Source organism: Triturus cristatus, chromosome 7 (genome assembly GCF_964204655.1).
Source record: "Triturus cristatus chromosome 7, aTriCri1.1, whole genome shotgun sequence".
In the NCBI taxonomy this organism is placed as follows: Eukaryota; Metazoa; Chordata; class Amphibia; order Caudata; family Salamandridae; genus Triturus; species Triturus cristatus.
The window spans coordinates 797,027,559-798,180,991 of record NC_140590.1 but is presented as its reverse complement, the minus strand read 5'-3'; the positions used below and the strand labels follow the sequence as shown (position 1 = coordinate 798,180,991).

The window sequence follows — 1,153,433 nt, the reverse complement described above, 5'->3', positions numbered from 1 at the left end:
TGATGTCTAAAATTATAAGAAGTCTGCTTTATTTTTATAAATTGGTGTCAGATTTCTTTCGAGTCGTGTCATTAATTTATCGTCCATGGTGGTACTCTCATACCTGTCAACTTACAAAATAACTTCACCTTCATGAGGAGGGGATGGGCCTTGTAGGAGGCGTAGTTTGGTGCCAGTTTGGTGTCACCATGTGAGTTGGCAGGTATGCACTCTGAAGAGCTTAACACACGTTCCTCTAGTAAAGCCTGACTGATCTTTGCCACTCTACCAGGGCTGAGATAAGGATTAATAATTGTGAATCAAAGGACCATCTTTGGGGTATTGAGAGAGTATTGCATGGTGAAGACTAACCAGCATCACCACATAATACTCCACCTTCCTACAGAGGGGTATAGTGTTAAAAGTTGAAAAGCATTATATCTCACTTTATGTGGCCAATCTCCTACTGTTCCTGCAAGATGCCCCCACAGGACATGGAGTCTCATTGGAAGCTGTTGAGGCATTTGCAGGGTATTGGGCCTTTAAGTAAATTGGCCTAAGTCCTTTGCAGTCGGGGAGTGCTGAGGCGCTAGAATTCATCAGTATCCATGACATCACTCCGCAGCTAATTACATTCAGATATTTAGAAAATCAGATATGCCACTAAGGCTCTGATTTGCTAGAGAAAAACTAGAACAGAACCAGGATGCATAGCCCTTTCTAAAGTAGTAATGCATCCTTGATTATCACATCTTTTTGTTATCCTGCCAGTTTTGATACCAAGAAACCTTTTTGGAGAGATGGACAAATTATTGACTGATGTGATACAGCGAAAAGATATGCACAAAGTAGCAGCCAGTAAACTCATGCAGTGAATGAAGTTGTTTTGGGTGACCCAGATTTAGAGCTATAGAGCTTTAAGCTGCATAGTTGCAATTGATGGTGAAGTGGATAGATGGGACAAATGTAACCAACACCAGATTCTCTGCCCAAGAACTTAATAATATATTTTAAATCAGACAAGGGAACCCACAAGGTAGATAAGGACTTTGGGTATCAATTTTTACAGAAACAAATGTCCTTAAAAACACATTAAAGTTACGATAAATATAGACTAGAATCAGTCCTATATTAAAGATGTCCAGCCGGTCAAACAATTTAATGAATCAAAAAATGCAGAGCAAATAAGAGCACAGTAATAGAGTGGGACACAGTCCAGTGTCCTACAAAAACACAAAACAATTACAATTGGACAAAAACTTTTCAGGCAAAATAAAAGTAGCTTATAGCCTATACGAATAATAAGGGCAAGCTTTCAAATAAACAGTTACTGTACTTGTTTTAATACATTGGATTAATGTGCATATTGTTTAGACAAGTCGACGACGTTTCGATCCCTTTTATAGGATACTAGGATCATCATCAGGGCGGGTATTATACATGCCTGAATTAATACACTGCCTGTGGAACAAAAGGAAACATTTGGGAAAGGAAGGCAGAAAACAAGGATGTTAGAGAACAAGTAAAGGTTGATCTCCTGGTGGTAACTAATGTGCATGCTGAGTAGTGATTGCTAGCATCAGATAAGCGCAGAAGAGTTAAAAAGGCTTGATTTGGCTTGAATGTGCCTAATGGTGGTCAGTGCTATTATTGGGAAGCGATGTGGTGGTGAAGCAAGAAGCTGCGTGTAAATCGTGAAAATATATTGTTAGAATTGGCAGTCCAACGGCTTGGTGACTAACCTAAGTTAATGGTATGATGGATATCGTTTTACCCGTGTTCAAGGTGCCTACTGTTTATTAGGGCCGGTCGCTTTACCTTAGGAATGGCCCGGGCGGCAGGTGGTGGGGCATGCTGCGAGTGTCAAAAATTAACGGGTTGTGAGGAGGCAGCTAACGGTGTATGCTGCAAGTGTCAGAACATTGCGCATTGTGAGACGGCAGCGGGCGGCTCGAATTGACCTTGATGGCGTTTAGCGAGGCATGCTGCTAGTGTCAAAAATTATCGCATTGTGAGGAGGCAGCTAACGATGCATGCTGCAAGTGCCAGAACAACGCGAATTGTGAGACGGCAGCGGAGCGGCTGAAACTGACCTTGATGCCATTAAGTGGGGCAATTACAAGAGAAACGTTGGAGCTCTGGACGAGCTACAGGTTCAATTGGGCAAGAGAAGCATAGGAGCTCTAGAGGAGCTAAGGACACGCTACAATAAGCGGACCTGGCGGAAAAGAAATTAAATGAATTATGCCGATAAGAGGGGATGAAGCGAACAAGGCGGGCGCCGGCAATAAATCAGTAAAACCCGCTTACCTTGGCTTTAAACAATAGCGGTTTACTCAAGGAGTCTTTCAAGGATTAAGGATGTGATGAACTCTATCTGGGGATTGCTAGGTCCGGGGCTGGGTGAACGTAACACTTGCAGCCCTGGGGAGAAAAGGAATGCTGAGCAGACCGGGTAAAACCGATCAGAAACAAGGTGTGTGGGAGTGGGCGCTTACCGGTCGTCTGATGATTGCAATTCCGATCACGAGCTCGATGGCTTGGATATGGAGGGTCAGGAAGTATCATAGATTTTATAGCATGAACCGCACATGTGATTTACATTGAAAAAACGGCGGCCATGTTGGGTGAGGAATGTGCAGAAACAATGGACAGACTTAATAGAGCAGGCTGTCGTGCTTGAAATAAAAAAAATCAGAAAAAGGAAAAACAGGGAATTGTAAACACATTCATGTCAAGTTGCCACATTTGTTTTTTATAAAAACGGAATAAGTTACTGTTGTATAATAGTGAAGTAATGTACTCAGTACTGGCAATATAATGGAACTAATCACTTCTGTTGAAGTTAATGGGCCTGCATGGAGAGCCTAAGGTCAATTGAGATTGAATGAAAGTAAGCAAAAACAGGAGATGATAATTAAAAGGCAAGCAACAAAACATCTCTTAAAAAACACAATTGATTTTGCATTTAAGGGCACAATGTGGCTGTGGTTTCAGTAGTGGTAAATCTATTACCAGCCGTGCCAGTTTTGTCGGAGGAACAGTTCTTGATTTGTTATTAGAGCATCATGGGGATCTTAGAGTAAGGTAGTCCAATCTTCGTTCCTGTTCAAACCATTCTTGATGCTATCCATGGCGATAATCAGTTTCAGTTCCTCTTTGTTTAAAAGTTGCATCATGTCGGCACCTCTGGGTGGTGGTTTCACAACACTGAGAACTGTCCATTGTATATCATCCTCCTGGTGGTCGGCAAAATTGAAATGTTCAACCAGAGGCGCATTCGGGGTTTGGCAGCAGACCCTGCTGCGGTGTTGTCCAATGCGAGTCTTCACTTTCTGCGTAGTTTGTCCAATGTAGACTTTAGGGCAAGGGCATTGAATCAGATAAATAACATTACAGGTGTAACAGTTTGAAAATGACCGTGATTTAATTACAACATTGTTAAAAGTGAAAACCTTGTCTTCTAAAGTGAAGTCGCACACATTGCAATTATCACATTTTGAGTGTCCTATCAATGGTTCAAGGCCCCAGTGTGCATCAAGAGTAACAGACGGCTTGGGACTAGGTAGTGCTGCTCTTACAAGGTGATCTTTCAAATTACAGCTTTTGCAAAATGAAAACAGGGGGAGCTCAATATTCAAATTACCAATGTTGAGTGTTGGCCAGTGTCTAAGAATGGACTTCCGAATGGGAATTGATACTGGTGAGAATGTCGTCATACAGACTATTCGATTTGTATTGGATTTGACCTTTGGTGACAATAAGATTTCCCTTGGACAGTACCATGTTCGCCTCCAGGCATTGTATACCAGTCGTTTGGGGTAGCCACGTGCCTTAAGCTTGGTTGATAAGGTAGAGGCTTCCTGAAAGTAGTCTTCATTTGCAAAGCAGTTACGCCTGATGTGTAAAAACTGGGAGTATGGTAGAGAGTCCCGTAGTGCTCTTGGGTGATTACTTTCGTGTTACGCTCCGTGGGCTTCCTGTAAAGCCTTGTGAGTAGTTCACCGTTAGAATTCTAAATGGTGAGGTCCAGGAAAGCAATTGAGGAGTGGTCAAGGGACAAGGTGAATTTGAGTCCTAGGCTAGAAATTGGTGGAGTGCTACTCCATTGTTGTGCCAGATTAGAAAAATGTCATCAAAGTACCGGCGCCATAATGTGACGCTAGGAAAGAAGGGATTTGTGGGAGATAGGATTACTGTTGTCTCAAGGTAATCCATGAAAAGTATAGCTAGGTTGGTGGCAAAAACGACCCCCATTGATGTACCTTTGACCTGCTGATAGTACTCACTATCGAAGGTGAAAAAGTTCCTAGTGAGGCAGAGTTTGAGTAGATGGAGTATGAAAAGTGTTGGGACAGTATGACGGCGAGGCCTAGAGTCAAGAACCTTTTGGATGACGGTCATAGCCAAGATATGGGGAATGTTGGTGTACAAGGATTCAACATCCATTGTACACAACATGTCGGCCATTGGATTGAACGGGTGGTGTCCAACTAGATTAATCATGGCCATGCTGTCCCTGACATAGCATTCTGCTTTGGGGACGAAGTCCTTAATAAAATAGTCCACATATTGTCCTAGTGGCTCAAGTATAGAACCACATCCAGAAATTATGGGTCGTCCAGGTGGACTCGTGAGATTCTTGTGTACTTTAGGTAGTGTATATATAACTGGCATTCTCGGTGACTTTACGTTTAAAAAGTGAAATTCTTTTTGCCTAAGAAAACCTTCTGTTTTTGCTTCAGTGGTGATTTGTAAAATAAGTCCTTGCAGTTCCCTAGTGGGATTGGTGGGCAGTCTGCAATATTGATCAGTATTTGTGAGTTGTCGTAGGATTTCTGCTTTGTATGAGTCCTTTTCTTGTAGGACAATACCTCCCCCTTTGTCTGCAGATTTTATAACTAAGGAATCATTCCTTTACAGGGTCTAAATAGCTTTCTTCTCTTCGAGGGATATATTGTAGGGAATAACACGCCTTTTATTCTCAAGTGCAGTTAAATCCTTTAGTACCATTTTTTCAAATGGAACAATTTCTCCAGGAATCATACTAGCTGTGGGTGAGAAGGTAGAAGTGGGATGGAATGGAATGGTGTGTTAGAGAAGGTGACAGGTGAAGGGTTCAGCAGAAAATAAGCGTGTAGACGTATGCGCCTGGAGAATCTCAACAACTCAGTGTGGAGTTCAAGAAAGTTGTGATGAATAGTAGGGACAAACAAAAGGCCTTTACTAAGGAGAGTTAACTCAGAGTCAGCAAGGGTATGTTGGAACAAGTTAAAAATAGGTATGATTTGTGATTGCCCAGAGTCAGTGCCCACTAATGGTGATTCTTCTTTTTGGTCCTCTCTATCCCAACAAATTTCGTCTTGCATTGACAACAATTTTATCCTCGCTGGAGACTGTAATCAAATTGTTGACCCTTTAATAGACCGTAGTTCACTAGTCTCCTTTAAATCGCACAGATCCCACAACATTTTTCTTGATGTCATACAACAATATAAGCTTATTGACGCTTGGAGGATTTGTAATCCTGTTACAAGGGAATATACCTTTTATTCTCCTTCTCACCAATCACAATCTCGAATAGACCACTTTTTTGTGTCTCATAATATAGCTCAATCCTTGAGGTACGCAGATATTGGGACAATTTTAATATCTGATCATGCCCCTATCTCTATTAAATTGGATATTTTAGCAAAATCTGGTTCTCCCATGAGATGGCGTTTTAATAACTCTCTCCTTCTAGATCATACTTTCAATTCCTCTTTTACTTCTTTTTTTAATGTATATTTCTCTTTGAACCAGACTGACACTTTACCCTTCTCTGTTATTTGGGATGCATTTAAAGTAGCTGCCTGAGATTTTATTATAGGTTTTGTGTCTATAAAACATTGAATTTCACGTAAAATTACTAAAAATCTCTTGACAAAAATAAAGAAACTGGAGCATTCATATCATTCCTTGAAATCCAAAGAATGTTTGTCTCAGCTCATTGAGGCCAAAACAAGGCTGGTAAACTCTTGGCAAATTATCTAAAGGTTAAAAATAACAAGCTTGACACTGTATCAATTTTTGATAAACAGGACACACTAAGATTTAAAGATTCTGAAATATTGGATGAATGTCTCCTCTTTTACAAAGATTTATACACACCGGAATCCACACCCTCAAAGTTTGAGATATCACAATTTCTCTCAGGCATTCACTGTTCCTTTGAATCACAAATAGATTATACTTCTTTAGAATCTGACGTTTCACATCAAGAGCTCCTCAATGCACTATGGACACTCAAGAAAGAAAAGGCGCCGGGGCCTGATGGGTTTACAGTATAATTTTTTACACACTTTTCTCCATTGCTTCTTCCCAAGTTACTTACCCGTTTTAATTCTTTTTATAGATGGGAAAATCCTCTGGTTCTTTTACAGAAGCTTGAATTTGTTTAATCCAGAAAGACGGAAAGGACTTAAAATTTTGTAAAAATAATAGACCTATCTCTTTGGTTAACATTGACTATAAAATATTTTCCAAAGCCTTAGCAATGTGTTTGGAATCCTTGCTTCCTCAATTGTTAGGCGCAGAACAATCTGGTTTTATAAAAGGACGTCTCATCTCAGATAAAACTCGCCTATTTATTGACATCTTATCTAAGTCCTCTCATATATCTCATTCCCTAGCTGCTGTAGCCCTGGATGCGGAGAAAGCATTTGATCGTGTCAATTGGCCATATCTTTTTCAAGTGCTCAAGTGGTTCGGTTTTGGTCCAAAGATCATATCTTTGATTTCGCTCTTATACTCTAATCATCGAGCTGCAATTTTTTCTAATGGTAATACATCTTCTTATTTTGATCTGAAAAGAGGCGTACAGCAAGGCTGTCCATTATCTCCACCGCTCTTTAATTTAGCTTTAGAACCCTTCTTATGCAAAATACGTCAACATAATGATATCAATGGCTTTAAGGTTAACGATAAACAAATTAAATTAGCAGCTTACGTTGATGACATATTATTATTTATATCCAAACCGCAATCCTCTATTCCTGCCTTCCTAAATGAGGTGGAGCTATTTGTTTCTGTCTCTGGTTATAAATTAAATAGAGATAAATGCGAAACATTACCTCTGACTAAATATACTTTTAAAGAAGATTTCGCTATTTCAGATTTTACTTGGAATTCCAAACACATAAAATACCTGGGATTACTTTTTACTCCTTCCATTCCATCAATGCTTTCTTTATGTTTAGAGAGCTGCATACAGAGAATTTCGACGTTAACTTCCAAATGGCACCCTCTCTATTTGTCATGGTGGGGGCGTCTCAACACCATCAAAATGATGCTCTCCCCTATAGTGTTGTATACTATTTCTAATATTCTGGTATCTATTCCCTCAAAATATTTTACGAAAATTAAGTGTATATTGTCATCTTTTTTATGGAGTGCTAAAAAACCTTTTATGTCATTACTACGACTCACAAAACCAAAGAAAGAAGGTGAGACTAATTTTCCTGACTTCCCCAATTATCATAAATCTTTCCTACTTCGTCAATCCTCGAGATGGCTTTCGGACACGCAATTAGACTGTCCCTTATGGAACTTGAAAGTTCATATCTTTTCCCTTTCTCTTTAAAAGAATATCTCTCCTTTACCCGCAAGCCCCAATCTGCCTCCACTCCTATTCTCAAACATTCTTGTAAGCTCTTAGAACCTAATTCAAAATCACCTCCTACAGATTTACAGTCCTTTCTTAACTTCATACTCTGGCACAATGATTTTTTGCTGATCCGGGGCAAGACTTTTTATTGGAAGATGTGGAGACAGAAAGGTTTAATTTGGGTTAATCAACTTTTTAGTCAATGTGAAATTATGTCTTTTTCGCATGCTAGCCGTCTTTTTGACCTTCCATCTTCTTATCAACCCAAATACACACTCCTAAAACAAGCCTTACTGAGTGCTTATACTCAAGTTTTGTCTCTCAACCACCACACATCCCACTCAGTAAATAGGTTACATACTTTCTTACATTCGTGTCCGAAGGCATCTACTATCTATACCTAACTTCGTAGTCTACATGTTAATGGAGAAAAGACCAAAGTAGAACTTTCCTGGGAAGAGGATTTTGGAATGGTATGGTAAATTTCCTTTTGGAACAAAATATGGTCTAAAATTAGGAAATCATCCAGAGCAGCAAATACCACACAGACATTATTTTTCGTTTACAATAGACTCTTATTACATCCGATTATTTTACATAAGAGACACTCTAATGTCCGTGATACCTGTTGGACTTGTTCATCGCTGTCTGCTGACTTTGGAGCACTTGCTCTTTACATGATCACATGTCTACAGTTTTTGGAGAAACGTCTGGTCTCAAATTATTGTGATTTTTGATACTAGAATATCTTTTTCTATTGTTCACATAATGTTAGGAAGTATCTCTCCTGTTTGGGATAATCATATTCTTAATGTTAAGATTGTAGATTTGTTAATAGCTGTTGCCTTCCAACAAATTACCGGAAGTTTGAAAGATCTATCCACATTGTCCTTTCAAGTTTGGTGGTACGCTGTGTGTTATAATCATAGATTGAATACGCCCTTTGTCTACCCTATTCACCTAGCTACAAAACATTTAAATTTGTGGGCACCAGTCACAAGATTTATTGAAGCGAGTGCTTGACAATCTTTTTCTAGGTCTCCCATTCAACAAGAAGTTTCTCAACCTCCGTGACATTCTTCAATGTATCATAACATTATTATACACTTTTTGCATCTCATATTCGTGTATTTTTCAACAAGGTTACAATAGTTTGTGAATGATGGGATTACTTTTATCTGTTTATTTGGGCATTCCATTCCAGTCATGTGTATTTGATATTTTTACTTAAACAAGGTTTCATCTAATGTTTTAGTTGTTCTCTTATATGATTATATTGTACTTATTATATTATTGTATGCTTTCACTTTATGTTTTTTCAATAAACTCTTTTTGAACTTAAAACGTGTTTTAGCATGGTAGGAAGCTGATTTGCAGCATACCAGGATTTAGATAGATGAAAATGCATTTCACATTGACGTTTTGACATGAGGAGTCACAAAAAAGTCAATAAAAATAAAATATCATGAAACAAGTTTGAAAGAATACAAAATAACGAAAAATAGGTATTTGGAAGTGCTGAAAATACTAGTTAATGTTTAATGTTCGTACGGAGTGCTTTCCTGCAACAATTTCTGCAACAAACAATTTCTGAGCATATATCCAAGGGACAGGCATTGTCATAGTGGGGGTAGGTGAGGACTCATGAGTTGTTTATACTCCTATTTAAAACCGTGGTCGTGTGTGTGCCAGTGTGCAGGTCACCCAGCCGCACACCATTTCTGCCTCTGTTTTTTTGCATTCATACTGAGACTCTAGTGCCATCCAGGACCTCGGTATCGTGTCAGTAACCCATGAAGTTTGGAGAATGAAGTGAAAGGCAGGCTTTCAACATATGTCATTAGTCTGTTGAAGGCGGTGTATATTTGGAGACCGCAGTGGATTGATTGTCAGTTTTGTGCAATTTCTGAACCCTGGGGCAAGGGAGAAGTTACACACGTAAAATAAGCTTCTCTGTGCTTGTTGTATCTGCAGTGGTGCCCACGGAAAGGAGGCTTGCTTTGAAATGTGCCCCTGGCATGCGTCTGTGACCTGCTAGAGCACCTTGCAGGTGAATTGTTGTGATATGCAAATTATTTACAATGACCATATTTTAAATGACATGGCATGTGAAATGTTTTTCTGATGACGATAAGAGGAGCGAGGTCTATCAGTACTCAGAATCTTTGCAAACGTGGCCATTGCTTCTCCTTTGCAGGAAGTTTCTTTCCCTGTGGATTTCCTTCGAAGTCCAATTTTCTCACATGGGTTTGTGTGCCAGTTGCAATTTGCTTGCTGATATTGTTGAGTTCTTACAGGTTGTCAGCTTTAGCTTAGTGCATTGCTTTTACATTCATACAAGCATTTGGGTGGAAGTTGATTGGGCTGATGAGGCATTCGACTGTTCCTTTATTGGGTGTGCAGCGGTGTGCATGCCGGTGTGTATGAGAGCATGGCTTCATTAACAATGGATGGGATCTTGCAGGCGTTTGCTTTTTAGTCCGTGCTTCTCTCTTGACTCTCACTCTCACGTCCTTGCAGTGTTCATTCATCCCTTTTATGGCATCAGTTGTTTCTTTGCTACGAAAAAACGCTTTAGTCTGCACATCGTTCTACTCATGTTCTCCCCTTTTTTGTAAATCTTTTGTGAGTGTTTTTTGAATTTATAATATATGATTTTCAAATGATTTCGAGTTTTCATGCGCGCCCGGGTTAGTGTAGTTATGCAATAGAGCTGTTAGTTGTTTTGAGGTTTTAGCTGGATTGCAGTATTGTCCTGCTTCCGTGGTTTTAATCAGGCATATGTGTTGGTCTTCACTAGACTTAGGGGCATATTCACAAGGAGCTATCGCCAAATTATCGGCACTTCATCGCAGCCAAAGTCGTGATAAATTTACCTCCCCATTCACAAGCTGGTGCTAGCAGCCCATATCACCAGTTTACCTGCGATAGCAGCCGCAAAAAACATCGCCACAGACGACCCCCGCAACTATTGCTAATGAGATGCAGAGTGGGCGTTCCCGTGCCAAAAGCCGCCACATCACACCTCAACATTCTTAGCAACCAGCCAGATCGGCGATAAAAACACAAAACAGGCGATAAGTCGCGTTATCAGCAGGAATTCTACACCTTCTCTGACCTGGTGTAAAGTCGGACGGCAGCCAGCACCACAAAAGGGAGACCATCCCAGGGCCACATCGGAAGGGCAACAGATGCCATGGAGCCACCCATCATGCAGCCCGGACACCCAAGAGTGCCACAACACCCACCGACACCACCCCAGGACCCCAACCCACACCCGGAGCACCCCCCCGTACCACCACAGATGCAGCGCAGACAAAGACAGCGGACCCCCAGGAAGCGTTCCAGCTGCACAGACCCAACATCTGACAATGTCACCGTCCACCACAGGCTGAAAGGGACAACCATCCTACGCATCCTGACCATCATCGCCTAACAGGCCTACGGCACCACGCAGCAGACAACCAACATCCCATCCCACACCAAGCTGCAGACTGGGCTGCACGTGTTGGTCCCTGGCACCCCCCAACCAACACCCGCCAGAGTTGGAGGAGTCTCACAGTCAACCACATCCAAGTCCCCGACACCTGTCCTGGACATCACCATCACCCTGGTACCCCAGTCCCCATACGTCCAACACAATGCGCAGGTCACGGTGGAGACCAAGCAAGGACCATACGCCCTAGCAGGATGCATGCACATGTTGGGGGCAACCCATAGCACACATGTCCTACTGTGCCCCCTGGTGACACAGCATACAATCACCGCAACAGAAAGCACACGTCCCTCCCCAATGTGCAGGCAACAACAGAACACCCTGGAACCTCCAACAATGTCGCCTTCAAATACACAACCAGTGTGCATGATTCGTTCCTCCTCCGACCGTCCATCATCAACCAGTGTACCCAGGATGGCAACAAGGGAAATGCACAGCCCCTTGGCAAGTTCTAAATGAACACCCCACTCACCTCAACTCCCTAACCATGCAAATCACAACTCTGGCAAAGCACACGTCACAAATTCACAACCAACATGCACAACAACATGCCCAACCACCAGACATGACAGAACAACTCACAATGGTTATCTGGCCAAGCCATGAACATGAGCCATCAACGGCATGGCACCTCAGCCACACAACAGCCGAATGTGGGGAGAGGTGGCAAACAGGCATGCGTGAAGGATGCAGTAGTACCATGATTGGGAAAGTACACAATGCCATAGCAGCCTCCTCGGACCATCACAGCCTCCACGACACCGGCCCACTTTACTCCTTTTTCGTTGATGTACTCTACTGCCGCCGCAGGCCTACTCTTCCGCCCAGTAGGTCCCATATGTGAAACTGTGTCCTGAGTCATGAATGGCAGTGACCCCAAATCCGGGCCAGCGGCAACAGCACCAGGCCCCACCCGATCAGTGAGGCATAGTTCCATATGGGCTACTTGGGACACGTGGTGCCACTAACCCTGTTCAACGCCAGCCTGCGACACATGGTGCCACTAACCCTGTTCAACGCCAGCCTGCAACACGTGGTGCCACTAACCCTGTTCAACGCCAGCAGGCTACAAGTGGATGAGGGGCCAGGACTACCCTGCGGACCAGTAGGTCCCACATCCAGCAACTAGGCGCAAATCACAAATGGCAGAGTCCACACCAGTGGTCGCACGGAGAGGAGTAAGAAGAAGATGCGGCTCAGTCCGGAGGGAAAAAGATCATCGTTACGGAGGTGATCGAACACTACCGTCATCTGCCCTTGTGTCACTAACTCGGTGCCTCGCCAGCCAACAACACATGGCTGTGGGCCACTGCTGACCTTCGCCTCCGGCCTACACTGTGGTCCATTAGGTCACAGTCTTGATTTGGCAATGGTGGAGTTCATGTCATTGTACTGGCATCATCGGAGACTGCATATCCGCTCAGCACCTGTGCAACTAAGTCTGTTCGCCGACATTCATGGACACTCCATGGTCGTACATTAGTGGCATTTGAGTCTATGGACTAGGGGCTAGTTTTCATCCTCAAGTAGCTGATACCGATTTGGCGGTGGCAACGAGGCTGTTGCATTCCACTCCTCCATTTGCTGCTTCTGGATAAAATCAAACCTTTCGGTGTCTTACCCTGGAAGACACCTTCCACTGTCCCCCGAAACACTCCACAACATACACCTCGGACATTGATAGGGACCCACCCAGGTCGCATGGCCCATCTGACTGCACCGCACATCACCGTCCAGTGGCTGGGTGCCTGTGCCGGCCACAGTGCATCCGGGGCCACTAACTCTGTGCTGTTCAGGTATGGGACCCCTTCTTCTGATATATTGGATGACCTCTGTGACGGTGGTCTTGGGGTCATCAACGCCATGTGTCTGTGGCCCTGCGCTGTCCGCAGCCTCTGGCCTCAACTGCGGGCCACCAGGGCCCACACATAGATTCGGGTCCTGACCACCCCAGACATCGCATCACCGCAAGAGGCACACGCCACCACCGCAAGGGCCACCTCAGACCACCATCTGCCAGAGTTGAACCGGTGGTCCTGACAGACCTACGGAGTTGCTCAGACCTGTCGTGGATGCCATCATCGGCCTGATACCCTGCTCAGCACTCCAGGTGCCAGTGACTCAGTGCACCGCAAGCCATTGTAAATTAGTGATTGAGTTTTGTGTCGTGGAGATATTGCACAGCAATATCACCTCATACAGTGGGGAAGACCTGGGACGTTGATGAGGAAGTTGATGCAGGTATGACACACCCCACTGCATCTGCATCAGGACTAACCCTTTGAGGTTCTGGACTTTTAAAAGTCCAGAGGTGTCAGGGAAACAACACCCAAAGACCCCTGAGTTCCTCCTGTCTCGGTGCACAAATAAACAGAGACACGGGCTTCTCGATGGTGGCGTCAAAGACCAAGGTTTATTTACTGTAGGTGTGGTAAATAAAATATTACGCTCTCAGAATTTTAAAATATAAATAAGATCATGCATAAAGCAAGAGGCTGAGTCTGTGGTATCAGGTTCATAAAGGGCTTTATTCCAATAACTCGAGTCAAAGGGAGAATATTACCATCACCAAAAAGGATCTGGAAAGGGACTCAAAAGTATTCTCAATATTCTCAAAACATTATTCACAGAGTACAGTATATATACATTTCTCAATTGTACGTAAGCAAAAGAGCAAGAGAGAATGAGATAAGAGCATGTGGGCGTGTAAGTAGGCGTGAAGGTGGGCGTCCATGTGGGCGTCCACTTGATGATAATGGGTAATTTGTCATGTGTGGGTGGATACCTGGAGGGGGTTGCGTGATCTGCTGGAATTGTACTGGAACTTTGCCTTACTTGTGCTCAACTCGAGCATGACGTGTAACTGACGTGGGGAGGGTTGCTATGCAACCGGACAAGTCTGGAAGTGAGGCCTTCAGTGAGTGAGGCCTTCAGTGTCAGGACGACCAGCACATCTTGTATTATCTGATATCCGATGTCTGGAGCAGGGACTGATTTGTGACATAGGTTGCTCATCACCAAGAGCCGATGTGGCATCTATTTCTTCATTTACTTCATTTACTGCAGAGGCCTTACATGGGGGCTATGAGCTTTTTACTGACGTGAGCTTTGCAATCTCACAAAGAGAGACAGTAAGGCTGGGCTCCCTCCTTGCAGATGGGTCGCGTTCATTCCTCCTTCACCAGGCAAGAATGTGGTTTCAGTAAGAGTAAGCAGATAACCGTGCTCAATACTGTCTCGGCACCTCGGTCGGGGCCCCTTTGGCTGAGGCCCAAGTGTGCAAGGCCAAGGAGACGTAGCTGCAGCTTTCAGAGCGTTCTGAGGCATGAAACCTCTTTTCGGCTCTGGCTGAGCCATAAACATGGGCTTCATGAAAATGCAGGAAAACATGATGAAAAACGTGTAGGCCTCAATACAGATTTGTCGTTTCTCTCATGGGAGACTGGATGATGGCAGGCCACGTTATAGCATAAGCATCATGATAGAAAGGCCATGGAGGGGAAATACATAGGTTACATGTATGTGCATATAAGCGTTTGGGGGGGGCACATGGGGACACATAGGCCTCATAGATTTTTATTTTCCTCATTCCCTCCTTGTACCCTAGTGAACCCCCTATGTAACGTCTATTTTCATGAGACAGTCGATCTGTTCTTGCAGCATTATTTTTCCATTTTCAATGCTTTGTAAATAGAGATGTGGAACACATGCAGTAGCACACAGGCCACAAATGGCCGGGCCACACTGCAGACATAGGCAACAACTGAATATCATTAATAGTATCAACCCACAGACGGTCAACACTTTCCATCCCCAAGCCGATATTAATCCCCAGAGCCAACCGGACCATGTCCACGTGCCTGGGTCTTGATGTATGTTTTGGGCAATCTTGTGGAGCCTTGTTATTGCTTTGTATTCTTTGGCATCACCGTTGATGGATGTAATGAAGGCAAACCATGCTCCGCAAGAACCATTATGGGAGAACGGAAAAGGAAAAAGAGGCAACACTCCCTTTACCTTCTGATACGGGGGAAATCGGCCACAGACCCAGCAGTCTGTAGCATTGCTAGTCTGATGTGAATGGTGCAGTATCTGAATAAAGGTATTGTTGCGTAAGGCAAGTCGATATGATAACTCATGGGATGGCAGATCACTAAACGTGTGTTTTGTGGCATCATTAGTGGAGGAGTGTAAAAGTGAGGCAATAGGAGGAAAAATAGCATGTAGTATTAAGCTGATACATATTATCGTGATGCACAGAAGAGATAGAAAAATTACAGTCACTATACATCTACCACGTAATATTTTACAGTATTTGCCTTTTATCTTGCTCTCTTATTTTTGCTTTATGTTATTGTCCAAGATCTTGTGTGAGCCAGAATACATGTTCAACCGCTTCACCACCTAGTGGACTTAATTGATCAAACGGGTTCTGACTTTTTAGATCAAAGTTTAGCTTTGTGGAAACTTCTGGGGAGTCTCCTCTAGAAAATGGTGTTCAAAGTCTTTCCTTTGTAAAAGAGTGGTGAAGGTGCAACCATCCTTTCCGCCCTTTGACTTTAACGGCCGTCCCCGTGGTCCAGAGCACTGACTTTGGCGCCTTCCATCCAGGAGCGATGGAGTATTCTTTGACCTGGGTGTTGTCAGGGAAGGCGGCAGCAACCTGCGAACAACAAGAGAGTAGTGCAGACATCAAGGAAGCCAGGTAATCTGTCAGCATGTTACTATCAACATCAGTAATCTTTTAGGCATTGGAGTGCCCCACATATTTGGTAGTCTACCAAAGACCACTTCATAGGGAGATAAGCTTGTTCTAGAATGGGCCACCATTCGCATGTAAAAGAGGGCAACCGGCAGGGCTACCATCCAATCTACACCTTTGTCTGCGCAAATTTTTAATGTCTGATTATGTCTTTCTACAAGGCCTGCTGCTTCAGGATGTCGCACACAATGGAATTTCCAGGTATACCCTAACAGAAGGGACACCTGCTTCATTAGTACCAGGACATATTTGTAACCTCTACATCTGTTTATTTGGATATAATCCATTTGGAGCACTTCAAAAGGGTGGTCAGGTGGATGGAATCCACCTTGTTCCATCGGAATGCCTTTACCTGGATTGAATTGGCAACAGATCATACATGTTCTGACCTTTTGTTTCACTGCTGCACGCAGGTGCTTGTTGAACCATATATTCTGTAAGATATCTATCATTGCTTTCTCTCCTAAGTGTGCAGGACTATGTGCGGTATTTATAATCACTTGTACCATCGAATCAGGAAGAAACCATGTGTATTTGCCCTTATTCATCCAACCCTGATCAGTCAGTACCCCTCCTTGTTCTGACCATTTCTTTAATTCGTCCATAGTAGCATGTGTCTGTATGTCTTGTACATCCTTGGAAGGATCCCTAACTGTCATGGCTTTGGACAGTGATAGTATCGGTGATTTTGTCATGTCTAGTGGGGTCTGAGCTGTCTGTTTAGCTGTTCGGTCTGCCAGATCATTGCCTTGGGAAATGGTATCTGTGGCTCTAGTATGTGCTTTACATTTTAGGATAGCTATGGCTGTTGGTAAATGTATTGCTTCCAGTAGGGCTTGAATAAGGGGGCCATGCTGTATCTTGGCCCCAAGAGAGGTCAAGAAACCTCTTTCTCGCCACAGAATCGGTGTAAATGTTTACTCTCAGGTGCTTAGCTCTTATGTACGCTTGTGTCAGGGCGATGAGCTCTGCTGCTTGTGCTGACAATATGTCTATTCTTTTAGTCTCTATTATTACAGTATCAGTAGTCACTGCATATGCTGCCACTAATTCTCCCACCCCTGTCCTCATGCATGCATGAGCCGTCAACTTATAGTGTTAGGTCGGGGTCTGGGAGTGCAACGTCTGTCAAGTCTTGTCTTGGTTTAGTCACGGTATGTATTACTTCAACACAGTCGTGTGGTGAAACGCTTTCTGTACTGGAAGGCAAAAGGGTAGCAGGATTCAGTATGTTGCATCGTCTGATCTCTATGTGTGGTTGAAATAACGTTGGCTCATAGCCTGTCAGTCTAGCTACAGTCAGGTGTTGTGTTTGTGTCCGGTTCAAGAGAACCTCTACTGCGTGTGGTACTTGTACTGTCAGAGGGTGGCCCAGCACTATCGAGTCACTTTGTCTTATGGCTAAGGCCGTTGCTGCAACTGATTTTAGGCACGCAGGCAAAGCCTGTGCTACTGGGTCTAATGTACTAGAAAAATAAGCACAGGGCTCGTGTTTTCCTGCATGATCTTGTGTTAGGACAGATAGTGCTGTTCCATCCCGCTCTGTCACAAAAAGCATAAACGATTTGTTGTAATCAGGGTTTGCTAAAACTGGTGCTTGACATAAAGCTCTCTTTAATTCTTCAAATGCCACAGTGTGTTCTTGTGTCCAAGGGAGGACTTTAGTAGAAGCTGTATTAGGGGCTTGGACTAATTCCCCTGAAAGATCACAATAAAACATGAGAAAAAGGGGAAAGCACCATACCTATTTCCTCGACTTAATTTCTAAGGGGGCTAATTTCTAAGGGGCTTAATTTCTTAAGGGGCTAGCGGGAAGCGAACCTCCTCAGGGGCCAGCAGAAAGCCAATATTCTCCTCCTTCCCCCCCTTTTTGACAGGAGGAAATCCGAAACAGATTTCACTGCTGTCAAACACTATCAAACCCTGTGTCTTGTCAACACTATCAATCCCTGTGTGTAGCTACTGGGCGTAAGCAAAATTATAGGAGATACACAGCGTATTTGAAACGGCGAGAAATCCTTCAAATTAATGTACAAACCTCATTGTGTTAGCTCATAAGCTGGCCAAATGACATCTCATATACAAATGTCCCTATTACATGAACCTACACCAACCTGAAGTCAATATTAATGCTAGGAGGCCCTAATAGGAATGCTAAATTACCTAAATATTCGGAAAACCAAGTTTAAGAACAGTTGTTAATGTTGATAATTAATAATTCATCTGCTAAAGAAATCAGTCATTTTGCAATAATTTCCACCTATACAATAAACAGCCTAATTTAAAAACAAGTCAACTTTTGGGGCCACCACTTACAAGAATGAGCTTACTAAAGCAAACTTTAAAAAGGAAATCCTGTCAGATATTTTCTCATTACCCTAAATACCGAGCCTCATTTGTCACTCTGGGGTGGCAGTCCTTATTTAAAACAGGCCTTTCAAGAGGTAAGATGCGAGTGCACAGATCATAATGGTTCCTTAATGTCCAATCTGGAAACATATGACCGAGGCTGCCTGTCTATAAGAGAAAGGCAGTCATGTGATACATATTTAAGTCTTGCATAACTATTTCTTTTATTTCATTCATCTCCAACACCAATTAGACATACACTGATAACGTGTTGTCTGCTATTTTGACAGCATGATAAAGGTAATATCATGTCTGTGAAATTTAGTAATTGTGAACAAGTTCCAGCCAAGCGCAGCGCAAAGATATACGTCGTCACGTCCATCTCTGTAACGCCCAGGAGAACTTGTATTAATGCCAAACATACTGGTCAATACAACACAAAAACAAAACATATATAAAATACATATGCCAAGCCATCAGTATACCAAGCACAGAAAGCATAGACAATTACACTAACATATATAAATGAGCAGCGATGCGCAATTATAGTACCTACAGCTCAGAGGCGAACACTCTGGCCTGCTTAATTTGTCAGGCTTATAATCAATAACTGATTTACCTGCCCTATACACCCCCATCTGAAATCACCGTGTCAAGTCTGACACACAGAATCAGCAAGAATAATCAAAAACGAAGAACACACGAACCTGTTTGTTTTTTCATAAAAATGAGCTATGCATCTTCGTCAACACAATGTACCCTAATGTCCCAGACGAAGACGCACCTCTCATCTCTCCTCACAGACTTTTAACCACTGGATCATTTATCCAATGCAACTGGTGGCAGCTTGTGGCCACAATTAAAAAATGTCTGAATTTGAAAATCGTTTTTATATAGGCATATAGCCCTTAAAATTCCAAGCAAGAGCAACATTTTACTTTCTGGCCAGAAGCAATATAACATTTGCTAAAAAATAAAACAAATCTTCTCCATAGACATTTCCCCGGGGCACTGGTTTAGCACAGAATAGACCAAGGGAATCTTTCTCGACTTACATTTCTCAGCTGCCCTGTCTTATCAGAGAAGCTAAAAATAGCCCCTCAGCGCGGCCTGAGCCTGGGCTGCCAGCCAACTTTTTTTGTTGTTCCTACTCCTGGCCCCCAAGGCTCTCCGGCTGCAGGCATTACACAGATGCGATGTCAGAGAAGCTTTCTAAGCAGTGCCTCTGTTCTGCTCCTCTCACCGGCCCCCACCTACACTGGCTACAAGGTCAGAATCTGTCTCCGATTTCTGTATCACATTCTGCTCTACACAGCCCCCACCTTCTCCTCACTCTGAAGCTGTCAAAGACAAAAAGACTACTCAATTCCATAAAAACTGCAATAATTCGCCCAATTGAAAAATTATTTTTACATACAATTTGCACTCAGGGGGTCATAATCTTACCGACTTGACCCAGCACATTGGCTCACTGGACCACCAAGAACACAAACCTGTATTCTTGAACAATTTGCAAATTCGAAATACCCACAATTCTTTTTTCAAGCTAAACTTTTCACTAATTATTTTTTCGTTAACACTTTGTACATTAGGGGTGTCATCAAATCACAGGTGTTGCTATTACCCTAGCTACACCCCTCTCAAGTCCCTTTTAACAACGTAATCAAATGTTGGACCATGAAAACACCAGCTATGCGCTGTTCGTTTGGTGGGAGGCTCAAGAACCTTTGGGCTACTATATCATTATTATATGTATCGTGGTACTTGCGGTGGCACCCTAACTGGACCTTCTACTGGGGCCACTCTTGCTAGGTCCTCTGAAAGGACGGGATAAATACCAGCAACGTCAGTATTTCTTTCTCTGTCAGCCTGCGCTCATTTTACCTGCTCCACTTCCTCCTGTAACATCTTTTCCTTGGCTTTTCCAGACTCCAGTCTACTTCTCTCTGCTTCGTGAAACACTTACTCTGTCCTCCTATGTGACTCCTTGCGCCAAAACTCAATGGCATCCTTCCGAGCTGGTCTACATTTTCTCTTTCATAAGAGTGTTTCGTTGTCTGTCTACTTGTTCTGCTTTTACTCGGATACCTTCCTCAACTAATACGTTTTCTCGGGCTTTGTCTGAATCCTCCCTACTTTTCTCTTCTTTTCTGAGCGCTTTCTCTGTGCGTCTATGCCATTCTTTACGCCATAAATCAATGGCATCTTTCTGTGACTGTCTGGCTTTCTTTTTCCATAATTCTTCTTCTACTCTCATGATGCAATCTGCATCCCAGGTCCCAGCTGCGGGCCACCTCTGACTTTCTGGTAAATCCTTGGTGTAGTCCACCCATAAATCAAGAAATAATACGGCATCTAGGCCATGCTTATGATACATAAAGTACCCTGGAGTGTCCCTAGGTGGAATGGGAACAGCTTCCGCGAGTACCCCTTTTCTAGTTTTGATCTGTCTTAATTTTGAAAAGAACGGCATCTTTAAACTTTGCTACTTGATTTTGAACACAATAAATTACAATAAACACAATAATGAACACTCATTCATACCACAATTTTTAAAACATATTAAAACATTTAACATTTAACATTTAACGAACGATGATAACTAATAGGAAACTAGTTACTGACATAATACTAACACTAGAGAATACTGAATTATATGCAAGACATACTAGATATACTGCTAAACAGTACAGATACACTGCTGAAACAGTGCAGACCGGATTTGTGTACCCAAACCCGTCTTGACCGGCACAACCTAATGTGCACGTCTAACTGCCTCCCCAGCAACGGTACTCACCGGGTAGCACGGAACGGAAGGCCTCGGAACTGAACTGGACTAGACCAAACTGGACTGGACTGGACTCGACTCGTGACTTGGATACTTCGGAACTTCGGAATCTGGTGGGCCTCTGTATACCTCAGACACAGCTCTCTCGCAGGTGGGCTCTGGGTAGGACAATCTGCGTTCCTCACCGCCTCGTATGGATGCCTGGTCGCAGTCTGTCCCCTTCGTTGGCCTGAGGGAGTTGGCGGGAAGACCCGCGACGTGCGCGCTTGAAGTCCGTCACGGCTATGGAAGGGGGCAAAACTGGACCTTCATCTCCGGCGTGTGGGGAAAGAGATGTCCCTGTTCGGGCGCCATTATGTGGTAAATAAAATATTACGCTCTCAGAATTTTAAAATATAAATAAGATCATGCATAAAGCAAGAGGCTGAGTCTGTGGTATCAGGTTCATAAAGGGCTTTATTCCAATAACTCGAGTCAAAGGGAGAATATTACCATCACCAAAAAGGATCTGGAAAGGGACTCAAAAGTATTCTCAATATTCTCAAAACATTATTCACAGAGTACAGTATATATACATTTCTCAATTGTACGTAAGCAAAAGAGCAAGAGAGAATGAGATAAGAGCATGTGGGCGTGTAAGTAGGCGTGAAGGTGGGCGTCCATGTGGGCGTCCACTTGATGATAATGGGTAATTTGTCATGTGTGGGTGGATACCTGGAGGGGGTTGCGTGATCTGCTGGAATTGTACTGGAACTTTGCCTTACTTGTGCTCAACTTGAGCATGACGTGTAACTGACGTGGGGAGGGTTGCTATGCAACCGGACAAGTCTGGAAGTGAGGCCTTCAGTGAGTGAGGCCTTCAGTGTCAGGACGACCAGCACATCTTGTATTATCTGATATCCGATGTCTGGAGCAGGGACTGATTTGTGACATAGGTTGCTCATCACCAAGAGCCGATGTGGCATCTATTTCTTCATTTACTTCATTTACTGCAGAGGCCTTACATGGGGGCTATGAGCTTTTTACTGACGTGAGCTTTGCAATCTCACAAAGAGAGACAGTAAGGCTGGGCTCCCTCCTTGCAGATGGGTCGCGTTCATTCCTCCTTCACCAGGCAAGAATGTGGTTTCAGTAAGAGTAAGCAGATAACCGTGCTCAATACTGTCTCGGCACCTCGGTCGGGGCCCCTTTGGCTGAGGCCCAAGTGTGCAAGGCCAAGGAGACGTAGCTGCAGCTTTCAGAGCGTTCTGAGGCATGAAACCTCTTTTCGGCTCTGGCTGAGCCATAAACATGGGCTTCATGAAAATGCAGGAAAACATGATGAAAAACGTGTAGGCCTCAATACAGATTTGTCGTTTCTCTCATGGGAGACTGGATGATGGCAGGCCACGTTATAGCATAAGCATCATGATAGAAAGGCCATGGAGGGGAAATACATAGGTTACATGTATGTGCATATAAGCGTTTGGGGGGGGCACATGGGGACACATAGGCCTCATAGATTTTTATTTTCCTCACAGGGACACAGAAGTCATAGGAACCACACAGAGGCAGAATCTACGAGACTGTTCGAATTGCATTAAGTGGGTTGTTCCTTAAATACACGGAAAATGTCTTTAGGCAACATTACATGAATATTTCTCATGCCCAACCCGGTATCCCAAATAAACAGTAAATAGACATCAAACAATAATTAGTCGTAGGTTTTCGGTATTCGATCAGGTCCCCTTGTCAGTTTTCCATTCTTTACCCAATCCTCCCCATCATAAAAATCGTAACCTCCCCATTGTAAAAGCCCAGAAGGAGAGGAGCAGAGCCAGATGCAAAGGATTGAAAAGTAGGATAAGAGGTGTTTATGGATCATAAACGGGCATGGCTACCGTCTTCGGCCTTTCAGTCAGGACAACGGACACGAGAACCAGTATAGCAGGACTGGCCTCAGGCAAGGGAGGCAGCTTGATTCTGCCTAGTCATGCAGCGTCAGCCTTTCTCGGGGCTCGAGCTTACGTGTCCTTAACAAGGTGACTCTGTCGGGGTCATTGCCCGTTCATTGACTATGTGAGGGCAAGAAACAAAATGGATGCCGTAACTAAAATGGATGCCATGACTTTACAACAGAATGCCCTATTTCTCAGTGAATTCGTGCTAGTTGCGTAGCGAAAACACTGTCATGTATGTAATGGATCATTTGCGGTTCATTGGTACCAAAATCGTGTCAGTGCTACGATACCGATTTCACGGGTTCGGATCGCTACAGAACCTCAGACCGTCCTTTTGCCCTTACATAGGCAATAACTTACTCTATGTCAGAGTCCATTTCTATGTTCATCAGGTCACTGATATGTTGTTGAAGCATTACTCTATCCCGTGGCGTTTCTCTAAAAACAGGTGTTCTTCTTATGCATGTTGAAATGCAGAGATTACATAAGGCAGGACCACACTGAACAATGAGACAGCACGAAAATAAAAATACCAACGCAACACCAGTGACTATCAGAACCTTCCATCCCCACGCAGACAACAGGCTCCAGAACCATCCCATTAATGACCAGTCACCTTCCTCTACATGAATAGAGTCAGAGATTTTGTGTAACTTAGAGATGGCCTTGTATACTGTTGGCGCATTATCTGGGATAAAAACACAGCAACTCGATTGGATCATCTTACATACTCCACCTCGATCTGCAAGTAACACATCAAGAACCATACGGTTCTGTAACGTCATGAGGCGATCCGCTTGAAGCTCAGCTGTCAGGTTACTAAGGGCACCCGCAGTTTCGGTGATAGTGGATTCAACTACCCGTGTTAGTTGACGTAAGTTTCTACTGTTAACCATAGGCCCCCAGAACGGAAGGAAACCTTTGAAGAAGTCTCCTGCTTCTTGGCCAGCAGTATCTTCTTTACTGAAAACACCTCTCACAACTCTAGTTTTGTGATAGTCCGGTGCAGCAGTGTATGTCGGAGGTAGCAGTTGAGCGATATAACATGAGCCTGAGAAGTCAGCAGGCAGCCATGTGTATGCTCTGTCTTGGCAAACAAAATAGGTACCCTTAGCAGCTAAGAATGCAGGGGAAGACTGTGACGGGAAAACATATGTTTCGATACAGTCACACTTCCCTAGTCGAGCTTTCGGATTCCTCCCATTTCCTTGCAAACAGACCTGACCTTGGTGGGGTACGACCCAGATCGGAGTTGAGCTTTTACGTTTGTTCTCACCCAGAGTAATGCCATATTCCGTAACATTCCAACCCATGTAAACTCGCAATTCATCCTTGGGAATGAACGGAGTGTTATTGACATCTCTAACCATGTCAGTGATTCCTTTTACCAAGGCTCTATTAGCAGAGTTATACCGAGTGGAACGCGGAGGTCGTGGAGGATATGTCTCTAGGGCATAAGCGAACATGGTCTGAAATGCCCAGAATGATCCATTATAACTAAAGGGCAGAACCAGATAAGGGATGCCCTTGTCCATGGTATGTGGTATCAAGCCACACACCCAGCAGTTTGTTGTGTTAACTACTAGTTGATGTTGGTGCAAAAGCTGAATGAAAGTGTTATTTATAAACTCAGAGCGTCGAGCTTGCTCGTGGGCAGGAAAAGGATGTAAAGAGTGAAGAGAGACAACAGTCGGAGAAACAGGAACATGGGGAGATACTGTAGATGTAACAGGTGTAAAGATCAACTGAATACCAAAAATAATTCCGCCTACCAAAGTTATTAAAACAATTAGAAGTGTCAGAGTACATTGCATTAGAAAACATTTGCTATATAACATGTCATATAGCTTTGTCTTGTGCACATTTCGTCGCAGTTCAGGAAGCTCCATCTTCTACAACCGTTCGCAACGGATGGTTTGTACCTGTTAAAAACTTGCCTCTGTTTACCCTGGGAGTTCCCAAGATAGACAGAAGAAACCGACCTTATGTCTGATTCCCTGCAAATTAAAACAAGGCACACGTTACGACCCTACGGTAACCCAGACGGCAAGGTGAGAGAAACAATAAAAACAAAAAGATAAAAATTTGAGCAAACTTCCTGACTGAATGGAATGCAGTAAGATCAAAACAGTTTTCAAACAGAAAGGTAATTATGCAATGTCATTAGTTCATAACATGAGAACGTAGATTATATCTGTACTTTCCGGATCTTGTCTGATCTTGAAATAGCTGGTCTACAGGTGCGGAAATGTTCGACTCCACAGGTGACAAATGTTCACTTTGTACAATACTCGGTCCAGGATTCAAAGGAGCGGTTCCTGCTGAGGTGTCAAAGTTCTGTGTTTCAGTTCCTGGGTGGTCCGTTATGTACTCTGCATCACTGAAAGGGATGTGCCTAGGAACACGTTCTGTCTCGGATACGCCAAATCCCTGTCTAACCCAGTTATCATAGGGGAGTGGGAGAGGGACACGCTTCGTATGGCTAGCGTGCACCCAATTCTTCCTTCCAGCTAGGCGTACAGCAGTTCTTGTTGTGAGGAGTACCTGGAACGGACCCACGAATCTTGGCTGGAGGTTCCGAGTTCGTTCAAAGTTCCGTACTACAACTTGGTCGCCTGGTTTCAACGTGTGGCCTGGACTCTCTGGCAGTTTAGGCAAGGATTCGAATACCTGTTGATGAATAAGGCTTAATTTAGCAGTCAGGTCATAAAGATAATCAATCAACATTGGGTATTCAATCTGTTTGAATTCCTTTGGCCTAGGGACTCTCCAAACATTAGCAGGACGACCGAACACAATCTCATATGGGCTAAGCCCTACTCGAGAGTGTACAGTCGCTCTGGTGGACAATAGAGCTAAAGGCAGTGCATCTGGCCAAGATAGACCAGTGGAAGCTTGAATTTTAGCAAGCTTCAGTTTCAGAGTGCCATTGTACCCTTCAACCAAACCCGCTGACTGCGGGTGATTCGCACTGTGAAATTTTTGGGTAATACCTAAACCCGTACACACACTCTTCATAACTTTCCCTACAAACTCACTTCCATTGTCCGACCAAACAATCCGTGGCATACCATACCTGGGGAAGTACTCTTTAAGGAGGATTTTGGCAGTGGACATAGCAGTGTTGTCCTTTAACGGATATGCCTCAATCCATCTTGAAAAGGCACAGACTACCACTAGGACATATTTAAGATTGTTACACCTATCCATGTGGATGAAATCCAACTGAATCACTTCAAAGGGACAAGAAGGGGGAGCAAAATGACCAGTTGGGGTTGGGGTTCCCTTGCCAGGATTATGCATCAGGCATATCATGCAGTTCTTCACCACTCTTTCCGCACACTTAGTAATTCCATCGTTCTTCCATACTGGAGCTAACATTTTACAGATCCCTTTTGAACTGATGTGCGCCGCTCCATGCGCCATCGTGACTACTGCGAGCACATACGCATCAGGTAACATCCAACGCTGCTGCTCAGACAAATCAACCCAACATCCACTTGAATCCATTTTACCCGTTTTCTCCTTCCATTCATTCTTCTCATTTTCAGTTGCTTCATTCTGGATTGCTTTCACACTTTCAATCGTATTCTCACACATCCCTGATTCAGCAATCCATCTTGCAGACGTTGCAACGTACATTCGGCTCGTCATGTTCTTGGCCGTTTCTTTAGCGACCTCATCAGCAAACGCATTCCCACGGCCAACATCATCCGTAATCTTTCGATGTGCACTGCACTTCACAATCGCAACTTCATTCGGTAGGGTCAGGGATTCCAATAGATCGCTGACTAACTGTCCATGTTGGATCTTAGTTCCATGGGACGTGAGAAAACCTCTTTCTTTCCAGAGACGTCCAAAGCTATGTGCTACGCCGAAGGCGTATTGGCTATCAGTAAACACATTCACTCTCTTTCCCTCAGCTAAAACACACGCTCTTGTTAATGCAATTAATTCTGCAGCTTGGGCAGAATTCTGACTTACTCTTGCAGTCTCAACAATCGTACTCAAAGTCGTAACTGCATACGCGGCCGTCACATCACCATTCTGTAGTTTAAAACACGACCCATCGACATATAAAGTGCCGTCTGGATCTAGTAACGGAGTATCTTTCAAATCAATCCGACCTTTTGTCTCTTCCTCAGTTCTAAAACAGCAATCATGGGGCTCTGAATCACTCGACTCCTGAGTAGTCGGCAACAGCGTTGCTGGATTCAATATGTTGCATCGCTTAATCTGAATGTGGTTTGCCAAAAGCGTCAGCTCATAGCCTGATAGTCTAGCACTGGTGAGGTGCTGAGTTTTCGTTCGATTCATGAGTGTATCCACAGCATGTGGAACCATGACTACTAACATGTTGTTCATGACTAGTCCAGCAGACTGTCGAATAGACACTGCAGCTGCTGCTGTAGCTCTCAAACAACTTGGCAATGCTCTGGCTACCGGATCTAATGTGGATGAGAAATATGCGCAAGGTCGCTGTTTGTCACCAAATTGTTGCGTTAATACACTCAACGCACAACCTTCTCTTTCATGGACATATAGTGTAAACGGCTTACTGTAGTCAGGAGTACCCAACACAGGAGCTGAACACAGCGCATCACGTAAGTCAGAGAAGCTCTGTTGACATTCGTCAGACCATGGCAAAGGGCTCGGAACACCTTTTCCAGTCAGGGCTACCAATGGTTTTGCCATGAGAGAAAAATTTGGGATTCATTGCCTACAGTATGACGTAATACCCAAAAACGCACGCACTTCTCTCTGTGTGCTTGGTACAGTCATCTGCGAAATTGCTTTGATTCTCTCTGGGGTCAACCTTCTTCCCTCCTTTGACAAAAGATGACCTAAGTAGGTCACTTCTTGGCAACAATATTGCAGTTTAGAAGGTGACACCTTGTGATGTAAGTCTGACAAATGACGTAATAGAGAAATTGTATCTGCTTTGCAAGTTTCCTTGTCATCAGCAGCCAGTAAAAGATCGTCTACATATTGGATCAGAGCAACACCAGGAGGAAGTACAAGAGCATCTAATTGACTCTTCAATGCTTGGCTGTAAATTGAAGGGCTCTCACAATAACCTTGTGGAGCGCGTTTGAATCTGAAACTGCGACCTCCTAAGGAGAAACCAAAAATGTCTCTACTTTCCTCGGCTATCGGAATGCTGAAAAAGGCATTTTTCAAGTCGATAACTGTAAACCATAAGGCTGAGGCAGGAATCAACGTTAATAATGCAGTGATATCTGGTACCACAGGAAACTGTGGAATCACTATTTTGTTAACTTCTCTGAGGTCAATCACAAACCGGTAGATTGGAGGTTTGGAAGGGTCAGTACGTTTCAAAATCGGTAGAACAGGACTATTGCAGATTTTTCCTCTAGTTTCCTCAATCACATCTTTCTGTATCAAGTCTTTCACAATCAGCAAGAGTGCACGTTCCCCTTCATTCGAAATACGATACTGTGGGATTCGTGGGAATTTAACATTCGCTTTCAGACTTACCACATAAGGGGGAATTTCCAAGAGGCCTACATCGTTAGGACCAGTTGCCCAAAGAGTATCAGGGAGAGAACACAGCTCCGGTGGGAGCTTATCCATCGACATATACATTGGAGAGATTACTCTTTTGCCTAATGTGAGCTGTACGCCCGAAGGAGAACAGTACAGTGTTGCATGTAGGCGTTTCAACAGATCTAAACCAAGCAGATTCTCATTACAACCGGTTGTTAGAATAAGGGGTGCTTCTAGTTCGCATGGCCCAACAGAAATTGATAAAGGACTAGAAACAGGATTGTGAACAGGGGCGCCTGAGAAACCTACTGAAGTGTTCGTTAAGCCAGACAAAGGTGCGCCAGGGAGTTTCGCATGCATAATTGAACTTTTTGCCGCACCAGTATCCAACAGAAACGGTTCGACCACGCCTGATGTAACTACTGCGACATAAGGTCCACTCTGATCAACTGGAACTGATACTACTCCCTCTCTTTGCCTGTGGCTGTCCTAGTACTCGCTTCTCTGAATCTCTTCATTATGATCATAATAATCTTCAACATGATACTGTGGAGATCTACCTGCTTGCGCAGATTGTGCATTTCGCTGATCGAAATAATTTGATTGGCGATTAGCCTGTGGTGTCATTGTACCACGTCCTCTACCCCTAGGAGTTTGCATAAACCCAACATTACCTCTCTGAGCTGGGACACCACTAGTCTGTGCGTGCAGCACCGGACACTCATTCTTATAATGGCCCTCCTTTTTACAATAGGCACACTGATTCCATGCTAACTGTTGTCGGGAAAAACCATAATTAAATCTTTGGGACGTCCCTTGCTGGAATTGTGGCTGCTGCTGAAACTGGGGTCGCTGCTGTGAATCTGACTGATTCGAGCGAGGCGGATACGCCTGTTGCAAAAGAACTTTAGTCTTTAAATCTTTTGTTTTCTTTTCTGACTTTTCCTTCTCTTCCTTCTCTCTATTCTCGTAATACTGAGCAGTTGCAAGTATATGTGCTGTCGTCGACACTGCCCATGCACTTTCAGAATCCTTTAACTTGTTACTAAGTTCGGGTAATAAATTAAACACGAACTTGTCGACAAACAATCTCTGGCCTCCCTCAGTACTCATATCTTGTCCACTGTGGTCTACGAAGGTCTCTTCAAATCTAGTGAAAAAGTCAGAGACGCTTTCGTCCTTCTTTTGCTTGCATGCCGATAGTTTATCCCAATTAACTCGTAACGCTGGCATCAGCGTTTTCATCCGATTAATTATTCTGCCAGGTAGGGCAGCAATCAGAGGTTCAGGTTTAGCACCGCCAACTTGTTGCGCATCTGCTGCTACAATAGCTGGCCAATCACCTCCTAAGGCGACTGGGTGGTTCTCTTGCCGAATCTTGGCCCATATAGGCTGTGGCACTACATTACCAAATAACATTTCAATGTCTGCCAAATTCATGACACACGCTTGAACTGTCTGCGTTAACTCTTTGTAATAACCAGCAGGATTTTTACGTGGGTCTGGCAACGCTTGTTTTACTGCTAATACTTCAGCCCGTTTCCAAGGGATGTGTATCCACACTCTCTGGAATTGTGCCGGGGCAGCTGCAATACCATTAGCCGCATCAGCTTGAACTGCATCACGCCATATCGGTGGAACTTCCCTCATCGGATATTGTCCTCGTTTTTTCCTAGTAGTAATCGGTGAACCATCAGGGTCCCTTGTCGCTCGAAGAGGGGAATCATCCCTATAAGCTAAACTCAGTTCTATCGCTCCCCTTACTCCTGAACCTATCACCATTCCTGCGGCGAACTTCTGTTGAATATTTATCAGATCTGAGGGGACAGAATCTAAGTCATCATCTTCCCATTCTTCACGCACAAGAGAACACATCACGTCAAAAACATAACGTTGAGTTGGTTCATTCCATTGCATAAAAGTATCTAACACTCTTTGTGCATCATACTTCACAGCTTTCGACATCCACCTAAGAGCTGTCGAATCTAACATGTCTCGTTCCTGAGGACCAGGAAGCTGGCTACGTCTCTGTATAGAGTCAGAAACGGGGGTCCCAATTAAAGACCTGTAGAGAGGAGTTAAGATATTAGTTACAGAGTCGGTTATTTTCCGACAAACGGAAAGCGGAGTCAGGATGTTCATAGGGTTCGGGGATAGGGCAGCTGGAGCAGATGAAATAGTAAGGGTGGGAGTAGCAGGTAAAGCAGTTTGCGTAACGACAGGGCAAAGGCGGAACAGGCGACCCAGGAAGAGGGGGTGCCGAAGGAACATTAACTACGGGAAGGACAGGAGCTGGAATCAAAGGAAGTGGAGCAACTATTCTAGGCTGACCAGCAGCTGGCTGTACAACAGGTAGTAACTGTGGTACTGTAATACCCTGTGCATACGGTGGAGGTGAATTCAACAGGTAAGACAACAGAGGATCCTTTTCATGATCCTCCATCGGCTTAGTAGGACAAGATGGCAGTACAGGGTAACATTTATCAATTGCCAAATTATATTTTCTATTCGCCATCTCCATTGCTTTCTCAGTGTCGTTGACATGTAGCTGCCTAGCAGACTCCATTAAAGTCAACCCTTTCTCTTTCTGTTCTTTCTTCGTCTTCCTAATTTCTCTCTGTTTGGCTTCTTTGCGCCATACGCGAAAAGAATCAAACATTGCCGGCCGGGCTTTTCTCTTAAACAACTTCATTTCTAGATTGTCTAGAATTTCGGTTTCGAAGCTACCATGCGGTGGCCAACTAAGGACACCATCTTTTCTGGTATAACGGACCCATACTTCATTATACGTAATAGGACCCACACCATGTTTACAATAGAGCTCATATGTAGGAGTTCCAATCGGAGGAACCGAACACGAATCCTCCAACCGGGAATCCCCGTTGCAACGTAACCAGGACAGGAAACAATTACTACTGGTAGTCATGACAAACAAAGACAAATTCCAACCAAAATGCGCAAAGAACTTAGGCCTACCAAAATGAACTATTACCAAAACAAAGATTATCTAAACAAGAGCAACCAATGATAATCTACGAATTAAACCAGAGCAACAAAGAACAACCAAACTGAGCGTAACCCACTTAATACTTAACTGAAATGTGGAAGACGTCACCAAGGAGAACCCGTCTACGTCTCGCCGTACTAAGGTCTGCACCTCGGGTCCAAGACAGGGCGACAGTCAGGGCAGCGGTCTTCTGTAGCCGTCTGGGAACGGGAACCCTCGTGGAAGAGATCGTCGGGCCACTTTTACGACATGCAGGGATCGATGAAGCGGGGTACCTCCCTCCGGAATCTTCACACGAAACTTCTCGAACTTTTCAGGCTTTGGACCGGTACCGGATGACGTCGCCCCACGTTGGGCGCCAATTTGAGGTTCTGGACTTTTAAAAGTCCAGAGGTGTCAGGGAAACAACACCCAAAGACCCCTGAGTTCCTCCTGTCTCGGTGCACAAATAAACAGAGACACGGGCTTCTCGATGGTGGCGTCAAAGACCAAGGTTTATTTACTGCAGGGACACAGAAGTCATAGGAACCACACAGAGGCAGAATCTACGAGACTGTTCGAATTGCATTAAGTGGGTTGTTCCTTAAATACACGGAAAATGTCTTTAGGCAACATTACATGAATATTTCTCATGCCCAACCCGGTATCCCAAATAAACAGTAAATAGACATCAAACAATAATTAGTCGTAGGTTTTCGGTATTCGATCAGGTCCCCTTGTCAGTTTTCCATTCTTTACCCGATCCTCCCCATCATAAAAATCGTAACCTCCCCATTGTAAAAGCCCAGAAGGAGAGGAGCAGAGCCAGATGCAAAGGATTGAAAAGTAGGATAAGAGGTGTTTATGGATCATAAACGGGCATGGCTACCGTCTTCGGCCTTTCAGTCAGGACAACGGACACGAGAACCAGTATAGCAGGACTGGCCTCAGGCAAGGGAGGCAGCTTGATTCTGCCTAGTCATGCAGCGTCAGCCTTTCTCGGGGCTCGAGCTTACGTGTCCTTAACAAGGTGACTCTGTCGGGGTCATTGCCCGTTCATTGACTATGTGAGGGCAAGAAACAAAATGGATGCCGTAACTAAAATGGATGCCATGACTTTACAACAGAATGCCCTATTTCTCAGTGAATTCATGCTAGTTGCGTAGCGAAAACACTGTCATGTATGTAATGGATCATTTGCGGTTCATTGGTACCAAAATCGTGTCAGTACTACGATACCGATTTCACGGGTTCGGATCGCTACAGAACCTCAACCCAAAGGGACACAATCCTAGCAATTCCTTCATGTGAGTGCGCTCATCTCTAGTGCCCCTACCTCAGTGCACTGCAACTTACGGAACCTCCTGACTGAATATTGGGTGACCTTTGTCCTTACTCCAGCTCCCTCCATCTTCCTGTGCAGTTGACTCTGTTATGCATGTGTTTGCTGTTTCCGTTGCACTGGTGTCCAATGTTCAAGTTGTTGCCAACACCATGCATTCCTTGCAGACTGGCTTACACTCACCCCACACACATCCAGCACAGGCGTCACTGTACATGTGGCCCTGCCATTATAGGTGCCGGGCGCACGTGCCCGTAGGCAGTTCAACATAACGTCTACGTGTGTCCCTGTGGTCTTCTTGTATGCATGAGGGCCCTGGGCCCTAGGACATTACAGTCTGCTGTGTACATTGGATGCAGACATGTCAACGTGGGCAGCTGGTTGGAGCTTGGACATGTAGCTTTGTCGTCACCCACTCAGTTGGTAAGGGGAGTGGCCAGGGCCGTCATACGCCGCACCAATGTGGGTGTGTGACTGCTATTTGCTCGCCCCTGGGCGTGGTTCGGTACTGTGAATGCGCATCTGCATGTGTCTCTATGGCAGTGTGGGTCTCCTGTGTGGGGTGTGGGTGGCCCCTGAGGGTGATAGACACCAACATATGTGTTCTAGCTCGTCTTGCATGGGTTCGGCTACAACCTCCACCAATTGGGCCACCTCCTTTTGACGTGATGACACAAGGCATTGGGGCGCCATGTGTGGGTGGGTGAAGTGTCGTGAGCCAGCTGTGCTTGCGGGTGCTTCCTGCTGTGTGGACTGTTGCAGGGGCTGTGTTCTCCTCTGAGTAGCTTGTCTGCCCTGGTCCTGGGGGGGCTTGCGTGGGATATCCATGTGCTGTTTTACATGCAGACTGTTTGGAAATGTACATTGTGACTATTTGTGAGGTGCTGGATTTTTCTGTGGGACCGTGTACATTTGGACTACATGACGGATATGGGTCGTACGCGTACATTTCCATTTCACAGTTTCCTGCTCTGTCAGATGTAGTAGGCATGTTTCTGTGCTTTTGCGGAGCCAGTTGTGTCCTCTGTTCTGCAGTGTCGGCTATACGCATTGTACTACGTTGTCGTCGATGTGTGTGTGCTGTTTGTGCTATGTGTGTGTGCTGCAGTGTGCCAAGGGGATCTGGGCCATGGACCTGGGTGATTGTGGGTGTGCAGTGTGCTACACCTTGTTGTGCATGTATGCCATTGTGCCAACTCCCCCTGTCCCCCCAGGTCCCTGTTCGTTGCACTCCCTGTAGATGCTGTGTCAGGTCCTCTCGAGCTGTGTCCGTACTCCCTACTCCTTGCACCATCTCCACACTGATGATATTGGCCTGGGTTTCCTTCAGCTCCTCCAGTGGCACTGGACTGCCATCTCCTGTCACCATTGCTGCCTTTCTGTTGGCTGCGGGTTTGTACCTGGTTTAGGTTGTCACGTCATGCCGGCGCCTCCTGGCCTCCTCCGTTGGCCTCCTCGGCACTCCAGCTGCATTCACGGTGGTCTGCTTGTGGGTCAGTTGGTGGTAGTGTTCTGTCATTTATATGACGCTGGTCTTGTTTTCCTGCGGTCTGCACCCCGTCTTCCTCTTCCTTTTCTCCTTGGCCTTCCCCGGACCCGTTGTTCCTTGCTGGTGGCCTGTGGGGGTTGTGGGGTTCGAGTTGACCTCTGCGCTGGGTCAGGGTGCATTCATGTTGCAACTTGCTCTGGCTTGTTTCTGGTGTGTTGTTTCTGTGGTTTTTGTAGTGCATTGTTCCGCCAGACGCATGGGATTTGCAGGCCTGTGGCTGGTCTTAGCTGATTTCTGTACCGTAATTGGCCTAATCGCATGAATTTTTGAGTTAGCGTATCGCAGTTTTTGCGGCACGGCATCGATTTTCACGCTGACATTTGGCGCGTTATCTGGTGACTATCGCAAGCTACCACCTTGTTGTGAATTCCACGTTGTCATGGGGTTGTTGTCCCGCAATGGGCTGCGATATTGAAAGTTGCGTTACGCTACTCTTGCGGTAGCTATCACACGTTCTTGTGAATATACCCCTTAGTTTCTCATTTGGATTTGAAGACTAAAAACATCATAGTCTACCTTGTTTTGCTTTAATTTGCAATTACAGAGACGTTTTTGGACTAGACAAATCTTTGTTCACATTTTAGATTCGCTACGGCTTTGCTCGATCGGGCTAAGTGGGTTCTCATGACATGCCACATTGGATAACCCCAAGATGGCCGCCACTGCCAGCTGTACTAAAGACGCCCAGGGAAAGAATGCTATGATTCCGTATTTAAATCACTGGTGCCGTCACCTACAACTGCAGCATCATGCGAGTAAACATAGCCCTCCTATGCGTTTAAAGCAGTACCGACAATTCCATCTAGCCTTTCACCGCCACTAGCTCACTGCTTGCTCGTGGACCAAGAGATATATCTCAAACAGTTCATAATGTGTACTTGGCAAAGCTGGAGGGGCGGATTCCCCAGCCCCTGTGCCCTCGGGGCTGTTGCCCTCTGCATTAATTTAATTAATAAATAATGCATCCGTCACAGTCGAATAGCGGCACATTAAAATAAAAGCTTTGCTATATATTGACACCGTATGGTGTCTATATCCAAGCCTTATTATTGGTGCTTCTGTGTTTTTTCCCTTCTTCATTGGGTATGAATCTAAAAAAAAACTCCCTTTTCACCCAGTCTGCTAAGCTCAACTTCAGCTGATGGGCGCGATCACATGGAACGACAACTACACATGAGAGTCCCTTTCAGTACAGTTGGTAAGATTGGTTAATGAGTTTAGTGCTTTCTCCTCATCCCTACTATATACAGTTGTGAATCCTAGCAGGGCTGGCTCAGTCTTTCGTCCTTGTGACGTTAATAAATTCACTGGGCAATGTTGTATTGTAATTGTATTTTAATTGCATTTATATAGTGCTTACTACCCCTGACAAGGGTCGAAGCACTTTTTCGGTGAGTAGCATGCTACTCCGGAACCCATAAAGGATTAGTGTGTTGTATAAAAAGAAGGTATGATTATTACTATGTCTACTCCTACGACTATTACTGCTACTCAGTGCTTAACTTGCAAAAAAATAAGTGCCTGGCCATTGTCAGGAGGCCACTTCTGCTTGCACCACCCATTGCCTCTGTCAGCTCTATCAATTACAGTAGCAACAAACCTACTAACCATAACACTTGTACAAATGTGACGAATCTGATGATTTCAGGCCCCCAAAGCTACATGAAAGGCTTTGGCGGAAGGTATTAATTATTTTTAATGAATATTGAATTAATAAACAACTGTTGTGTTCGTCCCTAAATTAGACAAACAGTGCCACTATGTGGCAGACTGTCATAAGTGCTGGTGTTAACAATTAAGTGCCAGTGCCCAGCACCAGAAACCACTGGCTTAAATTAAGCACTGCTTCTACTACTACATAGTGAAAATAACCTACCCCTTGAAGGCCTGATTCACAAACCATGAATGTTTGAGCCTGCCATGATATCAGGTTGTATCTCTTTCTCTCATCTAGACTAACTGGCCCTCCTGCCTGGGAGTTGGGCATTTACCCATTGGTCATTAGGCAGTATTGCCTGGGAATATATTTTGTGTTGGAACCAGCGTTGGCTTTCTTAGGCGGATCTTCCATGGCTACATATCTCTACAGCATGTATTTCAGTGTTTTGAAATTGACGTCATCAGCAGCAGAATTTTCTGTAAAAGTGCTGGCTTCCTTCCAGTGTTCTGCACGTAAAACTACAGATCTCAGAATTCGTAGCGTCAGTTTTACCCTGCATTTTCTGAAATCCCGGATCAGGCAAGGCACAAAATGTATGTAATCGGGCTGTCATATTTAAATTATTGACATTTATATGTGCGACAAATGATTTTATGTCACTCGTGAGACTTTCAGTCAGTTCTACCTTTGTAGGCAACATCTCTTTGCAAGCTGGCATTTATAAGATTGCAATTTGCGTTTTAAGTGTTGAACTGTTTGTCTATGTTGAAAGCGATGTAGGCTTAAAAGCCAGGTCTGACTAAAGGTGTCCTACCTAACAGCATAGATATTAATTCACCAAAATGCCAGGGGTAACAGAAGTGACTTCACATGCCCCTTGACCTTCACTTTCACTCACACATACATATGCTTATACATACACATGCAGACACACATACACACACTCAGTCATACACACACTCTGCCTACACATTCACAAAGATTCACTCATACATACTCTCTTACATGAACACTCAAAACTTCAAGCACACACCCAACATACATACATTTAAAATATTTTTTTTACCTTCCTCAGCTGCCAGGGAAAGTCATATTCCAGCTATTTGTACTCCTTTTTAGGTCAAGCCTAGCGCAGCGCCAATGCGCTGCCCTGCGAGGCTTCTTGTATCTAATCTGTGTGTGTCTGACTCCTCCAAAGCATTGGGTTGCTCTTTGCGTGTGTCTTTTTTAATCAAAGACTGCAAATGGCTAAAGGTAGGTGCACGTCCCACCTCTTCTGAAAGGTTCACTCCCACGGCGTTTTGCCGCGGAAGCGAGCAGCGGCGCACAGAGCGGCAGCTGCAGTGCCTCCTTGTCTCACCTACCCCACTCCCCCTTGTCTCCCTGTGCCTGCCCCCACCACTTCTCTTGAGCTGCTTGTCATCTGAAGTTGGAGCTCACTCTTGCACCATTTCCAGGTAGAGCGCTTTGAAAGCCTCGGGCAGACCGCTTTATAATAACATTACTATCATTATGTTTGCGCTTTCTGAACAAGTTAAATATATGTGTGTTTTCGGTATAACTTGCCACAGGGTGTAAGGTGAATTCTGTCAGGTTTGGATGATAATTATTGGTTGAAATCTGATGCCAAGGAAGAGTTAACAAAAAATATTGAATTGCCTTAAACCAATGTCATCAGGTTAAGATATTAGCCACTGAAAATCATACAGGGCCCGATTCACAGAACTAACTTAAGACAAAATCCTAAACTTACTACCATTTTCGTATTCACAGAAGGCACTTACTCATTTTGGTATTCACAGAAGACACTTACTCACTTCGGTATTCACAGAAGTTAGGAGTCCTAACTATACTACTACTAAACTGAGAAAAATCCTAATTTTAAGGCTTTCGGTATTCATAGAAGACATTTAGGAGTCCTAAAGTTAGGAGTCCTAACTATACTACTACTAAACTGAGAAAATTCCTAATTTTAAGATTTTTGGTATTCACAGAAGGCATTTAGGAGTCCTAAAGTTAGGACTCCTAACTTCTGTGAATACCGAAATGAGTAAGTGCCTTCTGTGAATACCAAAATGAGTAAGTGCCTTCTGTGAATATCAAAATGGTAGTAAGTTTAGGATTTTGTCTTAAGTTAGTTCTGTGAATCGGGCCCACAGTATTTATTTATCTAGCGAGTTGTTGTTAATGTTGCCATTCCATTGGACTTCTATATTTTCTTTCCATGTACTAACTTATTTTTGCAGCGGTTATTTTTAATGCCAATATAGTTGATTTGTTTGTATTGCTGTTACTATATATATCACAATTAATAACATTACTGCTGAATTTATATGCCCTCCTTAACTCCTACTGCTCTTTTCTGATTACTATACTAAACTACAACAAAGCGCCCTTTGTTGTAGTTTAGCATTCTGCGTTAGGCTTTTAATATGAAGTCTTTCATCCGTAACATCTCCCGCTGCTAATCACCTCTCGGGGCTGCAGTCTAGCAATAGCCAAACTTTGTTTTTAAGAAGAACATATTGTCTACAGCGCCACAAACCCGCAAAATGGTGGTGGTGAGCGCTATATAAAACAGGTATTACGAAATATTTACTACCAATAACCCGAAGCAGTGACATCACCATGTTAGTACCAAACCGCAATAGATAGAGGAATCAAGAAGTTATTTGAAAGGTGGTGGGGTGGTGAGTGCAACTTTGTAAACTGCACTGGTAGCCATGCTGTTTCCTACCACGGATCCTAAGGGCGGGCCACCCCGTTCGAGCACAAATTAAACAATGAGGAGCTAAAAGAGATTATTTCTGACCCTGGTTCACCGACTCACGACCTACAGCAGATCAGAATTATGTGGAACAGGATTCCCACAGCAAGGGCTATCGTTTCTCTGTCTTCATGCAGGGTTTTTACGAAACCCCATAATCTCCATAAATACAAAAAACATTTACTAGTACAGATCCACGCTGTTGTCACGTGATGTTTACAGAGCGGTGCTTAGGTTTAAGAGGTCAACACACATAAACTCTCTCTCTCACACACACTCTCACACACACAGTCTCTCTCCCATGCATACACACAATATCTCTCCCACGCACACACAATCCCCCACCCACCCAAACACACACACTCCTGTTACCCCTCTGCCCATCTCCTTCTGGGTTTCTAGCTCAGTCGGTTGAGCAGCCTGCACAAACATGCACGTGCGACAGTTTGTATATATGCAGGCAGTGATGAAGCAGTGGGGCAACTCAGCCATGCCTTAAAGCATTTGGAATGTAATAGGTCTCGCATTTGCCTGAGTTTAAGCTAAGGGCATTGTAAATGACAATGCCTTTTATTTATGTTTTAAAAACCAACACATAAATAAAAAGCATTGTCCTTTACAATGCCAATAGCTCAAACTAGCGTAAATGCGAGACCTATTGCATTGCAGATGCTTGTATTGTAAAGCTTTCTGACTCCTTCGGGTAAAGTTTGCGCTATATAAAAACACAATAAATAAATCCTTGGGAGGCCCCACCCTGTCCTCCGCCTTCCTGCTGTACATTGTATTTTTAATTACTGTTGTCTGGCATTTGGAAAAGATTGAGCTATTGGCATTGTAAATGATGATGCATTTTATTTATATGTTGGATTTCAAAACACATAGAAAAAATACATTGTCATTTAGAATGCCAATAGCTTAAACTCTCGCAAATGCGAGACCTATTGCATTGCAAGTGCTTGTATTGTTAAATGAATAGCGAATAATGGAATATTATTCACTATTAGTATAATGAAAAATTGGCAATAACCGTGATGAGTGAAGCCCCGACCGACGTCCCTAAGGACAAGCTGCTTCTGTTCCTGCCACTGATTTTGCCACTGCTGACACTAAGGGCCGCAAAGGCAGTGCCAGGGGTCACAAGGGGATGCCAGGGGACGCAGCAGTGAGTCTAAAAGGACGTCCACGCATGATATAGGACATTCCAGTAGCTATGTCTTAGTGCCTTCGAAACAAGAGAATAAAGTGTCCGTCCTGTTATTAGTGATTTGACTTGTCATCATATGACAGATTTTAAGTCAAGGTCGGGGTTTCTGTTGTTTACAGAAAATTCATTTTGTTCACAATCAGCAATCACTGACTGACACCATAAAAGCAATCTAAAAAAGTAACTTTCAGATCACAAGAGTTGTCATTTTGTATTCCAATGCCTTTCTTTTGCTGCTCCTCCCTGAGTTGTCTTTTTTTATCCACTTTTCAGATTCATTAGTTTTCCAGTTTATTGTTAATTAGGGACGTTTGTATAATTCTTTTTCCTACTCTTAGATTAGGTCGGAGTGCTGTTTATTTGTTAGTAATTGGATTGTTTAATGTTTTCTTATATTGTTCCCAGCTTTTTCATTATGGTTATTTTCTTCTTTATCACCCAGTAATTGTTTGATTACCTGACTTGTGTTTCATCAGTGGTTATTTGTTTAAGGTGATTTTCTTTCTTAGAAATATCGATTTTACTGCGTTTTCTTATATTGGTGTTAGTTATTCTATCCGTGCTAGGGGGCAGCGGCCGGTGCCATGATCAACTGATGTGGTAGAGGGCACAGTGCCTGCGTTCAGGCAAGGGCACACTACACAGGAGAGGAGTTGGCCTAACGGCTAGGGTGGTCGACCTCAAATCTGGGGAACTGGGTGCGAGTCTCGGCAAGGACGCCAACATCCTGTGATTCTGGGCAAATCACTTAGGGGCAGATTTATAATAACTGGCGCATCCCTGCATATCAGCAGGGATGCGCCAGTTATTGTGTACCACAGCTCCGTCAGCATGGATGCGCCGCATTTACAATGCGGCGCACCATGGGGCAAAAACGGCACAGATGCGTGACGCATCTGTGCCGTAAAAGTGGTGCATTGCTGGAGTTGCGTCGCAAGCGCGACGCAGCTCCAGCAATGCTTTGGGGGGACCTATCTTCACAATGCTGCGTCAATCCTCACGCCTGCTTCAAGCAGGCGCAGGGTTTTGACGCAGCATGGGCTCAAAAGTGACTGAGTGAAATCTTGTGGATTTCACTCAGCCACTTTTAGGAGGCGTTCCTGCGACGGAACGCCCCCCCCCTGCACAGGTACGCCTACTACTGGCGCAGGGCTTTACAACGTGATGCATCTCCCAGATGCGTCACGTTGTAAATACCCCGCAGCATGGCGCAGGATTTGCGCCGCCGCTGCTTCACGAAAGTGACGCAACGGCGGCGTAAATGAGGCGCAAGGGCCTCATAAATCTGCCCCTTAATCTCCCCGTCCTTAACAAAAAATGAATGTGTCCTCATGTAACGCAACTGTTGCTTGTGTAAAGCGATCTAATACCTGATACATTCGGGTCAAGTTTGCACTATAAAAATCTCCGTACACACCCTAGGACAGTTGCTCACTTTCTCCTGGCCATCGAGGAGAATGCCCATGGTGGGCAACTCCTGCCCTCACTGAGCCTGGCACTCGCATTCTGTGGTGCGTTGAGGCCTGTGCTCATCGGAGTTAACTTGGGTTGAGCGCTTACACTTTGCAATGCACAAATAGAATCTACTGACTCTAGGGAAATAAATGCAGGGCTCGCTGTTTTATAAATGAAGGAACAGTTCACATGAGTATGTTTTTACCTGTCAACAGCCATCATTGGTGAGCGTTTCCGTATAGTGACCTGAGATGTTCTTAGTCTGGAGACTCAGCCATTTAAGGAGCCTTTTCTCCACACCATTATCTATTTGTGATAGTGCGACTACTACCTTCTAAGGTCGATGATGCTTTGCATGTTTTAAAGACTACTAAATTGATTTGCTACTGTAGGTAAAATTCCCGTTGGATCTTCTCATGATATAAAACTATTAACAAAACGGGACTTTCAGTTTTCAAAAATGATCTCTGAGCATATATACATGTTTGAAGAAAGGAAACAGCCAAAGCTATAGTAACAAAATAATGATAATAAAGTTCATAAAAAGGCACTATTTTTATGACTATGTGTCCAAAGGGGACCATTATAATAAATTCCTAGGTTATGGGGATCTTGACAAAACTTTTCGACTAGAAAGAAGAAAGTCCATTGGCAAGAAGAAGCAGGGTGTTCTCATTCATTGGGAGGCAGATCCGAAGGAGTCTAGGAACCAAGAGTGTGGACCTCAAGTAACCCCAGCCTCGAGGAGCAAACAAACTATCACCATTTCAAGATAGACTTGGATCAGAAGTGTTCTAGGTTGAATTCAACTAAACTCCTCTCCTCCAGAGGTAGTGACTAGAGGACATCATGACAGAATCCTGCCTTCAATAACTGGACTCTGACTCCCACTTTCTTTATTTTACTTAGTACTCTGAAGTAACCAGAAAGAGGCTTGAAGCATGTTAAGAAACTCTAAATTAATATATTTATTAGGAGGTGATTGGATCCATAGGGGCCTATGGTTCTTAACCAACAATGGAGCTCATTTCGATGTCGGGCGGATTGCCACTAACAAGCTGTTGGTGGCGGTCCGTCCGCCAATCGGACTCATCGGTCCGCCCGCCGCATTACGATGCAGTTGGTCCAGACAGCTGCGGCCTGGGGGAAGACCAATGCCTCTGACAGGATCAGAGATCCAGTCAGGGCGTCCGTCGGACAGATAACCCCCAAATGGCGGTGATGCCTGCTCAGGCACTGCCGTCGGGATTATGATGTCAGTTTCCAACAGCCTTTCCATGTCGGCCTTTCACACATGGGAAGGCTGTCTGAAAGTGACTTTAGGGGCCCCTAGTAGGGCCCGTCCCCCATGTGGTGCTCCCTAAACATCCATGCCCCGTGTGGCAGGCACTGCATAGTGCCTGCCACACAGGGCATGGATGTTTTAAAAGTGTATTTTTTCTATTGCTGCTTTTGCTGAAGTCTGCAGCACAAGCCACAATAGAAAAAATACTCTTTCCGACCGCCATGAAGGTGGTCGCATCGTAATAATGGAATCGGGACCCTGAGTTCTTGTTGGGCGGTCCCGTTTCCGCTACGATGTTGGTCAGACACTCATCCAACCGACATTGAAATGGGCCCCAATGTGGTGTTAATACTGAATGTCAAGAAGGAATTTTAACACAAATCAGCCCTAGACAATGAGTCATGACTTTGGGGGCCCATAAATGAACACGAGTCGTCATATATTTGCAGTGGCGGCTCCTCCGCTACGGCAGAGGAGCGCCGCACCAATGCTCAAAAGAAAGTCATGCGCACTTTGCATGTTCCCCACCAGGCTGCATTACACAGCCTGGTGAGGAACATGTACTGGCTCCCTGTCCCTGTCTAAGCACTGAACCACGGCGCTCAGACCAATCACAACACTGCATTGTGCGCCCGGGTACTCCCTGCTGCCGGCAGGGACCGGAGACAGGAAGATGGAAGAGGCCAGAGGAGAGGCGGCATCCAGCCTTTTCAGTAAAGTTCTTTTTTCTTTTTTTTCTTTTTGAAAAGTCATTCAGCATCAGTATGCTATCAAGGGAAATGCCGGTTCATTTAAAACCCTGTTTATAAATTGATTCATTCATTTCTTCAATCATTTCCCTTGATAGCATACTGATGCTGAATGACTTTGGCAGACAAGTGGTACGTGTTCTCCTTTGGAAATATTTGGTGTTTGACACACCCTAAACAGGCCCGACCGGAGAGGCTGGATGTCCCCAGTGTCACACTCATTTGGAATATGTATATATATATATATATATTCACTGAAAAAACCATAGGTTTCACACAAGTTATAGTTAGCGGACATTTTACTGATAAAAAACCATTGAAATTCCCCCGTTATAGTTAGTGCAGGCAACTATAACTCACGCGACCGCAATCCTCTGCTGATGCTAATACTGTATTTAGACACTTATTTACCCATGTCTTCTTCCATAAATTTTTAGCTATACATATATTACAAATATTTTTTTTTCATAAAGACACATATGTCATCAGCAGAGGATTGCGGTCGCGTGAGTTATAGTTGCCTGCACTAACTATAACGGGGGAATTTCAATGGTTTTTATCAGTAAAATGTCCGCTAACTATAACTTGTGTGAAACCTATGGTTTTTTCAGTGAATTTGCAAGGTTTTTTAAATGCTAATTCCTAACTATAACGTGTGTGAAACCTATGGTTTTTTCAGTGAATTTGTACGTTTTTTAAAATGCTAAGTTACTTTACGCCGTTCGTGGCGTGCGCGCCCACTTTACGCAGTTCGTTCCGTGCGCGCACGGTGCGCTTCGCGCACCGTGCGCTCACAGTGAACACGCGGTGCGCTTCGCGCACTGCGCGCCCACTTTACGCAGTTAGTGCCGTGCACGCAGGGTGGGCACGCGGTGCGCTACGCGCACCGCGTGCCCACGTTACGCTACATGGGCCATGTACGCACGATGCGCTTCGCGCACCGTCCGCACGCGGAGGCCGTATTAGGCGCATCGTTGTTAAAGGTTATATATTGATTGGTCTTTTGGTTTATATGCCATGCTCTAAAGGTGTCCTTCGGGCACCTTTAGCACACGGGGTGTGGAGAACATGGATATTGTTTTTTTTTTTATTTATTTTTTACCGTACGCGTACGGTAAGCGTAATCGGCGATTTTTCGATAATAAACAAAATTAAATTTTTGCCTTTGTGGGTCCTTTGAGAACACCATAAACATGACTGGGTGGTTGGGAGCTGTCTAGCAAGCCTCTTTTATAGTTTTCCGAGTTTGCTTTTCCTCCACTCCCCTCAGAGTGCGAGAGAGAAAATGGCGGCCGACACTTCCTGGTTTCGACCGATTCGAATGTTTACTAAGATCTAACAGCCAATCAGAATCGCGCTCGCGCACGTCACCGTACGCGTACGGTAAGCTTACCGTAAGCGCACGGTAAGCGCACGGTAAGCGCACCGTAAGCTGGCTCAGATATATATATTGATTTAAATGCTATTTTCTCAGGATCTACTGAACAGATTTACACCAGACCTACAAAAGGCACTTCCTTGACCTGAGGACTACCTCTCTGCCAAATTTCAAGTAACTCTGTTCGGCCGTTCGGGCTGTAGCTGTGTCTAAAGGTCCTATGGAAAAATGCATGGGGAAAACGCGTTTTGGGACCCCCCTTTTTTCTCAGCCCCCGCTTGACGAATCCCCCCGAGACTTTCAGGGTAGGAGCGGAGCGTAGCGCCCCACCTATTTTGAAAATTTCGCGAGGATTCGTTGACCGGCGCCAAAGTTATTCCAAATAGAATGTTGCAGATTTCCTATGGAAACAGGGTCCTAACTATAACTACCTACTGGCGACCGCCAGTAGGTAATATATATATATATATTTATATACATATATATATATATATATATATATATATATATATATATATATATATATATTACAGCTCCACACTGCCAATCGGTAATCATACCGGAACACAGACGACAGCACTCACGGGGGAAGAGTTCCAAAAGATGATTTATTAGGAACCCTTGGCGCTCATAACAGACGCGTTTCGGCAACTCGCCTTTCTCGATGTTAAGCTCGGAACGCCAGCATCGCCCCTGTTTTAAATTCATGTTTCGCGCTCATGTTAACAATCAACATGGTAGAAAGACTAACAGAATCCTGAAATCAGGATGTTAATATTCCGCCATCTTTGAACGTACCATCAAGCATCACAATAAATGCAATTCACCAACAGTGATAAAGCCCGGGATGGGCATACATTCTTATTACGCGAAAGCAAGCATGATATCTCAATATTCCGCTAGAACGTATCAAATGGTGACTTAAAGCATCAAAATAAATGCACTTCATCAACAATAATAAGTCATGGCGCCGAGGCCACCCCTTTTCACGAAGAATTCAAACTGATTCGGAAACAACAGCAACAGGGAGGCAAAGGCAAACCCCCGGAATCCTCGGCAAGAGGAAGAGGAAGACGAGGCGGGGTGGCGGGGGCCGCAAGAAACGACCATTCACCACCAGTCACTCGCAGCAGGAAGGGTTTCAACAAGCGGAGGTAGATGATAACAATCTAACAATCATCAACCTGACACCTAAAATCCTCACCGAAACTGAAATATCGGTGTTGAAACTTGGACTTTCATTCTGTCCACAACGAAAAATGGAATTCGCACAAACACGGATAGACTTATTTAAGTTTACTCGAAAGCTGAAATTATTTAAATATTTCAAATTGAAACCTATTACAAAGAAGAGCCAATCAATAGGTACGAGCGAATCTGAGAGACCTCTGAGAAATTTAACAGGAACTGATCTTGGAACACTACGCACTATGGATAGCCTACTGGAAGTCAATGTGGAGGCTGGCGAGATAACCATCGGTCAAACCCAACTTTTGGCTGATTTGGATGTACCGCAGCAAGGTGGTAAAAGCTCGTTTAAACCGAAATCTATGAGCGCCAAGGGTTCCTAATAAATCATCTTTTGGAACTCTCCCCCCGTGAGTGCTGTCATCTGTGTTCCGGTATGATTACCGATTGGCAGTGTGGAGCTGTAATTTGATGGCGGGAGCACCCCCGCCGTGACAAGCACCGTTCATGTGTGCGCTGGGCTGGTGCCTAACTCAGGAGCGATACATATATATATATATATACACATACACACACAAAAACAATATATAATGGTATGACAGTAAGATTTTATTTGTTCATTTGTCATTAGTAAAGATCTAGAACACAAGATTGTGAATTTTAAATTATCATGTCAGGCTCATCATTTTATTTTAAAAAATCTGACATTTTTTTACACTTTGCCAGTCTCCCTGTACACATGGAATGGACACTTTCCTTCAATTTGACTCGAAATATTTTGTCTTTACAACCTCCTAAACTTGGAGCTGTAGAGGATTTTGTATTATTAGGGATCAGTGAGCTACTGCTTATCAGAACTGACGCATTGCCACTGCTGCACAGAACAGGACCAGCGCATCATCACCGCTGCGTGGATCAGCACACCTTGATTGTACCACACATCCTCGACGTGGACCCAGGATTGTTCAGCGAACCTCCCTGGGTCCCTGTATCCAGCCAACGCGTCATCGCTTTAGACTTTGATTCAGTCCGACGCAACCAAATATTCTGCATAGCGCTTTTTGCTTCTAGGCGTTATTTTTACCTAAAAGCTATGAAATTCATTATATGAAGTTCTACTTATTAGATTTCTATCATTTTGGTCTGGTTTTATTTATTTAATTAAGTTAGTTTAATTAACAGGGTGTGGACTCCGTTTGTGTGCTTATTTAATATAGACACTTAATAATAATAATGATAATAATAAAGTCATTTGTAAAGCGCCTGGCTACACCTACTGGTGTGTCCCCGCGCTATAGGAACAGTTCTAGGATGGAGTCAGACCGGAGAACACGTTTTATAGCTTGAGGCCTGAGGGAGGTGTATAGTTTTCAAATCTCAGTACAAATCAAAATTGGGGTACAGAAAAAGCAAACGTGCTTAGAGGTTAATATTAAAAGAGTGAGAATTTGCAACCACCGTGAACCTGCAAGCTCACCTATTTTTATTTAAAATTTCCGGAACTTTATTTTAATAGTACAAACCCCTCTGGACCTGCTTTACAAAAGTCAATGTACACTTTTGTGTAAGTTTACTCCTTTTAGGCATTTACAAACTATGTGCAGAGTTTTAGCTCTCCACACTCTCTATACTAATGTGTGAGGCGTTCTCCACTCGGACTGTGGAGTCTTCAGGTGCAGAGAATTCCGTACATATAAGTAGAGGGAGTGTGGAGTCGTAAAACTCTTCACGTAGTTTGTGAAAAACAAAAAGTAGTAAACTTCCACAAAAGTGTAAGTTTACCTTTGTGAATCAGGACCTCTAGGATAAAAAATAAAATGAACAGCGTAAGTGGCCCTTTGCAGCAGCAGGGAACAGCTCCCTGTGCCATGAAGAGTCACTCAGGGCAAGAGGGGGACTGGCATAGAAAATAACTCTGGCCTATATGCCAACATTTCTATCATACAGCAGACCCACACCCACCATATGTTTAAATAGAGTTTCTCTGCTTGTTTCCAGTGTCCAGTTGTTCTGATCAGTGACAAATCTAGAAGTAGTTTTCTTTCACTGTAGTCAGTTCCTCTTTGAAGGCACTCTTTCCAGGCATGTTGGCAGCTTCAGTCAGCAATGAAATACACAATATACTTGAGACCTCTTGCAACACTGAATCACAATTGAGTTGGCTATGTCAAAAAGCATACAGTTTATGCAGAGAAAGGCTTCAATTAATTGGCATAGGCAGCATCCTGCAGATAGCAGCAGGGCAGTTTTAAATATTCTATTCGGATTCTGTGCAATATTTCAGTTCCACAACTTTGATTCATGTCATACAGATTCAGTATTTGGAAGGGAAGCCTAACGCGCCTTCCAAATAGTGAGTCAGTATGGGGCGGCAAACCCATTTTAGGAGTCAGTAAAACTTTACTGCCTCCTAAAGTAGGATTAAAAATCAAAGCACTTTGGTGTTGCAGACTCCAAAGCAGAGTGTTTACAACTGCAAACATGCTTTGACACATGGCCCTCTGTTCCTTTTTGTTAAAGCCTCTCAGTTCTTCTTAAATTGCAAGGTTACTAGTTCTTCCAGTCCTAAACGTATTTGTGTGTAGGTTCCTGGTCTTGTATTTCAGTGTGCTTAGTTCAATTTGCATCCTAGCAGTCCTGTTCTTGTTCATGTCCAGATTCCTAGTCTGGTACTTGGGTGTTGCTAGCTCAGCCGGCATACAAGCAGTCCTGTCTTTGTTTGTGTCCAGATTCCTAGTCTGGTACTTGGGTGTTGCTAGCTCAGCCGGCATACAAGCAGTCCTGTCCTTTTTTGTGTCCAGATTCCTAGTCTGGCACTTGGGTGTTGCTAGCTCAGCCGGCACACAAGCAGTCCTGTCCTTGTTTGTGTCCAGATTCCTAGTCTGGCACTTGGGTGTTGCTAGCTCAGCCGACACACAAGCAGTCCTGTCCTTTTTTGTGTCCAGATTCCTAGTCTGGCACTTGGGTGTTGCTAGCTCAGCCGGCACACTAGCAGTCCTGTCCTTGTTTGCGTCCAGATTCCTAGTCTGGCACTTGGGTGTTGCTAGCTCAGCCGGCACACAAGCAGTCCTGTCCTTGTTTGTGTCCAGATTCCTAGTCTGGCACTTGGGTGTTGCTAGCTCAGCCGGCACACAAGCAGTCCTGTCCTTGTTTGCGTCCAGATTCCTAGTCTGGCACTTGGGTGTTGCTAGCTCAGTCAGCACACAAGCAGTCCTGTCCGTGTTTGCGTCCAGATTCCTAGTCTGGCACTTGGGTGTTGCTAGCTCAGCCAGCACACAAGCAGTCCTGTCCTTGTTTGTGTCCAGATTCCTAGTCTGGCACTTGGGTGTTGCTAGCTCAGCCGGCACACAAGCAGTCCTGTCTTTGTTTGAGTCCAGATTCCTAGTCTGGCACTTGGGTGTTGCTAGCTCAGCCGGCACACAAGCAGTCCTGTCCTTGTTTGTTTCCAGTTTCCTAGTCTTGTGTTTCAGTGTCCCTAGTTCAGTGTGCATACTAGCAGTCCTGTCCTTGTTTGTGTCAAGATTCCTAGTCTGGTACTCAAGTCTTCCTAGATCATTCTGCGTACCAGCAGTCCTCTCTTGTTATTTTCAGATTCCTTGTCTTGGATTTCAGTGTTTCTAGCTCAGTCTGCATACTAGCAGTCTTGTCCTTGTTTGCCTCCAGATTCATGGCCTGGTACTCAGGTGTTCCTAACTCAGTCTGCATACAAGGAGTCTGTTAGACTTGGCCCTTATGATAGGTTTATCCCCAAACTTTTCGCCTTTTCCCTCCTATATTTCGGACCCTTTTTTTGTTTTTAGGTCGAGCCTTGGCAAAGTGCACACGCTGCTTTAAAGACCTGCTGTAATCAATAAAATGACTCTATTCCATCCTTCTGCTCATGATTGGTTCACTCCAGCATCGCTCTTCTTTGCTGCCTCGTGTCTCGTTCCCGCAGCCGATACCTCACTTCCTTTCATGGCTCAGGAGCACTGATAAAGTACAGTGTACGTACGCTTGCCTTCTTTATCTCCTGTTTATGAGAACTTTTCTGTCTTTCTTTTTGTTTGCAGCGCAGGAGCCGTGCTTGCACTTTAATAATGGCGGGCGTGCGACTCTTTAGCACAAGTGGACATGCATTTTCTTTTTAAAATGAGCACCTCACCCAACTTGAGCTCACTCTCGCCAAATGTGTTGACTTGACTTCCTTGTGGCTTCATGTGGATTAGTCGTTTGTTGATTTTTCTCTCGGTAAGCAACAATAAGCGAGCAACTTGGCCTTCGCAGCTGGGCACCAAGCCCTGCTGCATTTGCTGCCTGTGTATGAGCTTTCTTACAAAGGCAGCCTCTGATATGGTAGTTCCCCTTTTCGATGGGCCTTTCATATTTTTTACCTGTCAGCTTGCAAATAAGCTGTGGGTTTTACTTGTTAATAAGTAAAATCCAGTTACCTTATCCTGTCCGATGGGAGGACACAGTTGAAATGTAGGCCTTCAGTCCCTGACGTTTTTAGTAAATGGTGGAAATGGTGGCCGCAGTTATCCAAGCTTTTGAAAAAAATGTGGGCATAGATTGTTAACGAAAAGGCCATAGTGATCCCGCATTAGCGGTGTTTCTAGAGCATTGGCTGTGGCAAGCAACCCATCAAGTTTAGTGTCATGACAGTTCTCAACAGTCACTTGATGTCAACTATTCTAGAAACAGTATTAATAACAAAGATATGCTTCACACCAACAGACAACAAGGGTTAAATTAACTGGTCCCGGTCAGGTACATGTCTATATTACCCATCTTATTAATAACTTAAACTCCCCTCATTCTTTGCTGCTACGGTGAAAGTCCAGGATATTGAAGCAGAAAGGCCAGGACAGCATCACACAATATGTGTATGTGCACGCATTAAATGCTTAGCCAAGCAGTTTTTGCATTTCACCATTTAAGTGGGCACTTTATTGCCGAAAGACAGTCCCATTCCAAGATGGTCACCACTGTTCTTTGTTTTTATTTGGTTCGTCAGAAGTATTTGGATAGGTTACAACAGGGCTGTGAAGATCTCATACTTCACATACGCCCCACGATTGTCCACAATCAGTCCAGCCTCTTAATAATCTGTGTGTAATGGATCTCTGCTACTAAAGCATTTTCTGTGATCTGACACAGAACACCTGTGACATGGTGAACTGTACAGTGGAGCTGATGAGTTAGCGCAGTCTACTTTGTCCCCCTATTAGTTTTAAAAGTGTAGTTGGAATGAGATGCGTGCATTTCTTTACCCACAGGAGGCCTCTGACATCTCTCGCTTGAAGGACATTGACATTCCATCATTACTGTCAAGCAGTGAACGGCAATCTCCCCGCTCCCGTTAGTGATCGTAAATACAAGCTTATGTCCATCCGCTGCTAGCCCTGAATGCTACAGGTCAATATGAATTTGATGACTTTATCCCTCCCGGGGCTCAAGACTAACTTTATCGCTCGAAAACTAGAGATTCCTAAGCAAAACATTCTAGGCAGTGATCCCAGATTTTTATTCGAGATCAATTTTCGATGAGTGGCATTTAAAATGAAGTAATATAAGAAGAATTATTTTATATAATAAAAACAGAAATAATTTACGAATTTTTTGCCCATTCATTTGTATTACACTTAGTTGATTTTTTAGTACTAACTCCTCGGCTTGACAAAGCCATTTTTCTCATGGCATCTTTCACATCTGTCATTTCATTTCGGATACCCATCCTTTCAGATGTCCCCTCTGCCAAGCTCAGTAACTATCAACATTTTTACCCCATCTTCACTTTCTCACCTCCAGAATCGGTTCTCACATGCATCCCACTTTCCCAACTCGCCCCACCCCTTTCATTCTCACTCTTTATAAGATGACAAATCAAATCAGGAGTTTCCATTTGTATTCACTTTCAAAAAAAATGTTGATAATATTTAAACTCCCAGTTTTGTGTGTGTATAAATGCAAACCCTTCCCTCTTCTTTCCCTCCACTATCCTTTTCAATCCAAATAACAGACAAACATATCCACCTCTCAAATTAATTTTATATTTCACTATACTAATTCACCACTAATCCTTTTTGGGTTCTGGAGTAGCATGCTACTAGCTGAAAAAGCGCTTTGTGCCTCGTCAGGGGTGCTAAGCGCTATATAAATGTAATTATAAGTACATAGGCAATGTCGCTTTAAGAAACTCCCCCAGTTTTTTCATTCCCACTTACTTAAAGCCCTGCCTCAGCCTGCATCTCTTTCTGCCCTTAATGATCTATAATTCACAAGAGCTTATGTTTTGTGTAATGTTTGTTCTTCATCTGTTCTTGAATATTCACCACTGTGTTTCCTTACTTTCCTTCTTTGTGAGCCTTCGGCTCCTCTAAATGCAAACCTTACATAATTAAGTGTGTACTTTATAAGCCCTACCTCAGCATCACTCAGCACCATTGCAGCTCCACCTCAGCATCTCCTCAACATCACTCAGCACCAGCGCAGCACCATCTCAGCATCACTCTGCACTACCTCAGCAATACTTAGCATCACCTCACCATTACTCAGCACCACCTGAGCACCACCTCAGCATCAGTGCATCTGCACAGCATCACTCAGCACCACCACTGCATCACTCAGCACCAGTTCAGCATCTCCTCAGCATCACTCAACACCACCACAGCATCACATCAGCACAGCACCATCTCAGCACAGCACCACCTCTCCATCATTGCACCACCAGTGCAGCACAAACGCAGCACCAGCAACTCAGCATCAACGCAGCTCCACTCCAGCATTAGCTCAGCACCACCAGCAGCAACTCAACATCAGCACAGCCCCACCTCAGCACCAGCAACTCAGCATCAATGCAGCTCCACTTCAGCATTAGTGCAGCAGCACCAGCAGCAACTCAGCATTAGTGCAGAACCTCCTCAACAGCAGTGCAGCATCACATCAGCACCAGTGCAGCACCAACTTAGCACCACCTGAGCACAGCACCACCTGAGCACTACCAAAGCATCACTCAACACCACATCAGTATCACTCAGCACCACATCTGCACAAGCACACCACTGCCTCAGTAACACTCAGCACCACCTCGGCACCAGTGCAGCACCACTGCACTACAAAATTCCATTACACTGAATACCATTTAATTACTATCCACATAATTCTACAACACACAATACCAGATATTTCCACTACACAACTCCACACCACAAAGTTCAACAACAAACAATTCCAATACAACCCATCTCTGCCTTTCACTTCCACCAACTCTCTCATCTATTCCTCACACGTCCACTACCCCCTTTCATCTTGCAATCCCTCTTCCCCCTCTCATCCCTCCCTCACACTCCCTATCTCCTCTCTATAATTCCTGCTCACACATGATACCTTCCGGTACCTCCTTGAGCTGTGTACTACTCCACCTCTCACCTCCCACTCCCCGGAGGCCCCTCCCACTCGTCCCTGTCTCTGTCTCTATCTCTCTTTCTCTCTCTTTCATACCATCTCTAACACCTCTCTCTTACTCTCTCACACACTCTACATGTGGTTCACTCAGGTCTTTCAGCACAATATCTTTAATGCGCCTTTTCAAGGTTTCAGTTCCTCAAACCCATACTCTCCTCCTCTTCTTTGAGTGTCTTCTGCGTACACAAAAGCTCCCTATTTATACGCCTGCTGTCCACTTATTTCCCTCTTTCTCACGCACTCTTTCTGCTCCTCTTTCTGGGGTTCATTCACCACTTCGGAAACAAACTACTGATCTCTTTCTATCTGCCTTTAGATCTATTCTCTGACGCTCTCACCCCTATCTATTCACCATGCAACATAATTCCATTAAACAAACACACTACACATAACAGACGCGTTTCGGCAACTCGCCTTTCTCGATGTTAAGCTCGGAACGCCAGCATCGCCCCTGTTTTAAATTCATGTTTCGCGCTCATGTTAACAATCAACATGGTAGAAAGACTAACAGAATCCTGAAATCAGGATGTTAATATTCCGCCATCTTTGAACGTACCATCAAGCATCACAATAAATGCAATTCACCAACAGTGATAAAGCCCGGGATGGGCATACATTCTTATTACGCGAAAGCAAGCATGATATCTCAATATTCCGCTAGAACGTATCAAATGGTGACTTAAAGCATCAAAATAAATGCACTTCATCAACAATAATAAGTCATGGCGCCGAGGCCACCCCTTTTCACGAAGAATTCAAACTGATTCGGAAACAACAGCAACAGGGAGGCAAAGGCAAACCCCCGGAATCCTCGGCAAGAGGAAGAGGAAGACGAGGCGGGGTGGCGGGGGCCGCAAGAAACGACCATTCACCACCAGTCACTCGCAGCAGGAAGGGTTTCAACAAGCGGAGGTAGATGATAACAATCTAACAATCATCAACCTGACACCTAAAATCCTCACCGAAACTGAAATATCGGTGTTGAAACTTGGACTTTCATTCTGTCCACAACGAAAAATGGAATTCGCACAAACACGGATAGACTTATTTAAGTTTACTCGAAAGCTGAAATTATTTAAATATTTCAAATTGAAACCTATTACAAAGAAGAGCCAATCAATAGGTACGAGCGAATCTGAGAGACCTCTGAGAAATTTAACAGGAACTGATCTTGGAACACTACGCACTATGGATAGCCTACTGGAAGTCAATGTGGAGGCTGGCGAGATAACCATCGGTCAAACCCAACTTTTGGCTGATTTGGATGTACCGCAGCAAGGTGGTAAAAGCTCGTTTAAACCGAAATCTATGAGCGCCAAGGGTTCCTAATAAATCATCTTTTGGAACTCTCCCCCCGTGAGTGCTGTCATCTGTGTTCCGGTATGATTACCGATTGGCAGTGTGGAGCTGTAATTTGATGGCGGGAGCACCCCCGCCGTGACAAGCACCGTTCATGTGTGCGCTGGGCTGGTGCCTAACTCAGGAGCGATACATATATATATATATATACACATACACACACAAAAACAATATATAATGGTATGACAGTAAGATTTTATTTGTTCATTTGTCATTAGTAAAGATCTAGAACACAAGATTGTGAATTTTAAATTATCATGTCAGGCTCATCATTTTATTTTAAAAAATCTGACATTTTTTTACACTTTGCCAGTCTCCCTGTACACATGGAATGGACACTTTCCTTCAATTTGACTCGAAATATTTTGTCTTTACAACCTCCTAAACTTGGAGCTGTAGAGGATTTTGTATTATTAGGGATCAGTGAGCTACTGCTTATCAGAACTGACGCATTGCCACTGCTGCACAGAACAGGACCAGCGCATCATCACCGCTGCGTGGATCAGCACACCTTGATTGTACCACACATCCTCGACGTGGACCCAGGATTGTTCAGCGAACCTCCCTGGGTCCCTGTATCCAGCCAACGCGTCATCGCTTTAGACTTTGATTCAGTCCGACGCAACCAAATATTCTGCATAGCGCTTTTTGCTTCTAGGCGTTATTTTTACCTAAAAGCTATGAAATTCATTATATGAAGTTCTACTTATTAGATTTCTATCATTTTGGTCTGGTTTTATTTATTTAATTAAGTTAGTTTAATTAACAGGGTGTGGACTCCGTTTGTGTGCTTATTTAATATAGACACTTAATAATAATAATGATAATAATAAAGCCATTTGTAAAGCGCCTGGCTACACCTACTGGTGTGTCCCCGCGCTATAGGAACAGTTCTAGGATGGAGTCAGACCGGAGAACACGTTTTATAGCTTGAGGCCTGAGGGAGGTGTATAGTTTTCAAATCTCAGTACAAATCAAAATTGGGGTACAGAAAAAGCAAACGTGCTTAGAGGTTAATATTAAAAGAGTGAGAATTTGCAACCACCGTGAACCTGCAAGCTCACCTATTTTTATTTAAAATTTCCGGAACTTTATTTTAATAGTACAAACCCCTCTGGACCTGCTTTACAAAAGTCAATGTACACTTTTGTGTAAGTTTACTCCTTTTAGGCATTTACAAACTATGTGCAGAGTTTTAGCTCTCCACACTCTCTATACTAATGTGTGAGGCGTTCTCCACTCGGACTGTGGAGTCTTCAGGTGCAGAGAATTCCGTACATATAAGTAGAGGGAGTGTGGAGTCGTAAAACTCTTCACGTAGTTTGTGAAAAACAAAAAGTAGTAAACTTCCACAAAAGTGTAAGTTTACCTTTGTGAATCAGGACCTCTAGGATAAAAAATAAAATGAACAGCGTAAGTGGCCCTTTGCAGCAGCAGGGAACAGCTCCCTGTGCCATGAAGAGTCACTCAGGGCAAGAGGGGGACTGGCATAGAAAATAACTCTGGCCTATATGCCAACATTTCTATCATACAGCAGACCCACACCCACCATATGTTTAAATAGAGTTTCTCTGCTTGTTTCCAGTGTCCAGTTGTTCTGATCAGTGACAAATCTAGAAGTAGTTTTCTTTCACTGTAGTCAGTTCCTCTTTGAAGGCACTCTTTCCAGGCATGTTGGCAGCTTCAGTCAGCAATGAAATACACAATATACTTGAGACCTCTTGCAACACTGAATCACAATTGAGTTGGCTATGTCAAAAAGCATACAGTTTATGCAGAGAAAGGCTTCAATTAATTGGCATAGGCAGCATCCTGCAGATAGCAGCAGGGCAGTTTTAAATATTCTATTCGGATTCTGTGCAATATTTCAGTTCCACAACTTTGATTCATGTCATACAGATTCAGTATTTGGAAGGGAAGCCTAACGCGCCTTCCAAATAGTGAGTCAGTATGGGGCGGCAAACCCATTTTAGGAGTCAGTAAAACTTTACTGCCTCCTAAAGTAGGATTAAAAATCAAAGCACTTTGGTGTTGCAGACTCCAAAGCAGAGTGTTTACAACTGCAAACATGCTTTGACACATGGCCCTCTGTTCCTTTTTGTTAAAGCCTCTCAGTTCTTCTTAAATTGCAAGGTTACTAGTTCTTCCAGTCCTAAACGTATTTGTGTGTAGGTTCCTGGTCTTGTATTTCAGTGTGCTTAGTTCAATTTGCATCCTAGCAGTCCTGTTCTTGTTCATGTCCAGATTCCTAGTCTGGTACTTGGGTGTTGCTAGCTCAGCCGGCATACAAGCAGTCCTGTCTTTGTTTGTGTCCAGATTCCTAGTCTGGTACTTGGGTGTTGCTAGCTCAGCCGGCATACAAGCAGTCCTGTCCTTTTTTGTGTCCAGATTCCTAGTCTGGCACTTGGGTGTTGCTAGCTCAGCCGGCACACAAGCAGTCCTGTCCTTGTTTGTGTCCAGATTCCTAGTCTGGCACTTGGGTGTTGCTAGCTCAGCCGACACACAAGCAGTCCTGTCCTTTTTTGTGTCCAGATTCCTAGTCTGGCACTTGGGTGTTGCTAGCTCAGCCGGCACACTAGCAGTCCTGTCCTTGTTTGCGTCCAGATTCCTAGTCTGGCACTTGGGTGTTGCTAGCTCAGCCGGCACACAAGCAGTCCTGTCCTTGTTTGTGTCCAGATTCCTAGTCTGGCACTTGGGTGTTGCTAGCTCAGCCGGCACACAAGCAGTCCTGTCCTTGTTTGCGTCCAGATTCCTAGTCTGGCACTTGGGTGTTGCTAGCTCAGTCAGCACACAAGCAGTCCTGTCCGTGTTTGCGTCCAGATTCCTAGTCTGGCACTTGGGTGTTGCTAGCTCAGCCAGCACACAAGCAGTCCTGTCCTTGTTTGTGTCCAGATTCCTAGTCTGGCACTTGGGTGTTGCTAGCTCAGCCGGCACACAAGCAGTCCTGTCTTTGTTTGAGTCCAGATTCCTAGTCTGGCACTTGGGTGTTGCTAGCTCAGCCGGCACACAAGCAGTCCTGTCCTTGTTTGTTTCCAGTTTCCTAGTCTTGTGTTTCAGTGTCCCTAGTTCAGTGTGCATACTAGCAGTCCTGTCCTTGTTTGTGTCAAGATTCCTAGTCTGGTACTCAAGTCTTCCTAGATCATTCTGCGTACCAGCAGTCCTCTCTTGTTATTTTCAGATTCCTTGTCTTGGATTTCAGTGTTTCTAGCTCAGTCTGCATACTAGCAGTCTTGTCCTTGTTTGCCTCCAGATTCATGGCCTGGTACTCAGGTGTTCCTAACTCAGTCTGCATACAAGGAGTCTGTTAGACTTGGCCCTTATGATAGGTTTATCCCCAAACTTTTCGCCTTTTCCCTCCTATATTTCGGACCCTTTTTTTGTTTTTAGGTCGAGCCTTGGCAAAGTGCACACGCTGCTTTAAAGACCTGCTGTAATCAATAAAATGACTCTATTCCATCCTTCTGCTCATGATTGGTTCACTCCAGCATCGCTCTTCTTTGCTGCCTCGTGTCTCGTTCCCGCAGCCGATACCTCACTTCCTTTCATGGCTCAGGAGCACTGATAAAGTACAGTGTACGTACGCTTGCCTTCTTTATCTCCTGTTTATGAGAACTTTTCTGTCTTTCTTTTTGTTTGCAGCGCAGGAGCCGTGCTTGCACTTTAATAATGGCGGGCGTGCGACTCTTTAGCACAAGTGGACATGCATTTTCTTTTTAAAATGAGCACCTCACCCAACTTGAGCTCACTCTCGCCAAATGTGTTGACTTGACTTCCTTGTGGCTTCATGTGGATTAGTCGTTTGTTGATTTTTCTCTCGGTAAGCAACAATAAGCGAGCAACTTGGCCTTCGCAGCTGGGCACCAAGCCCTGCTGCATTTGCTGCCTGTGTATGAGCTTTCTTACAAAGGCAGCCTCTGATATGGTAGTTCCCCTTTTCGATGGGCCTTTCATATTTTTTACCTGTCAGCTTGCAAATAAGCTGTGGGTTTTACTTGTTAATAAGTAAAATCCAGTTACCTTATCCTGTCCGATGGGAGGACACAGTTGAAATGTAGGCCTTCAGTCCCTGACGTTTTTAGTAAATGGTGGAAATGGTGGCCGCAGTTATCCAAGCTTTTGAAAAAAATGTGGGCATAGATTGTTAACGAAAAGGCCATAGTGATCCCGCATTAGCGGTGTTTCTAGAGCATTGGCTGTGGCAAGCAACCCATCAAGTTTAGTGTCATGACAGTTCTCAACAGTCACTTGATGTCAACTATTCTAGAAACAGTATTAATAACAAAGATATGCTTCACACCAACAGACAACAAGGGTTAAATTAACTGGTCCCGGTCAGGTACATGTCTATATTACCCATCTTATTAATAACTTAAACTCCCCTCATTCTTTGCTGCTACGGTGAAAGTCCAGGATATTGAAGCAGAAAGGCCAGGACAGCATCACACAATATGTGTATGTGCACGCATTAAATGCTTAGCCAAGCAGTTTTTGCATTTCACCATTTAAGTGGGCACTTTATTGCCGAAAGACAGTCCCATTCCAAGATGGTCACCACTGTTCTTTGTTTTTATTTGGTTCGTCAGAAGTATTTGGATAGGTTACAACAGGGCTGTGAAGATCTCATACTTCACATACGCCCCACGATTGTCCACAATCAGTCCAGCCTCTTAATAATCTGTGTGTAATGGATCTCTGCTACTAAAGCATTTTCTGTGATCTGACACAGAACACCTGTGACATGGTGAACTGTACAGTGGAGCTGATGAGTTAGCGCAGTCTACTTTGTCCCCCTATTAGTTTTAAAAGTGTAGTTGGAATGAGATGCGTGCATTTCTTTACCCACAGGAGGCCTCTGACATCTCTCGCTTGAAGGACATTGACATTCCATCATTACTGTCAAGCAGTGAACGGCAATCTCCCCGCTCCCGTTAGTGATCGTAAATACAAGCTTATGTCCATCCGCTGCTAGCCCTGAATGCTACAGGTCAATATGAATTTGATGACTTTATCCCTCCCGGGGCTCAAGACTAACTTTATCGCTCGAAAACTAGAGATTCCTAAGCAAAACATTCTAGGCAGTGATCCCAGATTTTTATTCGAGATCAATTTTCGATGAGTGGCATTTAAAATGAAGTAATATAAGAAGAATTATTTTATATAATAAAAACAGAAATAATTTACGAATTTTTTGCCCATTCATTTGTATTACACTTAGTTGATTTTTTAGTACTAACTCCTCGGCTTGACAAAGCCATTTTTCTCATGGCATCTTTCACATCTGTCATTTCATTTCGGATACCCATCCTTTCAGATGTCCCCTCTGCCAAGCTCAGTAACTATCAACATTTTTACCCCATCTTCACTTTCTCACCTCCAGAATCGGTTCTCACATGCATCCCACTTTCCCAACTCGCCCCACCCCTTTCATTCTCACTCTTTATAAGATGACAAATCAAATCAGGAGTTTCCATTTGTATTCACTTTCAAAAAAAATGTTGATAATATTTAAACTCCCAGTTTTGTGTGTGTATAAATGCAAACCCTTCCCTCTTCTTTCCCTCCACTATCCTTTTCAATCCAAATAACAGACAAACATATCCACCTCTCAAATTAATTTTATATTTCACTATACTAATTCACCACTAATCCTTTTTGGGTTCTGGAGTAGCATGCTACTAGCTGAAAAAGCGCTTTGTGCCTCGTCAGGGGTGCTAAGCGCTATATAAATGTAATTATAAGTACATAGGCAATGTCGCTTTAAGAAACTCCCCCAGTTTTTTCATTCCCACTTACTTAAAGCCCTGCCTCAGCCTGCATCTCTTTCTGCCCTTAATGATCTATAATTCACAAGAGCTTATGTTTTGTGTAATGTTTGTTCTTCATCTGTTCTTGAATATTCACCACTGTGTTTCCTTACTTTCCTTCTTTGTGAGCCTTCGGCTCCTCTAAATGCAAACCTTACATAATTAAGTGTGTACTTTATAAGCCCTACCTCAGCATCACTCAGCACCATTGCAGCTCCACCTCAGCATCTCCTCAACATCACTCAGCACCAGCGCAGCACCATCTCAGCATCACTCTGCACTACCTCAGCAATACTTAGCATCACCTCACCATTACTCAGCACCACCTGAGCACCACCTCAGCATCAGTGCATCTGCACAGCATCACTCAGCACCACCACTGCATCACTCAGCACCAGTTCAGCATCTCCTCAGCATCACTCAACACCACCACAGCATCACATCAGCACAGCACCATCTCAGCACAGCACCACCTCTCCATCATTGCACCACCAGTGCAGCACAAACGCAGCACCAGCAACTCAGCATCAACGCAGCTCCACTCCAGCATTAGCTCAGCACCACCAGCAGCAACTCAACATCAGCACAGCCCCACCTCAGCACCAGCAACTCAGCATCAATGCAGCTCCACTTCAGCATTAGTGCAGCAGCACCAGCAGCAACTCAGCATTAGTGCAGAACCTCCTCAACAGCAGTGCAGCATCACATCAGCACCAGTGCAGCACCAACTTAGCACCACCTGAGCACAGCACCACCTGAGCACTACCAAAGCATCACTCAACACCACATCAGTATCACTCAGCACCACATCTGCACAAGCACACCACTGCCTCAGTAACACTCAGCACCACCTCGGCACCAGTGCAGCACCACTGCACTACAAAATTCCATTACACTGAATACCATTTAATTACTATCCACATAATTCTACAACACACAATACCAGATATTTCCACTACACAACTCCACACCACAAAGTTCAACAACAAACAATTCCAATACAACCCATCTCTGCCTTTCACTTCCACCAACTCTCTCATCTATTCCTCACACGTCCACTACCCCCTTTCATCTTGCAATCCCTCTTCCCCCTCTCATCCCTCCCTCACACTCCCTATCTCCTCTCTATAATTCCTGCTCACACATGATACCTTCCGGTACCTCCTTGAGCTGTGTACTACTCCACCTCTCACCTCCCACTCCCCGGAGGCCCCTCCCACTCGTCCCTGTCTCTGTCTCTATCTCTCTTTCTCTCTCTTTCATACCATCTCTAACACCTCTCTCTTACTCTCTCACACACTCTACATGTGGTTCACTCAGGTCTTTCAGCACAATATCTTTAATGCGCCTTTTCAAGGTTTCAGTTCCTCAAACCCATACTCTCCTCCTCTTCTTTGAGTGTCTTCTGCGTACACAAAAGCTCCCTATTTATACGCCTGCTGTCCACTTATTTCCCTCTTTCTCACGCACTCTTTCTGCTCCTCTTTCTGGGGTTCATTCACCACTTCGGAAACAAACTACTGATCTCTTTCTATCTGCCTTTAGATCTATTCTCTGACGCTCTCACCCCTATCTATTCACCATGCAACATAATTCCATTAAACAAACACACTACACATCACACAATACCACACCACACAATTCCACAAATAATAATTCCAATCCAAGCCACACATCTCCACTTCACACCACATACATCCACAACTCTCAAAACAAAAACATAGAGGTAACAGACATTACCATTTACAATGCCAATAGCTCTAACTCTTGCAAATGCAAGACCTATTGCATTGCAAATGCTTATTTACCTATGGTGACCAAGTAATAGTGATCTAATGTATTTTACCTGTAGTGACAAAGTCTTTGTAATCTAATGTGTTTTACCAATAGTTAGAAAGTCATGGTGATCTAATGTGGTTTGCCCCTACTACAAAGTGATTGATGACTTGTGCAAGTTTTGATTATTTGCCTAAATGCCCTACATATGATGTAATGACTATTGCCAAGTTGGCAAAGCAAGTATTGATTGATGTGATTGTAGTCTATGTGTTTTATATACAATATAAGTGATATTTTTATATAACCTTATGTTGTAGGCCTAGCGTATCACTGTGTGTGTGTGGGTGTGTGTGTGTGTGTTATGCAAAGGCGTTACACATTGCCTCTGGGATAAGCCTGACTTCTCTGCCAAGCTACCAAGGGGGTGAGCAGGGATGTTGGTGTATACTCCCTTACCCCGACGAGCATGGTGGTTCTGCCTGGTGTTATGATGTTGTATTGTTATTCTTTCAACGTTGCGCGAGGCTGACCGGTCGAATTTAGAATACTTATGTGTTCCAGGTGGTCCGGTCATTCTCGGAGTAGCGGTTGCCGGAGGCAGGTGTCTGGGAACCTTGTCTTTGGAGAGGCATAAAATAAACTTACTTCGTGGGACCTTGCTGTGTCCAGCTTCTTGAACATTTTGGCGACGAGGTTGGAATACGAACCCACACGTGCAAAGCCTCTCATTAGAATGCTATCCCCAGGCGGTGCTAATAATGGTTCGGCCCAATTGATGAGATTTGCTGCAAGGCTACAAGAATTCATGTATGATATGGAGTATATATCTGGTTGGAAGAATGTCCAAGCGGATTGTTGATCTCACTTACCTCTTGTTATCGAACAAGAGTTTGATTTGGATGATGAAATGGTGTGTCTTATAGAGGACGCATGTTCTGAGGAGTTTAAATCTATTTCTAAGGATGAGTGGCATCAGGCAGTCATTGAAGATCCCGATTTTGTGGAATTGGTTAGGTATATTCGTCATGGTTGGAAGCGTGAAGGAGAAGGTAAGCCCACATTACGCAGCTTTGTCGAACTACAGGAGGAACTCAGTGTTGGTGTCTCTGATGATTTAGTTATGAAAGGTGAAAGATTTGTTCCTCCTAAGACACTTAGAAAGAAACTTTTTCTTTTAGCTCACGAAGGACACCTTGGACAATCTATTACTGTGAAACGTCTTAAGCGTAATTTCTGGTGGCCAGGAATTTATGATGAAGTTCGTGGTTGGGTTGAAAACTGCGTATTATGTAAGGAGAGTGAGAAGAGATTAAAAGTCAACTCGCAGAATGGTGGTTCTATTTCATGTCAAGCTCGCTTGCCATGGGAGAATGTCTGTTTGGACTTTATTGGTCCTATGGATTTTCTTTCTTCTGAGTACAGATTTGCTATGGTTTTAGTGGATGTGTTCTCAAGATGGGTGACGGTTGAGTTTCTGAGGAATATTACTACCTGTATTGTGATCAAACATTTGAGGTCCATTTTCTTGAAGGAAGGTTTTTTCCGTGTGCTTGTGACGGATAATGGTACTCAGCTTACGTCTTTTGACATGCAAAGTTTTCTTTCAGGTTATGGCATCAAGCATGTCTACACCTCTCTCTATAACCCTCATGGGAATGGCATGGTCGAACGCATGAATAGAGTGGTTAAAGGTACTATTCAGTTAGCTGTTCAAGGGGGTTGTGATATTCAAAGATGTGTGGATGATATGGTGCGGTCATACAATACCACTGCACATAGTGTGACAGATAAAATCCCATTTGAAAAAATGCGTGGAAGAGTGGCCAAAATTAAGCTCACTCCTCAATGGTTGCATATCTTCTCATGTTGTGCATTCCAATGATGCTTGTAAAATTGAAGAAGGTGATCTTGTTAAGATAAAATTAGGGAGGAGAGAGCCAGGTTTGAATAAGTTTTCTCAGCCCTTAAAGGTCAAACAAGTTCATAGGTGGCATGTTGTTTCAGAGAATGGGCAGAAATGGAATTTCAGAAGAATTGCTCTTTATGCAAAAAAAGGGCTCGTGTGTTTGATGGTGTTCCGGGTGTCCAGAAACCGATTGCTGTCAAAAGTGTTTCTGGTGCTCATCCGGAACGGGAAATTCCTCTTGTGCAACAAGCTAAACGCATTGAAGATTGTGGGGGTTTAGACAAGTACATGAAACTCGTATTCCAAGAAAATATAGTGACTTCGTAATGTATTAAGTTTTCTTCCTTTTTCTCTTTGCATATATGCATAGATTATATTGTTATTGTTGCTTTTTTGTATTTGCATTGTGTGTTGCTTTTTATTGCATTACATGCATCTATGTATAGATTATTTTGTTATTGTTGTTTTTATATTTGCCTTTTGGATTCCATTGTATTGCATATTCTTTTTGTTTTGTTTTTTGTAAGAGAAGAAGATGTGTTATGATGTTGTATTGTTATTCTTTCAACGTTGCGCGAGGCTGACCGGTCGAATTTGGAATACTTATGTGTTCCAGGTGGTCCGGTCATTCTCAGAGTAGTGGTTGCCGGAGGCAGGTGTCTGGGAACCCTGTCTTTGGAGAGGCATAAAATAAACTTACTTCGTGGGAACTTGCTGTGTCTTCTTATCTTGAACACCTGGCTTAGGTGCATACCCTAGTCAACCAAATACACTGTTTCTAACACTGTCCTGTCCTTGTTTGTCTCCATTTTCCTAGTTTGGTACTCAGGTGTTCCTAGTTCAGTATACATACTAGCAATCCTCTTCAGGCCTGTGGCCAGATTCCTAGTCTGGTACTCTAGTGTTCTATCCTATTACAATTTGTATACTAGCAGTCCTCTTCTTGTTTGTGCCCAGATTCCTAGTCCGGTACTCAGGTGTTCCTAGTTCTGTCTCCGTACTTCCAGTTCTGCCCTTGCTTATGTGCAGATTCCTGGTCCTGTAGGCCAGTCTTCCTTGATTGGCATGCTTCCAGTCCTTTTGTTTGTTTCTTAGAAACTGGTCATGTGATCCCTGTTTCTATTTTCAATTCTTCTTACTCAGTTTTTTTGCCCCCTCTTGTATTTATGTAAATTATTAATAATTATTACCAGAGGGTACCAGTGAGTTCCGACGCCTGGTGTTATATACACTCACTCAGTGCTCTTATTTCATAAGAACTGCTGAGTATCTTCCAGGACTCCATAGGATTAACTGCACCTAGCCTTATTGTTAGGTCTTTTTCTGTTACAGACCGATCATTTTCCCATGAAGTGTACAAACTATTAAGTGTGTGCATGCTTTCTTTTTGCCTTTTATTGTTTACTTTATGATGTTGTGTTCTCATAACATGTTTGCCCTTTGAAAATATTACCCAATTCATGTCCAGTGACCGAGATCCAGTCCAATCTGACCTGCTGCACACTTTAGCTTTAGTTTCTGCCCTGTCCTCCTTCCCCGTTTTCAGACACTCCCTTGTTTGTGCCAAACCCCCAGTTCTGAATTGCCTTGTCTCTCCAGAGAGCAAGCTCTCCCCATGAGTCCCATTCTCTCGCAAAGGTCCTGATAGACTGCAAGAAGCAGTCAAACGCGCTTTTAGAGAGAATATTTCTGTAGGCAAGCATCAATTGCAAAAGCGTGGCAGTAGTGTACAGACTGCAAGAAAGATGCATGGCTTTACAGACCAACATATGAGAGAAAATGCATGTTTACATGATTAATAAGATTCCCTAACTTGCTAACACGTCCATGCTAGGTTATGCTTCTATTTCTGACCCTGGCTCTAACCTTACGCCAGCAAGTAAATTACAAAATGAATTTTTGAAAATGCTGTACTTGCAGCTGAAAGGCAGAACTATGATTCATGTGGCCATACTGTAAAAAGAACTTCTTCCCAAGTTTACAACTCCACAAACAAGTACCGAGACAATGATTCCACGAAAGACAGTTCCAAGACAGTAATGCACTGCCCCCGTTAGAACTGCTGTAACAGGGCCTTTATCAACTCTTAATGACTTCCAAGACCAGTTTTCTGACAGCGCTTTCCCCGTTGACTCATCAATAACAGCTGGGGTTTTAATACCAAGCCGCCATTTACCTAGAAGATTTTGCATTCTCCAAGAAATGTTGCAGCCATGTCAGGGGCACATTCCAAAGATGATTATCTCCTAACAATGTCAGCTACATCCTCAAAGAATATCACTGAAGTTAAGAACTCAGAAGATAAACTGTCTTTAAAAGTGAGGCCGCCGCCGTGTATGACGATTGTGTCTGTGTTTTCTGCTAAACCTTTATAAAGTGATATGCGTCTTTAGGGGGATCCTTGTTTCTCTGAACCAGATGTTCTTTGCTTGACCATCAGTGACATTAAGATGTCAACTCATTTGCTTAAATGGAGAAATACATCTTTAAATTAGAGAGCAGCGTATATGCCTCCCAGCTTGGAATGAAAACGAATCGCCTTCCCTTCCCTGCTCATGAAATTAAGAAGCTTTCTTTGAAACAACTACAACTATGCAGATACCAAGTTTGTACCCTATCGCAGTGTCATAAATGTTCCTAAATTGAGAGGCCACTGCAGAATCTGCCACATTCTCCAGTAGAACGCTGAAACAAGATTCACAAGAAAATGCAGTTGTAGACCCCATTTCTGAATCTTCTGTTTCTTGTTGGTATGGGCATCAGCACCATTCCAACGCCAGCTCAGCGTCATGATGATGACAGTGTATGCACCGTGGCCAATTCAGCTTGTGAGCACAAAGGCTTGTCTATGGCATCCAAGCCTGACAAAGGCGGTATCAAATCCAGTAGCTTCTGTCCCTGTGGGTGGATCTCACGAATAGAGGCATTGAGTCCACTCACGAACCAAACTGTAAATCGAACTGAACCCGGAAGCCACTCCACTTATGGCTTCCAACCATTTCTGTCAGGCATCTATGACTCTGCATGACATCAATCAACCAGAGCCGGACTTCACTTGCATGACTACATTCCCACAAGACCTACCCTCAGACATTGTGTGCCAGTGCCTGCTGATAAGAATAGCACTCAGCATCGTTATCGGCAAATGAAAAGATGTTCTGGGTACTATAATTACATTCCTTTCAAAGATATAAGACAACAATGAAACAACCCGCTATTCACAACTTCACTGAAACCTGTATGTAATGCTTCGCCTTCTTTTACCCAAGGTCATGGAAGTACCACTGATGAGATTGCTGATCACATGTACTCTCTAATCATGAGACAGGCATGTGTTCCAGTGGCAGAACCACAAAAGACAATGAAAAAAGAAGGCGTGGCCATTCAAGGTTCTTAATTACCTGTACCATCTACTCTAAAAGGAAGCTTTGCTCCCATCACAAATAATATTCCTGCACTATCTTTTGTACTAGATTCCTCTGCTCAGAATGAGTCCTTCACACCGTTTCGAAAGGGAAGTCATCCGATGCAATGCTGCAAGGAGACACTCACTCTAAGGCCTGTCACCATCCCTGAGGACAGCCTGGGCACTCAGAAAACACACACCCTCCAGTGCCCTTTCCAGAGGTGAGTCTGGGCACCATTAAAATACTTACCTTGATGTCTTTAATCTTTCCAGAGTGCAGTCTTGGCACCTCAAAGACACCTGCAATTCATCTACAGAACAATCTTACTGCCAATCATCTGCTCATTTAAGACATCTGGAAACCTACCAACATCTGGCATCCTGAAAGGAACAGAGTTCTGGTTAATCAAGTGTCCTCAACGTTCAGTCCTTTTTGTGTACACAGCTGTGTCTACGTGTGTATGATATAATGGTATATTTCATGTGTGTGTCTGCATATACATTTGAATCAATGGGTACCTGTCTCTTTGTTTGGAGGTGTTTCTTTGTGTGTTTATTACCTCCCTAGGTGGTTCTGTTTGTGTGGGAACGTGAGTGTGTCGGTATAGGTAACTTTTTTTGTCAGTGTGTGTATCTCTCTGTATGTGCATATCTTTGCAGCTGCATTTATCACTATCCTGGAGGTAGGAAGATGGTGTGTGGCGCCTGCGTACATGTAGGGAGAAGAGAGGTTGGCACTTTTAAAACGTCCCTCTCCATTTTAACAAACATTTCAGAGGTAGACTCAGTTTCCATTTTAGAATAATGTGCTTGTATCAAGTGGCCCTTTTGCAAATATGCTATTTTCAGAAGTTTTTGTTCCGGTTCTCTGGATCTAGCTGTTCGGAAGCGTCCTTGCTGTTTCTTCGAGGGTCATCTTCTTGAATTTAAGGAGCTCAGGTGTGTTTTCCTGTCTTCTTAATGGCCTCGAAATCAATCCATTAATTAATAATTGACCATGTCTACTGTTAAATGGCTGAGGATGTTTAAGCCTGGCACAGGCAATTATCACTAATTAATAAACCTCCTGCATCTATTAAGACCTAATCGTATAATTCATTAGAGTCTTTCCTGCAGTCATTGACACTTAATTTTAAATGAGGGCTGAGGCCTATGGGAATGTGGCCTTCTGATTGGTCTTTCCAGCACCAATCGAATCAGTTAAAGCAACAATAAGATTGGTCCATGACACACCACGTGACACCGTGTCAGAAATAAAACCCCATGGCTTTCTAAACGGATTTATAACGATTTCCTTGGTGTATGAACTGCCCAGGGGGGAGCACAGCACCCAAATTCCTCCTCCAGGATGCTGATTAGGTATTGGTGGAAGCAGAAAGCTTGATTACAAGGACTATAACGTGGACACCTTCACCCTGACCCTGTGAAATAATGCACTTTATTTCACGTCACAGTAAGATTTTGAGGGCAGTGCTTACCCAGGCTGCCATCCTTCAATACGAAAGGGGTGGCAGGGATCTGCGATCTTGCAACCAGAAATTTGAAGAGCACCACCTGATATCCCACGGCGTTGTCCGCCCCTTTTGAGCCAGTGCGATCTGCTCTGTAATGGAGGTTCTCTATAAATCCAGCAGAATAAAGTTAGTGCAGTCAGCCACGTCACGTGTCAGGTGAGCCTGACTGACAGAACCCGTTGCCTTAGCCCAATTAGCCTTTCAAAGCCTGTGGCGACTAGGCATGTGGGAAATATATGCTAGCGTAATTTGCGTAATAGGGACACTTTCACATTATGAATATTATGCAAAATGTCGGAGATTATGCCAGCGCAAAATTGCTGCAGAAAACGAGTCTGAGAAGAAAATGTACTGTGAAAGACAGGTTTAGGCAGAAGATGCAATGCGAGAGACATTTTCACCTCGAACCAGTCTGCTTGACTTTTGAAAGCAAGGCACACCTTAGCGCTCAATTTTCATTTGAAATAACTCCAAATGCATTTTGCATGATTTATGGGTAATTTCCTATACTTTTTTTTTGGGGGGGGGGGGGGGGGAGGGGTGGAATATATGATTTTGCACAGCTCGAGACATATTTCAGCTTCCGCCCTCATCGTCAGTCTTTTTCTTGAAAACATTCTGCTGCCATGGCTTCTCCTGGGGTAGTTTCAGGGCACGAGTCGGGGGTACACTCACGTCCACTAACTCTTTTCACAGGGTGGACGCCTGCTAAGAAGTTGGGCCCCACAGAAATATGTTGAACTTCTCCCAGTGTAATTTTGAAACACCGGGACATGTTCATCAGCTCTTGCACGTTGCCTGCTTTCGATTCACAGCAGCACCGTGCAGGCAGGGAGGGGGCTTTTTTTCCACCTCCAGCTGGGCAAAGATAAAGACAGAAGTGAAGGGGCCATCAGCCCTCCTTTTGATCGAGTGTGGGACTGGAGGCTCCTGGAACGTCACAAATGCAACAATAGTGCTACTCATCCCAATGCAGAGTGTTAGAGCACTTTACATAACATACACATTATCCATTCCAAATAAATCATGTAAGTGTGTAAATTAATGTACAAGATGTGTTACATGAGACAGCCAGGGTTACAAGGTGTAGGAGTCAAATGCCCTTCATAGCTCACTGTGGTCCACTAGAAGGATTACAATTTATTAACTGCAAGTAACAAAAGGATGTCTGTGTTCATAGCAGTAATCCACTTACCTATCCACTTAAAATACAAATCTGTGAACTGCATGTTACAGGTTATGCTTTGCAGGAGACAACTTTTAAAAAAAGACATATTTTATTGCATTTTCAGTTGGCATATTTTATGACATACATATATCAGAGCATCACTTCCAGTGAGGTCACTTCCTGTGATGCGACATGGCACGTCACGCGTTGTGACGTCATGTGCTTTGATAGCACTATTCATGGTGTCACTTGCATACTGCCTGACTTGGTCAGTCCCCCCACTTCTTTTTTTAGGACTTTTGCCCTGGGTAGTTGTGTTTGGGGTGTGCAGTCCTATCTTCTCTGAGGAGATGGGTACGCAGTTTTAAACGTGCCTCACAGAAAAGCACAATTCTAACGTCTCATCTCTTGGCCCGCAGACCGGGAAGCAGATGGCCGCTAACACTGTGGCATCTAATGCTCCAAAAACACAGTTAATCACGGTGGGTTTTATGATGCATCCATCCTCCAACAGGCAGTTATGCCTGGCCTTAAATAGCATACTCAGTGCCGCAGATACTGTGCGGAACGGCTGTTTGTTCTCTTTAAAGAAAAAGCTAATATAACCACTTCGTGTTTCCCGGACACCTCATTTATTTTGTGGAATATAAGCCGGCAAAACACCATGCGTTGCACGTTTCTAGCTTACAAATTAGCAGCCCGCTAGGCTGCAGTTGACATAAGCCTAGGGACGTCTTTCTTGGGCAAAGCAGTGGCATATTGAACTGAAGAATGGCATTCGGAAGGCATTTGTGAGCATATGGGCATTTGCACCCCAATTATGCACTACAGTGGGGTTTATCAGTATTATAGCAACAGATGTTTGTGTTGCTCCATCAGTGCAAAAGCATTAAGGGCTTCATTTGGATGTTGGTGTGACATCCAGGCCATCGGTCCAACCGCCGCATTACGATGCGGACAGTCAGAACGCAGCGGTCTGGGGGATAGACCGTCACCTCCGGCATGATCAAGGATCCCATCGGGGTGGCAGTTGGACTCCCACCCCTACCAGGAGGGCAGTGCCTGTGCAGGCACCAACGTAGGGATTAGGACGTCCCTTTCCAACGGCCTTTTCATGGTGGTCCACTGCCAAGGCAGACGGAAAGGCCCCCTTCCCTCCTGGGCCACTGCTAAGTGGCCTGGGGGGCACATGTAGTGCCCACACACACATCCATGTACCGAGTGCCAGGCACCACATGGTGCCTGCCACACAGTGCATGGATGTGCACTAAGTGCCTTTTACTGGGACGCAGTGCAAGCCACAGAAGAAAAAGGCACTTTATGACCACCTGCACAGGGTCTGATTGTACTATCGCTGGTGGGACTGCCGACTCATTGTCAGATGGTCACCTGCTTGCGGCGATGGTGATCGGACACTCGTCTGACCACTATCGTAATGAGGCCCACAGTTGAAGCTTGTGCAGTAAAAAAGGCGGCTTTCCCTGAGTTGCAAATCCAGAGAGGTGGATGAAAGGTCACAGACTTCTGTCAATGTTCAGAGGTTCTTATCACCCTACGAAGGGGAGAAGGATGGCCATGTGCAGACACTGACCCCGACACAAAGGGGCAGCAATGAAGACCACACAATTGTGAATGGAGTCTATGATCCAAATATCTGAAATCACCTTCACAAAACATTGCACAGGTCCAGAGTAGATTTTCATTACGTGGCATATTTGGTTGATTATTGTTTTCCTTCATCTCTGACAAGTATTTTGCAGGGGTACTTGTTGATTTGTGCTGTTTGTGTTTGGGGCAGTTTTAACGTTTATTTTAATGTTTTCTTAATGTTTCAATTTTTTAAATATTATTGTTGCTTCTTTACTGGTGGTGTAGTAAGGCCCACTGATAGGTTCTATCACAGTTTGGGTGTATATTTATTCAATCCTTTCCCTGTAATCCTGCACGTTTTTGTTGATGATGAAGAAGGAAAGAGCTGCAGCCAGTGCAGGGCATCCAGGGCTGGCTTTAGAGGTAGTGGCGCCCTGTGCGACAATCTTTGTTGGCGCCCTCCCCCACAAACAAACATCATTTTTTGTGTTGAGTTTTATGGTTTCTCCACCACATATTAAAGATATACACAATACATTTTAGAGTATATAAAATGTATGTCCAAATATCATGTAAATGAAATAAGGATTAGATGGGGAACAGATATTATGACACCATAAGTCAAATATAACTTTTATTTTATAGCCTAAAACAATATACATATCTTGTTTATGTAATTATTAACATTTTCTAACAGTGTTCATTTATTCAAATTCAATTTGCAAATTCCAAATAAATTTAACTTAAGGGCCTTCATTTTTGCAAATGCCAAGATAAATGTGGTTAAGTCCAGCTGTTGTGCAATATAATTTCAATGGATAGGATTGCCAAATATGATAGCCTTTCATCTGTCATTGTGGATCTTAAATATGTCTTAATTAACTTTAACATAGAAAAACTTCTCTCTCCACTAGCTACTGTCACTGGAAGAGTTATAAGTATACGCAAAGACACCCAAATATTAGGAAAAATATCTTGCATACTCGTGTATTGAAGAAACTGCAATGCTTTACGAGGAATATTTTTACCATCAGGAAGAATGAATTCAAAGTGTTTTAATTCTTCAGTTAGGTCTGATGCATTAATAACAGATGACTCTTCATCTGCAAGGGCTACATGTTAATCCCTGCAACAAGCAGAAAGACCTTCAGGTAGAGATTTCAAATTATACAAAAATTCCGACAACTTTGTATGCTCACATAGTTGATGGAAACATCCCTTTAAAGATGTTAACGCTGCATCAACCGTGGTGAGAATAAATTCTCGCTTAAATATTTCCTTTGGGTTTCTATTCAATGCATCGAAACTTTCAAAATCAAACATCCTCTTTTTTACGTCTGCGTGTATCTTTGAAGGTAGTGTCTGCTTCAAGAGATGTGGCTAATATTTTTTAATTTGTCTTTGCTTCTTCATATCCATTCTCTCTGTACGAGGACAAAAAGTTTATAATGCCCTATATTAAAGCGGTTGCTGTTGTACAATCTACTTTTTTGCTTTTCAATTGTTTGCTGACAATATTGATTTGATATAAAATGTCATACCCTACAGAAAGAGCTATCAGATATTTAAAGTCCATAAGTTGCTAAGATAGACAATATGCCTAGTGCATGATACCTGCATCTACTGCATTTGAATTATGTAATTCTGTTAAAGCATCATACATTTCTGATGTTTGGGTGCACAACGCTTTCGCGCTTTTGCTGCGGTTTTCCCAACGAGTTACACTTAATGGCCTTAGAGTTAGGGTAGGTACATGATTTAGTAAAATCTTCCATCGCTGAGTTGAAGCTGAAAACAGAGTGTAAGTTCTTTGCTGAACTCCAAAAAGTGAAACAGTTTCTATAGATGCTGCGGCTGCATCCAATATCATTAAGTTCAGGGAATGACAACCACATGGAAGAAAACATGCTCTTGACTTCATTCTGAGTATTATGGCCTGGACACCTTTATTTTGACCTTTCATGTTGGCACCGTTATCACAGCCTTGACCTCGTAGATACTGTAAATTCAAGTCATGCTCTTTCAGCACTCATAATAGCAGGTCTGTTAGTCCTTCACTTTTGGAGTCATTCACCTCTTTTAAACCAATAAAATGCTCCTTAACAGATACGTTTTTTTGTGATATCAGTAAACCTTATGGTCAGGGATACCTTTTCAGAATGGCTTATGTCAGGTGTGCAGTCTAATAAAACAGAAAAATATTGTGCTGTATTTACTCAAAGTAGAATATCCTTAAGCACTTGGTTTGCAAAAAGATTGATTATATCATACTGTATGTTTTTTCCAAGATAATGATCGGTCTTCTCCTTAGCACAAACATGTCTCAAATGTTCTTCGGTCACAACATCAAACTTGCCAAGACATTTTACCAATCCCAAGAAATTTCCATTATTGGTGTAAACGGCTTATCTGAGGATCCCCTGAAGGCCAAGTTGTGCTCCAATAAAAATACAATTATTGACATAAGCCTTTCTAGAACACTTCTCCTATGAATAGTTTCTTGGTTTATAATTTGCTGATGTGACACATCATTTGCTGGTGAGACACATCCACACCTTTATTTAACCGAAGTCCATCCAAACACAATAAGAGGTTATCTAATCCTGTGATTTTTCATGCTCCTTCAAATGAACACTAATGTGTCTCCAATCACGAAATTTTTGCAGATGGAAAATGTTTGCAGCAAAAACAATATGCACAGTCTGAAAATTTTGAATAAACAAAAAAGCTGTGCTTTATTCATTGAACCATTGTCCAGTTTCCTCATCTGAAAGATTTAAGAAAAATGACGTTTATTTTTATCTAAAGGGAATGTTATATCCTCAATTTCAGGTGTTCCAGAAGTTACAATATTATCCACAAATGTAAAATGCAATTTGTCTGGCCACAGTGCTGGATCAGCTGTGTCATATATGGAGGATGACAAGGTATCGTGCTCAGCTGACAGTGTACTATTTTGACTATTTAGAACAGCAGATGAGTTGTCTTCAATATGTTTTTCAACTGAAGCCAAAGATGACTCTAATTCAAAATGTGTAGAATACTGACACTCTGAGGAGGATTGTGGTCAGCAGACAGGATACTAGCATTTTGGTCATTTAGCACAGCTGCTACGTTGTCTTCAACTTCTTTGTCAGTGGAACCAAAAGACAATTCTAATTCTAAATTCATAGAATACCGACAATGAAAAGATGACCTTCTTCCTTCGTCACAATTGATGTTAGATGGTCCACCAAGTCGTAAAACTTTTTCAAGCTTCTTGCAGCTTTCTGTTTTTGTGCTTCACTTTCTGCTTTCATCTTCTGACTTTGTGCTCCTGATAGCTTTTTTGGGCTCATTCTTCCAAATTACAGTTCCTGATTTAAGCCTGAAAAATTACATCACTTTGATGTGCTAATTTCCATATGGTATGGCAGGGATAGGGGTCTCAGATCTTGAACTTCATTATAACTGCACCAGGCATTGCATCCATATTGGTATTATCCAATCAACTTTGCAATTTAAAAGGGTACAATCTGGTGGATTGTTCATGAACGCTGAACCTAGTTCGCCAGTTTCAAATTCGGCCGCTTTGTTCACAGTACCCCATTCTCCCCCCCACTGAACACCATAGCGTCCCACTGAGTGAAACTCGCACTGCCATCAGCTACAACCTAATTGTGCCCGCTATACACACCTGGATGCAAATCGATTCAAATTATGCACTAACCAAGAGTAATATGCAGCCTAAAAAACAAGCATTAGCATAGCCAATAGGTCTCGCCTTTGGGACCTTATAAGTGTTAAGCCATGCAACAGTTAATGTTGCTGCACCAAGGATATTGTGCTGCATAACTAAATACTTATAAGGTCCCAAAGGCGAGACCTATTGGCTATGCCACTGCTTGTTTATCCGTCCAATTAGATTTTGCAAGAGAGACGTGCCACGCTATTATACGGTTTTCTTAGCTGCATCTGATATAAAAAGTGCCAATTAACTCATGAATCATGTTCCTAGAGAGAAGGACAGTATACGTTTATTTTATGTTTTTTGCTAGACATGTGAAGTGACGGATTTAACAGCTGTAGTCTGGGTTTACCTGGGATACTGCGCAATGCTGCAACCTAAATAGAAAATGGGCAACTGGGCTTAAGAGCACTGAAGGCAGTATCCAAGTACAAATAAAAAGTCAGTAACACAGTGGATGGCATGGCATTGAATTGGGTGACTTTTGGGGGATTAAGAGTAGAAACTGAGGCAAAGTGAGACTGGGCATAGGGGGATGATAAAATATAAAACTAGGCATAATGAAGCAAGGGACCGTTATACGAAAAAGGGGTGCCCTTGTAAATTGGAGAGTGAGAGTTAAGGAAAGCAGACAGTAACCATGGGAAGGAAAAAATACCCCGTTACAGATTAATCCAGCACATACAAAATAAATGGCCAGTTGAAGAGAAAGCCATAAAGTTGTCGAGTAGCCTTTAAGGGCAGGAAGATTTACAAAGAGAGCAGTAGCCACATACTACAGCAAAACAAGCAGCTCAACCACTGCAAGTTTGTAAAGTCTAGATGTCAGTGCCTCTTGAATGCCCACAAGAATTAGCGGGTGTGCAAACCATGAACATTCTGGAAGTGTTGGAAGCTGTAAGTAAATGTGAGTGAAGGGGCAGTGGGATAATGCACGAGTAAACACACTTCTAACACAGAAGGACTTCACAAAGGCACCGCCAGAGAATTGAAGGTAGGTAGCATAAAACAGACAACGTCAAGAGCAACAAAGATTGGATAACAGGATTTTGAATTAGGACAATTGCAGCGATACACACAGTTTTGCATAATTCATTATCAGTCTGTTATTACTGTATTTTCACTTAAGTACGTTGCTGGCTGAAAATAGCGAGTGCAAGCATTTTGAGCCAGAGTCAAAAAGGCCCAAAAAAGAGTATACAAAAAATTATTATAGCACCAGGCACATCAACCAAACGTAGCAGTCTCTCATACGACACACCACTACTCATATTATAACTAATGATAACCAAAGAAGAGTTTGCAAGTGGACACATTGCAATTATTGCCTTCGAACCAAACAGGTTAGCTGTCCTGACCCAAAGTTCCACTGTGTGTTCCAATTACAGAGAGTAATGTACTTAGGCACAAGTTTTCCACAAAATGTCACTAAGGATATTCTGAAATTTGCTCTGTCAGGTCTTGTATAGATTTTTCTAGATCTATTCACTAACAAAAATTACTTAAATCCTGTGTTTTTAAAACTTACTTCTACTGGATGACAGTTGCCATTTTGTTGGTTAACTTAATATTTTCATTGCTGAACTCTAATATTTACCAATTGTGTTGTTTTTACTAAGAACTTGAATCCCGTGCTCTTAGAAGGGGACATGTATTTATTTTCAAACCTGTTGCTGTGATCCACTTATCACTATACCTGTGTGATTCATAAAGAGCGATCAAAATGTAATTCCCAGAGCAATTAAAAAGATGGCATACATATATCAGGAGCAATTTACACAATCGGTGCATTGCAAACATGAGATAACTACCACGGCTTGTAAAGCAGCTGCCGAGCTCCCAGCAACAGAAGACAAGGCTGCAATTAACCAGCCCTGACAAACAAGTAGAAAAGGTGAAGCTAAATTAATGGGGCTGAGGAAACAGCAAACGTCTGAAAGGACAAGAAGAAAGTGCAATTCCATACTGTGCGCTTATGTTTTCAGTGGATTAGCATACACTCACCATGCTGTTAGGTCTATCAAGATTGTATTAAACAGAGTCGAAAGAGGAGAAATTAGAAGGCTGTGCACAGAAAAAACTAGGCATTATCTGCATGCAAGAAACACATTATTTGGTGTAAGAGCAGGTGAAAGAAGGAACTCACTAAAACAAACATACCAGAAATTGTTAGAACAGAGAGCTACAGAAATGAGCCAGCTAAATGTCGAAATGAGATAGCTGACAAGAGAATTAAGGGAGTGGCAGTATGGACACAAAAGTGTGAAAGGAGGAGAAAGAAAGGAATACATAAGAGCAGCCTAAAATGCAGGAGGAATATACTAGAAACAAGGAAGCAGTTGTGGATAGTCGGAGGTATGCGCAGGGAGGCTGCAAATGGACGGAAGGCACAGGGCTGACAGGATATTTTTTATTTATTAATATATAATTACCTGGCAAAACAAATCATTAGGTGGAGAATGGTGCTATAATGAGCGGATGGGGTAAACAGGAAGCTAGAAGCGGTGACAAATGAAATGGTGATTGGGCGCAGGAACAGGTGGATTAGTTGAGGAGGATGGGCGAAGAGGGATGTCAATGCTTCTCAGAAAAGGGCAGAGGTAATTAAGGATTTCAAATGGGAAACAAGCATTGGCCGCGCGGCAGTAAAAGTAACGCCGCGCGGCCATACATTAGCAGCCCGGGAGTTGTGCGCACACACGCGCTGAAAGAAAATCTTTAAAAAAAAGAAGCATTGGCCACGAAAGTCATTGCGATCACGATCGCTGTGAAAGCAAAAGTGATCGCGATGACGCAGAAAGGCGTTTATGAGTGCTGCTGGCTGGCCTAGCGCATGGCGGCTGCGTGCGTGCACGGTCACCTGCACGCAAGCGCTAGGCCAGCCAGCAGCACTTAAAAAACTCACATACAAAATGTCTCTCCGAGCCAGCGCATGCACTGGGATCAGCGAGATCTAAAAAAGGAACATCCTGGAAAATGCAAAACCTCATAGGGAATACAAGATGAAGTAAAGCATGTGAAACGTAAGCAAAACAACATGGCTACCGTAACATTTTGACACTCATTATTCAGAAATCAATGAGTGTTTTTACCTGAAAAGTTAAAGACATGACTACAGGGCTTGGAAGGGACTCGTTTCAATGCCCATTGCGTGCATCCTTACAAAATGTGAGCAGTATAGTTTAAAAAGACCACATCCCTGAACACAGAGTCGCAGTACACATTTTATAAACTAAAATAAGGAAAACAGTTGATAATGATCACATTACATGTTTACCATTCCACTCATCAACCAGGTATTGTAGTACCTCCAGGAATGGTGCACTTCCCCACCTGGGGAAAATAATACTGTTTAAAGAAAGATGACAAAACTAAAGTAGCGCTTCACGGGCAAACTTTGTAAATTAGCGCTAATGTGTTAGGGGGTGAATAAAACCAATCTGCCCACTTTGCCACTACTCTGGATTGCTTTATTTAGTTATTTATTTATTTTTCGTATTTCAAACCTTTTTTTCTTTGTCCCGAGGCTGCACAAAACAAAAAAAGTTCAGAAAAAGGCATTTCGAGCAAAAGTGTTTCTTTCTTTTTAGATCCATTTCACAGGGGAACAAGTGAAGGAAAGTAGAAGAAACAGGGGGTAAGAGAAGTTTATTGAAGTCACGGTTTTCAGCAAGTGAGGGGCAGTGAAAGAGAGAGGAAAAGAGTAAGGGGAAGAAAGAGGGGGACAGCTGACAGTGGCAGAGCAGGAGAAATGGAATAATTAGTCGTCTTCCGAGTGGCTTTGTCACACCCGCAGGTTTATTAAGGTTTCACAATGAAATTGTTATTTGTCTGATACTACTTACAAGCCTTAGCAAACCCATTAGGTCTGCCTTGTTTTAGCCATATCTTCATTGTCGTATGACATGTTTGTATGCCGTAGCAGAAAACTCAAGAGAAAGGCACTCAAATACTGAGTGGTCAAATGGTGCACCATGAAAAACAATGGATTTAAATTATTGTTTTTTAACCCACGGCCTTAACTTCATAGATTGCGCCTCTCTGATAAGAAACAGGTGATGAATGGCAGGGGATGGTGAGAACACAAATCAAAGCGGTGCCTGTTGAGTAATAGCTAACACAAAACAAGTGTAGCAAAATCATTGCAAACTTGTAATGTTCATGTGCAAGGTGCCTGGAAGAACGCAGAGCCTGTGAAATTGCAGTGGTTAAGCACACATGAGGGTGTTTCACCCGGAGTCACAAGAGTAAACAGTCTGCAAAACACTAAGCAAAAGAGTTTCTTTCTTTCTTGGATCCAATTCACAGGGGAACAAATTGAGGAAAGTAGAAGAAACAGAGGGTAAGAAGGTAAGACACTTTTATTGAAGTCACGCTTTTCAGCAATTGAGGAGCAACGAGAGAGAGACAGAAAGAGAGGGTAAAAGAGTACGAGGAAAAAAGAAGTGGAGCAGCTGACAGTGGCAGAGGAGGAGAAGTGGAGACTGCGACCACTAATGTTACCTTACAAAACCTGCTGGGCACCTAGGGATCTCACACGCAACAGAAGTGGGCTGCAGGATAGGCCAACCAGCCCTTGCCTTCACACTCCTGACTCCTCCACTCTCGAACTCCACAGCACCCAACTTAGCGCGACTTTCACTGCCGCAAGGCGGGCTCGGGACAATAATGTTTGTAGGGCCGTCATTGGTAGCGCTTCCGCGCATTTCCAGATTGACGGCCCTGGTACACAAACAAGCTAGTTTGCATCCACAGGTGGTGGCAACACTGCGCATGGGCGGGCATAAGCATGCATCGCGGCCTCGTGATCTGTTTAACACTGTTATCTCTCTTCGATTTCTACAAAGATTAACATCGTGGAAATGAAAGAGCGACAACAGTGTTCAACAGTGCAGGATTTTTCAGAAATGTGACTGGTGCCAATTTCAGAGAACAAATGGCGCCCCCCTGACCTTGCCACCCGGTGCGGTGGCACCGCTCGCACCGCCCATAAGCGGGCATGTTCTCAATTTTTCCATGGCTCCTTCTTTTCTACCCATGTGGTGATGTCCATTTTGTGAAGCCATTGTGTGTGTGTTTGTGTGTCATAGGCGTTCATTTTGTCTTTGCTCTCCATGCATACTCCTTTGTTTGCCATGCGGTGAACATCCTTTTGTGCAACCACTGTATATGTGTGTGTGTGTTGTACAACCAGTGTATATGTGTGTATCTGTTTCATAGGCAGCCATTTTGACTTAGTTCTCCTTGCCTCCTTTTTGGGCCATGTGAATGAACAACCACCATTCTGGGCAGCCAATGTGTATGTGAGTGGAGGGTGTGGGGGGTGGTGGCTAGGAAGCCATTTTATCTTTGTTCTCCTCCTTTGCTGATCATGTGGTGAGCGACCATTTTGTGGAGCCAGTGTTTGTTTCTGATTATTATTCATTTTAGTCTACAGTTTCTAAGAGCATCGCATTAGAAGAAGTACATGTCATTTTTGTTTATTTTTTGTTTTTTCCTAATATATGTTTCCTGATATATTTATTTGTGCTTTAGGCTAAATATAATAGTCTGTAATAAACAGTTGTTGTTTCTAATTCATTTATTAGATTGTTGCCGTCTTCCTCCTGCTTCCCTTATGGACCCCATGGGCCCTGGAAGAGCATCAGGTATTTTATATGAATGTATTCAATTTGTGCATGCCCCCTCAGCCTCCCACAAGAGTCCATGGGCCCCGGAGGAACACCAGGTATGTTTATATCAATTTTTTCAAATTTTACCTGCCCCCACCTCCTATATTGGCTCATTTTTATATTAATTTATGATTTTTTTTACCACCCCTTGCCACATATGGATAATGGGTCCTGGAAGGTCACCAGGTATTTTATTAATGTGTTTAATTTTTGCCTGACCACTTCCACTGCCCTGCCTCTAGAATGCACCCGCGGGGCACTGGAGGGACACCAGGTCTCAATCCCTTTCTTAGTTTCTATTGCATGTAGGTGCTTGACACCATACTGAATGATATTGAGAGAAGTCAGTGAATTAGCTGACACAGGACTCAAGAGGCCTTCCTGCTAAGTGTTTCTGCTTGTGCCACTAACCAATACAAGAAGTTACGAAGATGGCCCCAAAGAAGGAGGATCCTGCCTATAAAGTGGCCACCGAGGAGAAGAAGAAGTATATTGCCACCACTGGCATCAATCCATCATACTTTTTCCAGAAATGAGGCATAACTGCTCCACCTTCCTCTGAGCATGAAAGGGCTGGGACGGGACTCATCTATGGCACCACCTCCAAAACCAAGGCAGATGTTTCAAAGCACAGTAGTGACCGCAGTCATAGCTGAGAGCAGTGAGTCTTACATCTTTTTGTCCCAGCATCAAACTGAATCTTCTTCACAAAAAGCTCAACAACAACCCCAGTCTACTACACCTGAGCTTCCGGAGGTAGGAGCAGAGCAGGAGGTTGCTCATAATGTGCATTGATAAACCACAGCAACCTCAGCATGGTACATGGAAAACAAGGCTACAGTCACCCCACAGCATCGAAGCAGCTTACCCACCGGTCACTTGTGGAGTGAGCCTCACAAAGAAAACATTAACCCACTATCAAGTTTATGTTCAGCAAGGAGGCACTGTTCAACAAAACCCATAAAAAGTTCAATTTATACAATAGGAAGCTGGCCAAAATGAAAGCAAAGACTTCCTGCCTTTTTCTTTGATGGAAGGAGATATATTGCTGGTATTTGTGAAGGCCCTCTATTGAAAATGGCAGGATACAAGCCAGACCTATCTTTCCATTGCTGCACCAGTGCTGCTGCATCAAGTGCTGTAATTGATTGGCAAAGCTATGAAGGACGGCTGTGTTCAGTCCATCCAACTCACGAAAGGCATGTGAACCAGTTGTCAAGCAGCACATGTGCATCATTGGACACTTGGTGGCTTTCGAGGGGGTTAAGCACAGGCTAGCTACTGGTCTCATCGTTAAGGATGTTTTTCGAGGCATTCGGTGGCTTGCAACAGTTGCAGTGTTCTCAGTGGAGAAAGCACAAACAACTGCCAACTAGGCCTGGGCGTAGTTAGCTATGCAGAACTCGGCTAAGTGACCAAAAAACTCAGCCGCACAGAATTCCGCAAGGAGCGGAATGCATTACATTGTACTGTTCACGCTGAGTTTTAGCGCCAGGTGTTAGTCCTAAGCTGGAAAATCAGCGCTAATGACACCACGAGCAGCACAAGAGGGCGCTAGTTCATTCTGCCACTCAATATGATGTTCCACTTAAGTGGCAGCTTCCTCAACACAAAAGAAAAGTTTCTCAATGTGAGCGAAAGCGACCATCCATGACCAGCCACGTTGAGAAATCTCACCAGGAGGTGGTCTGAAGGTAGATTTTCCTTGCTTGCGCTCGCCATCTTAACATCCGTGAGTGTGAGTGAGGAAAAAACTCTGCTACATTACCCGGAACAGGGTTGTTCGGAACCCCGCGCACTATGCACAGTGGAAAAAACTCTGCAAACTCCGCAAGCAAAGCTGAATTTCACACCCATGCCTACTGACAACATCTAGAAAGAACTTAACACCAACATCTATGAATAGTTTCAACCGAAAGGCATCAGCTTTGGATTTGTTGCCACTGACAATGGCAGTAATTTTGTCAAAGTCATGGCTAATGGACGATACATTGGAGTCCTATGTTCAGCATATTGCATCGACCTAATTTTTCAGGACTTCCTCAAAAAACAACATACTGGTCACCTGATGTAGGATTTTCAGTAATTCTTTCAGAGCCTTGCAGCAGTTGAGGAATATTCAGTGTGCTAATAAAGTACGGGTAAAAGCCTTAATACAGGAGGCACCAACTCATTGAAACAACACATTCTACATGCTGCAATGCCTGTTTGAGCAGTACATATCTATCAATGTTTACATACTACAAAGGAGTGGAAATGCAACTGCCAAAGCCATGATGATGGAGGATGTCTAGTGACTAGTGTGCCTCTGATCACTAAAGACCTGCTTGGACGCTCTGCTGCTCGAGGGGAAAGGTTGCTGAACTGCCCTGCTGCGGGACTGCGAGGACCATGGTGCTCAGCGCCTAGCTGATTGGACTCACCTGGTTCCTCTTCCCGCTCCCGCCCCCTCCTGCCCTTTGGTTCTTCTTAAGCCCCCGATTGGACGCGCCAGCGGTACGCGCGCGGGACGTAGCTCGGGGCGAAGACCGGGCAAAGAGCGGGCCGTTTGTGGCCGTTCGTGGACGGCCGTGGACGGGACGGGCCACCCCCCTGACAGGTGCTACCATACATGGACTATACTCATCGTGAGTAGTAGTAAAGCTGCTGATAGGCGGGTCCTGCCTTATAGTGTTTTATGTTGTTGCTGTGTAAGTCAACATCTTAGCATTTATTCCCAATTGTGTTCCCTGGTGCATTACTGGTGCATTACTTTAACTGTTTTGAGACCCCTCCATTTTACGTAGGTAGCCTCCCAATAGTCTGACCCGCAACTATCAGTATGACCTCCCTCAGATCTGGTAGGAAGGTAATGCAGGCCACTAAAGGGGGTCAAGTACTAGGGACTCTCGATAATTTTATTACAAGAGCGGCCCGTGTTCTAGAACAAGAGATTATCTTAACCGAGAAAAGATTGTCCCTAGAAATTCAAGAGAAAAGATCATCACTGGGTAATATAATGACGGCTTTGTCCCCAGATAATAGACTGCCGCAAACTGTTCTCGTTATATCGCCCAGTCTTACTGAAGCGCAGTCGGACCAAACGGATCTGGGCTCAGTGGATACATTACTAGAGCAAACGCCTATCCCCGAACCCAATGCTCCTCTTACAACTGTTAGCACCTCTCACCCACAGTCTATCTCCGAGCAATCGTACACTGTTGCTCCGACTGTGAGTAATAAGCCCAAGCCTACTTTTGGTAAAAGAAAGCGTAGGGGAGTACTGCCCAGGGGTAAATGTGCAAAAAAGTCTAAAATGTTTAAACCGCATGATTTTGTTATTAATCGAGATGCTCCCAATTCCTCAGTACCTGGCAGTGCTACTCCTGCTATAGGGAGCTCTAGGTTTTTACACACTGCTATTACTCAAACTAATGAAGACCCTCTATCCTCTGATTTTCTCCAGCATTTAGAGAAATTAGTTAAATCTCTTCTTTTACCCTTATATGAGAGAGTAAACCGGCTTTCCTCTTCGCTGGAGAAAATAGAGGGCATGGTGCTTACAAATACGACCATGTTGGAGAAATTCACACTGTCCTCCAACTGCTCTAAGTCTCTAACCACCCTTGAAATTGATGATAAAACTAGGTCTGATTCCAATATTAAGACCCGTAGGGGTGGAGCCCCACCCAACTTCCCTGGTCGCAATGACCCTGTTGTTGAAGTACCTTTCTCTCCTGCTAGTGTAGAGGTGCCGACTGATCCAGGGTGTAATAATAATGCTACCTCCACAGACATTAACAAGAGTGCTACTATTAGCAAGCCTAGTATGGAGAGTGTTGATCTCCCTCAAAAGCTCCCATGCATTAATCTTCCCCCTGAGTCGAAACCCTATACTGCTATATTGGTTGGTGTCCCAAGGCTTACCCAGGCTAAGCCTGAATCTCACAGTGAGCTGAAAAACAAAGTTATACACTGGCTAAATAATAACAGGCCACTACCTCCTAGCTTAAGTGCTGAGATCCTGACTGTCCGCAGGGTGTGCTGGTTGGGAAGTAGAGTTACGAAAGTGGAGGGTGACTGTGTGATCATCAACTTTCGGGACCCTAGGGTGGTGAGCCATATCTGTTCCTACCCCAATAATTTGAGTGGTACTGGAATATCTGCATTGGACATGTCCTATTTTTATTCATATCACTCCCCTGTTTTACATACTGGTCACCTGATGTAGGATTTTCAGTAATTCTTTCAGAGCCTTGCAGCAGTTGAGGAATATTCAGTGTGCTAATAAAGTACGGGTAAAAGCCTTAATACAGGAGGCACCAACTCATTGAAACAACACATTCTACATGCTGCAATGCCTGTTTGAGCAGTACAGATCTATCAATGTTTACATACTACAAAGGAGTGGAAATGCAACTGCCAAAGCCATGATGATGGAGGATGTCTAGTGACTAGTGTGCCTCTGATCACTAAAGACCTGCTTGGACGCTCTGCTGCTCGAGGGGAAAGGTTGCTGAACTGCCCTGCTGCGGGACTGCGAGGACCATGGTGCTCAGCGCCTAGCTGATTGGACTCACCTGGTTCCTCTTCCCGCTCCCGCCCCCGTCATCTGCATCCATCCACACAGAGCCTCGCGGCCCCCGCTTCGCGGGAGCCGCTCGTTGGTACATCGTTATAAATATTCTGGCTGACAATCATTCTGCGTGTGCCTCTGATCACTAAAGACCTGCTTGGACGCTCTGCTGCTCGAGGGGAAAGGTTGCTGAACTGCCCTGCTGCGGGACTGCGAGGACCATGGTGCTCAGCGCCTAGCTGATTGGACTCACCTGGTTCCTCTTCCCGCTCCCGCCCCCGTCATCTGCATCCATCCACACAGCGCCTCGCGGCCCCCGCTTCGCGGGAGCCGCTCGTTGGTACATCGTTATAAATATTCTGGCTGACAATCATTCTGCGTGTGCCTCTGATCACTAAAGACCTGCTTGGACGCTCTGATGCTCGAGGGGAAAGGTTGCTGAACTGCCCTGCTGCGGGACTGCGAGGACCATGGTGCTCAGCGCCTAGCTGATTGGACTCACCTGGTTCCTCTTCCCGCTCCCGCCCCCGTCATCTGCATCCATCCACACAGAGCCTCGCTGCCCCCGCTTCGCGGGAGCCGCTCGTTGGTACATCGTTATAAATATTCTGGCTGACAATCATTCTGCGTGTGCCTCTGATCACTAAAGACCTGCTTGGACGCTCTGCTGCTTGAGGGGAAAGGTTGCTGAACTGCCCTGCTGCGGGACTGCGAGGACCATGGTGCTCAGCGCCTAGCTGATTGGACTCACCTGGTTCCTCTTCCCGCTCCCGCCCCCGTCATCTGCATCCATCCACACAGCGCCTCGCGGCCCCCGCTTCGCGGGAGCCGCTCGTTGGTACATCGTTATAAATATTCTGGCTGACAATCATTCTGCGTGTGCCTCTGATCACTAAAGACCTGCTTGGATGCTCTGCTGCTCGAGGGGAAAGGTTGCTGAACTGCCCTGCTGCGGGACTGCGAGGACCATGGTGCTCAGCGCCTAGCTGATTGGACTCACCTGGTTCCTCTTCCCGCTCCCGCTCCCGCCCCCGTCATCTGCATCCATCCACACAGCGCCTCGCGGCCCCCGCTTCGCGGGAGCCGCTCGTTGGTACATCGTTATAAATATTCTGGCTGACAATCATTCTGCGTGTGCCTCTGATCACTAAAGACCTGCTTGGACGCTCTGCTGCTCGAGGGGAAAGGTTGCTGAACTGCCCTGCTGCGGGACTGCGAGGACCATGGTGCTCAGCGCCTAGCTGATTGGACTCACCTGGTTCCTCTTCCCGCTCCCGCCCCCTCCTGCCCTTTGGTTCTTCTTAAGCCCCCGATTGGACGCGCCAGCGGTACGCGCGCGGGACGTAGCTCGGGGCGAAGACCGGGCAAAGAGCGGGCCGTTTGTGGCCGTTCGTGGACAGCCGTGGACGGGACGGGCCACCCCCCTGACAGGTGCTACCATACATGGACTATACTCATCGTGAGTAGTAGTAAAGCTGCTGATAGGCGGGTCCTGCCTTATAGTGTTTTATGTTGTTGCTGTGTAAGTCAACATCTTAGCATTTATTCCCAATTGTGTTCCCTGGTGCATTACTGGTGCATTACTTTAACTGTTTTGAGACCCCTCCATTTTACGTAGGTAGCCTCCCAATAGTCTGACCCGCAACTATCAGTATGACCTCCCTCAGATCTGGTAGGAAGGTAATGCAGGCCACTAAAGGGGGTCAAGTACTAGGGACTCTCGATAATTTTATTACAAGAGCGGCCCGTGTTCTAGAACAAGAGATTATCTTAACCGAGAAAAGATTGTCCCTAGAAATTCAAGAGAAAAGATCATCACTGGGTAATATAATGACGGCTTTGTCCCCAGATAATAGACTGCCGCAAACTGTTCTCGTTATATCGCCCAGTCTTACTGAAGCGCAGTCGGACCAAACGGATCTGGGCTCAGTGGATACATTACTAGAGCAAACGCCTATCCCCGAACCCAATCCTCCTCTTACAACTGTTAGCACCTCTCACCCACAGTCTATCTCCGAGCAATCGTACACTGTTGCTCCGACTGTGAGTAATAAGCCCAAGCCTACTTTTGGTAAAAGAAAGCGTAGGGGAGTACTGCCCAGGGGTAAATGTGCAAAAAAGTCTAAAATGTTTAAACCGCATGATTTTGTTATTAATCGAGATGCTCCCAATTCCTCAGTACCTGGCAGTGCTACTCCTGCTATAGGGAGCTCTAGGTTTTTACACACTGCTATTACTCAAACTAATGAAGACCCTCTATCCTCTGATTTTCTCCAGCATTTAGAGAAATTAGTTAAATCTCTTCTTTTACCCTTATATGAGAGAGTAAACCGGCTTTCCTCTTCGCTGGAGAAAATAGAGGGCATGGTGCTTACAAATACGACCATGTTGGAGAAATTCACACTGTCCTCCAACTGCTCTAAGTCTCTAACCACCCTTGAAATTGATGATAAAACTAGGTCTGATTCCAATATTAAGACCCGTAGGGGTGGAGCCCCACCCAACTTCCCTGGTCGCAATGACCCTGTTGTTGAAGTACCTTTCTCTCCTGCTAGTGTAGAGGTGCCGACTGATCCAGGGTGTAATAATAATGCTACCTCCACAGACATTAACAAGAGTGCTACTATTAGCAAGCCTAGTATGGAGAGTGTTGATCTCCCTCAAAAGCTCCCATGCATTAATCTTCCCCCTGAGTCGAAACCCTATACTGCTATATTGGTTGGTGTCCCAAGGCTTACCCAGGCTAAGCCTGAATCTCACAGTGAGCTGAAAAACAAAGTTATACACTGGCTAAATAATAACAGGCCACTACCTCCTAGCTTAAGTGCTGAGATCCTGACTGTCCGCAGGGTGTGCTGGTTGGGAAGTAGAGTTAAGAAAGTGGAGGGTGACTGTGTGATCATCAACTTTCGGGACCCTAGGGTGGTGAGCCATATCTGTTCCTACCCCAATAATTTGAGTGGTACTGGAATATCTGCATTGGACATGTCCTATTTTTATTCATATCACTCCCCTGTTTTACCTTTTGACATGTCCATTCCTTGGAGAAGGGTTACCAAGAGATCGCATCGACAGATTGGATGGGACTTCCATCTTCCACTGTCTAATTCTTATGCTCCATTGAATGCCCTAGACGGGGTCGACTGACTCCCACCAATTACAATTAATAGGGCCAGTCCTGGCGTGGATAATGTGGGACTAGTAGGGAGGGTTGGGTCAAGGAGGGCACTTTTGGGTGTGAGCTTATTGCCAGTTACTCCTGCTCGGGTTTCACCTAGTGGCTCACTTAATATCCACCGCTATTCTGATACTCCTAAGAGCGTGAACAACGGTATGGGCCACACCTCTATTCAACCCGCAATACGAGGTGTGGTTTCTGTACCTTTGCTGCCCATTCCTATCGACCCTCCTTTAATATCTATGGTTTCATGGAACATTGCTGGTTTGAGCAGTAAAATAATCCTGGAAGACTGGTCCGTATGGGTGAATACCCAGGACATTCTGGTCTTCCAGGAAACATGGGCAGTGGAACCCATTCACATCTCCGGGTATTTAAACTTTTTCAAGGGTGCTATACGTGGAGCAAAGGGACGTCCATCTGGCGGCCTCTGCATCTGGGTTAAGCAAACCCTTGGGTATAGTATAAGGGAATTGGTCATAGATAGCCCAGATTTACTAATCATCTCACTTCAGCTCAATGATGATCCTGAAATTCTGATTGTAAATGTTTACAACAGGGGTCTACCTGGTGGTCGTGGCACAAATACTTTTTTACAATTGGAAGGGTTCTTGGACACAGTGAATCTGCGTTGCAATGTTTTAATAGTGGGAGACCTAAACTGTTGTTTTGAGCCTCTACCCATTGCCCCTGAGTCACTCACAGGGGATGTGGACGTAATTTTCAACATTCCACCTCTTGAACTTCCTCCCATCAAGAGGTGGACTGAATCCGCTACCCAGTGGATGAGTCTATGTATGGAGCGGGGCTACAGAGCTGCCAATGGACGAACTCCCTCGGATAAAGAGGGAAGGGCAACTTTCTCCGATGGTCGACGCTGTAAAAGTCGAATCGACTACGCCTTAATCAAAGTGGAGTATTGGTCCATATTATGTGATATGGTGGTCCTCGACCGCCCTGAGAGCGATCATAATCCACTGGTTTTGAACTTATTACTCTGTCCAGCTCATAGAAATAAACCCACAGAAATAGCGACCGCCGAAACATTATTAACTAACAACCAACGGCGAGTTCGTTGGGATAAGGTAGCTATCGATAGCGCATTATTATCAGAGATTAATCAGAAGGCTTCCTGTGCTCTGGTGGATTTACAGCTCCTACAGAGCACAGAAGATATAATTACAGGGGCCACCCAAATACATGATCATTTATTTTCTGATCTTAAGTCCATCTTCTCCAAGCCAAGTAAGGCCAAGAAATCTACTATGTTAATCTCGAAATCTTGGTATAACAAAGCGTGTCGAGCTTCTTATAGCAAATTGAAACTTGCTATTGCTACTAAAAACCCGGCTGTTATTAGACAATCTAGAAAAGACTATAGTAAGGCTAAAATAACGGCCAAACGAGAATGGGATAACAACCATTGGAATGATCTCCTGGCTGCTAGCAAAAAAAGGAATTTAACCCTGTTTTGGCATATTGTTAAGTGGGGTAACTCACCCAGTACCCAGGTCCCAACCAACCATGTTCCCCCAGATTCCTGGGTTTCGCATTTCGAATCCCAGTTCTCGGACGGAAACTGTGTTGAGGGGTTTGTTCCCATAGAAAGCAGGGACCTGTCCATTTCCCCTATTCTCAATTTTGACTGTGATGAGGTCGCGGCGGCGCTGAGAAAGGTGCCCAGCGGCAAAGCACCCGGAATGGATTGTGTCCCTGCTGATCTTTTTAAATCTGATTTTGATATATGGGTACCTTATATTGCACATCTTGCCAATGCTTTAATTAGAGGGGCAGCTATCCCTGACTCCTGGAGGGGCGCAGAGATTCTCCCGATTTTTAAGAAGGGTGATCGTTCCTGTCCGGGGAACTATCGCCCTATTAGTCTTATTGATTCTGTTCAGAAGATCATTGCTAGAATGACACTGGCAAGAATCCAGATTTGGATTGATCAGGAGGATATCATCTCTTCCCTACAGGCCGGTTTTAGACCCTGCACCAGTACCATCGACCAGGCATTCAAATTCCAACTAATTGTCTGGAAAACAGTTTATCTGTGTGGTGGTTCCATATATGCTGCCTTCGTAGATCTTCGATCAGCATTTGACTTGGTCAATAGGTCCAAGCTATGGGACGCCTTGGTGGAGCTTGGCATTCCGGGAGATCTCTTGAACATTATCATTAAGTTATACGACAACAACTTTGCCCAAGTTCGTTGGGGGAAACAGGGTCAGGTTACAAAAAGATTTAGGGTAACCAGGGGCGTCAGACAGGGGTGCGTACTTGCGCCCACACTATTTTTACTGTTTATTAACAGAGTGGTTCAGTACTTCTCTTCCACCCCTACGTTGGGTGGTACCAAAATACCACTCCTTATGTTTGCTGACGATACCCTTCTTCTTTCCCAGACCCTCTCAGGGTTACAGTCAGCTTTGAACGTCTTTTCTAATTTTTGCAATGATTTTGATTTGTCAGTGAATGTATCTAAGACCAAGTACATGGTGTTTAACAAAGGGAAAGGTGTGAAGGGTCATATATACATGAATAATGATTTGCTTGAAAGAACTAATGTTATGACCTATTTGGGGGTAGTATTTGAAAATAAGCTGGATTGGAGGCCGCAAATTGATGTGCTTAACCTTAAATTTTCTCAGCTTTCGGGATGCCTTGTTAAAGATCAGAAATTATCCCAATCGAAAATAATTGGCCCCCCCAATAAAATATTTAATGTAAGGATAAACTCAGCGATCCTTTATGGAGCTGAACTCTGGGGCTTTGCCAATTTTTCCGCTCTGGTCAAGGCACAACATAAATTTTTCCGAATGCTTACGGGCCTGCCCAGTTCTACCCCATTGAAACCGTTGTTACTGGATCTTGGTTGCCACTCTTTCGATGACATTGCTAGGTACAAACCTTTGGCCTATTGGAGGCGACTATGGACAGTACCTGAACTAGGCCCCTATGCTAAAGCCTTTCTTGACGTCCGTTCCATCATGGGAGCAGGTAATATTCCCTGGTTCCGACAGGTTAGGCAACTACTAGACTCCATGGGTTTGGGAATTTTGTGGTCAGACCCAGGTAACAACTCCTTCCCCTCTAAAAAAGATTTTAAAAGCCTGTACTGGTCAATGGTCCTACAAAAACAACTATCCTCAGTTGCAGCCGACTCTTTGACAAGCAGATTTCTTGTTCAAAAGAAAACCCCACTCCTTGAACCTTATTGGGATACCATCACCAGACCCAAAGACAGGAAACTTTATCACCAGTTTAGAGTTGGTACATTACCAACTAATCTTTTTACAAAAAAATGGAAGGGTGCATCTCGCGATTCCTGTAACTGGTGTATGGACTGTGTTGATTCAGTGGGTCATGTTTTTTTTGTCTGCCCCGCTTACGCTGCCCCACGGGCTAAATGGCTTAAACCCCTATGTCGAACGCTGGGAACGAGACAAAGCCTAGAAGCACTGGATATTTTGCGTTTTGATACTAGTGAACTTATCGTAATTGCAGTCGCTAAATTCTTAGCTTGGGCCTGGCTCATCAGAATTAGGAGGCACCAAAATTAATGTACTATGGTTTCCTGTGATTTTATCGTGAATTGTAGTAACAGTTTTAATACTTGTTTGGTTGCATTTTTATTTTGTAAAATGTCTTTTTTGATGAAATTATCGATAATAAAGACTTATGAATTGAATTGACTAGTGAATTGTCAGATCTAAATGTTAGCACCTTTTAAGATTTTGATACGGGAAGTCAGCAGGGACAGTACCATGAGCCAAGCAACCACATTGTTGCAGACGCTACGTTTACATTTGCAAAAGGTGGAACAAGCATTTACCAATGTCAATGAAGAATCAGTTGCTTTGGTCAACAGCTTAAACCTTCAAGTGAACACAAATCAAAGGCTGCAAAAAGAGATCATGTCCTCTGAAGAATACGTCTATGCCACAATACAGGATCCACACTACAAAAAAGCACAGCCAATTTTCATTCCATTTTCAACAGTGACTGTTTCAGCTTACAAGAATTGGATTATCAGGAATCAGATGACTTGGAAGATAAATGATTGCAAAGTCAAGGCGATAGCTGAAAAGAAGTGATGACTTCAACCTACGGAGACTACGGTTTTGTCGCAGAATCAAGAAGCTTCACTTTCAACATCTGCAATGGGTTGGTTCATGGGAATGGCAGGCCTTCAATATAGCGCACTGACTCCGGCAATGCATAAGCAACAAGTGTTCACAACAATGGCACTTGAGAAGATGTTACAAGGCTATTTAGATGACCAAACATAACTCTACCTGGATCGAAACGTATTGACCTTTTGGCATGGGAAGAAGGAATAGTGGGCAGAATTGAGCAGGCTGGCAGTAAAATATATGAACATAACTAGGGTATCTTCAGAGCGCGTGTTCAGTGCAGCTGGTGCAGTTGTCGGGGCACAGAATGACTAGCCCTCAAAAAGTAGAGAGACTAATGATCATTAAAAAATATAAACATTTTATACAAAAAAATTATAACTCTTCTAAAAGGCGCAATCATAGATGAGGGAAGTTTGTCAGACATTACAAGAGTGGCAAGCAATCATCTTCCACATGAAATCCTTGAATTTGAGGATAAACTCTACTTTGCAGATTAGAAAAAGAAAAAAAATGAACACAACAAAAATGTCTGCTATAAAAACAGGAAAAAAATATTTTTAGATTTGATCTGCAGCTAATGAAATTACATTTAAAGAAACCAGTGAGGGCAGTACAGATAAAAAAATAATGAAAAAAATGAACCGTAAGATTTGCATTGAGCAATAAATGGTATCCATTCTGAAATGATGCCTCCAAACCATTTCATGAAAAAACAAGATGCATGCCTCCAATGTCTAACTCTGCATTCCCATGTTCAGCTGTAAATAATATGCAAAGGACTGCACTGCACAGCTCATCAATGTTGCATAGCAGCAAAAAAAGGATATGAGTAGATAGGTACATGGACACAGCTCTTGGAACAGGTGAACAGGTAACTCACCTCTATGAATGTGACAGGCTTAGCTTAGGTAAACTTGATATCTCATGCTTGGGTGATCATTTGATTCAGGATGAACGCAGGGAGCAATACTTTATTACCATTTTTATTATTTGAATACCAGTGTCAAGTCTTGGCTGCGCCATTACATACAATGTTCCTTATATGGCACATGGGCAGTAACCCTTTGAATCCTGGGACCCCCCCTCATCCCTTCACATGGTAAGGGTTGTTCCTTCTCAAGACCCTTCTAGGCCAGAGGTCTTCAAACTAATTGATGCACAGACCACCCTGTCAAAATCCTTAAGGCGTAAGGACCCCCTCTCGACAAAACTTTCTAGAACTTGGTACTCCTCATCATTGACAACTATTGACAACCATAAACGTCCCCAATTCCCTCAGCCAATAATTTTTACACTGGGGAAATAATATTAAACAGTGTTTAGCAAACCAAAGGTCAGTGACATGGGGGCTTGGTCAAAGGTATGGCTAAAAATAAAGGGCCTCATTTATGAGGAATTGGCGTAGAGCAGCGTTGCAAGTCTTCTTGCTGTGCTGCCCTACGTCAATGTGAAAGGGCAGGAATGCACCTTATTTATGAATTATGGTGCATTCCTGTCCTTTCCCCCTGCGTTGGCACACAAATTGCTGCCTAGAGCCAATGTAGGCAAGATTATTTTTGTACAGGAAGGGGCATCTTCCTGCACAAAAACAATCCTGAGAGGGGTTTTCCTCTTTCTATGTGTCCTGCAAAATGCAGTACACATGGACAGATGAAAAAATGAGGAGAAATCAAAAATTCTCCTTGTTACGCCTGCTGTGAGGAGGTGTAAGGTTTATGCACTGCCCCAAGTTTACATGATATTGAAATCTGGGGAGCGCCAATATCCATGGGTGTTGCGTGGTAACACTCACCTCAATGCCCATGGAACACCTACTTGACATAGAGTAAGGCAATGCAGTGACTTGCGCTGCTTTGTCTTACTCCATATCTATGAGGCCATGCAAAGCCACACAGGGTGACTTTGCATCGCTTCACAGATATGATTGAGATGCTTGTGCCGCCAGAGCTTGAAAAAACAGTGACGAACCGGTAGCACAAGCCTCTCATAAATCAGCCCCAAAATATTTTGTAAGTTTTTTAGGTCTTTCATCATTAAGTAGCCACATATAAAATAATTAGTAGCTTAAATGATTTTTTTTTTTAAAGTTGTTACTCAGTGGAAAATGCACTGTAGTGCATTATGAAACCTCTATTAGTTAATTCACTGCAGAGGTCTGTGTGTCACAAGAGCGCCACATAATTAAATTTGGTTGGTGCAGTGGAGAATAGTGACTCGTGTATTTTTAGTGCTACGAGGTCACAGCCTGTGACAGACAGCCCTGTGAATGTGTAAGTCATTATTCTATACACTGCTACAAACTGCGCAAATAGTTTTAGGATAAAATGGAGCTTCAGAAATGCAGATTTTAGTAATACCAGACTATAAGTAATGCAATTGTTTTTTTTTTTGTTTTTTGTATAACTGTCCCTTCAATACCTCTTCAGGGGTACTAAGCGCTGTGTGAATACAGTTATGATTAAAAGCATGCACTTCACAGCCCAGTTGTTAACTCTTCGTACTATCACCAAAAAAAACCAAATCTTTGCCATCACAGTGCTTTGAGTGATTAGAGCAATTAAACCCAGAACCAGCTCACAAGCACCCTTTAACCCCTTCGCTGCGGCGGGAACTCCGCCGCAGCGCTGGGGGGTGCGGGGGGGCAGCGCGGTGGCGCTGTGCTCATGACGGAGCCACTCCGTCATGAGCCACGGTTGAGCTGTGCTCATGACGGAGCGGTTCCGTCATGACTCTGCCCAGTTGCGTTGTCCCCCCGCACAGGTGGGGAAACAGCACCGCGTGGGCGGAGCGGCCGCCAACGGTCGTGGCATGACGGAACCGCTCCGTCATGAGCACACGGCAACCGTGGCTCATGACGGAGCGGTTCCGTCATGAGCGGGTAAGGGGTTACATTTACAAATTAACTCATAGTGCACATTTGCATTTTATTTAGGCAAGCAGGCACCCTGTCACGAAGGATTGTTTTACCTGTCTGCCCGGCCTCTTCATTTCACAGCACAGGTCACTCAATTAACTTCAGCTGAAACCAGGGGCGGTGCGTCCATTAGGGCGCTTGGGAGTTGCCCCACTGAGCGTTACCGTCACTCTCTAACTCAGACTCCCTCACGATTCACACAATGCAATCCCTCCGATTCCCAGGCCACCAGAGCCGGAGGCAGTCGGCTTAGAAGGGGGCGGGGCAGCACTATAGTTCAGCTGCAAGTCAGTGTCTGATTGACATCCTCCACCATCACAGGTGGTCGGCCGGCGGAGCGCACAGCAAGAGTGCTTAAACATTTTGCGACCAGCCCTGAACATGCGCACACTAGGCTGCTCATTAGAAGAGCGGGGGTTGTTCCATGCCGCTCTTCTAATGAGCAGCCTAGTGCGCATGTTCGGGCTAGTCGCAAAAAATGTTAAGACCTAAACAGAACATGCGCACTACTGCTCAAGCCAATCCTGACGCTGCTGCTGGAGCAGCATCTGGATTGGCTGAGAGCAGGCGGTACTTCCCAAGGCACCAATGCGGGAGTCGGACCCTGGCCCAGGAGGACTCGCAGAGGCGGCGCGGATCCGGTAAGTAATTGCTTGATAATTATTTTAATCTCCGCCGTGCGCGACCCCTAAGACCCACCCCGCGAGTATTGCACGCGAGCCGCGACTGCTTCTCATGCCTCTCTGCCCTCGTGAGTTATTTTTAAAGCGCACAAACGGTTGAGCTAGCACCAGGAAATGGAAGCTATGAGAGTGATGTTTTCAGGTCCGAAACCAAAGCAGGTGGATTATCTCAAATATCAGTTACCAGTGTTCGCCATCTGCGGAAATGTAGACAGCTTTTTAAAATGTTAATTTATCTGTATAATAAAATGGCAGCCAGGTAACTTTAAGAATGGGCTGGGCTTCGTTGTATAACTTGGTCGTGTATATAATTCTGAGGACCTCTGGAAGTAGTGAGTGGCTTACGGAGTGTCACTCTGTGGTAAATATTTAATTACCTGTACTATTTTTCATGCGGTAAAGTCTAGTAAGAATAACTCAGTAAAAATAAGAGGCAGAATCCGTGGTATTAGAGGTTCTGAAAGGCTTTATTCCTTACAAGGAATTATGGTTCGAACCATAGGCATCAAATTCCATCACCACGAGGGTTCAGGAAGGGAAGGCAATACATTATTGACAAGTAAAGATATTTATATGAAAAGCATTACATTAAGACAGATGCAGGAGGCGTAACAGCTGATAATATAGATAATAATACACAAACGTAATGAAAAAAGGCGTAAACATAGGCGTAGACTAGAAACGTCATTAAACATGATGTCACAGGTGGGTGGATCCATAAGAGAATCCTGCAATGTCAGCAGAAATACTTGGCAGAGATGCGTGCGCAGCCTCATGACGTGTGATTGACGTGCAACTAGAGGGTGAAGGGGACTTGACATTTAGCTCTACATGTGGAGACAGAAGTCTGGGGGGTCATGTCAACCTAATCCCAAATCATATCTAATATCTTATGTTTAAAGGACTGTATTATCCAGAAAGAAAGGTCTCTCGGACGGAATCTATTCTATACTGACTGTTAGTGCGTGTACAAGCGTCTAAGTGTCTACATGAGATGCGAGGGGGCAGGAATCCTCCATGGTAACAGGGGCTATGAATTACTTGCATGAGGACAGTGAGGCCTGGCCCTTTGCTCGGTAGCTGGAAGAATGTTTACCTAAACTACTAGACAGGAATGCATCGGATGAGGAGCGGAGCAGATAATCTTGAAGGTGAAATACAGTTTTTGGCAGGCAACAGGCCGGATCAGGCACCGTTAGCCGCGCAGGGAGTAGGACAAAGTTCATGTATACAGATGCGGGCTCGGACTGGAGCTTTCAGAGGCAGAAGGCAGGAAAAGGCTTGATGGCAGAATTCAGGGCCTACTCGCCTGAACTGTAAAACGTGGAAAGTGAACCACATAAAGTCGGTGGCCTTTCATACTTAGGAACGGAATATCCGACTCATTCATGGCGGATCTGAAAGAGGACATGTTGACGGTGGACGCACATGTATTTGCGTCTTCATAACTGGAACTGGAGGGAACATACATGTACTTGTAGCATGTACATGGAGCCGTTGGGGTCTAAGATAGGGGACATAATCTGATCATAAAATTCATATTTCCTCATTCCCTCCTTGTCCCCTACGGACCCTCAGGAGATATCGATCTTCATCAATCCATCAATCTGTTCATATAGCATCATTTGTTCTTCTTTCTTCTTCCAGGATCTTGAACGAAAACTTGGATGCGGAATACACGATGTGGCACACAAACCACAAATCGCTGGCCCACATTGTAGACATAAGCAGCAACTGAATAGTATGAGAAAGCCAATACCTAGGAAGGATAGAATCCTCCATCCCCAGGCTGACAACACGCTCCAGAACCAACCGGACCAAGTCCAGGTGCCTGGACTCTGGTGTATCTGGCTTATAATCTTATGAAGGCGAGTTATGGCTTTATATACTGACGGCGAGTTTTCTGGTATGAAAACACAGCAACTTGATCTGATGACCCTACAAGCTCCGCCCCTATCGGCCAGGATGACGTCAAGGACAAGACGATTTTGAAGCACAACAATCCGCATCGCAGACTGCTCCTCTGTTAAGTTGCCTAGGGCGGAAGTAGTCTCATTCACTACTGCTTCAAGGGTTCTAGTTAATCTACGTATCAGTTTACTATTAGTGACTGTACCTATATAGGGAAAGAAACCTTTATTGAAATCTGTGTATTGCTCCCATGTCGTTTCAGTGTAATCGACAATCGGGAGATCTCTCTGCTGTCTATTGTGTACTAAATGGGTATTTCTGTGATAGTCAGGAGGGGCTAGGAAAACAGGTGGCAGAAGGAATGCTATGTAACAGGTACCATCCCAATCTAGAGGTAAACGTATATATGCAGTCTGGCCACATATGAAGTAGGAATGACGGGAAGCTCTAAATGTAGACTTGCCTTGATCACTGAATTTTATTACAGTGGTGCATTTACTATGGCCCATGTGTATGGAACCATTCTTTCTTACACATAATTCACCTTTAACTGGAAATACTGACATAGCGGGCAAGATTGGTGTAGCTTCGGATTCAACATTCAGAATCATGAGGTTAAGTGTAAAGTTACCTAATCCATATACTTCATTTTCTAGATCAGTTCCTGTTCTTTTGGGAAGTCCCTCCTTGTTAGGGTAGCAGACTTTAAGCAAAACTAGGTTCAGGTTTCCCCATACCCAGTTGTCTTGATAAACTACTGAATTTGAATCTAGGGAATTAATCAAACTAAACCATGCTCCACAGGAGCCATTGTGTGTGAACGGATACGGAAAGAGAGGCAAAACTCCCTTATAGTTCTGATAGGGAGGGAGTCGGCCACATATCCAACAATTGGTAGCATTGCTGGTCTGATGGGAATGATGTAACATACTAATAAAAGTGTTGTTGCGCAGCGCAAATCTATAAGACAACTCATGCGGAGGTAGTTCGCTAAAGGAATGTTCAGCAGTAGCATTGTAAGCACGCTTAGAAATAGGGTAATACATATGTAGCAATACACTAGAAATGATGATCAGAAGACTTAGTAAAAACAAAATTAATAATGTCACTATGCAGTGACTACGAAGCGATTTACAGTACGCATGTTTTTTAAGCTGTATCTGTCTATTTCTCTCTCTATTTCGGTCTAGAGGATACATGTCAGAGACAAATTCAACCGATTCACCTTGGAGAGGACTTAAACAATCAAATTGTCTGACTTGCTAGACCTTAGTTTCAGTTTATAGAGTTCGTTCTCCGTCCTTTCAACCAAGGGGAGCTTTGAGTCTATCTGTGAGGGAATGCAGGGCTGAGTATTCACATCGGACGGTAGTCCATAAAATTTTTTGATATGGCTCGAGTGCAACCACCCTTTACGTCCCTCAATCTTCACGGCTGTCCTTGTAGTCAGCAAGACGAGCTTGGGCGACTGCCACCTGGGCTCCAGCTGGGTCTTCCGGTCGAAATTCCTCACAAGGACCAGGTCACCTGGAACCACGTCATGGGGCTTCACCTCAGTGTTATCGGGAAAAGCTGCAGCTACCTGTGAACGACAAGATTGTAGTGCAGACATCAAGGAAGCCAGGTAATCTGTCAGCATATTACAGTCAACATCAGTGATTTTACGAGGTATAGGCGTCCCCCACATATTTGGTGGTTTACCGAAGATCACCTCATACGGAGATAGCCCTGTTCGAGAATGTGCTACCATTCTCATGTAAAAGAACGCAACAGGTAAGGCTACTATCCAATCGACACCTTTTTCTCTACATACTTTGGACAATCTAATTTTCAGAGTTTGATTATGACGTTCCACGAGACCTGCTGCCTCGGGATGTCGGACACAGTGGAATTTCCATTGATAACCTAACAGAAGTGAAACGTGTTTCATTAGTTCGGATGAGAATGGCTGGCCGTTATCTGAGTACACGACACGTGGCAAACCGTACCGTGGGAAGAATTCTCGAACTAGCTGTTTGGCAGTAGTCGGGGCAGTGTAATCTGAAACCGGGTAGGCTTCTGTCCAACGGGAAAGAGCACAGACAACTACGAGAACATATTTGAATCCTCGACATCGTTCCATCTGGATATAATCCATCTGGAGGACTTCAAAAGGGTGATCGGGAGGTTGAAATCCACCCTGCTCTACGGGAATGCTTTTACCTGGATTAAACTGACAACATATCATACAGGTACGTACTTTCTGTTTGGCTGCTGCTCGCAAGTGTTTGTTGAACCAAATGTGTTGAATGCTGTCTAGCATAGCTTTTTCTCCTAGGTGCGCTGGACTATGTATTGTGTTAATGATGACTTGAACCATGGAGTCGGGAAGAAACCATATAGATTTTCCCTCCGTCATCCATCCTTGATCCGTTTGGATCCCTCCTAATTCAGTCCATTTCTTTATTTCTTCTGGTGTAGCATGTGTCTGTATGTCAATTACATCAAGGGCGGGATCCTTAACTGTCATGCAATGTGTTGGTGTCGGAACTATTGTCTTTGTCGTGTCAGTTGTATGAGTCTGGTTCTGAGCAGTCTGTTTAGCTGTTCTGTCAGCTAGGTCGTTACCCTGGGAAATGATATCGGTAACTTTCGTATGGGCCTTGCATTTCATAATCGATATTGCAGTAGGTAGATGAATCGCGTCTAATAGAGCTTGAATGAGGGGTCCGTGTTGGATGTGGGTACCGTGAGAAGTTAAATAACCTCTCTCTCGCCACAGTACGCCGAAGTCATGGACGACTCCGAATGCATAACGTGAATCTGTGTATATGTTGACTTTCTTATTTTTGGCTTGAATACAGGCTTGTGTCAGAGCGATGAGCTCTGCTGCTTGAGCTGACAGAGTGTTAATACAATTTGTTTCAACGACTTCAGTGTCTGTTGTGACTGCGTAAGCGGCCACTAACTCTCCTGTACTTGTTCTCATACACGAACCATCTACATACAATGTCAGGTCCGGATCTGATAAAGGGATATCTGTCAAGTCTTGTCTGGGTTTCGTCGTGATAGTAATGACTTCAATACAATCATGTGCTAATGGATCTGTTCCGTTTACTGGCAAAAGTGTGGCAGGATTTAATGTATTACAACGTCTGATTTCTATGTGTGGCTGAAACAATGTTAATTCATAACCGGTGAGTCTTGCTATAGTCAAGTGTTGTGTTTGTGTGCGGTTCAAGAGAACCTCTACTGCGTGTGGTACTTGTACTGTCAATTGATGTCCTAATACTATGGCATCGCTTTGTCTGATTGCTAAAGCTGTTGCTGCCACTGATTTCAGGCACGCAGGAAGAGCCTGAGCTACGGGATCTAATGTACTAGAAAAATAAGCACATGGTTTGTGTGATCCTGCTTGTTCCTGAGTGAGTACTGACAAGGCAGTACCTTCGCGTTCTGTAACAAAGAGTGTAAAATGTTTACTGTAACATGGTGTTGCTAAAACAGGTGCTTGACATAAAGCTTTTTTTAGGCTTTCAAAAGTTTGCGTATGTTCTTGAGTCCAAGGGAGGACAGTGGCTGCCTCCTGTGTTGTCAACTGAATGAGTGGTTTTGCTAGAAATGCATATTGAGGGATCCACTGCCTACAGTATGAAGTGAGGCCTATAAAAGCCCGCACCTCCTTTTGTGTCTTAGGTGGTGGCATGTTAGCAATTAACTGGATGCGGTCGGGTGTAAGCTGTCTTCCCTCCTTGGACAGCAAGTGCCCAAGATAAACAACTTGCTGGACACAGAATTGCAGCTTAGAAGGGGACACCTTGTGCCCCTTGTCGGCCAGAAATTGTAAAACCGTCAGTGACGCTGTTTCACATTCAGGTTCGCTTCGGGCGGTGATCAGCAGATCATCGACATATTGAAGCAAGGCAGTGTTAACTGGCATGTGGATACTGTCAAGTTCTCGTTTCAGTGCTTGGCTATAGATGCTGGGGCTTTCTGTGAATCCTTGAGGTGCGCGTGTGAATTTAAAACTTCGTCCATTTAAACTGAATCCGAACAAATATTGACTTTCCGGATCTATTGGGACGCTAAAGAAGGCATTCTTGAGATCGATTACAGTAAAGAACGTTGCTTCTGAATCAATAGCTGTTAATAATGAAGAGATATCTGGGACCACAGGGTATTGTGGTACAATACATTTATTTAATTCGCGCAGATCAATAACTAATCGATATACTGGTGGTGCTTTTGGATCCGTTCTTTTAAGAATCGGAATTATCGGTGAATTACATACATTGGAGTCGGTTTCCACAACCACTCCTTGTGCAATGAGCTCGTCAATGATTTGCAGTAAAGCCACAACAGCATCTGGTGGTAACTTGTATTGTCGCATTCGTGGTAGTACCACTCCTGTTTTTAGTGTGACTCGATATGGTGTAATGTTCATGCAACCAACATCAGTAGGGCCTTGTGCCCATAAATGTGTAGGTAAATTCTGCAGCCGGTGATCCATGTCTCTGGACACGTAGTGACCTTTGAAGTCACGTAAAAATAATCGTACTCCTTCCGGAGAACAACATATTATAGCTCCTAGAGCTTTCAATGTTTTTATACCTAACAAGTTTTCTGGACATGATTTAGTAAGCAATAAATCTGTAGTTCGTGTCAATGGACCAACCGTAAGTGGAAGGGGTTGCGATACTTCATTAATGATAGGCTTTCCTGAGAATCCAAGGGAAATATTCTGTGAGCCTGAGAGGGGTGCCCCTGGAACTTCACTGCGTCGTATAGTTGTTCTGCTTGCCCCTGTATCAAGTAAAAACTTTCTGTCTTCCCCTAATAGTTCACTATGTACATAAGGTCCCTCTTGATCTACAGGAACCTCGATAAGGGGTAACCCAACTTCCCTCTCTAGGCTATTTCATGTGTATCGCTGATAATCGGGATAATCTGCTTGTGCATACTGGTACATCTGTTGTGTCGTTGCTTGTGTTGCAGCAATAGGCTGTGCTTGTGGTGTTGCTACGGTCTGTTGTGGAGCTGCCTGTTGCGGAACTGGCCTAGATTGTGCATGCTGAGGGATTTGTGGTTGGTTCTGATCCTGTCTAGGTGGACGTGGTCTTTCCGGGGTTTTACCCGTGGCGATATTATGTTTCAGAACTGCACAATCGTGTATATAATGACCTTGTTGTTTACAATAGTTGCATGTCCCTTTCGCCGGACCTGCGGAATCACCCTTTTTATGACCATCAGCTGGAACTGACTGAGCCACAAGCATTTTCATTTTCGTGTCTTTCATACGTCTTTGTTCATGTTCTTGTTCTTCTCTAATTCTATTGTGGTGATATTGTAACATCTGTAACATCTGTGATGGGGTGTTACCTTGCCAGGTACTCTCGAATTTCAATACTCTATTTTTAACTTGCGGTAGTGAATTTTCAACTAATTTTGTCACAAACAGATGTGGATATGACTCGCTACTTGCTTTTATGCCACTATTTATACCAAAACATTTTTCAAATCGGGAATAGAAATCACTAGTGTCTTCATCTTGCTTTTGTTTACAGGCTGAGATTGCACCCCAGTCCTCCTTTTTCGTAGTTAATAAACGTGGCAGTACCTGCACTAGTAATCCTGGTAGTGCTGTAGTTTTTTCCCCAAGCCCTGATCCTGCAGCTCGAGCCTTTTCTTCGTTTTCTAATGCTGTCCAATCTATCTTTTGGTCTCCCACCTCCCATTCCTTTTCTTTGAGTTTCTCGTAAATACCGGCAGGCATTAATACCTTTAATATTTTCATAATGTCGGGGTAGGTATACTCTCCCATGAGTAACATGTCTTTTATCTCACGGTGGAAACCTGCTGGATCCTTGTCATGGCTGGGTACTACTTTCTTCATTTCTAATAGTTCAATTTTAGTTATAGGCGTGTACACAAACACGCGTTTAAAGGTATTATCTTCACCTCTGATTGGGTGTACTTCGCGTAAGGGATTCTGTCTATCTATGTGATACATTTTTCTTCCCATAGTGGGAACTGGAACATGTTCTGGGCATACGAAAACTATATACTGGTTTCGAAATTCTAGAATTTCTTTAATTAAATCAGTACCTGAACCTCTCCATTTATTCGTGAGTAATTCTGTCAATATGTCAGGTAGGGGTCCAGGATCGGAGTGTTGGCTTTTATATAATATAAGGAGGTGTTGAATCATGTATATACCAGCTAAACGCTGTTCGTCTGGGGTAAGGTTCAGAAACGTGTGTGCTAGTGCATCATCACTGTATTTGTCGGGACTGTCAGCCCATTGTACTGCTGACCTGGCTAACTCTTGTTCATCCATGGAATCGAGCATATGGTACCCCCTTCGGTCTCGGAGTAGTTTATCAGCAGCTTGGAATAGGTGTTCAGGAGACCTTATATTTAACATAGGGGCTTGAAAATTTCTGTTACATTCTGGACGTATCGGACGTATTGGATCATTAAAGCATCTGGTGTTATTAAAAGATCTTCCTTTACCTACATAAGCCATTGTCTCTAAGCGTCCTGTGGGCATTTCTGATTCTTCGTAAATCTTTGGTGTAGTCCACCCATAAATCAAGAAATAATACGGCATCTAGGCCATGCTTATGATACATAAAGTACCCTGGAGTGTCCCTAGGTGGAATGGGAACAGCTTCTTCGAGTACCCCTTTTCTGGTTATGATCTGTCTTAATTTTGAAAAGAGCGGCATTTTTTAGACCTTATTACTTAATCTTGAACACACTTAATACAATAAACACAATAATGAACAATCATTCACACCACAATATGTAGATCGTACTAAAACTTTTAACATTTAACAGTTAACGAACAATGATAACTAATAGGAAACTAGTTACTGACATAATACTAACACTAGATAATACTGAATTATATGCAAGACATACTAGATATACTGCTAAACAGTACAGATACACTGCTGAAACAGTGCAGACCGGATTTGTGTACCCAAACCCGTCTTGACCGGCACAACCTAATGTGCACGTCTAAATGCCTCCCCGGCAACGGTACTCACCGGGTAGCACGGAACGGAAGGCCTCGGAACTGAACTGGACTGGACCGGACTCGACTCGGAACTTCGGAACCTGGTGGGCCTCTGTATACCTCGGATCTTGCTCTCTCAGCTAGGCTCTGGTCGGGATACTTCGCACTTCTCACCGCCTCGTCTGGGTGTTGATCGCAGCCTCAGTCACCCCCGCTTGGCCGGAGGGAGATACAGGAAATCCTGCGGGTACGCGTTTTTGTCCGTTCAGCCGTGGCAGGAGACTGGGCCTGCAACGCACCTCCGGCGCGTGAGATGAGAAAGTGTCCCTGTTCGGGCGCCAATTCATGTGGTAAATATTTAATTACCTGTACTATTTTTCATGCGGTAAAGTCTAGTAAGAATAACTCAGTAAAAATAAGAGGCAGAATCCGTGGTATTAGAGGTTCTGAAAGGCTTTATTCCTTACAAGGAATTATGGTTCGAACCATAGGCATCAAATTTCATCACCACGAGGGTTCAGGAAGGGAAGGCAATACATTATTGACAAGTAAAGATATTTATATGAAAAGCATTACATTAAGACAGATGCAGGAGGCGTAACAGCTGATAATATAGATAATAATACACATACGTAATGAAAAAAGGCGTAAACATAGGCGTAGACTAGAAACGTCATTAAACATGATGTCACAGGTGGGTGGATCCATAAGAGAATCCTGCAATGTCAGCAGAAATACTTGGCAGAGATGCGTGCGCAGCCACATGACGTGTGATTGACGTGCAACTAGAGGGTGAAGGGGACTTGACATTTAGCTCTACATGTGGAGACAGAAGTCTGGGGGGTCATGTCAACCTAATCCCAAATCATATCTAATATCTTATGTTTAAAGGACTGTATTATCCAGAAAGAAAGGTCTCTCGGACGGAATCTATTCTATACTGACTGTTAGTGCGTGTACAAGCGTCTAAGTGTCTACATGAGATGCGAGGGGGCAGGAATCCTCCATGGTAACAGGGGCTATGAATTACTTGCATGAGGACAGTGAGGCCTGGCCCTTTGCTCGGTAGCTGGAAGAATGTTTACCTAAACTACTAGACAGGAATGCATCGGATGAGGAGCGGAGCAGATAATCTTGAAGGTGAAATACAGTTTTTGGCAGGCAACAGGCCGGATCAGGCACCGTTAGCCGCGCAGGGAGTAGGACAAAGTTCATGGATACAGATGCGGGCTCGGACTGGAGCTTTCAGAGGCAGAAGGCAGGAAAAGGCTTGATGGCAGAATTCAGGGCCTACTCGCCTGAACTGTAAAACGTGGAAAGTGAACCACATAAAGTCGGTGGCCTTTCATACTTAGGAACGGAATATCCGACTCATTCATGGCGGATCTGAAAGAGGACATGTTGACGGTGGACGCACATGTATTTGCGTCTTCATAACTGGAACCGGAGGGAACATACATGTACTTGTAGCATGTACATGGAGCCGTTGGGGTCTAAGATAGGGGACATAATCTGATCATAAAATTCATATTTCCTCAACTCTTCGACATCCTGTCTGATGCTGCAATTGAGATGTTTATTACTTTTATGTATATTTGTTTTATGTGGCACGGATTTGACCCGTGCGGGTTTCGAAGCATTGAACATCGTGAAGTCAGAGAAGCCGATATTCTCATAATACGAGTCCGCATTAGCAATATAATAGTGTACAGGTTTTTATAACAATTGAGAGAAAGGATAACAAAACGAACTGGACTAGGCCGCATGGATGGTTGTTGTGTAGTGTTTTCTAGCATGTAAGTGTTTTGAATATAATTATTTATCGTCCCAGTAGCAAACATATTTATCTCCTGGGAGATAAAATTGTTTCATTAAAAAAAAAAGTTACTTATTTAAAAATATATATGTAATTGAGCACATCACATGCCTTTGTGATCCCCCACTCCAAAATACTCTTAAACCTCAATTTTTGTTTAGCATTAGCCAAAAGAGGGCAGTTGTGTCTAACTGCCTGGACTCATTTACATTCGCAGCCTTTCGACCACCACCATCTTTCATTAGGAAGCAGCAGTATGTTACTAGTTCATAAACCTGTGGTGCTACAGCTGTTCCTCAAATGTCCACCGTTTTACTCACAATCGTGATATCGGACATGTATTGGGAAGTGGGTACATATGAGGACCATGTGAGTTGCTTTCATGAGTTGCTTTGTCTGACACTAGTATCTAGTGCAAATGATTTCATTGGGTGCTTGGCCTCGCGTGGCTAGTATGCAAGATTAGGGAGGCTGCTTTTGACTGTAGGCATTTACAACCAGTACAGAGGACAATAGAGTGGTCAGTTCAAACCGTTGACACAGTACAAAAATTGGTGACACTCATCCTGATCTTTTATGCCCTACTACTTTCAAATATCACCAGCCGCCACTGGCTGAAGCATTTTAATGATCAGAATGAAGAGTCCCGAATGGTTGTCCTTTTGCAAAGGGAAGAGTACATGTTTTGGATTTCAGGCAGAAGTGAGGCCTGAAAATGTCCGACCCCCTTCCCAGGACTCCACGGCCCCATTGGGCGTCACGCCCCACAAATTGAAGACCTCTGCCCGAGGCCATCTCCCGATTCACTCTAGTTATGGTCTGCTTGGGCTTATGATTTAACCGCCTAGGCTTGCCCAATCTCACCCTGTACATACACTGACTCCCTAGGCCGCCTACTGCATCACCCAAGTCTCTTAGTCAAGAGCTCTTTTGTTCTCAAGTGACCCTGGATTTACCTTCTCTTCCCTCTCGCCCCCCCCCCACCCACCAAAATCCGGCAATATTTTGGTTCCCACAAGATTTGGCAGCCTTCTGGGATGCAGTAGTATTCATACCAGGCCCTGCCAATGTGGCCTCACTTGGCTTCGAGTCACTCGATGGATCAAGAGCTCCTGTTCCGGTCCCACATCCCCACTTACCTTTCCAGGTCTGGCAGTGTTGCAGCTTCCACTCATTGACTTCTTCTCTGACTGGACTCCCATTATTCTCCACCTGCGAGGAAACAAATCGTAAGCTCAGTGATAAAGCAACAAACTTTCATTGCAAATCTCTCAGGTCAGTGCACTGTACCTAGTTAATCTCGTATCCCCCCAGTACTCCAAAACCAAGGAAATTCAAGCTTGTTGAACTAAAAACTATATCTTGGTGGAAAGAAATATGATATCCAAGAACTCAGTTTGGTGAAATAGTTTTGCACAAGTGACGAAAAGACTCTGGGCCATATTATCAAGAAAGGCGCAAACATTATCGCCTCCTTAGCGGCTGAAACTGCCGCTAAAGCGGCGATAAGAGGCTTGATAATATGCCCTAGAGAATTCCAATAGAAGCCCAGGTTTGATGCCCTTGACACCAGAACCTGGGCTTCTATTGGAATTCTCTAGGGCATATTATCAAGCCCCTTATCGCCGCTTTAGCGGCAGTTTCCTGCCGCTAAAGCGGCAATAATGTTAACGCCATTCTTGATAATATGGCCCTCTAAATCATTATTGGTGTTTCGAGCCACCAATGTGGTAACTGACAATACCTTCAAACAAGCATCAAAACTAAAGAGTGATGGTTTACATAAGCTTGAATTTAAGCTTTTCGGTGAGCAAGGGTGGGTCTATAAGGGAGGGGACTTAAGATTAAGTACTTAAGGCGAGGGTGGAAGACTACAAATGGTACATTGTCATGTGCATAATTGCTGTTCTCTGTTTCCACACACTACAGAACCCTCTCAGTGCAAACCGTGCCAGGAAGAACTAAGAATATAGAAGTCGGTGAAAACATTGCATCCCTCAGTGATCCCAATACCAGAGAAGTCCTGAGACCTGAGAATCCAAAAGCCAAGATTGTCCTGCCAACTCTCTCCAGAGTCTTTTCCACATCACCATCCCCTGTCCCCAGGAATCAACCACCATGCACTTTCCATTGTCATGCTGGTGTTTGTCAATGGGTGATTGGGCGTACTCACTTTGTTCCCACAGAATTCTGAGACCCTGCTGAGGGGAGTCTTGTCAACCAGCATCTCTTGGTTCTTCTTAAACTTCTCAGTTATCAAGAGTAGACTGAGACTAAGCTTTAACGGGGTGTCTCTGGGAAAAAATACAATCTGCAACAACATGCGGAAGAAGGACTAATGCCTATCTACTTCTATAGGAAATAAAAGGACTCAAAGAGGACTACCCCTGTGAACTGGGCATGAAAAGGGGTGAATTATTTATAATAAAGCAGAGTAATGTCTTGAGTGACACATCCTAAGTGATTGTGGTAGACATGATGATCATGGCCACAGCTAAATTATTTTATTGTTTGGATGATAAGTCATTCAGGGTACTTGCAGCTAGTTGTCTGGGATCAGCCCTAAGTTAATTGTATACTAGCTTATGCTCTGCATTCTGACTCCTTGTGCACCATGTTTACCTTGACTCTAAAATATTTTCATTTTCTTTACTCATTCTACAGACCTTCTGTTTTGCAAAGAAGAGGAACGGCCATGGTCCTTCTTATCTGTGGTTCACCTCTGCTCCCAAGACACACAATGACAGGAAAATGCAGTTTTACCACTTGTAAACAATATAATTTTTGCCTAATTCCCATCCACTTATCAATACTTTAACCCTCTTCCCCAAAGTTGTGAGTTCTATTTCCAGCATCAACAGATGTCACACTTTGCGGGACGTATGTGGTGCAAGTAATGTTAAACTGCTACAGGGAAAGGTTACAAAAATTTGCTAACACCATAACCTTATCTAGGCTAGAACATATCATAGTACGGAGAATAAACTACAACAGTCACAGTCCAAAAATAGGTAGAGTTCAATTTTTTCCACAATAATCGTACCACAGAGAATGTATCTACCTGATGATTTTACGAAAGCCAGCCTCCTTTTGGGGCTTGGAAGGTCATTACATTTACTTTAGTGAATGACTTCCCCTTTACACCGTGTTGATTTATGTTGTTCTTTGTTTAGGATTTTCCACTCACTCCATATTTTCATTATATCTTCCACCATGAGAATCCATCTTTGCTGGATCACCTGCTCCATTCCAAATAAGAAAAATCTTGTTATTCCTCTGACATATTCCCTATTTGGGCCTGTAATAGCCTTAAGCAGTTAGTCCCTTTGGAAAAAACCCCAACATCAACAACAAGTCTTGGGGTGAGAGAAGGCCATGGCAGATAATATATTTGTGCTCAGGTAATAAGAACTGGAAGGAGACAGTGGTTGGCTTAGGGATAGGACTGGACTTTGCAGAATGTATGATATAAACACTTCTTCTGTATCCCATTAGTTCTTGTAAGTAGTATTTCTCCTTAGGAGTGAGTGCTCTCAAGTCATGAAGTGGAGCGGTAAAGGTAATGTATCATAAGTTTTCCCTCACTGGTTACAGTAGTATCGCGATTGGAGGCCTACATTGAAGTTAGCCTGGCAGTAAGGGATCACATGTTGAGAGTAGACTATAGAGAGGATGACCACTTTTTTGTGGAGGGCCATATTCAAAGCTCAATGTCAGCTCTGACATTAGGTAGGTGGAGCATCCTGGTTTATGGATGTTATGATAAAAAGTACAAATAATATTATAACTAATAACCATAATGATATAAATCATAATAATAAAAACCATAAGTAAAATTAAAGTCTTTTTTTTACAAAAAAATAAACCCGTCCACTCTACTTGCAACATACCCTAGATCCAAAACAAAAAACAATTAAAAAAAACTATCCCCCACCAACTCCACTTATAACAAGCCCACACCCCTCCCTAGACCCAAGTCAAAAAAACATTTAAAAAATGATCCTCCTCCCCAATTGTCCCACCCACTCCACAAGCAACAAGCCCATGCCCCTGCCTAGATCCATATAAAACCTATTTAAAAAAATTCTGCTTCCCCAACTTTCCAAACCCTCACCACCCACAAGAGGCCTGTGACAATTATGTGATCTCTGTTCTGCCGCTTAGACACTGGAGGTAGAATCTGTTACTGCCTCTTCCTCCTCTTCTACAATAACTACCCAGCAGAAGGTCACTAATGTGGCCTCTCTTGTGGAGATACAGCTGATCTAATATCTCCTAATGGCAATGTTCCTCCTTGCCCCGGGACACCAGGGCAAGGTCGCGGGTGTGGACAACTGGACAGCACCTGGATACCCTCACAGGTGACAAAAAAGGCCTGTTTAAATCTACTGATTGATTGATAGTATGAGGAAAGAGGTGCATGAACTGTAGAACCCACTGCAACCACATATGTGTACAGTCAGACAGTCACATGGGTTTTCTGGTTCAACTGAACATTTTTTAATTGAGTCTGTGTCCCGGTGTTCTTTTCTCCTAATTCACAGTACAATTAGCAGTATGTGGCTCTAATTAATCCACACACATAATTTAAACAAATGTTTTTACTGAAATGGGTGAAAGTGTAAATTTAAAGGAATTCATGGGGTGACACTTTCACTAAACACTTAACATATGTTAAAAAAGAATGACTAAACTGTAAAGTTATGTTGGCATAGAAATAAATAGTGCGTTAAATTTTTTGCTGCACAATATGATTGAATATATGTATCATGCAACTTCAATTGAGAAACCAGTGTGAGGCTGCGTCATTTTTGTACAACGATTATATATGCACTTGAGCTATATAACAACAATAATAATTCTAATGGTCCTGCTCTTTCCTTACTCCTGAGTTCTGTCCGAGTACCACATTTCCCACAACTCATCCACAGCATTTCATTGTCCCTTACTCATTGCACTTCAACAACTATATGATTCCTGGGTTAGATAGCAAGTGAGTGTTAGGTAAAGCCTAAAATGTGAAGGCTATGGCTTGGTTTGGCTATGGACAGGTTGGCTCATATTACCCACATCAAGTGGTTAATGGAATGGAGAAGATGAAGCAGTGAAAGAGATGGCATTAGAGAAAAAGAAACAGCAAAATGTTGCTGGAGAAGTGTAGCATGTGCTGGGATAGGAATGGGATAGGAAACAGTGGGAGGTGGTCGTAGCTATGGGTGGGTCGTGGGCACTGGCCAATATACCTCTTCATCATACCATTAATTTAAATGGCAGGGAGGTGGTGACATAAACATAGGAAGAAAGGTGGCAAATCTAAAATAAATTGGGCACTGGGCTTAGATGCAAAAAAGGTAAGGAGTCCTTAACAAAAACTGGAAGGAAATTGTGGAGGAAAGAGAAAGGAAATTGACTTGTCTGCTAACCGTCCCTACGGTTTCATCCCCATTTTCCTCCACAAGTTGGTCTTGGACTCGCTCTGTGTCTGCCTGGGATGTTTCTGGACAAAAACAAAAGACACTTATTTAGTAATTTCACTACCGAGTATAGTACTTTCAAAATTTAAAAAACACCTAACAAATCATAAATTATCGCCAGCCAAAGTATCATTTTGAGACTTTTACATTTTAAAAATCCCATGGTCAAAAACCCAATGCTATAAAAATGATGGGGGAAATGGCTAGGAAAGGGTCAGGAAATCTATGAATAAAGGAAGGAGAAGAGAATGCAGCGCAGAAATGTACAATAGGGGGAGGTTGATGCCACAGTAAGAAAAAAGAGGCAAACGAAGAGAAAAACAGCGAAGACAGGATGAAGAAGTGTGCAGAAAAAGAAGGATATAAAAAGAAACACAAAGAATTGCGAGGGGTTAATAGAGACTTTAGCAGATAAGGGGAAAATAGGCAGAATAAGAAAAAAGGAAAATACAAAAGGCCATGATGCTTGTAGGCTGAGGTTAGATTAATTATTCAATCCAGTAAGATTAAATAGCTAAAAAATTACTGTCCAGTACCAGAAGAAATGCCTTGTGAAGTGCTGGGAGCTTAGGCTTTACTGTGTTTAATTTTTAGGCAAAATCCGCTGCTCAAGTAATCAATCGCATTCCTTCGTTTAACCACCATCCTATAAATAGTTCTCTGTCCTAAAAATTATTAACTACAAGTGATATTGCTCCTTCACTAGCTACATTCATTCTCACTATTGGCACAGTATAGATATTCACATTTTACCAATCTTGCACTATACCTCACAGAGATGGAGCCTGTGCAGTGTCAGAAGAGAGTCAAACCACCACACTGTTGATCTGATTGTCCTCCTTAATTCCTGCCCATCATCCTAGGCATACCTTGGAACAGAATTCCAGTCCTGAGTCTTGGCACCATCCCTGATATGCCCCACTGGTGTCACTGGCTGCACCACAAGCCCTTCCCACTTACAAAGCCTAAAGGAGCCACATGTATATGTGGCAGTCTCCGCTGGGTAGTTTTAGTTAGGATCACCTTTCCATAGGAAATTGATTTTTTGGTTTGCTTATAACTTTCGCGCTATTTGATGAATCTACACAAAACTTCTAAAAACAAAAGTCTCATCTACTTCAGCTCCTTCCTGGAAAGATTTGGGGAGATCTGTCAACCAGGGGCTGAGAAAAAGGAGGGCTCCCAAAACGTGTTTTTCCCATTCATTTTTCCATAAGCAAATTTAAAAGCAATACAGCTCAAATTGCTGAACAGAATTGAACCAGATTTGGCAGTCAGCTAGAACTTGGCCAGAAAGCGTGCTTTTGTGAATTGATGTAATTCAGTTCAGTAGTTTTTGAGATATTAAGGCTCAAAACCTTGTAGAGGGTCAGTGGAGGAGACAGATCACAAAATAAGATCTGAGTGGCTGCCACCATTAAAAACGATGAGGCAGAAATCATCATGGAACTAGGGGATTCAGTCATCGAAAAAAAGGTAAAAAAAGATATAAGAGAGCAGAGTAAGGATACCCTGCCCCTAGGCCCACGGGAGATTTCCAGCAGGACCCTTCCTGGGTGCAATACAGATATATTTGCTGCATATTTGAGGTGGATTTGTGAATCTGCAGCAATTTGCTTTTTAAAAAGTATAGGTTTCCATGTTTTAAAAAATACCTCCGAATGGATGGGCCAGGGTCAGGGAGTGTAGCTCAATGGATTACATAGTGTAGGGGGGCAAGAGGCCCCCCCTCCCTGAGCCTTCTTCAGGTCATTGGGGGCCCTTCCCCAGGGCCAAATCAATTAATAAGGGAAGGGGGCTTGAGAAGCAAGCAGGATTAACGGCGGACTCCAATGACTGCACCTCCTCACTGAGTTCCCAGTGTGTATAGAATAGTATTAGTTGATGACGGTGTGCATACTAACACCCCTGCATCCGCCGTTAATGGATGCCAACTGCCAAGCAGATCAATGAGAATTCGAAAGGGGTTTGGGGTGGTGCACCACCAAGAAAGTTTGTAAGTATATTACACCAAGTGGTCAGTAGTTGGTATACAAAAAAGTCTTTATTTTAGTTCAGTTGTTGAAACAAAGCCTCAGCCAACGCGTTTCGTTCAGAATGAACTTCGTCAGGGCATAGGCGGGAATGCGAGTGCAATCCAATATAACCGGGGTTCATGTAGACCAGAAGTCGTCTCTCGATAGGTTACAAAGCCGTTGTAATTTGTGTTGATTAAATAATCCTGTTCAGTCATCCAGTACCACCTTGATAAGGGCACTGTGCACGTATCTGTGACGTGACGGTAGTCCGTGTTCTCCCCTACGAGTGTCCCTCCCCCTGAGCCTCTTCATGGGGCTGATTTTTTTTAAAAGGGGAGGGGCATGCGGCCCTCTTCCCTGAGCCTCAATGAGGCCCCAGGGACCCCATCACCCGGGACAGATTTTCAAATATAGGTGAGAGGGGCATGCAACCCCCCCCCAGCCCCCCCCCAGCCGACATCACCCCCAGGGTTCCAATCCCCCAGGGGCCAATATTCTGCATTGTCTGGGGAGCCCAGGACACTGGAAACCTGCCCAGAAAGTGCAGGCATGCCCTGCCCACACCGTTCCGGGCAGTTAACACAAGTTTACTCCCACCTAGCGTGAGCAGTTAAAAATGCTGCTGCTGCCTAAGTGGGAGCAAAAGTGCTGGATCCTGTCAATGCTGTGCGCAGCAGGGGATAGGACAAAGGGTTGAGAGCTCACAGGGGGTTTTGTTCAGGGCCTGGCGCCAGGCATGGTTATAGATATCTTACTTTATGTTAAAAAAAACTAGAAAGTCACTGAAAAACCCAAAGGCTAAATTACGTTATAGTTAAGTGAAAATGTCAGTTAAAACATACCATTTTTAACACACAAAACTACTAAAGTTCACCAATTACAGTTATCTCAAGTAACTATAAATCGTGCCTACAGTAACTATAACACATACTCTCGCCCTACACTGCTTATGAACTTGCATATTATGTCACTCATGACACGTTCTATGACATCATTGATATAATGGCTGCAACATTTGAAATGGCATAATTGATGACAAGACTGTGAATAGTTAGGGAGCTAGCTATAGTTACTTTAGGGCAGAAGTTATAGGTATTTGCAACATGACTCCATCCTGGAAAGCAATGAAAGATTTTGCAATAATCGTGATGCGGTGGCCACAATCCAATATATAAATACATCATGTTGCTCGTTGTTTGATAATCAAATAAATAAACGCATTATGATGTTCGTTGTTTGATTATAATAACAATGATAGTCAACAATTTGGTACTGGTATCATATGACACAAAATTGTGAAATATCATATATTAACTGACACATTAAAACATAATCTCCAAATCCATTTGTTTTCCTGCTAAAATAGCTTTTCTCTGTAGGTTTCGAAAAACATATCTCACATGTTTTCAATTTACGATACCTATTCTAAACATATTACTCATTAAGTACTAAAATAGCCTATTTTGAAAAGTCTTATTCCGGGACTCAATTTGCTGACTGCAATTGTACTTTCTGATGTCATTCCACTCACGGGGTGTCCCAATAACATTCTATTTCAGCACATTATTATCTGCTCTAAGGGGGCATATCAGCAACACCCGGCGATAATTATCGCTCAGCGCTCTTAGCGTGAGGATAATTATTGCCAGGTAACGTGGAGTTTTATCGCTGATAGCGTGCTTTTAGCAACGCTTATCTCCTCAGCGATAAAAATCCTAGCGCTAACTGCCTAACGTGAGAGTATCGCTGGAAACCCAGCGATAATCTCACGTAGTGTGGCGTTAGCTTAATGATAGGGCCTCACAAACTTAGCCATGATATCCACCTTCCATAGGATATCATGGCTAAGTCAGTCCTGAAGCAGGCGTAAGGAAAGTAGCGATAACAGGGGTTATCGCTAATTTTCCTGCCGCTATGCTTCATAGCATGGGGCTTGATGATAGGAAATGTCGCTTAGCGCCATTTCTCCTGTCATGTTAGGTCAGGAACGCCCACTTTGCATCTCATTAGAGATGCAAAGCTGGGCGTTAGGAAACCCCACGCTATGCAAGGTTTCACGAGTTAGCGTGGCCTTGTTAATTAGGCGATAAAATTATCGCCGCTTTTCGGCCAAAAACGGCCGCAAAAGCGGCGATAATTTTTTATCGCCAGCTTGTAAATATGCCTCAAAGTTCTTTATCCTAACGTCCCGATGGACAATATCCACAATTCCTTGCTTTCCCAGCCTCTTTCGTTCTTTGTTAATATTCAGATCAACATTAATATTCTTCCAGCAATATACTTCTTCATCAGGTATTCAACGTTTACCCGCTATCAGTAGCTGTGCTCCAATACCAGGACTCCTTGGTTCATAAATCCATTATGTCATAAGTCCCGTACTTATTATGGGCATTTCTCCAGCGAGTTCGATGTTTGTTCGGCGAGTAAATTGCTCACACTATGAGGCAGCTCTAATATTAACACTGCTCAATGCAACAAACAATTATAACTTTGGCAGAAAAATCTCCGCCATCATTCAATGATATTGCAAACCGTCTCTGTGCTGGATATCGTACCCCAGCAAACCCTGGCTGCTTGCAATTGTCACACAATTAATGGAGCATGTTAAATCCCATAGGAGTTTTGAGCATGACTGCAGCCCGAACTGGTGGATGGAATTACACAGAAGTTGGCAGAAATGTAGCTTTTGGTTCGCAGATCACACTTTCAGTAATCCGGTGTAAATCCATTTAGTAGTGTACAAGAAATTAAGGGAAATCAAAATTTGTGTATCTGCGATCACAAAGCCTTCGTGGATAATGACGAGCTTTCGCAGTGGTATGCAGAGCCTTGATTGGCTGCCACCACTTCAAGTGTTGGCAGCCATGTTGGGACTCAGCTTCAGCCAATACCCCCAAAAAATGCATAAAAAAAGAAAAGGGGGCAGGATAGGAATACCCTAACCCCCTAGACTTGGTCCTGGGGTCTGAGAGGGATCCTGCCATGGCTAAAAAGCACTTCTTTTTACATTTCTGCCACAAAATTGTGAAAATGCGCAAATTTAAAGCAAAAATTGAAAACAAGCGCAGTCTCCTGCGCTTGTTTTCACAGAAATACCCCCAGGTGAGTCAGGTTCCGTGGGCATGCAGAGTTGTATGAAAAAATGGAGGGGGTGCACGGCCCCCCCCTCCAAGGGCTCATTTATGTCCCTGGGACCACCACTAACTGGGGCTCTTGTTAATAATAATTGGGGGGCCTTGTGGCCCCCCCAGGTCCCGGGTCCACCACCTCCCTGGAGTTCGTGTTAATAATGCTATTTGCTTTTGCTTGGCAGGTGCCAACAGCTCCCGCCAAGCAAAAGCGAACACTTCTCTTCCAGCAAATGGGAGCTGTCAAAGTGCTGCAGCTTGCTGAAAGCACAGTTTTCATCTCTTTCGTGGCCCATAGGCATGCGGGCAGGGAAAGAGATGAAAGGATTGCCCTTTGGGGGGGCGTGGCTTGAGCTCTGAAGATGGCTGTCATGTGAGCCTGTCGCTCTGCCGGCCCGCAATTATCCGGAAGTTGGATGTTGGGTATCCCGCTGCGCGGGGAAGGCTGGTACAGTGGAGCCGGGTTACCAAGGGAAGACGCAGGACAGATCAAAGATGGCTACTTGACCTTGCTGCATTGTATGTACGACAGTGGGCCTTTCACCGAAGAGTTTGAAAGAGGGTAGAGCCCCAGGACAACTGTGTCCTGCTGAGTGGAGGCAGAGAAGTGCCTTCCACTTAAAAGACCGATTCCTACAAGTCATACAGAGGAACCGGGGTGAGCGTCTGTGGAGCTATACAGGCCCCTGCGGCTTGCGGAGGTGGGAGACCGGAGCTGTGCACAGGTGGCTAGTGAGTGGTCCCAGAGGCTGTGAAAGACAATGGCAGGGATCGTCGGGTCCCCTGCTGAGTGAGGAAAGCTGATGCGGCGCATAGGGAGAGAACTCCCAGGTAGACTTCCCGCTCGTGGCCTAGGGGCGGAGAAGTGCCTCCGGCCAGTGGGATTGTTGCCCTGACAGTAATGAGAAGGCTTCTGGGAGCAATCATGGGAATGGAGTCGGTGGAGCGATTTGGATCCCCACGGCTGACGGAGGTGAGAGTCCGGGGCTACGCACTTGTGACTGGCGGTCGGTCCTGGAGGCACAGAGAGGCCCTGGAGCGGTTGGTCAAGTCCTCGTGTTGCGCAAGGGAGATCACCAGGCACAATTTGTAAAACGGTGCCCCCAAGTTGATGACACGCCATGTTTGGTCTGCTCGGATGGCGGAATGAGGGCGGGAGTACTGGCACAGCGCTGAGTGTGCCCCTGAGAGGCTCAGTTGCAGTGGATACTGGTTGGTGCTCAGCAGGCCTTGCCGATTACTGTTGTACCCCAGCAGGAGGGGGAGCCTTCCTGAGATAATCGGGCTGGACGAGAGGTGAAGCACGGAGCTCAGGACTGAGGTGAGGTGCTAGAATAGTACCGCGCCCAACAGCTGGAATCGGAATCCGAGGCAGCCTGATGCTGTGCAGTGAAACTAGGGGAGACAACAGCATATAAGGGACCGGAGTGTGGAGGTGGTCACCTCTGAAAACCAACTGCTCCATAAGTGGCTGAGCCTGAACAGTGCCATATGGTGTAGACGATGCCTGGCAGGAAGTGGGCCTCTGTGGGTATAATTGTGGACTAGTAAATGGATCAGCGCAGTAATAATAATAATACCCAGCTCTGGGCTGAGAGGAGAACCAACACAAAGACGCTAATAACTCACATGAGGTGGGACTGCGCAGGCGGCCCCTTCTATAATAACTGGGTCCTAGAGGGAGGATTGGTCCCCAGTGAGGTGGCATGACTCGGGGTGTCCCAGCCGGGGCCCGTGGAGTAACGACGAAGGTGCGGCGATTCATTAGGGGTTGCCCTGCCTGTGTGAGTGTGGGCGGGTGCTGGCTGGAACCTCAGGTCCGCACAGTGATGGGCATGATTGGACACAACATTACATGTGCGTGCCTACCAGGACAATAGTATTTTTATAGTCTTGCATATTTGAGTAGCACCCACGAAAACAGCATCGAAATGTACAAACCAAGAGAGAGACAGACAGGGGCAGCCCAGGAAGTGGAAGAAACCCTGCAGGAAAATCTGCAGAAGGAACCTGGTGACCCTGTCCAGCAACAGCTGACCAAAATATTGAAGGCCATAGCTGACACTAAGGCCACACTGCACCAGGACATTAGTACGGTGTCCGTGGGATTGGGCCTACTTAGGGAAGAACACAAGAAACTGGCTGAGAGAGTTAAAAGCACAGAGGCTAATATAGCGGACCTCGCCCCGGCGCAGCGGTCCTTGGCAGTGCAGGTGGGGGACATCACGGACCCGATCTGCACCTTAGAATGGAGATCAGAGGATGCCGAAGGGCGTAATAGGGGAAACAATATCAGAGTGCTTGGCCTGCTCAAAGAAGTGGAGGGCAAAGACATGGTGTCCTTTTTTGAGCAATGGCTCCGGTCGGTGGTGGCCCCCGAAGGCCTCTCAACCTTCTATACACTTGAGAGAGCACACTGTGCACTGGCCAGACCACTGGCCCCTGGTCGACCGCCGCGCCCAGTGGTGGCTAGTATACTTCACTTCTGAGACAGGGATACTGTCCTACTTAAAGCCAGAACAGAGGGACCTTACACAGTAGACAATAGTAGAGACTCCATTTTCCTTGACTACATACTAGATGTTCAAAGACGGCTGACCTCGTTCTTGGAGATCAAGAAGGTGCTGAGGGAAGCAGGCCTTCAATAATCTTTGATCTTCCTGTCCGCTTGCGCTTAATCCTGGATGGAAAGACGCACTTCTGCGAAGATCCAAAGGCTGCATGGGAATGGATAGAAATGTACAAAGCTGGGGCTTCCCCCTTGCCCAGTCCACGGAGTTGCCACGCAAGAATAGAGAACCCATAAACAGGTCTAGAAGATGCTCAAGACGGGGTGCCGCAAAAAGAGCGACATCTTCCCAAACTGAAAAGGAAAGGGCGGAAGCGCTACATGCAGTGGCAGTAATCATGCAGGAAATCCCCCTCGGAGGTGGAGTCCCGTTCCTCGAGGAAGACCGAAGGGATAGAATCGGACTCTTCCTGCAGCGGCAGCATGGCACTACCAGATGTGACCCCCTGGCACGGGAGACGAGATTATATGGCATTGGAGGACGACCATGGAACGCAGCGTCCCTCTTGTAGAAAGGGTGGGCCCACGGAGCCTGACAGGGCCCTAAAATGGGTTAACACTATTTTGGGCCGGTGCAATACGGATAGAATATAAGTACCCAAGTACACTTACAGCTTTTGCCATCCCCCCCTGAGATCCTTGCCCGATTGGGGATGGACCCCATTTAGAGTTTAAAATGACCTATAAGCTGTTTGGGCGGCCAGCCGTTGTTGGACTGCCCTGGGATTGGGGAGTTGTTCAGAAAGGGGATTGGTTTCTTAGTTTAATATATGATGTTTGCAGAATGGAGTGGTCAATTACAGATGGAGAGCCAGATGTAAAAGAGGGTCGGGGGGAGGCCTTCAAGAAATACCTCACTACAATGACGCACACACACAACACAATAAGGTTTTTAACCTGGATTATACGAGGAATGGGATCCATAGCTAAGCACCACAATATTTATTCCTATTTAAAACTTAGAGATTTACATATTTCCCGCCTGCAGGAGACTCACTTAATTAAAGCTGAACTTGAGAAACTCCACAAACGATGGAGCGGTCAGGTTTCTGCAACAACTTTTTCAGCCTTTCCAAGAGGAGTTTTAATATGGATACGGCCCGGGGTCCCCTTTGATCCTACCCACACCCTAGTAGACACAGAAGGCAGGTATGTAATCCTGACAAGTAGACTGGCAGGCCACGGGATCACGCTGGGTAATATTTATGCGCCCAACTGAGGCCATTTTGCTTTCTTGTCATCTCTTTCAGCTAGGATAGCTACACACATGAACAGGCAGGTATTGCTGGGTGGAAATTTTAACTGTGTCGCAGACGTGGCGGCTGATCACTCACACCCTCCTCTCCCGGGGGCAAACTTTCATCGCACTGCAGTTGGGTTCTGGGATTGGATATATCGCTGGAGCCTCGAAGATATCTGGAGAATACAGCATCAGGGAGACAGCGAATACTCCTTCTTTTCCATGATCCACCAGGTACACACTAGACTTAATAGTTTCCTTTGCCCCCAGCTCTTAGCGGTTCTATTAGGCACACTGAATATTTTGGACGCACATTGTCCGATCACAGCCCCCTGATGCTAACCTACGTACCCCTAGGGATCCGGCCACCGATTCCCTCTTGGAAACTCAGCCCCTCAGTGCTGGAGGATGCCCCATTTCGGACATCTCTGGCCACACTCATAGAGGCCTCTTTTAGCACGAATACCCACATGGCGTCCTTGACACTAGTGGAGTGGGAGGCTTTTAAGGTAGTGGTGAGGGGTCACTGCATGGGGCAGTCGATTGGGGTGCAAAGAGAAATGCAGCCAGATATATTGGACTTAGAGGGGAAGCTACGGCAATTGGACAATGCACAAGTATTAAACCCCACCTCCCTGACCCGACTACAAGAAACACGTGCAACCTTCATGAAGTGCTAGGTAGATTGAGCTGCTACAGTTACAAGAAATACATGGACAGGGTACAGAGAGAGGAAGGGAGGGTGGCACGACTCCTAGCATGGCTATTAGGCTGGAGAACCGAGGGACGCCAATTACTCAGCTTAGGATGGAACTCTGTGGACTACTTTATAGTCCTGATGACATTAATGCCTCCTTTCGGTAATACTATGAGAAGCTATATGCCATTCCGGCGGCATTTAGCCCACAACATATTGGTGAATTTCTGGACCCTCTCCCACTCCGGACAGTAGACCAACAGACGCAGGATGAATTGTGGGGCCCAGTGACACTGCAAGAAATCCACGCTGCAAGTGCCGTTTTGACTGAATTTATATCAGATATAGAACGTTTTATTAATTCTATGTTAAAGATTCAATGTACCTTGACACCTGGAGAAGTGTGGCTCAATGATTAGAGCGGCAGACCCTGATGCAGAGGTCTAGCCCGGGACCAGGGTTCAATTCCCTGCCTCGGCGGGTCTTGGGCTCAAAAATTCCACGGACCTGATAATTCTCGCCTCGGTGCCATTCCAATCATGGAGTCCCACTCTGCAACTCTGGGCAATAGCTTGCTTAATCTCCACAACAGCCCCCACAACGCTAAGGATGCCTGGCCTCCACCTTGGGGGTGCCCAGGAGTGGACACCTCACAGGGAAAGCCAGGATGGGTTCCACAGCGGTATTCGTACAAGCGCCTTGAGACCCTTGCGGGTGAGTAGTGCGCTATACAAGTATCAAATTATTACACCTGAGATGGTGATAATGGGTTATGATGGGGTAGTATCTTTGGGCAATTCATGGCATACGTCTGCGTTTTTGTTCATTGCTATGTCCATGATCCGTTTATGTATAACTTCACAATGGCTTTCTCCTGAAGCCCCGACATTTATTAACTGGAGAACTAGATTGCTTGCTATCCATAAACTTGAATCCTCAGTCTATTTAATAAAGGGTAGGCGGAGGCGGGAGCTTGCTTCTAAGATATGGGCTCCGGTGGAGAAATGGATTAATTAGTTATGTTACTTTTTCTTAATGTTATTGAATATGTCTTTGCATATGAGAAGCAATAACTAGTGTAATTGCATCTTAGACTGAAAGCCATGACTGTATTGTTTGTTTGTGTATTTATGAAAATACAATAAAAATAGTAAAAAAAAAAAGCAAGTGCAGTTTTGGCGCCAGGTAAACCACCAGGCCCAGATGGCCTCCCGGCAGAATTTTATAAGACATTTGTCACTGCCCTGGCACCACAGCTGGAAGCCCTAAACGCTACATCATTTGAGAAGGGGGAACTTTCGACACTACCCGGGACACGCTCGTCGTTCCCCTCCCTAAAACCAACGAGATAGGTGCTGGAGTGATGGACATTCGGCCCTCTCTATTCTTAATTTAGATTTTAAAATCCTTAGCAAGGTCCTGGTGAGTAGGCTGCTTTCCCACATGAAACCACTTATACACCCGGATCAAAATGGGTTTATTACCACCCGCAACACCTCCTATAACCTTCTCAGACTTTATTCTATTCTCTTCCAAACGGAAGCTAAATGTAATCGTCAGGCGGCAGTCTTATCGATTGATCTGGAAAAGGCTTTCGATATGGTCAATTGGGAGTACTTATTTGACATCATGCGGCACATGGGCCTGGGGAATGCCCGGGAGAAGGGGGTACGGCTTCCCTATACTGCCCCAACTGCAAGGGTAAAAACAGGCAAAACAATTCCTGGACAGAATAAGATCTTCCCAGGCAAGCAACAGGGGTGCCCATTCTCGCACCTTTTGTTCGCCTTAGCGATGGAGCCACTAGCCGAGAGATTTAGATTGAGAGGCAATGGATTGGGTATTAAAGTGGGTGAGCACGTACATATTATTTCACATTATGGGGACGACCTGCTGATATACCCGTGGGGGGCAGTCACAGGTACTGCCACTGCTATGTGGATCATGGAGAGCTTTGAACAAGTATCAGGCCTTCGGGTCAACAAAACAAAGTCGTATCTGTTCCCCGTGATGGGTCCACTGCCTCGACCTGAGGACTTGTGTATTGACATCCATTGGACCCCCCACACATTTAAATATTTAGGTATTCATATCTACCACTCCCTAGAGGATTTAAGAGAGGGAAATCTGGGCAAAGCATTTTGATCCCTTAGGACGTGTGCCCTATTTTGGCGTACCTTGCAGGTTCCTATTATGACCCGGAACTTGCTGTCCAAAATGCTTATGTTACCTCATCTCTTTTATTAACCTAATTTTCTTTTCATCAACTTGCCAGTTCTGATGGCCTCGGGCTGGTTTCGCTCACTGAATTCCTTACTGCGGAATCTAGTGTGGGCTAATGGGCACCTGAGAGTCTCGTTGAAGACAGTACAGGGACCCATGGCGGAGGGAGGACTGAGGGTGCCGAAGTTCGATTTCTATATGCTGGCTGCCATATTGCAATGGTTAGCACAATGGTTGGAAGGAGTTAACAAAGTGGGTAATTGTCTCTTGGACCTTGGTGGCTAAACTCATAGTTTCGACCACCCCCACCCCGTATGACTCAGTGCTGCATGTTACCGCACTACAGGCCTGGAAAAGCTCCCTGACTAAGGTAAAGAGTGCCCCAAGATATTCACATTTGTTACCCCTGGTGGGCCTCCCCCATGGAGTAGCTATGTTGCTTTTCACAGCAGATCAATTGGCCCCCTGGACTGAAGTGGGGTTGTAAAATGTGGGAGACTGCTATTTGGAAAAAACCCTAATTCCCTTTGAAGAGTCGGTAGACAGCTGTGGAATGCCCCCGGGTCAGTTCTTACGCTATGAGGCTTTGAGTCGTACCTTTGGGCAACTGTGGGGCACTGGTAGGGAGGAGCCTAAAAAACACTAAATTTTACATGCGTTGATCACCCTGGGTACCGCTGGATCAGGTGAAGTGGTTTTATGTTGCCTTATTAACGGCGTCCCTGGAGCCCCTAACTGGCCTGAGGGAGAGATGGGGAAGAGCTTACAGATGTTGAATGGGGCAAGATGCTAGAGTCCCCTAAAAAAGTCTCTTGAAATACGTGTCTAAAGTATATACAATACGGGGGGCGCTAGAGGGCGCCAGGCAAGATGGCCGCACTTTAGTGCAGCTCCGCCCAGCTGATCCGCAATCCACCTAATATCGTCTATCTATAGAGGCATCCAAGTTTCTTTTCTGCCGGCCGGTGTGCAGTGCCATCTCTGCTACAGATCGAGTCAGGAAGCGTGGCTGGTGAGCGCTGTGGCACCTTGAAAATCGGCGAAGTGTGCTCCGCTCGCTACGGGGTCAAGATGGCGGCCTGAGCTAAATGCGAGAGGAGCCTGACTATTAACCGGTGCTTTGCGGGAGGAAGCGGCAGTCCTGTGTTATCTGCGCCTGGACCCTGTAATTGTGTCGGCTGGCTGCCCTGCGCGCTGACTGTGCTGTGTGCAAGCGGGAGAGACTGGCCTATTATTGCGGGAAGGCACTGCGATTTCTCCTCGCTGCGGCCAACTCGCTGACCTGGTGCTGCTGGCCAGGACCATACACTGCGACTGAGGGATGCTGTGAGGCCTGTCGGTCATCCCTGGCCCTGGAGGTCGACGCACATCGGCGCCCGCCGTGGGCTGCGGTAGGTGGGGGCAGCCCAGGCCTTGGCCCGCGGCTGCAGAGGTGCGTGTGGGCCCGGGCTCTGGGTCGTGGCCCGCCACCTGCGATCTGCATGCGCAGCTATCGTGTGCCTGACTGCGTTCGCCGCTTGGAGATCCCCCACCCTGGGGATTACCTGCTAGCTGAGTTGGTTTGCGGCGAGGCGGCAGGGAGGATTGTTCTTCGTGCTCTGGTCGGTCCCTGTTCCCTTGCTCCATGGGCCTGGAGGCGTGGGCCCCGTGTGACTTGGTACCTGGCGCCTGGTGGCTGTCTTGATGTACTGACTGGCTCAGAGGCAGTGCATTGGAGTTGGCGGCTCCGCTCTCACCTCTACTAGGGCCTGGGCCTGGGCCCCTACTAACACCACGCTTCATACCTGCGACCTGTGGTGAAGTTGCATCATCTTAATTTCTTCATATTTCTGGGCTTGAGTGCAGATACTGCGGGGGCCTGGCTGTCTCCTTGCAGTTCTGTGCGTGCGAAGAACTGCGCATTGATATCCCTTGGGGGCCTGGACTGCTTATCCCAGCCGCTTATGTCTTGTCCTTTGTGCTGCGTCTGGCCAGATTTTGGGAGAGACTGCATTGCGGGATATTACTAAAGGGCCTGGAGGTGTTTATTGTGCCTTTTTTATTTCTACCTGTCACCTGTAAGCTTGAACCACTGGACTTCTGGGGAATCGCTGTTCTGTGGTAGGAATGCATCTGAGCTTGCTGTGGGTATAAGGTCCCCTCCGCGCCTCAGGAGTATAGCACTGTGTATATTGCGCGAATATGGTAGCCTGATGGCAGCTGGCCTATAGTTGTACACTCACTGCACTACACTGCAAACAACTTGCTCAGGGTCTGCTGCTTTGGAATACTCCTGGGTGGTTGTTGATATTGTGTGCTCCCCACCACTTGCCATGGGGAAGCGGGATAAGTCGCAGCCCCGCCTCACGTTTGAGGCGCGGAAATCAGGCAGGGCCCAACAGAAAGCGGCCTCAGACTCTGAGGCTGATGGACAGGGAGACGGCCCGCCTAATCTAGAGTTCACGCTGCTGGCCATGCAGAAAAGCCTCCAGGCTATAGGGGGAAGTATGCCTACTATTAATCATCGGCTGGACCATATGTCCTCCTAACTGGAAAAACAATCTGCCAGAATGGGTGAGGTTGAGCAGAGGGTCTCTAATGCTGAGGACGGTCTCGGTGAGGTTACGAGCAAGGCCCTTAACATGGAGAAGGTGCTGGCCCTCACACAGGCCAAGAATGAGGATTTGGAGGCCCGGTCTAGGAGGAACAATATTCGCATAACGGGCCCGAGTCGAAGAACACTGGGAGAATGTAGCACTTCATTGAGACCTTACTCACGGAAATATTTGGTCCTGAGCATCTATCCTCCATGTTTGTCGTGGGCACGCCCACTGCTCTTTGGCGGTGCACCCCGTCCCTGGAGCCCTAACCTCGTCCCATAATAGCTCATTTATTGAAGTACCGGGATACTATCTTACGGCTGGCCAGGGAGAGGGGTACCATCCACCATCAGGGGAACACTTTCTCCTTTTTTCACGATTTTACTGTTGCTGTCCAGGTTGCGAGGCATGAGTATGGTGCAGTCAAAAAATGTCTGCAGTATGAAAACATTCCCTATACCATGCTGTATCCCGCGTGACTCCGTGTGTTGTCAGAGGGGAATTTCAAGGTTTTCTCCACCCCTAAGGCAGCTATGGAACACGCTAAGCAACTGAAGAGACACTGGCGCGAGGCTGAAGTTGAATGGGGGGAGGACGATTGATAATAATTAATGAGGGCTCTTATTGTGTTGGCTCTAATACGTCTCCTACTGGTTGCCTTACTCATTTGTAGCACTGTCACTGATATTGCTGGGCCCAGAAAATTCTAATGTGTTATATGTATGCTGAGGGAAGCCTTATGTTTTCGTATTTGAACGTGAATTGTAACACAGGTTCTAGACCTGATCAGCCACCTCCTACAAAATGGGAGGACAGTAGCACTCTGATGCCCCCTGTAATGTGGGTTCAAGATGGGCTGGGGTGAGGGTGGCCTCCTCTTATTCTTCTTATTCACGCGGGGTGATGATACTTGTGAGAAAGGGTATTCCATTTCGAGTACATGGAACGGACGTGGACGATCAGGGCCGAATGGCTACAGTACATGGGACGATTGGAAGCATGAATGTTCTTTCTGGTAAATGTGTATGGTTCTAATGTGGATGATCGCTCCTTTTTTGATGAAGTGTGGCGCCGTATCTCCGCTTTTCCTACTGCTGACATTGTATGGGGGGGATTTTAATACTTGCTTGGATGTGGCTGTGGATAGAGAGGGTTCTGGGGTGGGGAGACACAGGTTATCTACTGATGCCCTTCTGGGTATAATGGATGCTGGCAATTTGCATGACATTTGGCGCATGCGTCACCCTGGTGCCAGGGAAAACACATTTATCTCCACTGTGCATAGTACTTGGTCCCACCTGGACTTCTGGCTTGTGTTGGAGGCTATGTGTCCCTATGTTGTGGATGTTCAACATTTGGCCAAAACTCTATCTGACCATTCACCTGTACTTCTTGAGATACAAGTGCCCGAGTATACTAGGCATCCTTTTTCATGGCGATTGCAAACTTCGTCTCTGACGGATCTGGTATTCAACCATACTGTGGGTGAAGCCATACATAATTATTTCAAGGACAATGTGGGACCGGTCGAAAACGTGGGAGTACTATGGAGGCCTTCAAGGTCAAGATTCGTGGAGTGTGTATTAGCACGCAGGCTGGGGTTTTGAAAGACTTGCGGCGCAGAATTGGTAAGCTTGCAGAGGAGATAGTTGTGCTGGAGCGTGAATATGTCCAGAATATGTCCAGAATCCCGCCCCCGAACTCCTTGCTAAGATCCGTAAGCTTATTACAGAGTATAACGAAACTGTATTATGGAGAGGGTGGGCGTCCTAGTTGCTCGTTAGCTCAGAAATTATCGGCGCCGTGCAGCCAGGGTCACATCATCGAACTGCTGGATGGGGAGGGAGTGACACATTACGATACCTCAGGGATAAGTAGGGTGGTGCTGGACTTTTATTCAAACCTGTATAGTAAGCGCACCTCTCCGCCTGCTGCAGACATTAATGAGTACCTAGAAGACGTGGCTTTGGGCTGGTTGTCCTCGGCACTGCGCGAATATTAGGGTGGGCGATAATTTCCGTTCCGCTCGCGGAAATTGCGACATTTCGACATTTTCGCGTTACGCGCGGAACGCGAAAATGTCAAAACTTCCGCGATACGCGGCTGAACGGAAATATGCAGGGCAGGATTCATTCTAGCACGATGCTCCTCTCATTTTAAACCTCAACAGGAAGCACTTACAGATTTAAAGAAAGCAGGTGCCCGAGATGAAGGTCAAATTCAGTAACGCATTAATCAGCACAAAAGATTTGTGAGCACGGTGGAGGCTAGGCAGGTGTGCTTTCTCCCCATATCTACCGTCAACAATTTGCTGTAATCCTTGATGGAGGTCTGTGCATCCATGAGTTTCTCGAGCGCAATCCCCGTGTATTTCCTGACACCAGGAGGTTCTGTCTCCTCATCTGCTGCTCTGGTCGGTCTCTGACCCTTTATAAACAAGAGGCATGTGAACTGCATTGAAGCCCCGCCCGTTTGGCCCCAGCCCAAACACCAGCAGTGAGCAACGTCTTCCCACCCTTTCCCCACTATGATGGACAGCTCACTCGAGGGACCCCGACGCCCATCGGCGCGGTGGCAAAAGTTACAGACACACATGGTCGCTGGAGACAACTCTTCTGGCCCTTTACGCAGCTGTAGGGTAGGAAAAGCACTATACATTTACCCACCGAGGTAGCACTTACTGATTAGCCAGTAAAAAGTACTCCAGTTGAGTAGAAAACGGTGGCATTTTCTTGGATAAATATGCAGGGCATGATTCCTTCTAGCACGATTCTCCTGTCACAAAAATTAAACCTCAACAGGAAGCACTTACAGATATAAATAAAGCAGGGGCCCGAGTTGAAGGTCATATTCAATAACGCATTAATAAGCCCAAAATCTCCGCGAGCACGCGAAATTTCGTTTGTTCGCAGAGATTTTTTGCCATTTCGCGAAGTTTTGCGAAAGGCAATTTTGCAAATTCCGCCCACCCTTAGCGAATATATCACACAAACCTTTGCTGTAGAGGATGTGAAGTTAGCTATTATGTCCCTCCCCACCTGTAATGTGGCGGGATTTGATGGACTCCCCAGTGAGTTTTATAAGGCATATGTTGATGAATTTACGCCGTGGCTGTTGGAGGTCTATGCGGAAGCGTATGACTCGGGTGCTTTGCCTCCTCTTACAGAGGCCCTTTTAGTGCTTCTTCTAAAGCCAAACAATGCGGCAAACACTTGTGACTCCTACCGACCGCTTTCTATCATAAACATTGATGCAAAAATTCTGGCTAAGATGTTAGCTACCAGACTCCTGCCATTAGGCCCCAATCTTGTACTTCTGGACCAGTCGGGGTTCGTGCCATCTCGCTCCACGTCGCATAATCTCCGTACTGTCTTTTCGACACTACACTACTTCAAGCATGATTTTCAGGCAGTGGCGGTGCTGTTGGACGCCGCCAAGGCGTTTGATTTGCTCCAGTGGGAATATATGTTCACTATCTTGTTACGAATGGGCCTGCCACCTTTTTTTCTAAAATGGATCTATCTATTGTGTAATGCGCCAGTGGCCCGGATTCGTGTAAATGGCTGGGTATCTGATGCTTTTTCCATCCACTGTGGCACCCTGTCACCCATGCTTTTTGTGTTAGCTCTTGAGCCTCTAGCGTGTAAGCTGCGTCAGAGACATGCAGGAACTGCATTGCAGTTTAGATAGCGACCCCTAGTGGGGTCGCTGTACGCAGATGATATGCTACTTTACGTCCGAGACCCTGCTGTATATCTATCGGAACTGCTGCATGAGTACATCAGGTTTGAAAGATATCCTGGTCTGGGCATCAACTGGGCCAAATTTACTGTGTTCCCGCTCACGGCCGGCACCAGGGAGATAGATCTCGAATTCCCTCTGAGGTGGTCGACAGATCCCGTCAAGTACCTAGGCGTGTGGCTGCACAGGGCCCCAAAGTTTGTGATTACCGCAAATTATGGTCGTGCGGTCACCACGATTACGGAACAGGCTGAGCGCTGGGTTAAACTCCCTCTCTCTCTTGCGGACCACATCGCGGTCATAAAAATTACCTTTTTGCCCAAGCTGCTTTACTTGTTTGCCGATATTCCCATTTGCCTGAATGTCGCGCTGTTTAATACGTTGCAGTCGACCATGTTAACATTTGTGTGGGTGGGCAAGAAGCCCCGCTGCAGCTGGAGTGTACTGGTCCAGCCGTTTGAGCGTGGTGGGCTCGAGGCTCCTGATTTACGGTTATACTACTTATGCGCACAGGCACAGTATGTGCATTTTTGGTACTTTTCACAGAAATTTCAGCCACGTACTGCTATTGAGGCGGATTTGGTGCTTCCAATGCCTCTGGCTGCTGCAGCCTTGATGGGTGGAGCGGGAGGTTCACTTTGGGAAATCAGCCCTGTGAATTGTACGGCCTGGGCATGGAAAACTTTGGCTAAAAGGGCAAATCTGGAGTATTTATATGCCCTAACGCTCCCCCTCGCTGCACATTCAGTTATATTGGCAGCGCAAGAGCCTGCGGCCCTGAAGGCGCTAAGTGAAGTAGGGATTAGACTTTTGGGAGACTTGTATAGCCAGGGTCGCTTTCGCTCACTGCTGGACCTCCAGGGCGGGCGTGATGCCGGAATGATGCTGCGCTTCACGTATGCACGGGTGGACAGGCAATTTGTGTGGTATACCCAGCATACCCGACAGAGCCGCGCACTCTGCTGGCACTGCGGGCGCTGCTGGCGAGTGCAGAACGCAGTGGTCTTCTTACCAAATTATACAATGCATCCCTAAGAGAAACCGATCTTAACGATTCACCTTCCTATAATAAATGGAAGACAATCTTGGGCGACGCGTTCTCGATAGACTCCTGGAAGTTTTGTTGTACATTAACTGGGCGCTTGACGGCGAACTGTAATCTTCGCATAATCCATTTCAAATACATACACCAGCTTTACTATACACCATTACAATTGCGAAGGTTTGGGTTGCGGGACAATGCATGCTGTGTGCGCTGTGGACAGGTGGATGCGGATTTTATGCATCTGGCCTGGAGCTGCATGGGTGTATACAACTTCTGAGTGAAGGGTGAAGATTATGTGCATACTTACGGCTGTAGTTCTGGAAACTGTTGAGTGTGTACCGGAAGTGTGTCTGTTGGGATGGGTGCAGAAGCTCAAGCCCTGTAATAGACGGCTAGTAGCCATCTGTACCCTGTTTGCCAAATGGGCCGTTGCACAATGTTGGGGTGCAAAAACTGTTCCGACTGTACAGAAGTGGATTCAAGATCTGTTACATTGGAGGGATCAGTTGGGGGTATATGCTGAAGAGACACCTGAGACCTCACGTCCGAAGAACTTTTAGGCCTCCCTGACGGGGAATCTCCTTGGAATTCCAGACTTGCAGTGAGGCATTGTACGTTCTGAGCTATTAGGTGCGATAGGACTATTAGGCTTGATGGGGAGAATTGTCCTATTAACAATGTACTGTCAGAAGATGTACTAATTTTATGCAACCATGCCGGGGGGGATGCATGGAGGGTTGTTTGTTGGGGTTCAATGTTTGCTCTAAGCTGTAACACCAAGGAAAAGTTTGCTTGCATTAAGCTATTGTATTCAGTGCCTAGTTTCCCCTGCGCTCGGGGTGATGTATGATCTTTATGTGCAAGCTGTTTAACAAACAAATTAAAAAATTTTAAAAATGTATATCCAATACAATTTCATACTCATGACCTATATGACACCCCATTGCCTTAATGTCACGTATGGAGGAGAAGTGTGGAGGTGTCCAAGGTGTGCCTACCTTGATGCAGACTTCATCATATGACTTGAGACTGTCAACATTTACCCCCCTATTGGCAAGCAATTGTTACCAAACTCAAAGGGGCTCTGGGAAGGGAAGAGGCCCTAACGGTAAGGGTGTATCTTTTGGGACTCTTCCCCCGCCCACATAAGCATAAAATTGGAAATAGGTCAATAGACTTAGCTCTGGGACTGGCCAAATGGAGAATAGCCTTTGAGTGGAAATAATTTTATGGACCCAAGGTAGAAAACTGGAATCGGGATGTGATCAGTTGGGCTGGAGCGGAGGGTAGAGCACTGGATTGGGAAGAAGCTAGAGGAGCGAGGAAGCGCCCCATAGCTGCGCTATGGAAAGAAATGATGGTGGCGTAGGAGAAGCCGAGTCACACCAGCAACGAGGATGGAGTAAGGGCAGACCCCGGAGGGCATCCTGAAATATAATATGGTCATGCACGGTTCCTTAGGTTACTTCAAGTGGAGGCATGCGAGAGCCTGAGCGAGGGAGGATGCTACGTATGGAGAATCTTTTCCTCTCCCTACCTAGCCCTGAGTGAGACCTCCTGGTGACCCCTCACCGGTAATGAATAATAAGACAAGACTGTACAACACTCCTCCGCACTGGTATGAATTTAAATTTGATGCTCTTACATTTCATTCTCTTTTTATATTCATTAAAAAGTAAATTTAACAATTTTGGACAGTATTGTGGCCCCCGAATGTGAGGCTGATAGCCGTCCATGTAAGAACAATGCACAAACAGTATATTGCGTATTTAACTGTATAACAGAGCATGGATGATTTGATTGACACGTTACAGTAATCAATGGCTGGTAAAATGGTGTCATAGATGCAGATGGCTATTTGTAAACCAGATTGTTTTTTGTGTGCAATGTGCCATAAGGCTATATCGAATATTGCCACTAAAGATTGTTTGATAACTGAGTATGGTTAAAGATATATACAAAGGCCAATATAAATATGATTTTTTTTAGAAAGAAAGGATTGCTCTTGCATGCAGGGAGCTGCATTTCCAGCAGCTCCCTGTGTATCAAGAGCAATGCTGGCTCCGGCAGGAGGTGGGGAGTCGGCTGGGACCCTAGGGGCACTGAGCCTCCTTCCGCAGTCCCCATCAAACCATACTGGGTGCCCTACCCTTGGACACATGGCTGGGGACTGGGATGGGAGCCACATAGTCTCAAATGACATCACTGATGGCATCACAGATACAGCCACTAACACATCCATAGAGACACTCACACAGCCATTAAGTCACTGATACAGCCACACACATGCACACACTCACCTGCCCATGCAGCCACTCGTACAGCCACTCACTCACCCATACAACGTCTCACACACACACTTATTCACCTATATAGCCATTTACACACCCTAACAGCCACTCAGACAGCCACTCACACATGGATTCAGACACTCACACACCCACTCGTATGACATGTTAAAAATAGTAATTTTGTTGTTGTTGTTTATTGAATATATTTAGGGCCCGATTCACAGAACTAACTTAAGACAAAATCCTAAACTTACTACTTTGGGTATTCACAGATGTTAGGATTTTGTCTTAAGTTTGTCTTAAGACAAACTTAAGACAGACTTAAGACAGACTTAAGACAGTCTTAAGACAGACTTAAGACAAACTTAAGACAGACTTAAGTTAGGATTTTGTCTTAAGTTTGTCTTAAGTCTGTCTTAAGTCTGTCTTGAGTCTGTCTTAAGTCTGTCTTAAGTTTTTCTTAAGTCTGTCTTAAGACTGTCTTAAGTCTGTCTTAAGACTGTCTTAAGTCTGTCTTAAGTTTGTCTTACAACAAACTTAAGACAAAATCCTAACTTCTGTGAATACCAAAAGTAGTAAGTTTAGGATTTTGTCTTAAGTTAGTTCTGTGAATCGGCCCCACAGTGTACAACTAGATCATCAATGAGCACATGCAAATGGGTTAACCAACTTAACAACTTGTGGCAGTGGCATCCATATCAATCAGTTACCGTGCAACAATGATCTGTATAGTGTACCAGGGTATCATGCTTATCAACATAATAATTGTACATTCAGCATTCTGCATTACCTGGGGACTCAACCTGCGCGACAGATCGCAGGTATTGTAACAATGGTTCCCATATATCATTAGTTCTAGAGGAGGTGGGGAGTTCTTCCGCATATAGCACCAAATTATACTGGCAGACTGCCCGATCTTGAAGCCATCGTGCAGTCGTCAGCCCAGCCGCGCTCTCCCACGTCATTGCCACACGTCTCTTGGCCATGAGTAAAGCTACTCTCACCAGCTTACCCGTAGCCCCCTTCACAGAGGGCACCAAACCCAGCAGGCATACATGCGGTGAGTACTGCAATTCCAGACCAATCATTTTCGATAGTGCGCGAATCACGCTATCCCAGAACAATACCACCCTGCGGCACTCCCAGTACAAGTGCCAAAAGTCGGCACTCGCAGCTCCACATCTCTTACATGTGTCAGTATCTCAAAGCTCATATTTGAATAGCTTATGTGGAGTATAGTACGCTTGGTGTATGTACTTAAAATGGACTGTACGAAGGTTACCATTAGAAGTGAGGACCCCAGTGAGTTGGCAGCAATATTCCCACTCCTGTAGCGTCAGTGGTGGAGTTAAACGAGCATTCCATTTCTCTAACCTTTTGTTGTGTGGCAGCGGCTTCCCCTCTCTAGCGGATCAATATAGTTTGGTGAGAAGTTTACGTCGTGTTGGACTGACAAGCATGGTGTGAAGAGTTTGTAATGTTGAGGGTTCCGCAGGGAAAGTGTGATAGTGGGTCTGTAGCGCTTTCTTTAACCTGTGGAATAGGAATAGGAATAATGGTGTTTGATTCTGTATGTAACTTAGATCACTGTCTGATAAAAAGACGCCGTCAGGAAACAGATCTTGCATTTTAACTATCCCTACCAGATGTAAAGCGTGCGTAGAACCCGCCTCATGCGTCACAGACAAATCTGGGTGAAACAAGAGAGGTAGAAAAGGGAAATACAATGGTATTTACCCTGCCATGCGACCCAATGCCTGCCAGGCCCTTATAGTGGTATCAACAGTGTTTGTTTCGGAGCGGGGGTCTGTCTCTTAGAGTGCGTCAACATGGAGCTCAATGGAACAGGGTGGGCATCTCCGTCCTCCACTGCCACATGCGGTATAAAGTCATGCGTGCCAAACCAATAGTGCGCATATTGTGTGTGGGCGCATAAATAATACAGATAAAAGTCGGGCACGCTAAAGCCCCTTTGTTTGTAATCCAGAGTAAGTGTTTCCCAGTTGACATGGGCCTGTTTACCCCCCCCAAACAAATTTAAGGAGCACAGAGCGTACAGCTTTAAAAAAGTGTTTAGTTAGTGGGATCGGTATGTTGCTAAAAAGATATAAAAATTGGGGCAGCACAACCATCTTAATTAAAGTGATATGGTCAGCCAAGGACAGTGGAAGTTTCACCCATCTGTCCACCTGCCGCTCCAGCTTCACTCATGCGGGGCCGTAATTCTCGCGAATAACCGTGTCAGGTTCTCTATGTACCCATATCCCCAAGCATTTCACGGGGTCCACGGAGCACTCAAGAGGGAATTCAAGTTTGTGAGGTGAGGTGCATTCCATCAGTGGTACTATCACTGATTTAGCCCACATAATATGCAGGCATGAGAACAAGCTGAACCGATTATACTCACGCAGTACTGGTGCCATGAAAGTGTGTGGTTCCTGTATAAAAAGCAGCATGTCGTCCGCATATAATGAAATGCTGACAGGGCAGTGGGCAAAGCGGAGGGCCACGGCTCGATGTCGCTGCCTAATGACACAGGCAAGAGGCTCAAGTGTTAGAGCAAAAAGAAGAGATAAGAGGGGGCATCTCTGACACGTCCCCCTAGTGATGCATATAGGGTTCGATGTGCTGTCCTCCACTCGGATACCTGCTGCTGGATCAGTATACAGCAGGCGTATCCAGTGAACGAACATAGGGGGGAAGCCCATGCGACGCAGAATGTAAAAAATATAACTCCATTCTATAGAGTCAAATGCCTTGGCAGCATCTAGCATGACAGCCACCGCTTGCAGCCCAGGATCGAGATTGTGAAACGTAGCAAAAAGAGTACGCAAGTTATGCGAGGTAGATCGAGTGGGAATAAAGCCAGACTGGTCCGGGAGGACCAAGCCCTGCATGAGCGGTTGTAATCTGGTGGCCAATATTTTGGGCAGTATCTTGGCGTCTGTGTTTATGAGCGACAGTGGCCGGTATGAGTCGCAGTGATAGGGCGGTTTATCTTTCTTAAGTACTGTAATAATCAGAGCTTCCCGAAGGTTGGCGGCAATTTGCCAGAGTCATAGGCCTTGGAATACATTTCCAGGAGGTGGGGAGTTAGCTCCTCTGCATATTCTTTATAAAATTTGCTAGGGAAGCCATCAGGGCCAGGGGCTTTCTTGTTTGGGAGGGCCTTAATAGCTGCGTGCATATCCTCTTTCGTAATTGGTTGACAGAGAAACTCCCTCTGCCTATCCGACAACCAAGCAATGGCAATATCAGCAAGGTATGCATCTAAGTCATTACAGTCAGCCGCTCCCTGTGTGGTGTATAGCTCTGCGTATGTAGTTCAGAACTGTGCTAAGATCTCCGGAGTAATGTAGTGGTCTTCGCCAGCTGCGTCAGTGATCTTAGAAATAGTGTTTTGGTTCATACGATCCTTGATCTTGTGAGCCAGGTGTCGCCCCAGTTGCCCACCCTCCCCATACGCGTGGGAAATATGGCGTCTAGAGATATATTTAACCTCCCTCTCCGCTAGCTCAGTGTATTTCAATGTGACCTCTTTGATCAACGCCAGTGTCTGAGCGCAAGGTGAGATCTCATAGTCACGTGCAAGATCATGTAATGTGGATTCAAGTTTAGTAAGCTGTCCACGCAAATCCTTCAAAATGTCAGCGGACGTGCTAATGCAAGTGCCCTGAATGGTGGCCTTGAAGGCCTCCCAGAGGGTCAGCACATTGTCCACCGAGGTCTTGTTGTGGGTAAAGTATTGCGTGATGGCATCGCGAATGGTTGTGACATAGAGAGGGTCAAGTAGGGCCTCTGAGCAGAGGCGCCAAGTAAACGCACGGTGCGCAGTGTTGGGGAAGTGTAGTGCCATGCGGACTGGGTTATGATCAGAGAATGTGCGAGGCAACCCTGCTGTTTGGGACACCCAGCCTTCCGCCGTCTCACTCAGGAGACAGTAATCAAGCCGGGACCAGCTGCTATGCACCATGTAAACGTGTGTGCTCTATCGCTTCTCCAAATTACGCTGACACCAGACGCCTATCAAACCCAGTTCAGAAATTCCCTCATTAATGACCTGGGCCACCCTAGGAGACTGACCACCTCTGCCACTCTCCTTGTCCCTGGTAGGGTCTAAGTGTGTGTTGAGGTCACCCCCCCACAGTATCACAGCCTCTGGCCCATCGCGTAGTGTGGAGATGATGAGCTAAAAAAAAACGGGGTCATCTATATTTGGGCCATATGTGTTTTCCATAGTAATTAACCTGCCCGCTAACTTCCCATGTACTATGGCGTATCGTCCAGCATCATCAATACAGGTTTTGAGCATGATGAACGGAAGATGTTTCTCGACTAGCGTAAGAACACCTTGTGAGTAGTAGGAATAGGAGGAGGCCAAGCGATAGCTAGACCACTATGCCCCGACTTACCTATCAGAATGCGGAGTCAGATGTGTCACCTGTAATAGGGCAATTGCAACCTTGTGGCAATCCAAATACGTTACGCCTTGACAAATCTTTTTTGGTGAATTTAGTCCCCATACATTCCATGTGAGACAGGTAATTACAGTGTGAGCAGGATGCAGTGTAAAAACATATTATACATTGAGCCTGATACAATGACGGTGCATGAAGGTACATTTACAGTTATCACATTAGTAACAGTGAAGTCAGCCATGTAACCAAACCCTTTAGAATCTCCCCACCCCCGTAACCCCCCACCCTCTTTAGCAACCCAACATGCCAAAGCCATCCCGAACCTCCCAAATCAGTCCCCGAGTGCAACACCAAGGGAGAAAACAACAGTGGGGAATACCCATGAGTGCGCGCCGGAGCACAATACCCCTCCCGATGTGGTGGGAGGTGGCGAGCAAAAGTGATAGTGTTACCTAGCCATTATCATACAGTATCTCAGAATAATAAACAGACTACCCACATGTTAATGGTAGAAGTCATAGGTAGCGAGGTGTTAACAATAGTACAGTTCAAACCCTTGAGTAATTTTCTAGATCCCATTTGTCAAGTCTCGCGACAGTAAGTAAGCGGGGGCACCCCCAAAACAAATCAAATCACAACATGGGGTGTAAACATCAGTCCACAACTCAAGAGACCTGATAGCGTCATTGTTCATCTGCTATCTCCCCAGTGGCCCCGCATCACCACCTGCCACCACGGTGGGGGGCCAGCTGCGTCCGGTTAGAGTTTTCGCAAAGTCCATTGCTGATTTTGGAGTGGTGAAGATCCTAGGTTTCCCATTATCATCGATACGCAGCAGCGCAGGGTAGAGCATGGCATAGGATATCTGTGCAGAGATGAAAAGTTTCTTAACAGGCTGGAATTCCCTTCGAGCCTCCTGCACAGCTACTGTGAAATCAGGTTAGAATGCAAGGGTGTTGCCCTCATGGGTTATAGCACCTTTCTTTCTGGCCATACGGAGGACAGCGTCACGGTCCCAGTAGTTTAACAAACGGGCAATGATGAGGTGGGGCAGCGCGCCCGGGTGAGGGGGAGGGTGAGCAGCCAGAGAACTGCACAATTAATACCTGAGACAGGTGTTCAGCAACAAAAATATCCCGGAGAAGTTTCTCCACATAGGTCTCAAGGCAGCCAGTGTTAGTGGATTCTGACAGACCAGTAATGCGCACATTATTGCGTCTCGATCTGGCCTTACGAGCTTGTATAACAGCCAGCACTTTCTCCATGGAAGTTGCTCTCGTTGTCACCCATTGTAGGCCATCTTCCGCATCTGATATACTTGTTTCCGCCTCCACCAGACGCAGCGCGTGTTTATCCAGTCTCTGTGACATATGATCCATGCGTAGTTTCAGATTGTCAATCTTCCCATCAATTCACTGCAGGCTGGCTTGGACTGCGAGGAATGTTTTGTCAATGTCAGAGAAATGGTCGCCATACACACCGTTTTCCTAGTCCGGGACGGCTTGCTGAGAAGTCTTGGTTGACCTGCGGGACTCGAAGGTGAGACGCGGCTGGCTGCGTTCAGATTTCCCCATAGCGACGTCACTAGACTAAGATGTAGTTTAATGGGGGAAGCGTCAGAGCCCAGAGGGCGCCTGTGTCCCTGTGACCAGATTTTCTTAAGCCAGCACCAAAGAGCGGGAGGGAGGGCAAAGCGTGGAAAATAGTGAGACACGCACAGTAGTAGCCCAATGAGCTGTCAGCGGGCCCACAAAGCGCCGCGGGAATCTGTCATGTGATCCCCGTAGCAGCCAGCCACCACCGCCAGTGACGTCGATTATGCGGGGACAGTTCGTCAACACCTGGTCCAACACCCAGGCCTGGGAGCGGTCAAGGCCCGGGAATGCAAATGGCAAGGAGCGGCCCATAGAAGATCGCAGGGAGAGACGCCTCAGCACAGCAGAGCCTATGTCAAGAATATGCGAGGGCAGTGCGCTGTTTGATCAGATCCAGGTCATACCACACCTCCCAGCCATCCGCAGGAGATTGAGGCAACGATAAGGCCATTCCCGGTTCTGTGACAATGGGTGGGCGGGGTAGGGAAGAGCCACCAGCTGCAGGCAAGCACAGGCGCCCCAGAATTCGGCAGTTCTCCTCAGGAGAGGGCCCTGCCTCACGCTGCGGCACAGTAGAGATGAACAGGGGGCCCCCAGGCCATCATCAGGAACGGCCGGGAACGACCGACTGCCAGGCAAAGCACAGCCGTCCCGGATCACAGGCGATCGTAGGCTGGGATGCATTTAGGAGTCTCCGCACCCGAAGAGCAGTTGGCAGGCCAGAGTCAGCAATAAAGAAGGCCCAACCGGTGTAGGGGAGAGAGGCCCTGCGTAAAGCAGCAGCGGGTTAGTCCTCGGTGTGGAGAGGGTACACACCGCTGCACATTCTCGGTGCACCGGCTCACAGACAGTGGTATTTTGCGGTCGCACCGCCACAGGCCAGAGCCGAAGCGCTAAGCAGAGGACGATCAATGCCGCTGATCCCCAGCCTGCAGCCGGAGCACCATGCAGGCTGGAGCCAGAAGCTGGTGCAAGCCCCAGTCAGTCCAGGAAACCGCACCAGGGCACCCAGCACAGCCGGCACAGCCCGCACGGCCCACCAGGCACCGGCCAGGCAGCGAGATCCCCTCCCGCTACTCCCAGGCCACAGCCGGTGCAACGCAAAACTCACCCGATTCTACGTCTAGAGCCCGTCCCGGGCAGCCATTTTGGTGATGCAGGCCTGATGGCTCGCAGGCCCCTCTCTCGGCTCCCTGATCGTGAAGAAGACAGCTCAGCACATCAAAAGCTGCCCACAACACTCCGCCATTCGTCTGCAGCATATAGAGCGTTGATGACGGCAGGTAAGCAAGGATAATGTACGGATTAATAGCTCGGCCGGCAGAGCTGCTCTATAGAGTGGCCATCTTGCTTTGCGCCCTCTAGTCCCCCATGTTAAAAATAATATCACACATTAGTAGTACAGAAAGAATAGTAATTTAACTTATGCAATAGCTTATTATATATCTTTAAGTCTCAGAAACATTTTTGAAACTCTTACACTCAGTAGATGATGAGTGTGGTCATCAGTGATGTCATTTAAGATGTCATCAGCGATGTCACTGACCATGTCATGATTGATGTAATATGTGTGGTCATAAGCAGTGCATTGTGGGGGCATAAGTGATAGTTACCTTAAGGTACTATAGCTGCTGAATTTCACTGGTTTTGTAAAAGCGAAATCTGAGACTAACTATAACGTCACTGTAACCTTTGGGTTTTTTAAGTGATATGTGTGTGTGCATGTGTGTAGATATATATACACACACACGCACATATATATATATATATATATACACGTATATATATCGATATATATCTATATATATCTATATATATATATATATATATATATATATATCAAGCCAAAGCAAAAAGTTCGTATTGGTACGCTCTCAGGAAGAACCAGGCAACAATCCAGTATGGTGATCCAAATTAAGGGCCTCATGTAGGTAGCCAAATACCGGTCGGTAACGGCCGATTTTCGGTAAATATGCCGTTACCGACCGGTATTCAGACAAGTGAGATGTAGGAGTCCAAAAACCACTTTTCGGTAAATATGAGGCGGTAAATACCGATTCATATATTCCGAATTCTAAAATACCGATTCAAATTTACCGAATACAAAATTAACGAATCGGTAAACATGAAGTGGTAAATATGAAGTGGTAAAATTTTAAAATGACATGTAGGAGCACTCGGTAATTAAGAAATCCTGTAAATTCGTTAAATAAGAGTCGGTAATTAACACGGATGAAAAGCAGGTGGTAACCATCAACAATGGATAAATGCAAACCCAAAATGCTACAGCGTGGACAACATGGCCGCTATGTACGTCATTGCAAGGCGCCTACGTCTACAGGCAGCAGGACTGAGGGTGTGGCGACGGGAGGAACAAATCTACAGACAGCGCATCACACTATTCCAGCTGACTGATGCAGAGATACATGAGAGGTACAGGCTAGACCCCGAAACCATCATGGACTTAATCAGGGACCTTCACCCACTCCTGGACCAGCCAATAAGAAGGGCGCACGCCATACCCCCACATGTGCAGGTGCTCTGCAGCCTACATCTGCTGGCATCCGGCAGTTATCAGGTGGTGATAGCTGCGGTGGGTGGGGTATCCCAGAGTTGCCTGTCACGTTTCTTCAGGAAGTTTCTGGATGCCATGATGCAGAGAATGCACCACTACATCAGCTTCCCCAACACACAGGCTGCACTGCAGAAAACAAAAACAGACTTTTATCACATGGCACAGTTCCCCCATGTCATCGGCTGTATTGATGGTACACACATCCCAATCTGTCCACCAGCTGATACAGAGCACATCTACAGGAACAGGAAGTCCACCCACTCCATCAATGTGCAGGTGATCTGTGATGCAGGGAACATCATCACAGATATTGTTGCAAAGTTTCCTGGGAGCACCCACGACTCTTACATCTTCCAGAATAGTGGGATATACACACGACTGAGTGCCGGAGAATTTGGAGAGGGATACCTGCTAGGTAAGTAACAGTGACGCCCCTTGAAACCTGCAAATCATAGTGTCATGAGGCATGTTACTGATGGTTCCCTTTCACTCATCCAGGCGACAGTGCATATGCATGCCGGTCATTCATCCTCACTCCCTACCTACACCCAGCAACCCAGAGTGAGAGACGATACAACGTGGCACACAAAACAACACGCAATGTGGTGGAGCGCACGTTTGGACTACTGAAGAGCAGGTTCCGCTGCCTGCACAAGAGCGGAGGCGCACGCCAGTACAAACCCATCACCTGCTGCAAGATTATTGCCACTTGTGCAATGCTGCACAACCTTGCCACGAAAAAAGGGACAGATGTGGAACTAACATATTATGAGGACAACGAGGATGAGTCAGGCCAGCCAGAGGGCAACGCAGCTAGAGTGCCAACTGCAATCGATGGGAGAGAGAGACGGGCAGAGATCACAGCCAACTATTTCTGAGTAAGTAAGGGGACACAGCGAGTTGTGAGAAGTCATGACGTAGTTTTAATGTGGCACCACGCCATGAACACATGAACAGGCCAATCTGGCAATATACCATCTATACAAGTAGTATGTCCAGGGTTACGTCACCCAATGGGAAGTGGCAAAGCAGGGCAACATCAATGTTTGCGCATACGCGCTGCAGTGGTGGGTTGCACGGCCTGTGCATCCTCACTAGAGCCAACCCCAAGCCGCCTGCTGCTCCTGCGTGCTTCTGGGACGGGGGGTGTGATGCTGCTGCTGGTGTCGATGCTCTCTGCAGCATCCCCTGCAGCAGTTGTCGACGCCTGACTAGGCAATAGCACCCCTAGTGCACTTGTCACCTGCACCATCCCCCGAGACAGGTCGCTGCAGCACTGTGTGAGGCCCTCCTGCATCGTCACAGAGCGCCGGCACAGTAGAGAAGTCGCAGTTGCCAGACGGTTGAGTGCCCTGCTGGTGGTGTCCCTTCTCTGGCGTTCCCGGCGCCGTGCTTCGATGTCAGCATCTAGTTTGCTGCACAACTGCTGGATAGACTGGGACATGTCCCGAATGCCCGCAGCCATGCCGCTAATGTTAGTGTCCATGTTGACTAATGTTGTCGTCATCACCCGCATGTGCCTCTGGACTGACATGACTGCCTTTGATTGCAGGCGCTGTTGCTTTAACATTTGGCCCTCGAGCCCCAAGAAGACACCATGGCCGTCAGTGGGTGCTGGTGGACTCTGGACACGCGACCTGCGGCGCCCTCTTGCTTCCGTCTGTGCTGCCTGTGAGGTGTGGGGCACAGTGGCATGGCTCCCTTCCTGGGGCCCGGTGCGGTCTTCTGGTCCCATGCTGTCGTCTGACGAGGTGTCTAAGGCTCGTAGCCTGGCTGCTGGACGCCTCCTCATTCTCACGCCTGCAAGCGGGGATGTGGCCGGTGATTCGAACATGAGTGGCGATGCTGGCTCTGGTGGTGGTGATGCTGGCTCTGGGTGAGGTGATGCTGGCTCTGTGTGCGGCGAGGCTGGCTGTGTAGGTGGTGCGGCTGCCAGTGGGCCTGCTCCCTGGTCTGAACATGTGCTGGCTTGCGGCGATATATGTGGCCGGTGTGCCGTCTCTCCTGCAGCATGCCCTGTCCTGCATGGTGTCACATCTGTGGACAGAAATACAACATTGGCTCAGTGTCCCCGAAGGGCTGCATTGCATGCGTCACAATAAATCATTTCACATTCCAATATGTCCCCTGTCTCCTTGTGCCTCGAGTGCGTGACATGCCTTGTTGCCCTGTAACATTTACGTCATGGTTAGTGTTGCCCTGACTACATCTCCCGGAATGCATTGCCTGTCTGCACTGACACGTGTGGACTGCAGTGTGATTCTCGATTCACAATTGGGGGATGTGGGATAGGGGTTGGGGGGGCTACATTGCTGTGCTTTCGTCTTACCTTGGTGTGTTGCGGCTCTGGCAGAGCTGTCGGCGTCCCCAAGTCCCACGACGCTCTCTTGCTCGATTGTGGCCGCCACCAGCTCCTCCAGTTCGGTGAGGGCAGGTGCCCTGTTGGTTCCACCTCCGGTCTGGCTGGCCTCCTTCTGGATGTCGCCCATCTTCCTCTTGGTTACAATCCGGAGGTCATACCAGCGCTTTTTGAGTACCTCAATGTCCCTGTGGGTCACTCCCACAGCATTGACCTGCGCCTGGATGGCCAGCCATATGTTGCGCTTTTCCACCTCAGGCACTTGCAGGGATTGCCTTCCGAACAGCTTGTGGTGCTGCTTCACCACCTCCTCCACCAGCACCTGGAGTTCCTTGGGGCTAAATTTCAGCTTCCTCCTCCTTTCCCCTCCGTCTTTCTGTGTTCTCTGGCTGGACATGCTGTTCGTTTACCCGCTCGCACATGCAACGGCTCCTTGCCTCTCCTCTGCACTCCAAGCCTCTCCAGGGTCGGCTGATTATGTACACCTGCCTGGGTGTGGCCACTTCGGCTAATTTTGTACACCTGCCTGGGTGTGGCCTGTTCCTTGTTGGGTGGGCTGTCGTTGCACTTGATTAGCTGTTTCGTCAAGTCATGTGATTTTCTTTACCGAATCCGTACATGCCGAATCGGTATTTTCCGATTCGGTATATACCACCTCGGTATTTTCCGAGTCGGTATATACCACCTCGGTATTTTCCGATTCGGTATATACCACCTCGGTATTTACCGATTCGGTCATTTCCGATTCTTAATTACCGAATGTTACCGATTCGGTAACTGTTACCGAATTTTTACCTACATGTAACTTACCGATTCTTATTTACCGATTCGGTACGGCTCGGTATTTAAGAACCGGTAAAATTTATTTACCTACATGAGGCCCTTAATACTACAGTGTAGTATTAAATTTGGATCACCATACTGGATTGTTGCCTGGTTCTTCCTGAGAGCGTACCAATACGAACTTTTTGCTTTGGCTGGATATTAATTACCGGCACGCTCCGCCGGAGTGTACGCCACCTTCCCTGAGGGTCCCAGTATTCCAGAAGGAGCTTCGTGGAAAATGTGTATATATATATATATTCACTGAAAAAACCATAGGTTTCACACACGTTATAGTAAGGAATTACCATTTAAAAAACCTTGCAAATTCACTTAAAAAACCATAGGTTTCACACATGTTATAGTTAGGTGGATATTTCACTCGTTAAAAAACAATGAAATTCCCCCGTTATAGTTAGTTCAGATAACTATAACTCGCGCGCCCGCAATCCACTGCTCATGACGTCACATATTACATCACTCATGACATGGTCAGTGGCATCACTCATGACATCACTGATGACATCATCCTTGTGATAGAGTGGCGGTCGCGCGAGTTATAGTTATCTGAACTAACTATAACGGGGGAATTTCATTGTTTTTTTACGAGTGAAATATCCACCTAACTATAACATGTGTGAAACCTATGGTTTTTTAAGTGAATTTGCAAGGTTTTTTTAAATGCTAATTCCTAACTATAACGTGTGTGAAACCTATGGTTTTTTCAGTGAATTTGTACGGTTTTTTAAATGCTAATTTATTTATGTATTATTATTTTTTATATATATTTATTTTACAATAAACGACGTATTAAAAAATTTTTTTTTTTGCTTTCACCGTGCGCGCACGGTGCGCGCACCCCCGCGATTTAAAAAAGAAAAAAAAATTATAAATTCTGCCTTCGGGGTGCTTCAGGGACCCCCTGACAAAGGCTAGGGGGTTAGGAACTCTCTACCCTTCCCCCTTTTCACATTCGCCACCTTCCTTTTTCACTCTCACACTGAAAACAAACAAAATGGCGGCCGACACTTCCTGATTTCGACCGATTCGAACATTGACTAACATGTAAGCACCAATCAGAATTAGGCTCGCGCACGTTAGGGTGCTCGCACAGTGGGCGCACGGTGCTTGCACCCTGCGCGCGTATAGATATTGATATGCTTTTAAATGCTATTTTCTCAGGAAATACTGAACAGATTTACACCAGACCTGCAAAAGGCACTTCCTTGACCTTATGGCTACCTCTCTGCCAAATTTCAAGTAATTCTGTTCAGCCGTTCGGGCTATAGCTGTGTCTAAAGGTCCTATGGAAAAATGCATGGGGAAAACGCGTTTTGGGACCCCCTTTTTTCTCGGCCCCCGCTTGATGAATCACCCCGAGACTTTCAGGGTAGGAGCTGAACGGAGCACCCCATTAGTTTTGAAAATTTCGCGAGGATTCGTCTACCGGGGCCAAAGTTATTCAAAATAGAATTTTGAGATTTCTTATGGAAACACGGTCCTAACTATAACTATCTACTGGCGACCGCCAGTAGATTATATATATATAAATATATATATATATATATATATATATATATATATATATATATATATTCCAAAACACAGGTTACCCACTCCTCCGGAACCTTTTACAATAGAGCGCACTCAGAGCCATCAGCGTTCGTAAGCACTTTTTGTATTTATTTTCGTCTCAGCTGCTTGCAGAATAGACAAACGCGTTTCAGCGTAACCGCCTTCGTCAGTGTCTATTCGACTGTTACATTCAAAAATGTTTAAATAAAGTTTTCATGCAATCCATGGAAATAGAAAATAACGTTTTTTAAATAAACATAGAAGAAGATTAAATACTGCAGACGTTTGTTATGCTAGGAAAGCGGACATCTTTGAACGGTCAATACATTGTATTCATGTATAGGTTCATAGTTTCAATATGCTTTTATCTTTCACTTATTTACAATTAATTATTATTAATCCAAAATTCTTTTCGAACTAATGAATGATTCCAGTTCATTCGCCCGCACTTTCTAATTCCGCCCTGTATGGGCATATGCAACAGCAGAGTCTGCATGATTACATCAAATGGACAATACAATTATTTCTATTACGGGCTCATTATGGGATGCGGAGACCCTCAATCTAGCTGATGTGGACCCACATTTCTTCTTCATTATTGAGTCCTTTGGGGGCCTTTGTTTGCAATTTTATGATATACTTGGATTCAAGGATACGTAATTTCTTCACCTGGTCTCCTCCCCTTTCAGATTTGACAATCTGATCCAGGCAGAAGAACCTGAGAAGATTACTGTTGCTTTGGTGTTCCATTTCGAAATGACGGGCAACTGGGTAATTGTGGTCTTTATTTGTAATAGCCCGTGAATGTTCTAAAATTCTTTTTTTTGTGGGATGGATCGTACTTCCCACATATTGTTTTCCGCATGGACACACCAAGCAATACACTGTGTGATCCGAATTGCAATTCAAAAGCTTTGAAATCGGGGTTCTCCCAGTTTTTCCTGGTATTACATAGTCCTTTACTTTGTGGCTGTTTTTGCAGGCTTTGCATTTCATGCAAGGAAAGAAACCTTTGATAGGTATAGGTTTCTTCCTCTTAGCCACATAGTGACTTTGGACTAAATGATCCTTCAAAGAATTTCCTCTCCTGTATGTTACCAGGGGATTGTCAGTAAGAGTTTTACCCACTACAGTATCAGATTTCAATATTCTCCAATTTTTTTTGAGAATTTGAAAAACCTCAGATGATTTTTCAGTGAAATTGGTAATTATCCTGATTTTTGCATCTTTACTTTTAATCTTGTCCACTAGTAAGACGCTTCTTTCAATGGAGTTGCAATGGAGCTCCGCTTTATTTAGAACTCCCTTGCAATATCCTCTTTGTTGAAATCTTATTTTGGCCTGACTGATTGCTTTATTCAATTCCAAGGTCTTGGAACAGTTACGTTTCATTCTCAGAAACTCCCCAAGTGGTATGTTGTTAACTACACTCCTCGGATGACAGCTTCCTGCATGCAGGATTGTGTTTCCTGCTGTGGGTTTACGATAGAGGGCTGTTTCTATAGTACTTCCTTCAATGTATACTCTGAGGTCTAGATATACCACCTCCTTGCTGCTGATGCAACTAGTAAATTGCAAATTTTGATCATTGACATTGAGAGCTTTGATAAAGTCCTCTGCATCGCTCTGTGGACCACGCCACAGGATGAACAAATCATCAATGTACCGTGTCCACAGAGCGATGTTATCCATCCATTTAGCATTGGTACCGGTCCAGGCGACGTGCTCCTCCCACCAGCCCACGAACAAGTTCGCGTAGCTGGGGGCGAAGCACGTTCCCATCGCCGTACCCTGTCTTTGCAGATACAATTGTTCAGAGAAAGTAAAAATTTTATTTGTTAAACAAAACTCCGTTAGTTCCATAAGCATCTCATTATGCTTTCGATATTTTAGTGGTCTTCTTTTCAGAAAGAAGCTTATAGCCTCCAAGCCCTTGGTGTGATGGATCGATGTGTACAGACTGACAATGTCTAAGGTTATCAATAGCATACCAGGTTCCCATGTGATACCTTGTATTATACGAAGAAAGTCCTTAGTATCACGTAAATACGACGTTAAATCCCTCACTATAGGAGAAATAAAACTGTCAATATAAACTGAGGTATTCTCCAAAAGACTGTTCTTGGATGAAACGATTGGTCGTCCCGGGGGCCATGTTTTACTTTTATGCACTTTCGGCAAATGATAAAAAGTTGCCAATTCAGGATGTTCACATTTTAAGAAGTTCCAATCTTCCTGATCCAAAGTTCCTTCGTCCCTCCATTTTGTGATCAAGGCATGGAAGTCCGTAATACTCCTAGTATACTGCTGTTTATTGATCGGAGTATAATGCTCCAATTTTTTCAATTGAGATAATGCTTCATCTTCATATTGTGTTTTCTTGAGGATGACAACGTTCCCCCCTTTGTCTGAGGGCTTTATGATGATGGATTCATCTTTTTTAAGATCTTCAATTGTTTCCCATTGTTGTTTTGTTAAATTTCTTCTTGTTGCATTAAATTTACTTTTTTGAAGATTTTTTAAGTCTTCAATGACCATCTCCTGGAAAGTATCAATCGCATCATATGCTGTTCGTGGTATCGTTTTGGATTTATGTTTAAGATTACTTTTACATGTTTTTTGTGGGATGCCACTTTCTTTCACTCTTTGAGTTACGGTGATATCTTGTTGTTCATCTTCTAACTCGTGAAGCAACACAAGGGTTGCAAGATCCGCTCCTGTCAATTCGTCATCCGCCTCCGTTGTTATTGTTACCGGCAGGCTTGCTTTGGGATGTAGGAGGTGTAATTTCATCAGTTTGACTTTTCTGATGAATTTATAAATATCTATACGTGTTTGCGTATAGTCAAATGCTGGTGTGGGGCAGAAAGTGAGTCCTAATTTCAGAATCTCCAATTCAGTATCTGTCAGATGTCTATCTGACAGATTTATCACTGTCTGTTCCTTCAATTCCATCGTCCCCCTCGTTTGCTGCGTGTTACCATCGGGGTAGAACGTTCCATTTCTGCTCTTTTTGCCCCTCCTCGTCTTCCTCCTCTTCCTCCTCGTGTCTCTGGTGGATGTGTTCGTTGGGCCGGTCTCTGTCTCAGATCTCTCATAAGTTCGTACTCCTGAAAAACCGTGGCTGGTTGGCTTCTTTCACTGGAGTCAACATCACTTGCTTGTTGCTCCCCTTCGGAGACTTCAAGCTCAGATTCAGATGTACTCCTCTGTGTTGTAGTTCCTTGTTTATCTCGGCTTAAATCTCTTCGTGGAGCATCATATTTTTTTGCGAAGGTTAGTATCCGGCCATTCCGGTAGTCGTTCTCGTCTCGCAGAAACTTTGATTGTTTTCTTGATTTGATAGTTGCTTCATAATTCATGAGACGTTTTTTCATGGCTTGACGTAGTTCTTCACTCTTTTTATCGTCCTTTTCTTCGCTGATTTTGTCTTCAATTTCTTTAATTTCTTGTTGCAGTTTTGATCTGTCACTCCACGCATGCTTAATTAAAATTTTAAGCATTCCTTTGGTAACTTCCGTTGTATACTCTGCCCATTCCTGTAATAGCGCTGGATTCGGTTTTTCATAGGAAGGGACCGTGTAAATCCGTAGTCCCCTTGGGACCCGGCCAACATCTAAGTATTTCTGCAGGCTTGTGGCTTCCCACCACTTCCGTGTCTCTCTTTCGTATAATTTCTCCAAAGTGAGAAACAAACTTTTCAATGTTGTTGGTATCGTTTTGGTTTGTTGCCCATTCGTATTGTCCACTGTGCTTCTTGTACTTGAAAACAAACTGAGATGCTTATGGAACTAACGGAGTTTTGTTTAACAAATAACATTTTTACTTTCTCTGAACAATTGTATCTGCAAAGACAGGGTACGGCGATGGGAACGTGCTTCGCCCCCAGCTACGCGAACTTGTTCGTGGGCTGGTGGGAGGAGCACGTCGCCTGGACCGGTACCAATGCTAAATGGATGGATAACATCGCTCTGTGGACACGGTACATTGATGATTTGTTCATCCTGTGGCGTGGTCCACAGAGCGATGCAGAGGACTTTATCAAAGCTCTCAATGTCAATGATCAAAATTTGCAATTTACTAGTTGCATCAGCAGCAAGGAGGTGGTATATCTAGACCTCAGAGTATACATTGAAGGAAGTACTATAGAAACAGCCCTCTATCGTAAACCCACAGCAGGAAACACAATCCTGCATGCAGGAAGCTGTCATCCGAGGAGTGTAGTTAACAACATACCACTTGGGGAGTTTCTGAGAATGAAACGTAACTGTTCCAAGACCTCGGAATTGAATAAAGCAATCAGTCAGGCCAAAATAAGATTTCAACAAAGAGGATATTGCAAGGGAGTTCTAAATAAAGCGGAGCTCCATTGCAACTCCATTGAAAGAAGCGTCTTACTAGTGGACAAGATTAAAAGTAAAGATGCAAAAATCAGGATAATTACCAATTTCACTGAAAAATCATCTGAGGTTTTTCAAATTCTCAAAAAAAATTGGAGAATATTGAAATCTGATACTGTAGTGGGTAAAACTCTTACTGACAATCCCCTGGTAACATACAGGAGAGGAAATTCTTTGAAGGATCATTTAGTCCAAAGTCACTATGTGGCTAAGAGGAAGAAACCTATACCTATCAAAGGTTTCTTTCCTTGCATGAAATGCAAAGCCTGCAAAAACAGCCACAAAGTAAAGGACTATGTAATACCAGGAAAAACTGGGAGAACCCCGATTTCAAAGCTTTTGAATTGCAATTCGGATCACACAGTGTATTGCTTGGTGTGTCCATGCGGAAAACAATATGTGGGAAGTACGATCCATCCCACAAAAAAAAGAATTTTAGAACATTCACGGGCTATTACAAATAAAGACCACAATTACCCAGTTGCCCGTCATTTCGAAATGGAACACCAAAGCAACAGTAATCTTCTCAGGTTCTTCTGCCTGGATCAGATTGTCAAATCTGAAAGGGGAGGAGACCAGGTGAAGAAATTACGTATCCTTGAATCCAAGTATATCATAAAATTGCAAACAAAGGCCCCCAAAGGACTCAATAATGAAGAAGAAATGTGGGTCCACATCAGCTAGATTGAGGGTCTCCGCATCCCATAATGAGCCCGTAATAGAAATAATTGTATTGTCCATTTGATGTAATCATGCAGACTCTGCTGTTGCATATGCCCATACAGGGCGGAATTAGAAAGTGCGGGCGAATGAACTGGAATCATTCATTAGTTCGAAAAGAATTTTGGATTAATAATAATTAATTGTAAATAAGTGAAAGATAAAAGCATATTGAAACTATGAACCTATACATGAATACAATGTATTGACCGTTCAAAGATGTCCGCTTTCCTAGCATAACAAACGTCTGCAGTATTTAATCTTCTTCTATGTTTATTTAAAAAACGTTATTTTCTATTTCCATGGATTGCATGAAAACTTTATTTAAACATTTTTGAATGTAACAGTCGAATAGACACTGACGAAGGCGGTTACGCTGAAACGCGTTTGTCTATTCTGCAAGCAGCTGAGACGAAAATAAATACAAAAAGTGCTTACGAACGCTGATGGCTCTGAGTGCGCTCTATTGTAAAAGGTTCCGGAGGAGTGGGTAACCTGTGTTTTGGAATTTATTTGCGCGTCCTCCAAGCGCTGAGCAGCACCCGTGACGCTGAGGTGCAACGGCTGGTGGACTCGTGTTGTGATATATATATATATATATATATAAATATCACTTAAAAAAACATAGTTTCAGGGATGTTATATTTAGAAATTAGCATTTAAAGAAACTTAGAAATTCACTGAAAAAAAACATAGGTTTCAGGGACGTTATAGTTAGTTGGACATTTCACTTGTATAAAACCAGAGAAATTCATCTGTTATAGTTAGTAGAGCTAACTATAACTCGCGTCCCCGCAATGCACTGCTGATGATGTCACATATTACATCACTCATGACATGCTCAGGGACATCACTCATGACATCTCAAATAACATCACTGATGACATCATCCAGTGACTGAATGTTTCGTGGTTGTCTGAGAACCTGTATGGGTGCCTGAGTGTCTGTGTGGGTGAGGGGGTGTGTGACTCCCTGCATGGATGTGTGAGTGGGTGATTCACTGGGTGTATGTGTTTATGAGTGTGTGTGTTAGGTAATGTATCAGTAAGTGAGCGTTCGTATAGCTGTGTTGGTGAGTGAATGAATGTGTTAGTGGTATATGTGTAAGTAACTACATATGTTAAAGGCAGTATTTGTGGTTGTTGGAGTATATAAGTGAGTATATGTAACAGTGAGCGATTGTGACAGTGGCTGCATGGATAACTGTGTGCTTATGTCAGTAAATTGTTGAAGACAGTACGTGTCTGAATGAATTAGTGACATGGTATGTGTATAACTGTATAGGTGAGTAAGTGGCAGTGTAATTAATTATTTGGGTGACTGATTAGGTTTCTGAGTAACTCTTTGGGTGAGTGTCTATATGGGTGTATGAGTGGATATATCAGTGGCTGTATTGATGAATGACTGCGTGTATTAGTGACTGTATGGGTTAGTGGGTGGATGTGTGTGTAGACATATGAATCACTGAGCGGGTATGTACTAACTGCTATTGGTGTGTCTATGGTTTCAATATTGGTAGTCTGTATTTTAGAGTGGGTGTTTTAAAGATTTGCTAGGGTGTGAGGATGTGCATCAGATGATCATGTGAATTATGTCATCAGTGATGTCATCAGTGATGTCATTTGAGATGTCATCAGTGATATCACTGAGCATGTCATGAGTGATGTATTATGTGACGTCATTAGCAGTGCATTGGGGGGGCGCGTGTTATAGTTAGCTCTACTAACTATAACAGCCAAATTTCTCTGGTTTTATAGGAGTGAAATGTCCAACTAACTATAAAGTCCCTGAAACCTATGGCTTTTTTAGTGGATTTCTAAGGTTTTTTAAATGCTAATTTCTAACTATAACGTCCCTGAAACCTATGTTTTTTTCAGAGAATTTCTAAGGTTTTTTAAATGCTAATTTCTAACTATAACATCCCTAAAACCTATGGTTTTTTCAGTGAATTTTTAAGGTTTTTTAAATGCTAATTTCCAACTATAACATAGCAGTCGCGTTTGCAGAGTGGTGGAGAAAGGTGAGCGTGGCCTCCGAACACCTCTTATCAATCCCACTTTCTGGAATTTACTGGAGGTAACAGAGGGGTAGTTAGCCCCCAACATCAAGCTTGGGGGCCAACTACACCTCCTATTACCTCCAGTAAGTCCCACACAGCAGGATTGCTAACTTCTCATACGAGGCCATGCTCCCTTTCTCCACCACTCTGCAAACTCGCCCTCTGGCGCATTGTAAGTTGGAAAATTAATTCCCCTTGAATACTGAGGAACCCTAGGGGCCAACTAGCCCACCAGGTACCTCCAGTAAGCGCCACAGAGCTGGATTGCAGAGAGGTGGTCCAAGGACACGTCCCTGAGGTCCTCAGGACACAAGAGGACCCCATCGCCTCACCAGCAGTGCGCCAAAAGGTGTGTTTGCAGAGTGGTGTAAAAAGGGGCATAGCCTCAGACCCCCTCCCTGCAATCCAGCTCTGTGGTGCTTACTGGAGGTACCTGGTGGGCTACTTGGCCCCCAGAGACCCTCAGTATTCAAGGGGAATTAATTCCCCAACTTACAAAGCACCGGGGACACATTTGCAGAATGGTGCAGGGAGGGGGCGGAGCCTCCGGCGAGATGGCGGCTTAAAAATATTTTTTTTAGAAGGGGGGCACTGTGGCCCCCCTTCTTTTAGCATTTTTGGGGCCCAGGGGACCCCATCCCCAGGACCTGACCACTTTTTATTTTTGCAAACAAAAAAAGACGGGAAGGGTGCTGTGCGGCCAATTTAGGCCCGGGGGACCCCATCCCCCAGGGTATGGCCAGACTTGTTTTTTTTTTTTAATTGGAGTGGGGGCCACGTGGCTCCCCTCCTCAGGCTAATTATGCCCCGGGGACCCCATCCCCCGGGGTCGGCCATCTGCTTTTTAAAAAAAAATGTATTATAGGGAAGGGGGACCGCGTGGCCACCCTTCCCTGGGCCACAATTGGCCCCGGGGACCCCATCTCCAGGCAGATTTCATCCCTGGGGACCCCATCCCCCAGGGCCCGGCCATTTGTTTTGTTTTTTGAAAAGGGAGGGGGGCCACGTGGCCCTCCCCCTGGGCCACTTCTGGCCCCGGGGGCCCCATTCTCCATGGCCTGGCCTCACTGTTGGGGACCGTGGGGGGAGCCCCAATGCCCCCACGGTCTCACCAGCTCCCTGCCTCTTGCGGGAGCCGGCGTTGCTTTTGCACAAGGGGAGCTGCTGACATGCAGCTCCCATTGTGCAAAAGCAATTCTGCTTTGGTTTTTTAAAACGAGAGCAGGTTTCCTGCTCTCACGTCCAAATACCAAATCAGAGTTTGCTATGACAGGGTGGGAGCCGTGCTCCCGTCCTGCCATAGCAAACAGCAATGTCCCGGGGGTGGGCACCACGGGACATTGCAGGATCTTGGGAGTGATGGTCCCCAGGACTATCAAGGGCTCCAGGAGGGGATCGCGCGGCCCCCCTCCCAAGTGTTTAAAGCCCCGTGGAGGAGGTGGTCCCTGGGGCAGTGTGGGGGGGCTCAAGCCCTCCACACACTTTATTTATTATTTATTTTAGCCCTGGGCAGGTGGCGTTCCCCGGGGATTGGGGGGGCCTGGAGGTCCCTGTGGGACCCTCTGAGCAGGCCTGGGTGTCAGGGTGTTCCTACCCTGCCCCCTCTTCTGTTTTTTAATGTTTCTGTCACCTTTTTCCCTCTCCCTCGGTCTGAAGAACAAGATGGCTGCCAACACTTCCTGGTTTGAAGTGTTGGCAGCCAATCAGGGCAAGCTCGTGGTCAGGAGGGCTCAGCCAATCAGATCTCACAATTCTCAAATATCGATATCTGTGAATCTTTAAATATCTCAAAAACTACCAAACGGAATTACACTATTATAAACAAAGTGTGCTTTCTGAAGCAAGAGCTATCTCTCCGCCAAATTTGGTGAAATTCCGTTCAGCAGTTCAGGCTGTGCCATGTCTCATTTTTATTATTATAAATTCCTCCGATCAAGGAAATGTCATCTACACGTTTCGCCTGACAACTGCAGCCTTGTTCATATATATATGTTACACTGCCATATTTTAGACATTACTTAAGGATTACATATTTTTTAATGTATACTAATGCAAATGTGTATGTATATATTATATATACAGCTAATTATACGCTATTATATTTCTGACTGTGTGTATATAAATATATTTCACCACTCCTTTATAGTAAAGGTAGTGGCCAAAAGCGGGAAAAGGAGCTTTATTTATATGACTGGCAACAATGTGATTTTTCTGAAATGAACCTTGGTCAACAGTAAGCAAGGCTCATTACGGAGCCATAAATTAATGTATTAGTGCCATTCACACACGTAAAATATTATATATATATATATACATATATATATATATATATATATATATAAATGAAAATGTAAGTAAACGTATCGCTATATAATGCCCCCTGCAAATGAATAAAAATAACATAAACATTTTTACCGATCACTTGCCTGCCAGCTCCTCCATCTGAAATCCGAGCAGGTTCACCAAGCCCTGCTCACAGTGGATCATGTCAGCCCAACAATGGATTAGATGCAGCTGGATGCATGTGACCCTGGTGAGGTGGTACACTTTCCCCCACTTGTCCTTCCTTTCCTATAAGGCGTACCCATTTCCAGACCTGCCACCGTCCTGAAAAGGAGGTGTCTCAGTGCTGAAAAAATAAGGGACATATTTCTGAGGGGCTTGCACCGCAATTGTGTGACTTTTAGTGATGCAACGGCAGGGCAAACCTTTCAACCATATCTAAGGGGTCATGCAAAGCCACTTTGCGTGGCTTTGAATGGTCTCATAGATATAAAGTAAGGCAAGGCAGCGCAAATCGCTGCATTGCCTTACTCTGCGCCAGGGAGGCATTCCATGGGTGTTGCAGTGGGTGTTACCATGCATTATCCATGGATTTTGACGCTTCTCCAGATTTACTAAACCACCATGTAAATCTGGGAATGCACAAAAACCTTACATCTCCACAGGGGAGGCACAACGAGGAGAAACTTTGTTTCTCCTTGTTGTTTTCTTCTTCCATGTGTGTTGAGACCACCATGGTGCAACTGAGCCTGTGTCATGGTGCAAGGGTGCCTGTGTTTTTGGTAGGCTGCCAAAATGGCACCAGTGCTGTGGAACGGACAGGAATGCATCTATTAGAAAACTACAGTGCCAAATCCCAAATATGCCAAATCTCCATAAAGAAGCCCAAAGTGCGCCCACCTCTGTCTCATATAAAACATTTTGCGGATAACCCCCCTTTCTCCTAGATCGGGTATGTGCCTCCTCCTGTGGTGCTGTCACACTGCCTGACACTGTCAAAACTGTGTTTGCAGGGGGCAATAAAAAACAAGCAAAACAGACAGACGGGCAAAAAATGAAAATAAAAAATAAAAGCACCGGGGTGTGGAAAAGAGACAGAAAAGTGAAAATAACATTTAGAAAATGAGAGAAAAGGGCAGCCGTGGGATGGATGGGATTGAATTAATTAGGTAACACTAGTTCAAAAAGTGCCACATGTCTGTGCTGTGTGTAATGGTTTTTCACATTATTTTTTCAATTCAAAATGTGTCTGGTCTTTTTCGTCATTTGTGTATGCGATACACAGGGAGCCACATTGTACACCACTACGCATAATTTTGCATACATTTTTGGAAATTTAAAGTATTTGAGGTGGATACAGTTATGCTAATTTTGCACTTATAGTGAATTGTCATTTCATATGAGTCCTTTGAGCACATGATTTCTTATATATATATATTTTGATGTTTCAGATTGCATCATATTGTTGCTTGGCAAGAGCTGCAGGGTGTGATGATGCTGCAACATAAATAGAAATCAGTTTATTGCATCTGCGGTAACACACCTGACCAGGAGATGTTAATACTATACATTGGAGAGGTGCACAGATTACACCAGCAACACATATCAAAACATTAGCCTGAACACATGAATGCATGGTACATAACCTGTAAACAGGTGCTCCCAGTGATGTCGTGACTGCATACAGCTACAAGACCATGGGTGAAGTTTACTCAACGTCATCCAGTTGTATCTACTGGTATTGGTCCACTTCTTCAATATTTTGGCCCATTTGGGTAATCAGTGAACAAATGCCCACAGGATAAGTTGTCACATTACCATAAAGACATCCCATACCATCTTTGGACTGCCTGACCACTACATTCATACTTACCATTTGTCAAAGACAGTTTGCCATTCAAGGCTCATATGTCACAGGGACACATGACGTGATCAACATGTAGTGTAAGTTTGTTCCCATGATGTTAGCATATTACTTTACCTATCATATAATTCATAGCTTCACCATTTGGACATTCCTATAGAAGTATGAGTAATGGCTCAGGGTATGTGTCACACACTCACCAATGTGTACACAGTCCTGGCTGTGTTAAAACATTGACTGTTTAATTAACACAATGAACTCACAAAATAATATTAGTGGCCTACACACACACACACACACACACACATGTCTAATTGACTCAAGATCAACCTAAGAATGTAGTTATATCATTTGGAACACAGAATTGCTGATGACACAACTACAGGATCAGGTTCAGAGGCCAACATGTACATCCTATTACTGATTGCATCAGTGATGTAGGAACACTTATGTTATTGTACAGACCCAATTTACCAATGGGAAGTACTGTCCAGTCACTGCATCAAAGGTGCACATTATGCTATGTCACATGTGATAGGCCTATCATCACAAGATCCACAGTCATGAGTGAGCATCACTCATTCCACAAAGCAGACAATTGGGGGGCAATGGTCAGCCGGGTTATTCAACAATATGAAATTAATCATCTCTTGAGTCAGACATGTGACAGCCCATGACACGTTCATGGATAGGAGACTAGTCACTGCTGTATAATATGCTGATACAGACAATAGGCAAAGGGCATCATTATTCACCTTCCACCAAACCTACACATTTGGTACCCCTCTTGAGCATTTGAATGTGGGTCTGCCTCAGTTCAAATGGTGACAATCATGCCTGTGAACTGAAACAAAAGTTAAGACTACTTGTACAACTATGGTCATGACTTGTCCCCTTGTCACTGCTGTCAGGCCCTCAACTGCCCATCAAGCCCCGGATAGGACACCCCAAGTACGTGGGTAATTATACGTAGTCAGGGTGAGGTGCCACCGCACACATTGGGAAGACAGCCCCACCTGGACCTCCATGATCTTCCGGATCCAGCATTTCAGGTCTTCCCACCTCTTTCGTCAATGGACGCTATGCCGCCTGCAAACCCCCACCTTCCTTGCAATGGCCTTCCAGATGTCATGCTTCTGATGGGCGTTGGCCTGCATACATACAAGAGAGGAAGCAAAAATGTTGTTAGTGAAAGTTAATGGACATCAGTTTTGATGTCACACAAGTGTATTACATCTGCCACAAACTGACACCAATAGTGAGCACACAACATCTCTATATTACAGAAGCTGAAATATACAAACACCCCAATACACACTTCAGTAATAATCTGCTGACTATCATTATCTGTGTTCATGTCCTAAAATCACAAATGTACCCCACTAGCATGAAGTACCCCAGGGGAGAGCTACATGTGCTGTGATGTCAGCTACAATGAAATCTAACAAAACCTTGTGGGCTTCAGAAAGCTGCACAACTTTAGGAAAAAAATGTATATCCATCTGCAAAGGCAGGCACATTGACTTTAGGCCTACATACCACAAATACTGGTATTGGGGCATGGCCCACATACTTTCACTCATCCTACTATGACTGACCTGCCATGTGTGTCAGTGAGATGATGCTCACTGGAGTGGTGTGGATATGTCTGCTCCTTGATGCTACACAATACTGCAGCTTATTGAGTATGTGTACCATGCACTAGCCTTACAGGACACCTTTTGTAATATGTGAGACTGTCGCCGTGATGCCATCAACATCAACCAAGTCCACCCTGACTTGGTTGAATGTATGGTAGCTCCTGATTCACCTAACCAACATCTCAAATAAGAAATGATCTGAACTGTGAGTGTGTGAAATGTTTAATTGGGCCTGTACTGTGCAAGCATTAATTGATTCATATTGTTAACAGATCACTGGTAGTAATGAGTCTGTGTTTGTGAAATTACACACTTTGATTGCCATCTGCACTGGACAGGAGTATCAGGTCAATAAATTACCTCACTCACCATGTAAAACGTTTTTCCATGTGAAACCAGGCAGGGGTAGTGTTGTGGTTGGCACAACTCAATTTGTCATCACACATTAAAAAAGAGGACTGCGGGGACATAGCTCTTGGCATCAGTTGTAGTGCCAAAGAAACCCTGCCCCAGCCTGGGACATGCTTCTGAATGGCCACACCTCATTGTCAGGCCTTGCTCTCTGCCGGGTAAGCATACAGATGTCTCATGTCCATTACATTGCCAACATATCTCAATCACAAAGGCCATCTTGTGGACATCCAATAAACAAACTCAGTACTAGGTGGCTCCCTGAAGGGGTCTGTGTTATATCGCTACCTCCCACACAACATTTTTGAGAGCCCACATTTATGGCTAAGTGATATGTGTGGCTAGACACATTGCTAATATCATCCTCATCTGCTCTTGCCAGAGTACATACAGTCCTCATGCTGCTAAGGATACGCATATGTTTTCATATGTGGCATTATCAGAGTTGTAGCGATATCACAGTTCCCATTAAATGTATGAATGCATAGATGGCTACATGCACCCAACATGAACTCCAGGACTTTTCATATTTTCCCCCAAACAATGGGGAAGTCACATCCACAATGTATAGTGCTCAACAACCACTAACATGATTGTCATATGTAGAGAGATACAAATAACATAACACCATGTAGATGTATAATGTGACTCAGAAGCACAATTTAGTCAGTGGACATGGCAAAGGTTGAGTTACATAGAGTTATATACGTAGTAAGTAACTCACATTTTCCTCTGGTGAGACTTAGAGCTGTCCATACCGAGAGAGGGCGTTGTCTGCCAGCATTTCCAGTTCTCCCACAGAAAAGGTAGTGGCCCTCTCCAATTTTTGGCCTGCCATTAGTGCTCCCAGAAGTGGCAAACAGTAGCTGAAGTGTAGGAGGTGTTGGTGGCAGTTGTGTCTGCAGGCAAGTGAGCTATTTTTTAAATTGCCGCGTACAGATACGTGGTAATCAGAGGAGACTGACACAGCCCTTGGCCCACTACCATCACAATTAACAATGTTAGCCTATGACTGTATCTGTCATGGGGTGAACCGCCCATTGCGTGTAAGACTTCTGCCGGCAGTAGGTTAAAAGTAGTTGATTTTTAAATTTAAATGTGTTACCACCACTCATATGAAGGGTTTACATGTTGACATGGGAAGTAATCAATGGGCATGTAATTTTCTCAACACTCTACCTCTGTGTTGTGTGTCACTGGGGATTATCACTAGATAAGGGTGGGACAGCGTGTACCGAAGTTGATGGTATTTGCCCCAAAAACATTAAAAAGATTAAAAAGTTGCAAATATCATCTTTGTGAGGCAATATTTGCACATCAATGCTACAAACAATTGTAAAGTGCGCAATGGGGATTATTGAGGGATGTTGGACAGGAGAATTCTAACATGTTACATATGAATAGTAAGCAGTTTACCAGTTATGTTGAATCACATGATTTTTTTATTGAAATTGCACATAAGTTACTGTGACTTTTCATACATAGGTACCATGGGAGAGGGAGAAGAAGGCAGTCTCCAGTGTACCGCCCACTTCCCGACCTACAGACCATGGAAGAAAGGGAAGTAATAAAAAAGTTTCTCCTGAACAGACAAACAATCTATGATTTATGTCATCAGTTGGAGCATGATCTCCTGCCTCAACACACAAATCCAACATGTATCCCACCACTAATGCAACTAGTGGCAGTGATGCAGCGCAAGGGACAAAATTGACATATTCTCCCTATGTCACAGATTCGGAATCACAACAACTCATCCATACACTCATTCATTGGTGGGGCCCATAACACCAACACACACTCATCTCATTCGAATCCGTACACAGGAGAAAAAGCGCTGGACATGTGGGTACCTTATTACCTATCAAGATTACATTTCTTAACACTATATACATTTTATACACGTGCAACTACAGAATCCTGACCTTAACATCAAGGCACTCCACCACTTGGTCGATGGACCAATTAGTTGGACTGGTTGATGGTGAATTAGAACCAGCTAAAACACAATTAAAGCATAGGAAACATTTTATTATTTTCTTTAATCAATTAAAGAACCACAAACTCATTTCTTATTAATTCAATTTTTGTTTATCTAATAATAATTTTCTCTTCATTAGCATTTATGCACTACAGGTCATAGTATAAATTCAGTTTATTTCAAAGAGAAATCGAACATTTGGTAAATAAACATAGATTTAGAAAGCGCATTTAATAATTACCAATTAGCAAACGTTGGCGACCCTCTGAGCAAACAGAGAATTATCCGCCTTCTCTGGTACAATCTCCGGGATAAACTGTCCGACCCACAGCAAAGATGAAACCATCAGATGAAATAACTTCCCAAAATCAAAGAAACACAAGGCAAACCATGGAAGCCTTCACCAGCTCAATGCAGACCCAACACCATGAAACATCAGCCTGATGACCACCCCCCTTTGGCGGATGAGGGCATTTTATACCCTTTTTTCCTCTTACTTCATGCTAATGTGCAACACATTTAGGGGTAGAGAAATGTTCTGATTGGACAGTCTGGGGTTATCTACAAGTTTTCTAAAAGTTTCCCAGGGTAAACTGGTTCTCCATGAGACTTGGCATAGGAAGGCGCAAATTGTATTAATATCCCTTTTCTTCCCAGGCGAAAGTTGCGAATGTAATGTTGAAAAGAAGAGAAGGCATTTCAGTACAGGTTCTGTATTGTCCCCTTCGCTGTTCTCACAGCATAGTCAGTTGGCAGCCAAACACGTTCATCCTTGACAAGGAACACGGTGTCACAGATCTGAGGTCATTTGGAGATCTCCAGAGCCATCCAATTCTGCGCAGAAGGCATTGTGCTCACATGGTGGCGTTCGCGGGGGAGACTCCATCTTGGGTACTGCGGCCTAGTAGGCCCGAATGCCAATTTAAGCAAAAACAGACATAACAGTGATTAAAATATAGAAATGGAGATTCTAATGTTTAAACCCACACTAATCCCAATATATATTAGTATTTCCCTAGCTGTAGCAACATTTAAAGCGAAAATACTCACCCTTTGGTAATCCTGGAAGCAGAAACAATCACAAAAGCAACATAAATCATACAATTTTATTTTTCACTACAATCTAAAGTTAGTTTGCGTACCATAGTTTATTAATTCATTGTTCTGCATGCAAATAGCATTTTAGTCCCACGTGTATCTCGTGTTTATCAAGGTGAAAAAGTTGGTTGGAAAATTTCACTTCAACCCAATTAGTATAAGTTAGATTTAGAATGATTACGTAATTAATTTCATGCAAATTAGAGGAGGTATACAACATTTTGTTTTACCTGCTCCATCAGCAGCACTGCATTTTTTTACCGCCCGTTCATTGCGGTACACAGTGCAGTATCTGGTGGTATGTCAAAACCAATGTTAAGTGGTGTGCTAGGAGTAGTCCTTTCTTCTTTGATTCAACATATTGACAGTTACAACCAGCTGTGAGGATTTGGCACATGTGAAGGCAGAGTTTTATGGTTTTGCTTACGTGCCACATGTGATTAGATCCATTGATGGCACCATTTTAGCATTGATACCTCCACACAACAGTGAACAAGTTTACCATAACGGAAGCACTTCCACTCAATCAACATGTAAGTTGTCTGCCTAATGGGTTTGTACCTTACAAATATCTGTGCCTGGTTCCCATTGTATGCCCATGATTCATTTGTCATACGGAACAGTACCATACTTCAGCTGATGTCACAACTAGGAGTGGACAAATAATTCCCCTCCACTGGCGGAGTTCGCATAGTTTTGACCATGCCACGCTCCGTGCAGAGTGCGGAGTTCCAAAAACTCAGAGAAGTGACGCCGTGTTGAGTTTTTATTTTTTAGCGGCTCACAAACAGTAAGTTGGTGAGCACTTGTGTGAAAAAATAATGTGCTAGACCTCCTCCCCGTGAGATTTCTCATCAGGGGCGGTCGCGACCGCTTGCGTTGAGAAATCTGCCATTTGCGTTGAGGAAGCTGCCGCTCGAGTAGAATGTCTGCGTTTACAGCATGGGACAAACTCCAGGCACTAAAAATGAGTGCAAACAGCACGACGTAACAGACTCTGCCTCTGGTGGAACTCCGCGAAGCGTGGCAGTGTTTCTGGCACTCTGCCGAGTTCTGCCGAGTAAAATTCAGCTAACTCCGCCCAGGCTTAGTCACAACTTCTACCAGAGAGGGCCTGGCTTGTTGGTAAGTATAAACTGTTCTAACTCTGTATGGATAATGTCAAGTAATTTCATCTCAAACTTTGTGACTCATTTTTGCACATTTATGTGACTTCCATCTAGGCGACTCAGCATTTGCCAACCAACCATGGTTTTTGGCACAGCTGAGGATTCCAACAATGCCAGGGAAGGTCCGCTTCAATGAGGCCCATGGAAGAACACGCCGGCCTGTGGAGCTGGCTGTTGGGCTCTTGAAGGCCAGATTTAGATGTCTGTAGAGGACAAGGTATGCCAAATTGCTGTGGCCTGCTGAATGCTCGACAATATCGCCCTGCGACGGAACATCCCTTACAAGTATGTTAAGCTAAAACGGAAGGGAGGACAAGCTTGGGGAACTAGTAGGCAAACGTGTATTTAACTTAAGGATTTGCCACATTGTTCTTTAGCTTCTGCAGCATTTTTCTCAGATTCTCAGATTTTTGGCCAACACTGTGTTCTCCAGATGCTGACTATGTGAATTATTGTATATGTATGGTTTGTAAAGTACTCTTTAAGTGATGTTCTGTTGTAGGTACCTTCACCTCGTCAACTTCATTTAGATATTTCAGAGTTGTGACATCTTCAGGCCTATGTTGCTGTTTGGAAGTACAAAGGTGACATGGCTTGTTCCTGGTACGGACACACACTTACTTTGGGTGTACAAATCCTGTACCAAGACAGCATGCACAGTGATTGGATGGGAGATCTGAGGAATCCATTTAACATATTCCTTGTTGTGTGCTGAACTTAATGCAATATGTGTATCATCATAAACTCTAAACACATGTGTTAGTGGAGCCTATTCATTCAAATCTCCAATCACATTGCCTAAATCTTTATTGTGGGTAACATGTATGTAGCTGTAGATGTGCCTTGTCATTGTGGACATACCACTAGTGGCACACGTTTGACATTTGGTAGTGGAACAGTGAATTGGAATGACGGTTTGATATCAAAAGTGAATGCCAAGTGTCTGTCTATTGGTGGGATTCCTTCTGTGAGGTAGGTTATATGGTTCCAACTGATGACATTGATCAATGCTAACTGGCGTAATCAATTGTAATTTGTCAGATTTATCCCTTCCTTCCATGTAGGTGTAGTCTGGGACTTTAAATGTGTTCTGTGACACAGACTATTGGTGTAATTTTGATGTGGTTTGTAACTGACATCATGACAGCCCATTGTTTTTTAGATGGGTTAAAGATGGTATTTTAAGACACATTTGTTAGTATGTTTTATTTAGACATTGTTGTTAACCCGAGGTAAACATTGTATACATGCAAAATATCCTTTCTTACACAAGCAGAAGTTGTGGAATTGTTAAGTTCAGATGGGAGTACATATATGGTGTTCTAGATTTGGAACATACTACAACAGTCAATGAGTTCCAGACTAGTAGTTTATTTAAGCAAACAAGGAGAAATAAACATTGTCAAAAAATAAAACAGGGAAACCAAAAGGTGGAGGAGTTCGTAAAGGGAGATAAAACCATAGTTGTAGATGCCAAATTATTTGGAGTCCAATGTCGAAGGGCAATGGGTCCAGAAATAGTCCCCAAAGTGAATGTGTGTCACACACTGGGGTAAATTATGTCTGTTGTTTCTTGCTGTTGGTAGTATTGGTCTTGCAATCTGAACAGACTGGAAGTTTGCGTGGACGTCTTGGCTTGCCAGAGCGGGTGGGCTCCGCAGTTGCAGGGCCTGGGATGCCTGCCATTGGTTCTTCTTCTGGCATATCCCTTCCTGTGACTTCAGCAGATGTTGTGGGGCCAAATGGTGGAGTACCACAGGAAGAGGTGAATGATGGTGGAAAAGCCCTTGCTAGAGTTGTGTTAATCTCCAGCAACACCCCAATGAGGGAGTCCATGTTGGTGTTGTGGGATGCCAACTCAGTGTGTATGTCACTCTGCACCTGCTTCATCTCCCTGATTTCGGTGAGCATCTGGTCGATCTTGTCTTGGGACTGAAGGTATGCTCCCAAGACGTGGTCGATGTTAGACTGCCTGTGATTGGCCCCATTGGCCTCACTCTGCTGGCCCACACATACCTTACCACAAGCCACTACACCCACAAACCTCTGCCCTTTGCACGGGTTGCCACACCCCACTGGATCCTGCCTGGCTCTTCTGTTGCAGACGTGGTGACACTGACATCAGTAGCCAGGACTGGGGTGTAAATGATGGGAGACACTGTTGTAGGTTGAGGGGACTACCGGAGGCTGAGTTGTTGCATCTGGGGGAGGTGGTGTGGACCTAGTGACACTCAATATTGCCATGTTCCCAGCCTGACCAGATGGACCAGCATCGTCATCCACATCAAGATATCCTGGACTGTCCTCATCATCACTGTTGGCTTTCTCCTGGGTTGCAGTGTGAGTCTCAACAGTGGCAGAGCTGTGGCTACTTGCTCTGGCTGACAGACCTGTTGGGAAATAAAGAACATTGTTTTTGTTGGAAGTGTGAGATATCTACCTCCAAATCTTGTGACGCAGTCAGTAAAACCTAGAAGGAGAACAGTAATAGGTAGAGATTAATGTGTTTCAGTGGTAATGTGCATGTTAAGCAGACATTTTCAGATTCCATAAGCAGGTACTTGTGATGTGCAGCTCATGCCATGTCCTTAGTTGTAGCCAGTTAGATTAGTGAGAATACATGACATCTAGAAACCATTTCAAGGCCCAGCTGAGTACAAGACAGTAGATGACACAACTTGGTTTGTCTTTGTTATTAGTGATCATGTGAGCAGTTCAGAGTCAAAGGGTCACCTGCCACTTAACATATTTTGCTTTTGGTTCATGACTTTCCATATTGGGCAAACACACTTGTTGTGGGGTCACTCATGATATCAATTGTTTCAGTTGCAGAGACCATGGCTACATACAGGAGAGTATAGTGACATGTCTCTAGGGGGGGCATTGGATGTAGAGTGCTCACTCCATCAAATCTTAAGAGCAGACATGTGAGAATCTGCAAAAGCACATTTTTATCTTGTTTTGGGTAACTGCACCAGGGCACCATGATAGTTGTAGTAATTTCTAACCCAACTTGGCTACACTATCTAACTGGTTAGTGTGACATACCAGTTGACATTATGCTGTTGGTTTGGCCCACACCTTTACATTGGGGCTGATAAGATGTATCAGGGGATATTATATTTGTACAACACTTAGAGACATCATTCTATAATGTGCCATGGTGTGGAGATTGATGTAACAAACCCTATATGCGACACTAAATATTCACATAGATATTTTAACATCTCTGATACTTTGCTGATTGGATGTTAGGAAAATATGTGGAAATCACATTTCTAAGAGCTGCTTTGTGAACAAACAGGAGATTTAGGTTTCATGTAGGCCTGGGCCAAAATTCCGTTCCGTTCACGGAAATTGCGATAATTTGGCATTTTCATGTTCTGCGGAAAGCGCGAAAATGTCAAAATTTCCGCAATCCGCAGCTAAGCGATAATTAGTTTCTTGCTCGCGCTGTAAAAAAAATACATTCTCGCGTGCGCGCGATCGCCTTCCCTGAATTCCTGCGCTCGTTGACAAGTTTTCCCGACCCGGTCGCGTTCTCCACGAGGTATTGGATTGTTGGTAGCCATTTTGCGCTGTCTCGCAACAGTTCACGCTCGCATTATTGTCACTTGTCGCGCGATCACGTCATTTGTCGCGCGATCACGTCATTCTTCTCGCGATCATGCACCGCGCGAGTATGAGAAGATTGAGATCTCGAACACGTCATTCTCCATCGCGAGCGAGAGAGTGCGGACGCCGGCACGTCTAATCGAACGCGAAAAGGAGAAAGAGACCCCGAACACATCATATCCAACACGACAGGGAGCGAGAGAACGCAATAAAGTCATTTTGGACACGCCATCAACATCCGGCGGAAATATTGTGAAGCTCGAGAACTCGAACATGTAAAATTTTCAATTTGGAGAAGAATATCAGCTCTAGCAGCATGAAACCTTCTGCAAATGATGATTTTGGATGAAAGCAACTCCTCAGATTGACATTTGGCTGTCCTTTTTTGTGCAAGGAGTCCTTTTTTAAAAAGGTGGGGAGAGGGAGGAAGTGACACAGAATCTCCAACTTCCTGTTCCTGTCCAGCAGGCTCCTCCCAGTGCTTTGTCCATCTCCTGCTCATTCTGACTTTGGATTTTGAGCTGGAAAGATCACTCTTTTTGTCTGCTGCATCATTGCAATTGGATTTGAGGATTTTTTGATTTGGATATTTTACAAGGAAGTGGTTGTTGTGTCTGTTTGATTGTGGGCATTGCAGTTGTTCTAACTACTATTTATTCTTGGTAACTATCATCATTCCTTTTTTTTAAATGTTGTCGGTAGTAGTAGTCAGTAGTAGGCCCGAGCTAGTCATGGGCATAGCCTCATCATGGGTGTGTGCATGATAAAGCAACTGTTCCTTTGGTGTTTTTTGAATGTATTTCATTTTCAAGCATCATTTAGGGCATGGATGGCATTGGATTCAGTTGGGGAAGTGTGTTTTTTTGGGGTGGGCTTTCTGATGTTGTTGGGCCTGGCCATGTGGCTGGTGGCCATTTTGAAGCCTAGGCCTACAAGCTTGCCTGGCCTTGTCTGCCAACAGGCCTGCTTTCATCCACTAGGATCAGAGCAGGTAGCCACAGCTTTATTAATCAAGTGTTTTCTGTGTGGTCTGTTGCATTTTTAGACATCAATTAGGGCATGGATGGCATTGGATTGAGTTGGGGAAGTGTGTGTTTTTGGGGTTGCCTTTCTGATGTTGTTGGGCCTGGCCATGTGGCTGGTGGCCATTTTGAAGCCTAGGTCTGCAAGCGTGCCTGGCCTTGTCTGCCAACAGGCCTGCTTTTTCATCCACTAGGATCAGAGCAGGTAGCCACAGCTTTATTAAACAAGTGTTTTCTGTGTGGTCTGTTGAATTTGTAGACATCATTTAGGGCATGGATGGCATTGGATTGAGTTGGGGAAGTGTGTTTTTTTGGGGTGGCCTTTCTGATGTTGTTGGGCCTGGCCATGTGGCTGGTGGCCATTTTGAAGCCTAGGCCTGCAAGCTTGCCTGGCCTTGTCTGCCAACAGGCCTGCTTTTTCATCCACTAGGATCAGAGCAGGTAGCCACAGCTTTATTAATCAAGTGTTTTCTGTGTGGTCTGTTGAATTTGTAGACATCATTTAGGGCATGGATTGCATTGGATTGAGTTGGGGAAGTGTGTTTTTTTGGGGTGGCCTTTCTGATGTTGTTGGGCCTGGCCATGTGGCTGGTGGCCATTTTGAAGCCTAGGCCTGCAAGCTTGCCTGGCCTTGTCTACCAACAGGCCTGCTTTTTCATCCACTAGGATCAGAGCAGGTAGCCACAGCTTTATTAATCAAGTGTTTTCTGTGTGGTCTGCTGAATTTTTAGACATCATTTAGGGCATGGATGGCATTGGATTGAGTTGGGAAAGTGTGTTTTTTTGGGGTGGCCTTTCTGATGTTGTTGGGCCTGGCCATGTGGCTGGTGGCCATTTTGAAGCCTAGGCCTGCAAGCTTGCCTGGCCTTGTCTGCCAACAGGCCTGCTTTTTCATCCACTAGGATCAGAGCAGGTAGCCACACCTTTATTAATCAAGTGTTTTCTGTGTGGTCTGTTGAATTTAGACATCATTTAGGGCATGGATGGCATTGGATTGAGTTGGGGAAGTGTGTTTTTTTGGGGTGGCCTTTCTGATGTTGTTGGGCCTGGCCATGTGGCTGGTGGCCATTTTGAAGCCTAGGCCTGCAAGCTTGCCTGGGCTTGTCGGCCAACAGGCCTGCTTTTTCATCCACTAGGATCAGAGCAGGTAGCCACAGCTTTATTAATCAAGTATTTTCTGTGTGGTCTGTTGAATTCAGACATCATTTAGGGCATGGATGGCATTGGATTGAGTTGGGGATGTGTGTGTTTTTTGGGGTGTCCTTTCTGATGTTGTTGGGCCTGGCCATGTGGCTGGTGGCCATTTTGAAGCCTAGGCCTGCAAGCTTGCCTGGCCTTGTCTGTCAACAGGCCTGCTTTTTCATCCACTAGGATCAAAGCAGGTAGCCACAGCTTTATTAATCAAGTGTTTTCTGTGTGGTCTGTTGAATTTTTAGACATCATTTAGGGCATGGATGGCATTGGATTGAGTTGGGGAAGTGTGTTTTTTTGGGGTGGCCTTTCTGATGTTGGTTGTTTTAAAGACATGCTTTTGTTGTATGTGTCTGGTGTGTTGGTGTGCAATGCATGCACCCTGCAGACCTTTTTGGGGCCTGTGAATGTTCGTATTTCCATTTTGTTGCATTAAAAAGGCAGAGCAGTGTGCTTTAGCATGCATCCTTTACCTGGCTTTTATAGGCCTTTTGTCAGCTCCTGGTGTTTCCCAGGCCCCCTGCTTGTTTGTGATTTGTGAGTGTCCATGTGGCTGGTGGCCTTTTTTCTCTGTTTGGACTGGGAGTTATTAGTGCCCTGCTTTGCCATAGGCCTGCATGGTTTTCATTTTGGCTATTTGGCTTCCATCCATCCACCCCCTTTGCCAGCAGCAGCTCCATGGATGCTGAGATGCTCAAATAATTTAATGGCAAATAGGGTCCACCCCACTTCCATTACATTTTTATTTTGGTGGTTATTATTTCCTATCCTTCCTGAGAGTGTAGTGTGTGACTGTACACAGTAGTATAACATAGCCCTTGTTCAAAAAAAGTCATAAATGGCTAGACTATATCTTTTGTTTGCACTAGTACAGTACTAAGTAACTGAACCACAACAACAAATGCAACATTTCACTGATGTCTTTCTCCTGGCTTATTTGCGTTTAGGTGCACAAAAGACAGAGGAGGAGGTGTCATCAGCATCACCCAGCTACCCGTTGTACTGCCAGCCAGAGGTCCTGCTGCGCATCACGTCCACGTGTAACCAGAACTTGTTGTGCATCTGCATCCTGCCTGACATCTGAAGAAGAAGACGATAGCCCCAAAGAAAGGTACCAGGTCCAGTACCAAGAAAGTTGCAGGTGAGAAGAAGGAAAAGAAAAAGGAAGTGCCATTAACCATGACTGGTGGTGTGCCGGCCAATGTTTTTTTTGGCACCAAAAAAGTTACGCCTGCAGCAGCGTTGTCCGGGAACCAAGCTGGGAGCAGTACAGCGGTCCAACCCCACCAACCTAGGCCCAAGGGCTTTAGTGTCGCAGAGGTAGCCAGTCTACTAACGAGCAGCAATGTTGAAGAACTGTCATTACCGCAAAGTAGTACACAATCAAGTTCAACGCAGGCGCAAACTCAGCAGATAAGTGTGCAGCCGCAACAAGAACAGCAGCAGCCGCAACAAGAACAGCAGCAGCCGCAACAAGAACAGCAGCGGCCGCAACAAGAACAGCAGCGGCCGCAACAAGAACAGCAGCGGCCGCAACAGCCCACCATAGAAGTTGTTGCTCCTGACGTAGGGGCATTTCAGGAAATCGAGCTTCCTGCAGACAAAGTGGAGGAAAGTCAAACCACTGTTTCAGAAGATCTGTTGTCTTCCAGACCACCAGCAAGGAAAAGGAGGCTTAGTCCATCATCTTCTTCTTCAAGTCCCGCTTCTGATGATCGTGATGCCACTTGGCTTCCACCAGCTCAGTCTGATAGTGATATACGCCACAAGACAATGCTTCTGAAAAGGAAGTTCCCAGAAAAACTTAGAGTTATGGAGGTAGATGTAGAAGAGGGGGGTGATGATGTTGAAGACGAGCCAGTCATCACGCACATTACTCCCGCCCCAAAGGGATTGGAGACCAACATTCTCACCCTATCCAGAAAGGCTGCTACTGAGCGGGATGTAGCACAGATATCACCAACACAGGTTACACCACCACTACCTCCAGCTGCCATATTTTCCAAGGCCCGGCAGGGACCTACATCCAGCTCAACCATCTCAGTAGGTAGTGGTAGTAAAAGTCACAGTCTAGGTGCACAGGGTCACATTTCAAGCACACTCTCCAGTTCATCTGGTATTGAAAGTGGTACATCCAGCAGTGCCAGAAAGTTCTCCTCCCCAGTTTGGGACTTCTTTTCTGTTAGCGCCAAGGAGGAGAACGTTGCTATATGCTCAATTTGTCGGCAAGGTGTTCGGCGTGGTAAGCTTGGTACAAACTATGGTACCGGAGGACAAGCAAGTCATCTCAGAATACACCACACTATCGTGTGGGAGGATCACCTACTTAAGTTAAAAGAAAGTAGAAAAACTCAACCCATTGAAGTTGGTCAGGATGAATCAGGGAGCGATATTATTGTGGTGGAAGGTGAAAAAGAGCGAGGCATTTCTAGCCCTGTCCCCAGTAGTGCAGTGGTAACGCCCACATCCTCCTCAGTAACATCAGAGTGGCACCGCAGTAAGAGCCATACTCTGAGTCAGGCTGAGAGTGAGACACCAAGGCGACCGAGTACCGCAATGAGACAATCTATGTCGTTGAGCCTTAGTGGGTTAATGAACAGAGCACCACAAAAGAAAGTAATCCAGCCTACCATTGGGAGCATGTTTAGGTTGGAGGGGCAGTTCCAACGCAACCACCCAACGGCAGGATTGTACAATGCGAAGCTGGCTAAAATGTTAGCGCCGGACCTTCTTCCTTTTTCATTTGTGGAAGGGGTGGGTTTTCTTGAATTTGTGTCTGCCATCCGCCCTAAATGGAAGGTTCCCAGCCGGTCCTATTTCGCAAGAATTGCTGATCCGGCACTACATCATGATGTGCTGGAATTGGTTGGACAAGCTTTGCAGCAGAGTGCTGTTCACAATATCCACCTGACAACAGACATGTGGACCAGTTGCCAAGCCACAGATTACATGTGCATCACTGCACACTGGATCTCTTTTGTGGAGGTTAGAGATAAGCTATCTGCACGAGGTGCTGTTGACACAGCTGCGATTTTTTAAGGTACTCAGAAACATGCAACTGTAGCCATGTTCGCCATGGAGAAATCTCATACGGCTGAAAACATTTTACACGAGTTTCACAGCAAGGTTTTGGAATGGCTGCGGCCAAGAGGGCTTGGTATTGGTTTTGTTGCCACAGACAATGGCAGTAATGTACTTAAGGCCATGGAACTTGGTTCCTATTTCAGGGTTCCGTGTTTGGCACACTGCATAAACATTATAGTTCAAGACTTTCTGAAAAAAGAACCCATAGTCAGCAATTTACTGGCCATATGCCGAAGAATATGCACTCATTTCAGCCATTCTTTTAAAGCTCGGAAGCAGCTGAGGATCATCCAACGTGAACATAGGATGCCAGTCAAGGCACTCATCCAGGAGGTGGCAACACATTGGAACTCAACGTATTATATGCTTGATCGTCTGTATGAGCAGTACAGGTCACTCCATGAATATGTCTGGAACAGAAGAGGGGATGCTACTGTTAAAGGCATGAACCTTGACATGGAGCAATGGAGCCTAATTAAATGCCTGACTGAGATGCTTTGTCTTTTTGAGGTCTTCACACGTGAAGTCAGCAAGGAGGACTGTACAATGGGCCAAGCTATCCCATTATTGCAAATGCTAGAGCATCAGCTGAATAATGTGTCTGAATCATACAAAGGTGTAGAGGACAAAAGGCAAGCCCATGACTTGGTGGAGAGCTTATCCCGTCGCTTAGCTGAAAATGTAAGGATACAAAATACAATTTTGTCACAAGAACATTACATTTGTGCCACAATTCTGAATCCACGTGCAAAACTTGGACTGAAGACATTCTTTGCTTTTTCCGAGATTGATGTTGCCCGCTACAAAACTTGTCTAGCTGAAGCAGCCAGTAAGTTGGAAAAAGAACGGCTGCTAATTAAAAGCCCGCTAGATCAACCCACAAGAAGTACTGCAGCAGGCCATGGAAGATCAAGTGCAACTTCGTCGGCTTAGGGCAGTGTGTTTGGATCACAACACTCACCATCACTATCGACCACAGAAACAGTAACTGGATCATTAGGCCGAGTACAATCATTACACGATTGGTATGTAAAGTTAGGCATTAATAAGCACAGTGCTGATGCACAGAGAAAAGAGCACAAAAGCTTACCAGCAGCAACCCTGAACATTGAACGGATGGTCGAGGCCTATCTGGACGACCCAACAGAGGTGTACATTGATCAAAACCCATTGCAGTATTGGTATAGGAAAAGGTCTGAATGGCCACAGCTCAGCAGGCTGGCGATAAGCTATCTGGCTTGCCCTGTCGCAAGTGTCTCTTCCGAACATGTTTTCAGTGCTGCTGGTTCCATTGTAACATTGAGAAGGACCAGTCTCTCGCCCAAAAACGTGGAGAGGTTAACAATGATTAAAATGAATCAGCACTTCATACCACTGAATTACACAATACATGAAGCAATGGAGGAAGATGAGGACAGCGGCTCAGGTGACGGAAGTAGTGTGTCACATGATGATTACCTACTACTGGCTGACCTCCCCAGAGTTTGAGGATGAGCTATACTTCCCTGACAATTAGGCTTGAACTTACTGTCTTCCTCCCTTTTTTCCCACCTTTATTTGTGTGTCTGTCGTTCCGGTTACAAACTTGTGAATCACAACAAATCCATTACCACCATCTTCTACTCTTCTTATTTAATATACAATTTCCAGGTGTCTGAAATTTGACAGTACAGTCCTCCGAATCCAGCTCCTCCACTCTATCATACTGAATCTACCCCGCCCAAATCCATTGCCCTCATGAATGATGATTGGATGATGGTAAAATACTACAAGAAAAAATTCAAACTTTACTAGTCCTGCCAAAAGAAGTGGAGCATGAATCAGATGACTACTATAGCTATCCTCCTTTCAGAGCCAAGAGAGACTGGCCATTAACTGAAAATAAGATGGAACAGGTAATGATTGATGCCATGCATTGGACGCAGAGTCGCAGACTGAATGATTTTGTTGTGTTTGTTGTGCATGAATTCATGTAATTGTGCACTGCCACTAATCAACTTTCTACAGAACACACTAAACTTAACTCAAGGTGAATTCAATTTTCCCCTTCTTGCAAATAAGAAATGTGTACGTCTCCTGCAGCTTGGTGATCAATTGCTTTTAATTCAATACAGGAAGGGGACTTTCTCTATCTGCGCAATGAGTATGATTGACACAACAGCACCGTCCATCATGATGATGGCGAAATAGACGGCCCGTTAACTTAAGATGAGAAGGAACAGGTAATGACAATTAATGGCATGCATTGGACACCTGACTCTGAGCGATTGGTCTTTGTGTTTTCGTTGTTTGTTTGTTGTGCACAAAGTGAAGTCAAAGTCTACTAGTAATCTATCTTTCTGTACACACTAAAGACTGACTCAAGTCAATAATATTTCTACTCTTGTTGTGTAATAACAATTATACTTCTACTGCAGGCCGATCTTCACAGTCAGTAAAAGTATCGGAGATGATGATGAAGTCAGGAGGACGTTTCATGAGTGGCATAAACTTAAAAGGCTAAAGGTAAACACGTCAACAACAACCACAGCAGACCCAAATGTCTGTAGAAGTGGAATAGAGTGTAGCGGTGGGATGACTGCGGTGCATTGATTTACTAACTTAAACTGTAAAATGCTATATTTGGAATGGATAATGTGCTTTGCCTTTGTCCAACTCTTTAAAAAAAAATTTTTTTAAAAAAGTACTCTGAAGTCTTAACGTAGGATGTGCTACTGCTAAGCACTGTGGGCCTGCTCTCTCCTGTTATTGTTCAAGGTCAATGCTGGAAACAGACTAGAGTAGAGATGATGCATACAAGCCACCTCAGAAAGTGTTCTTGTTGCACTACACCATAACTTGTGCATTTGTTTCAACATTGTTTCTCAATATCCCCTTTGGTTTTCCATCTACAATTACAGGCCGGGCCTTGCCCTATACTTGGGAAAACATTACAATGCACACTTACCTTACCAATAAATCGAAAAAAAATTCCAGCCGGGCATTGGCGAAAGGCGAGGCAACACACCCAAGATTGATGGACGAGAGGAGGACCAAGAGGAATGCCGAGATGCAAATCCAGTCCGCATTTTTTACCAGGATAACACAGTAACAGTATCCACTTTTATCTTCTTTTAAATAATTTGATTAATATTTTGTATACAATCTTTACAACAGTGTGTTCTTGGAGTTGTTATTATCATCATTAGGTTTGATCTCTGTTCACGATTCTTCCCCACCAATATTTAAAATTTCTATTTGCTATCTGTAAAAGTATTAAGGCCGGAACAACAGAACAAGAACTAGAAGTGTATGTAATCCGGGTCTCTCATCATCATGCATGCATTTCCTTTTTCTCCCTTAACATATGGATATGGTGGTCTTCAATGATTGTCGTTTGTTTGTCCATGCATACTGTTTTTCTATGTCAAACCTTTCCCAAAAACCCGCTTCCCTTCCATTCAATAAAACCCTAACCTCTTCCCCCGGGCTGTGTGACTTAATGTCGAGGTGTGACTAAATTAAATGTACACCAATACTTAATCACACACTTGCTGGGGCAGATGTGGCGAAAGCAACAGTACTTCAATTTCAAGGTAGAGCGATGATCTTCTTCTGCTTGCCCACCCACAGTGAGTAGGATATTTTAGAGGTTATTTTATTTAACAAAGAAACATCTACCTCAGCATTAATTGCCGGCATTGATTGGATTTGTTTGTTGTCATTCCTCATATACAGCACTAACTGTTAGGCTGTAGGCCTAGTCAAGTGACTCGACACAACTGTAGTTTGTAACTCTGTCTAGTAGGCTATCCCAACCACCATTATGTTTTGTTGTAAAATATTATAGCATATTATTGTTGCTCTGTACGTTCTGTACTGTACTTCATTCTACTACTCCTCTAACAGTCTCTCAAAGGCGATTGACTGTCTCCTTTTCTTTTTTTGCAAATGCTGCTGCCCTGCCAGTGTCTACTACTACTACTATACTACCACCACCACCACCCCAATCATGGCATGTTAGAAAAAGGAAACCATCTTCACCATGCAGCCATTGCTGTGCCAAAGTTAAACATAAACATCAAGCACAGGTAAGAGAGAAGTTTGGGGGAGGCAGAATTAATAATGGGCATGTTGTCAATGATTTCAATTTCACACACCAGTCCGGATAAAGAATGCATAGACTAGAGGACAGACTGAAAGTACTAGAAGGACAAGTCAATCAGTGAGGTGTGTCGCATCTATCTGTTTGTGTCTTACACAGTCAGCCAATTATTTAAATCAAACACAGGCTATGGGCGGCCCTGCACCAGCAAGGAAACAGTGTGATGTAAAACAGTTACCCCACCTACAAAACATTAACAACATTGCATGTAACATAGAAAAATATATTTAATTTACCCTAACAAAAATAAACTAAACCCACAAAAGCTGACCCACCCCCCTCCCCAACCCCAACCAATGTCCATAGGAAAGTCCAGGAGAAAAAGTCCGTAAAGCAAAAACCCAAACCCAACACCCAAACCAGTTCCCACCCACCCAAACAAGAATTAAAAAAGGGCAGAACTTGATGACAGGGAGTAAGGTGTGGGGCGGGACTCAAGGGGGACACGCATCTGCTCCTCTAAACGGGCGACGTGGCGTGTGAGGGCGCGGCAGTTGCAGCCACAGTGGGGGGGCATGAGAGATGGCACTACGGTGGTGGCGGGCAGCCGCCAGACGGTGGCGCCGTACCGCTGGAGGGCGGTGGCTGGGGCCCGGGGCACTGGAGGAGGCTTCAATTGCTGCCGCAGTCTCCTCCTCCTCCTCTGCTAAGACCATCAGCTGCCGGTATTCCCGCTGGATTGCCTCCAGCTTCCGGTGACGTGCCTTGGCGGCCAACTCCTTCCGGTTAAGTTTAGGAGTAGCTGTGTATCAAAAAGACAAAAATAAGACAATTGTAAAATATACTCTAAGAAAAACAGTAATACAAGTTAATTATTTACACACATAGTGGCATGGTAGAGTAGCACTATAAAGCACAGTAGTACATAACATTTTAAATCTCGCCCGTCCTTCTTCCTTCCACCTGTCTTTCCCTTTTTAGTTGAACAGTGCACCAGGTGCTCTTCTCCATAAAACTTTCAAAGCGGAGTTGAAATCAGATAGATGAGGCCATTGGTTACTCAATACTCCCGCTCCTATGCCAATTAAAGGGATTCTAGTCTTCTAGTTCACTCTTCAAGTGTTCCCAACAACTCATACTTCCTTACGACTTCGGATGGCGGGCGGACTTTGTCCGCCTGCCATCCTCACGCTAAAAAGGGTGGATGTCCCGTGGGGACAATTAATTAGGATGATGCGCCCGGCACAGTGGCAGGCGCATCCTGGTATGTTTTACATTCTGGTTGGCGGTGCCGAAAGCAATGCTAAAAATACATGTTGCGCTGCTTTTCCAAGCAGAACATGACGGGCCCCGCAAGGAGCCTGTCACGTTTTGCTTTGAAAAGCAGGGGGGTACCATAGCATAGGTAGGTAGTACCCTCCATGGAGGCACCCAAGCATACTCTGCAATGTCTGCATGCCTTTCCGTGGCAGACGGCAATGCCGCCACGCAAAGGCATTCCAAAATGCAGATTATATGGCTGGCGGTGTGTTCAGAGAGACACCACCGCCATATTGAACCCTTTTCCGCCTGGTCGACAAGTGGGGGTCTGACTCTTTTCTACAGGGATGGCGGGAGGTTTGCCCCTGCGGTGTCGGCGGGGCCCTAAGTCTCAACAGTACAGTATACATATACATACAGTACACCCTTGCAGTGAGTGTACTGTCAAGTTCAACAATAGTTAAGGATTAAGAATCTAACTTACCACTGCCCGCCACTGGTGCTGCCACTCCCCCTACCGCTCCGTTGGTATCTGCTGCAACTGCCGCATCTTCTCCCTCCGCGTCGCCTTTGCTGGCCCCGGCAATGGTGGTCGGTATTGCGCCTAGAAAACATTACACATTTATTAGGCGTCATATACACCTCCCCCCTATTGATCAGTAGCAAGGTTGAAAAATTAGTTAATACTAACATACATCACTAGTACAAATCAGGTAGTAGTAGAGTAGACACTAATAGTGATATATGGTCATTCTAGCCTTTGCTTAGTTAGCCTGAGCCATGAAACCATTTTACCTTTGTCTCTTTTATTTTTGCACATGTGACGTTACCTTGCAGCTTTTTATATAAGACACCTTTGAGCCCACATGACGTGCCTCACACTGCTACTGTCTAGTCTACGCGCTGCGTACAAGCGGTCAACAAAAACATTAACAAGCCACTTTTTTAGGAAGTACTGGTGTACTGTTAGTCCATATTGCTTATCAATAAATGCTACACTTTTTGGCACGGCTGAGAAATGCTTGCAAGTTGCAATATACTAACACGCACCAGTTCATTTTTTGCATTACAGACGGAAGACTCCCTTCTACGAACCAGAGCTTTGCAGAGCTTCTGAATGATGCAACAACTACCAGTACTAGGTTCTTCTAGGGTGAGGGTCCCTTCACTCACATCTTCATTTATAAATTTATATAAACCAAATTCCTAGGGGATGGTGGTGCTGCCTTCCACCACTGTTCAGTTATCATGATTTAATTCCCAACTGTAAGTAAGTGTAACAATGTTTATTGTTTTAATGTTATTGATGTTCCGGTTGGTGCTGCATTTTATAATAGAACAATGTACAGAGCTTCTCAATTCAAAATAAACATTTTGAACGTACATAGACTTGGTGGTATTTGGTGTGGAGTAACTTACATGAGTGAGCAAATTAAAGTAAGGGTGTGCATGTGCATTGCTTCCATGACTGAGAGGTTGGGTGTGTTATGTTCTGGGTTGTGTACTTGTTGGGTATCTTGGGGGGAGGGTTCGGAGACCTAATAGTTATGACAAGACAGTACTATAGTTGAGCAGGGGATTGTGGTGGGTTCTGAATTTCTGATTGAGGTGTGTGAGGAAGGTCCAACCTACCATCACCAACATCCTATTTTCTTGTGCAAAGGTCTGTGTATGTGCAAGTTCCCTACAACAGTAGTAGTATGTCCTATAGGCTATCCTATCAAAATAGTAATAAATCTGGTTGGGCTTTTGTTGCTGTGAATTTTCAAAGCCTCAAGATTAACAAAGACTCAAGATCAATAAGACTAGAAGTAGTACAAGAGGACGACCCAAAGGATTGGACTCAATGGCTAGAGCTACTGGTGAATATGAGTGTTATATTACAACCTTTCACATAAAGAGTGGCACTGGCCAACTGGGCAAGCTTAGCTACTACAGTACAGACAGACTGATAGTAGTAGAAGTACTGAGAGTCATCATAGCAGAGGCAGGGATAAGATTTTTAAAACCGTACAGGTCAAAGGATAATTGTTGGTAAAAAAAATAGCATTTGGAAACAAAGAATAGTTTGTGAAAAATATGGTGCAGTAAAAGTTATGGAATAAGAAATATTATTAAAAACAAGAAGACTTACTGGGGCCAGCAGAGGAGCCCTCATTGGTGTCCTCCTGGTGGTGCTGTTCAGACTGTTGTCCTGCCGACTCCCCTCTCCCTGTCTGTCTGCCCCTCGGTGCTGATGAACAGGAAAGATATAAGAAAGAGACAAATATTGATGGATGGTGTCAAACAAATACAATATTTTTCAACAACGGTCAAAAAACACTTATGTAAACAACAATTGCAATAACTAAATTGACCGATCTCATCTGGTCAACAAGTAGTATCGGGGGATTCGCAGATCGACTACTTAAGTTACTATTTATCAACAGTAATCCAGTCTTCCATTCTGATTCCAGAATACTAAGTTACAAGCAACTAAGCCTAAGTACGACGTACCACCCAACCTAGCCCACCTATTCCAGGCATGCCAATTGTACATTAAGTATGCATTTCCACCTCTTTTATTCCTCAACAATGCATATGGTCAAATGGAGGACACATGACTACATTTTTTGTATACACCAAATTTTGGGTTGATTGATTGATGCTGATGTTCTACTAGTGCTAAGCCAATTACCACCACTCATTGAACAAACTAGAAAAGGTTCTAATAAAGACTGCCGTACTAGCAGCACGTCACGTAACTGAGGGGGCATCACGCATACCACTAACAAATTAGAAACTCATACAAAGTACCTAAACCTAAGTATCAATCCGCCCCCATCTATTAGTGACAGGACAAGGTAAGAAGTGGACTAGAGTCACTGTAGCATTACGTAACTTAATTTCTCTAAAATAAACTCATACAGAATGAATCACGCTAAGCGAGCGCAAACGCAAAGTTGCAAACAAGTAAGATTAGTAGTAGCGCAGAAGAGCACCTGTGTCACATAATCACAGAAGACTTTTAAACATAATTAACCTGGAATGTAAGCAGCAACATTCTAGCTGGTTGGAAGAAAAAAAAGATATTCGCAATATATAACAGAGCAGAAGAACAGACACAAAGTAGTAATAATTAAATAGTTACTCACCAAGCTCCGGAACCTCCACTCCTAGCAGGTCCAGCTGGTCCTGCTCACGGTCCAGGATGTCGTACCATCGGTGCGTCAGCTGCGCCTGGGTGCGCCGGACCCCATAGAAGCGCGACACTGCCCGGTGCACCTTCCTCCACCCCTGCCGACACTCCTGGAGGCCGTATCCGGACCCAGGCCTGCCACCTGCTGCCAGGGTTGAGGGGAGGAGGCGCTGCACAAAGAAAATCAGTGCAGCCAACTCCACCTCCCCAAATAAGGCCCGTGCCTGCACCCCTTGTGGGCGCCGACTTCCGCAAGGAAGGCGGTCGCGGCTCTGGCTGTGACGGCGACCAGCCCTACCCTTAGACATGGTGTAAGAAAAGGTAATAAAATTAAAGAAGTAAAGGAAATAAATAATAGCAGGCAATAGAAAGAGAAAAAGTAGCTAAAAAACAAAAACAAAGGAGACAAAAACCAAAAATATAAAAGCAGGAAAATAGTTAGAGAAATAATATATAAGAAAGATAAAAAAAAAGTGGGTTTAAACAAAGGATTGAAAAGATGTAGGGAGGATTCAAAATCAGGCCCCAGAACCATGCAATAGAGTGAAAAACAAGATGGCCGCGCCCATTGCGACCACATGCGCAAGTTCGCGTGATATTTTCTCCCCAAGCAAGCAAAAAGCAACGCGATCAAGTAAAAGCGGTCGTGAACAGGAAATATCTACCGCGAACGGGCGTGAACATGCATTGCGCGTCCCGGAACAGGAAGTAAGCATCGCGAGAGGGCGGGACAAGTGAAAACAAGATGGCCGCACCCATGAGCAACCGCATGGGTAAGTTGGCGGCCCGCGATCACGCAAAAATTACCACGAACAGGCGGGAAAAAAACTTCCGCGTCCTCGCGATATTTCCGGCGTGTTTGCGGAGATTTTTAGCATTTTTGCGATAATTTGCGAAAGTTAATTTAGCAAATTCCGCCCACCCCTAGTTTCATGTGAGTTTGTAAATTGTCACCCACCAGAGTCTTCTCCTCCAGTTATTCAATGCAAGCCTTCAATGTGTAGAATAGTCAAGATCTTCTCCTCTCAAGGGAAAAACTACGGGTATGCTAGGAGGACCACCAACAGTCCTCTGGGAATCCAGGTGTTTCTTGGAGGCCAGTTATGCACCTTTAACCTCAAGTCATTCCGCCTCTTCCTAATTTTGCCCTGTGTGCATGGTATGGTAGCTACTGTATTCACTTTGCAGATTATTCTGTCCCACATTTCCCTTTTCTGAATGATAGTAGTATTTTGGACTTGGGTTTCAAACAGATATGTCTCTACTCTAATGACTTCATCCACCATGACTGACAACAACTCTTGCTCAGAAAACCTTGGATTTGTGGGTCTTGGCATTATCAAAAAAGGAAGGGAATAACTGTACAACAACTAATTACACCCAGGAGAAAAAGTAAAAGATCAGGAAAAGTGTGTGGCAAGTGACAGGTGATGGAAAAATAAATTGCCTTTCTGCTTTGTCACAGATTTACCTCATAAATACTCTGGAGCTGGGGAGTGGCAAAGGATCATGGTCTGAAATGGGGTGTGTTTCATAGTGTGCTATTCTTGTGATGGAATCATGATGTTATCAGGTTCCAGGTTGTTACATATTTGTGGTACCCTGTCTCTTGGGCAGTGGGGTCCCTCCCATATTTTTTACATCCAGGTTGTTAAACCTGAGGACATCCAAGTGTTTCTGGGGCTCGTGGAGAGCGTGGCACAGGATAGATGTAACAGGCAGAGAACGGAGGTGTGAAGTGTTGCTTTACCTCCAGGTTACTGAGTAAAATACTTAAACTACAGTCGTGTAATATACTTTGTACAAGTGGCAATGAGTTGCCTGGAGGCGAACTAGAAGGAATTACGTGCTACCTTTTTGTAACCTTCAAAGAAAAGTTGTTTTTGGTGTGACAGATGCACTCCTTGTGACGGAGAGTCTAGTGGATACTGAAGTTTTTCTTTTGAATCTTTACAAGCAACTATTCCCCCTTTGTGATTTTGGTGCATTTTCAGTGAAATCAAGAAGATTCACCATACCTTCGATGGATCTGCCACCCACTGGTTGTGATGTTATAAGCCACATCCCAGTAAGGCTTGTGTCCTCGTTTCAGAAACAGGGCAAAGCTCATGCTTCAGAGTAGGAACCAAACTTCCAGGAGTGAGACAAAGCTCATGTTACAGTATAGGAACCGTCATCGACAAACTACTTTGGGCATGTTGCATCACACGTCTGTTGTACGTACACTTCCAGGTTCACGCATCACATCTGATGGAGTCGTGGTCATCTTGGATTGGGTCCATTTCATGGTGATTCTTCATGCTGACACGCACAGCTCCACAGTATGATTCTTGTTGTTGGAGTACACGCTTGCATTTGGTTGTCAAGCGTTTCTGGGAAGGATTGTTGTCACTATTCACACTGACGTGCACAGTTTGATGTGCTCAGCAGTTGATTTACACTGATGTGCACAGTTTTCTTCCATTGTAGTTTGAGTTTGTTCACGCTGATATACACAGTGGTGCATATTAAGGAAGGTACTGTGATTCTGAACATTTTCTTTTTCTTTTTCTTCTCCTTCTTTCATTTTACCACAGAAATTGGGTTGTTTTTGGTACGCCTGCTGTTCTCCCTTTTTTGTTTGGTACTCTGTTAACTATATCATTGCAAATATGAGCACACCAGAACCTACTGTCTCCACCATCATGGTTGCTAACCAGAGTTTCACCATTAGCCCACCGGCACCTTTCTGGCCATCTGGAAGGGAAACACTGTTGAAATGATTGGAGTGGAAGAATTCTTTTTTTTTTAACTATGTGGCAGCAATTCACGAGAAGAATACAATGTCTGCAGAGCAGAAAAGGATTTTATAGCATCCCTTAGGCCCATTAGGACTGAAGGTGCATTCTCAAGTTACTTAAAAGATGGTAGTGCGTGATGTAAATATCTTTGATGTAACATTATTGATTTAGATAATTATTATGTGCCGAAAGTGTGTATTGGGATTACTAGGTATACGTTTCTTCAAAGGAAACAGGCTAAGAACGAAAACGTGGATGACTATGTTGCTGAACTGAAGAAACTGGCTTTAGATTGTAAATTTGTGGTCTGTGGTCCTACACGATGATCTCATAAGGGACCAAGTCATCATGCATGTCAACAATGCTGCTATACAGGAGCATTTATGGGTTAATGGGGACTCCAAATTGAATGATGTAGTAGCTAGTGTTCGCAAAGCCAAGTTATCTAGTAGATGTGCAAAGGCGTTAACACACGATATGAAGGAGTATGAAATTGTGAGCAAAATTCAGAGCAAAACCAAAACAAAATAAGCAAGGATACTAAAAGTAAAGAACCGAGTAGGTGTTACAGATGCAACAGTAATGAGCATTTGGCCCACAGCAAAAATCGTCCAGCTATCAAACAGTGCTGCAATAATATTGGTATGGTGGGGCATTTTGCTAAGGTTTGCAGGAGGAAAAAGAAATGTGTTAAATATGTGAATGAATTGGGATTTAAAGAAGACAATGAGAGTTCAGAGGAGCATGAGGATGTTTCAAACACATTTTCGAGTTTAAATAGTAATTTTGTTTTGAACGTAAATGATGAAACTCAAAAATCAAAACCTGAATGTTGGATGACCATTGGGGGTGTGTGTTAAAAATCTACGCTAATTTGGGGTCCCCTTACACTATTATAAATGAAGATCTTTGGAAGGATACGTTTGTACATAAAGTGGGGATCTGAATCAGACATCGATCCTGAAGGATATAGTGGGGAACGTATTGATATTATTGAGTTTTGTTGGTTCACTTTTAAATTTAAGAACAGTAAGGCCAGAGGCAAATTATATGTTGCTAAAAATGGCCCCTCCGTATTAGGATGGTTTGATCAGGCTAATTTAGACATAGTATTACATCCAAACAGTTTGGAACAAGTTTTAGTTATTGATGAAGGTGCACAGCTGGAAATGAATTTGCCGAAACAATTCCCCAAAGTTTTTGATTGCAAGCTTGGAAAACTGAAAGGATTCAAGCACAAAATTGAGTTAAAGGACAAAGCAATGCCTAAACTCCATAAAATACTAAACATTCCTATCAGGGTGAGACAGGAAGTTTCCAGAGAATTGGATAAATTAGTCATCAGTGGGGTCATTAAACCAATTGAAGATCCAGATTCAGTCGTAGCCCGGCGTAGTAATGGGGAAATTTGGTTGTGTGTTGACTTAAGCTAAATCAACAACAACATACTGGTAGACCAGTTTCCGCTGCCCAAAAACAATTAAATGGTAACAAGTGTAGGAGGGGCAAGGAGGTTTTCCACCATTGATCTATCATCTGCGTACCATCAGATCTCCATTGCCAAAGATTCTAGAAAACTCACGTCTTCCGTCATCCCTTTTGGGTGTTTTCAATGTAAGCGCCTGCCATTTTGCCTTGCGTCAGCGGCTGCGATATTCCAAAGACTGATGTTTCAGTTGTTTGGGAAAGAGAGTGGTGTTAAATTTTGTTTTTTGGGTGCACTAGAGAGGACATGATGGGAATTTAATAAAGGTTTTGAACATTCTTTAATCCAAAAGTCTATCTGTGGAGTTATCTAAGTGTAAGTTTGCAGAAAACAGTGTTTCTTATTTGGCGCACATGATTAGTGCAGAAGCTGTGTGGGCTTGAAGGTTTCTCTTGTTAGTGCTATAGTTGATGCACTGGCACCCTCAAGTATAGAAGACGTGAGGTAATTCCTTGGCATGGCTGAATCCTGGGCTAAGTACATTCCTATGTTTGCGGAAAAGACGTTCCGGTTAAGGCAATTACTTAAGAACAAAAATAAATTTGTTTGGTCCACAGAGTGTGAGGAAGATTTTAAGAACATTAAACTGAATATTACTAATGCATCTGCTTTAAAATGCTTTGACACAAATGCTGATTACATTAGCACAACGGATACTACAAGTGTCTTGGAGCGGTTGTGACACAAATTGACAAGTACAATAATGAGTGTGTAATTGCTTATGCTTCCAGATCACTTTTTCCTGCTGAAGAAGAGTATCCAAATATTGAAAGGGAGACTTTAACTTGTCTGTGGGCTTTAAACCATACCAGGACTTCTGTTTGGGGGATCCTTGTATTTTACACTGTGATCACAAACTGTTAGTCAAAATTTTAACAACTGAGGAAACTGTAAATGCTTCAGGTAAAGACAATGTGGTGGCAGATTTCCTGTCCAGAATGCATACCATATTGAGGAATGTGAGGATGAGAAGTGTAATGAGTTTCAGGTGACTTTGGTGCATTACAGTGGCAAACCTGGTGTCAAAAGCGATGAATGGATTAAAGAGTACTAGAAGGATACCGTCCTCCAGTCAGTTAGTCATGTCATATGTGAATGTAGTTTGGCCGAATAAATGTGATTTGCTGATGTCCATGAAATATTTTTGGGAGGTTAGTTTGGAATTATCCATACAGAACGATACATTGTTAAGGGTACAAAGAGTAATTCCTCCTGAAACTATGCGTGGGATTTTGATGGAACTTGCAAATGAAGGACATTTTGGCATCACCAGAACAAAATCCATTGTCAAAAAATTGTTTTAGTGGCCCGGCATGGATATTACTGTGGAAAGGTTTGTCAGAGGGTGTTCCAATTGTGTGACTGCAGATAAGTCCTTGCAGATTTTAAGACCTCCAATGAGTGAATGTTTGATTCGTAAGCATCCTTGGGAGTCAGTAGCCATTGAAATTTTAGGACCTGTAGATTGTTTGAAAATATTTATTTTGGCCTATCAACAAGATTGTGGACAAGACTGATAGGGATGTAGTACTAGAGTTTCTCAATCAAGTTTTTATTGTTGCCAATATTTTGAGCGACAATGGTGTGCAATTCTGTTTCAATAAGGCCAAGACATATTTTGAGTGGGTTGGTATGAAACACAAGACCTCCTCGTTATACAATCCGGCTGGCAACGGTATGGGGGAGAGGTTTAATCGTGTTATCAAGGGTGTTCTACAATTGGCCATGAGAATAAAGGAGTATTGAGTTATTCAATTGAACAAGATGGTCTGAGCAAATCGTGTTACCATGAATTAAACAATTGGTGAATCTCCTTTTGTCATGATGAGGGGTAAGGACCCCAAGACAAAGTTTACTTCCGGATGATTATTTACCAAAGCTGCACAAGGGTGGTCTGTTGAAGATGTGCAAAAGAATTTGTCGTTTAACCATGGCAATAGCAAAGAATATTATGGCATGCGAAAAGGATCAAAGCCAGGAAACATTAAAGTTGGTGATTGGGTCCAGGTCAAGAAGGCTGGGTTTGTGTCTAAAAGTGAGTCGAAATATTATGATCCTAAGGAAGTTATTTAAGTTTTATGTAACTCATTGAGATTGAGTGATGGTAAGATTTGAAATATGAGATGAGTGGCTGTTGGTTTTAGTGATTTTTGGAAGGAAAATGGTGGTGAGTCACATTTGTTGGAATCCGGGAGCAAGTCACAAGTGCAATTAAGTTGGTGGGAAGACAATGTTGGTGTGAATGTTAGTTTACAGGAAGGTGGTGGTGTGGTCAATGACTGTTCAGATGGAAATGACGTAAATGAGGCACCAGCGGTTGAACGTGGTAGTGTTTTCGAATCTATTGAGAAGAAAGTGGTGAATAGTGAGCAAAGTATGGTTGGAAAACAGCAAGTTTGTGATGTTGCATTGAGCCGTGAGTGTTCTTCTGCACTTATGGCTGAAGGTGAAAAAGAACACGAAACAACCCAGGTGGTTGGAGGATTATATTCATAGTAATGTTTAGATCTATTTTAGTTTCTAGACATCATATATATTTATATAGATAGACACATCTATATGTTTTGTTGAGTTGGTTTTTGTAATTTACTAGTTAATTTGTTGGTTTTATATTTGTTTTGTTTTATATATAAAGGGGAATGTGTTGTGATGGAACCATGATGTCATCAGGTTCTAGGTTGTGGAACCTGAGGACATTGGGGTGGTTCTGTGGCTCATGAAGAGAGCGACACAGGACAGATGTAACAGGCAGAAAACGGAGGTGTGAAGTTTTGCTCCCACCTCCAGTTTACTGACTAAAATACTTAAAGTACAGTTGTGTAATGTACTTTGTACAGCTATGCAGGTGTCTCCAATTGGTCAATGAATACCAGGTGTGTTGTATTTGTGGCCATACAATGGCCAATGTTCAGTTGCTTTGCTGAGCGTGAACCTCAAGGGTTTCTGGCTGTCAGAGACCCGCTGCTACGGGCCCACCAATGCTAATGTATTTTCGTAATTTGCTTAGGGGCAATACGCTGCCCTGACGGAATCGGTCTACTAATTGCCAGTATTGCAGTCCGCCACATCGCTGGTGGGGAACACTCCATAGTGGTGGTCTGCCGCTCAACCTCCATGCATCGTAATAGGGTAGGGCAGAACACCGCCGACTCAGCAGTGTGTTTTCGGACACTGCCGCAGCCGGGTATGGCGGTAAGACTGCTAAACTAGTAAACAGGCCCTAAGTGTCTAAACATATAAAATTTTACATTTTTCACTAAATATAGTTTTAAAAAAAAGTACTACAACACTTTCTTTTAGGGGCAGGATGCAAGGGTTAAAGAGTTAAAGGGTAGGGAAATGTATTAATACCTAGGAATTAACTTTAACATTTGAATATTAATTACTAGACATTGAAATATTTATATATTTCATTTTTTGACTAAACTTAAATATGTTTTAAAATACTGCAACACTCACCTTTAGGGGATATAGGGGTGATGGGTAGGGACGTGTAGTAATATCCAGGTTTTAATTTTAATACCTGAGTATTACTTACTAGGTGATAAAATATATTTGAATTTAATATTATCACTAAACGTAATATTTTTTTTAATTCTGTAACATTTCCTTTTGTGGACAGCTTGCCAGGCATACAGGTGTAATGATTGGGGAAGTGTATTGATACCCAGGTATTAATTTTAATAACTGAGTATTCATTATTAGGTGTTGAAATACATTTAAATCTAATATTATCACTAAACTGAAAAATACTGCCACACTTACCTTTGGGAATGGGATGCAAGGGATATAGAGGTAATGATTGGAGAAGTGTATTAATACCTGAGTATTCATTTCTAGGTTTTGAAATACTTTAAAATTTAATATGATCACTATACTTAAATATTTTTAAAAGGTACTGTAACACTCACTTTTAGGAATGTGATGCAAGGGATATACGGGTAATGGATTGGAAAGTGTATTAATTTTGATACTTTCAAAAAAGAAAAAGAAACACAATAATAGTGAGATTATTTTATGAGACACCTATTTTAATTTTAAAACACAATTTTAAACTAAAAATAATAAACTGATAGACACTTTATATTAGAGTAAGCTGTATGAGACAAATACAAACACCATATTTTATCATTTGAAAATGTATTTCCAGATAGTAATAAATTGACAAACATTTAAAAATAAATATAAATCATTTCTTAAAAATATAGCAACATTTTAGTGCAATAAATAAAAAAAATTAAAACTGTAGAAAGTTGTTTCCTATGCATTTACATTAGTTTCAATGGTGAAAATTGTCCTTCTTTTCTTTCTACTGTTATGCCTCACTTATGCCGTACAGTCGGTGGAGCACTGCGGTCTAGATGGGAAGCAAGGAAGAGCTGCAGTCAGGTAAGAACCATTTTACGTATATACATGGCAAGATCTAATGTAGGGATAGAGGGGGGAGGTAGTCAGATTATAGTGAATAGGAAAACCAATGTCTGTGTTGTTTTTACCACATTTTAATTCGTATATGGGTTGTGGTTGCATGCCAACATCGGTACAGTTGCTTTTTTTTAAAAGTGGTGAAGGAAAGGCATATCACTTTTTAAACCTTTTTCGTAACATTTTGATATTTTTTTGTGACGCTTTTTTACGAATTGGGCACTGTTTTATTTGGAAAAGGAAGAACGCGTGGCTGCGAATTTGAAAATCGTACACCTTATTTAACTGGGCAGTTTTTTGGAGGAACAGCGCTTAGGATATCTCTAAAGTTCTTTTACTTTGGGAAATGGGGTGCCATTTTTTTTTTTGGTTTCCATATTTTTCTTTTTGGAAAAAGCTGACTTTCCAATGGAGAGAAGACAATTGTCATTGTACAATTATTTTTGTATTGAAGGATTGTTTTATAAATGGCGACTGGTTTCATTGACTCTTGAATTTTTTTATAAACTTTAGTTTTGAGAGTTGTGTTTTTTTACAAAGATGATTGAGGTGGAGTAACCATATTTTTCAAGGCTTGTTCTTTTTTTTTAATGCCAATTATTCTGTATGGAATATTGGACTAAAGGAGACTCTTGATGACTGGTCGTTTTAAGAAGAGTTAAAAAAAAAAAACAGGTAGAAAGCTCAAATGTTCGTTAATTTAGATGAAACAAAATTGCTAAAATATCAATTGAATTGTAGTGTGTAGTAATGTAGGCAGTTGTTAGTAAGGGATAGAAATGTGATATGTATGCAAGACTGTCTAGGTAGACTGAAGCCACTATCAATGAAAATTGTTGCATTATACCCAATAGTCTCTCTGACATTTCTTTTCATTGTTTAGACACGTGTGTTTAGGCTACCAGACTTGATTGGGTAAGTCTCAATTTTCAGAAACTTTGGGCCTCATTACAATGGCAGTCGAATGTTTCAGGCATGAGACCATCCGACAAGGAGTCAGCGGTTCCAACAGCCCAATTATGATACAACTGTCATGCAGGCAGTCATAAAAAGCTTTTTACTATTATGGCTTGTGCAGCATCCCAGGAAAAGGGCCGCTGCACAAGCCACAATAGTAAAAAGCCTTTTCAAAACATCCATGCTCTGTGTGCCAGGTGCATGGATGTTTGGGGGGCACCATATGTGCCCCCTGGCCACCTAGCAGTGGTCCACGGGGGACAGAGACCCTGCTGGAGGCCCCCAAAGTCCCTTTCCAAAAGCCTTTTCATGGCGGTGGGACCACCATGAAAAGGCAGTTTGAAACTGACAACCTAATCCCTAAAGAGGTGCCTCCTCATTAGGCTCCGACCGCCACCCCAACAAGCTCCTTGAGCCTGTTGGAGGTGGCGGTCTTTCCCCCTGCCTAAATCGCTTTGACTACTGATATTGTAGTTCAGCGGTTGGACCGATACCCTGGCTTTCTGCCCGACATCGTAATTGGGCCATCTGTTCCTTCTTCAAAATTTCCAAGAAATTATACAGGTTCGGATGATGTCTGCCAATTGATTTGTTGAATGAATTGTGCCATGCCTCTATGGCATTGATAGTCTTTGCACCACCCTCTGAACAGGTCGTGTAGCAGTTCCACCATTCAATAGGAAGACTTGGTTTGCTCCTGCGACTCGACCTGCTTAGATGGCTAATCCTTGTATCTTCAAAGTAATTTAGTAAGAGTGCCAATTTGTCTTCATTTTGTGCAAAAACTTCTGATTCAGCCATTGGAGTATAGACCTCATCTACACTGTTAGGTTGTACAAAGCATAACACAGAGTAATTTTCTTAACTCATACTGTAGTTTACTCCTCAATTCAGGATCTTTTTTTACATTTTTTGCCAATATACCTGTAAAATGTGGGAAAAAAATCCTTTTATTTGAGTTTCAGGGTGAAAAAAATCCTTTTATTTGAGTTTCAGGGTGCAATTGCATGATTGTATTAATAATTGTCAACTCAAAATAAAAAATCACTATTCTAGGACTTTTATTCATTGTTTTGGATTTTATTACTGTTAATAACTCAGTGTAAGTTGAGGATTGCCTGGAAGGAAGGAAGCTGTACACTAATGGAATAGTTGTGTTATTTCTGTTGGCATGAAGAGTGTGAATTTGGGTGAATGCATGGGGTGCTGACTTAAATGCCCCATCCATCATCCAAATGTGACTATTCTGAAGGATAACCAGGTTACGGGTTGTGCTAAAAATTAATATTTTTTACTGAGGGTTTTCATTGTTATGCAGAAGGAAAGGTTCTTGCGAGAAAATCACAGCTAATTCAGATGGATGCTAATATCTCCATAAGTTTAGAGGGTTACACAATGGGGATTACTTACCAGTTTTTGTCTCTGGGCCATCAAAACTGAACCACTGGGCTCATTGGAGTTGTGTACGAGCAGTTAAATTTGCTATACATTTTATGTACTTCAATTTACATTCCAGAGGCAGATTGGTGCAATGGGAAGAGATATATTGCAAGCACCTCCAATGACTCCTGAGCTCAGTCAACCTCTCTTTGCAGTTGAGATATCCACCATAATTTAACTAGCTGGAAATTCAGTAGAAAAAAGAAAGGTGTATACGTAAATGTTTTGTTTTATTTTTACGCATTTCTAGCTTCAGGTGTTTTGGCTGGTGAGAGAAAGAGAGAACTTGAGAAAGTGAACAGTTAAAAAACCCTGCTGGACTTATAAATGTTAAGGTATCTTATCTCTGTTGGTGGTTTGGCCACTATCTGGGTTAGGCTTTTGAATTGTTATAGTGTATTTTATTACGTGAGGATGAAATGGATCGTGGCTTCTTGAAGGAATGGAGGGATTTTTGGTTCTACAAGTTGTTAGTGGTTTTTGGGATGAAACTGGCACTCTTACTTCTGTGGAAAAAGGGAAAATTTTAATTTTATTTTTGAAACATGCATGACAATATAAGGTGGTTTTGTTTTCATTCTCTTTGTTTTCCTGCTATGCTTACATTGTACTTTGTAAATTTCCTGTGAAATCTGTTATGTTTCAGTAGGCCTGGGTTAAGCTAGCGGAGTTTCACTCTGCAGAATTCCACAGAGTTACAGAAAAACTCCTTGGAATTTCATGGAGCTCAATATTGCTCTGCCACCCCTTATCCTGCAGACTGAGTATGGAATTTATTTATGTACAGTGGCCTTTGAATACATAGTGACTCACACAGGAAATCAAAACTCCAGCTGCAGCAACACAAGACAGAATAAAGCGTGGCATGGAACATACAGTAAGCATGCAGGCAACACATGCACAACAGGCCTCCAGCCAATCCCCATGCAGCAATCGCACCGTGCCAGCCAATCGGAGTGAGCCTGAGACTTGTGCAGCCTGCCTGCATTGGGAATGCTAGGTTCAAGACGTGAACCATTCTAGGTGCTTTGTTCGTGGTCTCTTGGCTATCCTCGGTGCCAAGAAGTCTTTCGGTGTCATCTGGGGCTTCAGAGTGCTAAGCCTTCACTTCTGCTCTGGAAACACCATGTTACTGCAACACCCGTTGAACAACAGTATTACCACTACAGCAGGCTCCATGTCTCCCCTCCACACCAAGCTTGTCTAATTTAGGCTTATTGCCAGTGTTCCACAAGTCACCGCATGGCAGCTGTCTGTCATGCCGGAAAATGTAGTTCATTTTTAATCTGCCAGCATATCACTGAAGGCAATCCACGGTACATCGAAAACTACCAGTTCCGACACAATACAGCCACAAAAGGGAAGTGTCAACAGCTTTACATTCATCTGAAATAAAAGACATAGCTATTCCTTAAAACAAATTACAGGAGGCAAAAGGCTTCTAACAAAAAGTAAACAACAGCCTAAATTATTGCTTGAACGATTGAGTGAACTCACCATTGGCGACCAGCTACATCCCAAAGCAGAGGCAAAAGAGCATGGGGCGAACACGCTGTGCACTGCAGACATCCTTGCTCCTGGGCAGAAAGTAAAGAGTCTGCAATCCTTCCTTCCCTGGACAACACAAACAAGCATTTCCAGAACAGATACAGTGATAGTAGAGGCGTGATGCTAGTCCTAGAGGGAACCAAGCTGGGCGTGCTCCTCACATGCACCTGCCCCTCGCTAGAGGCCTTGCTTCTCCCCGGCCCCTGGGGAGGCTGTCCCAGCATGGTGGGGGCTCTTGCTGGAGCTTGTGGGCATGTGGTCACTGAGCCTCTACCTCTTTGCCTCTCTCTTGTACTAGCAGAGGAGCACCAGCTTCACACTGCTCCCTTGGCTACTGTTTTGTCCACCACTGAGCACACACACAGGCTGCCGGTTGCTCTGGTTCTCCTGCTCTCCGTCAACAGCACTGCCCTCCGAGGCACCTGCTTCTCTGGCCCCCAAGATCTGTTTGACGCTGTCTTGGCATTGCTAATCATCCTTCCAGGGAGAGGCAAGGTGGGGCTGAGAGGACCCGAACATCAGAGGGCCATACCCTCGGCCTGAATCTCACTCTCGGCCCTCAAGAGTGCTCTCCCACAGGTTTAGGGTAAGCACGTTGATACACTCCCTCCGCCCACAGTTGGCAGTATTTTTTACCGAACTCCAAACTTTAAGCGCAGCACCAAAACTCTGAAATCTCCCCCGGCAGAGCATAATTTATCGCCCATTCCTAGTTTTCAGATGCTTTTTTCAATTGTATTTTTTAATGTAATCTCTGTTTTGGAAAAAGAAACAATGCTTACATTCTGTTTTATGTCGTATGTAATTTAAAACAACAGTCTCTCTCCAACATCTGTCCCAAAGTAAGTATCTGGTGAAGTAACAGAGGTAATTTTACCCTTTCAGTCACTGTCCAGTACCTGCCTTGAGGTAAGTACCCAGCGTTGTTGGAATAGTAATTTTGTCCCCGATTCACTGTCCAGCACCTGCCCTGAGGTATGTACCCAGTGGAGTTAGAATAGTCATTTTGCCCCGTCACTATCCAACACCTGCCGTGAGGTAAGTACCCAGCGGAGTTAGAAAAGTAATTTTGCCCCCAGGCGTACTCCATCACCTGCCCTGAGGTTAGTGCCCAGCGAGGTAGAATAGTAATTTTGTCCCCCAGTCACTGTCCAGCACCTGCCCTGAGGTAAGTACCCATCGGAATTAGAATTGCAATTTTGCCTCCAGTCACTGTCCAGCACCTGCCCTGAGGCAAGTACCCAGTGGAGTCAGAAGAGCAGATTTGTCCCCAGTCACTTTCCAGCACCTGCCCTGAGGTAGGCACCCAGTGAAGTTAGAATAGTAATTTGACTCTCAGTCACTGTCCAGCACTTGGCGTGAAGTAAACTTACTGTAGAGTTAAATTAGCAATTTTCACTCTAGACAGTGTACATCATTGCAATGAGGTCTCTTGCAGGGTGTATTACAATTATTCTTTCCAAAGCTCACATATTTGTTGAGCAACTGTTCTGCTGAAATGTAATTTTGTCTTGTTACAATTGGTAAAATTGTCCAAAATATATTGAAATTATTAGTATTGCAAAAATATAAAGTTTATTTACATTGCATGGCCTGTGATGGAATTGGAGCTCCCCACAGTAGTTGTTATTTTCAAACTCTGTACAATATTTTTTTTTAATGTATCTGAATATAGCTTTTGGCATTGTCAGATTGTTATTGGAGAATACTTTGTATAATTTTATCCCTACTTTGCCAGCTATATTGCACTCTTTCCAACTGGCTGTTGATCTCAGTGTTCCGCTCCTAATGCTGTCTGTGGTCACGAAGGAAGTCAGTGTACCACTGATCACAAAATGGTGGGTGTTTGTTTATATACTTTTCATGTGTGGTGTTCCTTAAATCAGCCGAAAATATGTGTTGGGCAGCATTTTAAAGCATGCGTTTGATTGTGACAGAATGTACAATTATTTTGTTTGTTTGAAAATGATGTTTACTCACAGAATGTCAGACATTTTACAGCAGGAGTATGTGTATTGTGTCGTAAAAATAATTGGAAGGACAACTCTGTACTCGACATATCAGGAAACACGTTGATCTAAATGTAGTCGATATTTGACGTTGTTTCACTGACATAGCTGGGAATTAAAGTCTAGCTCCTAATTTTAGTATATGTTTTAACTTTTCATTCTTGTTGGAAGAGGAGAAATAAAAACTTACTTTTTGGGTGGGTGGATTTCTACTGTATTTTTAATATATATGCTGTATTGGTATGTGTGGTAAAGAGATGCGTGGTAATTGTATGCGTGGTAAAGGTACGGACATTGTATCCTTATGTATATGTGTGGTAGAGACATGCGTGGCAAAGACTTGCGTTGTACTGGTAGGGTTGTTGTAGTGCCTGCTTTGTAAAGGCATGTGTGGTTAAGGCATTAGTTGTTTCATCATACAACAGACTGAATTACCACCTCGACTGCCCTTCAGGCCCTAGCCGCGGAGTGAGTTAAAACTTCCACATCGTCTGCATAAGCTAAAACGTTTACTTTAAATCGATGTACTCTCAAAGGATGTAAATCCTTGGTCATTTTAAGAGGTTCGATATAGGGTTCGATGTATAAAGTGAACAGTTGAGGGGAAAGAGGACAGCCCAGCATAGTGCCACAGGAAATGGCAATGGGGTTAGAAAGAGATACTTCACAGTGGATCCTTGCTTTCAGATTGACATAGAGTTGACGATCTCTACAAATAAACCCAGAGCCGAGTCTAGCAGTCTCCATGACCAACCAGAAGGAAGGCCAGGAGATTTGGTCAAAAGCTTTCTCTGCGACTAGCATAATCATACTCTCTGGGCCCTCGGCAGGGGAGGTATCGATAGATGTATTGATGTGTGAAGTTGCATCACGTCCAGGCATAAAGTGTGCTCATTTGAATCAACCAAGCCTGTGATAACCGCTGATGGCTGGTTAGCACGAATGCACGTATAAATCTTTGCGTTGGCATTGATTAGAGAAACTGGACAATATGAGCCACAGAGAGTTGGGTCTTTCCCTTTTTTGGGAAAGATGACAATATTGGCCTCACCCCAAGACCTAGGGACCTGACCAGATGCATTAAAAAAGTTTAACATATGCCAAAGAGCAGGGGCCAAAATGTTCAAGAAAGTTCCAGAAAATTCCAAAGGAATCTGATCAGGTCTGGAAGCCTTACCCTTAGCTAGAGAGCTAATGGCAACTTCTAGCTCAGAAAGAGTTATGGGTGCTTCTAGGTTAGAATGCTGGACATGAATCAACTTGGAATGGAAATACTGCCCAACAAATTGGTACAGAGCCTTGGCGGGGGGAAGACAGTCCTCACGATAAAGGTCCTGATAGAACTGCCGAAAAACTTCTCTAAAGGTGACCGGGTCTTTTTTTCACTCCAAATCTTCTTTATAGTATTTAGACTGGAACTGTCCTTAACTCTAAAGTTGAGCAGCTGACCTATCTCTTCACTGTTTTTGAAACTTAACAATACCTGGTACAGCACTTTTTAGCTACCGGGTCCCATATTCACTTCCTAAGAGAGGCCCGCAGGACAGACAACAAGAGATTCTGTTTGTGACCTATCCATAGCAATTATACTACATCCCAAGTTAGTCTCCAAAATACTAAGAGTTTGGCCGGCCTCAGTTCCCTGCAACATTGTCACCATCCAATGAGCTACAAACTGCAGCATATGTCCCCAACAAAAAGCCTTGAGTGCATCCCAGACAACCATGGGAACTGCTGAACCAACTTTGAACTCCTGAAACTCACGTAAAAGAACGTTCATAAAGCAAATATAATCCTCTTCTAAAGGCAGCCTTTGCTCAAATGTCCTCAACTGGGGCCCAGAGGGCTGAAGGGGGCCACTTGATTGAATGAACAAAGATAAAGAGTTCTGGTCGGACAGAACACTCGGATTAAGCACCATCTTCGATAGTGAGACCAACGTGTTACTCACTAGAAACATATCTACTGGACCTGGCCCTTTCTACATGGTCACCTCAAAACGTTTTACCTTCCACCTCCCTTTTTTGACCTTGTTTTTGTTGGCTTTAGGATTCTGGGTACTTTACCACTGTTAGCCAGTGATAAAGTGCATATGCTCTGTACTCTTACATGGCATATCCACAATTAACATATTTAGTTTACTTATAATTCCCTTGTAAAGTGCATTATATGTGCCCAGGGCCAGTAAATTAAATTCTACTATGGGGTCTGCAGCACTGATTGTGCCTCCACTCAGTAACCCTTTAAACACAGCTCAGGCTTGCCACTGCAGATCCTGTGTGAACAGTTTTAAACTGCCATTTCGACCTGACAAGTTAACCTGCTTGCCAGGCCAAAACCTTTCTTCTTATTAAATTTGAGTCACCCCTAGGTTAGCCCATAGGTAGCCCCATGGACAGTGTACAGTTCATTTAAAAGGTAGGACATGTAGTTCTAAGTTTTCCATGTCCTGGTAGTAAAATACTCTTAAACTCGTTTTTCACTAATGCAAGGCATAGCTCTCTCGTAAGTTAACATTGGGATTGCCTTAAACATATAAGTGTAATTTCCAACTGGGAGCAAAAAGAAATTTGGAGTTTGGTGTCACCGAACTCACAATTTAAAATCACAACTTATAGTGAAGTCAGATTTTAAATTGTAAGTCCGAAAATGCCACTTTTTAGAAAGTTGGCATTTTCTTACTTTAACCATTCTGGGCCTCTGTCTATCTTTGAATACGCGTCTGGGTTTGGTGGCAGCTGGGCTTTAGCATTCCCTCTAGACAGTCACACACAAAGGGACCTGAGGTGTGCCACAACATATATCCTGATGGCCCATCACCAGGCTGATGGGTCTCCTGAGCTAAAGTGAGAAGGAGGGCCTGAGGTATGCACCTGAAGAGGGCTGTGACTGTCCCCACACAAAGAGCTGCATACTACCCTGCAGTATGTCTGGGGCCCGGGAAGAAAGGGCAGAGACCTTGTGAGGTTCAAAGGTCTCTTTGAAGTTTGCCTACTTCAAAGACTAAAATAGGTATAAGTACTGGGCCCCTGACACTTTGAGACCTGAGGAGTCTCTGCCAAGAAGAGAAGCTGCGCTGTAGGAGGGACCACCACTCTCCTAACTGCTTTGCTGTGTTGACCTGCTGCCTCTTGCCTGGGCAGTGAAAAGGACTGAACCATATCTGCTACACCTGGCTTTCCCAGCGGGTTTATCCCAGACATTTTGCTTTTTGGCCTCCTGTTTTAGACCCTGTTTTCGTTGGTTTTATGACTCTGGGCACTTCACCACTGCTGATCAGTGGTAAAGTGCATATGATCTCCCTGTAAAATGTGCTTATGGATTGGTGATTCCATGATTGGCATATTTGATTTACTGGTAAGTCCCTAGTATAGTGCACTGTGTGTGCCTAGGGCCTGTAAATCAAATGCTGCTAGTGGGCCTGCAGCACTGATTGTGCCGCCCACATGAGCAAACTGTAATTGTAACTTAGACCGGCCACTACAGTGTCTGTGTGCAGTTTATCACTGCCACGTCGACCTGACAAGTGCACCCACTTGCCAGGCACTAACCTTCCCTTTTCTGACATGTTAGTCACCCCAAGGTAGGGCCAAGGTACTCCTGTGGTAAGGATGCAGTATATGTGAATGGTAGGACATGCCCTGATGTGTGTAGCATGTCCCGATAGAGAAATACTGCCAAATTTGTTTTTCATTATTGAAAGGTTATCTGTCCCATAGGATAGGATGGGGAGTTTACTTATAACATTTTATAAGTATAACTGCCCATGGGAACAAGATGGGAAAATAGAGTTTTGTATGCCTGAATTCAGAATATAAAAAATGCATCTTTTAGTAATGATGTTTTTTTTATTGTGTGTTTGAAAATACCACTTTTTGAAAGCAGGTATTTTCTTGCTTAGCCATCCTGTGTGCCTCTGCTGGTTTGTGTATTTACGTTCTGGCTTTGGAGTGACAGGGGCTGGTAAGGTGCATTCTCTTAGACAGCCACCAGGGTGTGGGCGGTAATTTGTGTCCTGCCTTTCCTGAATGAGTCAGGGCTGGGCTAAATAGACCTGGGCTACTTTCAGAGTAGCGGGAGGAATTCTCACTAGCACCTGAATTGGCCCGGTCTGCATTTAGAGTGGTGGAAGGAGATTTCCCTTGCACCTGAATAGGCCTTGTCTACCTAATACAATGCTGTCGCCACGTCCTGCCGGGCAGCTGCACCAGAGAGGACAGAACTGGTTTTGACTGAGCACAGAGCCTCTCTGACACTACATAATAAAAAGAAATGGACTATAAAAAATGGGGCTCAGACCCCTGAACTTTAGATCACTTCTGGGAATCAAGCGGAACCTTTGCCAAGGAGGAGAGCTGGAGAAACTGAAGAGGAATACTGCCCCTGTGCTGTTTGCTCTCTGAGGTTGGCCTGCAGTGGTTACTTTCTGGCAAGGAAAGGAGAAGGACTTTGCTGTTTGCTGTGTCCGCTGCTTGAGGAAGATATACAATGGCTTGAAAAAGAGCTTGCTGCCTCTTCTGAAGTCTCAGAGACACAAAGACTTCACCCCCAGTCCTCCTTGAACTCCTTTGTTGGGAGTTCTGACCTGCTGAGAGGTGCCTGCCAGTGTTCTGAACCTCTGGAGGTTGTTTTAGTACTGGAAACTGCAAGAACTGTGAAAATCAACTCATCGTCTGTTTCAGCAGACGCATCACCGCGGTGCGAGGAGAATTTTCCAGCACATCACCGCCGCCGAAGAATCGACGCAATGCCTGCTCGCGGCTGAAGTGTCTGCCATGCGACGAATCCCGTCCGAGATCACCACACTGATTCTGATGCATGCCCTGTTGTGGAAGAACCAACGCATCGAGGGGACGCGGCTGAAATCATCGCAGCACATCCCGGGTCTTCACACATTGCATCGTACTGGATCGTCACACATCTCATCGAAGCGTCAAGTCTGTCACATCATTGGGGGACGCAGTAAGAAACCAATGCATCACATGCCCACACGGTAAGAAAGCGACACATCACCTCCTCTTCGGTGAGGAACCGAAGCATCACCTCCCCTGCGCAGCAGTAAGGAACCTATGCCTCCTCTCTCCCAGAGCAAGGAACCAATGCATCACCTTCCCTGAGTGTAAAGAACCAACACATCACCTTCCCTGTGACCCTTTTTGCTTGCCGTTTTCGACGCATCCAAGGTACTTTGTGTAAAAGTGTTGCATCCCACATTTTTTTGGAACAGAACTGTTTCTACCATTTAAGAATCATATTTTTAGTACTGTATTGTGCATTTTTGTCGTTTTGGTCTTGTTTTGGTTTAGATAAATATTACTTATTTTTCTAAATGGGTGTGGTGTCCATTTGTAGTGTTTTCACTGTATTATTGTATGTGTTCCCAAATGCTTTTCAAACTGCCTCTGAGATAAGCCTGTCTGCTTGTGCCAAGCTACCAAGGGGTTGAGCAAAGGTTAATTTAGGAGTGAATCCCCCTTATCCTGACTAGGAAGAAGGGTCCCCACTTGGACAAAGGTACAAACCATTGCCAACTAGAGACGCCCATTTCTAACAATATATCTACAACCTTTTGACTACTAAGTAACTGCAAGGGCTTGCTAGCTTTCCCCCTATTCATGAAGTCTCAAGGCCATTAAAGATTTCCCATTCCTACCACTACTGTGGGACTCTGCGACCTGTGAGTCCGGCAGCTGAAAATTGACATGGATCAGAGCATGTCGATCACCTGCTCATGTTGTGAAAATATCAAGCCCTTTTTTGTGCTCAGGATCAGCTCTTCATCTTCAAACTTGTGCTACAACATTCTAAGAGAGATCCTAGGCTTTGTTGTGCTCAGAAACAGCGCTTCATCTTCCACTCGTGCTGCAACCTTCTGACTCCGAGATGGTGGGTGCTTATCTCCCCCTTTCCTGATGCAGCAGTAGCGCCTCCCACAGTTGTGCTACCTGAGTGACCGGAGATGTGCCCGAGACGCGGGTCCCAGCCGTGAGGCTTGTCAGCCCATACAGAGGATCAACGCGGTGTGTGCAACGCCAGTGGGTCCACGTCCAAGAAGCCACAACGTGGGTCGCACTCACGAGCCTCAGCGAAATCCCTGCACCCGGCTCTTGCAGCAACACCGACCGGGATTTTTCCACCTTAACAAATCTTTTCCGTAAGGTAGTTTGACCTGGCGGGGCCTGGGGAGACGTGTAGCCGGCCTGCGCTTCCTCGCGGGCAGCTCAAGCTGTTTTGTTATTCCAGGCTGAGTGACTCCCCAGGTTCCCTGCTTCTGCTTACTCCCTAGTGATTTGGGCATAATATTTCAGCAAGATACTGGGTGGTAATCTCTGGAGGACTTCAGATCCAATTTTGTCACTTTGCATTGGTCTAGCAAGACTTCCTGAAATTGAAATACGAGAAACATTTTGAACGCTGTTTCACCTGCAATCTTTAAAAAGACATAACTGGAGAAATACTGAATGGATTTTTGTTATTTTGGTCTTTTTTATTCAGTAAATAGAGTACTATGTTTCTAAATCAGTGTGGAGTCTTTTTGTGGTATTTTCACTGTGTTACTGTAACTAAAGTGTGCACAAATACTTTGCATATTGCCTCTTTAGTTAAGCCTGATTGCTGTGTGCCACGCTACCAGAAGGTGACCACAGTTTAACTTAGGTTGTGTATCTGACTTGCCCTGACTAGGATTGTAGTCCCTACGTCGGAAGGATGTAAACCTCTAACAACTAGACACCCAATTTCAAACAATATCTAAACGTGAGAGAGTTTTAACACCCACCAACTGCTCTATAACCAGTGTCTATTCCCCCTATCACCCCTTTAGTCATCAGTCTTTTCCTAAGGATCGGGCTGCCGAGGGGACCCCCCATCCCCCCCGTCAAGGTCATCATCCGTAGAGAACGCTCCCACACTGAATGCCATCTATCAGCTCCTCTAACAATTATAATAATTCTTAACCTAAATTAAATGTAACTAATATATTTATTACATTTATTAAAAAGCAATATTAAAAAGGACTATATTAAACATTATTAAAACCTGATTTTTTATCTTCTTTATTCAGTTTGTCGACATTTTTGTAGTGACAATATTTTTGACACAATATTTAAGTAGCACAGTATTTTTTAATCAATATTTCTGTCATTTAACCACGAGTCTAAAATTTGTCAGCAATAAAATTCCACTGTCTGGGAAACCAGCCTCAACCATCTCTTGTGTGCAGGGGCTTCCAAAATGGAACCATCAGGCTTGAGTCACTCTGCTTCACTCAGGCAAACATGCAATGCATGTCAAAGTTTACTAGCATATATGCACAAATTTAGGCTCGTGGGATCTTGGCGTCAGGGTTCTGGGTTTATCATCAGCAATGATAATTAAGGCTATAGGAATGGTAGGCTCCCATTCACATGACAGAGGTAAAAAGGCCTTGTCATACAATAATTACTCCCTGCTGCCAACAACGTGCTATACACATGAACCCTTGTCATGAGCAATCGTCTTCTTATCACTCCAGATGGTCTGCTTTGTGCATCCCTCTAAGTCGAGGACAGATCCGGGACCACTTTTAAGTTAATAACAGGCCTAGGACTTAATGCTCATGACAGGTTAGTGTCAGACTGGTGTTAAAAATTCGGTAAAACCAGGATACCAGATACTCTTAGTTTAGCACACAAGGCATGAATCACAACAATACACCATGCACGGCAGGACTGGCTATTTATTCAACCACACATTCCCCAGGGACTGGAAGCAATAAAGGCTGTTTTTTTAAAACTCTTTTTATTGAACAAATCAACAAAAACACAGCAATACAGTTAGTCATTTCACAGTAGTTAGGCACAGTATAGGTGCATTACGTTTTCAGTACTACAATCCAAAACGTTTCAGCATCATTGCACCTACCCCTCTGCATTCGGCAAGTCTTGCAACCTCGCCTCTCTCCGGCGTAACTCAACCGTAGGAGACAGGCATATTTCACCCCTGTGTGTGTTCCATACCGCCCACTAATGATCCCATTTTTTTAGGGCATCCTCTATTCTTAAAGAAATCCTTCTGCACTATCATGGGTAAAGGCTGGTTTTTGAGGGCCCAGGGCCTCTGTCACTCTCTCTAGCTCTTGGGGTTAATTGCTACATACACAGCGGGACGTCAGGAGAGAGAGGCGAGACAAGCGGGAGCAGGGAGGTAAAAGAGAGAGATAAAGAGTGGAGGAGAGAAAGGATGGTTGGATAGAAAGCGAGAGCGAAAGAAAAAAAGAAGGAAGAGAGCTGGGCAGATCAGAACTTTTTTTTTGCGAATGAGCTTTTGATTCACAGTTCTGCCCTGTCAACATGCAAGGGTCACCCATGTTCCAAAATAAATTGAGCAAAAAGTCAGCAAAAGCAAACCATAACCTGTCAAATGTCAGCCAACACAAAAGGTTTTGTGACAGAAGTGCCAGAGACAATTCTACTGACAAAGGCGTCGATTGCAACTGCCCTGGAGGGGTTGGTGCTATGTATCCAACCTGGTGAAATTCAATAACTTGGTGGGAAAACATTTTCTTACGACTCCAAGACTACTCAAGCACAAAAAAGTGCTTGCTCAAGGACTGACTTTTAAGGACGCAGTCATAATCGAGTCCAAAATATATTTAAACATCAACGAAGATGGAACTCAGAAATACTAATAATATTTTGCGATGGTGGGTTATAGAAACCATGAAACGACAAAAGCAAAATGGACAAGAAATATCAGGCCTTGAGGCACCACTGAAAACAACTGCCCAGTAGAAAGCAAAATCCTTTATTATGCTCTGTATAATTGGCCTTTTTTGCAAGGATTTATTGGCAAACCACCCAGAATCCTTGTTGCCTTTTTTTGAAATAATAATAATAACATTTAGGCTGGTGTAATAGGTCAAGTGGAGGGCATTTGTGCGACTAAAATATCAGTCCGCCAGGGCAAAGTAAATCCTCTCAGCGCCGGTAAATCTATACTATCTCTCTTCCTACCACAACGGAGGCAGGTGTGTGGTGTCAGCAGCAGCGCTTCCCAGTGTGCACCTCTTCCCAGCATGCATCACCACTGCACGTGCAGCGCAGCCTGCTGGGTAAGTGTGGAGATTTGGAACCCAGCCGTCGCGAGACCCCCTGTCACTACGGGAAAGCTTGAATGGGATTTTGCCTCCTCTTCTACCTTCCCGCTGATTTCTGTTAATTACAGAACTAATTGATCCCAGAAGAAGAGTAATTGAAGAGCAAAGGCTTTTTCCCTTCAAAACCGAAGTGGCTACTGCACAAACAGTGTCTACAGCATTTTCCTTTTCAGAGGGGGCTGCGTAGGGAAATACAGGCAAAGCTAACTGGCAGGAAGGGAACTAATACATGGACCAAATTCGAGGCAGGGGACACGCGGAAAGCCAGTCAGGGAGCACCAGGGAGACCCAGCCAAAGTACCAGGCTAGGGAGCAGCAGGCAAAGCGAGCTAGTGAAAGACAGGGTGATCTAGGGAAAGCCAGGTGTGGAGGCCTAGGGAAGCCCACAGATCGGGGCTTAGTGAGAGACTTAGGGAGACCAAGACATCAGGCCCAGTAAGAGTTAGACACAGAGATCTAGGGAAGTAGACCTAAGAGAAACCAAGTTAGGAAACTTTAGGAGCCAAGCAAGATTAGCTGGATAGAGGCTCATTGGGAGACCTGAAAGCCACGCAAGTAGGCATGATGAACCCAAGAAAGGGAGAACTTGTAAGAACCAGGATGGCTATGTGACAAATTAAATTGATAGTTGTATTTCCTTCTCAGAACAAGAGGGTTCATTCAATTCTCAAAGCATCACTTCGAAACTACATAGCAGTGCAAAATGGCATGGGAGTAGAGACAGGAATGGGGGGATGATGGGATTGCAAAGAGACGGTAAGCCACAGACGAAAGACTGGAAGAACCTAGATGAAGGAACCAAAAAGGTCTTGAGGGCGAGAGCAGTACAACTCTCATTTATGAGTTTATTGGAAAAGCAAACTTGAAGGGGTGGTTTTTCACAACATATTAAAAAACCCTGTATGGCTGATAGTTTTCTGTAATAAGGCAACCTATTAGGCTTGTCTTGGCATTAGAAGCAATATGGAAATAATTAATCTTACTTAGCTGGCTGCTCAGAATGTACTTTCCTTCTACACTTGCTGGCATAATGGGCAAGAGTTGTGGAGAGCTTTGAATGTTGAATAAAGAGCCTGATTTAAAAATGGGTAGGAACACAAAATGCTCCGAATTATTGTGAAAGCACTACTACAGTGACATTTCCCAATCTGTTCGGATTTTATGGTGGAGGAATTCTGTCAACTGATTCTCGTCTGCATTGAAAACTTTCTCCACAAATCGCTTCATTAGCCATACATTCTGATATGAGATCTAATAGTAAGAATTAGCAAAGCCAACTATAGGAGAGAAATTTTTTTTAGAAGCTTTAAATGATAAAGCAATTTTATTTTCTGTGTCACTGATTAGTAAAATTGTATTTTAACCTGCGCACTCACCCTTCAGGCACCTCCTCCTGGGCTAAAAGTACGCCTAAACAGCGAACCTTTCGCTGCAACGAGTCCGCCAGAAAAGACAGTTCTGCCGCCATTACTGGCGAGGAACAGAGGCCACGCCCACCCGCAGGCCACGCCCACCCGCCCTGGTATTTAAACGCTGCCGAAAGCGCGACCCTGTCAGAACTACGCAAACTCCTGAGGCGGAAGCCGGGAGAAGACGAACCACTTTTTAAAAACTTATTTTCTGTGTCACTGATTAGTAAAATTGTATTTTAACCTGCGCACTCACCCTTCAGGCACCTCCTCCTGGGCTAAAAGTACGCCTAAACAGCGAACCTTTCGCTGCAACGAGTCTGCCAGAAAAGACAGTTCTGCCGCCATTACTGGCGAGGAACAGAGGCCACGCCCACCCGCAGGCCACGCCCAATCACCTCCTCTCTCTCTCTTAAGGATGTGCATTCACCGGACGCGCAGCGGACGGGCACAGCGGGCGCGCCGTTTGCGCGCCGAAGGCGCGCCTAAGGCAAGCCCGTCTTCGCCCGTCATCGCCAGACCATCGCCTCTCGCCACCCCCCCTGGCCCGTCCAGGCCCTGTCAACGCATATGCTACGACGGTAAGGAACTCCTACATCTGAACCTTCACCAAAAATGCTCTAACACCACTGGCATTCTGGGTCTTACGCATCTCCACTGCAACCACTGCCACTTCTCCACCAACGCACCCACTAGGGTACGGTGTGACCTCCCAAATACTACAATTCCGCCACTGATGATACTCCAACTCAACTGCAGATCCCTCGTTAAACATCACCCTGAGGTGAATACGCTTCTTCAGGAGGAAAACCCTGATGTACTGTTTCTATGCGAAACATGGCTCCGAGATGACATTACCACCATCCCCAACCTAACGCTCCCAGATGAGTACAACCTGGTCACCATTAACCGTGAATCTCGCGGTGGCGGCATCGCAATTATTTATAAAAAACAGCTGACCTGTTCTTTTATCAAGGAACCTCTCCAAGACTGTGAATGCGCCCAATTTAAAATTAGTGTGACCCCCCAATTTATGCTATCAGGCCTATACATGTATCGCCCTCCAGGCCAGGCCACTAGATTTATTAATGCCCTCCTCGAAACGGCCACAGTGCTCACTACTAAATTCGCCAACTTCACCATTCTAGGTGACCTAAACTTGCACTTTGATGCGATTGGCGATAATACCATCACTAATCTTCTTGCAGACCTCTCGGCACTGCAACTTAACTCCCTAGTCCACACCTCTACCCATATAGCTGGACATACCCTAGATCCGATCTTTTCTAACATACAAGAGGCAGCTGCAGAAACCCCCACCCCCATGGGATGGACGGATCACCATCTTGTTAAACTGAGCGTCCCGGCACCCCAACGTCAAATCAAAACTGAATCCATTCAGCGTCTAAAAAGACCCTGGCACAAACTCTCCCCACTTGCCTTACATGAAACCCTTGGAGAGTTCCAAAACGAAGCCAACCAGGATATAGACGCGACCTATACCTCGTTCACCAACTGGATCAGTAACGGCCTCGACACTCTTATTCCGGCTAAACTGACTAAAGGACGTAATACACCCTCCAACCCATGGTTCGACGACACCCTTAGAGCAATGCGCAAGGAGTGCAAAAAGGCTGAGCGCCTATGGAGGAAACAATATGATAACCAGGATAAGGCTGAATATCTATCCAGGCTTAAGACCTACCATAAAGCTATTAGATCTTCCCGTGCTTCTTTTTATTCCAACAAAATTAACTCCAATGCGAACCCATCTAAAATCATCTTTAAACTAGTGAAAGAGCTCCAAAACCCTAGGGCGCCCCCTCCAAAAATCTCTTCCCACGAGCAATGTGAGCAGCTCGCAACCTATTTCATTGAAAAAGTCCAGAAAATTTATGCAACCTTTCCACAGATCGCTCCTTTCAATGGAGTTTCTATGACCACAGCCCCTAACATCTTACCTCTGTCCCAAATTTCTGCCATCACCGCTGCAGACCTGATCAGACTAGGCAAGAAAGTGAAGACTGGTTCCCCAGCCGACCCCATGAGTCCTTCTCATTTCCTGGCCTCGATGGACTTTTTTCTATCCCCCATGCTGAACATCCTCAACCTCTCCTTTTCTACAGGATTCGTACCCATAGCTTGGAAACAAGCATGGGTATCACCGATAATTAAAAAACCTACCCTCGACCCCACCAAGCCAGAAAATTTTCGGCCCATATCCCTTCTCCCCTGGATGTCCAAAATTGCCGAAACCCATGTTAATGACATTCTTTCGAAACATGTGGAAAGTCATGGAATTCTAGACCCCTCCCAAAATGGCTTCCGTGCAGGCCATAGTACGGAGTCTGCCCTACTGGCCACTACGGAGCATCTCCGGATGATTTTAGATTCCGGTCATAGTGCTGCGCTGATTCTCCTTGATCTCAGCGCGGCCTTTGACACGGTATCCCATGACATCCTTCTGAAACGTCTGGAGATGACCGGGGTGACTGGCCTTGCACTTGCATGGTTCCGATCCTTTCTTAAGGATAGATCCTTCAAGGTGTCGGCTCCTCCTTATCTTTCTAAACCTCACCCCATCGCTCAAGGTGTCCCCCAGGGTTCAGCGTTGAGCCCCTCCCTCTTTAATCTATACGTCCAGCCACTCACGGACGTGGCTAGAGAGTGGGGGCTCACGCTTGTCTCGTACGCGGACGACACCCAGCTGGTTGTCACCCTCTCGGAAAGCCCGTCCCTCGTGGCATCCAACTTTAAAGAGGGTATGACTGCTGTGGCCCGATGGATGACGGACAACTACCTCCAACTCAACGCCGGGAAAACCGAGGTGCTCCTCCTAGGCCGTAACACCAGCCTTTGGAACGAGCACTGGTGGCCGTCATCCCTAGGCGCCACTCCACTCCCCAAAAATTGTGTCAAAAATCTGGGAGTCTGGGTTGACGCCAACCTTAGCTTCCAGTCCCACACCAAAAAGGTGGCCGCCACCTGCATAGGCCTTTTAAGGAACCTCAGGCCCATACTTGGGCTCTTCGATTCTAAGGCCCGCCAGCTTATCGTCCAGGCCACCATTCTATCGCGCCTGGACTACGCTAACGTCCTCCTTTTGGGAGCTAATAAAGCGGATACCGCTAGGTTCCAACGCATACAAAATGCGGCAGCCAGAACGCTGGTTGGCCTCCCACGCAGATGTTCAGCCAGAGCTACCATCCGTAAGCTCCACTGGCTGCCCGTGGATCGCCGAATCAAATTCAAGGCCTTAGTCACGATCTTTAAGATCGTGAAACAAGGAAATCCCCCTCTGCTCCGTAGCCTTGCCCAACCTTACGTTCCTGGCCGTGCTTTACGCTCTGCCAACCAACTCCTCCTGACAATCCCTAGGATTCGACTCTGCCGAACTGGAGGCCGCTCCTTTAGCGTCCTTGCCCCCACACTGTGGAACGATCTCCCCCTTAGCATTCGCTCCATTGACTCCCTCCCTGCCTTTCGCAAAGCAATTAAGACTCACCTATTCCCCGCTCCCTAGTTTCCCCCTCCCCCCCTCCCCCTCTATCCTCAGTTTGCGCACCTGTTCTTAGCGCCGGGACACCCCTTTGCCGGGGTAGCTGCTGCGCTTCACCAAATCCTGAAATAGAAAATAGAAATAACTAGCTCCAATTTTCCATCTGGAACATGGTTGCATAGGATAGATATGCAACACATTTGCATAGATTTTCTCTTGTGCTAAAATGAGGAGCATAGCCCCATATTATGGTGCCAAAATATGATAAATCCGTGGTAACCAAATAAGAGCACATTTATACCATTAAATTGACTTAGAATACTGTAGTTTTAGGGTTTTATTACGAGTTTGGTGGTCCGTGAACCACTGTACCTCCAGTGGCAGTCCGACCACAGTGAGCTTGGCAGTCTGACCATCGTATTACGAGATGGGCAGATTGCGTTCTAAAGCCCGCGGCTGAACTGCCAACAGCACCAGCACACCGCCAACCGCTGGGGTCGTGATCAGTGAAAGGCAGCTGCCATAGGGCGGTAGTGGGGAGCTTCACCGCCGCCCATATTACGAGTTGGCTTTCAGATGAGCCGACAGCCAGAGCTTCGAGTCGGCGGTAACAAAGGATTTAAGGTGCATACTCACTCCTCTTCTGTTCTTCCAGGCAGAGTTTGACGTGTATCCCTTTCTCTTGGTCCTCCCTTCACAGCAGCAGCTTTACCCTAAATAATACAACCCTGTTTGTGGCGATCTACAGGTGAGTCCTTTTTGTACCATAAACCCATTGCTGGACTGGTCACATATCGGTCGGACTCTGGCAATGGGTAGGTGTTTGTTTTCCACATGTATCATGCACATGCGTATATTTCACATGTGCCGTCAAAATGCACACACTTGCATCGATAGATATTGAAAACCATTGCCCACCGCTGCAGCCACACTCACATCGCGGGCCGCGCGGTAAGCTCGTAAAGACCGCAAGCGCTGTGGGCTACTGGCAGCCGCAGATTGAGTGTAGTCTTTACCCTAAAGCAACTATCAGGCAAACAATCATACAATTGAAAATGTATAAATTAAAAAGCTGGCAAAAGAATATCTTCCCCCTTTAAGATGGCATAGCAGAGATTACCACACTGCAAATTCTCTAGCCCAGGTATTGTCAGAAGGGCTAATCAAACTTCTGGCTTTCCATTGGTTGTCTGTGACATTCGATGTGTCAAAATACCTGGCGTTACAACAAACAAATGATGGACGGCATGCTGACAATGCAGACATTCTCCCCCAGCCAAGAGATCTGGGTTAAATCCATCGTTCTTTTGCCCACTACACCACCCCAGTTCAGACATGGCCATATGCAAATCAGCCTTGACCCTGTGCCTCATGGGAACAGTCCAGCCCGAACTGCCAAGCCATGTCTTCCCTGGACCAGAATCAAGCATCCTAGGACCGGTTTCTGGCTATCAGCCGTCATCAGCCAGGATAGCTTGACTCCAGTGGCGTAGTGAGCACGGGACCCACGTCTGGGCATACCCATCCCACTTGGGGCGAAAAGCGTTACAACAAACAAATGATGGACGGAATGCTGACAATGCAGGCATTCTCCCCCAGTCAAGAGATCTGGGTTAAATCCACCGTTCTTTTGCCCACTACACCACCCCAGTTCAGACATGGCCATATGCAAATCAGCCTTGACCCTGTGCCTCATGGGAACAGTCCAGCCCGAACTGCCAAGCCATGTCTTCCCTGGACCGGAATCAAGCATCCTAGGACCGGTTTCTGGCTATCAGCCGTCATCAGCCAGGATAGCTTGACTCCAGTGGCGTAGTGAGCACGGGACCCACGTCTGGGCATACCCATCCCACTTGGGGCGAAAAGCGTTACAACAAACAAATGATGGACGGAATGCTGACAATACAGACATTCTCCCCCAGTCAAAATACCTGGCTACAGGTTTTAACACCCACAATCAGTGGCGGCTGGTGACATTTGAAAGTGGTGAGGCGTAAATACTGCACTGTGGCGAGCGAGCGTAGCGAGCGAGCTGGAACAAACTACAGGGGGTTCACTAAGCCTGCATTCACCCATCCACATAACTCACCCTGGACTCATACAGGCACACTGCTCAACCTTCACGCACACAGATATCACTCACCCTTTGCTGCACTGCACTCAAAGATGCACACTGTTTCATCAGAGAACTATATACCGAAAAACAAATTAGTGTGAAAGCTAATGAACACTTTACAAGTAGCTGCTGGTTGCTTTCTGGACATATGTAAATTCATTCATAGCATCAAAAACAACCTCCTCACGGAAATTAAAATCTAGTTAACATAGAGTCTGAAGGCCTGTACGTGGCCCAATGGCATCCCCAGGCATCACCACGACGAGAGAGAGTCTGACAACGCACATGCTCATATAGCCAATGTATATTGAAAGGGGCCATTGTTACCCGACCACCACAGAGGCCCTTTCTGGCAGTGATGTCCAATGTTGGTCCATGAAGGTTGGATTCATATCAGATTTAGAAATTATGGCTAAATTCAAGCTCTTGTGAAGAAAAACTCGGGACATCCCTGCTTCATACGATCCAAAATGACATTATATGACATGGCCACAAAACTGCAAATATTTCCAAACATTCCACATTTCAAGCTGTGCGAGAATTCAATAATAAATTCTTCTCATAAGCAGTATTCTCAATGATTTTTTACACCATTCCGGAAAGTAATAATCGAGTTTCCTCACATCCAGAATTAAAATATAAACAGCACAAACCTACCCTGTAACACCCCAAGAGAGGGAATACACTACACAAAAATAAAGCAATTGAAAAGAGGACAAACTAATGCACAGGGACAGCACAAGGGGTGAAAGGGCCATGGCTTAGGGTATGGGGGCACTTGCCAGTACCAGAGGCCCTGAGAGATCCTGACCCTTCCACCTTCAGACACTGGCCTCCTGCCCAGTGGTGGAAACCTCTTCACTAATTTCCTTTCGGATCAGGCTTTGGTACATGGAAGAGGCAGTGGTCACCTCAACACAACCACTTTTCTGGAGTACTGGTCAATGGTAGATTGAACTAAGACTAACCAAACACTGAAAACTGAACTTCTGGCATGGCCATCTCTTCCGAACTTCGTTAGCCTTATAAATGCTGTCGTGGTGCCAGCAACACTTTGCATCAGTGCTAACTCATGAACTATGCTCCCACAGAGAAGCCCTTCTCACCACGGAAAAGCGTTTCTGCACAGCATTCTCTGTACCAGAGCGGTGAGGCCTAGAAGATTGCCTGTTGCTGATGCGACCCAGAATGCACTTTGGTGACTTTGTATTAGACGCTATTAGGAGGATTGTCTCTTTTTATAATGTGAACATGCAAGTTTTGCACATTGACAAAATATGAGAGCTATTTGAGATGAGATTTAAATAAAAATGTTGATACATTCATTAATTGAAAAGAAAAAACTTTATTGGTCGCTTTGTTTTGTTTCTGGGTGACCTTTTCAAATTAGGTATCAAAGAGAGATCAGCATTGGCATTCTTTTGGTTATTGTGCTTTTTATATGGCACATCTTTTCACTATAGGGTCGGGGAGGCTCGACTCACAGGTTCAAATATTCACTTCAAAATATTTACATCACTATCCTCAAAAAGCCTATTCACACAATAGAGAAAAGTCACCTGCACTGCTCTGTCTGGTCAATGCTCAAACACCTCGAGGTGAATCCCTAAACAATCTGGTCCCTCTACATACACAATCACAGCAAAAGAGACTGTCACTACTATTTAATACTCTGGATGGGATATGCGACTATGCGGTAAAGCCAGTAGATCTGGTGAGACCGTTAGGTATGCACGTATCTTGCGTGTATCCGTCTTACTGGCTGTGCAGATACATTTTGCTATTCAAATACTCACAAGGTTTTTCAAATATCGTTGCTTAATTGGACATTTTAAGAGCAAAACATAGTTCAACATGAAGTTGAATTCAGTGCTTGATACCAGACAGACTAGTGTGCATGAAAGAACCACATAACACACTCCTAGAATGATGTAATTAATCACAATCTAACCTTATGTGCACGTCTTCGCCAATGTCTGAGGTCTCACTTTTAACTAACCCTGAATCACAACCTAAAAATGACTGTTTCAAAATGTCTAGTTAAGAGCATGAGAAACAAACTTTAATCAACAGGGCGGTAATACCCTCGTGCAAAAACTACAACTAAGTGTAAAATTATCCATGTAACTAAACATCTTATTGCCCAAATAACCTCTCTGTAAAACTTCCCAGTAAACTTCCATGAGTACATAATGCACGAAATTGTTAAAAATACCATAACATACCATCGCAAATCATAACCATCAAGCGTGAGATGGCCGGGGGTCTGAGGCAGTGAGAGGGACCGTGAGAACATAATTAAATAATTACTAGCTGCAGTCTTCTGCTGCTGCCTGTGGCTGCCACCGAAGCTGCAGGCCTCAGGTGAGTCAGAGTCTGAGACCTGGTGGGCCCCGCAGCCCCCGCACCGCGCCTGCCTCCAGGAGCCCCTCAGCACAGTAGCGCACACATTAATTATTATAAATATGGTCCCGCTTTCGTTATTTTGTGTAGGAAGTTCGAGCGCATGCCTGTTGTATATTCGCTGTTGCTGTGTAGTAATTGGTATGATTGGTGTTCTGTGGTTGTTTACCATGACAGGTGTAACGACTGTAACAGATGTGTGGCTTCCTGGGAGGTATGGGTTGCTGTTAGCCCGCATGCACATTTTCGCGTTTACAATTATTTTCAATTCTAAAATTACAATTATTTTCAATTCTAAAATAAATGTGTTTGTTTTACCCTCCGGGATTTGTTGTGTTATCAGTACAGTATTTACTATGGTGCCTATTTGCACATTGAATTAATTCAGTTATCTTGTGGTAAATATTTAATTTACCTGTACTATTTTTATGCGGTAAAATACAATACGAATAACTCAGTAAAAATAAGAGGCAGAATCCGTGGTATTCGAGGGTATAATAGGGTATTTATTCCTTACAAAGGAATGATGGTTCGAACCAGGCAATCGAGTTCCGTCACCACGAAGGTTCAGGAAGGGATAGACAATACATTATTGACAAGTAATTGTATATATATGAAATGCATTACATTAAGACAGATGCAGGAGGCGTAACAGCTGATAATACAGATAAGAATACACATACGTAATGAAAAAGGCGTTATAATAGGCGTGCATAAAGGCGTATACTAGAAACGTCATTTAAAATGATGTCACAGGTGGGTGGATCCATAAGAGAATCCTGCAATGTCAGCAGAAATATTTGGCAAAGATGCGCGCGCAGCCGCATGACGTGTGATTGACGTGTAACTAGAGGGTGAAGGGAACTTGACATTTAGCCCTACATGAGGAGACAAAAGTCTGGGGGGTCAGGTCAACCTAATCCCAAATCATATCTAATATCTTATGTTTAAGGAACTGCATTATCCAAAAGGAAAGGTCTCTCGGACAGAATCTATTCTATACTGACTGTTAGTGCGTGTACAAGCGTCTAAGTGTCTACATGAGATGCGAGGGGGCATGGTAACAGGGGCTATGAATTACTTGCATAAAGACAATGAGGCCGGGCCCTTTGCTCGGTAGCTGGAAGGATGTTTACCTAAACTACTAGACAGGAATGCATTGGATGAGGAGCGGAGCAGATAACTTGAAGGTGAAATACAGTTTTTGGCAGGCAACAGGCCGCGTCAGGCACCGTTAGCCGCGCAGGGAGTAGGACAAAGTTCATGGATACAGATACAGGTCCAGGCTGGAGCATTTCAGAGGCAGAAGCAAGAAAAAGCTCGATGGCAGAATTCAGGGCCTACCTTGCCAGAGCTGGAAAACGTGAAAAGTATACCATATAAAGACGGTGGCAAGGCATACTTAGGAACGGAATATCTGACCCATTCATGGCGGATATGAAAGAGGACATGTTAACGTTGGACACAATTGTATTTGCGTCTTCATAGCTTGAAGTGGAGGGAACATACATGTACTTGTAGCATGTACATGGAGCCGTTGGGGTCTAAGATAGGGGACATAACTGAGCATAAAATTCATATTTCCTCATTCCCTCCTTGTCCCCTACTGACCCTTCATGAAATATCGATCTTCATCAATCCATCAATCTGTTCATATAGCATCATCTGTTCTTCTTTCTTCTTACGAGGTCTTGAATGAAAACTTGAATGTGGAATACACGATGTGGCACACAGACCACAAATCGCTGGCCCACATTGTAGACACAAGCAGCAACTGAATAGTATGAGGAAGCCAATACCTAGGAATGATAGAATCCTCCATCCCCAGGCTGACAACACGCTCCAGAACCAACCGGACCAAGTCCAGGTGCCTGGACTCTGGTGTATCTGGCTTACAATCTTATGAAGGCGAGTTATGGCTTTATATACTGACGGCGCGTTTTCTGGAATGAAAACACAGCAACTTGAACCGATGACCCTACAAGCTCCGCCCCTATCGGCCAAGATGACGTCAAGGACAAGACGATTTTGAAGAACAACAATCCGCATCGCAGACTGCTCCTCTGTTAGGTTGCCTAGGGCGGAAGTAGTTTCATTCACTACTGCTTCAAGGGTTCTAGTTAATCTACGTATCAGCTTACTATTAGTGACTGTACCTATGTAGGGAAAGAAACCTTTATTGAAATCTGTGTATTGTTCCCATGCCGTTTCAGTGTAGTCGACAATCGGGAGATCTCTCTGCTGTCTATTGTGTACTAAATGGGTATTCCTATGATAATCAGGAGGGGCTAGGAAAACAGGTGGCAGAAGGAATGCAATGTAACAGGTACCATCCCAATCTAGAGGTAAACGTATATATGCGGTCTGGCCACATATGAAGTAGGAATGACGAGATGCTCTAAATGTAGACTTGCCTTGATCACTGAATTCGATTACAGTGGTACATTTACTATGGCCCATGTGCATTGAACCATTCTTTCTTACACATAATTCACCTTTAACTGGAAATACTGACATAGCGGGCAAGACTGGTACAGCTTCGGATTCAACATTCAGAATCATGAGGTTAAGTGTAAAGTTACCTAATCCATATACTTCATTTTCTAGATCAGTTCCTGTTCTTTTGGGAAGTCCCTCCTTGTTAGGGTAGCAGACTTTAAGTAAAACTAGGTTCAGGTTTCCCCATACCCAGTTGTCTTGGTAAACTACTGAATTTGAATCTAGGGAATTAATCAAACTAAACCATGCTCCACAGGAGCCATTGTGTGTGAATGGATACGGAAAGAGGGGCAGAACTCCCTTGTATTTCTGATAGGGAGGGAGTCGGCCACATATCCAACAATTGGTAGCATTGCTGGTCTGATGGGAATGATGTAACATACTAATGAATGTGTTGTTGCGCAGCGCAAATCTATAGGACAACTCATGCGGAGGTAATTCGCTAAAAGAATGTTCGGCAGTAGCATTGAAAGCACGCTTGGAAATAGGGTAATACATGTGTAATAGTATACTTCCGAAAATAATCAGAAGACTTAGAAAAAACATAATTAATAATGTCACTATACAGTGACTACGAAGTGATTTACAGTACGCATGTTTCTTGAGCTGTTTTTGTCTATTTCTCTCTCTATTTCGGTCTAGAGGATACATGTCAGAGACAAATTCAACCGATTCACCTTGGAGAGGACTTAAACAATCAAATTGTCTGACTTGCTAGACCTTAGTTTCAGTTTATAGTTCTCTTTCTCTGATTTTTCAACCAGGGGGAGTTTTGAGTCAGTCGGTGAGGGAATGCAGGGCTGAAAGTTCACGTCTGATGGTAGTCCATGAAATTTTTTGATATGGCTCGAGTGCAGCCACCCTTTGCGACCCTCAATCTTCACGGCTGTCCTTGTGGTCAGTAAAACGAGTTTCGGTTGTTGCCAGCGAGGCTCCAACGGGCTCCTCCTGTCGAAGTTTCTCACAAGCACCAGATCACCTGGAACCACTTCATGAGGCTTCACCTCAGTGTTATCGGGAAAAGCTGCAGCTACCTGTGAACGACAAGATTGTAGTGCAGACATCAAGGAAGCCAGGTAATCTGTCAGCATATTACAATCAACATCAGTGATTTTACGAGGTATAGGCGTCCCCCACATATTTGGTGGCCTACCGAAGATCACCTCATACGGGGATAGCCCTGTTCGAGAATGTGCTACCATTCTCATGTAAAAGAGCGCAACTGGTAAGGCTACTATCCAGTCGACACCTTTGTCTCTACAGATTTTGGACAATCTAATTTTCAGAGTTTGATTATGACGCTCCACGAGACCTGCTGCCTCGGGATGTCGGACACAGTGGAATTTCCATTGATAGCCTAACAGAAGTGAAACGTGTTTCATTAGCTCGGATGAGAACGGCTGGCCGTTATCTGAGTACACGACACGTGGCAAACCATACCGTGGGAAGAATTCTCGAACTAACTGTTTGGCAGTAGTCGGGGCAGTGTAATCTGAGACGGGATACGCCTCTGTCCAACGGGAAAGAGCGCATACAACTACGAGGACATATTTGAATCCTCGACATCGTTCCATCTGGATATAATCCATCTGGAGGACTTCAAAAGGGTGATCGGGAGGTTGAAATCCACCCTGCTCTACAGGTACGCCTTTACCTGGATTGAACTGACAACAAATCATGCAGGTACGTACTTTCTGTTTGGCTGCTGCTCGCAAGTGTTTGTTGAACCAAATGTGTTGGATACTATCTAGCATAGCTTTTTCTCCTAGGTGCGCTGGACTATGTATTGTGTTAATGATAACTTGAACCATTGAGTCGGGGAGAAACCATATAGATTTTCCCTTCGTCATCCATCCCTGATCTGTCTGGATCCCTCCTAATTCAGTCCATTTCTTTATTTCCTCTGGTGTAGCATGTGTCTGTATGTCAATTACATCAAGGGCGGGATCCTTAACTGTCATGCAGTGTGTTGGTGTCAGAACTATTGTCTTTGTCGTGTCAGTTGTATGAGTCTGATTCTGAGCAGTCTGTTTAGCTGTTCTGTCAGCTAGGTCGTTACCCTGAGAAATAATGTCAGTCACTTTCGTATGGGCTTTGCACTTCATGATAGATATCGCAGTAGGCAGATGTATTGCATCTAACAGAGCTTGGATAAGGGGACCGTGTTGGATGTGGGCACCGTGAGAAGTTAAATAACCTCTTTCGCGCCAAAGAACGCCGAAGTCATGGACGACTCCGAATGCATAACGTGAATCTGTGTATATGTTGACTTTCTAATTTTTGGCTTGAATACAGGCTTGTGTCAGAGCGATAAGCTCTGCTGCTTGAGCTGATAATGTGTCGATACAATTTGTTTCAATGACTTCGGTGTCTGTCGTGACTGCATAAGCGGCCACTAACTTTCCTGTACTTGTTCTCATACATGAACCATCTACATAAAGTGTCAGGTCGGGGTCTGGTAATGGGACATCTGTCAAGTCTTGTCTGGGTTTCGTCGTAATAGTAATGACTTCAATACAATCATGTGCCAGTGGGTCTGTTCCACTTAAGGGCAAAAGTGTGGCAGGATTTAATGTTCTACAACGTCTGATTTCTATGTGTGGCTGAAACAATGTGAGTTCGTAACCAGTCAGTCGTGCTATAGTCAAGTGTTGTGTTTGTGTCCGATTCAAGAGAACCTCTACTGCGTGTGGTACTTGTACTGTCAATTGATGTCCTAATACTATGGAATCGCTTTGTCTGATCGCTAGAGCTGTCGCTGCAACTGATTTCAGACACGCAGGAAGAGCCTGAGCTACGGGATCTAATGTGCTAGAAAAGTAAGCACATGGCTTGTGTGATCCTGCTTGTTCCTGCGTGAGTACTGACAAGGCAGTACCTTCACGTTCTGTAACAAAGAGTGTAAAAGGCTTACTGTAACATGGTGTCGCTAAAACAGGTGCTTGGCATAAAGCTTTCTTTAAGTCTTCAAAAGCTTGTGTATGTTCTGGAGTCCAAGGGAGGACAGTCGATGTCGCTGCCTCCTGGGTTGTCAGCTGAATGAGTGGTTTAGCTAAAAATGCATACTGGGGGATCCACTGCCTGCAGTACGAAGTGAGGCCTATGAAGGCCCGTACCTCCTTTTGTGTCTTGGGTGGTGGCATGTTTACAATTAACTGGATACGATCAGGTGTGAGCTGTCTCCCCCATTTGGACAGCAAGTGCCCTAGGTACACAACTTGCTGGGCACAAAATTGCAGCTTTGAAGGGGACACCTTGTGCCCCTTGTCTGCTAAGAAATGTAAAACCGTCAGTGATGCTTTTTCACATTCGGGTTCGCTTCCGGCGGTGATCAGCAGATCGTCGACATACTGAAGCAGTGCAGTGTTAACAGGCATGTGGATACTGTCAAGTTGTCTTTTCAGTGCTTGGCTGTAGATGCTAGGACTTTCTGTAAATCCTTGAGGTGCGCGTGCAAATTTAAAACTTCGTCCATTTAAACTGAATCCGAACAAATATTGGCTTTCCGGATCGATTGGGACGCTGAAGAAGGCGTTCTTGAGGTCAATTACAGTAAAGAACGTTGCCTCTGAATCAATAGCTGTCAGTAATGAAGAGATATCTGGGACCACGGGGTATTGTGGTACAATGCATTTGTTCAATTCGCGCAGATCAATAACTAATCGATATACTGGGGGTGCTTTTGGATCGGTTCGTTTAAGAATCGGAATAATCGGAGAATTACATACATTGGAGTCGGTTTCTACAACCACTCCTTGTGCAATGAGCTCGTCAATGATTTGCAGTAAAGCCACTACAGCATCTGGCGGTAACTTGTATTGTCGCATTCGTGGTAGTACCACTCCTGTTTTGAGTGTGACTCGATATGGTGTAATGTGCATACAACCTACATCAGTGGGGTCTTGCGCCCATAAATGTGCAGGTAGATTCTGTAACCGGTGATCCATGTCTCTAGACACGTAGTGACCTTTAAAGTCACGCAAAAATAGTCGTACTCCGTCCGGAGAACAACATATTATAGCTCCTAGAGCTTTCAATGTTTTTATACCTAACAAGTTTTCTGGGCATGATTTCGTAAGCAATAGATCTGTAGTCCGTGTCAATGGACCGACTGTGAATGCAAGTGGTTGTGATACTTCGTTAATAGTGGGCTTTCCTGAAAAACCAAGGGAAATATTTTGTGAGCCTGAGAGGGGTGCCCCTGGGACTTCATCGTGACTTATAGTTGTTCTGCTTGCCCCTGTATCGAGTAGAAACTTTCTGTCTTTCCCTAATACTTGACTCTGCACATAGGGACCCTCTTGATCTACAGGAACCTCAATAAGGGGTAAGCCAACTTCCCTCTCTAGGCTATTTCATGTGTAGCGCTGATACTCTGGATAGTCATTTTGTGCATACTGGTACATCTGTTGTGTCGTATTTTGTGTTGCAGCAATAGGCTGTGGCTGTTGTTGTGGTTGTGGTACGGTCTGTTGTGGAACTGGCATAGGTTGCGCATGCTGAGGTACTTGTTGTTGGATCTGATCCTGTCTAGGTGGACGTGGTCTCTCCTTGGTTTTACCCGTAGAGATATTATGTTTCAGTACTGCACAATCGTTTATATGATGACCTGGCTGTTTACAATAGTTGCATGTCCCTTTAACGGGAACCGCTGAGTTACTTGCCGTACCCTTTTTATGACCGTCAGCTGGAACTGACTGAGCGACGAGCATTTTCATTTTCGTGTCTTTTATACGTCTCGTTTCGTGTTCTTGCTCTTCTCTAATTCTATTCTGGTGATACTGTAACATTTGTAACATTTGTGACGGGGTATTAGCTTGCCAAGTGCTCTCAACTTTCAATACTCTGTTTTTAACCTGCGGCAGGGAATTCTCGACTAGTTTTGTTACAAAAAGATGTGGATATGACTCACTATTTGCTTTCAGGCCGCTATTAATACCAAAGCATTTTTCAAATCGGGAATAAAAATCACTAGTGTCTTCATCGGGTTTCTGTTTACAAGCTGAGATTGCTCCCCAATCTTCCTTTTTCGTAGTTAATAAACGTGGCAATACTTGTACCAATAGCCCTGACAATGCTTTTGTTTTGCCCCCAAGCCCTACGCCTGCGGTTCTGCTATTTTCTTCAGTTTCCAATGCGGTCCAATCAATCTTTTGGTCTCCCACCTCCCATTCCTTTTCCTTGAGTTTCTCATAAATACCGGCAGGCAATAATACTTTCAATATTTTCATAATGTCAGGATAGGTATAATCACCCATGAGTAACATGTCCTTTAGTTCACGGTGAAAACCTGCTGGATCTTTGTCATGGCTGGGCACTAATTTTTTCATTTCCAATAGTTCTATTTTGGTTATGGGCGTGTACACAAACACGCGTCTAAACGTATTGTCATCATTTCTGACTGGGTGTACTTCGCGTAAGGGGTTCTGTCTGTCTATGTGATACGTTTTTCTTTCCACGGTGGGAACTGAAACATGTTCTGGGCATACGAAGACAATGTACTGGTGCCGATATTCTAGAATTTCTTTAATTAAATCAGTACCTGAACCTCTCCATTTATTCATGAGTAATTCTATCAGTATATCAGGTAGGGGACCAGGATCGGAGTGTTGGCTTCTATACAATATAAGGAGGTGTTGTATCATGTATATACCAGCTAAACGCTGTTCGTCTGGGGTAAGATTCAGAAACGTGTGTGCTAGCGCATCATCACTGTATTTTTCAGAACTGTCAGCCCATTGTACTGCTGACCTGGCTAATTCTTGTTCATCCATAGAATCGAGCATATGATACCCCCTTCGGTCTCGGAGTAATTTATCAGCAGCCTGGAATAGGTGTTCAGGGGACCTTGTATTTAACATAGGGGCTTGAAAATGTCTGTTACATTCTGGACGTATCGGACGTATTGGATCATTAAAGTATCTGGTATTGTTAAAAGATCTTCCCCTACCTACATAAGCTATCGTTTCCAATTGTCCCGTGGACATTTCTGATTCTTCCTCCTCCTCTCCCTCTGATTCAGTTTTGTCTGCCTCTAATCTGATTTTATGTATTCGTTCTACTTCTTTGCGGATCTTTCGGCACATAGCTACTATACACTTCTGTTTATCATGTTTCCCTTCTGATATATTCTGACCCCATCTGGTAAGCACTTGCATTTCATCCTGATCTACCTCAGGCCTATCTCTGCTTCTGATAAAGCAGTTTATGAGGAAGCTTAACAGTAGTTTCTGTATATCTACTTTCTGGTATTCCATGGCCTTGTCAATACTTTCAGGGCCTTGCCCTGATTGGACAAAGTGATATATATTGTCCAGATGAGCAACCATTCCTGGTAGTGTCATTAAATATGTGGACGCTCGTCGTATACGTAGTGATGACAGCAGCATTCTGTCATTTTTACCGGGCACTGGATCATATGTACAATCCACAAGAAGTTCCTTAAACATATCGGATCTTGCTGTTTGAGGTGTATGTTGGTATGCTAAATCTCTAAAGGACAATTTATTTCTTTGCGGTGGCGTGGAAAAAATCGCTGTCGCACCTCCTGTCGCACCTTCTGAGGTGCTAGGCGCGAAAGGATTTGTTGAATGTAAGGTAGAGACGGTAGATGTAGGAAAAGTGGTAGAAACAGATGAAACTGTTGGAATGTGAGGAGGAGTTTGTTGTTGCGGAGTTGGGAGCGGATGATCTTGGGGTTGAGCACCATCGACAGGTGGCGTGTGTGGTGGAACATTAACATATTCGGGAGCTACATCGTCTAAATAGGAAGAAAGAAAAATGTCTTTTGCGGTTTTGGGATGTGCTTTAATCGGGAGTAATGGAGGTGGCAGATCTTTCGGTACCTCCAAAGTGGCCTTAGGCAAACCCTCGGCCAGAAGAGGATACATACCATTCATAAGAGTGTTTCGTTGCCTGTCTACTTGTTCTGATTTTACTCGGGTACCTTCGTCAATTAATATGTTTTCTCGGGCCTTTTCTGAATCTTCCCTACTTTTCTCTTCCTTTCTGAGCGCTTTCTCTGTGCGCCTATGCGATTCTTTACGCCATAGTTCAATGGCATCTTTCTGTGACTGTCTGGCTTTCTTTTTCCATAACGCTTCTTCTATTCTCATGATGCAATCTGCATCCCATGTTCCGGCAGCGGGCCATCTCTGACTCTCTGCTAAATCCTTGGTGTAGTCCACCCATAGATCAAGATATAATACGGCATCTAGGCCATGTTTATGGTACATAAAGTACCCTGGAGTGTCCCTAGGTGGGATGGGAACAGCTTCCTCGAGTATCCCTTTTCTAGTTTTTATCTGTCTTAATTTTGAAAATAACGGCATCTTGAACCTTGCTACTTAATTCTTACTCGGTTCTTGAACACAATAATTACAATAAACACAATAATGAAGATCGAACAATCACTCATACCACGACATTTAAAACATATCAAAACATTTTAGAACGAACAATAATAATTAGAATAAAACTAGTTAATTGCATAATACTAAATATACTGTATGTACTGCTAAACAGTACAGATACACTGCTAAAACAGTGCAGACCAGGTCTGTGTACCCAGACCCGTCTTGACCGGCACAAACTAATGTGCACGTCTAGATGCGTCCTCAGCAACGGTACTCACCGGGAAGCACGGAACGGAAGGCCTCGGAAGTCTGGACTGGACTAGACCAAACTGGACTGGACTCGACTCGTGACTTAGATACTTCGGAACTTCGGAATCTGGTGGGCCTCTGTATACCTCGGATCTTGCTCTCTCAGCTAGGCTCTGGTCGGGATTCTCCGCACTCCTCACCGCCTCGTCTGGGTGTTGATCGCAGCCTCAGTCGCCCCCGTTGGCCTGAGGGAGATACAGGAAATCCTGCTGGTACGCGTAATTGTCCGTCCGGCTGTGGCAGGAGACCGGGTCTGCAACGCACCTCCGGTGCGTGGGGTGTGAGAGGTGTCCCTGTTCGGGCGCCAATTTATGTGGTAAATATTTAATTTACCTGTACTATTTTTATGCGGTAAAATACAATACGAATAACTCAGTAAAAATAAGAGGCAGAATCCGTGGTATTCGAGGGTATAATAGGGTATTTATTCCTTACAAAGGAATGATGGTTCGAACCAGGCAATCGAGTTCCGTCACCACGAAGGTTCAGGAAGGGATAGACAATACATTATTGACAAGTAATTGTATATATATGAAATGCATTACATTAAGACAGATGCAGGAGGCGTAACAGCTGATAATACAGATAAGAATACACATACGTAATGAAAAAGGCGTTATAATAGGCGTGCATAAAGGCGTATACTAGAAACGTCATTTAAAATGATGTCACAGGTGGGTGGATCCATAAGAGAATCCTGCAATGTCAGCAGAAATATTTGGCAAAGATGCGCGCGCAGCCGCATGACGTGTGATTGACGTGTAACTAGAGGGTGAAGGGAACTTGACATTTAGCCCTACATGAGGAGACAAAAGTCTGGGGGGTCAGGTCAACCTAATCCCAAATCATATCTAATATCTTATGTTTAAGGAACTGTATTATCCAAAAGGAAAGGTCTCTCGGACAGAATCTATTCTATACTGACTGTTAGTGCGTGTACAAGCGTCTAAGTGTCTACATGAGATGCGAGGGGGCATGGTAACAGGGGCTATGAATTACTTGCATAAAGACAATGAGGCCGGGCCCTTTGCTCGGTAGCTGGAAGGATGTTTACCTAAACTACTAGACAGGAATGCATTGGATGAGGAGCGGAGCAGATAACTTGAAGGTGAAATACAGTTTTTGGCAGGCAACAGGCCGCGTCAGGCACCGTTAGCCGCGCAGGGAGTAGGACAAAGTTCATGGATACAGATACAGGTCCAGGCTGGAGCATTTCAGAGGCAGAAGCAAGAAAAAGCTCGATGGCAGAATTCAGGGCCTACCTTGCCAGAGCTGGAAAACGTGAAAAGTATACCATATAAAGACGGTGGCAAGGCATACTTAGGAACGGAATATCTGACCCATTCATGGCGGATCTGAAAGAGGACATGTTAACGTTGGACACAATTGTATTTGCGTCTTCATAGCTTGAAGTGGAGGGAACATACATGTACTTGTAGCATGTACATGGAGCCGTTGGGGTCTAAGATAGGGGACATAACTGAGCATAAAATTCATATTTCCTCAATCTAGAAGTTTTAGCTGTCACATTTGAGCATGCTTTGTTATTCCAGCTCTCGAGACAGTCTGCACAATGTTGACATAGTCCCGGCGTAATGTATTACGTTGCAAGTATTTTTTTAAGGGTCGACGTGCAGCCTTTCTTGAAAGGTGTGTACAGTATTGCATTCATGACTGACTACACTTGCTGACTGCAGGGTCTGTGACATCCGTTTGGGACGAAGTTTTAAAATTACGCTCGCCGCCGTGCCTTAGGGATTAGAATGGCTACGAGAGTGAGCACGCGGGGAGGGGATTAATAATAATTTTAAAATAAGTCGTGGCTCGCGGGGCGGGGGGGGTCGCGCATGGGGGGGGGATTAAATAATATATTAAATAAAAAACTTACCTAACAGCCGGTCCACGCCACCTCTCAGACCTCTGCTCCCGCGCCTTCACTAACGGCACTGGAGGGGCCTGCCAACCCCTCTCAGCCAATCCTGGCGCTGCCAGCAGCGCCAGGATTGGCTGAGGGCACAGCTTACGCTACGCCCGCCGCCTGCCCATTAGGAGACCGAGGGGCTCCTAATGGGCATGCGCAAGCCAGTGCAAACACAAGTGCGCATGACTGGGTACGGGTGAATAATTCGCTCACCTTCCCCACTCATGCACACTTGTGCTGCTGCATGTAACCCCTGGTCTGAAAATCATGTCAGTCAACATGATGCCGGACCGCCCACCCCCTTCAGATTCTGAAGGGGGTGGGCGGTCCGACGTCATGCTGCTGACATGATAATTTGTCAGTTGAGTTCTCCCTCGGCGTCGTCTTTGAACTTAAGTAAACTGAGTGATTCAGTTTACTTAAGTTCAGAAACGCGGCACGCTGAGGAAGCTACGGGCGGGGGGGCAACGCCCCAACGCCCCCAATGGACGCACCGCCACTGCCCACAATACCAATCCACCCTCAAATGCCCCATGGCTTTTTTCACAATAAGTACTTCAGGCCTACTGTGATTGTCGTAACTTTTCATGATAAACAGATTCGACCTAGGACATCTACTACAGCTTTTCCCAATGAGCCAATCAACCCTATTAATCAGTCAGATCAGATAACATTTGTAAAGTGCGACACTGTCACCCCTAGGGGTATCTGGGCGCTATGTCCCTGTCAAAGAGCCAGGTCTTGAGCCTCTCCCTGAAGTCTGCCAGTGAGGGGGCTGTACGTAGTTGGAGGTGAAGGTCATTCCAGGTCTTGGCAACGATGTAGGAGAAGGAGCAGCCACCCTATAGCCTTACTCATTAGCTGGTCACCGCAAGGCAACCATCAATCATTCATAAATTGCAAATATGTACAAAATTAGAATTAACAAAACAATATGACTCCCTTTCAAAGATTAGCCCAATGCAAATCTTGCAATCCCGGGTTTTGCCAGAAGGGTTAAACAACACCACGACCCATGCTTACTATTGTAATTTGTGAGATTCAATGTTACCAATTACCTCTCTATGAACTTTAAAACAGTATAATAACAATCCACCCATAAATGTCTATTGGTTTTAAGTCATATATTCCATAACAAAATATGCCCTACTTCCTTTTCCATAACCTTTCATAAATAACAGATAAGGCTTATGACGTGATGTAACTTTTCCAATCACCCAATTAGGCCTACAGACTTTATCATTGCTGTGTCGCCATAACCAACTCAGTCCTGCTGTATTGCATATACATTTTTCATAAGACAAAAATGCAATTCAATTGCTGAGTGGAAGCAAACAACTTTACCTATGAGCCATCATCTAGGGAGTGTTTCATGTAATCTACTCTCCCCTCCAAATCTGCAACATCTTTATGAATTTCGATGAGGTATTCTTTCAGATCAGTTCAGTGGTACAATAAAGATAATAATCCCAGACAAAGCAGGGAGAATGGTCAATCAATCAATCAACCATGGCATTTGTAAAGCGTACTACATACCCGCGAGGGTCTCAAGGCGCTGGGGGGGATTGGGGAAGCTGCTACTGTTCGAAAAGCCAGGTCTTGAGAAGTCTTCTGAAGGTCAGAAGGTCTTCGGTCTGCAGCAGGCGGTTGGGGAGGGTGTTCCATGTCTTGGCAGTGAGGTGGGAGAATGATCTGCCGCCGGCGGTCACTCTTCGGATGCGTGGGACGGTGGCGAGGGCGCGGTCTGCGGAGCGGAGATGGCGGGTGGGGGTATAGATGCTGAGTCGGCTGTTGAGGTACGTTGATCCGGTGTTGTGGAGTGCCTTGTGTGCGTGGGTGAGGAGTTTGAAGGTCATCCTCTTGTTGACAGGGAGCCAGTGTAGGTCTCTGAGGTGGGGTGTGATGTGGCTGCGGCGAGGGATGTCAAGGATCAGGCGTGCGGAGGCGTTCTGGATGCGTTGAAGCCGTTTCAGGAGTCTGGCCGGAACTCCTGCGTTGAGTGCGTTTCCATAGTCCAGTCTACTGCTGACGAGGGCCTGGGTGACCATCCTTCTTGTTTCGGTGGGAAGCCACTTGAAGATCCTGTGAAGCATGCGGAGGGTGTTGAAGCAGGAGGAGGAGACGGGGTTGGCCTGCTTCATCATGGAGAGGGTGGAGTCGAGGATGACCTCTAGGTTGCGTGTGTGGTCGGTGAGTGTTGGGGGTGTTCCTAGTGTAGTCGGCCACCAGGAGTCATCCCAGGCCGAGGGGGTGGATCCGAGGATGAGGACCTCCGTCTTGTCCGAGTTCATCTTCAGTCGGCTGTTCCTCATCCAGTCGGCATCGGCCTTCATTCCTTCGTGGAGGTTGTTTTTGGCGGTGTGGGGGTCCTTGGTGAGGGAGAGGATCATCTGGGTGTCGTCGGCGTAGGAGATGATGTTGAGGTCGCGCCGTCATGCGATGTGGGCTAGTGGTGCCATGTAGACGTTGAACAACGTTGGGCTGAGGGATGAGCCTTTGGGTACGCCGCAGATGATCTTGGTGGCTTCAGACCGGAAGGGGGGGAGGCGGACGCTTTGTGTTCTGCCGGAGAGGAAGGAGGAGGTCCAGTCCAGGGCTTTCTCTTGGATTCCGGCATCAAGGAGGCGTGTTCGTAGTGTGCGGTGGCAGACCGTGTTGAAGGCGGCTGACAGTCGTGGTTTCTCCATTGTCTAGCAGGGACCTGATGTCATCGGTGGCGGCGATGAGGGCAGTTTCGGTGCTGTGGTTGCTGCGTAACCCGGACTGGGAGATGGAAAGCTGGTTTTCGGTAACTTAACTCCAGCAGCGGTGTGGCATTTGTTGGATGTGGTGGTGCGTGGTGGGTTTCCTGAAGGTGAAGTGGATGCAGTGGTGATCGGTCCAGTGGAACTCGGTGGTGTGGTTGAAGGAGACGTGGAAGCTTGCGGAGAAGATGGGGTCCAGCGTGTGGCCGGCGGAGTGGGTGGGTGTAGTGATGAGATGTATGAGTCCGAGGTTGGCGAGGTGATAGATAGATAGATAGATAGATAGATAGATAGATAGATAGATAGATAGATAGATAGATAGATAGATAGATAGATAGATAGATAGATAGATAGATAGATAGATAGATAGATAGATAGATAGATAGATAGATAGATAGATAGATAGATAGATAGATAGATAGATAGATAGATAGATAGATAGATAGAATGCTGGGAATGATAGCCCAAATGGCGAACACTGAATACACTACAGTCCAGCAGCGGCCCATCCACAAGGGCCGAGGGACCATGCCTCTGCACCTTTTGGACGCAGAGTGTCTGTCAGGCTGAATAAAGGTCAGCCTGACAGACACTCCTTATTTTCAGGTCAGGCAGCCAGGAGCTAGACATGCCCTAAATGATCAGACTCCTGGCTGCCTGAGCTGAGCTTTGCTTGGCAGAGGATGTCACATCTCCTGTGAGCGTGACCTCCTCCGCTCGGCAAAGGTCCTCCAGGCCTTCCCTCTTGAGATGAGGGGGGAGCACCAACGCTAGCCTCGTACCTAGGCACTTCAGTTCTCAGCCCTGAAGTGCACAGGGCTGAGTGTCTATTACTGACACCTTGTCACAGAGTGGGTAGGGTCAGCAGCCTCTCTGACCCCATCCTACTCTGTGACGAGGCAGGGAGGCAGCAGTCCCAACCCACCTGGCACCTCCAAGGCTTCCCTTCCTGAGAGTTACAGCAGGTAAGTGTTGTGTTTTAATTGACTGCTGCATGTATGCATGTATAAATGTATGTACATTTGTGAGTGAGTGCTGTGAATGGGTGTGTGTGTGTCAGAATGTGAATGCATGGGTGTAAGTGAGTGTGCATGTGTGTGTGTCGGCTCCCTACCCCCTCTAAGCTCTTCTTACCTGCCGCCACTGCTAAAGTCTCTGTCTACATCACCAATGGCAAACCAGAAAGCTTCCTCAAATCGGAAATAGCAAGGATATAAAAGTACATGGAAGGGGAGAAAATTATTGGAGGTGATCTAAATCTTGTAACTGATAGTCAACGATATCGCTCCCAGCAGAGACTTGAGGGTGGGGGCGCAGTGAATCCAGACTTTAGAAGCTGACTGGGGGAGGTAGGACTCATAGATGCCTGGATGGAACAACACTGGGGAGCAGTAAAATACACCTTATTCTCTCATGCTCGCAGGACCTATACCCGCTTAGACCACTTTCTTCTGAGCTCTAGTCTTCTAGCACACTTACAGATCACTACTATAGGGAACATCACAATCTCACATCATGCACTATTGTGTTGGAACTGAACAACCCTTCAAATCCAAGATGGAATACTCCCTGCTATGAACCAAGCAAAAATATTATTCCTCTAGCTGTAAAGTGGGTACACTTTTGGCCTCTTAGTAAAGAAGACGGTGACTATGGATAGAGTGAAGAGGTTAGTAACCTCCAAAGGAATGCTGGTCTCTGAAGACTAGGCAATCATGGAATCGTTCCACGATTTCTATCAACCACTCTATACCAGGGAACATACTTCATATCATCTCAGCTCACACCTGCAAACCCTCCTCCAGTGAGACCAGAATCAACTTCCAGATTTACCAATTACCAGTGAGTAGGTCACGGACATTAATTCACCAAAATCATAGGAGTGGCAGAAGTGACATCACATCTATGACCCCCCCACCCCCAGACATCACATGAAAGGACATCTCTAAAGGTTTGAAACAAAACAACAATAAAGGCAAATTAAAACAATATCAAAAAAATTACTAACACAAAAATCTTTTTAGGTTACTGAGCACCCATTTATTGACTAATGTGCTGCTGTGATGTGCAGTGGTATAGCTAGTGCCCAGTGGCAACTGCTTAACATGTGGAAAATAATTGCCTGAACAGAGCATTTAGCTGTGCAATATTTCCAAGAAAACAGAAAGCTAAAGCAGCAACTTTGAAGAAGAAAACAATAGGTGATATCTTAAGACTTCTTGCAAAAAATGACAGTTGCTTAAGAAGTGTGCACAGCTGTTTTGATGATAAGGAATGTGCACAGCGTTTATTTCGGGGTTTCAAATGCTCCAGAAAATGGGCCACTTTATTTGGATAGTGTCAGCATAATCAGGCCCGCCTTACTGTTTGAGTCTAATTTTAAAGTCTGTATACATGGGTATTACACCAATTTCTGACACTAAAAGGAAGCACAAACCTAAGCCCACAGAGCACATGGGCAACGGAAAATCCCACAGGACATTTCAAATATTACTAATTGTCCTATTTAGTTTGTTTTAGCCAAACGTAGGACCTGTAAACATCAGTTTATCCACAAAAATGTGCAGTCTGGAATGTTAACCCCTTCTGTGCCACGCCCTTTCCCCCTCCTGTGCCGGGCGTTTCATTAGTGGGTGGGGTTCATGACGAGATGGTCTCGTCATGGGCACAGCGCGACCGTGCTCCATGACGAGACTATCTCGTCATGGACACAGAAGAGGTTAATCCACTTGAAGTGAACCAAGACTACATTGGCAGAATACATTATATTTTTTAATGGATGCTCAGTATCAAACTATCCATTTCCCAGTGACATCATCTGTCTGTCATATTGCTGCACACACGCTTGACGGGAGACTTACACAGGCCGATTCTGGCTTCTCTAGCTCTTGGCCTGTTATTTTTTCTATCTGGCCTTGGTCTGGTGACCGCTGTTTACATACTTTGCTCCCTCTGATCTCGTTATCATTTACAAGTTACCTCATCTTTGACTGGATATCGGTTGCCCAGGCTTGTATTTTGGATTATCATGATATTCTACTCATATCTAGATCAGGTGTTTTTAAACTCATTAAGGCATTCTTTGGCATAATTTAACCCACTGCAACATGCAGACTTTACTCTCAGGCATAACTTGTTGTGTCCTGATGATGATCCCCATATTCTGTCAGGGTTCGAAACGCTGTTGATTTGAGTACCTTGAATCAAACCTGTTTACTTATTTATTTTAGATGGGAGGAAAGGTACTATGTATTGTGGCTTAACTATTGTCTGTGCTTTAGCCACTTTTACAATGCCTGAGTTCTGAAAGTGCTAATGACTTCCTTCTTGTTGTATATTGTTCCAGTTCCATGGCTGTGTAAAACTTATTATCTCCATTTGGATTTCAAAACATAGATATCATTGAATCTGCGTAGTACTACTCTTCATGATTTTGTTTGTAAGGGGCCAAAGTTCCATTATACATATCATAACCAAAAACATTAATTTTGTTGACCTCTAATAAAGGAAAAGTAGAAGAGGTTATTCCGGAATTCCCGCTTGATCCCCCAAGACTGTGGGTAATGGTTTGGCACTTCTCGGTAGCCCAAACACAGCTACATTGTCCTATATGGTCTTCAGATGGTGCAAAATCAATCTCCTTTTTTAGCTAGATGTCAAAGTATAGCCATTAAGTGACATCATACCAGGTGTGTCTCCCGCCATCCAGTTTTTGCTAACAGTACTTTGGATTCTGGAATATGCCATTTTGTTTTTCCAAATTAAGGGATTTTTACCCGTCCCAGCACACAAATGGTGTGTAGCTTAAAAGGCAGATTTGCTGTGAGAGTCATACTAGCCTCTGAAAACATGCAAAGGTTCTTAAATTTCATGGCCTGAAAATTATATTATACATTTAACACACACTAACCTATAATGTACAATATTTTCTCAGAAAAAGTATTTCTACACAGAGATTTCCATGTAAAGTATCTGGAAATTGGAAAATTCTGTTGAATATTTAAATCTACTGCTGGAATTTGATGTAACATCATGTCCGTGATGGTAATATAAAAAGTTTACAAATTTTTCACCTTTAATACAGTTTGATATTGCAAGAATCCTTGAGGATGCAAATTCCGAGGACCGCAAATTTCAAATTTTCCTTGTATGCCAGGGCAGATGTACCTCCAGTGAAAAACTACAGTGTTGCCCTTCATTTTCATTATAACTTTACAGTTTAAGCACCACCATTCTTAATATGTTGAAATGTGCTTTTATGGCATTTGCAGGTCTGCAAACTAGTTGCAAGACCTCTAACTTTTTCCACCGGACCACACAATGAATTTTCAAAGCATGGAAATTAACACAAAATATTTTTACCATTTTAGCTACCATTAGTGCTTTCATACAGGTGATCATTATGGGCCTTTTTTAGATATCGATGGACGGGTTACTCCGTCACAACAGGAACAGATATCCTGTCTGCTGAAAGCTAAATTCCATAGGATATCATGGGATTTCGATTTCGGCAGAGGGGTTATCCATCCCCATTGTGATAGATTAACCACACGCTGATATCTAAATCAGGCCCCATGTTTTTATTTACTTCTCCAAGCGACATACACCATCGTGGAGCTGTATTACAAAAAGTAAATGGCACTTTCGTCATTCAGTAGACATGTGCATGCATGATGATAAATTAACACACAAATATCATCGCACATGCACACTGCTACTGACTGACGCAGCATCATGACACCTATGTGATAATGTGTGGGTCATCACCCATTTTAGTTTTTTGCTAATGTTGCACAGCATCGCCAAAAAGTACTTTTCTTTTTGCTAGTGCTGCACAGCAATTCCAAAAGGATTGGAAAAGTCAAGAGATCAAAATACAAGACCTGTTGGCTTGCCCAATGCTTGCTATTTACAGTGTCTTTTTTCTTGGCCAGAGTCTTGGACTTGATTAGTTGAGCCAACTTTCCTTTCTCGAAGGCGCCCTTTGAAAACAGCAGAAACGACATCTCCAGCCCATCTTCGTTTTCTAGGGTCGACTGGATGTTTTTGGAAATGGTATTGCTGACTATTGGCTTCAGCCCATGTTTTCTCACATGGGCACTGGCCAGCTATGGCTCCCCAAGGGAATCCATTATTATCTACGGAGTTTAGTCTTCTCCAATAACCACGGACAGGGCCACAAGGGAGGGATGTCTGCTCTCGCCACCATTATTTACACTCACAATGGAACTCGTGGGCAAATGCCATTTGAGTGAGGACAGATGTAAAGTGGGTCGAATGGGATAGGGATGAGTATAAACTCATTGTGTTCGTGCACAACATTGTAGTGGGCCTGGCGAAACCAGAGTTGTCTCGACCTCCTAGTGGAGCTGCATGCCTATCAGCTAGTCTCAGGATTTAAATTCAAGAAATCAGGGGCCATGCTCCTCAACTTTAAGAGATAGTTATTTGACTTTTTAAAGAGGTTTACAGATTTAAAGTGGGAAGCTAAAGCAATAACTTATTTGAGAATCTGGCTGGGTCCCTGCACAGCTCAGTTTGTGATATTAAATTACTCAAGATTGCTTACTGAGCTCAAACAATCTCTTGCCAATTGGCGAATGAACCAATTCTCATGGCTGGGTAAAAAAGCCACCATCAGAATGACAGTCCTGCCCAAAATGATCTCTCTGTTCCAAACTATCCCCCTGACAGTACCAAGTTCCATATTGAGGCAGCTTCAGACATTAATAAACAAATGTATTTGGCAAGGGAAAGCTCTGCTAATGGCTTTCAAACTGTTATACTGCCCTATCTCACAAAGGGTCTGACTGTCCTACATGTACGTTCTTATTATAGAGCTGCCCAGCTGAGGCTTCGAAGCACTGGTGTTATATTGGTGACCTCAAAGCTGCTAGACAGCTGTGGCAGGTCCCAAGTCTATGACACCATCACAGAAGCTTGGGGCTGTACTCTTCCCAAGTCACCAGGGTTACACTGTAGGTTTGGACAGGGTGGGTGAACGCATGGGATGGGCTGCATTTCCCGACCCGTTTCCTCCCATTTGTTTTAATATAAATGTGTCACCTGCAATCGGAAAGCATAAATTAAAAAAAATAGAGGATTAATCAATGTGTCACAGCCAGTTCTTTCTTTGCGGGGGTTAGTAGTGCAATCAAACCATTTAAGGACATTGAAAGACAAAAGACTCTATCGGCCTTTGATCATGAGCTTGAGGAGGAGAACATGGCAGCAGCACGCTGAGCTGCCGCTGCACCTGAAGTTCTACCCGCTCCTCCAATGCTTTGTTTAGCCTAGTAATGAAGTGCGGAGGTTTCTACAAGGACCAGTGATTCTTACCACCTTTTCCAGCGTTTTTTCCAACTCTTTCCCCTGTTTTCGCTGTCGGGCCTCTCCGTTTGTTTTGAGTGGCAGCGGCAGTGATTTGGTCCCGGGTTTGGTCTCGGTTGCGCCAGGGGCCTGTGGGCGTGGGCAGCGGCGCTTGTTCCTGTTTCTGTTTCCTGAGCGGAGAGTCTGGGCGCTTGGTGTGCTCGGAAGCTTGAGGCGGCAGCGGGTTGCACTCGCGGCACCTGTGTTGTTCGGGTTTGGCCGCGATTTCCACCTTTGTGAAGCCAGTGCGGGTCGCGTAGTGAACGGGCGGCCAACACGTGGCATCCCTCCCCCCGGACATCGGCACCTGGGAGCGTTCTCGTGTGCAGGGGGTGTGCGACCGGCTGGGTATCAGGCACGAGACTTGGCGGGGCCACGAGTGTGTTTGCTGTGATATCTGCTGTGATATGGTGGCCGTTTGGTCTCAGGACTGGAGATAGCATCAAGGCACATCATCACGCTTCAGGAGTATATGCGAGTATAGACTCTGACTCTGCGCACGGCTGGAGATCACTGGCTCTGTCTTCTTAGCGGTCTCAGCAGCGGACATTTTTTTGCGCGGTGCTTAATCTGACTTAAGGGGCCCAGCCGCAATTACATAGTTCTCTACCTGGGAAAATCCTATTGTGGTACAATTGGGAGGACGAGGAAAGTTGGGAGGCTTGGATTCCCTGTTCTCTTGGATGTCTGTGTTGAGGTGCCTGGGTTGCTTGTGGGGGATGCTCGCTTGGGCTTTTGTCTGGGCCCTATCCAGGTTTTGTTGGTGGTCGGTCTCTTGCGGATGTGCGTCGGTGGTGTTGCAGGCTGCTGTCCCGGTCCGGTTTCCGTTCCCTTCGTTCCCTCCGCCCCTCTCGGCATGACGCGTTGAGGGGTAGTGGAGCTGGAGCTGAGGAGGAGCCGGAGAGTCATAGCCCACGGACTCCTCAGGGGTAGCATCAGAGGAGTGGCGGTCAACCTGGAGCAACCTGGAGCAGATTGAGGAAACTGAGGCGAACAGCAAGGACACCCGGGAGCAGAGGGTTCGTAGCGCTGGGTCGGTCTTCAGCTACGAGACTGTGGAGGTTTGTGGGGCGACGGGGTGTCCAATACTAAGATAGGAGGCGTCCCAGTTGATGTTGGTGTGAGCTCTGCTGCCTTAGCTCTTGAATCTGCCTCTACTTCTGTTTCTGCCTCTACTCCTGTTTCCCTCTTGCGCAACAGTGAGATTTTTAGAGGGGATAAAAGGCGCAGGGGAGGAGGAGGGCTTGTAAAGGCTAAATCCACTAAGAGAACTATTGACCAGTTTCAGCTGAGTATCGGTGAAGATCACGGTAATAGTAGTAGCGGTAATAGTAGCAATGCCAATTGGAAGGCAAAGTCCTGAAAGGAGGGGAAAATAGATAAGAAGAACACCTCTACTTTCTTATCAGGGGAACTAAAAAAAAAAGAATTCCAAACCAACTAAGGTTAAGGGACTTTTCCCAGATATTAAACCTAGGATTGCTCCTTCCTTAAGTTCATACTTTAAGGTCCTGCCAGAAGTATTGTCTCTCGCGAGGCAGGGAGAGGCTGGAAGGTTGGGGGGGGGGGGGGTCATAATTGAGTTTGAATCTGAATTGAGCGGTATTGTAAACCCCGCCTTAGAAATAGCCTCAGAAATAGCAAAGTCAAAGCCGGGGTGTTTCATGCTGGTAGAGGACTGTGTTTCAGGGGCTATAGAAAGCTCCGGGCGAGGAGGGATAACAGGATGGAGGTAGCGAACCAGACATCCGAAGGGGTCTCTTGAGATGCTTTTCAGGATCCATCTAAGGTCCAGAGCTCGGTTTCTGTGGTGGCACTTCCGGATGGAGGAACAATAGTTCAAAGTCTAGAGGCTCCAGCCCCAGAGGTACATTCAATCTCTTCCTTGGAGCTTCTTATGGCTTCATTAGCGGTGGACATAAAAAAGGGTTTTGAGGTCTCTGCCGCAAACCAAGGAGAGATCAGGAGCTTTTGTGAATCTCTGGATAAAAAAGTGGATCTCCTAAATGCAAGGACGGAAACACTAGAATCCAATGTGAGGGCATTAACGGAGAAGTTGGATGTTATGAAAGTGGATTTTGTAGCCCTGAAAAGAGAAGACGGAGCCCTACGGGACAAACTGGAAACATTAGAAAATAACTCCCGCCGGAACAATTTAAGAATACTGAATGTCAGGCCTCCGGAGTGTCAAGTAACAACTGTGGGGGCAACACTAACTAAGGCTGGTAGCCCAAAAACGAAAAGACTGACTGAAAAGAATCGTTGGACAGAGTTAATTAGACAACGGAATTCCAAGATGGCCGCCGCTGCTGAAGGTGCGACAGCGGTCTAGTCTTTCTCTCCACTGATGTCCAGAGTCCAGGTGAAGCGCGCGCTCCGTGAGGAGAGCGCACTTCACTGAAGTAATTTTCGAGTGCGCAGCAAGAATTAGAGTTCCAGAGTATTTTGTCGGGTGTTCGCCCGGTTACGTTCCGCTTTCCGTCGGGAGTAGGATTGAGTAGAGTTAGATTCTTGAGTATAGTTTTGTGGCGCTACACAGAATAAATTCCGAGAAGACGAACTTCTCGTTTCCAGTCTCCAGTATAATTTTCAGTATCCAGTCTGCAGCCTGTACGAAGTCATCTCAACTTCACCTATGAACTGAAGAACAGAAGTCCGAAGCTAAGTATAATTAATTATCAAAAGGTTGTGAGTAAACTAATGAATTCGAAAGAGTGTATCAGTATATTATAAGTATACTTACCAGACTAGAACTAGAAGCAGAACCTAAAAGAAAGGAACAAAAGAGAGTAACTTACAAGGGCAAGGTGATCATCAAAAAATATACGTAGATAAGGAAAAAACTACTTACCGAAGAGCAGGAGCAGGAAGATAACAACTCTTACCAGAGAGTAGTAATCAGTACCCAGTAGGAAGATATTAGAACTCTCGAACAATGTATTTGAAGAAAGAAATAATCTCGTAGAACAGTTATGAACTAAAGATTCATGGACAGCCTAGAGTGATATTATCCCCAACACCGAAGCTACCTCAGAAAGTAAGTGAAGTAATAAAAATTAAACATAATATATACCATTCAGGCTAATTAGGCAGTGGTAGTGACTAAGATTCATTTTCTAGGTGATGATACAGTGAGGGGGCTTCCCAAGAAAGAAAGAAGTGATTAAATGCCAAATACATACAGAGGAGAGGCGCAGTACTTGAAAACCTAGGGTGGGTAAGACAACAGATAATATATAGAGAGTAGAAAATTAGAGTAGAGTAGGTACTCACGTTGATGTGTTACTTGTTCAAGGTTCTCATAGAAGAAGTCTGCAGAATTGAAGATGAAGTAGACGAGCGAGAGGGATCCCAAGTTTTCAGGACCAGTCTCTTCTTGATTTAATATTTTATCCACTCCCCCTTCCCCCTTGAGGGTAACATTGGAGTCAAGATATCAATTCATTGATCTCCGGTTTATCTTTGACAGGGAGTTGGGAAATAGCATCTCTGCTCCTGTGCAAGGTCTGAGACAGTTAAGTATTAGATTCTGACAGAGTGAAGTGCCCAAGTGGTATACTTGCACCACGACAGAGATGACTGAAGGAATTAATTTACAGACCTTGGGGCCGGTCTTAGAGACCATTCAGAAAGAGTTAGTGGCTGTAAGAGAGGAAAACCAAAACCTTAGACAGGAAGTATTAAACTCAAGAAAGGAGACAGCAGAATTAGCTCTGAGATTGAGACAGCCATTGGTTTCAGGAAGAGACACATTAAATCCATCTGTTGAAGAGCCGAATAGAGTAACCACACAAGTAATCCATTCCTTGTCCCCAGTTATCCCATTGGCTCCTCCAGAGCGATTTAGTGGGGATCCACAAAAGGCACAGATATTCATTACTCAGTGTTCCTTACACTTCATGTGTTGCCCTTCCATTTTCCCTGATGCGCAATCAAAGGTGGCCTTTATCTTATCGTACTTGAATGGTGATGCGGCGTCCTGGTCCATGTCTTTGGTCTCCCGTGACGATCCTTTATTGCAAAATTATGAAAATTTCAAGCAAGGATTTCTCCGAATATTTGATAGGCGGAGAATCTCCCAAGCAGTTGATAATGAACTACTAGACTTAAGGCAAGGTAACCGAGATCTAGTGGCGTATTTAGCACAGTTTAACAAACTAGTAGTTGAGACAGACTGGTCGGAGAGCAAAAGAGTCGCAGTATTCTATAGAGGACTAAGAGATGAACTCAAGGATGTGTTGGCACAGATACCAAATCGACCTACGGAAATCTCGGAGTTAGTAGATCTGGTCTTAGAAATAGAATTCCGTCAAGGGGAGAGAATAGGAGAAAAAAGAAGAGAGTTACGACCAATAATTCCAAGACTTTATCGGGCCCGATCTGACGGAGCTAAAATTGCTGAAGGACCGGTGAGTTCAGAACCCATGCAGATAGGAACTATAAGAGGTCCTTTGACGAAGGAAGAAAAAGAGAAGAGAAGGGCAGGCAATCTATGCATGTATTGCGGTTCCAGTGGACATTTCGTCAGAGGATGCCCAAAGAAACCAAAAACTTCTTTAAGACCGAAGGAAAACTCGCAGCACCACCTGTAGCCGGAGTTGGACCGGTGGATGCTAATCAAAAATCAACTCCAGAAGAACATCGGGTGGCAAACACCTTGCAATAATCAGCCCCACATCTAATCTTATCTATGATGCTTAAGTTTCGACAGATAACATTGACAGAGGTATCGGTAATGATAGATTCCGGAGCAACTGGAAATTTTTGCGATTTGAAATTTTCTGCAAAGGTGGGATTACGAGCTATACTGAAATCAAGAAGTGAACCAGTCCGAGCAGTCGATGGAACGAACCTATCCTCCAGGTCTATTGTAAGCCACACAGAACAGGTGCAATTAATTTCCAGTGATGGACACGAAGAAGTCATGCAATTTAACCTAATGGATGCACCCCAATTTCAGCTCATTTTAGGTCTCCCATGGCTCACAGAACACAACCCAACGGTGAATTGGAGTTCAAGAGCGATAGTGATGGATTCCGAGTACTGTAGAAAGAACTGTTATGGAACAAAAAAAAAAACTAGAGAGTGTAATCCAGCTCAAGCCTTATGTACGACCGGAACATCAGTGAATGTCATAGATTCCCAGGAAATACCCACTGAGTACGAAGATTTTGCTGATGTTTTTAATGAAACGGAAGCAGAGCGATTGCCACCCCATCGGGTGTACGATTGTAAAATAGATCTGGAACCAGGTTCTAATTTACCTTGCAGTAGAGTCTATGCTCTAACTAAAAAAGAACACCATCATTTGAAGGAATACTTGGAAAAATATCTGGCAAATGGTTTTATCCGCCCATCCCAGTCTCCGGTATCTTCTCCCCTCTTCTTTGTGCCTAAGAAGGAAGGAGATCTTAGGACCTGTATCGACTATCGTGCAATCAACAAGATCACCAAGAAAAATCGATACCCGCTTCCTCTTATTTCTGTCCTACTAGATCAGGTGAAAGGAGCGCAGATATATACCAAGTTGGATCTCAGAGGAGCCTATCATCTCGTGAGAATGCGTGAGGGAGATGAGTGGAAGACGGCTTTCAGAACAAGATTTGGACTATTTCAATACCAAGTTATGCCATATGGCTTGTGCAATGCCCCGGCTGCCTTTCAGCACTTCATTAATGATGTTCTCAGTGAATACATCGATCAATGTGTGATAGTATACATTGAAGACATATTGATCTATTCGTCTGACACCAGCCAACATCAAGAACAAGTAAGAGGAGTCTTACAAAAGCTCAGGGAAAATAAGTTGTTTGTAAAGCTCGAGAAATGTGCGTTCAATGTTACACAAGTGGAATGTTTGGGTTTCCTCCTATCCCCAACAGGAATAAACATGGATGAGCGAAAAATCAGGGCAGTGGCTGATTGGAAATCTCCAGAATGTGTCAAGGAGGTTCAGAGCTTTATCGGATTTGCTAATTTTTATAGAAGATTCATAAGTGAGTTCTCACGGAAGATACTACCATTGACACGTCTACTTAGAAAGGGGGTTCACTTTGAGTGGACAGAAGAATCGGAAAGAGCCTTTAAATCTTTAAAAAAATACTTTACTACAGCTCCGATACTCTTGCATGCAGACCCTACAGAGCCTTTCTACGTTGAGACGGATGCCTCCGATTTCGCAGTAGGAGGAGTGTTGTCCCAACGACACAAGATAACTGGCCAATTACACCCAGTTGCCTACAGATCACGAAAATTAACGCCAGCGGAAGTGAATTATACTATAACGGAAAAAGAGCTACTGGCTATTAAAGATGCATTTAAGGAGTGGCGGCACTATCTCATGGGTGCGCAACATCAAGTAACAGTATTTACAGATCATAGAAACTTAAAATTTCTGAAGTCAGCCAGGACTCTAACCCCAAGACAACTGCGATGGTCATTGTATTTTGCTGACTACGACTTTGTAATTACTTACCGGCCCGGCGCCCAGAATGGGAAGGCTGACGCTCTATCTAGGATAGGGACGAATGAACAATAGAATCAAAAAGAAAATCAGACTATAATTCCAAGTACAAAAATAATTGGAGCTACGATCTCTTCAGATCTCAAAGAACAAATAATCAAAATTATGAACCCCAAAGAAATGCAGAATTGGATAAGAGAAGAACCAGAGAGAGACCTACAACATCAATCACCTTATTATAAAGGAACTTTATACTTGCCTACCAAGGAGTTACAAGATCAAGTAATGGCGGAGTGTCATGATAATCTCTTGGCAGGACATAAAGGAGAAGCAAAAACTGAAGAATTAATTAAAAGACACTACTGGTGGCCACACATGACCAGAGACATTGAAAAGTACGTTAAGACCTGTGAAATTTGTTCTCAGGGAAAATCGGAACGACAAGCACCAAAAGGGCTACTCCAACCCTTACCCACACCACCTTACCCATGGCACACTGTCACACTAGACCTTATAGTAGACTTACCTTTAAGCCAGGGTTACAATCCCATCCTAGTAATTGTGGATGCGTTTACAAAAATGGCACATTTTCTGGCCTTAAAAGGGGTTCCCACTGCTAAACAGTTAGCTAACCACTTTGGTACGCAAATAGTAAAGATTCATGGGGTACCCAAGGTGGTTATTTCAGACAGGGGCACACAGTTCGTGTCCCATTTCTGGAAGGCATTTGTGGAAGGTCTAGGAATTCAGGCTAGATACTCGACTAGTTACCATCCTGAAACTGATGGGCAGACAGAGAGGGTAAACCAGGAATTGGAGCAATACTTAAGATTGTTCCTTTTGAAACAGGAAGGTGAATGGTCAGAATATCTATGGGCAGCAGAATTTGCACACAATAATGCCAGAAACGCCTCTACAAGTTATTCCCCGTTTTATCTGAATTATGGTAGACATCCAAATTCCACTCTCAGACAGACAGATATTTCAGTTCCAGCAGTAAAGGATTTGGTGACCAATTTAGAACGAATCCACCAGACTGCTATGCAGAATTTAGAACAAGCCAAAATAAAATATAAGATTTATGATGATAAAAAGAGACGAGAGGGCCCTTCCCTAAACATAGGGGATAGTGTCTGGTTGAGCACAAAGAACCTTAGATTAAAAGGGAACCGAAAGTTCCAGCCCAGGTTTATAGGGCCCTACCAGATAGAGGAAAAAACTACTCCAGTTAACTATAGATTGAGATTACCCACTAAGTTAAAAATTCACCCAGTCTTTCATGTTTCCTTGTTAAAAAAGGCATCACCAGATCTGCGAAGGAATTTAGCACCAAGACCTATGCATTTAGAGTCAGGGGTGGAATTTGAAGTAAAAGAAATGCTAGATTCAAAGTTCGTCAAGAGTAAACTGTACTACTTAGTAGATTGGAAAGGTTATGGACCTGAGGAACGATCTTGGGAATTGGAGTCAGATGTTCATGTACCCAGATTAGTGAAATTGTTTCATGAAAGATTCCCTATGAAACCGAGACTGAGACGGCCTCCTTTGTTGAGGGGTACTGTCAGTCCTCCGGAGTGTCAAGTAACAACTGTGGGGGCAAAACTAACTAAGGCTGGTAGCCCAAAAACGAAAAGACTGACTGAAAGGAATCGTTGGACAGAGTTAATTAGACAACGGAATTCCAAGATGGCCGCCGCTGCTGAAGGTGCGACAGCGGTCTAGTCTTTCTCTCCACTGATGTCCAGAGCCCAGGTGAAGCGCGCGCTCCGTGAGGAGAGCGCACTTCACTGAAGTAATTTTCGAGTGCGCAGCAAGAATTAGAGTTCCAGAGTATTTCGTCGGGTGTTCACCCGGTTACGTTCCGCTTCCCGTCGGGAGTAGGATTGAGTAGAGTTAGATTCTTGAGTATAGTTTTGTGGAGCTACACAGAATAAATTCCAAGAAGACGAACTTCTCGTTTCCAGTCTCCAGTATAATTTTCAGTATCCAGTCTGCAGCCTGTACGAAGTCATCTCAACTTCACCTATGAACCGAAGAACAGAAGTCCGAAGCTAAGTATAATTAATTATCAAAAGGTCGTGAGTAAACTAATGAATTCGAAAGAGTGTATTAGTATATTATAAGTATACTTACCAGACTAGAACTAGAAGCAGAACCTAAAAGAAAGGAACAAAAGAGAGTAACTTACAAGGGCAAGGTGATCATCAAAAAATATACGTAGATAAGGAAAAAACTACTTACCGAAGAGCAGGAGCAGGAAGATAACAACTCTTACCAGAGAGTAGTAATCAGTACCCAGTAGGAAGATATTAGAACTCTCGAACAATGTATTTGAAGAAAGAAATAATCTCGTAGAACAGTTATGAACTAAAGATTCATGGACAGCCTAGAGTGATATTATCCCCAACACCGAAGCTACCTCAGAAAGTAAGTGAAGTAATAGAAATTAAACATAATATATACCATTCAGGCTAATTAGGCAGTGGTAGTGACTAAGATTCATTTTCTAGGTGATGACACAGTGAGGGGGCTTCCCAAGAAAGAAAGAAGTGATTAAATGCCAAATGCATACAGAGGAGAGGCGCAGTACTTGAAAACCTAGGGTGGGAAGGCAACAGATAATATAGAGAGATTAGAAAATTAGAGTAGAGTAGGTACTCACGTAGATGTGTTACTTGTTCAAGGTTCTCATAGACGAAGTCTGCAGAATTGAAGACGAAGTAGACGAGCGAGAGGGAACCCAAGTTTTCAGACCAGTCTCTTCTTGATTTATTATTTTATCCACTCCCCCTTCCCCCTTGAGGGTAACATTGGAGTCAAGGTATCAATTCATTGATCTCCGGTTTATTTTTGAGAGGGAGTTGGGAAATAGCGTCTCTGTTCCTGTGCAAGCTCTGAGACAGTTAAGCATTAGATTCTGACACTGAACGTCCCAGAGGGGAGTGAGGGGGACAATCTTAAACCCTTCATGATCAATCTTCTAAAAGAATCGCTAGATCTAGAGTTCTTTGATGAGGAACTAGATAGGGATATTCAGAGAATCCACCGGGACCCCTTCAGAAGAAACCCAAATTGTTCAAAACCGAGGAAGATCCTCATTAAGTTTCACACTTATTCAGTAAAAGAGAAGATACTTAATCTATCCCTCAAACTTAAATCACTGAAAGGCAAGGACTTCCCTTTTCCGATTAGATCAGATTTGGCAAGAGTAACGTTAGATAGGCAATGGGAACTGGGCAGGAAGTTGGAGGATTTTAAAAAGCTGGGAGCAGTGACCCAACTTAAATTTCCTGCTTTTTTGAAGATCATGTTCCAAAATAATATGTACAATGTGAGATTAGTACAGGAGGCTGAAGAATTGCTTGTAAACCTACAGGCAGGTTAGGTGTGCACTATATTTTGGCCTTTTGTTCCTTCTCGTGCCTATCGTTCCATCTGTCATATGGACAGCTTAGTCTTTGAAATACAGGGCTAGAAAATATAATACAAAGCACTCTTTTGAGTATTATGTGTGCTTTTTGATGCAGGAAGCCTAGAGGGGGGAATAGCTAGGTCTTAAAGATAGGGAAGGGGGAGAAGGGAGAAGTGACAAAAAGAAGATCAAGATGGTCATAGACAATGCCTTCCCCTCTTGCTTTCTTTCTTTTTTATTTACAATATGTGAGGCTTATATCTATCGTTTTGTAATAGGCTGGCGTAGGTATAAGCAGGTTAGTATTGCACGGTCTTTTTCTTTTCTTGGCACTTCTGGATGAGTTTTCTTGAGGTGGATGTGGGTGGAAAATTTCATGATGCAATTATCTGGACTTCATCTGTCCGGATGATAGGGGGTTTTCGTTCTCCATGGGTGGAGGGTGGATGGGTATGGGTTTGGGGTTGGGGTAGGGGTTGGAGGAGGGAGGGAGAAAAGTATAAAAAAAAATCCTCATTTTCCGCCACTTTGGATGTGTCCATTTTTAGAGTTAAGGTGAAGGGCGTAGGGATGAAAGCTGACACTGCCGATACTGCATATTTTGATAAGGCAGGGAAGGGGGAGCCGCCATGACTTCCTTTCAGATTCTTTCCTGGAATGTCAATGGCCTGCGCACTAGACCAAGGAGAGATAAGATCTTACAGTACTTGCGGGATTCATCTGTGCAGGTCATTGTCCTCCAGGAAACACATCTATTAGAAGAGGAAATAGTCTCTTTGTTAAAGCCGCATAGGTGGGTGGGCTCCCATGTCAGCACAAATCAGTCTGCAAATATCCGAGGGGTATCAATTATTTTTAAGAAGTCAGCTAGGGCCTATGTCTGCTCTTATATCAAAGATCCAAATGGCAGATGGGTGATTGTAAAAGCATCAATAAGGCCACCTTGTTAACTTTAATCGGATACTATGGCCCTAACCAGGATGATCCTTCTAGTTTGAAGGCTATTTTTCTACACTTACTTGATTACCCAGAGCCAATGATCTTGGCAGGGGATTTCAATATTGTCTTGAACCCTGCACTGGATAAAACTCCAACTAATAGGGCTGTGGTCCTTTCCAAGTCTCGGGAAAATTTGCTCGGGCCATGAGACAGTTTACTTTATCAGATATCTGGAGGGACAAATCAGGGCAGCAGCAAGGGGTGTCGTACCGGAACTTTAACTATGGGCACCAGTCCCGTATTGACCTTGTTCTGGTTAGCTATTCACTAAGGAGCCTGGTTAAGAGTGTAGTATATTTGGCACCCCATCTTTCGGACCGTTCTGGGGTCCTTATGACTCTGAAATGTCAAGTGCCCAGCTTAATTAGGACCTGGTTTTTTAACATTGCCATACTCTTGGAGGAGGCAGATGTTTCCTTTCTCTCACAGGAAGTGGCATGGTTTCTGGAGGTGAATGTCGGTACAGCTTTAATAACCTCAGTTTGATACGCTTTGAAAGCCTACCTACGTGGCCAGATTACTAAAAGGTCCTGCTACAGTAATAAAAGATATAAGGAAGAAATTACAGGTATCGAAGCCAGGTTGAAGGATGCAGAGGTAGACCTCTCAGTTTCAGTACCTCCGGAAATCTTGCAGGAAAAGCGAGATAAGATCAGTGGATTGAAAGCCCAGCTTGAAAACATTCTGAATACTAGGCTCATGCAAAGGTGGGAAGCAAGTAAGATCTCCCATTTCGAATATGGTGAAGGAGCGGGCAAACTCCTTGCTTGCAAGAGTAAATCGGACCGAGCAAGGAGCTATATTAAGGAGATCAGAAATGAGAGGGGTACGTTAGTTACTGATGAGGAAATTTGTGATGCTTTTCAGGCCTTCTTTCAAACCATCTATCAGGAGGAGGGTAAAGTAGATAGCCAGAGTGCTCATAGGTGGATTGAGGATATTTTGCTTCCCACTCTCAGTTTAGAGCAACAACTTTATCTGGACAGGGAATTTTCCTGTGCAGAAGTAAGGGAGGCTATCTTCAATAGCAAGAACAGTAAGGCCGCTGGGCCAGATGGCTTACCTTCTGAGATTTATAAAGCAATAGGGGATCAGGTTATACCCATCATGACCAAACTTTTCTATCAGGTTTTACAAGAAGGCCTGATCCCAACGGACTCATGGAATGAGGCCATCATAGTTTTGATCCTGAAATCAGGGAAAGCGGCATTCAACTGTAGGTCTTATAGACCCATATCTTTATTGAATGCCGATTATAAAATCTTTACTTCTATATTGGCAGCTCGTCTGGGCACAGTGGCTGGGGATATCCTGCACTCAGACCAGAAGGGCTTTGTGAAAGGCCACCATATATCCCACCTAACCTATGATCTAATAGGGGCAATAGATCTGGCATCTACATACTCCATCCCCTTAGCAGCTATGACTCTGGACGCCACCAAGGCCTTCGACAGGGTGAATTGGCTATACCTGTCGGAGGTCTTGGAAACATTTAATCTTGGCGAGAAGTTTTGTCGTACAGTACAATCTATATATAATAGTCCCTCGGCCAGACTTTTGGTAAATGGCAGTGTCACGGCATCCTTTAATATATCTAGGGGTACTAGACAGGGCTGCCCACTCTCCCCTCTCCTCTTTGACCTATACATTGAGTATTTTGCTCAACGGCTAAGAGATGATGATAACATTCAGCCTTTTAGGTATGGGGAGAGGAAAGTAGCCCTGTATGCCGATGATATTTTAATTTTTACTGCCAATCTAGATAAGGCTTTTCCATCTGTTATTAGTCAAGCTCAGGAGTTTGGACTAGTATCGGGGTACGAAATTAATGCTGCTAAAAATGAAGTAATGGTTTGGAATCAGGAGGTAAATCAGTATCAACAACAGATAAGCTCTAGAATGAGATATTTAGGGGTCAATATAGTGCAAGATAGAGCCAAGATTGTTGAGTTTAATCTGACCGCGGTGGTGAGAGAGTGTGTGAATCTAATGAAGACCTGGGCCTCGCTCCCCCTTTCTATTATTGGCAGAGTCAATCTGGCTAAAATGTCGATTCTCCCAAAAATCCCTTTTCTTTTTAACCGTATTCCACTTCACTTTGAAAAATCACAAATAGACAAGATTCAGAGGGAGATTAACTCTTTTGTTTGGGGCTGTAAATTTGCGAGGCTGTCCTGGAAAAAGCTGAGACGCCGAAGAGAGAAGGGGGGCCTTGCTTTGCCTGATATTCAGCTTTACGCTTGGGCCTTTAAACTCTCCCATGCCCGTATGCTTTTAAAAATGCCGGTCAATATTGGAATAGGAGGGATGTTTCTAGCAATGCTTCAGGGTGCACAGCTACCGGTGGAGAGTTTTTTGTTTAAATTTCGAGATGTTAAGTTTTTTTAAAAAGTAAGGCTAAAGGTCTTGCAGGGCCTGGGTAAAACTTGGGCAGACTTGAGGAGGTCGGCCACTCTTGGTTACTTTTCTAGTATGGCTCCCTTATGGGATTCCCCTGGGGGTACAGAATGCCTAAGGGACAGTTTGGCGATACCGTTGAGGGAATCTGGCCTGGCAGTTTGGGGGGACCTGATCACAGACGGTACTCTGGTGACATGGGAACAACTTGGTGAGAGGGTAGGGCCAGGTCTCTCTAGATTTAAATACTTCCAGCTGACTAGTTGGGTTCAGGTTCAGACACAAACGACCACGGGTAGCCTATTAGGGAAAGGTAAAGATCTAGAGTAAACCTTGTGACCAGACCCCGGGGAAGAAGGAAGTTTCCTTCTGGTATCAGGCAGTACTGGAGGCAGTGGACGGAGAGTTTAACCTTGCTGAAGATTTATGGGGAAGTGTCCTACCAGATCAAGATTGTGACACTCTGTGGCAAACTTCGTGCCAACTCCTGCACGACATAGTAAAGCCGGCATGGTTAAAAAGGAACCATCTGTATACTATACATTGGGCTTATTTTACTCCGCTGAAGCTTTCCAAGATCAATAAAGAGCTGCCTGTATGCTGTAAGAAGTGTGGATTGGCCTCGGCTTCTGACACTCATATGTTCAAAGAGTGTCCAGTTCTGACCTCCTTTTGGGATAACGTTGGCAAATTTTTGTCAGACTTAATAGGAACCCCTGTTATTATTGATTTATCCTTGGTCTGTTTTGGCCTTCAAGATAATGTTAAAGGTCATGCAAGATCGATACTTTTTTATGCTGTGCTCCTGGCTAGGAGACAAATATGCATAAAATGGACAGATTCTATCCCTCCCTCCTTTTTTGACTGGCAATCTTCGATTCTGGCGATCTCCAAGTTGGACTTATTGAGAACTGGTATCCAAAAGAAGAGAACTTTCTGGAACATACTGAAAACGAGATGGAACCCGGAGTTGAGGGAGTAGTATTGTTTTTCTCCCCCCTTTTCCGAGTCCCTTGATTATGCTGCCTGAATACTCTCAGGGCCAGCCTGGGAATCCCCCCCTCCCAGTAAGGGGGGGTGGTCCTAAGACAAAAGGCCATCTAGCTCTAGAAGCTTGCAAAACAGAGTTATCTCAGTGGGTGCTTTGGGATACACATTGGCAAATCTTATTGCCGGTAGGGGGGAGATCTAAACTCCTAGTCGCCTACGCCTCTCAGCTTGCTGAGTGAGGGCACGGACTGCTTGAGTGTGCATTCAAAGTGAGATTGGCGGTAAATGAGGGGAAAAAAACCAAAAAAAGACTCTATCAGAGGTGGATAGGTTTGCTTACTTTCAGGTGCATCACTAGGTGTTACACTTTTCTATGAGATACAGAGCACCCTGCCGCCTCAGTGAGTTTGGGAAATGGCTGAAATGTGGGCGGCATATCCGCCATTTACATCCAATTTGTATAAGTGCCTCCTGGGTCACAGACCTGTGAGAAAAAAAAATCCAGCAGAGAAAACGTGGGAGAGGGAGCTAAGTAAAATCTTTATTTGCGTGATTACTTAAAACCTTATCTCTTAGTTCATATAGCCATGATTTGGCCGGAGTGGAGATCTCAAAAATGTTAAAAGTAATTATTAGACTTAAGGGGTCTGAAGCTGCAGTGCTGTTAAGAGATAGGGTTGTTGGAAGTGTGTGGAACCTTCACTTTACTTTCCTGTGTAGCTCGTTCAGGGGCCGCTGGGTCTTGGGTGGAGGTCCCAGCAGCTTGAGCAAGTAGGGTGCAAGGTCAACAGCGAACATGGTGATTCTCTTGGGTGCTGGCATGGCAGTGGCTGAGTTTTGGGTGCCTGGTATAGCGTTCAATATGTCAGCTAAGTGCTGGTGTTTAACCCCTTCTGTGCCACGCCCTTTCCCCCTCCTGTGCCGGGCGTTTCATTAGTGGGTGGGGTTCATGACGAGATAGTCTCGTCATGGGCACAGCGCGACCGTGCTCCATGACGAGACTATCTCGTCATGGGCACAGAAGAGGTTAACTTTATTCCTTCTGAACCCATGAATAGGACCAGGCGACAGGCTAGCTGGATATCCCCTCCCTCTAAGCATGCGTTTAGTTCCTGCCTGCATGTTCTTATCCCCTTTTTCTTCAGGTTCTGGTTTTAATACGAGTCTTCATTCCTTTAATAGCCTCCTGCACATGCACAGTAAGTGTATTATGTCCTCTTTTGATTCACCACATAATCGACACTGGGTTGTTGCAGTAGCGTAGGAAGTGGGGTGCGGCGGGTGCGGGCGCTCCGGGTGTCATCACTGAGGAGGGGGTGTGACAAAATGGCAAAAATATGTGTTTTAAACACATATTTTGCCATTTTGTCAAGCCGAGAGTGACAAGTGTCATCACTGATGGGGGTGACAAAACTGCAAATATATGTGTTTTAAAAACATATTTTTGCCATTTTGTCAAGCTGGAGCGACAAGAGATTTTCAGCACCGGGTACCACCTGACCTTGCTACACCACTGCGTAGTTGAGTGTGGTTGTTTCCATGGGGGTAAATGCAACAATGATGACAGGGTGCCCAGCCGCATACGCAAGCATCTTTCCTTTATTGCTCTTGTAAAGCCTAAGTATGGTTGGGGTGAACATCTGGAGTGACTCTCTAACAAACCAGCCATGTTCCCTTTTCTTTAATGAAGATTTGTCCTCCACAAGGGACATAATTTTTTCTGTTTTATTTACCAGTTCTTTAACGCTTTAGTTGGACCCAGCATTCTCCCAAAGATCTCGTAGGGTCAGACAGTCTATTGAGTCTTGTAGGTAGGTAATGGCCGCGTTGCCTTTTTTTAACTTAAGCTCATTCCAAAGGTGCGCATTCTGATTCCCTGAGTCTGCTCCCTTTATTTTGTACCAGCATTTAACAAAGGCTCCCTTTCGTGCTGTTTGTTGTTTCTGTAGGCCAAATTCTAGTCTTATTTGTGCCGGCGAGGTGTATTTGGGTAGGTTGTATATTATTCTTATTGCCCTGGCCACCGTACTATCCAAAGGGCCTGCTTCTCTTCCTCGAAGGCACTCGCTCCTGTAGGTGACAGTGGGGAGGAGCCTCGCTCGAATTACCTGTAGCAAGGGAGTGATGCTTGGGCCAGTTATTTTGTGTTTGATGTTTTTAATGCAACCGCCATTGCAGTCCCTCTTTTTGCCATGGCTGCTTTTAGTTGCAAGAACGTGAATTTACTGTCTAATATTATCCCCAGGTACTTGTACTCGTCAACAGTATCAAGTGGGAGTCCCCCCCAATTCCCAGCGGTGTCTGTGTGCATTGTTTTTCTGGTTCTGGGAGAGGGAGCTAGGGAAAGAGATATTGATTATAAACTGTGAGCTATTATACAAAAGCATGATAGTTTCTAGGTGCATGCAAGTTAGGGAAACGTATTACAACTACAAGGTCCTCACTTATTGGTAGCACACTGCAGATAAGATCGCCCAGGTGCTGGCAAGGGAGAGGCCATGGGCGCCTTATCACACCTGCTTCAAAATACACAGATATTGAGAACGGAATGTGTACTTGACGATCTAGACTGAACTTTTAGAGTTTACTGGGCATTCCTATGGTTCGTGGACGGCAAGCAAACAGTTTTCCACAGCTCTTATAATAGTTGTTCCTTACAGAACAGAAACACAAATCCTATGAGGTCGATTCAACTCCCTAAATTGCAATCCTGTCTAGCAAATTTCGGGCCTTAACCCGCTCTATGGGGCCTGATGTACAAAAAAGTCTGCATGCGATTTCCTAATTGCGAATTTTTGCGATTCGTAATTAGAAAATCGCAAACACCCATGTACAAATGTGTCTTAGACACAATTTGTGATTCCCAATGGGTAGCAAATACACCTACCTCATTAATATTCATGAGGAAGGTCTCGCTTTGTGACTCTGTGGGAATGGCCTGCACTAACAGGGATGGTGGCCTGCTGGGGTCAGTAGACCACCATGTCTGTGACTACTTTTTAAATAAAGGAATATTTTTGGGAATGTAGCCCATTTTCCTTAAAGAAAACTGGGATGCATTTAAAAAATAAAAATGAAAAGCTGTCTATTTTTTTTTAAGAGCAAGCAGAGGCTTGTGGAACCAGTGCCTGCTCTTACAAAATGCTTGCACCCACATTCACACAGGGGAAGGGGTCCCTTGAGCAACCCTTCCCGTTTGTGATTGGGATACTACCTACTTGAAGCTGGGGGTAACTGCAAATGTTTTGTGACCGCATTACCGGTTGGAAAACATTCTTAAATACCAGTGTGACTTGATATTAAGAAGGGGCACCCTTAACATGCCCCTTCCTAGCGACGAGCCTATTTTGCAAGTCGATAATAGGTTACCAAATTGCAAAACAGGCTTGGTACATGACACAAAGCATTTTACAGGTCGCAAACAGCCCCATGGGCCGTTTGCAACCAGCAGAATGCTTCGTACATCTAGCTCTAGATTCCTTTGTACACTACAACTCATGCCACTGAGAGTAGCCACCTTTGTAGATATGGACTCCCACTCGGCATGCGCCATTCATTTGCTGCTCCTAGCTAGTCTAGGGATTACTTGTTAGTCATTAAGTGGAGGGGACACATGAAGGGCATTGATGTTTGGGGAGTTGATGACTGATTGCCGCATATCTCCTTTTGCATATCTTGTGTTTCTTCCTTATGCACCTTGCTCCTTGCCGGGCCATGGGTTGTAGGCAAGATGACGTGTAAGCAACAGAAAACAATAAAGACAGTTAAATCTGAAGCTGTAAACCTCTTTGCTATGGGGTGAAAGGAAGTCTGTGGGCTGGCTCCTAGGTAGAGGCGGGGCCTTCTAGTGCTGTTTGCCAAAGACAAGGCCATTCAGGCATCTGGAGTAAGCAAGGTTTACACTAAAGTCTTGAGGTTAATAGGGGTGGGGTGAGGGATGATTTATCACAGAGGACCTGTCATGTATAAAACAAGAAATTTGGGGGTTGGAGGCGCACTCCCTTTTGTTTTCAGATTAAACTGATAGAAAAACTTAACTTACGGTTCTAAGGCCCTACACTTGCTGTCTTGTATGAAACAAGGACAGTTACATCTGAAAATATCCTCAATTGTCTCGTGCTCGAGTCACCCTCAGAGCTTCTAACTGAGGATCAGAGCCCTGAGGCTTGCCTCGCCCTGTGTATTGACTTAGATCCTGCAGTGAGCTCCACCTTTCCTCACATTCTACTGTGAATTAAGATACTAATAATATTAATACCTTGTTTTCTACATAACCTTCCATATTGAGGCGGTCTCCAGGCTCTTTAACAGACAGATGTTGTTATCACTCAGTGTAGTGGGACCTGCAGGTAGCAGCAGATGTCAAAAGCAAGAGATCTAACCTGGCCATGTTTTCTGAATTGGAGTGAGTGTGTGTGGTGTGCTCTTGTGTCTTAAATCAGTGTGTAGGAGCAGGGTTTGAGGCATGTAAGTATATGTGTATGTCTTGTTCCCACCTTTGTGTGTGTCTTTGCTTGTGATCCTCCATCCTGGCTGAGTGTTTTTCTGCATCTTTGAGAAATGAAGAAGAGGAAGCATTTCTTTGAGCAGGGTTCTGTGAATGTTTTATGTTGTTATATCTTTCATTGAAGGTCAAAGAAGTATACATGTCGCTCATCATGTTTCTTCGGATCTAAGCAGTTTCACCTGAGGCTGCATTGTTGAACTGCCAACCCTACAATCAGAGCATCTAGAAGGGGTCTGCTGCATGCAACTATAAATTATAAACGCTTCTGGTCAATTTCAGCTTCATAAAGGGCAGTTAATTAGAAATTCTTCCTGTAGGAATTATTTACACGTTGCATTTTACTGCTGATAAATTCTGAAAAGGGCACATGTGGTCTCAAAACTCAAGTATTCTGAAATGCCAAGTGGTCCGGTCTGTGTTTGGTATCTTCAGGCAGTTCTTGCTTTTTGTTAGCGCTTTGAATTCTGGGATGTGTAGACTCACGTTCTTCATTAGTAAGGTGTGTACAGGAATCCAGGGCTTGGACTGGGAGAAGGTGCAAAACAACATGGGCCCACTTGGCAGCTCTATGTATACTCTACATACCTTGACTGTCTAGGAAAAGGGGTCACAGCCAGAAGCAGGCAGAATTAGGTTGTGGACAGACACTGCTACTTGCATCCTTTGTCACTAGTATCCCCTACAATTGTACTTGTGTTATTGCAGGATGCAGTGTGGCAGCTTGTGCTTCCTTGACAGAAGCGCGAGGCAGTGGAGTCAAATAAAGGATTGGAGCGCCCCGCAACACTATTTGGCGAGTGACTCCTGCAGCTTCACTTTGGCTGGCCGCCTTGGCTGGCCGCCTCACTGTTACATCGAAGTATTTAGCTGCAGTTGGGCCCTGAAATGTTCCTCACTCATTGCACCATTTTTGTGGTGAGGTCTACCTTACGCCTTTGAGGATATAACCCTCACAATGGAGTGGCAAGGGTGTTGTGAGCTCTAACACAAGGAGGGAAATTGGGCCTCTCATCCCATAGTTGGGGAGTAAAAATGAAGGTGCAGTTAATACCTTACACCCCTGGGCACTGATGCCACTGAACCTGCTTCACTTTTGGTAGCTGCGCCCCTGAAACATCCTCCTGGACAAAAGTACCATAGATCTTACCTGAGGTGCAAGAACAGGGCTGCGGCTGGGTGTCTGCGGAAGTAGGGAAGATGAGGGCTAGTAGCAAAGATAGGGTGCTGCAGAATCTATAAAAGAAGGCTTCGCTTTCTTCCCCAGCGTGGTTAGGGGTGCTGTTGTGCATGGTTAAGGTGCATGGGTACAGCAGGTGTTGTGTGAATTGCCACTGCCACACAAGCAAAACCTAATACTAAGTTTCATAAGCACTAACATAGTTGGTGATCCATAGAAAAACAGAAGCAGAGACAGGCAGTTAAAGACTCATTATTCACTTAAAAATGATTTATTCGTCTAACCCTTGGAAGGCGGTGGATGCCCTGTTATATTTTTTGCTGTGAGTAATGTTCCCTGCCCTGAGGCCATCCACCACTGCCTGCTAGGAGCCGGGCTGCAGGATATTTACACAAAGCGATATGTTTATTTTGAGGACCACAGTGACATGCTGTAGATTTCTCTTAATACAGTGTGTTTTCAAGTATCTTATTTTTATTTAAACTGTTGTACAATATCAATTTCTTTGCGTGTTATATATGGCGCCAACATGTTGGCCGCCGCACACCCACTGCTTCACAGCAATTTGAGGCACTGGAAGAATTTAATGATGCAAACCGACACAATAAGTAGCTGGCTTTTCTATTTAGATTGGCTTTATGTACATATTTTAATTTAAGGGAGCTTTGATTTTGAATTGCATGAAGTTTCAACACTAAATTACAATGATTCATTTCAGGTCTTGGGGACTCAATTGACACATATGCAGGTGAACACAGTGTAACATCTTTCAGAGGCTCTCCCACTCGGGCGAGCCAAAGATATGGCTGGGAGCCTGGGGCCATACCTAGGTGGGGGGAGGTTGGTGTATTTTGCCTGCAGCCTGGTTTAAGCAAGGGGCTCAGGTTGGGCAGGGTCAGGCGCTAGCCCAAAAGCACTTCCAGGGCCGGGAAGGTCAGCCCTGCCCCTAGTTAAGGAGTTGCATGGTGGTTGTAGTGTAGACGTTCGCGCTGAATGAAGGTTGCAGATTCAATGAGGGTTTGTATGTTACACTTTATTATATATTGGAGGAAGGGCGCGGGGCGTCTTATCTCACAGATCCCCGTACATAATGGCTGCCGCGTCTCCCAGCATGCCTAGCGCGGTTACCTGGTGTAAAAGGCTAGACCGCGACACCACATATCTCCCCCCTTCAACAACACCCAAAACAAACGAGGAGCTCTTGGTATACAAACATAATGATGTGGAGCAAAACAAGAGGCGCCGGAAACCACAACACATGGTTGCTTATATCCATAGGACATGGAACAATTGGAAACTAAACAGGTGTGAGAACATTTCACTGTGCAAGGCAGTTACATATCAAATTCTCTGTATCTCTTGGGTAACACAACCGCTCTGCCTGTGCGGGTGTGTGTGAGGGGTACTTGTGTCACATATGCCTCTCTTGAATGTGAACTAGCTTCCCCAGAACTCTCCTCCCGGCCCCTGTTGTGTGGAGTGGGCATTCCCTGCCTGTTATCTAGGTCGCGGATGGCGTGGTCCTCGTGTGGTATGCTGTGTCATGTGTCCTCAGAACTACTCAGTTCCTGCATGGTGCCTGTGTCACTTTCAGTGTCACTCATCGTGCCATTCCTCTGTGACCTTGCAGCCGTTTCGTCTTCCCCATTTCCAAGCTCGCATCCAACATGTCCGGTGCTTGTGGTGAGACCGTCCGTGTTCCATTTGATCACTTTATTGCATTTGGCCATTCTACTGTGTGACCATATCTTGCCATCGCTTAACAGGTCTGATCGCGAGTAGGCTTCTCTGACTTGTAAGGGTTCACTGAACTTGCTGTCTCCCTTCTTTCGTAAGTGGCCAAGCTTCACCCTGACCCATTCCCCCTTTACTAATGAGACTTCTCGCACTCCGTGCATCTTGTTGTAGTGGTCTGTGTACATTTCCTGAGCCTTCTCCAAATTGCTTCTGACCACGGCTAGGGATCATTTGCTCTGCAGGGTGAGGTTCATCCAAACCGTGTTATCCCTTGTGAATGGCTCTTGGCCTAGTAGGATCTTGAAGGGTCTGTAGCCAGTAAAAGTGGGTGTGATGCGGCATGCCCATACAGTGTTTCTCATTTCTGTCTCCCAACTTTTACCCGCACTGATGGCTGCTTGAACGAACCCCATGAGTACTCAGTTGAACCGTTCCGCTAGGTCATTGCCGGACGGGTGATATACTGGGGTGTGCTTGATCGTGGCCCCGTGTCTTCTGGTGAAGGAGTTGATGACTGATTGCCGTATATCTCCTTTTGCATATCTTGTGTTTCTTCCTTATGCACCCTGCTCCTTGCCGGGCCATGGGTTGTAGGCAAGATGACGTGTAAGCAACAGAAAACAATAAAGATAGTTAAATCTGAAGCGGTAAACCTCTTTGCTATGGGGTGAAAGGAAGTCTGTGGGCTGGCTCCTAGGTAGAGGCGGGGCCTTCTAGTGCTGTTTGCCAAAGACAAGGCCATTCAGGCATCTGGGTTAAGCAAGGTTTACACTAAAGTCTTGAGGTTAATAGGGGTGGAGTGAGGGATGATTTATCACAGAGGACCTGTCATGTATGAAACAAGAAATTTGGGGGTTGGAGGCGCACTCCCTTTTGTTTTCCGATTAAACTGATAGAAAAACTTAACTTACGGTGCTAAGGCCCTACACTTGCTGTCTAGTATGAAACAAGGACAGTTAGATCTGAAATGTCCTCAATTGTCTCGTGCTCGAGTCACCCTCATAGCTTCTAACTGAGGATCAGAGCCCTGAGGCTTGCCTCGCCCTGTGTATCGACTTAGATCCTGCAGTGAGCTCCACCTTTCCTCACATTCTACTTTGAATTAAAATACTAATAATATTGATACCTTGTTTTCTACATAACCTTCCATATTGAGGCGGTCTCCAGGCTCTTTAACAGACAGATGTTGTTATCACTCAGTGTAGTGGGACCTGCAGGTAGCAGCAGATGTCAAAAGCAAGAGATCTAACCTGGCCATGTTTTCTGAATTGGAGTGAGTGTGTGTGGTGTGCTCTTGTGTCTTAAATCAGTGTGTAGGAGCAGGGTTTGAGGCGTGTAAGTATATGTGTATGTCTTGTTCCCACCTTTGTGTGTGTCTTTGCTTCTGATCCTCCATCCTGTCTGAGTGTTTTTATGCATCTTTGAGAAATGAAGAAGATGAAGCATTTCTTTGAGCAGGGTTCTGTGAATGTTTTATGTTGTTATATCTTTCATTGAAGGTCAAAGAAGTATACATGTCGCTCATCATGTTTCTTCGGATCTAAGCAGTTGCACCTGAGGCTGCATTGTTGAACTGCCAACCCTACAATCAGAGCAGCTAGAAGGGGTCTGCTGCATGCAACTATAAATTATAAACGCTTCTGGTCAATTTCAGCATCATAAAGGGCAGTTAATTAGAAATTCTTCCTGTAGGAATTATTTACACGTTGCATTTTACTGCTGATGAATTCTGAACAGGGCACATGTGGTTTCAAAACTCAAGTATTCTGAAATGCCAAGTGGTCTGGTCTGTGTTTGGTATCTTCAGGCAGTTCTTGCTTTTTGTTAGCGCTTTGAATTCTGGGATGTGTAGACTCACGTTCTTCATTAGTAAGGTGTGTACAGGAATCCAGGGCTTGGACTGGGAGAAGGAGCGAAACAACATGGGCCCACTTGGCAGCTCTATGTATACTCTACATCCCTTGACTGTCTAGGAAAAGGGGTCACAGCCAGAAGCAGGCAGAATTATGTTGTGGACAGACACTGCTACTTGCATCCTTTGTCACTAGTATCCCCTACAATTGCACTTGTGTTATTGCAGGATGCAGTGTGGCAGCTTGTGCTTCCTTGACAGAAGCGCGAGGCAGTGGAGTCAAATAAAGGATTGGAGCCGCCTGCACTATTTGGCGAATGACTCCTGCAGTTTCACTTTGGCTGGCCGCATTGGCTGGCCGCCTCACTGTTACATCGAAGTATTTAGCTGCAGATGGGCTCACTCATTGCACCATTTTTGTGGTGAGGTCTACCTTACGCCTTTGAGGATATAACCCTCACAATGGAGTGGCAAGGGTGTTGTGAGCTCTAACACAAGTATGGAAATTGGGCCTCTCATCCCATGGTTGGGGAGTAAAAATGAAGGTGCAGTGGATGCCTTACACCCCTGGGCACTGATGCCACTGAACCTGCTGCACTTTTGGTATCTGCACCCCTGAAACTTCCTCCTAGACAAAAGTACCATAGAGCTTATCTGAGGTGCAAGAACAGGGCTGCGGCTGGGTGTCTGCAGATGTAGGGGAGAATGGATGAAGGTTAGTAGCAAAGATAGGGTGCTGCAGAATATATAAAAGCAGGCTTCGCTTTCTTCCCCAGCGTGGTTAGGGGTGCTGTTGTGCATGGTTAAGGTGCATGGGTACAGCAGGTGTTGTGTGAATTGCCTCTGCCACACAAGCAAAACCTAATACTAAGTTTCATAAGCACTAACATAGTTGGTGAGCCATAGAAAAACAGAAGCAGAGACAGGCAGTTAAAGCCTCATTATTCACTTTAAAATGATTTATTCGTCTAACCCTTGGAAGGCGGAGGATGCCCTGTTATAGGCGATTTTTTGCTGTGAGTAATGTTCCCTGCCCTGAGGCCATCCACCACTGCCTGCTAGGAGCCGGGCTGCAGGATATTTACACTAAGCGATATGTTTATTTTGAGGACCACAGTGACATGCTGTAGATTTCTCTTAATACAGTGTGTTATCAAGTATCTTATTTTTATTTAAACTGTTGTACAATATCAATTTCTTTGCATGTTATATATGGCGCCAGCATGTTGGCCGCCCCACACCCACTGCTTCACAGCAATTTGAGGCACTGGAAGAATTTAATGATGCAAATCGACACGATAAATAGATGGCTTTTCTAATTAGATTGGCTTTCTGTACATATTGTCATTTAAGGAAGATTTGATTTTGAATTGCATGAAATTTCAACACTAAAGTACATTGATTCATTTCAGGTCTTGGGGACTCAATTGACACATATGCAGGTGGACACAGTGTAACATCTTCCAGAGGCTCTCCCACTCGGGCGAGCCAAAGATATGGCTGGGAGCCTGGGGCTATACCTAGGTGGAGGGCGGGGGGGCATTTTGCCCGCAGCCTGGTTTAAGCAAGGGGCGCAGGTTGGGCAGGGTCAGGCGCTAGCCCAAAAGCACTTCCGGGGCCGGGTAGGTCAGCCCTGCCCCTAGTTAAGAAGCTGCATGGTGGTTGTAGTGTAGACGTTCGCGCTGAGTGAAGGCTGCAGATTCAACGAGGGTTTGTATTTTACACTTTATTATATATCGGAGGGAGAGCGCAGGGCGTCTTATCTCACAGTTCCCCGTGCATAATGGCTGCTGCGTCTCCCAGCATGCCTAGCGTGGTTACATGCTCTTTAATCCAGTGGCACCGCGACACCACATATCTCCCCCCTTCAACAACACCCCAAACAAACAAGGAGCTCTTGGTATACAAACATAATGATGTGGAGCAAAACAAGAGGCGCCGGAAACCACAACACATGGTTGCTTATATCCATAGGAGATGGAACAATTGGAAACTAAACAGGTGTGAGAACATTTCACTGTCCAAGGCAATTACATATCAAATACTTTGTATCTCTTGGGTAACACAATCGCTCTGCCTGTGCGGGTGCGCGTGAGGGGTACTTGTGTCACATATGCCTCTCTTGAATGTGAACTAGCTTCCCCAAGAGCTCTCCTCCCGGCCCCTGTTGTGTGGAGTGGGCATTCCCTGCATGTTATCTAGGTCGCGGATGGTGTGGTCCTCGTGTGGTATGCTGTGTCATGTTTCCTCAGAACTACTCAGTTCCTGCGTGGTGCCTGTGTCACTTTCAGTGTCACTCATCGTGCCATTCCTCTGTGACCTTGTAGCCGCTTCGTCTTCCCCATTTCCAAGGTCGCATTAAACATGTCCAGTGCTTGTGGTGGGACCGTCCATGTTCCATTTGATCACTTTATTGCATTTGGCAATTCTACTGTGTGACCATATCTTGCCATCACTTAACAGGTCTGAACGCGAGTAGGCTTCTCTGACCTGTAAGGGTTCACTGAACTTATAGGGCCCGTTTCACAGAACTAACTTAAGACAAAATCCTAAACTTACTACCATTTTGGCATTCCCAGAAGGCACTTACTCATTTTGGTATTAACATAAGGCACTTGCTCATTTCGGTATTCACAGAAGTTAGGAGTCCTAACTTTAGGACTCCTAAATGCCTTCTGTGAATACCGAAAGTCTTAAAATTAGGATTTTTCTCAGTTTAGGAGTCCTAAAGTTAGGACTCCTAACTTTACTACTACTAAACTGAGAAAAAACCTAATTGTAAGGCTTTCGGTATGCACAGAAGGCATTTAGGAGTCCTAAAGTTAGAAGTCCTAACTTTACTACTACTAAATTGAGAGAAATCCTAATTTTAAGACTTTCGGTATTCACAGAAGGCATTTAGGAGTCCTAAAGTTAGGAGTCCTAACTATACTACTACTAAACTGAGAAAAATCCTAATTTTAAGGCTTTCGGTATTCACAGAAGGCATTTAGGAGTCCTAAAGTTAGGAGTCCTAACTTTACTACTACTAAATTGAGAAAAATCCTAATTTTAAGACTTTCGGTATTCACAGAAGGCATTTAGGAGTTCTAAAGTTAGGACTCCTAACTTCTGTGAATACCGAAATGAGTAAGTGCCTTCTGTGAATACCAAAAGGAGTAAGTGCCTTCTGTGAATACCAAGATGGTAGTAAGTTTAGGATTTTGTCTTAAGTTAGTTCTGTGAATCGGGCCCGCTGTTTCCCTTCTTGCGTAAGTGCCAAGCTTCACCCTGACCCATTCCCCCTTTACTAATGAGACTTCTCGCACTCCGTGCATCTTTTTGTAGTGGTCTGTGTAAATTTTCTGAGCCTTCTCCAAATTCATTCTGACTACGGCTGGGGACCATTTGCTCTGCAGGGTGAGGTTCATCCAAACCGTGTTATCCCTTGTGAATGGCTCTCTGCCTCGTAGGATCTTGAAGGGTCTGTAGCCAGTAAGAGTGGGTGTGATGCAGTATGCCCATGCAGTATTTCTTATTTCTGTCTCCCAACTTTTATCCACACTGATGGCTGCTTGAGTGGACCCCATGAGAACTCGGTTGAACCGTTCCGCTAGGCCATTGCCGGCCGGGTGATACACCGGGGTGTGTTTGATCGTGGCCCCGTTTCTTCTGGTGAAGGCAATCCACTTTTCTGACGTAAATTGGGGACCATTGTCACAGGTGATGGCTTTCGGGATCCCTTCTCAAAGGAACGTTGTGGTAAGGAAGGCAATGACTGTTTACGTGTCTACTTTCTCGCTTATTTCTACCTCCGGCCAATTGGAGTATCGATCAATAGGAACGTTTGCGTATTTGGGTATACCCCAGGAGTCCAGAATGGGGCACAAGATGTCAACGGACTACTCCTCCCAGGGACCGTTGGACGTAGTGAACTTCCCCAGGGGCAGTCGAAGCACGGTCAGTGATTTGTCTGTCTTGCCGCACTGCTCACACGCCCTCATGTGCTTCTCCACGTGGTTGTCGATGGCGAGCCACAAGTTCGACTGTTTGACACATCTCTTCGACTTCACTATTCCCAAGTGGCCTTCATGCAGGATGGTGAGCAGGCGGTCTATTAGCTGTTGAGGCGGAATGACTTTGTCCCCTCGTAGTATAAATATGGCATCATCGCTAATGGAGAGTTTGTCTCGCACTTCCCAATATTTCCTGAGGTCGTTGCCCACGTGCCTCCTCTCCGGCCAACCCTGTGTGACAAACGTTTTGACACTCACGGGTTGGGGATCTGCGTCGTATGCTGCCTTCCGTTCTTGTGCACTGATCACGTCTTCTTGGTTCGTTGTGAACGGTATTGTGTATTCGTCCCATTCCGTGGGCGTCCCTTCCATTGCAGCTGACCAGCTGAGGTAATCCACCACTTTGTTCTTCCTCCCTGGTAAGTATTCGACATCGTAGACGAGGTCCAACAGTCTGAGGGTCATCTTAGCAATTTGCGATGTGGCACTTGCATGGCCGCTAGACGTGTGAACTTTGACCAACGGTTTGTGGTCCATTCGGAGGGTAAACCGAGAACCCATAGGTATTAGCAAAACTTTTCCATGGCCCAAATGGCTGCCAGCATCTCATTCTCTATGACGCTGAACTTCTCCTCGTTGGGAGCGAGAGAACGGGAGGCGAAACTGATGGTGGTTTTCACGCAATCCGTGGACATCTGCGGTTGGACCGCCCTCAGTCCTTTGTCACTGGCATCTGTGGTCAATACTGAGGTGGCGGATCCGTCAAATTCATGTAGGGGAACGGCATCACAAATGTCTCTCTTGATTCTCTGGAACTCTTCATCGGAGTCAGGCGACCGGCTGAAGGCATTTTTCTCTCTCAAGATTTGACGTAGGTGGTGCGTTTTGGTGGCGAAGTTCTGTACAAATTTACTGTAAAACTCGGCCAGACCTAGGAATAAACGGACTTCCTCCTTGTTGTGAGGTGTGTGCGCAGACATGATGGCTTCTACCTTGGCTTTCTTTGGCGAAATTCCTCTATCGCTTATTTCATGCCCCAGGTATGTGACAGAGCATAGGCCGAACCATCATTTTTCCCATTCTGCCATGAGGCCATTGGTAGACAGAGTCCGTAGCAACGCAGTCAGTTTCCTGTCGTGGTCCTGTTTAGTTTTCCCCATGACGAGTATGTTGTCCTGGAAGTAAAAGACTCCACTGGTGTCTTTGAGCAATTTGTGCATCAGCTTTTTAAAAAATTGCGGCCGCAGATGCCAGGCCAAATGGCATGCGCCGAAATGTGTAACATCCGAAAGGAATGATAAAGGACGTTAATTTCCTCATGCGGGGTGAAGCAAAATATGGTGGTAAGCCGCTGTGAGGTCTATTGTGGAAAACCATTTGAACCCTTTGGTCTGAGCTAGCATTTTGCTGATGTTTGGTAGCGGGAATTTATCCACGAGTATGTTTTTGTTCAGTTCCCTGAGGTCTATGCAAAGGTGCACCTTCCCATTGGGTGTGACGCCGTTGTCTTCCATTTCAAACAACAATGGACCCTAGAGAGAAAAGATTTTAAGTATCGGTAAATAAGGACCCAATCAGTGCTTATTTCTTGAGACTTGTCCAGCCGGACAGAGGTCAGGAATTTTACTAATATCAAAAATATCAAAATTATCAAAAATTTCATAAAGTGGGACACAAGCCTGTGTCCAATACATACATCAAGGCACACAAAACAAACAACAGAAGGTTCAGGCACGAAGTAAGGTTTGTTATAAGTAACTGAAAATGAAGAAACAAACAATTCAACCAATACCCTTATGTATCAAAATTGATATTTACAACATATAGGGTATTTGTAGGTGTCGACGGCGTTTCGATCCTATAAGGAAATTGCAAGGATCATCATCAGGACAAGGACAATAATGCCTGTGAGGTATAACCGCAGCAGCAGTGAAACAAGAGCAGTGTTGTTTGCTAAGGCCGAGGGGCGTAGCAGATAGGCGAGGGCAGGAATAGACACCTCGTATCAACTTGGAACGAAGGGAGTCAAAAGGGACTCCTAGGATAATCAATGTATTTCCAAAGTTGGAGAATTCCGGCAATACGGCGAGCAGTGTTCCGTGATTACTGCTCACGGAACACTGCTCGCCGTATTGCCGGAATTCTCCAACTTTGGAAATACATTGATTATCCTAGGAGTCCCTTTTGACTCCCTTCGTTCCAAGTTGATACGAGGTGTCTATTCCTGCCCTCGCCTATCTGCTACGCCCCTCGGCCTTAGCAAACAACACTGCTCTTGTTTCACTGCTGCTGCGGTTATACCTCACAGGCATTATTGTCCTTGTCCTGATGATGATCCTTGCAATTTCCTTATAGGATCGAAACGCCGTCGACACCTACAAATACCCTATATGTTGTAAATATCAATTTTGATACATAAGGGTATTGGTTGAATTGTTTGTTTCTTCATTTTCAGTTACTTATAACAAACCTTACTTCGTGCCTGAACCTTCTGTTGTTTGTTTTGTGTGCCTTGATGTATGTATTGGACACAGGCTTGTGTCCCACTTTATGAAATTTTTGATAATTTTGATATTTTTGATATTAGTAAAATTCCTGACCTCTGTCCGGCTGGACAAGTCTCAAGAAATAAGCACTGATTGGGTCCTTATTTACCGATACTTAAAATCTTTTCTCTCTAGGGTCCATTGTTGTTTGAAATACATAATTCCCAGGGTCCCTGGTTGACCTTTCTGGGCGCTCTTGTTGTCATTAAATATATAGCCGTTGTCTTCCAGGCGCTTCAATTCCATCTGCACTGCTTCTCTGCAGTTGAACAGGATGTTCCGGACTTTGTGGCAGACTGGTGTGGCTCCCTCTTCGAGGTAAATTCGGTGCGTAAATTTGGAAAGTTTTCCTATGGTCCCGCTGAAAATGAATGGAAAGTCTTCTTTAAGTTTTGCCTCTTCTGGTGCTGGTGGGGTATCCGTCATGAGTACTTTTGTCTCTCCATCGGGGTTGAGTTGAATCCCCAACACCTGGTGATCCGCCCACCCCAGGACGGAGGGTCCCTTTTCTGCTACGTACAGTTTGCCAACGAAGGCCCTCCCTTTGAATTCAAATCGAAGTGGACGGAACCTACCATGGGAATCTTTTCCCCTGTGAAGGTGACCGGGTGGACGTCACCCTAAAGTGTGAACAAAGTCCCGTTCTCAAATGTTGCTTTGAATTATGGTGTATGGGGACCCTAAGTCAGCTACCATAAAAACTCGGACTACCCCTCTGTCAAGAGGGTTTTTTGCTACTGTTGCAATCAATACCTAGAATTTGGTCATCAATGCATAAAATACAGTCGTCATCAGCATCATCCTCCACCTCTTCTGTTTCAGATTCATACATAAGACATTTGACCGTAGTGTTACTGTGTTTTCTTCTGCAGACTTTGCCGAAATGACCGAGTACCCCGTAAAAGGAACACTTGACTCTGAATGCAGGACACCGCCTGTGATTTGCCATGTGCGTGTGACTCTCGCACCTATAGGAACTGCCTTTGTGGTCGCTAAGTGATTTGTTGGGCCCAGTAGTTTTGACCATCAGCTTCCTGTTGTACTTGGTCACAGGGGTGGGTGGAGGTTTTGTCAGTGTGTGCTTTCGTATCACTCACTCTGCACACAGTGGGTTTGCTCTCACTGTCTCTTTTCGCTGCTACTACGCATCTCTTGGACAATTCTGCTTCTCCACAATGGCTATAAACTCATTAAGGGGGGCATCCCCACTCACCCACAATTTTTCCTGTATATTCATATTTACTGTGTGCATTATGATCTGGTCACGCACTAGATCATCATGGAGGTGGCCAAATTTGCAAGTCACGGACAGTCTTTTCAGCACAGCCATGTAGTCTTCAACTGACTCCATGTCAGTTTGCCTCCATTGGAAGAAATAATAACGATCTATAGCAGTGCAGACCACTGGTTGGTAATGACTGTCCAAGTCTTCCAACGCATGCTGAAATATATCATCATCATTGGGACCCCTAGTCTTTTTAACCATACTCTCATACACTCTTAAACCTTCCGGCCCCAGATTGTGTAACAAAACTTTCTTCCTGTTTTTGCTCGAAAAGGCTTCTTCCCCTTTGTCTTCCAGGGCAGACAGGTAGTTCAGGAAGTAACCCTTCCAATCCACCCATTTCATAGCCGGCTCACCTGGCTTCGGCAGGAAGGGGACTGGGTTGGTGAGGGAGAAGGTCTGCGCACACATAGTGACTGCGTAGTGAGGCTGGGGCTACTGAAACTTCCTAATGGGGCGCAGGAGCAGTGAGCGTGCAGTTCCTGTGGGCAGGAGTGGCATAGTGCTGCCGTGAGGGGGCTCTGTGTGTCCCTCCTGTAGCGTCTTCAAGGGCAAGGACTCAAGCTGTCCGGCGCTCTTCACCCTGCAATCAGGGCGACTTGGCTAATAGTACTGTAGATGGATAGGCAGGGGCTAGTGCACCCCCGAGATGGCTGTCTGGCACACCGCTCAAAACAATGGGTGAACTGTCCACTTGAACTGCCAGTGGTGGGAGCCAGTCCATGAGGTATGTCCCCGTAGGCCTCATTCGTCTACTTCCTGCACACGAGTGCCACAGGCACTTACTGTAGAGGAGCTTGCACGTGGAGCACACCCTCTGCCCTGGAAGTTGGTGCTCGTCTGTACCAGCGTATGGCTCGGCTCCTGGACATCTGCAGAGACGGTATGGTGCTCAATGGATGAAGGCAGAGGACGCCTTTCACTGCCGGGCGTTCCTCTGCTGCACTCCCCCTCCGATCGGCAGACTGAAAATCTTCTTTGATGGGTGGCACCCCGACAGTAGCTTGCATGCGGGGATCGTAGGCTGATGCTTCACGTGGTAAAAGCACCTCGTCACCAGATTGTAGTGTAGACGTTCGCGCTGAATGAAGGCTGCCGATTCAACAAGGGTTTGTATGTTACACTTTATTATATATCGGAGGGAGAGCGCAGGGCGTCTTATCTCACAGTGCCCCTTACATAAGGGCTGCCGCTTCTCCCAGCATGCCTAGCGCGGTCACGTGGTGTAAAAGTCTAGACTGCGACACCACAGTGGTGAGCGGGTCTCTTGGAGCCTTCTGGCTGCTGATGATAAAACAAATGCAACCTTCCCCACGGTCTCTAACACCCCCTTCCCCTGCTCAAGGAATGACGCAGCACTGCTGGCGGACCACACCTCGACGCCCTACTCGGGGAGCCACATGGGCTAATGATTTTCTCGCCTGACCCGAGAGTCTTTTATTGGTAATTAAGACTCTCAGTGGTGGCTCCGGAGGGTCGAGAGGCTGCGCAGTAGCTACAAGGTAAAGAAGTGTGCAGCGAGGCACAAATGGGCTACTGTAAACAAATTTGGAGTGCTCAAGTGTGTGGAGTGTTCGTGTACATTTTTGGGTGGTGTGAGGGTGCAGAGCTGCCTGGAGGGAGAGTGCTTTGCTGGATTGGAAAACGCCGATCTAGCCACCATCACTCTGATATATTTAGAGGAGATTCTGCTTCAAGGCATGTGCACTCAGTGAAAATTGGTTTCTTAAGCTAACTGCACAGGGAAATTGTCATGGCTGAATTTGGTGACATGTTCCTTGAAGCTTTTGCTAGTGGGGCATAGTCCCTTAGAACTGACTGGGAGCTTGGGTGTTTTTTACCATGCGAGGTCGGATTAGCATTCACTTAATGGGTGCTAAAGTTCTTGTTGATCTTGCAAGGATGCCAGGTGGAGCTAGGGAAGGCACCAAGCATGCACATCCTGCTAATAATATGGATAAAATGATGTACAGGATGGAGCATAGGTTGCATGCGGTGGACAAGACCCTGGTGCTTTTGCACCCACTGGAGCCAGCAGTGCCTGCCGAACAGCCTAGAAATCAAGGGGTTGCACCACAGGTGGCATTCCACCCAGTGAAGAAGCGTACTAGTAGCGAAGGGTGTCAATGACCGCTGGTCACCCCTGTGGGTGAGCCAGTGGACAGTGTAAGTGAAGGTCAGGGCGGCTCTCCTGCAGTGGTAGTGCTGGTGAAAAACAGCAAGATTGCACAGAATTGTAATAGCTGAATGCCCATTAGGGTCACACCAGCAGGCAGTACAGGAAAACCAGAGTTGGCAGCAAATTTAGTCAGTGTTTTGCCATGACTTTCAAAAGTAGGGGTGTGATCTGCACCATTAATGGGGGGGTGCATTGTCAGGTGTAGCGGAGAGCGACCACGTAGAAATTTGCAGGAGGTTTGTGTCCCATTTGGAGGGCATAGAGGGGCAGGGTACAGATGGGCAGGTGGGTGTGGTAGGTGATCCAGCTGAGCAGATGGCACAGGGGTCAGTGGTGGCTAGTACCACACAAGCAGGTGGTGGGGCGCAAGCAGTACTGGCAGTAGCCAGGGCACTACCCCTCTCCAAGGAACCTACACCAGCACATATGGTGGCAGCATTGTAGAGCATGGGTCTGGGGTATGTGCGTTCGGAGCCCAACCAGTTGGGCATGCATGTGCCTGCAGATGTGAAGGAGAAGATTTAGAAAGGCAATTATTTAGATATGTGTGAGCTAATTGCAGCTGTGCCTGAGTGGGAAACGAGCAAACAGTGCAAGGAGTGCTCGCATTCCAGGGAGTGTGGGCATTGGCCTTACAGGAAAAAGGTGGAGGAGACAATGATGAATTGGGACAGAAGTTTCTTGATTGTCCAGGCAATCTATGCAGAGTGATTCCCAACTCTGGGGACACAATTGGGTTGCTACCAGCATAAGATGAGTTTGGAGGAACCGCATGGAGGGACTATGACAAAGAATTTAGGTGCATTAAAGCCTCCAGACTCACATTAAGGTGGGATCAGATTGATGTGAATGCATGGCTGTGCTTCATGAAACCGCAGAAGGTTGAGGCTGCCCCAAGTCAACCCTTTCGGGCGGGCTCAGGGGCAGTCAGTAATTTGGGGCGGGGCAAGGATGAGGTCATGCTTCTAAAAAAGGTCTTGCCCCAGGGTAAGAATGACCACCCATTATTGGTTAAGGCCCCCTCCCCGGTTAATTTGTAAGCAGTAATGTCATAGTTGAATGTTTACAGCAACACAACAACAGCTCAGTTTTTGTATGAGGGGTTTCAGAACAGGTTAAGCATCCTGGCTGAGGGCTGTATGGGTGTGACATACTGCAAAAATCAGCAATCGCTAATGGCAAATCTTGCCAGAAATAAGATTGTGAAACGGAATCATCTGGGTAGAGTAGCAGGTCCTTTTGATACCATTCCTTTGAAGAATCTTGTGTGCTCCCCTTAGGGGTAGTCCTGAAGCAAGACCCAGGGGAGTACCAGTTGATCCACAACTTGTCTGCGCATAAGGTTTAATCTGTCAACAAGGCTATAGCTGGGACACTGTGCTCAGTCAAGTACGCCTCTCTAGATCAAGAAATTGCAATGCTTCAGGAGCTGGGACCTTGGACATTGCTGGCAACGGCGAATATAGAATCTGCATTTAGGCTACTACCCGTGTACTCTAGGGACTTTCATTTATTGGGTTTCCAATTTGAGGTTGCCTTCTTCTTTGACAAATGTATGTTATGGGCTATTCAGTCTCCTGCACTTACTTCGAGGTGTTTAGCACATTCTTAGAGTGGGTATTTAGGCAGAGAGCGGGGCAGGGGTACTACATTATTTGGATTATTTCCTGTTCCTAGGCTCCCCCGGAACAGCAGAGCGTGGGAAGGCTTTAGAATCTTTCCAGAAACTGATAGGAATGTTCCAGGTACTTCTGGCACCAGGAAAAGACCAGTGGGCAGCTACAACAATTGAATTCCTAGGGATAGAATTGGATTCCAAGGAAGGCATATCTAGGCTTCCCTTGGAGAAAGTAAAGGCATTCACAAGGGCATTAGGGCATTGGAGGAATGTCTGGCTGCTAAGAAGGTGGCACTACATCAATTACAGGTGTTAGTTGGGCAGTTAAAATTTGAGATCTGCATCATACCCATGGGCTGCCCATTTTCAAGGTCAATCGCACAGGCCATGTCTGGTTTGAAATTGATATATATGCAACACTAATACCCCTTCTACCATAAATTTCACTTTTATTTCATAGAGTGTATAACCCATATACACCCAGAAGGGCAATTTCTTCCCTTATTATTTTGATTCTATGTGTTGTCTGACCTTACATCCTATTCTTTTTCTAAGTTTTTCATATATAGATATGTGTAACTTGTTGTTTTGTATCTCCGATCTGTAAACACCATATGAATAAGCATCACAACATAGCATAAACATACATATGACACGTATTGATTTCTTTCTCGTTTCTTTTTCTTATTGTTTAAAGAGATTTTTACATGTATTGTGTGTACAATTAAGACATCATACACATTAAATACATGTTATTGACAATAGACACTACATCACATATATGTACAACATACATAATTCTTACACTTGTAATTGTCCAACTACAAAAATTCATACATGGATTAATAAGGGACAAATGGTTATTTAAGTAATAAATTAATATAAGATCCCTCCAACTTTATAATCCTCTGATACTTCTATGGCCCTATGTTGTTGAGGAATAGATTCAGGATGTCTTTGCGTGCTAGTTGTGGATGGTAACTCAATTCACTCCTAGTTCAGTCCTAAATCAGTTTCTGGAGGGAATGCGTCATCTGGCCACAATTACAATACGCTGACAGGGTTCGACCTTTAAAATGGGCCTGTTTTCTATTCGTGAGGTCTTACTCAGGGAAAGGTTTAGACTTTGGTTGGACAATTGAAATAAAATAAAGTAAAAACTCGTCTATGTATGGAGATTCGTTGTCTTTGCTGTGTATGGGAACACATGTCATATTTAATTTTATTTTAATTCAAAGAGGATGCACAGAGCTACAATTCTGTGGAAGTTCACTCTGTATTTTGCTTGAAATTACATACCGATCTTGTTGGAGGAAACTCAAAATAAGGTTCCAAAATCTTTTGTCAAAAGTGTTTTTGTTATCTCTTGCTTTATCGTGCCTTATTATAGGTCGGGATGCTGTGCTTTATTACTTGCTCGGAGCACCTAAAGGTTAAGAAGTTTGGCGTCAGTTGTGCCTCCAGTCGTGTCGGGTCTCCCTAATATGTATGGGCAAAACAGAGATGGGAACTAGTTATTTTTTCTTTTATTACGGCTGCTAAAGTTCTATTGGAATAATTCTCTACTATCTTTAGGAGTAGACATGGAGGTTTAGGGAGAGTGGGGTAAAATGTCCTTACCTGCACTCTTAGTGAGCAGTATCCTTCAATTCAGTCTTTGGGTTGTGAGAGTGCGACTTCCTGGTATTGAAAGTACTGGGAAAGTCGTGCTGCTACTAGTCCCCTACATGTTTGGCTATTGACCAATCCGTGCCTTGGATTTGACTTGGCTCAGAGCCCCTAAATATTAGCAAGTTTGGCGTCTGCTATATTTCCCGTCATGGCGGGTCTCTCTAATCTGTATTAGCAAAGCAGAGATGGGAAAGTTGTTTTTTCTTAGGGCTGCTAAAAATTATTTCTAATTCATTCTCCACTGTCTATTAGCAGTGAACAGTGGTTTGAAATTGAGGCACCATCATACCAGATTGTCAAGTGAGGTCCACTAGGATGTGAGAATATGGTAAACATTTTTTAAGGATTTCAATGGGACAGTAGTATGACCAAAACCAACAAGGAGTTTGGTCTGTTTACAGATTCCGCAGGCAGTGCAGGCTTTGGCACCATTTTGGGTGCCATTTGGTGTGCACAACGTTATCCAGGAGGCTGGATGGAATTTGGTTTGGTGGCAAACATTAGCTTCCTAGAACTCTTTCCCATTTTGGTGGCACTCACAATATGGCCGGAGCAGTTCCGCATTCAATCAGTGGTATTCTAGTCTGACAATATGACTGTGTTGGAATGCATTAATTATCAAGCAGCCAAGTGTAAAATGACCTTGAGATTATTGAAGGAGATCGTACTGCTCTATTTGAGTCTGAATGTCAATTTTAAATCAAAACATGTGCCACGAGTATTAAGCAATGCAGCAGGTGCTTTATTTCATTTTAAGATGCAGGCTTTCAGGTTCCACCACCTAGAAGCAGCAGAGTTCCCTTCAACATTCCCAAATCAACTGTGGCAGCTTGGTGCCCAAGCCTCGTGGTGGCCAGCTTAGCGCCCAGGATGACGCGTGCCTAAGAGGAGCATATTGCACGTATCACAAGTTTCAGGAAGGTAAAGGGGTGGGAGAGTGGTTTTTACCTGAGTCGATAATTGGATTCCTGGAGGCTCTGAGAGGGTTGTGGTGACATGTGCCTATGCCAAGCAACATACTTTGGCATTTTCCTTTTTTGCAAAGATGCTAGGGTACATGGATGGAATAATGGCTTTCCTAGTACAAAGGGAGCTGAAGGACTGGCAGTGATTGTAGGAGGGAGACAAGGTTCTCTGCACCTCGTAGGACAATGAAACTGGCAGATATCATCAGGTCACCAGACGAGGTTTGCCTTTTTTAGGGCAGCTTTCTCCCTGGCATTCAAAGGAGCACTAAGGGTGGGGAAACTGGTGGTGAAGAATAAGCAGGATATGAGTGATGGTTTGTAACTAGCAGATATCAAATGGCCAAATGGCACTCTGGCAGTCACCATTACCCGTTCTAAGACTGATCAAATGGGTAGAGGAGACCACATACTGCTTCACCGAGCCCCAGAACTGCTGTCTGCTGTGGAATCTGGAAGCCCTTTTTACACATCAAGGTACAAGGGATGGTAGGCCCCCTTTTGGTACACGAGGATGGAACGCCATTCACAAGGTTTCAATTTGCCAACATGCTGATCAGGACCCTGGTGGCAGCAGGTTTGGACCTTGCAGAATCTTACTTCCCATTCGTTTTGGATTTGCGCAGCTGCTGTTGCAGCAAGCATGGGTCTGGTGGGACAGGCAGTTCAAAGGATAGGCAGGGGGTAGTCTGATTGCTACTAGTGCTACATGAGTTTAAACTTGTTGTCAGTGTTCTGTTCTTCGAATGGTTTCCATGCCTGATTGTATTCTCGTATCGACGAAGATGGAGGATATATTAAGGCGATGCAGCCACTGAATACTTCCTTGCCTCTTCTCAATGCGGGAGCAAGGGGTGTTACAGAGGGGCTGGTGTTGGGCCACTCCTTCATGAGGCGTGCAAAGTTCTTTTATTCTGCAGGTGACTACGTGGCATGAGCAAGGAAAGACGGGTATCAGGGATTGCAACTGTGCATCTAGGAGGCAATGATTTGATGGAGTTCGATCAAAATGACTTATTTGAACTGATTGTCTCTGAAATGCGTTGGCTTTCAAAGAAGTTCCTGGAGCTCATAATTGCATGGTCCAAAATTGTCCCGAGGTTGAGTTGGAGAGGTGTCAAGTTGGTCAGGGATTTTAATGAGTCAGTGAAATGGCTGAACCAGAAGGTGTGTAAGTTGCTGAGAACAGCTTGTTTGTTAGCTATTTCTCCTGGGTGCATCAAGGGAGAGTGTTTTTTCCTACAGGATGGGGTGCACTTGTCGAGAGAAACAAATGCAATATTTCTTGTGAATTTGCTGGCCTGTTTGGGCAATGCACACTGTGCGGGGGCAGATAATGGGCTAACTATGTTGGCCTGTGGCGGGTGAGGTCATTATTGGCGGAGACAATCCGAGTCCCTTTACAACATCATTTTATATTAAATTAATATCAGTGGCACTGAACCCTCCAGCAGATGCTTGCGGCAAGTCAAAAGGAGGTTTCATGGGTGTGGGGGTTCAGGGTGGTCACTGACATGTGGTCCTTACCTATCAACCATCCCCGTAGGGGCAGAGCAGTGGTGCAAGCTTTCACAGGCCCTTAGGGGACGAGGAACTTGGGTGTAGGAGGTGCCTGCGGTAGGTATCCTAAGGGCAGTTGGGCACCCGCACAAGAGCTCCCGAGGCAGGAGAGCTCCCGATATGGGAGAGGGAAGATGAGGCCCTCCCTTTAGGAGGGGCCCATCCTCTGGACTAGTAGGTGTAAGAGAAAGGGTCACACAGCCAGTCATGATTTCACTCAGAACAGTTATGTTTTTTGTTGGTTGCACTAGTACAGATTAGTTATGGTTAGGTGATTCCCATGTTCTAGAATCTCTGTTAAGGCTAGGTCTCACTTGTAAACAAGATGTAAATAATGTGCTTACAGTGCAAAGTTTGATGGCAAAAGTGTTTGGTGTGTTCAAAATAAATACAGCTGGGGTCTTACAACCCCTAACCCAAATATATGGTTTCAGGCATTGTCATAGACACAGATGTTTGCATGGAATGGTAAGATCCCATGGGACATCGGCAACTCCCTGGCCATATTCCAAAGGCTGTCCCTCTTGGGAGAGCAGAAGATGTGGCGGGGAGCCGGGGTCATACCTAGGGGTGGGACGTTTCGCCCTGTGCCCTATTTTGAGCCAGGGGCGTGGATTAGGCAGGGTCAGGCGCTGTTACGGGTCTTGCAGGTAAGCCCTGCCTCTATTTAAGGAGCCTTGCAGTGGCAAGCAGGTCTCTTTGACCCTGCTCGCTGCTGAGGATGGAACAAATGTGGCTATCTCCACAGTCTCCAACACTCCCACTCAAGGAAGGAGGCAGTACTGCTGGCGGCCACCTCCTAGATGTCCTACTGCGGGAGCTGCAGAGGCTGAGTGATTTTCACCACCAACCAGCCCCAGAGCAAGCGACACCAGAGGAGGGCGCACGGTGGCATGATGTTATGTGATTTAGGGCTTAGGTATACCCCTTTTTTCTTTCACAGGAATTGATCAGAATGCGGGTATTATGTAGTTAATGTCATGCTTAACACTTTTTGCTTTTCTAGCATCAATGTATTGTGTTTTCCGCTGATTTGTTGTATTTTAGCCAGTTGATAGGTGAAGTCATAATTGGGGAGGACACTTTGGGTCCCTTTAAGGCATCCTTTAATACCAAATTAACATAAGAGTCACTGTCAGCAAGTTGAAAGGAGGTTGCAGGGATGTAGGGGGTTCATGGAGGTCACTGGCAAACGTTTCTTACCTACCAGCCATTAGTGAAGGTGCAGTGGTGCGAGCTAGCACAGGCACTTGGGGGTGAGCAACTTGGGTGTACAGGGTGCCCACGGGAGGTACCCTATGGTCAGCTGGGCCCCTTGTACAAAAGCTTCTGAGGCGGGAGAGGTCCAGGTACAGGAGAGATATGGTGGGGCCCACCCATATGGTGGGATCCATTCACTGGATTGGGGGTAGTACAGGGAAGAGGTACAGAGTCAGTCATGATCTTACTTGGAATGTTTATGTTTAATGTTGGTTGCACAGGAACACACTAGTTATGGATAGGCGAGTCCCATGTACTAGAGTCTCTGTTAAGGACAGGTCTCACTTACAAAGAAGATGTAAATAATGTAGTTACTGTGGAAATTATGACTAGAAAATGTTTTGTGTTGAAAATAAATACGGCTGGTGGTCTTATGACCACTAACCCAAAGAGATGGTGTCAGGCATTGTCACTGATATGGATGTAAGTACCCATGGGACATCAGCAACTCCCCTGCCATACAAATTTGTTCTACACGTTTTCTAAATTGTGTTATTTTCACACCGTTGACGTTAATAGTTTCGTTTTCATACATTTTAGCTGAATATGACCTACCTACTTGAAATAGAAGTTTAAAAAATGTAGATCACATGGGCATGGGCATTCGCATTAACCACTCAGACCTGGTTCAAAATACTGGACCTCCCAAGCACTGATCAATAAGTAAATGCTTATAGAGTGTTGCTGGGTGGAGGAGGCAAATTGAACTATCAGACACTGCTACTTTGCTAGTGCTTGTTTAGTATCACATGTATTAAAGAGACTTAGGTGGATGTCCTAATTACTATTGAAGGCCATGTGTGCTTTTAACACTTGCTATTCGTGTCACAGAGAGAGGTCGAATGTGCAGTGGATTGTCAAAATATGTTGACAACTATCTAAACGTAGAAGTGTTAGAATTCCCTTTACCAACTTTTAACTCTCAAGTGTTGCAATTAGAAAAATTATACGAGCCCACGTTTTCCAACTGTTAATTTAGCAAACATCTATATCTCTCCATTACACAACATGGCATAATTATTTTAGTCCTGGACACACAACCAGAATATGAGCGTCTCTTGTTTGAAGCATTTGCATTTTCTTGTGAATATTTTTTAGCACTGAATGTTCCTCTCCATTTAAAAAATGAATATGAAGATGCATTTTACACTAAAAGCTAGCACTAAAAGTCTGTTTTGCATTATACATATTATTTTGTTGAATTTCCCGTAACTATTTGTTAGAAATGGGGGTCTCTAGTTGGCAAGGGTTTGCACCTTTGTCCAAGTAGGGACCTTTCCTTCTAGTCAGGATAAGGGAGTTACACTCCTAAAATAATCCCTGCTCCCCCCCTTGGTAGCTTGGCACAAGCAGTCAGGCTTATCTTAGAGGCAGTGTGTAAAGCATTTGCACATAACCAACAGTAATACAGTGAAGACACTACAACTGGACACCACACCAGTTTAGAAAAATATCCAATATTTGTATATATCCAAAACAAGACCAAAAACGATTAAAAAAAATCCACCATACAGTTCTCAGAAATCTTCAGTAATCAAAAACAGACTTGAAATACAGTTCCTTGAAGTCTATAGCTTCGTCTGGAGCTATCATGACGTTGTGAACAACAAATCCAAACAGTTCTGGCTGACTGTGGTGTCGCGGGCCAGCTACGGTGTCAGGAAGACCCGCAAGACAGTACCTTTAGAATTGTAGGGCGCCGGCGACCTCTCGATGAGCCCCGTAAGGCTGTCGTCTACAGGCGTCGGTTCCGGAGGTCGGTGAAGGAGCAGGCAGTGGCTCAGTGATGGTCATCCAGCGGTGTTGGTGAGACCAGGGTTACGGTATGAAGTGATGCGGTGCTCGTCGCGGTGCAGGCAGGTCATAGTGCAAATAGCAGCGTCATTGTTGCTGAAGCGCTGTCATCGGTTGACAAACTGGGGTCTATGGTGCAGGCGACGAAGGGCCAAGCGAGCGGTGCGGGATGAGGACGGGGCATCCTGTAACTCACGAGTGGTGCCCTCGAACCACGGTGCAAGCAGCGGCGTCGATGTTGGCATGGAGCTGCATTGTGTGGGTTACCAAGGCAGCATTGTCGTACTTTGGTATTCGGAACCGCGTAGGAGACAGGACCCTACCCCTGTCTATTTTGGTATTAGCGAACCGCAAATGGTAAATGCGGCACGTACGAGTGCTTTATGTGCCGTTCTAGCTACGAATGCACTGTGTACACGTATTCTGCTCAACTACGCGGGTTCCATTTTGGAAGCAGTGGCCATCTTGTCATTGCCCTCACATAGGCTATGATGGAGTTAATACGGGCCTCACAGTACACGGGCTTTCCCTCTGACTTCTCTGTGACCTGGGCAGCTGGCTCTGCTGCCCCGGGTCAAACCGGTCTCACGAGCTCCCCTTCCTCCTTCCACCTGTGATTCGTATCAGGGCTTGACCCGTCATAAAACCCTTTCATTCTACACAATCCCCCGGCTAATCTCTTCCACACCTGCTTGTTCTTGCTTTATGACTTGTTTCCCAAAACAGGAGATGCTCATATTTATTGGGGGGTCTATTTACTTCAAACATGGGATCTGAACCTTCCTGTGTAAATCATTGTGGGCTGGCCGAACTGGAATGTGGGATGGTCATCATGACTCTGCCTTTTCTTTGTAATGTACACTTATATATTGCCGTATCATAAAACCTAGGAATGTATGCTTGAGGCCAGAAAAAGGGTATTTAAGATGAAGTCCGTTTCTATGATTTTCAGCAGTCTCCTGAGAACATACACGCTGTTGTACTTCTAGGATACCTGTCATTGGTCTGCAGCCAATAAACGATTCTTTGACTTCACCCAGAAGACTCTGTGTTTCTGTAGGTCCGGAACAGGGTGAAACCCCGAAGTCATAGGGTGTGTGCCCCTGCACCGCTGGGACTAAAATACCCAGTACTTCAGTTTGGCGCCCAACTCGGGCCGATTTCAGCGGTACCAGTCCAAGCCAGAGGTTCGTGAGGAGCTTCGTGTGGAAATTCCGGAGGAAGGCCGCCACTTCATCGACCCCTGCATGTCGACGTGGTCCGAAAGTCTTTTCTGCGAGGTTCTCCGCGTCCCGACGGCTACGAAGGACTGCTGCCCTGATTAATCGACCTGTTTTGGACCCTTGACGAGTTTGAGAGAGCGAAACAATCGAGAGAGTCTTCTGGTGACGTCATCGATCAGCAATATTCAGTTAAGTATAAGTGGAGCGTCTCCCATTTGTTTTGGTATCCCTCGGGATCGTTTGATTTGATTTGGTAATTGGTGATTTGGTGTTTGCAAACCCCAAAGCCAGAGGACTCGTGTATTCACGAGAATATCATAATCGATAATCCTTTGACGTTTGGATCTAGACTAGTGAGCGAAGATGCCTGGTTCTGGACTATTTGGTAGATTATTCTGTTTGGGTTGTGGAAAAGATTTCCAGCTGGAAGAATCATGTCCGGTTCCTCCGGTTGGAACTCCAACTTATGAGCTCTATGTGAAACATGGCGTAGGCCCCATTGCATATAACGAAGTGTGGATCCACTACACCAGGAAAGACGGTGTTTTAAAATGGCCCCAAAATGGTAGTTTTGATACCGATATTTTAGATAATCTGGAAATTAAATTGTTTAAGAAGAAAGCCCGGCCGGCGATGTTTGACTCTTTCCGCTTATGGCGAAAGGAAGCCAAACAGAAGGAAATTAAGCTAGCGAAAAAGAATAAGAGAGAGAGAGGTATGTCAGTAATGCAAGCAGCTGTACAATTTAAAGATAATGAAGAGGAGCAAATGAATGAGCAATTGCACAGGCAGCGTAAGTTAGGGATTGACAAATGTTACCCAGCTTTGCCACATTCTAAGCAGGATGAGTCAGAAGAAAAGGAGAAAGATCCCTTAATGTCGCATTTGTTGAGTTCGCCACCCCCGTATGCTCAAACTGCCACGGCGCCTCCCCAGCTTGTAAATATGCCACCTCCAGTGCATATACTGCAAGCCTGGCCGCAACCGCCAGTTGCTTTGCAACCAGTTCCTATTCCTGTAGCGCAGTCTTCTCAAGCGCCTCCGGTAGTGCTTCCAACTACCCCCGCACTTCCTGCGACTTTGCCTAATCCAGTAACTGCCTCCCCTAACGCTCTTCCTTCTACCACTCCAGTACCTGTCTCTACATCCTCTTTTCTTCCCTCTGTTTTTCCCCCTGTTCTCGCCTCAGCTTCTCCTTCAGCGCGACAGCGTTTAGCCAATGTGGTTACTACATTAATGTCGCCTCTCTTTGGGTCATTTGGTGCAACTCCTGGTGTACAGCGTAAGCAGTTGCGCAGCCAATTGCCTAACCCCGATGAGAAAAAGGTAATAGATCACATGGCGCGTAGATGGATCGTTTTTCCTTCACTGTATGATGTGGAATCGGTTGTTAACACTTTCCATCAATGGGATGCCCCGAAACAGAGATATGTATTTGAGAAAATGTGCGAAATTCTCTGTGAAGAATTGGAGGATAGTGGTAGAAATCCGAACCCTCAGGAATTGTGTAGAGTGAGGTTCGATTTTGGAACTGGTATAATTGTGGACCGCGAAGTAGATAAAGCAGTTGCGGTTGTATTGTCCTTAAGGAATGACGATTGCCAACAGTCATTGTTTGAACAAGAGGTCCTTGTGGGGAAAAAGGCAAAAGCGCGACAATACCCTATGAGAGAAGTTCCCCCGGTATGGAAGGAAGCAGTTGCAGCTGTCGGCAATAACCCCGCTGTGCCAGCGCATTTCCAACGTGTTTGGGTGCATGTTCCATGGAAGCGCTCTGAGGTGTTAGCACTTAAGCAGACATTGCCTGATCCCCGTAAAAACCCAGCAGGTTATTATAAAGAGTTGTCACAGACGGCAGGGTCATGCATTATGAATCTGGCCGACATAGACATGTTGTTTGGTAATGTTGTTCCACAGCCTCTATGGGGATCAATTCGTAATGTAGATCACAATGCAGAACTAGGGGATACCTGGGCTAACATTGTTGCTGCTGATGCTAGACAAACGGGTGGTGCGAAACCAGAACCTTTAGTAGCTGAATTGCCTGGTAGAATCATCACGTATATGAAGACAATAATGCCTGCGATGCGCGTAAATTGGGACAAGTTATCTGCATGTAAGCAAAAGAAAGATGAGACAGTGTCAGACTTCTTTACTAGGTTTGAGGAAACGTTTATTGACCACAGTGGGCAAGATATGAGTACTGAGGGTGGCCAACGGTTGTTTGTGGATAAGTTTGTGCAGAATTTACTCCCTGACCTGTGTAAAAAGTTGAAAGATTCAGAGAGTTCTTGGGCTGTTTCTTCTTCAGCGCAAATACTGGCTACTGCACAGTATTATGAGAACAGAGATAAAGACGAGAAAGATAGAACGGAGAAGAAAACGAAGGAACTAAAGACAAAGGTCCTTTTACAGCAGGCCTATCCACCACGTGGCGGCGGTAATAATTATAGACAACCCCAAGGTGTCTATCACCAACCCCAACAATTTCAGACTAATCAGCAAATGAATGGGTATTATCACCCACGTGTCCCTGTAGGTCCCAACCAATGTTCATACTGCAAAGAGGAAGGTCATTTTAAATATAGTTGCCCTAAATTAATGCAACGGAATGGTAATGCGTATGGCGCAAGAGGTAGAGGTGGTCAGCAAGCTCCTAGAGGCAGAGGGCGTGGAAGTGTTCCCCAAAACGCGCGTCCTCTTCCGCCCCAAAACGCCATTAATAGTTTTGATCAGCAAGCTAATGCGACTAGTAATACGGCTCAGTATTACAATAATGATTATTATGCAGAAGATGGTGATGCAGAGAATAATGATTACTAGGACAGCCATAGACAGAGAGAGGGAGTTGTTTCAGTGCCAGTGGATCAGAGCGGACCATATGTTGAGGTGACTACAGCAAATGTAACGGAGCCTTTTCTGCTAGACACTGGTGCTGCAAAGAGTTCAATCATGCATTCCAAACTCCCTGGCGCACCTTTGTCTGGCGATATAAATGTTTCAGTAGGTTTTTCTGGCGCCCCGGTTAGGAACCCGATTTCCAGTCCCATGTCACTTTCCGTTGGACCTTGCGAGCTGAAAGCGCCCCTGATCCTGACAACAGGTTGTGGTGAGAATTTGCTGGGATTAGATTTGTTGAAAAGATTGCACGCTACACTGTATTGTTCTCCTTCAGGAGTACAACTTACATTAGGCAAGCAAGTGGTTTCTCCAATGTATTTGTCTAAAAACACGATGCCACCTGAATTGTCATCCCTTCCGGATGCCCTTTGGGCTACTGGTCCCAATGATGTGGGCCTCTTGGAAATACCACCATATGTGGTGACTTTAAAGGCTAATGTCAGACTGCCACGTATTCCCCAGTACAAGATCTCTAATGAAGGCCAGAAAGCATTGTTAGACATTGTCAGCGACTTGATTAATAAGGGTGTGATTGAAGAGACAAGAGGCAACGTTTGCAATAGTCCGATTTTACCTGTCTTAAAACGAACGGAACCTTCACAGCCACCTGTTTACAGATTTGTGATTGATCTTAGAGAGGTTAATAAGATTGTTGTGCCTCAGTTTCCGGTTGTCCCTGATATAACTGCCTTGTTAACGATGATTCCAGCCTCTGCTGCATGGTTTTCAGTGATCGATTTAAAGAATGCTTTCTTTAGTATCCCAATTGCAGAAGAGAGCAGAGACATTTTTGGTTTTAGTCTGGGAGGCCGAAGCTTCCGCTTCAAACGCGCTCCCCAAGGCTACTGCGAGAGTCCATCCATATACAGTCAAGCTTTGAAAGCGCAGCTTGATGCACTTGTTTTACCTAGTGGCGCTATCCTGATCCAGTACGTGGACGATTTACTGATCGCTGCGGATACTGAGAAGATCTGTAAAGGAGCCACATTGTCACTGTTGCGCCATTTATCCGCTTACCATCACAAAGTGTCTCTCTCTAAGCTGCAATATTGTCGACAAGAAGTGACCTATTTAGGTCATCTCTTATCGAAGGAGGGAAGGAGATTGACCCCAGAAAGAATTCAAGCCATTGCACAGTTGAGTGTGCCAAAGACACAGAGAGAAGTGCGTGCTTTCTTGGGCATCACCTCATACTGTAGGCATTGGATCCCTAGTTTTTCTTTGTTGGCAAAACCTTTATTAGCATTAACATGCAAAGACACACCGAATCCTATCCCATGGTCTGAAGAGTGTCAGAAAAGTTTTGTGGAATTACGCAATGCATTATGTTCAGCTCCTGTGTTGGGCACTCCTGACTATAGCAAGCCTTTTACATTGTATGTTCACGAGAAAGATGGATGTGCGTTGTCAGTGTTAACACAGCCTTTTGGCGACAGACCACGCCCATGCGCGTATTTTTCATCCACCTTGGACCCTGTAGCGAGGGCATTGCCAAGCTGTCTGAGAGCGACAGCTGCTGCAGCGATGTCTATCCGACAATCTGCTGGTCTGGTAATGGACAACACATTGATTGTCATGGTTCCACACGCTGTAGACACATTATTAAATAGAACCAAGACACAACACTTGACTAGTGCGCGATTATCAGGGTATGAACTCACACTGTTAGCGAATCACATACACATAAAAAGATGCAATACGCTGAATCCAGCCACATTATTGCCGATTCCAGCAGACTCAGATGAGATTGAGCAACATGACTGTCTGTTCAGGACAGAAGAAGAGACGAAAGGGAGAGTAGATCTCAAAGATACTCCCCTGACTGAGTGTGATGGCACTTTATGGGTAGATGGGTCATGTTTCAAACTCCCTAATGGTGACACGACTGCTGCATATGCTATCACGACTTTACATACGGTCGTGGAAACTGCACGAGTGCCACATAATTCGGCCCAAGCAGCAGAATTGATCGCCCTCACGAGAGCATGCGTGTTGTCTGAAGGAATGAGAGTGAACATATACACAGATAGCCAGTACGCCTTTGGCGTGGCTCATAATTTTGGGCGTTTGTGGAAAGAGCGTGGGTTCCTGACGTCGCATGGAGCTAAAATTCAGAATGGCAAGTTGGTGAATGATCTCCTTGAGTCACTGACCCTACCTTTGCAAGTTGCGATCATGAAATGCAGTGCGCATAGGAAAGTTACAGATGATGTTGGACGTGGGAATGCGTTTGCTGATGAGACCGCGAGAGAGACAGCACAGAATGTGAAGACTAGAATGTATGTTGCAGGCCCCGCAAGATGGGTTAATGATGTGGGAATGTGTGAGAACACAATAGAGAGTGTGAAGTCGCTTCAGGCTGAAGCTACAGAAGAAGAGTTAAGCAAGTGGAGAGAGAGTGTGGGTAAGTTGGATGAGAATGGTTGTTGGGTTGACCTGACAGAACATAGACGATGGTTGTTGCCTGATGCATATGTGCTTCCAGTGGTTACTATGGCACATGGAATGGCGCATATCAGTACGAAAGGTATCTGTAAGTTGTTGGCTCCAGTATGGCAGAATGTTGGGATTCCCAAGTGTGCAGAGAATGTGGTCAAGAATTGCATAGTATGCTTGAAGTACAACCCTGGTAGGGGAACCCCAACTCCGGCCGGTCATTTTGCACCCCCATCATGTCCATTCGAAGTTTTGCAGCTGGACTTTATTCACATGGAAAGATGCAACAACCTGAAATATGTATTGGTGGTTGTTTGTGCTTTCTCCAAATGGATTGAGGCTTATCCTCTGAAAGATAACACTGCCCTATCCACAGCCAAAGCCCTTGTGAAGGAGTTTTTCCCCAGGTTTGGGATGCCGAGAATGGTATGGTGTGATAATGGTAGTGAGTTTGTGGGTAAAGTGATGAAGAATGTATGTGAAGGGCTAGGGATAAAGCAGAAGTTCCACGCTGCAAATCACCCCCAATCAGCTGGACTAGTTGAACGCTACAATGGAGCCTTAAAGCTCAAGCTGGCCAAAATCCAGGCGAGCACTGGTCTTAAATGGCCTGACGCTCTGCCTCTAGCACTCTTGTCCACCAGAATGACGATACACTCACGAGTGGGCCTTAGTCCCTATGAAGTAGTCTTTGGCCGCCCGGCCAACGTATGGGGTGTGCCAAGGCCTACGAAGTTCAGTGAGATTGAGCATCCAGTACTGCTCGATTACCTGTATGATTTGACTGTTAAACTGCGTGTTTTGCACCAACAGGTACATGATACTCTTCCCCAAGCCTCTGAACCTCCTGGACACCCTATCAACCCTGGCTCGTGGGTCCTGGTCCGGAATTTCCAGCGTAAGGGCAACGACGAACCTCGCTGGATCGGCCCCCATCTTGTTCTTCTTTCGACAAGATCAGCAGTGCGAGTGAAGGGGAAGAAGCACTGGATTCATGGTACTCACTGCAAGGTAGTTCCCTTGCCTCTGCCATATGACCAGTGGGTCAACGAGGGTATCGCCGACTCAGAGACAGACATTGTACCTCGCTTTGTACCATTCAGTGACGCACGCCTAAAAGACACAGCTTCAGTCCAAGAGAGTGACAATATTCTGCAGGAAGCTGTGCCGCCATCAAATCGACTGGACACTACTGAGCCTGAACTTTTGTTTCAAGACCAAACAGCACCTGGCCATCTCCGCTATAACTTGAGACCTAGGCCCATGGACAAATAAAGATTTCCTCATTATTTCCCTTTTGACATTTTTTGCTCTCCCATCTGAAGGACTTTCTTGATTTTTGTTTTTCGAACCACCATCCGGGTTCTGCCGCAGGGTCGCGGTGCCAAGACTTTGGGGTACAGGCCGAAGACGCTAGGTCAACGGTTCTGGTTGGTCTAGGGCGTTTCCCTGGACTGACAGGCGTACTCCTTAGCAGAAGAAACTCATCCACCGCGAGCGGCCCGAGTAGAGGATGGAGTTTTGTAGGATGGAGAGACCGATTGAGGAAATGAACTCTCAAACAAGGATGTGTAGAATTGTGAAAAGTAAATGTTTTGTCTTTTTGTGCTTTGTTACACTGTGTAGTATCATGATGTTTATTGTAGGATGTGTGTTTTTCTCTGCTCCAAAACCCATTGCACCCACTCAACAGCCTATATCTCTTTCTACTGCCTCCTCTCACTCTTTTCACCCTTTGCCTGAGCACGAACAGACCCGACGATCAGAGTTCGTAAATAACTCGTTTATCCAACTCTTGCACCAGCACCAACTGGTAATGAATACGACCAATTGCTGGGTCTGTGGGTTAATGCCCCATACCACTAACAAGGGTATTCCCTACCTGGTGCTACCGTACAGTTACAATGGATCGTCATGGGCATTCCAAACCATGTTTCTCTACGCCCTAGATACATACTCCCCTCGCCCACCGCGTTCCATCAGACCCATCACCAATAATAAGGCTTTGATGAAAGGAGTTGCCGATATGAGTAGGGATATTAATGCATACTCGTCCATTCCCAAAGAAGAGCTGAGACCTTATGTAGGATGGAACGCGACGGGGTATAGTATTAGTCTGGGTGAAAGACAGCGAAAAATCTCATCTCCAATCTGGGTCGTACCCCACCTGGGTCGGTTCTGCTTACAGGGTAATGGTCAGAATCCTAGGGCTCAACTGGGAAGAAGTGACTGTACTGAAACGTACACTTTCCCGTCACAGTTTTCCCCTGCGTTTTTGGCTGCTAAGGGCACATATTTCATCTGTCATGACCGAGCATATACATGGTTGCCCCCTGATTTCTCGGGCACATGTTATATTGCGAACTTGCTACCGCCGACATTTACTGCCGCCTCCGACTATCACAAGACCAGAGTTGTGAGAGGCGTGATTAGTAAGGAGGACACTGCCGGTCAGGAAGCAGGAGACTTTTTCCTGGGTTTCCTGCCGTTTTGGGGACCTATGGTCAATAGTAGGAACCTGAGACAGCTGACTCGTGTGGTTGAATCCACCGTCAATGTAACGGCTGGTGCCCTTAGTAATTTGACAGCTGAGCTCCAAGCGGATCGCCTTATGACTTTGCAGAACCGCATGGTTCTAGACGTTATTCTTGCAGACCGCGGTGGGGTATGCAAGGTCATCCAATCCAGTTGCTGCATTTTCATACCAGATAATGCTCCAACAGTGTATCAAGCCATCTCCAAACTCCATAAAATATCTGAAGCCATACACGTGGATAAGGGAGATTGGTCACTGATGGGATGGTTCTGGGAATTGATATCTGCCTGGGGTTGGAAAGTTCTGATGGTCATTGGAATGATCTTAGCCATTCTTTTCCTGTTCTGTCTGTGTATACAGTGTGCTCCCGCGATATGTGGCCTCTGTGCTACCTTATGTGTAAGGAAACCTGTATCGAGGGATGAGCTAAGTAATAGGATGATGCTACAGCAACATCTCCATGACTTCGTGAACATTGACCTAGACTCGGATTAAGATGAGTATAGTGATTGCCTATGTAAGGGCAAAAGGAGGGTCTGTCGTACTTTGGTATTCGGAACCGCGTAGGAGACAGGACCCTACCCCTGTCTATTTTGGTATTAGCGAACCGCAAATGGTAAATGCGGCACGTACGAGTGCTTTATGTGCCGTTCTAGCTACGAATGCACTGTGTACACGTATTCTGCTCAACTACGCGGGTTCCATTTTGGAAGCAGTGGCCATCTTGTCATTGCCCTCACATAGGCTATGATGGAGTTAATACGGGCCTCACAGTACACGGGCTTTCCCTCTGACTTCTCTGTGACCTGGGCAGCTGGCTCTGCTGCCCCGGGTCAAACCGGTCTCACGAGCTCCCCTTCCTCCTTCCACCTGTGATTCGTATCAGGGCTTGACCCGTCATAAAACCCTTTCATTCTACACAATCCCCCGGCTAATCTCTTCCACACCTGCTTGTTCTTGCTTTATGACTTGTTTCCCAAAACAGGAGATGCTCATATTTATTGGGGGGTCTATTTACTTCAAACATGGGATCTGAACCTTCCTGTGTAAATCATTGTGGGCTGGCCGAACTGGAATGTGGGATGGTCATCATGACTCTGCCTTTTCTTTGTAATGTACACTTATATATTGCCGTATCATAAAACCTAGGAATGTATGCTTGAGGCCAGAAAAAGGGTATTTAAGATGAAGTCCGTTTCTATGATTTTCAGCAGTCTCCTGAGAACATACACGCTGTTGTACTTCTAGGATACCTGTCATTGGTCTGCAGCCAATAAACGATTCTTTGACTTCACCCAGAAGACTCTGTGTTTCTGTAGGTCCGGAACAGGGTGAAACCCCGAAGTCATAGGGTGTGTGCCCCTGCACCGCTGGGACTAAAATACCCAGTACTTCAGCATCGTTAAGCAAGGTGGTGCGAAGTGCGGTGCCCACAGGCCACGGTGCAAGCAGCGGCTTGGTGGCGGTGTCAGGTGGTGTCGTTGGTGAGACCAGGGTTGAGGTGCAGCATGCGGCCGTGTCCTCTGTGGTGCTTTCAGGACACGGAGCCAGCAGCGGCGTCGTAGACGGCATCGGTTTACTTTTTCTTCTGTTGCAGCACAAAACCACAGTCCCCAGTGCTGATGACAAAATAACTTGAAGTCTTTGCTGTTCCTGAGACTTCTTGAACAGGGGACAATCTCTGCCACTTTGTACTCTTAGGCAGAGGGTGTCTGTACTTGGTCCAAATCAGTTTGGTCCTCTCTGGCCCAGCTTCCCAGCAGGAGGCGGAGACAGTATTGTCTGCAGCAGACCCGGCCCATTCAGGTGCAAGGAAATCTCCTCCCACTACTTAGCCCAGGTCTACTCAGCCCAGCCCTGACTCATCCAGACTCTCTGGAACCACTGCACATCCCCAGCCTCTGTCACTCCAAAGCCAGACAATGTTATAAATGGGGGTCTCTAGTTGGCAAGGGTTTGCACATTTGTCCAAGTAGGGACCCTTCCTTCTAGTCAGGATAAGGGAGTTACACTCCTAAAATAACCCCTGCTCACCCCCTTGGTAGCTTGGCATGAGCAGTCAAGCTTATTTTAGAGGCAGTGTGTAAAGCATTTGCACATAACCAACAGTAATACAGCGAAGACACTACAAAAGGACACCACACCAGTTTAGAAAAATATCCAATATTTTTATATATCCAAAACAAGACCAAAAACGATAAAAATCCACCACACAGTTCTCAGAAGTCTTCAGTAATCAAACATAGACTTGAAATACAGTTCCTTGAAGTCGATAGCTCCGTCTGGAGCTATCACGATGTCGTGAATAACAAATCCAAACAGTTCTGGCTGACTGCGGCATCGCTGGCCAGCTATGGTGTCGGGAGGACCCGCAAGACAGTACCTTTAAAAATGTAAGGCGTCGGCAACCTCTCGATTAGCCCCGTAAGGCTGGCATCTGCAGGCTTCAGTTCCGGAGGTCGGTGAAGGAGTCGTCGGGACCTTGAAGTCAAACGCGTTGCAGATCGAACTCCTCGTAGTTGAAGTCGGGAGCTCCGGCATCGGCAAGCATCAGGGCTGCGGTGCGAAGTGCAGCGGTGCGGCATGTGGTGCCCTCAGGTTGCAGGGCAGGCAGTGGCTCGGTGATGGTCATCCAGCGGTGTTGATGAGACCAGGGCTGACGTGCAAAGTGGTGCGGTGCTCGTCGTGGTGCTGGCAGGTCACGGTGCAAATAGCGGCGTCATCGTTGCTGAAGTGCAGTCGTCGGCTGACGAACTGGAGTCTATGGTGCAGGCGTCGTGGGCTGGGGCAGCGGTGCGGGATGAGGACGGGGTATTGTGTAACTTACAAGCGGTGCTCTCGAACCATGGAGCAAGCAGCGGTGTCTATGTTGGCGTGGAGCGGCATCGTGTGGGTTACCAACGTAGTGTCGTGAAGTGAGGCGGTTCGAAGTGCAGTGCCCACAGGCCACGGTGCAAGCAGCGGCTTGGTGGTGGCGTCGGGTGGTGGCGTTAGTGAGACCAGTGCCAGCAGCTTGCGGCCGTGCCCTTTGCGGTGCCTTTAGGACACGGAGTCAGCAGCTGCGTCATAGACAGCGTCGGGTTGCTTTTTCTTCTGTTGCAGCACAAAACCACAGTCCCTAGTGCTGATGGCAGAAGAACTTGAAGTCTTTGCTGTTCCTGAGACTTCTTGAACAGGGGGCAATCTCTACCTCGTTGTCCTCTCAGGCAGAGGGTGTCAGGTGGTGTCGTTGGTGAGACCAGGGTTGAGGTGCAGCATGCGGCCGTGTCCTCTGTGGTGCTTTCAGGACACGGAGTCAGCAGCGGCGTCGTAGACGGCATCGGTTTACTTTTTCTTCTGTTGCAGCACAAAACCACAGTCCCCAGTGCTGATGACAAAATAACTTAAAGTCTTTGCTGTTCCTGAGACTTCTTGAACAGGGGACAATCTCTGCCACTTTGTTCTCTTAGGCAGAGGGTGTCTGTACTTAGTCCAAACCAGTTTGGTCCTCTCTGGCCCAGCTTCCCAGCAGGAGGCAGAGACAGCATTGTCTGCAGCAGACCAGACCCATTCAGGAAATCTCCTCCCACTACTTAGGCCAGGTCTATTCAGCCCAGCCCTGACTCATCCAGACTTTCTGGAACCACTGCACATCCCCAGCCCCTGTCACTCCAAGCCAGACAGTCAATACACATCCTAGCAGAGGCACACAGGATGGCTATGCAAGAAAATACCTAGTTTCTAAAAGTTGTATTTTCAAACACAGAATCTAAAAATCACCTTTACTAAAAGATGCATGTTTAGATTCTGAGTTCAGGCATACTAAACGTTATTTTCCTATCTGGTCCCAATGGGTAGGTATAATATGTTATAAATTAACTCCTATGCTTTCCTATGGGCCAGATAGCCTTTCAATAGTGAAAAACAAAATTGGCAGTATTTCTTTATCGGGACATGCCACACACATCAGGGCATGTCCTACTTTCACAACACTGCACCCTGCCCACAGGGGTACCTTGGGCCTACTTTAGGGGTGACTCACATGTAAGAAAAGGGAAGGTTAGAGCCTGGCTAGTGGGTGCACTTGCCAAGTCGACATGGCAGTACTGGACTGAACACATACACTGCAGTGGCTGGTCTGAGTTACCTTTTCAGGGCTACTCATGTGGGTGGCACAATCAGTGCTGCAGGCCCACTAGTAGCATTTGATTTACAAGCCCTGGCACACTCAGTACACTTTACTGGGGGCTTACCAGTAAATCAAATATGCTAATCACTGAAACCCCATTCCATAATACAAATTTCACAGAGAGCATATGCACTTTAGCACCGAATAGCATGGTAGAGTGCCCAGATTCTTAAAACCAACAACAGCAGGTCAGGAAAAAATAGAGGGGAAGTTAAACGTTTGGGAATAACCCTGCAAAAATGGCCATCTCCAACACTATGCAAAACCAAATTATTCACACAAATATTGGAAAACAGGGAACATTAAATGATATTTTGGGTATTCCCTTGAATGTTAAAAAATAATTGGTGAAATGAGTCAATTATATTTTCTGAGATTAATTTCTCATCTGACATACCCATTTAGTACACACACCTTTCCCATGTTTGGGGGAGGTTTAGAACTGTGCATATGTGTCATACATTGCTTTCTCTCTTTTTGTGACTATCACATATTACCAAGTCTGAAAAGTGACCTCTTCTTTCCGAAGATCATGCTGAAAGGTCAATGGACGTCTGTAGAAGTCCCTGTCATACACTGTGTGTGAAATCTACCTTTTGGTCAGCCAGTATTTTTGCCTTTTGTTGGGCCCTATCTTTTTACTGACTTTCGAACTATTTTCATTTTAACTCTTCTAACCAGTGGTCAAGCATCAATGCTCCCCCTTCACACATGGTTGAATTGGAATATTTCTAATTGATATATTTAACTTACCTATACTTCACAAGTATATGTTACATGATGTATTCAGGCCCTGGAATATAAATGCCACTAGTGGACTGCAGCACCTATTGTGTCGTCTACTACAGTAGCAGTGCAAACTTGGCTTCATGCCTACTATTGTAACCTGACTGTGGCAGTCTAAACACTGCAGTTTGACCTGACAAAACAGACCCTTTTGAGAGGTCAAAACATCATTTTTGAATATTAATAAGTCACCAATATGTAGGCCTTGTAATCCACAAGTCAGGGTGCATGGTATTTAAAAATAGAGCATGCAGACATGAGATGTTAACATTTTCTTACAGTAACTTACTCCCAAATGCTATTTGTCAAGGTGGCAGGCCTAGTTGTGCCATGTAGAAAACTAGAATACAGATTAAAACCCTAATATTGTTTCTCGGGAATGGGTCTAGTCAGAAAACTATTTGAATAGTTAGTAAATATCCAACTCTGTGGTGAAGATGGATTTTATATATATATTAAGGGAAAGTAACTTTTAGAAAGTTACCTTTTCCCTGCTTGACGTTCCCGGAGGCTAACTTTCATCTGCTCTCAAACTTCTCCAAGGCAGGGATTAGCATATGAATAGTCTTAAAAAAGGTGGAAAACGCTTCCCAGGAGCAAACTATAGGCTGACACGAAGGGGCAGAGATGACTCCTCTGAAAATCCCAGAATATGCGAAATGGGGCTTTGAGCTATTTTTTTGACATTACATTGTCAAATCCTGCTTGAATGTCAAGCCTGTTTGAAAGGTCTGCTGGATTTACATATAACACTTTAGGGTGCGCTTGAAAGGAAGAGACCAGGATGGAAAAACAAGTCCTGTGTACTTACTGTCTGGTTGCTGATGAACCCTGCGTTGTCTACCAAGCTTTGGTCTTTGGGTTTAGATGTGGGAGGATACTAGAAATATAATAGCATACCCCCTCCCCCACACAACCCCAGCCCTCAGATCCAGAGTGTATTGTGGCTGAACAAGTAAGCCATTTGGTAAATGCTCAAAGTGATTAGAGTTGGCCCTGGAAAGTTTTACCACATTGGTAAGGGCGTGCCCAGGAGTCAATCCCACCCACTAGCTTGAGCCAGGCATAAATGTAGCACCTCCACCCACTTCAGAACACTCCTAGAACAGAGGAACATCAGAAGATGACTGAACCTATTGTCTGTGACCTGATAAGAGCCATGGAGGACTGGACCTGCTCTGTCTTGTACCCAGAAGAAAGAAGAGGACTCTAAAGGTCATAAGGGTAAACTTCAATTCAAGTTACAGAGATACAACAAGCTACAAGATGCCTTTACGGCAACAGCTCAGCTGATCAGTGGCAGCTGGACCTGCAGTGGACCCTGCTGTTTGCCTCTGCTTGATACCCTGTGAGTTTTTAAGTGCCTCCCCCGAGAGCCCTGGGGCCTTTAGAAGTCTACTCTTGTGATGGATTAGGACTTGACCAAAGTCAGAGGTAAAATCTTTGCGCAGGCCAAACCTGGTTGGTGTACACAACCCACACACCATCACGTTCAGATTCAAATTGAACCAGCGACCATTGATTTTCATTGGCATTTCATGCTTCTTAGCGCTGTTCCTACTTAAAACTTTCCAAATTCACATGCCTGGTCCCTCTTATTAGATTCCTTTGCCATTCTGGTCCCATTTTGTATATTAAAATTAACTCTATCTTTCTAATTAAAATTGGGATTTTTTTATTCTTTTGCCTTTTCACTTCATTACTCTTTTGGTACTGTATAGATATTTCACACTTTGCCCTACGTTAAGCAAGCAACTGCTCTGTGATATAGCTACCAAGGGGTGGAGCTCAGGTTAATTTAGTGACTTTAAGGGTTCATTCTAACAAGGGTTATGATTGTTTATTGAAGTGGGTAATCACCCCCTCCCCCTGTCCAAATAATCAAATGTATGACACATTGGGACCAGTGGAAAGCTATGTAGCTTTCAAAGCAATATGTGTCTCAGTATTGTGATGAAGAAATGTGGTCTGTGGAGACACTGTTTTAGAAAAGTAAATCATAAAACAGCTGGAATAAGAGGACACTGGGACAGGCAGTATTAGGGCTGGGTCCTAGGTCAGGGTCTTTCTTAATTTACATTAGCACTAAGACAATATGTGAATGAAGAATAAAGACCGAACTCTGGCTGAATGTTTGCTTTGAGAACTAGAACATTGTTCTGCCCTGGTTGTTTCTTTAAATGTTTTAAAGGCATTTTTGACAAATAATGTATCTTTGTTCATTATTTTGAAACTTTTTAAGGTGGGTATGACACATAAATGTAGATTCAGCAGAGAAGTATGAGCTTCATATCTCACAGGGTGTTCTGCAAAGTCTTTGTGGGCCATGGTACCTTGAGATGCCTTTGTTTTCTCACGAAAGCTAAGTGTTGGATGGATTACAAAATAGTGTGTGAAACATAGCCTTACTGAAAGGACCTTGCAGCCCCATCATACCCGAACAGTTATACTGATAGGCGTTTTACTGATTTTGAGTTTGCAGCGCGAATGGGGAATCATTTGTAGGGACTTTGTGTCAAAAGCAATTGTTTGCAATATTGCAATATATACAATCAGGTTCACGTGTATCCAACATAGTAGGAAGGTAACAGTACAGTTTGATGATAATTTTACATAATTACAAATAAGATTTATTGACGGAAGGTATCTTTACTTAACATCTTTGAACATTTATGAGAACGTGGAGCTTAGCTATGTGTTTCTCTTAAATATTACAGGGAACCAAAATAGCGACGCATACAAGCTGCCCAATCCAATTTGTCTAAAACCAAAAAAATCTGCAGAAGGAATAGATGCTAGCATTTCTTATGCTTTATTACAACCAGTTCTAACGTTTTCAATTGCTCTTGCTTAGTTTGAAACTATATCTGTACAGTGAGTAAACGCCAATGAATCTGACTAACAAAGATATAGCTACATGAGAAAAGTTCTGCACACTTAGGTTTTACACATATGCCTAGGTGCAAATCTTCACCTAAATGCAATTTAGCAACTCCAGGAGTACATTTACACGTAAGTCGTAAGAATATATGCCCCCCACCACCTATCAAAATATGATTTTAAGGTAATACTAGTAAACTCAAACTGTTTTTGATATTTTTGCAATTTATATATACACAGTAATATCAACAGATGTTTGCAATGTATAAATCTACCTCACCATATTTTTAGAATTGTTTTGAAGATGTTGAGCTCTGGGCTAAGAGTAATTGGCCATGTAAAATGTGTGTCTTAGTCCAAGGTTTGGCTGGCGTAGATTTCAGACTATTTGGGCTGTAGCACAACTGGAGTAAATGTGGCTGTAACCAGGGTCGGACTGGGAACCGAAACTGGCCCTGGCAGACTGCTTGGCCGGCCCCTTGGGGTGTGGGTGTTGCGGCCAAACTTTTTGCTAGGGCCGGTTTCGGACAATTTTGTTACAGGGTTCCGATATTTCCAACCCCGGGGAACAAAAATAGTCCCCCAGGCGCCCAAAAATGGCTCCCTTCTTGGCAGCCCACTGGGGAAACGCCCGGTGCCGGCTACGGCCAGTACGGCCCTGGCTGTTACTTGGGAGAATTATAACTGACTTAACCTTTCGTATGTATGTTTGTGTATTTCCATGTCCCTCTCTGTGCTCCCTTTCAGTTTTAATATTCTCTTCCCATTTTGTAGGATATCTTCCTCCTTGCCATAGAATTACCTTCCGTAGTACTATGCCCTCATGGCAGGGAACTCTTCACATGAGAGTTAGGACAGGCTTAGATGAAGATCTCTCTTCATACCATTGTGAGTTGCAATTATGAGTCTGTGAAGCAATAGTACAAGTCCTACTGCAAACACTCATTGGGCTAAGATGATTTTTTAATGCATTCCTCTTTGCTGTTGAAATATTGTGCAAAAACACAGCCTCTTCGTGTTTTATCCCCCACAATTATAAATAAAATAAATGATTTTCAGGAATGTTCAGAGCAACAATCACTAAGTACCTAAAAATTAAGTGAAATAAAAGAGAAAAATGTTACTCTTAGGAATCATTTTGTATTATCCAGTACACAGGTTACTAAGAGTTGCTTGGTAAAGTGCATATGTACAATTTGAAGAGTGCAAAATACTGATGGTTAAAAATCGAGAACTGGCTGAAGGTGTGACAGGTGGCATTGGGCTGCTTTCCAGCTATGTGTGCCATATGGTTTATTATGATTCTGAAAAAATATATATTTAAAAATATTTGATCATCACATAACGTGTATTTGTAAAGCGCACGTTCACCTAAGGGTATCTTGGCGCTGAATAACAGATGGTTATTGTTCTGGAGAAATTTTCTTTTTAAACCTGTTTTCTCACATTTCTACGGTTGAATGGCATTCCTAGAATGTTGAATTAATTGTTGCGAATGTCCTTCCTTTTGATAAACAAAATACTGCTGTTTATTTCTCCTGGATCACATAGATCTCCTCTGCTTGTCCTCACGGTCTTCCCTCTCATTGTCTTGTCATAAGCCTTGCACTGCTTCCCTCTTTTCTTTCCTCCTCTCTCAATCCCACTTCCTATACCAAAGTGTGATCCCCTACCTTTTCCATCAACTATGTTTTATTCTTTTTTCCCTACTATATAATATGGGTTCTTCCTCTGCTTATTCACTATCATTATCTATAATCTAGTTCCTGTACTTTTGCCATTGCCCTAGCACCACCATTCAAACTTTTGCCCTACTGTTTCTACACTCTCTATGCATGGGTAACTCTATACCAACCTATACTCTAATTCCTCTACCTGTACCTTTCTCCTTGCACCTCTGTATCTTATCCTTTCGCATTACTATTTTTACTTCCATGTTTCTTGTACATGTATTATTGAATGTTCTTGAATTGTGAGGAAAGATATTTTCTTATTTTGAAAATTTCTAAAACTGATGATTTACTGCCCTGGGATTGTCCGACTACTGCCAGTGTTCTCTAATTTGATTTTCTCTAAAATGAATTAGAAATTATGTTGTGATGTATGACAAGTAGCTGAGGAGTATCTTTCAAGATTATTTATTAGCCTTGGTTCCAGGATGGTATCCAGGTACAGCAGCCCCACTAGAAGCAGCCTGTCTGCTGCTCAGCCCCTACTCCAACTGTCACACCTCACCACACAGGCAGCCAAACATTCGATTCATCTCCATCACACCAACATTCCACTCAGAACACTCACACTGGCTGAACAGCTAGGAACCAAGTTAACAGGGGATATGCATGAACACATAAGCAAGATTTAACAGATATGCCACATACGTTTGTGAGTCTAATAAAATGGACTCCAGCCGACAGCCCATATGATGCTTTTGGTAACTGATAAGCAAACAATCTCTGATAGGAGAAAACTCTAAAATGGGAAATAAACTGTGTAGAGTGGTCCCCTATGATTTATTATGGCAGGCTTTCAATTTGTCGATAAAATTAACATATAATCCCAGAAACTAACATTAAAATACTAGATGGAAACAACTATTCACATAAATATACATGTGATGGAAAATTAGTTAAAAACCCATGGATGCAAGATTGAACAGAACACCTTGAGAAGAACTAATCAGTAAACAAAGCAGAGAGAATGCATAAACAAATACCTAACAAATGCCACCAATCCTCCCCTTATAAAAACAGATAAAAATGTAGAAACAAAGTTGTCTTATACAGTACATGGAAGTAGACAGCAGACTAGACAAAGCCAGACAAAACATCCCAACCAAGGGCAAGTAATGTAAGGTTTAGCTATGGGTGGCACACACACCCAGATCTCTATCGCTAATGTAAGAGAAACAAGTGAAACATGTAGACACGTGTGAACTGCACCCCGTCCAAAGGTCTCTCATGTAAGGAATAGAAATGTAAACTGTGAAAATGGAACTAGGACCTATTTGGACACCCCTCATGTGAGTGTTAATAAATTATAGCAATGGTACTGTAACCCATGTTTGTAATATACATCATAAAAATGGGATTTGCACCCATTTAGACCTCCCTCATGTCAGGGTCAGTAATGTAACCAAGAGAAATGGGACTATAACCCATTTAACCCTTATGTAAATGTGTGTAACGTATAAGCTGGGAATGGGTGAAAACTACCCACTCAGATCCTTTGACCTCCCTAATGTGAGGGTACCTAGGCTAACCAAAGAATTGGGTACTACACACCCATAACACAATCACATGTGAAAGAACTGCACAGTCTATTGTAGAAAATATAGTGTAAGGTGTAAAATGAAATGTCAGCATAACAACACAGCATAAAATGTGAAAGTACAGACATACAAATATAGCTAAACCACTAACAAATATACTGTAGCATGTAAAAATGTTGAAATTCAACTTGACAAAATCATAAAGAAATTTCCTAAACCAGACAAATCTATGTCACCACAGTAGCAACTCCTTTGAAAAAGTGACTTATGCACATTAGGAAAGCACACCATATGTCTATGTTGAAACAAACTAAGTAAAAGACACACTTTGCACAGCGAGAAAACAAATACGCAGAAGTAAAGTATGACCTGGCAAGTGAAGAGCAATGACTTTAAACAATGACTTAATGGCCAGAAAACCCTTCAGTGGTGAGCGACCTCTCACCCGAGTAATACCACTCTGGGCACACTCTTGTCTTGTGCACCCAGAAACCCCAAAGGTCTGTAACAGAAGCCTTGATTCAATGAAATGCATTTGGAGACAAGCATGACATGAACTCAAAACTTGAGTGTTGCAAACTTGAATGTTACAAATGAAGCCGTCTCAGAAGTCACTCTGGATTTGCAGTCAGAAGACTTCATTAATTTGCCCAAACTATCAAGTTAACAAAAATGCTTGCGTCCATTTGCACAACTTCCATGTTATGTCAATAACATTGTAACGCTCAGCCACGGCTGCATTACGCTTCATAACACTTTTTGTGGTAGACTGAAACAAACATCATCAATCCGTGTACACTGTCGTGAGCATCAGCCAAAACACTCTGTGTCCATGTGAGTACTGTGGTGCCAGTGTGCAGGTGCATTCAAGCAGCGGAAATTGACACACTGACACACAAGCCGGTACCTGGGAACGATTGGCTAGAATAATGAGTGCTAGCCAAGAATGCTGCTCCAGTGGGTACACCTGAAACAAAACTAAGAGGATAAACTGGACCACCAACATCTATAGGCAAGACCTTTTGTTTGTTCCTCCGGTTGATTGAAGTGCTGATTGCCGGAGTACTGCTGTGGCTGAGGATTGCAGGTATAACACATCTTCAAGACTTGCGTGAACCGTACACAACAAAGATAGCGCCACGCAGACCTGACGAGCGCCAAATGGCTCCAGGTGCATGCGTGCATCAAATGTTGAAGCACAGCACATATACCCATCCAGGAACTCAGCGTCTTCAATGCTTGCTCATGGGGGCATCCTCACCCCATCATGCCCGGCGGCATCCACGCACACTTTTAAAAGTAAGTAACTGTCGCGCCTAATTGTCGTTGAAGAAATGGTGTGTCAGAAATCTCAGAGAGATACATTTAAAATAACACAGCAGAAAAGTAAATTAAACATAAAGTACTCACAGATGGCACTTTGCTGGCCCACACACTGATATAGTGCATAGATGTGATATGACACGATATTTTAGTGGTCTATGAAATCTCGCAACTCACTGCATACGACTCCTCTGCCTATTGTCTAGACACACTTTTCTTTATGGTCTGTGACTCTATAAAAAGTCAATATCATGACCATAATGCAATGCACTGCCAGTTAGAGAGGCAAAGTATTTTGTAACATAGCTTGACTGGGTCAAGCTGAATCTTGATAAGAGATAAATAGCTACAAATTCTTGTTGTTGTAAGTGTACACCGTGCTGGTGTAACTTGCCTTGAAAGCCTAAAGTCCAGATAATGTTCATAAGCACAGCACACCTAGGCTGAGGCTGTCTGATGGGAAGGACACCTGTGTGGCTGCCAGGCGTTGTGTTGCAGTTTCTCAACATACTTGTAGACTCTTATAGTTTCCTGTGAATATCTTCCAGTTTCTGTGAAAATCTTCCTTCGTCAAATGTAATACGGGCTGTCAGCATCTGTAGTTTCTACAAGTTTCTTGAGGTATCCAATTTCCTTTAGAGTGGCAGCCTCAGTAAAACTAGCTGAAGAACATGGGTCTGTCTCCAGATCGTCACCAAAATTATGTTGTGATGTATGACAAGTGACCGAGGAGTATCTTTCAAGATTAGTTATTAGTCTTGGTTGCAGGCTGGTATCCAAGTACAGCAGCCCCATCAGGAGCAGCCTGCCTGCCTGCTGATCAGCCCATACTCCAACTGTCACACCTCACCACACAGGCACCCAAACATTCCATTCATCTCCATCACTCCAACATTCCACTCAGAACACTCACACCAGGTGAGCAGCTAGGAACCAAGGTAACAGGGGAGATGCATGAACACATAAGCAAGACATAACAGATATGCTACATATTTTTGTGAGCCCAATAAAATGGACTCCAGCCGACAGCCCATATGATGCTTTTGGTGACTGACATGCAAACAATCTCTGATTGGAGAAAACTCTAAAATGGGAAATAAACTGTGTAAAGTGGGCCCCTATGGTTTATTATGGCAGGCTTTTAATTTTTCTATAACATTTGGTGTTTTCTCAACAACTTATTTTAAGTTTAAAGCTTCTGTCGCGTAAACTACGACGTTGGCATAGTTCTCCAAGGTTTTCTTCCCCACCCATAGCTGTGTAGTGATGGAGGCACTCTTGTGATTTGGCACCCTATGATGACCTCCGACTACCATGATTTTAACTGACTTTAGTGTGTTATTTTACCCTAGCCTGGATATATGAGACGGTCCTGCATATGCATGCTTCTCTCCTCTCTTGTAATCTTGTTGTCTTTCAGTGGGAGCTGTCACAGAGTAGAATAGTCTTGTCAAGAATAGAAGGTGTGGGATGTGCATTTGAAAGCATGAGAGGGAGAGAGAGGTGTGGAATGTAATCTTTGGTTTCGAAGTGCAGTGTTGTGGGCAGTGATGCACACATGTGCTCGGTGTTGGACTTTGAGAGATAAAGTATGTGATGCTATAAGCAGTTGTGCAGAAATGTGCATTGTGTTGTACATTGGTGAGAATTATGAGTTCTTACTATTAGCATTGACATGGCCTCATGTCATCTTGTTTTCTGACTTTGCCTTGCTTCAAGCTTTTCTGCGTGCACAGCAGTTCTTGCGATTTGTTTGGATTATGAGAATCATAAGTGCTTACTATTGACTCTGACATGGCCTCATGTCATCTTTTTTCCCTGGCTTTGCCTTGCTGCAGTTTTTTTTAAATGCACAGCAGTGCTTGCGAGTTGTTTGGGTTATTCACATTCAAGGTCTTTCTGTTTTTCTGAGCGATTGCTTTTGTTTAATGTACTCTGGAAGGCCTTTTGGGAGCTTCGTAAAGATAGAGGTTGGAAGATGTGAGAGTGTACAACGCTGTCTCTGAGTCAAAATACGGGACCTTCGCCAGCCTCCGTCTTGGCCTTGACGCAGACTGGTACAGCCAGCTCGTTTTTTTCTAATGAGAAGGGGGCGAGGTTTTCTAGAAGCTTTGCCTCATGTTTAGTGATGGTATTTAAGCTGGGAAGCTTCGAGGGCCAGGTGGAAGCTCGCCACAGAATAGACGTATTGCTGTGGAGGTGACGGAATTTGAGTCCTGATTGAACTCCTTCCTGGGTTGATGAAGGGTTCCCCCAACTTGAGTTGGCAAGGATGCTGCTTAATCGATCTGTGAGGTGTTCCTAACCATTTTGTATATATTTTCTACTCTTTGTTACTTGTATATACTGCATTTTATTCTAATTGTACATTTTAGTCACTTGACATTTGGGAATCTGCATTTACTGATATATTTGGCCTACCGTTCTAAAATGTTGCATTGATAAACTTGTGTGTTTTTTTAATGCACCTGAATTTGTTTTCTTGCCTCGCCTGAAGGGAGTGCTGCGTCCTTTCCTTGTCTTTAGGGAGTGCTGCTCAAAGTGTCTGTTACTATGAATGCACCTGAATTTGTTTTTTTGCCTCACCTAAAGGGAATGCTGCGTCCTTTCCTCGTCTTTATGGAGTGCTGCTCAAAGTGTGTGTTACTATAAATGCACCTGAATTTGTTTTCTTGCCTCACTTAAAGGGAGTGCTGCGTCCTTTCCTCGTCTTTAGGGAGTGCTGCTCAAAGTGTATTATTTAAAGGTGCATTGGTATATTTGCCTCCAAAGTGGGAGTGCAGGGTTTGGGTGTGTCCTTTTAGCGAAAAGCACATTCATTACATCTTGGCGTCACTTTCACAGGATTAAAAAAAGATGAAAAAGGGAAAATGCTCTCTAAAATGCTTACAGAGTCCCAGATGCCATCTGAGTTGTTTCATTGGGAGCTGGTCTCTCTCAAAGAGGGAAAACAATTTGATATTTCTGACAGAAACAGTGGTGGCATTTTGAATGTATTGTTTAGCATGTATCAAAAATTTGAACATTTAGAAAAATAATGTAGTGATCTGAGACGGGAGTTGGCTGATGTTCAGTTTGAAAACAAGTCTATGAAAAAAGGTAAACATGCACCAAACTCTGAAGCCGTTTGTTTTGACCAGCTATGATGAGTCATATGTGAAAAATGTGAACTTAGAGAACGTGCCAGTTAATCTGTAGGCTTCACAAACAGTCTTAATTAATTCTTTTGAGGATGTTGCTCAGCCAGAAAGGAATGTGCAGGGAGATAGACAGACCAGTCTGTTAGCGATCGCTGGTTGCAAGTATAATTCAGATATGGCAGTGAATGATGAATTTTGCTCTACATGGAAAACGCTATCTTGAAAAAAGATGTTTTAAAGGCTTGGTCAATTCAGAAAGGAGACAGTGTATCATGTGTGCCAGTTCAGGAGCAGTGTGATATTTTTAGTTACTGTGAAGAACAGGGAAAGAAGAGGATACTTTTAAATTCAGATGCTGGGCAAATACAGATGCTTTTGTGCATTGTAAGATACTGGGCAGAAGGTAATAGGACATAATGTGATTTATCAGTGGGAGGAAGCCAACGTAATAAAATGGTGTAAACAGAAAGAGACTGCAGTTTTGCATGAACAGTTTGTGCAGGTCCCAATAAAAAGTCCAGGGGTGGTGTTTGAGACACAGGATTCCCCAGTGAAGTGGCAGATTGTACTGCAAAGCGCAGCTACTGTGCATGACAGAACATTTAATTCCCTTGCAGATGAAAAGGTTAAAATCTTGGAGACAGAGGTGGTGACACATGATTGCATGACTAAATACAAGCACCTAGGAGATAAGGACCATACAAACAGGTGGACAGAAAATTAAGGGATCCATATCCCCCTAGATTTACTCAGAATTGTGATTCTTTTGTGTCAGAATGCACAAGCCAAACCAGTCTCACAGAAGTTGAAGGGTGAGTTGAAGAAAGGAATATTACCAGAGCAGACAGAGCAGATGGATTGCCTTGGGCTTCTGCCAATTGATAAAGGGAGCACGTATCCATCAGTGAGTGGAGAAATAGTCAGGAAGGAGATTGTCCCAGCCCTTCTTACTATGCAGGGAAAAAGAGAGTTTCAATCCAATACCAAGAATTCAGAGGCTAAAGCGTGGGTAGAATTCTCAGAAAATTCCCCAGAGCCAGCAGTGAACCGTGCAGACAGGAATGATAATATTATGCCTTTAGACTTAAAACAGGCACAGGAAAATGTGCGCTTTTTGAAAAATGTTTTTTCCAAGAAGAGTGATGCTTATTTCTTTTCCAGGTCATCATACTGTGACGTTTTGGTGTGTCTGATGTCTCTGCCCGTGTATGTGAGCCCCGTATGGATGGGACCCCTTCCCTACCCCCTCCCCAATCCTGGAGTGATCACGGGACAGTGCAAGCTGACATCCTGTGGCTGAATGAACCAGACAGTCGTACCAACCCAAGACCAATGAACTGTTTTATAAACATGAAGTTAAAACAAAATGCGAGACGGCTGTGTGTCTTTCACACAGGAGGAATGTTCTGCATTTGGAGAAAAATGTTTTTGGGGTTAAAGAGTTGCTTTTATTTTTTGGCACAAAATATACATGTTTGGCTGCTTTAATAGTACAAGTTCCAGTTTTAGTCATTTGAGACATTAGGAGCATTACTGAGTTCACATGCTTGATTCTATTTGCATCATTTATTTTGTGTATCAATCAAACATTTATTTTTGCTGAGTATCCAGATATGCATGAGCTATTTTTACATGCTTTGAAATGATTATTACATGCTTTTATAATTTCATAGTTTTATATTTGTGCTTTCAGTCAAGAAATGCAGTGCGTCAGTCATAGTTGTGTTTTTCAGTTAAGACATGCTTTGAAGTGATTATCATATGCTTCTATGATTTCAGTGTTTTTCAAACATAGTTGTGCCTTCAGTTAAGAAGTCTAGTTTTTGATATATGTGCATGATGATAGTCAAAGGTCAAGGGGTGGAATGTAGTGATAGAGGAACTCTTGTCATTTGGCACCCTATGATGACCTTCGACTACCATCATTTTAACTGACTTTAGTATGTTATTTTACCCTAGCCTGGATATATGAGACGGTCCTGCATATGCATGCTTCTCTCCTCTCTTGTAATCTTGTTATCTTTCAGTGGGAGCTGTCACGGAGTAGAATAGTCTTGCCAAGAATAGAAGGTGTGGGATGTGCATTTAAAAGCGTGAGAGGGAGAGAGAGGTGTGGAATGTACTCTTTGGTTTCGAAGTGCAGTGTTGTGGGCAGTGATGCACATATGTGCTCGGTGTTGGACATTGAGAGATAAAGTATGTGATGCTATAAGCAGTTGTGCAGAAATGTGCATTGTACATTAGCAAGATTTATGAGTTCTTACTATTGGCTTTGACATGGCCTATAAGGCACGTCAAGGACATGTATCATCAGAATCGGTGTCTCATTATCACGCACACACAGCATGTCTACCAGAGTACTCACGTACTTTTAGAGCAAGCAAACATGCTCTGAAAAAAACAACAAAAAAACACAGTTATGTTTAAAAATATGAATTTATTGGCAATGAGGCAGACTAAGGCCCTCTTTAATGAGTTCTGTGGATTTTGGGGTAAAAATATTGGAGAGGGCTGGAAATCGGGATTCCGGACAGTAGTGCTAGACCATAGTCTGATGATTACTAGTTTTCTCCTCCGACTGGGGAATGGGGAACTCAACATGGACCCACCATGTGATTTTTCCCAATTCCAAGAAGAAATCCACTGACATTTCCTGTCTGCTCTGAGCCTGCTGAAAATGTCAGGAAGAGGGCAGGTGAGGAGTGCGGGGGTGGGTGGGTGGAGCAGGGGACCATGGAAGGCTTGTTCCTGTCTGAGAGGAACATTGCATTCTCATCCTGTACTAAGGAAGTGGTCAGAAAGGGGCCAGGCTGTTCTGTTGCCTTTAGAATCTTCCCCTGCAGTGTCTGTTCTCTCTGGGCCGTGATTTATCAGGTCTTGAGGCATTTGTACTTCTGGAACAACCTCTAACAGCAGCTATCATTAACCATTAATGACATTAAATCACAGACCACGGACTCGCGGCCATAATCTCAATGGCCTAGATGTTCTAAATCGTGTGTGTGTGTGTGTATCTGTGTTTGTCTGTGTATTTAATCTGTTTAATATAAACACAATTCTGTCAAAATATCACCTGAGATCCATATAGACACAACTCAAATATAGGAAGTGTTCTTCTTTCAAATAACATGTTTCCAGACAGAAAGCTATGCAGAGGAACAGGCACATTGATTTCTCCTTGAATTAGAAATCTAGCCTAGGTCACTTTGAATGTGGACCGAAACAAGCCCCCTTAGTTGTCGTGTTCATGTTTTAACAATAAAATCATGGTCAAGGCCAGGTCTGCCTGGTAATGCAGAAAAGTTTGGAGTAACAAAGGTCTACTGCTACCTTCCACTATGTTCTGCTCCTGAGTGAAACCAATCCGGGAAAGGAACTGAGGAATCAGTAGAGTAGAAGCATGGGGCAACTAACAGAACTGTTAAAGGGAAACAAAACAGGACAACAAAACAGAACCTTCCAAGGAGGACAAAACAGGAAGAGCAGATCCTGGAAGTATAGTACCTCAAAGCAGGAGAGAAGAAATTCCTTCAGAGCAAGCAGTACGCTGAGGCAAGAGAAGTCTCGACACACTTAAAGAAAGCACAGATGTCATTATGTATGAAGTGGTGAACTTTAACCTACAAAAGCAAAGGAATTTCACAGCTACCAGAAGAAAAGGTTCTATTCAACAAGATTCAATATGGCCTGGGATCCTCTACGTAATTGCCTGAAATGGATTCACCTGAAGGTATATTGTGTTTGTAAGGCTCCTCCGCAATGGCGGAGGAGCGTCGCCCCACTGCTATCAAGTAGTGTAAGAAACAAAAACAGAGAATTATATGTTTGTGCTGCTTTGGGGGCGGGGTTGCTCTGCTCTCAGAGAAAAGAAGGGGACGAGTGGTTTGCCACTCCTAAGTGCACAACGTCTGTTTGGTCAGCCTTCTCGCATGTTACCCATTCTCCATGCAGGCTGTAATGCAGCCTGCATGGAGAACATGCCCACCCTTCTAGCCCCTGGCTGAGTGCTGTGTCACGGCTGTAATTCAGCTTTGTGATTGGCTTAGGGGAGGGCGCCTGGCTGCCTGCTTCCTGTTTCTGACGTCTGTGGCAGGAGAGCAGAAGCAGAGATGCAGGAGCCAGTGGAAAGGAAAGGTATTATTATTATATGCTCCCTCCCGCGTCAGGTTCCCCTACCCCCCGGCGCGACCACCCCTGCCCCCCCACCCACAAGCCATGCCGGCCGCCACTGGCCATGATTCCCCTGGTAAGTTGTAAAGCATATTATTTAAAGTAATAATTGCCCTTTTCAGGTTTCCAATAAGCTACCGCATTCCTGCACCCCTCGAGGTGTGACTGAACACGACCATAGTGTCACTAAGATCATTTCCGCACCGTCACAACATCAGACTTCGTTCTGCCATGACAAGCACGAGTTCTGCATCGTCCTGTCTTGGATTGGACAACAACTTGAAACCCACGACCATTTTCCGGGCAGCATTCACACCCACAATCCTTGGAGCGTGGTTGTTCTCTGCAGCCCTGTCCTCGCTCCTTCCGATCCAACCTCCCTTAGGGAAACAGCAAGGCAGGATCTAGGACCCCTACATCTGACAGATATTAGTAGTAACAAATATGAGATGAATATACCCCAGACCTATGGAATATAATGTATACACTCAGACAGATCCCAAGGCCCTACATCTGACAGATATTAGAAACAACAGATATGCCCCGAAAGATGGAATATAATGTAGATCAGAGATTAGGGAGCCTACTGAGGCTGCGTATCTAATCCCACCTATCAATGAAGCCGCAGCATTTTTATCATCTAATATTGCAAAGGTTTAGTTAGCTGTAGTTTAGATCTTTCTGCTCTCTTCTTAAGACTGAATGAGTTAGAGAAGAAATACAGTGAAAAAAAGAAAGGGACCTATAAATAAATACAGAGACTGACATTTGTGGCATGGCTTTATATGACTTAATATGAGTGTTTCTAATGTTGCATAAAACACAGGTTTTACTGTTTGTTGACATGGTCACTGATTGTGCATTGAATGCATTGCAAGTGCGAGGTTGAAGCCTAAGTACTAGAAATAGACCTGCTTATTGTATAACAATTAACTTTAAATTTGTGCAGACTCCTTATTATGTGCTCCATTTTTATTTGTTATGAAGCTCACATTAATAGACCAGTGAAAGAAAAACTATTTTCTGAACTCTTTCATAAACACAGAGACTGAAATGTCGCTTTGAGGTGAAATGACCTAGCTAGTTCTGATGGAATAGCAGTAGGCTTCCAAGTACTTCCAGCACACTGAACACAAGCATTTTCAATGTCTGTGTAACAAAACAGGAGCCAACCTGAACCTTCCTTGCTCCATAGATCACCAGGTACGAGAAAGATAAATAAGATACTTACTTATGATTAATGTAAGGTTAGAGACATGGACTATTTGCTGCAGGGATGCTAAAATGCCCAGCTCTGCCTTCAGCTCTCATGGCATGGCAAGGTACGCGGGGTGTTTTTTCTGACTCGAAACAAAGAAAATCATTCATCTATGGCAGTCTATGGTGTAAATCAGCAACGTACAATTTATGTAGGGATTAACTAATTAATTATGTGTGATGAAATATAATTGGGATTCTCCTTAAGTGCATACTACTTGCAGAGCTATTCATTCTATTTACTTTCATTCATATTCACATAATTTGTAGAAGAATAGTGTATAATAAATAATCATATAGTGTAAATTGACAATACTTGTGGGTGTGAACAAACTTTGAGGATTTCCATGCGGAAAGAGCCTAAACTAAGAGTGCTCCAACCCACTCAGACAGTGCTTGTCTGATATCACTGAGATGGGTCTTAAAAAGCATGCTCTGTTGGCTCACTGGTGGTTATCTCACAAGGTGACCAGGGTGCTGGCATAGCACAGTTATAAGCCAAAGTGGGCAAGAACTTCCAGCATAATGGATCCGAACTAGAAGGGAAGGAGACAAATTGTTCTCAGTGGACGCAGATGAGGCAATAAACCTAAAGGGGACTGGGTTCCTACCTAGTCAGAAGGAGAAGGGAAGAATAGAGGCACAGCTCCCCACTAAAGGTGGCCACCTGTTTTGTCTTCCATTGGGAAGGGAATACAATAAGGACTGCGCAGCTAAGGACTCTGCACCAGCTGCACTTCTGGTAGGCAGTATGCTACTAGTGGTGATGGGTACAAGTATGGGTCCACTGGCACTCTACCTTATTGCCATGGACATCTGAAAAAATGACCAAGACTCTCACTAGCATATCCACTCAAATACCATGGGATTTGTTGGTGAGGTGGGTATCAATGGTGGGAAGGTTCAGGCCCAAATAGATACTAATGCCTACAGGATTATGGTAGAAGAAGTAGCTCGACTCTGAAGAGATTCTCCCTTATACCATTGGTAATGGCCTGGTGGCCAGTGGACACTATATGGAGTACCCACTTGCCAGAGTTGAGGCAAAAGTCATCGGTAAGATGGCCATGGTTGGCAAAGGGCTGCAAAGGAAACAGGGCACTGGATGCCTGCTGGCCAATGACCTGATTGTGCCTGGACTAGTGCCAGGGCCAGAGAAATACCTGTCCTGGACAATGTCATCTGTGTTTTCTAGAGCACATGCTGTACATCATCGTTAGTAAGGGGCTTTGATCACTCCTGATATAGAGAGACTGAGATTAGAGTAGTGTAGGGTGGGCAAGGATAGGCTCTGAGAAGACACCAGCTGCAGTGCCCATCGCCAGATGGAGAGCAGGATGAGGCCCCCGAGGCGGACGATGTGGCAGACTCTGGGTCACTGCCAGAGCTGCAGGAGTTACTAGCTGGTGGAGGACTTACCAGGGAGCGGTTTCACAAGGCACAAAATGGGAGCCCTACTCCATGGGCCTATGCAAGCTGACCCAGGAACAAGTTGCCGTCAAGAGTTTGGCAAACACATCATGCTCTGGGAGGACAGGCTGCTGTGTTGTGAGCCCTTGGAGACAGAACCCAGAGCCAGCAAGATACAGGTAGTTCCAAAAGCTCATAGTAACTTTCTTATGTTGATAGACCATGAGGTACCTTTAGCAGGGCACCAAGGCATCAAAATGACCAAGGACAGGTTGGAGCCTTTGTTCTACTGGCCAGGTACATGCTAAAACATAGACAAATGCTGTTTGCTGTTTTCTAGTGAATTGGCATTTGTGGCGGTCAAACCAAGGAACTATTGGTACCTCTACCCATAGTTGGTGTGCATTTTGAGAGGGTGGGTATAAACATTGTTGGTCCCTTCGACCCCTTCTCAGTTCAGGTAGCAAATATATTTTGGTTGTGTTGGAAAAGGCCACGTGGTACCCAGAAGCGGTACCTCTAAGGAAAACAACTGCTATGGTAGTGGCAATAACCCTTTTTATGATTTTTTTTCAGGGTCAAATCCCAAAGTCTGTGGTCTCCAAATAAGAAATGAATTCCATGTTCTCATACATGAGGTAAATGTGGGAGCAAGCTTCTACTTCTCCATCAGATACCACCCACAGACTAATGAGTTGGTGGAATGCTCACCAAAACCTAATAGGAACTATTCTCGAGAACCTCAGGAGGAAATTATATATCCTCCTGCTATGTCTCTTTATCTCTGCAGAAAATGCCACAGAAGAGGGTAGTGTTTAGCCCCTTTGAGTTTCTCCTTGGGGCTCTTGTCCACGGTCCACTGACCATTGGTCAGAGAGAGCTGGTAAGGTCCACCTGAGTTGTTAAACCCTGATGTTGTGGACAATATTCTGGGCTTCATAGAGCTGACTCTGCAATTAATGAATAAGGCAAACAAAACTTTTGAGGCCAACCAAGGGCTGATGGAGTGGTGTGACCAAAAAGTGACACTGGCTGGGTACGAGGAGGATTGCCGGGTATTGGCACCTTCAATGGCTTTGGAAACTGTGAACTCTGTCCCAGATAGATGAGAGCTAACATAGAAAAATCACAAGCCACACACGAGGTTGATGGCTATGATGGGAGAGAACTCTAAATTGCTCACTGGTTCAATATTTCACCAGGAACTGGACTTTAGAGTGGAGCACATCTAAGGGTTACAGCATGGGTTTGAAGATAGACTTACAAGTCATGCAAGAGGTTGATGGGTATGAAGGGAGAGAACTACTAGTTGCACCATGGTAAATCTTTCCCTCCATACTTGAGCACATGGAAGGGTTACATCATAGGAATGCAGATGGACTTTGTGGCTACTTTTCCCATTCTGATGAAAGGGTCTCTCCAACAGTGGGGTATGTTCTGGGGTATTCTGATATGAGAGCACAGCATGTGCTGGAATGCACATAGGTCCATTGCATGTCTCTGGAGAGTGTGTGCCCTTGCTTGCAATATCCAAAAATAGGATGTGGCCTTTTGACCCTTTCCTCAGCATGTACAGAGATCATGTGTGTGCTCTGAAGCCTTCCCTTGATGAAATGAGACCTAGAGCAGAGCTTTGTGGTAAAGAGGGCAAATGCTATGCACCTTCCTTTTAAAGAGAGTGACTACTGACAACTTACGGGCTGCACAGGACTGACAATAATGACAGTAAAATGGTCACAGTTGCAAGGAAGGCCTTTTAACTGTTTCCTGCAAGGGAGAGTGGCCTACCAGAGTCTCCCATTTTCGTAGTTTATCGATGTGTTACATCCATGATGCATTCGTGAAATAATCTGTTTGAGAGGAAGAAGTGTGCGGAGTGTGTGCTGTGCATGTGGCCCTGACCACGCTATGGATGAAATACACGTTGTATGTAAGGCAGAGGGTCACAGGGAGAGCTCAGGCAACTTCCTGGAAAATTCCAGGAATCTCTGTAGTGGACCAGACTTAGTGAAGATGACAGTGGATCCTTTTAAAGCTAGCTAATTTCCAAGACATTTTCTAGACATTTGTTCTCTGGGAAGGGTACCCACCACAGAGTAACCAAGTGGGATTGCCTGAATATGTCCTTGTTGCTGGTTTCTCCTGACAGGAGACTCCCAGCTACATTCTACTTTTCTACTCACACTCTAAAGAAACACCATGGCTGGACTTGCCTGCATGGGAATGTCAAAAGTTTAGAACTGCCCAAAACAGGTCACAAAATCAAACCGTAGGAATACACAAAACCAGGGGTATTCACAAATGTATGTGGCACTTGTGAGTAATTTATATATTTAAATTTACTCTTACAGTTTTGAGTAACTTTGCTGTAAATAGCTAGTCACAAAATCCAAATGTTAAGTTACTGACAAGGGTAGACTTACTTGTCTCCACCCCATGAAAAAAGTGAATGGAGCCTAACTGACGAGTATAAGTTACTATTAAAAACAGTAGTAAGTTGAGCACACACATGGTCAATCCCCGGACTGCAATACCCTCCTATAGAAAATAATGGAAGAAGGGACTTAAATGTAAACCATGGGAAATGATGTTATTTGAGATTAAATTAATTGAATTAGTTATAAATATGAATACATGTGAATTATTGTTTAAAATATATAGAAAGCATATTTTGTATTTAATTATTTAAAAAATTGTTTTGCTTTTAAAAATGAATGTAACAATATATTTTATTTAATAAAATTAAATTACTTTTAATTAATTCTGTACATTGCTTTTAATATTTATTAATATATAATAAAATAAAATTATATAGGTGGGAAATTCCTTTTTAATTTAAACTTGAGACAAATAATGCTAATGTAATTTAATTCAGATGCTTTAATTTTCTATTCACAATATAGATAATAGTGCTCTAGCATTTTTTTGTTTAGTTGAAATTTATAAAAATGTATTTAGAATAATATTTAACATAAAAATATTTTAACAAACGCGTTTCTAAGTTTAACAATTTTTCTTTTATTTTTCCCTTTATTTTATCATGCGAAGATCTCAGCTACCCGGGTGGAGAGTGCTCTATGGTAAAGTATACAGAAATTGTCCATGTAGTTTATGATATGAATATCTCTGCCCTGGCTGCAGACTCTCCCTCAGTATGGTGTCTGGACACCAGTGGTAAATGGCTCTGGTTGATACAATCTTAACCCGGTAACCCCTGAGTGCCCAAGGACGCCTAAAAAAATTCCATAGCTGGAAGGAGGGATATAGAAAGAAAAATGGAATGAGGGAAGTAAAGTTGGAATGGAAGTGAGACAGAGTATATAGTGAGGACGAGGGAGTGGGTGTGAGAAATGGAACAAGCCTAAGGAACAGAAAAGGGCTGAGGAAGGCTCATTCATGACTTCTTTCTGGCGAGGAGTCACCTCTAGGGTGTATTTAATTCTCGGAAACCTCTCCGTCTTCACCTCTTACTGCAGTGCTCGCCTCGAGGTAACGGATGACTTTTAGCTTCTGCCTATTCCGTGCGTAGCCTCCCCATTGAGTGGCACGTTCTGAGTTTGATTCCTTATGTCTAATTAACCCTTTGCCTTGGGGATCTGTACTGCGCACTTTCACACCAAACCATGATAGCTGCCAGAGGAGAAAGCATGTCTACCTTCCTCCCTTGCCAACGCTAACCTTGAGAGCCCACGTTGCCCATGGCACTTTGGTGTTCAAGGACTTGTGTGTAGCCTCCATGGCGTGGGTACCCCCCGTACCTGTACTGCAGGCTGCTGGGGGATGGAAAGGTGATGAGCAGCGCGCTGTCTGCCAGCCTTTTCTGCTGTGCTTTACACCTTTAAGGTAACTTGTTTAACGTCCCTTCTCTCTGTCTCATTTCCCTTTTGTTTACTCTTCATTAAAGCTCCTGTTTTGTCTCTGGGAATTTGACACTGAGGAGATCAGCATATTCCGATATGAAATCCGCCTAATGCTCCGCGCCTGACCTGCTGACTGAGTGCACAGCAAAGTTTTCAGTCCATGTTAGCACTTTCTGGGACAGTCTCCAGAATTATAGTTCTAGGTGGCACGCCGGGTGGGTGTGCTTGGTTATCGACTTCATGCCTGCCTTTGACAGGGATTGCACAGCATAATAGCTATTATGCCTGACTCAGGCACTATCATAACCTTTCAAATATATTTAGCTATTGAGATAACGCTCTGGGTCCCCAATATCTATGCCATGAGTGACCTCTATAGGCAGAGCACAAGTCCTATAAAAAGAAGTGGGGGGACGGACCAAGTTAGGCAGTATGCAAGTGACATCATGACACACCATGCACATGATGTCACGACGCATGGCATTCCACGTGGCATCACAGGAAGTGAGCTCACTGAAAGTGACATCACAAGAAGTGACATCAGACACTAAGATCTCAAACAAATGTTTATCAGGTGTATCATGAGTACATTTAAGTGCATTAGGATAATTAACAAATGAGATTTGGAGTCGGGTTGTGCCAAAAAAGTGGCGCAATCCTGGCACAAAATCTGGGCCTCAACTAATAAAAAAAAAAAAAAACCCTGTCACAAAGAAATTGGCAACACGGAGAAAATTTGTAGTAGATCTTTTCTGTTTAATTGGTTGCAAAATCTGCATTTTAAAATATTTTGTGGGGTTAAGGCATCTGCTGCACAGGTGCCCAATAAATCTCAGGGAATAATAATAATGTTGAGTGAACTCTGGGGGTTAACACATTTGTTGGAGAGATCTGTGTTTTGTGTAGTCCCAGATTTGAATCAAAGAAGTATAGAAGATTAATTTGTCTTCTGCAAAACATAATCACCCACTGTTCTTGGGTGGGACGGGGGTTTTGGGGATCGTTGAACCTCCATTTTGTTGCTACCTTCTTCGGGTTTGTTATTTATGATATCGCAACACACATGGTGTGCATCTTATACAATGTTGTGTGCATAAATGCACCACTTAATTATGCAATACTGCTCTGATATGTGTATGTTATAAAATATGCCAACGGAAAATGCAGTAAAATATGTTTTAAAAAATTAGTTGTCCCCTGCAAAGCACATCGTGTAACATGCAGATGACAGATTTTTATTTTATGTAGATAGGTAAGTGGGTTACTGCTTTGAACACGAAGATCCTTTTGTTACTAGCAGTTCATAAATTGTAATTCTTGTGGCAGAACACAATGAGCTATGAAGGGCATTTGACTCCTACACCTTGCAATCCTGACTGTCTCATGTAACACATCTTGAATATTGATTTGCACACTTACATGATTTATTTTGAATGGATATTGTGTGTGTTATGTAAAGCGCTCTAACACTCTATATTGGAATGAGTCGCGCTAACAAAAAAATAGTGCTATTTAAATTGTTATTTGTGTAAATACTGGGACAGACAAAGTAAAAAGCATGCATCTCTTAATTACCTGTGAAGAGATAACAAGCTGTGTGCTTTTGTTTCTGCTCCCTTGCATTTAAGTGAGAGGTTCCAGGCCGCCGCCAGTCTGATACTGAATCAAAAGAAGGCATGATGGCCCCTTAACTTCTGCCTTTGTCTTTCGCCCAGCTGGAGGTTAAAAAAAAGCCACCACCCGCCTGCACGTTGCTGCTGGGAATGGAAAGGAAACAATGTGCAGGAGCTGTTGAATGTGCCGGGTGTCTTAAAATTACACGGGGACAGCCGCGGGCCGTGGAGGGTGTTCCGTGGGGCGGAAAGGCGAGGCGGGGGAGGGGCAGCGTGGGGGGTACTAAAAACCAGAATATGGATAATTGGAGGTAAGTAAACAATTAAATAAATAAAACGAATTTCGTAGCGCACCCTGCATCGCCTTTCCGCCCCACGGAACACCCTCCACGGGCCGCGGCTGCACGGGGACAAGTTTAACACATTTTTGAGGGGCACAACTTCTTGGCAAGATGGACGGCGTCCACCCTGTGAAAATAGTGGGTGGACGCTGTGTACCCCTCGTGCCCCGTCTAAAGAAGAGGTGAACCGGCACACAGGGGGAAGTGGGATTTTTGCCCAAAGAACTGTGAAAGGCAGAAAAGTGAAGGTGTGCTAGAGTGAGCAGGCAGATTTCTAATACGCTGTCCCCAACATCTGTGGCAAAAAACCATGTCTTGCAGCCTCTCCAAGGAAGTCAGATCTGGCCACACCGAGGGACTTGATTGGCCCCTCAAGTTGATCATACGTGGCATGCAGCATCCAGGCCAAACTAAAAATCAGGCAGAAAGGAGTAGGGACAGGAAACTTTTTCCTTCTTATATGCCTAGAGTCTGCATTGCCCTTGTAGTGCATTTCTGCTAGATTTCGCCCCTACTCGAATTCCAGAAAGAGCTAACGACGCTTCTCTTCGAAAACTATCCTATAACAGGGTAACTAAGCACCCGGAAGTTCATCTTCTGGAAGTGTGTCCACTCATGCCACCCACGCTCTGCTGTCCTGTCACAACCCTGACTCCAGCACACTGTCTCTCGCTCCACATAAATCCCCCGCCTTTGATGGTGTTCCTACTTCTCCCTCTGTCTGTCTTTTGCACAACTCACTGTAAAACCCTCATCGTGTTGCTATGGAGCTAGGTGTCACACACACATACTTCCCTGAATACATGCATACATGTTGTGAACTCTGTGTCTGCGGGAACGTCTTTTAAGTACACAATTGTAGATCTGTGGCAATACCTTTAGAAAATATGTAATTGATAATAATGTTAGTTTAAAGTAAGCATGACAAAACGGTGTAATGTGAAATCTTGCACCTCTGCAGTTTTTTCCGAAAGCTTTTCCAGATTCATTGAGTGCAAAGCTAGCAAAGTATTGAAAAACACACACAAACAAAGGTGTCACTATGTTGCAAAGGAGCAGAACAGCCACCTACCATGTATTGTCCACACTCCTCCGTTACTCCAAGGAAGTCCGGGATGGAGGAAAATCCCTTGCTATACCCGGGCGAAATCTGGTTACTCCTCCCAATTAGCGTAATTCACCTTTAATCCTGTCATGTGAAATCCCCCAAATTAAGCTATTAAAACACATTACGAAAATACATGCTGTTTACGATAAAAATGTACTGCAAATGTGCGGTTTATGGTCAACAATCACAGCAAATGTACAGGAACCATGCGCACAACAGCGCGAGCAGCTGTTGTTCATGGTGCTTTTTTGGCAGTATCCTTCCAGCGCGAAAGCCATCCTCGCATTCAAAGTGGATTTGAATATGTATTTCACACTAGAGTTAAGCGCCAAATGTCAGTTTTGCAATTCACATAATCATGCAGACATTTTGTGTAATTACGCAAAATCAAACGACTCATTTTGCACACCTCTTTTCAGAGGTGTTCCAGGGTCTGAGAGCTGCTAGGAACAGCACTTCACGGCCAGCTCAAATCCGTGATGTCCCATCCACGCTGGGACTTGAGTCTTTCTGCCCCTGAATCTACAGTTCGTGGCTTTCGCCCACCATCAGTGGGAACTGGGCATCATGCCAGGCACACTGTCCTGCCTTGACCTCACTATGCAAGTGGCCACGACACTGTGCACCCACGCCACAAGCACCTGGCCCAACAACGTGCTGTCTATTGTCACAAATTCCACCACCACAAGGCATTGTTTATAATCTCACACAATTCCTCACCCAATGTACAAATTACAAGTTATATCACTGATGTTTGTGCAGCTAGCAGGTGGCTTGACTCGAATTTACCTAACATAGAATCACAATATCATGTGCAGACCATTTATTGTGGCTGGATGCTACCTGATCAAACAAACCTCCGGACTGTCTTACTGTCTGACGCAATGGACTTTGGGACAGATGTTACAAAAGAATGGTTGTAAAATGTGGTTGCAAATTGTTCACCGACATTTTGCAACCAATCTTAATTCTGTAATGTGATGTGACCTATGCAGTAATTGTTCGCATCACAAAATCTCCCGTCGTATGGGGTAGCAGTACGGCCTGCCTAGTAAACATTATTGGACAGGTCGCTATTTGTGACCCCCTGTGATTTGCTTCACGCACAGGTAGGGAGGCCACACATGGCTCAGCAGACCACCAACCCAGTGTTTGCTGTCCCAAACAGAAAACCTTTTTAAAAGCAGTCTGTGTTTCTTAAAGGAACCAATGTTGCTTTTAAAAGAAATATAACGGGGGGGGCGGCAGCAGGTGGTGGTCCCATGCACCAGTGTGCATACCCCAGAGGCAGCCGATACAATTCACAAAGGGGAAGGTGCAGTCATTGATCACTGGTTTGCAACTGCAATTGCTGGAGCAGTCCACTCATATCTACAATTGGGACTCACAGTTATGAGGGGCTGTTCATTCCATTCCCCCTTATTGCATGCCCTCTCCTCATTGGGATTTGGAATGGATATCAAAACCCATTTTGCTAGTTGGAAAGGCTTTTTGACTCACAAAAAGGGTTTAGTACACATGAAAAGCGCTTTTGTGGGCACAAACCTTGTATTATTGTGTATTGTGGAGTTTGCGACCATAAAAGGTATTTGTACTTCAGGTCTCATCAATTGCCCCAGGCAATAATCTGAGCGTTAACAGCGCGATGCAGTAAGGAATTGAATGGTTCTGTTCCGTAATGAGCAGGAACATGCCTCAACAGACCCATCAATTGCAAAAGGTAGTAATTCGGCTGACTGGTGCCTGCCAGAAATGAATTGAATTGCCTCAATCAGTAATGATTATCCATGAGCCCTACATTAATAATCAGTGCTGGGCTTAAGCACCAATGAGCTTCAAATGCCCTAAGAAGCAAGGCGCATTAATGTCCCTGGACATTTATATTCACCAATGTCGCCTTACAGTAATGAGCCATCATGGCTTTAAGTGTCAAAGAGAGTGAATGCAAATCAGGATGCCTATGCACACGTTGTGAATAAAGCTGTATCAATACAGAGAGTAAGCATAAGAGCAGCAGTCTAGACATAAATTACAAAGTCCACCAAGTTTCGTTTTTCTTTATTTAATATGATTCCGTTGCCCAGGCAACACGTGTTTCGTCCGGGTGTGAAACCCACGACTTCTTCAGGGCTAAAAAAACACATAAGGGATACATTGTAGACGTAGGACAGTTACAAAATGATTCATGTAACACATAGCAAGAAAGACTTAAGACACCGTGAGCGAAACGTCAGCACCCAAAATAGGAAAAGTTGTGAAAATATACTGTAAAACACATTAAAGCCAAAATATTGTGACTTACGAGACCAATCATATAGTTCATAATTACATCAGTAAAGAAAAGGAAATCGCACCTGAAATAAGTGCAACCAGACAAGGTTTCAAGATTGCTAATTAACAACAAAATCTCTAACTAAGAACATCTGAATATATTTTCGTATTATCACAAGGAGAATAAATTTAAGTGTAATTAAAGATCATGAATTGCCAGAGAAAAGGTTCAAAAATTGTAGTCATTCACGTACACAACCAATCTTTCTGATAAAGGGAGTAAAAACCTTTTCATAGAAAGAGGCATATAGAAAGTGCATGTGGTCCACGTAGGATCTTCTGAGTAGAAAAAATGAGAAAAAATAAGGAAAGGAGGTCGAAGGCAAGACCAAAACATAGAAGTGGACAGATAAAGCGAAATGTGAAACAATCCGGTCACAGTGAAGGGAACTCTAACAAGGAATTACTGAATCTTACCATACACGCAAAGAACGTGCACAGGTGAAGGATCTAAAAATTAGGAGAAAAAGTATGGGCCTCAGTAAGGCACAAAATAAAGGTATATTGAAAGGATTCTGTGAACCTACAACTTAGAGAAGAAGAGAAAGACACCGGCTCACCTCTCCGCCGGTTATAATTCCGTCCCGGCTGCGCGGGAAAGGTATAAACATCCCAAATAGGGATAGTAATTAGGGAGTAACCCAGATGAATCAGGACCTATAGAGAGAGTAATGATGCATGAGTCCCAAGGGCTAGTAAACTACTACCACAAATTACATCATGACTCGTAATCATAATATCAAAATCTAAATACTACAGTGACAATTAAACGATGATGTATCCACAGTATAATCCAAAAAGTTACTAGAAAACCACGTTACTTAGTCTAAAACTGTGGGTCATTGTTAGTGCAGAAAGTGTGAGAAACGTAATTAAATAATGCGTCTGTAAAGTGCATGAGTAAAATGCAAATGGTGTCGGTAAAATCAGTAACACTAGCGTCACCACGTAGTATGCAAGGAGTGAGTATAAAGCAGCAGATAAACAAAACTTGTCTTAAACAGCGTCAATTACGCTCCTAATCATTTAAAATAGTAGAGTCAGTAAAGTCAGTTAATCACATCATCTCCGAGTACACAATTGTACTGCGTTATCAAGGACACCGTTAATCACGCGCAAAATCACTGAAAGAGTAGCGTATGTAAAGTCAGTTATTATATCTTCAAACATCATAATTAAAACAATAGAGTGAGACCTCCAATTGTGCGGCTTCTAAGAAAACACATAGGGAGTCTACTAAATAATCCCAACATTGTGAACAGAAGTCAGAGTAAGCCAAAAGCAAACAATTATTAATACCTCGAAGACGAGTGCGTCCCAGAGTGTAGCAGGTATCCGGTAAGTCTACAACCGGAAGTGAATTGTCGTGCACGTTATAACGTTCAGCACACACGGACAACTAGAACGTATTACAGCGTTCGGCTCAATGATATCGGAAGTGAGGAAAAGGTGCAAAGCTATGACCTGCTTCCACCACACCCTCATCATAGCATGTGAACGCGAAAATGTATTAATAGCGCAGGGTATTAAATGTCAAATAATTAGATCGTGCGCAGGAAAACCCAAAACCATCGTGGTGACGAAACATGTAAAGCAGAAGTAACACAAAGGACAACAATTGTTAAAGTGTTGTCAATAGTTAAAACAACAGCGTCCCCCACAATATATGAACGGATTGTAAAACCGGTGGTGAGTACCCGCAGGGAAGGAAAGAGAAAAGCCATGTAAGTATGTATGCCACGAGGAGAAATAGTAAAAGAGAAGGAGTATAGACCAAAGAGCAAGGACAAGAGCAAAGGAGGTAAAGTGTCAGGCTTAAAGGAACTTAAAGAGGCATATTAGACTTCAGGACACCAATGCAAGAGAATTACAACGGACGCCAAACAGAGGGGCTGGATGGATAAACAGGCAAAAAAAGGAATTATTGAAAGTACATGCCTCTACAGATATATTAACAATTCACAAAGAATACATATACAGGTATGTTAAATGTGAGAATAAAGATTCCTCAACAGTGCAAGTATGGCAACATTCACTAGTTTGAGAGAAATACAGATGTCTCGAGTAATCTAGCGTATATAAGAAATAATTACTACCATATTCATTGTGCATGTTACATGGATGTTATACATTAGCAAATGGCATTAATACATCAAATTAAAACTACTTAAGAAGAAAGTAGAAAAACTGAATATGGCTTAATAGACAGAGAAACCTCATGTAACAATGGGACGTTCAGATAAACGGAAAAAATTAGCTACCCAAGAAGTATTGCAGCTCATGGTCTGTATTAAGACCCCGCTCCACTGCATAAAGACGCATGATCCAAGTAGCCTCAGAACGTCGTAGTGCTAATTCTCTATCTCCACCCCTGGGGTGTGGTGGAGTGTGTTCAATACCAAAAAACGTAAAGCATTTATATTGACCTTGTGCAGCACAACTGGACATTTATATTCACCAATGTCGCCTTACAGTAATGAGCCATCATGGCTTTAAGTGTCAAAGAGAGTGAATGGCCCGAGCAATTAATGAGTACGAATGAGCTCAGAAAGATAGAAGTGTTATGTTGGCCACGGGTATCAGAAATAATTGTACCAAAATGTTATTTGCCTTAATCAACCCAGCCACAGATGAGCATCAATGGCGCCATCCAGCAATTGACAGAAATGTCTCCAGTACCAATGAGCTTCATTGGCCCAGCATTCACCAACCAGGAATAGGTTAATTGTCCTAACATTAATGGCACCAACCATTAATAAGCTGATTGTCACAGCATTAATGGTGCCAACCATTAGTAACCCAAGGTGGATAGGTAACCAGTGGCGGCTCCTCAAGGGAGTGCTGCGGGGCAGTCGGGTGGGGGAGGGGCAGGCTGGGGGGTAGTAAACTCGGCATACGGCTGAATGGAGTTAAATATATAAATAAATAAACAAAACTAATTACATTGCGCGATTAATGGCGATGCTGCACGTGCAATGTAATTTGTTTTATTTATATTATTAACTTAACTCCGTTCGGCCGTATGCCGGACGTTACTACACCCCACCCTGCCCCTCCCCTGCCCCACCCCACCGCCCCGCAGCACTCCCTCGAGGAGCCGCCACTGTACGTAACAATGAGCACCATGGCTTCCCCATCTTGTCCAATGGCTGGGAGGGTTTTGCTAATTGTTTTAAACTATGTTTAGGTTTCGTGGGGGTCGATAACAGTTGCCCTTGTGTTCTTTTTGCAATTGCAAACGGAAAAGGACACCAGGGATGATATGCGCCAGACTGGTTGTCCTTGACATTCAAACATTGTGGGTGTAGGAAGACTGGGACAGATGGCAGCTGTCCTGGTGTTCTGTTCACAACTGGGTACGGGATGCCTGGAGAGCTACTTGCTCCCAAATAATCTCTGCTTATTTAAAGAAAGGCAGCCACAAACTCCTGACAAAGGTTGATGCAATTCAAAAAGTGTAATTCACTCTGTTAGAGAAAGACTGATCATCTTAACAACATTCATTAAAACTTCTGGGTAGAGGTAGGCCTCAACTCCTCTATCACCTCTCCCATCGAGGTAAATGCTGGAGGCGCACCCCATCCTTGTAACCCGCAAACTCAAGTGCATCAATAATGTTACCAGAGCCTAATACCTTAAGACATGGGTGTATTATAGAGGTCACCAGAGGTCACAGCTGCGACACTCTGGCCTGCCCCTTGCTAGCCCTGGGGATGTCCTTCCAACCCCTGGCCTCGAGGGTGCAGGAGCAGCACTCGAAGTAGTGGAAAAACAGGGCTGTGATAGCACCATTTACCGTGAACATTTCCCACTCGGCCCCTGCTCGAGGCTCTACGAGAGGGAGATGCACGTCCCTCCCTGCTCGTGGTGAATAGCAGCAGTGTCCTTATGACCTTAAGATGCCCATGGGAAGCTGGGTATTATGAAAGGAAAAAAAAGGTAACAGGGCAGGCCCGGACATGACCTTGATCAGCTTTTCATGGGAAGATTAAAAAAAATTCTATGCACCTATCTGATTACTACCAGGGGGGGCCCTCGTTTTACCTTATAACATTTGAGATTTGAAAGGCTTAAGCATCGGAAGCATTTCTGCACTTAACACCTGAAGTAAAAGTGTGAGAGGACATGGGAAGTACGGTAGGCTATAGTTAATATTCAAGTAATGGGTTAGAGAAAAGTGATTTATGGGATCAATTTTAGAAGCCATGTACTTGACTTAAGGGGTTTGTATGTTTGTAAAAATAAATGTGATTCACACTGAGGCTTGTGAGCACAGCTGTATGTGGGTCTCAGTTTAGGAATGTAATGGATTAGGACTGAAGTGCACCCAGAAATCTCTGTCAGTCCTGGATTTTCTTTTCACGAATCATTGTTTCCAGGAGAGAGAGTTTATTATGCCACCTGCAATCTACCAATGCATTCCAGCTGCAAAGGAAAGGCAGGGGCTGGAAAGGTGTCCTTTTGATAAGGAGGTGCATTTGTAGAGTTGTGTAATCCCAGTGCTTACAACTCTGTGGTGTTACAGGTCAGGACTGAAGTCCATCGCTGTGGGACTGCCAGTGCACAATTACAAGGGGTGCTGTGGGTCCGTATTTGGGTGGGCCGTGACGGGTCTTTGGGCCCATGTAAAGCTTCTCGGCCAGTAGTAAATGGATAGTTAATTGTGGTGATTAACCAATGTTTACTTCTTGTGTCCAAGTGTCTTTTGTGCTATTGTGTTGCACACTGAGTGGCAAGTATTCCTACTTGGCTTCATGGCGAGATTGAGTATTTAAGGTTTAGTCCAGGTGGCGATTGAGAGTTTTCAAAATATGAATCAGTAAAACACAAAGAAATAACACTCACTAAAGGTTGCTTCCCATTCAAAGCTTTGCAGTAGAGACCATCATACAGTAAGATGCAGAACAGCAACACTAAAAACAGAAGACCCTATTGGCTTCTGGCTGGGAATATGACACCAAATAGCTTAAAAAGTCAAAAGAAGTGACGCATTTCATTTTTAAATAAAAGGAGTGTCTATGCAAGAAAAAATGTGGAGCTCGTTCATGTGAGATGTACTCCGTGAGTCCAATACCATGAGAAGCATTTACCTAGTTAATAAAGTTTGAAGCCTTTTCATTTTTTAACCTATTATTTTGCAGCTTTGGAAATCGATCTTGTGAATATTGCAACGCTATATGCACAGTTCACATATATAGCATGTGTGTTAAAAGGTTCACCAGCTGCCCCCGGGCAATGGCTGTGCCAACACATAGTGTGGCAGCATCCTAATTAATATATAGGTGGTAACTAAACTAGATGTTATCTGCATTAGTACCTTTCTTGCCATTTTATTAATCTTGCACTTATTGTAAATGTGTTAAACTATGTTTAAAAGCTATACAATCAGGGTCACAGGTCATGTGCCATCCCTTCCTGTGATGCCCTCATGGGCGGTCAAAGGGTGTGTGATGTCACCCCAGGCATTTTGGTGAATTGATGTCTTTGCCAGGAGACCTGAAAACAGATTTCCTGGATGAACCCAATATCCCACTAACCTCACTCACACTTTTAATATTTCAAGCATGGTTGCCAAAATGTCCTGCCAAGAAGCCGAAACCTGGATTTTGAATCTATTAAATAATTGTAATATAAAGCTTGTTTGTGTTGCTAAGAGTATAATCGGTGATCTTAACAAACTTCAGATCTTGGGCTGGAGATTTTCGGTAATGACCTGAACACACTCAGACTTAAAAGGAGAAAGGATCAACAAGTAAGACTACCTTGCATATGTCACAAGTGAGGGTGGCAACTCAGAGGGAACTCAGCAACCTAACTTAAACCAGGTATTTCCTAGGAATAGAACTAGCTCGAGGGTTCATAACAAAGCAAGAGTCGGACAACTGGGTGAGATAGAAAATAGAGTTGCTGGATTCTGAACGAGAGGGTAGTTGAGCAGATTTCCAATCGAGGAAGTCAATGTTGAGGCATTGTATCTACTGCATGCAAGTGAAACTGAGTGCTCTGCATTAAGAGTTGGTGTAAAATTTGTATGCAAGAGGGGATCAGTTTATTTCACGACCAGAACTGTGGCATTAATGAATATCAATGTTTCTTGATTAGATCGTGTCCAAACAACCCACCTGCAGTAAATGGAACTTCACAAAAAATAACTTTTCTGACCATCCGCTTAATTCAGGGTACCTGGCCTTATAAAACCATTCCTGATAACAGTATTCCAACTACTGCAGTAGAAATAGACAGAGCTCCAAAAATAGTGTGATGTACTAAAGGGTTTCATGGTGGCAAATCCTGCGATTCGTAAATTTATGGGGTTTGAGAGAGCAAAAAACAGAATCATAATTTGCAAAGAGTACTTTGCGTGTTGAGAAGGTCTTTCCTTGTGAACTGGAAAGTGGAAGGGCATGAAGGGCACGTTAGCCTCATCCCTCATTGGAATACAGGGAGATGCTCTCAAATGGATCACCTCATACCTCATCGGAAGAACCCAAAAAATCTGTTGCCTACTGTTCACCTTGGAAGTGGATCATCTGCAACGTACCCCAAAGATCGTCCTCCAGTCGCTCACTCTTCAACACATACATGATACCCTTGACCAACACCTTCAGATCGCACGGACTAAACATCATTTCCTATTCTAACAACACCCAGCTCATCCTATCGTTGTTGGAAGACCCCTTCACCCCAAGTTCCAGCTTCCACAGATGTATGAGGAACATCGCTGACTGGATGAAGTACAACTGTCTCAAGCTGAACACAGACAAGACAGAAGTCCTCATCTTTGGGAACAACACCTAACCATAGAACAAAGCATGGTGGCCTGCAGAAATTGGCCCATCCCCTACCCCGACAGACCATGCCTGCAATCTCTGCATCATCTTGGAGAGCAAGTTATCTATGAAGAAACAAGAAACTCAGTCTCATCTGCCTGCTTCCACACCCTATGCATGCTTTGCAAGATCTTCAGGTGGCTCCCGGTCAACACCAAAAGGACCGTCAAGCAGGCCCTTGTCACCAGCAGCATGGATTATGGGAACACATTCTATAAAGGAATCACTGCATGCCTCCTGAAGAGACTATAGACAATACAACTCTCAGCAGAAAGTCTCATCCTCGACCTCCCCAGATGGATCCACATCACACTCCACCTCAAGAAGCTACAATGGCTCCCAATCCAGAAGAGATACCAGTTCAAAATGTTGACACACGCATACAAAACCCTGCACATTGAAGGAACAGCATACATCAACAAATGGATGATCTCCCGCCAACCAACCAGACACCTACAATCCTCCTTCCTCTTCCTCGCAGACACCCCCTGGATCTGCCGAGGCAACAGCGGAGGATGCTCCTTCTCCCACCTGGCAGCCAAAGCTTGGAACAACCTTCCCCTGCACCTCAGGACCGCAGCATTGTTCTCCAAATTCAGAAACGGACTCTAGACCTGGCTATTCAAATGAACAGATCAACACGAAGCAGTTCGAAAGCACAGCGCCTTGAGACCCTCATTGATGATTTCCCGTGATTTATAAAGATCTGATTGATTGATCCTTCCCAGTTGCAATGGAATGTATCAATGATTTGCCTCCGCAACTACAGATGCAATTTAATGACAGAATACTGACCTGTCAAAGGATCTTTCACAAAGTTGAAGATGTCCAAGATAGAAAAATTGCACTTTTTGATTGCTAGCTGCAAGGCATCAAGGCGATCAGGCACAGCTGATGTCTCGTCGCAACATGCCATTTATTTGTTCTGAATGCAAGTTCTGTCCCTTTAATAGACAAAAAAGAGGCCTTTTGTCCATCACAGGCCCCCGTATCTACATTCAGAAGCATATGTTAGGATTTTACATTACAGAATGCTCATTTTGCAATTTAACCTTTTTGTACTTGTGTTTCAGTGTAAAATGTAGGTTGGGTCTCAAAATCAACAGGGACTGCCAAATCAACAGGACTTTTGGCCCTAATTGCCTAAGGCTACCTAGGTCCACTCATTCCCTGGCCAGCCTTAGGGTGTTGGTCTGACAGAAAAAAAACACACAAAAAGGGCACTCGACATTTGTATAACTTCCTCATTGACTGCAATGGCCTTCAATTGACTTATCTGTTAACGGTCGTCCCCATTGACCTTTGATGAAACATTTACTGTTTAACCTCCTTTTTTTCTTTTTCAGAATTTCTTGGTACCTTTAAAAAGAAAAGCCCTACTTGTATCTATCATTTGTTTGATTTTTTTCTGCGCATTACCTTTTAACTTGACCGTATTTGAGCTTCTTGAATTCTGCTTCCCAAGCATCTTTTACTTAGCTAATGCTTTTGAGCTCAGACATTACTTAGCCAAATATTACTTCAAGGCGTGTTTCGTACAAAGCATGAAACTAAATTTAGCTAGTCGTCAAAATTATGCAAAGTTGAAACTTTGCAATTTTGTGACATTTAAAATGTTGTCAACTTCATCTGTAAATACAAATTCTCACAAAATTAAACTTCTGTGCAAAAACTATTTGTGCAGGTAAATTTTCCTACTAAGTTGTTTCTTCTGTTTCAGTCTCTCTCTCAAAAATTCCCTTAGCAGACTTTTTCACATGCTGTTTTAATTTAAAACATCCCCTACGCTGTAGAGTTCGAAAGTTAGAAAATAGTTTTAAAAACTTGGACGGTTCCACATTTCAACAACTTCACACTTCCACACTTGTGAGAGATTCTGTTTATGAACATCAGGATTTGGGTGTTGCTGGGTCTAGACACTCTTTCACCCATGCTATCCCAGTTCATTTCATGGAGGTCAATTGGAAGTAGACAGGGATAACAACTGTGTGGTGTCTAGCCTTCAAACACTGAGGTGGAATGTTCTTAGGTGATTGGAATGTCAAGAGGGATTTTCTGATATCAGAGATCTAAATATTGCTGTTCTCAGGTCTCAATGCACATTAGTACAGAGAAGGGCAGGAATGTGGAAGAGATGGCACACAGGACAGTGTAACATACATACTCATGCCCGTAAAATTATGATTCCCAGATTCACATACACAGCCCCAGCCACTAGATGACCTGCACAATCAGGCACACTTCTGGATCAACAGTGGCAAACCAGTTGTTAGACCTGGCTTTTCCAGCGGGTTTATCCCCAGACTTTTTTCTTTTGGGCCTCCTGTTTTTGACCCTGTTTTTGTTCATTTTAGGACTCTGTGCACTTTACAGCTGCTGATCAGTGCTAAAGTGCATATGCTCTCTTTGTAAATTGATATTATGGGTTGGTGTTTCCATGATTGGCTTATTTGACTGCTAAGTCCCTAGTACAGTGCATTGTGTGTGCCCACGACCTGTAAATCAAATGCTGCTAGTGGGCCTGCAGCACTGATTGTGCAACCCACACAAGCAGCCTTTCAAAGGGTTCTCAGACCTGCCACTCCAGTGTCTGTGCACAGTTTTTACTGCCATGTCGACTTAGCAAGTGCACCCACTCGCCAGGCCCTAACCTTCCCTTTTATTGCATGTTAGTCACCCATAAGATAGGCCGAAGGTACACCTGTGGGCAGGGTGCAATGTATGTGAAAGGTAGGACATGTGGTGTGTGCAACATGTCCTGACAGTGAAATACAGTGTATTTCATTTGTCACTATGGAAAGGCAATCTGTCCCATAGGATAGAATAAGAGTTTAATTATAACATCTTATAAGTATAACGTCCCATTGGGACAAGGTAGAAAGATGGAGCTTAGTATGCCTGAACTCAGAATGTAAAAATGCATCTTTTAGTAAAGACATTTATATTGTATGTTTGTAAATACCACTTTTAGAAAGTGGGTATTTTCTTGCTTATCCATCCTGTGCATCTCTGCTGGTTTGTGCATTGACTGCCTGGCTTTGGAGTGACAGGGGCTGGGGATGTGCATTCTCTTCGAAACCGGTCCTAGGATGCTTGGTTCCAGTCCAGGGAGGACCTGGCTTGGCAGTTCGGGCTGGACTGTTCCCATGAGGCACAGGGTCAAGACTGATTTGCATATGGCTGGGTTCAAACTGGAATGGCATGGTGAGCAAAAAAACGATGGATTTAGGCCCAGATCTCTGTACTGGGGTGAATGTATGACATTGTTCTGCATTCTGTCCATCAACTGTTGTTTTTGCATTTGTCACCCCGAGTGGGACGGGTATGCTCAGACGTGGGTCCCGTGCTCTCCATACTACTGGAATCAAGCTATCCTGGCTGAAGAGGGGTGAAACCCCGAAACCAGTCCTAGGATGCTTGGTTCCAGTCCAGGGAGGACCGGGCTTGGCAGTTCGGGCTGGACTGTTCCCATGAGGCACAGGGTCAAGACTGATTTGCATATGGCTGGGTTCATACTGGAATGGCATGGTGAGCAAAAAAACGATGGTTTTAGGCCCAGATCTCTGTACTGGGGTGAATGTATGACATTGTTCTGCATTCTGTCCATCAACTGTTGCTTTTGCATTTGTCACCCCGAGTGGGACTGGTATGCTCAGACGTGGGTCCCGTGCTCTCCATGCCACTGGAATCAAGCTATCCTGGCTGAGGAGGGGTGAAACCCCCAAACCGGTCCTAGGATGCTTGGTTCCAGTCCAGAGAGGACCTGGCTTGGTAGTTCAGGCTGGATTGTTCCCATGAGGCACAAGGTCAAGACTGATGTGCATATGGCTGGGTTCAATCTGGAATGGCATGGTGAGCAAAAAAACGATAGATTTAGGCCCAGATCCCTGTACTGGGGTGAATATATAACATTGTTCTGCATTCTGTCCATCAACAGTTGTTTTTGAATTTGTCACCCCGAGTGGGACAGGTATGCTCAGAAGTGGGTCCCGTGCTCTCCATGCCACTGGAATCAAGCTATCCTGGCTGAAGAGGGGTGAAACCCCGAAACCGGTCCTAGGATGCTTGGTTCCAGTCCAGGGAGGACCTGGCTTGGCAGTTCAGGCTGGACTGTTCCCATGAGGCACAGGGTCAAGACTGATTTACATATGGCTGGGTTAAAACTGGAATGGCATGGTGAGCAAAAAAACGATGGATTTAGGCCCAGATCTCTGTACTGGGGTGAATGTATGACATTGTTCTGCATTCTGTCCATCAACTGTTGTTTTTGCATTTGTCACCCCGAGTGGGACGGGTATGCTCAGACGTGGGTCCCGTGCTCTCCATGCCACTGGAATCAAGCTATCTTGGCTGAAGAGGGGTGAAACCCCGAAACCAGTTCTAGGATGCTTGGTTCCAGTCCAGGGAGGACCTGGCTTGGCAGTTCGGGCTGGACTGTTCCCATGAGGCACAGGGTCAAGACTGATTTGCATATGGCTGGGTTCAAACTGGAATAGCATGGTGAGCAAAAAGTATAAGTATAAAAAAGCTTATTAAGCGCTCGAATGCCATACGGCGTCTTGGCGCTGGAGTGTGTAAGATCAAAGGAAAGAGGAACAGGTCGCTACTGATTGTTAAACAACTGAAACTTCAGGGCCTTCCTAAATGAGGGAAACTTTTGTTGAAGTCGCATAGCCACTGGTAACTTTTTCCATAGTTTAATTGCACAGCTGGCAAATGAGCGACCGCTCCATCTTGCCAGTCTGTATCTGGGGGTGCACATAAGGCCATAGCTGGCCGAGCGCAGGTCACGTGAGGGAGTGTAGGGCCTAAACCTATCCCTCCCATCAGTTGCACCCCCACCAAACCCGGCCCTGTGCACCAGACAGAGCGCCTTAAACTCAATTCTCTATGGACCGGAAGCCAGTGAAGTGACCTTCTTCCCTTGGAGGTGGGATGGCCTCTAGGTAAATTTAAAATAACACGAACAGCAGCGTTTTGCAGTGACTGGATCTTGCAGACCTGGTGCTTGTCAATACCAAGAAACATAGCATTACAATAGTCCAATCTGGACATAAAGAGAGCAGCCATTACCGTCTTCTGCAGCGCCTGAGGAATGAAAGGAAAGATTTTTTGCAGCGTTTTTAGCAGAAGAAAACAGGAAGAGGTTATACTGTTGACCTGGGCTGACATGTTCAACTTATCGTCAAAAATCACTCCGGGGTTCCTTACCTTAGTAACTGGTCGAGGACACTGCCCGGCCTCAGGTGGCCACCACAGAGTACTCCACAGAGGGGAGCCCCTACCAAATTCCATAACTTCTGTCTTCTCGGTGTTTATCTTTAGGAAGCTCTGGCGCATCCATTCCATAACATCCTTTAGACAGGCATGGAATCCGGCCGTTGCTAACTCTGGTCTGTCGGATACTGATATCACCAATTGCGAATCATCAGCATAGGACACAAGGGTAAAGCCATGTTTCCTGACTACTCTAGCCAATGGCCTAACATACACATTGAAAAGGATAGGGGAGAGGGCAGAGCCTTGTGGGACGCCGCAAGGAAGGGTAAAGTTCCCCGATTGTAAGCCCGCCCAATTCAGGCTCTTCTTTCTGTTGTCCAAAAACGAGGAAAGGAGGGCCAGGGCCCGCTCAGTAATCCTTACCTCTTTTAGTCGCTGTACCAATACCACATGATTCACGGTATCGAAAGCGGCAGACAGGTTGAGGAGGACAAGAATTGCCCTCCCTCCTCCATTAACTGCTGCCCAAATTTCCTCAGCTGCCGTAATAAGGGCCGACTCAGTGGAGTGTTTTGGCCGGAAACGTGCTGGGACTGGTCAAGCAGGCCATGTATGTCTAGGTAGTCAGTTAGACTTATATTATAGCTCTTCCCATTACTTTAGCTACCAACAGTAGACCCGAAATAGGTCGGTAGTTTTTAAAATCTGCCGGCTCCAATGAGGCTTTCTTGAGAAGAGGCCTAATGCTGGCCATCTTCCAGACCGCCGGATAGGTCCCATCAGCCAGAACTTTATTGATCAAGGACGTGAGGGTAGAACCGATCCTTTCCGCCGCCAAATGCATGGTTAGCGGGGGACAGGGATCGGTAGCTGACCCTGATTTAATAGATCTTAACATATCTATTACCAGCTCCTTAGACAAGGGACCAAAGGAAGTGAGACTACACAGTAGGTTCTCCTCCTCACACGGTGTCTGCTGCTTATCTAAAGCAGATGTTAGATTTGATGAGGTGGCCAGGTCATCATAAATTGTCTGCACCTTGTTTTGAAAGAAGACTGCCAACTGATCACAAAAGGCCTCATCGGGACTGAACAAATTGGCCTGCTGGGGTTTGGCCAGAAAAGACACAGATTAAAAAAGTTCTTTGGCAGAGTTGCCAGCGTCCAAAATTTTCCGGGTGAAATAATCTTTTTTTGTAATCAAGATGGCCTGTTTATAATTATTCAGGGCACCATTATAGGCTGCCTTGCTGACCCTACTATAATCCACTCTCCATTTACGCTCGAGCCTTCTGCAGTCTACTTTTAGCTTTTTAAACTCTGGTCCATACCAAGGGGCACCCGGTGGACGTCTATTAAGTGTGGCCACCTGTACAGGGGCGACACGATTAATTGCTCCCAGTATCCAGTCATTAAACTGAGTCGCTGCCACCTCGTTGTTGCTATCTAGAATTGGCGGGGAATGGTCCAGGGCGGCCGTTAGGTCAGCACAAGTTATCTTATTCCATCGCCTAAACAAGATCTTAGTAGGTTTGTGGGGAGCACCACCTGCCGTTGACTTAACCCTAACCTCAAAAAACACTGCTCTATGGTCAGTCCAGGGGAGAAGTTCTGCCCTACAGAATAAGAGGTCGGGATGGCTAGAGAACAGTCCATCTAAGGTATGGCCTCCAGTATGTGTAGGGTCAGAAACCAGTTGATGCAGGCCGAAGGCTTCCAGACAGTCTAGGAGTCTGGTAGTATCAGTATTGTTATCAAGCTCCAAATGGTAATTAAAATCGCCGAGAATAGAATAAAATTCAGAGTCAGTACAAGACTCCAAATGAGACTGGAGAGCCAATGGAAAGGCGACTCTGGGGCTTGGCGGCCGATAGACCAGCAATCCTTGAAAAACAATCACATCATTTAATACCGCACTCTGCTCACAAATCCTCAACGTAACACAAAAAAACAATGGATTTAGGCCCAGATCTCTGTACTGGGGTGAATGTATGACGAGTGGGACGGGTATGCTCAGACGTGGGTCCCGTGCTCTCCATGCCACTGGAATCAAGCTATCCTGGCTGAAGAGGGGTGAAACCCCGAAACCGGTCCTTAGATGCTTGGTTCCAGTCCAAGGAGCACCTGCCTTGGCAGTTCGGGCTGGACTGTTCCCATGAGGCACAAGGTCAAGACTGATTTGCATATGGCTAGGTTCAAACTGGAATGGCATGGTGAGCAAAAAAACGATGGATTTAGGCCCAGATCTCTGTACTGGGGTGAATGTATGACATTGTTCTGCATTCTGTCCATCAACTGTTGTTTTTGCATTTCTCACCCCGAGTGGGACGGGTATGCTCAGACGTGGGTCCCGTGCCCTCCATGCCACTGTAATCAAGCTATCCTGGCTGAAGAGGGGTGAAAACCCGAAACCGGTCCTAGGATGCTTGGTTCCAGTCCAGGGAGGACCTGGCTTGGCAGTTCGGGCTGGACTGTTCCCATGAGGCACAGGGTCAAGACTGATTTGCATATGGCTGGGTTCAAACTGGAATGGCGAGCAAAAAAACGATGGATTTAGGCCCAGATCTCTGTACTGGGGTGAATGTATGACATTGTTCTGCCTTCTGTCCTTTGGGCAGGGAGCAGTGTATGTGAAAGGTAGGACATGTGGTGTGTGCGACATGTCCTGATAGTGAAATACAGTGTATTTCATTTGTCACTATGGAAAGGCTATCTGTCCCATAGGATAGAATGAGAGTTTATTTATAGCATCTTATAAGTATAACTTCCCATTGGGACAAGGTGGAAAGTTGGAGTTTAGTATGCCTCAACTCAGAATGTAAAAATGCATCTTTTAGTAAAGACGTTTATATTGTATCTTTGTAAATACCACTTTTAGAAAGTGGGTATTTTCTTGCTTAGCCATCCTGTGTACCTCTGCTGGTTTGTGCATTGACTGCCTGGCTTTGGAGTGACAGGGGCTGGGGATGTGCATTCTCTTCAGAAAGCAATTTGGGGGCGATGAGGTGTGACCTGCCTTTCCTGGATGAGTCAGGGCTGGGCTGAATAAACCTGGGCTGCAGTTAGAGTAGGGGGAGGAGATTTCCTTGCACCTGAATAGGCCGGGTCTGCCTTACACAATGCTGTTGCCACCTCTGCCAGGAAGCTAGACCAGAGAGGACAGAACTGGTTTGGACTGAGCACAGAGCCTTTCTGCCATGAGAACAAAGAGAAATGCAATATAAATATTGGGGCTAAGATCCCAGAATTTTAGAATACTTCTGGACCCAAAAGGAACCTTTGCCAAGCAGAAGAGCTGGGAAAGCTGAAGGAGAAGTACTACGCCTTTGCTTATGCTGTCTGGGGTTAGCCTTCAGTGGCTGTTTCTGCCAAGGAGAGGACCAAGACTTTGCTGTGTGCAGTGTATCCTGCTTAAAGAAGATGTCCAAGGGCTTGGTGTAGAGCTTACCTCCTGTTCTGAAGTCCCAGGGACACAAAGACTTCACTCCCTCTGTCTTCCTGCACCTGGAACTGCAGTTTCAGCTGCCACAGAGGAAAGTAGCAACACCAACGCTGTCGAACCTTGCCGCGACCTACACCGAAGCCTTGGGCACCACTCATGAAGTGCAGGCACCACCCCAACTTGCACCACAGCCCGGACGCCTACCAAAGCCACACCGTATCGACTCTGAAGCCAAGAGGAACCTCTGCCAATCAGAAGAGCTGGGAAAGCTGAAGGAGAAGTACTACCCCTTTGCTTATGCTGTCTGGGGTTAGCCTGCAGTGGCTGTTTCTGCCAAGGAGAGGACCAAGACTTTGCGCTGTGCAGTGTATCCTGCTTGAAGAAGATGTCCAAGGGCTTAGTGTAGAGCTTACCTCCTGTTCTGAGGTCCCAGGGACACAAAAACGTCATCCCCTCTGTCTTCCTGCACCTGGAACTGCAGTTTCAGCTGCCACAGAGGAAAATAGCAACACCAACGCTGTCGAACCTTGCCGCGATCTACACCGAAGCCTTAGGCACCGCTCATGATATGCACGCACCACCCAACTTGCACCACAGCCCGAACACCTGCCAAAGCCACACCGTATTGACTCTGAAGCCATCACCGAGGCTTCTTCCTGCACTGGAGCTGAGTGCACCGCTCGTGACGCTCATGATGCACTGCCCGACTCGCACTTCAGCCCCCACTTCACCGACGCCGGTGCTTCATCATCGCAGAGCCGATACCTGACGTGGGTGACCTCCTGAATCCATCAACCCAGCGTTGTGGTAAGGAACCGAAACCTTGACACCACCGTAGTGCCACCTCCCCAACAACAGTAAGGAACAGATGCCTCACCTCCCCTGCATCACAGTAAGGAATCAATGCCTCACCTCTCCTGTGATAGTAAGGAACTGCGCCGCCCAGCACCAACGAAGCAACACCTTCGCGACACCGTGCACCATCTTTGTTTTCCTTGTTTGCCAAGGTACTGTTCTGTGGAGGCCGCTAGGCGCCGTACTTTGGGATTTGTATCTGTGACGATGTTGCAATAGCTCCCGGGGGAGTTATTTGTTGCTACAAACTTCTATTGTGTGAATAACCTATTTTTGAGGATATCTCGATCTATGTATTGTGGATTTTTGTTGTTTTGGTCTTGTTTGGTTTAGATAAAGATTACTCATTTTTCTAAACTGGTGTGGTGTCCATTTTTAGTGTTTTCACTGTATAACTGTATGTGTGCACTAATGCCGAAGAGGCTCCTGAGTGGGATTGCAGTACGCCAAGGGCTAGATACAGCTTGCACTGTTTGCACTGAGTAAGTCCTGAATCTTGTTACCTTTTCATCTAGCTCCTATCCTAATGTTTAAACTCTTTGGCAACTTGTGTCCTCTCACCTGTAGGTGCAGACCTTGGCATTCATAGTTTGGCATTGTAATTATGTAACCCAGGAATCCATTCTGGATTTTTCAATCACCAGCTTGCGGTGTATGTCTTTCTCTCCCTGTCGCTCTTAACCCCATTTTCCCCTTAGTATGGGTCTTCCTTAAACTCCTTAAGCCAGAGCAAGGGGTTGAGATGAACTCTAGGGGAAGACAGAGGGACTGGCCTTGACATCCACAACCTTGAATCACTATGTTCATGACACATTGCCAGACCACCATAAAATGGATTCTGAAGCCATTCCCTCACTGGCAATGTTACACATGATCAATAAGACTCAAGATGGTCTTGAAGTCTCTCATCAAGAGCACTCATTTGTCCAAGAGAAATTAAACCAGGCAATCAACCCCCACCACCACATCCAGGGGAGTGGAATTAAATCGGGCTGCTTCCTTCGGTATCAGTACCACCTTGGATACAAGTGTGATTAATCTAGTAACAAGCCATGTGGGAGTGGCGCCCATGTGTCTTAGTTTTAGCACCACCTGAAAAGTTCCCTGGAGATCCATTTCGCTTCCAAGCATTCACGGCTCGTTGTAATTTGAACTTTATGACAAACCCTCAGCAGTTTGCAACTGATCAGGCTAAGGTGACTTTTATGTTATCTTGCTTGAACAAAGACAGCTTAGCTTGGGTGACTTCCTTGATTTTAAACCAACACCCTCCTTTGTGGAGCTTTGGAAAATGTGTGCAGAAGTTCACAGCTATTTTTGGTAAAAGACAAAGACTGCTCTGCTTGCTGCTTTGCTCTACCTTTGATAGGGCAAGGAGGATCTGGATTCTACATGAGCTGTTCCCAGCAGTTAATTGCAGATGACTCAGCAGCAAGGGCCTTCTACTAAGGCCATCATGAGGGTTTAAAGGAGCCTCTTCCTGTAGTGGTAACCATACGAAAAACCACTGCTGCACTTTTTGTTCTTACATTACAGTTTGATGCCGCTTAAACTCACAGCAGGCGTGGAAAATGTTGGATTCCAGCAAAAATATCTGTTTCTTTGTGTTTATTGTGGAAATAAATGTGGTTAAAGAATGTCCAAGTCTGATGGAAAACTCCAGGGCTCAACTGTGAAGGTGTGAACCCCAATCATGTCTTTGCAATATTTTGAAATCCGCTCCCACCAGTAAATCATTTGGAAAATAGTATTTCCAACTCTTGGTACAGATTCTCACTTAGCAAAGCTAGCTTTCCACGTCGACATTTATTGAATGTGGTGATTCTGGGTGCTTTATGGACCAGAGATTCCCTGAAAGGCATTGTCTACTGAAATGGTGCAGGGAAACTCGATCACCTATTGTGGGAATAGATGGGAAACCAATGGTTTTTGGTCATTCTGATTGGAAATTCCTTATTTAGGAATAGTTTTGAGGAATGAAAATTTTTAGTCCATTCAATATGACCTCATTGAAACTCCAGTTTTTGCCATTATTCTGGGTACACGTTGGATCTGAAAACCTAACCCTTTGATTGATTTGTTAGAGCAGATCATCAGTTCTTCATCCCAGGATTGCCATAAGAGGGTCTTTCTTCAGATGAGATTAGAAAGTGCACTTATTTTAAACTGTTGTATGGCACAAAAAGTGAAAGACCAACCTAAGATAACAGAGGTGTACATGGATTTCCAAAATGTCTTTAGTAAAAGAGCTTATCAACTGCACCATCCACATCACCCTTATGACTGCCCCATTAATTTGATCCCAGGAGCAAAGATTCCTCATGGCTGGATATACTCACTAAAGGCACGCAAACATTACATCCTTTTAGAATACTTAATTGAAAACTTAAAGAAGGGGTTCATTCAGCACATTTACTTCATCTATAGACCCCCTATTTTGGTTTCATTCCCAAATCAGGGGTGAATGCAGTGCGTGCAAAGACTACCAAGAACTTAATGTCACACAATCATAAATTGATCTCATACTATTCGATCAGATAAAGTCAGCAAAGGTCTTCTCTAAGAATGATCTTTGAGAAGTGTATAGTTAAACGATGATATGATCAGAAGATTAATGGAAGACAATGTTCAACAAGAGATATGAACACAGAGCATTTAGGGCCATATGTAGGTAAGTGAAATTTAGCGATTCATAAATACCGAATCCTAATTAATATATAGGTGGTAACTAAACTAGATGTTATCTGCATTAGTACCTTTCTTGCCATTTTATTAATCTTGCACTTATTGTAAATGTGTTAAACTATGTTTAAAAGATATAAAATCAGGGTCACAGGTCATGTGCCATCACTTCCTGTGATGCCCTCATGGGCGGTCAAAGGGTGTGTGATGTCACCCCAGGCATTTTGGTGAATTGATGTCTTTGCCAGGAAATCTGAAAACAGATTTCCTGGATGAACCCAATATCCCACTAACCTCACTCTCCACTGTTAATATTTCAAGCATGGTTGCCAAAATGTCCTGCCAAGAAGTCGAAACCTGGATTTTGAATCTATTAATAATTGTAAAATAAAGCTTGTTTGTGTTGCTATGAGTATAATCGGTGATCTTAACAAACGTCAGAGCTTGGGCTGGAGATTTTCGGAAATGACCTGAACACACTCAGACTTAAAAGGAGAAAGGATCAACAAGTAAGACTACCTTGCATATGTCACAAGTGAGGGTGGCAACTCAGAGGGAACTCAGCAACCTAACTTAAACCAGGTATTTCCTAGGAAAGTGCAGTGCGCTGTTATGTGAGTGAAACGCAAATAGAACTAGCTCGAGGGTTCCTAACAAAGCAAGAGTCTGACAACTGGATGAGATAGAAAATAGAGTTGCTGGATTCTGAACGAGAGGGTAGTTGAGCAGATTTCCAACCGAGGAAGTCAATGTTGAGGCATTGTATCTACTGCATGCAAGTGAAACGAAGTGCTCTGCATTAAGAGTTGGTGTAAAATTTGTAGGCAAGAGGGGATCAGTTTATTTCACGACCAGAACTGTGGCATTAATGAATATCAATGTTTCTTGATTAGATCGTGTCCAAACAACCCACCTGCAGTAAATGGAACTTCACAAAAAATAACTTTTCTGACCATCCGCTTAATTCAGTGTTCCTGGCCTTATAAAGCCATTCCTGAACACAGTATTCAAACAACTGCAGTAGAAATAGACCAAGCTCCAAAAATAGTGTGATGTACTAAAGTGTTTCATGGTGGCAAATCCTGCCATTCGTAAATTCATGGGGTTTGAGAGAGCAAAAAACAGAATCATAATTTGCAAAGAGTACTTTGTGTGTTGAGAAGGTCTTTCCTTGTGAACTGGAAAGTGGAAGGGCATGAAGGGCACGTTAGCCTCATCCCTCATTGGAATACAGGGAGATGCTCTCAAATGGATCACCTCATACCTCATCGGAAGAACCCAAAAAATCTGTTGCCCACTGTTCACCTTGGAAGTGGATCATCTGCAACGTACCCCAAAGATCGTCCTCCAGTCGCTCACTCTTCAACACATACATGATACCCTTGACCAACACCTTCAGATCGCACGGACTAAACATCATTTCCTATTCTAACAACACCCAGCTCATCCTATCGTTGTTGGAAGACCCCTTCACCCCAAGTTCCAGCTTCCACAGATGTATGAGGAACATCGCTGACTGGATGAAGTACAACTGTCTCAAGCTGAACACAGACAAGACAGAAGTCCTCATCTTTGGGAACAACACCTAACCATAGAACAAAGCATGGTGGCCTGCAGAAATTGGCCCATCCCCTACCCCGACAGACCATGCCTGCAATCTCTGCATCATCTTGGAGAGCAAGTTATCTATGAAGAAACAAGAAACTCAGTCTCATCTGCCTGCTTCCACACCCTATGCATGCTTTGCAAGATCTTCAGGTGGCTCCCGGTCAACACCAAAAGGACCGTCAAGCAGGCCCTTGTCACCAGCAGCATGGATTATGGGAACACATTCTATAAAGTAATCACTGCATGCCTCCTGAAGAGACTATAGACAATACAACTCTCAGCAGAAAGTCTCATCCTCGACCTCCCCAGATGGATCCACATCACACTCCACCTCAAGAAGCTACAGTGGCTCCCAATCCAGAAGAGATACCAGTTCAAAATGTTGACACACGCATAAAAAACCCTGCACACTGAAGGACCAGCGTACATCAACAAATGCATGATATCCCACCAACCAACCAGACACCTACAATCCTCCTTCCTCTTCCTCGCAGACACCCCCTGGATCTGCCGAAGCAACAGCGGAGGACGCTCCTTCTCCCACCTGGCAGCCAAAGCTTGGAAAAACCTTCCCCTGCACCTCAGGACCGCAGCATTGTTCTGCAAATTCAGAAACTGACTCTAGACCTGGCTATTCAAATGAACAGATCAACACGAAGCAGTTAGAAAGCACAGCGCCTTTAGTCCCTCATTGGTGATTTGCCGTGATTTATAAAGATCTGATTGATTGATCCTACCGAGTTGCAATGGAATGTATCAATGATTTGCCTCCGCAACTACAGATGCAATTTATTGACAGAATACTGACCTGTCAATGGATCTTTCACAAAGTTGAAGATGTCCAAGATAGACAAATTCCACTTTTTGATTGCTAGCTGCAAGCCATCAAGGCGAACAGGCCCAGCTGATGACTCGTCGCAACATGCCATTTATTTGTTCTGAATGTAAGTTCTGTCCCTTTAATAGACAAAAAAGAGGCCTTTTGTCCATCACATCTCCACTGAGGAAAAGAAAAATTTTGAGATCGAGCATGCAGAGATGGAGGCCTTTTGTCCATCACAGGCCCCCGTATCTACATTCAGAATCATATGTTATGATTTTACATTTCAGAGTGCTCATTATGCACTTTAACCCTTTTGTATTTGGGTTTCAGTGTAAAATGTAGGTTGGATCTCAAAATCAACAGGGACTGCCAAATCAACAGGACGTTTGGCCCTAATTGCCTAAGGCTACCTAGGTCCACTCATTCCCTGGCCAGCCTTTGGGTGTTGGTCTGACAGAAAAAAAAACACAAAAAGGGCACTCGACATTTGTATAACTAGCTCATTGACTGCAATGGCCTTCAATTGAATTATCTGTTAATGGTCGTCCCCATTGACCTTTAATGAAACATTTACTGTTTTACCTCCTTTTTTTCTTCTTCAGAATTTCTTGATAGCTTTAAAAAGAAAAGCCCTACTTTTATCTATCATTTGTTTGATTTATTTCTGCGCATTACCTTTTAACTTGACCGTATTTGAGCTTCTTGAATTCTGCTTCCCAAGCATCTTTTACTTAGCTAATGCTTTTGAGCTCAAAAATTACTCAGCCAAATATTACTTCAAGGTGTCTTTCGTCCAAAGCATGAAACAAAATGTAGTTAGTCGTCAAAATTATGCAAAGTTGAAACTTTGCAATTTTGTGACATTTAAAATGTTGTCAACTTTATCTGTAAATACACATTCTCACAAAATTAAACTTCTGTGCAAAAACTATTTGTGCAGTTGAATTTTCTTACTAAGTTGTTTTTTCTGTTTTAGTCGCTCTCAAAAATTCCCGTAGCAGACTTTTTCACCTGCTGTTTTAATTTAAAACGTCACCAATGCTGTAGAGTTCGAAATTTAGAAAATAGTTTTAAAAACTTGGACGGTTCCACATTTCAACAACTTCACACATCCACACTTGTGAGAGATTCTGTTTATAAACATCAGGATTTGGGTGTTGTTGGGTCTAGACACTCTTTCACCCATGCTATGCCAGTTCATTTCATGGATGTCAATTAGAAGTAGACAGTGATAACTACTGTGTGGTGTCTAGCCTTCAAACACTGAGGTGGAATGTTCTTAGGTGGTTGAAATGTCACGAGGGATTTTCTGATATCAGAGAGCTAAATGTTGTTGTTCTCAGGTCTCAATGCCCATTAGTACAGAGAAGGGCAGGAATGTGGAAGAGATGGCACACAGGACAGTGTAATATATACACTCATGCCCGTAAAATTATGATTCCCAGATTCACATGCACAGCCCCAGCCACTAGATGACCTGCACAATCAGGCACACTTCTTGATCAATAGTGGCAAACCAGTTGTTAGACCTGGCTTTTCCAGCGGGTTTATACCCAGACTTTTTTCTTTTGGGCCTCCTGTTTTTGACCCTGTTTTTGTTCATTTTAGGACTCTGTGAACTTTACCACTGCTGATCAGTGCTAAAGTGCTTATGCTCTCTTTGTAAATTGATATTATGGGTTGATATTTCCCTGATTGGCTGATTTGCTAAGTCCCTAGTACAGTGCATTGTGTGTGCCCACGACCTGTAAATCAAATGCTGCTAGTGGGCCTGCAGCACTGATTGTGCAACCCACACAAGCAGCTTTTCAAAGGGTTCTCAGACCTGCCACTCCAATGTCTGTGCACAGTTTTTACTGTCATGTCGACTTAGCAAGTGCACCCACTCACCAGGTCCTAACCTTCCCTTTTATTGCATGTGAGTCACCCATAAGGTAGGCCCAAGGTACACCTGTGGGCAAGGTGCAGTGTATGTGAAAGGTAGGACATGTGGTGTGTGCGACATGTCCTGATAGTGAAATACAGTGTATTTTATTTGTCACTATGGAAAGGCTATCTGTCCCATAGGATAGAATGAGAGTTTATTTATAACATCTTATAAGTATAACTTCCCATTGGGACAAGGTAGAAAGATGGAGTTTAGTATGCCTGAACTCAGAATGAAAAAATGCATCTTTTAGTACAGACGTTTATATTGTAGGTTTGTAAATACCACTTTTAGAAAGTGGGTATTTTCTTCCTTAGCCATCCTGTGTACCTCTGCTGGTTTGTGCATTGACTGCCTGGCTTTGGGGGGATGAGGTGTGACCTGCCTTTCATGGATGTGTCAGGGCTGTGCTGAATAGACCTGGGCTGCATTTAGAGTAGGGGGAGGAGATTTCCTTGCACCTGAATAGGCCTGGTCTGCCTAACACAATGCTGTCACCACCTCCTGCCAGGAAGCTAGACCAGAGAGGACAGAACTGGTTTGGACTGAGCACAGAGCCTTTCTGCCATGAGAACAAAGAGAAATGCAGTATAAATATTGGGGCCCAGATCCCAGAATTTTAGAATACTTCTAGACTCAAGAGGAACCTCTGCCAAGCAGAGGAGCTGGGAAAGCTGAAAGAGAAGTACTATCCCATTGCTTATGCTGTTTGGGGTTAGCCTGCAGTGGCTGTTTCTGCCAAGGAGAGGACCAAGACTTTGCAGTGTATCCTGCTTGAAGAACATGTCCAAGGGCTTGGTGTAGAGCTTACCTCCTGTTCTGAAGTCCGAGAGACACAAAGACTTCATCCCCTCTGTCTTCCTGCACCTGGAACTGCAGTTGCAGCTGCCACAGAGGAAAGTAGCAACACCAACGCTGTCGAACCTTGCCGCGACCTACACCGAAGCCTTGGGCACCACTCATGAAGTGCACGCACCACCCCAACTTGCACCACAGCCCGTACGCCTGCCAAAGCCACACCGTATCGACTCTGAAGCCAAGAGAAACCTCTGCCAAGCAGAAGAGCTGGGAAAGCTGAAGGAGAAGTACTACCCCTTTGCTTATGCTGTCTGGGGTTAGCCTGCAGTGGCTGTTTCTGCCAAGGAGAGGACCAAGACTTTGCAGTGTATCCTGCTTGAAGAAGATGTCCAAGGGCTTGGTGTAGAGCTTACCTCCTGTTCTGAAGTCCGAGAGACACAAAGACTTCATCCCCTCTGTCTTCCTGCACCTGGAACTGCAGTTTCAGCTGCCACAGAGGAAAGTAGCAACACCAACGCTGTCGAACCTTGCCGCGACCTACACCGAAGCCTTGGGCACCACTCATGAAGTGCACGCACCACCCCAACTTGCACCACAGCCCGTACGCCTGCCAAAGCCACACCGTATCGACTCTGAAGCCAAGAGAAACCTCTGCCAAGCAGAAGAGCTGGGAAAGCTGAAGGAGAAGTACTACCCCTTTGCTTATGCTGTCTGGGGTTAGCCTGCAGTGGCTGTTTCTGCCAAGGAGAGGACCAAGACTTTGCAGTGTATCCTGCTTGAAGAAGATGTCCAAGGGCTTGGTGTAGAGCTTACCTCCTGTTCTGAAGTGCGAGAGTCACAAAGACTTCATCCCCTCTGTCTTCCTGCACCTGGAACTGCAGTTTCAGCTGCCACAGAGGAAAGTAGCAACACCAACGCTGTTGAACCTTGCCGCGACCTTCACCGAAGCCTTGGGCACCACTCATGAAGTGCACGCACCACCCCAACTTGCACCACAGCCCGTACGCCTGCCAAAGCCACACCGTATCGACTCTGAAGCCAAGAGAAACCTCTGCCAAGCAGAAGAGCTGGGAAAGCTGAAGGAGAAGTACTACCCCTTTGCTTATGCTGTCTGGGGTTAGCCTGCAGTGGCTGTTTCTGCCAAGGAGAGGACCAAGACTTTGCAGTGTATCCTGCTTGAAGAAGATGTCCAAGGGCTTGGTGTAGAGCTTACCTCCTGTTCTGAAGTGCGAGAGTCACAAAGACTTCATCCCCTCTGTCTTCCTGCACCTGGAACTGCAGTTTCAGCTGCCACAGAGGAAAGTAGCAACACCAACGCTGTTGAACCTTGCCGCGACCTTCACCGAAGCCTTGGGCACCACTCATGAAGTGCACGCACCACCCCAACTTGCACCACAGCCCGTACGCCTGCCAAAGCCACACCGTATCGACTCTGAAGCCAAGAGAAACCTCTGCCAAGCAGAAGAGCTGGGAAAGCTGAAGGAGAAGTACTACCCCTTTGCTTATGCTGTCTGGGGTTAGCCTGCAGTGGCTGTTTCTGCCAAGGAGAGGACCAAGACTTTGCAGTGTATCCTGCTTGAAGAAGATGTCCAAGGGCTTGGTGTAGAGCTTACCTCCTGTTCTGAAGTGCGAGAGTCACAAAGACTTCATCCCCTCTGTCTTCCTGCACCTGGAACTGCAGTTTCAGCTGCCACAGAGGAAAGTAGCAACACCAACGCTGTTGAACCTAGCTGTGACCTACACCGAAGCCTTGGGCACTGCTCATGAAGTGCACGCATCACCCCAACTTCCACCACAGCCCGGACGCCTGCCAAAGCCACACCATATCGACTCTGAAGCCGTCACCGAGGCTGCTGCCTGCACTGGAACTGAGTGCACCGCTCATGACGCTCATGATGTGCAGCCCCCACTTAACCAACGCCAGTGCTTCATCATCGCGGAGCCGATACCTGACGTGGGTGACCTCCCGAATCCATCGACCCCGCATTGTGGTAGGGAACCGATGCCGACGCCACGGTAGTGCCACCTCCCCAGCAACAGTAAGGAACCGATGCCTCACCTCTCCTGCATCACAGTAAGGAATCAATGCCTCACCTCTCCTGTGATAGTAAGGAACTGCACCACTCAGCGCCAACGAAGTGTCACCTCCGCAACACTGTGCACCATCTTTGTTTTCATTGTTTGCCAAGGTATTGTTCTGTGGAGGCCGCTCGGCGCCGTACTTTGGGATTTGTATCTGTGACGATGTTGCAATAGCTCCCGGGGGAGTTATTTGTTGCTACAAACTTCGTTTGTGTGGTTAACCTATTTTTGAGGATATCCCGATTTATGTATTGTGGATTTTTGTTGTTTTGGTCTTGTTTGGTTAGATAAAGATTACTAATTTTTCTAAACTGGTGTGGTGTCCATTTTTTGTGTTTTCACTGTATTACTGTATGTGTGCACTAATGCTTTACACACTGCCTCTGAGATAAGCATGTCTGCTCGTGCCAAGCTACAAAGGGGATGAGCAGGGGTTGTCTACTGGCGTAACTCCCTTATCCTGACTAGGACGAAGGGCCCCTACATTGACAAAGGTGCAAACCATTGCCAACTAGAGATCCCCATTTCTAACACCAGTTATTTAAGCTACATCTGTATAGAGTTCCATTTTCTGGCAGCAGCATTTGTTGTGAATCTTTGTTATTCAATTCAGCATTAACTCTAATCGTTCCATCCCTTCACCTTTGTCATTTTTACCCTTGTTCAGTACCAGTTAGTCCTCTCGTTCCCTTAGCTGCTACTTGTGGTTACCTGCTTAATTATCCTCATATCACTTGACCTCCTTGTACAGGTCTCTTCTCTCCTAGTGAACTAGCCCCTGGCAAACTGCAATCCTGCTCAGGAGCCGAAGAGGAGATGATACTCTTCGGCTCCTGAGTGGGATTGCAGTACGCCAAGGGCTAGATACAGCTTGCACTGTTTGCACTGGGTAAGTCCTGAATCTTGTTACCTTTGCATCCTAATGTTTAAACTCTTTGGCAACTTGTGTCCTCTCACCTGTAGGTGCAGACCTTGGCATTCATAGTTTGGCATTGTAATTAACCAGAATAAACAATTATTTGAGAGTCTAATACCTCTCCCCATTTTTTCCTGTCCTTGTTCGCACAGTCTATGTGTCTTTTTGTTTTCACACTACACCGTCTTGTGTTATGTGTTGTTTCACTGGACACTGCACACTTTTTTCCTGAGAGAGAGTCACCAATGATGAAATTGACGTGGGCAAGCTGGTGAGAACCAACCAGTAGCTCCTCTGGTGGTGCGCACGTGAGGTACTCTCTCTCTCTTTACACATTGTTCACCTCTTCATCATCGAGGGTGTGTGTAGAGTTTTTCTATCTGCGGACTGACTTCACATTTCTTTCATTCTGACTTTACTGACTTATACAATTTTTAATTTTGTAGCATTCTGGATGGGGAGATTCTATATAATATAATGAGCATGGGTGGTTTGTGATAAAACACACTTCCTCCACTCATTCCAGAATAAAAATAAATGTTTGCTACAGTGTGCCAGTACTTTTTGTGTTGAAACTACTGTTGATTGGAGGGCGTTCTGGCACGTTTTCCCTCTTTGGCTCCTCTTTGACTGAATTGTAATTATGTAACCCAGGAATCTATTCTGGATTTTCCAACACCAGCTTGCGGTGTATGTCTTTCTCTCCCTGTCGCTCTTAACACCATTTTCCCCTTAGTATGGGTCTTCCTTAACCTCCTTAAGCCAGAGCAAGAAGTTGAGATGAACTCTAGGGGAAGACAGAGGGACTGGCCTTGACATCCACAACCTTGAATCACTATGTTCATGACACATTGCCAGACCACCATAAAATGGATTCTGAGGCCATTCCCTCACTGGCAATGTTACACATGATCAATAAGACCCAAGATGGTCTTGAAGTCTCTCATCAAGAGCACTAATTTGTCCAAGAGAAATTAAACCAGGCAATCAACCCCCACCACCTCATCCAGGGGAGTGGAATTAAATTGGGCTGCTTCCTTCAGTATCAGTACCACCTTGGATACAAGTGTGATTAATCTAGTAACAAGCCATGTGGGAGTGGCGCCCATGTGTCTTAGTTTTAGCACCACCTGAAAAGTTCCCTGGAGATCCATTTCGCTTCCAAGCATTCACGGCTCATTGTAATTTGAACTTTATGACAAACCCTCAGCAGTTTGCAACTGATCAGGCGAAGGTGACTTTTATGTTATCTTGCTTGAACAAAGACAGCTTAGCTTGGGTGACTTCCTTGATTTTAAACCAACACCCTCCTTTGTGGAGCTTTGGAAAATGTGTGCAGAAGTTCACAGCTATTTTTGGTAAAAGACAAAGACTGCTCTGCTTGCTGCTTTGCTCTACCTTTGATAGGGCAAGGAGGATCTGGATTCTACATGAGCTGTTCCCAGCAGTTAATTGCAGATGACTCAGCAGCAAGGGCCTTCTACTAAGGCCATCATGAGGGTTTAAAGGAGCCTCTTCCTGTAGTGGTAACCATACGAAAAACCACTGCTGCACTTTTTGTTCTTACATTACAGTTTGATGCCGCTTAAACTCACAGCAGGCGTGGAAAATGTTGGATTCCAGCAAAAATATCTGTTTCTTTGTGTTTATTGTGGAAATAAATGTGGTTAAAGAATGTCCAAGTCTGATGGAAAACTCCAGGGCTCAACTGTGAAGGTGTGAACCCCAATCATGTCCTTGCAATATTTTGAAATCCGCTCCCACCAGTAAATCATTTGGAAAATAGTATTTCCAACTCTTGGTACAGATTCTCACTTAGCAAAGCTAGCTTTCCACGTCGACATTTATTGAATGTGGTGATTCTGGGTGCTTTATGGACCAGAGATTCCCTGAAAGGCATTGTCTACTGAAATGGTGCAGGGAAACTCGATCACCTATTGTGGGAATAGATGGGAAACCAATGGTTTTTGGTCATTCTGATTGGAAATTCCTTATTTAGGAATAGTTTTGAGGAATGAAAATTTTTTGTCCATTCAATATGACCTCATTGAAACTCCAGCTTTTGCCATTATTCTGGGTACACGTTGGATCTGAAAACCTAACCCTTTGATTGATTTGTTAGAGCAGATCATCAGTTCTTCATCCCAGGATTGCCATAAGAGGGTCTTTCTTCAGATGAGATTAGAAAGTGCACTTATTTTAAACTGTTGTATGGCACAAAAAGTGAAAGACCAACCTCAGATAACAGAGGTGTACATGGATTTCCAAAATGTCTTTAGTAAAAGAGCTTATCAACTGCACCATCCACATCACCCTTACGACTGCCCCATTAATTTGATCCCAGGAGCAAAGATTCCTCATGGCAGGATATACTCACTAAAGGCACGCAAAAATAATATCCTTTAAGAATACTTAATTGAAAACTTAAAGAAGGGGTTCATTCAGCACATTTACTTCACCTATAGACCCCCTATTTTTGTTTCATTCCCAAATCAGGGGTGAGAGCAGTGCGTGCAAAGACTACCAAGAACTTAATGTCACACAATCATAAATTGATCTCATACTATTCAATCAGATAAAGTCAGCAAAGGTCTTCTCTAAGAATGATCTTTGAGAAGTGTATAGTTAAGCGATGATATGATCAGAAGATTAATGGAAGACAATGTTCAACACTAGATATGAACACAGAGCATTTAGGGCCATATGTAGGTAAGTGAAATTTAGCGATTCATAAATACCGAATCTTGCGTTTTGGCCTCCTACATCTCAATCGCCTAAATACCGGTCGGTAACGTGATATTTACCGAATTTCGGCCGTTACCGACCGGTATTTAGCTACCTACATATGGCCCTTAGTGATGCCGTTTGGGCTGTGCAACACACCTACACATCTGTAACTTCCCAGAAATTTGATCATGACATTTTCGGAGACCTACTGGACACATATCATTGGATATGTTGATGAGGATTTCTTGATTTTTTTACCGAATATAGAACAACATGTATTTAACAAGGAAATACTAGAAAGATGGAGAGAGAATCAACACTTTGCCAAGCTGAATAAATGTCTGTTTGAAGTGCCCAAAGTGGTAATGTCATAGCTCTGCATTTTACAAGAAGGAACGCATATTGATTTGGAGATGGCTAATATGGTATGGGATTGGCCCCCACTTTAACCCTTCACAGACGTTCAAAGGTTCTTAAGGTTCTTAAATTTCTATAGGTATTTTATAAACGACTTTTCCAAGACGGTATGTCCTAGTTTAAGGCTCATTCAAAAATAAGTTATTTTGCACTGAGGCAATGACAAGAGATTGCCTTTGAAACCCTTAAGGAAGAAGATACAAATACATCCACCCTCAGACATTCACATGGTAATTTGCCATTTATCGTGGAAACAGACACTCCCTCCTTCGCTGTATGGCAATTCTTTCTCAAAAAGAGCCTTAACCTTTTAAATTCAACCTATGGCATGCTTTTTTCAAAACTTTAACATCAGGTAAATTCAGCTACACTATTTATGACAGAGAACTCCTCGCAAAAAAGGACGCTTTCTCACATTGGAAACATTATTTAGGGGGAGTTCACTATCGTATTACCATCTGGGCCAACCACAAGAATGTGGGGTATCTTAAATTTATGACATACGTGAACTCTAGACATGCCAGGTCGTCGCTGTTCTTTTTCAGGTTTACTACAAGGTCAGTTACAAACCAGGAAAAATCAGATGTGTTATCCAGGCAAAGGGTACAAATTCAGGCTATCAGCATCTCTCCACCCATTTTTGACAGTTAAAACAATTAATCTGACGCAGAGCAAGGACTGTGGGTTTCAGAAGACTCCCTCGAAAGAAAGGAACACAATGAACTACTTTGGCACAATCAAAGACTATTCATCCCAGACAGAGATCTCCAACAACAGATAATAAAGAAAGGATATGATTCCACCACAGATGGCCATCCAGGGATGAGAAAGACACAAGGCTTAAATACTGTCTCTTTGGGTGGCCCTCTTTAAGAAAGGGCATAGGCTGCTATGTAAATCAGTTTTCTATATGTGCAGAGGCTAAGCCTTCAAAAATGAAACCTAGGGGATTGTTAGAGGCACTTCCTATTCCCCAACAACCTTGGTCCCAAATATTCATGGGTTACCTCCATCAGAAGGGATAAAACTGTGCTTCTAATTGTAGTTGACTATTTTGCTAAGAGTGGCCATTTCATTTCCCCTTGATAAGATGCCTACTGGCCCTGCTTTGGCCATAACTTTTCTGAGGAAAACTGTAACGTTGCATAGATTACTTCTGTTATCACAACTGATAGGTGGTCCAAGTGTAGTACCTAATTCTGGAAGGTCTCACTCCAAAAAGGAGGATGAATATGAACCTAGAGCAATACTTGAGGAAATTCCTGATGAATCATGCAGAACAATGGGCAATCTGGATATCCATAATGTGTTTTCATATTAAAGCATACAGATTACATCCGTATGGCATTCTCCTTTATTGTTCCTCTGGGCTTCACACTCCCATTTGGCCACCAAGGGATTCCTCTTCTGAAGTTCATCAGTACATACTCTCTTACAGGAGATAAATAAAGTACAAAGGAGAGCCGTATGACATCTAACAATGGCTAAAGCATGATGTATAAACTTTGCTGTCTAGAATAGCATCCTTTGTCCCAGTTATAGAGCTGGGGGAAAGGATGGCCATCCACAGATTACCCATCCATTCTGGACACACATTCTAAGTCTATTCCCCAGGTTATTTGTCCAATTCTGATCCAATAGGTAAATGGAACCAGAGCACTCAGGTTATCCGTTCTGGGTCACTGGAAGATACATCTGTTTTTCCATGTGTTTCATCTCAAAAAGCACATTTAGCAACCCCGACCCCCACTTCAATTGATGAAAAAACTGAATATGAGGTAGAAGCCATTTTGGACTCATGATGGTGCAGAGGTCAATTACAATATTTGGTAGTTATAAAAGCAGAAATGAGGTGTTTGATAATTTGTGGAAATCAGTTTAATTTGTATATGCCCTGTGACTGGCCTCAGAAATGCATAAAAGCATCAATTCCAAAACCAAGACTCAGGGTGGGGTGCTAGATTTGAAGGGGAAGTTAATGTCAGGCCTCAAGACACGTTAGGACACAGAAGAACTGATAACTTGGAAGAGATTACACACATGACTGTGGAAAATATGCACTGATACCCCTAAAAGTACAATTTCTAGGCTCACATGCGCAGCCCCATCCAAAGACCAGCACAATCAGGCACACTTCTGGGTAATTGGTGGCAATCAAGGTATTTAAACCACTACTGTAAATAGTTCCATTTTGTGGCTATTCACTTCAGCTCACACTCAACTAGTTAAGTCCCTTCAGCTTTGTTGTTTTCTTTCCAGTTCAGTTCCATTTGGTCCTCTTGTTCCCTTACCTGCTGTTTGTGGTTACCTTCTTTGTTTACCTCATGTCACTTTTTTCCTTGTCGAGGCCTCCATTCTCGTGGTGCAGTATTGGAGTTTCCTGTTTGGATCCTGAGCAGGATTACCATATGCCTGGTACTAGTTACAGAGTTTCCTCTGCTTGCACACCGTAAATCCTGAATCTTGTTACCTTTACATCAAATTCCTAGCCTATTATGTCAACCCTTGAATGACTTGTGCTCTGTCACCCGTAGGTAGAACCCTTGAAGCTTATAGTTTGGCCTTGATGTGCTATGCCCAGGAATCTATTCCGGGGCTTTGGAACACGAGAGAGAGAGAGAGAGAGAGTGAGAGAGAGAGAGAGAGGAGAGAAAAGAGACACTCTCTCTCTCCTTACACCCCTCCTTGTGTTTCGTTAGCTTCTGTACAACAACATACATTCCTTGCTGGAGCAGTCTGATTAAAATGTAAACTGTGTTCAGGTAGGTCAGTTTAATGATCCGCTGCTGAGTTACTATATACAGTTCTCTGCATTTATGAATTGACAAAATTAGACTTTATCAGGAGCACGTTTTTATGTGACATTTACATTTTACGGTGATTTGTTATATGTTCAGCATCAGCTTATTCTGACTGGGGAATAGCATTAATGGAGTATATACTAACTTTAATGAAAATGCTTCTATCTAGTATTTTTCTAAGAGTGTAGTCGACCTATGTTTTTTAAGCTTGAGGGACAGGAACCCCTTCTCCTTTTCCTGATGCTTTTCCGTAGAGTTCCTTATCTTTATATCCATCTTGTGGGTTTAAAAATCCACTGATGAGAGTTGCAGATGTTTGTGGTGTCAGTTTCTGTGCTGTGGATTGTTGTCCTCTAATGGTTATTATTAATCAACCATATCTTGGGTGCCATATATTTAAAGCTTTTCCTGGAGTTGTGTAGAGAAAAATTGCAAAATGTCACATTTCCACTATTCCGCATGACCTCAGCGGAGGATCCAAACATTACACGGGGGAACTAGAGAAGGGTGTTTTTCCATTATGCCAATTGCTGTGGGATGAATTTTATGTCAAGGTCTGTGGGATGAATTTATGTCAAGGTCTGTGGGATTCATTTAAAGAAAAACCTCATGGTTAATGCATTGCATGGGTCCGGATCAGCAAGAAGTCTTTAAACTTCTCCCTGAATTAACCACAGAAGAAACCAATGGCCTTATTGACTTTGAAATGTGTATAACAAAAGTTGGAACCCCATTATCTGCCAAAAGTTAAAGTACAGTATTGTAGAAAGGTTTGGTTTTGGCAAGAGATGCAAAAAAGAGGAAGAATCAATCGAAACGTATTACTACATTGAGAAAATTAGCTACGAGCTTCTAAATTGGACAACGTTTTGAAAACAGAAATAGAGATCAGCTTCTAATTGGATATAATATGAAGAGAGTGGGGGGTGAATTATAGCTCATAGATGGTTCTGGCCGGAGTGAGGGGACCAAAGTAGCCAAGAAGATTGAACTTAGCTTGGCATGTGTGGAAGACAGAAAAAAACATGGAAATAAAGGCAAGTAAAGCATTCAGGCAGTCAGAGTGAAACCGAAAGGAGAAAATAGCAAGGTTAGTGTGAGAGACGCTGCCCAATGTCATTTTCCTAATGATATGGAATGCCCTGTAATTAAGGTGGGTGGAAAGTTTGTGGGGGCAACCAGGGACAGTTTGCAAAGGTGTAAGGATCGCAAGAAGTGAGAAGGGTCAGTGAAGTAATGCAAATTGTGGAAAGTAATAATGCTGGTCGAGCCTGGTCTGGTAAATGTAGCACAGCATCCTGTAAAAAATGCTGTTTGACTCAGGTGCTAAAGTAACTATGGAGTCCAGCGACTTTTATGAACCTGACATCAATTCACCGGGTTATGGTGGGGAATCTTTAAAATTGCTTTGGTGATTTGTAGGCTGTACAGAAAACAAGGGAAGATACACAACCGGAAACGTATTTTTCAAGCAAAGGTGACAGTATCATTATCTGGTTTCACCAAGGTTCTGAAACCTGTTATCTGGTCCATCCTAACAACAACCCACACAACTGAAAGAGATAACAGAGACTAATTCCGTAACGCCTCCAGGTGTAGGTAACCTGGAATTTGTGAGTTTTGTAATGTCTATAATGATAAGCCAGAACACTTAAGAGGGGTTCACATCACATTAAATTGAATAAAGGGTCTTTTGGGAGAAGAATCAGCGAGGAAGTCACTGAATTGCTGGATAGGCTCATTGCTGGAAGGAGTCATGGAGAAGGTGTGGGCTATGAAGCGAAATGACTAGGCTCTGTGGCCAGAGAACAAGGTGGACACATCAAGCTATGTGCAATGTTTGCAGACTTCAGAGTGCTGAACATTTGTAGGAGTGGATACAAATCCTTTTACCGCCAATGTTGAACTTGTGACTTTGTTTGGGGGTGCCAAAATCTTTTCCACTCTGGAGTTCGCATTGGCATAGCACCAGGTATGTTTGCATGAGTACTCGCATGACCTGACAGTGTTTGTTACCCCAAATGATATCCATATATATTTACAGATGCCATTTGGAGTGTCAATTTGGCAGTCTCTGATTTTAAGAGGATAATGGAACAAGTACTGGGGAATATAAAAGCACCAGCAGTACATCAAACAAACACTGTCGTCTTTGGAAATTAATTAAGTGAACATGACATGAGACGGAGGGCTTTTCCAAAAGGCTGGAAGTGAATGGACTCACTCTGAAGGTGGGAAAATGTACAATTAGGCAGAGGGAAATCAATTATAGGTCGTAGGCTTACAGGGGCAGGCAGAAGACAAAAGGATGACTTAGTCAATGCCATCAACGAAATGCATGTGCCTCCGAAATCTAAGGAAGGGATCGCAAAACATTTCTGAGGATGGAACGGTGTTATGGAAAGTTTGTTATGAATGTTGCAAGTAGGACACAAAGTATGAGAGAACTACTTACAAAATGAGCAGAGTCCAGGTGGGTTGATCAATGTCAAACACAGTTCGAGGATGTGAAGGAAAGACAGCAAGAAGCACCGAACTTCCTTCTTTTGCTGTTCATTTCTTTATACTTTAAATCTTACATTATTGTGTATGATGTCTTGCATTTTGAATGAAAATGAATATAGTTAGTTGTGTCTTTAGTTTTTTAGCTTTAATATGCATAGATTTTATTTGTTAGAAGAAGGCGGGTATCAGGCCTTCACAGCCTGCGCTGGGCTGCATGTTTTTAAGTAACGTGGAATGTCAATAGGGAATCTGTGTTGTTAGGGGTGGAATTATGGTGGTGATTAGTGGGAGTTAGTGTGGATGCCAATCTCCTGGCAGGTGGGGCAGGTTTTCTTAGATTAAACCTGCATCTTTTCACCTACAACCATCTGTAAACCTCTGTCTCAGAACACGCTGCTAAGCTTGGCTTACCCATTGGTGCTCCGTACCAAATGACTCCAGGTCACCAAGGGCACAGTGTCCTTGCCTGGAGTCTAGTTTAACAACCTCGTGTATTGTGTGAGTGATAATCCCCACAGGCCTAAATAAACGCTCCTGAGAATAAAGATGTGTTAAATAAGGGGATTAGTGCATTGAGTCTTTGGTGACGGGGAGTCATCTGGGTATCTTTTATCCCTGCCTCTTCATGGGCCACCCCTGGGGTCAGTGATCAAGGGAGTGTCAGTAAGTTAAAACTTGAAGGCCTCTTGAATCCCTCTTCACCTTCGGAGGTCTCCAATCCTTGACATTCTCTGAACCTCTCAGCATCAAACATGAGGCTGTTGAGGGGTCAAGGGAGTGATGAGTAAAGTGATCGACTCAGTGATGTCACTGGAAGTTAAAGGCTGGCAATGTCCCTTCTGCTAACCCTGGCATTTTTGGTGAATGTACGGTTAAGAATAAAAACTGGAATTCATTTGCAGACGAATCATACCCCAGAAAATCTGCAACATGATTGAAGGGATTTTACAGAGCTTAAAAAAAATGACGGCCAGACCAATTTAAAATAACACAAACTCGTCTCCCTTACTGCGTGTCTGTGTTTAAAAAGTGGAGATGGCATTTTAATGTTGCTTTCAGGGAGAGCCGATGAATCTATCCGCGGAGCACTGGTGCTTGAACCATCCCAAAAAACAGAGGCGATGAAAGAAATCTCATTACGAGCAGCTGAGGTTCGCCAGCTGAGCCCGCTCCGTTCCGAGGGTGATGCGGTGGGCACTGAGACGGGCCTGCCAGAGGCTGAGCGTGTCACCCAGCCGCGCCGTCTGACAGCCGTCCCGGCATGCCTCGGGAGCGGTCTGGTACAAGATGCATTTTTAAACGTTCCCTAATGGGAATTAGCTTAACAGAACACATGCATTGTCAGGCGCCAAACTGGAAGGCTCTCAGCTCAAGCAAGCTCTATGTAACCCACTGATCCTGGTCTTCCAAGTCAACAAGCATTGACAATGTCAATAGGTCTGTCTTTGAAATAATGCTGGATGGTAATGTGACGCAATACTATAAAATAACTTGGGAACGAATATGTATTTGTGTAGACGCAAAGAAATGTAGAGTAATATTGGTGTAGGTTCAAAGGTCAGGTGACAGTTGTACTGTCAAGCCAGACCTAAATATTCATGCAGGTTAATGACTGCCCTCCTTCCATCTGGAAAAAAGGAGCATACATTATTTAGTAATGTAAGACACTTTAATAGCATTATAATGTTATGTGTGTGCCCCTGAAAGTTGAAGCTCAAGAAGCTAGATAAATAAACAAATTGATCAAAGCTGTGTGAAGGGCAAGCACTTTTGTGTGGAAGCGCGCACAACTTCTGTCCACTCAAAACATGTACTAGTGGCTCCCAACATGGGGTGGAACCAAAGCCCCCCACTAGTAATGCTCACATAATTGTCAGGTGACAACTGCACGGTCAGGCCGTACTATAAAAACGGGTTCTAAACCACCTGCACTCTCTACAATCTTCAGCCATTACTTCCAACTAGCAACCACCAGCTCTGCCAACAAAAGCCTGCCGCCTACATGCAACCCTCCATGTGAAGCGCACATCCTGCAGCGCCTAGATTTCCAAACCTTTCGATCGCTAGCCCCCAGTACTGTGCACATGCGCTCACATCAGTCAGAGCTCATCTCCAGGTACACACTATCTCCACAATAACATGTCACTGTAACTATGTATATTTGATACATGTGTGTGCTGTCTTGTTATTGCCCAACATCCATCATCTGTCTACACCAGCGCCTGCTCTATGCAGCCCCTAAACATGCTAATGTCCAATGCACGGAGTAACAAGTACTTCGCACAGCGTTTCCTGTCGAAATTATTTCTTGTTCGCAGAAAATAAACAGATAAACAAATAAAATAAAACAGCCTGTCTGGAATTTTGTGGCTACTTCCATGTTTCAAATGTGTGCTCCCCGAGAAGCAAAACAGGTTGCGGTGCTTTTTTCCTCAGTCACTTGAACCCTACTTTCTTTGATTATATTTTCAGTTTCCTTCCGAGGTTCCGTCGGATTTGAGTGTATTTTTATTTTTTAAATACGTTTAATTTTCACTGCAAAGCATTAAAATACGGTGATGGCAAGACAGAAGCACATAAGTAAAAGGAAATTACCCACGGCGCTGTGATAATTTCCCTATTAACCAGACCATATCTCTTGTGGTATTAAAACCATAACAGTACGGGATGTAATTAAGCTGCGTGCCCACAATGTGGCCCGGCATTTGTAGATAAGATTGTACCCGCTCTGGCACGAAGTGCACAGTCAGGATTCCACCCCTGGCTCTGGGTCCTGGCTCAGTGCACCGACACCAAGATTTATGCAGTGGCACCTGTGCACACTCAATGTGCATCCTGCATTTATATCACTACAACCCCCCCCCCCCCCTCACTACAGCCCAGCAGAAATACGTTTGGTGTGGCTGGGAGCAAGTGATGAAAGTGAATGCAAGCTGGAGCCAGCTGGACATTGCCAAACCTCTCTGCTGACTCTGAAGCCCATCAGAGGAAAGCTCCGCAAAACAGTAAAAAATCTCCGCAAGCACGCAGAGTTCCGTGATGATGCGGAATTGCTTGTTCCGCCCGTTTGCGATGCGTTTTTCCTGTTCGCGAACGCTGTTTGCGTGCTCAGGGGGAAATATCTCTCAAACTTGCCAATGCGGTCGCCAATTGGCGCGGAAATCTTCTTTCACTTGTCCCGCCCGCTCGCGATGCGTGTTTCCTGTTTGCGAACGTGGGCGCATCCAAATGACGTGTTCGCGATCGCACACTCTCGCGGGATTGCGCCGCCAGCTACCAAAATCTCGTGGCGCACGCGAACGGATAGGAAAACTTGTCGGCAAACGCAGGGATCCCGGTAAGTCGCTCCCACGCATGCGAACATGCATTTTGAAAGTGCGGACAAGGGAAAAATTCCACGACGCAACGGATCACGGAATTTTGGGCAATTCCACGTTCTCTGCGGAATTGCCCAAATTCCGCGAGCGGAACGGAATTTACCGCCCAGGCGGAATGTAGTCCCAATGTCCACTCTCCCCCCCAAATTGCCACCACCACCCAAACAGTCACAATGTACATTATCACACTGTCTGCATGTAAACAAGAACAATGCGCAAACATAAATGTCAACACAATGTCAACATGCATCTCCCATTCACATTGCACAGGGAGAAAAAACACCTCCAGCAGGTCAGACCAGACAAACCATCAGTGATGCCGGAGATGACCACCACACCTTCGACACCGACGGCCTACAACAGCTCATGGATTTCTCAGGCAACCCACCCCCAGGAGCAGGACAGCCAAGCCACATAGACAAGACCCCAGCCCCTGCACATACCACACAGCAGGAAGCACCCGCCACCACGGCTGGCTCCCAACACTACACCGAGGCACACGTCACATTCCAATGCCAGGCGTCAGAATGCCAAAAGGAGGAGGCCGAACCACATCACATACGTGGGTGTTCAAGTCCCATCAGGGAACACCTATACCCCACCAAGGAGACACACACCGCGACAGATACACATGCATGTGCACATGTCCTGCAATGAACCACATCCAGAGCCACGGAATCATCATTCAAAACCCTACGCTGGTCCTCCGTATGACGGCCAAGTCCACTCCTCTTACGTATTGAGTGGCTGATGACAAAGCCACATGTCCAAGGTCTTACCCGCTGCCTGCAGTGACATTTCTGCGTCAGCTGTACACAGCATAATGTATTGTCGTAGGGCCCAGGGCCCTCATCCATACAACAAGACAACAGGAGCACACGCATGTATCATGTGGAACTGGCTACGGGCACGTTCGCCCGGCCCCTTTATTGGCAGGGCCACATGTACAGTGATGCCTGAGCTGGAAGTGTGTGGGGTGAGTATATGCCAGTCCGCACGGAGTGCTTGGTGCTGGCAACAACTTGAACAGTGGACACCAGTGCAATGGAAACAGAAAACACCTGCATAACAGAGTCAACTGCTGAGCAACATGGAGGGAGCTGGAGCAAGGACAGCGGTCACCCAACATTCAAACAGAAGTGTCCGTGAGTTGCAGTGCGCTGAGATTGGGGCACTAGAGATGAGCGCGCTCATGTGAAGAAACTACTAGGATTGTGTCCCTTTGGGTTAGTCCTGATGCAGATGCAGTGGGGTGTGTTACACCTGCATCAACTTCCTCATCAACGTCCCAGGTCTCCTACTCTGCCTGAGGTGACATTGCTGCGCAACCTCTCCACATCACAAAACTCAATCAGTAACGGTCCATGGGTTGCGGTGCACTGAGTCAGTGGCACCTGGAGTGCTGAGCAGGGGATCAGGCAGATGATGGCATCCACGACAGATTTGAGCAACTCCGTTAGACTGCCAGTACCACTGTTTCGACTCTGGCAGATGGTGGATGGAGTTGGCCCTTGAGATGGTGACGTGTGCCTCCTGCGGTGATGTGACATCCGGCCCGGTCAGGACTCGATTTGATATGTGAGCCCTAGTGGTCCGCACTTGAGGCCGGAGTCAGCGGACAGTGTAGGGCCACATGCACATGGAGTCGATGACCCCAGGACCACCGTCCCAGAGGTCATCCAATATTCATTCAGACAGGGTCGGTGACTTTCAGTGCACTGAGGTAGGGCCACGTGGACTGGGTGGGTCCTCATCGATGTCTGAGGTGAATGTGGTGGAGGGTTGTGGGGGACAGTGGAAGGTGTCCTCCAGGGCATGATGCAGAGGTCTGATGTTATCCGGAAGCAGCAAATGGAGGAGTGGAAAGCGACAGCCTCGTTGCCACCACCAATTCAGTGACAGCCACATGAGGATGAAAAATACCCCCTAGTCCATAGACTCAGACTGCACCAATGTAAGACCAGAGAGTGTCCATGAATGTCGGGGAACAGACTTAGTGGCACCGGGGCTGGGAGGGGATGCAGTCTGCGATGATGCCAGTACACTGATATGAACTCCGCCATTGCTAAATCAAGACTCTGTGACCTACTGGACCGCAGTATAGGCCAGAGGCAGCGGTCAGCGGTGGCCCACAGCCACGTGCCGTTGGCTCGTGATGCACAGAGTTAGTGACACCAGGTGCAGCTGTCGGTAGTGTTCGATCACCTCTGTAACGATGATCCTATTCCCTCCAGACTGCAATGCATCATCCTCTTACGCCTCTCCTTGCGTGCAATGATATGTATTCTGCCTTTGAACCATCGATGTTCAGTTCCAATTCTGTGACCTACTCGTGCGCAGCGTAGGCCGAGGGCAGTAGTCCGTGAAGGCCCACAGACATGTGTGGTTGTAATGCTATGCACAGACTTGGTGGCACCACATCGAAGGGAGTATAGTGACATAAACTCTGCCTTAAATAATGTTCACTGCCATGGTGTAATCAAGACTCAGTTCCAAATGTCTGACCTACTTAACCGTAGTGTAGGCCGGATGCAGCAGTGGAGTATGTCACCGAGAAAGGAGTAAAGCAGGCCTGTGTCATTGAGGCCGTGATGGTCTGAGGAGGCTGCCAAGGTCGCGGGCCTCGGGCTTGGAGCTTGCGCCGGCACGTGGTGGGCCCTCCGTGACACACGCTGGTGTCGGCAGGTGATCAGTGTGGCCTGGCTGCACAGGGGTGAGCCTGATGGGTTTGGGGTCCAGCGGGCTGGGCTATGGCAGGCGCACAAGATCGCAGGCAACTCCGAGGACAGCGTCAGCCTCGTGGCAGGGTGAAAGGCACCGCCCTGGCAGAGACGTTGGGCATTCCGGAAGAGGACCAGACCAAGGGCTACATGCTTTTTATTCATATCCCTACGCTGGCCTAGCGTACGCCGGGCCATCGCACTCCGCTTACGTTACGGGGGGGACGTAACAGGCAACATTTCCGCGAACTCCTCCACTGGCTGGGGTGACATGGTTGCATCCACTGTCTACTACACTCCACATACCAGCGGTATATGTCGCCATGGATATGGGTGTGTTATGCATACTGTGGTCTGTCCAGCACATCGCCGCCACTCTTGTCATTGTGTACTTTCCCAATCATGGTTCTCCTGCCTCCTTCACACATGCCTGGTTCCCACCTCTCCCCACATTCTGCTCTTGTGTGGCTGATGTGCCATGCCGTTGAAGGCTCATGTTCACGGATTGTCCAGGTTGCCATTGTAAGTTGTTCTGTCGTATCTGGTGGGTGGGCATGTTGTTTTGCATGTTGTATGTGATTTTGTGACATGTGCATTGCCAGAGTTGTGAGTTGCATGGTTATGGAGTTGAGGTGTGTGGGGTGTTCATTTGGTACTTGACAACAGGCCGTGCATTCCCATTGGTGCCATCCTGGGAGCGCTGGTTGATGATGGACTGTCGGAGGATGAAGGAATCATGCACACTGGCTGGGTATTTGGCGACGACGTTGGTGGAGATTCCACGTGGTTCAGATGTTGCCTGCACATTGATGTGAGACGTGTGCTTTCTGTTGCGGTCATTGTGTGCTGTGTCACCAGGGGGCACAAGTAGGACACGTGTGCTGTGGATTGCCCCCAACATGTGCGTGCATCCAGCTATGGCACATGGTCCTTGCTTGGTCTCCAGCGGATCCTGCGCATTGTGGTGGACGTATAGATACTGGGGTACCAGGCTGATGATGGCATCCAGGACAGGTGTGAGGGACTTGGATGCGGCTGCTGTGAGACTCCTCCGACTATGGTGGGTGTTGTTTGGGGGGCGCCAGAGGTCAATAGGTGCAGCACATCCAGCAGCTTTGTGTGCGGTGGGATGTTGGTTGTCCGCTGCGTTGGTGCAGTGAGCCTGTTGGGCAGTGATGATCAGGATGCGTAGGATGGTTGTCCTTTTTAGCCTGTAGTGGACAATGACATCCTCTGGTGTTAAGTCTGTGAGGCTGGTGCATTTCCTGTGGGTCCGCTGTCTTTGTCCGTGCTGCCTCTGTGGTGGTCTGGGGGGGTTGTGGTGGCGTAGGTATTGTTGCCCTATTGGGGCTCTGGACTGCATGTTCAGTTGTTCGGGGGCATCTGTTGTTCTTCATGTTTGGCTTTGGGCTGTGCTCCCTTGGCTGCTGCCGGTTGTCGTCCAACTTTACACCAGGTCAGAGCAGGTGTTAGTTTCCTGCTGCTAACGTGCATTATCGCATGATTCGTGGTCTTTTCGCAGATGTGGCTGGTCAATGAGAATGTTGCGGAGTGATGTTGTCACAGCTTTTTGCTCGGGAGCACCTACTCTGCATCTCATTAGCGATAGTTGCTGGGGCCATCTGTGGCGATGTTTTTAGAGGCTGCTATCGCAGATAAACTGGTGTTAGGGGCTGTTGACCCCAGCTTGTGAATGGGGTGATGAATTCATCGCAACTTTGGCTGCGATAAAGTGCTGTTAACTCGACGATAGCTCCTTGATAATATAGCCCTATGTCTTAACATCCTTTGGTGTATTTCAATTGGGTCTGATGAATAAAGTAAGTCAAAACTCTTTACTATTGATGTTTTTTTCAGTTTCTAAAGGGCAGAGATTGTAAAAGTAATGCTAGAGACCGACAGATCTTGGCCGGCTGCCAATAACCATGTTTCTCATGGCTCTGCCCCTCATGTCGCTACCCTTTTAGACTTTATCCCCTTTATGCCGCCACATCCCCATTTTTCAAAAAAAAATTTGTGCCACCCATCTCCAATTTGTGATTTGATGGAGTAAACATGCTTCATTTCCAGCCCATGTGGCACAATTATGCACCTATATTTGCACATTACAAGTACAAAAAGACATAGAACCAAGTCCTGTGCACACGTATTAGGTTGATGGTTTTAGTGTGAAAACCAATATTAGCGAACTCTTCTTCCAGAAATTATGAAGGTCGACATCAGGAGTATCTTAATGGGGATTTTTATATCAATCCAGATCAAAACAGAAAGAAAAAACAGCCGACACATGTTTTGTCACAACGTGGTACAATTGTGACTCTTCAGGGCTGGGAAGGACACAAAGCATAAGATAAAATACAAAAATACAAGCAGCCAAACTATGGCGCATAAAACAAAAAACACAATATACGTAAAAGGGTGCGGATTTCGGAGACGCCTCTGATCTCGTGGATACCCTTTGACGTGGAAAGCACACAAAGAGAAGAGTCTCGTGAATCAAGTCGTGTATACATGGTGACGTAGATGGAGGAAAAATTGTAACATAAGGAGCACAACATAAATCTTATCTAAATGGATAGGCCTAACAATATAGAATGCATTTAGCAGCACATATCCCAACAATGTGAAACTATGTGCAACAATTGTGTGCGTGTATAAATGGTGACTTAAGACGAATTAAAGAAAATGCGGCGTTTCAACACGTTACAAGTCAAATGCGGCTTGCTCTAAGACTCATCTAAAAACAATTTCAAACAATGCGCTAAATAAGACATAGTAGAAAGGTGAGCAGGCAAAAATAGACAGGTCGTAAATCATGATAGTAGAAGAACTGTACAGGAGCAGCGGAATTCACTGCTGTCTTGAAACTCAGCCCGGTTCAATAACTAAGGAATTAAGGGCCCGATTCACAGAACTAACTTAAGGCAAAATCCTAAACTTAGTACTTTTAGTATTCACAGAAGTTAGGATTTTGTCTTAAGTTTGTCTTAAGACAAACATAAGACAAACTTAAGACAGACTTAAGACAGGCTTAAGACAGACTTAAGACAGGCTTAAGACAGACTTAAGACAGACTTAAGTTAGGATTTTGTCTTAAGTTTGTCTTAAGCCTGTCTTAAGTCTGTCTTAAGTCTGTCTTAAGTCTGTTTTAAGTTTGTCTTAAGTTTGTCTTAAGTCTGTCTTAAGTCTGTCTTAAGTCTGTCTTAAGTTTGTCTTAAGTCAAACTTAAGACAAAATGCTAACTTCTGTGAATACCAAAAGTAGTGAGTTTAGGAATTTGTCTTAAGTTAGTTCTGTGAATCGGCCCCTAAGAGTGTCATGCGTTCATGCACGCAAGCCCAAAAATAAAAGAAAGTACAAAATCTACCTGTACAATGGCAAAAGGTGGCATGAAAGTCTAAGGGGACAAAATACAAAGCGCATGTATTGAGAAATCAAGCAAACTGGTAAAAAGGTGATTTCACAGTAAAATGTGTGTCTAATGGGAGAGGGCATGAAAACTCACCGCAGTACCGGTGATAATTTCAACCAGGTAGCGGCACTGTTTTGTACATTTAGATTTTATACTTCCTTTTATTTTAGATAAGATTGATGTTGTGCTCCTTATGTTACAATTTTTCCTCCATCTACGTCACCATGTATACACGATTTGATTCACGAGACGATTCGCTTTGTGTGCTGTGAAGTCACGGTTTTTGTACTTTCCACACCATAGCGTATCCACGAGATCATAGGTGTCTCCGAAATCCGCACCCCTTTACGTATTTTGTGTTTTTAGGTCTCGGCTAGCGTAGGCTGCGCAGACATGCGCAGTCTCGCTGGCGAGATTTAACATTTTAGGTTAGAGTTCTCTAGTGGGCTTTAAGCCCCGCCCCTCCTTTCCATTGGCTGGCATCACCGTTTATGGTAAACGGTGGCCAGCCATTGGAAAGGAGCGTTTTGTGACGTACACTTTTCGCTTTTAGAGCCGTCCCAGTTAGACTGGCTGCCCGACTTACTGCTGGCGTAAAAGGTTTTCTTATCTTTATGGGGCCAAACACATGGCCCCATAAAGATAAGAAACCAGTCATGCGAGTCAATCCAACTGGGACGGCTCGTGAGCCAGTCCGGGTGCAAGAGCGGGCAGGAGGAGAGCCAGCAATAGTAGCGGGCAGCAGCATGAAGGCGAGCTCAGGAGAGATGCGTGTCGGCGAGGAACCTGAAGGATGGCCCTTTCATGTGATCTGGGAGGATGGATGGACGGAAGGCTCATGATCTCACGACTTGGAACTTACCAGCGCCTGCAGTGAGTACAGCAGTGCTCAGTAGAAGATGGCGGCATTACCTTAGGATGGCCAGCCGCTGCATTGTAGGTCGGTGCGGGCAAGGTTCCGGTTAGCAACGTAGGTCACGGGAGCACATTGTAGCCATGGGTTAATGCTTTAGCGTACCGGGTAAAGTTGTTCGGGCGCCAGAAGAGTTGCTAGAGCACAAGATTTACCAGGAGGCTCTAGATTGCAAACGGGGAGAATCCAGCTTGGCATTATTTAGGGCTCAATGCGGCAGAGAGTGATTATCTCAGCGCCCCAGCCCTGTTTACTGTTGGGCAGAAACGGTTATCACGAGGTGAGCACAGGCCGTTATTTCGTTTGTAGCGGGGAGCCACCGGCCTATTTACCACGTTAGGATTTTACCTGCTTTGATGCATACCACTAAAATAAATCTGCTTCCAGACCCAAAATGGAGACCTAGCGGTGAGCAAGTCCTCTTGAAGTTTTCCATCAGTTTAAACAAAACGAGAATTCACCCAATTAAAAATGGCTGACAATCTGAAGCAGGGTCTTTCAGTCTCCGTTTAATGTTTACGGTGTTATGGCAGAGACTCTGTTGAATGGAGATAGTTCCCAATACAAGATGGCTGTAACGCCCTCTTATATCCTACAGAAGGTCAGGGGTCAATGAAAGATGGCTGCGCCCATCAGAGGAGTAGCGCGAGCTTTGAGCCGTAGGAACCGGAGAGGCACTGTAGCTGGCCAAGAAGAGGCGCTAACTGAGGTTTTGGGGGCATGGGGACTGGCCCAGAAATTGCGAGCGGAGAAGATAAGTGTGGAAGAGGGACGACAGATAAAGGGGGCACCAGGAAAAGAGGTGAGGTAGTGCGCAATGATGTGCTATCTGTCGAGTTTTCAGTTTGCCCATGTGCATACATGCCAACATTTCAGAAGAGCAAAGAGGGAGATTTTTTAGAAAAAATCGGGAAAATGGGGCCTGGAATCGGGTTACTGTCATGTATGGGCTTTGGAAGTGTGCTGCTGCAGGATCGGACATTTGAAACGCAAATGCACGTTTTTTTCTTCATGTAGCGCAAATGGCAGGCAGAGAGAGGGTGATGCAAGTGTTGTGCACTGGCCTGGCAGGTTGCTGGCAGTGCATACACCAACACGCCCCCCCCCTGTGTGGCAGCCCGTGCTGAAACAGCTTCCCGGGCACACACACAGCGCTCCCGAGTACTTCACAGGTCTTTTAAAGACCATTTGCTTGTTAACGAGGATTTGCTGGTTTTTCACCCCTTCTAGAGCCCCCGCATCGCCACTCTGACTATTGCTGGAAGAATTAGCACGTTACACAATACCAAGCCCTGTCAGCTGAAACCCCGAGGAATCGGGTTTCTGGATGCTTGAATTGGGTGGCGGGAGACTAGCCTTAAAATTGGTAGTCTCCCGCCTGAATCGGGAGGGTTGGCATGTCTGCATGTGTATCACTTAAATATTTCAACATGTTTTTGTGTGATATTTCATTGCATATGCGTGACACTCTAAGTGCAGCACACTTTACTTGAACACCGGAGGAATTAGAACGACAAGAACAACAAGCATTGAAAATGCAATAGCTATCGCCTTTGATTAAGTTAAAGCCATTTGCTTTGTTAATAGTATTCTATAGCAAAGCAAATGGCTTTAACTTAATCAAAGGCGAGACCTATTGCATTTTTAATGCTTGTTTGTTTTATGCGCCATAGTTTGGCTGCTTGTATTTTTGTATTTTATCTTATGCTTTGTGTCCTTCCCAGCCCTGAAGAGTCACAATTGTACCACATTGTGACGAAACACGTGTCGGCTGGTTTTTCTTTCTGTTTTGATCTGGATTGATATAAAAATCCCCATTAAGATACTCCTGAGGTCGACCTTTATAACTTCTGGAAGAAAAGTTCGCCAATCTTGGTTTTCACACTAAAACCATTAACCTAATACGTGTGCACAGGTCTTGGTTCTATATCTACAGTGTGGGTCTTGACCTACACACTCGCAGGGGTTGTTTTGTTTGGGTTTGTTTCCCCTGACCTGGCAGCACCGTACTCATTTGTTCACACCCTAGACTCCTCTGCATACTTGCTTGAGCGCCATTACTTCCTGTCCTTAATCTAAACCCTCCTCCGATTCAAGTCCAAAAAGACATTTGCACCAAATGACTGCCATATCAAAAACTCTCCAATAAAGAACTAAAAATGACCTTTGCAAAATTATATATATTTCACAAATTGGTCGATCAGAATTCAATGCAAATTTCACAAAGACCTGAACTCTGTATTCTAGGAACGCTGAAACAAAACAAAACCAGATACGATGTTATATATTTTTTCTGATCCATAATGGATGCACCCCGTCTGATTTTAAGACTTTTGAAGTCTGTTTCTCCACCAAATGCCAATAGAAAGCTAGAAGAATAAGCATTGGCAAAGCCAATAGGTCTCGCATATGCCGGAGCTATTGGCCTTGGCATTCTGTTTTAGCCATTTTGTACACTAGTGTGGCTGCTGTTCAGCATGGCGTAGTGTAGAGTCGGGTAGATTGAAGTGGGGTAGATTTGGGTAGAGTAGAATGGGGTAGACTTGTGTAGCATTGAGAGGGGTAGACCGGGGTAGTGTGGGGGTTGGTTGGTTTAGACTAGCATGGAGTAGGGTAAATCTGGGTACTATGGCGTGGGGTAGATTGTTTAGATTAGAGTGGGGTAGATTGGGGTAGTGTGGAATAGGGTAGATTGGTTTAGAGTGGAGTGGGGTAGATTGTAGTGAGGTATATTGGGGTAGAGTAAGGTAGACTGGAGTGGGGTAGATTGGGGTAGGTTGTAGTGGTGTAGAGTGGGGTAGACTGAGTAGAGAAGAATGGGATAGATTGGAGTGGACTGGAGTTGATTGGAAAGGAGTGGGTTAGATTGGAATGTGGTGAGGTAGATTGGAATGGGGTGGGGTAGATTGGAATGGGGTGGGGTAGATTGGAATGGGGTGGGGCAAATTGTAGTGGAGTGGGTTATATTGGAGTAGAATGGGGTGAGGTACATTGAAGTGGGTGGATTTTGGTAGATTGGGGTAGATAGTACTGTGGTAGATTGGGGTAGAGTGGAGTGAGGTATAGTAGGGTAGATTGGAATGGGGTATATTGGGAAAGAGTGAGGTGGGGTGAATCGGGGTAGATTGGAGTGGGCTCAGGTGGAGTGGGTCATATTGGAGTGGAGTGTTGCTCTTGGAGTGAGGTAGATTGGGTGGATTGAAGTAGGGTAGATTGGAATGGAGTGGGATAAATTGGAGTGGAGTGGGGTAGATTGGAGTGTAGTGGGGTGGATTAGAGTAGTGTAGAGTGGAATGGAGTGGGTAGATTGGGTAGAGTGGAGCAGGGTTGACTGGGGTAGATTGGAGTGGGATAGTTTGAAGTGGGGTAGATTGGAGTGGAGTGGTGTAGGATAGGTTTGGGTAGGACGAGTAGATTGGAGTGAAGTAGATTGGAGGGGAGCAGATTGGGATAGACGGGAGTGGGGTAGATTGGGGTAGTGGGTGCGATTGGAGTGGAGTGTGCTAGCTTGAAGTGGGATAGATTGAAGTGAAGTCGAGCAAGGTAGATTGGGGTAAAGTGTGGTAGATTGGGATAGAGTGTAGTGGGCTAGTTTGGAGTGGAGTAGAGTGGGATAGATTGGGTGGATTGGAGTAGGGTAGAGTGGAGGGGTAGATTGGGTGGATTGGAGTAGGGTAGAGTGGAGTGGGGTAGATTAGGGGTATAGTGGAGTAGGGTTGAGTGGAGTATAGTGGTGTACATTGGAGTGGGGTACATTGGAGTGAATTAAACTGGGTTGATTTGAGTATGGTAGATTGGAGTGGAGACGATTGTAGTGAAGTGGAGTTGCATATATTGCAGTGGAGTGGGGTAGATTGGGTTGGGGTACATTGAAGTGGAGTGGGGTAGAACGGTGTGAAAAACAGGGCTTTTTGCAGTGCCTCCCCACAGTTAGCCCCCATTTTGTTTACTAAATGCTGGTTTTCAGATTCTGAATGTGCCCTGAGCTCTGCCACCAGACCCAGGGCCTGCGCTCTGATTAAAAGTATATGGTAATTAGGTATAATCACACAATTGGTACTAACAACCTATCTGTAAGTCCCTAGTATATGGTAGGGTATGTAGGTTCAGAGACCCAGAAGATTTAATGCACTTAAGTATGCACTGCTGTGTTGCCTGCTGTCATTTTAAAAGTCAAACCTGCATTGCAGGCTGCTTTTAAACAAAAAGCATATGAAGATTTGACTTTGAATTAAAGGTACTTCCAAAGTCTTAAACTAGCTTATTTTTACATAGGTCACCCCTAACATCTACCCTATGTGCCCCAGGGGTAGGGTGCCTTGTAACTATTAGCAGGGGCGTTAGAAAAGTTGTTTTTATAAGCCCTGGTGATGGAAAAATGTCCAGTTTCGTTTTTCGTGATTGTAGTGCATTCGTTTAATAGGCTAACATAGGAAGACTTTATTAAAGTCCAACTATTGACAGGAGTGAGCTTAAATGATACTTCAGAGAGTCAACATTTTAGAATAAATCCAATAGCATGCCAGGGTAGGATGTATTATACCTATGACAGAAAAGAAGTTATGGAATTTGCTTTCCTGTTGTGCCAAAATCCAGCCTTCTGGCAGCCTCTCCTGATTTGCCAGCTGAGCCAAACTACTCTGATGAGGTGTGACGTGGCCTGCAATGAGACAAAAGAAACATCTGGTGGGAGGAGAAGTGCAGAGTAAAAGGCCTGAAGGGGGATAGGTAACCAAACTGGTCTGCCAAGAGAGAAAGACGCTTAGGACAGAACCCAAGGCCAACCCCACTTCCTGCACTCCCAGTCAGATGGAAGCCCCTATAATGAAATTAGCAGAGTGGCTGGAAGGGGAGTGTTAGGTAACAGTAGCCAGCCCTTAAGCTCCAGTAAAGATTTACTCAATTTTGGATTTTGACAAACAGTGCTTTCTGGGACCAAAACATGCCACACTTTGGAGGAAGTTGTCATACCTGAGGGTGCCGCGCTGGACCCCATTGGTCAGGAGTGCCCCACTGCTTGTTACCCCAGAAGGATGGATAAATGTGGGAGAGCTGTCCAGCAACTCAGATCTCTGCCTTGAAACTACAAGAAGGACTGCCCTGCTGGAACTTTGGACTCCACAAGAGAGAACTGCACCTGCTGAACACTTTGGTCTTCAGCCCAAAAATGACTTTGCTATGCTGTGAACGTTAAATGAGTGGACTCCCTGAAAGCAACATGTTAAAAGAGCTCCAACTGCATCATCTTCACCAAGAACTTAACTGACCACCTTCAAGTGGACTTTTAAGGATTTGGCCAGGTGCATTGCGGGAATTGTAGTACCAACATCTCAAGGAGCTACTCAGAAATTCTGAAACCTTGGATTGGTGTTGTGGACACTTAGGAACCCCAAAAGGACCCGCTGGAAGAAGATAAATAAGCCTGAGAACATTTGAAGAATTTTTTTAAAAGTTGACCGACCCGACATCGAGATTCAAGCCGCGAAGTCAAACTGTGACCCAGCCTGAAATCCAGGTTTTCCTGCTGAAGCTCAGGAGCCTTATCACTGTCGATGAGACTTTGAGAAGTTCACTAAGGCCTCCTGTTGGACCATGCTGCCATTGTCGAACCCAAACCCGGCCTGCCGAGGAGAGCCGGGCGACGTCTAGAGAAAAAGCTCCAAAAAGTGGCTAGGTCAGAAGGTAAAAACTCGACCATGCACTACCTCTCCATCGCAGTCGGCTGAAACTTTTACTTTGTCACGGTCTAGCGCAACCGGATGTCCCAAGTTGTCACTTTTGGCTTTTAAGCAGTAGAAAGTGTTTATTCGATATACAATTATTATCTCTGGTTCCCTACGTTGGACTTTTATTGTGTTGGTGTAATTTTAATCATAAAACTATTTCCTATTTTTATAAACTGGTGTTGGATTAATATTTTGTTTTGTGTCTTACTTATTTAATGTATTGGTGTTTTTAAATGATTTACACACCTGTGCCCTAAGTTAAGCCTGCCTTCTCTCAGCCAGCTACAAAGGGTTGAGCAAGTGAATAATTTATTGAGACCTTGACTGGAGCTGATATTGTGATTGTGTCCTTATTCCTAGTAGTAGTTACCTACCTACACTTACTAATAAACCACCTTCCAACAAATGGAGTGGGATAGAATGGAGTGGAGTGGTTTGGAGGGGCGTAGAGTGGAGGGGCATGGAGTTGAGTGGCAAGCCATGTTTTAAAGTATCTTACGGTGAAGTGGAGTGGAGTGGCATGGAGTGGAAGGACATTGAGTGGAGCAGAGTGTCGTAGACAGGAGTAGTGTAAAATTAAGTGGCGTAGAGTAGAATATGAATGGCGTGATAGCGCACTGCCATTACGAACAACACATTTCCATTTGAAAATGACCATTACATTTGCATAGACATACAGTTTTACTGCGCACAAATAATAATGTGTGAAAATGTCATCACCTAGTGAATTGATTTCTTTTGATCATATTAAAATATTTGTTTCCACCACACTTCAGAATTACAAAAAAAGTGCTTCATCTGCTGTTCTCATTCTGATGTATTGTAAAATATCAGCACAGTTCCTTTTTTGTGTGCTAGAGAAGATAACATCCTACAGTCTGTCTTCTCGCATGGATACTCAGCAGGATGGATTGTCACATAAATTCTCTCACTTTGAAAGAAAAGTAAACACCAAGTGCCCTCGGAATACAAAGCTTGACAATTGACCTTTGTCTTTGAATGCACAGCAAATGAGACAAGATAACAAGAAGATTTAAAGACCTGCTTAGATAGCAAATACTAGGGAGGATACAGTAAACAAGGAAAGCTCACAGGAGAGACTAAGTTAAGCTGGACAGTCTAAAACGACAAGCAAATGACAGCCAACTAGGAAAGATGCACTCTGGAGAGTGGCTCAACAAAAAAAAAAGTTCCCAAAAGTGTGAGCAGTCTAAGGACACAAGTACTTGGGCCATGCTCTAGGGGAGGGTCACATACAAGAAGAGGGAAGTGCTGACCACAGTACTGACCAGCTGGAAGCAAGCAATTGAGAGTGTCTTTGAAGCCCCCCAATTGTAAGTAATGGGAGGGATCCAGACCCACTAATAGTAAACAAAATGTCTAGAAAAGACAGGGCATGCGTTGTCGAAGCGAGAACTAAAAACGTTCTATCAATGTGTATTGAGATCTTGGTATTTGCTTCCATTGTGAAAGTTAATGCAGTCTGCAATCACCCTGGCAGGAGAGTGCTGTTGCCCATGTTTAATCGCACTTGGCAGACATAGTGAACGTGAGAATGAGAGGCTCTGTTTGCTGGGGACAATTTTCCCCTAGTCTGTGATAATAACTGTAGGCCATGGGTACTCGCAAACATTTGCCCTGGGGTCACAAGGTACAGTCTGTGGTGTGACCGAGGCCCGCACTGATGCCAACAGGGTGGCGGAAGGGGGTTTGTGTGGGTCAGGGATTGTGTAAGGAGGTCTAAAACAATGTTCAATAAGCAGGTAAGCATATATTTGCAGGTTAATAAATGCTTGCCCATTTATTTAACATTTTTTTCTGAATATTAGTGATTAGCAACTGAACAGCAGCTCCTGCTGCTGTTCACCAGGGGGGCCACATGTAAAGGTCATGAGAGCCGCAAGTGGCCCCCTAGGTCGTACTTTGAGTATCACTGCTGTAGGCTATTCTCACTGAAGAGTTGGAACATGAAATATGTCCTGAGTGACTGCAACACTCACACCATTCTGAATATGATTGCATGTGATTTTGGGTCACACTGTTGAAACTAAGATAATCGCATTCCCCACAGATGCCTAATTTGTAAAAAATGAAGTTCCAGGGCCCAACGTATTTATGGGGAATCCACTGCAGCTGAAACTGCTTACAGCCCCTTCCACTGTTGTCAAATGCCAATAACAGCAATACCTAAGTGCTATTTATTTCAGTTTTTTAAAGTATTTAAATCATTAAACGCTCCTCTAATGGATTCTGCTAAAAAAGAAAATAGACACACAGCGCCACCATGTGATAGATGCTTAGAAACGAGTGTGGGCACTGAGCCCTGGCAAACACTGGCTCAAATTAAGCACTAAACTCATGATGCAATAGTGTAGGTAAAATGATGCCTCCTCCATCCTGTACATTTTGGCGAGGCGATCCGACAACTTCACTTAGGCAGCCATTTCATACATAGGCACGCCCATGGACCACATCCGAGGGGAATACACTAGGGCCATAGCAGGAGATGACGAGCATGAAGCTGCTCTGAGAGCACGTACTTCCTGCTCAAAAATGGACCATACCCCAGGCGTTTACGGTCATTTCGATGTGAAGCTATTAGATACAGTTAGTTGCACGCTCGAGGCGAGGCAATGTTTATAAATGTTGAGGAGACGAAAGACCCCCAAATCAGAGACGTTTTAAGGCATGGTCAATGTGGGCTCTGGCCCTGGGCCCCAGTTTTAGGGGGCCCTCCTGATACAGTCAGCTCTGTTCTGCAGAGTCTTGACCTGATGACCTTGAATAATTCTTAAACAGATGGCTTTAAGTACAATTTTCCAATCATATATTTTTAATGGGGGTGATGTGTGAGAATCGATTACAGATATTTTGCAGAAAAAAAACGTGTTTATGCTTCTTGCAACATCCACAAAATAAGTTTTCGTTAGCTCAAAATAGGACCTCACATATGAGAAATGGAAGGGTGTCACAGAGATTATTCCCAGTAATATTAGCGAGCTGCTGTTGTGTTACGTTATTGAAAACACGTCATTGTCCCTGAACATTAGATGTAAACACATTAAGAATTTGGACGAGTGTGCATGTGCACTGTCAGTGACCTGGAGGCCAAAGAGAGCGTAAAGAGCTGAAACTGGATCATAAATTCAAAGCTGTTCCGAACAGGGGCCCCAAAATATGTTTGACCTTGGGCCCCAAAATCCTTAAGATGTCCCTGCCCGAAATATTGCGTTTACGAAATCACAGAACACTCCAGCGCAAAAGAAAAGGTACCAAGGGGGTGACGTAAATAGGGGAAGACGCTGAAGCGAAAAAAGGGCGCGACGGTCACTACCTGCGGGAGATGCCAGAGTCTGAGAGCCTTTGCCACAGTTTCATTGGGTGCCCTTACGTACCACTTTGCATTACTCCACATCAGTAGCAACAGGTTTGTACAGGGCGCCGATACGGCATGTACGTGTTTGAAGATTGCATGCTGTACAACCAGTGGAAAAATACAGGGAAAAATCTACAGTTGAAAGAAAACTGAAACCAATAAACATCACAGGATGTTAACAGCCAGCCCTGAAAATCAACTGGAGGCAAATGTTTATTTTCCTCGCAACACTTTGGTAGATATCCAAAGCATCCTCGTTCTCCAGAGCTCTCTCACGTGTCCTAGTCCGTGAATGAGTAGCTCGCCCTGTCCATTGCACTGTGGGGTTGATAATTTTAAATTCATGGTGGGTAATCGTCTGCAAATGGTGGCGTAGCAAATATGCCCAAATGCAAGCCGTGAAGGTTCTCCTCCCTCGTCCCTTTGTTTGATAGGGAAGGTATCTATAATTAGGGCGCCGCGCGCCCCGGACATCCGTGGCACCACGTGCCGGCTTTAGAGTGGTGGCGCCCGGTGCGACAATCACCTTTGGCGCCCCCTCGTTCCGTTATTTTTATGTGCGGTGCTTTGCCATGTTATCTCACCCGGCAGGGGCCACGTACCTAATGGGTTAGACAGATGTACTTATGTATCTGGAACAGAATTGTTTGTGGAGTAAGAGTTTGTGCATTGCATTCTTACCACTTCTATGGTGTTGTTGTTCCCTCCACAACTGCAGAAGATGGCGAGTGCTCCAACAGCAACACACTTTTTGCCGGGGATGCAGCCAAGTTAATTGATGTGACATTAATATTGGGCTCAGACAGTTGAGGAATACAGAAAACTCTGTGGAATCAAATGGTCGGCTTATTTTAGAAAGTAGGGGGCATATTTATAATAACTGACGCATCCCTGCATATCAGCAGGGATGCGCCAGTTATTTTGCGCCCCAGCTCCGCCATCATGGATGCGCCGCATTTATAATGCGGCGCACCATGGGGCAAAAACAGTACAGATGCGTCACGCATCCGTGCCGTAAAAGTGGCGCATTGCTGGTGTTGCGTCGCAAGCGTGACGCAGCTCCAGCAATGCTTTGGGGGGACCTATCTTCACAATGCTGCGTCAATCCTTACGCCTGCTTCAAGCAGGCGCAGGGTTTTGACGCAGCATGGGCTCAAAAGTGACTGAGTGAAATCTTGTAGATTTCACTCAGCCACTTTTAGGAGGCGTTCCTGTGCCGAAACGCCCCCACCTGCCCTGGAACGCCTACATGTGGCGCAGGGCTTTACAACGTGACGCATCTCCCAGATGCGTCACGTTGTAAATACCCCGCACCATGGTGCAGGATTTGCGCCGCTGCTGCGTCACAAAAGTGACGCAACGGCGGCGTAAATGCGGCGCAAGTCAAACATAAATCTGCCCCTAGGTGTGCAGCCAGGTCCTTGTGAATGATGCGTGACAGTCTATAGAAAGATTCTAACCCTCTAGTGCCATTACGGACTCAAAATGTCCCCCCCCCGCCCCCCCGCCCCCGAGTTCATCACATACCAGTCTTTAGTTTGAGTTTCTACATTGAAGCTTTTCAGATATTGACATACGGGAGGGGCTGTACCAGAGGCTTCCCAGCCACTGCAGAGGTGGCGACATTAACGTCACTGCTTTCATGCTTTGATTTTAGGATACACCTTTAGGGTAAACATATGTAAAAATATATGTACGATTATCTGAAAATCTGCGTAGCCTATGGTTTTGAGCGGTCGGGAGAGAGAGATGAGTGAGACACGTGTGCAAGAAACATACTGGAACGAGAGTGAGAAAGAAAGGTCAACTACACAATATTGTTTTAGCCCACATGGATGGTCTGATTGGAAAAGGTGCGCTGGAGGATAAAATAGAGAAGTCACGTGCCAGTAGCAGAACATCAGACCACGTCCAGAGAGACTTTACAGCCCGCGCAGCACACAGAGTTGCTCAAAACGAGTGAGCACGTTTGAAGATAAGCCCCAAATGAGGGGGGACATAAAAAAAGGAAAACCAGCAGTATTAGCATCCCAAAACAAGCATCTGCGGGATTATGCAGACTATAAAAACCACAACATGACGAAGCTGATTGTCATGTGGAGATGAAGGGGTGAACAAAATAAACAAAGCCTCGTTAACATGTAAATGGTCTTTTAAAGACCTGTGAAGTACTCGGATGCGGCAGCGATAATCTCTAAAACGTTGTGTGTGTGTGTGCGCCCGGGAAGCTGTCTCTGCCCGGGCTGTCGGGCTGACACACATGACGTGTGCTTTGCGCGCCTGCCTTCAAGCCCTCACTGCGAGGGCCAAGGCTCATGTTTGGGTGGGCCTGGCCCACCCGGCTCACCCGCTAGAACCGGGCCTGATCTTACTCCGTGTTTGTGAAAGAGAACAATGTCCCAGGAACTCACATATTTACGGTATCCACCATCGACGCGGATCTGAAGGAAAACGGATACCTCACCTATTCCCTGGCAGCAAACACAACCATCGATAGCTTTGTCTCCATAAACTCCGAAAACGGCAAAATCTACGCCCTGAAGTCGTTTGATTACGAAGAAATAATGCGGCTTCAGTTCCACGTGCAGGCCAAGGATTCTGGGGTCCCCTCCCTCAGCAGCAGGGTGCCCGTGGAGGTGTTCATTCTAGATCAAAATGACAACGCCCCCTCCATCTTATCTCCTTACCCGCACAAAGATTATTTTGGCGCACACTCGATTCCTCCTTCTGTGGACGGCGGATAACTCGTGACAAAGATCCGAGCAGGTGATGGGGACAGCGGATACAATGCGTGGCTGAGTTATCACACTTGGGTCGCTAAAACCGGGCCTGAGAAGGAGGGGAGGTCACCACCCTATATTGTTTGTTTGTGCACAGTGCACATTTAAATTATTGATTGATTTTAAAAAAAGTTGACCGTCACCTAACTCACTTTATGTTGCTGCAGAGAGGAGGCTCAGTCTCTGTGCCACTGCCACTGCCAAAAATCCCGTGGACTGTCGAAGAGCGCGCGCAACCACCAGTACATAACATTAGCCGCCAGAAGAGTATCTGCGAGTTTTCCAAGGCCCGCCCCCGCCCGCATCCCGCGATGTAGGTAACGGTTTCAGTTACAGGCCAATCAAACGTTCAACACTTAGTTAGAGGCAGTCAGGCAGAGCAACGCATGGGCGGGCAAAACAAAAGCGTGCCTCCTGATTTGGTAACACGGTTTTCCTCTCTTTCCATTTCTACAAAGATACATCGTAGAAAAGAAAGAGGGGACAACCGTTTAACAGTGCAGGCAGGCTCAGTGACTGGTGATTTAAGAGTAAGAGACGCAGGTGGCGGCCGACGCCCCCCTGACCTTGGCACCCGGTGCGGTCGCACCGCTCGCACCACCCAAAAGCCGGCCCTGTGCACCATTGATAACCAAACTGCTGGTGCATACCAAAATGCAAAGAAAACCCCTGGGCGAGACGGGTTTCTCTTATGGCACAGGGGAACGCGAGCCCTATGACCTCTCAGCTTGGACTCAAGCACATTCAAGGAGGCTGCGAGGGTCCCTCGGACGCGAGCATGCTCCGTGGAGTGACTGCACACGCCGTAAAAACATGCTTTAACTGGGAGAGACGTCTGTGTGTCCCTTCTTCACAGGCCTCCGAACAGGTGCTCAGGAACTTCCCGTTTCACACACGCTCGTCCCATGCTTTGCCAGCTGTCGTTTTCGCTTTGCATTCACGGACAGAAATTGTTTTTTGATTGCCTCGCATTTACTACATTGTCTAGTAAATTAGTGGTGTGCGAAATTCACTTGCCCCGGTGCAATTACGTGAAATTTCTGATAATTACGCGAAATGCGACGCCATCCATTTGCTTTGCAGGCCATATTTACAAGCCAGTACGTCAGTTTCCCCCCATATTTAAAGTGATGTACCGGCGACAGAAGGGGCTTGAAAATAAGCCCCTATGTTTTGCATCGAAATGCATCCATTCGTCAATTTTTGGTGACAGCACACACTTAAGCAAGAGGACAGCAATACGCAGCTATGCGCGTTCTGTTGTTCTAGTGCATTCTCGATGAATTTTAAATGCAAATGGCACATAATTACCATAACAAGCTGCAACAAGCGTATCGCGAAATTGCCCAAAATGCATGAATTACGCCAGCATAATTTACATGCTTCCCAGGCCTACATTAGTCGTGGCAGAGGTTCCATTTTTCCCAAAGCATTTCAAAAGCGGCGTCCTTCGCACCAGTGTGCTCCAGGACTCCGTAGTCTGCCCAGCAGCACCTGTTGTTTATGAGCAGCCGAGGTAGATGCTGCTGAGAACGACGCCCTAACAGCATTAAGGTTAATCTCTTTGTGTCTAAAACATCGGATAGCGTGCTAAACACGGCTCCTGCTTTAATCTCCTTGAACAAATCAAAAACTGTGCACTGTATGTAAATCTCTCCATTGTTTCAATAAAAGTATGCTGGGGGATGGGCGGGATTATTTATAATGTATGCAGATGTGGACCTGGCCGAGAAGTCATTACTTCCAACTTCTCCAGAAGTGAAAATAATACACTTGCAAACACAGAAGTACAATTTCAATCGCTTAAACTGTGTATTTTTCAATCTATATGAGAGCAGCAGAACCTGGGATCAACTGCAAATCTTCTATCACTGCAACCTGGAACTGAGACCCAACAGCGATGGATCATCTCAGCAGGGAAAGCAGTGGTTCTCAAGTCATCAACAGCAAAACATCGGCTTAATGTTAGTGGTAGCATAGGCCATAAGGACATGGCCCGGCATTAGATACTGCCAGCTTGGTTTGTTCATTGACATGCTTTCCACATTGAAAGGGAATTGGCTCTCTGCATACATTTTGAGGTTCACCAGATACTGCTCCAAGAACTGGGACATTGGGTGTACATAGATGTTGAACAGTATAAAGGACACAGATGAAGACTGCAGCACTCTGCAAGGCGCTGGGAGTCACATCAGTGCCAGTGCCCCAACACTAACCAATTGACTTCCTTTGCACAGAAATGAATGCATCGAGTGCAGGATTGCTCCGAAGATACTGGTCCGACCTAACACACCGCTGCTTGTGGAACTCCACGTAGCACAGAGGAGTTTAGCTGAACTCCACAAACTCCGCCCAGGCCTAATCAGCACCCGGATCCCCATCTCGCACACACTCGTCATAACCAAGCTAAACTATAGGAACACCCTCTATGCCGGGATCAACAAAAATCGAGCCAGAAGGCTACAGACAATTCAGAACCTGGCAGCCAGAATTACTCTCAACCGCCTACACCTCACTCACATCACACTACACCTGAAGGATCTCCGCTGGATCCCCATACGCAAACAAGTACAATTCAAACTCCTCTCCCACACTTTCAAGGCACTACAGAACACTGGCCCAGCATACCTGAATGATCTCACCTGCTTTCACAAGCCTTCCAGACACCTCCGTCATCCTGAGTTATACTTGCACACATCCCACACATACGGAAAACCAGATCTGGTGGTTGAGCCTTCTTCTACATCGCTCCTAAAGTGTGGAACAACGTGCTGCTACATATAAGAGCCTCCTCCCCACTTCTTGAATTCCTCAGCCACCTATTTTATCAACTGCCCCATTCCAGGAACCAACATCAGAAATTTAGGATTCTGACTCAGTCATAACTTTTTGTTAATCACACAAGTAGGCTAGCTCTCCTCAGCTCGCTTCTAACAACTTTGCCTTCTTCACAAAATGTGCCCTTTCTTGCTTTTCACATGGATGTGAGCTTTCATCACAGGGTTTATTATGTTTAGATTGGGCTATTAAAACTCTCTATATCTGGCACTACTCCTTAACCTTCTATCTCGACTTCAATATTTTTAAAACATGGCCGTTCGCCAGAAGTTTGACCTTCCTCGGATTCTTCCATCTCTCCCTTCATGACCACCATCCACTGGCTACCTAGCCGTAAGCATCATCTTCCAGATTCTGTGCATTATCACTCCTAGCATTCCAGAAAGCACTTAAACCCTAGACGTTTGCACTTAATAATCAGGTTATTGGCTCACTGCTTTTTAAGCGATCCCTTAGCACCAGCGTACGCTAAGGGTGATACCTGAGTTCTGCAAAAGGTTTGCATTAGAGCAGAATGCTGCTGAGTAATAAGGTACAAACCAAAGTGGCCTTCAACATTAGTAATAGGTGAAATGCATTCTATTCCTACCTACTGACAGCCTGTTCGTTCTGCAATTATTATGAATGCCTTGAAAAACGTTCTAAGACCTGTGTAGGAGAAGAAGAACACATTTCGACAAATTTACCTCTAGTCAATTGCCTTGCGTCAGGATTCCGCGTCACCATTTTACGAACCACATGTGCAGCCTAACTGCAGGCTGTACTGCAAGAACTCCGACATGAACAGCAGTATCTATTAATGTTTATCAAAAAGTACTAAAATAGCTGCAAGGCTTAAAGTTAGAACAAAACCATGTATAACACTAATCCCAATCTGTTAATCAAAGACTACAACAACTATAGGATTTAAAACACATGCTTACCGAAAAATGCAGAGTAAAAACCGCAACATCTGTAATTGCGCACTGTCAGCAAGAACTTCAACATTTACAAAAGGAGAGAGACATCTTCATACAGAACTACACCACAGTGTGTGTACTTTAAGATGATAATTATGTCCATATCTTTAGAATATATAGAACGACTTTAACCGGTAGAAGAAGCGAACAAGCAAATGCACATACAGAACAGCAACTGTAGAGCAGGAGCTACAACTTGAGAACCTCGAGGAAACAACGCACACACAGACCCGCAAAATATATCTGAAGGACTGCAACATGCACAGCGATAGTGGGCAAAATATGCAGTGTAGTGTACGAAATGTAGCAACGTGTATGCGGTAGCAAGGCTCTCCCACTGAGGCACTCTGAAAACAAGAGCAGAATACGCCCTGAAAACGCCCCTACAAAGTCCTGTGCGGCAAATACCAAACTATGTTGCACAAAAGAGTATTGTCCTGAACTAAATTCCAAAGTAGTCCTAGAATATAATCTCACCCACAGTTTTACACTACTTTTAAACACCCCGAACTGAGCTTTTGCTTCTGCAGCACCCAGACATATAAAAACCCTAATGACGGCCCTCAAAGACGCATCAGGAACTGAGGGGTCGATTCACGAAGGCACTTACAAGTATGTAAAGCAGCACTCCAGTTGTTCTACATCACATACTTTTTTTTTTTTTTTTTTTTTTTTTAAACCGTTTATTACAGAATCCCAAAAATATACAAAGATGGGCCTACAACCTTCAGGCCGGCCGCTAGCAAACAGAAGGAGCATGTAATACAGACAATAGAACGCACGCTGCGGCAAAAGGGAATTCACAGGAGTTGAAAGAGGCGTTGGCAGCCACACCATCCGGACCCCACACGACGGTTTCATTTTTATATAAATAACAACAAAAAACAAGTCCACAAGGCAACCCACAGTCGGAAACAACAGCATGTGCTCCCCTAGGGGGGGGACCCCACCGATTCATAAGAATATCGAGGGGGGGAATAGGTCAGGACGGGGACTAAGTAAACTCATTGCCCAGAACCGGGAAGACAAACAGGCTAAGGAGACGGGGCCGGTGACGGATCAGGCAGTAGCGGCGGGGTACAGATTCCCCCACGGTAAGCGTTCCAGGGGCCCCATACTTTCACCCATGTCCCAGGCTTACCTCTCGCAACATACACCACCTTTTCCCGAAACATACACCAATCCATGTTGTCCTTCCACGCCGAGACAGTCGGCGACCTCTGGGAACCCCACAGTTGCGCAATGTCACGTTTGGCCACCATATATCCCAGAGTCGCCCACCACGTCTGCGGCACTGAGTAGTCGGTTGGCTCCCATACATTCAAAAGACATCTCCTCGCCTCAGGCAACAGCGGCACACGCGTAACTACCTGCAAAACCTCATGCACACCACGCCAGAATCGCACCACCTCCGGGCATTCCCACAGAATATGGAGAAAGGTCCCCAAAGAACCACACCCACGCTTACACAACCCGTCCACAGCATAGCCCATACGCATCAGCCTCGGCCCCGTAACATAGACCCTATGGAGTATCTTGAGCTGGACGAAGCGAAGGCGGGCCGGTATGGCCACCTCTTTCGGGGAGGCCACCGCAGACACCCAGTCCTCGTCATCCAGCTCCAATCCATCAGCCCCCCACGCCTCACGAAGGCCGGTCAGCAGTCCCGAACGGTCATTGATGAGCTTTTTGTAAATTAATGAAATCGTGCCGTCCGGGACATGCCCATCTAGCACTCTATCCTCCAGAGGGGAGTACTCCGGGATGGAGGCAACATCCGGAAATACGGAGCACAACGCATGACGGATCTGCATATAACGAAAGTACTCCCTGTCCTGCAGCTGGAATTCTGTCTGCAGCACATCGAACGTTTTGAATCCCCCCCTCGTCCAGAGATCGCCCACCCTGCTGATGCCTATCATGTCCCACTTCTCAAAGCCCTTCGAGGTCCACAGGGAGCCCAGCCGCTCAGATGCGTATAGTGGCGTCGCCCGGGTCAAGCGATCCTTCCACCCCATCGCCACGTTAGCCGTGTGCCACACCCGTATCATGACCCTCGTGGGGCCCGTCAGCCGCGCGTCATGCGAGCTAGAATAAAGCGCCCGATTATAGTCACCACCCGGCAGTAACATTTTATCCATCTCAAAGGCCGGGTTTAGGGCGGGCCCGTAAAGGCCGTGATTGATCGCAGCCAGCTGGGAGGCCCAGTAATATCGCTTGATATCTGGGAGGGCAACCCCCCCGTCGTACCACGGGAGCGTCAGCTTCGCCAGGGCGATACGCGGCCTACCCTCCCAGAACAGTCGGCGCTGCAAACTCTCCACCTCGCGAAAGTAGCGCGCCGGGACAACGTCCATTGTATTCTGCAAAGCATACAGGAAATGTGGCAGCGACATCATCTTAAACAATGCCGCCCGGCCGAGCGGCGAGAGCGGCAATCGCTTCCAACGCGCGACGTCATCCTTCAGGCGCTGGAGGGGGGGAAGCAAGTTCTGGCTATATCGGGCCTCCGCGTCCAGGGTAATGAAGACACCCAGGTACCTAAATCCCCGCGGGGCGATCTGGATAGGACAACCCCGCGGAAGGATAGGATCCTCCCCAGAGAGGACATACACACACGATTTAGCCCAGTTGATGACCAGGCCGGAGTTGAGGCCAAATGAGTGCAATACATCAACCAGTACTATCAGTGATTTACGTGGGGAAGCCAGGTACAGAAGAATATCATCAGCGTAAAGAGATACGCGGTCCTCATACTCGGGGGTCCATCGGAGACCACGAATAGAAGGTTCCCACCGCAGCCACTCCGCCAGGGGCTCCAGGGCAAGCGCGAAGAGGAGCGGTGATAATGGGCAGCCCTGCCGCGTGCCCCTGCCCAGCTCAAACGGAGCCGACACTCTACCGTTCACAACCACCTGCGCCAGCGGTCCCGAGTACAACAATTTCACCCAACCGATGAATCCCGGGCCAAACCCAAACTTCGCCAGTGTCGCCCAAATATATGGCCACTCAAGTGTGTCAAACGCCATAGTGGCGTCCAGGGATGCCAAAATGGCCGGTTCCCGTATAAACGGGACACGCGCGAGCACCCCATGCAAGCGCAGCAGGTTAAGCGCAGTGTTGCGATGGGGGATAAAGCCGGACTGATCCTGGTGAATCAAATCGCACACCACGCCAACCAGCCGATTGGCCAACACCTTGGCGAGAATTTTGGGCTCCGCATTCAGCAGCGAAATAGGCCGGTAGGACGTGACCCGGTCCCGCGGCCTCCCCTCCTTGTGGATGACCACGATAGTAGCCAGACGCTGGTCTAGCGGGAGGGAACCCGCTGAACGGGCCGCGAGGAACATCGCACGGAGATGCGGCGCCAGCGTATCCGGTCGCAGCTTGTACAATTCGATGGGAAGACCATTAGGACCCATGGCCTTGCCGGAAGCGACCGAGCGTATGGCGAGAGCAATTTCTTCAGAGGTTGGGGCGGCGTCCAACGACACTCTGTCCTCCTCCGAAAGGGAAGGCAGCGCGATATCCCTAAGCAGGGCATGGGAATCCTCTTCCGAGCGGGAGGACACCGGGGAATACACCCCACGGAAATATTCTGCAAAGCAATCGACTATTTCTTCCGGTTCCGTGACACACACACCATCCAGTTTCTCAATCGACGGGACAACTCGACTCGCTCTCTCCTTTTTATCCAGCCACGCAATCAATTTCCCAGCCATATCACCCACATCATACAGTCTCCCCTGTTGCTCTCTACTGAGGCCCCTGGCCGCCTCCGTGACGAGGGCCTTATAGGCCGCCTGCTTCAGTCGGAGAACATGTAATTTGTCATCCGTCACCCCACATTCGAGGTCGCCCTCCAACTCAGTTATTTCAGTTTCAACACGGGTCACCTCCTCCCGCTCGCGCCTCCGGGAATGGGAAATAAGGGACAGGGCATCCCCCCGAATCACCGTCTTAAATGCCTCCCATAGTGAGACCGCAGATGACACCGACCCCACATTATCATCAAAATATCGCTTAAGGGACTTAACCAACTCTGCGCGAATGGTGGGGTCACGCAGGTACCAGGGATTAATCGGGGCCACCCTACCCTCTCCCCTCGGGAGAATATCGAAGTGCAATAAGAGCGGGGAGTGGTCTGAAATACCCCGCGCCAAATGGCGCACCTCCCCGATCCTCCCCGCATGCGCCGCCGGCACCAGGACATAGTCTAGTCTTGATAGACTGCCATGGGCCCCGGAATGAAAAGTGTACTGTGTCTGCGTAGGATGTTTCAAACGCCAACAATCCACCAGCCCCAAGGCATCCAATAGGCCAGACAACCACGCTTGGGCACGGGGGAGATCCCTAGGGGGGTGACGGTCCTCAGTTCCGGAAACCACAGCGTTAAAATCCCCCCCAACCACCAGAATCCCCTCCGGAAGGCCAAGGAGGAGGCGCCCCAGATCCGCAAAGGTGGTCGCCTGCAACCCTGGCGGGACATAGACAGAAACAAAAATAATCACTCTGCCCTCCATTCTACCCACCAGAACCGTGTAACGTCCCCTGTCATCATGGAGCACCTCATCAACTTCCAACGGGAGCGAGGTCTTGGCCATGATGCCCACACCCCTTGAACCCGACGTGAAGCCCGAATGGGCCAGAAGGCGGTAGCCCCGCCGGTTCATAGCACGAAAGGAGTTGCCAATGAGGTGCGTCTCCTGCAGAAAAACTATGTCAGGTGAAATTCGTTTCAGGAACTGCAGGACCACACCTCGTTTTATCCTGTCCCCCAGTCCATTAACGTTCCAGGACAAAAGACTCAGTCCCCTACCCCCCATCAAAAACGAAAGCAATCACTCGTCCCCCCGAGAGCACTTTGGGAATAGCACGACGATACTTTTGCCTTGTGGTACAAATGAACAACACCCCACCCCAACCCAACCGCCCCAACAAAACTCCCCCCTCCCTGCACCCCTGCATGAGCCCAAACAGCCCCCCCAACTTGCAGTGTGCCTGTCGCCCCTATATAGTTGAAACTAGGTAAACCCCCTAGAGGAGGAAAGAGTACCCCTTCGAGACCCCGCACCACCTACAAAGGAGGGAGAACGAGTACAAAAAACGAGAGACCCTAAGCTTGGCCGAAAGCGGCAGCATCTTCGTCCAGAGTGAGTCCCAGTATCAGCACCTCAGTCCCGGTCCAGTGGGCCCTCTCCTCCCGCAGCCCCCCCCCCGCCATCCCGATCCCGACACCCAGACAAAGTGTCCAGCCAGTCCCCGGCCATTTCAGGACGGTCAAAAAAGTGAGTGCGACCATCTACCTCCACCCGCAGCCTGGCCGGGAAGAGCATGGCGTATTTTAAGTTCATGTCCCGAAGCCGCCGCTTGACGCCCAAGAAGCTCAGTCTCTGCTTCTGGACCGCTTGGGTGAAGTCAGGATAAAAGTTCACCTCCATGTTCTCCAACTTATTCGGCCCTTGCAGTCTGGAGGCTTGCAGAATCGCATCCCTGTCCCGAAAATTAAAGATACGGGCAATAAGAGGCCGCGGAGGGGCTCCGACCTTCGGCCTTCCCCCGGGAACTCTATGAGCCCTCTCCACCGCAAAAAATTTACTCAGTCCCCGAGGCTGGAGATGGGTAGTGATCAGGTCCTCCACAAAAAGATCCGCCGCCGACTCTTCCCGTCCCTCAGGTACTCCGATGATGCGGATATTATTCCTCCGGGCCCGGCTCTCGGAATCCTCCAGGCGCCGATCCATGAGCGCACTCGCCTGACGAAGCCGCTGTACCTCTGTCTGAAGGGCCGCCACCTCAGTCGTGAGGCCCGACGCGGTGTGGGCCAAAGAATCGACCCGGTCGTTGGTCTTCGAGAGATCAGCTCTCACCAGGTTGACATCAACGAGGACCGCGTCGATTTTATGCGCTAACGTGTCAAACCGCTGGCCCACCGAGGCCTTCATCTCAGCAATGGCGCCCATGACGTCTTGCAGAGTCAGATCTGTGGGCAAATCCGGGGCATCCGGGGGGCACTCAGAGGACTTGTGCGGTCCACCGGGAGATCCCTTCGGGAGGGTGTAGCGGTCCATGATGTTGGCCTGATGTGTGGCGCCACGCCGGGTCGACTTGGCCTTCAACCGATCTCCATCTTGTCTAGTGGCCATCGTCGCGGGTCTCACACCCTCACCAGCCACGCAGTAAAAAGCGAGCAATCAAGGCCACGAGCTCCGGGGGGCCACCCCAGGACGGCGGAGCGGGCCACAGCAGGCAGGCAGGCAGGGTCTCCCAGCGAGGCCACCCCAGCACCAAGAGCGCCGCGATCCCACTTGCAAAGACAGCAAGGGGGCGCGAAAGTGAAAGTGCGGGGTACGCGACTCGCCAGGCCCAGCCGGCCGTTGTTGTTCACTTTGCCACCGGGTCGCCCCCAAACGCGAATCCGGGGTCAGGAGAGAAGTAGGCCGCAAACTTCAATCGGTGCTCACTCCGGCACCCGAGGTCCGATTCGAAAACGGGAAACGGGTACCACCTCGGCTCAGGCTCACCGACACAGTTCCCTCAACCGATGCAGGATGAAGTCAGGATAAACGTAGGAGGTTGCGGAGGTCCTCGGGAGCCTCGCACCTACGCGGCCATCTTGGTTGCACGCTAGGCTCCTCCCCCCATCACATACTTTTAAGTATTATTGGGAATTGCCCCAAACATATAAAATCTGAATACAATGGAAACATCAAAGGCATATTCACCCACGCAATTAGTATAAACAGAAAGAATTGCATTTGCAAGAAAAAGGAATACTATTTGGGGTGAGCGGTTTCCAACCTCAAGTAATAATAACACTATCTTGTCAGGGTGAACCCAAAAATCAATAAATTAACCTGAGCTCAACCCCTGGTAGATGTGGCACAGAGCAGACAGGCTTAACTTATAGCAATATGTAGAGATTTATGCAGTACTAAAACAGTAATAAAGTCAAAACACCAAACAATAAAAATTCCTCTCCAATTTAGAAAAATAAAGTGAAATTTAATAAAACAACTAACACCAAAACAACAACAATAACATCAAAGGGAGCAGGACCTATACATTCTGAAAAATTCAAGAGAAAATAGCACTAACTGCCAATAATAGTCCATTGAAACAGTGGATGGAGACCTAATCATGATTTCAGGCCAACCACAGTGGATCAGCCTCGGCCCGTGGAGGGAGTTCCGTGGGGCGGTAAGGCGGGGCGGGGGAGGGGTAGGGTGGGGGGTTCTAAAAACCGGAATATGGATAATTGCAGGTAAGTAAACAATTAAATAAATAAAACGACTTTCGTAGCGCGCGCTGCATCGCAAGTTAATCACAGTCACAGTCAAAGATTTTATCTTCTAACTTAGCATATTTTTTTGAGCTCAAAAACCTTCAGTGGGCAATTCTGAAGCTGTATCCGATGACACCGCATTACAATCAGACACTTTTGCTGTGAGATCCCTTTGATTCCTTGGAGGTGTTGGAAGTCCAAACATTTTCTTAGTCCAATATTTTCAGGGTTTCTAGAGCAACTCCTCTAGGTCACTTGTAAAGCTCCCAGGACCTGAGAGAGAGCACTAAGGGGCCAGCAGAGCCCAGTCCAGGTCATTTGGTACTTATTAGTTTAGGGAAATGGTCTCTTGCAGCTTGTTGTGTCAATGCAGCAACTGACCTTGGGAGTCCAAATCTTTGTCCTGGGTACAAGAGGGAGCACGGATAGTCCTTCAAGGCTCCCTTCAGGTTACAGCAAGTAGGCACCAGTCCTCTTCGGATCATCTGCAGGTCCATGAAAGGATTTTGAAGAACATTTATGAGTTCAGAGAAGTGTTCCTTGGGGTCTCACATTTATGGTTTACACTAGCCAGTGGGTACGGCTAATTCATGCCCCCTTCTGAACCAATGAGGTAAAAGTTCCCTTGGCTAACCCTGCCCAGTATTTCAGCCGTTTCTGTTTTCCTTACTGAAAATAATACCACAGTGCCCCTTACTCTTGAAATCCAAAAGTAGGGAAACTCTTTTTGCAGAGCCCCTGTGTCCACCTAGAGTTGTGGCCTGGAAAATGAGCAGCCCCCTTTCTCATACCCACTTTATACTGGTTCTGAGAGTGGGGGTTTGGAGCTAGGCAGGCTAATGAGAGCCCGAGGAACAGGGGTTGACCCTTTACCAGGTCTCACTTTACATTAAATTAATAATGAAAAGCCTCACCTCTGCCTCTTTCAAGTTAATGGAGCTACTGGACCCTAACCAGCTGCCTTTCCTGAACTCAGAGAGCTGATTTCACACGTCATGAAGGTCAAGCACTGACTGGGCAGTCGATGGCAGACTAAAGCAAATTACCCTCCATGAGCTTCAGGCAGGGAAAAGGTAATTTTATAAATCTTGAATACTGGTCTGTCTCACTTACTCATCTACACGTTATCTTGGCGTTTGCGATGGAACACCCCAACTCTGATCACGCAGCTACAGAATAGGTGGGTCTATACCAGCTGCCTTCCACCACCTTTTTCTGACATGTTAATTTATTTGATTTGGGGCATTCACTGAATTCCGACTCAGAAATATAAATAATCACTTTGAGGTATTCAAGTTATTATGGTATGATAGCGCAGTATATCTAATGACGGTATGCTTAGCCATGGTACATTCGAAGGATCGAAATCCCCTTTACGTTTAGCCTGACAAAAAGGGCCGAGAACCAAACTGCCTCCATCTTGGATTGCGGCTCTTTCGCTTAAGAGTCACGTGGCCCTCTTACACACCATCTGCCTTCCCTTTTCACGGTAATTATTAGGAGACAGACGGAGTTGCTGAGAAGCAAGGTCACATCTGCTAAAAGGGAGTATCAAGCGAATTCCTCCAGACCTGGGACGAGAAGGGAGTCACCCTTCCGACCTTCTCTGTAAAGATAGTAACCCTTTGTATGTGTAACCGAAACTAGAAATAGGCATGAGCTCATTAGGGGCGCCAGGACTAACTGGTACTTTTCCACATATAGGGTTTTGTATGCTGTGCTGATAATGTATAAAAGTGTGTTACTGTCAAGGAGCCAGCAGTCTTCCTCGGCGCACCTGATGGGTGAGGATCGACGAGGCTCCTCTATATAGAGATCTATGGTGATTAATAAACGTTTGAACCTTCCACGTTGCCAACTGCTCCTTATTTAATGGATATTGCGGGCCAATGGTAAGTGTGGCCCTTGGAATAATTATTTTGACACAACAGTTGGCGACCACGAAGGGACCCCGTGACAGGGTCAAACCCCCCCCGTATTCGGGTGGTGGGATTGGGGGCGTCCTGACCGGTCGACGGGAGAGGGAGCCTGAAGAATTCTCCCACCCTGCGCGACTTTTCGGTACGTCCCCTGCTGCTAGTGACCCTTCACCGGGGTCCTACGGGCTTAACCCAGGGAATGGACTAAGTTGGTCAGGAGGAGTTGGCAGCGGAGAACGAACATTCGTATCTGGGTGCACCCGGTGAGTATAGATTGATTTGATTTGACTTGACGCACGCGTTGTAAACGGTGCATTATGTTTTGTTGAAGCACGCGTCGAGGACGGTGTGCTATTTGATTGATTTGAAAGCATTCGTTGAGAACGATGCATTTGTCTTGACTTGAGCACTGGTTGCATTTGTTTGAAGCTCGCGCTGGACAGCGGTTCATTGATTCGAAGACACGCACCAGAGAGTGGTGTCTTGCTTGATTAGGTTTGCATTACAGTGGCTTGACTCGAAGTACGTACAGATGATACTGGTTTGATTAGAAATAGCGCGCCGGAGTAATATAGGCGGATTGCACGTGGAAGGACCTGTGAGTGACCTGGACTGGGTAACCACAGGCCATACTCCCGACGAGGCAAGTCCTTGTTGGAGGAGGGGTTGGTCTTAGTGGTGAGCCAGGAGGGTAACCGGAATCCCTGTGTGCAGTTTGAAGCCTGGACCCTGAACCAGAGTCGACGGGCTTGGTTCTCTGATATTGATTGTATGTTGTGTCTGATTGATGGTTTATATGTACATGTCTAAAAACTAACCAAAATGTCTTGTTTCAGTAAATTGAATTGTTTTGGTTGCTCCTGCCGCACGAGTGACTCTAGATTAGCTGAGAGCCAACCCGCCCCACCGGAGGGCAGTCCGAGCCATTTTATGTATGTCAAACATGGGATCTCTCCTTTACTGTTTTGCACTCTATGGCATAAGTATACTAAGGGTAATGAAGAATTACGGTGGCCCAAGACTGGTTCGTTTGATGAAAAGAAAATTGCGTTCCTACAAGAACAATTGTTTTCTAGGCGAAGTAGGCAAGCCATGTTCGATGCTCTAATTGCATGGCAGAAGGAGGCCAAACAACGGCGAATAAAAGAAGAGAAAGTGGCTAGAGCTAGGGCAGGACAGAATGTTACTCAGAAGGCTATGGCCTATGACCGAGAAAGAGTAGAGAAAGGATTGGATTGCATGAATCGCGATTTTAGACTAAAAATTGATAAAAGTTATGTGACCCGCCCAAATGCGGACGATGAAATAGAAGATCTGTTGGATACCAGGCCACCGCCCCCTTATGTGCCCCAGAAACTATACCCCGAGGTGTCAAGGGCCACAGCCCCGACACCCGATGCGTCCCTGGGAGCCTCGGCTCCGGCTCCCCCGGCCAATACTGCCTCTCCCTCCCTGCCTAACCTCTCCCAGTTGTCGGCATCTGTGTCCGACGTTATAGCCCTGTTACCTAATTTATTTTCGACAGCTGCTGCCGGGACCCCTCAGCTGCCGACGGGGTCAATGTCTTCCCCTTCTGTTCTACCCTCCTCCTCCGCTAGCACAACACCAGTAGCAGCTGTAACCACTCCGGTACATCCGGCCAGTCTAACAGAGGGAAGGAGATTGTTCACTCGTTCTGCTTTGGGAACAGAAGAAAGGGCAGCTATTGCCACACAAGCATCCCAGTGGATGTGACATTCTATTTATACTCTTGCTGATATCTGGAGTACCATGAGAGACTACGAGCCGGTAATGCAACAGCATGCCCTGGAGCATATGGCCAACCGTCTCATCTCTATATGGGAACAGGTACACCAGGAGAGGAGAGCTCCGGCCATATTGTATGATATTCTTGATCAGACTCACAGATCCAGATTGACACCTGAAGACGTGTATGGGAAGGTACAGACTTTGGTTTCTTATAGAACTCGTCTGGAGTCCGCCCTTCCCGCCGGATCATCCCAATTCCCTATGCGAGAGGTACACCCTATCTTCCATCCGGAAGTTGCCGCGGTGGTGGATGGTAACGGTGTCGTTACCCGTCCGGGAATAGACGCCCGGTTCCAGGAACAATGGGTCTATACCCCTTGGAAGCGGAGTGAGGTATTATCCTTGAAAAGCCAGTTGCCCGACCCTAGAAAGAACCCCACTGCCTATTATAAGGAACTGACCGAAGCCGCCTCGTCAGCAGTGATGACGTTGGCAGATATCGAATTATTCTTCGCCCTACTAGTACCGGTGGATATTTGGCACCAAGTACATGACCAGGACCATGTCACGGAATTTGGGGGGACATGGGACCAACTGAGAAACTGGGATAGAGATCGCAAACCAGGGAATAAGCCCCGAGCTGAGATATTGGCTCTACCCGAGAGAATAATAACATATATGCATTCATTGATCCCGCCCAGAAAGGTAGATTGGGACAAGTTGACGGCCTGTAAACAAAAGAGGGATGAAAGTGTATCTGATTTCTTCACAAGGTTTGAGGGAGTATTCATTGATTTCAGCGGGCAGGACCTGGCTACGGAGGGAGGTGTACGTTTATTTGTTAATAGATTTGTGACAAATTTGCTACCCGAGGTATCGGCTCGACTACAGGCAGCCGAGAGTACCTGGACGACCACCACGCCTTCCACGATATTAAGCATGGCTCAGTATTATGAGCATCGGGAAAATGAGAGCAAGGATAAGACAGAGAGAAAGTCGAAGGATTTGAAGACACGAGTATTGTTACAGCAAGTGGAGAGGGGTAGAGGAAGAGGGAGAGGGTTGCAGAATTTCGTTCCGAGAGGGGCGGGGCCCGTGCACTCGACTGGACGAGCGGATCTTGGCATAAATCAATGTGCTTTCTGCAAGGAGGAGGGGCATTGGAGAGCTCAATGCCCTGTTAAATGGTAGCGGCAGTTTCAGTCGATAACCTTTCAAGTATTTGCCCGGCGGTAATCGCCTCTCATACCACTCGATAATTTACCAATAAAAGAGGCAGGCGCCGGAGACTGGAAGGCAGGAAACAAAGTTTTATTCCGTCGGAGCAGAACACATCAGATCAGACAGCAAGGTATCGTCACGAGGTGCTCTAACCGCATCTCTGAGACCTGGTCTCTTATACACCGGTTTATTGCTTTATTACATATAGTACATTCTTGAGATTCTCTTGATGCCTGAAAGAACATCCCCTGAAGCCCCGGCTCAGATCCGATCCCACACATAGTTACAGTAGAGGTTCCCACCCTACCCGCAGTGGGAGATGGCTATCGCGCAGCAGGGAATTCCGCTAATTCCCGGGGGTGTGTGCAACCGGCCGGGTCTCAGGGGGTAGGGGCTTTGATCTACTGTAATCCCTTTGATGCGGGGTGTTTCCCTTACAGTAGGGGCAATAAACTGCATCCGCAGGGCTAGGTGATGGCCTGGGACCAGTTCGGACAATGGGGCGCAGAGGAAGGGGTTTATCAAAGAAGAGGCATGACCATGTATGGGATGTCGGTCGGATGTGGTTCCGTAGCAGGGTCGCGCAGAAGGAGAGGGTTTATGGCCTGTATGAGAGAGCGGGGGTGGCTGGCGCGCGGGGGATGCTCGCAGCGCCAGGGGAAAAAGCGCTGGTGATCGAAAATGAGCGGGGAGAGAGTGGGGTGCCTAAAATGGCGGCCGTGCATTCGCTGTGCGTGGCGCTGGGGAGAGGCAAGATGGCGCAGATAATGTTCAGTTTGCACGCTAAATTTCCACAGCCCGTTATTGCATGAGCAGAACGCGGCTTCTAGGGGACGTGGAAGGGGTAGAGTAAGTGGACATCGAGGCGGACACACGAGGCAAGAACAGGCGGTCAGAGGTGAGAACAGTCAAAATTATTTCGATCAGAGTCAGGGTAAACAATACTAACATGACGGACGTGTGACGGATGAGGATATTGGGTACACTCAAGCATAAGATAGCCAAGGGCAGAGTAAGGGGCATGTGTCAATTCCGATAGATCAGGCTGGACCTTATGTCCATGCACAATTGCTGGAGGCATCAGGTAAGTTTTTGGTTGACACAGGGGCTATGAACAGTTCTGTTTCACGTGCCTTGGTCCCGGGGGCTGCTCTGTCTGGCCAGACTAATGTGTCCGTAGGGTTCTCTGGAACTCCGGTGGTAATCCCCATTTCGAAACCACTTTCCCTTACTGTAGGACCAGTAACGATTGAATCACCTTTTCTCCTCACCTCTCAGTGTGGGGAAAATCTCCTGGGTATGGATATACTAAAAAGATTGCATGCACGCATCTTTTGCTCCCCCGATGGAGTTTACCTAACTATTAGGAATCCCTCTGTCCCCTCCATCCAATGTTTTGCTAAAACCGACTCCTTACCCCCTGAGCTCGCGACACTCCCGAAAGATCTTTGGGCCCTGGCGGACACTGATGTGGGGTACTTACCAATTCCACCGGTGTCCATCACTTTAAAACAGAATGCTCAGCTGCCAAGGATTCCGCAATACAAAATAGCCCCCGAAGGTGTACGTGCCTTACTGGCCATTATTTCCGACCTAATTAAAACAGGGGTGGTGGAAGAAACAGTGTCCAATACCTGCAACAGTCCGATTCTCCCGATTCTTAAACGAGCCCCTGTACCCCAGTCCCCTGATTATGCTAATACCTATCGATTTGTGATTGACCTACGAGAAATCAATAAAATTGTGGTACCCCAGTATCCTGTGGTGCCGGACATCAATTCTATTTTAACAATGATTCCTCCCACTGCCACATTTTTCTCGGTGATTGATGTAAAGTATGTGTTCTTTAGTATTCCCATTCATCCGGATAGTAGACATTTGTTCGGTTTCTCATTAGGAGGCCGCAGTTTCAGATTCTGTCGCGCTCCCCAGGGGTACACTGAAAGTCCTAGTATTTATAGCCAAGCCCTGAAGAGGGTATTGGACTCTTTGCAATTGCCCCCAGGTAATGTCCTGTTGCAGTATGTTGATGACCTTCTTGTGGCTTCTGATACAGAACAGGGTTGCCGCGATGCCACGGTTACCCTGCTACGACATCTGGCCACTCACGGTAACAAGGTGTCGCTCTCCAAATTTCAATATTGTCGACCGGAGGTGACCTATCTCGGTCATCTCCTGTCGAAGGAGGGAAGACGGTTAACTGCTGAACGTATTGCAACCATAACTAACATGCCTGTTCCTCGCACGCAACGTGATGTCCGTGCTTTGCTTGGCATAACCTCCTACTGTCGCCAATGGATTGCTAACTATTCTCTCTTGACTAAACCTTTCCTGTATCTAACTACGAAGGATGTGCATGAACCTTTACCTTGGACTGACGAATGCCAGACCGCTTTTTCCGCTCTGAAAACTGCTCTTTGCTCTGCTCCTGTGCTTGGCACCCCTGACTACCGGAAACCTTTTGTGCTCTATGTGCATGAGGTGGACGGTTGTTCTCTTTCAGTGTTGACACAAGACTTTGGTGGTAAGCAAAGGCCTTGTGCATATTTCTCGGCGGTTTTGGACAATGTCGCCAGAGCGCTTCCCAGTTGCCTGAGGGCTGTAGCGGCAGTTGCCATAGCCATCAGACAATCGGAAGGGCTAGTCCTGAATACGGATCTGACAGTGATGGTGCCTCATGCTGTGGACGTATTACTAAACAGGACACAGACGCAGCACTTAACTAGTGCGCGTCTTACGGGGTACGAATTGACCCTGTTTTCACCTCACATAACGATCAAAAGATGTGTTTATTTGAACCCTGCCACGTTGTTACCCCTCCCTTCGGAGGGCGGTGGACAAGACATGCATGATTGTATCTTTCGAACTGAAGAAGAAACCAAGGGTCGGATAGACCTAACTGACACCCCACTCTCTGATGCCCAAGGGGAATTATATGTAGATGGGTCATGTTTCAGATTACCGGATGGTAAGACAGCTGCGGCCTATGCGATCACTACCCTACAAACGGTAGTCGAGGCAGCGAAGATACCATACCGGTCAGCCCAGGCAGCCGAATTGGTTGCATTATTCAGGGCTTGCGAGCTAGGAAAAGGCATCAAGCTGAACGTCTACACCGACAGCCAGTATGCGTTCGGTGTAGCGCACAGCTTTGGGAGGTTGTGGGCAGAAAGAGGATTCTCACGGTGAGAGAATAAAGAATGGGCCACTAGTTGAACGGTTATTAGCCGCGTTAACATTGCCCAAGACCCTGGCTATAGTCAAATGCAGTGCACACAAAACTATAACTGATGATGTGGGGAGGGGAAATGCCTTTGCAGACCAGATCGCAAAGGAAACAGCCCGGTCTGACACCACTTCCATGCTTGTAGTGACAAAAATGATAGAAGCAGAGGTTTTTAATAACACCATAAATAGTGTGAAAGAGCTACAGAAAGAGGCGACCTCGGAAGAACTGATATACTGGCGAGAGCAAGTGGGGAGGCTTGATGAGAGTGGGTGTTGGACCGACCTGTCAGAAAGGTGTAGATGGTTGCTACCCAACGCCTTTGTAAATGCAGTGGTAACCATGGCACACGGACCTTCGCATGTAGGAGTTCAGGCCATCTGTGCCATATTGGATTCTGTCTGGTATAATGTCAATATCCCCAAGACAGCTAGGAACTTGGTCCAACATTGTATAATTTGTCTCCAGCATAATCCTGGGGTTAGTATCCCCGTCCTAGCCGGTAGTTTTGCACCACCCACCTTGCCTTTCGAAGTACTCCAAATGGATTACATACAGCTAGAACGAGTTAACAATCTGAAATATGTGCTGGTGGTGATCTGTACCTTTAGCAAATGTGTAGAAGCGTATCCCACGAAGGAGAACACTGCATTGGCAACGGCGAAAGCCTTGGTAAAAGAGTTCTTTCCTCGATATGGGTTACCAAGGGTGATTTGGAGTGACAATGGGACCCATTTTAATGCTAACTTAGTTAAGTATGTATGCAAGGGCCTGTCCATCCGGCAGAAGTTTCATGCCGCTCGACATCCCCAGTCAGCGGGTCTAGTTGAAAAATATAATGGAATCTTAAAACTGCGATTGGCTAAGCTCCAGGATACGACGGGATTAAAATGGCCCGATCTCCTCCCCCTGGCCCTGTTGTCCGTAAGAACTACTCCCCATTCCCGGAGTGGTATCTCCCCTTACGAAGTCATCTTCGGCAGACCCGCCAACGTATGGGAGTACCCCGGCCCAAGTCTTTCAGGGACATTGAATATCCTATGTTGACTGATTACTTGTATGCTCTGACTAAAGATCTTCGTTCCATTCATCAACAGATATCTGCCACACTGCAGCCCCTGCCGGAGGGTCCTGGACACGGCGTAGAACCAGGACAGTGGGTCCTGGTCCGAAACTACCAACGGAAATCGAGTTTAGATCCGCGCTGGTCCCGGCCTTATCAAGTGTTCCTGGCCACGCGAACAGCGGTGAAAGTCGAAGGGAAGCAGCACTGGATCCATATCTCCCATCTTAAGCGAGTTCCTCTCCCATTGCCAAGGGAGCAACTGGACCAGGAGGAAGGTCAGCCGACTCAGGGTGAGCCCAGCGCAGAAGAGTCACTTTCCCCGGACACCCGCAGAGAGGTTGACGGGCAAGGGGAGAGTGCTGAGGGCATTGAAACCCCTTTTTGTCGCCACCCAATCGTCCAAAGTGAAGAATCTGGTTGGGAGCCCAGCTCCTCATCTGACCCCACTGTGCCCACCTTGTTCACGAATCCTGAAACCCCTGGTCGGGATCGATATCACCTGCGGCCCCGAAAATAAACGAGTCCCAGGTCTAGCCCCGGCAAGTGCAGCTGGAGGCCGCTGCAGAGACCTGAGGATTGTCGGAACACTGGACTGAACTCGTTGAGAGCATGGAACTTTAAGTAAAGCTCTGTTCAGAACGAAGATAGAGACATTGATGAGACGAACAGGGGCCCAGGTGGAGATCTCTTTTCAGCACGAGTTGCGTCAAGTGTGACTCCAACGCGAGAAGTTTTTCCTTTTTTTCCTTTTTTTGTTTTTCTGAACAATAGGAGTCTGCCTGTGAGGCTCTGAACGGACACAGGAAAGAAGCACCCTCCGGCAGGTCGGACTGCTTGTAGACCCCCCCCCACTTGTTGCCCGAGATTATATTGGACTTTTAGTGAGGAAAATGTACCCTTTTGCTCGTTTTGTCCCTGAAGACGGGCGTCCCCTAGCACCCCGTGCTGTTCCCCCACATTTGCCAATGTTCTCTTCATGGAGCTTGCGTGTCAAAGTTGTTTTCATTTTTATACTGATGGTATCATTTGTACTATGCTTAGGTTTGTTCATATATTTGGAACTTCGTCATCCTGTGCACACCCTGATAATGTCTACTCCTGCTTTTTCCAGACTTTCGCTCCTCATAAAGAAAGACATCGACAGACATATGTCCATAATGCCTTTATCGAAATGCTGCACCAGACTCATAGTTCTACAAATGTTACTGATTGTTGGGTCTGTGGGCTTCTCCCGTCAGTAATGCATAAGCAAGACTTGTTTATATCAGTGCCTTTTTCTTACCTAGGTAGTTGTGAAGCCTGGTTTAAAATGTTGTCCATGTTGTACGAACACTATGCTATAGATGAACGTCGATTCTCAGAGAAGGATTATGCCTTGATTTTAGCATACATAGAGACACACCAAGGTTTCACCCCTAATGCTGAGGGAACGGATGGTACCCTTGACCCCACCGCCTGTATGAACGTGTATACTGATCATGAAAATGATACCTGGTTGAGGGAGGAAATACTGGATTTCATGACTTTTAACTTTACTGAATATTTCAAATACTTCCAAGAGCGAAATGTCTCAAATGAAAAAATCATTCCGGTCCCGGTGTTGAATACATCCTCCTCTTTCTGTGTGCAGGGGATGGGGCATTTGTTCGTAGGATATAGCAGATGTAATTACACTTATAAACTACAGACATACAGTAGCCCCCCTACACTCACCCCTCCCAATGTTTATTTTGTATGTGGTGAAAACGCCTATACCTGGTTGCCCAGAGGGTGGATGGGTAGGTGTTACTTGTCTTTCCTTTACCCCCCGGTGTACATAGCTCCCTCTGACTATCATAAGTCTCATACTTTAAATCGACGAAGCCTAACAGCTGTAGGCGCCAGTAATGATGCCACTGACCAAACCGACACTCCAGCGCAACATTTTGTTGATATTATAAAAGGAGCGTTGCCCATATGGGGACCCATCCTAAATAGTAAGGAGGTTAGGAGGTTATCCAGAGTGGTGGAGGGGGTGATTAACACTACGGCAGGGATATTGACTAATATCACAGTGGAGCTCCAGGCGACCCGGCTCGTGACCCTTCAAAATCGTCTTGTTTTAGACGTTATCCTAGCTGATCGAGGTGGAGCTTGTAGGGTCATCGGCAGTTCCTGTTGTGTATATATACCTGACTCCGCCCCTTCCGTTCATCTAGCTATCCAGAAACTGCATCGACTAGCCTCTGAAATTCACACCGACACTGGTACTTGGTCATTGTCCGGGTGGTTCTGGGGCTTGGTGACCGCCTGGGGATGGAAGTTATTTATGATTCTCCTGGGGGCGGTAGGATTCTTTTTTACCTGTTGCATTTGCCTGCAATGCGGGCCGGCCTGTTGTGCATATTGTGCTACTCAGGTTCGCCGATCCATTCCTAAGCCCATGTCCAACCAAACCAGAATCGATGCTCAACGGACCCAGAAAGAGACGCATGATTTAATGCAGATTGATGAGGGTATTTTCGAAGACTGACTTCGTTATTAGCTATGCTGCGCTAAAGGGCCGTTCTGAGGTATTCAAGTTATTATGGTATGATAGCGCAGTATATCTAATGACGGTATGCTTAGCCATGGTACATTCGAAGGATCGAAATCCCCTTTACGTTTAGCCTGACAAAAAGGGCCGACAACCAAACTGCCTCCATCTTGGATTGCGGCTCTTTCGCTTAAGAGTCACGTGGCCCTCTTACACACCATCTGCCTTCCCTTTTCACGGTAATTATTAGGAGACAGACGGAGTTGCTGAGAAGCAAGGTCACATCTGCTAAAAGGGAGTATCAAGCGAATTCCTCCAGACCTGGGACGAGAAGGGAGTCACCCTTCCGACCTTCTCTGTAAAGATAGTAACCCTTTGTATGTGTAACCGAAACTAGAAATAGGCATGAGCTCATTAGGGGCGCCAGGACTAACTGGTACTTTTCCACATATAGGGTTTTGTATGCTGTGCTGATAATGTATAAAAGTGTGTTACTGTCAAGGAGCCAGCAGTCTTCCTCGGCGCACCTGATGGGTGAGGATCGACGAGGCTCCTCTATATAGAGATCTATGGTGATTAATAAACGTTTGAACCTTCCACGTTGCCAACTGCTCCTTATTTAATGGATATTGCGGGCCAATGGTAAGTGTGGCCCTTGGAATAATTATTTTGACACAACAACTTTTTTCTGTTTTCCTTCTCAGACACTAGACTTACCTTTGCCATTTCAAACTACTTTGGTCTCCTAAAAGACACACTTAACTGTAGAAACTATTCGCATTTCTAGTGGAGCTATTTCCAGTATGGAATATTTATTCACAAAACGTGAAGGGTGACTTTGTAATAATTAGTATCTTTGATGTTCCTTCTGGAACTTTCACCAACTTAAATACGCAGCTACTGCTTTCGGTATACAAAGGTTTTCTTACCAATACTGATATCCCTTTCCGCCGGCACAAAACTGGGAACATGTACATTTCCAATCTACACCTGTCTTGACCCATTAGGATTAAGAAAAACATATCCCATTCCTTGACATGTGAGTATTTTGCAATGACTGTTTTTTACATCACCTGTATTTGTTTGAGTTTGTGCTAATTACACACAGCCTGTTCTTTTTTGGATCTCTTCCTGCAGCCACAATGATGTATCCGTATGCTTTGGTCATATTTTTTCAAGGTACTTTCAAGGTATTTTTCAAGTATCTTTGCTTTTTGGCAAAAACAGCATCTTCCTTTATCATTGGATCATATACACACTAATTTGCACTCGCGTATTAAGCCTTCAAACGGGACTGACTAATCTTATCAATACCTAAATCTTACAACGTTGTCTCCATGGCATGGTCTTCACAGTTCACTAGCATGAGGTGTTTCGGGTCCACTGAGGACTAAATGATGGATATGTTGTAGGTTATGTTGTTTCTTTATTGCATGGCAAAAACCAAAGGAAATGATGGACGGAGTGTTGAACATTGCAAGCACTCACCCCCAGTCAACTGATCTGGGTTTAATCCATCACCGTTCTTTAACCCACTCTGCCACCCCAGTTCAGACATGGCCATATGCAAATCAGTCTGACCCTGTGCCTCATGGGAACAGTCCAGCCCGAACTGCCAAGCCATGTCTTCCCTGGACCGGAAACAAGCTTCCTAGGACCGGTTTCTGGCATTTCAGCCATCTTCAGCCAGGCTTGCTTGAATCCAGTGGCAAAGTGAGCAAGGGACTCACTTCTGAGCATACCCTGCCAACTTATGGCAAACAAAGCAAAAACCGAAGGAAATGATGGACGGAGTGCTGAACATTGCAAGCACTCACCCCCAGTCAACTGATCTGGGTTTAATCCATCACCGTTCTTTAACCCACTCTGCCACCCCAGTTCAGACATGGCCATAATCAAATCAGTCTGACCCTGTGCCTCATGGAAACAGTCCAGCACAAACTGCCAAGCCATGTCTTCCCTGGACCGGAAACAAGCTTCCTAGGACCGGTTTCTGGCATTTCAGCCGTCTTCAGCCAGGCTTGCTTGAATCCAGTGGCAAAGTGAGCAAGGAACTCACGTCTGATCATACCCTGCCAACTTACGGCGAACAAAGCAAAAACCAAAGTAAATGATGGACGGAGTGTTGAACATTGCAAGCACTCACCCCCAGTCAACTGATCTGGGTTTAATCCATCACCGTTCTTTAGCCCACTCTGCCACCCCAGTTCAGACATTGCCATATGCAAATCAGTCTGACCCTGTGCCTCATGGGAACAGTCCAGCCCGAACTGCAAGCCATGTCTTCCCTGGACCAGAAACAAGCTTCCTAAGACCGGTTTCTGGCATTTCAGCCGTCTTCAGCCAGACTTGCTTGAATCCAGTGGCAAAGTAAGCAAGGGACTCACGTCTGAGCATACCCTGCCAATTTATGGTGAACAAAGCAAAAACCAAAGGAAATGATAGACGGAGTGATGAACATTGCAAGCACTCACCCCCGGTCAACTGATCTGGGTTTAATCCATCACTTTTCTTTAGCCCACTCTGCCACTCCAGTTCAGACATGGCCATATGCAAATCAGTCTGACCCTGTGCCTCATAGGAACAGTCCAGCCCGAACTGCCAAGCCATGTCTTCCCTGGACCAGAAACAAGCTTCCTAAGACCGGTTTCTGGCATTTCAGCCGTCTTCAGCCAGGCTTGCTTGAATCCAGTAGCAAAGTGAGCAAGGGACTCACGTCTGAGCATACCCTGCCAACTTATGGTGAACAAAGCAAAAACCAAAGGAAATGATGGACGGAGTGTTGAACATTGCAAGCACTCACCCCCAGTCAACTGATCTGGGTTTAATCCATCACCGTTCTTTAGCCCACTCTGCCACCCCAGTTCAGACATGGCCATATGCAAATTAGTCTGACCCTGTGCTTCATGGGAACAGTCCAGCCCGAACTGCCAAGCCATGTCTTCCCTGGACCGGAAACAAGCTTCCTAGGACCGGTTTCTGGCATTTCAGCCGTCTTCAGCCAGGCTTGCTTGAATCTAGTGGCAAAGTGAGCAAGGGACTCACGTCTGATCATACCCTGCCAACTTACGGCGAAGAAAGCAAAAACCAAAGTAAATGATGGACGGAGTGTTGAACATTGCAAGCACTCACCCCCAGTCAACTGATCTGGGTTTAATCCATCACCGTTCTTTAGCCCACTCTGCCACCCCAGTTCAGACATTGCCATATGCAAATCAGTCTGACCCTGTGCCTCATGGGAACAGTCCAGCCCGAACTGCCAAGCCATGTCTTCCCTGGACCGGAAACAAGCTTCCTAGGACCGGTTTCTGGCATTTCAGCCGTCTTCAGCCAGGCTTGCTTGAATCCAGTGGCAAAGTGAGCAAGGGACTCACGTCTGAGCATACCCTGCCAACTTATGGCGAACAAAGCAAAAACCAAAGGAAATGATGGACGGAGTGTTAAACATTGCAAGCACTCACTCCCAGTCAACTGATCTGGGTATAATCCATCACCGTTCTTTAGCCCACTCTGCCACCCCAGTTCAGACATGGCCATATGCAAATCAGTCTGACCCTGTGCCTCATGGGAACAGTCCAGCCCGAACTGCAAGCCATGTCTTCCCTGGACCAGAAACAAGCTTCCTAAGACCGGTTTCTGGCATTTCAGCCGTCTTCAGCCAGACTTGCTTGAATCCAGTGGCAAAGTAAGCAAGGGACTCACGTCTGAGCATACCCTGCCAATTTATGGTGAACAAAGCAAAAACCAAAGGAAATGATGGACGGAGTGATGAACATTGCAAGCACTCACCCCCAGTCAACTGATCTGGGTTTAATCCATCACTTTTCTTTAGCCCACTCTGCCACTCCAGTTCAGACATGGCCATATGCAAATCAGTCTGACCCTGTGCCTCATAGGAACAGTCCAGCCCAAACTGCCAAGCCATGTCTTCCCTGGACCGGAAACAAGCTTCCTAAGACCGGTTTCTGGCATTTCAGCCATCTTCAGCCAGGCTTGCTTGAATCCAGTGGCAAAGTGAGCAAGGGACTCACGTCTGAGCATACCCTGCCAACTTATGGTGAACAAAGCAAAAACCAAAGGAAATGATGGACGGAGTGTTGAACATTGCAAGCACTCACCCCCAGTCAACTGATCTGGGTTTAATCCATCACCGTTCTTTAGCCCACTCTGCCACCCCAGTTCAGACATGGCCATATGCAAATCAGTCTGACCCTGTGCTTCATGGGAACAGTCCAGCCCGAACTGCCAAGCCATGTCTTCCCTGGACCGGAAACAAGCTTCCTAGGACCGGTTTCTGGCATTTCAGCCGTCTTCAGCCAGGCTTGCTTGAATCTAGTGGCAAAGTGAGCAAGGGACTCAAGTCTGAGCATACCCTGCCAACTTATGGCGAACAAAGCAAAAACCAAAGGAAATGATGGACGGAGTGTTGAACATTGCAAGCACTCACCCCCAGTCAACTGATCTGGGTATAATCCGTCACCGTTCTTTAGCCCACTCTGCCACCCCAGTTCAGACATGGCCATATGCAAATCAGTCTGACCCTGTGCCTCATGGGAACAGTCCAGCCTGAACTGCCAAGCCATGTCTTCCCTGGACCGGAAACAAGCTTCCTATGACCGGTTTCTGGCATTTCAGCCGTCTTCAGCCAGGCTTGCTTGAATCCAGTGGCAAAGTGAGCAAGGGACTCACGTCTGAGCATACCCTGCCAACTTATGGCGAACAAAGCAAAAACCAAAGGAAATGATGGACGGAGTGTTGAACATTGCAAACACTCACCCCAGTCAACTAATCTGGGTATAATCCGTCACCGTTCTTCAGCCCACTCTGCCACCCCAGTTCAGACATGGCCATATGCAAATCAGTCTGACCCTGTGCCTCATGGGAACAGTCCAGCCCGAACTGCCAAGCCATGTCTTCCCTGGACCGGAAACAAGCTTTCTAGGACCGGTTTCTGGCATTTCAGCCGTCTTCAGCCAGGCTTGCTTGAATCCAGTGGCAAAGTGAGCAAGGGACTCACGTCTGAGCATACCCTGCCAACTTATGGCGAACAAAGCAAAAACCAAAGGAAATGATGGACGGAGTGTTGAACATTGCAAGCACTCACCCCCAGTCAACTGATCTGGGTATAATCCGTCACCGTTCTTTAGCCCACTCTGCCACCCCAGTTCAGACATGGCCATATGCAAGTCAGTCTGACCCTGTGCCTCATGGGAACAGTCTAGCCCGAACTGCCAAGCCATGTTTTCCCTGGACCGGAAACAAGCTTCCTAGGACCGGTTTCTGGCATTTCAGCCGTCTTCAGCCAAGCTTGCTTGAATCCAGTGGCAACGTGAGCAAGTGACTCACGTCGGAGCATACCCTGCCAACTTATGGTGAACAAAGCAAAAACCAAAGGAAATGATGGACGGAGTGTTGAACATTGCAAGCACTAACCCCCTGTCAACTGATCTGGGTTTAATCCATCACCGTTCTTTAGCCCATTCTGCCACCCCAGTTCAGACATGGCCATATGCAAATCAGTCAGACCCTGTGCCTCATGGGAACAGTCCAGCCCGAACTGCCAAGCCATGTCTTCCCTGGACCGGAAACAAGCTTCCTAGGACCGGTTTCTGGCATTTCAGCCATCTTCAGCCAGGCTTGCTTGAATCCAGTGGCAAAGTGAGCAAGGGACTCACTTCTGAGCATACCCTGCCAACTTATGGCGAACAAAGCAAAAACCAAAGGAAATGATGGACGGAGTGTTGAACATTGCAAGCACTCACCCCCAGTCAACTGATCTGGGTTTAATCCATCACCGTTCTTTAACCCACTCTGCCACCCCAGTTCAGACATGGCCATATGCAAATCAGTCTGACCCTGTGCCTCATGGGAACAGTCCAGCCCGAACTGCCAAGCCATGTCTTCCCTGGACCGGAAACAAGCTGCCTAGGACCGGTTTCTGGCATTTCAGCCGTCTTCAGCCAGGCTTGCTTGAATCCAGTGGCAAAGGGAGCAAGGGACTCACGTCTGAGCATACCCTGCCAACTTATGGCGAACAAAGCAAAAACCAAAGGAAATGATGGAAGGAGTGTTGAACATTGCAAGCACTCACCCCCAGTCAACTGATCTGGGTATAATCCATCACCGTTCTTTAGCCCACTCTGCCACCCCAGTTCAGACATGGCCCAATTCAAATCAGTCTGACCCTGTGCCTCATGGGAACAGTCCAGCCCGAACTGCCAAGCCATGTCTTCCCTGGACCGGAAACAAGCTTTCTAAGACCGGTTTCTGGCATTTGAGCCGTCTTCAGCCAGGCTTTCTTGAATCCAGTGGCAAAGGGAGCAAGGGACTCACGTCTGAGCATACCCTGCCAACTTATGGCGAACAAAGCAAAAACCAAAGGAAATGATGGACGGAGTGTTGAACATTGCAAGCACTCACCCCCAGTCAACTGATCTGGGTATAATCCATCACCGTTCTTTAGCCCACTCTGCCACCCCAGTTCAGACATGGCCATATGCAAATCAGTCTAACCCTGGGCCTCATGGGAACAGTCCAGCCCGAACTGCCAAGCCATGTCTTCCCTGGGCCGGAAACATGACATGTGTTGTAATGTCATGCGTTGTAACGCTTGCGTTGTATATGCTGTTTCACAAATTAAATGTGTATCAAACAATACATAATTTAAATACATTAATCTAGTTTATAAATATTATTTTTTAAACAAATTACCCTCCCACACGTTTAGTTAATTTTTAGTAAACTTACTGAAAGTTATGTATTGAATTAGTTAATAATAAATAAAGGGAAAAAAAAATCTATTATTGTTTATTTTTATCACATAGATAAATAGATATAGAGATAGATAGATAGATAGATAGATAGATAGATAGATAGATAGATAGATAGATAGATAGATAGATAGATAGATAGATAGATAGATAGATAGATAGATAGATAGATAGATAGATAGATAGATAGACAGATAGCAACAAATTACCATAAGATATTGACTATTTCTTACTGCTACTGAACTCATTAATTAATTCAGTTTTGCACTCCAGATAGCTATGTATTGGAAATGTGCCTTTTCTGCAGGATCAACCCAGATTTATGCCTTCTTTAGCAGAACCCATTTATTTTTTGTTGCTAACCAGTGGTAAATTGCTTGTGTTCATCCTTTCAAACATAGAAAAGTTGGTGTAGCCTTAATTGGCACATTTAATTTACTTGTAAGTCCCTAGTATAAGGTATTATATATACCTATGGTCTGGGAATTAATTGGTAAAAGTGGGCTGACCACTCTTTGTGCCATGCACTAAAGTAGCACTGTAAAACATGTCGACAGGCATGCGCTTGCAGCCTATGTGTGCTATTTAAACTGCCATTTCTACCTGGAAAAATTAACCTTTTGACAGGCCGAAACCTTTCTTATTACTACTCATAAGTCGCCACTAAGGTGGGCCCTATATGCCCATAGGGCAGGATGTCTGGTATGTACATGAAGTAGGACATGTCTATTTAATGTTTTACGTGTCCTGGCAGTGAAAAACCTGCAAAGTCATTTTTTTGCTGTGGCAAGGCTGGCCTCCAATAGACTAACACTGGTTTACCTTTTTAGATGTAATTATTGATAAATTATTTTCGGTAACACCTAGAAAAATACATCTTCTACTTATTTTATTGGTAATTTTAAATCTTCTTTAATAGTGAAGTTGCATTTCGAATTATTATTTTGGAAATGCCACTTTGAGAAAGTTTGCATTTCCCTACCTAACGTTTCTGGGGCCTTTCCATGAGTGACAATCTGCCTTGGGCTGTTGATGACTCCCCCCGCCTCACTGGAAAATATATTTTGGAGCCAGATAATGGGCAAAGGGACTGGGTGTAGAGGGGAGTAGCAGGATGGCTGGCTGGAAAGGAGCTATGCCTGACACTGATTAAATTTCAAAAGACCTGCCTCAGCACACACAAAGAGACTTGATACCAGGCCTGCCACTTCCTTTTGTTTCACCAGCCAAGCTGGACCCAACCCCGGGGAAGAGGGAGAGGAGAACTGACCAGAATTCGTTTTGATGGCAGACAAAGGATTATCCCCTTCCACAGGCTGACACGGGCATAAAAGTGGCATCTTCAGAACCTGAAATCAGGAAACTCCTGAATTTTTGATGACTCGTAAGGACTGCTCTGCTGTGTGAAGCCTGAAGACAAAATGGAACAGCTTCCCTTGAACTCAGAATAGACTCCAAAGATCGGCTGGCTGACCTCCTGTGTGAACTACAGGGACACAACAAGTTTTTCAGTGGCCTGTCCTGCTTTCTAGCTGAACAGACCTAAAAGGACCTGACTTGGTCCCCTCTAATGGCCTCTGTGGGAGTGAAGTCTGACCCCTAGTGCTGCCCTCAAGGTCCTGGACCCTTGGCTAGAGTCAGAGTGCACTTCTCCCTGTCTAACAGAAGGTTTCACCAGACTCAACGGAGACCAAAGCAGAGCTTCTCGGAGTTGTGCAGCTCATTACAGAAAGGCTTTATCGGATCCGACGCCAAGCAATGCAGAGCCACACCCTGCAGTTACAGACCGAAAGATTCTCCAGACTTGAGGCAGAGTGCCTTATGGCCACAGAGCTCCTCAACAAAAGCTTCACTGGATCTGACCCGAGCAATGCAGAGCCAGGCCACGCAGCTCCTGACTGAAAGCCTCACCGAATCAAATGCAAAGTGCTATAGAGTGATGGAGAGCCGCGCTGCAAAGTCCTCACTTCAAAGTCAGAAGGCAAAATGCACAGTGTAAACCTGGTCCTGCATCTGGCCCATGCTCCATTGTGTTTGGCGAAAACCTGTGACGTTATCCTAGCCTGCTGCGACCAGATACCTGCAGTTGTTGCTTCATGCCTCTTAGCCCTCTTTTTACCCATAAATGTAATAATTCATATCTCTGGTTTTACTTATTGGATTTTTGTTGTTTTGGTGTAAATTTATTTAGTAAAATGTTCTTTATTTTTGAAAATTGGTTTGGGATTTTTCTTGTGTTGTGTTTACACATTGCCTCTATATTGAGCCTGGCTGCTTTTTTCCCAAGCTATCACAGGGTTATTTATTGATGTTTGTGGTTCACCTTGACAAGGATTGTTGTTATTTCTTGAAGTGGATTCTCTCACCCTTCATCAAATTGCTCAATGTGTTACAATATGTAATAACAATGTCAAACTAATGTATTCAGCAATAGCACTAGAAGGCCATGTGTGATGCTTAACTTGTTCCAGGGCTGGGCTGGGGTATATTTAAGCTTGTTTTGGCACTTTTAGTGCTGTGGTAAATTTTAAAAGTGTACTGCTTGAATTGCAATTGTTTTACTCTTGTCCCTCTCAAACGTCCCCTTAATTTTCCCTTTACTCCACCCATTTCTGAGTAATTATTCCACATTTTCTTACCATTGACCCTAGTCCTTTCCCGATTTACTTCAAAGTAGTATACTTACATGTGCCCAGATCTCAGCCAGCTTGGTGGTGATCGCAGCACAGAAAACACAGGAGAGGCGGAGGCAGGGGTCTCCTGCCCCATGGGTGTGCATTACATGTTGTAATTACTGTACTGCTACTTTCTGTGCTCCAAAACACCGTTTTTTTTTATCTGTGCCCTGTATGTGTTCACCATTCCAAGTAAAGAGATGTTGGCACTTGAATGACAGCCTGGTGCTGAAAAACGACAAACTTTTATTTAGATCTTTTTTACTACTGTTCTAGAAAATAGGATCCTTCAGTTTAAAAAAAAAGATGTTGCTAAACACTCAGCAGGCACTCACATGCTGTACTGTACTGCTACTTTCTGTGCTCCAAAACACCGTTTTTTTTTTATCTGTGCCCTGTATGTGTTCACCATTCCAAGTAAAGAGATGTTGGCACTTGAATGACAGCCTGGTGCTGAAAAACGACAAACTTTTATTTAGATCTTTTTTACTACTGTTCTAGAAAATAGGATCCTTCAGTTTAAAAAAAAAGATGTTGCTAAACACTCAGCAGGCACTCACATGATGCTAACTTTTATACAGCGCACCTGGACCTCATCGGTATTAAGTAACAAGCATTTACAATGCAATGGTCTCGGCATTGGTAAAGTTAGAGCTATTGGCATTGCTCATGACATCATTTTTGCTTATGTTTTTTGTTTTTAAAACATTTAAAGAATCGGCATTGTCATGAGCAATGCCAATAGCTCTAACTTTAACAATGCCGAGACCGTTGCATTGTAAATGCTTGTTAAATCTCGGATCGAGCAATGAGAGGTAAGGGGGTGTCAACCAATGCACCCCACAATGCGTAGACAGGGAGGCATGGTTATAAGGCGGGAGACGCATGAAACGGGCAGTTATATCATCAGATGTGCGATACAACAAAAACGATAGAAATTGAGGGAAAATGATGGCCACAACAAATTCATTTCATAAATGTTGGACAGTGAATACAATGTTTGGCAAGCGATTAAAATCCCGTAGCACCCCTCAGCTCGGGTCACTAAGCAGCATGCCTTTGAATGCAAGCATGAGTTGGTATTTGGGGAGAACCTGGCTCGAGAGTAACCGAGTGTCTTTGAGCTATAGATGACTTATTTGTACAATATAAAGTGATTTCGCCAGCAGGCAGTGCAAGTACAACAATTAAGTAGTGAAGAACAATACAGCCCTTCATTTTAGCAAGCAGCACTACTTCCGCTGGGTGCAGCCCTGCAGAGAAACATCACGGTTCTGCACCATACACGTACGGGAGCGCACTGACTTGCATAGTCAGATTTTCAAAAATGTTTACATTTGTGCTGAGCAAAAACACACGCATTTATTTCAACAAGTCCAAAAAGTCAATTCCCTAGTAGGCTATTGCAGACGTATGCACGTTCAAAGAAGCATGCACTGTCTTAAGTGATGCAAATACATGCAGGTTGCCTACATTTTAAAGAAAAGTATAATGGCACAAGTCAGAGAATGTTATCCAACCCATACAAGCTCTAAACATTCTGAAATATGTATGCACTGCGTCAAACGTTTCAGCAGTTGGCCTATTTGTTTTACCAGAAGTATCTCGGCCCCCAAAGCATTTAAGGTACCTTGCTAATATCGTTATTTGTCTCGCAAACTAATACAATTACGCAGCTTGCATTTATTGGCCTGGGTTTAAATCTCAATTGTTGCAAGCCCCTAAAAACTGCGGCTTTGCAATTATTTAGCAAATCACACATCGACTGAATACTTAGAAGTTACAAAGGACTTGGACAAGGGAGATTGTTTTCATGCACAACCAAATACCAAAATACAGCAAGCTGCGCCCCAGATATAAACCGAAGCATATATGGGCTCAATCACATATTTTGCGTTTACAGTCACCTTACCTCCGCCTGCTCCTCTCTGCTGAGACATCTTCCCTTGGCCCGCGCGCACTGGGGGAAGGGCGCACAAAGCCCCGGGAGCCACTGGTGGGGGAGCGAGAGGGGTGCAGGCGGCAGCCGCCACCCCCGGCTTGTTGCAACTGCACTTTTTCCGGCCGGCGGCTGGAACTGGGCGCGTGGGCTAGTGACGTCCGGATGCACGGCTCTTTGCACAGCCCGGAGAGCCTGGTGCCCAAAGCGGAGGAGGAGTTGCAGAGCTGCGGTGGCTACATGATGGGCCGGGGCTGTCGGCTCAACGTTCCAAACTTGGAAGCAGGGGGGGAAGGCGGGGTGAGGACGAGGGGAAGGCGCACGCGCAATGTCCTCTCCAGCACCTTAGCCTTTTGGGCTATGTAGTGTAAAGGTTAGCGGCCATGTTTAGAGTTTAGATCCGTCAGTAAACTTTGAACGGTAGCTCTCAAGGAGCAGGCTGCCACATCAAAGAGCTGCGGCAGGACCCTGTATTGTTTACAAAATCTGCAAAATTGTGAAAAGTCCTCGACACTGAACAATCCTTGTAAACTGACACTTTCGATGACCTGCGCTCCCTCGTCTGCTGACATGAGCTGCTCGCGTTCTCTTCTCCCTAGGCAATACGCTCAAGGAAAACATCCACTCACACGCTTCACTTGGCAACGGGCCCCATGAAAACATGCACGCATCTCAGCAACTCGCTTCTCCTGATAAAGGCATATCCAGTTTCACACGCTGAGGCCCGCAGTAACTCAAAGCAGTAAAAGAAAAAAAAAGTGCTTTCAGCGCTAATCGTGGTGCCGTATCAATTCCGTATGTCTAATTTCACTCACCGACAGTTAAATGTGCAATTAAATAGTTCATGCAGGATTTCAATAACAGTGGCTGCCTGTCAGCATTCTCCAAAGTAAAAGAAGGCAGAGCAAAAGGCACACCACTGCCTGTCTCCGAGGTCAAGAAGAAATGCCTCGGAGAAAGGCAGTGGCATTTTCGGATTCGGGGGCGTGTTTGTCTTTTCTCTCCTCCAGCCATTGGCTGGAGGAGAAAATGAGACTTTCTTTAAAAAACACGCCCCCGATCCGAAAAGGACGGGGCCTGATCTGAGTGACGGGACCTCTTCTCCAATGGCTGGCCAGCATTCAAGAGGCCAGCCAATGGAGAACAGGGGAGAAGAGGGGCGGGTTCAAGCCCCTCTTCTCCAAGTCATTAAATCTCGCGAGCGAGACTGCGCAAGCGCAGCCTTCGCTAGCCGAGACCTAAAAATGAGCACAAGAACAAATTAACAGGGAGATCCAAGCCAGGTCAAGGCCCGGCATGTATGATCTATTAGACATGGAGCAATATTATTGTCTATTAAATCAAGCACAAGAGGTTTTCTACAGCACACCAACGTAACTCAGATATTTCAAAATGCTTTCATATGTGACAATGAAGAAAAAGGGACTCCGTGAAATAAATTGTTTGCCTAGTATGGCAGCCAGGACTGATCCCAGTTTTTCTGTTTTCTCAATGCTCAATTCAGCCATTACATTATTATTTGCTGTTTTACTTCAAAGGTTAATGGTTTGTCTTTTCAATCATAGCCCTAGCGAGTAGCGAGTGGCTGCAGGCAGAAGCCATATGAAAGCTCAACTCATTTTGGGTTCGAGGGTACATGAGGACCAACCTCGAGATGAGCCAGAGACAGGCATCTGGCTCGAACCTGGGTCGAGCCTTCAGTGGCTTACCCACCCGTGGTATTGAAGCACTTTACAGTGCAATATTGAAAAATAACAGGGTACATTCAGATGCTGCAGGTGGAAAAAATGTTATAGTCAAGAACAAATGTATTCAACATTAAAGACAAAGAGAACGAAGATGGAATTCCTCATATGTGCAATACCATTAGAGTAGGTGTTGTCTAAAGACGGGAGCCTTAAGATAGTGATGGGTGCTGGAGCTAGAGTTCTGAGGTTCCGAGGAAGAGTTGGGACGGCGCATTGCCATGATCTCCCCCACAGTGCTTATTGAAACACCCTTCAAACATAATGCATTGTAACAAGTTCTAGGGCTTCTTGAGCTGCAAATGTGGAAGTAGTGTTTTGATGTAGTCTGCTGTCTCAGCGTGGGACCAAGACTATCTTGGTACCATTCAGTAATGGCATAGCCAGCTAAAACACACAATGACATGCTACTCCCTGTCACATTCGATCCATCCATTTTAAATTTCCATTAGATATCATATTTTTGCATTAATGTGTTTTAAAGAAATTAATTATTGTTTTTGAGCAATAGTTATTTTAAAACAACTTTGACAAGTAGCAAAATGTTTCTATGTATTTCCACAAAGCTTGTGCTCCATCAGTCATTCTAAGAACATTCATGACAATTCGATGACTGCCTTTGACGAGCGAGTGTAGTGTAACAGGTATTTTCATAGAGCAAAAGTAGGCCCCAGCTATGTACATGATGCGTGTGGGAGAGGGAGTCAGGTGTGGTGAGATCTGGCATGGAGAAGACATACGTATCAACCAAAGAGAGTTGTGTTAGAGGCCATTCATCTTTGGAACCGGAGTCAATGTGTCACCTTCAGTCTGGGGGAGATATGTGTGCAGGCGTTCGGCAGCACGGAAGACAGGCTTCAGGGTGGCCAAGGTGGTGGCCCGTAGGGTGTGTCTTGCCCTCAATGACGTGGGACATGATTTAGAGGGTAGATGGGATTCTGGCAAGACAATGTCAGGCTGAAAACAGACTGTCCATGACTCTCTCTTTATCACTGTGTAGTCATGGTGTACAAAAACAGGAAGCAATGAGGGTCATAGGACCATTATCTCCTCCATTGTCCCGAGATACTGATTTTATACTGTGCCCATCCACCCCACTGATAAAAGAATACATGGGTGTGGATGAGACATTTTTATTATACTTAGCTTCCCCTGGTCACCTTAATTTTGAAAGAGCTCCCTGGAACACAGTCGAGCCCATCCTGGCTTTTAGGGGCCAGGATGAACCCGATGATGAAGCATGCCACTACTAGAGTGGGTGAAGGCTATACATAAAAGTAAAAGACTCCTTTTCCTTTGTTCGCAAAGGTGGTGTATATACATGTGAGGAGCACTCTAGTTATGTTTAGGCAGAGGGATAGCCTGATTGTCTTTTTTTCACGTTCCGAGAGAACTTATCCCTGTCTTTATCTAAAAAAGGTCTCCCCTCCCCCTTGATAGGCAGGTCCTTGTCACAGGGCCTCCTGTACCGTTGTTTGAAGGTACAAAAACTTCACCACTGACACAGTGCTGTGACAGTAAATAATGCAATGCTGGCCCTATTTTAATCATGTTATGAAGTTTTTTTCAAAGAAAACACGCCCTTCATTCCAGTACTATGTATTGCACTTTACAAGATATCATACAAAAATAATGGGGTCCACCTTCAGTCCTATAATGCCAAAATATGAGCACCGTCCTGGCCTGCTGATAAGTGGGCAGCATCCCATGGAAAGGTCCTGTTTGACCTATATGGAGAATAATAATTCATAAGAGAACCTACATCTATTTTGTCAGTGCTTTGCTCTCTGAACGACAGTTTGTTTTAATTCCAGGGGGCAGAATATTGCTAACAGGACCACTGACCATATGTGTGAGTCAAAGGTGAGGGTTTCTCTTTTAGCACAGGCTGCTCAAAAGTCAAATATATGAAGAAAGGTGGGGATTCATTCTTATGCTTGAAGGGCCCGATTCCCAGAACTAACTTAAGACAAAATCCTAAACTTACTACTTTTGGTATTCACAGAAGTTAGGATTTTGTCTTAAGTTTGTCTTAAGACAAACTTAAGACAGACTTAAAACAGACAAGACAGACTTAAGACAAACTTAAGACAGACTTAAGACTGACTTAAGACAAACTTGAGACATACTTAAGACAGACTTAAGTTAGGATTTTGTCTTAAGTTTGTCTTATGTCTGTCTTAAGTCTGTCTTACGTTTGTCTTAAGTTTGTCTTAAGTCTGTCTTAGGTCTGTCTTAAGTCTGTCTTGAGTCTGTCTTAAGACAAAATCCTAACTTCTGTGAATACCAAAAGTAGTAAGTTTAGGATTTTGTCTTAAGTTAGTTCTGTGAATCGGCCCCGAAGTTTTTTGCCTGAACACATATGGAATAGGCTTGGATGCTGACGAAATTCACATTATTTCTGCATTTTGCATTACATGAAATTCGTAACAATTATGTAAGTTATGAAGTACAACTTTTGAGCAATTTGTTGCTTATGGGAATCGTTTTCATGCAGAAAATGTCTTACAGAGGTCGATTTTGTTTTTAAACCAGTCCCCCGCAGTGCTCTTGAGATTATTTTTACACAAAGTTCATACTCACTTGAAAAAAGTCTCACAAAATTCCCACAAGCCACATTTAGCTCTAAAAGTGTAATTTAACTAACGATTTGAGGAATTTTACAAAATTTCATTCAAAAATTTAACAATTTCATGCACTCACAATTATAAGATCCTCTGTTTTGACACCATTGATTTTTCTCTAACTGAGATTCATCCACAGGGGTACACCATCTAGCCCTCCAATCCGATTGGAGAAACCCCTATCAGGGCATTTGACGCACAGATATATCTGCGCTTCATCAGCATAAGAATTGACCTGCAGCCCTCCAGCCATAATGATGGACAAAAAGGGCTTTATAAAGTTGTTAAACATCAGCATTTCACTTCCATTGAGGCTAACAAATATGCACCAAGCCGAACTCTTTGTTTTTATTGGCTTAGAAAAGATTGAAATCTTCTTGTTGCCTCATTCAACACAGAACCCTCAGATATAAGCCTTGAGATCAGGATGTCGAAGTGGACTGTGTTGACTACTGCTGACAGATTCAAAAACACAAGCAGGCCATGCCCGCTTCACCCCCAGCAGCTCACGTCATCATGATCAGACATCACTACTAGCATGCATCTGTCCCATGATGAGGTCTAGATACTGACTGTAAGTTACCTTCTCCAAAACTGCATAAAGCCGCGGGCGTCCTGCAGTGCGACGAGATATGTACAATGTTTGCATCTAGTGAAGGTTTTTTCAATCGATGGCATCAGTGCCAGCTGCTTCAGCTGTGTGCCTGCTCTTAGAGATGGGTTACCCTTTCTTGCTGCACAAGCTGCAATAACAGGCACAGTTTGGCAGGCCACTAATCCTGGCAAATAGTTCTAGCTAAGGCAGATTGGTTTTAATGCTTTAGAAGACACTCAATAACGATGTGTTGGAGATGGCTAACAGTAATAGACTGTTAAGCATCTCCAACATGGATCCATTGTATTCCTTTGAGAAGCGCGCATTAGCTGTGTAAGGAGTAATTTACAGATTCACATTATAAAAAGGATTATCATAGGAACCATCATTCATTCAAACAAAGTTTTTGAACTTTCACTGATTGACATTGGTGGTGTTTGCTTAGAGCTCGGCCCCAGGATGTCAGTCTTCTGAGTGCTAATGCACATTCTGTACCAAAGATGCAGCACATGTGAGGTTCACAAGTAGCTGGAAAGCATCATGAGGTTTAGTGTGTAGGCATTGCACAGTATGTCATGCGCACTGCAGTTGTTTACCTACTGTAAATTCGAGCGTTAACATGTGAAGTGAATGCACGAAAATACGTTTGGGGTTCCCTGTGCTGTATTAAACTGGAAGAATAAAGGAAATGACTCCACAAGCCATCTCAGATGAGCTCTCAAAGTCTCATACTTTATAAGGCTTATGCAGGCCTGATTGAGGAGATACAAACTGCTTGACTCCAGACTTCACATACCACAAACACCGGGGAAGCTGGGGACAGCAAAACACCTCTTTGTTTCAGCTTCACTATGTAAGATTTGGTCTTGAATACGGACCCCACCTGTGCTTCCTCAGCCCCGCCCACTCAGGATATCCTCAATGGATGAGAAGATATGTCAGGAGGCAGTCATGAATAATTAAAAAGTGTGGCTTTCTGCCACCCATAGGGTCTCCCTCTATAGAAGGGGTTTAGAGAGAGCATATTCATAGAATGCCACAAGCCCACAGCAGAGACCCTAGTCTTGCACCAGAGCAGGGAGGAATACTGCAGTGGAACGAACCACAGGCCCACTGGAATGTGCACTGTGTCATTTTGAGTGAAATAGGCCACTATAGAGAACACAGTGCCACAGTGGGGCAGGGAGGACATGTGGGAGTGTGGGGTAGGAGAAGACGTTATGCCTTCTGCAGACTAGACAATGCCATATTGAAGTTGCCAAGGAGAGTAGAGATAATAATGTAGGGGAAGTACGCCATCTTGGACAGGGCTAAGGTTAATATTCCAACGGGCGAACCTATTAGTGGATTATACCCCAAAAATCCACAATACACTCAAGATCTGTAGCTTTCGGTATACGTTTGTCCTAGATGGTGTATGAATCCAATGCTGTATTCAAATTAGAATGAATATTGAAGTCTGTGAGTCATCATAATCTTGTACAATACTGATCCTTAATGATATCCAAATTCTAACTACTATGGTTGGCAAGATATGGCACATAGTTACCAGCCAACGTGTGTTTCACTCGATACGGCGCGTAGGCCTGGGGACTTTTCAAGGTGAAAAGATACCTATTAGTAGAGGCCTTTGAACCCGGTCTGAGACAGTAAGAGAAATGGAGGCAGCTGGACCAGGTTAAGCAATCTCCAAAGTCAGAGAGAGCATGTGGCTAGATGCTGTCTTGATCGGAGCTAGGGTACGCAGTGTCAGTTCCTGCTGTTGTCTTCAAAAAGGAGCACAAGATCAATAAATTATTGCACAAGAATATGATGACTAATGTACTTCAATATTCCTTCTAATTCGAATTCAACATTGGATTTATACAATATCGAGGACTAATCTTTACTGAAAGTTTCCCATTCTGAAGTTGGAAGAGCCTCCAAGAGGTCAGAACTTGAGATAACTTCAGACCCACTCAGAGCAAAGTGAGAACTTTGCAGAGGGGGACTTGTTGCATCAGACGGTGACAAGGTTCACTGGGAAGCGATGACCAAAGCAAAACAACAGAGAATGCAATGCACACTGACAAGAGAAGCCACCAGGAAGGAAAGACTAGAGGGTGCTTCCTGCCTGATTCTAAGAGCACCATGCCACACTAGAGCAAGTAAACTCATCTTCACAGATCCAGTGTTTATCCTTGGCTTCAGTCAACAACTCCAAACGATCCTTAGATAGAGTAGTGAGACAATTTGCACGCACAGGCTCATAGTTTTCCACTACATATAACATTTTAGCCATCCTATCTTCATAGTCTGAGGTATTAAAAATGGCCACTCCTCCACCCTTGTCTGCAGGTTTTATCGTTAGATTACGATCTTCTTTTAGTGATGTGATAGCGTATCTTTCCTCTTTGCTAATATTATGTGGAATGGATCTAGAAGTACCAGTGAAAACTTTCTGGATACCACTTTCCACAGCCTTCTCAAACACCTCCAGATTATTTCCTACCATAGCTAGTGAGGGGGTAAATGAGGATTTCTGGTTAAGGCCAGACATATTTATGGACTCATGAGTGGGCCGACCCTCAAAGAACGTTTTAAGCCGAACCTTCCTGAAGGATTGCGGATCATATATTCCTCAGGAAGATTTTAAGGTACCTCCGTTTAGATGCCATAGTGTTTATTAGGCATTGAAAGTATGTGGATGTGAGAATGACTGGTATCTCGTGTGAATATGGAAATCTGTTTTTTCACCAGGATGTGAATAATGTCCATAAACCTAGAAACAGTGGGTTAATTGTTTTTTAATTATTTCTATGTTTTGTGTTTTATGATTTAGTGCAGAGCAGACCAGACCAGGATTTGAATTTTGGGAGTTATTGTCTTTTTCCTGAAGAAGGTGGTGGTTGAAAAATAGTACCCATCGAAACTCATAGATGCTCTGATAATAAAGCCCTCCCTAGATCTCTGGGGACAACTGTTATATGAGACAAATGATAAGAGAACAAGTTATCTCTATATATAACAATTGATTTGTGTCAGATTGGTGTGGTGCTTTCATGACTAGAAATAACTTTCTTGCTTGTTCTCCCATACTGTGTTGTTGGATTTTTTGCTCAATTATTGTGTTCTAGTCATTCTGTGTTTTGCACATGTGGACAAATGTATTGATATGTGTATGATTTTTTAATTGTCTTTTTTAAACTGCAGAATCTATTCTGTTTGTATATGTATATGTGATTTGACGTTTTTTTAGTATATGAAAAATAAATATGTATTGTTCAATTGACCCATATTGAATTTCTGGGATTTGTGGGATTAACGTTGTTTATGTTTTGGTGATAAAGGATTCCCATGGGTGTGAATGTGATGGAATTGTAGTTACCCAAACGGGACTATTTTTGTGACTCTGGTCTATTTGGCACCCTACTCCCTTGGTGTAATAGGGCCCCTCTCTTTTTCTTGAGATATCCTGTCATTACAAACAAATGCAAGCGTTGTTGAGCTTCTTCAACTAAATAAAGTTTGTGCACCTGGAACACACTAAGTTAGGGGACCCACATCTGTGAATTCCTGTGACACTTGGGGCAATGAAAAAAAGAAATATCAATTAATGGAAAGGCTTGGATTGGCTTAACACTGATAATTACTCTGGACCGCATTCCATCTCAGCATATTTTTGCTCAATGTGCCACTACAGACAAGTAACAATCATATGCAAATATTTGCCCAATTCAATAGGGACATTCCAGCCTTGACTCCCAGGGCACATCCCTCTGAAAGATAGCACAAAAAACTCAAGACATGTTCCCACTTATTAGGTCTCATCAGTGAGATGCAGATTGAATCCCTATGGCACGATGAGTGATAAACTAATATCTGTTTTTGTGTGGTCACTAAAAGGGGGAGACTCCTGATCTGAAAGCAGGGGTTCTTTGTATTGGGCATTTCGGTAGCTTCAAGCCACCGATGGTCATAAAATACAATCAAAGTTTTTAGACAAACTTTGTTGATACCACCTTGTATTCTTACCTTCATCACTTCAGCTGGCTGCCTTTGTTAAAAAAGGGTGCTGTCAATAGAACCCCCTGTTGTTTCAGGTAGACGCTAAAACCGTTCCTCTCTTCCTGTTTATGCTGTCACGTGTAGCTGTGTTCAGAATACTGTCTGAATCCTCGTGTGAAAACTCCCTTTAAAAATGAAAAACACTGCAAAATGAGTCACCGGCTGCGCAGCTTCCTCTAGGCCTCCCTGGCTCTGCACTCGCTTCCAGGATGTGAGGGTTTCCGCAGAGCAGGCCAGGGATGTTAGGTAGCTTAGAAGGTTAGGTTAAAGCTTGTGAGGGCCACACTGCGTGAGAGGCCTGCAGGGAAGTCACAGGGACAACATCTGTGGAGGGGAGAAGAAAGAAGGTGCAGTGTGGCACATGGGAGAGAGCTAAGATTGAGGACAGTGATGCTGCACGTGCGTGGGAAGGCCTGAGAGGGGGCAGTGTCATGGTGGGCATGGGTAAATGTTTGAACCGGAATTCCCTAGTTGGCCGAGGGAGGTACCTTAGGCCAAGTAGGGACCCTCGCTTCCACGTCAGGGAAAGGAAGGACACTTTCTCAGATAACCCCTGCTCACCCCCTTGGCAGCTTGGCACGAGCAGCCAGGCTTATATTCAAGGCAAATGTCTAAAGGATTTGCAACCGCGCTCCCAGTGACCCAATGATGACACCACAAAAGGACTCCACACGAGTTTCATATAAAAACAAGTAAAGGTTTATATAAAAAGATATACGATGAGACCACACAATAATAATTCAACATGTACGTATTTGTAATTTACCTCCTGGATGGTTATTAGGCCAGCCAGCTCTTGTAAGTTCTGGCGGTATTAATGAGCAATTCTACATGATCCTATGCAGTCCTAATGCAAGGCTATGCAGTTCGTAATGCAAGAATCAGGCACTTTGCAATGTAAAAATAATGCAGTTCGTTATGCAAACTAATGCAACGTGTAATACAACAATCAGGCAGTTCGTTATGCAGAAATAATTCAATGCGTAATGCAACAATCAGGTAGTTCGTTCTGCAACCTACTGCAATGCGCATTGCAACAATCAGGTAGTTCGTTCTGCAACCTACTGCAATGCGTATTACAACAATCAGGCAGTTCATTATGCAGAAATAATGCAATGCGTAATGCAACAATCAGGTAGTTCATTCTGCAACCTACCACAATGTATAATACAACAATCAGGCAGTTCGTTATGCAGAAATAATGCAATGCATAATGCAACAATCAGGTAATTCATTCTGCAAACTAATGCAATGGGTAATACACTCCAGCACCGATCACGGTGCTTCAGACGGTCTCTCTGCCCCTCGTACTGACTCACGGTCAGTTTCTGTCAACATAGGCCCCCAAAAAGGATCTGGTGTAAACCACAGTGCAGCTCCACGCTCCGGCCCCGGTACTGCCACTCCTTGGCACTTATGGGCCGCGATACAAGCTGGAACAGAGGCTCGCGCTACAAGAAGGGGAGAGGCTGAGAGTGTCTCTCTCCGAGCCCGCACCCCGCCCCCGTGCCGACACGCGTTACCTGGTGGGGTGCGACCTCGCTCTCCTCTCTGCCTCTCGCGACTTGAGCCATCGATGCGACTTGGTTGATTCCGGGCCGATGACGATAGCAAAGATCTTAGGCTGCAACAGGACACACGTACACAGCGTCGCTGAGACTCCCTTGAGCTTCGGGTGTGCACGGTCACAGGGCAATCCTCACGAAGGTCTCAGGCTGCACGAAGCACATACACACATCATCGCTAAGACTCACTTGAGTTCCGGGTGCACACGATCACAGGGCAATCCTCACAAAGGTTTCAGGCTGCACACAGCACAGGCACACAGCGTCGCTGAGACTCACTTGGACTCCTGGTGCCCCCGATCACAGGGCAATTCTTCCAAGGGTCTCAGGCTGCAAAAAACACACGCACACAGCGCCGCTGTGACACTCTTGAACTTCTGGTGTGCACGGTCACCGGGCAATCCTCACGAAGGTCTCTGGCTGCATGAAACACATGCACACAGCGTCGCTGAGACTCACTTGGACTCCAGGTGCACACGATCACATGACAATCCTCATGAAGGGCTCAGGCTGCGAAAAGCACACACACACAGCGTTGCTGAGACTCGCTTGGACTCCATGTGCCCATGATCACAGGGCACGGCTTACGAAGGTCTCAGGCTGCACAAAGCACACGTACACAGCGTCGCTGAGACACTTCTACTTCCGGAAATGTTTGTGTTCCTGAGTTTCCACAACAGGGAGCCAGCTCACCTCGGGCCCTTGGGGCTAAGTTACTTCAGGACACAGCACAACAAAGTCCTTTCAAGCCGGGGGACACAGCACACAGCAAAGTCCCTTTAGCCTCTTCCTTGGTTAAAGCAGCAAACTGCAGGCCAGCCCCAGAACACACAGCAAGGGTCAGTCCTTTCCTTCAGTCTATTCAGAGGTAGTCTTGACCATGAAGTAGTTTTAGTCCTTTACAGTCTTGAACAGTCCAATTCATGGTCAGTCTTGCTCAGTTTTATTCCAAAGTCCAGGGGTTTCAGCTCTCATAGTTATACCCCTAAATGTCTTTGAAGTCTTTGTATTCGGGGGGCACTGACCCCTGTCTAAAATAGTTCTGGGTGTCTCCCTGCCAGTGACACCTTATTCCTTTGATAGTGGGGGTCTGGATCCTTAATCACTCAGCAGGGGATGGAGCCATTGTTTTATGGCTGCAGCCCAGGCCTCGTCACCTCCAGGGGCTACTCCTCCCCCCTACACTCCAGATGCAGGTCCGCCTGTTGCTGTATCACTTTTAGATCCAGACAGTCATTTCACAACCAGGCAGAGACACACAGAAATGTTAGAGGACAAAAACCCAGCCACTTCTAAAAGAGTGGTTTCTAAACACACAATGCAAAAACCACCTTCAAAAAAACATGTGTTATTGAACTGTGAGTTCAGGCATACTAACCTTCACCTCTTCATCTTAAGCCTTTGGGAAGATAGGCTGGAAACATATTAAAGAGCCTCCCGATGCTGCCAACAGTGAAAAACGAAATGGAGAGTATTTCACTGTCAGGACATGGTACACACCTCAGTACATGTCCTACCTTTCACATACACTGCACCCTGCCCAAGGGGTACCTTGGACCTACCACAGTGGTGTCTGATGTGCATAGAAAAGGTAGGGTAAGGCCTGGCAATTGGGTGCACTTTCCAGGACAACATGGCAAGTTAACAAACTACTCGCAGGCACTGAAGTGGCAGAACTGAGTTTCCTCTTTAAGGCTACTTGTGTGGGTACACAATTAGTGCTGCAGGCCCACTAGTAGCATTTGCATTACCAGCCCTGGAACACATAGTGCACTTTGCTAGGGACATTACTAGTAAGGCAAACATACCAATCATGGACAAACAATTACAATTACACTTTACACAGGGAGTACTTGCACTTTGACACTGATCAGCAGTGGCAAAGTGCCCAAAGCATCTAAGTTGTCAACACCATGTCAGAAAAAGGGTGTAGGGAGAAAGCAGAAAGTTTAAGAAACTTTAGCCAATAAGGACCAAGTCCAACAGTAAACTCTGTGTAGACAGAATAAAATTAAGAAAAGCCTCAGAAGGTTCCTACAAACTAAGTAAGGAGTATAGGGCAACACCTGTGTGGTGACAGCTCAAGGAGAGTCAGTGCAGCACGTTAGGGGCCACTAAGGTGGTGTTAAACTACACAGCTAGTTTTGAGGGGGCAAGAAAACGCAGGGAGTCAGGTGAGGGGTCAATGAGTGGAAGTAGGCGGATACAAACAATGTGAGACTTAGACGAGGAAGCTGGGGCATCTCTAACCCCATTGTCAGAACCCTGTTCAGTGGGCAATTGGCCAAGCGGCAGCTACTGGGCTTGAAGACATTTGCTCCTGAGGTCCTGGGCCCAACCTAATATGGATTCCCAGCAACAGAGCCAGATACCCCTTCAGCATTTGACTCTCAGTGGCAGCACGGGTCTAGCAGTCCAAGACTTTTCAGGGATGGTAGACACATGGGGTGAACACAGGCTCACAAGTCAAAGTACACTGAATAGCAGCAATAAATAATTGCCCAGTCAAATATTTGTTTTACGAAAAAATGATTTTTTATATGCCAACACAAAGTAAACTATGGCATTCACAAACAATATACATAGTCCCCCGGGGTCAGGGCTTTAGTGTTTCAATAGGTGGTCCCTGAGTCATATTCACCTCTTGCTAGTGGTAGTGGTTATTCCCCTTTCACTAGAAGCAACATTCCGGTTTAGTCCCACTATTCATTTGAGTCTCTGGAGTTCCACTCTACTTCCAATTAAAGTTAAAAGTATTCCACGCAGAAGCGCTATAAGGCAGGCAAGTTCCCCAGGGGCATTCTAGCCCGTCACTCTGTCTTACCTGCACAAGCGGGACCTGCATGGCCATGGTGTCTCTGAGAGCACCACCCCGCTCGCAGGTGCAGAGAATGCAGCAACTTTCTCCCTTCAGTATTGCACATGCAGCTCTGCAGGGGTAGCGGTCAGGTGTAGCCAGGTGTACTCGACGCTCATCCCGATACAAGTCCATTTCTTTTGATCCTCCTCATAGGTTTGGGGGCTGGAAGGAATTTGGCACTCCTTTTACAGATCATCAGTCAAGGCCCACAGGCTTTATCGTCATGATAACCAGTGATTATTTTTGTTTAAAAAAAAAAGTGCTGGGGCTCTTGTCAGGTGGCAGCTTTCACCAGCCCATCTCTCCTGTAAGCGCCACCTAAAACAGAACTCCCGTGCCTACCAAAAACTGTGTCCGTGCTCCAATGCTTTTGGGACGAGTTCGACCAGTAAGCACTGATGTTCATGATTAAGTGCCGGTGTTGAGCACCGGAAACCACTGGCTAAAATTAAGCACTGACAACCGCTTCCTCCTGACAACGCTCTCCTAGCCTTTTCGCCCGGGCCCGACCTGGCATATGGGGTTACCGACTTCAATTCGCACATGGGCCACAGCCTTATCAGCACAGCAGTAATCTTCACAGTGGCCCCACTTGGCAGACAGGGCCACCAGCTTCCCTCAGCACACGGACATTGAATTGTCTCATGTTCCTTTTGGGTCAGGTTGCTACAGTTCTGTCCAGAGGAAGACCCTGTAAAATAATGTTTAAGGGTAAAAACGTCAACTTTCATATCTTAACCAAATTTGCATTGATTGCTGGACTTTGACAAACCTATTCAATATATTCATTTCTCTAAAGGCTTTCACCCCGGAACGCATGTCCTGTTGATTAAGATACTCTTTTGTTTTTTGCACTGGATGTTTTGGAGCACATTACTCCCTTATTTTCCCTGCGTCATCACATGTGGCACCTTTCCACATATTGGAATTGTCATCTTATTCATGCAATGTATGGAACGATTGCATTGAAGTATTCTTTAAAATCATTTGTTGTCATAACAGGTTTAGATTGTGATAATCCCTGCCAATGTATTAAATGGTGTCTAAATGATTACTTTTGAACATTGTTGCATTTTTGGCCTTTGTTCCCCTAGTTCCATTGGAATGCAGGGTGCCCCCTTTTTAGGTCTCGCCTGACCCAGCGCATGCGCTGGTCTGGTGAGACTTATTGAGAGGGCTCCAAAAAGTGCTACCAGGCCAGCCTAGAGCTACAGTGCATGTGCGCGGGCGCGCCCGCCGCGTTTTACCGCAATTACTTTCACTTTCGCGGCCGCACGGCCGCTTGGCATAGCCAATAGGTCTCGCTTTTGGGACCTTATAAGTATTTAGTTATGCAACTGTTGCATGGCTAAACACGTATAAGGTCCCAAAGGTGAGACTTATTGGCTATGCCAATGCTTGTTTCTTCTAACTCCTGGCAGAGGCAGTATCCTTTCACAACTATGATGGAAGCACTTTGGGCACCCCTCCAGGTCCGAGAAAAGTAAAACCACAATCCTTGAGATAGGTCTAGGTCATGTCACACATGCATGATCCGTATTCACTTATAGGAACAAAAATCAGCACCAGGGATCCAGACAGCAGTGCAGTTGGGGAACTCGGGGCAGGGGTCCACGTCCATCACCATGAAAGGGACTTTTCTGATCCCAACAAGGATGAATGGATGGAGAGAACAGATGGAGTGTGGGATAGATGGACGAATAGATGGATGAAAAAGGAAGGAAAAGGACAAAGCTGGATGGAGGGAAGGATGGATAAAAAGATGGAGACGTGGATGGCAAAGTAAGAAGAATGAAAGGATTGAAAAAAGTACACATGATCTAAAGAAGGAAGACAATCCAAATGAGAAAAAAACTGAAAAAGGATGAGGGAAAGAAGAAAAAAAGGAAGCGAATTTTAGAATTATCTTAAGGAAAGCAAACTCCAGAACAGCTGCGGTGTTTGCTTGCCTCGACCACTCATTCAGAGCTATTTGGGGCATGGGTTAAAGTAGGTGCATTTTATGTTTCGGCCTACTCTCCTGCGAGGAAGCAGGTGAAGTTCACCTGCAACATGGCCAATGGAGGCACCAGTCGAGAGATCTGAACCGATGCGGGGGTCAGGTCAGTGAGGGTTTCAACAGAGCCGGGCCAGGGTCCTGTGGGCATGAAGGGTGGGGAGAGGCGGGTGCAGAATCCGTGGGTGTCCAGGGATGGAGGTGAACTCTGGCCACACACAGTGTGACTCGTGCAGGGGCGAATCCATCAGAGCTCGGACCAGGGTTCAGCGCCTGTTTCTACGGGGGAGGGGCGGGGTCAGTGAGGGATTAGGAAATATATGTGTGGATGTTTGAGAAATCAGTCCATAAACACGTCGTCCATGGGTGGCCTGTTCGTTATTGCTGTCTCTGTTCCTTCTGTCAGTCCTCCTGTCACTGCGCCCCCTCCTATTCTCTCCCCTCTCTGCTAGCTTTTCTTCTTTCCTTCCTCTGCTCCGCTTTCTTCTAAAGTCCTTTCTTCCTCCCCCCTCTCATTTTATTTGTTCTTCTGAGTGTTTGCCTGCATCTCTCGTGTCCGAGTTTCTGCGTTCTCTATCCTCAACTCCCTTTCTCTCCTCCCTTTACACCGTCTCTTTCAATTGTTCTGGCTGTTATATTTGTATATTTCTGTCTCCTTCTTTCTTGCGTCCTTCCCTCTCTCTGCACTCTTGCTTCCGGTCTTACCTCACCTTTTACTTCCCTCGCGTCTTTTTCTTCCCCTTTTGCCCCAAAGCCCGTAGAGTGACTGGAAAGTGAAAGTGCTGACTCAGGCTTGTGAGGGTGGGGTGCGGGCAAAAGGGACCGGCATCTGGGCACATGTTCTTGCTCTCGGTTAAATGGTCAGAAGGAAACCTTGGGGGATTTGGGGGATAGGTAGGGTGGGAGGGGTCTCCAAATCAAGAGCGAATAGCTGTGGTCAGCAGAGGGGAGGAAGGGTGCTCGAGGACAGGGGGGCTGGGGGACGGGGTCCACGGAAGGCCAGTGTGTGAGCTATGTTCCTGCGAAGGAAGGCAGATTATTAGCCTGACGGAGTGCAGCGAGCGGGAGGGAGGGAGGCTGAGAATAAGGAGGGCGCTCTCTCCGCCTTTCCCTCTCCCTGCCACAGTTAATCCTGCTGTCACTTGTGGTTAAGGCGGCATCTCAAGTGCTGGGTCCAGAGAGGCACCGAGCGCGAGCACAGGGAGCAACAAGCAGCACCCAAAAAACACCGAGCACCACCCCCTGGGCCCTGGACGGCTTCCCGCCCCCCGCAGAGGAGCATCCACCCGCAGCCGGCGGCAGCAGCAGCCAAGGGGGGCGGGAGGGAGAGCGGCTCCCGCAGGGGGGAGCAGCGCCTATGGTGGGAGGCTGGGCGCCCTCTGCTTCGCCAATGCTACAGGAAGGATGCTGCGGCTCCTGGCCCTGCTCTGCACCAGCTTCATAGGCGCCGTGTGCGGGGTCAACTTCCCCAACAACATCCAGATCGGTGAGTGTGGCCCCTGGCAGGGGGCCCCGGGCGCAACAGGAGGGGCGGGGGGCGCCGTGCCTCATATAGACCCTGAAGCCACCCTCCCGTCGGAACCTCGAGAGAGGACCCTGCTTAGATATGAAGTGGAATGTTACGTACTCTGGATGTGTGTAGTGTGAGGAGGTGGGGGGGTGCATGGGGGGGGGGGGGGTCGCGACGCCCGCTGCTTCTCGACGAACCGCTTTAGATGATCATCTAGACATCCGTTGCACCCGTTCATAGACCTGGATGTTGCTACACAGAATGATAAACAAGGGGTGGGGGATAAAGTGGGGTGCGCACCGTATGGGTGTAACAGTTGTTATCGAGGGAGTGGGGTGACGTATTTAAGCTGAGACCTTTCGACTGCATTTGCTTTCAAATGACTGACCTATCCCTACACTTTTTGAAAATATGAACAGACATTCCCAAAATTCCCCAACCCACCCGCCCATGCAACGCCCCCACGTCAACCTGTCCATCGAGAACCCTTGCGTTTAACCAGCACCGCTGTTTGGCACCCATGGGTGCCTCTCCGCCCGAGCACTGGCAGCGGGTGGCAGTGGGTGCTGGACCCACGCGCGCGCTGCTTTGTTTCCTGGTGTGTCTTGGTCCTGGGTGGGAATCACGGAGGAGGTGGGGGGGGTGGATTTATACGGCTTTCATAGCATGTCCAAGGCGCGCGTCGGTACAAAGACACATGGGCTCTGTGATAGCGTCCATCAGGTGGAGTCCCCCTTCCCCCCCTCCACCCGCACCGTTCGCGCCCTCTGTATATGTCTATTGTGGATTTTGTCCCGATTCCCCAACTCCCCCGATCCCCCCCCCCCCCCCCCCCCAGCTCCCCTCCCCGCGTGCAGCATTCCCATGGCGGTAATTTGACGGTAATCACTTCGCATTTTATTAGGTTAAAGCCATTCTGGAGGCAGAACCGGAACCCCCGCTCCTGTCCGCGCGATTATTAAAATGGCCATTCGAATAATGCAGCGCAGACCCCGTGCTCCTCTTTCTCTACCCCACCAGGATGCATTACTGAGGGGTGCGCCCCCCCCTTAGCCCTCCGGCACTCTCGTGCACGGATGCCTGCCCGGGGAGGGGGTGGGTGGGGGAGAGCTCTGCACATTTGCAGAGAAACTTGCCTGCTCCACACTGTTGAATGAGATCGATGCAAGGAGGGGGTGGGGTGGTTCTTCTCAGAGGGGGGCGGGGGCACGGCGTTCTTATCAGACTTGGTCTCTGTGTTTTCAGTTGGATGTCGTTCTTATAGGGTGGTGTTCACATTTTTCTTTGGCGAGGGGGTGGATTGTACCGTTGTCATAGTCTCTTTAGTGAACGCCTTTCTTATAGGGTTGAATGATTTCTTTCTTATAGGATGCAGTAAATGCTGTTCTACTAAACTGAGAGTTCCGAATGTTCTTTCGAGATGGGGTGGACCGTATTCTTCTAATAGGATACGGTAGATAAGTGAATGACGTCCTTATAGGATGGAATGATCTAGGTATTATAGGATGGAGTTGCTGTTTGCGGCGTTCCTGTCGGGTGGTGTGCGTGACTGCTGAGATGGGGCGGGTGTCTCACCTATAGGATGGGTGAGATATAATTTTTACAGGGCGGAGCCGGTGCAATAGTCGTATGATGAGGCACATGGTTACTTTAAGATGGAAAGAATCTGGTTGTTAGAGAATGTGACTCTTGTAGGGCGCTGCTAGCCACGAGAGGCTGTCCTTATGGTGGATGTCAGCCTCGCAGAGTCCAGTTCCTACAGACCTGAGCAGGTGCCTTCTCTCTTGGGATGGAGTGAATGTCATTTCTAGTCGATCCTATAGTGTTGGGTGGACGTGATCCGTAATGTGGTTTTCATTCTCCTAGGAATGGGTACATGTCATTCTTAAACCGTTATTTTTTATAGGGGGTTGATATAATTCTTAGAAGATAACCCATGGCGTTCTTATCAGAAGGATGAATGTTGCTCTCTATTAACACGAGGTGGAAGTTTTGGCTGTAGGGCAAAGTTTAGATGCCAGATTGGCAGGCGTCGATGTACTTTTATAGGGGCATAAAGCTGTTCTTATATAATGGGGTGGAGGTTGGGGTTCCTGTAAGCTGGAGAGTGGGTGTTGCTCTTTTTTAGTGGAGTGAGGGAGTAATTCGGGCTGCAGGGCAGGGGAAACAACTTCCTTGACAAATGGAACTATGTATTTCCTGTCACTGAGAGGAAGATACTGTTCTTGTCAGGTAGGGGAAGGATGTCACATTTCTTTGATTGGTGGATGTCTTTCTTGCTGGGTGGGTGAATGTCAGCCTTGTTAATTGGAAGTTGGATTCGTTCTGATGCCATTGTGCTTGTATTGAAGCATATCAATCTTGTTGGACAGTATTTAGTGTCATTCCTGTTGGATGGTACTGGTTGCCAGTCTTGCGTATGGCTGTCATTCTAGCTTCAAGATAATGACTGTCAAAGTTTGCAGCATTCTTACTGGATGGTACTAGATGTCACTCTTTCAGTGCCTAACATTTTTATTAGATAGCAATGGATACCAGTCTTTTTGAGTGGAGGTGGATGACTCTTTTATTGACTGGTTGTGAATGCCATTCTTGGTGTATTGTGGCATATTTCATTCTTAATGAATGATAACTATGTCAGTGGTTCTTAACTTGTGGTCCGGAGAACCTCCGGGTTCGCAAAGCCTTCTCAGGGGGGCTGCTCTGCTAAGAAAATATTATAATATTAACACATTAATAAAGATTATATAAAAAAAGAAAAAAGTAAATGTAAAGAAATTGGAAATTGGAGGCTACAAAATAAGTTAGCATCGTCAGATTGATTTGTGGGAGCCGTGCAAATGCATCAAACAGAATTAGCATGGATGATGAGTGGCCTTAATGGAATTTAGAAAAGCTCCAACCTTCCCTTTAAAATGTGATTTTTTTCTATATTTGATTGTAAATTGAATAAAATATTGCATCATTTGTGTATTTGTTTGATGAATGACTGCTTCTGTATATTTGGTTTACTGTTTAGTGGTTAAAATTATCGAAAATGCTTAGCCGGGGTCCTCGCCTTTCAATAATGACTCAGTGGGGGGGCCTGGAAATCACAATAATGATTCACAGGGGGTCCCTAGGTGCCTGTAATGATTAAGTGGAGGTCCACAGAAGCCAAAAGGTTAAGAACCGCTGGCCTATATCATTCTGAATAAAATAATCAGATGTTGTTTTAGGTGGATGGTAGCTGATCTCAAGTTTGTTAGATGCTGCGGAAATATTTTTTGTTAGATAAGTGTATGCCACTTTTTAAATTGTAGCAGATGTTCTTGTTGGATGGTCGTGGGTGTACTTTTTCCTGGGTGCAAAGGGATTCCATTCTTGTTGGACGGTAGTGGATTCTCTTTTTGTCAGATGATCTTTGATATATATCTTGCTGGAGTGAGGTGTATGCAATTTTTGGGGTGGTAGTTTAGTTGATGGGTGATGACCAATGTGATATTCGTTACATGAAAGTGAATATTGTTCTTGTTGTGTGGTTGCAGATCTTAATCTTATTGGTTAGCAGTGGATGCCATCCCTGTATAAATGTTTCTGGTGGATGGTCACCAATTTCATTTGTGTTTACTGTTAACTGATTTTATTTTTGCTGCATGATGATGGATGATATTTGTGTTGGTTGGTAGTAGATTCCATTCTTGTTAGATGACAGTGGACGTCACTCCTGTTGGATGATTGTGTTTTGAATGGCTGTTGATACAATTGGTGCTGGAGACTAGATCATAACATTCTGGTCTGCTTGGTAAATGTTATTGGATATGCTGGGTGAATGTTATTGGATATAAGTGAAATTCATTCTTGTTGTATGACAGCAGGTGGCATTCCTGTTGAATAGTAGTTTATGCCACCCTTTTTTGACAGATGGGTGTGATTTTTGTTGGACGGTCATATTCATCATTCTTACTAGACATGGAAACATTGATTTTTTTTCTTGTATGGTAGTGAATGCAATTCTGTTTCGATGTAAGGTGATGGAACATATGCTGGGTTACAGCGATATTATAGTTTGATGTTAGAATATGTCACTTTTAGGATGGGTCGTTTGCGTTGGATGGAATCAGATGTCATTCCTGTTGGGGTTCTCAATGCTGTTCTTGTAGGATGCTAGCCTTGTTGGATGACTGAATGTCATTATTGTTGGATGCTAGTGGTTATCATTTAGCTTGGATGGATGTCATTCATGTTCGATAGGTGGTTGTCGTTCACCTTAAATGGATATGTGTCTTTTCTCTTGAGTGCTTGAATATCATTCTTTTGGGTGTCATTTGATGGGTGGATGTGAGCATGTTGAAATGTAAAGCCATAATTCTTGTTGTTGGGTAGTAGCGGACCCTATCTCTTGTATTGGGGATATCGTTCGCGATAAGTGGGAGCTGTCAGGGGGTTGATATTTTTGTCACACGGGAAGGAGGTAAGAATTTTATTGTATGATTTTGGTGAGTTCGTTGTCTTTCTTGTCCACTGAAGTGAGGTGGATATCATCCCTGCAAGATGTGTGGATGTCTCTCTACTTTGATTGATAAGAATTGATTGTGTTATATGGTAGCGAACGTTAATCTTGTAAATCAGTGGAGTTCACTCATTGTTGGATTATGGAGAATTCTGTTCTTGCCAGAAAGAGGGATGTAATTCTTATCAAATGGGTGGTTTGAAGTTCTTGTTCAACAGAGGAATATGTGGTTTTCGTTTTTGGGGTTTGCTTTTCTTTTCTCATTAGGGAAAGGTTGCATGCCAGTCTTTTGTGTTGAGTTCTGGGTTTGTCATTTGTTGCAAAACATTCTTTGTGCTGGAAACTTCCAGCATTCAGTGGGTACATACGCTATTTTGTACTGCTCCGTAGGCCGTATTCCGTACCTCCAGGCAGTGCAGCGAGAATGGATCTTTCATGAGTCACAAGTTGAATTCCCAAGGTCGAAAAACAATGACCATTGCGTTTATTAATTTATTTCCAGCACTTCTCGCCGGCGCTAGCTAGATCAGGACTGGAAACAAAACCAGCCTCGGTAAAAATGTTCAAATCATGCCCCCACGCTGCAGGAGGCTGTGACTGGAAGGGGGCCTGCCCACCCCGCTGCGGAAGAAGCTCCCTTTTCTGCGGACTATGGAGATACGCCAGAGAGGCAGAATGGCCAGTCCTTCCGTGGCGCTGATGTGTCTCTTCCAGGCACTGCAATATGCAACGCATAAGTACCATCTTCTATGACACATGAACATCCCTCTGTGGTATAAACTCTATGTACAGTAGGCGCGTGGGTATTCCAGGGTGTCCTCACTGTCCAAATCCAAACCCAGCTGCGGGGCAGCATCTGCGCGAGACCTGCTCCATCTGTGGTCCTGATGCTAGGACCGAAGCAGGGCCCGGCAGGTTACTAAGCCGCGGAGAAGAGTTGCTTTTGCGGGGGCAAGGGTTTGAAGAGCATGTCCTCCCGGGTAGATGTATCATTAGGATGTTCATAGAAACACCCCCCTGATTTCCCCAGCCTGGTCATTAAAGACGCTGTTGTGTGCAGTTATCTGGAGGAAATTGCTCAAGAGAAGTTTTATAACCTGTGGTGGGTGGAATATGGAATATGGAAGCTCGGCGGGTCCGAGGGTGGCAGTGATGAGAGGATAGATCATGTGGGCCTGTGTGTTTGTGTGTTGGGGTTCTATCTGTGTTTGAATATATGTGTATTAGCGTGTGTTTGTGTGTGTACATTCACGTGTGTGGATGTGTGCCTGCCTGTTTCTGTTTGTGTGGTGTATTTATATATGTATGTGTTTGCTTGTGTGTGTCCAAGATCCGTGTCTGAGGCAGTGTCTCTGTTATCATGCTCACATCTTGGTTTAGTGCACTCGTTTGAGTCTTATTCTGAAATGTGTGAGGGTTGATTGGCCTGATCATGTTGCATGTATATATTTGAATACGTAGCTGACTTTGTACAATCATGAATTTATTTAGTGGTGCATTGGCATCTGTACACGTCTTGTGTGTGACTACCACTGTGTTTGTCTGCAATGCATAGTTACAGAATATTTCCTGTTTGTATTTGCGTTTTATGCTTATGTGTTGTGTGTATTGTGCGTGCATGGTGAGTGCCAATCTGTGTGTGTGTGTGTGCATTGGCACGTATGTCTGTCTGTGTGTGCGTGTCTGTGGCGGTTTCACCACATCATGTGGTTTGCTGGGCGCTCCTGGAAGTAACCGAAGTAAAATTCTGTTCTCCTTGATAATCTCGCCTCCTGCATACGAGGGCTGCGGATAGACAAAACCACTTTAGCTTCCAGTGCCAGCCGCGTGCTCATCGGAGGTGGAGTGAAGGTTGGTCTCCTTACAGTGTTCGATTCCCCAGAATGAACAATGGTCAATGCCCTGCCATGAGTATTGCTTTGAACAATGCTGCCTTGCGTTTGCACAGACATTAAGAGAGTAGTGAAAATGGCGGGCAAAGGTGAAAATTAGGGGCCCGATTCACAGAATTAACTTAAGACAAAATCCTAAACTTACTACTTTTGGTATTCACAGAATGCACTTACTACTTTTGGTATTCACAGAATGGATTTACGACTACTAACTTTACGTCCGCCCTCGGGCCGGAAATTCCGGCCCGGAGTCGGAGCTTCCGGCTCGAAGGTGGAGATTTCGGCCATGGCTAAATCTCTGCCAGTGGCCGGAATCCCCACCTCCGGGCCGGAAGCTCCGCCTCTGGGCCGGAAGCTCTGCCTCCGGGCCGGAAGCCCCGCCTCTGGGCCGGAATTTCCGGCCCGAGTGCGGACGTAAAGTTAGTAGTCGTAAATCCATTCTGTGAATACCAAAAGTAGTAAATGCATTCTGTGAATACCAAAAGTAGTAAGTTTAGGATTTTGTCTGAAGTTAATTCTGTGAATCGGGCCCTAGATGTCTTTTGTTCTTGTAGTTATTAAACCAATTACATCAAAGTGGAACATAAGGTAGCCAGGAATGCTGCTGCAGGCCCTTTTAAATGAGTGGTCCAGGGTTTGTGAGGCCTCAGACTCGAGGCCCAGATATCTGTGATGGCATCAGTCTTCGAATCAAACGCCTCTACTCAATTCAAAGGTTGGGCAGTCAATCTGGCAGGATCGCCGCAGACTGGGTAAAACTTTCTGAGATTGTTTAGTTTTCCTTCAGCTGATGGCATCCCTGTTACGATTTTAATATAATGGCCCTAACTGTGCAGTGTTCAATGCAAATACTGTATAGGCGGTGTTAGTAGATTATATGGATACTATATAACTGATATTAAACGATTAAATAAAAAAGGGTGAGAAACAAAGTAGTAATTACGGGGAAGTCGGCTAGTTTTAGATAAGGAGCAGAGAGATTCCTAAAACGAAGTACATGCAACACAACCAATGCTTATATAATACTTTGGTTTAATTTCTGACCTTTTCCTTAAAGTTTTGCTACAGCCACCTTTGTCAAGGAGCCTTCGTTAGCTTGTGGCTATGGTTGCGAGTACCAAATTCTATTTAATGTATTTGGTTTTTCTGGAACTCCCAGGGTGCATTGGGACCATGGTCCATTAATGGTTTCGTGGAACAGCTCTTCAGACTCAGGAGGATGGACGGATGGGCCTGTTTAGCGCTGAGATTCCTTTCATGTTGCTGCGGTGCAACAGGCCATTAAACAAGCACTTCGGTCAGTCATCCAGTCACTTAAGGTCAAGGTCCAGGTAGACCATCTTCCGGCTTTAGTCCTTGATCAGAGGACATGAGCAGCATCCAGCTCCAATTATCCAGGAATTACTTTTCACTCCACATGGGTCTGCCACGTGTAGATCTAAAAGTCCTGGCTTTAGAGGCCCAACACTTGCGCACTATAAGGAATCTGGATAGGGGTCCAGCACTCCATCAGAAATTGACTTTGTTTGGAATTTATGGTGGCCAGAAAAAGTGAGGGGCACAGTTATGCACACTCCTTTCCCTGTCCTCAAGGACAATCAAGATATATATTCCAAACCCAGGCCAGACATCAAAGACCTACTTGTATGGTCTCACAAGATGCTGTCAATCATTCAAGGGCTCACTTTCTAGATGGGAATCTAAATATTGCAAGCATGCAACTCTGTAGGAGGGTTTCTATGTATATGGTGAATCAATGGACTCTGGGAGGGGTATCAGGGGAACAGCATTTATTTTACATAGATGGGCGCTAGTAGACCTTATCTCCAAAGGTACATTCTAAAAATCTGTATTCCAAATTACGGAAGGCCGCCACTAGAACAACAATTTTCCCATAGCAAGGCAGGGGACCGTTACCATTTTAGATTATAATAAGGGGCACTTTAAGTGCCCCTGGTTCAGCCAACCAGAGCTTAGCATTCAGTTGGCAGCCAGTGTCAGATGGCACCTATATGGTCCTAGACCTCTAGGAGAAAAACTAACAAGTTGTACTTTTTAAGAGACCAAATAAAAAATTCAACGTTTGTGGGCCGCTATTGCTGACTTTCAACCATACAGAGCAACTGTGCCAATGTGTAATGCTTTAGATACTATTTTGATGTAAACAGAGATTTGATTTTATGAGGCTAGAGAAAGCAACAAAAGGCTAGATTCCTACCATTGCCTCCAAACTATTTTTTTACCCTAGTTTTCATTACATCACTGTTGGGGAGTTCAGTCCACATGAGTTCAGGATGAGTAGCGGCTGTCTCTGAACGTAGGTGGTGAGGAGGGGGGGTACCTTCTTTGCCACTGCACGCCTCTCCCGCAGCCACACTGCTCTTCTCCGTCTGCTGGCAGCACCGGAAGCACCCAGGCTTCCGGACTCTCCCAGCCAATCATCGTGATTGTCTGAGGAGGCTGTTTCGCCGCTCAGACAGTGCCTAGAGAGGCTGGGCATGTTCTTCACAGGACTGTGCAACACAACCCAATGGAGAACATGCCAAGTGCGCATGATGGTTTTGCCGGTGCTAGAGGGCCGGTCAAGCTGTCATGCGCACATAGGGAGGGAGTGCAAACCACTTCTGCTCCCTCTGCCCCGAGCCAGCCCTGCTCACCCTGGCTGGAGCAAAGAAAAATAAACTGATAATAATTTCTTGTTATTATCATTTTATTTGTATTTTGCACTGCTCAAAGAACAGTGGGGCGACGCTCCTCCGCCTTAGTGGAGGAGCTGCCACTGTCCAGGATAACACAGACACAATTATTATAGATGTAAACCTCAAACCAGTAAAGGCCACCCAGATAACCTTCTTCCGATTAATCAACTCACATGTCCACTCTAGAATCCCTAACTCTTTCTCAGAAGTCCCTCACAGAACAGCCCATCACTTCCTCCTGCTTAACTTAAAACTGAAGTAATTTGCTCCATGGCTTTTCCTACTCTCCAGCATTGTCTGCCCTCTCTCCTTCCTTCTTGGTGCACCCCCTTTAGGGAAAAGTTAAGTATGCACTAGAAAGAGGCTATCACTCCCCATGACACATCACGCCCTGGCCACTAAAAGCTACATCAAACTGACCTGAGTTTGCAGTGCAACCTGCAGAATGCGAGTTACTCCCACGCTGGGATCATGCATGAAGGACATGTGCCAGTGACCCTGCTGTTCTGTTTGCCTGCCTATCAAAAATAAACTGTAGTAAATTCACTGAATTGTTTCCTTGAGAGGCCAGGGCTAATCCCAATACCCAATAACCACTGGATTAACCACTAACCTTTAGGCTCAGAGCAACATGAGCCGGGTGTAAAGCACCTCATTGCCTCGTCAGAGTTGTAACATCTACATAAATGCAATTATAAAACAACATAATAAAATACCTGAGGGTATGACTGTGGGAGGCCCCCTCTAATCAAAAGAGATTGAGGGGGGAGCAGGTATAATTAGCTGACACCCACCAGAAGGGGTCTCAATAGGGCCAGAAAAGATCTGCTCCCTGTGCCCTTAGGGCAAATGAACAGACCTCAGAAACAGTGTCTCATCCTGTCAAACATCTCCCTCTGCCCATATAATTCACGCTTTACTTCTTGCAATCCCCAGTACCCCTAAAGTCCACCAGGCCTGTCATCACGTCCAGCTGTCGGAAGCCACACTTGGGTCCCTCATACCCTGCAGCAAGAGCCTGTACCCTGGATCGAGCGCCAACTCTGCAATGAACTGTAATTGTTGCTGTCACATTTACACACAAAACGTACTGCCACTCTCAGGCCCACCTATATCGCCTGTCATTCTCGTCGCCCGCCATGTTGTCCTGAATCTTTGCTGCCCCTGACTTGGTGGCCCGCTGAAAGCTTCATTCCCCAATAAATGAAGCTTCAAACCTTCCGTGTTGCCGTATCGTGACACACCATGCGCGCCAGAGATCTAACGTGGTACGCAGTGGTGACGTCAGATTTTACGGCGACCCCGTCGCTACCAGAACGTCACCCACCTAGACGCAGGAAAGACATCCAGGGTGCGGCTCGCTGAAGTGATGGTTTCTTTGTGTCTGAGCGCAGAGCTCTAAGGAGACTCTGGAATTAGAAATGAACGATAAATCGCTGTTAGAACACAGAGTACTAAATCTCGGTTTGATGACATGATCTCTTCGCACCAGTGTAATTGCCTTTCGTGAAAGAACTCGGCGGGGAAAAAAAGTCATTTCCAGGGAGGCCGGACTAGCTTCGGAAAGAGAGAGGGTGTGCTGGGGTTGGGTATTGCCGGGCTACTGGTGTTTCACTTCTCGTCACAATTGCAAACCTCCAATCCAACTCTGATATAATCAGATGAGAAAGTAATCTGAGATAACCTTGTTGGGCTTCAGCTAGTGCGAGGGCTTGATGTACCATAACTCAGAGGGTTGATGTGTGTGCTGTTTTGATCTTTGTCCATCCATCCTATAGGTTTGAAAGCCAGCAAGGCAGGAGTGGCTCACGCTGGCATTAAAGAAAAAGCTTGGTTTAGTCAGTTTGCCTCGGGTATGATGCTTCGTTTGGGCATGTGATTGCAGTATCTGGGCACGGGACATGTTTTTGAGGCCGGGACTTATTTTTCCTTCAAAATCAAACTATGACCTACAGCAAGAGAGAGAAAAGCGGGCAGTAGGGACTTTTTCAGGCGTCCTGTGGGAGGCAGTGGACGCTGGGCTTACATTGAGACAATCAGAGATGCTTACTGCTGTGGTCTTCCACACCGAGCCCCAAGTGCAGCCCCTGAACACTTGACCCTCAGGATATCAAAGTAAAACAGTCCATGCTGCACTCACAGGGTTGGTTTGAGGCCAGATATTTACAACTCAATAAATCATTCAATAGTCATTAATGAATCAAGGTCCAGCCAGTGCTTGTATCTTATAAAAGTGAAAATACTTTACTACTCACGCACAGCACAATACTGTACATAGATAACAGAGGGCATCAAATGATTACGCAGCACTTAAGTAACGCATCTGAGGTTTTTGGGAGACAGCCAGCGCTGTTGCCTAGGGACAGAGCTCAGAGCTAATCTAGTGCAAAATAAACCAGTCTTTGGCCCTCGTACGAGAGATGGGATGAATAGGGCTTGTGGAAGCCCCAACTGGCCTTTGCAGACTAATGCTCTCATGCTTTGGTAGGGCAGGCTGTGCTTTCAGCGTTCAGTGGTAAATAGGGGCAGTGCCGCTCTGGATGAGGTGTGCTCAGCATGAACCACCCAGTGGGGACCATATAGTGTCTTGCCTAGTTTAGGTGGCATGGTTCTAGTTTATGACTACTCCAGCTGTGAATACTGGTTCAGGTCAACATTGGCAGTGCCACAGGTGGAACAGGGTTGCATCTGGATCAGGTTGCTCACAGTATGGTGGCTCTTGCACTTTGTGTTCTTCCATGGGCCCAATCACAAATCCACCTACAAAACTAGTTGCAGAAGTAGGTATTTCAGGATGGTTGTAAAGACCCTCCAACAGTGGGGGACACATTTCTCTTTGGCACAGTAAAACTTTTGCTGCTCCGGTTCCAGCAGCGGTCCGTGCAGGTAACAGCGGTGGGGCAGTGGAGCTGGGTGGGGGGGATTCCGACAGACAATGCCGAGGGAAAATTAATTATTTATTTAATTTTCCCTCGGCATCGTCCCTTGAAATCTCCCCCACCCGGCCCCATCCGCTGTTACCTGCATGGACCACGGCTGTCCGGTTCTTCAGTGGAGACCACAGAAGGCAGTTAGGATTCTCCAGTGCCTCGTGCTTGTAAGCACCTGGTCACTTGAAAGGAACTCACACAGAGTGGATTTCCATGACACCCTGCAGACACAGATGCATGGATTTAGGCTCACACTTTGGGGATAACCCGGGGCTTCCAGGCTTCACCTTCTGGCAATGTGATGCGGGTCTTCCAGGTGACATAGCAAACAGTTTGATTTGTCCTGCCTCTTCTCTGAGCAGCCTTTCCTTATGCAAGGGCACCGCCATATGCCCATCCTGAGAAGTTAGCTTCCTCCTTCAAAGCAAGCAGGGTCCTGGCAGTCTCCTGGCAGACTAGTAGATCTGGCCAGGTTTAGGGTCCTGAACCTGGCGACGGAGGTTGGCAGTAAATACCCCAACTCAAGAACACATCAAGTTTCCCATTCAGCGCAGATGTGGAAGCCCTGGGTTCCAGAGGAGATATCTTGGCTCACTTGCTGAAAGTTTCTGCCCATTTTTTATTCTTAAGGGGCAAACAGCTTTTGTGGATTCCATAACTGAGCCTTGAGTCCAGTTCTGGGCAGCTCTTTCCTTTTGTTAATGCCACTCAGATTGATCCAGCCACATTCCTTGTTTTCAGGTGTCAGCAAGAAGGTGGGGTCCAGTTGGGGGTTCCTGTCAGGAGAGACCTAAAACAAAGTCACAAAAGAGAGAGAGACTCCCCATTGTATTACCTAATAACTTGTGTGTGGGGAGCCGGTAGCATGGAAATTGACTGGGGAAGCACCTGTCATTTCAAAGGAGCCCCCGTCTCCTCTTCTCATCATCCAAACGTCTGACCTACTACATGTCCTGAAGGAGTGCTGCAGTTCGCATTACTGTCCCGGGCTCTTTCCACCCGCCATCTTAAGTACCACCCGGATATGGAAAAATGGATTCCGATATGACTACTGCCGCATGTAACTTATGCACTTTACATACATCCTCTGCAGACCAAAATAATCTACACTCCTGTGTCATCCATGTCCCACATGAATGGATGAAGGACCCGGCTGCAGGGGACTGGCAGACAAATTTAAACATTGCAAGAGAGGCCAGTAAGAGAGTGTCCCTGGCAGAGACAGGTAAAAAGGCTGTCTTGCCACTACAGTCTCATCACTGTCACCAGCTCTCAGTGCTTTAGCGCTTGGCGAGCTGGGGATAGTCACACTCAGTAAGGGGGGCGGGGGGGTGCCCATGGTGAGCCCCTCCAGAGCACAGAAACCTGCTTTGTATTGCAATCCATGTCACAGAAAAAGTAATTTGCTTAGGTGTGGGTTAAAAATATACCGATCTTGCTGTGAAGAACTTTAGGTAAGGGGGCCGCGGTCTCCAGACCCATGCAATGGACCTTTCTCTGTCCCAACACGTACAAAGTATATAATGCAACACAAGGCTACGGAAAGGGCTACTAAAGCTATGGGTGGCACCTAGAATGGGCAGAGCTCTCACACACTGGCTTTCCTGCAAGGTTTTTCCATATATGATAAAACTGTTGTTGAGATTCACCATGGGCACCCTCCTGCTGTGCAGATTCACCATGGGCACCCTCCTGATTCACCATGGGCACCCTCCTGCTGCGCAGATTCACCATGGGCACCCTCCTGCTGTGCAGATTCACCATGGGCACCCTCCTGATGTGCAGATTCACCATGGACACCCTCCTGCTGTGCAGAGTCACCATGGGCACCCTCCTGCTGTGCAGATTCACCATGGGCACCCTCCTGCTCTGCAGATTCACCATGGGCACTCTCCTGATTCACCATGGGCAACCTCCTGCTGTGCAGATTCACCATGGGCACACTCCTGATTCACCATGGGCACCCTCCTGCTGTGCAGAGTCACCATGGGCACCCTCCTGCTCTGCAGATTCACCATGGGCACCCTCCTGCTCTGCAGATTCACCATGGGCACTCTCCTGCTCTGCAGATTCACAATGGGCACCCTCCTGCTCTGCAGATTCACCATGGGCACCCTCCTGCTGTGCAGATTCACCATGGCCACCCTCCTGCTCTGCAGATTCACCATGGGCACTCTCCTGATTCACCATGGGCAACCTCCTGCTGTGCAGATTCACCATGGGCACACTCCTGATTCACCATGGGCACCCTCCTGCTGTGCAGAGTCACCATGGGCACCCTCCTGCTCTGCAGATTCACCATGGGCACCCTCCTGCTCTGCAGATTCACCATGGGCACTCTCCTGCTCTGCAGATTCACCATGGGCACCCTCCTGCTCTGCAGATTCACCATGGGCACTCTCCTGATTCACCATGGGCAACCTCCTGCTGTGCAGATTCACCATGGGCACTCTCCTGATTCACCATGGGCACCCTCCTGCTGTGCAGAGTCACCATGGGCACCCTCCTGCTCTGCAGATTCACCATGGGCACCCTCCTGCTCTGCAGATTCACCATGGGCACTCTCCTGCTCTGCAGATTCACCATGGGCACCCTCCTTCTCTGCAGATTTACCATGGGCACTCTCCTGATTCACCATGGGCAACCTCCTGCTGTGCAGATTCACCATGGGCACTCTCCTGATTCACCATGGGCACCCTCCTGCTGTGCAGAGTCACCATGGGCACCCTCCTGCTGTGCAGATTCACCATGGGCACCCTCCTGCTCTGCAGATTCACCATGGGCACCCTCCTGCTGTGCAGTTCTACTGGTGCAGCATGGGCCCTGTCCGAGTCAAAGGCTTGTCTTACCTGCAACATTCTATGTTATCCCTGAAATGTGTGTATACACGCATATACATATATATATGTGTGTGTGTGTGTGTATATATATATATATACACACACACTTTTTTACGTGCTATGCGGGTGATAGGCTCATCCTTTCATCCTTGTGAGGCTGATAGAGTCGGTGCCACTGAGTGAGTATTTGCGCCAGGTGTGTTGTCCACGTCTCTGTACATGACAGATACCATAAAAAGCAGTGTCTCATTACTGTCTCATCCTCTCAGTGAACCCTGACGCCCCAGCAGGTGGCACAGGCTTGGTGATGGCGAGCGGAAAAGACTCGAATTCAGATAGATACAGCGAGCAGGGAAAAAGGGCGAGAAATGCTAATGTGGTTGGTTTTGAGCTGATGCCAGCAGCAGTTCATGCCGAGGCCTTCGGAATCACACTCAGCACGGCCCGCGCTCTAATGTCACGGAGACCCTGGGTGGCGCTTTACAGCCCTAGCATGCATTCCTGCTGAATTGTCAGCCGCATTCTGCGCTCCGCCAAGTTGTCGTCAAAGGCTGGCGATGCTGCGGCGAGCAGAGATCGGAGGAATGCACAGTAAGGTGCTCCGGAAAGGAAACCGTCCCCGCCGACCGCCACCATCCACCCCCGAGCCCCTGTGGCGCAGCAGAATGCGCGAGAAAGGCCTCGTGCGGGACGCCCGATGCTATCTTTAATGACTCAAAGCACAATCTTAGAATAATACTCTACTGTAAAGGAGCGCCTCCTTGAACGTGCCCTGGTAAACCGCATGCAGACAGAGACCTCTCGACCAGGTGCCTCAGCCACAGATTTCATTCCAAGCGCGAGGCTGGATAACAGCTAAGAATTTCGACGACGTCACATGTGAATTGACATCTTGAGAGCATCCACCGAAAGGATGATTTGGATTTCTTAAACTAGGCTTCTACCAGAAGTTGCCAATCCCCTGGATTTATTGCTAACTGAATCTGGCAAAGGCGTGGCTCATGCGGCGAGGGGATCAGCAGTGGAGATCTATGAGCACTATAGACCGGGGTTTATAATCACAAGAGGACGGACCGAGCCTTTCTTCCTCCCAAGGTCGATTAAAAAAGTGTCACAGGTTGGGCAGTTGTAACCCCTGTCACAAACAGCATTGAGAAGTTGCAAGAATGTGTGCAAAGTTAGCATTTGAATGTAATGCATTCATGTTCCCATCTGGTTGAAATTATTTGTATCTGATCCCAAACATTGTTGAAAGATTGTTGTGGGGACAATAACCTTCCACATATGAATAACAGAGAATGCGCTGTGCAGATACGTGGAAATAATATAACCGAATGCTACAAATCCATGAGACTGAAATCAGTGATGCCTCGGAAAGTAATAGTAGTCTCTTTCTGCACATCAAATGCACAGGCAGCAGCACAGAGGGTCAAAAAGCTTCCTGAAATAAAATAAAAAGACACCATAGCCCTGATAATGAGTCAGGCGGAACAGAATTACTGCATGGAATTCTGCTCCAAGTGATCCAATGTTTCCACACCCAATTTTACCAAGTAATGGAACATCAGCGCCCAAGTCTTTTTCCCCATTTTCTGTCCTTAGCTTTCTTGTCCCTTTCCTACTCCTCAGACAAATGTCATAATCTAAGACGAAATCTTCCAATGAACAGAACCCTTGCTTACTGACCACCCGAACCATGAGTTACCCCTACAACCTCATCACCAACTTTGAGGCTCCACTCACCATCGACTCCAGAGCCTACATTCTCCTCAGTGACCTCAGCTTTCACCTGGAAGACCAAAATGACCTCTGCGCTACAGCACTCCACAAAAGCTTGAGCGACATTGGACTCACCCAGCTTGTCCCAAAACCAACACACATCACAGGACACACATTGGACCCCATCTTCACCACAAGCGACAGCATCAAATGCAACTCCACTACACCGCTCACATGGACCGACCACTGCATCATCCACTTCAATAATCAACACACCTCAAGTCAACATCCCTACCGGGTTCAGCATTTCAAGACGCAGCCGGGACAAAATCACAGAAGCAGACTGGCTCAGCGCCCTCAATACAGATCATCCTAGTCCCACAGACAACCTCGACAAGGACATCAACAACTTCAACAACTCGATCAAGAACTGCGCGGACTCCTTCACACCCATCAAACCCAACAGGCATAGTAGATCATACACGCAGGCCAGCTGGTACACAGAAGACCTCAAAGACACCAAACAACACTATAAACAGCTAGAAAGGAAATGGAGAGACCCCAGAGAACTCATTGCTAACTACGCACCCCCCACCAAGACGGCCACCAGGCCAAATGGGCAACCCTCACCTGAAACAACACAGCAACAATCATGTGGACCATCCACTCAGAGGCCCCAACAGAACCATTCTCCCACCACAACTACAACCTGAGAACATCACCAATCACCTCCACCATGGCCCACATCACCAACACCTCCTTCATGTCTACCACTTTCCCGGACGAATTAACACTTGTAGAAATCAACCACCTCCCCAAGAAGCACACTGCTGACTCAAATTAACTGAACATCTTCCGACCCATCTCCCTGCTTCCTTATCCAGCCAAAGTGATTGAGAAGGACACCAACAAGCAACTCACAACCCATCTCAAACTTCACCATCTTCTAGACAACACTCAATCAAGATTCAGAAAGAACCACTGCACCGAAACAGCACTCATTGCGGCCAATGATGACATTCAAATCATCCTGGACTGAGGAGAAGCAGTGGCCCTCATCCTGTTTAACCCCTCTGAGGCCTTTGACACTGTCTCCCATAACACGCTCATTAGAAGAATGCACGAGATTGGCATACAAGGATCTGTTCTCAAATGGATCTGTTACTTCTTCACGGGCAGAACTCAAAGGGCAAGTCTGTCACCTGTCACATCAGAGATCAAGAAATTGATATGCGCAGTCCCACAGTGATCATCCCTCAGCCCCACCCTTTTCAACATATACAGGACACCACTCGCCAACATCCTATGTTCACAATACATCACTGTCATCCCCTATGCCGATGACACCCAACTCATCCTTTGACTGACGGACCAAACAACCACTGTCAGAACCAACTTCACCAACTGCATGACCATGGTAGCAGACTGGATGTGAACCAACTAGCTGCAGCTCAACTCCAACAAGATGGATGTACTGGTCTTCGGCAACAAGAACTTCCTGTGTCTCTGCTTTCGGAGGCCAGAGCTCCAGTAGTTATACCCCCAATGGCCTTTGAAGATGCAATCAGTTCAAAAGGCCACCTTTGAAATGCACAGGCCCTCTTTAAATTTTGTCCTGTCTGCCATCCTACCCCAGGAGGTTTCATCACTATCTTTAGGGGGCCAAAACCCTGTCCCTTGGAATGCAGGTGCCAATGCCACCACCAATTTAACTGTCTCAAAGAGGCCTCTCAAAGTCAGAGGTCAGTAGTTTCCCTTGAGCCCCTAGTTTATGGCCTTCTATCAGGACTGCACAGATGTAGCTGCTCCCCAGCACCCAGATGTGAATTGAAGACAGGCCGACAGGCACACAAAGGCCATCATCCTTTTGGACCTCAGTGCCACCTTCAACACTGTTAACTACGACATCCCGATCCACAGATTGAGGAATGTTGGTCTAACAGGTAATGTCATCACTTGGCTACAGTCCTTCCTCAAGGACAGGAGCTTTCAAGTCTTTGAAGGAGATAACTCGTCAGATCAAATCCCACTTGGCTGCAGCGTCCCTCAGGGCTCATCCCTGAGCCCGACGTTGTTCAATGTCTATATGAGTCCACTGGCACAGATTGTCCTCCCCTTCAGGATAGACATTGTTACGTACGCCGATGACAGCTAATTAGTGGTGGCCCTAAACCATCCAGGATCCACCTCAACCAGTCTAGGTCCCTGCCTGGAGAGAGTCGCCAAATGGATGGAACTCTCCTTTCTCAAACTAAACGGAGATAAAACAGAGCTCATGATGCTGGGCAACTCACCCATTTCTGGCATCAGCCTAGCATGGCCAAGCTCTCTCGGCTCCCCACCCACACCCAAAAATCAGATCAAAAGTCTAGGCCTGTGGCTAGATCAGTCACTTACTTTTGATCATCAGGCAACCAAACTGGCCGCATCCTGCTATGGCATCCTGCGGATGCTCCGTAAACATCATCCGCTCCTTCTTTTTTCAGCAAGAAGACTCATGGTCCAGGCTTTAATCCTTTCCTGCCTCAACTATTGAAATGCTATGTATCTAGGAGCTCCTAGGGCTACCACAAATAAACTGCAAGTCATCCAGAATTGTGCAGCATGGATGCTTTTCATGATCCCCAACAGCCACTCCACAAGGCCTCCTTTGAAAACCCTGCACTGGTTCCAGGTTGCGTACAGAATAAAATTCAAGTCTCTATGTATTGCCCACAAATCTTTCTCACAGAAAGGCCCCCCCATTCTCCAAGCCATTATTCCCCATACCACCCTAATAGACACCTTTGATCAAACAGTCTCTACCTAGCTGTGGTCCCCAAAAACAACAGGATGAGAAGTGGTGGTCGATCCTTCCGCTTTACTTCCGCCAAGCTCTGGAATATTCTCCCCCTCCACCGACGATTGGAACCAAATCTCCTTCCCTTCCGTAATCTTCTGAAAACTTGGTTTTTCCACAATCTCACCTATTAAGCTGTAGTGACCTGTCTCTCTTTCTGCTAGCGCTGGTACGCCTTCGGGTAGCCATGTGTTTTACAAATATCCATAACATAACATAACAAAGCCATGAGCATCGACATTTCTACATATGTAATGTCGGATCCACTTGCACTACAGGAGAGGTCTCCCCATTATGAACTCATCGATATCAAACACTACACTGCTACTATTCTGCACATAGGAAATACTGCTCAATAGCCTTTCCCTACATTTCACCATGCTATTCCAAGTCGAGAAGCAGATCCTGTCATACCGAACACACCATCCGGTGCCAGTTACAACCCTTGCACATAATGCACACAAGCGTATGCTCTACCTTTTCCCAACACCACACCCTGTCCCCAGGGAGAACTCTGATATAGCAAGAGACATGCAGAACCTTGGCACATAGCTTTCTAAATGCCAAGCCACATAACAGTAATTTGCTCACACAGGCACCACCAGGTTAAACCTGTGACACGATCGATGAGCTACCTCTGTGGATGGCACAACCAGTGCTTCAGGCCCATGGAGGAGCATTCGAGGTACATGCTCTGGTTATATGTCGTACCCCTAGACAAGGGACTTACAAATGACTTGAATCAGCCAATCATGTATACACAAATCACCAGTATGTATATGACAAGAACAGTGCTTTGGCACTGAATGGCAGTGTCAAACACACTGAAAGTCCAAAGGCTAGTACCTAGATCAGTGGAAAACCGGGAAGGAGAAAAACAAAAAGTCGAGGGAAAGGGCCATTTCCAACATATGGTAAATCTTATTACTGTATTTGAGACACTGTAAGCACTAATTATTGCAGGAAAGAATAGGAGGTTTCTGCAGTGCTGGGTTGTCTTGGTAATAATTGTTTGCATTATATGGTTTGGGTACCTCACTGTATAGGGGCTGGGAGAAAAAGAACATGGGGATTTTTGGTGTAAAGCATCATGTGACTGTATGTCATGTGTGAGTTTACCCTTTAAAAGACTGCAAGATACAAGTGTTAGGTTCTTACAGACACAGGGACAAGTGTATAACATCGATCCTTGTTTTACAATGCAGTGTTCATAGCACATGCAGCTAGCAGCCCCAACAACCAGGTGGTTGTATCACTGTCAACCAATTAAAAGAGACTGATTGCCAAAAACCTGTATGGTAAAATGCGCAAAGCCAGTCTGGCACATTGACTCCAAGGTGGACGCAAGGAAGCATTTTGTGTATAAAATGTGTGCAAAATTGCGTTTCATGAGAACAACAGCCGCTTGCAGTCGGTTTGTTTACAGTAGGATTTTTACCTGAAGTAAATCTCTTTTACAATATGCGGCATAATAGCATGATCTCATGCATTATGCATGACAATAGTAATACAAAATGCCTGAAATTATGCAAGATTACATTGGTGTATAGGAAAGTTTGCCATGGCTTAACGATTAGCCAAAGGGGTGTTTACCGTAAACATTTAAGGCTATTGGTTAAAAACTATATTCCTAGTTTGGGATCAAGTTGTGAAGTGATAAAATCCCAGCTAAATCCCTGACACTCCATGTGTTTATGGCCAGATCACGATATATCCATCTACTTGATTCTGCATTAGAAGTGCATATAAGTTGTGCCACTTATGTGTGTGCGTGTACATTGAATATAACTAAGGTACCACCTTTTGCCACCATTAGGACATGTAATGCACTGCACCTAGCTTTCTGATGGTTTAAAACATTTTTTAAGGTTGCCCTTGCCAGAAAGTAGCATCTATTTCTGGTATGCATCAGTGAAGTGAGAAGTTAACACGCATACCATTGGGGAGATGTTAAAATGTAATTATGTATGCATAAATTGTATAAAGTCCGGCAGATAAAACTGCATCTGACAATGTGCTCTGCATGCCTCTTTGATGTGTTGATTGGCAGTGGGACATTACCTTCATACCCAAGTGTGTCTTTGAGGGCTTTTCTTGTGATATTTGTGATAGGATTGGGGTCATGACCCTGGGGTGAGGTGCAAGGAGAGTCTGAGACAGTGTCGTAAATATGCTGAGTCAGGTAAGCTGTGCACAATCCATCTTTATTAGACAACCACGTACAGTTTGGTGAACAGGTAGAAGTACAAGTACAGCACAACATCATCTGCAGTAAATATTTTACATCCTGAGATAAATACCTAGAACATACTAACAATTCTAATTCTACATTCTATAAGGCTGCCACAATTCTACCTCCCAAACTATAGCCATTACTACACATCCATTCCCTTAACTAAAACAAAAATAAAGTGCATTTCATGGCCACAATATAATAAAATAAGGTCACACCAAGATGTCCAATAATAAAGGATACCCAGTGCAATACGTGTTATCTTATGTGCTACATACATAGTGCTCCAGCTTCATTGGCTTTATTGTGTTTCTACCAAAAGTACTTGTTCTCACACCTTTATTTTGACCATTCTGACTGTCATTACTTACACCATTATCCAGATGAACTTCGCTCCTCGTCTCAACATCCCTCTGAGTGTCACTCTGACTGACCTCCTTCCGTACACCAGAATCATTAATTTTTGTAACTCTTGATCCACACTTTCTTTCCTGCCCTTTAGTCTATAGTTACCCACCAATATTTGTCACCTTGGTCATTCTCCTGGTGAGCACTCCTCACTCTGTCATTACCACTGTACCCGACTATTGCCAAGTGGCTCATATGACAAATACTGCCATCATTTACCTCCACTGTATTGTTCATCACCTTCATAATTTGTTTAGGGATACTGAACCTGGGTTTTCCCTTTCCAACTTTCCTGATTGACTCTGCACGTACCCACTGTACTACTACTAACTTCACGTCACATACACCGTGCTTAGTGTCAAAATACCACTTACTGTTTTCCTTGGATGTCACAATGCACTTTCTGACTTCCTCCGCATCCCACATAACATTCTTTCCTCTCTCCATCCAACCAGAATTAGACTTAGAATGCGGTACTCAACCTCTCATTATACCAAAAGGATTTTCTCCAACATAGTCATGGGACTTCACTCTTTAAGTCCACACCTTTCTTCTTCAATTCTGTTTCCAAATCTTTCCTACTTTGAGTAGCTAACTGCAATGTACCCTTAATAACTCTGTTGTCTCTCCGCTACTCCAATTCCCCAGGGTGATAAAGCACAGAGAATTTATTAATAGTCCCTGGAAACTCCATGAAATCCTTCATCTCCAAAACCTTAACTGAACTCCATTACCAGTGAGTAAAGATTTTGGGAAGCCCTCTCGCAAAAATAAGTCATCCAAGAACTTGATCACAGTTACAGTGTCTACCTTTCCAAACACCTCCAGTTCCAGCCAATTTGAAAACCAATCCATTAACACTAAAATATACCTCTGTGACCCATCACTCCACATAACTGGTCCCATGTTGTCCAATGCCACATGTTCCCATAGTAGGACCAGACAACCTAGGGAACTCAATGGGGATTGAGCATTTTTGGGACTAGTCTGTGCTCTCACACTCCATGCAAGACCTAACAAAGCTTCTTTTTAAATTTAAGGCCGCCAATACAAAGTTTTGGCATTCCGTTTAGTGCGTTTTATACCAGCATGCCCCTCATGACAAAGCGAAACAATATTATTCCTCATTTTGTACTGTGGAATTACCCTCATCATCTCTCACCACAAGCATGCCTTCAACTCCTAACTTATCTCTGACTTCCCAGTATGCCTTTGCCTCTCCTTGAAGATCCACTCTAACACACTCCCCCAACCATTTTCAACCTTCCCTTTAACTTTTTCCAAGACATCATCCTCCTCCTGCGCTTTCATCCACTCATTTTTTTTTTAACCTTTTGATTTCATTACTAGTAAATATTCTGGCAATGAACACATTATTCCATGGACTAGCATCCACTTCCCTGAGAGGTAGTGACAACCCGCTCAAGAAATCAGCTGTGACATTATTCTTCCCTGGCACATACTGAACCTCATATATAAAATCCTGTAAACGCATGGAAAGTCTTGCACTTCTCTCAGAAGCGCTGGATACATTTATTTTTTATTTTTGAGTGAGTGCACTACCCAAGCCCTTTCCACTGGCATCCGTGGTGAAAAAGGTTTCTGCAGTGGGATTGAAACCTTGCAATGTAGGAGCGTTACTGATTGCAAGCTTTATTTCTAAGCAATAATTTTGGCACTGATTTGACCACTTGAGTTTACTTTTTTCTTCAAAAGAGCCCACATCTCATGTGTTTTTTCTGTCAATTTTCCAACAAATTTTGAATTGAACTCCACCAGACCCAAAAAAGAGCAGAGCTGAACCTTGTTCTTGGCTGGCGGGCCCCTGTTAATCGCTTCCACTAATTTCTCCCTGGGTTTGATTTCCTTGTCACTAATTTCATGCCCCAAATACGTGACTTTTTTTTACTGCAAATCTGCATTTACTAATTTATGCAGTCAACCCTTTCTTCCAGAGAATGTTCAATACCTTTCTTAGAATTTTTTCATGGTGTTTCTTGGTTTTCCCCAAGATCAAAATATCATCTTGGAAAAATGTCACCTCCTGGATGTTCCCAAAAAGCTGTGTCATGAGCCTTTGGAAAACGGCCACCACTGACACAAAACTGAACAGCATGCATTGGAATTGGTAACAACAAAATGGCGTGCAAAAGGCAGTGAGATGTTTACACTCAGGAGCCAAAACTATCTGGTGTTATGCACCCGATAGATCCACTGTGGAAAACCATTTAGCATTTCTGGTTAATGACAGCATTTCTATGCACGGCAATGGAAATTGGTCCACAATAATGATGTTATTAAGCCTCCTCAAGTCAACACACAAACGTACCTTACTGTTGGCGCGTCTGGCCACCACCAATGGAGAGACCCATTATGAGGCCTTCACTGGCTCAAAAATACTTGCTTTCAACAGTTTATCCAATTCCAATTTCACCTCATCCCTTGCAATAAATGGGATATTGTGTTCATTGTTGATCTTTGGAGTAGCATTGTGTTTTAGTCTAATTATATGAGTGAAACTCTTCAACTTACCAGCTTTCCCTTCAAAGATTGCCAGGAATTCTTCGTATACCCACTTCCTAGTGCCTTCTTCTTCACAAGCCACAAACACTTGTTTAGGACTGTTCAAGTCTAAAATTATTTTTAGTTTTCTGGTCTTTCCACCCCAGCACAAATGGTACCTCTTTGCCCACGTACAATTTGCATAAGGCATGTCTACTTTTAGATCTGAAAAACAGTTGCCTTACCCCAATCATATCAATCTTTTCATCTGTATAACTCTTGGGATTAATATCAGAAGGTTCTAACTGAACACTTACTACACCAATGAAACGTTTCAGCCAAACATTTTCTGCTGTGATTGTGTAAGATGAACTGGAGTCAGCTGCTACCTGTAGCAATACACCAGCAAAGGGGCTTGTTTTCTCCTCCCCTTAAAGTTTTCAGAACAACCTTTTTTTTACAATCATACCTAGCACCTACTTGATTTACATTCTCGTCTGAGATAGACACTTCCTCATCACTTTCTTTCACCCAATTTACTTTACCACTCCATATCTTTTTATCTTGCATTTGCATACTCTAGAAAAATACCCTTTCAATAAACATTCCATACACTTGTCTGATTTAGCTGGGCACCTGTTAAACCTAGCCGAATGTGCACTGCTGCCGCAATGATAACATTAGGGTTCCTTGTAATGTGTGAGCAATCGCCTTTCTTTTTGTCTTTCTTCAAGTTGTGATGATCAGGATTCTGTACTAATTTACTTTTCCCATCGAAATGTTGTTAATCGCATCTCCTCCATTTTTTTCTTTTGTGCTAGGGTTTCTTTTGCACAATGAACAGATAGTTCTGCTTTTTTCACAATCGCCATATTATCCTTAAGGCTAGACTCTCCTTCCACCCATAGTTTATCCAGAATGGACTTGTATTTTTTGTGTACGTAATAATTTTGTCCCTCAAAAACCTGCCGTGAAGGTTCTCAAACCTCCACTTAATTGCTTACTTTTTTAATGCAGACACATAGAAGCCCATTAGGATGGCGGGCGGATCGCCCCCGCCGGGCCGGCAGTATCCACCGCTGGCCCGGCAGTGGTGATCCGCCCGCCATCCTTGCCTGATTGACCCCCCGCCATCATAGTATGGCTGGGGGGTCCACGGCAGACGGAAAGACCGTCCAAGACCGTCCGCTGCTTTTCCACTGGTCGACTCATTGACCGGGCGGAAAAAGGGCATGATATGGTGGCGGTGTCTGCAAGACACCGCCATCCATATCATGATGATGGCGGAGATGAGCCTTTCCATTGCAGCGTTGCCGCCATGGAAAGGCATGCAGTTTCTGCTTGTGGGGCCCGTTGCGGGCCCCCTGAGTGTTGGGGGGTTGTGGGGGGCCTGTCACCATGTGCATGCCAATGCTCAACGTGCATTCACAGCATTGTGGCGGGCGGTGCTGTGAGCACCGCCCACCACAATGTTAGGAATGGGGGATGCCACCGCCACAGTGGCGTTGGTATCCTAATGGCCACTGCGGGACCGCCGCACCTCTGGCGGTCATTCCCGTTCACCGTTACGGTCCCCGCGCCATTGTAACAGGCCCCATAGTCTTCAATAGACTCATCCTTTTCCTGTTTCCTTCAAAAAAACATGCCTCATTACAGCTACGGATACTGTTGGTGAAAAATGCTTGTCTCAATCCAATAGTGCTACTTTGAACACATCCATATCTCAAGATCTTTCATGCCTTTGTACTTGATTATAGATTTGCAAGCCTTCCGGACCTAAACAATATATGAAAATACTTTTTTTCCCTTTCAGGTTAAATAATCCATTACAGTCCTCTAAATTGGCAATGTAATTCAAAAAGTACTCTTTCCACTCGATCCAAAGTATAATTGGTTCCCCTGGTAATGATAAACATTGCCTGGGTGAGTTTAAATGCAGCACAGAATTTTCACATGGAGGTGCCTCAGTGGTAGACGTACTACACCGTTTCTACAATTATATAAAGTCTTACAGTCACCTGTACGAACTCAGTTACAAAGACACAGTACGGCTGGTATAAAATGCCCCAAACACCTCCCCAAAAAAATTGTTAAAAGGGAGTACTTACAAATGCGCTACAAGCAGAATATCAGCAAATTCAGAAAGCTCTTAACCTCCACCTCCTTCAATTTTTGCTGTTGCAACATGTGTGGCAGTAATTAATTTGTGCTTCCGTTTGCTGAAAAAACAAAATGAAGGCACGTCAGGTTTATGACCCTGCATGACGCCGTGAAGTAGCTTCTGCACTGCCATGATGACGTGAAGAACTCCTTGCCAGCTAATGCGTTCCCCTGTTGTGTGTGCTCATCGCACCTTCTATCACTCGCCATGTCTTTCAGGATAGAAAACTGGGCTCTTTCTGTGCTGTTGCGGGTGCACACCATGACTTCAACATGCTGGGCTCTTCACGCAGGACACCGCAACTTTTGAATCCGCACACTGAACTTGTGATCCTCGTGGTGTAACTGGTGCACACCATGGCCACCACATTGAAATCTTCACACAGGATGCTGCAACATTTGAAACCTAGGTTAGTGCAGATCCCAACTGCTAGGTTGCCAACTAAGAATTACTCAGTCTCCTAGACTTCAGTTTTCAGATGTACGACTTATCAGGCTGCATGTCTGACCACTAGTAGCACCAAGAGTCTCACAAGGTAATTAAACGCACTTCCAAGGTCACTATAGATGTTCACTGTTAGACCTAGCATCCTTGGCGTGCTTTCCCCTATCTTTTTGCCGGGATTTCGTTTTTGCTGGTCTAGATGCTTTGGGCACTTTGCCACTGCTGATCAGTGCCAAAGTGCAAGTGCTCCCTATGTGAATTGTGGTTATGGATTGGTGTTTCCATGATTTGCTTATTTAATTTACTGTTAAGTCCCCAGCACAGTGCACTCTGTGTGCCCAGGGCCTATAAATCAAATACTGCAAGTGCGCCTGCAGCACTGATTGTGCCACCCACACAGGCAGCCTTTCAAAGGAGTCTCAGACCTGCCACTGCAGTGTCTTCATACAGTTTCTTCCATGTCAGCCCGGCAGGTACACCGACTTACCATGCCCTAACCTTCTCTCTTCTTACATGTGAGTCACCCCTAAGGGAGGCCCAAGGTACCGCCCTGGGCAGGGTGCAGTGTATGTGAAAAGTAGGACATGTACTGGTGTGTGTGACATGTCCTGATAGGGAAATACAATGTAATTCATTGTTCACTATTGAAAGACTATGTGTCCCATAGGATAGAATAGGGAATGCTTTGTAACATCTTACAAGTATAACTTCCCATGAGGACAAGACAGAACAATGGAGTTTAGTATGCCTGAACTCAGAATATAAAAATGCATATTTTAGTAAAGGTGATTTTTATATTGTGTGTTTGAAAATACCACTTTTATAAAGTTGCTGTTTTCTTGCTTAGCCATCCTGTGTGCCTCTGCCGGTTTGTGAATTGACTGTCTGGTTTTGGAGCGCGGGGGCTGAGGATGTGCATTCTCTTCAGACAGCCACTGGGGGTTTTGAGGTGTGTCCTGCCTTTCCTGGCTGTGTCAGGGTTGGGCTGAATAGACCTGGGCTGCATTTAGACTAGTGGGAGGAGATTTTCCTGCACCTGAATTATCCTGGACTCCCTTGGACAATGCTGTCTCCACCTCCTGCCACGAAGCTGGGCCAGAGAGGACAGAGCTGGTTTGGACTGAGCTAAGAGAATCTCTACTACAAGAGAACAAAGGAAAATGTGGTATAAACATTGGGGCCCAGAACTTTAGATTACTTCTGGGCTCAAGAGGAACCTCTGCCAAGGAGAAGAGCTGGGAAAGCTGAAGAAAAAGGATTGCCCATTTGCTGTTTTCTGTGTGGGGTTGGCCTGTAGTGGCTGTTTCTGCCAAGGAGAGGACCAAGACTTTGCTGTGTATCCTGCTTGAAGAAGATCTCCAAGGGCTTTTTGTAGAGCTTGCCTCCTGTTCTGACATCTCAGGGTCACAAAGACTTAATTTCTTCTGTCCTCCTGCACCTGGAACTGCTGTTTCAGCTGCTACAGAGAGAAATAGCAGCACTGATGCCGGCGAGTGATGCCACGACCTGCAACGAAGTCGTGGGCAACTCTCATGAAGTGCACGACTCACTGCTCTGACTTGCATCCCAGACCCGACGATTGTGGTTGCAGCACAATACCAACTCTATGTTGTCACCAAGGCCGCTGCCTGCACCGGAGCCGAAGGCCACCGCTCGTGACACTCACAATGCACTGCCCGACTCCCACCGCAGCCCGACCTCACTGATGCCGGTGCTTCAACATCGCAGAGCCGACACCTGACATGGGTAACCTCCTGAATCCATCGACCCTGCATTGTCGGAAGAAACCGGAACTCAACGCCACTGCGACGTCACCTCGGCAACAGTAAGAAACCAACGCCTCACCTCCCCTGCATCGCAGTAAGGAACCGACATGTCACCTCCCCTGTGGTCGTTAGGAACTGAAGCCGGCCGGTACCAATGAAGCATCACCTCCCCAATGACTTGCACTTCTTTCTTTTCATCGTTTGCCAAGGTACTGTTTTTTGTTGTTTTGGTTTAGATATAAAGATTTCCTGTTTTTTAAATTGGCGTTGTGTCTATTTGTAGTGTTTTCACTGTATTATTGTATGTGTGCACAAATGCTTTGCACAGTGCCTCTGAGATAAGCCTGTCTGCTCATGCCAAGCGAACAAGGGGGTGAGCAGGGGTTGTCAATGGGCATAACTCCCTTACCCTGACTAGAAGCAAGGGTCCGTACTTGGACAAAGGTGCAAACCATTGCCAACTAGAGACCCCCAATTCTAACATTCATCATCCAGATCAACAATCTTGCAAATGGTGTAAAAGTTAAAAATCCGTGGGTTCATGAGTTTGCCCCGCTCGTCGATAATTCTGTGGTGAATACGCGGACTCAGGTAAGCTGTGCACAAACCATCTTTATTACATAACCTCATACAGCTTGGTGAACAGGTAGAAGTACAAGCACATCACCACATCATCTGCTGTCAACATTCTATATCCTAACATAAATATCTAGAATATCATTGCAATTAAAAATCTACATTCTATATGACTACCACAATTCTACCTGCCTAACTATACCTATTACTACACATATCAATGAGGCTGGGGTTGCCGGGCCCCGTCCTGAAGAGGGTAGCGGAGCCCCAATGCACCATTCCGTCAAGCAATGTATTGTGTGAAGAGAAAGCATGTCAGGCCCTTCCTGAATGGGTGATGTCTTCCCATGGTGTTCCTCAGTAAAGGCGCGAGCGCCCCTACATTGCTTTTTCATTTTGTACATCTTTGGGCAGGTCAAGTAAACTTAGCTGCCTGCAGGTTCCGAGTCAGATCTCAGTCTTTCAAGGTACTTTGGACCCCTGCTTGGCCAGATCATAACAACCACTTATAATATGTGGCCAAACAGCAGCAGTTTGGGCGCCAAGGGTCATCTTGCCATCTGCATTTGTATTTTAATCTGTTGCAGGTTCTTTGAATACGGGGGGCAGATTTACAAGAAACTGATGCATCTGTAGCAAGAGAAAACAAAAACGATAGTTTAAAAAAAATAAACCCTCACCTACTAACCTAGTTAGTGGCATGCTTCATCATGGGATTCCCACCCAAGACTCCTAGTGCACCTCGGGTGTCCTGCGATGCCTGAATTACAACGGGTGTTTTTTTTGTGTGAATTTGTGAGTGAGCTAAAACTGCCTCATGGTGATCCATCCTGCAAGGATGTTTTGATCATGGATACGTTGGGTAGGGTTAAAACTGGTGAGAGTGGATGTGATGTGAGATCATAATGGTTTCCCACATCCGGCACACCATGCTTCAAGGACTGACAGAGGCATCAGAAATTCTGACGCATCTGTTGGCGCAAAAGTCAAGCATTGCTGGAGTTGTGTCGCAAGCACAACGCAACTCCAGCAATGCATGGGGAGGGCTACACTTCCTGAGCTGCGTCACTCCTTGCGCCTGTTTAAACAGGAGTAAGGTTTTGACGCAGTGACGTCCTAGAAGTGGTGCCGTGAAATCTTGTAGATTTCACAGCATCACTTCTACGAGTCTTTCATGCATGGGAACGCCCGCCCTGCATGCATTATACCTGACGCAGGTATAATGTGACACAGAGCTTTACAACGTGACGCATCTCCCTAGATGCGTCACATTGTAAATGGGCCACAAAATGTATGCCGACACTGCGTCATAAAAGTGAGGCAAGGGCGGTGTGAGGGTCAAGCAAGGGGCTTGTAAATCTGCCCCGGGTTTTTTTAACACGTTTACATACGCGTGATCTTGGTCAGTGTAATAATATTTCTGCCAGGGGTGTTTTCTTCTTCGTGCCTCTCATAGACTTCCGCTTTCCATTTGGGTCACTAACGACGTCAGCGATCTGTTTCTCAGCAGGGCACAGCCGCTGTATTGTGTGGCGCTAAAAGAACCCTTCCTGTCCACGCTGCCTACGTGGTTACCATAGAAATGGCACTCGCGCTGACAGGAACACATGCACAGCTGCTTACACCTTAGAAAGGTTTCAGTCATATTAGCGATTCATTAGAGCGGCGGACGAAGCTGGGGGCCCCGCCCCCTTCGGACGCTGCACAGAACCCTGTGGGTTCCCTGCAGCACCAGAGCAGGTTCCCAGCCCTGCTTTGACTGCGAGGCTTGCCTGCCGCTCTGTAGCATTCAGAGCCAGAACAGCTCCCTGCTGCGATGGAGGCGCGCCAGACACAGAAGCAGAGATAGCCGCTGCTTTCTGCAAGCATAGGATTCCCTGAAAGTACTGTCTGAGGCCTCTCTGTAAACTTGGATGCCTTCCTCAATAGGTAGAACAGTCCTCCTCGATAGCAGAACCTACACCTTCTGCGTTCTTTCAGTTCTTAGCTCCAGCAGGCCCGTAGACGGTGACTCACGTGCTCTGGGACCTTTCAGAACTGGACAGCGCGCGACTGTGACTAAGGGGTCGTGAGGGCGTTTCAGCACCTCAGAGTCCCACGCGGGCAGACGGACAGCTAGAAGCAGCAAGTCCCGGCAGAAACCCCCACCCCTCACCCCCATATCTTTAGTGCCAGGGCAGAGTCCTCAAAGACAGATAATCCAGTTGTATCTGCTAACATCACGTGACGCTCTCTACATGGATGGGGCAAGGGGTTTCTGAAGACATCTATCTGTACCAGACCAGACTCTCCACAGGCAAACTGACCCTCAGGCCTGGACAGAAGGCGCAGCGCCTGTGGAGCTCCGTGCGGAGCCCGCGCCACTGGATCGGGCCTTCGATGTGGAGTGGCTCTATTCCCACCCTCTTGGCAGATCACTGGGACACCCAGATCACTGGGACTGGTGCAGATCACTGGGCACCACACGGTCACCGGAGTCAACTTCAGCACTGGACAGCGCCATGTAAGGGCGGGGGCTGGAAACACCGTTCTGCGCGAGGAAATCTCATTGACGAGCACTCGCACTTCCGTGTAGCCGGTGGAAGTTGCTTATCATTCCGACAGGCGCCTTCGAGAGCAGCGCGCACTCTGTAAACAACTTACCACACAATCACATCCTCGGGGACTGAAGCTGTAAACAGTGTATGCAAGGGCAGGCTCATCGCCTACAGAAACACACACACACACAGGTTGCTTCTTACAGCTGGGAAGATGTCTGCAGAGGTATTTAACTATTACAGACATTGTAAAGATTTTCATACCACCCGTGATGCCACTGAGAGAAGCAACGCGGACGGGGCAGGTGTTCTCCACCTGATTGGGGCGGGGGAACCCAAAAGTCAGGGCAGGTCCCTGCAGCCTGTAATGCAGGAATGTTCTGATTTACGCTAGGGGTGTGGACTGGCGAGTGGCAGGCGGGAAGCCATGGCTAGGTACTATTCAACAGGAAGGCGTCGAGGCCTTTCTTGAACCGTGTGGAGTCGAGGGTGGATCGGAGATCTGATGGTATAGTAGGGAGTTCCAAAGGAGGACATCTTTCCACCTTAGATAGCTGCATCCAAGGCATGCTTTAGTGTACCAAAGATGTGGTTACTCTGGAAATGTAACTCCATCAGAGTACACTTTCGGGTACCTCAAAGTTTGATTATTCTTTTAAGGATAAACACCCATGTTTCATTGCAGCAGCAGCTACAGTCTGCAATGTTTTGCTTTTTATCATTGAACATCCCCTACTCATTTTCAACAGGCTGTCTCTGATCCCTGAGAGCACCCAGGTGTTTTCTCTAGCCAAGAAGTACAACACGTGCTCATTCTTTTGTTCACACAGAGTAATCATCCTGGCCTGGTTCCTGCCTCCTTGGGGCAGTTATTTAGCAGGTTACCTGGAGTGGTACATGATGTGCATCCAGTCTACTGCACCCTGGTGTGACCTCTACTAGAGGGGAGGGGCACTAGAATGTCTCCTTGTCCATACTGTTGAGCAAAACTCTACTTGACCCACGGTAGGCTGCCCTGTTCAGATGCAGAGATGTGGATGTCCAAATAAGGAATTGTTAAGGAGACATCTGTCTAGAGATTTAGAATACACATTATCTTCCAATTCAAGCCATCTCTCCCACTTTTACGGAAGGAAAAGCTGTGAATGATCTTCATCTTCTCACTGTCTATCCTCTAGCATGCTCGGTGCTGATTAGATCCTTCAGCCAAAACAAAATAAATACTGGAAGCCCTAGGACACGCAGTTGAAAATCTGCAACCTAAAGATCTGTGCAGACCTAAAGGGTGTTAGCAAGATATCCAGCCTGTGTTCTGACTGTTGTCAGCAGGTGGCATTGAGCTGGACGTTTTGTCTAGGCCTGAAATGACCATCTTGAGACCAGCTGGTGTGTGGGCCATCATCACGTTAAGCTCACGGACTCCGGTCCCAGCCACAGGGCTGCTTGTCTGAACTCAGAAGCCTCCTGAGAGAGGATTAGTAGAACTATTTGTGAGAAGATCCAGGGCACTAGATTGACAACATGCAGTGATAGGTGAGAAGCATGGAGTTGTGATACTGTCTGTAGAACTTAAACCACTGCACCAATAGACTTTTTATCACTGCACCCTGGGACTGCAAACTACAGCACATACCATCTTCTGTGGTAATAATAGTAAGAGTAATAATTTATTGTTCAATTATTTAAAACTCACAATGTAAAAACATAGCCCTTAAGTTTAAAAAACACATAAAATCCATCCTTCTCTCAATTTCTGCAGGAAATTATAGGTTATATCAGAATGTACAGTCTTTGGTATTGACCTCGCTGATGATACGGCATGAGTGGGGGACCACGCCTAGTTCACAAGCCTGATGTCTAGTTAGGACCAGAAAATCATGTCAAATTTAAGTGCTGGTGCTTCAGGATGTAAACATGATCTGTGCAGTTTCACCAATCATTGGCATGTCCAGATTGAATCTGCCAATATAAAGTGCCCGTGCGTTTGGATAAGCATGATCAATGCTGTTTTACCAATCACTGTTCGCTTTGGGACTTGCAGTTAAGTGTCACTTCCGCTGTATCAAAGAACTTTGTAAGTCAGCAGTTTAGCTGAGTTGCAGCTGGATTGAACCATAACTTTACTGCCTGCCTGCAAGTCCTAATGCCGCTCGGTTTGAATGTTGGACAGAGTAGAGTGCGTCTGATGTCCTTTAGACTCGGGCAGATACAGATGACATGCACAAGGTCTTCGCTTCCCGTTCCACAGAGGCAGCAGATTTGTTCTCTTGATCTCCTTTTCAAGGGCAGTAGGTGAGGGAGGATTGGTAAAATGCCAAAACATGGCCATAGGAATTTTTCTTTTGTCTTCATTTTAACTCCTGTGCTTAGATAGGTTTGTGGTTTTAGAACTTTGTAATCATTAAGCACTGGTCAGCCATGTGCCCTGTTGGCCAGGATTTCTTTGTCTTCAGTTTTAGATGTAGTTCGTGTTGCTTTTTTTACAGCTTTTTTGAAGGTCTGATGAGCGATAGAGGTGGCCCATGGGTTAGATAGCCAGAATTCCTTTACTGAATCAAGCAAGTACTCTCTGGTGGGTTCACTTCAAATATATGAATTTAGAGTTCCTGGTTCAGCGCCTCTGTTCTTGTGACAACTTTTTATACATGCCCCCCTCCTTTCCACAGTTTTTTTTCTGAGTGTATTTGGGCAGGGGACACAAAGTTTGAAAGATTAAACAAATTGTTCTGTAAGCCCTTGTGATTATTTTATCCAGGGCAATCACATCTCTCCCTCGCATTGATTCGCTCCCATATGTTAGCATTGGTTGTAGTTTTGCTCAAATGACCTGTAATGAAGGGTCTAGGGTTAAATCTTGCAGAACATTTCTCAATGGCTTAATTGCTAGGAAGCTCGTGGTGCCCGTCCGGCACAGGGCCTCCAGTTGGGGTTTGTTCGAGCCTCTGTTGTCCAGTAAGACTCCGAGGTATTTACATACAGTTACCTGCTCTAGGTGGTGCCCATCCCAATACCAACTCAGCTTTTTCTTCCTGTGATAATTCACTGTACTGATTTGTGTTTTGTTTAAATTGATGCCTAGTGCATTGTTTTGTGAAAAGTTGTTAGCGGTGTTCAAAAGGAGTAGCAGGCCAATTGGCGATTAACTTATTAACACCAGTTCTTCCACATATAAAAGGCTGAACAGGGATATTTTTCATTGTCTCGGAGCATGTGATATGCTTTGGTTCCGCTCCCTGGGGAGGTCAGTCATAAAGAGGTTAAAAAGCAAGGGTGCTACAACACACCCTTGTTTTAGCCATTTGGAGGTGTTGATTTGCCTTAAGTGGTGCGTCCCAGCTCCCAGCTTGATTTTGACCCAGGTGTCGGTGTGTAATAAAATCAACTGGTTTAGGAGGGTTCTCATTATCCCCACTTTTCTAATTTCTGCCATAGTCTAGCGCAGTCTAAATGATCAAATGCTGCGCTATAGTCTATGAAACATAAAAATAGTGGTTGCTTTGCCTCTTTGGCCGCATCCATCACCAGTGCCAACTCCACAATGTTAGTAGTGGTTCCCACTCCTCTACAGAACCCAGTCTGGTTTATGGGGATGATGGATTTTGATGATGCCCAAGTTGTTAATTCCTCCAGGATCACTCCCGCATAATACTTGGCTTCAATGTCGATTAGGGCGATGAGTCGGTAATTGTTGGGATTGCTCTTATCACCCTGCTTATAGATAGGACAGATTGTCGATCCTTTCCATAATTCCGGGTTTGTTTGAGTTTCCTGTATATTGTTGAAGACTGGCACAACTACTTTGCCCTAATATTAAGATAATATTTATACAGAATTGGTGGTATTACATTTGTAAACAACTAACAGAAGGTATTAAGTCCAAACACAAAGAACAGAAAGCCACTTGATGCTATAAACATAGTGAAAGCCTCTTCAAATAGTTAGTACATCACTATGTCAGGAGTTAAGAGTCCATCAGCCCACCCTTATTGGCGGAGCATCGTCATCTGAGACTCTAAGGGGTCAAGGTCTGGGCCCGCAATATCGGACCAGCCGGCCCTGCCGGGTACCTGACCTAATGATCCCAAGGTAGAGAAACTCCTGCCACAGTGTGTAATCCAACTTTGTGGGGACTCAAAAAATGTGCAGTGCTCTAACGTGAAAGTGTATTAAAAATGACTATGCGGGCAAAAAATATGTTTATTAAGGATTGACCAGGTGTCATATCTAAAAGACCAAATAGTCTTGAAAAAATTGACTATTTCCTGACTTGGTCTTGTGAGGTCGACATGTTTCAGCCGAAGTGGTCAACTGACCCGGCTTTCTGCAGGACCTAAATTGATGGAAATCAAGGCTACTGCAGGATTAACATATTCAGTGAAGATAATGTGAAGAACAAAAATCCTTTAAAATCATTAAAGTATAATCATCAGGTAAGTGTGTGGCGATAGCCACCCTACCAGACAAGCAACCTTTTTGCTTGGGTATAAGAACTTTGTCTTCTTTCCCAGCTTTCTGTGGGAGGAAAGCCTCACCTCACCCGGCTGACTGCTCGGTGAAGGAGGCACCGCTCTGTCCGTCGGTACTTCGAGCCAGACTGCGAGCGGTCTGGGAGGTACATTTGTACCTGGGGCTCCATTTAGCTTTCCTTTGACTATTTGTGTCTTAATCTGTAATGCTGTTATTTCATAGCATTCTTCCTCACTTGTTCAGTGATGTTTCTAGGCCTGCCGCCACCTTAGCCTTGGTGAGCTTTTGTCTGTTTGGGGTAGCATCTCTGCTTGAGTAGTTGGTGGAAATTATGACTAATCTTTTCCCTGGACGTATTACCTCTCTCCCTTCAGTTGGCCCAAGTTTCTTCCCCACCCAATTTCTCCTCTCGTGTATTATTATTGAAATGATCATATAAATATTTTGCCCTGTTGTCCTCTGTAATGTGGGAATTTATTCCTCGATGAACTGGCTGTTGGAGGCTGTTGATCGTCTGACAAAACCTGGCACTGTTCTTGAGTTTAGAGTCATTCAGTATCCTTGCCCAAAGTGTTTTGTTCTCTTGCCTTTTTTTGTACCATTTATTCCTTTTTAGTGCTGCCTTCAGTTTCTGCAGGTTGCTTTGCAAGGTTGGATTTAGAGGATTTTTGCATAGTTGCCCTTAAAGTTTGATTTAGTGAATGTTTAAGTTTTCTAGTCTCAGGGGTGGGTGCCTTTGCAGGCAAGGGAGACGCTGTTTTGGCAGTTTTTGTTCCTTTCCTGGTGGCAAATTTCTTCCCAAGTGCCATAGTAAAGATCACCCAAGCAGTTGTAGGATGAGTTGTCACATCATTTTCTAGGAAGAGTAGGATCTTAGCAGATTTGGTTAGCTCTTCAATCAAAGTGGAGTTACACCTTATCCGTTTGAAGTACAAAGTGTATTCTGTGCCAATGACTTTGATCGCCTCCATATGGTTTTTTATATTTGCTTATAATGTTACCTCTTGCGGCAAGTGATCACTTTGTTCGTTATCACCCAGTCTGAAAGAATGGATAATCTGGCACAAAGGGAGGGTTACAAAGGTGTAATCTAGATAAGAGGTGGTAGCCAACTTCTGTGGTAGTGTTGACTTTGGAAGAACAAAAACAAGAGAGTGATAAGTTGAGATAAACTTGTTTCTCTTCCCTTCGTAAACATAATAATCAAATTAAATTAATTTGCTACCACTCATATATTGTGTCAAGAATGCCTTTCACTCAATTCCTTTCACTTCTGTCTCAAGAGAAACAAACAATAGGTTTTTTAAAAAGAGCCCTCACCTACTAACCTAGTTAGTGGCATGCTTCATCATTGGGTTCCCACCCAAGACTCCTAGTACACCTTGGGTGTGCTGCGATTTCTGACTTACAATGGGGCATTTTTGGGGCGTAATTTGTGAGTGAGTTAAAACTGCTTCATGGCGATCTGTCCTGTAAGGATGTTTTAATCGTGGATATCTTAAGTAGGGTTAAAATTGGTGATAGTGGATGTGATGTGAGATCATAATGGTTTTCCACATCCTAGGAGACATGTTTCAGCCAAATATACATGCTTGCTAGGTCACAATGGCTTTCTTCAGGACCAGTTGCTAGAAAAAACCTAGCCAGTGGTTGCATACGCGCTAAGGCATGCAACATTGGTGCGCATGGTTTGTAACTGTTGTGGCCTCTTGCTATCTTATGAATTCTCCCGCCGTCCTTTATCCTGCTGAATTTTCTGTTGTTTTTATAAGGGGGGAAATGTGTTGTGGCCTCTTGCTATCTTATGCATTCTCCCCACTGTTCTCTGTTGCTCAGCCAGTTACTGAGGTCATTGGATGGTTGGAATTTTGAGAGAGTTTGTGCTTGGGTGAGTGGGCAGTTGGAGTGAGAAGCGCTGAGCAGCAGGATACTGCTCCTGGTGGGGCTGTACCTGTATACAAAAATGGTATGCAGTTCCTCATAAAAAATATATGCAGGTGGAAAGTTGTTACAATGCGAAGGTTAGTCGCACAGGTTTGGGAGAAGAGACTTCTCCTCTTGGAAAAAGACCCTCACACACCCAGCCAGCTATGTATCTTGCTTCATCATCGGGTCTGCTCCTTATCGGGGCGGCGCTGCAATCCCCGATCGGCACCCGAGAAGGGGCCTTCCTGGCGGAGATCTTTATTCCATATGCCGTTGGGTGAAGTGCGTGTGAGGGCCCTAAGACAGTGTAGGTGATAGTGATGGGTAGGAAAACAAAAAGTAAAATAGGGAAGAAGGTCCACTCATGAAATTTTAATGAACGTGGCCCCTACCCTAATTAAAACTAATAAGACAAAACGCGTATCTCCACTCTAAAGATGTGAAGTCTATGTGTTTGTCAGTAGGTCAACATGTTTCTTGCTCAAAATCAATTAGATGGCAATTCGTCAGGACCGGAGAGATCTACCTACACTTTAATGGTGGTGGTCAATAATTGAATAAAGTGGATCAATAACCACCCTTACAGCACCCAAGAAAAGTGTGGTACCTGTATTAAGAAAAATAGACAACCCTATTGGGGTCAAGGAAGTATGTCATCAGTACCGGCTGGTGTAGACACTAAAGTATAGTGTTGGTTCCAAGTGGTCATGGATGGCGGCAGTCCTACCCACACGAAGCCGGTCTGGGCAGTTGGGGCTGTACCTGTAACCTGTATCCAAGTTAAATAAATCTATATTAATAACCTACAAGGATCCATCTTCATTGTAATTCATCCTCGTCACCAGTGTTACATGCATGCAATCCAACACCTACTTTAAACTTGTATACTCAACCATACCCCAACCCTTACCTTAAGCCTAATTATAAACCCAGCCATCAGCCTAATCTACCTGTAACCCAAGACCCAACCCCATGTCTACTCATACTCTAAATATTGACCTCGCTCTAAACCGAAACCCTAATCCTAACCCAAAGACCAGTTCTAACTAAAAACTTTACCCTATGTTTAACCCTAACCGTAACACTAAACTTAAGTTATAGATTATATTTAGGAGTGCATAAAATTGTTAACTCTTGAAAGGACACTTTCTGTAATGCCAATACATACAACTTCTATGAGTTGTGTAAAGCTTCAGACAGAACTCTTTTAACCTCAACCAGGAACGAGTTTGTAAAAGGCAGCATCTAACTGAGCAAACCCCTCACATTCGAAGTAGCAACATTGATGAAGCCGAAGAGAATTTTCAGAACCAAAACATATTCTCCGGGAACTTGGAGGGCATGTTTTTTCAACATCAATAAAGCTTGCTGCAGAGAAAGGGATGTTCAGAGCTGAAAGGATGAAAGACAGAAATGCCTGTCACAGCTGTGTAAGCCGCAGCTACCCTTTGCCAGATTGGGAAGGAATCAGAATACTTTTTATGTTATCCCCGAGAGTCTAACATGCCTGGAGGGCTGTGAACAACTGTTAACAACTGATATGTATAGTGGTGGGGTATATTCTTTTTCTGTACTCCTGGGTGCAAGGTTGATATTAAATTGAGTGCTGTCACCCCTAGCTTAACATTTTTCTGTACACTGAGTGCACAAGTTAGTGTGCGTGTGACACATGCCGTCTCTTGCACGCTTGCAATTTCTTTTATAAGGGATGCATGCAATACATCCAGGTCCCATCAGCAAGTACACTCTGTTTTATGTCAAACTCCCTGTGGTGCTTTCTTACCACAAAGGAAGCACTCTTTTATTGCAGTGTCCTGAGCCTTTTCCACATATCCTGCTTCAGGAATAGTTGGGTGTAAATATAACATCCAGCCAGCCTGGGCAACCCACAGCTCCTTATGGGCAAACCCCAGCTCATATGCCAGCCAGCAACTGCTGTCTTATCCTTCACTGGATGGAGGTAGGCTGTCCAAACCCAGCATAGTCCCTGATGGAGCACAGTTCTCGACTACTTCCCGCGAAATAGAAAACACAATGGATCCCGGAGCCCAGGGTTTCCAAGATAGCTAACACCAACTTGTCATGAAGAATTAGTTTTCTGGTGCTTCTCAGGGCAGAGCAAAACTCTGGCATATCTCCACCAGCTGTGAAAATGTCAGGATGAGGTTTGATCTGAGGGACTGTCAGCATATAGAAGAGCTGCCTGGGCTACAGAAGTACCACCAACATGGGGAGCCGACAGATACTTCAGGACTGCCATCTCGTCAGCCTCAGAAACTATCATGAAAACAGCTTGAGTGAAGGACAAGCTGAAGTTGAATAATCACTCCAGTGGCCAGAAAAAGCTCAACCCCAAAAAATAGTTGTGCAACTCAGTCAGTCTGTGAGGCAGGTCCTTCCGGAGGTGAAACCCCTCCTCAAGAAACCCTCGGGAGACCCCAGCAAGCTCTAGAACTACCGTCCCATTTCTCTGCTCCCATTCCCTGTCAAAGCCCTGGAGAAGGTCATCATTCTCCAACTAACCAAACACCTGGAGAGAAACAACCAACTGGACCCTTCCCAATCAGGTTTCAGAGCCAACCACAGCACAGAGACAGCCCTGATCACCCCCAACAGACAACATGCACACCCTACTCAACAGAGGAGAATCAGCCGCCCTGATCCTCCTTGACCTCTCTGAGGCCTTTGACACTGTCTACTACCATGCACTCATCGATGGAAGCACAGATGATGTGCTCAGATGGATGGCATCCCTTCTTACGGGCCACACCCAGAGAGACCTCCTCCCTCCCTCTCCTCACAGCCCAAGCACACCATCTGCGCCGTATCCCAAGGCTCATCTCTCAGTCTTACCATCATCAACATATACATGACACCACTCGCAGACATCTTCAGACTGCACAACATCAACATCATCTCCTATGTCAACAATGTCCAGTTTGTCCTCTCACTCTCAGTGACCCCACCTTGACGAAGACCAGCTTCCACAACTGTATGAAGAACATCTCTGCCTGGATGAAGGACAACTGCCTGAAGCTCAGAAGCTCAACATGGACAAAACTGAAGTTCTTATCTTCAGCAGACACACTGCCTGCCTTATGGAAAGTCTCCTGGTGGACGGTGGAGCTCGGATCCACCTAGACACCAAAAAACCACACCTACATCCTTGGCATCATCCTGGACAGGGAACTCTCAATGAAATGTCAGGTCACTGCCGTCTCCTCAGCCTGCTTCCACACACTTCACATGCTCTGCAAAGTTTTCAAGTGGCTCCCCATCAGCACCAAGAAAAATGTGACACAGGCCCTCATCACCAGCCAACTGGATTACGGCAACGCACTCTATGCAGGCAACACCACCGAGCTCATGCAGAGACACGAGACGATCCAGAATGCCCAAGCTCAACCTGATCAAGAGGACCCACATCACCCAGAACCTAAAGGACCTTCACTGGCTCCCCGTCCAGAAGAGATGCCAATTCAAGCTTCTGACAAGAGCCCAAAAAGCCCTCCATGACCAAGGAACTGCCTACATGAATCACCACCTGCATTTCCACCAACCTCCCAGGAATATCTGCTCCACACACCTCGGCCATGCACAGGTACTGGACATCTGCCTCTGCCGCTCCAGAGGATGCTAGTTCTCTTACATTTCTGCCTAAGTCTCCCTTTCCCTTGACTCCCGCACCACACCCTCTCTTACCCACTTCAGGAAGGAACTCAAGACCTGGCTCTTCGACTGATACCTGCAGCACAGTGCCTGGATACCCTCTCCACTGAACAGCTGTGCTATACAAGCACAACCTGAATGATTGATTGCCTGGTGGGTCCTGGTGGGCTTACGCATTCCAGCAATATCATAAGAATCTGGTTTTCCCGTGCCAAGACACTCACACGATCTGCCAGTCTGTCACCACCCTGACCAGCTGCACCATTTTACACCAGTGTACCTTCTAAACAGTGCAACTGGCAGCTCAAAGTGTAAACAGAACTAGTTTTCTAGCTGCCTGGTCTTGACCTCGGCATGATGTGTTTAATTGTTTAGTTTGTTGTCCACTGTGGGCGAGGTGGGGGTCTGACCTGAGTGCTGCAGCAGATTCGTCCATCTCATTATACTCCCCTTGCAGACAGCATGAAAGCAAGAGGCCCGGGTGTGAATGGGACTTTAGAAAAGTGACATTACAACAAATATGACCGAAAACGAGTCAAATGCATGCAACAAAGGCACCACTGTACAGCAGTCAAGGTTTCATCCCTGTCAGTAAGGCTCCTCAGAACCTTTCTTTGTTCCAGAAGCCACGACGGTATTGATTCCCACATCAACTGAAGAAAACATCAATTAATGCTCAAACGAAGTCACAGTAGAGGGTCGGCTCGGGGGCGCAGCCCCTTGTAGAAGTGGGCCCGGGAGGGAGGGCCGCTCTTTGTTTGGGAGGTTTGCTGATGCGATTGTTGAAACAAGCATTGGCATAGCCAATAGGTCTCGCGTTTGGGACCTTATAAGTGTTTAGCCAGAGCTATAGGCTTTGTCAATGTTTTGAAGCTATGTTTTAGAGCAGTGTGGCTGCCGTGCGGCATGTTGAAAAGTTATAATAAAAGAGTATTATAAGCATTTTGCTACCTTATATATAACCAAGAAGACATTATGTACAACTGAACGACCCAATTAAAAAAAGAATTAACATACAAAATGATTTTTTTTTGTCCTTGCAATTACTTCCTGCCTGTTGTAATGCTTGTTTGTTATTGCTTTTTTTTTTGGTGGGGGGGGGGGGAGACATAAACAACAGGAGAGTGGAGGTTGAGAAATAGTACCTGAATTGCAACATGAGCAGCGAACGGACACTAGGGGAGATCCAACAGATGTCAGATTCCGAGGGCAGATTGAGGTGGTGGTGTGCTGGTGCGGAGATGATACTCAGGGGATGCTGAATGATTCTCCGGTGGTGCTGAGGGATGCTGAGGTGTTGGTGTTTTGATGCATATGTGAGGCTCAGGTGATGCTGAGTGACACTGAAATGGTGCTGAGTAATGTTGAGATGGTGCTGAATGATGTTGAGGTGGTGCTGAGTCATGCTGAGGTGGCGGTGCTAAACTGGTGCTCAGGTGGTGCTGAGCTACTTCTCAGGTGGTGCCGAGTCATGCTGAGTTGGTGCTGTGTGCTCAAATGCAGTGACACTGTGTGTGCTCACATGCAGTGACACTGTGCCGGTATGAGTTAAACCACAGGCTGCGGAATAGCTGTGGACCCGGAATTACTAAGCATAAAACCACATGGAATTCCTGATTCCCTGGGGTTTGACGCACACTTTAACCAGCTGCTCTGAGAAGGTGGTGAATGTGTGTGGCAGATTCTACTGGAGGTGAGGGTGAAGTGAGAGCGAGAGGGGAGTAGAGAGTAAGGGAGGGAAGAGGTAGATACTCCTGGTGTGGGTCAAAAAATGCTACCCTGCAAGAAAGCAAAGACAGGGGATGAACTTTGGCTGCTTTTGCAACTAAAGCGTCCTGTGGTGTTACTGGACTGATTTGCCACCTGGTAAAATCAGTTCTGGTATTCCCACACCGGGGAAAACTAGATGTGACAACACCACCCCACTTGTGATCGGATACAGCAAAATTGTAACGGCAACTCCATTCTTCATGATTGGTAGTCTGTCCTTAAGAAGAGTACTTGAAAGCACAAACGTAGTAATAATCTAAGCTTTCGTAGCATTATGTCAATATTCCATTTCTCAAAGCACTATAATAAAATGGTGGTTAGTGTCATCCAACTGAATGGCAGAATGAACGGCTGAGTCAGCCATGCTATTATTTCACTAAACCACAACTCACAAACGCTGAGGTCAATAACTCAATGCAACCTGATGGCATTAGGTGCATGAACTCACCTGGGATGAAGGCCAGCATTAGATGAGTGCACATTGATGTGTTTCAGTGGGAGTCTCTTATGCTGCCCACCAGGCCTCTGGCAGTGAAGGTGCGCTTCACAGAAAGCCTAACTCCTGCCAGGGCTTCAGTGCGCCTGGAAGCAGCAGAGACACCAGCTCAAAATCCAATGTTTATTTCTGAGTACTGGATTAAACAGCCCGATCCCGCAGTACGCGTGGAGTTTGAACAACAACCACTGAAGGTTGGAGGAGCTCTTGGCCACAGGAGGAAGTGCTCTGTTTGTAAAACGGTATTTTTCGTAGGGTAGGACGGTGTCAGGACGAACAGTACAAGGTGCAGAATGCGGGCAGTGCAGCTGCTTCCTACTAATTGGATTCCAGAAAGAGACCCCGGGCAGGGCGCTCTGCTTGCCGGACAGTTGTTCATGAACACTGGAGGCAGTAACTCTTTCAGCGCTCCTTCATTAATAATGAAGGAGCGCTGAAAGAGTTAATAACCGAGTAAAGAAGGGAGCCCCTTGGACTAAAAACGAACTTATTCAAAATTGAAATCTTCCCAAACTCCGTTGTGCAGGCAACCATACTCTGAAAAAGCCAACATTTCAATCGAATATCATGACGTTTAGGGCCCTGACCAGAGAAGACAGCACTGGCATTGAGCCTGTTACAACAGTTACTTCTTTCTCTCACTGAGAAAATGCAGCGTAAGTAGAGACTCTTGAGATCAAAACGCAGAGAGACCTGATGTGCGTTTCAATGTATACTTACATTTCTTTTGAACTTGGTAAACGGATGATGTTTATTTATTCATTTTAATAATTGAGTTTTAAATAGCGCTGGCTAGACCCGGAGATATCAGAGCGCTTTACATGAGGAACATGGCAATAAAGTTTCACAGTTACATCAATTAAAAAAATGTGCATAGTAACAAAACACAAAGAACAAGTCCAAGGAGAAAAAAGAGGAAAAGGGGGAGGAGTCAGTGGCTGGATAAGAAAAGCAATTAGGTCTAATAAATCGGCAACAGAAGGTAGAAGTTCAGGGTAACAACTGACCCGCTAGAGATCAACAATCATAACTCCCCAGGGTCGCGGAGAGTGGAACAAAATGAGAAGGGGTGAAGGGGACCTAGGGGGAGGAAATAGGGGGAAAAGGTCCGACAGGCGAATTAAGGACGGCCAGAGAATCAAGCTGGGACCGTCAAGATGCTGGACCCATGACTCGGGCACAGAGTAGCATAACACAAGATAGCAAAAGCATGTAAAAAAGTTCAAAAACAACAAAATAACAAAGAAGCTGGCTCCGTGGGCAGTCGCCGGGGCTAGGAGGGAGGGGGGCTGGAGAATGCCGATAAAAAACGGGTCGTTGCTGAGAACAGAACTCGGGGTTGCATGGGTAACAGAGTCATCGTTCAATGAGGCGCAAAGTCAGCTTGGGCGCCCCAGAAAAGGGGGGGGCAGCCGTTGGAACCAAGAGGGCACTTCTCTCACCAGCTCGGACAGTGGAGACGAGCTCAGGGGAACTGGATACCAGTGCTATGGAAAGCCCTTCGTTGTTCCCTCGTCGTTCAGAAATCCGCAAAAAGTCACCATTGCGCGCCACAGAAAAAGGGGAGGCAGCAGAAGAGATCAAGAGGGCGCTTCACTCACCGGCTCAAGGAGTGGAAACAAGCACGGGGGCACTGGTCATCAGTGCTGTGGGAATCCCCCCGTAGCACCTCCATAAGGGGAAACGAAATTCATGTGCCCCCATTGACAATCCGGTAAGGCGAAACCAGGGGACAAGCACTTGCGAACAAGCCCAGAAAGGAGAACGGCCGGAGGGTAGATCACCAACCCAACACCTCAGCAGCCACCAGTCAACTCCACGGAACAGCATGGAGTGCAGAATTGAAGTCTGCCATCAGAGAACAAGCAATGGCCGCGCAGCCGTGAAAGCGATACGGCCGCGCGGCTGTGAAAGTGAAAGTGGTGTATGAGCGCTGCAAGTTAAATCAGGCACATGCGCGCGCGAGTGTTGAAAGGCAGAGAGGCACTTGATCTGCAAGCTGCAGGGTTGGGTTTCGACACAGAGCACTATACCACAAGGAGAGGTGAGACTGAGCTTTGCCCGTTTTTAGGTCGAGGGACCATCCAGTCTGCCGAAGGCAGAACCGGAAGTCCAGAGATTTAATGTTTCTTAGAGTGGCTATTTAGCCCGCCTCTCTTTTTGGCTCTCCTCCATTGGCTGGCTTCCAAACGGAGGCCAGCCATTGGAGGAGAGAGCCGTCCCTCCAAATAGGCTCCGTCTTTTTCAGATTCGGGGGCGTGTTCCGTGCTGTTCTTTCCACTTTTTAGCCACGCCCTTTTTCGAACAGCAGGAACACGCCCTCGAATCCGAAAAAGTTTGGAAGCTTCCATCCGCCATTTTTTAGCAATCACGCGAAGCTCCGAGGGCGTTGCGGGCGGCGCCGGGCTCAGGAATCCTGTGCACAGCTCCCAGGTGCAGCCTGCTCCATGCCCGGCTGCCCTGTGCGCATCACAGACCGACAGCCTCCTCCCGAGGATCCCGGTGGCTGCGCTCCACCCTCAGCCCGGCTGCTATCTTCCAGTGCCGTCCGTGCCGCGGCACCAGCAGCAAACAGCTCCGGGATCGTGCACAACCGGGAGCCCCGTGAGCTCCCCCAGAGAAACTATGACTGTCGGAGACAGCCGAAAGAGCACGGAAGAGCCGAAGATCCGGGCCACAGAAACACCCAAAGCTCTTCGGCTAACCTCGGAATAGAGGGAGAGGCGCAAGTACGATGCAAGAGGGGCCTCTCTCCTGCCCGGGCTCTTTAGCCTAGACTCTATTTCTTTCACAGTCTTCTTCACAGCGCCCCCCTTCGGACAGCCCGGACCCTCCATCCCCTCAATTCCTGAGCTATCCTGGCCCCCGGGCTCCGGCAGGGACGGGGGGGGGGGTCGGGCATTGCAGTGTTTACCCTTGCTGTGGTGCACGGTGAGGAGTCTCTCCGGTCTCTCCTGGGGCTGACCTCGTTGTAAGGGGGGTCCTTGTCTCACAGTCTGCATCACTCGCAGGCGGTCCTGGGGTCTCAGGGGTGCTGTGGGCCTTTTTCTGCCCCATCGCTCTCACACGCTCCTTCACACCTCTCACCTCCTGACAGCCCGGACCCTCCATCCTCTCAGCTCCTGTCCTCTGTATCAGGCTCTGCTGCTCTGTCCCAGACCTCTCCTTCAGGGCCTCTCTCCTGTCCGGGCTCTCCCTCCCCAGCAGCTTCAAACCCCCTGACTCCGCATCTTCTCCTCCTCTCTTTGTGTCTTTGTGAAACCCTGAGCCCCCTTTCTGCCTCCTGTCTCCCTTACCCTGCATGAGCCCCTCTTCTCCCTGTCCCTCTGACCCAGACCCCTCCTTCAGAGCGTCTCTCCTGTCCGGACTCTCCCTCCCCAGCAGCTTCTCACCCCCTGACTCCGCATCTTCTCCTCCTCTCTCTGTGTCTTCCTGAAGCCCCAGCTCTGAATCCCTCCTAACCCTCCTGTCTCCATTCCCTCTCTGCCCCTCTGAGCCAGCTCCATCCACACCCCCTGGCCTCGGTCCTGAGCTATCCTGGCCCCCGGGCTCCGGCAGGGACAGGGGGGGTCGGGCATTAACGGGTGTACCCTTGCTGGGGTGCACGGTGAGGAGTCTCTCCGGTCTCTCCTGGGGCTGGCCTCTTTGTAAGGGGGGGTCCCTGTCTCACAGTCTGCATCACTCTCAGGCGGTCCTGGGGTCTTGGGGTGGGCTGGGCTTTTTTGTTCTCTATCTCATCCACAATCTTCTGCACAGCGCTCTTTTTCTGACAGCCCGGACCCTCCATCCTCTCAGTCTCTGGTAGAAGTCAAGCTGCTGCTCTTTCCTGCTGTCAACGTCTCTCTCCTGACGTGACAGGTGTGTTTAGAGCACCCTCCACCCGTTGCCCTCGGCCGCCAGGTATAGATGGGCCCGGCTCACCTGGCATCGAACGCCCTTTCCTCGACACTGCTGATAAGAAACACCCAGCGCCAGATACCCTGAACTGAGCTGGGGATAAAACTGCACCTCCTCGTTAATTACTTTACAACGTATCTGTGAGAGGGAGGGGGCGGGGTCACTTGATTCACCCCCCCCCCCTACGGACCACCTCTATCCAGCGCTGAAACTGGAACACATGTACTCCAGGAACCCATGCATTTGGGGCAGGGGGTGTAGCCACGAGGGGCGGGGATCACTTGATTCACCCCCCCCACGACCCACCTCTATCCAGCGCTGAAACTGGAAACCATGTACTCCGGGAACCCATGCACTGGGGGCAGAGGGTGAAGCCACGAGGGGCGGGGGTCACTTGAGTCACCCCCTACGGACCACCTCTATCCAGCGCTGAAACTGGAACACATGTACTCCGGGAACCCATGCATTGGGGGCAGGGGGTGAAGTCACGAGGGGCGGGGCTTGGAACGCAGAGGCTGACAGACCACTTCCAACTTCCACTTTCTAACAGAATGAAAGCATTTCAATGCACAACTCGTAAACACGGGCAATGGTAATGTTATTTAGACTGAAATGAGGCATCACAAATGTAAATTCATACAGATTTTGATGCAACAGCACATGCCATGCAACGAGTAACCATTCCAACGTGCTATTCAGCTCAAAAACGAAGGGTCCCATTTATCCACTGCACTTTATTCGTGGTAAGCACAATATGTTATATTAATAGTTGGCATCGAAAAGTCATATCTTTTCCAAATGATGACAGGCACCTCAGCGATTGGCTACATTATGCTTATATGGAACATTTGTTGAGAGACTGAAAAATACTTGTTTAGTCTTACACACAAGACATCCATATTTCTGCTAAAGGTCAGCAGACTAGTTTATCTGCCTCTCACAAACGATTCTTCAGCACAAATATAATGAAGTCCATTTTCTCCACTTTAGAACACAATTAAAAAGTAAATGTAAGTACTGTAACACTTATTTGTATTCGTGAATGAGCTCAGAGCAAATGCACTTCCAACTACTTCTCTCTCTAAAAAGATCACTACCTCACTCTCTATATCACAACTTCACTCTCTCTCTAACTCACTACATCACTCACTCTCTATCTCTCTACCTCACTCTTTCTATCTCACTAACTCACTTTCACTGTCTCTTTCACTACATCTCTCTATCTCACTACATCACAACACCACTCTGCTTACATCTCACTACCTCACAACATCCCTCTCCCTCACTACATCACTGTTTCACTACCTCACTCTCTCTCACTACATAACTCTCTCTACCTCACTACTCCACTCTATCTCACTACCTCACTATCTCACAACTTCTCTCTCTCAAAACATCACTACCTCACTCTCTAGCTCACAACCTCACAACTTCACTCTCTCACTCACTACCTCAATCACTCTCTATCTCACTACCTCACTCTTTCTATCTCACTAACTCACTTTCACTCTCTCTTTCACTACCTCTCTCTCTATCTCACTACATCACAACATCACTCTATGCTTATATATCACTACCTCACAACATCCCTCTCCCTCACTACCTCACTCTCTCTATCTCACTACCTCACTCTCTCTCTACCTCACTCTCTATCTCACTACCTCACTCTCTATCTACCTCACTCTCTCTCACTACCTCACTCTCTATTTCAATACCTCACTCTCTCTCTCTATCTCACTACCTCACTCTCTCTCTGCTAATGCAATAGGTATCACATATGCACAAAAAAAGCTAATGCCAATAGAAATGACAATGCCATTTATTTAGGGATACAAAAATGATAAAAAAATAATGAGCAATACCAATAGCTCTACCTATAATATTGCCGAGACCATTGCATTGTAAATGCTTGTTTTTTATGGCCCTGGGTTGCTGTTTTATCCACTGTTCACAGAGCTCCGCAACGCGAGATGGATTACATTATATGACGAATGGGGAGTCACGCAAGGAGCGACGGCGTCACATCACACAAGGGTGACATTTGACAAAAGGTTAGAGCCCGATTAAGTCCTCGGGGGTTAGGGCCATTGCAGGGACTGGCGATGTACCCTTCTCATGTTACACATAGCTGGGTAACGATTACGAAAGACAGATACAAATAGGGCAACAAACCGCAGAGACACAAAGAGAAAAAATACTGGCTCACTGAGAACATCAAAGCGGCCGCGAAAGTGAAAGTGATCGCAATCAAAATGCTACCATGGCCGGCCTACAGCTTGCGTGCATGTGCACGGCGCCTAATGAGCATGACGAGGAAAGCCATATGGCGCCTCTGCTCGTAAGCGCGCACCCGCGCACATGCACGCAAGCTGTAGGCCGGCCATGGTAGCATTTTTTGAAGCCCTTACTAAAAGTCTCGCCAGACCAGCACATGCGCTGGGTCAGGTAAGACCTAAAAATGAACCCTTCTGTTTGTCTAAATTCATTCAGTGGTAACCTTACAGGCACCCGCGCCCCTTCCTCCGTTTATTGGGGGGTGGCGACACTCAAGAAAATTCCCCCTAGAACATTAGCGTTTATTCTCATATGTATTTGAAAAAAACGAGAGGGAGATCAATTTTCACTGAGCTCATTCATTTGTGCTAACGTTCTAAGGGAAAAATCCAGTTTGAAGCTGTTTTAGCGCTAACACATGGATTTAAGTTATCTCATTAAAGATAATAAAAAATGCACCAAATGTGTTAAAGTAACGATGAGGTTTTGCAGACAAACGATCATTCAGAACTCTCAACATTAAAAGCGGATAAGCAACTCTTTCCTCATTCTTGACGGTTACTCACTGCATGAAGCAAGGGAGGATTTGCCATCATTTTAATAGTTCCACGTCTGCGAGTGCCTAATATGTGTCTGAAGGATGCCAGTTACCCAAAATTAGGACCCTGTTGGCTTCTAATCAAATGGAATGAAAGGTGACCTTGAAATCTGGTCGCATGAGATACATTGGTAAAGGGACACGAAGTACAATCTGTTGAGCTATTACAATCAATCAAGGGGGATTGGTATAGTGCTGATTGTCACCCGTGAAGGTATCCAGGCGCTTAGATAATATTGCATTTTATTACATACCAGTGCCCATGGTCCCAGTCCCAGAGGCCTATAACAATAGATGCAGAATTAAGAAAAATAAGAATGGAAACCAAATACTTTTTTGGTAGGCATGATATGATGACAGCCGCGGTCGGTAGTAGGAGTAACTGCAGGGTGGTGACGTGGGGAGGGGAGGGGCAGGGTGGGGGGTAGTAAACTATGGATTACGGAGGTTTGCGGGTAAGTTAACATATAAATTAATAAAACGAATTTCGTTGCGTGCACTACATCCCCAAATGCGATACTGTGCACGCAACGAAATTAGTTTTATTAATTTATATGTTAACTTACCTGTAAACCTCCGTAATCTATAGTTTACTACCCCCCACCCTGCCCCTTCCCCTCCCCACGTCAGCGCCCTTCAGTTACTCCTACTACCGACCGCGGCTGTATGATGACATGGCTGGATCCAACCTATCCAAGTTCAGGACACAGTCTTCTCAGTCCAGGCCCCCCCACAGTGCCTCTCTGCCCAAAGAAGTCGCCTGTCTTTGGACCATCTTCAAGATGCTTAGTCAAGTGCCTATTGGTCCTACCTTCATATTGCTCCACCCAAAAGTTCTCTGAATCAACATTTTTTCTTTTTTTTCTAAGGTGCGATACAAAAATGAATGGAAAAGTGCCCTAAAGTGCGGTCATGTCCATAGAAAATATGAGTTCATGTTAACATTATACCTTAGACGGGGAAGAAGCTCTTCTCCACTTATCAAAGAGATCTCAAGGGGCTTCCAAATACGCAGCTGTTTATGTGATAACCAAGAAAAACTCTCTATGACAGATGGAAACTCTAGTGGGGATCAATATGAGAAAACACAATGCCACCACAAGCGCCGAGTAACGTTACTGAACTGCGCTGTGGGGATGGTAATGATAATATCTACGCTTGTATGTTGGTCAATATTTACACAGCTATGTAAATGCATCTGCCTGGTTTGCGGTTTCATTTTCTTTTCTGAAGTGTTTATGACTTCCTGGAGTAAGCACACCCCATCTTCACTTACCTGACACACAAGGAAGAAAGGCTAGTCAGCCATGGCGGCTACCGGTAGATGGAGGCAGATATCACAATTAAGGAGGCTGGCATGAGCCCACTAGCGGGTGGTGCATGTGTGCATGGGCATTCTCCATTGTGCCTGTACCTGTATGTGGGTCTCTGATAAAAGGCAGCTGTACTGAAATACATTTTGATTAATGCTGCCCTATGAACATACCAGAATATTCTGGATCGATTTCCTGGTCACCACCAAGCCTAGTTTCCAGGGGTAGAAACATACAGTGAAACCAATGGCCACCTAAAAGTTTCTCTGGAGATGTCATGGTTTAGAGAGGGGTCTCACATCTAGCAAAGGAGAATCATGGAAGTACAAGTGGCAAGCAAAGCCGCTGCACAGTATTTTGAGTCCTCAGACAAGGGCACGAAGTAAAGTGGTGTTGGCTACGCTTGCGGAACAGAGGAAGATGATTGATTCCCACAGTGGGAGATTATGTGCCCATCGTGAGATTGTTTTCGATCCTGAAGATTCCCACAACTTTGAGTCACGTGTGTAGACAACTCCTGGATTGGTCAGTCTGTATATAGTCTCACATTATGGTGCCTACCATCACCTGTTCATATACAATAATTAAGGTTAGACTCCAGAAGGAACTCAGAGATACCCTTTCTGACCCGTGACATGGGTCTGTGTTTTAGACTTCAATGTGCTGAGGTGTGTTCTTTTTCAATTAGAAAAGTTCTAACAAGTTATCAAACCTTGAAAAGGAGTGTGAAGGCATCTATTGGTCAATAGAACATTGCACTCAAGCCTGCAGTCACAGGGCCCTCTTAGTTCAAGAAGGAGTTTTTATTGTGATCAGAAAAATAGTCTACCAGAGACAGAAGAATCCTGGGACGGTTGATTTGGGTGACCTGTGTATTATTCATCTAGGCTGGACCAAGAATTATGCAGCCCTTGACGTGTGCTAATCTCACACATGTTCCACATAGGGGCCTTATCCAGATCTCCTGGTGGGAGCCACATGAGAGAAATCTTCATATTACTGTTTCAAGACTTTTTGTAGAACTCCTTGCCAGAAGGCTAAGGGCCACCTCCTGCGGGCGGAGCCATTTTGTCCCAGGTGAAACATCCTTAAGATCACGAAATAGAGTAAAGATACTTTATTGACAGTGACTGATGTAAAACTTTTTTGTCATGCACAGTGGTCCCTATAAACCTCAAGCTATGAGGTTTCCATGGACCAGAGCAGAAAGTTTACATCAACTTAAGTAAGATCTAATGTTCATGTGCAGAGGGTACTCGAAGTTCTAGCTATTACTAACTGGCCATGCGCAGCAGATATCTTTTCAATTACAATTATCAAGTTTTTGTGTGGCGCATAGCTTGACATATATTCAGAAACCAGCACCTTACTATAGGTGTACACAGAACCTACACCCCCGTCAAGCCTACCTCCTCTTCTTGACAAATTCTGTCATATGTTATTTTATCCAGATCTGGGACTTCTGGTGAGTATTATGTGGTTTCAGAGACACGTGCTCTTCCCACTGGATACAAAATGTGATACTATTACTTGCAAAGTCTAGCCAAGGCTCTGTTAGGTTCCTTGACTCTCCAGTGGTAGGAGCAGGCCTTGCGGTCAAGCTTGGGGGTGAGCGTCTGAAAAGTTTCAGGCTCGATCCATCATCTCCTTGTGTTGCTTTGTATGCCCTAAGATGGCAGGGTGTGCCCGAACGTGTGTCCCTTGCTCACGTTGCCATTGGATTCAAGCTAGCCTGCCTGATGAGGGGTGAAACCCCAAAACGAATCCTAGGATGCTTGTTTCCGATCCAGAAACCTGGTATGGCAGTTTGGGCAGAACTGTTCTCATGAGGAACAGGGTCAAACTGATTTGCATATGGCTGGGTCTTAACTGGGGTGGCGAAGTGAGCTATAGAAGGATGGTGGATTAAATCCATATCTGTGGCTGGGGTTGAGTGTCTGAAAAGTTTCAATGCTCTATCCATGATCTCCTTGTGTTTGCCCTGTGGTCAAGCAGTCAAGGGTCACTCAAAGGAAGTGGTGCCAAGCTTGGGTGAGATCAAATATATGACAAAATTACACTCTGAAAAGGTTTATGTCCAGTTATGTATACTTCTTTGAAAATTAACACGTCTTTAATATACACTACACTACTAAAGAGAGAACAGTTAAGATGAAAGCACATGACTGAAAACAAACATGTCTATCGCAGTTCCGGTTCTGTGACTCTACATAAGCTTACATGGTATATTGGAATGTAAAAAAAAGTGGTGATCATCATATGTATTTTAGATGGGAAAATGTAGCGTTTTAGGTCTCAAATCTGATGTGTTCTTCCACTGAAACTCTTGGGGGTTCATACAGAAACTTGCTGCAGTCTCTTGATACTCAGGCAATTCTGATCTGGTCCCTGAAATCCTCCTCGTGCCGAGGGTGCTTCCACTGTGACGACAAACCTCCCAGCAGGCATGACAGCCAGGGTCCAGGCAGAATGTATCCGCCTTGGTCTCGGCTGGCAGAAAATAGACAGGACACAGCCACAACCTCCAGAAGCACCCGTCGTAGGTATGTTCAGGTGCAGGTCTTTGACTACTCGCCCACAATTTGTCAAGTATCTGCCATATGAGGGCACATGGCTAGTGGTCCAGCTGCAAGCAGTGCAGAGGCATAATTCAAAGTTTTAAGCTGTTCAACTAGTTTGAGGCTGGCTCCCATCGTTGCCTGGGCTTTCCTTTCTCCCAGGCAATGATGGGGAGCTGGCTCTGGCTGAATGAGGACAAGCATTCCAGTTACAAAGTCAAACATCCCTCAGTATTTGAAGATCGGGCTGGTGACACTTTTTCAGGGTCACAAACACAGGATGAGACTATAGTGGGCTACACAGCAGTCTGTGCATATCCATAGGCTGCTACATAGCTAAGGCACCACATGTTGTAACCTGGGAGTGCTTTTTCGTATGTCTGGAGCAGCAAACGCAAACAAAAAAGAATGCAAAAAAGTACCTAGTGTTGGGTGACAAAGTACATTGAACCGACACTGAGTACAAACATTCTAAGACTCCAGCCCTTTGAATACAGGTTACAGCCAGCAAATTTTAACCAGGCTCATCCAAATTACCTAGATAGAAGGAAGGGTTCTGCTCAGTGGGGTCTGGCATCTGTGGGGGTGGGGGAGGGGCAAGGAAATAACATTTTAAAAAAAATTACCTGATGACGAAAACACTGACTCTGCACTGAATGTTTTCTTCCTTCGACAGCAGCCTGGCAATGGCAACCAGGAAACTCCGTTGACCAATCCTGGCGCTGCTGTCATGCAGCAGGAGAGCAGCACCCTGATTGGAGGGAGTGGTCTCACTCGGCGCCCCACAGCACTCTGGAGTCCTGCACTTGCTGTAACCCAGCAGTCTTAAGACAGCAGTGTTAGAGATGTTCAAAGTGTGCATGTGTGGCTGGTCATCGCAAGATGGCTGGCCAAAAAGACATGCACTCTTTAAACAGTGCATTGACCCTTCTCCCTGCGGATGTCACTCAGCCTACCCTGCCCCGTCCTGATGCTCTGTTCGGGATGGGAGATGAAAAATAAAACTGTAGAGAATTACCATTTTATTTTTTTATCTCTGGGGGTTTGGGAGTGATGTACGTGGGGTGACACTCCTCTGCTCCGTCAGAGGAGCCACCCCTGGTTCTGCTACGGAGACTTTAGTCGGGGAGGTGGGTAAACGTGTCCCTCAGGGTACAGTAACAAATCTGTATTCCTGCTACCTAAACTGTGACAAATCAGGCACTCATCCCTTAGCCAGGTGAGGTAGACTACATCCTAATGATGGAGAACTAATGGGTACCAGTAAAAAGGAGTGCCGTATCACTTCCTCATAACTCAAGCTCGCTCACAAGGAGAGACTAAGAACTCTTTTGTAACTACACCTTCCTTCGCTCTGCCGAATTATTTCAAACAAATATTGTTGAAGACCTAATTTAGTCAGAGCTAATCCTGTGTAAAGGATTGAAACCAGAATATTTTGGACGAAATATTGGCTGACAAAAATATTGTGTTCTAAATATCATTCAGAGAATGATCACCTCATTGGCGTTAATAATAGAAAATCGAACCCAATAGGATAGTATTTTTGTAAATTATATTCAGACATATAACCTCAGGTCCTTTCTCCCATTTACTGAAGGGACAGAAAATTCCTCACACCAGAGCATGGTACTTACACAATGCGTGGCATACATTTAGCGCACACTACATAGTACAAAGTGCTTATCTAGCAACTATTACTTGAATTAGGAACGATCCACTGTCTGGAGCATCAATGTAACTAACATAGTTTGTGAAAGGATTACTATTACCTAGCTAATTTGTCACTAATATTTTCAGACTCAGAATGATGACAGGCAAAGGTTTGTCTATTCATTTCCGAACCTCTAACATTCAGTTTACAAAAGTGTCACTGCAGCAGGCGCGTTAACCCACTGAGCTATCTTACCAGCAACGACCAACTCAATATGCTCTTAAAACGTAACTCAATTTTAATTGAAGCAGAGCAGAGTGTTTTGGAAGACCCGTGTGTGTACAATAAGGAATGTGGGGTTTGCGTTGCCATTTATGATGCAGAGTGGTCAACCTTCCTGGTTGTATGACTCATGTCTTTTTGTTCTCTTTACAGGGGGGCTATTTCCTAACCAACAGTCTCAGGAACATGCCGCTTTTCGCTTTGCGCTTTCTCAGCTCATGGAACCTCCGAAACTGCTACCACAAATTGATATTGTGAACATCAGCGACAGCTTTGAGATGACGTACACCTGTGAGTACCTGCTCCCTACCTCTGTTCCCTGATGTATTTGTCGGCTTGTCCTAGCTAGATGGACTGAGATGTGTGGAGGTGTCTAGACATATGTGACACCAGGTGTCTCATTTGAACACTGTAGGCGATTGGCCTGTGGAGAAAGGGGTAGGTTTCAACTGGGACTTTGCCAGGCACAGAAGAGAGTCGGTCCTATCCATATGGGCTGTTCAATGGAACCAGCTTGTCTTGAAATCTCTTGGTTTCCATGTCAGCCAGGCTCCTCTGCAGATGGGGGAGCGCTAAGTGTGGACACTCTTGCTTCTGCAGGACGATGGCCCTAAGGAGGGCAAGCTGGTAGTGATCAGGGCATTGTTCCGTCAAGTGCCCCACTGAACTTGGAAGATGTAAATGTAAATGTTGTAGACTTGTAAAGCGCACAGCTGCCCCAGCAACGGGGCGTCCCGGCGCTGTAGACCACTGGGGAACCCGTCCTGGCTATCCCTGTGAGATGGTCCCTTTCTGGGTATCTCCAGGCATCCCCGGCATATGTGGGGGGCCGTTGTAGAGATGAGGCAAGCTTAATGCCCAGAGTTGCCGAGTGTGTTCCTGGTTAGAGTAGGTACCGAGGCGAGAATTATCGAGTCCGTTTTGACCCTGGTCCACGACCCTGCCGCGTCGGGAATTGAACCCTGGTCCCTGGCCGATTCTCTGCTTACGGGTCTGCCGCCTCTAACCAGTGAGCCACACCTCTCCACTATATAAGATATCAACAGAGTGAGATCAGATGCTGGTTGTGAGGTGGTTTTCGCAAGCAATGTAACCCATATGAACTGTGCTCTCCTCAGTCGCGGCTGCCCTCAAGATTAGGGAAAGATATTTCATTCTTTTGCGGTTCAGCTGGCATTGAAGGCTGCTCTTTCTCATGAGAAGCCAATGCATTGTTTCCACCTTTCCAATGATCATCTACCTTTGAGTGTTCTTACTTTTCCCTTTCTGTATTTTGTGATTTATTTGGATCACTTTCCTCCACTGTTTCTTCTTTTTTTTCTTCATTGTTCCTGTATTTCCTTTAACCTTTTCTCATTATTTTGTTTCTCTATTGGTCCCTCACCTTAGGCTCTTACCTACCAGGATTGTGTTTCGAAATATTGTGCTTTTTTGTAGGGGCCTGTAATAGTATCATATCCTTGATCTATACTACCAACATTTAGTCAAGGTTAGTATCTCTAGCATCTCTGGATGTAGTTCCTTTTAGATACATTCTCAATGGATGCAATATTACTGAAGAGCGATTTAAGAAAAACGACACAGTGGTGAACATTTTACCAGAGAATGGGCGAGGTCTCTGGATTGCGGTCTTACTACTGAAGGAACCCTCCCATAACACTGGCTGAGAGATTTGGCGTGCCTCTCTCTGTAAACCTGCAGGTTTCCTGCAGCCAGAGGAGATTTTTCACACTTCTGCCTCTCCATACCTTGTCAACGAGATGTATGGAGAGAACGGCATGGAGTACAAACCTATTCTTGGCATTGAAAGGCATCCATCATTACAAAATCAACAAGCCAGAAATGTGACATATATTTAAACCGGACCATTCCGCCAAGTGAAAAACGATCAGTGGCGGCTCCTCTGCTAAGGCGGAGGAGTGTCACCCCACTACCTTGAAGCAGCAAAAGACAGGAAAAAATAAATTGATATTAACGTAATGTTGTTAGCATTTCATTAAGTCCTCCTGCTGTGGCAGCTTGCTTGAGGGGGCGGGGCTGGGCTGCAGAGCAAGGGAGGAGAACGCTCCTAAGTGTGCAATGACTGTTTGGCCGGCCCTGGCGGGCCACCCAAAACCGTCATGTGCACTTTCCCCGTTCTCCATGCAGGCTGCATTGCAACCTGTGTGGAGAACATGCCCACCTCTCCAGCACCTAGCTGAGCTCTGTGTCACGGCACTCAGACAAATCACAACGTTGCATTTCAGCGTTGTGATTGCCTGCGGGGAGTGTGGGATCCCTGGTGCTTCCTGCTTCCTGTTTCTCCCACGAAATCAGGAAGAGGATGCAGGAGAGGCGGTGGCGGCCGGCTAGCCAGCCTGCTGGGAGGTAAGTGATTTTTTTTAACCCGATCCCCACCACCCACACACCGCACTGCTGCTACCAGGTCCAGACTTAAAACAATTATGTATATACTACGCCTGCCAAAGTTATGTTGAATGGTGGTGGACATAAATATTCATGAATATAGTGATTGGTGGCAGAGTCTGCTGTCAAATAACCTTTGGCAATGATAGGGCAAAGTTGCCAAGAGACGCCTTATTAGCAAAGACCAAACTCGGGAATTTGTTGTTGCAAGCCCTACATCCATTGATCTGTGGGTGAGCTACAACATGTTCTTGCTGCTTCTTCTGCACAATGCCTCTCTGTGTAATAGAAAGGGAGCTCATCCTGCTAGGGCAGGAAAAAAAGAATTAGGGGTGTGCGAAAAATGGGTAATTTGCTTTTATGCAAATATGTAAAATTTGGGATGTTTCTTGAAATTTGTCATAATTACACAAAATGCAAGTCCATCATTTAGTGCTATATTTTAATACAAACTGAGTCCTCAAGTCAATATCTGTCTCAAGGATGAATTTTGCGCTAAAAATAAAACGTAGTGTGAAAAATACAACTGCCACAAACAACAGGTGCTCACTTTCTGCTTGTTTGTGTTCTTCCCATTCTCCCAGCTAAAACTTTGCTCCAAATGGAATAATTTGGGGAATTTAACATAGCAAGCACAGCAGGAAATATCTGAAATTACACCTGCATAATTTTAATTTCGCAAGGGCATGCTAATAAAATGTTATGGTTGACAATTCTCCCTGGTTTGGGCTTCATTGATTTACAGCTCATAAAGATTTCATATTAGATTTAATGACTTATCTGTTGTTCTTTTAATCAATGACTTCTCTAAGAGAACTTGGCTGCACCCCAAACATCTTTTACTCAATGTCCATTTCTTTATCTCAGTAGTTGGCTCATAATTGTAAACCTTTTCTCTGTGTGTATATTTCCCATCCAAGTTTATTTCATGTCAACAGGGATAGGGAGATATGTAGGGAAAGGAAAGATAATGCTTTTTTTCAGGGATTTAGGGGGTGTGAGTGACTGAAGAAAAAAGGAGACAACTAAATTATTGGGTTAAAAACTGGTTGTAGCTTTGAAATATTATTTATTTATTTGTAAAGTTTTATATAGTGCGAACATGACCCTAGAGGGTATCAGAGCGCTTTACATGAAGGGAAGGTAGGACATATGTGTGAGAACAAAACCAGTCACATATATGAGTGAAGAAATAACATCGAGGATAAACAAAATAATGAGCTTGACCTCTATAGGGAGTCAGCAATGTAGTTGTCAAAATGAATAACAGGCAGGTATACAATCAATAAACAAAAGATGTAAGCTTAGGGCAAAAACTTGTTCATCAGAAATGTTTTCACTTCTTTTATGAAGGAGGTGGTAAATGAAATTAAGTGGACATCCGAGGCATAGATTTCAAAATCTTCAGGTGACACTAGAGAAGCCTCTGTAGCACTTTTTCGTTTTATGGAAATTCTGTGGTTTCAGTAGCAGGGAGCTGGCACTTTGCGAAGATCTGCATTCCCTGGATAGTTCTAGCTTTTGTGCCAAATACCTGAGGGTATTGAAATATAGGGCTTTATGAGTCATGCACGCAATCTTCAGTTGTATTTTTGCCTCATAAGGGATCCAGTTCATGGATTTTAGTGCTGGGGAGATGTGAATGTTTCTTTTTGTTCCAGTGACAAGTCTGGAAGCAGTGTTAAGGGAGGCCCTCAGAGGGGCGCTTGTATCTAGGTATGACGCATAGTGTGGCACTTCTGTAGTCCTACCTGGGCAACACAATTGCTCAGACCACAAGCTTAAGGTCTTCCTGTAGAAGGAAGGGTATATGTTTCTTTAAAATGCTCGTCATCTGATAATTCGCTCCATTGGTGACAATACTGATGTGTTCCTGCATATTCAGGTATTTGTCTAATATTATTCCCAAGGATCTAGCAGAGTTCATAATGTGAGGAGCACAATTTAGGGCTGTTAGATGCTTCATCCAAAGGTCGATCTTGGGAATGTTGCTTGGAGGAGTAATGAGGAGGGATTCCTTTTTGGCAGTGTTGAGCTTGAGATGGTTGCCAGTGAGCCAATGTTTAGTGGTTTGTAAAGTAGAGCTGATGGGTATGATGTCTTCTGGGAAGGAGATTTTCAGAGACAATTGAGTGTCATCTGAATACATGCGATAATGAACGACAGCAGATTTCAAGGAGTCTGCTAGAGGTTCCAAGAAAACATTTAAGAGAATGGGTGAGGGGGATTGATTATCTTCTGTTGTGGAGGAATGAAGTAAACCCTTGCAGTGAAGACCCTGATAAGTCCATCGTCCATTCAAGTAGGTTCAGTAGACTGACATGTTTAACAATGTCGAAAACAAAAGATCGGTCATGCTGGACCTAAATGCTTCATTTACGTCCAGCATTTTTAATATGTCATCCACAATGTGTGTGAGTATTGATTCAGTGATGTGACCTTGACGAAAGCCGATTGGTGTTGGTCAAGGAGTTGAAAGTTACCTATGTGGTTGCAAAGTTGGATCTGTACACATTTTCCCAGCAGCTTTGCCAGAATCAGGATGTTGGGGATAGGGTGGAAGTTGTTAAGATCTGAACAATCTGCATTAGGTTTTTTTTTAATGGGAGTTACCTGCCCTACATATAGGCACTCAGGGATAGTTCCTTGACATAGCAAGGCATTTACAATCTTAGACCATAAGGAGAGAATAGCGGTTTTAATCTTGAAGATCATTGAAGGGTTGATGAAGTGATTAGATGGGTTTAAATCTAAAAGAATGTTGTAAATCATATTATATGGTATCATGATTCCAAAAGTATTTATTTTCCAAGGCCTTAAATTATTCTCCTGATTTACATCTTCTTTCGCCTCTTGTCTCATCTACCTCAGATCTGGTGTTTTCTAGTGGAGAAATCATGTCCCAGCTTAACACTTGCATTTCACCCATCACCACAGCCAATATGTTTGGAAAACGACTTATTCCCTAAAGGGCCTTGTTTAGTTTCCTGTTTTCTTCCAGTTCTCAGCGCAAGAATATTTCCTGCCTTCTCATCACACCTCTAGAGCAACGGGTTGTGTTCCTTACATGAAATGTCTGTCTGCTTGCCTGTTTTTCTCTGCTAGCCCTTTCTTTGTCAACCACTTGCCTATAACCTTTTTTCTCTTTCCCCTTTGACTACATTCTCTTTTCAGCTTGTCCCCACATTATTTCCTTCTCTCTAAAGTGCGAACATTCTTCTCTTTCCGTGACTCTCCTACACACCACTCTATACATAGCTGCTTATGGCTCTATGCATTCCTCCTGTCTTTGTATGCTCACCCCTCGTTTTTATGGCAATTCTTTCTCTTCTTTCTTCTTCTCTTTGGTCTCTTTTCTATATCTCTTTCTCTCTGTCATGTGCTCTCTGTCTGTATGTGTGTGTATGTATATTTATATATGTATATGTGCATGCGAAAGAAACAACCAGTCGTCCCTTCCAGCCACTCTCATCCTTCTGTTCTCGTGGTCTCTGTCACTACCTCTCTTTGTTCCGTCTCTCTTGACCCCCTTACCATCACCTCCCCGCTGTCTCATCCCTAAACCTCTCTGCCTCGCTCACACACTGCAATGTTGGATTTGAATTTTTTATGTAGTTGCTTTTATCGGTGCAAGCCAGGTCTGTGTGCAGGCGCTGGAAAACAAAACGGAATCTCAAATGACAAATGATCACACTTACAGGCATAACATCTTCCAGCCCGCCTGGTGCATTTATTGTGACTACCTGCCTTTGGCTTGGCCTTGCTCCTGCTTGTTTTCACCGACTGGGAAGGAAGCAGGAGACGCAAGAGCGGTGCTGAGGTTTTACATGTGGGGAACTACATCAGTGGGGGCAGGGAGAGAAGAACCGGGAACTGCCGAGAGGAAGGGAAACAGAGAAGCCAAGGGAATCTTAGAATCTTCCTTACTCCACTGTGCCCTATTGACACGTACTGAAGACAGCAAACCAAAGTCCTGGACAGCTATTGCCTCTGAGGCCAAACTGCAAGAAAACACAAACAGCGATGGACGGAATGCTTGAATTGATCTGAGTCTCTCGGGTATCAGAGGCACGTTCCAGGTCCGCGTTCCCTGCTCTCTGTTCCATTCTAGACAGGGACGAATCATATGCAATTCAGTCTTGGCCCTGCCCTGGAAGGGATTGTCCAACTGGGAGGGCCGGTCCTCTTGCCCTCAGTCAGGAACTAAAGACGCTACAGTCCCGTCTGGCCCCTGTTTGATCTCAGCATGAGTCCTTATGGCACAGTGACCCGCAGAGCTCGTGCCTTGGCACACTCGTCCTCTTTAGGGGAACTCATTAAAACACACAGTTGCCATAAGCACTTCCAATTTGGATCAAACTGTTGTTGAAATCTGCGTATGTTATTTTAGAGTGATTCGTTTTCAAAGACCAAGGGGGAAAAACACTCACAGGGCTTTTTAGTTCGTTCATTCGTTCATTTTCAGATTTGCCAATAACACTCAGTATTTTTAAATAGCCAATATTTAATCACCCTGTTGCTCTTAGCACCAACATTAAGGTTATTGCACAACAGAAACTGTCGATCAAAAGATTCATTCTCAGACCATTGGGAATTGTCCGCTTGTTGGGCACGTTGACCGGCGGCTGACCCTACCTCCACTCATTAGCAACACATCTGGTGTATCACAGTTCAGTTTCAGGCAGATGTCACTCTCAGTAAGAAATGATGTCAGGCTGTTGCATGGCGGGTTCAAGCTCGACAGGACGGGATGAGGGAAGGAGGACACAAGTTTGGGGTACTAGCATTTATATGATGGACTTATGAGGCCAAAGCCACTATCCATCAAGGCTGAAACCCAGTGCATATACTCAGAGGCATGTCCGAGCCGCCACATGTGTGTTCCCTGAGTATGCAGGTCTGACGGCATGCTGCCATGTGCATCAAGGCACATTCAAGAGCATTCTCAGCCCCGCCACTTCTTCAGAACACACTCCCTCTTTCTTTCTCTCTCCTTCACAGATCAAGCATGCTTTCATGCTGTTCTCCTCATACCCAAGTCATGTATGTCCCCTCCCTTCGACACTAAGCACTGCTGCTGTTCAGTGTCACCCTCACCCTTCCCCCAACTCTCTCTACACTCCACTGTGTTTCTCGCTCTCCCTCACCTCCCACCAAACTCTCACTACCCACTGCTAGTCTTTCTTGACTTTGCCAATGGTTGGTGCGTTTAAAATTACACAAGCATTGGCAAAGTCATCAATCTAAAGGTGTTCTTTATGCTTCCAAAATGTCCACCTCTTTCTGTGATGCAACATGTCGTAATGTATATAAGTATGAAAATATATAAAAAATAATGTTGCAGAATGGCTGAACATTATTTCTTAATTTGTCAAGCTGGCCGGCGCATTGTAACTGAGCACAGTATCAAAAATACACTTCTAGGACAGCCTGCGCCGCTATTGGCTCTGCTAATGGCAGCTTAATTTAATAAACATTGCCAAATCCAATAGCAGCAAACAACAGGTATTGGCAAAGCAAGCCGATTGGCTCTGCCAGTGCTTTGTCATTGAGTCAATGAGCCAATGGTTAACTGAACGTCATGAAACATTTGTTGTTAAGAAAGTTATATCTGATTTTTAAGCTGTTGGCTGGTATGGAGTGAGAAACATGCTGTTCCATGGCAGCGCTCTTCGGACTATTTGGCTCTGGTTTTCTCTGGTTTGCACAAGGGTGCGAAGGTTCCATCCAGTGTGATCAAATTCTGCACATTTATGGGTATTGCAAAAGGGCTGTGGAGTGGGCTTGTTAGATGGAAAGTGTTGACAATAAAGTCCAGTATTTGGGCCTGTGTGGTTTTTCACCTTAACTACATGACATATGCTTTATGTCAACATCAGAGGTTTGCGAAATGTACGCAATTTGCTTATGTACAATAACACAAAATTTCTGAAAAATTAGGAGAAATTACACTAAATGTGAAACTGGCATATGAGCTGTATTTTTTCAGAAAATGCACCTTCATCCTCTTCATTCACTTCATCCACTTTGGGCACGAAGATGCATTTCGCTTTTAAAAAATAGTGGAAAAAACCTGAAAGCACCCTGAGAAACAGCGGCATGTGTTCTTTTGTTCATGTTGTTCCCAGCAAGTTGTAATAAACGTTTTCCACCAATGGCACGTTCATGGTAACTGTTTACAATGAATGGCCCATAAATACTTGGCACAGCTTAATTTTGGAAATTTCCCATAACAAGAGTAACGCAAAATTACTCTAGAGTATGCCAGTGTAACGAAAATGTTGCCAGTGCCTAGTCAGCACCTCTAAAACTAACAGAATCTTCATCATCTAAATGACACCACCAAGCGCAGAAAAAAACATTAAATCCACTTAAAACAAAATCTAAGTAGATTCCTCCAATGAGAGTCGCACACTCAATGTACATGAACACATGCACGGGATTGGCTAGAATCCAACACCTCACAGATGAGAAGAGGTGGGGTAACAAGACATATAGTCTCTGGATTATATAATGTTCGCATGGTAATATAGCAAATTTGTTTAACGAAGTAAACCACAAGATCTCCAATCATATCCAGTTAGACACCAGGAAGCAGCACCCACCTGTAGAGAAGAGTTACATAACTGGCCTGATACCACATTTCTAGTCACCATAAAGTATGAAAGGCAATACAACAAAAACTCAAAGCCCAATAACTTACAAACAAAAAAGCAGAATACAGCAGAAGTCCTGTGAAAAGAAATAGGCCAATGTCTGGATACGTGGTTTCCAAAATTAACTTACATTAATGTGTAAACATACAGTGCAATTTATAATAAAAGGTGTAGTGTTAGGTGGAATCCACAATGCTTTGCACATTTGCTTTTCCACCACTTCATGCTTTACGCTTCGCACCATGCCCCCTTTTATCATTTTTCCTTATACAACCCACTTGCCCATTATCACCCTTGAACCCTCAATATAAGTCCTGCCTCTCCCCAAACACTGCCCTATATCCTCCCAGCACTTCAGCCTTCGTCCTCCGCTCACCTCCCCTGCCTCTTCCCTGAACCACCTGCCACCAAACTCTGGGCATTGACCCCACCCAGACATGAACATACCACACCTCAGCCTGAAGAACCTGAGCATCATTCAGCATCTTTCAACCCGAGAAACCCACAACAGTCTCTATGCGAGCACTCTATCACTTTTCCCTCACTGTCTTAAGAGGGCTTCCACTGTGTATTAGTCACCATTGTCCCAACTCACTACTTTCATACACAACATGTCTGCCTTCCTCTGCCATCTCCTCTGTATCCTCATAATACACCTTTACTCCTATACCTTCTTACCTGCTTTCTTGATACGTTTTCTCCCATTTTCTAGTTCGGCTGCTCACTCTCCTCTTATCACTCCTCTTTCATCCCACTCAAAATCAGTTTGAAACATTGGCCACAATCTGCCTCACCCTGACACCATCACCCCAAATGTCACCATCCATTCCCTGTTTTCATCCTCAATATCCTGCCCTCACCCCACTTCACCTCCACCACCAACACCCTATAATCCTTGTTTAGGCACTCTGCCTCGTCTCCCACCCTAAAAACATGTCCAACTGCTTAATCATACTTCACCTCAATCACGTGCCCTAGAACACCACGACCTATGTCCCCTTGTCATCACTTCTAAAAGCCATTAGCACTCGCCATTCTTTTCTGTATAGCCCACATCCTCCACCTCCATTCGCACCCTCACACACCATCCAAAAGTCACTGTAAATGTTCCTGGTCCACACTCCCATTCCTTCCACCTTTTACTTTCGCACCATCTATTGCACCTCCTCCAAATTCCTCACCTACTCCTGTCCAGCATACCCCTATCTCACTCTCCACCCATCACACCTGCACTCACCCACTGCTAGCCCTTACCACCTATGTCAAGATCGTCCACCCTCTGCCCTATTCCACACACACCATCATCCCCCACAGCTGATGAACTATTATCTCACCAACCTGTTCACATATTCTGTGCCACACACTCACCAGCCACTCCAGCGTTCACATCCTTTCTACCTTATCCGCTACCCTTTACCACCCTTTCCCATCTGCTTCTGAACTCTCATTCGTGGAATAGCTTCGGTGATGCCCGCTCTTCAATGAGTTGGACTAACCTCATTTACCATCGGCCCTTCCTACTTGACCAAAGACTCCGCCACCCATGCTAGTCAGCCTTCGAAAACACTCCACTGGTGCAGAGGTTGTAAACTGGCGAATGTAAATGTTGAAAAAGAAGCATTAGAGCCACAAGTAGTAAGCTTGTGGTCCTCAGCAACCAGGTACACTTTGGTATCTATACAACTAAGGAAGGTCACCCCCGCTGAAGTCAGAAGGCGCAAAGAGAGTTATTCCCCAGTCTCCGTAGGTCCACTGCAGCATCAAGTCAAGTTAGTTCATAATATTTGGTTTGACTTCAGAGAAGACGGAATGGCAAACTCATGATGCATTGCTTTTAGATCACAACAAGGTCTTCATCAACGTGCTATCGAACATGTTTACAGAAGCGTTCGCAGCAGGGTGGTGTGTGATGTGAGTTACAGATTAACAAAAAAATGGCTGAAGGGCTCATGCAGATGAGAGACGGGTGACCGGTGGTATCAATAAAAGGATACAATGAGGAGATCTTCTGCTGAATGCTGCGTCTTTAAAAGTGACATTCAAACAAGTACCCGTAGGGAAAGTATGCCTGTGTGCAGATGGCACGAGGCAGAGAGGCGGTCTGGCTTGGAACACAAATGGAGAGTTCCCAACAAATCCAGTTGAAAGTCTAGAGGGCTAGGATAGAGAACGTCTAATGTTAGGCATGCCTGATGTGGGGCCCTTTAGTAGGAACACGCTGCTGGGAAATAAACTGATTTCAGTATGTGTCAGCCTTCCTCTACAAGCCCAATGGACAGGTAGGCATACTGTCGAGCACATGACACGCAAAGCATCTCGAAGCAGTAACACCCACTAGCCTCTCTTTGGCAAAGCAGCGTTCCAATGGGGGAAAGCACCAACATATATAGACGTAATCAGCAGAAGGGGTGGCAATATCCTGTAATTGGGAATATGCATCTAGGTCACTAGATCTACCTCTGTTGACCTAATGTATACAGATATTTACTTTCTAGAAGACATCCAGAGAAGAGTGAACAAAATGGCACCCGCCTGACCTCCAAACCCAGTGAGGGGGGTTCATGTTTCAAACCTATGTTAAAAACAAAAGTCAAGTCGTTTCGGTAGAAAAAAAAAGTTTGTAAGAGATTTGGGAATGACATGAGTCTAGAGAGAATAAACTGTGGAAAGAGGAAGTAATGGCAGTCTTTTATATAAGTTACTCTAAATGTATTCTTATTTATTTAAGTCATAAGAAATGTATACATAAGGGAATTGAATGCATGCACCAGCCACGAGCAGAAGTGTTGGATCCATGTAACAGCCCCCTGGAAGAGGTGGGAATATTGAACAGTGTGCCTCATAGATGAGACTTTCATAGCACAGCCCCCAGCAATGGACCTGGATCCATGCAAAAGCCACAAGCAGCAGAAGGTGTTATGCACAGGACCATCCCATGCAGAGGTGGGATGGAACGGGTCTCCAACAAATACGATAAAGAGAATTAGACAAGTCACGCAGTCTTTCTTTGCTCTTTTATTATATTGTTGTCCTGGAGAGAACCCTAGAATGTGGTCCAAGGGTGCATGGTGGCCATAAGCCTGAGGGTCACTTCCTGCTTTATTACTATGTCATTTCGTAGCAAAGCATTCTGGGTTGGGTGCCACTAGCTATCTCTATCACGCTGCTATAAGCGCGACCTTCTCGCCTAAGGCTATGCTGTGCATTATTAGCCACAGGACGGCCTCTCTATCCAAGGGGGAACAAGTGAGACCGTCCTAAGCCGTTGACTGGCCGGAGAGTGAGTCCAGCCATCAAGTCATTCAGGCGCCTGAATACACATTTGAACGGCTGAATGCAACTATTGTTGGAATCCATGGGTCGCTACGAACTGAATGTGCCTTTACAAGGGGAAGAGATTAATGGTAGCTTCTGAAGTGTATGGGTTGTGCTCTTTGCTTTTTTGGCATGGACTCTGAAGGCTGCTTGTTGGTCACTTGAGTGTGAGGAGGTCAGAGGGTTATGCTTGGCGGTGAATCTATTTGTAGGTTCATTCATTTCAAAGCACTTGGAGTGAGGAAAGATACTCATTTGATTCAGAATGTAACAACGTGTCAACTACAGAAAGAACAGTATTTTGTTAAAAGCAGAAAAAAACTATATATGCATACCAACGAGTCCATGTGAATATAGCGTAGAGAGCCGCCTTCTAATGTCACATTGTGTGTTTTTGTGTTATTACACAAGGTAGGCAGACGGTCTGGGTAAATGTAAAACATTGTGTCCAAAATGTACTTACATGTAAACACCCATGCTGTATCTGAAATACCTTTAAAGGATTTAGGGCAGGTTCTACATAAGGATAGAATTGGAGAATGGCTCAGATACTCGTGTCCTGAGTAGGAACCCGACCATTGTTGCCTAGGTCAGTTGATCTAGTTTAGAACAAACTCCTTTTGTGTAACTAATCTTTTGTCTCTCAATTTTCAAATTAAACTGATAGTGGGATCCTAAAAATGTGATTTGGAGGTTTCGTGGTTAATGTTAGTACTCAAGGCCACTTACCCCTGGATCCACTGAATGTAATGCACGTTTAGGTGAATTGTGTTCATTTGCATATTATTTCAGTTTTAAGGGCTAACTGTACCCGTTTTTCTTATTATGTAGTCATGTGTAAGATTCTGTCTGGCTGCCACACAAAGCCCTACATCAACAACCCTTTCAAATTCGATTCAGAGAGTGATACAAAGAAGGGAGGAATGAAATCCTAAAATTGTGCACAGGTCTCGTGTTCTATGCGCAGCCCTCACATTACTAAAAATGAGCGAAACAAGTTAATTGTCATTAAAGAGGTGTTACAATGTTTCTACGCCTTCCAGGCAAATTATCCAGGAGACCAAACTCTCAATTAAATCTGGCTCATCAAGGGAGAATCAGCGGGCAGCTGCAGGACGCTGTGCATTAGGTACTGCTCCCCGCTGTACATACAGCCACCTTTCTTTCTGGCTGCTAATTGCAAATCAGTGGCTGCCAGAAGTTCCTTAGTGTTGTGACTCCACACTGACTAATCGGAAAATCCTGGAAAGATGATGTGTGTTTTGCTATTGTGAGAGTAATAGGAGTAACGTTTTGTTGGGTATAAATATGGTGGTCCTGTTGTCTTCACAGGATTCTGCTTGCGGACTGTGCCACAGGCATTATGCTTCCAGAAACTCATGTGCAAAGGCGTGCTAGGGCCAGGGAGATGCAACCCTAAACTGAGACATCACCATAGGTGGGATAATATGTCAGCAATCATACACAAATAACTCTTGCCAGCCAATGCCAAATACCTTTCGTAAGAGGAAGGGTTGCTGAATAGCCCAGCATAAGTCGAGCAAAGCACAGGGCATTACAGAATGAAGCACCAGCACCATCACCTTAAGAGGACAGAGGACACAGCAGCACAACCACGACCAGAAACAGCTGGATCACGAAGCTGGGAGCTAGGTCTGGAAATATAATTTACTCATACGTTAGAAAGGACAAATCATACCAAAATGGCAGAAAAGGCGTGTAGCGTTGACTTGATATTAAGGAGTATTACCAGGCATAATTCTTCAGATCCAGCCGGTTCTTTGTTATGCAGTGAAGAAGGAGATAGTAAATGTTATTCCTTCTAACTCAGAATTCTGGATCTCAAAGACTGCAATAGCTACCCAATAATAATCTGGTTTCCCTGGCGCTTCAGTGGTAGTTGTGTTTGCACAGTTATGGTCAAGGGAGGTGGTGTGAAGGTCAGTGCCACACACATGGATACAGTGCTGTCAGAATCTACTACGATCAATGTCCAATCAGAGGTATTACTATAAAAGAGCATGTCTTTTATACTCTCTTAATTAGATTATTTAAGCAGGTAACATGATGATCTGTGGTGATAACTCAAGCTCTCATGCCCATCTTGGTCATGGTTGGGGTTTTCTAGTGTCTCGGGATCGCAGCTCTCCAGAATGTTGGCCCTATGAAAGGTCAATTAGGGTTATGGGACATGATTTAAAATGCCCCATACCTACATTTGTTCCAGGTGTTTTCGGACTCTGCCCTGGGTTCTGGCCCTCCAGAGTAGGGTAAAAGGTAACGGTGAAGTGGAAATACAAACCAGTCCTGGCAAAACATTTTTAATAAGCCTCACACTGCAAGAGGTCAAGACTAGAATATGGCCATTGGGACATGGTTAAGTGATGTTACCCCATTATTCGCTTTAAGCAGCACACGTTAAAATGCATGTGAAGCTGAGGTAAGGGAGCTGTATCTCCTATCTGGTCCCTTTGAGACAGAGATTTTTTAATACAAGTGCCCCTCCTCCCTCTGATGCCTGCGTGGTTGTGCTGTCCTTTTTCATGTGTAATAGAACTTTACTGTTTTGAATAATTAAAATCATCCATAATGCATGGGTCACTAGTGTTGTACAATATCATAAACTTGCGAAGAGGTATTCATAAAACCATAGAAATGTCACATGAAATCATATGCAGATACATGATCATGTATGTACACAGCAAAACAGAATTTCATCATGAATTGATGTCTTTGTGATAATCACAATGAATACGGTCTATATATTTGATTGATTGATGTCCGATTCTGGCAGATAACCCCACATGAGTATGGAGATAGCTGCTAAAAAATACGGCACAGTAAAAAAGGTACAGAAATGTATTCCTAAAACCATAGAAATTACACCTGGAAACATTGTGCACATGTATGAGCATTCACATAGCTAATAAGAATCATCTTGAATGAAAGACTTTGCGCTACTCACATTTATTAAAGCCTACGTATTTGATTGGTCGGTCTCCTATCCCCGCAACTAACTACCTGAGTAATGGAATATCTACTAAAAACAAGATCTCATAATAATTGAGAGTGTCATAAAACGGCTGTGTGGGTTTGTGACAAAGCTGCACTTATTGGACAGTCCGGCATGTCAGAGATCATTCAAATTTAGCGTGTTGCATGACCGCTCGATCAAATCATGTTTTGAGTCATTTCATTAACAAAGTCTTTTTGCAGTCCTGTGCATCAAGGTTGCGCTTCCTCTGTTGTTGTGGTTGTGGCTGTGGTAATAAAGTGCAATTCTTTCCCGCACAGTCCCACTTCACTAACCTTGGGAAAGCCTCTCCTTTCCATGCTTTTTCCATAAACATAGAACCACTTGTTTGTTTCCTAGCCCTTTGCAGTGTGTTTTTTGTTATTTTAGTAGGGTGCTGGATACTTGTTTTTTTTCTCTAACTGGCACCAAGATACCCCTTAACCCCTTCAGTGCCCATGACGAGCTGGACTCGTCATGGGCTGCGGTGGCGCTGTGCCCATGACGAGTCCAGCTCGTCATGAACTCCGCCCGCTAATGCAAGGCGCGGCACTGGGCGGGGAAAGGGGCGGGCATGCAAGGGGTTAGGGTGAATGCTACACTCAATAAGTACCAAACTTAACCAAAATACCAAAACTTACTGCATGGTAAATGGGGTGGAAAAGGATACTGGGAGCTGGGTGCTGGTGGTATAGGGAACACCCACTCTGCAAAAAGAGTACTCGCTCCAGGCTTCATGTCAGTGCTATAATTGGGCAGAGATGTGGAGGTGGGCAAATGTGTGTGTGACCACACTCCCAGAGCTGGGTTGGGGAGGGGAAGGGCCTCAAGGTCAAGCCAAGTGGTTCAGCCAGGAAGAATGGACCCGTCAGGCAGCTGTACCTTGATGCAGGCAGAAAATGCTCATTTGAAGTCACCATGGTCAGTATAGATGCTTTTCTAATGCGGCTTGCTATTCTTTTTATTGTTAATCCCCACTGTTTCAAGAGGTCTGACAAGGTTCCTCTTCAATAATTCTGATGTGGGCCTTTCAGTGAGAGATGCTTCCTGTTCAGGATAAGGATTGGCATCCCTCTTTGACCCCAGCTGGAAGGAAACAGCCACCACATCATACCATTTTCTGAAAGTAGTCTTCAGGTCCACACAGGTCATCAGGGGTCTGCTCTTCGGAGTACTGACTGCGGCTGCCCGGTACTTATTCAGTCCAGGACAGCGGGCCAAGATGAAGCTTCCATACAAGGAGGAACATTGTTTGATATTTAAGCGGACAGACTCCCATAAAAGAAAGCAATTTCATGGAGCCCATGTGTAAGTGAACTGGGAAATGCATACGCCCTGCATTAGCCCATTTTATTTAAAGTGTCAGTCACTCCACATTTCACTAATTTCTCCCCATTTGATCCACAGAACCTTACACAAACGAGCCATGAAAATATCCTTAATATGACTCATTTAATTACCTCCTCAAATGTATTTGAAATGTCGCACAAGGCATTTGATGTCTTCACGTCAACCGTGCAGTTTATCTTTTGCTGAGACATTAAGATTGCCTCCATTTTAGGCATTCCTTTTGCACCTCGACTGTGTAATACTCTTTTCATGATGAAATACAAAATATGTGAGGCATGAGCATGTTAATTTCCCCTAAGGCCGTTGCCTTGCCACAGATGATATGTGAACCCAGTTTTAAGTGTCATGAAATAGCAGTAACATGAGAACCATTATTTTTCTCAGATGAACATATCTTTGCTCCTGATAAGCAAGAAATTGTCCACCAAATGAAGCATATAATCATCTCCTGTTAGCCATACATTCCCATACTCTTAAATCATGGGATAGTGACTATGAGTAATGTGGTTTCCCTGACAAACCATTCTCGCCATGAGCTAAGCCACACCCAAGCCACTGAGTCCCCCTGTGGTTCGTGAAAATGCTCTCACAAGTCATACATACTCTTCCCACAAGGCTTTGAAACTGTACTATGCTACCCATATCCATTGACAAATTGATCCTACTGAATGCAATGACTTCTGCATACCAGAGAGCTCATGTGCATCAATAAAGCCTACATACATGATGTCTCAGCACTGTCCAAGACATGGCTCTTTTTTACTCCTATATGAACATATGCATTTTCTGGATTGTACGATTTAAGAAGGGTGGATTGACATTTTAAAAGCTATTCTCTTCCTCCACTGGTGGTGTCTTCTGTCCGGCAGGAATATCCAGGGCCCACTGTCCATGGAAGGCCTCAATGTTTCCTTATTCACCTGCAGCTGAGCCGTCAAATGCTTTCTATTCATGGCGAGGGGCATTGGATAGCTTGAGAGCTACCCAGGTGAATGCGGTATTCGCCGTCATTGGTGCAAGGCTGCGGCCCTGAACAGATTTAGAACTTACAGTACACATTTGGGGTTTGCATGTCAAGTATCTCTCACGCTGGAGAATCATTTTCCTCCTGAAGAAGGACCTACAGAAACCTTGACTACAAATTTATACAAATATAATAAAATATATCTAAACTGAATGTTGCTCCATAGGCAGTATCCAGTAAATCAAAGTATGAATAAAGGCCTATGACAGCTTCAGCCTTGTGAAGGGCTCATCTAAGATGAGGACTTCCCACTGTCCCATGGAGAAGAATCTGTCCTTTTCTACACTTGGAACAATCGAAAGCCGTGGTTGTAGAACAACACCTGGAAAAGCTTCAGCCCTTGTCTTGGATGAGTGGCTGGAAAGTGTCCAGTCCTTCCTTCGGACGGACAAGTGTAATAGATCCAGCCTTTTCTTTAGATGGATGCGTGACCATCTCACATGATGTATCCAATCCTTAAGGCAGTACACCTCACTCACGCTGATGCGTTGCTACCTCCCTTGTAGAATCTAAGGATGTGTGTCAGATTGTCCTATCCCAAGGTGAATGGATATTTTATTGTGCTTCGAGCTCTTTTCATACTTGTTCTTGTTTTAGTTATGGTCCATTTTGGTGCTGGGGTTTTTGCACCATTTGCACACATATGAAAGATGGTTTTCTTTTTCTCTTTACCTATGATGTAGAACCTTTCTATTCTCTCTCTCTCTCACTCTCTCTATCTGCATGATTATTCCCTCTCTTTCCTACAAGCAGTTACCCTAGCTAGGCCTGGAACGCCTCCATAGCATTTCATTTTCCTTCGTCAGGCTCTCCTTATGTGACTTTGCTGTCCTTCTGCTGCCTCTGTTCCCATGACTTCCAATGCCTCCTTTTCCCCGTCGCTGCCTGTCTTCCTCTCCTTATTACTGTTTCAATGAGCTCTGTCACTCCTATCTCCCTTGTCCCGACTGGCCAATTTTTTATTTTTTGAATATTTCCCCGTATTCACATTACTTTTTCTACATGGTTGGTAGCGCCCTGTCATAGTCTAAGCTGCAATTTTGGCAATGCAGCTTGTGTACACTGGATTTACTATTGTTTATTTTGAAATGCCCAAAAGGTACATTTAAAAAAAAAAAAGTTGGATGACTGGAACTGCTCCAGACCTGCCATCACATTGGCACATGGAACTTGCAGGGCTATATTTTCATAGGTGAACTTTGAACAGCTTCATCACATGAGTTTAGATGGATGCCTGGAGCGGTTCCATGCCATCTTTGGATGGCTATCTGAAACAAGTCCCAGCCATCACTTTAGAGAGGCAACTTGGAATGTTTTAGGGTCTTCCTCAAGAGAAGCACCTAGAATAGCTCCAGACTTTGCCTTTAGATAGACACATGGATGAACACGTCAATGTTCTGCCTGTGCTAACAATAGCACCAAAAGCAACTCTCTAACCAGTTTTAAAAGATCATCTGGAACAGATTGTTGCCTTGCCATTTGATGGAAGCATGGAAGAGGTCCTGGAGTTGGTTTTATTTCGGGCCCAGAATGGATCCTAACTCTTCCAGTTGGTACTGGTACTGTACCTCTATATAGATAAGCAGATGTAACAGGTTTCCCATTAGTTGTTGGCTTAGAAAATCTTCAGGACAGTTTTATGGTCCTTGTAAAATTATGTTTCGTGTGTTATAATTAGGGCTCTCAGTTTTATGATATTTCTGTTTTGTTACCTTTCCTTCTGTATTCATCCAAATGTATTTATTGATGATTTTATCAGTATTTATCCATATTTATTTTTCGCTTAGTTTTTAAAAATGCAGCTGCAATGGCTATATTTCCACATTTAGTTATCAACAAATGTTTGCTTCTGTTTGAATGTATAATGGATTGTATCCAGTCACAGTACGATACAGTCATTCGAAACCACCTGCATCATAAAACAGCTTAGACAGCAGCACTGCTGCAATTATTTAAGCTTCATTACGAAATCTTTTTTATTTTTTCCACTTCCTCCCCGTTCTCTGAACAGTTATAGACCCAGCACTCATGATTGACAGCAGTGAACATTGTCTAAAAGAAAACATATTTCCATATTTATCTGCCTTTAAAATAAATGCAGACTGGACAATTGGTTGGGTTTCTGTCTGTATTTATCTGTAAAAATCAGTAAAAACTGAAAACAGGATGTCTTAGAATGTGCAGATGGAACAACTTTGCCTTCATACGGATGCCTGGAAGAACCCTTTTCTCTTGGAATGGGCAGGCAGAAAAGCGCACAGCCTGGCTGTTTAATTGTACCTTCATTAGCTTCTGACTCTGCATCAACACTGGCACCAGGAACATGTCCCGGGCCTTTCTTTAGGTAGGCACCTTGAACAGCTCGTTGGACTGTAGGTTTAGATGGCCTTGTGGAAAAGCCTTGGGCCCTGCCTTAGAGCAGCTTCTACATCTGCCTTTAGATGTGTGCCTGAAACAGTTCATGGCTCTGCCTTCAGACCATGCCTGGAACAGCTTCGATGCTGCCTTGAGGTGGAAACAGCCACGAAGCAGCTTCTGGCTTTGCCTTTAGACTGTGCAAGCGGAAGAAACCCAAGTGTAGACTTCACTTGAGCGGTAGAACAGCCCTCATCCTGCTCTCGAAAGAGGAAGAAGAGACACTGCAAGTGTTGGTTAATATAAGGCACAAGTACAACTAACAGGCCTGCAAATGGAGCAAATAGAACAAGTAACAACTAGGTCCTGACATGGTCTCTGTGACAGCACCTGGACATGGCTCTATGTGTGACAAGTGGCGTAGGCCCTAACATCACATGGACCACTCAAATAAAGGGAAATTTAGGCAGACTTTAGGCACAGCCTCCTGCTGCTCCTCTACACAGACGAAAATGTTTCTTCAAACAAACGATCACTCCTCTTTTGACATGCTAGATGTATCGCACGTGATCAGCATGACAATATACCATGGTATCGGCACTCCTGGAGCTACGCTGGAAACCCCTGCAGCAAATAAACAGGGACAATATACATTTGTCTACATTTAAAAGGAGTCGCACCTTTTCATAAATCTTAACCTTTTGCAAACACTAAAACGTTAACTGTTATGTTCAGATACCCGAGAACATATCATGAATCTGTGTGTTATAAATGTAACTGTGGAAATGTACCCAAATGTGAGCAGACTGGTGCAGGGTCACCCTCTCGTCCACTGGTCCAAAGACTAACAAAAGAGAGATCGGCACTGGAGCTGAAGTAAAACAACAAGTTTATTAATCACTCATGAGTGGGACCACATCCACACAACACTCTCAAGTATTGGAGGAGGTGGTACACTGAATTCACAAACCATCGTCCTTATATACAATTTTGTTGCAATGCAAGCATATGGACAGAAATGGAAAGAGCGAGTTTAGACACAGAAATAACTATCAGCAAACAAGGGCAGGTGGATGACCACTTGGTCAGCAAATAAGGAGGGGGAGCAGGAATGTGTATGACAGCAGTAAACGGCCAATAGATAGCTTCTAAGACCAGTTGCACCGGCAGCTACAAACCCCTCACCACGTACATTGCTTAGCCATGTCGAAAGAGGTCAACTAAAGTTGATGACACAAGCAGGGTGAAAAGGCTAACAGCAGAGGACGAAAGAATTACGAAGGAAGTGAAACGGACACCACAGACAAAATGGCTGTCGCTTATGCTAAGTAAAATATGACACGTTTCCACATAACCATGATGTCAAAGAATTGCCTAAGAAATGTACAATGGCAACCCTAGAAATTCCCAAATGCCTGGCAAGTGTATGTGCTAAACTGTACTGGTAACCAGCGATAACCAGGGGTAAGTCGTAAGGGTGGGAAAAGTTACCAGGACCAACAGCAAGGTGCCATCCAGCCTCTGACCCCCTCCCCGGATCAAGATGGTGTGGGCTGCACGGTTGACATCACTGTCCTCTGGGATAGCAGGAGGGTGCCACACACCTCAAATCTCTCCTCCAGGATGGGCTGTGGGTGGCTTTGAAGGCATTCTTGCGCTGAACGCAAAGAGCTTGAATCCATGCTTCCCACTTCTAGGCCCCTGTAGCTGTTGAAAACAATAACAAATATACAGAGCTAGGTCTGACAAAGACAGTGAGGGTAGTTTGGGTGGTGGAACACTGAAGATTGGAAGACCGTCCACCCAACTGATGGTGTCCTCCTGGACTATTGCATGTTCTCATTTGCCACTTGAATAGATCTCACAATGCTGTCACTTACTATTCTCACCTCTCTAGTCCTCACACCATTGACTCGGGCAACAATGAAATTGTTTGAAGGAGGAGGAGCCAGTTTCTCAATTTACAACAAAGAGCACATTGGCGTCTCATTAGAGGGCCAGGCTATACCGGTGAGGATCGAAGAGATGCCAAGGATCAGGGCATTTGCATCTTAGTGCTGACTGCACCAGTGCAGTTCGACTTCTCTTGTACCCTGCATGGAGGCAAACTGTAACGGCAGTGTTAGACCTGGCACCTTGGCGTGAGTCTCCCTTCCACTGTTTGTCGCTGTGCCTCATGTGTTTTTATGGTGTTGGCCGCTCAGAGCACTGTGCCACTGCCAACCAGTGCTACAGTGCAATTGCTCGCTATTTAAAATATATATGTTGGTTGGATTCCATGATTGGCTTATTTGGTTTACTGTCAGACCCCAGTAAAGTGCACCAGGAGTGCCCAGCGCTTGTAAATACAAATGCTGCTGGTGGGCTTGCAGCACGGGTTGTGCCACCCACAGAAGCGGCCTGGTAAAATGTATCTAAGGTCTGCCATTGCAGAACCCGCGTGCAGTCTGGTACTGTCATGCTGACTGGGCAAGTGCACCCACTTCCCAGTCCCTAAACCTTCCCTTAACTTCATATTAGTCACCCCTATGGTAGGCCCAAGGGCAGGGTGCATTGTAAGCATAAGGTAGGACAAGCCCTGATGTGTGTGGCATGTCCTAATAGTGAATTACAGCCATTTTCGTTTTTCACTATTGTAAGGCTACCTGTTCTCCATAGGCCAGAATGGGCTGCTAGAATTGTTACATTCTATGATCCTAACAGACCCAGAGAACATGGTAGAAATTCGAGTTTAGTATGCCTGAACTCAGAATAATAAAATACATCTTTTAGTAAAGTTTATTTTAATACTCTGAGTTTGCAAATACCACTTTTAGAAAGTTGGTATTTGCTTGCCTGACCATTTCAGCCCGCCTCTGCTAGGATGTGTATCTGCCTGTCTGGTTGTGTGAGTGACAGGGCTGGGGAAACCCAGAGGGGCAGGGCTAGGTAGCCTGGTGGTGAATAGGAAGATTGGCAGCCAGATGGGTGGGAGGAGTGCACCTGGGCTCTGAATAGGGTTGTGCTCTGCTACCACAATGCTGGCTCCACCCCCTGTGGAGCGCCTGATGTCTCTGCCCTGCACCCTGAATAGAAAGGCAGAGTCATGTCAACAGAGTGCTCAAGAACTGGTTTGGACTGGGCAAAGGCCCCTCTACCCCAGAGGAACAAAGGAATTAGGGGTATAAGTATTGGGACCCTGCTCCCAAGAAATTAGATCCTGCTGAAACAAGAAGAACCTCTGCCAGAGGAGAAGGAACTGGGAAAGCTGTAGGAGGAGTACTGTCCCTGACCTGGGGGATTGGCCTGCAGTGGTTGCCTTGCTGCTGAAGGAGAGGAGAAAGACTACTAAAGACTTTGCTTCAACTTGTGCTTTAAAAAGATCTCCAAGGGCTTGAACTGAGCTTGCCCCCTGAACGAAGTCCCAGGACCAGTGGACTTCACCCCCAGCTCCCCAGAGTCTTTTGGAAGTGCCTGCTGCTGTTGTTGGGCCTTCTGAGGGACTGCGTGTCGCAAGGAGCTGGAAGCGCGACGCAAGGAAGAGAAGCGTGCCGCCATCGGAGCTGTTGCCGTCGCATCTCGCAAAAGGTGTCGCCGCTGCAGCATCGCATCGAGCGGAAGCGTCTCGCATCATTCCGGAGGTATCTCGCAACGCCGAAGAAGCGTGTCGCCATCGCAGTCATCGTAGCTGTCGCATTGCACCGCATCGAGAGGAGAGTCTCGTATCGAGGAGGAAGCGTGTCGCCATCGCAGCCATCGTAGTTGTCGCATTGCACCGCATCCAGAAAAGCGCCTCGCATCCACGGAGAAGCGTGCCGCTGTCGGAGCCGCTGTTGTCGCATTTCGCAGAAGGGGTGTCGCCGCTGCAGCATCGCATCGAGCGGAAGCGTTTCGCAACGTCGGAAAAGAGTGCCGCTGCCAAGGCCGCTGTCGGAGCATCTCGCCAAAGGTGACGCCGCTGTAGCTGACGCATCGAGTCGAGCCTTCTCGCAACATCGGAGAAGCGTAACGCATCTGGAAGATCCCGTCTTTATTTCTTTTGCACCAAGAACTTCAACGCATCTGCATCGCTGCAACACTTTCGTTGCCCTGCGTGTCGCATCTAAGGTACATTGACTTAAAGTGTCGCATTTAAGAACTTAAGAGAAACTAAGCAATCTTCTACCAACTAAGCAACCGTATTGTGTATTTTTAATCGTTTAATGGTCTTGTGATAATCCTATATAAAGAATCCTTATTTTTAATATAAATACCTGTGTGGTGTCCATTAGTAGTGTTGTCACTTGGTTACTGTATGTGTTCACAAATGCTTAACCTATAACGCTCTGAGATAAGCCTTGTCTGCTGGCGCCAAGGTACCTAGAGGGTGAGCAGGGGTTATTTTAGGAGTGTAACCCCTTACCCTGACTAGAGGAAAGGTTCCCTGCTTGTCACAAGTACCTACCTGTGCCAACCAGAGAACCCGGATTCTAACATTGGTGGTCAGTGGTGAGGATTCTGTATTTGAATTTGTGACTCATGTACAGTAATTGGTGAACACTACTTAGTGAGTGCAGACCTTAAACGCAACCAATACTTGTTGGTAGATTTCTTTTGGGACTTTCTATTTTTGAGTACTGCAAAACTTAACCATGGTGGAGAAAGCAGCATCCATAGCCTCTGTGAATCCTGAGTTTGAATGGGAAGAAGAGAAATTGGAAAACTACACTGCCAAGCAGCTGAAATTCTTCTGCAGGAAATTTAATGTTTCTACAACTGGATGTAAAAACAAGCCAGAATTCTACAAGGCGCTGAGGGCCTGGGTAGAAGCAAGGAATGCCACTGAGGAGGATAGTGCAGATGAGCAGCTGGATGGGCCAGTGGGTTCAAGAGGAAGGAGAACCCCTTCCCCTGCTGGTAGCAGTGTTTCTAACCACAGTCTATCTCCAGAGGAGCTGGCAGATAGAAAAGAGTGTAGGATGCATGAATTGGAGCTGACCAAGCTCAAGTTAAGTCGGCAGTTGGAATTTGAAATGCAAAGTAGAAAGTTAGCCCTTGAAGAGAAAAAGCTACAGTGTGAACATGAGAAAGTTTTGAAGGAGTTGGAGCTGAAGGCCCAAAGTTTAGAAAATACTCCTTCTGGTGGCAGCACTCCCCCAGTGCAGGTAGAGTCTAGAGTGTACATACCCAAAGATGTAGTGAAGGAATTTTTTACAAATGATGACATAGGGCAGTGGTTTAAGGCCTATGAGGTAGCCATGTCTTCCCACCGGGTCCCTGAGAAAGATTGGGGAGCGGGGTTGTGGGGACGGTTCCTTAGTGAGGGGCGGGATACACTGCTGGATTTGCCTTCAGATGATTATAATTCCTATCCCCATATGAAGGCTGCTTTGATGTCTAGGTATGGGTTGACCCCTGAGTTGTATAGGCAAAGGTTCAGGGGTTGCACCAAGATTCCAAACAGTACATATGTTGAGTATGTGACTTTTTTTTGCAGAGCAATGGATGGTTGGGTGAAGGGTAGCAAAGTGAATGATTTTCAAGGGCTTCTTGATTTAATGGCATGGGAGCACTTGTCTAGTATTTGTTTTCCTGAGCTACGCCAACACCTGATTGATAGTAGGCTGACTAACCCTAGGAAGCGTGCTGAGGAGGCGGACGGCTGGGTCAGTACCAGGGTCCACAAGGGTCAAGTGGGAGATTCCACCAAAGGTGGGCAGAGTCCCCAGCAGAAGAGTGGGGGGGACAAGGGTAAACAGAGGGAGTTCCAGAAGAGGCCCCAAAGTAATCCCCAAGGGAACCAAGGGAAAGGTTCTCAGCCTCCCCCACCACAGAAGCAGACCGGTGCCCCGACAGGTACACCTGCTCAGAAGGGGCCCATCAGATGTTACAAGTGTGGTAACCTGGGGCATTTTGCCTCTGATGTGAAGTGTCCATTGTTTGGTAAGCCAGCACCCACTTGTGCTCCCTCCCGGCAGGTGACTAGTGTAGCCCTGGGGGAGGAGATGGGTGTCCAAGGTGGGTGGGGTCCTACAGAGATGTCCCTTGTCTCATTAGGAGACTGTGAAGTGGTCCCCCAAACCCAGCTGCCTGAGAACACTAAAAAATACAGGCAGTGGGTGACCATAAATGGCCATAGGGTTGAAGCTCTCAGAGACACAGGAGCCAGTGTGACGGCTGTCAAGCGCCACCTGGTGTCTCAAGAGCAGGTTGTCCCAGGAGCATTCTATCCGGTTGTTGCTGCCGACAACACCGAGAGTCACTGCCCAGTGGCTCAGGTTCCCTTTCAGTGGGGGAGGTCTCTGGTACTCTTCAGGTAGCTGTGAGGCCCGCCATGCCTGTAGACTGTCTGGTAGGGAACGACTTGGATAGCTCACCTTGGGCTAAGGTGGAGCGGAGTGCTCACCTGGAGATGTTGGGTATGCCAGATTGGGCGTGTGTCACCACACGGTCCATGGCGGCAAGTAGAGGTGTTCAAGAGGCCCTGGAGCCTGAGAGGGAGGCCCAGGGACCGGCCTTAGAGAGAAGGAGCAGGGGGCGCGGGAAATCGGCTCCTGAAGTTCCCACGGTCCAGGAGGAAGCAGACCTTGAGGGGGATGCCCTGGAACCTACAGGGGAACAGATAGCTGAACTGGGGGACCTGCCTGAGCTGACCCATTGGCAGAAAGAAGGAGGACCCTCCAGGGAGGAATTCTGCAGGGAGCAGAAAGAATGCCCTTCTCTCGTGGGTATGCGGCAGCAGGCTGCAGACCAGGCCAACGGTGATCAGTCTGGAACACATTTCATTTACTGGGAGAACGACCTCCTGTATTCTGAGCCTAAGGTTGCTGAGCCTGGGTCAGCCCGTGTGCTGGTGGTACCCCAGCGCTTCAGAGCCTTCCTACTGGGGCTGGCTCACGATGTGCCATTAGCGGGACATTTGTGGCAGGACAAGACCTATGAAAGGCTTGTCACCCATTTCTTTTGGCCCCAAATGTGCAGTAGTTCAGACACTCACTGCAGAACATGCCAAACTTGCCAGGCAAGTGGGAAGAGTGGAAGGAAGCAGAAGGCTCCACTCCAGCCATTCCCTGTGGTCGGTACCCCTTCCAGCGAGTGGGGATTGACATTGTAGGGCCACTGGACCCCAGGACAGCGATGGGCAATAGGTTCATACTGGTCCTGGTGGACCATGCCACCCAGTACCCGGAAGCCATCCCTCTGAGGACAGTGACGGCCCCCGTGGTGGGACATGCGCTGATGGGAATTTTCTCCCGAGTGGGCTAGGGTAGTTCTCCCCACTTTTCAGCTGGAGGGGACACGTGTTAGACCTGGCACCTTGGCGTGAGTCTCCCTTCCACTGTTTGTCGCTGTACCTCATGTGTTTTTATGGTGTTGGCAGCTCAGAGCACTGTGCCACTGCCAACCAGTGCCACAGTGCAAGTGCTCCCTATTTAAAATGTATATGTTGGTTGGATTCCATGATTGGCTTATTTGGTTTACTGTCAGACCCCAGTAAAATGCACCAGGAGTGCCCAGGGCTTGTAAATACAAATGCTGCTGGTGGGCTTGCAGCACGGGTTGTGCCACCCACAGAAGCGGCCTGGTAAAATGTATCTAAGGTCTGCCATTGCAGAACCTGCATGCAGTCTGGTACTGTCATGCTGACTGGGCAAGTGCACCCACTTCCCAGTCCCTAAACCTTCCCTTAACTTCATATTAGTCACCCCTATGGTAGGCCCAAGGGCAGGGTGCATTGTAAGCATAAGTTAGGACAAGCCCTGATGTGTGTGGCATGTCTTAATAGTGAAGTACAGCCATTTTCGTTTTTCACTATTGCAAGGCTACCTGTTCTCCAATGGCCAGAATGGGCTACTAGAATTGTTACATTCTATGATCCTAACAGACCCAGAGAACATGGTAGAAATTCGAGTTTAGTATGCCTGAACTCAGAATATTAAAATACATCTTTTAGTAAAGTTAATTTTAATATTCTGTGTTTGCAAATACCACTTTTAGAAAGTTGGTATTTGCTTGCCTGACCATTTCAGCCCGCCTCTGCTAGGATGTGTATCTGCCTGTCTGGTTGTGTGAGTGACAGGGCTGGGGAAACCCAGAGGGGCAGGGCTAGGTAGCCTGGCTGCCAATAGGAAGATTGGCAGCCAGCTGGGTGCGAGGAGTGCACCTGGGCTCTGAATAGGGTTGTGCTCTGCTACCACAATGCTGGCTCCACTCCCTGTGGAGCGCCTGATGTCTCCGCCCTGCACCCTGAATAGAAAGGCAGAGTCATGTCAACAGAGTGCTCAAGAACTGGTTTGGACTGGGCAAAGGCCCCTCTACCCCAGAGGAACAAAGGAATTAGGGGTATAAGTATTGGGACCCTGCTCCCAAGAAATTAGATCCTGCTGAAACAAGAAGAACCTCTGCCAGAGGAGAAGGAACTGGGAAAGCTGTAGGAGGAGTACTGTCCCTGACCTGGGGGATTGGCCTGCAGTGGTTGCCTTGCTGCTGAAGGAGAGGAGAAAGACTACTATAGACTGATTCAACTTGTGCTTTAAAAAGATCTCCAAGGGCTTGAACTGAGCTTGCCCCCTGAACGAAGTCCCAGGACCAGTGGACTTCACCCCCAGCTCCCCAGAGTCTTTTGGAAGTGCCTGCTGCTGTTGTTGGGCCTTCTGAGGGACTGCGTGTCGCAAGGAGCTGGAAGCGCGACGCAAGGAAGAGAAGCGTGCCGCCGTCGGAGCTGTTTCCATCGCATCTCGCAAAAGGTGTCGCCGCTGCAGCATCGCATCGAGCGGAAGCGTCTCGCATCATTCCGGAGGTATATCGCAACGCCGAAGAAGCGTGTCGCCATCGCAGTCATCATAGCTGTCGCATTGCACCGCATCGAGAGGAGAGTCTCGCATCGAGGAGGAAGCGTGTCGCCATCGCAGCCATCGTAGTTGTCGCATTGCACCGCATCCAGAAAAGCGCCTCGCATCCACGGAGAAGCGCGCCGCCATCGGAGCTGCTGTTGTCGCATCTCGCAGAAGGGGTGTCGCCGCTGCAGCATCGCATCGAGCGGAAGCGTCTCGCAACGTCGGAGAAGAGTGCCGCTGCCAAGGCCGCTGTCGTCGCATCTCGCCAAAGTGACACCGCTGTAGCTGACGCATCGAGTCGAGCCTTCTCTCAACATCGGAGAAGCGTAACGCATCTGGAAGATCCCGTCTTTATTTCTTTTGCACCAAGAACTTCAACGCATCTGCATCGCTGCAACACTTTCGTTGCCCTGCGTGTCGCATCTAAGGTACATTGACTTAAAGTGTCGCATTTAAGAACTTAAGAGAAACTAAGCAATCTTCTACAAACTAAGCAACCGTATTGTGTATTTTTAATCGTTTAATGGTCTTGTGATAATCCTATATAAAGAATCCTTATTTTTAATATAAATACCTGTGTGGTGTCCATTTGTAGTGTTGTCACTTGGTTACTGTATGTGTTCACAAATGCTTAACCTATAACGCTCTGAGATAAGCCTTGTCTGCTCGCGCCAAGCTACCTAGAGGGTGAGCAGGGGTTATTTTAGGAGTGTAACCCCTTACCCTGACTAGAGGAAAGGTACCCTGCTTCTCACAAGTACCTACCTGTGCCAATCAGAGAACCCGGATTCTAAAAGACAGCATACACAGGCACACATGCACATGCACACACACACACATGCACACACTCATGCAACACACACACACACATGCTCTGAGGGGCAGACGAGTACAATTAGAGAAGTACACAGGAAAGAGGTCAACATGGGTTCGCCTAACATGCAGTCCCTGACTCTATTAGAATGCGCCCCGGCTCTCCTGGGTGAGCATGTTTCAGATATAAGTAAGAGGAAGCCAGGAGCCTACGAGAGATCTTTACTGTATGTAGGCCTCAAGGAGCTGGCGCCATTTCCAGACTGTCAAACATGACAACCAACACGAGATGAATACAGAGTCCACAGATCGAATCTCATAACTCTAGTACAGTCTAAAAATGGGACAACTGGGAGAGCAGTATACCCTGCCTTTATATGAGGCAGCTGGCAGAACCACATGCCCCCACTTTACACGAGACAACTGGAAGAAGTGTCTGCCTTGTATATACACGAGACAACTGCAAGAGCTGCGTCACCTGCCTTTACAGGAGACAACTGGAACAGCTGTATCACCTGCCTTTAATGAGACAACTGGAACAGCTGTATCACCTGTCTTTACATAAGGCAACTGAAAGAGCTGTGTGACCTGCCTTTAATGAGGCAACTGGAAGAGCTGTTTCACCTGCCTTTACATAAGACAACTGGAAGAGCTGTATGACCTGCCTTTAATGAGGCAACTGGAACAGCTGTATCACTTGCCTTTACATAAGACAACTGGAACAACTGTATGACCTGCCTTTAATGAGGCAACTAGAACAGCTGTATCACCTGCCTTTACATAAGACAACTGGAAGAGCTGTATGACCTGCCTTTAATGAGGCAACTGGAAGAGCTGTATCACCTGCCTTTACATAAGACAACTGGAAGAGCGGTATGACCTGCCTTTAATGAGGCAACTAGAACAGCTGTATCACCTGCCTTCAATGAGGCAACTGGAAAAGCTGTATCACCTGCCTTTACATAAGACAACTGAAAGAGCTGTATGACCTGCCTTTAATAAGGGAACTGGAAGAGCTGTATCACCTGTCTTTACATAAGACAACTGAAAGAGCTGTATGACCTGCCTGTAATGAGGCAACTGGAACAGCTTTATCACCTGCCTTTACATAAGACAACTGGAAGAGCTGTATGACCTCCTTTAATGAGGCAACTGGAACAGCTGTATCACTTGCCTTTACATAAGACAACTGGAAGAGCTGTAAGACCTGCCTTTAATGAGGCAACTGGAAGAACCAATATGCATTATCTTTATGTTAGACAACTGGAAGAGCTGTAAACCCCGCCTTAACAAGAGGCCACTGGAAGAGCTGTATGCTCTGTCTTTACATGAGACAACTGGAAGAAATGTATGCCCTGTCTTTACGTTAAGCAAATGAAAGAGCTGTACACCGTGCTTAAGAGAGGTGGCTGGAAGGGCTGTATGTCCTGCTGTTGCGTGAGACATTTGCAAGAACCATATGCTTTGCATTTCTTGTGAGGCAGAGGGGAAGAGCGGTATGCCATATCTTTACATGAGGCAGCCAGAAGAGCGGAATGTCCGGCTTTATAGAGGCAACTATAATTGGCCCAGAGCCCAATTGTCCACGGACTCGATAATTCTCGCTTCGGTGCCCACTCTAAGCACGAGTTCACACTATGCAGCTCTGGGCAACAAGCCTGCTTAATCTCCACAACGGCCCCCCGCGGCGGGATGCCTGGCTTTCACCTTGGGGATGCCCAGTACGGGTTATCTTACAGGGAAAAACCAGGACGGGTTCCCAATGCAAGCACCAAGATGCCCGTAGGGTGATAGCTGCGCTCTATAAGTACATCAATCAATCAATCAATCAACTGGAGAACCATGGGGCATATTATCAAGTACGGCGTTAAAATTATCGCCACTTTAGCGGCAGAAAACTGCCGCTAAAGCGGCGGTAATGGGCTTGATAATATGCCCTTGAAAATTCCAATAGAAACCCATGTTGACACCAGAACATGGGTTTCTATGGGAATTCTCAAGGGCATATTATCAAGCCCATTATCGCCGCTTTAGCGGCAGATTTCTGCCGCTAAAGCGGCGATAATTTTGACGCAGTTTCTTGATATTATGCCCCTTTATCCGTTGTCTCTAAGAAAGCAACAGGAAGAGTTGTTTGCCCCTCTTAGATGAGGCAACTGAAACAGCTCCAAGCCATGGTTTAAGGAGGCAGCTGCAACTTTAAAACCACAATGGAACAACTCCACTCCTTGGACTCCCCCTGACTGTGGGGGATGCTGAAAAGTTGCTCTGGGGCTTGAGATACTTTCAGTGCACAATCGCCCTCCACTACCCAGAGGATCACAAACGTTCCATGAGATTTTAGGGGTTTGCGTAGTTTTATCACCATAGAGTAAACAAGCCCCTCAAGGAAGAGAATGACGTTCCCTTTCAAACATTTCCAGGGATACGTGCCAGGTATTCATTCCAAAGGAACATTGCGCCGGTCTCCTGCAGCACGCCGGGTAATGTTTCCTGAGAGCGCCTTGGCAGTGCATAATTACAGGCGGCAGAAAGCTTATAATGGCCATGATTGGGTTGGCTGGGAAACGCTCGTGCCGGTCGCAATCAGGAGGGGCTTATGTTATGTGCAGAGCCGCGTTCCTGAGGCACCGCTGGTGGAGGCTGAGCAATCACTGCGGCATTGACAGGCATCCGCGTGTCCTGCGCGCGCGCTTTCATCGGCCAGCAGCAGACATCACATCACGTCAGGCCAGCTGCTGCCAGGTGAACAAAATGCGCAGACAAAAGAGTGCCAAGGCAGCTACAAGTGGGATTCCGCCGTCTAGGCCAACGGATGACGGGGGAGGCGGAAGGATGCAAAGCCAGATGTGGAATACCGCCCATATCCGCTATCTGTTAAAAATATTTGGCTCTGAGAGGCAGGTGGCTTTAGACATCACCATTCTGCTTGTTCATCGGAGTCTGTGAAAGCGCTGGAACGTTCAGTGGCAAACTCAACTTTGGTAACTATTCGCAAGGCAGAGTAATGCTGATGTTCCTGCACTTTGCAATGTTTTCTCAAAAATTGCCTTTGGGTGACTGACCACTGTCAGTCGTTGATCCGAAAATTGAGGGAAAACCCTCCCAGCTTTCTGAGGACCCTGAAAACAGTTGTTTTCTTGCTCGCGTTAAGCACTTCAGGCCGTAGCAGCTGTGGCAACCTGCCCTAGAGTTACAAAGTGATGTCAACCGTAAACCTGGGCAAGCATCGAATCCTTACACCTCCCGAGGTGAGGCATGACGGCGAGGAGAATTATAGTAATTTCTCTTCGGTTTTTCCTCTTTCCATGTCTACTGCATAGAAAGAGGAAAACGCCTTGTGGGATTGTTTTTGTGCAGGAATGTGCCCTTTCCTGAACAAAAACAATCCTGCCTGTAAAGGAGACAAGGGCACCTACATTGACACTAGGGTGCCAAAACGGAGAAAGGACAGGAGCGCTCCATATTACTTAAATACGGTGCATTCCTGCCATTTCAGTTTGTCATAGGGCAGTGCAGCAAGGTGCCTTGCTGTGCTGCCCTGCGCCAAATGCCATCATTGAGGCCCATGTGTGTATTCCATTTCCCACTGCCGGAAGTTCCTAGGTGGGCAAGGAACGGATAGAAACTAAGGAGCATATTTACAAGTGGAGTTGCGTTGCTCTTACGTGGTGCAAGAGCAACGCCAGTCGTGAATGAGATTTATGAAGCCACACAAGGCCGCCTTGCGTGGCCCTGAGTGGCTCCATAAGTCTGGAGTGAGGCCACGCAGCGCAAATCACTGCATTGCCTTATTCTGCCCAAGGATGGCATTCAATGGGCATTGTATGGTGCTCTCATGCAACTGGCATGCCTTTTGACGCATTCCCAGATTTACTAGAACTGGTAGACCTGAGAATGCGCCTAAAAGATACAGCTTCCCAGGAGAGGCATAATGAGGAGAAACCTCTTTATTTCTCCTTGTTACTTCCTGTTTCTGTGTGTGCTGCATTCTGCAGCATCCATAGAAAGAGTAATATGCCTCTTTGTATTTTTTCTGTGCAGGAAGGTCTCTCTGCACAAGGTGTCCCTTCCTGCACAAAAACAATCCTGCATGCAACACAGGCACCCTTCCATCATTGTGGGTGGGTGCCTGCATTGGAGCAAAGCTGCCAAAAGGGCACCAGTGCAGGGGAACAGGCAGAAGTCTGCCACATTGCCTTAAATACGGTGCATTCCTACCCATTCCCTGTCACGCAGTGCAGCACAGCAAGGTGACTTGTTGCGCTGCACTGCTTGATAAAACTCATAATTCTACCCCTGCGTGCCAGTCACTGTATTTCACTAACACCTCTCAAAGTGCAGCAATCCTGACTGACAGCAGGAAAGACTGCAAGAAACAATTTCATGCATTCCGAAGTCCCACCCTTCTTTGGTAGGACTTTGGATGTTGGCAAACTGGCCAGTGAAGTAAAACATCGTCTCAACTGAAGGTCTAAGGCTTTGCCCTTCTTTTCAACAAACAAAGTGCACCAACTTCTCTGGTGAATGGTTTCACTTAGCCTGCCCCGAATGTCTTGAAATTGAAATTGAAATAGCATTTATATAGTGCTTCTGGCACTTACTACACCTGTTATGTAAGGTATTGCCTCACTCTCTTTTGTTTTAATCCGCCACTCATGTTTTCATTAAAGTTATTATGGTGTTTAGACAGGATATCAGAAGCAAAAATATCATGAGACAAAACATTGTGTCAAGAATATTGAGGAAAAAAATATTGTGAAGCTAAGTTTGTATAGATTAGCAAAGTTTTACTGTATATAACTCCACATATTTGTACCTTGACTATATATATATTCACTGAAAAAACCATAGGTTTCACACACGTTATAGTTAGGAATTAGCATTTAAAAAACCTTGCAAATTCACTGAAAAAACCATAGGTTTCACACATGTTATAGTTAGCGGAAATTTTACTGATAAAAAACCAATGAAATTCCCCCGTTATAGTTAGTGCAGGCAACTATAACTCACGCGACCGCAATCCTCTGCTGATGCTAATACTGTATTTAGACACTTATTTGCCCATGTCTTCTTCCATACATTTTTAGCTATACATATATTACAAATATTTTTTTTTCATAAAGACACATATGTCATCAGCAGAAGATTGCGGTCGCGTGAGTTATAGTTGCCTGCACTAACTATAACGGGGGAATTTCATTGGTTTTTTATCAGTAAAATTTCCGCTAACTATAACATGTGTGAAACCTATGGTTTTTTCAGTGAATTTGCAAGGTTTTTTAAATGCTAATTCCTAACTATAACGTGTGTGAAACCTATGGTTTTTTCAGTGAATTTGTACGGTTTTTTAAATGCTAAGTTACTTTACGCCATTCGTGGCGTGCGCGCCCACTTAACGCAGTTCGTTCCGTGCGCGCACGGTGCGCTTCGCGCACCGTGCGCGCACAGTGAGCACGCGGTGCGCTTCGCGCACCGCGCGCCCACTTTACGCAGTTAGTGCCGTGCACGCACGGTGGGCACGCGGTGCGATGACAAAGCAAGAAAGCACGTCAACAAATCTGTTTCTGCTTTCCTCCGTGACTATGGTATGGGTGCCATTTACCACAACAACTTGCGTTATGACATGCAAGACATTTATAGAGGAGATGGTGTGCACTTCAATGATGAAGGGAACAGAGTCTTCCTCTTGAACCTTAGACTCTGCATCGGTACTTACTTGTAGGTACCACTAAAAAATCATTTCATAAACACAACGGCTCTTTTTAGAGCCCCCTAATATCTAAACACTTAAATCTGATTTTCATTTTTTTTTTTTTTTTGTTTTCTACCGTACGCTTACCGTAAGCTTACCGTACGCGTACCCCGTGATTTTTTTTGTACTTTTCTGTCCTTCTTTGACCCCCTTACAAATGTTAGGGGGTCTGTAACTCTCCTCATTGCCCCCTTTCCTTGTTTTCACTCTTTTTTTTCAGAGTGAAATACACAAAATGGCGGCCGCCGCTTCCTGGTTTCGGCCGATTCGAATGTTTACTAAGATCTAAGAGCCAATCAGAATCGCGCTCGCGCACGCCACCGTGCGCTTACCGTAAGCGTACGGTAAGCGTACCGTAAGCGGGCTCAGATATATATATTGATTTAAAGGCTATTTTCTCAGAATCTACTGAACAGATTTACACCAAACCTACAAAAGGCACTTCCTTGACCTAGGGACTACCTCTCTGCCAAATTTTGAGTAATTCTGTTCAGCCGTTCGGGCTGTAGCTCGTTCTAAAGGTCCTATGGAAAAATGCATGGGAAAAACGCGTTTTGGGACCCCCCTTTTATCTCAGCCCCCGCTTGACGGATCCCCCCGAGACTTTCAGGGTAGGAGCGGAGCGTAGCGCCCCACCTATTTTGAGAAATTCGCGAGGATTCGTCGACCAGCGCCAAAGTTATTCAAAATAGAATGTTGAGGTTTTCCTATGGAAACGTGGTCCTAACTATAACTACCTACTGGCGACCGCCAGTAGGTAATATATATATATATATATATATATATATATATATATATATATATGTGTGTGTGTGTGTGTGTGGGTGTGTGTGTGTGTGTGTGTGTTCAAGGTACATAGATGTTGCGCTAAGAAAAGTAGATCTGTACTTCCTTATTTTCACTTGTCTTCTCGATATTTTGCTCCTCTATATTTTTGACACAATATTTTGTCCATGCGATATTTTTGTTTACGATATTCTGTCAATGATCCATTGTGACTATTGTATTACATGAGAGCTCATTCTGAAATAACCTAAGAGTCTTTTCTAGCTTCTTTTTCTTGAATTATATTTTTTGCGGTGAAGGAAACTGAGTAGTCCTTTCAATATTATTTACGTACTTACAAAACGATCATAGAGAATATTATTTAGAAAATAAAGCTATTTTTCTGCTGCAGTTTTATATAGCGCAAGCTTGACCCGAAGGAATTGGAGCGTTCTACCTGACCACCAGTTACATTACACAAGGACACATCCATTTTGGGTAGGCATGGGGGAGATAAAATGATTTGGCCAGAATTCCAGGATGTTAAGCCAAAGCTGAGACTTAAACCTGGTTCTCCAGCTCCAAAGTCAGCAGCTCTGGCCATCAGGCCACATCCGTTCCCCTTCTGCATATGTCACACTTTCCAGTGGTGTAACAAAGGCCCCCGCAGCCCATGCTATGCAGTGGTGGCTCTGGAGTTCCAAGGGGCCCCCTCAGCACAGTACCCTGGCGTGACAGCTCCCGGCTGAGTCCGGAGGGGGGCCCTCTATGTTGTTTGCAGGAGGGCCCCCCTCAAGTTTTGTTACACTAGTGACGCTTTCCCGCAGTACTAATAGGCACAAATGCAACAAACATTCTGTGTTTTCCACAGAGAGGCCAAGGAATGGATGTGCGTCGATGATAAGCTCCTAGCTCATGGAATCGGGAACTTGAGAACCCTTCTGTTTCAGTATTAACATGTTTAGTAAGTTTGAGCTCTCATCCAAACCGTGGAACAAAAAGGATTTCCTGTGGTGCCCGAGCATACTTTTAGTGTGGGTGCTTTCCCTGCCTCCTCGTAGCCTTTCAACAGTAAAAGCAGAATAACACATTGGGACTGACGTCTTCAAATACTAAGAAACTGTAGTTACTCAGAGGTGCAGTACAGTGAATAGTTAACACTGAAAAGTCTGTACCTGGGTAAAACAGACATGACACACTAGGTATAAACAGAGATCTATCTTCTGCTCATACACGATTGGCAGGATTTCTTTTCAGTGGACTACCGAAGAGCAGAGAAACAAACATTTCCGTCCACGATTACCCTTTTATCAGCAATGTTATGGTTTATTTTGTTTAAGGCCAGGTACCATATGGATAAATATTCAGCATTTTAAGGATTTCTGACAAATGCATAATTTGGCATTAGTCCACGCGTACCCTTCCACTTTTTATTTTTTATCTCAACATGTTTTATTAATTTTTTGCAAGAACACATTAGCAATTCTGTTACAGGGTTTGCGTCGATTAGACCACTCGCTTTTAGACCATATAATTCTTTGCAGGCCCTACATATCATAACAGTGAAGAAGAGAAAGAAAAACAGAAAGGAGCAGGAAAGCAAGGAGTGAAAGAAGAGATAGGGGACAGACACCTGAGAGTTACATTGCTTAAAACATACGTCTGACACGCAGCGGGGCAGTTGTTACGCCTTACCCTTCCACTTTAATGATCCCAGAGACAATCATGTCTGGCTTTCCTAAACCCTTGTTTAGGGGTGGAGAGGAAGGGGATCTATAAAATGTATTCAAAAGCCATGAGGGGTACTGCTCTGCCACGCGACCTATGACTGCGTATTCATTCCACGTACACGAGGGATAGTGGAATACAGAACACTGGGTGGAACATGGATGAGAGACGGAAGTGCCAGGGATGGAGGGAGCAGAGGGCGGAAGCACATGCAAGAGATCGTGAGCAACATGCAGTGGTAGGTGGGGGATGGGGGCGAGCTCACAAGGGATAGACCTTGAGAGCACATGCACTTGTAGAGAGAGTGCGTGAGGAAAAAAACATGCTGGCAGAGTAGCGCGCTCCGGGAAGATAGGCAGGTGGAGGAGAGAGCAACACAGAGCGAGGGGGCGAGAGAGGCCCACGAGGGAGACAGCTCGAGAACACACGCAGTCTCGTGGAGTGCTTGAAGGAAAAGGAAATGCAGCTTCCTGAAAATGAGAAGGAGAAGGACACAAGCATAGATGGTATGCTTCAGGGGAAGAACAGACACAAGATAGACAAGGCAAGTCATCGAATTAAAAGCAAACAAATGAGAGTGGCAGTGTAGTCAACCAATGGTACGCACGGTAAGATCTCGGTAAGTCGACTATTGACCTTTTTCAACCAGACAGTTTGCCCTGTCTGCTGGCTCGACCTAAACATATTATTTACATTTAAAAGATTTCAATACAGAACTTATTGCATCACGGAAAAAGTACTGAATCTCACAAGGCACAGTTAATGCGAAAAATTGGATCCAGGAATCAGATAACACAATTTGCAAATACGTTTCCAGCTAGAAGAGATGCTAGACTAGCAGTGCTGTATTATATGTACGACACATATGAGTCTCCGGGTGTGTGCTCGGAACTGTCATTCCTCGTTATTGTACCAAGCTCTGGTAACACCCCAGGTGTGTACAGATTTCTGGCCGCCCTAGAGGTGTGTCCAGACCTGTGCTGTCCGCAGGGGTGTGTACTTACCATGTGAGCGCAGTGCTGCAGAGTTTCCGCTCATTGGCCTTCCCGTAGCCCGCAGAGCTTCCCGCTTCTCCTACACCTGGGCACTGGTCTAGTTTTTTTTTCACATACGTTAGTTGGAGCAGGTGACTTGCAAGCATTTTGACTGCAAGTGCATTCCTGACTTAAGTTTTTCTTATGAAACCTTGTTGGGCTAGTAACTTTTGAACATTTTGGTGCCGATTCGGATCCTGGAAAAAATTTCCCCGTACGACTCGTATCCGGTCATTTTACCGTACGAATCGTACAAGTGCCGTACAAACTGCCAAGTACGATTCGCATGGGAAAAAGTCCATATGAATCGCATTGGGAATAATTCCCCACACGTTCTCGGGTCGGAAAATGTGTCCGACACGTCCCCGGACGATTTACCGTACAAATGTGAAAAGTGAAGTCCGACCGCGCAAGTACGATCCATCCCGTGCGTCCGATGTCACAACCGTATGGAAAAAACACCGTCCGCACCGAACTCCCATAGCAACCATGGAGACATGTGCCCGCATACGCGCCGAACCACCCCCCCAGCCCTCGTACATACGCACCGTACCCCCACCCGTGTATGTACACCAGTGTACGTACGCACCGTACCCCCACCTGTGTATGTACACCAGTGTACGTACGCACCGTACCCCCACCCGTGTAGGTACACCAGTGTACGTACGCACCGTACCCCCACCTGTGTATGTACACCAATGTACGTACGCACCGTACCCCCACCTGTGTATGTACACCAGTGTACGTATGCACCGTACCCCCACCTGCCGTACCCCCACCTGTGTATGTACACCAGTGTACGTATGCACCGTACCCCCACCTGTGTATGTACACCAGTGTACGTACGCACCGTACCCCCACCTGTGTATGTACACCAGTGTACGTATGCACCGTACCCCCACCTGTGTATGTACACCAGTGTACGTACGCACTGTACCCCCACCTGTGTATGTACACCAGTGTACGTACGCACCGTACCCCCACCTGTGTATGTACACCAGTGTACGTATGCACCGTACCCCCACCCGTGTATGTACACCAGTGTACGTACGCACCGTACCCCCACCTGTGTACGTATGCACCGTATCCCCACCCGTGTATGTACACCAGTGTACGTATGCACCGTACCCCCACCTGTGTATGATCACCACCGTACCCCCATCCGTGTATGTACACCAGTGTACGTACGCACCGTACCCCCACCTGTGTATGTACACCAGTGTACGTACGCACCGTACCCCCACCCGTGTATGTACACCAGTGAACGTGTGCACCGTACCCCCACCTGTGTATGTACACCAGTGTACGTATGCACCGTACCCCCACCTGTGTATGTACACCAGTGTACGTACGCACCGTACCCCCACCCGTGTATGTACACCAGTGTACGTACGCACCGTACCCCCACCTGTGTATGTACACCACCGTACCCCCACCCGTGTATGTACACCAGTGTACGTACGCACCGTACCCCCACCTGTGTATGTACACCAGTGTACATACGCACCGTACCCCCACCCGTGTATGTACACCAGTGTACGTACGCACCGTACCCCCACCTGTGTATGTACACCACCGTACCCCCACCCGTGTATGTACACCAGTGTACATATGCACCGTACCCCCACCTGTGTATGTACACCAGTGTACGTACGCACCGTACCCCCACCCGTGTATGTACACCAGTGTACGTACGCACCGTACCCCCACCTGTGTACGTATGCACCGTATCCCCACCCGTGTATGTACACCAGTGTACGTATGCACCGTACCCCCACCTGTGTATGTACACCACCGTACCCCCACCCGTGTATGTACACCAGTGTACGTACGCACCGTACCCCCACCTGTGTATGTACACCAGTGTACGTACGCACCGTACCCCCACCCGTGTATGTACACCAGTGAACGTGCGCACCGTACCCCCACCCGTGTATGTACACCAGTGTACGTACGCACCGTACCCCCACCCGTGTATGTACACCAGTGTATGTACGCACCGTACCCCACCCCCACCCGTGTATGTACACCAGTGTACGTACGCACCGTACCCCCACCTGTGTATGTACACCACCGTACCCCCACCCGTGTATGTACACCAGTGTACGTACGCACCGTACCTCCACCTGTGTATGTACACCAGTGTACATACGCACCGTACCCCCACCCGCGTATGTACACCAGTGTACGTACGCACCGTACCCCCACCTGTGTATGTACACCACCGTACCCCCACCCGTGTATGTACACCAGTGTACGTACGCACCGTACCCCCACCTGTGTATGTACACCAGTGTACGTACGCACCGTACCCCCACCCGTGTATGTACACCAGTGTACGTACGCACCGTACCCCCACCCGTGTATGTACACCAGTGAACGTACGCACCGCACCCCCACCCGTGTATGTACACCAGTGTACGTATGCACCGTACCCCCACCTGTGTATGTACACCAGTGTACGTACGCACCGTACCCCCACCCGTGTATGTACACCAGTGTACGTACGCACCGTACCCCCACCTGTGTATGTACACGTGTACGTACGCACCGTACCCCCACCTGTGTATGTACACCAGTGTACGTACGCACCGTACCCCCACCCGTGTATGTACTCCAGTGTACGTACGCACCGTACCCCCACCCGTGTATGTACACCAGTGAACGTACGCACCGCACCCCCACCCGTGTATGTACACCAGTGTACGTATGCACCGTACCCCCACCTGTGTATGTACACCAGTGTACGTACGCACCGTACCCCCACCCGTGTATGTACACCAGTGTACGTACGCACCGTACCCCAACCTGTGTATGTACACGTGTACGTACGCACCGTACCCCCACCTGTGTATGTACACCAGTGTACGTATGCACCGTACCCCCACCCGTGTATGTACACCAGTGTACGTACGCACCGTACCCCCACCCGTGTATGTACACCAGTGAACGTACGCACCGCACCCCCACCCGTGTATGTACACCAGTGTACGTACGCACCGTACCCCCACCTGGGTACCACCCGCTGGGGGTTCGCGCCGTACATACACGGGTGGGGGTACGGTGCATACGTACACTGGTGTACATACACAGGTGGGGGTACGGTGCGTACGTACACTGGTGTACATACACGGGTGGGGGTACGGTGCGCACGTACACTGGTGTACATACACGGGTGGGGGTTCGGCGCGTACTTACGGGGGCTGGGGGGGGTTTGGCGCGTACCGGGCCCCCAATTCCGCTCGCATCGCGCCGTACTTCACTTTTCCGGCACTTTTTGGGTGCCGTAAAAATATTGCCGTCCGGACTGGTGTCAGTTCGAATCGTACTTCCTTGTTCGTGAAACGGAGCCTGAATGCATCCCGACGTCACGTCGGCGCTTTCCCGGATCACATTTGTATGTATATTTTCGTCGGTCGGTGTTTTTTACGATTCGTACGGAAATGGTGTTTCCGTGCGAATCGTACTTCCATGTTTGTAATGTTTTTTTACCGGGTACGAGTCGGACAGAGAAAACCCTCCGACCGACAGTTCGTACCCGGTTTTTCCAGGATCGGAATCGGCACCTTAGTGTCCGGGCGCTTGCCTTTCTCAGCTTTTTCCCAACAATACTTTTGAAACTGTAAAGCTGGCAACTCAGGAGCGTTTTTAAGTCTTTCAGGTCTTGCCTGGTTTTTTATTGGGAATGAACACTATCCTGGTCTGCGTCAGGGGCACCTTGTGAGAGGTATGCCACGGTGCAAATAGGGAAAGTGTGCGCCATGTATAATAGGGGCCCGGTATCCCTTGGAGTTTGAACAGTGTGAACAGAAGCCGGTGATCCCTCACTCTGAGCCGGTAGAGAGGGCTAGCAGCCTTCAAGGTGTGTGCGGAGGTCATGTGTCCCTCAGTGTCTTTAGGTTGCTGTGATGTGTCCAGTGGTGAATCAGAGTAGTGCTCTGGTACTCACCAGAGCCTGCCCGGAGGAGGGGCAGCACTCATCCTGAGTCACTGCAAGCTCTGGTATCCCTCAGGACATGTAATATGTTCTGGTTCTTATATGTTCTACGGTAATTCTATAGCTACCCTGGTATTCCTCTGAGCATGCGTGGAGGCTGCCTACCCGTCCCCCTGAGCCTGTATCAAGCTCTTGTATCCCTCAGGACATGTAATATGTTCTGGTCCTTATACGTGCCAGGGTACTTCTATAGCTACCCTGGTATTCCTCTGAGCATGCGTGGAGGCTGCCTACCCGTCCCCCTGAGCCTGTATCAAGCTCCGGTGCCCCTCAGGGCATTTGATATGACCCAGGGTATGCCTATAAGCAACCGCTAGGATCCCCCACAGCTGTCCTTCATTCTGGATCTCATAGAACTCCCTTAGTGTTGAGGGTGGGCCCAGCGCGCTGGTAACCCTGTGGGCGGTGCCAGGTGTTCAATGGTAAATCAATGTAGAGCTCCAGTGTTCCTCGGAGTGTGCACAGTAGCTGGATATCCCACCTCCTGAGTCTACGTCCAGCGCTGGTACCCTTCGGTGCACGAAAGGGGGTTCTGTGATGACCCAGGGTAAACCAATGGGCAGCTCTGATATCACTCTGAGCATGCACAGAGGCCGGATATCCCTCATCTTGAGTTTGTGTAGAACTCTCTTTGCCTTGAGGGTTTGCACAGATCTCTAATATCCCTATTGGGGCATAATGTATTCTTGTGTGACCTAGGCTAAGTCCGTAAGCATCTGTGACTGATAACCCTCAAACAGTGCTTAATTTGTAAAAAAAAACATAGTGCCGGGGCTCTCGACAGGAGGACACTAGAGCTTGCACCATCCGTTGCCCCTGGCAGCACTGCCAACGACTTCACCAACACACTACTAATCATCACACTCTTAAAAGTGTGACCATTCATAGTATTACAGACCCCCAAAGCTATAAGAATGGCTTTTGAGGCAAATACTAATAATTGGAAATTGAAATGAAAATAATATACAGAAGTTGTTGTGCTCGTGCCTAAATTGGCAGACACCACTACCACGTGCTGAGCACCGGAAAGCACTGGCACAAATTAACCACTATTTTAAGTGCACATGAATGTCCCTCATCCTGAGTCGATATAGAACTTTATTTGCATTGAAGGTTTGAGCGGACCTCTCTAGCACTTTCAGGGGGTATAAGGTGCTCTGATATGAACCAGGGCAAGTCTCTAAGCAGCTACGTCTGTAAGCAGCTATGTATTTAAGCAGCTATGCTCTCCCTCAGAGTATGCACGGAGGCACCGATGCTGTGTTACTTTTACTGAAATTCTACACAGTTGAAGAAAAAATCACTACAGGTACACACGGCTTCATTAATCACTGGGGCATTGTGGTAAATCTTCGTCGGAAATAACGCATTTCTCCGAAAAACGACACTGAAATCTGTGCACGTGCTAAACTCCACAGAAGCCACAGGGGGCGGGGCGAATATCTCTGGCCCTGGTCGAGAAGTGACAGGGTCGAGCTCTCAATTTTAGGATGCACGCGATCAGTCAGCTGTCACTGGGGTGGTGTTCCTTGATGGACTCTCAAGGAGGGCGGGCTCTGCACATGAGCCCCCCAAATCCCCTGGGGGTGGGGGGGTGGGGGGAGGGAGCCGCTTGTAAGAGGTGCGCAGGGGGTGGAAAGAGAACACGCGTTTTGCTCAATTGCATCTGTGCTGTTCAGCGCCTGTTAGACTGAGGAGGCTGGCCATCCCAGATAGCTAGGGATGCCCCGATTAATATAATTCACCCCAGGAAAAAGCCATCCCAGCTTAGAGTGTGGGACTCGGGCTCACCTTCACGCGCACCTCACACCAGAGAGGGACAGCAATGCCGCTGCCCGCGTCCCACGAAGGGGGACATCAGCAGGGCAGCCCTCTAGTGGCCGCCCGTCGGAGCCCCCCCCCTGCTCCGCCTCTCTAGCGAGGCCGCGCCTCGGGGAGGGGAGGCCCCCAATGGGTTTGTCTTGGGGGAGGCGTGCCGCGAGGCTAGACCCCCCTCTTAAGCGCCTCACCCCCTCAGAGCTTCCTCTGCTTCCTGCGCTCCTGGCCACGTGAATTTTGGCCACGCGAGATTTGCGCCGGACACGCCGTCGGTCGAGTCGTGGTCTATCCTGCTACCTTCCCGCCGTTCGCCACGTCGCCCCAGCGCTGGGTCCTCCTCGCTGCCCTGCACACCGGTTCGGTGAGTGTAGTTGCTTTGGGCAGCAGAGTAGTTTGAAGTGGTGAGTTTTGTAGATGGCGGCGAGAGCCGTTTTCGCGGGCGGCGGAGGGCGAGGAAGGCGGACCGTGTAGCAGGAGAGCCTGGTTCGAGTCCGGTCGCTAGGAGGGGCGGCTCGGGGTTCGATCTTCGGAGCGAAGTAAGTGGGCAGCATAGTTTATTGGAGTCGGTCAGCTATTGTGGGTATCAGCGAGAGCCGTTTTTCGCGGGCTGGCTCAGCGCGAGGACACGCCATCTCCGCGAGCAGGGGCCCGTCGTCGAGGATCGATGCTACCCGTCGGCGTGGTACGGAGCATGCTACTGGAGGTTAGGGGGCCCGAGCATAGTCTGTCACCCGCAGTAGGGGTTGTTTTTTTTTTAGGTTAGCTATTAGTTTTAAATATCTGAGTGCGGGAAGTTATCCGCGCCTGTGGGGGGTGCAAGACAGGTTTCGAGACCGAGCCGATATACTGATATGTCAAAGCAAAACTTATGTGGGGCAACATCAGTTTGTAAATGTATCTTTCTCGATCCTTCCGAGTGCCGTGTAGTAATGAGGCGCGCCAAGACCAAAAAAAAAAAAAAAAAAAAAAGGGCTGCATTGAAGCCTGGACCACTTCCTTGTTCACAGCCAGTCAAATAAGGCATAGCGGAAGCAGGTGATAGTACCCCTGACAACCATGCTTCTCCGATTCCGTACCTCTACGATCCCCAACTGCCTTAAATCGGCCCCTATGCACACATTTACCACGAGCTCATAGGCAGTTTCTTAACGTTGGTAATAAACTCCACAGTGCGAAATACTGCCCAGTAAATCAAGGTCTGAACAGTTATTCCCCATTCGATGAGGTTATTATAGGAGTAAATGTGTGCAGACAATCAAGTAATTCTTGACATCCAAAATTTCTGTTCACACCTACTCCTAACTCGTGCCCTTGCAAGTAACAATTAGTTCCAATGCCATTCTTACCAAAACAAGAAATTGCTGAACATTCTAGTTATAATTAAATTCTCCAGTGAGAATAAAATGAGCTTTTGTGTATTTTAGTGCATTGTCTCGCGGGGTTGAGAGATCCATTGATGTCCTTGCTGATATGAAGGATGGTGTACAGAGATACACTTTCAATCCAGAGTTATCCTAATCTCCTCTTTAACGAGCGCTGCGCAGCCAAACTTGCTTTTTAACACAAACTTCTCTAAGCACACATTAAACACAGGCACGACACAAAACAGCCACAGCCATGAAAAGCAAGCACAGTGACATGTTCTCCCTCATCACATGCACAATACGCCACCCCTCAGTCAGAGCAGCACTCCCCATGTCATCACAAACACGTCTGTCATGTGTCAGACCAATTACACCAATAGCCCTCTCACAAACACACAAGACAAAGTCACTCACCGCTCACCCTGTTTTCACAGCATCTGCACAACCGGGCCCGCGTGAACACGGAAGAACCGAGCCGCGGCATTAGCCATAGGTTGATGGCACCATGCGAGCCATTTAAGGAAAGGTTTTGTGTTTCCGGCGCCCGAAATCGTTGTAAAGGGGGGTGCGCGGTCCGCGCGCGGGGAATCGCCTGCTTATCTGAGTACTTGCGCAGGGCCCCCTATAAACTATTGATAGATTGGGCTATTTAGAGCGCTTGGGGCTGGCATTAGCTATTCTGCCAAAGTCAAGAACGACTCGCTGGAGACGTGCCTTGTTGCTTAGCGGTGCAGGCTCTCACGGAGGTGACGGGATGTGACGGTTAAAATAGTGTTGAAGGATATATTAGTACGGGTTCGATCCCGCCTTTCTATAAACAATACTTGGAAATGGTGCGGGTGTAAATGGTCGAGCGACAGTAAGAGCGCGTAGCAGGTTGGTTTTAACAGATTCGAGGTGTTTTTTTTTTCCGCTCGCACATATGGCGATGGACAGTGACTTACTCGTGTATACATTCAGGAATGTGTGGCTGGCTTTAGTAATTTTATGGTAATTTTCTTGAAATACTGAAATATCTTTAGCTACACAGTATAGCGTCTGCACTTGGCAAACATGCAGTGTGTTGTCTTTTTGTCCCTTCACTTTGCCATGGGACCGTGAGAGTTTTCGTACCTTTTGATGAACACCATGTTCATTTGTGCCGTGTATGTAAGTAAGCTAGGGAAGAGTGGGGCGCGGTCACATGCAGCGTGCATTAATTGTGGTGGAGTGTTTGAGCGCGCCTCAGTGCCCGGATCTTCCTGCACGGTGACCTGTGCCGCCGGAAGGCCGTGCCGGGCCTCGGACGACATGGGGGTCTTGGCGCTACTAGATATAGCACCGATAGGCCAGGAGCGGCTGTTTTGGCCAAAGTGCGTCACGCGAGGGGAGCTGCTGCAGGGGGCCGAGATGCGCTGGGGACCGCGGGGGCCGCCATGTACGGGGGCTGCCTGTCCTACAGGCGGGTTTTAGCGTGATCATCGCTGGCATTGTGGACAAGTTCCCCGCAGCTGTGCCTTAACCCTGCGGCACGAGCTTGTGCATCGGTGTAAACACGCCACTTAGTAGTGATTCTATGTTGATCAGCAAGGGCGCAACTAAACCTGGATTTGAGCCGAGATTTTCATAAGAGATGAGCAAGGCAACGGAACTTTATTGAGCATTGTTTAGCGCATGAGGTCTCAGGTTAGATCACCCGTCTTCTCCTTTCCTTCATCATGAGCACAGCAGGCTTGACGCGCATGGTGCGTGTTTCGCTGCGGTGGGGAAGCAACCTCCTCTGTTGCACTCTGCATTTGCGGTGTTTTGTGTTTATGTGCAGCCCTGCACACGCTATACGTTCAGGCACCATGGACGCTAAGCAGGGTAGGGACTGGTTAGCACTTGGATGGGAGGCCAGAATGGATCTGCAGGATGCTGGTGCCTTTGCTATGAGTTTAGGCCCCTCTTAGACGGGCAAATATTGTTTAGCGCAGTTAAGTGAATTAAAAAAAAAAAAAAAAAAAAAATGGGCAATTTTACAATGCGCAGATCTGACCCAAAGGCATCAGTGTGCAGTATTTTATCAAAGCAGCCTTAAACTATACTGCCTTCCAGTTGGGAAGACACAAGTCTCCTACACTTTGAGTCCTTTGGCTCAGGTAACATTTCCTATACACTGATTCACATGCATATGATCTATTGGCTCGGTGGTTTTTGTGTGAGATGCGAAGTTCTCGGACACCCGACACTGGTAGGAGTGGCGCTAGATAACTAACCCAATGCATTTGAGAGTGTGGTTATGGAAACTTGGTCAACTGTTAAAGGGGGCTAGTGAGAGAATCTGTGGGGGAGGTGACATTGGGGGGGCGCCAACAACATTCTGGCACAGGGGCCAGTATCGCCAAGCTTTGGCCAATGGTAGTTTCGTTAGCCAAGATTCAGAATAGATGACATGGCAGGACACTAGAGGCGGTTGTGTGTGTCCAAGTTGGGGAAGGTTCTTGTGATACAGGCGAGCTTGCATTGTGGTGCACCAGTGCCAACAGCCTTCAGTATCGACCCGGCAGCATCGTGCATAGGCACGCATTTAATAGGAATTAAAACCCACATTGCTTATGCCCCTATGCAGTGTCTTATGCAGACTCCGGCGCCGCCAGCAATACAGCAGCTGTCCGTATGTACACATGTAGGGCTTCATCGTTGTGTTGTCAATTAAATTAAATTTTGAGGGGCAGTCGTACCTGCACTGCACGGTCACAAAAGTCGTGAGGCCGCTTCACTCAGCCATGTCTCTGGAACCATGCAATGCCGTGGCTCATTTTGTATATCCTTGGGCTGGCCACACATTCCTTCATCTCCAGCATGCTTTGCTGACTAAATGATTAATATGAATGAAGTCGCATGTTTTAGCTCAAACTGAGCGACAGTTACTAATCGCAATGACATGGGTTCACACGCACTGGAAGGCCCTTTACATAGGTTCCCTGGTATCTTTGTCCCAAAATCCAGCATTTATTAGGGTTATCCGGTACAAGGGGGGAATCTCATTGGCATTAGTGCAATGCCTGTAGGTACGAAGGGCCTAAGTTATGGGTCCCAAGTGGTGCAACAGGATAAGAGAGTATATATAGATATGTCATCTTGGTAGCAGGAATACAAGTAGGTCAAGGTTCAGCCCAAAACCCAGTCCCAACCATAATGCAATGGTCAGCTTGTGGAAAGGTGTAACAAAGAAATCGATCTACCAATGTTAACATTATGAGTTCAACGCATGAGTCACGAGATGCTGCTGTCTTTCATCTTTGCCTTGCTATTCGGAAACAGCTGGGGTAAGGTTTCTTTCAAATCAGGCATAGTGGCAGCTTAGTCTATACAGAAGCCTGCAGACTGAGCTGTTTTGAGACATGTAGAAGGCCTGGGTTTGTGTGTCACACTTAACATCTTTGAGGTTATTCTCCCTTTTCCACAGGGAGGCCAGGGAAAGCACAGAGTGACAGGGTTTACCGAGACCTAGCCTGGCTTGCCTTTTCTGCGACCTTGTGTGGTCTGTTTATGTATTGTATGAAGGTGACAGAGGCTGTCACTGTTGTTTGATAGGCAACAGGGCCAGATGACATTTAAGTGCATTGTGTGCTGGGAACTAAGGAACGGGTCCATTTTAGTAAGCACATGGAGCACGGGGGGCGTTTCTAGCGCTAAAAAAAAAAAAAAAAAAAAAAAAAAAAAAAATTGAGAAAACCCAGTGAAGTTTCAGTGCAAGGCCACATTCGTGGGGCAATTCCATGTGTAAAGCATTAAACCAGTCAGCCCTGGGAATTAGGCAGGCGTACGATCAGCTGAGATTTGTCAAAACTGAGGGAGAGCATATCGACTATAATTCACAGTGGAACCAGGGGCAGCGTTACAAAGCAATGCTGTAGATTTCCCGTAGAATGCCGCATGGCTAAGCTTCAGGGATAAGGCCCTGACCTTTCACCCCTCGAGGGACCATCGCCAATTGCGAGCAAACAGGCGAGGAGCACAGCACACTAATCCCCCAGTAAGTGTAACTGCGATGCAAGACGTTTGGTAAACACAGCGTTAGAGCACAAATAATGACAAGGGGTTATAGACCATTTGGCATTCCCGATATCCTGCCAGGGGATATGGTTCACCGCCGGTTCCAACAGACCTGTCTGCCCCACGGGCTATCCTTCCAGGGCCTAAAACCAGTGACTGGAAGGGGCATCTTTTTCGACCTGTGTTGAACTGAGAAAGGAAGCAAGGCGGCCTTGATACCCCTTACTTCTACCTGCGTTGGCACATCTGGTCAGGAGTGATTGTCAAAGGTATTGCACTTCAGCCAGGCTAGGTTGACACCCATCCACCCCAAGCTAAGTGTCCAAGGTGATATAGGGCCGCATATACACAACCCAGTACCAGGCCCCTGGGGGTCGTCAATGTCGTGAATTTACTAAATTCTAATGAACTGGAGGTGTGACCGGGTTCTACACTAGCAGAGGTTAGGGAGTCAAAGCCTCCGCCTAGTGGGGTGGCTGACTGAATTTGATGTACCATTTCATTCGTTTCACAGCACTACACGGGGGAGAGTGTCCATTACCTGTGCATACTTCAACCAGACACCCCAGAATGGTATGCCCTCATCTACATGGTCATAATTGAGAGAGCAGAGAGCGACCATACCTCTTTGACTTTGCACTTAAACTTTCTAATAATGGAAAGGGCTTAACACCTTCTGAAATGAGCATGACCAGAGCTGTGTTGCCTTCCAACGACATTTGACAGGTTAAATGGGCAAAGTTAGCGGAAAAGCCAGATGTATTGTCATCAATTAAGGCAGACGTGACCCAGGTATTGGCAAGATAGACACTGCCAACTATGAAGATGTACATTAAATCATAACTGGGGCTCACACCAAATTATTTGATAAAATAAGAGGTTTCTTTTTTCAAGCCACTATGTCGGTGCCACAAATTACCATAACGCAACAACGCTGGTATAACAAGGTCTGTAGGCAAACCATTAACTCCTTGCAGCAGCAATAAAGTTTAAAATCTAGCTCCTATTCAACCAGCAACGAAACTGTATACGCTGTCCCAGTGGGGAGCAAGAAAAGATTGGGATGGGGTTATTTGTACTGGCATGCCGTAGGAAGGTGAGATTGTCTCTACGACACATTTGCTAACAACACTGTCACCAGCTAAGGTTGTGGCATTACCCATCCAGAGACAGTGACATGATGCAGCCAGGGACAGTTAGCATATGTTCCCGTGTGCTGGGTGAGAGTACAAAGACAGAGGCTGTTGCCCCTCATACTGTCTGATGCTCACGGCTTTCAAGGACCCTCCCCTCCCCCCCCCCCTCATGAGATCCCGTGATGTCAGCTTGTGTTTATATACGTAGGGGAGGTGGTTTCTCTCCCGTTACCTTCACCTTGCTTTATTGTGCTGTAGCTGTTTGGAAACACACTTTGAAGCCAGGAAGGCCCCTCATTTGCAATTGAAAATCATAATCGGATTGCAGGTCCATAAGCACCTATTTCATCATGCCTTGGTACCAATGCCATATTTTCAAGCCTGGGAAACAGATGTAGGTGTTGCCCTTCTCGCTCAGCCTTTACTTGGAGCCAGGGAGTTGGGAAACGTTCACAAATTTTGGTCCTCGAGCTGAGAGATACGTATTCTTCAGCAGCTCAGTCAGTCATAGTAGCTTCATCCGGAGCCATGATAAACGGCGTCCACACAGCAGTTACGTAAAATGTTTTGCCCTGTCGAGACATCATCCAAACCTCGAAGCAGCAGCAATTTGGGAACCATGGCACTCTCAATACATCAATTGGGGCATGGGTTGTCATCAGACATGCATTGCTCCTAGGAAGGTGGAGGGGTTCTATGAGCCTGATGGGGTACACCTGTCCAGGGTAGGGATGGACATGTTCTTGCTGGACGTGCAAGAGGCGCTCTCAGGGGCAGGGCATCAGTAGTAGCAAGAGGGAAGGGGGGGCTCTGGCATTGACGGGAGCCTCCCCAGAGCTGTGGCGGAGTTACAGGGCGATCTGGAGGCAGAAGGGTACAGTAAGGGTACCTCTGCGACAGGCGGTACAGTAAGGGTACCCCTGTCCGGCACAGTAAGGGTGCCCGAGCCAAGGTCCGGGAGCCGAAGGAGGTTCTGGGAAGACCGCGACGGCGCCCCGTTAGTCCTACGGGCGGTTGGGGGGCCTGACCAACCGGGGGTGTGCCACAACACGCTCCGCCCCCGTTAAAAGGGGCGGGAGTATTAGACAGATCACGTGATCCAAAGGAGGATCTGGAAAAATGTGCCGCACTGCAGGGCATCGACCCACCGTGCGTGCTGGCTCGCAAGGCGGGCGGAGCAGCGAGGGGCTGCTTGCCCTGGATCGCCCGTAAGATAACCCACTTATCGTCATACTTATGTTGTATGAAATAAACCTGCGACAGTTCTTCACCCATAATGAAAGTGTCAGTGTAATCTTTGGGTGACATCTGTGCATGCGTGTTGTGTGGAGCGGATGACGGTGTGGTCACTATGCCGCTGCCCGCGTCCCACGAAGGGGGACATCAGCAGGGCAGCCCTCTAGTGGCCGCCCGTCGGAGCACCCCCCCCTGCTCCGCCTCTCTAGCGAGGCCGCGCCTCGGGGAGGGGAGGCCCCCAATGGGTTTGTCTTGGGGGAGGCGTGCCGCGAGGCTAGACCCCCCTCTTAAGCGCCTCACCCCCTCAGAGCTTCCTCTGCTTCCTGCGCTCCTGGCCATGCGAATTCCCACCCTTTCCGCTTACCCTGCGCGGCAGAGGCAGCGCGCTATCGGAATGTTGTAATGTTTTTTCTTGCGTTGCAGGCGGAGTTACAGGGCGATCTGGAGGCAGAAGGGTACAGTAAGGGTACCTCTGCGACAGGCGGTACAGTAAGGGTACCCCTGTCCGGCACAGTAAGGGTGCCCGAGCCAAGGTCCGGGAGCCGAAGGAGGTTCTGGGAAGACCGCGACGGCGCCCCGTTAGTCCTACGGGCGGTTGGGGGGCCTGACCAACCGGGGGTGTGCCACAACACGCTCCGCCCCCGTTAAAAGGGGCGGGAGTATTAGACAGATCACGTGATCCAAAGGAGGATCTGGAAAAATGTGCCGCACTGCAGGGCATCGACCCACCGTGCGTGCTGGCTCGCAAGGCGGGCGGAGCAGCGAGGGGCTGCTTGCCCTGGATCGCCCGTAAGATAACCCACTTATCGTCATACTTATGTTGTATGAAATAAACCTGCGACAGTTCTTCACCCATAATGAAAGTGTCAGTGTAATCTTTGGGTGACATCTGTGCATGCGTGTTGTGTGGAGCGGATGACGGTGTGGTCACTATGCCCCAGAGCCCTGCAATGCTGAATTGCATAACTGCATATTTTCTGCCAGTCGTCTATCGATGGCCTAACACCGACCGGCCCTCTTCGGGAGGAACCCCTCGCTTTTTGAGTTTGACAATTCTTGTTATGTTCCCCACTTTCTCTTGTTTTAGAGTGTCTCCTTATCACCCTTGTAAAGAACAACAGCGGGTTTCCAGTAATGGTGAGCTTTGTGGCCTCCAGTTCAGTCGGTGACGGCGTGCATGCATAACGACACGGGTCCAATAGCGCCCGTGCAGGGATAACCGTGAGGCGATAGGGCGGGGGAGGGGCAAATGTGTTTCAGTGCACGCAATGAAATTTGTTTCATTTATTTATTTGCATTACTCCGGCCGGCCGTAAGCCGGAGTTTACTACCCCTCACCCGGCCCCTCCCCCGCCCCACCCCACCGCCCTATGGCACTCCCTGCACGGACCACTACTGGACACGGCGTAGTTCGACCTACTGAGTGAAAGGCCCCCTGGGGAGCTGCTGGGCAGGCTTGTGTTCAGCTGATGAGGCCATACCTCCCTCGGAATATTCGAAAAGAAGTTTGCAATTGTCACAGATACTTTTTGCTTCTTTACCCATAAGAATCCTTCAAGGTAAACTTTGAATGTCCTACGGTTGAGTGGATCACCCCCCCCCCCCCCCGCCCCTTACCCCCCTTCAATATAGTGGTGCTATCGCCCATTGTCATATACAAGCCATGTTTCTATGTGCTTGCATTTGAAGCCCCCTGGGCTATTCCAGCTCAGTGCTATTCTGCAGACACTAGGCATATGTACAAGCCTCTATTGCAGGGCTGTAAGTGGTCCGGGTCTCACCGGGTCTGAGCACCGGCAGTTTTTGTATAGGAGGCCTCGAAAAGGGTCTCTATCGGGCTCTGTTTTGTGCCCTGGCACAGGCGGTCCGTTTTTTTCCGGACTGCAGTGACAGCAGGCACATCGATGTGCGCATGCTCACACTGCTCACTTCTCATTAGTGGAGAAGTTACGGCATGACATCATGCCTGGTGAGTGTTGTAGGGGAAGGGAAATCCTTTAAAGGGAGTCATTTCCTTTTTGGATTTCCCTTCTCTTTTTGAGACTCGGGAGCAGCAACATTGTCCTGGTGTCACCAGGGCTGTAGGTGGAAGCTTTTTCAATATTATATACAAGCCATAGTTGCTGCTTATTTATCTTACGCAACTAACAAGCCAATAGTCCTGACTTGTTGTAGGTATGATGTTACTTGTTGTATCATATATCTGGATGCAGTGACAGAAGCAGCAAAGTACAAGTTGGGTGGCTCACTATGCTAAGCACAGGTTTTTAGCTTACGTGTTTTAAGCAACGCCCTTAATTACATTGGCCATGCCCCTTTGAGAGACCCTTCCCCAATTTTTTCATCCCACTTAAAACCCTGCCCATCGCCACCACAACGTCACTTTTTTGATTGGGGCTTAGCCTTATTTTACAAGGCAGCGCTAAGCCACTTAACATGGCTTAACGCTGACTTGTAAATAAGGCCCCCTTTCACGCTATGGTTAGCGTGAAAGGGATGGGAGTTCCACTGCAACACCCATTGATTCTGCCCCCTATGTACAAAGGCAGTGAACATAGGAGGCAGCACCAAAATTAAGACAAGCATTGGCATAGCCAATAAGTCTTGCCTTTGCACCAAGGATATTGTGCTGCATAACTAAATACTTATAAGGTCCCAAAAGCGAGACCTATTGGCTATGCCAATGCTTGTTTTATTTTGCACATGAATGTTTGTGCTATAATTACCGAGTTTTTGCCTAATAATTTCATCTGTTTTTTCGAGGCCACATAACAAGGACCCCCTCTTTGCGTCATTCTAAGTATGCCTCCTTTTTCTCTCCTGTGAGTTGCTGTCTGCGAAAAATGCATTTTAATGTTTTTGCTAACAAATCTCGACTCGGGAGAACCAATTGCTATAGAAAGTAGGGCAAATATTTCACTTTGGTCTGCAAGACAACATCAAAACATGACTGGGTGGATTTCTTGCATAGCGCGGGCTCTGCACCTTCTCAAACGTACAAGTGATATATTATATATATATTTTTAACACAAATGTATTTCAAACTTTAGAAGAGGAAAAGATACATAGACACACACACAATGCATGGGATCCTGCAGTCCCTGCCTAGATACACATCTTCAGAGAGTAGAAGATGCAGTCTCACAAAATTGGGGGTTGGTGGGCTGTGATTCCTGCCTAGGTACTCACTCACCTTCAAGAGAGGGAGAGATCCTAGGCGCGGGAGCTTGGGATTCCTCCCTTGGTACAAGTCTTCTGGAAAGTGGAAAAGACAGTGCCACACACAATGGGTTGGAACCTGCGATTCTTCTCTAGGTTCACACCTTCGGGAGAGGAGAAGACACAAAGGATGGGTGCACGGGATGTCTGCGTGGGTACATATCCTTAGGAGAGAACATGATACACAGAAAAACACAGGGAGTGGAAACCTGGGAGTCCTGTCTAGGTACATATCCTCCGCAGAGGAGATGTTACACAGACACACACAGGGAGTGGAAACCTGGGATTCCTGGGTACATGTCCTTAGGGAAAAAGGTGATATATACAGACACACACATGGCATGGAAAACTGGAATTGCTGCCTAAGAGTAGAGGCGATGCACAGACAGTCACCTAAGGGTGAAGCCTGCAAATTGTGCCTATGTATATATCCTTAATCCCCAGCAGAGAATGAGGAGGACCCATACGCGAGGGCCGGGGAGCGTGTAGTCCCTGCCTAGGTCCACAAACTCAGAAGCAGAAGAGATTCAAGGACACATACGAGGGAGGGCTCCTACAAGTCCGATCTATGAAGTGATGCGCAGACACACTGCGACGGGAGTGACACACGCATATGTGCGGTAAACGCTCACAAGGAAAGAGGGGTACACATACGGGGATGGCATACACAAACATGGCGCAACAAGCTCACTGGAAAAATATGTCAAACAAAACACATGAGCAATGAGAAATCTGCACACGCAGGAACGGATACAAAAAACTTGTGCTATACATAGTGAGGGTTTTACAACCTGTGAACTACAGGATGAGTAAGAGAACAGGTACACGTGAAATGATGAGATGTGATTTTTGCGCAGGTTCAGATGGGAGGGTATATACAGGTGTGCTCTTTGGAAGATATGCACTGGAGTCTGGCGGGTGTGTGATGAAACAGGCGGATTTACCCACAAGTTAACCTTACTGAGAGAAGCACTTCATTAACAGTAAAACTAAACATCCCGACGATAATATGAATATTGCGGTGCAGGATCACAAGAGCGGATGTGCAGGCCGAAGCCCGCAAACAAGTAGCCGGACATGGGCCAGAAGACAGGAAAGAGCAGATATACAGAGACAGAGGCAACAAGCGAGGTCGTGCGGCCACGCTAATTACAGACAGATGGTTCCTGTGCGCCGCTGCTCGCTCTCACAATGTGGATGCCGCCACATGCATGAGTGTGTGGAAAAGAGCTGACCAATTTCTAAAGGTCATCTCCTAGGGCAGTGCATGCGCTCTGCGCTAGGTGCGACCTAAACAGGTAAAACCTGATCTTAAGTTGGCAAAACGAGGAGAATTGCATTACTTCTCCTCGTTTTTGCTTTTTCCATGTGTGCTGCCTTGTGCAGCACACATGGAAAAAGCAAAATGCCATGGATTGTTTATGTACAGGAAGGTTCTCCCTTCCTGTACATAAACAATCTTTGGAAAAATGCAATTTTGTGACTTTCATGTGCGCTGCATTAAGCAGCACACATAAAAGAGACAAAATGGCATTTCAGGATTGTGTATGTGCAGGAAGGAACACCTTCCTACCCATAACCAATACTTCCCTGCACACAGACACATTTGCACTCTGGTGCAAGGGTGCCTGCATTGGCGCTACACTGCTAAGTGTAGTGGCAGCGGAGGGGGAAACCAAAGGCGGCACCATATCTTCGTAATATGGTGCAGCCTTGCGTTTCTGAAATGACGGAGTGAGGCGTTAAGCCAATGTGGCTAACACCTCACTCCACCACTTCCTCGTACATATGCCCCACTGTGTCTACCCTGCTGCCAATATACACCCCACCCTTGTGCCCTCTGCTTGGTACCGTTTGTGACAGTATGAAGTTTATTTCTGTATGCTTTTACAACACTCTGATCTGGATCAGACCTGGCCTCCCAGTCTATCTATCTGCCTGCCTGTCTGCCTGCCTTCCTGCCTGCCTGCCTGCAAGCCTGCCTACCTTTCTAGATACTTGTTTATTCTCACCTCTGGTTCCTTTATACAATGTTTACTGTCCATACCACACTTTTCCATCTCCTTCTGCCTGCATTTGTCAGACTCATGCGCATCCTTCTCTCGGTTCTCCGGCACTGCGGAATGTGCTGGCACTGTGTCTTAAAATCGTAATTTTGTGAATAATGTGTGACAGATGGAAGTGCCGCACTTATGCCCGGATTCATCCCTTGCAATTCAAATGGCATAACGCTGAGAACCATTTCCAGGGCCATTATAAATCCCATGCCAAGCTGCAGAGAGGCTCTGCCATGCTAAGAAGTAATGTTTTTCCCCAAGGCTGCTGAATGCAGTCTTTTGAAACCACCATGTTTGCTCTTTTTTAAACCTTCCCTGCATTGTTTTTGCCTTTGTTCTTCATTGTTAGTTTCTATTTCTTTTTCATTCGAATCCCTAAACCACAGACGATTGGTTTGAACATTAAAACATGTTCTAGTCGTCATAGATTTCACTGGACAGATATCTGCATTGTTTGGGGTGGGGCCTTACCGGAAGCCCACAGCAGGCATCTGGTTACAGTTGGGCTCCTTGGTCCTCCTTTGATGTCATAGGGCGAGATTATATTTTGGGAGTGATATCACGCTCTAAAGACCTGTTGCAGGATTGAGATGGCTATTAGAGTTTGGTTCATGAAGTGACTCTCATAGTCTGACATAAGGTTCCTAAAGTGATGTCACAGAATGGCATAACATTATTTTTATGATATCAAAGTCTGATGCCAAGTTCTTTAATGTTTTGTCACAGTCTGGTATCACCAGTCTTTAGTGAGGGCAAAGTTTGATATCAGGTTCCTTAAAGATAAGTCAAACTCTGATATCAGTACTCTTAATGGAAGTCAAAGATCTTTCATATTCCTAAGTTTCCGCGAAGGTATGTCACAGTCTGACATCAGTAGTCTTTTGTGATGTCAAATTCTTCAGTCAGGTTCCCTAAAGATGTGTTCCAACTGGGATTCATAATGGTTAGGGCTATCAAAGTCGGATGACAGGCCTTTAAAGTTGTGTCATAGTCTCACATCAATCTTTAGTGACGTCAAAGCTTAATGTCATGAAATGTAATAGTCCGACATAACTAATTTTAACTGATATCAAAGACCAATGCTAGGGTTCTTACGTTATGCCATGATCTGATACAATTAGCCTTTATTGTTGTCAATTGTCAGGCTCTTTAAAGTTATGTCACAGTCCAGCATCTGTAGTGAGGTCAAAGAATGATGTCTGGTTTCTTAAATTTACACTAGAGTGTGGCATCTGTAATCTATGTCAAAGTCTGGCATCAACGATATTTTGTCATGTCAAAGTTTGGTGTGAGGTTCCTTAGAGTTATGTCATAGTCTGACATCAGTGATCGTAATCAGTTGGCACCAAGTTTAAATAATTTAAGTTTAAATTCTTGAATTTGATAGCCCAATCAGTTATCAGTTTCCGGAGCAATGGCGCAGTCTGTTATGAGGCGTCCGGGTAACGCTAGAGTCCGATATTAGTTACTTGAAGTGAAATGACAGTCTAAGCTCAGTTAGTAGAAGTGATGTCAAGATCTGGCATCATGTTCTGACAGTGATGTTAATGTCTGATGTAAATTTCCTGGAGTAAAATTATAGTCTCTTCTTCCGATGCCTAGAATGATGTTGCACCCATACATCATGTTTTTGAAGAGTTTTTACAATTTTACTGCATGTCTTTTGGGTGATCTCGCACCATGATGGTGGATTCTTGGAGCCAGACTATCGTTTTATATGAGGTTCCAAGGTGATGATGACATAGTCACAGATTAGTTTGTAGGAGTGATGTCACAGTCTAATGTCAAATTCTTCAACTGTTTCAAAGTCTGATGTCAGGCGCTTGGAATAGTGCCCACAATATGATGGCAGGGTTTTGGGAATGATGTCAGGGCCGGAGTACAGGTTTCAGTAGTTTGTGACCATCAAATGGTCAAAGTCATTTAATCTTCGGTGTTGAGATCCAAGCCACTCAGAACTCGACACTTCTTGAGGATTAATGCAAAGATTTCGAACGCAAAAGCAACCACTGGTAGAGTCTTACAAATTACAAACAGCAAAAAACACTCCTTGTCACTTTAGCACAGAGTAATTGAGGTGGTTCCGAGAAAAGAGTTCTTGAATGCCCAGCAAAGAGTGCGGATAGGAGTTACAGGAAGTAGCTAAAAAAATATCAGCAACAACTGCTTTAACCTGCCAAGCTATCTTACAAATAATGCAAGCCTGTGACATGCTGGTTACTCATAATCCTTTGCAGCTAGCCCATTTGCCCTTCCAGCTGTTTTATGACGAGTCAAACTCCTGATTTGAGATTAAACTCTTATCTCTCAGCAAGTATATTATCCACCTAAACCATTTAGCCATTTATCTACAGAGACTTTTTTGATAAACAGAGATATTTATAGCAGTTGTTCTTAACGCCATAAGGTATATTAAGGTATATTAAAATGCAGGCTGTGACCAAGAAGGAAAGCAAGAACTTTATAGTAACATCTTCCATGTTGTCAGTTCCTTTGGTGACAGAGTTTGTAAACATATTGTATAGTGACTTGGTGCCTGCCCCGGGTTGAATTTTCATTAGCTCTTCTGCTCACGAGGCTGCCCTTCTGGCTCCGCCCCTTTTCTGCACCTTTTCCCTTCTCTTTTAAAAAGAAAATCAATTAATTTTCCTCACTAAGCTTGCAAAGTTTTAGAATTGATCTCATGAAGTTTATGGAGGAAAATAGTAGAATGTATTCATGCTCCCCAGAATTCCTTTGATTTGGAATAGGAAGCAAGATTCAGGAACTCCAGCAAGACGTCATATTCAGTGTGTGTAACTCAGTTAACTGATTCATTTATGAATTTACCAGTAGGGATGTGAATGAAAATCACGTAATTTCTTTTTGTGTAATTATTTCAGAAAATGTTGTGAAATTACACGTAATTTTGCAAAATGCAAATCTGTCACATAATGCTATATTTTAGACATGTGTCCTTGTGTCCATTTTGGATGCAAGGGTGCATTTGTGCTAAAAATTCTCTCCAAAAACACAAGTCCGGTGTACAACAGCCACTCACATTCTGGTCATTCTATTTGTTCCTAATTTTGCTGTGCACATGGGTAATTACATGATGTGATGTAATTTCAGGAACTTCGCTTAACAAGTCTAATGTGTAATTCCCAAAATTATGAAAATTATGCAAGCATCATTTAAATTACTCCTATGTCTAGTTTTGATGTAGGGCCCAGGGGCTGTTTCAAAGTATCTTGTGGATGATGAGAGTTATTTAAAAGAAAAAATGCAGAAAAATCGGAATAATCAGGTGATGGACAAAGGGCCATCTATGAGCATCTTCTGTGACTCAGTCATAAAGCCTGTTGTTTAAGGAGGAGTTTAAGTTTTTTCCTGAATTTCTTCAGATATCTCTCATGTCCTAGTGGTAGAAGGAGAACATTTCAAACAGAGGACCTTTCAAGGTAACACCTCCCAGACCTCTCACATCTTGTTGGTGAAAGCAACGTCAGCTTGCACTTCCATATGTAGGCATCTGAACAGTTGGTGTGGCATCACCATGTTGTCGATCTATTTGATTGCCTGATGGTAGGTGTTAGAACCGGCGGTCTCTAGTTGGCAGAGGTATACACTTCTGAAAAATAGGGACCTACCAACTCTAGTCAGGGAAAGGGGATTACACACTCAGATAACCCCTGCTACCCCCTTGGTAGCTTGGCAGAGCAGACAGGCTTATCTCAGAGGCAGTGTGTTAAGCATTTATGACCACATACAGTAATAAAGTGAATACACTACAGATGGACACGACACAGAAGTTATTATAAAAATAGTATTTTTTATATAAGGCTTAGCACAAGACCAAATAACGACAAAAATATACCACAGTCTTAATAAATACTCTTTGGAAGGAAAAATAATAGTTCAAGTAAGGTTTCTTCTCGGCAAATAGTTCTTTAGCAAAGTATTCTTCTGAGCACAGTTCTTGGGCAACAATGTAACCCCCACAGGAGTCACACGACGTCGAGTCTACAAGATTCCCAAGGTTCGGCGTCGACCGCGAGGAGCGCTACGTCGAGCCTGGAGTTGCAACAGACCCCACAAGTACAGTACCTTGAGAAACGAAGAAAACGATGATCCACGGCGTCGAGATGTCGGCGTCGAGGTCGGCGTCGATCGTGCCTCGGAGTCGGGTCAATCCGCAGCGGCGTCGAGGGATGTCGGGCCGGAGCAGCGCTCACGGCGTCGAGACGGGCGTCGAGTCGATGCGATCAGCAGCGGCGTCGGGACGGGGTCGCTTGGAGGCAGAGCCGATACTCACTCCTCACTGGCGTCGATACCGGCGTCGAGACGGGGTCACTTGGAGCCGGGGCCGATACCCACTGCTCACTGGCGTTGCTGCTGGCGTCGAGACTGCAGATTTTCCCTTGTGTACTGGAAACAACACTTTCCAGCAATTCAGCAATTCAGTAGATGGTGAAGTCCTTTGGCCCTGTGACTTCAACAGGAGACTGGCACTCTTCCAGTCCTTGGAGATTTTCTAGCAAGTGTTCAGAGAGTACACACCAAGTTCCTCTCTCCTTGTTCCTTGGCAAAAATAAAGAAGCGGCTTTCAGGTTCCTCCACAGCAAAACAGCACTCTGGCAGAAAGGGGAGGCAAGTCCTTAGATCAGCAGGCTTCTTGTCCTTGGTACAGGTTTCCTTGTCAGAAGTGATCTGAGTTCTTGGTTCAGGGGTCCTTCTCTTATACCCCTTTTTCCCTGTGTTCCCTTTGTCCAAGCAGGGCGATTCCCACCATCTCAGGTTTGTTGTGGGTGTTGCCAGGCAGAGGCACCTGGCCTATTCACTGAGCAGGGCAGAGTCCGCAGCCGCCCAGCAGGAGGCGGAGCCAGTATTGTCACTGGTAGGAGCAGGGCTATCAGTCGCCCAGCAGGAGGCGGGGCCAGTATTGTGTCAGGCAGGGCAGGCTACTCTTCCCTCACTCTACGTGTAAACGCCCCATTCACCCCACACTGACTCACTCAGACCTCTGGAGCCACCCAGCCCCTGACACACACACCAAACCAGCAGAGACCGGTAGATAGTTGGACAAGAAAATAGCCACTTTCTAAAAGTGCTATTTTCAAACATAGAATTTAAAAACCATCCATCCTAAAGGGTGTGTTATTAAATTCTGAGTTCAGGGATACTAAACTCGACTTGCTACCATGCTCCCTGAGTCAGATAGATCATAATGGAGTTAATAATCTGTCTGCCCAGTCTGGCCTATTGGAGGCAGGTAGCCCTTCAATAGTGAAAAACGAAAATGGCTGTAATTCACTATTAGGTCATGCCACACACATCAGGGCATGACCTACCTTCTACCAACAATGCACCCTGCCCTAGGGCCTACCATAGAGGTGTCTGAAATGTGGCAAAGGGAAGGTTTAGAGACTGGTAGGTAGGTTTCCTTACCAAGTCGACATGGCAGTCAGGGACTGCACGCAGGCGCCGCGGTGGCAGGCCTGAGACACATTTTGCACGCTGCTTCTGTGGGTGGCACAACCAGTGCTGCAAGCCCACCAGCAGCAGTTAACTTACACGCCCTTGGCACGCGCAGTGCACTAGACTAGGGTCTGAACAGTAAGTCAACCAAGCCAATCATGGTAACACCAATCAACGTAACAATTTAACATAGGGAGCACTTGCACTGTGGCACTGGTCAGCAGTGGCACAGTGCCCAAAGCAATAATCCAGCAAAAACATCGTAAACAGAGGAGGCAAACAGAAAAAAATGGAGGAGAGACTCATGCCAATGATGCCAGGTCTAACACGTGTCCCCTCCAGCTGAAATGTGGGGAGAACTACCCTTCACCCAGGGAGTCCTCATCACTAAGGCGGAAAAATCTGGACAGACCATCAGCATTGGCGTGATCTGTACCAGGGCGGTGTTCCACCGTAAAGTCCATCCCCTGTAGGGAAATGGACCACCTCAACAGCTTTGGGTTCTCACCCCTCATCTGCATTAACCATCTGAGGGGCCTGTGGTCTGTCTGAACCCGGAAGTGAGTCCCAAACAGGTAGGGTCTTAGCTTCTTCAGCGCCCAGACCACAGCAAATGCCTCACGCTCGATCGCACTCCACCTTTGTTCCCTGGGAAGTAACCTCCGGCTGATGAAGGCTACAGGTAAGTCTCGGCCCTCCTCATTCATCTGTGCTAGAACAGCCCCCACACCATGCTCTGAAGCGTCTGTCTGGACAATGAACTCTTTCGAAAAGTCGGGTGCCTGGAGGACCGGTGCTGTACACATTGCAGTTTTCAGGGTGTCAAAGGCGTTCTGACAGGCGTCAGTCCAGATCACAAGTCTCGGCTGCTTCCTGGAAGTCAGCGAGGTCAAGGGGTGCACAATGTTGCCATACCCCTTGACAAACCTCCTGTAGTAACCCGTGAGACCCAAGAAGGCTCTCACCTGAGTCTGGGTTTTGGGCGGTTCCCAAGCCAGGATGGTATCTATCTTGGGTTGCAGGGGGGCCACCTTGCCGCTCCCTACTTGGTGCCCCAAGTACACCACTGAACCCTGCCCAATCTGGCACTTACTAGCCTTGATTGTGAGGCCTGCTCTGCGCAGGTCCAACAACACTTCCTGGAGGTGGCGCAAGTGTTCCTCCCAGCTGGCGCTGAACACTGCTATATCGTCCAGGTAGGCGGCGCTGAAATCTTCCAGCCCGGCCAATACCTGGTTAACCAACCTCTGGAATGTGGCAGGGGCATTCTTCATCCCAAAGGGCATCACACGGAACTGGTAGTGCCCATCTGGTGTGGAGAATGCAGACCTCTCTTTTGCCCCATCAGTCAAGGCGATCTGCCAGTACCCAGACGTTAGATCAAACGTACTAAGGTACCGGGCAGCCCCCAACCGATCGATGAGCTCATCAGCTCTGGGGATGGGGTGCGCGTCAGTCTTGGTGACCGAATTGAGTCCTCGGTAATCCACACAGAACCGAAGTTCTGGTGAAGCACCAGGCGCTGCAGCCTTTGGGACCAAGACCACTGGGCTGGCCCAAGGACTGCTAGAGGACTCAACCACCCCTAAGGCGAACATCTTGGAGACCTCCTCCTTGATGTATGCTCTGACCTTGTCAGTCACCCTGTAGGCCTTGTGCCTCACAGGAGTGCTGTCCCCAGTGTCCACATCATGGACACACCACTGAGTGACACCAGGGATTAAGGAGAACAGATCAGGGAATTGTACCAACAGATGGCGACAATCTTGCTGCTGCTCAGGGGTCAGTGTGTCAGAGAGGACAACACCATCCACTGACCCATCTTTTTCTTTTGCACACAGGAGGTCAGGAAGAGGCTCACTCTCCTCCTCCATCCCAGCATCTGTGGCAAGGAGCATGCCCACTTCGGACCTTTCTAAGTGGGGCTTTAACCGGTTGACATGCAGGACCCTTAAGGGGTTCCTGGGAGACTTCAAGTCCACCAAGTAGGTGACATCGCTCTTTTTCTCCACAACCTCAAATGGTCCAGTCCACCTGTCCTTGAGCGCACAAGGTTCCACAGGGGCCATGACCCAAACTTTCTGACCAGGTTGAAGCTCAACCAGAGTGGCATTCTGATCGTACCACCGCTTCATCTCTTCCTGGCTGGCCTCCAGATTTGCCTGAGCAAGATCTCTGAAGCGCCGAGTCTGGTTCCTAAAGGCCAGCATGTAACTATATACATCCTGGGGAGGTTTCCTGGGAGATTGCTCCCAGCCTTCTTTGACCAGACTCAAAGGTCCTCTTACCGGGTGACCATACAAAAGCTCAAAGGGGCTGAACCCTAGAGACTTCTGTGGCACCTCACGGTAAGCAAACAGCAGGCATGGCAAGAGGACGTCCCATTTACGCCTCATTGGTTCTTCAAGACCCATGATCATGCCTTTTAGGGTCCGGTTGAATCTCTCAACCAGCCCATTACCTTGAGGGTGGTAAGGAGTGGTAAACTTGTAGGTTACCCCACACTCCTTCCACAGAGACTTCATATAATTCAAAATGAAGTTGGTGCCCCGGTCTGACACCACCTCTCTGGGGAACCCCATGCGGGAGAAAACACCCATCAGTGCCCGTCCCACCACGGGGGCCGTCACTGTTCGGAGAGGGATGGCTTCCGGGTACCGGGTGGCATGGTCCACCAAGACCAGGATAAACCTGTTGCCCATGGCTGTCTTGGGGTCCAGTGGCCCCACAATGTCAATTCCCACTCGCTCAAAGGGGGTACTGACGACGGGAAAAGGTTGGAGGGGAGCCTTCTGCTTCCGCCCACTTTTCCCACTTGCCTGGCAAGTCTGACAGGTCCTACAATGGATATCTGAATCCCTTCTCATCTGGGGCCAATAAAAATGGGTGACAAGCCTGTCATAGGTCTTGTCCTGCCCCAGATGTCCAGCTAACGGAACGTCATGAGCCAACCCCAGTAGGAAGGCTCTGAAGCGCTGGGGTACCACCAGCACACGGGCTGACCCAGGTTCAGCAGCCTTAGGCTCGCTATACAGGAGGTCGTTCTCCCAGTAGACCCAATGTGATCCTGACTGATCACCTGTCGTTTGGGCTGAGGCCTGCTGCCTCATACCCACAAGAGAAGGGCACACTTTCTGTTCAGCACAAAATTCCTCCCTGGAGGGACCACCATCCTGCTGCCAATGGGTCGGCTCGGGCAGGTCTCCCAGTTCGGCCACTTGTTCTCCTGTCGGTTCCAGGGCATCCCCCTCAGGGTCTGCTCCCTCCTGGACCGCGGGAACGATGGGGGACGGTTTCCCGCGCCCCCTGCCTCTTCTCTTCACGGTTGGGACCTGGGCCATACTTTCAGGCTCCGGGCCCCCATCAACACCCTTACTGACTGACATGGACCGGGTGGTCGCACACACCCACTCAGGCAGACCCAACATTTCCAGATGCGCTTTTCTCTCCACCTTAGCCCAAGGGGAGTCCTCCAAATCATTGCCCAAGAGACAATCAACAGGCATGGCGGGCCTCACAGCAACCTGAAGAGTACCTGAGACCCCCCCCCACTCAAAGGGAACTTGAGCTACCTCACACTGACTCTGTGAGTTGTCAGCAGCTACAACAGGGTAGAATGCATGAGGGACCACCTGCTCTCTGGACACCAAGTGACACTTGACAGCTGTCACACTCGCTCCGGTGTCTCTGAGAGCTTCCACCCTATGGCCATTAATGGTCACCCACTGCCTATATTTCTTAGTGTTACTAGGCAGAGGGGTTGGAGGGACCATTTCCACGTCTCCTAAAGAGACCAGGGACATTTCTGCGGGACCCCACCCACCGGGGGCACCCATCTCATCCCCTCCCAGGGCTACACTCGCTACCTGACGAGGGGGTGCACGCGGCGGTGCATTCGAATCCTTCATGGGACACTGGGGATCATAATAACGGTGTCCCACCTGCTTACAGGCATAGCAGGTCATGGGGCCCCTGTGAACAGGTTTACCTGTCGGGGCCTCTGGCTTCTTTACAGGGGGAGGCTGGGAACCCTTCCCTTGGTTCCCTTGGGGACTACTTTGGGGTCCTTTCTGAAACTCCCTCTGTTTACCCCTGTCCCCCCCACTCTTCTGCTGGGGACCCTGCCCACCCTTGGCTGAGTCTCCCACTGGACCCTTGTGGACCCTGGTACTGACCCAGCGGTCCGCCTCCTCAGCAAGTTTTCTAGGGTTAGATAGCTTGCTATCAACAAGGTGCTGGCGTAGCTCTGGAAAACAGTTATTAGACAAGTGCTCCCAAGCGAACAAATCATAAAGAGCATCGTAACTATCAACCTTGCTACCCTTTATCCAACCATCCATGGTTCTGCAGAAAAAAGACACATATTCAACCCACGTAGTACCAGGCAACTTCTTACATTCTCTAAAGGTTTGTCGGTACCTTTCTGGGGTTAAGCCATATCTCAGCATTAAAGCATCTTTCATATGAGTATAAGACATCCTATCCTCAGCAGGAAGGCTCAACAAGGTATCTCTCCCCTCGTTTGTAAAGCGGCTCCACAACCCCGTTCCCCAATCCTTCTCAGGGACCCGGTGGGCCAACAATGCTAACTCATACGCTTTAAACCATTGGCTAATATCTTCATTCTTACTGTAATCTTTGATCACATCCTTAGGAAAATAAAACCTACTTTCTGCAGGCACAGATGGAGTGCTGCCACCAGAGGGATTCAACTCTAAACTCTTAGTTTTAAGCTCCATCTCCCTCACCATCTTCTCACGTTCAAACGCTAATTTCTCTCTCTCAAAATCTAATCTTTTGCTCTCCATTTCAGCTTCTCTCTTGCTTCTTGCATTCTCTAATTCCAACTGCCCTCCTAATTTAAGTTTTGCCATTTCCAACTTGTACCCCCTCTCCTTCTCCCTGTCTTCTAATTCTTCGGGGGAAAGGCTCCTAGAGGACGCACTACTGCCTGGAGATGACACTGGTCCACCTGTGGGCTCTTCCTCTTCCTCTTCTTCTTCCTCTTCCGGTACCACCACCGGATCAGAGGGATTTCTGGCCTCTAACCAGGCCTTCAGCGCTTTGAGGAAGCCCTCTTTCTTGGAGACACCTGTGGTAGGAACTTTAAACTGCTTGCAAAATCCTTTTAGATCTTTTAGCGTGTAGGAATCTATCTTCTCCTTATCGAATTCCCCCACAACATTCTCCACAGGTGTAGCAGCTCCGGCATTCTCCATGGTCAAAACTGGCAGTGTTTAAGAAAATAAGCTCCAGGAAAGCGGAGAACACAAATAGGCAATCCTACCAAACAGACTGTGGCTGCGTTATGGTCTGCTTTCACTATGTAGCGTACACTAATCACTGCACATGAGTCATAAATGCAAAGTTCAATCCTCACCGCTGACCACCAATGTTAGAACCGGCGGTCTCTAGTTGGCAGAGGTATACACTTCTGAAAAATAGGGACCTACCAACTCTAGTCAGGGAAAGGGGATTACACACTCAGATAACCCCTGCTACCCCCTTGGTAGCTTGGCAGAGCAGACAGGCTTATCTCAGAGGCAGTGTGTTAAGCATTTATGACCACATACAGTAATAAAGTGAATACACTACAGATGGACACGACACAGAAGTTATTATAAAAATAGTATTTTTTATATAAGGCTTAGCACAAGACCAAATAACGACAAAAATATACCACAGTCTTAATAAATACTCTTTGGAAGGAAAAATAATAGTTCAAGTAAGGTTTCTTCTCGGCAAATAGTTCTTTAGCAAAGTATTCTTCTGAGCACAGTTCTTGGGCAACAATGTAACCCCCACAGGAGTCACACGACGTCGAGTCTACAAGATTCCCAAGGTTCGGCGTCGACCGCGAGGAGCGCTACGTCGAGCCTGGAGTTGCAACAGACCCCACAAGTACAGTACCTTGAGAAACGAAGAAAACGATGATCCACGGCGTCGAGATGTCGGCGTCGAGGTCGGCGTCGATCGTGCCTCGGAGTCGGGTCAATCCGCAGCGGCGTCGAGGGATGTCGGGCCGGAGCAGCGCTCACGGCGTCGAGACGGGCGTCGAGTCGATGCGATCAGCAGCGGCGTCGGGACGGGGTCGCTTGGAGGCAGAGCCGATACTCACTCCTCACTGGCGTCGATACCGGCGTCGAGACGGGGTCACTTGGAGCCGGGGCCGATACCCACTGCTCACTGGCGTTGCTGCTGGCGTCGAGACTGCAGATTTTCCCTTGTGTACTGGAAACAACACTTTCCAGCAATTCAGCAATTCAGTAGATGGTGAAGTCCTTTGGCCCTGTGACTTCAACAGGAGACTGGCACTCTTCCAGTCCTTGGAGATTTTCTAGCAAGTGTTCAGAGAGTACACACCAAGTTCCTCTCTCCTTGTTCCTTGGCAAAAATAAAGAAGCGGCTTTCAGGTTCCTCCACAGCAAAACAGCACTCTGGCAGAAAGGGGAGGCAAGTCCTTAGATCAGCAGGCTTCTTGTCCTTGGTACAGGTTTCCTTGTCAGAAGTGATCTGAGTTCTTGGTTCAGGGGTCCTTCTCTTATACCCCTTTTTCCCTGTGTTCCCTTTGTCCAAGCAGGGCGATTCCCACCATCTCAGGTTTGTTGTGGGTGTTGCCAGGCAGAGGCACCTGGCCTATTCACTGAGCAGGGCAGAGTCCGCAGCCGCCCAGCAGGAGGCGGAGCCAGTATTGTCACTGGTAGGAGCAGGGCTATCAGTCGCCCAGCAGGAGGCGGGGCCAGTATTGTGTCAGGCAGGGCAGGCTACTCTTCCCTCACTCTACGTGTAAACGCCCCATTCACCCCACACTGACTCACTCAGACCTCTGGAGCCACCCAGCCCCTGACACACACACCAAACCAGCAGAGACCGGTAGATAGTTGGACAAGAAAATAGCCACTTTCTAAAAGTGCTATTTTCAAACATAGAATTTAAAAACCATCCATCCTAAAGGGTGTGTTATTAAATTCTGAGTTCAGGGATACTAAACTCGACTTGCTACCATGCTCCCTGAGTCAGATAGATCATAATGGAGTTAATAATCTGTCTGCCCAGTCTGGCCTATTGGAGGCAGGTAGCCCTTCAATAGTGAAAAACGAAAATGGCTGTAATTCACTATTAGGTCATGCCACACACATCAGGGCATGACCTACCTTCTACCAACAATGCACCCTGCCCTAGGGCCTACCATAGAGGTGTCTGAAATGTGGCAAAGGGAAGGTTTAGAGACTGGTAGGTAGGTTTCCTTACCAAGTCGACATGGCAGTCAGGGACTGCACGCAGGCGCCGCGGTGGCAGGCCTGAGACACATTTTGCACGCTGCTTCTGTGGGTGGCACAACCAGTGCTGCAAGCCCACCAGCAGCAGTTAACTTACACGCCCTTGGCACGCGCAGTGCACTAGACTAGGGTCTGAACAGTAAGTCAACCAAGCCAATCATGGTAACACCAATCAACGTAACAATTTAACATAGGGAGCACTTGCACTGTGGCACTGGTCAGCAGTGGCACAGTGCCCAAAGCAATAATCCAGCAAAAACATCGTAAACAGAGGAGGCAAACAGAAAAAAATGGAGGAGAGACTCATGCCAATGATGCCAGGTCTAACAGTAGGGGTCTTGTGCATAAGGCAGAGTGCTTTCATTGCTAGGTTTTGCTTGCCTGGAAAACAGCAGAGAACTAACATAGCAGGGATGATATGACCTTTACATTTCAAACGTAGGAACAGGTAAACACGTCATTTTGGGTTCATTAAGTTAGGTTCTCATCTTGGCTGAGAGAAATACATTCATTATTTTAAAATAGCCAGTAACTGGTAGTACCACTGCAAGGATAAGAATAATCCATGGTAACTGGAGTTACAGAGACAAAGTTCTGAAGAAGGCATGTCGGTATTTATAAGTATTAATAATAGAAAGCAGTAAAACATTGTACATTTATTAAACAATTATAAATCATGTGTGAAAATATGTAACAAAAATAATATTTTTAAAATCTTTAAAAAAGTACTCGAAAACATGGAAATAATAATTAAAAGAAATAAAATATAATAAATATATATATATATATACTTTTAAATTACATTTACTCAAAATGTCCTTAGAAAGTCCAGGATGAAATAGCATGTAGTAACCTAAATCTAATTTTAAAAAATCATGAAAAATAAACTAATTAAAACAATTGAAAAACACTATTCTACTTACAATCCTAGAAACTTCAGGAAAATGCATACATTCGGAGGGCAGGGAAGGAGGGAAAGATTTATTATTCGAACTCCAGCCTAAGAAACAATGAGGAAAGTGCATACACTGGGTCAGTTTTCCAATTCTAACTCCAGTGTAACAACCACTGGGCTAAGGTTATATTTGGAAGTGTGGATGGCATATTTTCTATGTAACTCCAGTCCAAAATATAATAGGGAAAATTAAGGGGAAGGGGACAGGCCCAGATTTACTATTCTAACTTCAGTCGAACAAACATTGGGAAAAGTGCATAGAACAGGGTTAGATTTACAATTCTATCTCCAGTCTGGATGAACAATGGAAAAGTACACGCAGTAGGGGGGGAGCTGATTTCTTATTCTAAATCCACTTCAACAAATATTGGGGAAAGAGCTTACCCTGGAGGTTGGAAGTCATTTTTACTATTCTAACTTCCTGCACTCCAACAAATACTGGGGAATGTGCATACATTGACGGGTTGGTGGGTCAGATTTACTATTGAGCTCTAGTCCTACATAAATTGGGGAAACTGTATATATTGGGGGGCAGATGTACTATTCTAACTCCAGTGTAACAATCACTGGGAGAAGTGCATACATGCGAGAGGAGGGCAAATTCACTAAAGTAACTCCAGTCCAACAAATACTATTCTATCTACAGGGGAACAAATGCTATCAAAGTGTAGATTTCAGGAAGGAAAGTGTGCGTTTGAGAGGGGAAGTTTACTACTCTAATTTCAGTCCGACAAACATTGTGGAAAGTGCATACATTGTCTAGAGGACAAGGTAGGATTGACTATTCTAACTCCTGTCTAACAGATGTTCACGAATGTGAATACATAGTGGGGGTGCATTAACTATTTTAACACTAGTCTAACAAACATTGAGGAAAGTGCACACTTTGGTGAGTTCAGATTAACTAAACGCAAATAAAAAGTACTCATTAAAAAATATGTTAAAATGTAAATACAAACATATAAAAACATTAAATATCTTAACATTTGAAAAAAATGCTTTATAATAATTTTAAAAAATACAAATATAGTAGTTATTCTTGAAAATTAAATGATTAAATAAATAATTTCACAATAAACAATATCCTACACCCCCTCCCATAAAACAGACAAACCTAAAAAAAGCAGTGCAATCTCCAGTGATGATGGCAAACTAAATTGATAACAAAAAAGTAATACAATTGTTATATTTTATGTACTTTATTTTCTAATTGATTAAAACTTAATATTATGAAAACCACTACCCAACCATTTCCCCAGCATACCCTACAACCCATAATAGAAATGTGATAAATATTTTTCAATTAAATATATAATCATGTCCTGCAATTTAATATGTTTAAAGCAGTAAACATGTTACTCAACAAATGTTCATTTAAAATAAACATAATGAATAGATGAATCAATTTATATAAATTAATACATATTAAATTAAAGGACTACAGATCCAACACCCAAAAAAAGTAATTAAAAATTGAAAAAGGATCCAGCATGTAAAAAAATAATAATGTAAGACGTTACAAGTTAAACATTTCAAACAATTCATAATTAATATAAACTTTAGAAGTAGCACTACTACCCAAACCCCAACACATCACACAACCTGTCAAAAAGTAAGTTTTAAAAATCCCTATAAAAATAGTTTCATCATTTCAAATTAGTTAAAAATATAAAAATAATTTCCCATTCAAAAATTGCACAATTAGTGCAATAATAGATTAATATAAATTGTTTATATATTTTATTTAAAACACTACCCAAGCACTCCCCTGAAAAAACATAATACTAAATTAAAGTGTATTGCTTAAATTCAACATGTAAGCACACAAATGACAATCTAAACAAATAAATACCATATTAATAAACTTATTTTGTTACATATATAATTTTAAAAAAACAATACACTACAGCCACTTGAAAAATAAACTATAAATGTTCACATTTTAGTTAATAAAATAAGTAAAAATATGTTGGACAGTAATTTAAATAATGAAATAAAAACATTTTAAAGTACAATAAAATAACATAATAATAACGATATCATTGTAAACATTTTCAACTTGGGTATTATTGTAAAAATGTTTTTAAAAGTATACCTACCGTCTATATTTTTGTCCACAACATTTTCTTAGTTACCATACCTTGATCACCATTTTTATGGGTCGATTATATTTTCTAGTCAATAATTAGGTTGCGTACAGGGCCGCACTGGTCGTAGCGGGCACGGGCGTTTCCCTGGTGGGCCGCCAGGATTGGGGTCCGGTTTTGGGCCCCTGGGGGCCGATTTTGTTACAGGGCCGTTTTTGCAGTGTAGCTGCAATATCAGCCACTGTAACGAAATCGGCCAAAACCAGCCTTGGCATAGAGCTCAGCCGCACCCCCTACCACCCTGGGGGGGGGCGGCCGAGCACTTTGCCAGGGCCGGTTTTGGTTCCCAGTCCGGCCCTGGTTGCATACTTGCTAATGAGGTGTTCAATAGCACATAAATGCACATTAGGACAGAGGCAACTATACAGCACTATCTAATGTGAATCGCTAATTTACAGTCTTTAAATTTTGTTCAGTGTAAATGCCCATCTTGGGTAGGGCTAGAACGTACGTGCCAGTTCCAAATTGCCCTAGATATGGAAGAATTGATGCTTGGATGAAGCGAGGCCCATTCAAAGTCAGTGGCCCTGGGAACACCAAAAGGTTATCCAAGTGTACCAAATCACGCACGAAGGGTTGCGCCTCGTATTTCCTGCAGAGAATTGTAGGCGCCGTAAGAGTTGTTATTTCATCTTCTGTTGTTTTATATAGCGCGAACTCGACCTGAAGGTATTAGAGCGCTTTACATGTGCACCAGTCACACTAGACAAGGACTGCGTCGGATTGGTAATGCAGGCACTCGGGCAATGCCCGAGGGGCCGGTATCCTTGTTCCAGCTGTGAGCTGCTTTTTGTAGCAGCTTGGGGGGCCGATTTGGGCTGTTTCTGCATTGTTCGATGCTGCCAGCGGCCCAGTGGGTGCCTGAGTGGCTTTTCTGGAGGTAGATGGGCGTCCATTACCACCCTTTTATCAACGGCAGAGGTGGCACTCCCTTTCTCCAGCTGGGCGACGAATTAATACATAAATATATGAGCAGGGGCAGGGGGCCTGAGAAAAAGTGGCCTCACTTGTTTTCAGGTGTGTTTCACCAGTGTGAACTAATCCGTGCCTTTTTTTAACCTCTCCCTCCCCCCTCAACCCCCCATCCTTTTTTATAAAATTTCGTAGAAGCAGTATTTTGCGGAAAGCAATATTCAAATGTGGGCTACTTTTTTTTAGCGTGCCCTGGCCGATTTTCAAACCCAATCCAACCCTAGACAAGGATACATTCATTTTTTGATGATTAAGTGATTTGCCCAGATTCACAGGATGTTGAGCCGACGCCTAGGCTCGAGCCTGGTTCCCCAGCTCTGAAGTCGGCAGCAGTGGCCGTTAGGCCACATCCTCTTTGTTGGTGCTGTGAGTGTCTACTGGGGAAGGGGGTCGCTTTAGTTCTCTACTCCAAGACTGCAAACACCATGTGATTACTGCTGCTATCTCTATGGCAACTGGTCCCTTTCAAACGGTGACCTCACATGGAGCCGCTGCGAGGGGTTAACCATGCCGCCTGCAACTGAATAGAAACACTGAGCACCGAGGCGCTCAGACACTCGCTTTCATCATGCAGGCATGCGGGACGTTAGAGGAATCCGGAAATGTCTTCTCGGGAAATGCTTCGGAAGGGCTGTCTGTATGTAGGGCTGAGTAGGAGCAACTCCCATTCCCGGCTGCCCGTGGCTCTGACAGCACGCGAGCGCCGAGGAAGAGTCCACGTGAGACGTGAGCCTTGCTTCTGCGGGTGGAAGATCAGTCTGTAGTCAGCGCACAGCGAAAAATATGCCTACTGGTTATGGTGGCCATCTTTGCTAGTCCACTCTTTGCTGTCTTCCAGAATAATTGTCACTCTCGACTAAGGCCACATTAAGTTCTGTCCCAGATGAAGGGGCAGATTTACAACCCCCTTGCGCCACTTTTGCGACACTTTTCCCATGTTAAAAGTGACGCAAAAGTGGCGCAAGGGGCTTGTAAATCTGCCCCGAAGAGTATTGTACTGCGTGCCCGTGCATGGCTCCGCGTGCGTGCGATACCGTGCGTGCTCAGTGAAATAGCGAGAAGCAATACTGACGCGCTAAATTGTTTTCTTTCGTTATTGAAGTTTGCAAGGGTACTTGCCTGCTGCACCGAGGTGCGATGCCTCCTGGAACCCCCTTTAAAAATACAGGCGGCACATCTGAGACTGATGGCAGTCTCACCATGACGGGCGCATTGATTACAGTATGTGACTATGGAAACGTGAAGGACTTGTTTAAATCCTGTCAAGGTTACATTAGTTTTGAGCTCGTTTAAAAACGTATGGAGATTATCACTATCATTTCACCCTCGGAGAGCACACACAGCTGCAGTGCAACCAGAATATGGCCGCCCTGCCCACAAAGTTATCACTGTGCGCAGTGCCGAGCGCATAGCATAGCGCTGCCTCCTTATTCACGATGACAAGAGCTCTTCAGCTTTACCCTGCCTGTCCGGAGCCACGACTCACAAGAGGTTATTTAAGTCTTTCAATTTCTAAAGCGTTTTGAACTAAAGAAGGATTGAGGTGGATAGAAGAGAAGACAGAAATATAATAAGAATTACAAAAAAAATACATTTATAAAAATAATATACGTTCAGAATCCAAATTCTTAACTTTTTACAGGTAAGAGGGAGTCAAAAACAGGAGAGCCACACAGGTTGTTATAGCTCAAAATCAGTTGCCATGTTGTACTCAATGTTGCTTGTTTTGTGGGTAAGAGATACATCCTTCCCCGGACTGAATATCTCGGACTCAACATTCACACGTCCTGACTGGGATTATAAATGTGTTGCACTCGGTAGATAGCCCAGTCCTTGGTTTCTCGGCTTCACTTTCACATGTGGGCCAAGAAAGGTAGGGGGGTTTGTCTAACCTCTGACCTTTAAGCACCGGTTATATCCAGGCCAACAGCGAGTGCATGAAGAACAACACTGGAGACCGTGCAGTGCTCCCTGTGCACTGCTGCGAGAATCTGTGACGAAGCCTCACATCACTCCAAGCCCTTCCAAAGTGCATAAACTCATCAGACATCTCTACAGAAGAGACCCTGCTGAATCTGCACACGTAACAGAGTGTAGAACCAGAATCCGCGTTTCTATAGGTATCGGACGTAGTGGCCTTTGTGAGGCACCCAGTGATGGTGTGAAATCATTGGCAATAGGTCCACAATAGCCTTTAATCACTCTATGGACCGCGCTCTAGCTGCCTGGAGGTCTGAAACTCGTTTCTAGGTGGAAAGATCATGCTCAGTCAGTGACAAATGAACATCATTTAGGGGTCACACGGGGTCCAAGCGGCGACCCATGGCCCGCCCCTTGTGCCCCCTTGCACTGCCTTTGTGATCCATGGCCTCAGAGGTGGCAAAATCAGTGCAAAGGAGACAGACTTCATGATGAGTGTCCTCCTTGTTTTCTGCCAATTTTTAAAATCATACTAATAGTGAATAAAACTATATTAATATAACAAAAAATGGAGTGCAATCAGCTGGAATGAGACCTTCGCTGGCAGCTGAGCAAAATAAGAAATGCCTTTAAATGTATCTTGTGGTTGTGCTTGCAGTGAGAGTATGTAATGTAAGAGAGAGCATGTGTGTGCCTCTGTATGTGCAAGCATGTATGTGAGTGAAAGTCAGTGATAGAAAGGGAGAATGAGTGTTACTGAGTGTCAGTTAGTGAGTATGAGTGAGTCCAAGGGAGTGAGACAGAGTAAGAGTGACTGCAAGTGAGTGGGTTAGAATGACTGAGTGTGACGGAGTGTTAGAGTGTGAGTGAGAATCAATGTGAGGGAGAATCAGTGACTCAAAGTGATAAAAAGAGTTAGTGACAGTGAGCGCATGTAAGTGTAAGTGCGAAAGTAAGAGTTAGTGACAGAGTGAATGGGAAGGAAAGTGAGTGAGTGTGAATGAATGAACATGTATGAGACAGAGTGCAAGAGTACTTAAATGTGTTTAGGCAAAATATTGAGGAAAGAATATTCTGTGGACAAAATATTGTGTCAAGAAAATCGAGGACAAAAATACTGTTAAGGTAAGTTTCTATGGGAAAGCAAAGTTTTACTATTCTTAACTCTGCATATACGTACCATGACGATATATATCTTCAATGTACGTAGATGGGGAGTTAAGAATAGTAAATATATACTTACCTATTTGAACTTACCTTCACACTTACCTTATTTTTGACATGATATTCTGTCAAAAAGATATTTTGCAAATGATACTCTATCAGGCATCCGGAAATGACAATGAATGAGTGAGTGCAAGCATGTGAAAATGAATGCATGAGTGATTGTGAGTGTGTGAATGTAAGTGAGCATGAGTCAGAATGTGGAATTATTCTTGTGCGTCTGATGTTGCCCTGGCAGAATGAACGTAATTCTTGTCTAGAAGCACCTGTGACACTGGCCGTTGGAACCAGCAGTGTCTGGTTGGCTGAAGGGATGCCCCCAGGCAAGCAGAACTACAGCTCCTGCCAAAGGCAGGTGAATACACTGGCTGTATAACCCGTGTTCACCCTTGGGTAGCAGTCAGACTCAATACAGAGGCAATGTGTAAAGCAAAGGTACAGCAGCCACTCACGATAAATACACTGAGCGTCACAAAAGAAACTTCACATAAGATGTATGTAAAAACAGTTATATTCAACACACATATTCAATCATTAAAACATGACCATCATAAAAAACTTTAGGAAATATTATTAGCAGTACTAAGCACACTTGTATTGATATATATCACTAGTATGCACACTGTGGACAAATCCTAATCTACACCCCCCCCCTCAATTGAAAATTATGTACATATACAATAATAGAACACTTTTTAGCCACACTTGGACCAAAGCCATGCGGGAAAACCCAATGTCAAAAGGTATTGTGCTTTTGGCAACAATTAGCATATAAGGCGGCACCGCCGGCAAGTGTTGTGAGTCACAGGCGGTCCACATATGATCACTCCCACTCACACATACTCAAATTCAAATAATCTTTATTCAGAAAAGAATCTTTCCATAAAAGATTCGTGCATATAAAAATATAGGGGCATATTATCAAGACAGGCGATAAAATTATCGCCGCTTTAGCAGCAGAAAACTGCCGCTAAAACGGCGATAATGGGCTTGATAATATGCTCAATGGAATTCCAATTGAAGCCCATGTTAGATGTGAAGGACGTCTAACATGGGCTTCAGTTGGAATTCCATAGAGCCTATTATCAAGCCCATTATCGCCGTTTTAGCAGCAGTTTTCTGCCGCTAAAGCTGCGATAATTTTATCGCCTCTCTTGATAATATGCCCCATAGTTCCATACATAAAGTATTTAAAAAGTTAAAATTCGTAATACATAGTAAAAATGAAAAGTGTACAAATACAGCCTTGTTACAATAGTATAATAAAAAGATAGCTGTCATGTGCTACTTATCAGAGCTACGTACTCTGCAAAAAGGCATAAGCTTATTAATCTGACTCATAGTGCAATATTTCAAGTGGGCATATTCTTTTCTTAATTGCATGGAAAACAAATGTCGATACTGTAGAGCACAATTCTACTGTGTTTAAATTACATAAATCATCCCTGGAAACGAGGAACAACATTTGGTGCACAATGATGCAGGTTGCACCAGACCAGTCCAGTCACCGACAAACAGGCGCAAGTTCAGCAGAGCCACATGAGCTAGAATGAGGCACGACTCCGGGTACACCCCCACCTCTGAGGGTTGCACCCTGTGAATCAAACACATCAAGCAATGAGCAGGCACTCACCGTGTCGCAGGAGAGAAATGCAGCACGAACGACTAAATGGGCCACGGAGGTTTCCACAACTGATAAATCTGCTCACTATCACTAGACGCTTATGAGTGTTGAGGTACCCTCAGTACGGGAACCTCACGCCTTAGGTGCGGGCAAGATTTCTGAGGCTCTGCACTAGGCAATCTGGTCTTGAGGCACAAGTCTTAGGTCCACGCTCACACCATGCTACCAGTTTCGATTGAGCAGTCGAGTAGTGGGCACTTGAGAGGGCACTGTTCTCCAGATGTCACTGGTAGATGGTGTAGATTCCTCAGAGGAGATCTTTGATTTCCCTGAGATTTCTGAGAGAACCGGAGGTCTGCGGTCAGGCCCTTGGAGAGCACACTTCTGGGTGCCACACTTTATCAGGTCCTCGGCCCAGTCCAGCCTCTATTTGGACAGTTATCCTCCATGTGTCACAACCTCTATCTTCAATCTATCCTATTCAGCCCTCAAATGGCAGAGGTCTGCAGATCCTGTGAGATACCCATGTTTTATGACTGTCTATTGGGAAATGCACAGATGTGTTTCCCCGACACTTGGTGACCACTTGAGCCAGACACCACTGTCCCCGAGACTCTTGGATCATAGAAATGTCCATATTCTATAAGTGGCATTTCTAAGCAAGTTATGGCAAAACCCTCTTTACCAATTGAAAGGGTTTGGCATTGTGAATTATTTCATATGAAACATCTTGAGGCTGCTTCCCTACAATCCACTAATGCAGTGCAAAGTAATGTCAGCCACTTCCCCATGTTAACCTATGGGAAGAGCAGGCCTCATAGGTAGTGAAAACACACATTGGTGTTCCTTACTACCTGGGTGCACGTGCACTATTGCGCACCCCATTCTGCGATGGCAAGAGGGACACATGGTTCCCAGCACCAGTGATGCCAGTGCACCCTGCTGGGTATGCACCACAGACTGGACATGGGTTTAACTAATGCGTGTGTCTGTGCGCATTCAGTATCCTACATTGGATGGTGGCACACGCAATCACGGGCATCATAGGTGTGGGTGTACACTCAGCAGCCTACAATGGCATGCTGCTCATGATTTTACTGATGATCGATGTCAGTGTGCATCGACTGGTCTGCAGTGCCAGATCGGCTCATGTTTCAGGACAGTAAATCAGCACCACTTCCCAACATGGATAGGAAGGGCGCACGCACGTTCACACCGTATTTACACTGGGAAAGTGCTCAAAGCCCAAAGGCGCATAAGAGAAAAAGGTGAAAAAAGCAGAAAAGTTCAGGGGAAAGCTACCTGACAGGTATCAGGTCCAACACTGGCATACTGGACTTAAGTGCTAGCATGACAGACACTTGTGACAAAGTACTTGTATTGACATACTGGATACATTTCTTGGTATAATGAGAATCCATGGAACAATACTGATACTGGCATACAAGAGGTAATTCTTGGCATATGTGGCACCCATGGGAAAATGCTGACATACTTGAGGAAAATAGTGGCCTGGGGCACCTGTAGCAAAATGCTGGTGTTTGCACATTAGAGGTAATTCTTGGCATGAAGGAGCAAACTGTGGCATAAGGGAGGACAACCATGACAAAATGATAGCCCTAACATAACAAGGTAAATTTTGGCATGGTATACGAATGGCATTAATGGCAACATTCTGGCACTTGTATATCTTATTTAATATTTGTCAATAAGGGGCACCACTGGCATATGGATGTCATGGCCCAATGGAGCTAAAGTTTCACATATGGGATCACACATAGGTCAACTCATGGAGAGAGTTAGGTTTCTTTGGCTTGGCACATTATGAAAGGACTTGAATATTTAATGAGATCCCAACAATTCTCACGGGAGAACCCTCGCACCCTCCTAGAAGATGTTAGTCTCACACCATTCACTAGCTTGCTACACTCCAGAGTTAGATAAATGCCCAGCATTCTTAAAAATCATTTCAGCACCTTACTATAGGTGGTATTTAAAGTAGACATTGTCCTGTATTTGCTTTGTGATTTTAATCTTGCAGTTATAATGGCAGTTTTGTGAGGTCATTAATTTTGGTGTCATAAGGGCTAAGGTCATGTGGCATGCCTTCCAGGGAAAATTCAGGCTCAAAGGTCATATGATGTCTCTTCCGCTAATGTCATTAAGGGCAAGTGATGTCACTTCGGCCACCGAATTGAGTCAATTGGCTTGCTAGGGGTGTGTGAAGTTGCAGCCAAATGATTAAAAATACTCTTTGCAATTAGGCCTTCAGATTTTAACTTGCCCTGAACTGATGACAGATAGTGATTCTCTACAGAATTTTGATTCTTCCACCTGTAATCTGCTTCGCAGCTCCTTGCACCCTTTGCCTGTAAAAAACTCTGTCTTTGCTCCTGTGCTTTGTGAAATGCAGTTTTCCTTCTGCAACACTGCATTGGTTTCTTGCTTCCATCCCAGAATACTGTGAATGCAGATTTTGACTCTGTGTTGATACTCTTGTCCTCAATTAATACCTCTGGGCTTCAATCAACTCTCAACCTTATTGTTGGACATTGCCTCTATGTCCTGCGTCCTCATCCCAGCTATTTTTTAAGAGGTTGTTATCTCCTCTGGAAGGAAAACCAAACCAGGAAATGCCAGCCGCGGCCCGTGCAGGTAAGAGCAGTGGTGCTGGTTGGGGAGGGGGGGGGGCGGTTAATAGACGACCATGAGGGAAAATTAAATAAATAAATAATTTCCCCACATTGTCGTATGTCAAAACCCCCCCATACGCCCCCACCGCTCTTATCTGCAAGGGTCGCAGCTGAAGCGGTGCAGATTGGCAAGAGAGATTTCATTTGTTTTGTATTGTGACCTGCAACTGGTAATCTTTCCAATGCTGTTGGTGTTTCTTAAGATGGGGAAGCGTAGAGAAAGCACCGCCATGTGCAGTCTGAATCCAGTGCACCTGTGTTGTCGCGATCCTTGTCCTCTACAAGAAAGACAAGTAGGGATTCAGAGATGTTGGAAGGTGGTTCTGACCATCTGAGCCGTCCGAATTTTTTGCTTTTTGGACACCTATTTGTTGAGCTTTTACTGTGGGAGAGCCTCATAAATTTGGACTCACCCACAGTGAACTCATGATGGAAGAGACTGCATGTGGATTTTACCGTCGTCCCCCTGGCTTGACTAGGCTGCTGCGTTGCAGCTGGAGTAAGGGGCACCGGGCTGGTTACATGCAGACCCATGTGTGTGCACACGTGTAGGGGCTGCGCAGGGGAGATTCCTGGCATGCACAGCCCAGGAGCAGGTACAGATAGAACGGTGTGGCAGGGATTATGTAGAGCTGGGTGTGACATGAAATAGGCTTTCTACAATGGGAAGAAACATTTGAGGGAAAGTCAGTGTGCTGTACTGTTTTTATTCCATTTTCCCCCTATGAGGATGGGGAGCACATGGCCTAGTTTTACTTTCCTAAGGCCAACAAATTCCAGACACGCACTAACGTCCACTGTAACTTATGCGAGAAGAAGTTTTCCTCAGAGTCCAAAGTCATATTTATACTGCTTTTGGGTCATCCAGAAATGTCATATTTCTCCTAGTCAGCTCATAACCAGGCCTGGCTGGGGCTGGGGCTGACCCTGCCAGGCTGAATTAATGACCCTCCTCCCCAAGCCAGCCCTGCACAACAAGCATTCCAAGGGAGAAGGCCTCCCCTCCAAGAAAAGAAGATGGGTGGAGCTATAGGTTCATCCATCAGCAGCTGACACCTGGTGCCAGGTACCAAGCTGCTCTGGAGAGAAGGCAGCGAGAGGGAAAGGGGCTCTCAGAGACCAAGTGGCATGAGACCCCTGGACAACGCCATTTTCAACAGATCCGGAGGCCTGGGCAAGAAGGAGGGTGGAGGGGCAGGGAAGTGATGTGCCGCTGTTTGCTAGGGCAAACAGAGACTTCCTGCCAGCCCCCTCCAAATTCTTTAAAAGAGTTTGCAGAGGAAGAGGAGCTCTCTCTGGGGTGTGGTCTGCTGAGTAAGACTGGTGCTGGAGCCTGGTGCCATGGGCAGTTGGAAGGAAGAACCCCCTGACTGTCCCAGGATCCTGAATTGCAACAGGAGGAGAATCCATAACCAGTGAGCAGAAGCCTGGGCCTCTGCGCAGGGAGAAGAGAGGCCCAGGAGGAGAGCCAGGCAAAAGGCTGGTGCAGGGAGCGAGTGTAGACCACTACCTGCTGCATTCACCCTCCTGGAGATCAGGAGGGCGAAGGAAAGTGCTCCCAGTGGCTGGGGAGCGCCACCAGGAGCAAAAAAAGGCCAGAATGGAGCCGATCGGGCGCCTGGGGGCCGAGATACGCCCCCCCAGAAGGTAAGCGACCTTTGACCTCTGCCCAGACCAACAACGAAGCGCGTGGGGCTCCACCGCCGGTCCAAGTTGAGCCCCCGGGGTGGGTCAGGTCCCGGGGTCTGCCCCCACAAGAAGATAAGCCGGGGAGCGCCGCCGCGCGCCCCGTGAAACTGCCCCACGGGGTGCCAGGAGTCCACCCTGGCCCCCGATAAAAATGGGACTGGGCCTCCCACCGAGGCATGATGAAGATGCGATAGGCCGCCAGCCGGGCAGAGCGGCTCTCCCCAGAGCAGCAGGGGAGCCGCTGCTCTAATATTCCTCGAGCAGGAAAGAAGTGCCCCATAATGCCTTGCAGGCCCGCGCCAGCCTGCAAGGGAAAGCAGCTGTTCCTCGGTTGTGGGGGCCCCAGGAGAACAGGGCCACCACCAAGTGAGTGCCAAGGTGCAGGGGGAACTGCAGGAGCAATGCAGTCTCCCCAAGCACAAAGAAGAAAAGTCCCTCCCTAAGTCTCTGGGGACTCTGAAGAAATAACACCCCATGGGCTCAGCCAGTATTTAATCACCTCCTGGGCTGGATCTTTTGTTCTACAGCGGGGGTGTATTGAGATGTGCACCAAGGGATGAAGAGCTGAGCTGGGGATGTCTGGAGAAGGGCATCTCCTGGAGGTGAAGAGGGGTAATTGCACCACAAATGCATTTTACCATGTTATTTCTTTTTAGAGGGACTGAAAGGCACACGTGTAATGTGAAGTACCTGGGTACGGTGATGTCATAAGCCAAATGGGGTTATGTTGCCGGACATCCCTGCTAGGGTGTCTGGCTGTATTTGCGTAAGTGATGCCCCAACATGTATTCTTGCTACTGTGTTAGAGGAGGAACAACCCAGACTGTTAGCCACTAAGATGCAGAGGTGCATACTGTATGGTCAGTATACAATGCTCAGTCAGGGTTATGTGTCCCCAGGGCAGGTGTACCTTTTTTTAATGCTTGCTGAGATGATGGGGTGGGTCGCCACGGGTATAGTGCCAGTTGGCAAGACCCTCTCTCCAGGTTGTGTCAAACCACTGCATTGGGGGCAAGATGATGTGCATTCATGGGAGTGGTGGTACTATACCCCACCCCCCTGCGGGAGGGGTGGAGATGTCATGCAATGTCACAACGTAATTTAAACAGCTTATGTATATTTGTAAATTGGTGCATAGTGTTAAGTAGTGTGTGTGTTTAATAAATGTACTCTTACTTTTATAAAGCAAAGTACAGACTGGACAATCAATTATTGAGTGTTATTTTTGCGCACCTGTAATGGGGATTAGTAGCCCACACCACCTCCCTTGAGTAAGCCTGAGACTGCTCTGCAACCCTATCCTCTGAGAGTCAGGCGCTGCACTGGGGTGTTTGCTTCCTAGTGAAGGACAAATGTGACATGTTATTTGTGCAGGCCTCCCAGATACGGCCTTGTTTTCCAACAAGAGGATAATAGGATAAAAAGACTTGTACTGAAACCAATTATGGCTTTAAAGAAAAACATAGAAGAAGACAAGACGGACAACTCTATGCCTGTTCCAGCGGATTCGGCGGTTTCCTTACTTTCTGATTCAGGCAGTGAGATGGAGGTGACACAGGAAGATCAGAAAGGAGAATATAATATATTGGGAAAGGAATGTTGCCTCCTGTTCTGGATCATGGAGGCTTGAACATGGGTTTTCCTACAAGTGAATCCCCAAGCCTGACACTGTTTTAAGGCGATTCCAGAAGTCAACGAGAGTGAATACGCCTCTTCACCCACATCTGAACACAGTTGTGTTACATGAGTGGAGGATCCAGGCAAAATGACAACCCCCCGGTTCATATGAAAATTATATCCTATAGAACAAATGTGGCATAACGTCCTTGGAAAATTCGGGGTCAAAAGTCATATAATGCAACTTCCAGTGTCATTATTGTCAAAGGGCGTGTGATGACACTTCTGCTACTCCTGGCATTTTGGTGAATCGACTTCCATGACCTAGTATATTTTACTAGACCGCAGCAGTAGTGTATTCTACAATCGCACACGCATCACGCACACACTGTAGAAGGTCAAGAAGAGTGCAAGCGTCTGTCGCTCTCTATAGGCTCAGAATAAGCAGATGCAGTGTAGACTTCATTCACACACACAACAGCATGGCAAATGTGCCTCATATACATGTTCCTTCACACAAGGCACAGGCAATTAAGAGCAGTACAAGAACCCTCTGCATGTGCTCTTCTATGTTGTCTGTAACATTGTACATAAAAGACGTGTGACGGAAGACTGAGTATCTCATGCCCTTCTTTCCAGTAGCACTTGATGCCCTCGCTCACTCTTCGTGGTCTTTCCATCCTTTATACTCTCTGGAGGCTGAGAGAAGCAAGTGTACTCGCCCTTTCAATGTTAGGCCTCTTTCATCAAAGGCTCCCTATAGTGCCATTGTGAGGTCACTTTATATGGACTATGACAGAATAGGAAGTAAATATTCTCCTGGGCCAGCCACTTACAATTGGTGTCTGTCCGTAACGAGCAGTGATCCTGCGTCTTGTACTTTAATTGTATCTTCCCTTCCAAGGTCTGCCTCTCCTGGGACCCTTTATGACTTTTGAAATGTCTGATAGAAAGTATAAATAGATTTTTAAAAATAAACCTGCAATCAGTGTTGTGGGGGCATGAGTCTGTGTCATTTTTTTGTGATTCTGTTTTTGTGCAGACAGTATCTGCCTTCTCTCCTGCGTCTGGCTGTCTCCGACATAAAGACAGTCTTATTCTAGTGATGGTTGGTGCAGGTAAGAGTGGTGGGCGGGATGGAGGAGAGGCGACAGACAGCGGCAAGGAAATATAAAATAATTAAAAAAGAAAACCACTTACCTTGCGCTCGCCGCATCGCCGAGTCAGAGATGCGGCAAGAACACAGTAAGTGGTTTTCTTTTTTAAAATTTTAATTTCCCTCATCGTCCTCGGTCAACTCCCCCCACACCGCCCCACTACTATTACCTGCAGTGGCCGTCACTGTCAATTTCCTCCCCATGACCCCACAACCCCCCTTTCCAGACTCTCCCCTCTTGCATTCTCCCCCATAGCATTTCTTCCTTTGCAGACCGTAACCCTTTCACCTGCTGATATAGGATAGGATAGGATAGGATTTAAGTTTAAACAGCGCTCGAATGCCGAGGCGTCTTTGCGCTAAGGTGAGACAAGAGCTATAGATGTATTATACAGAAACAGTTAAGACGCCGGAAATAACCATGTTTTTATCTGCTTCCTAAAAACTGTCAAGCTTGGTTGGAGTCTGAGTATCAAAGGCAGTTGAGTTGGTTCCATAACCTAGCTGCACACAGTGACACACTTTTGCTGCCTCACCTAGCTCAGCGAACTTTCGTAGTCTGCCTATGGAGAGTCTCACAGCTGTCCATGTTCACTCACTAACCATTCAGGAGCAGAAGACCTGCCGCTGGCTCCACTACTGTCCATGGCCACTCACTAGCCATTCAGGAGCCTAAAACCTGTTATTGGACGCCGCAGTAGTCTGCGCCCTGTTCATTGGTATTCAATGGCCGTTCTACAGTCTACAATATACTGTTACCCCCCTGTACTTTCCTGAATGCCATAGTCACTTAATGAACATTTTTTAGACTCTAACCAGCCAATGTCACCCACTGGCCGCTCATCTACTATGGTGGAAGAGCGTCGCCCCAACCCCACCACCTTCAAAACTTGAAAAAGAAACGATAATAAAAAAGGTTTATTAGCATTTTATTTTTCAGGTTCTAAGGATGGGCAAGTCTAGGGGGAAGCACCATCACGAGGGCAGTGACGAGAGGGAGTGGTGGGCAGGTCTCAGCATGCCCAAACTGACATGCGCACTGAGCTGTCTCCAACCTGGGGGAGTTGCGGGTTGGAGACAGCAAAGCACAGGCTCCCAGTCTCTCTCACAGCGCTCAGGCCAATCCTGACACTGCTTTCAAACATGAGAGCAAATTGGCTGCAGGGGAGTCTGTGTTGCAGCGATGACACTGAGTAGAAAAGCGGCAGGTAAGTTCTGTTTTTCCCTATTTATTAAAAAAAAATTCTTCGTTGTCCATTTCCCCTCCCTCCCCCACCTCCCCGTCCCTCCCACCTCCCCGTCCCTCCCACCCCACCACTCTGTCCATACTCAGCCGATACTGATGCTATCCCCAATGACAGTGACTCACCTGCCTTTCTCCTACCACCAACCTGCTGTTGTCTCACTGTGTGGAGCGTCTTCTATACATGGTGTATCATCTGCCTGGCTGAAGCCTTTTCCTTTAAAGGTGTTGGACAAATGTGTCCCCATTCAGCAATCAATCCTGCCGCTTCCATGCGGGGTCTTTTGATGTCAACAACGATTCCATTAGGAATAAACTTTCATATATGAAGGGTAGAGTGGTGTATAGTGATTTATGTTTGAGTGGTCTTTAAAGCACTAGGTAGTGAACCCTGCTCCCAAGGCAAACCTCAATGGAGAAAGTGTTGGACATAGAACCTGAATGGTCTATTTTTGACATATTTTCTAGAATGGAAAAACATAAAAGTTGAATGCTTAAATTAATCTCAGCCACCAGTAATTACTCTGGGCACGTTCTAATCAATGTTACTTTGCTCATATGCAGCTTCAGACCGGGTCCAACCATATCCAATTCAGCGTTGGGCCATCTCCGATAGATCCGGCCCAGTGGGCCTCATCAGTGGAGCGCGCCATGACTAGCTTGAACGATTGACCATAAAATGGACTCACTTGTGATTAACCTATAATAATCAAAAGATGCATTGGTAAACCATGTAAACAATGCAAGTCATTTTAAATCCCAGAAGACCTAATTGTTGGCCCAAAGAAGTGACTTGAAAGTGATTAAAAGATACAGAATAGACCTTGTGTCAATCAGGGACATCTTAAGGATTTTGGGGCCCAAGGTCAAACATATTTTGGGGCCCCTGTTCGGAACAGCTTTGAATTTATGATCCAGTTTCAGCTCTTTACGCTCTCTTTGGCCGCTAGGTCACTGACAGTGCACATGCACACTCGTCCAAATTCTTAATGTGTTTACATCTAATATTCAGGGACAATGACGTGTTTTCAATAACGTAACACAACAGCAGCTCGCTAATATTACTGGGAATAATCTCTGTGACACCCTTCCATTTCTCAAATGTGAGGTCCTATTTTGAGCTAACGAAAACCTATTTTATGGATGTTGCAAGAAGCATAAACACGTTTTTTTCTGCAAAATATCTGTAATAGATTCTCACATATCACCCACATTAAAAATATATCATTGGAAAATTGTATTTAACGCCATCTGTTTAAGAATTATTGAAGGTCATCAGGTCAAGACTCTGCAGAACGGAGCTGACTGTATCAGGAGAGCCCCTAAAACTGGGGCCCTGGGCCAGAGCCCACATGGACCATGCCTTAAAACAACTCTGGTGTCAAAGTTCGAGTACAGAAGCTCGTGGATAACGCATCAATTGTGATCAAATGACTGATGTTAACCAATCCAGTACTCATTGCAGTCTATGTTATTGACGAATGTAAAATGCATTTAGATGCTCATTGGCTTTTACATTTATTGAAATATGTTAGTTTAGAACAAAGGATGATGGCAGTGACGTAAGCATAAACATTTATAGTCCATTCATTGATTATGACGATATGCCTTTGGTGCACTCTATATATTGGTTGTCACATACATGGACAATAATTGAAGACTTTTATGTGCATTGATGAACAGATTTGAAATTGATGCAGATGTAGGAAATACACTCAACTCCTGGGGAAGGCCACAATTTAGCCCTTGCTTTCTAAAACTCGTTGCCATTATTTTAATTGATATAACATTTTTGTTATGACAGAGAGTTACATGATCCCAGAATAAGTCCACAGGGGATGTGAACAGAGGACATAATAAAAGATTTGGGTTCCCTCAGAAAGAGGTGACAAAATGAATCAAATGAATTGGTGTAGTCATGAAGAGTGGATGTTTACTTAGATATAAAATGGTAAATACGAACAGGCGTGTGGGTAACAAGGGAAGGCAGAGAGCCAAAGGAGTGCCAGTACACAAGGTAGGACCGGTCAGCAAGGCAGTAGGCGAGCCAAAAGAATACTATGCTTGTGAAGGATTGGCTTGACGTAGTTCTCAAGAGTATGCTGATACGTGATCAAATATATAAAAAGGTGGTGGAGAAGGTTGAGGGTTGGAGAAGATGCAAATGTTCGGGCAGACGTATAAAGTTGGAGATGCATATGATGGTAGCCACTTTGCATGAAAGTGCAGCAATTGTGGAGGGGAGGAAACTGTATGAGTCAATGGGAGACTTGCATCTTAATACTTTTAAAGAAAATTAGCAGCGAGAGAAATTATGGTTTTACTAGTTCAATCAATCAATCAGGGTTGGTAAAGCACAACTACTCACCCGTGAGGGTCTCAAGGCGCTGGGGGGGGGGGACTAGTTAAGGGGGAAGTGATCGTTTTTTTTCCAATATTGGTACTTAGAGGATGAAAAAGTTTGTTTTTAACTTAGATGGACTTGAGAACCGGATGGATCCAAGGTCATGTAGAAAGATAGAATGTCTGGAAGCAGATGGGTTCGGCAAAGGTGAATACTAGTGGAATTGGATAGTGTATGTATGATGAGAGCACATCAATGTGTCTTCTGATCATAGGGCATTCTTTTTCACATTGAATAGCTCTGTGGGAGGTAGGCAGGGACAGGTTGGAAGGGCAGAATTACTGGTGGACACAATACTGGTGGGGTGGATGGGAACATGCATCCAGAGATAGAAGGCAAGGGTCTGTGATGGACACAAGGATGAGAGAGTGGTCAAGTTAAAAGGGATCAATAATCTCTTGATATAATGTCATTTAGTGTTCATCACATTCAATAAAAAGCCTCATAATTTAGTAAAGCCTGCAACGTTTTATTTCAGAAATATTATTAATGCTGCCATGTCAGTGTTTGAAGCCTTGGTTAATACTTAGTTCCTGGACCACGTCAGCTGCTTGTTATCGTCTCTGAGCACATACATTTCTATATTCAGACACATATGTACATCAAGGACATATCTCAGGTATCCTCTCCCGTTTTCAGCTCACTGGTGGTGATTTGAGAAAGCCCTTTGATGCCTGTGTCCAGGTCTGCACAATGGATGGATCTCCCTATCAGCCCTGAACAAAGATTGGCATAAAACACTTTTCTTCAGAATGGATTGTAGTCTCACTAGGTGAAAAAGCTTCTGATTCACTAGACCTCCTTGCCAAAAGCACCCAGATTTTAAGTTCAATCACACATTGACTTGCATCCCACAGAGTCAGTTTTCATCTATTATGTTCGTATTTTGAAGCAATGCTACAGTATTAAAAACATGCATGTTAGTAAATTAATTATTTAAGTGTATTTTGCCCTCTTCTTTGGGTGGTAATGGCACTTGATGGCCTTGGCTGTTGTGGGCCTGGATCGAGAGTGTATAATGAGGGAATCAGCAGTTAACAGTTGTGGGTGCCCAGCAGCATTTGGGCATAAGACAGTTTACCACTGTCCATTAATCTCTTCCAACACTGGAAGGCAGACATGACCATTGTCTCTAAGTGCTTCGGACTCTTGTGTCACGCTCTTACCTTAGTTAGCAACAGGGGCTGCATTACACAGAGTGTGTGCCCACTTTGGTATTTCAGAAGGGGCAACAGACACTTGTGCACCTCCTTCTGTAAAACATCCTGCTGGGACATATATAGAGCCATCAAGATTGTAAGAGGGCATTCAGATATTTGCAAGGGGGTGTAGCCCCGTGCAAATAAGGAAAGCACTTTGCCTCTGCTCCTGGGCCATATTATAGATGTGGGGGCAGAGGCAAAGATTCCGTCAGAAGGCACACTAACTGTGGTCCACAAAGAGGTGGCACACAGACCGTGGCCTACCCGAAGGTACCCTATGAAAGGGTAGAAGGAGGGTCCCATATATCACCCCAGATATAGCCCATATAAAGCAAGCCCATGCCGCTTTAACTGTGAAAGACAGAATGGCTGCTTCATATAGTCACTGCATCTTTCACTAATGCACCGTAGAGCGGGCGATTGTGGCAGCACAATATCTGTAATAGAGCACACTGTCCCTGTTTGCACGTGGAGCACCTGGTTAAGGGTGCGCCTCTGCACCTGCGCTGCAGGAACCCTGCACCCTTTCCACAATACAGCCCCTGATTCTTTGCAAGCTAATAAACTGAGTCAATCTCTGCATCCATAGAGGTTGTTAATTCAGCCTTACAGCCCACTGCTTGGTTCAAACTAAGTTAAACTCTTTTCACAGGGTGCTAATTGCCCAAACCTCAATTGTGGGCCCAGGACAAAACACATGGGGGCATATTATCAAGAACAGCGTTAAAATTATCGCCGCTTTAGCGGCAGGAAACTGCTGCTAAAGCGGCGATTATGGGCTTGATAATATGTCCTTGAGAATTCCAATAGAAGCCCATGTTCTGGTGTGAACCTGGGCTTCTATTGGAATTCTCCAGTGCATATTATCAAGCCCATTATCGCCGCTTTAGCGGCAGGTTCCTGCCGCTAAAGCAGTGATAATTTTAACGCCGTTCTTGATAATATGCCCCATGATGAGACGGGCAATTGATTGCTGTTAACACCTGACAGCTTTTTGGTAATGAGGTTGTTCTCAACTGTATCCATGATCTCACCCATCACAGCCATACAATCAGGCCAACTGGCTGCGTTTGCCCAATGTCCCTCCTCTCTAAACCTCACAATGCAGGCACATAACCATAGTTAGCGCCAACATTCTAACCCTCTTGATTGACTGAGACAATAGCAAGAGTCATCTGAAGGTGTAGCACTTTTAGCTCTACACAGAAGATTTTAGAAAGTGTGAGATGTTGAAAGTCACTTAGGAAGCCCAGTGTGTTGCGGGGGTTATGGTTAAAGGAGATGTAGGGGTTTGGTGAATTAAGAAGGGAGAGTAGAGAAATTGTTAGAACAGCGGGAATGATTTAGTGCAGTGTGTGAGAAACGTCTGGTGAAGTGAGAAGATAAAAGGCTGTGTGGAAGGCTTAGGGAGGTTTGAAAAGGCCAGGACAACATTAAGGTGCTACTATGGTTATTGTGAAATGACTAGAGAAGAACGGAAAGGTTAATGAAATATCCTTTGAAATTTGAGCAGGATAAGAAGACGAGGGAAGCGGCCAGGGTAGTCTGAGTCAGGCAAAGTATAGGAGGGGAATCTGTCGAGTGAAGAGTGGGGGACCTCACAATAAACTGTTTACAGTGCAATCTAGACATTACCATTGCTAAACCTGAATCGTCATTAGAGCTGTCTAGTAGACTCTTGGTTGGCTGTTCAATAGGTCTTCCCTGCACTATTTTAATTCAGCACCTTGTTCAGACAAAGAGCCCCTGTTTAAATTAAGGAAACACTCAGCCCCCTTACCAAGGAGCTAGGCCCGCTCTGATGCAGACCTGAGAACCATGTCAGAGGTATGTTTATCAGAATACCATGGCGTACCTTATAGGAGATATGCCCAGGCAACCGGGGAATAACTTGGTCCCCTATAGCAAATACATCTACCCTATTTCCCTGGGCATTATTATGGAGTCCCAGTCAAAGGGCTAGGACAGTCACGTGAGTGCCCCAACAGAGCCCTGGCACCCCTGGAGCTCAAAAGCCTCCATTTGGAGCAAAGACCATGGGGAATATTCACAAGGAACTATCGCCGAGTTAGAGGCACATAATCACAGCCAAAATAGCGATAAACTTATCGCCCCAATCCCAAGCTGATGTTAACAGCCCACAGCACCAGTTCACCCGCGATAGCGGGCACAGAAAACATCGCCACAGATGACCCCGCAACTATCGCTAATGAGATGCAGAGTAGGCATTCCCGTGCCAAAAGCAGCGACAACACCACTCCACAACATTCACAACGACCAGCCAGAACTGCGATAAGAACACAAAACAGGCGATAAGGCGTGTTAGCAGCAGGAAAATACCACCTGCTCTGACCTGGTGCAAAGTCGGACTACAGCCTGTACCACAAAAGGGAGCACAGCCCAGCCCCACACCTGAAGAACAACAGATGCACCCGGGCAACTGAATATGCAGCCCGGAGGGCCGAAAGGGCAACAACACCCGCCGCTGCCACCTCCAGGACCCCGCTCCCCGGCATCCCCCCGACCAAAGACATGGCCCGTCAGCTACACCTAAACATGTATATAAGAATCCGCTTGATGTCGCACAATCACAACTTTTGACATGCATGTGTTGTCACAAAAATGAGCATCACACATTCACTTACGAAGCAACAAATGAAACTTTATTAAAATGAACACTGAAATTAAATGAAGACACATGGCGGCTCCCCTTGGGACAATCCATAGGTCACAGCCTGCAAGACAAAAATCATGATGAGAAGGTGTGTCCTGCGCACATCAAAGGACAGAGAGAGAGTGAAGGAGAGAGAGAGGAAGAGAGGGAGAGATCTAAGAAGAAAGGGGGGAGAGAGAGAGAGAAGAGAAGGGGAGAGAGAGAGAGAGAGAAGAAGAGAGGGGGAGAGAGAGAGAGAGAGAAGAAGAGAGAGGGAGAGAGAGAGAGAAGAAGAGCGGGGGAGAGAGAGAGAAGAAGAGAGGGGGAGAGAGAGAGAGAGAAGAAGAGAGGGGGAGAGAGAGAGAGAGAGCGCCGCCCCTGCGCACTCAGGCCACACTGCTCACCTGCTGCCACCGGTGTGTCTCCAACCACTTGCCGGTATGTATAGCAGTACACCAGGTCACACATCTGAGACAGAGCCGTCATCTGAAACCGAGTCCAGATATATGATTGGCACAGTACACACAATTGCACAAGACAACATCACCTGCCCGCCCATGCACACCCAGGCAGAGGCAACCCAGCCCCTCCTGCCGCCCATCGGAACATGCCCGCCCCTGCGCACCCAGGCCTCACTGCTCACCTTCTGCCACTGGCCTGCAGACAGGAGGTCCCACCACATGCCGCTGCAAGCCACAAGCCCGGGGCCCCCGGACATGGCACCCTCCACACCATGCAGCCCCGCTCTGCTGGCCACCAGGGATCACGTTTGGTGCTGGGTCTTGATTACTCCATGTCATAGGACATACCAGTGCACCCGACATCATCGCAGGCTGCACACCTGCTCAGCCCAATGGGTGCCACTAACTCTGGAATCCTGGAAGCGACGCCACGTGGCGGTAGGCCCACGCTGCCCGCTGGCTCTGGCCTACACTGCGGTCCAGCAGGGCACACAAAACCTGAGCTGTCCGGACTGCTGGGACGGGGCATCATCGAAGGCTGCACACCCGCTCAGCAGCTTGAGGTGCCACTAACTCAGTGCACCCAAAGTCACCGTCCCGTGGCAAGGTGCCTGTGCTGGCCGCAATGCTCCGAATGCCACTAACCCTGTGCAACCCCAGTCAGCGCCACGTGGTGGTAGGCCCGTGACGGCCTCAAGGCCTCGGGTGCCACTAACCCTGTGCACAACAACTCATGGGCCCTTTATGATTAAGAACCGTGGAGGGTTCGTTATCCAGTCACCACTGGCAGAGGGGAATGTGACGTCATCGGCCCCTTATGTTGGCTGAGTCACATGGCCTGTTATGCCCATGCCGGATGCAGTGACGGCCCGTATAGGGCGTCTTACCGGGGCGGTGATGTGGGGCAGAGGAGGGGCAGGGTGGGGGGTTGCAAAATGCGGCATACGGCCGATTGCAGGTAAGTTACGGGGGAAAAAAAAACGAATTTTGTTGCGCGCGCTGCATCACATTTGGCGATGCTGTGCGCGCAACGAAATTCGTTTTCTTAATTTTTTTCGTAACTTACCTGCAATAGGCAGTATGCTTCATTTTGCAACCCCCCACCCTGCCCCTCCTCTACCCCACGTCACCGCCCCGATAACACGCCCTATATGGGCCGTCGCTGGCCGGATGGGTGTAGTGTGCGCGCAAACCTGCCCTCAGGGAGTGGCTGGACATGCTGACAACTAGACCAGTGACCTTCACACCGCCAGCGAGTATGCCTGTGACGGGTAGCAATGAGGGCCCCCCTCAGAGCGTAAGGGGAGCGATCTGGCCTGCCGTACGCCGGACCAGCGCAGGGCTCGCAACAATGATACGTGGGCTCTGAGAGTGGTTCAGTCCATGTCCAGACATGGAAGTGACTGATGCGTATGTCCCTGGTGTGGTGTTCGTGGGACCCGGTACACAATATGCAATGAAGCACCCTCTAACTGATATCCCACAGGATGAGCATCATTGACGCAGGGGAAACCACTGTCCCTACATTCATCCACTCATTCATACATGAATGATGAAAGACATGACACAACAGTGCATCACTGGATGTTTATTGCACATCCAGTGCAGTTCTGCAGCTGGAGCGGTACAGGGCAATGCCGAGCACACTACACAATATGGGCTCTTGGAAGGCTAGCCAGAGTCCATCTGGGGCTGACAAGTACTGCGGAAGAGGAAGGGTACAGTCCGCAGTCTGGTCACCGTGTCATTGGTCATCAAACAGGATATGGCAGCCCATGTCACTGTCCAAGGTGAGTGCATCGGAGTGTATCGGGGGTCAGTGTAAGGTCATGAGGCCATGTGTGGCACCAAGCAGAAACAGGCCAGGTAGCGGAAATGAATGCTAGTGCCTCCTGATCACAAACCCATCCACGTCCTCACCCCCGGATGTGTGCTCTGCCCCACCTGTGGGGGTTGCAGTACCGGCTGAGGCACTGTGTGCCACTGACACATCAGGTGCCGGAGTGGATACGTCTGCCGCACAGTGAGGAAATAAAAAAGACACACAATTGATGGACGGAATGCAGAACAAATCAAAACATTCACCCCCAGTCAAGAGATCTGGGTTAAATCCATCATTCTTTTGCTCACCATGCCACCCCAGTTTAGACCTGGCCATATGCAAATCAGTCTTGACCCTGTGCTTCATGGGAACAGTCCAGCCCGAACTGCCAAGCAAGGTCCTCCCTGGACCGGAAACAAGCATCCTAGGACCGGTTTCGGGGGTTTCACCCCTCTTCAGCCAGGATAGCTTGATTCCAGTGGCACAGTGAGCCCAGGACCCACGTCTGGGCATACCTGGCGCACTTAGGGTGAGAAAGCAAAAGACACACAATTGATGGACGGAATGCAGAACAAATCAAAACATTCACCCCCAGTCAAGAGATCTGGGTTAAATCCATCATTCTTTTGCTCACCATGCCACCCCAGTTTATACCTGGCCATATGCAAATCAGTCTTGACCCTGTGCCTCATGGGAACAGTCCAGCCCGAACTGCCAAGCCAGGTCCTCCCTGGACCGTAAACAAGCATCCTAGGACCGGTTTTTGGGTCTCACCCCTCTTCAGCCAGGATAGCTTGATTCCAGTGGCACAGTGAGCCCAGGACCCACGTCTGGGCATACCTAAAAACAATGGATTTAGGCCCAGATCTCTGTACTGGGGTGAATGTATGACATTGTTCTGCATTCTGTCCATCAACTGTTATTTTTGCACTGTGAGGCAATAGCACACCAGCACATGGCGTTGGAAGGCGGTGTGTTGTTCCTGGGGGTCTTGAGAGACTGCTGGTGCCGTGGGTGCCTCCTGCTGGGTGGTTTGGGTGGTGGGTGGGGTCTCCTCGATGCAGCTGGTCAGCCCAGATCCTGGAGGTGAGTCCCGGATGATGTCAATGATGTCTAAGAGGGCTTGTGCGTCGATGCAGGGGTTGTCTTCCTCTTCATCAGTGAAGAGTGGCTGGGACTGCTCTGCAGGGGGTGTTGACGGTGGCCCTGCAATGTGAAGGGGAGATGGTGTATTGCAATGTGTCCACATGTATGTAACTGCATGGTACATATTGCCATTCAGACAGCATGGCATTGTACATTGTGACAGTCTATATATCTGGGCGATGACCCAGAGTCATTGAGGGTGTGCACTGTGCTCTGCTTGATTGTGCATGTGTGCCATCGTGGCCATCTCCACCCATCCCCCCAGTACCTGGTGGTCACTCACCCTGTTACAGTTGTGTTGTGCCCTGTCGAGCAGTATCCGGTCCCCCGACTCCAGCCACAGTATCCACATTGATGACTGTCGACATCAGCACCTCCATGTCATCCAGCACGAGCTGTGGCGCTGGGCCCCCACCTCCAGTCTGCATTGCTGCCTTCTGGTTGGCTGCGAGTTTCTCCTTGGTCTTTCTTTTCATGTCTTTCCATCGCCTCTTGACCCTGCCATTGTCCTCTTGTGCTTTCCGACAGCATTCACCTTGTCCACGATGTCCCGCCATATTCCAGTTTTGGTGCCCAATGACACGTTGGAGGTGACGAACAGTTCTTGATGGTGTTCCATCACCTCCGTGACTATGATCCTGCTCGCCTGCGGACTGAACTTCATCTTCCTCTTCTTCTTGTCTTTGCCCTTCCCTGTCCCCGAGGTCCCGGGGTGGTCGTCCGGGTTGCTTGTGGGGTTGCGCTCGTCCTATGCGCCTGCTCCGGCTGCTTCCATGGTGCTTGGGTGTTGGTCAGTTTGTGTTTGGGTGCTTTTTCTACTTTTATGGTGATTTTTCCCGCCTGCCAGGTGTGTGTTGCAGGCCTGGTGCTGCTTATTGCTGATTTCCTCATCGCGCTTTGGCCCATCGCAGGTTTTTTTGTGTGTGGTTTGTGTTTTTATCTCCATCAAGGTAATTGTATCGCGGACATTGTCCGCGGTTTAGGCAGACTATCGCATGGTACCACCTTGTTGTGAATTCCACGTTGACACAGGGTTATTTTCCCGTGATGGGCTGCGATGTTGAGAGTTGCGTTAAGCTACTCTTGTGGTAGTTATCACACGTTCTTGTGAATATACCCCTATGTCTGTACGTAATTTGGTGTGAAATATTTAAGACAATTTTGTGGATTTACATTTTCTGTGCATCTTTATCAATGTGCAATTTGCATTTTCACACGATTTACAATCTACAGACTGATTATATACAATTGCTTTTAAAACAAGTATTCTATGATGTGTAGAAGTGTATTTTAGAATGGGTTTTAGTTAGGCCACTTTCTGTGTAAAACGCCATTTTGACTCAAATGGAAGTCATTTCTTTCACTCACTCACACTTCCCTTCCTGCACCCGTCTGATCCCTAAAGACTTCGCAGTATACAGTCAAGCTGTAATGTATTACGATATTTCTACTTTTGATTTTGTTTTGCTTATAGTGAATGCTCTCATGCTCGGATGTAATCAGAAACATGTTACCAGATCTTCTGGTTCTTCACTGAGGCCTATTCATTCGCATAATGTGGCACTGTAACTCCATCTTGTTTTGCATGAACATCTCCAGATGACATTAGCTTAGAGGGTGCTGAATAATCTCTAATGCTGTGGATTAGTGCTTAGGTTTTAATGCAATGTGACAATTTTTTCTTATGCTCTGAACTGCTGAAGAAATGATATCTTTGCTTATACCATGATGAAGCTACAACCGTTCTTATTTTTATGCAAGAATTGTGTATTTAAAAAAAATTGATTTTGCAGGTGAGCCACAAGACTTTCCTGTTTTACTGGGAATGCTGTCCAATCCTTTTCTGATTTTGCTGTCCATTAAGACTGAGAATATTTTATGATTTTTACATTCTGTGTTTAGCATTGAATTTGAGAGCCTTCATGGCATTAATTCTGTACCACTTATTTTTGAATTTTATATTAAACCAGTTAACATTTTATTGATCTAGAACTCGGTTATTGATTGTGCTTATTCAGTCCAATCGTTTTTATTGAACTGTAATTCGATTGCTTTTGATGTTTTGGGTTATGCCTTAACATAGGTATATTGCCTCGTGAAATTGAGGTTTAACGCCATCTCTATCCAGTAATCATGGGTGGTTTGATTGAGGGAAAGCTTGGAGTGTCTCAATGTTGGGGTACCCGTCTTGCTATCACAAGATTTGAACGTGGCTACCTGTACCCCTGCGTAACAACACCTGACCCCAAATATCCCCCCCCCCCTGCTTCCAACAGAAGCCCAACTTCATGAGCTCCGAGGCTCCTAATGCACTAAAATCTGCAGGCAGCCGTCACCAGGATGGCTCTCCCGTTCCTAGAATGAGCATCCACCCCAGTGCGAAAGCATCAGGTCAATGGAGAAAGGATCGAGGCGGGTGAAAGAGTAGAACCGAGAGAACTCTTAGCAGGTGTGAATAGGTCAGGGAACAGGGAGAGTGTCACAAGGGACTGAAAGTGTTAGGAAAGAGAGAAAGCTGTGAAAAATGAATAGTATAAAAAGTGGAGAGCCAAGAGGGTCAATGTTAAAGAGAGCAGACAAGTGTGAAACAGATCAGAGAGAAAGGCCTGTGTCGAAAGAGAAGAGAGAGCAGAATGTAAGAGATAGGGTAGAGTGGAAGGGTTGTAGTGCGGTAAGTGGGCTAGAGCAGAGTGAATAAGATATGGGAGACAGGATGGGTTAGAGAGCTGTAAACATGCAATTGCAGAGTGATAATAATAAGGGAATATGAGAGGGTTAGGGTTTTGTAAATGTGCAAGGGCCAGTGACGGCCCGTATAGGGCGTGTTACCGGGGCGGTGATGTGGGGCAGAAGAGGGGCAGGGAGGGGGGTTGCAAAATGCGGCATACAGCCGATTGCAGGTAAGTTACGGAAAAAATAAAGAAAACAAATTTTGTTGCGCGCGCTGCATCGCATTTGGCGATGCTGCGTGCGCAACGAAATTCGTTTTCTTTATTTTTTTCGTAATTTACCTGCAATCGGCCGTATGCAGCATTTTGCAACCCCCCACCCTGCCCCTCCTCTGCCCCACGTCACCGCCCCGGTAACACGCCCTATACGGGCCGTCGCTGGAAGGGAAGCTAATAAAGTTTAATGGGATGAGGGTATTTATTGTGCTTTTGTCTACTTGTTTGAAATAGCTCTGTGACAAAGAGTTCTTCATATAGAGTTCTGAAAGCGCGCACTAGAAGATGAAGTAGTGCTGTTTTTTTATAGCTGTGTGGGGATTTTGTGGCAGAACAGAATGTGTATTTCTGAACAGAAAACTTAATGGCAGGATTGGCTATTCATAGCAGAAATGTTTTATGGCGGTATAACAAATTTATGGCTGAGCAGAACTGTAATAGTGTTGGAAGAGGTGTATTGCCCTGTAGTAGATTTTTGTCACCACAAAACGTGTATTCTCTTATGACAACTGTCCAGTAAATGGAGGCATGTGGCCCTGTCAGTTGTGGTGCAAGTTGTATAGCTCTGCAAAAGGTTCCTACATGACAAATGTGTTCATACAATGGGTGAATGACTTAACCACAGGTACCAGCAGGGGGTTTATGCTCTTGCATATGGAGTATTTTTCTTTGCCCGGGGAATCAAGATTTAGCATAAAGCATATATCCCTACACGTCTAGGGAGGCATAGGCTAAGCTATGCCTCGTAAGGGGTTATAGCACTGCAGTACACGTACGACCGCATTGGAGACAGTGGTCATGCAGGATTTTAGATTACACAGGAGTCATGTTCAAACAATTACCGGTGAGGCTCCGGTAGCTCATAGAGGACCGATGTCATTCATCATGAGCCTATGAGACACCATGGTCCGTGGCCACTAGAGTGGCATTACCACACATCCCTGTTCCCCTGAAGTCAGCACCCGCCATACCAATCGATATTACCTAGGTTCTCTCTTCTCTTTTCCTTTTTTTTCCCGCTCTTTTCCATTTCTGCCTCCAAACTCCCTGTCTTGTTTCTTCTTCACCTATTGCTTTTTTGCCTTTTTCACAACCCTTTGACTACCTTCCTATCTGCTGCTATCCTCCTATTTCCAACTCCCCCGTTTGTTTAGGGTCTCCAACCTTTTCTGTAGTGAGAGCTACTTCTGCTCAAGGAAAGTCTTCCCGACCTACTAGCAAATGTAATAACTGTCAAATAGTGACAGCACTATGACTTCCCAAAGTAACATTTCCAGTAGTTGCCACCCAAGTATACCAAGTGTGGTTACCAGCAGAAATGCTGGGAAAAAGTTAATCAATATTAAATGCCTCCCCTTGACTTATGAAGTAACATTCACATATTGACATGCCCTGTGGCCCAAAGGCTATAAGCACAGCAGTACGTCTCCCCAGCTCAGCTTGAATTATCATTCACCAGTTTCTGAAAATGCACATTTTTCTATCTAATACCACTTTCCACCGAGGGCAAACAAACTTAATTTTCCAGAAGAAAACCCATTTTTGAAAACTAAAATTGCCTTTAAAATATCAGTTTTCAGTTTTTAGGAAATGCACAATCCCAAAACATCAGCTTGTCATTTTCATCATGTACTCCCATGTACAAATGCCTCATATGGACAGACTGCTTTGAATTTCCAGGTATTATAGTCATAAGCCATGGATGCTTACCATAGCACCACAGATGCTTGTATTATGCCAGTAATGACCAAAATTATACTAGGGCCACAGTTGGGCCAAGGCTGGAAACCATAAGGATCAGGGATGAGACCATATATCAGTCATGACCATTAATATGCCAGGAATATAGGCCAGTCATGCTCTTAGTATGTCAATGATGGCTGCTAGTATACCACAACTAGACCAGAAATGCTAAAATAGTCAAGGATGACCATTTTATGCCATTGGCACTATTATGCCAGGAATGGACACAATTATGCCAGCAATAACACTCTTATGATGGGGGATAGCATATACATTTGGTGGTTCTTGGCACCAGGCATAGTTTCAGGAAGCAATAGTGTTTATTATGGGCACAAACATAAATATTGCTGAATCTCTTAATTTACTCTGGTCTGGATCATACCCTGTTCTCCTCAGGTCTTAGGCTGATCATGCATCCAACAGACACGTTTTCAGTCTGACTCCTGCAACCCCCCACTTTGGTGGGTCAGCACAGATTACTGCTCAGGCTACCGCTGCCATACTTTTTTGATGGTGCTCTGTTCACACACATGTTGTGACTGATAAAGGAGGGACTACAACATGGCCAATCTCCTTGTGGCTTAATTACATTAAGATTGGATACAGACTGTCATGTAGCAGGCCCTATAAGTCGACCCAGTGTGTGTTTGAGTGTTAGTATGAGTTACTGCCATAAGTTTGGAGATCCACTCTGTGCTTAAAGGTTGTCCTTATACCTGTTGCCCTTTTCACTCTTCGTTCTTGCTCCTTTCTCTGACATTACCCTTCTCACTCACTCTCTCTGGTTCTACTCTCACCTTGTCATCTCTTCGCCCCCCCCCCTCTATATCATCATCACTCCCCTCTATACTTTTTCCCTCCATATCATCATCACTCCCCTCTATACTTTCTCTTTTAATTCAATCATCACATTCGACACTCACCTCCTGCTTCAATCTTTACCTCATGTTCCAAGCCTTTAGACCCACTTTCTTCCTCCCCTGTTTCCCTCTCTTCCTTTACCTCTCCAGGTCTTCCATCTCCCTCTTTCTCCTTCCAGCTTTCCTGTCACAGTACAGGGGATGCAAAAGAAACAATTGATGGACGGATGTTGGAAAGTGGGTTATTGGTAGGGGCAAATGTAGGTCTGCCACTGGCAATAAGGCCACTAAAACATGGTAGGACTCAGCATAGGTCTTAGAAAATTATTCCCATGCTCAACCCTTGGTAACGTGGCTGCGAGCAGACAGGCTTAACTTCAAAGACAGGTATGTTAACAATTTAAAAACACAGTTTCAGTGAATAATTAAGACACAACACATAATACAACTCCAACACCAATTTATCAAAATAGGAAATATTTTTATCTTTAAAATGACACCAAAATGACAGGCATCCAATGTAGGGAACCGGAGATATGAATTTTCAAAGATTTAATAAAATACAACACTTACAAGATTATAGCACAATATTGTGATACCTGCTCGCGATAGACCGGGCCAAAGTCAAAGCTTCAGGCCGGGCGCGATGGAGCCCTGAGTGGCTACAGCTCGCGGCAGGTCCCGGTCTCAGTTTCTACCTTCACACTTAGAAACTTTTCTGGCGCTTTTCTTCCCGGGGGCCCTCAAAGCTCCCAGCCAGTCCGGATCGGGTGAGGGTTTCGCCGGCTTGACTTGTGTCGAGGTCCCGGTCAACTTCCCTGGAGCGGACTTAGAAAATTTCTCAAGATCGCTTCAGCGGGGCAACTCAGGAATCCAGGCCAGCACGCGATGGATGGCTCTCCCGGTTTCTCCCGGTCACCTTTTCTACGAGCGGACTATGCTCCTCATGTAGCCGGATCCGGAGAGGGTTCGCCGGCTTCAGTTTTCTACTAGTCCCGGTCAAACTCTGGAAGTTGGACCCATGGAGCTTTTAGCGGGATGAACCTGGTTGGCTTGGCCAGCTCGCTGTTGAAGGCAGGCGGCCTGGCTGGCCAGGTTGAGTCGGTCCCTTTATGGAGCTTTTTTACAAAGTTGCTCCAAAGTTCTCCAAACTTCTTGAGCTTCTTCCTGAAGTTCCTCAAGGGGCCCCAAAGTGTTTCAATCTTACTCCAAGCGTCTGGAAGCTCCAAGATGGTCCTTGAAAGTTGAGGACGTGAGTTTCCACAATCCACTGGTACAAAACCCTTACAAATCCACTGATGGTTCTCCAAGGTGTAGATTTAGTTGGTGATGTTCCAGATGAGCTCTTTTAACCTGTAGCTTTCAGGGAGTCCACTCTTTAGTCCTTTTTCAGCAAGATAATCCACATGGCTGTAGTTTCAGATGGTGCTGTCTTCAGAGGTCAGGCCTTAGAAATCTTTGCACAGCAAAACTTCCCAACAGGGCACTCCTTGCTTCAGTAAGTTTCAAGCAGCAGATCTGGAGGGCTTTGCCCCTCTCAGAAACTTATTCCAAGTTCTCTGGGTCAGGCAGGAGGTCACTTCTGACCAATGGGAGCAGGGTAACTCCTCAAAGATATGACCACATCCTGTAGAGTGTGGCATTATTCTGTCCCAGAGTGCATCAAATCTTCCAAATCCATAATGGCTGATTTCCCAGCAAGGAGGTAAGAGCTGGCTAAACACACCCCTAGGATAGCTAATTTACTTAGACTCTCCCCCCTACATCTGCTCATACCTTCCTTAATCCTACCATCTGCCGAAGGTGGGAAGTTCAGAGCTGTAAATGACACTGGTCTTTACTCTCCTCTTTGAAGAACATAGTTTATGACTCCTTTCCCTGGCCTGGCATTCCTATGGAACAGCATACTGCCCTGCCAGCAGAGCTGGCTAACCCCAGGGGCTCTTTATCACCTCTTCATGGCTAATCCACTTAACTCTGACCAATCAGGGCAGACCACTGGAAGGCTGAATTTGGACTTACAAACAAGAATGTCTTATAACTTCTTGAATGTACACTTTAGGAGAAATTCAACAATATATTGGTGGATTTATGAATACCATTCTGGGAAGTCTTTGAATGGCATTTATAGCCCTCTCCTATCAAGAGTTATTCATCCATAACTTCCTACCATCTTAACCTATGTAGGAGGGGATTTGCAATGGAAAAATGACTTGGGCCATTTTTCCAGCACCAGGACTTACAAAAACATATTGTATAAGTACTTTGCTCATATCTACAGGACCCCCACCCTATGGGACAACTAGGGGGGGGGGGTCTGAATCTGTAGAAATATTGCAGATCCTCCCTCCACAGTGCTCCTAGCATCAAAGTCGAATTTGAGCAGCATTTTACTACAATGTGGGGAGTGAAATGTGAAATTTCACTTTACCCAGGCATATAGAAACTCATTTTATAAGGGTGTACATTATAAATACCTGACACCCTCCCCTGGGACACCTAGGGGAGACCCTGGGGGTCACTATTATGCCAAGACATTGTAGGTTATCCATTTTAAGTGCCTCAAACACCAAAGTCGAGTTTGGGCACAATTTACTTTTTTAAAGCAGTCCTGGCACCCAGTGCTGCTTTTAAACTGAGCTCTGGCTTCAGCAGTGCATACATGCAAGTGCAACAAGCATTTACAATGCAATGGTCTCGGCATTGTTAAAGTTAGAGCTATTGGCGTTGCTCATGACTTTATTATTGTTTATGTTTTTGTTTTTAAAACATTTAAAGAAACTGCATTATTATTTACAATGTCAATAGCTTAATCACTCTCAAATGCGAGACCTATTGCATTTGCACCCACACACAGAGCCACCCACACAGAGCAACCCACACACACAGAGCCACCCACAGTGCCACCTACACACACAGAGTTACCCACACACAGACAGACCACGCATAGAGCCACCTACAGAAAAGCCACCCACGCAGAGCCACACACACAGAGCCACACACACAGAGTCACCCACACACACATAGAGCATCCCACACACACAGAGCCTCCCACACACACATAGAGCCTCCCACACACACACAGAGCCACCCATACACACACAGAGCCACCCACACACACACTTCAATGAAAGACGGCTACGATTTCTAATACTGCATTATTTAAATACTTATTATTGGCTCCAATACGGAGATCTCAACACAAACTAAATTGTTGCTGCTAAAGATCAGGAATTTAGTTGCTGACTCACCTGGGCATCCTCCAAAATAAATTGACGCCGGGACCCCGAGGGTCTCACTTAACCCGGACAGGAGCGTAGGGTGGGGGGGAGAGCCCAGGAGAAGGGAGGGGCCGAGACTATGCAGCAGCGCTGAGGCGAGAGAGGGCGAGGGGACAAATCACCCAAGCGGCAGGCCGCAGATTCTCCCTCAAGATGTCACGGTAACTTTTACATAGTGCAGCTCATATCTGAGCAGTAAGAGCGGCTATGCGGCATCACGTTCTATAAACAGCACATGGGTTGCCCGAGAGCAGGGGGAGAGGACGAGCACACCACCACCTTTCTCCGAGGTGAAGCAGAAATGCCTCAGAGAAACGCAGTGGCGTTTTCGGATTCGGGGGCGTGTTTTTCTTTTCTCTCCTCTTGCCTTTGGCTGGAATGTTTACATTCCAGAGGAGAGAAAGAATTGAAAAAACATGCCCCAGAATCCGAAAAGGACGGGGCTTGTTTGGAGAGACAAACCTCTTCTCCAATGGCTGACCAGCATTTAAGAGGCCAGCCAATGGAGAAGAGGAGAGAAGAGAGGCGGGTTCAAGCCCCTCTTCTCCAAGTCATTAAATCTCGTGAGCGAGACTGCGCAAGCGCAGCCTACGCTAGCTGAGACCTAAAAAGCAGGTTCGACCTGCTGCCTATGCGGCACAGCACAGGAAGACATGCTGCACCTTCTATGTACATGTAAAGACATGCTGGAAGAACGGAAGCAATTACTAAAACACCACTTCAACCAACGAGAGATACGCACTCAGAGACAAGCAGTGCTGGCCTGCTTTGCACCTGGTGTCCCTCAGCCGAATTGCTGTTTAGTGAAGTTCCTGAGACTGGTGGGGAAAAAAATGGCAGTACAAAGGACGTGAACTTGACCACGGTCAGTCTTTTAGGAACAATTTCACTTTTATTTACTATGCAGACCGCATTTGGAAGGGGGCAGTTTCCAATTATCACATTAGCCCTAATAAACGCCACCTACAACAAGTAAATTATGCCGGGTTGAAATATGTGATCAGCACTTTAATAAGCACATAAGCACTTTTTGCACTAAGAGCACTTTGCTTCAGCCTTGGCATCAGGCGTGATGTGAAGAAGCAGGCTGGAACTGAGAACATTGCTCCCTCTAACATGTGCTAAAGCAAAAAAGAACTTTTACGATGAGCTACTTCTCAGTCGCCATAGTTTATAAGAAATATGAATGTGTAAATGTCTTTTTATTAACATTATATTTATTAACGATCGTATATGCTGTTTTATCGTATTGCAATGGTTTTTTATAACCATGCTAATAAACTATCCATCTATCTGCCTCGTGTGTGCCCTCTGTGAGCTGGGGCCACGCATGACACAACAGTTTGCACGTCACACATGGGAAACTTAGCAGCTAAGTATTGCACATTGAAGATAATTTCCGATTTCTGTATTATTTCATGGACATAATTGTTTTGTTCTATTCAGGCTAAAGCATCACTAAGACTTTCAAATGTCACTCATTGGTACACCAAAAACATGGAAATGTCCCACGTGAGCAAACTGAAAACTTGCCAGCTATGTCTCACCTCTAAACGTAATCCGAACTGTTGTCTGGTAGTTGATTTTTTAACGTCTTAGCCCACTTCGCCTAACCAAAATAAAGATTTTTTTGTTTTGCAATGGCTTTCTTCATCTCCTGGCAATGTAATAGGCATTCAATACATTTTACCACGGAATTTGTTGTAGGAGAAAATGTATAAAAAAATGTCATCACTATACAGAAACGTGCGCAAATTGCATATTAGTGTGCTTTAAGTTTAAGTTCAAGTGACTATATTTTCGCTGATTACACATACCATCGGTGACTTCAGCCCAATATGCGATGTCCGTTATTGATCTTATGGGATCGACATTTGTTTGCAATTTCGGTACTTCCGGGTCCGCATGCTATCCAATCCCTTTACAGAACATATTCAGAGAGTCGTCATATGTAAAGTAATCTACGATTGTAGCAGCACCAGCACTTCAGCCAATCCTAGAGCTCTGTACGGAATTAGAAAGTGCTCACTGGCTGTAGCATCTGCACGTGACTCTGATGTTGGAGCTGCAAGGAATTATCAGGTTAATGGCCTATACTGAGCGAGTCCAGGTAGTAGATTTTGAGCCCGGCGGTGACAGTCGGTCACGGCACTGGTAAACCAGGCTGCTGCGAGCCATGATCCTGGATAGGCTGGGTGGGAGGCGTGGTGAGGTGGCGTTGTTGCGCCGGTGTTACTGAAACCAGCTCTGCTTGGGATGGCAACGTAGTTAGTACCTGTCAATGGATCCTCAGGGCAGCTAGCTGAAATACACAAGGTTCAATTCACGACTGACAATCTGTCCACGACAAAGAGCTGCCCGGAAGACTCATGCTTATCTACCTGTAGATTTGCACCGTGATTCTGGGGCCCGAGTCAATAACTGACGTATGAGGCGTGACAGATAGGCTATGGGGGGCCCCTCTCTAGAGCATATTTCATAATTAAACGTTCTATAAACAGCACATGGATTGCCCGAGAGCAGGGGGAGAGGACGAGCACACCACCGCCTTTCTCTGAGGTGAAGCAGAAATGCCTCGGAGAAACGCAGTGGCGTTTTCGGATTCGGGGGCGTGTTTTTCTTTCTCTCCTCTTGCCATTGGCTGGAATGTTTACATTCCAGAGGAGAGTAAGAATCGCAAAAAACACGCCCCCGAATCCGAAAAGGACGGGGCTTGTTTGGAGAGACAAACCTCTTCTCCAATGGCTGACCAGTATTTCAGAGGCCAGCCAATGGAGAAGAGGAGAGAAGAGAGGCGGGTTCAAGCCCCTCTTCTCCAAGTCATTAAATCTCGCGAGCGAGATGGCGCAAGTGCAGCCTTCGCTAGCCGAGACCTAAAAAGAGCTGCTGGCCTCGAAACTGCCATGCCCCAGGGTACTGGGGACTTCTAGGTAGTTTCAATCCCCCTGCCCTATTATATACTAGGGGCCTATAGGGGAGGTCATTCCAATCACAGGGGTACCCCACCATACCATTGTGTACCCTAGTGTATGTAGGTGTTTTAACTGTATTCTAATGTGTCTCTTTCAGCATAGCACTGGCCCTGGGCCTGGTTAGGCAGAGCCCAGGGTCAGTCAGAGTCAGTTACCACCAGTATCAGTCAGCAAAACATTGGGGGTGTGCCCATGGCACAGGATGACTTTGCAACAAGGGAATTCTTCACAATGCAAACATTCACCCCCAGACACCAGGATCTGGGTTAAATCCATTAGTCTTTTGCTCACCACACCACCCCAGTTTGGACCCAGCCATATGCAAATCAGTCTTTACCCTGTTCCATTTGGGAACAGTCCAACCCAATCAGTACAGGGAATGATCCTTGTATGCATTGCTTCTTTTGAGCTTTCAGACAGGCCCTGGCAAAATTTAAATTATGCTGGCATAATTTGCTTATTTTATGAATTTCGCATTACACTTATGCGAGATTCCCAAAATTATGCCACGTCACATAATTTTCAGCTGTTCGAGGCAAAATTTTACAGCAAGTGTGCAAGAACAGCAAAAACAGATATAATATGAGCGGCTGGTGCTCGAGTCAGTTGTGTATTCTGTGCTGTTGTTTTACAACCAAATGTGTCCTCAGATCAAATATTGATAGAAAGGACCCATTTCACACTAAAATATAGCAGTAAATGACGAGTTTTACATTTTGCATAATTACACATAATGGCACATAATTTTCTCGAAAGATTAAATAATTACCAAAATGAATCATCAACATTGACTGCTGATCCTGAGCTGTGCCAGAGGCCCGGGAACATGAAATGTAACTTGAATGGCCAGTGCAAATTGACGCCAATATACAGTATATGTATGATCTTTTAGGAGGTTAATAAACACTAGTGGTGTATAGGACTTGGAAGATGACATACGGCTATGCAGATGTTTTATGTTGCAGCGGGAGCCGCACAATCCTGCAGGACATGTATTTCACCAGAAGATAGGTATCACTTCGCAGAAGGTTTATGTTCCTGCAGAGAGAGCACAGCTCTTCTGTAGAAGGGGTTTCGTTTTGTACTCCATGCATAGCACCGAAGGCGGTGTATGTTTATACATGAGTTTTACCCCCAAGCAACAGTTGCACATCCTCACAGGAAGCGTCCACGCATGCCTCTAGGCAGGAAGTCAATGTCCAAGTAAGAGATATGTAGCCAGGCAGACGATGTACCTTCTTTCGAGAAAGACATGACCTGGGATGAAATGAACATCCATACAGGTATGGTGCATCCGGGCAGGAGGTGTATGTATCTGAGGAAGTTTATGATCAGACATGAGCAGTTGGCCAAGCAGGACATTTACGTACATGCTAGAGATGCACATCCATGCAGGAAATGTATCAGTACAGTGAAAATTCATGTCCAGGCATGAGGTGTTTGTCCTTGCAGGAGTAGTACATCCCTGCAGGATATGTATGAGCACCCAGAAAGAGTATGTTGATGCAGGAAGTGTTCAGTGTTGCTTGAAATATACATCATTGCAGGAGATGTATAAGTACACACATAGTGTATGTCCAGGAATCGCATTTCCTAACAGCAGGTATATGAAGGCGTGGTCCCACTAGGCCACAGGTTTGGCTAGACTTACACCCTCTCAGCACCAGGATATCTTCCCGGGAGATAGTGCACTCTACAAATGTGCATAACATAACAAGTCTATGCAAAAAGTGTATGTCAAATAGGTTTGTGGCCAGGCGGCAGATGAATACACGTGAAGGGGAAGAACATGCAGAAAGTGTACGACCTTGCAAGAGATGTATGTCCATGCAAGAGATGCACGAGCTTACAGGAGGTGTTTCTCCCGGAGGAAGTTTATCTCCGGGCAGGAAGTGTTCGGCCAGGCCGTAGGTGCACATCCTTTTGAAGAATGTATTCCCAGGCAGGAACTGTCTGTCCAGGTGTTTGGCCAGACAGATGGTGTACGCTTCTTCAAGAAATGCTTGACGAGGCAAGCAGTGTACGCCTCTGAAACAGATCATTGAGCACCACGAGGACTTAGTTCATAAACTGTACTTTGTAGTAGGTAAAGTGGTACTAGAGTAGTACTACTAATGTACTACAATAAACGATGTTCAAACCTGTGGCCAGAAAACTCCACCTTTCCTATTTTTTCTGGATTGCAATAGCCATTACTTGTGCAGAGATCTCTGCAAAAACAGGAGCATGTTTTTTAAGTAAATGTGCAACAGGAAAGGGGTAGTGGCCAGAAAATGTGGAATGCATACTACTAACTGGAAGGGGTTTCGGAAACTTTAAGGAGGGAAATGCTATTACAAAACACATACCCACAAATCGGTAGGCCACAACATACACTTCTGAAGTTTCTGCTGCCGTAAAGGTATCAAAAGAAGTTTAAATGTACTCCATCCCAGCCTTGGAGTTCATCAGGCACACACGGCCAACCATTGGAACTGCAACACACTCGCATGGAAATCAATAGAGGCAGAAAATGAAAATAACATCCCACGGGAACTAATGTTAAATGAAATAAAATGATTTCACTATTTAAAATTATATATTTTTAAGTGATTAAAAATAGTAAATATTATGTGTAATCATTTTTTTATTTGTCTAATATTACACTCAATGTAAAACTAAAATAGTCATTAAGTGCATAGCTTAATAACCAACGTTTTTAAATATTAAATGAAAATGAAAATGTCAGTCGGTGTGACTATTTTCTGTAAATTATTGTTTGAAAATTAATATTTATACGTGTAATATATTTTAAATATGTTATTATTTAATACACATTTAATTTTAGGAGTCAATGTGCTGTCAAATTTAATTTTTAACATTTCCAAGTTAATCTTTTTTTTACTTAATCTATATCATACATTAACATACTTGTATTTATTTATTTTATTTTTAAATAGGAAACTTTATTCAATTATTCTTGCCCATATAGAGATATCCATTTCTCTGGTGGAATGTAAAATATGATTGGAACGTTACTTGTAATATCCTGTCAGTTATAAATACAAAAGTGAGAGGCTTCATGTTCTCATATGAGGGGCAAAGAAATCGAGGTGTACTAGTAAATAGAAATATGAGCAAGTATACTCACTTGCATATATCTTTGTGGGTCGGGTCTTGAATGTGCATGACCAGGAAGGAGGTGCACATCAGTGCAGGACAGGCGTGTGCACAGAGCCCGTGTGTGTCCAGGCGGGAGATATTCGTCCAGACAGGTGCTTTATCTTGCAGGAGGCGCGCGTCTGACAGAAAGTACATGCTGTGAGTATGAAAGACGAGCGTCCAGAGGAGCGCGTGGCCACGCCACGCACGAGTATATTCATAAGCAGCAGGTTTATAGGTGTGCAGCAAGTTTATGGCTGTCATGAGATATTAGTTTGTAGGGAAAGTTTATTGTTGAATAAGACGTTAACGACAGTGCGCTGTAAACACTGCGCTCATTCTAGTCAGGCTGGGTATTGTGGCCTGGACTGTGGTGCTGGGCCGTGCAGCAGTATGACACTGCACGCGCTCTGTAGAGCAGTCTCTTTCTAGAAGAAAACACCTGTTGGATTCCAGTCATTTCTCACGACTGCTTTGAGGCAGTGTAATATGGGTCGAGCCCAAGATGTGCCCGAGGCTGATTTATGGGGGGTAAATGGGAGGGGACCTCCAACGGTACGGGTATTACTTGAGCTAAGGCCGCTCATCCTTCTCTGTCACCGGCAGCTTCAAAGGTAAAGAAATCACCCAAAGGCAAACCTAGTACCGAGCGTACCTCGCGACGCAGGGACGGAATTGCAACGCTGCTTCTCCTACGTAACAACGTCCACCCCCACCCCCAGCGCAGTGTGATGGGTAGCCATAGCCCTCCTCTGGTAGCTATGTCCACAGTGCTAAGAAGCGACGTGGCGTCAGCTTCAGTTTTTAAACACAGAACAGGGTGATTTACTGTCGAAAAACGTGCTCTCTTTTTTTGTTGACACGTTTTGCATATTTGGGCGCGTTATCTTTATTTCCCCTCTTTAGCGTCCATCAACCCTCCTCTCACTCGAATAACTCAAAAGTTAAAATCCAAAAGTGTTTACAAGAATTTTATTTTTATCATACTTGTTTGACCTTCTTTATATTGCAAATTGCCGCGCGATTAATTTGGGAATTCGGAACTGCTGATGGTCGTTGAACTGTTGAACTGTCCCGATACCGGATTTTCTGCCACAGCGCATTGTGTGATACTGGACAAATCTTGGTGCATCGATTTCCTTATTTTCGAAAATGGAAGCAAAAAGAAGCAGAATAACGCCGGTGTTGACATAAAATGCAAAATACTAAACTTTGACATTAGAGACAGCAATCGAATTCTGCTCTTTCTATCAAATGATGGCGAAGCATATGTTTTTTAGTTCGCTCGCAGTGAGCAGTGTGCACATCAGACACAGGTGTGAGTGACACTCACCAGTGATAAGTTTGGAGTATTCCGTCCAAAATGTGGAATCGTCACACACATCTCTGATGCGCCATTTCTTAAAGTGAAGGTGTCATTAATTATCCGGTTTACTCTTCGTAACTTGCGTTGGCATTAGACTAAAAACAAAATAATATTTGTGAGAGAAAACATTACAGTTAAAAAGCCATTTCATCAAAGTAACTTTGCTTAAACCAGAGGCTTAAAATTGCGCGTCACATTATCCAATCATTTTTTTCTATTTTTTCTCACATTTTACAAATATTAGCAAGTTCCTAATTGAAACAAATCATTAACGTACCAGTATATCCGGGAACATTAAAGAACTAAACTATAAATGTCCCTTTGCTTAAAATATTTACCAATATAAATAGCAATTTACAAACATAAACATGCTGTTCTCTAGAGTAAGATTATTTTCCAGATTCCATTGAAAAACTGGAGACTAAAACTAATCTACATTGCAATTTCTAAAGAAATTCTTTCATCCAATAAGACGTGCGCCAGGTCCTTTTAGTTTTGATTAATGACATAGCGTGTGCTGCTGGGCAGAGCTGTAATTATAACATAGGTCCAGCTTGTAGGTGCCTGGGTATATTGAATTCAAGAAGTCCCCCATCAGTGTTTTGTTGCTCCAGCACAATGGCCCAGCGGCTTGTCATTCATTAGCACATCATCCATATGTTGGGAAGGTGTTGTCTCAAAGATGTAAACATTATTTCAGGTTTAAATGGTATATCATGTACTAAATTGGTGTTGGGACAGGAATGTTTCCTGCATGATGTCCAGTCGTCTCCCGTGCCCTGAGTTCTCAACTGACAGTATCTGGTATCCTGGTTTCAGAATTTTTAGCCCCAGCCTCACACCAACCTAGCATGTGTGCAAAAACCAATGCCTGTCCCTTGATGCGAGTGAAGTCCTGGGTCCAAAGGGGCACATCAAGTGTGCTATCCTTAGTGACAGTGGGCTACTCTCCCCTTGATGGGTACTACCGTGTAGAGTGGTGGTGACAGCATACTGTGTTCCAGTCATCAAATGGTTACGTCCAGACCTTTTTATCTGTGTCTCTTCTGCTGCTAACATTCCAATGCCTTTGTAGCTGTATGTGTGTCTGTAGCCCGTGTGATACATGGATCAAGTTTGTCTGAATGAACTAGAAAGAAAGGGGTCTTTGGGTTCCATTTTTGAAACCTCTGACTTGTTCACATGCACAAGATGAAGGTGAGGTGACTTTCCCAGAGAGTGAACCGTGTATTGCTAGCATTCCTGAGACTGGAGGGGGCTCCTAGAGCGAAGTGAGGTAAAGGGAAAACAACTTCCATTTAGTAATTTGATGAGGTCCTATTGCTGTAAAGAGCTACTAATTGGTATTAGTATAAGCAATACAGGCTTTGGGTTTAGAGTGTGAAGGGCCCTTCAGAAGAGGCCAGCCTTTTGTCTCTAGTCCTCAGTCAGTGTGACTGTTGATACCAAAATGCAGAATGCTTAAACTTGTTTTGGCCTCACCCTGGTAAGGCCTCTGCTATGAAGTTCTTAACTCTACACAAATTCTGTGTCTTGAAGTCAGCTTGAGAAGGACACATGAAAGCAGTGCTAATTTGAGCCGGTGGTTGCTGGTGGGGCCCCCCAGCACTTGTTTTTAGGAACTAGCACACATTTTCACTCATCAGACATTTTGCAAGAGCAAGAGAGGGAAAATGCACAATGTGGAAAGAAGGGAAAGTGAAAGACAGAAAAACCTCCCAAAGGTGGAAAGCAGGAACCTGCAAGAGTGAGATAAAGAGGCTGAGCATCTGGCAGTCTGTTAAAGAGACATGAGGTGGATTACAGAATATGCAGCCTTGGTATTTAGTGTGCCTCTTCTGGCTCCTGCTTCTGAGCAAAGCTGTTGTGCACCTATACTTATTCTTCAAAAAATTAGGAGCTGCATGAAAGAAGAGCGGACCATAACCAGTTCTAAAAGTACAGGCTGAGAATACATATCTCCTGTACCTATTTTAAAGTAGCATCAGTTATCTTCTGTCTGCTGTACCATGTATAAATGTGGGAGCTGTTGACACACCTGTTGTTCCAGTTTCAAGTTCTCTCTGACCAATAGAGCATCCATTGAACTACCACGAAACCAAAGCTGACGTCTGCATTACCGCCAGCTTCCCAGAGGCAAGGGAACATCACCTGGAGTCTGATCTTAAGGAAGAACTGTCTCCCTGTCCTGGAACATTTGAAAGTACCCTGCCCGAGAAAAGAGGTAAAGAGTGAGTGGGCCCTACAAGAGGAGCTGATTGTCAGCGTGGAGAAGACCATTTAATCCAAGAGCTGAGGGACCGTCAATCAAGGCTCCCACAAGTGTAACAGGTGTGCTCCAGGTTTGGAGCCTGTCACTCTAGCTGCAGCAGAGGGTCCACGGCAGTGCTGAAGAGTGCCAGAGTGGATCTACCCAATGAAAACTTCCTGCCGCTGGTGTGTGGCACTTGCCCAAAATGTGCCCGAATGGACCCCTGCTGCCGTAACCTATGGCACTTGCCCATCTGTGCCTGAGCAGTCCAGGCCACTGTGATTAGGCTGCTACCTTGAGCTGCGTGTTCGCTGGGTGCCCAAGTGACTGAGCAGCTGGCCAAGGTGCTAATCAGAATTTGCACCCAATCAGATGGCTCCACTGCAGATGAATTGTGAAGATCCTAGAAGTAGATCAATTGTTGGCAACCAGATCCCAGACCAGAAGTTGATTGTATCGCCACGGTGACCTCCTAGGAGGTCTGCCAAACGGAGCCAACTCACTAATCGACTCAGGTGAAGAAGGACCCTGTCAAGATCCAGGAGTCACAACCTCCCGCCAACTCACTGTGTACCCTGAAGCATGCCGCTGCTCTGAAGACAGAGATGCTCCTGTCTACCACTGCCTACAGACTCTCCATGCAGAGGCATCTTGTTAGAAACAGGGTAACGTGTTGCAGAGCGGGTGGGCCAAACTCCGGAAGAAATGTGTAAAGCATCCACGCAGCACACACAGGCGACACACGAGGCACACTACAAAAAGAGACCACACCAGTTTAGGTGAAAAACAGTATGTGTATTGTAAAATAAACACATCAGAAGGGAATCACAGGTGCAGATAAACTGTGCCAGCCGGCACCGGGTAATAATTCACAGGGGAGACTATTTACAGGGCAGGGCCAATCGGGCCGCTGCCAGAACCATCATGAGTCCACGAATAAATGAAAGTCCATAAGCAATAATGTCTCACCGGCCGTACTTACTGGAGAGAAGACATGCACTTGGCATAAATCACTTTAGGCATTTATCAAGGTAGGCCTAAACATAAAACCAGCAACGTAGGCATTAGGGAAAAACATTAGGCATAGAGACATTAGCATAGGGCATACGCATGTGAGCACCGAGGCATCATCATGATGAAAGCATTAGGCGTACCTAACTTGGCTCAGGCAAAAACCTAGAAATAACTCTTAGGCATAGAAACACAATTATGCAGCCTACCAGCTTACGTCACCTTGGGCCTAAACTCCTGAGGCATAAAAGCAGAATCATTAGGCATCAGTCATGAGGCATCGGTCACATTGGGCATAACATAACCTTGGGCATAACCTTATGCATATAAGCACATTATACTTCATACCCACACAAGTACCTTGGGCCTCTCCTCAATGTGAAAATCAGGCCTACCAACAGTGTAAGGCATCAGGCATAGAATAAAAAAATTAGGCACAAATCCCATTAACAGTGGGTATAACATTAGCGTAAGTCAGAGCAGGCCTAAACAGGTGCATGGGACATTTCCTTAGGCATAAAAGCACATTGTGCATTTTATCAGCATACATGAAACATGAGGTAGGCCAACATGGTGCAGAAAACACATTATGCCAAACATCAGTAGTGCGTCATGGGAATACCACCTGGGTGTATAACCCACCATGCGTCCCAAACCATATGCCCCTCGTGGCAGCTGCCCACTGTCCAGCGGGGCAGTTGTGGAAAATAAATGCAGCGCTGTCCGTGGGATGCAGGACTAAGAGTCCTGGGGGCTGGAAAACAGTTGTAGCACTTCACGAGGCGCTAGACAGCAAGCAGAGCACAGTCAGTGCAAATATAGCACTCTGGCAGCACAGCGCTGCAGGACCCACACACCTTCTTCTCCTGGGCAGGGGCTGGAGGCAGCACTCACAAGGCGCTAGATGGCTCACAGTCCCATGGTCCCACGAGGGAGTAGCGCCCACGCTCCTCACCTCCTGGGCAATGGAAATCTAGCGCTCCGGGGACAACAAGATAGCGCCTCTCTCTCCTGGCACTCCACATGCAGTGCTCACGAGGCGCTAGGGCCCTGAGGCACACAGTCCCACACACCAAAGTAGCGCCCACGCTCCTCACCTCCTGGGAGTACAGTCCAGTCCAATAGAGCCCTCTCAAGGCTCTAGGTCCCACAGGAGAACGCTATAGCGCTCACGAGGCGCTAGGGCAGGAGAGCAGGCAGGCAATGCTGGGCCAGATCAGCAGTCAGTGGGCACTCATCAGTATAGGGCAGCAGCTCTTAGAAGCAGTCAACTCCCATAAAGTGGCACTCCTCCTGGCACCGCAGTCTCCACTCCAGCAAAGGGCTCTCACTAGCCCGGTGGACAGCAGAGGGGTACAGTTGGGCACAGGGGCCAGCACACAGGCCCGTGCGGCGGCACCTCCTGGCAGAGTGTCCCCTCTCATTCAGGTCCACGCTCATTCTGAGCACATGGAGGCACAGCTCCTCTACATATCCACCCCTCCTCCCACCTACCAGCAAGGGCTAGAACCTTCCAGAAGGCTCCTGGCAGTTCCAACTGTCACTGTGGGGGAAGTGTGGAGCACCTTGTCACTTCAAACACTAGACCGCCAACCCACCTCAGGCAGGCGGCACAAGCAGACAGAAATGGCGTCCATTTTAAAAGTGACATTTTACAAAGGTGCATATCTACAATGGTGGAAATAAAGGTGCGTACACCATTGCACAACATTTATTATTTTCAGGTCAGACACACCATGTCAGTAAAAAGGCTAGGGGGGAAAAGCGAAAATGTTAGGACAATAAGGGCCAAGTCCAACACATCTACTCCTGGAATCAGAGCACATGGACGGAGCACCTGTAACCAGTGCATCTTCCTCATACAAGGAGGAGGACACAGACTGAAGTGCAAGGAGGCCTATCCGAGGTCTACCGTGAAGACTCACATTTGGTGAGAAACATAAAACTAAGTTTGCGACGATGACAGATGGGTGGGGAGAACATAACCTATGCCTGACACCCACATCAGAGTTACTCGAACACTAAGAGAGAGTGAGGGGAGGTGGTGAGGGGGAGTAGATGGCATATCACTGCTGTATGACAGTGGTCTTCCACCAGAAACTATACCTGAGGTTTTATAGTGTGCAGTATTATGTTTTAAAGTGTATTAAAGGACTTCTCTTTTACGAAACATAAACACTGAGTTGGACAATTAAGTTATTAAGCTGTAGGGAATTCAATCTCGATTAGAGGAGAAGGAACTGAATAAAGTTTGCTCAACTCTGCTCTATAATGAGAAAGTGGAATTGTGTGACTGATATGATGGAAGAGGGAATGTAGGTTGCTTTTATGAACTGTATGCATTTTGTGAGGTAATTTGAGGACGTCATGCATTAAAAAATTAGAGATACTATTTTGATACATATAAAATGTAAAATGTGACAAAGAAATGTTGTGGAAATTGTGAATTATTGTTCACAGATCGTGGCAATGCTTTGGAAGTAGTGCCACTTTTAATTCTCATCTAACCTCCCAGATAAGCCTATGACTACTCGCCATCTGTTCCACTGAGCAACAAGCCCTGAAGGGACTGTACTTGGCCCAGTAGGAGGAGCCATTGGATATTAGAAGTAAATGGCCCATGTCCTCACGGCTGTGGCCTAGTAGACCCTGGATGCCCCATGACCCTCCACACTAAGTCCCACTGGGTCTCTGATACCCTAAGCAGCCTTATTCTGGAGGGATTCTGAAGACCTTTGTACAATGGTCCTGGAAGCATTCTAACCCTTATATATGCATGTTCTACCAGGCTCTGATCTCTTATGTATAACTGCTTGTCATAGAGTATTAGGATTGCCTACATTTACTTGTCCAAGGCAGATTCTCATCCCTTATGTACTTGTTTCCTGGGGGCTCCAGTTCCACATGCTTACTAACAATTAAAATCCCTCACCTACGCTTGTCCTGGGGGTTTCTGATCCCCTATTTATGTATTGCTCAGTGGTTTCTGTTCCCCTATTCAGACCTGTTTTGAAGGGATTCTGATCTACTCCCTGTCCTTGCCCTACTGGATTTTGATTGGGCCAGGCAAAATGTTCATTATCCCAGCGAATCTAGCATAATTTCCGGCATTTGGTGTTCAGATTGTTACACAAAATTCCCTACACTATACGACGACTCCACTGTTGTGTAGAAATCCTACTGCAGGAGCAGGGGAACAATGTGAATGAACAGAACACAAACGGCTGTTGACATCACTTATGGTTTTGCCGTATTGTTTAGCACAAAAAGTGCCCTCACATTCAAAACAGTTAAAAAGGACACACTTTGTGCCAAAATAAAAGCAGCCCCATTATTGAAGCAAATATAAGAGAAAGCAACTGTAGAAACCGGCCAACCTGGCCATAAAACCGGCTCACAACTACTAAAAAACCGACCCATACCCTGATTTGTCATACCAGCCCATTGGGCGCTGTCTGATTGCCCTATAGGCCAGTCCGACCCTGCTGCTTACAAGAGTTGGGAGACAGGAATTAGGCATTCTATCAAATACACAGAGAATGGTACTGATTTTGCGGCACAGTCCCTCAGTTCTCTTCATCCCCGGCTGCCGAGGTCATGAATAGAGAGAGGGAAAAGTTATAACATATGACAAGCCAAAGAAGGAAAATAAAACCCATCAATCAACAGACCTTCCTTGCTGTTGAACCCCCGAAGGTAAACTGTTCTAAACGCCTTATCCATCATGATACTCCCTAAAGGGAGCCGCACATTAAAACATAACAGGCTTTTCTTCCTTCTCTCTTCTGGCCCGTGGAGTGTAAGATTATTACTACCCCCTGCTGTGGAGCGCAGAGGACATGCGCCGCACAGGAACAGCCCCCCTGTGCCTCATTATTTCAGCATCATGTTCACAGGCCCATTTGTTTCAGTCACGTGTTCATTTCATTTTCACAATTTACAGCAAAGTTTCACCCACCCTTATACTTATATTCTGAGACATATAGAAAGTAGATATTGACTGTAAATGTTGCCTTATGACTCACACAGGCTGACAAGTTGATGGGCAGCTTGCCAATAAATGTATGTCTTGAGATTTCGGCCACTTTTACAAACTCATTTTCTCTAAGCTGAGTTGTCCAACATTCATATCGCTGACCACATGTTCTCACCGGCCAGGCCTTTTTGCTATCACTCCTGTTTCACACGGACAAGTTTCTTCTGATTCGCTTTCTTCAAAGAAACATCATCAAAAATATTAAAATATTCCTTTCATCGCACATATACCACTTTGGTCTCCTGTTATTTCGTCCACTCATAATACTTCTCTAAATTCTTTCCTTGTGGCACTCAGTCTGTCAGCTCATTTCGAACTGTTGGTTTTACTAATTCAATAAAGTTAGATGTCACCACAGAGCTGCCTCCATCTGTGAGGGTCTGGTCTCTTCCCCATTGTCTTTTGCCTCCATTTGCCAAAGCGTTACAACTACCCGTCCACATATGCTGCGTTTGTGCGAAAAAATACAATACAAACAGTCCACTAGGAATGGACTACAATACTTGTGCCAAGGGGCCTATGGACGTTACTGCATTTGTATCCATAGTTTTAAAGGCCTCTTTCATAACAAAACTACCATCTTAACTCACCGTTCCTATCTGAATCTTGCATTCAAAGCCGCACAACCTTCTTTTGTGCCATAAGCTGCCACAATCTCATGTGCGCAGTGACCCTATGATATGGACACACCAATGCCGAAACCCAACATCCTCTTCATTGTTGAAGCCACACATCCTTCCCTTTACCGAAAACCAACATCCTCCTCTTGGCTAAAAGCCAACATCCTGTTTGTTGCAATAAGCCATGTTGCCATCCCCCTCCTTTCCTTCAGCCCAAACATTGTTACTTTTTTGGGATTAAAGCCTCTCTCAGAAAGAGAAAGTGCTTCTCGTAATGACCAGTCTGTTTGCTCCTCATTGGAGTTCTGAATTGGTGGCCACCGCAGCGATGCTTGCAATGCCGCTCATTGCCATGTTTTTGGATCCTTAGCGACTGATCATTTTGCCAGAAGACTATTGGTTGCAGGTTCTAGCTAATTACGCCAATTGAACTGAACAAGAGACTGACATATTTGGCCATCAGAGGTTGTTAACCTTTCTTTCCTTCAGAACAGCTTCCATATTTCTGCTATCATTCTTCATTTTCAGTAATTCCTCATCCCTAGACTAGACTCTCAAGAGTTCTGTTTCCTGTTGCTACCTGGATCATATCACCATTTTCTACAGGACAGGTATGCTTGTCCCGTGATTTTGCAAAATCATTGATTCATTTATCATTCTTATCCTATAATGTTTCTACCAACTTTATCAGTTACTTAACAAGGCACGAAACCACTTGGGCAACCAATTATATTACATTTTGTTTAAATACTTTCCGTCTTGTTAGAGTTTTATGGGTGGGCTGCTCCATTACAATCGTGGCAGATGTCCAGTTCACTGTATTACTGGAGGATTATAGCTTATGGAACTTTTAATACAGCAGGCGGCATATTTGTCATGTTTTGACCCACCCTTTATACGTTAACATTTTCAATATTTGCTTTCCAGCTCTATGTCCCCTACGTTTGTATTTACATTTCTAATGACACACAAAGTTTCTATGTAGCAACATCTGCTGAGGGTGTGAGGCTTCAGACCCCTCCCACCAGGCCACTCTTACTGCCTGCATATACCTGAGACCGTAAGTAGGAAGGAGGGAGTCTGGAACATAAAGCTGAGTTAAGGCTTCTGTTCAGCAGGTCCTGATATTGTGTGCATGAGACTTATCTCTAGCATGCACTCAATACACCCTTGCAATGCTTCTTGCTACAGAAGCGTGTGGACGCTGCATTGTGTATGGTCTGGAGTCTCTTGAGGAGTTGGGTGCTGGTTCCAGAGAAAAATATGTTTCCATAGTCTAGCCAGCTGGTGACGAGAGCTTTCATGACGATTTTCCTGGTGTTAACAAGGATCCATCTGAAGATTGTCCGGAGCATGCAGCGGGTGTGGAAGCAGGGAGAGGAAACTGCATTGACCTGGTGCTTCATGGTCAGTTTGTAGTCAAGGATGATGGCAAGGTTGCGGGTGGGATCATTTGGAACGGGTGTGGGTCTGAGTTCCGGGGGGCCACCAAGTGTCATCCCACGCTAAGGTGTTTTCCCGAAAATCAGCACTTCCGTCTTGTCCTTGTTGAGCTTGAGGCAGTTGGTCTTGAGCCACTCGACAACGCTCATCATGGCATTGCGGAAGTTCCTTCAGGTGATGGCGGAGTCTTCTGTAGGAAATGATATTGAGTCAATGGTTTCTGATGATCTTGGCAAGGGGTGTAATGTAGATGTTGAATAGGGTGGGACTGAGAGAAGAGGCTTGTGGGATACCTCAGATGATGTTCTTGGGCTCAGAGTTAAAGGGAGGTAGGCAGATTCTCTTGGTGCTTTCTGTGAGGAAGGATGTGATCCATTTAAGAATTGCTCCCTGGACGCCGACGTGGTGGAGGATTCTGATGAGGGTGTGGTAGGGTGTAGTGTAGAATGCTGCTTAGGAGTCAAGGAGGATCAGGGCCACTATTTCACACTGGTCGAGGAGGGTTCTGATGTCATCAGTATCGCCGATGAGGGCAATCTCAGTGCTGTGGTTGGTGCAGAAGCTGGATTGAGAGGAGCTGAGTAGGTTTTTTCTTTGTAGGTGTTTGGTGAGCTGGTGGTTGAAGGCCTTCTTGAGGACTTTGGCAGGGAATGGGAGCAGCGAGGTGGGACAGTCATTTTAAGTTCACTGGGGTTGGCAGAGGATTTCCTCAGGAGGGGTCTGACCTCTGCGTGTTTCCATGTGTCGAGGAAGGCGGCCTAGGTGATGGATGTGTTGAGAATGGAGGTGAGTACACTGCTGATTTCTTTGTGTCCGAGGTTGAAGATGTGGTGGGGACAGGGGTCAGTGGGTGCTCATGAGTGGATTGAGGTTATGTAGGCTGTGGTGTTCTGCATGGTGAGTAGGTCCAAGGTGGTGAGCGGATGGCTGTGGGTGGTGTCTGTTGGTGTTAAATGGTTGTTGCTGTTGGTGGATTGGGGATTGAAGTTGCTGTGGATGGCAGATATCTTTGTGTGGATGTAGTTTGCTACTGTTTTGCAGAGTTCTTGGGTAGGGGGACTGTGTTATCGATGGCTGAAGGGCTGGAGAACGCTGAAGAGCTCCTCGGTGTGGTTGGCGCTTGCCTCGATGCGGTCTTTCAGGTCATCTCTTTTTGTGTCCTTGAAGCGTTGGTGGTATTTGTTGAGCGCTGACTTGAAGGAGGCGTGTTCTGTTGGGTTTCTGTTGGAGCGCCATCGTCTTTTTAACTGATTGCATTTGCGTTTGATGAACTGGTGTGTACCAGCTGGTATGTTTTGAGGATCTGCTATTATTGGCAGGCTTCATGGGTGCTCCTCTGTCGGAGCAGTCGGAGATCTAGGTAGAGAAGTTCTGGACAGCCTGTTCAATGTGGGCTGTGATGTTGTGCCTGGTGATGTTGAGGGCATTCATCCATTGGGTCTCTGTCACTTTGTTACAGTTGTAGTGGGAGAGGTTTGGGGGCTTGGTGGTGGTGCTCGGGGACCCTGCAATGGTGAAGTGGATGATCACATGGTCAGTCCAGTTGAGCTCGGTGACATGGCTGCACTTGACTCTGTTGCTGGCTGTGAAGATCAGGTCCAACGTGTGCCTTGCGCTATGTGTGGGGCCGGTGACCAGCTAGGTAAGGCCAGTGTTGCTCATGCTTTCCAGGAGGTTGGTAGAGTTGGCGTATTTGGAGTCGCCAAGGTGGAAGTTAAGATCACTGATGCTTGGAGTCGATGGCTGGAGGTGTTTTTAATTTAGCGATGGCATCACAGAAGCAGGTATGGCATCCTGGGGGTCTGTAGGCGACGGTGCCTCTGATGGTCGTCTTGGCATCAATCTGAAGTTGGAAGTTGAGATGGCCCATTTCATGTTATAGGTCTGCACATGCAGTTTGTCTTACTGCTTTGTTTCGACACACCAAGGAATGTTAATAATGGGGACCTTTCTTACAGTGAGTGGTAGGGAAGTTTAGAGCTTAGCGACAACTCAATTGTGATGCTGTGCAATATGTCTTAATATAATTGACAAAGCTAATAGATCTTGCATAGGTGAAACCTATTTGCTTTGCCAATGCTTGTATAATTAAGCACTGAACAAAGTAAACGGGTAGCTATTGGCGAATGAGACAAGGTAAAACACAGCTGCCCTGTGTCTCCATCTAAGCCGCGTGCTTCGACTGTGGAGAGATGGGTTGTTGAAGTCATGTCAGAGGTAAGCAGTCATTAATTGATTCAATTCGATGGCAAGGGTGTGCTGCGGCCGCGTAGAGATAGTCTGAACGAGGCACTGTTTTAAATACTAAATTGTTTCGACAGGGAACGAGTTTCTTACCCGTGGCTCTTCTCCTAACAGAGATTTCTTCCATGGGGAGACCTAAACTCTGTAGAAAGATGCGTTTATCGATGCACGGCTTATTTACTAGGGGTCGCTTCTAGCGGGAGTGACTGGCTGGGAGCGTCAGGCACTGTTCAAACGAAGCCAGGCCCTCGGCTTCTCAGCCTCCCTACCCTCTCCTCCACCCTCGGGTCCCCCGCCCCCCGCCCCCCCCGTGCAGGGTCTGTCACTGGGTGGGAAGGATGTCCCCTCCAGACCTCCCAGCAGAGTGATGCTATACCACGGGAGTTGCATAGGTTGTAGAACTCTCCTGTGAAGGTTTCATCTGAGAGATGGCAGGTACTGCGGTCACTGGGAGAGCGAGCGGGGGAAAGACGCAGCGGAGGCGAAGAGAAGATTGCAGGAGATTGAGAGACAGAGGGAGAGAGCATGAGAGCGAGGGAGACTAAAACGCGAGAGAAATATAGAGAGAACGGTAACGAGAGAGACAGACAGGTGCAGAGAGAACGAGCAAGAGAGCGGGAGCGAATGCGTGTAATTTAGCATAGGTTTCTTGAATGGCCGTGAGCCGAGACACGCCTTCCTGAATAGCAATGAGGCACTTTGCATAAAGAGCTCGCGAGGATCAATAGGGTTCCTGGAGGGGGAAGGGGCGGGCGGAAACTTGGGTGCGTTTCCTCATTAAATTGTCTCAGATGCATTTGTGGCTTTCTATTCCACCTGTTGCCATGGCAAAAAAAAGGCATAATCATGTTTTCTCATACTGAACGGGTTATGTTTTGTTTGAAATCATTTTCTGCTCTTGTGACTCCAGACGGGGATACATGTCATGGGAGCCGGATGTGCCCGGGGGACTGGCGGACGCTGCCAGCGATCATGCCGAGTGGCTGAAGGGTTTCTGTAGGGGGGTGTAGGGGGACTGGCCCAGATGGCCGTGAGCGGACGCCTACGCTGGGCACCGAGATGCTCTACGTCGTAGGCGCAGCCGCAGGAGTGGGGAAAGGAGGCAGGGATAGAAACCCACCCGATTTGGACCAGAGGAACCGTATTTCTACTGCTGAATGTAGGGCTCGATGAGGCCTGGACTGTGAAAGCAACAATGGGTCTGTCTCATCCAGGACTGGATGCACTGAGTAGACTGCGGTAGGGACACTGAGGCTGTCACCTCGAGGACTGACTGCTCCCGACACTGGCATTTGGACACTGAGTCTAACAGCTCTGGGGCTGCGCGTCTCATGCGTCTCATTAATACAAAGACTTTCCCTCCATTGCTAATGACTGACATGACTGGAACAAGAGCCATAGTCTGTTGTCTCTAGGGCGGACGGAGAAGGGGATTGGGCCAAACTCTCGGACATCTAGAGCTGGGTGAAGGCGAGGGAACTGGAAAGCCATCCCGAAACTGACACCTGAAGACAATATAGGCTCGCGAGACTGACACATTCATGACATGATCCCAAGGGCTGTGAGGATGATGGATTTGCATTCACTTCTGAGCTGTATCTCGCAATCGATTGAGATAGGGTCATTGAGCCGGTCACCGCTAGGGCGGGATGAACGTGAGGGATTGCAATAGGGTCATTGAGCCGGTCACCGCTTGGGCGGGATGAACGCGTGGGATTGCGATAGGGACATTGAGCTTTTCACCGATAGGGCTTGATGGATGCATCCGATTGCACCGCTAGGGCTGTATGAACGCGTGGGATTGCGATAGGGACATTGAACCGTTCACCGCTAGGGCTGGATGAACGCTTGGGATTGCAATAGGGACATTGAGCCTGTCACCACTAGGGCTGGATGAACGCGTGGGATTGCGATAGGGAGTTTGAGCCTGTCACCACTAGGGCTGGATGAACGCGTGGGATTGCGATAGGGAGTTTGAGCCTGTCACCACTAGGGCTGGATGAACGCGTGGGTTTGCAATAGGGACATTGAGCCTGTCACCATTAGGGCTGGATGAACGCTTGGGATTGCAATAGGGACATTGAGCCTTTCACCGATAGGGCTTGATGAATGCATCCGATTGTGATAGGGTCATTGAGCCTGTCACCGCTATGGCTGTATGAACACGTGGAATTGCGATAGGGACATTGAGCCTGTCACCGCTAGGGCGGGATGAACGCATGGGATTGCGATAGGGACATTGAGCCTGTCACCACTAGGGCTGAATGAACGCTTGGGATTGCGATAGGGACATTGAGCCTTTCACAGATAGGGCTTGATGAATGCATCCAATTGCGATAAGGTCATTGAGCCGGTCACTGCTAGGGCTGCATGAACACGTGGGATTGCGATAGGGACATTGATCCTGTCACCGCTTGGACTGGATGAACGGGTGGGATTGCGATAGGGACATTGAGCCTGTCACCGCTAGGGCTGGATGAACGTGAGGGATTGCAATAGGGACATTGAGCCTGTCACTGCTAGGGCTGGATGAACGCTTGGGATTGCGATAGGGACATTGAGCCTTTCACCAATAGGGCTGGATGAACTCAAACGATTGCAATAGGGTCCTTGAGTCTGTCGCCACTAGGGCTAAATGAGTGCATGGGATTGCAATGGGGACATTGAGCCTGTCACCTCTAGGGCTAAATGAAAGTTTGGGAATGCAATTGGGACATTGAGCCTGTCACCTGTAGGGCTGGATGAATGTATGGGTTTGCAATGGGGACATTGAGCCGGTCACTGCTACGGCTAAATGCAAGTGTGGCATTGCGATGGGGACATTGAGCCTGTCACCTCTAAGGCTGGATGAACGCGTGAGATTGTGATGTGGACATTGAGCCTGTCACCTCTAATTCTGGATGAATGTATGGGATTGCAGTAGGGACATTGAGCCTGTCACCGCTAGGGTAGATGAGTGCGTGGGATTGTGATAGGGACATTGAGTCTGTTACAACTAGGGCAGGTTGGCCGCAAGGAATGGCACAGGAGCACAGACTGGCATAAGTCTGGCGCTCACTGGCTTATGGGACTGTGATCAAGACCCTGGCTCTGTCAGCTCCATGGCTGGGTTTACTCTTGGTACGGTGATAGAGTGCTGCGCCTGTCGCCTGTAGGACTGGATGGCACCAGGACACAGCCTCACAGCACTAGCGCCACAAGGCTAAAGTAGTTGGTAAAGAGGCACAGAGTGTTCCCCTTCAGGTTGCATGCGGCATGTGGCCCTTAGGGCGGTGAATATCTTATTTGCAGAGCTACCTTGAGAGAGCCTTCATTGTTGGTTATGAGAATTATGTTGGCCTCACTTTAATTCATGCTCTAGTCATGCACAGCCCTACTCTGCGTTTATATGCTGCCTGTTGCGTGGGCATTTAAGGTGGGCTAGTCCTGCTGGCCTCTGCGTGCTAAAGGCTGTGTTATTTTTTGGTGCCTCTGCAGCCAGGGCAGCCATGTCCTGGACACTGAACCAAATCCCTACAAGTATGGGAACTCCATGTATCCATCCGGAAAAATCATGGCGATGTGTGCGTTTGCATGCTAGAATGTACACAACACCCACACACGCACACCCCCGCACTCTCTCCGGAAGCGAGCGCGTGGCTGGTGGTCGAACTGTCTGGCAGTGGCTTTTGTTGCATCTTCCAATTTTCAGATTGCATATTTCTCTACAATTCGATCCATGTGGTTTGCGTGATGCAAAGAACAACCACCCCCTGTTAGAACCTCTCTGTCGATGCAACCAGCACGGGGCAGAGAGTGAGGGCTTCGCCCAGCTCGAGGGTGGGAGTCAGAGAGGGACACGGGCCAGAGTGATGGGGAGGGGTGACAGGGTCTGGTGTGAAAGGAGGGAGAGAGCGAGAGAGGCCTCTGGGAGGAGAGGGAACTGCTCGGCCGCCTGACGGAATCTCTATGTAAATGGAGACAGATGGGTCTTTTAACACCAGTAATGGACTGGCTGTGTCACTGCAGTCACAGGATGGTTCTGTTCAAAGCCTTCTTTCACGAGGCGTGCTCTGAATTATTAATGCCAGCTCTAGCTCGGGCACACATGCGGCCTGTGCCCTCCACCGCTGGGAACACCAGCCGTCACATTCCATGGGCAGTCCAGCTCAGCCACCAAGTGCCCCTTACTCCTTCTCTTGTTTATGTAATTCCTGCAATTTGAAGTTTAATTGTTTTGTGCTGTGTTGTGTTATGGAATGGTATGGTATGGTATGGTATGGTATGGTATGGTATTGAAAAGTAGGATATGGTATGGTACGCAAGGGTAAGGTATGGTACCTTAGGGTAGGGTATGGAACTTTATGTAATTTTTTTTTTTTTTAGAATTTTTTATAGCGCAAACTAGACCCAAGACATTGGGTATCAGAGCGCTTAACATGATCACCAGTTTCGTTACAGATGGGCACATTCATTTTTGTTAGGCATGGGGAGTGATTTGCCCAAAATCACAGGATGTTGAGCATCCTTGCAGAGACTCGAACCCGGTTCCCCAGCTTCGAGGTCGACCGCTCATACCGTAAGGCTACATCCTCTAGTAGCTTTACATGGTTCATAGCCATGTCCAAGTAGTACAGGTATGAAACTAAGTTAAAACATCCTAACTCCCTAAGTAGGGAGCAGACATCAAGAGTACCCAGGCCATCTTGTGCCCTAAATCGTGGCTTCTTTGTGTTCCTTGAAGATGGATGATATTACACATTTTAGTACTCTTTCTCCCCATTGTCCCATCTAGTTCTTAGCTCTATTTTTTCAACGCTGCTCTAAGCACCTGTTTAACCATTTGTTGCATCTTTCCCTTCCTCTGTAGCTTGCATTCCATATTCTTATCCTTGGTTCTTCTTTTCGTTTTCTGGTCCCGTCCTTTAACCGGCTGTTCTTGTTTCTTTCATTTTCTAGTGGCTCTACAAAGACTCTCTTGCTTTTAATGCTGTTTTTTTTCCCGACTCTATTCCGGATCCTTCGGTTGCTCCTGTCCCCTTTGCTGGCTCTATTACTAACGGTTCTTATGTTAGTATCTTGACTCTATCACTGCCGTGCTTACTCTAGCCCTCCTAGACCGTTCTCCGTAGTTCTCCTTGCTGCATCACCTCTCTCATGTTCCATCCATTTCTTGAAAGCACATTTCTCCAGCTATGGCTTCCACTTGACAGGGCTAATTCTCCCAGTTTACACTCTATTCCGTTTCTTCCCACTGCTTGTTAGACATTTGTTTCAGGTAAAATAAAGAGGTTATTTAATTGACCTAATGAAAAACAATGGTATTGCTATCCAATTGGTAGTTGATTGAAATCTGAAGTATGAGCCCCCGTGCCGCCATTACTAAGGTATGCCTCTTAAAGGATAAAGTGTGCATGTTGTCCCAGGGTGGCGTTAATGTCTGCTACAAGGAGTTGTAGGGGCTTCCCTTAGCTTCTTGTGCACATTCTCCTGGATCATCTTCCACCACTGCTCAAAACGGGTTTCAGCACTTGTAAGCAGGAAGCCAATGCGAGTTGCGCCGGGTGCATGGGCAACTTGAAGGCGATCCTCCATCTTGCGCTTTCCTCTTTATATCCTTTAGGACACACCTCCCACAACACATTGACCATCATGTAAGACTGGAACACAATCACACCTTACCCAATCCCCATGTCATAACTCACCATATCGATGCAGTGGGAAAAGAAGGACGACTCTTATGGGGGTCTACAGATCCTCGCCACGTGACAAAGACGCAAATGCCTCTGCTCCTACACTATGAACCAGTCCCTGGACTTGACGCAGATTTACACTGGAGTAAATTGGAAAAGAGCAGAGTAACTCACCTCCAAAGGCTGATCACAAATGGCCCGTAACAAGATTTGGTAACACTGCAGCAGTTACCACTGACATCCGTAGCAGGCAATTATGAGCGGATTGGGGACTAAGGGCCAGATATACGACCGTGGAAATAGCGCCTTGCAAATTGCGAGTTATTTGTGATTCACAATTTGCGAGGCGCTATTTCCAATGTACCACAGTGTTTTTACACTGTTAGCGATTCCCAATGGGGTCGCAAATAGAGAGACTCATGAATATTAATGTGCCTCTTGCAATTTGCGACGCCATTGGGAATGGCAGGCCCTCCCAGTTACGGTAGCCTGCTGGGCTCCGCAGACCACCATAGCACTGCTTTTAAATAAAGCAGTTTAAAAAAAAAATGCAGCCGGTTTTCCTTTAAGAAAAACGGGATGCAGTTAAAAAAGAAAAAAATGAAACGTTTTCGTTTCATTTTTTAAGGGCAGGTAGTGGTCTCCGGGACCACTGCCTGCCCTTAAAACATTTTTTTCCCTGCATTGGCAAAGGAGAAGGGGTTCCCTGGTGACCCCTTCCCTTTTGCGACCCCATTACCACCCTCTTGAAGAGGATGGCAATTTGAGAGTGTTTTGCACCCGCAATTACGGACCCAAAACATTCTTACATAGGGTTGCGCTTGCTATTAGGAAGAGATTGTCCCTTCCTAATAGCGAATCGGGAAACCCTATATTGCGAGTTGCAAAAAATTGCAACACGCAAAATAGGGTTTGTACATTCCCCATGCTGTTTTTGCATGCGCAAACGGGTTCGCAAACCCGGTTGCGCATGCAAAAATGGTCGTACATCTGGCCCTAAGATGCTGAAAGGTGTGTTACCGCACTCGTTTCTGCTTGTTTTCCCAATATCCCAGCCATCTTTAAATCTGCTTTTGCACAGGTGAATAAGTAATTCCAATCATGAATCGGCTAAAAACAGGATTGTCGGTCCACTTTAAATTTGCCCCTAAGGTTGGTGACAATAATTTAAGAACAATGTGGCCATGAACAAAGTAAACAGACTAGAGAAGGAAGCTCAAAAGCACAAATCAGTAGGTATACAACGCATGTATGGGTTTTACTGCCCTTCTGGTGTCCGACCTCCGAGACAGGGTTTACACAAGCTTTGAAAATGCAATAGGTCTCGCCTTTGATTAAGTTAAAGCCATTTGCTTTGCTAATGGTATTGTATAGCAAAGCAAATGGCTTTAACTTAATGAAAGGCGAGACAGATTGCATTTTTAATGCTTGTTTCTGTCTGCTGACAGAATGGGACGTGGGTGCTGGTTGACTTACCTGCTGCTGCTTGCTGCAGTGTTCTCTGGATGCAGTTGGGCTGCTGGGCTATCCTCAACGTCCCGCTGCGCAGTCTCCTGGCCTGCTGGGCTTGCTGGGAGCCGCGTTTGTTGACGAACAACCCTTTGTGGCTGGGGCACCGGTCCTCCCGGCGCATCTTCCTGTGGCTGGGCCGATCAGGAGGACGTGTTACTGATGCTGGGTGGTGACTCGGGCGGGTGTTGGTGGTGCCCCTGGAGTTCCTGGCTGGCCAATGTGGTCTTTCCTGCATTGCGGCCATTCCACCCTGGTGGCACCTGCTCTTGTCTGATCTCCAATGTTAAACAGGGTCGGGCTTGATTTCTACCTGGATGTGAGACCGCCTGGGGATGCCACGTGCTGCTGGCTTTTCATGTTTGCCTGGCACTGGTCTGATGGAGGGTCCTTGGCTGGAAGAAGGCACCAAGGGCATAAGAGAGGCACAGGGGTGTCAGGATGCAGGGTGTACAGGCATGGGGCACCAAGGGCAGAAGGGAGGCATGGGGTGTCAGGATGCAGAGGGTACAGGAAGGAGGCACCAAGGGCAGCAGGGAGGTACAGGGGTGAAGGATGCATGGGTTGCGGGAAGAAGGCCCCAATGGCACCAGGGGGTCACAAGGTAAAAGGATGCACATGGGGCATGGGGCACCAAGGGCAGAAGGGAGGCATGGGGTGTCAGGATGCAGAGGGTACAGGAAGGAGGCCCCAAGGGCAGCAGGCAGGTACAGGGGTGTCAGGATGCAGGGGGTACAAGGAGAAGGCAACAAGAGCAGAAGAGAGGCACAGGGAGGTACCAAGGGCAGAAGAGAAGCACAGGGGTGCCAGGATGCAGGGGGTACAGGAAGAAGGCACCAAGGGCAGAAGAGAGGCACAGGTGCGTCAGGCTGCAGGGGTACAGGCACGAAGCACCAAGGGTAGAAAAGAGGCATAGGGGTGTCAGGATGCAGAGGGTGCAGGAAGGGGGCACCAAGGCCGCAAGGAGGCACACGGGTGTCAGGATGCAGGGGGTGCAGGAAGGGGGCACCAAGGCCGCAAGGAGGCACACAGGTGTCAGGATGCAGGGGGCACAGGAAAGCGACATCAAGTGCATCAGGGACAGGGTGAAAGGATGAAAGGGGGACAGGAAGGAGGCGCCAGGGGCAGCAGGGAGGGACAGGCCAGAAAGGACGCATTGGTACAGGAAGGAGGCATCAAGGGCAGCAGGGAGGCACAAGAGTGAAAAGATGCATGGGGTAGAGGAAGGAAGTATCAAGGGCAGCAGGGAAGCACAAGGGTGAAAGCAAGCAGGGGGTACAGTAAGGAGGCATTAAGGGAAGCAGGGAGGCACAGGGGTAAACAAGTGCACTGAGTACAGGAATGAGGTACCAAGGGCAGCAGGGAGAAACTGGGTGAAATGATGCAGGAAGGAGGCCTCAAGGGCCGCAGGGATGCATGGAGAAGAAGGATGCACGAGGAACAGGAAGGAAGCATCAAGGGTAGAAGAGAGGGTACAGGAAAGAGGCATCAATGGCAGCAGGGAGGCACAAGGGTGCACGGGGTACAAGAAAGGACTCATCAAGGGCTGAAGAGGCGCACAGGATGAAAGGATGTAAGTGTTGCAAGGAAGGAGGTTTCAAGAGAAGCAAGGAAGTATTAGAGTACAGGGATGCACGGGGTACAGGAATGAAGAAGGGCAGCAGGGAGGCACAGGGGTGAAGGATCTACGAGGTACTACAAGGAGGTATGAAGGGTAGCAGGGAGGCATGGAAGTGAAGGATGCATGGGGTACAGCAAGGAGCCATCAAGGGCAGCAGGAAGGCACAGGGGTGAAGGATGCACGAGGTATAAGAAGGCGACATCATGGACAGGGAGGAACAGGGGTGAGGGATGCACGGGGTTCAGGTATGAGGCATCAAGGGCAGCACAGAGGCAGGGGAGTGAGGGATGCACGGGGTTCAGGAATGAGGCATCATGGGCAGCAGGGAGGCAGGGGAGTGAGGGATGCACGGGGTTCAGGAATGAGGCATCAAGGGCAGCACAGAGGCAGGGGAGTGAGGGATGCACGGGGTTCAGGAATGAGGCATCAAGGGCGGCACAGAGGCAGGGGAGTGAGGGATGCACGGGGTTCAGGAATGAGGCATCAAGGGCGGCAGGGAGGCAGGGGAGTGAGGGATGCACGGGGTTCAGGTATGAGGCATCAAGGGCAGCACGGAGGCAGGGGAGTGAGGGATGCACGGGGTTCAGGAATATGGCATCAAGGGCAGCAGGGAGGCACAGGAGTTCAGAGAGGACACAGGGGCCGCCAGTTGCACTGGGTATGCACACGGTACAGAGTAGAGATCCAACAAGGGCAGAGATGAAGTATGAAGGGCGTCGAGGAGGCACTGGGGGCAGCAGTGAGGCCTGGGCCCATAATCTAGGCAGAGGAGTGGAAGGGCGGTGAGGTTGCACGGGGAACGGGACTGCTCCGATGGGAATCACAAGTGGCCAACTACAAATACCTGGTACTGGATCCATTGACTGTCACGTGTGTTTCTGGAGATCCACTTGGCTGCTATGGTGACAGCGCCTGCCGAGACTGGAAGCACTTATTGGTGCCTCCTGGCATCTGTCGGTCTCAGTTGTCATTTTATTTTTAACAGTAAAGATGCCCCTTGTTTTCTCTGCTGAGCATAGGGGGTCCGTTGTTAGACATTCTTCTGTCAATTGGAACTTTCACCGGGAAGGAGGTTTGGGGGCGAGAGGCAGCACAAGGGGGGCACGTGCTAATAGGACCAGTGGATCCAGAGGCAAAGAGGGTGAAGATCAGACAGAGAGGTAAGGGGGCAGTGGCGGAGAGCCAGAAGAAAAGAGAACTAATGTCAGAAACAAAATGGCAGGCTGAGTAGAGGGTCAGGGGCGTAAGGCAACAGCTCGATCAGAGCTACAGGGACAGGGTAATGATATTAAAGAGCAATAGGTGCGGACGGAGGGTAACTTACAGTTCTAATCTAGGCTGGCAACCAATTTAAACCGGGTGGTGGAGGGAGGGGGTCGACGGCTGTCAGATATTCAGGACAACTAAGAGCCGTCTAAATGATTTATATTGAGCCTGGATATACTAAAAATCAGACCCGGCCTTCTTGGACCAATGTTGGGCACCCATGTCTTATCCAGCTACAGAGTAAGGCTGGTTATATTCGAGAAAACAAAAAGCAGCGTTAGACTTTCAAGTCTGAAACCATTTTACAAGACTAAGGCACAATGGTTTATAAGACCATATGGTTCCCCTCCCGTGCCAGTGGCCACCTTCTCTCTTTCATAGCCCTGCACTTTCTCTTCCCTGCCCCCCCATTTTGTTCCTTCTTATTCTCCCTCCTTTCTCCCTTTGCCTCCATCTTCCAACTTCCCTCTCCCCAGGTTATTTCCTTAGTTTCTTCTTTTGTCGCCCCCACTCTCGCCCTTTGTCCCTCTTTCTAGCCATACTTGTTTTCTCTTGCCTTCCATTCTTTACCTTTATTTCTTCTCCTAAACACTCACTTTCTCCACTCCCACTTTCTTCGGGCTCATTTCACCACCTCCTCTCCCATGTGTGTCCTTGATACATAAAAAGACTGTGGGTAGGGGGTAGGGGGTAGGGGGAGGGTTTGGGCAGGGGGCAGTTTGAGGCCTTTACAGAACACAGGGTGCACCTAGCAACCCTCTCATTCCAGGCCAGTGATTAGCATCTTCACGAACTGAAGTGAGACCCCCCCCCCCTCCCTCCCCCCCAAGGCCTCTCCAGATTGAGGCCTTATAAGGCCTCACCACAGCGAGTTCCCAACAGGTGCACAGGGGAGCCCCTCGAGACAGCTTGTAAGGAGGCTGCCGGTAAACAGCCTATCAGCAGAGAGCTTGTAACTAGGGGGCATATTATCAAACCAGGCGATAAAATTATCGAGAAAACTGCAGCTAAAACGGCGATAATGGGCTTGATAATATGCTCTATGGAATTCCAATTGAAGCCCATGTTAGATGAGAAGGACGTCTAACATGGGCTTCAATTGGAATTCCATAGAGCCTATTATCAAGCCCATTATCGCCGTTTTAGCTGCAGTTTTCTGCCACTAAAGCGGCGATAATTTTATCGCCTGACTTGATAATATGCCCCTAAGTTCAGTGGGTCAATGCACCCTCCGCAGACAACTGCTTGTGTCCGATTTGAATCCGATTTCGGCAAGGGAAGAGTGGTATTGATTACTTACATCAGTCCTTACAGGGCTTGGGGGCCCGAGGTCGGCCTACGTCGCTAAAAAAACTCTAGACAGGTAGGCCTCATGACAAGTTCTACAGCATCTGATCTGAGCAGAGGCAGAGCTCGAACTCCCGCAAGGAGGATGGGACTCTCACCCCCCTCCCACCACGCATAGGTCTTGCAGGGACAGTCCATTTCACTCTGTTGCCACCAACCTGCCCGTACCCAAAGTAGAACATCCTGTCCATTTACCACCACGTCCCCGAAACAAGCATTGGTAAAGTCAATATATCCGACCATGGCAATTGTGTAAAGTTTGTGTTACTTTTTTTTTTTTGCAATGTAAAATTGTCAGGTGGCCTCCCAAATCCCACCCACCCCCCGTCTTCCTCCACCACTCAAAGGTCTGACCCGTCCTCAAAGGGACAGATATCATTAATTCCTCATCAATTTCTCTCTCTTCCACCTCTTCTTTTCCCCTCTTTTCTCTGGTGCACAAAAGCCAGGGAGTAGTGGGGGCCTGGCCTGAAAGGGTCTCCTTCTCCCCGCTTTTATTCGTCCTTCAGTGGGAGCGTTTAGACGGTCGAGGGGTTTTTGTGTGCCAAACAAAAGGCAGAGCCGCGAGGTTTTGTGCGCAGTGTTGTTTGTTGGAGTGCAGGGAAGAAAGAGCGTGGGTTTCGGCCCATTGTGTGGGAAGCAATCAGCGGTATTTGGGAAACTGTTAGCTTTGTGCGCCTCGCGGGCGCCCATTGTTCGGCTCCTCCTTTCAGCCACTCTGGCCCCTCCCAGCTAGAGGCCTTGAATAGCCGGCCAGTGTGTACACGCTTTGTGCCCCGGCCCTTCAAGGAGCCCCCGCCGAATGCGCCGAGTTGACACTGCATGACAGTGAAACAACATAATAAACAAGTAAGAGAAAGCATGCCTTACTCGGGATGATCGGTTTAACTGCCCTTCACCAACAAGCTGGCGGCATTGTGTAGAAAACATAGTGCGTCCCAGCTAATTAAGGCTAGTGTGTGGCACCGCGAGTGCGAGATCCAATCCCGGTGGGCGGGGCCAAAAGGAGACAAAGCGGCAACAAGGAGGGACTAAGAAGCCTCCTTTTCAATCACAAGCCTGTGTTTTGCATGCAGGATGACACCAGCCAATGAGAAAGATGGGCAGGGCTTCAACTCCGCCTGCTAGAGCTTCGGAATCTGAATTGATTCCAAGAAGCTCTCGATGCCGAGAGCAGCTCATGCGCTGCTTACGTCACGAGACCTAAAAAAGGAGGTGCCCAGTGCACTGTGGGGCACCGCCCTCCCCATTAACACTGGAAAAAGAGGGCACAGCACTGAGATATGAAGTGTGCATAGTGTTCTGAGGTGGCTTTCTAGCCTGCCTTCCAAACTACAGGTTAAAACTTCACAGTAAAGTGTGAGACCATTGGGCCCCTGTTCAATCTCGCGTGTGTGTCTGTGTTTGTGTGTGTGATCACCAGAGGTCAGTCCCAAAATGCCAGAAAAACAGCAGATCAGAGATGATCTGCCAAAAATGAAAGAAACACATGTAAGGCAGCCTTCTCAATCAGTGTGCCCAGAGGTAGAACAACATCCCAAGGTTGCCCCATCACTTCTGCAGTTCTGGGAAGATTTGAAGCTAGATGTGCATCTTAAAGGAATATAGGGCCTCATGTATCAAAGGTTTTCCCCATTGCGGGTCCTTGGAAAACGAGTTAGTTCATATGTGCCATAGAATCCAACACTAATTGCCACCACCCATTTCTAGCGCCCAAAAACATATTTGTACAGTGTTACAAACATTATACACACATGTATACATACATACATAAGTAGACTTGAGCAGCAGTGATAAATTATGGCCACTAGAATATGACATTGGCTATGAGAGTAAACACAGCTGAGAGTGGTTACAATATGGACATCCAGGACCCATGTCCCATTTTTTATTCATTTAAATTACAGAAAGGTGCTGAAAAAAATGATTTGCAGATCCCTAACCCAAGGTCCTGATTCATAGAATCTGTGTTTGTGCACATTTCCAGGGACAAATATTGCCTTTGCAGATCTGGACAGTGCTCCAGTGTGACAGATTAAACAGGTTGCCCACAGTCACAAGGTTAACGGTTAAAAACGAAAAGAAGCAAACTTGTAAGTTTGTGTAGACGTACACCAGTTTTTTCACGTGTTCCTATCCTGACCATTTAGGGGGCATGTTATTTAAAAAAAAGTAACGCAGCGCTGCAAATCACCTTGCTGCACTCCGCTGCACTGCGCTACAGGGAAACGACAGGAATGCACCGTATTTATCACAATACTGCGCATTCCTGTCTTTTCCCAGCGTTGACACACAATGGGCTGCCTAGCGTCAACGCAGGCACCCTTGCACCATGATTCAAGGGTGCCTGCATTGCATGCAGGATTGTTTTTGTGCAGGAAGGGGCGCCTCACTGCACTAAAACAATCCCCTGAGGCATTTTTCTCTAAATATGCATGCTGCAGAATGCAGCACACATAGAAAGAGGAAGTAACAAGTAGAAATAAAGATATTTCTCCTCGTTATGCCTCACGTGGGAAGGCGTAGCATTTTGGCGCATTCCCAGGTCTACCATTAATTGTAAATCTGGGAATGCTTCAAAGTCCATGGGAGTTGTGCGTAAACACGCACGCAAAGCCCAAGAAATGCCTCCTTGGGGCAGAGTAAGGCAACATAATGATTTGCGCTGCGTTGCGTTACTCCTGATTTATCAAGCCACTCAGGGTCACGCAGATTGGCCGCGTGGGTTGATAAATCGTTTGTTTGGGTTGCGTTGCGCGTGTACCACGTTGCATGGTTAAAAAGCGACGCAGCCACGTTGATAAATATGCCTCTTAATCCTATGAATAGTGTAGGAGAGTAGGGTCTGCAATCCTATGATCACCCAGATTTTTTTGCTTTTTGCTTCATTGGTTTACGACTTTCTCCGGCTGTGGGCCTGCCAATCAGACCCACAGCCTAGCTGTTCTCTCTCGAAATTAACACACATGTACCTTAGGTGCATCCACTAATTGGAACTGGGCCGCCTTGTCAGTCCCTGTCTCAGCATACCACAGGTATCCAGGGCATCGGTGTACCCAGGGCCTACCAGGGGCTGAAGCATGTATTATGCCACCCCTGGAATGGCCGCCCAAATCTGACACAACTGGCTGCATGACAGCTGGGGCCACGTGGTGTAATCACCCGTTGCTATAGGTGTAGTATTCCTACACCTAAACCCTAAAATGGACACATGGATTCCTATCAGTCACTCCTATAGCAGGCCTTATCAATCCTGAAGGCAGAGTGCAGGGAATCATGTGGGACGGTGCTCTGGCGCGAGCTGAGCCCGTCGACGGCTTGCGGAACCAAGTCCTAATAGCCGTTCCATGGTGACGCGGGCCAACTACTTGTAATGCATTATAATCCTTGCGGTTATTTGCTAACTTTGGCATCGCACCACCTACGCATGTCGAGTAAGGTGTCATACGAATGGGAATACGAACCCCTCGCCAGTCCTGGCGACGGGGTTAGCATTCCCCCCTTTTAGAGGGACACGACATGGAAGTAACCTTGAACCCCGGTTAAAGTTGACTCAAGCCTCAGCATCACAAAATGGATGCTGCCACCAGACACAAGTCTGACCTCCTGCTGCTGGGGGACCTTCCAGCAAGGGGAGCTTGGACAAAGGGTTTCCTGTCGAGGGCGGTGTTAGCACCATCCCAGACAGGGTTTGTGTATCCCAGGTAGGCAGGGCTGAAAGGAAGGTGATTGCAAGTGGCACCCCGGTGCTCACTGTGCATAGCCCGGCTCAAACCAGTTTCGGGGGCACACCAGCCCCTGAGCTGGCGCGAAGCCGGACAAAGGATAGGGGTGTAACCACCCCCCTCCTGGCTCCACCCATAGGTAGAACCTAGTCACGGGCCAGCCCCTTTTCTTAGAATAAAGGTAGGAGCGAGTCCCCTTCCCAAGTTGGATAATCAGATAATCGGGTAACTCCGAATCACGAACCACTTTCCACGAAAGGAACTCTTGACTATTTCTGAAGACTCTCCCTTGTGGCTAAGGAGTAGCCACCCTGCACCAGCAGGCACCACCTAAGCGCTTGCGGTTTGCTGTACGTCTCCTACGGATCAAGACTGCCCAGCTCGACGAGACCCGAGTTCCCTGCCATCTCTGACCTTTTACCTACCTCATCAGCCCAGCTGAGAGTCGTAGGTGTGACGAGACCTGCGGGACCGGCTATCTTCAGAACCTGCACGACGCTTATCTAGCACGCCCACCGAGGGACCCTCGAGTGAGTGCACCTAGGGTTTGAGAAGCCCTAAACCCTGAGCAGCTCCAGCATCGAAGTCTGTCTCCCCAGCATCCACGAGATCTGCGTGGGGGCCCTTCCGCTTCTTGCTGTTCCCAGCGTTGTCCGACCACTTGCCGACCGGCTTGTGGCCCTCTTCACGACGCTCCCAGACTATTTGCATCACCGGTCTGGTTGCTCCAGACTGGCTCTTGCTCCCCTTCAACAGAGGAGTACCACGGACCCTCCTGGTCCACTCCCGACGCCATCTTGACTCCCCCGCTTGGGTTGCCACTGCCAAGATCCGCTGCCCCTTCCTGGGCCCAGCATCATCGACAGCAGACACCTTCGTGGGACAGCTCGCCCTCCATCCTGGTCGCCGCCGCGCCTCCTGGTCCGAGGAACAGCCGAGTCCGACGTCACCCACTCACCTGGTCGAGGTGACTTCAGCCGGTACCCCCCCCTGGTACCCACACGATCGCTGGCTAGCGGTTGAGAACTGAGTCCCCTCTGCTTTCAGGTTTCCTTCATCACCGATCCAGGCTTGGATCGCTCTGAACATCGACACTGGTCGCCTGCCAGCAACTTCTTCTTTCAGGCTCCTGAGACTACACGAGGACTCCCGACATCTTGCCGAACTTCACGCAGCCGCAGCCTCCGGGCTAGGTAACTCGAGCATCTCGGTGCTCCATCGCAGGTTCGCTCTACCAGTGTCCAGTTCCTTTTTGTTAGTCCCACTGATCGGAACACTCCGGAATCAGTACCTCCAGACTCTAACCATTCGCATTTCACTGTTAGTGTAGATGGTTTCTCGTGCCCCTCGGGCACTTGTGTAAATTGTGCAACTGAAGTATTTTCCTAAGAGTTTTGTAGTGTGCTTAGCTCCCTGACTCATAAAGAGCCAGGGTAGTCTTGTTAGAAATAAATATCCTTTTATTTTCATAACAACTTGTGTGGTGTCCTTTCACTTGGTGTTCACGGGGTATATGTGATGGTAAACAGCTGGCTTAACACGCCCTCTAGAGTTTAGCCTAAGACTGCTCGTATCCACGCTACTAGGATAGCTGGTCTATAAGGTTGACTTACAACCAATCATCAATAAGGGTCGTTTGGAATGATACACAGTGATCACTAGAACAGTGAGCACTACATATCAGGCCAACTTCTCACATTGGTGAGCAGCGGTTGGGATTTGAGCTTGCTGTTGTTTTACCACACACGTATCCTAAGAATATCGCAGTGAAAGATCACATAAGTACCCAGGTACATATAACTTAACTTAGAATACTCCGAGTTCTACTGAACCGGCTGTTGTAGTGTAACAGGGCTTAGCACACCCTGACTACAACTCTTAGCAAGGGATCAGTAGGTAAACCCATAGTGTAGGTAGGTGCAACACTTACACCTCACTAGAAAAGCATGTCGGTCCACGGAGAGTCTGCAGGGACTCCCTTAGTGGTCAGTGACCCTCCACAGGTCGTGTCACGATATGCAACTCTTAGCTTCAAGGAGATGAGACAACTGTGTGCCTCCAGGAAGCTAAACCAGGGTTCTAACCCTACCATCGCAATACTGATAGGTCTCTTAGAGGCGTACGATGCTAGGAGGTCCTCTAACCCAGGTCCCCCCAGTGCAGATGGGAACATGCCTCCCTTAGAGGGAACCCTCGGTGACCCAGACCTCGACCTCCACACAGAGGAGGAGGACGAGGACGAGTTATCGGGAGACGAGGCAGACAAAGGTCCAGTGGTAGTCGGCAGGCTTACAAGGACCAACTTAAGTAGGCATGAGAATGGAACTGGGGGAGCCCCGGGCCCACGCTCAAGCAGGCTTAACCTTGGGAACGGACGAGCTAGGTCTCTCTCCAGAGGCTCTGGCAGATCGGTTCATACACATGTCTCTCAGGCACCTTCTCAGAGAGGAATGACTTCCCCTCAGAGGAGGGAGCATGAAGCGAAGATGCGGGAGGTCAATCTGAGGATCGAGCGGGAAGAACTTGCCCTCGCCAAAGAAAGACTTGCCTTGGCCCGAGAGCAGAAATTAAGTGGGTTAGATCCCACTGGTGGCAGCATTCTCAATAGAGAGAAAGACAGGGGTATAGACACTAGACACCTGAGTAAAATAGTGCCCCCCTTTAAACAAGGGGACGACATCCACAAGTGGATAACTGCCTTGGAGAGGGCCTGCACTGTCCAGTGCGTCCCCCCAAGTCAGTGGGCAGCTATACTGTGGCTTTCCTTTGAAGGTAAAGGAAGGGACAAGCTCCTCACTACAAGAGCTGAGGATGCTAACAACTACCAAGTCCTGAAGAACACACTGATTGATGGGTTCGGCTTAACCACGGAACAGTACCGGGTGCTGTTCCGGGACACCCAGAAAATTCAGTCTCAGGATTGGGCTGACTTTGTCGATTGTGCCACTAAGGCTTTAGAAGGCTGGTTGCTGGGTAGCAAGGTTACTGATTACACAGGATTGTACAATCTTATCATGCGAGAACAGATTTTAAACAACTGTCAGAACCAATTGTTGCATCAGCACCTTGTCGACTCGGATCTGACCTCTCCCCAAGAATTGGGAAAGAAGGCAGACAGATGGGTCAGAACAAGGGTCAAGCAGAACCAGAATCAGAACCAGGGTGGTCAGAAGAAAGCAGACCAAAAGGGTAACAAGAACGAACAAAATGACCAGAAGTCTTCGACAGGTCCCCAACAAACCAAAGAGGGTGGGGGTCAGGCTTCACAGAAGAAGAAGACTCAAGAAGGCCAGTCAAAAAGGTGGTGCCAATACTGTAAAAGTAAGACTCACTGGTTTAGTGAGTGCACCAAGAAAGGAGGGCAAACTCCTGCCACTGCAGCCCCTAAGGCACCTGCGCCCCCTAGTACAGTCAGCAGTGGTAGTGCGCCTCCCAAGGCATTAGTTGGGTTAACCTTGGGAACCGAGGGGAGTGACGACTTAGTCGGCACGCTCACTCAGGCCGTCCTTGTCTGTACAGGGGATATGGATATGTCCCCTGATGCCAGTCCCAATACTTTGGGCAAATACAGACAGACACCTTTGATAAATGGAAAAGTGGCTCAGGCCTACAGGGACACGTGTGCCAGTGTCACCATGGTGACGCCTAACTTCGTGGACCCTGGACAGATCATGCTAGGTACCAGTTACCTAGTGACCAATGCCAGCAACGTCACTACCAATCACAGTATGGCAGTTGTTGATTTCTCCTGGGGAGGGGTAAGTGGCCCGAAAAAGGTTGTGGTTAGTTCAGACCTCCCCGTAGAATGTCTGTTGGGCAATGATTTGGAAACGTCACAATGGTCAGAAGTGGAGCAGAGGACTCACATGGAGATGTTAGGCTTGCCAGCACATGTCCTTGCTGTGACCAGGTCACAGGCCAAAAGATGCCCCACTGAACAGGTGCTGGATCCTGGAAGAACGGACCAGACACCTTCCAAGAAAAGGAGCAGTAAGGGTAAGGCTTCGCCTTCCCCCTTGCCCCAGGTCGTGGATCAAGTCTCCGAGGAGGCTGACCTTAAAGAACTGAGGGAAACTGAGCCGCAAGAGCTTGAGCCTGGTCAGGTTGAGTTTCTGGGCTCAGGGGGACCCTCCAGGGAAGACCTGGGGAAGGCACAGTTAGACTGCCCCTCACTTGAACCCCTCAGACAGCAGGCCGCTGCTGAGGCTGCAGGGAACGCCACAGGTACCCACAAAGTGTACTGGGACGATGGACTCCTGTACTCCGAGGCAAGAGACCCCAAACCTGGTGCGACCAGGAGGCTGGTCATCCCCTTGTCTCTGAGAGGTTTCCTTCTCACCTTGGCCCACGAGATTCCCCTTGCAGGCCACTTAGGCCAGAATAAGACTTGGGACAGAATTGTTCCACACTTTCACTGGCCCCACATGTCCGAAGATACGAAGGAGTTTTGCCGCTCCTGTGTCACTTGCCAAGCCAGTGGTAAGTCAGGTGGCACGACAAAGGCCCCCCTCATACCACTACCAGTGGTGGGGGTACCCTTTGAACGAGTGGGGATCGACATTGTCGGACCAATGGAACCCCAGACAGCATCAGGGCACAAGTTTATACTGGTGGTGGTGGACCACGCCACCAGGTATCCTGAAGCTATTCCCCTTAGGACCACTACAGCACCTGTGGTGGCACGGGCCCTACTTGGAGTGTTCTCCAGAGTGGGCTTCCCTAAGGAGGTCGTCTCAGACAGAGGTGCAAACTTCATGTCGGGATATCTGACTGCTATGTGGAAGGAATGTGGTGTCAACTACAAGTTCACCACACCCTATCACCCACAATGCAATGGGCTTGTTGAGAGATTCAACAGGACCCTAAAAGGGATGATTCACGGACTACCTGAAAAGCTTCGGCGGAGATGGGATGTCCTGATACCCTGCCTCTTGTTCGCCTACAGAGAGGTCCCGCAGAAGGGGGTTGGCTACAGCCCTTTTGAGCTTCTGTTCGGACATCCTGTAAGGGGACCCCTTTGTTTGGTAAAGGAAGGATGGGAGAGACCTCTCAGAAAGCCGGCATCCAACATTGTGGACTATGTGCTCGGTCTCCGCTCGCGGATGGCGGAGTACATGGAAAAGGCGTCTAAAAACCTGGAGGCGAGCCAAGAATTACAGAAAGCTTGGCACGACCAAAAGGCTGTCCTGACTGTGTACTAGCCTGGACAGAAGGTGTGGGTGCTGGAGCCAGTGGCCCCAGCAGCACTCAAAGACAAATGGTCTGGGCCCCACACGATCATTGAGCAAAAGGGAGAGGTCACCTACTTGGTAGACCTGGGAACTCCCCGGAGCCCCCACAGGGTGCTCCATGTAAACAGGCTCAAGGCATATGTCGACAGGGAGGGCATGGGCTTGCTCATGGCCACAGATGAGGGACAGGAGGAGGAGAGTGACCCTCTCCCAGACCTGCTCTCTCAGAACCCTGACGATGGATCAGTAGACGGTGTTGTCTTTTGTGGCAGCCTCTCTGGACATCAACAAGAGGATTGTAAACAGGTTCTTCAATCTTTTCGACATATGTTCTCTCTGACACCCAGTCAGACCAAGTGGTGTACCCATGAGGTCGACACTGGGGACAGTCTGCCCGTAAAGAGTAAAATCTATCGGCAGCCTGATCATGTCAGAGACTGCATCAAGACAGAGGTGCAGAAAATGTTGGAGCTGGGAGTCATTGAACCCTCGGACAGCCCCTGGGCTAGTCCCGTAGTGCTCGTGCCGAAACCTCACACCCAGGGCGGTAAGAAAGAGATGAGGTTTTGCGTGGACTACAGAGGTCTCAATGCGGTCACTAAGACTGACGCCCACCCGATACCAAGAGCAGACGAACTTATCGACCGGTTGGCCTCGGCCAACTACTTAAGTACGTTTGACCTGACAGCTGGGTATTGGCAAATCAGGTTAGCTGAGGAGGCCAAGCCCAAAACAGCATTTTCTACCCCGGGTGGGCATTATCAGTTCGTGGTAATGCCCTTTGGTTTGAAAAATGCACCTGCCACCTTCCAAAGGCTGGTGAATCGAGTTCTCACTGGGTTGGACGACTTCTGTGCGGCGTATCTGGACGATATCGCTGTCTTTAGCTCCACCTGGGAGGATCACCTGGTCCACCTGAGGAAAGTGTTAGAGGCCCTGCAGAAGGCAGGCCTCACTATCAAGGCCACCAAGTGCCAGATAGGGCAGACACAGGTTGTATACCTGGGCCACCTTGTAGGTGGAGGCCAGGTTCAACCGTTGGAGAGCAAAATACAGGCCATCCAGGACTGGGCTCCTCCAACCACCCAGACTCAGGTTCGAGCTTTCTTGGGCCTGACTGGTTATTACCGGAAATTTGTCAGAAATTATGGATCCATTGTGACCCCGCTAAACGACCTGACAAGTAAAAAGATGCCAAAAAAAGTTCAGTGGACAGCAAGCTGTCAGAAGGCATTCGATGACCTAAAGCAGGCCATGTGCACAGCACCTATCCTAAAGAGTCCAGACTACTCCAAACCATTCATTGTCCAAACAGACGCTTCGGAGCTGGGTGTGGGAGCTGTTCTATCGCAACTGAATTTTGATGGTCATGACCAGCCCATAGCTTTTATTAGCAGGAGGCTGACCCCCAGAGAGAAGAATTGGTCAGCTATTGAGAGGGAGGCCTTTGCTGTGGTTTGGGCCCTGAAGAAGTTGAGGCCATACTTGTTTGGCACTCACTTCAAGATTCAGACCGACCATAAGCCCCTCTTGTGGCTAAATCAAATGAAGGGTGAAAACCCCAAACTACTTAGGTGGTCCATTTCCCTACAGGGGATGGACTTCACAGTGGAGCATAGACCTGGCACTGATCATGGCAATGCAGATGGGCTCTCCAGGTATTTCCACTTAGAACAAGAAGACTCACCTGGTCAAGGTTAGCTTATTGTCCCAAAGTTTGGGGGGGGGTCATGTAGGAGAGTAGGGTCTGCAATCCTATGATCACCCAGATTTTTTTGCTTTTTGCTTCATTGGTTTACGACTTTCTCTGGCTGTGGGCCTGCCAATCAGACCCACAGCCTAGCTGTTCTCTCTCGAAATTAACACACATGTACCTTAGGTGCATCCACTAATTGGAACTGGGCCGCCTTGTCAGTCCCTGTCTCAGCATACCACAGGTATCCAGGGCATCGGTGTACCCAGGGCCTACCAGGGGCTGAAGCATGTATTATGCCACCCCTGGAATGGCCGCCCAAATCTGACACAACTGGCTGCATGACAGCTGGGGCCACGTGGTGTAATCACCCGTTGCTATAGGTGTAGTATTCCTACACCTAAACCCTAAAATGGACACATGGATTCCTATCAGTCACTCCTATAGCAGGCCTTATCAATCCTGAAGGCAGAGTGCAGGGAATCATGTGGGACGGTGCTCTGGCGCGAGCTGAGCCCGTCGACGGCTTGCGGAACCAAGTCCTAATAGCCGTTCCATGGTGACGCGGGCCAACTACTTGTAATGCATTATAATCCTTGCGGTTATTTGCTAACTTTGGCATCGCACCACCTACGCATGTCGAGTAAGGTGTCATACGAATGGGAATACGAACCCCTCGCCAGTCCTGGCGACGGGGTTAGCATTCCCCCCTTTTAGAGGGACACGACATGGAAGTAACCTTGAACCCGGGTTAAAGTTGACTCAAGCCTCAGCATCACAAAATGGATGCTGCCACCAGACACAAGTCTGACCTCCTGCTGCTGGGGGACCTTCCAGCAAGGGGAGCTTGGACAAAGGGTTTCCTGTCGAGGGCGGTGTTAGCACCATCCCAGACAGGGTTTGTGTATCCCAGGTAGGCAGGGCTGAAAGGAAGGTGATTGCAAGTGGCACCCCGGTGCTCACTGTGCATAGCCCGGCTCAAACCAGTTTCGGGGGCACACCAGCCCCTGAGCTGGCGCGAAGCCGGACAAAGGATAGGGGTGTAACCACCCCCCTCCTGGCTCCACCCATAGGTAGAACCTAGTCACGGGCCAGCCCCTTTTCTTAGAATAAAGGTAGGAGCGAGTCCCCTTCCCAAATTGGATAATCAGATAATCGGGTAACTCCGAATCACGAACCACTTTCCACGAAAGGAACTCTTGACTATTTCTGAAGACTCTCCCTTGTGGCTAAGGAGTAGCCACCCTGCACCAGCAGGCACCACCTAAGCGCTTGCGGTTTGCTGTACGTCTCCTACGGATCAAGACTGCCCAGCTCGACGAGACCCGAGTTCCCTGCCATCTCTGACCTTTTACCTACCTCATCAGCCCAGCTGAGAGTCGTAGGTGTGACGAGACCTGCGGGACCGGCTATCTTCAGAACCTGCACGACGCTTATCTAGCACGCCCACCGAGGGACCCTCGAGTGAGTGCACCTAGGGTTTGAGAAGCCCTAAACCCTGAGCAGCTCCAGCATCGAAGTCTGTCTCCCCAGCATCCACGAGATCTGCGTGGGGGCCCTTCCGCTTCTTGCTGTTCCCAGCGTTGTCCGACCACTTGCCGACCGGCTTGTGGCCCTCTTCACGACGCTCCCAGACTATTTGCATCACCGGTCTGGTTGCTCCAGACTGGCTCTTGCTCCCCTTCAACAGAGGAGTACCACGGACCCTCCTGGTCCACTCCCGACGCCATCTTGACTCCCCCGCTTGGGTTGCCACTGCCAAGATCCGCTGCCCCTTCCTGGGCCCAGCATCATCGACAGCAGACACCTTCGTGGGACAGCTCGCCCTCCATCCTGGTCGCCGCCGCGCCTCCTGGTCCGAGGAACAGCCGAGTCCGACGTCACCCACTCACCTGGTCGAGGTGACTTCAGCCGGTACCCCCCCCTGGTACCCACACGATCGCTGGCTAGCGGTTGAGAACTGAGTCCCCTCTGCTTTCAGGTTTCCTTCATCACCGATCCAGGCTTGGATCGCTCTGAACATCGACACTGGTCGCCTGCCAGCAACTTCTTCTTTCAGGCTCCTGAGACTACACGAGGACTCCCGACATCTTGCCGAACTTCACGCAGCCGCAGCCTCCGGGCTAGGTAACTCGAGCATCTCGGTGCTCCATCGCAGGTTCGCTCTACCAGTGTCCAGTTCCTTTTTGTTAGTCCCACTGATCGGAACACTCCGGAATCAGTACCTCCAGACTCTAACCATTCGCATTTCACTGTTAGTGTAGATGGTTTCTCGTGCCCCTCGGGCACTTGTGTAAATTGTGCAACTGAAGTATTTTCCTAAGAGTTTTGTAGTGTGCCTAGCTCCCTGACTCATAAAGAGCCAGGGTAGTCTTGTTAGAAATAAATATCCTTTTATTTTCATAACAACTTGTGTGGTGTCCTTTCACTTGGTGTTCACGGGGTATATGTGATGGTAAACAGCTGGCTTAACACGCCCTCTAGAGTTTAGCCTAAGACTGCTCGTATCCACGCTACTAGGATAGCTGGTCTATAAGGTTGACTTACAACCAATCATCAATAAGGGTCGTTTGGAATGATACACAGTGATCACTAGAACAGTGAGCACTACATATCAGGCCAACTTCTCACAAATAGTAGCAGTAAATGACTGTCCTGAGTGAGAAAGAGCATGAAGCACCTCCGAGTTTTTTATGATGATGTAGGGGAGGGCGTTACATTTGGGGGAAATCTTTTCCAGTAGAAAAACAAAAAACGAAATGATACGCAACTGCACATTTTCCCATCATTCTCCAGCATAATTCTTCACCTACAGGACATTCTCCAGGGTTACATGGGGCAGATGAGCAGTGCGCATGCCCATTTTTCTTTACATAGAATTTCGTGCTTACTCCTGTCAAGGGCTGCGATTCAGAAAAAAAGGAAATGTACGTAACTCAAAAGCGGAAACTTATGGGTGCGAGTTTATATATGTCTGTGTCAATGGAACTCTCCTTTTGGAATCAGAGCACTGCACTGGATGAGAGGCTACACCGAGCCCCTGCTATTCGACCTCCAAGGCACTAGCGGAGTCACTTGAGTGATGAGTTCCATTTGGAGATGGTAGCAGAAGCAAGAAGTGCTGCAGACTCTTTCTAAAATGCCGCTCTGTGCCATTTTCAACTTTCTTCCTTTCAGAACCATGTTGCGTCCAATCAACTTCCAGGGAAGCCGGCAGCTGTCTCACATTAAGTGCGCCATCTGTGTCCTTGAGTGTCCCGGGATTCAGCCGCTGTCTTTTGACTTCTGTGAGGAAACAATGCCTCCCCCTCCAGGTGCGAAGCATGGGTGGATGTTTAATCAAGGTGCCTTGTGACCACACGTGCACAACATGGCCGTCCATCTTGCGCACCTTGACCTTCCTCTGTAACATTCTTCTGACTGAGCTCTAGCCTCAGAAAACAGAACATTCCAAGAAAAAGTGTGAGCACTTTCTGGAGACATTCAGTTTTCCTCTCTTGGCCAGGCCACCACAGTCAGTCTATGGTGCATTACAGCTTATTATGAGTTTGGCGGTCCTCCTGCATCATCGCCACCAATGCACTGGCAGGTGGACCGCCAAGCCCGTGGTGGGCCTGCCCACCAGATTCTGAGTTGAATCCAGGGCAGGCGGGCGGTGCTGCGGTGGTCTCACGGGGGCGACTGTGTTAGGCTCATAGAAGAGCCTCAACAGCAGACCTTCACTGTGACAGTGCCTGCAGCACGTTCCTACACAGTGTGGAATGCACCGTGCCCTGCATGCCACACCAAGCAGGAATAGGGGTGCAATTCCAGGGGGACACAGCATGTGCCCCCACATGCACCCCCAGGCCCAGAAGCAGCCCCCTTAGTTGCATCTCCACCACCATTTTCATGTTGGGGTCACCGCCATAAAATGGGTGGTGGAAATGCAACTTGGAATATGCTCTGCTGTGCCGTCGGCATATTCCTGCCCCTTTTCGCTGCACCACTCCGCAGGATCCTGTATCCCAACAGACACGGCGGTCCAACTGCCATGCTCAAAATACGCTGGGCGGCCCCTCAGTGGTGACGGTGGTCGGACCACCACCGCAAGTACGGTGGTCCTAGGACCTCCGTGCTCGTAATAAGACCCCAGGTCTCAATTGTTTTCCTTTTTCTCTACATTTTTATTACATTTTCTCTGCTTAGCATTTATATGCATTGAAATCCACTATCTACTCGTGCTCTTGCCATCTGCTGCCTCCTAACCAAAAGGCAATGCACAAGAAAGAAAAGAAAATCAGAGGGATCTTAAAAAGACTGATGATAGATAACAACTATTACACTAAACATAACAGGCTTGGACAGCTCTGTGTACGGGTTCTGCCATATTCAGCTCAATGGTGAAAGGCATGAACGTTTGGAATCTTAGCCATCAATGCCCTTTTCACAGGCCATGCTTCATATATTTTTTTATATCAATTTATGTACATGATGAAAAACCAAAGTTCCTCCATTGATACATTCAATTGATGTGTTACATCTGTTTTACATATAAAATATCTGTTTTAACTACATCTGAACTCTTTCCTGTTATTCTCCATGCCCTGCTTCATGTCTCCATCCCTTGCAAAATTTTGTGGCGAAAACCTATGGCCCATGCTCTGAGGCAAAGAGCCCTGATTGAGCCCAATCACCACACCCCCAAAGTACCCGGACCAGGCACATCCCCTCACTCCCTCACAAGGTCTCGGGTCAGGCTGAAGCCCCAGCCACTCCCGACCCCAACAGGTAGGTTTCATGCCGAAACCACACTCTGGGTACATCCCCCAGCACTTTCCGCCTGCTGTGGTGATCATAGGAGTTGTAAGTGAACCCTAAGGAATTCCTGCCACAGCCTTTCAAGGGCATCAGGGAACATAAATGTGCCGCAGGGGGTATCCTCGCCACAGATGGAGTCACGAAACTGTGCATACATCATTCGCTACCGTTATGAAGAGTAAACATGCCCGCCTTTGTGTGAGACTTTATTAACTTTGTCAATTCCTAATCATTATACCAGATGGTTTCAATGTATTGATTACTACAGTGAGTTTCTGGCATATTGTGCCCTATGTGGCGGCAAGGCAGGATATCCAGGGTCAGGCATGTGGGATGGGGGGGCGAAACCATCACACTCAGTGCTCATTCAGTCATGCAACCCCCATTAACTAATGCCACTGCACCTCCAGGAACTACTGAGACTCCCTCCTCGAAGACTTGTTCATCATCAGTATGGTCTTTGCATTTACACCGCCAACCTGGCATTGCTCTAACCATGTCAATTGTCACTAAGTCTAACCCTATCCTTGCCCTAGTGAGATAATCGTACACATTGTAAAGACAAACAAGATCATAGTAGGGGGTAAAATGACATGGTAGGGGTAAGACAGGGTAAAGCAAATTAGGACACTTGGAGCACCGATTCGAGAGAGATTACCAGAAGAACCTGGATTGGACTCTAGAAACAATTACTGGTCAGTTTGTGGCCAATCTCCCAGGGTCATTTCTATTTCATTCAGACGCCTGAAGTATTCACGCTCACAGGGAAACTTTATTTAAAAATGAAACACGTAATCCAAACAGATCAGATCAATTCAACTAAGGATAGCTTTAGCTTATCTTCACTTATTTAGTTATGACATGTTGTAGGGTGAGGGTGATGTCCTGTAAATATCCAAAGCAATGACCCACCTGCGGGCAGGGTTGATGTTTTAATGAGCCGGGCATTTACAACAATCTATGGTTATACTTCTCTAAGGACTAGCGAAAGGACCATATAGAATCAAAAGGTAGTCTGCAGACAACCAAAGCATCCCACACTCTCAGAATAACTGCTATGTCTATCAGGAGAGTGACAATACCCTGCCCAGTCCCCACCCCAAGGGCTGCATGTTAATGCCTCATCTTATGTATATGAAACATGCCGTGTATGGTCTTACTGTAGGGCTGCAAATACCTGGACCATCCGCCACCTCATAAACTGCCGGGTTGTGCCCCCTTTAAGGCTGCTGCCTGTAAGTCGCCTAAGCCTTCACCGCCATATGCGCTGTATGGTTATACACCCATCACATGCACGAGAGGCGGGCTACAGCGTATCTCAGGATAGCAATGAGTAACCACATGTCCTCCATTTTATCTGCATAGTTACTCGTCCATATAAGGCGGCACTTTATCTCAGGTAGGGTTGTAAATAACAGTAATTGATCTTGGAGGAGGTTTGTCTGTGTAGGTTACCCTACGTCACATTAGGGCACGGGCTCGTGAAGCACTCAGCAGGTTGCTAAGGAAGATGACGAGAGCGTGGGTCAGAGAAGCCAGCTATCAGTCAACCGTGTGAATTAAAGGCTTCTTAAAAGACAACGTTAAATGCCACTAATGATACATTTCCAGGGACTGACTGAGGACAGCTCGCACAGTCGCTTGATTTTCTAAATAACAGTTTTAGACTGCCAACCGAGACACCCACCTGGTAGGCACCTTTGTCATGCCCTGCGCTGTGAGCCTGGGAAAGGGACGTGTTGCATAAGGGTGTATGTGTGTGTGTGTACTGTTAGAAGAATAACCCATTAATGTTTCCTAATCCCTGCTACAAAGACTATGGCCAAAAATGTTAAATCAACTATAAATTGAAAAATATCAATAAACCCTTTAACACGATTTAGCTGTGTTCTCTCAGAAAATAGTAACATTAAATATTTAGATGAGTGCAGCATAACCGATCAAAGCAATGCAGTAAACACAGAGCTGTCTCGATTATATATTTCATAAGACTATGAAATGTGAGCTTTTCCAGAGGGATGAGTGGTCTGAGATCATCTCATTGGAGTTTGGTGACCTAAGTATTTAGGTCTCAGAAGGGAGGCTGCTTGCATTTACTTTCATCTGGCATTATCTAGCAAACCAAATGCCTAAATAATGTCTACCATGCAGAGTGTCAATGGCTAATGGCTGACACTTTCAAACTTATTGGAACATTTTTAGTTGTACTCATACTAACTGTAAAACGTTTTGCCCTAACCATCACTGATGTGTTGAGCGAGGAGCAACACATAGGTTACTTCCTCTTACTTGTTTTTTACTCCCAGGAAAGTCATTACCTATACCATATTAACACACACAAGCATGTGATAACATTGTGCCCAAACCCATATGCAAAGGAGCTCCTCATATGGCTAGTCCAGGAAATGCCATCACTTTGCCCTGTAAGACCTGAACCTACTGCACACAAAAGTATCTTACATTGCAGTCGCTGCTACAGAAAATGGCAACTACAACGGACACTTGAAGCCCCCAAATACGCCAACCCTTGTAATGTTAGCTGGCCGAGGACCTCCTGACCCAGAAGCAACAAGCAGCCCTGATGCTTGTCCTTTATAAGCTGCTCATGCTCCTGATTTGGAAAGGTGGGAAACAGCCTTACAGACAAGTTTATTAGACCTCCAACATCTTCAACACCTCCCGTGACGTCATCTTCCCACTGAAATATTTCACCATTAGATGCACTTTCTGGAGCCCTTCGAAGCTGTCAGAAATGATGGAAGAATGGAAACGGACACATAATGAAAAAGAAAGACGGGCTGGAAAGAATTCAGTGCACCAACAAGCATCTACTCCAACCACACAGAGAAAGCGACAATGTCCATTGAAGCAATCTGTTACAATATCCTAAATGGGGTGCTGTTCATCGCACCCGATAAAATGCAATCCAGTGCTGTCACTATAGACCAGGTCCAATAAATATACGGCCATTTTCTAGGCAACTGTGTCTGGGGCCTAAATATTGAAAGGCAACTTCAATAATAATTCACATTAATGTTGATAGAGCCTTACACTTGTAAAATTACAGAAGGCGCAAAATCAATCAATCACTCATTCGCATTTATAAAGCGCGCTACTCACCCATAAAGGGTCTCAAGGCGCTGAGGCAAGGAGGCAAGGAGGTCATTTCGAATTTGAACGAGGAAGAAAATCTCCCAAAAACAGCAGACTCCTCGCCCTGGAAAGATCTGGGCTGGACTCACAGTGGAGCTGTGAGGTCTGCTGGAAACTTCTGCAACAGACCCCCACCGGCTCACATACTGCAGCGTGGAGGGGGCAGAACATTATCCCCAGTGGAAACCACACCTGCTCCCCCATCCTGTTATTTTCTGACACCCCCCAGCCCCACCACCACGGCCAAAAGAAAAAGGATTCAAAATTCTAGGATCATGTGAATACATGTAAGATGGGACTCTTGGAACTTTCGAGACACTGATGTGTTTTTAACCTGAACTGTCGATTACTGGCTGGAATTCTTTGCTGTTTAAGCCACTAATATTCCATTCACAGATTAATTTAACACCACACTCTTTTCGGTCAAAGTATTTAATCTCCAATCATGTAAATATAGTGAGATGTACTGTGTAGGCGTTAATAACCTATGATGGTCGTCTCTTGTCCTGGAACATTTTAAAAATATGTAAATAAATTACTGGCTAGAACATGTAGCAATGCATTATTTTAATCTCGCCTCCTCAATGTGAGCTGCCTCTGAAGCAGACCTTTAAATGGCCTTGAAGGTTAATGTGTTGTAATTGTCTTTGCAGTTATTCTGCCAGTTCATTACTAGGCAGCATGCATTACAAGGAGCATATGGGAAACAGCAACAGACATAATGTTAGCATTTTATAATAAAATGCTAATCTGTTAATATTTACGGGAGCTTTGGGAGATAAGAGTCCTTTGGCGTCTGCGTTCTAGGCTTTGGCAGACCTCTTAATGGCCAGTCAATACCAAAGTATAAGCACGTTATCTACTGAAAACTTAGAGCTCCTGTCAACATATGAGCCATTTATTTTTCGACATTCAAAGATAAACTAATGTTTGTGTTAATTTGCTCTGACTGGTCATTTGTTCCATATTTCACCAATTTCTAGACAGAAGATGGTACTCGTTTTCAAAGTGTGTCTACTGTGTATTTTTTTAATTAAATGGCAACTTCAAAGTTGAGGATTTACCACTCTTAACCTTGTACTAGTCATATTACATTTCATTTATAATGTTTAATCCCCCACAAAAGTTGAAAGAATTGGCTCTAAAATGAGGAAACCAGTTGCTCAGGTGGGCTTCGTCCCTTGTACAAAAGAATATTTGAAGTAAACAAATTCAAATGATGTCCCTCTTGTAAATTCACTCTGCATATATAATCTGAGCCAATGTTATTATTTTAGAAAAATAACACCCTGCATGGAGTCATTTGAACCTATTTAACTCTTCTAGTGAGATGATGTTTTGAATCTGGGGGGCCGAGACAAAAGGCACCTGTTGATCCATTGAAATGATAATACAACAGTCTTAGCTCAGGATGGACGCTGCTTCTGGTGCATGCGAGACAAAGAGATTAAAGCACATTATAAGTGTGCCTGGACATCTCATGGCACTGAGAGAGCACAGCCTCTGCACCTTCTTTGAAAATTGTACAAAGGGGTACTTGTAAGGCACCCGTGTGTTTTCGGTGTGCACACAACTGTCTGGGTAGTTCCAGATTCTATGTATAACAGATAGGGATAGCAAATCAGGTGCTGTGGCCCATAGAGTTCCACTGTCTAGCTTTTCTACCTTTTGGTACCCGCGGTATACTCAACTTTAACTGTGTCTAAGTCCGCTTTTCCCTCCATCGGCCATTACTCGTCCTTCAGCTCTGCAGAGTGGTAATCCTCTCCAACATCCCATTGTTTTTATAAAAGTCCCACCTTTATCTTATACTCTGACACCATTTTGCCAATGTTTCACCACACAACTGCAGATCACCTGTTCTAGACCCGCTATCTGGGGTTGTGTCATCTCAGACCCAGGGGTGATATTCAGAACATACGGTATACAAGGATCTGGACAACACACCTGCGTCAAACAGAGTTAAAAAGGAGAGATATGATGGCATGATTGATTCATCTCAGGTACTAGCAATTGGTCTGGGATTTTTCTTCCTCATCCATCATTTTGCTTACTGTGTGACTGAACGGCCAGGACCCATCCCTTTGTATGGGAGCACAAGCAAATGATCCCTCTGTATGGGAGCACAAACAAATAATACCTCTGTATGGGAGCACAAGAAAATGATCCCTCTGTATGGGAGCACAAACAAATGATCCCTCTGTATGGGAGCACAAACAATTAATACCTCTGTATGGGAGCACAAGCAAATTATCCCTCTGTATGGGAGCACAAGCAAATGATCCCTCTGTATGGGAGCACAAGCAAATGATCCCTCTGTATGGGAGCACAAACAAATGATCCCTCTGTATGGGAGCACAAGCAAATGATCCCTCTGAATGGGAGCACAAACAAATACCTCTGTATGGGAGCACAAGCAAATAATCCCTCTGAATGGGAGCACAAGCAACTAGATATATCTTTCAAAGTAATTGGCCTCGTCGGTGAGGTGAAACTTGAGTCCTACAGAACAACAAGCTACAGGACCTTCATCTCCGCACATATTTTCTACTTATGATCCTTCAATAAGAAGCACAAAAATGAGGTATTTAGATGCTCACTTTATCTGAGCCACCTGATTGTCATGACAATTGTTGTTTGGAAATTCAACTGAGTCGAATCTAGTGAAATAGTGTAGACTCAGTGAAGCAGAGAAAAGTAATCTTTTGTTACTATGCAAGGGCACGTCGCAGACTTCTGTTAAGACTGGTGTCTTCTAGCCTTGCCCACTCCTTGCACTGTGCATCAGAATTCTTTAATCTATACCCCATTGGGCAATGTTATGCTAGTGCACATCCATCACACATCTGAAACCACCTTAGATCACGGTCATTAAGTTATACATTAGATAATTCCCATCAAACACGTTCTTCTAAATTTCACGGACCTGCTTTATTTTTATTGCCACATATGGTTTAAACAACTGAAAATAAAAAAATTTAAAAATCCCATGTTAGGCGAAGACTTGTTGGATGTCCAAGAAAAAACTGAAATGTGATAGGAGATGACAGAGATAAGCTTGTATGGAAGAGAAGATGTTAGAACCATCCTTCTAGCATCCTGAGCCATCCTTCTAGCATCATGAGCCATTCTTCCAGCATCCTGAGCAATCCTTCCAGCATCCTGAGCCATCCTTCCAGCTTCCTGAGCCATCCTTCCGGCATCATGAGCCATCCTTCCAGCATCCTGAGCCATCCTTCCGGCATCATGAACCATCCTTCCAGCATCATGAGCCATCCTTCCAGCATCCTGAGCCTTCCTTTCAGCATCATGAGACATCCTTCCAGCATCCTGAGCCATCCTTCTAGCATCCTGTGCCATTCTTCCAGCATCACGAGCCATCCTTCCAACATCCTGAGCCACCCGTCCAGCATCATGAGCCGTCCTTCCAGCATCCTGAGCCATCCGTCCATCATCATGAGCCATCCTTTCAGCATCCTGGGCGTAGTGTAGAGTGCACTATGGCTTAAGCAACCTGAAAAACAGGCAAATACATCTCCTTCTCCTCCTCACCACCTTCCTCTGTAGTAGTGCTTAACAGGAGCATCAGAGCGCTTTACAAATAACTGTAAAGAGTATACAAAAAGCAATCAAACAGAAGAAAAGGCAGGAGGTCAAAAAGCAAGAGGAAACTAATAAACTACAATAAAGAGCTAAAAAACCACGACATTTACAAATGTCAATAGAGAATGGAATAAAATAAACCTAACAAGGGATTTCAGGATGGACCCGGGGTGAGTGAGGAGGGATTCATGGCTACAGTAAAGAGGGTAACTGAAGTGGCAGCAAGCATCGTAGGGCACAGGGCTTACTCTTTTTTCTGTTCCTCTCTCCCTCTCCTTCCACACACCAGGTATTTTTCTCCTTGTGCTAGCTGTCATTCTCTTTCTCCACCACGCAATGCAAATCGTATCATTATATGTAATTCGATGTAAAGCCATGCCATGATAAAAAAATGTTTACTTATTCAATTCAATTCATTATGTATGGCACGTTCCGTTATGTAATGCTAGATTTATGCTATGAGTATTTATGCTAGTGATCTGTAAAGTTTTCAGAATCTGGGTGTTCATTCCGACTGTAGGATTTTCACTGACCAGAGTCAAGGCGGTCTGTGGAAACCATATTTGGTGTTGTTTATGATTCACACTGAGTAGTGGCTGGAGAGCAGGGCACGAATTGCCTTGCGCATGCTGCATCGCATTTGGCAATGCAGCAGGCGCAATGAAATTCATTTTATTTATTTGTTTACGTACCTCTTTTCGGCAGTATGCTGCAGTTTACTACCCCCCACCCTGCTCCACCCCCGCCCCACCGTCCCGCAGCACTCCCACCACCGGCCACTACTGGAGGGCCTTCTTTTTCCCCACCTCCAGCTGTGCCAAAGATTAAGGAAGAAGTTACGTGGTGATCAGGCCTCCTTTTGATCTTTTGATCGGACAGGAGGTGGACTGGAACCTCACACTGTAATGCAAATGCAAGGGAGAGGAAACAAAAGCACAGCGCTTGTTAGCTCTTGACGGGTACTTAAGAGATGCATTCTTTTTACTTTGTTTAGTCCCTGTATATAAGTGAATGCGCAGTAAGAATGTCAAATGGGTTGGTCTGTCCCAGTATTTACACAAATAACAATTTAAATAGAAGTATTTAAGTTGTTTTATAGCACTACATATCCCAAAGCGCAGAGTATTAGAGTGCTTCACACAACACACACATTGTCCATTCAAAATAAATCATGTAAGTGTGCAAGTCAATGTACAAGATGTGTTACATAAGACAGTGAGGGTTACAAGGTGTAGGAGTCAAATGCCCTTCATAGCTCACTGTGGTCCACTAGAAGGATTACAATTGATTAACGTCAAGTAACATAAGGAACTCTGTGTGCAAAGCAGTAATCCACTTACCTATCTACACAAACTAAAAATCTGTGATCTGCATGTTACATGATGTGCTTTGCAGGAGACAACTTTAAAAAACAAACATATTTTGTTGCATTTTCAGTTGGCATATGTTATAACATGCACATATCAGAGCACTATTGCATAATTAAGTAGTACATTTATGCTTGTATAAGATGCACACCATGTGTGTTGCAATATCATGAATAACAACCCGAAGAAGGTAGCAACAAAATAGAGGTTCAACAATCCCCAAATGCCCCGTCCCCCCCTCCCCAAGAACAGTGGGTGATTATGTTTTGCAGGATACAACTTAATCTTCTATAATACTTTGATTCACATTTGGGACTACATAAAACACAGATCTCTCCAACAAATGAGTTAACCTCCAAAGTTATCTCGCCATTATTATTATTATTTCCTGAGATTTACTGGACACCTCTGCAGCAGTTGCCTTAACCCCATAGAATATTTTAAAATGCAGATTTTGCAACCAAATAAGCAGAACAGATCTACTACCATGTTTTTCCTTGTTTCCATTTTCTTTGTGGCAAGGTTTACAAAAAATTATTAGTTGAGTCCCAGATTTTGTGTCAGGATTGCGCCACTTTTTTGGCACAACCCGACTCCAAATCTCATTTATTAAATATCATAATGCACTTAAATGTACTTATGACACACCTGATAAACATATGTGTGAGATCTTAGTATGTGATGTCACTTCTTGTGATGTCACTTCCAGTGAGGTCACGTCTTTTGATACCACGTGGAATGTCACGCGTCGTGACTTCTTGTGCTGTGATGGCATGCGCCATGATGTTACCTGCATACTGCCTAACTTGGTCAGTCCCTCCACTTCTTTTCAAAGGACTTGTGCCCTGCCGGTGAGAGTAGAATCGACTGTCTGTCATGTCTCTCTTAATCTTCACTCTCCCATACATATACTGTGTCTTTCTTCACCACTCACCTCTCTTTCTCTTTGCACATCTACATAAACACATCAGATATTGCCTTTTCTGCCCCATAACCCTTGTTATCCATCACACACACATATCAGATCGTCTCAGCCCTCCTACCCTCTGTCACTCCCGCCCCTCTGTTACTCCCGCCCCTCTTCACACACACATCAGGCCCTTCTTCCTCCACCCTCTACTCTATTGTGAATCAAGAACAGAGCTGAGGAAGGGTGAGAAATATTGTAACTTTAGAGCATCCTCATCCACAATCGATCTTTTTTATCGAGAGATGCATTCAGTACAGTCACAAAATCCATGTCTTACTGACAGGTGATCCACTTTGATAAATGTGTCCAATGTTCAATCTCCTCCACGTGCTAATTTGTGTTTGTGTGTGTGTGTGTGTGTACAGATGCAAAATACAATGTTCAAACTCCTTCAACTGCTATTGTGTGTGTGTGTTTGTTTGTATGTGTCTGTATAGATGCAAAATACAGTGTTAAATCTCCTTCAAGGGCTAGCTAATATGTGTGTGTGTGCGTGCGTGTGTGTGTGTGTGGCGCACCTGTATGCATCTGTGCGTGTTTGTGTGTGTGTGTAGATGCAGAATACCTTGTGCGTCTTTGCAACTGTTCCGCTGCTCCTCCTCAAACCCCTAACAGGGTCAGGCGTGGCTAACCTGTGTGACCTCGTGATATACCTCACCGCGGATGGACTGACCTGCCTCGTGGCGCTAGGCATCTTCACCGTCCTTCTTTCTGTTTCTTCTGAAGGAGCGATGTGAGGTTTCAGTGTGGACCTTGTCCGGGAGAGAGTTCTAAGAATAATCTCTCACGCCATTCAATGGCCTCCCTCCTGTCAGTTTAAATGTAATAGGCACAACCCACAGTAAGTCACTGGACACTGAGCGAGGACTGTGCTGGCTCGTGTGGGATGACTGGTTTTCTTGGGTGACCAAGAAGTTCATCCGAGAGACTTTGCACCAGCGACAGAAGCAGACAGTGGCAAATCCAACTAGTAGCAAGGCTTGGTCTCCGCAAAGCTTTTTACATGTAACATAATAATATTACGCAACTCAACGCGTTCATTCATTGGCCTGGAAAGTGTAAACGGTCCGGATAAGTTAACAGTATCAAAATGTCACACTGCGCCCGGGCCTCTGAGTGATATTTGACTCACTATTCACAGAGTTACCTTTGACCATCACTAAAATCGCAAAAAAGTGGCGTGAGTAAGAAGGATAATAGATGAAAACACAGCAAAATAACAGCTTGTGTTGCTGAAATCCGCTGTCACACTTGTCATCACCTGTTCTTCTGGTGCTGGAAACAGATGACAATAAAAATCAAAGATACCCTTATTATCACAAAATGGCGCCTCTGCGATCTTGGCGCAGGTACAGATTGGTTTACGACACACGCGCATCAGCGTTGGAAGGTGCGGCCGCCGCCACGGCGGGCCATAATTGAACTCCGCGGAGCTTTGCAACAAGTGGTGTAAATATCAATAAACATATCATGAGTGCACGTAATAGGGGCGCGCGAGGCCGAACGGCTGATATGAAATAATGATGCGCAGGTGTGACTGAGGCGTGTCGGTGCGCGTGGCGCGAGGACTCGGTCACAGCAAATCTAAGCAAACCGGCACATCTGCTGATTGACTTTAATATCTGAAAATAGTCAATTCCAAAAGCAATGGTCAGCCATAAAGTTAAAGCCAACGCCATTGATGAATAATAGAGGCGTGCAGTGAAACAGAAAGTCCCGAGCTGGGAGGTGCATTCAGCTACCCTATTTTTTCACTTTTACAGACCGTATTTGCACTTTCATTACCCAGGCCTTGGTCCCCAGAGGCATGGCTTGATGGCAATTTTGGAAATTAGCCCAAAATGCCCCAGGCTCCTGCTGAGCCCGAGTGCAGCAACGTACCTCTAGCTTCAAGCAAATAACGCACTCCTGCCTGGCCGTGCCGTGTCTGCATAGTTGGCGACAGAGAATGGCATGGAAGATGTTTGCTTAATTATGGGTTTCAAGGCTGTAGTCAGGCAATGCTCACCGGTTCTTCCACTCAGATGCATGAGAAAGCGCCTTGTTTCCCTATTGTGAACGTATGCCGACATTTTGTGTAGATGGAGCCCTGTTGTTATCTCCTTTCATGTGCATCTGATAAGTCTACCGTGGTACTGGCAGGGTCACTATAATTATGCAGTAATTGAGGACCACGTAATGCAGCAGCATCGGCTAAATTATGTGGCAAGTATAGTCAAATTATATGGCACAGCCTGTGACAGTAATATTTGCCTCTTTTGTCATGTTAACACTTTCATACGGTCTTGAAAAGAGTTTCCCCTGATTGGTATCAGTACAAGCAGAATACAGACGTCAGCAACTGGAAGGTGACCAGCTAACCTTTGGAAGGGTCTGCCATGCATGTGCGTACAGCGGGCACGGGCCAGGCTTCAGATTGTCTTTTCCACAATAAGAACCTTTAGAAACCAGTACTGGAGGGAATTTGCTGATTTTGAAGTTAGACAATGATCCCCGCGCCTTTACACACAGACTGCCTTCTGGGATTGCTGATGTCATTGCTCATGCGCGATGTGATGCCATTCACGATGTCTTGTAGATGCCTTTCATGGTGCCTTCCCTAGTGTTATAGACATCATTTTCTGATTGCATCTGTGATTTCATTCCAGGTTTAATGCCATTTATCATGTAACGTGAGATGTCATTCATAAAGTCAGCCACAGAGACATTCATGTCATTTTTTATTTCATTCATGTGATAGCTTATGATGCTATTCATGGTGTCATATTTATGTCACTGAAGGTGCATCATCATTCATGAGGTCATTGCGATTCCAGGTTTGAAGCCATTTGTTGTGGGATTCGTGGTGGCACTGTGGTGTGAGTCATAAAATCATGGTATGAATGTACGTCAGTCCTATATGGATGTCAACTGAGCACTGTACAGGGTCAAAGGCAGAGATACAGTCAGAGCGTGACAGAGCGGAGGCTGGGCTCTGAGGATGGAGGTGGTCGGGGATGTCCTGGCGATGCTGTGTTCTTTAAAGGGATGTGTCTTTACAGCTTTCCTAAATTGGATCAGGGTTGGGTGGTCCTGATGGAGACAGGGATCTCATTCCAAATCTTGGTGGAATAGATGAAAAAGTCCTGTCGCTCTCTTTGGTTTTACACGTTCTCATCTCCAGTCTGACGGTGTCCTGGATGAGTGTGGCCGAAAGCTGCTGCAGATGGAAAGCTTGTCAGGCAAATACTCAGGGTGCCGATCGCGAGCATTCATAATGTCATAACCAGCAAACTCCATGTTATTCATCCACTCATTTCTAATGGTAATGTTTTCTCATGTTGTGCATGATGACATTCATCTTGTCATTCACTACATCATTCATTATATCATTACCTTTCATTGTGTAATCACAATGAAGGTATAATGTCACGTGTGACGCCGTTCTTGATGTTATTGTTGAACATGGTGTCAGTCTTAGTGTATTTTGCGGTGAGTCAGTGAACTAAACAATGCAGAGCTGACACTGAGTGTCACCTACTGCACTTCATGGAACATGAGATTTTGCCAGGTTTTTCTAGGTTGAACTTCGTGTCCTCTTGGCCACCAGATATTGCGGCCTTGTTTTGCGTCCCTGTTTAAGTGCCCTTGGCGGAGCTGGAGCTTGGCCTCAGTGGTTTCACGGTTGTTGTTTTCTTGGGTCTGGACTCGAGGATGCAGGCCTAGCTTCTCTGAACTGCCCCCTTCCCAGCATAGGTTGCTGCCCCCTTCCCAGCATGGGTTGCTGCCTTCTTCCCAGCATGGGTTACTCCCCCTTCCCAGCATGGGTTTCACCCCCTTCCCAGCATGGGTTGCTGCCTTCTTCCCAGCATGGGTTACTCCCCCTTCTCAGCATGGGTTTCACCCCCTTCCAAGCATGGGGTGCTGCCCCCTTCCCAGCATGGGTTGCTGCCTCCTTCCCAGCATGGGTTGCTCCCCCTTCCCAGTATGGTTTGCAGCCTTGCCGCTAAGAGGTAGCCTCTGAAGTGAGGGGCTTCTTGCATTAGGAACAGGCATGGGCTCCTGCAATGCAGCCTGACAGATGAAAAGCGACGATACAGCACCAACCCAGGAGCTTGTTGCAAGTAGAGGACAAACTAAATCTTTCTGTCATGTCTGTTGTTGTAACATCTCATTTGCGGCTCAGCTGGTTGCTAATAAGCCTTCTTGCTCGGCTTCTCTGGCTCCCTCTCCTTCACTGTTTTTCTTTTTAACCCCTCTCCATCTCAGCCTTCCTTTTACTCCCTCCCTTTCTTCTCTTTCCCCATTTCCTCATTGTTTCTCTTCCTCTTTCCACCTTTGCTCCCTTACACTTTTGTGCCCCTTTTTGTCCCATCACACTATTTTTCTACCCTGTTCTTTATTTTCCTGTACTTAAAATATATGTTACACAAAAAGATGATTGGCAGAATGCTGAACATTGACACTCACCACCGGTACAGAGATCTAGAACTAAATCCATAATTCCCAGGAAGCTTGTTTTCCGGTCCTGGGAGGACCTGACTTGGCAGTTCGGGTTGGACTGTCCCATAGGGAGCAGGGTCAAGACTGATTTGCATATGGCAGGGTCCAAACTGGGGTGGCACAGTGAGCCAAAACACTATGGATTTAACCAAATCTGTGAATTGGGGTCAATGTTTGACAATGTTCAGTATTCCATTCATCATCTTTTTATGCTGCTTTAGTTACCCTAAGTGGTAAGGGTATGCCCAGACGTAGGTCTTATGCTCACTGTGCCACTGGATTCAAGCTAGCTTGGCTAATGACGGGGGGATACCCCAAAACTGGTCCCAGGATGCTGGTTTTACGGCCCTGGGAGGAACTAGCTTGGCAGTTTGGGCTGGATGGTTTCCATGGGGTGCAGGGTCAAAACTGATTTGCGTATGGCTGGATCCAAACTGGGGTGGCGGGGTGAGAAAAAAACACAATGGATTTAACCCAGATCTGTGACTGGGGTGAATGTTTGACAATGTCCAGTATTCTGTCCATCATCTTTTTGTGCTGCTTCAAATAAAGGTCTCACGTGTCTATCTTCATGTCTATCTTCATGTCCCCATTTCCCTTCTCCATCCCTCTTTTTCTCCACTCTTTCTGTTTTTGCCTCATGATTTTTTCATTTCTCTCTAGTTCTTCCCGTCTTTGTCTCTTTTCTTATTTCTCTCAAGATGTCCAAGTTGGTCTCTGTTGGCCCCTGTGTGTCCATTTTGATCTCTACTTTTTCAACCCCCCCCCCCACAGTTTCTGTTGATACATGTTGGTCTCATTTGGGTTCTCCATCTCTACTTACATCTCACTTTCTTTTGTTTTTCTTTTATTTACTCAAAATAAATGTGCCTGCAGTTTTAGTAGCACTATGATCTTTCTCCGTTCATAAAGTAATAGCTGTTTGCTGTCTGAAGATGAACTAAGAGATGAATAACAATCAAGTACAGTTTTTGTGGTTCACTGATCACATCATGACTGGTTGGCATGGTTGTGTTTTTCTCACCACCTATTCTCTTGACACCCATATTCCTAACCCCGGGTAGGCCGTTGATGATTTCTACGGTTGGAAGAGATGGAGGGGTTCACAACAGTGCAGAGGCTGGGTGACAGCTTAGATCACTATTTTTGCAAGTTTTGGATATATGTAGCTGGTTTACTTAACTGATTACTTGACCTGTTTTACTGCTGCACTTTGCAAGGGCCGCTTCCTGGTGCCCTGTTGTTAACCTGTTGCTTCATTGAAATCTGCAGGTCAGAAGGCCTATTGTAGGTGTTAACAGCAGACCATCGATAGACAGCATTGATCTGTGCTGGCCAGGAATTGCCTTTAGAGGAGTGATACTCAAAGTACGGCCCTCCTGACCTTTACTTGTGGCCCCTTGAGTCTAAATGATTTAAAAAAAAGTATATACAGCAATCACTTATTTAAAGGTTAATTGCAGTTAGGGAAAGTAAGTAACTAGGCCCTTAATTTTAGGCAGCAAATGTTTTTAAAATATGGAGTCTTTTCAAAATTCAAAAAGTGTTTTTCATTGACCTATAGAACCATTTCACTTTAGTAATTCAAATTACAGCAGTGCATTCAGAAGTATTTTTCTTAAAGTGATGGTTTTCAAACATGAATTTAGAAACGTTCATGATTTCCCCCTCTCATCATGACAACAATGCCATCAGTGATTACATCCAAGCACGCATCCTGAAGTCGTGTATTGTGAGTTCCTCTTATATGTGATATGAAGAAAAAGGAGGTAAATTGAAATAAAACAGTTGCCCAGGGTCACACAGTTTAGTCAAGTGGAGAAGCCAGGATTCATCCCAGGTTTTCTGGTTTCACATTGTGCAGTTGAGTTCAGCCACTAAATATAAAGCTTTGCTTCCCCTTTACACCCCCGCTGGCATGAGTGCGGCCCTCGGTCACACCAAAGACCAAACTTTGCGACCCCTGGGAAAATGTATGTGAGTACCCATACTCTAGAGCACGGGTACTCATAGTACGGCCCGCGGGCCGCCAGCGGCCCGGCAAGCCTTTCTTGGCGGCCCGCAGACCTTGCAGACATCGTACCGGTGTTTGTTTTATGTAACAGTGTCAGCAAAAACAGACTCTGCTCTGTGGAGCTGCAGGGTCGCTAACAAGAGGTGAAATACAACAAAGCCTCCTTATCATGCAAATGGTCTCTTAAAGACCTGTGAAGTACTCGGGTGGGGCTGTGTGTGTGCTCCGGAAGGGAAGCTGCCTCAGCTGCCACAAGCGGGGATGAGGTGACAAAGAATGACAGAGGACAGCAGGGTGTGAGAGTCCAGTGAGGTGACAGAGGGCAGTAGGGAGAGACAGAAACAGATAGAGATAGAGACAGACAGGGACAGACAGGGACAGACTGATGGATAGAGGCAGAGACAGATAGAGGCAGAGACAGAGCCAGCTAGAGACAGAGCCAGCTAGAGACAGAGCCAGATAGAGACAGGGGCAGATAGAGACAGGGGCAGACAGAGCTAGATAGAGGCAGAGACAGGGACAGGGACAGGGACAGACTGGCAGAGACAGATAGAGGCAGAGACGGATAGAGGTAGAGACAGGCAGAGACAGCGATAGAGACAGAGACAGACAGAGGCAGGGACGGGGCAGACATATAGAGGCAGAAACAGACAGAGACAGAAAGGGAGACAAAGGGAGGGAGACAGAGACAGGGGCAGACAGAGCTAAATAGAGGCAGAGACAGGGACAGACAGACAGAGATAGAGGCAGAGACAGACAGAGCTAGAGACAGAGATAGAGACAGACAGAGATAAAGGCAGAGGCAGACAGAGATAGAGACAGAGATAGAGACAGACAGAGACAGAGAGGGACAGACAGGTACGGGCAGACAGATACAGAGATAGAGACAGATAGGGACAGGCAGGGACAGGGCAGACAGATATAGAGATAGAGACAGACAGGGACAGACAGGGACGGGGCAGACAGATGCAGAGTTAGAGACAGACAGGGACAGACAGGGAGACAGACAGATACAGAGATAGAGACAGACAGAGACAGACAGGGACGGGGCAGACAGATGCAGAGTTAGAGACAGACAGGGACAGACAGGGAGACAGACAGAGGAAGGGAGACAGACAGGGAGACAGACAGAGGGAGGGAGACAGACAGACAGGGAGACAGAGGGAGGGAGACAGACAGGGAGACAGACAGAGGGAGGGAGACAGACATAGAGAGGGACAGACAGAGACAGAGAGGCAGAGAGACAGACAGGGAGACAGAGAGGGAGGGAGACAGAGAGAGGGACAGACAGAGAGGGACAGACAGAGAGAGGGACAGACAGAGAGAGGGACAGCCAGAGAGACAGAGAGGCAGGGAGACAGACACAGAGCGAGGGGGACACAGAGCGGGGGGTACACAGAGCGGGGGGACACAGAGTGGGGGGACACAGAGCGGGGGGAACACAGAGCGGGGGGAGACAGCGGGGGGAGACAGAGCAGGGGGAGACAGAGCGGGGGGAGACAGAGGGGGGAGACAGAGCGGGGGGAGACAGAGCGGGGGGACACAGAGCGGGTGGAGGCAGCGGGGGGAGACAGAGCGGGGGAGACAGAGCGGGGGGAGACAGAGGGGGGAGACAGAGCGGGGGGAGACAGAGCGGGGGGAGACAGAGCAGGGGGAGACAGAGCGGGGGGAGACAGAGGGGGGAGACAGAGGTAGGGAGGCAGAGGGAGGAAGACAGAGGGAGGGGGAGGGAGACAGACAGAGGGGGAGGCAGAGGGAGGGAGACTGAGGGAGACAGACAGAGGGAGGGTGACAGAGGGAGGGAGACCGAGTGGGGGACGGAGAGAGAGGGGGACGGAGAGAGAGGGGGACAGAGAGAGAGGGGGACAGAGAGAGAGGGGGACAGAGAGAGAGAGGGGGACAGAGAGAGAGGGGGACGGAGAGAGAGGGGGACGGAGAGAGAGGGGGACGGATAGAAGGAGATAAATAGAAGGAGACAGAGGGAGGGAGAGATAGAGAGAGGGAGAGGGAGAGAGATATATGTGTATGCCAAGTCCGGTGGCTCAGTGGACGAAGGCGTCCGCTGCAGGGGCCTGTGTTCCACCTCATGGTCACAGTTTTTTTTTGTTGCTCTAGCCCCGCCCCCTCCCCAATTGACCCCGCCCCCACGGTGCGGCCCTCGGCCACAAACCACACTGTAATTTTGGCCCCCGAGAGAAAGTTTGTGCGTACCCATGCTCTAGAGGAATGTTCTTCCTTGAGTATAATAATGTTTTCTGCACTTTGCTACTTGTCTGTCCCCTATTGCACCCTCACCTTCCTCTCTTTATCTCTCATAGGCCACCTCTGAGTTTTTTTCTGCATCTCGAAATCCCATTATAGCACTTCTCAATCTCAATCCCCCTACTTTCTTTTCATCTTTTTTCTAATATCTTCTCCCATCTTCCTTTTCCCTCTCAATCGTATTCCTTTCTTGCTCGATCTCTCTCACTTTCTTTAAATCTCCCTCTTTTTCAGTTGCTTTATCCTGTCTTTCTTACTTTCCAACACTGCTCCCATGTATTTCACTTATCACTTGTCTTTCCACTGTTGTTACTGCTTCATCTCCTGTCTTTTGCTCTCATTCTCTGTTTACACCAGTCTCCTTCTTTCCTATAGCCATCCTCTCTCTTTTTCTCTTCCTCTCTCTCTCAAATCTGTTTATCTCTCTCTCTCTCTCTCTCTCTATGGCTCCCTCCATCTTGTACCATTTGGATATTTCTTTCTTTTGTCTCTCTCACTCTCTTTCCTCCTCTGTGACTCAATGTGTATGTGCGTGCGTGTGTGAGTGTGAGTGTGTGTGTGTGTGTGACACCACTGTGTAGATATGGTTTTGCGTTTCACTTTGGATCCCATGGACATATCTGTACCAAAGCTGATATTTACTAAGCATATGTTACAAAGGTCCAGCAGATAAAAAACTTATGGAGGGGATCCAAAAGTTGTTTTTCGATTGAGCTCCCCCATAAAATTGTGCTTGCATCTCCAGCAGAAACGGCTCAGGAGAGTTTACGCCAAACTTAGCAGGGAAGTAGAACTTTGCCTAGAAAACATGCTTTTCATCGTTTGGTTTAACCTGCTGCATCCTTTATGAGTTGTGGCATTTGAATGATGCCATATGGGTTTCAGAGGGTTAACACTTGGCATATGTTAGCCACCTAGAATCACAATTTCGTGGGGCCTGCCCTGCTGCACATGGCTGTGCACAGCAGGGCTGATCAACCTAGCCACCAAATGAGTACATGGCTACTGAATGAAATGCGCTATAAAACATAGATATTCACAGAAAAACAACTCAGGGGAGGTTAGTTATGTTCAGCCAATGCAAACCTGAAAAGCCGCTGAAATGATCGGCACCACCCCACCTAGAGGGCGTGGTGCCTTTAGTGGCAACAAAGAGCGGAAACGGATTGAACTCTTCGGGGAGGAGGGGGCAAGCTGACCGGAAGTGTTTAAGGCTGCAAGGACCCGGAAGCGCGTCACGCCGACCAGTGAAACCGAAACTGGCACGGGGTTTAAAAGTGCAGGGGGGAGGTAGAACCCCCTCTTTGTCCCCTCGCCGTGTTGACGGCGACATCGCGGAGCATCGAATTGCCCACCCACCCATCCCTAAGCTTATAGTTCCTAGTGGCGGGGTCCTGGACAAGAGAAATGACAGGGACTCCGGTTGACAGTGGCTGCTTGGCCCCAGAACAGGACGCGCAGTCCATTGTGGGCTCCGGGCTGGCGGGAGAGGGGGCTGACCTGCTAGTGGCTCTGGACTCTCTGGCCCTACCCAGGAAGCCGGCGCTGGTTATCAGCAGCGATGAAACTACCTGCGGCTCCGTTGGCCGGTGGGCGGTCAGCACGAAGGAGAGCAGGGTATCTTGGTTGTGGCCTGCTGGCACAACACGTGGCAAAGGCTCTGTGGAGAGTCAAATGTAAATACAAATAATGGGGAGATGTAAAGTATATAATCCTGATATCCCCTGGGCGTGCTGTGGTGTGATAAATAAGCAATAATAAGTTGGTCAAGAGATTAACAGTGAGTGAGCCAATAGGGAGATTGGCGATATCATGTTGAAATAATAAAGACTACGCTGTGAAGACCAACTACCGTCTTACTAGTTGTTACTGGGTTGAGACCTGCATGGCAAGGAGGGTGGTGAGAAAGGCGGTGGTGTAGTGAATTACACGTTGTATGCCAACTAATCATCCGCCTGACATGCTGATGCACCTCTTTGCCAATGACACAGAAAAAGAAGCTGACAACCAAGAGCAAACTATGGTGGCAGCATGAGTTGTGCTTTCAGGTGTTTTTTTGCATTTGCGGTACCATTGCTAATGTTCAACTGTGCTTTTTTTCTGGGAATATATATAAATATGTATTACTTTTCTCACTCAGTCTAGCTGTGTCTCTCTCTATCTCTCTTCCCTGCTCTCTCTTACTATCATGTCTCCTTCGTCCCTCTTCTCATCTCTTTCCACGTCCATACTTCTCTTTCTTCCACAATTCTCCTCCCTGTGACTTCATTTTCTTTCCTTCCTCCCCACTCTTACAACCAGTAGCTCTATCATCGCTGGAGCCAGGTTTTTTTCCTCTGCTTGGATGACACTAACTTTTCTTCTCATGAAACACAAACCAAAGCTTGCGTCACTGCGGCGGCCCCCGCGCCCTGCTTCTCTGTCGATTATTTAAATCTTGGTTTGAAAAGAGCATGCTTCCGGGTGAACGGGAATACGGAACAGGACACTAGGGGCTCCTGGGGCGTGGGAGGGAGGGCTGCAGGCTGGGAGGGGGAGGAGGGGATACATCTTCGGCTTCGGAAAATCTACGATCCTAAAGCTGGAGCCGGCTGTCTCGCCTTCTTCCTCTCAGTGCGTGGCACAGGGCCGATGGAAACCCTACACTAGAAATCAACGCATGGCATTGGTCCGACCATGCTTGAGTCCCCAATCAGAGCACCTAGCACTGTTTTTTCTTACTTAGATCTTTCTATAGCGCTGGCGTGGTTCGTATAGGGTGTTAAAGCGCTTTACATAGAAACGGATGAACGGTACCATAATAGTTTAAACAGCCAGTAGTCCAGAAAAAAGGAAAGGGTAAATGAAATTACTATTTTTAGCAACGTAGTGGCAAACTGGGCATGGTGGGCATCGAACGTTCTGTGGGCAGATTGTAAGTACAGCTCTCCAAGTGTATAGGGCGGATGTTATCCCTACCTATGAGTCTGCCCATGAGTCTTCTGCATGCCTGAGTTGGGGTAACTGGCATACTGTGGATAAAATCCGTACCCCTGAGTAGGAGCTCCTAGAACAGAACTGAGAATATTCCACGCCAGCCCTCCAGAAAGAACCCTTGGCATGGGGCTGATGAGAGCTATATCCCCAAGGTGGACTTTCTGGCTCTGAGCGAATTAACCCATGGCTCAGCGGTAAATACATACCGCTGAGCCACAGACAGCACTAGCAGAGGGCGGAGACATCAACCCCCTCAGTCAGAGCAGTAGCACAGGGCGGCTGAATTCAGTCACCACAAGCCTTCTCTTCTCTCGCACAGCTTTCTCTGGTGGGCTTGTCGGGGATCTGCGTGGTTACGCCTGAGCACCCTGTGTTCCATTGATAGTTGTAATATGTGTTTTCCTGGTGACACAAATCATATAAGGGTCCTCTGGGCCACGTTTATAGGGTCAGATTCATTAGAACTCGCACCCCTAGGACCTATGACACACGTCTGGAGAACACTCTGCTCTGCCCATAGCTGCTTCAGGTGCCTGAGCCCATTACTCCACAGTAAGTACCACTATCTATAACCCTGGACCATTACATGATGTCATTTGTCACCATCCTTGGTGTGGAGAGCGCTGGCATCACCGCCGAGGCTTCTGGGGATTGTTCTTGGTATTAGAGTGCCCTGGTGGTCTGAGTATCCTTCGGTGCCTCTGGGACTCCACTGATATCCTCTGTGTCTCAATCTGGGGAGTACTCTGAGGGCCCAACTCACAAAAAGAGGTATACATTTGCACCTATAGAGGTGCACTCTATGAGGTATGCAGATTTCCAATTTTAACGTTAGAGTAACCCCAAACCAACCTATTGGCAGCAGTATGGGATATGTTGCACTGAGTTATATTTTCTTTGTCTGTGTTACATTAGCCTGTAAATATAGATTATTTGTATTGTTAGCAACTTGTGGTCATGCCTGCAATAGGGCTTGTTTCTTACCGCTTTCATCAGACCGGAATCTCATATTGGTACTGTGTGGCAGCTGGGTGTGTTCACAAATGTTCTTGTCAATGAGAGACAGGCACTATTAAGCTTGTCCCTAAAAGCGAGTTTCATGACCAGTTGGTAGCTTATCTCAGGAAGAGCTTGGAAGATACTGGGGAGCTCAAGGAAGTCTCATAGACTCTAAATCCATCACTACTGCCCTTAAATCTACTCTTCCCAGTTCTAGGATATAGGCAGTGTGCGTGGCAGTATGGTATGCATCAGATTTTACTCACTTCACCCTTCAGTTACTCACTCATTAGCTGGCAGACAAACATGCAATATTTAGCAATCTCTAAGTTCCATTGCATTGCAGCAGACTGAGATTTTGTACCGTCATCGGTCTCTGCTGAGATTACTCTTATCCGAAGTAAACTTCATATGATTTGATAATCTGAATAGGATGTGATACAAGGACACTGAGTCTGGAGGTAGGGGGTGGAATGACTACCTTCATACTCTAGCCCTGCCGCCAGATGAGTCCACTTTCCCGAACACCATATGTATGCATGACTCATCAATCATGCTCTCAAAAGCCTGTTTCCTATTCTCCTCTCCCCACGGATGTGCCCAGTCCTCACCTACATATCTTCACAATCTATTGTTCATGATGATCAATTGTTGTAGGGTCCTAATCTGTGTGGCGCATTCTTATCACACATCGCTCTCACCGCACCACTGAAGTAGCCTCCCACAGCACCAGAGGTTTCTTGATTGTTGCCCACAAAGGTAACACAGTTTTTGCTTTGGTTTGGGTATTTGACACGCATTGAAGAGATGCAGATATGTGTTCATATGTTTAAGGACCAATGGAATGTAGGCCCAGTGATTGCAAGGCTGGTACCGCTCCTCTCCCATCACAAGGTATGATCAGCAGCCTCTCTGTGGCCTGCAGTGCCCAGTTCTGTCACAACATGATTGGACATGTCTGCCTTACTTAACAAACAGACTTTCACTTTGCACCGTTGGCATGAACTGCCTTCACTTGTCACTCGTTGCCTGTCGCTTTACAGCAATTGGATGTAACAGGAGAATCCCCAGCTGCAGCAGCAAACCTTTGGGAGTAAAAATAACTCATAACTGTGAAGATCTGTCAGCGACTGCAGGAAAACCCTCCTGCATAATATGTCAGCTTCAGGGAAGCAGGGATTTACACCCAAGCAAATATGGATTCATTCCCAGGAGTAAAAGGATTCAGCCCATTCAAGCCAGGAATCCTGGATTTATCTTCAGGGATGTAGGCATTATCATAGAAAAGGCGAGAATACAAGGATTTGCATCACATATTTTTGTGTTCATTGGTTTAGAACAAAGTAGTGAAAGACACATACACAGTGCGGAAGTCAGAGGTGTATGCACATCAGAGCATTGAAGGTAAACTAGAATACAATTAAGAGAAAAAAGCATGGATGTCAGAAGGAATTGAGGAATATACAATTGGCCAGGAGCGATAAAGGTTTTGATACATTTAATTTGAGAAATATGGCAGAATTCACGAATGTTATACATCTTGAATCAACAAGATCTAGCGGTAGCAACTCAATGTTGTCCTGAAAGAGTAAATAGATTCTCGCAATGTTGAAATTGAAAAAGCTGTGAAGGAAGGTTTTAGGGGGAGACAAGTAGGTGAATTGACCCTCAGGGGGAGGGTATTGCAGTTGAACATCTCCCTTGCTTCCTACATTGAATCGCTTTTCTTAGGGTCCCCTCTTTGCAAGTGAATCACTTATTGTAACTACAGTGTGATCACATGAGATTATATCTGGTACTTAGAAGTTTTGAAGGAATATGCACTGTTGTAAACATTGAACTCATTGTGGGTTTAAGATAAGATAGGGTTCCTTTATATGTTCATAGAGATGTGAATTGATATTAGTATTGTAAATAGCAATAACTAATTTATGTAACGAATGAAAAAGCTGAGAAAGTCTCAGCAGTGTTAAGAGATTTAGACCGTTGGGTTTTTGAGACATGCTGCACTGAAGATTGTCCTCCTGTTATCAGACTCTTCCCCTTCCTATATGCAAGGTTCTAGTTATTTTTTTGAATCACCTGTCTGGATGAGAGATTGAGGTTTTGTTTTTATCAGGATGTTGCTTAATCATTTAGGGTCCTGGAGATCCTCATATAGAGCATCCAGATTAAGTCATTCGTATCATACTCCTGTGAAGTCAGAGTCAGGGCTTTGGGGAGTAGCCACAGAACTAGATATTTCGTTCAAGGATCTGCAAAGAATTGAAAACTGAGATCAAATTCCATTCAGTAGAGGTTGAAGAAATGTGCTGGTCTTTCATAAAGTGACTTGGGGCCTGATTTAGTTCTTAGCAGATGGGTTTCTCAGTCACAACAGTGACAGATATCCCGCCCACCGAAATATAAATCCTGTAGGTTATAATGGGATTTATATTTCGGTGGATGGGATATCCTTCACCGTTCTGACGGAGTAACCCGTCCACCAAAATCTAAATCTGGCCCTAAGTCATGGTCTGACCATGATTGTGGCGCTATATTACCAAGTCCAAAGTTTCCATGCTGAGACAGACGGCAAGATTTAATGTGTTGTCACTTTATGGTTAAGGGCAAGGATTATTTGGGTGAAACTTTAGGCTCTCAACCTGTCTGACAACTGTGTGGCCTTGCCCACTCAGAGGGTAAAATCTAATTTGGGAAGGGTGTTCTGTAAAAGGGATTGCTTGAAAAGGGGCAGAATAATGTACTTTTTATGAAACTGACAACACATCCTATTTTATAATTGGCTTTTGTTAGACTAAAGAGTGTGTTTAGGTAAGGATAAACAGCACAACTAGGTGTTAAAAAGTGGAGACTATTAAATCTTGGATTGTATACATTTGGTGTCTATGGCGTGACTCATTATTATCTTTCCCAACACAATTTCGCCATCTCGGTTGGTGATTTTGCAGCAATGTGGGAGCAGCTCATTGAAAAAGGTGGGCACATTGACAGAAAAAAAGGCCTGAAATAGCTACATTGTACCACAATTTAAAACTATGTGAATGGGACAGAATTCCATGATAAGTTTGACAGGTGAGTAGGCAATGGTGGGGTTGATCTTAAGGTACTCTCAATGGAAAATGGGCTAGATAAATGCTGGGAGGTTCAGTTGCACAAGGTCGAATCACCAGACCAATGGTTTAGTGTTGACATAGAAGGTCCTGTTAAACCTTCTCCCAGTGATTAGATTCAAAGAGACTGGACAATGGATAAAGAGTTACTGATTGCACAATCAAGATGGTTGGGTTTCTTAGCTTAACCTTCAAAATGCTCCTGTTCTTATAGCTGCACTCACTGCAACTAAAATGTTTGAAATATTCATACTGGCACATTTCCAAAAATGATAGATCAAAATATGACTCAGGCGAACATTGAAGTTGTAGGAGCCATCCTGTTAATCTTGTTCATATGTGCATTATGTGTTCTAAGATAGTTATGTTTAGAGCTCAAATTTAAATAGAATGCCTTTGACGTCGAACACCACTTTATACAGAAGACCCCTTTATGCAGATAAAAAATAGTGAAAAATAAAAGAGTAATAAAATAAGAGAATTCATGATGGCCAAGAAGAGACTTTTTTCTCACGTTGAAATGTGAACGTTGCTCAAAGGTGGATGCACGAGTTGTAAAAACATAAACTTGTTTACATTGAAACTATACATAGTGAAGTATAAACATGAGTAATATAGAGAGATCTGTATAATTTATGAAAACATTTTCAATATAGCTTAATAAACATTGTCATTTGATTCTACCTAATCTATTGCTGCTATTACTGTGTTTAATAATGAAGAGATGTACATGTGCATGTTGTATATTGACCTACTCACTCTGTTGCTTTAGAAAATACATAAAAAAAGATTGCCCATATTGGAGTGTACGAGGAGCATACTGGGATTCTGACAACTAGGACAGTAAAATTTGCCAAAATATAAATTCTAAACTGAGATTTCGAAATTTAAAGTGAACTGATACTCTGAAAACTTGAAGTACTTTGGAATTGTGAAACCGGGGCATTACTCAAATAATTGCAATTGAACTCTATCAGGATTGCCAAACTGATAATGTACTGGTAAAGCTTGGAGTGTTCAGAGATCGAAACTATGAATGCAGAGATAATAAGATATTGGGATTGCACTGGTATTGTGAAACTGTGAATTTATTGGGATTGTTAAACTTGGTGCATATATGGATTATGAAAAGACAAGTGAGCCCGCTATCGAAAACAATTTAAATGTAATAGGAATGTTAATGTGGAAGCATACCAAGAATTTAATAAGGGGTTTAGTGACATTCTGGTAACCTAGCATGAATTAGGATAGCTAAATCTGGCAAGTAATAAGATTGTTAAACTGCAGTTGTGCTGTCCAACTAAACCATGAGTGTACTTGGATCATCAGTGAGTGCACTGGCATTAGGAACCCGCCAGTGTGCTAGCATTATGCAAACTGATACCCTTGTTGAGATTGTCAACCAGGGAACATGTTTACTTTGTGCAATATGCAAGCCTACTAAGCCTGTACAGGGTTTACGCAAACTAGGTATGCATTATGACTTTGAATTTGGGAAAAGGCCAGTGTATTAGGGTTGATGAAACTGGGAGGGTATTGTAATCATTCAAATATGTAATGGCTCATTTAGCAGCAAGTTTACTGGCAGTTTTCAAACTGAGAAAATGCCCAGATTGTACAAACTGAAAAACAAAAGGACTGTGCAAAATGTGGGTATGTTTGTATAATCAAACAGGAAGGGCACCAGGTTGTGTAAACTAGGGATGTGCTGGGGTGTGGTACAATGGAGCACACTGGAAGTGTGAGTACTATGAGAATACTATATTTTTCAATTTAATAATAAAGTTATATTTATTGTAAGATGTGGTATTGTTAGCTAGAGCTCATGATACAATTGCAGGGTTTATTATTTTGACTGTAGTAACAATTCATATAACGTTTACAGAATTTAGCTGTGTGTTAATGATGGGGGCATCTTAATTTGGGATTTGGGTTATAAACTCAGTTGTAGCATGACAGATTAAACAACATTCATGAACTTCAAGTCCAGCCAGTGTTATCCTCAGTGAAGGACAGACACTTTTGGGCTTATGTAGGGCTTGGCAGAATGGGAGGAATGCCACAAAACACTTCTCCTCCCGCCTCCTCCCCTTAGATTTTGGCCCAAGGGATGGATTTTACGGAGCCCAAGAATGTTTGTGGAGGGGGCAAAGTGACCCCTTTCCCCTTTTAATTAAAACTGGCCCTGGGAGATGGGGTCCTCAAGTGTCTCGGGCCAATTAAGGATCAGAGATGGGCTGCAAGCCCTTGATAATATATATGTTTTGGCCCAAGGGATGGGGTCCCAGGGCCCGAAGGCCAACCCTACGTTGCACACGCCAAAGTCTCTGCATAGTATGGGGATGGCAGCCTGCTTGGGGTATGGCCACAGGGCCTGGAGGCAGGCCAAGCCCCGTGACCAACCCCCGGCTGTGCACTTCCAAAGGTTGTGCGCAGCGTAGTGTTGGCTGCCTGCAGATAGTTGGAAGCAGAGTCTGGCTGCAATACAGGTCCTGTGGCTAACCTCACGCCACGCACAGCTGTGTCCGGTAGTGGGTTGGCTGTCTCCCGGTGGTTGCCTGCAGGGAGTTTGATGGGCTCGGCTGCAAGCCTGGCCCTGCTACTAAACCCACGCTGCAAGTGATGAAAGGCCTTACATATAGTATTAAAATATTACTTTATGTAAAAAAAAACAAGAAATTAATTGAAAAAAGCAAAGGTTAAAGTAGCGGTATATTTAGGTGGGATAAAAAGTTCTGCTTTTGGTTTTTTTTAAATGTCAGAAATTCACTCAGAAAAACAAAGATTAAAGTAACGTTATAGTTAGGTCAATATGTCAGTGACAACATTAATGTTTTGAACTAAAAAAGTAACAGAAATATACCAATAATTATTACCAGAGCTAAATATCACTCATGGCATGTTCTATGGCATCATTTATGACATCACTGATGATATCTCAAATGACATTTTCAATAAAATCACTGATGACATAATCCAAGTTTCTTTTGTACACATTACTCTATAAACTAGTATGGCATTAGAGGTCTTAATGTAAGTACAAAATACCTCAGAATAATATGAAGCATCATTAATGCCATCACAAATATAACTCCCTTAGGTGTAGCAACCATGGGTTATGTGCAAAATTGACCTTATACATACACTTCATAGGTAGCCTAGTTCACATTAATAATCACCCACAAATATATAGGAAACCCTCATTGCACACAGTGTTCAATATTTATTGAACTGTTCAGAGAAAACCAAGTCACTCAAGATACTCAATGTCTGTTCCAAAATAATGCCCTACTAAGGACAGCTTACATCTGTATCAAACCCCTCACAGTAACTGAACTTACATTGAGAAATGAAGTTAATATGAGCAGAAACTTTAAACAGTGTTTACTCTATGGAGAGTTTACTCTGTACCACACTGTTTGCAGACAGTGAATTTCTCATGGGAAATATACTACAGAGTATTAATAAGTATCTACTAAGAACAGTGTACACTCTATGCAACACTTGTCAAAAAAAGACACTATTCGCTTAAAAATAAACACGGTCTGTAGATGCTAAAGATCATACTACACACAACCTTCATTTTGTGGTGAAAACCTTTACGACAGCCCATCTTCTGAAGCAAAAGAAGCACATGTGCACAGGTTAGAACCTGGTGCATAGTCTTTTATGATAAGTAGAAAGTGACATGTTGAGACGGATTCTGTCTAATAACTCAAGGCTGCTTACAATACTTAATATCTACTATGTAGAATTTTTGCCCTGATGGAAACTTCTTCTACAGAGCCAAAAATCTTGTGTGGAATTTACTGGACGCAAGTCATCAACCGTATCTGCACACAGAGTTACTCATCAAAACAAAGATTTATAAAGTGTTCAATACCTCTACACACCTATGATGCATCATAAGCACATGTATTTTGTAAACACACTCATTAGTTGGACACAGGCTGTACAAAATTAGATAGAAAATTAATGTGCTAGTCACTTACCACTATGTAAACTACAAAACAAACTAACACACTCTTTGGATGATGTCATCAGTGATGTCATGAGTGATGTCATAAATGATGTCATAGAACATATAATGAATGATGCAATGTGTGAGGTCATAAGCAGTGCATAGTGGGGGTGCAAGTTATAGTTAGCTTTGCTAACTATAACTGGTGCATTTCTGTGTTTTTTTAGTTAAAACCTTTAATGTTGTCACTGACATACTCACCTAATTATACCATCAATTTAACCTTTGATTTTTTGGTGAATATATATATATATATATATATATATATATATATATATATATATTCACTGAAAAAACCATAGGTTTCACACATGTTATAGTTAGCGGAAATTTTACTGATAAAAAACCAATGAAATTGCCCCGTTATAGTTAGTGCTGGCAACTATAACTCACGCGACCGCAATCCTCTGCTGATGCTAATACTGTATTTAGACACTTATTTGCCCATGTCTTCTTCCATACATTTTTAGCTATACATATATTACAAATATTTTTTTTTATAAAGACACATATGTCATCAGCAGAAGATTGCGGTCGCGTGAGTTATAGTTGCCAGCACTAACTATAACGGGGCAATTTCATTGGTTTTTTATCAGTAAAATTTCCGCTAACTATAACATGTGTGAAACCTATGGTTTTTTCAGTGAATTTGCAAGGTTTTTTAAATGCTAATTCCTAACTATAACGTGTGTGAAACCTATGGTTTTTTCAGTGAATTTGTACGGTTTTTTAAATGCTAAGTTACTTTACGCCATTCGAGGCGTGCGCGCCCACTTAACGCAGTGCGTTCCGTGCACGGTTTTTATCAACTTTAATAAGCCCTGTACATTTGGTGGCCTTCGGCCACCAAAAGCACAGGGGGTGGGGTCAATGTGGATAGTGTTTTTTTTATTTCGATTTTATAATTTCATGTTGCCAAAATATAGTTTTTTTACTGATGTAATAAGCACTGTACATTTGGTGGCCTACGGGCACCAAAAGCACAGGGGGTGGGGTAAGTGTGGATAGTGTTTTTTTTATTTCTATTTTTTACCGTACGCTTACGGTAAGCGTACGGTAAGCGTACTCGGCGAAATTGCCGAAAAAAAAATAAAACCGTTTTTGCTCTTGGGGGATGTTTGGGGACTCCCTCAACATGACTATGTGGGAGGGAGTTGTCAAAACAGCCCCGTAACATGTTTTTGGGCATCATGTTTGATAAATAACACTCAGTGCGAGAGACAAAATGGCGGACGCCGCTTCCTGGTTTCGGCCGATTCGAATGTTTACTAAGATCTAAGAGCCAATCAGAATCGCGCTCGCGCACGCCACCGTACGCGTACGGTAAGCGTACGGTAAGCGTACCGTAAGCGGGCTCAGATACATATATTGATTTAAAGGCTATTTTCTCAGAATCTACTGAACAGATTTACACCAAACCTACAAAAGGCACTTCCTTGACATAGGGACTACCTCTCTGCCAAATTTCTAGTAATTCTGTTCAGCCGTTCGGGCTGTAGCTCTGTCTAAAGGTCCTATGGAAAAATGCATGGGAAAAACGCGTTTTGGGACCCCCCTTTTATCTCAGCCCCCGCTTGACGAATCCCCCCGAGACTTTCAGGGTAGGAGCGGAGCGTAGCGCCCCACCTATTTTGAGAAATTCGCGAGGATTCATCGACCGGCGCCAAAGTTATTCAAAATAGAATGTTGCGGATTTCCTATGGAAAAGGGGTCCTAACTATAACTACCTACTGGCGACCGCCAGTAGGTAATATATATATATATATATATATATATATATATATATATATATATATATACGCACACACACATATATATAGATATATATATATATACACACCTTATTTTTTATATGGATCTATATTGCCATTTAGGGGTTCTGGTGACATGATTCACCAAGCGGCTGAGTTGTTTGTAAATGTGGTCAGAATGCTAAGAAAGTAATGCAGGACCATACACATCACCATTTATGTATGTTTTATATTACATGTTTATTTGGGTCACTCAGTTCGAAAAATACTTTTTTCAACTAGGAAATTGTTTACAGAAAACAGTAAGTGGAATTGGAAAAAAGGACTGTACTTCTTGTTTGTAATAAAAAAGAAGATAAAAATATTTTACTTAGTAGCAAAGTATGAGGAATTTTAGAAAACACCCTTTGAGACGTAGAAAAACACATTTAGTCAGTGGAAGGAAAAGATTATTGAACTACATAGATCATCTAACAAAGTGTACTCATTAGAAAAAGAATGTCCTGGTTTTGTTTACATTCATACTCCTTATTCTCTTTCTGCTTTCTTTTATCTCTTTCCCCATTCAAAATGCCTTCTGTTCCTTTCCCCCTAGTTTTTCTTTCCTTTTGTATCTTTCTATTAATCTTATTTTATCTAACCTTTTTAAGCTGTACTTTAGATTTTCACTTACAGCATTTAGAAAAAATGTTCAATTAGTACGTTATTTACAGTTATATGTTCAGTTGCAGAATGAAGTAATAATATATTTGCAAGAATGTGAAATATTGTTTTGATGTTTGTTTCGCTACCTTCACTGAAAACTAACACCAATGTCTCAGGGTGAACTCTCAAAATCACAAAATTAACCTGAGCTTTACAGGAGGCACAACATGAGCCCCCCTGCATGCATCCCCTGACCCTGAGGCAACAGGGGGCCCTGTAGGGCACCCTTAGTTTCCTCACCGCCATGAAAAAAGTGGCAGTGAGGAAACTCGTAACAGCAAAACCGCCAGGGATCACTGATTCCTAGCGGTAGCAGAGGTCTTATGGCGGCCTGACCAGCCAACTCATAATACGCAGTTGGACCGCCGATGCGGCTATGGGTTTGCATGTCCATCGGACCGCCAAACTCATAAACAGCCCCTTAGGGCCCGATTCTGATGTCAGACGGACCGGAGTCCATCCGATATCAGTTTGAAACTGGAACCGAACGACATCCTTTCGTCGATTCCAGCCCAGAAAGTAGGATGCAACCGAACCCTGCTCAGTCGCAATCCTATACGTTACAATGGGAGCCAGCATTCCGAACAGAATGCATGCTCTCATTGCAAAGAGCGGAGGTGCAGTTCATCCCTGCACCCCGTGGCAGGCACCTCAAGGTGCTGGCCACAGGGTTCAAGATCAACAGTTAGGCACCATAGGTGCCCCCTAGGCCACCATTCAGTGGCCTTGCACCCATGAGGGCCCTGATGGGGGCCCCCAAAGATAGATTCCCAATGCCTTTCTGAGTCAGAAAGGCTGGCACAGAAAGGCAGTGGGAATCTGCCATCATAATCCCTTGGCCGGAAAGAGCCGGTCGAGGGTTTACTGCAGGGTTTCCCAATGGCGGACAGGCTCTTCGAGCCCGCTGGAGGCCATTCGAAAAACCAATTTGAATTCCTTTCCGACGACCCGATTGAAATGGGTCGATTTAAAAGAAATCCGACCAGCCAGTTACAATGCGGGCTGGAGGGCTCTGACCAACGGTCAGAGCCGTTCTAGCCCGTATCTTAATCGGGCCCTTAGTCTTCTTTATGGAGCTCAAAATCCTCTAGCGGGAATGCTAAAAAATGAAGCTGTATCCGGCGAATTTGCATTGAAATTGGACACCTTTGCCATGAGGCTCCTCAGACAGTTCCTGGATGTCTTGAAAGTCCCAACTTTTCAGGGTTTTCTGGAGCAACTCTTTTCTGTCACGTCTAAGGCCCCCAGGACCAGCATTTATTGAGCAGAAATTACTCCATCAGAGGCCAATAGCAAGGCCCAGTCCAGGTCCAGTTGATACAGGTCAACAGGTCACTTTAGGAAAAACACCTCTTGCAGCTTCTTGTGTTTCTGTAGCCACACAGGTGGTCAGCCAACTAACCCTTGGAATCCAATTTTTTGCCCTTGTACAAGAGTGAGCAGGTCCAATTCTTCAGGGATCCTCTCAGGTCACAGACTGCAGGTCCAGTCCTTTTACGATCTTCTGCTGGTCCAGAAAGTGTTCTAAGCAGGGTTCCTTGGGATTCCAGATTGGTTGGGACTAGCTAGTGGATTGAGGTGATTCCTGGCAATCCCTAAACAACATAGTAAACGTACCCAGGTGCAAACATACCCACTTTTTCAATAGTTTCTGTTTGCCTTATTTCAAATCATCCCAAATTGCAACACACTTCTAAAATCCCTTGTGCAGAGCTATTATGCCCAGTCAATACTGTCACATTGCGTCCATCCTTAGGTGTGGTCTGGAAAATGAGCAGTCCCTTCCTCTCTGTCTACTCCAAACCAGTAGCCTAACTCCCATTGGTTTTGGAACCAGACTGGCTAATGTGGAGCATGGGTACAATGGCTTTCCCTTCTTCAGGTCTCTCCTTACACTAAACTATGAATTGGCAGGCCTCGCCTCTGTCCCTTTCAAGTTATTGAAGTCCCTGTGTCCACCCCAACTGGCCTTCCTGGGCTGATAGGGATCCAATGACCCACTCCTAGTCCATCCTGTCACCATACCTAACACATTCCTTTTTTCTGCTGTGGGAGCAGATTTCACACCTCATTAAGGTCAAGCAGGCAGCTTCTGGCAGGCAAGTGCAAATTATTCCCCAGGAACTTCAGGAAGGGAAAAGGTTACTGTCTAAAAGTTAAGTCTTCTAAATAGTATCAAAAATCTAACTTCGCCAATGTTTTAGACTTTTAATAAATATGAAAAATTGTCTATGGTGACCATTATAGCTGTTTCCAGTCAAAATGTACAGATTAAGATTTATAATCTATACTTTGACATTTTCTAGGATATAGATACAGCCCTGCCTGTAAAAATAGCTTTGGGGTCTAGCCACTGGAGGATCATGCCAACTTTAATTTCACACAGGATCCACTTTGAAATATCAGGCACCCTATCATGTGGGAGACAATGTGTCCTTAGGGGGTAACTTAATAATATTTAAAAGCAGGGTTGACGCCTGTCAAAAAGCGTTCTTTGGACAGGTTTGGCAGCAAGCTTTTAGGCTGCTGTAGTCAGAGTATACATGATAGACTTGAAGCTATGTTTTACAGGCCAGCCCCCTGGATGGCACCATAGGTGCTGCACGCAGTCCACACGTGACATTTACCTTCTAGGAACTGGGTGTATTTTCTACACCATATGCTAGGGACTTACAGGAAAGTTACATATGTCAGTCAGTGGTAATCCAATGTAACCATGCCTACAGGGGGAGCACATGCACTTTTACTCCTGTTCAGCAGTGGTAAAGTGCACAGAGTTCTAAGTCCAGCAAAGCAGATATGTAAACAAATGAGGGAAAATTACGCCAAAGATAGTAATTTTCTACAATATTCATGTACAAAAAGGGGTGAATAACACATTTAAAATCAATCCAGTCACTTATACCTTATATTAGTATTGTCACTTCGATATTTAACTCTGCAAATGATCAGAAAGTAATCATCATTCTCTTTGCACTTTTAGCAAGGGTAGGGCATCCTGCTGTTTGCAGGTCACCGGTGGTATTATGTTATTTCAGCACTGGCCTTGAAGGGCTACTCACCTTCTGGAATAGGCTGACACAGTGAAGGTGCAGTGCGTATCACACCAGGTTAATATGCTCTGCACCATGGCTGATTCTGTTTTTGCAGCAGAGAAGTGTTTCTAACTTTAGGTTCTGTTTGTTTGCTATGATTCATTGTAACAGATGCCTGTCTAGATGCTCAGAGCTATTCCTCTAAAATGTGACCCCCTCCCTAGATAATATATATCACAGATTTACAGGAGAATAGTGAGGGAATCCATTTCTTCTCTCACCCACATGGCATTTGAAATGCGTTTATGTTCACTGCACTGTACTTACTCACTACTTGTGAGGGAACATTGTGTTCAAGCTGTCCACTGCAAACCTGGAGTGAGTGAGTGAGTGAGTGAGTGAGTGAGTGAGTGAGTGAGTGAGTATGCCATTGAGTGAGTAAATGAGGGAGTGTGTGATAGAGCAAGCAAGTGAATGAGTGAGAGAGCATTTTAGTAAGTGAGAAATTGCAATGGCTTGTTACTGAAAGTGAGAAAGTAATCAATGGAAAAGTTACTGAATGAGCAAGTATGTTATTGAGTAAGAGACGGACTGAATCGGTCAGTGAGCGAGTAGGTTAGTAACTGAGAGAGTGAGTGAATGAACAATTTAGCAAGAGAGTGAGTGAATAAGTGAGAGAGTGAATGAATGAGCAAGTGTATGAGTGTCAGTGTGAATGAATCAGTGACTGAACATTTTAATAAGTGAGTGGGAGTGAGTGAATAAGTGGGTTAGTAGGAGAGTGAGTGAATGAGTGAGAGAGTAAGTTAGCCAGTGACATAATAAACGAATGAGCCAGTCAGTGAGTCAATAAATGACTGGATGACAGAGGGAGGCACAGTCTTAGTTTATTTTTCCACTCACACAATTCTATTAAGAAAATGTTAAATTGTAACCATGTGTACCAATATTAACATTTAAATATACAGCAATTTGCATACAAGAAAACAATCAAGGACTGAGCACTATTTTTCTACTGCGGTAATCAAATACATCCTTAATTGGACCTCACACAGGCAAATATGAAACTGAAAAGGTACAAATCATTATACAAATTCAAAACCAGCTCATATCACATATTGGATTATAACTGCATAGAAAAAAAATTAATCTAAGAGTATCACAAAATAAATCACATTAAAGAGGACTTGATTATTCATGGCATTCATTAAAATGACATTGCTTCAAACCCAGTAGCATCAATATTTGCAAAGAATAATGTTCATACAAGAGAGCACCTCCAAGATAGATATGCATTGTAGTGATGTAAGCACTACAATTTCTAATGGTTATTACATGGATTGGATCTTTTCTGTTCTACCACTACCATGATTGGCCACCCTCCATCAACAGTACTAGGACATTTGAAAACTCTTTTCAAAAAGCATCTTGGTGACGTTCACAATTAATACTGTTTGCCAATTAAAGTTTTGAACAAATTGCCTGAGATCATTTTCCACACTCCAATCATCAAGAGCTTTTGAGTGAGTCTTCCACTGGCACTGTATCCTTTTTCTTTAAGTGAAGCTTGCACTGCGACTGCCCCTGTTACACCAGTTGCATGTGAGTGAAGCTTCGACTGTTCTTGCCTGTGGTGAACAGGTTGTATGTGAGTGAAGTTTCCACTGCTGTTGCCCACACTGTACAAGTGAAGCTTACACTGCCACTGCCCTTGCTCTATAAGTTGTATATGAGTGAAGCTGTGCTGAGCCTGTTCTGTGAGAGAGGGAAGCATACAGTGGTGCTCTCTTTGGTTATTATGCATCTGTTTATGTATGAGATCAAGAGATGCCCATGGTGGGCTCATTTTAAGGGGGAAAGATATCTTGCACTGCTACTGCCCATGCTGTACCTATAACATGCATGAACGAAACCTGTATTCTGGCTAATGCCTATGAGATTCCTATTCTGTTTGTGAGAAATTATTTCACACTAATGATGTACCTGTTCTTAGTCCTTTTGGTGTTCTGTGTCTTTTTATTGTGGGACATTTTCCCTGCTGCTGCATGAGATATAACTAGTCTCTGGGATTGCATTGCTGCTGGTTCTGCTATACTTGTAAGGTAATCTTGCATTGGAACTTCCTACAATTTGACTTTGCCATGTATAAATGTACACCATGTGCTGCTTATACCGGTGAAGTATCACATGCACAAATGTGTTTCTAAGAAAATTCTCTACTCATGATGCCCCTTTTCTACCAAATGGCGAACTACATAATTAATATAGACATTCATACACATACTATTCTAAATGACAATGTGTGCCACGTTTTCTAACTTCTGCGCACAGCTACGGTAGGAGGAATGTTTCTCTGTTCGTATGCTTGTGCAGCATTTCCCAAACTGTAGGTCGCGACTCACTAGTGGGTCACTAGCCAATTTTTGGTGGGTCGGAAAAGGGTTATAAATAAAAATGCCTTTACATTTTGTATGTATATTGTCAAATTTGATGTGCTTCAAAGACAGGGGCCAATTGTCAGGATATGTCTTATGAGAAATTGCTGCTTATTCTTCTAAAACTGGGATTGGTGTTAACTTTTCTTTCTCTGACTGCAAAGTGAGAGGACATTTTTTAGGTGAACTATGTGACAGTATTGCTGGGATACAGGGAGTGTGAAAGGAAAGAACGAAGGATATAGGTTTATGAGTAAAAAGGTATTTTAGTGCAAATTTAGTAGCCATTTCAACGGAAATGACAGTGTGCTATCGCATTATGCTTTAGTAATATATTTGCGACATTGTGCTCCAAAATTCAACATACAGCTACATACCAACTTTATCATTCTTCTGCTGAATACATTTGATACGCTTTGTGTGAAGCTAGAATTTTTGACAATCTCTATGACTCAATGATGTGACATTGATGTCAGAACTGTCACTCTGAACCTTTTTCCAGAAGCACTGGTGCAAAGGTGCTGGCCTATATCCCTAAATCCAGTTTTAACACAAATGCTTACAAATATTCCGAGTGAAAACTCTAGGTGAACCTTCCAGTATTATTACGGCTATTTTTTTTAATTCATTAATCCATGTCAACAGAGAATGTATAATCATCTCACTTGTATACAACTTTCACACACAGATTGGAAAATATGAAGGTGGCCCAACAGCCAGAGCTGTCAACTTTGTATCTGGGGAACCAGCTTTGAGTCCTGGCATTGGCTCTGGGGAATTCACTTACTCTCCTGTGCTTAAATACAAATGAATCTTACTGTATGTAACATAATCCAGTGCTCATGTAAAGTGATCTAATGCCCTAGGACAGAATTTGTGCTATATACTAATTGGTGGTATATATATATATATATATATATATATATATATATATATATATATATCCACAAAAACCTCCTTTGTAGAGACAAAAGAAGAGCGCCGAAACCAGACTTCTGCAAACATGTGCTTTTATTCTCAAAACTTCATCACGGCAGCATGGAAATCCTTACGCGTTTCAACTCATGGCGAGTCTTGATCACAGGTGAGCCATCTGGATAATTAAGGGCGTGACCTTCCTCGTGCCCCCTTTAAACAGAGACTGCAACGTCACTTTGCAGTCCTAGTGTACTATAATGTCCATAATGCACTGGGAAATTCATTTCATGTCTTGGATCCAGTCAAACAATTCGTTTTCACAAGTATTATATATTTCAGTGAAATTGCAGGCTGGACGATCTTTATCCTTTTCATTATTCTCCATGTGCACAAAAACGGCTCAATATTGTCATGTTGCCCTGAATATTGCATTAACCCAGCGTTTGTGTTTGAAGTCCATCACAAACTGACCTGTGTCAGTTCATTTTCCCTTGCTCTGCTGCACCATTTCGTAGGTTGAGCATTTCGTACCTTTTGCATTGGTGCAAAAATGCAGGCGGGTCGGGCTCATTGAAAATAACAATCCAACTGCAATCTCCGACCTTGAGCCCCTGACCTCAACAGGGCGGTCTCGGCATGCGGGGACCGGAGCACCTCGCTAACATCCACAAAAACCTCCTTTGTAGAGACAAAAGAAGAGCGCCGAAACCAGACTTCTGCAAACATGTGCTTTTATTCTCAAAACTTCATCACGGCAGCATGGAAATCCTTACGCGTTTCAACTCATGGCGAGTCTTGATCACAGGTGAGCCATCTGGATAATTAAGGGCGTGACCTTCCTCGTGCCCCCTTTAAACAGAGACTGCAACGTCACTTTGCAGTCCTAGTGTACTATAATGTCCATAATGCACTGGGAAATTAAAGGGGGCACGAGGAAGGTCACGCCCTTAATTATCCAGATGGCTCACCTGTGATCAAGACTCGCCATGAGTTGAAACGCGTAAGGATTTCCATGCTGCCGTGATGAAGTTTTGAGAATAAAAGCACATGTTTGCAGAAGTCTGGTTTCGGCGCTCTTCTTTTGTCTCTACAAAGGAGGTTTTTGTGGATGTTAGCGAGGTGCTCCGGTCCCCGCATGCCGAGACCGCCCTGTTGAGGTCAGGGGCTCAAGGTCGGAGATTGCAGTTGGATTGTTATTTTCAATGAGCCCGACCCGCCTGCATTTTTGCACCAATGCAAAAGGTACGAAATGCTCAACCTACGAAATGGTGCAGCAGAGCAAGGGAAAATGAACTGACACAGGTCAGTTTGTGATGGACTTCAAACACAAACGCTGAGTTAATGCAATATTCAGGGCAACATGACAATATTGAGCCGTTTTTGTGCACATGGAGAATAATGAAAAGGATAAAGATCGTCCAGCCTGCAATTTCACTGAAATATATAATACTTGTGAAAACGAATTGTTTGACTGGATCCAAGACATGAAATGAATTTCCCAGTGCATTATGGACATTATAGTACACTAGGACTGCAAAGTGACGTTGCAGTCTCTGTTTAAAGGGGGCACGAGGAAGGTCACGCCCTTAATTATCCAGATGGCTCACCTGTGATCAAGACTCGCCATGAGTTGAAACGCGTAAGGATTTCCATGCTGCCGTGATGAAGTTTTGAGAATAAAAGCACATGTTTGCAGAAGTCTGGTTTCGGCGCTCTTCTTTTGTCTCTACAAAGGAGGTTTTTGTGGATGTTAGCGAGGTGCTCCGGTCCCCGCATGCCGAGACCGCCCTGTTGAGGTCAGGGGCTCAAGGTCGGAGATTGCAGTTGGATTGTTATTTTCAATGAGCCCGACCCGCCTGCATTTTTGCACCAATGCAAAAGGTACGAAATGCTCAACCTACGAAATGGTGCAGCAGAGCAAGGGAAAATGAACTGACACAGGTCAGTTTGTGATGGACTTCAAACACAAACGCTGAGTTAATGCAATATTCAGGGCAACATGACAATATTGAGCCGTTTTTGTGCACATGGAGAATAATGAAAAGGATAAAGATCGTCCAGCCTGCAATTTCACTGAAATATATAATACTTGTGAAAACGAATTGTTTGACTGGATCCAAGACATGAAATGAATTTCCCAGTGCATTATGGACATTATAGTACACTAGGACTGCAAAGTGACGTTGCAGTCTCTGTTTAAAGGGGGCACGAGGAAGGTCACGCCCTTAATTATCCAGATGGCTCACCTGTGATCAAGACTCGCCATGAGTTGAAACGCGTAAGGATTTCCATGCTGCCGTGATGAAGTTTTGAGAATAAAAGCACATGTTTGCAGAAGTCTGGTTTCGGCGCTCTTCTTTTGTCTCTACAAAGGAGGTTTTTGTGGATGTTAGCGAGGTGCTCCGGTCCCCGCATGCCGAGACCGCCCTGTTGAGGTCAGGGGCTCAAGGTCGGAGATTGCAGTTGGATTGTTATTTTCAATGAGCCCGACCCGCCTGCATTTTTGCACCAATGCAAAAGGTACGAAATGCTCAACCTACGAAATGGTGCAGCAGAGCAAGGGAAAATGAACTGACACAGGTCAGTTTGTGATGGACTTCAAACACAAACGCTGGGTTAATGCAATATTCAGGGCAACATGACAATATTGAGCCGTTTTTGTGCACATGGAGAATAATGAAAAGGATAAAGATCGTCCAGCCTGCAATTTCACTGAAATATATAATACTTGTGAAAACGAATTGTTTGACTGGATCCAAGACATGAAATGAATTTCCCAGTGCATTATGGACATTATAGTACACTAGGACTGCAAAGTGACGTTGCAGTCTCTGTTTAAAGGGGGCACGAGGAAGGTCACGCCCTTAATTATCCAGATGGCTCACCTGTGATCAAGACTCGCCATGAGTTGAAACGCGTAAGGATTTCCATGCGGCCGTGATGAAGTTTTGAGAATAAAAGCACATGTTTGCAGAAGTCTGGTTTCGGCGCTCTTCTTTTGTCTCTACAAAGGAGGTTTTTGTGGATGTTAGCGAGGTGCTCCGGTCCCCGCATGCCGAGACCGCCCTGTTGAGGTCAGGGGCTCAAGGTCGGAGATTGCAGTTGGATATATATATATGAAAATAACCATGCCAATATCAGATGGGGGGCCCAAGGCCAGCTTACAGGGAGTGTCGCGGTGAATAGGGGGGTACGCCAGGGCTGTGTGCTGGCTCCCACCCTGTTTTCTCTATACATTAATGGGGTGGTGGACTTCCTTAGAGAGGTCCCTGCCGATGCGCCAGCCCTGGCTGGTGAAAAGATCCCCACCCTCCTGTTCGCCGACGACACTCTCCTGATTTCAAAATCCCCGGCTGGCCTACAAAGAAATCTAGATAGATTTGCTCTCTTTTGCAAATCCTATGGGCTCATTATCAACACTGAAAAAACCAAATTAATGGTTATAAATCCTCCGAGACGTTTTAATTATACTTTTACCCTTGATGGCACTCCCCTAGACATTGTAGATTCTTTTGATTATCTAGGGATACGCATTGCAAAAGGGATGAAGTGGAGTGCTCACTTGACCAAGATGCTTCTGTGCCACAAGAGGGTTTCCGGTGCCATTATAAGAGAACAACACCTCTCTACTAGCCGACCTGTGGCACCGGCTCTTGTGGTATATGAGGCCCAGGCATTGTCGAGCTCCATGTATGGGGCTGAAATTTGGGGTTATGAAAACATTCACGATTTGGTAGTCTCAGAGAACAAATTTATGAGGAACCTCATCTCTGTCCCAGTATCATCCCCGTTAAAACCTTTGTTGCATGACATGGGGAGACACTCCATCCAGGACATTGCACGCCTACGCCCTTTACTATTCTGGGCTAGACTGCGGAGGACCCCTGAACTTGCTAAATATGCGGCAGGTCTAGATGATCTCCTATTAGCAGACACTGGGCGGAGGTTAAAATGGTTTACCCACATAAAGCAAACACTGAAATCCATTGGCTACGAAGACTCCTGGGTATCTCAGGTACCCCCTCAGAAACAGGATCTTAAGGAAGCATATTGGAGTTGGGTAAACATAAGAGATCTGAATAATCCCAAATTGGGGAAGTTGAGTGTGGCTTTCTTAGAACATAAGCCCGTTTGTAAACTTGAGGCATATCTTGACTTCATCCAGTCCCCTCTGGACAGATCCCTGTATGTACGATTTAGATTAGGGTCCCTCCCCCTTAATTGTGTGACTGCTGGTTGGAAGGGATCCCCATCGCAATCTGCTGGTTGTCCGAGTTGCACAGCACCTAATGAGTCTATTCCTCACTTCCTATTTGCTTGCCATCATTATCGAAGGCCAAGAGCTAAATGGCTCCGTCCGATCTGCAGAATGTTGGGATGTCGTGACTACTGTACTGCGCTACGCATTCTGCAGACGGATACTTCGTCCCTTACTATTGTCTGCGGCATTGCCAAGTACTTGGGTTGTGCGTGGCTATTGCGTAAGAAAAACATTCCATCCCAACTGCACTGACCCATTTATGAGATCGACGGCCACCATGTATTTTAACGAACTCTAAATAACCAAGCACTTTATTCTCTGTTTCTTATATGTTGTTTTAACTGTTTTTATAACTTTTTAAGATGTTTGCGACTACTGATGTTTTTATGTACACTTGATCCTCTTTTTTATCATTGTATGTTGTGCTTTTATGATATTTTATATCGAATAAAGCTTTACCTACCTACCTATATATATATATATATATATATATATATATATTCACTGAAAAAAACATAGGTTTCACACATGTTATAGTTAGCTGGACATTTTACTGATAAAAAACCTATGAAATTCCCCCGTTATAGTTAGTGCAGGCAACTATAACTCACGCAACCGCAATCCTCTGCTGATGACATATGTGACTTTATGAAAAAAAAATATTTGTAATTTATGTATAGCTAAAATTTAATGGAAGAAGACATGGGCAAATAAATGTCTAAATACAGTATTAGCATCAGCAGAGGATTGCGGTTGCGTGAGTTATAGTTGCCTGCACTAACTATAACGGGGGAATTTCATAGGTTTTTTATCAGTAAAATGTCCAGCTAACTATAACATGTGTGAAACCTATGGTTTTTTCAGTGAATTTGCAAGGTTTTTTAAATGCTAATTCCTAACTATAACGTGTGTGAAACCTATGGTTTTTTCAGTGAATTTGTACGTTTTTTTAAATGCTAAGTTACTTTATGCCATTCGTGGCGTGCGCGCCCAGTTAACGCAGTTCGTTCCGTGTGCGCACGGTGCGCTTCGCGCACCGTGCGCGCACAGTGACCACGCGGTGCGCTTCGCGCACCGCGCGCCCACTTTACGCAGTTAGTGCCGTGCACGCACAGTGGTCACGCGGTGCGCTGCGCGCACCGCGTGCCCTCGTTACGCGGGATGGGCCATCGCGCACCGTGCGCACATGGAGGACATATTATGCGCTTCGTTGTGAAAGGTAATCTTTCATACTTTTTAATAATACATTAAGCCATGTACAAATGGTCCCCTTCGTGGCACCATTTGCACACGGGGTGGGGATAGTGTGGATAGTTTTTTTTTTTTTTATTAATTTTTACCGTACGCGTACGGTAAGCGTAATCGGCGATTTTTCAAAAAAAAAAAATTTGAATTTTTGACTTTGGGGGTTCTTTGGGGACATCTACATCAATGCTAGGTGGTTAGGAACTGAATACAATGCCCCTTTAGATGTTTTTTGCCTTTGTTTTTGCTGCCCCACTCAGAGTGCGAGAGAGAAAATGGCGGCCGCCGCTTCCTGGTTTTGACCGATTCGAATGTTTACTTAGATCTAACAGCCAATCAGAATCGCGCTCGCGCACGGCACCGTGCGCGTACGGTAAGCTTACCGTAAGCGCACGGTAAGCGCACCGTAAGCTGGCTCAGATATATATATTGATTTAAATGCTATTTTCTCAGGATCTACTGAACAGATTTACACCAAACCTACAAAAGGCACTTCCTTGACCTGAGGACTACCTCTCTGCCAAATTTCAAGTAACTCTGTTCAGCCGTTCGGGTTGTAGCTGTGTCTAAAGGTCCTATGGAAAAATGCATGGGAAAAACACGTTTTGGGACCCCCCTTTTTTCTCAGCCCCCGCTTGACGAATCCCCCCGAGACTTTCAGGTTAAGAGCGGAGCATAGCGCCCCACCTATTTTGAAAATTTCGCGAGGATTCGTCGACCGGCGCCAAAGTTATTCCAAATAGAATGTTGCCGATTTCCTATGGAAACAGGGTCCTAACTATAACTATCTACTGGCGACCGCCAGTAGATAATATATATATAGATATATATATAGATATATATATATTCAAATCTGTGTGTTAGAAGTGTGCAGCCTAAGCGCCGGGGTTGCTCAGAAATGCCTGGGCGTGTTCAAGTAAATTCACTCTCCCAACATGAATAACCACTGGAGCGTCACTGGAGTGCTGTTCCAGTGGTTATTCCCGTTGGAAGTGTGAAATATGTATATATATATATGTATACATTTATATATTGAGAGAGAGAGAGAGAGAGAGAGAGAGAGAGAGAGAGAGAGAGAGAGAGAGAGAGAGAGAGAGAGAGAGAGAGAGAGAGAGAGAGAGAGAGAGAGAGAGAGAGAGAGAGAGAGAGAGAGAGAGAGAGAGAGAGAGAGAGAGTATGCAATGCTCCACTAGGCTGTGTTTTAACACAAAAATGGTCATGAGGCCAAGTGTTTTTTCAAATTAGAGAAAGTCACACCATGATTTTTCAGAAGCCTTGTGATTCTAGTGAACAGGTTCCACAGACCAGCACCTCACTCAGGAAAGTGTTTCAGCTCCAGTGTAGTTCACCATCTGCCACTTTTATGGGCAGATCAATATCTTGGCCAAAGTCAGATAAAGACATAAAGGATTTGTTCATGGTTGTGACATTTACCAACAATGAGTGTTTGAGAGAAACTGAAAAAATTGCAAAGAGGATCTAACTATTTTTGTGTGCCTAAATTAAACTTAGGTGCACTTAAAGCATAAATGCCAACATTTTAAACTCGGGAGTGGGAGATTTTGAAAAACAATTAGGGGAACGTATTTTCCCCATATTCTTATATTGCAGCAGAGATAGGTGGGAGACACCTAAAATTAAGCCATTTTTTGCTTAAAAAATCTCACACCTGACTCGTGTCAATTTGCATTTATGTAAAAGAATCTCTACAGGTGCTATTTTCAGTATCAGAATTCACTAAACCAAATCAGTAAAGATTTATACCTGCTGATATAACTTTCATCTGAGTAAAGTGTGGTAGATGGACTCAGTGCTTATTTTGAGCCGGTGCTTTCCAGTGCTTAACACCAGCACTAAATTGGTTTCTGGTGCTCGGTGCTGGCACTTAATTGCCAACATCATACTTGGAGCAGTCTACCACATGGTGGCGCTGCTCATCTACTTTAGAGATGAGCAGAACAATGGTTGTTTAGGAATACAATATACATAAAAAAATTGATAACATCTACCTCCCCAGCCATTCCTTTAGCTTTGGGGACCTGGTATAATCTGAACTATGCAAGAGAGATGGTTAGAAGTTGTTTTGGCAGCGATGACAAGTGCGATGGGTGGTGCAAGCTGCAGTGGCCTCCTGATCAGAGCCCTGGCACTTAATATTTTACAAATTAAGCACTGGATGGACTGCTGTTGCGATATTAGGTGTAGAGGTGGGAAAGCGGAAACTTTGAGGGTGCTAACTAGGGGTGTGCAAATTTTGCAGAAATTGCTTTCACATAGATAAGTTCCCCAAAAATTATGTGAAATGAAGTGAAATTTAAAAGAGTCATTCAGCTCTATATTTAATCAAAATGGACAGCAGGGTACATTTAGCACTGAAAAAAAATGGCTCAAGTGCCATAAACGACAGCGCTCATGTTTTGGTAGTTTGGATTGTTCTTGTGCCCTTGTGCTAAAGTTTTGCCATGAACATGAGATAATTGTGCCTTCTGCTGTAACTGTGTAATTTCAGGAATTGTGCATAACAAGCATAATACAAAATACCGGAAATTACATAATTTTACATCGGTGTAAGAGAAATGCCGCCCAGGCCTAGTACTCATATACTTTTTCCGTGGCCACTGCCACCCTGGGAACACATGTACATGTATTTAAAATATATTTTGTAGTAAGTAGGATTTTCAAGTTGATGAGGTAAAGGGAATTCTGCATCAGAAAAAGTAATTGATTGTTGAAAAAATAAAAAGTGTAATTTGTTGTGTACTTTCAGAAATCTGCTACATGTACGTACGCATGCCAATCACCCGCCTGGCACGGAATCGACGTACTGCATAGATTTCCAACGAATATTTATATGGGATGTTTGTCAATTCATAGAATGTCAAAAATCTATTCAGATTGTATTCCTAAACCTAAAAAGAGTGAAGTTCTAATTTATAGATGGTTTTCCGAATCACTTTCATGTTGCTCAGATGTTCTTTTGATGGCCATTTGGGAAATGCGAGTATGTATTTTATCAATTACTGCCGATTCTCGCGTTGCATCAAGGCCTTGGGAGGGATGACGCCCGTTCCTTCCGACGCCCGCGTCTCTGAGCGTCCCTCCGGAACGCCGAGGCGAGTGTTCTCTGGCCCGGTTCCGGGGGCGAGCAGTAACCGGGCTCTGATCCCGCTCCCGGCGTTCATTAGTCGGCCCTCCGCCAGGCGCGGATTTACACTTCAAGGGGATGATAGACCAGCTGGGAAAGATAAGAAGGTTTCCCGCGCGAAAGGCGAGGCTGAGCCACCGTGGCCAGCAGGGTACCTGCCTCCGCACAAATAAAACCCGCCGGAATTTGCAGCGCTTCTACATCGCCCCAGCTGAGTCCAGAGCAGACAGCCCCTCCCCGTTGATTAAAAAAGTACATCCAGCATTTGTCGGCCCAGAACACCCTCTGGCACTTATGTCCGTGAGATGCTTGTCGGCAATCGGTTCTAGATATGGGCAAATAAAGCACTCGGGCCTTTTCTAACAAGAAAGTATACGTTGTTCTCCTTGTCTATTCCTTGGGTTTCAAAATCTCGATTTATTTCGACCCTTTAAGTCACAGTAGTGATTTTCATCAACTCCATTTGAGGGCATAGCCCTATAAACTTCAATATAATTTCCTATAAATGTCAGTAAACTGTCCTAGTGTAATCAGAAACTGCTCGGCGATATTAGAATGCAGCTTTGGAAAACTCACTTAGAAACAGGCCTAGTTTTAAAATAGGATTTACCGCGCTCTCATCACCCTTGCAGAAATTAGAATTTCTACAGGGTTGTGACCTGACTTCCCGGAAGTTAAGGAGCATAAACGTGTCTATTACAGACAGTGTCTGACAGACCTATCGGGCAATCAGGAAGTGCCTGATAGGCTGGTCTGAATGTAAGTGTGGGGGCTGGTTTTATTTTTGGGTGTTTGTGGGCATGTTTTATGTCTGCTGGGCTAGTTTTTACTGTAGATCTCCCTGAAAACAATCATTTCCTGCAGCAAGCTTAAATCCAAACATTGAAAAAATAATGCCTTTACAAGTTTAAAATTGCACCAGTTTGCAAACATGGGCACTTTTTTGGGCTTTCCAGTTCACTAATGTGGGCCACTTTTACTTTAGTGCGCAGGACTGATTTCTTCCCAGTCTGACCCTGATTGCAGATGCTTTGTATGCCCTCTGAGCTGAAAGAGAAGGGACAAATGTGTATGGGAGTGCTCAACTACGGTTCTGGTCTTCTAAAACCTGGTAGCATTGGACACCTCAAATGAAATACTAGGGAAATATTTTTGTTTTTTGTTTTGTTTTGCAATTTTACATAGGGCAAACTTGACCCAAAAGTATTGGAGCGCTTTACGTGAGCACAAGTTACATTATACAAGAAGACTTTTATTTTTTTTAGGCTCAGGGAGGTTAAATGATTTGTCCAGAACTATAGGATGTTGACCCAATACCAAGACTCGAACCTGGCTCCCCAGTTCCAAAGTTAGCAGCTCTGGCCGTTACACCACGTCCTCTCCAATGAATAGCCTTATACCCATGGGCACACCATCAACATTCTAGGCACCTCATTAACAGTTTGGCTAATTTTAGTGATGAACTCCATTGGCTTATCAGGCGTGGCCCGTGCAGGAAAGAGCGTTGGGGTGGGGGGACGGGTTGGGGGGATTCGACATACGACGACAAGGGAGAACTTAAATTTAAAAAAAGAAAAACATGGTTTTCTTTTTTATATCTAAGTTTCACTTGTCGCCGTATGTCGAATCCCCCTGCACACACACTGCTCTTACCTGCATGGGCCACACCTGTGGCTTATTAATGTTTGAACCTTGTTGGTGCTGAGCTTTAGCGCTTGATTCACATCCGTATTGCGAGTTGCCCTTAAAACCCAGAATTCCCAATATTAGGGGGTTTGCTGCTTACTGGAAGCCATATAAACACATAATTACATGTTTTGACCCCAGAAAAAGAAATAACTACAGAAATCTGTCTTTGGGCATCAATTTTTAGACATCATTTTTCATTCATTGAGATGACTTTTACTCCAATACATATCACCTGCTTTTCACTGATGAAATGTGCCCAATTTATGGGAAATCAGGACTTCTCTGAAACTTGTAGTAAGAGCTTTAGCTTATTGTGGAACAAAAGTGAACAACTGTCACAAGCAATTTTGCACAAATAATTTGCCTATTTAACATGTTTAGTTATCTGATTTACCACCAGTTTATTGGTGGTAGAAAGATGGAGTGCCAAACCTAGGTGAGTTAGCCCTATTTCCATGCAACTCACTGGAGTTAGTGTAGAATCAATTGCAAAAATCATTTTTGTCTGTGTTTTACCATTATCACCGACCTCTTGAAGAATGCCATTGATGGCTCTGAGTTTCTGCCTCACTCGAAAGAGACAGTCTCTAGCTCAGAGGTAAATATAAATGTATGGCTTAGTTGTTGTCGCCATCTTCTGCCCCTCCTCCATACAAACACTGAAAATATATCTGCTTCCTTCATTAGCAGTCTTTCTCCCTGTCCACTCTCCCACCCACAAATGCTTAACTATTAACTTGAGCCACATATTAGGAGCTGGAGAAAGGGTTCCTCCTAGCCTTGCACAGAAACACAATACCAAGCAAACCCTGCTGAAGAATTTACCTCGAAGTGTGAGCTTCCTTCATATATATTACCACTATAACCACTGGTACTGCAACAAACTCCAGTAGAACTCCCATAGAAAATAATGGAGATAGCGAATTAAATGAACAATTAAGATATATATATATATATATATATATATATATATATATATATATATATATATATATATATAACTTAAGACTAGCTTATTAGTGCTAAGGCCTATCCCTTTTTTACCTTGTTTGAAGATATTATTACACTTTTCATGTCTGATTTACTTAAGTGAATTGTAGTGAATTGTAATTTTTATATAAATTCTCTGGCATAACCATTAATGTAATCAACCAAATGTTCTTTTCACTCCATAACTCAAAGATGGTACGCTGAGCATTTAAAAAAACATTAAATAAATTAAAAATAAAGCTGTAAAAATAATCAAAAAGAAAAATAATGGGACATTCACAAATGAGAAATGAGACGGTGAGAAGTGCTCTACACATATTCACACAAGCAGAGAGGTGAAGCACGTAAGATGTTCTTGTTGATGGCTAGAGTATGTTAGGCACCTAACCTTGTGCAGCCTTTTCCTCAGAAATATACCCAGAATCCTGCTGACAACACAAGGGAACATGCATCGGAGCCACAGAAAAAATATAATTATGCAGTTGTTGTTTTCTGCATACATATGATTTGTCCACCCCTGCCACATACATGTATTATTAGTTTATTTTATGCCGATTTTATTGTTGCCTAATGTTGTCACTGAAAAAGATCAAACATTTTTAGGAGTGTTGCGCACCCTACTTTACGGAAATGAACTGGTCACATATAGGTGTTATTTGCAGTAATATGGCATTTGAAAGGTCCAACATGTCTTGATATTGTAAACGCAAAAAGAACATTTGATGGACGGAATGCAGAACTGTGCCATACATTCACCCCAGTACAGAGATCTCGGCCTAAATCCATCGTTGTTTTGCTTCCCATGCCATTCCAGTTTGAACCCAGCCATATGCAAATCAGTCTTTACACTGAGCATGGGCGATGAGGGGTGTTACCCCGAAACCGGTTCCAGGATGCTTGTTTCTGGTCCAGGGGAGACCTGGCTTGGCAGTTCAGGCTGGACTGTTCCCATGAGGCACAGGATCAAGACTGATTTGCATATGTCTGGGTCTGAACTGGGGTGGCGAAGTGAGCTAAAGAACAATGATGGATTCAATCCAGATCTGTGACTGGGGGAGAGTGTCTGTAAAGTTTCAGCGCTCTGTCCATCATCTCTTTGTGTTTGCTTTCTTCGCCCTATGTTGGCAGGGTAAGCCCAGACGTGGATCCCTTGCTCACTTTTCCACAGGATTCAAGCTAGCCAGGCTGATGAGGGGTGTTACCCCAAAACCAGTCCCAGGATGCTTGTTTCCTGTTCAGGGAAGACCGGGCTTTGCAGTTGAGCTGGACTGTTCCCATGAGGCACAGGGTCAAGACTGATTTGCATATGACTGGGTCTGAACTGGGGTGGCGAAGTAGGCTAAAGAAGGATGATGGATTCAACCCAGACCTGTGACTGGGGGTGAGTGTCTGAAAAGTTTCAGCGCTCTGTCCATCATTTCCTTGTGTTTGCTTTGTTCGCCCCAAGCTGGCAGAGTATGCCCAGATTTGGGTCCCTTGCTCACTTTGCCACTGGATTCAAGCTAGCCTGGGTGACGAGGGATGTTACCCCGAAACCGGTCCCAGGATGCTTGTTTTGCTTCCGGTCCAGGGAAGACCTGGCTTGGTAGTTCAGGCTGGACTGTTCCCATGAGGCACATGGCCAAGGCTGATATACATATGGCTAGAACTGAACTGGAGTGGCGAAGTGAGCTAAAGAACTATGATGGATTCAACCCAGATCTGTGACTGGGGTGAGTGTCTGAAAAGTTTCAGCGCTCCGTTTATCTGCTTGCGTTTGCTCTGATATTGTAAACAGCTGTTTCATCAACTGGGGGAAGGGATTTTAACTGCAGCAGGAAACAAAAACCTGAAACAATTGCTCTCCCAGAAGGGTTATACAGCTTGATTCCTTCCTAGCAGTGATTTTGATGTTTTTTACTTTCAAATCAAATCAAATATCTTCATTATTTGCAAGGATTGTTTAAAATCAATTGTAGATCTTAGAACTACATGCTGTAAATATAGGACTGTGCCCCTCAGTACACAGAATATGAAAATGTTGTTGCATAAGTCCATACCTTAAAATCATTGTACTTTATTATAGTCTACGAAACAGCCCTTCTGGCTAGAAAAAGTAATCCACAATATGTCATCCCATTGCAAGATTATTGCCAGTTCCCTGCATATCTTGATGATTTCCTATTTTAAAAAGTAATCGCATTCACTCCGAGAGGTCTTAGTAAACCTATCACTATCAGGCCTAACGCGCAGTCTCTCTGCATAGTTGTTAAATAACGTTATTACCACTTTTTGCGATGGGACCAGAGTGCATCAGTATCAGAGCATCAGGCCTATTTAATATATTGCGTTTAAGAAGAGGGGGTTGATCAGTCCTGCCTGAGCATACGTACAGATCCATTTTCAGCTTAACACAACAATACACAGATTACACTTTAATCAACAATCTGCTAACTTACTTTCAGCTTAGGAGCTCAAAAAGGCCAGGACACTAGGCTAACAGCTTAGCTTGGACCGTTCAATGTTAACCCACATTGATGTTTACATGGCAGATACCTAAAGACACAGGTATCTCAACAGGCACTCAGACTTAAGATAACTTATAAACAGGTTTCATCTCATTTTAGGTCCCATATCTTGAATCCTAAAGTACTTCCCGGGGACACGAATACATAATTATCACAAAATGTACTTTGTAGTTATATTGAGGTGATTTTAATGGGAATATGTGCCACATGAATGCTGCTTAAATTCCCTTGTCTTGCCTCTTAATTTAGCCCACCATAGCCGCATAATTAATTACCCTGTCATACACCAATGATCAGGCATTCAGTAAACACTGGTGTACGTGATTTTATTTCTCCACCTGAATTGGTGGGAAGAATTAAATCCTGTTCACTTCCTTGAAACATAAGTGCGGGTCATGCACCATGGAGATGGAGCTCGGAAGGCCTAGTGGTGAAAGAAAGCCCATGTTCACTCTTCTGTTCTCAGGCGAGCCTGTGAATGCTAGCGTAAGGGGGTGGATCCATCGCTGTGGTACTGAAGCGGAGCGGGCTGCAAGAGTTGGGCCACACTTACTGCAAAGTACCACCCACTCTCACGTCTCACGTCAGTTGGGATCTGCTCCCTATTAAAAGTGCACAGGTTCATTGTGGGGTACAATATCTGCTTCGATAATGTGAGCACTATGCACACTACAGACGGGATTGGCTCTTTGTGGGTGTAAACTATCTTTGGACGGCGTGTCGTAGCTCAGCCACATTGAGAATGCAGATGGGGTGATTCTGAGATTTAGGTCCATTTTCTGTCACGTGCATGAGGAGTTATGCACAGTCTAAGCTGAAATTGTGCGGGGTGAGTTGCATATGGACACCAGTCTGGTGCATTGTTACACATGGAGGTGCTTCCTTTGAGGCGCATGACAGCCCCACAGGCCTTTAGGAGGGGCTGCCTGGGTGAGAAGCATGTGCAGTCCTCGGACACACAAGGAGGAAGGTAAGAGCTGCTGTGGTGGTGGTAGCTAAGGTCATGACGCGTTGCTGGCAGGCATTTATCTGCTATTATGCTTCCGCAAGCGCGTCCTCCCAGCACATTCATTATTCCTGATCACTCAGGATGAGGCAAAAGTGGGACCTGTGATGGGGTTTCACATGAGGGGCCATTAGACATCATCATTGTGAACAACCATTAGGTGGCCTCTTCATAAGAGGGTCGACCTGAGCTCTCCCTTATAGGACTCTGCTTCTCCCAGCAGCCGCCAAGGGCTCTGGCAGGACGTGATGTCTGAGCTGCCGCTGAGATTAAGGGCTCCAGGTATGGTAAACAGGGGGCTCTGCAAGGGAAAGGTGGCGAGGTTCAGGCTAGGACAGCTGGAACCGACCGACTGCTGTGGCATTCGCCCTTGCACGCCTTTCCTTTCTGTGAGTCATCGCCATGCTCAACTTGTGTTTTAAACGCGCTCTTTTATTTGTCCACCAGCTCCGGTATATATTTCGTCAATGAAAAATCAAACCGTGCTCAGAACCACTGCTTCTGCGACCCCTTCTCCCCCAGATTCACCGCGCGCAGCTGCTCCTTCCGGCAGCTCCTTCCAGCCACCTCGAACGCACCTCGAAACATTTCGAGGCCCGCCTTTTCCTCCAATCCAAAACAGGAGAGCGGAGGCCCCCGCACGCAGCACAGCGCTTGGTTTCCGAGGACTATGCAAACACACAGAAGATGACAAGCCCTAATGTGTAATCACAAACACCGCTCCTGCAGGGAGCTCGGCATGTCCTGAATCGCCTCCGCGGAATGTCGGCAGCCATATTTCTGCGTTGTCGGCTCACAGAAGGGCCGTCTCCATGGTAACAGCGCAGCCCAGCAGTAATGCACAACATTGCGAAGCATGAGGGGGAAGGCATGGGCCGGCTGGAGCTTTACATACAGCGAGAGCTCTGGCAGCAGGAAAATCAATCCTGAAAACAGAGATTCAGCTAGGTTAATTGTAATAATAGCAGCCGTCATCATTAGAAAATGAATAATAATAATATTCGTGATACATGTAAGCAGGGCTCGCGGTTTCAAGGCTTGTTTTTTTATTCCATCTGTATTCATCCATTTTTATATTTTGCTAATATGATCTGTATTTTTCCACGTTTAGTTCCATTTTTGGTTTGCTTTTTGTGGAAAACTGAAGGTAAAACTAGTGTATTTCCACATTTATTTAACCTGTAAATGTGCCCTCTTACTTGAATGCCTGGCAGGTTTCAATGATATGAACACCAAAAGACGATAAATCAATGCACTTTTTAGAATCAATCTTAATGACATCTACTGCTTTTTACGCCTCAATGCTAACATTTCTTTCTTTGTTGACCCCCCTCCCCCGGTCAATCTGCACAGCTATTGGCCTGGCAGTCCTGACTGACAGCGATTAGTAGCACACATAAAATGAACTAATTTCCATTTTATCCACATTTAACAATACATACAGGCAGGAAAGTTAATGTTTTTCTGTCTGTATTCATCTGTAAAAATCATTAAAAACGGAAAACAGGGAACCATAATTATAAGCAGGGTCCCAACTCTGCCTCATCCTGGCAACCCTCTCCTGCCAACAGGTGACCCTCAGCACGTCGCAGCAGCTCAGGGAAGAAAGGCGGCAGACGATGCATGATTTCCAAATATGTATTTTCAAACGCCCTGCGTTTCTTTTTTCTGGTGCTGAATTGTCTGTAACGAGAGACATTCCAGCGGCTGGGGAGATGGGTAATACCAGCACAGACCGGCTTGTGGTCCCCATGTTTCTTGCCTTAGCCTAGACTTGGTCCACATTTGCAAGAAAGGAAACTTTCTTAGGGCAGCTCAGTGGGACAATCGCCTCCTGCAAAGACCTTTCTGTTAACTGCAGTTTATTGCGAAAGACGCCATTTCCTATGTTTGATAAGATGAGTACGGCTGAGTTGGGCAATGAGGAAGCTTCTACTTAAGCAGCAAGTGGCAATTCAGTTTCTAGTGTTGACTAAGTGAATGTGTGTAGCTATTGTTGTTACTATTAATGTGGAAGAGAAGAAATATGTATAAAGTTTGTGCCATAAACGAAACTTCATTGACTGGGAGCATTAATTAAACATTCTAATTTAAATTATATTTTGATTGTAGGATTGTAGTGGATATGTAGAATTCCCAAAGTTGGTCATTTTGCAATTCATGCCTTGGCATTACCAAAATGACTGATACAATATATATGATACATTTTAGGTCTGGGTTGGCAATGCAGCTGTCACCTTTGTTTACTAATGCACCTACAGTAGTCTTTCTGTCTGCCCTTTCTACCGTTGTTTTTTTCTCCTTCACCTTTACCCATCGGCTTCAGGCTTTGTCGATCATATCTAACAGACCTACTGTTGCTGACATACTTACAGTGGCCATTGAGTCCATCCCTTGCAACCTTTGGCTTTTTTGCCCATCCTCTTTTAACCATTGCCTTAAGATGTTGTCAATAATAGTTTGACTCAGTCCATTGAAGTATTCCTCTCTCTCCTAAATCTATTGGCTGTTTGGGTGTATGCTTATGCCTCCACACGACTCGCTCGACTGCTTGCACCGACACGCTAAGGTACTACTGTGTAGATCTGTAGCCCTCCGTCTGCTCCTACTGGCTCCTTCCGATCTGTGTGCCTCCTTTTCTTTCCACCCCTCCAGCCTTTCTGTCTGTGCTTCTTGTTCTCATTGCCCTGGTCCGCTACCATCTTGTACCTCCCACCCATCCCTTCCTTTTTCCCCCATATGATCCTTGTCATACCCCTCCTAGCAACCAACCTCTCGCTTTCTTATGTCTTTCCTTATGTGTTCTCGGTTTTGTATGCCAACACCCACGTGGCCATCACTATTTAGCATTGTTCCCTTCCTGCAGATTCTCTTTAAAATCTCCAGGCCAGGATTCACATCAAGCTTCCTTCACCCATCCATCGCCCACCTACCCGCCACCATCTTGTGTTGCTCCCTTACAGCGCCTGCACTTTAGTGCTGCAGGAACCAGATTTCAAGCAAAAGAAACAATTGAAAGACGGAATGCTGGACAATGCAAACATTCACCCCCAGTCACAAGGATCTGGGTTAAATCCATCATTCTTTTGCTCACCATGCCACCCCAGTTTAGACCCAGCCATATGCAAATCAGTCTTGTGGGAAAGTCCAGTCCGAACTGCCAAGCCAGGTCCTCCCTGGACCGGAAACAAGCATCCTGGGACCGGTTTCAGGGCATCACCCTTCATCGGCCAGGCTAACTTCAATCCAGTATTGTAGTGAGCACGGGACCCACGTCTGGGCATACCCTTCCCACTTAGGGCGACATATGCAAAAGAAACAATTGATGGACGGAATGCTGGACAATGCAAACATTCACCCCCAGTCCCAAGAACCTGCGTTAAATCCATCATTCTTTTGCTCACCATACCACCCCTTTTGGGAAGGGTATGCCCAGACGTGGGTCCCGTGCTCTCCATGCCATTGGAGTCAAGCTATCCTGGTTGATGAGGGGTGAAACCCTGAAACCGGTTGTAGGATGCTGGTTTCCAGTCCAGGGAGGACCTGGCATGGAAGTTCGGACTGGACTGTTCCCATTAGGTGCAGGGTGAAGACTGATTTGCATATGGCTGGGTCTAAACTGGAATGGCATGGTGAGCAAAAAAACGATGGATTTAGGCCCAGATCCCTGTACTGGGGTGAATGTATGACATTGTTCTGCATTCTGTCCATCAATCGTTCTTTATTTAACCAGCTTTCATGTCATGCCTCTTCTCCTCTTTCCTGACTGACTTTTGCCAGATTATGCTCTTTTCTCTTAGAAATTCTCATCAGGACCAAGCTGCTTAGTTTTTCCCCCCTTTCCGTATAAAGATGTATTGAAGGCTCTTTTGCCTTTAATTAGGTTCTCTTTGTGTAAATGATAAAGAAAGATCGGTGGCAAGGGAGCCTGAATACAGACAGATAAAAGACTGTTTTGAAGGCAAGTGAACCTTTAACGATGTCCGCTTGCCTTCTCTTTATATGACTTACACATGTTTAGGCTGCATGTTAAACCCAGACCTCTTGGCTTTGCCAATTCATGTTAGTTTTGTTGCAGCAGCTCTAGCGCCACAAGGTGAAAGCAATTACATTGATCACCAGAGGCGTGAGGTTCGGGGCAGGAAGTGACGAACTGCATCACTGCATCACTGATGCTGTCTATGCAAGAGTGACTCTGATGGTGTGCATGATACCAGCTGATGTGAGGATGGCATGCTGGCCCTGGTGAATGAAACCCCGTGCTTATGTGATATTCGAACATGGGCCATTTGTCTGCAGACTGGAGCCGAAGAAATTCTACTGTTCTCGTTATTTCTCCATGTCACTGTCGGGTGAGGATTCTGAGGGTTATAAACCATGAACACTGTTTCTCACACCTTGCATATGTTCTTGATGCCACCGGAAACGCGTGTAATGCCACCTTCCTTACGGTGAGCTTGTGAGTGTACGTACAGGGAGATGGATGTACGACTGCAGCAGGGGCTGTGTCTCACAGCGCACAAGACGAGACTTGCATAAAACTCAGAGTATCACCTTCAGGGAGGGGGATATGGCGAGCAAAAGATGATTGCACATATAATCTTTTTGGAACTGAGGCGCGCTGTGACTAAGTAAGCCACTCTCTGGCTCAGCTCCCAGCAGGCCACGCGGAGCAGCCTTCCTGGATTAGAATTTAGTCATAGACTGTCCATGGGTTTATATAATCTGCCCATCGCACCCCCTGGCAAAGAGGTCCGGCTTTTTAACATGCGCATGTTGGCACTTTACCTAGCCTAGGCAAGAGAAACTGTCCCTTTCAAGAAAGCCCCGCCCCTTGCTGTGAAGCCTCGTGTGCGCACACGTGAAGGGCGGGTGAAGGACGTGGCAAACTTGACTTGGATGCCACATTATTTCAGGTTTTTATGGAACACTTTGGGGATGAACAAGGTTCTGCCGCACATTATAGGCTCGTGGGCAGTAGGACTAAGCATCAGAGATATCAGGGCTGCTGAACAAAATGTATAAGGCCCAAACTGGCATCAACCATTGTTGGCGCGGGGGGGGGGGGGGCGGGGACAAACCATTTCACTACAAGCTCTCTGTACATTCTGCCAGAGCATGGACGCCTTGCCCTAAAGCATAATGACTTTGTCCTTAGATGGAATACTCCAAATAGCAATCTTCGTCACTGGAGGCAGTCCAAGCCCCCATAAAAGGCTGGCATGGAGTCGTGATGGAGGCGCGCGCTGCAGTGCTCGTCAGTCTCGTGCCAGTCACTGTTTCTCATCGTCCTCTACAAACGGTAGCTCCTCTTTCTCTGCCAGTCAGGTGGAAACAACGGGGGGTGGCTTCAGGTGGCGCTCCTGCTCTTTCAGCCAGGGGGGCTCAGCGCTGGAAGGCGGGACGCCTACAAGGGGAAGCATCAACACCGCCAGGACAGACATCGCCTTTCTCGGTTTCAGATTGGCCTACACACAAGACCCCCAGACACTTACAGAAAAATAGTACCTCCTTAACGTTTGCACCTGATGTTAAGTTAAAAGAGGTGCCATCGGTGCTGAAGCTCCTGTGCTGTGATGAGCAGCCCTAGCAGTCAAATGTACTCTTATCTCATAAACCAAGGTCTGTAGAGTCCATGCATTCCATGAACTCTCTACAATCGGGGTGTAGCCAGTGAACTAAGAGAGTACACGATGACTTTTGCAGTAAGTTAATAGAATGTACTCAGTATAGTGGGAGAGCTAAGCAAATACATGAAGGTGTGCTTAGAGAGCATGCGCCAAAGAGGTGCAGTTAATGAGCTACACACAAGCGTCGGAGTTTATTCACTGACCTAAGAGCGCGCACCGAGGGGTTCTGCGAAAGCTTACATCATGCATGGAGGTGTTCTTAGCTAAGAAGGTGTGTCAGAGACGAGGAGCTACCCATCTGTACCCTGTGGTAACACTGACCGAAAGCATGCATCAAGGTGCACATGGTGGGCTAATGTGCATCAACATGTCCTCGAGGAGATGAGTGTGCATTTCTTTGTACTTGTGACTTGAGCTAACAGAATGTATCAGGGTAGACTCGGTGAGCCGCGAGTGTGCACTAGGGTGTGCTCTCTGGGCCAGGGGTGTGCATTAGCATATACTCTGCGAGCTAAGAGCGTGCTTTCCATCACACTCCGGTGGATACCTGTGCGGGATTATTCAGGGTGTCAGCAGCTGCTTGGCACACGGGCTCCTCTAAGGCTTCCTGAAGTGCAGGTACTTGTAAGGATCCCTCTGGGGCAGGCCTCCCATGCTTCAGAACTGCTCCACTGCTTGCAGGCGGGGTGCTGCACACATATATGTAAGAGCTAAAGATACATATTTACCGCCCAGGGAACAGCACAGGGGTGCAAGGGAAGGCTGGCTGTGATTAGGCTCCACCTATCAGCTGTGCTACAATTTACCTGGCAAGGAGCTGTGTTTTTATTTCTCCACTCAGTATGACATGCCCACTAGGAAGCGTAATATATACTTACTATTAGTTTTCAGCTGTGGGCTACGAAATAACATTATTATTGTATGTTTAGTCTATGTACTGTAAAAACCCGTCTCTATGGCTAAGAAAATATTTATTAGGCTATATGTCAATGCAAATAAACCTAATTCCCACGACTACTCCTATTTTGATAAATGTTATTTTCTGATAAACTGAATTGTGTCCCCTCCTGCTCATTTATCCTGCATCCAAGCCAGGCCCAGGCAAGGCAACTTGGGGGGAGAAATAAGGAAGACACGCGTGGCCCAGCCCCTGGAGACTGCGTTTTTCTCAGGGTCGGTCTGTAAATAATCAAAGGACTCACCCTTCCGAGAGATATGCAGGGGTAACTTCAGGAGAAGCGACCGGATATTACTGTGGGTAATCCTGCCCCGGAAGATGGGGCTGCCGCAAAGAGCTCAGAGACCCCTGACCCCTGACCCCGAGGAAACTGTCACTTCACTGGGATGTGCAGCATGAACTCAGGTACCCGACAGCAGTGGCCCGCGGCCACTGTCACACCGGAAGTACTGAACGTTGTGGCCCCGCGTTTCCGGACACATTTGTGCTTCATTTACCCGTGATGGACAGGAAGACTAGGAGTGTAATTCAAAGCCCCATAACATTCCGAAGGTTCATAAATCACAGTTATGACCAAGATTCGAGTCCATAACTTAGGAATCAAGATAAATGTACAACTTGCAAGGGAGTCACTAAAACCATGGCAAGGCATTTAAAGTAGAGATTTTCAAGCATTTCCTGCATGTTTCTTCTTCACGGTGGTAGTAATATGTCACTCAACACAAGAAGTTTGGTGAAACTGAACATTAGCATTTATACATTTTATTTCTCGGCCTGGAAATACGTTTGCAGCTGTAGCAACCCCTTCTCTGGCACTTATGTGAAATATTAGGGTGTATTACACGCCCAGGTCATAAGCATCCGCAAGGCTTTTGAACAGCAGCCTCACCTGGGCCTGAAGAACCAGCAGGATGATGTGTGGCTATCCATAAACCCTTGGAGACTGTGCACGTGTGTTCCCTTTCTTCCCAATGGACTAACATCTGCAACTCCCTGGAAACAGTAACGTCCCCATCCCAAACCCTACTCTTACATCCGCACACAACCCAACGTGCCAGCAGCGATGAGATGATGCAGTGTTAAAAATCCCCTGTGGATCAGAATTTTCTTTTTTGGCCGCAAGTCCACCTTGTGGTGCACATAGAGCACTAAATATTTTGTGGATTGTAAGTCATGCCCAATATCTCTGCCTCCCATGAGAGTAATCTATCTAATGCTTGGAACTATTCCCTTTGTAGTGGTAGCCCTTTGACCAAATCATCCTTTTCTGCTGTTTATGTTCTGAATCTGTGAGCTGTCTCTAATAAGAATCTAGGCGTAAACTGATCTCAAACCACAAGGAGCCCACCATTATTTTCCCCGCGCTACAGATGTGTTCTCATCATGGTAAGATCTCCTCAAGTGGGAGGGGCCTGGAAAGTTTACCTCCACAGCTGGACCCTCTTTGGCTGAGGTATACAAGCATTCCTTGCCTTCCCCGATGCACAAACGTCGAAAAAATTTAAATTGTTTTGTTTCTTGTTCCTCCTGGGATTCAGGTGTGGAGTATCCCATTATGCATTTTTGTACTCTGTGGGGTCCACAGATGGAACATTCAATAATGTCTACATTTGTATGCAATAGGAAGAGGAAGCTCGGTGCTGAACCGTCATCTGATTGGACCAGAATTACAATAAAATAATACACCTATGTGTAATCAGAACGAGGTGTACTCGATACACGCGGCACCTCTATACATTCACTGACATGGAGCCAGCCCTTCTCAGCTTAAGAGGTGAAAAACACCCTGTGGCCATCACCAGAGGAACATCAATATATTTTAGGGCCAGACAGATGCCAAATCATTGATGCTAGCCCTAGGACCGGTGGATATTATATCCATCGCCAGGCCTGCCTAACAGTCACCTTTGACTGACTTTAGTGGAGTAAACCACAGACATAATGCCCACTTCCCTCTATATTGCCTAAGAAAGCCCTATACGTCTCCTTGTCTGCCAGCTGACACCATATCCTGCTACTCCTTCAAGAAAATCTACCCAGGTGAGCAGCTTCACCTGCCCTGCCTTTTGTGGGTAGCCAGACCACCTGCAGGACCATTAAAATGTCTTCCAAAGACCACCTGTATACTCAGGGTGTTTACTCTGTGTGCCACAATTAAAGTCTTCACCAAAGTACCTTGGCAGCCTGTGTGTACACAAGCACAGGTGTGTGTCCCACGGTGAAGGCTGCTTCCGCGTCCTTTTGTCATGTCAATAGTAGCATGACAGTCATGCATTGGTGTCTGAGCTGTAAGCTGCTGTGTAAACTAGCAGCCCAATGCACTCAGAGACATCTCTGGGCCCTAGAACCTCACAGTGGCTTCAAGAACCTAAAAATAAGTCTAATTTCTTCAACCTTAAGAGAGCGGCAGTGTATGGCTCTACAGCATCAATCAATCAATCAATCAAGGCATTTATATCGCGCACTACTCACCCGGAGGGGTCTCAAGGCGCTTGGGGAAGGGGGTCTGCTACTGCTCGAACAGCCAGGTCTTGAGCTGTTTCCTGAAGGCGAGGTGGTCCTGGGTCAGCCGAAGGTGGATGGGCAGAGAGTTCCATGTCTTAGCCGCCAGGTAGGAGAAGGATCTTCCTCCGGAGGTGGCTCTCTGGATGCGAGGGACGGCGGCGAGGGCGAGGCGCGCGGATCGTAGCTGGCGAGTGGGTGCGTAGAAGGCGAGGCGGTTGTTGAGGTATCTTGGGCCCAGGTCGTGGAGAGATTTGTGTGCGTGGGTGAGGAGTCTGAACGTGATCCTCTTGTTGACAGGGAGCCAGTGTAGGTCTCTCAGGTGGCTCGAGATGTGGCTGGGTCGGGGGACGTCTAGGATGAGTCGGGCGGAGGCGTTCTGGATGCGCTGAAGTCTTTTCTGAAGCTTGGCTGTTGTTCCGGCGTAAAGAGCATACTATGGTTTTGCTTATAATTTGTCTCTTGCTCTTTCCATCTGCAGAGGTTGGCATTATGCATTATCTTTAATGGCACTAAATTCCAACAAAAATGTAAGAATGATATAAAAAAATGCTACGTGCTTCTCATACCAAGGTGAAGGAGGCTCAGAACAAGGCTGCATGCTTCTTTTTTTCTCGTGAGGCTCTCAGATGAGTGTTTTCTTCTTCACTGTTGTTTTATCTTTATTTTCTTTCACAATGGGCTACGTTAAGTATACCTTGTGGGGGGGGGGGGCTTTTTCCTTTCCATCCAGTGCATCTTCTTGAATATTTTAACCCTTTATAGTGTGTCTTTTTGAGGTTTTTTTAATTAGATTTCTCCCTTTCTTTTTCCTCTTCTCTGCTTTCCATCTCCCAACCATTCACAACTGTTTCTTCCTCCTTGTGTAGGAGGCCAAGGCTTATCTGTGTTTCTTTTGTTTGTGCGGCACAGCTTGTTTCCTCTCTAGTTCTTTTCTGCTTGTGTCATGCAAAGTGTTGTTGGTTCTCCTCCCTGCACACTTCCTGTCTAGCCTCAGTGAGAGCGCGCCCCAGTCTGCGGACTGCGGGACATCCGGCTGCAAAGACTTGCAACAGTTGAATAAGACTTGGCAGACATTTTCCATCCGGCTTCGCTGACTGGCCAATCAATTAGCCTATGTATTCCTCTTCTGTGGTCATTGTCCTTACGACTTTCTCCTTGTTTCGCCATTTTTCGCTAGGCGTTCAATAGCTGTGCATGACATCTTTCTTCAAGCATTTGAAAGAAGAGAGGTCAGAGGGCCTCAACTCAATAGAATGGAGGGGAAACCTTTGCTCTGCAAGAGACATTATGTTAAGACACCATATTATCTGCCCCGACAGAAAAAACAATCATGAAAGTATGATTTGAAGTAGAAATAGGCAAGGATGGGTTAAACTACGACCTTTGTGAAGGCGGGTGACGTTTCCCAACTTTGCCAAGCAAAGGTGATCTCGCTTGGATTAACTATGGTGGCAACACCTTGCAGCAGGACATTAATGGGAGCTAAGGGTGAATGGCTTTATTTTCACCTAGGAGAATGATGCCCGGTTGTGAGCAGGGAGTTCTAAACAGGGGACAGCAGCTGAGAGACCTTGAGAGGCAGGGGAAGAAACAGTAGTTTGTGGCATACTCCCAACAGAAGGGCAGTAGTTCCCTTTCTGCTTTCAAAGAAGCAAAGGTCCATATAAACTGGAAAAAACAGTGCTTAACAGCCTTCACACTGACTTCCAGACAAAGACAACGCCTGGTGGGAATAACACAACAATGGAAAAATACGAGGAAAGGACAAGAATAGCTTCAAAACAGTGCAAGTGCCTTGTTTTGTGGTCTACTTAAATCGAGCACCTTCTGTGATACACTAGTTGATTTACACAGTCAACGGTCACCGAAAGTTTCCAGGTTTCTTTACTGCTTCAATAGTTTTTCCATGCAACAGCACAGATAGTTGCCACCAAAGGTCATATAGCCAAAATAATGCATATTTATTTCTGGGCAGGCTTCTGCTCTATGACAAGGGAGAGCAGGAAACGGCCCACATTAGTCAGTAATAATTAATGTATTCATTCATCCCTTCTATGGTATTTTGATACATCAAAAAAGGACAACGTAACACAATAGTGGAGCATGAAATACACCGGGCATATAGCCCATGTTCTAAAGTAGAAAATCCTCTTACTACAGATCATTGTCATTTGCCCCTGATGAATCATGCATTAAATGTCCACCGTTAACCTTACATCTGCTGCAATCCTCCTAATGAGGTGCAAACATACCTCTAGCCATGTACATTCTTGGCATGGGGAGGGAGTGGCCTGCTGGGAAGAGGAGTTTAAGTGCTGGAAAACAAGTTAGGCACAGAGAGGGGAGAAATAATAAAAAGTTCCCTGGAACAGCAAATTCAAGGAAAGGTAGAATGATGAGCAGGAAAGAAGGAAGGAAGGATTGTCAATCGGAAGGAATGTCAGAAAGAAGGCAATACAAGAAGAATTCTCATGAGCACTGGAAAAATCCTGTTCTTGAGAATTTGTATTGCACATAAAACATGAACACTGATAGCCACTGATTTTTACGAGTTTTGAAAACACTGAAAAAAACCAATAGAATTCACAACAAATAAACACCAAAAAGTGGAAAGTCTGTATATATTTCAGGATCCTCTTTGGAGCCAGTAGTAAAGTTCAGTGAATTGAATATCCACTGCATAGTTCTGTCTAATCAGTAGGGGTGGATGATATATTCCGCTCTACCAGTGGAATTGGTGGAATTTTGGCCACTCTGCATTAAGCTTGTTATGCAGAGTTCAGGGAACATTCCGCCAACTGCCGCCTGGTGGAGTTTTTTCTTGTAAGCAGCTCGAATACAGTAAGTTGGTGAGAGAGATTTGGTGTCCCCTAGCATGAATTACGGTCACTGGGAGGGCACCCGGCGAGATTTCTCCAACCCAGGCAGTCACAACCGCTCACCATCAGAAAGTTGCCACTCCAGTAAAAAACCTAATTGAGGGGCAGCAAAATCAACTCGAGAAGCTGCACTCTCTGGCGTGCCACATGGTGCCGTTCGCCCTGATTTTTCAGAGCGGATCAAACTCCCGGCACTAAATCACAGTGAGAGCAGCACGACGTGCCTATTTTTGCCCGTTCGTGGAATTTCAAAGAATCTCGCAGGCACCCAGTTCTAGTAATTAGCTGCAAGAGCACAACAGCCACCATTGAGTGAAAGTAGCAATGGCGCTCAAGTGTACCCCATATAAGCACGGATTGGTATTATTATTGTCATGCATGGGAAACTATAATCCTTACATCCTTTAGTCAGGTTCCTTAAATGCAAAAAGATACATTTTTTGTGAGCATCATGATTATTTATGAATTTAACAACCATCATGGTGTTGCACAGCAACCATTTTTAGCAGTAAGATTCCTGTTCTCCCTGAAACAAACAGGCAGGATGAGCGGCACAGCTAGCATTATAGCCAATCTGACAGCATGAAGCGCAAGTGAGACGACTTGTGACAAAAGGCTACACCTTTTGAAGTAAAACATGAAAATCAGTCACAGATAGTCACTCAGATTTAAACTTCTGTCCAGTGGCCAGATCTCTGGAATTGCACCCAGCATAATAGCCATCTAGGACATATTACACATAGTGCTGTGGGGGAACAACGGGAATGTGCACCTGCGTTTTGCACCCCCAGGGCAACATGTTATTACAGAAGTAGCAGAAGACGCTGGTACAGCCCCTTCTGTAATACTGATAGTGCAGGCATGCACATGTAGCACCAGCGTTTTCTTCAGTAGGCGTTCACTAATGTGCATGGAGGCATGGCTCCATGCAAATGATAGAATCACTTTGTGCCATTTTACGGATGTATGCAGAGATGCATTTATGCCCTAAGGAGATACACTATAAGTGTACCCCCTGAGGGCAGTCCTCGTGATGGGTGAAAATGGGTCCCAAGAACCCCCAGACATCCCCCGGGAAATGGGATAGTCACTCACTGCAGGCGGGTTACTTGTTATACCAAGAAACGCACAAAGGCTTTGAAGCTGCTACTCCGTATTTCACTGAGTGGGATGCCCCAAGACAGCATACATTTGCGGCTGTCCTGGGGGCAGCACATTTCATTGTAATAGGGCACAGACTGTCCCTGTTTGCACTAGGCACACCTGCTTAAAGGTTCACTGTGGCACAAACAAGGACAGTACACCCTCTATGTAACACTGGCCCTGGATGGCACTCTTTTTAATAGTGCATATATATATAGATATAGATAGATATAGATATATATGTGTGTGTATATATATATATATATATATATATTATCTACTGGCGGTCGCCAGTAGATAGTTATAGTTTGGACCCTGTTTCCATAGGAAATCCGCAACATTCTATTTGGAATAACTTTGGCGCCGGTCGACGAATCCTCGCGAAATTTTCAAAATAGGTGGGGCGCTCCGCTCTGCTCCTACCCTGAAAGTCTCGGGGGGATTCGTCAAGCGGGGGCTGAGAAAAAAGGGGGGTCCCAAAACGCGTTTTTCCCATGCATTTTTCCATAGGACCTTTAGACACAGCTACAGCCCGAACGGCCGAACAGAGTTACTTGAAATTTGGCAGAGAGGTAGTCCTCAGGTCAAGGAAGTGCCTTTTGTAGGTCTGGTGTAAATCTGTTCAGTAGATCCTGAGAAAATAGCATTTAAATCAATATATATATCTGAGCCAGCTTACGGTGCGCTTACCGTGCACTTACGGTAAGCTTACCGTGCGCGTACGGTGACGTGCACGAGCGCGATTCTGATTGGCTGTTAGATCTTAGTAAACATTCGAATCGGTCAAAACCAGGAATTGTAGGCCGCCATTTTCTCTCTCGCACTCGGAGGGGTGGAGGAAAAACAAAGTTGGATATCAAAAAACGGGGGCAGGCTAGACAGCTCCTAAACACCTAGCCTTGGTTATGGTGTGCCAGAAGTCCATCCAAGGGCAAAAAATAAAAAAAAAATGTTTTCGAAAAAACGCCGATTACGCTTACCGTACGCGTACGGTAAAAAATTAATTTAAAAAAAACAAATTCCCAATTTCCCCCCCCCCGTGTGCAAAAGGGGCCCGCAGGGCATCTTTTGTGTATGGCATATTACAGTACAGTTAATATTTAATATAAAACCTTTATGAACGAAGCGCATAATATGTCATCCGTGTGCGGACGGTGCGCGAAGGGCATCGTGCGTACATGGCCCATCCAGCCTAACGTGGGCATGCGGTGCGCATAGCGCACAGCGTGCCCACCGTGCATGCACGGCACTAACTGTGTTAAGTGGGCGCACGGTGCGCGAAGCGCACCGCGTGCTCACTGTGCGCGCACGGTGCGCGAAGCGCACCGTGCTCGCACGGAACGAACTGCGTGAAGTGGGCGCGCACTACACGAACGGCGTAAAGTAACTTAGCATTTAAAAAAACGTACAAATTCACTGAAAAAACCATAGGTTTCACACACGTTATAGTTAGGAATTAGCATTTAAAAAACCTTGCAAATTCACTGAAAAAACCATAGGTTTCACACAAGTTATAGTTAGCTGTACATTTCACTCATAAAAAACCAATGAAATTCCACGTTATAGTTAGTGCAGGCAACTATAACTCACGCAACCGCAATCCTCTGCTGATGACATATGTGTCTTTATGAAAAAAAAATATTTGCAATATATGTATAGCTAAAATTTAATGGAAGAAGACATGGGAAAATAAGTGTCTAAATACAGTATTAGCATCAGCAGAGGATTGCGGTCGCGTGAGTTATAGTTGCCTGCACTAACTATAACGTGGAATTTCATTGGTTTTTTACGAGTGAAATGAACAGCTAACTATAACTTGTGTGAAACCTATGGTTTTTTTCAGTGAATATATATATATATATATATATATATATATATATATATATATATATATATATATATATATATATACATACATATATATATATATATAAAGCATATTTAAACTTTACAGAAACACACAATCACTGGATGATGTCATCAGTGATGTCATTTGAGATGTCATCAGTGATGTCACTGACCATGTCATATGTGATTTAATATGTGACGTCATCAGCAGTGCATTGCGGGGGTGCGAGTTATAGTCAGCTCTACTAACTATAATGGCCGAATTTCTCTGGTTTTGTACGAGTGAAATGTCCAACTAACTATAACGTCCCTGGAACCTGTGGTTTTTTCAGTGAATTTCTAAGGTTTTTTTAAATGCGAATTTCTAACTATAACGTCCCTGAAACCTATGGTTTTTTCAGTGAATATATATATATTCACTGAAAAAAACCATAGGTTTCATACACGTTATAGTTAGGAATTAGCATTTAAAAAACCTTGCAAATTCACTTAAAAAACCATAGGTTTAACACATGTTATAGTTAGGTGGATATTTCACTCGTAAAAAACTAATGAAATTCCCCCATTATAGTTAGTTCAGATAACTATAACTCACGCTCCCGCAATGCACTGCTGATGACGTCACATATTACATCACTCATGACATGGTCAGTGACATCACTCATGACATCACTGATGACATCATCCTTGTGATAGAGTGGCGGTTGCGCGAGTTATAGTTATCTGAACTAACTATAACGGGGGAATTTCATTGAAATGTCCACCTAACTATAACTTGTGTGAAACCTATGGTTTTTTAAGTGAATTTGCAAGGTTTTTTAAATGCTAATTCCTAACTATAACGTGTATGAAACCTATGGTTTTTTCAGTGAATTTGTACGTTTTTTTAAATGCTAAGTTATGTATGTATTATTATTTTTTTATATATCTATTTTACAATAAACTACGTATTAAAATGTATTTATTTATTTATTTATTTTTGGGGGTTTTTTTTACCGTGCGCGCACGGTGCGCGCAGCCCCGCGATTTAAAAAAATAAATTAAAAAAACGAATTTCTGCCTTCGGGGTCCTTCAGGGACCCCCTGACAAAGGCTAGGGGTTCAGGAACTCTCTACCCTGCCCCCTTTTCACCTTCGCCACCTTCCTTTTTCACTCTCGCACTGAAAACAAAAAAAATGGCGGCCGACACTTCCTGATTTCGAACGAATCGAACGTTGACTAACATGTAACCACCAATCAGAATTACGCTCGCGCACGTTAGGGTGCTCGCACGGTGCTCGCACGGTGCGCGCACGGTGCACGCACGGTATGCGCTTATAGATATTTATATGCTTTTAAATGCTATTTTCTCAGGAACTACTGAACAGATTGACACCAGACCTGCAAAAGGCACTTCCCTGACCTGAGGACTACCTCTCTGCCAAATTTCAAGTAATTCTGTTCAGCCGTTCAGTCTGTACCTTCGACTAAAGGTCCTATGGGAAAATGCATGGGGAAAACGCGTTTTGGGACCCCCCTTTTTTCTCGGCCCCCACTTGACGAATCGCCCCGAGACTTTCAGGGTAGGAGCTGAGCGGAGCGCCCCATTAGTTTTGAAAATTTCGCGAGGATTCGTCAACCGGCGCCAAAGTTATTCAAAATAGAATTTTCTGATTTCCTATGGAAACACGGTCCTAACTATAACTATCTACTGGCGACCGCCAGTAGATAATATATATATATATATATCTATATATATAAAAAAACCTCACACCCCCGCAATGCACTGCTGATGATGTCACATTTACATCACTCATGACATAGTCAGTGACATCAGTGATGACAACTCAAACGACATCACTGATGACATCACTGATAGCATCATCCACTTAATCTCTGATGCACCTACTCACACCCTAATATAACCTTTCATACATCCACTTTAAAATACAGACTACCATTCTCGAAACCATAGACTCACCAATACCATTTAGTACATACCCACTCACTGATTCATAGGTCTACACACACATCCACTCACTCACCCATACAGTCACTCATCAATACAGCCACTAATATATGCACTCATACACCCATACAGACACTCACACATCACCACTCACCCATATAGTTACTCACACACCTAGTCAGTCACCCAAAGAGTCAATCAGAATGCCATTTGCTCACCTATACAGTTATACTTACACCACCTCACTTATTCACAGATACTAACACATACTTACTCTCTTATACAATCACCGACACACGCACACACTCATCCATACATCCGCTCTCACAATCACTCCCTTTCACATACAGTCACTTATATACTCCAACACTCACATATACTGCCATTCACATATGCAGTTACTCACACATATACCACTGAGACATTCATTCACTCACCAACACAGCCATATGCACACTCACACACCTATACAGGCCCTAGCAGACACACTCATGAACCCATACACCCAGTGAATCACCCTCTCATACATCTATGCAAGTAGTCACACAACACACAGACACTCAGGCACCCATACAGGTACACAGACAACCATCAATAACCCATATAGACACTAATGTACCTATTCACCAACCCATGCAGCCACTTACACACCAACTGACAGACTGTTACAGGCATTCACACAGATTAGTCACTCACCCATACATTCACCCAGACACATATAATCACTCAATTCAATTCAATAGTTCTTTATTCGGTGGTTAAAAACCATCATAAAAGAATACACATATATACAATTAAAACAGTATTAAATCAATATACAGAACATTGAATTAATCTATGTACATGCAAATAATTCATTAGTCACAGGAAATCCTTGTTGGTAGCTTGCTAAAACTAACAAGTTGACAAGTCTACAGTGTTCATAATTAATGCTGGCCTCTAGTTGCCCTGAGTCTGAGTGCAAATTTCAAGAAACTTATCACCGCACATAATGTTAACGGGTCACTAGCCCTTTGTAGAAAGGTCAGTGCCTCTTTGGCTCGAGTGAACCTTGCCTTTTTCAGAATATCTTTTAAGAATTTTCGTCTTGGGATTGTGTATATAGGACATAAAAGTACAAAATGAAGGGTGTACTGCGGAGACCTACTGTCGCAGCCGCAGGCACCCTTCTGCTCAATTGAATTACTAAAACCAGCTGGATCAGCTAACAAATAAGGTAAAAAATTGAGCCTAAAACGTGACATTAAAAACCTTTCTTGGGCATTGTACAGGACACAAAGATACGGTTCCATCCCTGCAGTGGTTTCAAGCCTACTGTAGATACTCACTGTAGGTTTGCTCCCTTCTATTGTAATCCTGCCCGATACTCTTGATTCCATGAAAATTCTCTTCAGGTTAAGCTTATCCTGAGCAGTGATCAGTGAGGGGTTTAAATACAGCTCTTGGTAACCCATACTTTCCAGGCTAGTCTTAACATAATTGACCCATGGGATATTCAGATGTTTATCTCTACCAAGGCAATCTTGTATAATCAACCTACTCAGTGCTGCTTCAGGGTTCGTCCATATTTTAAGCCAAGCCAGGATTGGTCTAAACTTGATCAGATCCTCTAAGTAGGGTCTTCCTAGTTCTTTGTGGACTATGAGAGCTGGTGTGCAATTAGGGACTTTCAATACTGAACGAAGTATTTTATTTTCTTCCCTTTGTAGTCCATCAAGGTTTATAAATCCCCATACTTCTGAGCCGTACATGGTTTTTGGACAACACATTGAGCCATAAAGGTTCATTGTGTGTTCCGGACACCAGCAGCCAACTCTCCTCCCGTAACCAGAAATGGCCCCAGATGATGCCACCAATTTACCACACCTTTCCTGCACGAGGGGTGTGAATTTTAGTGACTCATCGAAGAGCACACCTAGATGCGAGAATGTTTGCACCCTTTCTAGTGTGTGGGTGCCAATTCTGTAAGTGAAGCCAATCCGTGGCTTGTGGCCTGCTGTCATTACATATGATTTTTTTAGGTTGACAGACAGGTCTATCGCCTCCATAAATTTGACGAACCCATCAATAAGGATCTGCAGACTTTTAGGGGTTCGTGCCAGGAGAACCGCATCATCTGCGTACAACAGCACTGGGATGTTACGTGTCCCCACCCTTGGACAATCTGTATTTAGATTATTAAGAGATTGTTCCAAATTATTAATATATAACGAAAACAAAAAAGGAGCTAAAATACATCCCTGCCTCACGCCACTTGTACAGCTGAAGGATTCTGTCAGTCCCCCATCCTTGTTATAACGTACCCTGGCGGAGGTATCCCTGGGTCGATTCCGAGTTGGTTCATCATTACCCATAGCTTATTCCTATTGACATGGTCAAACGCAGCGGCCAAGTCCATGAACCCCAAATACATGGCTTCGTTGCTGGTTTTGGTATACTTTGCGACCAGCATGTATAGGTTTAGGCATTGATCGCTGGTGGACCTACCGGTCCGAAAACCGTACTGGGCATCTGAAATGATGTTATTATCCTCAGCCCACTCAGTCAGTCGATTCAGGATTACTCTTCCCAGGATTTTGGCTGTAACATCTTTCAAAGAAATAGGGCAGTAGCATTGAGGGTCATCTTTGTTGCCTTTTTAAAAAATGGGTACAATAATGGCCGTTGACCAGGACCGAGGCAGACCGACCATAATGGCCGCGTTTAATACTCTAGTTATAATAGGGGCCCATAAATCCACGTGACTCAGGAACAGGTCTGGGGGGGATACCATCTGGGCCCGGGGCTTTGTTTTTGGTAAGTCCCTCAATACCCATTCTAATCTCTTCCAGGGAGAATACCATCCTCTTTCTCTGTATGTTCACCCCCCTCTCCTTTATCGTATCCTCCTCCCCGTGGTTATACAGGCCCTCAAAGGGAGCAATCCACTGTTCCGGGAGGATGTTTGTTGCGACCTCAGGGGCGTTGTTATCTTGAAAACAAGGGGAATTTATTAATCTCCAGAATTCTGTGATATCCCTTTTTTCAGAGGTCTCCCTCAAGGCCGCCCATGCTTCCCCCTGCAGTGTAACTTTCCTTCTTTTTAGCTCCTTCCTATATATTGACCTGCATATTTTGACTTTTACTTGATCCCTAGGTGTACTGCTCAGGACTATTTTTAGGTCCTTCAGAGCGCGTGTACAACCCCCATCAAACCATTTCGGTGAATTAGGATGAGTTTTCTTGGAGGCCTTGGCCAACAATAGCCCATCCACCAAGCTAGTTATTTGTCCAAACATGTTTATTAAGCGAGCCCCTACCACAAAGAGGTCTAAACACTCGTCAATGAGTGACTTGCCTCTTTCCATCAGGAACTGGTAAAATCTAACCCCATCTAATTTTGCCCACTTGAGTCTTCTGCCCTGGTCCGTCACCCTTTCAATGGTGCCCTCAACAGGCTTGTTCTTTTGCTTGACCTGATACAAGAGCTCCATAACCAGAGGGTTATGGTCGCTAAATGGACTCCATTCGATTCCTACTTTGGTGATCCGATTTTTTAGGCCTCTAGAGACAAAAATATAATCTATGTAGGACGAGCACCCTCTCCCTTTAAAAGTAGGGGGGAGTGTGCCATCCGGTCCCAGTGGGATCATGTCGACTGTATGTTCGAGGTCATGAGAATGGATGAGCTCACCCAATTCAATACCACTTGGGGAGTGGCTGAAATGGGGGCCTTTTTCTATTGGGCATTTTGACCAGTTAACACTGATCGGAAACAACGACGGGCATAAGTGACAGTTCAAATCACCCATTACTAGTATCGAGGGGGCCAAAGCACCATGGGCGGAAGCGAGTTCTTGTTTCAGCTTAGCGTCTAATTCCCTCATAGTAGTAGTGTCATTTTCCGGGAGAATGGTATTATACACATTGAACAAAACAAGACCCAACCCTTTGTTCCTGAACCTCAGGGCCTGGATGTTCCATGCGAACCAGTCCACGTTAGACCATTTACCTTCTATACTTAGGTCAATGTATATTATCAAACCGCCCTTGGCCCTACCTGAGGAGGTCTTTTGTGCGGGCGTGAAAAAACATTTATAACCAGCTATTTGGAGATGGGTGTTATCCAATGCCCAGGTTTCTTGTAGGCAAATTATATGGAAATGGGCCATATACTGACGCCAATCCTTGTTGTCAAATTTCCCTGCAATACCTGCTATATTCCACGATATAATTTTCAGGCCCTCTTTCTCAATAGTAACGGGCCCTACCCCTACCATGCCTTGAGTGATATTAGCCCGTCCCCCTTTCTTTCTGAAGGATAGTTTCTGCAGATCACTGTCCTGCTGTCTTGGTTCTGGGGCTATGATTCCTGTCCCTAAGGGCGTTTGTAAACAACCCCCAGCGAGAGGGTCGGGAGCTCCTGTGGTCCTTACTAGGGTCCTGCGCCCACCCCATCCTGATGATAACTGTCCATCTTCTTTGGTCAGGCAATGTAAGGTTCCTACTATCGAATCTAATCGATCAGGTTTTGTCTGATCCGTGTCAGCCTGCGCTAGAGGGAAATGTGAAATGGGTAGTCAGTCAGTCTCCTCTAATGACCTTAGTGGGGTGAACCTATTTGCCCAACATGGGTGTCCTCCTTCCCAAATCCCTGTCGCTTGTCGTGAACAATTTGGGACCCTATTTAAACTAGGATTTCGTCCCTCCACACATCTCCATATAGTGTGCTGTCCCTCTTTTGGTGCCTGCTGCCTCAAATAGAAATAGCTAAGTGACAATGGCCTTATGCCCGTCGTGCATCCAGGTGGTCCCTGACTTAAAATATGCTCAACCACCCTCCTGTCCCTAAAATTAGCAATAATGCAGTTTCCTTCGATGTTTTTAGGTCTAGTCCCTATCCAATTCACTCGTCTAACCAGGAGAATTTCCCCATCCTGGTTATTAGATATTGGTCTGTTTTGAGTCAGCCAATAAATGAGTTTGTTTTTAGCTCCTGGTGTTATTCTTTCTGGACCTCTTTTAATTCTGGGACCCCAGCAATAACAACGACCAACGGGCACGCCTCAGGGGGAAGATTTATGGTAGGGAATCTCTTGTGTGTTAAAGTAGATCTGTCTTCGTGGTTTGCTGCATTTGATATGGGGTCAGCAGGGGGTTGGGACTGTTTGTCCAACCTTTGTTTTCCTGGGCCATTGTTAGGGTGCGGTCCGCTCTCACTAGGGTTGTGATTACTGAGCGCTTGACTATGGGGAGCCGGGGCATCATGAATCTGTGCAGATGTTATTTGTACGTTCCTTATATCACAGATGTTATTCGCCCTTTGAATTACTGGATTAGTCTCTAGGGTGCTAGTGGGATTACTTAGAACCCCTAGTGAGCTACCTTTTGTCTCCCTGTTCTTTAATTCACTTAAAATGTTGTCCAGCCTACTTGTCACCAGCTTCAGCTGGTTTGTAATCAGTATTTCTATCTGGGCCTGTAGGTCTAACATGATCTTAGTTAACCAAATTGGAAGATCTGCTTGAGAAGATGTCTGTGTAGCTCGCTCGATCCCACTATTATTTCTACTGGGTGGATTAGGGTAGGTGATTAAGCTGTTTGTATTCTTAAGCTTTTTTTGAGCGCATTTCTTCTTTTTATGTAGAGTAGCACATTTGGTGGGCCTAGATCCTCCTTATTCCTAGTGATAATGGGTTGGGCACATGAGATATCCCTCTCACTGGTTTCTGAGGGGCTAGGGGGTGAGATTAACACAACCTCTTGCTCCTGATCTTGAATGGTTAAGAGAGGGTCAGGATCTGGGGTTAAGGACAGGCGCCTCTCTGTGCGCTCGATTTCGCTCGACACAGCCCCTAGCGCTCTTTTGAGCATGCGATCAATGGCAGTAGGCTGCATAATGACAGGGAATACAGAGCTAATGTCGTCTTTGTGTGCCAGAGGAGCCTTGGAGGTACTACGCTTAGCTCTTGTCGAGCGTGTCACTGTTTTGCCTGTCATACTTCCTACCACTGCTAATCAATACCTGTGCAAATATCTTGGGTAGTTTTATTCACCCCCCCCTGCCACACATTCACTACACCCCACGTGAGATAAAAACGTGTTAGACCCCTTATCACGGCTTTCACATAAAACAAACCCAGCATGAGTATCTTATCAGATGGTGGAGTCTCGGGTAATAGGAGTGATGTCTATCCTCTATAACCCCTGAGTCACAACCAGCATTACTCACATATAAGTGTCCTGAGAGTGCTAGCAAGAGGGGTGGCCCAGCCCGGCCTCTTATGGCCCCTGACGGCCACAGGCGGCCCGCCCTCTGCCCGGGCTCGGCCCGGCGCCACCCGCGCGCGTCCCGCGACACGGAGGGAGCCGCTGTTTATGAAGCACCTCCGGGCGCGCTGCTGGCCGGAAGGAAGGCGGGATTCAGGAGCAAAGGATGACGGGAGCTGTAGTCCCCCCCAACTGCGGCCAGCGATGGAGAGTGGCGGCGGGGGAGACACACAGCGTCAGCGTCTCGTGTGCGGTCCGGTGATCTGCGCCTGGTAAGTCCGCTGCCTGTGTCCAGAAGAAGTGCATATAATCACTCACTTATATAGTCACACACTCACTGAATCATCATGTATACATCACATTCTTAAACGTTTTAGAAACACTCACAGTCACTGGATGATGTCATAAGTGATATCATCAGTGCTGTCATTTGAGATGTCATCAGTGATGTCACTTACCATGTCATGAGTGATGTAATAGGTGACATCATCAGCAGTGCATTGCGGGGGTGTGAGTTATAGTTAGCTCATGGCTGAATTTCTCTGGTTTTGTATGAGTGAAATGTCAGACTAACAATAACATCCCTGAATGTACAAATGCCTCCAGTTGCCAACATTAACAAAGGACTACATATTACTTTAATTCAAAAAGCTGGTGGCCATATTGGCCTGGTCACAATGTGAAAATTCAGGAATTTATACAATAAAGAAAACAAGTGTTAATATGCACACAATGTCATTTCAGCATATCTTGCCCCGTGACCGCCGTACCTGTATGTTCATCAACGTGACTTGTTCATAATAAACATACTTAGGATTGCAAACATCGACATAAACAATGGACTACACAGTACTTTAACGTGAAAGGCTATCGGCCATATTGATCTGGGCACATTGCGTATTATAATGGTTCGAACAAGAAAGAAAAGAAAAAAAGGGGTGTTATTATACACACACTATCCCTAAATAAAGTTCTAGTGATTATAGTTCCATTCCATTCACAGCTCATTTGAGATGTCATGAGTGATGTCACTGACCATGTCATGAATGAAGTTATATCTGAGGTCATAAGCAGTGCATTGCGGGGACGTAAGTTATAGTCAGCTCAGGTAACTATAAGTGCTGAATTTCACTGGTTTTGTACGAGTGAAATCTGAGTCTAACTATACCGTCCCTGTAATCTTTATTTTTTTCAGTGAATTTCTAGTTTTTTTTAACATTAAGTAAGATGCCTATTACAATGGATGGTAGGGGGCTGGAAGCAGGGACTGGCCTGGCATTGTGCTGCTCCCACCCAAGCTTGCTGCTCCTGCCTCCCCTCCTCCTTGCCATCCATTGTCCAAGTCCATGCCCCTGCTCCCTCCTTACAGCCCTGTGTGGCTGTTGTTCTGCCACTGGCCTTCCCACATTCTCTAAACAGTTAGCTTGCTGCCCCATCAACCTCCTCCCTATCCTCTGTTGTCTGAATCTATGCACTAGTGTCATCCCTCCTGCCATGCATGGTCTGATGTGCAGCCACTGCCCTCCATTTAGCATGATGTCCCAGTCCACTCCTCCTGCCATCAATTGCCCAATTCTATGCCCCATCATTGACCTCCTGCTTAGCCTCTGTGCTTAGTTTGCTGCCTTTACTCTCCTTCCCCGCCTTCTGATGTCTCTGTGCATGCCCCTGATCCATCCTTTTTGCCCACCATGTTCCATGGACCTGCCCCTCCTGTCTACTCTGAGTGTTCTGTTGAGCTGCCACTCCCCTCCCACCTGCCTAGCATTGTCAGATGACTGTAACCTCTCCATGCCACCTCCACCCTACCTGTCCACGTTCCATGCCCCTATCCCCTTCCTACTGTCCTCCATGGTCCATTTAACTTCCACACCCATCTGCCCTCCCTGGTCTGTTGTGCTGCGACTGCTCCTCCCTTCTATCCTCCATGGTCCTTTGTGCATGCCCCTGCCCCCTCCTTCCTGGCCATCATGGCCATTGTGCTGCCAGGCCCCTCCCAACCTCCCTGTGTGGTCAGCTAGCAGCCCCTGACCCCCTCCAACCTTCCCTCCATGGTCTGTGTGTATGCCATTATAGTCCCACTGTTGCTCTCCATGGTGTGTTTTGCTTCTAGTGCCCATCCTGCCTGACCTCCATGGTCAGCTTGATGCTCCTGCCCTGCCCCCTTGCCCCTTGTCCTTTGTTTTCCATGTGCAGACCCTATTCCCTCCCTCCTGGCTTGTCTGTTCCATTGTAAAGCCCCTGATCCCTCCCTCCTGCCCTTTATGGTCTGTTATGCAGCAGCTTTCTCTCCTTTCTGTCCATTATGGTCAGCTAGCTGCTATTGCCTCTTTCCCCTCTGTTCTCTGTTGTCCATGTGCATGGTCCTGTCTCCTCCCTATTGCATCCCATGGATTGTTGTATTGCACTCTCGTCCTGCATGCCCTGTGTGGTGTATTGTGCTGCTGCAAACCCTGATGCCTGCCCTGTAAGGTCAGTTTTCTGCACCTGTCCATGTCCCACCTGCTAACATGTTGAACTTTGTAAGAGGGAGATTTTGAAAAAACACTGGGGTATTGATCAAATAAAGCCCATTTGTGCTTAAAAACATTGGGCGGTTCCTGGCTGAATCGGGTATGTTGGCATGTATGGTTGTACTATCACTGCCTCTTCCTTCTGCCCACAATGGTCTATTATATTGCCACAGCCTCTCTTGACTGTCCTGCATTGTTGATTTTTTGCCCCTGCCCCCCTTTCCACTGCTCTCCATAGTCTGTTGTGCTGTTACTGCCCTTCCTGACTGCCCAGTGTGGTCAAATTGTCGCCTCTGCACCCTCCTACCTGCCTTCAATTATCTGAGCCCGTGCCCCTGGCCTCTGCCTCCCAACAGTATCCTAATGAACAACTAGATTGCTAACATTCTATATTTATTACAAGTGTGGCACGCCTGACGTCATCTTGATGTAATCAAAACTGTAATACCTAGAGCATTTCCATTAGAAAGTACAGAAATGAAAGGGTCTTATTTGCATCGAAATTATGGTTTGTGCTCTAAAAAACTAAAATGAGGACATATTTTCAGAGTTTTCAAATTGCGACAAAGCACTTTTAAATTATTTGTTATCTTTATGTTTTTTTATCAAGTTGACCACTTGATTAAATGTCGTACTTAGGGGAGAGGATGTGGTGTTACTTCCAGAGCTGCAGACTTTGCAACTGGGGAACCAGGTTGAAGTTTCTGCTTCAGCTGGTCATTCTGTGATTCTGGTCAAATCACTTAATCTCCCCATGTCTCCAACCAAAATTAATTTGTCCTTGTGTGATGTAACCATTGTTTATGTAAAGCACTCCAATACCTGACCAGTCTGCACTATATAAAACTGAAAAAAAAAGTGCACACTTCTGTCATTGGGCTATACATGGTCTACATCTGGGTGATATTTGTGCTACATTTGGGCACTTTTGTATCTGTTGGCCATCTTGGGATATTTATTTGTTTTGAAGTTTCCTAATTTCCTCATTTACTGCAGTCGCCTCGGTGGGAAATGCTTTCAGTTTTTTACTTTGATTCCATCAAGAAGGCATTCAGATGTGTCACACATTTGCCATCAATTCTGAATTTTAGCTCTCAAGTTGCTCATTAGATCACTGTAGTAAAGCTACTGCTCGCCAGGAAAGTCTGCTACTGGTATTGAAAGTGCATATTTCAGTCTGCATGTCAGACTTTTTAATGAAATAGAAGAGGATTTGAGAAGTCACTCAAAATGTGCCCTAATTTTTCTTTCTGCAGCATGATTCATAATTTCTATGGCAAAATTAACCCCCTGGTTTTGTTCCTTTTTAAATTAAATGTTTTAAGTGTTACCACTTTATTCCGATCAAGATGGATTCAGGTGTGCTTTACTTTTGTCATAAATAAGACTCTTAGCGCTCTAGTTGTTCTTTAGAACACTCTGGGAAGCTGTAGTAGAATACAAAGGAATCAACTGATAGTCTCTGCTCTTGTTGGATGTACATGTTTTACTGAGAATGTCAGACTTCATTCTCACATGACTGAGAAAGATAATGTGAATTTACAGAAAATATGCTCTCATTTTAGCTTCTAGATCACCTTCCAAACCTCTATGGGAAAAGTATGAGAAAATAGTTTTCTCTCAAACATGATTCTTGATAATCCCAGCAGAAGGCTTTTTCACAGGGTAAAATCACCTTAGAACACACCACAATTCCTATAATGAGTATTGTACCATCAACAAATGATTTATAATGTAACTAAAGTCTGTTATCACCCTTTATATGTTCTCCTTTTGGTGACCCTCAAAATCTTCCATTCACTACAATGCATTTTAATGGGGTGCTATCATGTATATTGGTCCCAAGAGGGCTGCCAACACATCGTGGATGAAGTGCTGACAGCCAATCAGATCTCACGATGAGATGTGTGGTTAGGCTCCGCCCAAATATATACATTTCTTTTTCCTTTAATATTAAAAAAACTACTGAACGGATTTACACCAGTTCGGTCTGTAGCCTTGTCTAAATTTTCCTATGGAAATTAACATGGGGAAAAAGCGTTTTGGGTCCCCCCTTTTTTCTCAGGCCCCCCTTGACAAATCACCCTGAAACTTTCAAGACAGGAGCTGAGCGAGCCATTAGTTTGGAAAATTTCGCGAAGATTCGTCAAATGGCGCCAAAGATATTGGCAAAAGAAAAAATGCTTTTGGAATAGAAACAAGGTCCTAACTATAACTACCTACTGGCAACCGCATATTCACAGCCTGCAACTTCCACAAATCCGCAGCGGACCAGGCGCAAACACCAGTTTCTCCTCAAAAGTAGTTTATTTAGAGATTGTGAGCCATGACTCATTTCGGGCACACAGAGACCTTGTTCACATACGCATGGCACACAACAGTCACAAAATTTAAAGTGCTCACAGGACAAAAAGATGTATTTATTTTTAGCCAATAAGAATTTAAATGCATTTCCACAGCGTGAAAAATCACCAATAATTGAAATTCTCAATTCATCACTGATGCAAAGCATTAAGTGAAAAATAAAAAGTTAAATTTTAGAAAAGCATCAAAATATTCATAACGGAGAACATCAATAAAATGCAATTAAATCTAAGGGACTATTCACACATTGAAACATAAAACACATCTAATCAGTGTGTAAGGGAATCAAATATTTCCAAATCATTCAGGGGTATTCATGCTCTCACATATTTCATCAAGCCCGAACGAACATGTGTAAAAAACCATGCACCACCAAACATTAATAAAACCATGTTAAATATAAATATCACCATAGTGTGCAACAATTATTCTTTCACATTATCCTCTCATCTGAATAGCTCTGATCACAATCATGCTCCTTAGTGCATTTACACGATTGCTTAACATTTAAAACCTGTGAAAGGAAACTATAAAATGAACTTTGTACATGGTCCAGAATATCATATGGCTCATCATATGGCTCTTAAAGAGATTTACCAATATCATATTAATTAATTAAAAATTTACCCTAGTGGGTGAATTGTCAGGAACGTGATTATCACACCCTTTTCATTACTTCCTTCAAATATTGAGATTCCCTCCCTTTCTGTTTCAACCCCAATACTACTTCTACCCCATCGGTTAAGTAGAGTTCTTCAATAAATGTGAGCACCCTCAAACTGAAGCTAGAGAGAGTTTCAGTGGAAAATTATAAACCATCATAAAAAGCAATAAAATTCCTCTTCGGAATTTAGTCCATTTGGGACTTTGGTATGAAGACTAAGTATGCATAAAATTTCCAGTTACCTCAACTTTCATTCTCAATTACCACCCCTAGAATGCCTCGTGACGGCATTGATCACAAAGTCTGTTAAACATCTTGTGCTGTTTCTGTTGACATCATTAATGTGCCTAGCTCTAGAGTAGTGAAATATATATATATATACATTATCTACTGGCGGTCGCCAGTAGATAGTTATAGTTAGGACCGTGTTTCCATAGGAAATCTGAAAATTCTATTTTGAATAACTTTGGCGCCGGTTGACGAATCCTCGCGAATTTTTCAAAATAGGTGGGGCGCTCCGCTCCGCTCCTACCCTGAAAGTCTCGGGGTGATTAGTCAAGCGGGGGCCTAGAAAAAAGGGGGGTCCCAAAACGCGTTTTCCCCATGCATTTTTCCATAGGGACCTTTAGTCCAAGGTACAGCCCGAACGGCTGAACAGAATTACTTGAAATTTGGCAGAGAGGTACTCCTCAGGTCAGGGATGTGCCTTTTGAATATCTGGAGTCAATCTGTTCAGTAGTTCCTGAGAAAATTTCAGTTAAAAGTACATATATATCTATAGGCGCGCACCGTACGCGCACGGTGCGCGCACGGTGACGTGCGCGAGCGCAATTCTGATTGGTTGTTAGATGTCAGTAAACATTCTAATCGGTCGAAATCAGGAAGTGTCGGCCGCCATTTTGTCTCTCGCAGTCTGAGGCAGTGAAAAACAAAGGTGGAGAACGTGAAAAGGGGGCAGGGTGGACAGTTCCTGACCCCCTAGCCTTTGTCAGGGGGTCACTGAAGGACCCCCAAGGGTGAAAAAAAACATGTATTTTTTTGACGAAAAAGCGCGGGGTGCGCGCACCGTGCGCGCACGGCACGCACAACGCATCGTGGGCGCTCGGTGCGCGAGCGCAATCCTCTGCTGATGACGTCAGATATTACATCACTGTATTTAGACACCTATTTACCCATGTCTTCTTCCATTAATCTTTAGCTATACATATATTACAAATATATATTTTTCAGAAAGACACATATGTAATCAGTGATGTAATATCTGACGTCATCAGCAGAGGATTGCGGTCGCGTGAGTTATAGTTGCCTGCACTAACTATAACGGGGGAATTGCATTGGTTTTTTACGAGGGAAATGTCCAGCTAACTATAACATGTGTGAAACCTATGGTTTTTTAAGTGAATTTGCAAGGTTTTTTAAATGCTAATTCCTAACTATAACGTGTGTGAAACCTATGTTTTTTAAGTGAATATATATATAGTTACAAACACACACATACCCAGGGACCTATGGTTCACCCCTTTACATCCATTGGTCTGTTTAACTATCACTCACATTTTGCTTTTACCCACCACAGCATAGATCACTGGATCAGCCCAAATCAGTCATTTTCCCGCTTGAACTTTTACTGAACACATTTTTCCAAATCACATTCACCTAAAAAGAAGTGAATTTCAGTGCCAGGACTTCTGCGTCAATGCCTTTCTTTGCCAATTCTTTCCTTGCAGTCTTTAACCCTTCAAAAAAAGTTATAGGTATAATTTGTGTTTAAACAGTCTTCTGGTCGCAGTAACTCAAAGTCAATAGTACCTTTTCTTTGCCCAAAATAGGAATTATATTTTACTGTGACGTGCATTAAAATTAAAAACGGTTCTCTGTGCCTGATTGGTAGGAAACCTCCGTATAGTTCTAATAATTCAGTTCATTGATTGACTTTCCGGACCCTGACCTAGGGTTTGGGGAAGATGTATTTTAACATGCTGATAGCACCTTACAGCTCTGAAATATATCTAAATGCAAGAATGTAATCCCTTCTTACCAAATGTAACTAACTGTTTATTGGCTGTTCTCCAGCACTGTATGTGCTATCAACACACAAAGCTAATTATTTCTATAATGGGGTCCCGTTGTGCCACTCTTGACTGAAAAAACGCCCCGTTCTTCTGAAGCGAGTAATGAAACACCAAACACAATGACATGTCGCCCACCAAGTTGCTAATCTAGAAGCCATTTCCGCATCAGTATGTAGATGATTTAGGATGGAGAGATGAATGCCCCATAAAACTAAAATGCCTCTCCTTTGCCATCTGTTTTTCTCTATTGGATACGCAGCTGGAACCGTTTCTCATGAAACCAGCACCCCCTCCCTGAGCTCCGCGTTTGCCAGGCTTTAGCTCGGTACGTGCCCCTGCTGGGGCAGGGACGGCGTCACACTGGTTAGAACAAACACGTTTCATGGTAAATGTGCGTCATTAGCCCCTTGCCTAATATCTTTCACCATGAGAGGAAGCAGCACTAAGGCGCTGACTGAAAGTGCCTGCACTGGAGGGGCCGGGAGTAAAATACCAGCAGCAGCCAAGAACGAAGCTGCGGTAGTGAGCGTCACATAACCCACAATCCCTGCTACTGGAACTCTTACAGCGTGTGCATTCTTTTGTAATTTTTTAGGTCTCGCCTGACCCAGCGCATGCGCTGGTCTGGCGAGACATTTTGTGAGGGCTCCAAAAAGTGCTACCAGGCCAGCCTAGAGCTACAGTGCATGTGCGCGGGCGCGCGCGTCGTGCATTACAGCGATTACTTTCACTTCCGCTTTGATGTTTGATAGCGATCACTTTCGCGCCCGCATGGCCGCTTTGATGTTTTCCGTGAGGCTTCAATAGATTGCAGCTGTTAAAACAAGCATTGGCATAGCCAATAGGTCTCGCTTTTGGGACCTTATAAGTGTTTAGTTATGCAACTGTTGCATCGTTAAACACTTATAAGGTCCCAAAGGCGAGACCTATTGGCTATGCCAATTCTTGTTTGTTGTTGCAGTTTTATAATGTGCGCTCTCGATCCAAAGGCGCTTTATACGAGCACCCGTTATATCACACAAGAACACTTTGATTTATCATAGGCATGGAGAGATTAAGTGATTTGGCCACCAACACAGGACATTATGCCCACGCTGAGACTCAAACCTAGTTTTCCGGATCCAAAGTCGGCAGCTCTGTGTGTGTTACTACTTTTACACAACAAACCAATATCTGGTGCAACCACACACTTGCAGTTGTGGCGGCCACCTACCTAAAGTGGCAAGGCGGCTGCGGGTGGATCTAGCGGTGGTTTGGGGAGGGGGAGAAATAAAATATAAGTATAAAAAAAGATTTTCCTGGCGCTCTGCTTCACTCCAGTCACACTGACTCCTGCTTCACTGATCCTATCGTGGGATGACGGCCGGAAGGGGATGGGCCCTCAGGTCACAGGCTCTGTCCCCAATCCAGGCACTGCTCTCACAAGAGAGCAGCACCAGGATTGGTCTGAGTGGCCTCCTTTGCCACTCAAACATTGCATTGCAGCCTGTGCTGTTTTTCCAGCCCGGTTGTGTATCAAAGCCAGGTTGGAGAAACATAAGTGCACATGTGTGTTTGACCGGCCTTGGCTGGCCGGCCAAACACCCATGTGCACTTATGAATGCACTCTACTCCTCCCAGACATGCCCAGCGCCGCCCCGCCCTATACTTTTGTATTGCGGGGCTCAGACAGCATAAATAAAATTATAACATTGCGTCATTATCATTTTATTGATCATCTGCTGGCTCTGGCTGTGGGGCAACGTTCCTCCGCCATTACGGAGGAGCCACGCCTGCATGCTTGTCACCTCTGGGGGCTTGGTAGGCGATTCCAGATTGTACATAATAACTATTTTGCGTGTTTGGATTACACACTGACATTACATTTTACATCTTGACAGTATTTAGGCACGAGCAGGTAAAATCTTCTGCACAGTACCACATAATTCTCCAGTTTTCAGAGTCATCAACTTCGCCACTAAAATGCATCCTGTGTCCCGAATTTCTAGTAGTGTTATAAATATATTGTTGTTTCAAAATTATTTCATACTCTTCCATCAATAGGTTTGGCTTAATAAACCTCGTAATTCAAAAAAGACTGTGCACTAAGAATTATGTTTTGCCCTCGGTGAGTATGACTGTCACCTCCATATACTGGACAGGGTTGTCCTAAAATGATGTAGTTCTTTTTACCACCAGACTTCTTTAAGGGATGATGGCAATGGGGCAGTGTCTAGTTCTCCACCACCTAAAGTCGAACTATTGTGGTGCAAACTGTGATGATTTCCATGCCTGGGTGTGGGTGAAGGCAATGTGTATTACCCTATGTATCATTTACCCAATAGTCAAAATTGTCATAATATCTCTACCTGCATTTTAGTGGTTCAAGAACTGTGCGACCTTCCCCAACTGATAACAAAGATTGGTACTGTGCGTCGGACTCCCATGTTGGTGAATGTAAGGGAGCGCACTTGTCGGGAGAAGTGAACCATCTCGGCCTCTGCAACTTGTCTCACGTTACACAATGTATGCCCTTTCATTAATCAAAAATGAACTCACACAATCGCTGAAACGCGTCTGCGGAATTAAAGCTTTTCAAATCCACCTCGAGAGGGCAGCATGCTTTGGAGTTGTTGTGGAACATGGTGGGTCTCCACCTCCGCCGTTTGCATGCACCCGCCGAGAGTTCGAACAAGCGCCCGTTTAGGTGGTTCACGGAGCTGACTATATATATATTCACTTAAAAAACCATAGGTTTCACACATTTTATAGTTAGGTGAACATTTCACTCATAAGAAACCAATGAAATTCCCCCGTTATAGTTAGTTCAAATAACTATAACACGCGCGACCGCAATCCACTGCTGATGACGTCACATATTACATAACTCATGACATGGTCAGTGGCATCACTCATGACATCACTGATGACATCATCCTTTTGATAGAGTGGTGGTCGCGCGAGTTATAGTTATCTGAACTAACTATAACGGGGGAATTTCATTGGTTTTTCACGAGTGAAATGTCCACCTAACTATAACATGTGTGAAACCTATGGTTTTTTAAGTTAATTTGCAAGGTTTTTTAAATGCTAATTCCTAACTATAACGTGTGTGAAGCCTATGGTTTTTTCAGTGAATTTGTACTGTTTTTTAAATGCTAAGTTATGTATTTATTATTATATTTTTTATATATTTATTTTACAATAAACTACGTATTAAAAAAAAATTTGGGGGGGTTTTTCACCATGCGCGCAACCCGCGATTATTTAAAAAAAAATTAAAATGTTTTTTTCTGCCTTCGGGGTCCTTCAGGGACCCCCTGACAAAGGCTAGGGGGTCAGGAACTCTCTACCCTGCCCCCTTTTCACGTTCGCCACCTTCCTTTTTCTCTCTCACACTCAAAACAAACAAAATGGCGGCCGACACTTCCTGATTTCGACCGATTTGAACGTTGACTGACATGTAACCACCAATCAGAATTACGCTTGCGCACGTTAGGGTGCGCGCACCGTGCGCGCACGGTGCGCGGCTATAGATATTTATGTACTTTAACTGCAATTTTCTCAGGAACTACTGAACAGATTGACTCCATATATGCAAAAGGCACATCCCTGACCTGAGGACTACCTCTTTGCCAAATTTCAAGTAATTCTGTTCAGCCGTTCGGGCTGTACCTTCGACTAAAGGTCCTATGGGAAAATGCATGGGGAAAACGCGTTTTGGGACCCCCCTTTTTTCTCAGCCCCCGCTTGACGAATCCCCCCGAGACTTTCAGGGTAGGAGCTGAGCGGAGCGCCCCATTAGTTTTGAAAATTTCGCGAGGATTTGTCAACCGGCGCCAAAGTTATTCAAAATAGATTTTTGAGATTTCCTATGGAAACACGGTCCTAACTATAACTATCTACTGGCGACCGCCAGTAGATAATATATATATATATATATATATATATTGATGCTCTGTGTGCTGCCTGCGTATCCGCACTCGTGAGCGGGTGCCCGGTCCTGCGGTGGCAAACCGCTAACGTATTCGGTTCCTTACAATTGTAAATTGCAACCATCACTCCCGTTAGGTTAAATCCACATTAGGATTTATTGCGATGAATATAAATCAACAAACGCGTTTCGGCGTTAGCCTTCGTCAATGTTCGACATTGACGAAGGCTGATGCTGAAACGCGTTTGTTGATTTATATTCATCGCAATAAATCCTAATGTGGATTTAACCTAATGGGAGTGCTGGTCTCAATTTACAATTGTAAGGAGCTGAATATATCTATATATATCTATATATATAGATATATATATATTATGTTTCATCCATCTATAATATATATTGCAAAGTGTTTACGAGAACTATGACTGTGAAGGAGGTACACCAGGAAGCTACAGCAGCCCTTCCTATAATGAAGTGACATTGTGGCACATGGCTCTGTTAATTATTCCCTCCTCAGTGTTTTTTAAGACTTGTACCCATTCTTTCGGGGTTAAAGGAAGGGTAGGTTGGGTGCCCACTGCTGACTGGTTGGTGCTATACAACATGAATAAATAAGTGTTTTTTTCATGGTTCTGGAGTCTGAGAGTGTTCATTAATTCCTGGGTCAATTGCACGAACCATAACACAGGCTGAGAAGGTGTCCCGCAAGACATGGTGGCATCTCACCTTGAAGAAGCAGCTCATATGTTGAGTCCACCAATAATTCTGTAAACCTGACTCCTGTGCCCTTTCTGCCTCCAGTCTGTGTCCCCTCTGGATTCTTCACAGACCTCTTCCCTGTATTAAATGCACAGCTGCCATGTTGTGCAGGCAGTCAGAGGGATGATTTTACGGCACAATGTCAGCATGCAGCCCACCTGCAATCATGGCGAATTCATGTTTATGCTCTCTGAAATAACAATGAAATTACTGTGCCAATCAGCATGAACTAAGTTCTTCACTGCCAGGTGTTTTAATTCGTAGGACCATTCCTGAATTATTTGTATACATCTCCAGAACCCAGATGAAGGGAGTTTATGAATACTGGCTTTATTGACTTGTTGTATGATGTTACAGGGTTGTTAACTGGGATTAGAAAGGGTGTAACGGACACCCCCACAGCACCACAATCATTGGGGTCCCCCAGTCTTCAGTGAGGAAGGGTGCCCCTTATCTGTGCTGTAAACGGGTGCTGGGCCGGACTGGGAACCCAAAGCAGCCTTGGCAATTTTGTAGGACCATCCCCCCCCCCCCCCCACCCTCCAGAGGCGGGAGAGGAGGTTGCAAGTGTGAAGCACTGCTGCTTTTGTAACTGGGGGTCGATATTGAAAAACCGGCCCCCAGTAACAAAAAAAACAGCCCCACTGCTGCAAAACCAGCCTCACCCTTCCAGCCTCCCAGGAAAACGCCTGATGCCCGCTACGGCCAGTCCAGCCCTGAACATGTGTCTCTCTCTCTCTCTCTAAAGCAGGTGCTGTGAGCAGCAGGCTCCAAGCTGACACTGTGCAGACTCAGGACTGAAGAGAAACAAAATAATTAATTTGTTTCTCTTTCTGGCAGAATCTGAACAGTCCATTTCCACAGCGGAGGGAGGGTTGGGGGAACAGAGATAGGTTCTTTCATAGAGCACTGCTCATCTAAGAGGGAAACAGGTAGCACTGGATTGACCAAGGCAGTAAAATAGGCCCCTGCGGCACAGGGGACTCCCTAGCCCTTTGGGGGTCCCCACTTCTTCAGAGTCCCCCATTCCGCTCCAAGGCCAGTGAATATCTGTGATGTATGGGAGACTCAGGGGCCTCTCTTCACATTCCACAAGGGTGCCCCATCATTTTATGTTACGCCACTGGGGACTGGACAATAATAAATTGTGTTGCTATGACTGCCCACAGTTGGTAACCAGAGAGCATGTATTGGTGGAGTGGGAAAGCTTGACTGAGATGGGAAAATATATATTACTCCAAATTTGAAGTGGGCGAAGGACTGGAATGATCAATATCAACTGAACTAGAATTTGAACGGCAGTGATATGAGGAATGTTATGGATGCAACTATGTGTTTTTAAATTTGTGAACCATAAATCACAAATTTGAGTCTTTTTTGGTAAACTGTTTGCAATGCTCTCTATGAATGACTTGAAAAGTCTGCATGATTTGCTTCTTTGAAATCATTAATAAACATATCTTAATTGACTGATCTTTTCGATCTTAGAGGAACTAAACGGATTGTTAACACTGAATTGGTTAACGTGCATGATTCGCATTACAGCTGCTTCTCCATCTGCTCTTCCATGCATATAGAAATAATGCAAATGCTGAGTCCATGGTGCAGTGGATTATAATGCACTTGTGTTTCGCCGGTGCCTTTAAGATGTCCCTTCGAGATGTATTCTGTGTTTTCAAGTAATGAACTGAATTAAATATTGCTAATAATTTATATCAGGGGTGGCGCTCATCATGGATTCCCACCAGGGAGGCACATCCTTTGTGCCAGCGAATGAGCCTCATCAGTTAGCATCATTACTTATGTCATCAGTCGCCGCTCATCGTTTACACCCATTAATGCTTACCGCTTAAACCATGAGGCGCTCATTATTTGTGCCCCGAGGCGCTCATTCTTTGTGCCACGAGTCGCTCATTATTTGGACCATGAATGCTGCTCATCATTCACGCCGCGAGAGCGGCTCATTATCAGTGCTGGAGGGTGACGCTAAATTCTCCAGGGGATTATAGGAAATCCCATTTTCGACGTTTCCTAGGAGATGGGCGATGTGAGGGGGCTGCCTTTCCTGGTAGACTTCTGGCTAGATGTCAAAGATGACAGATTCCAAATTTAGGAGTTAGGCAATCAGATTATATGAATTGTGACTTTTTTTTAATAGTCAATCAACTTTTCCTATGATCATGATAGGACTCAGTCACGCTGGTATTTAGGCCTAATTTTGTAGTGGTATGTAAAGGACTTACTTTTGCAGTGGTAGGGAGAATGCTGCAGTCCATACTATGTTATGTTGTGTTACGTTACGTTATGCTATGTAATGCTATGTTATCTTATGCTATGTCACATTGTTATACTATGTCACGTTACGTTATGGTAAGTTATGTTATCATGTGTATGGTGCACTTCAACAACTTGTGTGGCCCTACAAGACTCTTTCCTTATAATTCTGGGATTTTCCCTGACTACAGTGTGGCTTGGTGGTCGTTTGGTCTCTGTATTGCTTGCTAAGAGCTCGTATTGGTTAGTGTGCCGTTGAGATGGGATTAAGTGCTGGTGTTGCATTAACAGCCCAAAGGATGTTATTTCTGTCCAGAAATAACTAGGCAGCATCTAAGACTGAGCCATAAGAAGGAGAATGCGGTCTCCAACCTCATTGATAGTCCCCGCGGTTTTAGACACGGTCCTGATTATTTAAAGGTATTTATTGATATGTGAATACTAACACCATTTTTGTTGGTTGCACAATAGGGAATGGAGCTCCCTTCCTTATTTATTTTAAAAAAATTCCCTAGATCACAGAATGGAGCAAACTGAATTTACTCCATTTTGCACTGTTTGCATAATAAGTATTGACACAAATTATAAATGTATCCACATTTGACAGGTTTGAAGCAAACATATTCTAATGTTTCTTGTTACAAAAGCAGCATACACAGAGCAGATTAAGTTTATCTAGTTTTTGGAACTAGCGCAAACTTTACACAATCTGCACCTCCAATATTAAGGTAAGAGAAATAAGAGTGATATATATCCCCAGTGAGTTTTGGTGTAATTCAGAACCTCTCTTATAATAAGAGGGAGAAAGGAGGTCTAGAAAGTAGTACAATTTCGGATAAAGTAGCGAAGGAATTGATATATAAAGAGAAGGAGGGTTGCATTAGGTCGGGCGCAGTTTTTGCTGGATTTGGAGTTGGCGTTACTTTAAGAGGAAGTGCTCAGCTTCCACGCTGTTGAAAAAAAGATTTCCGTTTGCCGCTGATGATTTTTGTTCAGCTCATAAAAATACTAGAGCTAAAATCAGTGTGCTTATTGACAGGCTGTTATGTTCTTTTCTGTTTGCAGCCCATGTGTATGTTTGTTTTGGTTGGTTTTTTATCCATTGTGTTTTGACAACATGTAACAAGTTGTTTTTTTAATTGACACTATTTTCTTTTTTCCTGGTGGAGGCCTAAAAATAACAGCAGAGAGTCAGCAGTGTGGCAACAGTTTCCACGTAGACAAAAACTTCACATGAAAAGTGATTTTAAAATGGGTCGTCGCTCGATCAGCCGAGAGCAAATGTCTCCGGGGAGTGTGGCACTTGGTGGTGATGCATCACAGTGTCAAAAACACCGACAACGAACAAACCTCAATTGTTTAATGGGCATTGGCTGTCTTTTCCCTTTCGTTCCTTTCGAGCTATTGATGGGAGAGATAGAATTGACGGATGGCGCCATGTCATCAGAAAAAACACGTTCTAGTCTGATTTTCCTTCTACAAACCATTATAAATTCGAAATATGGTCCACATGAAGAAACAAATCTGCGGGATCCAGATTGAGCAAAATTGGTTAATCCCACATGTGTAAATGTAACTGTCGACAAGCAAACATCTGTACTACAAACAAAGACTAACCATGCAGGTCCAAAACCACAACAAGCTGGAAACTCTTAGTTCACTCAACTAAAATCCACCATAATCTCTCTTGCTGTTTTGTTTACTTTCACTTAACTTTCTACTTATCCAGGGTTAACGTTAAAATTGGATCCTGATGAACAGTAGAAACTACATATGAACTGTATTACCAGCACAACACTATTCGAAGCATGATGTCCCACTACTATAATCCTGACAAAACCACTAATGTCGGGTTCCTACGATGTAGCATGCTATGAACGCGCAAAGGGATTCAGATTCTTGCCGGTGCAGTAGGAGCTAAGTAAATAACCACACAATACCCTGGGTGGTGGGTGTGGCTGCTGGTCGTGGGTGCTGGGTGTGTTCATTTAAAGAGCTGATCATCCTTACTCGGTCCTCTGAAGTTCCAGGGTGCCAAATAAAAGGAGTCACTCTTTCTTTAGATCTTCCCTCCCCTCCCATCTCTTAATATTCAGTTAAATATAGTGGGAAATGTGCAATCCTTGCCGTGGACTAGCGCCAAGAAGCCTCAGGGCATAAGAGCGCTTTATGACACCTAAAAATCAAATCACATTACATCCCTGTCACCCTCTTATAAATGAAACATTATAATAAGAAGAGGACCATCTGCAACCTGCAAATGTGTCAATAAGTGCAGAAAATTAAAAAATGCTGACAATGACACAGAAGATGAAACAAATCCTCAGTGATGCGGTGCATCACCAGTACATCAGTACCAGTACACTAATGTTCCACTAGACACACCAGTACATCAACACTTGCCACTACACTGCTAATCTCTCCCTCTCCCCTCTCCCTCTCTTCCTTCTCTCCCCACCTCCTTCCATCCCTTCCTCCCCATAACAGTCCAAACAGTAATGCAGAGTGTGTAAGGTGCATGTAGGCCCCAGGTGTTTTGACTCCAAAACACAGTGTGGGAGATGGCAAAGATCCTGGTTCTTCTACCTGTTTCCAATGTTTTGGAATGAGTCACGTAGACCCTTGATGTTCTAACAACGGTGTGCAATGAGGAGTCTATCACAGATCCGAGTGCACTGCCTGCACCAAGCTTTATTGAATCTCACACCATCATAGGTTCTGGAAGTAGAGGCGCTGGGGGAGCTTCAGCATCCCCAGAAATAATCACGCTGGAGTTCAGAAGGTGAATGAGAAATAAAGATGCCTATAAATCTTGTATGTATCCTGTCACATTTTCTGCCTGTTCAAAGACAAAGGCCAAATATCAGGCCAGATCTTGTGACAAATTGCTGCTTTTGGGGAAACTGGAGTGTACTTTTATTTCTCTGACTGCAAAATGAGATTATATTGTGAAAGTGATCTAGGTGACACTACTGCTGGGGTACAGGAAATGAAAGGAAAGCCTGTAGCATGTCTAACCCACACCAACAATTAAATATCAGCGTTAGACCTGATACTCTTTAGGTAGTGTTTTCCCAAACTTTTTGTTTTTCCCTCATGTGTTTTGCTGATTCTCTTGTTGTGGCCTTAGGACTCTGGGAGTTTTCCCACTGTAATGCAGCGTGAAAGAGTGCACACCCTTCCTACACATGTTAAGAAGTTGAGCTTACCTGATGTTTAAACATGTCTCAAGCCTGCCATCGCAGGTCTGTGTTTTCGCATTTGCACTTATGCTCAGGTTGGCCTTTCGAAATCATTGGCCAATGCCGAGGGCGCCTCGCACTAACGCTAGAGCACCCCTAGGGTGAGCCCTGGGGCTGAAGCAATTGATAGGTCAAAAGCAGGGCAGGTACACATGTGTGTTCCCTGCCCAGGTAGTCAAGAGCCCCCATGTGTGTTTTCACTACCTATGAGTTCTACTCTCCCCATAGTTTAACATGGGGGAAATGGCAAGGGTACTTTAAGATTCAGTGGTGGCTTACAGTGGAGCAGCCTCATGCTGTTTACTATTATTGGATTCACAATGACAAATCCCCCCTTGCTGTAAATGAGGATTTGTCATTAATAGCTTACAAATGCCACTTCTGTAAAGTGTCTCTTTATACAGAAAGGTTTGGGCCCATAATCAGTAAGGCAAGGCCTGCTTACGATCAAACTACTAAACACATACCAATACTGATATCAATTCACCATCACTCACCATGATCACACATTTTACACTTGAAATGACCATATATATTATTTTTTTTGATTGACTCATATCATTTTACCACAACTTATCAGAATGAATTATTCATCTGTTGGAACATCAATTTATCACAAAACATTAAACTACACAGAGACACAAAAAGATGACATTCATTACAACAATACAAAAAAACAACCAAAATATCACATAGACAATACATCACTTTAGATCACCTAATACAGAAGTCTTGATTGCGCAGGTTCTGTAATAATGAAAAAGACACTTTGTAATTCTTTGAGATGATAAACACCCTTCTAGCTGGCGTTACAACACCCTGCTTATATATTCTTTCTACAAGGGCACTGCCAAACAGTGTACCAATTGGGCTCATTACAAACCATCACAGTTTAAATTTTAATTAAATCACACCTTGAGCCTCAATGGTGATGCATACGTAGAATACTTGTTTGTAAAAACAATAGTTGAAGCATTTTGAACCCAATTATATGTTTTTTAGGGTTCTCCTCTGGACCTAAAACGCACAATGAACTGAAAATAACAAAAACACACGGATTATCAAACAGGTTGTTGTAACGCCAGCTTGAAGGGTGTTTTTCATCTCAAAGAATTACAAAGCATCAATCAAGAAAAATAAAATATATGGTCATTTCAAGTGTAATGTGTGATCAAGGTGAGTGATGGGTCGAGAGACTGTGTGACCCCCCCTGTGCTTTGCAGAACTAGGCTGGTGGCGGAAGGCGAATTGAGGGACCTCCTGATTGAACTGGGACAGATTCTAGTCCGTTTCTGCTCCGCATAAAGTGAGTGAACTTCCCGAGTGGTGACCAAGCCCCCCATTTGTGGACTGTTGCCTGGTTACCCTGATAGTTACTCCAGCATTTTCCCCTGGGCCCACGTCTAAGTGTAACTCCGGCCTTAAACCAGTATAGTATGGGGTGGGGGGGGGTTTGACTATAACCTGTGGTCAGAGTAGTGGGGGGGTAACTGAGAGGTGTGGGAGGAATTGTGCCACGGGGTCCGCATTCATATTATCAACTGACCTGCCTGATATTGTTTGTACTGCGCTACAGTGTCGAGTGCGTGTTTGTGCAAGTGCGCTTCATACAGACTTGCCGATATCCTTTGCACCGCGCTACAGTGCTGTGTGACTGTGGGAGAGTCGCTGCATGAGAACAGTCTAATAATAGTTGCACAATGCAGAAGTGTTGTTTTACCTGTCTGTTTCATTACCTCAAGAATACTCCGTTTTGGCATTGGTTTTACCCGTGCGGCCTTCGCCCACGGTGCTGCTGAAAAGTGGTATAAATTCCTGTGTGTACACATATGGTTGTGACCTGGGGTGCACTCTTGAAATGTGCAGATGTGAAATGTGTTATTTGCCAGGGTAGGCCAAGTTCTGACAACGTATCGCACCGCATAAGGGTGCTGGGGTAAAATAGGATCTTTCCCAAGTGAGCATATTACTGATGTCATTTTATCACTGTTGGGCCTAGTACTGTTAGTAATATTTCCAAGTATGATTTATGCCCAGAAATACATGATGCTCATGCTGTATTAATTAATCTGTGTGTTGAATACAGTCTTTATTTACATACACCAGGTGTGAAGTCTCTTTAGAGAGGCTCCGTGTATTTATTGTGTGTGAGTGCTGTGCCAATGCTTTGCACATTGCCTCCTTGATAAGCCTGACTGCTCAGTGCCAAGCTTCCCAGGGTAATCACCTGGCCCTGATAGGAGTAGTAGGTTCTGCCTGGCTTGGGCACCATCTCAGCCAATCAGAAAGTACCAGTTCCAACTCTTAGTAAATGAATTATGCACATTATATCAGTAATTAGGAAAGGACCAATGAAGCACTTTTTGTAACTCTGAAGTGTGATGGTAACAAAGATTTTATTAGAAGCAAAAGAAATCAAGCCACTTTACTTGGTGATGCACAAGTGATATTCACTAAAAACCCGATTTCTACACTTATTTGTTTTTTGCACTATTTATTTTTACCAGTAAAACTGCATGTCTATGCAAATTTCGGGACCACTTCAACTGAAAATGTACTGCCTGTTAATGACAGTGTGCTACCTCACTAGTGCTCCAAAATGCACCGCCAGCTACACACCTCACCCTTACCACACTCCTGCTGAATGAAGTGGTACATTTTATACACTTGTGTCTTTTGCACGACGCTAAGATCTTCCACAATCTCTATGATTTCACTGATATAACGATAATGGCAGCGCCCCACCTAAAAATTGAACTAGCACCACTCTGCGCCATGTTTGTATCATAGAGCCCTGGTGAGCGGGCCCCATAGACACTCGAAGTCCTGCCACTAGAGGCAGTTTATCTGGGCAGGCATGAGGGGGAGCGGGTCCCCGAGGTTGCCTTCCCCATTTGTACTCACCATCCCTCTCTCTCTCTCTCCCTCTTTCACAGTCTGCTCGCAATTCTCCAAGGGCGTCTACGCTATCTTCGGCTTCTACGACCGTAAGACCGTCAACATGCTGACGTCCTTCTGCGGGGCCCTGCACGTCTGCTTCATCACCCCCAGCTTCCCCGTCGACGCCTCTAACCAGTTCGTCCTGCAGCTGCGGCCGGAGCTGCAGGATGCCCTCATCAGCGTCATTGAGCACTACAAGTGGAAGAAGTTTGTATACATCTACGACGCCGACCGAGGTAAGACGCTGTTGTCAAACACGTTGGGATAACTGTTCACATGTTCTGCATGTTTAACCACTACCGACGTTGTGTATGTGCTTTGAAGACCTTATATCGGAGGCTTACTTAGTTTGAACGGCTATTGTGCACTACAACCTCCCCACCAGTGTCTGTCAATGCCCTGACACCAGAGGCATGCCCTCTTGTGGGAAACCATTTTTGTAATACCAGAGCTGTGCCTCAAGTTCAAGGCACAAACACACTACAGTGACCCCTCGAGGCCAGGAGGAGTAATTTACTTCTAAATCCACAGCTGGCTATTTGATGATGTATCCGTGATTTTTGCACCGCTCAAGACAGACCACTGCGTGTGAACACCGCACTGGTATTTATTTACTCTCAGGGACACTGCAGCAATTGTAATTCTGTGATGGACTACTAGTGGTCACTGTGGCGCTGTAGTATGTCTGCGCCCTCCAGGACTTCAGCTAAACCCATGTTCTGAGTGACTACTGGGTGCCACTGCTTCATAGGGTGTTGGGGGGTGGGGTGCGGTGGGGTCCGTTCCTTCCATTCCCCAAGTTGCAATAAGTCAGAGGCATTTTTCTGGTGCCTCCAAGATCTTTGCAGTGCCATACCTTAACATGCATCACTATGGCTGTAGTGCATGTATCATACATGCCAACGGACCCGACTCAAGAGGGAGACTCCCGATTTTTAAGCTCAAAGGGGATTTATTTTACCTGTCTCCAGCCTAAAATGTCCTCCACTTTAATGGTAAGAAAAAAACTTCCCTCGATTTGTTCTCGAAACCTACCTCATTTCATTTGCAAAAATGTTGACATGTATGATGTATGCTCTTTCCTTCCTTCATTTCACCTAGTCATACCGTGACGCATTCCTGTATACGCACATTTGTATGTCACAACTAAACTCTATGTGTTCCCAGGTATCACTGTTGCATAAAAAATGCCACTTTGACTCTTGTCTTAAACTAAACCAATCTTGCTACCAGCTTGCACCTGGGCTTGTCATACCGTAAATGGACCCAAGGTGTCAGTAATGCACTGCGACGAGTTTCCACACGCTGAGCACATTTCATACACTGTGTCTCCTTAGCATCAGATCCACGCCAGTGTCGTCTTTATTTTTTAATCTATTTCATTTAATTTTATACGAAAAACACATTGAAGGTCACATCTAATTCTGAGTTAATTAGCATGTGCAAAAGTATTTCGCGGCCTAGAAAGATGAAACAGCGAAAAGAAAAGTAAGCGGGAAGCTCTGCGATAATGAGATGTGGGCTCATAAATGCCTAGGTGCCTGTGAATAATCACATTTATAGTCCTTGCTCTCCTGCCCGCGACAGAAAATATTTAAGTGAAAAAGGCAATATTTTACATTCTTTCCCAAGAGAATATTTCAAAGATACTCCCAGGAGGTGTAAACATCAGGTGCGTCTAATACTCTAGGCCTTGCAAACGGGGCAGAAAGCACTATAAAAATGACAAAACAATGTACAGCAGATATAAGCGTAATGACGCGACATGGCGTAATGGCAATGATTTTGCGTAATAAAGGGGACATGACTTTGCGGAAATTACGCGAGATTATGATGGCATAATAGAATTCTCACCTGGCTCCAATTTGACAGTGCTTCTACACGTGTTGCACAAATGCAGTTAACGACCCGCCGCACATGCATTAGGGCAAGTGTGTCACATAAAAGTCAGAACAGCCAATCTGGAGACAACTGTGTTTGTGACACTTCAGTCTCAGCAAGCCCACATCCCTAGTCCCTCCACTTCACCATTGCCAAGGTAGACACAAGTATCTATCCCAAACGAGCAGAAAGACCAGGGAATGCATTTATCGCATGTAGTTGCTTTTCCTAGACCTATGGGCGCCTCTGGAAACCAGTGTATGTCAGGGGTATGACAAACAAATCACGTGGGACAGCCTCGAAACATGTGCTGTGCACCTAGCTTAGAACTTGAGCTATGGTCAACAGGCCGGTCCTGTGAACAGCAGTCCTTCTTTACTGCTTATTGAGGACGTTTTTCAGCCTTGGTTGGGCGAGCAGGTCCTCCTTGGAAAGTGGGTTTAGGGTGGCAGCCATGATGCCCACTTGCTACTGGCTCAGGCTGCTGTAAGATCATACCAGAGATGGAGCTGTGGTGTCCCAATTGTCCAATCTTCATAGCCCTCAACTCCTAAGTCAGCCTTGATGCTCCAGCAGAATCTTCATAATATGCAAATCCCCATAAGATGCTGTCCAGAGTAACCCTGGGCGGACAACTACTCTACGCTCGCGAAGTTTGCCTAGTTTGTGCTACTTCGCGCAACGCGAATTGCACGTAGCACAGTGCAAAATCGGGGAGGTCAGGTTTCTCATTGCGAGTGGTCGCGTATGCTCGCGATGAGAAACTACCAGTCCGCGTTGAGAAAGCAGCCGCTCGAGTAAAAATCTACTCGAGCGGCAGAAAACGACCGCTTGCACTGTGCAAGATGGCGTTTGCAATGATTGCACAGTGCGGACAAGCATCCGGCACTCTGCAATCATCGTGAACAGTATACTGCGCAGTTCACGTAGTGCTACGCGTAATGTGAAGTGCACTTCACATAGCTACGCGTAGCGCTACTATGCAAACTACGCCCAGGGTCTTGCTCTTTCCGAGATCCTGGACAGCGCCCCGCTTCCCTTCAGCAGTCTACTGGGCACCTTAACAACTGGAAGAACCTATAGCGCTAAAGAAAGTCACACTGGGAGATGTATCTTTCAGGCAAAGTGCCTATTGCACAGTGCCAGGCCCAGTTCAGGAGAGCATCCCATAGTTCGGCTTGAGGAGCAGCCCAGACAGGGCCATTGTTGTCCTATAATAGTCTAGGCACCCAAGAACTCTCCCGGCGGCGTGCTGGAAGCCTGTACCAGAAAAGACGGTGAGCGCGCTCCGGGGAAGCTCTGGGGACAAAACATAGGTTTCAGAGCCACATATACCCTTGGGGATCTGTTTCAAGACCCAAAATGTGATAGTTAAGTTATGGCAGTTTTAAAATCCTGACTAACCTTTGCACAAGTTTTTATGCATTCGTGCGGTGCCAATGCTTTGCTGGAGGTAAAACGGCACATGTTCAGTACTGTGATGTGTTTTAACAGCATACGTAATGCAATATTGCTTTCCAAATGTGATAATAACACTTCACTTAGAATAAATGTTTGGTGATATAATTACCGGGCATGTACTGCCTTTTGTCACTCCAAACGAAGGTTTGCTCCTCCCTCATCCAATTCTTAGCTTCTTATTGGGTTACTATGTGACATAAGCCAAAGTCTGCCTAAAGGCAAACTCAACTAAAGATGGAAAAAATCTCGTTTTCTGAAGCTCGCATGGCAGACTCACAAATGCAGGCATAATCTAAAGTCAACAAGGGCACCCCCTGGTCGTAGGTTAGGAGTTGGGGTGCAGGAGCTCACTAGTGGTTGAAGCCTTGCAGAGCTCCTCGGGTTTAGGGGGAACCCTCTGTGTGGCTCAGGACCACCCATCCAGCAGGCTGGCCAAGACTGGTTGGAGGCTTAAACTCGCACTAGCAGGACAGGTTAGTGGGCGCTGGTGATGGGTTTCTCATTGGTACAGAGGAGCCTGCTCGCTAGGAACTGTCATTGCTCCTGGGTACCAGCTCATCTTCATTTCTGCTGTGAGTGTGGTGGCTCCCCCTGTCTCTTGTAAGATATCTTTGGTGGAGAGTGGAGGCACTCTTTAGTCTTAAGCATCTTCTCTGGTCTCCTAGGGTGCCTCAGGTCTCCTCTTGGCTAGGGCTTCCAAGCAGGACCTAAGCAGACTGCAGCAAATATTCAGGAAGTGCTTCAGGCTTGGCCCTCAGCCTTCAGGAGATATGCAGCTCTGGTCCTTGAAGGACAGATCATTTAATTAGGCAGAGTTCAGTGCACCTTTTAGACTTGCTGTAGGAAAGCTCCAGGGTATGTGCCATGTGGGCAGTTGGTGGCCTGTCAGATTAAAGGCAGCGCATTAGACACTAGTCAATCTGGGTAGTTACATCATCCATAGCTTTCACTCAGGAAAACCGTGGATTCAAAATCACTGTCCAGACATTTTGGTGCTGGTTGGAATGGGGAATACAATGTATGAAGGGACAGTACATAGGTCTCTTATTTCACTACAGGGGCCTCTTGTACCAGTACATAACACTTCTGCGCGAAAATACACTTGCCCTCAGCCAATCATAGGCATCACCTGCATAATGATTCAAAATCTGAGCTGAACAAACCAGCAGGATCATCTGGCCAAGGAAAGTGACAACCTGGATGTGCACCTCTATGTGTTATAGCAGAGCTGTTTGCTTGCTGTATGTACTCGTTGGTAGTCAGTGTGTGCAGCTAATATAGGCACTGTGCATGTGGCAATGTGCAGACACTGGTCCTGCTCGTTGCTGCTGCATACTCTGAATATACTGGTGCCATCTGTTTCGGGAACAAGCACTCATGGGGTCCATGAATGGCAAATACACAAGTAGGGGCATATTAACTAGGGGAGTTGCATCACTCTTGCACCACGCAACGTGGTGATGCAAAATGTGATTTATGAAGCCACACACGGTCACCTTGCATTGCCCTGAATGGCTTCGTAAATCTGGAGTAACGTAAATCAGCGCAAACCCCTGCTTGCATTCCTCTGCCCTGGGACGGCATTCCATGGGCATTGTTTGGGTGTCCCCACACAACTCCGATTGATTGTGATACATTCTCAGAGTTACCATCACTGGTAGACCTGAGAATGCGCCAAAAATATACGCCTTCTCAGGGGAGGAGTATTGAGGAGGTATATATATTTATTTCTCCTTGTTACTTCCTCTTTCTGTGTGCACTGCATTATGCAGCACACACAGAAAGAGAAATATGCTTCTCAACATTGTCCTTGTGCTGGAAGGTGTCCCTTCCCGCACAAAAACAATCCTGCATGCAATGTAGACACCCTGCGTTGGCGCTAGGCAACCCATTGTGCTTCAGCTCAGGGGAAAGGGCAGGAATGCACCATATTGTAAAACATACGGCGCATTCCTGCCCTTTCCCTGTATGCAGCGCAGCAAGGCGAGTTGCTGCGCTGCATTGCGTTACAATTTCATAAATATGCCCTGTAGTGTCTCTGCCTAGTGCATACAGTGGTAGGTAATTTGCATTGTGCAGGCACTCATGCAGTCCTTGCCTGATTCACTCAAAGGTAGTGCATGTTCTATGTGTAAGCACTGGTAGTGTAGAGTTTGGTGTCTATACCAGCTGGTCTGCATCTTTCTATGAGTGGGCACACAACCCATCCATGTCTACTGCCTTAACCATGGTTAGTATCTTCCACCAGTGAGGGAGCTGGGAGTTACTCAGTCTCCAACACGAGCCGGATAGAAGCCTTGGCGTGGTCCATGGCAGCCAGCTCACATATTGCTGCCTACCTTTGCCATTCTGGACATCGGGATCAGCCAGGACTGCTGTCCCATGGCTTGGTAATAAAGAATAGTCACTAAAGTGAGTCCCACACAACCCTGGGCCACGGTGCCTCTGCACCTGCTGCATTAATAATACCCTCTGTCTCCCCCTACCAGCCCGCCCCCCCCGCCCCGGTCGTATTTTGTAGACTCATACTCTCGACATCCCTTTCTGCAGCACATGTAGCTGCATGCAATGTGTGGACTAATCCATTATTGGGGCGCACTGTCACTCTTGAGAATGATGCCTATGGGAATGCTTGTCGTCAAGTGGGGGCGCTTAATAGCTGCTCAGTGTCGCCCACCGCTTCACCGGTGAAGCTCCGCGGATCTCAGCAGTAAGAATTCTGGGAGTCTTGTTTTTCAACGCAAATCACGACAGCAACTGCGAACTGGCGCCAGCACACCAAAACATGGCAAAGAATCTTTATATATTTCGCACTATGGCACGTGTTACATTACAACTCCACTGTGCAACTGTCCTTACCTAGGCTGATCCGAAATCATCTTAATTGATTGCAGCTTGTCCCATCTGTTTAATTATTCCACGTCCACGCTGGCCCCACATCTCACCAACAGCTCCAAACAAGCACTACACCCAAGATGGTCCACTTTAAGGCCAATGGCGTGCAGATATTAGTTGTTGGCCAGTTATCATTGTAAATGATATTTACACAAGAGTCGGTGTTCTTTTTGTGATTGCATTCAAGTCCCAACAGGGACAGCGAAAGCGCTTGAATTCAAGACATTGTGAAAGTGCAAGAAGTTGTGCTGAAACGTACATAAAATGTAAGATGGATGTCCCCACATACACACCAGAATCCTGACTGTTAAAAGCCCAGAATAAATGAATGCATTGCACTTCATCTTGGTGGGTGTGTTGGTCAGGAGCGGCCCGTGCAGGTAAGAGCGGTAGGGCGGTGGGGCCGGGTGAGGGTGGGGGGATTTTGACAGGCGACGACAAGGGGGAATTCATTATTTATTTAATTTTCCCTTCTGGTCGTCTGTCGAATCCCCCCCAACCCGGCCCCACTGCTCTTAACTGCGCAGCCCGCTCCTGGTGTAGGTGCTCTGTTTATTATCTACGATTGTCTCATCTTCCATGTTTCTAATATCTCTGGGGTTTTTGCCAAACATCACTGACCATGTGTATTATTTCTACTCATGGCCTTCGTCAGGGCAGCTTCAATTACAGGTCATGGAGGTGAGTGAAGGCAGTTAACCACACCACCTCTGTAAAAATAATAGCGTGCATTAATATTTAGCAAGAGGGATAGGTTTAAGATATAGCTGAACGAACAAAGGAGGCTAAATAAATCCCCCACTCTGCATTCCTGGGATAGGCAGCAACAATAATTGTTGAAGAAAAATACACAGAAAAGTTGTTTAGTAGCTAATGCCACATATGCTCTTAATAATGATCAGCACAAGGGTGAAGTGCTTCAGTCAGACATAGACTCTGACACTTTCGGTAAATATTTTTAAAAAGACGTGAACATATATAATTGTGTAAGGGCTTGAGTCTCATGTTGGGGCTCAAATGTAGCATGAACATGTTAATATAGAATGAGGAGAAATTCACACGTGTAAATAACAGTATACATGGTACACCCGGCCTGAAACCACACTGACCTACAATTTCTTAACCAAAGGGTATTTTTGATGTCCAAGAAACGGATCATGTTTGGCAAACCCCCCATCCTGAAGGCATTAACTCCCAATAAGAGCATCCCGGATGCTGTGCTGTTTCTGTGAGTCCTCTCACATCTGGAAGAGCCTTCGAGTATGCACATGGATAATTAGCAATTATCCTCTTCTCCTAAAGCGGCCAAGGCGCTTAGATTTCTAGCCAATTCGCTGCTTCAACGCATGCTTCGCTGCCTCCTTTTGTGCTTCCAGTGGTAATGGCAGTGAACCTTGCACTAGTCAAGTCTGCACAACACAATATCAGAGGACATTAACTGGTGGGCTGCGGGTGATGAATTTGGCTGACATCTTGCCTTGTCGGGAAGGATATTCCGCAAACCTTCATACCTCCATGACTGTGCGATGCTGTGCTAGTTCGGTGTCTGCTATGGGTGTGTCAAGGTACACACGCTGTATCAATACACATCTTGGCATGTTGAACAGTTCTGTACTTAAAAGGCAGGGGGTGCATATCAGCAAGAACCGGCGATAATTATCACTAAGCGCACTTAGCGCTAGGATAATTATCGCTGGCTATCGCCGAATTTTATCGCTGAGGTAGCGTGCTATGAGCAACGCTTATCTCAAAAGCGATAAAATTCCTGACGCAAGCTGCCAAATGTGCGATTATCGCTAGAAATCCAGCGATAATCGCACAACATTTGGCGATAGCTTGATGATAGGGCAAGGCAGACTTAGCCATGATATCCACCATCCATAGGACATCATGGCTAAGTCAGTTGAAAAGCAGGTGTAAGGAAAGTAGCGATAACTGAGGTTAGCGCTACTTTTCTTATCGCTATGCTTGTTCGCGATTGCCTTGATAGTTGGAGAAATGTCGGTTAGCGACATTTCTCCAGTTATTTCAGGAAGGAACGCCCACTTTGCATCTCATTAGAGATGCAAAGCTGGGCATTCAGAAAACAGGCGCTAAGGCAAGGATTCACACGATAGCGTGACCTTGCTGATATAGCGATAAAATTATCGCCGCTTTTCGGCCGAAAGCGGCCGCAAAAGGGGCGATAATTTTTTAGCGCCGCCTTGTAGATATGCCTCTGAGATGTCACAGAGCACGCTGCAATTGACATTGCATTTACTTTCCTACATGGGCTCTTGGCATTGGAGCGGTATTCTGAGAGGCAATCTCTCTGGTTTCTGCCTTATACAGAACATACCCAACTCTTCCACATTAAAATTGCTATGAAGAGAGCAGGTTCTATATATATAGCAGTGTACCTTTCTCATATGCGCATTGACAACTATCCATTTGTATTGCATGTCAAGGTTGGGTTCATTGGGGTTCCCATCAGGGCTAGCGTTACACATTTGAAAAGATAGCTGGATGATCTTTGCGTGACATTTATAACACCTGATCTAATGCCAGGCTGCAGAATTATCACGCGTCTGTCAGTCATCTCCATACGCAAGTTCCTATCCCCTAAACCATCACTTGAACCAAATGCCCCGGAAAACGTGCAAATACATAATTTCTCATTGGTCATTCCTCACATGTCATTAACATGTCTAAGACTGATGTAATAATAGCAACATCCATGAGCCATTGTGGCTTTCTAGGCTCACCTACAGGAGAATTGTTCAGTAGTTCAATGTGTAACCTCTACAGTATGTGGTTTGAGTGTTGGTGTCAGACACATCATCTTTGAAGTCAGTAAATAGAATGATACCCAGCAAAAACTCTCTATAGCTATCACCATTCCTGGGCTATGGCCAACAACAGATAGAGCAAAAGGTGAGGTTAATAGATCAGTGTTACCTCACGCACTCACTGTTAGCCCATGAGGCAGTGCAGAGAAACAAACATCCGTCCAAAGTCCAGGGTAGGCATCTAAATGTTATCCTAAAGGGGACCGATGGCAGTTGGATAAGTATGTTTTTCCGATGCTCTTTATTTATGTAAAAAGATCCTGGCTGCAGTTTCCTGCTACTTAATGAGAGATGATTCAGCTAATATGAGGGAGCCTCTGGCTGTCACCAGGAACCCCTGTGCAATGTGTGTTCTTCTTGAGCAAGGTCACAGCACCCAAAGGGACACCTGTACTATGCTGTTACTTCACAGGGCCGAGCACTTGGTGCTTTAGGGCTCCAGGGGCAGCCTGTTGCAAGAGAAATGAGTGTGTAGGTGTGTCGCCCCCCCCCCCCCCAGTACTCATTCTCTACCCAGCACAACAGACAAAATGTCCCTAGACACTGACAGCAAACCAGACCTGCACCGCCATTAGTACTGAATGTTTTTGTTGAGTGGCTTATGTACGATTGAGCAATTACGTGGTGAGTGACAGGAACCTGCAGGGCCACTATGCATATAATGCCCGGGCATCCCATCATTTTGCACTGTGCCACTGGTCATAGCCTGGTTTCTTGTTCTTCTGTCTCTCCTATGACAGGCCTGACGGTTCTACAGAAGGTGCTCGACACCGCCGCAGAGAAGAACTGGCAGGTCACAGCCGTCAACATCCAGACCACCACCGAGGAGGGCTACCGGCTGCTGTTCCAGGACCTGGACAAGAGCAAGGACCGGCAGGTGGTCATCGACTGTGAATCGGAGCGACTGAACGCAATACTAACCCAGGTAGTGTTAACCATCAGGTGCCAGATGTGGGGCTTTCCCCCCTTGACATTCATCATAGGCGGTTAGGAGCACCAGCAGCAGGCTCAACCCTTACCCCTAGTAAGCATCAGCGTTTTGTATTCACTGCAGCTGCCGCCCTTGCTCTTTTCCGCCACTCAGGGAACAAAGACAGTGATTGCCCTCTAACAGAGACGTAGAGTGGCCCGGATGAGGTATTCAACTCACAGCTGCTGCCACATGACTCACCCCAGAGAAGCCCCTCGACTGCAAGAGCAATGATCTGGAGGTTGTTGCTCTATACCTGCACCTGTGTGGTGTCAGCATCCTGCACTCAATGGGTGAAACAAGCTCCTCTGTATGCGGGCACGAACGGGCGTATTCACCATGGGGGCAAGGAGTCTACCGCTGTGAGGGCCCGCCGCCCCAACACAAGCCCTCGTTCAACATTTCAGGCGAAGGATGGCTCGATCTGTGCTGCAAAGGGCCAGATACAGTGTCTCCTCAGCTAAGTTTGACACAGAAGATGCATTATCAATGATAACTTCATTTGAGAATTAGCCTGCCGCCCGCCCACCCTTCCTGCACCCGCACCCCCAAGAAGACATTGGATCACAGCTGTATGGATTGGTTCAGTGGAATGAGATCAGCAAATACTGACACTGGATGTCATCCAATCCTAGGGGGGTTAAGACTGGGGCTGCCCTGTCACTCCTTTCCCACACAAACAGCATTTCAGGCACAGCTAAGTCTGAGTTCTTATCTACGGATCTCTTGGAGAAAAGGCCAAGACCAAGATCTTGCATCTTTCGAGCTTCATGCTCCCCTCTGGCTGCATGCCAATGGACAACCCTGCATTGCAGATGCTCGGCGACTTCTATGCTCCTCTTAGAAGACCTTGGGGTCTGATTCAAAAGAAAGTAGTAAATCTACGTTTGCAGATTTACACCTGTGTGAAAATGTAGATTTACTATTTTCTAAGATTCACAACCATTCAGAGGAATATGCATGGAAAGCCGCGCCCAACGCAGGGTTCCATGGGGATTCTAGGCAAGGTCATGTGCCATCTCATTGAGAATTGAGACCCTATTGCTGCCATAACAGAGAACTCCACACAGGGGGAATAGGATCACTTCTCAAATGTACATGTTTTTTTCTCTGTAGGAAAATCGGTTTCCTTTTTGAGAACCTAATTTTACTGCGCCCCCCACAAAATTTGTGAAGAAAGGGAATAGGATGTTGTTAATGCCCACAAACATTTGTACTTGTGGGTGTTCACAAACGTCCAGGCTGACCGTGCATACAGACTGACCATGCATACAGACTGACTATGCATCCAGGCTAACCATGCATACAGACTGACCATGCATACAGACTGACCATGCATACAGACTGACCATGCATACAGACTGTCTATGCATCCAGGCTGACCATGCATACAGACTGACCATGCATACAGACTGACCATGCATCCAGGCTGACCATGCTTTGGGACGACAATTTTACCATTCAATAAGATTCATGTGTGCAGAGATCTCCACACTTGTGGCAGAGATGGTCACATAAGTATATGGGCTTATAGTTGCCGGGCATCCTTTTGTGAATACCTGTCAAGTGTGAAACAGGTGAATTAATTGTAAACTTACATTTGTGACAGAATTTACCTTTATGAATAATACCCAGATTGTATGCAATGTGTATTGCTGCAGAAGCTGAGCATGATCTTGGAATTCCTCAGACTGTTCATTTTGGAGCACACAAGGCCCACACACTTGTTTGCTTATTTATTTATTTATTTAGTTAGTTAATTAGTTAGTTACTATTAATGGATTTATGTATGTATTTTTTTATTTCTTGATGGGTTTTCTCAACCTGACCAGAATCCAGGGGGTGAAAGATACAGGTCACAAGTGTGGTACTATATATAATTTTGACACATCAGGCGAAGGTATGGTAGCATACTATAAACAACTTGCAAAACATTGAAATATAAATCAGTAGCATAATCTAACAAACCCATAAAACAATAAATAGCATGGCATACTCTAGACAGCCGTGTCCCCTGAATATTCAAGATAGAAAATTGTGGTGTGGAAATTTTGAGGACAAAATATCAAAACCAAAATATCGAAAGGTAAATAAGTATAGGTTTTCTATACCTAATTCACCACATATGTACCTTAATGGTACATATGTCTTCAAGGTATGTAGATGTGGAGTTAACAATAGTAAATCTACACTTCATCTATATGGCATTAAATTTCGATATTTTGGTCTTCAATATTTTGTCCACAAAATTCTTGGTTGGATGGAATTCAACATTATCTCATACAAGACTTCAAAGTGATTGTTTGCGTGTCCAATCTCTGTTCTGATAAAGGTTGACTTCCCTTCAAAACTGGTCTGTTTCTTATACGTCTCTCTCTTGTTCCTCAGTTTTGCTAGGATTAGAGGGAACTGATTTTTTAGCCATGAGTGTCATGTCGCCCTAAAAGTCTATCTTTGTTTGTGAAGGTTTTTTGAATACCATTGCGCTGATTATTTGACGTAATTATGTTCAGGTTGGCGCCGCTGCTGCAATGGTTCAACTTACGGTTACAGAGTACTAGTTTTCAAACTTCTTTACTTTTTGGTTAGATGGTATGGAATAAAGACTGAAGGCTATACTACCAACAAGCGTAGCAGGAACATTTGTATGTATGTTTGTATGCATGTATGTAGATGTATTTCAATTGCACAAATCTCATGATGAAGGAATGGACCCCTGAACATTGGTGACGTCTAGGGTGTGACTTATAGTTCTTCAAAGACAGACAGGAGAAAAAGGGGCGCTTTTATTTTTAGGATGTTAGTGTTCTTTGAAATTGTGAGATGTTGTATCCTCCTCAGTTGCAGGACGGTTGAAGCAGTTTGCATGCTTGTGGGGATATCGTCCCCGTGCGTGGCAGTGTAAACGTTTCTTGCACACTTTTGTGTCCAGAAGCGAGATAGCCTTGCTCCCTATATGGCACTGTCCAGCTGAGAGGGATACTTTTCTGGTGGGCAGGTATGATGGGGGTGTATTTTCTGATAACCTTGAAAGTGACGCAGATTGTCTTATTGATGATGTTACGGGCCTAGAGGGAGGTCAATGTACTTTTGCAGTACTGGTGTGGTGTGGGCACATTTTTAAGGTCTCTGACCTGATTTTGATGCTCTTTGGTTGGTCTGAAGTCATGACTTTTGAGGAAAGGTGATATGAAGGGATTAGAGACTGATTGACCAATCAACAGGGATCTGTGACTGGCTTCTCATCAGTGAAATTACTAGGTCTATTTTTGGGGCTTTAGAGAGGGTGGGGATAGTACATGCTTGTGTTTAGTTTTGATTTCTTAAGAATGAAGACAGCTGTGAGGCTATTTCCCAGCTCTTTAAGTTCAAATCTCCAAGGAAAAAATTGTTACACAAGGAGATCGAGTTATCAGTTAGGAATCCGATTAGTTGCTCCAGATTGTAAAATGTCTCCCATGGGAGGCAGATGATTTGTGATTTAGGAGGGATAGGGCCAAACAATTTGATTTCCACTGAATTCATATTAAGTGCAGAATTGTATTATTCTCACATTTAAGAGTTTTTGGGCCTGATGCACAAAGTTAAACTTACACTTTTGTGTAAGATGACAGCTTTTTTTGTATTTACAAACTACGAGTTAATAGTAAGTTTACGACTGTGGAGAATCCCCAGTCGGGCGCAGAACTCCAAACGCAAAAAGATAGGCCTGTCCCCTGCACCAACTGAAGGCTGAATCTGCCCAGATAACCAAGTTACCAAACACTGACAGAACTTTTCTTAAGAGCTGTATCTCTCGACCTCAGGTTGTCATTCAGGAACACTAGAGTAGAAGGCTGAGCAAGAGGAAAGGGAAGCCATTAGCAATGATCAGGCAAGCCTGGTAGATCCCAGCTTGCTTAGCATTAATGAACATGTGCTCCTGAAAGGTCAGTCGCATTGGTTGCCTGAGGAGGACTGGAATTAAGGATTGAACTGAAGACTGGGTTGGTTATCATGGGTGGAGTTCACAACTATGGAGCAGTCTCCTTGCTGTTGCGCCCATGATAGGTTGATCTTTGCGATAGATTTCCCATTAAAATCATGTTCAGCAAGTTTTGCTTTTAGAGGCTTCCAGAACCATTGAGTGACGGCTTTTACTTCCAAGAGAGAAGGATCAGCGGGGCCCTCGTATTAAAACTGAACTTCTTTTTCTCTCACTTTTTGCGCTGGAATGGATGGACAACATGGAAATGAAAATGAATGTTACCTAATAGCGCGTTATGTAGAGCAGATGTACTAATAACTGCACATTCACACGTTTATTACTAAAATGCAAAGTTCAGATTCCAGTTTATTGCCGCAGCACAGCAAACCCGACAAGAGAAACACTGTGCTGCCCTACAGACTGCATTTTACAATGATTTTCTGCAAGGAAACAGCCCTCGCAGTGGTCAGGAGTCCTCTTCCAGAAGATGTTACCTCATTACATGAATTTAACCCCATACATCTAGTTTTAGTTAAGTACCTTTCTTTTTTTGAATTTTTTTCAATACAGAGGTAAAGCAACATGGCATAAGCCATATTGGTTGCTGCTGAAATTTATCAGCAGCAGCTAAAGTCTGTCGCTGCCCCTTGCAAACTAATTCGCAAATGCAGGTCGGGATTACGAAGGTTCTGCAGCGTCTGAGTACCTGTACTATTCAGACCTTGAACGCAGAATATTGGTATTTCTCAGCATTGCTGAAATATATTTGATAGCAAACTACTGACTCTTCTTGACAAGGACTATGGGGCGGATTTACAAGCCTCTCACGCCTTCTTGCGCTGCCATTGCGTCACTATTTTTGACGCAACGGCGGCGCAAACAATGCAGCCTGCTTACCACGTAACGCATTTAAGGAGATGCATTATGTTGTAAAGCCCTGCATCACATTATACCTGCGTTAGGTATAATGTATGCAGTGTGGGCGTTCCCATGCAGGAAGGCCTCATAAAAGTGACGCAGTGAAATCTACATAATTTCACTGCGCCACTTTTAGGATGCCACTGCATCAAAACCATACGCCTGCTTGAAGCAGGCGTAAGGAGTGACACAGTACAGTAAGTATAGGCCTCAAGATACATTGTTGGAATTGTGTCGTGCTTGCGTATGCGTGACTCATGGGCCAATAGATGCATCACAATTTCTGACACATCTGTTAATCCTTGCGCCATGGAGCACTGTATTGTACATACAGCGCATCCATGGTGGCGCAAGGACATTTGACGCTGGCGCAAGGAAACTGTAGCATCTATGCAGATGCGTCAGTTCCTTGTAAATCTCCCTCTATGTACCTTGGGATTTGGGGTAAATGTACTTTTGTCTCTCTCTTTTGGGCACTGGCCACTGCTTCTTGTTATTAATTGTGAGTACTAAGTTAGAAACTGTTAGAATTCTGGCCAATGGAACACTTTATAAATGGCCATTTGTATCATGTGTGACAAGTGAAAATGCTGATTCACAATCTCTGATACACTCGTGTAGCCCGAGGTGTGATCCTCGAAACTGCAGGAGTTGTACCCTGACCACATTTTGCCCATGGAAAATGTCCACGAGGTTTTCGTCAAAAGTTGGAGAGCAAGACAATTAATCATCTTCCCTCTTCTCACCGACAGATCATCAAAATGGAAAAAAACATCATTGGATACCACTATATACTGGCCAACTTGGTAAGTGAGAACTATTCTTTCCTTCCAGTTTCTTCTCCAGAGTTCTTGGAATTTGCTTACAGGTGGTCCAAGTCATCCTGGGAATGTTCTTCTTTTTTCAGCCTAGGGTAAACCCTATCAACAAGCTACATAGTTTTGCAATGCTGGGTTTAGAGTTATCTTTGTTCTGTAATTGGCTCAAAGGTTTTTCGTGGTGCTTTCCACTTTCTTTAGTCTGTTGCTATGCTCTCAGGAGAAAAGTTAAATAATGCCCTTCGCTAGGAAACCCCTATGTAGTCCATTGTGCTGCATGTCCATCCAAGGAAACAGGCATATGTGTGGTCACTGCCCCTTCAGAACTGTATGAAAAATGTAATATATCTAAATTGCTTTGATCAAACAAGGATTCCTCTAAACCATTGTTTGTATTGACTCCTTACTCGCCTGTGTATGCACTGCTCTGTTTAATTTATGTTGTACTGAACTTGTCAAACAATATGAATGTTGTGTTGTGTGTGCCTTGTGTTGTTGTTGTAAGGACCTGGTTAAAAAATGTTGTGCTAGGTTTTGTCCATCGCTTCAAAAATTGTTGAAATGTTGTTGCTCCTGGATGTTGAGATGTTAAACACTTTCTGAAATAGGTTTGCCTGTGTGATGTTGGCCTCTTTAGAACCTGTTGAAATAGTGCTGTGTTTCGGTTCTGTTGACGTCTTAAACAATTGTTGAAAGTAGGCCTCTGTGAAATTTCTAATCTGCACGTGTTCATTTGTATAGATCCTGATTACTGGGCTACCGCTGTACACACCTTGCATAATGTCTTGTTTTGTTTATACCTCCACCACCCGCATGGCTTTGTCACGCAGGCGATCTGGTTCAAGCAGGAATGTCTAGCTTTACCTGTGATGGGCATGTTCCATGTGCGTAGCAGGAGCAATGTCTATTATGTGTGACCTGCAGTAAAAGAAAAGGGTACATTGGACCCTCATGAGGGAAAGATATGAAAAGTCACTCATGCTCACGAATTGAACGTTCGAATGTTCACGCGGAGACCCACCCTCATGCAGTGAGGCGCATCTACAACATGTAGCTCTTGCAACAATTACACATGGGAGGATGCAATTACAAAACTTATCCCACATATACTTGAACTGCTAACACATTGATGGTGCTGATGTCTTAAGGAAATAATGCAAACACAAGGAGATGATAGACGGAGCACTGAAACGTTTCAGACACTCACCCCCAGTCACAGATCTGGGTTGAATCCATCATCATTCTTTAGCTCACTTCACCACTCCAGTTCAGCCACAGCTATATGCAAATCAGTCTTGACCCTGTGCCTCATGGGAACAGTCTAGACCGAACTGCCAAGCCCACCCCAGTTCAGCCAGAACTATATGCAAATCAGTCTTGACCCTGTGCCTCATGGGAACAGTCCAGACCGAACTGCCAAGCCCACCCCAGTTCAGCCACAGCTATATGCAAATCAGTCTTGACCCTGTGCCTCATGGGCTGGTTTCGGGCTAACAGCCCTCATCAGCCAGGCTAGCTTGAATTCAGTGGCAAGGTGAACAAGGGACCCACGTCTGGGCATACCCTGCCAAATTAGGGCGAACAAAGCAAACACAAGGAGATGATGGACAGAGTGCTGAAACTTTTCAGACACTCACCGCCAGTCACAGATCTGGGTTGAATCCATTTTCGTTCTTTAGCTCACTTCGCCACCCCAGTTCAGCCACAGCTATATGCAAATCAGTCTGACCCTGTGCCTCATGGGAATAGTCCAGACCGAAATGCCAAGCCATGTCCTCCCTGGACTGGAAACAAGCATCCTCTTAAAAACATACTCAAATATGATTGTGTTTCTTGTGCGGACCTCTTTACGTCTTGTGTAAATAGTGTTGTTTTCAGGTTTCTTTGGGTTTACGCTTCCCTTTAGGTCACTTCTGGAGTGCAGAGACATTTGTAAGCCTCTTGGTACTTGGTAAAAGACCCGGTGTGGACTGGTTTAAGAAAAATACAGGCCTTTCTTGCGTCCCTAAATGCAAGAATATCTGGTGGAAGCGAGTCCCAAAGAGTTGGTGCTTTTTTTTTTGTTCTAATTGCTGTCACTCTAAATAGGTGCTTCTTCCTCTTTCTCATGTAGAAGTGCTTTCTCCTTAAAGAACTCAATTTTTTTATTTCTAGCATTTTGTCAGTGGAAAGTACCTCAGTATGTTTATGTTTTTACGATTTTTATTGCGCATGAATACCCTAGGGTGTCTCGGCGCATACAGACTTCCTACTGACAAAGGCATCTGAAGGGATCACTGGTTAAATAACCAAGTCTTCAAAAGCTTACGGAACATGATAAGGGTAGGGGCAGTTTTTATAGCAAATGGGAGGGAATTCCACAGCCTAGGAGTTGCTACCAAAAAACGTCTGTTTCCCCATGTGGAGGTTCTGTTGCGTGGCACCGGGAGCAGATGTGTGGAGGCTGATCTTAAAGTTCTATTGGGAACATAAATCCGAAAAGCATCCTTCAGGAACTTAGGTCCTGAGTCATGAATGGCTTTGTAGGCAATGCATAGAGCCTTGAATTTTATCCGACTCTTTACTCTCAGCCAATGCAGCTGGTGAATGGCCGCAGATGTAGGGTGACGAAATGGAACGTCGAGCATTAATCTAGCTGCCGCGTTCTGTACTGATTGCAGCTTAGCTAGAACCTGCTCCTGAGCATTAAGGAAGAGGCCGTTGCTATAATCCATTTTTGAGAAAACAAGGGTGGTAATTAAAGTTTTTCCTGCAGTTGAGGGGAGGTATGGCAGCAACTTCTTGATCTTTCTCAGCATATAAAAGGAAGATGCCGCCACAGCGTTGACATGATACTTAAAAGACAGTTTATTATCGAACATGATACCGAGATTCCTGACCTTGGTTCAATTTATGTTTTCACCTCACTCTCTCTCCTACATCCGCAACAGCATTTTATCTTGCCATGTCCTTCCCCCCTTCAACTTTATGCTTTAACCTGTGAACTCCACTTCCTCACTCCACATCCAATTGCACCTTTGTAGGTTCAAACACCTTCCTCCGTTGCTTCAATCTTTGCACCTTGCAACTTCTCACTCGCACCTTTGTACCTGCGTACATCTTCCTCTTACTGCTGCTCCTTGGTGGACCTCAAAACCCTCAGCCCTATAAGTGCCCAGCCTGCTCTCTTTTTTCATGCCTTGTGTGTGGGCCGCTGACATCGAGCCTGGTTCTGACTCGGCCCGAGGTCCTTTAAGGCGCTTATGCAATAAACAAGCCACGCCGAGCTGAGAAGGAGAGACTGACCTCTCCAGCTATGGCATGATTCAGAGAGGGAGGGAATAGACACTGGAGAGGAAGAGAATAGAACGTGGGAGAGGAAAATAGAGGGCAGAAAAAGATGGGCAAGTGTCAGAAAGGGGCAGAGCAGAGAGGGATACGGGTGATAGCCTGAGAAAAATACGGAACTACATATGACATAGAAACAGTGAGAGATGGAAAAGGGGTAGAAAGAGCGGGGGGGGGGGTAAAGGCACTCTATGGAAGATGGTTAATACTGTGAGAGCTGGTGTGAAAACATGCAGTGTTGTGGCAGCGTCAATAGCGTGGCATGTGACTGAATATGACTGGCTGCACTTTCAGGGCCACCAGCCTGCCACGGTATTCCCATATTCACTAATGGATGAGTTTGTCGCTCCGCCCATTTCCACGTCTACCACTTCTCCCTAACCCCCACCCCAGGCCTTTTACAGCGAGACAATGTTGTGCTGGCTTGACTCAAGCTTTGGCTCTAAGAGCCAAGCCGGAACCCTGGCTTGGCTCTGTCTCAGCTCCACCCATAGATCATCTGGCTTGAACACCTCTGCTTGTCCATGTGCTGGTTATTGTGTCCTCCGGAAAAGCACCCAGGTTACTTTATGTATGTTCCTTCTGTGCTCTTTTTTGAATCTTTTTTAAATGGTTGTGCACTGCAAATTGTTGAAGCCCGAGGCTGAGCTCAATAATTTATGTTCCTTGAAATCTAACTTTTGCTCAACCAGAAACTAATTTAGCTGTCAGAGATTAAAGCAAATGTGGGCATATCTCTCAGCACCCATCAACAAGCAGGCCAGTAGTTGTGGTATGAATTTTGATTTTCATATAAGAAAGACAGACATCCTCAGCTACAGAGAATGCCTTTAGTTGTCAAGTACAGTAGGGTGGAAAACACAAATATTGAGAATTTTAAGATAGAAAAAGCAGAAACAAGCCATAGTATTAACCTTCAGTGCTAGAGAGTTCATTCATTATGCAGTTTGGTGTCAAGAATCTTTCAACCTTCCTGAGGACAGCAATTGGAATCCATGACTTTGTCCGACAGCGAGGAATCCCACATTTGTCTAAACAGAGATGCGGGGTCGACTTAGGGCAGTGCGACTGGTGCGGCCGCACTGGGTGATGACCTGTGGGGGGGGGCGCTGTGGCCAAAGGGGGGCGCAGTGCTTAGCAATATCTTATGATAGGAGAGATGAAGGTCACTTTTGCAGGTGGTAGGGAGAGAATTCGAGAAGGCAGTCATGGGACGTAGGGGCGTCAAAAGTGATTGTCGCACAAGGTGCCACCAGCGCTAAAGCCAGTGCTTAATTAGAGCCGGTGCTTTCCGGGGTTCAGCACCAGCACTTAATTGGTTTCCGGTGCTCGGCACTGGCACCAAATTGTCAACACCCTACTTAGAACAGTTTACCACATGGTGGCGCTGCTCATCTAATTTAGAGATGAGCAGAACGATGTTATGAATACAATAAACATTAAAATTGTGCTAATTTTTGCCTCCCCAGCCATGCCTTTAGCTTTGGGGACTTGGAATAATCTGAACTGTCACATTTACATGCGAGAAAGATGGTTCGTAGTTGTTTTGGCAGCGGTGACAGGGGCGATGGGTGGTGCAAGCTGCAGTGGCCTCCTGGTCAGAGCCCTGGCACTTAATATTTTACAAATTAAACACTGGCTAAAGCCGGCCCGGCAGCGATGTGTGCATCCAAAAAAAAGTACTTTTTAATATAATACGTTGTCTCAACTTTGTTGATCACAACGATTTTTTTTTTTAATAGTGTGCCTTGATTGTGATGAGCTCTAAAGAATAGGCTGAATTATTGTTGTGTTGATTTAGAAATTAAGGAGCCGTTTAAATAATCACTGCTTTGTGAAATAATTGTGTTTTCCCTGTGTAGACCATATATTGTCATATGTAGGCTAACTTAGACATTTCGCATTGATTTAACACAATCGTTATTTGAGGCCTGTGCAGGCTGGGTGTGCAGGAAACCTGACTACAGAGACTTGGAGGTGTGTGCGTGGCAGGAAATATCCCGGGGTACCCTCTCGGCAGTGCTCATCTCCGTTGGCCTCAATGTCCAGCTCTACAAGCAGGGGTCCAGTGACCGGTGGCCATCTCTAAGGCAGATTCACACGTGGGTGGGTTTTCTCTCCACTGAAATACATTTCTGGGACAGGCAGGTTCGATTCGGACAGGCCCAGAAGTTGGTTTTATTCTACCCGCCTCTTGCTCATCGGTGTAGAATGGAAAACACTTCGGACACGTGGCTGGATGGAACAATGCACTGTATTGGCATACAGGTGTGGTGGCACAAAAGGCCTGCACGTGAGTGTGTGAGCACAACACGTCTGCATGTGAAATGAGAGCACAACAGGTCTGCTCCCCGTATGTGTGCTAGTGAGTATGAATACATAACAGGTCTGCACCCCGTATGTGTGCTAATGAGTGTGTGGGCACATCAAGGGGCATATGTATCAACATCACCATTTAAAAAATTGCAAACTTTTTGCGATTTCTTAAAATTCCTTAATTGCGATTAGCAAATTGCAAAATCGCAATTAAGGAATACCTGCCCATTCATTCCTATGGGCCAGGAGACCCATAGGAATGTATGGGAAGTAATTCTCAAATTGCGAATCGCAATTTGCTAATCGCAATTTGAGAATAATTTCAAAGGTGCAAGGGTATCAAGATGACACCCTGATACACCCCTGAAATTAGCATGTGTGGTCATATGGCGCACTTACATGCCCTAAGGGCATGTATGTGCGTCACGTGGCACTTAGTAAAATTACAAAACATGCATTTTTAAAAGAAATCGCAAATTAACACCAACTAGTAGTTGGTGGTAATTTGCGATTTCTTAAGGATTAATCGCAATCCTTTGGTGAGTGTTACATTTCATTTAAGAAATCGCAATTTGCGATTTCTTAAATGCTTACGCAAACTTAAGAAATCGCTAAATTAGCGATTCCTTAAATTTGCGTTGGGAATTAGCCTAATACATCCCGTTTTGCGAATTTTTAATCGCAAACGCTGTATTTTGCGAATCGCAGCATTTGCGACTAAAAATTTGCTTGATACATATGCCCCCAAGTCTTTTTCACATGTGTGTGCTAGGAAGTGTGTGAGCACAATACGTCTGCATGTGAATGTGAGAGCACAGCAGGTCTGCACCCCATGTGTACGCTAGTGAGTGTGACTACACAACAGATTTCCTCCCCGTGTGTGCTACTGAGTGAGATTTCACAACAGGGCTCCTCCCCATGTGTGATACTGAGTGTGAGAGCACACCACGTCTTCTTCCTGTGTATGTGCTAGTGAGTGTGTAAGCACAACACGTCTGTGTGTGATGTGAGAGCACAACAGGTCTGCACCACGTGTATATGCTAGTGAGTGTGAGTGCACCACACATCCGCTCCCCTGGTGTTCTAATTAGTGTTAGAGCACAACACGCCTGCTCCCCATGTGTGTGCTAGTGTGTGAGAGCCCAACATGTCTGCCTGAGAGCATAATGTGTCTGCATCCCATGTGCGTGCTAGTGAGTTTGAGAGCCCAACATGTCTGCCTGAGAGCACAATTTGTCTGCACCCCATGTGCGTGCTAGTGAGTGTGAGAGCCCAACATGCGTCTGCCTGTGAGAGCATAATGTGTTTGCACCTCATGTGCGTGCTAGTGAGTGTGAGAGCACAACATGTCTGCCTGAGAGCACAATGTGTCTGCACCCCATGTGTGTGCTAGTGAGTGTGAGAGCACAACATGTCTGCCTGTGAGAGCACAATGTGTCTGCACCCCATGTGCGTGCTAGTGAGTGTGAGAGCCCAACATGTCTGCCTGAGAGCACAATGTGTCTGCACCCCATGTGCGTGCTAGTGAATGTGAGAGCCCAACATGTCTGCCTGTGAGAGCACAATGTGTCTGCACCCCATGTGCGTGCTAGTGAGTGTGAGAGCCCAACATGTCTGCCTGAGAGCACAATGTGTCTGCACCCCATGTGCGTGCTAGTGAATGTGAGAGCCCAACATGTCTGCCTGAGAGCACAATGTGTCTGCACCTCGTGTATGTGCTAGTGAGTGTGAGAGCACAACACGTCTGCGCGTGGGTGTGAGAGCACAACATGTCCGCTCCCCGTGTTTGTGCTCGTGATACAGGTGTCACCAGACGACTTCCTATTGGTGTCATTCACTTGTGCATTCGAAGCACACAGAGAGAACGCATCCTCCCTGCGGTGTGTGGACTGAGGTGGGTGAAAGGACACCCGATGCCCGCTGAACAGAAGTGCACATGGAGCGTGATGCCAGGAACAGATGTGGCCATCAAAATGCAATTAGCCAAGTGGGAAAAGGAGCTGCTCGGTGCCCCGGGGCACGGGAGAGGGCTCACATGTATTTAGGCAGACAGGCTCATCAAATAGACGTGATGGGTACCAAGGGAGGTATGTATAGAGGGCAGCGGGGAGGGAGAAATAATGCAAGATATAGGACACACTCTAATGTACTATTCCTAAGGTAATGCAGTGTGTCGCACACACAATAGTGGAGTCTCTCTGTGGAATACTGTGCATTTGGGCACTGTGGTGCACCATTCATTCGGTAATACACTGAATTGGACACATTACTATGCAGTAATTCCACTGCCATGCTGGGGATTGGCATGTTTATTTATTTATTTAAAATATGTTATTTTATATAGCGTGAACAAGAACCTTTCGGGTGACTGAGCGCTTTACAATAATAACAAATTGATGTTAAACAACAAATGAAATGCTATGTGCATACAAGTGGAGTAGGTCATGCAGTAGAGGTTGCATAAGGAAATACACAGGCGCATAGAGTCATTCGAAGGGCAGAGTCCGTTAGGTGTCGGGCGGCGCGTGGAAGGCTGGGCAACGGAGAGATCTCAGGGATGTGGGCGGGTGCGAGGAATAAATGGAGCCGCACACGAGAAGTAGGCGTCGCGCTTGAGGAGGAGGCATGGCCTCAATCTGAGAGAAATCTGTTGGCTAATGGAAGCTTTACTTCTTTTCGGAAGAAGGAGGGCTCTTTTGTCTTGGTTGGGTTCATTAAAGTTCCAATGATCTTGCAGTGCGGCGACACATGTCTCAGAATGCCAGAATACTGCTTGCAGCAGTGAATGTGGCATTCAAACAGGGAATGCTGCAAGTGTCTGGGAATGAGAAAATGGAGAACCCCCCAAAATTACAGCAAAGCAAATATAATTGTAAATCTCTGCCCCCAGCACTGTTGTACATCCCTTGTAGCAGCCTGGGTTTGAGGCTTGCTTCCATTCAGATGCATAGAACCTTCTTTCCATTCAGATGCTCGGATCAGGCCCGTTTCAGTGCTGTGTGCCTACAGGAATATATGTTGTTACTACGCATTCCGTTGCAGCGCATGCCTTTTCCACACATGCGTTACAACGGAATGATTTTTCTACGCATAGCCTTTACCTCGATTTTTCCTTTACCACGCTTTTTTTTGGGGGGGGGGGAGACCCGCCCAAGTCCCCTTTTGTCTTTTTTTTGCCTTTTTTCACGTCTTTGCCGACACTAAAAAAGGACTGACGCATTTTTTCGGATGAGGTAGAAGACGTTCCGTGAAGACGTTGCTTGCGTGATAAAGACGCTCGTGGAAGCAATACGCGTTGTGAAGACGTTTACGAGGTAAGTGTACCGTTGTAAACGTAACGTGTAGAAAAGCCTTCATGGTAAAGGCTGTTTCCCGCCTACAGTAGTGCTGTGAATGTAGCACACTGACGTCAAGTATCCAGTGGCGATGCTTTGGCTGACCCATAATCGAGGATGTTTCTTGGCCAAGCGGCTGGTACTGGGCAGTGTCTTTGGTCCGTATTGTTATTTACTGCTGGTGTCCTAGGGCTACGGATACAATTGCACTCCAATTGGATGAGGAAGTTATTTCCTTTGAGCATTCAGTAGTTCTTTGAGTAGCTCAGGCTTCCACTGGGCAGAGTGAGGGACTCGAAGCTTACATGTAGCCAGACATAGTAAATAACACTCAAATAACATGAATGTCCAGCCAGTGCTCCCTTCAGAGGACCATAGGACTTTAATACGATGCAATATTTACGCCATAGAAAATACGATAGACCCAGAAAAGCTACAATCTTCTAAAGTTGGGAAATGACCGCTAATGCATCTACGGTGTTTAAGAGCTTGGTCCTACAAAATTAAACAGTGCTGCACCCTACCTCCCATGTTCTCTTATTGTCAAACTAATTCAAGTTTATAGATAGAAGATCAGGGAACTGGTTTATGAGCTTTTCTTATAATATTTGTAATTGTGGTAAGGAGGCAACTCAGAGATCAGAATGTTCATTTATATATGAACTTTTGACATCTGCCCAAAAGTCTTTGATTCTGGCTGTAAAGCTGTACAGCTTGGTGGGGTTGAGCCCCTATACCTCAATTTCCATCAGTAACCGTTCAATACACCCTGCTACCAAAATCCTACCACCCAGAGAGGAATAGGGGTACCGCCTCACTTCAAAAGCGATGGGTCAAGATTCCAAGGCATCAACAAGGTATCATTCAATTCTACCATGTTTAATGGAGAGAGCACAGGCACTGATTAGCAGAGGTTAAGTGTGCAGAGGCCTAGAGCCAGCAAAAATAAGTCAGCAAAACAGGAGTGTTGAAGGGAAAAGGTTAGGGGGAAAACCACGCCAAGGGTTTCAGGTCTAACACTACCCATATGTGTACATCCCATAAAGCAGAGGCATGGAATGGAGTAAGAAGTGCTCCTGCATTGTGAGTGTTTCCCACCCATCTTCATGACATCACGTCACTGTAGCAAGCCAAGCCACCTCCTGGGCTGGCACTTGTTCGGTCACCAATCTGTACTGCCTCATTTTGCCACAAGAATCTTAAGTACTGACCCAGGATATGTGCCACATTTGGAGTGGGCCGGCTCCACATCCAGTCCACCTACCAACATTCAGGAAAGGAGAAAAGCTTTGTGCAGAAACCTTGCATGTAACATGCAAAACACGCTCAGCACGATGGGCAAAATTATCATGCTAGTAACCCTCTATTCAAGGAGATGCCTCACATCAAATGTGAATACCAGTAGCAATGTACTGCATCTTCTCACCAGTCTAGGGTGGTTCCACAGCATTTCCACAAAATGATGAATGCCTCTGCTCCTGCCCCTTACAGCACCCTTTCACAATTTGTTTTTTCCTCAAACTATTGGTGTCCCATACACACTCTGAGAAGTATGTCTTCTACACCACTGAATAATGTGTGCCCTTTGTACCCCTGAAAAGTGTGCCCACATATATTTGAATGATTGGTACTCCAAAGAACTGTGTCCACCGCACAAACAACTGGTTAGTGCCCTTGCACCAAGAAATCTATGTCCAGTGATCGTTGCCTTTGCACCCATGCAATCTCTGCCTTTTGCGCCATTGAATGTGGGGAAACAGCCATTACAACAATGTTTTTACCTCGTTGTGGTACTTTATAGCGCGCATGTTTTTACCACGTGCATGCCTTTAGAACGCATGCCTTTACCACGATTTTAAGGTAAGGTGGGGGTGTAGGGGTCTCCCCCACGAATACATTGTTTTTATATATAAAATAATGCGCGGTAATGGCATGCGTTTTTAAAAAACAGGTTCGTGGTAAAAACATGAGTGGGACAAAATGCATGGTAAAGGTATACGATGTTTTTACCTACGTTGTACCATTGTACAATCTCTAATGTGTGGTGTCTCTTGTTTCCTTTGGAGTAATACACAGTTTACTATTGACTGCCTGATGCTTCGTGCACCCCTGAGCATATCAGCAATTATTCCATTGCATAACAGATGCCCCTTGCACCCCTGTTCCTATCTACCCTGGCCCCAAAAACACTCAGCAAGAACGATATCCTTCCTTCCCAACTAAAAAGGGAATACTCAACCTTCCTATCACTGCACCCCCCCCCCCCCCCAAGGATCACTCCTGTTATGGAATGCCCACCCCACCTCCAGCAAGACGTCACTCACAAGAGGGCACTTTAACCCCCCCACCCCTTCTCCACCTCACATCTGTAACAGAGGCCTGGATGCCCTGGATTGATCCTCTTGGTTATGCCATGCCTGTTGCGCTTGAGTGGAAGAGGTGTGGCTCAGAGGCCAGGGTGCCTGACTCCGGACCACAGGGTTCACGGTTCAATCGCCGGCGGCAGGTCAGCCCAGCACCATGTGACTCTGGGCAATAGCTTGCTTGATCTTCCCGAGGGCCCCTAGTGCCGGGAAACCACTTTGGAGGTAGCTGTGCGCTTTACTAATTCAAGGTTATTATTATTATTATTATTGCGCTTCACACTGACCATTCTGCCTTTTCTTACTATTCCCTCTCCGCTCATTAAGGAAGCAGGGCCCGCATCCTCCTTACTCCTCCTTACTCACTACTAAATTACCTCTGCCCTGGTTTCCACCATATGCTCCTCTGAACACAGCTCGACCAATTATTTTTGTTGCATTTCATGCTCACATTGGCAGTAGTTAGCTCTGCCCAGGTGGCTCAGGGCTTTTCTTACAGTTACTAGACACCACTTCTGACTTTCTGTCCTCTACTCCTTCTCACATTATTCTTGGAATCCTTACTCATAGCCAAGACTTCAATAATAGCCATCACCATATACTTTTTGAAAGCTTGTCTTTGACTACTGTCTTTCTGACTAATATCGTTCATGTTTCATCCACTCTGTCATTGTAGCCACCTAGCTCTCGTTCTGCTATCAGACACCTTACCTTATCCTCCTCCTACCCTTAACCTCTCTCCTTCTGCATTAATTCATATGAGTGTTGGCCTCTGTGACTCTTGCGTGTTCCTAGGTGTCTTGTCACACATATAAAACCAATATTCTGCCAGAATATATTAACTAAATTAAGACCAATTCACCCCTGCTTACCACCGCACAGCTCCTGACAAGTTAGGTAACTTGTAGCCATGGTTTGATGTCCACCACCCCCCCGCACATTCAACCCACATGCCCCAGCCCTTGACCATCCCCAGCCTCTGCTCTCGCAAGACACGATTGTGATCCTCTGCAAATGTGTAACTGTGGCAAGGCAGCTGTCAGCTCTCCTAAACTAGCAATTCATTCTTCGCTCTGTAAGCTGGCAGAGCGCCCCTGCCTCTTCACCTCGAGCTCTGCCTCCTGGAGTTGCTCTCAAAGCTCTAACATCAGGTACATGCTTCCTACCCTATGGAACACTGAATCCTCCCACTCCTTCCTCGCCGCCATCTTGTACCCCTTGTCTTGGATCTTCCTCCTGGCTTCTTGGACAAAGCTCATACAAAGTGGTCAAGTTGAGCTAACCCTTCCAGTGCACCATTTTCCCCTTACTGCCCCTATACCATCTGTAGTCCACATCCCTGGGGACATCATATTTACTTTCAGCTTTTCCTTACCATTATATGATGATATCGGTCTCTTTCCCTTTCTTAAGTCCTGGACACCCACTCCTCATCTATGACATTCCGATCACTCAGTGTATCTCCGCTCCAAGGTACAGAATCTACTTCCCACCTACAGCTGCAGAAGCCTCCATGCTGGGGCACGACCCATTTCCTCTTGATATTCTCTAGCTGGTCCCTGCTCTGCATAATCCATGTGTGCTCTTTAGCCCTAAAACTAGATTCATTCACATCTACCACAGCAACTACAGCACAATTCCAGTCACTAAACATTTGTAAAATCAACCCTTTTATCTTCTTTTCCTCTTCCACCTTTCTTTCCACTTCTCTCAATAGGTTTGTAATGAGTAGAATTGGTTACAGTAAAAAGTTATCAGAGGCTGACCTAATACTCACTTGCCCCCTTGGAGACATGTGTAAACATTGCCACAGGGAAACCGTTTTATCTTTCTAGGCACACCTAACTCACCTTACCGGCTCTAAGCAGCTGGTTGTCCATTTAACACTGAGCCTGCTATAAACTTCTCAATTTAGGCCCTCATTCTTAGGGCCAACCAGCCTGCCAGGTCTGCAGAGGCTATGGCCTCCACCCTCCAGCTGGAGGGTCGCCCACCAGACTGCCAGATCCTCTCACGCCTGATGGATATCTCAGAACCTTCAGCAACCACCTTTTTGTTGGTTGTTGTGAAAGCTGAAGAGTTTGGCAAGTGAGTGCCATGTTTATGTGTCAGAATGTCAAACTTTTCTTGTTTTTCAAGATTAAATTTCCAAAGTGTAAATTTGGTCTTAAAAAAACACTGACTTTCATGTGCTTGGAGCATCTTCACTGTCCTTGGGGGCTATTCAATGATTTCTCGTGGGGTATTTCCACGCACACATACACTCCCACATGTGAATGGAGATCTGCCGGCCTCCGCCTTGTGCTATCTTTCAAGCCGCTTTGTCTCCTCTGGACCTTAATCCTTCAGACTCCTTTAACCTCTTCATTGGAACTCCCTCTCCCTCTCCAAACAGCTTTGGCCATCACCTCACTGCCATTATTCAAGACAGACCTGGAACCTTATTTGATGGAGTTAAAATGCACTAATGACTGATTCACTTCTTCACACATCTCTACATGTAACCACTATGCATGCGGACCGTGTATACTGTACATGTATGTTATGCATGTTCTGTTATTGTCTCACTTGTCACTCCTTGGCTTTAGCTGTCCGCCAACCATCACCTCATAAATGCTCTATAATGCTGTGCGCCACTTTAGCTCGATGAAGCATCTGTGCTAGAGGTCTTGCAGACTGTCGAGTCTAGAGGGGAAAACATAAAGCTGGACATAAAACAAACAAGGCATGGACGCACAACTTTTCCAAGCCATACAACTAGTTGTGGCCCAGAAGTACAATGGGGCAGTATTTCAAAAGCCATGTCGTGATTATGATGTACTTATCGACAGCTTCATGTCGATGCGAATGCTCTGATCTTTCCATTTCGTTCTGACGTATCCCTAAAATAAGTTCCATGCAAGTGGGACTTTACAGTGCATTATTTTGATGATAATGTTATAGATAAGAGAAGTATGCTGTGCACGAAGTACACTGCAGTGCAATATTCTTATAGTGTAAGTGTGACACCATAGCACATTCCTACTAAATGTCCCGGATTTGGGACACTGTAGTATATTATGTGCAGTAAGTCTGTTGGTGTGGCACAGGGTTTACTCAATTATGCAGAAGGTAAAGGAACATTATGCATTGTAATATGGCACATTTTATGATAGTATTACCTCATTGATTTGTCATTTTCACACATGCAAACACTATCTGGGCAAAGATTTCCCCTCATTCGTACTGCTCTGGCCCCCAAATACAACAATAAGCAGCAGAAAGATGACCAGTCAACCTTTGGGAATGGGCTTCTAGTGTATGCAACTCATGTTGCCACGGTTTTGGTAACTTTTGATCCGTTTGAGCTCGAAACTTTTTTTTATTAAATCCGGCAGTTGATGCAGCGTATGATGAGTTATGTGGCAACTGCGGCAAATCCATAGTTATGCAGAAGACGCTTAGCTGTAAAATCGCAAACCTCCACTTGACCTGCTCTATTCTGTAGCATCCTTTTGATTGTTTGGGGCATTATGCCACAACAATGCATTATTTCCATGATAAAGTTGTGGATACTTTATGCTCAATAGCAGTATTCCTGCAATGATATGTAAGTAATGCGGTAATGCGTGGTATGCTTGGGCTAGTAATGGTAAGTGATGGTAATGCCTGGACAGTATGTTTCAGTATTCCACTAGTAATGCTGTGCATTTGATACACTAGAGAGGAGTATGGCACGCCCTGGTGCTGCATTTCTTTGATGACGCGTCAGATTGGGGTGGTCACAGGGTGGTATCCCTGTGGTAAGGCTGTGTATTACTTGACATGTTACACTTCCTTATTTCTAAGGTAATGCTGCGGATTCGGCTGGTGAAGGCACAGCCTTCTTTGGGCAGTGCAGTGGATTGTTTGACGTTATACTTCAGCATCTCTATGGCAACGCTCTAGATTTGATGTGACCGAACAGCACTGCTGCGTGAAGCTGATGATGAGGGTCGCTGATGCATCGTTACTGTTATGTTTTTCTTTTCGCACTATTCGGTGACGGGTACTTATGGTAATTCCGTGGAGCTGAGGCAATAAAATGCGGTTATCCAGCCATATACCTACTTCTCTATCTCATCCCATAAAAAAAAACTAAAATCGAGTGTGTGTGGCTCCCACCGCAGCGCCTCGCCTCAGTTCCGCCCGCCCCTCTCTTTCCTTTCCACATCCAGAGGTGCAGTGGGCACCCACACTTCGCCCTTCACCCCTTCTCTCCAAGGATGGCTTTTGTTCCGCACCCCTGGCCACCTGCTGTCCTACACTGTCTTTTCATGGGAAGCTGCGGCTGATGTTTCACATTTCTCCATCCTCTCCCCCGCCCTCTTCCTTCGGGAGTGTCGCAGCGCGCCTCCCTGGCCATCCCTGGATACAGGCACAACACAGGCTGCGGCGACTTGTCTTCTGACACACCTTTACCTGCGATGGGACGAGCTCTGGCCCCAGCACGCACCACAGATGCCAGAACCCTTCGACCCCATTACTGCCGGGATGTGCAGCGCTAGCATAGAGCGCTGTGCAGCAGTGAAAGGAGCACCATGTACAGATTCTGCTGTATGTATGGATTCGTGTATAGATCGTTCCTAATTTAAGCTGGTGGTTGCCGGTGGGGTCCACCTACACTCATTTTTGGAGACTGTCACTTGTTTTTACTCATCAAACATTTACTGAGAGCAAGACAGGGACCAATCGTCACAAAGAAAGCAGGAACCTGCCAGAGTGACATAAAGGGATAGAGAGTGTTTGGTAGTTGATTAAAGAGTCTTGGAATGGATTCAGTACTATGCAGCCTTGGTGTTTGGCACAGTCACCTTTAAATCGCCAACAATGACTTTTCAGCAGAGCTTTGGGCACCAGCACTCATTCTTTTACACATTAAGCAGTAGTGCCCAAAATTCGGCTGCAGCGATACAGAACTAAGAGCTGACTGGTAACCTAAAATGCAAAAAGAACAGTTGAATGACAGAATGCAGAATAATGTAATACATTCACTTTAGTACAGAGATCTGGGTCTAAATCCATCGTGTTTTTTCTCCCCATTCCATTCCAGTTTAGATCCAGCCATATACAAATTAGTCTTGACCCTATTCCCACGGGAACAATCCAGCCCGAACTGCCAGGCCAGGTCCCCCCTGGACTGGAAACAAGCATCCTAGGACTGGTTTCGGGGTATCACCCCTCATCAGCCATGCTAGCTTGACTCCAGTGGCATGGAGAGCATGGGACCCACCTTGGGCATACCCGTCCGACCCGGGGTGACAAATGCAAAAAGAACAATTGATGGACAGAATGCAGAACAATCTCATACATTCACCCCAGTACAGAGATCTGGGCCTAAATCCATATTTGTTTTTGATCCACAGGCCATTTCAGTTTAGGCCCAGCCATATGCAAATCAGTCTTCACCGTGTGCACAGGGTATACCCAGACGTGGGTCCCTGGCTTACTGTGTCACTGGATTTAGGCTAGCCAAGCTGAGGAGGGGTGATGCCCCAAAACTGGTACCAGGATGCTTGTTTCCAGTCCAGGGAGGACCTGGCTTGGCAGTTCGGGCTGGACAGTTCCCATGAGGTACAGGGTCAAGACTGATTTGCATATGGCTGCGTCTAAACTGGGATGGCATGTGAGTAAAAGAACAATGGATTTCACCCAGATCTAATGACTGGGGGTGAATGTTTGATTTGCTCTGCATTCCATCCATCATCTGTGTGTCGTTAACCTAAATGCTACAGAGCTGGTTGCTGTTAGCTTAGTACGACAGGGATTGGTGCTATGAAAAAGTATTTTTCATCTAGTAATTTTATTATCTGGGTCTATAAATAACGTTTCCACAAGAAGCACCTGGTATAGAAATCATCACACTGTTGGCATCATGAGCCCTGCCTTTAATTGTAATGTCGGCCCTGACATCTCTATAAAAACTCTTACTCATAGGGTATACCAACATCTAGCCCTGCCTTTAATTGTAATGTCAGCCCTGAAATCTCTATAAAAACTCATACTCATAGGGTACACCAACGTCTGGAACAGGGAGCAGTGTAGTCCTGATATGAATTTTGGTGCTCCCCAACGGGAACCGTCTCTTTTAAGTACCCATGCAGTGATTCTGAAACATTCTCATAAGAATTGCAGACAAAGATTTTCTTTTCAATGCTTTATATAAAAACTAATTGGCAAAAAAGAAAAAGTGGCATGAGCAAGTTTAGCAGCAAAGCAAATCAGTCATAATTACAAAGAACTCTGGGGCATATTATCAAGAAACGGCGTTAAAATTATCGCTGCTTTAGCGGCAGAAAACTGCCGCTAAAGTGGCGATAATGGGCTTGATAATATGCCGCAGAGAATTCCTATAGAAGCCCATGTTCTGGTGTCAACATGGGCTTCTATTGGAATTATCTGCGACATATTATCAAGCCCATTATCGCCGCTTTAGCGGCAGTTTTCTGCCGCTAAAGCGGCGATATTTTTAATGCCGTGCTTGATAATATGCCCCAATGTAAGTTCTAAATGAAAGCCTGCATAGATTTGCCTGCTAAGATGAGGAATATGGGTCTCTCTTTCTAGCAGAATCCACACTCTTTATACAAAGGTGTTTATACGTTAGATTGGATACATGATTCTCAGGGTTTTGGGCCAATAGGAAACATTTTAAAAGAAACATTTTAGTTTAGAATACATTCGAAGATGTTGAGATTCAACCATTCTCATAGGCTTAGCTGTACAATTAAGCGGATAAATTGTTAACATAGCCTGGGGCAGTAAGAACCATTCTTGATTCAGTACATTGAGGACATTTCTCTGAGAACACTTTCTGATTATTCAAGTGAAAATTAGATGAGTTTTATTAAGAGCTGAAATCAACAACAGTCATCATGTGATATACTGTGATGTTGAGGCAATACGGAGGACAGTGTAAACACAATCTAATGTTAGCACTAGCATAAATCGTAGGCTCTTTTGATTGACAGAAAATTGACGCTCACAACCCGATGATTTTTATCATCACCCAAATTCTTTATTATAGTACATCATTCATCAACTTTGGATTATTCTGCTTAGTGTCTCATAGATCTTTGAGGGAAGTCATAAAGCTCGCTTTGAATTTCTTCAACCTTGAGATTGAGTCTCCTCTGCTTTCTTCCTCTCATTGCTGACAGCTTCTAATGCCCACAACTCATTCCCTTCTGGGATGAAACTCCTTTGCAACTTTTTAAGAAGATGAGCACTCATGCTATTCCGATTAGTAGGATCAAAAGAGAGGTTAATAGCAACTTCCTTCTTCTACACTACCCAGCCACTCTCCTATCTTAACAAATCCCTTACCAATGGAGCTAAAGAATGATCCTAATACTTCCCAGGCACCTGTTTCTTCAAGTTCAGTAAATTTGTGTGTTATATTTGTAATGTTAGTAATATAGCTGCCAAGGTGGTTATCCATGCGAGGAATATATGCACAGTATCCTCGAGCATGAATAACTCTGCCTTTCTTCACAAGGAACACGTCCAGCGCAAGGCGATTTTGCATAATCATAGCTCTCATTGCAAGCAATTCTTTATTAATCATGGTCAATGCTCCCGCGATTTTACTTTCAAGTCGATCAACTAAAGTACACAATGTTCTAATCTTTACATCATTTAGCGCTGTTCCTATGAAGGAGTATTACTGCTCCTAAAAATGGCACTAACAATCTGCTTAAAGCTTTGCTTACTTCACCTAATATATTTCTCAAGAGGAAAATCTAGCTCATTAGTCTGGTAGATCTGGTAGAATACAAATGCGGCATAGCAGCTGCCTACCCAATTGTGCTGTAGTTGTGAATAAGCTGATTTACCAGATACATAGTAAATGCCCTTAATGCTAGCGTCTAGTTTAGAAAGAGTGTTCCCCTCCGTTAAATAATTATGTTCCCACTCACTCCATCCCAGCCTTTCAACTGTCACCTTTCCCTCTGGCTGACGTATCATGCTCAATGCTCCCTTCTTTGCGACTCAAATGCTTAATCTAATGAGTGGCTCCTTTAAAATCTCCTTACTTTTCCAAAAACATGCTATGCACTCATCTTTCTTTCTTAGTTTTCTTCATCTATTGTTATCCTTTCATTCAATTAATCTATAAATATCATCTATCCCCTCATCTGGATGAACATTGCTGGTGATGTCATGCAAGCTATGAATAGTATTGCTCATGTTAGCCACACAGGTAAAGACTTTCAACATATACTCATGCTGATCCCTTGATTTTGACCCTTTGTGAGGGCAATAAATGTGCTTTGTAGCCCATAGATACAGATTTTCTCCACTGACAATAGGTACATTCTCTAAAGAATCATCAAAATCAGATTAAAACACTTGAAAGGTGTTCTGGTGGTAAAAGAGATTTAAGAAACCAGAACAGGAGATCTATTAGGGCAGAGGTAGGTGAAAGTAAGCTGCTCCTTCAGCTGATGAAGCAGGAAGATAAGAACAAACAAAGCAATCCTCAATCTCCAATGTCATTACATTCTCAGACCACATCTGAATATATGTGTTATAGCTGTATACACTCTTATGCTATAGACGATGTGAACCCTTACTCTCAGGCAAAGGAGGACTGGATGTAGGGGCAAGGGTGAAATTATTTGGAATATTTGAGTTATCCCTCCAAATAAATACATATCCAACAGCCATTGAAACATAGAAACTGAGATGGCAACTGTCCAACTTTCAATTATAATTTTGAATGGTGACTGCACCATGTTCAACTCAAATCAGATCAAGAAACCTTTGATAAAGAGTTAGTACTCTAGTTGCTATGCTATTGTCTTGACCCTATCTGAAAATCCACCAGGATTTTTGTTCTGCATCAGCTGGAGTTCTAAGGAGCTATCATCCTCTAACTGTTACCCTAGCTCTCTATTCATCGTATGATGTTTTATCAGTTGTTGGTGTACAGGATCTTTGTCAGAATAAGTCCTTTCACCTCAAGGAGGCTCGTATGACTCTATCAAGCAGTCATTTGAGTCAAACTTGATTTCAGTGAGGTATGTCCAGTTTGGACCTGAGTACTTTTGATTCACCCTTCTTTCCCACTTAGGTGGCTTAGTATTGGTCGACTTCAAGTCAAGGTCATGGACGTCAATCTTGTCCAATTTTTCTTGATCTTCTAACTCAATAGCTTCTCTAATTGTCTCAGGTCTTGTCTTAGATGTCAACAGTTGCTTTCCCTAGGTATAGTTGTTCTTGGACAACCTTTCTTCGATTAGCTTGAGATTTCTGGCTCTGATGGGGCTACTTCACTCCCCCAGGTGGCGTCTCTCAGTTCAGATTCCACTCCTCGGGGAAGGTGTGGCTGTAGATTAGTCTCGGCCTTCCCTGAATTCTCACTGACCAGTGTATACGCATCCTCAATCCACTTGCCGGTATCACAGTGGTTACTGCAATGACAGCATCCCCATCAGTCTCTGGCTCTGCTGGCTGTTCATCTGACGGAGATGACAGACCTTCCGTCTGATCCTCCTCCAAAACCTCGGACACCTCAAACATGGGGCGACTCGATGAATTGACAAATGTTGGCTCTGCTTCTTCCCCTTTGTACCTTGCCCTCTTGGTTTGGGAGACATGTATCCAATTTGGCAAACCAGCACACTTTACAGCTGTGTTTGTAACTAGGATCACCAGCTAGGGTCCATACTAGTGCAATTCCAGGCAAGACTTGTGGACGTGTTTCTCCGTGTGGATCAGCAGGATTTAAGTCATACACTGGGATTCTTGGACTGCCGCAGCAGCTAAGCCAACCTGATGAGAGATAGAATGCCCCATGTTAGACAATCTTTTGCAGTACTCGATGGCCATGTCATCTGTGATATTCACAAGGGCATCTGCTGGAACAGAGGGTATGCGCATAGCTCTCCACATCAACACTTCGTGTGGTGATAATCCTAATCTTTTACATGGGGTACTTCAGACACTCATGAGCCCTAAAGGAAGGGTGTTGGGCTATTTAAGCGATGTGGAGGCACAAACTTTGTCCAATTTATCTTTGATAGCCTTATTCAGTATTCTACAATTCCTGAGGCTTCTGTTCTGTAGCTACAAGGAAATCTTTCATCAGTTCCTAGCGCAGAACATATCAACTGCATGACTTTATTCTTGAAGTGTGTCCCTTGATCCAATTCAAGATGAACTGGCATCTCGAATCACAGTATAAATTCCAGCAACAATAGTTTGGCAACTGTTAAACTGTCACATCCCCAGGTGGGCTAAGCTCACACCCATCGTCAAAATAAGCACTCAATGATGTCAATCTGAAGGCGATTAAATGGACCATCAGATTTTCGAATGTGACCCATAGTCACTGCAACTCTCCTGCCCACATTTTGCTTTTAGTAGATCATACATCTTAGGCACAAATATTCTGCCATCATTCTAAACCATGGATCAAACTAGTGAGAGTGGAAAGTAGACACCATCCCATCCCTTCCCACGAGTTGGACCATGCATGTTTCTCACCATTGTTGGTAGGGGAAAATTTGGGAGGATCGGCTTTCCTTTATTTGATGCCAAAATATGACTGGCATCCCTTGCGCATCCCAACCTTTCCAACTTGACCTTTTCTATCTCAGGGTCAGCATGTTGTAATTCCCTCAATTCATTGAGTGTGTATACAGCATTCAATAACATATAGTCACCGTCTCTCCCTCTGTTTTACATTGCTCATCTAGTTGAAAGGTACTGGACTCAAGAGCACAGTTTATGGCGACTTCATGCGCATGGTTGTTGCCTTTGGTGACAAAATCATTACCACTCTTCTGTGCAGCACACTTCACCACAGCAATCTCCTTTAGAAATTGGAGGGCATTTAACAGATTTGAAACATACCATCCAATGCAGATGGGGGTACCAGCCAAAGTCAAAAATCCCACTGCGAGCATAACCAATAATCGTGCACAACTCCAAACCCACCCATACTGACTGTTGGTGTAAAGGTAAGTTGCAAGCCTTCTGAAGTACAACAGGCTTTGGTAAATGCTATCAATTCAGCAACTTGCACAGAAGTTACATGGCACACGTAAGATGCTTCCACTACCCCACTCAAAGTACATACACCATAAGCAGCCCTTAAGCTACAACATAAGTCCCTCAGACAAGACCCATCAACAAAAAGGGTATTGTCAAATTTGGTAAGGGTGAAATCTAGTATGTCAGGACTTGGTTTTGTGCACAATTCAGTTACACGGATACAGTTCTGGTCGAAGTCCCTTTCATCATCTCCCTCTGTGGTTGGTAATGGGGAAGCTGAGTTCAGTGTGTTCCATCTCCAGATGGAAACATTCTCAGCTGCCAAAATGATTCTCGAATAGCGGGTTAAGTGGCTATTTGTCAAATGTTAAGTTCTGGTACATGTCATGAGGATCTTGATAGAGTGTGGCATCATCACGATCAAAGGGCAGCCCATCGTGATCCCCTCAGTTTTTGAATACTAAGGCTAACTGCTGCAACCGCTATGAAACAAAAAGGTAATGCTGTGGCCACCAGATCAAGAGTAGCTGAAAAATAGCCAATGGGATACTTGATGTCTTCATGGACTTGTGTTTGTACAGACAGTACACATCCATCTCTTTCGTGACAAAGGAGCATGACATTATTCCCACAGTTCGGTATTCCAAGAGCAGGTGCACTGCAAGGTACATTTTTAAGCTCCTGGAAGGCTTTCATACTTTCATCATCCTTTAGTACCAAGTCATTGACATCAGCATGCATCAGCCTTTCTAAAGGCTTTGCCACCAAGGAAAAGTTTGGAATCTATTGTCTGCAGTAGCCAACCATGCCCTAAAATATCCCCACTCCTACCTGAATAGTTGAGAACTTCATTTTAAGAACTGTATCTATGCATTCATGGGACACTCCCCAAACTCTCTTTACTATTTAATGTCCTAGATACATGGCTTCCCTCTGACAGTATTGCAGCTTCTCAGGCGAGACCTTATGTCCATTCTCAGCCAAATAATTTAGTAAAGCAATAATGTCCTGTTTGCAAGCTTCTTTAGTCATTGAAGTGCTGAAGAGATTATCTTTGTATTGGATTAGTGTCGAGCTACATGGCAATTACAAGGACTCTGAGTTCTTTAAAAGAACCTGGTTAAAGTAGGATTGGGTATATGTATACCCTTATGGGGAATGACACAACACAAGGGTCTTCTTTTGGAAATAGAGCGCGAAGAGAAACTGTCTCTCTTCATGTGACGGGACAGAGAAGAATGCCTGATAAAGATCTATGACCATGAACCACTCTGCATTCTGGGGATTTGGAATAGGATCACGGCAGGGTTCGGTGACACAGAAAAGCATGGAATGACAATTTGGTTAATCTGTTGGAGGTCTGAACGATCCTCAACTTTTTGTTTGAGTTCTGTAAGGCCATAATTTGGGAGTTGATGGACTTACAATAACTTCCTTCAAGATCCCTTGCTCTATCAGATTCCAAATGAAACGGGTAATAACTTCAATGGCCTCAGGGTCATCATGTATGGGCAAGTCTAAGGGAAAACAGCAAGTGGACAAAGGGCAATCTTAAGGGGCTTGGTATCCTAGATCAATCCAAATCCTTTCCAGTAAAATCCCAAACCTTTTCCTTGACTGTCTCCCTTAAATCTATTGCCAAGTCCTCAGTAGTGATGACCAGGTATAGCCTGACAACAGGCTCTGATGACTGTAACTTAAACTTGGCATCAGCTGCTTAAGTCCCAATTCCTGCCCCATCCTGCATACAATATATGGTGCAGTTGAGTTTGCAGAGAAACTCTCTGTCCAAAAGGTTTACAGGCTTTGAATCACAGTTTGCAAATTTTGCTCACTAATGTCTCCTATTTGTAGAGGTACTGAGGCAGGTACTTGGTTAGTACACTGCTGATTTGTGATGCCTACAACTTGGACTTCCTTTCTTGTGAGGGGTAGATGAGGGACCGCAGCAGTTCTTATCCTCAAAGGAGTGGCTTCTGTGTCTATTAGGAAAGATAAGGGATGTTTGTTTACCTTCCATTCCACATATGGTCTGCCCTGATCCACTTCTAGGACTTCGCCAAGTACTCACTCCTTCTCCCCCCTCAGGCATTGGCATTGATCCTGATCTATGGAAGTTTCAAACATCATTGGGGTCCCTGTGATTTGGCTCCTTCCACAGCTGATCCACTTCTAGGACTGCACCAAGTACGTTCTCCTCTTCCCCTCTCAGGCACCATCACTGAACCTGATCTATAGAAGCTGCAAACATTGTGGGGACTGGATTTCTTTGCAGTATCATTGGATTTTGGGGGGGGGCTGTGATTTGGCTGCAGGGTTGTATACCTCACTGTATCAGCATTGGATTCAAGTTGTTAGGCAATGCTCCAGCTTTTGGAACTTTCTGAACAGCCATAGAGGGCTTATGCACAGGGGAATATTGTCCCTACCCTGTCGAAATCCCCCCTTTGGATTCTGTCAAAATTTGGTCTGAATTGTATCAACACTCCCTCTTCCAATGTCCTAACCTGTTACAAATGTGGCACAGTGTAAAAATTATTTAGGTCATTTATCTTAGTCCCTGCCATGCTTTCGCGACTTCTCCCATTCCGGGTATATTCCCACTGCAGTTCGGGGAAACTCCTTGCAATAACATTCCAAAATTAGGGTCTAATTTGGACACTTGAGATGTGGGCTTAAGTGCCTTCATCCATGCATTCTGGGCCAACTGAGGGTGGGCAATCATCAACTTCTCCCTTAGACCCTTTTGTTTAGCCTCTAAAGTCTTGCTGCAATATTGTGCATAGTGTAGGATCTTGTCAAATGATTTGCTCTGCCTACATAGTATGCCTTGAATAATTTGATTGCTGATTTATGGCCTCAGTCCATAAACAAAAGAGGCAATAATTCCTCCCATATTTTTTCCTAAAAGATTATTCATCCCACTGTGTTCACTATACACCTGCATTAGTTTCTCAAAATAAACATTCACTGATTATTTGGGCTCTTGAGAGATTTGATAGATTTTTGGCCAATTAATCTCTCTTTGGATAACCATAATCTTTAGGTATCTTATGACTTCCTCGTGATAGGTGAAGGAGCATTAGTCATTGACACCCATGCCGGTTCCTAGGTGCTGTATACAGCTCTCTTACATTCAGCCCATGGATCATTGAGGACAGCTACCTCAAACAATACATTCAAGTCTTCCCACAATACCTTAGGAATGGCCACAATTTGCTCCATCTGAGCGTACCACTTATCAGGATTTTATTTAAGCTTTGGAAGGGAATTGGTAAAAAGGAAAAGATCTGATCAATACGCTCTGACATACGATTCTCCATCTACTTCTTGTAAGGGGAAACTCTTAGATTTCTCTTCCAAATGCTACTTCTCCCTCTTTTTCCATTTCCTTCACTTTAACCCTTAGGTCCTTGGACTACAATTCTCTAAGCTTCCCGATGTCACTCCACTCGCCAATGCTTTCTATCAATTCCTTTACATGAGTTCATAAACCTCTCAAATTTAACAATCACAATTCCTTCTCACTTGTATCCATCCTTTCATTCCTTCGCTACTTCTTTCGCTGTGTTATATCAATACCACATTCATCCGTCACCTTCTCCATCTTGGCATGGGCCTCTTTCGCCACTCTCACTGCTCCCTTGCACATATAAAGCAGTTCATCAGCTCATTTTCTCCATAATACCCTAAGTAACCCATTCCCACATTTCCTTTCACCAGCTCCTCAAATTCCGTCTTTAACTTGGATAGATTTATCCTTGGGGTGGTTTGACCTGCACCGGTTGAGCTAACTGACAAGTCTGAGCTGGTTGGCCTGATCCATAATTTTGCTCCAGGTAATAAATGATAGACATGCTTCCTGTGATGGGACAGATTGACTCTGAGCTAAGCTAGCGGAGGTCTTGATTAGGGAAGCAGGAATTTTGCTAGGCCGGAGAATGGCACTTATTGCGAATGATTTGAGAGTCCGAATAGAGGAAAGAACAGGCGTCCTGGTATAACTTGGTGGTGCACCGTACTCCACTGAGGATTCTGCGGTCTCTGCATTTTGGGGCAGCACTGGTGCAGTAACACTTGGCATACCAATGGCTGCCACTTTGTATTTATGTGGTCTAATACAAGAAGTTTCTCTATGAAAGCATCTTCCTCCTCACTTTCTGTATCTGGTTCTTTCTCAGATTTGTATTTTCCCCCTAGTTCTTTTTCTGACAGAGGATATGATCCTACTGTTTCAATGAACTCCTACCTCCAACTTATGTAACTTTCTTTATCTTGCTCCGTTCTCCACGAATGAGCCCTACTACGTATCTTAAATTCAAATGTCTTCCTCTTTTTCTCTCTCGCCATTTGTAACCAAAGATTTGTGAGTGGCTCTGGGTTGCAGTTTTAGATCATACGTTCTTCTCCTCGTGCCTTTAGTTAAGTTACATGCATGTGTGTAACCCTATCTTCGCCATCTTTTTCCTTGCTGGGGTGCATTCGGAAGGACATTTTTCTTCCTTATTTGCACCCTCTCTCTTTTTGACGAAGGATTCCCCATTATGACAACAATCGAAGCAGTCCTGGTTCAACCTTTGCTGTTCTCACACAAATAATCACCTTAATCCGGCCACAAATCCCAGTTTGAGACGAAATATCCTTTCCCATTCAACATACAACTGGGTGTTGCTATTGAAAGGGTTAGTAACTTGGTCAAAAAGAGGCTGTTAGCAGTGAAAGATTTGTCCCAAGTGTTCAGAGTGGGATCTTACTAATGAAATCTCCAGCACAATTAGCAGAGAGAGTGTGCTAGTTGAAGGTTCAACACATGGGACAGAGGGGTTGTTACTAGCCAATGGTTCAGGATAGCTGGCAGGGGGTGAAGTTAGTAGTGGAAACTCTAGCATTGTGGACAGAGAGTCAGAGTCAATACGCTAGTGAGAATTTCAGCACTTTGGTCAGAGGTATTGTGCTATTGACATATGTAGAGGCACTGTGCTAATGTCATTCAGCACTATAGACAGAGGTACTGTGTTAGTGACGTATTCATCACTATAGTCAGAGGAACTGTGCTAGTGAGGTTTTCAGTACTATGGTCAGAGGCACTGTGCTTATAAGGATTTCAGCACTATGGACAGTGGTACTGTGCTAGTGATTAATTCAGCACTAGGTCAGAGGCACTGTGTTAGTCACATATTAATCACTAGGTCAGAGGCACTGCGTTAGTCACATATTCAGCTCTCTGGACAGAGGCATTGCTCTAGTGACATATTCAGCAGTACGGTCAGAAGGACTGTTCTTGTGAGGAGTTCAGCACTATGGTCAAAGGCACTGTGCTTGTGACAGAGGTACTGTGCTAGTGGCATATTCAGCACCATGGTCAGAGGAACCGGGCTAGTGATATATTCAGCACCATGGTAAGTGGCATTGTGCTAGTGACATATTCAGCACTTTAGTCGGAGACATTGTGCTAGTGACACATTCAGCACTATGGTTAGAGGCGCACTATGCTAGTGACATTCAGCACTGTAGTCAGAGACATTGTGCTAGTGACACATTCAGCACTTTGGTCAGAGGTAATGTGCTAGTGACATATTCAGCACTATGGTCAGAGGTATTGTGCTATTGACATATGTAGAGGCACTGTGCTAGTGCCATTCAGCACTATAGAAAGAGGTACTGTGTTAGTGACGTATTCATCACTATAGTCAGAGGCACTGTGCTAGTGAGGATTTCAGCACTATGGACAGAGGTACTGTGCTTATGAGGATTTCAGCACTATGGACAGTGGTACTGTGCTAGTGATAAATTCAGCACTAGGTCAGAGGCACTGTGCTAGTCACATATTCATCACTAGGTCAGAGGCACTGTGCTAGTCACATATTCATCACTAGGTCTGAGGCACTGTGCTAGTCACATATTCATCACTAGTCAGAGGCACTATGCTAATAGAAAATTCAGCACTTTGGTCAGAGTAACCGTGCTAGTGACATAGTCAGCACTATGGTCAGAGGCACTGTGCTAGTGACATCTTCAGCACCATGGTCAGAGGAACTGTGCTAGTGACATATTCAGCACCATGGTCAGAGGAACCGTGCCTGTGACATATTCAGCCCTCTGGACAGAGGCACTGCTCTAGTGACATATTTAGCAGTACGTCAGAAGTTCAGCACTATGGTCAAAGGCACTGCGCTTGTAACAGAGGCACTGTGCTAGTGACATATTCAGCACTATGGTAGGTGGCCCTGTGCTAGTGACATATTCAGCACTACGGTCAAACGTACTTTGCTAGTGAGGATTTCAGCACTATGGTTAGAGGCACACTGTGCTAGTGATATATTCAGCACTATGGTCGAAGGCACTGCACTAGTGATATATTCAGCATTAGGAAGGAAGCACTCTGCTAGTGACATATTCAGCACCACGGTCAGAGTTACTGTGCAAGTGACATATTCAGCACTATGGTCAGAGGTATTGTGCTTGTGAGGAGTTCAGCACTATGGTCTGAGGCACTGTGCTAGTGACATATTCAGCACTTTGGTCACACTGTGCTAGTGACATATTCAGTACTTTGGTCAGAGACACTGTTCTAGTGGCATATTCAGCACTATGGTCAGAGGCCTGGTGCTATTGACATATTCAAAGACACTTTGCTAGAGACATTGACCACTTTGGTCATAGGCACTGTGCTAGTGACATATTCAGAGGCACACTGCTAGTGACATGTTCAGCACTACGGTCAGACGTACTGGGCTAGTGAGGATTTCAGCACTATGGTCAGAGGCGCTCTGCTAGGGACATTCTCAGCAGTATGGTCAGAAGCACTGAGCTAGTGACATATTCAGCACTATGGTCAGAGGCACTCTGCTAGCGACATTCAGCACTATGGTCAAAAGCACTGTTCTAGAGACATATTTAGCGCTATGGTCAGAGGCACTGTGTTAGTCAAATATTCATCACTAGGTCAGAAGCACTGTGCTAACGGTATTTTCAGCACCATGATCAGAGGAACTGTGCTAGTGACATATTCAGCAAACTGGTCAGAGGCACTCTGTGAGTGACATATTCAGCAGTACGGTCAGAGGTACTGTGGTAGTGAGGATTTCAGCACTATGGACAGAGTTACTGTGCTAGTGACAGAGACACTGTGCCAGTGACATATTCACCACCATGATCAGAGGAACCGTGCTAGTGACATATTCAGCACTATGATAGGAGGCACTGGGCTAGTGACATATTCAGCACCACGGTCAGAGTTACTGTGCAAGTGACATATTCAGCACTATGGTCAGAGGTATTGTGCTTGTGAGGAGTTCAGCACTATGGTCTGAGGCACTGTGCTAATGACATATTTAGCACTATGGTCAGAGACACTGTGCTAGTGTCATTAACCACTATAGTCAAAGGAACTGTTCTAGTGATATATACTGCACATTGCTCAGAAGCACTGTGTTAGTAACATTGACCACTATGGTCAGAGGCACTGTGCCAGTGACATATTCAGCACTATGGTCAGAGGAACTATGCTTATGAGGATGTCAGCACTATGGACAGTGGTACTGTGGTAGTCACATATTAATCACTAGGTCAGAGGCACTGTGTTAGTCACATATTCATTACTAGGTCAGAGGCACGGTGATAATGGTATTTTTCAGCGCCATGGTCAGAGGAACCGTTCTAGTGACATATTCAGCTCTCTGGTCAGAGACCCTGTGCTAGTGACATATTCAGCAGTACGGTCAGAGGTACTGTGCTTGTGAGGAGTTCAGCACTATGGGCAGAGGCACTGTGCTAGTGACATATTCAGCAGTATGGTCAGAGGCACTGTGCTAGTGGCATATTCAGCACTTTGGCCAGAGACATTGTGCTAGTGACATATTCAGCACTTTGGTCAGAGACACTGTGCTAGTGACATTAATCACTATTTTCAGAGGCACTGTGCTAGTGACGTATTCAGCACTCTGGTCAGGGGCACTGTGCTTGTGGCATATTCAGCACTTTGGTCAGAGAGATTGTGCTAGTGACATTCAGCACTATGGTCAGAGGCACTGTGCCAGTGGCATATTCAGCACTTTGGTCAGAGACATTGTGCTAGTGACATATTCAGCACTATAGTGGGAGACACTGTGCTAGTGACATTAACCACTATGGTCAGAGGCACTGTCCTAGTGACATCTTCAGCACTATGGTCAGAGGCATTGTGCTAGTGATATTTTCAGCACTATGGTCAGAAGCACTTAACTTGTGATATATTCAGAACGAGATCAGAGGCACTGTGCTAGTGAGGATTTCAGCACTAAGCTCAGCGGTACTGTGCTTGTGATTTATTCAGCTCCATGGTCAGACAAACTGTGCTAGTGACATATTCAGTACTACGATCAGAGGCATTGTTCTAGTGACAGAGTCACTATGCTAGTGATATATACTGCACAATGTTCAGAAGTTCTGTGCTAGTGATATTAACCACATTGGTCAGAGGCACTGTGCTAGTAACATATTCAGCACTATGGTCGAGGAACAGTGCTTATGAAGATTTCAGCACTATGGACAGTGGCACTGTGCTAGTGATAAAATCAGCACTGGGTCAGAGGTACTGTGTTAGTCACATGTTCATCACTAGGTCAGAGGCACTGTGCTAACAGTATTTTCAGCACCATGGTAAGAGGAACTGTGCTAGTGACATATTCAGCAGTATGGTCAGAGGTACTGTGCTTGTGAGGAGTTCAGCACTATGGTCAGAGACACTGTGCTATTGACATGTTCAGCACCATGGTCAGAGGCACTGTGCTAGTGACAGAGTCCCTGTGCTAGTGGCATATTCCCCACTATAGTCAAAGGCACTGTGCTAGTGACATATTTAGCACTATGGTCAGAGCCACTGTGCTAGTTTCATATTCAGCACTTTGTTCAGAGACACTGTGCTAGTGACATATTCAGCACTATGGTCAGAGCCACTGTGCTAGTGACATATTCAGCACTTTGGTCAGAAATACTGTGCTAGTGACATATTCAGCACTATAGTCAGAGGCACTGTACTAGTGGCATATTCAGCACTTTGGTCAGAGACACTGTGCTAGTGACATATTCAGCACTTTGGTCAGAGACACTGTGCTTGCGACATATTCAGCACTATCGTCAGAGGCACTGTACTAGTGGCATATTCAGCACTTTGGTCAGAGGCACTGTGCTAGTGGCATAGTCAGCACTTTGGTCAGAGACACTGTGCTAGTGACATTAACCACTATGGTCAGAGGCACTGTGCTAGTGACTTATTCAGCACTATGGTCAGTGGCACTGTGCTATTGACATAGTCAGAGGCACTGTGCTAGGGACATATTCAGCACTTTAGTCAGAGAGCGCTGGTGAGAATCAGCAGTACATTCGGAGGCACTATGCTAGTGAAACCTTCAGTGACATTTAGTGCAGCTCTGGCAGAAGAAAAGTTACTGTCGAAAGACGTGGCACAAAGGACAGAGGCAGTTCTCACTGTAATAGTGAAAGGTCTCAGCACCACGGACAGTGGCGACGGCAGTGATGATTGACCAAGTTAGTGCCGGGGCAGAGGCAGCTGAGAAGTAAGACTAGGACCAGAGGAAGCTGTCACTTTGCCAGTAAATCGTAAGCACCGCGGGCACAGGTGCCGGTTTGTGGTGAACTGATCAGTACTTCCGCGTGTGATGCCTGAGGCTGTACCACTGCAATATTTGGTCCTGTCAAAATAGAGGTCTGTCTCTCTATTCGTGAAAATCTAGTAGCCTGGAGAGAGAGCTGTGCTGGTCTTTGGCAAACTAAAATGCTTAGAGCAGTGTGTATGTGTTGATAATCAGCACGTGGCACACCGCAGAGCAGCGTTCCAGTCGTAGTGCCCTGACTTTAGCTCATTACGGTGTGTAATTTTTTAATTAACAGGTGCTCGTTATGTGCTACATAAAGTTCAGCGTCTAAACCCCCCTATCCCTGTAGCACGCTGCAGGCCACTGTCCCCTGGTAGAAACGTGGGTTTGCCAGTTGTGTGGTGTGCTCTGCCTGTGTAGTGCTGGTGCTTTGTCAACCTTTAAAGACACAATTGTGGATCGGCTTCCTGAGGGTGACACGCTGTACTACGGTGATGACGTGACACGCTGTTCTTTATGATGTGTTTGACATTCACGCTGCAGAGAAGCAGTGATTTGCTCGGGTGCAGAGGTGTGTCTGTGGATTACGGTCACGTTAATGGAATATTTCGAATGGCATGCTTAATCCTTTCCACATTACCGGGCAGGGTCCCTCTGGGAATTCACTGGATTTAGCGCGCTGCATTGCCGTAGTCCTGTAATGTTTCTCTGGGCCTGGACTCTGTAATGATATGGCATGATTGCGGTACTCATGCCGCACACAACAGTGCAGGACATGCCTGCTGAAATGTTTCTATGATATCTCTGCGTGTTTTGCATAGATCACTCTATCACTGTATGCCAATGCTGTGTGTTTGACACTTTATAGTGGAGTAATGATGTGGTGCGTGTGTGTGTTTGTTGCACCGCACTGGTGTGGGACTGGCACACGACAAGGCTACACGCCTCTGCTGAGTCCTACGTGTTCACCACACAAAGTGCAGGTTTCACATTGTAAGTGCATGTGTTTACCACTGTATAGTGCAGTCCTTCTGTAGCACGTCTGTGTGTTTGGAATACTACACTGCAGTCGTTCTGTGATAAACCTGTGTTCGGACGCTGCAGTGCAGTCATTTACTGGTAATGCTGTGTGTTTGATTTACTACTCTCCAGTCAGCTTGTGATAAAGCTGTATTTTAGAACACTGCACTGCAGTAATTCCATGGCAGTGCTGCGGGCTTGACATACTGAAGTCATGCTGTGATAGCCCTGTGTTTGGCACGCTGCCCTGCAGTGATTCCATGGTAGTGCAGTGATGTTGGCACACTAGAGATTAGCATTCCTGTATTTTGGACGCCCTTGGCAGTGAGGTCTGAGCTTCTGGCTGGTTCTCTATGCCCAGACTGGTTAATGGGATGCTTAAGCCTTGTCCATGAGCGGGTCATGCCGTGCTAGGGCTGTGCGCTGCTGTTTGTCGCTCGCGCCTGACATCCCATGATTCATTCTCGCCAGGGCTTCATGGACATTGACTTGCAGAAGTTTAAGGAGGCCGGCGCCAATGTGACAGGTTTCCAGCTGGTGAATTATACGGATGTGGTGGCGTCACGAATCATCCAGCAGTGGAGGAGTTCAGACGAGAGAGAGCACCCCCGGGGGACCTGGAAGAAACCTAGGGTACGTCTTAGCCACACGCACATGTGTCAACCCACCGAGTGAGCAGGCATCTAGAGGACATGGTCCCAAGGCCGAACAATGTGAACCAGCTCTCACAGGGGGGGCATGATGCAAACATCTGTACAAACACTCACTTAAAGGGACATGTTCCATCATAACTCACACAAGATAGAGTGATAGAGGTCTTTCTGTCATGCACCCGCCAACACAGCACCACACTAACGTATGGCAAAGTAACTATTCCTCTATGCTTCTCAGAACAGAAGACATGTCACATCATCCCAGGACCAACACATCTGAGACACACTCACCTAGAGCGGCATGATCAAAGCTACTCCGGCAACACTCTCTTAGAGGGACATAAGGAACAAAACTGAGCCAACACTCACCCAGAGGGACATGATCCAAATAATAGAGCCAATACTTACCTACAGGGACATGTCACAACATCTCAAGACCAAATAACCTGAGTCAGCACTCAGCTAGAAAGACATGATCGAAACAAATGGGTCAGCACTCACCGTGAGGTACATGGTCCCAAGGCTGAACAATCTGAACCAGCGGTCACCTAGAGAGACATAATCAAACCAAAAGAGTCAACGCTACCCCAGAAAGACATGATCAAACCAACTCAGGCAACACTTTCTTAGAGAGACGTTAACAAAATAACAGAGCCAACACTCATCGTGCGGAAAACATTCCAAGCAAATGAGCCAACACTCACCTAGAGGGACATGATCAAAACAGCTGAGTCAGCACTAGCCTAGATGGACATGGTCAAATGTACTGAGCCAACACTCATGTAGAGGGACATGATCCCAAGAGCTAACGTTCTGAACCACCAGTTACCTAGACGGACATGGTCATAATTGAGCCAACATAACCCTAAATGGACCTGATCAATCCACATGAGCCTATGCTCACTTAGAATGGAATTATCACATGAACAAACTATCTGAACCAGCAGTCACCTAGAGGGGCATGGGCCGAACAACTGAGTCTAAATGAGCCAAACCACAGAGCTAACATTCATCAAGAAAGGCATTATCCAAATAATTAAGCCAGCATTCACCTAGCAGGGCATGATCAAAACAACCAAACCAACATAATCCAATTACCTGAGCCAGCACTCAACTAGAGGGATATAATCCCCAAACCAAGCAACTAAGCCAGAACTCATCTAGAGTGACAGGATCACCCAGTAAACAAACTGAACCAACCCTCCAATGGAGGGACATAGCCAACTCTCCAACAGAGAGAAATAATTCCCAGATTAAACAACTTGAGCAACACCAACTGAGAAGCTCAACAAATGAAAACAACACTTGCCTGGTAGGGTGATACCCGGACTCACAAGCTAAGCCAGCACTTAGTAAGTGAGATAAGACCACAAACACACTGAGCAAAACCCTACCTTTAAGACACAGACCTCAGCAAATAGAACCTGAGTCTGATTGCTAGACCGAAAGAGTGTTGATGGTTCGGCTGCTGCAAAGCTGCACATGAGTGAGCCATGAAAATGTGCTTCCATCAGAATGTGGCCCCATCCATATATACAGACCCCTTGGAAGTGGTACCTATAGTTTATTTACATCTTCAATGCTGTGGCCATGGGCACATGACTTGACCCTTACTCAACCCCGCCCACGCTTTAATACAGTGTCATTCATTCCACATGTATCATGTAGTTTAATGGAGTCCAACTGACTCCCTCACTATCCCTCACCTCACTCTTGTGAATTCACACTCATCCCACCACTAGCGTCATATACCTCAATCTGACATCACTACGGGGGATTACATGTGAACAAGCAGGAGCTCCGATCTGCTTCTGTGGGTTTTTTTTAACTTTCCCAGGCCGCTTGTTGAACTACCACACTCTGGATGGGGACACCCCACCCCCTCTAAGGGAATAAGTAAACAGGTATGCATCAGCCAATCCGGTGCCACCTTCCTGTGTTCTGTACTTGGAGTACCCAACCTGGCTCAGGTTTCACACATTTAGGAAATCCGAAATGAGCAATGCTTTTCCAGTGGGCGGGGCATGGCTGGAAACCAAAAGACGTGCCAGGTTTCCCACTTGGGAGAAGGTGAAGCAAAATGTAAGAGTTCTGTAGCTCTTGCCTGCTCTCAAAATATTTCACCCAATCACTAACTTCGTACACGTCCGTGGAAACGAACTGATTGCTCCATTACCGCACTCCTAAATGTAAATGGGGTGACATGGTTTCCCTTGTATGATTGCCCTTACACACTCATTCTACACATCACCAAAATAATACTCCTCAATTTGCTCTAAATCATTCATTCATGAATTTATATTATTGAACACATACACCTTTAAGCAGCCGCCCTCGTGGCCTCACAGACTAATGGAGTGTCATTCATTCATTCATTACCTGGCAGGCTTTGCACGGCTCGAGGCTCCTGCTGTTTTCTTATTGGTGGTCTGTGTGACATCTTTCTGCACTTCTTTTCGTCTGCAGTATACATCCGCGCTGACCTACGATGGGGTTCGAGTGATGGCCGAGGCCTTTCAAAACCTCCGGAAGCAGCGAATCGACATCTCCCGGCGGGGGAATGCAGGAGACTGTCTCGCCAACCCCGCTGTACCCTGGGGGCAAGGCATCGACATCCAGCGGGCGCTACAACAGGTCAGGACTCCACTGTGCTAGCTGAGCGAGCCCCCACACACTTCTCAGTCAGCCCCTCCCCTGGTGAAGCCAGCCCTTCAAGAGACTTTACAGTTCTGTAACTGTTCCTTTAGAAGTGTCCACAGCCCGCCGATTTGATACTTGTTGCCATGTTCTGTATTCAGAAGACCAACAATTTGCGCCAATGTATTTCAGAAATCCTTCATTAGGGGTCAGCTGACCTGCCAAATGTGCATTTCTTCGCTGCTGCATTAATGGTTTCTTTCAATTGCAGCAGGGGTTATTTTAGACCCTGGTGTGGAGTGATTATTATGATCAGCCTCCATGTAGGCGGACATGCAGGGGTGGCCAGTCATTATGAGAAATGGGGCTCCATCACACCTATTTTCCAAAGCAGGATGAGTGTCTGTCAAGCTGAGCACAGGTCAGTCTCATTTACACTCACCATGTTAGGGTCAGGCATCCAGGCGCTTTACATGCACTAATGTGCAGGTGCCTGGCAGCCAGGCCAAGCGGTATCAAGCTGAAGATTTCACAGCCCAGAGGGCATTGACGTTATCAGCCCAGCAAAGCTCTGTGTGGTCCTCCCTCTCATGATGAGAGGCAGTGTCACCAATAAATTCCCTGCCCCGGGTGATTCTGGTTTAAGCCCTGAAGTGCCTAGGGCTGACTGTCTATCAATGATACCTCATCACATAGTGGGGTGGGGTAAGCAAGTCTCACTGGCCCCATCCCACTATGCAAGTAGTTAGGGAAGGTCCTTCTCCCACTGGCTGACCCATGACAGAGTCAGCCAATGAGTGGAGGAGGCGGGTTCTTCTTTTATTCCCATCCTTCTGCAAAGCCTCCAGGGCCTTCCACTGCCTTCAAACTTTCCTCGCACACCACCAACTGGTCCTGTGCCGCAACAGCCGCAGCCTGGTAAGTGCTTTTTGAATGTTTGTGTGTGTGTGTGTCTATGTTTGAATGTATGTGTATTTATGTGCGTGTTGATGGGTGTGTGCAAGTGTGTGCGTGTCTGTGCTTGTGAATAGGGTGGGAGTGAGTGTGGCTGTGGATGGTTGGGAGTGAGTATGTGTTTGTGAGAGGATGGGAGAAAGTGGGTGTGCACGTGTGTACCCGCCTGTGTCTGCCCACTATTAGCAGAAATTATGAGCTGCCGGTCAACAAACGACTATGCTGGACTGTCCACCGATACAGATTGTTGTGATTCCTGAACTGGAAGGAGTCTGCAGGGGCAGCACTCCTCAAAAGGATACCCTACATCATAAGCCTTGATTAACAGTTTAAATGCACCTACATAGCATGGTACATGTTTTGATTAAATACTTGCACTGCCTTGGATCCTGCTTTTTACGAGAGCTGTTGTCTCTTTAAGTCCTGCAGAGGAGTACCAGTACTGTCATTACCAGTGCACGAGAGGGTGCAGAGATAAGGATGTGCTTCCACTACCATATAAAAGTCTGTGCAGACTTTCAAAGAAGTGCTGGTGCAGTCCATTTAAGGTGGCCTAGAACCCTGCTGAGAAGCACCTGTCTCTTTAAGAGTGACTGCACTTCTCAAGCTAAGTCCTTGTACTGTACCTTTAAGTGTCCTATCAGTCATGAAGTGCGGCACTTGCACTGGTCTTTTACATAGTTTAAGGATCCACCAGGGAAGGGTCTGCACTTCACACTCAAGGTTACACAGCCCTGTAGAGAAGTGCAAGGGGTGTTTCTTTGGGATGCTGGGAGATCTGCTAATGTGAAGCTGGCGGTGGCGCCACGCCTGCGGTATGCCCGCATATTCAATAGGTGTTTCTTTTTAACAGGTACGCTTCGAAGGGCTGACAGGAAACATCCAGTTCAATGAGAAAGGGCGTCGGACAAATTACACCCTGCATGTGATCGAACTGAAGCATGAAGGCATCCGGAAGGTAAGATGTGACATTGGATAAACTCAGTCATCCATATGTCATGACACACAATCACATTCTTCTGGAGTACATTAAACACCTCCTACCTCCAGGCCCCCCCAACACTGGACTGAATCCATATTTAAACAATGTAATACCTCCTACCACCACTAGGGGAGCACATATTAATGTATGGCAATCAGGCTTCCCACCACTTGAGGAAGCTTATTCGGATTATTCCTACCAACCACTAGAAAGAGAGCTTTATAACTTTTTGTAGCTCATCCTTAAACTATTAGCCGGAGCTCTTGGTAACTCCCTGCACTCAAACTAAGCACTCTTAAAGAGTGCATATTGTGAATGAGTATGCCATCGTTTTGTTGAAATACAAACTCCACCTCTTTAAAATATATCCTCAAATTACCAGGAAGAACTCCATTTATCACCCCTTTTTGCAAATATCTTGTTTCTCCACTAGGAAAATCTTAGCTTGAAGCCCTTTCCCTACAAACACCACCTCTCACCACTACAACTGGTGGAGAATTTGACCCTACATGCAAACCTCACTTTGCCTCATCCCATCAGAAAACACCCTGCAAATCATAGGTTTGTAGAACTTGCAGGGTCTGGGGAAAGATCCCATTTTTTTTCTTTTAAACTTATAGACTCAGATTGATTGCATTTAAGTTGGCAATATTCATGTTTCAGGCTAACTGTATGTATGTTGTCCAGTCTTTGTGCGGTGTTTAAATGAATAAATAAATACACTTCTTGTGTATTTTATGTATATATACATATGTGCTTGTGTGTCTGTGCATGTGTGTGTGTGTTCAACTCCTGCCACACACGGCCAAATGTCATGCACGTCAGCTGTGGTCCTTCTCCAGTATGAACAATCCAGCCCAAACTGCCACACCAAGTCTCCTCTGAAAGAGAATGCAAGCAACCACAGACTAGTTTTGGCCAATTTAGACCACGCCAGCACAGTACATTTGGAGTCTTGTGGCATGGTGACCACAAAACCCATGTCTGTGCATACCTGTTGCTCTTAGAACTTCATACTGAGGAAGCAAAGATGAGAAGTGGAGTGCTTGAATTCATCATAATTACTCTGGGCTGCAATCCAGTCCATTGTCTTTTACCCACTGTGCCATCTCAGACAGGAAGCCGCTATATGCAAATTATCCTTGGAACAGGAGCAAGGCTAATTGAAATGGTCCCCAAATGTTCTCAGAAGTCCACAGATTATTTTCAGGCACAAAATATTCAACCCATAGCCCGTAGTACCGTGACCATAGAAACCTGAGGAGGAACCACCACAGGTCCACAAGTTTTACAGAAAATGCACAGATACACTAGACATTACTCAGATAATGTGCATTGCATGCGCATATACACACACTACACACAACTCGGGCAGAGATATTCAGATAAAGAATACATACACCAATATAACATGTAGACACGGCACACACACACACACATATTCACTTGTACACTAGGTGCATCAGTGACTCTGTACAAAGGTCAGTACACTTATTCATGAACACACATACATAGCAATCCATATAGGTACTGTAGATAGGCTACACATACATTAATTCACTAAATATACCACAAATTCAACTGGCAAACAGACACTAATAATGCAGGAAAAACCGAACTACTGGACTGATGCACAGATACAACACAGATAATACACACAGTGACATAACACTTACAAACAGATGAATCACGCAGAAACACACACCAACTCACCAGATGCATGGCACCTTTTCCCAACAAACACCCATACACATAGGTTCATTATTCTCACTTAACACCTGCATTAATAAACAGCGACAGTTATATCATGCATACTCCATAACCAGTGGCATATCTTATAAGTGTACCTTGCACAATATGGAATGGCATAACACTTGCACACATACCAACCCCACAAACACATAGACAAACTCACACGATTTACCATCACCAAACGCACCTATGTGCACAGATTCAATACATCCACTAAATACTTACAATAATGCACAGAAAGAGATGTATGTCCATGGACACTGGACCTATGCATATACAAGGATAACATTATGCTGCAGAGTAGACTACATTATGCTGCAAGAAAAGGCAGATGATGTGGCGCAATGTGGAACATTTTGTGATCATATTGCCTCATTATTTTGTCGTTTTTACTCGTTAACACTATCTGATCAAAGGTTTCACCTCATTAGTACCAGTTGAACATCCAAATACAGCAGTAAGTTAATGAAAAGTGACCGTAAATTTTTGCGAAGGGCCTTCCACTGTGGGGCAACACATGCCACATTTTTTAAACTTTTGATCCGTTTGAGCTACAGACATTTTTTTTGCTAAAATGTGCAGGTTATGTAGCAGATTATAGATTATGTGGCAAAAGCAGCACATCCACAATCATGCGGAAAGTGCTGCCGCCGCAGAATCACAGAACTACAGTGGTCCTGGGAATACCACACACACATCCATAACCAGTGACATACCCCAGTGTGTAAATGCGCCTACTTCTGTTATTTGTGGGTAAATGGAAGGCTGTGGTTTGATCCCCTGCTATATCACCCTGTCCTGAATATGTGGAAGTCATTCAAATGCATCCCACTGAGTAGTTCTGCTGTGGCAAATATTCACACCAGAAAGCCACTGCACAGCTGTCACACGTGTGACAGAAAATATTATTTTACGTATTTGAAGTAGTCGCAGTAATGTGCTGATAATGACAATATAATTAGTAGTGTCACGCACAAACGCATCACATCCACACGGAATAAGCCGATCCATACGTTCAAATACTTCATGGAAAATCTATAACTCCGCGTTTTGCGTGGTTCATTTCTCATCCACTTGCGGTTTCGAAGGCACCAGGAACCCATGCGGTTATTTCGGTCTGTGCTGACTGGGATCTTGACGGGTGTCAGCTCGCCCTAGTCCCCTGCCCTCCTGACAAGCCCCAAGAGCCCTCTGGCCATGTTATCTGTGCTCTCGTCGGCTCCCAGGCGGACACGCTAACCTCAGATGAAGGGTGCTGTCTGCACAATAAGGTTTTCAGAGACAGTCAGGACAGGAGCACTGATACTGCGCGACTGTCTGGGCAGACGAGCTGTCCGCGGAGCTCGAGCAGCGAGGCCATGGTGACCCCCGTGCTGAGCTGCTGGGGCCTCCATTCTCGGACCAGAGAGTCGAGCAGCAGAGCTACCGGCAGCTTCATCACTGTACAAGACATGCTATCAGCAGAGCTACCGGGACATCTGTTCCAGGACAAGGGACTCAAACAACAGAGTTACCGGCAGCTTCATCGCTGTACAAGACATGCTATCAGCAGAGCTACCGGGACCCCCGTACCAGAGCCATAGGCTCTGCCAGCAGAGCTACCATTATTATCATCCTAACTCCAGGGGCGGCTGGTGACATTTGAAAGTGGTGTGGCGTAAAATGATTGACGTAGTGAATTGTGGATTCCCAAACTCAGGCACTTGGGTCTCTGCCTCAGCCATGCCCCACACTATCATGGTGTTTCACGGGTTGGTGTTACAGTACCAGTGGATCCATCACTGCAAGGCCTCTTTAGTTATGATTGAAGTGACTAAGGGATAGTGACACCATATACAAAGACAAGGATGCTACTTCTGCCCACCAGTCCTGTTTTACGTCTAAACACAAACTCATCTCAATCTCCATGGAGCTATTTATTCAGCACGAAGATCTCAGAGGCGCAGGTCTGCCATCGCCATTTCCCTGTCTATTTAGAAATTCCCCAACGTCCCCAGTAGAAGAAAACTCCCAGTGAACATCCTACACACTGCCATATTCACGTGCCAGGTAATTGGCCATCAGGGTTCCCTTTCCTAAAAATGAAATGCCATCAGTATTAATACCGACATATGCCAGGGTACTTCATATATTTCCCAGCCCGCACCACTTACTTGGCGGATGGTGACAGAGCGCAGACTGGCTGAGTTTGGAAAATAAACTCAGGAGGGCTGTGGTAAGCATACACTACGACTGGTCCCAAAGTCCCTCTGAGGACTCCTCCCCCACCCCCAACTCCCCGGGGGCAACACGTGGGCTCCCATTCCGAGAACATCTTCATGGCATTCCTACAGCATCAGGCCGCGTAACATCTCAAGTACCTACACAGAGTGCAGAAGATCACACAAGGCGTTCACAAAGGTTGCACCGGAGGGGTTTGATGCTATGCTAGCGCCTAGCGCACACACTAAAGAAGGGTACCAGAGCACATCATATGATGTTTAGAACACACAGGGACATAAGCATCAGACAGTGCCATTACAATACGCATAGGACTGTAAACCACCACACAGCATAATATAACGTACAGTACCGTCTGTCATAATATGAATCACATGATTACACAGCGTAGCTAGCATAGCATAACTCGCGGTGTCATGACATATTACAAAGCATAAGATGGTATAGCTAATATGCCAAAACGTGACACAACCCACCTTGCCATGATATAAGAGCAGCAGAGCATAATGCGTATACCGTGCAATGGTATACAGTATAGTATATCAGAGCATACATGCTATGCTATAACATAGCTTAACACAAGAAACATGATACCGTCACATATTACACAACAATATAAGACGCCGGGTGTCTGAGTCCACCTGGAGAGCGGAGACAGGTCAGAGCCCTTTCCACACCCTCACACTCGGAGTCAAAGTTGACTGAAGTACTCCCTGCCTCCCACGCCTTCCACCCGGCTTCTTTTTCACAGAATGCGCAGCGCTGCTACATGTTCAATATCAGTCGCGGCTCGTGGGGGGGGGTCGCGCACGGGGGGGAAATGAATATTTAATAAATAAAAAAAACTTACCTCACAGCCGGTCCACGCCACCTCGCTCTCAGACCTCTGATCCCCTGGGCGCCTTCGACCAGTAACGGTACTGGAAGAGGGGCCTGCCAACCCCTCTCAGTCGGCAGCGCCAGGATTGGCTGAGGGCACAGCTTACGCTACGCCCGCCGCCTGCCCATTAGGAGACCGAGGGGCTCCTAATGGGCATGCGCAAGGCAGTAAAATCACAAGTACGCATGACTGGGCACGGAGTAAAAATTAATCTCCATGCCCACTAATGCGCACTTGTGCTGCCTTTCCCTGGCTTGTGACAATGCATGTCAGTCAACATGACGCCGGACCGCCCACGGTCCGACGTCATGCTGACTGACATGCATTGTCAGTTAGTTCTCCCCCACCCTCGGCGTCTCTGAACTTAAGTAAACTAAGTTCAGAGACACCGAGGGAGCTGCGGGCACGGGCGGGTGCGCGGGCGGGGGGGCTACGCCCCAACGCCCCAATGGACGATCCGCGCCTACCTAACTCAAAAGGGTCTGCCAGCAGAGCTACCTTTATTATCATCCTAACTTACCAGGCTGTGCCAGCAGAGCTACCACTATTATCATCCTAACTCAAATAGCTCCGCCAGAGGAGCTACCACTATTATCATCCCAACGCTAGAGACTGTGCCAGCAGAGCTACCACTAGTCTCATTCCAGTGCAGGAGGCTCTGCCAGCAGAGCTACCACTATTATCATTGCAGCAAGAGGCTGTGCTAGCAGAGATACATCTATTATCATCTTAACTCAAGAAGTTGAGCCAGCAGAGCTACCACTATTATCATCCCAGCACCAAAGGCTGTGCTAGCAGAGTTACCACTATAATCATCCCAGAACCAGAGGCTGTGCTAGCAGAGCTACCACTATTATTAACCACGTGCAAGAATCTGTGCCAGCAGAGTTACCACAGTTATCATTAGGCCCAGGTGAAATTTCAGTTATGCTGGTGTAATTTGTCTAATTTCTGGCATTTTGCATACAAGCATAATTGGGGATGTTTGGTTAAAACATCCTATCGCTGGAGCACTAGAGCAATGTGAATGGATGGCCTACATCTCCTATAGGATAACATTGGGGGACCACATTACATTTAATAAGTGATAACCCTCAATTGGGAGCAGGTAGGAATATTGAGTTTGGTGTCTAAAGAATTGTAATATAAAACCGTTCTTAATGGTAAAGCTGGATTTAAAGTCACAGTTCTAAAAATGACACTTTTAGAAAGTTGGTATTTTCTTGTCCCAAACATTTGGTGCCTGCAGCCTCTATCCTGGGTCACATGACTTAGTGTAGATGTCAGTTGGTCTTTGTGTATTACTCCCAGACAGTGATACAAAGGGGGAATAGCTGTTATCAGGGTGGGCCATCTCTGTCAGGATAAGGGGGAAGAGCTGTCACCTAATACACTGGCAAATCACAAAGACTCTGCATCACACACTCACAAAAGGTTTCACACCAGTCTTTTGTGCCCCCAGACAAGCTAGGGCCACGTCATGGAAGAAGGAATCCCAGTCACCTTTGGGGATGGAAAACTCCAGAAGCTTTTCCCACTTCAAAGCTGGCACCAGGTAAAATAGTGGGACCCTCAGGCCCAACTCTTCAGATCACTTCTGGACCTGTGTGACTCTGCCAGGAGTCAGGACTGCTCACTTGTGAAGCTTCCCTGCTGCCCAAATTCTGGTTTGCTAACCACGGACTGCTTTGCTGTGTAAGGCCTGCTGTTGCTACACCAGGCTTGTTCTGCTGCTGTGAGATGCCCTGCTGAACCCAGCCTACCTGGGTCGACTCCAAGGAATCTCCAAGGGTCAGTCGACTGATCCCCTTTTAAAGCAACAGGGTCATAACAGGCTTCTTTGACACTGATGCAACTTCATGCAGCTTCAACCAGGATGACGCAGCCATCATTGACTCCAGCACAATGCAGCTCGTCTTTAATGCCAATGCATCTCAGCACATGTCCTCGCAAGCCCTGGCAGCTTCTTCTATGCCGACGCAGCCTGACACCAGCCAGGCATCATGCATCTTGTCCCCTGTACCGATCCATTGCAGCTCAAGCTTCCATTAACAGCTCCTCAACTCAACTGCTACTCAATGCATCTCGCTGCCAGATCTCACATCAAAACCTCACGTGATGGCACCTTGACGCTGGCCACATAGCTCAACACCAGGACCTCATACATCGACACCCAGGCTGCAAGTTACTTTTCAGCAGCCTGAACACAGTCCTGTATCCAGACCTCAGTCCATCATGGTGGGCCTGAACTTGTGGCTTGGACCCAGTCTAAAACGACCAGATAACCGCAGTTGGCGCTTTTGCTTCTTTTAGTGCTTGGTTTCTACAAAACCTTTAAAATTGCATATCTCATGTTTTAATCATAAGATTTTTGTTGTTTTAGTGTCAAATAATTTGTTAAATGTTACTCTATTCTAAATTGGTGTGAGAAGTTTTGTGTTTGGTGTGTTTTCACTTTATTACTGCTTGAAATGCTGCATATAAACTTTACACATTGCCTCTAAATTAAGCCTGCCTGCTCCAGGCCAAGCTAAAAGAGGGCTATGCACAGGTTAATTTGAGGTTTGTTTGTGTTCCACCCTGATAAGAATTGTGTTTGTGGTTTCACCCCCTCAACCAGTAACCCAATTTTCTACATGTCCACACCTTGCCACTAGTGAGACTGTCAGGCTCTCCGTACTTTCTTTAAAGATGTGAAAACTTTACAATGGTAAAGGGCAGATTGTACATAAAGGACAGCAGCCCTATCCAGACTGCTCCCAACTTAATACTAGATTATCTGGGCCATCAAGGGCCAACAATAGCCTGCTGCTGCGGAGGCTTCTAGAATGAGGGGTGATAGTTTGAGGAGACACTCATGTCAGTCTTCCTTTGGTTGAAACTGGTACCCTGCAAGTCAGGGGACCAAACGAAGTGCATCTACCTCCTGTATAGAGGTGCTGTGTCCCCTGACTGTAAAGTGCCACTCTTTACAGTACAAAAACCCAAGCCAGTAGGCAAAGCAGGTTTTCAAAAGTCTTCAATGAGAGGGGAGAGGAGAAAGGTTTCTACATCGGCTCAAGTGACAAAGAAAGCATCTACAACTTGAGAAAGACAGTCCTAGGAATAGTTCTTCAGTATGGCATAAACATCAAGTTTCTGCTGAGGAAAAAGCAATCGGAAGTAAGGTTGTTACTTGGAATTACTGACATCACATGGTACAGCAATTGCAAAGTGAAGGATTGCTGCAGAATTATGGGAAATCCCCCTTAAGACTCTCGAACTGTAACAATGGGAATGGGAGTTTCTGCTTCAATGATCACAGTGTTTCCCTCATCCTGGGACTCTTTCCGCATGCATTTTTGCGAGGTTTTTCCTGTTGAAATGCGGGTGGTGAAAAAAATCAGAAGTGTGTGCTTCCCACACAATTTGTATTCCAGATCTGGTTGGTGGCTCCTGTTACTGGTCGAATTAAGATTTCCCAGATTCTCTGAACAAGAGCCTGGGCATCACTGTAGAAGTCCATGAGCCACGTCCGATCGGCACCACATAATTCAGACCATTGACCAGATGTATTGCCCTGTAGGGACCTGAACCTTGCTCCCAGGTGGATCCTGGCAGTTGTTCCAGTCTCCCCCATATTATGACACAGACATATTTGTAAAATGTTCTTGACTAGATCATCTACTGCTGAATTCTGCCTCATGCTATGTCATTTGAGGTCAGATGTACAAAGCCATTTTGTAGTTGCAAAGCCTACAGTTCGCAAAATCACAGGGTTTGAGACTGCAACATGGATTTGTGTTATGTTTTAAACCCATTTCACAATTCGGTAGGCAGTGGTCTAAGAGATGACTGCCAACTCTCAAACAAACTTAAAAAAGTAAAAAGGTTTTTTTTTTTTTTTGGCTGCAGCCTTGTTTCCTTAAAGAAAAATGGGCTGCATCAAAAACTGTTCACTTTAGGCAAATGTGATCACGGACATGGGGGACTGATGACCCCACCAAGCCACCATCCCTGTGATGGCATCCAATAGCGGTTAATCGCAATTTGCATCAATACTTATGAGCTAAGTTGAATTGCTACCCGCTATGGTTCGCAATTCTGTGAACCGACCTGTTAGTCCATAGGACGCTTAAAAAAATATATTTTCCATTTGTAAAAAGTCAGCATTCAATTTGCAACCACTTTTTGTGAATGGAAATTTCATACTTTAGGCTCTTCATGTTTTTTGCTGAATTTATCAGCCTTTGGAGTGCTTCTTTAATTTCCAAAATAACTATGAGATGTGTTGGTTATTTACCTGGGCCTCCCACCTCCCCTGTAGATTAGCTTTGCGCATGAACTGCCCCAGAGAATTGAGAAAGGCTGCGTTTTGGAAGTTCTTGTAACCTCGCTGTGCCAGCAACATTTTTGGGAAGCATTCCGTATAAAATGCATAACACAGAACGTGAACTTCAAACCAGAACAAACGAGTTTCTTATTTCCGAATCATAGCCACAATGTATAGGTTGACCTTATAAAATTCACGTTTCTCTCTCTGGACGTTGTTAAACCCTACTACCTTGATCCCACACTCACTGGATCATACCTGAATAATATATTTGTCTGCATTTCCGGTGTTTCCTGCTGCACACGGCGAACATCCCTGGCTTTCTGTGTCTGTGTGTGGCAGTGGTTTGGGGTGAATGTCAATTTCATCGAGACCCTGTAATGTGAAGCTCCCTTCCCGATGTCTCTTCGGGTTTGAAAGGCTAGCCTTCCTTTAGGCCCCATCAGGAAGGGCCCGATCGGGTGTAGCTCTGAGGGTTCACTCTTTTCTGTTGTCTCTTGCAAACAGATCGCCTACTGGAACGAAGACGACAAACTGGTGCCGTCCACGACGGATTCACAGGCTGGGAACGACTCCATGGGACTCCAGAACCGGACATACATCGTGACCACCATCATAGTGAGTTACACTGTGGGACTTTCATGGGAATCATGTCATTACCTAGAAACCGCTTTTGCGTCCGTTTGCGGGCGAAAAGCGGCGATAATTTTATAGCCTAATTAGCAAGGTCACGCTATCGCGTGAAACCTTGCATTAGCGTCCAGATTCTTAACGCTCAGCTTTGCATCTCTAATGAGATGCAAAGTGGGCGTTCCTGACATGACTGGAGAAATGATCAAGCCCCACGCAATGAAGCATAGCGGCAAGAAAAGTAGCGATAACCCCTGTTATCGATACTTTCCTTACGCCTGCTTCAGGACTGACTTAACCATGATATCCTATGGAAGGTGGATATCATGGCTAAGTATGTGAGGCCCTATCATCAAGCTAACGCCAAGCTTCGTGAGATTATCGCTGGGTTTCCAGCGATAATCTCACATTTGGCAGTTAGCGCTAGGATTTTTATCGCTTTTGAGATAAGCGTTGCTAATAGTACGCTATCTCAGCGATAAAAATCCACGTTAGCCGGCGATAACTATCCTAGCGCTAAGTGCGCTTAGAGATAATTATCGCCGGTTGTTGTTGATATGCCCCCAAATTACTCATAATGGGCCATATTATCAAGCACGGCGTTAAAATGATCGCCGCTTTAGCGGCAGAAAACTGCCGCTAAAGCGGCGATAGTGGGCTTGATAATATGCCCGTGAGTATTCCAATAGAAGCCCATGTTGACACCAGAACATGGGTTTCTTTTGGAATTCTCAAGTGCATATTATCAAGCCCATTATTGCCGCTTTAGCTGCAGTTTTCTGCTGCTAAAGGGGCGATAATTTAACGCCGTTTCTTGATAATATGCCCCGATTTGTTTTACTTTCAGATCACTAAAAAGGAAAATAATAGTGTCGATATTTTTAATTATTTGTTCAAAAAAGAAAATTACCTTTAAATTAAGCTAACCTTTTTTGTAAAAAGAACAGTTGGGATATAATTTAATTTTAGGATTATGGCGCCTGAAAGCTGTTTTACAGTTGCAAAGCCTCTTGGAGTTGATTGAAAAATGACAAGGGGTTGCAGCCGCAAAACACCTTTTTCCTATTTACAAAAACCCTTTTTGAGTTGGAAAAGTCTTTTTGACTCGGAAAGGGGTTTTGCTACCCTGTCCGAATCGCAAATAGGAGGGTCGTCAAAGGGGCTCTCGCATCCTACTTTCAATTCGGAGAGGAACGTATCGATCCGCGTGACCAAAGGGGGTGGTGTCTTATTTACAAATGGGAAGCCGTCCGGGAGGACACCTTCCCCTTTGGGATTCATAATGGGAACTTCCATGGGAGAAGGCTGTGGACATCTACCACTGCCTGCTGTCCCTTTTGTTTTCCCAAATGGGTAACTTTATTTAATCGACATGGGCTGCTTTTAAAAATGGCTCTTGTTTGAGGATGCAAATGCAGGGATGGAAGCCTGTTGTCCCTTGTAGTCAGCCATCCCTGCATTTACAGCCAATCACAGGGGGTCGCAATCTGCGACCTTACAAATTGGGAGCTTTATAGTAATATTTTCACTGTGTCTGGAAAATTATCAATCATTAGCACTACAGGATCACTCCTGAGGTATTTTAGCAACCTCTCACTGGTGGATAAATCATGGAACTGCAATTACCACGATTGGGCCATAATGAGCGTTTTATCAACATTTAGGTTACTATAGCGACGTTGGCATGTCTGCGGTAAGTGGGCCTAGTTTCACAATATTTGAGGTCCCAGGGGACTAATTTCAACATATATAAATCGTCCTTGCACATATATCAGTAAGTCTGGGTTCTTTTCAGCAACTCACGTTTTCTGTTTGAATTAGTTTGTAACCATGCGTGCCATCTCTGTCCTTAGCAGCGAATCTGCCACTACGAGGTCAGTTACGAAAGGCTTCACACGTGAATGGATGAATCAGTGAAAGTCAGGGCCATCTTAACATTATTGGCCCCCGGGCAACGCAGTGCACTGAGCCCTGCCTTCACAACCACTCACAAGAATAAAAATGTTTAGGAAAACTAATGTTTAATTCTGGTCTGCATGCGCGTGGGGCCCCTGGGAAACTGCCCAGCGTGCCCATGCATTACGGTGGCACTGGTGAAAGTGGCATCCCAGTGTTTTAAGTTTGATCTCTGGTCAGTCAAGAGGCTCGTTCTCAGGAATGGATGGAGACACTAGTAAATTGGGCGAGCTTTAATTTCTCCACAGCTGAGACAGGTTATCACCAGGTTCCCTGAGCCTATCACCCTGTCTTGTCAGACAGCTCACTGTAGACCCACTGTCAATGCCACTTGCTTGTCCATTCCCACCAGGAGGCTCCATATGTGATGCTGAAGAAGAACCATGAGCATCTGGAGGGCAACGAGAGGTACGAGGGCTACTGCGTCGAGCTGGCTGCCGAGATCGCTAAGCACGTGGGCTTCACCTACAAACTGGAGATTGTGAAGGATGGGAAATATGGCGCCAAGGACACCGACATCAAGGTCTGGAATGGCATGGTTGGAGAGCTGGTGTATGGGGTGAGTACCAAAAAGGCCTAACTAGTTATGTGCTAGATCTGGGCCATCCTCTCTTACCTTCCGTACTCTCCATAGTGGCTTGTGCATGAAGGGCAAGTGCTTCGGTGTGAGGGTTTAGCATAATCAGTGTAACAGTGCTGGCAGCGTTCTGCCTGGAATGACGTGTTGGGAGACATGGGAAACGGGGTGAGTACCCACCTCTGAGTCTACTAGCTTGCCATAGATCTGGGGATCCTCTCTCTAGTTTCCATACTCTCCATTGTGGGTCTGCACTGTATGGTAACTGGCGGGCGCTTTTCTATATTGTCTTTTTCAATGTGGCTCATCAGTGGGAGTGAATTAAGAGTGCGCTCCAGTGCTGGTCCTGCCTGCAGTTCTATGCCTGGAGTCGCATTCCATGTTTAGTAAAGCTGAGCCTGTCCTGCTGTGCCCCTTGTAGCATTGATTGAGCCACAGAGCAAGAGTGGTGTGTTACAGCGATAGGGTGGAATAGCCGAAATCAGTCAGGTAGCCCTGTCCTCCTAGTGCCTCTCTTTGCAGCAGCCGATGCCTCTTTTGGAACAGTCTGGTGCTGGTTCTGTTCCTGATAGCAGCGGCTAGAGTGACGGTGAGGCACTTTCAACCCCCTGAGCCTTTGTCATTGAAAAATACCGATTCTCTTTATTCGCAACCACCAAGGATAGAGAACAATGTCAACCTGGCAGATCTGTCCAGAGAAGGCTGGGCCACTGAATGACATTGATTGGCTTTGTATTTGTAAGTGGGTTTCATGAAATATCAGGAATGAGTGGAATGCCAGCTACTAAGAGCAGCTCTCAGAAGGGAGTATTAACTTCCATTGCCAATACATATCAGGTGTTATTGTAACTTATCAATCTTCCCTTCAGTCATCTGTGGGTATTAGGGGTTAGTTCCCTGGTTACCAAAAGGTGTAGTAAGGCTCAAATGATGCTGGCCATCTTCACCAACCATCTCAAATAAACATGAGGGGTGAGATAGCCAAAGGATAGCGTCTTCCTATCAGGTGACTGGAACTCAGGATGCACATTTGTTTTTACACTATCAGAGCAAGCGAGGTCAATGAGGGAACGATGGAGAGGTCATGACTCACAATTTGGGCAAACTCTTCAGCATACACCAGGGCATTGTTTGAAGGGTGACTGGAGCCTGTTTCATATGGTTCCTGACAATTTTCCATCTAGACTCTCCTGGTTTGAAGGATCCGACACATCTACATTGGGTCATGCGTTTGAAAAATGTTTATGGTCCTACATAGAAGAAGATGATGCTGAAGGTAAACAACTACCCAGGGTTATGAGGCAGAAAGCCAGGATGGGCATTGCAGAAACCTTTAACCCCCCTAGAGGGCATATAACGATGTATTTGGCAGACAGCTGTCAATAACTATCAAACCTGTTTGAAGTGAGTGTGATGTGGTAGAATCGATTACAAAAATAGTATTTAGCCTCAGAAAGAATAAAAAAGCTCAATGAATGTATGTTTTTGGAAATGCAGAGTATGTGTAAACTTATTGAAAGGGGTTCAGTACAGAGGGTACTATCAAGAGAACTGGTTTGAAAGCTAAGTGAGATTTTCCCATGAAGTGGTAATGAAGTACCATTCCTTGCATCAACTATAAAACGTTCTAAAATTCGGTTTTTGACTCGCAAACAGGCACACAAAAATGTTGTTGGGTTTAACAATAAAACAATATCAGGAGAGATATATGGGTTGTAGTCATGGTGTAATGGCAACGGATGGCACCTCTCCATTTTCATAATTAGTAAAGTTGTGGTGATCATTTGGAATGGGAAAGGTTAGTTATGCATATGTGCCTGTTAATGAAAAGCTCAACGAGTTCCTTGGAAGTGAAGGGTAATGGTGGGTCGGGTCTGAGTTGCACCTTTGTTCGAACAGGAGTTGAGCCTGCTGATTACATGTCAGCTATGGAGGATACCACGATAGTAGTGAAATGATCTCGTCCGCCCGCACTAGGTGGTGTCTCGACTGCTGGGTGCACATGGAACCTTTGGCAGCGAGCATAGCATTTAGACTCCTTGTCTTTTGCCATAGCACATTTAAATTCAGCCCGAACTCCTGGAGCAATTCTGTACTTGTTCCAATACACAGGAACGGGTCTTCTCAAGTGACTTCCAATTTTCCTTGGCATATGCGGTTGGCTGTAGAAAACAAGATATTTACGAAACTGGGCCTACCACATGTTCAAGATTGAATCGCTGAAGCAAGTAACTTGTGTATCACACAAACATGGGAAATGATAGCCTGTTGATTCAGAACATTTTGACCACAGCCACACTATATCTTGGCCCTTCCATTATTTAATTTGAACCTTGCGGATCAAGTGGAATGTTTAGAAGAAAGGCGTTTATTTTCATTGAAATTAGGAGCCACCCATCGTGTGGCAATGTCTCTTGCCGACAGCACTGACTGTGTTGGTTGAGGCAACCCCTTATGGTTTCAAGTGATTGCGTGAGCATTTGACCCATTGTTGTATTATAAATTCAATTCCATTCAGTTTGAAGACAGACAAAGTTCTGATGTTAGGAAGCCAATCACCAACTTTCCAGAAGACTATCAGTGGACCTCATCTGGAGGCAGTGGACTCCTACGCTGACTGGGGATTAAAAATTGAAAATGATTTGAAGTGAGAGTATCATATTGAAACCAAATACAAATATGAGCATTGTGTGCCAGCGGGCCCCTGCCACGCCTTTTGTTGGTGTCGCTGTTGCATGCAGTAAAATAGAACTTGAGCAGATTTACTGTATGGCACACCAGACTGCTTTAAGCAGGTTTCTTCTTATCCACTCATGATAATGGAAGGTAACATGTGGAAAGTCACATTTCAGTACAGGACGCTGCAAAATAGAACATATGAGCAGTCACGGCCCGTATAGGGCATGCTACCGGGGCGGTGACGTGGGGCGGGGGAGGGGCAGGGTGGGGGGTTGTAAAATGCGGCATACGGCCGATTTCAGGTAAGTTACGAGAAAAAATTGTTGCACGCGCTGCATCGCATTTGGTGATAATTTTAACGCCTTTTCTTGATAATATGCCCCTTAATTAGATCTAAGAGTCCTATTTGGAAAGCAAAGGTTTCACTCGGGCTCGTCTACGACAGACAGGAGCCAGGGCTGGTTCCAGGGACTATTTTCGGGGTCATTACCCATTATAAAACATTTTTTTTACCTACAGATTATTATTAAATATGTTATAGTTACTCTTACACCTGCCCCACAGTCCTTCTCTGTAACCCTCCTGATGTGTTTATTTCCAGTGTTTTTGTATTTTCCATTGTATTACCCTGAGGTTTTTTTGCTGCAAGACAGACTTTGGAATAAAAGCAGCTCTTCAGCTCCGGGCCCTCGGCTCTTTCTGGTCGCTCTTTCTTGCCCAAAGGCAAGCAGACCACATGAAGGTTAAATAGAGGCCGGCGAGCATGCGCGAGCTCACAGTCTTCCCAAGGAGCAGAGGCATTTTTCAGGAACATTCACTATTTGCTGAGATGGTCCTTCAGGTGGTTGCTCCATTTAATATGCTAAAGATATACGTATGCATATGTTAGGCCTGCATGACTCATCAAATATAGTTGTGTAATTACACATGAGTTTCCTTTCACCAACAATCTCCACCGAGTTGGCACAAACACTACACACCAACCCGAGCCCTGTGGTTCAGTGTTACTCCCTGGTTGACCCCAGTGCTCTCGGTATCACTACTGTTTCAAGCTTTACCAAGGCTCTTCAAAATGTCATGGCTGCTAAATATAGAAATATATTTTCAAACCAAGCCACACTCACGCTCAGCTGTCTTGTAGGATGCTTGCCACAGGCTCAGTAATGTCGGATGCCAATGCACGGTGGTGGCCTGCCTTCATGAATGGGGGCGTCCGGCGACGCACAGGGCTCACCGTAGCAATTCTTGGCAACTGATCAGGCAAGAAATCCTGGGCAGGTGTCGGTAGTTTAGACCCTGCTGGCTAAGCCAACACTTTTCCTTCCAGCGATAATTGGAAAAGGCTCTCTCGTGAACAGGTCGGTCGCGGAAATCCTGTCACGTGACCTCTTGTAGCGGCTGAGCTGGCGTACGCCCAGGGCGCCTCACACTCTGTAAGGATATTATGATAATACTTATTTTAATGATCTCAGAACATCAGAAAGCAGCATATAAGCGAAGAGAAAAGGTGTGATACATTAAAGGGGTAGGGGGACTGACCTGGGACCAGGGGACTGCGTCAAGCAGCTGACACTGCAGAGAGACCCCAGAGGGGCCGACTCCGCCGGGGTAGGGTGACTGACCTGGGACCAGGGGACTGCGTCAAGCAGCTGGCACTGCAGAGAGGCCCCAAAGGCGCCGACTCCGCCGAGGCAGCACCCGACAGCCACAAGCTACACCGTCAAGCTGCCCTCTGCCAGGTGTGAGCAGCTCAACCAGTCCAGGTTAAGTTGCATATTCTGGTGCTTGTGTTGTTTTTGCATTACAGAAGCAGTACTACAAATATGAGAATGCACTTTAAACAAGCACTGGCAAAGCCAATTAGTCTACCATTAGCCCCCCAGCCTTTTGTCTTTGCCAATGCTTGTTTTGTCATGTTTGTTTTAATAAAACATTATTGTTGGAAAGTCACCAGGTCCTCGGAAATAAAGTAAAAAAATAGAAGCGTTGGCTAAAAGCAAAACTATGTCTTTGGCCTTAAAAAACACACATTGCTATAGTACTCCCTGGCTTTACAGGGAAAGAGTTGTGTGAGGATGTGCTCCATGTCAAAGGGCAGATAATTTACAGTGAAGTTAGCCAATGGATTAAGTCTGCTGACTCAATGCCCCATAATGCTGTAGTGGGTGGAAGAAAAATGTGAACAGCACAATAACAAACCAGTGGATGAAGGGTGCTGATTAAAAGCCCCTTATTCCTAAGTATGTTATACATGTAATTGTAGTAAAAGCAAAAGGACTTGGCCCAAGAGTGAATGAGCTACTCACATATGACATGCAGCAACTTCACAGCTCTGGCCATAGAGAACCACCAGCCAGCGGCGTAGCGTGGTTTGCCCGAGGCAAGGCAAGTATTACGCGGTGCAATTTGAGCCCCCATTTTGCGCCCCTAAGAATTTTGCACCGGGGGCAACAACCCCCATGGTCCCGCCCACACTATGCCACTGCCACCAGCAGTGCCTGCTGAGGAATGAGCACAGGACTGCTTACCCCCACGTTCTGCCCTCAAGTCAAATCAACCATCTCTTACTGCCCAGCCACCACACACCGAGAGATTTTAACAACCCTTGCATATACAGAGAGATGTTGTAATGAAAAACTGCGAGAGGAGTAGGCATGAAATGAGCAACATTCTTGAAATTATTCCATAGGGATGAATCCTTTTCCAGGCCTGGTTTTATTCTTTGTGTTCTGGTAATAATAGCTTTGTTTGCTTGTAACACACCAAACACTACAAGTCCCAGAATGCTACTGAAATACATAACCGATTACCTACTAATGCCTGACATGGTATAATTTGAGGTTTGAGGATTAGGATTTGCGCTGGGGGAGGAGGGGATACACTCTGTTGCTCTTATGGTGCCAGAGCAGTGCATGGCATGAGAATGGCAGGCCTGAGAGCTGCACTGCCAGAGTCCGCTGATTGTTTAAACAGTGTCAGGGAAAGCCATCAAGATATCTAGGCCTGGTGGATCTGCATCTTCAGTACTCCAGTCCCCACAGTCCTGGGCCCATCTTTAATTCAAATGGAATAGTCTGACCAAATGGCTTTGTCCTACAAAACAGCACTTTTTTCAGTTCTGTGCTTTCCTTCACATACCTAAAATTTCCAGAATTCACTGAGTTGTTAAATGAAGGCCCGCCATTATGGTGTCGCAATTGTTAGCGCGTCTGGTCACCTTACCACCAGTGACATTGATCTTTACAGTTTGGCATGGGACAAAAGCAATATGTAGTTAAGTGTAAATTGCCTGATTCCCTTGTTTTCATGTAATACACCCTGATAACATGGATGGATTAGGGGCTCACAATGAACACAGAACTACTTACAGAGTTGCCCAGGAGAGCCATGGTGCTTGAGACATCAACCACCAGTCTTTTCTTTTTAGGTATCAGCACTTTGCAAGCTGAGAATTTTGAGCCTATGATTATAAAGTAAAAAAAGCTATTAGAAGTCCAAAATTCAGTGTCCAGTTTACTTAAATGCTAGGACTCACTGAATGTGGTGGTAGGGAAGCACCTGACAAACACTGATTTGGTGAAACAGAGACGTGAATCTTTGCGGGTGAAGGATCTGAGACTGGCAAATACACATATGTAATACCTGCAAATATGTCTGAATATGTCCAGTCCTGGTTCTTTCTTTGCAGTTTTAAACATGCAACCCAAGGTTTAAGACTGGATAAAATACAAGTGCTAGAATACAAAGAAAAAACAGGTTGGGTTGATACTCATTCCTAATCAAGGACGTCATACTGCCTGTTCACTTTAAACTGACTGGCCCAATTTTATTCAAGCAAGTCTTTGCCATAATATCCCATATTTAGGCAAATTTCTAATTACAGCTGAGTGCAAGGATGAAATATTCACTGTATAGAACCTAACTCAGGCATGCTCTAAATTAGGATATACAACTGCATCTGCCCTAAATATAGCACTCAGATTCCTAATGCTGAATCAATCAATCAATCAGTAGATTTGTAGAGAGCTACTGGTCACCCGTGAGGGCATCCACAGTGGCGCCTCGCCGAGGGAGTGCTCTGGGGCGGGGGAGGGGCAGCGTGGGGGGGTAGTGGAGTCCGACATACGACGGACAGAAGTAAGGTAAGTAATTAATAAATAAAACTATTTACCTTGCGCACGCTGGATCACCAACTCAGCGATGCAGCGCGCGCAAGGTAAATCATTTTATTTAATTACTTACATTACTCCTGCCCATCGTATGTCAGACTCCACTACCCCCCCCCACCCTGCCCCTCCCCCGCCCCCCGCCCTGCAGCACTCCCTCGGCGAGCCGCCACTGGGCATCCAGGCGCTGAACTACACTTGTTAATTCCTTTTAGCAATATCAGAGTACTGGTCAGTACCAATCCTCTTCATGACATATACACCATATTAGAACAGTGGAATATTGTGAGCTCCATTGAAGACAACAACGTGTCTCCGGGCATATAATGGCTGTTATAAGCCTTGTGCTCCAACACTCCAATGTTTTTCTTTCTGTTTCTCCCTTTTTAATTAGAACTTTCTACCCTAAGTAGGTGGAATGTTCTTATAGCTTTATAGCCCTTCAGCCCCGTGCTATGCCAGTTGTTAAAGGCCATCCCCATTGTTATAGTCTCTCGCCTGCGGCTCGAGACTATAACTCAGGTTCAGGGCCTTTAACAGCAGGGAAAGCCCTTGGCAGCGGGCTATTAGGCTATAGTATAAAAAGTTACTGCATAAGTCAGCACCACACTTGTAAGGAGTCTATTTGACAGCATCCTCACTTTATTTACACTTTACAATACCCTTGTCTGTTAAAGTAGTTTAACTTCTGTACTACATGCACTAGGGTGTACCCATGTCTCATTTCAGGCAGCCACTTACCAAACGTTTTTGTTTTTCATAAACAAACTCCCAAATTGGGAGTTTGTTTTTGAACAACAACAAAAATTACCGTGGTCATTTTTCTATTTTTTCTGTGTGGGACACCAGCGCTTGCTAGGCGGTCCCACACTGAAAAAAGAACATCTGACCATCCAATCAAAATAGGACAGAGGGTCTGATGTACCTACACCGACAGCCCCAAATCCATCAAGCCATCCGTGTAGGGTTTCCAATGGTGGAACCAGCAGGGTCTCCGCCATTGTAAACGTGACAATCTAGCCAACTCTAAATAGTGTGGGTGCACAGTCAGTTTGGAAAACAGCGTACTCCATCATGTTTGTGATGGAGTATCCCGTTTGCCAAACTCTAAATCAAGACCAAAATTAATTAATTGTTGGTGAATAACCTTTACATAGGTACTGATGAATGCTTTTAGTTGTTTTTCCTAAGAAACCTCGGTATTTTCTATAGTAATGGGATCCCATTTGTAACAATAAGGTTGTGTGGCAAAATGTTAACATTGCTAAATGAAAAACAAACTCTCCCACACAATTTATCTTTTAAACACTTGTTTGTATCATTACCCCTAGTATTTTCTGTGTAAATATACTGCCTATGAATCCGCCACCCACTGTTCCACTGGAACCAAGCTACACCCAACTGAGGAGCCCCAATCAGGGTGAAACAGGTCTTTGGTTGCCTGTGTTTTGGTTCAGGGAGGTTCTAGCCTGGCAGATTGGGCTAGATTGTTTGACCAAGCAGGCTCAACTGATTTTCCTATAGCTGGGTGCAAACTGAGGTGGCATGGTGGGCAAAAGAACGATGGTTAGGAAGGTACCCCGATCGATAGCCAGTGGTTAGGGTTCTCCAACCTTTTTTATAATAGGAGCTATTTATGTTCTATGAAAATCATCCTGAGCTACTAATATTAGTAGTGTGATAGTGACCACCTCATCCAAGATTGTTTGCAGTGATCACATCAGTGCAGTAGGCAGGGTTTCCTGCTGTAATGTAAAAAAAAGAGATCGACAGTTTGAATTGAAATATGACATGGGCAATTCATAAAAGCCATAACTGCAACCTCCTTGGCACCAACTCGAATAATAGCTTTAAATATATTTTGAAAATATACACATTTTTGTCTTTAATAAAAAAATGTAAACTTTTGGTGTGTATTGGTATAATAATTCAACCAAGCAATAGTTTCTATATTAGTAGGATGGGCTGAATACAGGAGGGCAGATTTACAAAAAAGTGACGCATCTGTAGAGATGCGTCACTTTCCCTGCGCCAAGTTGCCAAATCCTTGCGTCACCATGGATGCGCCGTATTTACAATATGGCGCACCATGGCACAAGGATTGACAGATGCGTCAGAAATTCTGACACATCTGTTGACGGAAAAGTCACGCATTGCTGGAGTCGTGTCGCATGCACGACGCAACTCCAGCAATGCTCAGGGCCGCCGTATGCCTAACATGCTGTGTCAATTCTTACGCCTGCTTCAAGCAGGCGCAGGGTTTTGACGCAGCATGGATGTAAAAGTGACTCCGTGAAATCTTGTAGATTTCACTGGGTCACTTTTACGGGGCTTCCTGCGACAGAACGCCCACCCTGCATACATTAAACCTGACGCAGGTTTAATGTGGCGCAGGGCTTCACAACGTGACGCATCTCCCTAGATGCGTCACGTTGTAAATGGGCCGCAACTTTTACGCTGCCGCTGCGTCACAAAAGTGACGCAACGACGGTGCAAAAGTGACGCAAGGGGCTTGTAAATCTGCCCCAGGAGAGTTACTCACAGGTAGCTGGAGAGCCACTAGTAGCCCACGAGCTACTTGGAGACACCTGGGTTAGACTTATTTCAAGCGTTCCTCCCATTGCCTTTTGAGTGTTTGATGACATTTTAAAAAATGCACCTGTTCTTTAAGCCTGGACTCTGCCTCACTATACGCGACCACAAACACCAGAGAAACCAGCAATCACCTCCTAATCAATCACTCCCTTTTTTCCCCGAAAGAGCACCGATGAGGATGTGTTAAGAACCCTACACAGAAACCTCAAATTAAAAACAAATTTACATTTAAACAGTGCCGAAAGGGAGACTTCAGAGGCTATTTTAGCCCTTGGGGAATTAACAAAAATGAATATTTTGAAGTGTAAAAGAACATGGTACAAGGGATTCTAGAAAAGCTGACTCTGAAGTGTGTGAGTTGGAATTAATGAGTTAATAGCAAGGATGTTAGTAAACTTATTCTACTCATATATAGCATACGGTTTAGCGTGTTTTACAGTGTTCAAAGGGGTTTGAAAAACTTGCTGAAGAATAGTGGCTACTTTGTGAAGCAGATGATCAAGAAAGCAGTTTCAAAGAAGTTAAAATGTGTGTTTTCATTTGTCATTTTTGCTTTCTTTCAGTCATAAGCTTTTATTCGATATGCAAGATATCTTGTAAGCACATAAAAAATACAATAGACACATAAAAATCACAGTTACAAGAAGCCAGTATGAAAAACATAAGAATATAAAAAAGGGCATAAATTTCCCATAATAAATTATCTAAAAAAGAATTAAACAGCTACTGACAATCTCTTGCAGCGAATGAGCCAGGACCACTTTAAAAATTTCGCAATTCCACACACAAAAAGGGGGGAAGTGTCCGTCGTTAAAATGCGCAGGGCCTCAAGGTGACTACGTGTGCCCATATTGCGACAGAGGGGTTTCAACCAGACACCCCTGGGCCTTGCATAATCCGGGCAAGCAAATAAAACGTGTACAATAGTCTCAACCTTGCTAGGGCAACATGCACAATTGGGAGAAATGCGGGGCACAGGTGACCAACTCGATACCAATGCACCTAGGGGGAGGCATCCAACTCTGAATTTGAAATAAAGGGCTCGGTCATAAGGGAGAGTTATCAAGTCCAGGTAGGGTTCAAAAGCCACAGTGTCTTTAATTTGCAAAAAGGCGACAGTCGACTTGCAGTGGTTGGAGGTTGTATTTAGCCGCTCCGCACACCAGTTCCAATAATGCGCCTTGACAACTTCTTTTGTAGGGGCTGAACGTGATGACCAGCAGCCTCCTAGACCGACATTCTCCAAGAGCTTTTTGGTATCTCTAAGCCACTTTATTTTGGCCCAGCCCCCCAGACTCATAATTTCTCCCAAGGCATCAGCATAAGATTTCAATTCTTCACCCCTCCAGATTCTTGTCCATAACAAAAGCGGGCGAAGCTGGGCCTGGTCTTTAATATTTTTGCAGCCCATGTCCAACCGGACAGGTACGGATGGAGTACTCAGGGGAACGGAGATAAGAGATTTCAATAACTTACTCTCCGCTGTCTCTAGATCTTTCAAACAGCAATGGCCCCACAGTTCTGCCCCATACAAGGCTGATGACACTACTTTAGCCTTGTAAATGTCAACTACTGGGGTGAGTGATCTTCTTGGAGAGGCCCTGAACTCCCTCATAAGGGCACCTCCCACTCTCCTATGGCTGAGGACCATTTTATCAATATGACTAGCCCAGGACATCCTATCCGTAATCCGGATACCCAGGTAGTCAAATTCGGCTACTTTCTCTAGGGGTGTCGAATTTAGAGTCGGGGGGCGGCCCAGTTTCTTAGGAGGATTTAGGACTAGATATTTTGTTTTATCCACGTTTATTGTTAATCCTCTTGCATCACAGAACTCCTGAAATCGTGTTAGTAATTTCTGGAGACCTTGAGGGGTCTTCGAAATCAGGAGCGTGTCGTCCGCAAATAGCAGGGTGGGGATCCGGACTCCACCGAGACAGGGGGCGTCGGCTGGTTCTTGCTGGAGATGTTTTACCACCCCATTCACATAAAGTGAAAATAGGGTTGGAGCCAAAACGCAGCCCTGCCTTACGCCCCTAGAGACTGGAATCTTCTCAGTAAGTTCACCGTTTTTACCCCAGCGGACCTGGGCAAAGGTATGGGCGTGAAGGTTGATAAGAAGTGACAAGATGTAAGGGGGTAAGCCCAGCTCGAGAAGTACCCTCCAAAGATCCTCTCGGGGGACTAGGTCAAAGGCAGTCTTCAGGTCTATAAAGGCCAAATAAAGGCTGCCCTTGCCCAGTTCCACCACCTTCCACCCCAGTAATATCAGCCTAAACACCTGCTCAATTGTCCCCATTCCGACCCGAAAACCTGCCTGAAAGTCTGAAAGAATTTTATTCTCCTCCACCCAATGGAGGATCCTTCCGAGGATAGCTTTACCTGCTATCTTTTGGGTGGAGTCGATCAGACTTATGGGTCGGTAATTACCTGGAGCTTCCCTGCACCCTTTTTTATAAACTGGGACCACCACCGCCCCTTTCCAGGATTCAGGTACTGCCCCTCCCATCATGATGTCGTTAAGTAGCGCTGCTATGACCCGTGCCCATTCAGCTGGGTATGCCCCCATAAGGTCTCCCGGGAGGCCATCGGGACCCGCAGCCTTGCGTGGGGCTACCCACCCTATAACCCCCTCAAGTTCTAGCGGAGTAAAGAGGTCGTAGGCATGAGGTTCAATTATATGCGTAAGAGCCATCCCCGCATTACAATCCCCTTCTGGAGGGAGGTATAAAGACCCAAAGTGCTTTACCCAGCTTTGTGGCGGGATGTTACAGGGTCTCATAAGTGCATCGGGGTTTTTCCGTGCACTTATAAGTTTCCAAAATGCCCTTGGGTCTCTACTTTTGCTGGCCTGGAGCAGGTCATCCCAATATTTATCTTCCCACTCCCTCCTGGCTAGTTTAAGAGAGTTATTGTAGGCCCTCCTTGCTTCCTGTATCTCAAGACGGGACTTAGCTTTAATCGCCTCAACTAACTTAGCCTTAAGAACCCTACATGGTTGGGAATACCAACCCTCAGGGGGTTTTTTAGAGAGTTTATTACCCAATTTATTATGATGAAGGGTAAAGACATTAGTCAAGGCATCAGTCAGGGAGACAAAGAGCCCACTCACTCTACCCACACCTTCCGACGATGTTCCAAGGTTTAGTACTGTATGGTTTAGGAGAGATTTTATTTCTTCTACCTTCCCCTCTGATAAAACCAGTTTGGCCCATTTAATTCGCCTGCCACAAGGGGAGACTTCCGATACCTCAGGTGGTGCTGCTACTTGGTTTATAGGGACCTTACTTGAGTGACGCCACCACTGAGCCATACTTAAAGAAAGCAGGTTATGGTCGCTTTCAACCGAGGGGACCACCTGCATGTCCCTTACATAGGGCCAAAGACACACGTCTACTAAAAGATAATCTAACCTAGAGGTATGTCCGGGCCTATTATACGTGTGAGCACCCAGCCTATCCGAGGGTGTCCTCCCATTAACAGCCCTTAGATTGAATTCAAGGCTCAGGGAGTATAACTGAAGCGCCACTTCTGACCACCTCTTGATCGGTGGGATTTCCAGAGCCGGAATCCCCCACCTAGTGTCCTCCTCTTCTTGGTCGAGGGAGACGTCCGAACCCAAAGGCTCGAACGTACAGTTCATGTCACCTGCAACCAGTGTACAAGACTTATGTGGGGTGTTGTTTAACAAAGTCTCGAGTAATGATATTATAGGAGACTTTCTCCCGCCCACGGTTCCCCGGGCATAAACATTATAAACGTTTAAAACAACTCTCCCCCTTCGGTCTATTAAAGTTATGTTTTGAATGTCAGGAGAACCTGTGGGGAAATCCATAATTCTGCAATCGAGAGATGCCGCAACCCAGATAAGGAGGCCACCGGCTGGGCGCCCCCTCCCTGAAGTTGAGACATGCGCAGAGGAGAAATAGGAGGAAAAACCCACCCTGTGGACCGGCACATAACTCCATGTCTCTTGAAAGAGGCACAGAGAGTGCTCGTCAACCTGCGTAGTAAAGTCAGCCAGGGGCAGCTTTCCTGCAATCCCCGCGACATTCCAGCTGAAAACCTTAAAGACAAGGTCCGTCACAGCCGGAGTGCTGCAGGGCACCGGAATGTCCCCGCCTGTAGAGCTCCTCGGGAAAACGTGAGGACAGCAAGGGTCTTGCAAGGTGGGTGTAAGGTCACCTATCCCACTTGCAGGCTTACTTTTGCTAAGTGATAATATTTCCACTGAATCTACTCTCTGCCCAACTTCCAGTCAAATGGGTCCCGCTGAACACAAATGTTTCTCCCTGGAGACCCCTGAAAACCCATTCCTATTCTGATCAAGAACAGGGGGACTTAAGCCTCGACCGGTAGAGTCAATGATTTGCCTGGGGTAAAAGAAGGAAAGGTCTACCACTTTAACCCCCGGGACCCCCATATTAGGAACAGGGGTACAAATTGATGGTACCACTCTTGGATCTTGGAAATTTACAATTATACAGTCCCCATCCTGTGTTTTTTCTCCGTGTCCAACCCAGTCCACTCTACGAACACTCAGTATAATGCCATCCACACCTAGCGGGATTGGCTTATTTGCCTTTAGCCAGTGGATACACTTATTCTTAAGTGATTGATGATTTTCCCACTGGCCGTCTTTTAAAGGAGGCACATTAACCATGACTGCCGCAAAGGGTTGACAGTCTGGTGGAAGATTTACTGGGGGAATTTGACTCACTTGTTTGCTTGGGGCAGGTGTAAGGGTCGATCTGGTGATAGGATGGGGGACGGACCTAAGGGATTTCTCTAAGGCTAACCTGCTAGAGTTGGTGCAAGCCCCTTGTTTTTTAGGAATTTCCATTATACGACTCACTACCTGTGGTTGCTTCTGTCGGGGAGACTTAGGTTTATTTTTATCGGGCACTATCTGGGATTGAGGACCCTTTTGCAAAAGTCCTGCTTTGGGACTTGTAATGGATGTGGAAGCTGTAGTAGATGGGCTATTAGAAGCTCCCTTCTCACAACATAGTGGATGCTTAGAGGCTCCCTGAGATGAAGGCACGTTTCCGGTTGCGACCAAGTTCTTAGCTTCGGTCACTCTACTTGTTTGTTTAACTGCTACTTTAAGTGCGTGAAAGCCGTCAAGGGTTGATTGCTCGAGTTTGTCGATCCTATCCCCAAGGCCTTTGACTTGAGTTAGCAACGGATTCAAGAGTCTATAAACCTTCTCAAGAATATTTCCTACCGTTGCTAAGTCCGTAAACTTTAAAAGTTTCGCGCTATTTGGGCCAGAGTGTGGCTCCTCAGGAGAGTTTACAACATCCCCGGGTATGGCCAGTTTATTCGCTACAGCTTTGGCCCTTGAAGTTCTCATACCCACTCCAAAAGGCTTTCTTGAATTTTGATAAAGCGCGGCCTGTCTAACTGGGCAGCCCCTTTTACGTTTACGAACCTTTTTGCTTAAGGGCCTATTCTCCTGTCTAATGATGGTTGTTTGGGAATTATTGGGGGACCTATCTATCTCCCCTACTGGTAATCCCAAGAGCGAGGTGGACGAAAATAGAGGATCCACAACAGTAGTGGGTTCACTTGGGACATTGATGGATGATGATGCAATCTGTTTACCAAGACCATCTGGCTCCATGGTGACTATTGGAAAAAGAGCAGCCAAACTTTCTAGCCTTCCTATATTTTGTTCAATGTCGACCAACTGGGGTGGGTTTAAGGAAGTACCAAAAACACTAGGCGCAATATCGTCCTGGGACTGGGTACTTGCAGTTATAAGTGATGATTGAGCATCGCCCCCCAGGGATGAACGTCTCGAAGGGAGGTAGACCTCAGATAAACGCCGCTCAGACATTGCAATCTCCTTATCAATCACCGCCGCCACCCTGGTAATGAAGCGGTCCATAGATCCAATAATGGGGCTTGCTGTATTTGGCCCCCTTACGCCTTCATTCCTTAACAGTTTACCAGAACGGGTAGACATAGTTTAGTAGGTACGAAACCGGAATATGTACTCACAGGTCTAGCAGAAACAAGGGATGTGGCCCAGCCCAGCCTCCTCCTGCCTCTGACGGCCACAGACGGCCCGCCCTCTGCCCGGGCTCTGCCCGGCGACGCCCGCGCGCGTCCCGCGACGCGGGGGAAGCGTCTGTTGATGTAGCGCCTCCGGGCGCGCTTCTCCGGCGGATGTGGGCGTGACGCCGAGTGGACGCTGGGGGCTGTAGTCCTCCTCGCAGGCGGCCTCGATTGAACTGGAGGCGGCGTAGCGGACTGTCAGCGACAGTGCAGGGAGGTGGAAGGTGCTCTGCCCCTGACCCCAAGAGCCAGGTAAGAGGTGCTGCGTTGGACTGTGAGGCTCTGAGGGCTGTGGATTTGAAAATCTCTCCCCAGTCGCAGTGTTTGGAACCCTTATAATTCCACAGAGTGTGAGTAGGAATCTCTGGTGTCTCTTGAGCTGGTTTGGATTCTCAGTATGTAGAGGTTTAATACTCTTGCAGACTGTCCACTAGAGGAGGTCCGGAAGTTTTCAAAGCGCAGCGGGTGCCAGTGTTTTCACGGCGCCTCCACCGGCGCTTCTGCAGGGTAAAAGAACACCAAATGTCACCCTACAGTCCGCTAGGCCTCAGGGAGGTGACATGCTGTATTCCGCAGTCTCGCGGCCGAGGGAACCGGCTCAAGGGCAGGCCGCAGCTGCAGCATCCGGCAAAGCCTTGTAGGCAGGGGAGGACGGCTGCTGCACCGAGGTCCAGGCTTCGTCCGGGGCCCCCTCGCGTTACTCAAAGATTCCGGTCTGGCGCTCTGGGGCACTCCCGCCGAGCCCCTGCTTAGGCTTGATGGTTGTCTGTGCCCTACCGGCTTCAGTGGGGCCCGGAGTCAGCCTGCAGCCTATGCCCTTTCCGACCGCCGGTCCTCCGCCAACAGACCCCAGGCCTCGGATAATTAATTGGGTCCTGTCGCGTATCCCTCGCTGCACGCCGATGTTCTCCCAGCGTGTCCGCCGCCCTTCAATTTGAGCTGATCTCTTCTGTTCCTCTTTCATGCGGGGGCCCTCTGAGTTACCTGGGCTTCCCAGCCGTGTTCCTTCGCCCGCCGACCCACAATGCCACGGTCCCGCTCCGATAAATGGATTCTTGTGGACACTACATTACAAGCGAAGCGACATCCCTCCTCTCCTTAACCGGGCCTCTCTGTACGTTTTATGTTATTATAACCGTACTGGCGGTACTGCGAGCCCCCCTTTGTGTTTCGTGGAGTATTTACTTTCCCGCCAGAGCGGGAACGCCTGGATACAACTGCGAGACTTTCGGAGACCAGGCCAGGACCTCAAGACCAACATCAAAAAACAACGCCACAGTACCAGAAGCGTGGCCGGAGAGGCTTTCTTTTCCCTCCTGTGCTCTCTTAGGGTAATGATGGCTCAGAGTATAACATTGCTTTTGCCTTAATACAAAAATAAATTATTCCATGAATAAGCAGGGGGATGTTGACAGTGTTTATTTGGCAAAATGATTTATAAAGTACATTAGGGTTTTCATTTTTCTCTTACGCCGATCATAGGTTGCGTGGGAGAGAAAAGCCAGTCTGAAATCCTCTTGCATCAAGGTTACGGTAATGCAACTTGGTAATGGAGCTTGTCACTGGAAAAGCAATAAAATAGAGGATTCCTTTCAGGACTTTTATATGAATGAAAATTAGAATCTGTAGAGAAAGACCTAGATGGATATAAAGTTTGCAATGTGTGCGCGCCGTCAGTGGTTTCACTGAAAGAGTGGGCGGAGCCTATTGCCATCAAGCAGTGTATGAAGGAGGATTTGCACAACCTTGAGACAGCTGCGGTGGAATTCATGCCATGTGGCGGGCGATATGGTTCTAGAAGAGGTGATGGTTCTGCACTGTTTTTCAATATTTAAGACTGTGTTTGCATGTGTCTCTCAGGATACATCTAACAGAGTCAGAGGCACCCATAACATTGAGCAGGGAGTTCTGCTTTACGGGTCTGTTACAGGCGCTAACAGGGGTGTTAGATTTGGTATTGCGTGTAGCAGCAGTGATTGGATGTAAAGACATCTGTTACATTCAGAAGGTGCACCCTGGTAAGCAGTCTCAGAAGACAGGAAGGTCCAGGCACTGGCACTTAATTCAGAACAAATTGCAAAGGTGAACCCCGCCAGGAACTATGGTGTAAGCAGCTCAGGCCCCGACTGTAGACTGAAACTTCAACTGGACAGGGTTAGAACGTTCATGCTCATGACCTCATCCAGTCCACGTGACTCACAACATCCCACAACAGGCTAGAATAGACGGCAAGCTGCCACAACTTCCAGGACTTCTGGTATACTGATGAACTGTTCGACTGGACCATGGTGTAGACTATACAGGGATATGTTGGGGCCTTTCCTATCCGACCATGATTAAGCCCAGTCAATATTTGTACTGCTGAACCTGTTTTCTAATACACTGAATGCAAATTTGAATGTGAATTTATGCATACGTCCAGCACCTATAATTGTAATCATTTTTTTAACAAGATGTTTACTGGAGAATGTTTTAGTTGGAGCTGTGTTCCATGGAAACTGAAATTTGTTTTGAAGGGCCTGGCATTAAGCATTAAGGTTTCAGTGTAAGACGTGTAACAAAGCGGGAGGACCTGTAAGTGATCCTAAAAGGTCTGTTTGGTGTAGATTTCCAAGATAGTGAGATGGTGGTAATGACATTGCCTTGCCTTTTAAAGGACTTTCAAAGTATTCAGAACCTGGCAGAACTATCAAGGCATCAGGGAATTTGGCCATTATGCGAAGTGGCATAGTTGGTAGGTATAGAAGTTGACGAAAGACCCTGGAGAGAGGTCTTACAATGATGAGGGCATGGATGACAAGGCGATGTTTCCTCACTGAGATGGTGACTGGGTAGCACATTGACAACGTACAAATGTGCATAATTTGTGAGTGCTGACATGCTTTGAAATGGAATGCTGAAACAGAGGTCTGATGATCCTTGCAAGCCTCCTTCCTTACCACACAGATACACCCTACTCATAATTATTATTGTACTGGCCTGTTTGTGCCTCACTGCAAACAACCCCATTGTTCGTATCCAGTTACTACACTGAACTCAAAGCAAAGGTTTGGCCTTCTTGCACTGATAGGCTACGCAATGTTACCCAGCAGTGGGAGAAATGATTGGCCACGGATGTTTCTAGAAAGTGGAAAGGACACAGCAATAATTCAGCTATGAAACAGTTGCGTGAAACAGTTATATTACAGTAAAAAATGTACAATGCAATGTCCATGGTCATAATGGCCAGGCAACTCTCGGAGCTGGTAGCGCCCCTCTGAACTGTGCATTTGTGGACTTCTACACTACGTTTGGGTGTGTAGAAATGGATATATATATGAGCCGCTCGTGGCGAGTCTAGTGCTTTAATCCAATAGCATTTTGAGACTTTTATGTTCACTATTAACATTGATGGGACTGGCTCAAAAGTCTAGACGTACAAAGTGCAGGGCCCTTGCCCCACCCGAACATTACTTTTTTTTATGCTCCGGAGGTGCACTATGCTGGCCCATATTTACAAGGCCATGCAAAGCTACCCTGCATGGCTTTTCATAACTTTGTAAATCTGTCCCCCTTTCACGCATTACTCTGTGTTAAATGGGCGTTCCATGGGTTTTGCTGTGGGTAGTCCCACACAACACCTATGGATTCTGATGCAGTCCCAGATTTACAAAGTTTCATAAACCTTGGATTGTGTCAGATTCTAAAGCCTCCCCTTTGCTCTGCTTCTACTTTTCAGGAACCGTAAGTATGCTTGACAGTTGGCGCAGAATTAACGATTAATGCTGTGGTGCAGTGTTATGTATGATGCTAACACAGTTGATAACCCTGTGCACTACAGATAGAGTTTCCTGGTTGCCATAGTCAGATTTCAGGACCATGGGTGTTGCTTGGCAGTTGGTGCTTGGGTGCTCATTATTGATGGAGTCCCATATCCCTGGAACAAACAGACAGGACTGTGGTGTGTGATGCTGCAGATCCTGGGGTGTACTGGCAATGGGCTTGGATGCTGCATTCAAACGAAGGAGAGTAAATGCATGAGCTGCTGGCAGCATGCCTAGGGAGAAGTCTCTCAAGGTAATGGTGAGGGGTCATGCATGCCAGACTCCAATGGTATCGGTGTTTCTGCTTTGCTACATGTGGGGATGCAGGGACGGCATTCACTGATCCTTCCTGGGTGTATTAGGGGCTCAGGGTCTAAATGGGAGATCCTGGCTGCAAGGTATCTGGTACTGAAGTAACCAGCAGTGGAGCAGGGCTAAAGAGGGGGAAGGCTGCTCTGCAGGTTTCCGGAGGTTGATGGGAACCTTACTTCATTGGCATGGGGTTGATGGCACCATTAGTTGTCAGGAGTTAGCAATACTGCCCAGAGGATGAGTATTGCCTTTCAACATGGATGTCTGCATTCAGCATTTTCCAACAGCCTCGTCAAAGCCTCCTGTGACCAGGGACCGGACATTAAACATGAAGAGAGGAAAGGGGAAGTTCCTTGGATAAGGAGCTCGGGTGAACCTCTTACACTGGCCTTTTGAATTTCCTATGCATGGCGTTTGGTGATGTGGTGCTCCCTTACAAAGTGTAAGTGAAGAATTTGTTACAGAGATGGTCTGGACAGGGTTCCCCTCACAGAGGTTTCAGTGGTGGGTGGTTAAGGTGGGAGAAAGTAGACTGTGTTCTTACAAAGAGGGACTTTTGGTATCCCTCTTCCTAATACTGAGAGCTACATTGGAAGAAGCCTAGGGAAAGGTATTTTACAAAATGGTGTCTAAAGAAATGTGTTTTGACATTGCAACTACCTTTTTAAAAGGTTTCTTGGGGAAACCCCCAAACACCTTCCCAAAAAATACATGAGAACTTTCCATCAGTGTGATGCATGATTTCTGCAAACATATTGTAACAATATTACCTGCATTAATATATTAAACTGCAGTATAATTGCTTTGCTGTAATCATTATTTTGATATGGTAGATTAACTAACATGGAAATGCATCATTACACTAGAGAGCTCCATCTGGTACAAAGTTGTGTGGTTTGAACACTTGCGGAAATGTACATGGAGCCTGGCTGTGGCAAACATTTCTTGTTGTCAACATCAGGTCGCCAAGTGTTAGAATTTAGAAATAGGGGTCACTAGTTGGAAGAGGTATGTACCATTGCCCAAATGGGACCCTTGCTTCCAGTCAGGTTAAGGGGATACACATTTAGATAACCCCTGTCCACCCCCTTGGTAGCTTGGCCAGAGTAGACAGGCTTATCCCAAAGGTAATGTGCAAAGTATTTGTACTCGAAACACACAGTAACACTGTGAAAACACCACAAATGGACACCACACCAGTGGATTGCAGGTGACGTCTTTATGTCCCTGAGACATCAAAACAGGAGGCCAGCACAAAGAAGCCATTGGGGATTCTTTTTCTTTTTTTTTTTTTTTTTTTTTTTTAAATTTTATTGAGCAGATTCAAGAAATACAAAAAAGCAATAATGATCGAGACTTTGGGGTGGCAGGACAAATAAATAATAAATACTAGGCAGCTAAATAACGCAGTCGACATAAATAGGAATCCAATTACATTTCTGAAAGCGAAAAAAGCGGAGAAAGAAAAGAAAGCCATTTTTAAGGATAAAATTAACATTGAAGCGAAGTTCTCCTGAAATACAATAGAACATTTAAAGTGAACAAAACCTTCAAATATACGTATATACTTATGTTTTAACAGGAGAATCAAATTAGTCCCTGTTGGAAAACCACTCCCACACTAGAAGGGGTGGTGGTGGTCTTCCGGACACACTGTGGTAGCTTGGCTCGAGTGGTCAGGAAACAGGCGCAGTGCTAAGCATACAATATACCCATACAATAACCATGCGTGCATCCGTTCCAAAAACGACTCTACACCGTAAAAATTATGAAAATATTCTTCTTTATCTTTTTCTCTTAGTTGCTGATTGGAAAAATAAATAGGTCAATCACAATATACAAGTTTCAATTAGTGCAGGTCAAATAAATATTGGCTGTTTGATGAAATAAATAGGGGTGATCATAAATAACAGGGCATAAATACAAGTGCAATATATACAGACAATTAAATACTTTGAGGCAATAAATACTGTACCAATAAATATTGTACACCAACAAGTCCTGTGGACCTATAAATATAGTGCAGCAATAAATAGATAAAAATTCAATAAATACAGTATCCCCAATAAATAATTACAAGTATACAGCACCCCTCATATAATCAGATGACACTTCACTTCTTAAGGGCTGATTTGGCCCAGGCACAGCTTGTAGGGTTGTGGAAGGCTTGAGGGGGGAGGCTACTCCCTGGCTGGGACAAGGCTGAGGCCTAAACTGAGGTAGATCAAGGGGGGGAAATACCAATGCCCTGGCTTTCCTTCTCCACACAACCTCTCTAGGTTAGTCCCAGTTCTCCCCAGGCACAGTCAGGTTGGTTTCAGCACCTCCCTAGCCCCTTAGAATAGTCTCTCAGGTCTCCACAGGGCCTTAGGCGCCCTCTACTCCACTTACTGCCCTTTTTCTGATGTTCCGACGCCGCTGGAGTCGTGTCGACGCCGTGAGGCGGCTCCGGTTCGGTCTCGGCGGCCTCGGCACAATGTCAGTTCTTTGACGACGCCGGCAGGCGGTTCCGGTCCGATGTCGGTGGCCTCGGTTCGATCTCGACCTCCGATTCGACGGCGTCGGGCAGTCTCTTCACGATGTCGACTTCGGGCGGCTCCGGTCCGATGGCGCTCTCGGCTCCGATGACGTCGGCCGGCCTGGCCTCGATGTCGACTTCCGGCGACTCCGGGGTGCGATCCTCACCCCCGACCTCCGGTGCTCCTCCTCACAGGCTCCGGGCGACTCCGGAGTGCGATCCTCACTCCCGACCTCCGGTGCTCCTCTACCTCGGTCTCCGACGACTCCGGAGGGCGGACTTCACTCCTCCGATGACGCCGCTCGCTCGACCTCGGTTCACTTCCTCCTCGACCTCTGGTATTCCTCACGACCTCCGTCGGCGCCCTCTCACGACCTCAGGCGGCTCCGGGTACGACGTCTGCTACTTCAGTCAGCGCCGCTTCTCCACCTCGGGCTCCAGGTCTCAGGCTACTCGACGCCCGGCTCCAGGGAAACCAGTTCTCAGGTCAGAATCTTGCTGTTTTCTTGGTTCTAAGGCCTGTTCCTGCTGTCCAGGTCCTTAGGATAAGTTTCTTCTGTCTTCTTCCCACACAGGGCTATAGGCTGGGATCCATCAGTAGGGACAAGTATCAAGGGTGGGTTTATGGACCCCACTCCAGGCACAAGTTTCCACCCCTGCTGCTTCACTCCTTCCTCCTTCACTGTTGTGCTCCTCTCTCTTCACCAGTCAGGTGCCAACTGCCAGCTCCAACTGCCAACTCTCTCTCTTAACCTCCCAACATTCTAAACGGTTTCCAACTGTCACAGAGTTCTGGAATCTCCTGGAATGTTCTGGAAGGTGCTGGTAGGTTCCAGTGGATGCTGGTGATGTCACAGGTGGCCACCATTTTGTGCTTCAGGCCCTCAGACAGAAGTTTCAGGGGTAGCTAAAATGGCTCCCTGAATCTGTAGCAACACGAAAAATGAAAACAACTGAGGGAAAAAGGGCCAAGTCCTACATAACCCCCTTCCAGCCAAAAGCCAGGGTAGACCGATCAATGCCTTGATGGTCTTCCCTGCTTGGGGCGAGAAAAGGTGGACGCAGGCCCGCAACGGCAGGAGCACCCGCAAGTTCTCCTCCGCTCTGGAACCCAATGGCTCCCTAACAAACCTCCCTGGACCAACAAAACCACCCCACGGGGGCTCCCTAGCTAGTTGTGGCCAGGACCGGCCCCTGGGCCATCCAGATGTCTCTGGCCCGGGTGATCTCGCGGAGTGGGGGGCAGTAGCCCCAGGCCTGTAGTGCCCGTTGACCACTCCGGTCCTCCTCCTTGCAGTCCTAAACTGCCTCTGGTCCTTCTTCCTGGGGTTCACACCCTTAGGCTGACCAGCCTTCCGGGGCGAGGCTCTCCTCCCCCTAACTCTCCTTCTGGGGTTCCTCATCCTACCCTGCGAGGCACCCTCAGACCAACACTTCCTCCTCAGTCTAGGGCCTTGACCCCTCAACTGATCCTTCAACCTAGGGTCTAAACCCTTAGGCTGAGTCGGTGCCCGAGGCGAGACCTTCCTCCCTCTGCACCCCCTTCCAGATTTCAGCACCCTCCTAACGGGAAAAGTACCCCTGGAAGTCAATTTCGGGGGGACCCGGTTAACCGAGGCCCCACCCGCCAGGTCAGGCAACCCCTGAGCCTGGCATCCCAGCCCAGGACCTAAACCCTGAAACTGAGCCAACCCCAGAACCTCAGGCGCGCTGGTTACAGTCGCCCTGGGTCCTCCTGACACTAGGGGCTCCCCTGCACTGGATGGCACTTCGGGACAGCCTAGGCTCCCAACCTGGGGCTCCCTTGCGGAACTCTCCAGGCCCTGAGACTTCGGTTGGGGCACCTCGGGACACCTCCCCGTCTCACGCCTTCCTACAGATAGGTCGTGAGGCCCTACAACCCTCTCTCCCTGGGACCTAGCTGGGCTATCTGCCCCTTCTCTCACCTCGCTGGGTTGGAAGATCCCTGCACTACCCCCTTCAGGTTCACACCCCAATGCCTCCTCAGACACCCTGGTGATGTCTTCCTGGGGTAAATATACTTCTAGCTCCTGTGAAGCTTCTGGTATGCTGCCACCAGTGTCCTCGCTGGACACACTCATCTGGAGGGCACGCAGCTTCATCTCCTTCATCCAAAGCTCGTGCGCCATCCTTTTCTCCTCCATCTCTTTCTCCAGCCTTGCTAAGTCCCATGTGAGCTGTCTTTCCTCCCTCCGGTCTGTTAACTTCCTGACTTGGGCCACAGTGTACGTTTTTTGATTTTCTAGTACAAACTCCATCTTGCCCACTCAGGTTAGAGGACAGGTTTTGTGCAGTAACAATGTAGGGGGGTACCTTTAGTAATACCTCCTCCCACCACCAGAGTAAATTTGGAAAAAACAAAAACCCACAATTAGGAAGGCCGCTCTTGAGAAAACTCCCGGTGTAGGCCTATGGACTACCCACAGTTATTGTTGAGTATATGTAGGCACAGCTCTATCCCACCACTGAACACCAATTTATGTTGGAAAACCACTCCCACACTAGAAGGGGTGGTGGTGGTCTTCCGGACACACTGTGGTAGCTTGGCTCGAGTGGTCAGGAAACAGGCGCAGTGCTAAGCATACAATATACCCATACAATAACCATGCGTGCATCCGTTCCAAAAACGACTCTACACCGTAAAAATTATGAAAATATTCTTCTTTATCTTTTTCTCTTAGTTGCTGATTGGAAAAATAAATAGGTCAATCACAATATACAAGTTTCAATTAGTGCAGGTCAAATAAATATTGGCTGTTTGATGAAATAAATAGGGGTGATCATAAATAACAGGGCATAAATACAAGTGCAATATATACAGACAATTAAATACTTTGAGGCAATAAATACTGTACCAATAAATATTGTACACCAACAAGTCCTGTGGACCTATAAATATAGTGCAGCAATAAATAGATAAAAATTCAATAAATACAGTATCCCCAATAAATAATTACAAGTATACAGCACCCCTCATATAATCAGATGACACTTCACTTCTTAAGGGCTGATTTGGCCCAGGCACAGCTTGTAGGGTTGTGGAAGGCTTGAGGGGGGAGGCTACTCCCTGGCTGGGACAAGGCTGAGGCCTAAACTGAGGTAGATCAAGGGGGGGAAATACCAATGCCCTGGCTTTCCTTCTCCACACAACCTCTCTAGGTTAGTCCCAGTTCTCCCCAGGCACAGTCAGGTTGGTTTCAGCACCTCCCTAGCCCCTTAGAATAGTCTCTCAGGTCTCCACAGGGCCTTAGGCGCCCTCTACTCCACTTACTGCCCTTTTTCTGATGTTCCGACGCCGCTGGAGTCGTGTCGACGCCGTGAGGCGGCTCCGGTTCGGTCTCGGCGGCCTCGGCACAATGTCAGTTCTTTGACGACGCCGGCAGGCGGTTCCGGTCCGATGTCGGTGGCCTCGGTTCGATCTCGACCTCCGATTCGACGGCGTCGGGCAGTCTCTTCACGATGTCGACTTCGGGCGGCTCCGGTCCGATGGCGCTCTCGGCTCCGATGACGTCGGCCGGCCTGGCCTCGATGTCGACTTCCGGCGACTCCGGGGTGCGATCCTCACCCCGACCTCCGGTGCTCCTCCTCACAGGCTCCGGGCGACTCCGGAGTGCGATCCTCACTCCCGACCTCCGGTGCTCCTCTACCTCGGTCTCCGACGACTCCGGAGGGCGGACTTCACTCCTCCGATGACGCCGCTCGCTCGACCTCGGTTCACTTCCTCCTCGACCTCTGGTATTCCTCACGACCTCCGTCGGCGCCCTCTCACGACCTCAGGCGGCTCCGGGTACGACGTCTGCTACTTCAGTCAGCGCCGCTTCTCCACCTCGGGCTCCAGGTCTCAGGCTACTCGACGCCCGGCTCCAGGGAAACCAGTTCTCAGGTCAGAATCTTGCTGTTTTCTTGGTTCTAAGGCCTGTTCCTGCTGTCCAGGTCCTTAGGATAAGTTTCTTCTGTCTTCTTCCCACACAGGGCTATAGGCTGGGATCCATCAGTAGGGACAAGTATCAAGGGTGGGTTTATGGACCCCACTCCAGGCACAAGTTTCCACCCCTGCTGCTTCACTCCTTCCTCCTTCACTGTTGTGCTCCTCTCTCTTCACCAGTCAGGTGCCAACTGCCAGCTCCAACTGCCAACTCTCTCTCTTAACCTCCCAACATTCTAAACGGTTTCCAACTGTCACAGAGTTCTGGAATCTCCTGGAATGTTCTGGAAGGTGCTGGTAGGTTCCAGTGGATGCTGGTGATGTCACAGGTGGCCACCATTTTGTGCTTCAGGCCCTCAGACAGAAGTTTCAGGGGTAGCTAAAATGGCTCCCTGAATCTGTAGCAACACGAAAAATGAAAACAACTGAGGGAAAAAGGGCCAAGTCCTACAGTCCCTCAGTGGCTCATACCAATTAGCTATTGGTAACCAAACTTGTTCCCCGTAAAGTCGAGACTTTTTCCCTCTGGCTCCATAGATAGCTATTTCCTGCTTATATATTGCCAATAGTCTATTTAGCCATCCCTGGAAAGTTGGTGCTTCGGGATCTTTCCATCTTGTTGATAAAATTATTCTATAGACCGCAGTACCTATGTAAATAGCAGGAATTTCTAGGTTGGTGAGACCGAGAGAATCATCATATCCTAACAAAAACAAAGTGGTTGATGTTTTTATCTCGTGCCCAAAAATTTCGGCCCAATACTTAATGATGGCATTTTTAAGCTGTTCTAGTTTAGGGCAATCCGAAAACATGTGTATAAGGTCAGCAGGACCTAGAGTACATCTGGGACACTTATCATGTTCTGTCTTACCCCAGGAGAACAGTTTGAAGGGGGTATAATATAAATTAAATGTAGTTTTATAAACTTGGGCCTTTAAATTAGAGGCAAGTAGGACTTTAGAAGACAGGTAAAGAATCATATCTATATCTACATTAACATTGTTCAATTTATTAGCCCAGCTGGTTTCTATATATTCAAGGTCGTCGGGGTGATTTCTTATGAAGATGTCATATAGATAACTTATTCTGGTACGGTGTTTGCCTAAAAGGTCTAGAAGTGGTATGGGTTTCAGTTCTATGTCGGATTTAATTTGTCTAAGACTTGTATAAATTTGAATAAATTTTAAATAGTCTGTGGGTTGAATATGATATTTCACATATAATTCATCAAATGTTGTTTTGCCCTCACTATCCAAGAAATCCCCAATAGTTATGATGCCCAGCTTCGCCCACCGCCTTGTTATATTATCATTGAAGAATTGCGGTATGACTGCACTATCCCATAACGGTGTATATGTAGTGAATTTTGAAATTGAGAGCATTTTAGTGATTCTATTCCAAATTTTCCGGGCATCTATAAAGGTCTTAAATTTAATTTTTTTAAAGTAAGAAGGTTCTACTTGTCTCAGTAGCAGACCTCTTGCTTTACTGCCCAGCATCAACTCATATATTGATGGTATATATTGATCATGATTGTTGTTGTTACTGTTAGTGCCTGGTATAAGCAGAACCATCATCTGTTGTAGGAAAGCGGCCCATAAATAATAAGTTAAATTTGGAATGGCTAAGCCACCTCTGGAAGATGATAATGTTAGTTTTGCTAGGGCTCGCCTTGTCTTCCCATAGCTCCAGATAAAAGATGATATCGCACGATCTAATGTTTTGATTGTGTCAATACTGGCAAGAAGGGGAATTGCTCTAAATAAATATAAAATCTTTGGGAATACCACCATTTTAACGTAATTACCTCTACCAATTATAGAAAGATGAAGGTTATTTATTCTAAGTAAGTCTGTTTTTATTTTTTTAATTAGGGGGTCATAATTTATTGCATTAATTTCGCTGATTTTTGGCGAAATATTCACTCCAAGATATTTTGCCGTATTAACTCTATAGCGGCTTATAAAGGGAGTATTGGCAGTAGATAGCACCATTGTTTTATCTTGGTTCAATGAGTATCCAGAATATAGACCAAAAGTACGGGTGATTTCTTCAATATTAGTTATAGCCTCGGTGGGATTAGTTGTTAAAACCGCAACGTCATCGGCGTAGGCAAGAACTTTAGTGTCATATATGCCAGCATTGATGGGTCTGATCAATGGTGATGTTAATAATTTGAGAATTAAGGGATTGATATATAAGGCGAACAATAATGGAGAGCACGGGCAGCCTTGTCGTGTACCCCTTTGGATATTAATAATTGCAGACTCACATCCGCCCGTCATTACTTTTGCCTTAGGATCAGCATAAAGGGCTTTAATAGATTTTATAAAGACCGGGCCGAAGTTGTTAATGGCTAATATTTCCCAAAGAAACTGCCAAGAGACCCGGTCAAAGGCTTTCTCAGCATCAAGCAAGATCAGCGACATCTGGTCCCCCCCTGCTCCCACGATGTCAAAAAGGGAGATCACTCTACGCGTATGATCTGTAGTGCTCTTACCGGGTATGAAACCATGCTGCCAGGGAGAGACCAGACGTTCGACGATCCTGCTCAAGTTATTAGCAAAGATTTTAGCGTATATTTTTTAATCTGAATTAATCAGGGATATTGGTCGATATGATGTTGTTAATTCTGGTGGCTTCTCTTTTTTAATAAAGATGACAATATTCGTTTGTTTCCAGGATTCAGGAGATTTACCAAGCCATTGTATCCCCAGAAAAAGATCATGCATAAATGGGATGATTAAGTTGCCCAATATTTTATAAAGGTCAGTAGGTATTTTGTCTGGCCCCGCCGCCTTTCCTGCTGCTAATTCGGCTAAGGCGAGTTCCACTTCAGTTCTGGATATGTCTTTATCAAGCTCGTCTTTGGTACCATCATCAATGCTGTTAGTCAGATTAGTCTCTTCCAATGGGGATTCTTTTTCAAGCAGGTTCACATCAAAGTTCCACCCTTCTCCTTTCCTTGGCAGAAACAGCAACTGCAGACCAACCCAACAAAGTACACAGCAAAGGGACAGTACTCCTCCTCACAGCTCTCCAGCTCTTCTCCTTGGCAAAGGTTCCCCTTGTTGCCAGAAGTGATCAAATTCTCTGGGGTTTAAAGTTGAATACTTATACCCCACTCTCTCTTTGTTCTCCCAGTGGCAAGGGTCTCTGAGCCCAGTCCAGACCAGCTCTGTCTTCTCTGGTGCAGCATGACAATAGGAGGTGGAGACAGCATTGTGCAAAGGAGACACTGCCTATTCAGGTGCAAGTGAAACTTCTTCCACTACTCTAAATGCAGCCAAGGTATGTTCAGCTCTGCTATGAGTCACCCAGGAAAGGCAGCGCACACCTCAACCCCACTTGTGGCTGGTTACAGTGAATACACAACCTCAGCCCCTGTCACTCCAAAACCAGACAGTTAATACACAAAATAGCATAGGCACACTGAATGGTTAAATAGGAAAATGACAACTTTCTAAAAGTGGCATTTTCAAACACACAATTTGAAAATCATCTCTCTAAAAAGATGCGTTATTAAATTCAGGGTTTTAAGTTCAGAGAGGCTAAACCCCATTTCTCTCTCTTGTCTCAATGGAAAGTTATACTTGTAAGATGTTACAAAACAACTCCCATGTTAGCCTATGGGACAGATAGCCTTTCAATTGTGAAAAAAATAAATTGGCAGTATTCACTATAAGGACATGTAAAACACACCAGTACGTGTCCTAACTTTTACCCACACTACACCATGCCCATGAGGATACTTTGGGCCAACCTGAGGAGTTCCTTATATGTAGGAAAGGGGGTGGTGGGGACCTGGCAAGTGGGTGCACTTGTCAGGTCGACATGGCAGTTTAAAATTGCATGCGGACACTGCGGTGGCAGGTCTGAGATACTTTTACAGAGATACTCATGTGGGTGGCACAATCAGTGCTGCAGGCCCACTAGTTACATTTGATTCACAGGCCCTGGCACACTTAGTTCATTTGACTAGGGACTTACCTGTAAATCAAATATGCCAATCATGGATAATGAATCCTAATAACAATTTCCGGAGTACTTGCACTTTGACACTGATCTGCAGTGGCAATGTGCTCAAAGCATCTAAGCCAGCAAAAAATGTAATCCAGCACAGCATCAAAATATACAGGCGGTAGAGGCAAAACGTCAGTGGAAACCACGCCAAGGATGCCAAGTCTAACACCAGGCTACTGCAGATTTGTGTTTCTCTTCTTAAAAAGAACCGAGTGAATAATTTTCAAGAAAATATTTAACAGCTTGTTTAAATGTAACAATACCTTGACTAATCTTGTCCTCTGGGGGCAATATATGCACACCGGACACAGGAGCCACGGTTCAAGGCTGTGGTTGAATCTCGCCAAAATAAGATGCTGACTCCAGGAGAGATATGTGTATGTTGCCACATATCTCCAGGAGAGATATGTGTATCCTCCCTTGATGTCTGTATGTAATTTTCATTGCATGAGTATTCAATCATATTTATGGATGACTTGGGCCATGAAGATCAGGAGCACGTATTAGCTTTACAGACTGGAGTTCTTATTTTGTAGGTGAGCCGGGCCTGGTACAACTTAGACAAATAGGCCATTAGGCCATGGCGAGACTGGATATTCTGATACTCTGGCATTTCCTCACTGGGTTGCTTGTTAGGGACCTCTTTCAGGGTTAGTTGGAATGCTATGGCCCAACTATGAAAGCCCCCATTCCCCATTCTTGCTGTAGCCTCCTGTAGTCTGAGGCAGATTTTGAACATTTTAGTCATGGATGAATTTGGTTGCCTGTCTGGCCCTCGAACAGTCTAGTTTGTGGTGCTTATTGCGGACTGAGGTGAAGTCATTTTGGAATGTTAAGCTCTGCATGTATTAATAAATTAGATAACAATACTCTATATTCTTGACATGAAAAGTCTCAAGTTTTGTCAAATATGGATGGGCAGGGAATTTGTATCTCTATATATTTGAAACTCACTTGGGTGTTTTACGAGGGCATGTAGCATTTGTGTGCCTAGGCTGCTGAATTTTAATAAAGTTTATTATCTTTTATATTTTCTTGCTGTTCTGCTGTTTATACATGTATCTATGTGTGATTTCTAAAGTCCATGGTTTGTTTAAAGTAATTTAAAAATGAAGTTAACTCCGACTCAATTAATCAGCATGCACTCAAGTGCCGCCCGCTTGATTATTTCATCACTATTACAGTTATATGGTTTGGCATTAAAGCTTGTTTTTAATTGTTTTTTGTGGCATAAAGTGGAAGATGTGCTTCACAATGAAATACATAATTTATCAGAATTAAGGATGTTGGGAAAAGTTGGGAAAAGCGGATCTAGCATTTTGGAAGTAATTTGCTTCTGGAGTTCCCAACAAAAGGTGTTTTTTGATGATGTTGGGGAAAAGCTCATGTTTAGAAAGTATGCTATGTAAAATGTGTGGTTTAGCTGCTGGACAATATACTGGTATTTAAATTAGAGATTGCGACTCCCCCGCCCCCACCCTCCCCATATTGATGTTTAGCATCGAGACTGTGGCTCTGTGGCTCTTCAGGGATAGATCGCTGTGGAAGCCATGAAATTATATTGTAGTGCTTATTAATTATATTTCTTGCTTTCTATTTCTGCAATAAATCGGAAAAAAATAGCTGATGCTGATTATAGCAATGCTTCCCACCCTGCGCATAAAGTAAAGGCAATTTCAGTAAAAGGCAGGCTCTGCGGGTTCTCTCACCTTCTCGCTTGGTAGGAGCACCGCGTAGGCCCCGCGTGCCATTTGACCCCCATTAAGACGCGCAGCCGGGCCTGCCCCCGTTTAGGATTCTACTTGCTGAACTTCAGGGCCCTGGAGGGTCTTGTCAACCGCTCCCGGTGCCCCTCGCTTCGCAAAAGCTTAACCTCATTTTGTTTTTACATTTTAATTGAAATTAACAACATCAGCGTTGAAAATAGAATATGCGTGCGCAGCGGAGCGGAAGAAAAAGGAAATGGAGGGCTTCCCTCCCCAGTCCAGAGGGCAGCACTGACCTACAAGCGCGCGTGCAGAACTCTCCCTCAATGCACAGGGGTGCCTCCACCTAAAGCCCCCCACCTCCCTCCGCCACGGCAAGAAGCCGGCAGGGGGCAAAGGTTCAACATCCTGCTTTGCTTCCCTTGTCGATTCTGAAAATATGAGTGCTGGAGCAGCACGTGCGCACACCCCCACACCTGCCTGCCATCTAAGAAAGGATAAGGCACTTTCAATGTTGCCTTTAACCTCTCGTGGGCACGCAAACTGCTTAGTTTATAAAAACAAAAATCAGAAGTGCAAGTGCCTGAAATCCTCCTTATAAAACAGCAGATCTCTGCGTCGTGTGCTGCTGGTCCTCTCGAGGTTTTTTCTGCTGAATTCGGGGATTTTTCCTCCTGTTTTATAAATGAATAAACAAGACTACAAGTCCCAGAATTCGAAGAAGAACCCTGGACTCGACCAGCACATCACACATGCGTCGAAACTTGCCAGGGCTGCAGTGCTTAATTTGTAAAATATTAAGTGCCAGGGCTCTGACCAGGAGGCCACTGCAGCTTGCACCACCCATCGCCCTTATCATCGCTGCCAAAACAACTACTAACCATCCTTCTCGCATGTAAATGCGACAGTTCAGATTATTCCAGGTCCCCAAAGCTAAAGGAACAGCTGGGGAGGCAGGTATTAGTAATTTTTTAAGGTATATTGTTTTCCTAAACAACTGTTATACTGCTCATCTCTAAATTACATGAGCAGCACCACCTTGTGGCAGACTGCCCAAAGTGTGGTATTGGCAATTAGGTGCCGGTGCCGAGCACCGGAATCCAATTAAGTGCGGGTGCTCAGCACCGAAAAGCTCTGGCTCAAATTAAGCACTGCAGGGCTGCCGAAGGCATCCTTTTTCCTTCACGTTTTTTAAGTCTGATGATGAAAACTGAGTCTCGATACCGATTGTGATAATATGGCTTTCCTTCATCGCTGCTTACTGTTCAGCCTGGGCCTCGGCAGGCCTTCTTGCCCCATGACTGGGCCCCTGTAGTAAAGTTGGTATATACAGGGTTGGATTGGTAAGGCGGGAACTCGGGCAATGGCCGAGGGGCTGATATCGAAGATACAGCTGTGGGCTGCATTTTTCGCAGCATGGGAGCCAGATTTGGGCTGTGTCTGGTGTGTTCAGATGTCGCCATCGGCCAAGTGGGGCCCTGAGTGGCCTTCCTGGAGGCAGATGGGCGTCCATTACCTCTCTTTTATCAACGGGCAGAGGTGTCACTCCCTTTCTCTCGCTGGGACGGCCCATTAATGTGTGCATACTGAGCGGGGGCAGGGGGCTGAGTAGAATTGGCCTCACTTGTTTTCAGGTGTTTACACTGTAGCAGGGTTTTGAGGAAAGGCAATATGCAAATGTGGGCCACTTTTTTTAAGCGTGCCCGGGCTGATTTCTAATCCCAATCCAACCCTGGTTGGTAACCGGGGGGGGGATGATAGGGGACCGCAATGATCATGAGGCTCTTCTTAATGCCAGTGTTTCTCTCTGCCCCCTTGGCACACCTCCTTTAGCTCAGTCTGTCCCGTAGCCCCAGCATGGATGTAGGTGAAGAGCTACACATTTCTTCCCCCGGGGCTCGGAGCAGACTGTAGCATCCTGCCATGTGGAGAGCTGGGCTCCTGACCACCGAGTCTGCGGCCCGCTGGGGGTGCTGCACGCAGACACAGAGACGGAGACAGGGGAGTGAGAGGCAGTCAGCAGGATCAACATGAGAACCTGCACGGTGTCGTCATCCAGCTTTTTTTCTGATGATCATGTCTGACTCACAGAAATTCAGTGCAACAAATGTAGCAGCACCTGGGCTTACACATGTGAGAGGCACACGTTTTAGTCATCCTTGTGTGTTTAAACTAAGTATTCTGGTTACATTAATTAAAAGCCAATAGTAGATTTTCGTTTTACCAATAAGAATCATATTTCCCTGTGATGTGCATTAAAACTAACTAAAGTAAATCTACCTGTAAGAAAGCACACTTAGTAGTCTATTACATTTTTATGTGAAGCTTATTTTCTTTTTTATTGAAATGTATTATTTCTTTCATATGTTTGCCATGTTTAAGGGGTGGCAAATGTAACTTTTGTCCTTCTTTCTTTTATTTTTGTGGCATGTTTGCAATAAGAAATAAAACACAGTAACCATTGAACCTGTTTGACTAGGACATACCTATGGTCTTTGCCAATGCTTGTTGATTCTGATCTTGCTTTTAACCCCAAGGGGCAGCTGTCACCGACACAGTATCATTTATTTAATCCGCATGGAGTGGGAGGAATTTGCCACACAAACGCCATTTAGATCTGAGGCACATAATCCGCATAAATTGGGAGGAATTTGCCACACAAACGCCATTTAGATCTGAGGCACAGAACATCAGCTGTGGAGAAGCCCCCAGGCTTGGTGATCTATTATTCTACATCTATCTGCTGCCTTTGGCTGAGCCACAGTACAACACTTAGCTGATATTCAGAATTATCCCATCAACGTCATTCCATTAGTGAGTCTTGTTGCTTCAGGATGCCTTCACCAAAGCCTTGGTAATGGTACACTGGTGGTTACCATCTCCCTTCCTCAAACATAATCTAGCTAGGTTGGATCTCTTTATCACCAGATACAGCATACTTACATGGAGCCCATCTGTCTGCCCTGATACTTTGGGTTCTCCTCCCACTCCACCTAATTCCATATGCAACCTAGGCTTTTACTTTGATGCCGACCTCTCTCTTGAGGCTTAGGAATCCTACGTTTATAGCACATGCTTTTGGTAAATCAAAGTGCTAAGGAAAATTCTACTATTTATAAAAGAAGAATAGCTTATTTCGATAGTCAGTGTTCTGCTTCAATCTCACCCAGTGCTTAATTTGTAAAATATTAAGTGCCAGGGCTCTGACCAGGAGGCCACTGCAGCTTGCACCACCCATCGCCCTTATCATCGCTGCCAAAACAGCTACTAACCATCTCCCTCGCATGTAAATGCGACAGTTCAGATTATTCCAGGTCCCCAAAGCTAAAGGAATGGCTGGGTAGGCAGATATTAGCAATTTTAATGTATATTGTAGTCTTAAACTACCGTTGTTCTGCTCATCTCCATATTAGATGAGCAGCGCCACCATGTGGTGGACTGTTGTAAATGTAAATGTAAATGTCAAGGTACTTATAGAGCGCACTGTCACCAGACGGCCACCTTGTGGTGTTGCCTTTGTGGTTTCCTGGCGCTGATACTCATACCGCTGTGGAACCCCTCCTGGCTTTCCCTGTGAAGTGTCCACTCCTGGGGACCCCCAGGGTGAAGCCAGGCATCCTTAGCGCTGTTGGGGCTGGTGTGGAGGCTAAGCAAGCTATTGCCCAGAGTTGCAGCATGGGGCCCGTGATTAGAATAGGCACCGAGGCGAGAATAGACAGGTCCGAGGAAATTGAGCCAGAGCCCCGCCGAGGCGGGAATCGAACCCTGGTCCCTGGCCAGAACTCTGCTTCAGGGTCTGCTGCTCTAACCATTGAGCCACACTCCTCCTCCTCCTGTTCTAAATATGGTGTTGACAATTAGGTGCAGGTGCCGAGCACCGGAAACAAATTAAGTGCCGTGCTTAGCACCGGAAAGCTCCGGCTCAAATTAAGCACTGAATTCTCACCTTGACTATGTTAACTCAGTATATCTAGCTCATCCAGACAAAATGCCAAAAAAGTACAACTGGTGCAAAATGCAGACACCAAACTCAACTGGGAGCAGGAGAAAAGATTATAAAGCTCCCATCCTTAGATATCACCTCTTGCTTCTGGGTTCATCAGTGCATTGTATTTAAAAATATTACATTTTTGATAGAAACTTTGTTTACCACTATCACAGATCAATTTATTAATTAACTAATTCCAATTGATTATAAAATAATTCATAAAGACTGCCCTTTGAAAGGGGGGAGTGTATAGTAGCAATTTTTAATGAGGAGCTAAATTAAAACTATGAAAGTTTTGACCCAGACACCTTCTAGTCATTTAGGTTGCTCTTGCAAGATGCAAAAGGTTTAAGCCATTTTTTATTAATATATTGCCCTCCAAACACTTCAGCCAGCCACTTATGTTTCACTGGGAGAAGGTATTAGGACGAGTGGGCGAGAACCCATTTCAAATAATATTCACAATCCTTGTCAGGATGAACCACAAAAGTCACTCAATAAACATGTTCTTAGTCCTCTGGTAGCTTGGCACCCAAACAGCCAGACTTAACTTAGAGGCAATGTGTGAAGTATTTATAATACTCAACCAGTAATAAATTGAAAACATAAGAGAAACCCCAAACCAATAAAAAAAATATAGAATATTTTAATAAATAAAATGACACTAAACAACATAAATCCAATAAGTAGAACCAAAGATATGAATTTGCAAAGTTGAATAAAAAAAAGTGCCAAAGAGCACAATGCGCCAACTGTGCTTATCTGGTTGCGCTAGACCAGGTCAAATTCAAAAGTTCAGGCTAACTTCAATGGAGTATGGTATGGAGACAGTCACCAGATGTGTCCCAGTAGAAAGTATATCTTCAGACTTCGAAACTTTTTCGGAGAATAAGTGGTCATCAACGTGTGGTCAGCAGTGCAAGTTGTATCTGGAGAGTGGTTCAACAACAGCAGGTTGCTGAAGAGTGTGATCACAGTGCAGTCGTTAACATTTGCCAGCAAAGCTCCAAGTGGTAAACTCCGTAGTCCATTCCCAGGTTGGCCTCTGCATTGTTCGGGGCCTGCTTGCCATCAATGCATGGAGAAACCATCAATCAGGGGCTACTTGGCGTCGACGCTCGTCAGAGCTGTCAATCGGGTACTGCTCTGCATCAATGCTCAGTGGAGCCGTCAATCAGGTGCTGCTCAGTGTCAATGCTTGGGGTTGAATCTAGTGAAGCCTGCTGTTAGGCAGGGAAGTGTACACCATGAGTACAGCCAAGGGTCCAGGACATTGGGGCAGTCCTTCTTCTGAGTCTTCAAAGGTTCAGGACCGCTCTAATTTTAGGTTCTGGGGATGCAACATTTATGCCCAAGGCCACCCGATTGGTAGGACGCACTCTTTTGTCTAACTCTAAAACTGGTTCTGGTCAATTCTTCCCTTTTCACTGGGTTTGACTCCAGCCTGGCTAATGATATAATGGGCAGGCAGGCCTAGGTGTGAGCTGTATCTGCCATTGACAGGGTAGGCTTCCTCTTAAGTCAGGAAGGGCAGAGTACAGTACTTTGAAGTGTAATCAGGGCAGGGGCACATCTCCTCCCAAGCCGTCCTGTCAGGAAGACCCACACCTCCCCCAAACTAGGTCTTCCCAGGTCCTTTGTCCACTGTCTGGGAGCAATACACATCACAACACAGGAGTGCCATTAACAGTCAGGTGACCCTGGACGCTCAAGGAGAGGCATTTTTGGCTTAGTCAGGAAAATGGCAAACTCATAAAGTGGTATTTTCAAGATAGTAATTTAAAATCTGTTAGGAATGGGATTTCTGTTTGGCTAGGAATTGCACCTAAGCCAGGCAGAAACCACCATTCTAGTCAGGGCAAAGAAGTTACACACTGAAGATAACCCCTGCTCACCCTCTTGGTAGCTTGGCCCGAGTAGTCAGGCTTATCTCAGAGGCAATGTGTAAAGCGTTTGCGCAACACACACACACAGCAACAACACACTAGGCACACTACAAAAGAAACTCCACAAAAGGTTATATCAAAAATAGCCTTTGTATTCTCGTAAACACATTAGAAACACAATCACATAGTTACAATGTGCCAACTGGCACTGGGCAATATTCACAGGGGATTATATACAGGACAGGGCCAATCGGGCCACTGTCAGAACTATCAGAACAGGTAAGTAAATATAAAACACAACCAGTAGCTACTGGTACCATAATGACCTAAGCATTATCATATTAGCATTAGACACCCTCCTAAAATACAACAGCATGACATTAGGCATAAATCACATTAGGCCCAAACCTCATTAGCATAAACACTGTCAGAACCATCAGAACAGGTAAGTAAATATAAAACACAAACAGTAACTTCTGGTACCATAATGACCTAAGCATTATCATATTAGCATTAGACACACTCCTAAAATATCATAGCATGACATTAGGCATGAATCACATTAGGCCCAAACCTCATTAGCATAAACACATTACGCACTAGTCCTCACCAGCATAAACACAGTATGCATAAATCATAATTATATCAGGTCACTTTTAGGCATCAACAGCCCAATTAGCAGTACACCATAGCATCAATCATCATGCCCCTCCTAGGTACAGACATAAAGGCACCTTATGTCACACATTAGCATCATAGAGACAGTAACCCCGTACACCATGGCATACACATAATGCAACAACCAGTAACTACTGGTAAAGGCATATATAATAGCATCACTGCGCCGTAAGGGAGCCAGTTATGCAAAACATCATCTGCAGTGGGCATTATCAGGGCCACCTGAGGCCTAAACCTAATCTGCAGCAGAGACCCATAGTGCTCCCACAACAGGGTTACAGTCCCTCCTGTCAGTGTTCCCAAGTGGGGGCCCTGTCCTGGGCTCACCCTGCAATGCCACCTCAATATAAGATTGCCCCCGATAGCACGCTGTTAGACCTGGCATCATTGGCATGAGTCTCTCCTCCATTTTTTTCTGGTTGCCTCCTCTGTTACGATGTTTTTGCTGGAATATTGCTTTGGGCACTGTGCCACTGCTGATCAGTGCCACAGTGCAAGTGCTCCCTATGTTAAATTGTTACATTGATTGGTGTTACCATGATTGGCTTGGTTGACTTACTGTTCAGTCCCTAGTCTAGTGCACTGCGGGTGCCAAGGGCATGTAAGTTAACTGCTGCTGGTGGGCTTGCAGCACTGGTTGTGCCACCCCCAGAAGCAGCTTGTAAAATGTGTCTCAGGCCTGCCACCGCAGCGCCTGCGTGCAGTCCCTGACTGCCATGTCGACTTGGCAAGGAAACCTACTTGCCAGTCTCTAAACCTTCACTTTGCCACATTTCAGACACCTCTATGGTAGGCCCTAGGGCAGGGTGCATGGCTGGTAAAAGGTAGGTCATGCCCTGATGTGTGTGGCATGACCTAATAGTGAATTACAGCCATTTTCGTTTTTCACTATTGAAGGGCTACCTGCCTCCAATAGGCCAGACTGGGCAGACTGATTATTAACTCCATTATAATCTATCTGACTCAGGGAGCATGGTAGCAAGTCGAGTTTAGTATCCCTGAACTCAGAATTTAATAACGCACCCTTTAGGATGGATGGTTTTTAAATTCTATGTTTGAAAATAGCCCTTTTAGAAAGTGGCTATTTTCTTGTCCAACTATCCACCGGTCTCTGCTGGTTTGGTGTGCGTGTCAGGGGCTGGGTGGCTCCAGAGGTCTGAATGAGTCAGTGTGGGGTGAATGAGGCATTTACACATAGAGTGAGGGAAGAGTAGCCTGCCCTGCCTGACACAATTCTGGCTCCACCTCCTGCTGGGCGACTGATAGCCCTGCTCCTGCCAGTGACAATACTGGCCCCGCCTCCTGCTGGGCGGCTGAGGACTCTGCCCTGCTCAGTGAATAGGCCAGGTGCCTCTGCCTGGCAACACCCACAACAAACCTGAGATGGTGGGAATTTCCCTGCTTGGACAAAGGGAACAAAGGAGAAATGGGGTATAAAAGAAGGACCCCTGAACCAAGAACTCAGATCACTTCTGACAAGGAAGCCTGTACCAAGGACAAGAAGCCTGCTGATCTAAGGACTTGCCTCCCCTTTCTGCCAGAGTGCTGTTTTGCTGTGGAGGAACCTGGAAGCTGCTTCTTTATTTTTGCCAAGGAACAAGGAGAGAGGAACTTGGTGTGTACTCTCTGAACACTTGCTAGGAAATCTCCAAGGGCTGGAAGAGTGCCAGTCTCCTGCTGAAGTCACAGGGCCAAAGGACTTCACCATCTGCTGAATTGCTGGAAAGTGAGTTTCCAGGACACAAGGGAAAATCTGCAGTCTCGACGCCGCCGACGCCGCCGAATCCAGCTCGACACCGTGAGTAACGGCTCCAGTGTCCCGAGCCTTCGACGCCGGCCCCCGGCCCCGAACGACGCCAGCAGCAACGCCAGTGAGCAGTGGGTATCGGCCCCGGCTCCAAGTGACCCCGTCTCGACGCCGGTATCGCCGCCAGTGAGGAGTGAGTATCGGCTCCACCTCCAAGCGACCCCATCCCGACGCCGCTGCTGATCGCATCGACTCGACGCCCTTCTCGACGCCGTGAGCGCTGCTCCGGCCCGACATCCCTCGACGCCGCTGCGGATTGACCCGACTCCGAGGCACAATTGACGCCGACCTCGACGCCGACATCTCGACGCCGTGGATCATCGATTTCTTCATTTCTCAAGGTACTGTACTTGTGGGGTCTGTTGCAACTCCAGGCTCGACGTAGCGCTCCTCGCGGTCGACGCCGAACCTTGGGAATCCTGTAGACTCGACGTCGTGTGACTCCCGTGGGAGTTACATTGTTGCCAACGAACTGTGTGTCAGAAGAATACGTGACTTTGTTGCTAAAAGAACTATTTGCCAAGAAGAATCCTTACTTGAACTATTATCTTTCCTTCCAAAGAGTATTTATTAAGACTGTGGTACATTTTTGTCGTTATTTGGTCTTGTGCTAAACCTTATATAAAAATCCTATTTTTATAATAACTTCTGTGTCGTGTCCATCTGTAGTGTATTCACTTTATTACTGTATGTGGTCATAAATGCTTAACACACTGCCTCTGAGATAAGCCTGTCTGCTCTGCCAAGCTACCAAGGGGGTAGCAGGGGTTATCTGAGTGTGTAATCCCCTTGCCCTGACTAGAGTTGGTTGGTCCCTATTTGTCAGAAGTGTATACCTCTGCCAACTAGAGACCGCCGTTTCTAACATTGGTGGTCAGCGGTGAGGATTTGAACTTTGCATTTATGACTCATGTGCAGTGATTAGTGTACGCTACTTAGTGAAAGCAGACCATAACGCAGCCACATTCTGTTTTGGGAGGATTGCCTATTTTTGTTCTCCGCTTTCCTGGATCTGATTTTTTTAAACACTGCCAGTTTTGACCATGAAGAATGCCAGAGCTGCTACACCTGTGGAGATTGTTGTGGGGGAATTTGATAAGGAGAAGATAGATTCCTACGTGCTAAAGGATCTAAAAGGATTTTGCAAGCAGTTTAAAGTTCCTACCACAGGTCTCACAAGGAAAGACGACTTCCTCAAAGCGCTGAAGGCCTGGTTAGAGGCCAGAAATCCCTCTGATCCGGTGGTGGTACCGGAAGAGGAAGAAGAGGAGGAAGAGCCCGCAGATGGGCCAGTGTCATCTCCCGGCAGTAGTGCTTCCTCTAGGAGCCTTTCCCCTGAAGAATTAGAAGACAGGGAGAGGGAGAGGGGGCACAAGTTAGAAATGGCAAAACTTAAATTAGGAGGGCAGTTGGAATTAGAGAATGCAAGAAGCAAGAGAGAAGCTGAAATGGAGAGCAAAAGATTAGACTTTGAGAGAGAGAAATTAGCGTTTGAACGTGAGAAGATGGTGAGGGAGATGGAGCTTAAAACGAAGAGTTTAGAGTTGAATCCCTCTGGTGGCAGCGCTCCATCTATGCCTGCAGAAAGTAGGTTTTATTTTCCTAAGGATGTGATCAAAGATTACAGTAAGAATGAAGATATTAGCCAATGGTTTAAAGCGTATGAGTTAGCATTGTTGGCCCACTGGGTCCCTGAGAAAGATTGGGGAACGGGGTTGTGGAGCCGCTTTACAAATGAAGGGAGAGATACCTTGTTGAGCCTTCCTGCTGAGGATAGGATGTCTTATACTCATATGAAAGATGCTTTAATGCTGAGATATGGCTTAACCCCAGAAAAGTACAGACAAACCTTTAGAGAATGTGAGAAGTTGCCTGGTACTACGTGGGTTGAATATGTGTCTTTTTTCTGCAGAACCATGGATGGTTGGATAAAGGGTAGCAAGGTCGATAGTTATGATGCTCTTTATGATTTGTTTGCTTGGGAGCACTTGTCTAATAACTGTTTTCCAGAGCTACGCCAGCACCTTGTTGATAGCAAGATATCTAACCCTAGAAAACTTGCTGAGGAGGCGGACCGCTGGGTCAGTACCAGGGTCCACAAGGGTCCAGTGGGAGACTCAGCCAAAGGTGGGCAGGGTCCCCAGCAGAAGAGTGGGGGGGACAGGGGTAAACAGAGGGAGTTTCAGAAAGGGCCCCAAAGTAGTCCCCAAGGGAACCAAGGGAAGGGTTCCCAGCCTCCCCCTGTAAAGAAGCCAGAGGCCCCGACAGGTAAACCTGTTCACAGGGGCCCCATGACCTGCTATGCCTGTAAGCAGGTGGGACACCGTTATTATGCTCCCCAGTGTCCCATGAAGGATTCGAATGCACCGCCGCGTGCACCCCCTCGTCAGGTAGCGAGTGTAGCCCTGGGAGGGGATGAGATGGGTGCCCCCGGTGGGTGGGGTCCCGCAGAAATGTCCCTGGTCTCTTTAGGAGACGTGGAAATGGTCCCTCCAACCCCTCTGCCTAGTAACACTAAGAAATATAGGCAGTGGGTGACCATTAATGGCCATAGGGTGGAAGCTCTCAGAGACACCGGAGCGAGTGTGACAGCTGTCAAGTGTCACTTGGTGTCCAGAGAGCAGGTGGTCCCTCATGCATTCTACCCCGTTGTAGCTGCTGACAACTCACAGAGTAAGTGTGAGGTAGCTCAAGTTCCTTTTGAGTGGGGGGGGGTCTCAGGTACTCTTCAGGTTGCTGTGAGGCCCGCCATGCCTGTTGATTGTCTCCTGGGCAACGATTTGGAGGACTCCCCTTGGGCTAAGGTGGAGAGAAAATCGCATCTGGAAATGTTGGGTCTGCCTGAGTGGGTGTGTGCGACCACCCGGTCCATGTCAGTCAGTAAGGGTGTTGATGGGGCCCTGGAGCCTGAAAGTACGGCCCAGGTCCCAACCGTGAAGAGAAGAGGCAGGGGGCGTGGGAAACCGGCCCCCATCGTTCCCGCGGTCCAGGAGGGAGCAGACCCTGAGGGGGATGCCCTGGAACCGACAGGAGAACAAGTGGCCGAACTGGGAGACCTGCCCGAGCTGACCCATTGGCAGCAGGATGGTGGTCCCTCCAGGGAGGAATTTTGTGCTGAGCAGAAAGTGTGCCCTTCTCTTGTGGGTATGAGGCAGCAGGCCTCAGCCCAAACGACAGGTGATCAGTCAGGATCACATTGGGTCTACTGGGAGAACGACCTCCTGTATAGCGAGCCTAAGGCTGCTGAGCCTGGGTCAGCCCGTGTGCTGGTGGTACCCCAGCGCTTCAGAGCCTTCCTACTGGGGTTGGCTCATGACGTTCCGTTAGCTGGACATCTGGGGCAGGACAAGACCTATGACAGGCTTGTCACCCATTTTTATTGGCCCCAGATGAGAAGGGATTCAGATATCCATTGTAGGACCTGTCAAACTTGCCAGGCAAGTGGGAAAAGTGGGCGGAAGCAGAAGGCTCCCCTCCAACCTTTTCCCGTCGTCAGTACCCCCTTTGAGCGAGTGGGAATTGACATTGTGGGGCCACTGGACCCCAAGACAGCCATGGGCAACAGGTTTATCCTGGTCTTGGTGGACCATGCCACCCGGTACCCGGAAGCCATCCCTCTCCGCACAGTGACGGCCCCCGTGGTGGGACGGGCACTGATGGGTGTTTTCTCCCGCATGGGGTTCCCCAGAGAGGTGGTGTCAGACCGGGGCACCAACTTCATTTCGAATTATATGAAGTCTCTGTGGAAGGAGTGTGGGGTAACCTACAAGTTTACCACTCCTTACCACCCTCAAGGTAATGGGCTGGTTGAGAGATTCAACCGGACCCTAAAAGGCATGATCATGGGTCTTGAAGAACCAATGAGGCGTAAATGGGACGTCCTCTTGCCATGCCTGCTGTTTGCTTACCGTGAGGTGCCACAGAAGTCTCTAGGGTTCAGCCCATTTGAGCTTTTGTATGGTCACCCGGTAAGAGGACCTTTGAGTCTGGTTAAAGAAGGCTGGGAGCAATCTCCCAGGAAACCTCCCCAGGATGTATATAGTTACATGCTGGCCTTTAGGAACCAGACTCGGCGCTTCAGAGATCTTGCTCAGGCAAATCTGGAGGCCAGCCAGGAAGAGATGAAGCGGTGGTACGATCAGAATGCCACTCTGGTTGAGCTTCAACCTGGTCAGAAAGTTTGGGTCATGGCCCCTGTGGAACCTTGTGCGCTCAAGGACAGGTTGACTGGACCGTTTGAGGTTGTGGAGAAGAAGAGCGATGTCACCTACTTGGTGGACTTGAAATCTCCCAGGAACCCCTTAAGGGTCCTGCATGTCAACCGGTTAAAGCCCCACTTAGAAAGGTCCGAAGTGGGCATGCTCCTTGCCACAGATGCTGGGATGGAGGAGGAGAGTGAGCCTCTTCCTGACCTCCTGTGTGCAAAAGAAAAAGATGGGTCAGTGGATGGTGTTGTCCTCTCTGACACACTGACCCCTGAGCAGCAGCAAGATTGTCGCCATCTGTTGGTACAATTCCCTGATCTGTTCTCCTTAATCCCTGGTGTCACTCAGTGGTGTGTCCATGATGTGGACACTGGGGACAGCACTCCTGTGAGGCACAAGGCCTACAGGGTGACTGAAAAGGTCAGAGCATATATCAAGGAGGAGGTCTCCAAGATGTTTGCCTTAGGGGTGGTTGAGTCCTCTAGCAGTCCTTGGGCCAGCCCAGTGGTCTTGGTCCCAAAGGCTGCAGCGCCTGGTGCTTCACCAGAACTTCGGTTCTGTGTGGATTACCGAGGACTCAATTCGGTCACCAAGACTGACGCGCACCCCATCCCCAGAGCTGATGAGCTCATCGATCGGTTGGGGGCTGCCCGGTACCTTAGTACGTTTGATCTAACGTCTGGGTACTGGCAGATCGCCTTGACTGATGGGGCAAAAGAGAGGTCTGCATTCTCCACACCAGATGGGCACTACCAGTTCCGTGTGATGCCCTTTGGGATGAAGAATGCCCCTGCCACATTCCAGAGGTTGGTTAACCAGGTCTTGGCCGGGCTGGAAGATTTCAGCGCCGCCTACCTGGACGATATAGCAGTGTTCAGCGCCAGCTGGGAGGAACACTTGCGCCACCTCCAGGAAGTGTTGTTGGCCCTGCGCAGAGCAGGCCTCACAATCAAGGCTAGTAAGTGCCAGATTGGGCAGGGTTCAGTGGTGTACTTGGGGCACCAGGTAGGGAGCGGCAAGGTGGCCCCCCTGCGACCCAAGATAGATACCATCCTGGCTTGGGAACCGCCCAAAACCCAGACTCAGGTGAGAGCCTTCTTGGGTCTCACGGGTTACTACAGGAGGTTTGTCAAGGGGTATGGCAACATTGTGCACCCCTTGACCTCGCTGACTTCCAGGAAGCAGCCGAGACTTGTGATCTGGACTGACGCCTGTCAGAACGCCTTTGACACCCTGAAAACTGCAATGTGTACAGCACCGGTCCTCCAGGCACCCGACTTTTCAAAAGAATTCATTGTCCAGACAGACGCTTCAGAGCATGGTGTGGGGGCGGTTCTAGCACAGATGAATGAGGAGGGCCGAGACTTACCTGTAGCCTTCATCAGCCGGAGGTTACTTCCCAGGGAACAAAGGTGGAGTGCGATAGAGCGTGAGGCATTTGCTGTGGTCTGGGCGCTGAAGAAGCTAAGACCCTACCTGTTTGGGACTCACTTCCGGGTTCAGACAGACCACAGGCCCCTCAGATGGTTAATGCAGATGAGGGGTGAGAACCCAAAACTGTTGAGGTGGTCCATTTCCCTACAGGGGATGGACTTTACGGTGGAACACCGCCCTGGGACAGATCACGCCAATGCTGATGGTCTGTCCAGATTTTTCCGCCTTAGTGATGAGGACTCCCTGGGTGAAGGGTAGTTCTCCCCACATTTCAGCTGGAGGGGACACGTGTTAGACCTGGCATCATTGGCATGAGTCTCTCCTCCATTTTTCTCTGGTTGCCTCCTCTGTTACGATGTTTTTGCTGGAATATTGCTTTGGGCACTGTGCCACTGCTGATCAGTGCCACAGTGCAAGCGCTCCCTATGTTAAATTGTTACATTGATTGGTGTTACCATGATTGGCTTGGTTGACTTACTGTTCAGTCCCTAGTCTAGTGCACTGCGGGTGCCAAGGGCATGTAAGTTAACTGCTGCTGGTGGGCTTGCAGCACTGGTTGTGCCACCCCCAGAAGCAGCTTGTAAAATGTGTCTCAGGCCTGCCACCGCAGCACCTGCGTGCAGTCCCTGACTGCCATGTCGACTTGGCAAGGAAACCTACTTGCCAGTCTCTAAACCTTCACTTTGCCACATTTCAGACACCTCTATGGTAGGCCCTAGGGCAGGGTGCATTGCTGGTAAAAGGTAGGTCATGCCCTGATGTGTGTGGCATGACCTAATAGTGAATTACAGCCATTTTCGTTTTTCACTATTGAAGGGCTACCTGCCTCCAATAGGCCAGACTGGGCAGACTGATTATTAACTCCATTATAATCTATATGACTCAGGGAGCATGGTAGCAAGTCGAGTTTAGTATCCCTGAACTCAGAATTTAATAACGCACCCTTTAGGATGGATGGTTTTTAAATTCTATGTTTGAAAATAGCCCTTTTAGAAAGTGGCTATTTTCTTGTCCAACTATCCACCGGTCTCTGCTGGTTTGGTGTGCGTGTCAGGGGCTGGGTGGCTCCAGAGGTCTGAATGAGTCAGTGTGGGGTGAATGAGGCATTTACACATAGAGTGAGGGAAGAGTAGCCTGCCCTGCCTGACACAATTCTGGCTCCACCTCCTGCTGGGCGACTGATAGCCCTGCTCCTGCCAGTGACAATACTGGCCCCGCCTCCTGCTGGGCGGCTGAGGACTCTGCCCTGCTCAGTGAATAGGCCAGGTGCCTCTGCCTGGCAACACCCACAACAAACCTGAGATGGTGGGAATTTCCCTGCTTGGACAAAGGGAACAAAGGAGAAATGGGGTATAAAAGAAGGACCCCTGAACCAAGAACTCAGATCACTTCTGACAAGGAAACCTGTACCAAGGACAAGAAGCCTGCTGATCTAAGGACTTGCCTCCCCTTTCTGCCAGAGTGCTGTTTTGCTGTGGAGGAACCTGGAAGCTGCTTCTTTATCTTTGCCAAGGAACAAGGAGAGAGGAACTTGGTGTGTACTCTCTGAACACTTGCTAGGAAATCTCCAAGGGCTGGAAGAGTGCCAGTCTCCTGCTGAAGTCACAGGGCCAAAGGACTTCACCATCTGCTGAATTGCTGGAAAGTGAGTTTCCAGGACACAAGGGAAAATCTGCAGTCTCGACGCCGCCGACGCCGCCGAATCCAGCTCGACACCGTGAGTAACGGCTCCAGTGTCCCGAGCCTTCGACGCCGGCCGCCGGGCCTGAACGACGCCAGCAGCAACGCCAGTGAGCAGTGTGTATCGGTCCCGGCTCCAAGTGACCCCGTCTCGACGCCGGTATCGCCGCCAGTGAGGAGTGAGTATCGGCTCCACCTCCAAGCGACCCCGTCCCGACGCCGCTGCTGATCGCATCGACTCGACGCCCTTCTCGACGCCGTGAGCGCTGCTCCGGCCCGACATCCCTCGACGCCGCTGCGGATTGACCCGACTCCGAGGCACAATCGACGCCGACCTCGACGCCGACATCTCGACGCCGTGGATCATCGATTTCTTCATTTCTCAAGGTACTGTACTTGTGAGGTCTGTTGCAACTCCAGGCTCGACGTAGCGCTCCTCGCGGTCGACGCCGAACCTTGGGAATCCTGTAGACTCGACGTCGTGTGACTCCCGTGGGAGTTACATTGTTGCCAACGAACTGTGTGTCAGAAGAATACGTGACTTTGTTGCTAAAAGAACTATTTGCCAAGAAGAAACCTTACTTGAACTATTATCTTTCCTTCCAAAGAGTATTTATTAAGACTGTGGTATATTTTTGTCGTTATTTGGTCTTGTGCTAAACCTTATATAAAAATCCTATTTTTATAATAACTTCTGTGTCGTGTCCATCTGTAGTGTATTCACTGTATTACTGTATGTGGTCATAAATGCTTAACACACTGCCTCTGAGATAAGCCTGTCTGCTCTGCCAAGCTACCAAGGGGGTAGCAGGGGTTATCTGAGTGTGTAATCCCCTTGCCCTGACTAGAGTTGGTTGGTCCCTATTTGTCAGAAGTGTATACCTCTGCCAACTAGAGACCGCCGGTTCTAACACACGCCGCCACCTGTAATCATGCGGGCAGCTGGACTTAGAGGGACGAATGTGGGAAGATCCTTGGTGCTCCTTCTGCACCCAAAGGAAGTATGCCAGTGGCCCTTCAGGGCAGAGAACAGGACAGCGCGGCCCGGAGCAGGAGGCGCCCTGGTTCCCCCCAGGCACTCACCCCCCACTATCCTCGCCAATTCCTTGGCCAGTAGGTCTACAATGACCTTCCTAGATCTCGTCCCTGCGGCTTCTCCGGTCTCCCCAGCAGGAGACTATCCTTCTTGTGGTGGGAATTCAGCAACACTGAGCCCGCGGGGCTCCGGTCCTTCCTCCGGTGGCTTCAAGGAGCCTGCAAGACTCCAAATCTGCTCGAGATCCCCCACGGCTGTGGGCCCCGCCCACGTCCAGGCCGAGTCACCACCTGTCTTCCTCTTCAGCTCCTTCGGACACGCCGTGCACAGCAATGGACTCGCCCACAACCAGGCCAGAGGCCTGATTTCCGGTCACGGGCACATCTTCCTTCCTGGAGGGCACAAGATCCCGCCTACCGTCAGGCTCATCACGCCTGACTTCTGCCTGCTTTCTCCTGCCTCCTCCGGTCAGCAGAAACGGGCAAACGGGCTATCAGCAGGCTTGGGGAGTGCGGACACCGCACTTACCTGTATTTTAAACCCCGCTGTGGCTCTTTGAGTGGCAAAGCGCCCCACCACCTGCTCTTATCCTCCAAATGCAGGAGAGGTGGGGCACGTCTCGGCACTGGCATAGGAGTCATAAAAAATAGAGCGCACCCTAGGCACTGGCCAGCAGGAGTCCCCCTTTCACCGGGCTCAGGAAAAAGCACTCACTGTGCACCGTTGGCCCAAATCAGCATCTAAAGCTTGGGCAGTGTTCAGGGGCTCACCTCAGGCACCAATAGGAAGCATGTAGCACTTCCCTCTGACAAGGCACAGGCAGGCCAGCGCACTGGGGCTGAAAAACAGACAACAGGCCCCTCAGCTGCCAAGCAGGGCAGCAGGTCTAGCCCCAGCTCCTCCTGGTGGTATCAGTCCAGTCCCAGTAAGCACAAGCAGCTCCCTGGTAGGCTTGCAGCCTGCCAGCAGCAAGTAGGCACCAAACGGCACCCACAAAAAGCACACTTTCATGGGGTCACAGCCCCAGTACTTATACACCATTTCTCTTTGTCTGCGCCAGCACAGGGCTTTGGGGGAACCAGATGCAACTGGTTCAGGGGGGATTTGGAGCACTCTGTTGACAGGGCTCCTCTTCTCCAATGTTAGGTGGGGGCTTGTCATTAGACACACCACAGGGGGATGGAGCCAGCATTCACTAGGGCAGGCAACATCCTATTCAGGGACCAGGGACTTCTCCTCCCACCTACTCCAAATGCAGACGTCCCATTCAGCCTAGTGCTGACTCATCCTGCCCCTCCTAGAGCCACACACACCTCGCCAGCCCCTGTCACTCAAAAGCCAGACATGCAATTCATATCAGGCAGGCAGAGACATAGCACACAGAAATGTCAACTTCTAAAAGTGGCATTTCTAAAATAGTTATAATAAATCTGAGCACACCATTGCGTAGCATTTATTATCACTATTCCAAACATACCAAACTTGACCACGCTGCGCCTCCCATATCAGGAATTACCACTGAAACACTTAACAGGGAATCCCCAATGCAGTCCTATGGGAGGGAAGCCCCACAGTAGTGAGAAACCAAAATGGCTGTTTGTCACTACCAGGACATGTCACACACTTAAGGTACACGTCCTATCTTTTACCTACAATGCACCCTGCCCATAGGGCTAGCTAGGGCCTACCTTTGGGGTGACTGACATGTAGTAAAAGGGGGCGTCACGGACATGGCACATACTTTAGGTGCCACGTCACTGCGGCAGTAACACTGCGTGCACAGGCCCTGCAATGGCAGAGGCCTGGGATTGGTTTTAAAGGCTACTTTGGTGGGTGGCGCAATCAGCGCTGCAAGCCCACCAGTAGCATTTAATTTACCAGCCCTGGGTATATGAGATACCACTTTTCAAGGGACTGACAGGTAAATTAAATAGGCCAAACAGGTGTAGACCAATCTTACCATATTTAACACAGAGAGCAGTAGCACTTTACACTGAACAGCAGTGCTAAAGTGCCCAGAGTCCTAAAACCACCAACACCATGTCAGAAAAAAGGCTAGGAGAAAGGCAAAAATTTAGGGATGACCCTGCAAAAAGGGCCAAGTCCTACAAAATCCAACTGGACAACCTGGTTGGAATTTTAGAATTTGAATGCCTATCACAATGAACCGTTAAATTATTTTTATAGCTAGTCCCAAACTGTAGTTATGCATTATAGGGTTTTATAATGTAACCCAGCCTTTTTCTATGTGAGAGCCACTCTTCCCACAATGAAAAAACGACTTTGTAGGTTTTTCACTGCCATGACATGTCCAACTTTAAATATACATGTTCTACTTTTTAAATGCCATGCACCCTCCTCCATTGCCATTTAGACCAACCAGATAGGTGACTTATAAGTATAAAAAATGACGATGTAGGCATGGCAAGAGGTTTATTTTTCCTTGCTGAAATGGCAGTTTAAAACTACACTTCAGGCTGCAATGACAGGCCCGAGCCATGTTTTCAGTGCTACCTTAGTGGGTGGCACAATGAATGCTGCAGCCCACTTGTAGCATTTTATTTATAGGCCTTAGGCACATATGGTACTATATTCAGGGCACATATAAGTACATTAAATGTGTCAACTGTATGCCAATTTGAACTTGTTCAGAAAGGAGAACACAAGCGCTTAACCACTCATTAGCAGAAGTTAAATGCACAGAGTCCTTTAGCCATCAAAAGTGGGTTTAACACAAATAGGGTAGTGAAGGCACAACAAATCCAGGAGAAAACCACACAAAAGATGGCCATTTCCAACAGGGACATGCAGCTTGAACAATACCAATGTTACTCTTTTAGGAGATTTATGACTTGAATACCCCTAAGGCATCGTATTACAATTCTAGAAGTTTCCAGAAATGTTTATGCTAAATCTCCCCTTCAATGAGTTAACTCACATAATAGGTAATTAATTGGACCCTGTTGTATCTAAGTATCATTAGCTTTTGTTTGGTGCTTCCACTTGTCTTGTTTGATCATATTTTAGTTTTGTGTACAATCACATTTCGCTTACTGGTGTAACATGTGCTAAAGCCCTTCCTCCTGAGACACTGGAAGAAAACACCTTCCAAATGTATAGCTACTCGCTCCATTGATCAACTATACAGGAAAATAACAACAATCCCTGGTTTTCTACTGAACTTGTTTTTTCTAAACTAGAAACACGTCCAGCTGAAAGGCATTGGAGAAAATCTTATTACCCTGATATTAGGTCTTTTTAAGTTCTTACGGCCCACAAACTGAAGACTAAAGATGCTAAAACAACTTACTATGATAATTGGATTTTCAACACTTATAATTTGACTAAAAAGCTACTCTGCATCATCCATGAACTTCAGTTTGCCACAACCATATCTAAAGAGATTCTTTCATCTGAGACTTTATGAAATGAACCAGTCTCATTCCTTTCACACACAATTTCCAATATTAAGAATTCATTAGTAATAGAATCAATCCCTGAATCATCCTTGTGTGGTATGCATTACACCTGACTCGTGTCCTTTCAGTCTAAATGCTTTTGATGTTGTTTCCAAAGATTCTTTTTCAGGGGTCATTGGGAGTAGATGCCATTCGGCGTCTCACTCAATCTGGGCCTTAAAACATGGCCTCTCACTCAATCTGGGCCTTGAAACATGGCTTCATAACCTCAGCATTTTGCCATGTGGGGAATTATTAAATATTTTTAAACAAATGTTTAACAATTGGCCAAGCCCCTGGCATGTGGAAAACAGCTGTGGTAAAACGTTTTCTCAAATAAGTCTTATTTGGACTCATCAGATCTGAATATTTTCAGGGCTACAGCTGTACTTCTTTATTGGTCCAAACTCCTTGATAAACCTATTTTCAGCCAACTTCAAAAAACATTGAGGATAATAGCCAACTTTAACCATTTATTGCAGCCTCCAGATTGGGCAGAAGCAACAAACTAATTGTGGTTTCTGTTGTGGGCCATCTCTATAGATTGGTGGATAGAGAGGATGTTGCAACCTTGGTGTTATTACATCTTCCAGCTGCATTCATTATCATTGGCCATGCCATCTTAATCCCCAGACTCTGGTCAATTGGCATTTCAAGCATGGTTTTAAAATGGCTACCCTCTTGTACCTCCCTAAAAGTCCAAACTCAATGCTCTCAAATGTGGTGTGTCTCAGTGTTCTATACTGACTTTCCTTTTATTTGAAATCTATATGCATCCTTTCGTTCAAATGTTGTAATAAATCTGGATGAGGTTCTATATGTATGGAGTTGACCCCCAACTGATCCATGGGTATGTGATGGATTGCCCTCCTACCCTGGTTCTGTCCCACAGTTTGAATTTCATACGTTGCCAGATGTTGTAAAACTGCCTGATACTGACTCCATCGAAACTGAATTGGCGGATGTCCCCGCAGCGCATTCCATCCTGAATCTTTATCTGGGGCCTCAGCAATGGGCGCCTGACTATGCCCCCGTTCCTCTGTTGTGCAGAATCTGGGAACTCATTTTGATATCAATCTTTATTTTTGCCCTCATGTTTCCACAATAACAAATACCTTCATTTTCCAGCTAAAAACAATTCAGAACATCCTTCTCTTCATTGACAACAGATTTCACATCCGTCAGGAATGCACTCCTTAAATTCTCCTCGAGTACGCCATCTTGTAAATGCTCCTGCAAATCATTCAACCGATTTCAATTAATTGAAAACGTGTCTGCAGGCTTGTTTTGCCTAGATGCCTTCACATTTCCCCTTTACTGAAATAAGTGCATTGGATTCCGGTCCGTCAAAGAATGTTTTTCAAGGCTGTGGGTATACTCCATAGAACTGTCCATCAATATTTCCAATATTGTATTGCTGCTAAATTTAGCTGGTGCAGGACTTCCATAATCTAAGGTCTCCTCATTGGTTCCTTTTCACTCTCCTAGCACGAGAACAGTCACTTTCAGTGATCAGGCTGTTTTAGTGGTGGCAACCATTAATCATTGTTCATTGCCCATTACAGAGGGCGTCCCATGACTTCAAGGCATTTGCCCATTACAGAGGGCGTCCCATGACTTTAAGGCAGCTAAGTGTTTGCATTCCTCACCACGATGCATCCTACGATCAGCAGTGCAATGGCTACTTAAAGTCCCTAAGACAAGGACGAAGTTTTTTGATGATAAGACCTTCATAGATTGATGGAATTGCTATATTTTTCGTAGCAATTCCAACACTCAGGCGTCTGTTATTAGAATACAGTTTCTGGCCTCCGTTGTCATTTTTGAATCTTCGCATGATTTTACAAATCAGAGTTAAGTTTCTCTCGTTTTTTTTCAAATATTCAAACATGATTATAGTGTGGTAATTATTTTTATAAAACACAAACCATTACCTTAAATGGTGAAAAGCAAATGGATGAAGCAAAGGTACCTGTCAAAATGACACTGGTTGCAATAATATTCATTTGAGAAGTAAGTGATCTATGATGGCTTAATGAGCTGCAGTAGTTGAAAGTGAGGTTTTCTAATGCAGCATGGGCACCCGTAAATTCCATTATTTAACCCGCGGTGGTATGGACACGGAATAATGAAGGCTATTCAAAACTGGTCCATGTTTGTATTGCTACCAGTGACAGTAATGTTATATATTTTGACATCGTGTCAAGGTATTTAGGGCGAGCAGATGCTAAATAAGCCTAAATCTAAAAAAACTACAACTTACACAAGTCTTTTGTAACCTCTTTCCTTTCAGGTGCCTTGGGCCTAGAAAGGTCTTATCTTTGCTTCAGTAATTTGAGATCAGGTTTTTCTGCGGTTTAATAGTTTCAGTCTCCGCTGTAAGTGCATAGATTAGGCATGAAATTGTAGGAAGAAGAGGACCTGGCTCATCTCATCGGGTGGTACCCCAATTTGCAAAAATCATCATCCAATACAACTGAAATCACTCAATGCAGGACCTCAGTGTCATTGAGCTGAGGCTGAAGGTGACCCTGGATTAATGCCACGTGCCTCGACATACTCTTGAATCCCACAAGTGGGATAAAAGGCTCCGGGTCAGTGACAGGCTGGTCTGCCCACCACCATGGTTCACTGATCTAGTCCTAGGAAAAGTCCAACAGGCTTTTGAGGGCTGGTGTGCTTCGTTTCTTAAAGCAAGCCCTTTACATAAAGAGACAAGTCATATCCGGATCGAGAAAACCCATTTTGCACCATCATGGACTCAACTAGAGGGTGAATGGATAACCCTGAGCTCCATGTCTAGCAGGATGCTTGTGAGGTCCGTGGGTGGTACTTTTCAAAGAACTGAATGGAGGGGCCTTGTATCTTTGTGATTTGTGCGAGTTGGGCCTGGACCAGCTCCCAATATAATAATCATTATCTGAGTTTCAAATGCTTTCCCTATTGAAGGAGGACATAATTTTGTGAGCTCTCGACTGGACACAACAATAGGAACAAGCTTCATTGGAATGAGTGTTTATATTAGACCAAGCCAGAGATCTAAACTAAATCCTTTTAAGGATATAGCACTTCCAGCCAGCATTGTAGGAGGGGAATTTGATCATGCCTTTACGTTGGCTCTAAAATGGACAACTACTGTCCCACTGGCTTACGTCCTTCACCAGATACAAATTTCATCCATTTCACAGCACTCTAAGGCAGTAGGAGATCCAGTTAAGGGGTTTAAATGGAGGCAGGTAGGACGGGGATTAGGCTACACCATTTAAACGCCAAAGACCACAAGGAGAAATATAGTTTGGACCCATGTGAGCTACACAGGGTCTGCAAAAGACAAGGTGGTCTTTTGTAGGAAAACAGCACAAACAAATATGGGGCAGTGGTGTCCTTCAGTTAGGTTGCACAACAGAATATTGAGCACAAAAATATTGTGGTACAAAAAAATCATTGTCAAAATAACAGCAACAAAATATAAAGTATAAAAATATCAAATACCAAAATATAGTGGCCCAAAATATTGATATTATACTGAATAAGTATATACATTTGATTTTAATTAACATTATTGCAATTTAGCATGAAGGATAAATTATTTTTAATTCAATGTATCAAAATTAACAATGTACACAATAACAGAAACATTTTTACTATCTTTAACAAATATTCTTAAAATATACATGTAACTTTAAAATAACATAATCAATTAAATATAAAAAATCACTTATTCAGTACAATTTATTTATTATACAAATAAAAGTGCATTATAAATAAAAATATATTATAATAAAACACAATTTATGCAAGTATAATTATTAATACATTAAAAATCATTTGCCATTTCTTAAACCATTCCAAATAATATTTAAACATTTCTAACACCATTGTTTAAACATTGAAGCAAATAGCAAAAACAATTGAATAAAATAACACAAAATAATAATAATAAAAATAATTATGATACATTTGAAACACATACATTTAAATTAAATATGCTTTGAACATCTTTAAATAATTCCACGAAGTAACATGTAACATAAATACAATCCAAAATCATTAACATAATCAATTAATAAAAACTATGCAAATACGCTAGTATGACTACACTCCTACCAACGTTAAGAAAATGCATTCATTGTGTGTGTGTGGGTCAGATTTTCTAACTCCAATCTAACAAACATTGGGAGAGGTGCATATATTGTCAGGAGATCAAATTTAATATTCTAACAATCAAACAAATATTTGGAAAAGTTCATACAATGAGGGAGGTCAGATTCACTGTCCCCAAATAATGAGTGAGTCTTCATTTAATTGTTTGAGGCATAATAGATGTAAAGGGTCATCTATGGCGGCCCTTGCTGGGTTTGTTGCCCGCACATGATGGTCAGTCTAGCTTGAGAGAGGCCTGCAATGTTATTTGTTTTCCATGTTTTTTTAAGTTCACTAAATCTACCTTTGTAGTATACAATTAACATACAAATGGCTTTTGTACTTATTATATTTACGTTTCACACAGCTCAGAGCATAAATTTTTTTAACTTTCCTTATTATTTTCACAATTTGAGCACAATTGGCCCGATTCTCATAAATAGTCACTTTAACGAGTACCTCAGTGCAGGAATGCAGATTTACCACATTTGCCTCGTCACACAACTTTCCACAGCATGCTTGGAAAGTAATGCTAGCTGCCTCTTTCAATGCCAAGGGTCTCTAAGCTGTACTGTAATAAGTGGTACATATATTCAGTGAAAAACATTCCGAGCTACTAATATTATTGGTGCTGTAATCGTGACCATAGCCCCAATTGCAATATTACCAGCAGTGGTCACCTCAGTTCACCAGGCAGCAATGTAAAAAAGGTTTTGTCAAACCAAATCAAAATAAGTTTTATTCAAATTTTTTGGTTAAACACTATAAAAGCATACAACACAATACATAATATTATAAAAAGACATTAAAAAAAATGTGCTAAAATCATGTTATGGTCATCGAGTGCAAACAGTGCAAAGAGTACAAGTTCAGCTAATCATAACAGAGTCATAACAGAAATTTGAGGTCTTCCTGTAAGTTTATTCCCGCCCATAAATAATTTGCCATAAACGCATATAAACACGATGCATAATACCAAAATAAGGCAATATAAACAAATTACCTATGATCACATAATGGTCATCAAATTCAAGCAGCACAAAGAATGCAAATTCAGCTAATGATATCAGAGTCATTATGAATATTCAAGGTCTTCCTGCAATTTATCACCGCCCATAGATAAGTTTCCATGATACTGCAAGTAGACAAATAGATAAAGTAGGTAAAGATTGCAGAAACAAGTATGCAGGACAACACTGTACAAAATGTTGTTCTTTCAACATAGGTAATATTACACTCTTCCTCATAACTTTATAAAATTTGCCGAATAAAACCAATATGCATTGTACTTTGGCCTGACAAATTTTCATATGGGACATTTTACTAGTGTCACAGACCAATCGTTTATAGTTGAAAAGCTGGCCAATCGCTAGAATATGTCCAGTCTAAAATGGATTAAGACAAACCTGTGTCAGGCATTGTGCACAAACCTGAGATATGGTTTTATATCCTAAGGGACCAACATAATTTGGTTTTTAAGAACACTTGGCTTTAAAAATTCTGTGGACAATCTTAAATCCTCCAGCAAAGTGAAGCCCCCCTTTTTAATTCCTTTCTGCTAGTGTGCTCCAGTGTTTCAGGCAGGTCAAAATATTCAGGATGACCATGGTCTAGGCAAGACAATTTATTATATTTCAACCAGGGAATTTAGAGAATCTAAGAAGATTTAAGACCTCACAGTTAAGCCTGGTATGCTCAGTGGACCAAACCTTGGGCTAGAGTGGGATAGGCTGAATTCTGGCCATGCCTGTTAAAAAGAAGTCCCCAAAATCAGAGTGGCAGACAAAAGACAAACAACTTTTTGGTACAGAGAGAAGATTAAAAAAAAACATTTTCTATCAATTTTAGGGTTTGGCTATTTCTGTATCCCTAGACTCCTGCCCTATACAGGGTAGTCGACAAACACTTGGCTTTAAAAATAGGTAACCTCTAGTTAGGGGGCTTCTTGCCAAGTTTTGTCACAAAATTGGCCAACGCTGTGGTGGCTTTCATAAAATATAAATTCCTATTGTTAATAGCCTGTTTCCATGATCCATCCTTGTCAAATAAAATACCCAGATAAGAGAAGGAAGAAGTCAAATTAATCTTAATGCCACCAATCATTATATCACTGCATTTCATGGACATTCTCCCACATTTCATTATAAAAGTTTTGCTCAAATTACCTAGAAGGCCTAGATCCTGCGTGTAATTGATGAAGTTGGTAAGAAATCATTGCAAACCCAGGGGAGTATGGGCCATGAGCACAGCATAATCTGCATAGAGAAGGGCCTGGATTGGACGGTGACCAATTTGTGGGAGACCACTACAGTTTCCCTTAACACGTTTCGCAGACTATTAATATACAATGTGAACAGAAAGGATGTGAGAACGCATCCCTATCTCACCCCCTTCTCTATGCTGAATGAATCGGTGTATTCTCCCTCAATGCCATACCGTACCATGGTTCCACTCCCTGGATACAAGTTCCTAAGAAACTATATTATAGATGGAGCCACGCCTAGTTCTGTCATGTTAGTCAACAGATTATCATGCAGGACGCAGTCAAATTTGCTGGATAGGTCTACAAAGGCTAAACAAATGTGCCCTGCTTAATTAGGGTATACTTCTTAAAAGGTGTAGATTTAATCCCTGTTCTATCGTCCCCTTATTGTTTGGTCAGGAAGAATTTCGTTACTTTCCGCCCATTCATTTAATCTACCCAGAATAATAAGATAAACGACTTTCACCAGTGAGTCAAGTAATGAGATCGGGAGATAGCAGGCTGGGATAGAGCAATCACACCCTTCTTGTAAATGAGATCAACGAGTGACTCCGACCATGTGGCCAAAAAACAACATGCCCTCAATACCAGGGTTAGTATAGGGGCGGAATATTTGCTTTGAAACGGTCAATGGGAATGCCACCAGGGCCCAGTGCTTTCCGCTGCCCTTGCTGGCCATAAGAGCCCTACTAACTTTCTCCGTGGAGAATAAAAGCCTGTTAATGCGACAGGAGGGGTCCGCAACAATAGCTTCTAGATCAAGGGGTATTAACTCTACCATCTCCTTAGTGGGGAGTGAGTACATTTTTGAAAAATGGATAACCCACGTAATGTCACTGATTGTGGCCTCCAGCCGTGGGCCACTGTCTTCTCTCAAATAGGGTGAGATTAGCACACGCCAAAGAGCTGGGTAATCCTTGCTAAGGCCGGCGTCATGAAGGGAATCCAAGGCTTCATCCTTTAAATCTGTCCTCCTCCTTTTCACAGCTAGCCTGTATTTACATATGCAGGAATGTACTTCCTGTGAACACCTTGGAGATTGGTAAAGAGCTTCCTTGAGTCGTTTATTTGCCTTAGAGCAAGTAGAATCAAACCACCCTTGTCTCTCGCAGAGTGATTTCTGCCTTGTGACCTTCATTAATCCCCTGTGTAATAATCAGAAAGGCCTTAAGAATATCAATAGGGCTTACTATATCATTCAGGCATGTCTCCAAAGCCTCTTTGTGTTTACAAATTAACCTTTCCAGAAATAAAAATGGATTAATATGTGACCAGCACAGACTAAGGCCATTTCCTGTGGCAATCTCAATGTTATCAACAAAAATGGGGTGTTAGACTTTATTTGATTGGTCAGATAATTAAGATTAAGAATTACACTCTGTGGGTAGTGGTCACTTACGGAAATACTGTGTGTGGTGAAATTGGATATCATAGTGGAGTATCTATTAGACAAAACCATATAGTTGATAACCATGTTCACACCTCTGCCATTAAAGGTACACTTGAATGGAACATAGGGGATGCAAAGTTTGTTACAAAAGGTCAGATCGTGTTTAAACAGCAATTCGTTAAGTTTGTCACCAAATCCATTACATATAAAATGGGATAGATTGCAATCATGAGTGTCTGTCAGACCGCAGATCATTTTTGATAACACCTGACACAGATGAATGTCAAAATCACCATCCCAAAGTGTGATTAATTCCTTCCTGTCGCCATTGCAGAAAGACTCAAGGTCTTAGTCGAGCTGCCCAAGGACGGTCAGTACTTCAGTCATTAATGCGTTCTTGTAGAAATTAACCACCACAAGGTAACAAGAAGATGACGTTTAGATGGCAATAATTTGATAATATAATGTGGTTGCAACAATTGTTATATTAGGGAAGGACAAATTGTTAGAAATGTACATGCATAGACCACCCTTAGCTCTGACAAATTTAATAGGTACCCCTGGTACATGACAGGTTCTGGAGCTGCTAACGTGTATAGGCTCAAACGACCAAGTCTCCTAGAGACATAAAATCCGGAAATTGGTCATAAAATCTAGCCACTCTGCGGTGTTAACCTTTACATATAGGCCTGACACATTCCAGAATAAAACCCCAAAAGACATTTGAGGAGGTGTTCCCACAACTCATAGCCTTGGAGTGGAGCAAGCATCCGTTTTTTTTTTAAAGGTAGAGAAATAGAGGGACTGGGCATGTAGTGACAGTCATCTAGGTTGGACGATATATCTCATAAGGATCCGTCAGACATGGAAGTCTGATCTCTGTCAGGTTCAAGAACCAAATCAATTTACCCGATCTAAGGCAGGTAATCTGGGAAAATGGTTGTAGGTGGGTATGGCAAATTGGATTGCAAGGGGCATACACAGGTAGAGGTCTGGCCAACTATCTTCAACCACTGGCCATATTTTGCGGATGATAAAAGTAGCCAAGCTGTAATCCTGATATGTGATGCAAGGGAACATTTGGGGAACTGGTCCTACACAGAATAGTGTGGACTAGATGAGGTGATTTCAAAGACAAAACAACACAATTGCCCGGTAACACTTTGCTGCCTCTACCAACCCATTTTACATTTCTAACCATTTTGATATCTTTAAAGAGAGACCCTTCTAGGCCTGTTTTGTTATCCACCCAGTTTAGAGACTTGTTTCTCAATGAGTCCCAAGATTCATATTCTGCTGTTGGCAAAGTTGCTGGGTTAGCCAGGATTATCACATAAGGTGTTGCTTTGGGTGGTAGGTCTAAAACATCAGATTGCCTACGATTCTTCCCCACGGGTAACTATTTACAAGGTTGCATATTGGAAAGCGGTGGTAAAGCTTTGTTACAATTCATGTGGTGGACATTGGCACCACTGACAAAAGGTTGTGAGTGTAGATGGGATTGTTAACCCGAGTTATAATTTGTAGACAAAACATTAGTTTTGCAAGCAGAAATCAATGGTGGGGCATGGTAAATAAAAGGTGTGGGGCACCTGAAAGGGATTCACACCAGAATTAGGCAAAGAGAGACTGTAGTTAAAATTTACTTCGGTTTAAATAAACCTAGACAGCTGGAAGTGAGGCTTTCCACATGCATTAGTCTATTAGTAAGAGAGTCCAGTGCAATCCTCACCAAAGATTCCAGTACTTGAACCATGGACTACAGGGCTTTGAAACCGTCAGAAAATGCCTTTGTGGTGGCAGCTCTGGAATTAGTAGTAGTTGATCTAGATGAAAGCTTGGGCTTGTAGGTTGCTAGCAGCACTTTCAGGGATTAGTACCTGGAGTTTTGGAGCGGGCCCCTGGAGTCTTTAATCACTTTAAAGGTGCTTGGGATTCAGAGTCAGATTGGGAAATACAGAGTGAGATGTCTTGGACACAGCCATTTTCCCCAATTACTCCCCATTTGGTCCCATCATCGACAACAGGCCTTGCAGATTTACTAAGGTATATCACTTGGGGGGGCCTGGGTTAGAGGATCAGTCGAACCTTCATTACATGTAGTCAATCTCTCTTCAATTTTAGTATATTTTTTTCCAATAGCCCCATAACCCCATTTATATAACTAATTATTGAAGAGCGTGATTTACCGGGGGATTTTGTTTTAGCTAAGTGCAAGGATCAATCAAGCAAACGGCATTTGTAAAGTGCAACCCTGTCACGCCTAGGGGTATCTGAGCGCTGTGTCTGCTTCGAAGAGTCAGGTCTTTAGTCTATTTCTAAAGTCTGCCTGCAAGGGGGCTGTAGGAGCTTGAGGGGGAGGTCATTCCAGGTCTTGGCCACAATGAAGAAGAGGGAACGGCCACCATTGCGACGGATGCGGGGGCAAGTGAGGAGAAGCGCAGGTGTGTAGAGGGTTGGGGGAAGTTCAGTCGCTTGTTAAGGTAGGCAGGTCCTAGGTCATGGAGGGCTTTGTAGGCATGCGTAAGGATCTTTAACTGGCATTTCCTCTGATTGGGGAGTCAGTGGAGGGGATTTACTGTAGGGGGATATTATGCGAGCTAAACTACGCATCCCAACATACAAAGTACTGATGATTGAAAAGCCAGGATTGGATAAACATGCCATACATGCCATACATGCCCTGGGAGTTCTTAGCTATTCAAAAAATATATTGGTGTTGGTGTTGAACTAATGTCATATACATCCATGCTTAGTTCTCCACTTAACACGGTCCTCTGACAGTAAAATATTGATATAACCTGAATTTCCGTGCATGCACTGCAATGAGGGAGCATTTTGCGTCCGTGCTCCAGAGATCTGGCTGCCTCCTCTATGCTGTAAATGTGAACATCAGCAAGAAAGCTCAGCGGGTTTAGGGCCTTTGCCCAGCTTGTAGCATTATAGTACTAATAAGATAACCCATCGGGTTGTGTGACTAAAAAATGTGTAACCAATTGAAACCTGGAAATTTCTTTAGCAAGAAAAGGACAGCTGAACCACGGAAATAAGTGTCACTTGAGCTTCAAGTAATGTTAAAATGTAGGTTGCATTTGATGACGTCTGACCCTCGATGTAAAGAAAAGCTAAACCAAACCCCGATCGTTGTCTTTACATTTTCTTTGTTTAATGTCTTTAAAACGTACATATATATTTCTCTAAAGTCTTTGGGGGGAATTGTCAATGAAACCCTCTTGTGAAATACGCCTTAAACCCTGGCCAATGTTCCTGCGCTCATGTGCCGAAAAGGACCCTATTTGCACTAACTCTATCTTGGTTATGGCGTCATAATATCATGAGGCAACCCTGTATGAGGCTAGTGTACTGTTTTTGGAATGTGCAAGTGCGTGAAATGTATTCCCTTGAAGGCAAGATGGGCGCTTTTCCCCTAGTTCGTAAACCGGGTGTGGGGAGGAAGCAAGCGAGGCTTAGGGAACAGCCGCGTCGTTTTCTGAGCAGTCGCACGCTAGCATGAAGCCCTCGCGAGCTGCAACTGCGTTTCCCCTTGGCCTCGCGAAGCGCGCATCGATGCCCCCCGGTGAAGCGTACGTGCGGAATCATTCATTTATTAATCATGTTTGCAGAATGAATTGCCATTTAAAGAGCTCTGCCTGACTAATTTCTGAACTCCCTACGGTATAGTGAATTATAGAGTGGGGGGTGGCTGCCCCCAGTGGAAGCGCCGGGGCGGGCACGCTTCCGCGCTTTCCCCCATCTTTCTCGCTTGCCATTAAGAGAGCTGTGTTATTCCTCGAGGCCATCTTAGAACAGCCGGCAGCCGCATGCATGTCTCCGTGAGTCAGCTCACAGAACTGATATAGATCGAAAGAGGCCTGGCCTGTAAGGACATTTAGAGATTCGCCAGCAGTTCAGTGCCTCTGAAAGGTTGGCAGGTCTAGACAAGAGTCAGTTAAATGTCTAGCTATCGCTTGACAAGTATATGCGTCTCTGTCTTGTTAGAGTTACCTGACGTGAAAGAAAACGGCCTGTACAACCGACCTAACCAACCACGAGAGGGTGGGAGCAGAGTACCAAGGGGCAGATTTACAAGCCCTCTGCGCCACTTTTGCGTCACTTTTCCCATGTTAAAAATGACGCAAAAGTGGCGCAAGGGCCTTGTAAATAAGCCCTCAAGTCCTTTGCCTATTTCGTAAGAAGCTTCTCAGCTACTATACACGAAGAAAACACACACGGGCATATGCTTTCAGCACACAAAGGTTTCCACAGTCTCCTACCAAATGTGCGCGTTTGGATTTGAGACGGGGATGTTTGCATGTTTTGTGCTTCACAATAACGCATCTCGTTTAACTGTTTTGTGATGGTAAAAATGGTCTTTGTGCCCTTTCTTGAAATCTTGTTTTGGTATGGCATGTCCCAAGCAAATCTTTAGCACATTATCAATGGCATAGTCCTGTTACGCTTTTGGAATCAGAGAGCTCTTTACAGCAACAGAAAGTCAGAGACAAAGTTGTCTGTTCACATAACATTGGATGTCTTTCATATTGTTTAGAGGTGAGTCATACTGGATAGTGGATCTCAGTGGTACATATGTATGGTTGTGTGTACCTAAGTGTTTTGCTGTTTGTTTCGTTCTGCTCGGGTGCACAGTTGTCCATTGCTTGGCATCAGGTGGCTTTTATGTTTCAAGACCTCTTTGCAGATCATATGCAGGGTGTACAAAATAATGTAATTGTTTGCAAAATTTCGTGGAAATTCCGGAGAATTTTGCAAAAGACATAATGTTACGTTTTTGAATCAAAATCTGGCTTGCCTGAATCCTGTAAGATTTTTTTTAAAGGAGCTTCCTGTGTGAAAAAATCTTGCACAACAATAGCAGGAGACTAGTTTGAATATAAAATGTCTTAGTGAGATACTACCGGTATCACATGAGTCTTTCTATGTGAAATCCATGTCCGCTAAAAAAGCTATGCAAAATTGCTTAATGTAAAGTTTCAAAAACGTTTTGCTAATTTCGTATAACACAGAGTTCAATAATTACATCATGAATTTCGCTGGTGGCATTACAGTTTTGCCCACACCTAATTACATGTCTTCAATGGAATGCTCTGTGCATTTGGTCGTTGCTTATTTATAATAACTTCTTTGGCATTGCTGGTGTGTACACTGGTGAGAGGAAATAGGTGTGCTTTAGCACACGTTTTACATCGCCTTTTTCAGCTCATGATGCCCATCTAGGTCCAATTGACAATATTCACCTGCAAGAAGGGAATGGCTGCAGATCTAGTTTGTTATATCACTCTAAAGCTTTTCAAATAGATGCTGTTCAGAGGGAATATGGATTCTACCACAACATGAAACATATATTTATCAACCAAATAATTGACTGCACAATCTGTACATGCTAGCTTCAAGATTCGTACCATATATTTTTTAACAATGTGGTTGCACCAGAGACTGGCCCATTTTAATCCGGAACACCCCTCACATTGTCCTCGATGTGGCATGGACACCACAACTTTCTTACACATGACATGGACGTATGTCCGCTTACAACAGTTCTGGTGGCAGGTAATCCTGATACTCTGTGCAGCCACAGCCGTAAGAATAGAAGCGACAATCAAACATTGCCTGCTAGGGTTTCTCCCAGCGACAACAAATGAAACACGTATACGACACAAATATGCACTCCTAGGCCTAGTCCTAGCAAAACGACGCATTGCTATAGACTGGACCCAAACCCTCCTAGACACACAACCAGAGACGGACTTGGACGAAGCACAGCTATCACAACCCACCCCCCCACACCAAAGGCGGTGTCTGTAGATGGTCCTGACTTCCACACATAGGAAAGACATTTATTGCTGAGCAGTGAGGGCCCCCCATTTACTGGCCCATAGACCTTGAATGGTCATATGACACCCTGCCCTAAAAATGAATAGACATATGGTAAACATGTTTAGATAATACCGCCACTAGTCACTGCCACGAGTTGTTGTTGTTTTTATCTCGCTTTCTTTTGATCTTTTGTACTTCTTTTTTTATAATATTATGTAACTTCTGCATCCCAATTGTAATGAACATTACTGCACACAATAGCGCCTTGGCATGTAAAACTTGGTGCACCACATATGCCAAGATGTAAACCGCGCAAATGGCCCTATGGGCCGATTATGAGAATTGTAGGATGTGCATGTTTTTCTTGACAACAATGCAGCGCTGTAATAAAAAATAAGTTGAGAAAAACACAATGTAGTTGCACTTCAGTCCCACAGAGACAGCTGCAAGCAATGTCATATCCTAGTGATCAATCATAGGTATATTTACTATGACTGTACCTTACCTAGAAGCGTGACATTAATTATCAGGAAAAAGCCCTTATTGCGAGTCTATCTTTGAAAGGTTCATGCCCCTGTTACCCTGATGAAGGCTCTGACGAGATCACTGTTAAAGGGCAGTTGATGACAGGTATATATATTTACATATATCTGTTATGATGGGTTAAAGAGAGGCGTACATTATTTGAGATTACTGCCTATTGTATTCACTACCTCAACTAACACCACTTCTTTGGGTTATCATTTTAGATGTACAACTGCACTTACTAACCTTGAAAAGGATCTCTGCCTTTATTTTATTTAGGACGCTCATTAACTATACTTTATGGTGCTTTCTTTCATTCCCTGCTATACTTTTACATATGTGAGACATTTTAAGGGTAACCAGTTCCTCTCTTATGGTACATGTGGCATATACGTGCAAGATATCACTGCATGCCTGACACTCTATGTCGCTGGGAGATCTGAATTTCAGATCATGTTGCCCTCACACACCTTTTTAGGGGTGTCATGCTTCATCATAGGGCGCTCCTCGTCGGACCGGCGCTACAACGGACCTGATACACTCCATTTTTTCCACCTTGGTACCTCAAGCCCTGTTGGTGGCATCACTGTTTTTACTGAGACCCAGCTCTAATACTGAATAATTTTTTTTTCTATAGACCTGGAGCCTTTTTTTAATCACTCATTCACGTTACTACACACATAATACTGATTGCCCATATACACCCTTCTCATATGGCGTTTTACAGATCAAAAGAACTCCGCCAAAGTAGCCACCAGGCCCGTTGGACATTGCAGCGCCGGTCCGACGAGGAGCGCCCTATGATGAAGCATGACACCCCTAAAAAGGTGTGTGAGGGCAACATGATCTGAAATTCAGATCTCCCAGCGACATAGAGTGTCAGGCATGCAGTGATCAGACGTGAGTCCCTTGCTCACTTTGCCACTGGATTCAAGCAAGCCTGGCTGAAGACGGCTGAAATGCCAGAAACCGGTCCTAGGAAGTTTGTTTCCGGTCCAGGGAAGGCATGGCTTGGCAGATCGGGCTGGACTGTTCCCATGAGGCACAGGGTCAGACTGATTTGCATATGGCCATGTCTGAACTGGGGTGGCAGAGTGGGCTAAAGAACGGTGATGGATCAAACCCAGATCTGTTGACTGGGTGTGAGTGTTTGATTGGTTCTGATGCTCCATCCATCACCACCCCCTTTTGTACCGCACTTTAATTAGTGGACAGCATATACCAGGCCAACTTCTCACAATTATTGTCATACAATATAATACATGATATAGCAGAGTTATACCGTCAGCATGTTGGGCTGGGTAGAAGGTTCAGCGGGCAGAGACATAGGAAGGGCGAGGGGCTGGGTGGCACAGTACAGTTATGCTGTGCTAGGAATAGCTGTGAAACGACAAGTAGTTTGTCGATGAGGGACAGAGTGCGTGCACATTTTGGGTATTTTACGTGAGCGTGCATTAGAATCGCGATGTGTCAGATGGGTAGCAGAGGTTGGATGCCTAGAAGTCTTGGGCCACGTTCTGTCCATTCGTTGGTGGCTCAGAGATGGATCGTAGGGCGCGATAGGTTGGGGGAGTCGGGAGAAGGTTGCCTTGCCTATAAGGGCTCACATGGAATGGTGGCTTTTGGTGCAAAAAGATAGTTGTGGGCGCTAGCATGGGGATGGTGAAAACTTGAGCGCATACCAATAACGGACAGTGACGTAAAACAAATAACTTTGAGTTTAAACCACATTATGTTGTTTACCTATGCAACAGAATGCTCTATGTCTGTGATAATATCCAAGATAACATTTATTTGTGCAGTACATAGCAGTATATTCAGATTACACATCAGTGTATCCGAGATTGTATTGTATATTTCTGCCACCTGCTAGAATAGATTTCAGATATTATATATCATAGTATGACACAGTAGCTTTGAGATTTAAATCTATATCCGCAGTAAAATGCTGTATAAGTGGGATGAATTACATCTGTGTAGCTTGAGGCAGTATAGTTTTATTATTGCATATCAGGACAGTATATGGTATTATGTAGGAATTAGTTAGGCATAAACTAATGGCTGTGCAGTGCTTTATACTTATTCCTGTGACATAACACCTGTGACATACTAGGCTTTATATTAGTGACATCATTCTATATCACAGAGTTATGCGGTAGTATAGGATATTAATGGTCACCACCACTGCCGCATAATGAACGTCATTTGAAATATTGAGGTATGTCTTGTGAAGCATAATGCCCCATACTGGAAAGAGCATTAGACATTTGTACTGTAACACAGTGGCCATTTTGTCCCGAACAGCAACACTGCTTCACAGCACATTGTTTTTGGGGGCTGAAGTGCACAAAAACAGGCTGGATGGAATTAGTCAAGCTGTCTGAGTCCTGCTGGCAGCCCGACACCGCCAAATCCATATTCAGCAGGAGAGATGCAGGCCTGCCTCCCTCCCCCTCTACCCACATCACAAGGCCCAAGAGGGCGATAAGGCACATTTTCTCTCAATATTGCAGGCATCATGGAGCCTCTTAGGATAATTTTTTAAAAAGGAGCGGGAGAGTCCTTTTTCCGTTCAATCAATTCCATTTCTATTTAATGTCCAAGGGAGGCGCTGGTAAAGTGGTAATGACAGTGGAGAGATTGAAGTCGGCCGAGCTGGTCCACTCTATGGCGAGTAATAACTTAGGAGCGAGCGGCGGGAGGGATGGGGGGTAGGGGAGTACAGTCACCACGCCTGGAACACTTTGCCACATCCAATGCCTTAAGCTCTTGCTCTTTACAACATTAAAGTGGGAAGGAAGGCGGGGAGGCAGAGCAGGCTGTTCTGGCCCAACCTGGGAGAAGACAAGACAGCGGACTGCAGCATTCCAGTGATGGGGGAGCGGGCCGTACCACTGCATGAAAGAATGGACCAGCCCATTGGTGGAATTGGCTGTTTGATTTCAGACTGATCAATTCTAATAGCTACACCATTGTAACAGCGGGGACGAACCGAGTCCATGTGGATTGCGGAGGGGAGGAGATTAAGTTGAAAAGGATGGCATTAAATATTAGTGATGTATATGTAATGTAAGCTATACCGTTGCAGCCAGAACTGTCAATCAATATTCCTGAGAGTTGTGGACCATTGAATAGCTCATTTGGAATAAAGGAAAGAAAAAAACTCAACAAATAGCTTCCTTTGGCAAGTCGGTTAAAACCAATCAAAGGGCCTTATAACAGATGGGTGAAGGACTGGAGGTGCCACGCGTCCAGTGTAAAGATTGTTCACAAGATTACGGGTACGAGAGAACTGGTAACCCCTTTGAATGGAAAAAACGAAAGGAAACCCATTGCATGGTATGTGAAAGTAACTGGAAGTAGAACAAGCCGGGAGTTGTGTGCGCACGCGCGCGCGCTAAAAGAAAATTTTAAAAAAGCACGCGAGTAGTGCGTGCATGCACCGGAAAAGTGAAAGTGATCGTGCTCCAGATGGCGCCTCGGACGCTGAAAGCTGGCCGCTGTGCACGTGCGCGTAACCGCAAGCGCTAGGCCAGTAAAAGCATGTGGTAGCACTTTGAAAACCCCACTTACTAAATGTCTCGCAGAGCAGCGCATGCGCTGGCTCAGGTGAGACCTAAAAAGGTGAAACCATGTCAGTATATCTGCCTATGGTCTAGAGGCAGAGTTTTACACATTTAGTTACTTACAGGATTGGAAATGAGCACACTACAAAAGTAATAGCTGACACTCATGCAGATTAGGAACATAGTGAGATGACGCTAAACAGTGAGTTGAAAAGCAGAGCTCCATGGGCATTCCAAAAGAGATCAGTATGGGGTGACATCTAATGCACTGTGTTCATTCCAGGATTTGGGACCTGCAACAGTGGCCTGGAGAGCAGCTCTGATGATGTGTTTGTGGGGAGTAATATCCAGGAGCAACAGATTCCCAGAGCATAGTAGATTCTGTTGAGTCCTGGAATGTCTTACTATTGAACGGAATCGGGGATTTTGCTAGAGTCATCTTAAATTGATATAGAACCATTGTAATTTATAAGCAGATGATACAGCCATTGGGATCAGAGAAAATGGGAAATTGTATCAAAACATGTCCCTCCCTCTCACTTCCCAGCCTTATGCGCCCCATGTACTCTTCACCCGACCTTTTTCCCACTTCACACCCAGCTCCTTTATTTACCAACAGCCATCTTTTGCTCATTGCAACTTGTTGTCTGTGCTTCTTTTTCCCCTGCAGAGGGCAGATGTGGCCATCGCTCCACTGACCATCACACTGGTACGAGAGGAGGTCATCGACTTCTCCAAGCCTTTCATGAGCCTGGGCATCTCCATCATGATCAAGAAGCCCCAAAAGTCCAAACCAGGGGTCTTCTCCTTCCTGGACCCCCTGGCGTATGAGATATGGATGTGCATCGTTTTTGCCTACATCGGCGTCAGCGTGGTCCTTTTCCTGGTCAGCCGCTTCAGCCCCTACGAGTGGCACAGTGAGGAGCAGGAGGAGGGACAGGAATCACAGCCAGTCAATGAGCAGACCAATGAGTTTGGGATCTTCAACAGCCTCTGGTTCTCCTTGGGAGCTTTCATGCAGCAAGGATGCGACATTTCTCCAAGGTGAGTCAGTTCAGCCACGCTCCTTAGCACTGGTCTCTTCCCTTGACAGGCTATTTTGCAGGCACAGACGCTCGGAAACTTCCATTCTGAACCATTGTAGGTGTTTATGATAATTGTAGATCACTCTCTAATATTGACATTTCCAAGCAAAGTCTGCCACTGCTTCCCTTGTCATTGACACGGGATAAACTCTAAAATATTCACACATTCTGGGCCAGGGTCTTACCTTTTTTCATACTTTAATTGTAATTGTAATTGCATATATATAGCGCTCACTACCCCTGACGAGGCCTCGAAGCGCTTTTTCGGCGAGTAGCACGCTACTCCGGAACCCATAAAGGATTAATGGAGGGCTTTGTTCATAAAGCGAGAATATACAAATGACTCAAAACCCTAAGATCGAAGGGTGCCAAGTTAGAGAATTAGGTATTTTTTAGCATGCCCTGTCTGCGTCTATAACTTGTGGTTTCGTGTTTTCTATCATCAGTAATTAACATCAAAGCAGATTTTAACGCTTTGAAAAATTCAGAGCCCAGCTTTTCTATCTGGCCCTCCATGGTTCTATCAGAAAGCGAATAAACAACAAGCTAAAATGTGCAGTGACTTGTAAAAAAAAAAAGGAAAAATCAGTGAATGTTTGAAAAGGGTAATGTCGGTGCAGTGTTTTGTTATTAGATGTGTAAACTGATTGTTCTTTGAGATTGTGCTCATGAGCTGAGGTCGGGCTTTGATGTAGGAATTGTGACCTCAGGTTGTGCTTTGTGGTGGAACGTGTGGCCTCCGGTCGTGCTCTGGCATTGAACTGTGATCCTGGGTCGTGCCGTATTTTGAAGTATGTAATCCGAGGCCGTGCTGTATTACATCAGTGATCTGAGAATGTGCATGCCAGAGACGTTTTAATGCATGGGCAAAGTGGGCTCTGGCCCAGGGCCCCAGCCTTTCATGGGGGCCCCTGACAGAGTCAGCTCCCTTCGTTCTCCAGAGTTTTGCCCCAATGACGTTGAATATTTCTTAAACAGATTGTTTTAAATGCTGTTTTCCTTTAATTGATTTGTTATGTACCTGATGTGTGAGAGTCTAGTACAGCCATTTTGCAGAAAATGTTGTGTTTGTTTCATGCAAAATACATAAAAAAGGTTTCTTTTAGATCAAAATAAGGCCTAACATTTAAGAAATGGGAGGGCGTTACAGAGATTATGTGCAGTAATATTAGTGAGCTGCTGCTGTGTTATAATATTGAAAACCCACATAACTATCTGAATATTAGATGTAAACACATTTAGGGCCTTATTTATGAGATGTGATGCATCCCTGTGTGAAAACAGGGATGCATCAATTCTTAGTGCACCCTCCTTGCGACATGATGGCTGCATCATATTTACTGTATGACACATCATGTCGCAAGGAGTTACAGATACGTCAGTATTTCTCACGTATCTGTAGGCGCAAAAGTGATACATTGCTGAGGTGTGTCTGAAAATAGAAGCAACTCCAGCAATGTGTCCTTTCATATGGGGCAATCCCCATGTGATATGGCCTGCATCAGTCTTACGCCTGCAGTGAGGCAGGTGTAAGATGTTGACGCAATGGCGTCCTAGAAGTTGCGCACTGAATTCTCATAGATTTCAATGCGCCACTTCTACGAGGCTTTTTGCGGGGGAACACCCACCCTGCATACGTTATACCTGGCGCAGGTATAATGTGGTGCAGGGGTTTACAAAGTGACGCATCTGCCTGGATGTGTCACTTTGTAAATAGGGCGCAACATGGCACATTTTTTACGCTGCCGATGCATCACAAAAAGTGACGCACTGGCGGTATAAAAGTGAAGCAAGGCCTCATAAATAAGCCCCTTAGAATTTGGACGGGTGTTCCTTTGCACTGTCAGGGACCCAATGAAATGAAATGAAATCGTGTATTTAATAAAGCGCGCAGCTCCTCAAACTAGAGTGTTCTGGTGCGTGACAGCGGAAGGAAAACGTGCTTAAAAGACCCATAATTTTTTAAAAAGCCAGTTCATTACGTTCTTCCTGAAAGAGAGTAGGCCTGTGGTTAGTCTCAGAGACTCAGGAAGTCTATTCCACAATTTTGCGCCTAGAAAGCCGAGGGATCTGCCTCCAGTTTTAGGCATGATGGCCAGGTTGGCATTGGAAGATCTTAGGGGTCTAGATGATGTGTAGCGATTAATGCGCTCCTAAGCCGTGGAATGCTTTAAAGAAGATGGTCATCGCTATGAAGTTGATCCGTTCTTTAATGCGGAGCCAGTGTAGAAACTTAAGAATAGGGGTCATACCAGATCTGGGTTTAGGTCTCAGGATGGCTCTGGCTGCCACGTTTTGTACCACTTGTAGGCGCTGGATAGGGGATTTGGGAAGACCGAGGTACAAGCTGTTGACATAGTCAAGCTTTGATGTCACCAGAGCCTGCACCACGATCTTTCTGCTCTCAAGCGGTAACAGTGGCATGACATTTTTTAGCATCCGTAGTATGCCAAAGCAAGCACCAGTGGGATTTTGGATTTGAAAGCGCATGAAGAGTGTCTTGTCTATGACAATTCCTAAGTTTTTCACTTTCTCCTTTTGCGCGGGCGGGGATGGCAGATCTTTTGGCCACCAAGAGCTCCAGTCAGGCGTTTCTGGATTACCAAAAAACACAACTTCAGTTTTGTCAGGATTGCACTTAGCTGATTGAGCTTAAGCCAGTTAAAAACCTTTGTGAGGCAAGACCTAATCATTGCCCCGTCAAAGTCGATTCCTTTTTCACATGTAAAAAACAGCTGAGTGTCATCAGCATAGGAAACAATGTTGGCGCCCTCTTCCTCCACCAGAAATGCAAGGGGGGTTAGATATCTAGCAAAAAGGGTAGGACTGAGAATGGAGCCCTGAGGGACACCTACATTCATGGCCGGAACCAGGGATGAGAAAGGGGGGTGCCAGATGTCCTAAGATCTATTTGCCAAGAAGGATGACATCCATGTTAAGGCGGTCCCCCCCAGGCCGATGTTAGCAAGTCTCTCCAGGAGCCTTTCATGTGGGACCGTATCGAAGGCCGCCAACAGATCGAGCAGTAGGGGGCGTGGCTTGGCAGCCGACGGGCATGGACGCGTGAGCGACGAGCTCCGCATCCAGCCCAGACATTAATCCTGTACTGAGAGTCCCCCCGGCGGTCTGAAGCTCCCGGAGGGCTTCCCCTGCCACCTCGGGATCCCAGGAGCAGTCGGACGGGGTGGAGCGCGGCGTAGAGGGCTGGCGCGGTGCCGGCGCGGTGCCGGCGACGGGACGGAAGCGGACGGCCGTCGGCCGTGTTGGGCGGCCTGTGAGAGGACGGGCAACAGCGGCCCACAGTACCTGAGGGGGCCGGCCGGAAGTGAGGCTGGATCGGCTGCGGGCACCGGAAGTGCCGGTCTAACCCTGGTGATCGGTGGGACACTGCAGAGTCCGCCTTCTATGCGGAGCCCGGGACTGGGAACCCTGCGAGCACCCTGAGCTAACGGCAGTGGCCGCGCGGAGGTGCGACGGCGACATAGTGGACGGAGCTGGACTTGTGCCGGAAGTGGAGGACCTGGAGCTGAAGTGGAGGCAGTAGGACCCCCGTGTGTTAGGTGGACAAGCGAGGGGGGCGACCGGCGCTGTGGGATCCTCGACGGTGGTGGCTTGGCTTGCCGCAGGTAGCGGACTTGAGGACCTGGCTGCTGGATGGTGCACACCTGGGTGCGACGACCCCAGCGTTCCCTAGAGGACAGCGGTGGGGGTCAGCCGGTACTCCCGGCCACAGCGGAGACTACGGCTTTGAAGACTGATGGGGGCCGCTCCCGTCGGGGCGCCCAGTGAGTGACAGGAGTGCGCCAGAGCCCTTGTTGCCCGGAGGCGAGGGGGAGCAGGTCCCTGAGGCCGGCGAGGGGGCGCACTCCCCGCAGACACGCGAAGCGGGCCTGGAGGCCGATTGGAGAGGGGCCCCCTGACGAGCTGCCTGGCTGGAGAAATGGGCAAGCCGAGACCCAAGCTGGGGGGGAACACGGCGGAGTCGGCGGGAGACTCTACCGGTGGCCGAAAGGACGAAGCCGGCACGGACTCTGCGGCGGGCCTGCAACAGCGACAGCTCGACCAAATCCTGCAGGCCATAGCGGACACGAAAACGGCGCTGCAAACAGATATCGCTCAGGTGTCTTCGGATCTGGGGCTGCTCCGAGCGGACCACAGGAAGCTGGTGGACAGGGTCAAGACCTCAGAGGACAGGATGGACCTGGTGGAGCCAGCGCAGAAGGTATTGGAGGGTCAGACAGCGGATCTCTTGCGGCGGGTGGTGACTCTGGAAAAGAGGGCCGAGGATGCTGAAGGGCGCAACCGCCGCAATAACATTCGCGTAGTCGGGCTGACTGAAAAGATTGAAGGGGGAGATATGCTAACATATCTGGAGACCTGGCTACAGGAGGTGGTGGCACCCGAGGGACTCACGCGCTTTTTCACGCTGGAGAGAGCGCACAGGGTTCCGGCCCGTCCCCCGGACCCGGGCCGCCCGCCTCGGCCGGTGGTAGCCCGCTTGCTGCATTATAAAGACCGGGATATCATCCTTCAGAGGGCCAGGGCCTCAGGACCCTATCAGGTGGCGAACGCTCGGGTATCTATTTACCCGGATTACCCCATGGAGGTCCAACGCAGACGCACCTCGTTCCAGGCGGTGAAGAGGGCACTGCGGGAAGAGGGGCTGCAGTACTCTTTGTTGTTCCCGGCCCGCCTCCGAGTGGTGATGGATGGGGCAACTTCCTTTTTCACAGACCCCGCGGCAGCCTGGAGTTGGCTGGAGTCGGCCCGGACCCGAGCGGCGGCGCATGCTGCTGGGGAGGGGCCGCAGGGTACCCCGACGAAGGCCCGTCGCAACAGACGCAACAAGGTGAGGACAGCGGGGGCCCAATCACCGGGTGCGTCCCAGACGGCTCTGGAGAGGCGAGCTGCACTGCGGGCGGTGTCAGTGATTTCCGGGGCCACGGCCTCTCAGCCCAGTGAGGATTCGGGCTCAAGGAAGGGCACAGAGGACTCCCACTCGGACGGTGCTGTCGACGAAGCGGAAGTGCTGCCGGATGTTACCCCGGGGACGGCAGATGAACTGTTGGACGCTTGAAGGTTTGGGGAGTGCCTGGGCCATGAACTGAGGGACATGGGCAGGGAGGACCGGGTGTGTGGAGAGAAGGAGGATGGGCCGGGCTTGATGGGGCTTGCTGGGGCTTGGGGAGGGTCTGGTGCCTGATGGGGTCCATGGCTGGAGATTATTGAGGGGTCCTGGGGGTGGGGATGGGGGAGCCTACGGGGGGGGAGCGCTGGGGGAGGATTGGCGGACTCTGGGCGTGGATGCTCTGGGGAAGACTGCCGTCAACCCGTCAGGCGTAGAGCCACCACCTCAACCTCACGGACATAGTGAGACTCTGGTGGCTACCAGAGTGTTTGGTTTTTGTTTGGGGCATTATTTGGATGGGTGACTGTGGTTTAGAACCTGTTCTGGGGAAAGGAGGGGAATCAGGGAGTTGGGATGTTTTGGGGTTCCAGGGGGATGTCAGTGTGCCTAGGAGGGGTGAGAAGAGATGGTTAGTTCGGCGATGGGATGGGGACCCCCCCTGAATTGAGAATTGTGACTTGGAACGTGAGGGGGCTCACCTCTATGGTGAAGAGGCATAAGGTCCACGCCTACTTAGTGCGGAGAGGGGTTCAGGTAGCCTTCCTTCAAGAGACCCACTTAGACAAAGAGGAGGGGAAGGCATTGCAGAGGCGCTGGCGGGGTCAAGTGTACTATACCACCTTCTCGAGGTTTGCCCGGGGGGCCCTGATCTGGGTGAGAGCAGGTGACCCTTTTCAACCCTTGACGACGTCGGTGGACCCGGAGGGCAGGTTTGTGGCAGTGCAGGGGCGGCTGGACGGGAGGGACTTGAGCATGTGCAGTGTCTATGCCCCTAATATGGACCAGGCTGCGTTCTTCTCCAGGTTGTCGGGGCAGTTGGCGGCGTATCTGACGGGGCCGGTGGTGCTGGGGGGGGACTTTAACTCGGTGATTGATGTGGAGCTGGATAGGTCCCACCCACCCCTGGCGCAGTCGGTGGTGCGTCGAGTGGCCAATAGCCGACGTAGCTGGCAGACTACTTGGGGTCTGGTAGACACTTGGCGTACTCATCACCCGCTGGACAGGGATTACTCCTTCTATTCTGCCCCTCATGAGCTGTATGTCCGATTGGATGGTATACTGTGTTCCCCGGACGTCCAATTGCGGATGCGGCATAGCGAATATCTAGCTAAAACTCTCTCGGGCCATAACCCCTGTATGGGGGTGCTGCAGTGGTCCAGGCAGAGGCAAGTTATCCCCACGTGGCGTCTTAACCCCCTGCTCCTAGAGGACCCGGTCTTCCGGGCTGAGGTTAGTGACTGCATAAAACAATATTTCGAGCGGAACTCGGGTGCGACGGCAAGCCGGGCGACGGAATGGGACGCGTTCAAGGCGGTCGTCCGAGGGGTTTGTATATCATCCACGGCCGGAGTACGGAAGACTTTATTGAAGGAGGTGGACGGGGCGGAGGCCCGGCTGCGGGCGGTTGAACGGGCACACCAGGCGGGGACCGGCGAGTTGGCTGCTGTTGCCGAGGCACCCGAGGGTGTAGCGGTGCAGGTGGAGAAGCTCCGCTGTTTTGACCATAAAAGCTACTTAATACGAGCCCACGCGGAACGGGATAAGGTGGGATCCCTTCTGGCGTGGTTGGCGAACCCAGCGGCCCGGGGGGAACTGATACTCTCCTTGGTTGAAGCGGGGGGAGCCCCGGTTTACTCCCAGATGGGGATAAATCAGCGGTTTGCCGGATATTACGCTGGGCTGTACGACAGCACTATGGAGGGGGAGCCTGAAGGCCTGGCGGGCTTCTTGCGGGAGGCCCGACTTCCTCGGCTGGACCCCGAGATTGGGAAAGAGCTTGGTGGCGCCATGTTGCTGGGCGAGATACGCGCGGTGATTAGGCACATGGCCCGTCGGAAAACCCCGGGGGCGGATGGGTTGCCGGTCGAGTTCTTTGCGGCGTTTCCGGAACTGTTAGCGCCGCAGCTACAGGTCCTATACAGCGAGGCCTGGCGGCGTGGGTGTTTGCCCACCTCAGCTCGAGAGGCGATTGTGATTCCCTTATTGAAGCCCGGAGGGGAAGCTGACGCGCGCACGGCGTATCGGCCGCTCTCCATGTTGACGGTGGACTATAAAATATTGAGTAAGATCTTGGCGTCGCGCCTTTTGAGTCATATGACCGCCTTGATCCACCCGGACCAGGCGGGCTTTATTCCCCGACGCAGCACGGCCACTTCCGTACGCCGGTTGTTGCGAGTGATGGAAATGGACCGGGAAGTCTTCCCGGAGGCCTGCACGCTGTCGGTCGACATAGAAAAGGCCTTTGATAGTGTGGAATGGCCCTATTTATACCGGGTGCTGCGGGAGTTCGGCTTGGGGGAGGACTTCGTCCGCTGGACCACGTTGCTTTATAGCGATGCTACGGCCCGAGTGAAGACGGGGGCTACTATATCGGCCTCCTACCGTGTGCGGAGGGGGACGAGGCAGGGGTGTTCCCTATCCCCCCTGTTGTTTGCACTGGCCATCGAACCGCTGGCGGCTCATGCCCGACGAGGGAGCGCTTATGGGGGAGTTTCACTGCGGGAGGATACGCACTATATCTCCCTCTATGCCGACGATCTGCTGATGTTTTTGGCGGATGCGGGGAGAGCGCTGGAAGGAGCGGTTGCTCTCTTGGAGGAGTTTGGTCGGCTATCTGGGCTTAAAGTCAATTGGGGTAAGACGTGTTTGTTCTCGTTGTCGCAGGGGGGACGACCCCCGCGGGAGTTGGGCAATATCCGATGGGAGAGTAGCTGTCTCCGTTATCTGGGGGTTAACATCTACCACACCCAGGCTGATTTGCTGGAAGGGAATGTTGGTAGGGCACTTCGAGGCCTACGGGGTAGCATGGGGTTTTGGAGTTCGCTCCCACTTTCGTGTGCTGGGAGAGTGGCGCTCCTGAAAATGGTGGCGCTGCCACGGCTTCTTTACTACTTTCGCACCCTTCCTATATGGATCCCGGCGTCGTTTTTCGCGAGGCTGCGGGTATTGGCCACGGGCTTCATCTGGGGCTCGGGCAGGTGTCGAGTAGCGATGACCACCTTGCGGCGACCCAGGGCGGAGGGAGGCTTGGCGGCGCCGGATTTTGAGTGGTACTACTTGGCGGCCCAGCTCCAATGGCTCACGCAGGCGGTGGCCAGGGAGTACAGGGGCCCGGAAGGTCCGCAGGGCAGACTAATAACGCGCCATGTGCTGGCCTTTATAGTCCTTCATCAGAGATTAGACCTCGCCCAGCTCACCTTGGAGGAACGCACCCTTCGGTTATGCTGGAACAGATGCCAGAGGAGGGCCACCATAGTCCACCCTTATGCCCCGGAGATCCCCCTAGGGATGTGTACGGCATTCCCGCATGGGGGAGATTGGTCGGGATTAGCGGTCTGGGAGGAACTGGGGGTGCAGATGGTGGGGGACTTATTTAGAGAGGGAGTACTGCTGCCTTTTCAGGACTTGCAGGACTCTTACGGGCTCCCGCGGGGAGACTTCCTGCTCCATGCGGCCCTGGTGGCGAGCCTCCAGCGGCATTGGAACATGGGGCTTTCGGAGCCGCCGACTGCTGCGGGTTGCCAGTATGTAGTGATGGCGGCGGGGACAGCTAAGGCCATCACTTGCCTCTATCGCCGGTTGTCAACGGAGAGACTCCTCCCCCTGGACGCTCTGAGGGTAAAGTGGGCAGCGGACCTTGGAAAGGAGATCCCTGACTCCACGTGGACCACGCTGGTGCGGAGGGCCTGAAAGGGAACGAGGAATGCCCGGTTCCAATTAGTCCAGTTTTTTACGTTACACAGGGCATACCTGACGCCGGCCAAAATACTGCGATATTTCGGGGGTGCGCACTCCCCGTGCCCGCGGTGCGGGGTAGATGGGGCGGACTTTCGGCACATGTTTTGGTCCTGTACGCAGTTGGGTGACTACTGGGAGGCAGTGGTGGATTGTTTGAACCAGGTCACTGATCGCTCCATTGCTCCGGATATGGGGACCTGTTTGTTGCTGTGGTTCCCCCACACTCGCCGCACGAAGGTTACTAGTAAATTTTATGATCTGGGGTTGATAATGGCCAAGAGGGAACTGACTCTACACTGGAAATCCCGGGGGGGACCTAACTTCTTGCGCTGGAGATCGGCGTTGGCACGTTGGGCGGGGGCTGAGGGCACCCTCCGGGTGCAACTGGCCCTCCGGAGAGATGACGAAAAGGCGCTGGCGACGGCCCGGGCATGGGAAGCGCTGGTGGTAGAACTTCAGGGGTTGATGTCCGAGGCTGGGGCTGAGGAGTGCGGGTCTGACGGGCAGGAGGTAGTGGGGAGCGGGGAGTAGAAGAGGCGAGAAGGTGGGCACTGACCGCCTACATTTTTGGCTGGGCTAGCTGGCAGGTTCTGTTGGGTTAGGGAGTGGTTGGGCTCCTGGATTTTATTGACTAGGGAGGGGGGGCACGTCGGAAGCGGGTACGGAGTAGGGGAAGGGGGCACACTGACAGGGGGTGGGGGAGGGGGGGAGGGGACTGGGGGGGAAGGTCAAGCCATCTTCAGGAGAGTAGGGAATGCTGATATATGTATGGTATTGCCTGGAGGGGGGGGGGGGTTGGAGAGATGATTGATGCTTTGTTGAGTTGGAAAACAATAAAAATGTTTCAACAAAAAAAAAAAAACAGATCGTGCAGTATCAGAACAGCATTGCCTCCCTGGTCCAGCTTACCCTTGAGAAATTCAGTCACTTCCAGCAGAGCGGACTCCGTACTGTAGTTAGCCTCAAAACCGGATTGGGACTCATGAAGGAGCTTCCCATCTTCAATGTGTTTTTGGAGGGCCTTGTTTACATGCTTCTCTAATACTTTGGAGAGGGCCAGAAGAAGGGAGATTGGCCTGTAGTTGGCAGGGTCCGTCGGTTTGGCGTTAGCCTTTTTTATCAGTGGAAGAATTTTAACATTTTTCCATAATTTCAGCATGTTGCCTGAGGAAAGGAAAGCATTAAAGAGCTGGTTTACTGTGGGGTTTGTGGTGGGAGCTAATAGGTTCAGGATATTCGCTGGACATTGGTCGGTTGGAGAGCCAGACTTAATGCTTTGGAGGAGGGTCAGTGACTCTTCAAGCTGAAACTCAGGGAAAGCTAGTAAAGATGGAGGATCCAAGAGGTGAAATTTGCAATTAGAACTAAGGTAGAAGGTCAGTTCTTCCTCTGAGATTTTAGTGAAGGCTTGTCGGATCACGGAGATCTTTTTGTGGAAGAATTGAGCTATTTACTTAGACCATTCTTCCGTGCATGACCCTTTCTTTGTGATGGCTTTTGGGGCGGTAAAGGATTTAACTATGCTAAAGATTTCCTTACTCTTATTTTGGGCATTTTCTATCTTGGTTTGAAAGTTTTTCTTGGCTGCCTTCACGAGAATGTAATGAGCTTATAAGGTGTCTTTATAGACCTTCCTGTACTCAGATAGATAGGATTTACGCCATTTCCGTTCCATTTTTCTACAATTTCTTTCACTAGATCTGAGGGAATCATTAAACCATGGAGCTAGTGGGGCCGACCTCTTTGAGGAGCGGGAAACAACCGGTACCACTGCACCAATGTTGGTTCAGAGCCATGAATCTATTGAGAGAGAGTCCGAGCCGGGGCAGCCAGACAGCTCCGGTGAGGAACGACCGAGGGAATCTACTAACATCGGGATGGATATTTTATGGAACGTCCTGTAATTAGAGACCCTCTGCCCTGCGTTAGCCCGAGGGGCTGTGGCAGAGTTGGGAATGACGAATTTTAATAGGAGGTGGTCAGACCAGGTAATGAGAAGAGGTAGGCTTACTGATATGTCAAAGTTGTGAAAGATTTGGTCTAGGGTATGGCCCTTCTCATGGGTGGCCGAGGAAATAGATGGAAACATGTTGCAGGCCTGCAGTGTCTCCAACAATGACATTGTTTGAGTGTCTTTTCCACTGTCCATACGTATATTGAAATCTCCGAGAATAAGGCAGTTGTTGTATTTTAAGGCCAGGGAGGTGGTAGCTGTATTAAGCGTGGTAATAAAATTTCCAATTGCACCGGGAGATCTGTAAATCAGAAAACCAGCTATGCTATGATGGGGGGATAAGCTACAGCGGAAGCCTAAGGACCTTGCGCCCTCGATGTTTTCCATCGGGATGGGAAAGCAGTCTAGTTTTGATTGTAAATTATGGTGACACCGCCCCCCTTCCCACTCGGTCGGTCCCTCCTAAGGATTTTATAACCTGCAGGGATGGCCGAGGTGATGGTAGGGTTGGAGGCTTCAGACAGCCAGGTCTCAGTGAGAAATAAAAGATCAGGCTGTTCACCTAAAAGTAGGTCATAAATGTGTGGTTCATGCTTTTGCATAGAGTGACTATTTAAAAGGGTGGCCTTTACGTCCTCTGTTTTCTTTTTGTTTTTACACTTATTGTTGCGTGGGATGATCTTGTGCGCGAGTTTCCTGAGCTGGAGGAGAGACCAGTTGCACTTATTGCATCGAAAGTCTACCTCCAAGCTCAGATCAGCCATTGTACACTGAAAAAATGGTAGCCGCCTAAGCCTAAGCAGTTTTTCCCTATTGTAATATAGTGGAAGAAACTCACTGGAGGGGAACTGAGCAGCATGGCCGGCGCCCGACACCTCCGAGCGCAGACAGGCTTGCCTTTGGTGCGCAATCGGCGTGCCAATGGCGCGCGTCTGTTGCGCACGTCCGTTTGCATCAGGAATATATAGGCTAATGCCTATGATGCAAACTGGATCGCTAATGCAGCTGAGGAAGCGGAAACAGCGTGGTCGGAAGTGAGGAGCCCTATAGTAGCCCCAGCCCTCCGCACAATCGTTGATCAGCCGTGGTGGACCAGGACTGGAGGAAAAGCGAGATGCGAATCGGAGCAGCTAAGGAGGTGTAGGCAAGAAGAATCAAGTAAAGTGCAAGTGCCCGTAAAAAGGAGAAATTGTTAAAAAGCACAGAGTAATTCAGCCACACATATACAATTTAAAAAGTATTAAAAACCTAGTAGCAGGGCAGGAAACACTAAATCCTACCGCCGTCAGCTGCGCACGTCTGTTTACATTGGCAATATATAGGCTGATGCCTATGATGCAAGCTGGATCGCTAATACAGCTGAGGAAGCGGAAACTGCGTGGGAGACAGGGGCTCAAATTGGATCATAAATTCAAAGCTGTTCTGAACAGGGCCCCCAAAATATGTTTGGCCCAGGTCCCCCAAAATCCTTAAGATGTCCCTGTGTGCATCGCTATGGAATTGTTGCTTGTATGGAAATTATGGCCTGGGGCGTTCCTTTCTTGTAACACTTGTGGCCTGATATTGTGCTGGTTCTGACATTTGTTATCATGACTGTTTTACTTCAAGGCGTGAGACATTATTCTGTTTTTCCTTTTGCAACATTTGCTGCAAGGCTCTGCCTTGTTACAAAATGTGTGATCTGCGGCTGTTCCTTTCATGAATGTTGTCGCTTTTGAAGCATCTTCTCAGAAGAACGAGGTGCTGCCTATGAAACTAAGACCCTGATTACAAGTGGATAAAACCTGACCCGTAGGTCTTGAATTCTAACATGCAGAACTGTTTCACACAAGGTAATTACTGGGTGTGATAAAATCTGACCCCTGGAGCTGGATTTCTGCATGTCAAACCTGCTGGAGTGTAACATGATAAAAATGCTTGATTATTACCGAAACATGTAGGTTTTAGTGTGGTAGGGGTCAAAATCTGCATCTGATGCCCCATTACTGGGAAAAAACCTTTAATAGATGCTATTCGTCACACCCAATAAATTCCTCCTCGTGCAGAGTTGGATTCTATCGGGTGCAATCAATACGGCCCCCTCCCCTGGGCCACTCACAATGAGAGACAGCCTCATTTATGTGAAATAGAATCATGTGCTTGACAAATGAATCAATAGAGTCCTACTGGACAAAGCGTAATCAAAATCAGCAGGGTATTTTATCTAGCAATTTTTATAGCAACATTACCACGAACCATTAGCCATAAAACACTTGAGAAGGTAAATTTAAAGGGAAGTGGCAATAGCTTGGTTATTCAGTTGTAATTAAATAGTATCTTGGGCCCCGGACACCGGTAAACAACAGTAGCCACTGTGCCGCTTTGTTCCCATGTCCCAAAGGGCATTTCCAGGGACAGTGAACTGCAGACAGGCGAAGAGGTACAGTTGTTTATTCTTGAGCTGGGCGAGGAATAGCAATCGAGGGCCACATAAAGTCCTTGCTCAGCATCCCTTGGTTGCTTTGCCAGGTCCCCGTGCTGGCAGACCCTGGCCCACTTAGAGCACTGGCTCTGCAGATCAGGGATTCAAATCCCAGCAAAGGTAACTGAGCCTTTCATCAGCTTGGGTCACCATAATTGGTCAATAGTAATACCTGTTGTTTACTGAAGCTCAATACGAAGCAGTATATAAAACACACATTTGGTATTTTCCTTTGATTATACATCCATCTGCTGTTGACAGGAATGTCCTTCCATAAAGTTGATGGCTGGTCTGAGACTGCCTAGCTGCTAGGTAGTAGAAAACTTTATTAATTAACAGATGATTGGAGAAATATGTTTGAGCATCTTACAGCAAAGTGACGCAGTTGAAAGTGGCCCCTGGGACAAAGGAGAGTCGAAGAAGTATCTGCAAATTCTCATAATCAGAAGTGGTCCACGCAAGATGTTCACAACAAAGGTGTTACCATTGGGGCCAACGCCATCATTATTTTGCTTCCTTTGAGGTTCATTTGAGGGTGTTACATGACTCCATGGGTCAGGTGCTATTACATTTCCCAATTTTGTGTGTGGTCTTAGAGTGAGGATGCACTCTCAAGAGCAGATGCATGTCATGGTGGTAATCAAAAACTATTCAATCTAAAACACTGGTGGAATTTGGTAAGAGGAAACGGGTGAAAGATAAACAACAAAAATGCAAAAACAACAAATTGTTGGCTCTCTTCATCCAACCAGCAAATCGCTTACAGGTGCACACTACGACTTAAAATGCCTTATGTCATTTGTAAGGCTTGCTTTGTATTATAAATCATGAAGATAATTAGGATACAGTTAGGTCCCTAAGCTGAGAAAGGAACTGACGTTGTTGTGAAGCGGTGTGAGGTCTCTACTCGAAGATATTTGATGATGGTATAATGTCGTCTTCATATGAGGGGTCCTGGAGTGAACAGAATGTTGGTGAATTCATTAGTTCAGAGGAGGTTAAACGATGACCAATTCAAGATGGACCTATGGGGGCTGGGTGGTAATGTAGATGTGGATTTTGTATTGTTGATCTGAGATCTTATTTTGATAATTTTGTTGGTGATGAAGTGATTGATAGAATTGCACTTGTTAACTGACTGAGGGATGGGAGAACCTGGGAGTAGATGAATGTAGGGTTTTAGGGCCTTGAAGAGTGCTTTGTTTCTGAGTCACTTCATTACCAGTGATTCTGTAGAAGGTGACTTTGATTTAGATTATGGGGGCTCTGTGCATGGAAGGGAGAGTTGTGCTGGGTGAGTATGTCTGGGATATTAGCTTGTCTTAATTTCTTTTCCTGCCTGTGTCCTTGCTATCAGAGTGTCCCAAAGTGCTGAGAGTTTGTAATTAGAGATTGTGGGTTCATAGGGGCATTGAGGTCCAAATTAGTTTTTAGTGTTGAGTCATAGATGTCGAGTCCTGAGTTTACAACTGATATGGTCAGGCTGATTATCAACAGGGTAATCACCAAGCCCGGGTGGATAACTCCACTCCACCAGCGGAGTTTACGGAGTTCTGCCTACTCTGCGCTCCGTTGAGAACGCGGGGTTCAGGCAAATCTCTGACTCCGTGGCAGAGCGGAGTTAGCTGGCCCCTCCTCCCTCCCTAATGTAATTATAATTTTCAAAAGGCACTTACCTGCTGTGGCTGCCTCCTCCTTGCCGTGGTCTCACTCTCCTCCTTCCTCATCCTCTTCGTCCTTGTTGATGGAAACCTCTATGTTGTACTTCTCACGTGTACATTAGGGAGTGTGGAAGGAAGCGGAGCGGAGTTTCTTTCCAACTCCATGGAACTCCGCGTTGTGGCACTACACCAGCCCCGCCTGGGGTTATCACATCTTCTTGAGGGATTTCCAAGAAATGATGTTTGAAGAAGCAACATGTGTGTATTTCTCCCTTCTGTTGATCATACTACATGGCGGTCCCTGCTGTGGATTCAGGGTGAAGCCGAAACAATGAGGCTGAGGGTGTTGCCTTTGAAGTTGGTGACTCTGTAGTCAGTTTTGCAGTAATTTGGTTGATTGAATCCTCAAAGAAATGTAGAGTGAGAAAGCTGGACAGAGGTAACAAGCTCTGGGGGCTTGTAGATCTGTATGAAGGGGGCTGCCTAAAATTTCTGAGAGTTGGAAGTGGCAGGTGAGGAACTTGAATGGTTTGAGGGTGGTTTTGTCACAGACAGTGCACAGCCAGAAAGTCTTGTATATGATAGCCAATCTTCCTTCTGTCTAATGTGTGAAATCTATGTGTCATATGTTGTATCCTGTAGGGTGAGGGCATCACTGATGTGTATGGATGTAAGAGTGACTCATGTCTCCGAACCATGTCTCTGTGTTGAACAGCACATCTAAGTTGTGTTGTGTGATGGTGTCTGCTATGTCAGAAATGTGGATGACTGCAGGGATGATCATGAGCTTGAAAATGTAGGCTGCTGATGGAGTGTTTGGGCTAGTGTGTGGCAACTGGATGAGGATGTTCATGTTTGAACCTGTGTTTCTGTGGCTTGGGTGTGAGAGCAGGTATATGGAGTGCTACAGTGTGTGTGTATGTGTGTGTGGCACATGCTGATGTTGATGACCGACCAGAGGTGCATGAGTTCTGATCCTAAGCCCACCCTAGCCTAAAAAGGCCCAACCAGGTGACTTGCTGGGGCATATGTGAATTTAGAGGAAGTAGCACAGCTTCTGAACTATGCACTCTGGGGATTTCCACAACACTGGTGTGGCTTTATGAGTGGTGATTGACCTTTGTTGAAGGTTCTAGAAGGCAGGAGGACTCACAGCCTGTGTCTAGCTAGTGTCTTTGGGAGGTGTTAGGAGCTGTCAATACCAGGGAGCAGTGCAGGTTAGAGTTCTGAGAAGCATAAGAATGCCATTGGGTGTGGCATTTGAAGGCCCTGAAGATGAACGAATATAGATTGAAGTTTGTTGTTACTGGATTTTCCATTGAGACTTCCTAGATGTAAAAAGGTGCCACTGCACCAGGGAATATTTTTCCCTTGCAGATAGGCATTTATTGAACTGCTACCGAGGCACTATGCTATGAAAATGTTTAAATTAAACCTTTTTTAGACCAGCCTTACTAAATTACTTTGAGAAGCTTCAAAAAGAGCCAATTGCATGACTGTATCATACAGTTAATGGTAAACAGAAGATGCAGTTGGGTTCTGGGAGCAGTAGTGTACTGGACTGCTTTGCAATGTAGTGTTCTTTAAAGAAGGGAGTCTTCAACTCTTTCCTAAAATGAAAAAGGCCTACTGTCTTGTTTTTTCTTTTTTACAATTCTCCGTCGGCAGTCAGTTGGTGTCCTTGCTTCAGATTTGGCTAGAGCAACCAGAAATGGGAGCTGGTCAGGATGGCTTTGTAAAAGATGCAACTGGTTTTGAAGTTGGTGCGGGCAAGCTAATGGAGTTCCAGCAAGATGTGGTGATGTGATCATATCCAATGTCAGGAATTGTATAAAAAAAGCCTTGTATAATTGTGTGTCAGGAATTGTGCTATAATCTATTTCTAAACTACAAAAAGTATAACGCATTGCCATGGACTACTGGCAAAACATTAGATAATAAGACATTGTGAAAGATGCACTGTATTAATTTACAAATAACTGAGAGGTCCATAATGCCAGTAAAGATTTATAATATAATAATAATAATAATCCACATTTGTAAACCGCAAACAATCACCCGTAAGGGTCTCTAGGCGCTGGGGGCCGCCGGGAAGATTAAGCAAGCTACTGCCCAGAGTCACATGGTGCTGGGCTAATCCACCGCCGGTGATCGAACCGTGATCCCCAGATTCCGGAGTCAGTCAGCCTAGCTGCGGCGCCACACCTCTTCCACCTCTTCCACACAAGATTCGAAAGGGATAAAGAACTATTTAGATCACAAACTATTGCTTTAAGTGATTGATGGTTTGATGGTGTCCATGTTCCATTCTGTTCTTTTTTGGATTTCCCATTGTGGCTTTATGGATGGCATACATTTGGCAGTAAAGACTCTGACAATCCCTAGCGTAGAAGCTATTTATGAACAGGAAGCGAGGCTCCATGCTGAGAAAATATGAAGTTTGAACTGTTTTGAAGACAAGCCTTGTTCTGAGGTGATCCAAAAAAGTGAAATATATATCAGAACATGCAGAGGAGCAGATTGCTAATTCACAATGGCCCTAATGCATTAGCTTGAGCTTCTGAGCCAAAAGACTGGACAATAAAACATGAAAGATTAGCATTATTATGCATAACTACCAGGAATATAATGCAGAGCAATACTAGAAAGAGTGAAAGGAGAGGCGTACATGCACCAATCTTGTTGTATAATCTACAGTCTGCCATTAGTAAGGCCTTATGGTACTGTAGATTGTCTGGGGTTGCCTCAGCTTGTGATTCTGGTATTTCAGTTTACTTTCTGGAATCAGATTTATCATGCGATTACATGTTTTTGATATTGGTTTCTCATTTATCTCTGATTGGGTGGTACCCATTAATTCACAGAACTGTAAATGTTTTAATTTTGTACCAGAGTGGTCTGATGAAGAGCCTTTGCCAGTTTCTTGTTCATCTGTGGATCTTAAGACAAGGAGACTGAATAACCCTAGGGGGCACCACATCTTGTCTCTGTAGAATGCCATTGAAACAATGGGATTGAAATTGTTTTATCCTGACAATGAGAATGAAGATATCCATTCCTGGGCTAACCCTGGACATCAGTGGTTTATAGTCTGTGTAGAGTTTTTGAATGAATGACTTTGTTGAAAGCTGCTGTTAGGGCAAACAGTATTGGAACCCTGTCACTGCTGCCTTGGCTATTGGAGTTGAGTGTCCAGGATTGAAATTTTTTTGGGAGCAGATATCCATTAGAGTGACTGAGGTTTTCCTATAGTGATTAAGAAAAAATCAACAATTGGATGAATGTTGAAAATGGCAAATATATTTGTGTGGGGTTATATTAGTTTTGTCATCAAGAGGGACCATGCCTACAGACTAGGTCAGCTTTGACTACGAAAGGAAAGGAAATCTACGGTAACAGGTTGAGCATTGTGGTGGACCGCCATACTTTTTTTTTACGAGAACAGCAGCCAGCAAAATGATAGAACAGTATGTGGCTGTAATTAGAATGTTGTCAGTTTCATGCAAATTTAGGATGTTGCAAGAAGAAATAATAAGGGACCAGTTAATAAATAGGGTGAGTAATTTGAAGATCCAAGAAAAATTACTCCAAATGAAGTCTCCGTCATTAGACAAAACTTAAGCTATAGCACATCACATTGAAAATACCTTTCGGTATGTAAAGGATTTTAAAGTCAGTAAGCTCAAGAGTAAAGCAGTTGAAGGAAATTTAAATGCTGTGCAGAAAAGTGGAAACAAAGATGTCAAACAAAATGGTGATGTCAAGATAAATAAAGAACCAGAAAGGGAGGGTTAGAGGAAACAATGTTTTAGGTGTGGGAGTATGCATCATTTGGCTGAGTCCAAGGCATGTTAGCTGTCAATGCTCATTGCTATAAATGTAGGAAAGCAGGTAATTTCTCCAGGGTGTGCAGGATGGGGAATAGGAGCACAAGCAAGAATATGGTTAATTTGATTGGAGAATGTACTAGTGATGATTCACATGAGGAAAGCAAGGATGACAGTGATGTTGTAGATGTATTGGTGGTATATGCTGTTGAGGAGTGCAAATGTGATTGTGTCAGGGATAATGTGTACCCTCCTCTCAATTCTGTGGTAGGTGTGAATGGGTTGGAAGTATCCATGTGGGCAGATTCCTGGTCTCTTTATACTCTGGTGGATATATCAGTTTGGAAAAATGTAAAGGAAGTTACTAAATTAATTCCTAGTGATATTTAGCCACATGGATATTGTGGTGTCAAGTTACCAGTTGTGGGTTATTTTGAAGCAGAGCTGGTGTGTAAGATAGGAGTGCATGGGGGAAGGTATATGTTGTTGAAAAAGGCAAAGCTTACTTGGGTGGAGAGATAAGCGAACACTTGGGATTGTGTTAGATCCCAATCATCCTGAATAGGTACTGTTGACCACAGAAGTAGAAAGGTGGAATATCCTAGAGTGTTTTCTCAAAAGTTGGGATGTTTAAACAAATTTCAACATCAAATTGTCCTGAAGGATGAGGCTGTGCCTAAGGTGAATAAAGTAAGAAATGTGCCTGTGGTTTTACATGAGCATTTGTCTGAGGAGTTGGCTTGTTTGTTTAAAGAGGGGATCATAGAATCAACAGAGGCACCTGAATTGTTGAGTCCCATAGTTGTGGCGAATAAAGCCAATGGAAAGATTCTGATTTGTGTGGACCTTAGTGATGTAAATGACAATATTTGGGTTGACGGGCATTCGCTTCCCAAGATTAGTGAAATGTTGATGAATGTTAGCAATGCTACATTTTTCACCACTCTGGATCTTTCCAGTGCTTAGCATTAGGTACAATCGCATTCAGACTCTAGACACATGACGTTGTTTATCACCCCGGGAGGAGCATATCAATTTAAATGTATGCCTTTTAGTTTAGTGCCAACTGAGGCTTTATTTCAAAGAGCTATGCAGAAGGTGCTGAGCGGCCTACCTATTGTGTTAGTGTTCCAAAACGATATCTTGGTGTGGGGTGAAGACAAGGGTCAACATGATGTGATGCTAAAGAAGGTGCTGAACAGGTTGGTAGATGCTGATTTGACTGTAGAATTGAGCAAGTGTAAATTTCACAGAGAGGAAGCTTAGTATTTAGGGTACACATTTTCTGCCGAAGGGATCAAAACTAAGTTGAAGTAAATTAAAAGAATCGAGAATGCACCGTCACAAAAAGACAAGGAACAACTGAAATCATTTTTGGGTCTGGCGGAGTATTACTCCAAATTTGTAGAACATTTTTCGAACAAAGAACATGTTTTGCATGAGTTACTAAAGAAGGGATCTAAGTATGTATGGACCGATGAGTGTCAACTGGCGTTTGACACTATCAAGATGGCTATTGTGGGAGCTGGAAAGCTAGTGCCTTTTGACCCAGCTAAAAGGTCTGTTGTGGTTATGGATGCCAGTTATGGTTTGGGGAAGTTCTTATGCAAGAACATGCCGGCAAGGAAAGAGTTGTGGGCTTTGCATGGTGCACTTTAAGGAGTGCAGCCCATTCGCGTTGGTGGGTTATGCAGTATTACAGAACATTTGTATGGGGAACGCATTTTGAATTGAGAACTGATCATCGGCCACTTATTTATATGTTCACCACAAAGGACGCAGGAAGGGCCACGCGACTATTGGTCTCATTTGCCTCTGAAGTGTGATTCTAATTGCAAGGAAGATGATTGGGTTGTGGCAGAAAATGGTCCTTCGTGTAAAGGGGCACTTTGGAAGGATGAATGGTTGAAGGAAGTTGGGAATGATAACAATAGGAAATTGTTAATTGACAAATTGTCTGACGGAAAGAGTTTATCTCAGGAAGATAAAGTAAGGCTGACAGAATACATTCCAGTGTGGGATAAATGGTCTGTAGTTGATGAAGTGGTCAGGAGGTGTGACATGTTAGTGGTACCTGTTACCCTGCATCAAGGCTTGTAGAGCTATTGCGCCAACGCCATGGTAGTATATTGGCGATGAAGAGGAAGGCTCGCAACGATTTTTGGTGTCCAGCAATTAGCAAGTATGTAGTGCGGTATGTGCGTAACTGTGAACCATGTGTATGCAGTGGCAAACCACATAAGGTTCCAGAAATCACCATTGCCCCTGTAGAGTTTCCTGATAGACCCTGGGATAGGGTTGCTATTGACATTTTTGGACCTTTGAGTGCTTAGGGACTGACAGCAGGTTCACTTTAGTCTTGATAAATTATTATTCCAAATGGCCTGTGGTTTCATTTGTCAGAGAGGTTAAAACCCGTAATGTGATGCATTCGCTAAATAGGTTTTCTGGAGGGAAGGGTGTCTGGGAACGGTGGTGTCTGATAATGGGCTACAGTTTGTCAGTGTGGAATCTGAGAGATTTCCTAAGCTTTAGGGGATAATGCGCCACAAGACATTGGTTTACAATCCACGGAAGAATAGTAGAGTTGAAAGATTCATTTGAGTTTTGGGCGAGTGTATTCAGTTGGTGTTGGGAAATGCGATGAAGTGGAGGAAGGCAGTGAGAGATATGTTTTGGAATTATAGAACAATACCCCATTCAGTGACAAAGAAGACTCAATTTTTTTCCTATTGAAGGGGAGAGAGCCATGTACGATCAGTTTCTGCATGGATGAATAGGGTGGACGTGAGCCTTTTGGACAAGGATGCTTTGACGTTCCGAGTGAAACAATACCAAAAGAAGTACACTGAGAGACACCACAAAGATGTGAATTGCAACAAATTTAAGAAGGGAAAATGATTCAGGGTGCATGTAGAACCAGGTGTAAAAAAGGATGAGTCGAAGTGGGCATCGCCAAAGAAGGTGTTGGAGGTATGAGGCAATGTGGTTTGCAATGTGGTTTGCGTAGAAGGAGGCAGATGGTGGAACACACAGAAAGTCACCATTTGTCATGAAGTGGAGAGTGAAATATGGTGTAGGAAAGAAGACATGTCTCTCAGTGGAAAAACAAACATGGAGGATGGAAGTGACGGTAATCTAAAACGTAGTTGTGTTCGTGTAAAGCGGACACCTAGAAAAATGATGAATACGTATGTGGATGTCTGTAATGAGAGGAATTGCATGAACTATGCAGCTCGTATTTAATGTCTTAATATGAGGAAAATATTTTCCAATGATTGATGCAGTTTTTTCCTTTCCAAATGTTATTTTTGTTCATTATTATGATGCATGCATTTTAATCAAATGTATCAAGTGTTCTATCTTTATATACTGTGGAGTGTACTATTGTTTAGGTGCATATGATAAGAGATGCTTTGTTATACTTATTTTCAGGAGGGGAAATGTTGTATTCTGCGGCTGAGAGATGATGTAGTAGAGTTCTATTATGTGTAATAAGAGTCTTTGGGTCTCCTTGGATATGGTAGATTCCAGGACAGGTCAGTTGGGTTCCTGTCTGGGGTCAGTTTGTGTGAATTTGTCTTGTTAATAAATCTCTTCAACCATATCTCTGTGTGACCTTAAAACATTTAAGAAAGAAGGAGTGCTCCTCATGTTGCAGGCCCACCTGTTCCTGGAACAGCACATTCAATGACCTCTTAGCCTCCTCAAGAAAGGGTCTCAAAAGACATTCTCAGCATCCAGTCTTGGACACTGGGTTATGTGTATAAAGTTGCAATGAAGTAAAAAGGAATCATTTCTGTTTGACTATATACGTTTGCATATGGGGTAAAGGATTAGCCCATGGCTAACATTAAAATGGCACTGGGAAAGTAGAACATCCAGCTGCTGCTCTCCATCTTGCTAAGTAAAACAGAGAAGGCCGAAGGCTGCCTCGTAGCTCATTCATGTCTGGACAAAGGATGTGTTCTGTGCAATATACCATATTGTGTGCATAGCTGAGGTAGAAGACCTGTACCCTGACCATCGACCTGTGATTGCAAAAAAAATATCCTCAAGAGAATCAACAAACGACAAAGGATTTTATGGGATACCTCCAGTGCTAGGGATTCTGCATCTATAAAGGGAAGCCTCACTACTATGGAGTTGGACAACAAACAAGAGAAGATGCACCGTAATGTAGCTGGTTCTCTTCAAACAATTAAACGTTACCCCAGCGGCAAGTTCATTTGCACCTTATCATGGATGCAAGCTAGTGTCAGAAACCATAATAGTTAACCATTATGTCTATGAAGCTCTGTGCACCTAAACACACAATGAAGGACCGAGAACCCTTTTGCTAGTTGCCACCTCCCTTGTTCATGCCACAATACAAGAAATGTCTAGTCTTTTTGCTTAATCCATTAGAGGGATAATCAAAAGTATTAATCTATTTCCCTGTATATCAAAAGTTCACCTTTAAATCCCTATATCCCCAGTAGACATTTCTAATATATGCAAAATTAACTGCATACACTTGGGATTATATATATCATGTTTATATCGAAAATGATACCCACATACTTAACAGGCTGACATTACATCAAAAAAGTGATGAGCATAAGGATCACCATAGCCTCTTTTATGGGCACAATATGGTGGTTCCCACACACCTGTTCCAAGGGGTATTCCCCTATGAAATTCTGCGTTCTTCTGATTACCAGAGGGGCAAATATCCTAAAACGTGTCTATCTATCACAGGGGTCTCCCAATCTTTTCTGTAGTAGGAGCTTCTTATCTTCATATTAGTGTTGTAACTGTGAGCACATTAGCTATGATTGGATTAGTAGCCACTCTATATAAGATTACTAGCACCGACCACCTCAGTGCATTTGGCAAGGTTTTTACCAGTAATGTAAAAAAAGCTTTGTCAATGTGCAGGGTAGTGCATAACAGACATAGCCGCAATACCCCTCACACCAAGGTAATGACATTACTAATAAATCTCCCCAATGCTACCTGATTTATCACTTAAATATCATCTTTAAATATATTTTGAGAATTCAACCATTTTTTTTCAAAATATAAAGCTTACGAGTTCGGAAGATACACATATTTTCATCTTCAATAAGCACACTCAATTTCGGAATGCATATATTATTTAACTAAGCAAAAGCTTCTTATTTAGTAGGCTGAGCTGCATACAGTAGAGCTATATATAGGCAAACAGAGAGCTAGTTATAGGAGAAGCCTGATCTATCCCCTCAAGCCTCTCTCTCATTGTGGACATTAATAATGTTGGCCAAATGCCGAAGCGTACTGCTATTAATCTGGCAATGTGGCTGGTGGGCATAGAGCACGGGCATGGAGAAGGCCACCAACAAGCTCCTTAAATTCAGGTACATCTCTTCACACAGAGCTGAGCCAAACTAAATCGTAGCATCTAACTGTGGGATCTTTGCTCCTGCACATCACCACATAACCCCATCAACTCCAGCTCACCAAAACTGGTAGACGTGGGACCTCTCTGACGTATTGTGTTTTTGTAATTGATGTCAAATCTCTCTGTACTGATGCATCCGCTGGATTATTGTGCACACCTATTAGTGACTATTAATTTGTAATACTATATTGACTCAGTTTGTAAAAACCTATTTTGTGTATTGCGACTCCTCATTATTGAGATCGCATCTAGAGGACTATATCTACTTGGCAGTGATTGATTACATTAAACGGTTACAGAGACCTTTAAGAGAGTAAGACTTTTATTTTCTGTGTGTAGATTCTGGTCTGCTTCTTTTTTTGTTTTTGCCAGTGGGCATTGGTTGTGTCAGAGGGCATTTGTTTTGGGCCCTATCTCCCCTCCTGCCTCATCTTCTCCCCAGTTCTCTTAATATTTTGCATAGCCTAGCCCCACTCCAGCCTGCACACTGTTGCTGTCATTTTGTGTTGGCCGGCAAGAGCGAGGGTAGAGGAGCGCAGCTGTCTAGAGGGTTGGTGGAAGTTCAGGCGGTGGTTGATGTATGCTGGTCCTTGGTCATGGAGGGCCTTACAGGTGTATGTCAGTGTCTTGAATTTGGATCTTTTCTGGATGAGGAGCCCGAGAAGGTTCCTGGAGTGGGATGTAATGTGCGTTTGTTTGGGAAGGTCAAAAATGAGTCTGGCAGCTGAGTTCTGTGTCATCTGGAATCTCTTTAGGAGTTGGATGGTGAGTCCTGCGCAAAGTGCGATGCTGTAGTCCAGCCGGCTGGCGACTAGGGCTTGAGTGACAGCTTTCCTGGTGCTGACGGAGAGCCATCTGAAGATCTTTCAGAGCATGTGGAGGATGTGGAAGCAGGTGGAGGTGACTGGATTAATATGACATTTCATGGTGAGTTTATTGTCCAGGATGATGCCAGGGTTGCGGGCTTGGTCTGTCGTGTGTGGATCCAATTTTGGAGGGCCACCAGGTGTCATTCAATGGGGAGGTGTTGTTTTAAAAAATTAGCAACTCCATTTTGTCCGTTTGAGCTTCAGGCAGTTGGTCTTCATTCAGTCAGAAATTCTTGTCATGCAGTTGTGGAAATTGGTCATAGAGGTGGAGGGGTCTTCTGAGAAAGAGAATGAGCTGGGTGCTGTGTGCTTATGGGCGTCATGTATGTGTGGAACAGGGTGGGTCTGAGGGATGAGCCTTGAGGGACACTCCAGATGATTCTCTTGGATTCCGAAGTGAAGGGTGATAGGTGGATTTTCTGAGTCCGTCCAGTGAGGAAGGATGTGGTCCATTTTGAGGGCATCTCGCTGGATTCTGATGTGATGGAATCTCCTGATGAGGGTGTGGTGGGATACGGTGTTGAACGCTGCTGAGAAGTCGCAGTGGATCAAAGCCGCTGTTTCTTCCAGGTCAAGGAGGGTCCTGATGTCCTCGGTGGCAGTGATCAGGGTGGTCTAGGTGTTGTGGTCGGTGTGGAAGCCAGTTTTGGAGGTGTCCAGCAGGTTGTTGCATTCCAGGTGTTTGGTGAGTTAATGATTGATGGCCTTCTTGATGACTTTGGCGGGGAAGGGGAGCAGAGAGATGGGGTGGTAGTTTTTGAGTTTGCTGGGGTCTGGGATGGACTTCTTGTGGAGGGGTCTGACTTCTGCGTGTTTCCATTGGTCGGGGAAGAATGAAACTATGCAACCCAAAGCTATACCAATGCCTCTCATCGTTTGTGTGTGCTCTCTCGATCAATCTGCTGTTTGCTCTGTGCTCACTACCCCTCCTACTCTGCTAGGGAAACTCCTGTCAGGTTAGTGTGACTTCTGCTTCACTTCTGCTTCCAGACAGAGAACTTCAGAGTACCACAAACGGGCACAATAATATCAATATAGCAGATAATCCATAAAACGGGCACATATAACACTGCGCTTTTTCAGATTAAGCACTTCTACGTGTGCGCTTAAGTGTTATGACTTTCGAAACAATAGGATGACTTCATATGAGTTCCCCCGAGGGAGCTTTTTACCATCCTCTTAAAAATAATTATCTGAAGTCCTAAATCTGAACATAGTACTCTGGAGCTGTGGTTTTATGCATATTACACTCTGCGGCTGTGCTTTTTTATGAACATGGTCTCTGGAACTGTGCTTTATTAAGAACATTGTACTCTGGGCTGTGATTTGTCATGAATATTATGTAGCGGGTTTTGACTTTTTGCAAACATTGTACCACTGGGGCTGTGTGCTTTATGAACATTTTGCATTGTTGCTGTGTCCTAGTTAATGTGTGGTGGCCCTGCTCTGTGTCATTATCACTGGGCTATGTTGTCAACATTGTAATCTGGCGATGCGTGTATTTTTTGACTATCCTGCTTTGCTTATGTGCTTTGTTTCTGTGGTTATATGTGAACATTGTAGCTGAAGCTGTGCTATGTTCTTATCAATGTTCTCTGGTTTTGGAGGTAGCTCTGAACATTGTAATATGAGGCTGTGTGTGCTTTATGAACACTTTTCTTAGAGCATTGCAGTTTTGTCCTTGTGTGTTCTGACTCTCTGCTGTGTGTGTAGTCTGTAATCTGGGGATACCTGTGTTATTTGAGCACTTTTCTTGCTACAATCCTTATTAATGTTCTTAGAGCCTTTCTTTTAGTGAAATTCTGTAACCTGAGCAGACCGCCCCTATTGGCAGCGGACTTCATATAAGCCCTCTACTAGGTCTGTCTAAAGGTTGACGAATTGAGAGCGACATACTCGAATACTACGGATGTTGGCAGCAATGGTCAAGCCACATTCAGTGTGGACTAGCGTTTGTGCTCTTGTTTATGTCTGATGTTATTCTCGTTTTTCAACACATACTTTAACCCCTTCGCTGCTGCGGACATTCCGCTGCAGCGCTGGGGGGGGCAGGGGGGCAGCGCGGTGGGCCTGTGCTCATGACGGAGCCGCTCCGTCATGAGCCACAGTTGAGCTGTGCTCATGACGGAACGGTTCCGTCATGACTCCGCCCATTTGCGTTGTCGCCCCGCACAGGCGGGGAAACAGCGCCGCGCAGGCGGAGCGGCCGCCAACAGGATTGTCATGACGGAACCGTTCCGTCATGAGCACACGCCAACCGTGGCTCATGACGGAACGGTTCCGTCATGAGCGGGGAAGGGGTTAACCTGCAGAGTGGTAAGGTTATACATTTAGGTCCTGAAGAATGCCACACACCACTTTTTAGGGTCTGTGGAAATGGAAGAAACACGTTGACCGCATTCTCACGCACAGGGTGAAGTTATAGCCCTTTTTTTCTCTTTTATTGTGCTCCTTAGGAACACTCATTAAAGTTATGACATTGTCCACCGATAGACATTTTTAATTCTCTTTTCACCCCTTTTCATTACACTCAGCTTACCAACACCAAACAGCTCACATAGGGGTAACCTCACAGATAACATCCAAGAGCTCGTCAACAGCTTTGGGAGAGTTGGAGCCTGTACCACTAACACCTTTGTTAGTGGTGTGAGTAGGAACCCGATGATGAAGCATGCCACCTTAGGGTAGGGGAGGGTTTTCCATCCTCAAAAAAAGATTTTTCCTTTTTCTAAGATACTTTCAGAGTATTAGCACGACCCATTGGTTCATTGCATAAATCAGACCCCCTGATTCTTTTGTATGCTTGAACCTGTTTGATGAACACCTCTGGTATGTGTGTTTTTTGTGAGAATTGTAATCTGAGGGGGTGTGCATTGTTATTAACACTTTATTTTCATTGCTGTTGTGTTATTGTCTTATTAACGTGTTGTGTGCCCAGTCATGACTACTGTAATCTGAAGCAATGTGTGGGTGTGAGCACACTTGCCGTGCTCTGTGGCTGGGTCTCTTTCATCGTGCTCTGGTCCTCTGCCTTGCCATGAACTCTATAGTCTGTATGCTTTTTGTTATTTATGAACAGTTTTGTTTCATTGCAGCTCTGGTGTTACCTTTCCAGTGTACAATGTAGCCTCGTACGTTGCCCTGGAAACACAGTAATCTGAATCCATGTGTGTTTTATGTACACGTTGCCTCTATCAATGTGCTTTGGCTACCTGCATTGAAGGATAACACCGTAATCTGGGATTTAGTGTGTTTTATGAACACTTTCTTATGTAAATGTGTGAGAAATCGGGTTATTGGTTGGGGAAGGTAATACCATACTCAAGGAACAAGGACAATACTTATCAGGGTGACCAACGAGCAAACCCCAAACCCCAAATTAACCTGCGCTTAACCCTCTAGTAGCCTGACACACAAGCAGTCTGACTTAACTTAGAGGGAATGTGTAAATGATTTATTAAATAAAGTATTTGGCACCAAAGCAACAAAAATCCAATCAGTAGGACAAAAGATCTGTAATTTTAAAGGTTTTCTGGTTGCGGTGGACCGGGTCCAAGTCACATCTTCAAGCAGACCACCATGAAGTGTGGGCCGGAAGCAGGAATGAGTTCAGTCTGCTGACGAAGTACTATCTGGCCTGGGTGCCGAAGTGCAGAGTCCTTGCGATGAGCTGCGCCGGCCAGTGTTGAGGAGTCATCGTCGAGGAGCTTACGATGCAAGGTACGGCATCGAGATTCATTACACAGCAGCGGAATCGATGAAGTTGTCGATTGGAGCTTGTGATGCAAGGCCTTGTGCCATTGTCGAGGAAGCAATCGATTAGCTTGCTCAGACTTGTGCTGGGCTGCATCAGCACCGAGGACAAGGTGCAGTGTACTGGGCCAGTGGTGAACAGCATCGCGCTGCGTCAAGATGCAGGGAGGTGCGTCAATGTCAAAGAAGCCTGTTACGTCCCTGTGGCTTTGAACAGGAGAGCAGCTGAATGATCCTTGGAGATTCTTGGGAATCCTGGGTCCACACAGACAGGCTGGATGCAGCACGGCCGCTCACAGCAGCTGAAGAGTCTTGGTGGAGAAACAACAGGCTTACACAGCAAAGCAGTCCTTAGTCAGCAAAGCAGAGCTTGGGCAGCAGCTTCACAGCTGGGCATCCTTCTCCCTGGTAAAGTCCACAGTTACAGGAAAGATCTGAAGAGTTGGGTTGGGTCTGAGGTTCTGCTGTTTTACCGGGTGCCCTCCTTGAAATGAGACAAGCGTTTAGAGTGCTCTCCCTACAGAGGTGTCAGAAATTTCCTTCCTCCCTGCCCTGGCCCCAGCTTGTCTGGGGGTACAAAAGACTAGGATGAACCCCTTTGTGAGTGTGCTGAGGCAGAGTCTTTGTGATGTGCAAGTGCGGTAGGTGACAGCTCCTTCCCCTGACCCTGACAGAGATGGTCATCCTAGCAACACCTATTTCCCCTTTGTCTCATTGTGTGGGAGTAATGCACAAAGACCAACTGCCAGTTACGTCTAGTCATATGACCCAGGATACAGGCTGGAGGCACCCAATGGTTAGGATAAGAAAATACCAACATTCTAAAAGTGGCATTTTCCGAATTGTGACTTAAAATCCAACTTAACCATTAAAGTGGGTTTTAAATTAGAAGTCTTTAGAGACCAAGCTGAATATTCCTACCTGCTCCCCATTTAAAGTTAGAACTTATTAACATGTAAAAAATTGTAATATGTGATATATATTTTATGAATATTTTTTCTGTAGTATTTACTCTTTATTAATATACTATGATCCTACATTTTGTTAAGAACAGTAGAAGCTGCTGCTGTGTTGCTTTTTTTTTACCTCATTGAAGGTGTCGTTTGGCAGTTTGGTTGTGAAGACTGCAATGCCCGTGTGTGTGAACACATTGCTTTGCTATTGTGCTTCCTCCTTTCCTATGTATATATTTTTTGTTTTGTGGATATTGTAACCTGGTACTCTGTTTTAATCAGAACCCTGTATCCTGTTGCTGTGTTTCAGTGTGCCTTACTGCTGTACATTGCTAAAACTGCACCATGGGGCAGGGGACTATAATGAGCACTACAATCTGGAGATTTTTATTAAATTCATACTTCGGTCATTGGCTTGTTTTAAAATATATTCTTATGTCCTGCTTGCTTTTTACAAAAAATTAAACTTGTATTTTGAACCTTTGGTCTGTTTCGAAATCAGTCCTGTGACGTATTACTTTGTAAGAACAATCTTCCTGCAGGTCATCGCAATGTAGTATCCATATACATAGATGATTCAAGCCTCTGTTATGTGAACTGTGCGCACATGCAAATATAGGGTTCTTAAATATTTTTTTTTTCATGTGTTCATATTTTTAAGTGTTCTATTCCTCCCTTCGATGTAAACAATTGTTCTATAGGCGTCTTCCCCTCATACACACATTTTATGAGGGATGTTCTGACTTGGAACTGTTCCCACTTTCGGCATTGTCCCCGCCTGATCGCCAAGGGTGCACATTTGACGTGCTTGGTGAGTGTAGGAAGGACAGTGCAAGAGGCGTGTAGATGCGCACACCGTTACAACTTTGAGGCTGTGTGCCAGTCTTTCAATAGACAACCTTATCCATTCCCGACCATGCCCCAACAAACCAACCCACAGGCCTCCATGTGGATTTGGTGTGTCGTTAATGTGTAAAAGCATTGCTTGTAACACGCTTACATTGCACGTCTGCGTTGTGTGCTGAGTGTTTCATAACATTCAGGAGCCCGCAGCAGCGGTAATACCTCTTTAGTTTTTACTGGCCTCTGTCCAATAGCACAACCTTCTCGCCATTGTCCGGGAGTTTGATTAGAAGACCGTCAGCATGGGCGACTGGCGTAATGGCTGCTCTCCGACTTGTCATTACATTCTGTGAAAGGAGCAAATATTTAGAATGATGCCTTTTTTAGATTTGTATAAGTAGTCAATGAAATCAGGTCCAGGTGAACATGACAAACATCTGACAAGCCTAGCAGTCGCTGTATCTCGAGGTCATTGTTATTTCCCTTAGATCAACAAGAATGTATTCAGTGTGTCCCCTGGTGTGGTCTTTGTTCCATCAGACTCTAAGTAGCACATTCATTTTGGGGTAGAAGCTGGATCTAACCTGCGATGACTGGTCACTATAACCGAGTTTGAAATCCATCCTTCCAAAGTCCCAAAGATCCCTTCGGATCTGAGTTTTTCTGCAGGATTAAATTGTGAAACTCCACCACAGCAGACGGCAAACTGCTGACAAGGACCCCTGTATGGACTTTAACCTTCGAGCGATGTGTATAGGATATATCAGACTATGCTAATGCGGAAATACTCACCAAGATCCTAACAAACTGTCTTCAGGCGTGATTGAAGTCCAGAACCCCAGTACCAGAGTGGTTTAATGCCACATAGATCAACAAGGCATAATATCGATCATGCGAATAATACAATAGCATTGGCAAAACAATTGAGACCATCTGCGGCAGGTCTTCAGATAGACTTTGAAAAAGCTCTTTATAAGTTGTTATGTAACTAATTATTTGCCTTGTTCAAATGATTAAGATATGATAGTGATGCAGCGCGGAGTGCAAAATCCCTCCCTACTGCCACGGGCTAAAAGATCTCACACACGCACACTATCCATACATTCGCTGGTGGGGCCCATAACACCAACACACGCTTACCATTAGTCCGTGCAAGAGGTGATTATCCTTCTAAGCGCTGAATAATGAGGGAGGAAAATACCACTTTACCCTAATGAGCAATAAACCTGCAAACTCTTCTCATACTCATTAGGCCCTAGATTCCACATTTGGTATTATCCTCCTAGCCGGAACGGATCTGTTAGTTGTAGTTTTAGTGAAATCCTAATTCTCTAATTAACCTTTACATTAACACATTTCAATGAATAAACAACCCAACTCATTTCTGTAGATGTTCAAATCCAAATTTATATTAATATTGCAGATTAAATCATTCATTTTATCAAGTTCCCTTTCATATTTACCTATTCTGGCTAAAGTCGTCCTCTATGTCAAATCTGGCAGTCTCGCAAATCTATGCCCATCAATTTTAGCAGGATAAGTTCATCAGGAATTTGGCATTAATTCAGTCCGTCAAAGATTCAGACTAACAGCTGTCCTGCAGTGTCACCGTCCTCTCCATCAGCATATCATCAGGAAATCGAAAAGCGCGCTCAACACCTCTCTATTCTACCATAATTTATAGTAAAATCATTGACAATTTGTATCAAAAACGGGCTTTCAAATGATCTGATTGGTCCATTGGAATCGTCTGACAAGATTCTCATCAACTAAAGTCTCTGATGTCATTGTTCTTGAATTATCCGGTTTTTAGTAGCATTATTATTGTTCATTCAGAAAAGCTGGCTTGTATCCCAGAGCAACCTTGAAGGGTACATGTTCATCTGGGCTCAGGTCCAGGCCACTGTGTATCTATTATCAGCGCAGGCGCACTTCACCCAAGCCTTGTTCAGCGTTGGCAGTCGGGTTAGGCACCAAAGTCAGCCATCTTTCGGCAATTCAAAATGGTCAACTTAAGCAAAGAAACACAAAAACGTAATTAATACATAGAAATGACTAATTAAATGTTATTCCCTCGCTAATACCCATATGTGTGCAACACTTAATGCGGTTTATACTTACAAAATAAAGCATGAATCACAATTACATCACTAAAGCAACATATAACATGCAATATTCTATTTATCTATCACTAATATGCGTACGGAATTTAGTTCACGTAATTAATTAGGCCATGCAGATGCAAATCCCACATATATTTTGGTAATTGATAAGGTTGGTTAGTTATTTCACATCACTCCAAACCATTAATACGATTATGATTAATCAATTAATCTAATTAATAAAATGACATGCAAAATGGGGTGGGTATACAAAAATCTGCATAACCCGCTCCAGCAATCCCCCCTTTGGTGATTTTATCACCACACCACCCAAAAAAAAATTCTGTCTTACGGAATCTTCAAAATGTTTTCTTGCTCTTAATCATAATTCAGTTTCTCCTACGTCTTCTCTTTTTATTGATTCATACATTCTCTCCTTCCACTCCTCCAATTCTATTTCTTCAATTTCTCTTTCTTGTTTCTTATCTTTTCTTTTTGAATTTTCTCTTTTTATTCTTTTCTTATTTTTCTTGTTTCTACAGCACATACAACATAATCTTATCATTAAACCTATGCAGATTACACATGTTAATGGAAACAATATTTTACCTATAAGTGTACTACCTATTTTTACTAAGAAATTCTTAATAGCAGCTATTTTCTTTCCAATTCTATCCCAAACACTTTCAACCTCCAGTGGTGCAAGTTCATCAGGCAATTCAATGATATTCTTAATATAAGTTTTCAGATCTTTGCTTTCGTCAGGAATGTAAGTACAACAATGTTGAACTTTCAGCATTCCACAGACTCCACCCTCTTTTGCCAATAAAATATCAAGGGCAAGTCGATTTTGCATTACCATAGCACGCATGGCAACCATTTCAGTGTTAACCAATAAAAATCCTCCAGCGGTGCTTGTTGACAAGCGATCCACTACAGTTGACAATTTTCTAATTTTGTTTGCATTCAGAGTTATTCCCACTGCTGGTGTCAATGCCTGACAAATATCACCTACAATTTCTGACCAAGATTCTCTCTTGGACCTAGCTAATTGATTACTTAAGCTATGTACACCATCTTCTCCTCTATCCATATGAAAGATTTTTGGAAAGACCAGGCCTACGTAACATGTGCCATACCAATGGGCTGGCAAACGATAATATGCCCTGTTCCCACAAATAAAATATAATCCAGGAAAGACTGGATCTCTTCCACCTTTGAATCCCCATCCACCCATGATTCGATATGTATCATGGCACTCACAATTACCTAGAAAATAATTATCATACACAGTTTGATTCTTTCTAATGCAAAACTTCCCTTTCTGAGGCCAATCTAAAGCTATAGTTGGACTAGCTTCTCCTTTCAAATGTTTTTCTTTCTCTATATCCCAGATTGTTTTCTCCACTTTCCCTTCTGCTGCTTTTCTTTGCATTTTCAATCTCCTTTCCTCAACCATGTCTAGGAATGTCTTTTCCTCCTTCTTCAAACTGCATGTTAAATTGTTTCTAAAAATATACTCTAATGTTAGTTCTTTAGTTTCTAAGAAGAATTCACCTAATACCTTAGCAGGTTTTACTTTGTTCAATTTATTATAAGAAGGCACTTGCGCAAAAATGTTATCTACATCTGAAAAATAATATTCTAATTTCCCTGTCTCATAAAACAAACTAGCTATTACACTACATGTTATTCCATACGTTGCCGGAAGGTGATGATAAGTCACTCCCTCAGAAACAGATGCAGGTAACAGCATACATACGTAGCAGTCCCGTACGTCCATTGTCTTTACATATTCATACAATAATTTTGAAAACACATTATTAGAAAAATCTGTTATTGACCGGTCTTTATGCAAATAATTTATATCTATTCTAGTTGGAACTACCTTTGGAATTTTCCCTATATTAGTTTTGTTCTCACTATGTCCTTCTAATGTATCTATAGTGGCCTTAAAAGAAATGACAAGAGCAAGGATGCTCCATAAAAGCATTAATAACCCTGTACAACAACAACACATTTTACACCATCTTTTCATGAATGTACATCTACCTTTACTACTTTCTATGTTAGCCATCTTGTTAAAATGGACCGTGTCTTTTGACTTAGCCTCTTTTACTTCACAACTAGTTGTCCTAACCTAAGGTTCTAATACCTATTTGGTTCTACCAGTCACTATTTTTAATTCAATATCTTGTTTTCTTCATCAATAGTTTTCTTAACTTATTCAGTTTGGCATCTCATCGTTCTTCACTCTCCTCTCGTCTTCAAAATATGGATTTTCCTCAACTTCCATTTCTTCTTCTCCAATGTCGGACAAGAGAACTCTCAGGATTTCCGATTAAATTTCATCCTCAACCACTTTCAGTACAGTCTCCTCTGGATTTCCTTGACTATCTGCCTCTTCTCCCTGTTCAGGCAGAACCACGTACGTTCTTTCTGGTGACTTATACTTCTAGTTAGGTTTCCTTGTTCTTCTACTCTCTTTGTCTTCAGTTAATTCGTCTTCTTTTGTTTTTTCTTGACTTGTCACTTCATTCACCTGTTCAGCTCTTGGTGAATTCACTCGTGTCAGTCTGTATCTCAGTTTCCTTATTTTATTGGGCAAAACATCATCTCTTGCAACTCTTTTTATTTTACTTTCTTTGTCATTCTTTTCATTTCTCCAAGCTCTTTTTCTTAGAACTCCACCTTCAGGTATTTCATTTTCACTCTCTTCAGACTCTGTCTCAACTTGCTTTGTCTTTTCAGCAACTTCTTTTTCCACCACTTGGTTTGTTTTCCCTACTTCTGTCCCTCCTCGGGTCTCCGGCACGCAATCTTCCTGCTGGCTACTTGTCCCTTCACCTAACTGGATGTTGCAGTTCCCTACACCCCATCGGGGGTCTTCCGCAGAAATCTGTCCCTCTCTCTCTGTACCTGTCCCTTGTTCACTTAGATTTGTTACTTCAGGTGGAATTTCTCTCAGTCTCTCATCTGGTACTTCCCTTTCACGAATTACTTTTGTGGCATCTTCAGTACTCTTTCCCCTTTTCTTCCTGTGTTCCTTCTTGGAACCCTGCGCTTCTTGCTGGTTTCCAGAATCGCTAGACTCGGAAATCTGCAATCTTCTTCTCAGAGCGATACTCCTGGGGACTAAAGCTGATCTTTGTTCTGTTTCCCCCCTTTCAGAGTTTCCTTGTGTCTTTGGCCCTTCGTCTTCTGATTCAGTGCTTGATTCTGATTAATCAAAGTATTCTTTTCCCGTGCTGTCCACCGGATTTGGAATTCTCAATGTATGACTGGCATGGATCCAATTTTTCAGTCCAGCACACTTCACAGCTGTGGTCATGGTCAAAATGACTTGTTGTGTTTTTCCCCACCTTGGAACCAGACAATTTCTTCTTCTGTGGACTTTTAGCCTTACCCAATCACCTGGGCTCAGATCATGGGCTTGCTTCTTTTCAAGTGTGGTGGCATCTGGTCAAACCTGATGAAACACAGAATGAACTGCGTCAGCCAGGCCTTTACAGTATTCCAACACCATGTCATCAGAAATTGTCATCAGCTTGTTGACTGGTATAAACACATGTCTCATGCGAGGGACACGCCCCCCTTGAGGCCACGCCCCCTGGTGCGTATATTTTGAGCGCTGACTTGCGAGCGCGTCAGAATACCTTTTCACCCCTCCTGAGGCACAGCCGGGAGATAGCCTTTGCGTATTTTGCACATTTCATTGTTTTATAAAAATTACCTGTAACCTTTGCTGCTACACTGTCCAGTATCTGCCTTCCTGGCTCCCCTGCCTGAAAGCGCCCCCAGCAGCTGACCTAGCGCTGAGAGGGAGAGCTCGCGGGAGTCTTGGCAGGCGCCATCGGCCACGCTGAAGCGAGGGACACGCCCCCTCGAGGCCAAGCCCCCTCCCCGCCCTATAATAATGTGTATGCCCCGGAAGCGCAGCGGACGAGCGCAGCGGGCGCGACGAATGCGCGCCAAATGCGCGCATAAGGCAAGCTCGTCAGCGCTCGTCTGCGCCGAGTCAGGGCCTAGGGCCAGTCCCTCTGCCTCCCAGTCCTCAGAACCTATACACTACAGTGCTGAAACCCTCCACAGTCTCAGGACACTCATCAGCAACTGTAGTCGACACAGCTATCAAGCTGACACCCTGCCGCCTACTTGCCCTAAATGCCACTTCTCCTTCAAACCCAAATTAATCATGGATCCGCTACACGACTTCCACATGTTCTTATTGAACTGCCGCTCTCTCCCCAAACATACGGCTGAAATCGCGCTTCTAATAGAGGAACACACACTAGACATTCTGTTTCTAACAGAAACCTGGTTATCCCCTGAGGCCGATCCAGCGGTCATAGAAGCCCTCCCACCAGGCTTCCAAATCTCCCGCCAAGACCGACTTACAGGGAGAGCAGGAGGCGTGGCGATAATTCATAAAGAACAACTCCACTGCCGAGTGGTCTCCGAAACTATTACGGACTGTGAAAGTCACCATTGAATTATCACCCAACAGTTGCCTTTCCGGCACTCTTATCTACCGCCCTCCCGGCCCTCCGAAGCAGTTCCATGTCGCCCTACCACTTAGCGTGGCTGAACGTCTTATTATCACATCCAACTTCATCCTGTTAGGTGACTTTAATTTTCATTTGGAGTCTTCGTCAGACCACATAGCCTTGACCTTAGCAGAGGATTTAGCAGCTCTGCAACTCTCCCAACGGGTCACTTCTGCCACCCACGTGAAGGGCCATTTGCTGGACCCGGTCTTCAGCAATTGCCATGGCCTTCTTACCAGTCCTCCTATTCCCCTGCCCTGGACGGACCATTTCCTGATTCCCATTAAATGGACTGCATTTAAAAATCCTGAACCAACACCCACCACTAGACTCACGAGAGCTTGGTCCCACCTAGCAGTTGACAAGTGGACCAGCAAACTTGCTGAGAATCCACCTTTGATTAATGACAACCCCGTCCTAGCTAATCAGGCTTATGTCAACTGGATCACGCAATCTCTTGATGTTGTTCTGCCCAAAAAGAAAATCACGCTCAAACGCTCCCACAAAACTGCCCCGTGGTATACGGAGACGCTTAGAGACAAGAAACGACTCTGCCGGAAATCGGAAAGACGTTAGCGATGTGACTACTCTATAGACAATAAAACCCTCTATCGAGAAGCCATCAGTGAATATAAAACACTGATAAAAGCGGCACAAGCCTCATACTTCTCCACGAAAATCCTGCTCGCTAAATCTAAACCCAAGGAAATTTTCCAAATCATTAAACAACTAACTAAACAGCCCCCCAGCCTGCAGGTGGACAAGTCCACTACCCACTGCAATAGTATCGTTGAATTTTTTCATCAGAAAATAAGCTCTATCTACTCTGCCTTTCCCTCGAAAAACCTTACCCCCCCAACCCCCTCTCTCCTTCCCACTATCCCCCCCCTAGTAAACAGGCACCCACGTTGACTCACTTCCCCCCTCTGGATCTCGCCACTGTTGAACCCTTAGCACGAAAAGTAAAATCCGGATCCCCTGATGACCCTGCCCCTCCAGATATAATAATGGCAGCTTCCCAGACCACCCTACCTATTATTAGGGAGGTCTTAAATGCCTCCATTTCTTCTGGCTCAGTTCCCACCGTATGGAAGCAGGCTATGGTCAGAGCCTTATTAAAAAAGCCTAATTTGGACTCTACCAATCTGAGCAACTTTCGCCCTATTTCCCTGCTCCCATGGGCAAGCAAGATCCTGGAGAAATATATAAATCTACAACTTATAAACTTCCTGGAAGAATACCATCTATTGGACCCCACCCAGACGGGCTTTAGACCTAAACATGGGACCGAGACCGCCCTCCTCATGGTCACCGAGGAAGCCAGAAAAATCCTGGACCGAGGAGGATCAGTGGCAGTCATCCTCCTTGATCTCAGCGCGGCCTTTGATACGGTCAGCCATGACATTCTGCTGGACCGTATATCCCAGGCCGGGATTAAGGCTAAAGCCTGGTCTTGGTTCCAGTCCTTCTTAGAGGATAGATCTTTTCGTGTGTTCGAAGGCGAGTCTGTGTTCACCAGCAGACCCTTGAAGTGCGGAGTCCCCCAGGGCTCTTCTCTGAGCCCTGCTCTCTTCAATCTGTACATGAGACCGCTGGCTGATGTCGTCCGCCCATTCGGGATTAAGATCATCTCCTATGCGGACGACACGCAGCTGGTGGTCTCCATGTCGCAGGCAGCTAATCCTTCTGTCCGGGGCGGGCTCAGAGAGTGCCTGGAGGAAGTGAAGACCTGGATGTCCCTATCGTGCTTAAAATTGAATGGGGACAAAACTGAGCTTATGCTTCTAGGCCCCTCTGATCTTAGTCTCCCCGCCTCCCTGTGGCTGCCTAGCTCGGGATCCCCCCCAACTCCCAAAAACAGTATCAAGAGTCTCGGAGTCTGGCTGGACAGATCTCTGGCCTTTAATGTACAATCCACAAAACTCTCAGCCACTTGTTTTGGCATCATGAGGATGTTAAAGAAAATTTTCCCTCTCCTCCCTCTGGAAGCTAAACAAGCAGCCGTACAAGGTCTAATTCAGTCATGCCTGGATTTTAACAACGCACTTTATCTGGGTGCTCCTGATTCCACTCTGAGGAGGCTTCAGACAGTCCAGAACTGCGCAGCTCGCATCTTACTCGACCTTCCGCGCAGACAGTCAGTGAGGTCCGGACTGGTATCCCTTCACTGGCTACCGGTGCGCCAGAGAGTTATGTTTAAAGCTATGTGCATAGCTCACCAGGCTTTCTGGAACACTGGCCCCAGGATTACGCAAGACCTAATTACCCACTACACGCCCAGCAGAAGCCTACACTCCAGTCAGACCTTCCTTGCTTTGGCCCCCAGAATTAAAAGAGCCAGATCCGGAGGTAGAACATTCTCCCATAATGCTGCCAGAGCCTGGAACGGCCTCCCGTTGCATCTCAGAGCCAACTCCAATCTTACGGCCTTCCGGAAACAGCTAAAAACCTTTTTATTTCACCCAGTCTAATTTACCCCCCTCTCTCCTCCCCTGGGCCGCTGGGTCGGGTGACTGGCATTCTCAGCGCTTGGACGCCTCCGGGCAGCAATTCGCGCTCTACAAATGTACATCCAATCCAATCCAATCCAATCTCATTGCACGTCCCATGATTATTTCATGAGGACTCAATCCTGTAGTTCTGTCTGGAATGGCCCTGATTGTCATGAGTACAAGAGGCAAGACATCAGGCCATTTCATACCTGTGGCCAAACACATTTTCCCTATTCTATTTTTGATAGTACCATTCATCTGTTCAACCCCACCAGAAGCCTCTGGTCGGTAGGCACAATGTAGTTTTTGTTGTACATTCAATGCTTCACAAATTAATCCTACAATCTCATTATGGAAATGTCTTCCTCAGTCTGACTCAATTGTCACTGGGAACCCGAACCTGGGGATGAACTCTCTCAGCAGTAGCTTAGCTACGGTCAACCCATCATTTCTTCTTGTTGGGAATGCTTCCACCCACCTAGAAAATAGGCAGACCACTACCAAAACATACCTTAATCTGTTACAGGGAGGCATCTCAATGAAATCTACTTGCATTCTGGTGAAAGGCCCTCCTTCTCGACCTATTGTTCCCAGACTCACTACTGTCTTCCTTCCAGGATTGTACTGCTGACATATTAAGCATCTCTGAAAAAGACTTTCTGCTACAAGTCAGAATTTTGCATTGTACCAGGTCTGCTTAAATGACCTGATCATAGCATCTCTCCCAATATGTCCCTGGCCATGATACATTCGTGCCATTGTAGACATCATGCAATCAGGCATAACTGGTCTTCCATCTCGATAGACCCACACATGATCCTTTTCCCTTGGGGCACATCCTGCTTTTACCCACTGTCTCATTTCCTCATCTCCTGCCTCATCCTGCAATTGTTTTACTTCTTCCCAAGTTCCCACAATGTTAGTGAACATCAATGAGCAAGAAGACATTTCTCTTTCCTTAGCCCGATTGACCGAATTCTGATTTCGTGCACAATACTGTGCCATGTCATCGGCATACCTGTTCCCAGAGGCAATATAATCACCACCTTGACTATGTGCAGCACATTTTACAACAGCCAATTGTTTAGGCAGCTGTATCGCCTCAAGCAATTTTCCAACCACTTCTGCATTCTTAATGGGAGTTCCACTCGAGGTTAGGAAACCTCTTTGTAGCCATAGTTGGCCGAAGTCGTGGACGACTCCAAAGCCATACTGGCTGTCAGTTATTACAGTCACTCTCACACTCTTCCCAATTTTGCATGCTCTAGTCAAAGCCACAAGTTCAGCTACCTGGGCTGATTTCACTCCTTTCAAATATGAGGTTTCAATTACTGCTGCAACTGTGCAAACTGCATACGCTGCACTCAGCACTCCTTCATCTGTTCTCAAACATGACCCATCAACGAACATCACAAAATCACTTTCTGGCAAAGGTACATCTTTTATGTCTGGTCGTGGTTTGGTACAAAAGTCAAGTACATCTAGACAATCATGATCAACTTCATCTCTTACCTCCACAATATCAGCATCAGGCAACAATGTTGCTGGATTCACATTCACACATCTTGCAAGACTTACATTAGTTGCCCCCAATATGACCTTTTCATACTTAGTCAGCCGACTGTGGGTCATATACTGAGTACGACTCCTTGTCAACAGGATCGCTACATCATGAGGTACAAACACTTTCAAAGGAGAACCCATCACAATTCCTTCACTCTGCTCCAAACTTCGACATGTTGCATCCACCGCTTTCAAACATCCAGGTAAACCTACAGCTACTGGATCTAGCATTGATGAAAAATATGCAATTGGTCTTCTCATTTTTCCATGTTTCTGGGTCAACACAGAAAGTGCACATCCATTTCTCTCACTGCAATACAACTCGAATTATTTCTCATAGTCAGGCATTCCTAATGCAGGTGCTTCACACAAACCATCTCTCAATTGTCTCAATGCTGCCAATTCTTCTTTGTTTAATTTAAGGGGATCTTTTACATCACTTCTCGTTAATCGCACCAAAGGCTTTGCGATCAAGGAAAAGTTCCCTATCCACTGACATCAGTACCCTACCATTCCCAAAAACATTCTTACTTCTCTTTGAGTCGTGGGATCTCTCATTCCTTTTATTATTCTGATTCTGTCTATTGTTATTTTCCTTAGTCCTTTCTCAATGTTGTGTTCCAGATACTGCACTTCCTTTTTACAAAACTGTAGTTTTGCAGGTGACACTTTAAGTCCTCCATCTGCCAAATGATTCAGCAAGGCTATTGTATCTGCCTCACAGGCTTCACGTGTTTTTGACGCCACCAAAAGGTCGTCAATATATTGGACCAATACAGAGCTTTCTGGCATTTCTAGACTCTCCAAAGATCTCTTTAACAACTGATTGAATATTGAGGGGCTCTCTGTATACCCCTGTGGGATTCGGCACCATGCCAAAATACGCTCACCAAAACGAAATGCAAAAATTTGCTGACTGTCATGGTGCAATGGGATGGAAAAGAAAGCATGACACAGATCAATTACTGTGTACCATTCTGCATCATGGGGAATCTGATATCAAATCACTGATGGATTTGGTACAATGGGACAACATGATACCACAATTTTGTTCACCTTTCTCAAATCTTGCACTATCCTGAATTTCCCATTAGGCTTTTTCAGTCCCATTATCGGTGAATTACATGAACTACTCATTATTTCTCTCAAGATTCCTTGTCTGATCATTTTCTCTATTATAGGAGTTACAACTTCAATTATTTCAGGTGTCAATCTGTACTGTGGAACATTTGGATACGTTACTCCTTCTTTTACAGTTATTTTAACTGGATCTACATTTCTCATTAGTCCTACATCCTCTCCAGTGAAATCCCAAACCTCTGCCTTTACAGAGTTTCTCAGTTCTTTTGGTAATTCATCAGGGTTGAATACAGCATATGTTTCAGTATATTCACTTTCTCTGTTAGCTAGGGTCATTTTATACAATACATCATCATCTGGTGTTTCAAGAGCTATTCCATCCGGAGTACAAAATATAGTGCAATTCATATTTCACAACAGGTCCCTACCTAATAAATTCACAGGACTGGTGTCACACACCACAAAGCGGTGCATTTCTGAAAATTTCCCTATGCTGACTTTCACTGGTTCTGTAAGATAAGTCTTAATTTGCCTGTTGGACACACCAACTACTTGGATCGTTTCATCCGAGAGAGGAAGATTTTTAACATCAGCTGATCTAACAGTTGATCGAGTAGCACCAGTATCTACTAGGAAAGTAATGTTTTCATCATTAACCCTCCCATCTACAAAAGGTCCTGTCTGGTCTACTTCTAGAGTTGCGCCAAGTACGCACTCTTCTTCCTCCCTTCGGCACCGTCAATAACTCTCTTCTGTGTCACTCTCATCGCGTTGCAACCAATACTGCGAAACAGTGCTAGCGCGCGGCAGTTTATTTACCTGTTCTTCATTGTAGAATCCCGATTCACTACTATACTTCTGTGTGTTTCTGCTCTGTGGAAAAGGCGGCTTTGGCACCTGATTCTGTGGGGGAACAACTTTCTGCTGTTGCTGCAGTTGACCACTCACCTCATGCTGCACCTGTGGGTTCAATGATGGATTTTCATTGTTAGTACTCAGGGGAAATTTACACTCGGATTTCCAATGCCCTATCCTGCCGCAATTATGACACGGAAATTTCTTTTTAGCTTCTTCAATGTTCCCTTTGTACTTCCCATTATTAAATTTTGGCTTGGTCCCTGCTTGTTCCACCAATTGTGCTTCCTGTCTCTCCGCTACCTTTACCTGTGCCCACATTGCCTTTTCCTTTAACTTTCGCTGTTTTGCTTCAATTTCATCACTGAAGTTTTTAGCATGTCTCAATATTTCATCTATTTTCTTGTTTTGCCAATCTACCATATGCTGTTTAATCATATCACCAATTTCTGGTCGTAAACCATATACAAATCTGTATACAAAATGGCTCAAATCCTTTTCACTCAGATTCTCGTCTCCGCGAAACTGCTTAAAAGCTTGTATTAGCCTCTCATAGTATGCATGTACTGACTCTTTACTTTCCTGGTGTGTTCGATCAATTTTTACCCAGTCTGTTTCTTTAGGGGGCACTTTATTTTTCAAAAATACCATAACCTGCTCATACTTCTTCATTACCTCGGGGTCTGGTGCTCCTGTTTTAGGATCCCTAGGGTATTCCTTGGTTGGCCAGTTTATCATTAATTTGCACTCTGACCATAGGTCTGCTGGTACTATTATGTCAAACAGACTATTCAAATCAATCCATAATACCTTTGACAATTTTACAAATCTGTCTACCTGTCTGTACCACTCGACTGGCTTTTCGCGTAGTCGAGGGAAGTCATTCGTAAATGACAAAATATCCTGTCTTGTCCATGGAACATGTACATATCCTCCTCCTGGAATTGCTCTCATAGGGCACTCTGTCACTACCTTCTCCTTTTCTCTTACAGGAAAGGCTGTAAATGTCTTATCTGAGGCATAAAGAAAAAAGCCTGACAGTGGAACCTTCTACTTAAAGCACCTAACCTGTTTTGACACTCCTCATGTAATAACCCATCTATTCCCAATGGGCTTAGTGTGCACACTGAATAGTACCCACCATCACAGTACTTGTTCCCGAAGGAACTTAGACAATTGAAAACAAAGCACAGGTGCACCACTTATGAACAGCTTATGTCAAAAAGTAACAGACAAATTTTATACATCCAAATTCATCAAAGAAAGCTCTTAAGTTTGTTCTTATTTTTCTTTATCTCTTTTATTATTTCACTTTCGTTTCACGTTGATGACACACGGCGTTTAACACACAGAACAGCCAACGCGTTTCGTCCCCTTGCAGGACTTCTTCAGGGCAATTAGAATAGGTGGAGTCAAGCTATCTCCAAGGCGTATTATTATGATTAGAGGAAACTCCAAGGGGAAATGCTTCCCCATCCAATGAGATATGATGGCAAATAATGGCGCCGTCAAAGTCACAATAACGGTCACTCAAGTGCTGGAGACAGAGAATCCCACTTTAGTGATATCACGTTCTATCTCTATGTGTAATTTTCAGGTGAGGTATAGTCCCTATCCAAGATATTCAGAGACCGGTGTATATCATCTTGTCTCTAATGATTCTAAACCAAGCAAACGTCCAATTGCAATCATGATAAGCAAAACACCCCAATAAGGCAGGAAGAATGACAACCTCGATAAGGCTGTGACTGCTGGCGTGTATTAAGTATTGCGAGTCAACGAATAAACCGGCAAGCCTTATCTGAGGCATCATCGCGTTTTCTATACCACCTGCTTCTCCATTTATCCATGTCTCCCCATTTTCTTAGTAAAATGATTATGTCCTTAATTTGTCCTATTCGTCCTGTGGTGTTCATATTTTCAATATCCTTTTCAGTGAATTCTACTCTATATGGTTTCTGTAAGGCTTTTACTTTTTCAATATCAATACCCATTTCATTTGCCACTTCTTCTAATCTTTCATGCGAGTTTTTCGCTCTCCAGGTTGCACTTTTGCACAAAAATAATAATTCTTCATCCTGATAGGTTTTCAACTTTTCTGTCGGGATAGTCCCTACGATTAATTCTTCCAATACCATTCGTAACTTTGCCACATCAATTGATTGGGATTCTTTGTCTTTCTTCTGCAAGCTTCTTAACCATTCACTTAACTCGTCTGTTGATGGTCCTACTGGTTTTTCTACACTTCCGTGTCCAAAATCATTTTGTGTTTCTGACACTGTCTCAATCATTGTCATACGTCTCTCTGCACAATTCTGATCTACAAATGGATTGTTTGTAAAACTCGGTTCCATTACACTCATAGTCTGTCTCCATGGATTCTCATTCTGTCTCACTTTTGGTTGTTCTACAGGGTTACTATTTCTGTAAGGGAGTGTCAAACAATGCTCACTGTCCTTTTGTTTTTCAAAAATAGGCATTACTGGACCTATTGTTACCGGAACAGTTACTGCTTCTAGATTCTTGGTCAATTCTCTTATTTTCTCACTTAATTCCAGGGTTGTTTTTGCTAATTCTACAGAATTTTCTCCATCTGTTCTTCCTTCCGATCTCTTTTCTACTTCCCCGGTACCACTGTTTTTACTCAAACTTTGGGATTCTGGTTCCGATTTTATAATTCGCATTGTTTCTCTCATTGGGGCACTTGGAGTTAACATTTCTGGTTCTGATTTATACGGTGGTGGATTTTTAAAGAACATATCGTCAAGAACATCATCCTCAGACTCATTCGCTCCATACCCTCTCAACTCTAAATTATGCCTCTTTTCTGCACACTTTCGACCTTCATTCTCTCCTACAGTTCTTACAGGGAACACACCCTCAGTCATACTTGCATCTCGCCATCTTTTCATTCGATCACTATGTGTTTCGTGTCCGTATGGCCTTCCAAACTACTACCTATATCCTCTACCACTCCTTTGTCTTTCTCGTTCATGCATTTCGTCTTCCCATTCTGTCAAAGCCTCAAACTGTGTCGGTCTAGGTCTTGGTTCCAAATTCATCATCCTTTCCCTCAAGTTTCTTAAAACAGCCAAATTAAATGAACCATGCTCTGGGAAAGCTAATACTCCGTCGTCCTTGGTGTATCTCACCCAGTTATCCAACCAAATACAAGTATGATATTCATATTTCGCAATCATAAAGGATGCAGGGGTTTTCGGTGGAGGAAGTAACTGTCCTTCCCTAGTCTTAACTGGTTTGTCTTTCTTAAACCACTTCTTAATTCACCCTAACCAGGTCTTTTTCTCCTTCTCTGGTGGGTCGTAATACAATTTCTTGTCTTTCGCGCAACGCTAGTCCCTCTTTACAACTGTACTGCTAGTCTATCCAATAACAGCGCGTCTTCACACTAACGCACCTATTCAGAGTGTCCACGTCACTGTCACAGTCCTCGAATCCTAGCGCGATTCACACTAACGCACCAATAAGGAGCGTCTACGTCACCCTGTTTCTTCTCCAATCCTAGCGCGGCGTACACTAACGCACCAATCCGGGGCGTTTCACAGTTCTGACCGACTGTCCAATCCTAGCGCGGTCGTTCTGACGTCAGCAGCCGCTGCGGCAGCTCCTGCTCCTGCTTCTGTCTACCCCTCCTTTACAAATCCGCTCAGTAAGTTTTTGTTTAAATTTTCTACACTTCTGTTAGTAACAACATAGAAACATCTCCATTGCCCGCTTCGCTAACCAAAGAACAGCAAAAAGACTTTCTCACGAGAATTCCGTGTTTCCGAGAGCAGTGCTTACCTCTGCCCTACTACGGAATCATTACTTCCAGCTGCCAGCCCAGATCAAACTCTGCAATACTGCACCCTCATTCAGGAAAGATCTCAAAACCTGGATCTTTGGTATCTCGGATGACTTTTGTCTTGCCCTGATCTAATTACTTTCAGTAAGTCAATACCTTGTTTTCCTACTACTGTATGACGTTAGCGCCAAGATACTCCTCGCGGAGTGATAGCTGCGCTTTATAAATACAATCTCAATTCAATTCAAGTTGATAAAGTAGCACATCCCTCTACTTCACCCTTCTGACAAGCATTAGCTAATTGTTTCTCTAGTATTTAAGACACATAGTTGGAGACCCAATGCTCCTGAGAAGTAAACCCAGAGGTTTGCAATCAACCCAAATGCCTTTGCATTCACACTCGTTCACACAAAAAATGTAGTACATTCACACAGAATCCTGTCTTTTCCCGAGAACAGCGAACAGTCTGTCCTACCACAGAATTATGACATACTTTAACAAAGCAGCTCTTACCTCTCCTTTGTCCTTCTAACAAGCTCAGAGAGTACCTATTACCTTTCCAGTGATAAGCGTTATTGGAATGCCAATTGGATCCCTGGTACCTAAGACCGAACTTCACAGGTAACCTTCGCTATCATACACAATTCTCTCACACTATAAACGTCTCTAATGGCAACACACGACGATGTCACCGAATCGAACCCAGACAATGCGCCGTGCAACTTCAATTGTCACACGTTTCCCCTGTGTACCTACAGGGCAACAACAATTCCGTCTTTCCCGAGAGCAGCGCTTACCTCTGCTCTACTACGGAACTGTTACAAACTTCCGACTCCCTACATCCCAGAAGCCGTGCAAACAACATTAAACTCAACATAACACAACATAGAGTGGGGAACAGCCATTACAACGCGGTTTTTACTACGCAGTGCAGTTACATCGCATGCGTTACAACGCATGCGATGTTACAACGCTATGCCATTACAACGCAAGTCTGTACATCGACTTGCGCTAGATGGCGTGCTAACATTACAAATAGTGTAGTTTACTATCCCAACACCTTCTCTACTGTTAAGTGGACTGGAGTTGGAATAGTAAATTACACTTTTTTAATGTTAGCACGCCATCTAGCGCAAGTTGATGTAAAGACTTGCGTTGGAATGGCATAGCGTTGTAACATCGCATGCGTTGTAACGCATGCGATGTAACTGCACGCGTGGTAAAAACCCGCATTGTAATGTCATACATCCCATAGAGTGTTAGTACATAAATCAATACCATTCAATAACCAAAATCAATAAGCAATGTACAAGCAATAATCACTAAACCAAACAATAACAAACCATCATTCTGCTACCAGAAAAACTGATGCAGCGCGGAGTGCAAAATCCCTCCCTACTGCCACGGACTAAAAGATCTCACACACGCATATTCATACATTCGCTGGTGGGGCCCATAACACCAACACACACTTACCATTAGTCCGTGCAAGAGGTGATTATCCTTCTAAGCGCTGAATAATGAGGGAGGAAAATACCACTTTACCCTAATGAGCAATAAACCTGCAAACTCTTCTCATACTCATTAGGCCCTAGATTCCACATTTGGTATTATCCTCCTAACCGGGACGGATCTGTTAGTTGTAGTTTTAGTGAAATCCTAATTCTCTAATTAAACTTTACATTAACACATTTCAATGAATAAACCACCCAACTCATTTCTGTAGATGTTCAAATCCAAATTTATATTAATATTGCAGATTAAATCATTCATTTGATCAAGTTGCCTTTCATATTTACCTATTCTGGCTAAAGTCGTCCTCTATGTCAAATCTGGCAGTCTCGCAAATCTATGCCCATCAATTTTAGCAGGATAAGTTCATCAGGAATTTGGGCATTAATTCAGTCCGTCAAAGATTCAGACTAACAGCTGTCCTGCAGTGTCACCGTCCTCTCCGTCAGCATATCATCAGGAAATCGAAAAGCGCGCTCAACACCTCTCTATTCTACCATAATTTATAGTAAAATCATTGACAATTTGTATCAAAAACGGGCTTTCAAATGTTCTGATTGGTCCATTAGAATCGTCTGACAAGATTCTCATCAACTAAAGTCTCTGATGTCATTGTTCTTGAATTATCCAGTTTTTAGTAGCATTATTATTGTTCATTCAGAAAAGCTGGCTTGTATCCCAGAGCAACCTTAAAGGGTACATGTTCATCTGGGGTCAGGTCCAGGCCACTGTGTATCTATTATCAGTGCAGGCGCACTTCACCCAAGCCTTGTTCAGCGTTGGCTGTCGGGTTAGGCGCCAAAGTCAGACATCTTTCGGCAATTCAAAATGGTCAACTTAAGCAAAGAAACACAAAAACGTAATTAATACATAGAAATGACGGATTAAATGTTATTCCCTCGCTAATACCCATATGTGTGTGTATTTATCTAGCCAAAAGCAACACTTAATGCGGTTTATACTTACAAAATAAAGCCCGAATCACAATTACATCACTAAAGCAACATATAACATGCAACATTCTATTTATCTATCACTAATATGCGTACGGAATTTAGTTCACGTAATTAATTAGGTCATGCAGATACAAATCCCACGTATATTTTGGTCATTAATAAGGTTGGTTAGTTATTTCACATCACTCCAAACCATTAATACGATTATGATTAATCAATTAATCTAATTAATAAAATGACATGCAAAATGGGGTGGGTATACAAAAATTTGCATAACCCGCTCCAGCAATAGCAGTTTTCCTGCTTGCACACCTGTGCTCAATATGGAGCCACAGGCGCATTTGGTTTCAAATGGAGTCTTGTCAAACCCCATCCCAATAGCAAAGGTACTAGAAAGGGCTCCCCTTTCGCTATTGTTCCTGAGCCATTTGCTATTTTGCTAAGAGCAGGTCCAGCATTCAAATGGTTGGCTGGGGTTAAAGATGAAGTGTCAGAGATAAGGTGTTGTAGAGCGCGGTGAACTATCTCATTTGCATGGGGTATCTATAAAGATTATGCTCGCACATTATGGAAAGGCTAAAAGAGTTTGTTGTGTTGCTGGTTGCAAGTCAATTGGGGGGAAAATGTGGGAAAACTCCAGCATATAACCAGTGGCAGTAGCGAAGGGTGTGGGGGACTGTGACACTCAGTCACTAAGGTCAATGACATCAGGAGGGATTAACTACTTGAAAATGCATATATCGGGAAACCCATGTCAGAGACCTAGAATGGCAAAATAGGCCCACAGATGGAGAGGTTGAAAAGAGGTCTTCTGCAGTAGACTTCATTGCCGATATGTCAAATGGGCAAAGTATGAATTTGAAAAATGGTCGCTCCTCCTAGGCTACTCTTTATATCCTTCAAAATATCTCCCACGGAACACCAAGACAATTGTTTGAATGCCTAGCCTCCATTGTCAGGCCCTTACTGTGGTGCAACAGGGCCCCAACATTTAGCTTGTCTCAGTGATGCAAATCGTCATTTAACGGTGGCCTATGAAGCGCTGACCATTTCTATGCGTACTACTGTGCATCCCACCTGGCAGTGTTCAATGCCTGATCCTGCATTCCACAGTGAAAGATCAGCGATGGGCATTGCGACCTGGTGTGTTTTGTGCGTGCGGGGAAGTCTTCCACCATAATAGGCAAGTGGACAAGTGGCAGCCTTGAAGGGTTCCACTGGATGGGTCACACTTGAAATTGCTACACTGAGGGATGTTTACCTGAAAAACTGAACTCAAAACGCTCTCCGCCTTACAAGAGAACTTTGGACTTCTGAAATCCCAGTCCTTCTGCAACCTGCAGCTCAGACAGTCTTTGACACCATACCTTCTCCACCTCCCAGAATGTAGCTCCCTTGAGGCACAAATTACGTTGGCCCCACTCACCAACAAAAAGATAACATGTATTCACTATCCCTTAGGCACACTCAAGATGCGTTCCTGGAAATAAAGCGAGAGTGGGAGTCAGAGCTGAGCCTGATAGATGATGGAAACTGGCAGACTGCTCTAGCAGCCCCTAGGGAAACAGCAATAGCAACATGATTCACGTTGAGCCTATTCACATTGCTTCATTGCATACACTACACCAGGGAACACTTTGCCGTATGGGCAAAGAAGCATCTCCCATCTGCTGAAGATGCCAGTATAGAGTTTTTCGGTGCTGCAGAGATAGTGGACTGTGGTGGCTAAGGCCCTGTCAGATGTCACACAGAGCACCGCCGTCCTTACTCCACGCAGGGCACCGCTAAATATGCTAGATGAGCTGGACATAAATAAATATATGAATATATGTGTGGACCTGGGCCTGCTAATAGCCAAAAGAGATACAGCACAAACCCAGAGGGATAAGAATGCCCAGGTCTTGGCCAAATGACCAGCGGGGTCTTGACCTTTGTTGAATATTCAAGAAACAGATCGATGACTTACAAGAAGCCCTCCAAAACAAACGTGGGGAAGGTGGACGGAGCATCACAAATTCGTGAGCAAAGAATTAACCTGGAAATGGAAACCCCAAGACATGTGCCAGGGTCATTGTGTTTTAACCTGACTTCGTGTGGGATAAGAAATACAGAACATTGCAAGTAAAGTTTTGATTGAGTTTTTAAATTGCCAAAATATCAATAGAATTATTATATATAGATATACACATACATACATACATACATACATACATAAATACAGAAACAGTCATGGCCCACCGCTTTCTCGATGAGGCTAGTCCGATACGGACCACGAGACGCCAAGGTAATGATGTTCAAACGTGCTTTATTTTCTTTCTGGGCACATAGTCTATTCCAGGCTAGTGCCTGCCATGACGCGTTTCGACCGTCAGAGCGCGGTCTTGATCACATGACACGCTGCCATATTACCCTCATCTAAAGAGTGAAAAAACAACCACCAATGTGTGCAACAAAACAAGCAATGTTCATAGACATCAGACTCTTGAGTCAATTCTTATGATGGAAATAAAATATTATAAAATGACTATAAAGTGTACGTTATCACAATAAAATCACATGGCAGTTGACTTAGCAACGTATTGACACCAGACTGAAATCGAAGGCTTATAACATCGTCAAAGTTATTGCATAATGCATAAATAATACGACGTGTTAACCGGACAAGGAAGTATTGGTAAATGTCACAGTACATTGATAAACTCTTGAAGGGCTAATGCTTCAATATCAAAGTTCTAGTGCTTAAATATCAACCAATAGTTAGATCGATGTTGATGACTTGTACCTAAATGGAGAAAACACACTTAAAGAATCGATTATATTCATTTGACTCAGTGCTGGTGTACCAAAAGATTGATTTAACGAACAAAGACAACATCGATGACATGTATGTGTATAATATTTCATCTGTATCTAAAATGCCATGGAACATAGCTATAAAGTGGAAGTGCTAGAATAATGTCTCCACCCTAAAGTACTAAGGTGTTATCAATAGAAATGTATCAACAAATAAAAACAAGAAACTGCCAAGAAGCTTAAAAATAAACCTCCTGTCTAATGCTAAGATGTCAAAAAATATTACAGTAGGATGGAAATTGAATATGGCTGATACAGGTTGAGTGCTTTACAATGTAGATATCGAAGATACATAGGCCTGTGGTACATAACATGTAGTTCCATACAAATTGAGAGTCGTATAATCACAACAATATCGAAGATAAATAGGCATATAGTAAAAAATAGATCATCATTTACTACACTTTAAAAACTAAAACATTATAATATATAATGACAAAGGTGTAGTTGAATGCAACATTTTTTTCCCAAATGTTCTTGGGGGGTTGGAGGGGGAGCGCCCCCCAAAGCCCCCTTTGTAGTAGTGGTCGAGCTCACTCACTGCACTTGGTATATACGGAGGTTGTTCAGGGGTGCTTTGGGTTCCCAGTACGGCACTGGCAGGAGTAGGAGCCTAGTACCACGAAATAAAGCCACACATTGAAAAGTTAGTCGCTGAGATACAGTACCAACCTTCCCATGACACATTTTCCAATTTTGCAAATTGTTTCAATATAAAATAATACAATCTTTAGTAATTTGAGTAATTGTTTGGTACACTTGTTTGTGTGCTTTTTGCAAATTACTGTTTTATTGTTTGAAATTTAAATCATGCAAATTGCTTGGGGTTCCCTGGCTTCCAGTAGTGAACTAATTGAGGTCCTCGGGAGTCAAAAGGTTGCGAACCACCACACTACACCGTTCTCTGCCTTAACTGCATAAGAGAAATCTCCTCACAGGTGCAGGATGGGTCAAGCGAGATGACAGAAAATGGTAGGAATGTATGTTTATCAGTGTGTCTAAGGATATGACAGCCCTTTTCCACCATAGGCTGGCACTTTCAAAGAGTAGTTATTTCCCCATTTTTGGGGTATAATTATACAACAACACTTCTTGAACATGTAATGGCACTTAGGGGATTATGATCACATATAAGAAATATCAGACTAGAGCTATTATTTCAAATTTTTTCTCTTTCATAATGTTATGATTTTTCAGAGGTTTTTTTCATGACCCTGACTGGACATTTAGCCTTCGTGTTTGGTAATAGTCCTGGCACACAAACATTTAATTTTTGAAACATTCAGAAGAATAAAACTATGCAGACATTTTGGCTGAGTTGTTATCTCTAGCTCCAGATCGCCAAGGTGTTCTGGGTGAAGCTGAAAATCATCCAGTTTAATCTGAAATGCCACATTAAAAGCCCTTAAGGTGGATAAACTACTAAACAGGTTTAGGGATAAGATGACAATGCTCCCTCCCCAATCCAGGCTGACACTTAACGATCCTACTAGCTGAGACAGCATAGTTATGAATCAGATGCTAAGCTGCCGTGATGATAGATCATCCTGACCAGATATTTGAGTGCGGCCTGCCTGTGGGGTCATATACGGAAATAACACATGTACTGCACGGTTACGATAAATTGAGGATTAGGTCTAATCAAAGGTTGATATCTGACACTGTAATGGAATGGAATGTTTCCTGACTGTTTTGTTATGTTTTGTGTCTACACATTCAACTGGTTATAATACCCAATCATATTGACTATGCTGTAAATTAGAATTTGGCCTGCTGGCTTTTTTTTTTTTAAGTCAATGAACAAATTTATAAAAAATAAAAACAGGTTTAGGGATAAAGCTATCCCCTGTGAACTTCCAGGTGGTGTGACTTGAAACTTATTCTCGGGCACGGCTCAAACACTTGCCCCAGGGTGCCCACTAACTCCAGCCATTTCCACAGGTTGTCACCCAAGAAATAGCGTGCAACCAAATGGCACATTGAGACCAGTAAGGCACGGATCCTTTGGCCCTTGCTTGGCAGCAGAAGATGCCTCACTGATGCCAGACCTTCTTCCAAGCTCAAAATGCACACCCCAGACAGCTTAACTAGGGTGCCCCTTTCTCCACCATAAACTGGCACCTAATTGCTAGTAAATCTGTCTCTGTTTGGTACCAGGGAATCCTCTTTGATTCGCTCCATTAGGCTGAGCCCAAACTTTCCAGAAAAATGGTCATTATTTATTTAACCCGGTAAGAAAAGATTTGGCTTAATAATGGAGAATGCAGATGGATTTTAAGGAGAATCTGTCGGCTTCCTGTTCTTTGATTTCAAATTGGCATTACTGCTGCCCAACGTTTTTAGAGAGAAGACAGCCATTGTAGCATGCTAGACATGAAAGGACTGCGGTCCACTTGCGCTACATCATTCCTCATTTTCACTGTTTTGTCGTTGGGTTGGTTTTGGGTGTTATTGCGTCAGTGCTCAGACCTCATGATTTCATAAACAGCTGTTTGGGTGTACTCCAATGTCTCATTGTTACTGATATCAGACGCAATCTTCATGTTTTTATTAATCATATTAGTTTTTGTAGCAAAAGTAGTACTTTCCATAGTTATCATGGAATCTGTTTTCCAAGCACTGGCTCAGCAAGTTGTTTTCTCAGCGAGTGCATTTACTCTTGCACGTTCTCGTTGATTTTCTTTCTTTACTTCTATGTCGTACTGTTTAGTTCTCACTCTTTGAGTAGCTCAATGTCTGTATTCTAATTTTGACTTCCTTTATTCACACTCCTGCATTACTCATTCCCTCATCGCATTTCCTGTTCTCAGAGTGAGTGGCTGCCAGCAGTGTCTATAATAGAGGTCCAGGGCCAGCTTTAGCGCTGGTGGCGCCCGGTGCGACAAACACATTTGGTGCCCCCACGTCACATGACTGCCTCCTCAGATTGTCTCACTACCACCTGCAGTGGTGCCCCTCATCTCTCCTATCATACGATATTGCTAAACACAGTGCCCCCCTGAGGTCACAGCATCCCCCCCTACAGTACAGCGCCCAGTGCGGCCGCACCAGTCGCACTGCCCTACAGCCGGCCCTGTAGAGGTCTATAATAGAGGTGTAGCGACCCAGTGAAAGCTCAAGCCAGGCTCGACCCTGAAGCCTGGCTGTGATTCAGCTCGAGGTCCTGTTGAAACCTTGAGCTCATAACGAGCCGAGCTTTTGTGTGGCTTCTGGATGCTCCCTACTTCTACCCAGGATGGGGTGGTACGGTCAGAGTTGGAGACTGGGAGTCCAGTTTCGAGTCTCTGCGTTGGCAAAACTTCTTGTGATTCTGGCAAATCATTTAATAATCCCAATGCCTATAAATAGTGTATGTGGCCTTGTGGATTTTGAACTGGTGCTCATGTAAAGTGTTTGTGCTTCGGGTCGAGTTTGCACTATATTTAAAAACTGTGCTAAGAGGTAAAAATAAAGCCTTGACATAAGGAAAGGGCAATAGATACACATTTACTGACTGATTTGTAAAATGTGGAACTAGAAAATTTGGGTAAATCATGGCTTCCCCGCTTAAATTGTGTGATCTTTTGGGAATATTTTATTTCACCAAAACTTTTTTTCTTCATTGTTACGTATGAAAACACTTTCAAATATGTGAGTTCTGAATACCAGGTGTGCAAAACTATCACTTTTAATACGTACTTCACATGTTAAAGAAATACACTTTATTGAATTTTGAAAAGACTTTATCATAATTTATGTGACGTTTGTTGTATGATTTACATAGCGAATATTTTCAGGGCTCATCTGGTACACGGACTCTAAAACCCGAGCCAGATCCTCGGCTCTGTTCTGCTCCGCTCTGGTCCATCTCTACTCTAGCCCAACCCTACCATTTCCCCTGCTGGGCTGTTTTGACTCACCTCTTGCTCCCATGTGGCTGTTCTCTCCTATTCCCACGGCCATGTTCCATCGTTCTCTTCTTTTACATTTACTTCCTGCTTCAGTTATCTTTCCACTACACTTGCATTCTGTGCAACACCAATCTCTGTAAAACAGATTTTAGCGTGGGCTAGACCTTTATTTTTAAGTAAATGACTGGATGTTGGATTCTGTTTCTAAAGGTTTGTCTTCTTTCTTTTCGCGTCTGTTCTTCCCCAATGAGCGAGTACTAACTAACTTTGGGGCATATCAGCAACAACCGGCGATAATTATCGCTAAGCGCATTTAGCTCTAGGATAATTATCGCCGGCTAGCGTGGATTTTTATCACTGAGATAGCGTGCTATTAGTAATGCTTATCTCAAAAGCGATAAAAATCCTAGCGCTATCTACCAAACGTGAGATTATCGCTGGAAACCCAGCGATTATCCCAAGAAGTTTGGCGATAGCTTGCTGATAGGGCCCCACATACTTGGCCATGATATCCAACTTACATAGGATATCATGGCTAAGTCAGTTTCAAAGCAGGCATAAGGAAAGTAGCGATAACAGAGGTTATCGCTACTTTTCTTGTCGCTATGCTGCTTTGCGTGAGGCTTGATAATAGGAGAAATGTTGCTTAGCGACATTTCTCCCGTTATCCTGGGGAGGAACGCCCCTTTGCATCTCATTAGAGATGCAAAGATGGGTGTTAGGAATTCAGGCGCTAAGGCAAGGTTTCACGCGATAGTGTGACCTTGCTAATATAGCGATAAACGACAGCAAAAGCGGCGATAATTTTATATCGCCGCCTTGTAGATATGCCCCCAAGTTTTGAGTGGGGTTGAGCTTGAAGAGTTTTTAGCACACTGAATTAGTAGATGGGAAAAAGACAGGGTGCCATTATTATTAGACTGAGGGCCATTGTAATTATGCGTCTGTGGAGGCCCAAGTTATCCGAAAATTATGTGGCAATAAAATGCAAATTATGCAGCATAATGTGGCAAATTTTGGGATAATTTTACCTCAATATTTTGTCCTTGAACACTTTTTAACATTATCAGGGCAAAGGTTTTACCTCATTTGGACAAGTCTGACACCCAACTACAGCATTAGGAAACAGAAAGAAGCTGACCAGTGAACCTTTGCAAAGGGCCTTAAGCAATGCTGCACAAGTGTTGCTGTGTTTTTAGTAACTTTTTTAACTTTGTCAAACTTTTAACTTGTTTTTGAAAAAACAAAAAGCAAGGAACCCACACTAGGGAAGCTTTTTCCCATAGTGTGGGGATAATTTAAAAGTTTTTGCTGTCCCTTACCACCACGCATTTTATAGTGATAAGTGAAAATTAAAACTGGCCATTCAACCGACCAGTCTTAATTGGGAAGGCGTTCGTCTAGCCAAACCTTAAATGGCGCTTACTGTCATCTCGTCGGAGGAGTACATCAGTGATGGGGATGGAGTATTTCCGCCGGTGACATACATAAGGTCCGCCCAACTGTAAATGAGGTGGACTGTTCTTCAGTTTCGCTGAGATAGTGCCCTCTCCCCCAAACTCTAAATCAGTCCCTTAGTCATTTTATTGTTTTCTTTAGCATCCTCATGTGGGTAGCCTGTTGTTGAGCTTCCCTTCATTACTGTTTTGAAATTAGCAGTCTGGTGCAGTACATTGTATGAATATTTAGTACCTTGCTGCAGTGCTTTGTGTTCTGAGGCAGTTTTTCATTGATAGAGTGCTCAGGGGCAGTTCTTTATTATGAAGAGAGCTCTTGTTGACTTAAATTGCTATGTACACCGTACTTTTGTGAGAGTGATTGTTTATGAACATTGAGCTTTGTGGCAGTGTTGCGAACAGTGTGCTCTGTTATGCGGTAAAGGTTCTCTATGGATTATGCTCTTTATCAGAGGTTTCCAAGTCAGTGCACTTGAGGCCTTCACCCAAAGATAAAGATAAAGCAGGTTGCATCAATTTGTGTAATGCTGCCAAATAAAACGCACAAATACAATTCTGCTTGAGGCGTCAGTTGTCTTCATTTTCACTCATCTTCATTGCCTTCTTATTAACATGCTATTCTCTGGTCGGGCTTTGTAATGAAGAGGGCTCTTCTTGACAGTGTTGATTTGTTTTTAGGACCCTCCTCGCAGTGCTAAGTCAAGCTGGTGGCACTCCCAGACTGTTTACAGAACACGCCCTTTCAGTGCATTGTTATTTGTAGTGCGCTCCCTGTTAGTTTGTGTTATTTATCTGACACTGTATAAAAAATGGGAGGGACCCCACTGCCCAAGAGACAGGGTACCACAAATGTGTAAAGAAAGAAATTCTCTTGGGTATGTATAACAACCTAGACCACAAGTATACCAAGTTCAATCAAACCATACAAACAAATTCAACCGGGGATCTGAAATGCCCAAGTAAATAGCCGCATATAACTCAAAGACAAAGAAACAAAATCAAATACAAATTGATATGATTTATTAACAACGATATATCCACATATCTACAGCCCTACAATTGAGTTCATACATACATTCAACATGAAATACAAAGACAATTAGTATAAAAATATAATATTAGAGAGCAAGGGTATGATGTGAAATCAGTGTATTCATCACGGAATGGTGTAAATCCAGTATAAATCAATGTATATATCACAGGTCTATTCTTTGTACAATAGATCCAAATATGAGGCAGTTTCTGGATTTTAGGCCAATTCCGAATTGCACAGGCGTCAACGCGTTTCGGTGGTAAATTCTTATTTAGATCCCACCTTCATCAGGACAAAGATAAAAACTCTCCAATTTTCCTAAACAATTTAAAAACCTAATAAGGCAATGAAAGAAAGACTTATTTTAGATCATAAAGATGATTTTTTGTTTTTTTTAAGGAAAACTTCAAAAACAACAATCACAATTGTAATCATAATACTGTGAGTCATCTGAATATATTGTTACATACATAATCTTAAATTAACAATAGATTTTTTTTTTAAAAAGGAGACTTATATTCCCGGCACTAAGTTGATAAAACGGGAATCCTACTAATATCAAACACCTATTGGGCATAAAGCCCTAGTAAATCTTTGTCTATGAGTGCATGCGGCCACTGGGGGGGGGGGGGTAGGGGGGTCTTTTCAGATTCATACCTACTCCAAACATACAACCTAATTCGCCCTGTCCAATTGAATTACCTTACAGGTGCCAAAATGTAGAGGTGTACGAATACATTAAAATTAACTAATGAAACCTTATATTGTATGTCCATCTCTATCACAATATTTGTATTACGTAAAGAATAACAATAATACGTACCACCACAATGGGTGTAATCCACTTGAAAAAACAGATATATGGATATTATCTGTTTAGTGTATGTTCTTAATGAAGTGCCTTGATGTCCCTCTTAGTTCAGACTAAAGGGTTCTAATGAAAAATACAAAAATCTATTAAATTCAATCCTGATGTCTACAAAATCCTAACTGAATAGGGTCGTGAGGGGATTCCTGCTTACCTCAATTGTTGCAAATTCATGTGGGATATAAGGGTCTCAGCCCAATAGAATCTGGCCCACTGAGTCAGAAAAAATCCGCATGGATACTGCAGGATTACCAATGACCAACGCAGTCTTCTCGTTGGGGATATATTTCGAAAATGCACCTGCAATATTGATTAAGTCTCTTATTATCGGCATATTTAATCTCGTATATAAATTTCAGACATGATATCATTTGGGGCTTATTTAATTCGCTAGGGATCTATCTCTAAATTTGTGATCCGGAAAGATCCAGGGTATCTTAATATGATGATCGTGGTTATATTTTATCCGTTCTAGAGGACTCCTTGTCGTCCTATTCTTAAGGTCATATTCGAGCATGAAATTTCCATAATGATTCCGATCCCACGGGTACGGGAATATATATGTCTACCCCATAATGTTTTTAGAGACCGAGTCTTGAGGCAGAAAGTATATCTAAATGAACAAAGGGAACTCAAAAAATCGTTCTCCTAAAACCCATGTTAAATTTCTACCCGTCCTGTATTTACCTTCGTGATACAGTGTAGTCTGATCCTTACAGATGTCGTGCTGTCTCCCCGTTTCTCTCGTTGCCAGGTGAGTGACCCATAGATCTACTGTTTGTTTGTGAAGTCCGTTATATATAAAAAATACTCCGGCAAAATTATCCGCACCTGGAGTCTTACGTCAGGATTGCGCGACTCTTATTTCTATATTTAAAACGGCCCCGCTCTTCTTAAAGCGGCAATCGCAAGATATGTGAACCTCAAGGTGGGGTCCACATTTTGCTGACGTTTTGTGAATAATAAAGTTTGTATTGTAGTTTTGTACTCAACTCATTGCCCGAGTAATGGTGCAAAGCTCTAGTTCTTAACTATTCTTAATAGGTTTAAAGCTGCCCGCTTATCTTAAAGCCCCGCTTGTATAAACCCTGCGATGTATTAAAACGGCCCTACTTATCTCAAATAGAAGACCCACACAATATATATGTCGACCCAAAGGTGTGGTCCATTGTATGTTCAAAATAGACGAGTATTAAGGTCTTAAATATTTTATACTGAACTTATCAATCGAATAATCATTCGAGAAATCAGTTCTAAATTAAAAGAATATTTGATTGGTTTGTCATGTTTCACCAGCAACCCAATACCTGATGTTGAGTTTCTTAAACATATTATATGTTCAAAATAGACGAGTATTAAGGTTTTAAATATTCTATACTGAACTTTTCAATCGAATAATAATTCGAGAATCCAATTCTAAATTATAAAAATATTTGATTGGTTTGTTATGTTTCACTGGCAAGCCAATACCTGGTGTTAAATTTCTTAAACACATTGGGAGATATTGTTTTTATATTATATTGTAAAGAGTCATAAATTGACCATTTTTTACCAGTGAGGTGTCTACAGTATAATACCCCTCCATGAAGACAATATATAGGTGGCCGATATAAGTTGAGAGAAGGTGTACCCCACAAAGAAACCGATGGCCGGTTCATCAGTACGATTTCATGGAGCAAACTCCAGATCATCAATATATCTACCATGGACTTCAGTACCTGATGTTAAATTTCTTAAACACATTGGGAGATATTGTTTTTATATTATATTGTAAAGAGTCATAAATTAAAATGACCATTTTTTACCAGTGAGGTGTCTACAGTATTATACCACTCCATGAAGACAATATATAGGTGGCCGATATAAGTTGAGAGAAAGTGTACCCCACAAAGAAACCGATGGCCGGTTCATCAGTAAGATTTCATGGAGCAAACTCCAGATCATCAATATATCTAACATGGACTTCAGTACAAGGATGTTGTCATTATACCTGTCAGTTCATTAATCTATCAATCTCATCCAGTCTTCTTTGGTGTTCAACCCCGTTCTAATGGTGTCTAAAATGGAAATCTACCATTGTTCACGCTTTTTGCGTTTGAGGGTTAGGTCCCCGATCTCTTATTACCCTCTATTTTTTCTATGATGAACCACCTAAAGTCCCTTAGGGTATGTCCCTCATTCAAAAAATGGTTCACAAGGGGGGCATTTCCCTTCTTGTTTTTTATAGCAGACTTATGCTCTCCTAACCTGATGCGTAATTCCCGAGATGTCTCACCAACATATCCCAAATTACAGGGACATAAAAGTAAGTAGACCAAGTTCTTGCTCCTACAATTATTAAAAGATTTGGAAGTCAGGGTATATTTATTGGTCTACAATAAATATACCCTGACTTCCAAATCTTTGAATTACGCATCAGGTTAGGAGAACATAAGTCTGCTATAAAAAACAAGAAGGAAAATGCCCCCCTTGTGAACCATTTTTTGAAAGAGGGACATACCCTAATGGACTTTAGGTGGTTCATCATAGAAAAATAGAGGGTAATAAGATATTGGGGGACCTAACACTCAAACGCAAAAAGCGTGAACAATGGTAGATTTCCATTTTAGACACCATTAGAACGGGGTTGAACACCAAAGAAGACTGGATGAGATTGATAGATTAATGAACTGACAGGTATAATGACAACATCCTTGTACTGAAGTCCATGTTAGATATATTGATGATCTGGAGTTTGCTCCATGAAATCTTACTGATGAACCGGCCATCGGTTTCTTTGTGGGGTACACTTTCTCTCAACTTATATCGGCCACCTATATATTGTCTTCATGGAGGGGTATAATACTGTAGACACCTCACTGGTAAAAAATGGTCATTTTAATTTATGACTCTTTACAATATAATATAAAAACAATATCTCCCAATGTGTTTAAGAAATTTAACATCAGGTACTGAAGTCCATGGTAGATATATTGATTATCTGGAGTTTGCTCCATGGAATCTTACTGATGAACCGGCCATCGGTTTCTTTGTGGGGTACACCTTCTCTCAACTTATATCGGCCACCTATATATTGTCTTCATGGAGGGGTATTATACTGTAGACACCTCACTGGTAAAAAATGGTCAATTTATGACTCTTTACAATATAATATAAAAACAATATCTCCCAATGTGTTTAAGAAATTTAACACCAGGTATTGGCTTGCCAGTGAAACATAACAAACCAATCAAATACTTTTATAATTTAGAATTGGATTCTCGAATTATTATTCGATTGAAAAGTGCAGTATAAAATATTTAAAACCTTAATACTCGTCTATTTTGAACATATAATATGTTTAAGAAACTCAACATCAGGTATTGGATTGCTGGTGAAACATGACAAACCAATCAAATATTCTTTTAATTTAGAACTGATTTCTCGAATGATTATTCGATTGATAAGTTCAGTATAAAATATTTAAGACCTTAATACTCGTCTATTTTGAACATACAATGCACCACACCTTTGGGTCGACATATATATTGTTTGGGTCTTCTATTTGAGATAAGTAGGGCCGTTTTAATACATCGCAGGGTTTATACAAGCGGGGCTTTAAGATAAGCGGGGTCGCTTTAAACCTATTAAGAATAGTTAAGAACTAGAGCTTTGCACCATTACTCGGGCAATGAGTTGAGTACAAAACTACAATAAAAACTTTATTATTCACAAAACGTCAGCAAAATGTGGACCCCACCTTGAGGTTCACATATCTCGCTATTGCCGCTTTAAGAAGAGCGGGCCGTTTTAAATATAGAAATAAGAGTCGCGCAATCCTGACGTAAGACTCCAGGTGCGGATAATTTTGCCGGAGTATTTTTTATATATAAAGGACCTCACAAACAAACAGTAGATCTATGGGTCACCCACCCGTCAACGAGAGAAATGGGGAGACAGCACGACATCTGTAAGGATCAGACTACACCGTATCACGAAGGTAAATACATGACGGGTAGAAATGTAACATGGGTTTTAGGAGAACGATTTTTTGAGTTCCCTTTGTTCATTTAGATATACTTTCTGCCTCAAGACTCGGTCTCTAAAAACATTATGGGGTAGACATATATATTCCCGTACCCGTGGGAGCGGAATCATTATGGAAATTTCATGCTCGAATATGACCTTAAGAATAGGACGACAAGGAGTCCTCTAGATTGGATAAAATATAACCACGATCATTATATTAAGATACCCTGGATCTTTCCGGATCACAAATTTAGAGATAGATCCCTAGCGAATTAAATAAGCCCCAAATGATATCATGTCTGAAATTTATATACGCGATTAAATATGCCGATAATAAGAGACTTAATCAATATTGCAGGTGCATTTTCAAAATACATCCCCAACGAGAAGACTGCGTTGGTCATTGGTAATCCTGCAGTATCCATGCAGATTTTTTCTGACTCAGTGGGCCGGATTCTATTGGGCTGAGACCCTTATATCCCACATGAATTTGCAACAATTGAGGTAAGCAGGAATCCCCTCACGACCCTATTCAGTTAGGATTTTGTCGACATCAGGTTTGAATTTAATAGATTTTTGTATTTTTCATTAGAACCCTTTAGTCTGAACTAAGGGACATCAAGGCACTGCATTAAGAACATACACTAAACAGATAATATCCATATATCTGTTTTTTCAAGTGGATTACACCCATTGTGGTGGTACGTATTATCATTATTCTTTACGTAATACAAATATTGTGATAGAGATGGACATACAATATAAGGTTTCATTAGTTAATTTTAATGTATTCGTACACCTCTACATTTTGGCACCTGTAAGGTAATTCAATTGGACAGGGCGAATTAGGTTGTATGTTTGGAGTAGGTATGAATCTGAAAAGACCCCCTACCCCCTCCCCAGTGGCCGCATGCACTCATAGACAAAGATTTACTAGGGCTTTATGCCCGATAGGTGTTTATTATTAGTAGGATTCCCGTTTTATCAACTTAGTGCCGGGAATATAAGTCTCCTTTTTAAAAAAAAATCTATTGTTAATTTAAGATTATGTATGTAACAATATATTCAGATGACTCACAGTATTATGATTACAATTGTGATTGTTGTTTTTGAAGTTTTCCTTAAAAAAAACAAAAAATCATCTTTATGATCTACAATAAGTCTTTCTTTTATTGCCTTATTAGGTTTTTAAATTGTTTAGGAAAATTGGAGAGTTTTTATCTTTGTCCTGATGAAGGTGGGATCTAAATAAGAATTTACCACCGAAACGCGTCGACGCCTGTGCAATTCGGAATTGGTCTAAAATCCAGAAACTGCCTCATATTTGGATCTATTGTACAAGAATAGACCTGTGATATATACATTGATTTATACTGGATTTACACCATTCCATGATGAATACACTGATTTCACATCACACCCTTGCTCTCTAATATTATATTTTTATACTAATTGTCTTTGTATTTCATGTTGAATGTATGTATGAACTCAATTGTAGGGCTGTAGATATGTGGATATATCGTTGTTAATAAATCATATCAATTTTTATTTGATTTTGTTTCTTTGTCTTTGATTTATATGCGGCTATTTACTTGGGCATTTCAGATCCCCGGTTGAATTTGTTTGTATGGTTTGATTGAACTTGGTATAATTGTGGTCTAGGTGGTTATACATACCCAAGAGAATTTCTTTCTTTACACATTTATCTGACACTACCTGAAAATGTGTTTCTTTTTATAGGACGCCCCCTTGCAGTGGTTTATTATCTGTAGGCCACTCCCTTGCTGTGCTTTGTTGTTTGCAGGACACTCTCTGGCATTGCCTTGTTATAAAGAGAACACTCCTTAACAGTAAGTTGTTATTTATTGAACTTTCACTGACAGCTTTTTGTAATAACGAGGACATTCCTTCACAGTAGTTTGTTATTTATAGTACACTCTCTAAAAGTGCGTTGTAATAAAGAGAACACTCATTGACAGTAATTTGTTATTTATAGCACACTCTCTAACAGAGTTTTGTAATAGAGAGAACACTCTTTGACAGTAGTTTGTTATTTATAATACTCTCTCTGACAGTGCTCTGCAATACAGAGGAAACTCATTCACAGCAGTTTGTTATTAGTTAGTCATTTATTGAACACTCTCTGGCAGTGCTTTGTAATAAAGAGGACACACCTTGACAGTAGACTGTTATTTCTGGTACACTCCCTGGCAGTGCCTGTAATAAAGAGGACTTTCCTGGAGTTTGTTATTTATAGTACACTCTCTGACAGTGCCTTATAATACAAAGTAAACTCCTTGATATGAGTTTGTTATTTATACTACACTCTTTGGCAGTGGTGTGTAATAAAGAGGACACTCCTTGGAAGGAGTTTGTCATTTGTGGTAGACTCTCTGCCAGAGCTCTGTAATAAAGAGGACACTTCGTGACAAGCTTCTGTTATTTATGGTACACTCTCTAACAGAGTGCTGTAATAAAAAGGATACTCCTTGACAGGAGTCTGTTATTTATGGAACACTCTCTGACAGTGCTTTGTAATAAATAGGACACTCCTTGACATGAGTTTGTTATTTATAGTACACTCTATGACAGTGCTTTGTAATAAAGAGGACTCACCTTGACCGTAGTTTGTTATTTATGGTACACTCTCTGACAGAGCTCTGTAATAAAGAGAACACGCCTTCGCAGTGGTTTTTTATTCACAGTACACTCTCTGACCGTGCTCTATAGTAAAGAGGAAACTCATTGACAGTTGTTTGCCATTTAGTGAACTCTCTTGCAGTGCCTTGTAATGAAGAGGAAACTCCTTGGCAGTAGTCTGATATTTATAATACACTCACTGGCAGAGCTCTGTAATAAAGAGGACACTCATTGAGAGTAGTTTGTTATTTATAGTACACTCTCTGACAGTGCTTTGTAATAAAGAGGACACTCCTTCTTGACAGAAGTTTGTTACTTATTGAACACTCTCTGATAGTGCTCTGTAATAACGAGGACTCTCCTTCACAGTAGTTTGATATTTATACTACACTCTCTGACATTGCTCTGTAATAAAGAGGACACTCCTTGCCAGTAGTTTGTTATTCATAGAACACTCTCTGACAGTGTTTTGTAATAAAGAGGACACTCCTTGACAGTGGTTTGTTATCTATTCTACATTCTCTGACAGAGCTCTGTAATAAAGAGGAAACTCCTTCACAGTGGTTTGTTATTTAAAGTACACCTTCTGACAGAGCTCTGTAATAAAGAGGAAACTCCTTCACAGTGGTTTGTTATTTATAGTACACTCTCTGGCAGTTCTTTATAATAAAGAAGACACTCCTTGACAGTGGTTTGTTATTAATATTACACTCATTGACAGTGCGTTATAATAATGAGGACACTCCTTCACAATGGTTTGTTATTTATAACACACTCTTTGGCAGTGCTTTGTAACTCTCTGACAGTGCATTGTAATAGAGACGACACTCCTTCACAGTGGTTTGTTATTTATAGTACACTCTCTGTCTGTGCTTTGTAATAAAGAGGGCACTCCTTAACAGTGGTTTGTTGTTTATAGTACACTCTCGTCCGTGCTTTGTAATAAAGAGTACACTCCTTGACAGTAGTTTGTTATTTATGGTACAGTCTCTGTTAGTGTTCTGTAATGAAGAGGAAACTCCTTGACAGTAGTTTGTTATTTATAGGACACTCTCTGACAATGCTTTGTAATAAAGAGGATACTCCATGACAGGGGTTTATCATTTATTGAACACTCTCTGGCAGAGCTCTGTAATAAAGAGGACATTCCTTGACAGCAGTTTGTCATTTATGGTACACTCTCTGGTAGTGCTTTGTAATAAAGAAGATGGTCCTTCACAGTGGTTTGTTAATTATAGTACACTCTCTGACAGAGCTCTGTAATAAAGAGGAATCTCCATCACAGTGATTTGTTTTTTATAGTGCACTCTCTGACAGTGCTTTGTAATAAAGAAGACGCTCCTTCACAGTGGTTTGTTTTCTTATAGTACACCATCCGACAGTGCTCAGTAATAATGAGGTCACTCCTTCACAGTTGTTTGTTATTTATAGTACACTCTCTGGCAGTGCTTTGTAATAACGAGGACACTCCTTCACAGTAGTTGCTTGTTTATAGTACAACTCTCTGACAGTGCTTTGTAATAAAGAGGATACTCCATGACAGGGGTTTATCATTTATTGAACACTCTCTGGCAGAGCTCTGTAATAAAGAGGACATTCCTTGACAGCAGTTTGTCATTTATGGTACACTCTCTGGTAGTGCTTTGTAATAAAGAAGATGGTCCTTCACAGTGGTTTGTTAATTATAGTACACTCTCTGACAGAGCTCTGTAATAAAGAGGAATCTCCATCACAGTGATTTGTTTTTTATAGTGCACTCTCTGACAGTGCTTTGTAATAAAGAAGACGCTCCTTCACAGTGGTTTGTTTTCTTATAGTACACCATCCGACAGTGCTCAGTAATAATGAGGTCACTCCTTCACAGTTGTTTGTTATTTATAGTACACTCTCTGGCAGTGCTTTGTAATAACGAGGACACTCCTTCACAGTAGTTGCTTGTTTATAGTACAACTCTCTGACAGTGCTTTGTAATAAAGAGGACACTCCTTCACAGTGGTTTCTTATTTATAGTACACTGTCTGACAGTGCTCTTTAATAACGAGGACACTCCTTCACAGTGGTTTGTTATTTATAGTAAACTCTCTGACAGTGCTTTGTAATAAAGAGGACACTCCTTCAAAGTGGTTTGTTATTTATGGTACATTCTCTGACAGTGCTTTGTAATAAAGACGACAGGCTGTGACAGGAGTTTGTCATTTATTGAACACTCACTGGTAGAGCTCTGCAATAAAGAGGAAACTCCTTGACAGGAGTTTGTCCTTTATGGTACACTCTGTAGTAGTGCTTTGTAATAAAGAGGGCACTCCTTAACAGTGGTTTGTTATTCATAGTACACTCTCTGACAGTGCTTTGTATTAAAGAGGACACTTCTTCACAGTGGTTTGTTATTAGTTTATCATGTATTGAACGCTCTCTGACAGTGATGTGTGATAAGAGGACACTCCTTGACAGTAGATTGTTATTTATGGTACAGTCTCTGACAGTGCTTTGTAATAAGGAGGACACTTAGTGACAGGAGTTTGTCATTTATTGAACACTCTCTCGCAGAGCTTTGTAATCACGAGTACACTCCTTGGCAGATGTTTGTCATTTACGGTACACTCTCTGCTAGTGCTGTGTATTAAAGAAGACACTCCTTGATAGTAGTTTGTTATTTATGGAACACTCTCTGACAGTGCTTTGTAATAAAGAGGACACTCCTTGACATGAGTTTGTTATTTATACTACGCTCTTTGACAGAGCTCTGTAATAAAGAGGAAACTTCTTCACAGTGGTTGTTATTTATAATACACTCTCTGACAGAGCAATGTAATAAAGAAGAAACTTCTCAGTGGTTTCTTATTTATAGTACACTCTCTGACAGTGCTCTATAATAAGGAGAAAACTCCTTCACAGTGGTTTGTTATTGATAGTACGCTCTCTGACAGTACTTTGTAATAACGAGGACACTCCTTGACAGTGGTTTGTTATTTATACTACAGTCTCTGACAGAGCTCTGTAATAAAGATGACACAATTTCACAGCAGTTTGCTATTTATAGTACACTCTCTGACAGTGCTTTGTAATAACAAGGACACTCCTTCACAGTGGTTTGTTAGTTATAGTACACTCTCTGTCAGTGCTTTGTAATAAAAAGGACACTCCTTCACAGTAGTTTGTTATTTACAGTAGACTCTCTGACAGAGCTCTGAAATAAAGAGGAAACTCCTTCACATTAGTTTGGTATTTATAGTACACTCTCTGACAGTGTTTTGTAATAAAAAGGAGACTCCTTCATAGTGTTTTTTTTATTTATAGTACACTCTCTAACAGTGCTTTGTAATAAAGAAAATACTCCTTGACAGTTGTTTGTTGTTTATAGTACACTCTGACAGTGCTTTGAAATAAAGAGGCAAACTCCTTAGGAGTTGTTTGTCATTTATTGAACACTCTTGCAGTGCTTTGTAATAAAGAGGACACTTTCTTGACAGCATATTGTTGTTCACAGGAAACTCTTGCCAGTGAAATGTGACGAAGAGGGCGCTCCCTAATACTGTTTTAATTATTTATGTATTTATTTATAGGGCATTCCATGATAGTATTTTGATATTTATAATGCATTCCCTGATAGTTTGTGATTTATCTAACACTCTTTGGCAGTGCTTTATTATTCACAGGACACCACCAGGTTGTGTTTTGTTAATTATAGGATCCCAATGGCAGTGCTTCGATGTTTATAAGATTCTCCCTTGTTTTGCTATTTATATTATCCTATCTGTAAATACTTTAAAATGTGTAGGACACTGTCTGGCAGCTCTTTTCTATCAATATGATATTCAGTATCTTTTGATTAAGAGCACACTGACTGGTTGAGATTGTTTTCACTGGGATTTTCTGTTAGAGATTTCAGTGAGTGGCACAGTCCCTGATACTGCTTTCTACGTTATCTGACACTCCCTATTTGTGCTTTGTTATATATAGGGCACTTCTTTGCAGAGCTTTATTATTTATTCACGCTTTCATATTTTAAGGATCCTCCCTGACAGTGCTTTGTAATGAACAGTGTATTTAGCAAGAGTACTTGCCCTCCCACTACCAAACAGGGCTTGTGCTTCAATCACTAACAACTACATGTAGGATTTGATGATCAGCAACAGGTAGGTGATGCCCGCTGAGCATGAATGCACATGGTGGGCCCCAACCACAAGGAGATTGTTATGAATAGGTGTGCTTTAGTCTTGTAGATCTCCTGCATTATTCAAGCAAGTAAGTCAGATAAGTCACAATCATCGGGCCTTTCTCCAGGAAGTTGGAGCCACTAGAAGTCAGTTTTGAAGGTCCACTGCCTTTTGTGTCATTCTCTTCAGCTCCCCCGGTTTATGCCAGCAGACAGTGTAAGGGGAGAGAGAGAGAGAGAGAGAGAGAGAGAGAGAGAGAGAGAGAGAGAGAGAGAGAGAGAAGATGAGATCAAGGCTGCTTTGAATATTTTTGACAGGGCTGCTTTTGGCTTCGAGCTCCGGTCACAGCAAAACCTTTATGCATCGGACACTGGGTCTCCAAGCGGCTAAAATGGAGATTATTCTCCTAGCCCTAGAGATACCACCATAGTCCCTTTCAACTGTGTATCATCCAATGGTCACACCACTCCCACTCCCAAACACACCCCTTTGAAACATCCAAATATTTTATTTTTTAATTTGGGTGCAGTATATATTGCACAAATATGGTCTAAGGGCATCAGAGCACTTTACAAGAGGGCACGTTCAAACAATCGCCCAGAACAAAGATTAAGTAAAACAATAAAAAATATTAAAACCAGCAGGATCTTAGCTCAAGTGTCAGTCGTGTGTAAGTGAGATCATAATCCTAACAAAGGTATCTTTAGAATTCCGTGTTAAAGTTGGCGTGACAGGGAGTAGAGTGTAACGTTTGACTCGGTGCTTAATTTGTAAAACAAAAAAATAAATGCCAGGGCCCTCGTTAGGAGGCTACTGCAGCTTAAGCAGTTATTTTTTCAAAATTGCTTCTACACTGGTTTTTAATCTTGTCACCTGGACAGTTACTATTAAAATGCTTTATCTGTCTCGGTAGATGATTTTAACAATTGCACTTTTTTTCACTTGCACTGCTGCTTCTAATCACCACTACTAATACATTGGATAGCTACATCATAAAGATTCATGGCATGAAATAAATACTAGAGCAGAGACCGTACTTTGGAAAGATAAAGAGGGTCTTGTTGCTCACAAAGTGTGCAGCCCTGATTTGTTGGAGGGTTTTGCAGTGGCTATTGAATCCCAAATGATGATGGTTGCTACTTTTGGTGGCTGATGGGATTTATTATAAATGAAACATTTTTCACTTGCTTTATTATTATTTTTTCTCGTCAGTGCTCATTTTTGTTCAGACCCTAGGTTTCTGTGTTGTTATTTCTCAGTGGATATTAAGAGATTAGAAACCTTGTGGTCTTTAACTATATTTCCCTTAGACCCCCTTTTGATATATCCTGATTTATCTAGGTATTTACAAGGCTTTCATAAGTGCATGTGTTGACAAGTAAGTACTGGTGCCGAGCACCGTAAACCAGTGGCTCAAATTAAGCACTGGTTTTTACTCAAAATGAAGTTGGCATCACAAGTCATGATTTCTACAGAAGTGTCTTCCACAATTTGCCTCCTGTCTAATCTCACCTCAGTCAATGGACCGTGGTTCACGTAGTCATAACTTCGTGCTTGGACTAGTGCAAGAGGGTGTTATGAATAGGACACTCTCTAGTGGTGCTTTGTTATTTAATCTCCACTAACTTGCTGTCGTTTACTATGCATAAAACAATCTATGGCACTACTCTTTTATTTTCAGTGTACTCCCCGACAGTGCTTTCTAGTGGGCCCGACAAATCCTGACAGTTTTTGTTACAATAGGAACATTCAATGATAGTGCTTTATTTACTGTACACTTCCTACCAGTGCTTAACCAATTACACTGCACTGCCTGGCAGCACTGTATAATGTATAAACCAAGTCCTAGCAGTACTTTGTTATTTACAGAGCACTCCCTGACAATGATTTCTACGGGCTAGACACGTCCTGTAAGTGTCTTGTTATAAGCACATTGAATGATAGTTCTTTATTTGCTGTACACTTCCTAACAGCGCTTGACCTTTTTTAATGCACTGCCTAACAGCATTGCATAAGGTATAGAACAAGTCCTGGCAGTACTTTGTTGTTTCCAGTGCTTGCCTAGTTGTCCTTTGTTGTGAACAGGACACTCATTACCAGTGGTCTGTAGTTGACTCTTATCTATAAGACGAACCCTGGCATCTCTTCTCAATAATACAATACTTGCTTGCATATATTATAGGTGAATAAGACACGCCTGGCAGTTATTTGTTATTTTGAGGCCATTCTCCGACTGTGCTTTGTTAAGAATTTACTCAGCAGTACTTTATTATAAGCTGAACACTGCTCTGCAGCGATGTGTTATTTACCAATCACTTCCTGCTGTTCCGTTGAGATTTTCAAGGACATTTCTTGGCAGTGCTTTGCTTTTGGTTGGGCACTCTATAAGAGTGTTTTGCTATTTTTGGACTCTCTGTGGCCGTGCTTTGTTCTGGAAAGCTGACTTCCTGCGGGTGCCTTATTTCATGCCCTGGCTATTGCTTTGTTAGGAAGAGGTCACTTCCCAGCAGTGTTGTGTTGTTTGTAGATCGTGACCTAGTGCTGCTTTTTGGTTTTCAAGGACACTTTTTGGCAGTTATTTATTTTGGGTTGGGGAGTCTTTTGCTATGTTTGGACTCTCTTTGGCCGTGCATTGTTATGAACAGCTCATTTCCTGTAGTGCCTTGTTACTTCATACCCTGGCAATGCTTTGTAATGAAGAGGTCACTTCCCAGCAGTGGCTTATTGTTTAAAGACCGGGCCCTGGTGTTGATTTGTGATTTTCAAGGATATTTCTTAGCAGTGTTTTGTTTTGCATTGGCCACTCCATGAGTGTTTTGCTATTTTTGGACTCTCTTTGGCCGTGTTTTGTTATGAACAGCTGACTTCCTGCGAGTGCAGTGTTAAGTCATGCCCAGGCTGTTGCTTAGTTATGGAGGGGCCACTTCCCAGCAGTGGCTTGTTGTATTGCTTGATTAGGCTCTGGTGTTGCTTTGTGAATTTCAATGATAGGTCTTCGCAATCCTTTGCTTTTGGTTGGGCTCCATAGGAGTGTTTTGCTATGTTTGGACTCTCTGTGGGCGCGCTTTGTTATGAACAGCTGACTTCCTGCGGGTGCCTTGTTTCATGCCCTGGCTATTGCTTTATATGAAGAGGTCACTTCCCAGCAGTGGTTTGTTGTTTATTGATTGATCGTGCTCTGGTGTTCCTTTGTCATGTTCAAGGGCCTCCTGTTGGTAGTTGCTTTGTTTTTGGTTGGGAACTCCATAAGAATGTTTTGCTATTTGTGGGCACCCTGTGGCAGTGCTTTTGTTATGAACACCTGACTTCCTGCGAGTGCCTTGTTATGTCATGCCCTGGCAATGAAGAGGGCACTTCTCAGCAGTGGTTTGTTGTGTATAGATCGCGCTCTGGTGGTGCATTGTGGGGAATAGGGCCCCCCATGGATATGTTTTTTTTGTATTCTTCTCTCTATGATGACGCAGCACTTTTGATGAATCGAACGCCCCAGACCATGATTGTCGTGACACTCCAGCAGTTATTTGATTTTTATTGGACACCCCTTGCTGGCTGACATAAGGAGACCTATAAAGGGAATGGAAGGTTTAGTTTTAGCAATGTGACTGCAAGTTAGATACAGACTCGGGGGCGTAGCTTCCGGGGGGGGGGGGTGTTTGGGGTTTTACACCCACCCTAATAAATGTATTTTGTGATAAATATATGGGTACAGGTGCTTTCAGTCGGGTATGGTGAGATGTCTGTCGGATTTCAGCAGGAATGTTCACACACAGAGACAAAAACGCACACACACTCCCTCTCTCTGTTTGGAAACACTTAAAAATGTTGGTCATTTCACAGAATATTGTGCATTCTCTCACTTTGTACCCCATACCAATCCACATTGTTTTCATCGTATAACATATTTTAGCATTAGGTGCCAGCGTGATTGTTGGGAAATCTGAAGCCCCCCCCAATCTTACTGACCAAGCTACCCACTGTCCAGGCTCCAAGATTAAAATGTTACCCTGCTAGAGTCTCTGGTGGGATCTGGGGTAATCTGAATATGAAAACCTTCCTGTGAACTAGGCCCATTAGAAGATCTGTGTAATTCCTGTTTGCGCTGGGCTGCAGATCCCAGGCCTGTATGAGGACAAAGTCATATATAACCTGGATTGGAAGTAAGATGTATTCAGACACACCTCAAAGACTGCATTCAGAGAATGTCCTTATGCTGCACGATAGCTGCCAACTAAGACAGAAATGTCAGCATGTGAGGAGGGGGACGAGCCTTGGAGGGGCGTGGCCTTGTGCCGCCAAAGCACCTGAGAATCACTTTTGCCCCTGCCCACCCCCTATCACCCTCCTCCAAAACCAGAGAACAAGCTTGCTGAGGCTGGTGCTGATGTCCTGGGGCGTTTTCACACACCTTATTGGACATCTGCAGTTCGCAGCCTCTGAAAGAAAACAAGCTGGAATGTCACTGGTTACTGTGGGTTTCAGCTCGTTTTCCCTGCCACTGTGCGATATCAGCTCCTCACTGGGTGACCATGTGAAGGGAGCCGATATTGTGTGTCACATGTGGCACTGTGTGAGTTGGCAGCGATGCTGCACTGTGCACTCATACTACTCACCTGATATTCCTGCTTTGCATGTCCCTATTTCAAGCCTCAGTTTCACAGTCTGTCTTTATCTCCCCTCAGGTCCCTCTCAGGGCGCATCGTTGGCGGTGTCTGGTGGTTCTTCACACTCATCATCATCTCTTCATACACAGCCAACCTGGCAGCTTTCCTGACGGTGGAGAGGATGGTGTCCCCTATCGAGAGCGCTGACGACCTGGCCAAGCAAACCGAGATTACCTATGGGACGCTGGACTCTGGATCCACCAAAGAGTTCTTCAGAGTAGGAGCCATTGTCCTATACTGCAATGTGTCTGGAAGAGGTGTCCAGGAATGTGTTTGAGGCCCCCAAACTCATGCAATAATGTGCCTGCAAAAATTAAGAGGGATGTCAAACATTTAGTAATGTGTCTTTAAGAATTGAGATATGCCAATGATGTGCCTGTAATAACAGAGGGCAATGATAGGCATCTTATAATGTGCCTGAAGACTTAAGAGTCATGACAAGTGCCCAGTAATGTCTGTATGATACATGAACGCCATGACAAATGTCTATTAGTGTGTCTGGGAGAACAAGGGACACAGGAAGTAAATAATAATGTATCTGCCTTGAAGCAAGGGCCACAACACGTACGCCAAAATGTGCCTGGGACAATAGTTGTCCTGCAGTGTCTGTAAAAAGCAAGAGACGCAAGTGTATGAAATGAGGAACATGAAAAAGGGGCAGTAGTGAGTGTGTAAGTAAAGAGGACCACGGCAAATGTCTCGTACGTTTTCTGGGAGAAGTAAAGACCATAACTTTTGTGCCTTTACGAGATGATGGCCACGGCAAGTGTTCAATTATATGTCTAAAGAAAGGACCACAACAAGTGGCAATAGTATGTAAGATGGAGAGACACAAGTGTCCACTAACTTCTCTATAAGAAGCAAGAATCAGGGCAACCGGAAATGGTGTGTATGAATGAATCAAAACACAAATCAAGTCCCCAAAGTGGGTCTGAAAGAAGTGAGGCAGAAGGCAAGTGACTAGTAGCTTTTCCCTGAGAATGAAAGGTCGTGGCTTGTGTCCAAGCGTGGTTCTGTGAGATTGCAACCACACTAAAGGGGTACGCTGTAAGCTCCACTATTCCGTCCACCGGGCCCACTGAGCTTATGACTCGCTGTTCTACCTGACAAATGATGCACTACACCACAATCTGTTAGTTTAGTTTAAGGGGCCTTTATATCAGCTGTGATCAGTTCATCCCACAGTTCCATAAGCAAGGCAGCAATGCAGCTTTGTCTATTCATTTTTATTTCTCTCTACTCCCTGTTTCTGCCCTATTTCTCCCATCACCCTGTTCCCTCTTGATCCACTGTCCTTTCCATGGCACTAATTTCTTCAAGCTTCGCCTCCATTAGATTTTCCTCTGTTTTATTCCATTTCGTTCTATTCTTGATGGCTCTCCACATTTTGCCCCCCCCCCCCCCCGCCCTCCACCTGTTATGAATTTGCAAGACAAAACAATGTCTGCAAAAGCCTGCTTTTTCTGCAAAAATAATGCCCTTCTGAGGGTCATGTGCTTCTGCCTGCCAGACAATGTTGTACCAGAGAAACTACGACATTGCTGTTTATGGCTAGCAGAGTCAGCGGTTAGCCACATATTGGTTGCTATAAATGGCATTGCCGTGTCACAGGTGAGCCGTTCCACAATGCGCAACTCTAAGATTCAGTTTGATCAGGGCATTTAGCATGCTTCCGAGTTTGTAGCTTTGCTGAATTAACGGCTGTTAAAATAGTAAAGTGGTGTTTTCTCTGTGAGTGATTGCTAGGGTGACATCCTCCCTCCAGGTCATTATGGACACTATATCCAATCCTGGACGTTCGCTCAATGACCTCATTCATTCTGCCTGTTGTAGTATTTTGCTGCTTTCATTGAACTAATGAGACTAACACACCTGAACACAGTGATTTGTGGGTGAAAGGTTCTGGAGCGGAGACAGTGACCTAATGACCTGGAGTATGGTGGTCACAGTAGTAACAGGTGATGGTCGCAAAGAGAAATTGAAATAACCTAAGTGGTGCTGAAGACTGTCTAAAAGGAAAATGATTAACAACCATTGCGTATTTTGCTTGTGAATTTCCCTTTATGCATTGAAAGACAAGCCATCATAAGATATGAGCTTAAGAATAAAGGGACTAGGTCATTGTCTTCCACAGACTGGTGCCTCTGGGGGGAAGAGTCATTCACCCTTCAAGGGTGACTTTCAGGTACCAAACTACCTAGCCCTCCTGACTTACCAGAGGATGGGCTTTGACTATCTGATAGACCAAGCAGTAGCGGCTCCTGGAGGGAGTGCTGTGGGCGGCGGGGCGGGGGAGGGGCAGGGTGGGGGTAGTAAACTCCGGCATACGGCAGAACGGAGGTAAGTAAATAAATAAAACGAATTACATTGCGCGTGCTGCATCGCCATTTGGCGTTGCAGCGTACGCAATGTAATTCATCTTATTTATTTACTTACCCCCATTCAGCCGTATGCCGGAGTTTACTAACACCCACCCTGCCCCTCCCCCACCCTGCCCCACAGCACTCCCTCCAGGAGCCGCTACTGAGAGCAAGCCACCTCAGAATATAATATGGGATCTTAAAAGTCCTGCCTCTTGAGTGCCTTTTTCAGGTTTCATTACATGCTCACACAGGGGACGGTGCACGCTATTGTGATGTCCTAGAGGTCACACATAAATTCCTTCCTTCTGAATTTTTACATTCATTTCTACATTTTTATACAACTGAATTCCTGATTGAAGAACTTAAAGCCCAGAAAAAATATAATAACTTTTTTAGCTTATATAACTGATGTGCTGATAAGGCGAGTCATTGTAGAGCCTGGAGGGCCCTCTCACAAAAGGAAAACACTGGGCCTGATTTACAACGAATGAGCGCAGCATGGTGCCACAAGCTATTTTACTGTGCCGTGCTGCATTAATTCCAAAGCACAAGGATGCGTCATATCTACAAGGATATGACGGATCCCTTTGCTCTCCCCTGCGTTGGCGCACAATTAGCTGCCATCCGCCGACGCAAGCATCCTTGCACCACAGGGATCATTGTTTATGTGCAGGAAGGTGTCCCTTCCTGCACATAAACAATCTGAAATGGCTTTTCTCAACGTCTATGTGTGCTGCAACTTTTTTAATGATTGTTTATGTGCAGGATGGAGACAGAGCGATATAAACTCTGGCGGGACGCGGTAGCGGGGACAGGTCCTTTGGCAGTCACCCTGTGGGCACGCGATCAGCTGACGTGTGTGCCATTAAGAGATGGTTGCCGGTATGAGGAATCTACGCAACCAGCGAGTCTGATGTGAAATCTCACAAGAAGTTTATATTGGAACCCCAAGAGCCCTGAAGAAGTTGCACGATTTTATTGCAACGAAACATGTTGGCTTAAGGAAATTGATTATGGTTAGATTGAAACCATTTTTAATTGGGAAGGCTTACAGCACTCAATAAAGTTAAGCTGAGCCAGTAAGCTTTACCAGGTATTAACGGTGAGAATTATTTGTCTTTATTCTCACAGGGGTCCAGTGGGCACTTGCAACGACACTATGCACTGACAGTCTATCTACACTTAGGTTTCACTGTCTTTTTTCCTTCATTAGTGTTGAGATTTTCACAATAGATCACACACTTTTTGTTTTTCTAGATGGAGAGAAAGTAACCTATGATGATAAGTGGGTGTGCCGGTGAGTACCAGCCAGCAACCCCCTTGGTGTTATGACCGTGAGGTGCTTTCTCTCCTTTCTCACACTTTTCTATCTTTGGGTGGGACTATGATGGTAATTTCACGTTCTTGTTGTAAATTGACACACCACGACACTTTGACTACCGATAGGGAATACGCGTGTGAGGGAGTTGAAAAATATGTGAAACCCCTCCAGTGTCGAAGTTGTAGTATTAGGTGTGTTTTTCTGGTCAGGCCAATTGTTGTTGACAGTGCGTTGAGTGGGGGGGCGGCCTGGCTTTCTTTCCCCCTGTAGCTCCTTTTGTGTTGATATGTGCAGGACGGGACATCTTCCTGCATATAAACAATCATAAGAGGTGATTTCCTCATTCTATGTGTGCCGCAGAATGCAGCACGCTTAGAAAAAGGAAAAAAACAGGTGAAATGAATACATTTCTCCTCGTTGCGCCTCCCTACGCCTCCCCTTGTGAGGTGTAGCATTCAGACACATTTCCAGGTTTACGATTTCTCGTAAATTTGGAAGTGTCAGGTTCCGTGGGTTTTACGTGGAACACCCACAGCAACACCCATGGAACGCCCTTTTCATGCAAAGAGCTGCGTGTAAAGGGGGCGTATTTACAAGGACAGGAAAAGTCCTTGTAAATATGGGGTATCAAAATGTTCCACCAGTGCGTCACAAAAAAGTGACGCACCAGCAGCGCAAGAGGCATGTATATAAGCCCCACTGAATCATCTGAGGCAAACAGGCAGCAATTTGCCATCTGCATCGCTAAATTCTGGGTTTTTTGCAGATGACCTGACATGATGGCATTTTTGGGTGGACTCAATCTAAATGATAAAGAGCACCTCTAGTGTCTCTTTCCGTAAATCTTTGTTTGGTATTTTGGGGGTGGGCACATCTATGAAATTAACGAAGACTACATTGAACCACACGATGTGTACACATCCTGTAGTAAGATCCCCAAGTGTGTCTGATATCATCTTTACATGCTTCCACATGGAAAAAATATCTTATTGAGAACTGCCTCTATTGCTGTAATGATCAACTGATGATTGTCTGTGAGTCCTCATTCAGCCATCAATAAGATGACTGACTGTCATAGAATGACTCACCTGCCTCTATAGACCACATTTGATTGTGTGTTTTAGCCAAAAAGAAAACTGTTATGGTGGGAATGCTGTGTAAGTAACCCTTCTATTTGAGTGGTGTCACCACACCAAATATACTTAATCGTCAAAAATATCATAGTAACGCGCTCTAAGGAACATACCTGTAATTATTATGAGTAACAGAAAGACATTTTATCATTTTGCGGTGCGGGGATGTCACACATCGACTCATAAAGGCTAACTCCATGATGGATTTTGAGGATATTTATGTAATATTCATTTATTTTCAGTTAGTGTAAGTGAGAAATCTGGACTGGGTCTGGACTGCTTCATCTATGTTCAGCACACATTTGTTGTGGGATAACTCTTAAAAAATGTTAGACACCAATTTCAAAGTCTGCAACCCACACAGGGTTAGTGGGCATGAGAGAGAAGTTGAGCTCATATTTTTCTAAAAGGTTTTACATGACATGCACCCTTAGAAGGTTCTTGGAATGCAAATCACTGAAAGCTGCATTGGCAACAGGGCCAGATTCTTGCCAGATGTTCTGGATATTCATGTTACATTCTTTTACATGCAGTGTATCTATAAATTCATAGTACATGCAATGGTTGTCATGGCACTCTGTCATGGATCTTGCCCTCCTTGCCCTACATGGAAGCCCTTGCTCTACAGTGCCAAGGGGCCCAATACACAAAGGTATTTTCTACTGTAAATGCATGTTTAAGGATGGAATTGGCTCAATTTACAACTGATAGGCATTCACTAACGGGTGCGTACCTGGTGTAAATCCATTTACTTCTATGGAATGTTTCAACACGACTGCATACAATGACGCAAGGGTAACTGACCTACAAGACATGGGGAGATAGCAGATCAAACGTGGTTTACCTGTGAGCACCCTGAATGTACACATCAGTTTGTGAGATTTCTCAAATTCTCTTCGACCCTTAACCATCCTTGAAAGGGTCAGAGTGTTGCTCCTGGTAAATCCCTTTCCACTGTGTGACGGCGAATGAAACACTCCCAATTTCGTGGGTTTGTAAGAGAAGGAGTTTCTCTTCAGGGTTCTCGCTGTGGTGAGAGAAAAAAATGTGGAATTGAACATCGGGTGCCTTTCCTCAATGCAAAATTGTTCTATGTCGACAACACGGAGTTGGGAAAAATAGCATTATCTAAGAAAGTTGCATGACTGTCCCAGTAGTATGACTGGGAACCTGAGACTGATCCAGCTTTACAGCTGCCACACTATGTGGGTTATTGAATTGGGAAAATTCTCAAATCTGGCCCCATGCACTGGCCTTTACAACGAAGGCTGATTCACACAAGCGTTTATACCGAAGGCTTTATCACGCAGGCGTCTTTCCAGCGCAGAATTTTACAACAAATATGCCTTTATCGCCCATGCCTTTACTATGAATTTCTCAATAAAGGCATGAATGGTAAAGGCATATTCGTTTTAAAAGCAAATTCATGGGCACGTTTCCCCGAGCGTCGTGTTTGAGATTCACTGTAAATAATGAGGGCGATTGTATTTTTTAAAACCGTAATATACAAAGTACAATGTGGCGACTGGCCCAGGTGAATATTTATACTGGTAAAAAGACTATTTTTTATAGTTTATACCAATTTCACTGTCTAAGTTAGGAAGTATATGTACTCGGGGATAGATCGCCATGACGAGATGATGTGAACTCACCCATAAATTCTAAACTTCACAAAAAAAAGTCACATTTATTGCATCTGCTTGGTAAAATCAACTGAAAGTTCCGAAAGCTAAGCTCGGTGAAAGGAGACCACGGAATGCTAAATTTGGGCTAACAGTGGGGTGCAGCACAGACCACAAACCAGCTTGTTAGTGTGAAAAAGGCCGCTTTATTGAAGACAGGTGCACCTTACAAACCAATTCCTTGGCCTGTGCCGTACAAAACTAAACCTCACTAAATATTTTCATCCTACCTCCCCTAAAGTTTTCCCCTTTGCAACCATTTATAGATCCCCCAAAACTTGCAACTTCTTAACCTTTACTAATCTAGTTATCTATGTAACCTTCCTATGCTACTTCCCCTTCCTGCGTGCTCCCAGAGTGACCTTTCCCAACCAATAAACTGTAACTATAAACAGACCTACCATCTATTACCCAGGGAAAGCTCCACTCTCCCAATGCCTTCCCTGTCACAAAACAAACGCATGTCCCGATTGATCTTCCTCCTCGCCTTATCTATCGCAGCAGGCCCCTCCGCACCCCTACATTGCCTCCTGGGAATATTAATGCCAGATGAATGCGCGGCCGTCCCGGCAGCACGGCTTTGCCCCCCCACCTCATTGAAGCGGCGCTTATGGGTCCGCGGCAGCGAGCAGGCTAAAACTGCCTCCGCGACCCCGCTCACAGCCCGCCTGGGGGGGTCTTACCTCAAGTGCGGGCCGCGGCAAGTCTGTGCGGCCCGCTTCCGCTAAGAGGCGAAGCGCCTCCGAGACACGTGGGTCCTACGCCGCAGGGAACATCACTTACAGCGGGTGCCTCAAACTTACCTCACGCCAAGAACACGCTGCTGACAATAGCTCTGACAGCGGGCCACACGCGATGCCACACGCTACACAAACCGCCACAAAACCCCACGAAAGCGACCACAAAATCGCTCCCCTGCCCACTCAGCCGGCTGTCATGTCACTACCACCGAAATGGTGACCAGTGACATAAGATGGCCGGCTATATACCACAGCTCAAACACCTAGCCCAAGTGCAGCCCAAGAAGCCCAATTGGGCTCTAGCTCAACCCCCAGCCCAAAATCCCCCGGGAGGGGCAGGCCTCCCGCTGGTCGGCCGCCCCCACCCCCCAAAGCCCTAATTTGTGTGCAGCAAAGGAATGAACTGCCGGCAAGCTGAGAAATAACAGAACAAAGTTTGGTTGCAGACAGGAGCCAATTAAAGTGACAGTACTGCAAAGAACATACAGTAAAGTCAAACGCGACGCTCAGTGAAAGGAGTCCACGAATTTGGAAAACTTTTAGCATGCATATGACTTTACCAAGCGAGCCTTAACAATTACATTTTCATTGTAAAGGCATGCATGCCAGAGGCATGTGTGTGGAAAATGTTTAAGACATGTGTACTAAAGACACATGCACTGTAATGATAGCGTTATACCGGCATACGTTTTAATGACATGCGTTATTCCGTCATACAAACCTTTTACTGATGCACAGTTACAATTTGATTGTGACTCATGCAGGGTGGCTGTAGTTTCTGCATATATGCCATTGAAAACCAGGCTCCACTTTTAGATTCTGCATGTGGATAGTAGCATCTAAGCTGGTTGATTCCAGTACTACACATTTGCTTATTCTGTTATCCCGGGTACATTTGTGTCTATTATATGTGTATCTTTTGATTCGCAAAGCCTCCAGCATGACAAAGTCACCCGTGTTTCCCTCAAATGCCATGCTTCTTTTATAGGTTGGTTAAATACTGGTTTATAAAAACTATTCCTCTCATAATAAACCGTTTTCTGCTTCCTCTTGTAGTACGTGCACAATGAAACACTCAGTCCCCTTCACTTCTTACACCCCTCAGCACCCGCCGAGCCCAAGAATATCCAGAATCGGTTATGTTGTCGAAGGCGTAGACTTTTATTCACATCAATCATATAAATCTACACAACCACTACGGGAGTAAAGTATTATTTTGATATATATCAATATTCGCAGCAACAGACTTTTGCGACATCTACATGTCAAAGGCAGTAAGGAAATTAGGCATAACATTGTAATTGATTTCAGCTTAGCCATACACATGTACTTAAATTTGTTGGCCGACTCGGCTGATCTACTCAACTGTGCACATTGTGCCGGCAGACCCCAACGCGCTACAGCAAACATTGCATTACTTGAAATACAGGGCACCGCATAGCACACCGGCCCACCGAGGTACCGGCCGACAGGCAGCCTCCCAAATAGTCCACACAGTCCATACGTTGCGGGATAGGACAGTAGAGACAGGACCAACGGCAGGTCAGTCCCCTCCCTGCACCTACCCTCAGGAGAAGAGTCCAGGACCACCAGCAGGTCAGTCCCCTCCCCACCTATCCAATGCACAGTTCCATCGTACCCCCTCATGGGGTCCATCCCGTCGCTGAACCTCCATTGCAGCGCATGCCCCCTTTGGTGTTAACTGTCAGCGCTCCGCCGCGCTCCGCCTTGCTCTTCTGCCGGGTGGGAGGGTGGCTTCTGATGTTCTTGTGGCTTCCCTGGGTCCAAGGAGACAAATAAGAGGAGACCCCAGGGATGCTGCCTTATATAACCAAATAAGGGTAAGTTTCAGTTTTAAAACGTGCACCATACGTCACAGGGAAAAACAACCATCCAAACGAGCCCCTCCAACTAAAGCTCGGTTTCATAGTGCGACTAAGGGCGCCCCTCCTCTAGGTGTGGGGGGCTCCTAGTCAGTATCGTAAGTATAGAATTATAGATGGGTAGCAGTGAATTAGGGGGATGCTTTTCACTAAGGGGTTCTTTGACATCAAATAGACCACATGAGAAAACCTCTTGTTTTCTATGGTGTCACTCAGAACCCCGAGGTGAAAAACATCCCCCTAATACTGTTACCCATCTATTATTTTTTTGTTCTGTATGGCCTCCAAAATCCTCTGGCCCTGCTCCAACTACTACGCAGTGGCAGCGGAGTAATGGGGGAGTCATACATAGCATGGCTTCTGTTATGTATCCCTGTCCCAAAAGTTTTTTTTAAACGTACCTGTCTTGACAAGCAGAGTTGCATCGACAGGCTCCCAGGGATTCTTCGCAGCCAGGCCATGAAGGCCTTTATAACATGACAACAGTGGAAAACTAGTTTTGTTATCAGCTGTTGCTGTGTGATACCAGTGGGTTATTAAATTCTGTTACTGTAAAAAGCGATAGAGGCTCTGTGTGAGAGCCAGGCATAACAATATAATCGCTCCCCTGAAATTATGATCTGCCTTCGCATAATTTCTGGTTTCTTTAATGCATGTTCTGGGTTGACTTTGAGCATTCGTCAATGAGGCTATCTCCTTATTTCTTAATCGAACCTCAGAGCATTCAGCTGACTCGTGCTATTCACGCCCTCTTTTGACAAATCTAACAAATTGATTATCAGGCATTGGCAAACACTGATGGTGTTGTAAATGTAATGGTAGCAAGAATATATTTGGTTCAAAGAAGACATTTTGTAGATAAGCATTATGACAATAAAAAAAAGATGAGAAACAATTATGATTAATTCCCAATATTTTGCACCATTTTAGCATTTAAAATAAAATCCCATTCTGAGAAGATGCAGGGTCGACATATGGTGTGTCTGCAACATTTTCGCTTTCAAGATGTAGGCAGTCACTGCAAGCTAATGTGAGAGTAGGCAGTTTATCAACATAGAGGGGAGCAGTTCATTGTGAGTCCTTTTTCTATTTCTACGCAAAAAGTAGAGAAGGCGTCTACCAAGATATAGCCAAGGCCACTGAAATTATGCGTTTGTGCTGCAGCTGCGGTTTTCTCATAGTTATAGAATTGCCACATTTGCCACCTAATCCTTCATCTGGTGCATAATCTACAGATTTTAACTCCAAAAATTTGTTTCTAGCTCAAACGGTTCAAAATTGCTAAAAACACAGTGAATAAAAACACTGTGACGTGATGCCGTGCAGTAGAAGGCCCTTTACAAAAGTTGTCCTTTCACCTTTCTGTAGCTTATTGTTATATTTAGGTGTTAAACTAGTACTACTGAGGTGCAACTAATGCCCAGACTGTTAGCAAGTTTAAAAATTACAAAATAATGAAGTAATACTATCACAAAAGGTGTTGCTTAATGCCAAATAATTTGCCTTTCCCTGCTGCATACATTACTCAACCTTGCTGCATAATTTGGCCTTCTCCTGCCGCATAATTCTAGTGGACCTGGATATAGCAGAGGAGAAAAAGGACTTACCTTCGTTGTTGATGGGGCAGCATAAAACGCAAGCCTACCTGCTTCTTTTTATATTAATTACACCACAGACCTCCAATTTCCAGTTTTACTTTTGCTTTTTCACTTCGTTTTCTCCCCTTAGACTGCCCAATGACTTTTTTAAAATTATTTATCCATGCTGCTTCTATGGCTTCTCCCTTGTGTCAGTTCGTTGCATTCAGAGTACTTGTATCATGAAATATTTCCCATTGTTATTCCATCCACCCACCAACAAACATACCTCTTATATTGTTTAAATTCAAAATAAATCTTCTTATTTTCGCGGTGCATGTTACATACAAACAATCCAATACCTAGACCACCTGAGGTCAGAAACAAGAATTAAACAGAAAGATCTGCCATTTAACACTTGTAGCTACTTCTTAGGGCCTTAATTTATTTGCTATATGTCGTGACAAGTTTTGATACATTTTATACCCATAAGAGGTGATTTTCATAGAAATGTGTCAAGTCAACGTCTTGAACCTAAGACTCCTTCAGGTCAATATTTCATAGACCATGAACTTTTATGTGGCTAAAAACATCTGCCTTAACAACGCAGCTGGATTTCCACTGCGTTCTTACCCTAAACTCTCTTTCATCCTTACACATTTCTGACATCTTCACACTGTTTTCTTGTTTGTTTCTTGCAGAGATCGAAAATTGCAGTGTTTGAGAAGATGTGGACCTACATGAGGTCTGCTGAGCCCTCGGTCTTTGTGAAGACCACCGAAGAGGGGATGAACCGGGTGAGGAAGTCCAAGGGCAAGTATGCCTACTTGCTGGAGTCGACCATGAACGAGTACATCGAGCAGAGGAAACCCTGCGATACTATGAAGGTGGGAGGTAACTTGGATTCCAAGGGCTACGGCATTGCAACCCCAAAGGGTTCACCTCTAAGGTAGGTATTCTGAAATCAGCGCCAAGAGCTCCTGGCTATGTGCGTTTCCATCCGCAGTCCTCAACAAAAAATTCTGCTTCCAGATCTTCCCTGTCCATCTCAAAGAAGACCCTGTTCCCAACCTCCAGGAGGGAGAGATTGCAATCTACAGTTCCACCTGAACTTGGTACATTCCGTAAAGCAGCCGTGCATTTCAGTGAAATGTAGTGGGTTAGAAATATGAAAAAAGTAATCAAATCATCACTCATCCACAAATCACCTTGAATTTGGCATGATTTGCAATATTAAATATTTGAAATTCTCAGATTTTTATTAACTTCGCTAAAAAGTCAAGTATTTCAACTGCAATGAAGGAGATGCCAATATAGGGCACCTTCTCCCAAGTGTCCTCAGTATCTCTTCCACTTGTAGGATCCTATTTTTGATCGGAGGCGCGCTCATGAACAGCTTTGCATTGATTTTTAAAGAATAGAATATCACATGAAAAGAGCTCTTCTCTAAATAGAAAAGGGGCATTTTGTTTTGGAGTTTTACTGACCCGAATGTACTAGAGCACTTTACCTGAGCACCAGTTACATGACACAGGTTACATTCTTTTTTTTGGGCAAGGAGAGATTAATTAATTTGCCCAGAATCACAGGATGTTGAGCCAACGCCAAGACTCGAACATGGTTCACCAGCTCCAAACTCGGCAGCTCTGTCCGTTACGCCACATCGCTCTAGGGCGCTGATTTGAAGGGGTGTTGTGTTGTCAAATAAATTATGGTTTTAAAGCACCTGCCGCAGCATTCCTTTCCTCTAGCAGTTTTCAGACAACAATAAAAATGTCAAGATAACAGCGGTGATTAATGGACCTGCTGGAGACAGATGGAGTTGTGTCTAGTGGAAGTGTTGACTTATCATAAAGTAGGCAGAGGTCTACTAGGCCCTCTGCCTACTTTAGGTCGATCACAGAGGTGTGCATATTATAAATAGCTGAGTGGTTAACTGCTTTTGAGGGAGAGATCCTTTTGTTACTTGCAATTTATAAACTAAATCCTAATATAGAACAGTGAGCTATTAACTGTCATCAAAGAGCTGCAGGGTATAGGTTAGAGTGTTATGATTTTTTCCCCAGTCTTTCATTAATCTAATGTTCACAAAGGGTTCATTTGAGTAGAAATCAATTCTTATTAGTCAAGACAACCCCCAACCATGGTGGTGTGTCTTAAATTGTGAGTTTGGGCTTCTCCAGACCTACCAGTATGGATGACATGTGAGTCCTATACCTTGCAGTCCTCTTTCTGGTGTAACATTTCCTATACACTAATTTACACACGTGCGATTCATTGTCTATGTGTAACTTGTGAGTGATGTAAAGCGCTCTAATACCCTAGACTGGTATGAGCAGTGCAATAAAACAAAAGAAAAGCTTGTGAGAAAGTGGGTATGAAGACTTGAGGGTCACTGTTAAAGGGTGGCAGTGAGGGAATGCATGGAGAAGGAGGTCATTGGACGACGCCAACAAAAATGGTCGCACTGGGCGCCACCAGCGCTAAAGCTGGCCCTGCCACATTGTCCTTTGGCGCTTTAAATATGGGTGCTATGTTTACTTGTTTATACTGTAGCAGACCCTAATAGCTTTTCCTAAAACGGCTGGTGTGCCTCAGGTAAATGAGCTCAGAGCCTCAATCTCACAATAATACAATCAGGGGTGCTGTCAGGCTTCGACATTCCCGGTACCTGGGGGATCCAGTGAGCTACATAGCAAGTGGCACGGAACAGAGACTACTGACAACTTCATGCAAGAATCTCTCTAATTAAAGGAAAACAGTTGAATGGACTAAATGACCATTTTAAGCTGTCTCCAAAGTGAGGCCTCTTTTAATGAAAAAACCGTTTCTCTGTTTTCCAGATGGCTCCCTTTCTAATTTTGACGTGCAAATTAAAATAGATATTTTCTTATTTCTCTAAACAGAGCAGTTTGTTCAATGACTCCTGTTTGCCCTAAAAAGGAGTAGTTAATGCTGCTACGTCCCCTGGGTCCGAGGAAATCTGGCTTGGGAAAAACCCTTTCTACGGTCCTCAGTTACAAGAAATGGATGCATCTATGCATCAGTTTATGTGCCCCTGCACCAAATGTCCTTGTGACAACATAGATGCACTCTATTTACAATACAGGGCTCCATGGCACAAGGATTTAACAGATGCATTCGAAATTCTGACGTATATGTTGGCGTAAAAGTGACACGTTGCTGGAGTTGCTTGTAAAAGTGACACAACTCCAGCAATGCGTCTGAACACATAGGTGAGTCTCATGTAAAAAGCCCTGCGGCAATCCTTACGCTTGGTCTGAGCAGGTGTAAAGATTTTGACACAGTCAAGTTGTAGAGTGACGGACTGAAAAGTTGTAAATTTCACTGTGCCACTTTTACATAATTTTTTTGCTTGGGAACGTCTACTCTGCATACATTATACCTGGCGCAGGTATAATATGAGGCAGGGCTCTACAAACTGAATCAGTGAAACCAATGCTTCAGTTTGTAGATATGGAGCAGTGTGACGCAATGATTGCGCTGCCGCTGCATCAAAAAAGAGAACAAAGCAGCAGTGCAAGGGGCTGGTAAATAAGCCCCTACATCTAGATCTTCATCAGATTTCTCTTGCAAACTTAAAGTGGGGTTTCTGTTGAACTGTTGACTTTGCTGGTGTTCCTTTGACCATGAACTGGCTGTAAGATTGAGAGTAAACACTGATGAGGTGTTGTGGCTTCAAATATCACCAACCCAACCTCAAGCATATTCATCTGAGCTGCACGGCTGCTTTACAAGGGCTCAGACTCACAATTCCTATTTACCTCCAAGAAAGTGTCACTGTCCCCAAAATGAGTCTTTGTGTTGCTGCACGGTAGGTGTGGGTATTTCGTCCAGACCTGGTGTCTTCTTTGCTTTCCTGTAATATATATTTTTTTATTATGAAGCCAGAACTAAAATCATCAGACTGCAAAAAAACACAGGATTGAACAACATGAGATAACTTCACATCTCTTGACTGATTCGCTCCTGACTCCTGGTGGGCTACTCACACTACCCGTGACAACTTGAGGACCCTGGTAGAGATACACTACTCACCTCTGTCATGAGAAACATGAAGTCTTTGAGAGGCAGGAACCTCTCGCACCTGGCAATGGACATCTTGAGATGCCTGAACTCTATGGTCCACTGACCCCTAAACAACTACTCACACCTAACGGGACATTGTGAGGTTTCAGAGTGAGCTACTCACACCGGTCATGGGGGCACTCGAGATGCCTGAGTGATCAATATGCTTGCAACGGACACAGGACATCTTGAGATGTCTGGACAGCATGATCTGCCCACATCTATCACCGGATAACACATACAAGAGATATTACCCCACTTTTTAAATATTCTGAGTAGCACTGACTGAAATGTTCCTCTGCACAAGAGGTATTGAACGAAGATGTCACCGTCCCTAACATTTGCTGCCCAGGTATCCATTTTATAACTGCCCAACATTTTGAGGTTTGGAGATCCACTTGGCACTGTGGTGCAAGTTCAAATGGAGTGCTCAGCCACTTTCACACCTATAGGATTGTACATTAGTCCAATAGAAACTTCACAGAATGTGATATCTTATAAGGACCTCTGTTTTCATCTGGTACCCTGATGTCCAACAGTTTCACACTGTGACTTGTAGATCGAATTTTCTTACAGTAAAAAATGAGCACCTTGTCCTCATTCCCATTCTGAAGTCAAGGGTCCACACAAATCCTCACAGGGATTGTGGTTTAGGCAAGTCTGGAAACCATACACTCGGGCTCCAGATCCCCACTCTAGATGAAGCCTCAAGAAGTGAAACCAGTGATCCATATGAGGACTCCAGAACGGGACACGTATCTGTAATACCGAGTCCAAAAAAGGACACAGTGCAGTAGATGAACCCCAACCACCCGACTCACTGGACTGGACCCAATACTTTCGTCTTTCCTCCAGAGCATGACACAATTTACAAAGCAAGGCCTACAGAACTGATAGCAATAGTCTAGAGAAGGCCTCCGGATTTTAAACCTGGACCCTAAAGTCCTCATGAAGATTCGTAAACTTAAAGCTTACTCCAGATGAGGCATCCGGAAATGGATGGATTTCACAAGATAAGCCTCCAGAACTGAACACAGTGCTCTGGATGAAGCCTTCAGAATTGGGAACACATTGTAGATTAATTATTCAGAGCTGGGTTCTGCAACCCTGCTGATTTCTCCAGATGCAGCTCCAATGTTCCAGGTGAGGCCTCCACAGCTGGGCTCAGTACCCTAGAGACAGACTGTAGAACTAGACACCATTTTCCAGGTGAAGCTTCCAGAACTGGACATAGTATTCCAGGTTTGACCTTCAAAATTGGAGACAATATTCCATGAGAGGGGTCGCTAGTGGGATGCACAATAGCATCAAACTCTCCTATCAGTGGGCTATACCTCTAGCTGTGCACCTCAAATAATATGTTGCTTCTCGATTATATTGTTACTCTATTTCCCAACTTAATAACTCAAAGTTCTATCTGGTATATTTCGGACCTCTCCCGCAAACCTACACTGTTCACAAGGTTTCATCCTGACTGCACTCTACTCCTTGCTCACACAACCCTTGCCACTCCTCCACCACTTTAAAGAATGGTTCTTCACGGGTCAAGCTCTAATGGCCAAGTGCTGACTGGAATAAAACTCCACCTGGCACCTTTGTAGGACTTCCCGGCATCAAAGGAGTACTGGGTTGATGCATACTGTAATCTCCAAATTCTTTACAGTGCATGGAGCAACTGTCTGTGTGTCTTTATCCCATTCAGTCAGACTCAGAAAATTCTGACAGATTGGCCACTTCACTGCAGAAGAACGTGATTTTAAAAGGGTACTTCTGAGTGAGTGAATCCCTCCTCTTCTGTTCAAATGCCAGGTTTAGATTCAGAACATCCAAATCTCACACACATACCACGTCTCGGGCCCAGGGCGCTGTGATGAAGCCGCTATGTGTGTCAGTCGGTGAGCAGTACCTCCAGAAAGGAGAGGTCCACACATTGATCTGACATTAAGGGTCTGAAGTGTGTTTCAGCTATGAAAAGTCTCGGTTAGATCCCAATAACTGACCTATCCATAAATCACAAAGTTCCTGTCTTTCCTCTCTACACACTCATAGTTTTCCCTACAAACTGACCTCACCAGGGCTAATAGGCAATAAAATAGTTGTGCAGTTTTCTTCTGAGTTGAATTTAAAACTGTGTTCCTCTCAACTTTGAATGTAAGTTGGTCATCTTTTGCTTGTAAAAATATAAAAAGTGTCCATTTCACTATTTTGAAAGGAAAAACCCATATGTAGATAACTTTGCGACCTACAGGTAGTAGGTGCAGAATTGACTAGAATTGCAAGAATTTCATTAGACAAAAACTTCATAGCTTTGAACACTTGCACACCCCAATGGACTGACGTGCTCCTTGCCCCCCCCCCCCCCATTATAAGGCTGGGCTCTCATCCGTGGTCCCTTTCTACAGAAACTGGTGTCACAATGTATGCGCCCAATGCTAGCTCGATTCCCCCTGATCTCACCGCCCCAGCCCCTTACTCGAGCCTGGAATGTACCAACTTTTGAAAGTAGTGGACCTGTGAGAAAACTGCAAGGTACAGTACCACTAAAGAGCATGATGGGAAATAAATGTGTGGGGTGGAGGAGCGGGGAATTCGAAGGAGGGTGTTTTGTGGCTAACGTATCTGTGTGTCTATTCCCAAAAAGAAGCACAAACAGGCTTTAATGGAAAAAAACAAATGAAATGGCAAATCATTATCAGCTTAGTAAAGGAAGTATCCCCTCCTCTGTGAGGGAAGGAAGAACGAGGGACGCACTTAGGAAACAAAAGAGGAACGTTTGGTGGAAGAGAAAGAAGTGGAAGAGGGTGTAAGGAAGAAAGGAAGAAGCAGAGCTAAGAAGCAGGATAAGGAGGAAGACATGTAAGAAAGAGGTGAAAAAAGAAATAGGCTAAAAGTGAGGAGGCCAAGGAAGTGAGGGAGTACTTTTCCGCTGACTTTAAGTACCCTCGTCTTGGTGAAAACAAGTGAGAATTTCAAATGATAAATACAATTTACATAGTAATAATATTAAGGCCAATGTATAGGACGAGCAAATATATGTTCTTCAACGTAATATCAGGAGGGAATGGCAGCTTTCACCTAGACAAATACGTTTGAATCTCACATGCCATGATTAAATCTGCAGACTCTGAGAATTGATCACAAATGGAGGGGTTGAGGCCTTTGTGAGGGGCTCGTTCTCAAGCTTGGCTGTGCTGGAACCAAAGTCTGTGGCCCACTTGTTCAGTGTGCAGTGTGCAGTTGAGGTGTGAGGGGAAGAGACAGCAAATACACCAGGCTTTCCCAAACCTATTTTTTCCATTGAAGTGTTTTTATGTTTCTTTCTGGTAGACGGCGTCTTCGTGTACAGCTGCTTCCTTGTGTCGCTGTCACAGACATGTCGATAAATGTGATTTCGTGGTGCTCGGGTGCCGTGCTCGTTGTGTTGACTAAACCTCATGGGTTGCCCGGGAGGAAGTGGCTGGCGCACCATAGGCTAGCTGGTTCGGAGCACCACCCGTCCCATCCCCCCATCACGTTGCCAAGGGACACAGGGCTGCATTTCAGCATCATCCGGGTGAAAATGCGCTGGGGGCGTCGACCTCTGCCTGTGTGGCAGCTTCCTCACCTCTAAGGGAACGTGTCCTGAGGAAGTACCACTCACTGGTAATTGACCGCTGCTCTTGAGATGAGTGCTGGAGGATACTGGTTGCCATGGTGAAGGAGCAAACTTAATGCCCCTCCTCAGCCTTGCTCGCAGCTGACATTTGGAAGCATGTGAAGAAAGGCAGGAGGAAGACGAATAGGAACCGAAGGAGGGGGATCTCACACAACAATCTTCCCCATCTGACTCACCCACCGATAGTCTCCTCAATGGAGAGTAAATAACAGCTCACGAATAGAGGAAAGAATTGGAAAGGATGGATCTCGAAGGGATTCCAGGTTATCATGTCTTTGTGCACAACTCCCCACTCTAGTCTGTCAGGATGTGCCTGAAGACTCGTGCCTTTATCAACTAGCCGTGAGCACCATGAGATCAACGAGAAGGTGAAATGCGGAGCCCTGTCTCCCCTTTAAGGCCATTTTCTCCATTTGTAGTTCTCAGTCCACTCCCCACCGGAATATGTATTTCAATCATGTTTTACCTAATTGTCTGATTTTCTAGTTCTGTGATCTAGCCATTGCATCTCATTTTTGTTGTTTATTTTTTTTATTATCTTATTTTGGTTTTTGTAAAGCACTTCTAAGACTTAGGGAACATATTCCTGAGAGTCAAGGGTAAATAAAGTATCTTATGCATCTGAGCAGCCAGACTTCTGGGAACAGAAGGGATGCCTTGACAAATAAATGCATTATCCAAATGCCAGAGAGTTTAGGTGCTCTTTAGACATTTTTAGAACTTGACAAAGTAATTTTTCAGTCTCAGATGTAGTGGTAGGAAATTACACAGTTCAGCACTGAACATGAATAGTTTGCCTACCAAATACTGTCATTCCGGCCACAAATTATTATGGCTTTAGGAATTTTTTTTGTAGGATATTAAATGGAGTACATTAAAAACTATGATCTAAGGCTCCAGGTTATAATGAGAGGGTTCATTCTGAAATTCACAGAGCTGCTGCAGGTGTCTCTTCATCAGTTTTAGCCCATACACAGGAACCCCTACATAAACACAGGACAGACACACACACACATGCAGACTCATATACATACATGTACGCATGCAACCTTTCCACAATACATGAAAACTCCCACAACTAAACAGACATGCTCACAAAAAACACACTCGTGCAAACTCATGCAGTACACCCCCATATAAACCCCAGAGACATGTACAAATTCACGCAGACATACAAGCACACGCCCCATGAGGGCTCGTTCTGGAAGTCAAAGGGCTGCCTCAAAAACATCTCAGACATCTCATTATTGGAGTCAAAGTTCACACAAGCAAATCCCATACAAACCCCTGACACGAATACACACACACGCACACACTCACAAAAAGATGCACAGACAATAAAACCACACAAAAAACAAAACATCCTCTCAAACATTCACCCCCACAAATGAGAAATTCCCACAAAAATAGATTTGCTCACAATCACAAGCTCGCTCACACATTTCTCGGGGGACTTGTTACAATAGTCCCGGATCAGGCACACAATCACAAGTAAGCTGAATTTAATTAGGTGCTTAGGGCCTGCTCTTACGCCGTACGAGGTGAGCGGAAAACTCATAAAAAATGTATAAATGAAAAGTAATGTGAGGGTCTATAAGTATGTAGCAAGCAGAGGGAGGTTTTGATCCAGGGGTTCCAATGCTCCAGCTCCCCGGGGATCTCATCAGCCGCAGCTCTATTGTTCACGTCTCTCAGATAAATTAAACCCTCCCTCTCGAAAGCATCCTTGGCCTTCTTAAATATGACACTACCTGGGAGTGCTGACCTCCTCAGAATCATTGCTGTTGTCCCCACACTGCAGCAGAATAGCAGGTTCATGGCGTCCTCCAGGCTACTCACATCTCCATGTCACACTGCAGAACAATCGCAGGCCCATGCCACACTGCAGGAGAAAGTCATGCCCATACCACACTGCAGGAGAATCTTAGGGCCATGCCACACTGCAGGAGAATTACAGCTCCATGCCACACTGCAGGAGAATCTCAGGCCCATGCCCCACTGCAGGAGAATCTTAGCGCCATGCCACACTGCAGGAGAATTACAGCTCCATGCCACACTGCAGGAGAATCTTAGCGCCATGCCACACTGCAGGAGAATTACAGCTCCATGCCACACTGCAGTAGAATCTTAGGGCCATGCCACACTGCAGGAGAATTACAGCTCCATGCCACACTGCAGGAGAATCTCAGGCCCATGCCACACTGCAGGAGAATCTTAGGGCCATGCCACACTGCAGGAGAATCTTAGCGCCATGCCACACTGCAGGAGAATCTTAGCGCCATGCTACACCACAAGAGAATGTCAGGCCCATGCCACACTGCAGGAGAAAGTCATGCCCATGCCACACTGCAGGAGAATCTTAGGCCCATGTCACACTGCAGGAGAATCTTAGGGCCATGCCACACTGCAGGAGAATCTTAGCTCCATGCTACACCACAAGAGAATGTCAGGCCCATGCCACACTGCAGGAGAAAGTCATGCCCATGCCACACTGCAGGAGAATCTTAGGCCCATGCCACACTGCAGGAGAATCTTAGGGCCATGCCACACTGCAGGAGAATCTTAGGGCCATGCCACACTGCAGGAGAATTACAGCTCCATGCCACACTGCAGGAGAATCTCAGGCCCATGCCACACTGCAGGAGAATCTTAGGGCCATTCCACACTGCAGGAGAATCTTAGCGCCATGCCACACTGCAGGAGAATCTTAGCGCCATGCCACACTGCAGGAGAATTACAGCTCCATGCCACACTGCAGGAGAATCTTAGCGCCATGCCACACTGCAGGAGAATTACAGCTCCATGCCACACTGCAGGAGAATCTTAGGGCCATGCCACACTGCAGGAGAATTACAGCTCCATGCCACACTGCAGGAGAATCTCAGGCCCATGCCACACTGCAGGAGAATCTTAGGGCCATGCCACACTGCAGGAGAATCTTAGCGCCATGCCACACTGCAGGAGAATCTTAGTGCCATGCCACACTGCAGGAGAATTACAGCTCCATGCCACACTGCAGGAGAATCTTAGCGCCATGCCACACTGCAGGAGAATTACAGCTCCATGCCACACTGCAGGAGAATCTTAGCGCCATGCCACACTGCAGGAGAATTACAGCTCCATGCCACACTGCAGGAGAATCTTAGCGCCATGCCACACTGCAGGAGTATTATAGCTCCATGCCACACTGCAGGAGAATCTTAGCGCCATGCCACACTGCAGGAGAATTACAGCTCCATGCCACACTGCAGGAGAATCTCAGGCCCATGCCACACTGCAGGAGAATCTCAGGCCCATGCCACACTGCAGGAGAATCTCAGGCCCATGCCACACTGCAGGAGAATCTTAGCGCCATGCCACACTGCAGGAGAATCTTAGCTCCATGCCACACCGCAAGAGAATGTCAGGCCCATGTCACACTGCAGAACAATCGCAGGCCCATGCCACACTGCAGGAGAATCTTAGCGCCATGCCACACCGCAAGAGAATGTCAGGCCCATGCCACACTGCAGGAGAATTACAGCTACATGCCACACTGCAGGAGAATCTCATGCACATGCCACACTGCAGGAGAATTATAGCTCCATGAAACACTGCAGGAGAATCTTAGGGCCATGCCACACTGCAGGAGAATCTTAGCTCCATGCCACACCGCAAGAGAATGTCAGGCCCATGCCACACTGCAGTACAATCGCAGGCCCATGCCACACTGCAGGAGAATCTTAGGGCCATGCCACACTGCAGGAGAATCTTAGGGCCATGCCACACTGCAGGAGAATCTTAGCTCCATGCGACACCGCAAGAGAATGTCAGGCCCATGCCACACTGCAGGAGAATCTTAGGCCCATGCCACACTGCAGGAGAATCTTAGGGCCATGCCACACTGCAGGAGAATCTTAGGGCCATGCCACACTGCAGGAGAATCATAGCTCCATGCCACACTGCAGGAGAATCTTAGGCTCATGCCACACTGCAAGAGATTCTCAGGGCATGCCACACTGCAGGAGAATCATAGGCTCATGCCACACTGCAAGAGATTCTCAGGGCATGCCACACTGCAGGAGAATCATAGGCTCATGCCACCCACACCGCAGAAGAGGAGAATTGCAAGCCCATTCCCCACATGCAGGAGAAAAGAATGGTAGGCCCATGTCACACTGCAGGAGAATGTTAGCTCCATGCCACACCGCAAGAGAATGTCAGGCCCATGCCACACTGCAGGAGATTACAGCTACATGCCACACTGCAGGAGAATCTCATGCACATGCCACACTGCAGGAGAATTATAGCTCCATGAAACACTGCAGGAGAATCTTAGGGCCATGCCACACTGCAGGAGAATCTTAGCTCCATGCCACACTGAAGGAGAATCTTAGCTCCATGCCACACCGCAAGAGAATGTTAGGCCCATGCCACACTGCAGTACAATCGCAGGCCCATGCCACACTGCAGGAGAATCTTAGGGCCATGCCACACTGCAGGAGAATCTTAGCTCCATGCCACACCGCAAGAGAATGTCAGGCCCATGCCACACTGCAGGAGAATCTTAGGCCCATGCCACACTGCAGGAGAATCTTAGTGCCATGCCACACGGCAGGAGAATCTTAGGGCCATGCCACACTGCAGGAGAATCATAGCTCCATGCCACACTGCAGGAGAATCTCGGGGCATGGCACACGGCAGGAGAATCATAGGCTCATGCCACCCACACCGCAGAAGAGGAGAATTGCAAGCCCATTCCCCACATGCAGGAGAAAAGAATGGTAGGCCCATGCCACACTGCAGGAGACTTACAGCTCCACGACTCTAATGTGGGGATCATCTTGACATGTCAATGAAGCTTATTAAGGTTTCAAATGTACCTGGGATAGTAAGGTCATTAGGGAAACATAACTAAGGGTCTTATTTAGAGTTTGGCAGTTGTAGGACACTTCCCAAAAGGGCTGGGTGTCCTGTTGCTCTCTTCAGGGTGTTCAGGACTGGAATAAACTCTATAAAGGGTGGGCGGGACGTCTGCCATTTTTGGCGGATGTCCCACATCAGCCTCGCTCTCTATAAGGCTGTACGTCCACAGCCAGAGGTTTACAACCAGGCACCGCTGTAGATTCCTACTCTTTGAAGATAATACAATGTTCCTAGGTTACATGTGGACACCAGCAGCAGCTTTGTATCTTCAGGTGCGCTCCTAGAACTTTTGTGAATCTGCAATTGTGATTTCTGGAGGCAGTCCTACGTAGAGTGCACAAATGAGCAAGAGAAATGTCACAGGAAGTGTGCAATTCAATTGTTTCACGTTGTTTTCCCCACAGGGATAATCATTTTCCCCGCGGAGAAACCCCTTCACCTCAACCTGCACCAGTTTTGTGAGCGTTCCCTTCCACCTTCCTTCCTGCTCTGCCAAGGGATGTACTCCTGTTTTGGCAGGAGTAACTATCTGACCATTTGAAGAGTAGGAATGGGTGAGAGAAGCTTTACTTTTTACTGAACCCTAGAACGCCCGCTCCCCAAGCCTCGAGCTGGATATACCCATGCCCCATATCATACCCTCAGTAGATAATATTGCACCTGAGCAGATAGCTTTACCTCTGCCTTTATGAATTTTTCACACTCGTAATCAAGCATTTGTGCTTTGTGATTTGGGCCTAGGTGTCCTCATGGATGGTGCAGCCCTCCCGGCCTCACAGTATTGAAGGGTTGGAATTGCTAGAATTTATTTTGCAGTTTCAAACCATGACCTAATCACCTCTTCTTAGAAAATGGCTCCAGCACCATTGCACTGGAACTCTGCACCGTGACCTGAGAGCACTGTCCCCTCTCCAAGAATGCAAGGACGCGGCAAAGACCCGTCTCTCGGCCCAACAGACCTCCTGCCCTAGCCACAGAATCTTTATCAAAACCAACAGCAGAACCCTTTGACCTCACTCCAAGAAAGCCCAATGTTATTTATGCATACAATGTATGTGGCATAACTTACTCTACGACCTCATTGTGCTCACGATTATGTAAACTAGTTGCCCAGAGGGTCTTACGCAATATTTTTGACAAAGACTGAGCAACGTTGCTTGTAAACACTCAATGTAGTCCCCAAAATGTCCATGAACAAATGGGAAAAATAGATATAGGAGGGGTAAAGAGGTACACGGTAAGAAGGCAGAACAGGATAGGACATATAGAGAAGGCAATGAAGGTGAGGCAGCAAAAGATGTTGAGGATGGAGAAAAGTAGGGATGTCCAGGAAAGGAGGCAGGGGGGCAAAAGTGGTATACACAAGGAAGGTGGCAGATACAGACGCTAGGTACAATGAGGCCAAACAGAGAGAATTTACAGAATGGCAGCATGCAGGAGGTTCAGAGAGAAGGAGAAATACAGGGAAGTAGCAGACTCCAGGAGGCGGCAGGAAGAGAAGACTGTTTCACAGGAGGGTGGTGTTTCCGTGTCAGTGACTGAAGGTTTCAAGGCTAACTATACATTAAACAGTAAGGTAAAGAACACAAAGCAGCTTCCCCTCATTGCTTACTTTCTAACACTTCTCTGCAGCCTTTGCTCTTCACTGGGAGAAAGAGCTACGATTAGTGTTGCGATAGCATTTGGTGAGACCCTGAAGGGCAGGACAGTGTATCTCTCTGACCTTCATTAGGAAGCTGTCAGTAAGGACCAAATGTGTCCTAGCTGGATTGGCCTATTGAGGGCACACTGTTATCGGAGTCAGTTTCTGCTTCCTCACTCTGGCTCTTGTGATGCCACTCCAAAGGTGATACTTCCCTGACGTTTGCCCACTAGATATCTTATGATGAACTTCTTGAGGTGGTACCCACTGCAGCAACAAAGTCAAGTTTTGTCAATTATATCTTTTCTTTGTAATCTGCTTATTCTGTCTCTTGAAATGCTCCACCTCTTGTCCTCTTCTAGTGAGAATCCTGGTTCCTGGACACCATCACAGTCCTTGTGGTCTCCTCTGCTCCTGATACTTTCCTGTTGTAAGCCTCCTCTAGCTCTTAGGTCACTTCCTGCCACACATGGTTACTTGCTCTGTACTAATTCAGTCTCTCAGGATGCAGACACAATGCGTCTAGGTACAATGGTTCACATGCGGGCTTTTCAGAAGAGAGAGGCATTTCTTTATTGCAATCTCTGCATTTATTATCACTTGATATGCCTTGTGATGAAGTGCGGCTCTTACCTTTGCTTTTCCATGGCTCACTGGCAATCTTCGCAGAAGTAAAAGAGCTTCGTCTTCATTTTGAGGTTGCCTCATACTTTTTTCTCGGTCGTGTACAGGCATCCCTCTGTTCTGTTAAGGTTGTAAGGAGTAACTTGTCTTTAAATCCTTAGAATATGATTTCCAACAGGACAGGCGCCTATGAAGGCCATTGAAAACATCCAAAGTGCTCTTTGCAGTAAATGTATAGTTTTGTTTAGTCTAACATTTAAGAGAAAGATTCTTTTGCATCTTGGTTACACAATTGTTTCGATGAAGACATCCATACAACCTTCTACCACCTTGTTTGCTTGATGCCATTGCAGAATTACTTGCCTGTGACGGGTAAACAGCAGACTCTGCATATTTATTGAATTGCTTTCCACTGATGGGTCACCATCTCCTACCTTTAAATTTTCAGATGGCATATGCTTTTCTAGTCATATTAATGTTGATGTCTCTGCTTCTGAAGATCATGATGTTCAGTAGGCTACTGCTAAAGAAATACCATCCACTGCAATAATAACATACATGCTACATCGTTATGAAGATTGGAAATAGCCACAGACTACATTCAAGTCTGATGAATGTGTTTTATGATTCATTTGGTTGTGTGGGTTCACATGTTTGGTAATAAAGCATATTAATCTTTTAGAGTGCCCAGTGTAAAACATTTGCTGGAAGGTGTTCCTATTCAAGTATGTGAAGAAGAGGAAGGGAGCATGCTATCCATGTTGTAACCTTTATTCTTGGCATAATGATCCTGCAGAAGCTCCATCAAATGGTTGTGCCATGCTTTGGAACGCGCGCTCGGTGTACAGCAGGTTGCGGCTATTGTTTTCATGAATGTGTTTCGATCTGGATGATCTGCTGCCAGCATGGGTCTAGGACCTACTGGAAAGGAAAGAACGGTTCCTTATGGGATAAAATAGTGTGTGTCTAGTCATTTACTTCGTGACCTGTTTCTTGAGCTTGTTCGAAGCTATTTGTCACTGCTCCAGCCATTACTGTACCCGGTCCTGTTTAGCGAGCTCTCTGAGTAGGGTGCGAACGGTGGACAGTTCTATGGCAAGGCCATTTTAAGCAGCAAATGTTTACATTATATCTATGACCTGGACAGATGGCATGGCAAAATACCACTCCATCTAGGGTGGCAAAATGCTAGAACCAATGGTGACATAGTCTAGAATGGAAAAATAGTCTGTAGTTGATCCGAGAAACGCTATTTTAGGATTTGCAACTCTAAAAAGCCCTGTGGGTACTGCTGGTTGAGCTTTTTGGATCTAATTGCTTTTCTCCAGCTGAAAAAATGCCCCTGCACAGGAGGAACTGATATTTTCTAAATTCAGATTTATCTTTGCTGATAGGTGTCATCATTGTACCTCAAGTCCAGTGGCTTTACTGATTGTCGTTTGGGAAATTGCGCCAGGAAATTGGATACCAAATTTAAACTGTGAGCGCTGTCATTAATCTGGATGTGAAGTGCACTTGTGAGAGTTGGTGGACCTTGCTTAGGTGCAGCTTAGGTAATATTTAGTGACCACATTCAGTAAATTAGTCTATTAATTTGTCAACAGTTTTGGATGTCTCTCTCTATGGATACTGTATTTGGGCATAGGATAGCTAGAGGTAAGTGACAGATCCTCCTTCTAATGCTTTCAATAATTGAGTCGAGGGCTGTTACTGGCTAAAGCACGTCTTGATGTCTGATAATCTTCATTGCAGCCTCACCTGGTGTACCCCTTCAATGAAACTGGTCCAGGGACTAACATATTTAAGTGACATTTCCTATAAGGTTTACACATCCTTATCATAAGACATTATGTTTTTATGACTGTTAAATGTCATACATAACAGCCTCACTTTGTTAAGATGGTGGGACATCCACTTGTGAGCCCACCCCTCACTTTAGAGCTGACAGCTGTCGCTTTCTTTGTGTTGTCATTCACTGTCAAAATGAGCATCCCTTGATTTTCTGTTTTGTAATTGGTTGTTGGTGGCAGCTGTCATGTTTATTTTTTCCTCTAGCACCTTTGTCTATGGGAAATTGTATTGTCTTCAACATTTGGTATGAGAAGTTGACATCTTAAAAAGTTCATGGTTGACCTGATGGTGATAGATCTTGATTTTATAGATGATGATTATTGACATTATCCCCAGGGATCTCTTATTAATATAGCAGATTAACATCATTGTCTCAGGCTTGATGTAGTCAGCCTGAATTCCTCTGCCAAGTGGCACAAGTGATAGGTTCTCAAGATTTTCTAGAGATACAGAAGTTAGTTTTGTAGACCCCCTGGCACTAAGGACTCAGTCAATATGCCAGTCCAAATAAAAAAAACAGTTATACTGTAAATATTCCACAACTCACTGAGCCCTTTTTGAGCAAGACGTGTTTCAGGGAATGGTCAATCCCATGAGAATCACAGGGATATTTAGTGAAACTTCCAAACCTTCTTTCATTAAGGAATAGCACACTAAAGAACACTAGACGAAGAAGAATACACTTGAAAGATTTCATTTTAAATTTAAATCTTAGTCTAGTGCACACAATGTGAATTGTGACCACAATGAAGGCAAATAAACTGGCAGCAGCAACCTGCACAAAAAGCGTAAATATTAGGAACCATTTTAGCAAGCTCGCTGTAAAGAAAGCTTCTCGTTGGCCGGTTGATGCCTTTAATGACAGTGATTCTGAGACAGGCTTTAGACTCTAGATTAACATTGAGAACAATAACAAGAGTCCTGTATAGCAATGTTGCTTTTCCTTTTGTAAACTCTGTCTGCTCTGCTTTACTCTGCTCTACGGATGAGAGGTGTCAGTGACCAACAACCTCTGAGAACAATCACAAGCATGGGACACTCCTCCAGCAGGGCTGTGTGTTGGCAGAGGGTGACAAGGGTTATTGAGAGCCAGGAAGAGGAAGAAGGCATGGACAAAGAGAGGGGGAGAGGAGAGGTCCAGAACAGACGGAGATAGACAGGATAATAATACACATACAATCGGAGACAGAAGAGAGGGTAGGAGGAAGGTGTTTTTATCTGTGTACCAGGTTTAAGCTGATACTTTAAAATGTACTGTAGAGTTCAATGAAAACTTGAGAGTAGAATCGACACTGGAGATGGGCTTTTATAGAAAGTTAGCACCAAAGATGTGGTGATCCCATGTGTTATGGGACCTTCCAACCATCACAGCATTTTGTCTCTGAGGCCACTACTCCAGTCTCCAGCCCAAGTCAAGCCAAGCACGAGAAGTACTGCTATTTTTAATTTCCAATTTCAGTATACTGTCTGTAAGTAGGTAGGTAGGTAGGTAGTTATATAATTCAGCTAAATTTCGATTGGCAAATGGAAACAAACTGTGTTATGTATTGGATATTATGGATACATCCAAGCTGGGTCTTCAACTGAGTGTTAACAAACCATGTTATGGTAGATTGATATAGGTAGATGCTGACACACTGGGTTATCACTTGATTAAGATGGTTAGGTACTCATTGTTTACCGGTTGAGTAGGTGCTAAATGACTGGGATGTTGTTAAGTGCAAACTTGAAACTCCTGCAGGCTATTACAAATTTTCCTGAGCCACTCATTAACCACGGACAAAGAACACACGCTGCCACGATTGAGCCTTACACATAACCCCTTCGGCTAATCCAGTTATTATGAAGCAGTAACAGTTTTACATGACAAGGGCAGTATGTTACTTTAACTTTGTTTTGAAATGTCTGATTTTGATAAATTGTATGTTCACTCTGATCCTCTGAGCTTCAATCACATGAAGCGAAAGGAGCAACAATGTGTTTCCCCCTCCATAAGGGATGTGGTCATTTATGTACCGTTAATGCCGATTGACTGATAAGAGTGTTGTCTTTTAATGTGTGTTCTTTGTGGCCCAAGAATCACTCCAAGGGGAAGGTGAGCCAGCTTCTGCCCCATTGCCAACCCCAACAATGAGAACAGACCAAGAATTTGCAGACATGAAGATTCAAAGACCTATTCCGTCGAATTACTTAGTTGGTGTTTGCAACTCACTGCTTCCTGGGTTCCTTCTCTTGCAGTTCACAGCATTATGGGAACATTGAAGTTAGCCCCTTCCGCTAATAGCCAATCAAGCCTCCTTCATTCCTTTCACTTCCTTGACTTACCTTGCCGGCTCGCCCCATCAGAGCCAGTATGGGTCAGGAGATTGGCTCACCATTCCCCTATCAGCCTGTCTGTGCCAGTGCTTCCTGGGCTTGCTACTTATCAAGTGTTATCTATTCATTTTTAAAGAAATCCAGTAAACCTGGCAGTGTTAAAACTGAACGAGCAGGGACTTTTGGACAAATTCAAAAACAAATGGTGGTACGACAAGGGCGAGTGCGGCAGCGGGGGAGGTGATTCCAAGGTCAGCCCCAGTAAGAACAAACTAGCGGGTAAAAACAGAGCATGGATAGTAACCAGCAACTGCATGGCCGCACAGTGTTTAAAAAAATGTATATTTATCAAATTAGGGATTTTCTTCTAGGCAGTAGCTCCGTGCCACACATACTCAGGGTTATGCAGCCAGGCAAGAAAGATAACCCTTTGCAGTTTCCCTCTCTCCTCTCATCTTGGAGCACATGGATGCAACCGGCGGCCATTTTGCATCTGAGTCCTTACTATAAATCAAATTAATTAAATCTGGAGATGGACTAATAATATTAAGCATTTCCTGAAGTTCAGATGAGTGCATTCTTTTCCACTTTTGTGCCTAGCTTCAATTACCACTAAAACGGTGAGTTTAGCTTATGTGGTTTTGAGCCAATCAATAATTTTCAACCACTTATGATCTCATGACGAGTCATTTGCATGAATTAGAAACATATCAGTTGTGTTTTTAATAATAAAGATATGATTTCCAAAGGGCACCTAAATTAATTTAAGGACACCCAGGTCGGCAAATAAAACATTTAATGGATCTGGCATAAATGAACACAAATATTAGATCTGCTCACAGGACCTCCTACACATCACTATATTATACTTGCAGGATGAGAGAGAAAAAAACAGTCTTTAAAAAGTCTTCTTGAGAGCTCATCAATGATTAAGGGCCACACACTTAAATGCAGTACAATCAATTTACTAGCATGCACTATATCTCTCATAAAGCACTAGGTCTGGCACTAGGTCATGTTCCTAAATCTTGTTATTTAACATCCCTGCATCTCCTACAAGGAAGAATAGAACCCAAATGTTTACAGGTATTAATTTGACTTTAGGGTAGACCTATCTTTACTGCACTGTATGATCACAATTAGATTTTGAGACCCTCCCTTACCCCGCAATTCTCTCAGTCTCAAAGCAGGAATATGTTTCTCAGTCCAAGATGGCCGCCAATCACTTCCACTGAACCAAACAAAACATATTATTCCCACAAACTGCTGCAGTGTGAATTGTGTGCATCGTGTCCTATAATGTTTGCTCACAGATTCAGCATGAATCATTGGGTGGGGATCCAAATGCTAAGCTTGTTGGAAATGTTTGATCTGGGGAGGGGCATGATTATCTCCTAAAAAATGTAATTCTTGATTTATTGACAAGAGGTAAACTTACCTGCAGCGAAATCAGGAGTCTTTCTGACAAACCATTGCTGCTACAGGTCAAGTCCACTATAGGTGGAGAAGACTCCATCACATGGCAGGTTTGCCAGACACAACATTGCTGTAGTCTTACCAGCCTCTGGTGGATTCTAGAGTATCTGGAAGCCTCCTGTTTCCCCTACAGGTCAGATTGCCTCTAGCACTGCCAGCTTTGCATGAGCTTAGGTGAAATCCAAAGAAAATGCATATGCATGACCTCTAATATCACAATTCCTTGTCTAAGGAGATCTTTTTCTTGCACTGAAATATATGATAACCTCCCTCAACCACTGTCAGATCACAGTCCTTGGCAGTAAATCCTCCTCACTGCACAACGAGCTCACTTGGCATGACCCATAATGACTTTAACGTGAATAAAGTCGCTCGTCATAGACAGGTCATCTTACAAATGGGCAGCCTCCTTGATCCGATAAATGTAGTTTAAATCAGGCTCATCAACAAACAGACTTCCTCCTGGTCAGCATGTCCATAAGAATTAGATAACAGATTGCTAAAATGGCTTCACTTCATTTCTACTGTAAGCTTAAACGGAGTGCCAGTCACTCCCATTTTTTTATAAAATTTACATTTTGTAACCGCATTCACAGGCCTTGGGTTTGGTTTTCAAACCATGTCATGTACCCTCTACTATTCCATCTCCTACCAAAGACTTTCATAGTCATTCTCAGATTTTAAATTGGCTAAATGTTGTTAAATCCACCCAATGCACTAAATTAATGATGAAAGAATAACACTCACTGCCTCTCAATGCCACACTCAGGCCCATCTCTATTTCAGGCTGACTGTAAAAATATTGAAAATGAATTCCTTAACTGGCCGGCAGTCCTGTTTGACCCATGTTGACTGCTACATTGTACAGCACGGTGCTCGGTGCTTGAAGTTGCTGGTTACTCAAAGTGATATAAGACATACTCATCTTGCTGTGCTGGAGTTTGGGTGGGAATGACGGTGCGGGTAGGGGCAGAGGGTGGGCTTGATAGAGTATTGAACTTTATCACTTTGTGTATGTTGAAAAAAATTGAAATTGTTGCTGATCGCTGTATGAACTGTTTCTGTGATGCCCAATAACATAAAATAACATTGGTAATGTTATTTATGTTATTTCCCCTGGTTTGAAGAGGTGCTGTAAACCTAGCGGTATTGAAGCTCAGTGAGCAAGGCGTCTTAGACAAGCTGAAAAGCAAATGGTGGTACGATAAAGGGGAGTGTGGAAGCAAAGACTCCGGAAGCAAGGTCAGTCAAACTCCCCACAGAGCTTCGACAAACTCACAATGATTAGCCTGCCAAGTTTGTGACCCAAGGGGAGCCTGTGGTCCCAGGGCAGGCGTGCACCCGGGAGTGCTGTGTTCAGGGGAGGGTCAAACAGGGTGCACACCAGGGCCCAGATGCTAAATGATGTGGTCTTCATGTGATTCAACACTTACCAACATTTTAATTGCCATCCAGAGGAAGAACCTTTTCAGATGTAGTGTTGGCTCCAGTCTACACTTGGGTATATGTATGTCATACATTGGGACACAGCAGTGTAGGCAACACCCAGACCAACTAGAGACTAATCCTTTCACATTGCCTGCCACTTGGGGCGTATGCCTCTCTCTCTTACACATCCTCTCACAATGTCTGCCACTGATGAAGGTCTCTCTCTTGGACTACTCATCCTTTCCAATTGTCTATCTCTGCAAGTGTCCTTCATCTCCTAATATCCTCAGCATCCTCAGCTAGTGATTGTCCCTTGAAGTGATGTTCTACTCCTCTGAGCACCATATACACTCTAAACATTATTTAAACACTTGTAGTGTTCTGTGCATAACTTTACGAAGCATTCTGTGGACAATACAAAAATCTTCCCAAAACACAAATCGTGGACCGTCTTTCAGTGCGTCTTGCTTCAGTGTCTGTTTGTTTAACATGTCCATCAAATGAAGCTGCCCTGAGGTCTCCTGAACGCACTCATTTTAAAATACTGAAGATCAGTGGAAAATAAATTGTCCGTTCATGATTTTGGCGCCTTACCACCCGGATTAGGGACCTCATTGCCGCTGCAATTCCACCCATTTCTGCCCTAATCCAACATCAATATTTGCTCATCTTAAAAAAATCAGACAAGTGCTCCTAAGCACGAAACTCCGATGGCAAAAAGGTGAGATTAGTGCTGATGTGCACATTATGATGGCCATCACGTAAGAACTACATTGGAAAGACACATTTACTACTACCTTCACAACAGTATGGCTCAAGAAACTAAACAGTTTGGAAATGGAAGTGAATGCTGTTAAAGCCTATGCTCTGGTATAAGCTATATTAATGCTGAACAGTGATGGTGCATGAATGTCCAGGGCAGAGATTATGCTGCAGGTGACTTCTATGCTGTTGCCTTTTTTTGGATTACCCGGGTTTGGGCTCTCCATCAATGCTATCAGACTCATTTAACCCAGCCTTCCACCCAGCTGGTTCTTGTTGCTTTCCTCCCGTTGAATCGCAGTGTGAAATAAAAAACTAGCCACTTCTCTCCAGCTGCTGACTTCAGTGGCATGATGGTAAATGCACAAGGAGGAGGCCAACGGAAACAGTGGGCACTCTTTGTGTAGAGTGTCACTCACTACTGGCACTGTATGAGAAGCCATTTTTGCTGGTATCTCGCTTCATCATCAGTCACAACTGTTCACTCACCCATTCCATCAATAACATGCTGTGGGTTGTATGCCACCATATTGTGCTTAAAGTACTGACCTTCAAAAAATCTGCAACCACTTTTATGGCTACCACTGTATCATCAATGCAAGCATATTAGGTAGGTATAGATTTGCAATTCGTAACTTGATGTCTACTAACTATGAAGGTATAGTGGTAGTTGGTACTTTTCTAGGTCAATATTTCAATCACAATATTGTGATACAACATATCTGTGAAGACTTATTCAGTCATTTCAACAGTGCCACAGAGACAGTTAAACTTCATTGAATGATATTTCCAGCAGAGGGACAATGTCCTGTGATCCAAAACAGTTATTCATCCTTGAATAAACATAAACAATAATGTAAGGGATCAATCCTGCTTTGGTCCATCCTCCATCACTCATTTGTCAAATGGTGTTATGCACAAAACCTGTTATTGTATCTTCCGCACCAAATATCGATCCTCATGCTTGCTCATGCCATGATCTAAATCGGAGCTGAAGAAGTCTCTCTCGTTGGACAACCTTCCAATGCTGTAAACATAGAGCTCAGGTCAACAGAACTTATCATGTTGATTGTGAAGCCAGCTTCTAAGGGGTTGGTGGTGAGGATTCAGGGCCACCCTGATACATTTCTCACCTCCAAAATTGAAGTAGAAAAAAAGATCATTGAATAGGGAATGCTCCTGTTGTTTTCCACGAGAAAGATTTGAAGTGAGGAGCATTGATGCCACCTAGGTTAGTGAAATAGAATTATTTTATTCTAGGCCTCTGATCCACAACCTAATAGAGGTTTTAAGAAAATGCTGGAACCCAGTGCCAGCTCAATACTTGAAGATGTAAAGAAACTGCTGAAGGGGTTCTCACACTGAACCGCTTACAGGGCCACTGCCTCAACCTCATTTAGTGCACTTAATTAGATGCGGAAGAATTTAGATTTCACTGTTGGCCAAACCCCCTCACATGCAACAGAAGGCCTAGTATGCAGGAATAGGTAAAACTGATACAGCATTAGGGCACTGGGGTATGATAGGGACTGTTGTTTTGGACAAGAGAAACCAAGAATAGCCAGGAGTCTCCGGGCTAGCTCATAATGGCATGGCCCAATATGGATGTACGCCACCATCTATGTACAGTGCTCTAGCTCTCTATATTCCAGGAGGGTCCAATTCATCATTTTGGGCATGATGTTACCTTGGAACATGACCTGGTGAGCATCTCCCACATTTGCCGTTATTTTGAAATATTTTATACAATTTGAATGTATGAACTTTCACCTGGGCAAGTATTTATAAAATTATGAGGATAAGTGACCTTTTTGGGGTCCCATGACATAAATCAAGGATTTAAAAGATTTGGATAATGTGGAGAACTAAAAGACAAAACTGAAAAGGATAGTACATGCTGCTGCTGGCTTTCTAATATAGAATTGGTTGAAACTGATTAATTGAAAGCTATCTACTCAAGTCTTGGTGCAGTGATCCCACATGTTTGGTTGAAATTTGAAATTGCAAATGCATATATCAGATTGACACAAGAGCACCGAAAGAGGGGGGTTTCTCTTTGAACATTTTCTGTCAGGAAGAAAATCACAAAAAATACCAAATGACTACTGACGAAGGATCATTTTGACATGGAAGAAAACAGGGAGCGGTGAGTCACTGGACAGTTTATCACTCAAACAGGGGTTCTAAGACCATCTTGATGAGGTTGAAAGGAGAACATTAGACACACAAAATATGAAACACCCTTTCTCAAAGGTTTACTGTCCTAATTATTACCTTCAAGGGCCACCAAAAAGTGTTGCAATAGTCATGTACCAACAGTAATTATTGGATAGGGGGAAATGTCCATTTATGTTAAATGCTGGATGCCTGAATGAGCATTGGACATGTCCTAGGAGATGGCAAAGGCTTGGAAAACAGGATAGCCAAACTTCCGCCTCACAGATATTTCACATTTTGGGTCACTTGACATCAACAAGAGCCACGAATTTCAAGAAAGACAACTAGGCAATGTGTAGCTGTGAGTAAAAAGTGTCTGGCTGGCTGCATCAGGCAAGCTGAAAAATAGTTATAGCAAATAGATTCCTGATTGTGTTTCTGCGGCTCATTTAAGCCTGATCTACCCTTTGTATCAGCAGTGAAAACGATTTGTTATGACAGAGATTAATTTCCAGAGAGAACAATTTGGTGTTTTCTCGGCAGCATAGGTCTTTTTTTTGCTTTAGCTTGAGATAGGGTTTGGTGTGGAAGCCAGCAGCAATGCCACCACAGTTAACTATTTGTTGAAAATTGGTTTTTTTCTCAAACCTGAGAAAAGATTGAGCCACTCCATGTATCAAATCCTAAATTAGGAATTGTGGCTGGGTTTAATCATTCAGTCACCCTATTATTCATATGAGTCTCCGGGGGCTTATTTAGAAACTCAGTCAGACCTCTTACTGACTCCGCTTTAATCCTTACAAGTCAAAATCACAGGTTAGGTTATACGCTAAGCAGAGACGAAATACTTCTTATGTTGACTAATCCCCTGCTCCATCCCTTCCAACACACCAAGGTGCCCTGGTTCTGATAGCATGAAGAAATTTGGAATGACACACCCTAAAACCCAAGCCACTTCCGGCTTAGATTAAAATCCACTCTTTAGCAAGTAGTTGTGCCTGTAGCAGACATTGTGAGAGGACACAGAAAACCAAGCACACAACTTTGGGCAACATCCCCCCTCATGAACAAAACAAAAATATGCAGTCTGTAAAGCCAGCCTTGATGTATTGAGACCACACCCACATCGTTACACACTGCATGTTATTTCTCTCCCCAATATTTACACTTGGTTTAAACAGCCTGCCCTCTAGTAAGTCTTTGGTTGTAGTCCTGTTTTTCTTTCAGGAAAAGAGCATTTGACCTTGGGAATTTGTAAAGCACAACAGTGCCACTCTTCATCCACTTACTTTGCACATCTTTTACATGGCGGGAGGGAGTCACATTGCAGGCTGGGAGTGATAGAACAGGTTCAGGAACTATAGCTTCTGGAATGTGGGGGAAGAGGAGATATTTGGTTTAGAAGAAGGGCAGGTCTACTTTTTCTTTAGCACATGGGAAGAGTGACATCTAACAGGTATGCATGCTACATTTGGACTAAAGGCGGTGCTGTCGGGGTTACCAAATGTGCCGCAGATGGAGAATGGATTGGATTAGTAGTTGAAGATGAAGAAATGTGGGGTGGTGGGAATGAGGGGTTGAATTGGAAGGTTGCATGAGGGCACGATGGGCTTACAGTTGGGAAGATAATCTGTTTTTTAAATCTGTGTTCACTTCTCAAACGTGGTGCAGGCCATACTCGTGGAGGAGGAGAACTTTTATCACTAGAGTGCAGGGAAAGCCTATGCATCTTTTGCCATTACTACCCTACTTCTCTCCAGTGGTAGCAGCTCCCATAAACCCTAAGGCGTGAAGGCTCCTCTTGTGCATCTGCTACCCAAACCATGAGGATGTTACCTCTCTCCTCCTGTTTCCCAATCCAACCCTATTCACTAATTGTACACAATCTTAACACACCTCTGCTGTTTCTCAGTCTCTTTGAGTTAAATCTAATGGTGTTAAAGAGACTTTTTCATTTTTATTTTCAAAATGCATGTAATTCTCGCAAAAACTGCGAAAGCATGCAGAGTCCCCAAAGGTTTGGTGAGAAGGGCTGTATGATGCCTGGAACTTTGCAAGCATTTTATACGAGTCTTATTTGTGTTAAATCACATGCAGAGAAAAGCTAAGCCCTACATGCACATGCATAAAAAGGTTCGTAAGTTATCAGTATTTAGAAAAATGGGGCAAGCCAGTAACCCAGGGACCTATTTATTTTTTTCAAATTTTATTGATTATTATCAAGAAAGTGGTCCCTTTGGGGAAGTGTAGCCTGGACTGCAGCGGCAATAGTATTGTAAAGAAACGTTTTCAAGTTTTGCAATTCATGTGTTTATTTATGGTAATTATATTCAAATAATCCAGAAGCGGTTCATGACAATATGGTACATTATTTACCTTAGTCAAAAGATAAGATACTCCTATAAAGTGGCTGTGCAGTGAAAGTGATCAATGTGATAAAAAGTGTTCTTGTGCTAAACACAGATATATATACACGTGACTTATTGGGGTGATATGTTGTTGTACATGGCACCCATGTAATGAGTGTCCAAAATGCTCAATCAGAATTTAAAATCAGTCCACATATGTTGTTGTTGATGTTTCAACGCTTTGGCATAATTACTTTGAGCAGGGTCGTCAGCAGGACAAGAGTAAGAACAGGAGAATCAAAGGATTGGGGTTCAAGGACCCACAACAATAGATGTGTCAGTCCTAGTTGCATGGAAAAATTCAGCAAGTAGTAGAGGATTGGGGTGCAGTGACCCACAACTGTAGGTATGTCAGTCTTAGTTGCATCGGAAAACCTCAGCAAACTGTGAGCAAAGGGATGTTTTGAAACAAACAGAGGATTAAGGTACAAGGATCTACATCTGTAGATGTGTTGGCCTGAGTTGCATAGGACAGCCTCAGGAAACTTTGAGCACATAACTGCAATGATTATTGGACCGGCTTGGGTGGAGCTTTTGTTGCTGCTTGTCTTGAAACTGAGGATCAAAGTCAAATGCTGGTTCGGCTGGTCGGTAGACCCTCAATCGTTCAGGAAGAGGATTGCCTTGTGTGTAGTGGAAAGTATACACTTTTATGCGCCCTCTCCTTGTATGAGTCACGTATAAAGAGGCGTCTAGACCATGAAAAGATGAATTAAATCTTCTCTCGCCCAAGTTTCATTATAACTGGAGGTTAGAGACACAGCAGACCTGCCAGATCCGTCTTCTCATCCTCAGTGTAAATAATGTATCATATTGCCATGAACCATTTCTGGATTATTTGAATATAATTACCGTAAATAAATGCATGAATTGCATAACTAAGAAAACTTTAAAAGTTTCTTTATGATACTGTTGCAGTAGAAGCAGAAGCTATCAGGGCAACATATTTTCACATTACTCACGAGGAAAAAATAATCAAGATTCTCTTTCACATACAAAATGCCAGAGATTCACCAATAAGCAACTGCCATGCATGAGAAAAAAAATCTACGAATGCGTAGGATTAAGAAAAACAGGAAACTCCATCTGATACAGTACGTCGTTAATCTGGAACCCTGCCAAACTACGCCTCCATAATGAAACATTTGCTCGAGTCTAATTAGTACATATGTGAGTAGCTGGGTTTGTGCAACGTTTTTGTCATGCAAGAGTAGTCTTGCGGCGTTCCCAAACATTGGCCTACCTGTAACTAAGAGCTTCCTCCTTTTCCAATGTATCCGCTCATTTTATCTCGCAAGTGTTAGTTGGTCCCTAATGAATTACAATCAACTAATATGACAAACTATAGGTACTTTAATTGTTGTTTGTGCTTTCTGCATGAATTAAAGATACTTTGAAAGGGGAAAACTATGCAGAGTTCAACACCTCTATTCCTAATGCACTCCTGCTATGCATAATACTCGTTTCCACTGTCTCTTCCGTAAAGAAGGGCCTAGACCCAGGACATTCTATATCTGTAGATGCTCTCCAATGTCTAACACATGCCTAACACCCTTCAAATCACGACCACTGGAGAGGTATTCAACGTTCAGGTTCATTTTCAGTTTTGTCTTGCTGCATTTTTTGCATCTGTGAAGATTGATTTGATGATATGCTGATGTCATATCGACAACTGAAAAAACTTTTCCTCCTGACATAGCCGACAACATTTCTGAAATATTGGGGAGTGGTTACCTGTCAACCCAAATGTTCTGATTTAAATCTCTCAAGTCAATGCATAGTCTAATTTTTCCACCTTCCTTAGGAGCTACAACGATTGGAGCCAACCATTCGGATGATTCTATCGGCTCAATTATACCTTGACTCAACAGCTTGTCCAATTCCTTCTGCAAGGATTCTCTCATCATAAGGGGCTTCTTGTGCACAACCGGGACAGCGCTTTTTTTAAGAATAATTTTGTGGCAAAATCCTTTTAACAAACCTAATCCATCATTAAGGACTCGTGGAAATCTTTTTGCAATACATTCTTCGAATGTATCCACAGAATTCACATTATGAGTTTCAGGTAACGAGACAATAATAGGATTTTTTGCATTCGGATCTAATTTCATACCCAGATCTTTTTGGTGCCGCCAACCCAAAAGATTAGATCCATAATTGGTCAAGTATATTCGTCCATAAACCACTTGTTCCTTGAATGAGATATTCATCCATTTCATTGCTGGTATGTCTATTTTCTTACCCCCATACCCAACTGCTTTTATATCAGGGTCAGACCAATCATCATATTGTTCTCTGGACAGTGTATCTTTTGATATCAGAGTGTACATACTCCCAGAGTCAACCAACACCTTTACTTGAAGGTTCATTACAAAAGTTAGTGTTGTGATGGAACGACATACATTTTTAACATGGGCACAACTATCAGATGAAGATATAGATACGTATGTAGCAGCTTTGCGTGGGTTATCTCTGACCTGCAAGTTTGAAAGCTTAAGTGACTCTCTCATTAGAGACCAAATTGTGAGATGCACCAATGACAAAAGGGTAAGAGAAAAGTTGTTAACGAAAGACCTTGATCTTGAAAGCACAATTCAAGTTGTAAAAGGAATGGAACATGCTTCAAAATGGTTGCAAGAGATAGATACGTCATCGAAAGTTGAAACAAAGGTTACAAATAGTAGCAGTGAAGTTTCTCCAATTTCTACAGTTCAAAAGACTCCTGCTAATGATACAGTAAAGAAAGATTTTGAGGGAGCAAAGAAGAGTGTAGCAGATGATGGTAGGAAGAGAGACACAAGAGAAATAAAATGCTTTCGTTGTGGTGCCCCAGGACATATTGCTACAGTATCATAACCCATCAACTCGTGTATACATTCTACTGAATTCAATATAAGGCCATAGGGTGTCCATCATTGTGTGACCTATTAATCAGTTCCTGCAATTTTATTTTCTGAAATGAATCCCGCCTGCTTCTGTTGGAGTGTTACAGGAATCAATAACATCATAAAGAATCATTGTCCTCCCTGAATGTGTGTCGTTATCCCACACTCTTTTTGTCCGCAGGGAATCACAACACGGTCGTTACAACGACTGCGTTGTGATTCCGCATACCATTACTCCACAAGTCGTAACAACGACTTGCGGAGGGGGAGCGCTGGATGTTGGAATAGTATAATTTACTATTCCAACTCCAGTCTTTGCGGACAGTAGGGAAGGTGTTGGATTTTAAATCCAACACCTTCCCCCCCTCCCCCTCCGCAAGTCGTTGTTCCGACTTGTGGAGTAATGGTATGCGGAATCACAACGCGGTCGTTGTAACGACCACGTTGTGATTTCCTGCGGGCAAAATGTTTCGTGGTAAGCATTGTTTACCGTCCTCCCTGTGGGTCAGCATAGAAAAGTCACTTGACTCTCATGGTCTGTGGCACAGTATTTCGGCCTTGCTGATGCGACTACTTTCCCTTCTTGCACTGCCTTGATATTATATTACCACACGGTAAGCACAACTCTCAGTGTTTCCTGCCAATATCTTACCATTGAGCCCCTTAATGAGGTGGATCCACCATGGAAAGACGCACACTCTGCTCAAATCTGGTGTGACATCAAAGTCTTGAGGATCAGAAGGTGGCACCAAATATGCTGGCGAGTACCATGTTAAACTCCTTCTTTAAAGCTTATCCATGGCAGGTGGCAATCTTCATTTTAATGTAAAATCCAAAATCACTGGTATAGCAATAGATCCAATATGATACGGAGCTTCTTCCCCATCTCCTTAGTCTCCTTATTTGCTTTGAAATTGGTTGCCAGAGCTCACTGGAGGTCCACTTCTGTGCTATACCATTGTCCAGGCTACAGTGCAACAGGATTCTCCAAACTGGAAGTGCACTTAGCATCCCTTCCCCAAGGTATAGTTTTCTCTTGGTATTGCCTAGCCTCTGATTTTTCGCAAAGGCTCAGGAGTTTTCTTGTTTTCTTCTGTGATTATAGGGCTTTTCCTGTAACCAATAGGGTAGAAAGGCAAGGGGGAAATCATGTACGTTTTTCTCTCAGAATTTAGCAGAATTCACTGAAGATTTTGTGAAATTACACCTTTATAGCTAGATCTGATTTGCAACTATCTTGCCTCTTATGTGTTTTTTACCTGAGCATGCACCTCATGTTAAAAAGCGTAGTGAAATACCAGAAGGAGACTGATTCAAGTCGAAAACGGCTCTAAGCAAATCATTTTCTATGTGAACCAGCCGCACACTGGTATCACGTGAGGCTTTATTTTTTAACCCAGATGTGAGCTTGGGCAAAAAAATTACACAAAATCACTAAATGCTTTTTTCAAGAAAATTCAGGAATTTGGAATAATGCAAGATTCTAGAATTTCACAAATTTCTCCGTCGTAATAAAAATTTCAGCCAATAGGAGAAAGAAGGGAATTTATAGGCTGTGAACTGAGCATACTTTTGCGTGGCAGGAGCCAGGAGCATTCAGGTTTTAATTGAAATATAGTCAACTCTTCAGATTTAGGACAAATTATGAGGTGTAGACATTTGCATAACCCTTCCCCCATAGGCTACTGTACTACTGACCTCCAAGGAGGAAGGATCCAAATGGTCTTTGCCAACCACTCATTCTCCCTAGAGAGACATCTGTCAGGCTTGTCCATCTAACAGAAGAGTAAGTGCTCACAGGCCTCTGAAACTGAAACCCAAAAGTACGTGATTGAGCACGGGCAGCAGCCATTTTGAAAGTGTGCATCATTGGACTCTGCAGCTGTTATATCCATATCCAGCTCAATCTGGATTGATGAATGTGCTTCATACATTTTTTTTCCAAACGCAGTCCCCTACTACATTATGCATATTCGGGTACATTAAAGTTTTTTTTCCATGCCTATTATTTCATTTTGAATATTTCTGGGGAAAGATTTTTCCACTAATTTTGACACACACGAGTATGGCCAGCAGATGTTTGGAAGCAGAGAACAGATTTAAAGGTTTCACACTTTTCCAATCCACATGGTAGTATCCAAGTTCAAATTAAAACAAAAAAATTGGTGAAGAATTGCAAAAAGTGGGGGAGATTGCTGGGAAAGGGTCTTGTGGTCAAAATAGGGTGATATCTTGTGAATAGCTGTTTTTGTGCAATAGAGCGGAGGGGGGTTATGAAAGAATTATTATTCTGTGGCAGTGTTGCATGATCTAATTTATGTTTTTTACCCCTGCCCCTCCCCGTTCGTCGGGGCCTTCTCTTTCTTTTTCTCTTGCCTTGCTGCTCCTAGGATAAGACGAGCGCACTCAGTCTCAGCAATGTGGCCGGTGTCTTCTACATCCTAATTGGAGGGCTTGGCTTGGCCATGCTGGTGGCTCTCATCGAGTTCTGCTACAAGTCAAGGAGTGAATCCAAGAAAATGCAGGTGCTACCACGTGCTAGTGTCAACCTTTGTCACAAGAGAACCCTGGCCCTTCATTGGTGGGGGGGGTAGGGGTTAGGAAATCAGGAGCAGACAGCTACCCACGTCCCTTCCTCAGATTGCAAGATCTAGCAGACATTAGGGGGCATATGTATCAACATCACCATTTGCGATTCTCAAATAGCGATTTTTAAAGAATCGCTATTTGAGAATTGCAAAACGGGATGTATTTAAAAAATTGTAAACTTTTTGCGATTTCTTAAAATTCCTTAATTGCGATTAGCAAATTGCGAAATCGCAATTAAGGAATACCTGCCCATTCATTTCTATGGGCCAGGAGACCCATAGGAATGAATGGGAAGTAATTCTCAAATAGCGAATCGCAATTTGCTAATCGCAATTTGAGAATAATTTTAAAAGGTGCAAGGGTGTCATGATGACACCCTGATGCACCCCTGAAATGAGCATGTGTGTGCATATGGCGCACATACATGCCCTAAGGGCATGTATGAGCGCCACGTGGCACTTTGTAAAATTCCAAAAAGTGCATTTTGAAAGGAAATCGCAAATTACCACCAACTGGAAGTTGGGGGTAATTTGCGATTTCTTAAGGATAATTCGCACAACTTGGGTGCTTTTTAAATATCATTTAAGAAATCGCAATTTGCGATTTCTTAAATGCTTACGCAAAATTAAGAAATCGCTAAATTAGCAATTCCTTAATTTTGCGATGGGATTTGGCTCATACATCCCGATTACCGATTTTTTAATCGCAAACGCTGTTATTTTGCGAATCGCAGCGTTTGCGATTAAAAAATCGTTTGATACATATGCCCCTAGGTCTCTTTTGCCCAGCCAGATTGAAGAACACAAACGAATTAGCTTCTAGGCAAACCAACCGTAGGACGAAATCATAAATGCATGCATTTTAAAGAAAGGGCTTTCATTTAGATCTCATTGGGAAAATTGGGTGCAAAATGTTTGTACAGACAACATATGCTCAGTGTTCCTGGAATATGTTAGTGCCTGGTCCATATTTGGCAGCAAATACGTGAACAACACAACATGTATTCGTGCCATTTATAATTTGTGTGTGGTATTTTGCACTGCCAAAAGCTAGACATAAGCCCAAGAGCAAAACCTAACTCCAGTATAACAACTACTTTTTGTACTAGTTTTTGAACTACCACCAGGGCCCTAAAAGAGCCAGCACACGCCAAAAAGATGACCAGTTTGATATTATAAAAAAGAATATGAAAATGCAGAAATACATTTATGAAAGATAATGAAAAATCAATTCTGAAAATAATACATGTACGTTGTATGCACAATTATGAAAAAGCATTATAAAGAACTCCAGAATGATGAAGCTTCCGGACAAAAGCAACTCTAACGCTAACACTAACCATGACTTAAAACAGACGCTAAACCCTAACTAGAGCTCTAACCCTAATACTAGACCTAAACCTAGCCGTATCATTTATAGGATCCCTATTTCCGACTCTTACTCCACAAGTAATCAAAAGTATTACCCAACCCAAATACCAATACAGTCCTACCCTTAACCCTATATTTAACCATAAGCCTATTCCTAACCCCATTTTGAACACGGCTGGCCCTACCACAATACTAACAGTTCAAGTACCCCTGGTCCCAATTCTAATCCTAAAACTACAAATCAAACATGTTCAAATCATGAATAGGGAAGTAGTTGTTTCCAATGTTTAATGATTCTCAAAATAAAAGCTCTTCATTCTTGCTTGTCTCGATTTTCGCTTTCTTTCATTATATTTTCTTCATTAGTAGTTTCCTCATAATAATTTGTTTTCCATTTTCATATAATGCCTCACAGGCTTATGTATATTCCTCCCAGAAACGCCAACTAGCTTATAAAAAAAAATCACCCCTTAGCAGAATAGAAGACATCTCCCTCCCCTCTCCCCCACCCCATGGTAATTAACGTCTTTGTCACCACAACAGCTTACAATACAGTACTGTAAAACATCAAAATAGAATCCGTTCACTAAAAATATATAATTATCAGATCAAATATAAAACTAGAGGTAAGGCTTGGACAAAAAATCTCCACCTAACACAAAGATATACATTTATGCTAGTCATAGTTACAAAAGCCTTCTTACCAAACATGAATGTTACATCATGCCCATCCAAACTTGTGAAGGATTCTAGGGGCATATTATCAAGAACGGCGTTAAAATTATCACCGCTTTAGCGGCAGGAAACTGCAGCTAAAGCGGCGATAATGGGCTTGATAATATGCCGCAGAGAATTCCAATAGAAGCTCATGTTGACACCAGAACAGGGGCTTCTATTGGAATTCTCAAGGGCATATTATCAAGCCCATTATCGCTGCTTTAGCATCAGTTTCCTGCCGCTAAAGCGGCGATAATTTTAACGCCGTTCTTGATAATATACCCCCTGGTTCCTCGCTCTGTCAACTTAACAGGCAACCTATTCTTCCAGCAATCCTCAAATGCAGACAAAGGGACCACCTTGATAAAAAAACACAAACACCCCTGTACCCCTGACCTAGCAAGGTACCTCTGTGTTATCAACATCCAATACCAATCTAGGAAAAGAAGCAACTAATCCACTAACTAATCATAACAAAACATGTAAGATGTAAGGAGATGGGTACTCAGTGATTGAGCCCAGAGGACACCCACAGATGGCACTCTTTGAAGCTTGAGGAGGGCTCATACGAGTGTAAGGCAGGGATGCTGTAGCTTAACTCATTTTACTGGATGTGATTGTTGCCTTTAATGGGGTAGATCGTCAACTAAATTATCAAGTTTAGTAGAAGTCGTTGGACTTGACAATGAACATAAACAGGTTCAATTGCTCCTTACACAACCGATAGTCTTGTGCCTTGCCAGGAAATGTCACCAGAACTATGGGCCGCATGTATCAACCAATTTTGTGTTTGCAAACAGGCTAATTCGCAGAACCTGCCCGTTTACGCATGCAAAAGCGTCATTTTACATGTATCAAACCATATTTTGTGATTAGGTATTTGGAAGTGGCGTATTTAAGGCGACCCTTCCAAATAGCCAATCCTAATGGTATGTATGAATGTTTTGTGACCATGAATGTGGTCGCAAAACATTCACATTTTACCACCTACTTCAAGTAGGTGGTAACCCATTGGCAAATGGGAAGGGGTTCCCAAGGGACCCTTTCCCCTTTGGGGATGGTTGTAGAAACGTTTTTAAGAGCAGGCAGTAGTCCCATGGACCACTGTCTGCTCTTCAAAAAGAAAAAAAGAAAACTTTTTATTTTCTTTTTTTAAACGCAATCTGTTTTCCTATAAGGAAAACGACCTGCATTTGAAAAAAGATTGCTTTATTTAGAAGCAATCACAGAAATGGTAGTCTGCTGTCCCCAGCAGGCCACCATCCCCATGATTTTAGTGATTCCAAGGGGGTCGCAAATTGCGATCTACCTCATTAATATTAATGAGGGTGGTCGATTTGCGACACACTAGGAATCAGTATATAAAATTCTAATTTGGAAATAGCGATTACTTAGTTGCAATTCTCAGAAAAACACAATTAGGTAATAGCAATTTACAAATTTGATACATGTGGCCCTAAAACTCTAACTGACTGCGAAGCCCAGAAGACAGCCACCTTTTCTCTGGTTCTCTGTGCAGAACACTCTACAGCTTGTGTGGCTTGGATCTGCTGTGGGGGAATTGTCCAGTCCCACTCTGATTTCCTTTGTCTAAGTCCTGTCATTCTATATGGAGAACTTTAACACATGGAGGAAGGCTACTCAGAAGAATGCATAGTCCACCCTTTTCATAGCAGCTGTATGTGTGAATAGGGGTAATCTGGCAGGCATGAAGGGGCAACTTTGGAGGAACAGTAGCAGGCAGGCCAGTCATCATAGATACTCTGTCATAACCTACAAACCAGTCTTTCGCCTCTATGCAGTGATTTCAACCTGTCCTGAGTCATCTGTGAGTGACTCACTCAGTTTTGGTTCACTCTTCCATTTTGGTACTTCTGAGTTTTATTTTTGTCAAGTATCAGAAGACATCAATATAAATAATATTTTCAACTGGTATTGGGTACACATATGGTTACCAAATGGGGGTATAACATGCATAAAAGATCTTTGTTCTAGTTATGCAATGTTTCATATCCTATTGCACTCATATTTTCTGATGGATAAAAGCTGGTGGCATTGGTGCAAAACCTCAGACACAAATTCCAAATTCAATCTCTCTAAAAGGCCATATAACAGTCATCATTACCCCCAAACAAACAATACAAATACATAACTCATTCTAATTGAAAACACCACCTATCTTATAAAAGATAAGTGCACCTTTAATGAGCCGAAAGACATAACTTGTTTTCCTTATAAATCTTGTATATGCATCACGTAAATACAGAAGCAAAAGTTTAGTATTCATACTGTAAATGATACCTTGCATTGCGCATAAAACCCCTCAATTTTGGAACCAGACACAAAACCAGGTACAAAGAACTTAGCTGACACACGGTGCACTTGGTAACAGCACGCAGGATTTTTTGCAACCTATTTTGTCTCAGGGACTCAAGGACCCTTTAATAGGACAAAACTGACCAAGCCAGTGCCAGACCAAATGCCAACAAGTTTTATTGCAATGTCTGCTTAGTATTTTTAATGTTAGGGTAAGATATACATGAGCGAAAAAATCCTCTGTATTAGTAGAAAAATACACCTAATAATGAATCTGCATATGACACTCATTGCCCGGCCACCCTAAATAAAAGGATGTCATCCTAGACTCAGTAAAGAAGCAAATAAGGGTGGACATCCAGGTTTTCGTTTTAAACTTGTGCTGTTTCTTAAAATCTCATAATGGTAAATGGACTGGTAGTGTCAGAAAATTGAATCACATGTGTTGTCAAAGAGTCACTGTACAAGGGGCTAGGGGCTGCAGCAAACACATTATTCTACAAATGCATGATTTTGTATTTATGTTGTAGTGAGCCTTATTGCCATGGTCAAGGACAGGGGGGTAACCCTGTGGTCCTCCTAAAAAGGGTTTCTGTTTGATTCCCCAGCAAGCTGTCACTGAGACAGTCAGGATGGCCACGCTGCCTCGGGCCTCGGCAGGAGCTAGCAGTGGAGAGAATGGACGAGTAGTAAGCCACGACTTCCCCAAGTCCATGCAGACGATCCCCTGCATGAGCCACGGAGCTGGCATGTCCCTCGGAGCCACGGGGTTATAAAACAAATACAAGAAAAAAACGAAATGAAGCCACCTGACAGATGCCTCGGGTTTGAGTGGATCCTCCTCAGCCCTGGAATATAGACTTGAATCCAGTGGAATGGGCACCTCCAAGAACACAACTTTCTCTTTTGTTTCGCTTCTGATTTTGCTTTTGGATACAACCATCCACAGTATGAAGGATGAAGCGACAGAACAAATGGCAATAAAGAGGTGATGGAGAGAACTACCCACCTTTCCAATCCAATTGGGAGGATGACATTATTGGGGTTTTAGCAATGGTGGGTGTGTGCCATCTGTCAAAAACTTTACAGTGTCAGGGTAATGAGGGGTTTCCCAGTTATATGTGATCCTCAGTCATATTTTGCAATTCTGAGATCTCTCAGAAATGTGTCCCTTTTATTTCATTTTTTTCAGTGGCGATCAATGTGGAAGTCTTTAGTCACTTGGAGAAAAAAAGCAGAATACAAAAATGAGGGAAGATGGGGGAAGGGTGCTGTGGACTACTGAGCGTAAGACATGGAATTGTGAGTTTTCAGGGTAATATGCTGCTGCAGGATGAGAAGCACAGCTGAGAATTGAGCCATTGAGACAATGCAAAAGAATTCTTCATTTTTCCTGCAGGATGAAGGGCTGTCATTTTTTTTATTTTTTTTTAACATAGTGGGGTGTTGATTGTTTCTAAATCAGAGAAAGGGGAAACATCTTTTATCAAATGATACCGAGTGGAAAAAGAAATATTTTGGACTAAGGGAAAGGTACGGAGTGCAGCTTGGTAGCTGAGGATAAGCAGGAAATCAGTTGGATTTCTGATTATTGATATTAAGGAACAGATGTAGAAAAATACTGGTAAAGCCAGGTTAAAATAAATATTTGTGAAAAAGCAACTCTACAGAGAAGAGGCTACCACGATCTGAGCAGCATCTGTATAAACGCCACAGAATGTATCCTTCAAATTTAATGCAAGCGTAGTAGACACCTCAACATGCTGTGGATCCCTTTCAATTACAACCTACTGATCATCCACATGCTCTGTTGGAAGGTAAATGGTTCAGAGTTCTCATGAAAACTCCATTTGAAATCAGTGTTACAGCAAGAGAGAATCATGCTCCGCTCTGGTACTGATCCCAACAAAATGCCAGAGTCCTGGAAAGTACACCTTCTTGCTTCTTGACATTAAAAGATTTGCACATAGACAACATCAAGGTGACTTCACTGAACATCTCCCAACTAGAAGAGAGAGAAATATCTCACAATTATGTTTCACCCACATGGGCAAAGATAAAGATGGTAGTATGTTGAAACACCTCACTGAAAAGAAACTAAAACTCAAGCAGAAAATAAATTACGGCTTGAAAGATGGATATTTCATGACCCTCACTATCACTACAAAATGTTTCTTCACTGGGCAGAGGAGGGTGCTAAAAACTCCCCAAAAAGTCTTAAGAATTCTGCTGGGCTTTCACGTGAGGTAGAAGATCAAGGAGACATCTTTTCCTGAAAAATGTCTTTGCACCACAAAGGAAAAGAGTAAGATAGTGCATTGCTTGGAGTGATGTAAATTGGTAGTCAAGTATCAAAGGTAATTGCCTTAGCCTAAGCCAGATGTGCGCAGCCTCAAAGAAAGCTGACTTGCATGCATGATGTGATGTGGTGCATACTGGCAAATGTGTTAATTCTGGATGTTGTCAAGCAGTTATTGAAATGGGCACCTCTAGGATTTCATGCTATAATATCGCCAGGCCTGAGTCTCACAATCAAATCATGTAGCTGTTCTCTCACAATCTAACCTGAACAGATGTGATTTCTACTCTCCATCAGCAAATTCTTACTACAACTTTCTTTCCCCATGCTTGCCAGTGGGCTCTGATGTGTGGGATAAATCTTCCTGTCAACTCACTACTGACTCAATTAATTTGAAGAAGAGTTCAAGAAATGGAAGGAGAGTTCACTCTGCAACTTCCAGCTTGCTGTCTCAGCTTCTAAAAGATGTATCTGTTGGGCCTGGAACAATAGGCGCCCAGTGTTTCTGATCCTTGTTTTTTGTTGTTTCCTTTGGTTGTGTACGTGCAGAGACACTTGAGGAGACACCGCTGGATTTGGAAATATTGCTTTCAAAGAAATTGTTCATCATACAGCTGGGGAAGATGGACATGGAGAGTAACACAATACATAAAACACACTCCCCTTCTCCCAAACACAACTACAACACAAACACATCAACATATACACACATACACACACTTCTGTGGCTACCACTGCACATACTCAGATGCTCTACGCACAGGGGAAAAGGTAATCTACCTTTTCATAGAACTGCAAAGAAAGTTATACAGCTGGTTGTCTTGTCAAGGTAACTGCAACCCCCCTCTTCAGGAAGTAAAGCTGATGACGCCTCACCACCTTAATAGGATTCACACTTGTGATTGGTTGCAAATGGTGGGAATGGCATATGTAAAAGTGAGCTGCGAACACATTCACAATGAGTCATTTGTTAACCTGGGAGGGTGTACAAGAGAAGATGGGGCGGGCGGGGGTTAAAAAAATGAGACGAATCTGGAAACAGCTATCTTGTAATATGTATTTTTACTACGCTTTCTAAAAAAGAAAAACAAAAAAATGAACAAATGAACACGTTTACAGTCTTTATTTTCTTTCAAACAGGAATATACACATTGTCCATTTTGAGTTTTGCATTTTGCTTTGTGGTTGTATAGTTATTAATATTGATATTGTTATTCATTGTTCACACAGTGCACTTCTGCCAGTTTTGAGGCTTGTGGCACTTAACCCTGCCTGTTTCATTGCAGATTGGAGCATGCGCCTATGGTTGGATGAGTATGTTGCGAGTGTGTGGTTGTAGTGTGTCATATGAGGGAAGAGCTCAATATCACAGTATCATGTATAAGGTTCTGTACATTGACAATGCCCTTTGGCATGTAAGACTTGGGAAATTGCAAAGGAGGAGTAGCATGGTCATATGTACCTACATCTATGCTTGTTTCCTCCACCAGGTTCTTACAAATAATGCTAAGTTCAGTGTCTGCATAGACAGACTGTCCCTAAAAACATGACCACTCATGCGTATGGCTTTGGTTTCATAGGCACTTATGTCCCCTTGGAGATCAGTGCTGAGGACGCTTTCAGGCTGCGGAGACTTGAGCCGATGATGAACAGTCTAATGGTATCAGGTAGATTTCTGGCATGACTTGAGGTGTTTGTTCCTGACCTATAGGTGCACTGGCACTGAACTAACGTGTCAGTTGTAAAGATTAAATGTGCTCTATTTACAATTTCCCTATTGTATTGAGCAGTTTATTGGTGGCAGAAGAAACATGTTGCAGATAAAGTGGGTCTGTGATGTGAGGAGTACTGCATTGAGTCTCTCTGTTGTGTATCAGTAGGTATTTTAATGTTCTACAGGTGCAAGTAGTATTTGGTGGCTTTCAGCTCTGGCTGGAAGAAAACTGGTCCATATTCATTGTTAAACACTGGATTTCAACTCAGAATTGAAAAAAGATGTTGGAAAGCTGGTCATTGATCCCTACCGTGTTGTGGTGGCACGGGCTCTTGTAGGGGTAGGCGGAACTCACAGAGTTTCGTTCTGTGGAATTCGACTGAGTTACAGGAAAACTCTGTGAGAATCCGTGGACTTTGGCGAATGGGCGGAATTAAGCACGTCGCACTTCATGCACTGATTTGGATCGCAGGGAGCTAAATCAGCATGAACTGCACCACATAGCATGCCAGAGGCCACTGCTTCTTGAGCTGATTTTGTTGTCACTTGAGGAGATTTTCTACTAAAGCTACAGCTTTCGGACTGACTGCAAACAGTCATGACCTCCCATGCCCGCCTGTGTTGGGCAACTCTTGCCGGGTGCTCTCCTAGCGACCGAAATCATACGCTCACAAACTTACCTTTGGCAAGCAGCTTGTGAGAAAAAACTCCACCATGTGGTGGTTGGCAGAGTTTGGCCGGAACTCCACCTTATATGCATAGCGCACAGTGGCCTATAACTGTGCCAATTCCACCAGCAGGGCAGAATTTATCACCCACCCTTAGTTCTGCACAGATTATGTATTGAAACGTTCTGACGGTTTGTAATGGATAATGTGCTGTGAAATAGTGGAAAAGATTTTTTCAGCCAATGTGAATCACCAAGGCCCACGATGCTGTTGGGCATATGGAGTGCACTCTCCTGCTTCTGGGAACCTAGTTCCTTAATGTTGAAGGGGAGATGACAATGAAGAGAATCATCCTTGATTCATAAGGGTTTTTGAGACAGAAGATTGGATACGGCCCATCAAGTTTAGATAATTTTAGACTAAGGCATGTGTGGCCTTGTTGTGCCTGATCCATGACGTAATACATGATCTGCAGAGAATAGTAACTTCAACAAAATTACCTGAGCCCCACTTTTCAGTTTTATTCTGTGATGTTGGAGCCAGTAAAGGTGTCTGTAGTTCATTACAGTGGCAGCACCTAGAAATAGCTAAAACACAAGGAGTTATTATCAGCATTCTTCCAACGGTGGTGGCTGAGGTCAGATCTTGGTCCATATTTAAGGTGCAGAGATGTAATTCTTAGCATGGATATGTAGTTACCTTCTTCTCAAGGTCGTACTATAGCGATGGTTTAATGACTCTTTGAGGCAGAGGTGATCAACAATTTTCCTCATACTCACTGGTTCTGAATTTCATAATTTAGCAGATCATACTGAGAAAGAAGAATTTACGAAGCTGGACTTCTGGTATTTTCAGATATCAATGTGGAGCATGGTTTTTGATCTGAGTGTCCATCTAGGTTGCTACACATGAAATCTCTTCTGCAGCAAGAGAGGGTCAATGCTGGTAATGGCTCTGTGTGCCATGCACTGAACCTTGAATGAGATTTCTTGTGCTCCAGTTGCTATTGGGAGCCAGTGAATAACTTGTAAAGCTGGAGTGATGTTATCTAAGGCTCTTGCATGTCTTTCTGCAGGGTTCTGCATCCGTTGGGGCCCACACAGGTGGTAATTGCATGCCTATGTGATGAATATAAGGCCCCAGCTAGGCCAGCAGGACGCAAGGGTTCGCTCTCCTGCAAATGGAATCTATAAGGAAGTTGGCACGGAAACTGCAAAGTACAAAGACAAAGTTTATTAACCCTTAAGGGTGGTCCTACAATCCATACAACACTCTTCAGTATCGCATAGAGTAGCACAAAGAACTTGCGTACACGGTCCCCTTTTATACACAACAGAGGGGCTCATAAGTGGGTGGATACAACATAAAGCGAAATTCATTACCATTTATGGACATTTTCGATACAGGATCAATATATGGGCGGAGTTAACAATTTCCTGAGCCCGCGAAAACATGGTCAAGCAAGGACTAACTGATAACAGATGTGGTCAAGTCTGGGCATGCGCCAGACGGACAAAGGAGCTATTTATAGACTGTTACTAGGCAGATTACAAGAGCAACTAACACGAAGGTAGGACTCTTCTCGTGCTACGCACGTGGAGACATGACAATACAAAATGGAGTCCTAGCTTTAGTTAACATAAAGGAAGAAACTCGGTCTGGAAGGAGAATTCATGTCTTTAGTGAATGCTTACTCATACCGTTATTTCAATTTTCAACAGACGACCCTTTCAGCATTTACTGAAGACATCCGGTTTATTAGGATAATCATCGTATATATCAATCTTCATCATTTCTTCTATTTCTTTAGTCAGATGTTTCTGGTAGGTGACATTGGCAATAGCCTTCTTATCAGGAATGCAGAGTGACACACATAGGGAACAGAGTAAGGGACCACATTGGATACAAATGCAACAGGAAAACAGAATTGCTACAATGATACAGAGACCAGTTAGAACCTTCCATCCCCATGTGGTGATCAACGCCCAAAACCATCCAGAAAAGGTCCAAGTACCATTCTCTGTATGGATTTCAGCTGCAATTTTATGTAATTTATTAATGGCATTATAAACTGATGGCGTGTGGTCAGGAATAAACACGCAACAACTACTTCCGATAATTTTACAAGCTCCACCTCGGTCAGCTAACATAACATCTAACACCATACGATTCTGCAATGCAACAATTCTAGTAATCTGCAATTCTTCCGTAAGATTCCCAAGAGCAGCAGCGGTTTGATTTGTCACAGCCTCTACCACTCTTGTTAACCTTCGAACTTTCCTACTATTTAGGGCAGCTCCAACAAAGAAAAACAATCCTAAATTGAAATCAATATACTGCTGCAGACTAGTGTCAGTTTGGTCCACGTCGTCAATCGATAGAGTACGTTTATACCTATTTACAGTCACATTATTCAACAACTTTAAATCCTTATGATAAGATGCAGGTGCCAAGAATACAGGAGGTAATAAAAATGCTACATAACATACTCCGGACCAACCGGCTGGCAAGCGGTAATAACCTTTATGTCCACATACGAAGTATGTATTATGGGATGCTAAGAAGGTACTGTTATTCAACCCGTCGATATTTAAGATAGTGATGCAATCACTAACACCAACAGGAATATAACCCACACTCTGGACACACAGGTCCGCTTGAGCTTGTGCCACTTGGATCACAAACCGGTCTTTTCCCACAGTGTCTCTGGTGTTCGTGAAAATATAGGGAATCGATTCATTGTCCCGTCGATACTCTTCCCATTCCCATATTGTCCCATTCGCTTGCGGATATCCATCTTTATCCTGATGACATTCCCTATTAAGTCTGAAGAGTAGCCGTCCCACTGTAGGTTTCCGGGTGGCAAAAAGCAAAGTGTACCATGCTCTACAGGAGCCATTATGAGAGAAAGGAAGGGGTATGAACGGAGTTCCTCCTTTCTTCTGGTGAGCTGGCATCATGCCACATATCCAACAGTTCGTAGCATTGGTGGCAACATGGGTATGATGCAACATCTGAATGAAAGTGTTATTCAAATAAGACTGACGATGCTTCAACTCTTGATACGGTAGTGTATAAAAGTAGTGCTCCTCAGGCACTGGAGTAGTCAAAACAAGTAACTTTCGAGCAGGAGTCACATCCTCCACAAACCATGTGGTTAACCCAACAATAGCTACTGTAAACATAAAACCTGCTGCACAAAGGATTTTCTTTTTCTCCATGTCAGAATGAAAAATCAATATCTTCCTGAAACTAAAAGGTTGTCAGAACTCTTTCCCCTTAGGCAGCGGTTGATTTCTTCACCAGCGGGCCAAGACGGGTGTCGCTACACTAATGCAGGGCTGATCCCCCCCCCCCTTGCCTCATTGGCTCTCCGTTTCATTAACCCAAGGGCCGTTCTGACAACGTGTCCTGATACTGAAGAATTCACTTCCTCGGTCTGAGATGATATCGCTTTCTTCCAGGAATCACGTAGTCCGGAAAGAGCTCCTCAGTGTCGTTCGGTTCCACAGCACGGCCTTCTTCTGCAGTCAGAATTTCTCGATGGTCGGTCAATACAGCAGGCTCCACCAACCCGGGCGGCACTTTATGACAGTGCAGGGAATGGATCCAATTCTTTCGGTTGGAAACCCGCACAGCCGTCCTCGTTGCAAGTAGGACTTGTTCAGGACCAACCCATCTCGGCTCCAAGCTGTTCGTCCTTTCAAAAATCTTCACCATAACATAGTCTCCAGGTCGGAGACTGTGACCTTCGCCGGTGGACCGATCAGGGAGCGCCTCCGGGACCTGTTGATGAATAGAAACCAAGTTATCCGTTAACTGTGCCAGATAATCATTCATCATTACACAAGGTACATCATACACAGCCTTAGGTCGTGGTGGACCCCAAATATTCATTGGCCGTCCAAAAACAATCTCGTATGGTGTAAGACCGGTTCGAGAGTGCGGTATCGATCTAATTGACAATAATGCCAGCGGTAAAGCATCTGGCCAAGTCAAAGAAGTCGAAGCTTGGATCTTAGCGATCTTGAGCTTCAGTGTACCATTATACTTCTCGACCAGTCCTGCAGACTGAGGGTGAAACACTGCGTGGAACTTCTGGGTGATGCCCAGACCCTTCAGAACATACTTTATAACATCCGCTATAAAGTGGGGTCCGTTATCACTCCACAACAGTCTACAAACGCCATATCGAGGGAAGAACTCCTTCAATAGCATCTTGGCGGTAGTCATTGCAGTATTATCTTTCGTAGGGTATGCCTCAACCCATTTACTAAAGGCACATACCACTACTAAAACATACTTCAAATTGTTACAGCGCTCAAGCTGGATGTAATCCATCTGCAAAACCTCAAAGGGTGCAGTAGGTGTCGCAAATCCTCCTGCTGGAGTTCGAGTACCCTTTCCTGGGTTGTACCTCAGGCAAATCATGCAGGTCTGCACTACCCTCTTTGCCGTGCTAGCAATCTCTGGATGCTCCCAGACTTGAGTAAGCAATTTTACAATTGCGGAAGCTCCAACATGTGCTAGCCCATGTGCCATCTGAACCATAGGTTGTACAAAAGCTGTGGGTAACTTCCATCTATCCATCTGCTTATTTCTCCAACAACCCTCATCATCCAATTCTCCATCACCGGACCATTGCTCCCGTTCTTTATCAGAAGCGGTCCTCTGTATTTCCAGCACTTCTCTCTTTGCATCGTGCCATCTTTCTACCTGCGACTTTACTACATACATGGCAGTAGTACCGGGCTGCATCGCAGTCTCCCGTGCCACCCGGTCTGCCAACGCATTCCCTTCTCCGACTTTATCAACCACTTTCTTATGGGCACTACATTTAATGATAGCAATTTTCCTCGGATATGTCAATGCAGTCAGAAGGTTGTGAACTAACTCTCCATGCATTATTTGTACTCCATGCGACGTTAGAAACCCTCTCTCCTTCCAGAGTAGGCCGAAATCGTGCGCTACTCCGAAGGCATAACGGCTATCTGTATAAACATTCACACACAATCCTGTACTGAGCTCACATGCTCGTGTTAATGCTATCAGTTCCGCTGCTTGAGCTGATTTCTGTGGTATGCGTGCTGTCTCCACTATTGTTTGCAGTGTGGTAATTGCATACGCTGCTGAAGTCGTACCATCTGGTAGCTTCAGGCATGATCCATCCACCCACAATTCTCCATCTACATCTGGAAAGGGCGTATCTTGGAGATCAATACGACCCTTTGTTTGTTCCTCAGTCACAAGAATACAATCATGTGCTTTCCGTAGACCCAAAAATGCACGCACGTCCTTCTGCGTGGAAGGCACTGGCGTGTCCAAAATTACTTGAATACGATCTGGTGTGAGTGCACGCCCCTCCTTAGACAAAAGGTGACCCAGATAAGTCACCTTTGGTCTACAGAACTGCAATTTCTTCCGAGACACTTTGTGATTGTGGGATGCCAAAAAGGAAAGCAAGGATAACGTACTTTTCTCACACAGCTCCGGAGTGTCAGCCGCCAACAAGATGTCATCGACATATTGAATGAGGGCGACACCCTCAGGCAGAACAAAGGAGTCCAATTGTCTTTTCAAAGCTTGACTGTAAATACTAGGGCTTTCTGTATAGCCCTGAGGAACTCTACAAAATCGATAAGATCTGTTATTCAGAGTGAAACCAAAAAGGTATCGGCTATCGGGATGAATAGGAATCGAAAAGAAAGCATTTTTCAAATCAATAACCGAAAACGTGGTCGCCGTTGGCGGGACCAAAGTAAGCAACGTCGTGATATCAGAAACCACTGGATACTGAGGTATCACGATCTTGTTTACTTCCCTCAAATCAATTATAAACCGATAAACTTTGGCATCCGTATCCTTTTTCAAGATGGGTAGAATTGGACTGTTACAGACGTTGTAGGGAACTTCCTCCACTACTCCCACCTTAATCAAATCCTGCACAATCTGTATAAGAGCCTCCTCCCCCTCCTGGGAAATACGATACTGCGGGAGGCGTGGTAACACTGCCCCCTCCTGGACGCTAATGTGAACAGGCGGAATCACCATCTGTCCCACATCGGTATCCGAAATGGCCCACAAAGCACAAGGGAGAGTCGCTAACACAGCATCCTCTGCAATCACACACATCCGTTCAGACAAAGGGTGATTATCATTTAATATCACACGCACTCCAGCAGGGGAGCAACGGATCGTAGCTCTGAAGTGCTTGAGCATATCAAGACCCATAATGTTGTCCGGCGTGTTCGGGGCAAGCAAAAACGGACAGGGTGCAGAAAAGGAATCAACCTGAAATGTAAGGGGTCGAGAAAGAGGGCTTCGGGAGAGTGTACCGTCAAACCCTACCGATGTAACCATTAAGCCAGATGGGGGAGCCCTCGGAACCAATTGTTTAGACAGCGCACTACGAGTCGCTCCTGTATCTACTAGGAACTGATCAGTAGAACCCAAAACCTTCGCTGATACATAAGGACCCTTCTGATCAACCGGCATTTCAACTGATTCTAGCCCCCATCCAACGCATTCCTATGCATGCTGTGAATCATGGTACCCAGAGCGGTCAGTCCCTGACACTTGATACTGATTTTGTCGATCAAAAACATTAGGTCTATCTCGTTGCTGCCCGGCAAGGTCAAAACGAGCGTGATCATTAGAATTCCCTCTAAAATTCGAGGAACCCCCTCTACCTCTCGGGCCACCCTGATTATGCCCCTGATGCGATGCATACAACGCCGGGCAATCTCTGGCCCAGTGTCCCGATTGTTTACAATACGCACATTGATTCCTATTCAAATCAGATCGGCCCGAGGGAGGACCATAAAATCCTCCCCTACCTCTATTGACACCCCGACGGGGCGGACCATACACCTGCGCTAACATCACCTTCGTTTTTAAATCTTTCGATTTCTTCTCCTCCTGCCCCTTCGCTTCTTGCTCCTGACGCTCATAATACTGAGCTATAGTCAGGAGGGCTGTCGGGGACGCGGTGGACCAAGAACTTTCACTCGCTTTTAGGCGGGCTGCTATTGCCGGTAATAAATTCGCCACATATTTATCAGCAAAGAGATGTCGACCCCTATCATCCGTAAGTGACTGACCACTAAAATCATGAAACGTCTCCTCAAAGCACGTAAAGAAATCTGCAACTGATTCATCAACTTTCTGTTTACACGAAGCTAACATATTCTAGTCAATATTTTTAGGGGGAATGATTGTTTTTAACTTGGCCAAAATAGCAGCAGGGAGATCTAAGATAATCTGAGGTGGTTTCTGCGCGGGCTTCCTCTCCCTATCCTCATCCTCAAGCTCAGACCACCGAGCCTTAAAAGCGGCAACATCGTCCACCTTCCGTACGGAACGCCACATATCCGGTGGTAAAATAAGCCCAAAGAACAGATCTATATCTGCTAAGGTCATAGTACAAGAATTCAAGGCCCCCTCGACTTCTTCGTAAAAGGCCGCTGGATTCTTGCGGGGATCAGGCAATGCATTTTTTAACGCCATAACATCAGCCCTATGCCAGGGAGTATAAACCCAATTGTACACAAAATATCCCTTAGCATCGGCGGAGGTAATATCGGCACTAGTTCCCGCTCCTTTAGGAGGAACATACAGAGGTGCCGCCTCTCGCATTGGTTTAGCATGCACTAGTTCGCTCTTATCTGAGTGGGAGGCAGATGATTGGCCATCACCGATACGTGAATCCGACTGCTTTTCCTCCTCTGCTTTTAGGCGCGCTCTCTCTTTAAGGTCACTCGCCGCGTCCCATAATGCAAACAGCCGTCGAACCGCATCAGGCGCCTTAGAGGGAGAAAAAACACCATTACGCAATGCCTTAGCATCTAATACTACATCATCAGGCTCAAAAACTGCCGAATATTTCCGAAAGACAGAAATCACTTCATCAGAAAAGTGTCCCAAAAAATACAACTTCTCTCTATCCTGCCACTTGTCCCAAGAATCCAACAACTCAGCAAGGGATAACTTGCCCTTAAGTGCACGAAAAGAAAGTTTCCGAAGCTCACCCATTCGGTCAACCGATAACATGGACCGCGTGTCTACCTTATCCGAAGCTGATCCAGAATCCTGGGACCTCGGGGCAGACGCGCCAACATAAGGGGGCGGAGAGCGATCTAATAAATAAAAATCATCGTCAAGATTAGTAAGTACAGGATAAAGTGGCTGGCGGACAGCATATTGACCCGAGACTTGCAACCTACGCTCTTTCTCTTGTATCTCCGTCAGTTCTCTTTCCTCCCGACGCTTCACTTCCTGCGCTCTCATATGATCATTTTTCCGTTGCTCTTTATCAAACAGCGCTTTCTCACGTTTCTCTCGCTCACGCACTTCCTTCACCCATAACCGGACACACTCAAACATATCTTGACGAGCACGCCGTTTACACATACACTGTTCCACATACTCAATCTTACGCATATCAAACGACCCATACAAAGGCCATCGTAACTCAGGATCCTTTCTGGTGTATTTCCTCCATACTGTGCTGTACATTATGGAAGAAAGACCATGCTTCACATACATATCCCTATTAGGAGTCCCCTCTGGGGGAGCTGGAGCAGATTCCTCGAGGTTTAACCGGTTTCCAAAGCAGCAACACCACTTACGGAGTGCGCTAAAAGCAGGCATGCTCAAAAATAATGCGAAATATGCAGTATTATCAAAAATGGCACTTAAACGTTGTGCCGTTCAAAGTTACACAGCTCCGGAGAAATATCTCCACATTACCTGCCTATATGTGTTGCAACGCATATATTCTCACAATAATCAATACAAGATATGACCGGTCATCACAAATCAAACTCAAATAGCCAAACCAGGCTTCAAAAACTCGGAGCAAGTACCGTACAGCGGTTCTTACCAATCAAGAGTGTCCAGATTCCAACTGCCAAGCTCCAAAATTCGCCCAAACGGCTGTCACGGCAGGACCGACAGAAGAGGTCTCAGTCGAGGACCGGCGCCACCCAGATGGTCAGCTCGGAAGGGAGGGAAGAAAACCTCGGGATGCCAGGACTAAAGTGCCTCTGGCAGTGATCACATCCCCGGCCAAATTCCTCACCTTCGTCACGACCAGTCCTTCGAGCATCCGAGTCGCCGATGAGCCCCACGTGACGGGCGCCAATTGATGAATATAAGGCCCCAGCTAGGCCAGCAGGACGCAAGGGTTCGCTCTCCTGCAAATGGAATCTATAAGGAAGTTGGCACGGAAACTGCAAAGTACAAAGACAAAGTTTATTAACCCTTAAGGGTGGTCCTACAATCCATACAACACTCTTCAGTATCGCATAGAGTAGCACAAAGAACTTGCGTACACGGTCCCCTTTTATACACAACAGAGGGGCTCATAAGTGGGTGGATACAACATAAAGCGAAATTCATTACCATTTATGGACATTTTCGATACAGGATCAATATATGGGCGGAGTTAACAATTTCCTGAGCCCGCGAAAACATGGTCAAGCAAGGACTAACTGATAACAGATGTGGTCAAGTCTGGGCATGCGCCAGACTGACAAAGGAGCTATTTATAGACTGTTACTAGGCAGATTACAAGAGCAACTAACACGAAGGTAGGACTCTTCTCGTGCTACGCACGTGGAGACATGACAATACAAAATGGAGTCCTAGCTTTAGTTAACATAAAGGAAGAAACTCGGTCTGGAAGGAGAATTCATGTCTTTAGTGAATGCTTACTCATACCGTTATTTCAATTTTCAACATATGGGTATATTCTATCAGCATCATACAGCGCCAATTTAAAACTAGTACAACTATTACTTTTTCCCTCAGTGGAAATATACAGGTAAATGTAGATTTTTCACAGCCTGGTGGACAGAAAATCTGGATTTTAATAATGACACAGAGGCTAAGATTATGCAAATCTCCTTTTATTGCCAGGTCACAGCAGCAACAATTGAAAGAATTTAGAACTTTAAAACATTCTAGTAATGCATAAAGTCCAGCAACACGCAGCCATCTTCCTTCTTCCAGTGCTGCGAACAAGATAACTCCAACACAGAACTAAACTCTTAACAGCAAATGCTCCACAAAAGTTATTCCAAATTTTATTCAGTGACATCTTCTCAATCCGAAAGAAAATTGAAACAACATGTGTTAACTCCATCAGGGTGGTCACTCATGTGGTGGGATAATCAGAGCCTCCATGCCATTAATAAAATACAGATTTCCTGCCTACCGGGCTGTGAAAAATCTACATTTATGTCAGGACATGGAGGCTAACATTATGCAAGTTTAAAGTGCTGTTAACACATAATGAGTTTCGTTTGCATCCGGTCTAAAGTAGCAACTTTTGAACATATTCTCATTGGACCAATCTGCAGCTCTAAGGATGTCTTGCAAACCACTGCCCACGATGAAAGCTTTTGATGCTGATGCAATCCAAGGAAATGATCTCCAAATCTACTGACATCAGTCTCATTACCTCTTTCAACCACCTTGCCAAGAAGGGGGGTGAAACAGCTCAATTAGGTCACCTGTGTGAAACCAACAAGTGCACAACATTTTTCTCAAACTTGCTGTTCTTTTTAGTACTCTTTCAAGCATTTAACCATGAAAAGCCTTTCATTCGTCTCAAAGGAAGAGTAGAAAACAGTGGTAGACAGAGTCTTTATACTTCTTTTAACAAGAAAACAAACTAACTCTGGCTGATAGGGCCTGCCAGTGACATCTAGGGCACTTAACATCAGAAGTTCGCCTCAACCACACAAGGCAGGGTAAAATTGTCAGTTTGTAAGAGATATGTTTAAGTATCAGGCAAAGTTATCACCCCAATTCATTACAACGGTTAAGACATCCCTAACATTCGCACAAGGAAGAGAGATTTGCTGTTGGTGGGTTCAACACACGCATGCTACGCATAATTTTCTTAGTAAGATATGGCCAACAGATACACCATCTACCAAGCAATGTCCAACTGCAGTAGCTGACCTGTAGACATTCATTGTTTTCTAGGATAAACCAGAACCAAGCAATTCTGTTAGATAATTAATCACATACTAAATCTGTTGAAAAGGGATAGTAATTCCATCGAATACATTAACAGCCCCATTTCTTCCGAGCTAATCAATATGCTTTCATTGTTCCTGATGCCACCAACTCGGATATGAGTGGAAAGCATCTGCTAAAAGCCCTAGGATTTCCCACTGTCTCCTGACATCCTCCAAACCATCAGAATGAGGAGACCCTGTTCCTCTCAAGTATGAAATTCTCCCTCTGGTCCTACAATTATGTCCCTGAACGTTGGTACTAGGGTAGGGAAGTCCACTGCCATTTTCAACATGAATGGAAGCCAAACCTGTGACCTCCAAAATGGGGTCTACTACTGTAGTTTCCCTGCATATGCATACTTGCAGAAGACAAGACCTCTTAGCAGCATTGCAAATGGAGGGAAAGCAAAGGGTGCCACCCCCTCCAATCCTGAAGGAAGGCATCTACTTCCTAAGCCTGAGGATCTGGTCTACAACTGAAGAACCAGTTGCTTATTCAGTCTGTGCACAAAGAGGTCCAGTCCGAATGGACCCCATCTCTCCTGGATACTCAGAAACACCTTCCTGTTTAATCTCTGTTTGCGTTTGCTGGAATCCTTGAAATTCTGGGAAAACCAGTCCACCACACCATTGCTTAACCAAGAAATATGTTCTGCCACAACAGAAATATCTTGCTCAAACAGTACCCCAAAAGTTCTATGCCAAATCTGCCTTTTGAAACATGGTCCACCCATCAATGCTGTGACATTGTCCATACAAAACCTCACACAACATCTCATCATTCCTTGGGTAAAGCACCGTAATGCAAATGAACCTGCTAACAATTCTAAGCAGTTGATGTGTATTCTCCTCTCTTGAACTGTTTAATATCTGCCCATGGACAGGTTCCCACATCTCGTTCCCCAGCCTTCTAAACTCGCAGCTGACTCTATCACTATTTCTGGTTCCTCTCCGCAAATGGCCCTGGCGTTCCATGCTTCTGCATTCTTGAGCCACCACAGCAGCTCATTCCTTGAATCCTGATCCAGGGATAACATCTGGGAGTACAACTGACTAATCCATAAGCATCTTGTTTTGAGTCTCTGGAGGGTACGTTAGTGCAATGGGCCTGGGAGTATTGCCTGAATGGTTGAAGGTAACAAGACCAGAATCCTTGCTAAAACCCTCAGCAGTTATCTACTCTCTTGCTAACACTCTCCTCAATTCCCTGTGTAACTTTTAAAGTTTTTCTCTATATCGCTTTAGCTCTGCATTAACCATGTCTACAATAAAGACCAGAAACTGCATCTCCAGACTTGGGATTAGGCAATACTTCTTTTGGTTTATCACAAAACCCAGCTGCTCTAGTAACTGTATGGTCATTTCATTAGATCATCCAGGTAAATAATTACTAAGTCACTTACCTTGCCCAGAGTCAAACTACTACCCAGCAAAGTACTTTGGTAAAGCACCAGGGTGCTGAGCAGAGGCCGAACGCGAGCCTGCAGAACTGCCAACGTCGAAATATTCAAATATGAATCTTTGAGATCCAGCTTTGTTACCGAATCTCACTTCCTCAGAATGTCCCTAAGTAGGTAAATCATCGTCCATTCTGAAGTGGTGATAGACCACCAACTCGTTTAGCTCCTTTAGGTTTATCACCAGTCTCATACATTTGTCGACCAAGAATATATTGCTGATAAAACCTATCCCGTTGTCTAAAACCTCCTGAATATCCCCTTTTGCTAGCAAATACTCTACTTCTTGTGTCACTAACCTTGAATATTCCTCTGAGAATTTCATTTCCTGAGTTGTCTTCACCTGAACTGGGTGGTTTATAAACTCCAGTTTGTATCCCCTGACAATGTCTAGGACCAGGGGATCTTGCGTCACCAGCCTCCAATTCCCACATAATCTGGCCAACCTGCCTCCCACCTTTATAGGGTTATCTGAAAGGTCTTTCAAAACTCTTCCCTGCAGAAAATCCTCTTTGCCTCCAATATCCTCTGGAGATCCTGCCCTGGCTCTGGGGAAAGAAGCTCTGGTGGGGCCCAAAGCTCGTCTGGGCGTACCTGTTGCACCGTTCCATGAAGGGTCTGAGTAAAGCCTGACCTCGGCCGAGGAACCGACCACTCGTTCTCCTGGAACTGCCAAAAACCTTATCCTGGAATACTCTTTTGATGTTGTTCTGTGATTTCCGTAAGAAGCTAAAAACTCCTACATACTTGGCAATATCCTTATTGAGCTCATCTCCAAAGAGATTCCCTTGAGAGGAAGGGACCCCTTCCTTGCTCGCCAGTTCTGTCAACTTGGGGTTGATCTTGAAGACGATGCTCTTACTTCTCTCATTAGAGAAAGCTGTGTTAGCGTTCCTCAAGAGGCATACGGCCCTTTGTTCCCACTGGCGCAACTCTTTGGGGTCAACTAGTGTCTCATTGAAGTAGGCAACCTGAGTCATCTCAAACATTTTAGTCAAAGGACCAATAACATTCAGCAGATGATCCTGGCAGGACTTCAAGCTCTTATCAAGCCGCTTGCTTGGGTCTTTGCCAGTGTTGTTAATAAATGCCACTACTTCCAAATCAGTGGTCATTGCGACCTTATCATGGAGGAAAGGGCATGGGCACTCGGATCTCAGCCAAGATCTTTCCTCCTTGTGAATCTCTCTTCTCAGCAAAAAGATAATATACTCAGCAACATGCTGAAAGGGTGCCCATTCAGTGGATAAGCCATGCTTGATTAGAATGGGATCGAACATTTCCTTCCCAAGGGATCCATAATGGCCGTCTTTGATCCCGAGGCCTTGGATGCCTCTTCTGATATTCCTTTGCTCCTCCTTTTACTCATGGTCAGAGTCAGAACCAGAGAAAATCAGCGGAAGATGAGAGATCAATCTCAAGCTCAAAAGCCTCATCGCCGTAAATGCAAATAGGAACATCTGGGCCTTTTTCCTGCCCATCTGTAGTGCCAGAAGCACTGATCCTATCAAAGACACTTTCAAGTGTTAAATCCTCCCCAGTAAATTTTGATTTCTTTGGTTTTTAGCCAAGCTGTCACAGGAGCCCTTTTTCTTTGGGTCTTACCTACTCATCCAGAGCTTTCAGGTTGCTCAGTGTACTTTAAAATCTTACCCATTACAGAGAATTCTTCAAGCTTCCTATTGATGGTGTCATCTAGCGTCCCCATCAATTTCCCAAGTGCCCTATTAACTATATCCTCCAACTTTCCTTCAGTTCTCTCATCCAGCTGTTCCTCAGATGTGTTGTTACACCAAAGTATCTAGGGTACTAGAAGTAATAAGGCTAAACCAACTAATCCAGTAATAACAGGGTTAAGGCAAGATATGCTAACTAACACAGTGAAAAGAGATGCATGAGGAGGCAGCTGTATGAAACAAAGCATGTGGGGTGAATACAATGGACTACAAATGGCAAAGGTCTCAGAGACCATTATTCAGTTATTTCCAACTTTTGAAAATGGCGCCTCCCATTGTGGTGCTAATATGTTCCCATTCTACTAAGATGGTGGCTGACATGCATGTGTCGTTGGTCGCTAGGGTACTTTTCTCTGTTCCTCCTCTGCTCAGTGAGACCTGCTGTGTGTGCTGTGCAGACATCTGGGGAGAGCGTCACACCGAAGGGAAAGTTCAAAAAGTCGGTGCGGCCACTAGCAATGCATGCCGCACAGAGAGATGACAGGAAAGACTCAATTAAAACTATGCAACTGTTGCTTTTTCTCTCAGTGGAAAGATACAGGTAAATCATTGTAAAGGAATCTTGGCTTGTAAAGAGGCGATTTCACCATTGTACCAACCTGAGGTGCAAAGTGAAAATGTAGGGGCAGATTTATGTTGTACTTGCGCCACTTTTACGCTGCCGTTGCGTCACTTTTGTGACGCAGCGGCTGCGTAAACCCTGCGCCATGTTGCGCCCTATTTATATCGTGACGCATCTATGGAGATGCGTCACGGTGTAAAGCCCTTCGCCACATGAAACCTGCGTCAGGTTTCATGTGGGCGTTTCTACGCAGGGAGGGGCGTTCTGTCGCAGGAACGCCCCTGAAAAGTGACTCAGTGAAATCTACAAGATTTCACTGAGTCACTTTTCCAACGCTGATGCGTCAAAACCCTGCGCCTGCTTGAAGCAGGCGTAAGGCTTGACGCACCACGTTACAGATAGGGCAAGTTGGAAGAGTGCTGGAGTTGCGTGTTGCACGCAACACTACTCCAGCACTGCGCCAACTTTACGCCCCAGATGCGACACGCATCTGTTTATTCCTGCGCCATGATGCGCCGCATAGTAAAGGCGGCGCATCATGGGTGGTGCAAGGGTAAACTTGCGTGTCGCATCTTTCCTGGCGCATCCCTGCTGATTTGCAGAGATGCGCCAGGCAACATAAATCTGCCCCGTAATCTTTAGTATCTGAGGTTTCTGAGGCTGCTGGCAGGTATGCATTGTTACCCTAGCTGGTCGTCATGACTGTGGAAGGACTTGCAAGTCCCATTACGTCCACTGTGCAATATTAGGTATTATTGCAATGACTTGATAGGACTTGAAGTATCTTCTCTAGAGGCAGACTGGCTTGTAGAAACATTTGAGCTTTTAGCAAAGTGCCTCTCACGGGTCCTGCAAACTGTTGTACTATTGATGGCATGTCATAACCATCTGTCTATCCATTCATCCATCCATCCAATCAATCAATCAAATCAATCTATCTGTGTGTTTATCTCTTTGTTCATCTATGTATTTGTCCATCTCTCTATATTCCTTTCTGTCCATCTGTCTACCGATCTCACTTTCTCACCATTTCTCTCTCTGCCTGCTTGCCTGTCCAATTATATTTAATGAAATCAGTTTTAATCCATCCACACATTTACCCACTAACCCAAACATTCAGTCTTCCAACCATTTATCCACCCCTTGTTTCCCCAAAACATCCAGTCCTTTTCTCCTGGACTGTAGGAGTTCTATGTTGGAGTTAGCCCCTCCATTATGGCAATGTAAGGCGATTATTAATACCAAGTTGGTATGGAAAATGTGGTGAGCCGTCCGACAAAAGAGGTTGGCTTCCTGCATCCTAAGTATTTATCTTCTTTGTACTTTTATAACAGTGAACAATGGCTAGAGGTACAAGAAATCATGCATTGCCATAGGAAACAAAGAGACAAAAGTACAATACAGCAAAGAGTAGCGTACACCCACTCCATGTGGGCCCTTCAGCACTGGCAGACTTTACATTTATATATGGCATTCCAGGGGGAAGGCTGCAACTACAGCAAGCTCCTCCCTAACGTAACATAACGTGCATTTGTAAAGTGCACGTTCACCCAAAGGCATCTTGGCACTGAATAACAGATGTTTATTGTTACCTAACTCAAGGGTACTCATTTTATCGACCACAGAAGGATGAAAGGCTGAGTGGACCGCCAGAATTTGATCCTGTGACCATAAGATCGAATACAGGCCCTACAGTGAAGGTATTAGTCCACTAAGCAACTAACCTGCAGAAGGCAAGACAAAGAAACAAACTGACATTCACGGGGAGCAGGAGGACGCCCACAGGAAGAGCGACTAACATGCACATGCAGCCCTACAGCTTTTCAGGGCGCTTTAGGACTAGTTTTGTAGGAGTCTGGTATTTTTGCACTTCTAAAAAACTCTGACATTTTCAAAACTCTTGTGGCCTCGTTCTGTGTTTGGTGGTAACTGGTGCAGCAATATTTCAGAAGAAATTATGTATGGTTCAGTACCGGGTCTGTTTTGTTTGCCCATTCACAACTTTATGTACATAATGAGGACTAATGTATGTATGAAAGCAGGTTTTATACTATATTACCTGTCACTCTGCTTTAGCTCTACAGTACACTCCACGTCAACCCACAGAAAGCTATTTATAATAATCGCAAAAGGAGTGGAAAGCTTTGAAAGTTCAAGCGGTGATGTTGAACAAGGCCCTAAAACCTTACAATTTTCTGTACAGTCGAAATCCTTAGCCTCTTTTGGTGCAACAGCAATGGTGTGCTGTTACTTGTGAAAACCACATGGCTGATAAATGAACCTGGTGACCGCAGTGATTTTTGATACTGAATTTGATCGAGCGCGCAAAGACCTATGGGTGACCTGGTGCTGAAAAGCACCAGTAATGAGGAAAGCAGAGCTAGAGTGCAGCTCTCTGGTGGGGGAACAGCGTACGAAAAGGGAAGCCACATAATAGGATGGGCCCACATCGTGAACTGCTTCAGGACAATAGCACGGAGCCTTAAAAATGTGGGGCCATATTATCAAGGAAGGGGTTAAAATTATCGCCGCTTTAGCGGCAGTTTGCTGCCGCTAAATTGGCGATAATGGGATTAATAATATGCCCTTGAGAATTCCCATAGAAGCCCAGGTTCACACCAGAACCTGGGCTTCTATGGGAATTCACAAGGGCATATTAGCAAGCCCATTATCGCCAATGTAGCGGCAGTTTCCTGCCGCCAAAGCGGCGATAATTTTAACGCCGTCCTTGATAATATGGCCCGTAGCATTTACAAACCGGTAGCCAGCCAGTGTAAGTTAATAAGATGGGAGGAGATCCTAGCAGATTTGTAAAGGCCTAGTAGAAGGCTATGCATCAGAATAGATGGAAGCCTGACAAACAATGAGTTGCAATAGTCAAATCTATTCGTGCATAGCGCCTAAACCGGAGTTTTTATGGAGGAAAAAGGCACGAAGGACCATTTTTTCAAAGCATCTCAATCATGCCAAAGAAAGTAGACGTAACTGTATTCATATGAAACTCAAAAAAAGAGTCTGACATCGAAGAAAACCCTCAAATTGAGAACGTGGGCACTGGTACATAGTAGCAATTAAGAGAGAAGCACTTGTAACAGGTTGTGTCCTGCTGCTTGACTACAAAATAGAAGAGAGCAGGAAAAGACTTTCTCAATACATGCCTCAAGATTATGAATCAATATCCTCACCAAGTTCGGGTTCACTCCTGTGAGAGCAAAACATTACCCCAAAATTTACCTCAATTAATATTCCCATATTTCACCGAGACAGTGTTAAACCTCAATTTCATGAGACAATGTATCCCCGCCTTAAGGCACCTCCCCAAAAATAAAAAATAGAAATAAAATCAATCAAATAAGTGATTTGGGATTAAATGAGCCCACTCAATACCTGTGTTCTACATCAATGAAAAGTTATAGGGTTTTATTACAGAATTCAAAAATAAAGTGGTACAGGGTCAATACCACCAATGCTCTCAAAGAGTTATATATGGTAGGCATAATACTATATATAGGACTTAACAGAAAATGCTTAACTTCTCCATACAGAACTGCCTCCCTCGAATACTGATGCTATTAATGCATGAACCCATGTGTGATAAATGTAGTAGGATTCAGAAAGGTAGGTAACAAAAGGCTTTATTCCAATAACAACTTCACCCACGACGGGCAGTGACTGGTCGGCACAGATCTCAGAGATAACTAACCAGGTCCTCTGGAATCCTCACTCCACGCTCCCTACCAGCACGGGCCACAACATAATGCACTTTTGAATGAAAACATTAATAAAAATAAACATGCGGTGTGACTCGGACCCGCGACCCACAACCCAGATCTCTTGACTGGGGGTGAATGTTTTGATTTGTTCTGCATTCGTCCATCAATTGTGTGTCTTTTGCTTTCTCGCCCTATGTGCGCCAGGTATGCCCAGACATGAGTCCTGGGCTCACTGTGCCACTGGAATCAAGCTATCCTGGCTGAAGAGGGGTGAAACCCCGAAACCGGTCCTAGGATGCTTTTTTCCGGTCCAGGGAGGACCTGGCTTGGCAGTTCGGGCTGGACTGTTCCCATCAGGCACAGGGTCAAGACTGATTTGCATATGACCAGGTCTAAACTGGGATGGCATGGTGAGCAAAAGAATGATGGATTTAACCCAGATCTCTTGACTGGGGGTGAATGTTTTGATTTGTTCTGCATTCCGTCCATCAATTGTGTGTCTTTTGCCTCCGGAAACGCCACGAGTCACACTGCTAAACGCTCTACAGTACATCACCTTCCCCCTCAAAAAATTACAAAGTAAAGGATATGACAGAAGGGGGTAAGAAACAAAATTAATGCATAACATTGTCCTTGAATTAGCTCGGTATCCTAAACTCACGAGACCTTGTGCATTCTACTGTGGGAGTTCCACCAGTATGGTCATGTATACTCCCACTTACTAGGCCTGGGCGGTAAATTCTGCTCCGCTCGCGGAATTTGCGGAATTTCGGTAATTTCGCGTTACGCGGAGAACGCGAAATTGCCCAAAATTCTGCTTTCCGCGACTTCGCGAAATTTTTTCTTGTTCACGTTCTCAAAATGCGTGTTTGCGAGATATTTCTCCCCGAGCACGCAAACAGCAACTGCGAACAGGAAAAAAGCATCGCGAACAAGCAATTCCGCGTGTTCGCGGAATTTCTGCATGTTCGCGGAGATTTTTACCATTTCGCGGAGATTTGCGTAACGCGATTACGCAAATTCCGCCCACCCCTACCACTTACCCTGATGATTGAATCTCAACATGGAATAGACACCTCACAACCCACTGCAAGTTGTACCCATTGCGTCCAGTCCAAATCTGAGCCAAAACCTTTCTTGTGATTAATCATTTTGGCTTGCTGATGAGACAGCCTCACAAGGCTCCGCACGTTCCACCAGCCTTTGTCTTCCAACAAAACTGACCCCTTGCTAACTCTGTATACTTTAGTTGGAGATTAAAACAATTATTCCGCTTTCCTCAACATGACGGGTTTTTTAATCAAAACATAATTTCCTATGTCATTTTGGCCTGTTTTTCCACAACACGTGGAATACCCTTCTCTTTAACCATCATAATTACATCAGTTTCTTTGATTTCAAGTTTATCCTTCAACCATGTAGGAAACAAAGCGGAGTGAACTTCACTCCCTCTCAACAACATGAATGGAGTGATACCCTTGGTGCAATGTGGTGTTATGATATAGTCCCAGACTTTATGCTTGAGAAACTGTTTCACATTCAACCTGCCTGCAATGGCTGTTTGCAGGGCCGGACTGGCCATACCGGGCACCGATCATTTCCCCGGTGGACCGCCATGGTGGGGGCTGGTTTTGGGCCCCTGGGGGGCCATTTTTGTTACCGGGCGGTGTTCTGTAACACCGGTAATATCGGCCCCCTGTAACAAAATCCGGCCCTTACAAACAACTCGGCTGCACTCCCCCCCTCCCCTCAAGGGGAGCCGGCCGAGCAATTTACCAGGGCCAGATTCGGTTGCCAGTCCAGCCCTGGCTGTTTGCACACCTTCCTTTATCACCTTGTTCCCTCTATCCACTGAACCGTTGGAAGATGGTGAATAGAGGGCAACGCATTAGTGTTTGACATCATGATTGCCCAAAAATATCAAGCCTTTGCCCTGACACAAAATGTGATCTATTGTCTGTAACAAGAGATCTGGGTGAACCCTCTAAGACAAACACCTGTTCCAAGAAATGAATAGCTGTAACTATTGAGGAAGAACTTACAAAAGACAAATATATATTAATTATTGATTAATTTGTTTGTGTAGAATACTTTTTATGCCAGTTTTTCTTACTGGCGAAATAAAGTCGTGTGGTAATGATGATGGTTATTCAGCATGAGACAAATATAGCCACTTTGAAACATTAACAACAAATAAAATTGACTTTTGACTACCAGCTCTAATTCATCACTCGAAAATGATGACGAGTCGACATTACTTCTTGTTCCAGATGAGACAGGGAAGGGAGACGATATTTATCTAGAAAATCGCTTAATCTCTGCTGATCCGTGGTGTGATGTGACGTATAAATATTCTCATAATGGGACAACATTATTGCCCCTATGTCTCCCGGATCTGAAGTATCCCCACCACTAATTGGAGATTTAAGAGATCGAATTACATTAGCTGCAGCTTGTTCTTTAACCTGCCACGCCAAAATTTACCCGTGAAATTACTATGTTCATATATTTTTTTTACTTTTCTACAAAAGATTTCCTCACTTCTTACGAAGTAATGTGCACTCAACTCCCATTTTGCGGCATTTAATTGATTCTGTAACATAACAGAGGGATTGTGGTACTTTTGATCTACTAAAACCTGTATTTTTTGCTGCAATTGATTCTTTGTGTCCCTAAAAATGACGGATTCCCTTACGTCCCTTCCTATGACTACCCCCCGAATAAACGCCTTCAGTGAGTCCCAAACAACATGGATAGGGGCTGTCCCCAGATTTCGTTCGATATACTCCCTAATCTCATTTTTAAGAAAAGTAACTCATATTTCATCAGACAAATAAGATTTATTAAAGACCCATCGTTTCAGAACGTTCCTGTTTTCATCCAACACAAACTCAACAACTAACATCGCATGGTCGGAAAAGCCATTGTGTAAAAACCGATGATGCCGGTTTTTAAGTTTTGAAGAAACAAGAAAAAAATCAGTGCGAGAAAATGACTTGTACCTTCCCGACCAGCAAGTATATTCCCTTTTATAAGGATTTATAGAGCGCCAAGAATCGACAAGATCGAAAATCCTTAGATTATTCATGATTGTCTGGAATGATTTAGGTTTCGACTGCTTTTTCCCACCAGTGGTGGAGTCTAAATTCGGTTTCATGAGGATATTAAAATCCCCTCCAATCACAATATCCCCGCCAACCATCAGTAGGGACTGAAACATTTCATCATAAATTGCAGAACTGTCATTCAGGGGGGAATAAAAGCTTACAAAGGTAATATGTGATGGTCTATTCTTTAATTTACATGTGGCCCAGCACCACCGACCCTGGCTATCCGCATCAGTTTGAATTATCTCTGCCTCCATTCTCCTATTAAGAAAAAGAGCGGCTTCTCTTTGTGACTCAGAAAAAAAAGAAAAGCCCCGATAAGAGGCCCACCCTTTGAACATAGAGAAATTATCAGCTTTTAAGATAAGAATATGAGTTTCTTGCAAAAGTATAACTGCAGGATTTTCAGTCAAGATCCATGTCTCTATTGCCCGCATTTTCTTATTATTATTTAGACCGTTCACATTAAAAGAAATAATTTTCAAACCTAATTTAATAGTCATAAAGTAATTGCTTACAACCAATAACACATTTTTCTCCCTTTTTTTCCCAGACCCTCCTTAAGCAATCTATACCCTGATCTATGTCCATCACAAGATCCACCACAAAAACCATATTTATCTCCAACAATTGACAAAGCAACAGAGATAAGAAAGAAAAAAAAAGAAATTTGCCAAGAACTACAATTTTAACTTTTTTACCAAACCCACCCCCCTCTACAGCCTGTGGTACCCTCCTAGCTCTATCTCCCTTTACCCACGCTCGCCACAAGAACCTTTCCCTTAACATGAGGTGTCGTGGATTTACACCCCTTCAGTCCCAAGACTGCCCCGAGACCGTGCCCCCCCTGAACTAATAAACAATGTCAAAAATAAAGAAAAGCCATTTGTGAATAATACAGATTGTCACAAGAAATATTAAAGTACTGAATCTTATCTCCAAACTAGCCATTTTGGATTCCATGAAGCAGCTCCTGTGCTTCCTCCACGTCAGATAACATATAGAACTTCCCTTTAATCAATACTCTAAGTTTCGATTGTTGTGCAATCATTGCTTGGGCCCCATGTGCTTTAAATAAGTGTAGAATTTTAACAAACTCTTTCCTACGTCTAGCCGCTGCTGCAGACATATCAGAAAAAATTTGGCATTTCACCGTAGCATTCACGGGGAACTGCCTTTGTTGGATCGCCCTGGACAAAATTTGCTCCTTAATCCTGACATCTGCAAAACTTTAACAGAATAGTTCACGGGAGAGTAGAGTTCGAAAATGGATGAGCAGGAACCCGATGAGCTCTGGTGATAGTAAGATCATCTTTATGCTCCGGTATCACCACCTGTTGAAGAAACGTGGTCACCCATGCGAGCATGTCTGACCCCTCAATTTCTTCAGGAACTCCCACTATACGTAGATTGGACCTTCTGTTGTAGTTCTCCAAATCGTCCAATTTAATCTCAAGAGCCTTTGTTATTTTAGAAACATCTTTGGACTCTTTCTTCACTTCAACCATTTGGTCCTCTAAAGAAGAGATCCTCTCCTCTGCCTCAACTAGGCGAGCTGGAAAAGTGGAAACTAATTCCTCGATCTTGTCCATTTTGTTCAGTCTCTGATGAATCGCGGTTAGTTCGACATTTTGCGACCTCTTAATCTCTCTCACTTCATCCAGGATCAGATTCAACATATCCTTCACGGACATCCTCATTTCCCCCTCAGTCTCTGTGTCCATCTCTAACAAAGGGCCGAAGGGGTCTACCCCCACCCCGCCTGATCCCTTAGCAGATACTACAGAGGACTGTGTTGGTGTACTGCTTAAATCTTCTTTTTTAGCCTCTTCTTTTTTAGCATCCACAAAGTCAGTTGTTATCTTTTTTAAATCAAATTTAGAAACAGCAGATGGAGCAGAGCCTATAGGGGGGCTTACAGCCAAACTCAGTTTATTTGTGCCGATAGGCTGGATCTGACCTAGTTCCAAGTCCAGGGAGTTCAAAGAGGACGCTTTACTGGGCAAAAGAAGAAATGGTTTTTTACCAAACAGAGGAAATTGTTTAGACGGCGGAGGCGGTAGAGGAGTTTGAGGGGGCTCAAGAGTCTTAGATTGACCTTCAGGATGTAGATCATTGGGTTTGTCCCCCTTACTCAGTTGAGCTAAGTTTTCTATCAGGGCATCCTCGACCTCTGAGCTCTCCGATGAATGTACCGAGTCATCTTCCTTGGAGTTACCTCCATCTGTTAACTCAGCCGCTGCCTCTTCTGCCGCTTTTGCCTGCTGTCGGCGTTGCTTAGCTTTAATACGAGTATTTAATAGCTTCCCCATAACGGACAATTCAAATATTTGAAAAGTCTCTCCTGTGGTAAGGCCTGTGGCCCAGATGGATTTCCGGCTGAATTTTTTGTTACGTTTTTTAGCTCTCTCTCTGAGCTTCTCCTTTTATTAGCAAATTCTAAGTTGAAGGGTGGCCCGATTCCCGCATCTTTTTACGATGGAACAGTGGTCAGTTTTCTGGAAAAAAGGAAAGGAAGCTAAAGACCCAAACTCTTATAGGCCCATAACATTATTGAATTCGGATTATAAAATTATCACAAAATTGCTTTCTATTCGTTTTAATTATGTCTCTGCGCAATTGATTCAAGCAGATCAGAATGGCTTTATTGCGGGCCGTCAACTCCTCACCAATACACATTATCTGATTGAGGCATTAGATTATTTTGAAATACGGAAGGTTCCGGCTTTAGTTCTCCTTTTAGATTCAGAAAAAGCTTTTGATTTGGTGGTTTGGTATACACTTTTCTTTATTTTACAACGTTTTGGTATTCCCCTTCAACTTACTACCCTAATTAAAAATTTGTATCAGGGGACAAAAGCTCAGATTCTTGTCAATGCATCTATGGTGGGTTCGATTTTAGTGCAAAGAGGGACGAGGCAAGGCTGTCCATTATCCCCCGTCCTTTTTGCTTTTCTTATTGAGCCTTTAGCAGTTGCAATCAGAAAAAGTAAGGATATATCCCCGCCTATTGCTGCTATGGATAAGATTAAATTATACGCGGATGATATAATGTTGCTGTTGAAACCGGAGATGCATTCGCAAATACAGGTTTTTTCTGTTTTTACAGAATTTGAAGCTCGGGGGGGTATCAAATTAATAAGAAGAAAACTGAGATTTTAATCTGTGGCAATATAAATATAAATCCTGAATTACACCCAGATATTCAGAGTTGTATTAACAACAGACCCAAAAGGTATCTAGGTGTCTATTTCTCGTCTTCAGTTCGTGATTTATATACATTGAATTTTGAACCTTTAATTCAAAAAGTTTGTGATATGTTTTCACGATGGAATCCATTGCCTTTATCTATTCTAGGCCGGGTGGCATTAATCAAAATGTCAGTACTTCCCTTATTTAATTTTTTGTTCTCCACTATTTCTTGTTCCCTTCCAGGCTCTTTTTTTTCAAAAGTCGAGTCCTTATTCTCAGCCTTTGCCTGGGCAAAAAAGACTCCTCGAATAGCTATCAATATGTAGATAAGGAACAAGGAGGTCTTGGCTTGCCAAGCCTGAATGACTACTATTATGCATACTACGCACAGTATCTTTCAAGATTTAAACTTTCAATACCTAGAGAGGCATTATTTATTAATTTTTTTTTAAATTAATTTGTAAAGAGACTAAAATTTCTTCTCCACTCTCGATATTCAAATCACCTAAATTAGTCAGATATAAGGTTCTGAGCTGGGTTTTTTTAAAAACGCGATGTTATGCTGAAAAGGTACTCACTCTCCCTCCTGAATTTAATAACTCCACTGAGGGATGCTGTCTCTAGATTCGGGATTAACATGGGATCAGAAACTATACATAACTGGGCCAGATCTGGGTTCATAACTTTATTGAACTTTGTGAAAGATGGGACATGGCTGACTCCTGATGAGATCTGTGGAAACGTTCTTCTTATGGGTTCATATGTTTTACTGTATAAGTCTCTGGCTCAAATCAAATTAACGCAGAATAGTCAATTCTCACACTTAACAAATGATCTTTTCTGGTCCCCACTTTTCCAAAAACCCGGAAAATGGAGAAGAAGCCTAGCACAAAGCAGGGAGGAGGATGTAAGCGCCAAAGCAATTAAAAATGGCAGAAGTATGAAAGTCTTAAATTGACTCATAATTCTTGGAAAACTTTAAATAAATTTAACTTTACGGTCCTGAGAGGTGCAAATTGGCGATGAATGCTTTTTTTTAGTAAGTGGCTTTTATATTATACCCCTGCAACTATTGCTATAATGTATAGTAGTGCGTCGCCTATTTGTTTTAGATGTACTCAATCGGACCTGGCTAACTGGTCCCATATAATGGCCTTTTGCCCTAAATTTAAGATATTCTGGAAAGGAATGTTCTCTTTGCTTTCATTTCATTTACATTTTACGATCACTAGTTATGAAAATTTAATTATTTTGGGATTTCATCCAGAGCTTAATTTGGGTGATTCTCTGGCGAAACTTCTGTATATAATAGTAGCAGTTGCTAGATCACTGATTCTTAAGTATTGGAAGACAGAAACAGTTCCAACTGTAGATGAGTGCTATCAAAAAATTAAGAGAGTCAGGAAAAGTGAATTTATATTTGCTCAAAGGATTGGGGTATTACGTAAATTTACTAAAATCTGGGAATCCTATTTTGATTGAAATTACTTGATTGATTATGGTAGTTGAAATTCGATGTCTGTTGTTAAGAATTTTGATCTCTATGTTTTTTTTGTATGCTCTCTGGGGATATACTGTATTGATTGTGTTGAATAGTTTGCCAAGTACTCAATAAAAAATAAAAAATAAAAATAATAAAATTGCATATATCATATCCTCTGGCAAGGAAACAAGGAAAGTTAGGAAATAGAACAGGATGTAAAGGGGCTATCTTTAAATTTACAGTGGCAGATTTACAAGCCCCTTGCGCTGCCAGTACGTCACTTTTTGTGATGCACTGGTAGCGCATTTCTCTGCCCCATATTTACAAGGACAGGAAAAGCCACCCTGCGCTGCTTTTCCTGTCCTTGTAAATATGGCCCCTTTACATGCAGCACTTTGCATGAAAGGGGCATTCCATGGGTGTTGCTGTGGGTGTTCACACATTTCCAGATTCACGAGAAATTGTAAACCTGGAAATGTGTCAGTTTGCTACACCACCCTAGGGGTAGCGAAGCGAGGCACAACAAGGAGAAATGTTTTCATTTCTCCTCGTTTTTTTCTCTTTCAATGCGTGCTTCATTCTACAGCACGCATTGAAAGAGGAAAATGCCTGTAGTGAATGTTTTTGTGCAGGAAGGTGTCCCTTCCTGCACAACAATCAATCTCCCTATGGTGCAGGCATCCTTGCACCATGGTGCAAGGGTGTCTGTGCTGGCGCATGGCAGTTGTTTGTGCGTCAGTGCAGGGGAGAGCACAGAAATGTGACATAATATTATAAATCACAACCACCCACCCCTACAGACCTCGCACGAACCCTCGGTATCATCCTTGACTCCTACCTCTCCATGAACCGCCAGATCAACGCTGTCTCGTCCACTAGTTTCAACTGCCTGTGCATCCTCCATTAGACCTCCAAATGGATCCCCCCCCCACCGAGTACAGGAGGACCATCACCCACGCTCTCATAACCAGCAGACTGGACTACTGCAACGCCCTATATGCCGGAATCAACAGAACTCTTCTACACAAACTCCAAACCATCCAGAATGCAGCAGCCAGACTCGTCCTCGGGACACCGCGTCACGAACACATGACCCAACGCCAACGAGACCTCCACTGGCTCCCTGTAGAGAAGAGGGTCACCTTCAAACTCCTCACCCACGCATACAAATCCCTCAACAACATCAGACCCAAATACCTCAACAAGAGTGTATCCTTCCACGTACCCAAGAGAAACATCCGCTCCGCCGACCTCACCCTGGCAGAGGTCTCCCGCATCTGCAGCAACAGAACATGCAGGAGAGCCTTCTCCTACATCACAGCCAAGACCTGGAACGAACTCCCTGTGAACAACAGACGCTCCCCGACCCTGTAAACATTCAGGAAGTACCTCAAGACCTGGCTCTTCGACTGATCCGGAGCCGCCCCCCCCCTCTCTTGGCGCCTTGAGACCCTCACGGGTGAGTAACGCGCTCTATAAACCCTCTGATTGATTGATCCATGAACTTTTGAAAAAAACTGGCGGCTGATGCCAGCCCACACTGTAACCTTTGTAGGCCCCAAAACACATGGCAAAAGTTGTCAGATCCTGCGATGCTTCATCTAAGGCAATTTGGTGATAGACTGACCTCAAATCAATGACAGAAAACCATGTGACTACTGCACACAAAGTATCAGCTTCATCTTCAGGAATTGTACTTGAAACCAAATTTTAGAGGAGAGCAACGATCTTTCTATGCTTTTGGCCAGATCTAAAACTTCATTATGGGTGGGGTTGCGGAAACTGAGTAAACACTCCTAAATTTTCCCGGACGCACAATTGAAAATGAACTGGTCACGAATGTATGTATTCACATTGGAACCAAACTCATATGTGGCTGCCAAAATTCTCAGAGTGGCCACGTACTCCTCAACTCCTTCCTCAAGAAGTTGTTTTTGTTTAACAAAGTTATGTCTTTCCAAAATGATACTGGGTTCCTCAGTAAATTGTTAACGCAGCCTTTCAACTGTCTCTAAATATACATTCCACAAGTCATCCCCACATGGGCTTCGGGGTCTTGCTACAGGTGGTAAATTGTCAAACATTTGCTGCGCTGCCAAACCCAAACTACAATATAGTAGTGCGAATTTGCATTCATGATGGTAGCTACCGGCATCAATGGCCATAAAGTGATTTTCCTAACATGTGAAACCAATTTGCTCATCTTATAGTAGGTTTGTCTGGCTGTGCCAAAAAGGGAGGGGGCTGTGTAATATGTTGAGGTGTAGCCATTCCAATTCAATATGCAACAAGAAATATCCAAGCAAACTTTAAGGATCCCCTCAGTACAAGTATGAAAGGCTAAAAAAAAAATAGAATGTACAACTCACCACAAATGCACAGTACTTGCAGTAACCAAATAAACTTTAAAAAAAATACTTTATTTGTAGATTTTCATCAAATACAAACAACGACAAGATCCATAGTAGTTGAAGGGTGATTGGGGGGACATGGTAAGAATTTAAGTACATGTTTATGTTCACAGATACCCTTGTCATATCGATGGCTGTGAGACTCTAACAGATCACACAATGTCCCAATAACCGCATGGTGGACTACCAGCCCACGTGTCTTCCCAGTGGGAAACCGCAGCTTGCTAATAGAAATAAAAGGGGGAAAGAAGAAAAAAAGAGAGGGGAGACAGAAGGGGGGGAAGAGGGGCTGTGAGTGGGTCTCTCTGGCAGCCGCTAATGAGGTGCTACGCCGGTGCATAAGAAGTCCCCATACATGTTTCTTACACTCCCATCGTTCCGCCTACATTTCCGTAGCAGGGACTTGCACTTGATCAAGAGGATGAGTTCTGAGAAAACTCTGCAGTGCTTCACATATATTCTGAGGGCGCGCTTGTGCAGTCATTAACTCCCAAAATGCAGACAGTTGGTTATGGCAGAATGCTGCATCCCTGAGCCACTCGTCCTTGCGCTTATGGCCCCAGCAGATCGCCACCCTTCTCTTTGCCAATAGCAGCATCATGGCCACCAGCTTCCTGTTGTCTTCCGGAACATTTCTTACGTATCCAAGTAGAGCAATCAGTGAAGTGCGCTCCAACCTGCAATTTAGCTTTTTGTCCAGCACATCAAAGACAGCCCCAATACCTCGCAACATCCTGGCACTCTCACGCCAAGTGCAGGAAGGAAGCCTCCGGCACTGCATCTCGCACACACCTTGCATCCGCACTCTACCCCGCTCTGTGCAGCCACACAGGGGTCCTGCACAGCCTGTGAAGAAACTTAAAATGTATTAGCCTGAGTCTATAGTTGGGTGACAGCTCCCTGGCCTTCACGCAGCAGTAGGACCACACACCTTCCTCGAATAGAGCTCCCAGACTCTCCTCCTATTCGCGCTGGGCAGGGGGGAGCGCTTATTAGAAATTCGCGTTGCATACCAGAATAGAGGCGGGCTATGAGTTTACAGGGTGAGGGGTCAGTTAAGAATGATTCCAGAACATGAAAGATTGGTGGCGCAACCTGGAACGATTTGTATTGTACACGCATCGCCGCTCTTAGTTGAAAGTATGTCATTCTGTCTAAAAGCCTGTGTGCTTGTCTCCGAGTGCTGCAGCCATACTAATGAAGACACCGTCCAGGAACGCCCGCCCCGACGTGTGCAACTGCAGCTTGCCCAGTCGTTGACACACCCCGCCTCAGCAGTAAAGGGTAATGCCGGGTGTCTAGTGAGTGGCATTGAGGGTGCGAATAGTGCGTCCAAGCATGCCCTGCATCGGAGTTGCTGCCACGCTCATAATGTGCAGCCCAGCGTATTGATCTCTGCCCGTGGGCGGCTTTGAAATCGGAACATCACCCGGAATATCACCATGTGCAGTGGAGTCGGATCCGCTTGGTCACTTTCAGGGGCAGTGTGCGCCATGAATGGAGTTGGGTATATCCTATAAAATCTGAATTGGGCCTATGCACAGCTGTGGTACAGCTCCATCTCTGGAGCGGCCAGACACCCCTGCTCAAATGGAAGTGTGGGGGTCTCCCATGCCACATGAGGCAGCCCGCCCAGGCAAGGGATATCAAATTTGAGCAAAGCCTCCTCTTGAATTCCGAAGTGGGAGGGAACGGGAGGTTTACGTAGACATACAAACATTTGGGTAATATCACCATTTTGGCAATGGCTATTCGGCCAGCCAGAGACAGAGGGAGCGCCTTCCAGTCGGTCAGTTGGCTCTCCAGCCATTCCATGAGCCTGCCATAATTGTAACGCCACAGCTTCCCGTGATCTCTACTAAGCCAGATGCCCAATTATTTCACTGGGGATTCTGCCCATTTGAGTGGAAATTCTGACTGAAACATGGCCGTGGCAGCCGTGAGTGGGAAGATCGTTGACTTCCCCCAGTTTATTGTAATGCCCGAAAGGCCACCAAATCTAGTGATTTCACGAATAAGGGGGTCGAGATTTATCGCCGGGTGTTTGACATATAGTGTCACATCGTCTGCGTACATAGACTCGTAGATCGCCCGGGGGGTGAAAGCAAGACCACACCACGGATGGTGATGCCACAATTTAGCTGCCAGCGGCTCCATAGCTATAGTGAAGAGGAGAGGCGACAATGGGCGCCTCTTGCCACAAGCTACTCTGACTGGGTGGCGGAGACCACTCAATTGATCTGTAATCTAACAAAACCACACTGATCAGGTCTGAGTATCGTGGGGAGCAGTGGGAGCAATCGAGTAGCCAACAGTTTTGAGAGGATTTTGTTGTCAAGATTAATCATTGACAGTGGCCATGAGCAGTGGATCCTTGTCCGGTTTGAGAATGGTCACTATGAGTGCCTCTTCGAGAGAGGGGGGAGGGTCCCCCGTTCCAGCGATTCCTTATACATGTTGAGGAGATGGGGTGCAAGAAGCGGCACAAATTCCTTATAAAAGGCAGATGTAAGTCCATCCAGTCCCGGTGCTTTGTCCCCAGGCATGGCCCAAATTACCCCAATTATCCACCTCCGAGAACGGCTCATCCAAGTGTTTACGATGAGCATCGCTTAGCCATATCAGTTCTATCAAGTCATGGAAGGGGAACAGGTTGGGAAGTGCCTCCGACTGGCGCACAGCATATAGTGAAAAGTAGTATGCGAGCATTTCTGCTTGATCCGCTTCCTGTCCAACAGCGAATCCATCATCACCGACGCGTAACTCACTAATATATTTGTTAGCCCACAGCCTTTTAAGCAGGCCTGTAAGGATTTTCCCCGCTCGGTCCCCCTCGCCGTATTGACAAGCTTGCGCCTCCTTACCCAGGTAGTGTATCTCTCTGTGGGCTGCCTGCTCAAATTCTGCTATATTTGTCTTAATCTGTCCTAGAGTCATTAGCTGGCTGGTCGCGAAGTAATCTGATTCAAGTGCTCATATCTCCCTCTCAAGTCGCCTGAGATCATTTTTAAGCGAGCACAGGACTCCCGCCTGTTTAGTGATGTACTTGCCCTTGATAACAGTCTTAAATGCCTTCCATTACGTAGCCGGGGAGTCCACTAAGCCGGCATTTATTTCAAAATACTCCGTTATGGCAGACCTAATCTCCGCTCGGAAGACCTGGTCCCGAAGGGCACCAGCTGGAAGTCGCCAACTGAAGGCCCTGCTCGGTGCATCAGTCAATGTGAATTCCAGCAAGACCGGAGCATGATCTGAAAGAGTTTGGGCTAGATGAGCGCTGTTGTATACCCAAGTATCTACGTTGTGCAATGTGAGGCAATAATCAATTCTGGACCAAGTGGGGCCCACAGTGGAGATGTAGGTCCCCTCTTGACTGTGCTGGTGTCGGTGGCAACAGACGTCTATCAGTTTGTGGTGTTCCATGAGGACCTGTAGTTGTGCCGCCGCTCGCGGATGAGGTCGGCGAGACCCACCCGATCTATCTCTCTCAAGGTCAAGGATCACTTTGAAGTCCTCTCCCCAGAGAACTGCCCCGGGACCTAAAGACTCCACCAGCTGCCAGACTTCATCAAAGAACTGGGGGTCATCTGTGTTAGGCCATAGACCAATATAAGTCTGACTGGATAACCTCCGAGTACCCTGGCCACTATAACATATCGCCCTTCAGGATCGCAGTGCGTGTGTGCCACGGGAGACCCTTTCTAAGAACGATGGCTGTGCCCCTAGCATAGTTGGAGTATCCCGCTATGAATTTTTCTCCCATCCATTCCGCTCACAAGCGCAAACAGCTGCCACCCGTCAGGTGCAATTCCTGTAAAAAACACATTACAAGTTACTGCTTTTAGTGTGTGTGCTCTGTTGACATTCTCATCCATCCATGCACTCCCATATATCCATGTGCACCGGAGGAAAGGCAAAGTCCATCAGCAATAGATGTGAGGCCAGGGAGAAGGGGGAAGGGGGGGACAAAAGTGAGAAAAGAGCAGTACAACCAGTTTAACTCACCCATTACCCAAACAGCCTACCCCCCACCCATTACAGCCACCCAACTTGGCTGAAGAGCATCTTCCCTACCCCAGAAAGGCCACAGGAGGCCAACAGCTAAGTACAATATGGGACTCATCCCAGGGGGTGGCACCAGGGGGCTCGGTGTTTCCCAGCGATTGGGTTCTGGGTGGCTGGACAGAGAACACCCGTGAAGGGTAGACACTCATTCAGTTGAGCGACCATGTTTGGTTCCTGTATGACTCGTGCGAGGTTGGTATCATCTAAGGAGAGGCACAGGAAGAGGTCAGGCCCTTTCGGGCGTTAGGAGCCCCCCAGTCCAGCTTGCTTCGTGAGGCACGATCAAAGTCTTAGTCATTTTTGCTGAGGGGGTCCTCTGCAACTTGGCAGCGAGCTTAGGGTGTGTGAAAAAAGAGGTTTTGCCAGAGTGGAAGATTCAAAGCTTCGAAGGATAGAGCAAGGAAAACTTAATGTCCTGTTGCTGCAGCAGTCTTTTTGCCGGAACAAATTCTCGGCAGGCAGCCTGGACAGACAGGGTAAAGTCGGCGAAGAAAAAGACCACTTTGCCATGATACTTGGTTTCTTGTAGGTCACGGGCCCTGTGCGACGTCGTGATCCCTATAATTTAAGTCTCACAATGATAGGTCTGGCCGGAGCACCCGGAGGGGTATGGTGCCAAGGGACCTATGGCCCTGCTCCACAATGCACATCGCTAACAGGCCCTCACTGAAGAGAATCCGGAGCATTTCTTCGACATAGTCTTCTATTTGAGTCATTGCTGTGGTTTCCGGGACTCCAAGGATGTGCAAATTATTGCGCCAGGCCCAGGCTTCAATATCCTCATTTTTAATTCTTATGGCCTCCAACACCTTCTCCATACGAAGCAATTTCTCACAGGTCGCCATTCCCTCCTCTTCCAGCGCAGAGGTCCGCTGTTTGACATCCGCGATGCTCTCATCGTGGTTCGACACATCCTGAGTCGGTCCAATCGGTCTGGCATCGAGTCAATTTTCAAGTCGATCACCGGGGACGATGTAGGGTTCATGTTAGTTTCTGCTTGCTCCTCCACTGGGGAGGTGCTTCCCCTTGGAGTTTGCGCTGCTCAAAGGAGATTTTTGGTGTCCTTGTGTCTGCTTTGCCCATGGCTCACTGTCTGGTCGTGTGAAAGGGGATGGCCTCTGCCAGGGCAGTCCTGCCCGATTCTGGCTCTGTCTAGCAGTGGTGTGAGTGCACTCAGGATCTTCCCGCTAGGGGGACAGCCCCTTTGTTCTTGCGGTAAAAGAGTCCGGTGGGGTGCCAATATCAAATCTCCCTCACCAGGGCACAGCGGCAGGGGGGGTCCCCCTCCCCAGGTACTCGTGGCTGCAGTAGCTCTCCACCTACGGTCAGCTCAGCATCTCAGGGATCACAGCCAGCGCAGGGCCAGCACAGCAAGTGGGGGGAGAGAGGGCAAAGAGCGGCTCATAAGCCACCCCCCCCACCAGATCGGTCCGCTGCACCCAACGCTGTCCCCGTTGCAGACGATGTCACCGCAGCAGTCCAGGCTCTCTGCGGGTTGAGTGTGCCCTATTGGACTCCCATAGCTCCTGGTCTTGTCTCTCAGCACAATTCACTAATTTGACGTGCACTGCGCGGCGCAGTCCGCGGTTTGGCCCGTCAGGCTCCGCTTGTCCCGGCCATAGGCCTCATCCTGTAGAGGGTAAATCTGGGGCGGTATCCCACCACAGCTACAGTCTTGTCACCCCCGCTGCCACCACTGCCTCCTTGTGAGTCCGCCCCCTGTTTGTGCTCTGCAGCTCCACGCCGACTTGCACCGGCTCTCTGGGGGTCAGGGATCTCCACACAACGGAGGTCAGAAGGGCCCAGCCAGGAGCAGTCTGCGCGGGCCCGGCCACAACACAATGGTCCTCCGCACCAGCACACTGCAGCAGTCCGGGCCCCTGCGCAGGACAAATATTCTCTGTTGGATTCCCGTGGCTGCTGGTCCCGTCTCAAAGGTGCACTCTACTAACTTCAAGCACACTGCGCGGCGTGAGCCGTGGTCGGGCCCGCCAGGTTCGCTCCTGTTGAGGGTGGTGCTGGGGAGGGTGTCTCCTCAACAGGTGTAGTCTTGTCCCCCCGCAACTGTCCCTGCCACCTCACGGGCTGCTCCCTGTTCTTGTTCCATGGCCACGCGCTGGCCCACACCAGCACTCCAGGGGGTCAGGGATCTCCGCACAGCGTCAGGAGGGCCAGGTAGGCCCGGCCTCAGTACTGCGGTCCTCCGTACTAGCTTCACCCTGCAGGCCTGGCCTAGGCTGCCGTGGCAGCCCGCCGGGCAACCTTCCAGTTGACTTCCCCCCACTCGGGCGTTTACCAGCTCACCTCTGAACTGGTTACTCTGGGCTTCTCAGCGATCCTCCTCACTTTTTGTGCCACGAGGGCCCTGAACGGGGCCCGCCACAGGGTGGCCTCTCATGGACCGGCAGTGGATCTCAAGCCGCACGGTCCGCAGCCCCGCTGGTCACGGCCGCTGCTACGCACACCGGTCAGACTGCTGCACACCTCACAGCATCCGCGCTGGGTCCGTCCCATTGTTTCTTCTCATCTCAGACTGGGGCCGCCATCTTATCTCCGCAGGCAGCTTCCGCGTCACTCTGCTCCGTCATCACTTCTGGCGCAATCTGAGTCGGTCTGCCTGCAATCAGCGGCTGCAGCAGCTATTCAAAAGCACCCTCTCTCATTTACGGGCTGTGATGGTCACCCGAACTGCAGGATAATTAGTGGATAAGCAGTCCAGCCTGCAGAGCCTCACTAAGTGGCCCTCTAGTGCACTAGTAACTAAAGATATTTGAAATAATTATCACCAATGTGCCAGGATTCTTTTGAACACCAGCGGAAAATTAGGAACCTTACAATACCAAACGCTGTTGAAGATAGTTGAAAACAAAAAACAGAACTGAGCGTAATGCAGTGTAAACACACAAATTGGCTCGATCAAAGATGGTCACTGCATGTAATGTCACCGCGTAGCTTGCTGAGTGCTCGTGCTGAGTCAGTTGCCAAGCACACTGTTAGAAATGGGGGTCTCTAGTTGGCTAGGGCTTGCACCTTTGTCCAAATAGGGACCCTTCTTCCTAGTCAGGGTAAGGGAGTTACACTCCCAAAATAACCCCTGCTCACCCCCTTGGTAGCTTGGCACAAGCAGTCAGGCTTATCTTAGAGGCAGTGTGTAAAGCATTTGCACATAACCAACAGTAATACAGTGTAAGCACTACAAACTGACACCACACCAGTTTAGAAAAATATCCAATATTTGTATATACTTAAGACAAGACCAAAACGATAAAAATCCACAATACAGTACTTAAAAATCTTCAGTTATCAAAGTATCCTTGAAAAACAGTTCCTTGATGTCGATAGCTCTGTCCGGGGCTATCACGGCGTCATGAACAAACAAATCCAAACAGTTCTGGCTGACCGCAGCATCGCGGGGCAGCTACGGTGTCGGGAAGACCCGCAAACAGTACCTTTCAGAAACGCAGGGCTTCGATGACCTCTCGTGGAGCTTCTGAAAACACGGCGTTGATTCCGGAGGTCGGTGCAGGAGTCGTCGAGGCCCTCTAAGTCACATGCGTTGCATATCGAACTCCTCTTAGTTGAAGTCAGGAGCGCCGATGTCGGCAGGCGTTGGGTGCTGCGGTGCGAAGTGCAGTGGTGCGGCGTGCGGTGCCCTCAGGTCGCGGTGCGAGCAGCGGCTCGGTGGCGGCGTCAGATGGCGTCGTCAGTGAGAACAGGGTCGCGGTGTGAGATGAAGGCGATGCTCGTCACTGTGCTGGCAGGTCACGGTGCAAGCAGCGGGGTTGTCATTGCTGAAGCGCTGTTGTCGGCTGACGAACTGGAGTCGATGGCACCGGCATCCGTAGGCCAAGGCTGCGGTGCGGGATGAGGGCGGTGCGTTGTGTAACTTTACGAGTGGTTCCCTCGAACCACGGTGCAAGCAGCGGCATCGATTCCGGCGTGGAGCGTCTTCGTTGGGGATACCAAGGTGTCATCGTGAAGCGAGGCGGTGCGGAGTGCAGTGCCCACAGGTCGTGGTGCAAGCAGCTGTTCGGTGGCGGCATCAGCAGGCGTCGTCGGTGAGACCTGGGTTGCGTTGCAGCATTGTAGCAGTGACCTCTGTGGTGCCTTCAGGACACAGAGTCGGCAGCGGCGTCATAGACTGCGTCGAGCTTGAAGTCTGTTCCTGAGACTTCTTGAACAGGGGGCAAGCTCTACCTCACGCCCTTGGATAAACTCACAAATGTAGATTGCAGAAAGTTCAGTCCAATCCTTTCACTGCCCAAGACAGAAGCAGCCACTGCAGGCCAACACAGCAAAGCACACAGCAAAGTGGTAGTTCCTCCTCACAGCTTCTCCAGCTCTTCTTCTTGGCAGTCTTCTTGATCCAAAAGAGTTCTCTGAAGTCTTTTCTATCCCTGAGACTTCCAACAGGAGGCAAGCTCTACTTCAAGCCCCTGGAGAAACCTCTAACAGCAGGATAATGAAAGCACAGCCCAGTCCTTTCCCTACCCAAGAGAGAAGCAACCACTGCAGGCCAACCCCACAACACGCAGCATAGGGGCAGTACTCCTCCAGCTTTCCCAGTCCTTCTTTCTGGCAGGTTCCTTAGTTCAGAAGTAATCTAAAGTTCTGGGGTCTGGGCCCCAATATTTATACCATGAAATCCTTTGTCCTCTGAAGGCAGAGGGTCCTGTACCTAGTTCAAACCAGTTCTGGGTGCATTCTGCCAGTGTGCACCTTCTTCCTTTGTCAATGTGGGCCAGGGTCATCAGATGCACCACAGGAGGTGGAGCCAGCATTGTGGAAGGCAGGCACAGCCCTATTCAGACCCATGTGCGACTCCTCCCACCCATCTGCATGCAGATAGGTCTATTCAGCCCTGTGCTGACTCACCCTGTCTCCTGGAGTCTCCCCCAGCCCCTGTCACTCACAAACCAGACAGACAATACACAAGCTAGCAGAGGCCGGCTGGATGGTTAGGTCAGAAAATACCCACTTTCTAAAAGTGGTATTTTCAAAAACAGAATATTAAAACCAACTTCACTAAAAGATGTATTTTATCATTCTGAGTCCAGGCATACTAAATTCGAATTTATACCATGTTCCCTGGGTCAGTTAGGATTATAGGATGTTATAATCAAACTGCTTATTCTGGCCTATGGGGAACAGGTAGCCTTGCAATAGTGAAAAACGAAGTAGGCTGTAATTCACTATCAGGACATGCCACACACACCAGGGCATGTCCTACCTTTCACATACAATGCACCCTGCCCGTGGGGGTACCTTGGGCCTACCTTAGGGGCAACTCACATGTAGAAAAGGGAAGTTTTAGGGACTGGCAAGTGTGTGCACACAGGCTCTGCAATGGCAGGCCAGAGTTATGTTTTACGGGCTGTTTGCGTGGGTGGCACAATCCAGTGCTGCAGCCCACCCACAGCATTTGATTTATGGGCCCTGGCACTCGCAGTGCACTTTACTAGGGACTGACACATAAATCAAAAAGGCCAATCATGGAAACACCAATCCATAACACAGTTTACACACAGAGCAGATGCACTTTAGCACTGATTGGCAGTGGGAAAGTGCCCAGAGTCCTAAAACCAACACAAACAGGTCAGGAAAAATAGGAGGAAAAAGCAAAAAGTTTAGGGATAACCCTGCAAAAGGGCCATTTCCAACACACACCAAAAGCTTCACCAAGGTATGCTTGAAGGGGCTGCTGGGGCGCTTTACCAAAGTTTGCTGAAGGGACTGCTGGGGCGCTCAACCAAAGAATGCTGAAGAGGCTACTGGGGAGCAGAGAGAAAGTACAGGTGTGCGTTAATCCAAGGAACTGGGATGCAACGCCATGGGGCACCTTTAACATGCGGAAACACAGTGGGCTGCATCAAGAGCAACTAGGCAGCTCGTTGTAGTGAAACCCTGCAACAACAAAAAAATCCAAATGAAGAAGGGCGTTGGTGGGTGAATGAAAATCGTCACCATATGTAATAAATGGCACTGGATCCAGAAAGGTAGGTAATGAAAGACTTTATTCCAATAACTTCCATGATGGGCAGCGACCTGTCGGCTTAGATCCCTAAGATAACTGACCAGGTCAGCTGGAATCTTCGCCCACCACTCCCTGTCAGCATGGGCCATAACATAACAATGCACTTTTGAATGAAAATATAAATGAACATGAACATACGGAGTGATTAGCAGCAGCGAGTACATAAGCATGGAACAAGCCGCAAATCACACTGCTAAACTGACTCTCTTCACTACACCATGTACTGGGCACATTCCTTCCCGCTAGCCTCTTGTTACCCATTGCTGGATGGTCCATAGGCAGTTTCCACACAGAGTGCAATCTACCTGTTTCCTAGTGGCTCACCACTAAGACCCATTTTTATGTGCTGATGGTTTTCTTGTTTGTTTATCCCTTTCCTGCCCATCTCTACAGCGCTTTTTAGGTCTCGCCTAGCTATTGCGTTTACGCAATCGCTATGCGAGACTCTAGTAAGAGGTCATTTCAAAGTGCTCCCAAAAGTGGATTGCATGGCGAGCACGCGCACAATCACGTGCATCGTGCCACCATGCAATCCGTTTGGGGAAGCGCTTCAGCCCACTGGCGCATGCACGTGTAGCCACAGCCTCGGCATCATACTTCAAAGGGTCTGCTCCCCTGCCTGGAATGCGCTCCCCCGCCCCCGCCAAAGCATGCCGAGAGATTGTTTCCTCGTGGCGCCTCTCACAACTGTCCCTCCCCCACCACAGGGCTAGTCTCACGGACGCATTGCCATCCATCGATTTCACTTTCATGCCCGTGTTCTCTTTGCCTTTCAGCACACAGCCCGCCCTCCCCCCTCCGTGTTTTCTTGCAGCTTTGCCCAGATCTGACTCTCAAACAACCAAAATAATAAGTTTGCCCTGCACGCTTTCTGCGCTTACAAAGTTAACATATGCTGCGCTCATTCCATTTTCATCCTTCTAAGGTCGATAACATTAGCTCCATTAATTCTGCGTCTAAGGATTTAAATAACCATATGTTTTCTTGCAACTTTAGGCACTTCACACACACAGCCCCACTGCTCACACACACAGGCATCAAGACAGCAACAGAATGCTCTGAACCCCACCTGTGTTTGCCACACACACATGCCTCTTGCATCTCGTGCTTTCTTCCAGCTTTGGCCCGTGTTCTCTTTGCCTTTCAGCACTCAGCTTCCCCGTAACCACCATTTAACTACCATCCTGCCACACTCATTCCATTTTCATCCTCGCTTTCACGTTCATGCCCGTGTTCTCTTTGCCTTTCAGCACACAGCTTCTCCGTAGCCACCATTTAACGACCATCCTGCCACACTCATTCCATTTTCATCCTCGCTTTCACTTTCATGCCCGTGTTCTCTTTGCCTTTCAGCACACAGCTTCTCCGTAGCCACCATTTAACGACCATCCTGCCGTAAACACCATTTAACTACCATCCTTTTAGTTAAAATAAAAGAATTGCCTCTAAGGGTTTAAGGAACCATAGAAATACAAGGCAAGGCAACATACACTCCGAATGCCACTCAGAGCCACATAATTACATGCCACATAACTACAATGCACTCAATACAACAGACACTCCATTTGCATTTTTGTAGCTTGGTTAGGAAGATGTGCGATGTATTCACCTCTTTATCTCTTCTTGTACTAAACATGCAGAAGACATCCCAGAGTGTGCCAGATCTGTCATTACTTCCATGCGGTTCCTAGAGAAGAGGAGGTATGACAAGAGATTTGCCTCATCCAACTTGAAATTTGCAGAGCAAAGCAATGACTATCATCTGAGTGGGATTTATAATGGGGGGGGGGGGTGAATATGCCCAATAAAAACTGTAAACAGAAACTGCAGCAAGCTCACATCCCACATTCAGCCCACTGTGCATCATCTGTCCCTGGGATTCCTCTTCAAAAGATGCAGGAATCATCATTGGCAATGACAGGGGTTATCCTTCTGCCAATGCAGGAGCTTAGCAATAAATGGTGTAGTATGGGCAGTATCACTGGGGATGATGGCTCTGGGAGGCCCCTTACGCCACAATTATAGCTGGTTTTTTTACTACCAAACCTGTGAATGGGGATTAGTTTGCATTCAGACCCACTGCACCCATGCTATACCATTACTCCACTGTTCTCTGGGGTGACCCATCTACTAGCTCCAACATCTGCTTCTGGTTAATCCCTAACTACACTAGCTTGGCATAACTTTTCTCTCGATCCATGTCTGCCTATGGCACTGCAAGGAGCTTGTTCTTGACCCATCCCTAGCTCCTATCAGTCAGACAGAGGTTGGGTTTGTATGTAGTTCTGCATGAATGACTTATTTATTTTCTTTTATTAGGAATTTATAGAGCGCCTGGTTACTCCCACGTAGTGTCCCCACGCTAAGCAGTAGCCTCATATCAGGGTCAGAATTAGAGTCAGAAACAGTTTTGCACTGTGCTCCAACTAACTCTGCCTAAAGAGCCAAGTCTTCAGGCTTTTTTGAAAACGTGCCTCAGAAGGTTCAAGTCTCAAGTTGAGTAGCATTGAGTTCCACAGCTTAGCCGCACGGAAAGGAGCAACCCCTCCAGTCGCGAACGACGCACTCTAGGAATCACTGCCAGAGCCGCTTCCCCAGATCTAAGTCCTCTGGAAGGGGTGTAAGCTTTGATCAAGGTGAAAAGGTAACTAGGACCCCTCCGATTCAGTATCTTGCGTGTAAGACAAGGGCTTTGAAGGAGATTCTGTACTTATTAGGGAGCAAGTGAAGTTCAGCCAGACCGAGGCTAATGGTAATCCATTTCGGAATTCTTAATAGCATCTGGGCTTCTGCATTTTGTACTCTATGAATCATTGCCAAATGATACCTGAGCGTCAAAAATGATGCCAGATTTTTCACTTTGAATTTTGTGATAGGGGTGGGGCCCAGATCATCAGGCCACCACGCGGAAGACCAGATTGAGAGCTATTTCCTAACCACGAACACCTCTGTTTTGTCTGCACTTATCAGACTTACTAGTGGAAAACAGAGGGAAATGAATGTGGGACAAAGACCACATGGATTAACGAGACCCAGAAAGGCGCTGCCAAAGGTCAGAAAGGGTATGCTGCTTTTGAGGGTTTTCACCAGCCCATAGAGAAGGTTGCCACCTCTGGGCTGAGCAAGGTTGGTTGGAAGTATGGCTGGCTTGACAGCAGGGACAAGCACCTCCAACGTGTCATCCACAGGTGTCTGGCAGAGGAATCAGCTACTTGCATTTGTATGAAAGATGCAGACCTGAAAGCATGTTTTCCCCTCACTGGTTTAAGTTAGATCGGTGGGAGTAGACCCTCTAATTACCAGATGCAATGGAGTGTCTTCGCCACTGTGGGAGAGCTGACAGCAACTTGCCTTTTCAGGAAGTGATGTATTAGGCCTTAGCATGTATGCTATAAAAGCTGTCAGTAGGCTAAGCGATTGGCCCTGTCCTGTGCCTGATGGGCACAGGGACCCAATCTAGGAAGAGGAAGAAAAGGGTGCCATCTCATCGTCAGCAGTTACAGTGAGGCCTTTGAAGACAGGGGAATGGTCATGCTGTGTGCTCTTTTACATGCAGCAGGAGGTGGAGTGGCCAATCAGTCTGTAAACCTTTTGTGTTTTTTTTAACTCAATTGGGCTGGTCCCTTCTGGTGGTCTGCTCAGTGTTTGTCTCCTCTGAAAACTTCTGAGTGTGAACTGTGCAATATGCGGATGTTTGCCTCACCAGGGAGCTGATGAGTTTTGGTCTATCCGTAGCACCTCTGGTTAGACACCTTCTTGACCAGCTCTGTACACTTCATCACAGCTTGCTTTGGAACGGTCAATGTACGCAGCATCCTCTTCGTGTGTCACTTGTAAGCCGGTTCAGCCCTGATATACGGTCCCTGAACATTGAAACAACATGAATTCATGAGGTCTTGGTGGCCTCGATGTCACATCCGTTGTGGTAACAAGAGTAGGTCAACAGAAGCCCGACGTTATGCTTGGCATTGGATGCGAGATTGGAACGTGTCCCCAATGGAAGGGCCATAAAAGAAAAGGTTCTCTGTCGCTGGGACCCAGGCCAGCCATGGCTTTGAGCATCCCTGAAAAACTAGGTTAATTGGTGGCTTAAGGGGTTGAGGGAACTTAGGTTAGCTGTCCGTGTCCCTCATGCCTTTGAAGCTTAACGCCTTCCAGAGGAGACGGAGAAGTCCGCTTGCTCCCCAGGGCCCTCTGCGGAAGCTCGCCCCAGCTACCCTCCTGCCAACGACTGGCAGCGACATGAGCGCTGCGTCCTGTTCCATAAGCACAAACGTCTTGACGGAGGGCGCACGGCAGCGTCGGCCGCGGCATGCACGTCGCCATCATTAAATGAATTCCTTAATGTGGGAGAGATTTAATGGACAGGCCTCGCAATCGCTACACGTCGGGGGGAGCTGCGTCAGAAAAGAAAACGCTGGCAGGAGGAGGCAGTTAGAAATTCATGAGCCGCTGAAATCCTTAATGCGAGCAGGCAGTTTATATATTGTTGGGTTACCATGAAGGCTGCGTGGTCTGCGATTAAGTGTTTATAGATATTATTCTACCTTGCTCGGCCCTGTCCCTCCGGAGTTACCTCAGTCAGTCAATGCCCAGAGGCTGACAAGCCTACAAGGAAATAGGGAGATTTCCCAGGAGGATTTTGCCTCTAATAAATGTTAGTGGTTCTCGGCATATATTCCGTCACCAGTCGGAAATGCTTGGCACGCTATTGACTGCCATGAGCTCTTAGTCGGCCGTCGGGTATGGGGAGATGCTGTGATTTGTGCCTCGCTGCCGCTGCTGGTGCCTCTACCAAGCATTCCATCTCCATTTCAAAAGAGTGAAATCCCTTTGGTCGCTACGTATCCTCCAAAGCTAGAGCTCAGTCTTTCTACAGCTGTCAAGGGTCGGAGGGTAGGCACTGTAGAGAGCTTCCACCACAAGGAGACGGGAGGGTGGGAGATACTAGAAGAGAGTGGGCAGACATGGGAGTGAGTGTGCCAGCGGGTGTTTCCAGGGACATTTAAGGGTAGCATTTTCCTCCATCATTTTTTTTAGAAAAACGGGCAAAAATAAGTTTTTTCTAATGAACTGGCTAAAACGGCATAGCAGTTACTGCTATGCCTGAAGTGCTGCCAATATTACAATTTTTCATGGTTAATATTTTAGAACAGAACACCGTGTATAGGCCTAAAGAGAAGCTATGTGTCAGATACGAAAAAAATGGATGCACAGTAAGTAAATATCTGTGCCATGGGACATGCTGTGTCTATGTAATTCAGTGTGCCCCGTCGATGAACTGTTAATCACTAATACCCAATTGGGAAGAGTTGCCCTGGATTGTTGAAATAAAAGGCCTTTCCGTATAATAAGTAACCCACACTAGCCCTGACACCTTAAGTAACAATGCAAGCGCATGAGGAGCCATCTGAGATAATGAGCTCAAGAGGCAGGCGTACACCCTGTCCCCATTGTTATTTGCCCGCCTGCGTCCTGTCCCCATTGTTATTTGCCCGCATGCGCACTGTCTGCATTGTTATTTGCCCGCGTGCGTCCTGTCCCCATTGTTATTTGCTCGCGTGCGTCCTATCCGCATTGTTATTTGCTCGCATGCGCCCTGTCTGCATTGTTATTTGCCCGCGTGCGTCCTGTCCCCATTGTTATTTGCCCGCATGCGCACCGTCTGCATTGTTATTTGCCCGCGTGCGTCCTGTCCCCATTGTTATTTGCCTGTGTGCGTCCTATCCGCATTGTTATTTGCCCGCATGCGCCCTGTCTGCATTGTTATTTGTCTGATTGTGCCCTGCCCGCATTGTTATGTGCCCCTCAGTTGAACCGCAAGCCCAAAAGATGAGACTTTCCACGGAGATAGATAAGATGCCTTCTGGGAGAACGATTCCCAAAATACAATTTTTTGCAGACAATATTTTACTAACACTGAAAGACCGACCGAGATCCTTTACTAAAGTACTTAATATACTGAAAAACGATTGCACAATCTCAGACTTCAAGCACAATATAGGTCAATCGTGAGTATATGGGTAGGATGGCAGCCTGATACAGAGGAACAACTGAAAGACTCATCTCTACTTCCAGGGTTCAGAGATAAAATGAAATTTATGGGTAAACACAGAACGACGACAACATCAAATACTATATAAAGCCAGCTACCTACCTCTGATGGAGGTTATCAACAAGCACCTTTGCTTATCTTCACTCCATATATGCTAGACGGGACGAAAATCAGCCCTAAAAATGAACATTATGCAAGAATATTATGTCTATTTCAGACCCTTCCAATCAGCATATGCAAAAGATATATTAAGACTACAGAGGAACTGTGGTTTGGGGGGTAATCCCTGAGGCTAAAAAATAAACTGATTCAAACAGCTAAGGAGAGCGGAAGGCTAAGTATTACAAATTTAGAGGCATATTACAAAGCTGCCCAAATTAGGACAGATTTTGAGTCCTCACTAGAGGGTACACGCATGGTACAGGTAATGGGTAGGCCTACATAGAGCCATATGTGACTCCCGATACAGCCCATACCACCAGTCATGTATGGCTTCGGAATTATATGTTCCTTAATGGAGACTGTGGGTGAGATTTCAAAAGAAGACAGGATAGCAACATTCTCATCCATTTACCCCAATCCATAAAAACTTGAGTTTTTCCCCATCTCTGAAGGGGAAGAGTTCCTTAAATAGAAAGACGGGGATTGCAGGATACTAACAGACCTTTGCCACAGAGGAAAGTTGAATCTTCTAAGACATGCACAAAAATAATCTGTTCTTGTTGGATCCCTGAAAGTCACCCTTACTGTCAGTTCTGACACTGAGCTAAGCATCCACTGAGCAAAAATGTAGATGTGAAGGAAATGACACCCTTCAAAACCTTTTGTCTATATACAAGTAACCAAGGGTTGAATTTCCAAAATGTAAAAAGTGCTGCCCACCCCACAAGTTCAACCATGCTGGGCATAAGGGAAACAGGGGAAGGCATTGAGTAGGCCAGTGACATAGAAAGAAAGGCACGCCACATGCCAGAATATACCTGAGAACTTGCAGAGTGTGTAAAATAGTGAATCCCATCACAAAATTATTTTTAATTGGTATTTGACCCCTTGAAAACTGAAACTAATGTATCTAGACCTGAATAGGATATGCTGGCAAAAAATGTGAACAGGAGGGTGACGAGTTGAAACTACGGTGGTTGTGCTCTATAGTGCAAATATTCTGGAAAGAGGTCCAGGGCCATATTAAAAAGATACTGGGGTACCGTTTCGGGACGATCCAGATACTCTGATATTGGGGGGTGTGACCTCTCTCATTGAAAGGAAATTACTGAGTATTGCTTCATACAAGAAGGTGGTGGTGAAACTAGAAATAGCAATGAAATAGAAGGATCCCTCTAATAATGTGAGAAACTCCCACCAGACCTGTATCCTTTTCTTGTAGGCTAATATAAGCTCTCTGGGCTACCCACTACTATACATAAACGTCAAACTTTTATTTATATTTTTGTTCATTTGATTCTTTTATTAAATTCATTTTTTACTTTTTTCTGTAAGAAAACTTTTTCTGTTATTTACTTTAGTTATACAAAAGTTAAAAACATATCAATGTGACCACCAAGCAATGAAATCATTAGTGTATCCGCACAATTCTACCCCACTCGCAATCTGACCTATCAATCCACACCACACTAGCACTCACACCTCACATACATACTCTACCCATCCCATATCCAAAAAGAACTATTGATGGACAGAATGCAGAACAATGTCATACATTCACCCCAGTACAGAGATCTGGGCCTAAATCCATCGTTTTTTGCTCACCATGCAATTCCAGTTTGGACCCAGCCATATGCAAATCAGTCTTGACCCTGTGCCCAATGGGAAGAGTCCAGCCCGAACTGCCAGGCCAGATACTCCCTGGACTGGAAACAAGCATCCTAGGACCAGTTTCGGGGTTTCACCCCTCTTCAGCCAGGATAGCTTGATTCCAGTGGCATGGAGAGCACGGGACTCACGTCTGAGCATACCTGTCCCACTCAGGGTGACAAATGCAAAAAGAACTATTGATGGACAGAATGCAGAACAGTTTCATACATTCACCCCACATTAGCATACACTGGTTAGACATGGAGATAACACTTCATAACTGTCCGTGATTGGGGTGCTAGCTGGGATTTCACTGTAGCCAGGTCAACAAACGTTTCAGTGGAAAACGAGACTTGTATCCACCTTCATCAGGACTACCCGTATTTGCTTCATAAAGATGAGTAGTAGGGGATCATGAAACTCTGGATATGTTATAGGACAATAGTCGTCACTTGCCTGAATGAAGTGACATTTGATTTAAGTCTCTAAGCATTGTCCACGTGGCATATGTGCCCTTAGGTTAATGTCCATTTTCAGTGTTTGGAACAAATGGAGCGCCGAAACCAGATTCCAGATATGGTGGTAGTGGAGAAGATGGCTAGCCAACAAATATTCCAGGAGTTACGATTGCTGGGTTACTCATCAATGTATATAGTTCAGAACATGAGACTTCCTGGATGTGAGTTCACTTAACTAAAGGTGATAATGCAACAGGGATTTCTAAGGATCTAGGCTCCCGTTTGCCTCCAGCAGATGGGGTAACCAGGAAGAAATGCCACTGTGGGTGGATGCCAGCATAGACTGTGGGTAGATGGCAACTTGTTTTAAGTACGCCGCCGCATTCGTATGACTGTCGGGCTGTGAGTTCCAAACAAATTGAATAGTTGAATAGCTTTTCAATTTGCTTGAAATTCACAACCCTCACAGGTCCTCCACTGGCTGCAGTTACTTCTAGCAGATAAATAAAAATCTGATGCTTTCCCTCAGTTCTCTACAAAGGCAAAGGAGCTCAGCTGTGGTGTCCCTAAGGGCCAAACTTGTCTTCTCTCTTGTTAAATGTGTACATGCAGGCCCTCACAAAATGATTACAAGAGGCAAGGTCCCAATTTTACATGTATACCAATGATATATTTATTTATTTATTTACGCAACTTTTATAGCGCGACAAATACCCGAAGGTGTCTCGGCGCTGTAGAGCAACTGGAATCTATCATCAAGTCATCCTCTTACTGATTAAACAGCCATGTTTTCAAGAGCCTGCGGAAGCTCATCAGATTCGGGGCAGTTTTGATGGCTAGTGGCAAGAGGTTCCAAAGTTTTGGAGTGGCCACAAGAAAGCGCCTGTCTCCCCAGGTGACCGATCTTGTGCGTGGCACCGGGAGGAGACTGTTATTGGCCGATCTTAATTGCCTCCTAGGAGTGTACAGCTGGAAAGCTTCAACCAGGAACCTAGGTCCAATGTCATGTACAGCCTTATAAGCAATACAGAGGGCCTTAAACTTGACGCGGCTCTCCACTCTCAGCCAATGAAGCTGACGAATACCAGGAGTGGTAGATTTGCGACGAGGGATGTTGAGAAGAATCCTAGCAGCCGCATTCTGAATAGATTGCAGCTTCGTTGTGACACGCTTCTGGGTGTGAAGGAGAAGTGCATTCCCATAATCTATCCTGGAGAAGACTAGGGTAGAGACCAGGGTCTTCCCAGCTGACGGCGGGAGATAAGGCAGCAGCTTCTTGATTTTTTTCAAGATGAAAAAAGACGACGACACAACCTTGTTGGTGTGGAGGTCGAAAACCAACTTATTATCAAAGATCACTCCCAGGTTTCTGGTTTTTTCTACTGGGACAGGTGGAGGGCCAAGCTTTTCTGGCCACCAACCAAAGGACCATTCAGGGGAGAGTCTTCCAAAGGTCATGATCTCGGTCTTATCCGAATTGAGGCGAAGGCAGTTCAAAGCCATCCAGCTACTAACCTCAAGCATAGCTTTCTGAAAGTTGGCTGCTACCGTGAGACCATCCTTATGGATGCCCAGCACCAGCTGGGTATCGTCTGCATACGATGTAAGCTGTATCCCATAGGCCTTTATTATCCTCGCCAAGTCCGCTACATAATATATGGTATTTGTGAGCCCTACCACCTCCCGTCTGAGAAGGCCATCCAACATTCTGCTGGAATAGCCCTGTTTCACCACAGGAGTGGGCCCCCTGTCCACTGGTCAAAGCTACGCCCAGCCTTCGCATCTATATTGGCTAAAATTTTGCTCTAGATACCTAGGTTGCAAAGCAGCGAATATTTGCATTACCGACTAAAAATGTTGAAGATTATTATCCCTTTCCTTGAGTCTGTTTTGTATTCCTGTAACAAATGCTCTAATACTTCTTCAATTAGATTTCAGCTGTTTTGTCCACTCAGTAACTCCTGTAAATATCCTGTGCCAGCTCCACTGGTCCCAAATGCAGCTGCCTGGATAATAATACCGTTTCTATATGTTACTATATCATCCTGTTCTCAAAAATCTTGTAATTGGCAGCCAATGCTCAGTAGAGTTTGACTTTAAGCCATGAAGATTGCGTACAAATGAACCTACCACAACACTCAGGATCTTGAAGACAGTAAGTTCACTGGCAGTCCCTAGGAGGTTCCTTGGTTCATCCAGCCATGCCCATTCCACAGATCTTAGGCACGGAGTCCAGCTTGTTAACCTCTCTAGAACTACTCAAAACGTGTCTATTTGGATAATAATCCTTTTCCAGGTATATGATTTTATATGTACTGCCTTGTTGAGTAATGGTTCAATTTTTGTACACCTTGCTGTGTTCTAGGCAGCGCCAAGAACCTTCCTGGGCATATGCATTTTAAAAACAGAATGTGTACAGCTAAACCACATTGCACTGATATGTACAGCATCCTTGTCGTACTTACTGGTACGTAAAGCCCAATTTTGACACAAGCCTTATCCCTTGCTAGTTACTTCAACACCCACGTCCTTCTGTTGCCCTCTTCACAATGTACTGGGCTGAGGTGTACCTAGAGCCAAATTTCGGGGCGGAGGGGCTACAAAAAATTTCGGAGGGGGGGGGCCTAATTGTTCCAGCAATAGGCAGAGTGGAGATGAAGGGGTGAAAAATAAACAAAGCCTCGTTAACACGTAAATGGTCATTTAAAGTCCTGTGAAGTACTCTGGTGTGGCTGTGATAAGCTCAAAAACTGTCTGTGTGTGTACCCAGGAAGCTGTCTGAGCCTGGGCTGACACACACAACATTGGGTGCTGAAGCCCTTTGAGTCCTATGGGCGTTGCACGCCTGGTTCTGGGCTGTATCAGGAACCGAGGCTGGCCCGCTGAAGAGGCAGTAAGCCTCTCCAGCAGGCCAGCGCCTGTTCCCTAATCCAGGACACCCGCTCATGACTGGCCTGGATGCTAGTTGCTTAGTATGCAGCTGCAAAGGCAGTCTTTTTGTTTCCTTTTCTCTCTGAAATACTTCTATTTTCCCTCATACAGGCAGGTAGAAAAGGCCTTCTACCCTAGCCTCCTGCTCTCTCCACCTACCACCGATTGCCCTACGGCACTTCTTTACAGATTGCTTGTTTTACCAGCCCAAATAACGTTACCCTTAAAAGGTGCTGTTTATGGCAGGAGAAGAAGACAGCCATCCAATTGGGTAAGGACACTGCCAAGGGGCTGTAGCTGGAAAGGGTCTTTGAACACCTTTACATCTGGATTGTGGTGTTGTGTTGTGGTCACGCACCTGTTCACCAGGGCTGCAGCCCAGAGGATAAACACCAGACGGATTGTGAGGCCTACAGCCTAACCAATAAATCACACGGTTATAGAGGGGCATGTTGTATTGGGGCAAATACTCGGGTGACGGCCTATGTGGGGGACATTAGATGGACACAGCACACTGGGTATACGTGTCGGCCGGAAAGACCCTGTGCAATCTCGGCCCGTTTATTTATACCCTCGGACCGAGCCCGGTCACGAGGGGTGATGTAAATATACATTGTTAAGCAGAGGCCGGATGGCTCTCTACATCCCTCCTTTCCTTTATACCTAATAACACCAAACATGAAGAAATAACCAAACAGGAACTAGACACATTGTCCAAAAACCACAGCCATGTGGTACACCATCTGCACACTGCGGCTCAGCCTGCATACCTCTGGCTGGGTGAAGGATTAGGTCTCAACAGGTACCGCTGGCTCCTGGTGGGCACCCCACCCAGGTCGGTGGCAGAGCTCATGGGGGGTCCCACTACTATTCCAGTCTCTGGTAAGTTCTTTCAACTGTCCGACACTGGGAGGCTGTCACCTCGGGTAAACGCCAGGTCTGAGCTTGGCTGGGGGCCTGCAGCGACTCCACCAGGCAGATCCCCGGGATCCTCTTTCTTCTCTTGTTCAGACGTCCTGCTTGTATGCTGGGAACCACTCACTTCCTTGAACCAGGACACATTTCTCACCACTGTGTGCAGACCTCGCTGAGCCGTAACCATTGTGCCGTCTACCCTGGTGACGATCCATATTTCGGGTTCATAAGGTGTGCGGAACTTCCAGCCGGGATGGCGATCCTGTAGGACCACACGGGATCCCACACGCACCATTGAGGTCCTGGCACCTCCGCTGGCGGTTGCCTTGTCATTGGTTTGTTTGCATTTCTGTTGGGTCCGTTCCACATCCAAAACCGGCGGGGTCCAATCTGGGTCTTCAGGGACAAAGTTTCTGGAAGAGCGCTTCAGCAGGAGCGTGGCAGGGGAGCACCCCGTAGTTGAGTGAGGTGTCTGCCTGAATGCCAATAGGAAACGATGTAGGCACGTCTCCGGGTCTTGATGCTGATCCACCCCTATTCTCAGGGCCCGGTTGAGGGTCCTCATGAACCGCTCAACCTCGCCATTGGCCTGCGGCCATTGAGGTGTGATTCGGCGGTGCCGAATTGCTCTTCATTTCAGGAAATCGTGAAAACAACTCTCTGTCTGTGGGGCACACACACACATACACCCCTAGCCTCGGGGCATGATGTAACCAACCTGGTCTCTCCAGTTATGTCACTGGAGTGATACTACACGTGGCAACCCACCTGCTCTAAAAGAAGCACCATGACTTGCAGCCCACAGGGAAAATGTTGCAGCGCCCGCCTGGCGAGTCAAGCCCTGTGATACCGCCTATCATACAACGACTTCCACTGAGAGAGACCACAAACATAGTCCAGGAAGCAATTGTCCACTAATGCATCCTAGGACTCAAATCATGAAGAGTCCCCAAAGGAATGCCCTGACTCTCCTCATCACCTTCTCTCCGCACCAGACTTTGCAAGCATTATAGAGAATTTTCATGCAGACTGAAGATGGCCACATGGGAGTTCCAAAGCTAGAGTAGCGGGGAGGCTAAACAAGGACAAAGTAGGCATGGGTGCTCTAGGTGGTCGTGAGAGACTTAACTCTAAACAAAAAGGTTTTTGCCAGGGATGAGTAGAGGCAACAGAGAGAGAGAGAGAGAGAGAGAGACCACAAAAAGACACCACATACATTCCTCAGAGTAATTGGAGCCCTGCAACAAGCAGCACTAATAGACACAAGCCTGCACACTTTAAACTCCTCACACACACCTACAATGCTCTCCACAACACTGACTCTGTCTACCTGAACAGTCACATTCACTTTCACCAACCTTCTAGACACTTTCGTTCTGCCGGTTTCTCGCTAGCACCCACCTAACGCATACACAATAGTATTACAAGGGAAACACCTTCTTGTACCTGTCCTCTAAAGCATGGCTCGACCTCTCACAAGTGTCCTCCTCTCTTCTTGACTTTTGCAAGAAGCTGAAGACCTGGCTTTTTGAGTACGACCCCAGGGCTGGCCGTACACACCTGTGACAGAGCACCTGGATACCCTAACGGGTGATTAGCGCACTATAAAACACTAACAACATAACATACTACACCCTGACAAAATGCAAAGTGGGCAGGATCGAGGAGTATCGTTCCTCTTGGATACATGCACACAAACCAGGTCCCTTCACTGACCACCGCCTGAGGGAAGACCAAACCATGTTTGATACAGAAAACCTAAAAAGATAAAAGGTGTAACAGAAGATCGTGGAACTTCAAACCCACATATCCCAACCCTTTTCTTCTCGACTGGACTACAGAGCTCACCATCACTTCATGCTGGATGGACAAAGGGGCATAAGTATGGAAGAAGTCAACTCAGAGAAGGGAGAAGTGGGCTCCACAGTGCAGAGACAGGTTCTGAAAACCATGGGATTGGTGGTGACCAGGCTCCAGTGTAGCATTTCTCCAATTTCTCCAATGCCTCACTAAACTAATGGTATTTCAGCTAAGGGAGCCGGAAACAATGCAGACGATAGAGCTAAAAACCTGCTGCATACAGTAGGATGAAAGAGAGATACCCTCCTAATCTCATTCTAAGGATTGTGTCTTTTTGAGTGAATAAGAAGGGATAGGAAGTGGTATGGAAAAAACAATGCTGCACGTGCACATAAAAGTAAGTGTGTGTAAACCCGCTTTAACAATGGAAGCACCTTGGTGAGGTCTAAAGTTGTCACCCTGGACCTTATGTTGGCAGAAGCAGTGGGAGTACCTATGTTCAACAGAGCCAGGAGGTCAGACTCTTTGCTGAAAATAGATTTCAAAAGTAAGGTGAGTGCTCGGATGGAGCCCTTGGATGGGTTAAGGGTTTGGAAAAGCCTCTAGTTTTCCTGCATTGTACACACTGATGACCTTGAACAACTTTGAGCTGTTCTGAACACATAAAGGACTGAACTGGTGTTATTTAAAGTAATAATAGGCCGAATGAGGTCCCCTTGAACTAGGTGGGGCCATATTGCTCCACATATAATTGAATATAGGCCAGGGGAAAAGACAGGAAGCAGCAAGATGTCACTTTGCCTAGGGTCCCAAAATACCTTGCATTGGGTCTCCCCAAAGTGTTCACTTTAACTGGACGATGGCGCGTTCCACGTCTTGAATACCAGAGCACTATCCTGTGATGTAGATGTTCTGTGACTGTCAGTGTGGTGTTAGTCTGGTGATATCTGGCTATGATTCAAAGGAACAAACATCCTAGAACACCACCATGAATCAAACTTCATGTATATCATTTTGGAAGATCTACCTCGGTACAGTCTAAGGGAGGGATACAAAATAGACACTGATGCATCTCAGAAAGAGACCTCTCTGATAAGACTAAGATTTATTAGAAGACACAAGGTGGTGCAGAGGGGGCATACAGTTTCTGTTGTTGGATACCTTCACATTTCCAAGACTCGACTTCAGCGTTGCAGAGCTCCTCTTCCCAGTCACTATTCACAACCTTGAGAGCTTTTGTATATTATCCCAGGTGACCGAGCACCTCGGTGAGGACAAGACTGCCCTCCATGACAAACTGTCATTCATTCAACCATAGAGTAGGAGGGAAATCCAAAACTCTTTATGAGGTGTCCCTTCCTGCCACTGTCCACTGTCACTCTATTCCAGAGGATTAGCTTTCATCTGATTGGCTCCTTAGATACTTGTATCTGTAGTGTCAGGAGCTTTATCCTCACGGTGGACGATAATGCCACTAATGCAGCTTATGCTGCCCTATCATTTATATGTTCTGACAGTGTAAATATATTACAGACCTTAATATGCACTTGCAGGTTCTGCATTTGTATATTTGAGTGTGTTGACATTTCACTTGACCACAGAATGAGGCTTTAAAATAAATGCGGTTTTCTTGCTTTGCTCGTAAAAAACATGTCGACTACATTTTATTTTGCTTGTGCAAAATTTCCACATGCCATCTGTTCTCTGCTTGAGTGGAAGTGGGATTCTCCATTTCCTTGCTGCCCTGTAATTCGAGTGTCTGCACATGTGAGGTCATTGTCTAGGGAGAAGGATCTAGCTCGGGCTTTCGTTTCCGTACTAATGGGGTTCGGAAAAAAAGTTCAGATGCATTATGTACAGCTGGGTGTTAAAACATAGGCTTCTAAGAGAGAAACCCCCACTAGATCTTCCTAATTAGGGAGGCGTGTGGAGAGGAATCAGTTTTTGCAGGGCACAAGTCGGGGGTACACGGGGGTGAACGGCGTCCACTACTATTTTCACAGGGTGGACGGCCGTCCACCCTGCCAAGAAGTTGGGCCCCACTGAAAAATATGCTGAATTCGTCCCGGTGTAATTTTCAAACACCGGGACACTAGAGCAGCGCCTGCACGTTGTCTCCTGTCGATCCCATCCGCAACAACGTGCTGGCACGTGCTGGCGGGAGGGGGCTATCTTATTTAAGACTCCCGCTGGACCTATAACAAAGGCCGGAACTGAGGGGTCATCAGGCCTCCTTTTGTCCGATTCTCCTGCCTGGGAGCAGTCAGGAGCCTCACACCTAGAGGCGAATGCATCAGAGGGGAAACAAAGGCTCACACCTTGTTAGCACTTCACACATACTTTAAAGAGGCAGCTTTTCACTTAGTTTGTTTAGGAGATATGCCTGCCATGTAAGACTGTCAGATATGTTGGTCTTTCCCTGTATTTACACAAAATAAATAGCATTTATATAGCGCTTACTACCCCTTAGGAGGCGTTGTAATAATTTAAATATCACTGTTTTTTCTTGTCACTCACTATGGGTAGAGGAAGTTTACGCTGACAAAAGGAAACATTGTTTTATGTGTAACTTACAAGAGTGTGTACCTTCTGCCTAAATCAGAAGGGTTTGCATGTGTACTCAGATGTACTCATGATAGACCTGCTAAACATATATGTGATGGCTTAAGATCTGATGTCACTTCTTATGATGCCCCCTCCTGTGATGTCACGCGCCGTGATGTCACGCACCATGATGTCATGCACCTTGATGTCACTTGCATACTGATTAACTCAGTTAGTCGCCCCACTTCTTTTTTTAGGACTTGTGCGCTGAGGTTTTGGAGAATACTCTGCCTGTCAGGCATTTGTCTGAGAACCCTCTCGTCAGTGCTTAATTTGAGCCGGTGGTTCCTGGTGCTCGGCACCGGCATTTGTCAGCACCCGCACTTCTGACAGATGCCACATGGTGGCACTGTTTGTATGATTAAGGCTGAGCAGAAAAGCAATTGTTTATTAATTCTGTATATATTAAAAACAACTAATACCTGCCGCCCAAGCTATTTTTTTACGGCTTTGGGGGTCTGGAATAGTCTGAATTGCCACACTTGTAGCGCTGTGCTGGTTAGTTTTTTTGTGGGTACTGTCACTGGCAATGCCGGCAGTGGCAATGGGTGGTGTAAGCTGTGGAGACCTCCTCACAAGAGCCCTGGTAATTATTTTTTCACAAATTAAACACTGCCTCTTGTCTGCAACAGGTATACAGAGGGCATTATATGACTCAGCAACAGACTAATAAACCGCTGCGAGGCAGCCAGTGCATTCTATACTCTTCCAGGATGTGTGAGGTCTATAGTTTCTACACTTTGATAACAAATATGATTGCTAAGTTATCTAATATTACTATAATAACCCTAGTTCATATAATGTACATAGGCTCAGCAAATAATGAACACAAATAATTATAAAATAAAAACGTTTGTGTGCATTGATTGTGAGTGTTTGGAGTCGGTGTTTTTCATCAAACAGGTAGCTTCTCTAACAGGTACATTGGATTCTAAAGACCCCAATATGCATGTAAACCTGTAAGCATAATCTAGAGGTGGGAGTTAGAAACTGGCTATCCATTTTCATTTATCTACAGAGGCAAGAACCATCTTTGTGGTCTAAGGAAATATGTCAGAAAATCCTAACTTTGCAATCTGGATCCAACAGGAATGATGAATGCTTCCTTAATTGACTGAAACTTTTAGAATTCTATCCATTAAATTCATGTAATATGGACCCAAATGCACTGAGAAACAATAGTTCAGAAATCCCCTTACATTGTAGTAAGTGTTTTATTTCTAGTTCACTACTTATCAGTGAGATAAACTCCAAATATAAATGTTTAAAGTTGCTTAAAACAATAGCATCTTTGGATTACTTTTGTGACCATAGTGACAGGTTCCAGAATACCAGGCATCTGTGGAAACAACTTTCCTCAATTTGTATTAGGGTTCGGCTAGCAAGAACCTGGCTGCAGAAAACAACATCTTAATTGCCTAGCAAGGAAGCCATGGACCACAAAGAAACTTAAACTCAACAGCAAAGAAGGTTGCACGATTCCTAAATTACCTGCTCAGTGCTCTAGCATAGTTTATCTTTCAAAGAAATGAAGCATTTTATAAAATGGTGCTGGTATTTCCTGTCCAGATCCAGCCTTTCATATCTTTGACTGGAGCTAATGCAAGAGCACTCAAAGTGAGATGCCTACGTCTGCACAGAGTACTGAGAGGTAAACCACAGTTTAGCACAATCTACCAAGATATGATCCCTGTATCAAAGCGGGTCCCACCCATTTAGCCCACCCAGATCTTTTGCTTTTGATCACCCAGTGTTTGGACCTTTACTGTGGGTGAGTCTCACTACCTGAGTTTCACTCACAGTAAGTAATTAGACTGCATGTGTTTACTGCCAGTGTCGACCTTTTAAGATAAAACTGCTACAACACAGATAGGGCAAGGGTAGGGCTGATTACATGTGAACATGTGTGAATGTGTGTGGGCTCCATGTCTGAAACTACCATCATGTGCAGCCAAGTAATTGCACACAGATAGCTTGGAGTAGAAGGAGCTCTGCAAGAATAGATATTGAATTGGGATAGGCCTAGTAATTTTAGTGCACATTCATAGATAGGACATTAGGGTTTACTGGATTATCTGTAGTATCACTGTATTGTACACGTAATTGAGATCTGCCATAAAGTGCAGTTTCGCTCCACTAGGCCTAAACAGTCAATAAGGCATCAGACTGGGGTAAAACATGCACACCAAGTTTGAATATGCAGGTCCTAAGAACCTACATGCACATTTTATGGGTGGTCCAAAATAGTCACATTTCCCCGATTCAGCTCAGAATCAGATTCCAGGCCCTTTGTCCTGCTGGTCACAGGGAATTACGCTGCTCTCCAAAAGAGGGAGCAAAGGTCTCACCACACAGAAGGAATAATTATCAGTGCTTGACTCAGTTCCTCAGAGGAACAAAGGAGGAAGCCCATACATTTGTAGCCAACACAGGAGGAGCTCTCCCTTGATGTTTTGGTGGGAAAGTCCCTGGCAGTAATGTTATCTAGGGGTAGAGCTGAGGCCTTCAGTGGAGCTCTACCCATAGGCAATTTGAGGCACCATATTAGATTGTCCCAGAAAGCCATGCAGGAGGGTTGGGACAAGAGTGGAGTAATAATGTGGCATCCTAGTATTGGCCAGGGGTACCTGTCATCTACAACTTTCCACCCACATTCAAAATATCCCCAAACAACGGAGAGACAGGGAGTAAGACCCTTGACCTGGACAGCGATGACAGCAACACCATTAACAGTGGGAAAGACAAGCCACCAGATACCCTGATGGACTAAGGGTTCTGTCTGCAGCTGACACCTAGGATTAGATGGGTCTCTACAGGACCAATGGCACTGCCCCCTTACATTCCCTGAGGATCAGACTTCTGTGTCTCAGCAAGAGGAGAGGAAAAGGCTGGTGCAGGAAGCTTGTGAAACCAAGTCCCTGTGAAGAGTACTCTTTTAGAGATAAGAAGGCCTCTGATCCAGGTGACTAGGGCTCCTCAACAGGAGCAAAATAAGCACAAGATCAATGAAATCGGCCCATCAGGCCTGAGTTATGCCCTTTTAAAGCTGTTGAAGTTTGAGCCCCCCCAATGCGAGTGACGGAGCGTGTAGGGCTTGTGAGCCCATTCATGATTCCCCCCTGGTGAGGGCCAAGTCACTGGGATTCGGAGCATGGTTATTTGAAAATTACCCAGGAAGGAGCATGTGTAGGGCTCCATCCCTGGGCCTCTTAGACAAAGGAAGGGTCCTGGGACCCCATCACAGGAACCCGCAGCCCCCCCCCCCCTCACGTGGACCACAGCCAGAAGAGAGAAAGAATGCTGACTCTGCACAACACAGTTTTGCCCAAACAGAGGGCTGGCAGGGCAATGCGGGAGTGGGCTCCCTATGCTTTCCCAATGAAGGAAAATGCTCAGGGTGCTCCGGGTGGGATTGGGACATCCCTCCCAAAAATAATAACAAAAGCAGGCGCGTAAAGCCTCAAACATCAAAACAACCACGGCAAAACCACTAATAATAGACACGCGCTCCCAGCTCTTAGCTCTCCATAATGCCCCATTTGGGCTGGTTAGGATACTGTTTTTTCCCCTTGTGGTGCCTCAAGGAGGGGCAAGGGCACCACCAACGTGCCTCCATATGGTTTGGGGGGCTGCAGATAGCGCAGCAGCCCCCATCCACTAAGATGCATTTGAAACATTAATACTAGGTCTTCCAGGTCCCAAGCCAAAGACCTAGGGAGACTTTCCACATTATTTAGAGGACTCTGGGCTGCAGCATTTACTCTGCAGTTTGGGAGTGCAGGGACTTCTAGAGGCTGGCCCTATGGCTGCTTCTTTTGTGGCCAAAAAGTGTAACACAAAGACTCAAACTCATATGATATTGATTTGCAGTGCTCTATTGAATATATCATGCTGAGGGTGATTTTTGATAAACATTTCAATGTTTTTATTAACAATAAGGACTGCTGTTAGATTGGGCCCGTTAATGCTTATGCAGTGTCTCGTATAAGTTAGCATTCGCTGCATTATTTTATGTTTAGACGCCATATTCTTGACAATAGAAACTAACCTCTGCTATTTTTGAGAAATGCCCTTCGCTGAGATTCATTTCTGCAATGAAGAATGGTTAATGCCAGCGCATAGCTTTCCCACTAGATAGAGGCCCTCTCCCACTTGTCTGGTAGCCTTATCGCTGTACCAGGTGTAACGGCCTTAGACTGTGTTGAGTTTGGAGAGCAGAAGTGTATTGTATTTTACTGTCCAGCTGCATCTGCCTGGAAAATTCCACTATGGACGTGTTTCTAACTAATAATGAAGATGTACATAATGTATCTTTATGCCTGCTGATCTTCAGTTCCCTCTGTACCACTCCTAGAGACTGTGCAGATGGGGCTCCGCTCTGAGTGTATGCAAATAAACAGTTATTGGTGTATATTCTCCACTGTCTCTCCGACTCTTCATTTGGTAATGAAGGCGAGGGGTGGTCTGTAAGTGACCCGGGTGACCCCAAGCGGGTCACTTCCTTCATAGCCTATAAACATGGTTACTGATTTCAATGGTATGATGGTGATTTTTAACATGTGATTATTGGTCTTATGATGTGGTGACCCTTGACAAAGCAAATAGGCTTGCTTTATATATTGATGTGGTGAACCATTAACAAAGCCAATAGGCTTACTTTATATATTCGTGTCTGGTGACCCCTGACAAAGTCAATCAGCCATCTCAATTTAAAGTGACACCCCCTTGTATTGTGATGTTCTGTCTGGTTCAGGTGCAGGAGTATTGTGATTTTGTATGTCATGACCCACTAGGGGTCACATGTGATTTCTGAATGTCACCAAAGGTATTTCCATATGCCTGATGTACATATTTGTAAGTTGATGCATAGTATTTCGAAGTATGTGTGTAATAAATGTGCTTTTCATTTTTCAAAGAAAAAGCCAATCATTTCTTGAGTGTTGTTACTGCATGCGAGCGAATGGTGATTAAGAGCCCACACCACCTCCCCAAGTAGGCCTTGGGCTGCTCTGCTTCTCTACCCTGAAAAACTCAAGTATTACAATGGGTGCTTGGTTCCCAGTGAGGAGACAATTGTGGACCTATTACTTACACACACACCTCACATCCTGCACAACTAATAAACCAATTTCTTACAACCTCATATAATAGGGAGCTTTGGGACATGAGGTTCTCATGCATGAGGTTTCTAAAAGGGGCACTACTACTTGAGAACTCAGTGTATTTGTCAGGTGATGCATCATTTATGTCAAATCAGTGGAGTGAAGCACAATACAGGTAAAGGTTGATACCCTGAGACCTAAGGACTGTAAGAAATTTATGAACAATGTTGAAGGCCAATGTTATGAGGCGTGGTAGGTCGTGAAAGATATACCTACTCTGTCTGTTGGTCTGCACCAAATGGCCTGCACCAAATTAGTCTTTCTTTTTTGTCAACTTTATAACAATTCCCCACCAGCATGACAGAAATATTGAAAGTGGAGCACAATGTCCTCAATAAGACAGCAGCCTCTCTCGTTTAAGCAAAGAGAATGTCTAAAGTTCCTGGTTCTGGTAATGGGCCTTTTGGAAGACCATAGAGGGAAGGAAATTGTACTACTGGTACTAGTGTGACAGAACAATATGTAGGATAGGAACCAGTTCTCACAGATGGTCAAGAAGATGAATGGCCCACATTAAGGGGGGTACACATGAAGACAAACCAGAGGTGTGAAGCACATGGACATGATAACATTCTAACACAGATTTGATGAGAATGTGAAGGGTTATCTGTGGCAAAGAGGACCTGACGAGAATCACTGATTGGTAAAGTAGTTGCAAGAATGGCTTCACTGGGGATATAGGGGGTCCAACCAGTCGCGGCTCTTGCAGGTAAGCGTGGTGGGGCGGGGGTATGTCGACAGATGACGGAATAGGGAAAATTAAATAAATCTTATTTCGTCGTCTGGCAACATCCCCACTACCCCGCCCCATCGCCCCACCACCCCATCGAGCTTAACTGCAGGGGCCACGACTAGGTCCAACATAGGGAGCTGATGCAGTTGTTCCAAAACTTCGTAGACCCTTGTTTAGCTATTCTGGCCTAGTGAACAATGGGGAGCAGAATATGGACTCAAGAGGTTACAGACTGATTTAATCTCACCCTTTTACAAACATAGTTATGTTGGTTATTTACATAATCAAGTGGTAAATTGAGAAGATTTAGGCTATTGTGCTCACACATTTCCAGAGTGCCCGAGCAAGTCAGATAGATTTGATTCCAATGATAGATATCAGTACCTGGTTTGTGCCGAGCACTGGATGAAAACTCGGGTCACAAATGGATATGCTTATCACATGATAAGATTTGATGAGTTCCAGGGTAAATTAGCACCATATCATTGAACCACTACCATGGGTTTGACTTGAGGGACTGTGAAGATATCGGTCCAAGCTTCACCGTCACCCTTGAGCTCCATAAGTGCACAGTATTGTCCAAGGATGAATGAATCCACACAGAAATGTCCCACACATGATGAAAATGAGCCGACCTAGGTCCAAACCTTTTGTCCTGCCTTTTGTCAAGGCTGGAAGTCCCACGTGAATCCACAGGTCTGCTGTTGCGTCATTTACATTTTTCTTCTGTCCACTACAGTGTACTGCATGGTGCAGTGTGTCAGCCCACTTCAGCTATTGGCTAAATTAACTCTGAGTGACAGCATTCTGCTCTTGCACTAGTTGCACATCCACAAAAAAGGTAGTCCCCTTCACTAACAGGGACTACTGCGGCAATGTGAGTTGTTGATTAAGAAAAAACCCCATTAATTTTGTTTTTAGTCAATGCCTATTTTATTGCTGATGGCTTGGAGGAGCTCTTAACACTTCCTCTGATCCGCTCGTATCTTGTCATGTGCTGTCCAGCTGTGCTATGCATGTTCACACTTTGGTGGCAATTTTTTATGCTTTTTAAAAAAATATGGGGCAGATTTACAAGCCCCCTGCGCCACCACTACGTCACTTTTCGTGATGTATTGGTGGCGCAGGGGGCTCTTCCATATTTACAAGGAGAGGAAAAGCCACCCTGCGTGACTTTTCCTCTCCTCGTAAATATGGCCCCTTCACACGCAGCACTGTGCGTTGAAGGGGCGTTCCATGGGTGTTGCTGTGGGTGTTCCCACACAATACCCATGGAACAAGACACATCTCCAGATTTACGAGACATCGTAAATCAGGAGATGCGTGTGAATGCTACGCCACCCTAGAGGTGGCGTAGCGAGGCGCAACGAGGAGAAATGTTTTAATTTCTCCTCGTTTTTTCCTCTTTCAATGCGTGCTGCATTCTACAGCACACATTGAAAGAGGAAAAAGCCTCTTGTGATTGTTTTTGTGCAGGAAGGTGTCCCTTCCTGTACAAAAACAATCTCCCCACGACGCAGGCATCCTTGCACCATGGTGCAAATGTACCTGCGCTGGCGCATGGCTGCAGTTTGTGCGCCAGCGCAGGGGAAGGACAGAGATGCGACATATTCTTGTAAATATGTCGCATCTCTGTGCTTTCCAAACTAACGCAGCACGGCGCAGCAAAATGATTTGCTGCACCGTGCTGCGTTACTTTGTTGTAAATCTGCTCCTATGTTTTTACAAAACTCATTACAAAAAAACAAGCACTGACAAATCCCAAATGATGGCCACCAATTCCAGACAACACGCTTCTACAATGCTTATATTACCATGAAATCTGAAAAGTGCTTCTTTGCCCAAAGGGAAGTCATTAACTTAAGGCACACTATAGTTAGTGGGACCCAAAGACCCGGGTATTTTAAAGTAAAAGCCATGTTGCTCTGATCGTAGCATAAGACTTGTTTTTAAGGTTACAACATTGAGACAGACCTAAGTTACACAATGATCCGCTTTTCCTTGAACTTTTTGATTTCCTGGTTGAACAGGTAATGATTATGTACAGGCTTTGGAAGCCAAGCTCCTTTTTAGGTTTCGACGGCACAGCCTTGCTTTGTGCTGGCAAAATCTCGCTAAAAAAAAAAAATGTATAAAGGGCTTAGATCTCACCCATTACTTAACATTGGTGGGCACTACATCACTCTTGTCTCCTTGCTTCTTATTGGACAGCTCCCCCAGCTTCCGCTTTCTTTTCCTGTCTTCCTTGAAGCATGGACCGAGTGCTAGCTCTCATGCAAAGGTACTTTTTTTTTAAACGGCTACTCTTTGCAAAGCCTCTTTTTCCTTCTTTTCTTGGGTAACAAACAATAGTCTTAACTTCAGGCATTTTAAAACATAAGTAAGCATCTGATGTTCCCGAATTGTGCCTGTATTTTGCATGTACCCCAGGTTATAAATTGTAGAAATTGTAATTCTTTCCCTGCATTTATATTACAATATTTCACGGTTCAATGTGTATGTGGGTTTCTGTTTTTCACGGTGTGATAAACCTGTTTGCCATGTCAATTTTTTTTAAATTAGATTGTGTTTATAACCAGGTGGCTTAGCAGAACAATCAAATAGAACACCTAAAACGACTGCAATTGCTGTAGATGTCTAATCTGAGAAAAGTTCGATGTGCAAAATACCCCAACAAAAGTAACACACGGAAGAAAATGAAGCTTTATAAGCGATATAGTCTGTGCATTGTTAAAAACGGGCAAAATCTCCTCTTACTCAGAAATACATGCTTAGAATGGCCTCTCGTTTTGACCATCTCGCTTACAGAAATCGGGAACACAACCTTTGTGATTGATGCAAGCCTAAAACCAGCAATGTGTCCTTTGCTGCAACTGGACGAGTCACACCCCCTTTGCTGTGACAGAGAAATAGAGGGACATATTATCAAGCAGCAGCGATAATTATCGCTGGCCGCCCTCAGCGTGAAAATGTTTATCGCCGACTAGCGCTGATAATTATCTCCATGCTAGCGCTGTATTAACAACGCATAGCGCAATGGCGATAATTATCCCAGCAATAGCGATGTTTTCCATTAAACATCGCTGGTTTTCCAGCGATGTTCCACTGAAAACGGCGATGAAAAGACCCTGTGGCTGTATCAGCATAATCCACCCCAATGGTAAGTATAGCTGACTCAGCATTTTAGCAGACATTAGTTTTTTGGCGAAAACCGTGGTTTTCGCCAAAAACTAACGCCTGCTAAAATACGTGGGCCTCCTTTTAAATATCGCAATGTGCACATCAGCAATAATTTACAGGCAGTAGTACCCAGTGATGCCCATTTTGCATCTCATCAGAGATGCAAAGCGAGGCGCTAATGCATGTTAGCATCCCCTTGTAGATAGGGCGATAATATTATCTCAGCTTTTTTGGCTTTTAAAGCCCTTGTTAATATGCCCCTGAGTTCTTAGGAAAATATGGCGATGTACAGCAACATCAAAACGTAGCAGGGAAAAAGACTCATCAGGTAAAGAATTGAGAAGGGATTTTAAAATAATTTTTTGTCATATCCTGGATTACGCATTCCTAACAAGCATTGGCAAATCCAATAGGTTTGACCTATGCGAAATCTATTGGCTTTGTCAATGTGCTTTTTTGCACATATTGCACAGCAGTGCGGGTGCTGTACAACATAGCTTTAAAAAAAAGCTCTATGATGCAGTCAAATCTGGCTGCGTCGTAGCGCGTTTTTTTGTTCTTTAAGTCATGCTTCACAGAACCCCATGCTTCTGTGCAACATGTCTAAAAAAATTGATAAAGCCAATAGGTCTTGCATAGGCAAATTCTATTGGTTTGCCAATGCCTGTTTTTGTAACTATAATTGCTGGTTACTTAGTGCTCCCCTTTTAAACTTTATTCAGGAAGGCTATTGGGGGATCGAATTCCACCATAATGAAAGAATCATTTGCTCCATTGCCTCACACCATCACTCCCACATGGCATCAGTAGCATGCTGGCCTTTTGAGTTTTCCCTCAGATGAACTTGAAAGGTCTAATTTAGTAGTCGCTGCCTGTTTGTAGCTATCAATCCATTGTCCTGCCAACAAGAATAGCAAAGAAGGGCTAGTATATACGTTGGAGGAACTTTTTGTATATATCCTGACCTTAACTGACGTAATTCGAGTGGGTTGTACTGATAATAAATCCTCTGACATGAGAGAAGAATTTCAGGGCTGTTCCACACGGAGGACATCTCACTATTTATTGAACAGTACCTGCTCCCTAAGGAATCAAATATGAACCTAGATACATTGTGTAAATAATGCCACAAATCCTACATCTGTTTTTCAATTTATAGGGATAGTTTGCAATTCTTAAAGGAACAAAATATGAGCATTTTAAAAATGGTCTGTTGGACGTGGGTCTCTCTCAGGGTCATATCCAATTGTTTTGCTGTCACCCTCCTTTTTTCTGAACATGTTTTTGTTGGCTTTTAGGACCTGTGCACTTTACCACTGCTAACCAGTACTAAAGTGCTTGTACTCGTTCCCGTAAACATGGAGAAATTGGCTTACCCCAGTTGACCCATTTAATTTCCTTGTAAGTCTCTAGTAAAGTGTTTCTGTAAATTAAATTAACTAAAACTAGTGGGCCTGAGCATGCATTGTACCACCCACAAATTTAGCCCTTTTAAACATGTCTCAGCCTGCCATTGTATCCTGTTGAAAGTTGTAAACTGCCATTTTGACCTGCCAAAATAATCCTTTTGCCAAGCCTAAACCTCACTTTTTAATAAATATAAGACACCTCTAGGGTAGGCCCTAAATAGCCCATATGACAGGGTGCAGTGTATATAAAACGTTGGACATGCACTTGAAACTTTTACATATCCTGGTAGTGAAGAACACTTAAATGTGTTTATCACTACTGCAAAGCCTACATCGCCTGTAGGAGAACATTCAGTTACCTTATTACATTTAATAGGTGCCAATTTTCAATTGGAAGCAGGGATGAATGTCGAGTTTGGTGTCAAAAGAATTGTAATTTATAACCCTCTTTAATTGTAAAGTGGGATTTTAAGTAACATTTCTGAAATGCCACTTTTAGAAAGTTTCACATACAAATGGGTTGGTCCTTTTGATCAGCTGGTTTGGGCCACTAATACATTGTATTCCTACAGTGTACCCAAACTGATAATTATTTGGATAATATTCCTTTATTATAGGATCAAGTAAATTAACTAACTGAAACTTTTTGTTGATTTAGAACATTATAGTATTTTAGTACATTTCACTTAGACATTTCCTTCAGACAAAATTAAAGTATAAGACACATTATTTACAGACCTTGTCTTAAAAATGTAACTTTGACGAAATCACATAAAAAATAAATAATTCCAAACTGGGTAAACCGAGTGCATTTAATACTTCATACATATAACAAAAAACATTAAACTTAAACCAGTCTTATAATTTACAAAGTGCTAGCGTGTCTATTGTTAGTCTGTTATTCTTGTTCAAGGGCTGAAACTCATGTCCAAATCATCCCCGGGGGGTTTTAATGCACACTCTGTTTGTGTAGGCCTCCAAGGTCTCTTGTAGGATTGCCTACATTTAGTTGTCACTTTTACCAAAGACTTCCCAGACCCTGTCGTCGGCGCGTTTTAAAACTCTCATTGATTTTAGGTTCTCCTCAGGACATTGACTGGGTAATTCTCCTTCTCACTGTGGTTCCACTTAGTGAATTGTCTCCATCATCTTTAATGGTTGATACTTCCTCAAATCTGACTTGGTTCTTTTTTCTGTACAAACGGCTTGTTGTCAATATTATTACCACCAGTTGTTTTGTTATTTCTAGATTTCTTGCTTTCCTTGGTGCTCCTGTCTCTCCGGATACACCCCGAGGTTATATGTTCAGGTTCAGTAATACAACTTTTAGAAAGTTAGCATTTTTTCCCCCACTAATTTGGTGCCTGCAACCTATATCCTGGGTCACATGACTAGGTGTAGTTGGCAGTTGGTCTTTGTGTATTACTCCCAGACAGTGAGATAAATAAGGAATATGTGTTGGCAGGATGGGCTATCTCTGACTTAATATTGGGGAGGACCTTTCACCTACCATACTTACACATCACAAAGGCTTTGCCTTGGCACTAACCCCCGGGCGTAGCACTCCGCTTCGCCCACGGAGTGTACGTAGCGCTGCCTGCTTCGCAGTTTTCGAAGTAGGCGTAGCAGGCAGCGCTACGCACACGCCAGGGTGAAGCAGAGCTGCCTGCCGCCCGCCACCCGCCTCCCGCCCGCCCTCCTTTTAAAATAATATAAAGTATGATAAAAAAATTAAATAGAATGACTTACCTGCAGCGCGGCGTCTCCGGGGCTCCCTCTTCCTCCTTCACAACTTCTTTTCACAAATGCGCATGTGCGGACGCCCGCGCATGCGCATTTCTTGCAAGAAATGCGCATGCGCGGGTGTCCGCGCATGCGCATTTGTGAAAAGAAGTTGTGAACGAGAAAGAGGGAGCCCCGGAGATGCCGTGCTGCAGGTAAGTCATTCTATTTCATTTTTTTTATTATACTTTATATTATTTTAAAAGGAGGGCGGGCGGGAGGCGGGCGGCGAGTAGTGGGGCTACGCGGAGCGTGCGAGTGTGCGTAGACTTGGGCACACTACGCGCTGCTCCACGTAGCCCCACTACGCCCAGGCCTGCTTAGCACACTCACAAAGGGTTTCACACTAGTCTTTTGTGCTCCCAGATAAGTAGGGGCCAGGGCAGGGAGGCAGGAAATTCCATTCACCGCTGGGGGTGTAAACCTCCAGAACCTTATCCTACTTCAAAGCTGGAAACAAGTATAAATATTGGACCCTCAGACTCAATTCTTTGCTACACATCTGGACCTATGGAAGACTCAAACGTGCCGCTGTGCTGCTTTGCTGCCTGAGTAAAAAGGACTAGACCTTCATCTTGAACCCAGGACCACCAGAATGACTCCAAGGGCTCGTTGGTTGGCCTCCTGATCAGAGCCTCATGGACAGAAAAGGCTCCAACCACCTTGAACTCAGCACCTGGACTCTGTCTGCTGGGAGTCTTACCCCCTATGTGGTGCCACCCCAGTCTTGGACCCTTGGAAGTGGGCCTGAAGGTAAGTTGCTCTTCCAGCCCAGCTGTGGTCTCCTGGGCAGAACGGATGCAGTGCGCCACATCTCCTCTCAGGTCCGCATCGGAACTACCACTGCGCGATACATCCCCGACAAAGGATCTCGCATCACTGCTCCAAGTAACAGCTCCTGTGTGACGCATCCCCAATGCAGGACTTCATACCACAAGCCTTCATCAATAGAATCCTCAGCGATGATGCAGGACCTCGTGTTTCATCGCAACCGCCTCTGTGCAACATATCTCTGACACCGGAACTTGCAACTCTCCACAACCAGGATTTAAGGTACTTTGTTCAGCTGGCCTAACTAGGTCCCTGTATTCGGGCTGCCTTCTATCGCAATTGGCCTGAATTTGTGAGTTTGTCCCGGTCTGGCGCAACCAGATAACCACAGTTTGCGCATTGTGCTTCTAAGCACAGTTGTCACTTAAAGCTTTAAAATTACATATCTCCGGTTTTTCTGATTACATTTTTGTCATTTTGGTTTCAAATAATTTATTAAATATTGCTCTATTTTTCTAAATTACTGTGAGATTTTTCTTGTGTTGTGTTTTTACTTTATTGCTGTCTGAAGTGCAGCATAAATACTTTACACACTCTCCTCTAAGTTAAGTCTGCCTGCTTTTTTGCCAAACTACCGGAGGGTTAAGCAAAGGTTAATTTGAGGTTTACTTGTGTTTCACCCTGACAAGAACTGTGGTTGCTGCTTGTGCAGGGTTTGAACCCCTCAACCAGTTACTGTATTTCCTACATGGCCCGATCAAAAAATTTCTCCAACAAAGAGGTAGGCGGATTGTGTTTTTTTTAATGTTATGTTCTTTTAATTTGTAGCGCGCACGGATACTCACAAGTGTCCCTGCGTGAAGCCTACAAGAAGGATGAGAGTGTCTGTTTAAACGAAAAGATGTGTTTTCAAGTTTTTCTTGAACATTGCTGGGTCTTGAATGTTAAGTAGGGCGAGGAGCAGCGCATTCCAGGCAACAGCGGCCTTCCTTGCCAACAAACTGCCTCCTAGCCTCTGATATTTGAATCGGGGAACCTAAGCAAGGCGGAGGGATGAAGAGCGCAATTGTCTAGCTGGTACATAAAAAGAGAACCGTTTTTGAAGGTAGGATGGGCCGAGGCCGTGCAGAGCTCGGTGGGCCAAAACCAGTGCTTTAAACTTCACCCGTTCCACCACAGGCAGCCAATGCAGAAAACACAGGTGATGTTGCACGCTGTACCTGGCAGAAATGCCCAGCAGAAGTCTGGCTGCCGCATTTTGGACCACCTGGAGCTTTTTCAACCAGTAGCCCGGAAAGCTCATATAAAGAACATTAGCATAGTCTAATCGGTATAAAATGAGTGCACAGGTGACCATTTCTGATGCTGCCTGGGGAAGTTGAGGAAAAAACTTCCTCAGAGTCTTAAGAAGACCAAAACAGTTGCTGGCCTTCTTCTTGATATGGTTTGAGAAAGAAAGACTCTTGTTGAACCACACCCCCAAGTTCTTGGCTGGCTTCCAAGCAGAGGTGGGCAAGGGAAACTCAGGAGGCCAAAGAAATTTCCTAAAATTGTGGAAATTTACCATAAAGGAGAATCTTGGACTTCTCCTCATTATATTTTAAATGCGCAGCCCCTAACCATTTAAAAATGGATGATAGACAGTGGTGTACCGAGGAGACTGACTCATCACTATTGTCCCACGTAAATAGCACTTGGCTGTCATTGGCATAAGCCATCACCTTAGCCCCCAGACTCTCGCCCAGATAGAATAAAGGAGTCATATAGATTTTAAAGAGAAGGGGACTAAGGGCGGACCCCTGGGGGCCTCCCGTGGTCACATGCTGTAGACAGGAGGATGGAGGAATCCAAATCTTCTGTGCCCGCCCCTCCAAAAAGGATCTAAGCCAGTTCCAGGCCGTACCTGACACACCGATCCTGGTAAGTCTCGTGAGAAGAAGAGAATGCTGGACTGTGTCGAACGCCACCGAGAGATCCAGCAGACAGCCCCGAATAGCCTCAACAACCTCCACCAGGACCGATTCGGTACTATGGGTGGCCCGGAACTCAGACTGTGCTGGATGCAGAATACTTTCCCTCTCAACAAATTACGTTAGTTGTTTGTTGACGACCTTCTCGCACACCTTGGCCAAGCCAGGCAGAAGACAGATAGGCCGGTAGTTCCCCGGATTAAGAGGGTCTAGTGATGTTTTTTTTTTAGAAGTGGCAAAATCTTGGCTTGTTTCCACACTGCTGGGACACTGCCTGTCGGAGAGACAAATTGATAATGCTTTTCATAGAAGAAGAAGGGAAGGTGCACTCGAAACGAAGTCAGTCAGTCCAATCCAATATATTTCAAAAGGTTTCTTCTTTTATTGAGTTCCGTCTAAAAACCAGCAAACAGCCAACGCGTTTCGTCACATGTGTGACTTCATCAGGGCTGTAACAATTATTGACAAGCAAATATGAATACATCGATAACACATATATAGTACAAAGAACATAACAGCACAAATGAAAACATATATACATAATCACATACAATATTCAAATGATACTAAGACGACCCACAAACACTGATGACAAAAATAACAAATTTAACCTATATTATAAGAATTCATCTGGAGGTTGAAAAAAAAGAAGGTGGAGAAAAGAAGGGGGAAGAGAAAAAAAGGAGGGGGAATGAAAAAAGAGAGAAGGTAGAACGATGGAAGAGACAATAAACAAAAAGTAACCAAAACAAATTTACATGCATCAATCCTAATAGACAATAAACAACCAAACATACATAATCTATAAAAATATATCTCATAATAACGCCAAATCATTAAAAAGATTATATATAATCTCACAGCATGTTGGTGCTACCAATCACATATAGTGACCGCCACAAGAACAATCCAATTTTGAATGAGCTTTAATCATAGTGAATAAGCAGTATACCCAAACCCACAGTGAAAATAGAAAAGTAGAAAATGGAGAGAGAAAAAGATAAAGAAAGATAAAAAAGATATTTACAGCAATATCTGAGCAATAAGAAAGTCCCACGATGTCAAGAATCAGTCCCAGGTCCAAACACTCCTCAGGATTCGGGCGACGCTATATGGGTCCACCTCTCGACGTCACCAACTTCCTGCACTAACGGCACGGAAGACTGGAGCAATCGAGCGAGGGAAGGGAAGGATGGGAACAGCGGGGAGTAGAACCTGTAAAGAAAGTTAACATACAAAACAAAACATAACCAAATGCAAGCCAACAAAAGACTACTCTCAGTACTTCTCGCTGGTGTGTAGTTGTATGAGGAAGAGCCTCCTTATGTCCTTAGAAACACTCATACCATCACTCTGGTATTACCCATACACAACTCTTGTCCAACAACAAAGCAATAGAAAACTCATAGGGTTTGAGAGAGGCTGTGTACACCCTTAACTAAGAGCTCTCCGGAAAACTAACAGGACACTATGTTGGTACAAATACACAGAATGCAGTACTTCAAAAAACGATATCTCGATAGATTATACTTTGATATGGGTATCTCTTTTGTCTCTGAAGTGTTATAACCTTAAGTCTGCTGGATGTTCTCTCCAGCAATAGCTCTGAAATGAAGTCGAGTAATATTACCCCACCTCTCTAAGAATCAGCTAATCCTCTAAGCTTCTTCTATGACAATCACTATGTTGCAAACACAGTACGAAAATAGGTCTTACTCCAGACCAAATACGGGAGTTTATATGACCAATAAACACCTGCCAACGGCCAGCCGGCCCTGCACCCTTTTCAGTGGTACAATTGTTGTTCCGGTATGTCAACGACACACCCACACTTCAGATACTTGCTGTTTGCCGGTCTAAAGGAAACTCCGTCGGTGTAGCGGTTCTCCAGTAACCCTCCGGCGATAGTGCAGTAAGCGCCGCTGCCCTGGAGATGGCCAAGAAGCTCCTCTTCGCTCTACCGGGAACCTAGGACTTTGAGGCAGGGCTCCGGGTAGACGTAAAAATGGAGAATGCCGACTCGCTCGGCAAATCTGGTGCAGAAATTTCCCAGCCGCTCCGTCGGGACTCCAGACACGGAGACGGGCTCAGGGATCAACGACGTCGGAAAATGCCGATGCTCTCGGCCTTTAGGTGAAGCTCACCCCCACGCACCAATCTCGCGGGAAAGTGTTGTACGGGTCGCCGCCCGTTACATCAGGAAACTTTAATTACGCACAACGGCTTTCGTGCGTCCCGGGCCTTTTATGCCCGTGGCTCCTCCCCCTCTACACGCGGGATTCTGGGAACCGTAGTCTCGGCAGGCGCTCTCGATATGGATCCTGACAGTAGGTCCCCCGCCAGGCGCCTCCTAGAACCCGGTTTATCCGGGTGTTTCACATAGAATGCCTTGAGTTTTGCTGGAGCATGTACGTGGTTACCAGGCACCAACGAATCCTCCTCAGCCGAGTACCCCTTCCAGGAGATCAGATACCACAATTTCCCACCCCTGAACTTGGAATCTACTACGCGCTGAACCTCGTATTCCAGACCGACGTCCGTGGAAACCGCAGGGGGGGTCTGCGCACTCCTCCTTTGGCCGTTTCAGAAGGCTACAGTGGAACACTGGGTGAATACGCAATGATCCAGGAAGCTGAAGTTTATAAGCCACTGGATTCACTTGCTTGAGCACCCGATATGGGCCGACGTAACGTGGGTGAAAAACACTCCGCAACTTAAAATGGAAATTCTTCGTGGACAACCACACCCTGTCCCCCTTCTTATACTGTGGGCCCTCCGCCCGGTGTTTATCCGCCCAGTTTTTATACCGCAGTTTGGCCGCCACCAAGTATGTCTGCACTCGGGAGTGTCCTTGACGCACCTTTCTCATGTGTTCTTGTAGGGACGGTTGATTCAGGACCCTGCCAGGCATTTTTACGATGTTTTGTAACAACAGTTGAGCTGTTTGTCCCGCTGTAGGCAGTGTCTTGCACGGAATAAAGTGGCCCATCTTGGTTAGGCTGTCTATGACCACCAGAATGGCCGAATGCCCTTGATCCTCCGGGAGGCCGGTAATGAAATCCAGGCTGATATTTTGCCAAGGGGCCTAGGGCGTTGGTAAGGGAACCAGTTTGCCTCTGCGGGTGGTTGTGTCTGTCTTCCCCCTCGCGCAATCCTCGCACCTCGATACCCAATTTTTCACGTCCTGAACTAGAGATTCCCAATAAAAATATCTTTGCACCAAATGCGTGGTCTTTAGTATGCCCGGGTGCCCGGCCAAAGGAGAGTCGTGGCACCATGCAAAAGCTCTTCGTCTAAGGGCGTTTGTGGGTAGGAACAAGGTCTTGTTCTGAAACGGTAGCCCTCCCTGGATCATGCGCGCCGGGCATTTGTCTGCCCAACTGTTCCAAGCCTCCGGACTCCTGTTTGTTCGTATGCTTTCCAAATACTCTTCTGCCCGCAATGCGCAAATCACTTTGGACGGCGGTATGATAGCCTCTTTGTGTTCTTCCTCTTTGCCTTCCACGGCCATTACTCGAGATAGAGAATCGGCCTTTCGGTTGTCTACCCCCGGGCGGAAGGTAATGATGAAATTATACTCCTCAAAGAAGAGCATCCACCTCATCTGTCTGGGTGACAGACGCCTGGCGGTTCTTAAATACTGTAAATTCCTATGATCGGAATATACCGTTACCGGGAACCTGGCCCCCCATAGATACGGGCGCCATTCCTGGAACGCCTTTTTAATAGAGAGGAGTTCCTTTTCCGCAATGTTATAATTCCTCTCGGCAGGTAACAGTTTCTGTGACAGATAGGCCACAGGGTGAAGCTGCCCTGTGTGTTTGTCTCTTTGTGAAAGGATGGCCCCAATCGCTTCATTAGACGCATCCGCCTCAACTATGAAAGGCACATCCAATTGAGGGTGTCGCAATACCGGTGCAGAGGTAAACGCCTCCTTCAGGTATTCAAAGGCCTGGTTGGCTTTGGTGGTCCAGGCGAATGTCACGCCTTTTCTGAGAAGCCGTGTAATAGGAATAGCCCGTTGTGAGAACCCTTGTATAAATCTCCGATAGTAATTAGAAAACCCCAAGAAGCACTGTACATCCCTCACATTCTGGGGAACCGACCACTCCTGGACCGCCTGAACCTTTCGCTCTGACATACTCATACCATTCGGACGGAGTATCACTCCCAAAAATTCCACTTCCGTCACCCCAAACTCGCACTTGCTCAGTTTTCAAAATAGCCTGTGCTTTCTTAACTCTTGTAGTACCTGTGACACATGTTCCTGGTGCTTAGTGACCGACTCAGAATAAATCAATATGTCGTCAATATAGACGACGACTGTTCTATCGACGAAGTCTTTAAGGACGTCATTCAAGAAGAACTGGAATGCCGCCGGGGCGTTACACAACCCGAACGGCATTACCAGGTATTCAAACAGACCATAGCGGGTTTTAAACGCGGTCTTCCACTCGTCCCCGCTACGAATGCGTACCAAATGGTACGCCCCGCGCAGATCCAACCGCGTGTAGATCCTTGCCTCCCTTACTTAATCCAATAGGACCGGAATAAGGGGTAGCGGATACCGGTTACGAACGGTATTTTTGTTGAGCATGCGATAGTCGCAGCAGGCTCTCAAATCCCCGTTTGCCTTCGCAATAAAGAACAAAGGAGAGGCTGCTGGCGAGCGGGACGGGCGAATGAAACCTATTTCCAAAAAATGATCGAGATATTCTCGTAGATGTCTAGTCTCCGGTTCTGATAGCGCATAGACCCTACACGTAGGGATCACTGCTCCTTCAACCAAATCAATCTGGCAGTCATACGGCCTATGTGGAGGAAGGGACTCGGCCTGTTCTTTGCTAAATACGTCTGCATATCTCCGGTATTCTTCGGGTAGACTAACGTTCTTTTCGGCTGCCGTGGCTGCTACCCACTTGTGTGCCACAGCGGTGGCCCCTGAACTCCCTCCTACCAACATATGCTCTTGACATTCCTCCGACAAGAACTGAACAGTTCGACCTCTCCAATCGACTGTGGGATTGTGAAGGCTGAATCAGGGCATCCCCAGTATTATCTCGTACTGTGGAGCGTCTATAATATTAAAAGCCAAGATGTCGATGTGACACATCTCACCTGCGTTACAAGTTAGTCTTAGTAGTTCTGTATGTTCTATGAGTAAACCTGAGGTGAGAGGTTTGCCATCCACCGCCAATACTTCTTCTGGTATTTTCCTAGCGATCCTTCCTATCGCTAACCTGTCCACCAGTCCGCTATGAATGAAATTACCGGTTGCCCCTGAATCCAACATGGCCTTGATCTGAAAGGTTTGTCTGCTGGTATCCAGCCACATGATTAGTTCGAAATGTCTTTCGACGTCACCCTGTTGAGTGGTTGCCAGGGACGGAATTGTCCACTTGTGCACCACTGCCTCTTCGGAGTCTTCTCCACCCTTTGGGGAAACGTTTCCTCCGGCCACTGTTGCTATTGCCTTTTTATTCCTATAACTCCCCCCTGGTCTTTTGGGACGGGCAGGGCACTCGCGGACGTAGTGGCCCTTCTTACCGCAGTACATACATAGGCCTTGTGTTCGTCTGCTCTCCCTTTCAGTTTTCGACAAAGGGGCACGTATCGCTCCTATGTCCATAGGCTCCGACGTCACCCCACTACCCCCTGCTTCCTTACTCAATTTGTCTCCCCGGAATCTATCGCCCCCCCGCAACTTAAAATTTCTTCCATAACGCGTCGCTAACCAGCCCCCGAACCGGGAGGAGTTTCAATACGTGGGTGCGTAATTCTGTCAAGAATCAGTCCCAGGTCCAAACACTCCTCAGGATTCGGGCGACGCTATATGGGTCCACCTCTCGACGTCACCAACTTCCTGCACTAACGGCACGGAAGACTGGAGCAATCGAGCGAGGGAAGGGAAGGATGGGAACAGCGGGGAGTAGAACCTGTAAAGAAAGTTAACATACAAAACAAAACATAACCAAATGCAAGCCAACAAAAGACTACTCTCAGTACTTCTCGCTGGTGTGTAGTTGTATGAGGAAGAGCCTCCTTATGTCCTTAGAAACACTCATACCATCACTCTGGTATTACCCATACACAACTCTCGTCCAACAACAAAGCAATAGAAAACTCATAGGGTTTGAGAGAGGCTGTGTACACCCTTAACTAAGAGCTCTGCGGAAAACTAACAGGACACTATGTCGGTACAAATACACAGAATGCAGTACTTCAAAAAACGATATCTCGATAGGTTATACTTTGATATGGGTATCTCTTTTGTCTCTGAAGTGTTATAACCTTAAGTCTGCTGGATGTTCTCTCCAGCAATAGCTCTGAAATGAAGTTGAGTAATATTACCCCACCTCTCTAAGAATCAGCTAATCCTCTAAGCTTCTTCTATGACAATCACTATGTTGCAAACACAGTACAAAAATAGGTCTTACTCCAGACCAAATACGGGAGTTTATATGACCAATAAACACCTGCCAACGGCCAGCCGGCCCTGCACCCTTTTCAGTGGTACAATTGTTGTTCCGGTATGTCAACGACACACCCACACTTCAGATACTTGCTGTTTGCCGGTCTAAAGGAAACTCCGTCGGTGTAGCGGTTCTCCAGTAACCCTCCGGCGATAGTGCAGTAAGCGCCGCTGCCCTGGAGATGGCCAAGAAGCTCCTCTTCGCTCTACCGGGAACCTAGGACTTTGAGGCAGGGCTCCGGGTAGACGTAAAAATGGAGAATGCCGACTCGCTCGGCAAATCTGGTGCAGAAATTCGCCAGCCGCTCCGTCGGGACTCCAGACACGGAGACGGGCTCAGGGATCAACGACGTCGGAAAATGCCGATGCTCTCGGCCTTTAGGTGAAGCTCACCCCCACGCACCAATCTCGCGGGAAAGTGTTGTACGGGTCACCGCCCGTTACATCAGGAAACTTTAATTACGCACAACGGCTTTCGTGCGTCCCGGGCCTTTTATGCCCGTGGCTCCTCCCCCTCTACACGCGGGATTCTGGGAACCGTAGTCTCGGCAGGCGCTCTCGATACGGATCCTGACACACGAGGGTTAAGAATCTTGATCTTTCCTACATTTGAAGATCTATCTGAGGATCTTTTAATTGAGTGGGAGGGCAATTTAGAGAATGCATCAGAAGTAATGATGCAAATCCTTATACGACATGCCAGAGAAAAAGGAGGAAAATTACAGGAGGAAATAGAAAATGTGGAGAAGGAAATCAATTTGCTGGAACAAAAGGATCTCAAAAAGTAAAAATTTTGAGATCCTCCAAAAAGTTATGGAAGAATATCAACTGTATCTTAAAGATAAAAAAAATGAGGAGAGATGACAGGGATTATCGGGATGGGCGGGTGTATACTTTGGCCAAAAAATTTGATAACGTACAAACAGGAGAAGAGAAAAAGAGACCAAGAAAGGATAGACAAGAACAAGATGAGGTGGGATCTAACAGTGGTGTTTCGTCCTCCTCTATAAACAGTGTAGCGTCAAACATCAATTAGGATATCCCTTTAGCAGAAGGAGCTTCTTCTTTTCAGAAGGAGCTCACAAAATTACGCATAAGCAGCCGTCTCCAACAAAAAAGGGACCAGCCAAAACCCGCAGGGGAGGTAGGATGTCAAAGGGTAGGTACATGGACAGGTCGGGGCTCCACAAACAAGGGGAACCCAGGAACCATGGTGAAACCGTAAATGATAATGTGATATGTTACTTGATAAAATGTGAAAAAAGGACAGTGAAACAGAGTTAAGAATTGTTAACTTGTCTAATAAAAGGCTTGATGAACATGAAGTGTCGATTTTGAGTAAATGACTACATTTTTGTCCGACCCAAAGTGGAGATTCTACAGATGTACATGTAGACATGTACAAATTTGTTAGAATGTTGAAACTTAAGGACTATTTCTCCAACCATACACCTTTTGACAGAGGAGACAATAGGACCCGGGGTAGTACTAATCAGACCATCGGTGACATTCGTAATGTTCAGTTACTACTGAGTATAAGTGATGATGCTCTTCCTGACATATCGACATTGTTAACTAATTTTGAGATTGAACAAAACTCTGAAAATGACAGTGGTCTAAAACCAAGATCAAAATTTATGCCAGTGACAAATTATCATCCAAACATTGATGTATTTTATGATAAAGTAACTAGTGATCTGTACAAAATGGAAATTCCCCTGAGAAGTCCCCCACGTATTAACCATAACATTACCGCCAAAGAAAGAGAAGCCATGAATAGATTAAAATCTAACAATAATATTGTTATAGGAGAGGCAGATAAGGGTGGTAATGTTGTGGTAATGAATAAGTGTGACTACATATCTGAAATCGAACGTCAATTGAATGATGAGCATTGTTATAGGAAGTTACCCATCAATCCCATCCATGGTTTGACTACATTAATTAATCAGAAATTGAGTGATTGGAAGGAGACCTCTCTCCTGACTGAGGATGAATTTACATATTTGAGGGTACATTGTCCTACTTACCCCTGTATTTACATCTTGCCTAAGATCCATAAAGGGGGGTCCTTCCCCCCAGGACGTCCGATAATTTCAGGGGTGGGATCACCCACTGAAAGAATTTTGGAATTCGTTGATCTAAGACTCCAAAACATGTCTTGGACTTACCTTCTTTCATTCGTGATAGTAAGGATATTCTGGTGAAGTTGAAAGATTTCCAGTGATCGGAGGACCTGATGTTCGTTACTCTTGATGTTGTAGGGCTTTATACCAGTATACTAAAAGAATTTGGTATTATGGCAATAAGAACATTTTTACACAAAGAGACTGCCAATTTATACGAATTTAATGAGATGATTGTAGAAATGGTGGATCTCATTTTGGATAACAACTTCTTTCTACATGACAAATGCTGGTACCAGCAGATACTTGGGACTGCGATGGGCTCCAAGTTTGCTCCCTCGTACGCCTGCCTCTTTATGGGGTGGTTCGAGAGGGAGTATGCCTGGAGCCGACGTGCCTCCCCCTGGACACAATATATTGTGTACTGGGGGAGGTACATTGACGATATTATCTGTCTTTGGTAGGGATCAAGTGGATGTCTGCAACAATATCTAGTGTACTTGAACTCAAATGTCTTCAATGTTCAATTTACAATGAACTATGATAGTGAAAAGATCAACTTTCTGGACATACATTTTTATATCAAAGATCATGTAATAGAGAATACATTGTACAGAAAGGAAAGCACATGTAATGGAGTTCTTCATGCAAGCAGTGACCATTCGAACTCTGTCATCAACAATATCCCTTTCGGGGAGATGACACGTATACGTAGGAATTGCAGTAGGGAAGATACTTATCTGCAAAATATTTCAGAGTGTCGAAAGAGATTTGAGAAAAGAGGGTACAAAAAGGAAATCCTTAATAAGGCGGTTACGAAGGCACTGCAACTTAAGAGGGAGGACACACTTCGTGAACCCTCCAGAAAAACCTGTGGCCAAGCAGATGCAAGACCGGTTAGTCTGGTGACACAGTATAACACCAACAGCAGTAAGGTCTATAAAACTCTTTTAAAAAATTGGGACCTTCTTTTGGATGTACCGGGTTTGAAAAGTTGTATTAAAATGGCCCCCACCATAACCTACCGAAGAGGCAAAACGTTATGTGGTACGTTGTGCCCTAGTTACGTCACCAACAAACACAGTCAGGATACTTGGCTCCCTTCGAAACCTTTGGGTTTTTACACCTGTACGTCTTATAATGTTTGTCCCTTTGGTCTCAAAAAAACTACTAATTTCACCTACAATGGTTCTAGGATTTTTACCATAACACACTTTATAAACTGTAATACCACACATGTGGTTTACGTTTTGGGATGTAGCTGTAGCACCATCTATGTGGGAAGTACCGTTCAACCTTTGAAGATCAGAATACAGGAACATCGAAGGGCAATACTAAATAGGGATAGTCGATATCCTCTCAGCGATCATTACAAAGAAAAACACATTAATGATGACCACTTTTGGTTCCATGGGATAGATCATATACCCATGGGGAGTAGGGGTGGAAATTGAGAACTGTTGTTAAGACAAAGAGAGGCAAAATGGATTTGTCGCCTCCAAGCTACCCTTAAAGGGCACAATACAGATAGGGAGCTTCATTACTTTCTGGAATAATGGAGTGATGTCCTTGTTTTTGCTTAACTACCAAGGATATACTCTATGACCTGGCTGTATTTTCTTTCTTTTGCCCCACTTGGACTTTTTTACGCCTGCTCGCTTTCACTTTTGTCTTTTTTATCTTTTATTTTATATTCCATTTTATTTCTCTTGTTTCTTTTTCCTTTCCCCTTTTTACCTCTTTGATTTTTACAATCATGTATATCGTTGTTTTCTTAAATCGAATTTGTAGTTTTATTGATTTATCTTCATTGGTTACTTTTTTGGCCTCTGGCAGTATTGGCGTTTATTATTAATATCGCCATTGGGGTTAGGGGCCACACTTACATTTATAGTTAATAGATTGACTTTTTCTATATCTTTTACTTCTTGGCCGGTACCAGTATTTGTCTTGCCTTGTGCCTACGTGTAGCATCATTGGTGTGTATTCTTGACTTTGTTTTCTATGTACAGTTATAGCCATATTCACAGGGGGATTACACATTTTCTATTTGTCCCCTGTTTTTTCGGGTGATGTTACATACATTTTCCCTTTATCTTCAGTCAACCCTGGATATTGTCTTGGGACGCTGAAAAATCTTGCGTCCGCCGGTGTACCGCAATTTCTGATTTAATTTTGGACTCTGTGGGTTTTTGGTTTTTTGGTTTTTCTGTTTACTGCAGTACTAGTAGTAAAGAGCCATTGGTCTCCGTTTCTCTTGTTATATTACCTGTAGGGCATATATGCACTTGGACTCTAGAAAATGGCTGCCGCTTTTTCATGCTTTTGTTCGAGGACCATCTGACTAGTTCCTTTTCTATTTTATTTAGTTTTGGAGTCATAGTCTCCTCGACTTATTTTAATTTTATTTCTGAGTTTGTTTTGTATGGTTAGATTTTATTTATTTTTGAATAAAGATATGTTTTTCAACTTTTTTGTATTTGTTCGATTATCATCGGACGAGTCCCTTGTTTACTCTTCCTAGTGTAGTCCTTCGGGGCTGCTGCGACTAATATGTCCGCTTTCTTTTTCTTTTGGAGTGCGATTGATGTTCATTTCACATCAAACGCGACTATGATCATGTGATCAGCCGTGACGCTGTGACGCCAGCTTTCCTTCAAATAGTGCCCGTCAAATTTGGCGTGTTTCTTATCGGAGACGCCACTACAGGTTACCATGCCATTGTGCGCAACGATTTACAGATACAGGTACGTTTGCGGGAGCATATATTTTACCCCTTGTCACTCCGCTTTATTTGTGGACGCTTTATTATTTTGCGTCCGGATTACACTTTGCTTTAGTGGCCATACATATACTGGTGTGATTTATGATCTCATACTTGGAAGAGTATGCCTGTTTTGAAGGACACTAGAGTGATGCAACAGTTATCCGTTACCCTAGGGTTATTAATATATTCATTAATTTATATTTGAGATGTGTTTCTGATGGTGTTGTTGCTGTGCCTACTCGATTAATTTATGCTGGTTTCATCAGATGCGGCTATCTGTTATTCAATCAGACAATTGTTTTGTCTGGTAGAACCACAACATTATTATTTACTGGGATTCTAGAGCTTTTGTTACCAGTAACTCTCGATTTTAAAGAATTTCCTTATATTATTCATTTTAGATTGTACTTTTGGAAATTTTGTGACTAGACACCCCATTTTCGGAATGTGAATACAAGTTTACATCTTCCTGAATACGTGTATGATCTTGGTGAGTTCAATTTGCCTAATAGCTTTGGGTGACGCTTATATGCTTCAGTAGTAGTATATACACTTATTGAGCATTTTGATTTGTGGCCGACATCATTCTGGGTTGGCCACTAACCTTTGCCCTTCTTTTCCTTTTTAGATATTGTGATTCCAAACTTTCTTGCTTGATCTTTTGACGGATTATCTTGCCTGATTAGAGAGTTCACATACATACTCTCTAAATTTACGTATTCTCTCCAATTCATTTATTGGACGTTTCTTAGGTGAGATCAGTCGGCATGAGACTTTTTTGTATGTCTTATTGGATTGCTCTTTCAATTTTTAACTCCTTTTTCATTTTTCTACTTTTTCTAATATTATTTTTTGGGAAGTCTTAAACAAACACAAATAGGGTGTCTTTCTGACTTTACACTTTGATCTCTCTCCTTTTTTTAATATTTTTTAATCTTTCTTTATCTTTTTCTCTCTCCATTTTCTACTTTTCTATTTTCACTTTGGGTTTGGGTATACTGCTTACTCACTATGATTAAAGCTCATTCAAAATTGGATTGTTCTTGTGGCGGTCACTATATGTGATTGGTAGTACCAACATGCTGTGAGATTATATATAATCTTTTTAATGATTCGGAGTTATTATGAGATATATTTTATAGATTATGTATGTTTGGTTGTTTATTGTCTATTAGGATTGATGCATGTAAATTTGTTTTGGTTACTTTTTGTTTATTGTCTTTTCCCTCGTTCTACCTTCTCTCTTTTTTCTTCCCCCTCCTTTTTTTCTCTTCCCCCTTCTTTTCTCCCCCCCTTTTTTTTCAACCTCCAGATGAATTCTTATAATATAGGTTACATTTGTTATTTTTGTCTTCAGTGTTTGTGGGTCATCTTAGTATCATTTGAATATTGTATGTGATTATGCATATATGTTTTCATTCCTGCTGTTATGTTCTTTGTACTATATATGTGTTATCGATGTATTCATATTTGTTTGTCTATAATTGTTATAATTGTTACAGCCCTGATGAAGTCACATATGTTGTTTGCTGGTTTTTAGACTGAACTCAATAAAAGAAGAAACCTTTTGAAATATATTGGATTGGACTGACTGACTTCGTTTCGAGTGCACCTTCCCTTCTTCTTCTATGAAAAACTTTCTGAGTATTTACATCCTTGGACGGCGGATGTAGGAAGTGTTTTGCACCACTAACTTATTTATTTGATTTTGCAATTAGATGTGCTTGACCTTGGTCAGCCGTTTGTTCTTTTGTTGTTAAATTGATAATGCTGTTCACCTCTGCATTGATCGTCTCTTCTGCTGCTGCTAGCAGTCTAGCAGGGCAAGGATCCAAAGGTGAGCCAGATTTTAAACTCTTGAGAATTTTAAGAGAGTCATACAAGTCCACTGGCTTAAAAACATCCAAGCGATGTTCAGCACCGGCAGTTGAAGACAGACCAATTGCCTCAGTCCCATTCCCACCAAATGAGAGAGCCGCCTGAATAGTGCGAATCTTATCCACGAAGAAATTCCATAGGGTGTCGCACCAGGAGACAGAGGTGCATGACACGCTAGCTTGATCCAAGGGATATATAAAGCTCTGAACAATCGCAAAGATTTCTTTAGCGTTGTTTTTAGCAGAGTCAATACGGTTTGAATAGAATTGCCTTTTTGCTGAAGTTATGGCCCCATAATAAACCTTCTGTTTGATTCTGAGCTTCAGCTTAGCTGCGGGGCAGTAATCACTGCGACGCCATGCTCGCTCAAGAGTCTTACATTCGTGTATGAGTGCTTTAAGTTCCTGGCTGAACCAGGGTTTAGAAGGAGATTCCCGAGAAAGCCTAGGAGAGCACTGTGGGGCGAGTATGTCAACTGCATTAGAAACCCAACTGGTAAGGCCATCAAGTTGATCCTCAAGGTCGCCAAAGAGGATAGGTCTAGAGGTTTCCAAGACTTGATTGAACGCACCAGGGTCAATTCTTCCAAAGGCAGGTTGGCAAAATGAACGCATCAAGGACGCAGCATTCATCACGTCCCATAAAAAGTTTGTCATGAAGTGGTCAGACAAGGAAACCAGGCATGGGATACTGATCGAGGTGGGGAAGTTAGAACAAATTGGGTCTAGTATATGGCCAGCCTGATGGGTAGGGGTACTAACCCACTGGTCCAGCTGGGCCAAATGAAGACTGTCCAGGAAATCACATGCGTCCTTACCCTCATCCTGCTCAAGATGAATATTGAGATCCCCTAAGACAATGTAATGGGAGAATCTCAGTGCCCTGGGAACTATATTATCCCCACTAGCCTTTATAAAAGGCCCCACTGGACCAGGGGGCCTATAGAGCAAAGAACCTCCCAAAGTAAAATGGTCTGAAAAACTAATACTAAAATCAAGGGCCTTGCAGCCTCCCCATAAGGTCACACCCTCCCTGCGTAAATCCCATTTCTCCTTATAGAAAATGGCCACCAGGCCCCCCCCTCCTTTTGGGCAGTCGGCCCTAGCAATCTTATATTCGTCAGGTGTTGCAAAGGTAACGACAGGGTATCACGTAGAGTAAAGCCAGGACTCTGTGATGAACAACAGGTCTAATGAACTGTTGTCAAGGAGATCAAAAACCTACGTGTAATGTTTCCTAAGGGACCAAACATTAATCAGGGCTGCATAAATGGGGGGGTGCTCATAGGACGGAGAGGAGGGGAACTAACTTGGTCGGAAATAGCAAGTCCCAATCCCATCCTGAAACTACAAATCTGGCATACGTTGTTGCTGCCAATGGAAACATCCCAATTACCTCGAAGGGGACAGATGTTGGAGTTCCAACCCCGCAGAACATCCCCTGAGTAACATATTCTGACCTCCTGTCATGGGACCCGTCGGGCAGCATAGCTGGTGCTGGCCGCTTCCGGGACGCTGACAGATGCAGATGGGCTTGCCGTAGGCATGCCTTTGGCGCGCGTGCAGTGAGCATTTAAACAGCCCCGGGCGCCGAAAGACTAGAGTGCGCACTGCCCAAAGATGGCGCCTCTAGTTGGTAAGGAGAGGAACTAAGGAAGTAACTGCCGGCCCGGACTCCCGAACCCGGTCAGTAGAATATCGAAATGCCCAAAGCCATTACCCTTCCAAATTCCAAATCAGTTAAAACAGTTTCCCCCTTTCAAATCACATTCCTTTAAAATACAATAAAAATATCTGTTTGTTCTTTTTAAAAAGCGGTAGCAGCAAATATGTGCAAACGAGCAACATAGATCACACAAACCCCTCAAGATGAAATAGAAGAATAAGACTGAAATTACTGCTTATCACTCTGTTGCAACTCAAATTGATGAGATGGTGAATATTTATTCCTGAACACAAATTATACATTTACTCGAGTTTTTCACCACTTCAATGTAGGGGACATCTTTCATCATCTCTTAGTCAACTTTCCCTACTATGGGATGTAAATGTACCATAATGAAGCAATTAAGCCACACCACATATACATGTAACCAGCTGCCACTGGTAGACACACAGCTCAAGATGAAGATACCACTAATAATGTTTCCACTGATAAAGAGCTTCAGGATTTTTTTAAGAATTAAAAAATAGTCAAAATGTAAGAAAAGAGAAAATTGAATGCTTAAATGTCATCCTGTCTCCCTAAAAATTCATGTAAGTCTAACAGTTAGGTAAATGACTGCAAACCTTCATAGTTACCAAGGAGAAGGAAAAATATGCAGAGAAAAGGGCTGCTGTTGGCAGTAATGGGGAAAAACTCTCATTTAATAAGGAGAACAAACAAAGGAAAAAGAAGAATAAAAGAGAGAGAGTAAATCTACAGACACAAATCCCCCATTGCCTAATTGCAAATGGAAATGATTTCTTACTGATAATCTGAACCATGTGATTCCCAAAAGAAAACAATTTTTAGGCGCGTATGATAATCCCAAATATGTTACCATCGTATGGTGTTCTTCCCAAATCTTTTGCCTTATCGTCTCCCTTTGCGGAAATTCGTTTTGGTTGGCTTTATTATTCTGTGCACTTTACCACTGCTAAACAGTGCTAAAGTGCTTATGTTCACTACTTAAAACATGGTAAAATTGTCCTACTGGCACATTTAATGTACATATAAGTCCCTAGTAAAGTGGTGTAACATGCAACCAGGGCCTATAAATTAAATGCTACTAGTGGACCTGCAGCACTTATTGTGCCACTCGCTTAACTAGCTCTTTAAAACATGTAATTGCAGCCAATGTGCAGTTCTAAACTGCCAATACGAACTGGAAAAATAAAGCTGTTTCCAGACACAAACCTCCCTTTTTAATACAATATGTCATCCCTAAGGTAAGCTGAAAACAGCCGATAGGGCAGGGCCCAGTGTATTTAAAAAGTTGTACAGGTACTTTAAAATTTTATATGACCTGGTACTACTATGAGGCCAACTTCTCCCATAGGATAATATTGGAAAACGTTTCTACATTTATTAAGTGCTAACCTTTGTTTGGGAACAGATAGAAAAGTGATATGTAGCCTCAAAATAAGTATAGTTTTAAATTCTAACTCTAAACTTGGATTTTATGTCACAATTTTGAAAATGTTTCTTTTAAAAAATTGGCAGTTTCTTGTCCGAATCATTTGGTGCCTGTGTCCTGGGTCACATGACTGTGAATGGTTTGCAGTTGGCCTTTGTGTATTCCCCTCAGACAGTAGGACAAAGGGGAAATAGGTGCTGTTAGTATGAGCCACCCTGCCAGGATGGGAGGGGTAGAGGTGTTCCCTGCCCGATTGACAGAGAACTTGACATCAGTCCTCTGTCATCCTAGACCTCCTGGAACCTGGGGCGGGGGTGTATTTCCAGAACCAGATATGGAGGGAAGTCTAGAAGCTTCTTCCGCTTTAGAGGGTAGCACCAGGTATACATATTGGACCCTCAGACCAACTCTTCAGTTCACTCCTGGACCTGCAGAGGACCCCCAAAAGGACTGTGTTGTACTTCAAGTGCTTCTTGACACTTGCTTGATACCTCATAGGTCTGCCCTGCTGCTACCATAGGACTGCTCTTCTACTTAAAGTCTGCCTTTCACCCTCAGAGGACTACCCTGTTGTGTGAGTCCTGCCTTGCTGCTTGATACCTGACCTGCCAGAGTGACTCCAAGGGCTAGTGGTCTGGCCTCATGTTCCAAGCTACAGGGACACAAAAAGCTCCAATCACTTGAACCTTGCTCCTGTATCCTGCGTTAAGTGAGTCCTTTCATCCAATCGGTGCCCACCCAGACCTTGAAAGTAGTACTAAAGGTGCCCAAACAGTCAAAAACTGAAACTTGAGAAGTAGGAACTTTCCACCAAAAGTGGCCTGAGAACCAACAGGAGTGGGGACCTACCTAACTGCTCTGCCTAAGGTGCATCGTTGGTCAGCCTGATTTTGTGGTAGCTCTCACTACATTCTTCTCTATAGCAGCAAATCCTATTCAGACGCTACTGTTCAGGGGGTCTAGGGCCTTGAGGAGCCCTGGTCTGCTACAGCCTGCTGCTTTGTTCCGTTGCAGATTTTCAACTTCCAGAAAAGTGATGGAGTCTGAACGTAGAAATCTTCACTGCAACTTTGTCCAGCTGCTCCCTGACAAGGACGCCTCCTTCTCAGACACTACCAACTGCCTTCCCCTGATGAACCTTACCTTCTCTGAGATCTTGTTTTTTATTTCCCATAAGTCCAAAGGTAAGCCTAGACTGGGGCCAATCCACTCCGTGCACCTGAACAGCACTCCATCACAATCGGCCATGACTTTAGACTTTTCCCCAGGCACGCGCGACTAGATGTCTGCAGTTAGTTCTCTGCTCTTTTAGGTGCTAATTTTCACTAAAAACTTAAAAAATGTATAACCCCTGTCCTACAGATTGATGTCATATTATTTATTACATGTTTTGTATTTTTCTAAAGTTATATAAGATTTTTCTAGTTTTATGTTTTCACTTTATTACTGTTCTGTTTGAGTGTAGCATAAATACTTAACCCATTGACTCCAAGCTAAGCTTGACTGTTTTTGTGCCAAGCCCCGAGAAGGTTGAGCACAGTCTAATTAAGTAACTTTTGGGGTTCACCCTGACAGGGATTTTGGTTGTTGCTTGAGAAGGGTCTTCATTCTCCTCAATCAAAAACCCAATTTCCTACACAGAAACTGGTACGGATGATTTAAACATTTGCCTAGACCAAGCTTCTCCAACAAATAGCTTGTAGGCTACTGGTAGCTCAAGCTACCTGTGAGTAGCTCGCCTGTGTGCAGCCCAACATTCTATATTAGAACTTTTACTTGGCTGAATAGATTTATAACAAAATTGAAAAAGAGTGTATTCAAGAAAAAATGTGTGTATTGTCAGAACTCATAAGATAACGTTCGGGAAAAATGCTTGAATCTGCAAAATATTCACAGAGCTAATATTTAAATGATAAATCATGTGGCGATGGAGAGACTTATTACTTATTATATCACCTAATGCCACGAGAATTGGAGCTACAGCATTTATGTATTACCTACGTAAAGGCTGTCCAAATTACCAAAACGTTTTTTACATTAATACTAATAACCCTGCCTGATGCACTGAGATAATTGCTAGTAATTTTGCATAGCAGGACCAGAAATGCAATCTTGCTTGATGTGGTCACTATCACAACACTAGTAATGCTAGCAGCTCAGGAAAATGTTGTTGAGCATAAATAGCTGTCGTTACAGAAAAGGTTGGAGGCCCCTGGCCCAGACAGTATTAATGTGTTAAAATAGAAAACAAAAATACTGTCCCAAAATACATTGCAATATGCTGCATGATCTAACACTTGTCCTGCTGCATAGCTTATTCAATTATGCCACATAATGTGGTCATCACTTGCCACATCCTTTCAGTACCCTGGCTTATAACGCCTATAAATACTCGCACGGGGCTTCTAGTGATGACAGACACTTTGGCACTATGTCTCTGGCACCACACTCCCTCCTGTATAATGTTGAGTGCAGGAAGACTCCGTGATAGACCCCCCCACAGTCCCACACTCTCTCCGGCACACTACCAGTAGAAGAAGGACCTCACAGCGGTCTCAGTGCTTTCACACCTGTCTGTGTACATTGATGCACCTGTCACAATGCTTGGCTTTCTACTGTTGATGATATAATTCATTTCTGCTGCTTTGTTGCACATGTTCTTTGTGTGGTAGGGAAGCTCGCACTCCTGACTTTTCGTTGCTCTTGTGACTCGATGTGTGTGACGTAGTTTTACACTTAAATGGTTGTTTTTCCTTATACTAGGTATATTGTTAGTCATATTTTACATTTACTGGTAGAGGGGCGGATAGCGCTCTACTGAACTTCTGAATTCCATATTTGTTCTGCTACCTTTGACTTTAGCCCTAAACAAATCCACTTCATTTCGTACACATTGCGCCCGACGTCAGTACGTTCACTTTAACATATTGTGCCACGTGCTGGTGCATAATGCTTTCTACTCAGGAGGATTGGTATAACAAAACCTTTGAATATTACTGATCTAAGGACATACACCTCTTTGCAGGCCCTATGTAATGTAAATCTAATTAATGAATGTCTAGTCATCTGGCCATTGTCCTGTCCATGTTTATTCATACACGAAGTGCCTAGAGGCTAACCAAGACTCAGGAAAAAAAAGTCACTATGTTACTAAGTCAACGCAGGGCGAAGGAGATGAAGAGGTGGGGACGCGGTGGGAGTTTGTGGCGGGAGGCAGGCAGATGGAAGTGATGCTCCGGCATCAAGCTCATAGCTAGCTTTCAGCTGATAGGGCTTGTGAGTAAATAATAATTACAGTGTCATAGGAGTACTCACAGCACACCCATTCGTAGGAGGATGTTAGGAGTGCTTGTTCTAATTCACAGGCCCTTTCAGGGACATTCAGAAAGGGTGCTCACTTAGGGTCCTGGTTGAGCTATTGGTCAGGGGCCACCAGGTTGGATCTCCCTTTGCAGGCCGAGTTGGCTTTTCTCGGAAGCTATGGTTTGCTACCATTTTGAAGTTCCTTGCATGTAGACACCACTGCTCAAGTGCGATAGCCGTACAGCCGACAGTTCATGGCATGGAGGTACTTTTCAAAATTCTCATACCTTCAGGAGCAATGGCCTATATGTTATATTGCCAATTAATAGCGTAGAGCAGCAGTTCTTAACCCTTGGTCTGAGGACACTTGGGGGTCCTCAACGCCTACTCAGAGGCCCACGACTCCTTAGAAAATTAAACATCATTAACAGAATATTAAAGCTTATATAAATAATCAAAATTAAAAATGTTAGATGTTGGACTTGGCCCTTTTTGCAGGGTCATCCCTAAACTTTTTGCCTTTCCCCTAGCTTTTTTTCTGACGTGGTGTTAGTGGTTTTAGGCCTCTGGGCACTTTAGCACTGCTGTCCAGTGTAAAGTGCGTGTGCTCTCTGTGTTAAATATGGTAAGATTGGTCCACACCTGTTTGGCCTATTTAACTTACCTGTCAGTCCCTTGTAAAGTGGCATCTCATATACCCAGGGCTGGCAATTTAATTGCTACTGGTGGTCTTGCAGTGCTGATTGCCACCCACCAAAGTAGCCGTTCAAATCTGTCTCAGGCCTCTGGCATTGCAGGGCCTGTGCGCACAGTGTGACTGCCGCTGTGATGTGGTACCTAAAGTGTGTGCCATGTCCGTGACCCCCTTTTACTGCATATCAGTCACCCCTAAGGTAGGCCCTAGCTAGCCCTATGGGCAGGGTGCATTGTAGGTAAAAGATAGGACATGTACCTTAAGTGTGTGATATGTCCTGGTAGTGACAAACAGCCATTTTGGTTCCTCACTACTGTGGGGCTGCCCTCCCATAGGAATGCATTGGTGATTCCCTGATAAGTGTTTCAGTGGTAATCTCTGATATGAGAGGCGCAGCGAGGTCATGTTTGGTATGTTTGGAATAGTGATAATAGTCCGAAGTCAAAATACCATCCTCACTTCCACTGTGATCCAAGTCTGAAAGACCGAATAAGGAATCCTCAGGAAGTGAATAAAATGTATCTGTATTGTCCGAAAAAATATCGTCAATAGTACCTTCTTGAATAGTTATTGATATACCAGCAGAGAGGTCAGGTATAACGCAGGATTCGTCAGCCATAGCATCCTGCGCCAACTCGTTTGGCGTGCTCCCCCGTCTTCTTCCAAGATCTCAGAATCCGTAAAGAGCTCGCCCGTAGAGTCCCCTTGAATCTCACAAAAGGACTGGACCTGGACCTGAGATTCTGGATTCATAACTTGCGTGGATTCAGAAATACATAACTTTTGTAAGCCATCTTTAGTTTAAAAAAATTCTGTAATAGCCGGCTGTGGCGGTACAGAGTTTGGGAAGTTATGTTGAAGGGGAGAACTCCTTGATAAATTGGTTCTTGTTCTCTGAATTGAATTTTTGGCTGTGGTGCGACAGTTATGTAGAAGTTTGTCCTCTTCTACGACGTGAAAAACTGGTTAAGGACAGGATGAGGTCCTGTGTGTAGCTGTGCACTATTCACAAAGTGTCTACTCCGACACTATATTGTTTTTACACACGTTGTACTTTTATTTTTCAAAGTTACAACTAGCACTTTGTATAGATGTGTACCATTTTCAACAATGCTGTTTCTAGCATACTTATCAGTGAGCCATACAATCAGCTTTAAACATGGTGACACTTTGCAATCATTGTTGTGCTATATACATAGATAAACTTACAAATAAAGTTTTTGACATTAACAAATTAATAACAACACGCATAAGGTTGCCCAATGCATTTCGGAACCAGCCGGTTCCTTCATCAGGGGCCAATCTGCAATAGAATAAACAGATGCGAATGAATGTTTTTAAATGGGCTCAATCTTTGTATGTGATGGTCTTGCACCGACTTAACTGAATGTAGTTACCTGTGTCAATACTCTGAAGGGTGCACTGTATTGAAAACATGGAGTGGAATTGAACGTTAGTGTCTGAGTCTCTGTGACGTAAGGAAGTTAAGGATATATAAGGTGGGAAGTCATGCTTACCTGAGAACATGTGAGTCGATATCTGTGTGAACACAAACAATAAGGGGGAAGTAAAACTGACCTGCGTTATAAAATACCATGAAGGCGATACTTAATGTTGGACTAAATTGAAGCAGAAGATTTGGCGCTCACAAAGCTTACCTGAGTGTATACGTACGGTGTTTGCTAAAAAAACGGGAGGTAAAGAGAAGGGAACATCTCGTGAGTAAGCGTGCCGGCGTGCAGATTCAAAAAGGTGTTTGAGTCTCGCATGAAAACCTCATAAAGGTCTTATCTAATAAGGTGATCGTAACATGAATTGCAGTGCACCGCCAATGGAAGAAGTAAGTATAATGCGTCAGCGGGTACAAGTATATGAGTGAAAAGAAAACCGGAAAGAAATTCCTAATAAAAACATCGAAAAAGGACTATGTGAGAAATACGTGATGACATTGTATAATAGACGCCATCTTAGAGTGGTAAGACATCCTGAAGGGAAAAAGAGCTGATGTTAATGTTATTTTATAATAAAGAAATTTTATGGAAAGACGATCTATCTCAAACGCCGTTAACAGCGGTTGTGGATGGATGTACATTGTTGTTGAGCCTTTAGGGGAAGAACGTCATAAAATGATCGTTTGGAGATGAACGTTAATATAGAAAGATGGTGCACTGACATCTGAAGGATGGAAGTGGAATAAATGAAAGGATACGTTATAAGAATGCGAACAAAAATTATTGCGAGAGGCCGCGAACATATGTAGATGGATCGATGGAAACTGAGAAATGTCACGTAATCGGTGATGACAAGTGAAAAAAGAGCTCAATGCTATAGAGTGCTAAAAATGGGGAAGAAGAAACCTGAATAAGCTTACTGGGATTACATGTAGTGTGTCCAAAGTAAATTGTATGTTTTGAGTGATATAGGTCAAGTTATCACAGTGTTTTACTCCCTGTATAACAATAAGGGCAAAATGTCATGAGATAAAGAGTGGTGAGTAAAGAAGGGAATGATATAGTGAGATTAATGAGACTCAAAATGGTGCTGTAAGGAAAATGTCTGTGCATGTATATTCAAATAAAGCATGACATATCTAATCTGTCGTTCAATCCTTTTTGGGACATTGTATCTAGGTATTTTATCCAGTATACCTCTCTCTGCAATAGTTTGCGGTGGGTGTTTACTCCTTGTTGTGGCACAATGTGTTCTATGATCTGGAATCTAAGTTGGGATATCGAATGACTGGCTTCATTCCAATGGATAGCCAGAGGAGAATTTGTGTTCTTAGTTCTGATGCGGCTCTTGTGTTCTGTGAGACGTACTTTGATTTTACGTTCCGTTTTGCCCACGTATAATTTGCCGCATGGGCATTTGATTCCGTATACTACATTAGTAGTATTACAGTCACTGGTATGTCTGAGTAAAACATCTTTTCCTGCAGTTGGATGTGTCAAGATGTTGCCTGGGATTATATTGTTACAATGTGAACAATTGTGGCATTTCAAAGTTCCTTTGTTTGTTGTTCTGTTTTTTGAGGTTTTAGTGGGTGCTATGAGTTCCCGTAGGTTTTGACCTCTTGTGTAGGCATGTAATGGTGGTTGCTGAAAGATGTTATTGAAATCCGGTTCGTTGGTTAAAAGTTCCCATCTCTTGTTAATGATCTTTTTGATGGCTCTTGAACTTGTAGAAAATTTAGATATGAATACCGTGTTGTTTTTACTGGAAGATTTGGTGGTTGTTAATAATTCTTCCCGCGATTTTAACAGCGCTCTTTGTTCACATTCTTGAAGAATTTTTATGGGATAGCCTCGTTGTTGATATTTCTCTTTATAGTCTGTGATTTTTGCTCTACAGTCCTGTGTGTCTGAACAGATGCGTTTTATCCTGATGAATTGAGAGTATGGGAGATTGTTAATGAGACTTATTGGATGAAAGCTTGAGTGTTCCAGTACGTTGTTTCGGTCCGTTGGTTTGGTGTAAACTGTGGTGATTAAACTGTGACCTCCAGGAGATTTGTTGATGGTGACGTCCAAGTATTCAATGGTTTGTTTGTCAATTTTATACGTGAATTGAATCCTGGGGTTATGGGAGTTCAGTGTGGTAATCATATGCTCCAATGATTGTTGTGAGTTTGTCCAAATAAGAAAAATATCGTCAATGTAACGGCAGTAAGTGTAAATGTTAGACCAACATTGTGGAATGTCCATGATGTATTCCTGTTCAAACATTGCCATGAAGATATTGGCGTACGACGGTGCCCCTGGAAAACCCATAGAGGTTCCCGAGAGCTGAGCGTAGTACTTCTCCTCCCATTTGAAGTAGCTGTGGTGTAGACAAAAATGTAATAGTTGTAATAAAAACACTTTGTCGATTTCAATATCTTCTCTTTGTAGGATGGCCCATTCAACCGCCTCCATGCCAGCTGTGTGGGGAATTGAGGTATATAATGCCACCACGTCAATTGTGCAAAGTAACCATGAGGGTTCAATGTTGGAATGAATGTTGCCAAGTTTAGTGAGAAAATCCGTAGTATCTCTGACATATGACCACCAGTTTTGTACGAACTTCTGGAGATAGTAATCTAGGTATTTGCCAATGGAATCAAACAAACTGATCCAACAATGCAACTTCAAGCAATCCTACAAGAGATTCTACACAAAGCTCTCACTGAGGGTTGGATTGATGAACCCACTAAACAGTTCCTTACTACTTCGGATCCTCGTAGACCACATCTATATATGATACCGAAGATACACAAAAACTTACACAAACCACCATTTAGACCTATAGTATCTGGATGCGGATCATTGTTCGATTCCATTGGCAAATACCTAGATTACTATCTCCAGAAGTTCGTACAAAACTGGTGGTCATATGTCAGAGATACTACGGATTTTCTCACTAAACTTGGCAACATTCATTCCAACATTGAACCCTCATGGTTACTTTGCACAATTGAGGTGGTGGCATTATATACCTCAATTCCCCACACAGCTGGCATGGAGGCGGTTGAATGGGCCATCCTACAAAGAGAAGATATTGAAATCGACAAAGTGTTTTTATTACAACTATTACATTTTTGTCTACACCACAGCTACTTCAAATGGGAGGAGAAGTACTACGCTCAGCTCTCGGGAACCTCTATGGGTTTTCCAGGGGCACCGTCATACGCCAATATCTTCATGGCAATGTTTGAACAGGAATACATCATGGACATTCCACAATGTTGGTCTAACATTTACACTTACTGCCGTTACATTGACGATATTTTTCTTATTTGGACAAACTCACAACAATCATTGGAGCATATGATTACCACACTGAACTCCCATAACCCCAGGATTCAATTCACGTATAAAATTGACAAACAAACCATTGAATACTTGGACGTCACCATCAACAAATCTCCTGGAGGCCACAGTTTAATCACCACAGTTTACACCAAACCAACGGACCGAAACAACGTACTGGAACACTCAAGCTTTCATCCAATAAGTCTCATTAACAATCTCCCATACTCTCAATTCATCAGGATAAAACGCATCTGTTCAGACACACAGGACTGTAGAGCAAAAATCACAGACTATAAAGAGAAATATCAACAACGAGGCTATCCCATAAAAATTCTTCAAGAATGTGAACAAAGAGCGCTGTTAAAATCGCGGGAAGAATTATTAACAACCACCAAATCTTCCAGTAAAAACAACACGGTATTCATATCTAAATTTTCTACAAGTTCAAGAGCCATCAAAAAGATCATTAACAAGAGATGGGAACTTTTAACCAACGAACCGGATTTCAATAACATCTTTCAGCAACCACCATTACATGCCTACACAAGAGGTCAAAACCTACGGGAACTCATAGCACCAACTAAAACCTCAAAAAACAGAACAACAGACAAAGGAACTTTGAAATGCCACAATTGTTCACATTGTAACAATATAATCCCAGGTAACATCTTGACACATCCAACTGCAGGAAAAGATGTTTTACTCAGACATACCAGTGACTGTAATACTACTAATGTAGTATACTGAATCAAATGCCCATGCGGCAAATTATACGTGGGCAAAACGGAACGTAAAATCAAAGTACGTCTCACAGAACACAAGAGCCGTATCAGAACTAAGAACACAAATTCTCCTCTGGCTATCCATTGGAATGAAGCCAGTCATTCGATATCCCAACTTAGATTCCAGATCATAGAACACATTGTGCCACAACAAGGAGTAAACACCCACCGCAAACTATTGCAGAGAGAGGTATACTGGATAAAATACCTAGATACAATGTCCCCAAAAGGATTGAACAACAGATTAGATATGTCATGCTTTATTTGAATATACATGCACAGACATTTTCCTTACAGCACCATTTTGAGTCTCATTAATCTCACTATATCATTCCCTTCTTTACTCACCACTCTTTATCTCATGACATTTTGCCCTTATTGTTATACAGGGAGTAAAACACTGTAATAACTTGACCTATATCACTCAAAACATACAATTTACTTTGGACACACTACATGTAATCCCAGTAAGCTTATTCAGGTTTCTTCTTCCCCATTTTTAGCACTCTATAGCATTGAGCTCTTTTTTTACTTGTCATCACCGATTACGTGACATTTCTCAGTTTCCATCGATCCATCTACATATGTTCGCGGCCTCTCGCAATAATTTTTGTTCGCATTCTTATAACGTATCCTTTCATTTATTCCACTTCCATCCTTCAGATGTCAGTGCACCATCTTTCTATATTAACGTTCATCTCCAAACGATCATTTTATGACGTTCTTCCCCTAAAGGCTCAACAACAATGTACATGCATCCACAACCGCTGTTAACGGCGTTTGAGATAGATCGTCTTTCCATAAAATTTTTCTTTATTATAAAATAACATTAACATCAGCTCTTTTTCCCTTCAGGATGTCTTACCACTCTAAGATGGCGTCTATTATACAATGTCATCACGTATTTCTCACATAGTCCTTTTTCGATGTTTTTATTCGGAGTTTCTTTCCGGTTTCCTTTTCACTCATATACTTGTACCCGCTGGCACATTATACTTACTTCTTCCATTGGCGGTGCACTGCAATTCATGTTACGATCACCTTATTAGGTAAGACCTTTATGAGGTTTTCATGCGAGACTCAAACACCTTTTTGAATCTGCACGCCGGCACGCTTACTCACGAGATGTTCCCTTCTCTTTACCTCCCGTTTTTTTAGCAAACACCGTACATATACACTCAGGTAAGCTTTGTGAGCGCCAAATATTCTGCTTCAATTTAGTCCAACATTAAGTATCGCCTTCATGGTATTTTATAACGCAGGTCAGTTTTACTCCCCCCTTATTGTTTGTGTTCACACAGATATCGACTCAGATGTTCTCAGGTAAGCATGACTTCCCACCTTATATATCCTTAACTTCCTTACGTCACAGAGACTCAGACACTAACGTTCAATTCCACTCCTTGTTTTCAATACAGTGCACCCTTCAGAGTATTGACACAGGTAACTACATTCAGTTAAGTCGGTGCAAGACCATCACATACAAAGATTGAGCCCATTTAAAAACATTCATTCGCATCTGTTTATTCTATTGCAGATTGGCCCCTGATGAAGGAACCGGCTGGTTCCGAAATGCATTGGGCAACCTTATGCGTGTTGTTATTAATTTGTTAATGTCAAAAACTTTATTTGTAAGTTTATCTATGTATATAGCACAACAATGATTGCAAAGTGTCACCATGTTTAAAGCTGATTGTATGGCTCACTGATAAGTATGCTAGAAACAGCATTGTTGAAAATGGTACACATCTATACAAAGTGCTAGTTGTAACTTTGAAAAATAAAAGTACAACGTGTGTAAAAACAATATAGTGTCGGAGTAGACACTTTGTGAATGGTACAGAGTTTGGAGCAGGACCACCATTCGAGACAGCCCCTCTTTCTTCCGACGCCTTTGAGGCTATTGTCTTCCACCCCACTTTGTTTTTTCCAACCAGATTACGTGATTCACTAGGCTTAGGCACTTGGCTTGTGCCTTGAGTCTGCACAAAGTTCCTCCCAACAAGCTCTTTTCCAGCTCTTAAAGTTTTTGGAGGCATAATTCTCTGCTTTTCAATACAACTGAGGCCAAAGGCTATTCTCTGCAATTTCAGCAGATTCTGTGCCAATTTGTGCCCAAAGATTAGAGCAAGATCCACCCAGACCCTCCAGCAAAATCGGATCGGCAGGGAGCTGGTAATCAATGGGTTACACTGCTTTCTTGCAGTGACGATCGGCTCACAGCCTGGCCCCGCCTCCTTGCTTTGTCGTCCAGAGGTCTCGCTCGGAGTTTCCACCGGCGTCCTGCCGCTTGGATGGAGCCCCGCAGCCGATCGAGCCAAGCTGCCCATCCGACGCGAACCAGCCTGCGCCCACAACTGCAGCGCTCAGCCCACGGCGGAAAAGGGGAAAAGGTGAGCTACAGCAGGTATTCTTTTTTTCCCTCTAACGGTAACCTATTACGGGCACATCAGGGCTGAAGAGGAGAGCTGCTACGCTTTAAAGCGTCAAAAACAGCGATGGCCCTCTAAGGGGAGTAAGGGCTTTGCTGAGCTGCAGAAAAATCAGGGAAGGCGGTCTACCGGCACTGGTTTAAAATAGGACTCTTCTCATACAAGGATCATCGGTCCTACGGAATCAGCGATGCCTTCGATCACAGTTCCTGCGGAGGATCAACATAAAGAGACAACAGATGTGAACTTTGCATTAAGTATGATTTTAGAATCAATAAAGGAACATTGTGCAGAGACTAGAGCGGATGGCAAGAAAGTCAGACAAGCGACAAAAAAGCTAGAAGGTGCGGTCTGCAAAGTTGGTAAAGCCTGTGCAGAGATTGGGGAACGGATGAGTGCTATTGAGGAGAGAACTGAAGCCGTCGAAAAAGAACTATCTGCTGTGAGTGGAGACTCTACATCCCATGAAGCTCAATTAAAAGACGCAATGTGGAAGCTGGAAGTTATGGAAAATCGCCAGAGGAGGAACAATCTCCGTTTTCTTGGGATTAAGGAAGGGCTGGAGGGGGAGGACATCTGTGCTTTTATACTTGATCTACTTAAGTCAGCCTTCCCGGAGTTAGGGGGCTGGGATTGGGAGCGAGAAATACAGAGGGTACACCGATTCCCAGTTGTCCTTCGTAAAACCCCTGGCAGGGAGGTTAATCAGCCGAGGGCTATTTTAGTCTTTTTAGGTAATTTCCTGCTTAGACAGGCTATTTTCGAAAAAGCTCGCTCCGAAGCTAGAAGACAGTATAAGGACGCTTCCTTCTTTGTTCGCCCCGATTTCTACCATATCACGGTGGAACGTAGGTGGCGTTTGCGACAGTTAATTAAACCCCACCAAGATGCAGGTTTCGAGGCATATTTACTAGCTCCGGCTAGATTGAAGACTGTTGTTAAAGGTACTTTTAAGTTTTTTTCCTCAGAAATTCAGGCGAGAGAATACTTAGAACAAGCTATCGGGAAATAAGTAACTAGATAAGGACTAGATTAGGCCGTCCCCATCTATACTGGGCTTTATAGGTTGTTTGTGGTTTTTCTTTCCTTTTCTTGAATAGAGGGGTACAGAAGGGGTACAGAAGGGCTGGGGAGGGGCTGCAGTGTCCTAGCTACCTCCATCACTCGGACCCTATGGGTCTGGCTGCTTTCAAAGGGAGGGTAGGGGATGTTCAGGATGGGGGAGGGAGTAGGCGAGGGGGGGCACAGGTCAAAACGGTGAAGGGTGAGCAACAGCTTAAATGCTTTTTGGTGGATTTTTGTGTTTCTTTTGAGAGTACTGTGAACCATGGACTAATTGTGGTGAACGTCAAGATTAGCGGATCTGACAGGCAATGTAATATTCAAGTTGAAGTAAAGTGGTGGTACAATCTGAAACTTTCTAAAAGATATAATGGCTAAATTACGAAGATAATGAAGATCTCAATGTCCTTACGGCCTCTTAGAACCGGGGTCTCTAGTTGGCCGGGTATGCACCCTAGTCCAAGTAGGGACCACCGCTCCTGACAGGGTATCCTAGCATAGAGCAGGAAGGCTTAACTTAAGAGGCAATGTGTAAAGTATTTGTGCAACTCACCAACAGTCCACAGCAAAACACGCACAAAAGGAAAAGACACTACACCATGAGTTGTAAAAATAAATATATCTTTATCTCAGTTTCAGGCAGATCAATCAGAATAATCCAGGATCCAGGCCTGACCAATAATCAAAATAATCCAGGTTCCAGACCTGATCAATAATAAACTGAAGCCAGTTTCCAGGCAGATCAATAATCAGGTACATCCAGTTGCATATAAAGCAAGTACAGTTATCCTTATCTAGAAATTGTGCAAGGTTCATAAATAGTAAGACTCCGCACATAGAAAATAACAGGTATCAGTCAAGTGTCTTGGGGATGGCTGTTGCAGAGATCCCGGTAATCGGCTGTCTTTCAGTTGTAAAACATTAGGGCAAAAACAAGCCCCCAAGCACAAGCAGTGATTTGCCCAGATCGAAGTGTAAAGGAGGCCAGTCCCTTCCGCACTGATCGTCTTGGTGGAAGGGTGTTTTGGATTACGTGGGGCAAAAAGATGCACTGTTAATGGGCCCCGATACTGGCGTGTCACCAGGAGCGGGGCTCACAAGTCACCAGAATGTCCCACCCGTTCGCTTGCAGAAGGGCCCAATCAACAAAGTCTCCGGCTCGAGCCCAGAAAGGAAGGCTTCCTGTTCCCTGCCGCCTCACAATAGCGGAATGGTGGTTTTCCCACAGCGGCGAGCTTGAACCCAATGCTGAGTTGCGAGACGCTGAGGGGTTCAGATCAATGCCACTTAAACCCCGGCAGTCCCGCTATCGGTATCCTGCCCCCACCGCCTCAGATCCGCAACCCGCACCCCACCCAAGGCAACACTTCACCTACACACAACTGTGGGGGTTTACCTGAGGGGCGGGAGAGGCACCCACCAGCACGAGGCTCCTCCGGGTCTCCGGGACGTGTGACGGGGGTGGGCTGCACGGGGGCGAAAGCAGGAGAGCGCTCCCGAAATCGCCTGCAGAGCTTCCCTTCGGCTCGATGCTGGTGTCACGCTGGCTCAGCGGGGGCGCGCTTCAATCGCGTCCTGGTTGCTGGGCAACGCCGGATCCCCGCACGGCGTCCCAGTTGATGAAATTTAACCCCTTGCAGACTCGGGGCCAATGGCGGTGCTTTTGGGAGTTTTAAATGGGCTTGAGCTCGGCCCCGCGGTGGTGTCTTCTGGGTCGATTCCACCGGAGTTCAGCTCGGGCCCACAGCGGTGATTCTTGGAGTGATTTAGCTAGCCGCCCAGCGGGGTGATCTGCATAGTGCGCTCCACTTGGGCCGGCGGCGGTGCTTCAAAGGGCCATAGAAAGTTTCCCTCACACGCTCTCGGTGTTGCTGAGGCAGACTTTGGAGAAAAGCAACACGTCGCTGCCCTGGTGTATGTTGCAGGGGCAGTTCTTTGAAGAGGGAAAGTGTTGTTGCCCTATAGATTCTGCAGAGGCAGTTTCCAATGAAAGGAAAACGTTATCGTCCTTAAAGTTCTGCAGAGGCAGTTTTTAGACAAAGGGTTGTAGTCCCATAAAGGCAGTTCTTAGGAAGGCTGTGGATACACTCTGGGGATGTTTGTTTAGGTCTCCCTGGCAGGGCAGGATCAGCAGGCAGTAGGGCAGCTCAGCAGGTTGGGGCAGCAGTTCCTTAAAGCAGTCAGCCTCCTTCCAGATGGCAATACTTCCTGGCGCAGCAGTCCTCACTCCAGCAGGGATTCTTCCAGGTCCAGCAGTGTAACAAGAATGTGAGGCCAGGACCCTCCATTATATATCCTGCAGTCTAGTGACTTGAAGGTGGTAGAAGTCTCTGAAAGGGTCTGGGGGCAGGGGGTTTCTGGAAGAGTCCAGGGAGTTCTGGGATGTTCCCTGCCTTCCCTGACCTGGCTGTCACGGTGACGAGATACAGGGTCGTTAAGGCTACAGTGGGCAGCCATTCACAGCCCCTTCAAGGGGGAGAAGGTGCGAATCACCACTCCCACCTCCCAACCCAGACAGCTATCAGTGTGTAGATGGGAGGGGGGAGTCTGCAGTGCCCAGACTAAGTGTAGGCAGGAAAATATCTACTTTCTAAAAGTGGGATAGCTACAGGAGTAGTGCCCAAACCCCATATATCATTGGAAAGGGTTCCCTGCCCCGAGTACAACAAGACCAAACACGACCGACTTATTAGGTCCCTGTCAGAAATTATCCCATAAAGGGGGGTTCCCAATGTTAGCCTATGGAGGGTTCAGCCTCACTGCAGTAGCAGGGGCTTTTGGCAGCTATGCCAGCGTCGCAATGTTTTAGGGGAGAGCACCTGCACCTCAGCACTGTTTAGCAGTGGTGAGGCACCCAGAGGCCTATGTCCAACAAAAAGGTACGGTGAAAATGGGAGGTACAAGGGCAAAAGGTAGGGGAAGACCACCCTAAGGCTGACAGGTCCAACACGGCCAATCTGTATTGTCTGCAGGAAACTCATATTTCACGGAAAGATTGTGATCTGTATATATCTTTGGAGCTGAAGGTCTTAGCATATACCGTGCAAGATGTTAAGATTAAGGGGGTTGCCATTCTTTCAAAGAGTAGCTTAGTCTCTCTGGGGAGGAAAAGGATGGTGGATAGGAATGGTAGATGGGTCATAATGGAGTGCAAGAATGGTGCAGGCTCTTTTACATTATGCTCTGTATATGCTCCAGTGTTAGACGATCCGGAGCTATTGCATTTCCTAGCAAATGAACTACCTTCCTGGCCGGCACCATATGTGGTATGTGAAGATCTAAATATAAATGGCTCAAGGGGAACTCCAGGTGATGTTGGAGTTTCTAGCAAAGGGCGCAAACCACGCTCTATGAGGGCCTTTATTAATTTATTAAAAGGTATAGGTCTGGTCGATGTGTGGGCTAAATTAAAACCTGATGATCCTGGCTATACTTATTCTTCGTGCCCCCATTGTAAATTTGCTTGGCTTGATTATTTTTTAGCCTCTCCCGAACTTATGCAGTGGGCTCGAGTGGAGCTTTTCCCTAGAGTTATGTCAGACCACAACCCTATTGTCTTGGAGTTAACACTCAGTGGGGTACGAAAGGAACATACTGGTTGAACATTTGAAAGGGCACTGCTATCAGATAACAAAGTGTTGAATATATGAGAGTTTGGATTAGAGAGTTTTTTGAGAATAACATCGGTAGTGCCCCTTCCGGGATGATGTGGGATGCATTTAAAGCAGCAATGAGAGGGGAGACATTGCAATATAGCCTAACTAAGCAGACAAAAGGGGCCGCACAAATTAAATCACTCTATCAGAAGCTTGCAGATCTAGAAACAGAACTAATAAGTAAAGTAGCTAAGGGAGAAGATCTCTCCGCAACTTTGAATTCTATTTCGGTAATTAAATCTTGTTTATCTGATTTCAACGTTGAAAAGACAGCATGGAAATACCAAGCCAAAAGGCAAGACTGCTATGAATTTAGCGAAAATGTCAGTCGCTTATTGGCAATCAGGGCTAGACAACAGGTCGCTTCAGGTCATATTAAACAAGTTAAGAACATGAGGGGGGAGGCTGTTACAGACCCAGGGGATATCAGGGAGGCTTTTAGAGAGTTTTATGAGGATTTATACAGTACCGTTTCTCCTGATACTTTTTCGGAGGAGGATCTTTCAGTATTCCGCCCGAGCGGAAAAATATCACTGGAGGAGGGTATACAACTGGGGCTGGTAATATCGCAAGAGGAGTTATTTTGTGCAATCCAATCTCTGACTGCAGGTAAGGCTACTGGCACAGATTGTATTCCTATGGAGTTTTATAAGTTTTTTTTTACAGAGATATGCCAGGCCTTGCTTGGGGTATTTAAGGAGGTTAGGGAGGGTGCTTTACCACCCGGCTCCTGGGGCACAGCTATTTTTTTTTTTTTTAAAGGGTAAAGATCCTATCATTCTGGGCTCATATAGGCCAATTACTTTGCTCAATAGTGATGTTAAACTATATTCGAAGATCTTAGCCACCCGGTTGAACTCGGTGATGCATCAATTGGTTTCAGATTGGCAACATGGATTTATACAGGGTAGGGGGACAGAAGATCATGTCAGAAGGCTAATTACACTCTTTGATGCCACTGAAGTCCTCTCCAAGTCTATGGGGGCTGCCTTCTTGGATGCTGAGAAGGCATTTGACCGGGTTGCATGGGACTATCTATGGAAGGTTTTGGAGCTTAACGGACTTGGTGTCACATTTATCAATGCATTACGGGTTTTGTATATAAATCCCACTGCACGTTTAAGAATAATGGGTGAGGATTCAATGCCTTTTTTAATCAAAAGTGGGACCAGACAGGGCTGCCCGTCCTCCCCTTTGCTGTTTGTATTATATATAGACCCCTTCCTTAGACGGCTAGAGGCCTCATCTTGCATCATTCCGGTGAGTCTACACTGCTGGTGTTAAATGGTAGCGGCAGTTTCAGTCGATAACCCTTCAAGTATTGCCCGGCGGTAATCGCCTCTCATACCATTCGATAATTTACCAATGAAAGAGGCAGGCGCCGGAGACTGGAAGGCAGGAAACAAAGTTTTATTCCGTCGGAGCAGAACACATCAGATCAGACAGCAAGGTATCGTCACGAGGTGCTCTAACTGCATCTCTGAGGCCTGGCCTCTTATACACAGGTTTATGACTTTATTGTACATGGCACATTCTTGAGATTACTTTGATGTATAAAAGAACGTCTTCGGAATCCCCACTTCGAACTCGTTCCCACACATATCTACAGTGGAAGTCCCCACCCCATCTACAGTAGGAGATGGCTATCACGCAGCCGGACATTCCGCCAATTCCCGGGGGTGTGTGCAACCGGCCGGGTCTCAGGGGGTAGGGGCTTTGATCCACTGTAATCCCTTTGATGTGGGGTGATCCCTTACAGTAGGGGCAATAAACTGCATCCACAGGGCTAGGTGATGGCCTGGGATCGGTTCGGACAATGGGGCGCAGAGGAAGGGGGTTATCAAAGAGAGGCATGACCATGTATGGGATGTCGGTCAGGCGTGGGATGTGGTTCCATGGCAGGGTCGCGCAGAATGAGAGGGTTTATGGCCCGTGTATGAGAGAGCGGGGGTGGTCGGCGCGCGGGGGATGCTCGCAGCACCAGGGGAAAGCGCTGGCGATCGAGAATGAGCGGGGAGAGAGTGGGGTGCCTAAAATGGCGGCCGTGCATTCGCTGTGCGTGGCGCTGGGGAGAGGCAAGATGGCGCAGATAATGTTCAGTTACAAGCTAAATTTCCACAGTCCTCCCTTTTAACATATCTCACCAGCTTGTCTAGTTCGGATCTATCCCCATAATACTACGAATCTCCACCTCATACAGGGCTTTCATTCGCTCTGTTTCAAAGTCCTAAGTCTTAGGGCAGATGCAGTTCATAAAAAGCGAACATAAAGGTGGCAGACACTGAATCCCCAAGCAACATCCACATAGTATCACAATCGGTATTAGGATAAATGAGAACAGCCTCCATCCCCAACTTTTAATAGTGTCCCAAAACCAACTCCCCAGTGACCATTCTTCTTGCTCTTGATGGACCTCTGCGGATAGTCTGTGGAGGTGTTCAATTGCTTTGTAGACTGAGGGTGAGTTATCCGGTACGTAGGTACAACAGCTGGACCCAATGATGCGGCATGCTCCTCCACGATCAGCCAGAACCACATCTAGAACGAGGCGGTTCTGAAGGGCCACTAAGCGGACGGCCTGGAGCTCGGCGGTGTTGTTGGCGAGGGCGCCAGCCGTAATGTTCATCGCCGTTTCGACTGCCTGGGTTAAGTGGCGGATGGCACGGCTGTTTGCCATTGGACCCCAGAGTGGAACAAGGCCTTTTACTGCGTCCATGAACTGTGCTCCGGCGGAGTCGGCTTGCACAATGTCTTTGGCCCGTTTCTGTCGGTGATGGTTTGCTGGAGCCACATATGTCGGAGGAAGGACAAAGGCGATGTAGCAGGTGCCTCCCCAACCTTTCGGAAGCCAGGTGTAGGCCTTAGTACCACAGACGAAGTACATATTCGGGGAGGCAACAAAGGAGGGTGGGTCAACTGAGTCCAATGTTCGGGTGATGAGGCAGGAGCTGTGGCCCACCAGCTGCGCCCCAGGCCTTCGAGGCACACAAATCCAGTGATGTTGATGACGGACAGGGCCACTGTTAGGGTGGCGGCCGTCCGTTTCCGGAGGTAAGAGAAGGTGGGTCTGGCTGGGTTGTTGAACACTTGCATTTCAACTCGTTCTTTGGCAGGGATGTCCATGTGAAAGGAAGTGTTCGATCTCAGAGGGCAGAAGAGGGCAGAAGTTCTTCCAGTTTTGTTCAGCCAGAACCCATGGTAGAAGTGTGACATGGTTCTGCCGGAAGTGGCATTGTCCTTGTAGCTTTCTTGCAGGAGGATTAGCCAGGCGAGGCAGGAACCATGGACAGAAAAAGGTGAAGGGATGAAAGGGATAGAGTGTCCAGTAGCATGTGGTAGCAACCCACAGATCCAGCAATTAGTGGCGTTGGCGGCAAGATTGTGTTGGTGGAGCAACTGCACAAAAGAGTTATTCCAGAACTCCTTACGCCTTTCTCGGAGTTGGGGTGAAAGTGAGATCAGATGGTGTTCTTTCGTGGTGGTAGGTTGAACGGTGGTCAGCAATGTCTTATGAGCGGGTGTGCTCTCCTCCATGATCCAGAAGGTGACCACGAGGAGAAGGCAAAAGAGAAGGGTAATGAAAAGTGCAATAGTCTTTAAGCTGTGCATTTGGTCGGTCTTTGGGTTTTTGTAGTGGATCTTCGGACGTCCGGTTGCTTCCATCATCTTCATGTCGGGCGCTTCCATCACCTTCAAGAGACTCGGTAGCGGGCAGAACCACAGACTTTGTTTAGTTTCTCTCCTGGTGGCCTTTGAGGTGACTAGGCTACCGCTCTGAGATTTCCACTTAGCCTGTGGTCTGCTTAGCCGAAGTTCTCTCCTTTCGTCGCAAGTTATACCCTTCCTTGGATGGCACGGTGGGATCAGGATATCTTACTAACTCAAGTGTCTCTGTATCTGGGCAGCGGCTCAGGGATGGTCGGTCTTTGTCCAGAAGTTCTTCTTGGGCGGTGATGTTGTCCGTGGTTGTCAGGGTCGGTGATACCTTCTTGCAGTGGTGTGCATGCAGCCAATTGCGTTTCCCCTCCACTCGAAGAGCTGTTCGGGTGGTGATCAGGACTTGCAGGGGGCCCGTCCACCGGGGCTCCAGACTCTTGGTGCGCTGGAAGTTACGCACTAAGACGAAGTCACCGGGTTGGATGTCGTGTCCGGGGCCCCTGGAAACATCGGGAATGGCGTGCAGCACCTGCTGATGGATAACAGACAACGTTTTAGTTAGGTTATACAAATAGTCAGACATGAGGACGTCCGGGACGTCGTGGATGGATGTTAGCTTTGGAGCAGCCCAAAGGTTCATGGGCCACCCGAAAACGACATCGTAGGGGGTTAAGTGGTGTTTAGTGGGGGTGGAACGCATTGATAGCAATGCTAGCGGGAGAGCGTCTGGCCATCTCAGTCCTGTGGTGGCGACTATTTTTGCTATCTTAAGCTTCAATGTGGCGTTGTGTCGCTCAACCAAGCCTGCAGATTGGGGATGGAAGACCGCATGGAATTTCTGTTTTACACCCAACCCTTTTAAGATGAGTTGGATAACTTCGGCTACGAAGTGGGGGCCGTTGTCGCTCCACAAAATTCGACAAAGGCCGTATCGGGGGAAGAATTCCTTCAGTAGTACTTTTGCGGTAGTCATAGCGGTGTTGTCATGGGTTGGGTAGGCTTCCACCCACTTGCTGAAGGCACACACAACGACAAGTACGTACTTCAAACCTTGGCACCTTTCTAACTGGACATAGTCCATTTGTAGGACTTCAAAGGGGTGATTGGGGACCCCAAACCCTCCCCGGGGTACAGCAGTTCCTTTCCCAGGGTTGTGTTGGAGGCATACTAGGCATTGTTGGACCAGACGTTTGGCTGAGTCTGGGATTTTGTCATTGTGCCAGACTTTGGAGATGAGCTCGATCATGGGGGCAGACCCTATGTGTGCGGGGGAGTGTGCCATGGTCAGCATGGGGATCAAGTATGAATTTGGTAGCAACCATTTGTTCAAGTCTTTAGTTCGCCAGCAACCGTCATCGTCCTTCAATCCCACCCGGGCCCATTCAGTTAATTCGTGTGGTGTGCTGGCTAGTTGGATATCCCTAATTGTTTCCCTAGCATCCTTCCATTTCTCAGTTTGTGACCTGGTCACGTACATACGGGTCGTGGACCTATTCTCGGCTGTGGTTCGGGCAGTAATGTCAGCCAGTGCATTTCCCTGTCCTATAATGTCTGTCACCTTCTTGTGTGCCTGGCATTTGATCACAGCTAACCGTGTGGGGAGGAGGACTGCTTCGGTCAGGGCAGAGACTAGATCTCCATGCAGGATGGGTGTGCCATGAGAAGTCAAGAATCCCCTCTCTTTCCATAAGAGCCCAAAGTGGTGAACTACCCCGAAGGCGTACTGACTGTCTGTGTAAATGTTTGCGGTTGTCCCTGCTGCCAGGATGCAGGCTCGTGTGAGAGCAATTAGTTCCGCCGCCTGTGCGGATCGCTGTGTGATGCGGGCTGTCTCAACAACTGTTCGGGCTGTGGTGACTGCATAGGCAGCTGAGGTGGTGCCATCGGGGAGCTTGATGCATGAGCCATCCACCCACAGTTCTCCGTCAGGGTCCGGGAAGGCAGTATCCCGGAGGTCAACCCTACTCTTGGTTTGTTCGTCGGTGAGGGTCACGCAATCATGTATAGGGGACGCATTGGGGTCAGCGTCAGGGAGAGGCAGTAGAGTAGCTGGATTCAGAGTGGTGCATCGTTTCAATGTGATGTGGGGTGCAAGCAGAGTCAGTTCATAACCAGTCAGTCGTGCGCTAGTCAGGTGTTGAGTCTTGGTTTGGTTCAGGAGGGTGTCAACCGCATGGGGTACCAATACTGTGAGGGGGTTTGAGAGCACGATCCCCTCGCTTTGCCGGATAGAGATAGCCGCGGCGGCTACTGCTCGAAGGCAGGCGGGCAAAGCTCTGGCTACAGGGTCAAGAGTGGCAGAGAAGTAGGCACAAGGGCGTTGCTTAGGGCCTATGGACTGGGTTAGGACAGAAAACGCACATCCCTCCCTTTCGTGGGTGTAGAGGGAGAAAGGTTTAGTGTAGTCTGGGGTTCCTAGGACTGGGGCCGAGCAGAGGGCGTCTCGTAATTCTTTGAAGGAGGATTGACATTCGGGTGTCCAGGGGAGGGGGAAGGGGACATCTTTAGCCAGCAGGGAAAGCAGAGGTTTTATGATAAGACTGAAATTTGGCAACCATTGCCGACAAAAGGAGGTGAGGCCTACTAGGGACCGTACTTGCTTCTGAGTCTTGGGAACAGGGGTTTCTAGGATGGTCTGAATTCGGTCAGGGGTAAGTTTTCTCCCGTCTTTGGAAAGTAGGTGGCCTAGATATGTTACTTGTGGTTGGCAGAATTGCAATTTCTTCCTGGAGACCTTGTGACCGTTCTCCGCGAGGAATAGGAGGAGGTGAATGGTGGCTGTTACGGCAAGTGGAGTGGTGTCGGCCGCCAGAAGAATGTCATCGACGTACTGTATCAACACCACTCCATCGGGTAGTTGGACTGCATCTAGTTGCCTCTTGAGGGCTTGGCTATAAATACTGGGACTCTCAGTGTAGCCTTGGGGTGCCCTGCAGAATCTGTACGAACGGGCTTTTAAAGTGAAGCCGAACAGGTAGCGGCTGTCTGGGTGGATGGGGATGGAAAAGAATGCGTTCTTGAGATCAATAACAGTAAAGGTGGTGGCAGTGGATGGAATCAGGGTGAGGATGGTGGTGATGTCTGAGACCACGGGGTACTGGGGTATGACTACTTTGTTAACCTCTCGCAAATCAACAATGAAACGGTAGGCTTTCTCATCTCCCTCGCCTTGCTTCTTTACAATGGGTAGGATAGGGCTGTTGCAAACATTACTGACTACTTCTTCTACCACTCCTGCCTCGACTAGGGACTCGATGATTTCCACCAATGCCTTCTCGCCTTCGGGTGATATCCGATACTGTGGAAGCTTTGGGAGCCCTGCGTCCGGTCGGACGGTTATGTGTACCGGGTCGATCACCATGCGCCCAACATCTGAGTCGGTTTTAGCCCATAGATGTGAAGGTAATGTGTCGAGTAGGGACATGTCAGCATCGGTTATAGAGAGCATACGCCGTGTGTGACAGGTTCTGGACAGATCTGGGTTATCGTGTAGGATGACTCGAACTCCGTCTGGGGAGCATCTGATGGTAGCTCGAAAATGTTTTAGCAAATCAAGTCCCATAATAGCATCGGGGGTGTTGGAGGAGAGCAGAAAGGTCGTGTCAGTGGTGTTGTCTTCTAAGTCAAAGGAGATTGGTGCTGATAAGGGGTTAGTGGAGGGCGTTCCATCGAAGCCTATTGAGGTTACATGTGAGCCAGACAAGGGTGCCCTAGGAATCAGTCGTTTGGATAACGCACTACGTGTCGCCCCAGTGTCTACCAGGAATGGAGATTTTGTGCCCAAGACCTTAGCAGTGACGTAAGGACCTTGCTGGTCAACACGGAGTTCGACTGGATCCCTCCCTTGCCCCTGGCGGTCCTATGCGAAGTCATGGGTGCTTTCATAGTCGGACTGTTGACACTGGTTTTGTCGGGGGCGATCAAAGGTGTTTGGTCTGCCTGGCCTGTCGTTGATGGCGTCGTTCGTGTACCCTCGTCCCTTTCCTCTATTTCTGGGGTCATATGCTGTGTCTCTGGGGTCCCTATTTTTGTTCATTTCCAGAAGGACCGGGCACTGGGATTTCCAGTGTCCGAACCCTCTACAGAACGCACATTGATTCCCATCTAAGTCTCTCCGTCCGTTGTAGGGTGCAGGGGTATGGTCTCTAGGGGGTAGCTTTCTAGGGGCGGTTGGTTGGTAATTCCCTTTCGGGGGTTCTCTTCCTATGGTCACCCCTTGCAACTGTGCTATCATTACCCTCTCCTTTAGTTCCTTTTTCTTCCTTTCTGACGCCCTATCGTTCTCATTCTTTTGGTTTTCGTAGTATTGGGCCATCTGGAGGATGGCTGCGGGTTTGGAGGCTGCCCAACTACTCTCGCTGGTCTGCAGCTTCTGAGAAACTTCTTGTGATAGACCCTTCACATAATTCTGGACAAAGAGGTGATGTCCGGTTGCAGTGGTCATGTCCTGGCCACTATAATCGGAAAACACAGTCTCGAACCGAGAGAAGTATTCAGACACATCCTCCTGGGGTTTCTGGCGACAAGCCGTCACTATTGACCAATCTACCTTTCTTTCTGGGATTAGAGTCTTCAACTTAAGTACAATCTTGTCTGGGAGCTCTAATATGGCTTTCGGGGGTTTCTGTCCCGGTTCTCGCTGTTTATCTATGGTATCGAGTTGTACCCAGGTATATCCGAACGGCTCAGCGTGGTCAACTTTCCGGATTTGTTTCCACACATCAGCCGGCAGACATAATCCGAAGAACAAGTCGATATCTGCTAAAGTCATTATTGTTGAGCCTAAGGCTGTACCTAGTTCGGTGTAGAAGGCAGTCGGGTTCTTTCTTAAGTCGGGTAGAGTTTTTCTAAAGGTCAAAATATCTTGTCGGTCCCATGGCTGGTAGACCCAATTATATACAACCCTCCCCTTCGCATCTTGGTGGTTGATGTCGTCATGTGTTCCCTGACCTCGTGGGGGGACCCAGTAGGGGGCGGCCTCTTTGATGGGCATCATGGTATCAGTCCTTCCTTCCTGGGGCTTAGCCGCTATGGGGGTTTCTGTTTTGGTTGTCTGCCTGTGTTCTTTAAGGTGTCGATAGACCTCGAGTGTACGAGTGAAGAGGTTCGTCACATCGCCCTCTCCTTCTTCCCCAATGTCTACCTTCCTATATAGGGCCGCTAAGCCTTCGGGACCTTTATCGCGGTACCTATCCTCATATGCATTCAGGGCGTGGTAACAAAGTCGTATGACAAAGTGTCGTCTACGGCTGTCGGCATACGAGTTATACACATCTGTTATATACTCCTCACTTTCCTTTCGCTCCACCAGTGTCCCTACTATCTTGTCGATTCCTGCTCGTTCATCCTTTGTTAGTCGATTCATTCTGGTGGAATCTTTCTTTCTTATCTCAGGGTCATCCAACGTCGTTGCCGACGTTGTGTTCAGTACAAGAGGCTCGGCCGGCGCGGAGGCCGTGAGGACCGAGGCCCCTGTACTGCTTTCGCTCGTGTTTGGGGGTTGTGGGTGTTGCACTACCGATTGGGAGGGTGCGTATGGAGGGGGCATGTAAATGATTGGGGGACCTAATAGTAATTCGTCATTCGTTCGTTGCTTAGAGGACAACTCAGGGTAGAGCATAGAGGGGGTCCTAACAGCGTACTGGCCTGAGGTTTCGGGCTCCTGTCTTAGTTTAGTTTCCCTTCTCTCCTTTATTTCTTCTTCTAACTTTCTAGCGGCAAGGTGAGCTGCCTTTCGTAATTCCTTTTCTGCCTTTACTTCTTCCCTCTTTTTCCGTTGCGTTGCTTCTTTGCGCCACATGCCGATACTGTCAAGCATAGTAGGCGTCGTCTTATTGCTACGCAGAGCCATTTCTAGCACTTCTATCTTATGGTCGTCGAAGGATCCCATCAGTGGCCACTGACTCTCGGGGTCCTTCCTGGTATATTTATGCCATAGCTTGCTATAAGCTACGGCGACTAGTCCATATTTAGTGAACATGTCCTTATTAGGGGTGCCTTCCAGTGGAGCCGGATGGTCCACCTCTAATAAGCGGTCCGGGCAGAACCAACTACCAATCAGTGGGGAGAAGATAGGCATGACGGGTTTCAATGGGGACAAAAGTCAGCACTACCTATCTTTTCACTGCTTGCAAAGACTAGACAGAATATCTCTATTCCTCGTTATTTGTAAGCAGAGAATACCTCCAAAGAACCAATATCGAACAACTAGTGTTCGGACAATCAATCAATCAATCAATGGGGAGATAAAGATAGGCACGACGGGTTACAACGGGGACAAAAGTCTGCGTTACCTACCCTTCACTATTTGCAAAGACTAGACAGAATATTTCTATTCTACGTTATTTGCAAACAGAGAATATCTCAAAGAGCACTATTCTTCAAAACAATCAATGTTCGGACAATCAATCAGTGGGGAGATAAAGATAGGCACGACGGGTTTCAACGGGGACAAAAGTCTGCGTTACCTACCCTTCACTATCTGCAAAGGGAGAGAGAGAGTGTATTTCTACTCCTCCCCGTTTGTAGACAGCGAATATCTCAAAGAGAACAATCAATGAGCAATACTAGTATTTTCAAAACTTCGAACAATCAATCAATTATTTCGCAATTTGTCGTGTATCACGACCTTACCCGGACCGCGTGGACAGTTTCTCGTCTTCCGCCTCCAGCGCCCGATCGTCCTCTACTCTCCGTATTTGCCGCGGCACTCCTGATGGTTCCCAGTCAGGACCGTAGATCACTCGAGAGAGGTCTGCTCGGAACCAGTGAAGTTCGGATGATCGGCTGCCAGATGAGGGTCTATTGGGCAGGAGCTCTCCCGATCGTTGCAGTCGTTCACTCTGTCGTCAGGACCTCTCCCACTGGATCCACGTGTCTCTGATGGGCCCCACGCTTGGGACGCCAATTGTTAAATGGTAGCGGCAGTTTCAGTCGATAACCCTTCAAGTATTGCCTGGCGGTAATCGCCTCTCATACCATTCGATAATTTAGCAATGAAAGAGGCAGGCGCCGGAGACTGGAAGGCAGGAAACAAAGTTTTATTCCGTCGGAGCAGAATACATCAGATCAGACAGCAAGGTATCGTCACGAGGTGCTCTAACTGCATCTCTGAGGCCTGGCCTCTTATACACAGGTTTATGACTTTATTGTACATGGCACATTCTTGAGATTACTTTGATGTATAAAAGAACGTCTTTGGAATCCCCACTTCGAACTCGTTCCCACACATATCTACAGTGGAAGTCCCCACCCCATCTACAGTAGGAGATGGCTATCACGCAGCCGGACATTCCGCCAATTCCCGGGGGTGTGTGCAACCGGCCGGGTCTCAGGGGGTAGGGGCTTTGATCCACTGTAATCCCTTTGATGTGGGGTGTTTCCCTTATAGTAGGGGCAATAAACTGCATCGGCAGGGCTAGGTGATGGCCTGGGATCGGTTCGGACAATGGGGCGCAGAGGAAGGGGGTTATCAAAGAGAGGCATGACCATGTATGGGATGTCGGTCAGGCGTGGGATGTGGTTCCATGGCAGGGTCGCGCAGAATGAGAGGGTTTATGGCCCGTGTATGAGAGAGCGGGGGTGGTCGGCGCGCGGGGGATGCTCGCAGCGCCAGGGGAAAGCGCTGGCGATCGAGAATGAGCGGGGAGAGAGTGGGGTGCCTAAAATGGCGGCCGTGCATTCGCTGTGCGTGGCGCTGGGGAGAGGCAAGATGGCGCAGATAATGTTCAGTTACAAGCTAAATTTCCACACTGGGACACCAAGATCATTGCCTATGCTGATGATGTGGCTGTAATTACCTCTGACCCCGATGGAGCAATGCGAGCCGTCGAAAATTTAGCGGAAGATTTTGGGATACACTCGGGCTATCTGTTGAATAAAACAAAAACTCAGATCCTGACAAATAGATTTGTTACAGCCTCAGATGCTCGAATTGTTGAGAAAGTCGTCTATTTAGGGGTCTGTATCACAGCAAAGGTTGAGGATATAGTCGAGTTAAATATGGCTCCTATCATGGGGAAATATAAAAATGATCTCCAGAGGGAAACGGACCACCTCAACAATTTGGGATTTTCGCCCCTCATTTGCATGAGCCACCTGAGGGGCCGGTGGCCAGTCTGAATCAGGAAGTGGGAGCCAAACAAGTATGGCCTCAACTTCTTCACAGCCCAGACCACCGCAAAAGCTTCTCTCTCTATAGCACTCCACAGCTGTTCCCGGGGCAGTAGCCTCCTGGAGATGAAAGCCACTGGTTGGTCCAGGCCCTCCTCATTGAGTTGCGAAAGTACTGCCCCCATGCCATGCTCTGAGGCGTCCGTTTGGACAATGAACTCTTTGGAGAAATCCGGGGCCTTGAGCACAGGAGCTGTGCACATGGCCTGCTTTAGGGAGTCAAAGGCTTTTTGGCAAGCCTCTGTCCGGATTACTTTCCTAGGGTGCTTTTTAGAGGTCAGCTCAGTCAAGGGGGCCACGATGGTGCCATAACCCTTAACAAATCTGCGGTAGTATCCTGTGAGGCCCAGGAAAGCCCTGACCTCAATCTGTGTTTTGGGGGGCTCCCAGGCCAGGATGGTTTCTATCGTGACTTGTAGGGGCTGCACCTTACCCCCGCCCACCAAGTGTCCTAGGTAGACTACCGACCCCTGCCCTATCTGGCATTTGCTGGCTTTCATAGTCAGACCCGCCTGCTGCAGGGCCTGAAGCACTTCTTGGAGGTGACGCAGATGGTCCTCCCAGCTGCTACTGAAGACAGCTATGTCGTCTAGTTAGGCAGCAGAGAAGGCCTCTAAACCGGAGAGGACCCGGTTCACCAGCCGCTGGAAGGTGGCAGGAGCGTTTTTCAGTCCAAAGGGCATCCCCCTAAACTGATAGTGGCCCTCTGGGGTGGAGAAGGCAGACCTCTCCTTGGCTTCGTCCGTCAGGGCGATCTGCCAGTACCCTGATGTGAGGTCAAAGGTACTCAGGTACCGGGCAGCCACCAGCCGGTCAATGAGCTCATCCGTCCTGGGGATGGGATGAGCATCAGTCTTGGTCACATAATTCAGTCCTCTGTAATCCACACAGAACCTAAGTTCTGGTGTGGTGCCCGGTGGGGCAGCTTTTGGTACCAGAACCACCGGACTGGACCAAGGGCTGTTGGAGGGCTCTATCACCCCCAACTCCAGCATCTTAGTGACTTCACACTGGATGCTGGCCTTCACCTTGTCTGACAGCCTGTAGGAGTTGGACTTGACAGGGAGGCTGTCTCTTGTGTCCACATCATGGGTACACAGGTGGGTATTCCCAGGAATAAGGGAAAACACGGAAGAGTACTGCTTCAGGACCTGGCGGCAGTCCCTCTGTTACTCAGGAGTCAAGGATGGGGAGAGGACCACTCCCTCCACCGATCCGTCCTTCTCTTTGGAAGCAAAGAGGTCCGGGAGAGGTTCACTCTCCTCTTCCTCTGCCCCATCAGTCACCATCAGTAAGGTGAGCTCAGACCTCTCATGGTGGGGTTTGAGGTGGTTGGCGTGTAGTACCCTGTGGGGCTGCCTGGGGGTCTTAAGGTCCACCAGGTAAGTGGCCTTACCCTTCTTCTCCAATATCTCATAAGGGCCCGTCCAACGGTCCTGGAGGGCACTGAGCTCTCCTGGCTCCATGACCCACACCCTCTGTCCAGGCTCTAGCTCCACAGGGTGAGAATTCTGGTCGTACCATTCCTTCATCACCGCCTGGCTGGCCTCTAAGTTGTCAGAAGCTTGCTTCCACAAATTAGCCATTTGGCTGCGGAAGGCCAACATGCAGCTCACTACATCTTGAGGAAGACTCCTTGGGGTTTTCTCCCACCCATCCTTCACTAAAATGAGAGGTCCCCTGACAGGGTGACCGTACAAAAGCTCGAAGGGGCTGAAACCCACCCCCTTCTGCGGTACCTCCCTGAAGGAAAACAACAAACAGGGCAAGAGGATGTCCCACTTTTTCCTCAGGCCCTCAGGCAGACACCTGATCATGCCCTTTAGGGTCTTGTTAAATCTCTCCACGAGACCATTGGTCTGTGGGTGGTAAGGGGTGGTAAACTTATACGTAACCCCACACTCCTTCCACATCGCTTGCATGTAGGCAGACATAAAATTGGTGCCCCTGTCGGACACAACTTCTTTGGGGAAACCCACTTTGGTAAAAATCTCCATCAGGCTCACAGTCACCAGAATTTCCCATCCGTCCGCTTGCAGAAGGGCCCAATCAACACAGTCTCCGGCTCGAGCCCAGAAAGGAAGGCTTCCTGTTCCCTGCCGCCTCACAATAGCAGAATTGTGGTTTTCCCACAGCGGCGAGCTTGAGCCCAATTTTGAGTTGCGAGGCGCTGAGGGGTTCAGATCAATGCCACTTAAACCCCGGCAGTCCCGCTATCGGTATCCTGCCCCCACCACCTCGGATCCGCAACCCGCACCCCGCCCAAGGCAACACTTCACCTACACACAACTGTGGGGGTTTACCTGAGGGGCGGGGAAGGCACCCACCGGCACGAGGCTCCTCCGGGTCTCCGGGACGTGGGACGGGGGTGGGCTGCACGGGGTGAAAGTAGGAGAGCGCTTCCGAAATCGCCTGCAGAGCTTCCCTTCGGCTCGATGCTGGCGTCACGCTGGCTCAGCGGGGGCGCACTTCAATCGCGTCCTGGTTGCTAGGCAACGCCGGATCCCCGGACGGCGTCCCAGTTGACGAAATTTAACTCCTTGCAGACACGGGGCCAATGGCGGTGCTTTTGGGAGTTTCAAATGGGCTTGAGCTCTGCCCCACGGTGGTGTCTTTGGGTCGATTCCACCGGAGTTCAGCTCGGGCCCGCAGCGGTGATTCTTGGAGTGATTTAGATAGCGCCCAGCGGGGTGATCTGCATAGTGTGCTGCACTTGGGCCGGCGGCGGTGCTTCAAAGGGCCATATAAAGTTTCCCTCACACGCTCTCGGTGTTGCTGAGGCAGACTTTGGAGAAAAGCAACACGTCGCTGCCCTGGTGAATGTTGCAGGGGCAGTTCTTTGAAGAGGGAAAGCGTTGTTGCCCTTATAGATTCTGCAGAGGCAGTTTCCAATGAAAGGAAAACGTTATCGTCCTTAAAGTTCTGCAGAGGCAGTTTTTAGACAAAGAGTTGTAGTCCCATAAAGGCAGTTCTTAGGAAGGCTGTGGAGACACTCTGGGGATGTTTCTTTAGGTCTCCCTGGCAGGGCAGGATCAGCAGGCAGTAGGGCTCAGCAGGTTGGGCAGCAGTTCCTTAGAGCAGTCAGCCTCCTTCCAGATGGCAATCCTTCCTGGCGCAGCAGTCCTCACTCCAGCAGGGATTCTTCCAGGTCCAGCAGTGTAACAAGAATGTGAGGCCAGGACCCTCCCTTATATATCCTGCAGTCTAGTGACTGGAAGGTGGTAGAAGTCTCTGGAAGGGTCTGGGGGCAGGAGGTTTCTGGAAGAGTCCAGGGAGTTCTGGGATGTTCCCTGCCTTCCCTGACCTGGCTGTCACGGTGACGAGCTACAGGGTCGTTAAGGCTACAGTGGGCAGCCATTCACAGCCCCTTCAAGGGGGAGAAGGTGTGAATCACCACTCCCACCTCCCAACCCAGGCAGCTATCAGTGTGTAGATGGGAGGGGGAGTCTGCAGTGCCCAGACTGAGTGTAGGCAGGAAAATATCTACTTTCCAAAAGTGGGATAGCTAAAGGAGTAGTGCCCAAACCCCATATATCATTGGAAAGGGTTCCCTGCCCCGAGTCCAACAAGACCAAACACGACCGACTTATTAGGTCCCTGTCAGAAATTATCCCATAAGGGGGGGGTTCCCAATGTTAGCCTATGGAGGGTTCAGCCTCACTGCAGTAGCAGGGGCTTTTGGCAGCTATGCCAGCGTCGCAATGTTTTAGGGGAGAGCACCTGCACCTCAGCACTGTTTAGCAGTGGTGAGGCACCCAGAGGCCTATGTCCAACAAAAAGGTACGGTGAAAATGTGAGGCACAAGGGCATAAAAGAAGGGGAAGACCACCCTAAGGCTGACAGGTCCAACACGGCTGATCTGTATTGTCTGCAGGAAAGTCATATTTCACGGAAAGATTGTGATCTGAATAAATCTTTGGGGCTGAAGGTCTTAGCATATACCTTGCAAGATGTTAAGATTAAGGGGGTTGCCATTCTTTCAAAGAGTAGCTTAGTCTCTCTGGGGGTAAAAAGATGGTGGATAGGAATGGTAGATGGGTCATAATGGAGAGCAAGAATGGTGCAGGGTCTTTTACATTATGCTCTGTATATGCTCCAGTGTTAGACGATCCGGAGCTATTGCATTTCCTAGCTAATGAACTACCTTCCTGACCGGCACCATATGTGGTATGTGGAGATCTAAATATAAATGGCTCAAGGGGAACTCCAGGTGATGTTGGAGTTTCTAGCAAAGGGCGCAAACCACGCTCTATGAGGGCCTATATAAATGTATTAAAAGGTATAGGTCTGGTCGATGTGTGGGCTAAATTAAAACCTGATGATCCTGGCTATCCTTATTATTCGTCCCCCCATGGTAAATTTGCTCGGCTTGATTATTTTTTGGCCTCTCCCGAACTTATGCAGCGGGCTCGAGTGGAGCTTTTCCCTAGAATTATGTCAGACCACAACCCTATTGTCTTGGAGTTAACACTCAGTGGGGTACGAAAGGAACATACTGGTTGGACATTTGAGAGGGCACTGCTATCAGATAACAAATATGTTGAATATATGAGAGTTTGGATTAGAGAGGTTTTTGAGAATAACATCGGAAGTGCCCCTTCCGGGATGATGTGGGATGCGTTTAAAGCAGCAATGAGAGGGGAGACATTGCAATATAGCCTAACTAAGCAGAAAAAAGGGGCCGCACAAAAATCACTCTATCAGAAGCTTGCAGATCTAGAAACAGAACTAATAAGTAAAGTAGCCAAGGGAGAAGATCTCTCCGCAACTTTGAATTCTATTTCGGTAATTAAATCTTGTTTATCTGATTTCAACGTTGAAAAGACAGCATGGAAATACCAAGCCAAAAGGCAAGACTGCTATGAATTTAGCGAAAATGTCAGTCGCTTATTGGCAATCAGGGCTAGACAACAGGTCGCGTCAGGCCATATTGAACAAGTTAAGAACATGAGGGGGGAGGCTGTTACAGACCCAGGGGATATCAGGGAGGCTTTTAGAGAGTTTTATGAGGATTTATACAGTACCGTTTCTCCTGATACTTTTTCAGAGAAGGATCTTTCAGTATTCCGCCCGAGCGGAAAAATATCACTGGAGGAGGGTATACAACTGGGGCTGGTAATATCACAAGAGGAGTTATTTTGTGCAATCCAATCTATGCCTGCAGGTAAGGCTACTGGCACAGATTGTATTCCTATGGAGTTTTATAAGTTTTTTTTACAGAGATATGCCAGGCCTTACTTGGGGTATTTAAGGAGGTTAGGGAGGGTGCTTTACCACCCGGCTCCTGGGGCACAGCTAGTTTTTTTTTTTTAAAGGGTAAAGATCCTATCATTCTGGGCTCATATAGGCCAATTACTTTGCTCAATAGTGATGTTAAACTATATTCGAAGATCTTAGCCACCCGGTTGAACTCGGTGATGCATCAATTGGTTTCAATTTGGCAACATGGATTTATACAGGGTAGGGGGGTGGAAGATCATGTAATAAGGCTAATTACACTCTTTGATGCCACTGAAGTCCTCTCCAAGCCTATGGGGGCTGCCTTCTTGGATGCTGTTTTTCTGTTTTTGCTGTTTTTCGCACAATTCTCCTCGAAATACATAATTTTTGGTTTCATCTAATAGAGAGGGACGTAGCGAGATTTATTTGGTCGTACGGCAGAACAAGGAGAGCTAATGTATTCCTTTCCCTCCCAAGGCAGAGAGGGGGATGGGGACTTCCACATTTTAAACTATATTATATAGCTGTTGTTCTGCAATATTATGGATCTCTCCTAGGAGTTAAGGGTAGGGAGAGGAACGATCCTAGCTATGTTCCCTCAATATTTGAAATCTTGATCGATACTCGGGCTAATGGATGTCTTTTAAAATTCGATGAGCCTAGCTACTTTAAAAAAAACAGATTTAAGGTTCTAATAGCTGCCTTTCGTAATTGGGCTGGTATACGGAAAAAAATGGGAATGGGCAGATATAACAGATATACCCCCTTGATCGGGAATGCCCAGCTTCCTACTGCCCTACAAGATGCGTGCTTGGTAAGATGGTTCAGGAGCGGCTTTTATCGGATTGCCGATTTTTTGGAAGGGGATCATGTAGCTCCCTTCGATATAATTCGTGAACGATTTAGTATAGGCCCCCGTGACTTCTTCAAATATTTACAGTTAAGGGACTTTCTTCTAAAAAAAGCGGGTGGCTCTGCAGGCTTTGGAAAAGTGGCATTAACTGAATTGCTGACTCATAGTTCTGGCTCCTCTATCTCACAACTTTATAGCTGTCTGCTTGAGGGATTGCCAGATGATTTAGAGAAACGTAGCCAAAGATGGCAGGATAAACTGGGGGTCTTGGACTCCCGCTTTTTGGAGTCAATCGAACTGGGGAACTCTGTGCTGTGTGAAGCCAACTTGAAATCTCAACATTTTAAGACCTTGTTTGACTTATATATCACGCCTGCTAAAATTGCGAAATGGGGAGGTGTGGAAGGAACTAATTGCTTTAGGTGCAAGGCACAGGCGGCAGATAAAATACACATCTTTTCCACATGTCCCTGCATTGAGCCACTTGGCAAAGAAATTTCTGGATTTCTTCAGCTTGTTTTAAAAGAGGAGGTCCCCCTTTCACCACATCTTATGCTACTGGGGGTGAGCGAATCAATAGGGAAGAAGGGAGAAGAGTTGATCTTTATCGCAATGGCAGTTTTAAGACTGTGTATTGCCTCTGCCTGGTTGGATCCGCAGCCTCCTACTTTTCAACAGTGGAAAAGCCGCTTTCTACAAATTTATAATTTAGAGAGAGCGCTCTACGAACGGAGAGGAAAAAAGGGCAGGATAAAAGGGAATAAGATCTGGGGCTTGTTTACAAACTGGATCGCCCCACTTATCCGGCCAGAATTAATTGTATGGCTATGATCGTTATAAAAGGCTGCCCTTATATATATCTTATTGCCTGTATCCAGATTTCATATTGTTATTAGTTTCATATCAGTATATGGTCTCTTTTGATAATGGATTTTTATATACTTAATATAGATACTTATCCACTGTATTATAAGTATGGGGAATCTAAGTCTCAGCTGCATTTCTTTTTTGTTCTGATGAAATAAAAAAATTTAAAAAAGGAATTGTGATAATAAATGCTACGCAATGGTGTGCGCAGATTTATTATAACTATTTTAGAAATGCCACTTTTAGAAGTTGGCATTTCTGTGTGCTATGTGTCTGCCTGCCTTATGTGAATTGCATGTCTGGTTTTTGAGTGACAGGGGCTGGGAGGTGTGTGTGGCTCCAGGAGGAGTAGGGTGAGTCAGCGCTAGGCTGAATGGGACGTCTGCATATGGAGTGGTGGGAGGAGAAGTCCCTGGTCCCTGAATAGGATGGTGCCTGCGCTAGTGAATGCTGGCTCTGCCCCCCTGTGGTGTGTCTGATGATGAGCCCCCACCTGACAAAGGAGGGTGTGAGCACTGTACACAAAGTGCTTCAACACCACCCAGAGCAGTTGGAACTGGTTCCCCCAAGCCCTGTGCTCTGCAGAACAAAGAGAATGGTGGTATAAGTATAGGGCTGTGACCCCATGAAGCAGTTCTGTGCCAAGGTGCTGTTCCCGATGTGCTGGGGGCTTGATGCTGCTGGGGCCCAGAAGGAACTGCCATGGGGGCTTGCCTCCCTACTGGAGGGCCATGTGTGCTGGCCTCCCTGGGCCCAGCTATGCCCCTGGCCCCTGGAAGGCTCTTGCGCCCTGGGAGTGTTTTTAGCCTTATTTCCCAGGGCCTTAAGGACTAAAATGCTGGATTCTGGCTTTTAGAGCCCTGTGAGCATTTTTATTTTAATTTACTGGTCCCTAAATGGAGGGGAGAGCGTGAGCTGCGCAGCGCTGAGCTGCGTCCTCCATCGAGGGAATCCCAACGTAGGCATTCCCCCGCATTGCCACGTTAATTTCGGGTGCCCACCCCGCTTATGATTGTATTATGGGTGCCCACCCCACTTATGAGATTAATCTTGATGCGGGTGCCCACGGGGTGGCCTTAGCGGGTGCCCACCCCGCGTCCTACTGAGAGAATAAATCACCGCCACAGCCCGGGCGAAAAGTGGAAGTCAGGCATGTCCACCTGACTCGGGGTGGAGATACGGCTGGGGAAGGCAGAAGCCCGGAAATGCCAGGCAGGGCTCCCTTGAAACTGAGGGAAGCCCTGCGGACACAGCCCCAGAAGAGGATGAAGGCAGGCGGGAGCCCACCCCGTCTACGTGGAAGCACAGAGTGCCGGACCCAAGTCCAGCGAGGGAGGACACCGGAGGAGTCCTGCCCTGCAGCCCCGGAGAGTAGGGGCTTCACCAGTGTTGTTGGTGCCTGTTTGAGGCACAGGGTCAAGGCCTATTTCCTGAGCGGACCCGCCGTTGCGGACCGCTCCAACAAGGGGAAATAGTTACTTTTAGAGGGCCCGGGGGGGGCCGTGCTCCTTCCAGCTTTGCCATGCCCACAGCGGCCCGCCTGCTAGAGGGCCGCTGCGCCAAGAGGGCAATTGAGAGTTGCAGAGTCGCTGAAGGGAGGGGCTCGTCGGGACATATTGTCGATGCTCGCCCTCCGTGGCCACATTATTGTTAGGGCCCCCGTGGGGGCCCAGAGGGCCCAGGAGTGACCGTGTTCCCTTTGTTTGGCTATGATTTTCCAGTTGCTCCGCTTGTCAGTGGGCAACTGCAACGATGGGGGCAATCTTATTTAGAAAAGCCCAGTGGGGCTGAAGAGGCGCAGATGTGCCATGGCCCCTTTAACTTTGTTTGTCCTCAGCTGCGCCGCACCAGTGCCGGCAGCTGCAACAATTGGGCATATTTGTTTAGAGGGCACCCGGAGTGCCCATGCCTACAGAGAGTTTCACAGCTGCCCAGCAATTAGTGGGCAGCTGCAGCATTTAGGCCTGCACCATTGCGCACTGTTGATGTTGCTGCATCGGCAGCCGAACCCTGACATTGTGGACCGAGGGCATTGGGACCCCCTGTGAGAGGCTAATTGGCCTGGGGTCCGTTTTGGTGATGGGTAGGGCGCAAGGTGCTACAAGGATTGCTTAATGTGTTTATGCCTGATCTGATTATTGCCAAATGTGATTCGTGCACCATGAGTGTTGCATAATGTGTTTATGCTAATGCCTAATGCCATGCTATGTTTTGGGGTAGTACCTATTAGCGTAATGAGGTTATGCTTATGAGGTTATCGCATAATGTGCTTATGCTGGTGAGGCCCATTGTGTAATGTGTTTAGGCTGATGAGGTTTGGGCCTAATGTGGGTTTATGCTAATATGATAATGATTAGGTCATTATGGTACCAGTGATTAATGGTTGTGTTTTATATTTGCATTCTGATGGTTCTGACCGTGGCCCGATTGGCCTGGTCCTGTATATAAACCCCTGTGAATATAGCCTAGTGCCAGTTGGCACAGTGTAAATGTGTGATTACGTTTCTAATGTGTTTATGATAATACAAAGGCTATTTTTTATATAACCTTGTGTGGAGTTTCTTTTGTAGTGTGCCTAGTGCGTTGCTGCTGTGTGTGTGTGTGTTGCGCAAACGCTTTACACATTGCCTCTGGGATAAGCCTGACTGCTCGTGCCAAGCTACCAAGGGGGTGTGCAGAGGTTATCATCAGTGTGTAACTCCCTTGCCCTGACTTTAATGGTGGTTTCTGCCTGGCTTTGGCGCAAGCCATAGCCAACCAGAAATCCCATTTCTAACAGTAGATGTCAAGGAATTTGAAATCGAGGGCTTAAAATTAAGTTGGTATCCTCATATTGATTTGTGGGACCAGTGCTGGTGCATCAAACAGAATATAGTATGGATGATAGGTGGCATGAATTGAATTTAGAAGAGCTCCAACCTTCCCATTAAAATTAAAATTTTGTTTTTTAAATATTTGTTTGTGGATTAAATAAAATATTCATCATTTATATATCTGTTGATGAATTTTTGTTCCTTTATGTTTTTTTATTGTATTGTTTAGCCATTCAACTCATAGCAATTGCTTTGGCCCTAGATCCATTTTACTCCCTGGATTCTAATAATTACTCAGTGGGGCTCTCCGGATTCCAATAATGATTCCTTGGGGGTACCTGGATTCCAACAATGAATAATTGGGGGGCCACAAAAGTCAAAAGGTTAAGAACTACTGGCATAGAAAACAAATTAAAACATCCCTTGGTGCTTTTAAGAATAAATATAATAATATGCTCCTCAGTGTAGGTCGTTTTACTTTTTTCACACAGATTAATGATTAAGGTGGTTTTACAAGCATACATAGAAAAAATTGGTTCCTGTTCCCAGGGCGACAGGTCTACCTGACATTTACCATTTCCCAAGTTAGCGGTGAGCCTATATGCATGGGAAGTAATAGAAATAATGATGAGAGTGTGAGAATACCTTGGGTTGCTCCATGACATCTGACATGAGATCTGCTCATACTACCCCAGGCTTTGTGAAGACGTGTGGTGTTGACTAATAAATCTAAGAGTGACCAGAGATATTTTTCGTTTTGGACCGGCATTATCCTCCTTAGAAGGTTTCCTTCTATGTATGTGTCAGTATTTATATAGTGTAAACGTAGCTACTAATCAATGGAGCATTGTACATTACTACATGGGGGACAGGGTTGGGAGATGATTTACAAGACCGTTTACATCAAGTGGGGATTACACAAATAAATGTCATATTTTTATTTTAGACACAGGAAGAGTAAGTGATTTTCTAAGAATCACATGAGGTCGGGATTCAAACCAGGGTCCCCAGGATCCAAAGTCACAAGATCTAGCTGCTAGGACAAACTTCTTCCCTAATTAGGTAGGTAGGTAAAGCTTTATTCGATATAAAATATCATAAAAGCACAACATACAATGATAAAAAAGAGGATCAAGTGTACATAAAAAACATCAGTAGTCGCGAACGTCTTAAAAAGTTATAAAAACAGTTAAAAGCAACATATAAGAAACAGAGAATAAAGTGCTTGGTTATTTAGAGTTCGTTAAAATACATGGTGGCCGTCGATCTCATAAATGGGTCAGTGCAGTTGGGATGGAATGTTTTTCTTACGCAATAGCCACGCACAACCCAAGTACTTGGCAATGCCGCAGACAATAGTAAGGGACGAAGTATCCGTCTGCAGAATGCGTAGCGCGGTACAGTAGTCACGACATCCCAACATTCTGCAGATCGGACGGAGCCATTTAGCTCTTGGCCTTCGATAATGATGGCAAGCAAATAGGAAGTGAGGAATAGACTCACTAGGTGCTGTGCAACTCGGACAACCAGCAGATGGCGGTAGGGATCCCTTCCAACCAGCAGTCACACAATTAAGGGGGAGGGACCCTAATCTAAATCGTACATACAGGGATCTGTCCAGAGGGGACTGGATGAAGTCAAGATATGCCTCAAGTTTACAAACGGGCTTATGTTCTAAGAAAGCCACACTCAACTTCCCCAATTTGGGATTATTCAGATCTCTTGTATTTACCCAACTCCAATATGCTTCCTTAAGATCCTGTTTCTGAGGGGGTACCTGAGATACCCAGGAGTCTTCGTAGCCAATGGATTTCAGTGTTTGCTTTATGTGGGTGAACCATTTTAACCTCCGCCCAGTGTCTGCTAATAGGAGATCATCTAGACCTGCCGCATATTTAGCAAGTTCAGGGGTCCTCCGCAGTCTAGCCCAGAATAGTAAAGGGCGTAGGCGTGCAATGTCCTGGATTGAGTGTCTCCCCAGGTCATGCAACAAAGGTTTTAACGGGGATGATACTGGGACGGAGATAAGGTTCCTCATAAAATTGTTCTCTGAGACTACCAAATCGTGAATGTTTTCGTAACCCCAAATTTCAGCCCCATACATGGAGCTAGACAATGCCTGGGCCTCATATACCACAAGAGCCGGTGCCACAGGTCGGCTAGTAGAGAGGTGTTGTTCTCTTATAATGGCACCGGAAACCCTCTTGTGGCACAGAAGCATCTTGGTCAAGTGAGCACTCCACTTCATCCCTTTTGCAATGCGTATCCCTAGATAATCAAAAGAATCTACAATGTCTAGGGGAGTGCCATCAAGGGTAAAAGTATAACTAAAACGTCTCGGAGGGTTTATAACCATTAATTTGGTTTTTTCAGTATTGATAATGAGCCCATAGGATTTGCAAAAGAGAGCAAATCTATCTAGATTTCTTTGTAGGCCAGCCGGGGATTTTGAAATCAGGAGAGTGTCGTCGGCGAACAGGAGGGTGGGGATCTTTTCACCAGCCAGGCCTGGCGCATCGGCAGGGACCTCTCTAAGGAAGTCCACCACCCCATTAATGTATAGAGAAAACAGGGTGGGAGCCAGCACACAGCCCTGGCGTACCCCCCTATTCACCGCGACACTCCCTGTAAGCTGGCCTTGGGCCCCCCATCTGATATTGGCATGGTTATTTTCATGTAAAAGCTTTAAAAAGGCAAGAATCTCATGGGGAACACCTAGTTGAAATAAAACCTGCCACAAACGTTGGCGGGGAATTAGGTCGAAAGCCGACTTTAAATCAATAAAAGCTAAATATAGGGTTCCCTTGCCTAAGACTACCGTTTTCCAATATATCATAAAAAATCTAAAAACTTGATCCATGGTGCCTACCTTTTGTCTAAAACCTGCTTGAAAATGTGATAAAACATCCCCATTCCCAATCCAGCATCTCAGTCTCATTAGGAGAACCCTGCCAACTACCTTCTGTATTACATCAATTAGACTGATAGGTCTATAGTTAGCAGGGTCCTCCTTATTGCCCTTTTTAAAAATTGGCACTACCACCGCGGCTTTCCAGGACGCAGGTACTATGCAGCCCTTAGCTATGGCATTCATGACAACAACAATGAATGAGGCCCAGGGGATTGGGTCATGTAGAAGAAGGTCACCTGGTATGCCATCGGGCCCAGCCGCCTTACCTGGGGCAATACTTTTGATGGCCAAGATGGTTTCGTGGACCCCAAAATTGGTCTCCGCTGGGAACTCAACAATGGGTGGCGAATCCTCCGCCACCGGTGTGTCCGAGGCAGTCACCCCCTCATATATAGCAGAGAAATGGTCGAACCATTGCAGCTCCGCTATGTGATTAGGGATACTTATTGTTTTGGCCCTTTTGGCTTTGTTCAGAATATCCCAGAAGGTTGTAGAATTCCGGTTTAAAGCCGCCTCCTTGAGTTCCTGCCAATGACTTTCTTCCCAATCCCGTTTGACATCTTTCAATGATCTTGCATAGTCTTGTCTTGCCTTACTGATTAGGTTTCTGTCCTGTTTCCTTAAGGCTAGGGACAGAGTAATTCTGGCCCTTCTGCAATCTTTGGAGTACCAAGGGTTCCCGCTCCTTGAGGAGTCCGCCTTGGGGCAAGCTTTCTCCCCCACAATAAAGAAGTCCCCTATTTTGCTGATGGTGTCATAGTAGACAGAGGCTATTAGGTGGGGATCATCCATTTTAGTACTAGCTTCATGGAGTTCGGTAAGTTTCCTGGCTAGGAGCTCTTTGATCAGAGCAAGCTTCTCCTCATGTTGGGAGATCCCGTGCCATTTAAGGAGTCGACAGCACCCTGCCAATGACACCTCGTTGGTTGCCATTAGTGGGGATTCGTTGGCCACATTGGGTGTTATCCTCCAAGGGTCTTTGGCTTGTAGACATAGTGGATTGTGGTCGCTATCTATTGTATTTTTGACGACCATATCTATAATGAGCCCCCATGAGTGGATATCGACAAGGATGTAATCGATGCGTGATGGCGAGGATAATCTGTTGAAGGTAAAGGCGCCACCCTTGTCAGATATAGATCTGCCATTCACTGCACGTAGATTAAATTCTTGTGTAAGTGCGTTCAGTTGGATGGCCCTTTGTGACCATTTCTTAATCGGAGCAAGTTCCAAAGGCGGGATTCCCCAAGTGAGATCTGAATCACTAAGCCCGAGTAAATCTTCTGAGGCTAGAGTACGAAAGTGCAGTTAAAATCTCCGCAGATAATAATAGTGGAGTTCCGGTCAATATGTGTAAGTTCATGTTCCAGAGCAACCACTGTCTGAGAGATCTGTCCACCCAGAGAACCTCTAGCATAAATGTTGAAGAGATCTAGGGTGGGGCCGCCATGCGTGCCTTTTATTGTCAGATGTAGCAGATCCGGGGAAGCATTGTTATGGCACTGAACCTGCCAGTTGAGCTTAATGTTTATCCACACAAGGAGACCCCCGGAAGGGCGACCTTTCCCTGAGCTTATGGCCGGTAAGAAATATGTGGAATACCCTGATTTGTATAACGGGGTTGTACTCCATGTCTCTTGGAATGCACATACGTCGAATGTGCCAATAAAATCGTGCCATTCCGGGATCAAAAGCTTTTTGGTGAGCCCCGCAACGTTCCATGACACAAGGTTAACAAGCATTGGCATAGCCAATAGGTCTCGCTTTTGGGACCTTATAAGTGTTTAGCCATGCAACAGTTGATGTTGTTGCAAAAAGGATATTGTGCTGCATAACTAAATACTTATAAGGTCCCAAAAGCGAGACCTATTGGCTATGCCAATGCTTGTTTATTGTTGTCCTCCAAGACTATTATCTGTCACACTCTTTTCAAGGTACCACTGCAATTTTTATGGATGTATATAAGAGTCATAGATTTGTATCAAATAAAGAATACATTTACTTTGTTTTGATTTTACCTACACACGCCTTGAAGTGGTCTTTATAGTGTCTGCAACATGCAATATCTTTCTCGTAATTTATCCTAGAGTTTTTGATGCTTCTCTGAGCATAGTGTGTTCACCCCAATATCCGCATGACTAATCCTCAGCACACCCATTAAGTTGACTAACCGCATCATGTTTTATCACCAATCTCGAACACCTCCTGTTAGTACATGTTAGTAGATGAGAATGTACACATTTTAATCTTTCTAGGGGAAGGCCTATATTGTAATCTGCTGTGATTCTATAGAGTGTAGGAAATTAATCAGCTGGGATTTTTCTCAAACTTTCTTGCTGTCTCCATCGGCATTGTCCACTGAAAGGGTTCCTCTTAATTGTAGTATTTTAATTGTGTCTGGACCCATCTTCCTTTTAGATTGCCTTTGACCTCTTGCAGCAATAGCCCCTTTCCATCGCCACTAAAATAGCTACACCTTTAATATTAGTTGTGAACATTCCATAGCTCCCACCCAACAGGCTTTGAACTAGCTTTTTTCTTTGCCTTCAGGACATTGATCACAGGTGGTGCAGGTGAAGTAGAAGGAACCCGGAGGTGGGCGGGCTGGTAGACTGCTTGCAGTTGGGGGAAGGCTGCAGAAGCACCCGAGGCGTTGGTCTCCTCAAAACTGGCAATCTGTACGCGTTCACTGGGTAGGAAGATGCACTCTGGTGTTGCAAGCACCGCTTCCGAGTGCCGGGGGATCGAGGGGAGGGAGCACATTGGCCAAGCCTCTCCCTGGTCTCCTGTTGGGAGTCGCTGCTGAAAACAATTAGAGTGAATGCTGCTGGCGAAGGAGTGAAGGGCTCAGATGTGTTTAAAAAAAAAAAGAGATGGTTTCATGCATGGCAAGCCCTTTAGTGGTTTTTCTGACACCACTACCTGAAGACCACGCTCCACTTGTAGTAAAGAAATAGTTTTTTTTCTATTTCTTTACTTTTGCTCAATCGCGGCACCCGCACTTTACTTTAACCATGTTAAAAGTAAAGCACGGGTGCCGCGATTGGGCAAAAGTAAAGAAACAGCGCGGTGGGGGAGAGCACATTAGCCAAGCCTCTCCCTGGTCTCCTGTTGGAGGCGCTGCTGAAAACAGTTCTATTTTTCTTGGTAGGGATGGTATAATTTAATTGGGAGCAACGAGCAAAGAAGCACTTATTTGCACGGTAGCCATACTTTTAACGAGACAGAACAAGCGGCCGTGAAAGTGAAAGTAATCCTGGTCAAGCGCGGCGCGCGCGCCCGCGCACATGCACTGTAGCTCTAGGCTCGCCTGGTAGCACTTTTTGGAGCCCTCTCAATAAGTCTCGCCAGACCAGCGCATGCGCTGGGTCAGGCGAGACCTAAAAAGGGGCATAGGCTTTGCAGGTGGGATGGTAGACTGTGTGACAGGGGGCATCTCACAGGACGGGGAGAGCAGAAAAGAGGGGGACAAGCTTTCAGGGGCTGTGGTGATGTCGTTACGAACAACAGTGATCTGCTCCATAAGACAACCCTCGAGAGGAGGATTTTGGGCCAGTCAGTCAACCCTATTCAAGTTGGAATCGTTGCTGAAAATCCTCTGTCTACCCGCTGGGAAAGCGTTGCTTGAGATCCAAGGCGGAATGCGCCTTATCTGGATACCAGAGTGGTCCGGGGCCGAGGTACGATATTCGAGGAGTACCAAATTCTCGTCCAGGGTACTGTTAGAAAGAGTAAGCTCAATGCAGTCGTATTGGCTAGTATAATGAGACAGTCTCCTGGCCTTGGTAATGTCTTCTCGAATAATGGACCTACAGCCCCTGACATGCCTAACCCAGTGTATGGCTTTGTTTGTAAGGGAGTCCGCATTTTCGTGAGATTGGTTATTAGTAAGACTTGGTACCCCAGTCATGTATACTACAGTTGGGTTGGACAGTGAACTAGCGAGAGTAGTATTGGGTGCGATATTGTCTCCAGGGCATGGCACAGACCTCTGGCTATTGGGTCTCACTGGTCCAATTCCTACAGCTAAAGGTGGGATAGGAGTGGTAACTTTGTCAGTTCTCAGATTGTTTGCAGTATCCCTATTTGGTGGTATACTCCGGCTAGGAGGGAGCAGAGTAATCTGGCTAGTGAAGTTAGTTGTGGCATGGGATTGATCTTTAGCCTTACGAGTAACTGACAAAGGGCCTGTTTGGGCGGTGGTTTGAAGTGCAAGTGATGTTGGCTCCGCGGGGCTACTAGACGTTGCAGGCTGCATAGGAGTTAATAAGACCCTCTTGCTCAATTCCATGACTATCTTCTTCAGGGATACTATCTCTGACAATAACTGGTCGATTTTTTGTTCCATCGAGACCCCATGCAAGACAGGGGTCTGAGCTTCATTAGGGAGCGAGGGACCAGCCGCTTGACAAGCAGCTGTATCCTCCTTTAGATCTTCCAGGATAGCAAACCTATTAGAGCAAGTGAGGTCAAGCTGAGTGATGGAAGAGAGAGATTCGGTGTCTGGTGTAAGACCCTGTGTAGCCTGTTTGTCTTCCTGATAGGACTCATGATTATGGACTATAGATGTACGGGAAGCGGGCGCGTTGGAAGGGGCTTCCCTGGCTTTGGTAAACATGCTAGGGATCTTGCGAACGGAGAGACTAGATGGCAAATCATTGGTCAAGTCCCCAATGCTAAGGGGAGCAGAGCTAGAATCCTCTAGTATGACTTGACAATCGTCCACAATAGCTTCAAGCCTATCTAGAATACAGTTGCCAGCAGCATGGTTAACTTTTTTTGCTTTCTTCCCCTTTTTGGAAGCATTACCCCCACCTCCTTCCATGGATTTCCTTTTAGCCATGGTAAAAACACAAGGGAAATGGAGGATAACAGCAACGCCACCAACCTGGGAACAGTGTAAAATCCGGGAGCAGTATACAACGACAGTACTTAGTTCAAGTTCTCACAGATGGCAGTGTTGTATAGTATATTATGGGCCCAGGTTTGTTCTGGGGATGGAAGAATCTCAGCAATACAGTACCTTGGTGTGCCAGCTCGCAAATCAGAGGGGTGGCCCAGCCCGGCCGCTTCCGGCCCCGGACGGCCACAGACGGCCCGCCATCTGCCCGGGCTCAGCCCGGCGTCGCCCGCGCGCGTCCCGCGACGCGAAGGAATCACTCGCTTTTAAGCGCCTCCGGGCGCGCTGGAACGCTGGAGCAGTCCGGCTCGCTAGGAATCACGGGCGCTGTAGTCTCCCCCCGCGACGGCCAATGGTGTTGAATGGCAGCGGGGGAGACAAACAGCGTAGGGACCCCGTCGCTGTCAGGCTGCTCAAACAGGGAGTTCAGGTGAGGCAATACAGTGGCGCTGCCAGAAAGATTATGGCCCCCCGCTCCACCAAGGAATCACTCGCTTTTAAGCGCCTCCGGGCGCGCTGGAACGCTGGAGCAGTCCGGCTCGCTAGGAATCACGGGAGCTGTAGTCTCCCCCCGCGACGGCCAATGGTGTTGAATGGCAGCGGGGGAGACAAACAGCGTAGGGACCCCGTCGCTGTCAGGCTGCTCAAACAGGGAGTTCAGGTGAGGCAATACAGTGGCGCTGCCAGAAAGATTATGGCCCCACATTGTGGACCGAGGGCATTGGGACCCCCTGTGAGAGGCTAATTGGCCTGGGGTCCGTTTTGGTGATGGGTAGGGCGCAAGGTGCTACAAGGATTGCTTAATGTGTTTATGCCTGATCTGATTATTGCCAAATGTGATTCCTGCACCATGAGTGTTGCATAATGTGTTTATGCTAATGCCTAATGCCATGCTATGTTTTGGGGTAGTACCTATTAGCGTAATGAGGTTATGCTTATGAGGTTATCGCATAATGTGCTTATGCTGGTGAGGCCCATTGTGTAATGTGTTTAGGCTGATGAGGTTTGGGCCTAATGTGGGTTTATGCTAATATGATAATGATTAGGTCATTATGGTACCAGTGATTAATGGTTGTGTTTTATATTTGCATTCTGATGGTTCTGACCGTGGCCCGATTGGCCTGGTCCTGTATATAAACCCCTGTGAATATAGCCTAGTGCCAGTTGGCACAGTGTAAATGTGTGATTACGTTTCTAATGTGTTTATGATAATACAAAGGCTATTTTTTATATAACCTTGTGTGGAGTTTCTTTTGTAGTGTGCCTAGTGCGTTGCTGCTGTGTGTGTGTGTGTTGCGCAAACGCTTTACACATTGCCTCTGGGATAAGCCTGACTGCTCGTGCCAAGCTACCAAGGGGGTGTGCAGAGGTTATCATCAGTGTGTAACTCCCTTGCCCTGACTTTAATGGTGGTTTCTGCCTGGCTTTGGCGCAAGCCATAGCCAACCAGAAATCCCATTTCTAACAGTAGATGTCAAGGAATTTGAAATCGAGGGCTTAAAATTAAGTTGGTATCCTCATATTGATTTGTGGGACCAGTGCTGGTGCATCAAACAGAATATAGTATGGATGATAGGTGGCATGAATTGAATTTAGAAGAGCTCCAACCTTCCCATTAAAATTAAAATTTTGTTTTTTAAATATTTGTTTGTGGATTAAATGAAATATTTCATCATTTATATATTTGTTGATGAATTTTTGTTCCTTTATGTTTTTTTATTGTATTGTTTAGCCATTCAACTCATAGCAATTGCTTTGGCCCTAGATCCATTTTACTCCCTGGATTCTAATAATTACTCAGTGGGGCTCTCCGGATTCCAATAATGATTCCTTGGGGGTACCTGGATTCCAACAATGAATAATTGGGGGGCCACAAAAGTCAAAAGGTTAAGAACTACTGGCATAGAAAACAAATTAAAACATCCCTTGGTGCTTTTAAGAATAAATATAATAATATGCTCCTCAGTGTAGGTCGTTTTACTTTTTTCACACAGATTAATGATTAAGGTGGTTTTACAAGCATACATAGAAAAAATTGGTTCCTGTTCCCAGGGCGACAGGTCTACCTGACATTTACCATTTCCCAAGTTAGCGGTGAGCCTATATGCATGGGAAGTAATAGAAATAATGATGAGAGTGTGAGAATACCTTGGGTTGCTCCATGACATCTGACATGAGATCTGCTCATACTACCCCAGGCTTTGTGAAGACGTGTGGTGTTGACTAATAAATCTAAGAGTGACCAGAGATATTTTTCGTTTTGGACCGGCATTATCCTCCTTAGAAGGTTTCCTTCTATGTATGTGTCAGTATTTATATAGTGTAAACGTAGCTACTAATCAATGGAGCATTGTACATTACTACATGGGGGGCAGGGTTGGGAGATGATTTACAAGACCGTTTACATCAAGTGGGGATTACACAAATAAATGTCATATTTTTATTTTAGACACAGGAAGAGTAAGTGATTTTCTAAGAATCACATGAGGTCGGGATTCAAACCAGGGTCCCAAGTCACAAGATCTAGCTGCTAGGACAAACTTCTTCCCTAATTATTCCACCACACTCCCTACCCACACACAGGAAGTAATACTGCTGCCACAGAATATTATTCCAAACTTCCCAAACCAAAGAAGATTGGCACATACGTTTTTGGTGTTAGTGGCCATTAGTAGATAGGAGGTCTTTCGAATCCAGTTGGCAGGTGGCAAAATACCAGAGGGTGGGAGGGTGATGGTCACGTTATTATAGTATTTGGGACCATGCTTGGTAAACATTGTGATGTGTACACCCATGTGTGAGTCTGCCAGTCCACTGATGATACCACATCTAAGTTGTGCTACAACAGGTACACATATGAAAACACACAACTACTCTCTGCCCTGAGCCCCTCATTCAGCTGAAATTGCTTGGAAGGTGCAGGGGGAGGGGGGCTACAGGGAGGCAGCTACACCTTGTGGCCCCAGTATTGAATCTAAAGAAGTCTAATATACAGATATTATACAAATGTCCTGCTCATTCCATATCCCCTGAACAAGGCTGTAATGGAGGTGAGACAGGAGAGCATTGCGGCCTTCAATAGTGGCCTGAACACCAAGTTTGTTGTGTAAGTCATTGTCATTCAAAGTCAATGGGGCCCCCTGTAGACCCCTAACTTGGATCGCAGGCGTCTATCTCATGATGAGACCAGCTGTCCAGTTGCCATCAATCAATCATGTAGTACTTGTAAAGCGCTGCTTGTCACCCGAGAGGGTATCTAGGCGCTTGCTGCGGTCTCAGACGAACAGTCAGGTCTTGAGCCCTTTCCTGAAGTGGGTCAGTGAGGGTGCGCTGCGGAGGAGGAGGGTGTTCTAGGCTTTAGTGGCGAGAAGGGAGAAGGAGCGTCCTCCAGAGCGGCGTATGTGCGGTATCTGGGCGAGGGTGAGGTGTGCGGAGCGGAGCAGACCTTCCTGGGAGGGCGGTGGGAGTATCTGGGAGGTCAGAACCATATTAGTTCCAAATGCCACCATCTTATAGACCAGCATGCTTCCTCCCAAGGGCATATGTGTCTTCAAGATGAATTGCCTTTCAAGAAAGTTGAAAAATGTTTGAGATTAGCATCAAACTGGCAACAATCATAAAGCATCAGAGCCAGGAATTTACCGGAGGACATGGAAAGTCGGGCGGAGCAGAAATGTCACACCCATTGGACAGCCTTGACCAGCCCTAGGCCTGTGCACGCCTATGAGCAGCCAGCCTAAGGAACATTTTAGGTGCCCGTCCCCCAGTTTTGACAGTGGGACCCATCATTTTGTGTTATATCAACGAGTAATTCATAGGAAGGCAGGGCAGACGCCAGGCTGCGCCCCAGCTCCTTGGGTGATAAGCAACCTTCAATCTCTGTGTATTTTGAGCTTAAGCAATTTAGCATTTTGCACGAAAACGGTGTCGGCATTATGAGGATAAGCAGAACAAGACATATGGAGATGCACACTAAGATGTACAGAAACTGAGAGTCGGTGCATCTGAAAGGCTGGGATGACTTTAGGGCATGATCAATTACGTAATTCCATTTTTGCAAGGCAGCGTCTTACCAGGAAATGTCACCGACCAGTCAGCCTGTCGTCTGGAGCTGCTGCCGCCCCTCAGCAATCTGCACGTGAGCAGGATTCTGCGGTTCTTCGGCTTACTTAGCTCAAAGTACACGTGACCGCCAATGCAGTTTATAAACTGAATTTCGGATAAAAAGATGGTGCAAGTGAAAGAGAGAAGTTCAAGTCGGCAAAGAGTGTGGATTTGATTAAGGGAGGAGAGAGAACAAGAAGGGTTGGAGAGAGAAGGCGACTGAAAGTGAGTGCTGGTTGGATGACGAGAGACTGAGCTTGATGGCTTGAGAGGGAGAATGCGAGAGGAAATAACAGAGGAGGCATGAGGAGGGGGGAAAGGAAGGAGCTGTGTGATGATGAAAGGATGGAGCCGGGGTGAACACTAGTTTGAGAGATGGTGTGAGAATCAGGAAAGGGTCAGGGTGCTAGAATTTGACAGAAGTGAAAGCAGGAGGAGGAATGAGGGAAAAGGTGGGGAGTGTAAAACAAATGTTGTTAGAGTCGAGATGTCGAGGAATAGAAAGTAAAGACTAGAGGGAGAGAGTGAGTTTCGATAAAGGGGTAGAATGGCTACGAGAGAAAGATAGGAAGGGAAATATGGAAAAAGGGAGACCAGGGGTGTAACGCAGCTCCCCGCAGCCCCTGCGGTGTGGGGGGGGCTTCACGGGGCCCCCAAACCAGCTTCTTCCTGGGGCCCCATTCAACTCAAAGCTGATGAAGAATTGTGAGAAATTTGAAACACGGGGGGGGGGGCATTATTACTTTCTGCGGTGTATGTGTGTGGGAGGGGGGCATTTGGCATTTCGTCACTGGAGAGAAGGGGCAATAAGGGGAAGAGAGGGAATATGAGATGAAGTGAGAAGGAATGAAGTAAATGGAATGAGAGGTAAATGGAGACAAGAGGAAGGTACATGGAGGACTGTAGCCCTTGGTGAGTAAGTGAGTGGGAAATGAGTGAGATGGAAAGAAACATAAAGTTCGGGTCTCGAGAGAGGGGAGGGGATGAATTGAAAAGGAAGCAAGCGAGTGACAGGAACGCAGGGATGGAGTCAAGATGGAAAACAGTTGACAAGGGAGTAGGTGAAAGCGAGATCGTGGGAAGGACGGAGGTAGTGAGGGGAGAAGAGCGATGGGGGTGAGGGGAGGGAACGAAGCCACAGTCTCGTGAACCAGTGACAGCGCCTGGGTGTTTGATGCTAATCCTACATGAGTGTTTGAGTTATGAAGACCCCATTAAAAGCACATTAGGTTTAATTATGCCAGCCGCAGAGACAGGCGCCGCGGCGGCTTACTGTATAATGCATAATGAGATGAGACCCGCGCGCTGGAATCCATTAGATCCTGGGATGTAAAGAAAATCGCGTCCTTGGCCGTGCGTGTCACCACATAAAGGCCTCACGCCTCCACGTGGACCGCCCACTGGCAACGACCGTCTCGGGTCACCAAAGCTTGCCTTGGCCCCGAACCACCCGCTGCCAACCTCAGAAACCTAAGCATTGCACTCAGCTAATCTGTATGGAAATGAGGTGTGGGCGCGAGGCACTGACAAATCTAAGGCGAGGCACCGCCGTGCATTCTGTCGGCGTATGAAATGCTTCTCCTTCCAGATTCCCCCAGGCCTGCCTCAAACCCCACTAGTGTTTCTTCAAGCAGACATTATAGTGATGAAATATTTTAAAGGTGGCCGCCCTGGCATACTGCGGCCCTCGTGTGCATACTAGTGGCCATCTATGTGGAGGTCCCACCCCTCTCCTTTCACCATATCTGTCAGAAACTTGGGGATTTAAGGCTGCCAAGCGAATCTGGAAATCCTTGTCACAAAGCTCCTCCCATTTGTCCCTCGGCCTTCATCCTGCAAGAAATGTAAAGTGTGGGCCTTATTTGAGAATCTGCATGCCTGAAACTAGTGGAGTTGAGAGTTGACTCCAGGGGGCTAGCAGGCCAGATGTCTTATCATCCCTTGCAGGTCCTTGCCCACTCAGGTAAGCTCTGATCCCAGAGACCCAACACAATAGCAATGATGTACATGAGCCCCTGAAGCCTTTGGCTTCTGCTGGACTAGGCCCCCCCCAAGTACTTTAACCTCTTCAGTGAGTAAGCTTCAAGCACTAACTGATTGGTGGCAGTGAATTAAATACAATATGTTTGAAGGTACATCATGTCCTTGCGATTGGACATGGAGGCACATGACAAAACTATGTTGAACTACTGAATGTAGGAACTGGGATTCTAAGATGTCACACAATCTTGATAGGATTTAGATTCATTTTGTACTTTATGATAAACTTACAAAATTATTCCTGAAAGATGATTTAACACTGTTGGGACAGGAATATATCCTGCATGGTGTTCAGTCATGTTCCCCTGCTCTGAGTGCCTGTTTGCAAATATCCGTCATCCTGCTCTTTGATTTTGACCCTAGCCATAAACTAATTAAGTGTGTGCACAGATGACTCGGGCTGTAGGGACATGAGTGTGGTCCTAGAAATGTCCTGTGACTGGGAGAGGTGCACAAAGCATGCCCTTATTTTGCTGACAGTTGCTTACTGTCCATGTCATGGGTTTAGCATGTACAGTAGTGATAGCCGCATACCGTGTTTTGGAAATCAAAAGTTGCCACCAGTCTTTTTTAGCTGTGTCACAAGAGTGGAGGCCTACTGGCACACTCATGTAAAGTTCTGCTTCTAAGTGCTAATGTATATCTGAGTATTAACATTCCAAATGTACGTTGTGCGTGTTTGTAAATGTGGCCTTTCTAGTACATGCTCAAAACACAGAAATGATGTGACGCCCTCTTGACGTGCATAGGGAATTGTCTCCCTAGCACTAGTTGTGTTATCCTACCCACCTACTGTTAGTATTTCTACAGGAAAAAAGGGCAATTCCAAGAATTGGATGAGGTGGACTCACTCACGTAATGTGACATGCTTCATAATAGTACTACCAGGGTGGACTCAACCTCATGGAGGGCTGACCTGAAAGAGTTCTTAGAATATTTTTTTTCTCTAGATAAAATACTTGCATCTAGTTTATGTCTAAAACAATCTTAGGGGTTTCCACAAACTATCCTTTATTCAGATGGTACCTAGGCTTCCATAAAAAATATCATAAGGTAGTCTCTATGTTGTTACTATGACCCTAACGTACCTCTCAGTTGTTGTGCCAACATGTTTCTGCCCTTCTAACAGAGCCTAAAAGAGGTCTCAGGCATTCATCAGAGCTGAAGGGATGTAGATATCTTCTAGATTCTGGGCTATCTGACCCCATAGGTACCTCATTTGACGTTTACCCCCTGACTACCAATAACTTGGTTCCATTCCATTATTTCAGTTTTTTCCTTATTTATTTTATACCCTGAAACTTCACCAAATTTTTCTGCCTTCTCAAATAACCTAGGTATTGTCTCTGCTGGATTTGATGTAAACAGAAGCAAGTCAACGGCTCAATGTACAGGTTGAATAAAAGTGGTGAGAGGGGGCACCACTGTCTAGTGCCTCTTGAGATATTAAACCAATCTGTCAGGGCCCCATTTACCAAAACCTTTGCTTTCAGGTTTAGATATAGGCACTTCACCGCCTGGACAAAGTTGTTAGGAAAACCAAAGCTTTTTAATGTCTCCCATAGATATGCCCAGTTGACCTGGTCGAAAGCCTTTGCGGCATCTATTGCTACGATCATTAGAGGGAACTTATTTACTTTTGCTACATCTATTGCCCCCATTACCTGAAAGATAAGCTCATTTAGCTGTCTCCCAGGTATGAACCCTCTCTGATCCGAATGAACTATAGCCTTAATAACTTTTGCCAACCTTGCTGCCAATATTCCTGCAAAAACCTTATGATCTGAGTTTAATAAAGATATTGGTCTATAATACTCAATCTTCTGTGGGTCTTTGTTTGGTTTTAAGAACAGAGTCACTGTTGCTTCTGCCCATGAACCTGGAGTACATTCTCCCTCTATGTATATTTTGTTAAACAGATTTTTTAACACTGGCACTACCTTATCTAAAATAGCTAAGTATACCTCAATTGGCAGCCCATCTGGGCCTGCAGCCTTACCCCTGGCCATTTTTTAAAATTGTGCTCTGACCTCTTCCTCCGTAATACTGGATTGCAAGGATGTCTTATATTCTTCTGTCAACTGAGGGAGAGTTATTAACTTTAACCATTCCTGGACTCCCTCTAGTCCTGATGCGGTGTCTTCCTTATACAGGTAATTCATAAAAATTCTAGCCTCCTCCATCTTCTGAGGGTCTTTGTTTGGTTTTAAGATCAGAGTCACTGTTGCTTCTGCCCATGAACCTGGAGTACATCCCCCCCTATGTAAATTTTGTTACACAGATTTTTTAACACTGGCACTACCTTATCTAAAACATCTAAGTATACCTCAATTGGCAGCCCATCTGGGTCTGCAGCCTTACCCCTGGTCATTTTTTTAAATTGTGCTCTGACCTCTTCCTCCGTAATACTGGCTTGCAAGGATGTCTTATATTCTTCTGTCAACTGAGGGAGAGTTATTAACTTTAACCATTCCTGGACTCCCTCTAGTCCTGATGCGGTGTCTTCCTTATACAGGTCATTCATAAAAATTCTAGCCTCCTCCCGAATTTTATCATCCTCATATATCAATACTCCAGACCTTCTTTGGATTAGGTTCTTTATCAGGTTCCTTGCCCTATCTATTTTTGATACATTTCTCTCCGTATGCAAAATGATGCAGCTTGCTAGCTTTCCACCTATCCATAAGTTTTTTTTATCTAAATTGGCTGGAAATTCTGCCTGTAAGCCCTCCAGCTCTTTTTCCAGTAGCGATACTATACTCTGAGATGCCAATGATGCCTCCTGCAATTCTGTCTCTTTTTCCTTTATCTTAGTCATCTTATCTGTTTCTTCTCTTTTCAAAGCTTTCCTTTTACTTATCATTATCGAACTAAGTAACCCTCTTATATAAGCTTTGAAGGCCTCCCAGACTATCTGATCTTTAGCTGTGCCAATGCTGAACTTAAAATACTCATCCATTTTGTCTCCTAACTCCAATATCGCTCCTTCATCTAGTAACATGGTCCTATCAAGAGTCCACCTTCTTTGAATCTCTTTTTGCTTAAACCCCAATGTCATTGCCACTGCTGAATGATCTGATACGATTGCAGGGATATGAGTTATTGACTCGACTTCTGAAAACATCGCCTAATCAACAAGAAAATAATCGATTCTCGAATGATGTTTATATTTCTTACTGTAAAATGTAAAATCCCTAGTTTTCCCATTCTTACATCTCCAAATATCGAGCAGGTTAAAATCTTTAATCATACCTTTCATCGCAGCAGACATTTTTGGTGGGCTGTTGTATTTTGCTTGTGAGGTACGATCTATCTCTTTATTTAACACCAGGTTAAAATCTCCCCCAATTATAATTGGTGCGGTCGTGTTCAGCAAACTAGCCTCTAGTTGTAAGAGCGCTCCTGGATTGTCTTCCTTAGTCCCGTAAATAAGCTACACAGACTAAAGGGATACCCCAGAGTATTAAGGTGGCCGCTAACCATCTGTCTTTAATGAGGTGCCCCCTATGTTTAATTCTAGGTCTGGGAGAAGGGGAAAATCAACATGAATATAACAAAATGCTCCCACACGACCTATAGTAGTTTAGTTGCGGCTTTCACAAGCTCTAAAGGGCTCCCTATACTATACAAGTCAAAATCTACTGCCAAATTTTAATTTGAACATTTTATTCAAAACACATTTTTTCCATTTAAGTATTTTACTCAAGTCATATTTTTCTTTTCAATTCAAATAGATATTTTTTTTTTCAATTATAGTGCAATTTTTTTAAAGTAATAAATATAACACATGAAAATGCATAATTTTTATAATTGAAGTGAAAAAAATCAAAATTATTGCATATATACATAAAAAACCTTACAAATATGTGAGCAACACATTTACCAGTTCAAATAACAATGTACATGAATAAAGTTTTACTACTGCATTAGTTCTGTCCTACCCCCCTTAAAGGAGAAACAAACATTTCTATAAAGAGATCAAATCATGCCGCACCTCTCACTCCATTCTACCATCATTCATACTGAACACACATACACTCATTCAATCTGTCTATAGACACAGAGGCAGCATTATAATTAAAAAATATATATATCTATTTGAATTGAAAACAAAAATATGACTTGAATAAAATACTTAAATGGGAAAAAATGTGTTTTGAATAAAATGTTCAAATGAAAATTTGGCAGTAGATTTTAACTTGTATAGTATAGGGAGCCCTTTAGAGCTTGTGAAAGCCGCAACTAAACTACTATAGGTCGTGTGGGAGCCTTTTGTTATATTCAGGCCGCTAACCATCTCCTTGACTTATCTGTGTCTTGTTTTACTACTTTTATGCCTACATTACCTCTGATATTTAGAGCAACTCCCCTTATGATACCTTTTTCGTCTGAGCAAAGCACCTCTTGGATCCATCTAACCTTACTGAAACCCTGTTTGCACTCATTGGCCTCTAAGTGGGTTTCTTCTAAAAAACAGATGTGAGCCTCGCTGTTCTTCAGGAATTCAATAACCCGGGACATCTTCCTCCTACTTCTCAATCCATTTACGTTCCAAGTTATTAATTTAACTTTATTTGGCCTGTTCATTTTCACCGCCCCCTAAACTCTTAGCTCGCAACTCTAAAGCTTTAGGATTTGTATGAGGACTACATTTTTTCCCTCTTGCTCCCAACACCCTGTGCTCCCTCACTTCATCCCACCCATAAGGAACCCTCCTACAATACCCTTGGCGATGAAAAAACGCCTCTTCCTCCCTTTGCTACTGAGACACCTACTGTAAAAAGAAAGGGCTCATCTATTGAGTTATAGCTAGCTATATACATTTTTACCAAATTGTACTAAACTTTTTGTTTACTCCTCTTTTTTCCTTTTTTTTTTCTTCTTTTTTTCCCTCGCCCTCCTTTTTTTTTCCCCGACTATAATATACGCCCTTCTTCCTTTTATATTATCTAGTTATCTGACTCGTATTTTGCGTTTCGGTGTGAGTACTAATCTAAATCTATGTTACTTCTTCATTTGTGCCAGGAAACATCTACTTCCTCGGGGAGCTAAAGTTGTGCATCTTATTTTCCCACATTACCTTTAGTAAGCCCGGGAATTTCATTAGAACCTGGGCCCCCTGGCTTCTTAAATCAGGCATTCTGGATCCAAGATCATTGCCTTTGCGCCGTTCTCTTGCCAAGGTCCGATCTAATTTGATAATTAACCGATTCAAATTGAAGTTGCGTTTCTTTTAAGGCTCTCCTCAAAACCAATTCCTTAACTGCATAAATATGGAAATTGATCAAGATTTTTCTAGGGGCTTTCCTGTCAGGGTGCAACTTAAACGGGTCTCTGTGGCTCTCTGTATCTCTTTGTCCAAGTCTATATCCGGTCTGTCCTTCAGAATTCCCTCTTTTAAAACCTTACATATAAACGCCTTAATATCTCCTCCCTCAGTGCTTTCAGGTATTTTGAGAACTCTCAAATTATTTCTCCTTGCCTGCATCTCCAACCTTTCCAAGTCTTCTTGTAAAGTTTTATTTTGGACTTTTAATTTCTCTAGGTCTTTAATATTCCCTAGTACAACTTCCGAGAGGGCCTTAACCTCAGATTTCAGAACTCCAGTTCGTAATACTATATCGTCCAGTTTTCCCTCTAAAGTCTCACATTTTTCATGTATCCCTCTCTGATTGGCCTCAGAGATCTCAAATTTTGAGAGCAGATCCCCTCTTAGGCTTAGGAGCATTGATTCTAATTGAGTCCGGCCAGCCTCTGCTCCTATAGGCATATCTGTATTTCTTCCATCCAGGGCACTGTCGCTAACCAGCACCGGCATTGGTGGTATGTTAGAAAGCTGATCTGTCGTGGGGGCAGGGTTTCCATCTCTGGGTATCTCTATGGGTCCGGCCTGACAAACCTCTTTCTCAGTTCCAGCGTCCAACATTAATGGTGCATACCTATTTTCCAGCAGAAGCGGGGAAGAGGTTTTCTGAACTCCTAATAGCGGCCCCTTAGAGGTAGCGAAGTGCTCCATTATTTTAAAGTAGGATTTCAGTGAGGGGGCAGTCTTAACTGGTAGGCGTACTGCCTTGGCCTCTCTTCGCTTTTTACTTTACCCAGATTTTATCACTTTTTTTTTTTGGGTGATTGGAAGTACTTCCCCAACAGCCTTCCCCTCCACAACTGGGTCTCCCTTATTTTTTGCCTCTAGATGTGAACGTAGCTGATATCTGCTTCTTGGAGGTGGGGGGCGACACTCCTTTCCCAGGTATAGTGTTGAGAGATTTGCCAGACCCAGCCGGAGCACATCGCACTGGCTGCTCCTGTAAAGATGCGGGCTCGATATCCTCTCCCTGTCTTCCAGCCTTGTTCACTAAAGCTGACTCAAAGGGGCCGTGAGACACACCCTGGCAGGAAAAACAAAGCTCCTTTTCCATGGGCTGAACCTTACCCCCGCTAGACGCCCGCCATACCCCATCAACCAAGGAGTCAGAGAAGTCCTATGTTGCAAGGTCCTCTTGCAGCGTGGCTGCCCGCCGATGTACTGTGCTGCCTCTGCCCTCGACAACCCTGAAGCCAATCCGGGCGACGGCGGCTTGTATTCTCCGCCACAGCTTGGTTCGGCGTACTCCGAACCCAACGTACACCGCCGCTTCCTGCCCCATACGATAACAAAATGGTGCGGGTATACACCGGCAGCACGTCACGGCAGCGAGAAAGTAAGAAAAATAAGAAAAAAGAGTTTTAGAATCACGGAGTATCTTTAAAAAGAATCATCGTTCTTATGTACCTGACGGTATCTTCACTAAACGTCGCTGTGAGTCATTTCATTGCCAACTTCGATTTTCTGCCTCACTGCACCGGGAGCTCCCACGACCGGCGTCAGATCGCCACCATGTTCCTTCCCCGACGGTTTGCCACAAACGGTTCTACATTAACGAAGGCAATCTAATGATCATACAAATCCTTAGAGGAAAAGATGAAGGATAGGTATTCAATCAATTGGCTCTCATTTTCTGGTGAATCCTGCAGGGATAAAACACCATCTTTACCATTGTGAGGATCTGGTGGGTTGCTTATTACAAAATCTTTAATGAGAAAATAACAAGGTCCACCTTGATTTTCTAAGAGTTAGTGCTCTGCCTGAGTTAAGGAAATTAAATTTAGTGTGAACTGTAAAGATATTGATAGTGTGTTTTGTCCCTAACAAAAACTGTCCCCATTGTTATAAAGCCTCTTAATTGCTGAACGTTCTTTAGCAGGGATAGTGTAGTCAGCTCTGCTTGCAAATTTATTTAGAGAGATAAACCACTGAAAGAATCTATCCGGTGTTTGGCCCTTTCTGAGACACAATGAAATCCACAGCACAAAAGGAACCATCTGTCGCTATAGTAAAAGGGCATTCTACATCAAGGTGTGCAAAATAGTGGTACAAGACAACAACAACAATTATCTTCTGAATTAGACCATTTAAAAGGCTGTTCTCATAAGATATAACTTTGGGAATACCTTTGCAGGTCATACCTGGGCTAGTAAGACATAGAACAATGTTAATAGATAATGATTTTTTGTTGTGATCCTATTAAGGGGCCTGTAATTAATATAAGTTCTTAGGGCCATATGTAGGTAAAACTGAAATTCCGAATTCTTAATACCGAATTTTACCGATGCGGTATTAAGAATTCGGAATTGCCGATGTAGGTAAAAATTCGGTATTTGTTACCAAATCTGTATTACCGAATCGGTAAAATACCGAATCTGTAATTCAAAACACCAGCAATTGAGGAATCAGCCAATCCTGTGCAACCACCCCACCTCCCAACCAGGAAGTGGCCACACCCATGCAGGTGCACTGAATCTGAACCTTCTGGTGAGGCTGGGAGTGCAGAGGAGGACAGAGGAGCCACTAGGAGAACTTTACCTGTGAAACCTGCACAATGTCTGACAAGGAGACATACAAAGAAGGTGCTGCGAGGAAGAGAAAGTTAAAGTTCAGTGAAAGGGAGCTCCAGGTCCTAATTGAGGAGGTGGCCAAACAACATTCAAAGCTGTTTGGCAAACAGTCCCTGCAAGTGGCTGAATCTGCAAAAGGGAAGATCTGGCTGGGGATACAAGCACAAGTGAATGCCATAGGAGTGACCACCCGAAAAATAGATGACCTGAAAAAGAGGTGGTATGACATCAGGGGCATCACCAAAAAGAAGATGCAGAGATAAAAAAACAAGCCAGCCAAACAGGAGGTGGAAGGAACAGGGCACCTGCACTGACTGCTCTTGAACAGCTGGTGGAGTCCACCATAGAGCCGGACAGCGTATGCAGAATCGGTGATGCAGACAGCTCAGCCAGATCTGCCAACAAACAAGGTAAGAAGCATGCACACCAATCTGCGCCCCCCATTCCCTATCCCCATTCCCCAATGAGGCTGTGTGAATCCCACTCCAGTACAGGTTTTACTAATCACCATCAATGCATTCTGGGAGATGTAGTCAGTAACACGTATCATGACAGTCATCCCACTGAACATCAAGGCATGTGACACACATCAGTGATAAGCAAGCAGAGGACAGAAAGATAGTGTTCCAGGAATAACAATTTATTATTGCTACGTAGGGCTGCCAGACTAGTGAGCTAATGTACAATTTCTGTCCACAGGCGAGACATTGTGCAGGGCTGCACGAGACAAGGGAGGAAGGGCACCCCGGAAGGAGAGAGTGGTGGAGGCCAGTGCAAGTACAAGGCACACTACACCACCACCGCCAGCATCACCACCACCGCCAGCATCACCACCACCGCCAGCATCACCAACACTACTAGCATCACCAACACTGCTAGCATAACCAACACTATTAGCATCACCAACACTGCTAGCATCACCAACACTGCGAGCATCACCAGTAACAACACCACCGCCAGTGGCAAGACCCAGGAGGCAAGCAGTTGCCACTCTACAAGAGATGGAGTCGTCCTTGGAAGACACCAGGGGTGGCGTAATCTCGACTGTGCCAGTGGATGGCAGTCCACCTCAGGGAGATCGCACACAGGTGCCAGATGCCGCAGGGCCAGGGAACAAAGTCCACCTTTGCAGGGTGAGGACAAGGGTGTATTTGCAGGGCTGGAGGTAAACATGGTCAAGGTTCAGCGCCTGCAAGGGAAGGCAATACAGTCTGTACAGTGGCAAATGAGACATCTGAAATGTAGCATGCATAACATCGAGAAGGACATCAGCACTATGAACTCCACGCTGTCTGAGGGCATGAAGGAGATGGCGGAGGGCATGAAAGGGATGGCTGAGGGCATGAGGGACATGTCCCAGGCTGTGATGCTGCTGTGCAGCAAACTTGAGAGGGACAGGGTGGCACGGCGCAGGGAGAGGCAGAAGATGGAAAACCATACAAAGGCGGTGAACCGCCTCGCAACTGCCACATCTCTACTCTGCAGACGCTCCGTGGCCATGCAAGAGAGGATGCAACAGTGCAGCCATGATGTCTCTAGGGGACTTGTCAAGGTCACAACTGCACTAGAAGTGCTCCTAACAACTCAGGCTGCCAATACTGGTACATGTGATGTGGGGGACGCCGAGGAGACTACCAGTCGCAGCAGCATAACGCCCCCTGCAACTGAGACCAGGAGGAGCAGCAGGTGAGATGGGGCTGGCACTGTGACCATTGCCAGTGAAGACAGTCTGCTGAGTGAACCCAGCAGAGTTGTGCGTGGCCGCAGGCGTTGATGCAGCCCACACTTTGTGTACTCTATTGGGTGACTTAACCCATGACAAGCTCTTAGCGTTGTCACAAATAGGAATGGCAAATTGAGCCCTTTGTGTAGTGGTGTAGTGCCCAAAAATAAAACTACGTCATTCAAATGCAACAACTGGCTGTGTCGCCTTACTTACTCAGAAGTAGTTGTGTGTGATCTCTGCCCGTCTTTGTCTCCCATCTGGTGCTGGCGCCACTCCTGCTGCGTTGGGCTCTGGCTCAGCGATTTCATCATCATCGTCCTCTGAGTCCGTTACTTCAACTTCTGTGCCTTTCTTAGTGGCAAGGTTGTGCAGCATAGCACAAGTTGCAATGATTTTGCAGCAGATGATGGGTGTGTACTGACGGTAGCCTCCGCTTTTGTGGAGGCAGCAGAACCTGCTTTTCAATAGTCCAACCGTGCGCCCCACTACGTTGCGTGTTGTCTTGTGTGCCACATTGTATCGTCTCTCACTCGGGGTTGATGGGTTTAGGTGGGGAGTGAGGATAAATGACCGCAAAGCATAAGCGCTATCACCTAGGTGAGAAAGAGAGTGCCATTTATTACAAACACCGGCACATTAATCTGCTGTATCCATCAGGGTGTGTCACAATGATTTACCTAGCAGGTATCTTTCTCCAAATTCTCCTGCAGCCAGGCGTGTGTAGATCCCACTGTTCTGGAACATGTAGGAGTCGTGGGTGCTCCCTGGAAATTTGGCCACAATGTCGGTGATTATGTTGGCTGCATCGCAGATTACCTGCACATTTATGGAGTGTGTGGATTTTCGGTTTCTGTAGATATACTCAGTGGCTGCAGGTGGGCAGATTGGAATGTGTGTCCCATCAATGCACCCTTTGACATGCGGGAACTGTGCCATTTGGTAAAAGTCTGTCTTGGTTTTCAGCAGTTCCGCCTGTGTGTTTTGGAAGCTTATGTAGTGATGCATTCTCTGCATCATGGCGTCCAGGAACTTCTTGAAGAAACGGGACAGGCAACTCGGTGACACCCCACCTACTGCAGCTATCACCCCCTGGTAACTGCCAGATGCAAGTAGGTGTAGGCTACAGAGCACCTGCACATGTGGTGGTATGGCGTGCGCCCTTGTTGTTGGATGGTCCAGGAGTGGGTGCAAGTCCCTTATCAGGTCCATGATGGTTTGGGGGTGTAGCCTGTACCTTTCATGGATCTCAGCCTCAGTCAGTTGGAAGAGTGTGATGCGCTGTCTGTAAACGCGGTCCTCCCGTCTCCAGATCCTCACTCCTGCTGCCTGTATCTGTAGCCGCCTTGCAATTAAATAGAAGGCCGCCATAGTGATCACACTGTTGCATTTTGGGATTGCTTATATACACTTCACCTGATTACCACCTGCTTTCATTCAGTGTTAATTACCGACTCCTAAATACCGAATTTCATGAAATTCGGTATTACCGACTTTTCCTACATCTCTTTTATCGTTTTTACTGTTTCTTATTTACTGATTTGGTAAATTAGGAATCTGTAATTCCGATTCGGTAAATTAGAAATCGATAATAAGGAATCGGTATTTACCGATTCCTTATTACCGATTCCTTCCCTACATCGCGCATGCCTATATACCGGTCGGTAACGGTGAAATTTACCGAATTTCACCGTTACCGACCGGTATTTGGCCACCTACATCGGGCCCTTAGTTCCGCCCTTTTCAGGCATGAAAATCAATGAAGCAGTTAGTGACTATGAGTGCCTAATCAACCCATTAGCCAGATTTTCCTCTAAATACTGTTTAAAGTATAGAATCCCATATTTTGTGAGTGCAGAAACTCAATTATGAGGTATAGAGGCTTTCTTCTTATCAAATACATCTCTAAACTCTCCATATTGGGAAGGTAAAGAATTCATACACAACCAATTACTGGAAGCTTTAGAAGGACGCTTTTCAAGATTATTATAAGGAGTCTAATTGGACAATAATCTGATTACAATTTCACAGTTCTAGCTGCTAAATCAATGCAGGGTTTGGGTAAAGTTAGCCAAGACACACCAACAATAGCCTTACATTGAGGAGTAGCTATTGAATCAAAATAAGTCGTTTTTACAATGTTTTCCTAAACAAATCATGGTAATCATATGCCTATAAAATCACACTGGGCCTGTAAATAACATAAAACCATCAGCTGCCTTTCACTCTTTAGAAACTTTTTCTGAATCATGGTATCTGTGGACATTGAGCAAACTTAATTTCCACATAGTTGCCTGAGGCTCATAGATTTATAAGTCTAGAAGCAATCTTTTCCTGATCATCTCTCACAATAATATTCATAGGAAAAATCATTTGCGCCATAACTGTTACTTTTTCTGTATTTTACGAACACTTGATTCTTATGTATTTTAGCTAAATTTTGTTGTTTTTAAATGTAATAAAACTAAACACACTGTCATTGCAATAAGAGTTTCTCCACAGTGAACAACACATAGCAGGAGTCCAACTTTACATCGTCTCAAACCATAATACATCCGTCACTTCCCCCAAACCTTCTTGTGTTTCGGAGGACAGCTCCTGAATACGTAGATTGGCTCATTCTTCTGAGCACAACAGTCGATCGCCGCTAGGCACTCAGCTATGGACCGGGAGATTATTGAGTTCCGATGTCTGGCAAGCATTGTTCTGATCCTGACTAGGATACTATCTCCACAGACTTACCCCAAATCATCCATGATACCCAACAATGCAACATGGGGAGATGGTTCCAACACGCCCAAAGAACCCTCAAAGAGCAGCAAAAATCCCCTGTCAATATAATAAAATATTGTTACAACACGGCATGGAAACACGTGGGCCTCGGTATCTTATTTGCCTTCCACAACCTCAGAGGTTGCAAGTCAATGGAAGTATTTAGCTGGATAAGTTGGAGCAGTTAGGAAATAACTAGCACCTGTGGGAACATTCAGACAGTCCTTATCATCTAGTTGTCCCAACCTTACTGCCATGGTTCCCTTTAAATCTGAAAGGAGGCCAGGAGAATTAACAACCAGGGTCTTATATATCTGAAACATCACCCCTTTTCCCAAGGGGCCCATAAGGATCTTCCCTTCAAGTGGGTAGTATTCTGGTATGTCTCTGAGAGATTCTTGGTGGGGCATGAGTGCATAGTTGTAGACAATAAAACTGAGATGTTTGTAATTCAAATTCAGTTTAGAAATCCAGAAAGGACTTAATTTGTGTGCCATGCCAAATACCTCCCACCTTTGATATGCTGATAAGATGCCACCAGCCAAAACCCTGAAAGGTCACAGAGTGCTCAACCAACTGCCCTGCCATAGAGGAGTCTCAAGCGTGATCCTCCAATCCATCATAAGACAGTCCTCCATGCCAGCAGAACCACCCTGGTAACCTCCAGCAGGGCCTGTGGGATAGTGTTTTCATAGAGCAGCCACACTATATCACCTCTTCTCTCTGCTGCCACTCGCACCAGCAAGGCAGAATGGCACAATTCAACACACAGCCAGTCATTTATCACCAGTGTTTGTGCTGCCCAGTAATATAGGTGTATACCTGCCATGCCCATCCCCCTACCATATTATGATTGAAAGCATTACCAAAGGCTATTCAGGAGGGCTGATCCAGTCATTAGAAGTATTGAACCTTAGTGAAGAGTTCACAAAACTAAATTTGGAGGAGAGATATAAAAGGGGAACTTCTAGAGCACATATAGAAGTCATGGCAAAACCATAATTTTAAACAGGGCCACCTTCACTCAGAATATTAAGTTTTGCCCATCAAGTAAGATCAGTTCTTCATTTGAGCATCAGGGGAACCAGGTTAAGACTCTCGGTTAAACTGGGCCTCATGGATATGTAGATTTCCAAAACTGAGACTGATTCTGCCAATTGGAAGCCATGACTGCCAGTCTATGTCTCTACTATCGCACTTCAGTGGGACCAAAAGGGATTTAGCCCCATTAACCATGAGGCCGAAGGCCTCCGCATAATGGCTCGGCATCAGAATTCTTAGGTATTTTGGGTTTTACTCTGACAGTGTTTCACAAAATGACTGGACCTTCCACTATAGAACACACAATTTCAGTATGTTTTTTCTTTTTTTCCCTCTTTCGATATAGGGTCCCTTATGCTGCCTCCTTACATCAGTTCAGGAGAATCTGATGTTTTATTTTTTTCCAAGTGAGGGCATACAACCAACATTTTTGTCTCTGATTTTATTTTCTATGAACAGTGTCCAGAAAGACAATAATCTAACTGTACCACTGTACCACTAACTAAACAGCCACTAACTTCCAATAGGTTTGAACCTCAGTGATGATATTGAAATCCCCTTCCTTACGGAAACCTGGCTCAATGACCACTCTACAGCCATCCTTTTTTTTTTTTTTGTGCGAAAGCCTTTATTGCACATAAAAACTCAATACAAACATGGGCCTACAACCACCAGGGCCGGCCGCTAATATATACATGTTCAACAACATCAAGGCAGTAATAGGTCCCCTGGGGCTCAGCCGAATTAACAAATTACCGTGTGCACCTCAGAGGGTATCAGGATACATAAATTTTAGAAATACAAACAAAGAAAGAAAAATAAAATAACACCAAAAAGCAAGGCGGAAACCATCGAAAAAG

General features: G+C 45.4%; 1 protein-coding gene across 4 annotated transcripts; it reads left to right on the top strand.

Moving 5' to 3' along the window:
- Positions 1-429,178: 429,178 nt before the first annotated feature.
- On the top strand, positions 429,179-998,792 carry GRIA1 (glutamate ionotropic receptor AMPA type subunit 1). Of its 4 annotated transcripts, none has more exons than XM_085617656.1 (16): positions 429,179-429,588; positions 486,708-486,845; positions 735,398-735,637; positions 745,207-745,391; positions 751,074-751,127; positions 784,587-784,748; positions 787,235-787,402; positions 789,213-789,317; positions 799,013-799,123; positions 801,444-801,650; positions 872,044-872,417; positions 947,565-947,763; positions 958,947-959,194; positions 977,464-977,578; positions 990,834-990,968; positions 996,023-998,792. In XM_085617656.1, the coding sequence occupies exons 1-16, from the start codon at positions 429,507-429,509 to the stop codon at positions 996,209-996,211; spliced, it is 2,712 nt and encodes a 903-aa protein (XP_085473782.1). In that variant the 5' UTR covers positions 429,179-429,506; the 3' UTR covers positions 996,212-998,792. The 4 variants fall into 4 exon arrangements, with proteins under 4 accessions (XP_085473782.1, XP_085473780.1, XP_085473781.1 ...); XM_085617654.1 differs by having other exon boundaries at positions 745,207-745,394; XM_085617655.1 differs by lacking the exon at positions 977,464-977,578 and adding an exon at positions 979,931-980,045 and having other exon boundaries at positions 996,023-998,791.
- The last annotated feature ends 154,641 nt before the right edge of the window (positions 998,793-1,153,433 follow it).

What these genes read in the sequence shown, in the direction of transcription:
- GRIA1 (XM_085617654.1), top strand. Translation starts at nt 429,507, where the DNA reads ATGCTGCGGCTCCTGGCCCTGCTCTGCACCAGCTTCATAGGCGCCGTG. An exon ending in CCCCAACAACATCCAGATCG is followed by an intron (nt 429,589 to 486,707) that starts GTGAGTGTGGCC and finishes TTCTCTTTACAG; the next exon opens with GGGGGCTATTTCCTAACCAA. An exon ending in ACATCGTGACCACCATCATA is followed by an intron (nt 799,124 to 801,443) that starts GTGAGTTACACT and finishes CATTCCCACCAG; the next exon opens with GAGGCTCCATATGTGATGCT.